This window comes from Ambystoma mexicanum, chromosome 6p (assembly GCF_040938575.1).
Source record: "Ambystoma mexicanum isolate Mex_15411 chromosome 6p, UKY_AmexF1_1, whole genome shotgun sequence".
Taxonomy (NCBI): domain Eukaryota; kingdom Metazoa; phylum Chordata; class Amphibia; order Caudata; family Ambystomatidae; genus Ambystoma; species Ambystoma mexicanum.
In genome coordinates this window covers 1,314,189,123-1,315,342,555 of record NC_090935.1, presented here as the reverse complement: position 1 = coordinate 1,315,342,555, position 1,153,433 = coordinate 1,314,189,123, and the positions used below count along the sequence as shown (strand labels likewise).

Sequence of the window (1,153,433 nt, the reverse complement as noted above, 5' to 3'; positions counted from 1 at the left end):
GGTGCTTAAAGATCTTGAGAAACTGGAACAGTCCAATAGGAAATCAAATTCCACAATACAAGCACCGCTGAAAATATAGCAATGAAAAATCTCCTTAACAATCGGGGAATAATTATCCGTTAAGTGGATAAAGGCGGGGCAGTGGTACTCCTGAATCGGGAAGACTACATATTGGAATGCAACAGGCAACTGCTGGATTTATCTTGCTACCAGCCTCTTGAAGAAGATCCAACACCAAGGCTAGCGAAGAACATCTCCAATGAAATCATCAAAGCTAAAGAGAGAGACTGGATAACAGACAAAGAAGCAGACTTTTTGGTCAAAGATAAACCCCTAATTCCACAATATTATGTGCTCCTTAAAATCCACAAATCCATGAATAAGCCACCAGGGAGACCGATTGTGTCTGGAGTTAACTCTGTTCTCGAACCGCTGTCTCGCTTTGCTGATAAGTTTCTCTAAGCACTATTCAAAACAATGGCTTCATTTTTTCAGGACACGACACAGATCATCATGGAAGTAGAAGGGATGCCCTTTGACTCACAAATCGAAGTACTGTTGAGCCTGGATGTGGTGGCACTCTACACCAACATACCGCAACAGGCCTCATTGGAAATGTCTGAGGAAAAACTTTTAAAAGATCATGCTGTCATCAAGACTCCCATCTCATTCATCCTCTGGTGTGCGGAGATGGCCGTGACTGAAAAGTATTTTCACTTCAACGGCACTTTTTATAAACAAATCCAGGGCACAGCCATGGGGGCCACGCTAGCACCAAGTGTAGCCAACCTTTATATGGAACTTTTGGAAACCAGCACATTCATGAATAATTCCAACCCCTTTTGGGAGAACATCAGGATGTGCCGTTGTTACATTGATGACATTTTTGTCATTTGGAAGGGCACCACAGGTCGACTGGATGAGTTTCTAAACTGGATTAATAAACAGAACACCTTTCTGAAATTCACCTCCTCCTATAACAAACATACAATTTATTTTCTGGACATTCCGATCATGGCAGACGACTATACTAAAGAACTGCTTGTTAAACCATATAACAAACTGACCGATAAGAACTCAGTGTTACACTACGGTAGCTTTCATCCGAAACATGTATGGGATAACTTACCTTTGGGTCAGTTCCTTAGGCTGAAGAGAAACAGCTCGAGATGAGTCGACTTTAAAAAGGAGGCCAATGATATGCAAACTCGTCTATGTAAGCGAGGTTACCCAAGCAAAATAGTGAACACTGCCCCGAAGAGAGACGAAAATAACAACAGAGAATCTCTTCTTCAGTATAAACAGCAGAGATCAGACAAAACAGAACAGGACCGGCTGGTATTTGTCAACACCTACAGTCATATGTCAAACACAATCAAAAAAATGATCGGGGGGCATTGGAATATCCTGGAGAAAGGTCCAAATTCGGTTGCAAGACCAATCATTGCGTTCAAAAGGAGTCGAAACCTTAAGGAACAAATAACCAGAAATGATGTGGTATTACGACCGACATTACGACCGACAGCCCCCTCCCCCCCACGTTAACACAACTCTGGGGCCTTCAGGCAGTTACCGGTCATTTCCCCTGTGGATCCTGTCAATGTTGTGCCTTCACGAAAAAGAGCTCAACCATAGACATCGGTTTGAAAACCACGCGGTCACAAAGAACACTGACCAACTGAAACACCAGTTGGGTAATCTATGTAATATGGTGCCTATGCAACAAACTATATATAGGCAAAACTGAAAGGAAGGTAAAGGTACGCATAGGCGAACATCGCAGCTGCTTGAAGAACCATACCAAAAGTGCTCTGTTGGTAGACCATTGGATAGAGAGTTTACATCAGACACAGGACCTATTGTGGTCCATCATCTATAAATTAAAACCTAGCAATGATATCAATCGTGATGGGATTGGCCTCTCCAAAAAAGAGCGAGAATTAATCTTTCTAACCAAAAGTATGACAACCGGCCTGAATGAAAGGCTTAATTGGGTGCTGTAGTTATCACCAGAGACGTGTTTAGACCTGCCTGATGGCACTTGATGATATCAATACAAGGGATCGCTACTTAAGAGAGCATGACAGTGCAACGGATGGGTTTGAAATATCAAGACTGATTTAATAATCATACATTGTGAACTTCATTACCTCAGTTTCTTTTTGGACTCTTGTACATGCTCCGCTTACAGCTCGTGGCACGTGATATTTACACCCCAGTTTCTGCTGGGAGTCGTGTTCGGAAATTGTATTGCGCTCTGTGGTTAGTCCCCGAGTTGATACACGAACATTAAGGGTTAACACCCCTGGCAACTGGGAGCTAGCTCTCGTCACATTATTTTGAACGTTCACGTGACCCGCACGGATACTGAGGAACGTACGGGATCGTGGCTGATTGGCGGTCAAGTAGTTACCCGACAGTACTTAAATATGAGACGTCTCCCTCTATTGGAACAAATGCGTTGTTGATCCGTGAACACAACCACCGAGTGAGACGGCACCAACAGTCGAACTACTGAAGGCTGTAAACCAGATACTACGAATCGAGGTGAGCTCTCAAATAAGGACCCAGGACTTAACATTAACACACGTCCGTAACTTTGTCGAACTGCATGGGGGACGGAGAACCACCATGCATAGAGGAGGTTTTCATACGTTGTCTGGCGGTCACTTCCTGCCCCGGTTTAGACGAGACACGGAACACTGTCCCCTATTTATGGATCAGTAAAAGCGGCACTGGGTTAAGTTACAAACTGGTGCCAGGGGTACCTCTTAGACACGTTATGTGCATGACACACTACCGTAATGGACACTCGTCCTTCCGTGACTGACCTTAAATCTGCACGACCTATTTGTATTTAAAGTCTGAAGCGGCAGCCCGGCACGTGTTACACACTGCATTGGTACAGGACACACGAGCCAGTGACCCTGATTGCTTATCAAGATAATACCATTGTTATAATCCGGGTAAGACTCTGGGAGTTGTGAAGCGGCAACACAACATGCTATAGTACCGCTATACCTGTGTTTATGACTCTTATTGATCAGCCATTCATTATAACTAACTGTCTCGACATTTCCCCCAGAGCTGGAACACTGCACACACCGGACGTTATTCAACTCGCATGAGGACGTTAAGCGACGTGGAATATTGACCAACTACCGCTGGACATGGAGAGTTGGCGATCTACCACTGGATGAGATACTAATCTTCCGACTAAGACGTAAATCTTGGACTCATTGATTTCCCCATGTAGCCCCTTCCATTGGCCTGCCACGATAGCTAGAACTGGATAATGAGGAAGGTGGGTCCTGGAGTGAAGCAGACTGCTATAGGCATAGTTGAGAGACGAGGCCTACAATGCAGCTTTTTCAGATATTATTGAATAAGGTGCCACTTATTACAAACAAATGCTTGATATGAACAGCCAGCAAGCAACCTATACATCTTGTCACCAATGACTAGTCACTATGAATGGGCTTGTTTTTGGTTCTCTGTGCTTTCTCTTACACCTACCCTATGGGATGTGTGACTGGTGTTTAGAACAGACAGAATTTGGGTCATTATTAACTATAGGATCATGTATCGTGAGAAGCATACCGGTTGCTGTCTAGTATCTGGATCTGTGTATGCCGTACATAGCGGGTTGGGTAGGGAGATTTATACACCTCAGCCATTAGCTTGGATCGGAAGGCTGGGAGCCAGAACTGCCTTTTGAAACCTATCACAATTAATAATTAGTTGGTTTGCAGGCTACTTATAAGCCTCTGCATTGTTTGGAACCGGATGTATTAAGCATCCGCTATAGTAGTAAACATATATTACCCATTACAAAAATTTAAATATTTTTTTGTACAACTGCATTCTTACAGGGGAAGCTGTCCTTTGAAGTCCTCTCGCTAGAATTCTGTGAAACCAGATAGTGGAATATCTGTGAAATTACAACTAAGACGTGTCTTCTGAAGAATTCCGTCTTTTGAAGCACCACATGAATCACTGTCATTTATGCACTGATTCCCACTTTTTCTCTGCCCCTGATGAATTTCCACAGAGTAAACCCGTTAGGAAAGAAACATGTTGGGCTTGTTTTAACCATTGTTAAAATCTATCTTGTGTGAATGAATGAATAACTCCTCTTGAATGTGTACGAGTGGTATGGATGTTAATGAGTGGGATATTAATCAACTACTGTTGTTGTATGTTTATATTGTACAGGCTACTGAACCATCTAGAGCCTTGTCATTTTGGGATCCATTTGTGAAATTTCACCACTATGGCCCAATACAGTGGTGTTCTAATTAACGTATGTGTTTAATTTTGTTTTATCAGATTCCCCTCTTCTCTGATCAATTCCTTGAAAGGGTAATTAATTTGTTTATGCATCTAATTCATTTAATGTTGTTGCGTTTGAATACTAATTAAAATGTGCAATACATTTTAGACCCTTTAATTAATTTTCTGTTACCGTCTATTTTTGATGGAATTCCTGTAATTTGAGGCCGAAGGCTGGCTTTCCCCTATTATGCTAAGACAGCGGTTAACATTAGAGTCACATGCCTTTTTTGTTGTTTGATAAGGGTTCTGCCCTTTATGTGAAGGTTTGCTTGTGACTCGTTCTCTTTCCCTCAACCTCCCTGTGTTTTTTAGTTGTAAAAGTAACAAAAACAGGAACATTCAGAGGGAAAAAACAAGCTCATCAAGCTAACATGGCAACAAAAAAAACATATATATATATCTGCCTAACAACAAGCAAGCTGCCAGAAAGTTTATTAACTCTCTAAACAAACAGGAAGGGGATAGCTCAGGGGCAACATGCTCGCCTTGGAAACAAGACGAGACGACGCAACACAGGTTCGATCCCTGGGTCTGTGCTTAGAAACCTCTGGGTATTCAGCGCGTTATAAATAACCTATCATATCAAATCATTATAAACCTATATTATCGCGGCCCTAGAGAGAGCATGGGAGAGGATTTTAGCTAAGGTACTTTCGGCTCCTGAATGCCCATTACCCATGGATGCTACTATTACATCTGCTCCACCAGTTGAGCCAATGTACCTAAGTGATAAAACCTACATTTCGAAATAGTGTGCAAACAGATTTTCCACTATGTTTACCCATCTCTGAACCTCCTTCCCTGAATCGAAATGAATACGCAGGAGGAGTCATCACAGATATTCATCGTACTCAGTCTGTGACATCTTCATCATTTGGGCTGATTAATGCAGATGTCGGTGTTAATTTACCTCTCTCACTTGGAAATATTGCTGTGAGTTCCCATCGGAATATGGGATCGATGATGGCTAGTGGTGCCTATGTGAATGCTGGGCAACGTGAGGACAGAGTGAGCTCCAGCAAACAAGTATAGAGTTTTTTAAGAGGTTAGAAAGGTTGTAAACTGAAGGATGGTCCCCCCAATTCTAGGCAACCTGGGGACAGAGTGAGTTCCAGCAAACAAGTATACAGTGCTTTAAGAGGTTTGAAAGGTTGTGAACTGAATGATGGACACCCCCCCATTCTAGATTTCCTGTGGGCCCAAACCATATGAAAAATATGGGTAGTCACCCGAATATTTGTGAGCAGGGAGTGGGTTAACTTTTTACAATATTATTGGAAAGTGTTGAAGAAGGAGTCAGGATCCTTCCACTGCGCCCCGCTCCCTCTAAATTCATGATAAGACGAAAAGCCAGGAAACACTGCAATCATCCATTCTATTTCGGACAAATTCCTAACGGACCAATGATCGATAAGTATGTTGAGAGGTGTATCCTCTTTGTCAGCCATACCGACCTGGCACAGTGCAAATCTATCAGTGTGTGAATGAAGAGCCACAAGGCATGATGGGAGACACCTATATGGACAGCTTAAACTGAGCACTAAGAAGCCATGTTGCTGACGTTGTTAGAGACACCACGACATAGCAGCATTAGACATGAAGCACATGTGCCATCCGCACTTCGGGACACAAACACACATTCGAGTACATGAAGAACACAAGCGTAACGTTCTATATTTAGAGGACAGATATATACACATGCTGTCATTGCTTTTATTAATTTTGCCACTAGCCAAATGTAGCATGGCAGAAAGCGCCAGGCACAAGAGATCCTGAGCAAAGCTTGCAGATGCTTAAACATGAATAACCCTATGGAACTGCAGGAGCACCTATGGGATCTGACCGAGCCAAGTATGACTAACTTGGAGAATATAGTATAGCGTGGGCAATGTAGAAACCGCATTATAAGGTTTAGGAAAATTAGAGCAGGCCTCAGGACTCTGAGCAAGGGACGAGCTGATCTGATTCCAGCTGGACTGTGAGCAAGATGTGTGAGACAGGACCCGCAGCCAAGGTCAAGAGATACAGAAGACATTCCAATCCCCACACGACAAAGGGACCAGCTGCAGAAAAGGGAATAAATCCTCATAATTCAAAGCTGCAGAGCTCAATGTCGTGGTCACCAAACACGTGATACAGCTGAAGCAGACAATGGACAGTGGTCGTTGGTTAGAAAGGAGAGCGGACACAGACTGCAACAAGTATGCAACAGTATGTAACAAGTGATGTGCCGAACAGGATAACATTCTCATAAGGCAAAGGTGGTGCACACGAGTTAAGGCTCAATAATAGTTTTCATCACCTTGAATAGGTACACAGTGAGCTGAGAACCACTTTGAGAACCACTTTGGGTACCAGGCCTGGGGACGACAGCTCTAGACAATCAAAGTTTAGTAACCTAGGGGTGGGTAGCAACGAGCAAGAACCAATGGTAAGTCCACAACACTGCAACAATATTATAGTTAGTGAATTGGGGGTGGAACAGGGCAGCCACTTGACATGGAAGAGCTAGTAGAATAACATATACATGTACCCATATAGGTTATTATGCTCCTGACGGCCAATCCCACACCTTTATAGGTTTTTGGAGAGAGGCCCAAGTAATGACGGAGTATTGATGTGTTTCTTAGACAAAAGTGGTCTGCGCACCATTTAATGTAAGACATGCTGGAATTTTTCCTGAGTTCTTGTATCGATCCCTGTTGGTTTTTGCTGTAATAAACCACAGTTTGAACTTGCTGTTGACTGAGTACTCCATGTATTCTGGGGGAGGGTGTTAGGCCCTCCAATCCCACGAACTTCCAGTATCCCTCTGGCATACCTGGGAGTTTTCCTCAACAGTGTTTTACCTGAGAACAAGAATTTGGTCCCGAATCGCTCCAATATCCTTTGACTCTTAGGGGATGTGCTGAATTTGCAGCCAATCTCTACCAGAGATATTGAATGGGTCGATTTTGTTGATCTTTACAGGAGTGATAGGGCACTACTATACGTCTACTCAAGAATAGTTTATGAAATCATTATGAGAGAGGTCCAATCCTTGCGGGCATTTGGATTTCATTTGTCCCTCTATTCCTTGGGAGTTTCGACTCCAGAAAGTGGTACCAGGAGGGCACCGTTGCCTTTAAAGATAATAATTGATCTAGTTCAAGGTACTGGCTATGCAAGAGAGATCCAAGTGGTACAAAATAGGCATAAGCTGTTGAACCCATGAGGGATTGGTCCTGGCTTTCAGGTGCATTATCCCCTGTGAATCAGGGCCAAACCTTGGTTCTTCCTGGCAGGATGCCGACAGAATAGAGCCTGCTATTTTTATCCTGGACCTCCCGAGGCAACGGTCATCTATTCACCAATATTAGTGTGGGATCGTTTCTTAAAAAGCACAGTTTTGTCTCACTTCAAGAGACTTGGTTATTGAAAGCACCTTCTTTTGATAGCTGTGTTTCAATCTTCCACTCTGCGAAAGGAGGCAGCCCTTACGGTGGACTATTAACTCTTGTGAAGTCCTGTCAAGAACTGGAAGTCATTGAAAGTATAAATGTTCTTACTGCTGCTCTGGCTACTCACGTAAAAGACATAAAGTAACCAGGGACTTGTCCATTGGTGTCACAGAAATGTTGATTTTAAACGTTTATTGGCACATAGGAATCTGCAAGATTGATTGTTTTATAGATCAGATTGTAATGTTCATGAATGATTGGAGTGATAAATGCATTGGAGGTCCAATTATCTTATCAGGCGATTTGAATGCTGCATGTACAAACTTAGATACATTGTTGGATAATATTCCTAAATTGAGAAATATGCCCCCTAAACAATATTATGGATGGCATTGGGTACAATGTTTGGGACGGGATGGCCTATGTGTGCTCAACTGAGCTGTTCCGGGTGACATTAAAACATTTTTTTGTAACATCTATTTGATTGTTTAAAGCGCAGACCTAGCTTGAGAGCAGCAGAGTGCTGTACAGAGTGTGGGTAACTGGCATTTGGGCAGGCATATTTTAACAGTAGCAGGTCCTGGCAGGTCTGTGCATTGGTATGTGCGTCCATTGGAATTAGTCCTTGGTCAGGTGTTGTTGAAAGAGCCATAACATACCAACCAATCCTACATGGTACAATTGTGCCTTTTCCTTGCCCATTGATTGTATTTTTGTGGTAGGTGGGTTATTTGATAAATGCAAATATCTCAGTATTGGTACGGCCGAGTGGAGTGACCACTGCATATTATCTGCAGTCTTTGAAGTTCGAGTTAGGAATGACCCTGAGCGCGGCCCCGGGACCTTGTTGTTAACCTAGCGGGTAATAGAATCCATTGCAATGGGGCAATGGTGAATACGGTCAACAAAACCTTTGCTGTTTGCCTCAGTGCTTCTTCCCTAGATTGGAAATATAATGTTTTCTGTGCATAACTTAGAGAATTTTTTGGAAGACACTTTACAGTCTTTTTTGAGTCGAGGTGCCAAGAGTCATTTACATGCTTTTGACGCTGTAGCAGCAGCCAAGAAGAAACAATTTAGAGCACAGATTAGAGGTACAAAAACTACTGGGGCTCTTGTTCAGTCAAAACACAAAGTAAAATCACGAATGTAAAATGAGCTTTTAAGAATTGGCTGAGCAGGAATAGGGCTAGTAGGAGCCAAAGGGATGCTGAATGCATTCTATAAAAACTCTCAGTATTTCTGGAGATGAATCAATGATATGAGTGTCTCCCAGCCTTTTCAGCAACTAACCTCTGTTTCCGAGCAAGACCGGGTCTCCCCCGTTACTGCATTGTATGCGCTGCTGGAACTGACAGTGTGTCCAATCTTGATCTAGTCGATGATAGTGGTGCCTGGAAACTGGAGGATAGTGATGACAACATCGTAGAAGCACTGAAGAAGATTAGTATTTCCCGTGCTTCTGGACCTAACAATCTATCAAATATATTATTTAAAGGTAATCCAGCAATATGGGCCTCTATGTTGACTATTTTCTTAATGCCAGTGGCGGACTCATATACCTATCCTAAATCGTGGACAGCTACATACATTGTGCCAATTTATAAGAGGGGCCTCAGCTCGGATCCTACAAATTACAGGCCAATTGCGATCCTGGATGCGGATAGCAAGGTGTTTGCCACCTTGCTGTTGGGGCATCTGGAGTCATGGGAGAAAGAATCTGGGAAAATAAAAAAAAATGGCAGACAGGATTTAGAAGACACTTGGGAACCTAACTCAATAGTTTTATTGTAAAGTGTGCTCAGATTTTGTCTTGGCCCCAAAGGTGTGAATCAATTTTTTTAGTGACAATTGACCTCTCGGCCACATTTGATGTGGTCGGTAAAGGTCCTTTATGGATTATATTGAAAAATTGGGGAATCACATGTGGGCTTCTGGATTTGCTTATTGGCTTACATGACCAGTCCAACGATCAGGTGAGGTTGAACTGAAAGTGGGTCCTTTCCAGGAAAATGTTGATACACAGGGGAGCTAGACAGCCTACATACTCGCGCGTTTTTTTTAATGCACACATGTCGAACATTGGTGACTTTCTGGAGCCGGGATCATTTGCATCGCCCAAAATAAGCCATTTAAAAAAAAAATAATTGGATGGCATATGCAGATTATTTTTTCATTTTTGATTGCACCCAGAAGGTTTACAGTAATTGATGGTTTTATTACTTATGCTAATGCCAATTCTGTTACAAATTAGTAAAAACGAAAATTATGCATTGCCCCAAAAGTTTACAAGACCACACGGAGCAACACAGGTTTGATCCACGGATCCGCGCTTAGGGACCTCTGGATATTTAGCACGTTATAAATAACCAACCATATCATATCAATCATTTCTAAACAATACAAATTACAAGTCAAGGAATGGATGAAAAGTTGTGCTATTTTCCTGTCTGCTAAGCATAGCTGACGCGAAATATGGCCAATTCACCTTAATAACCTTTTTAAAATTTTACAAAGGTAAGATTGTACCAGAGATTTTATATGGAATTAAAGTTCAGATGTTATGGTCTTCAGACATTTTAATTTATTTGGAGGGCCTTATATTGAGGACAGCCTTATTTATTTATTTATTGTTCACTTGAGAATTCCTAACTCGATTCCAGTTGCTGCTGTAAGGCAGGAGCTCGGTGTATATTCACTTTCTTGCAGAGCTCACTGGAAAATGTTATCTTTTTATAATAAGATTTTAAATCCCTTGAATGATACTTAATTGTATGATTTAAAAGTAATTCTGGATGGTAATGGTCCTGGATATTTGGGTGAGTTCGCTACATTCTGCCTAAATCTGCTCAGGAAACTGGGTCTAACATGTCAATATCTTAAAGACAATCCTGGGCAAGTGAAAGGCAGACAGTTTGAATTAGAAAGGACATCTACTCTTGAAACTATACCTGGATATGACTTGCTTCTAGGAGCTAAGAAAGATGGCGTCTAAGCCCCATATTTATCAATTTATCCAGATATCAAAACCAGGCGTCTTTTTTTAAAGATTCAAATTGAATTTATTCTACACAAAGGAAACATTAGTCAGATATGGTTTGTTACCTTTAGCTTTTGCTAACTGCAGATTCTGCAAGGAAAAGGATAAACTTGAGACCATAAAGCCCCTACTGACTGCGTGTAAAGAAAGTTCTAGAGGGTAAAAGAAAGGACTCCTTTCACAAGCTTCAGAATGTATTTACCTTAACTGCTGAGGATATCTTTCGGCACACTTGCTTAGCAGGGCGCACAACAACAATTGTGTTGGCGGTAGTAGGTTTTCTTAGTTCTTTAGATTTCGAATTTTGTAAGAATGTTAATGCCATTTGTTAACTCGCAAGACTGAGAGCCCAATTTTATTTATTTTATGTGGACAGTGGACCACACCTGAGTCTCCCAAAGAAATCCACTACTTAAACCCAGGAAGTGACGAAAGCCCGAACCTCACCACTTTCTCCTCCCACCTCATCTCTACTCATTCCTCACAGCTACAATCGTGCAACCTTACACTCCACTCACTCCCATCAGAAGACCCACCAGGTCTAGTTTACCTAACAGACTCCTTCCCCATCCATCCTCTGTTAGCAACTACTGCACTCTCTCAGCATAAGTGGCCGCCTTACATCTAGCCTGCTCCAATATATATCCACACCCCTTCACCAAAGACTACAGAGGGCTCCCATCAGCACACTGTTAATCGGGAGTTCTGACCTGTAAATATCAACAACACAGTTTTTCTGCATCTGCCTTTTCGTTATCTGACCAACACTCCAACCCCCTTTTTTGTTTACACATCTATGCGCCGCAAAGCCACCAAATTCTTGGCAGAAGACCACTATATAAGACCACTTAGCTTCCGTCTGAAAACTTCCAACATTTATAAGAGTGTGGCGTTCCCGTTCTTCTAATAGTCTGAGATTGCTTGAGGGCACAGACTAACCAGGCGCATTCTCGGCTTGACTGACCCACAGCAAAAAGAGGTTCGCGTACATACACTGATGACCCGCGTAGACTGGCATCCAGACCAGCACTTGCGCGTTGCCTAACAGGAGAACGTTGCCCACCTGATCATGCAGTCCTCTCTCCACCACAGCGTGGACGCATTCACCATCGGTGAGGTCCTACACCCCGGTGAGGTGTAAGGGCTCCTCCCAGCCTAATCGGCCACGTGTGAATGGCTAAGGCGTTGGACAAAAGCCAGCACTCTTCCCTTCCCAGCAACCAGGGAATCCCAAAGACTAGGCTCTAAAACAGGGAGTAAAACAGTGTGGAGCTCACTGCTTGAGTACACCTGTCCAACCCATAGCGCCCCCCCCACGCTCCCCCAAGTAGCATATCCCCACTCTCAAAGTGTGCATCGGGAATTTATATCACGCCGTCCAATCAGCTTCATTCTCACCTGAGCATGCCGATAACGCACACACTTTTCAAGATTCAGCCAATCCTTTGATGTCATTTTTCAAGCAGCCCCCCTCCAATCCTAAACCGCAAACTCGGGCCACCAGCCCTTAATTCTACAAAGGAATGCGATTTGAAATGACACAGGAAGCCCTGGAATCAGAGAACATGTGTACACATGCATAAATATCAGATCATATCATATCATACACTGGCACACCTCAAGCAATCCTTCCTTAGTAGACACCTGCTACGTTTCATCATGTGGGTTCACTTAATTCGTTTGCACAGACATCTCTCCTTTCACTACGCACACATCTAGTTGAGGACAAAGGCATATCACGCTATTTAACTTTCATTTAGCTCCACGTGTCTAGAGGTCCTGCACTCTTGGCCATAACCTTTACAGACTGAAGGTACTGCAAGACTCCGTGAATACAAGCACTCTCCCAGGGTCGGACTGGGCCATAACATTGTCTCGGGCACTAATGAAAAAGTGGCCCACAGTTGCAAATGGCTAGTCATTGCTTTTGTGACACTGTTTGGGTGGTGCCCAACGGGGAGGTTTTTTGGTAAAGTGTGATGCAAATTGTGCATTTTAAAGAAAAAGTGGTCAGCAACATAGGCTAAAATGACCAGCCGCATAGTGAAGTAACTTATCAAACTGTGGCCAACTTTGACCCAAATAACTGGCCCACACCAGCATTTAGTGTTTTTGGTGCAGCCCCATAGGCCAGTCTGAGCCTGAACTCTCCTCAGGAGGCTTTGGCTATATGCTGAGCAGCTTGGCTTTCGGTGGTATGGGCCCCAACCCAGCAAAGCTATGAAAAGCATCCAAGACGGGACCCTGCATGGTCCCCAGTGGTGGTCTGGCCGACAGGGAACTCTGGAGCTCTGCTCCAGGGGCCTCTTTTGTGTGGTTACCCATTTTCTCCCCAAACGTCGTGGGAGAACCCTCTCAAAACCATCCTGAGGAGGTTGGGCTTTCCCACAGGGTGTAATATGACGCCATCCTGAAAAACATTTCCAGGGCAACTATTGGTTTCCAGTCCACCCCTGCTGGCACCCGTAGTTGTAGTCCAAAGCTCCCCTTTAAATGTTGCTGCATTTCTCGGAGAGACTCTTGTGCTCTGAAGGCTGGTGCCTGGTCCTCTGTCTACTGAAAAGCAGCCATGCTCACAGGGAGGGCTCCACTCAGAACACCGTAAAGAAGCAAAAACTGAGCATGTACTCAAGCGAGTGTGTGACTGCTGACCAACACGCACTTGAAAACTCGCCTGCATATCCTGCTCACTCTCCATGTTGCGCATTCACAGTGTAACCATCTCTTAAATATAATATGCAGCAGCTCTGGATTGCTTGCAATGCAGAAAGACGCATTTCTATTCCTGGTAAGTGTGCAGGAAGATTCCCTCCTGCAGGGTTGCAGTGTGTCTGTCTTTTTTTCACAATGAAAAGCCACCCCCACCCACTTCATCCAACCCAATGCTAGATCCTCCAGTCAAGCTTCTCTCCCCGGCTGTCTCAGCCCCGCCCACTTCCTCCAGCCCATGATGGGCTCTCTTCTCAAGCTTCTCTCCCTGGCTGTCTCAGCCCCGCCCACTTCCTCCAGCCCATGATGGGCTCTCTTCTCAAGCTTCTCTCCCTGGCTGTCTCAGCCCCGCCCACTTTCTCCAGCCCATGATGGCCTCTCTTCTCAAGCTTCTCTCCCTGGCCGTCTCATCCGCGCCCACTTCCTCCAGCCCATGATGGGCTCTCTTCTCAAGCTTCTCTCCCTGGCCGTCTCATCCCCGCCCACTTCCTCCAGCCCATGATGGGCTCTCTTCTCAAGCTTCTCTGCCTGGCTGTCTCAGCCCCGCCCACTTCCTCCAGCCCATGATGGCCTCTCTTCTCAAGCTTCTCTCCCTGGCCGTCTCATCCCCGCCCACTTCCTCCAGCCCATGATGGGCTCTCTTCTCAAGCTTCTCTCCCCGGCTGTCTCAGCCCCGCCCACTTCCTCCAGCCCATGATGGGCTCTCTTCTCAAGCTTCTCTCCCTGGCCGTCTCATCCCCGCCCACTTCCTCCAGCCCATGATGGCCTCTCTTCTCAAGCTTCTCTCCCTAGCCGTCTCATCCCCGCCCACTTCCTCCAGCCCATGATGGGCTCTCTTCTCAAGCTTCTCTCCCCGGCTGCCTCAGCCCCGCCCACTTCCTCCAGCCCATGATGGGCTCACTTCTCAAGCTTCTCTGCCTGGCTGTCTCAGCCCCGCCCACTTCCTCCAGCCCATGATGGCCTCTCTTCTCAAGCTTCTCTCCCTGGCCGTCTCATCCCCGCCCACTTCCTCCAGCCCATGATGGGCTCTCTTCCCAAGCTTCTCTCCCTGGCCGTCTCATCCCGCCCACTTCCTCCAGCCCATGATGGGCTCTCTTCTCAAGCTTCTCTCCCTGGCTGTCTCACCCCCGCCCACTTCATCCAACCCAATGCTGGATCCTCCAGTCAAGCTTCTCTCGCTGGCTGTCTCACCCCACCCACTTCCTCCACCCCATGATGGGCTCTCTTCTCAAGCTTCTCTCCCTGGCTGTCTCACCCCCGCCCACTTCCTCCACCCCATGATGGGCTCTCTTCTCAAGCTTCTCTCCCCGGCTGTCTCAGCCCCGCCCACGTCCTCCAGCCCATGATGGGCTCTCTTCTCAAGCTTCTCTCCCCGGCCGTCTCATCCCCGCCCACTTCCTCCACCACATGATGGGCTCTCTTCTCAAGCTTCTCTCCCCGGCTGTCTCAGCCCCGCCCACGTCCTCCAGCCCATGATGGGCTCTCTTCTCAAGCTTCTCTCCCCGGCTGTCTCAGCCCCGCCCACGTCCTCCAGCCCATGATGGGCTCTCTTCTCAAGCTTCTCTCCCCGGCTGTCTCAGCCCCGCCCACGTCCTCCAGCCCATGATGGGCTCTCTTCTCAAGCTTCTCTCCCTGGCTGTCTCAGCCCCGCCCACGTCCTCCAGTCCATGATGGGCTCTCTTCTCAAGCTTCTCTCCCTGGCTGTCTCATCCCCGCCCACTTCCTCCAGCCCATGATGGCCTCTCTTCTCAAGCTTCTCTCCCTAGCCGTCTCATCCCCGCCCACTTCCTCCAGCCCATGATGGGCTCTCTTCTCAAGCTTCTCTCCCCGGCTGCCTCAGCCCCGCCCACTTCCTCCAGCCCATGATGGGCTCACTTCTCAAGCTTCTCTGCCTGGCTGTCTCAGCCCCGCCCACTTCCTCCAGCCCATGATGGCCTCTCTTCTCAAGCTTCTCTCCCTGGCCGTCTCATCCCCGCCCACTTCCTCCAGCCCATGATGGGCTCTCTTCCCAAGCTTCTCTCCCTGGCCGTCTCATCCCGCCCACTTCCTCCAGCCCATGATGGGCTCTCTTCTCAAGCTTCTCTCCCTGGCTGTCTCACCCCCGCCCACTTCATCCAACCCAATGCTGGATCCTCCAGTCAAGCTTCTCTCGCTGGCTGTCTCACCCCACCCACTTCCTCCACCCCATGATGGGCTCTCTTCTCAAGCTTCTCTCCCTGGCTGTCTCACCCCCGCCCACTTCCTCCACCCCATGATGGGCTCTCTTCTCAAGCTTCTCTCCCCGGCTGTCTCAGCCCCGCCCACGTCCTCCAGCCCATGATGGGCTCTCTTCTCAAGCTTCTCTCCCCGGCCGTCTCATCCCCGCCCACTTCCTCCACCACATGATGGGCTCTCTTCTCAAGCTTCTCTCCCCGGCTGTCTCAGCCCCGCCCACGTCCTCCAGCCCATGATGGGCTCTCTTCTCAAGCTTCTCTCCCCGGCTGTCTCAGCCCCGCCCACGTCCTCCAGCCCATGATGGGCTCTCTTCTCAAGCTTCTCTCCCCGGCTGTCTCAGCCCCGCCCACGTCCTCCAGCCCATGATGGGCTCTCTTCTCAAGCTTCTCTCCCTGGCTGTCTCAGCCCCGCCCACGTCCTCCAGTCCATGATGGGCTCTCTTCTCAAGCTTCTCTCCCTGGCTGTCTTATCCCCGCCCACTTCCTCCAGCCCATGATGGGCTCTCTTCTCAAGCTTCTCTCCCCGGCTGTCTCAGCCCCGCCCACGTCCTCCAGCCCATGATGGGCTCTCTTCTCAAGCTTCTCTCCCTGGCTGTCTCAGCCCCGCCCACGTCCTCCAGTCCATGATGGGCTCTCTTCTCAAGCTTCTCTCCCTGGCTGTCTTATCCCCGCCCACTTCCTCCAGCCCATGATGGGCTCTCTTCTCAAGCTTCTCTGCCTGGCTCTCTCATCCCACACACTTCCTCCTATCCATGCTGTGGACCATCCATTCAAGCTTCTCTGCAAGGTTCGTCCCCCCGCCCCCAACTTCATTCAACCCATGATGGGCTCTCCTCTCAAGCTTCGCTCTCTTCTCTCTCTTTTTTAGTCTGTTGTGCGAGCTGTGGAATTTAGAGCCAATTCTAAGCTTCCTGACAACAAAGAAATTGTGTGATGTTGTGCACATCATCTTATTGCTTTGCGACTCATGCCATTTATTTGGCAAAATTGTGAGTGCACTCTTTAACCACTAATAGAACTAAAGAGGTCATTATGTAAGTTCAGTGGTCATGGTTCCTTTAGCAAAATACCACTGGAACTAAGGCCCGTCGGATTCAGAGCACAGAGTAGTACATCTGGCAGCCTTCCAATGGAATGCTGCGGTAGGTCAAGTCATGACATTATGTTCATCATACCTCCTAGCTGCAGCCTAACCTCCACCTGAGAGTCTCGGGAGGATAGCCCAGCGGCAACGTGCTCGCCTTGGAAGCAAAACTACACGGAGCAACACAGGTTGCGCTTAGAAACCCCTGGGTATTAAGCGCGTTATAAATAACCTATCATATCAATGCCCTACTGTCAGGATTAATCAGGTGAGTACAAAGGCAGCGAATATGGCAAGGGAAATGTGCACAAAATCGCACAGTGAATAACCTTGAATCAAACAACGTGCACACAAGAACCACGACTCATATATACTAAAACCCAGGAGTGCAGATAGAGTGAAACAAAAATACCTATATATGAAAAGGGATGTGGGGTAAGCACTTAGAACCTCCTTATGACTGAAAGGAAAGTCGGCAAACTCCTTACCCACTATGCTATTACAGATACTGACAGCGCTAAGCCCACATAGAGGGCAAGCAAGGACAGGATCTGTGTGCTGACACTCTGGATTATACTGAAAAAGGAACTTAGAAACAGTACTCACAAGAACCGGAAAGACCACTTGAATGTCAGTAAACCCACGAACCCAGTTGATCAAACAGGGACCCAGAAGGCTATAACAGCAATGGGTGGAGGATAACTAAATACCTAAGACCTAAGTCAAGGAGCAAGTAGGAATTGTGATTAAAGAAATAGTGAGGAAAACAAAAGGCATTCACACAGGGACTAGTTACAACAGCACCCCACACCTAAATAATCAAATGGGAAATAAATGCAGAAGTGAAATGGAAAACATGGCATGGATCCCAATAGGAAGTAAGGATCAGGAGCAGGGAAAATGATATCACAAAAGGAAACCTTACCCACCCATCCAAGGAGAAAAGGCAGGAAACTAAATCTAAAAAAGGAAAGACTAATGCATCAAGTTTTTCAGTAGCAAAGGACAGCATCAAAGAAACAGAAAACACAGGCAAATTGGGCTGCATCAAAGGGTAAAGCACAGAGAAAGGCTGCCTGCAGACAGAGGAAGACAGAAAGGGAAATCCAGAAAGCAGAAATCAATTAAGCACATGAATCTGAAATCCAGGGCGGAGGAACAAGAAACAGGAACTAGGAACTATGCACAAAAGCTAGGAACAAAGGACTAGTCACAACAGGAACACTGCAACAATGACCAGCGCTGGACTGAAGCAGACTGAGGTTTTTAAAGCTGCTTAACAAGCACACCCATCAGGTGTGCCGCCTGCTGCACCTGCAGCCACAGGTGTTGCCTATCCTCCACCCTAACCTTGTCCTGCAAGGGAGGAGGTGAAGCAGTGAGCCAGGCATTCTGGGAAGCATAGTCATTTGATTAAAGTAGCATGCTGGCTGCCAAAAACCTGGAATGGATCCGGAAGGGAAGTAACTTGGAAAATAAGGTTTTAGCGCTCCCAATTCATCACAGCACTGTAGCATTAGGTTCGGAGGAAATGTCCAGTAGGGAATAAACCCCAAAACATGCCCCCAAGTGGCGGGAACGGGAGCGAAGGGAGCGAGTCGTGACACCTACTTCGGATGAGGCAGGTTTTGTGGCAGAAAATAGTGCGATGCTCGACGCAAGGCTCCTGGAAGAATTAGGTCCATCTGCTTTAGAGCAAGACCACGCTCTACTCCTGGGCACCCATCAAGTCTCCTTGATTCCTCTTCATCGATCTTATGAAACCATTCTCATGTTATGTTACTAGGCTTTTATAAGGTGCCACATCACCACCTTAGTGGTCTGGGAGTGTCTGGCCTGTCTGGAGGTTGGGGACAAGCGGATGGGAAAGCTGGTGAAATGTCGCAGACGTAGGGATGGGGTGATGCGGAAGGGGAAAATACATGTTTTGGAATCCCTTGGCTGTGTGTGTGTAGCCATTAAGGTCGACCGCAGATCGAGACTTCAGAAACGATGGTATGTTCTAAGCGTGTTTGGCATCACACTGAGTGCATGTGAAGCAGGTCAGAGGCACAATAGGCTGTGGCTAATACGTGGTGTTTGGCTGCGGGATGGGCTTGAAATGTGCTTCAGACACTGGGCTCATTACGAGTTTGGTGGTATCTCGGCGGTAATGCCACAGAGATACCGCCAGACGGTATTATCGTTACCATCACGTGGTGCAGCAGTTTTAACACTGACAGTGTTACCTCCGGCCGTAATACTGCCAGATTACAAGCAGCGGTTTGTCGGTGTAAATCCCCATTTTATGGAGGGGATTTTTGGCAGTATTGCCTCCAGCGAAATTACTGTGTGGTAATTCTGCCGATTTTTGGAGGTAAAGTGCCAGAGTTACCTCCAGCTTTAAACTTGTAGTTTGGTGGTGCAGAGAAAATGCAGGTAAATGGAATTACCGACTCTTTTTTTCCCACAACACCAAACTTGTAATGAAGCTCACTGCGTTAAATCAGGGTGACTTATTGAACCAGGATTACCTTTTACATTTTTCCATGGGGAAACATCCAGAGTAGTAATTCGATGGCTTGCACCCATCATGCAGCCAGACACTTGTTATGAGAAGTCAACAACATAAGAATATGTTGCTAAAAACAGATGTATTTGCTATTTTATGTTTTCCTTCCAGAGTATTACAAAACAAATAATCTATCTCCATATGTTTGAAATTGTGATTCTAAACTTGGTTGATAGTGACATCTGCTGGGGATGAGCAGTTTTGGCACTAATAATCTTTTTCGTTGACTTTTAGAGCAGATAAATTATGGTGGGGAGCCAGGCAGTGCCCTGCTCGAGATCCCCTGTGGGCCTCTGTGAGAAGCACCCTTTTTTGGTGGGGACGTCATTCCCTTTACCCAGGGTGCTCCTCACAACTGGATGCTCAGCAATCGAATACTTCCTCTGCATGAACTCACTGGGCCTGAATCACAAAGTGTTTTTCTATGATACTTTCCCATCGAATATCACTTTTGTAAATCAGGCCCCCACAGACGTCTGACAGTATGGAGGGTGCTTCAACCTATCTGAACCCCCTCTCTGACCCCAACCTTAGTTCACCTTCCTATTAAGGTACCATTTTGGCACCTCTTATACGTTTTTAAACCCTGTGCATTACATAATAGTCAGATTGGTCAACTCTCCTGACTCCTGTAACCTTTCTGCATCCTCTAGGGGTCTCATCACTAGTTGGGCGGTATCCAGGTGGTAAATATGCTGGGACACCGCTCAATGCAAATAGCGTTGCCGCAACTCGATTCGGTGCTATTTGTGCCAGAGTTGTGGCAAGCTCTTAATCCCCATTTTTAAAGAGTGCACAGGACTCTATGGGGCATTTTCAGCACATCTGCAATTTGCAATTTGCGCCACGGTAAATGCCCCGAAAGTGGGCGGAAAATCAGGAGATAATCTCCCAATTTACCACCCAAACTCGGTATCGGGCAGAGTAATAATGCAGAGGTAATATACGCTACCGACACATTTTTACCGCTCAGCCCAACCCGTGATGAGGCCCAAATGGTGCTTTTTGCCCATTTAGCCAGCCAACTCAGCAAGAGCACCAATAGGGTAGAATCGTACCGCATGTGAGTAGAACCAAGCATTTTAAAGCCCCAGGCCACGAGCACGCCATCTATCCTAATGCAAGCCTGACATCTAGTGCCCAGCTATGGTATTTACACTACAGGTTTGCACATAGCTTCCTGTGAAAAGCAGCAGCAGCATTTGCATTCGACCCCCATCACAATTACCATAACGGAGGGATGGATTTCCACTGAAAAGAGGTACGTTTATTTTCCTCTGAATACAGCTCGGATGATTAATTAGAGAAAGAAGTTTTGATTTGCAAAAAAAAAGGTGGATGTGAATGTATGCTGCTCCTCCACGGCTGGAATTGTCAAACTCGGAGGCTATTACTTTCAGGGAAGAAAGTTCCAGAAGCTCATAGTGATAAGTATCCTTCCACTATAATGGGCCGATTACTTACGGACAATCTTCATTAACTCAAGTCCTGCTCTTCCTCATCACAGTACTTGCTCGTGTCGTCCCAACCTCCATCCCAGCAACCCATTTCACCTTTTCTTTAATACTCATTTGTCCCACATCCCATCACTAAGAGCATAACCCCGCCAGCCACCATCATGCATTAGCTCGCTACCACCCAACACATCATGGCACATTGCACTAATTCCAGGGTGGGAGAGGCGAATCGTAAGTACTGTGACGAGAAAGAAAAGGACTAGTAGTGATTAATATTATCAGTTAGTAATCACCCCATTGCCTTCACGTCCCTCTTCTTTGTCCCAGTACTAATTCGTGAGGAATACCAAATACTTTGGTGAAAAAGCACAGGCCGTCAAGGATGCTGCTGAAACACACAGTCACCAATGTATTCCAGACTTCTGCCACAAAGGAGTTCGACCCCTGCTTGTGCCAATTCAGATGGTAGTGCCTAGTGACATTGTTTTAGTTGTCCCAGGTCGCTGCCCAGCATATGATATGATAGGTTATTTATAACACGCTTAAGCGCAAACCCGGGGATCGGACCTGTGTTGCTCCGTGTCGTCTTGCTTCCAAGGCGAGCACGGTGCCCCTGAGCTATCCTCCCGAGACTATTCATGTCTTGAATAGGCGCACCCTGTGCCTCTCCCAGGAGGCCTCTAGTAAAGCGACCATGGACAGAGTAGGCAAGGGAACATTTGCCACAGAAAACATCAGTACAATCGTTTGCCGGATCCACATGCTAGTAGTGGAGACTGACACCGGCTTTCCAGGTTTGTGACCAGTACCCTTCTAAGCAGGAGAGCTGAGCTCTTTCCGCAAGGGCACTGCCATGCCATCCACTCCCTATGCCCTCTGATGCGGGAATCTGGAGCAGAATCGAGGAAGCTGATCGTCTTGAGGAGGGGCAAAGAGGTCCATAACCGCGCAGCCGAACCTCAGCATAACACCTAAGAAGAAGAGGAGGGAAACACCCTGCTCAAACTGTCCGCCTGGACGCTGTCCACTCCCCTGATAGGAACTGACCTCAGAGACAGCAAGTTCTTATCTGCCCAGCAATCCTATTCAAAAGCTGGAGCCGGCCGCTGCTGGCACCGAGTCCACCGTTTTCAGTACCGATAGGCCATGACTATCATCTGATCTGTCATGAGTAGCACAGGCGAGCCGTGACTCAGTGAGAGAAGACTTGCAGGGCCCTACAAATTGTTAGTAGCCCCTCCCAGTTGGGAGGAATGGGTGGCCTGCTAGGGAGAGCACCACGCCTGTTATCTCAGTTACCCAAATGTTGCTCCCCAACCTGAGGCCACTGGCATCTGCAGTAATTATGATTGACAAGGGCCGCTGCTGTGAGAACCCCCCCTCAGGGAGAGTCCCTCGGTTCTGGATTAATTGGAATCCTGTCTCGTATGCTTGAGGGTCTGTTCTCCAACACCTGTGGAAGTGTGATACCAAAGGGCACCTGCGAAGCCTCACCCACAGAACCACAAACACACTGCTTGGCATATCACCCTGCACACACAAACCTGCGTGGCTGCCACAGAGTCCTTGGACAATATATTTTATATTTGCGCTTTAAAACACTTGTGTGTAAGCACACAATAAACAAACAACCAATCAATCGATATATTCCCCAAGAGATGCCACAGTTTTGTTTTGCCTGATACAAGGGCACCTCCGGTTCAGTTAAAAACTGGCCGACAATGTACTGAAGGTCTTGCAAGGGCTGCAGGTTAGACTTCTCCCGGTTCAGCAGAAATCCCACAACCCGAGCCCTCTGTATGTGATCTACATATGTTTCATCAAGAGGTTCCTGGAAGCCGCCTAGTTAGCCAATCATCCATGTATGGAAACACCTGCCCCCACTGGCGTAGATATGACACGACCAGGGCCATCATCCTGGTAAGTGCTCAGGGACCCTGTTTTGAAGCCAAACGTCAGCACCTGAAACTAAATATTCCACCCCTCTATCAGGAATCAAACATACTTCTGATTTGACGTCTTGATAGACACATGTCGCGCCTTGAAACACTTGTGTATAGGCGCGTTGCAAATGCCATATCATATCATGAAAGCATGCATCCTACTAGTCCAGAGATGCCAGAAAGTCGGATGCTCCCATCAGCCGAATAATGCGCTGAAAACTCTCCATCTTGAATCGCTGTGGCCACACAAACACATTCAACCTCTTCAAATCTAGCACCACCTGGAACTTGCCAATCATCTTCAGGTCCACCAAGATGATGGCGTTAAACCCCTGAGCGCTCTCCTTCTTGGCAACTTCCTGAATCGCCTCTTTCCGCCACAAGTCCATCGCCCCCCGGACCATTACCAAGGCGTTTATTGCTATCCAGGGGATGGACATGAGGCACACTCTTTCTCCTGCCCCCACCCGACAACCCGGTTTATACAAGTAGCTGAGACTATGGCCATCCATGCGTGCAAGAAACACTGTAGACTGACCCACACAAACACAGCTGGCGTCAGGATTTTGGTGACTTCGCCAGAGAAAACGTCTTTCCCCAGTTCTCGGGCAACTTCTGAGGTCTCTGTCTGGAGGGTTTTCTGTCGGCTACTTTTGTTGATGTTTTGCAATGAAATCGTCCCTGCCCCCCATATCCCAGCACCAGAGACCTAGCATTCAAGCGCCTGCAGACTTTGCCCGCTGTGAGGAATCTGGCAAAATCCTCACTACTTTCCCTGAGGCAGCTTTCCACCTATGTGGCCAGAGGATGGCAGTCGATGCCTGATCCTAACCCTGGGGGGTGGCTATATGAGGGAGGACCACATAGTGGGAGCTATACCTCAGGGAAATGGTGAGGTATGGGTAGAGGAAACAACATACCCCCTGTTCCTTTTAGTGATGTTCCCTTGATTCACCAAACTCTAATGCCATATTGCCATACCCCTCCCCAAACTTTTAGTTGATCTACTTGAATTGTTCCCCAGGATACCAGTACAAATCAAATGCTAGCCACTGACCTGAGGAAGGGAACAGGAGTATGGAAGGTTACCCCTAGTGACTTGGAATTTTAAAGACTAATCCCAATAAAGCTCAGCCGTTAATTCCTCAATACCATGTAAGAGGAAAATCCATGGCCACTGGCACGAGGCAGAATAGTTATGATTGCTTGGACGAAGTATTAAGAGCAATGGTCTAGTTGTTGGAGAAGAAATAGCTGAGCCATGAAGTTTAAATACAACCCAAACTGAGCTGAAGGAAGTCAAGGCAAACACAGGAAGGAGAAGAAGCAGAGAGAGCTGCAGACACAGGTCTGCCTGCCGGTTGGGAATGCTGCCGAATTCCATGCAGAGGAAAGACGCGCTGTGGCAAACAGCAGAGAATCTGCCACAATCTTGGGAAGGCAGGAAGGAGGTGCTGGCGGTTTACCGCAGAGAAGCATACCGCTGCGGGAACCGCACACTGAAGAAGCAAGTAGGGCAGCAAGAGTGTGCTTGTCTAGGCACACACCGAGCCAATTCAGCAGACCCAACGAAGAGGAAACAACACCAAAGGCAACCGGTAAGCCGAGGGACAGTGAAAGTGTTGCTGGATACCATTTCTTTAGAGGCAAACCAAAAGGAATGTAATGAGAACCAAGGGAAGCCTGTAGCTATTCAAGAATGTAATATAAATAAATGGGAAGGCGGATGGTGTAGAAAACTATAACGCTTCATGAAAACAAAGCAAGAAAGCAATTGGAAATCCATTAAACAGAGGAAAGTATTTGTCAAGCAAATAGTAAAGTGAGCAATAAACTCATATGTGAAGGAATAGGTAATTGTGTAATAAAGTCCTGGCAGGGGTGTATAGCAGGGGAAGCTAAGTTAAAGTGTTTCAGTTACAAAGTTCTGGTGTGAAGATACACCAGGTGAAGATAAGTTAAAGAGTTTCATGTATAAAGTCTTGGCAGGAGAGTATACCCTGTGAAGACAAGAGTGAATGAAATAGTGTACAAACTGTTAAAAGGAAAAACAATATATAAACTGTGAAGTGATAAGAGAAGAAGTTAAAGAAAATCAATCATGTTTTGAATTGTAAATCGTGGACTGTGAACAAAGGGCTGAAAGGAAAGGAAAGGCCCAGAGAAGAAAGGTGTCTTTGAAATTGGAAGTAAAGAGACAAGGTTGGGGAAGGGGAGCAAGTCCCGGATTGTATGTGAACGCTCCGAGGTGAGAGAAAAGTCCTCTTGGAAACTTGAAATTGAATGTTGAATGCAAAGAACACAGGAAAGGAGGTTCTTTCTAGAACTGTGAATTTTGCCCGTGAAGAAAATCTTTCGTTGGATTTTGAACTGTGTGGAATTGTTCGCACTTTTGAATACTTTAAGAAGACAAGCAATATTACCTATTTCACCTCATAGTTGTTTTAGAGTTTGAGGGCCAGACTAGGATTAAGGACACAGGACTTACTTTATTTGGACATCTTGACATTAACAGACTCATTAGCTCTTGGTTGAGGCAGGTAAATTTCCCCCTATATTGGGGATAGTGAGGCATTTTACAACCCTTTTCTCATTTAAACATGTCTCCTCTGTGTCCGTTCCTCATTTCTGGCTCCTCACACTGCCTCGAACACCAGCTGCAGCCTCTCCACCAAGGAATCACTAAACACCATCTTCCCCTCAAATGGAATCTTTCAGAGCAGTTGCCTTTTGATGCTCATCAGAATGCCAGTCCCTGAGGTGCAAGTGACAGCACTCTGAGACTGCTGCACTCATAGTCCCTGTAGCAGCACAAAAACGTTCAGAAGCCAAGTTTTAAAGCATTTCCACCTGCAATTGCATCGGCACACAACCAACTCCTTTCTTCATGAGCTTCGCCAACTGCCTAAAACCACCCCAAACATTTCTGCTGTCGGGGTGACATATGTGGCAGCCAGGAAGGCCATGTTGGCCCCGGCATAGGCCCATTTATTTCAATGCAGAGTCTGTCTTCTTGTTCCACTGGTTCCGCGCAGCATCCTCCTCAGCCACTATGGAAGAGCAGCCTACCAAACTTGACAGAATCTTGTTCACATGGAAGGACTGTGGAAGTAAAAGGCCCTCTGGCTGCAAGGGATATAGCCTAGACATTAAGCAGGGCACTGCAACCTTTTCTGGCTCATGGTCCAGATATTTCCCCTGAGCTTCTCAGTCTCACCACTGTCTGTTTCAGAGGAAGAGCCCACACTGAAAGGGTAGGAGAAAGCACTTTTTTAGAGTTTTTACGCTGGTGCACCACCACCCTCAACGCTTCTGGCAGATGTGGACCAACCACCTATCAGCAAACAGTAGTGCCATCCCCTTCTTTTTCTACTGAGCCTGCTTCTTTCTAGCATGAGATGAGGGGGAGGGCTCACATAGTACCTAAATGGGGATAGGTGCTTGCTCCTGTCCACATGCTTTCTAGAACCCCCAGTAACATTGTCCAGGACCAACAGAAACCACCACATGCATGAAACAGCCACTTACTGCCAAAGCCCCCAAGCTGTCCACACACCAGCCAAATCTCAAGCAGCCTGCTAGGAAACACATGTGCCCCAACACACCTGCGTTGAGGAGCAGCGTTCCACAACCAGGGACAGTGTTCACTTGAGTTAATTACCTTTTTTAAGCCCGCTCTGGCCCCTTGCAGTCAGCCCTAAAACCCAGAGCCACTCCATCACAGCCTGACAAAGCCCCGGTTGGTAAGCTGGCCAAGGGCTCCCACAAACTCATCCCCTTCACCCCTGAATGTCAAGCGCCCCAGGCATACATCTTCACTGTGCATCACACCAGCTGAACCACGACTTGTTGAGGGACCAATCACAACAGATGAGGCTCAAACCCACAGGGGCAGTGCTGCCAAGATGCAGCCTCAGACCGGCACCTGAAAATTGAATGCGGTGTAAAGTCACAGCAGGTCACTGAAGACCCAGATGCAAAACAATTCTCCAGAAGTAGTGCACCCCTGGCAAGTTGTGCCATGCAGGAATGCTGAGCTGCGCCCAAGGCACTCTCCTTTAGCAGAAGACCCACAAGAATCGCCCACCTTCCCCATACACCTATACATCAGCAGATGGTGCAGGTAGAAGGGAACACATACTGTTGCCCCTTCAAGCATAGCTGAGAGAGGATGTTAGCAGCAGCAGGCAGCTGTGGCGGGACAGAAGAAGGACAGAGACATGCATCTTCCATTTCGTGTCCTTAACTTCTTGCTTTCCTCTTCTGAGATTCTTCTTCTCTCTCTCTTTGTTTATCACACATCATTTTCTCTACACTATGTCCACTCTTTTCCCTGGCTGGCCCAGTTAGAAACATTCACAAAAGAATTCTCACTTTCTTCTTTCATTTGACAGTTACTGGGACGAGTATGAAGGTTCCAATAACAATTAACACTTAATTCCACTTCTTCAGTCTTACTGGTACGAGTTTGAATGTTCCAGTAATGATTCTTACTTTTCTCTACCTCTTTGCCTTTACTGGGACGAGTATGAAGGTATCAGTAATGATTCTCTTGGTTCTTTACTGTTCTTTCCTTATTTTATAAGTATCAGGATTCAAATAATAATTCTTAGTGACAAATATGAGTGTTCTAATATGGATTCCCGCCCTCCTTAGGGAACATGAACTTTAGGTCCTCACTGGGACAAGTATGATTCTTAGACTCGTTATTTTCTTTATCTCTCCCGGGTCTCACGCCATCCCACTTACCTCTTACTCTTGGGGTTAGCATCACCAGGCCTGCGTTAAGGATAAGATAGTTTCCTCTGTTCATTAGCTTCTGCCTTCTCTGTTTCTCTCTCTCTCGGTACCTGCTCCGTGCTGAGAACCGGACTGTGATCTCAAAGTTGCTCTTGGACTCAGCAGTCCGCTGACTCTCGGCCATGCCACCACCTAGGTTTTGGTAAAACATCTGAGGATTCCTTCCCTCAGCTTCTCCTGCTTCAGGCTTCACCCTGTCGCCTTTACATGCCAGCTTTCTTCCATGCTTGAAAGTTGCTTGCCCTGGTCTCTCTCAGCTCTCCTTGCACAGTTGATTCAAAACTTCCGGGCTTGCCTCTTCAAGAGGGCTCTTTCTCTTTCTTTTATGATGCGTTGCTGGGTCTTCCCTGGTGGAGCGTCATAGTCCCTTTTCTCTGTTGCCTGAGTACTCTGCATTATTCGCGCAATCTTCCTTTTCTCAGTATATATTGCTTCTCAGTTTGACTCAATATTCCAATGTTACAATAACAAACATTAGCTTGTTGTTCTTGTCTTCTTTGGGTAGGCGCTGTTAGTGGTGGGTTGTGGGCAAGTAACTTAGGGAGTTCCTCTTTCAAACTGGAGTCCTTGTCCCCAAAGGGGGAGTCTCCCCCCCGGTGAAGTCCCTTCTTGCTGCTACCCCGAGGGAGTGTATAGGGGTATCGCATAGCGGGCTCACCTCCCTAGCCTCACAGGGAAAGGCTGCCCCCTAGGGAGAAGTGACTGAATCCTGCAATTCATCACACAGCCCAAGCACTCACCGGATTTCCTATCAAGCAGGAGAATTAAAACTAATGCTCTATGATGGCTGGGTGTGTTATGTATGATTCCATTAGAGAGGGGCGGGACATATGAGAATTAAAGAAAAGGTGGAGTGAGTTCCTGGTATGGAGGATGGAAACTAATGATTAAGTACTGGCACCAGGAAAAAGGACATGGAGTTAAAGCAACTGGGTATTGTGCAGGATGACATTTGCCATTTTGGCGACCTGATGGCACTTGTTGAAATGTGTTGACTAAAGCATGTTGAGTAATAAGGAGACTAACAATACCATCATTATAGATTAGGCTAGAACTAGTAACTGATTCAGTGGCTAAGGATTCGTACATTTAACACAATTTAAAATAAATTCTTGTCTGCTCAAAATGCAATATAATTTAATTTCTAGCATTCACTTAAGCTGCATTATTTCTTATTTTATTTATTCATTGTCACTGAATATGGGTCTGGGGTAGTAGGCCTTCCAGGGTGGAAGTCATTGCCAGCCCTGTTCCAGAGGCGAGGCATAGGAAGTTGGGGGGCCTCATTCTGTAAAATCCACTCCCTTGCCTTGAATTGAAATACCGGTACCACCTTCTGTCACACGATACCTCCCTGTACTTTTTGGTGAGAGTTCTCTCTTTTCCATTCCAGGACCGCAAGTACCAGAAGTCGGTGGCAAAGCATGAACGAAAGGAGCAGAAAAAGAGAGCGACTGCATGCAACACAATCTGCTCAATTATACCACAGAACAATTTCATGTTCAGTGGAAAAGCAACTCACTGAGGCAAAGAGCCGAAACGCAAGACCTGTAGCACAGCACAGAAATGGAAGAGCGACCAATGCGTGGAAAAGGGGCCAGGCTAACAAGAGTTTTAAAACCTGCTACCTATGTAACTCGGCCCCTAGGAAAAGCAAAGCTCTAGATTGGCCCACCGAGTCAGGTGAATGTTGGAACCAATGGAAAAGGAGGAGGGTGGAAATAAGAGAAGAACAGTTTAAATGGAAGAGAAATAGATGCGAGAGTGCAGGTTGTCCAGGTTACAGGAAGTAGAAAACCTACTCTCAAACCTGGACTCTAACTCTCCCTCTGTTCTGATCCTTCTTGATCTTTCTTCAGCCTTTGACATGGTCAATCATGGCACCCTCATAAATCATCTCCATGATACCCTAGGCATCGCAAACCGGGCACTGGCGTGGATGACCTCCTTCCTTTCTAACCAACACTCCCAAGTGAAATTGGGCCCTTCCCTCTCCTCCACCTCACTCTCTACCTGTGGCATCCCTAGGGCTCTGTCCTATTGCCATGGCTCTTCAACATCTACCTTGCCCCCCTGGCCCTCCTGATCTCCACCTTCGCTCCCCACTTCCAGGGTTATGCTGACGTCACTCAGATTTCCTTTAAGCTTCCATCCTCTACCTCCTCCCCGTCCTCCCTTATACCTGACTGCCTGACTGCTATTCAGGCGTGGTGCTCTTCTAACAATCTCTGCCTTAATACCAGTAAGACAGAGATCCTTCTTATAGAGACACCTGCTCCCTGTTTCCCTCACCCCCTCCCCACCCACTCTCTGGCCACCCTCCTTGCCCCCTCACCTACTTGTGAGGGAAAAGACAGTGAGTCATCTTTGACTTCACTCCTTTCTCCACACACCACAGACCTTGCCAAGAAGTCCAACTTTCAGCTCCACCTGCTCAGAGGCATCCTCCCCTTCCTCACCTCCCCCCAGAAGCTCAATATCTCCAGAGTTCTGGTTCTCTCTATGCTGGACTACTGCAACAGCCTCTTCCTCAATCTGCCTCTTCCTTTCGTCCTCTCCATCTAATCCAGAACAGGGCTGCAAGACTTATCCTTGGCCTAAAACCCAGGGATCACATCTCCCTGGTCCTAAAATCTCTCCACTGGCTCCCAGTGACTAGAAGGATCACATTCTGGACCCTTTGCATCATCCACAAGGCTCTCTGGGGCATGGGAGCTCTCTACATCCAGCTGTCTCTCCCTAAATACCTTCCGGCTAGAGTTCTTCGGTCCTCTAGCTCCAACTCTCTGCAGGTCAAACGCTTCTTCAAGCAGAGAGTGGGAGGTAGATCCCTTTCCTCAGTGGGTTCCTCCTTCTGGAAAATCCTCCCTGCTCCCCTCAGACTTGAGCCGGATCTCCTTAAATTGTGGAAACTTCTGAAGACTTTCCTTTTTTCCTCCTCCTTCCTTCCCCCCTCCCCTGCTAATGTCCCTTTGCCGCTGCGACTGGTGCCTGGTCCCTTATGAGTCTTACAGGGTCCAGGCCTTCCTTGACCAGTCCCACCCAAGCATCCCTTCCAGCACTGCCTTCGGCACCCCTCCCTGACCAGCCTGGATCTGGTCCATCCCTCCATCGCACTTCTCCCTTTCCCACCTCTCCTGCACTTGCCCTGTATGGCTCCCCTCAGCACCCGCTCAGCCCCCTGGCCCACCACTCCTGCACTTCACCCTCTTCCCTCCTCCCCGGTCCCCTCCTCAGCCCTTCCCCCTATTCCCTCCAGCCCTTGCTCCTTTTGTCTCTGTACCTGCATGGCATGAATGTCACAAGGCCTAGTACAACCATTATTGTTGTCTTTTCTTCCTATGTCCCCCCTGCCACATTTTCTGTCTTGTGGCACCTGGAACCACTTGTGTATAGGTTCCATACAAATGTCCAATAAATAAATACATACAAATCGCAGAGGTGGACTGAGAGATCGGGTGGAGGAGAGTGCTGTGGAGTTGATGGCAGAGTTGGTGCAGAAGGCAGTTGAAGTGTTGATTGAGAGAGAAAGTGGTACTGTTTTGTGAGTTTGAAAGAGTGTGTGTGGGATTGTAGTGCGAAGGGTGAGAGAAAGTAGGTTTATGGATGAGAGATGTGAGGAGAGTGGTGTGAGGGGTCAGCAATGAGAGGTGGACACAAGGTGTTCATGTTTTGAAAAAGATGTTGGGAGAATGCCTTTCCAGTTCTATTGTAAAGAGGAACTTCCCTACCTAGAAAATAAAACTAAGGATCTGTCTGTGTCAGCAAGTCCATAACTAAAGATTTGCGCTTGTGTCCAAAACATTCTATCCTGGCCCTCACACTATAAACAAAATAACGAACAGTGCAAGGACAGGTCTTTGGCTTGATGATGGTAAAAGTGTTCAAAACCAAAGTACGAACTCCAATGAACATGTTCTCCAAGCTAAAAGACCCCTGGACCCAGAGGAAGTTTTCATTCCCCTAGATTCTTCAATTGGATTGCAAAGTGTTCCTTTAAGTAACAGTTCCTTTAGACCTGCTCTGGATTCACAAAGTTCTTGCTTAAGCAACAGCTCCTTTTAGATGTGCTCAGGATTCACAAAACTCTTGTTTAAGCAATACGTTTCTGTATAAGTCTTTCTGCGAAACTTCCTGTAGCTTTGTAGTTTGCCTGGTATACTCCCCTGCCAGGAATCTTGGTTCAACTTCAATTGCCTGCTATACTAGCCTACCAGAACTTCTTTTGTAGGTTTGCAGATTACTTGGTATACTCTCCTGCAAGGAATCTGTACACAACTTAGTTTGCCTGGTATAATCACCTGGCAGGATGTTTGGGGGTTTCTCAATTGTTTACTTATATCAAACTAGCATATACCGTGAGGTGCTTGGTAGATCTATCTTTGGCAGTGCTTGTTTAAACTTCTCCCCTACATTGGCATCTCATGTATTTTCATTGCATTGGAATTAGCCATTTGACTTTGTCTTGACAGCATTCAAACATTCTTCTTACTTTGTCTTGTGTCTATTCAAGCATCATTCTTACTTTGTCTTGTCTGCATTCCAAAAATGTTCTTACTTTCTATTGATTTTGTAAACTTTGGGCTTTCCCCACATTAGCAATGTTGTACCAGTCAAACAATCAGTGTCCTTGTCGGAATGCCCGGGTCCCCAGCTGCTTTGGGCAGACATACTGGACTTTTCCAAAATTTCCGATACTCTTCGTGCCTCTGCAGGAGGGCTCCTTCATCCGCTCTCCATTGGAAACTGTGCGGACGCTCGCTCAGTGTCTTACGCAACTCTGTGGTGTCTAGCCGGTCTCCCTTCTCGTTTGGGAGTGAAGAGTGCTGCCTAAGCAAGCAGTCTGACTTCAGGAGCTCCAGCATGGCTCCGCTCATCTCCATGACCCTCCAGGCTCACACGTGCATTCTCTTCTTCCATTCCGGCGGCCTTCTCTGTGTTCATGAGTCCTGACGTAGGGCTTTACATCCTCTCCTGCACTGCTCACCGTCATAGTGCATTTTCCATCCTTAAATGTCCTCTGCACTGAAGGTATGGCAAAACAACTAGTCTGCATGTGATACTTTAAGTTCCTGCTACTTTGCACAAAGTCTTTACTCCTCTTGCCCGTCTCAGTACATCAATGGTTATGGGAGTTGGAGTGCGTGGATGATATTAGATTCTCAACTCTATTCTGGTTTTCCATCGACATATCAGAAAAAGGTGTTGTGTATATGCTGTAGGCGTTTTAGTCAAAGGTGGGGACCTGAGCAGAATGACAATAGGCCATCAGAAACTCAGGTATTAGGGGGTCTTCCTCATGTGAAGGGGTATGCTGTGTCTTCTCCAATGGAGTCAAACCGTCTCTCCGGTGGCTACCTTCTGTCATGTGATCCTCCCTCATATTACCATCCCCAGGGTCAGGATCAGGTAGCAGCTGATTTCCCCCAGCCACATGGGAGGATGTCACCACCAGGGAATTTGTGTTGATTCCACTGGAGTGATCACAGTGGTGAGAAGAGAGAAGATGGGTGGGGGAGAGCAGAGGAGTGAGGGGAGAGGAGAGGATTAAAGGAAAGGAGATGGTGGGCAGAGGTGAGGATGAGGAGAGTGGAGACAAGAAGGGTGAATGGAGAGAGAGTGTGAAGATCGGAGGAGGGGAGTGTGGAAAATTGATTCTGTATTGAATACCCATTAGTTCTTACATTGCAAACTACTAAAGCCATTGTGAATGCTTTTCTAACTAAATGACTAGGCCTTGCCTCGCAAAGAATTTACCGGGCACAACACACAATGCATGCCCAGTCAGGAATTCGTTTGGCTGACTGAGTAGTTCAAAGACATGAACTTTGGAAGTGCTAGTCTGTACATTAGGCCATTACAGATGTGATTCTGTTTGCAGAACTTTGTCAAGATGTTTCCTCAAGTAATTGCAAATGCAAGAACTAAGCATATACATAAATAAAATGCCTGACATAGACTTCCCTTTTTGCAAAGGAAGCTTGCTCGTGGTTTTAGAAATCTGAACATTCGCGCAGAGCACATGCTATTTTGAATCCCCTGTAAAGAATGAATGAAGAACTTGTGATACATACTGCTGACGTGAAATGCACATTTCCACATAGAAAATCTTGACACAAAGAATATTTGTGCAGAGTTAGCATGATAAAGTGACCATGCGATGTTTCCAGCTTTGCACTTAACTTCTGGAAAATAAGGTGCATGTACCAAGGTTAAATGTTGTAGTTTAAAATGTTGCTGCAAAAAGCATTTGAATACCTTAGAGCAGCATGTCCCCACACCTCCAGAAGGTACACCAGGTTGGAAATTAATGATTAAGAAGGGACTACGCGCAGTCCTGTTTTTGTGTGAATGGCATAAGTATACAGCCAGTGACCCTAATGTTTGTTTTCCTCTTCATGGTTCTTTTGATTTGGACAAAATATCATATCTTAGGGAAACACTGTCAGCCAAAGTGGAAAAGAGGTAAGTCCACTGCAGTGGGAAACCTACAGACAGTGGGAAGAATATGCCAGACAGAAGTCAATGAGAAAAGCACAGCTAAAGAATAAAAAGCTGCAGTCAGAAAGGGATAAAGCTAGGGCATATGAGCTCCAGAAACTGAAAGAAGGATGGGAACAGGATGGCAGAGAGTATGTGATATGTGATACAGGTAGTAGGATCATATGTATCTAAGCCCTGTACCGATGCCACAGCACACATGACACACACTGATGAAGAAGCTGATCCCTTATTAGAATTTCTCCTCTCCACTAAAAGACCTCCCCACCACCTTGCCCTCACCCAGAATTACGTGAGAAGCCAAAGGAGCCTTCTGCTCCACCAGGTGCCCCTAAATGCCAGGCTTGTAGCATAACTACATCCCTGAGTGATGATGCTAAACGCTTTGCATGTGCTTGTATAGCTCAAGGAGAAGAAGGGATTCAGATAGCTACACGTAGTGTACCTCAGGTAGAACAGCCTGTGGCAAATTAAATTGTAAAACACTTGTGCTGCAAATTGTGGTTAGGCTATAAAGAGGTTAATGGTAAACAGGAAGGGAGAAAGGAAATATATGTTCTTCTAGACTGCTACAAGGAAATAGATTTGAATAGCCTACAAGGGTTTATCTCTATAGATGAAAGCTCAGATATCATAGTGTCACTACTAGAGTAGCTTGTTAAACATCCCTCACCCACTCTAGCATCACACCAGCACCCTATGAGAGGAGTGCCAGGGTTTGACAGTAATAACCCCACGTATCATGTGCTTGTACCTTGGAACTGTATGGAACTGTTATCCTTTACCAAGGAATTTCCAGATATTAGGCAGAGACCAGAGCAATGGTATAGCTAAATTAACCATGTGCTAATCACTGGGCCTCTAACACTGAGTGATATTGACCAGCTATTCCCGTATATATTACCTCCAGACATCTGGAGGCAGCGCAGAAAGCAGGACAGTGAAGAACCACCCATTAAATGGGCTGCCTTAGAATCTGAGCAAGTAACCAAATTCAGGAATGAGCAGGGGTTGTTTGCACAATACTATCCTTGCCTTACCCGAGTACATAATGAGAAGAATAGAACAGATAGTACCCAGAAAGCAAATGAACTGGGACAAGTTAACCTCCTGTAAGCAGGAGGTAAGGGAAACAGTTTAGAAATATTTCGCAAAGAAGGATCAGGCTTTTAGCTCTTTTAGCGGGATGGACCTAAGTACCACAGAAGGGCAAAAAGCTTTCTGTTCACATTTTGTAGAAGGACTTCTCTCTTACCTTAAACATGACATTCAAACATATGAATCCTCATGGCCAGCCAAAAACGCTGCTCAGATATTAACCATGGCCAGTTATTATGCGGATAGACACACTGAGGAAAAGACTGATAAGTAAAGAAAGCTGAATAGTTTGAAAACTAGGGCTTTGATGCAGCAAGCATTTCCAGACAGAAGACGAGGAGCAAGACTACAGAAGGCAAGAGGCATGCATAGAGGGAGAGGAGGAGGTATAAGTTCACCACCCTTCAATGGAAGAAGTGGTTCAGATGATGTTGCCATTATTGTAAGAGACCAGACCACTGGATCAGTGACACCCCGGTGAGGCCTAGAGGAAGAGGAAGGTCAGTGGGTGAGATTTTGCCAGAGGTCAGATGAGACAGAGTAACGGTGAAGAAGTTAAAACTACCCAAGAGCAGCAGAATTATTTTGATCTCAGACAAGGCCAACAGTATTCAGCAAGGGATTACTATGACGATGATACCTATTCAGATGATTTTGTAGAATAGGGATGCCCACGAGAGGGAAAAGGGAGAGCGCAGATACCAGTAGACCTCGAGGGACCATATATCGAGCTATCACTTAAAGATGCGACGCCAGGAAAAATTAAGTTCTTACTTGATACCGGGGCTACCCATACATCTATTTCCCATAAATTGATACCTACTGTGCCCCTCTCTTGAAAGGTAAACACATCAGTAGGTTTTTCTAATAACCCTGTTCATAGCCCCATCTCAGAGCCTGTCCAGTTCTCTATAGGGCCTATTTCATGTCTTGCTCCTTTTGTGCTTACTGACAAATGTGCTTTGAATTTATTGGGAATGAATCTGCTTAAGAAGTTGCATGCTACTATTTACTGTATGCCCCATGGTGTCCACCACGTTTGCATGTCTGATTACTTACAAAAAGGCTGTGCATACGCTGCTACTACTACAGGTGTCCTTCCAAAAGAATTGCAAGTTGTTGATGACAGAGTGTGGCCCAAAGGTAAAAATTATGTGGGATGTCTCCAGGTAGAACCTGTTCGCATTACATTAAGAGATGGTGCTATGTACCCCAGAATACCCCAATACAAAATGACACAACAGGCACTGGAAGGAATATGACCAGTGATGCAGGATTTCCTAGCTAAGGACATTATCAAACAGATAGCAAGCAGCCCCTGTAACAGCCCGATACTTCCGATTCGAAAGAAGGTTAGCGAGGATACACCACCAGAATGGAGCCTAATTATTGATTTGCATGCTATTAACTAAATAGTCCTGCCCCAACTTCGAGTAGTACCAGTTTCTCTCTTTACCATGCTCCCACCTACTGCCCAGAAATTCTACAGTAATTGACCTTAAGAATGCATTTATTAGTGTTCAACTCCATGAGGATAGCCAGTATGTGCTTGCTTTTAACATAGAAGGAAGGCTCTATGCATTCTGCTGAGCTTACACAGAGAGCCCCAGTATTTACAGACAAGCTTTAAAAGCACAGCTAGATTGTTTCCCCCTCCACAATGGTACAGTCTTTTTGCAATATGTAGACGATTTACTAATAGCTGCTGACACCAAGGAGCAATGCATAAACTGTACAGTCCAGCTATTGAATTTCCTAGCACCCTTAGGTCACAAGGCTTCACAGAATAAACTGCAGTTTTGTCAACAGCAAGTTACCTGTTTAGGCCATCTCCTGTCAAAGGGTGAAAATAGGTTACACCCACAGAGAATACAAGCAGTACTTAGTACAACAGCTCCAACCACTCAGCAAGAAGTGAGAGGTTTCTTGGGTATGACTTCTTTCTGCCGGCGATGGATTCCCAATTGTTCTCTCTTTGCAAAACCCTTACTCCAACCTACCATTAAAGAGCCTCCAACCCCAATGCAATGGTTGCCAGAGCACCAAGAAAGCTTTGATATGCTGAAATAAGCTTTGTGCAGTTCATCTGCCTTAGGCACCCCCAATTATGCTAAGTCCATTTCCTTGTTTGTGCATGAAAAATAGGGTGTGCTTTGTCTGTATTAACACTATTGCAAGGAAATACAAACAGGCCTTTTGCCTATTTTTCCTCCACCTTAGACACAGTGGCAACAGGGTTACCAAGATGTCTCATGGCAGTAGCAACAGCTGTCCTTTCTGTCAAACAATCTGAAAGTATAGTTCAGGGACATCCACTGTTTGTGATGGTCTCTCATGCCATCAATATTCTGATGCATAAGACCCAATCACAGCATATGACAAATGCCAGATTGACTAGATACTAATTAACTTTACTCGCACCACACAAAGATAAAAATATGTAATTCACTGAACCCTGCCATGGTGCTACCTCTCCCTTCTAATGACCTCACTGTAATACATGACTGTATCTTAACAACAGATGAAGAAACAAAGGGTTGGATTGACTTGACTGATGTACCTTTGATTGATCCTAATGTAACACTGTATGTGGATGGATCGTGTTTTAAATTGCCATGCGGTACGTCCACAGCTGCCTATGTTGAAAGTTGTAAAATACCATATACCCTCTGCCCAGGCGGCAGAGATCATTGCATTAACTCACGCATGTGAGCTCAGTCTTGGTCTAAGAGTTAATATTTATACTGATAGCCAGTACGCATTTGGTGTGGCGCATAATTTTGGAAGACTATGGGCTGAGAGAGGTTTCCTTACTTCTCACAGCACCAAAATACAGCATGTAATGCTGATCCCCAGGTTATGAATTTACTAGCAGCACCGAAACAGCAGACTTTTATAAAATGTAGTGCTCACAGGAAACTAACAACGGAAGTGGGAATAGGTAATGCTTTTGCTAATAGGACAGCTAAATTAACTGCCCAAACACCTGCTACTTTGACCTATATATCAGTGAGTCCTCTGGGAAACTACTGAATTTGATAACTCCCTCGAATGTGTCAGACAGATACTAGCAGATGTATCCAAAGAGTAAATTGAGAAATGGAATAGCAATCCCACCCTTGTTGATGGATGTTATGTACACGCGTCTGAGAAGAGGTTATGGATCTTACCCAACAAATATGTGCTTATGATGATCACTATGGCACATGAACCCTCCCACATAGGAGCAAATGCAATTGTAGCCTTGTTGGGAGAAAGACAGCCATATCCCCATGTAAAAATTGAATTACTTGCTTAACACACAATGTGGGAAAGGGTACACCTACCCCTAGAGGCCATTTCAGACCCTCAGAATTACCTTTCAAATGGACAACATAGAAATGCCACAATGTGAGAGATTCAGATATGTTTTAGTTGTAGTATGTATGTTCAGCAAATCGATGGATGCATTCCCTATGGTGGACAATACTGCTTTGAGTACTGCCAAGTCTTTGGTGAAAGAGTATTTTCCAAGATAAGGATTGCCCCATTCAATCTGGAGTGACAATGGTGTTCACTTTGTTAACAAAACCATGGAGCTAGAATGTCATGTGTTAGCAATACTCCACAAATACCATTCCATATACCACCCACAAGCGGCGGGGCTTGTAGAATGTTTCAATGCCATGCTCAAGGGCAAATTGGACAGATCTGGGCTAGTAGCACTCTCAAGTGGGTAGATTTGCCGCTAGCCCTAATGTCTATACATACTGTCCCACACTCAGGAGTAGGTTTATCACCCTATGAGAGCACGTAACGTCTGGAAAATAAGCTATAAATATGTAACCATTTTGTATTGTCATTCAGAGAGGCGTACGGTGGCTTGCCTATTGTGTCTTTCCCACTTAAGTGCAATTAAATTGTGGTTTGCAGAGATGCAAATCTTATCTCTGTGTTGGACTCTCAATCTGTTTCCTTCCTTTCCAGACAGGACTGAACCCAGAGTGTATTTTTAATTATTTACAAGAGGAGAGAAGAAGGTAGAGAGCATGGAAGGTGACCAGAAAGAGTGAGAAAGGGAGAGAGAGGGACTGGATATATTCAAAGCCCTCCAGATACCTAGGGAACAATATAGATGGTCTATTCACCTCACCCTGGATGCAGCATCTGCTAGTATCATCCGTGGTCTCAATGAACAGAAAAATGTGTTGTGGTGCTGACTTTGAGAAGGAGGTTAGACATCAATTCTCACCTTAACTGTCCATACAGGACGCTAACAAAGTAGTTTATACTATGTCGGCAAAGCCAGATACGGCACCTCGCCAATACTTTCAAAATTTCAAAAGAGCATTTTCACGCTTTGATGTGGCCTTTAACCCTAACTCTGTAGAATTTAAGAATGCATACTTTTATGGGCTCCAAAAAGAAATTGTCTCCCAGTTAATTTGTGAATTTGACAGGTAAAACCCCCTAGAATGGATAATAGAATAGGGTACCAAACTGTATGAAGTGATATTTGGTCAGAGAGAGGAGGGTCCTAAGAATAAAGAGACAAAATCAAAGTCTAAGAAATCCACACCAGCGATTTTGGAGGTAAAATCTGTAAAGATGCTGCAAGAAAAAGCCCAAACTCAGGCAAACGACATGACATCTAGTCAAGGGGGCGGGCCTCCACAGTGGACATCACCCCAAACTCCTATGTTCCAATCCATTGTACCAGCAATAGCAGTTCTTGCATTAGTCCTATATATCTTGGTAGTTCACCCAGAGTAGGATTTTGCATGATATGACAGGCCAAAATCAAATGTACAATGACCCATATCCGACACTATGGGCCCAGAGTAGATTTGACCCTAATACAATGGTATATGGTCCCCATGAAAGACCAAGATGTGTGGATAGATTCATTGAAAACGGAAACCAGCATAGGGAATAATTCCCACCAAATGAAAGACAAAATATGAATTATGTCCCTTGCCAATATAATCAATCACCACCACTAGTCAAAGGATGGTCACTCTGAGTTCTCCATCTCCTGTGTCATGTGATTTCAAAGATAACACAAATAGAACTCAATCTCCTGAGAGATATCAGAACAGGCCTAATCAGGGTGAGTTTAATCATTACCGGCCCAGACCACAAAGAGAGGAATTCAGAGACATGGACAGGTTTCAATGCTTAGAGGCCCAAGTAAAACTGGTCCCCTTTTGCAATGGCGCAGACGGGCTAAAAAACGGTGGTGTGGAAGGTTGCCCAGAGCAATTGCCAGTGGTTTAGATTCATTCGAAACCTTCCACCCATCACTTTTGTGGTCACCAAGTCAAACTGTTGTCTGAACAGATAGGAAAATGATGTGCAGTCCCAAAGCAACAGCCAAGTGAATGTGCAGAAGGCCATAGGAGTGATCTTGTGCGTAGTGACAACAAGTGACTAGCTAATGACCTCTGCAGTGATGAAAACACGGATGCCCATGAATTGCCCTTGAATAACGGTACTGAATCACTTGCTGATTGAAAAATGAGAAAAGAAACGAATGAAAGTGAGACAGGGAATTTCAACACACATAAAAAGGAGTGTGGTTCAATTTAGAGTTGAACCAGACTATTCAAGTGTATGAAAGTGAAGAACAAAAGGGGAAAATGAACCAAAAAAAACCAAAGAACAGAGAGGCAGATTTAAAAAGAGCACCCAGTGTGAAAATAAAACACAAAACAAAGAATTAGGATCAACAGATAGATTATCCTTATTCGATAGTCAAAATGCTGTTGATACCCACACAGAGGAAACAGTTGCTCAAAAGGCGGGTGCAGGTCATTCACCTGAGGAGTATTTTGAACCACGGATATTCCAAGGGACAGAAATGACAGGCTCCATGCAAAATGCAGATACGTGTCTCACTTCAGAAGTTGACATGTTGTCACGTGACACTTGTGAAAATATCCTGCCAATAGGTTTCAATGTGGAAAGGCACAATGATAAATTGAGGTGTGAACACTAGTGGTCCCAAGTCAGAGGGGCAGTCAGTGGCTACACTCCAAATGAGTTCAGAGCCCAGGAGAATAGACAAAGGAATTCAAAATGAAGTGGGCAAAAAGGAGGGTAAAATGTCATTTCATTTGCCCAGCAAAGAGTACAAAAAGGAGCTATGAAAAGTAAGCCCTGAAATTAGCATAAATGCACACTTTTTATGTGTACTAGGAGAGGTTGAAGATAGGTACTATACTCCTATCACTGTTGAAGAAAAAGGTAATGCATTTGCAATGATTGACACTGATGCCCAAGCAACCATTATATCAAAAGAACTGGTGAAATGTTTCAATGAAGGGAGACTTGGCGTGCCCCAGTGATCCCTAGCAGTATTTGCACAGAGTGGCAGCAGTCCCAAGGTAAGAGCTTTTCACATTGGTATTAGCTTTAACAACACTGAGAATCACTACTCGAGTAGTATTACACTATACTTATACAAACATTTGACTGGCCTCGGAGATCATAGCCCATAATAAATATGCCAGGAAAGACGTTTAGCCGCTCAAAAGTCTATAACCTGCGAAAAGACACGCCTTATAAAAAGGCAACAACCCAATCACGTTCGACTAGTACCGAGCAGGGTGACCTTGGTCTAACTAGCCTGCCCACAGCACCAACAGCGATGACACAGGGTAAGCACACCCATGGGAAAATCACTGCATGCTTTGCTCCAGGGTCAGAACAAAATGGCAGTTCAGACCAGGAAACACGTGAAGAGGACCTCTCAAATGTATTAATCAGAGATGATCATTGAAGGAGTGCTAACCAATCTATTATTGACATCGACAACATCTCTCTCCTTGCATTATCATCCTCAATAACTTTATTCGGTCAATGGCCATCAAAGTACATCCTAACACTACATTTCTAAAAGGCAGACATTCCAAAACATTTTTAAAGAGAGAAAAAGTGGTATGGAAAAAGGCAACGCCCTCCTTAAATATCAGTGTAAATCTCTAACTGCAATTCAAAGCTCCCCACAAAATGCTTATTGCCCAAGTTCTTTGGGGCAAGATGCTCCTTGGGTGAGTGCTCAGGCCCCAGGGTATGGGCCATTGGGGACTCTCTCAGTACTTTTGGGGCAGGAGTTTTAGCAACCTCTGATTGACTCTTTGAGCAATAAGCGTTCCGGGCACCAGCGGAAAGGGGGAGACGTTAACGCTGGGGAAATGATCCTGCACCATCCGTTGGGCCCAAGGCCCCAGGCCCATCCCCAGGTGAATCACCTCCAACCCCACAAGCCCCTCCTTCCCCCCTGGTCTCTGCCATACTCCCAAGAAGAGCTGCCAGTAATTTTTTTTATGTCAGCCAGTTCACCAAGAACGCGTTCACAACAGCAGCCCGGAACAATAGTTGAATCTTTGGGTGATGAGGCTGGCAGGGGCCTGTTTAGGTAGCTTAGGGGCCCTGAGTGGAGTTAGCCGTAGAAAGGAGCTGGCTCCTGAGGATGCAGCTGACGTGAACTCACTCCAAGTGGTGCAGGGGGGGGCTTATGTCTTTCCTTGCACAGGGTTACACAAATCCCCCAGGACACAGAAAGAGCTGTGAGGAATCTGATGGCGTCCTCACTTCTTTACCCAAAATATCCTCCCCCCAGGTGACCAGGGGAAGGCCATCACTTTTGGATCCTGACCCTGTGGGGGGATTTGCGAGGGAGCATCACCTGGGAGGAGGAGATGTGGGGAGTTGGGGTGAGGCACCCTTGGGTGAGACATAGTCTCCCCCATTTCCCTTTCATCAGGAATCAGATGTTCCCCAGGCTTTTTTGGGGTATTTCCAATCCCTTTCACTATTGTGTTAGAGAATCCCCTCCCAATAGACACCACGATGGTACTGAGACACGGAAGAGACCACATAGGAACGCATATCCATTCTTTATTAGTTCAAACACACACAAACACCACTCTGGTACTCGGACGAGAAAGAGGGATGCAGAGTACCAAGACCATTGTGTAATTAACATGAATAGTCTGTACCTGAAGCATAAGGGGCAGTTTAAATTGGCCCGCTCAGGTGAGGCTAATGGAGAGAGCGGGAACTCCGGTGGAATGCTTGCAGACAGAGAGGCCAGAGGAAGAAGCAGGGAGACCCGTGTCCGAAGTGCTGTGATTGTGCAGAGCCATTGCAGAGGAAGCAGACTGTGACATGCATTGTCTTAAGTTTGCCGGAGGCAGAGGCAGGCTACCAACCTCCAGGTGTCAAGGGGACTCCCTCTCCAACAGCCTGGGGTGTCGGAGACCCGAGAAGTGGGGCCTGCCGAGCTGGGAGCAGCAGCCACGAAGAACCTACCAGAGCGGACAAGGGCAACTGAAGACAGGGTCCCCGGTGAGTCAAGTGAGGCTGTGTGACTCTGGCCACTGTGTTGCGAGCCGCCTGCAGAAGGAAGCTCAGAGCACTCTCGAGTTAGTGAACAGAAGGAGGGGCAATGTGACTGCTGCTTTGGAAAGGTGAAATACAGTTGCTGGAAGTATACAATGTTATGAAGTTTGTTGAACTTGAGGAAAAGAGCGGTTTAAAAATACTGAACTGTAAAGCAATTGAAAAGGCAGCTGAGGGCCCAACAAACCAGTAGAGTTGACAGTGAATTGGAAGAGAGCTTATTTCCAACACAGAGAGTGAACTGGGAACTTGCCATTTCATTGTTTTGGAGATGAATGAAAAGCATTTTGAATACTGAACCTAAGAAAAGTGCTAAGGAGTGAATGCCACAAACATGAAAAGCAGAGGAAAATGTTCCCTGATAAAATGGAACTATGAAACAGATAAACTGAAGAAAGCAAGCATTTGCTATTAATATGATGAACTGTGAAGTGTTGAAGTTGAGAAAAAGCAAGCATTGGCTAAAGCCAGGAAGATAAGCGGAATTGACAAGTTGTGCCAAAACTATGTAACGGTTGTGAGACTTCAACAAGTGAATAGCGGCAAGACAAGTGTTCGAAAAGACTGCCAGAATGGAAGTCTGATACCACTGTTGAGCTGAAGCAGTAGTGGTGCAACTGTGAAAAGGAAGCCACTGAGGTTTGTCGGTTGTGTCACCTGTAATGGGTGGACCACGTGGTCAGACAACTGTACCTATACCGAGTACACCCCACTCAAGAGAAGCCACTTGAGTCATCTATAAGTCTATGGGTGAATATACAGAGAAGCCTGTGTATTGTGAACATAAAGAGTTGACATTTCTGATTTTGATCAAAGAGCCAAGATCCTGAAAGGTGGGAAGAATCCTGAGGAATTGCGTTGTTGTGAAAACATTGAGGGACTTGAAAGCTTGGGGAAGGGAACCGCTTGTTGATTGACAATGAACTATTTGGAATCCTGGGGAAGGGGGTCCCTTTTCAACCGAGAGCTGGAAGAAACTCTGAACTTTTGTGTGAACACTTTTTTAGTTGATGCTGACATCTCTACACAGTTTGAACAAATTGATGTGAAGGCAAGTATATGTTTTGGACACAGACAGACATTTACTTTGAATTTCCTGACACAGACTACTCTTAGTTGTATTTAGGTAGGGAATTCCCACCTTAGCATATGGCAAGGTAGGCCTTATCCACTCCTCATCGTGATTTTAATAAAGGTTTATAGCCCAAACCTTACTCTATTGCTGTGTCTACTGCTGATGCCTTCGCCGAGCTGATACATCAATTATAGGGGTTCCCCCAGTGGTACAATCCCCTATATTTCCACACTCGCCTTCAACAAACAACACATCACCATAGATGTCTACAACACCTAACTTATTTCCTGAGACTTCAGTAGATCAGTCAGACAATGAAATGGCTGACGGTCGTCACTCCAGCACGATAAACACAAGCACAGGGAGTAGAGCAGCCAATCTTAATTCAGGTGGTATTCAATTTGCTGTAAAAATACTCCTTAAGCTCTGTTTCTGTGGACATATATATGAGGACCTACAACAACAAGGCCAAACTATCTTACGTTTGGCACCACTACTGGAGCAGAACCAGGGCCCCAGTGAGCAGCTTTTACCCTTCGGTGCCACTGAGATAAACGGTGACCCATATGTGAATGGTGCTGACAGCATGCAGAGTGTGATTGACACATCCACAATGGGAAATAACGATGACGCATCACCACTTACCACTTACATACAAAATACATAAAGATAGGTGGCGAGCAAAGTGCTCAGTGCGCCTAATGGAAAATTGAGTCTCTATATTACACTCCACTGGTGCTGATGTTCTGGACACTCCTCTGAATTCTACCGTTGTTATTACTAACACACAAAAATTAAAAAAAACAGAGAAGAAGAGAGAGCAGAAGGAAAAAAAGACAGCAGAAAAGTGTGGGTACCTTAGTGAGATGCCTTGTTAAGGAGGTTCCTGTAGGTCGGGTAATTGGACCTAATGAAGTATCACTGACCAGTTTGCATCCAGTTCCTCCCTTAGAGGTTGAGATGAACAACTCAGAAGTGAACAACGGGCCCTTAAATGGAAAACTTGCAACCAACTTGGCCACCAACACTACATCAGGTCCTGTTTCATGTCCCATGCATGTGTCACCTGTTCCTGACCCTACAATACTTGCCATTGGACCAGTAAAACTCCTAAAGTATTTGGAGCACAATCATGCTGCAGTATTGAAATTACTAAACACTATGGATTGTGACTTTATTGAACAGCTAGATCTAAAAGGGGGAAGAGTGTCACAACTTCATTGTTGCTTGGCTGAAAGAGCTGCTCTGATTCGTACCCACCAATTGACTTTGAGTTTGCTTGGCTATGCATTCCCGATGAAACATTAGCCAGCTGTAGCCAAAGATGCACCAAGGCGCAGAATATCCGCCTAAAGGAAACCAAAACTGATATTGGCCCTTGCCCTACATCTTCTGTGAATTTTCAATGCTGGGAATGGCTAAAAAGCTTCCTGCCTCAACATAGTAAGGTCTCCAAATTAGGTCCAACGTTAATCTGCTGGAACACTAGAGTTCATCGACACTTGCTCTCAGAGCCAAGTTGCCTCTCTCTGCTTTTTGAGCAAGATCTTTTTATGTTCCAGGAGATCTGGTTGTCCGATATGGTGTAGCTTGAAGGGTTTATTATCTATCAAGTCTTGGCTAAAAAAGGCCCACTGGGAAGGCTATATGGTGGTCTCATGATCGGGGTCAGGCAAACCTTATGCTCAGATTTACTAACCACCTCACCCGATAATGATAACATAATGGCTGTAAAAGTCACTTTGAGGGTTGGAGTGGAAAGTAAACATTTGCTCCTAATAAATGTGTAAGACCCTCCTGGGGGAAATTGCACTGCAGATATGTTTACATATATAGATACAGTCCGTGCAGAATGGGGGGCAGGGGGTGCCCTTGATCATGAACTTATGTTGGTAGGGGGAGACTTGAATGCGTGTTGTTGGGATAATGATCAGTGCCCTTTTTAAAAAACTTTAGCCCTGAGGGCGCTGTTGAGCAGCCTGCAAAATGGCCGCTTACCAGAGGAGCTCCGTGCCCAGATATAGACCATAGGATCCCACCAGCGACTAAGAACGCCACCCTGCAGTGCAGACACACTCCGGGGGCAGCGACGGTCCCGGGATACATCTATGTCCAATCCTGGTTGAAATCGGACAGGAACAACCCTGCTATGGCGATCCACCGTCTGGGCTGGGCAGGCTGTGGATAGGCCTGCCCTGGCTCCGCTGTGTGAGGATGCTACGCACCTGCTGGAGTGCGTCTGCCTGGAGGCGCCGCCGTGACAAGGCTCATCATGGCGATCGCTGCTGACTCTACCCTTCTCCCCTTCCGGACTGCCTGCCTGGAGCTGCCGGGGCTGCGCCTCCTCTACTTGGGTGGGCTGCACTCAGCCCCTGGCTGATACGGCACGCCGTGGGCTGGCCCCCCTCACTGGCTCCCTGATCATCCCACGTGGCCCGTGCCGGACGCCGGGGGTGGCTGCTGTGGGCGGCCCACAACCACATTGGATCCCGCACCGCGGGAGGAACTGGAGTCGGCCTTCTGGAGCAGGCCCCTGCATCTTGCTAGGTGATCCCTTCCTGCACCTCATGGACCCACTGAAGCTACAGGTGAGGAGCTGGGGGGCCGCCGGACCTGATCTACATGTCATATGTTCCTTAGCCACACGGCCCCCTGCTACTACACCTAACTACCAGGCTGCCCTCCGGCACACCAACCCACTGGGCGATGCGCCCTGGAGTGGGCCACATACAATACGCAGCATATCATATGCCACATACACCAGGTGGGCATCGTCTGCTGACTTGAAGGGCGGATCCATCCTTGCCTGTGGCCCGGCGCTGCTCTACACTCGGGCGGACATCTTGTGACAGCCACACTGCGCCATCCACTGCCTGTGGTGGGCTCAACCCCAGGCCGCACATCCTAACCTCTGGTCAGTGGAGATCCCTCACTCTTGTTCTGCGTGGGTCAGTGGAGCGGGCTTATACCACACTGCCTCATGTGCCCCTCCCCCACTACCTTCTCTCGCTGGGTTCCCACTCTGCCGCCTCTCTGAGTTTGTTCCGCCCCTGCATCCCTCCTCTCCTGTGCTTAGGAGCGGGCAGCCTTTTTCACTGCCTCATACCGAGCTGGGGTGGCTGAGTGGTGCCCCCTACCCCTGGCGTGGTGGCGGACCCGGCTGGAGGGCCCCCTTGGCCCGCACTGTGATCCTTTCACCAACGGTCGCACTGGCATTCTTTGATAAACCAGCCTGTACCTGTTCCCACTGTCTCCTCATACCATCGATCTAGGGGCCCAGAAGACCTGTTCCCCTGACCGTATAGGTGGCACCCGCCTATACTCGCACCTACCATCACCACACTTCAGGATGTCAAATAGGTCTCGTGGAGCCACCAAGGCCGGGACCATGGATAAGTTCACCAAGCCGGCACCCAGAGCTGACCAGGGGGCCACCTCCTCGAACCACGATGACACAGAAATGCCACTAGACCCCCCCCAGCCAGATCTCACAGCTACGATGGAGACCATGGTACAGAACTTCGCCTCCTTCTCTGAAAAGTTTGATGATAGAAACGAGAACGTGGCCTCTCTCAGGACGAAACTGGACCAGCATGGCACTAGGATAACCGAGGCTGAAACCAGAATCGGAACTAATGAGGATGCCGTGCTCGCCCTCCAGGGTACGGTTACGGAGCTGGCGCGGGATATGAAGAGTGTCAAGGCCAAGTGTGATGATCTTGAATCAAGATGACGCAGAAATAACATCTGCATCGTGGGGGTTCCTGAGTCCACTCTCAACGGTCGGATGGAATTGGCGGTGGAGACTCTCCTCAAAGACCTCCTCGGCGACCCTCCGCTTTCCCCATTCTTCACAGTCGAGCGGGCGCACCGATCACTAGCTCCCCGCCCCAAACCAGGCAAGTTTCCCAGGCCGATAATAGCTAAGATTCTTAGCTACAGAGACAGAGACCACATACTACGCCTTGCACGTGAAAAGGGTGAACTGAGGTTGGAGCCGCAAATTATCCGAATTTTCCCAGACTTTTAACGGGGTGAAGAAAATGCTCAGGGAAAGGAAGATCAAATACGCAATTCTATTCCCGGCACGCCTGAAATTCACCCATCATAACAAACTATACTTCTTCACGGTTCCGGATGAAGCAGTGAAATTTATTGAATCACAGATCCCATTGAGAGAGCCTACAGACGACCTGATGGACAATGACTGGTGCAGCTTACATTCCCGATCAGGGGGGCGTCCTCCTGGGCACATCCACGGCCGCCGGTGTGAGTTACTCATTCCCTCAACTTTACAATATGCCACACCATCTTCATCGCAGTGAAGGCTGTTTCCACCTGCCCCTGCCTCCAGCGGGCCAATCCTTCTTCCTCCTCGACCCCACCTCATGGATAACCCGTGCCCATTGGCCCTCGGACCCCCCCCACTACAGACTCTCAGTAATTAGACATCCCATGCTAAATGCAACCTTATATTTTTTTGCCTGCTACCATCCATCATTCTGCCTCTTTTGTAACACCATGCACAGAAACGTCGCTGATGGATCAAAGGTGCTTGCTGCACCATAATATTTTTGCTAAATTGGGTACACGGCAGTGGCGTCCCCCGCTGCAATTGCAATACCTGTATTGATGGTTTGTTCTTGGTTTCGCCCCTGTTGAGCAAGTGGGCTGGTGCTGCCAAGTTGGATACGGCACTCTGGCACCTGTGTTCTGGGAGGGGGATTCTGCACTGCTGGTTTGGGGTGGACAGTGAGGGAGGGGGAGGTAAAGTTGTGGGTTGATTATATGAAAATGGATTGGGAAAGAGGGATATGGTTGCAACGCGGTACTGTGCGTATGGCACTGAATGGTAACAAATATCGCTGCAGGGATGTACCATAACACGGCAATATGTCGATTAATCTTATGACATGGAATGTCCGGGGGTTAAGTAACTTTACTAAAGCCCGCAGGATAACTGCTTATACACAGAGGAACGCAATTAAAATACTCCTTCAAGAAACACATGCCCTGGGGCGCCTAGCGACATGCCTGGCTCCGGCCTGGGGCGCCAACGGGTACTACACAAAATATTCAACCCAGTCTAGGGGAGTGCTCACCTTGGTCCACAAATCAGTCCAATTCTCGCTGCGCACTAGCCACATTGACCCCGAGGGCAGATATGTAATCCTTCATTGCCTACTAGCCAACATGGAATGCCTCCTCGTGAACACATACACCCCGAATTTCGACGCCCCAGATTTTTTCCACGAAGTGACCACCATACTCACAAAATACATTGGAGTACCAATCATATGGGGAGGGGACATGAACCTGATCTTAGGCAATAAGCTACATCACGTGTGGCTAATAGATTACATACACACGTAGCCACGCTGGGCCTCAAAGATGTGTGGAGAGCTCTCCACCCACACGCGAGAAAGTATACCTTTTACTCATCAGTACACAATAGCATGTCAAGAATAGACCTGTTTCTCATATCGAGCGGAATGGTGGGCAGGACCGTAGACACACAGATACTGCAACGCACACTCTCAGATCACTCCCCGGTAAAGCTGCGAATCAAACTGGGGCATGACCTGCCCCCCTGCTCTGCTTGGCGTTTCAAGTCGGAGGCACTGAGAGATATAGTCTTCAAAGCTGAAATCCTGGCCGACATTAACACCTTCTTCAACTGCAACAATAGACATGATACATCTGATGGGGTCCGGTGGGAGGCGTTCAAGGTCTTTATAAGAGGGATGTGCATCTCCAGGGAGGCCGGTGTCCTCAAAGATATTAAATATAGCTTACAGTGAGCTGAAGCAAAGCTTAAAGAATTTGATAGGGTGTACACCACTGCCCCCTCCCCGACCTTACTGGCACAGATAAGATCAGAGCTGGAAGCCTTTGAGGGTGTGCAATCATAATGTCCACGCCCAGACGGAGATGCAATATTACGCCCGCCCCCTGGCAGCGTGGAGGTACGACGAGGGTGAAAGACCGGGGAGAATACTATCCAGGCTGGTTCCTGCTGGGGGGTGTTAGAAACCGTATAGACTGCAAGCGGCGTCCAGCACTGGTCTGACCAAAACATCCTTGAGACGTTCACCGCATTTTACACAGCCCTATACGCTCCCCAGCAGGAGCACAACATACAGGATACAGACCTCCTTCTAGACCAAATCCCCATGACCCTTCTCTCCCGAGCCACCAGGGATCAGCTAGATACTCTGTTCACCCTTGATGAGATCACCGAGGCAATCTCGGGCCTACCGAAGGGCAAGGCACCCGGCCCAGACGGGCTCACCTCCGAGTTCTATCAAGAGCCCGTTGCCATCCTTGCACCCAGACTCCTGGAGGCCTGGAATGAATCGCTTAGACTGGCCATCTTGCCCCAGTGCATGTGCAAAGCCATCATAACCGTGCTCCCCAAGCCGGGCAAGCCGCTGGATGCATGCGGGTCTTACAGACCCCTATATCTAATTAACACTGATACGAAAATCTTTGCCAAGATAATTGCAAGTAGATTCCTCCCCATAATTACTTACTTAGTTCATCCACATCAGAGTGGCTTCGCCCCCGGTCGGTCAATGGCACTCAACATTCCGCCGGCTGTTCAATGTTATGTCCAGAATTGATCCTGATGCCAGTGCCATAGCGGTTATCCTCGATGCCCAGAAGGCATTTGACATGGTGTCTTGGCAGTATATGTGTGCCGTGCTGCACAAAATGGGAATTGGCCCTTGTATGAGATCATACATTAAACTACTGTACACAAACCCGGTGGCCAGAGTCCTAATTAATTCCCAAGTCTCGTCTCCCTTCACGCTCCATAGGGGCACTCGCCAGGGCTGCCCGTTCTCCCCAATACTGTTCACACTGGCTATTGAGCCCATGGCTGACAGTGGTAGAGACAGGCATACCCGAAAGGGTATACGTCTGCGAGACACTCCGGAGATAATCTCACTCTACGCTAATGACGTACTTGTTTATATCAGAGACCCACCCGTCTGCCCATCTAGACCCAATTATTCGGGACATAACCAAAATTGGCACATTCTCAGGCTTTGCTATAAATTACACTAAATCTGAGAAATTTCCGCTCACTGCGGCAAATTCCCAAACAACATGTGAATTCCCTCTCCGCTGGTATCCAGGCAGAATCAGATATCTTGGGGTTCAAATATCCCTCTCTAAATCTTCGCTATTGGCCGACAACTACACAGCCACGGCACAGCTAGTGGAGGCCCGGATGTTGAGATGGTGAAACCTCCCGCTTTCCTTATTGGGCAGGCTGTCACTAATTAAGATGATAATTGTCCCTAAGCTGCTTTACATTTTTGCAAATGTCCCGATCTGGCCTGGGAAACTATACTTCAGGAACCTACACACTGCATGCGCCCAATTTCTGTGGCACTCTGGCGCGGTTCGCAAGAAGTGGCAACATATGGCTCTCCCATATGAAAAAGGGGGCTTCACGGCCCCTGACCTCGCTAGATATTGGATTGCTGCACAGGCCCAACATGCCACACATTGGTATACACACACAGACCCTCCCCACATGTAAAACTAGAGAAACTAGCAAGTGAAGAGGTCCACACTATGGGCCTCATTACACGGTAGGCGGTAAGGGTTAACGGTACCGGTATTTTACCGGTACCGGTAAACCCTTACCGCCTTACTATGAGGTCCCTTTGCGGGTTGGGGAATTTAACGCCTGCTTTTTGCAGGGAGTAAAAACCAACCCGCAAAGGGACCAGAGAGCTAATTACGGTACCGCAATTTGCGGTACCGTAATTAGCGCCTTCCCCATTCCCATAGAGCCCTATGGGGCAAAAATGGGAATGGGGAAGGGCAATGGTGGAAGGGGGAATTACCGCCCCGCCAAACTTGGAATAGGGCGGTAATTCCCCTTTCCACCAAGGCGGTGCCGGTATTTTACCGGCATGAACCATGGCGCTAATAGCGCCATGGATCACCGCCATCAGTGTAATGAGGCCCTATGTCTCTTATTCTCCACCACACATACCAGGCCGACGCCCTGGCGGACCCTGTGGCAGCAACGACCATGGCGTGGAGACGTCTTCTGCAGTCCCACCCAGACCATCATCCATACTATAAGTGGCTGCCCATCTTGCAGTTCCTGGGCCTCAGCCCCACTCATGATAAACTCCTCATGCGACACTGGCACGATCTGGGCTACCGGGCACTGTCCGACCTATATCCCGAAGGGAAATTCATCACCCCACAGACATGGCGGCCCGGGCACTCTGGTTCAGTGATGGAACTACTGCAATACTTTAGGTTGAGGGCAGCGGTCCGCGCCATGTGGCCCACCTACCCTGGCAAACCCCCAGACTCACCTGAAATCCACTTCATAACCAATTCAGCCAGGGCCAGAGGCATAACAGCCTCTCTGTACAAAATGCTGCTGGAAAAACTGGCTGACGCACCTCAGACACCACGTGACATATGGAGTAGGGAACTGGGCCTGACTATCACAGACGCTATGTGGGATAGGATGTGCATACATACACGCAAGGTCTCCCTTAATGCCAGATTTAGGTGTATGCAATACAAGCTCCTGAGCCGCCTATACTACATGCTGCACAGGGTGGGGAAGTTTGCACATAGCCAGGCTCATACCTGCCCAAGATGTAGATCCATAGAGGCAGACCACATTCACATGTTTTGGTCTTGCGAAGCACTGGGCCCGAACTGGAAAGCTGTCATGGTAGCCCTCTCTGAAATAACCGCGATTCATATTTCTCCTGACCCACTGGCCGCCCTGTTCGGGCTGTAGGACGGGCCCGAGGTGAGGAAGTTGTCCAAGTTCTTGAACATCGCAACTATGGTGGCAAAGAAATGCATATTACAGTGCTGGAATCGCCGCTACCCCCCTCATTCGAGATGTGGCTGAAGGCCATCACCTCGACCCAAACATGCAAAGAGGACTACATCAACATCCTCCCAATGTCCTTTCCTCCCAAAAATGTATGGTCTGACTTTTGTACCGACCTGAACAATAAGGATGATATTGAACTGCTCTCCTCCCCCCCACCAGACGAATAGACTTTGATATCCCTGAAATGGGCTGAACTGTCAGAACTATTGCCTACCCTTTACCGAAAACCCTGTTATGCAATGTCATTCATGTGTCTGCACATCATCTGTTTTATGCACTGTGTTGTCAACCTGTTCTTGTCTCATGCCAATAAAGAAAAGTTATTTAAAAAAAAATAACTTTAGCCCTGAAAGTGTACGAGCATCCATGATGTGACCGAGTGGCAACATTTTGAAATTGCCGAATACGGAAATACCGAATTTGAAATCGGCTACTCGGTCAAATCTTTATCCCCCCACCCACCCACCCCCTACTTACCTGTTGACAGCACTTCTTATTTATTTTTTACTTTGTCCCCCGTATTCCCTGTTATGGAAGTGGGGGACACCCCAGCAACCCCACAAGTCTCATAATGATGTCTTGATCGTCATTATGGGACTTTGGTTATTTTTCCAATGCCAAATTCGCCATTTTTGTCATTTTGTTTTTTTTTTGTTCTTTTCTACGTAACCTAAGGTATACTCCTACAGAAAAAAGCAAATAGAAGGGGTCAGTTTTTAAGGAATGGGAGTTGGTACTATTAAATGGTCGCACCAGAGGTGATAAACCAGGAAAGGCAACATGGAGGAGTGGTCAAATTTGGGCAACACTTCATTACCTATTTGGAAGTAACTCAATTCTTGAATGTGTACAAGAACTCCAGGTACTGACAAATGCCCACAGTGATCACTCCCCATTTATGTTGACTTTGCAGCTCCCTCTGGGCATCCACAATGAATCAAAAATCAAAGGTATACTCCCAAGCCACCGCATACAGTGGTTGGTAGCCAACATTGACAAAGCCACGTCTGTTGTAAATAATCTTGCTTTGCGTTGCCGGCAATTATTTAAAATCTATACAGCTGAGGAGATCTGGTTAAGTGCTCTTACAACTGATGTGGCTTCTGTAAGAGGATGTTGGCTGTTTACTGTGGTAGTGGTTATTGTAACCCATTCGACATTGAAATTCAGAACGCAAAAAGAGTGATGCGCAGAGACATCAGGTGCTTGAGGAAGACTGAGCTCTTTAGACTCGAGAAGCATCACGAGTCGAATAAGATCAAGAAGCAATATTGAATTTGGGTAAAAAGCTGGAAACTTTCAGTGAGAAACATTCAGTGGCAGTAGATGATGGGGGGCCTCTGGGGGAAAAACACGCAGACAATATGGCAATTATTGTCCTTGGCCAAATGTCCTAACGAAACCCAGATTATAAATCACATTGGTGAGCAGGTCTGGCTAAGCTATGTTGGGGAAAAGATGAAAGTCCTCTTCTCAGACCTATTCTCTACAGACTGCAAATAACTTTAAGCGCTGGCCCATAGATACCTCTTGTAAGATTATAATAGCTGCTATCAATAAACTACAAAGCTCTAAATCTCCCGGCCCAAATGGATTAGCTAATGTAGTTCTTAAAAAAGATTCCATATGCTGTGGGACATTTTGACCCACTCAGATGTGCTATGTTACATCACTTTGCTACATTGGTGCACGAAACAGCACAAAATGGCCGCACTGACTCCTGTGCGCACCAAGATCTTTAAACTGAATTTTATAACAACCAGAAAATGGCTGTACCCCCTGCCACACACATTTCAGGTGGGGTGGAACAGAGTACTCACTGCAGGAATGTGCCAGTGTGCTCTGCAACATTTAAAATGAAGTGAAGTGAAAGAGGCAGCATTATTTTGCTGAAAACCCAAAATGCCTCTTTAAAATGACACTTTCCCAACCTTAAAAGTGCTGCTTGGTACTAAATTCATCAATTTCTCATGAACCACTGTGATTAAAAAGGCCCTGCAATGCCCAGGATCATCCATGGTGTCTCAGAGGAACCGGGCCTCATTTGAATGACAGCTCCTGTCAAATGTATCCTTGAAAAATCAACCAGGGGCTTTGTTTTCATTTTACACAGGAAACACTTCTATTTTCTTTGCAACAGTATCAAGAATCAGCTGTCCAGAAAAAGACTCAAAATAGATGCCTGTTAACAGTATCCATGCTGCAAAACAATTCCAGCACTCAAGACAAGAACTATAGCTGCACAAAGTGTATATTTGCTAGAGATTAAACCCGTATTTAAAGAAAAAGTAAAATTTCCTGACTGAAGGGGGAAAATCGCCTATTTAAAAGTACATTGTTGTGTGAAGGCTTGATTTCTTAGAAATGTAAAAGGATTTGTTACTGATAGAAATACACCAATAAACTGTTTCAATTCAATAGGTTTAAAATCAAGATTTAAAAGGAGAAAATCAAAGCTAAAACACAGGCTGAGTTGGCAAACTATATTAAACAAAACTTGCTCTGCCAGTTACTAGCCCTGAGAAAGGGTGACACCTCATATACTTCTGGAGCAGGAAAGGCTAATTGCTAGCTTGGAGGCTTTGAATACACAGGACAAAGAGACTTCCCATGTCGTCATCAGATATTCGTCTTTGCTCCAGGCTAAGACTCTCACCTGCCAAGTGTGAGGGGCAGGAAACTTCAATCAAGAGAGAGGCCCCTCATCCTGCTTCAAAGTAATTGACATTTGCTTGCAGTTGGGGAAAAGAAAAAAACGGATTAAGTGACAATGGACTTCCTTTTGTTTTTAAAAAGCCTATTTTGTAACTGAACTTCAAGACATTTAACTTTGCAGCAAGAATGAGAAAAAATATGAAAAGTTTGTAGTTCTAAATCTAATTTTATGCTCTTTCTTGAATACTTGGCAGAACTCTTTACTGCATAAGGAACAGAAGTTGTAAAGAATGACATATTGTGGGGAAAGCATTGATATTGTGAACATAACATTTTGGACACACATCCCAGGGATAAACGCCCATCTGTGTACAAAGTTGGGAAATTTTAGGCCAAATCTTTCATGGTTAAAATTGCCAAAATATAGCAGAAAGGCAAAACCAGGTCCCACAGACTTGGTGTTTGAATTGAAATGTGACCCACAAAATATGTAACCTGTGTATCTGATTTTCTCAGAAGTTATAACCGTATAAATATGTATTTGTGGTCAAGTTAGATTTTGGTTCCAGTAGCTAGGGGAGGTTTCTAGTCATTGTAAAAATCATCCCATAAGCATGACATCCTTTTCTGTGATCCAATCAGCTGTGGGCAAGGCGGAAACTATGCTCTTGCCCAATCCTACCATTATGGGTGTGGGTAGTAAGCCTGCCCCTGCCATATACTGTAGTGATGTCATTTGGGATGATAAATAAGGGAACCTGACAACAAACAGACACACACTGATTCCTGACTTTCTTCCTGATTTCCTGTGTGGCGTCCTGTTCCTGATTTCTTCATCCTACTTGATCCTGATTCCAGATTTCATTGCAAAGCCAAGGTCTATGCATTGCTGAACCCCTTTTCAGCTAGGCCTCAAATTCTAAAAATCCCAAAAACCCAAGGGAAGCATCCTGATCCAGTCTGGCTTGCTACTGCTAGATGCATGCCTGCAAACTCGCCATCTCACGGACCTCCAGTCTCCAGTGACCAGAAAGGCCAGTCCAGTGCAGTCCCGTGACCAGAACGGCCTAGATGATCCTGTCCCACCAGATTTGCCCTGCTGTCCTTGGTTAGACCCAATCCGTGTGATGATCAGAACCCTTGACGTTCCAAAGTGCTAAATTAAAGTGGACTGTAAGTATTAATAGGAATCATAGAAAACCAAAGCATACCTTGCCTTGCCTTGTCTCATCCCAATCTCCAAACCATCCTATCCTTACCTTAATAACTTGTAACATTGTCAGAATTCTTATTGCAATGCTGTCTTTGATTTATCTTGCTAGTCATTTTATCTTGTGTAAGTCTTAAATTATCAATCCCACTTCGAGTGATCCGACTGGTTCCGCCTGAGAGGATGGTGGGGATCTGGTGTTGAAGTTATGAATCAACTCTAGAGCTTACTGTGTCCCTCCTTGGTATTCTGGCCGGAATGCTCTAGCATAGAGTAAAACTATAGTAAATATTTTCTTGTCCAAACTGAGTTTCTTTTCTGTTTTCACGTCCCAATTTTTCTAAAAACACCTCTCATTCAACCTTGCATATCTTCCTCAGTTTAATAGCTAGAGACTTAATTTCAACTCTGTATTATACCTTTGTGTGCAGTGGACCACCGCCTGATGGTGTCCAGGACCCATTTGCTCATTAAGCACCTTAACACTGTTTAGAAACACCAATTCTGATCCTTAACCAGATAAATTCCAAATCCTCTGCAGAGCAGGGATCACAGTCCATCATATATGTGACCATTGGCGAAGCACCAACAGCAGCATTGTTAGTCCGGCCATCAAAGTAAACATCACACATTTTACATACATGAGAAGGTAAAAGTAAAAATGAGAAGGTAAAAGTCTGGCTGAGAATGCAGATGAGTAAAGCTTTTTGACTTTGAAGGATACATGCCTATTCACAAGGTTTCTTGGTGGGCTCATCATGGATGCTTGTCTCCAGGCAATTAAGAAGTACCCGCCTTTCATTGCCCACAGTGAGTAAGTATACACAAAACACAGGAATTGGCAAGACCACCAACAGGTAAAAAAATCACTGCAAGTCTGGCTAAAGTCATAGAGCTCACACTTTTCCACTCCCCTCATTCATGTATTAGGGGAGAGCCACACCTGCTCAGAAGCAACTCAAAGGGCTGTCATTTGAGATTGTTTGCATTTGTGGCCTTGAAGTGGTGTGTACATGCCTATGGAGCATCGCACATCAAAATAAATTTAAAAAAACATAAATAACTTCTGGGAGCTGGCCGAGACTTCCATAAATGCAGAGTCAGGAACTGCAAGGCGCAGTGATTTGGTGGTGATTTACAGAGTGGGCAGTGATCACAAGTCCTCGATCACCTGGTGATTTGTTTGGTAGCAATTCCTAAATGAGTTCGTGAGTAGTGCATTGGCTAAATGAAAAGTGTCTACTTTTCCAGAAAAGCCACTACAACCGCTTAACAAGCATTGGCATAGGTATTTACCAGGCACTGATGTAATGGTACTAAATGGCAATTGTTGGCAGCTGTTGTAAAATGATGCTAGTACCTGGGCATATAACAGTAGTGGCTGGTAAGTGATTATTTAATACTATAGGCAGTCCACACCTGTTGGCTTTGGCAATGCTTGCTTTTAACAGAACTTCAGTGAAGGACATGCACACTGCATATAAATCAAGTGGCTGAAGGCACACTTGGTTAAGACATTTTAATTACACGAGTAGTCCATGTAAAGTTCCAATTAAGCCATTAATTCACAGAAAACTCCATTGAAATTACTCTGACAGATATTTCAACCAAAGGGTAATGCTAGGTCTTGATAAAGCTAGCGCACAGAGATCCCAGGAGAATGTGCTTATAGTGGGTAGAGATAGAAAGTGGGTGAATGGCCATGGGGATAAGCATCGCCATGGGCAGTCAATGGGTGGACAAATAACCAAACACCACCTACACGTTTTGTGTCCCTCAACACATCCCACCACCCTCCTAGCGATACTACAAAGCAATAGTTTCAGCATATAGGTGGTGCTTAGGATCACCTACTAGGAAAAAAAGGAAAAACTAAAAGTGCCAATGCCTTCTCTATTGGCACACCAATAAGCAAACCCTGTGGCCTAAACAATCTCAATTTAAACTAACTTGACCGTTTTTGCACTTTGGTGCATCAGTGCAGAGGGTCATCTAGGGAGAATGTCACTCCATTTTCCAGTCCTCTCTATCTGCCACTGCTTGCAAGCACAAGATCCAGAACCACCGTCCACATCCGTTACATGCCTAGACTTGAAGTGTGTGCTACACAATAACAGTATTCACTGTGGTGTTTTATCAGCTCTTTCCATCAACTACATTATAAATGCAATCCTGATTTTTCCACTGTCAGTTTCCCAGTGTAATGGCAGGAGCAAGGATAACTGTTGATCACACATACCTTTAATACATTTATGCTGCCACTATGCAAAATAAGGTGGCCCATTAAAAACCAGCAGGCTGGTGCCTGAGAGTGGGCGCATCACGCATGGGAAAAGACTAGCAAGGGTTGGGTCCCTCCATAATTAACGTGGTGCCAGCTCCCACTCTGCCAGTGTTGTGATGAGGTGCTGGTTGCTAGAGTGTTTAAGTGTGTTATATTTTGATTGTGCCTGTCGCCTTTATCTTTCCGGGTATGTCAGAGGGATGCAATAGAGTGTATTGGCCCCTGCATGAGGTGGGAAGAGTGGTACTGTGGTGGCATTCTGGCGGGCTGTGATTTTTTGGTCTGATTTTGGCACCCATTGCCTTACCTGTTTACCAGGCCACTATGAACCTGTTGGCTGTCCCATAGCCAGGCACAAGGCTCTGGACCTCACCGTAGCACTTGGGAATCAGGGGTATTACGACAGGGCTTTTCAGTTTGGTCATGCCTCTCATGTGGGAATGTATCCCACAGAATTGCCTTGGGGGATTTTGGCTTGTCGGTGGCTGACCCCTCAGATGCTGTTGCAACAGTTGTAAGTCACAGTGTGGGTATTGTCAGTCTCTTGATCGCTCTGACTTATACCACAAGCACTGTATGCTATGCAAATGAGGAGGTGGGCCTCAGGTTCACTGTATCTGACATAAGAGTTTTATGGAGCTGACTTGGTTCTACTGAGCACAGACATTGAAACATTATTTCTCCTTTACATTTACCTTAACCTTGGAGGCCAGACTCCATGAAAACAGAGGAATGTGTGATCTTGTTCTTTGTGCTGGCGTCACCTTTACCGGCCACCTCTGGAAACTTTGCCTGCAAAGGATTCTGACAGTTCCCTGGTCACTTTGTTGGGGTAATTTTCTGGAGGTCGGTAGAGCCGTCCACAGACCCCCAGCTGAGGGAAGGCCCAACTCCGCGTCCCAAAGGAGTAGGAGGCACACACAAGAGCAAAGAGTTACTGCTGTTTATTGCATAGAAACAGACAGGGACAGGTTCATGGAGCGTAGGTACCCAGGAACTTCTCATCCAAAGTGGGCTTGGAGGCCCTTTTTCTAACTGGGTGACGCCACAATGTGCGTCACCTGTGAACACTCATCCCCAAACCTAACGCTACCCCGGGTTGATTCCCCGAGTGGTAGGGTCAGTATAGGACAGTATAGAAGAAAAGGTTATTGGTAGAGAAGGGGTCAGATGGTACGCTTGGGTCGTCCCTAAGAATTGTTACATGAAAATAGTTACATGAAGAGAGTTAGTGATTGGTTGTGTTGTGGTGCTGTCAGTGGTTAGCCCCTCGTGTCCTGATTGGTCCATCCGCGAGCCCCCAAGCCTGGGACCATCATTGTTCCCAGCTTGCGATGTACCTGGTGCTGGCAACAATGTGTGACTATGTGTCAGTGGAGGACAATGGACAAGTCTTGCTACTTGCTGTTAGAGTGATCCCTTCCCATTTCTGCCGGTGTCCAACTTGTTACTTCTTTGTTGCAGGCTGGGTCCTAGACGTGAGACCCCAGAGTTTCTTTAGTCCTTGGAGCTTGCCATCGTATCAGGTAGGCCTGGTCACATGTTGAGAGACCGTGGCTGAGGCCGAACTACAGGGATTTCATTTGTTTTTCTGCTCTGGGGAGTCTTTAGCAGGGGCAGGTGCAACCTTAGCGTTGAGAGCGCGACATGTTGATTGCAACTTTGCGACCTTCGCTTTGGGACTCCAGTCAGGGTTGTGCTGCATGATCATCACCTTGTAGCTTCATCTGAGCTGCTTCGGCTCTGGGCCTCTGATTTGCGGCTTACGTTTGGCCTGGTTATAAGTGTTGGTATAAAGTCCATACGTCATAGCACTGAGCGTGTTCTTTGTGTGGGTTGGTGTGTGTCTGATCCAGGTGCCTGGCAGCAAGTGTGTTTCTGTCTGTCGTGGCTAGGTCGTCATGGCATCTCTAATGATGGCAGTATTGGTTGGTGACGTTTAGTCGAGCTGGTCCATATGGTCGTCCTCAGCTCCACCTGGTTTCCCACCTTGTGCTCTGGATGGGGTGTGGCTGGCTTGCAGAGGTGGGGCGTGGCCACAGTGGATCTTGACATCTAGGGCGGCAGACAGAGGGTCGGACTCATCCCGCTGTGGGTGCTTGGATCATGACGTCATTGGCCATAGTTTGTATGGGGGTCAGGGGAAGGGACTGTCCCATTTTCCCTCTTCAGTCCCCCCTCTGGTCGACTTGTTGACCACAAAATTATCCACTCTTTTGTCTCCTCGTACTCGCCATACCTTTGTTATTCCTGCCAAATGTCCGTACCGGTCCACGTGATCTTCAAACAACCAGTACATATACACACATCCACCACCGGGCTTACAATAAACCCATTCTCCAACATAACTCTTCGGATTCCTTGGATTCTCGACTTTTATTCATGGTGGGTACAAGTCTGCTTCCACGATCTGTTGGCGCGTTCCTTGATGATGTCTGTGTGTAGGTCGCCTTTGGCGGGCATTAGGATGTGCATGCCGATCATTTCCTCAGCAGTACGCTTTGACCTTGCTATCCATAGTTTTATTCCCATCAGTGAAGCCATTCCCAAAATCATGCATTCTGGCAAAACCTTGAGGCCGTCCGCTTACCATGACGGCATCCAGGACCAGAGGTATGAAAACCAGCTACCATCCTTTTTCGACCCCTTAGCTTCTTCTTCCATCTTCATGTACATCTTGGCCAGTTGTGATACTGCTACAGATGGAGTGCCGTTATCCTCGTCGTTCGCAGGAATGAACGTACAGCAGGAACTTCCAATTTTCGCGCAAACACCTCCTTCTATTGCCGTTATAAGGTCCAGCACATACCTGTTCTGTAAGGCCACCATCCTTATTGCTCTTAGTTTTTCTTTTATTGCGTTAAAGCAGTTTACTGTGGAGTTGATCGTCATCATCAGCTCCCAACTGGTTATCTGTAGCCATTTTGCATTTGCATATGCCTGCACTCCTGGATGTATTACAGAGGAAAAGAACATTGCTGCTCTACTGAGCAATCTGTGCGCTGGAGGGATGTCACTCAATGCTGTTTCTGACTTTCCCCACAGGTAATTTCCTGTGATTGGTTCTCCTTGTCTTTTTATTCTCGTCAGTGTTTTTTCTGGGGTGGTGTCACTCTGTGATGTGCTGTCTACTTGCCCCAGGGACCTTTTTTTCCGTATATTTCCTTCGTCCATTTTAGGGGAGTTTTCCATGTTGATGTGTTTCTGCGGTACTACCAGGGAGGGTACGTTGATGTGTTCCATAGAACATACTCCATTCCACAACTGTGGTAGACTGTTGTAAGCTTTTGCCCAATAGTGGTGTATCAGTACTGCTGTTCCTGCACCCCCCTCAGGAAGCTTTATCGTTCTTTTGCACCCTTTGTTCACTCCAACGTCAACTTCCCCATTGTGCTGGTAACATAGCGTGGGGGCTGCAATAGGAATTATCATTATGGGTTCCTCATCTTTGTCCAACCATTTTAGTAGTGCCGCACTCTTTGCCCACTCCTTGTAGCATTTGTCGTTTTCTTCTTGTACAGTCATTACCAAGCATTTTGCCAACGTCGGTATCTTGCTTCCCAGAACTCCATCCGCCCATCCGTTCTTTGTATATACCTTGCCATGGATCAGTATTAGTGGTCTTTCTCAGCATCCCGGTTCTCCTCCAATCTCTCTTGCGCTCCATTTACATGGCAGGTAGTTCAGTGTTACTTCTTTTGTTTCCCCTTTGTTGGTCCGTCAGTTATGTATTGTAGCCCTTCCGTCAGTTGCCAATAGTTGTCAAACATTGGTAGTGTTTTGATGAAGTTGTCTTCGTATGGGTACGTTGACCTTGATTTACATCTTAGTGTTGCCGTTTTCCCTTGGAATCGCCCTTGTGTTTGAAACAGCTTTAAATATAGGAGACATTCTGCTGTGGTCGCCGGCACTTCAGTTGCCACGAATGTTCTGGAGGCGCTCATGGCATACGGGATCAATGAGCACACGTAGCAGTTGTCCTTTGTTGAGTCCTTACCAATTTTGAAGATGTGTTTATACCACATGCTGTTAGAGACGTGTGCGGATTCAGTAAGATGTGTGTCCACCCCATGTACGTCGATGGAAACGCTACGTTTATCTCTTTTTACGTTTGGTACCGTGCTACTCGTACCACCTGACACAGTGCTCTCGGCAGCTGGGGTAGGGGAAATGTTAGTATTGGATTGTGCAGTGACATGTAAAGCTTAGACAGCGGCAGTTATCAGACAAGTCGTGAAAAATATCCCCAACATTTTTATTGCAGTTGCTATAACCACTGGCATGTTTACCTTTACCTGTGCTGCCGTCCTGCAGCTATTTTACTTTAGATGGTATAGGTGCCCGCCTAAAAATGTCTAAAAGTCTGCGTTATTTTCATTAGTATTTGTTATTCAAGCCCTGCGTATCAAGTGATCATTCACTGCCCAGGCAAAAAGCACTTCCCACATCTTCCTTACCATCCTATCTCTCAGGGCAGGTAAGGCTGCGTGGAGGTGTGGATATGAGCGTAATATTAGTAAGAGAAACACGTTGTAGTAAACACAGCCATCTGGGCCTTAAGTACTTTGGCCTTTTAATTATATATACAAATTGGTGTGATAATGCTTCTGGGAGTTCGTCGGTGGGTAGCATTTGAGTCTGGGCAGTGGCTGATGTTTTTTATCTGATATTTGCATACAATAATTATAATGCACGATAGATACCTGCATGTGCGAGACAAAAAGGAGAAGAGCGCCTGTACATGTTTACACAGTGTTGTGTGTATTGCAAATATCCTTGTCTGTGTTTTTCTTATTAGTTGCTGTTAAGTGCCCTTAATTTAAACTTACTTTCCTCATTCCGATATCACCATTGTAGTGAAATATTTATTAACACTGCCGTGGGGACGTTCTGTGTCTGGGATCTCGTTATCATGGGGTGTGCTGTGGGCTGTGGTCCGTTTATGTCCTTGGGTGCAGCTGGCATTTGTGCTGTGTCCTTGACGTCATCGGTTGTTGCTGAAGTGTTGGCCCTGTCACTGCAATGGTGAGGCGCGGTCTGTGCTTTGTAGGGCTTGATGTCGTGGATATGTGTCCAAACGTGTTTTTCAGCTAACGTAATGGCCCTGGGGGCCACTTTTTCAAAAGTATGGTGTAACGCTCACCTGATATCCACGGGGATGTCACTCAGCCCTGGTTGGACCACTCACACTCTCTGACCCCTCCCTGGATATTGGTTTAGCCGAGGATTGGGCCTGCAATACAGGAATATCGGATTCAAGACTTAACTGCCTCTTACTGATTGGCTCCCACCTCCCTTGAAAACCAAACCTTCCCTTAGAACTTCTCCTCGCCTTGATTTTTTGTACGATGCGCTCTCCGTCCTGCTTCTCGTTGCAGGGGCGCGTAGCTGGTGCGGGCGCGTCACAACCTAGTTGCTTCACTGGTGCGGGCCTTGTTCGAGCCCAGACCTGCTGTGGCTCCAGCTCGTTAAGATTTTGCTGTTTTATAGTCTTGATATTCTGTCCCTTCTTTCTCTCTCTTTTCCCTTGTCTTTTTCTTTGTAATAATGTCTCTGCTTCTTCCTCTAGATGTGGGAAGAGATTATTGGCATTGTCGTGCTGTTTGGAGTTGAGCACGAGGCGGTGAGTGAATGCGCAATGCGCAGCGCTATCTCATCTCTTCTTGTGCTAACCTGTGTCTCCCCTCTTTCTTGTAGGTTGCAGTGATGTTCCGGAATGGATGCTAACTGAGAGAGCACGAAACAGTGAGTGAATACGCAGTGCGCGGCGCAACTTGTCCTTTCTTGTGCTAACCTGTGTCTCCCCTCTTTCTTGTAGGTCGCTGTGATGTTCCGGAATGGATGCGGAATGAGAGACACTCGAATCAGGTAAGAGTCTTATGGTTTTTTGCTGTTCTTGAATTGGTATAAGTAAACGCTTACTAATGCTGTTTTCGCTCTCTTCTGTCCAGGTTGCGGTGTTCCGGAGAAGGATGCGGAGCCAAGATGCTGGTGTTCTCTGTGCGGGTAAGCGATGGACCGAAGACAGGATACTACTCACAGGTAAGTGTCGTATTAACAATGTTCTTGTTCTTTCAGGTGCACAGCTCCAGTATAAGGCAGGCTAGGAACTCAGGAGACCGAACTGAACACAGTGAGGGTCCGCTGCTAACCGCAGAGTAACACGAAGCGTGTTCCTCTGCCTGGGCGTGGCTTATATAGCCCCAGGTATCCCAAGGCCTGACCACACCCAAAATACTAGACCGCATAGCACAGTTCTTGGATCTGAGCTATGTGGGAGCCTCCATGTTGTACAAAAGCCCATTAAGAAGTCCAGGCCCCATGTTATCTTCACATTGAGTATGAGCCTGGCACCAAAGGTGCCAGGACTGACTCCAGGAGAGTCTTTGATGAGATGGCAAGGCCTTTGAGGCCATAGTGGGAGATCGTAACTTGGCTCCAGTGACTTGTCTATGAGGGTTAAGGGTAGAGATCATGACATATGGGGCCTGTAAATCTAGGGGCGTTCGACTTTCTTCGATAGTTTCTAAGGAGAACTGTGTCTCCTTCTTTTACTGCCCACTGCCCAGTCTGCTCCACGTTATTGATTGCTTCATGTTGGTTGTTCTCTGACCTGCCCTGTGTCCGTTGAATCTGTTGAGAGATAAAGGAAGCACTAGTAATCAGGGAAGAGACATACTCATACATTTCTTCACCAAAACCAGTATTTGTGCCTTCACAGTCATACATTGCTCTCGTGGGCGGTGTGAGTGGGAGGTGCATTTGGCGTCCAGTCACCACCTCATGGGGTATGAGGTGCTGGTCCGAACCTGGCTTGTTTCTCAACTGAAACAGAGCCAGAGGAAGGCAATAGAGCCAACTCTTTTTGGTTGCTTGCTGTGTCTTGGCTATTGCTTATTTCAAGAGGCCGTTGAGGCCTTCACAGACGCCGTTGGCTTGTGGGTGGTACGCACAGGCAAACTTGTGCTTAATCCCGAGCAAGGCAGTTATGTGCTGAAATAATTCATTCACAAAATGGGGTCCGTTATCTGGCCTCAATACTTCGCAAACCCCCCACCTTGGGAAGACCTCCCTTACTAAGAATTTTGCTGCCCTAAATAAGTCTGCAGGGGAGCATGGGCCAGCCTCAATCCACCTCGAAAAGGGGCATACTACTACAATCTTGTATCAGTATCCTTGACATACGTCGATCATATCAACGTAGTCAATCTGCAGGTGCAGGAAGGGTCTTTCAGGCCGTGGTTTTGTACCTTTGATCACTTGCAGTATGTGACCGGCTGTAAATTGTTGGCAAGTGAGACAGTGCTGATGAAGTTTGCAACGTGTGAGTTTAGTTCGGGGTAGATCCATGATTCTTTTATTCGTGCTGCAATTACTTCCTTTCCTGTATGATTGGGATGGTGTAGTTGGGCCAGCACTGTTTTCAGCAGGGACAGGGGCATTACAACTTTCCCTGTGTTATTCTGTCTCCATAGCGCGTCTGTGGGGGACATAGTGCATCCTCTTTTTACCCACAGTTCCTTTTCTGCCATTTGAGTTGCTGCCTGCAGTTCCATAATCTGGGTCTCTGGGATGTGTGTGTACCCATCTTTCATTATCATCTGTTTTGCCCTCCCCTTATCTTTTTGTTTTTCTTCGAGGTCCCACATTTCACCAAAGTACGCAGCATGTTTTGCATGTGCTTCTGCTGTTTCATTACCCCTGGATATTGGGTCTTCCCCATTTGTGTGTGCTTGGCACTTCACCAGTGCCAACTCGTGTGGGTATGTGATTGCTTCTATTAGTTCACCCAGAAGGAGAGCATGTTGCACTGGGGTACCATCTGCTCTCCTAAATCCCCTTCTGAGCCATCTTATTAGTCCAGAGTGTACTGTAGAAGTGACATAGGCACTATCTGAATATATGGTTACTCTTTTACTGTTGCTTTCTTCTAAAGCTAAAATGAGAGCTACTAATTCTGCTGCTTGCGCTGAATATTGTTGGGGTAGTTTAACACATTTCACCGGTATATAGGTCCAATCCTCCCTTAATCGCACTACAGCTGCTTTTGTCCTCCTTATACCATCACTTTGATCAATTGTTGATGACCCATCAATGTACAGTACCTCACCCCCCTCTAGGGCATTTTCTTCTACCTTTCGGTGGATGAGAAGTATTCAATTTCATATGTACAATCATGTGCCTATTCACCTTCAGCCACTTCCTCTGCTATGAACTGTGCTGGATTAGCTTTGTTGTACCTTACTATTTTCAACTCAGTTCTCGACAAAATAATTTCATATCCTGTTGCTCTCTGTGTAGTCAGTGTGGTTTTTGGTTTGTGCAGGATCGCGAAGAGGGCGTGTTCCACATATAGTCTGGTGGAGCAGCCTATAGTAATTGAAGATGATTTCTCTACTGCGAAAGCTGCAGCAGCCAAGTGTTGTTCGCAAGTATCCCATCAGCACTGGGTCTAAGTGTCTGCTGTAGAATGCTATTGGTTTATATCCCATGCTTGTTTTTTGTGTTAGTACTGACTTCATTACTGCACCATCACAATGTGAAAAGATGTAGAACTCATTTTCATAGTTGGGGGTGCCCAGAACTGGTGCTGTTGAAATGGCCTCTTTAAGTTCATTGAATGTATAAGTCATTTCTCTCGTCCACCCCAACTTTCTCGCCCCCCTCTGTGCATCCCTGAGAGCCGCCAGTAAGGGCCCTATGTATGTGCTGTAGTCAAAAACCCATGCTCTGCAGTAGTTGCACAGGCCAAGAAATTGTTGCAATTCCCTGATCGTTTGTGGCTGTGGTGTGTTCCTTATTGCTTGTGCCCTTTTTGGTGCGATGTTCCTTCCTTTCTGTGAGATGATCTGCCCTATATAGAGGACCTGTTCCTGACAGTACTGCAGTTTTTCCTTGTCAACCTTGTACCCTTTCTCGGCCAGAACTGTGAGCATTTTCACAGAGTCCCTCCTGCACTTTTCCTAAGTGGTGCTGCAGATGAGAATATCATCTACATACTGCAACACCATGCTTTCAAGGTCGACATTCCCTAGGTCCATCTGTATAACTCTGTTAAAAGATGGATGGTGACTCGCAGAATCCTTGGGGTAACCTAGTGTGTTTCCATTTTGTGTTGCGGTATGTGAAACTTGATGGCTGACGGCAACAAGATCCTCTCCGCACCCAGGTCCAACCGCTCTGGTGGGGGTGTAGCCCTGATTTTCCCCGAGTGGATTCCTGCCTCTGTCATTCCTACGCAGGCCTACTCCTCTTTTGAATGCCTCGTCTGCAGGCTCTCTCTCTCCCCTAGCCATTCCCTTACTATGGCTACTATCTATCGGCCACCTGGTCAGATCTCCTCCTTCCTTTCTGAGTGGGCAGATCTCTCCTCCTCACTCCTGGCCTCAACCTCTCAACTCCTTCTTCTTGGGGACTTCAACATCCACCTGGATGCCTCCTGTCCTCCCTCTGTACTCTTTCGTGACCTCTGGGACTCTCTCTCACTCACCGTTCTCCCCTCTGGCCCGACTCACTCCGCAGGGCACATGCTGGATGTTGTGATTTCCTCAGACCTTCCCCTCTCTGTTCCCCTCTCCACTCCTCTCTCCTGGAGTGATCACTGTCTCCTCTCCTCCAACCTCACCCTCCCTACCCCCCAGGCCAAGCCACCGCCATCACTGCCACCTACCTTCTCGGTCATCCGACCCATGAAGCGCATGTCAGCTGAGGCTTTTGCCGCCACCTTCTCACCCCCTATTCCCCCTTTGGCTGACTCCCACCCTGACAGAGTCCTCTCCACGCTCCACTCCTATATATCTGATACTCTTGATATCCTTGCCCCTGTCATGAGAATGCACCTGAAGCCCAAAGCCAAGTGCAACTTCTGGTATGATTCTGACCTCGTCACCCTCAAACGCAAATGCAGGGTGGCCGAGAGGAAATGGCGTGCTTCAAGTACATCCTCTGACAAACTGGCCTGCCGCCTGCTACAGAGGCAATACCGGCTCTCTGTCCTAACCAAGAAGAGAGCTCATATCCAAGCCCGCGTCTCTTCAGCGTCAAACAACCCGGCTGAACACTTTAAAATCTGCAAGGAACTGGCCAATCCTGCTGCGGTCTCTATCTCTCCTGTCCCTTCCCAGGCCCTCTGCACGGCCCTGGCTTCTCACTTCATCTCTAAAACTCAGGCCATCCTGTCCTGACTCTCCTCCTTTCCCCTCCCTCCCCCTCTCCCCTGCTCTTCCTCCGACCTTTCCGCAGCCTCCTCTCCTCCCTCCTTCTCTGCCCTGTTCTCCGCTAATGAGGTTTCTAGACAAGTCTGATCCATGAAAGTCTCGTCAAAACAGGTTCACCCCTGTTCCTCCAAAACCATAAAGGACCACATTGACTCCCTGGCTCCTGTCCTTGCTGATTTCTGCAATCAATTGCCACTGGAGTCTTCACATCCGCCCTTAAGCACTCCCTTGTGCACCCCCCTTCTTAAGAAACCCTCTGCTGACCCCTCCTGCCTGGCTAATTATCGTCCCATCTCCATCACTCCGTTCCTGGAGAAACTGGCCATCTCCCAGCTAAATCTCCACACTGAATCTGTTGGCTGTCTTCATGACCATCAGTCTGGCTTCAGAGCTGCCAGAAGCACAGAAACCGCTCTTCTGAATATCGTGAAGACCTGCTCTCCAACCTTGACTGAAACACCCCTTGTGTCCTCATCTTGCTCGATCTCTCTTCTGCCTTCGACACTGTCAACCATGCCATCCTGCTCAACCGTCTCCGTGATAACCTTGGTATCACCGATCAGGCTCTGGCGTGGCTGACCTCTTTCCTCTCCGATCGACCCTCCCAGGTTCAACTTGGGTCTTTCCTCTATGCTATCTTTTTCTCTACTTGTGATGTCCCCCAGGTGTCTAACCTCTTTCCCTGGCTTTTCAACCAATACCTGGCACTCCTGGCCCACCGTATAGCTGCTCTCTGCCCCAACTTTCAGTGCTACGCGGATGACACTCAGCTCATTTTCAGGCTGCCCTCAGCCTCCTCCTCTACTTCCCTCATCTCTGACTGTCTGTCTGCTATCCAAGAGTGGTGTGCCGCCAATGACATCTGCCTTAATGCCAGTAAGACTGAGATTCTCCTCATCGGCACACCCACTCCCTCCTTTCCTGTATCTCTCTGGCCGGCCTCTCTTGGCCCCCTCCCTGCTGCCACCTGCAAGGCTAAAAATCTCAGGGTCATCTTCGACTCTATACTCTCCTTCTCTCCTCATATCTCTGAAGTCTCTAAGAAGTCACACTACAAGATACACCTCCTCAGAGGTATTCTGCCTTTCCTCTCCTTCCCCCAGAAGCTCACTGTCTCCAGAGCTCTGGTTCTCTCCATGCTGGACTATTGTAACAGTCTCTTTCTAAATCTGCCCGCTTCTACTCTCCGCCCTTTGCAACTTATCCAAAACAGAACTGCGAGACTTGTCCTTGGCCTCAAGCCCAGGGATCGTATCTCTCCGGGACTGAAATCTATGCACTGGCTCCCAGTGGCTGTGAGGATACAGTTCAAAAACCTCTGCATCGTCCACAAGGGCTTCTCGGGCCAGGGGCCTCAATACCTTCAACTATCTCTTCCTAAATACCTTCCTTCTCGAGCTCTTTGCTCATCTGCCTCCAATTCCTTCAGGGTCAGTTGCCGCTCCAAACAACGAGCTGGTGGTAGATCTCTCTCTTCGGCTGGGGCCTCCCTCTGGAACAGCCTCCCTGCCTCCCTGAAACTTGAGGAGAATCATCCTCAAAACGTTTCTCTTCTCGTCTGCTTTTTCTCCTCTTCTCCCCTGCTGATTCCCTGGCCATCACGGGAACTGCACTGGTTACTTGGCCACCTCCGTTTCTTGGGCCTGATACCTCCCCCGCTAGTCGGTTCCTGCCCATCCCTGCACTTGGTGACTGTTTCCTGTATCCCTAAGGTCCCACTACCTGCACTTGACACTGACGTTTGCACTTACCTCTTTCACTTGCCACCTGCTGGCAGCACTTCAATATTGTTTACTTATTGTTATTTATTTTTTTGTTCTCTATCCCATGTACTGCACTTTCCTCTTCCATCCTCCCCGCACTTCTCCTCCTTCCCTTGCACTTGCGCGGTCTGAATGACACCTGGCCTAGTAGGATCGTTTGTCTGTCTTCCCCTGTTTCCCACTCCCTTGCCTCAAAAAACATGTGTGTATAGGCGCGTTATAAATGCCATATCATATCATATCATATCATTGTCAAATCTTACGAGTCAGGGTGCAACGGTATTGAGAAGAACGCATTCTTGAGGTCGATCACAGTGAACCATGATACCTCTGCTGGGATTCCACACAATATTGTGGCAGGGTTATCTGGTACCGGGTACTCTGCCTCTACAATGTGGTTAAGTGGTCTAAAATCTTGTATGAAATTCCAAGACCCTCCCTCAGCCTTGCCCACGGGGTATACCGCAGTGTTGCATAGTGATTCTGATGGTACCAATATTCCTCTTTCCACTAGGGCACTTATTGTCTCATAAATCCCTTCATCAGCTTCTTTGGATAATGGGTACTGTTTCACTCTGGGCAGCATTGCTCCCTTCTTTAGTTTTATTTTTACCCCTCCAATACTCTTCATGCACCCCACATCATAGGGACTAGTAGTCCATAGTGAGGCAGGTACAGCGGCAAAGTCTTCCTCACGTAAGCTTGTTTGTGTGGGGATGGGCGCTTCTAGCTCCATTGTTATTTTCTGGTCAACCTTCTGGTATGTCACCTTTAACCACACGTAGACGTTCATCTGGAACACCATCTCTCCATCTCCTGCTTCGTCCAAGAACAGTTCCTTGTCTGACACCTGCGTCAACCTGCATCCTTCAGCCAGTGCTATCACTGCCCTCCATGCCTTTCCAGGATGGGGAACATCCTGGGCATGAACTGCAATCCAGTCTTTGTTTGATACAATACTTTTGATGTCTACTGATATTATTTCCCCTTTCTCCTCACTCGTGGGCGTTTCTGGCCTGAAGAGGTATGCTGCCGGCCTCCTCCATACTTTACCCTCAATCCCTGGTAGCCATGCTATTGCCATGTCTGTCCCATATTGGAAGATCTCCCTGTCCACGGGTTCTGCCTTTGCTACTGTCTTGCCACAGTAAGCCTGAAATATGTGTCGTGCTGTGAGCATGTGTATGCCTGGTGTCGAGCATACTATTCCTTTGTCAGTGAAAGAAATGGTCACGTTCAACCTGCTCATGATGTCTCGCCCTAGTATAGTTACTGGTGATTGTTTTGAGTATAACAAGGGCAGGGATAGGTCGTGATCTCCGGCAGATAAGGAGATGTTATCAGTGAAAGGAACCACCCCACGAGCCCCAGGAACTCCTTGAGTGTGCATGGCATTGCCTGAAAAGTTGAACTTCCCTTCCCTAATACAGGATCTAGTGGCCCCTGTGTCAACTGGGAAAGAAAATGTTTTTTTCACCTATAGCCACCTTTATGCATGGTTCCTCTGCAGGGTTAGGTGTTACCGACAGGATGGAAAACAACAAGGACGTCTGTGGGCTGTCCTATTGGGGGTATAATGATTGTCCATTTCCTGTGTAGGGGTTATGTCCCACTATTGTTACTCTCCCCATTTGTGTCTGTGGTATTGGCGTGTCCATGGGTTGTTGTGTGCTGTCTTGTACTTGTGTGAGCTGTTGTACCATGTGGATGTGGTGTTGTTGTGCTGCTGTCATTTGCTGCTTTGTTTGGTGTTGGACTGGTTGGTTCTGCGTCGGCTGTGTGGTGGTTGGCACGTAAGGTTGCTGTTGTGGCTATGGTTGTGTCAGACCTCCTTGCTGTTCCATGTGCACCTCATTCGTCTGTGGACGTTTTGGTTGGTGATAGTTATTTGGTCCCCCGTTGTAACCCTGTGGCCCTTGCTCTCCCCATCCTGCTTGTGTCGGCCTTGCCCTGCATGTGCGTGATACGTGTCCTACTAATCCACAAGTCTAGCACATGGGCGGCTCCCGAGCATGCCATGGGTACCCGCCTGTGCTGTCCAAATACCCCTGTTGTCCATATTGGGAATACCCTCGGAACCCTCCTCCTTGCTGATGTGCTGCTGAACCAAACCCCCTCCCTCTGGTTAATCCTCCCATAGCTCTGTAGTTGTTTGTGTAGCCGTTACCCATTTGTGTGTATCGTCCCCCTATGGGTGGTACATATATGTGTTGTGCCGTGTATGGGGACGGGGGTGGTAATTGCTGTGTCATAATGGGTACTTGCTGTGACGGTGTTGTTGGTGGTTGTTGTGGTTGTGCAAGAGCTGGTACTGGTGGGGCGGGGCCTGTTATTAACGCCCCTTCTAGGGCATATTTTGACAGCTTCTTTTGGACCAGTTTTGCCTCGTCTGCCATTCTATCTTTTTCTTTCTGTTTCATCTTTTATTGCCACAACCTATAATGGTGTACTATCATTAATTGTATCTCTGGCCATGCTTTTGCTTCCATCCCCATCAATATTTTTAACTGCCTCTGTACTGGTTCTGGGAGTCCCTGTATCAGTATGTGGTAAAATATAGCTAATGTTTTGTCCCATGGCTCCCGCGTTTCCATGCGCCATTTCTCCTGAATTTCCTGGATGTAATTAACAGGGTCCTCGTTCTCGCTCATTTTACGTGATGTTATTGCCCCTATGTCTGAAGTGTTGGGGTATTGTACCCTCAGCCCTTGCCATAGTGCGTGTCTGCAATTTGCAAAGGGCGCCCGTCGTGCGATGTGTCGCTGATGGTCACCCATGGCAATCCCGCCCTCTTCCAAATGTCATCTACAGCGTCACCCAAAATTGAAATTAATAGCCCTTTAACATCCCCAACCGCCAACCTGTGCCCTGCAGTTAGTTTTTCCATTTCGTATATCCATTTCCCCGCCCCTCCGCTTAAAGATGGTAGTCTACATTTAATGTTGTCTTTGTCTGCATGTTTCCATGGGACGTATTGGGGCCTCGTTCCGCCTCTCTTCAAGAGTGGCATCTGTGTGTATTCTGTTGTTTCCTCTACCGTGTGTCTGTGTGGTGTAATGTGTATGTTGTTACTCTCTTCCTCCATATCAGATAACTCATTGAAAAAGTCAGTAATGTGTGGCCGTTGTTGTGTGCTATTGTTGATCCTTCCATTCTGTGCCCCGGGAGGTCTCTAAGTCTGTTGACATATGGCGTGTGCTTGGTGGGTGGCATTACTGTTTGTAGTGTCCCTTCCCTCTGTGTGCTTTTGCCCTCCCGTCCAGTCGTTTCTTCTTCTTGTGGTCTACATTCCCATGATGACCCAGTGCCTGTGCGTGTGATATACAGTTTGCTAAATCCTTCTCTGCTCCCATCGCTCTGTCCTCTGCATGATTCTTCCTCCTCCTCCTCACTACAGAATCACTCCGAAAATGTCAATTTTGCGCGTGGGTGCCGGTATCGTACTGTTACTGTTTCTAAGTCTATGTCTGTGTACTTACCTGTATCCTCTGTGTCTGCCCCCACTTGGGGTGCTGCGGCTACTTCACCACTTTGTGCGTTCAGCTTACTTCTTGTTGCTTTGTTACTTCCTCTTAGCTCTTGGTTGCCTGGTTATTCATCCTCACTCTCTAACTCCGTTCTGGCTCTGCAAAGCTCTTTCATTATTGCGTTGCTTCCCTTTCCTAACACCCTTGCATCTCCCCGTATTGCATCACTTACCTGTCCTAACACCCTTGCATCTCTATCCTTGTTGCTCTTTCCCCCACCCTCTTTTGCTATTATGCTCTCTATTATTCTCCCTTCCTCGTACTTACGTGCGCTCTCTGACAGAATCTTTTTCTTCCAGAGCGTCATTTCCCTGTCGTTCTCTTCCCGTTCCTCTTCTTTTTTCCTAATCTCCCATTGCTCCATACGTGCTATTCTTTCTGCAATCCCCCGTATGCGTTCCTCCTCCCTCTTCCTTTTCTCTTCCTCTTGCTGTTTCAATTCCGTTCGCGCTTCCCTTTCTTCCCGCAGCTTTACCTTTCTCTCCAGTTCCTTTAGCTCGAGCTGTGTAGTGGGTAAGCTTCGTGCCTCCCTTAATTCGGCTAGTTTTGTCTCCAGCACTGGCACTGATTCCTCTGCTATGTTCCCTGCTTTCCTGGTACCCACCTCATTCTCCCTCTAAGTGTGTCCTACCTCCGCCTTGTCTATTTTCTGCATCACCTCCTCCTCTTTTCCTGTCACCGTCCCCCTTAGTTTCAATAACACCTGTGCTGCTATCCATTCGTCTGGTCCTATACCTGCTAGGTCTAGCTGTGTCTTCTTTATGCCATCAGAGTTCACCTGCGTCTCTTTGGTGTCTACTATACCCCCTGCACCCAACCCTTTCTGGTAGTGATATTCTTGTGCGTATGGGGGTGGGCTGTATGCAGGGTTTGAGTACCTCTCAGCAGCTGTTAACTGGGGTTGTGTGGCTTCTCTCAATTCTCTCATTGGGTACAGACCTTAGGTCTCTTTCTTTACTTCTTTGATTGGGTATGACCCCTCTGCCTCTTCCTCGCTCTCCTCAGCACTCCTTGCTACGTTGCTGGGAGGAGGAGGAGGAGCCTGGGGTGCACTACACCTCTCCCCTTCACACACCTCCTCTTTCTTTACCTCCTGCATGCTCATCATCCCTGGGCTATACCCCTGAAACATTCTCCAGTGGTCAAAAACTTCTAAGTGGCTTGCTAATTTCTTCCCCTTGTATGTGTTGTGTAGATCCGCTAGCAGTGAATGTTGGGCTTCCATTCTAAAACTACCATTGGGTGGCCACGGTATCCTGATCCTTTCATCTGTCCCTTTAGCCCATTCAAAACTGTACTTTACTATTTTGTCTCTGTGCGGTGGTAGTGTTGCGCAGATGTGCTGGAGTGGTGTTGTTAATGTGTGGAACCCATTGTCGGCTCCTAACCCGTAATATGAAGACATTTTTCAAATATATATACCACTGTTACCTGGCCCCTTAGTTGGGGACTTCCGCTGTAAAGTAAATAAGTTTTAGCGCTGCAATACTCTTGGACTGTTCACTACCACTCTCTTGTCCTTTTCCGTGCTATCACCCCTCACACACACACCTTCGGAGCTAGGGTCCCCTTCAACCTGTGGCACGTGAGGTCCCCTGCATCCTCGCGCCTGGTGCTGCATGCTTTTAAGCCACCCCGCCTTGTCAGTGCGGCCGCTACTCAGCGCGCCTGTATTATTCTCCTAACCCCTTCTCCTCTATGCTCTCTCGCTGCCTGCACAGCATATGTCTATATCTTCCCACTCCTACAGATCGCACTGCTTCTCAGAACAACCCCTTTGATCGAAGACGTGCCAGCGTTCTCCATGTGCGGCCGCCTGTCAACCTTCACCCCGCCTTAGCCGCGTGCTGCGGCTCCAATTTCGCTTGGGAGAACCGCAATGTCCTATGCAAGCTCTATGTTGATGTCACCATCTAGTACAACGTATTATCGATACACACAGTTGCAACATATAATGCGCGCCAATTTCAACAATAGCAACCCCCAAAATCCCCACAGCTGTCTTCCCACCGCACCTAGAGTGCAGTATTCATTAATCACTTTGTTATTATAATTGTGCTGCACACGCTGCGTCACATAGTGTGTGATACACCCCCTCACCAGGGGAGCTTAACCAGCCAACTATCTTCCGCACTGAGAATCAATCTAGATACCTCCCGCAGGAGTACGTCATCTATTCACCAAGCTAAAACACTCAAGTAATAGGATTCCTCATCTACTCATCGAACTACAACGCCGACTCATAGGAATGCCACACCCCCATACATTTGTTCACGATCTAGACCAATCGGCGCAACGCTCCAGCCAACACGTGGGAGCTCGGCGCCCCACCTAGCACGCTCAATAACACAAGAAGGGATGGTTTTTGTTCCATTCCCTACACTTTACTTATCTATCACTGCTGATTGACCAAATTTTTGCAACACTTTAAGACCACCCCCCAGCTTATTCACAGTTCCTGCCGCCACCCGCACAATGTTAAATTGCAGATTGTGTGTGCCATACTCACATCGGGCTCTCGCCTGCCAGTGCCGCTCGGCTGTGGGCACCCCTCCCAATTGGCTCGCGCTGCCTCCCCTCATCTGGACCGCGCCTGGACACTCGCCAACCACGGGTGGGACATTTCTGAAATCTGCTCCCGACGGTCAATCTCCGGATTGCGCAGTCCGGTCATCTCGCAGTTCCACGATTGTCCTGCAGTCCTCCAAAGGGGGTAAGGGCAGAGGGTGCCGTGTTGCCGGGCCACCTTGATGCAAACGGTCTTGCTGTGATCTATCTCAGCAGTGCCTCCGACATGTTGGGGTTTTTCTGGAGGTCGGCAGATCCGTGTGCGGACCCCCAGCTGTGGGAAGGCCCCAACTCCTTCTGCGTCCCAAAGGAGTAGGAGGCACACACAAAAGCAAAGAGTTACTGCTGTTTATTGCATAGAAACAGACAGGGACATGTTCATGGAGCGTAGGTACCCAGGAACTTCTCATCCAAAGTGGGCTCGCAGGCCCTTTTTCTAACTGAGTGACGCCACAATGTGCGTCACCTGTGAAAACTCATCCCCAAACCTAACACTACCCTTGGTTGGTTCCCCATAGTGGTAGGGTCAGTATAGGACAGTATAGAAGAAAAGGTTATTGGTAGAGAAGAGGTCAGGTGGTACGCTTGGGTCGTCCCTAAGAATTGTTACATAAAAATAGTTACATGAAGAGAGTTAGTGATTAGTTGTGTTGTGGTGCCATCAGTGGTTAGCCCCTCGTGTCCTGATTGGCCCATCCGTGAGCCCCCAAGCCTGGGACCATCATTGTTCCCAGCTCGCGATGTACCTCGTGCTGGCAACAATGTGTGACTATGTGTCAGTGGAGGACAATGGACAGGTCTTGCTACTTGCTGTTAGAGCACTCCTTTCCCATCGCTGCGGGTGTCCAACTTGTTACTTCTTTGTTGCAGGCTGGGTCCTAGACGTGAGACCCCAGAGTTTCTTTAGTCCTTGGAGCTTGGCATCGTATCACGTCGGCCTGGTCACGTGTTGAGAGACCGTGGCTGAGGCAGAGTTACGGGGATTTGATTTGTATTTCTGCTGCGGGAGTCTTTAGGAGGGGCAGGTGTAACCTTGGCATCCAGAGCGCGGCATGTTGATTGCAACTTCGCGACCTTGGCTGTGGGGCTCCAGTCAGGGTTGTGCTGCATGATCATCACCTTGTTTCTTCGTCTGAACTGCTTCAGCTCTGGGCCTCTGGTTTGCGGCCTACCTTTGGCCTGGTTATATGTGGTGTTATAAACTCCATAAGGCAAGGGTCATGACAGTGCGGATTGGTTCTGTATACATCAGTCCATCTACAGGGTCTTATCTTCAGTGTTTTAGTAGCATGAAGCGTCTGCATGCATGTACACAAGCTCTTCTGGCGTCTTGCATTTCTGCGATGCGGTAGTTGGCCTATGTGAAAAATAATAACGATACACGTCTGTGAGTGTGCGCGGTCCTCTACATCATAGCACTGAGCGTGTTCTTCATGTGGGTTGGTGTGTGTCTGATCCAGGTGCCTGGAAGCAAGTGTGTTTCTATCCGTCGTGGCTAGGTCGTCATGGAACTGGTCCATATGGTCGGCCTCAGCTCCACCTGGTTTCCCACCTCATGCTCTGGATGGGGTGCGGCTGGCTTGCGGAGGTTGGGCGTGGCCACGGTGGATCTTGACGTCCGGGGCGGCAGACAGAGGGTCAGACTCATCCCGCTGTGGGTGCTTGGGTCGTGACGTCATTGGGAAGGGCCCATCCCATTTTTCCTCTTCAACTTTTCTAGGTGTTTTAAAAATAAGAGACATATTGCAAATTGTTGCTGAATTTATACATATCATAGTAAGTATTGGGATACGTTTAGTATATTGTACCAGGTAGTGCTGCTTATGTGCATACAGGTGTCTAGTGTGCATTACCAAAATCCTTTTGCTACTGTCTGTATTGCCTATATATAATTTACAGAAAGGATTAGATCCACATGCTCAGCATTACATTTGTTGTTGCTATTTATGAAACACAGAGGCTTTAATTTGACTTCTGGAACCTAACACTCTGAGTAGATGTGAGGGTAAGGAAAGTGCAATGGAATCCATCCACAGCAGAAGATACAAGCAATGTGTTAGGTGTAGGTAATAGGTTTGCGGCAATCAGTAACAAAATGAGGACGGTTGATTGAGGACCGTTAGGACCTGGAGTGGAGTCGAGTAGGAGGAGAGGGGGCACCAATCTGACAGTTTGCCTAGAGTGGCAAAATTCCTTGCACCGACCTGCCCTTCCCTAGCTTGTGAGCTATATGCTGCAGGATAAACTGTCCCCCTCTTGATAATTGCTCATTTTGTATATTTTCTCTGGCTCCTGCATGTGCGCGCAATGTGCCTTGTCATCCCATATGTCCAATACACAGGAGGACCCCGTCTAACTAGTCCCCCTTGATTAAACCCGCCTTGTGTATTTTGGCTCTCATTCTGCATATTCTGAAAACCACTTTGATTATCCTGAACACCACCTATTCCTTTATAGCCCATACCTCTGCCTTGTGGCACAAATCAATTCCCTCCTTGGTCCATCTGGTGCTGATTATTCACCTGCGTTGTACCCACTGCTTGCTGTATTCCCAGTCCTTCTCTGCTTTGTCAATACTGCCCCTTCTATGGCATATTTTGACAATTGTTTTCTGAACTAACTTGACTTCCTCAATTTTCCTAGCATCATTTTCCTTATTATTCTTCTCCTGTTACAGCCGACAGTGATGCACTATAGTCAACTGTATCTTAAGCCACAATTTCACTTCCATTCCCACTTGCTTCTTAAGTTGCCTCTGTATTTGGCAATCCCTGACTTAAAATGCAGCATAATACTGCCACTGTTTTCCCCTCGGCTTACGCGTTTCAAGAGTTCAGTGCTCCTGAATGTAAGCAAGCAGATCCTCATCCTCTTTAATGTATAGCCTTAAAAAAATCTAAGTTGTTTTATATCATATTTTTGCAAAACATAATATCCCTAACTGGCATTCCTAATATAAAGTGAAAGCATCTTGTATGTATGTGTGTGTTCTTATTTGCAGTATTTAATTCCTTCTTCTGACTACCTGTGTGTGTTTTTGTGTGCATTGAGCCTGCAATCCATTAATTGCCTGTACTTCCACAAGATCATGTGTACCTGTGTGTGTGTGTGCCTGCGCATGTGCATCTGTGCATGCATGTGTGCCTGTGTTTGTGTGTGTCTTCATGTGCATGTGTGTGTGTAAGCGTGTGTGTGCATGTGCCTGTGTGTGTGCGTGTGTGTGTGCATGTGTGTGTACCTGTGTCACTCCCCCTCTCCTTATAGGCATATCATGACAGAGATTCTACCCTTAATCATCTCTATTTCTTTCCCCAATAAATCAATTAATCAGATTTAATAATAATCCACTTCGTGCTTCAATAATTGTGCCAAGCCTCCCTCATTCTTCTTTGTCAGTGTCCAGCCTGCTAGTACTTATTAATAAATAAATTTCATTTAATTTAAGCAAATATTTTACAAAAATCGAAATAATGCACTCCTTATTCAAAATCATATTAATCAAGGTGTGTGCTTCTATAAAAAGTACTCTTTTGACCTAATGTTTTCTCAATACAACTGTTTAAATATATCATGCCCCTTGTCCATATTGTGTGTGACCTTAGTCCTGGTGCGCTTTGCAAGCACTTCCCCTCATCACCCCCCTGCTTCCTCATTCTAAATACACATTTTGCATCAATACATGCTTTTCCAATATTTTTCCCAAAAAGGTGTTTTTGTTTAATTTATTCTTGCTTTTACCCATAAATATTGACTGTGCTTAGTTGAATGTCATTCATTATGGCATTAATGTACTTTTTACTGTAATTTGCACTCATAATTACATTTCTATTCTCGGCGACACCCTTTCACAATTGTGTGATTCTAGGCACATTCATCATTTTTCTTCTTCAAATGCCTCTATATTGTATGGTTATACTGTTGTAGTGGGGGAAACATTGCCCCCCTTGAAGCCTGTCCAATCTGCTCTGGCCTTGGTGCACATTCCTAAATCTGCATGTATAACATCTCCATTACTCTACATTGTATTGTGGTGCATATCCCGTGTCTTCTCTCTCTGTCCTTGATTAACAATGTTCTCACAGTTCTAACCATCCACAGAACTCCCCTGTGCCTTTAATTTACAATGTCTTTCTTTTTGTAGCGCACTTAATTCCTGAATGGGCCCAATGGGGAATGGGCAATAACCCTTCCGCCAAACCTATGATCTGGCGCTAATAGCGCCGGGGGGTTTGGCGGTAGGGCTATTAGTGCCGGCACTAATAGCGCCGGCGTTACCGCCCAACTCGTGATGAAGCCCATAGACAGAGAGACAGACCAGTCAACGCTTTTACATTTAAACCATGGTACTCCTTTTTCCTCATCTCACCCCTTAAATACTCTGATTAGAGTTTAACTCATCTCCTAACATAAACCTGTTTATGCACACCCTAATTTACCCCAATCGGGATGTGAGACGAGTTCATCTAAAACTCCTTGAGTTAGGAATTCAGGGCCTTTATCTCTTAAAATGCTTTTCATTTACACTTTAAAACACTCTTAATTTATACTTTAAAATGCTCTTTCTTACTTTTATAACTGCCCTGTTGCTTTCCTAAACTACCCTGTTACTTTTTTAACCATGAATTACTTACTGATTACTTTTTAAACTACTGATTACTTACTGATTACTTTTTTAAACTACTCTGTTACTTTTCCCTTTATACATAACATATTCTTTTCTTTGCGCTGTGCCCCACATTACATACCATAATCCACAGATGCCAAGTGCCATGCCAACATTTATGGGAGACCCCCATCAAGGTATGAGAAAGCATACTGCAGTTTTGCCGCTCACCCGTCTCTTCTAGGTATCTCCCCATTTCTGTCAGCATGTCAGCATAAGCCTGGGTCCTTGTCCCTGAAAGATTTTCAGGGTCCCTTTGTACGGTCGCCATGTGTAAAGAAGGTCCTTCTGCATCCCCTCAAGCTCCTCTGTCATCTCTGGACTCTGGCTCTGAGACACGAATAAAGGAATGGACACCCAGATGCAATTTCACAGTCATCTTTAATACAAGTTTAAAAGACACACTGGACGCACACAGAGCTGCTGAAATCAGCTTGCTTATATAGGCCTTTTCAATGATGCAATACGTTCATGAAAATTCAGGATACATCTCTGATTGATTCTCTTAGCCAGAATAAAGCCCTCCTTATCTTTGATTGGTTGGCTTATCTGTCACTCACAAAGCCCACATTAGTCACTCTTGGCAAGCCCTGCCTGACTGACACTGATAAGCTTATTTTAGACCCAGCCGGACACAATTACATATCCTTTAACTCCTGCCAAAAAACAGTCCTTATCTGCTTCTCGAGGTCCTGCCAAATTTAATTGGCAGCTCATATCGTCGAAAACCCCATGAGCTTGTTTTATTTGTTGCCAAGTAAGCAGTTGATCTGTACTAATTTGTCACTTTCCTTGCCTTTATCTGATTTACCATCAATCATATCTACTTTCCTTACGAAAAATTCTAAATATATCCTTCTAGACGTGCTTATCTTATATTAAAATGCTGCCAAAGTATATTCATTAGCTGCATGAGTCAGGGCTTTGCACACCTGGTCTCACGATGCCATTTTGTATCTGTCATCCATTTTAGAAAATATCTCAGTCTGTTGAGCCTCGCTACTAAACGGTGAGCCGTTATTTACTTTTGAGCATAACTCATTTTCTATCAGGTTTCCAGAATATATTTTTACATATTCATGATGTGCGTGTAATACCCGAGGCATCCTTCACTTCCTGGGTCATTCTGACCCCCCAAAAAATGTTGCCCCACAGGCACTCTTTACCTTCAAAAAGCACTATAATTCTGATTTTTGCAATACTGGAACCACTGATTAGCATATCATGTTATTTGTATTCAGTTTAAGGGTGGAGGTGGTCTGGTACCCTTTTACACCAGCAAATCCCCCCATTGAGTCCTATTGGACCCCATAGAATTGGGATTTACCTGCATTTCCACCACTTGGAATCTGCCAGTAATTCTGGCAGATCAAGTGGCAGAAACGGTATTACAGTTTGCCGGTATCCTGCCGGTATTACCTGTGGGATGCTGGTAAACATGTCATGAGGCCCTTTGTCTCTTTTTCTATGTGGGTGAGAGTCTTGTCAGGTGTGTGTATGTGTCAGGAAAGGAAGAAGGCGATGGATATGGCAGGGGAAATGTGCACAAAATACACAGTAAACAACCTTGAATCTAACAACGTGCATTCAATACCCAAGACTCGTGTATACCACTATATGAAAAGGAATGTAGGGTAAGCACTTAGAACCTCCTTATGACTGAAAGGAAAGTCGGCAAACTCCTTACCCACTATGCTATTACAGATACTGACAGCGCTAAGCCCACGTAGAGGGCAAGCAGGGACAGAATCTGTAAGATGACACTCTAGACGGTACTGAATAAAGAATTTGGAAACAGTACTCACGAGGACCGGAATGACCACATGAATGCCAGTACTCACGAAGACCGGAAAGACCACTTGGATGTTCGTACTCACGAGGACCGGAAAGACCACTCAAAAGTCTGTACTAAACCCACAACCCTGTAAATCAAACAAGAACCCAGAAGGCAGTAAAAGCAAAGAGTGAGGATAACTAAATACCTAAACCCAAGTCAAGAGGCAAGAAGGAATAGAACAGTGAGGAAAACAAAAGATAATCACACAGGAGCTAGTTACAACAGCTTCCCACACCTAATAATAAAATAGGAAATAAATGCAAAAGTGTAAAGGAAAACATGGCATGGATCCCAATAGAAGGTAAGGATCAGGAGCAGTGAAAACGATATCAAAAGGGAAACCTTCCCACCCATCCAAGGTGAAAAGGCAGGAAACTAAACCTGTAAAGGGAAGATTAATGCATCAAGTCTTTCAGTAGCAAAGGACAATTTCTAGGAAACAGTGAACAAAGGCAATTGGGCTGCAGCAAAAGGAAAGCTCAGAGAAAGGCTGCCTGCAGACAGAGAAAGAGAGAAAGGGAATTCCAGAAGGCAGAAATCAATTAAGCATACAAATACGAATTCCAGGACAAGGAACAAGAAACACTAACTAGAACTGGGCACAAAAAACTAGGAACCAGGAACAAGGGACCAGTCACGACAGGAACGCTGCAACAATGACCAGCGCTGGACTGAAGCAAACTGAGGCTTTTAAAGCTGCTTAACAAGCACACCTCTCAGGTGTGCCGCCTGCTGCACCTGCAGCCACAGGTGTTGCCTATCCTCCACCCAACCTTGTCCTGCAAGGGAGGAGGTGAAGCAGTGAGCCAGGCATTCTGGGAAGCATAGTCATTCTGGAAAGCATAGTCATTAGATTAAAGTAGCATGCTGGCTGCCAAAAACCTGGAATGGATCCGGAAGGGAAGTAACTTGGAAAATAGGGTTTTAGTGCTCCTAATTCATCACAGTACTGTAGAGTAAGGTTCGGAGGAAATGTCCAGTAGGGAATAAACCCCAAACTATGCCCCCAAGTGGCGGGAACGGGAGCGAAGGGAGCGAGCCGTGACAGTATACCCCCTCCCACGGCCGACTCCAGGTGACCGTTACCCGCACAAAACATCTTCCTTCCACGACAGGAGCGCTTTGTCTTTGGAGGTAGCACTGAGGAAAACGATGACCCGCGGGCAAAAGTAGAAGGATTGGAATGAATAGAATCAGGCCGCAGTCTATAAGAGTCATAGGCAGGAATTCGGTGAGGAAGAGACTCATGGGTCGAAGAAAGGCATGAAGGACTTGCAGGACCCGAAGCAGAGTTGGAAGGTCCAGGAAGCTTAGTCACTGGAAGAGGATATGCATACATCTTTGAGGAGAGAGGCAGGCTGGTGCAACATGCCTTAGACAACGGTAGAAGTTCTGTTAGCCTCACTGCCAAGAGTGGACACACAGGAGGTGAGGAAACAGCAGGTTTCAGGAAATGTTTATGTTCGGAAGAGGAAGGTGGCGGCTGAGGTAGAGGTTCGGATACTCTGTCATCCATCTGGGTAAAGGTTTGTGGTTGAAAGTGACAAGGATTTGCCTGCATATGTTCCATGCCTTGGAGGTCTGGAGATCCAATGGGTTGTACGAGGCTGGCACTCCCGTTGACAGTCATGTAGCCACCTTGTTGCACGTGGGATACAACCGCAGGAACGTTTGGCATACTGATAGGAGTGTTAGACGCAGTACTCGGAACATCAGGCATACTAGCAGCGGGAGCAAAAACAGGCACATCTTGAACTGCAGCAGACATTCCCCTCCTTTGGCTACTAGCACCCAACTGGCGCTGCAGCTGGAGGGCCGTGCCCGTCCCCTCCCTCAGGCTCATGTGGGATCCGGCAACAAAAGGGTTGTCAAGCGGTTGATCCAAACCGGACTCCAAACGCGGACCGTCCAGCCCGCTATCCTGGTCGGCTACTCGTTCGGTGACTGGGCCGTGGCGGATGACATCCGTTTCTCTCTCGTAATACTCCAGGCAAGTCCAGCGGCCTCGCATGTAAGGCCCTCCCGAGTCGTGATCCGGCTTGATGTTTCTGAAGAGAGAGCTGGCAGAAGTCTCAGGCTCAGATGTTGCATATTCGGGAGGCGCTGATGCTACAGTCAAGTAGTTGGGAGAATTGTTTTGTGTACAAGGCAGGCATTCTGGTGATCCCCCTGAAGCATAAGAAGGGCAAGATGGACGTTCATCAGTAAATGGTTGGGATTCAGGAGGTATCTCTGAAGCAGAAGAATATGCAGCATGATCAGACAAAGTAGACAGGTACGCCTTCGATATTGGCAGCGAGGCTGAGCAGGATACGGGTCTCTCACGAACCGAAGCCAACCTAGCAGTAGGCTCTGAGACCGAAGACATGCACTTAGGACATGCTACCGGAGGCTCCATGGCTGAAAGATAACCCGCTGGATGAGTCACTGTAGCCGAAGACAGACATGCCAGAGGAAATTCTGAGGCTGAGGGCATGCAGGCTGGAGCCATCTTGTTAGCTGAAGACAAACTTGTCAAGGTCTTTGGCTCTGACTGCGTACATGGTGAAGGCTCTTGGGTGACTGGCAGACATAGCAATTTTTTATTGATCGAAGATACGTGTGCCAACGATGACTGCAGAGCTGTGGACAGGATTATTGAAGAGTCAATGGTCGTAGGAGGACAGTCTGAAGTCCCAGAAGTCGACAGACACACTTGTGGTTCAGGAATGGAAAGCCCCTTTAAGGCAGTTGACCCCTTGGCACCAGTAACCAAAGTCTGAGCTGTACCCCTGCCGTCCCTCTCCTTAGTGGATGACACAGAGTCTCTTCCTTTGTAGAAGTCAAAATCAACCAGAGGAATCACCATAGTAAAGTCTCTGTTAATCAGGATTTCGTCAATTGACCATTCCTCTGTCTTAGCTTCTGAAAGTGGCTGATTAACAATCAACAGTTCAGGGATCGCCTGCCGGGTTTTTGGTTCAGTAATCTGTGGAATGAGTCCATCAAAACATGAATTCTGCACTGTCTTTGACTGCTCGTAGTGACCGAAATTGGCAGAAGGAAGAGCGAACACAGAGGTAGCATCGTTTTCCACATCAGCTTGAATGTCTACTTCAGTCTCAGCAGCTAGATCAAGGGCAGAACCTAAGCCTACAGTAGTGACTGATTCTGTGTATGCCACCATTGTGGATTGTGTTTGGAAATCAGAAGCATGTATGTGTTCAAGCTCAGAGTTATGACAAACTGCTACACAGGAAATCTCAGGTAAAGGAGTGGCTTGTGAAACTTCAGCTAACAGCAATTCCTGACAAACGGTAGGACAGTTGTCAGAACCTGTGCCCTGAATAAGCGCTGTGCTTGAAAAAAGACTTTCACTCCCAATAGATCTTACATATTGACAAGTATCATGATTTACAATAGTCTCCGCACTCAGGGACTGAACAGTATTCACTTCATCAACGGATAAAGTTGGAGGTGTATTCAGAAAAGACTGTAACATCTTATTCTCCTCTTTTAAGGAAATGTATTCTTGTTTTAACTCCTCAAATTCTGCTTTTAGCATGTCCCGCCTTAACTGTACATCCCTATCAGTAGGCACAGGGGAAGGCATGGTGGCATCAGGGCTGGATCCTGCCCTAGCCATCTGGAAGTGCACTGATTGTATATTGTCATCTACTGCTTGCAGGTCTTGTGATCTATACTCTCTCTTACCGACGTGGTCTGTGTTTCTTTTAAGCAGACTATTGGCATCAGACCCCTTGGCATTAGAGACCACAGTAAGAACCTGTGCAGAGGAGTAAGCTGTAGACTGAGGGCAGAAAACAGAAGATATGCAAGGAACCCCTCCATTCTTCATGCTTGAATCATGAAACTGTTCAATCTGAGGTAAAGCACAACCGGAGTCATGGGGTTCAATAACAGAGGTACTTGTGTGTATAAATTCTAGCAGTGTGTTGTTTTCCACTGCTAAGGATTGTGCGGACATAGACTCTGGATCAGAATTAAAGACAGAGCTAGGATCAGGCAATGTAGGATGGGCCACCCAGTGGGAAAAATACTTTGCACGTAAATACCCATTCGTGTCAAGGAGTTCATTTAAGTCAGGAGCAGAGATTCGATTTTCACGGGTAATTGTAAGGGAAGCTTTCTGTATAAACTTGTTAGAGGCCTTGCTGCCTTTCCTTCGTAATCTGGCCATGTTCAAACGGGAACAACGGCTGGTGATTCTGTCAGGAAAGGAAGAAGGCGATGGATATGGCAGGGGAAATGTGCACAAAATACACAGTAAACAACCTTGAATCTAACAACGTGCATTCAATACCCAAGACTCGTGTATACCACTATATGAAAAGGAATGTAGGGTAAGCACTTAGAACCTCCTTATGACTGAAAGGAAAGTCGGCAAACTCCTTACCCACTATGCTATTACAGATACTGACAGCGCTAAGCCCACGTAGAGGGCAAGCAGGGACAGAATCTGTAAGCTGACACTCTAGACGGTACTGAATAAAGAATTTGGAAACAGTACTCACGAGGACCGGAATGACCACATGAATGCCAGTACTCACGAAGACCGGAAAGACCACTTGGATGTTCGTACTCACGAGGACCGGAAAGACCACTCAAAAGTCTGTACTAAACCCACAACCCTGTAAATCAAACAAGAACCCAGAAGGCAGTAAAAGCAAAGAGTGAGGATAACTAAATACCTAAACCCAAGTCAAGAGGCAAGAAGGAATAGAACAGTGAGGAAAACAAAAGATAATCACACAGGAGCTAGTTACAACAGCTTCCCACACCTAATAATAAAATAGGAAATAAATGCAAAAGTGTAAAGGAAAACATGGCATGGATCCCAATAGAAGGTAAGGATCAGGAGCAGTGAAAACGATATCAAAAGGGAAACCTTCCCACCCATCCAAGGTGAAAAGGCAGGAAACTAAACCTGTAAAGGGAAGATTAATGCATCAAGTCTTTCAGTAGCAAAGGACAATTTCTAGGAAACAGTGAACACAGGCAATTGGGCTGCAGCAAAAGGAAAGCTCAGAGAAAGGCTGCCTGCAGACAGAGAAAGAGAGAAAGGGAATTCCAGAAGGCAGAAATCAATTAAGCATACAAATACGAATTCCAGGACAAGGAACAAGAAACACTAACTAGAACTGGGCACAAAAAACTAGGAACCAGGAACAAGGGACCAGTCACGACAGGAACGCTGCAACAATGACCAGCGCTGGACTGAAGCAAACTGAGGCTTTTAAAGCTGCTTAACAAGCACACCTCTCAGGTGTGCCGCCTGCTGCACCTGCAGCCACAGGTGTTGCCTATCCTCCACCCAACCTTGTCCTGCAAGGGAGGAGGTGAAGCAGTGAGCCAGGCATTCTGGGAAGCATAGTCATTCTGGAAAGCATAGTCATTAGATTAAAGTAGCATGCTGGCTGCCAAAAACCTGGAATGGATCCGGAAGGGAAGTAACTTGGAAAATGGGGTTTTAGTGCTCCTAATTCATCACAGTACTGTAGAGTAAGGTTCGGAGGAAATGTCCAGTAGGGAATAAACCCCAAACTATGCCCCCAAGTGGCGGGAACGGGAGCAAAGGGAGCGAGCCGTGACAGTATGTTTGCTAGAGCTACCCCATAGATTGCTGACAGCTCTGCGTCCAGAGGGGGAATAAAACCGATATCTTGAGTGAAATGCCTGTGTTTTCTAGCAAAATAAACAAAAAAGGAAATTACCTAATTGCACTAACATGATAAAATGTATCTTTTAAAATTATACACTGTATTTCCAATTATCACTTTCATCACCTTTTGTGGTCACGATAGAATGTAAGACTTTACTTAATAAACAAAGCACATTACCAATACTTAGACTAACTATACAATCTTTTCTGACATGCCAAAACGGACATACTGATGCAATCCTATTATACTCTTTCAAACCACTCACATGAGAAAGTGGAAGAGGGCAAACAGCACACATGAGGGTCCCAGTCTGCTTTGCATAAACTCAAAGTGCATTTTCAGAACGTGACCACAGGTTTTGATATTTGACAAATATGCCTGTGATAAAATGGTTGTATGCTTGAATCACTAAAACCAACATTCACACAAGGCTTGGTGCTTAAATAATTTTTCCCAACACTCACCCTAACATTAAAATGGTAAGAGTGGGTTTAGTCACTGCATGGAAACATACGACTAGTGCTTAGAAACACAGAGGCTGTATAAGACGACTGCAAAACCTGTAGGAGCAGAAGTAGCACTTAGAAAACAAGGACTGTGAAAAATATGTATACATATCTAATCTAACAATATAATAAAAGGCCAGGTGTATGTTTGTCCCTGTATGTTTGTTAGATGGAAATCTTTACCTGTTGTCACTGCTAGAGGGAGCTGTTGCCTTATCAGTGTAGTAAATAGGCTTCCAAAAGTAAATATGTGAGGTACAATAGAGGGACTAAGTAAAGGATTGGGTACACTTCATGCAACGCTCAAGGTAGGACATTTGTTTTAAAGTTTAAAGATAGTGTCCCGAATAAAAGAGCATTAATTAATTGAAATGATATTTTAGGAACCATTTTAAAATCTGTAATTGATCGAGGTCGGCATGAAAACTGGGCATGTACATCATTTCAGACTTCTGGTGCTGCCACCCCGATCACACTGTAGGAGCAGACCTGGAACAGCAGACAGGAATCCTTTTCAATGTGAAATTCGCGAAATATGGACTCAAGCCAAGTAAAAGCTGCCTAGAAAAACAAGTTCTCCTTTTCAGAGGAAAGGGAAGAAATAATGCCCAAAGTGGGAAGAAACCTGAGCACTCATCCTAATGGACTGTTACACTAGTTGACATATAATTGACAATGAGAACACATTACTTTGTGAACCACAAGGCCCATTAAGAGAAAACTGAATGCAGCTTTGCTCTTCCCAAGTGCGTTCACCTCTTAGCACAGAAGGCATGCAAGGCCACTTCCAAGTAAACAAAACCAACAGGAAGACATAACAAAATTCCAGACTTAGAATCCCATAAAAAAATGTAGGCCTCACATGAGAGAAAGCGTGCCACGCACCACAAGTCTTGCAGCCCAGACAAACAAGTAATTGCAGACAGTGCCTAAAAACGTTCAAAGGCGCATGGGAAATTACAGCATGAACAAGTTACATAGCTAATCTTGCTTCACGAGTCCGGCAGGTCTCAATGGCTGCGATTCTCATTTTGTGGACGCGAGTGCCTATGCTGTGAACAGCGTGACAATCGAAAGAGGTTTGGGGGAAGGGTAAAACGGAACAGTAGTGCCCCACATGTGCAGTGCATATGTTAGAAGCGACGGCTTGCTATGTTACAAGGGACCCTTACCATGCACATGAAGTCAGCCAGAGTCCAGCTGAGTGATGAGCCCCACACCTTGCCTGCCCTTAATGGTTGGCTGCAGTTGATTGCCCAGATCTCGAGTAAAGGCTGCTCTGATCTCTGCAAGGTTTTGGGTGGTATGTTTTGGACCGTTTTTTCATGTGATATTTCAATACAAGGAAATGCAACAACAGTAATGATCACCTAGCGCTAGCTACCCCATATCTCTAACCGACTGCATGCTGGGAACTGTTTTCCGCAAATCCCTAAAAACCTTCTTCTTTGAGTACCTCACCCTCCTCTACTTCTGCCCCCTTTCCTCTGTCCTGTAACTTGATGGTAGTTCTTTTTGTGTAAATGTTTTGGCGCCCCGATGCCTGCAGGCTTTCAGCACCTTACAAATAAATAAATAAATAAATAAATAAATAAAGGGGGCAGCAAGGCACGAATAAGATTGAATGGAAACGCATGAACAGACTCCACGAACACAAAACCATCTCGTTTTCTGTTTTCAGTGATTTCTCGGGTGAGAGTTATGTATCTTTTAGTGGATCATTATCAATTAAGTAGTAATTAGTAATAATAAGCATAATAATAAGCTTTATTAAGATAAACATACACATATCCATCAAAGCATAGCACATATAAATCATTACGCAATGAATAAGAAAATGACAATACAATCACCAAATGCTAAAACATTCATGGTATATTGACACTACAAGTGCAAACAAAAAACATTCTCACATATGGGATATAAATGATCACATCTCATATTTCATTAAGAACGCACGTCCATTTGTCCTTCTGTGCCATTTCAAACCTTTCCGAGATACCGTGGTAGAAAAGGGTGTTAAAATAGGGGCATTAACACCTTTTGTTCTCACAGCATTTTGCAAAAAGGCGAATTCCTCTCGTAATTAATGAGTGCATGTTGTATTTGCCAGGTATTCCTATGGAATCTGCCTGCTTTTAGCAACTGCTAAAACCTGGCGGATTCCATAGGAATACATTGGTTTTACACCATCGTGAAAATGTCATGCTGGCCTAAAACGAAACGTGGAGCAGGCATGCACCACAGCAAAGTACACCCATTGCCCGCCCTCATTCTATCTGCGAAAATGACGAAAATATATTGGATCAGAAAAAGGTGCCGCTAATGCCTGCTTTTAGCACTTTTTATTCCGATCAAGGGACTCGAAAATGAGCCATTTTAAGATTGCCACTATGTGTCTGAATTATTACTGACATGAGTTTCCCTTCCACAATGTTAAACATTTCTAACATACAATGCTATGCTATGTTATGTTATGTTAAAGGTTCTTGTACAATACCGCGTTGACACTTGCATGGTCTCTTGGTGCTCTGGCGGATCTGCAATGGAAGGAGGTGGCAGGGTTTGTTGGTTGGATTGAGCATGAGCAGGGAAAGAGAGCTTTGATGTGCTGTTGGAAGCTTCTGTTCAGAGAAACCGGTCACTGAGCATTGGTGCGTTTTCGGTTGGTAGCCATTATGTGGTGTTGAGGTATGATTGTGCATGGTTTGGTTTAATGTCGGGTGTTGAGAAGTGTGTGTTATTTGTGGTGCGGTAGAGGTATTGTTGTGTTTAGTTCAGAGTTTTGAGGGTGAGTATTCAGAATGGTGAGATTTTAGTACTGTTAGGAGCAACCCATTTCCTACTCCCAACAATCCATCCACGTGCGATACATTCTCTACCCCCAACAATCCACCCAAGCGCAGTACATTCCCTACCGCCAACAATCCATCCAAGCGCGATACATTCCCTACTCCCAACAATCTATCCAAGCGTGATACATTCCCTACTCCCAATAATCCATCCAAGTGTGATACATTCCCTACCCCCAACAATCCATCCAAGCGTGATACATTCCCTACCCCCAACAATCCATCCGAGCACAATACATTCCCTACCCCAACAATCCATCCAAGCGCAATACATTCCCTACCCCCAACAATCCATCCAAGTGCGACCCATTTCTTGCCCCCTACAATCCATCAAGGTACAAGGATGAAGCTTCTCACCCTAGTCCTCAGCAAAAGGGTCATCGAGAGACCCACCAGACATGGCAGAGGCTCTGGGTTGTCAGTGGATTGCTAGTCGACAAAGGAGCAGGTAACGTAGGAATTGGCAGTCAGCAGTCAGTTTCCCAGGCAGAGCAGGCACCAAGGGGATCTGATATTTTACAAACCGTGCAGGCATCAGAGCTTATGATTTTATGGCCTGTGACGACAGCTTCTGGAAACTAAAAAAAACACCACAAAAGACCTTCACATGCAACCTATGAATGTACCTGGGTAGATTGGAATCCAGAGCACAGCGAAGGCAGTGAGTTTAGTGCCAAGAAACTCAGATGCCAGCCTAGTTGTCTGGAAGGATTGATTGCACCAGGAATCACCATAATGCATAAATGAGGAGCTAAAGGTATTATGTGGACCAAACCTCGGTCGCAGCACATGGGAACTTGTTGACTCCTCCACAAAAGATACCAGATGAGATTGTCTGCGGTTATCACCAAAGGGGCCTACCTTTCCTTCAGTTGCCATTGCAAAGCAGATCTCAAACAGAATCCATTCGTTTTACACCTGCAAGTAAGTCTCATACAGGCATAAATTAAAGCGCTCAAACAAGATAGGATGAAAGCACAGAAGGGATGCTGGCTCCAGGCTTCATACACGGCAGTGGGGCACAGAACAGAGTATTACATGGAGCTGTAAAAACAAACATGCTTTGTTCTACCTCCATTTGATGGAATGCCAATTTGAAAATGAGCATCATGAAATGATTAACAAACATGTGGGACAGTTACTACTAGAATGAACTGCTATCAATGTGAAAGGTCGTAAACGGAGGCTCTGAAGCAGGGTGCTGAATTGCTGGGTATCTAGATAGGACGAGGGACTAATATTTTTCCATCATGCACACTTGATTATAAGTGTGCTCTGACTCCCAAACATCTTGCTCGAGGGTCGGAGATGCTAAAAAGGCAAGCGCATCCTCAGTTGTGCTACATGAACTAAGCAAATCCATTGAACAGGTGTCAGGAGGCTTCAGTCTAACAAGGGGAACTTCCCAAGAAGGAAACTGGTCTAAAGCTGTGCTCTACTGGCCTGGACTTGTAAGACTTTTAAGATTCCCATCTGGAGATCTGTGCCTGGAAGAAGCCTGAAAAATCGTGTCCCCCCCCTCCCCCTGTACATCTACAAAAGTGGACGAATAAGAGCCTGTAACGGGTCACAAGCCTGCTGACAGGCAAGCTCTGCTGGGTACCTGCAGCACCCAGAGTGCTAGCTACAATACGGGTGGGGAGAGGGTCGAGGTGAGCATCATGAGAGTTGAGCAACTCATTTCTTCTAGTCTCAGCTAATATGGCCGTTCATATCTTCTAGTGATTCACATGAGATTATTCAGTCATGCGGCTCAAGTCCTTGGTAACAGCATAACAAAAACCCTCACGTTGGGTGTCATTACGAGGTTACCGGCAACATCGGCTTACCGTTTCTGCCACCTGATATCCTGGTATTACTGGGATATTACCGGCGCAGAGGAACAGTAAATTCCCATTCCCATGGAGTCGCGTAGGACTTCATGGGAGGGGAACCACTGTGCTTCTTATCTGCCGGAAGGGGCCTGAACTACTGGTAAATCAGGCCTGACGGTAGTTTAAGGCCGTTACCGGCAGACTCAGAGTATGCTGGTCTGGAAAAGGTGCTGGTACACGTTACCGGCACCTTATTTCCAGACCAGCATACTCCTAATGACCCCCCATTGTCTAGAAGCCCATAGCCAATTAGGATGTAGGCCCTGGGCTCCAAACATTGAGGCCTCTTGAATAGGAATAACACGCCAGATTATCAATGCAGCTCAACATAGGGCTGTGGAGGTGTGAGGACCACGTGCGTGGATCTCTCTCATGTCTGTAGTTTCGCTTAGAGGTGGCATCAATTGAAGGTTAAGAGGTAACATCACCATCGAGCAGGTGGAAATGTTAAGGCACGTGAAAAATATCAGTCCCAACATTCAACGGGAAACGCCCAGACTGGCTCAGTGCCATGCACAGCATGCAGCCAACTGGCAGCGATCCAAAGGAGCCAAGGCACGCAATTCACTAAGGAATCAAGGCACATTTCGGTGGAAAAACACGCAAACTGTGCTTTTATAAACACCATACAGAGAAAAAAGCCAGAAAAGAAGAATACAAGCACTTGGCACATCCAGATAGGGCACATACACCAGTAACTGGGAGAGGAGGGTGGTGATGCAGGGCAAGGCATAGAACACGTGTGCATACAGGTCCAGTTTCATAAATGGCAGCATCCTTTTAAAGAGAAGCAGGTAAAATGGCCTGCGGTGTGGATCTTGGTGACAGTCACTGACAAAGCGACTATCCGCCTCGATTTAACTACTTTTCAAAATAACAGGATTCCAATCCACAGTAGTTCTCCACCCTGTAATTTCACAACACCAAAAGATGCACAGGTGACGGCTAGCTGCCGCTTCCACCGAAATGGAAGCATGTAGCACACAGGAGTCTGTCCCGATACATTCTGGTTTCACCATCACCATATTGTGGCCAATGCTGGATTTTACTTTTATGGACTTCATTGATTCACGGTGCATCACCCTTTCTCAAATCTCATGCTGGACTTCCTTTGCATCTTGTACTCATGGTGGCCCTGAATCATGCTGTTCCCATCATCATCTTGTATCCTGGCTTGCAACATTATGGGTTACTACTGACTTCGGCAATTGTATTCACTCGCCTCTCTTGCTTCTCCACTCTTTTTGACTGCTTACTCTCTGTTCTCTGCTCTCCCTTTTCCCATCTCCTCCCCTCCTCCCCTTACTTTCTTCTATGCACTTACTCTATCAGAATTGTCCCTGGACCTACTATGATAGCAACCTCGTCTGTCGCTCCCCTATCCCCTTACTGTTGCCCACCCCTCCCTCTGGCACTATCTGAAACGTTGTCAGGCCTAATACGATAGTCACTAGTTTTGTTCCTCCCCTCCCTTTCTGCACCCCTCTCCCTCACCTTTTGTTTTCTCTGGCTCTACCAGAAATGTCGTCAGGCCTAGTAAAGTAGTTGCCTATCTGTTTTCAATTCCTTTCCACTTTCCCCCGCCCTTCCTTATCTTAGCTCTTGCTCTACCAGAAATGTCGTCAGGCCTAGTACGGTAGTCACTTGTCTGTTTCCATTTCCTTCCCACTATCCCCCTCCCTTCCTTATCTATGTCTTAGCTCTTGCACTATCTGAAATGTCATCAGGCCGAGTATGATAGTTAATTTCCCATCCTTACTGTTCATGGCCTGTAAGAATGTCGTTGTATTTTCCCTAATTCCCTTCCTTGCCTTGAAGCGCTTTGAAACACATTGTGTATAGGCGCTATATAAATAAACTATCATATCATATAATATCCTATCTCATGTTTCTGGAACACGACAGCTGGCCATTCACAGGAAGACTGGCCCACCTCCCCTCAATGCCAGCCCTAGCATGCTGCCAGGTGCTTGCAACTGATCCTCAGAATAGGTACAATGAACTCTGGGTAATCAAACCAGAATCCCCAGCCTCCATACCTCAACTCGAAGCTCACAGTTAGGCAAACATCCAATTCAACCAAACAATCAAAGGAGCCCTCTGAAACGCAGCAACACTAAACCTTGAACCCCATTTTGCCTTCCCAAACTATGCAGCCACACTAAATCTAGCCACTTTACAATCATCCCCTAAGCGGACAACCCACAATCCCTCCACACAATGCACCCACGACCATCTTATTCAAAATGTGGGCACCCCCCAAAAGCTGACTCCCCCAGGATGGTTACACCACCCTACCAAAATGATCCATATTCAGCACACAGGTAACCGGTGCTCTGACCTCCATAAATGACATCCCTTTCACTACTTGCCTTCCCCACTATCAAGGAAAGCAATGCCTTTTTGGCACAAAAACACAACCAAAACGTTACATTGATGCAGAGTGGAGGTCGTGTCTTTGACAAATTGGGTGAGAGAATGTGACTTGAAGACCAGATGTTGCAGGGGCGGTAGAGGAGGTGGAAACATAAACCAGGGATGAGGACAGGGGGCACAGGTTGTGCCAAGGAGGTGAGCAGAGGATGATCGTAGCGAGCAAGGGTAAAAGTAGTCAGTGAGATGAGCAGATAGATGTGGTGGGTCAAGTCCATGGACAGTTTCGAAGAGAATAAGAAGAAGTTAATACTAGCCCTTTGCTTAATAGATAGCCAGCCAATCTGGCAACAAACAGGAGGAGATAGAAGTAAAGTAAGAAAGTGAAACCATGCAAGGGCCTTATCTTTGATACCAAGGAGAGGAGGTCACAAGGGTCAACAATATTGAAGGCGGTAGAGGGGTCAAGAAGAATAGATGAATGGTTTGTATGATGTGCAGAAGAGATTGGGTTGCTGACCATTGAGGAGTTGGCATGATAGAATCCAGAAGTCGGTAGCCAGATTGAAGAGAGTCCTGGAGGTTGCGACTATCAAGTAACTCCTTGAGCCTCATTACGACCTCGGCGGTAGCCATGACGCTATTGGCGGCATGGCTGCCACTGAAATCGCGTCCGGGTCCTCAGAATGAGGAATTACCGGGCCATTCCAAGTTCGGAAGGCCCGGTAATTCCTCCCTCCAAGGACCCGGTCCTTCCCCATTCCCATTTCAGCCCCCATAGGGCTGAATGGGAATGGGCGAGGGAGCAAACAACGGGCCATTACGAGTTGGCCCGTTGTTTGCTCCCTCTTCCCCTCACGGGACCCAGTAAGCATGCCTGGTTTGACCAGGCGTTGCTTCTTGGGTCCCGCGAGGGACCTCGTAATGAGGCGGTACGGGGTAAATGGCGCTGGCACCTTTTACGGCGCCGTTTACCCCGTACCGCCAGGGTCGTAATGAGGCCCCATGAGTCGATTGAAAATACTTGCTCTAGGATTTTGGAGTAGTGTGGTAGACGAGACAGGATGAACATTGACAGGACTGATTACATCAAGACCAGGTTTCTTAAGGAGAGAGATGACAGTAGCTGACTTCTAGGATGACGGAAAAGTAGCATTATCAAGGGGAGTTGAAGAGAGAAGTAAGATGTGGGGCAACACTGGGAGCTATGCGTGTCTCAATGTGCAGGGACAGTGGGGCACAGGAAGGGTTAGCCATGAGGAGTAAGGCATCATGGTTTGTGGGCACAAAGCCAAAGATAGTAGCGTGAGAGGAGGGTAGGGGTGGTAGAGAAAAGTGACCCGAAGGAGGTGATAGAAGGCAAGTAGCGAGGGTACTGCGAATGCGAATGGTAGATCATTTGCAGAAAGAGTGGATGAGGGTTTAGGAGGTGAGAGAATTGAGGCGAGTTTGATGAACCTGGGTTGGGCTGATTGATACAAAATGAGATCGAAGTTATGTTTCAGTAGTTAAGAGCAAAGAGGTAGAGTCTGAGATCTGAGGAGTGTCTTGACCTTGTTTTCAGGGTACAGATGAGGTGTGTAATCCAGGGTCATATAGAGGAGAATGTAGGAGTAAGAAAAAGGGTAGAAGGGAGCAAAGAAGAACAGATTACTTACCCCTGGTAATGTTCTTCTAATGAGCTGTGTCCTCCCACAGATTCCTCATCTTTGATAGACTCCCATAGCAGTTTTGTAAATGGTGGTGGGACCAGTGAATTTTGCTGTATAGATTTAAACTTTGTAAAACAGCTTTTCCAAACCTCGCATCCTGACCCGACAAAGAATATAGGCAAAAGTATTTTGAGACATTGTGCATCCAAGACCAGGTTGCAGCATTACAAATGTCCTGCACCGGTAGACCTCTTTGCAGAGATGTAGTGGTTGCCACACCTCTGGTAGAATGTGTCCTTAAATTATTGATGAGATCCACTCCGGACAAAGTATCATTCAGAAAAAAACAGAATGATCCATCGTGACATTGTCTGCATAGTCACAGCTTGACCCAATCTGTGTCCGATATAACCAACAAAGAGTTGGTCGTCCTCACCAACCTTTGCCAGCATGGTAATGTAAAAGCTTGAAGCCCCTTTTGGATTCAGCCTATGTAGACCCTCTTCTTCCTTGGAAGGAAGACATGATAAATAAAATGGCAAGGTAATTGTTTGTGTCAGTTGGAATTTGGACACCACCTTGGGAAGGAATGAGGGGCGAACCCTCAAAACAACATTTTCTCTGGAAAATGTGGTGAAACAAGGTTTACACGATAATGCCTGTAGCTCACTCACTCTGCAAGCAGAGGTTATAGCTACCAGAAAAACAATCTTTAAAAGTCAACAATCTGAGTGGACAGGAATGAAGAGGCTTACATGGAGCCCCCATTAGAAATGATAACACCAAATTTAGATCCCAAGTTGGCAGTATAAAAGGGACTGGTGGAAAGATATTAGTCAGACCTTTGAAGATAGATACCACCACCAGATAACGCTTGGCAGTGGACACCTGCAGCCCTTGATGGGCCAGGTGCAGCAGAAAAGAAATCACTGTAGGACTATCACAAGCAAAAGGATCAATTTCTTTCGCTCTACACCAGCTGCATAAACTATTCCGATGGCAGCAGTATAGTGCTTTTGTTGTTGACATTCTGGCTGAAACCAACATCTCCATAACATCTTCCGGAAGGTCCAAATCTTTGGACCTTAACCTCTCAAACCAAGCGTGAAGGTTCAGAGTTCTGATTTCTGAGTGAAGATGGCCTCCCTCTTGTGAGAGTAGATCTACTCTCTGGGGATGATGGAAAGAAGGGCAGATGGACATGTCCAGAAGGTCTGGGTATCAGGTTCTCCTGGCCCAATCCTGAGTAATTAAGATCATGGACTTCACAAACTTCCTCAACCTCCCGATGACATGAGGAATGAGTGAACACGCATAAGAGTGGCAAATCCCAGTCCACCACAAACGCATTCCCAGAGTTGCTCTGAGGAAATTCCATGCAGCAGAACATGTCACACTTCCTGTTGGGTGAAAATCTCTAGAGGGACTTTCTGAGCTAACTCCCACTCATGAGAGATTGTGCTCTGCCTGTTCAGTGCATCTGCCGCCGTGTTCTCTTCTACGGATAGATGAACAGCTGAAAGATTCTGTGTTGAAGAGCCCAAAACCAGAGCTGCATTGGATCCCTGCACAGTGTTAGTGACACTACACCACCTCTTTTGTTGAGGTAGTTCATGGCCACTGTTGTCCGTTATTATGAGGATGTTCTTCCACTGTATGGGAGGCAAAAAGGCCATAACTGCCATTTTGATAGCCTTTAGCTCTAACAGATGTTTGCGCAGTTTGGATTCCGATGGAGATCAAAGACCACAGATCATGAAATTGTTCATGTGGGCTCCCCATCCCGTGAGGGAATAATCTGTCACTACTGTCATCTCTGGTCAGGGTTGCCAAAAATGTTCCCCCATCACCACATTCTCTTTGCAGGTCCGCCACAGGAGATCCTGTGTGACTTTGCTTAGGACCTGAAGAAGGTCTGTCATCGTGCCTGAGAATTGTGACCATTGGTATCTCAGAGTCCACTGGAGAGACCTCATGCTTAGGCGGCCCACTGGCACCAGGAAAATGCAGGATGCCGTGAGACCGAGAACCTCAGAAAATCAAATCGAAAGCCGGATGATGTTGGGGCATTTTGAAATGTTTCCACAATCTGCAATATGTGTTGAGGCCTAAACTCAGGAGGCAAAACCTTCCCCGAGGAAGAATCCAGGGCGGCTCCAATGAATTGCAGCTTTTAGAAAAGTGTCACCTGGGACTTCTTGAATTTGAGGAAGTAGCCCAGTTTGTGAAGAGAGTGACAAGTGTAGTCGAGATGTTCCAGAGCCTTTTCGAGAGAACAGGCTCTGATCAGCCAATCATCCAGGTAGGTATAGATGTGGATCCCTCCCCTCCTTAGATGCCACCACTGCTGTCAACTTGGCAAAGTCCCTGGCTAGCCTGAAAGGCAGTGCTCGAAACTGATAGTGAGAACTGCCAACGACGAACCTCAGGTACTTCATGTGCTTGGGATGTATGGGCACATGAAAGTAAGCATCCTGAAGATCGAGTGACACCATCCAACCCAGGAGGATCTGTGAAAGATTGACTATCTTGAATATGTCCTTCCTGAGGAACTTTCTCAAGCATCTGAGGTCCAAGATGGGTCGCAGTCCTTTTTGGGGACCAGAAAGTAGGCCAAGTACCAACCTTGGTATTGCTCCACTTCATGTACCCTTTCTACAGCACCTTTCACCAGCAGGGAGAGACTCTCTTGCAGAAGAAGCAGGTCTGGTTCCTCAAGAGATTGCTTGCTCTGGGGACAATCTGGAGGTCTTTTCAGGAATGGGAGACAGTACCCTTGATACTGTCTGCAGCGCCCAAGCATCTGAAATAATGTTTCACCATTCTTTGAGATGCTGGGTTAACCTGCCTCACACTGGAGTTTTGTGAGTCAAATACACTAAGTGGTTTTGGAGTAGTGACAGTTGCAGAGGGTCATGAGGCAGTAGCCGTTTGGGCAGCTCTTCCTCCACAGCCTCATGCTGCACGTGGGAATCGTCATTGGCCTCTCTGGTAGTCTGTCCTCTGCCTCTCATTACAAATGGGGAATAGAAACAAAAGGAATGCCCTCTCCAACTGTGAGATGACTGTTATTGCTGAGGCTGGCGAATAGCTGCCCCCAAGGATTTTGCAGCCGCCTTGGAAGCTTGTGACTCTTCAAGCCTCTCATCACATTTAACCCCAAAAAGGTGTGACCCATCAATAGGCATGACCAACAATCTGAATCGTACATCGGGAGAGACGCCTGATTTACAGAGCCACACAAACCAGCTTGAGACTGTTAGAGCCAAGGAACGTTCCACTGAATCCGAAGCATCCAACCCTGACTGAAGGGACTGGCATGCTGCTTCCTTGCCATCTTAAATGATATTAAGGAAACACTCTCATTTCCCCTTCGGGGACATGTTCAGCCTCATGGGAAAGTGTAGGTGTATTTAGCCAAAGCGCAAGAAGTGTAAATGGTTTTCAGACCCATGCTACTAGCTGCAAACACCCTCTTCCCCAATACATCATCTTTCTTATAATCCCTGTAAGGAGGGATTGTAGGGGAGGCAGCTACTTGTAAAACAAAGCTTTCAGGGGTAGGGTGCCTAGAGAGTAATTAAGGATCAATAGGCAATGTTTTGTACTTTCTGACCAGCTCCTTGCTAACAGCAGGAGTGTTTTCTGGTTTCTGCCAATTGTCAAGGATGTTATTCTTCAAAGCAGAATGAAACAGCAGAAGAGGATCCTTAGGGGGGTCTTATTCCAGGATGTCAGTAAGATCATCCTGTTCTATATACTTGGAAGGAGGACCCCACCCCAAGAAATCAATTACCCTATTCATCACAAACTTAAATGCTCCACTAGGGTGGCCAGCCTGGTCTGTAGTGGCAAAGTCCACTTCTGGTTATGGTCGAGACCACTGGCATCCCTCAAGCATGCAGGTAGCTGGAGTCCTCAGAAATGAGTTCTTCCGGACATTGGGTGTGCCAAAGGGTTGAAAACAAAGGGTGGCTCATCCGCATCAGCTTCATAAATTAATCCTTTTTTTTTCGACAAGTGTTTAAACCCAGTCAATGTCGATGGATTGAATGTAGAGTCCTTTAATAGGGAAGAAGAGGAAGCCAGTGGCGTTGATGTTTCACATGACAACGATGCTGTCAAAACCACTCGAGAAACCTTCTCCGGCATTCGAACTGGGCTCTTAGGCACACAAGATGTAGCCTTCAAAGAATCTTTCTTGGCCTTACAAGGCGTGATAGGGTCAGTAGCCTTTTTTGACTCTTCCAAGGGACGGAAGGGGCGCATTTGAGAACACCACCATTGTAGATGGAATTTCTTCCCAATCTGCTTTAGAAGCAGACATGAGGAAAAATTACAATCTTTATGTCAGGTGAGGAATTTGAGGATGAGCGATGGCGTCGGTTCTTGTATTTACATCAAGACGATGAAGAATGCCATGAGTCACTTCTGGACATGAACATTGAGTGTTTGGAGCACTTTGATTTCTGATGAGATTTATCCTTCAGGCTTCTGTCTTCGGACAACCTCTTTGAAGAAGTGGATGTTGGAGATTTAGATGCAGACTGTCCTAAGGTGATCTTAGCCTTCCTCTCCTTCACGGCCTTGCTGGTCATAGACTGGCATGACCCACAACCATCGACCTTATGCTCCTCACAAGGCACCAGATGCATGTTCTGTGATCAACATCTTCGTTTCACAGTCCGCACACCTCTTGAACTTTAGTGAGGCAAGTTGAACCAGTCAAAGTGTGCAGTGCATGTAGAAAAAACAGAACGGAGGCAACGGGCTTGGTGCGCGCCATCCACACCAATGGCGATGCTACATCGGTGCGCAGGGACGGAGGCCACAAAGGGACTTTGATTTGATGACGCACTGAGCGCTACGCCGTCAAAAAAGTACTTTAAAGCTGCAAGCAAGCTACTGACACATCAAAGATGAGGAATCCGTGGGAGGACACAATCCATCAGAAATCAGTGTTAAAGTTAGTGAAGGCTTCTTCAGTGAAAAGTTGGAAAGTTGAGGGCAGCATAGGAGAGAGGTGTAGACCAGCGAGGTAGTTTCGAGTAGGGGAATCTTGCACTAGTAACCATATTAGATGGAGTGAGGACAAAGCAGGAGTGGAGATTGAGACTGAACCGCTAAGGGATCAGAGGGAGATGGAGTGGTGGAGATATTGAAGGCAGTGTTTTGAGAGGAGAAGAGAAAAGGGTATTGCGTTTCCATTTGAATGGATGGGCAGAAGAGTGAGTGGTTAAGGAGAAGTGATCGTCCGTGTGTACAGCAGCAGATAGGGGAGGTTAAAGTCACCAAACGACAATGAGGTGGTGATTGAGAGAGTAAATTAGTTGTGAGAGGTGGTTAAAGAATTGACAAAGCAACGAGGTGGCAGAGAGAGATATGTATGCCATGGAGGGTAGGGATTGTGAAGACAGTATGTATGAAAGAGGGAGAATTAGCAGTAAATGGGAGAGTAGAAAAGGTAGGAAGTTGGAAGATTAAGAGCTTCACCACCACTCCTGCCAGTGGGGTGTGGAGATTGGGCGATGGTGTAAGCCGGGTCATGAAGGGCAGCAAGGGTTGCAGAATCAGAGGGAGAAATCCAGGTTTCATTATGGGTAATGAGGTCCTGAGAAAGGACGAAGTCTGGGGTAAAGGAGGTTTTATTACAGACAAGAGAGTGAGATGTAGAAGCATTGAGACGGTGAGTCAGAAAAAGGCGCTGTGGGTATGTGCAAGAGAGGAAGTGTCATGAAAGCTGGGTTGGGGTAGGTTTGGTGAATGGAGAGAGTATAGAAGAGATGACAGGAATGGGAAGAGAGTTGAGATGGTTCTGAGCAGAGGAGGGTGCACGGAGAGTGCACAGAGAGAAGAGAAAGGAAGCAATAACATGATAATTTCATGGTGAGGGCAAGGCTGAGAACGAATAATGGGTACTTCCAGATAAGTAGCAGGACACAGCAAAGCAATGATTCATAGGCTGGGAGATTGTCCTTTAATTAAACACCCTTAACTAAAGACGCCCATATGGAGCTTCTAAACTATGGAACAAGGAAAGCTCACCTTAAGATGCCTGCAGCTTTTGTATCCAGGATCCTGGTCACGTGATCCAAGACCAGGCAGGTATGTGGGAAACTGGTTGCAGGAGTTGCTGGAGGTGAAAGACCTCAAAGATGAGTTTGGGGGTCAGGGGTCAGCTGAGCAGCCTCTAGATCCATCCTCCTTGTAGGCCCTCTGCAGGCAACCTCAGCCAGATACTAATCAGGTGGTTAGGCAGGCTACCCTGCAGCGGCCTGGTAGAAACAAGGCTATTCAAGGATGAAATCAGGCTGGCGCCAGTGGCCCTGTGAGTGTTCCAAGAAGGTGAAGGGCTCTTGAGGGTGCCTGGTTTTCTTGTTATGGAGTTTTTTAGTGGGCCAATTTATTAATGAATCCGCACAATAAATTCATATTGGTCAAGTCCTGTTTATTGCAATTCAACCCCATTTTTATTTAGATTTACTTATGAATAGATCTTGTTCAAATCTTCTCACTCATTTGCATTTTAATTTGTATCACAATCTTATAGATTGTGAATGTGGTCACTTGCCATATTTTGGTGTATACTTTATTTGTATTCTCATTAACATCCCCTGCAAGTGTTTAGCCGCTCAGCAGGAGGAATGCGTTGAAACACTCCTAGACAGGCACCTCTGAACCTAGTCTCTTGAAGATTTCTTTGGTCAGCATTTACAGGCACATTTCACTGCTTACTTAAGACGTACCCCAAAGTGCGGTGCACTATTGTGGTCTTATTGGCTTGGTTGGTGGCCCTACAAGGGAGCACACCCCATGCGAATATACCTGGGTCTGGTGGCAGGGCCTATTTTGAACTCTAAAGTTAATGGGACTTTAAATTGACCAGCCGTCAGGTTTAGGTTATTAAATTGAGACCCTGACAATTCATTCACAATATGCGGGGGTGCAATGAGCAGATGCAGTCCTCAGGAAAGGGCTTAAGTAAGTCAGTTTGCTGTAGGAATTGTCTTGGACAGATGAAGAGTAAGTTTCCTACAGGGCCTCTGAAAGGAGCCTCCCCAGATGCATCATCTGTCAAGGCAAATTGCACAAAGGGAAGTCAAAATCAGTTTCCTTCGATTTACAGCACGTTTAGAATAGGATTCCCCTCATGACGTAGATTAGTCATTGCATGAAATACTGGAGACATACAGGTCAGTTGCATTCCAATCAAGAGCCTGTGACTAATCAGCAGCAAATGTAACAGGCGCTCGGTTGTTCAGGCAAATCCCCCAATCACAAACTGATTGGGTCAAACATGAGTCTAACACCAAGTCCAACACCTGACCAGTTGAAACCATATTTCAGCAAACTTTGACACATCGTGGGGTTGGGTGGTGTCTAATTGCACTCTGTCGCTTTGCCTTCTAGCATGCATCACTCGGAACACACACCGCAGAGTTTGTCGTGTCCTTCCCTTACGAACACGGATCATGAACTACTGTATGTAATTGTAAGTTTGCATCTGGGGAGAAGCAGCAGCCAATCGGATTGCTCAGCAACAGCCTGTATCTAAAAGCCACCTACCACCCTTGCCACCTCAGCTTCTCCAGGAGTCTGTCGGTTTGCCTCTCCTGCCCCTCAATCAAATTCGCACCCCTAGCACCAGCCACACTTTGAGGCTGAGGGCTGTTTAGCTAAATCAGTTTGTTTGATATATATATATATATATATATATATATATATATATATATATATATATATATATATATATATATATATATTACACGGCCGTCGGTAGCGGCCGTGTAGTTATGGTAAGTTGCTCAACTCATAGGAAGAGCACTTTTTCAGCAGCTTATAACTTTGCTCCCCGGGGACGAATCCTCGCCAGACTTTGCAGAAGACGTATATGGGTCGCTCTGAATCTTCTTCGGAGGTTTGGTGAGGTTTCGTACAGGGGGGTCAAAGTTATAGGGGGGGTGCCAGAATGTTTTTTTTTCCATAGACTGAATGGACAAACACTTTGTGCACGCGTACAGGTCAAACCGTATGGATTTTCATGAAAATTGTGGCAGGAGCTATGGCTTGGTCCTGACAGCGTGCATTTGTAAATTTTGTGATGATCAGTCCTGTACTTTTTAAAAAATTAGGTGAAATGGACGTCTCAAAACATTAGTGATATCTGGCTCCGCTTTGTGGTCCCATTTCCCTGTTCGCTCCGTGGTCACAAGTCTGATTGGACTGGAGTGTGGCGTAATGTCGGTGGACATTGGACGCGCCCGGTGGTTGGCTGGAGGGAAGCGTGATGTGCGTCATAATTTTCGGAAACGCGGCCATGTTGTATCCTAGGACAGTGCAGCACCTAAAGGGGCTGCAATACATGCTTTGCAGCATCTGGTGATGGGAAGAGAGGATGGAAAGGGTGGGGGAGTGAGAAGTGAATCATCTGATATATTTCATTAGGTGGAAGAAGACGGTGGTGTGGCAGCGGTATCAGTGCGTACTGCGGCAATTTGCGGGTATGTCATTAGGTGAGTACCTGTCAAATCTCTGAGAGTACTCCAATACCACAATGAGGAACTTTGTCACAGAATCACTAACCTGGTCAGCAGAGGCGTACAAGAAGATTGTGAGAATCCCCTCGAGGTCCCTACCGTTCCCAGCCTACCAAAGGGGAGGAACTGGGCACTGCAGGAATCCCAGGGAAACCCTCTGGGGTAGAAAACCCTGTTGCTGCTCTTCAGGAGACTGGTGGGCGTCTTCCTCGAAACGTGGAGTCCTGAAGGTTTACTGGGTTGAGTCTGGTAATGCGGACGACAGGCGCGAAGGCTGGAGTCTAATGTATGTAAAAGAAACAGGTTAGAAATGGGAAAAGATGGAGTAAGCAGCAGGTTGGAGGTTTCTAGTGAGAACGTAGTGTACCTGAATAGGAACCCAGAGGAGATCACGATTTCGTTCCGTAGCTCTGAGGGTGGAACTGGAGGAATGAAACCATGGGAGGAAGGAGGCGAAGTCTAAGGGCAGAATGAAAGAGGGTTGAGTAGGAAGCAGGTTATAGCCACGAAGCCCCGGGAGTGTTTCCGACCGTTGCGGGGCAGAGTACTGTCTTGGATCGCGTTGATTCGCCGAGAGGAAGAAACAACGGCTGACCGCTGAATGCGGTAACGGATTCACATGAAGAGCGGGGATGGTAGAAGTGTTTGCAGGTAAGATTTCTGAAACGATACAAGGTATAGGTAGTAGGCAGAAAAGAAAGCACATAGAGCTAGGAGGCTGCACGAAGAGGTTCTTAGTAGCGAAACTTACAGAGCGTCTGTATAAGAAAGAAGTGACGCAATGCTGGGATTGCGTTCCTGCCTGAAATACGGTCACCTGACTGTTCGGGGGCGGAGGCTCCTCCACCCTAGACACTGTAGGAGGCCGGTTCGGTACAGGTCCGTAAGGTTCCGCCATCTTGGGAGGATCTTGTGCAACATAAGCCCCTGAATGGATGCAACGGACACTCACATATCGCCGCCGATTCCTCCGCCACCACGACCACCTGGATAGCAGAGTCATGACAGTATGCCCCCCCTTCAAAGGCGGACAACCCGGTTTGCCTGGGTGGAGCCGATAAAAGCAGCGGATCAATCGGGGGGCATGGACCACAGAGGCCGGTTCCCAAGACCTGTCAGCTGGGGAGTAACCTTTCCAGTCCACCAAGAATTGCAATTTCCCTCTGTAGTAACGTGAATCACAGATCCCAGAAACTTCGAATTCAGGTCCTGTAGACGTGTCCACCGGTGGAGGACGTGGAATAGCAGACCTTGAGAATTGGTCTGAGACATGTTGCTTAATCTGGGAAATATGAAAGACTGGATGGATACAGGACCACGAGGGAGGTAAGTGAAGGCGCACAGCAGCCTCACCCACCAGATGGGTGACCAGGAAAGGGCCAAAATACTTCGGGGATAGTTTAGAAGGCACCAGGTGCCGGGGTAGAAATTTAGATGATAACCATACACGATCACTGTAAAGAAGCCACAAACTTGGTAAGTGAAAGCTAGTTTATTTGAAACAGCTTCAGTAACTCACTTAAGACCCCCAACACAGGCAGCATCCAGGGTATAACTGACTTCACTCCAGAGTAAACATCTCCAAGCACACATCATTCCAGAATGGCACAGTAGGCATAAATCCATTCTGGAATTACAGATGATGTGCTTGGCATAAACACAGCTGAAAACCATAGCAACAAGAAAGCATACAAAGGTTTAGCTTTATACAACAAAGCATACAAAGGTTTAGCTTTATACAACACATCCCCCTCCCTTATGAAATAAATTTCTTTATTGTGGGATATGTACCCACTGAACAGATATATACTTACATCATTTTACTTTCGCGATTCTGGACAAAGACCAGACTTGACCACTTTCTAAACACACAGCGTTTTTGAAGACTTGTGTAACCCTAACAGGCTCTGTGTATAACGGTTCCCCTTTCTTGGTAACAACAGCCTTCCTTATCCGTACCCAATCTCCAGCTTTGACCACGGTTATTCTCCTTGGGTGCTTCTTATTGACTCTTTCCACCCAATTGTTTTTTCGGGCTTCCATCCCTTTCTTTACATCATCCACAACCGCATCTGACGCTCTCGCCCTGCCCAACCAAGCTGGCGCAACACAGGTATTTGCCTTTCGCCCTCTCATAAGTTCAAATGAGCTAATCCCTGTTTCTACTCGCAGAGCCATCCTCAAAGCATACAGCATGTCTCTTACTGCAACCTTTTTGTCAAGACCACATGCATTAGCTCCACGAATAGCATCCATAATACTTCGATTTACTCTCTCAACCATACCGTTTGCTTGGGGACAATACAAAGGAGTCTTTTTGTGTTTGATTCCACAGTTGTACAGATACTCCAAAAATAGTTTTCCCATGAATTGTGGACCATTATCCGTGAGAATGCTCCTGGGCAAACCCTCCCTTTCAAACACATCCTCCATGAATTCAATTATGCGTTGACACGTGACTTCCCTCAGGATCTTAAACTCTGTCCATCTCGAAAAGGTATCAACCATCACCAAAATGAACCTACCTCTACTTGCACCCATGTCTACGGGACCTAGAACATCCATGGACAAATCTTGCCACACACCATCAGGAATGGTAGTTTTACCCATTGGTTGGGACCCAGCTATCACGTTCTTTCCTGATTTGGTACAGTCACTGCACGCACCAACCACTTTCTCAATTTCGCGATCAATTCCTGGCCACCAGTAATCGGCTTTTATTACTTCTTTCGTTTTACAAATGCCAATATGTCCCTGATGGGCACAATCAATCAATTTCCTCCGCAGACTGCCTGGAGCCACCAACTTGTCCCATCTGTACAACAGCTCTCCTTTTACGGATAGTTCATTCCATACTTCCCACATAGCCCTCTCTTCACCTGATAGTAGCCTTTTCTCTGGCCACCCATCCGCCACAAATACCATAACCCGCTTCCACATTTCATTGGCCCTTAACACTTGAATCCACTCTTGTTTCTGAATTATACCCTCCACAGTTGCAAAAACCATTTCATGTTCACCATATACATTACTTCCTTTTTCACCAGCATCATTCTCCAACTTCACTCTCGAAGCCTGATCAGCTTGCACATTCTCTTTACCAGCAACTACTTCTATTTCAAATTTATGACATTGTAGCCTGGTTACCCAGCCTGCCACTCTCCTTGAAACCTTGTCGAGGACTTTATTTTCAAAAATTGCCTTAAGGGGTTTGTGATCTGTTCTCAAGGTAAACTCTTGACCCCAGACAAAATTTTTAATCTTTTCAATGCCCCGATGGCATGCCAGGGATTCCTTTTCCAACACGGAATAGTTAAATTCTGCACCTCTTAACATGCGGGATGCATGCATTACAATCATCTCCGTACCATCAACATCTGGCTGCAACATCACCACGCCTATACCTGTCTCACTGGCATCCACAGCCAGAATGGTTTTCTTCCTAGTATCAAACATCGACAGGGGTTTTGCCATATCAATTTTTCTTTTCATTGCTTCAAATTCTTTTTCACATTCCTTGCTCCATTCAAACTCAGCACCCTTCCTTAATAACGCCCTAAATTTAGTTATGGAATCGGCATAGTTCTCAACAAACCTATGATAGAACTCAATAGTACATAGAAATTATCTCAACTCAGCCTTATTCTTTGGTGGCTGTGTTTTCAAAATGGACTCAACTAAATTCCTTTTTGGTTTGAGTCCCTGCTCAGAAATTTCATGACCTAGATAATCAACCGCTTGAGTCAGAAACACACATTTTTCGCTACGCAAAGTTATTCCTCTTGCTTTAAAGATATTGAGAACTAAATCCAGTCTTGTTTTTAACTCACTCTCGTCCTTCCCACATATCAGGACATCGTCCTGAAAGCAGCATACACCGCCGACATCCTTCAACAATTTGTCCATAACCTTTTGGAATACGGAAGACGCTGACCCCAGCCCAAATGGCATGCGCTTGAATTGATATATTCCCTCATAAGTGATGAAAGCAGTCAATTTGCGTGACTCATCATCTAAACCTATCTGATGATACGCCCTAGCCATGTCAAGCTTTGCAAAATATTTTGCACTCCCTATCCTACTTAATAACTCCCCCATATTGGGAAGAGGATGGCGATCTGCTACCACACACCGATTAAGCTCCCTCAAATCAATGCATACCCTCAAATCCCCATTGCTTTTCTTTACCACCACCACAGGAGATATCCACTCCACAGCTCTAGCTGGCTCAATAATTCCTTCTCTTTCCAATGTCATTAATTTCTCACGCACAGCATTCCGCATAGACAGGGGCAGCGGTCTGAGCTTGGACGCAACAGGATTGCTTCCTTCTTTCACCTCAATCTTGTGCACCATCCCTTTGAGACACCCCACTCTGTTACAAAATACCTCAGGATATCTAGTCACCATTTCACATTTTGTTTTGTCACTATTAACCTCAGAAGAATTAACCACATTGAGGACTTGCTCTTCACTATTAGGTTCCAACTTGATTCCCAAACCATTTTGTTCCTTCCAACCTAACAAGGTTTCGCCTCATTTGGTAACATATATTTTCCCACGTGTGAACCTCCCTTTGAATTTGAATTCTGTCTCATAGCACCCCAGAATTTCTATTTTGTCTCCGTTATATCCGCCAGGCATTTTGTCTGAAGGAATCAAACATCTGACGTCACCTCCAATTACATTCTCAAAAACCGTTTTAGGCATTAATGTGATTTTGGAGCAGGAGTCAGCAAGCATTTTAACCATATGACCATTTACCTCTATCCATGCTGATTGATGCTCGCACTCATCAGAACCTGAACACTTTACCATAGGAACGGTAACTATTTCATTCTCAGAAACATCAGCTTCTTCAGAAGATACACCGTCATATTCTTCAATCAGGAGGGTTCCCCTTCCACCTCCAATTCGATAGTTTTTACAACAATTCTCGAAGTGCCCCCACTTCTTACATAAACCACAATTCACTCGCCTCCCAGGGCAAATAGGAGATGTAGACAAATGTCGTGAGCTCCCACCACGAAAACATAACCTATTTTCCTTTTTCAGATTAAATTGAGCGGCGTCCTTTTGAAACCGCCTATTACTCTGCTCACCACCCCCACCTTTGGCTTGGGTATTCTCATAATGTTTATTGGGCTTGGTTCTATGTTTTTTCTTTTCCTTTGTGCACCCTCCCTTCTTATCTCCAACTCTTAGTACCTCAACACTTGGTGCTGATTTATTTTCCTCGAGGGACAGCTTCGCTACACACTGTAATGGGTGCTCAATTCTCTTCGCTATACTAATGACCTCCTCTAAGTTTGGATCGTCCTTTAACCAAATTTCCTCCCGTATTTTATCATTAGAGCAGTGAATCATACATTGATCTCTAATGTGTTCCTCTAATCCACCACCAAACTTACAATTGAGGGATACATGTATCAAAGCAGTTATATAGTCTTTAACAGTTTCTCCTTCATGTTGACATCTCATGCCAAAATAATATCGCTCCAATACCGTGCTAGTTTTTGACTCAAAATGCCTATCAAGTTTGGTCAATGCCAGGTCAAAATCATTTGTTCCTTCTTCTGAATCTAATTCGGAAATATCAGGAAGTGTGTCATATATCCTCTGACCTTCATACCCCAGAAAATGCATTAACATCGCTACTTTACGTTCTACAGACATTCCATTCCCACACGTAGCTTTAACATAATGTAGGAGTCCCTTCTTCCACGGGGCCCACTTAATTTTTGGCGGACCTGGTGTGAGCATAAATACTTGCGGACCGGGGACTCCAGACAGGGCCATATTTATAACCTCTAAATGCTACGTAACACAATGCGTAAAATAACAGGTTAATATGCGTCCAAAGTATATGACACAACAAAAATAATTTTGCTTTCAAGATGTCAAATGGTGATTCTTAGAATATTGTCAAATGTTGCCATACATAGCCACTCTATTTTGGCTATGCTTGTCCAGTCACCACCACAAAAATATCTCCTCCTTTAGGGGGCCAGAGAAAGCACCTTCACTAAGCTGTGGTGCCCTTTGTCATACACCCCTAAATCCCCTTCCCACAGGGGGCCCTAGGCGAGGTTTCAGTATCCTTTCTCAATTCAGCGCCACATCCGCATTCAGCTGGGCTTGATTCAGCGCCACATCCACTTTCAGGCAGCTTCCAGCTTCCAGCTTCCTGCTGATAGCTCCTGCCAATTCCTCCTGGATGGTGGCTGCTCCTGCTGACAGCTCCTGGATGGTGGTTGCTCCTGCTGATAGCTCCTGCCAATTCCTCCTGGATGGTGGCTGCTCCTGCTGACAGCTCCTGCCAAACTCCACTTCCAGTCACTGTTGGGGGTCTTGGCTTCTGCAGGGATCACTACAGACATCCCATCCTCGTCGCCATTGTAAAGAAGCCACAAACTTGGTAAGTGAAAGCCAGTTTATTTGGAACAGCTTCAGTAACTCACTTAAGACCCCCAACACAGGCAGCATCCAGGGTATAACTGACTTCACTCCAGAGTAGACATCTCCAAGCACACATCATTCCAGAATGGCACAGTAGGCATACATTTTTTTATTTTTATTTTTATGTAACATCAGTTTGTACAAAAGAAAGACAACTTTAAGTTACAGGTTACAAATCTCCTAGTATCTAGGATCTAAAACAACCTCATTCACAGGATTCAAAAGGGTCCTCGTCTCTCAGACCAGGCCCTCCAAATTGGATAAGTCCAAAGCATCCAAAATGTTTATGGTTGCGCAAATTAACTGAGTGTTGATGCCACCAATCAAATAACACCACCAAGCATCCATATTTCCAGATAAGGGGGCAAAGTGGGCTAAATGCTGGTTGCGCTAAACAGCAATCGCCTCACATGCAGTGATTAAGTGGCGTAATGATTCTGTCGCTTGGTTACAGAACCGACATCGAGCGTCCTGTTCAGATATCTCATGCTTCAGTACAAGGATCTCCTTGGATTTATAGAGATTAAGGCGTAATCGTAGGAACATGTTCCTGTTATAGCTTGATGGAAATCTATCTAGGTACTTTGGCAAAATGTCCAATCTATTCAGGGCGCTTCCAAGGTCTAAGGAAGATGCCAATTTGTTTCTAGCCTCCTCATTTAATATCCGATTTTGTTGGCGCAATTTCTTTTTTGCCACATGCGGTCGTAGGATTACGGTCTCGAGAGAAACATCGGCATTATGTAATATGCAAACCAGCTTGGCTTTCCACTTGTTTATCAAACCAGCAGACGGATGCTCTGAAACTGTATGCAAAATTTCATATGGTGTTGAATTATGTTCCAGCATCATTTTTCTCAGAGTGGAGATGGATTTTTCCACAGCACAGTACCGTAGAGTGAATCAATGCGTAACTCGTAACGTATCGCTGTCATTGCAGAATTTTTTGTGGCAGCCTTAGAACTTTTCACCAGAAATTTCCCTCCAGTTTATTCCACAAAACCTGAGGGATGTTCCAGCCAGATTCACTCCCAAATGTTATAGCCGGCGTCACCTTTAGTAGGTAGAATGTTAGGATTGGCTTAAAGGAGAATTTGCCATATGCTGCATGCAGTTTGGCACCTTGCAATGCAAACATTTGCATAGGGGCCACCAAGTCTTGTGTCCAGTCCCACTCACGAATAGAATTATTAAATTGCACTCCTAGATATCTGATGCTATTCGATGTTTCTAGTCGTTTGTCCATTATTTGCCAGCAAAATTTACGAGAATGTGTTTGGGAGCCACGTCCAATCACTATTATCTTCGACTTTTTGGAGTTGATTTGTAAGTCGTTTTGCAGGCAATAGTTTTGAAATGCATTCAGCAGTCTCTGAAGCCCAACTGGAGTAGTGTCTATGAGAACGATGTCATCAGCATAGATGACCAAACTTATTTGTTGCCCATTTACTAACGGCGGAAAAATCCTTTGATCTTTAAATGCCAGAGATAAGTCTGAAATGAAAAGTTTGAAAAGTAGGGCAGCAAGCGGGCAACCTTGCTTCACGCCCCTTCTTGTGACTATTTCATCTGACAAATCACCTTGCTGATTTAACCTTACTCTAAAGGACGTATTGGAGTGGAGGGCAATCAAGGGCTCCAGCAAGTCATTTGGGCAATTCCAGTCATTTAGATTTTTCCATAGGAGATTACGATTTATGCTGTCAAATGCCTGGCTCAGGTCTATGAATGCAAGGTACAGTGTTTTCTTTCTCTTCAAGGCATCGAGTTTTAAACAGTTTAGGAGGACCAGATTTAATTTAACTCCAACTCCTTTGGTAAATCCTGTTTGCCTGGGGTCGCTCACAGCAATCTCAGTTGCCCAATTTGACAGCCGCTTTTGCAGAAAGGCTCCAATGACCTTGCCGATTGTGTCCAAAAGGGCAATCGGGCGATAGTTGTTAGGATCGTCTCGATTGCCCCTTTTAAATATTGGAACCACTACTGCCCTTAACCATGAAGCCGGCAGGATCTTTTCAAGCGAAATTCGTTCAAACAGAGATCTCATCATGTTGGCCCATAGAGACTTTTGGGATTTTAGCATCACATTTGAGATACCATCGGGGCCTGCAGCCCTAGAAGCCTTTAACTTCGTAATTGCCAATTCGATGTCTTCTGCAGAATCTTCTACATTCCATCTTGCAGTGGTTGTTAATGTCAAGGGTACCACAGTGCAATTTAAGTCATCAAAGACAGCGCAAAAGTAGGCGACCCAGCTGTCCCCATTCACACCATTCGCCATTGAATAGGTGTGATTCAAGCTACCAGTGTTGATTATCTCCCAAATGTGTCTGCTGTCCTTCAAAATAATCAATTTTAACATCTGTTCAGCTTGAGACTGCAGGATTTAATCCAGTTACAATATTTCTGGCATCTTGATTTTATTTTGGTGGGAGCACTTCCAGGATCGACTTTTTTCAGGAGCCTTATATCATCTCGTAGCTTTTTCTTTTCCTGATTTATGGTTGCATTGAAAGGATGTTTTACTTCAGATGCAGACCTTTTGTGGATTATATTCCTCCCTTTAAAGTAGTGTAATAACAAGGGATAATTGATCCTTGACATTATTGAGGGCGCTTTCTCAAGGTTGTTTGTCAGCATTAGCAACTGAGGTGCACTCATGCGCAATATGTGTGTTCCGTTATTTATTGTTACGCTCTCAAGATACTTAAGTGAGGCTGATTTTGTTGCTTTTTCCTAGCTTAACAACATTGCATCATGGTCGCTCTTGTCAGTCTGTTTTATTTCAAATGAAAAGACTGTTGCTAACAATTTTTTGACACCCAAATGTAATCAAGGGTCTTTTTACTCACACCTCGTTTCCAAGTAAAGCCTGGAGGGATATCACCACGGGTTAATCCGTTCAGCATTGAGCCAACTCATGCCATTTCTTTTAACCATCTGACACCTCGATCCTGCAGTTTACCGTTAATCATTATACCATCTTCATCACATTTAGATGTTGGCATATTTAACCAGGCATAGTTGAAATCACCACATATTATAATTTCCGGATCCTCATCTGCTAGGAGACACTTATCAACCTCTGACAGTACCGCTCCAATGAATTTTGATTGCGAGATCATTGCAGTATTCCAGTAAATGTTAACAATCAATAACACTGATTCCTGAGTGAAGCAAAACATTTTATCTGAATCTTTGTTACTTGTACGAACATGTTCAGATTTACAGAGGATATGATTGTTCAATCTTTATTATTCTTGATCATTGTAACCAGGCCAGCAAAGGGACGACCAAATAGGTTTTTTCCAGCAGGATTCAGAAGGACTGTGTACCCATCACAACCAGGACACTTGCGTAGCCATGTTTCCTGTAAACATATAATTGACAAGTCCAACGGGAATTGCCACTTTCCATCAAACAAATGTTTAAAGCCACGAGTGTTCCAGGATAGCAGCTGGTTATTTTCTTCTCTGCTATCCGCTCTTTGCTAATAGTCCTGTTGTTTTGCTGTTTTTGTACAGGGTGTGTATTTGATGCTCATATGGTCCCACAGAACTTTCCTTCTTTGTTCTTGTTCGGTTTGTTCCACTGGTGCTAAGTGTGGACTAACCTCATCACTAGCATCAACACTTATTACTTCGAAGCCGAAGAACAAGAGGTCATCCGCTGCATCTAATATGGCCATCTTGAGAGCACGAGAGTGTAGATGTAAATTTACCCAGTCCGAAAAATCCTCAGACATGTATTCAACAACTGCTATGTCTTCCGATTTTATTGCACGCAGCGTTGCAATGCACTGTCTCAGTTTCAGAATTTTCTTTCGATTTAAATGTACCTCTTTCTGTTCTGGCAAGGCATTTTTGATTTGGATTTTCCATATGCCTTTACGTGTATTTTCAGGTCGATTTTTGCTGGACATGTTTTCTTTGTTGTCAAGTTTTTCAATTTGTGCACTTGTTAGTTTTGTATTTAATTTACTCCACTGGGGAAATGGGAGAGCTTCCGCCCTTCCTCTAATCGCGTTTGCCCCTAAACTCTCTTTGGTGGCAATCGATGTGGAAGGAGCCCTTGCGACTTTCATGATTACTTGCACGCCAGGGCTGGTCGAATTCGTGTTTGACTCGGTCGGCCTCTTCATGGGTTCTTTGCCAGGTCCTTCGGTGATTGACTTTGGTACTGCTACAGTGCCAACACTGTCTTCAATGTCATTGTCGTCTATAGAGTATGTTGAATACTCACATAACTTCAATGATACATCAGAACTTGAATCATTGTCACTACTAGAAGCTATTCTAGCTCTTTTGGCATTTGGCTGGGATGGTAACTTTTTCACCACAGCCAATTTTGGTTTTAATTGTCCATCCAATTCTTTCTCCGGCCGCTTGAATGGGGCAATGGACGGCGGAGTTGATAAGTTTCGAATGAATTTTTTCTTGCAAGATGTTCGGGCACGTTTGGCTACTTGTTTCTGAGTTATAAGGTTTGGAGCACCTCTTGTGCCACTAGACTTTTGTTGCAGGGTTTGTTTTTCATTCTCTTTCGCCAGCCCTGTTGGTGTTTTGAAAATCCCAAAGGAAAGTTTTTCCGTTAAGTTTATTTGTTCTTGTACCTCTGCAACTTTTTCTGCTTGGATAACCACACCAAGCGTGGCAGACGGGGCAGCGCCTTCTACAGCAATCAATGGAGGTGCTTGTTGCAGAGTATGAGTGTTGGCCCCAATAGGCAGCAAACAGTTATTCATGGAGCTCGCCACTGCGTGCTGAACCTGCCCAGGAGGGGCTCCTTTTGTAACACTTGAGCATCCTGCCGAGGTACTGCGTACAGGGCCACCCAGGGTCATCGGGTGCTTCTGGAATACGTGGCCGGTCTCCAAGGGTTGATCCTTAGATAAGTCAGTATGACAGTTAGGAACATGAACATATTCACAAACTGGACTCGTGAAAGTTGGTGTGTTATGACGCATCCACTTTGTACACTCAATTACAGCGTCCATTAATGCGGAATTGTCACTATTTGACTGGCGGGCTAAGTCACTTAGTCTAGATTGCCATTTTGAGGAGTTTTCGGCTTCAATATTCAATCTAGCATCAATTGCTTTCGAGAAACTTTCTAGACTTCTCATTTTTGCATTTATGTCTGCCAGCATGGTCATTTGATTGGTTACTGCATCATGTATCGATTCATACAACTTCATAAATGGAAGTAATGCAATTGATTGTGCACCAAAATACGTTGTTATGTATTTGGATTCCTGCCGCGGTAGACATAGAGCTTTTAGCTGTTTGATCAGTTTTAGTCGCCTCCTGGGCAGTTTTAGCCATCTTGGGAACTGCGTTTTTCTTTCTAAGCAAGTCGTCTGCAGGTGGAATACACGTTACAGCTCTTTTTTCAACTTCGTCTGTACCAGATAGTTCAAAATTCTCATATGACGATTGATGGGCGGAATCGTTTGAACTGGACAGCAACGAAGTTTCGGGTCTTTCAGAAAAGATGTTTTTTTCGCTCACAGAGCGTTGTTTTTTCTGATTTTGAGACTTATTTTTCTCTGTGGATTGATTTTTCAGAAAACTTGCGTTCAGACGTTCATAGGTGGCTAAGAAGTCTGCTTTCAAACGAGCAGTCAGTCGAGCTTCACGAATAGAGAAATCAGTAGAGTTTTGCTCTGTTACTGGCACTGGTACTGGACGCGAATGAGGAAGCGCCCACTCGCCAGGGTCCATGTTCTGATTTGGTTCCTTTCGTTTGTCATTTAAGGAGGCAGGAATGTCTCGCGTAATCACGCCTCCAACTGCTGAAGAAGGAAGCGGAGAGGCATCAGCCTTTCCTGATTTTTCCGCGGAGTAAATATTACACAGCGGGGATTCGAACCGCTCCATTTCCTGCGTTAGGCCAATTGGTAGGATAGTTCCCATTAATTCAGAGTCCGTTAATTCGAATCGCGATGCTTGCACAATTTCACACGCGTCAACATATACTGAAGGAGAGAAATCCCGAGCCAATTCTCCAGTGCTAATGTCAGGGCTTGCCCTTTGATTACATGTATTCCTAGAACCATCTCTCAATATGGGTGGGCCCAACGTTGTTTGGGCTAGAGCGGCTAGTGACGGCACCGATCCTTTGCCCAAACAGCCACCTCCAAGCCGTTCTCAATGGCAAACTCAATTAGATCTTTTTGTGCTTTTAACTCCACCGGAGGAGTAGGGCTTACCTCCTTTGGAAAACTTAACAAAGCTTTTCTTCTGCAGAGCAATGATTTCTGGCGAGTCTGTGGGCCCTCCTTCGTTGTCGTCATCGTGTTGTTTGTCCTAGCGACAGCTCCCCAGCGCCAAACAGCCACACAACAGCCGATGGGCTTTACTCCCTTGGGCTTAACGCCACAAGGGCGGTATCGTCTGTCCTTTGAAGGATCCTGAAGTCACATGATCAAGTCACGTGCTGGAGATGCCGCGCCTCCTCCAGGAAGCGCGTTCGTGTCACTTTGCGGCAAGAGCCTACAGCAGCTTGCAGTGCCGAGTTGGTAAGTGGTAGTGGATAAGGGCAGCTTCCACACAATGACTCCTCTGATGAAGAGAGTTTGCACTGTCTGTTCGCACAGTGCGGGCGGCAGCGTCTGTCCTTTGAAGGATCCTGAAGTCACGTGATCAAGTCACATGCTGGAGATGCCGCGCCTCCTCCAGGAAGCGCGTTCGTGTCACGTTGCGGCAAGAGCCTACAGCAGCTTGCAGTGCCGAGTTGGTAAGTGGTAGTGGATAAGGGCAGCTTCCACACAATGACTCCTCTGATGAAGAGAGTTTGCACTGTCTGTTCGCACAGTGTGGGCGGCAGCGTCTGTCCTTTGAAGGATCCTGAAGTCACGTGATCAAGTCACGTGCTGGAGATGCCGCGCCTCCTCCAGGAAGCACGTTCGTGTCGCGTTGCGGCAAGAGCCTACAGCAGCTCGCAGTGCCGAGTTGGTAAGTGGTAGTGGATAAGGGCAGCTTCCACACAATGACTCCTCTGATGAAGAGAGTTTGCACTGTCTGTTCGCACAGTGCGGGCGGCAGCGTCTGTCCTTTGAAGGATCCTGAAGTCACGTGATCAAGTCACGTGCTGGAGATGCCGCGCCTCCTCCAGGAAGCGCGTTCGTGTCACGTTGCGGCAAGAGCCTACAGCAGCTCGCAGTGCCGAGTTGGTAAATGGTAGTGGATAAGGGCAGCTTCCACACAATGACTCCTCTGATGAAGAGAGTTTGCACTGTCTGTTCGCACAGTGCGGGCGGCAGCGTCTGTCCTTTGAAGGATCCTGAAGTCACGTGATCAAGTCACATGCTGGAGATGCCGCGCCTCCTCCAGGAAGCGCGTTCGTGTCGCGTTGCGGCAAGAGCCTACAGCAGCTCGCAGTGCCGAGTTGGTAAGTGGTAGTGGATAAGGGCAGCTTCCACACAATGACTCCTCTGATGAAGAGAGTTTGCACTGTCTGTTCGTTATGTAGGCATAAATCCATTCTGGAATTACAGATGATGTGCTTGGCATAAACACAGCTGAAAACCATAGCAACAAGAAAGCATACAAAGGTTTAGCTTTATACAACAAAGCATACAAAGGTTTAGCTTTATACAACAATCACCTATTGTCAGTAGAGGTGCAGCTCTTCGTCTACGGTCCGCATAGCGTTTGACTCTTTCCTGGTTCTCCAATAAGGCTGTCCTTGTCAGTCTCTGACTTCGATGTATGGCTTCATCAAAGCATCCACCCCTGGAAATCGTGATGATGAAGGGGAAGCAATAGGCAGAAATGACGGATGAAACCCTTAGGAACAGTAGAAAGGGCTTGAGTTCAGGGCCGTATGAATGGAATTATTATACGCAAATTCCGCTAAGGGTAATAACTCCACCCAGTCATCTTGCGCAGCAGTCACGAAACATCGCAAATAACCTTCCAGGGTTTAGTTTAGGCGCTCAGTCTGCCCATTTGTTTGGGGATGATATCCGGAGCTTAAGGATCTTTGGATCTGAAGAATGGAGCACATCTTCTTCCAAAATTGTGAAACATATTGTGTTCCACTGTCCGAAACATTTCTTTCCGGGAGTCTGTGATGAGAGAAGATTTCAGAAATGAAAATACGGGCCATCTGAGAAGCCGAAGGGATCCCAGGAAGAGCTGAAAAATGGGCTAGCTTAGTGAAGTAATCAATAGTTACCATGATAGCTGTATTATTTTCAGAAGCAGGTAGTTTCACTATGAAATCGGTTGATATGATTTGCCAAGGTTTGGTAGGTACAGTCATACGTGAAAGAAGGACCATAGGAACTTGATGAGATGGTTTAGATTGCAAACAAGTAGTGCAAGCGGTTACGTAATCCCGCACATCTATGGACACTGAAGGCCACCAGAATTGCCTTTGGACGAGGTCCAGTGTTTTTCTGATTCCTCGATGCCCAGCTGCCTTTGAATCATGACACATAAAAAGTACCTTCTTTTGAAGATCTACTGAAGGAACCAGGACTCTTTCCTCCTTGAAGTACAGACCCTGATCCAGAGTTAGATAATGTGCATGTTTCAAGCTTTGACAAAACTCTTGGTTTTCAATAGTAGATTGACGGATCTCTTGTAGGAAGTCAGTCACCACTTGCACAAAAACTGCCTTTGGAAATATCCGGTCTGCCTGGAATCGAACCTTAGGGGAATCTCTTCGAGATAAGGCATCTGCCCGGAGATTTTGGTTTCCGTGTAAAAATGTAAAAAGGATTCGGTAAGGAGAAAAGAAGTAAGCCCACCGTGCTTGGCGGCTATTAACTGTTTGGGCATATTGTAATACTTTCAAGTTTTGATGGTCTGTGCGCACCTCAATAGGATGGGAGGAACCCAGTAACAGATGTCTCCACTCTTCGAAGGAGTGCTTGAAGGCCAAAAGTTCCTTCTCTAGTACTGAGTAATTAAGTTCTGAGGGCCCAAAGGGCTTGGAGAGGAATGCTACAGGTCTTTCGGTGCCCTCCGAGTCCTCCTGAAGGAGAACGGATCCCATTGCATGATGTGAGGCATCGGTTACCAAAATGAATCTCTTTGATTGATCCGGAGTTAGCAGTATGGGTGCAGTGGTAAAAAGCTTTTTTAATAATTCGAAGGCTTCTTGGGCCTGTGAGTTCCAGATGAAGGGAACATTCTTTCGTAGAAGTCTGGTAAAGGGAAGAACGATCTCAGAAAAGCAGGGGATGAACTCGGAGTAGGCCAATTGATCACTGCGGTCACTTTCTGAGGATCCAGAGAGATTCCATTGGCGGAGAGAACAAACCCTAAATATGTCACTTGAGGCTGATGGAAAATACATTTGTCCACCTTACAAAACAACTGGTTAGCTTGTAATCTCTCCAAAACAAGATTGACATGACGTATATGGTGATCCTTATCGGATGAAAAAATCAAAATGTCGTCCAAATAGATAACTACGGAATGTAATAGTAGGTCAGCAAACAAATGGTCCATAAACCGCTGGAAGACTGCGGGGGCGTTTGAAAGGCCGAAGGGCATTACGTGATACTCGTAATGTCCGAAGGGTGTTCGGAATGCAGTCTTCCACTCGTCTCCCGGGGAAATTCGTATGAGTTGGTAGGCCCCTCGAAGATCCAACTTAGTGCATATTTTAGCTCCTCTAACTGCTTATAAAATATCTGGTATAAGTGGCATTGGATATTTATCCGGAATAGTGATCTTGTTCAATGCTCGGTAGTCAATACACGGGCGTAACTCGTCCAAGTCTTTTTTGGGGATGAAAAATAATGATGCCCCTGCCGGTGATTTGGATTCGGTTATAAGACCGTTCTCTAAATTGGTTTGTAGATATTCTTTCAGAACCTTCTTTTCTTTTTGGGAAAGCATATACATTCGACCAAATGGAATGGGATGGTCCGGTGTAAGTTCAATATGGCAATCATCTCTACGATGGGGTGGAAGAGATGAGAACTGTGGGTGGTCAAAAACGGGGAGAAACATCATGTGGCATTCTGGGATGTGGCATAGAATGCCAACTGTAGTGAGCGGCTCGGTTTCAGACTCCTGGGAAGTGACTGGAACTGAGTTGAACTCTGTGGAAAACAGTGAGAGACGCAATATTCTGAGCCCATGAAAAGGGTTCCAGCCGTCCAATTTATGTATGGGTTATGAGTCCGTAACCACAGCAATCCTAAGAAAATAGGGAAATGAGCCGCCTTGATTAAGTCAAAGCTCAGTCTTTCTTGATGAGTGGAGATCTGGCATAGTAGTGGATATGTTTGCTCCCTTATAGGTCCGGAGCTGAGAGGATTGCCATCAACCCCTTGGATGGGAACAGCTAAGGTCTTGGCGAATCGTCTAATCCCCATGTCTTTGGCCCATTGATCATCAAGGAAACATCCCGCTGCCCCACTATTCACCAAGGCGGGTGCCTCACAAACCCCTTGATCTTCCCGATAGAGTTTTACCAGAACGATGACCATAGAGGTATTAGAAGGACAGGTATTTTGAAGTAGAGGTAAGTTCTGGGAACCATCCCGTACCACCCGAGCCGAGGTTCCCCTTATGACTGGTTGCGGGAGTTTCCCGACTTCTTGTTCACCCATCTTCGGGGTGGAGTTTTTGGGCAGTCCTTGACTACATGACTGGACGATCCGCAGTACATGCACAGACCTCCAGAGTGTCTCCGTTCTCGTTCCTCAGGTGATAGAGGTCCTCTAGTGACCCCTTGTTGCATGGGTTCATCTTCGGAGGATTCCCCTTTAGAACAAACACTGGTTCCTTCCATTCTTGATTTAGGATTTCACCGTGATCATATCGGCTAAATTAGGTGGTCTAGGTACTTTTGACAACTCATCCTTCAATTTCTCTGTCTGACCAGTCGGCTTCTAAACATGGATTTAAGAGCGTTGAAAAATGCAGTATAAGAGTCCAGATTAGCATTTCCTGAGGTAACTAGTGGCGTAGCCCATGCTAAAGCGGCTCCGGTGAGGTGGGAAATCAGAAATCCCATCTTGTCTTTATCAGTTGGAAAGTATCTAGCTTTAAAGGTGAACTGAACAGTGCAACAGTCTAAGAACTCCTTTAATTTATGGGGAGAACCATCATACTTCCCCGTAGGGATTGAGCAGGGGGTAGTTCTGTATTAGCCTTCCCTACTTGTTGTCTAAGGTGAGCGTTCTCTTGTTTTAGACTCTGCATTTCATGCGATAAAGATTGCATGGCAGACATCATTTGTTGCATCTGCTGTTCCATTGTTTCCGTGACAAAGCTTTAAACCGGTAGTACCCCTTCTTAGCTATAATTTTGGGTGTCGCTAGCTGTCAAATCTCTGAGAGTACTCCAATACTACAATGAGGAACTTTGTCACAGAATCACTAACCTGGTCAGCAGAGGCGTACAAGAAGATTGTGAGAATCCCCTCGAGGCCCCTACCGTTCCCAGCCTACCAAAGGGGAGGAACTGGGCACTGCAGGAATCCCAGGGAAACCCTCTGGGGTAGAAAACTCTGTTGCTGCTCTTCAGGAGACTGGTGGGCGTCTTCCTTGAAACGTAGAGTCCTGAAGGTTTACTGGGTTGAGTCTGGTAATGCGGACGACAGGCGCGAAGGCTGGAGTCTAATGTATGTAAAAGAAACAGGTTAGAAATGGGAAAAGATGGAGTAAGCAGCAGGTTGGAGGTTTCTAGAGAGAACGTAGTGTACCTGAATAGGAACCCAGAGGAGATCACGATTTCGTTCCGTAGCTCCGAGGGTGGAACTGGAGGATGGAAACCACGGGAGGAAGGAGGCGAAGTCTAAGGGCAGAATGAAAGAAGGTTGAGTAGGAAGCAGGTTATAGCCACGAAGCCCCCGGAGTGTTTCCTACCGTTGCGGAGCAGAGTACTGTCTTGGATCGCGTTGATTCGCCGAGAAGAAGAAACAACGGCTGACCGCTGAACGCGGTAACGGATTCACACGAAGAGCGGGGATGGTAGAAGTGTTTGCAGGTAAGATTTCTGAAACGATACAAGGTATAGGTAGTAGGCAGAAAAGAAAGCACATAGAGCTAGGAGGCTGCACGAAGAGGTTCTTGGTAGCGAAACTTACGGAGCGTCTGTATACGAAGTAGCGACTCAATGCTGGGATTGCGTTCCTGCCTGAAATACGGTCACCTGACCGTTCGGGGGCGGAGGCTCCTCCGCAGTAGACACTGTAGGAGGCCGGTTCGGTACAGGTCCGTAAGGTTCCGCCATCTTGGGACGATCTTGTTCAACATAAACCCCTGAATGGATGCAACGGACACTCACATATCGCCGCCGATTCCTCCGCCACCACGACCACCTGGATAGCGGAGTCATGACAGTACCTTGTGTGGTGAATGCGGGTAGCCTTCGTTATGGCTGCATAGGTCCTGAGGCGACCTCTTTCTGTTGTCACTACTGGCAGGCTCAATTGCAGATGGTGAGTGCATAGCACATGACATGAGCATTTTTACATAGGGTGTAGTATACTTTGTTGTGTGTGGTAAGCTCCTAGTGACTTGGATGCATGTCGGCAGCCCTTGGATGCATGGCTGCAGGCCTTGCACCAAAAAGTATGTCCATTGGTAGCAAGTACGTTTCACATTGTTGCCTTGGGTGTGTGGTTAGTCAGCATTGCTTACATTGTTGGTTGCATGGGTGTGGTGATTGTTAGCACAATCTCCAGTTTTGGGTGCATGGCTGGAGATGGTGGCGTCAACAATCCTGCAGTGTGTCCACTGGGTGAAGTGTTGAAATACTGTGTGTATAGAAGTGTATAGTGTTCCAGTGGATGGTTTATGTGGTTGGGTTGTCGCCAATGTGCATATTACTCAGTAATGAACTGTATTATGCTGTAGTGGTTCTTTGTAGTCAATAGAGTGTTGGGGCCAGGGGCAGTGTTGTGAAGATTTTGTGATTTGGTTGGAAGTAGTAAAATGCTATGTGAATGGAAGTCGGTAGGGGTGCCAGAGGCTGTGTTATGTTTGTGGGTTCTAGTACCTGGTTGCATGTTTGCATGCATGGCTGCATCATGCTGTGCATGTTGGGTAGGACTGGCAGTGTCTTGTGATGTTTCTGGGTTGTGGTACCTGGCCACATGCTGGCATGCATAGTTGCATTACGCTGTGGTGGGTGTGGCCAAGGCCTGGGCTCTTGGGTGCATGGCCGAAGGCCGTAGGCTGTAGCCCATGTCTGCAAGAGGGTAGGCCTTGGCCACACCCACCGCAACCTAATGCAGCCATGCCTGGCAAAAGTGTTATACTGGTGTATGGATGCCACAAGTATGTTTATGGAGTCATTTTATTTTCACCTTCGCTCCTTTGGGTAAGTTGGTATAAGGATATGTTGCTGCTTCGTCCACAGTTACAACTGTGTATCTCTCCAAGAGTGGTCACCTTTACAGAATGGTTGTGAAGCAGATTTTAGACTATCTGGAGCTAGGGAGCAATATGCCACTACTTGCGTTTGCTGTGGTTAGCCCCTGAAGAGACCCTTAGTTTAGGCAGTGCAGTAAGCTATTGCGACATGAAAGGAGTTGCTCTGCATCACACATTTAAAATATGCAATATGTACACAGCCACCCACAAATAGTTGCAGTTATGTAGAACATATTTTTACCTACATGGAGAGAAGCTACTACATTCCACATGATGCAATGAACGTACAGCTGCTACAGTATATAAATGTACATTTACAGGCCCTATCTGCTATCTCTATGTGTAGAGTCTTACGACTGAACGGTGTTGGTTGGCTGACTGTGTGTGCACGGTGGCTGCGCATACGTGGGTGGTATGGCCATTTTACGCACTGTAGAACTTTCTGTGCATCCCCTTGTCTGTTTAACGTGGCCTTGCCATTCTAGCACAGTAGTCCAATTCCTGTCTTAATCCTGAGATTCTATAACTATATGTAGGATTGTTTGCAGCACTTCTGTGCAGGAGTACCATTGATAACACAAGTGGTGAGAGCCGTTTACAGAACAGTTTTAAAAAATTGCTGGCATGTGTAATACATCATTGATTGCTACATTTGCATAGTAATGTACACCACTTGTATTGCAAAATTTGAATGGACCAGGTAGTTTTGTGTTTGAGTACTGTTTCCTTAGTAGACTTATAAACAAGTTTTCTTACACTACAATGGTGTGTTGCTAACAATTTCATATGGTGGAAGGTACTTTTGCAAGCAGGTTCCGAAATGCAGCTTACCAAATGTCCTGGTACTCCTGTGCATTTCTGCATTGGACAGGAGTTAAGAGTTTGTAGTATATACATTTGTCCTTTCTCGTTGCCTTTTATATGGTGGTCGAGGAACTGCTTCAATGACTTGATAGAGGTGTGCCGCCCGCTACACATTGATGTTTACTCTGGGTTGCATTTTCAAGGTGAAACGCCACTGCCTTTTAGAACAGAGGTGCTTACGGCAACTGTGAAAGAATATAGTAAGAAATTATGTTTCTTAATGGCATACTGAGTGCATTTGGAGACTACAGTACTTAAAAGGGTACGGGATGTGTTGGCAGGAAGACTTAGTGTGTATGTGTAATGGGATGGCTTTGTATATGAATGGGAACTTGGCAGCATTAGTACTGTTGGTGAGGGGGCAAAAGCTTCACTTGTGAGTGTGTTGTATGATGTGCAGTTTAGCAGGTGTGTGCATTGCTGTACAAGTATTTACTTTGCAAATGGGTTACTTTTACTTGTAGAAGGGAGAAATAAATTTTGGAAAGGTGTTCAACTTGGAAAGGAAAATGTTTTTGTGTGTGAAATTTCATTACCTTTTCTGCGTATATATATGCTTTCTACATGAGTGGAGCAATTATTTCACTTGTTGGTTTAATTTATTTATGATTGCTAGTGTTGTGGATGCACAGATAATATTTTCTGCTTTTATAAGTAATGGGCCTCATTAGGAGTGTTGCGGTAAGCCAACAACGGCGTGGGTAGTGCTTCCGGCGCAGTTGTTACCTCGCCGCAATATTCCAAGTTTGCTCGTGGGTGCCGCTCTGGGTGCCTGGTCAGACCAGGTGTGCAGAGCGGCACCCGCGAGCAGTCTAGGATGGTAGCAGCGGTACCGTTATGAACGGTATAGCTGCTACCATCCTCCCTATTCCCATTGAGTCCTATGGGGGCTCAAATGGGAATGGGGACGTACCGGGTCTGGGTCCCGCGAATGGGAGTTACCGGGCCCTCCATGGTCGGAATGGCCCGGTAATTCACCTTTTGTGGGACCCGAACCCGAGTTTGGGGGAAGCCATGCCCTTATTAAGGGCATGGCTACCTCCAAACTCATAATGAGGCCCAATGTCATAATCTGTGCACCGTGCAAGGTAAGTGGCAGGCACCCTGTTCTTATGTATGCAATGTAAGTAGTTGGTTTGGATCGGTAGGGTGCATTAGGTGCTCCTTTGCTGCAACCATTTTACAAATGTTATACAGGATACGTTAGTGTGGACAACAGTTGTACAATTGTCAGAAGAAAAGAAGAGATTAATTATTTGGATATTGCAATGGTTGATATGGGTAAATGAAACATTTGAAAGCCATACCATTGCAAGTGGTATTTGATGGTAGGTGATGGGAGAAATGAGCGTATGTTTCCGGAGTAGCATAGAGGCACTTATACCAGATGTGCAAAAGTAGTGTATACAATATATTAATACTTGTCCTTTCTGGTGGTGGGTGGCGATGTGCATTAATGTGGCTGCATACATTTTGCATACCTTTACAGATGTTTCTACTGGAGGTGCTTTACGATCACACTAGACTTGTACTGTGAGTGGGTTACGGTACATATGTCATGTTGCATAGAAATTATATTGTTAGATGCTGAGGTCTTGGATGTGATTGGTGGATGCATGTGTAATTATTTAACAGTACCCTATGAGGGAGTGCTGGCAAAAGAGTAGTGGAAAGGGAGGAAGCACTAGCCCTGCTTCACTAGGGCACGGTCCTCGCAGTAGTTGGGGAAGCGCACATGCCACAGCTTGCACTTGTCACCATGCTGGGCATGAAAATGGGACTGTGGGGAGTATCCAATCAGGTGGTGAAGGTGTGCCTCACTGGAAGGGGCGGTAACTCATTTTTTCATTGCTCTGTGTAGTCAGGATGGCAGAGATCGAGAGACACACCCTGTTGCTCGTGGGTGATGTCTTTGTGCAAGATCTGCACAGGTATGCCCTGGAAAGAGGCATTGCTGAAAATTTCGATATGGAAGGAGTGGAGGCTGGTGGGGTGTGCAGCTTTGGTGCTGTGGTTGCACTTTGACGACATGTGGCCACTGTCACTACTGTTCACATTGTCGTTGTGCACTATGGGGCTTTGCATTTGGGTTACATGCCTTGTGCATCTTTGCTGTGTCAACTCAATAAGTTGAACTGGATATCCCAGCCCCTTTGATAAGTAGCAATTGCCCTTGAGATGATGGGGATGCAGATTGTATTCATACATAAATAATCAAAAATACTCTGGTAGTTTGGCAAAAGGAAATCTGTTTTAATGTCAAGTATCTAAAACAGGGAGTACAACGAACATCAGCACTCGCTCGATCCTCTTACTCAACGAATCTTACATAAACCAGAGGTTTTATTAAGCAAAATCGTCATTAGTGACGTGTTGACCTCCGTCATTACCAAGGTCATCCCATGTGGCAAACTACAAAAACCTATTGAGGGAAATGATAGGCTTTAGGTGAGTGTCTATGATATCAGTATAGAACAGTGAAGGAAAGTGATAGGGTACTTAACATTAGGTGGGGCAACTAAGCCTTCTCCTTAAAATGGCCACTATGAATGTCACTAAATGTACGACGTCCCATTGGCTGCACAAACTATAGGACCCTTGATTACACAGTCCTCTACAATTGGTTGGCTTCTAACCCCGTCAGTAGTGTTCCGCCTACGTCTAGCAGCTTGCAGACTGAACATCCAGGTGTGGGTGTCTTAACACTAGCTTCCCACCAATAAGCAAATCAATCCATCATCACCTCAATGGTCCAGTGTCAATTAGGGCTTTGAGGACTGGCCTTCAGTGCGGCACACGCTGCCCTCGTGCTTATGTGTGACCACCTTGTTCTTCCAACTTCATCTTTCGACGTGACTGGAGACCATGGAATCAAGCATTTTAGTGTATTAAAATACTATTTTCTAATAGTCCTCTGACGTCTTTTGTTTTGCTCAAGCCTCCTGGTCAGGAGTTTCGGTCCTTTCACATGAATTGTATCCAATGTCCGCTCATTCCAGTTTTATAAGACCTTGGCTTCTTTGACTCATCCAACTCCTTCTGCTGGGATTCATTTTGTAAGTCAATTTGCTTTTTAACTGTGACACACTGAAATGAGGCCTTCTTGCTAACGTCCAGCACTGCTCATAACGCGTAGTGGAAACATCCATCCTTTACTAGTCCATATGCATATATATAAATTGGAACTTGCCGCAATTTATTCACTATAAAGCCAGCCTCAAGATTACTTCATCTGCTTGCATTTCTTTTGCATCTGTACACATGTAAACTAGCTTAATATCTTCATCTGTTTCTGTGGCATAAGCTTTTTCACCTTGATCCCAAGATGTCACTTATCCTTGCTACTTTCTTGATGCCTTATAGAATATCTGCATTCTCTGGTCTATGCATCTCTTCTACAGACGTCAGCTCGATTCTGTGTGACGTCACCATTCATCTTGCCATTTATTTGCTTTGCTTCTTCAGGAATCTCATTCAAATGGCCATCACATTTTCTTGTATGCAGGTACCGTTTTCTCAATGGGTACCTTCTTAGGTATTGGTACTTTTACTGGTACTGCACATAGTCCATACTCTTCTCTTTGTCTGTTCAGCTGTTCCATGTATGTCTCGTACTCTGGTTTCCAACAGACAGGTAATATGGGCTGGGCGGTTGGAGTATGGGTACTTCGCTCCTCCTCTAAACTCCACCCTCTGGGCAATTCATCAACCACTTTCTCATCATCCTCTACATCCAGACACCCTCTTCTGAAAAAGAGATTTTTAGGGACCCATATCTTTGACTCCTTTCAGGCATCCTGCTGATTTCACATGCTCATCCTTACTCCATGTCATGAGCATGCACTGTCCACTTGGACTGCAATAGATCCATCTTCCCACATACTTTTTATGGTTCTTTGGATAGAGGAACTCTGTTCCCTCAGGTGCATAAATACTGGCTTTCACAAAGTGTCTTATTTCCTCATCTGTCAGGTCTCTGGCTTTCCATCCTGGCTCAAAATTGATCATGATCTTCATCCCTATGGCTTTCTTTGCTGTCTTCTTGGACTGTGAGATTATTATCTTGATCACACAGAATCCAAGCAACAACAGTACTATCAGGGCTCCAAGAAACTTGAACATGTCTGCCATCCATTGTGGAACCCAAGAAAATAGCGATCCAAACCAGCTATCATCAGCAATGTCTTCCACTTCGTCAATCATCTGGCCATGGAGTTTCGTCAGCATGTCCATGGCCTCTGTCAAGGTTCCATTCTCGTCATCATGAGAAGGTATAAATGGGCAACATGATTCTTCAATTTTTTCACAAACGCCTCCATCCATAGCTGTGATCATGTCCAAGACGTATCTATTCTGGAGAGTCATCAATCTTATGGCTCTGATCTGTTCTCTGATTGCATTGAATCCCTTTATTGTAGTATTAATTGTCTGCAGCAATTCCCACCTAGTTATCTGTAACCACTTGGTATTTGCTCCAACCTGGATTCTCTGCATGAAGATCAATGTGAACACTGAAGAAGTCTGGCTAAACAGTCTGTGCTTATACGGGATAGAGTCAAAAGCTTCTATAGATTTGGCTGAAAAATAGTTCTCTCTCTTCATCCTCTTTATCAGCTCCACAGAGCTCTTCTACCTCAGGTGAGAATCTGCTTTTGGAAAACTGTTGAGGCTCAGATCACTCTTTGGAATCACTAATGCTGGAACATGGACATTCACCAGTGAGCATATCCCTCCCCAGTCTTTGGGTAGCTTCATGTATGCCTTGGATCCACAAGCCCAATAGTGAGCCATAATTACTGCTGTCCCAATGTTCATTCCTGGTGCTTCAAATATTCAACCACATTTCTGGATCCCTGCCATTTTTCTTGTTCCATTATTTCTGAAACACATCTTTGCACTCTTTATAGGCACTATCTATCAGGGTCCTCTTCTGTCTTTGACCCATGTAAATAGCCTAGCAAGTTTCGACCATATAGGTTTATACAACATTTGTGCATTTTCAATCGTTGGCTGGTAGTGACCCATTATTACCCAGTCTCTGCAGATCACCACACCTTCTTCCCAGCCATCTGGTGATAGGACAGTTCCCCAAATCTGCATCTGGCCTCTGTTTTTCCATCTATAAATGTCTTCTGTAGAGATTTCCTAGAGCCTTCAGTCTTTTATTCACTTCTCGTCTGATTCCAGTTCCTCTTAATCGAGGCTTCACATATCTGATCACAAGATTCCTAGTCTGGGCTTTGTTCCTTGTCTTTATGTCTTGAATATAGTCATCTTCACCTGGATCTGTCCATTCAGTTGCCCATTTGAGCTAGGCTGTTCGACCCATGAACTGGCCTCTTGCACTACAGAGTGCTAAATGCACTATGCAGTGTGCAGTTACGACATATATTTCAATAGCTTGAAGATTTTTTGACTTCCCCGTGCTATATGGAAGGAGTGCACATACAAAGCATTCCTCCTTTGAAGTCCTTCTCCCAACTTCCTTCATATGTTGATACCATATGTTATTTCCCAAGTGTGCCGTGCTGTCCAGGTAATCATTTAATTCATAATTATCTTCCTTGGCGCTTCTTTTAGGCCTCATTCTTTTCATGTGAGCTTCCATAATCATATCATGAAGTGTACCAGCATAGCCTCTTTCAGCTGGCCTTATTACAGGAACATCCATCAGTGCTCCCTGTATAGGAGAGGTTTCAGCAAGTTTCATCCTCTCAGCATACCTTTAAGGCATAAAAATATCTCATAAAATCTCCATGTGTGACTGTCTTTTGAGGATTACCTTTGGGTCATTTAATACAGGACCAGGTGCATTTGCATGCATAATTGGTGTAGGCCCACCCTCTAACAACCCTTTGTCTTGCCGGTCTTGCGAAGCCTGTCTCTGGCTTCCAAAAAGAATTTCTATGACACCTTTTGCACATGAATGATTAGTAATGGCACTTATCTCTGGCTTAGGCAATTTGTCATTTTATCTTGGGACAGGAATGACTACATAGGGTCTGGGCTTCCCAGTAGTTACCACGTTTACCTTTTCCTTCTGCCTAGGAGCATGCATAGGAGTCTTAGCTTCATTTGCACCAATGTCGAATGCTGTGCGTACAGCCAGTGAAAGAAGTATGATTATGAACACAATGCAAGTGTAAATAACACACAAGTAAGTTACTTTACAACATCTACTTTTGGACACTGTGGACGTCTCTCTGTGTTAGGCATGATTATGCTACTATTTATGCTGCCCATCTTTATTGCCTAAGGAAGAAAGAACTCAAACTTTAATATCTCAGCATTGTGAATTGCCTCTGGAAGCTGCTGTCTTGACTCAGCAATTCGTCCTCAATCAGCTATCCGCTTACTGGATGATCAAAACATATCCTTTTACTGTATTTCTGGAACCAGTTTTTCACCAGCCAAAATGTAAATGCCTCTCCAGTCTGAAAAAACGACCTCAGTAAGTCTAAATGAGCTCAACGACATAGATCAGCTCCCAGTCGATGCCTCAAATCTCTTTCAACCCAGATGACATGTTGAATTTCTTTCAGCATGAACAAGAGTCTTTATCAGCAACCTCTCGATCTGTCCCTCGAAGGAATGTTTCACACTGATCTGTGATTTCGGTTGGAATATATGCTCACTTGGATTATAATGCCTTCCAAGATCACATTCAAGTATGCAGTGTTTCTAGGATCCCTTAGAAAGGTGAGCACATCAGTGTGCCTTCCAACAAGATGTGGGTATTCCTCAATCAGACGAAAGAACACCACACTGACTAGTCTATGAGCTGCATCAGTTGATAGGGGCATTTGTGCTCGCCTCACTGTACTCAGGCAATTGCAAAATGTGTTCAGTGATAACTATAAGCAATCTTCTTATAACCTAGCAATTTTTAGGATCTTGTAAGGAAGCAGGAATGCGATTAGTTCTCTCAACCAACGAAGTGAAAGAGCGCAACACCACCTCAAAATAAGTAAGACCCAGCCGAGACAGGTCATCACTGTGTAACACCATAGGTAAATCCAAACAGGAACTCAGTGTGGAAAGAGTCGGGATACTGCACTCTCTTCCAATTGCTGTAACCACGATCAGAATCTGGCATAATCCTCTTTTTATCAAGGCTTAAGCATGCCTCAGTCCACAGTTTCACAAGCTCCTGTGGCTTTAAGAACAAACAAGTTGTCTTTCACTGAAATGACAGCACAGAGTGTTCACATCAGCTTCCCTTAACCCTTTCAGAGATGGCTAAAAGAGTGTCCTGAACCAAGCCACAGTCCAATAAAGGTGTCCGCATTCTTCTCCCCATCACTATCTCGTCTCGTGGAGTGTGAGATGGTAGTCAGAACTTGGTTGGTTCCTTAAAGCATATAATGCCAGTGGTAGGCAATGCAACCACCCTTTCTACACGGTAAGCTTCAATTTGGCTATTCTTTCCTTGAGCAGGCCATTGAGCCTCTCACAGATCCCATTTCCTTGTGGATGATAAGCCAAATTAAACTTGTGCTTTATACCAAGCAACAAGCTGATCTGTTCAAATGTTTGAGTCACACAATGTGGGCCATTGTCTGACTTCATTACCTCACATACTCCCCATCTAGGAAATACTTCCTGCACTAAGAAATTTGCTGCACAGGTGGAATCTGGGTGTGTACAGGGACTGGCTTCAATCCACCTTGAAAAAGGACACACTACTACTATCAGGTATCTGTATCCATTACATACTTGTATATGTCGACATAGTCGATATGTAAGTGCTGAAATGGGTCATTAGGTCTTGGAATAACTCCCCTAACTGTGCGCAGTGTATGCCCAGCCGTGAATTTCTGATAAACTATACAATTTGTCATAAGAAATGTAACATGCTCTAATAGATTTGGTACAAACCAATCCCCAGCAATAGTTTCAGCAAGATTCTCTGTTGTTGAGTGCGCGGGGTGATGTAGCTGTTCCAGCACCACCCTTAATAAGGCTACAGGCATCACTGGTTTATCAGTGCTGTCTTGTCTGCACAATGCTTCAGAGGGGGTTAAAGAGCATCCTCTCCGTGTCCACACATTCTTTTCCTCTTGAGGTGCCTCCCCCTGGACCTCTACCAACTGCATTTTTGACAGGTTATTATAACTTTCAGATACAGTCATCATAACAACATTTTTTTCATTTACATTAGGAGTTTCAACATTCATAATTTGTTTATCTGTATTTGCTAAGTGCTTGGCCTCTATGTCTGCGGCTCGTTTTCCACGTGAGATCAAATCTGCCTTTTTAGTGTGAGCTACGCACTTGATGACTGCAATGCTTACTTGGAGATGTAGTGCTCTAATAAGCCTGTCCAATAAGGCGGCGTGCTGCACTGGCATGCCCTCCGCTCTGATGTAGCCCTCCTTTTCCAACGTGCTAACCCTGCGTGCACCGTCAACGTCACATAGGCAGAGTCACTGTATACTGTTACTTCCTGACCTGGGTGATCCTCGAGCGTGAGTATCTACGCCAATAATTCTGCAGCCTGTGCTGAATAATGAGACGGCAATCGAGTACTTTTAAGCACCCAAAATTCCCCATTAGCCGTGTGCTTTATTACAGCAGCACCTGTATATCTCTGTCCATCATTTTGATCGATCCTTGAAGAACCGTCAATGAAAACAGACTCTCCTCCTGCTAGTGTGTTCTCTTTTATTCTAGGGATTTCATCATAGAACTCTTCATAGTTTGCGCAATCGTGTTCAGGCTCTCCTTCTGTTATTGGCTCAGCTATGAATAATATTCTACCGGGGTGGCCCCACACTCAGGTGATATTCCCTCCTACTAAGTGAGGATATATAATATGTACTTGAACAAAAGGAAGGAACACAAACAATGATCTTTACTGCTTCAGGTATATGATTTACTGTATACCTTCCACCCTATTGGTGATTAGGGATTGGCTAGGTTGATTAATCAGACCCATAATGCCCGTGTAGTAATACGCTCTTGTTTTGTACTCTCAGACATAGGTTTCTGTTGTATGAATAGGAGAGATCTACCTGAAGCACAGGACTACTTCTGGCCCTGATGAATGTCCAGTTACCTGTAACACAGAGGACAGAAACTTATATAAGTTGGGCTTGTTTACACAATGGAGAATAAGAATAATTAAGTTGCCATTGTTGTTTTTGTTGATCGAATATTTGGCAACTTTCGATACTGTGAGGTGGAATGATTTTAACATGTATATGACTATGTGATGTGTATATGTTTTTTTAAATGTTTGTATTACTTGTGCTTGAAAGAGAATAATATATTAAAAATTATATTTTTTGGTAACACTGTTTGTTATTGAATACATAGAACACAGAATTCAGCCCATATTTGCTAAGTGGCTGTTTTGAGATTCCACTATCTGAGGGTACATCAACCGTTTGATACAGATCATTGTTTGTGTTCCTTCCTTTTGTTGAAGTACATATTGGCTCAGCTATAAACATGGCAGGATACACTATTTTACATCAGACTTTTTTAATCGCTGGATTCGATATGACTACCTCATATGCAGAAGCTCTTTGAGATGCCAATGTGCCCTTTGGTTTCCCTAAAGTAGCAAATAATGTGTGCTCAACAAATAACATCCCATCACTATGCTTGCAGCTTTTTCTATGGCGAATGCGGTGGCTGCTAAACTTTGTTCACACGGAAAATGACCTCTCATTACTGGGTCTAAGATTCCACTGTAATATGGAAGGGACTTGCACCCCAACGTGGTTCTCTGCGTGAGTACTTCTGTCATAACAGTGCCATCTGTATGTGAGAAAAAAAAAGAATTCCTCAGTATAGTTAGGAATCCCTAAAACTGGAGCTGTGCAAATAGCTTTTTTCAATTCATCAAACCCTTCTTACATTTCCTCAGTCCACATGATTTTTTCGTGCGTTGCCTCTGCTTTCTTTAAGGCCTGCAATAAAGGCCTTATATACGAGCTGTAGTCAAAGACTCATGCCCTGACGTAATTACTTAATCCCAAAAATCTCTGCATGTGTTTTATCGTGTGGGGCTTTGCAGTTTTCAAAATAGCCTCAGCTCTCTCAGGGGTAACCTTCTTTCCTTCGTGCAAAATCAATTGGCCTATGTACAGTACTTCTTGTTGACAATATTGTAACTTTTCTTTGTCAACTTTATATCCTTTGTCAACGAGTATAATCATCAGCTGAACAGAATCACGTCTACACTCTTCCTCTGAGGTGCTGCAAACTAAAATGTTGTCTACGTATTGCAACACAACACTTTCTAAAGCGATATTGCTTAAGTCCATCTGTAGGACTCTATTGAAAATCGATGCAGACTCACATACTCTTGTGATAAATGAGTACTTTTCAGACGTGTTTGTCTAAAGGTAAATGATGTCGGATCCTGCGAGTCTTTGTGCAATGTGATTGAGAAAAACACGTTTTTAAGTCAATCACTGTGAACCATCATGCTTCAACAGGTATATTACATAAGATTGTAGACGGGTTAGGAATTAGAGGGAACTCTGCCTCTACAATCTGGTTTATCAGCCTAAGATCTTGAATTAAACACCACAAACCCGCCTTAAATTTTTTGATAAGGGTACACTACAGTATTGCATGTGACTCTGATGTCACTAAAATGCCCTGATCCTTCATGGTGGAAATCGTCTTAAAAATACCTTCATCTGCCTCTCGAGACATGGGATACTGTCGTGCTCGAGGTAAAATTTCTGCTGGTCTCAATTTAATCTTCACTTCTCCAACCTCCTTCAGTAGGCCTACGTCATAGGTGCCAGTGGTCCATAATGAAACTGGTACTTTTGCCATGTCTTCATCAAAATACTCAGGACGCTTTTGTGCTATCATCATGTTCTGTGGAACTTCTCTTTTAATTGCTCTCACCCAACAAGTGATGTCTATGTTATATATTACTTCGTCATCAGATGGATTCTCTCCAAACAGATCTTCATCAGTGACGTCAGTCAATCTGTAACCCTCCCCAATGGTGATTACTGCACACCATTGTCTGCCTTCATCATCATTTCCATTAAGCAAAACCATTTCTCCTCGCACTATGGCTGCTTGTAGCTTTAAGGGAAAGACTCGTCCCTCCTCTTCAAGCATAGGTATTCTTGGTCTAAACAGAAATTCATTGGGTGTTCTCATTGCTCTGCCTACTAGGCCTGGTAGCCATGACAACAGAATGCATACTCCATAATGAAAAACCTCTGGTTCTAATGGTATGTCTCTTGCAGCTATTTGTCCTGAAAAAGCCATAATAATTCACATACGTTTAAATAATGCATTCCTGGCATTGAACATACTATGCCTTCATCCGTAAATGAAATGGTCATATTCAACTTTGTCATTAAATCTCGTCCCAATATATTAACAGGTGTTTGCCTCGAATATAGCAATTGCACCTTCATGTCACTTTCTCCTATAGAGACTGGTAATTCTTCAGTGAAAGGAGTGAAAGGAACTCTGCTTGTAGCTCCTTTGAATCCCTGAGTATTCATAGCATTGCCAGACTTTGAAAATGTTCCCTCTCGTACACATGAGCGTGTTGCACCTGTGTCTACTAAAAATTAAAAATATTTGCCCCCTATACTGACGTCTACCGTCGGTTCCTCGTGAGGATTCGGCATCACGGATAGTATTGAACACATCAAGTCTTCCAGTGAGCTGTCCTATTGCGGGTACAGACTCATTCTGTTACCTGTAAAAGGATTCACTCCATCAACAGCGAGACCTCCTACTCTAGTAGTTATTAACTGCCCTGTGCTTGTGTTTTGCTGAAGCTGCATAGGTGACTGCTGCGATTGTACTTGTGGTGGATTAACTGCTACCTGCTTTGGTTGCAAGCCTTGCTGCACTCTCGGCGCTTGCTGCTGCATCGTTTGATTCGGAGCAAATCCATCTCCATTCTGCTGTGAATATGCAGGTGGATTTGACATCTCCCTCTCAGAAACTGGCCATTTTGTACTAACCCTTGACTTCTACACATGCAAACAAAGTGCCCTCTCATTCCACACATCCAACATATAGGCGGTGGTCTCCCAACCTGCACATTTTGCATATTCTGATTACCATCCTGCATATTCTGAAACCCACCTTGGTTATTCTGAAAGCTTCCCTGATTATTCATCCAATTCCCTTGATTACCTTGCCAACCTCGTCCTTGGAATCCTTTTCCCTACTATTGTTTTGATTGCACTGCCTTTGATTATTCAGCTGCGGCATGTTCACTGTTTGCTGTGAATTCAATCGATCTACACTCGTCAACATTGCCCTTTCAATGGCGTACCTGGACAATTTTTTCTGCACTAGCTTCACCTCTTCGCCCTTTCTAATATCATCTTTTTTTGCGATTCTTTTCCTGCAGGAGTCTGCAGTAATGCGCAATGGTCAGCTCAATCTCCGTCCACAGTTTTGCTTCTATACCGACTAATTTCTTGAGCTGCTTTTGTACTGGCTCTGGCAGCCCTTGGCATAATATATGATAGAATACCAGTATAGATTTCCCCCCAAATATGCGCGTTTCCAAGCTCCATGCTTCCTGAATATGTTGAATGTAAACAAGCGGGTCATCCCCGTCCTGCATCTTTTTCTTTATTATAGCTCCCATATTGGGCGTGTCCCGATACAGTACTCTAAGCGCTTTCCAGACTGACGCCCTACAGTTATTGAATGGTGCTCCATCGTGAGCAGTGTTGACTGCAGGCACACCAGGGTACCCTGCCTTTGTCCATACGTCATCAGCTCCCTCACCAAGTATGGGGATTAGGAGACCCTTAATGTCCCCTATAGCCAACGGCTTTCCTCCCGTCATTTTCTCTAACTCATGTATCCATTTCCCAGCGCCAGAAGTTAAACTCAGGAGTTTACACCTTATATTATCTCTATCCATTTGAGGCCATGGTATATACTGTGATCTTGTTCCTCCTTTCTCTAGCAAGCGAAGCCCCAAACTCATTCTCATTTCTCATCATTTGTCTATCTACCGCAGGGACGATATTCCGGCATCGCCTTCTCCCTGGCAATGATCTGCTTTCATAAGGCAGTGACTCCCCCTCTCACCATGGAGTCACCCTTTAGGTTTGTCTGACTGTGTCAATGGTTCTGACGCCCTAGGTATAGGTGCGTTTAAATCCAACCATATTGCATCCTTATCCATAGGAAAGCATCCCTCAGGACCACATGCGTCATCTCTCTCTTCCCCATGGAAGGTGTCCCTGTCTTCGTCTGACATTTCTTGTGCCCAACTCGTGCAACTTTTCTCTTTGTCATCTCTATTTAGAGTTAGTCTATCTAGAGACAGCTCATTATGCTTCGTACTACATGAGGCTTCCTCTGTGTCATACAACTGAGTGATCTCAAGTCGATAATTTTTTCCCTTCCCGCTTAGCTTTTTCTGAGCTTTCATTTCAAGGTATACTTTATCTATTGCTTTCCCAATGCTCCTAGAGTCAAACTCATCTTCTAGATTTGCTCTAGATGGGCCTGGCAATGACTCGTATTCTGGAAAGAGTTTCTCTATATCCTCCCATGCTACTTGTGGATTAGGATCTCTTACTTCTTTTTCCAGGTGATCGAGATTGCATGCTCTCTTCCTTCTTTTGCGTTCCATATTATCGTAAAATTCTCTTCGCTTTCTTGCTTCCTCTCTCTCTGTCTTCCTCTTTTTTCTTCATATCCCTACTCTCATTTGCCCTTTGTATCTCCTCATCCCTTTGTCTCTGTATTGTTTTTTCTCAAACCTTTGCTCTTCTTCTTCTTCTATTCTTTTCCTTTCTAGTCTTTCCTGCTCATCAGTTGTTCCTGGTCTATTTTCACGTTTCCTGCTCCTCTGCTCTCTCTGCTCTTTCTTGTTTTTTTTGCTTGCTCATCTTGATATAACTGCTCTCGTCTCAGTCTATCTTTCCTTTTTGCCCCTTCATCTTTTATCCGTTCCTCCCTTTCTCTATCTTTTTTATCTTGCTCATCTTGATCTTCTCTTTGTCTTACGTCCTCAATGCTTTTACCATCGAGTTTAAGCAAAATCTGACCACCCATCCATTTGTTCTGTAAGAGCGCTATCTCATCAGCTTTATCTCTTTCTCCTTTCCATCTCATTATTTCTCCTCCTATATCTAGAGACGTATATCTCTCTTTATCGCGTCTCTCCTTGTCCCTCAGGACCTTAGAGATTACATCTTTCTCAGTATTTTTCTCTTGGCCCTCATCACTACTTTGCATAGGTGACTCATAAGCCGGGTTGCTATACCCTGCCGCTGTTTTAAGCCATCATCTTTCTTATTCTTGTCTTTTATTTCAGACGGGGCGGGTGGAGCAGAGGGATCTTCACCCCCCCCCTCTTCGCATACATTAAGTATCCAGTCTATAGGAGGCGGCTCATCTTCATCCTCTTGGTACATTTTCCAGAGCTCTAAGCTCACTAGGCGCTTGTCTAGCTTCTTTCCAGTATATGCTGCATGCAAATATGTCATCACATGCTGCAGGACTGCCTTCAATAGTGACCCTCCTTGAGGCCACGTCATAAACATTTTATCTGCGGTTCCTGTAAGCCATTCTGCTCTATACTGTCTAAGTTTGGGTGCATGTTCCGGCAACTGCTTGCAGAGATGCACAAGTGGAGTAATATCCTCCATTCTCGATTTGTCTACTCTTAACTTACTAACACTTGCTTGCTTTAATCACAGATTTAAAAGTACATTTCAGGAAAACAACACAATATGAGCGAGCACCAACCGTCGCAAGCTCCAATCCCTTTGGACACAGTTTTTACTTTAATCTTGCTAAAAACAACCACCATACTTTAATCTTGCTATAAACAACCACCAAGTGCAATAAAAACTATCAATATTTTCCGTTTATGATGTCATCATTCTTCAAAACCCACATAAAACAAACAAACAAACTTGACCGGTCACATAAATCTCCTATGATCTTTTCTCTAAGACTCGTCTTGCCCTCTAAAAATACTTCATACGAAGTGTAAATTGACCCCTTTGGATTCGCCTTTAATCAAATTTGTTTTCTATGTGTCCACTACGGGTCTCTGGGTTCAAATTTCTTCTAACATTCTTTCAAACTGAGGTATAGGGCCTATCTTCTTTATCGTGGCCTCGCTCACGATTCGTATTGCTCGGCCATACTCGAGTCAATATATATTCATTACTTTAACACTCTTATTCTCACATTATGTTTATCCCGCCTCCCTCCGTTACTCTCTTTTTCCCTTAACACTTCCCTTTATTTACTACCCGTGCATCAATTTGCCACTCTCCTCAGTTTCTACTCACCATTTGCATGTTTGTATTCTGATTCTAGGAATCACACACCTCTTTTACTGCCTCTTCTAACTGTAGTCCGATCAGCTTCTCGTAGACATCGGAGAGGATTCTATGGAAACTAGGGGACCCGTCACACCCGCCTTGCAAGGTCTTGATAATTACACTAACCACTATCTATGGGGAGCTTCACGTCTTGTCAGCCAAATGGCAAAAGTTGTGTGATGTTTCCGGGTCTAAAGTTTTACTTATGTCAATGGATTTTTTAATAAACTATTCTCTCTCTGCTACCAAGTGAACTGGATATCCCAGCCCCTTTGATGAGTAGCAATTACCCTTGAGATGTATGAGGATGCAGATTTTATTCAGCACAGCGAACATCAGCACTCACTCGATCCTCTTACTCAACAAATCTTACAAAAAAACAGAGGTTTTATTAACCAAAATCGTCATGAGTGACGTGTTGATCTGTGTCATTGCCAAAGTCATCCTATGTGGCAAACTACAAAAACCTATTGAGGGAAGTGATAGGCTCTAAGTGAGCATCTACGTATAAGTTCCATATCAGTATAGAACAGTGAAAGAAAGTGATAGGATACTTAGCATCAGGTGGGGCAACTAAGCCCTCCCCTTAAAATGGCCAATATGAACGTCACTAATTGCAAGACGTCCCATTGGCTACACAAACCTTAGGACACTTGATTACACAGTCCTCTACAATTGGTTGGCTTCTAACCCCCGCCAGTACTTTTCTACCTATGTCTAGCAGCTTGCAGACTGAACATCCAGCTGCGGGTGAGCTTGTCTTAAAACTAGATTCCCACCAATTAGCAAATCAATCCATCATCACCTCAATGGTCCAATGTCAATTAGGGCTTTGAAGCCTGGCCTTGAGTCTGTACTCTGCTCTGAGAAATGTTAAGGAGTGTGGGCACTGGCTGCCCTCGTGCGTAGGTGTGACCACCTCATTCTTCCAACTTCACCCTTTCACGTGACTGGAGACGATGGAATCAAGCCTTTTAGTGTATTAAAATACTATTTTCTAATAGTCCTCTGATGTCTTTTGTTTTGCTCAAGCCTCCTGGACAGGAGTTTCTGTTCTTTCACACAAATTGTATCCGATGTCAGCTCATTCCAATTTGATATGACCATGGCTTCTTTGGCTCATCCAACTCCTTCTGCTGGGATTCATTTTGTAATTCAATGTGCTTTTTAAATGTGACACACTGAAATGAGGCCTTCTTGCTAATGTCCAGCACTGCTCATAATCATAGTGAAAATATCCATCCTGTACTAATCCATATGCATATATGTATATTGGCGCTTGCCGCAATCTATTCACTATAAAGCCAGCCTCAAGATTTCTTTGTCTGCTTGTGTTTCTTTTGCATCCGTACACGTGTAGACTAGCTTAATATCTTCATCTCATTTTGTGGCATAAGCTTCTTCACCTTGATCCCAAGATGTCACTTATCCTTGCTACTTTCTTGATGCCTTATAGAATATCTGCATTCTCTGGTCTCTGTATCTCTTCTACAGACGGCAGCTCGATTCTGTGTGATGTCACCATTCATCTTTGCCATTTATTTGCTTTGCATCTTCCGGAATCTCATTCAAATGGCCATCATATTTTCTTTTATGCAGGTGCGCTTTTTGCAATGGGTACCTTGCCTCCCAGATCTTCTTAGGTATTGGTACTTGCGCTTGTACTGCACAGAGTCCATACTCTGCTCTTTGTCTGTTCAACTGCTCCATGTATGCCTCATACTCTGGTTTCGAACAGACAGATAATATGGGCGGGGCGGCTGGAGTAGGGGTACTTGGCTCCTCCTCTACAAAGTTGCTGAAAGCAGTGAAGTGGATTTTCCCCACTGCCACAGTCCTTTTTCCATGTATACCTCCAATTAAAATATGGGATTATCCGAATGTAATTCGTCTGCAGCCAGAGGTCGGAAGGTGTCTAATTAACACAAGCATGTTTGAACTATTTTGTGCAGATGGGATGTTCTACTGTGACAATTACATCCTTAATCCTAGAAATGTGTACTTTTTCCATGCAAATGGCATTACTTTGACCACCATTTTAAAATGGAATTTTGTTTTACAGTCTACAGGAATCTTTGAAGAGGTTCCTGTAAGAATGTGAATGTAAGGAGGAGAAGAAAAGGAAAATCTCCCCTCCCCCCCAAAAAAGGAGGGTTTTTGCTTGCAAGTACCTATATAAAAAATATAAAAAAGGCTCTTTTAAGAGCCACCACTACAGACAAAATCTGCTACCCTGGTTGGCATGTGTTCCCCCATGCTTGTATACAGCACAATATGTCTGCGGATAGCGCTGTATTTGCAAAAACGCACCTGCCTCATCTGGGATTTTTCAGGATGGTAGGCATGGCAATGTGACTGTGCTCAGTCGGGTATCTGGGTGTGGTGGGCAGTGATACAAACTTGGCGACGTTCTCCCTGCATTAGAAATCACAGCTCCCTAGTGACTTTGCACTGTAAAAGCGGCTACCGACAAATATAGATACTTTCTGCCATTGGTTTGGAAAATTACTGTTTTTTTTATTCGTTTGCAAACCAATACAAAAAGTAGCTAGATTTTTCAGTAGCCGTGTAGCTAGTAGTTGCCCATTGTTTCTGAGTAAATACTGTGCAAACTGCACAAGTTGCATCACATTTTATCAAAAACTGGAACTTGCGTAATATTGAAAAATTCTGGCACAAAAAAGATGGAAGAGCCATTGCAATTGTGGGCCACTTTTTCATTGGTGCTTGAGACAATTTTATGGCTCAGTTCAAATGTGACGCTCACCTAGCAGAGGGTTCTGCAGATCAGAAGCAGTGCATTGTGTCAGTACTGGAACTGTCAAATTTCAGGCGCTTTGAGGTTCCATTAGTGTTCAATAAATGCGCGTCACAACTTTGTGGACAGGCGGATGGGGGCTATGTGTTCTACGGACATATTCATTCTGGTTACGGTCAATGCGAACAGGGGGAATGTTCTTAGGACACTTTATTTTGCATAGCTACGAACATACGGACGTCTTTAGTGTTCTGGGGACACCCCCCATTTTGACTACAGCCCATTCGAACAGGTAAAGTGTCCTTAGGACACCCCCATTTTGGTTAATTATCGACAGGCGGACATCTTGTGTGTCCTAAGGACACTTCCATCTTGATTGAGGACAGTGCGAACAGGTATCGTGTCCTTAGGACACCCCCATTTTGGTTAATTACAGACAGGTGGACATCTTGTGTGTTCTAAGGACACTTCCATCTTGATTGAGGACAGTGCAAACAGGTATAATGTCCTTAGGACACCCCCATTTTGGTTAATTGAGGACATCCCGGAAAAGCCACGCTGTCCGCGGACACCCTAAGTGCCTTTTTAAAAACAATAAGACACAGAGGAATATACTAACAACACACTTAATATTTTATTATTGTACACAAGTATAAAAATTATGAAAGAGAGGGGGAACCAGAAACAAACAAATACATGGGAATTAGAGGTTTGGAGATCATGGATCGTAGGGGAGGAAGGGACTGAAGTCTCACCGTAACGTTTTTCTCTTGCTGGGGAGGTTTTGGGGATAGTTGGCTGGGACATGGAGAGGGGGGGGAACACGTACATGTGGGACAGTGATAATTAATGTTTTTTTTCATTAACAGATCCATGTTTAGCTCCATTCGCTGCAGAGGATTTTCTAACATCTCTATTGGTATATTATTTTTACTGTCTGTACGGTCTGTTAAAAAGAAATGTGTTATGTACACATAATGTAATGGTTATTAATTGGCTTATATAGAGAAGTGTAGTGTCTACCATTAGTAACACTGTCTTCACTCATTTCATCCCGAGGAAAATTTTCTTCCAGCCATTCCTAAGTACTAGACATTTCTGTATAAAAAAAAATATTAGTTTTAGTGTACCTAATAAAGAAAGTTTATAAATATATACAATAAATATAGTGTACTCACTAGTTTCTTACTAGGTTTTGCTGTTACTGCTGCGTAGGTGTCCTATTGATTTGTGCTGTGGAATTTCTGTGAGGTAATTCTGTTGGAAGTATATTTATTGTGTTTTGGTACATTCCACTATGTTGCATACTGTTGCTGTCTTATATACACAGTTTCAGTTCTTATTTATTATTGAATGTAATTTATTTATGTGCTGCTTTTTGAACATGGTTAGTAGTTTTTTTAGATGATATAACAATGTAAGATACCCCCTGAGTTTTTGTATAGTGTTGATGTTGTCCGAGTCTGTCCGCAAACAGGTGCATGGTCCCCAGACATCAGACCCACTTTCGCAGGTAGGGGCTTCAGTTATATGCATATAAACTAAGGGCATCCTAGTAAACATTTATCAAATTTACATTATCTATATATCTATTTACAGTGAAATAACTTTGTTACTGGAACGTTATGGTTAAGTTGTGCGACTAAAAACCTATGAAATTCAGTGAAAAAAATGTTGTTAAAGGGACTTTATGGTTCCAAGTAAAACCAAAAAAAACTGAAATTCGCCAGTTATGGTAAGTTATGCAACCATAACTCACGCCACCACCGTGCACTGCTAAGACTAGCACCCAGGACATCAAAGATGACATCACAAATATCATTGATGACATCACTGATGACATCACATGTGCATTTACTTTTCATGAAAAGTCTGTACAAGGGGTTCTTATTGTAATGTTGATAAAAAAGTGTCAAGGATCATTGGAATAAATATTATGAGGGCGGTAGTGCCTTAAGCAATGCAGTGATACAAATAGCATTCTATTGTGAAGTTCTTTCCAGTATACTAAGCTACTCATGTAGAAACATAGGCATTGTGTGGTGCATACATGATGGAGGTGCAATATAAATAATCATGCCATGTTGAATAGTAAAATGATAAATGCTTTCTTATTAGAGTTTTGCGTACTGTGAAACATTTAATAAGTACCTAATAAAACCCAGTTACTACATAATTGCATTATTGCAAACAAAACAGAAACAGACAACAACACATAGAAATATGAGCATATACAGGGAAAATGAAGTAAACAAAAAAACAGCAGTATTACCAGACAATCTTCATAACCTAACTAAATATCTTCATGCACAGAAATGATTGCTCTGCTTCAAAGCTACTACTTCCTATAGTGTGACTGGACCCTAAGGAACGTAGTGTGAATACAATGTATACAAATATGAGCAAATCCGGGTAAAGTACAGTAATAAAAAACAGCAGAACTATAAAAACAAGTGTTGTTAACCTTATTGATCATCTTCATAAATACAAAGCATTGCTGTTGTCCAAGTCTGTGTTTTCCCCTTTGTATATGTTTCATATGCTGTGAGTGAACCCCAAGTGAATTACTGTAAGAACATATTTGAAGTACAAGTGTACAAAATATAATACTTTTTGAATTTTTAGTTCCTGACTGTTACTGGCCTAGATATGTCAGTAAAGGAAAAAAGAGTGAGCCAGATATGTGATGTCATCAGTGATGTATTCAATGACATTTGTGATATCATCTTTGATTATCATGCTTGCTAGTCTTATCAGTTCACGGTGGTAGCGTGAGTTATGGTTGCTTAGTTTACCATAACTGGTAAATTTCAGGGGTTTTTCATGTAGGTCGTTCTCATTTGACAGGTAAATTGCACTTCCCTTTGCACTTAAAAGGAAAATGCCCCCTCCATGCAAGTGTTAGCTTTTCCACTAGCTAGTGAAAAAGTAAAGAGTACAACAAAGGGAAAATAGTCTCTACAGTTTATATTTCCACTACACTTGTTGAAAAGTATAAATGCCTCCCGCATTTAACTCTTGCACCTGGAATTTACAACCGATTCCAGGTGGTAAAGTCAGCCGCTTCCATAGGAGGCGATTGCATTACTGCCACCATGGAAATACATGTTGGTGGTAATGTTGCCACATTTGTCAGGCCGAGTGGGAAAAGTAGGATAAATGTTAAATCCGTCCTGCTCACCAAAACCGCTTGACAAAATTAGGAAAATCCCATGAACCAGTAAAAATGGCAGAGAAAGTTCACTGCCACTTTTACAGATTTGTCTACTGATCTCTGCGACCCAGAAAACGACTCCCATCGAGTGCTTGTTTTAAGGGGCTAATTTTCAAGTCCCCGGAAAGTGAAAAAGGGCACTAAACACAGTTGAAAAGTGTCTGTTTTAACAAGTGGTAGAAGTGCATGAAAAGAAGTAGTGGAACTATGTTACCCGCTGGCCTGCCCCCGCTCCTCACAAACCCCATTGCCACGCTCCCTTCCACGCATAATACAAACCCCCAAACAAATGCACCTGCTGTTTATGGGAATGTTCAGTGCATTGCACTGAAGTGCAAGTTTCAACTGCTTCCTACACACGATTCTGGAATGGTTTCTTTTTTAAATAATAGTATAGGAACAGTAAAACTTAATTTAAAACGTAGAGAAACACTGCTCCCAACCGCTCCCACTCTCTTCGACCACTGGTTTTAACACATGTTTTAATGCTGGCCTGCTTTAGCCTTGTGTTTGCAGGTGGAGTGTGGGCAGAGTCAAAAATGGAAGGACTTTGTCCATTTCATGAAAATGTATGTAGTACATGAAGACATCTGTGCAAAATGTCTTCTAATGTACCCACATTTTAGAAAAAGCAAGTCAAAATCACAAACACATAAATACGTAAATGAGCGGTTCAAATATTAATGTTTACTCTCTAACGCCAACTGCTTGCATACCTCACCCTCTTCTCAATCACACAATCACACGTCCCCCTAAAAATGCTTAACCCCAAAAAGTTCAAAACATCAAATTAACAATAACCACCAGTGATAAATCCTGGCTGCCATTTGCTTTCTTTCTACGGCTCAATGCTCAACACATGAATATCCCCTGACACACAATACATCTGCTGGGAACTAAAGGCCATGTGGCAAAACACCAATCAAAAATGCCAAAAGCTTGGCCGATTGTGGGCACGGAACAGGACGTACATTTCCGGCTTTGTAGTCCCGCTCCCACAGGAGTATCCAGCATTGCACGAGTGGGGGGGGGCCAACACGAAAGAAGTCCTGCTACTTTCGCCCCATATGCAGTGCACGCAATTCCAGATGGTCTCATTCTCGCCCACAAACCACCCACCCCTGGCCCAATCTACTTTTTGGTAACATAAGTGGTAGATGGCGGTCTCATTCACGCCCACAAACCACCCACCCCTGGCCCTATCTACTTTTTGGTAACATAAGTGGTAGATGGCGGTCTCATTCTCGCCCACAAACCACCCACCCCTGGCCCTATCTACTTTTTGGTAACATAAGTGGTAGATGGCATTTTAACACATAACAAAAAAAATAAAACTGCAGAATCATTACAGAATCAGGGAGCTCATCTATTAGAGCTCTGTCCAGGCACCGTGGGGCAAAATACATACAAACCTTCTAATTTGCATATGGGTTGCACCAACAGAAATGACTTCACAGAAAAGGAAGGACATTGCAAGGAGCATTATCAGTCTTTGATACTTGGAGACAACATTGGGTGTGACTTTAGAATACGTTGCCATAAGTAAGCCAAGTGGCAAATAACTGTGGTGCAAAATACCTAAATTGCACTATTGTTATATATGGAGCAACTCTACAGTCAGGCTTTATTTTTTAAAATAATTGTAAATAACAGAGTGATACATGTACATACGCTCTGAAGTCAATCACTTACAGAGCTGCAGATGAGACACACTGGATTAAATAATCTGCCCAGGATCACACATGTTGGTTAAATGGTGAACCCGGGATGTGGACAATTTAAACAACTGAGCACCTCTTCACAGGTTTAGTTGATATAATTATTTATTAAGGTTTCCCTATCATGTGCTAAAATAATGTTATTTATAGCACTGCCTTGGAAGCAAAGCACATTACATAATAAACTTCATCAGAGAAATATGTTGAGCAATAAGAAGATGGCTTTAGTTGTATTCTCTCCATCCTGCATGCAAAGTCACAATAGCATCATGCAGATTAATGTGAGCCTAACAAATCCCCCCTTTTTTTTTTTTTTACTTTTTTTATTTTGTTTTTGATGCAAACGCATCTTTACAAAATTTTACAAAATTAATTTACAACAATTACAACCAATTACAATTTTCATTAATACATAACATAACAAATCCCCTTTGGTTAAAGCCATAGTCATTCTTTCATAAAGCCTGCAGCATTATGCACCCTTCTCACTGCTGATCACCATGCACATTTTTAAAGGGATAAAATTCCCTGTTAATAGTCCCTCCACCTCCCTTTCATCAGTGCCTAATGGCTCACATTGTAATGCTCTGTTGACACAGAGCAACGTGAGAGACACTCTGCTCTCCAGAGCTCCTTGGGACATTGGGCCTCACTACGGTTTTGGCGGTAGCCGTGCCTATAAGAAAGACACGGCTGCCGCCAAACCTGTGATTTTACCGGCACCCACGAATGGGCAATTACGGGGTCATGCCGAGTTCAGCAGTCCCGGTAATTACCCATTTGCAGGTGCTGGCAATAAGGGACTCCCCATTCGGTCCCATAGGGCTGAATGGGGAGCTCGGATGCACCGCCACCTTCATAACGGTGCCGTTGCATCCATGAGTTGTGATCGTGGGTGCCGCACTGCCCGCCAGGTCCAACCTGGCGCACAAAAAGGCACATTCTGTAAACAAAAGTCTCACAGGTGTTTGAAAGGACAGAGCCAAGCATTGAAGGCCAGGCACGCGTTTATCACCGAGTCGCTGTCCTGCCCGATTGGCAAAGGCTGTGACATTCAAGTTGTTATCATTTCTCTGTCCTATACACGGCTCGGAAAGTGCCCAATTTCACATTAAGCTTCAGAACTTTTAGAGGTTTCGCTGTCTCTTTAAGATAGAGACAGTCCCACGTGGTTGCGACCACTTGGGCCATGGGACTGTGCCCAATACCCCGGCTAGATTGATGTACTCGAAAGTAACCCGCGCCCCTCCCCCACGCTAAGCATTTTACTCAAGGAAGATTCTAGGTTTAGCTTGAGAACAGGAGCGTTCAATCAACTAGCACACACACAGCAGCTGCTTGACAACCAGTAATTTACCTCCTTTTTGCCTAGCAAGGTGTGATTTACTGCATGTTAGCGTTTACACGGATGAAAGAAAAAGGGAAGATTCGCCAATTGCCTGGAGCTCGCGCTAAAGCCTCGGCTGCCGGGAAATACAATAAAGGTTGGAGTCAGCCTGCAAGTATCATTTGCAGGCCTATACTTACACACCAGGAGCTAAATAGACACTTGTTGAGTCTTTTGCTTGGTATCAATAGCCCAATATGCATTTTCATTTTTTGTCAAGCATTACTCCAGAAGCATCTTCCTGTGAGAGTAAGTGAAAGTGTGAGTGAGTTGCGTGAATAAAGTTGTGCAGGTTAAAGAGAGAGGAATTGCCTGAGCGAGTGGACTGACTTGTGTGAGTTGCAGGGTAAGTGAATGCGTGAGGTAGAATGTGAGTCAGTTGGTGAATGAGTGCGCCAGTGAATTGTTTGTTTGACTGAATGAATGGGTTATATACATGAATAAGTTGGAGTATTAAAGCATTAAATGATCGAGTAGATACATGAGTTTAGTGAGTGACGTTGTGCATATGTTGAGTGAATGAATGGAGAAGTGAAGTGAGGGAGAGAAAGAGAAAAGGATAGAGTAAGGGGTGGGTAGGTGCAGTGACGTATTTACAATAAGTATTTAGCATAAGGCCGGCTAGGTCCAGGCCTAGGGCGGCAGATTGCCACTGGAGCACCATTTCTATAGCTATTTATTAACAATTTAATGTCATTTAAAAAACAATTAAACAAAAATGTATTTCTCGGAGTCTGGCTAGTGACTACCTTTCATTTCTTCATTTCTGACGAGTGGCTTATAGCAGCCTTTTTACTCTTATGCAGAGAAGAACATTGTAGAAGACATCCCCAAGTTAAATTAGCAGTTAGTGTTCATGCATTCTGACAATATATCAAGCATGTATACAATTAGCTATCCAAACGTGTAAATGTGCCTGATATTTAAAAAAAGCAATATTGTTAGGGTGACTTTTGTGGGGGAACTGGGAGGGGGCGGGAGGGGGGGTGATGTGTACAAAACCCAGCATGCATAAGGTATTTTGTGATTCAGTCGTACAACTCTCACGGACATATATGACATAAAGATTTGTGGTCATGCTTATGTTCCTAAAATGCCCCTTGATCTGCAAAGCATCCAGAATCTTATTAGTGTGTCTTCCATCTTTCACTGTAGTACTTTCATACACACACACACACACAACACACACACACGCACCCTCCACCACCATTGCCCTAACGAGTGACCAGAACAGTGAGCTGTGGCTGCCCATGGTCTTTAAGGAAACTCCTTCCCATAGAGGCAATACTTTCAGAGAGCCATTCAAGCTTCTTTACCAGAACCAAAACTCCAGAGAAAATACATTTTTTTCTTTAGAATGGATGCTGGAAAAATCAGTTTCCATTGTGTCTTATACTTGCATAATCTGTGAAAGTCCCACCGTTACAAAGTCACATTTTAACAATGAGGGAGTGGTTCATGCAGAACGCGTGAACAGAGAAATAAACACACACCATTATCTTAATGCAAATCCTCATGATGATGGAGGATTAAATGTATGAAACTGCCTCTCCTGCTTACCAAGTGATTTCCTGACCCTGTATTCATACCCTAGGACAGCAGGGGATGCATTATAAAGGGTTCATGTGCACTATTTTGACAACTGGGGTGCAGCAAACTGAGCGCAATGTTGTAATTTCATATGTATCGAGTCTAATTAATTTTTCTTTTTATTTACGAGATTATAATCGCCGAAAGCAATTTTTACAAGATTTCTGAAAAAAGAAGAGGCATGTAATTAATTGTGGATGGAATATGTTACTTTTGGTGTCTCTTTTTCTTCATAACTGATACATATTAGCTTGCATACATGCAGAAAGATCCAGTATTAAATCCACCAAATGTAAAAACATACATGCCCATTAATATAAATACACGGGGAATTCATGAATCTGAATATAAGTGGCCTTTTCACAATGAATAAAAACACAGTGGTTAGGGCTCTCTTGCAAAATACACTTTGACTTCTAAAAGGTTTCCATTTGGCAGAAAGCAGGTGAATGAGTAACTTCAACCTTCGCGGTCAGCAGCTGCAGAAATAGCCTTGAGTTTTTATGATGTGATAAGTCTCGTCGATAGTAGATATAATCTCCTGCTGCTTGACACCATGACCAAAGGAGTTTCGTTATTTATTTTGGTCAATAGTAAAACGCGGGGTAAGCGAGTGCCCAAAGCTATGTAGGAGTTTCAATTGTGCAATAAAGTGGATTTTTTTGTAGATTGGAAAGTTTCAAGGAAACTGTGACCTGGGGAATGAGATAGCATCACAAACAAAGAGAAATCATTCACCCAGCCTCCTCATACCACAGGGAATGTCCATGCGAGCCATGTGCAAATCAAGAGTTGAGGTTTAAACGGCTTAGGCCAGTTTTTGCTAGCAATTAATTATATTTTCAATACCAATGTTTAACCATGTGTTGTCGCCTTGACCTACTACGGACAAATCATAAGAAAAGGTGTGTTATGAATATAATGTGAATATAATTATTGAGATAAACAGGGCTAGTGAAAACGTAGGTATTGGGAAGAGATGGGATTTCTTTGAGAGGGTTGTGTTCAATCACGTTTGAGGGTGGATTGCAATAAAGTATATTGACAGTGTTGTGACTGTTGCAAAATTGTATAAAAGATGTGAACTGATGTGTCTCGTTGAGACTTGGGTACATTTGGTCCTGCAACACCATCTAACTGCTCCCCAGAACATTGTACTATATAATCTTGCTTTATGTACAATCATATACTCACTTTTTAAGTGATTGGGCCTGTTTGGGTTAAGGTGATTGAAGGCCCATCCGCACAGTTCAATTGAGCCAAATTGTCGTGAGTTGGCTTTCAATCTCCCAGCCAGGGTTCATCTGCCTTCCAAGAAGCAGTCAAAGTGCCCCCAGCGGACACTAGAAAACCCTCTAACATGAATTTACGAGAAGAAGTTATCCAAAAAGCCAAGAGCATCAACAATCGCATCTGCACCTGTACTCAGAGATAACCTTCTCCTTTCACTACAATTATAAAATGCAGGCCTCAAGGCATACTCTCTGACAACAAGGGGGGGTGGACTAGTGGACCAAGCAAGGATGGGGGGATACACAAACAGTTTTTTAAGCTTGGTTTATATTTCCAAGATTTTCATTTTATTAAAAAAAACAAGTTTAAAACAATTATTAAATATTCAATAAAACATTGTGGCTCATTCATTTGCTGTAACGCTCACCTGGTATTCACGGGGACGTCACTCACTCAGCCTGTTCTGACCTCTTATGACCTCAAACCCTTCCCTGGAGTCTACTCGACTGGAGACTGGGCCTGAAACACATGATTGGTAGAGTTTAACTCCCTATTGTCTGTGTGCTTGAACCCCTTCTTCCCCGGGGTCCAACCCTTCCCTTTGATCCACAGCTCACCTTGTTTTTTTGGAAAGTGTGCTCTCCATCCTGCTTTCAGTGCAGGGGTGCGTTGATTGATGCAGGCTCATTGCTGCCTAGTTACTTCACTGGCAAGAGTCCGACAGGTAAGTATAATGAGTCTTTTGAACTGTTCTCTAACTTCGTTCCTTTCCTTCCTTAGATGATGGCGGTGTCCGGGGATGGCAACGTGCTGCTGAGATGAGTAGCGCTGAAGGTGAGTGAGAGTGCGATGCAACCCTTTCGTATTTGTATTGAACTGAGTACTTTTTCTGTGTCTTTTAGGTGCCGTGACATTTTCAGCGTGGATGCCGGTTATGAAGAAGAAATGCGGTGAGTAAGCGCGGTATGCGGCACCTCTAGATGTTTCCACGCTGACCTGGAGTGTCTTTTCCCTCTTGCAGATGGGTGAGAAGTTCGGAGACAGAGTTCCCTTAGAGCGGCTGGGATTCAGGTAAGCGTTTGAAGCTCGTACAGTCTTTAAAAATAAGCAAAGATTTGCTGAATGCTTACTAATGCCTTTTTTCTGCTCTTTTCCCTTTTTCCGTAGGAAGCAGCGTGCCGGGATGGGAATGACACCACCGAAGATGCCCGCAGAACCGAAGGAGCGATGAATGATGGGCAGAAGTGCCTCAAGGTAAGGCTGTTCCTAACAGTGTTCTCGTTCTTGCAGGCGCTGAGCGCAGAAGAAAGATGCAGGCCTACTGGAGACTGATCCGAATACGGTGAGTGTCACGCTGCAGGTGCAGAAAACACAAAGCATGTTTCTCAGCCTGGGCGTGGCTTAAATAGTCTCTGGGTATCCCAGGTGTCTCTGGGCTGAACCACACCCAAAAGACTAGACTGCACATGCAGTTCTGGGAACCGAAAAATGTGGGGGCATCCATCTTTTCCCCATCAATGCACTACAAGTCCAATTCCCAATGTTATCCTATGGGAGTGAGTGAGTCTGGTGCCACAAGCGCCAAGTCTGACTCCAAGTGGGTCTTTGGAGGGATGGAGAGGCCCTTGATGGCCATGTAGGTGATCGTGGCCTGGCTCCAGCATGACATCTTGGAGAGCTGTGGACGTGAGGGGCATGAATCATGACACTTGCATTCATTCACGTTCACACTCTCTTCAACACCCTATCACAATCATTTTTTCGAAAACTGGTCTATACATAAAGGAACAGTCATATATCTGTTGCATCTTTGTACATTCACAGTTCATAAAGAGAAATCCCCATCAATTTGGGGTAACAAAATATCTGTGTTGTGTTGTTCCCACAGATTCTCACGTCGACACATGTTTCAGTTGCTCTCAACGAGCATCATCAGTAGTGCTCTCTTTGTATGGCAACCTTCTTCAGGACAAACAACCAATTTTCTGGCACGTATATTAGCTTGAGCCACACCATCGCCTATCCAATGGGCAAAGGAGGTGAAAGATGTGGTATTTCCAGTTTCAGTACATCTCAAATCAAAATCCTGAGGATAATTGTCCTCTGATTCAGAACAGGAGTAACCACGTCTCACACTGTCAATCTGACTTGTTCAGTGTGCAAATTGAGTCGGGGTGGGGTGCTGTGTGCCGCATCTGCAGATGCCGCATACAACTCATGGAGGGAGACCACAGACGGAAGGCGACCGATCTATGCGAAAGAGAGATCTAATCTCAGCCTGTACTAAGGAAGAGTGACTAAGGAGGCGCTTATTACCAATACAGCACCCCACCCCAACTCAATTTGCATATTGAACAAGTCGGATTGACAGTGTGAGACGTGGTTACTCCTGTTCTGAATCAGAGGACAATTATCCTCAGGATTTTGATTTGAGATGTGCTGAAACTGGAAATACCACATCTTTCACCTCCTTTGCTCATTGGATAGGCAATGGTCTGGCTCAAGCTAATATATGTGCCAGAAAATTGGTTGTTTGTCCTGAAGAAGGTTGCCATACAAAGAGAGCACTATTGATGATGCCCGTTGAGAGCAACTGAAACACGTGTCGACGTGAGACTCTGTGGAAACAACACAACACAGATTTTGTGTTACCCCAAATTGATGGGGATTTCTCGTTATGAACTGTGAATGTACAAAGACGCAACAGATATATGACTGTTCCTTTATGTAAAGACCAGTTTTTGAAAAAATAATTGTGATAGGGTGTTGAAGAGAGTATAAACGTGAATGAATGCAAATGAATGAGCCACAATGTTTTATTGAATGTTTAATAAATGTTTTAGACTTGTTTTTTTGAATAAAATGAAAATCTTGGAAATATAAACCAAGCTTAAAACAACGTTTGTGTATCCCGCCATCCTTGCTTGGTCCACTAGTCCACCCCCCTTGTTGTTTCTGATTCTATGACCTGTAGGACTAGGGACATTAATACAGGTACCCCTCTTTTTTGCATACTCTCTGACAATACATTTCCTATTATTCTGAAAAACCATAGGTCCTTTTACCCTTATACTCATGGTGCAGGACAGAAGACCGAGATTGCATCGGAAGTATTCAACTTCAGATTAATACAACACAATCCAACGCATATGCCAAACAATTTCTCAGCCAGTTGGCAAGAAATAAATAAACAGCCTCAGCGCATCCAGAAATAAGACACTTAATTTACATAAGAGCACAACAAGAGCCCTCAGTCAATCTCGCCAAACAATGCATTCTCATGAATTCCAGATTGCACAGCTTCCCATTTGTCATTGTTTCCAAATACAACCAAGTCCTCGCTTGCGACATACACCACTTCCAAACCTAGAACACAACATGTTGATCACAATTTCTTTCACCAAAACCCAGCATGGAGTAATGACAACCTTACTGCTAAGATAGTTCAAAGCATCTGTGTATACACAAGCTCAAACAATAAGAATGTAGAACATTGCACTCTGAATAGAATCACAATTTAAAAAGCTGCATATAATAAGCAATATGTCTCGAGCAGGGGGGGCATTACCACTTAGAAGTGGGTGGAATGGATGGAATAGATGGAACAGGTAGAGTGGATGAAATGGGTCGAATGGAGTAAATGGATGGAATGGACAGAATGGAGTGGATGAAATGGATAGAGTGGGTGAAGTTGGTGGAATGGGTGGAGTGGATGAAATGAGTGGAATGGATGAAGTGGGTGGAAAAGATGAATTTGGCAGAATAGATGAAGGATGGAATGGATTCAGTGGATGGAATGGATGAAATGGATGGAACAGGTAGAGTGGATGAATTGGGTGGAATGTAGTAAATGGATGGAATAGAAGAAATGGACACAATGGAAGAAATATATAGAATTGTAGAAATAGGCATAATGGAAGAATTGGGTGAGGTGAATGAGATGGGATGGATAAGATTGATGGATGGAACAGATGGATGGATGGGGTGGATGGATGAAATGGACGGAAGTGATGGAATGGATAGACGCATGTGTTACGCTCACCTGGTATCCACGGGGGCGCCACACGATACTGGATGGAGGTCTAAGCACTATCCCGGACCCTTCTCTGCTTGGCTATGTGCCAGACGTTGGGTAGCACCTAAAACAGGAGAATGGAGGGTTACGATACTGGTTCTGTGATGGGTGGACTCCCACCTCGCTCTGGTCCAAATCCCGTCCCTTGGGATTATTGCTCACCTTAGGTTTTTGTGCGTTGAACTCTCCGTCCTGTGTCTGTGTGCAGGGGCGCGTGGTTGATGCAGGCGCCCCGTCGACCTAGTTGCTTCACTGGTACGTGTGCCCTTATGTCGGGTCCAGACGGCTGTGACTCCTACTCTGCTTGCTGTCTTCCAAGTGAGTTATTATGTCTTTTCCGTCTTTATTCTGTCTCTTTCTTTCCCTCCGTTTTCTCTGTCTTCTCTGTGTCTTGCTCCACTATGCTGTTTCCTAACAATGTCTCTTTTTGTTTTCACAGGGATGGTCGCGATCTCTGAGTTGCTGCACCGATGGCGAAGACCACGGTGAGTTATTGATGCGCGGAGCGCTGTGCTGTTTATTGGTGTTAATTGCTAACCTGTGTTCTCTTCTCTTCTTTGTACAGGTTGCGGTGATGTTCCGGAGTGATGAGCGATCAAAGCGCTGCTTGCCCAGGTAAGTGCTTTGTTAATGCTGACCTTGTTCCTTCTCCCTTGCACGTTGCGGTGAAACCCAGAGATGGGCGAGGCAAGAGAAGTCCAGGGTGCTGCCAGGACTCGCTGCTTGCCAGGTAAGAATTGTTATTAATGCTGTCCTTGTTTCTTTACTTTTGAAAGTTGCAGCGAACTCCGGAGATGGGCGAGGTAAGCGAAGCACAGGATGGATTCAAGGCCGGTTACTTCACAGGTAAGTGTTCTTGCTTGCTAATGTTGTTCTTGTTCTTCCAGGTTATTAATGGAAACCCGATCTAGGGCTTCAGGATCGGGCCGCTGGAGAAGCAGATGAGCAGGAGCTGGACACGGTGAGCGTTACGCTGCAGGAGTGCAGAATAACTCAAAGCGTGTTCTGCTGTTTGGGTGTGGTTTAAATAGCTCAGGTAAAGTAGTTCCAGGTCCAGCCACACCCAAAACATTAGACTGCATGGCTTGGTTCTAAAGAACTGAGCTGTGTAATAGGCCTCCATGTTGGAATAAGGTCCAAAACTGGTATTGCTTTTTTCCCGATAATGAGTCCTGGCGCCAAAGGCGCCAGGACTGACTGCATTTATGTTCCTGATGGAGTTTTAAGGCCCTTGGGGCCAGTGTGAAGGGCTTTAGACCTACTGCTGCCAGAGGGCTGTTATACCTGAGGGGGTCAGAGGCATGGATCGTGACAGCATTCCTCCCTAAGGCCCCTCTCAAGGTATTTCCTCCGTCTGGTCTGGTTTGATTGGATGGTTCCGATGAAATTGTCTTACCAGGCGTGGCGCATGGATGTGCTCGCTAGGCTCCCATGTCCTGTCCTGGGGGCTGTATCCCTTCCAGTCCACTAAGAAATATAACTTGGACCTGGTGAGTTTAGAATCTAGGATGTCCTTGAATTCAAATTCGGGTTCTCCGTTAACCAGTACCGGATTTGGAGGTGTTTTGACCCGAGTTCCAGGCTGAACAGGTTTTAAGAGTGACACGTGGAATACACGGTGGATCTGCATATTTGGTGGTAAAGCTAGTTTTACTGCCACAGGATTTATAATAGCCTTGATGGTATAGGGCCCTAGATATCTGGGACAACATGTTTGATTGGCATCTGGGAATGTGCCCATAAGAGGAACTCAGACTTCATCTCCGACTTGGTAGTCTGGGGCTTTTCTCCGGTGTTGATCAGAGAATCTTTTCTGTCTTTCTTTGGCTTGGATCAAGTGTTCTGCTGCCTTTTTGACGGCTTCAGTGATGGTTGTATGTAAAGTCTTCACCATGGGCATTTCCAAGGCCATGGGGGTATCTAATTCGGAAGTATGTGGTTGCCTTCCATATACGGTATAGAATGGACTCTGTCCGGTACTAGTGTGTAGCGAGTTGTTGTAGGCATATTCAGCTATCAACAGCACATCCTTCCAGCTTTCTTCCACTTGATGTAACATGCACCGTAGGTATTGCTCTAGTGTCTGATTTGTCCGCTCCATTTGGCCATCAGTTTGGGGATGGTGACTAGTGGACAGACAAATATCGATTTGGGCAATTGCACAACTCTTCCTCCAGAAGTTAGACACAAACTGACTCCCTCGGTCAGAAATCAGGACGGAGGGGAAACCATGTAATCGTACAATTTGCTCTAAAACACCTTTGCCAGATTGGATGCGTTTGGTAGACCCTTAAGCGGAATGAAATGGGCCATTTTAGAGGATAGGTCAACAACCACTAGGATAGTGTTGAATCCTTGACAGGGAGGCAGATCTGTGATGAAATCGAGGGAGAGTGTGTGCCAAGGTGCAGGAGGAATTTCCAGGGGTTGAAGAAGGCCTGCAGGTCTTTGTTTCTGGGATTTATTCTGTGCACAAATGCCACATGACAGAATAAACTGCTTAACATAATGTTCTTTTGGCAGGTTGGCCACCAATAATTTCTTTTCACCTTGGCTAGGGTTTTGGCAATTCCTGGATGTCCTTCTATCAGGGGGTCGTGATAACCAGAAATGACTTGTTCTTGTAGTGCCTTATTCGGTAGATATAAACGCCCTCTGAAATATGGGAGTTGATTCTTTGTTGACGAATTTCCTTTTGGAGTTCGTCCAGTGATAACGTTGTTGTAAGTCCTAGTATTTTGTCACCTGGAATAATGGCCTCTGGGTCTCGGGTTGAATATACGTTCTCATCAATACCCATGTGGGATAGGGCGTCGGCTTTTCCGTTCTTGACTCCAGGTCAGTACGTGATTATGTAATCATATTCTGCGAAGAATAAAGCCCATCGGAGTTGACGGGATGATTGAGCCTTTGCCATCTTGAGGTATTGTAGGTTGCAATGGTCGGTGATTACTGTGATGGTATGTCTGGCGCCTAGGAGGTAATGCCGCTAAGTCTTAAAGGCTGTGTTGAATGCTAGGTGTTCCTTGTCTGTTATTGCATAGTTAAGTTCAAGTGTAGTAAATGTTCACGACCAAAAGGCCACGGGAAGTAACTGCCCTGTTTCAGGATCCCTTTGGGAAAGAACAGCCCCCATTGCCATGCTGGAGGCATATGTTTCACTACATATGGGAGATCTGGGCGGGGGTGTCATAGCACCGGGGCTGAGGTGAATCTTTTCTTGAGTTCCTGGAAGGCCCTCTCTGCCTCTTCTGTCCATTAGAACAGTTTGTTGTTTTTTCGTAATAAAGAAGTGATCGGGTGCACAGTCTGGGAGAAACCCGGGATGAATCGGCGATAAAAGTTTGCAAATCCGAGCATACTTTGGACACCTTCGACTGAAGACGGTGATGGCCAGCTAAGAATTGCTTCTACTTTGTGCATATCCATCCGGACGCCTCTGGGAGTGAGGACAAAAACAAGGAACTCGACTTCGGTGACATGGAAGGAGCATTTTTCAAGTTTGGCGTATAGCTGATGCTGTCAGAGTTTTGCAAGGATGGAGGGAACGTGCCTGACATGGTCCTGTTTAGAAGAGGAGTACACCAAGATGTCGTCGATGTAAACTAGGGCACATACGTCGATCAATTCCCATAGTACATCGCTCATGAAGTACTGGAATGCGGCGGGAGCATTGCAAAGCCCATACTTAGTATGAAAGGTGGTCTTCCTTTTGTCTCCTTTCTTTACACGCAAGAGATGGTATGCCCACCTGAGGTCCAATTTGGTGTAAATCTGGGCATGCTTGACTTGGTCCAGCAGTTCTGGGATAAGGGGTAGGGGATAATGTTTTTGAACTGTTAGCTGGTTTAGTGCGCGGTAGTCGATGCACGTTCTCAAGTCCCCCTCCTTCTTGGGCACGAAGAATAGAGGCAAGGCTGCCGGGGATTTGGACGGGCGGATAAAACCGTTTGCCAGGTATTGGTCCAGATATGATTTCAAGTGGAGATTTTCATGTTCGGTGAGTGAATAAATTCGACTTCATGGGATTTGCGCTCCAGGTACGAGGTCGATCTGACAGTCATATGGCCTGTGAGGGGGTAAGATATTAGCCTGTTCTTTTTGGAAAACGTCTTGGAAATCGTGGTATTCGCTTGGTAGTGTACTTGTTACACCGAGTACCAACGCCTCTTTATCTTGGACAGGTGTCTCTGGGTCAGACGATTGCATTTCCACTTGGTAGCACGCATGACAACACTAATTGGAAAAGGCTAATTTCTTGGCTCACCAGTCGATGTTAGGATTGTGAGCCACCAACCACGGCATCCCTAGAATCACCCAGAACTGAGGGGCCTTGATAAGGTCGAAGGCAATGGCTTCCCGATGTCTGTCCTGGCACAGAAGGGTCAATTCTGCTGTGCGTTGAGTTACAGAACCAGAAGCTATCTCCGTGCTGTCGACAGTGGTGACCTTCTCAGTTGTCGTTTTCTGACAGAGGGGACGCCCCATTCTTGTTGCCAGGCCTTGGTCTATATAGTTACCAATGCTCCCCTGTCGATATATGCCTCCACAGCATGCATCCAAAATGGTTGTTGGTGACTGATCAAAATCACAGGCAGGGCAAGGTGTGAGGTCTGTGGCTCTTTTCCTTTGCTCGACAGACGCACCTCTACGCTTGCCGGGCCTGGAAGTTTTCAGACTCTTGTTCTCCTCCTTCTTTCTCTGTACCGCCGACTGTTCTCCTAGGGGGTTTTACGGGACATTCTCTGAGGAAGTGACCTGATTTCCTGCAGTGCAGGCATAATTGCTGTTGTCTCCCTTTGTCTCTTTCAGCCTTGGTTAATGGGCTCTGTACCCTCCCAATTTGCATGGGTTCCGAAGTGTTTTCTGATGAACACGGACTGTACTCCTTTGAGCGTACATACACGTCTGATTCTCCATCCTGGCTCAATCTGTCCTTCGATCTTGCAGCCTGTTGTCTAGCGCACCACTAGGTTGATGAACTCTGCACAGTCTTTTTTTTACGGGTTTACCACCTGAGCTAGGACGTCTTTCAATTCCCCCCGTAATCCTCGATGGAATAACGTTGTTCGTTTCTCCTCAGGCCACCCAGTTTCAATGAAAAGTCTGTTAAAAGTGGCAATATATGTTAACAATTCTTGGCTGCCTTGGCAGAGGGACAGACGTTTGTTATCCAGAGCTTGGCCCTGGGTATGTCGGGCGAACAGCTTCTCCATCTCCTGTTGAAACCCCCTGAAATCCCACAGGAGTGGGTCACCCTGGCTTACTAACGGTATGGACCAATCTGCGGCACTGCCACTCAGATATGACAGAATGAAGGCAACCGGCGACTGATCATTAGGAAAGGCTCCAGGTCTACAAAGAAAATGGAGGCGCCACTGGTTCATGAATACTGCAAGTTTTCTTGGGTCCCCGTAAAACATTCCGGCAGGGCCAAAGGAACTGCCCCGGGGAGGACAACCTGCACTGGATTAATGGATGTGGCTGGAACCGACAGAATACTTTCTGGCAACAGAGCCTGCCCATCCTGTGTTTGGAGCAATTGTCTGGCTAATTAATCGGTGCAGTCCTTGGTGACAATCACCTCCCTCCTAAGGGCATTGGTTCTTGCCGGATGGAGTGCACCTCTGCCCGTAATTCTCCCAGTAACTGGGCTAGTTGGTCAGTCTCTGATGTTTCCATGACGTCCAGGTGGATTTTTAAATTGAGGCTTCGAGTTCTGTTACGCTCACCTGGTATCCACGGGGGCGCCACACGATACTGGATGGAGGTCTAAGCACTTTCCCGGACCCCTCTCTGCTTGGTTATGTGCCAGACGTTGAGTAGCACCTATAACAGGAGAATGGAGGGTTAAGATACTGGTTCTGTGATGGGTGGACTCCCACCTCTCTCTGGTCCAAATCCCATCCCTTGGGGTTATTGCTCACCTTAGGTTTTTGTGCGTTGAACTCTCTGTCCTGCGTCTCTGTGCAGGGGCGTGTGGTTGGTGCAGGCGTTCCGTGGACCTAGTTGCTTCACTGGTCCGTGTACCCTTATGTCAGGTTCAGACTGGCTGTGACTCCAACTCTGCTTGCTGTCTTTCAGGTGAGTTATAATGTCTTTTCCGTCTTTATTCTGTCTATTTCTTTCCCTCCGCTTTCTCTGTCTTCTCGGCGTCTTACTCCACTACGCTGTTCCCTAACAATGTCTCTTTTTGTCTTCACAGGGATGGTTGCAATCTCGGAGTTGCCGTGCCGATGGCGAAGACCACAGTGAGTTATTGATGCCCGGAGCGTTGCGCTGTTTACTGGTGTTAATTGCTAACCTGTGTTCTCTTCTCTTCTTTGTACAGGTTGTGGTGATGTTCCGGAGTGATGAGCGATCGAAGCGCTGCTTGCCCAGGTAAGTGCTTTGTTAATGCTGACCTTGTTCCTTCTCCCTTGCAGGTTGCGGTGAAACCCATAGATGGGCGAGGTAAGAGAAGTGCAGGGTGCTGCCAGAACTCGCTGCTTGCCCAGGTAAGAATTGTTATTAATGCTGTCCTTGTTTCTTTACCTTTGCAGGTTGCAGTGAACTCTGGAGATGGGCGAGGTAAGCGAAGCACAGGATGGATTCAAGGCCGGTTACTTCACAGGTAAGTGTTCTTGCTTGCTAATGCTGTTCTTGTTCTTCCAGGTTATTAATGGAATCCGGATCTAGGGCTTCAGGATCGGGCCGCTGGAGAAGCAGATGAGCAGGAGCTGGACACGGTGAGCATTACGCTGCAGGATTGCAGAATAACTCTAAGTGTGTTCTGATGTTTGGGTGTGGTTTAAATAGCTCAGGTAAAGTAGTTCCAGGCCAAGTAGTTCCACGCCCAGCCTCACCCAAAACACTAGACCGCATGGCTTGGTTCTAAAGAACTGAGCTGTGTAATACGCCTCTATGTTGGATTAAGGTCCAAAACTGGTATTGCTTTATTCCTGATAATGAGCCTGGCGCCAAAGGCGCCAGGACTGACTCCATGTATGTTTCTGATGGAGTTTTAAGGCCCTTGGGGCCAGTGTGAAGGGCTTTAGCCCCACTGCTGCCAGGGGGCTGTTATACCAGAGGGGGTCAGGGGCATGGATCGTGACAGCATGTGGAATAAATGGGTGGACTAGAGGGCATGGATGCATGCAGAATTAATGGAATGAATGTGTAAGGAATTGATTGATGAAACAAATGCAATGATTGGAATGTACGAATATGGAGCTGACGGAGGGGACGAATAGAGTAGATGGAATGGATGGAATAGATGCACGAGATGGATGGAAGAGATAGAATTGATGGAAGTGATGGAAAGCATCAGATAGAGAGAACAAATGGATGGAATGAATGGACGAAGGAATTGTAGAAACGGATGGATACACTGACTGAATGGATAAATTGAACGAATAAGAAATGGATGAATGCATTGAGGGAATGGATAATTGCTGGAATGAATTGATGAAGAAATAAAAGAAATAGATGGCTGCAGTGATTGAATGGATGGATTGTTTGAATGTATGGAATGGTTTAAAACTACCCTATCCTCCAGCTCCCGTGTGCCCACGCACGTGTCTCTATGTGCCCTGCTTTCATACTCTCATGCGGTTGTTGTACATTCCTATGTCCTAAGCTATCGCTGAAATCCGTGCCCTCTGTCACTGTGTGTCCATTTGTCACTGTGCTCCCTGCTATCCTGTTCCCGTGATGCCGCTATGTATCCCAATGTATCACCCAACCCTCTCATCCCCAAAGGTGCCCACCGTGCCCGAGTGTCACTGTTGTACTCTGCTTTCTTGTCCCCACGCTGCTATACATCGATATGCCCCGCTTGTCACCGTAAGACCAACCACTCTTATCACATCACTATGCCTACTCTCTTCTATTCACCATCACACAACTTGAACACAACTATACCCCTGATTAATTCGGCCTAGCTGTTCACATACGAACACTACCTCATGAACACCCCATAACCCTAATAAAACGTAGCTATCCCATGACACTCCGGCCTAGATGCTCACATAAGCGTCCTTCAGGCCTAACGCAGCCCAACCCAGTCTGGATGTCCATCCACTTGCAAACACATACAACTATTATCTTCAACACCAAACATAATGCTAGGATGCAACTACCATGCAACAACTACACCAGCTGCACACTTAACTGGTGCACCCTAAGACACCATCTATCTCTACTTACCTGAACTGCGGTTCCTGAGGGTGTTCAACCTACCAGCGCTTTGAGGTCATACCAATGATATATAGACCGCTATATAAATGCCAAGTAACATAACATAACATAACTTCAGGTAATGCCCTGGGGCCCATAGTTACAGGCCGAAGCAAAATGAGGGCCTTAACGAAGGTCCTGGGGCATTACCACAGCCCATAAGACCGGGGTACTAAAAGCATTTTTGTTTCTGTTCCGAGACGCTCCAGTGTTTCAGAGCAGAAAAAATGTTTTTATAACATGGACGCCGGGAAAGGGAAAATGAAATCTGTTTTCCCTTTCGATGGCGTCCATCAAAAAAAGTAAACAAAAAAATGGTTGCCATGGAAAGGAGGAAGGAACTACTAAAAAGAAGGTAAGTGGTGGTGGCGGGCTGGGAGGGAATTCTCTGGATGGATGGAGGGAGGGGATAGGGGAGGACCATACTTACCTCATTCCCCGGCAGGGGAAGATGGCAGCCTCCAGTCGTGAGGCGGCTCATAGTGGGGGGATTACCGCTGGTAATGCCCCTGTTCCGAGTCTCCTCATTAGCTGAGAGGCTACCACAGCCCCGCCGGGTACTAATATGGAATATAGTATATCATTTTCGAATTGCATTTAGCTAAGAAAACCAGACAAGGGATCCATCCAGGGACCCATCGATTCCTCTCTGTTCCCAGCATCAGCCCCTTACCTTAGCGAGTAAGGTGTATTTATAAGGTATACTCACAAGTAGAGACTGACGAATCCCCCTCTTCTAATGGTTCTCTGCTGCATCTCAATGGACCCTCTACTCTCTACTAGCTCTTATGATTCAGGCGTATTCCCTAACAATCACTAGAAGATGTCAACAATAAGTTGTGGCCGATGTATAAACATTCTTTGAGCGGATGCCCAAACAAACTACGTATGGTAACTGGGCAGTTATTATATCGTACCGAGGCCAAAAGTAAAGGCTTTCTGCAAGCTATTAATTCAGCTTCTAAAAACACAGAGCTAGTGTGAAACACTGGCTCTCTACACATACTAATATAGAATAGTCTGTAATATATCTTGTTGCACACCAGTGGCGGCTGGTGAGTTTGAAAGTTGGTGGGGCGTAAATTTCCCAGGGGGAATTTGGGAGCGAGGGTGCACAGCATGCAAGCCCATACCACACAAGGAGGGTGCAGAGGGAGTCATCCTCTCGCAAAAATATTTGACAAATGGCCTCCAAAAGGTACAATTTACTGTCCAAACCCACCGAAATATGACATAAAAAGCATTAGGTTTTACATACTAATGGTGGTACATTATTCTTACGTGTGCAAGTGTGATGGTGCATTTTACATCAGCTTGTATTGCGAATAGTTGGTACTATGGTGTGTGCATAAAGAAATTCATTAAATAGATAGTAATGATGGAAAAATAGAATTTTTAATAAATATCATGCTGAATAAATATTCTTTTAAATGGGCTGACCAAGTCGCTTCACACTTTATTAAAAAATCTCTATAAAGTGTTGCAAAAGGAGCCGGAGTGGAGGCAGTGTCTGGGATGCTTGGAGGGAGTCAGGGCTACAAGTTAGCCCTGAGTCCTGACATTAGTATAGCCCCAGATATTTTACAGACATAGCAACACCCCTGAAGTAACTTATCAAACTGGTCCACATTTGCAAAGCATTTCCATTTGCTGATGTATGGCTTCATAGGCAGGGGTGCACATGATAGAGGTCTCTGCGTCACCTCCCACGGGAGAAGCATGGATTATGGAGTGATGAAGTGGGCGGCCACCTTTCCAACACAGTGTCCTGATGGCACATTATAATTTTTGCTTAGAAAGCACACAATTTTTGTCTCCGGATGAGAGCAGAAAAGACGAACTTCAGCCACGACGTCTGGTCTCACACAAGATGTTTGCACCAGGCAAGACATCAGCACGCATGATGTCACCATGGTAAAGAAGGCTTCATGTTTGCATTACGGACAGGATAAGATAAACACTGCATATGTGAAAGATACCAAACAGCAACCTGCAGGTGACCATGTAAGCACTTGTGATGAATGCAGTCAACACACTTGTCCTCAAGGTGGTCACAGTGACTATTGTATCATCTCTGCCCTCAGGTACTTACACACGATTCCACGGGAGCACCTTACCAGCTATTGCCATAAAACCAGACAAGGTTAAGCCTTGCGGTGATGCTCAAATCACAATTTCAGTCCCATACCTCAGTTATAAAACTAAACACGTGAAGCGCAGATCACGACAGAGCCAGACTGTCACGCACAGTCACTTTCAGGACCATATATACATTTAAAGAAGAAACAAATGGAAGCACACAATACGACAGAGCCAAACTGCCCCCCACACTCTCTTCTCACACTATTCCTATTAAAGAAAACTCAAATGACGTCAGTGGCATTCACTATATTCTACATGAAACTCCTGTTGCATACTCACTCCCTGCAAGTGGAAAAGTGTTAGTTCCTCTCCACACGTGTGGCATCATGCTCCATTACGTTCATGAAGGATGTTGTCCACTACCGTATTTTGAGGATGATTGCGTGGCATTTCAAATGCTTTTTGTATGTCAATGCAATAAATCTTAAGAATCACACATGGGCACTTTAGGCAGCAAAAGTGTGTGTCTAAGCAAGTTCTAAATGTGACACACGTAACGTTCAGGTAACATTACAAAGTATACGTGTAGCACGGATACTTTGTAATGTTACGTGAACCTTTATGCAAGATCACCATTCAACTGCCGTACGCGCGCTGTGCCGAATGAGTTCTTATATTTCCAATCAAATCGTGAGAACCAGTCTTGTGTCTGACTTTGCAGTCCAGAGTCAGACACAGGACTGGTTCTCACGATTTGGTCATTTGGACTGAGGAGGACCAAGGCAGCCAAGCTCAGACTCCAGTCCTGGGCTCGGATGGCCTTGTCGTCGTCCTCTGTAGGCCGCTGTGCACAGCACAGCTAGTGCTCCGAGTCCTGGCCGCCTGCGGCCCGGCCTTCACCAAGAATCCTGGGGAAGGCAAGGCGGCGAGCGGCAGGCAATAACACCATGGTCGGTGCTCAAGCCGTGACACTGGCACTGCATCTCGCAGTGAGATGTAGGCACAGTGCCGCGGCCGCCCGCCATAAATTAAGGAAACTCGTAGTCTTCCCCATGCAGCGTTAGGCTGAGTAGTGTGGGTTCCCCCCCTGCTCTTGACCCTGTTATACTGTGCCCTGCCCCATGAATGATAATGCGACAGCTCTGTTTGCGTGGAAAAATTAAAATGGCCGTAGGCCTTTATTATATACAAACAAATGGCACTGTACACTGGTTATGACAGCTGTACAGTAATTAACACTTTTTTGGGCACCTCGTGTCCAGGGGTTGGGATGCCCCCCTTCCTTTAGCCTCCCTTTCGATGTCCTGTGGCATCCTTTCCTGGACACGTGCCGCCGCCTACGACTTTTTCTTCTACCGTGTACCGTGACAGAGTACTCGGCGTCCCTGTTCCGGTTTTCCTCTTTCCTTTCTTGTAGGGCGGGTTGGGTGGAAAACGAATCCTTTACCGCCTTAACCAGGCCCTGGGAGCTTACCCGAGTGAGGTGAGCTCCTAACCTGGTTGTGTCTTGTTCCTGCTTCTCTGGGGTATTTGTACCCCTTCCACCTTTTGTTGTGCTGATTTTATGCCGCCGGTGCTCCTTCCTGTCCTCCCACCCCCCTGTTACTTTTCCCACCTTGCTTCTGTCTACTTGTGTTCCTTTGGGTCCTGCCGCGGATGGGGGCGCCGCTCTGGCTGCCCCTCCCTTTTTCTTTTCCCACCTGTTGGGATCCCCCCACCCTGCGCCTAACCCCCCAGGCCCTCCAACGTGCCGCACTTCGTGCAGCACGGGGCCCGGGGCATAGGCTGAGTAGTGTGGGTTCCCCCCCTGCTCTTGACCCTGTTATACTGTGCCCTGCCCCATGAATGATAATGCGACAGCTCTGTTTGCGTGGAAAAATTAAAATGGCCGTAGGCCTTTATTATATACAAACAAATGGCACTGTACACTGGTTATGACAGCTGTACAGTAATTAACACTTTTTTGGGCACCTCGTGTCCAGGGGTTGGGATGCCCCCCTTCCTTTAGCCTCCCTTTCGATGTCCTGTGGCATCCTTTCCTGGACACGTGCCGCCACACCTGAGGGGTTGCTTGTCTAAACCGCTCAGGTCCCCCCAAAACAGTGATCTTGCCCAGCCCCTCATTGCATTCCTTATCCGTGTGCTATTTGTTGGGTCCGTCACCCCGGCCACCTTTGTGGTATATGCGGCCGCAGACAAATGTGCTGCTGCCCATCTTTTCCTTTTACCCTGGGCCAACGCTTTTTTAACAGCAATCGCCCCTGTTGGCCATTGACATTTTACCTACGTCTTGTCCTGTTTCCGCTATCACCCCTTTACCTGCTTTTTGTACTGCTTACCCGTTTTGTACGTTCCTGTCCTGATTCTCCTTGCCTCGCCCTGGTTCCTTTGGTTTTACCTATTTCTCGGACCTCTTTGTTGCTATTTCCGCTTCTCCTCCCGTGGCACCCATGCCTTTTCGGGTGTGGGTGTTAATTTCTTGCCATACACCTGGCCATATTTACCTTTTCCAGCCAAACCTATGGCTAACCCTTTCCTTATTTCCTGTGCTCATTCGTGGAACCCATGCCTTTCCCGGTATGGGCGTTATTTTCCTGCCAACCCGTGGCCATATTTTCCTTTTCCAGTCGGCCTTGTGGCTGACCTTTTCATTATTTCCGATGTTTCTCCGGGGAACCCATGCCTTTCCCGGTATGGGCGTTATTTTCCTGCCAACCCGTGGCCATATTTTCCTTTTCCAGTCGGCCTTGTGGCTGACCTTTTCATTATTTCCGATGTTTCTCCGGGGAACCCATTCCTTTCCCGGTATGGGCGTTATTTTCCTGCCAACCCGTGGCCATATTTTCCTTTTCCAGTCAGCCTTGTGGCTAACCTTTTCATTATTTCCGATGTTTCTCCGGGGAACCCATTCCTTTCCCAGTATGGGCGTTATTTTCCTGCCATACATGTGGCCATCTTTTTCCTTTTTCCAGTCAGCCTTATTGGCTAACCTCTTAATTATTTCCGGAGCTTTATTCGTGGAATCCATGCCTTTTCCCGGTGTGGGTGTTATTTTCCTGCCCTCTACGCGGCCATATTCTCCTTTTCCCGATGCTTTATTCGTGTAAGCTTAATGGACACTTTGGCATTTCCCCTTTCCTGCCCTTCCTCTTGTGCTCCATTCTCCCAGCTATGCTTTTCACGCTATCTCCCCTGCCACCCCTTTTGCACCGTTGGTGGTCTGTTACTTTGCTACTCTGCCGTCCTCTTTGTTTCCCCTATTGACTGCCCCACAGGTTCTGTTCCCCTGACCTCAAATGATTCCTTGTCGTTATTATCATGTCCTGATGTTTGTACCTGTCTTTGCTTCTATCATTATTTTCCCATCATGCCCAAATGTTTTGTCGCCTTTAAGACTTTCTGTTGGTATGTTACAAGTGACACCCCGTCATCTGTGTATTACTGCAATATAACAATGTACCATCTTTGGAAATCCGCCCTCCCCTTATAACAGGGGTCCTTGCTACTGGTGCCCTTTTAATGATCCCTTCTCATCCTCCTACATGTCCTCTACCTTACAGTCAGGTAGACTGGTCAGGTAACACCCGTTCCCTGGTAACTCGACCCTGGCGTACTTCCTTGTGCCACCCTCTGTCGTATGGGAAACCCGTTGCCCACTGGTCCAGGTCCCCCTTTTCTGTTCGTTATTGCTCACTACTCCCTTCCTATTCACTCATGCCTTTAAATGGCCCCCCTCTTTACCTTTGCTACTTTTCATCTCTGAAGACGTTACCCCTTGCCTCTTGCTTCTTAACCTTCCCTCCACGGGTTCTGGGCGACTTACCCTGAGCCGTGCTGCATGCTTTTAACCTTTTTACCAATTTTCCCCCAACTCTGTTCTCTCTTTTCACCGTACCTTTCCTTTGCCTCCTCAACGGCGCCTCCGGCTGCTCCTGTGCCCCTCTTGGGTCTTCTCTCGGCCTCTTTTGGCTTTGTGGTATTCCTCCTTGCTGCTGCTGGACTCCCTTAGCAGCAAAGGCGACCTTGCCCTTGCCTTTTCATCCTTCTTTATTACATCCAGCACCCCTTGTGCTCCATGCTCCAAGGTTCTGGGCGACTTACCCTGAGCCGTGCTGCATGCCTTTCACCTTTTTAGCATTTTTTCCCCAACTCTGTTATCCCTTTTCACCGTATCTTTCCTTTGCCTCCTCTACGGTGCCTCCGGCTGCTCCTGTGCCCCTCTTGGGTCTTCTCTCGACCTCCTTTGGCCTTGTGGTATTCCTCTTCACTGCAGCTGGCCTCCTCTAGCAGCAAAGACGACCTTGCCCTTGCCTTTTCATCCTTATTCATTCCATCAAGCCCCCATTGTGCTCCATGTTCCCCGGTTCTGGGCGACTTACCCTGAGCCGTGCTGCATGCCTTTAACCTTTTCACCATTTTTTCCCCAACTCTGTTATCCCTTTTAACAATACCTTTCCTTTGACTCCTCAACGGCGCCTCCGGCTGCTCCTGTGCCCCTCTTGGGTCTAGCATGTTCTTCTCTGGCTTCTGCGACTCTTTCGCCACTTCTCTTGCCCTCTTCTGTCCTTGGGGTACCGCGGCTTCCTCGTCGCTGTTCGTGGAATCCTCTAGCAGCAGGGGCGACATTGCCCTAGCCCTTTCTTCCTTTTGCATCACATCCAGCACGCATTTGGCCCCCTGTTCTTTTTCTGCCTTTTTGGCCCATGCGCTGAATTCTTGCGTTCTTCTTGTTCTTTCTTCCGTCATTCCCGACTTTTGCCTCTTCTGGCTTTCCTGTAGACTTGCCTTTGCTCGCCTTGTTCCTCCTGTATTGTTACACCGGGCCCCTGTCTGGCTTCCCGTGTTGCCTGTTCCGACCGTTGTTCTAATTTGGCACGTACTGCCTCTTTAATGCTTACTGCTGACTGTATTTACTGCTTGTGCCACGGGTGCTTTTAGAATATGGAACGCTTCACGAATTTGTGTGTCATCCTTGCGCAGGGGCCATGCTAATCTTCTCGGCGTGCCTTTCCTTTCTTCAGGTGCTTAATTGTCTCCTGGGCGGACGCTGCCCTAACCAGCTTGATCTCCTAAATGCGGGCTTCCCCAGCAAACCCCATACTGCTTGTCGGATCCACCGTGCCTGATGCGGCCCGTGATATCACCCTCGGCACAGACAGGAGAAAAATACACAGGGAAAAACAGGGGCAGCCTCATCAACTCGGTCCCTAATATTTACCTCCCTTCGTTAACTTTCCTTATTTTACTACATGCGCATGGCTACCAAAAACACCCTTGACTCCCACTTACGGCCAGAGGGGGCTACCACTCCCATCCTCACTCCTAAGCACTCCAGGAGCCCCTTTCCCACGACAGTTTTAAACAATTGCTAGTCACTGGTGCGCCCATGGTGCCGTGGTCGCAAAAAGGGGGGCCTGCCATCCAAGCAACATTTCCCTCAAATTACCTGCATAGCGGCCATAAACCGCCGTGGCCGCAAGAGGGGCATGCCATCACAGCAACTGTGTCATAAAATGTATGCATATCGCTGCGCCACATGCGACACCATTCTTAAACCTCCCCTACCCCCCAGGCCCTCCATCGTGCCGTACTTTGTACTGCACGGGGCCTGGGGCATTGCTAGTTGGCTCCCTCTCGGAGCTGTGAACTGACCTGACGCTGGCCCCCCCCACCGCCCATGCTCCTGGTCTGCTCCGTGTCGTCCTGCTTCCAATGTGTGCACTGAACGCACACTGCGCTGTCAATTCAGTGACTGGCCTGTTTTAGGTTCTCGTGGCAGCATTCGATCCTTGCCAGCTGCTGCCTCCGTGCGAAGCTGAGGGTAAAACGGACTGGTGGATCTGCTTTGCCTGTCCTTGCCTCCGGTGGACGCTGTGGGTTGTCCGTGTGCCTTTTTCCTGCACACCGTCTTTACTGCAATGACGAACTGTGGCAAGGCTGGAGGGGTTGGGACGATGTCCGTCCCTTCTGTTTGTCCTCTACGTCAGGCGCGCTGTTCGAATTGTGGAGCCTGCGGTATTTCTCCTCCTGAGATTCCTCTGCTGACGGTGGCGGGCAATGTGCTGCGGCCGGGAGGGCTGCGCCGAACTCGGCCCTGGTTGGTTCTTGGGTAATTGGTGCTGGTGGCTCGCCACAAGCCCGGCCGTCGCTCGCGGCACTCTATTCTTTTTCTGGCCAATCGGCCGACGCGACAACTTGTGAAGCACCCGATCACTGCTGCCAGTATTTCGCTGCAGCCCGTTTTCCCTGCCCCGAAGCCCCAAAGCATTCCCAGTGCATGCTCCAACTGCTGGACCGGCTCCTTACCGACCGCCCTTTCATGGCTGCTGCGAAGTTCCCCCTCTCTGGAACCCGCGCCACAACTGGAAAACTTCTTCCTCTCGGTCGGAAACACTGCACGTCCTCCCTGTTCAGCCCAACTGGAAAAAGCCCTCTTCATGGTCATGGACTGCACCGTATTTCCGCCACTGAAAACCATCCTCGTCAGTCAGGAACTGCAGCAAACGAAACCTGGAAAAACGAAACAAAATCCACGATCCGGTGCCTGCTGCCCGCGTAGCTTCCTGGTTGCCGCTTCTCCCGCGTCATTCACTGCCTCCGCAGCCTGGTTCCCGACGATGTCTGTTGTGGCGGTCTTCTTTTTTCCGCACGCAGCTCCGGCCTTCGGGTCCGCCGCTGCTGAACTTTCGCCAGCCGTGGTCCCGCTCTTCTCCGTTGGGCTATGCTGCCACCGCGAGGTGGTTCTTCCTTCTTCTGCACGCCGCTCCAGGCTCACGGGTCCACTGCTGTTGTCCCCGCTTCTCTCCAGCTGGGGTCCCGCTGTTCTCCGTTGGGCTACGCTGACACCGCGATGTGGTTCTTCCTTTTTATGCACGCAGCTCCAGGCTCACGGGCCTCTGCTGCTGTCCCCGTTTCTCTCCAGCCGGGGTCCCGCTCTTCCTGGGGTCTTCCTTTTTCTTCGCCGCAACTGTTCTTTGCTCACCGCCGCCGCACCCTGTGTTTCCCGATGTCGGCTTCCTTCACTCCGCAGCCTGGTTTCCCCCGATGTCTGTTGTGCGGTCTTCTTTCTTCTCCCTGCAGCTCACGCTTCCCGGGTCCTCCGCTGCTCACACCGCTTCCCGCCAGCCGGCATACCTGCTCTTCTCCGCTGGGTCTGCTGACGCGATGTGGTAGGTTTTCCTCCTTCCCCACGCAGCTCCGGCTTCCCGGGTCTTCTGCTGCTGTCGCCGCTTCTCGCCAGCCGGGGTTCCGCTCTTCTCCGCTGGGTCCGCAGCCGCGATGTGTCGGGTCTTCCTCCTTCCCTTGCAGCTCCGGCTTCCCGGGTCCTCCGCTGCTGTTCCTCTGGATCCGCTGTCCCCACGAGGTTGGGCTTCCTTCTTCTTTGTTCCTCGACCGTTCTTCCCGCCGTTTAAACCCGCAGAGGTGAAAACGACCAGGGAAACCGACCTCGATCCGCTAAGCCCGCAGAGGCCAAACGAAAACGAATCCTTTACCGCCTTAACCAGGCCCTGGGAGCTTACCCGAGTGAGGTGAGCTCCTAACCTGGTTGTGTCTTGTTCCTGCTTCTCTGGGGTATTTGTACCCCTTCCACCTTTTGTTGTGCTGATTTTATGCCGCCGGTGCTCCTTCCTGTCCTCCCACCCCCCTGTTACTTTTCCCACCTTGCTTCTGTCTACTTGTGTTCCTTTGGGTCCTGCCGCGGGTGGGGGCGCCGCTCTGGCTGCCCCTCCCTTTTTCTTTTCCCGCCTGTTGGGATCCCCCCACCCTGCGCTTAACCCCCCAGGCCCTCCAACGTGCCGCACTTCGTGCAGCACGGGGCCCGGGGCAGATTCATTGCGCATGGTGAAGACTAAGAGTTTACTTAACTGTGGTGAATGAACACGTCTACAAGCCCAAGCCAACACTGTATGTGAGCATGGGTAGCGTTTCCCTATGCTATCATCTATGAGCTATATGATTAAATGGCTGGATAAATGGTTGGATAATTGCCAGCTGAAAAACACTTCATTCAGAAATGTGTCATTTCACATCTGCAAACATTCTTCATCTATGTATTCTATAGAGAGCTATATAGTGCCTATTATAGCTGCGCAAGTACAACAATGCACTTCTAAGCACTGCATGTCTAGTACCTCACTGGGCTACCGTGAAGCCTACTAGAGCTTTTCTAAGTGAAGCAATGCTCTTCAAAGCACTGCAGCCTAAATTACATCAGGCAAGAAAACACCTGCTTTTGCACTCCACGCTAGTAACATGATAAATCATGCCTTCACAAACTCTGCATAATATCAGACTTGATCTGCTGAGCCTGTCAGGTGGCCCAGGTCTAACCAGTCCTTTTAGACCTCTAAAGCCAACATGAAACTAATGGTCTATTAAGAAAGCAAAGGAGGCATGAGCCCGCGGCTTCCCAACTCCTCCTCTCCTCTGCAGGGTGGATTGGGCAAAAGTACTGGACTAAACCGGTCTAGCGCAGAGCATATCTAAGGGGCAGAGGTATGACAGGGTGCAATCTCACTGAGGGCCAGGGAGTTTATGCTAGAAAGGCTTAGCGAGGAAACATGCAATACTATCCCAGGTCCCCATGAAAACGTTCAGGGGGAGCCATCGGAAATGGGGTAGTCACTACTACCACGGGAGGACCTACTGGCCCCACCGTGTATGGTCCACCCCCTGATGGACCAGTGAATTCCTCATTGGGGCGAAGAGGGCCTATAGCACTCTGCAAAACATGTCAAGACGTTGATGAATGGCGGCATGAGCAGAAGTCATATCAGTTCGAAGCTGAGTGATAGCTTGAACCTGGCCAGAGGTATTGGACAAAAAGTCGGGAATTGCGAACCACAAACAGGTAACAGTCCCCACTGTAAGGCTATTTCACCTGCAGGGGCAAAAACAAGCAAAACCCCCAACTTATGGACTAATGGTACAACTCACTTAGTATCAAAATGTGATTATTAACAGATCAACATACCCGGGAAGCAAAACAAAGATAAAGTCCAAATACATGGGTTAGATCCATAGATCAGAAAACCACCTGAATGATCCCCAAGATGGCTGCAAACACTGTCACAAGAATCCAGGAAAACAGTTTGCAGGGTCCTAGCCCGACTACACAAGGATGCGCTAGAGATTCAGGAGGCTCCAAAAAACATGGGTAAACAGATCCCAAAATCCTGGAAGCAATCTTACAAGAAGGGTAGAGAAAATGGTTCCCAAAAAGATTCCCAAAAACCAACCAATACAGGAAACCTTGTACACAGTAGTTTGCCAAAACAGGACAGGAGAAGAAGGAATAGTCGATGAAACAGGCTATTGTCATCAAAGGAACAGGATCAAAATAGTAACCAAGAACAGGAAATCACCAACGGACAAAGGAAAATGGAATGAACAGAAAAAGCTACTCAGTACAGGACCGAGTGTACCGAGATCGAGAAGCAGCAATCGCGTGTGCCAGAAGGTACCTCTATCCGGGGGATCAGGATTATACCACGACATCGGCTCAACGTCAGTTTGGCATGCTGACGCTGCATGTTGTCATCTTAGCGTTGGGTTGCATGTCGCTGTATTCTGTGGGCGAGGTGAGGTGAAGTTGCCAGGGCAACTGACAACGGTGTTTCCAGGCGTACGCACAGGAGTGATGAAACGCGGGCTGTGCTTGAACCCACAAGGAGCCGTGCTGGTGGAACCTAACAGCATCCAACCTAAATGCTTACAAAAACACAGACAATCTGGCCTCTGTGCGTGACACCTACTTAGAAAGAGCAGGGCATGAATATTAGCCGCTGGTTCCCATGTACAGTCTTCTGGGCCATAACTCTTCCAATTGACAAAGTGCAGGACCTTGCCCTTATGCAGCATGGAATCCAATATTCTTGCGACTTTGTATTTCTCAGATCCTTGTATCATTACTCTAAGCAGCGATACATGAAAAACCGGATTGGTACACCAAGAACTGGGTAAAACCTGTCTAACTGGACCATGTTGTACCACCTATGGTCTAATAAAACGAGGCTGTATCTTCCTTACGCCGAGACGCTGCAGATGCTTCGTGGAAAACCAGACCCGATCTCAGCCTGCATACTCCGGACTAGGCTGGTGGTGTTTGTCAGCTTGTTCCTTCATTTTTTCTTGTGAATCCCGTAAATGTTGTAACAGAGACTCATGGACACAATGCATATACAGAAAACGGTATCCTAGTGGCGCGGGGAAGTTGCCAGGGCAATTGCCAATGCCGATGGCAGGCATCCGCAAAGGGAGCAATGAAGCACGGGTTTTGTTTGAACCCAGAAGGCACGCACCTGTGGACCATAACACAAGACCTTAGAGCGGAGAGGTGGTGAAATAGCAAAGAGCACCCTGGGCCCCTTCCCCAAAGACCGCAGGAGTGATACTCTCTTGGAAAGCCTCACCCGGTGCCTTGCTCTGCTGTAGGAGACATGCTCACTCACCCACGCTCGAAGTATCCCGGCCATGGAATAACCAGACGATTAGAATCAACTGACCACGGATGGAGAAGCCTGCAAAACAAACATAAAGACCAGGGTTGTCCCTTGGACTTACAAGCAGGGCTGGAAAACCTCCACACCTGCAACTGTTATATGAGGCTTTCTTTTTGCTTCCTGACAAAGACACTACCATATATTATTCTTCCTGAAATCAATATTTTTGTTCTGCAATTCAACCTTGCATCAGCCTTTTTGTGCAACCCACCAGGTTACCCTGTACCAGTAAGTTAAAAGTTAAATGAGCCACATTTTTCACAATTTACTTGCTCTCACTTACCTCTGCCTTCTGATGCAGGCCTGTGTTTTACAATCTCTAGTACCTCTACGCCCAAGCTCACAAACAGGTCTAGCTCCCAGCACAACACACCATCCCACCCATGGCCTGACCGGCTTCTTGGGGGCAGTGTTTCGTGGCAATTCTCACCTACATGTTGGTGCTACCTTCTCCCGCAATGATTTTCTTTCTTAGCGAGGGTATGTCCGCCCACCCCACTCTAGCATTTATGAAATGTAATGTGTCACATAGTATCATCAGATCTCCACTTGCAACGCACTGTGCTCCTATCAGGGGCCATTTACCAAACTACAAATACCAAACTTTCAGAGACAGTCGCAAAGAGAGAGCAGTAGCCAAGCGAATCTGAAATTCAAGTGTTTTTGTGCCTACATGGACTTCGGCTTCCATCTCTGTCATGCGCAGTGTGCATGAGCAAACTTCAGCCAATGTAGTTATGTGTCGTTTGGTTTTGGTAAAATGTACTTTGGCCAATAATAACGATTTCAAATGTGGCTATACTTGTTTTTCTCTCTGCAAAACATACTTTATAAAGTAAACTATGGACATTTGGTTATGCTTCTCAATCTTACAGCACACATATATTTGTGTGAACTACTTCATGCCAGTGCATGTGTGCAATGATCATTAGCCACAAAGAAAAATGGTGGGCAACGTCATCTGCTTAGTGATTGGTGCAGGCAAAAAAGCCAAACTTTTAAACTTTGAATAGCTGAGAAGTTGGGAACATTGCAAAAGGATGTATGCCTTTACTTCGCCTGCATTCCGTTCACCATACATTCACTTTGACACTTTTACTTCTTCATACCTTTACTTCTCATGTCTTTCACTTCTACAAGCATTCGCTTCATCATTACAGGGGAGACCTCCTGTGCCCCATTCGTTTCTACCCCACATTCTAACCTTGAGCTAACCTTAACCTGCCACCTCCACAATGTGAAGTTGACGACAAAGTAAATGTCTGGCAAAGGGAATGTACAGTAAGTAAGTGAAGACAATGGGCCTCATCACAAAGTTGGCGCTCCGGCAATACCGGCATCCATTACCGGGCCGGTGTATCATGACCCTAGATGCCGTTGCTACCGGCATTGCCAAGGACCCGCTGTGGCCGTGCACCACCGTACCGGCACGCGGGCACGCGCGCATATGGGGAGGCCTTAATACCGGCATGCCACAAAGAAGGGGAGACCACGAGTCACACGTACAAGTACATACCGGCATCGAGATGCCTGTAAGAAGGGCCACCATGATGCCGGCAATACCGGCATCGCGGACCACCCGTAAACAGCAAACGGCTGTGTAACCAAGTGCCACAGGTGCACTCAATCAGCACAGGTGGAGGCAATGGAGTCAGGGTAGCACACCCACACACCACACCCCCCTCCAAGGCAAAATGCTACCACTTGTACTTGCCATACTGGGCCTGGAGGACATGCCTGCACTGCTACTCCTTGAGCAGGCAGTACAACAGGAAACACAGAGGAGACGCCGGAGGAGAAGGAGGGTGAGACATGCCCAGCAAATACCACCAGTGCAGGCAGTCGCTCCCCGCAGACAGCCAACAATCCAACGTATAAGGTCCAATCCATTTGACTTAACCCCAGCACAGATCCACACCCTGTACCGCCTGGACAGAGACACCATCACCAACATAGTGGAATACATACAGGATGACTTGGTCAGCCTGATCAACATCCGCACAGCCATCCCCCCTTTGCTGAAGGTGGCATCTGTGCTCCACTTCCTGGCCACAGGCACTTATCAACACACAGTGGGCCAAATGCATGGCATGTCCCAATCATGCTTCTCTGTTGTGTTAAACCAAGGGCTGGATGCACTACTGAAGCACGCAAATGCCTACATATCCTTACCAAGGACACCACAGGAGGCAAATACCATCAAAATAGCATTCCATGCACTGGCAGGCATACCCAATGTAATTGGTGCCCTCGACTGTACCCATGTAGAGTTGGTAGTCCCACATGCCGTGGAGGCGGTCTACCGCAATCGGAAGCTATACCATTCCATCAATGTGCAGATGGTGTGTGATGCCAGCCAGATAATAACACACTGCTGTGCCAGATACCCAGGATCCATGCATGATGCCATGGTGCTTGCGAACTCCTCACTACCCCGCTACATGGAAGGAGACGTTGTACGAAGTGGCTGGCTGTTGGGTGAGTCTGCCCTCTGGGCCATGGGGGCAAATGGATTGCGGGGGAGGAACATGCATATGCTAGGGGAATGCCCTCTGGGCCATGGGGGCAGATGGATTGGGGGGGAGGTACATGCATATGCTAGGGGAATGCCCTCTGGGCCATGGGGCAGATGGATTGGGGGGGAAGTACATGCATATGCTAGGGGAATGCCCTCTGGGCCATGGGGGCAGATGGATTGGGGGGAATGGTAGTTTCTTAAGTCATCCGCAGACACACAGCCCTCACATATGCATGCAAAATGCCCCTAGCCAAGACATACATTCCCTGGTGCTTTAAAATCCTAGGACCCGAGGTTGTGTATGTCACACAAGGCTCCCTCTATGGATTGGCATGCACTGTACAGGGCTGACAGTCATGTGGATGCCAATGACGAGATAGTGCATATGACCTTGAATGAAGTACAGGCTGAGCACGCCTGTCAACTGAGCCTCACCCTCACACATACCTCCTTCTGCTCCCATGTAGGTGATGCTGGATATCCCCTGAAGCCGTGGCTACTCACCCCTGTCAGGAACCCGCAGAACGGGTACGAGGAGGACTTCAATCGTGCACATACCCGTACACGTGTGGTCATTGAGCAGACGTTTGGCCTTTTGAAGGCACGGTTTCGCTGCATCAGCAGGTCGGGAGGGGCACTCATATATGGGCCTGAGAAGGTGGGCAAGATCATCACGGCATGTGTAATGCTACATAACATGTGCATCCGGCGGAACATACCCCTGCCACCTGACTTGGAGCTGCCACCACCTGGTGAAGTAGAAGGAGAGGAAGGAGTAGAAGTAGGACATAGGCCAGGACTTGAAACTCGTGAGGGTCGCTCAGTGCGCCAAATGGTCATAGACCAATCATTCTGATGTACTTTGATGCAGAGGGTGCCATGTGTTGTGAACTGTGGGCACTGGGTGTGTGGGCACATGTGCGCGAATCACCATGAAGCAATAAATTGACATGCAATAAATCAGCAATGTCCACTCATGTGATGTTTGTTACACAACTGGTGTATTCGTGAGGAATTAAGTACATGATACAACAATCCACGCCCCACCACCCCTCCACCCACCCCCAACCTACTCCCATTCCCCCAAACACCCCAGTACTATACGCTACACCCACCACCACCCCTCCACCCACCCCAACCTACTCCCATTCCCCCAAACACCCCAGTACTACACACTACACCCACCACCACCCCTCCACTCACCCCCTAACACCCAAAGTCAACTATGGCACGACATGTGTCTGCATGTATGCCCAAAGGGATTATGCAGGGTGGCCCTGCTACTGTTGAGCCCCCTTGGGAGTTGGGGGTTGGATCTCTGTGCGGCACGAACTCCGCAGGGATATGCACACAGGGCTGGTCTGCCTCGAGCCCTATGGCGTGGATGATGCGGATGACCCGGATGGTTGTGATCCAAGGGGCCGGGTTTGCCGTTGGTCCATGCGGTCAGCAATCCTGGTGAGGATCTGAGCCAAGGCATTGAAGCCATCACGCACTTGCTGTGCATTTGAGTTAATGGCCTGGATAACGGACGCGGTGCTGTCCTGGATAATACGGTGTGTTGTCTCCCCTTCAGCAAGGTACTGCTGCACATAGCCTTGCATCACCTCCTGCCAGGCCTCCATCCTGGAGAGACGTCCCTCAAGGTCCCGTATGGCAGTGTGGGTTGTGGTTGGTGGGTGATGTGGTGGCACAGCATGGATCATGGGGCTGTGCATGGCCGGAGACCACTGTCCATGGCTGCCCTGGTCGGATGTGTCCCGCTGAGGTGTGTCCTGTGGGGTGGCCTGCGGGCTTGGTGTGCACTACAGGCTCTGAGTGGACAAGTCCTGCATCGCCCTCATTGTCCGGCCCAGCTACCTCATCAACACTATGATCAGCCGATGCAGCCATCTCCCCAATTGTGCTGGCAGCAGCAGAATGTGTGCCATCCTCCATGCCTGCTGTGTCCTCAGCCAGTGTGGATGGTGTGACCACGGATGCAGGTGCAGGTGTCAGCTCTTCCTGTGTACTTGTCTGTGGTGCTTTTTTTTGCACCGGTTCTTGGCCCGCTTCCCGCATGGCCCATCCTTGGTCCACTTGAGGTTGATGGACCTGTGCCATCAGATTGCCTCCTAGGCATTTTGGCTGGTGTTGTGCATTGTGCACTCCCTTGCGCTTCATCACTGTCAGCATCCGTACCTGTGGGGGACAGAGAGTGGCAGGATATCAGTGATTGTTCTGCTTGCATTGTGCATGCATTAGTCATTGGACATGTGGCGCCATCTGATCAGTTGCATTCGTGCATTTGTAGGGGACTGTCTACATGCAATGTTGAAGAGTGGATTCTGATAGTGTAGTCGTGTCCACATGTACACATTGTTGGGTGCAGTTGCACATTGTGATGTGTTTTGGGAGGGTCGTCCTGGGTGGCACATGCCCATGATATGTGTCTTGTGGGTGTATACGTGTATGACCGCAACATGCATTGGGATGGGATGGTGGTAGACCCAGAATGCTTACATGGATATGTGTAGGTGTGCATGATGGCCCATTTGTTGGCTGGTGTAGCAGCCACAATTGGGGGAGGGTGATTATGATTATTTTTACTGTTTCAGTAGGGACACTCACCTTCATCTGCCGATGTTGCCACGCCAAACTCTGCTTCACCGACTCCTTCGATGGAGTCCACGTCTATGATGGAGCTGCAGGTCTCCTCCCATCTGGCCAATTTCAGTGGGGAGTGTGGTCCTCCTCCTGTTGCCAGCCCCTGGCTCCGATTAGCTGACAATATGTTCTGGACTCTCAGCCTGAGGTCGTCCCAACGTTTTTTGCAATCACGCACTGTGCTTGCGGTGGTGCCGACTGTACTTACTTTCTGGGCAACTTCTTCCCAGATGGCCTTTTCCCTGAGCTGGGCTGGACGCCTGAGGTCGTTGCAGAACACCATTTCTGCATTTGCCACAAGGGTGTCGGCCAACATGTTCAGCTCATCGTCTGTAAAACGTGGTTTGCGCAGGCGGGCCGTGCCTCTCCGGGTGGTCTTCGACATGTTGTCAGTGGTGGCCTGGGAGTTGGGGTGTAGAGGGTCCTGTAGGTGGAGGATGGCAATGGATTGTGTTTTTAAAGATGGCCGCCATGGCATTTCCCGTTCCGGCGTGAGGACGTTACTTCCGGGTCTGGTATTGACACACTCGTTATTTGCACTATGTTAATAACGGTAACGGTATTTAGGGGTTGCCGAGGGCAGAGCCGTTCTGTGCGTATTGGTCGATGCCGCTGTGTGGGGACTTGGGGGTCTTTATCGGCATGCCGGTATGGCCGTAACCGGCATGCGGGGATGCGCGCTCCCACGCACTCTTGATCGTTCGCTATGTGCGGGTTGGTGCCAAGTCGGACATGTTATTACGGCCATGCCGGTTTGGCAAGATTTTTAGCGCCAACCTTCTGATGAGGCCCAATGTTTTCTGGGTGAAGTAAAGGGGGAGGATACCCTGCAAAATCATGCTGGTGGAAAATAAAATGTGCAGAGCGGCAACGACAACCAAATAGTCAAACAACTCCAGGTCAATAATCTTGAACAAAAGGTTCTCTCTTGCTAAAACATTCCCGTCAAACTCCCCCCACTGACCAACTCTCATTCATCAATATCTACCTTCTGATGCTAACACAATCAACCCACTCACAGGGCAGAGAGCTGCCTAGAAACATAGCCAATGAATGGTGCAATGCAATTTCTCACTTCTTCAGCCTTATCACACTCTTCCAACACCATAAGTAGATCAGGTTCTCACAGCGTAGCCTTGACATGATCGATCTTGGGTTCTCCCCTCTGGGTAAAACACACACAAAGTGTCTTCAGCACTACTCACCTAGAATCACTTCGACACTCAGCACTCAGGTCCTTCCTGCTTGCAAGCATCCGCATCACAGGATTTGCATCTGCTCTGCTCCTATATCGCTAAGAATCCCCCATCCCCTCCATCTTTGCTTGCAGGGCGACATGCAGCGGGGATAGCAAAATGGAAGTGGTGTGCTAAACAAGACCACTTTGTTACAGAGAGATCAACAGACAACTCGGGACGCACAAAGAATGGTTTAAGTAGATTTATTGTAGAACTCAAATGGACTCGGGTTGCAGTGAAATAGGTAGACCTGCTTTTTGGTTATTTTGTGAGCCCCTCATTCTTCTAATTGTTTGAGGACCATTGTTATTCAGATCATCCATCGTTTTCCTTGGGCTACACTTACTGGCAGTCCAATAGGTCACTCATGGTCAGTAGGGTTTGAAGTGTCCCATGTGTGTCTTTCATGGTTGGTATGGGCTTTTCTGCTACTGCCACTGTACTAAAGATGCTGCAGTCTCTTGAGGTGGTCCTCTTTGCCCTACATGTGCAGTCCAGGCTTCCTTCAAGTCTTACCAAACTTGATTGACATTCCTGCAGACATCACAGGGACCACAACGCTTTAAAGATGAACTCTGGAATACTGGCAAACCACTCTGTTGCAAAAGTTGCCAGCATAGACGGAACAGCTTCTCCCACGACATGACCGTTGTATTCCCATTCTCAATCTCCGGACAGGTTTCTCTTGCTGTTCAGTTTCCCATCTCTGCCTTCTTGATGCGCTGTAATGGTCAGGCTCACTTCAACTTTATGCCTGTTCTCTCTTCTCATCCCCTGGATGATTCCTTCATTTCATCCCTGAGGATTTTCTCCTTCTCTTTCTGACTCATCACTGGATTGCTCATTATGTCTTTTTTTACATTCTTTCTGCCTTCAATTCTGTCTCTTACTTTCTGTATCTTTCTTCAGATATCCCCGCCCTCTCCCACCTCCTTTAATCTCTGTGCTTCCTTTCCCAGATGTTCTACCACAGTTGTCTTCTCTCCTTTCCAAGATGTTTCTATCCTTCTTCCTTCACTACTACTCCAGAGTGTTGTCACCTTCTTGGCTTCCTGGTCCTGCCCACCTCTCTAAGTCTGTCCCACCTTCCCCCTATTCTTCTGCCCTCCAAACATATCTTACTTTATTTTTGTACTTGTATGCTGTAGTTATTTGAAGAACAAGGATGTCAATTTCGACCAGAAATCACTCACAATAACACACTTAAAGATGCAAGAGACAGTCCCAAGAAGAGTGCCTGTACAATAGCACAAAGATGAGAACAAGTGGTGCGCTAGTATATGAAGGTGTGCAAATGGGGACAAAACAAACAGAAAACAATGTTTATATTATGAATTTCCCAAATGTTGAGGATGTTAATACGGATCACAATATAAATCGGAGAGCTTCTCTTGCAATTATTTAAAATGTCACCAACAAGAGGCAAGAAAGTCAAGCCAATGAAACTAAGGTTCCTGGTGGTCTCATTCGGATCATAATTGAAAACTCTACTACTTGAATAACTTCTAATCATTTTATGTTTATTTAAAATCAAGACACGTATGAATAAAAATAATTCAAAACGTTTAATATAACCCTAACATAGATAAAGTGCATGGTGCAAATAAATGTACAATCCTATTTTATCAGAATTCATTCCATTCAACTCTGAGGCATGACAACATTTGCCTAATTAATAGTAATTATTCATCTGTTGTAATTGTTTTTTGTAACACTCTTGATACCCAGAGGTTTCTAATCGCGGACCCGGGGATCGAACCTGGGTTGTTCCGCATATCGTCTTGCTTCAAGGCGAACGCGTTGCCCCTGAGCTATCCTACCAAGTCTGTTGGTTGTTCCACTAAGAGATATGATGCACAGTATGTCTACTTAAGTTTCGGACAAAGCTTCCAATAAATATTCTAGCATGGGCTTCTTCAGGGTGAATCAAAACGAATTTACTGGGATGCATCTTTTAATCAATTCATTTAGAGGTTTCGTTTGAGGGTCGAGCTTAATCAATTTTCAAAATGTTGGTTCACTTACTACATCAATATGATTATCCCCACTAGGCTTCACCAAATAATGTGCAGTCACTGTATATATCTTCCCTGATGGCTCTCTCTGCAATCTTACAATTGCTCTAATCCTGTCTTGGGGAAGCTGTATCTATGAACTACGACTGACTGTGTATCATGTTCAAGCTGTTTAGTTTTTCTGGCTGGAATGCCGGAGCTCCCCCCCGGACTCACACTTTGGTATATCTCCTTCTGAACACTCGTTCTTTTGTCCAAAATAGAGCTGAGGTTGCAGACCACCTCGCCATATCCAAACTGGAAATGCTGACCATAACAGAGACCTGGCTCCACGTGGCAGCCCTGATGGCAGCTTTACAATCGTTTCTCCCTGGGTATAATGTCTTTAAATCTGAACTTCTGGAACAGAGAGGTGGGGGGGGTGGGTGTCCCTTATCGTAAAATAACACTTACAGTGTTATTCTATCAACCATGCAAATCTGATGAAAGTCAACCTGAATACTTCCATGAACATCCTGAATCTATATACACCACCTAAATTGCCAGTGATTGGTTTAGGAGATTTCAACCTTTGGGCTGAAGATGAACAGGACACACAATCCTCATCTTTACTCTCGGCTCTTGGGACAATCGGATATACCCAAATAGTTAAGGAATGGACCCATAAAGATGGCCAAACCCTTGATTGGGTTCTAACACACAATCTTCATGTTGCACACATTTATGTACTGTTGTGCCCATGGTTGGATCACGTAGCCATTATCCTCATGGTACTTAGTGATCTGGCTGAAGATCATCCACTAAAGAACTTATTGAATAATGGGAAACTGGGCGATAGTTGCTGGGGTGTCTAGGTCAGCAGAGGGTTTCTTAAATATGGGTAAGACAGTGCAGATTTGAAGGAGGCAGGCAAGAGTCCAATGGCGAGAGTGTGGTTAAAGAACTTAGAGAGGCATGGGCAAGCGATTGAGACTATGGGCCTCATTACACGGAAGGCGGTGATCCAGGGTGCAATTAGCACCCTGGACCATGCCGGTAAATTACCGGCACCGCCTTGGCGGTAAGGGGATTTACCGCCCCATCCCAAGGTTGGTGGGGTGGTAAATCCCCCTTCCGCCATTGCCCTTCCCCATTCCCATTTCTGCCCCATAGGGCTCTATGGGAATGGGCAAGGCGCTAATTACGGCACCGCAATTTTGCGGTGCCGTAATTAGCTCCGAGGTCCCTTAGCGGGTTGGTTTTTAACGCCTGCAAAAAGCAGGCGTTAGAGCACCAACCCGCTAAGGGACCTCGTAGTACGGCGGTAAGGGTTAACGGTCACCGTTGCCATTAACGGTGACCGTTAACCCTTACCGCCGTCCGGGTAATGAGGCCCTATGTCTTTGACCATTTAAGCAGCAAAAGGGTCGAAAGGAGTGCAGGAAAGGTTGGCACTGCAAAGGATGGGTGCTAATTCAGTAGGAGAATTGGGGGAGAAGTAGTTGAGAGTAAAAGAGGTAGGGGGAGTCGGGAGACAGAAGTAGGAATGGTGAGGAAGAGAGAAAGGAGACCTGTGAGAGTGTCATGAATGTTAGAGATTTTAGAGGAAAAGTAGTGAGAAACTAATTTGACAAAATGGAGGACGTGATGGATATTGGCTTGGAAGGTGTGAGCAAAGATGGGAGAGTAGAGGAAAGTTTGCAGGGGTGATTGCAGAGGGCGGAGATTAGGTGTGTGAAGTACAAGGATTTGGCAGAGACCAGTACAGAGGTGAGAGTAGCGAGAGAATTCTTATAGTCTAGGAGATGGGTAGGTGCCTCTAATTTGCACCAGCATCATTGGCCAAGGCACAGATTTCTTTTGAGGATCTGAATTTAAGATGTGATCCAAGGCTGAGGATGGGGATGTGATGGTATGAATGTGTGAGCAGGACAGTGTTGGTCAAATGGATTCATAAGTGCATTGTGAAAGACAGAGAAAGCATGGTCAATGGAAGAAGCATGAATAGGGGTAAAACACTGGAGACAGTTCTTCACATCTTTAAGGTAAGGGGTAAGAGACCTGCCTGAATTTTCTCATAATCATTGAAGAGCAGAGATGGTGAGTAAATGGTGTAGGAACCAAGATGTTAAAGTGAACAATGGAGAGATCTGAGTGAAAGGGGTAAATGGAGAGGTCAGTGGAGGAGAGCCAAGCAGATAGAAAGACAAGAGTGGGTAGGCTGGTCATGGAGGGAGTCGAGGGAGTGGTCAGATAGCAGAGAGTTAAGTTCAAAGCATGTGACTGCAAATGGCTTGGGCGGTTCCAGGTTGTGGAGTGTGGGAGGAGATAGCAGAGCCAGTATGGAGAGCTGCTAGTGTAGCAGAGTCATGAGGAAAGATCCATGTTTCTGTGACAGCAAAAATTGAAAGTTGAGGGTGTTAGGAGTTCGAAGATGTCAGTGATGTATTTATTTATTTAAAATGTCTAAAGTGCTAGAAAGGGCATTTAGGCACTGACAGGAGTGAGAGGGGCAGGTTCAGAAGAGTTACAGCAACACATTAGCAGGAAGAAAAGAACCATTTAAACAGATGTGTTTTCAAGTCTCTCCTAAAAACAAAATAGTCAGACTGAGTTCTCAGGTCAACAGGGAGGGTATTCCACAAGCCGGGAGCCAACACAGAGAACGATCAACCTCCCAGACGTTTCTGGCAAAATGTATGGACCTTAAGAAGCAGATGTGAGCATGAGCGCTAGTTTCTTGCTGGAGAATATTTTTCCAATTTATATTTCAAAAAGTGGGGACCAGCATCATAGAAGGCTCGGTGGACTACACAGAAAGTTTTAAATTCAATGCGGGCAGTCACAGGCAGCCAGTGCAAATGGAATAGCAGTGGTAAAGGTGAAGTTAAGCGGGGGGCCACCAGTGCTAGCCGAGCCGCAGAATTCTACAAAACTTGCATCCGTTGAATTTGATACTTGGGTTGGCCCAAGTATATACCATTACAGTAATCTAATGAACTAATTACTGTGGATGTCACCAAGGATATCCTATTTTCCGCGGGGAGCAGAGGGAGAATTTTTCTGAGAGCCTTCAGTCTCCCAAACCCTGCCTTACAGACTGCAGAGATCTGGGCTTCGCGAGACCCATTGGGGAGAAGTTTGACTCCAAGACTCTTGACAGAGGCAAAGGGGGGGGGGGCAGGGGCCAATGGACTCTGGCAAGTAAAGCGAGGTCCAAAGATGATCACTCTCCTGGGGACACACCACCAGCACCTCCGTTTTACTGCCGTTCAAATGCAGCCAATTGGCTGCCATCCAGATTCCCACTTTCTCAAGGCAGTCTCAAAGCCTTTCAGGGGGAGCAGACTGCAGGGAATCAAGGCGGAATATAAGCAGAGTATGATCTCCATAGGAGTGGAAAAGTACTCCACATGCAGTGATAAACTCAGCCAGAACCCACACATATAAGTTATAAAGAAGGGGGGAAGAGAGCCAACCACTGTGGAACACCACAGAGTAGCTCAACCCAAGTAGAAAGGCAGGCCTGAAAAGAGGCAGTATGAGAACGGCCAGTCAAAAAAGAAAAAAACCAGGTAGGGGTAGATTCCAAGATGCCTGCCTGCTCAAGCCTAGACAGAAGAATCTCATTCTCCGCTGTGTCAAAGGCTGCAGAGAGATCAAGGAGAATAAGGACTCCAGTCTCTCTGTGGTCCTGAAGCATCGCTAGATCATCAAGCAAGGAGATCATCACAGATTCCATCCCCTCGTTTGGGCAGAAGCCAGATTGAGATGGATGAAGACGTGGAAGATGTAGGATGATGTGTTGCAGAGGGATTGTGGATTCCATAGGCCAAGTGAAAGAGTAATAGCGGGTGGGAGCGAGGATTAGGTGATGTGCAGTAGGTCAGGGGAATAGATGAGGATCCTGGGAGAATGGGAACATCTCATTGAGGGGTATAGGTGCGTGAGAGGAGCAGGATAGGGAGGCCCAGTGAGTGATGCAAATCTTAGACTAAGTTGGGGATGACGTCTATGAGAGAGGGGAAGGAGAAGTGTGAGCAGAAGGAGAAGTGGAGCAAAATCAAGATTTGTGATGAAGGTAGAAGAAATAGACAAGTGAGAACAATGAAGAAAGGGTGAAGTCCAAGAGAGAGAATAGGTAAGTAGGTGGAAAGAAAGGGGTGGATGGTTGGCAGTGCGAAAGCAAGTGAAAGTGCAGAGGTGGGCTAGAATGGGGCTACAGGTAGCCAAAAGAGAGGCCACAGGCACAAACAGCATTGTTCCTTGTTCCGGTGAGCTAACAGACACTCCGCAGTGAAAGGATAGTCAATGGGTGGAAGGATCCCTATGCGACAAGCAGAGCTCAGGTAAAGGGTGAGCTCGGTGAAATCCTTGCTTCAGCGAGGGGTTCTGGCCCAAGGCCCTTTCTGTCCCCGCCCCTTCTCTCCCCGCCCCTTCTCTCCATCAGGTCCAAACAGGGAGTTACACTTTGCTTCATTTGGCCCTTGGCTGATTACGACTGGGCTGGAAGCCCAGGGGAGTGTGACTAAGGGAGGCAGTGTGTCATATGACTCTCTCGGAGCCAGAGTGCTCCAGATGGCTTCTAGACTTGCAGGCAGAGTCCTGGGTGTTGTAGGCCAAGGAAGGTTCCTTTTGCAAGGAGACCCCCATATGGTGCACAGGGTCATCTGGCAAAGCAGAATGTGGCCAAGAAACAAAAAGTTAAAACGAACCTCCAGACAGTCACTTGTGCCATTCCAGGTCCTTCTCCTGCCACTCAAGATCTGTCCTACCTTTTCTTTTCTCCCTTGTCTTTTCTTTTCACAACCCCTTCCAGGCTTGCCAGTCTCTGCTATTCCCTCCTCCCGACTGCAATGCTTGATAGCTATCGTGTCTCTGCCCCCTCCAGCAGGGGTGCTCTATGGCAGCCCTGCTCTCTTTGCCGCTCCCATTCTCTTTCGCTCACTCTCGTTCCTCACCTTTCTCCGTTTCCATGGTCCTTCTCTCAATACTCACCACCCTGAGTTGAAACTCCATCCAGCATTCATCCTCCTGCAGACCCTCCTCCTCCTGGGTCCACAAATGAGCTGTCAATCAGCTGTGGCATGCAGCCAAATTCATGTAGGCATTTCCTATTGGAATTCAAATCTGCATGCTCAGCTGTGTTACCTCTTTTTCTAATTGGTTTCCTGGTTCTATACGGAGAACCATTAAGAAGGGCTTGCTGCTGTAACTGCGGCAGCCCTCTGTGCTACCTATGCATGCCAGACGTCAGTGCAGCCCTTGCCCGGCATAGTAGATAGTTCTCCTGAGCTCTTGTGTGCCATAATAGGTGGGTTGCATGCAGTATGTCTCACATGACATCATTATAAGGTATTAGTTGGCTGCCAACAGCGGGACCCAGTAGTTAGGGTCTTTCCTATGGGTCATGATGTTTTGGGCCCCCCTACTTTGTTGTACCATCATACTGGCCACTACAGTTGAACAAGCATTGCAGCAATGTAGCCCTTCATACTTCAGGTATTCAGGTTCACAGCAGCCCCAATGATTTTTGGAAACTTTGTCAACAACCAGTGGTTTTCCAGATGCTATCATGCCTAGTCCGAGATACATGCAACGGTGAGGGGTGGGGGTTCAGAGTGGCATGGCAAACAGCACTTCTTTGGTTAGCCTGCCTCTTCAAAGGAACAGGAAGTCTCCCCCTTATCTTGAGTCCTGGGTCTTAGGAAACAAGGTGACATACGGGTTGCTTTAAAACTCATACTTCCCAAAGGTCATTTCTTTATTTTTGGACCGAAAAATGGTTTCCCTTAAACATGGTACTTTCTTCCCATGTCTCCCTTTTCTTATCTTTGCGGTTTTTAAGTCCCCCCAGGCTTTGATGTAAATGATTTCCTTGGCTGCTAATGAGCTGAGGAACCTGAGTACCCACCCTGTTCCTCCTCCCCTGGGTCGTGCCCCTGGTCCCATGCCTCCTTTAGCCCCATCGGTGAGCCCAAATCATGTGACTTTGTCACATGCCCCATTGGTAAAAAATGAATTGTGCACAGAAATGCCACCTCGAAACAGAAATCATTATTTTGCAAAAGGTATTGTCCGTATCCGTATAAAGGATCGAATTTAAAATAACTAATGGAGACTCAAGTCAGTGGCATTCATGTAATTAATGTCCGCACGGTAAAATGCTGAGTCACCACTTCTGTTTGTTTTACACTGAAAGGGGCTGACCCTGTTACCCTGACAGGAAATCTCAAAGGCTTTTTGTAAGTGGTGGTTTAAGATTGCCCCCCCCCCATGCAGAAGACAAGAACATTTCGCATTAAATTCTCGAGAGTACCCCTCTGCATCCTTCTAAGTATGTATATCACAACAGAATCAAGACTGCCGCATGCGCATATTCGCTAAGGAGTGTACACGTTTTGGCTTCACTGAGTTCAGTCAAAAGCTCAGAAAGATGTCACTTTGTGTCGTGTCGCTTGACAGTTTTGTTATGCAAAGACAGACCTCTACAAAAAGTGTTCCGCACTCCCAGACATGTCTCTTTCGCCCTGTGTTCACCTCTAAAGAGTGGGCTTGGGACAGTGAGCGAACTTGGAGAGTAATGAAGCCGATGGATAAAGGCACGGATCCCAAATTGGTTCAAAATCGCCTATGCATTCCGGACATAACCCGTCTTCAGGGCTGGACCCTTGGATTACCTTGCAAACCCTACTTGCACAAAGTGTGACCTCAGTAGGTCCTGCTTGGTAGATGTGACGACCCAGTTAGTTTGTGCGCGCATGCGCGAGCCTCGTTTTGGGCCCGCGCATGCGCAGGTTAAAATAAACTGCGTACCACGGCAGTTGCCGCCGGGACGTGTAACGAGCAACAGCGCGTCCCATATCTCCTTCCATGAATGTGTGTGCATGCCTGCTGTGAGTGCGTGTGGGTCACCCGAGGCACGGGTGGCCGCCCTCAACACAACTGGCGACGAGGCGGGATACCGCCGTAGCGCTCGCCCCATATACACGGCAGTGAAAAAAATCAGCGACGCTACGTCGGATGGAAGCACGGACCCGGCGCGAACATTCTGGTAATGTCGAGAGGCAAGCACACAGCAGTAGCGGCCTGAAACGGTGCTTGTGCGCTGCTGTTTAAGTGCAACCAAGCAATTTTTGGAACTTTTGGTCGCCCCAGAGCCCGGAGGACGTCTTTTTCAACACAGACACCCTGTGGAGGAGTGCTGTAAGACACGACAAGGTGGTGGGTCTGCAAGCAGCAATCTGTGGTACGTGTGAAATCCATCCCAGTCAGGTTTGCGGCCTCTGAGACATTAAGAGGTGCCTGTGCGACCTGTGAACATTTCAGAAAGTGATGACGAAGGAGGAACTGTGGCAGTAGTGACGGGAGCACAACAGGGGTCGTTGCTACCAATGCAAGAATTTGATGTATCAGGTCCCCCGTCGAAATTAGGTCCAAAGTGGTTGCTATGGATCAAGAAACTTGATATGTATTTCACAGCAACGGGGATAACTGACGATGATGCAAAAAGGGCAACCCTGTTATATTCCGCAGGTTTGGACGTCATTCGCATATATGAATCTCTTAACCTGCAAGTAGTCACATATGATGCCGTCAAGGCTGCATTGGAGAATCACTTCATACCACTTTCCAATGTTGATTACGAAAGATTCCTGTTCTGCGGGGAAAAACAGAAGGAAGAGGAATCCCTGGATTGATTTTGTGCTAGACTGCGGCTGATGGCCACCACGTGTCGATGGGACAATGAGGAGTTGATGATACGTAATCAGGTTATCCAAGGGTGTAGATCTGGGAAACTACGGAGACAAATACTGAGAGAGCCAGGGTGGACACTACAACAAATACTAGACAGTGGCAGAACGTATGAGCTGGCAGAAGCGAGAGGTGCCAAGATGGACGCCGCAGTGCGACCGGGCGCATCTGAGGATGCGTTTGCCATCGGCAAGCGAGCCGGATCGAAAGACAAGTGGGGCCAGAGAAGGGAAGGAACTCAAACACCACATGGGTCTAACTTGATTTGTCAAGACTGTGGCTATGATTTGCCTCATTCGGAGGAGTGTCTGGCAAAATCAAGATCGTGTGGCAGGTGCAATGGACCGGGACACTATGCGAGAATGTGTCGTGCCCCTGCTCCCGTCTCTGTACAGAGAGGCCCGGCTAGAGTTCGGGGGAGCGGGTCAAGAAGACAACGGAGCATTGCGGCCCTGGAGCAGGAAATGCAAAGACTACAGTTGGCCGAGGAGGAAGAAGAAGACGAGGACGAAGTGTTCTTCATTTCAAACATTGCCTCTGGAGTCAAGAGAAAGAGACAGCCCAAGTGTGTAGTGGACATACAAGGAGTACCGACACAAGTGCTAATTGACACCGGGGCCTCGGTCTGTGTACTGGCGGAAGAACACTATCAGAAAATTCCAGGCCCTCCCACACTGGACAGGTCAGCGGCGAAAATATTCACGTTTGGCGGGGAAACTCTGCTGCCAATCAAGGGCGTGTTCATAACTCCTGTATCCAAGGGAGGAAAAACGATTAAGGCAAGATTTTTTGTCCCGGATGTGAGTCCCCATTCGTTACTCAGCTGTGCAGCATCTGAAGCACTGAACCTGGTTCATTTCGCATATGAGGTTTATCTGACGGACATTGAATCACTGCTTGTCAAGTTTGGGAGCATTTTCGAAGGGGTCGGAAAATTGAAGGCGCCCCCTGTGCGTCTGCACATTGACGATTCAATTAGGCCAACAGCCCTGAAGCATAGGCGGATCCCATTCCATCTAAGGGAGAAGGTGGAGGAGGAGCTGCGGTCGCTTGTCAACATGGACATCATTGAGAGGGTGGAAGGGCCTACGACCTGGATATCACCAATAGTGGTCGAGCCCAGGCCGAAACAGCCTGGCGCGGTGAGAAACTGCGTAGATATGCGCCTCCCTAATGCCGCAATCAAAAGGGAAAGACACTTGACGCCAACCCTGGATGACATGGTAGGGGAGCTACAGGGGGCAAAAGTGTTCTCTAAATTGGATCTGCGGGTGGGCTATCACCAGCTTGAGCTCCACCGAGACTCGAGATTCATCACCACATTTACGACGCATGAGGGTCTCTACCAATTCAAACGCCTGAGTTTTGGCATTTCGTCAGCCGCCGAGGTGTTCCAAAACACCATCTGGGGGGCTTTGGCAGGCCTAAAAGGTGTGTTGAACATGAGTGACGATATTTTGGTGTTCTCCAACTCTGAAGCTGAACATATGAAAAGGCTCGAGGACACACTAAAGAGACTGCACAATCTGGGTCTCACTCTACACCGTCAAAAGTGCGAATTCTTTAAAGACCGATTTGGATTTTTCGGATTCATCTTTCACGCCGCCGGCGTGTCGCCTGACCCGGCAAAGATCAGAGACATTCGGGAAGCCGCCGCACCACAGTCTCCCACGGAGGTAAGGAGTTACCTGGGTATGGTGACGTATTGTGGGCGCTTCATTAAGAGTTTGGCCTCGCTGGCGGAACCAATTAGGGCACTGACGCGGAATGATGCTGTATGGAAGTGGGAAGCCAGAGAACAAGAGGCATTTCAAGCTCTCAAAAATGCCCTGTCCGATGAAGATACGATGGCGTACTTCAATCCATCGGTGGAGTCCGAGATTGTAGTGGATACTAGCCCTGTAGGGGTTGGGGCGGTGTTGCTACAGCCTGACGAAAGGGGGGACATGCGGCCAATTGCATACGTGAGTAAAGCCCTTTCCAGTACCGAAATGAGGTACTCGCAAATTGAGAGGGAGGCCCTGGCCATCCTGTGGGTCTGTCGCCACTTCCGCCTCTACATCTTGGGCAAGCCTGTCGTGGTGGTGACAGACCACAAACCGCTATTGCCTATATGGGCGGGAGTTTCGTCAAAACCGCCCCCAAGAATTGAGAGGTGGATGTTGGCCCTCATGGAATACGGTGTGCGGCTAATATACAGACCAGGAACCAACAACCCAGCGGACTATCTGTCGCGCCATCCCAACAAGGAGAATGCTGAATTGGAGAGCGGTGAAGAGGACTGCCAAGGTTTGCTCTGTCAAGTAGTGGAAGGAGCACTGCCAATGGCTCTCTCGAGACTGGCAATAGCGACGGAATCCTCCAACGATGAGGTCTTCGGCATTATCAAAGCCGCGGTGAAGAGCGGAGATTGGAGGGAAGTGCTGCGCAATAACTCACGGCACCACGAGGAGGCACGGAGGGACCTGCAAGCGCTCTGGCGAGTTAGAGACAAGCTATCCGTCTCTGATGATGGACTACTCCTCAGAGGGCGACAAATTGTCATACCACAGGCGCTAAAGAAACAGGTGTTGGAACTAGCGCACATTGGTCATCAAGGGGTCGTCAAGACCAAGGCGAGGTTAAGGCCCAAGGTCTGGTTTCCAGAGTTGGAGGGCGAGGTTGAAAATTTCGTGAGAAGATGCCTGTCCTGCCAAGCGGCAACCCCAGGAGACAAGGCCCCACCAATATGCTCGATGGAGCGCAGCACAAAGCCATGGGGGACTGTTCACGTGGACTTTGGCTCGACTGGTCGAGGAATGTACTTCCTGGTGGCCGTCGACCAGTGGTTGAGATACCCTGAGGTAGAGGTGGTGGAGTCGACTGCAACGGAGTTCACCACCAGAGCGTTGGACAAAATATTTGCAACGCATGGCTTCCCGGACATACTGTGTTCAGACAATGGACCCCCATTCACTGGCAGCCAGTTTGCCCAATTCCTCAGAGAAAGGGGGATACATCACCGCCGGGTGTCTCCACTATGGCCACGAGCTAATGGAGAGGCCGAAAGAATGATGCGGACGCTCAACAAGGTACTGAGGATTTCAGCCAGTGGGGGTGAAGACCTGCTGACGAAGCTAGTGGAATTCCTGCGAGAATATCGAGCAACGCCCCATCAGTCCACGGGGGTTGCTCCCGCAGAGGCGCTGTTTGGGCGGTGCCCGAGGGGAATGCTACCGGAAGTGGAGGGCCGAGGGCCCGGGGTCATTGATGACGGGAAGGTTCAAGAAGAACGGGTGTTGCGCAACAAGAAGGAAAGTGAGAGGAGGGGTTTGCGAGAAACGGAAATGCAAGTTGGAGATTCGGTGCTGGTTCGGAATCGGCACCCGGAAGGCAAGTTGTCTCTACCTTTTGAACCTCGCCCCTGGAAGGTAACGCATGTGAAAGGGACCATGGTGACGGCAGCGTGCGAGCGTGGCACCGTCACCCGCAACCGGTCCTTCTTCAAGAAAGTGGACACGACGGATGAAGCCCAGACCCCGGGTGAGACTTTAAGTCCAAAAAGGAGCCCCAGAGCGCAGGAGGACGTGCCATCGAGCGAGAGCACTCCCGCTGGAGACGGTGACCACCCCTTGCCTACGGTCACGCCCCGGTATCCTGTCCGCCGGGATCGCAAGCCACCGGTTCGTCTCAAGGACTACGTCCTGGACTCAGGGGACTGAGCCCATCGCAAGAGAGGTCGTTCCAGTTTGGTGAGACAACGTATTTATGTTTACAAGTTCACCCCGAGTGTTATACTGTTTGTCATTAAAGAAAAAAAGGGATGTGACGTCCCAGTTAGTTTGTGCGCGCATGCGCGAGCCTCGTTTTGGGCCCGCATATGCGCAGGTTAAAATAAACTGCGTACCACGGCAGTTGCCTCCGGGACGCGTAACGAGCAACAGCGCGTCCCGTGTCTCCTTCCATTAATGTGTGTGCATGCCTGCTGTGAGTTCGTGTGGGTCACCCAAGGCACTGGTGGCCGCCCTCAACACAACAGTAGAGAGGATAGGCTCTGTATCTTCAGCTTGTTAGATTCTTGCTTATGAACTCTGTTAGGGAGTCCCCCCACCTTAGAAACCCTCGGGTATTTTGCTGGAGTTAGGAGTTTTTAATTTTAACCCTGGAGTGAGTGCGACCTTTTTCTCATTCTCTCATGTGTTTTTACTTGATTTATATTTGGTGTCTTCACTGTTTTTGGAGTCTGACAAACGCCATAGGCATCTGCTTTTTGCATGGTGACACACAGCACCTTCAGTGCAGTGTCACTGAGAAATCCTTTAGTGTTGGGGGGTTACTTAGTAGCCCCTTATCCTACATTCTCATGTAACAGTTTTTATGTTAACCTCACTACTTTAAATGGCTGGTGGCAGTGGTTTACTTTTTCCCTACCATTGTGCTTTTCTACCGCAGGCTGAGCCCTCAGCTGCAGTAGAGCACCCATGGGTGACCATTTTGTAAAAATGGCCCCAGTCTTCCTTTTTCGCCATTTTCTGTTTGTGAGGTCTTTCTTACATTTTACTCTGTTCATTGAGACAGGTTTGAGCCCTTTCTTTTTCATGTCTTTGGCTGTGAGGGAGGGTTCCCAAACTCCCCTGTCCTTTTGTTAGGGAGAATTCTCTTCTAAGCTGATTTCCCTTACCTATAGAGTCCCCCAGCAGCTTTGCTGGATTTGAAGGGTTTCTTTTTTTCTCCTGCTAAGAGTGAGGCCCTTTTTTTCCACTCTTAGACCGATTGCTAGTGTGTGTTTTAGGCTATCTTGTGTGCTTATGGTCTATGGGCCTCATTACGAGGTTGGAGGTAATGGGAAAACTATGCCGGTAAAGGACTACCGGCATCGCTTACCGCTCCGGTTTATTCTGATGCGGCAAACCGCTAATAGCAGCACCGTAAATAACGGTGTCTCTAATAGCGGCATGGGCGTGTACACGCGCCCATTCGGGGAGCAAATACCGTAATGCCGGTAATTGGAGGACATCCCAACCCACGTGGACATGCAAATACCAGCATCCAGAAGCCGGTAATCACAGCCTGCACGATGCCGGCAATACAGACATCGCGGACCACCCGCAAACAGCAATCAGCAATCAAGCCAACTGCCACAAGTGTACACAATCACCACAGGTGGAGTCAATGAAGGCAGGTCCAGTATTAAATGAGCAAACCCACACATCACACCCCTTCCAACACCAAAATGCTACCACTAGCTGTTGCAATCATGGCACTGGAGCACATGCCTATACTGCTACAACTACAGCAATAACACCAACTACAACAACTACAGCAGCAACAACAGGCAGCACAGAGGAGACGCAGGAGGAGAAGGAGGGTGAGACAGGCCCATCAATTACCACCAGTGCAGCCAGCAGTGCCTCGTAGGCAGCCAACAATCCCACGCACCAGACCCAGGCCATTCAACCTAACCCCTGAGCAGATCCACACCCTGTACTGGTTGGACCGGGACACCATCACCTCAATAGTGGACATGATACACAATGACATTGCCAGCCTCATAGAAATACGCACTGCCATCCCCCCGCTACTAAGGGTGGTGTCTGTGCTCCACTTCCTGACCAAAGGCACCTATCAACACTCAGTGGGCCAGCTGCATGGCATTTCACAACCACTATTTTCACGCATGTTGAACCAAGTGCTGGATGCCCTCCTGAAGCACGCAAGCACCCACATATCCCTACCACGGACTGCCCAGGAGGTACCCGACACCAAAGTAGGCTTCCATGCACTGGTAGGCATGCCCAATTGTGTTGGTGCCCTGGACTGCACCCGTGTGGAATTGGTAGTCCCCCATGCCATAGAGGTACACCGCAATCACAAGCAATTCCACTCCATCAATGTGCAAATGGTATGTGACTCTAGCAAAATAATCACACATTGCTGCGCCCGATGTCCCCGAATCAACACATGAGGCCATGGAGCTGCACAACTCCACGCTACCCCGTCACATGGAGTGACATGCTGGACCACGTGCCTGGCTGCTTGGTGAGTTGCCCAACTGGCCCATGGCAGTGCTTTGGGGTACTGATGTGTAGGGATGCATACTCCACCTGGGTGGGAAAGGGGGGGATGCATACTCCACCTGGGTGGGAAAGGGAGTGGGGGAATGCATACTCCACCTGGGCGGCAATTGTTGGTGATTGGAGAATGCATGCAGAGCTAAACACTCCTGACCTGAATCTATGAAATGGAACATGACACATCACTGGCACACATTTGACCAAATATGCATATCGATGACAACAAGTAAGAGACACAACCAGGCCACCATGGTAATGGCAAGCAATGTATGACTGAACAGGATTGCAACTGTGCCAATGTGGCTAGTGTGACCATGCATAGTGTAGAATACACAGCATGAATGGGAGGCTAAACATTGTCATACTACCACAGTACATCCGCCTCAGCATGTATTATCACACCTTGCACCATCTATTGAATGCCATCTAGACTACCACACCACATAACAGTATAGTATGCATCTAGGTAACAATTTTGCATATGTACAGGGACATGTGCATGTCCACACAACATAGCTGCGGCCATGACTGTGCTTCCTGAAGGTGGCAGCTCAGAGTGACACACACCTATTTGTATTTGCTTGCAGGTGATGGAGGATATCCCTTGAGGCCATGGCTACTTACCCCTGTGCGGAAACCCACAGAACAGCCATGAAGAGGAGTACAATCGTGTGCCCACCCGTACCCGTGTTGTGATTGAGCAGACCTTTGGCCTGTTGAAGGCGCGTTTCCGCTGCCTAAGCAGGTCTGGTGGGGCACTCCTATATAGTCCTGAGAAGGTGGCAAAGATCACCATGGCCTGTGTCATGCTGCACAACATGTGCGTCCAGAGAATTGTACCACTGCCACCTGACATTGACATGCATGCCCCGGGTGAGGATGATGAGGATGGAGACGGAGGTGAAGTAGCCCCCCTGCCAGTGAGTGATGCACAGGATGACCATGCTGTACGCCAAGCACTGATTCACAAATACTTCTGAACCACAGGGACTATGATAGACATGTGTCAGTGACACACTGGCTCCATGTGGACAGTTGGCCACATGTTGGGAGTTGGCCACTGAACACCATCACACATTAAATGGATATGCACAAAATGAACAATGTCCAGCCATTGAATTTTTTGGCACACAACGGGTGTATTTTTTCAAACAGGGAAAAATGTGCACCCCCTTAACCCCCAGTGAACTCCCTTACCGACCCTACAAACCCCCAAAAAACCCAGTGAACTCCCTAACCCACCCTACAAACCCCAAAAACCCCCAGTGAACTCCCTAACCCACCCTACAAACCCCCCAAAAAACCCAGTGTACTCCCTAACCCACCCTACAAACCCCAAATGTACTCCATGAAATGGCTCCCTTCACCCACAACCATGTGTCCCACTCCCATTGTCTGGGCACTCTAGTTCCTGGACTTTTTGTTGTCCGGGGTGGCATCTCCGAGTGCCGTGAACTCCTCCGGGTCATCCGCACAGGGCTTGTGGGGACTGAGGATGCAGGTGTTGTGGCAGTGGATGTGTCCGAGGCAGGTTCTACGCCTGCTCCAAGGCGTGGCCGCTGCATATGGAGCAGGATGGAAGTTAGGACTTGGGTTACTGCCCCCAGGCAGTCCCTCATGAGCACAGCTGACACATTCATGGCAGCTGTGGTCCCCGCAATAGCTGCTGTGGTCCCCGCAATGGCTGTTGCAATGGCCCTCCTAGTGTCCTCCCCATCGGCAATATACTGCCGCATGAGATCCAGCATTACCTCCTGTCATGCCTCCACCCTCGACAGGCGTGACTCCAGGGTGTTGGTGGGAGCTGGAGTGGTGGGAGCTGGAGTGGTGGATGGTGCATGCATGGGGCCTACATCCTGGGTGCTTTCCTCCACGAAGGGGCACACGTCCAAATCCCTGAGGTTGGAGTCATGGAGGCAGGGATCCTCACTGCTGTAGGCCTCCATTTGGGGTGGAGGGGTGGGCAGGGGGCTTGGGGTGGGTGAAGAAGTCACAACTGTGACACCCTCAGGGTCCTCATTGGCATCCACAACGTCCTCGGTGGTTGGTGGCGCAGGAAGGGATTCCCCTCCGACTGTTGTGTGTGTGTGTGTGCTGCTGGTCCTGATGTGTGTCGGCCACACTGGCAGCAGGTGTTGTTGGCTGGCTTTCCACCCGGTCAGGCACACTGCCTGTGGGTCTGGCCTGTTTGTCTGGCTGGGGGGTGGTGGTGGCAGTGGCCCTTGTCATATGGCGTGATGTGGATGCCCTTGCGCTCCTCTCCTGACTGGCATCTTCCTCATCGGTGCCTGGGGGTTAGAAGAGATGCAGGTCATCAGTGATGGTGTCACATGCCAGCGACATACAATTGTGCTGTTCAATATTCATCCATTCATGCATCCATGACTTATAGGTGTGTGGCACTTTGTGTTCTGAGGGGGCAATTTAGCAATCAATGCATGGCAGGTGGCATGCCGTTGATATGGGGTTTGTGTGTTGGGTTACATGGGCACGGTCCTGGTATGTTGCCCGTGTGTTGGTTATGGGATTGGCACTCAGTATGCATTTCTGTGTGGCAGGGTTTGGGCCGCAATCATGACTTGGATATGTTGATGTGGGTGTAGGGACATGCATTTCCTTGCCTAGTCTCACTCACTCGTCACTTGTGCTACGTCATGGTTTCCCCTACAGGGATGTGCAGGGTCACTCACCTCCTTCTGGGGATGATGCGGCACCCATCTCCATCTCTCCAAATCCCTCAATTGACTCAGGATCGATAAATGTGCTGGCAGTCTCCTCCCAGGGCCTCAGCTTTGCAGGTGAGTGGGGATCCCCGCCTGTCGCCATGGCTGCACTCCTGTTGCTTGACAGGATGTTTCTCACCCTCAAGCGGAGGTCATCCCACCTCTTGCGGCAGTCACGCACAATACGTGGGGTGGTCCCCACGGCCGACACCTTCCGGGCAACCTCCTGCCAGATTTCCTTTTTCCTCATCTGGGCATCACGCTTCATGTCATTGGCTTTCATTATGTCTGCATGTGCAGCCAGAGTGTCCGCCAACATATGTAGCTCTGCATCTGAGAAACGCTGTTTCCGCTGCCGGGGGTGGTCTTCCGGGTGGCTTTGGAAATTCTCAGGGTTTTTCAACACAGCACAACACAAATAGACTGGTGGTTAGGGAGGATGGCAATGGATTGTGTTTTTAACGATGGCCGCCGGCCAATTTCCCATTCCTGCGCGATGACGTTCTTTCGGGTCCGGTTTCACAAACCCGGTATTAGCATGGTGGTATTACCGGGTCGGTATTTAGGGGTTCCTCCTAGGCAGTGCTGGTATCGGCGGGTCCCGTGATGCCACTATCGGGCGGTGGGAGGGCCTTTAACAGCATGCCGGTATGGCCATTGCCGGCATGGGGGTTCGCGCATGCTCGCGCACTCGTAATCACCCGCTATTAGCGGGTTCATACGAGCACGGACCCGCTCTTACCGGCATGCCGGTAATGACCCCGTTTTTACCAGGCTACTCGTAATGAGGCCCTATGGGGTTTTTTTTCTCACCCTCATAGGAATCATCTTGTTACATGTGTGGTACACAGCACCCTCTGTGCCGTACCACAGGGGCGTCGTAGCGACCCCCAAACCTATACTCCATACCCTGGGACTGACTACTGTCTCCCAGGGCATGTAAAGTCCCCATTGACTTTACTAGTCAATTCTTGTGAACAAAACCAGTACAACCCATCTTACTATGGAGGTACTGTGAAGGGTTAATAGTTTTCCCTGGTGTTCATTTTCGAGGGGGTACCGTACAGTCCCTCTCTCAAAAGTTTCTGTCTGGTGGCAGTGGTTACTACTGTAAAAATTCGACCGCAAATATTTTCCTATGGGATTTTCCCGTTGTTCGAGGCTACCACTTTTTCTGACAGTTTCTAACATACTGCTGGGTTATTTTAATACTAACTTTACTCCGGTATGTTTTTATTGCCAGAACTTTGATTAAAATTCTTTCTTGTGTCTTTCTTTATAATACTAACCCAGGTCGGGGATCCTTTGTTCGTCCTTTTGGCGGGCTTCTGCACAGAAGCCCTCCTCTCGGCGCCACTGAATCTGGGGTAGACAGGATGTGTGGGAGGAGGAATAGGCACTCTGGACAGGGTTGCCTACGCAACCGAAGTCGCACTCTGCCCTGATAGGCTGGGGGGGCTCTCCCACCAGGAGAGCCACCCCACTGTGTGAGTGACAGCTAGGCTGTATGAATGGGGGTCTTGCTGCATAAAAGCACGGTCCTGAGGACTGGAGGACAAGAAGTTGCCACTGGAACTAAGAAACTGAAGAGGAGAGAAGCTGAAGACATCTGCAACGACTGAACCACCGGTGAAGCCCTGCTGCAGATCCTCACCACTTTTCTCCAACGACTTGAGAAGATCTTCACCTGCAATAGTCTTCTTCCCTTGAGCTGGTGGCGCCGACCAGTTCATCATTCGCCTTCCAGGACCTGCCATGGTCGAATCGCCAGTGCCCTGCACTCGGAGACCAGATAGCCAGGCACCCGTCCACCACGACCGCGATTTAAAGGAGCGTACCTTTTAATCCGTTTTCGGCATCACCACGGCTGGCTTCTTCCCTGGGCAGTGCAGTAACTCGAACCTTCCTCCACGATGAGAGCCTCTCTTCCTCTGCTGGACAACATGAACTGCAGGAACTGCCAAGAACCACCGCCACCGCAGGAGCCGCTTCCACTTTTTCAGGTACATTGTTCCGCCAGGCCTCCCTTTTCGAGGGGTATTGCTAAATGTGTTTAAAATACTTTACCTACCTCCTGGGTTGGTCGCCCCTTTCGACTAACATTATCTTTTACCTTCTGCACCCTCCTTTTGAATCGTTAAACCAAATACTTGACTGCAGCTACTAGAACAGTTTGATCCTGGGCACATTGCCCTGTACCACTAACTCTGGCACGGGCCTATTGACTTTGGCTAAAACTGTTACAACTGCCTTCACTAGATTGCTTTTCACCCTCAAATGTGTTGGTGCACCCGAAACTCTTATAACCACTCTTCCTTCCCTCTTAAGTATTGCTTAAGTGCCATTTTGCTCGTTTTTCACCTATGTATGACTATTGCTAAAGTGCTACCTTGCCTAACTTGTTCCTAATCCACCTGGGAAGTATTGTTCGTGTGTTTAAGAGGTTCAATCTGTATAACTTGTCCTTTCCCTCCCTTTTCAGAAATTACTAGAGTGCCATTTTTGCTTGGTTGACCCTGTGCCATTTTGCTCAGTTTTCACACTGGCTCAAACTTGTCTAGAATTTAAATAGGGAGTTGTGTATACTTTTCTTGACTGTTTTAACTTGCTTTGATAAATGTGATTTATATGTTGAACTAGAAATGTGTAAAATAAATATATATTCTTTTTAATACAAAGCTTTGGACAGTGTTCCCTTGTACCATACTACTGTAGTCCTAATGTGTAAACCCTGAATACTGCTCATCTTCCTCTTGTGATAAGTCTGACTGCTCAGCCACAGCTACCAACTAAATCGTTGTGGTACAGACTGATACCAAAGGGAATTTATTGCATATACCTGTAGTCTTAATCTGCTGTAGTGCTCCCCAAGGGAAATGCAGTGGATTCTGCCTAACACCTTTGTATTTAGGAATGCCTAAATGCACCTAGTCCTGATTGGCTGGCTGGCTGTCCTTAAAAATGCAAATTAAAATGCAAATTAAAAATAATGTCAGGGCCTGCTGGGCTCCTTTGTTTGTTTGATATATATATATAAAGATGTCTTGAAGAGTCAATGATGTCTTCAAAGACTCCGTTGTACTCTATATATTTATGTTTGGTACATAGTCTTTTTCACAAAATATTTTCTACCCAACTGGGAAGAAGATGTCCAAAATACTAAAAAGAACAGAAGTTCTATATTGGCCGACTGGTTTCAGTGGTGTCTTTCCTTAAACCACTTTCTTTAGGGCCTCAGCATGGATTGCCATGCTGTCTAGATGGTAGGGTTAGCCTGGGTCACTCTTCTGTGTGTTGTACCCCACCTGTGTCAAGAAGAAAAAGTGGGGAGGGATAGGACAGGATGAAAAATGTGATTATAATTTTGTCCCTTAGTTAGGTCTCAAAGTTCACCATGCTCATATAAAATCCCAAATCTTACCCCTGTGGTACTTGTCCTAGTTTCATGGAGTACAGGTGATTGTTATTTGTTGTCAGGATGCGTGTGTTTGCTTGTGCATTCCTCAGCGACCTGTGAAAGCATAAATGTCGCTGTATAATTTTGTTTTAAGGAGGTATTTCATGTCAAGCACGTAAGTGCATGTAAACAAAGTGCTATTATTAATATAATCTGGTCTGTTTCTGTGGGCGTCATTTCTCTTCAGAGAGACGACCGCTCGATACTGGTGAAGAACCGAGGATCAAAGACTGATTCAGGAATGCAAGTTTGCTTACCTGCTCAATCCAATCGTTTTCCTCCGCTTGTCGGTTTTTATCGTTCCTCCTGGGTGGTAGACGCGATTGCAATTACGGAAATGCCGTGACTCATCGTAAGCGATAGAAGACGGTCTCCATCTTACGGTGAGTTTGGGCGCCATGTTGTAATGGATATTCTCTACAATCAATTGCACTCGAGGACCATGTTAGAAAAAAGTCTGCGCTAAGCTATGCACTGAAACTTGGTCCGATATATGGGCGCGCATTCGAAATAGTTGTAATTTTAATTTGATGCTGCTGTATATCACTGGAAAACACGTGCTAAAGTGCTTAGGGGGGTGTGTCTGCTCTTTCCTATGGTGTCACTTTGTTTGTGTTAGTTATACCTAGAAGTATAGGTTCAGATTCCAAAACACATTCATAACATAATAGCTTATAGGTCAAGAAGGCATACATAAGGGTCATAACATTGCTCGGGCACATTGTGTCCACATGATTTCTAACATGTTTGCACCCATTTTGCATACAGTTTTCTCCAAACCCCATAGCAAATCTATGGAGATGTGTACCCAGTGCTCTGTTGATGGATCGTGTGTGGGAATAACGCATACATGCGAACAGGCAATGTTATAAAGTTGCCAGCGTTTGCCAGTTTGTCTGTTCGTTTAGGCCTACTTTGTCAGTTTTTAGCCGAAACACCCACAATGGTTCTTGTTTGTATAACAAATTGTGTATATTCCCCCCTCTTTTAGGGATTTGTACTCTTTCAATAAAGGTCCAGGTGAATTAATTTGGACCATGTTTTTTCGTGACAAAGTGATTCACCAATGGAGCACTGGGTTTTTTAGTCTGGATGCAGGATCTGTGTTCTGCCATGAGTGTCTTGACAGGACGTGTGGTCATTCCAATGTACCATAGTTGACAGGGACATGTGATCAAGTAAAAAACATTACTACTGTTACAATTTGTTAACGTTTTTTGTGTCCACAGGAACTGCCATCCAATGTCTGTTGGTGTCATCGTAGTATGCCTCGGTAGTGTATGGATAGATTATTTCTTGGCTGAAAGAAGATAGGTCCCTTTTTAGTTTTTGAACTTTTTTATTAGAAAATAGCTAAAAATATCCCCTGAGAAACAACTTTGAAACAACATGGAAGAAGAATCCAATCAGAAGACAAGATCATGGCAGTCCTAAGTTTCTCCCCTTTGACAAATAAATTGGAAAAGGAAATCTTAAAATTGTCGTCAATCCTCCATGTAGGAGAAATGACTTTGGAAAAACTAAGATTTGCAACGAGAAGAAGGAGGAATCTGAGAGATACCCTCATAAACACGTACAAAGAGCAAAAAGAAACATCACAAGAAACCATATGGAATCAAGCAGCCCCAACTGGACATACACCATGTGGTTAATGTAGCTTGTGTTCCACAACGATCAGAACTACAACAATGTCCAATCAATTTCCAGCATCCTTCAGGGTTAGAAATAAAAGTGATGTCCCTGCAGCCAACACTCACAGCTTAGCTGGGAAAATCATCATGTACTTCAGATTTGTTTCCCTGTCAGGCGACGACAAACCTCATCGAAAGACCGCCTTTGCTTCTGCACTTCCTGTGTGAAGTTGGGAAAGATGGAGTGGAGATCTTTGCATTGCCTACTTCACACCGACCCGCCTTGCTTGCCTCTTTTTGGATTGCATCACAGTCTCAAAAATTTAGTAATTTTGCTACCATGGCTCTCGGATAGCCCCACGGGGTGGGGGTGCAGAGGAGCAGCTGCATGCCTTTGTAGGAATCCCTGCCCCCCTACCTCCTATATGTTGGGGACCTGAGATTATGCTGTGTTTAACATGAGGCACCAGTTGTGCCAATACTGCAGTGTGTTTTCGAGAGAGGATACCCATTGAGACAACCCTACCAAATGTATCCCCAAAGTGATGACAAACTAAGGGAGAAACTCCCTGAAAGAATATGAGAAGGAGCAGAGAAAAGAAGCCAGTGACATCACTAAAAGTATGCACAACATCTCGGGATACTGATTGAAGAGACTGTATGGATCCTAAAGAAACTAATGACGAAGTAAGGAATGGAAGTGAACTCTGAAATAAAAGGAATAAGATTACAAGTGCACGAAGTGCTGCAGAAAATCAACTGTTCAATAATTGTACAGACCCTGAAACGCAAAGTAGACCAAATCATCATAGAAGCTGACTATGTGTAGTGATTAGAACACAGGCGAAGCCGGCATTGTATATAAACTTGATATTGGTATCATGAATGTAGTAAGCCAGGACCCATGAAGCGGCAAGGGAAAGCTGTGTTGCAGCAAGAATAAGCAAAATCTTGGGGATGCAAGACAAGATTGTCTGGCCTGGAGTCAAGACTGAAGCAGCCCAAGGTCAGCTCTCTATTCTGGAAATGGGCGAATGTGCAAAGGATGAATCATCCCTTGTTAAGGTGCAAAGAAAGAACACCAAGAGTGCCAAGTTTAATTCATTTAGAGCATTTAAAAGCTGCAAAATGGACCAAAACGTGGTCTTCTGTCACGTGAGCCAAGGATGAAAATAGAATTCGAACTTGAAGTCCCAGAACACGATAGTGACTGCTCTCACTCCCATGTATTCTGAAAGACAAGGATACTTTGAAAGGCTAAGTTAAAAAGAAATCTTCATGGCAGAAGGCATGGGCGATTAGAGATGCTGGGCTAATTGCGTGGGGAGGTAGTGTTATGCCCCATCTCCTTGCAGCTGGGTCTGGGCTCCTGTGCTGCTAAGTGAACCAAATGTTCCAGACCTGGCACAAGCGTCCCAGCCAGTTGTAGTGGTCCATACAACAAAGGACCTTATAGTTTGAAAACCAATGATAAACTGTGCACCTAATGTTTCTGAAGATTACATGTTGTAGAGGTAGGCATATGTTGTCCACCCGATAGTGGGCAGCCAATTACAATACTAGTTCCTATAGAAAGTATACGTAGATGTTCCCCTTAAATCAATCCCAACCCTTAGTAGCTTTTTCATTATTGCCACATAGTATGATGTCACCTCTGACATATTTTAGTATGAAGTCTATGTTTTGTGTGAAGATCGCTGCGAGAAATCGAGCGTACATCCATTGATGTTTGTTGTAACCCCCTGTTTTAGATAGTTGTTAATAAAACAGTACTTTGTCATCTTCCTAAGTTGGTTCGGTTATTTGGACTCAGAATGTATCTGTGTGAGCCCATCCATTACATATGCACGTTACTAAAGGGCCCTAAGCTCAGGGGTCTACCTGCTACTCTGTGTGCTCACTCAACCATAAACAGCCTGGAGAGGCCTCTGATCTTTAATATGTCCAGCAACCATTTTTCTACATATAAGTCTGCACTCTGGCCTTCTTCCCCCCTCCAGAACACCAACTAGCCGGATGTTACATCTGCGTGAACGACCCTCCACATCCTCCGCTCTGGACTCCAATGTTCTTGTCGCCCTCACCCATCCTTTCGCCTGGTCCTGTAGCATCAGCATCTCGTCTTCCACTGTGTTCACTCTGTGCATGACATCCGCCACCCTCACGCAGACTTACTCAAAGTCTGCTCTCACATCTACCCCATCTAATTTATCTTGCCTTCCAAGGATCACAGAGACTTCTGTATCTCTGTCAATAAGCTCTGCATGGTAACATTCCCCCCCCTCCACCGTAGTGGTCCCCCCATACCCATTGACACTCCCGCCCACTGCTGGTTCTGGTTAGGCTTTGCTCCCACATAGGGGTCCATTAATATGCCCCTTTACAATGGTGGTATCCTCCAAACAATCGGGCTCTGGGATAGTGCAAAAAAAAGGTGGATGGAGCTTCATAGGGGGCTAATGTGCCACAGTGCTACTGTTAATGGTCCAACACTTATTCCTCCTGCTTCAAGTCCAGATGGTGGAGTTTCCAATGCAGAGCAATACTTGGGATAGCACCAATAATGAAGGTCTGGCAAAGACCCTTGCCTCTTGGCTCCCCCAGCAATAAACATATATGGCCATGGCCACAGCCACACTGCGACTCATACCATCAAGCACCGAACTGGCATCAAGCCTATGATCAGTGGCCATTGAGCCTATTACTAGCAACCAGTACCACACTATACTGACAGGCCCAAGACATTCTCAAGAAGGATCATCAAGCACTCTTCCACTGCCTTGACAAAGACTTTGTTCGAACCACCTGTTGGCTTTTCTCACCTGCACCTAGCACACTCGAGGTAGGCCTTCTTTGATTCCATTATAAACAACAATTAAGAATACATTCTGTTTGTTAAACACAATCAAACCATTGGGAACTTTGGATTTTTGTTTCACAAGCAAACCATGTATCAGGCCGCAGGATACAACTGACCAACCAATCAAATTATTTGATAGCGCAGGGACCCACCCATCCTCCAGACACTCATGCAACACTAATAATTAAGGTCTGACAAAGACCCTTGCCTCTCGGCTCCCCCAGCAATGAACATATATGGCCATGCCACACTGCGACTCTCTGTAGTGAAATGTCCCAGGGAGCACTCTGCACTTGCCCCAGATCCAGATGACAGCCATGCCTATAATGCTGTTACAATTGTCAACGTAGGTGGGAGAGCTTAAATGCAGCCTTCAGTCACCCAGAGGTGGGTGCCCCACAGCAATCTTCGCTCCTTTAGGGCCCCTGCCACTTCCTGCAGGGTCAGGGTGAGGTAAATACACAGCTCTCCAATGCAGACCGGCACAGGCCTCCTCTGCATACACAATGGTTCAGGGACACGCAAACTGTGCCAATGTCTCCAGAGCAAGACACTGGATCAGAAATAAAATCAGCAACCATCATGAAGAACCTCCAAGGCCATGCGATGGTGCCAGCAATACCCCACAAAATGAAAGTCATGGTGGAGCCTCACCGCTGGACTCCCTTCAAGTGTACACCTCATGTCTATACTGCGACCGGCAACTCCATGCCTCCTCACTCCTCGCTGCTCCTCCCGGACCACTGTGTGCCGGCTGCTCTGGTGTGACATATGCCTGCCGATCCACCACCTTATCCCTGCCTGCCATCGGCTTCCCCCTCTGTTGTCGTCGGAGTCACTCCCCCTCTTTCCTTCCCCAGTAACCTGACCCAAGAGGGGGTCCGCTCCTGCTGCCCCTCGCAGCCACTCTCAAGCTGCTCTGTGCCCAGCTTCCTGGAAGGAAAAAGGGGCGGCATCCATTGGATGGCTTTCCGAAGTGTCTCCTTCTACATGTCAGCAGCTTCCGGTGGGCTGACACGCTCTCGTCTTACGGTGCTGCACACCGCATCTCATGGTGCAGGCAGGATCCTTGCTGCTGCTACTGCCTTTGCCCGGCTGTATAATTGGGATTCAGCTGCGGCACCTTTCTACCATCTTCAAGCCACTTTGTCACCCTCAGGGATGGTCCACTCCTGTGCGCTCTTGTGGTTGCACTTATGATGTCCCTCAATCAGCACAGTCCACTGTTGCCATGCGGCCTGCTAGCGAAAGGATCGTTCGTGTTCTCTCTGCCACGGTCTGCAGCCGGAACACTTCTCCAAGTCTGGTATTATAAGAATCCACTGTATGGGTCTGCAAAACCGGATTTTGTACTGGTTATTTAATGGGTGGCCTGAGAGCTACAGAACAGCACGTTTGCATGCTGTGGCTGCTGGCCACTCCCCTAGCGTTATTCCCTTTTGAAGTGTTGTCAAGAGAAGGTTTGTTCCCCTGGGCTAAGGACGGAGCGCAGGAGTGTCTGAAGGGCAGGCAGTGAGACCCTGACATCAGAGGGAAATAAAGATGGAAAGCCAAGCAAACACAACTGGTGAGTCGAATGCAAGAAGCAACCCAGTATGTATTTTACGCGAGTGAATACAAAGTAACAGAGCAAGTGCATAAGGAAGAAAGATGTGTTTGTTGGAATTTCGGAATGCTGTTAATATAACAATGATAGCCCCTCATTACAACCCCGGCGCTAAACCATGGCGCTATTAGCACCATGTTTGGTGCCGGTGTTGTAACTAGTCCGCCATGGTGCAATGGGGAAATACCGCCCCATTCCAAGGTTGGCGGGACGGTATTTCCCCATTTCACCATGGCCCTTCCCCATTCCCATTTTCGCCCCATAGGGCTCAATGGGACTGGGGAAGGCGCTAAGTACGGTACCACAAATTGCGGTACCGTAATTAGCACCGAGGTCCCTTTGCGACACCCTACTTTAACGGCTGGTAAAACCAGCCGTTAAGGTCGGGTCCCGCAAAGGGACCTCGTAATCAGGCGTTAAGGGTTTAACGGCGCCGACACCTTTTATGGCACAGTTAAACCCTTAACGCCATGGTCGTAATGACCCCCATAGTTTCAGAGCTGTCACATGTATGAAAGCACGTTCTTGAAAGTCTCTATGTGAATCAAAGAACTCTCACAAGAGAAGGGGAGCTGTGTGCAGAAACGAAGTGGGAGCAAAATAGAGTTCCAAAAAGCTGGAGTTAAAATCCCCAAAAGACTGTTAAGAGGGGAAAAAAGGAAAAGAATGAAACAGACCCTGTTATTCCCTTAATTTGAATGAGACACACTACATTACTAATATTGAATACCAAACTGAACGTAGTAGATGAAAGCAATTTAATGCAATGAGTGAAACAGAACATGTTGCTCTTAATGAACACTGAAGTTAGTAAATCAAGTGAAAAGAACTTATTTTTATGCCAGATTGAATGAACTATGAAAGAGCTATCGTTATTGAATACTGCATTGAGTATAAGAAGCAAGAGGGCCTTGGCTGAATACAGAGTTGAAAAGCAAACGCCAAGAGGTAATGTGTGAAACAAACACCACGTCTATAGCAAATCACTGTGGGAAAAGTAGTGAAGCTGCACTCTAAGAACTGTCATTGCATTACCTTAAGAACTCTGAAGGATACCTGAAGGCTCCTGGCTTGTGTGGCCTGTAATGGGTGGACCTCTGGTCAAAAACTATTTCCTTTTGAGATTAGCACTCAATTGGGAAGGGAACCCTAAGCTTTGGCATCTTGGTACTGCGTTTTCCTGGAGTTGTGGTCAAGATATTTAATTTATTTTTTAACTCTTGATGGATGATAAATTGAACTTTATGGCGAACTTATGAACATTTGGGAAAGGAAGTGGAAGAGAACATGAGAGCTGGAAGCGGCTCATAACTTTATGTTGGAAACACTTTTTAAGTCATGCTTGATATCCTTATACATTGTTTGTATTAGTTGTGAGGCAAAGTATAGGATTTTGACACAGGCAGACTTTTAAGTTGAACATACTGACACAGACTTAGTGTCTTTAGGTAGAGAAATCCCAACTTAATATGGGGCAAATTAGGCCTTAATCCATCCTGACCTTTTCTTTAATAAAACGTTGTTCAACTTTGTATCCGTTGTCTATGTCTCCTTCCATGAAGCCAATCTCACATTAGGTACATCGCTATCTTCAGTTGGAGCTTAATGAACAGGCCATGTTTTCAAGTCTTCAATCACATGTGAGGAGACCACGATTTTGTCAATTTTTACCTTTTATTTAGTGCTGTTTAATTCAAGTATACTGGGTGATATTACTCCTCTTGGCCTCTGGAGACTTAGTTGCTCCGTCTTGTATATGATTTCTACATCTTTAATTGTTCAATACTTGCCACTTGCAAGCATTTTCTCCTTTACTTAATCCAAGAGAAATATTTCATGTGCATGTAGCTTATCCTCTTTGACTCCTGTTGTGCCTTGCAGTTATTTCTCATTATGGCATCATTGACCATGAACCAGACACATATTCCTTGTTCCTCCAACAAAGCTGTTTTTCTGGTTCCTTTCAGCTCTGCAGCCCTGGTCTATCTCTGAGGTAGTTTGGTTACTTTCAACATGTTTCTGACATCCATCTTTTCATCATGGCAGCTTTACTCACGTTATATATTCTCCTGCAACAAGATTCTGCATATCTCATCTACCTTGCGTTTCTGCATATATACACTTACTTATTCTCTTTTTACTTATCTTCTTAGTATGTATGAGTTCTTCATGTTTGCATGCATGATTCTCTTGTTAGATCAGTTATATCTTCATTCTTTAAGTATTCACATATCGTTTCAATGCGTCTTTGTGTCTTCTCTTCATGACATCACTTTGCTCTAGTGTCATTTCTCTAATAGCTCCGATATGTCCAGTGGTGCATTCAGGCATCCTCCCAACACGTCAGTGCGAGGGCACATTCGATTCGGTTTTCTGAGTGCATAACATCTCTCGCATCGTTGATGCGGTTTTGGGACAATACCTGGTGTCACACACAGTGCTCTCTTGCTGCTATTCCAGTATGACGGAGGTGAGGAGGCGGGCACTAGAGATGAAGTGCACATCTGCCTCTCTACACTCCCCCCTAAGGTCGAGTCCTCGACCACTTCCTCCTCAATCTTCTTTACCTTTTCTCCATACTTTGGTTTCTTTGGAATCCATATCTTTGTCATTCCCCACACCCCCATGTCAGCTCCATTCTTTATGCACTTATCCACACTTCAGGCCATGTGGCAACACTCCCCAGTCGGTTAAGAGAATACCCAATGTCCTATATAGTTCTTATTATCCTAAGGTTAATAAAACACCATTGCTGGTGGTGCCAGAAGACTTCCTTTCAGGTATTCACAAGGGGTGCTTTCAGTCTTTATCTGCTTGTCAATTTCAGCATTCACATTGATCATTATCTTCTTCACAATAGCTTTCTTTGCAGTCTTCTTGCATTGTCCTATAATTATTCTTACAAGACAGAATCCTAGCAATACCAGCACTAGTATTGTTCTAAGGAGCTTGAAGGCATTTGCCAACCAGGTTGGTACCCACGAAAACAGGGACGAGAACCAGTCATCCTCTTCAGTGTCATCTACGTCTTCCTCCATCTTCGTATGCAGGGCTGACAACATAGCTATTGCATCTGTCAGGGTTCCATTTTCTCGCACCTTGGGAAGACTTGTATGTTCAACAGGAAGGACCAATCTTGGTGCACACGGCACCTTCCAATGATGCAATTAAGTCCAGCACATATCTATTCTGGAGGGTCATGAGTCTGATAGCCCTAATTTCTTCTCAAATCACATTAAATCCTTTGTTGTGTTTATTGTTTGTAACAGCTCCCACTTGGTTATTTGTAATGACTTGACCTTCACTGCAGTCTGTATTCCTTGCATGACTATAGCTGTAAAGATCACTTCTGTTTTACTGAACAATTTATGCTCAGCTGGAATATCATCATGGGCTTTTATTGACTTTGCTGAGAAATAGTTCTTTCTCTTCAATCGAAGAAGGTTGAACGTCTTTTTATTTCTTTGATGTGCATACATCTTTGGAAAATCTTCAATATGGAGATTACTTTGGGGAATCACCAATGCAGGAACATGTATGATCACTATAGAGCATATTTCTCCTCAATTTTTAGGGAGCTGCGTTTAAACTCTGGATCCACATGCCAAATAGTGGCCCATTAGGACGGCAGCTCCTCCATTCATTCCTGGCACATCAATTTCTGCTTGAATTCCTTGTTTTCTCTCACTTTCGTCAAACCCCGGTTTCTGAAGCACAATGTGGCATTCTTCCTTGGCAGTATGGATACAGATCCTGCTTCATTATTGACCAATGTTAATAGTTTTGCATACTTGGCCCATACTTTTAATTCAACATATACTTTTTATTACTTTTATAAACCACAGTATTTATATCACAAATTGCAAAATTATCACAATGATAAAACTGAAAATAATACGACTGTTTTTAGGATTTCCAAAAAATTTAACATCCACGTGTCATATTATTAAAGCTGGGTAAGACTGCAGTATGTAAGTGAAAACAGCACACAAGAATGTGTGCAACTTTATTATAGGCAACATAAAGTGCAGTGCGCTCTTCTTGCTTGTATCTGATTCACCAACATATTGTTTATTTTTACCTGTCTTGAATAGTTCCGAAACTGCTGTAAAAGTTATTCATCCCTTGTCCTTAGACTTGCACATTTTTAAAGATTCAAAGTGTCCTTATTTTGATAAATCTTTGTTTTAGCTCTTGGTAGCTGATCTCGTCATCATCTGGAGCTTCTTCTCTTGCTTCACTGTCAACGGATGCAGGAGGGGTCAGTGTCTTTCCTTTATATGACTTTACGCCATTCAGGTGTAGCCAGGCTCTTCTCCCTCCAAGTTGTATTGCAGTGGGATTGACCCTCTCTACTAGGTAGGGTCCTTCAAAGCGGGGCTTGTTCCATGTGCGTACAAAACTCCTTACAAGCACTTGGTCCCCCTAGGTAGGCACTAGGCTGTTTTAACAAGTCACTAGGCTGTTTGGCTGTCTTCTTCAGTATTCTTTGACCCTTCCCTCTGATTTCTGATCTGTTGAAAAATAAAAAGAAACACTAGTGGTATTATTTGTTAAATAATCATGCATCCCATCCCCTAATGTTTTTACTACACTGTGGCCATCAGTTCCTATTTGAGTGGGAGGAGCAAGAGGTACTCTCATGCAGCACCTGGTCACCAACTCATGAGGAGTCAGGTGGTGATCTGAGCCAGGTTTATTCCTAAGTGCAAATAGGACAAGGAGTAGGCAAAGTAACCACCCCTTCTTTAAGGTAATCTTGATATTTGCTATCCTTTCTTTAAGGAGTCTATTTAACCTTCCACAAATACCATTAACCTGTGGGTGATAGTCAGATGAAAACGTGTGCGTCATGCCACAGTGGGGGATAAAGAACACCCCTGTATCTTCCATAAGTCTTGCTTTTTTGTGGGGCATGACCTTGTAACTCAATTAACTGCACAATGGATAACATATTAAAACCTTCCTTTATTATTATACATCACCCTGACATTTGCTTAACACTTTCTACTTCAAAATCAGAAATGTTTGGGAAATATACTGCCCTTTTGGCTTCAGTGTCTGCGGCTTTGTTACTGCAAGAAATCATGTCTGCCCTTTTAGAATGGGCTGCGCTTTTCACCACAGCAATAGCCAATGGGGGCTTTAGTGCCTTAATGAGTTTACACAATAGAAACACATGTTGCACTGGTGTGCCATCTTCGCAGAGGAAGCCCCTCCTTTTCCAGCATGACATCCTGCATGTACGGTTGACATCACATAGGCAGAGTCCGAGTACACTGTCACTTCCTCACCCTTATATCTCTGGAGTGCGGCGATAAGCACCACTAATTCTGCAGCCTCTGCTGAACAATGTGAAGGCAGTCTTGCACATGTTGCTACTTCAAATTAATAACTCCTATTTAACTTCACTACTGCGGTTCCTGTGTGCCTTTCTCCTGTTGTTTGGTCAATTTTCAAAGAACCGTCAATGAATAGAATGTCCCCCCCCTCCAAGAGCATTTTCTCTAACATAGGGAATATCATCATAGAATTCAGTACACATTATGCAGTCACGTACATAATCCTCCTTTCCTACTGGTTGTGCTATAAATGTTGCTGGATTCACTGCTGTATATGTAACAATTTTGATCGCCATGTTCAAAATACTTACCTCATATCCTGATGTTCTTTGTGTAGTCAATGTACTTTTGGGCTTCTCTAAAATGGCAAATAAGGAATGCTCGACAAATAAAGTAATTGAGCACCCCATAGTAATACTTTTAGCTTTTTCAATCATGAAAGCACCAGCAGCTAATGCTAAACTCTGTTTCTTTTGACTTTGCCATCCCTACACATTTGTTTGTTCTAGTTGTGAGGGCTAGACTAGGTTTTGGACACAGACGGACTATTAAGTTGAACTCTTTGACTCAAACTTTCCTTGGTTTCGTTCAGGTAGGGAAATCCCACCTTAGCATAGGGCAAGTTAGGCCTTCAACCATGTAGACATTTAAGTTAATAAATATCTTTTGTTTGAACTTGAAGTCTGTTGTCTGTCATACTTCATGATGCCTTTGTAGTGTTTGAATGTTCTGGGTGGGTACATGCCTTTGTGGGTAATGCAGTGTGAGTGGATGTGAGAGAAGGTGTATGCATGAACGACTGGTGGGTGAATGAGTATGAATGAAAGTGGTAGTGTGTTTGAATGTTCTGGATGGCTAAGTACCTGTGTGGAGAATACAGTGTGAGTGGATGTGAGAGAAGGTGTATGAGTGATTGACTAGTAGGTGAATGAGTAGGAATGTGATAGTGTGTCTTTGAATGTTCTGGATGGGGACATGCCTGCGTGGATAATGCAGTATTCGTGGATATGAGAGAAGGAGTATGAGTGAGTGACTGGTGGGTGAATAGTGGCGAGTATGAATAAATGTGATAGTGTGTTTGAATGTTCTGGATGGGTATGTGCCTGTGTGGAGAATGCAGTGTGAGTGGATGCCAGAGAAGGAGTATGGATCGGTGAGTGGTAGGTGAATGAGTAGGAATGTGATCGTGTGTGTTTGAGTGTTCTGGGTGGGTGGGTGCATTCCTGTGTGGATGTAAGTGGAAGTGAGAGGTTTATGAGTGAGTGAATGGTGGGTGAGTGAGTAGGAATGTGAGAGTGTGTTTGTGTCTGTGTGTGTGTGTGAATGTGAAAGTTCTGGGTGGGTGGGTTCCAGTGTCAGTGTATGTGAGAGAAGGTATTTCGGTGAGTGTCTGGTGGGTGAATGGGTATAAATGTGATTGTGTGTGTGAATGTTCTGGGTTGGTGGGTGCATGCCTGTGTGTTGAATGCAGTGTGAATGAATGGGAGAGGAGATGTATGGGTGAGTGACCGGTGGGTGAAAGGGGATGCACACATGTTTGTGTGTGTATAAGGCCCTGGGAGACGGGAGATCACTGCCCATTTTTGACACATCCTTTATTGACTTTTCATGTTTTACTGGTATTTTTCGGGCAAAGCCAAGTTCGTGCGTTTTATTACCTGGCTAGATTGGCATTTTGGTGCAGCCAGTCTAGCCATTGCTTACTGTGTTATGATATGCATTACTCGCCATCTTTGTTAAAGCAAGCATGATCAGTAGTATTTCCTCGCTAGACTGACATTTTGGTGTAGCAGCCTGTATATTTTTTACTGTTGCATTACTCTTTAATAACTGAGCATCTATGATTACTCAATCATGATAAGCGTTGTTATGGGTCTGTACTGGCTTACATTGGAACCAGTTTGGACATGTTTCTTATTGTGACATGTCATTTTTAATGGCCAAACTAACAGGAGTATGTTCTTACATAGGACCACTGGCATATATTGAGAGTCAGCTTTGTGCCTAGTGCCAGTAACGATACTACGAATAAATCTCAAAGCGAACATGAGTATGTTCTTATGTGGGAATTGTAGCATATGTTGGTGGTGCCAGCATGGAAACGTATGGTCACAGCCAGCATGAAAATGTTTTTTATACTGGCATATATTTCAGGGAATGGAATGGCAATGAATTGGGAAATGCACCTATGCACTTTTGGTGACTTGCATTTATTGTACTTTGTTCATGATTTACCTTACACCGTACAAAATTGATTACAAATTGTTTGGCCTTTTACACAAATTTTCACAGAAAGTGTGCTGTGTAATGCACCATTATAATACATTATTCAAAATATTTTTCCCATGGGGGGAGGAATCCCCTGATCCTCCCCACACCCATTTGCGTTAGTTCGGGCTCCCTCACTATGCTTGGTCACAATTGCATACCTGTGGCAAATATGCACACCCTCCAAAAAAACAACTCACAAGCTACTACTAGTGGCTGATATATTTGGGGACCAGTACTGCATTATGTATGTTTTACGTATAGGCCCCACGTCAAATATGGAAAAGGACATTCCCCAAATGTGTGATCGTGGACAAATCATGCCTCCCTCTGTGCCTCGGTTCTTATATCTGGCAGATATGAGAGCATCTGGAAACATGGGCGCTAGCTGCATCTGAAACATCTGAAGGTTGCGTGCCACCCCTTCCCGGGATGTCACTGTGGGGGGATCAAACAGAGGTCAATGTCGTGTGGGGTCACTTCCACTACCCCAGGCATTTTGGTGAAATGATGTTCCTGTCTAGGGTCCCCAATATGCGTATCCGTAAACCAAAATTCAGTGAGCAAGAGCTCATAGTACTGGCGGAGCAGGTAGTGGCACACTCAGATGAGTTCCGTGGGGCCCAACATCGTCAGACAACCCAGAAGTGCAAAAATGCCTAGGCAGACATCCAGGATAAGTTGGTGGCTGTAGGCCATATCTCATGTGATTAGACAATTGCTGGCCATTTGCACTACACCCTAATATTTGATAAAGCAACTATGTTCTGTTTTTATGTTTCGCTAGTACATGGACACATAATTATACACAGAGACAACTCTCAACACTTATTTTGGTACATATTCTTCTTTACTAGGTTGCTGCGAACAAGTGGTTCAACCTATACATTGTACCGTTAATCCAACCCAATTTATAACTTTAGTACCACAGACATTGATTTCAGCAACATGAAATATTCCATATTATACATTACCACTAATTTAGAAATTGAAATCCATATGAACAGGTGCATCTATAATTGTTTGCAAAAAGCGGACCGATAATAATTCCCAGCATAGGTTACAAGGAGCAAGGAGGAAGCATTCAAAAGGCTCATGTTACTTTTCTATATCAGCAGAAAATTATATAAAAAAGCAAGGCATTTGTTTTGCCCGTATTTACTACCGAGACACCCTATTTACTAGTGTCTGTCTTCACCACCATGGGCAATAATTGTCGTCTAAATATTTTATTTTCATGATGTAGGGCTAGTGTCATATGGTTTTGTCCAATGCATGCTGATCACCCATGTGTTTTCATCACTATTTATTGTTAACAAGGTATTGAGTTTGATGCAGTATTAGCCCAACTCCTTTGCACCTCCATATCTCACGTGATACAGAGGACATGAAAAAGAGGTGGAACAACCTCAAGTCCAGAGTCCACAGCCTCATCGCAAACCACTGCAGGGAGACGGCTACCACTGGTGGAGGAACCATTGTACCCCTGCAGCTGACCCCATGGAAGGAGATGGTCAGTGGCATCTTCCACATGGTGGGTCTGGAGGGTGTGGGCTCAGCTGAGGTCAGAGCCAGGAGCCAGGGAGAACCTGTTGAGTACCAGAGTGAATGGTGGCCCCATTGCAGAACAACCATAATGGCATGTACACATAAACATACTGCCATGCATCCATGCACCGTCAACCCCGACACAATGCATGACCCATCCATGTGACACTGTAGGCCATAACAACATGAATCATTGAAGCCAGTATCCCCTTACATACCAAACAAGCAGGATGACGAGGGCATGATGTAGGCAAATACCACCATTGAATTACAACTAGGAACGACTGACGCATATCTGCATAGCACATCACAACTACACTTTGCTACACCACAGCAAGTATGGTACCAAACACATAGTGCATGTCCAGCAACTAACACCACTGGACATGTGTCTGAGACTAACAACCACTGCAACCGACCGGTAGCTGAAAGGCCCACGTGTAGACAATGATATCCAACCTCATGTCAACATGACTCCACCACAACTAGATGAGCACACATCAGCCGATAGCACTACAGGGTACTCAAGCAACATCCGTCCTGCCCTACATGTGCACACGTGACCCTGTAGGTCAATGAGGCACATAACTGCATGGTCCAAGCAAATCAGGGCCCTCACACCGACCATCTGCAAACACATCAATCAATGCAGTAGACTGGCATACTGCCAGTCACATGAAGCATACTTGCCTGGAGGCCTATCACCCTTTGACCCCATAGTACATGTGACAGTACATGACGACTCACCATGCACATTTCCATCAAGGTAATGACGCACATTATCATGTCCCCCCAACCGGCACACATGACACCCAGGAATCCTCTGAAGGTGCCAGTATCTCGGCAGCACCAACAGGTACAACAAAGGCCATCGGCCATGCCTTGGCCAGGAGTCGGAGTGCAAACGATCACAGGCAACAGTGCTTTCCACCTCCATGGCTACTGTCACAATGGATATAATTGAAAGGCCTACTAAGGCCATTAGCGAGTCTGCAGCTCCACCCACAACAGGGGAACACCCCACCATTCCTAGGGGTACAGGAGAACCACACACTGGCCCAAGTAGTGACAAAAGCGAGCTATGTGCCCAGCCCACTGCACCTGCTGCCAATGTGCATCAGAGTCATCCTCTTCCACCTCCAGTCCACCTCATTCACCTGTGAGACAATTCTCATGAATCCTCCCCCCTGCACAGCCTCTTGCTCATGCAGTCCTCCCCCTTGCCATCTCACCATGCCCTCCAATTCCAGCAAGACAACAACTCAGATGACGGTGCAGAGCAGCATGGCCATGCATCCCACAATGGGAGTCAGGGCCCACGACAGTCTCCTCAGCCAGTGCCGAGCCACACATTGCAGGCCACTTGGGAGCATCTGGTGAGAATGGAGAAACGGCAGGCAGAAATGCGTGCCATTGCAAAAGAGCAATTGGCACATTCACACGCCATATATGATGTCATCCAGGGGGCCGCAAGGCGGGTGTCCAGATCCATTGAGCGGCTGTGCCAGAGTACTGTGCATAGCAATGCAAGCAACAGCCTCATCAGCCACAGGGTGAGGGAGCTAGCAGAACATATCTCAGCCTCACATGAGACCAGGTTTGGACTGGGACAAGAAATAGGCCCGACCACCCAAAAATAAAGTGACCCACCCCTCGCCTCAAAAAAAGTGGCCCTCAAACCATCATCAGTGAGTCATGTCAGTTCAAGGCTTTACAGAAAATACTAATTATGGAGGGTTCATGTGTCTGTTGCATGTCATGTTTTGTGTAAACGCTTGAGAAAGTGATAACATTCCTTTTGTTCTTTTTTTTTTAAACAAAACAACATCATCACATAGCTAAATACTTATTTTGAAGAACCAGACTCAAGGCATGTCTACTCATTGCCTCCAGTAATGAAAATAGAGTTGCATTTAATAATCAGTACAGCCAAATGATGACTCCGGAAAGTACCTTGCCAGTTGCATTTATGCTAAAATATTACATTACAGCACAAATCATAAAATAACATTCCCTGATTCCCCTGTCGTGTCGCACACTAGCTCAAATCAAAATACAAACAGTCGCCCCCAACAAAAGACTGGGCCATGCGGCACAGAGGCCATGCACAATCCTGTGTATCCCCTCTCCAGCATCCACAACAAAGTATATGAAGCCGTCTGTACATCAACTAATAACATCTCGCATCCCATAAATGCATGAAACTTTTGTGCAATAGAAAACCATAAAATTAAATCAGCACACGAGGTGCGGCATGGCTCTGCTTGTAAATGTTTAACCTAAATCGGGTTACACAAACGCTTGTAAAATGTTAGACTAAATGGCCTTTGCATCATCGCATTATGCGCCAAATTGTTAGGGGCTAGAGGGACAAAGGCCCAAACTGTGCGGTTTAAACCGATAGTCGGCGGCTGGGCGCCGCATTCAAAGCTAACATGTCGCCATCACTACCCCAGTCCATTGTCTAGGCTCGGGGGCCATCCACAATGGAGTACATTGGTAAAGACACAATGGCTCAACACATAATAATACAGCAAAAACGGATATCTGCACAAAGCCTTCTCCTAAGGCCAGAGACCCAGGCATGGCAGGGGTACATGCGGGTTTGCAATATTTTGCGATGTACGAATTGCATTTCGCATATGCAAAAGAGACAGCAACCTAAATCCAGCGGCCTAGACCGCTTGCTTGGCCATGCCACCCTGTTGGACATTCATTTACAATCCTCTGTAACATTTAGCTAGGCGGCCGCTTTCAAAGAAACAAATCTTCAACCCACATGAGCCCTTAATAACGAAAAATACGCGTGGAGGTCATGAACTCCAAGGTCAGGGAAATGCAAACAAACTGCGACTTGGCGACCGCACATCATCATAACAAAATAGCGGCTCGGAGGCCAGTTCACATCATCAAATACATATGGAAAATACACAATCAAAATGGGAAACCACAATTTTAAAAGGACCTCACCTACAACCTTAAATGAGACTTCACAAATTTGTATAGCAAAAGCAAGGCAGCGGGGCCCGGCCAGTGAATGCACCTCATGAACAAAAGGCATAACGCACAGTCAACCCACTACATGTGGGCAGCCAGGAGCAGATGATGATGGTGTGAAGCAATTTGCAACAACTTGCAAATGCGCACGGCCCGCCAACCCGGGACTTCTCTCATGTCAAGTTACTAGTTACCAATACAATTCACTGGGAGGGAGCAGGCCTAGCTGAGGCAGCCCCGGCCTGCTGCTCCCAGTGTTTTGTAACACACTGACCGCTGGCACCATGGTGTTACCCTTCTCTGCATCCGCGGCGGCCCGCAAATCTCAAGAACCTCATCATGATATCGGCTCGGCCATGGGCCGAATGTCCGACGGGACAATTCGACCCTGCATGAGACCACGGCCAGGGGAATCAATGTAAAAATGGAACACTTATGGGGCAGTGCGCCAGTGAGTTTGTTGTCCACTACCCCCACTAAGGGGTTGTTGACTACCATGCCGCCCATGCGCTCACAGCGCAGCATGCCCAGTGCTCCCCTGCTTGCGCAAAAAGGGGACAAAAGGAAATGTTAGTGTGCAGCAAATGGGACAGACTGATGGTGTGGGGTGGGTGATGGAGTTCGGGATCAGAGAGTGGAGTGGGTTATGGAGTTGCGGATCAAGGTGTGGGGTGGGTGATGGAGTTGGGGATCAGGGTGAGGAGTGGGTGATTGGAATCAGGGTTAGTTAATCTGTAAATAAATCACTGTTAAACCATGATTATTTGTACAGTGTTTATTCCATGGTGGCGACACATGTGCATTCAGTGAATCTACAGAGTCAAAAAATATTGTCCATGAGGTTCTGGCGGACCATTTGTCATTCCCTCACATCCTCATGTGCCCTGTATTCACCTACAACGTCTTTCTCATCAGAGCCAAGTGGAGAATGGTCGACATCTGGAGGCATTTCTATGTTCCTTCATATGCACATATTGTGCAACATAGTGCATATGGGTATGATTTTACCAACTTTCTTAGGGCTGGACACGAGGGCACCACCTGTGTGGTGGAGGCAGCTGAATCTGTCTTTCAGAAATGTGAAGGTGCGCTCAATACATGTCCTGGTCCTCCTCTGGGCCTCATTTTAGGATGCCTCCTGTGATGTCCCAGGGTTCCCCACAGGTGTCATCAGCCAGGGTAACTGCAGACAGCCAGAGTCACCTACAAAACAGTGTGAGATATGGCGGTTTGGGTCTCGGGGTACATGTATATGAGTCTGATGTGATGTTGGACCATGTGCACTCATCTGTGCATGATATGGTGTGATGTGGACTTTTTAATGCGCCTGTACACAAGTGTTTCTAGGTGCGACAAGACAAGGAGGGGGAAACAAAGGGAGGACAAAATAATGATTTTACCAGGCCTTGTATCATTCAGATCGTGCAAGTACAGGGGAGAGGAAAGGGGGAAAGTGCCAGGGCGCAGGGGGCAAAGTGGAAGTGCAGTTAACTGCATGGATGGATGGCGCATCACGGGTTATGTCTGAACGACGACAAGACAGAGTTGCTCATTATAGGCTCTCAACTCAGGTTGACCAAACTAAATGACACCTTCAAATCCTTGGACATTGATGGCAACACTATCAAAGTGTCTAACGAGGTAAAAACACTAGGCTTCTACTTGGACTCTTCGCTTACACTGGTTAAACAAATCAATGCTACTACATCAGCCACAACTTATACATGCAACCTCATCAATGCATGTAGAGAATTCCTTTCACCAGACAGCTGTATTACTTTGGCAAGAGCCTTAGTCCTGACCCGACTAGACTACTGTAACGCCCTACACGCTGACACCAAGACACAGAACACACAAAAACTTCAGGTCCTGCTAAATAACGCCCTTAGAGCAGCACTCAACATCCCTAAATCTGCCCACATTTCTCCAGCAAGACCGAAAATTCATTGGCTACCGGTAAAAGAACGAATAATGTTCAAAACACTTAACACACAAATGTCTTAACCGGGTGGCCCCCTCATACCTACCGGACAAGATCTCAAAACTTCATCCTAAAAGGCCAACCAGAGCAGCCTTACATGCACCTTCTAGCCATGCCACGATTCAAACTACAAAAAGCAGGTGGCAGTACCTTCCCTACCATAGCTAGTAAGCAGCGTAATGCCCTACTTGTCCATTTCGGAGGCCAAGAATCCTTTTGGACCTTCCATAGAGAACTAAAAACTCACCTCTTTACACAAAGCATAGGCGAATATTGTTTACTACTATAGTATGATGTATATATGGACAGTCGCCAGTAACTATGTAAAGAATGTAATGGAATGTAATGGAATGTAATGGAATGTAATGCATGCTGTACATCTGATTGACAGAATTGTTGGATATATGAAACCATGACAACAAATGTAACTTTTTTCTGTAAGACATTGCACAGATGCCTTTGGGCTTGGCGCGCTTTTACAAGCAAATCAATAAATAAATAAACTCACAAGTGCTGCCAGCGGGTGGCTCATACGTCCAGAGGAAAGCGACTCTAGAGTTGCAGAGACAGACCTTTAAGTGCTGGGGAGCCCGGAGGCAGTGCGAGGGCAACTAGACATGCAGGAGCCTGGGCCTGAGTTCAGAGGGTGACCAGGTGACCATTGTGCGGAGCAGTCAGGTGCATCAGCAAGGGAGAGGAAGAGAGAAAGCGGAAGCGAAAAGGAAGGTCTTAAGTTGCTTCTGGAACCAGAGGTGGTTCTGCTCAAGTTTGAGAGAGGCAGGGTGGCTGTTCCAGAGGGAGGCCCCAGCTGAGGAGGTAGATCTGCCCCCAACTCTCTGCTTGGAGAAGTGCCTGACCCTAAGAGAGTTGGAGGTGGATGAGCGGAGAGCTGGAGAAGGAAGATGTTTTGGAAGAGACAGTTGGAGGTAGAGCAGTTCCAGGCCCCGGGAAAGCATTGTGGATGATGCAGAGAGTCTTGAACTTGTTACTTGCAGCCACAGGGAGCCAATGAAGAGATTCCAGAGCTGGTGAGATACGATTCCTGCGCTTGAGGCCAAGGACAAGTCTTGCAGCCCTGTTCTGGATAATTTGTAAAGGTCAAAGAGTAGAGGCAGGAAGATTGCAATAGTCCAGCCTAGAGATGACCAGAGCTCTGGAGTTAGTGAGCTTCTGGGGGAAAATGAGAAAAGGAAGAATACCTCTGAAGAGGTGTAGCTGATAGTTTGACTTCTTAGAGATGTCAGAGATGTGAGGCGATAAGGAGAGGGTGGGATCAAAGATGACACCAAAATTCTTAGTCTCACAGGAAGGATCAGGAGGAGGGCCCGGAGTGGGCGGCCAGAGAGAGAGAGAGAGAAAGAGAGAGAAAGAGAGAGAGAGAGAGGGAGAGAGAGAGAGGGGAAAGGAGGAATGGGTGTCCGCAGAGATCATTGGTGGCACACCATTCCTGAATTGTGGCCAGACAGTCTGCTATGAGAGAAGAAGCAAAGGTGGCTGAGGGGAGCCTGAAAGAGAGCTTAGTGTCATCCGCATAACATTGAAAATTGGAGCAGAATGTAGCAATGCGGTGGGCAAGAGGTGCCAGGTAGTGGTTGAAAAGCCAGGGAGAGAGGTTGTTTAAATATATTAGAGATAGATTTGCTGAATTTAATAGAACACACCATCTTGTTTAGCAATTTGAATTGTATTACATTTTTGTTGCCCAACTTTGTAAAAGTCCCTAATAAAACCTTTCTGACTTCATTTCAGTTGTCATGCCTTTTAATGGCCCATTCTGTTTTGTGACAAATGGTGTTAGAGTGGGATCTACAAGAGCTGTCCTAGAAATCAACTGTGATGATGTTCCTATTCTGGTCTTTAAAGTGTTTGTTGGGGTGATTTGGGAAGCCATTTATGGGAAGGATCCCAAGATCAACCCGACAACACTGAGGTCTAAGAACAGGGGACCAATACATTAACCCTACAGTTGCAATATCCATTTAAGACCTGAATAGAGAGATTCTGTGAGCCAAGTTGCTTTGGACCTGCAGTGTTTTTACAAAACCCAATCATCCCAGATGTTATTGGTGACCTGCAGGGCACACGTGAGATACAGGAGGGAGTAGTAAGGGAGATGCCACTACTTGATTGGCCTGCACAGCCCCAGATCTTCACGTTAGTGTGCATTCCAAGGAAGCTGAATTCAAGATGGCAGACTTGCAGGATATCGGCTCATCTGACACAGGAACGCAGATCCCCAAAAACAGCTGGGAGGAATTAACTATGCAAAGTCAGAGCCAGCAACTTTAATAATCATATAGATGAAAGGAGTATTGCTCATAAATGCCTCTCATCAATTAAAAGCCAGCCAGAGAGAGCACTATAAAAACACCATGGACAGAGCAGGATTAGGGTGGTTGGTGTAGCAGAGAAGAGCAGATCATAGCAGTGAGTTGGGAGTTGAGAATAAGATGATGGTGCAGGAGGAGGTGGTGTTCAGAAGGGATGAAGTACAGGAAGCTCTGCTTATGATTGAGGAGGAGGATGAGAAGTTGGCATAGAATGAGGTGACGTCAGTTATGGAAAGTGAGGAGGAAGTTGATATCTAGGGGTAAGGAAAAGTAGAAAGAGGTACAGCGAGAAAGGTGAATCTGAGCCCCTCATCTGGGCTCAGATTAATTTCATATCCTTTTCCATCAATTATTGAAGACTCTCGAATCTGCACAGGGTTTTGCTTGACCCTTTGCAGGACCACTTTGATTTCACAACTCTGTGTCACTTTCACATTTGCCACCTTTCAGCTGGATACCCAACAGAGACTTTCGAATGAGAACCCACGTGGTTCCCGGACCACTGTCTACAGTATCGTATCTTGGCTTCAAAGTTCAAATCACTCATCTGCTATTTAGTTATGTTCGGGTCACTTGCCACATTCGCTTCATTAACTGTTATCTTTAGATTTCATTATACAATGTTGTCGCTTGCAACCTCGGATTCAACACAGACCGTTCTGGTATCAGTCTCCCCAACTCACTGGCTGTGCTGACTTCAGTGGTGCTGCTTTCATGTAGGAGCCAAGGACAGTACCACAGCGGCAAATGATTCTCCCCGCCTTGATGATCAATGTGGGAGAGCCTTGGGTACCTCTGACACACAATGCAGGATTCTTCAGCCTGGATTCCTGGTATTACGTTTCCTATTGTCAAAGGTTCATGAAAGTAACAGTCTTTCATTATAAAGATCAAGGGCACTCCACTCCTTACAATCCTCTTTGGTCTTGCTGTCTTTCGCCAGGTATTCAACTGCCATCTTGGAACTGCTGCTGCTTGTGTGCTTTGCCTTGCTCAGAGTGTGCTTTCGTGCTCCACCTTTTATTCATGTGGGGAAGTGTGATGGAAGTCAGGTGTGTGTCATGATCAGTAATTACCTGACCCTGCCTGACAAGTGTATTGGAACATGTCAGGTCTATGGCTCAGGTGGTAGTCCATTTTCTCTCACAGTGAGCTCTCTGTGAGAAAGTGTTGTTGGGAAAGGGGGTGGGGGTCGAGATCCTAAGTATCCTACATGGTAAGATGGGGAAAAGGTGTTACAAGGAAGGGGTTTCGGGTCTCGCCATCCGGTGTCCCACATCCACTCCCAATCCCCGAAGACCCCTCACCCAGGTGATCCTCCCACACTGGTCCACCCCCAGAAACTGGATCCAAAAGCGATGACCATGTCCTGGCCACCTGGATGACAGATCCCTGGGGACTAGCGGGTGAGACACTTTCAGGTTTCTCACAGTAACCATCGCTTCTGCATGCCTGCTAGAAGAACCAAAGAGATATTATAAGACTGGACAAGTCCTCTGAAAGAGACTTATCTTGATATTATCAACTTGCTTGTTATTTATAATGTGGCTGGGTGTGAGCAACCATAACACCATAACCTTTGCATAAACCATTCTAATCACGTCTGGTACATCAGGAGTGAAGCAACATTTGGTACTATGGCTGGTTGGAGCCCACTTATACGGCCAGAGTGGGGTTCATCAGATATCAAGCTGGGAAGGGTTGGATGGGGAGATCCTTAATGTATCCTTTCTCCAATTCCTTGTATGCTTTTCTTGGGGTTTCTCTTGTAATCAGTTGAATCCTCTAGATTCTATTCTATTAATTACTTTCCCAGTGTCTCTTACAGGGCCCTGCAGGGCTTTGTGAGGTATCCAGTAATCTGGTTGTCGAAAAATGACAGTTTTTAGAAATAATCGCAGCAAAAAGGCTGTGGTGTGGCCCAGTAAAAGTGTTTACATTATACCACATAAGGGGAGCGGGGATTGCAGGGGTGTCCCCTGTTCCCTTTTGTGCAGTGTAATGGGTCCGGAGGTTGCAGGGGTGTGCCCGCACCCCCCACACCACTGACTTTATTACATGGAACCATTTGTGATTTGTTCTACTTGACAACACTCGTGGGTCTGTAAGGATATTTGGCGTATTACAGCACAGAGTACAGCACTACTGCACAGGTAGCAAATGTTTTTTTTGATGCAGCACCAAATGCCTATGGTGCATTGCTATATGTGTTACCAGATTAACAAGGAAAGACAGGCTATTCAGTCAAAAACGATTTTAACATATAAGATGCAAATCTATTTTTACAGTTAAAAGCACACGTGCACATTCAAAAATGCACACTATTTTTTCACCTGAAATGCCTATGGTGCGAGAGACACATTTGAAAATTAATAACTAACATTACTCATAACTAACCTGACTAATAAAACTGAAGTTAACATAATCCACTAATAAAAATGTGTCTCCACTGCAGAATTAGGCCTATTCTGAAAGTGAACTTTTAAACGCACATTCATTTTTTTTCGTTTTCTCTGCTGCCCTGTCCACATAACTACAGGAAGCAAAAGGGCTCGAAAGAACAGGAAATCAGTTGGTTACAAAGTATTACTATAAAAATGAGCCATTGTGTAGAGAGGAGGAGATGGCATGATTGATTCTGATTGGAGCAGCGTCATAGCAAGTATCATGCTAGAGGCAGTGATTAGGGTTTTGCTGGGGGGAGTTTGGGCAGAGAAGGACAGTGGAGATTTGGAGAGCTGGGAGAAGGACCTATTTTTTCCTGGTTGGAGCATTTCTGCTGAAAAAGCTGAGAGTTCCAGGCAATGACCCTGGTTTGAGAAGGAAAGGCGCTCCTTTTCACTGGGGTTAATCTTCAAGGGAGCCACATTCAGAAAGAGAACAGCTGAAGAAAACTCGGCTGAACAGATAAGGTAATTACATAAGTGTGGGAGCTGAGTGTGTACGAGAATATTCAGTCAGAGTAGGAAAGGAGATTCCGGTGCCTTAATCACATGTTAATTTTGCAAATTGGGTTCTGTTCTCCGCCACTCTTTTTTCAGTGTATCACAGACAATGCTGTTACTGTGCTATTTTATTTATTTCTGTAAAGAGTGAGATCGTGTTTAAATGCAACTTTTATAATACAGAAAAATATTTGAAAGCAGACGGGTGGTGTATTTTATATTTACCAATACAGTGCTGATGATGAGGGGAGATTTCTAAACAATGCAATTGTCATTTTAAGACAGATGTGTGCATGATCATATTCAGTATGGACAGTTGAGAGTGATTGTTTGTAGCATAGCTCGTTGGAGGTACATGAGCCAACGGGAAGAGGGACTCTCTGAACATAGTTCCCTACCGTATATAAGGTAGTGGAAATTACCACAAAATTACCACATATAGCTCTCTGTCGTAAATAAGTCAGTGAGATCGCCCATGGTGGCACACTAACACTGAAAATGTGGTATTCCTGAAATGTAGGTCTGAGGTCTCTCTAGTGATTACACGAAAAATCTAAGCAAAGAGAAGGGATTCTGGACATTGGGGCCACAAATAAAACAAGGGAATTATGCTCACCAAAATACCACCAACCACGCATACCAACCACGCATACCAAATATGCATGTCTGGGTGCTGAAATAATGCATGTCCACTGTATTATTGTTGCACCTGGCCCAATCTGAATACAAGGAGTGATTATTGCTAAGTTATTTTTCGGCGGTAATAAAATACCGTCAGGCCCCAAATCTCCACAAAATACCCTACAGGCCTCGCCAATATTCATGCTTCATGTTTCTCAGGCTCCTATAACCCATATTCACAGTTACTTCACTTGTTTTCAGCTGCCCCACCCTTTCCTGGACCACCCTGCTAGGTTCTTCAGGGTTTGGCTGGTTCCCGGGTTTGGTGTTTTGCCGGGGCATCTTTCCCTGGTCTTGCTCTCTGTCTGCCTCAGCATTCTTGGCACACACAGAGCAGAGGACTCATGTCCCCTGATGCTCTCGTTATCAACATTAATTGGTGGGCTCTGAGCCCACCACCAGAACCCTGTGGTAACGCCAGGAAGCAAAACGTGCTTTTTGTAAGGAAACCATCCATACCCACGCACTTGTCACACCACACTGGTGCTCATAGATTGCCCTCGTTGCCCACAAATGTTTCCCCCATGGTCCACTGAGACGTAACAGCAAGATTCATCTAGGTTCCCGTACAGTACATCTTTTTGTGCACATTGGGGGTTACCTTGGAAACGCTGGTACCCTGTGCATGTGTTAGGAGGTATGCTGCAATGGAGGAGCTGCGGGCCACGCTGTCAGGTGACTTTGTCCATTTAAGCACCGCATTAGCACAGCTTTGGTGCTTCTGAATGTTTCTCCCATTATTGTATTCAATGCCTTGTTATTACGTCCCTTTGGTTACTGAACTATTGCCTGCATATCGGATGCTGTCTTGCCTTATCCCTGGTCTTGTTTTCGATTTTCTGGTTTATCGACTCGCCGCTTGCAACATGCCGACTCAGACTTGCTTTCTGGATTCCTTGCCTTCTGTCCTGTACCTCATCGCCCGCAAGATACCGACTCAGACTTCTCCCAGAATTGCCCGCCCACTACCAACCACGATTTGAACTATAAGCTTCATTGATAAGTGCACGGACTAGAGACTTTCTCCAAGAGCACTTTGCCGGACTACTTAGGCGTCCTTGTGCGGTTGGGTCAGGTGGATCATCATGCTTGGACTAGAGACTTTTTCTTGTACACTTTCATGGACATTCACAAAGACTTCTTGGTTTTTCCTCCTTCTACCTTTTGGACAGCGCCTGTTGGTAAGAACTCCTGCAACCCTTTTTTTCTCTCAAATTCTAATTAGCTTACCATATTAACCTAAACTGTCTGTTACATTGGCAGATTCCACCTGCGGGTTGACACGAGGGACACCCGTTTGTCCACCACCACAGTACACAGGTCGACCCTCAGAGTATTCCCGTTGTAATTTGCTTGTGGTTTTCTTACGACCTAGTTTTTGATTCTGTGGGCCTCATTACAGGTCGGGCGGTCCGGAATTAACAGTGGCGGTAAACCCGCCGCCACTGTTAATTCCGGACCGCCTGATCCCGAGTCCTGCAGGCGGGAGGTGATCTTCCCGCCAGGTCTGACCTGGCAGGTTGAACACCTCCCACCTGCAGGCGGACGTGGAAACACCAGCACCATCACGAGATGGTGCCAGTGTTTCCACTTCCCCATTCCCAATGGGAATGGGGATTTACACCATTCCGCCTCTGATATTCCCAGGACACCAGGGCGTAATGCCCTGGTATTTCCAGGAGTCACGGAGGCGGAATGGTAATACGAGTCCGGCAGTAACCAGGCGGTTTTACCGCCGCGGTTACCGCCAGACTCGTAATGAGGCCCTGTGTCTTTACTTTACAGGCAGCGGTGTCCCGTGTGCGTCCTACACCTCTTCCGGTTAATAGATCCCTCTGTTACTTTTCTTACTCACACCAGAAGGATACATTGGAAGGCAGAATTTGCCCCCTACACGACGCGTTCAATTACCTACTCTGACACCTATACCCCAATAGAGTGTGGGCTGGGTCTGACACTTCTCAACTCCATTCCTGCAGCGGTTGCTCCATTGCTTTCTTTGCCACGCCTTCCGGCGTTCATCTCTGCTATTTAGATTATCTCGTGCTGCTGCTGGTACTGCGGCCCAGTAGCACTCCAACCCTCCAGGATATTCCCTCGTCAGAAGCTCTCCTCTGTGTAAGGTTTACCCTACCTCTTGTTGGGTTCTTCCACTGACCGAAGTGAGCGGGAACGTTCGAGAGCGGTGTTCCACTACTTTTATTTTTTCCTGTTTACTCTTCCTCTATTTTCTACAACCATATTCGCTATTCTATATAGAGGATTTATCCATTCATGTCCTTGTGCAAGTGTAAAGTTATAATAGGAGCCTTAGTTACTAGTCACTTAGACCATTGCAATGCCCGGCCGCAACTTATTGTCACATGCTGCACTATGCTTCCGCCTATCCTCTCCCCTGCCTAGACCACAGTTCCCTATCTTTTTTTTCGGTATACTTCTACCACTGGGTTCTTTGGCTCTTTATGTTTGCAGCTGACTCTTAAAAGGGCATTTTGTTTCGCTTTGTTGGTTATCTGAAGTGCAGCATTGCCTAAAGCCCAGGAGATGGGAATTGTATTACTGGTTGTTGAAGGAGATACAGCAGTAAGTGCAGGCATATTAATTTCCATATAAGCAGATAGTGTTTCTCTCATGGGGAGTTCTTTGTGGGAATGGGAGTCCTTGGGGAGCCACTGCCAGCGAGTTCCCGTGTTGCCCCGACCCCTAGAGAGGGTCTTTCTTTGCGGACTCAACTCCCTAGCCTCAAAGCGGGTGGCTCCACCCTGGGGAGAAGGGACAAATACCATAGACTTGTCACACAACACATACAAATATTGCGACACCTGGACATTTTGTCAGAGGGCCTCCCAATCTGAAGTCAGAGGTCACCTAGTTCACCAGAGGGGGGTCCCTAAACAGATGGTCACTGATATCGGCTCAACATTTAAGTCAAAGTTGATGACTGGGCTAAAGAACCTCCAGAACATACTAATACATTGCACCTCCATTTATAGACTCTGAAGAATGGCTTAGTAGAGAGATAAATATAGACCCTGAAAACACTCTTGCAGAAGTTGGTTTACAAAGATGGCAGGAAGTGAGACAATATGCTGTCATGGGCTTTGATTGCTGTGAGGAAGATGACACAAGGCTCAAGTATCTTTTCTTAGTGTAATACGATCTAAGGCAAGAAGCCCAGCGATATCTTGAATATGCTCAGAGAAGGCAAGGCCTTATGTGGTCAGTTCCCATGCTCATAGCCAATGAGGATTTGCGATTGGATATAGAGAATATTCTGCTGGCTTAAGTAACTAGTTGTGTTAAGATTTAGCAGAATCTTCATTTGTTTGATGATTTTGGTCAGTGGAATCATTCCAAGTCAGAGATGTGCTTAGTTAGAAGGAATTATAGTGATATTTAAAGCATGATACAAGCATAACCGGGGAGAGAAAAAATTAAAAGAAGAAAAGAAACAAGGTACCTGAGGAAGACCAGGAATTGGGAGGGGAAGCCATACATGAAGAGCCATATGCCAATGTCGAGAAGCAGATGTACACGTCACTCATGGAGCCCACCCCTTCACCTCCATCACATTGGAGGAACAGCAAGACAGCACTGTGCATGGCACTTGGTATTATCACAATACCGCATCAGAGATATGGAAGATGTTATGCACTCAAACAACCATATTGAATGTACCCTAGAATTGATGTTGTAGAAGGTAGTCTGCAGACACCACTGGACATAGAAGAACTCTAAGTAAAGTATGACAGGTGTAAAGTGACACCATGAAGAGAAGAGTTTAGAGCGCAGTGAAAGGATATGCAAGTACTTAAAGAATGAAAATGTAACCGAACTTAGAAAGTAAATGAATATGCAGAGAAGATAAGTGAGACGAAATGAAGTAGATGTATATACGCAGAAACTCAAGGTAGATAACACATATAGAAGCTTGCTAAACGTAGGAACTATAATGCTGGCAAAACAGCCATGTTGAGAAGAGGGATGTTGGTTTCACATAATAGTAAGCTATAAGCTTCAAGGAGAAATACTAAGGCTACAGAATTGTGCAAGAACAAGGGTATTTGGTTGGCTCAGGATCAAGGACGCTGCAGCAAGAAGCAACTGCAAGGCACAAAAGGAGTCCAAGAGGATAAGCCATGTACGTAGGACATATTTTTCTCAAAATAAGTAAAGGAGTGAATAATTATGAGTGCCAATTATTGAAAAATTAAAAATGCAGAAAGTGCATGCAAGACGGAGCAAGCAAGACTCCAGAGGCCAAGAGGAGTAATAGCACACAACAGAATTGATTAAAATAGCATTAAATAGGACAGAATGGACAAAATCATGGCCTCCTCGCATGTGGTGCAAGGCCAGAAAATAAGGCCAATTCATAAAGCTCCAGACGACGATAGCAATTTACATTCACTCCTTTAAAAGTTCTGAAGAAGAGAACAGCCACCAAGGTCAACTACACAGAAGAAGCCTTGGCTCAGGGCCTAACTGATGAGAGATGTTAGACTAATTAGGCAGTTGTCTGATGTTGTTCCCTGCACCTGGATTTCGTTTTGCTTACATGCTGCTAACAAACCAAATGTCCAAGGTTGGAGGAGAGTGCCAACCAATCATGATGGCCAATGCACAATACATTGTTGCAGAAGCCAATACACTGTTATTATTCTATTATTCTGTATTATATGAAGTTAGAGGTAGTTGAAGGTGTGCCTACTCGATAAGCGGCAGTCAATGATGTTACTAACACCTAAATGAGCTATAGGTATATATGTTCCCTTAACCAATCCTTCCGCCCGATAGGTTTTTACTGTTTGCCATGTAGGAGGACGTCACAGCTGACATACATTGAGGTTTAAAGTCTTTTGTGTAACAGAAATGCTTTGAGAGTGAGTGAGCTGCGACTTGTCATGTTTCCAGATTTTCCTACTTTATTGAGCTGATAATAAAGTAGTATTTGCCATACTCTTTGAGTCTGTGCGGTTATTTCGGACTGAAATCAGTTATCGTGGTAATCCCGTCCAGCACTTGGTATTCTCCAGGTGCTACTGCACATTTTGGTAGCAGAGGATGGTTCAAGATCCACCAGACTTTCGGATTCTTGACATATTCCACCATCAGCCGTAAGACCGTAGAGTTTCCTGTGGAGAGCACAGAAAAGCATGTGTAAAATGAGATGGTCGGCATGTGCGTCTTTGAAAAAATTCCTGTCTGGTTCCCACGGACTCCCTGCCGACCGAAGGTGAAGTGGTCGATTGGGGAAGAGTCGATACTGAGGGGCTTGAACTGAACAACGGACGTAAGTAGAAGCATAGAAGCACAGAAGCATCGAAAGTGGCAAATAAAAGGGCAGGGATTGTATTGCATGTGTATATAGTGGGGATTTGATTAAGGAGAGATAACTCGTTTCCTATTGTCAAGGAGATGGAAGGGACCACATCACACTCTGGAACAGAGTATTTTTTAAGGGATTCCTGCGGCTATGCCAAAGAAGGATGCGCGACACACTCCAAAATTGAGTAAAGTAGTAATTATTTGACTTGCCATCAGACCCTAAAAACAAGCAATTAGCACCAATCATAGGAGGGTAGCAGTTGAGAAAAAATAGAGCAAAATAAAATTCATAGATTCTCAATAATAAAAGCAAGATAGTAAGAAGCAATACAACCATAAACGAAGAAACAAAAAGAATATTATTGTGTAGACCTGAACATTATTTGGAAAAATTGTTGTTGGGAAATGGGCAGCGATTAATGGTGCTTGCCAAATTGATTGTTGTGGTGTCATTAAGTAAAATAATAGAATAAAAGAACGGGTAAGTATTGACAGTAAAAAATGACTTGTCTTTATGGGGGATACTCCCCTTCTACAATTGTGCAAAACATTACAGATATATACACCTAAGATTAGGAAATACCATGCAGAGTGTGTAAAAGGCAAGGCTGACAAAATTATCATGCCTTGGCCTCAAGCGGGTTCACTATCAAGAACAGTATTGCAACACATGAGAACATACATGCTGCACCTTCGAAGAAGTTACAAAAAATTTAGCTATTTTAGAGCTATGGAAAATGTATCAGGGCGAGAAAGAAGACTCGCCCGAGAAGGTGTGGATGCTTAATCAGCATAAAGGGGAGGGTGCAGCGCCCACAGCTTCTCTTCCTCCTTGTAGGCAATAGTGTAACCACTGAGAAGCAGGGTTTTTATCCTCTAAAGCAGTTAACAGCAGCGGGGTATGCTCATCCGACATAGGTGCCCCCGCTTATAGTAGTGAATATAATACAGAAGAAAGCAAGAGCAAAGAACGCAAATATATGTGTACATGCGATGAACATAAAGAAGGAACAGACAGATAGAGATAGAAGAAGAAGCTAAGAGACAAAAAGGAGAGAAAGACAGATCTAGTTGAGTGACAATAGTAGAGAACGAGTGGATGGGATCATAGATATTACTAAGATTAGATGGAGAGGGTATTGACGATGTCAATGGAAGAAAAGAAAGAGAGGAGTGGGAAAAGAAGGAAAAGGAAGAAAGGGCATACAAAGAGGAGAAGGAAAAAGAGGAAGCGAAAGGAAGCACAAAGAAGGAATGAAGAACAGAAAAAAGAGAGACACAAGAAGAGAAGAAACATGAAGAAACATGAAGAAAAAGAAGCACAGAGATTGAAAGATGGTAGGTTGCAAAGAAGGCGAGAGGAAGAAGAAAAAAGGGAGATGAGAAGAAGGGAAGAAGAAATGAGAAGGAGTAGGGGACAAAGGCATGATTAAATAGATCACATTGTTAATAGATGTATAATACCAATTGAAGTACGAGAACAATGGGAAGAAGAGAGAGGGTCCCAACAGCCCCACAGGGAGCCAGGGAGCTGCAGGGAATGCCAAGACTACAGACAACGGCAGATGAGCATGAGGCAGAAGGCAGAGGGAAAAGGATTGGGGTCTATATAGACAAATGAGGGAGAATGATGATAACGTGACCATAGGGAGTATTGAATAATTTCCAGTGAAAGAAACAGGAGGCAGATCTGATGACGTAATGAAGGACAAGCATAGAACACTGTCCTTAAGTAGACTAGACCTTAATGATGAGGAAAGGGACAACAGCCATACTAGTTGGGATATAATGATGTCAGATGAAGAAAGGGAAGAAAATGAGAGCGCTTGAAGAGAGGGCGCATGTGTCTTTTCGGTTGATCCGAACATAGAGAGAGGGGTAGAGTGGTCAGATTTAGAGGACCCAAACTAAAAAACACCAGAACCTATACCATATTCCAAACAACCACAAGCACAGTTGCATAGTGCAGGTGATATATCCCTGCCTTAGGTAAGCAGGTTAAGGTCACTGCCAGGACGAAGGTGAATGGGTGATACTAGCCCCACCTGGAAAACAAGAAGTGCAGGTGGATATGATTGTAGACCAGGATTTACACAATTCCCGTTATTAGAGAGAGGGGGAGGATGACCACAATATATACTGTGGTCATAAATGGTTAAAGACAATTTGAAATGTAAATTACCTAGTTTGACTACAGGAAAATGGATGAGTTTGAAAGAATGACAGCGGGAATGACGTTAGCAGTGGGTGAGATAAAAGGTCTACTAGTAGCCCTTCTAGGGGAGAGAGCTGATGATATTTGGAGATGAGCAGTATATGCGAGTGTGACAGTGCAAAACACGACACATGATGGAGTGCCCTTGAATAATTGTAGAGCAAACATATGGAGGGCACCTAGAGTATAATATCCTGACAGATGAGAACTGGATGCAATTCTGACAAGGAACATGGGAGAGGATGAAGATCCTGTTGCTTGTATTCAGGCGATTCAAGCACATTGGTGTCTCAAGATGAAGGAACCGTGGGACAAAACCATATTTTATTTTACTTTATGTCAGGGACTGCCCGAGCCAGTGAAACAGCAGATGAAAAAACAGGTAGGGATGGAAGCGAAGCCATGGCCACAAATGCAGTTGAGTATTGTACACCATTGTCGATTGTTACAAGAGAAGAATAAGAAAAATGCAGAGAATCGAAAGCAGGAGGAAGCAAAGTTAGTTCAGAAAAAGTTGTCAAAACCTTCCATAGAAGGAGCAGTATTGACGAGTGTTGAAGATGTGGTCGCACTAGAGTTACAGTCTACACTATCAAGCCTTGTAGGCCACCCTATAGATCAAGGTGGATAGCATTTTTGGCCATGAGGTAGAGGGAATGGACCTAGAGGACGAGGAGGCGAATTTCAAAACCCTCAATGGGAGAAGGATTTAATGGAGGACAGCCACCCCAATGCTGGAAAGGATATATGGCCTGCATGTGTAGAAGTAGAGGGGGCATGCAGCAGAACTGGCAAACTCCAAGAGGGGGATGTTTTATTCTCCACAGTACAGTACAGAACCACCAGAGTATTATGGCTACGATCACATGCAGTATCAGACACGAACGGCGCAAATACAGCAAACGCAGCAGATTCTGCTGCAACCAAAATTGCCACAAGGGCAAACACAGCAAGTGCCCATGCAAACACAAGTACAGATGCAACAACAACAGTACATTTCCGACACAACAGACAGTATACCACAATGCAATGTGAATACAGAAGCCCTAAAAGCACCCACACCCAGGATAGGGAGTGCAACAGTAATGGGAGGGAATTCTTTTACAGGTACAGGGATGACAGTATACCCACAATAGGAAAGCCCACAGAGCGACGTGATGTGTTCAGTATTATCTGTGACACCAGTCCACAAGAAGAATCGAGGGACAGGGTAACGATAGGCGGCAAGACATTTTCGATCCTTGCAAACACAGTAGCAACCGCTCCTGTGACGAGTGGGAAAGTACCCAATATCTGGCATTTCCATGAATGCGCAGGGATTCTCTGGGGCTAAGAAATTGGTTCCTTGTACTGATGATTTACTAATTTCAATAGGAGAACATGAGGCATGTCATTATTGTATTCACATCGATACCAGTTACTATATGAGAATGTGATTTTATGACAAAACTTAATATGATGATATATTTTATTGACAAAGGGATAGTGTGTTACACTCCAGGATACACTACATAAATGTAAAACAATTCATATTAGCATTTACAGGCCAAAAAGCATTATGAGGGGTCCCTTTAGATCCAGAAGTATTTTTGTATGGAGTAACTATTTTGTTAACGTGGCTTCCTAGACTGGTAGGTAAATTATTGAGAATACCTGATGAATTTTTGTTTAGGCCAGAAATACTTATGGAGGATGAAGGACAGGATATGCTCAAAGAACTAGAGGCAGCAGTGGTAATAGAGGAAAGTGGTGGTTGTCCATGGGACAGATGATGAGGGAAGAGAATGGAGAGCAGCAATAGTTCTTGGTGAAGGATACAGAATAACAGACTTGACAGACGCGGAGTTGTTCAAAGATGATTTTTCAGACGATGAATTAGTATTTTTCATAAATCTCATTTATTGGATTAAAATTGAGAAAAGGGAAATACCAAAGAGAATGGCATTGGTGAAAAAGAAACCGTCATTTTTCCATGAAGATTTAGAAACGATGCCAAGCATTTTATGGACCAGTGGTCCATATGACGTGGGTCTATTCAGCGGAGCAGTAGCAGTTAAAATAAAACTCAAACCAGCAGAAATTTTGCCATGAGAAAAGCATTACCCCATGTCTAGAGAGGCAGATAAAGGCATATTTGAAACCATTTCTGCTTTAATATGGCAGGGAACACTGCTACCATCAGAATCCCCATGTAGCACGGCTTTGTACCCAGTGAGGAAATCAACAGGGGGGTTGTGGAGATTTATTCAGGATCTATGCCCTCTAAACAATATTTTGTCGAATCAGAGTTTCCACTGGTTCTGAATCCAACTACCATATTATGTAACATTCCAGCTAAAGCTAAATATTTTACAGTTATAGATTTAAAAAATGCCTTCTTTTCAATTCCCCTTGATGAGGACTCACAAGATTTGACTTTGTTTATGTATAGAAACCAGTGCTGGAAACATACAAGATGACCTCAGGGATACTGTGAGTCCCCATAAATCTTTAATAGGGTTCTTGAGATGGACCTAGGTAATGTACAACTGGAGAGCACAATAATTCAGTAGGTAGATGATATATTAACATACAAAAAGAGGTCTGGGAGCCCCTCTACCAAGAACAAACACGGCCAAATAACCAGTACTTTGAGAGGTGCCCACTCGGTAGGGTCTGCAATCACGTTTTAGCTCACTGTACCTTTCACAGAGGAGAAATATCCATTTGCATATCAGTCTTTGTCCCACTCACTTGGGCAGTCCATCTCTAAGCACAGTGAACAAGAGGATTATGTATGTATAACCCTGTGTAACCCCTCTAACAAGAACGAACACAGCCAAATAACCTGTTCTTTAGGAAGGTACCAACTCAGGAGGGTTTGCAACTGGTTTTAGCTCGCTGTACTTTTCACAGAGGAGAAATATCCATTTGCATATCAGTCTTTGTTCCACCCACTTGGGCTGTCCAGCACCGATATGCTAGGTATGATATATTAGGGTACAGTGAAACAGAAGAAAGATGCAGAGAAGATTTAGTTTGACTAATGACAATATTAGCAGAGAAATGATACAAAGTAGATGAGAAACTACAATATTGTCAGGAAGAGGTCCTGTACATAGGACAGTTGATCTCTCAGAGAGCAGAAGCGATCATGAAAACTCCAAAACCTGAGACAGTGAGGGAAATGCAACATTTGTAGGCCTGTTTAATTATTTTCGGGCCTGGGTTTTTGATTACAGTACAAATATTCAACCACTTTTAATAGGACTCAAGGAAGCAAAGGTAGGTAAAAGTAAAATAACATGGATAAAAAGATGACTGAAGGATTCAAAGAATGTGAAAGGGTAATTTGAACAGACTCTGTGTTAGGGATTCCGGACCATAATGAGGAGTTTTACTTATGCTCACATTCAAATGGAGAAGTGATGACAGCAGTCCTCACACAGTAGACAACATTAGGACAAAAACTATCAGCTTGATATAGTAGGATCTTAGACCCAGTAATTAAAGAGCATTACCCTTGTGAACAAGCGTTAGCTGCTGCTGCTTCTGCGAGTGAAAAAGCTGTAAGAATTACAATGGGGTGTTCAATGACGTTATTCGTCTAGCATTCCTTATATCCCATTTTGGAGAAACCCAAAAGCATATTGACCACATAAAGAGCATCAGGGTATGAAGTGATTATTTCAAACCCAGGAATCAAAATTATTAGATCTAGAGTAGTAAATCCAGCAACATTAACATTCATAACAGAACCAGTAGGGAAAGAGTACTGCACAACCTATACTAGTTTTATGGCGACATTCCGTGTGAAAGAGAAAATGCTCTCATAGGGGAGGAAATTCTATTTATTGATGGTTCTTCAAAAATTGATCAAACGACAGGAGTAAGACATACAGGATTGGCAGTAGTAAAGCTAAAACATGATGGTGAATTTGAAGTAGTGACAAGTGCAAGATTGCCTTCCCGTTGTTCAGCACAGGCTGCAGTATTAGTGGCGCTTATCGCCGCACTGCAAAGATATAAGGATGAGGAAGTGACAATGTACTCTGACTCCGCCTATGTGATGTCAACCGTACACGCAGGCTTGTGACGTCGGAAAATAAGGGGTTTCCTCTGAGCAGATGGCACACCAGTGCAACATGTGCCCCTATTGGACAACCTTATTAAGGTACTAAAGCTCCCATTGGTTATTTCTGTGGTGAAGTGCACAGCCCATACTAAAAGGGCAGACATGATTTCTCACGGTAAAAAAGCTATAGTTGTTGAAGCCAAAAGAGCAGCACATTTCCAAAATATTTCTGATTTTGAAGTAGAAGATGTTAAGCAAATGTCATGCTGATGAAAGAAAGTTTTAATGTGTTGTCCACTGTACAGTTAATCGAGCTGCAATGTCAAGCACCACAGGAACAGCAGGATTTATGGAAGAGATGGGGTGTTCTTTTCCCCCACAGAGGCGCTATTGTGAGAAACCTGAAGGTGTCCCACCCGCTAGTCTCTGGGGATCTGTCATACAGGTGGCCAGGACACTGCCATTGCTTTTGAATCTAGCTCCTGGTGGTGAACCAGTGCGGGAGGATCACCTGGAGGAAGGGTCTTTGGGGAGTGGAAGTGGGACACCGGATGGCGAGACGTGGTATCCCCTTCCCTGTAACACCTATACCCTATCCTACCAAGTAGGATACTTAGGAACTCAACCTCCCCCCTTTTCTAACACAAACACTTTCTCACGGATAGCTCACTGGGAGAGAAAACAGACCTGAGCTGTATATCTGATGTGTCCCAATACAATGGTCAGGCAGGTTTGGGCAATTACTGTCCATTACACACACCTAACTTCCATTACACTTCCCCACAAAGATAAAAGGCAGATCACAAAAGCACACTCTGAGCAAGTCAAAGCACATGAGGAAGCAGTAGTTCCAAAATGCCAGTTTAATACAAGGTGAAAGACTGCTAGACCGAAGAGGATTGCAAGGAGGGACGTGCCCTTGACCTTTTCACCGGAAGACTGTAACTTTAATGAGCCTATGAGAAATGAAAGCGTAAGACCAGGAATCAAAGCTGAGGAATCCTGCATTATGTGTCAGAGGTAACCAGGGCTCTCCCGCATTGATAGTCAAGGCGTGGAGAATAATTTGCTGCTGTGGTCCTGTCCTTGGCTTCTACAACAAAGCAGCTCCAGTGATGTCAGTGATGTCAGCACAGCCTGTGAGTTGGGGAGACTGATACCAGACCGGTTTGTGTGGAATCCAAGGAGTGCCTGAACTTTGAAGCTAAGATACGATACACTAGACAGGGGGGTCTGGCGCCACGTGGGTGCTCATTCAAAGGTCTCTGTTAGGTATCCAACTGAAAGGTGACAAATGTTAAAAGAAGAGTAATTGTGAAATCGAAGTGGCCCTGCAACTGGTCATGCCAAACCCTGTGGACATTTGAATGTCTTCGATACTTGATATAAAATTCTAATTGGTCTGAGCCCGGCTGAGGGGGATTCGGGGTGAACCGTGAGTCACCTGAAAAGGAATATCTTATGAACATTGTCTTAAAGAGATCTGAGCCTGGGTGAGGGGGATCTGGGGTGAATAGTAAATCACCTAAAGTGAATACATGTGAAAACCTAAAGAGGAAATGAATGTGTTGTTTATTTGGTCGCATCAGACTCTCTGAATGAAGAAACTTTGAGAAGCAGAGAGACTTGAGCACAGAAGGTCCTGATGCTAATGATTGAACTGTATCCTTGCGCTTAAGAAGCCAGAGACTGTGCCATGCTCGAGTGAACCTTCTTGTCCTGTGCTGAAAACGTAGGGAAGGGAGGCCCACGGTCTAAACATCCTGACATATCATTTTGTGAACACTTCTTTCTATTTCATAACATTATTTCCCACACTATTTGCATTTAGAAGTAAGGATTGGCAATAGGTTTATTAGTATAAGCCCTTTTATTTGACAATACACCTCTAGGACTGCATTATTATTATTTTATGGTCGTAGCTTGCTCCCATCTGTAGATTTAGGATTAGATAGGCATTTTTCAAACCCTTTTTGAAGTTCAATAAACACACTTGAACGGTGGTCACTTGTGTCTGTCTTACTGTTGATGTCATGGCTTCCTTGCACTAGGGAGACAAGATAGCAGTGGAAAGCCACTTACGTCTCTAGCATTATTGAGAGTTGCGTTGGATCAGCTTCACCATCCTGTGCATATAACCAGAGAGAATCTTGCTGCCATTTCACCAAATTTGTTAGAAAACGTTGCAGTTTATTGTGAACTACATCGTCTGCCATTCGCCACAGCAGGGCATACCTTGCGAACAGTGAGAGGAGCAATACCCAGACCCAATGGTCCCTTTCAGCATCTACATATATATTAAGTAGACATGTTGTAAACATGCAATGGCTACAGATACATGTTAGTGGTAGTATGTCCCTTTTCCAGATGGATTGTGGCAGGTCCATGCATGCACCCCGAAGCCACATCTGCTGCCAGTTTTCTCGTAGGTGAGGCGTTCCCTTGATGGGGTGTGTGCAAACTCCTGTGGTCTGAAGATGGGCCGCATTTTGTAAAGGAATTGTTCGAACAGATAGCTATTCTATTAGGCATAAAGCAGACATTTTCGTATGCTTGTCACCCACAGGCAAATGGTATCTGTGAGCGTTTTAACAAACTCCTTAAAGAAAGGAGAGCTAAAATTAAGATGACTTTGAAGAAGGGGAAGATACATTGCCTACTCTTTGCTTTATTTGCTTTGAGGAACCAGCCATGCTCATATCACCAATCAACTCCTCATGAGTTGGTGACTGGGTGCTGCATAAGAGTGTCCCTTGCTCCTCCCAATGGAATAAGATCTGATGCCCATAGTGTAGCAAGAGAAGTTCCACAAATGCAGACGAGATCAGCTACCAAGAGCCAACAAAGAACAGATGAAGCAAAAACAATTGAAACTATTGATTATTACAAAGTTTAAAGGGAAATGAATAATACTTTGCAGTGTTCAAGAAAACGACTCACGATAGGCTAAAGAGACAAGGTTTTGAAGCAAAAACACAAAGAACGCACACAACACTTTATGCTGCCTGTAATGTTACACACATTTTTTGTATGCTGTTTTTGTTTACACACTTTGATCTTATCCAGCACTAGTGAGATGGCACGTTGATATTGTCAAATTCTTTGGAAATCCTGAAAACAGTCCTATTATTTTTAGGATCATTATGCAATCATATTACAATTTCTATTATAAAACATGTGGTTTATAAAAGTGACAGAAGCTGAACAATTGAATTAAAGAAAATGGGAATGTTCCATTATGAAAGATACACATTACTAGCAAGAAGGGCGCTTACTGCACAGGATACAACTCTACAAATGAATTATTTTGCAATACTTCTTGTATCTACAATTTGTACAGTGTGTTCTTTTTACTTCCTTATGCTGATAGCATTTCATGAAATTATGTTTTATAATTTAAATGATGTATCCAACAATGAGACACCTATAGTATACCTTACAAAAGCACGAGTGATATTTTGCCTGATATTTCCAAACAAATTAACAGAGTAAAGAGAGATGTTGAAGAAGGTCATCAGGATATAAATACACACCTTGATAATTCTGGCCATTCAAAGAATAATATGTGGTATCAACTTATGAGTGAGGTGGGGAGAAGAACGTCAAATGATAGCTGCTATGTGTGTTCTCTCATCCCTTATGCCATGAGCACAGCTAGAACATTTATTGCAAGAGAAATACCAGAACATGAAGTGAAGTGCCTCAGCCATCTATCAGCATGCATGACAACAGGACAATCTGAAGATGACAAATTGAAAATGAGCAAACCTACGATGGATGTCAAAGAGAAAGTTTCCATATGAAGATGCTTGCCTAAGGACACAGAAGATGGAAAAGAACCTGAATTGGAAGAGCAGAATGCTCCTTTATCTGTTCGGTGGTTTGACTGGAGGAGAGATATGGGATGTTGACAAAAGAGACTCAATTGTGCAGACAATTAGGACATACCATGATTGCCAGGATGTTGGAAGAGACCTCAGCTATTGGCATATTGACACGTATCCACCAGTACAAGATGGGAAGCAGGAATGTTGGCATGCAGTGCACACTTATTTATGAAGGCACCAGTGAACATAGTGCAAGTAGTGAATGAAAACTGTCTTAGGGACGGGGCCAAGTATGCAAAGTTACTAACATGGGTTGAAGATGAAGCAGTTCCTGTATCTATACTGCCCATGAAGAATGCAACACTGTGTTTCAGAAACAGGGGTCTGATCAAAGTCAGAGAGATTCAAGGATGCCAGAAAATAACTGATTTACCAGGAATGACAGAAGGAACTGCCATGATAATGGACCACTATTGGGCTTATGGATCCAAAGCTTACATGAAGCTGCCTAAATGTTGGGAGGAATATGTTCTATAGTGCTAATACATGTTCCTGCATTGGTGATTCCCCAAAGTGATCTCCATATCGACAACTTTCCCAAAAATGTATACACATCAATGGTAGAAGAGGTTGCTCAACCTTATCTAACAGAAGAACTATCTTTTGGCAAAATCCATATAAGCTTATTATGACATTCCAGATGAGCACAAATAGTTCAGTAGAACAGCAGTTATATTTACAGCTATATTCATGCCAGGAATTCAAACTGCAGGGAATGCTAAATGGTTACAAATCACTAGGTGGGAGCTGCTACAAACAATTAACACAACAAAAAAAGGATTCAATGCGATTAGAGAAGAATTGAGGGCCATCAGACCCATGACCCTCAAGAACAGGAATGTCTTGGACTTAATTACAGCAATGGAAGGAGGCGTGCATGCGCAAATAGGACCTTGTTGTTGTACTTACATACCTGTCCATGATGGAGAAAATGGAACCCTGATAGAGGTAATAACTATGCTGTAAACTCTGCATATGAAAATGGTGGAAGAAGTAGATGAGACCAAAGATGATGATTGGTTTTCATCTCTATTCTCGTGGGTTCTGTTGAGGAACAGACATCGATGTCACCAATAGACTCCGCCCCCTCTCCTCCATCATATTGGATGAAGGACAGGAAGACATGGTGCATGACATCCGGTATTATCCCAATACTGCCACAAGTCTCTCCCCTTCTCACCTGTCTTTCCTGTTTGCTTGTGACCTTCTTTTGTGACTTCTTCCGCATGGTCCTGGATTTGTATAAGCCTACGCGCAGGTCTTCGGATTCCAGCATGCTTCATTCAGATTGTCCAGGAAGGAACAATGTCCACGCGTGGAGGCACGGAACCTGTGGCTCGAGCGCGGGCGAAAATCCAGGAATATTTTTGGGTAAGTTGAGGGATGAAAAGAAAAAGGAGGAAGAAAACAAGGAACCAGGAATAGAGATCAGGAAAATAGCCCCGAGCAAACTCCGGCAGCACACGTCCAGCTATGGCGAGCAGTAGTGTTGAGATGCGCAGAGCTGCGGGGGCGTGTCTGTTTTGTAGAACGTAGAGCGTGTAACGCAAAGACTGGTAAGCAGCATTCTGCATCAAGCGGCCATGTTGGAAGGATTACTGAGTTCAATCCCCTATGTGTCAGGGACCACGACGTCCAGAAGGGACGCAGATGGCGGTTCATGACAGTATGCCTCCTCTGAAGTCCAGCTCCTACGGGTTTGCCCGGATGTATAAGATGGTATCTTCGAATCAGCATGGGAGCATTCATGTTTGACACGGGTTCCCAGGTGAGTCCACTGGGAGGGTACCCTTTCCATTCGACCGAATATTGTAGTTGACCACGTCGGTATCTAGAGTCACAGATTCTGGAAACTTCATATTCAAGTTGGTCATTGATAATCACTGGGGTTGATCTTGGAGCAGTTCGAGAGGGTTAAACATATGGTTTCAATAGAGAGGTGTGGAAGACAGGATGGATCCTTTTCCATGATTCTGGTAGCCGAAGTCGAAAGGCCACTGGGTTGATGATTTATTTTATAGAAAAGGGGCCGTAATACCTGGGAGCCAGTTTATTTGGTCGCAGATGTCGAGGAAGGAGTTTCGAGGATAAACAGAGTTTATCGCCTACTGAGTAAGTAGGCCCAGGTCTTATTTTGGAGTCGGCATGATGTTTAACGTCTTTTCGGGCCTTTTCTAAGTGTTCCTTTGCTCCTTTGTGTACATTAATAAGGGTTTTAATCCAGGAATCAACCGTAGGGACTGGGGTAGGGTGTGGGAGAATGGAAGGTAGAACTGACGGATGAAATCCTTGACTACAGAAGAAGGGACTGGTGTTGATAGCTGAATGATCCAAATTGTTGTAGGTGAATTTGGCCACAGGTATTAAGAGTGACCAATCATCCTGGACCTTGGTGGCGAAGCAACGAAGATATTGTTCCAGTGTTTGGTTTACACATTCAGTGGCTCCATGGTCTGTGGGTGATAACCTGAGGACAAGGCACGTTGGATTCCCAGTATACGACATAATTGTTTCCAGAACTGGGATATGTATTGGGGTCCTCGGTCAGAAATGACCTTGGAGGGTAGCCCATGAAGCCGGAATATGTGTTCCAGGAAGATTCCGGCATGTTCAGATGAGGATGGCAGTTTGTATAAAGGTGTAAAATGAGCCAAATGAGTGAACAAATCAATGGTAACCATGATAGTTGTGTATCCCCTGGAAGATGGTAGTTCCACGATAAAATCTGTGGTGATGAATTCCCAGGGTCTTGTTGGTATTGCTGGTTGAAGCAGTAAACCTGCCGGTTTCTTATTATCATGTTTGTTCTGATTGCAGACTGCACATGGCTGGATATGGATCCGGACATCCTCTTTCATCCTCGGCCACCAAAATTGTCTTTGTATTGAACAGAGGGTGTTGGTGATGCCACGGTGTCCTGAATGAAAAGTATCATGACATAGGCTTGTGATCATTTGCCGCAGTCCAGGAGTGGGGATGACCAAGCGATTGTCCTTGAACAGATATCCGTCCCTTGTCTTGAGTTTCCATTGATTGTTTCTCTTAAACTCCTTCCAGGTTTCAAGAGGACTGAGTTTGAATTCAAATATCCTCTAGGAGTGTGATTGCTTGGGCAACAAATATTGGGCCTCATTACAACTCAGGCGTTAAGGGTTAACGCGACCGTTAACCCTTAACGCCTGATTCTGATTTTAACACCTGCTTTTAGCAGGCGTTAAAATCCATGGCGCTAACCTGCCATGGTGCTAATTACGCCGCCGTAATTTACGGCGTCGTAATTAGCGCCTTCCCCACTCCCATTATGCCCTATGGGGCAAAAATGGGAATGGGGAAGGGAAAATGGGAAATGGGGATTTACCGCCCCACTCACCTTGGAATGGGGCGGTAAATCCACCATCCACAATGGTGTAAACGGAGTTTACACCATGGTGGTAAAGTTGGTGCACTTAGCACCAAGGTTGTAATGAGGCCCATTGTGTGGGGAAACATTTTAGGAAAGGTCTGATCTACAAGGGTTTCATAATAAGGAGGTCTGGATAAGGCATCAGCTATTATGTTGTGTGTTCCAGGGACATGATGGATTTGAAACTGATATTGAGCAAAAAAGAAGACCCAATGGGCTTGATGACTGTTTCTACATTCTAGGGATTGCAGGACTTGAAGATTTCGATGGTCTGTGCCGACCTGTACCGGGTGTTTGGCTCCCAGGAGAAGATGATGCCAGTCAGTGAAAGCCTGGCGGATGGCTAGCAGTTCCTTTTCCAGGACAGAATCATGAGTTTCACTGGGAGTCAAAGTGCGAGAAAGATAGGCGATGGGGTGTTCTAATTTATCATCAAGTTCCTGTTTTTGGACTGCCCCAATGGCGTAGCTGATGGCATAAGTTTCCACAAGAAAAGGGCGATCAATGTCAGGTTGAGCTAAGATGGGAGATTGTGTAAACTCTGACTTCAAGTGTTGTAAAGCTGTATCTTGGGCTGAGGTCCACTGAAACGGGGTATCCTTCTTTAGCAATGTAACAATAGGATGTACAATCTCCGGAAATGTTGGTATAAATTTCCGATAGAAGTTAGCAAGCCCAAGGAAGGATTGAATTTGTTTTACAGTAGTTGGAACGGGCCAGGATAGAATGGAATCTACCTTTGAGGGTTCCATTCCAATCCCCTTAAGGCTAAGAACGAATCAGAGATAGTGAACAGTTGATACATGGAAAAGACACTTCTCGGGTTTGGCCAGGAGCTTATGTTCACGTAGACGTTGTAAAACTGCCTTTACGTGTTCTTCATGTTTCAGATGGTCCTTGGAGTAAATCACTATGTCGTCCAGGTATACAATGACGAAGAGGAACAGCATGTCAGAAAACACTTGGTCCATAAAACGTTGGAAGACCACTGGGGCATTAGCAAGTCCGAAGGGCATAACCAGGTATTCAAAATGGCCAAAAGGTGTTCTAAAGGCCGTTTTCCATTCGTCACCTTCCTTTATATTAATTAGAAGGTAGGCACCCCTGAGATCTACTTTTGTGAATACTACTGCACTTCTTACTGCTTCCAAGATATCCGAAATGAGAGGCAATGGGTAGCGGTCCTTGAGAGTACACTGGTAAAGGCCACGGTAATCTAGACATGGTCTAAGCTCCTTGGTATCTTTCTTGGGAATGAAAAATAAGGAAGTGCCCGCCGGGGACTTGGATGGTCGTATAGTGCCATTTTCCAAGTTAGTATCCAGGTATTACAGGAGGGCCCTTTTTTCAGGTTTTGATAAAATGAACATTCATCCGAAAGGGATCACTGCTGAAGGCTCAGTATCGATGGCACAATCCTCACATCTGTGAGGAGGAAGAGCTTGAACTATGGCAGTCGAAAATACATCTGTGTAAGCCTGATAGGCCCTGGGAATTTGGATGATGTTAGAGACAGTGACTGCACTCTGTTGGATTTCTTGCAAGTTTTCAGAGGACTTTGATACGGACTCTAGGAATAAACAGTGGGACATACAGTGTTCAGAACCAAGAAACAAGGAGCCTGCTGCCCAATTGATGTAAGGGTTATGCTTCTGTAACCATGGCATGCCTAGAACCATCAGATAGTTAGCAGATCTTATGATGTCAAATTTGATCCTCTCTCAATGGTGATTTATAGAGAGTAGGATTTCTTTGGTTTGAAGGGTTATGGGTCCTGAAGATAGGGGTCTTCCATCAATTGCCTCTACTGGTTGCATCATCTCTCGAGTTTCAAGTGGAATGTTGTGAGTAGTGACCCAATCATGATCTATGAATATACCCATGGCTCCGCAATCCACTAATGCCAGAATGGGGCCAGATTCTTTCTTGAAAGGCGATAGAAAGGCTTGGAGAATCACGAGCTTGTTTGGTCAAGGAGAGTTCAAGGAAGGAATTGATGTGGAGCAGACATCATTCTCCCGAAACTGTGCCCCATCTAGGATCAGGAGCTGGCATTTCCCGAACGCCATGGAGGAGCAATAGGGCACTCTCTGACAAGATGTTTATCGGATGCGCAATACATGCAGAGTCCAGTGTGAATACGGCGTATCCTTTCTTGTGGGATAATGGGTCCACGGAATGACCCGAGTTGCATAGGTTCTGGATCTGAGGTCGGAGAAACTGCGGGTTCTGGATTAGAAGGATGGTCTGTGATAGCTTTTTGGAATGATAATTTCGACTTCTTTTTCTCTGCCTTCCTTTCCTGGATTCGAAAATCTATTTATAAGGAAAGGTCCAAGAGGGCCTGGAAGGAATTAGGGCGAGCTACCCTGGCTAGCTCGTCCTTTATTTCTCAGTTCAAGCCTCCGTGAAAGAGAGTGAAGCTAGCTTCTTGGGACCAATCAGCTTCCTTCATAAGTTGTTTGAAACGGGTGACATAGGTAAGCATATCCTGGGATCCTTGTCGAAAATCAAGTAGACGTTCCTGAGCGCTGTAAACCTGCTCAGGACGATCAAACATGGCCTTTAGGGCTTCCACGAATCCATTGTAATCATCCAGGAGGGCGTCGCCCGAATTGACTCGGGGTGTTGCCTAGGTTAATGCGTTGCCAGTGAGGTGTGATATCATAAACCCCACTTTTGCTCTAGGGGTGGAAAAGTAATAGGGCTTGAATGTGAAATGCACCAAGCAAGAGTCAAGGAATGCATGTAGGGTCTTTGGAGGGTATACACGCATTTCGCAGAACTATTTTTGGTCATGGTACTTTTCATAGCCGGATTTTATATCGCCAGAAACCCTGTTTTTTTATTTTTTTATTTTGGGGGGTGTTTTGTTGGGGTTGGGGTATTATTATAATAGTAATGGGGGAGTCTGGGGGGGAAACCCCCCTTCTGAATTAAAAAAAAAAAACAAAAACAGGGTTTCTGGCGATGTAAAATCCGGCGATGAAAAGTGCCATGACCAAAAATAGGTCGGCGAAATCACGTAGAACCCTTTGGAGAGCCATCATATTTGTCCATCACTCCTCCCAATAAAACACTTTCCTTGGTAGCAGAATCACGAGACAATACCAGCTGCTTTAGGCAGCGTTCTCAGCCTTAAGGTTTTGAACTTCTGTGTTGAGTTCCTGCATGCCTCGCATGAGGTCTTGAACCGCGGCTTCCATCCCTGTATCCGTATCGATATTTAGGCGTCTCAATCTGTCACAAATCTCTCCCCTTCACACCTGTCTTTCCTGTTTGCTTGTGACCTTCTTTTGTGACTTCTTCCGCACGGTCCAGGATTTGTATAAGCCTGCGCGCGGGTCTTCAGATTCCAGCGTGCTTAGTTCAGATTGTCCAGGAAGGAACCAGGAAGGAACAATGTTTGCGCGCGGACGCACGGAACCTGTGGCTTGAGCGTGGGTGAAACTCCAGGAACGTTTTTGGGTAAGTTGAGGGATGAAAAGAAAAGGAGGAAGAAAACAAGGAACCGGGAATAGAGATCAGGAAAACAGCCCTGAGCGAACTCCGGCAGCACATGTCCAGCTACGGCGAGCAGCGTGCAGAGCGTGTAACGCAAAGACTGGTAAGCAGCGTTCTGCATCAAGGGGCCATGTTGGAAGGATTACTGAGTTCAATCCCCTATGTGTCAGCGACCACGAAGTCCAGAAGGGACGCAGACGGCGGTTCATGACAAAAACTGCACTGAGTCTATGAGAGATGTTATGCACTCAGACAACCGTATCGAATGTATCCTCGCACTGAGGTGGTAGCAGGAAATTGCAAGAACCACTGAACATTGAGAGTTGTAAAGAAGATCTGACAGGTATAAAGTGATGTCATAAGGAGAAGATATAATGACACACTGAAACGATATAAGAATGCTTAAGAATAAAGATGTAATTAAAGTAATAAAGAGAAACATGTAATCAAATATGAAAAAGTCATGTGCACCAAAGAAATAAGTGAGAAGAGGCAAAGTGAATGTATGTACGCAGAAACGCAAGGTAGATGAGCCATATAGAAGCTTGCTGCAGTACAAAATATAACACGGGTGAATCAGCCATGTTGAAAAGATGGACGCTGGCTCTCAATAATAATAAGTGAAGAGCACAAAGGAGAGACACCAGAGCTGCCGAGCTGACAGAGGCTGGAAATACAAATACATGAGCAAAGAAACGCTGCTGGCCAGAGATCAAGGATGCCGCAGTGAGAAGCTATTGAAGGGTACAAGTGGAGGTAACGAGGATAAGCAACGTATGCAGGACATATTTTTCTTAGAATAAGTAAATGAGCGAACATTTGCAAGTGCCAAGTATTGACAATAAAAGATGCAGAAAAGCCTATGTGAGATAGAGCAACCATGTTTCCAGGGGCCAAAAGGAGCAATGGCACCCAGCTTAATTGAATTAAATAGCACTAAATAAAAGGTTGAAGTTGACGGAATTGTGGTCTCCTCACACGCGATTTAGAACTTGAAAACAGGGCCTATTCATTAAGCTCCAGATAAAGATAGTGGTGTACTTACACTCCCTTAAAAGTCCCAGAGAAGAGAATCATCTGCAAGGTCAACTACAAAGAAGAAGCCTTGGCTGAAATGTTGGCTGATGAGAGATGATGGACTAATTGGGTGTCACACCCCTGATGTATACACAACTCCTTCCAGGCTACGGAAGCCAAATGTAGTGACCCCTCCCACCTTGTTTGAGACAGGCTTCTGATTGTAGAAACACAGGTACCCTGAGGAAACCTAAAGGGGGAAGAGGGTTAGGGAGAGGTTTTGGATAGAGGAGGTGTTAAGGGTAACCGGAAAAGGGGAAGTGGAGCACATACAAACAAGAACAAAACCATATTAGGCTTTCCTCAATATTCTCCTGTCAGTATCCTTCTTGATTGGAATACTAATTCAACACACTGTATTTGCAGTTTTCCCTAAAATAGCCACAAACATAAGCACGTTAAACATGAATGGAACATAACACTGAACACTTGTAGATTCTTGACTCAGAGAAGCCAATAATTCTTAATTAGTAATGCCCCTCAACGGTATGCTCCGGTGCTCCTCTCATGATACCTGAACTGACAGGTCACATAGAACCCAAGTATGCACATGACAACAGTAGAAATACAATGAGACAAAATGCAGCCACAAGCAACATAGCGTTACTTCACAATATGACTTGCCTCTTGCTTTCACCCTGCACGTGTCTCTCTCAGTACTGAAATACCCGTGGTGTATTAACCCTGGTATATGTACTCATAATCCAAATAATCATGTGGGTTTTCCAACGCATCGCGCTGTAATGAATAATGCATAAAAAAAGTTCACAACCCATTCCAAACTGACTCCGTCGGAAACGCAGGGTCGCCAACCCAAACACATTCAATGAAACACTTATCTGAGGCATGGGGGGCGGGGCTCGCCGGCACCAACCCAGGCAGAGGAAAATCCCGCGTTGAAACAGCATCCTGCCGTGCACAGCTCTGCGCATGAGAACAAGCTGTAAGTTTCACCACCGGGCCCGGGACTTGTAGAATTCACCACCGGCCCCGCTCTGAACATCAGCGTTTCCATGTGCTCCGACTAAGCACTTTGCTTCCTCCTCGTGCCATGCCATCAATCACCAGCAGGCAGCACGGGCCGGGGAAGACCTTAAATAGCAGTTGGTTGTACCTGCTTACCCAGCAACTGCAAAGCAAGGAATCATGGGATCAAAGGATCATGGGAATTGTAGTCTTCCAACCCTCTTACACACGGAATCTTTAGAAACATTGTTTCTTCACAGGCAACAGCCCTTTTCACCTTACATCGGGCAAGTGGCTAGTAGTCTGACGTTGTTCTCTGCACCTGATTTTTGTTTTGCTTATGTGCTGCTAGTGAGCCGAGTGTCCAAGATTGGGAGAGGATGCCAACCTATCATGATGGCCTATGTAATGATGAGCATACAATGTTGCATGAGCCAATCTGCTACTGTTATGCTGTTATAATCTGTATTATACATAGTTAGAAGGAAGTTTGAGACGTGCTTGCCAGAGAGGAGCAGCCAATAAAATAACTAATGCTTATAGAGGCTCTTTCTGAGCCTGTCGATCCGGAAACAACGGTGCTGGTAAGCTTACCAGCACCGTTGTTTCCGGACCGGCATACTACAGTTCTACCTGCCGGAGCCGCCGTTCCCGACAGGTCTAACCCTGCCGGGCACAGCGGCCACAGTAGGTAGACTGTCACGGAAGCACCTGCACCGTTAGCAACGGTGCCAGTACTTCCGTGGTCCCCACTCCCATAGAGTCCTATAGGACTCTATGGGAATGGGGACTTACAATTTACCTGACTTTCCCGGCCGCCCGAGTTGTGAGCCCCCGGTGGAACTGGGAAGTCAGGCACCAGTAAATATTTACGGGTCCGGCAGCAACCCGCCGGAATCACCAGCACAGTTACCACCGGACCCATAATGAGCCCCATAGACTGTATAAGTAGATATGTTCCACTAACGAATCCCTAAACACAATAGGTTTTATTATTTGCCACGTAGGATGACGGCATAGCTGATGCATATTGAGGTATAAAGCCTTTGTGTAACCAATCCGCATTGTGAGTGTGTGGACTACAAACTGTTGCTCGCCAGAATGGCCCACTTTATCGAACTGATAATAAAGTAGTACCTGCCATATTCTTCGAGTAGTCCGGTCATTTGGGTCCAAGACTGTTTATCATGGTAATCCCATTCTGCGCATTCATAGACCCAAAAAGTGCTACAGCAAATTTGGAAGCGGTGTGGATGGTTCTGATCCAGATCCTCCATTTTTTTACGTCTTCCATCATTAGCTAGAAGACCACAGTTTCCTGCAGAGAACGGTGCTATAAAACATGTGTGGGCTGAGGCAGTTGGCAGGTGCCCCTTAGAAGAAATATCAGTGTAAAAAATATATTGATGTGTTTCGTATTAAGGGTGATGAAATAAGTTTAAAGCTTAAAAATTATAAAGAACGATAGTAATATAAATCGACAAATGATCAGGCCCCAGAAAAGTACACGATTGGTGCCAATCAAAACCTAGGAGGGATAATATTTGGAAAAAATAAGATTAAAAAAATTCTTCTAAATTATCAAAATAATAACAGGATAATACAAATTGACAAACAACTATTAATGAAGGGAAACAAATGGATAGTGTTGCGTAGGTTTGGAGATTGTTTTAAAGAAATTGGTTTGTTGGATATGGGCACCTATTGATGGCCAAAGTAATTGCTGAAGTGTGATTAATTAATTAATTAAATAAATAAATAAATAAACAAAATACCCTGGTAAGTATTGACAGATAAAATCCACTTGTCATTATGGGGGACACTTGCCTTTTACATTTATGCAGAACATTACCAAGATAGACACCTAAAATCAGGAAGTACCACACTCAGTAGGCAAAGGGCAAGACTAATAACACACTTATGCCGTGGCTTCAAGAAGGTTCATTATCAAAGGCAGTGCTGCGACACATGACAACATACTTGCATGCTACATACACAGTTAAGAAGCTACAGAAAAGGTTAGCTGTTTTAGAACTCTGGAAAATGTACAAGAGTGAGATACAAGACCCACCAGAGAAGGAGTGGATGCTTAGTCAGCATAAAGAGGAGGATATCATGTCCTTAGCTCCTCTTTCCCCTCCTAAAAATGACAGCACAATAGAAGACAAACAGAGGATTTATCCCCTAAAGGAATTAAAAGCAGCAGCAGGGTATGTTAATCCAACATATGCACCTCAACTATCTCGTACCACTACTTCGAGCTGTTCAGCACCTTCAATGAGTGGGCAGTGAGGAACAGATATACAGGGGCAAAAGTGGCACATTACCTGCATGATTTTCTGTTTGTGGGAAAGGAAGATGAAGACAGATGTGAGGCAGCACTAAGCGTATTCGAGCAATTGGCAGATCGGCTAGGCGTCCCACTGGCAAAAGATCAAGTAGTTAGGCCAACAACAAACCTGGCATTTCTCTTTGTTGAAATCGACCCCATTTGGGGTCTCCCACAGAGAAGCTAGATCAGTTTAAGAAGGATGTGCAGCACATGATGAAGAAAGAAAAGGCAATCTTAGCACAACTGCAGAAAAAGATGGGGCAGCTTAACTTTGCAGGGAGGGTCATCTCGGATGGCAGGGTATTTGTGAGTAGGCTGGCCCGAAAAAACAGTGGGGTTGGCACAGGCCCATCACCACGTGATCCTGGGGATGAGAGTGAAAAGAGACCTACTGGGAATGTTTCCTTGGATCCTCCAATGGGGTGTCAGTAGGGAGAGATCCATGGCAGTCTAGCAAAGAGATAGTGTTGTTCACAGATGCGTCAGGAGGTGTGAGATTTGGAGCGTTTCTGGCAGGAAACTGGTGTGCTGGCGCATGGGCAAGGGGCATGGAAGGTGGAGAGGCTAGCAGGGAACATAACGTTCCTGGAGCTGTTTCCTATTGCAGTTAGCTTCTACATCTGGCAGGAGAGGTTGGCCAATAAGACGATCATGCTGTGGTGCGATAACCAAGCAGTAGCGCAGGTGGTCAATAGCGTTGCAGCAAATTGCCCAATGGTGCTTCCACTCGTGCGTTTTTTGACACTTACCTGGCTGGGACTGAACACAGAGGTAAGGAGGAGGCATAATGCAGGTGTGCAGAACAGCATAGATGACGCTTGGTCCTGTTTGCAGTGGTGGAGATTGAGGCAGCTCGCATTGGGGGCAGAAGAGTAGATGCCAGTAATGCTGGAGTGGCTCCGGATGATAGCAAGGATGTTTTAATGTCACTCATGGAGAATTTCTTGGCCCCAATTACGTTGCAGCCTTTCAAGGGACACTGTCATGACTCCCTGGCAATAACAGAGCCCAGTGGAATAATTGTAGAGCAGGGCATGGGCAGCAACTACCTTAGCAGCAGTGGGATTCTTTACCCGGACCAGAGGAGTCAAAACCCCACAAAAAGCAGGGTTATAAGAGCAGCCGTGAAAGGCTGAGGGAGTCAGGAAGGCAGGGAGCCAGATCAGAGGTGCCCCATTACTTTCCAGGATCTGGCGGGTATGATGGGCAAGACCACACTCCTATGCGAAGGTGAAAACAAGACCAAGCTCTTCAGGGCAGCGTTCAGCTTAGAATTGTTTGGGGTTTTTAGGGGTAGCAAGCTTGCTGTGGAAAAGAAGGCAGGTTTTGGCCAAGGGGACCTCAGGGAGGCTGACGTAGAATTGCAGAAGACGGAGGTGGCCCTATTACTGAGAAGGTCAAAGACAGATCAGGAAGGTAAATTGAAATGGGTCCGGCTGCACTGCATAAGAGATAGCAGTTGCTGCCCGGTATGTCTGCTGAGCAATTTTGTGGCCCTTATTAAATAATTAATTAATTTATAACATGCCGGTAGCCCGCAGGCATCGGGGCATAAATTAACACAGTGGATGAGACAGATAATGATAGGACAAGCCCTGACCTGAAAGAAGAGGAGAGGAGGAAGGAGACTCTACTTGAATAAGAATTTTTTTAGAGACCACCGGAAAGCAGTAATGTTTTGCTCTTGTCTACTACTGAGTGGAAAGAGGTTCCAAGAATTTGCCGCACAGATAAGAAAGGTACTACCCAGTCCATTCTTTTGTGTAAAACCTCCACATTTCACCAGGACTAGGTCAGAAGAGCGGAGGGATCTGGTTGGAACATAGCTAGATATAAGAGATTTAAGGTAGACAGGAACCTGGCTGTATAGGCACCTGTGAACTAGCACGGCCATCTTAAAATGGATTTGTGCAGGAACCGGGAGCCAATGCAAATTCCTCCTACGTTCAGAAATGTGATCTTTACTCGATATTCCTTTAATAATGATTACTGCATTGTTCTGGATAACGACATTTTTGAAGGCATGAATTATTGGTTCTGATCAGAAGTGCATTACAATAGTCAAAGAACAAGGTGGGACTGTGACGAATCAACTTCCGGGCCACCAGTGGTCCAGGGGTGAATATCGGTTTCTAAACCATCAATCAGCCCCACTCCTCTATTACACCAGGAGGGATCCAAACAGATTGGAATACAATGTACCTGGTGCTGAAGAATTTCTTGGTGCTCGACAGTATTGAGGAGGTTCCAAGGCCCTTCACAGCCCTTAAGACAGCTGCAGGTACCAGGCGGCAGGCAGTTCAGCAAGCGTGGCTGGACAGATGTCTGCAGGCCGTCCGGTGTGGTGGCTTGGGGCCAAGAATCAGAAACTCTCTGCTGGTTGGCAAATCTAGAATGCTGGTCGAGGCGTCTCGGATGACTCTAGTGACTGCAACGTGGCAACAGTCAGCGCTGCAGCCGGAGGTGTTCAAGGACTCAACTGTCTCGAAAATGTGCTTAAAAGATGGACGCTGGATGATATTTGTGTGGCACTCCTCCTAACTTCTTCTCGGGGCTTGTGTCCTTTCAAGGCGGATGGCACAAAGCTCAGAAGAGTGATTGCAGACAACAGCCTTGTCCTTTGTCCAGGAAGTTTGCTGGCAGAGCCTAGCAGGGCATGCTGTGTGCTGGCTGGGTGTCGGTTCTGGAGCTGCATGCATGGGTCCTCTGAGTCCAGTATCTCCTCTGTGTCTCATGATTAAAGCGCAAGTCTCCTTTAAAGTTTGTGATGGGAGCAGACTTCCTGTCCCTCCGAAATCAAATCTTTCATCCTTCTGAAAGGGGTCTGCTCTGCAGGGACACTTGTGGTAACTTCTGGACCCAGACAGGCCATTCACTGCCCTTCGTAGAGAGGTGGGATCTAGCTTCAAGTTGACACATTGCATAGCATAGGGGTGTTAGCCCCGCTTTCCTGTTGTCTATCTGGCACCCAAGCCCCCTAAGCATGCTGGCATCAATTATCTCGTTAGTATGTACTGCCACCAGCCGGAGTAGACAAAGGGAATGCAGATCCAGGGAACCTTTGATATTTAAATTAGGGTGCCAACGGCTGGAGGAAAGTGTGCTATTCCCCCTTCTTGAGATACTTTGATTTACCCGGGGCTGTCACATTCCAGCTGAATATAACAAGGGGAAGATGGTGCCTGTAGGCTGTGTCTTCCCAGAGTACACGTGACTATCATTTTGTGCGGAAAGCAGATCACCTCGCACTTTTCTCAGAGGCTGATCTCCCATCATTCATTTTCATTACTAAAAAATCAAAAGGCCCAGGCGAGAGCACTCTCCCCGTGTGGATGGTCGAATTCCTCACATTGCCCCCAGCCTCAACATGTGAACCACCACCCTACTGAGGGTCTGGTTCGTCATCAAGGCGAAAGTACCGGCTGAGGCCATCTGCATTTGCAAGCTGGGAGTCTGGCTTGTGCTGAATGTCCATATCTAATCCCTGTAGGGATATGGCCCAACACAGAAGCTTAGGGTTCTCCAGTGGCATGGCCATTAACCATCGCAGAGGTCTGTGATTCGTCTGGATCATAAAGATGTAGGGTTTCAGCTTCTTTACAGGCCACACAACCGCATATGGTTCTTTTTCTATGATAGCCCAGTTTCTTTACCTTTTTGTCAACCGCCTGCTAATGTAGGTGACAAGTTGTTCTACCCCTTGAGAGTTCAGCTGCACTAACATTGCTCCAATCCCAAAATCACAGGTGTCTTTCTGGATAATAAATTCCTGACCATAGTCTGGCCCTTTCAGAACTTGGACCCTGCACAATCCATCCTTTAAATCATGAAAGGAGGTTTGACAGGCAGGGGTCCAAGTTACCTTCTTTGGCATCTTTATGGACGTTACATCATTCAGGGGCGTGGCAATGGTCCCATACCCTCTGATGAATGACTGGTAGTACCCATGGAGGCCTAGAAAGGCTCTCACCTATGTCTGTGTGGTGGGGATGTCCCAATCCTTCACATCCTGTACCTTCACTTCGAGAGGTTGTTTCTTACCTCCACTGACCAGGTGGCCTTGGTAAGTCACAGAACTCTCCGCTATCTGGCACTTCGTGGTCTTGACAGTCAGGCCAGCATTCTGCAATGCCTGAAGCACTTGTTTCAGGTGGGATACATGATCCTCCTAGGTGTGGCTGAACACAGCAATGTCATCTAAATAGGAAACACTGAAGTTTTCCAGTCCTGACAAAACCTGGTTAACCAACTGCTGAAAAGTGGCAGGGGCATTCTTCAGTCCGAAGGGCATCACTGTGTACTGATAATGTCCTTCTGAGGTTGAGAATGCTGACTTCTCTCTCGCTCCATGTGTCAAGCCGACCTGCCAATACCCCACTGCGAGGTCAAAAGTACTCATGTACTTGGCACCACCAAACTTGTCAATGAGGTCATCTGCCCGAGGAATGAGTGAGCATTTGTCTTCATGACAGAAATGAGCCCCCTGTTGTCCACACAAAAGAGAACTTCAGTTTTCTCTCCACTGGTCTTTTTAGCGACCAGGGGCTGTGGGATGGCTCTATCACTCTTAGGGACAACATCTTGGAAACTTACTCATTGATGGTGTTCCTGACCTTATTGGACATCCTGTGAATTCTACACTTCACCGGCTTACTTTCATGAGTGTACACATCATGGGTGCACCAATCTGTGTGACCAGCAGAGAAAACAGACCGGCGAACTGTTCCAGTAAGTCTGTCAGTTGCTGTTCTGACAGGTCCATTGCAAGGTTGACACCTTCAACTGACCCATCTGTGGCTTCAGTGTGCAAGAGGTCTGGGAGGGGATCGGTCTCCGCCTCAGTCACTCCATCAGTCACCAACGCCATGACCAAGTCATCCTGGCTATAATGGGGTTTCAGCCAGTTGACTTGAAAGACCCTGCACATCTGTTTAGGTCCTTTCACGTCAATGAGATAATTCACCTCACTGACCTTCTCCAGCACACAGCACTGCCCAGTCCACTTGTCCTGAAGGGCACTGGGTTTGACAGGCTCCATTATCCACACCCACTGGCCGGGAGAATAGACTGTCACTGTGGCCTACTGGTCATGCTAGTGCTTCATCAGCTCCTGACTGGTCTTTAGATTATTTGTTGACTGTTCCATGTACTTTTCAATTCTAGACCGAAGGCAGAGTACATAGTACACCACATCTCGTGACGAGGATGAGGGTTTGCTTTCCCATCCCTCCTTCACTAGACCGAGGCGACCTCGTAAAGGGTGTCCAAACAGAACCTCAAAGGGGCTAAACTTTACTCTGTTCTGTGGCACCTCCCGGTAGGCGAACAGAAGGAATGACAGGAGAATATCCCATTTTCTCCTCAGGTTCTCTTCCAAGCCACCTATCATGCCTTATAGGTGACTCCACACTCGTCCCACATGGCCTTCATATACGCCAATATGAAGTTTGATCCCCTGTCAGAAATGACATCCTTGGGGAATACAACATGGGAGAATGTCCCAATCAGAGCCTTTGCAACCACAGGGGAAGCCACAGGGTATCTTGTGGCGTGGTCCACCACCACCAAGATATATCTGTTCCCTGAGCTGGTTTGATAATCCAAAGGACCCACAATATCCATGCCTATTCTTTCGAAAGGCCGCCCAGCCACGGGTAGTAGAATTAAGGTGGCCTTTGTGGCACCATCTGACTTGCCAGAACCTAGACAAGTCGGGCAGGACTGGACAAATTCCTTAACTTTTACTCCAAACTGCAGCCAGTAAAAGTGTGCAGACAACTGGTCCAGTGTCTTAGTCACTCCCAAGTGATCCGCTGAAGGAATTTGGTGACCCAAATCCAAAAGAAACATTCTGTGGCATTGGGGAACCACCAACCTTCTGGTGTTCTCGCCCTCAGAATCCTTTGGCTCACTGTACAGGAGTCCATCCTCCCAGTACACTTTGAACAGTCCAGGGGCCTCGCCCCTAGCCTGCTCTTCTGCCTGCTACCACAGACCCGCTAGAGTAGGACACTCTTTCTGGGCTGTGTAGAAGTCAGTCTGATCAGGGCCCCCAGCAGATGCAAACTCATCAAGCTTGGGCAGACCCTTCCGATCTGCGCCCACCTGGTCCTCAACCTCAGGTTCCTGCGCTGCGCCAGGCAACTCTGAAGTCACAGAGTACCCTGCTACAGAAGTAGGGTCCTCAGTGGCTACTAACCCCTCTCCCACAGGAGTAGGCAACTCAGTAGTCTGTGGAACTGGACTATGGGCCACCAGCCACATCGGTCCTTCCAACACGCCCTATGGAAGCACTCCAGGCCTTAAGTCTCTGATAGCATTCAATCTGGCAATCTCTTTGGCCCTCGATCGGGTAGCCGCTGTGACTATTTCTGGATCAGGAAGGTCATTACCCAACAGACATGGGACAGGGATGGAGTCTTACACTGCTACACAGCGCTGGGTCATTTCACCTCGCCAGCTGAACTCTATTATCGTCAAGGGGCACTTACTCTTACTATAAAATCCACTTACGCACAAATCAGGCCCAGTAATATACTGACCTGGTTGTACCCACTGCCAGGTGACAGCAGTGACGCTAGCCGCAGTGCCTAAGACTGCTGGAGTTTTGTGTTCATTGATGTACACTTGTTCTAGATAGAGTTGAGTATGATTGGGAACTGGGGTCTCTTCTGGAGATCCGGTACCGTTGCCACTCAGTGTAAACAATCCTCATTTGGCCACTCCCTGGCCTAGTGGGAAATCCCTGTCTGAGAGGCCCACACTAATGATGGCCTCTTCCACAAGTCCAACATTCATTATGACTTGCTTGGGTAAGCCATTGCCAGCACGATCCCTTTTCCTATGGTCAAGCTCCTTACACACGAAACAACCTTAGGGTGGTGAGAACGCAGATGTTCCAGTCTTAGAGGTACCTGCGCTCTTATTTTCGGTGTGCACAGGTGAACTACAGATTGTGGGGTTTCCTTAGTTCTTTTGGGGGCCTGACTTTTGATAGGATTGGGTTGGACCTGTTTCCTTCCCATCCTTGTTTACTTTTTTGTCCGTCGATTTCTCTGCCGGGTTGGGTGTACTCGTCTGAGCCTTTTTCTGGATTCAAGTACTCACAAACTTGTCGGCAGCCTTTGTAAACTCCCTGGGGTCTGTGATAGTCTTGTCCACTAGTTGCTGGTGAAGATCAACCTCACAATTCTTCAATATTGGACTTTGTGAGGGTCTAGATTTCCCTGACTGCGCAAGCAGCACACAGGGAGCTTTGTCAACTGCTGCTCCTAGTTTCTCCTATCTGACTCGCAGAAACAAAAACAAAAAAAAGATATTTTTCATTTCTTGCATTGTCAGTGCTGTGTGCTGGCACCCAGCCAAAGGCTGCAGTTGGCCTCCTTTCCAGCATGCCCACCTCGTTTCAGCCAGGGGTGGAGGGGCTGAGCTGCTCCTTTGGCCACCACTGATTGGGCCTCTGCCCCTTAAAATGCCCAATCAGATTCACCGGTAGGTGAATGCCAGCCCGCCTCCAAAGGCCCCACTCCTAAGACTCCTGTCTGTTCCTGTTAGTGCCTGGCCGTGCTCCAAGGCTAACTTCCTGGCATCATCATGCAATATGCTTCAAACTCATATTCACACTCAACGCTCCTCATGACTGTTTCTTCACGACCCGACCATCAAGTGAGTTCAGGGACTGCCTCACCTCCTTAGAACCTCTTCTCCTCTGTCTTTCCAAGTCTTCAGTCCTGAAACTGCCCTTGCTCTATGGGGACTCTGTTTTCTGCACTTACACTGTGACTCACTCCACCACCTACAAATTGCTGTGCTGCCCTCACTGTGTTCTTCAAAATCATGATGTTTGCCTGAAAATTTAGTTGTGCCCCATGCTGCTTAGAAAGTGCCTGTTTGCCTGAAACTCCTATTTAGCTGTGCCCCCTTGCTGCTTAGAAAGTGCCTGTTTGCCCGGAAATAGTGCTGTTTGTTTGAAATTCGTATTTAGCTATGCCCCCATGTTGCTTAGAAAGTGCCTGTTTGCCAGGAAATCATTTTTAGCTGTACCTGAAGAGCAATGTGCTTATTCGTCTCAACCCCGGGGGTTGGGAGATGGGCGTTGCCCCTGAGTGAAGAGGAGAGGCAATGAAAATGGAGTTTGGATATCGTGACTTCCCACAACCCTTTCGTCCCAAAATACAGTGTGCAAGCACTTTCCCATATAAGCTCACCTGTAGTTTTGTAATGTTGAGCTATCCGTCCTGCTTATCCTAGCAGGGGTGTGCAGAACGGACCAAGTTACTTCACTGGTCCGTGGGAGTGTTGATCCAGACCAGCTGCGACCAATCCACTTAGAAGGTAAGTCTTTTGTTATGACTATTGTTCGATTAGACTGTCTGTATTTCGTCTAATAATAATTCTTGCAATGTCTCATTCCCTTTCCATAGGTACGAAGAAGTAAATCGGGACTGAAGAGAGTCCAGAATACCTTAGAGGCGGATGGAGTTTCAACAGTGATAGGTAAGTTGGTCTTTATAAGAGAACTCTAGTATCTTTTATGATGCGGCCATGCGTTCGATATGCAGATGAGTTCTAACCTGTTGTGTTATTATTTCCTCATAGGTGCAGGCCGACTATGAAGAATGGTGTCCGGATTCTCAATGAAGATTCACGGTTGCAGGATGAAGACTCCGACTCTGACCGTGATGGCATGCCAGTGAGAAAGAAGACTTCAGCTCCGACCGTGATGGAAGGCAGGTAAGAAGAAGAGAATGAGTTGCAGGTAAGAAGTGCACTCAGTGATGTAGTGGCTGGCAGTAGGTAAGATGCGTGCTCAGCGATGTAGCGGCTGGCAGCAGGTAAGATGCGCGCCCAGCGATGTAGCGGCTGGCAACAGGTAAGGAGTGCCCTTAGCGATGGAGTAGTTGGAGTGAAAGGCGCGCACTGCGATGTAGTGGTAGACTGCAGGTAAGGAGTGCTCTCAGGAATATCTTCAGGATGGGGCTGCAGGAATCCAGTGATGCGCAGGTAAGTACAGCGGAGAGCGTTACACTGCCGAAAGCAGAATAACGCAAATCAAAGGCACGTGGATGGGCTGGCCTGATATAGGCTGGCTCGGGGCCCTCCTTTTAGCCCCGCCTACTGACTCCACCGTGCTCTTCTTTGGGACTGTAACACGTGCCTTGCAGTTCTGTTCTATGGCCCAGCTGCACACGCCCTTGGCATGGAGTGTGCAAAGCACACTTTTACTTAAGCCTGGCACCAGAGGCGCCAGGACTGGGTCCAATGGGATCCTGGGGATGAGGAAGGACTGGCCCCTTGACTAGTGGCCATGACACTTCCCCACCATTCTTGTGTCTCAGTGCATCAGCCTGGTAAGTGTCCTCCCCACCATTGCAGCTAGCTATGTCACTATATATCTCTCCTATCTTCTCCAACTGCTTCTCTATTTCCTATCCCTCTACTATCACTGAATCTGGCCAGAAGAAACTTAAGAAGGACATACTGAGCTCTAACCCAGGCCTTCCTATTGCAGACACCTATGTCACGGCTTCCGCCAGAGAGACTGTCACAGACATCCTCTTTGTCATTTGCTCATCTGACCTATGAACCCTCTTCATGGTCGCCTTTCTCTCTTCTATCGCCTCTTCCACCATTAATGGTGGCACCCGCTAGGAGGTCCTTTTTGCCATTTCCAGGGTCATCATCAATGTCTATATGAATGGAACCATCATGGTTCAGGGTCCTCAACCCAACCTTCTTCTCTTTGACAGGCTCCTACCTCGCCTCGCAAACCTTGTCCCTCCCTTGGAACAGGCTCCCTCACCCACTGCGCCTTTCCCCTCTTCTGAATAGGCCCCTTTGTCTACTGTGCCTTCCTCCTCCTCTACACAGGATCCCTTGTCCACTGTGCCTTCCTCCTCCTCTGCACAGGCTCCCTTGCCTACTGTGCCTTCTTCCTCCTATGCACAGGCTCCCTTCCCTACTGTGCCTTCCTCTGCCTCTGCACAGGCACCCTGGCCTTGCCTGACTGTCCCGGCTTCCCTGCCGGCCTTGGCTCATCCACCATCCTCCACTATTCCTCTGGCTCTCTTTCCACCATCGTACGGACAATCGTCCCCTGTGCACCCGCTTGAAAGACCTTAAAAGACGGTAAGCTGCGCCATATTGCCATGCTAAACTCTTGCACCGCTGTCAAACATTCGTCCGACATCTGCAACCTCCTTGAACGCATGGATATTGTTGTGCTTGCCATCACAGAGACATGGTTCTAGGACTGCTCTGTCACAAGCTTTGACACACTCCTCCCTGAAGGATACAAGATCCTCTCTGTATCCAGGCCCAAGGGATCAGGAGGGGGAGTGGCACTGATCTTCCCAGAATGGATACCTGTGTCCATCATCCCCACTCAGGTCTACTCCTCCTTTGAATGCCTACTCTGTAGGCTCTCACTATCGCCTAAAACTTCCCTCCTTATGGCCACCTTCTATCGCCCACCTGGGCAATCCACTCTCTTCCTCTCTGAATAGGCTGACCTGGCCTCCTCTCTACTCTTCTCCTCCTCTCAACTCCTGCTGTTGGGTGACCTTAACATCAATCTGGACTCTCCTGACTCCTCAGGACCTTTCCGCAACCTATGCGATTCCCTCTCCCTCTCTATCTTAATTTCTGGCTCCAAGCACATAGCGGGCCACACTTTGGATGCTCTCATCTCTACCAATATCCCCCTCTATATCCCTCTCATTACCTCTCTCTCTTGGATGGACCACCCTCTTCTCTATTCACACTTTAAGCTCTCCTCTCCTCTTGCATCAGCAAACCTGGCGCGGCCACCAGGATTCAAAGGCACCAGACCCTTGAAAAGAGTGACAGTGGCTACCTTTGCATCCATCTCCTCTCTGCCGCCTACTCCTGAGGCTGACTCTTATCCTGACACAGCCCTTGGCAACTTAAATCTCTCCATCTCCAACCCCCTGGACATTCTTGCCCCTGTCATGAGGTCTGACTGAAGCCTTCCATAAAGTGCAATTCTTGGGACGACTCTGATCTGGATGCCCTTAAACGCAAGTGTAGGGCAGCTGAATGGAAATGGAACGCATCAGGCAGACCCTTTGAGAAACTGGCCTACTGCCTCCTTCTAAGGCAATATCGGCTCTGCACCCCTACAAAGGAAAGTCTTTACTGAAGCCCGCATCTCTGTGGCATAAAATAACACGGCCAAACTTTTCAAAGTCTGTAAGGAACTGGCCAATCCTGCAGCAGCCTCCTCTTCTGTCACACACACTCAGGACCTTTGCTTGGCCCTGGCTTCTCACTTCAACGTTAAACCCATGTCATCCTTTCCTCTCTCACTTCCACACCACATCATACACCAACACCCTAGGAGCCTCTCTTGGCCTCTCCACCACTTCTCCTCTCTTTGCTCAATCCCATCACACCTGAAGAGGTCGCCAGACAAGTCCGGTCCATGAAGGCCTCATCCAAACAGGTGGACCCCTGCCCCTCCAAAACCATTTAGGACAACATTGATTCTCTCACCCTAGCCTTAGCTGATCTCTGCAATCTCTCTTTTGCCACTGGAGGTTTCCCCACCTTCGCTAAAGCACTTGTGCATCCTCTGCTTAAGAAACCCTCTGCCGACCCCTCCATTCTGACAAACTACCGCCCCATCTCTATCACCCCTTTCCTGGACAAACTCCTGGAGAAACTGGCTATCTCTCAGCTCACCCTCCACATTGAATCTGATGGTTGCCTACACAACTATCAGTCTGGCTTTAGAGCATCCAGAGGCACGGAAACTGCTCTTGTGAACACCTGTGAAGACCTGTTCTCTAATCCTGACATTAACACTCCCTCTTTCCTCATTCTTCTGGACCTCTCCTCTGCCTTTGACATGGTAAACCACAACATCCTCATTGCACTTCTCTGGGACATCCAGAGAATCAATGGTCAGGCTCTGGCATGGTTGAACTCCTTCATGTCCGAACGCCATCCCAGGTGGAACTTGGGTATTTTCTTTTCAATATCACTGTGTCAACCTGCGGCGTTCCCCAGGGCTCTAACCTTTCCCCCGGTTTGTCAATGTCTACATGGCTGTCCTGGCCCGTGAGATTGCCAGTTTCACCTCCAATTTCCAGTGTTATGCGGATGACACGCAACTCTCCTGCATGCTGCTCTCAGCTACCTCCTCTACATCGCTCATATCTGACTGATTGTCTGCATTTCAGTCATGGTGTGCTGCAAACAACCTCTGCCTCAATGCCAGAAAAACCAAGATCGTTCACATTGGGACTCCTGCTTCCGCGTTCCCCCTCTCGCCTCTAGCTGGCCTCCCTTGGCCCTGTGCCCGCACCCACATGCGAGACAAAAAACCTCAGGGTCATCTTCGATTCCACTCTCTCCTTCTCCACTCACATTTTCGGACATCTCCAAAATATCCAACTACCAGCTGCACCTCCTCAGAGGTGCTCTTCCTTTTCTCACCTTCTCCCAGAGGGTCACTGTCTCCAGAGCCCTGGTTCTCTCAAGGCTTAACTACTGCAACATCCTCTTTCTCAACCTCTCTGCCTCTGCTCTGCACCCTCAACAACTTATCCAGAACAGAACCGCAAGACTTATCCTTGGCCTCATGCCCACGGACCGCATCTCTCTGGTGCTGAAATCCCTCCACTGGCTCCCCATGGCTGGAAGAATCAAGTTCAAGTCCCTGTGCATTGTCCACAAGGTTTTCTGTGGCCTGGGGCCCACCTATCTTCACCAATGGCTTCCTAAATACGGTCCCTTCTGAGCCCTCCACTCCTCTACCTCCATCGTTTTGATAGTGAGCTGGTTCTGTAAACAGAGATGTGGAGGGAGATCTTTATCCTCAGCAGGAGCCTCCCTCTGGAACAGCCTCGCTGCTGCCCCTGTCTTGAGCCTGACCTCCTGAAATTCTGGAAACTCCTTAAGTCATTCCTCTTCTCCTCTTCCTTCTCTCTCCCTCTGCCCTACTAACCTCTCTCTCCGCTCTCTCCGCTCTCTCCCTCTCTCCCTCCTTTTCCATACAGCATGCAGACTGGCCACCGGGAGTACCTCAGAGTCTCACAGGTCCCCAGCACCCTCGCCAGTCTTCCACCACTTGCCTCTGGGCCTGCACTTGCCTCATTGCTACTGCACTTGGTCAATTACCCATTGAGAATGGTCTCTCTCAGCACTTACCCAGTTTCTGACCAACTGGGTCCATCTGTACTCCCCCCTGCACTTGTCCTCCCCCGTCCCCTCTCTGTACCGTCTGCATTTGCACTATCTGAAGGTACCATGCGTTGAAGATTGTCTATCTTTTTCCTCCCTATCTCCCCTCCTTCATGGTGATGCCTCTATGCTCTTGGAAAAACTACAGAATAGTCATCAAATCTATATGTTGTTATCTACACAGAAGGCCTCTGAATGATGGTTGTTTTTCTTCCCTGTTCCCTCCTTACTTGATCGCTTTGAAACACTTGCCTTGTGTATAGGCACTTTACAAATAAACATTACCATCCCATACCACATGGTCACACGCGATCAAATTGTACATCCCTTTAAATGTGTCAACTTTGTTACCAGTCACCCAGCTGCTCAGATATTTCAACGATAAGTGTGTGAACGCTTCAAATGTCTCACCACTTTTCTTTCAGAGCTCTCTGAAGCTCTTGAGATACTATTCTGGGGTTTACAGAACTTCCTGAGGAGGGCTGCCTTCAGGCTCTCATAAAAGGGCCTTTCCTCAGGAGTTAACTGAAGAATTGCATCAGTCCCTAGTGTCGGTAGGCGACTCATCAGGGCTGTACCCCACAGTACCTCATCCACCTCCGGCAGCTGGAATGCAAGCTCGAGTGCTTCAAAACAGTGGAAAATATCCTTCCCCACCTCATAACCCTGTACTAAATCTTTGGGAATGTACCGTCTAGGTTTATCCCCGGCCACTCTGGTTTGAGTCACTACTGGTGTTCTCGCCAGAGGCGGACCGGTTGGCCTCCTTCTGCTCTTCGCGTGCCAGCTTGTGCAGCACTATGGCGGTCCTGTCCTGCTCAATGGTGACCTTGTCCCGCTGTTTCTGTTCCTCTAGCACTAGCCTCCTCTCCTCGAGCAAGAGCTTTCTAGCCGCTACCTCACTAACAGCCGAAAAAAGTACTGTGCCACTCAGAGACTGTTCTGAGACCTGGGACCCGCAGTATGCTGCACTAGCCCCTGTCCTCACTGACACGCTTGAGTGTTGAGAAACCACACTTGCCCCCTGGCGGGATGATTGACGAGAAGCACTGCTCATGCGGCCGACCTCCGGAAGGTCTTGTCAATTTGGGTACACGGAGCATAGCCCATCCTCTGGGGTCTTCTCCCCAACACCCCTTGCTTCTACCCAAGCTTGGAGGCTGGTCAGCAACTCAGGTTTATTAACCTTAGTGTATTGAGGAATTCCCCTCTCTTGACATAAGACATGCAGGATATCCTTGGTCATGCCTTTTATAGTCTCCATGTCGAGCTCCAATGACTATTACTATTACCTAGCAATGACTAAACGTTGCCTGCAACAGTACCTTTATCGTTGGGTTACTAAGCTGTGTGCAAGGCTCAAACCGATCCGACCGCTTGCCACCAATGTGACAAATCAACTTACGGGGCACCAATGGTCCAGGGATGAATATTGGCTTCTAAACCATCAATCAACCCCACACCTTTAGTACACCAGAAGGGATCCGAACAGACTGGAATACAAGTGAATTATAAGACCTCCTTGTCCAATTTTGGTAACGTGGATGGAACAGCAGGCTTATGTCCACAAGGTCGTGGATCGTTGGTTAGTTGCAACACAGAGAAAATAAAATGATTACCCAATGATAAAAGGGACTTCCAGTCATGGTTGTATAAAAATATATACTTTATTATTACTACAACAGACAGTTCTAGCACACTACAAAATACAACCCACCCTGTAAAGGAACACAGAGGACAGACAGTTTCAGGAAGGAAAGGGATGCACTCTAGATACTGACAGGAGGGTCGTTGGTGATCACTCTTACAGTTCCAGGTTATTTTCCTTCAGTACCAAGGGGGCAAAGGGTTGTAACTGTCTCTAGGGGCCTTCGGAGAAGGACCAGGGGGGCAGAACCACAATGTACCTGGTGCTGAAGTAGTTCTAGGTGCTTGACAGCATTGAGGCGGTTGCATGGCACTTCGCAGCCCTTGAGACAGAGTTAGTGCCAGTAGACAGCTGCGGGTACCAGGCGGCAGGCAGTTTGGCAAGTGAGGCTGGACAGACGTCTGCAGACTGTTTGGCGCTGTGGTTTGGGGCCAAGAATCGATGTCTCTGTGCTGGTTGGCGCATCTGGAATGCTGGTTGAGGTGTCTCTGATTGCTCTAGTTACTGCAACGTGACAGCAGTCAGCGGTGCAGACGGATGCAGTTCGAAGACTCGACTGTCTCGAAAATGTCCTTAAAAGATGGATGCTGGATGATATTTGTGTGGCACTCCTCCTAGCTTCTTCGCAGGGCTTGTGTCCTTTCGAGGCAGATGGCACAAAGCCCAGGAGAGTGATTGCAGGCAACGGCCTTGTCCTTTGTCCAGAGACTCTCTGGCGCATCCCACCTAGTCCGGTATCCCCCTCTTGAGCTTTTAGAGCCCTTTTGGTAACACGCATGCAGTGGATGGGATGCAGAATAACTGACACCAAATAATCAAACCAACTCAGAAAGATGGCAAAGTTTGTCTGTTTTATTATCGATTGTCTAAAACAGGGAGTTACAACGTACATCAACGGATGTTCCCTCGAGCTCTCATATATTTCGTAAAAAAATCACAGTCTTATAGTAACAATTCGTCATACGTGACATTGTACTATGTGGCAAATAAGAGAAACCTACGGGGTTGTGATACACTCAAGGTGAACATCTAAGTATATTTTCTATAAGGGGTTGGGTTGTGATTGGGCCGCTAATGTCAGGTGAACATCATGTGCCCACCTCTAGTGCAAGTCATCTTCATGATTATTAAGTACATGGTATATCATTGGCTCTCAAACTATAAGGCCCTTCGTTATATGGCCCTCTAGAACTGGTTGGCATGCTTGTTCCAGTCTGGAACATTCGGCTTACTAGCAGCATGTAAGCTCATACCCAAGGTGTCAGGAGGTGGACTTGGCTGTACCTCCCCAACCAATTAGCCCAGCGTCTCTCATCACCCATGCCTTCTGCCATGAAGAGTGTCTTTGAACTTGGCCTTGAAGTGTATTCTTGTCTCTGGAATATAAGGGAGTGCGGGCACACACTATAGTTATTCTGGAACTCCTCGCCCGCTTCTATTTCCATCCTTGGCTCACATGACAAGAGACCACGATTTGATCCATTTTGCTGCAGTTAATTGTCTTAAATGAATAAAACTTGCCACTCATGGTGTTCTTTCTTTGCACCTTAACAAGGTTTTATTCAGCATCTCACGTTCACCACCTTGAAGAATAGATACCCAGTCTTGGCTGCTTCAGCCTTGACACCAGATCAGACAGTCCTTCCAGCCTCCTCCATGATCTCGGCTAATTCTTTGCTGCGACACAGCTCTCGACTCTTCTCTTCATGGGTTTAAGCTTACTAAAGTTATGACACCGATGTTCAGTTTCTATACAGTGGCGGCGTCGCCTGCAGTCTATTCACTACTCATAGCCAGCTTCTAAGATTACTTGATCCACTTGCATTACCATCTGTACAGTTATTGAACGACTTGCATTTTCTGCAGTGCTCTTCACATGTGCAATTTCCTTTTCGTATATGACCGTTTACTAGATTCTTTATTTCGTCGTCATTATCTATAAGGGTCATGCATCTTCTTCAGCCAGTCTTCTCTGTGCATCACACTTCACTTCTTGTGATGTCACCAGCTACTTTTTTTACTCTTTCTCATATTCCTTCGGGGATTTCCTCCATTAGATTGTCATCTCTTCGGGAGTACATCTGATAGGATTTTCTTAATGGATACCTTTTCTCAAAGATTCACCACAGAATAGTCACAATTGCTGGTGTCAAGCATGGCGCAATCTCAGGCCTCCAACATACAGGTGGGAGGGGGGTGGGACTTCCTGCAGAGGCATTCAGCTGCTCCTCTACACTCTGTTACTTGGGAGATGTTTAGAAGAGGGATCTTGCTTACCTCTTGGAACTCCTGGCCTTCTTTCACTGGTGGAAGATGTAAGATAGACTGTACCTTCGGCCCATATCCAAATGAGTCCTTCGCCTTACTCCTTTCAAAGTCATCGGCTGATCTCTCTAGTGAGGGGTTCAGCCCTCTCTTAAAGCCAAATGGGCCCCAGTAATAGCTGCAGGCTAAGCCTACGTTAATGAACTAATCCTGGGTCCCCACCAACAATCTTCTGTTATGCATGAGGTCAGGACCAGAGTGCTCTGCAACAGGACAGACAAGGGGTGACAACACATACCTAAGTCCCACCCATCTGCCTGTCTGTTGTAGATGAAAGTGTCTCGCTGGTTAACTGAGCCCTCTGTGACTCTTGATTAAAGTGCAAGCCAGCCATCGTAATATGGACTTGGTCTTTGCAGCATCCATACAAACGCCATCCTGGGACAAAATAAAGCCTAATCATGGCACAGTAGTAGAGTCAAAGACACCCTTTTCAGGCTTAGCGTAAAAGTGATTCTGCAACAGCCGTTCCAGTACTTCCAGGACGTGTTTTCAATGTTCAGGTAGAGAGGAAGAATACACCAGGATGTCGTCCAGGTAGACCAATAAAGTAGAAAACAAAAGGTCTGCAAACAGTTTATCCACAAAGCGCTAGAACACCGCATGAGTGTTTATTAAGCCAAAGGGTATCACCCTATATTCAAAATGACCCAGGGGGGTACGAAAGGCGGTTTTCCATTCGTCTCCTGATTTAATGCACAGTAAGTGGTAAGCGCCCCTTAGGTCCAGTTTAGTAAAGTACTTGGCTCCCTGAACTGCCTGGAGTACCTCCTTAATCAGCGGCATCGGATAGCGGTCTTTAACTGTGAGTTTGTTCAAACCCCGGTAAATCGATGCAAGGCCTCAATTCAGTGGACCCTTTCTTGGGGATGAAGAATAAAGAGGCCTCTGCTGGGGACTTGGATTCCTGGACAAGACTGTGTTGTAAATTTGTATCCAGATACTCTTTCAAGGTCCTACGTTCGGGCAAGGACTAGGGGTACATCCTGCCGAAAGGGATCAAGGCACCAGGGTCAGTTTTGATGGAGCAGTCTTCGTTCCGGTGAGGAAGAAGGGTACGTGGTTGTTGGTCCAAAAAGACTTCCATATAATCCTGGTAGTGAGGAGGTACTAGATGGATCGAGGCTGCAGACAGTGACCCCTCCTGGTTTGACAAGGGAAGAAACTTAGATGAGAAAAGGCAGTGCTCCAGGCAAAACAGACTGAAACTGGATGGTGTTAGTAGCCCAGTCTATGCGCAGCCAAGGAACCCCCAGAAAGACTGGGAAATGGGCTGCTCTGATTAAGTCAAACACGACCTCCTCGCTGTGCTGGAACAACTTCACTGTGAAAGGAACGGTCTCATGTCTGATGGGCCCCGATGACAAAGGAGTGCCGTCTATGCCTTCTACTGGCACCGCCTGGGTCTTGGTCCATAGAGGCATGTCGTTCTCTTCTGCCCAGTTGATATCAATGAAGTTGCCAGCAGCTCTGCTTTCCAACGTAGCGGTTGCGTTCCAGGTCTTTGTTCCAAACTGCAGTCTTACTTGAAATATCATGAGACGGGTGTCTTCCTTAGATGGAACAGGCAAGGTGTGAATGCAGGGATTCTGTACAGCTACCCTGGACCTTCCCCTGCTTAGGTTCGGGGTGATGCGTTTCCCTGGCATCGAGGTGGGACCCGCAGACAGTTCCGCAACAGGTGTTTTTGGGATCTGCAATACATACAGAGGCCGAGTTCACATCGCCTCTTTACCCCGAGCAGCACCTACTTGCATAGGTTCTTTTCTGGATGGCGCAGTGCCTTTTTCACTTGAAGAAGGAGGGTTGAACAATGGGAGCGGGAGAGGCCAGTTCCTTCTTTCTTGTCGCCTGTCACTGACTCTGAACTCAATCTGCAATGCAAGGGTAACAAGTTCCTAGAAAGACTGTGGTCTTGCAACCCGTGCTAGCTCGTCTTTTATGTCCTCATGGAGACCTTGACGAAAAAGAGTTTGCTGAGCCGAATTGGGCCATCCCGAATTTGTAGCCAACCTCAAGAATGCTGAGACATAGGACTGCACATCCTTAGTGCCTTGTCTGAGGTCCAACATTGCCTCGTTGGAGGTGTACTGCGCTTCAGGATGTTCAAAACGAGCCTTGAACATTTGTGTGAAGGCAGCGTAGCTGTTGGCAACTGGATCGGATTGTGTGATCAGTGGTGTAGCCCAGGCTAACGCATTTCCGACCAAATTTGATACAAAAAAGCCTATGCAGACTCGGTCAGTTTTGTATGCCCTAGGTCGAAAAGTAAAGTACATTAAACAGAAGTCCAGAAATTCTTTGAGAGCCTTTGGATTGCCGTCATATTTGCCAAAGGGAAGCGGTAAAGGGGGAAGATCTCCTCTGTTCTCCTCCCATGTGTTGACCTGTTGCCCCAGAGCAACGCGTCTGTCCTTCTGCAGTCAAACCCTGAATGGCTCCTACCAGTTCCTGATATTGTTCCAGTGATGCCATCTGGATTTGTGGGCGTTGCACCCTGTCAAACTCCAGCGACGCCTTCCGCCCTTCGTCTTCACCTGTGTCTTCTATTTGACTTTCCTCTGGGTCCGTCTTACTTCTTCTTCTTGTTTCTTTCTTATCTGTGGCCTTCTTCTTAGGTTTCCTTTAGTGCAAATAAGGGCGAGCTCCGTCGGAGGCCATGTTGTCTGGATGATGGAACACCCGACCACGGGGCTCTCCGGGAGCAAGCCCCAAAGTTAGGGAAAAAGCCTCCTGGCTGAAAAACCCTTAATCAGTCTCTGCTCCCTGGTGAGTTATATCCAAAATGTAGTGTGGTGACTGGAAACCAGAGGGAGGTGTAGACGTTTGAGGAAGATCTTGCAGAGAAGCCCCTCTGGTAGAAAAGAGGTCAGAATCCAGGTCAGATAGAATAGAGTCACAATCCTTTCTGGAATAGCAGTGAGAGCGCTCCTAGGCTCTTCAGAAAAGGTACGGAGCAGCCTTGGGGATGAGGACTGGAGCTCCAGGGCACTGTAGCACTCAACCAGAGAGCCGAGAGGATAGCCAGAGCTGAAAGCGGCTCGGGAGTGAAAGTAAGTGAGCCGCGAGAGCTACAGACGAAAGCAAGTAGGAGAAGGGAAAACACAGAGCGAACCATGAGGGGAGCGGAGACAGTGAAAGAAGGGTGAGACAAAGAAACTAAGAAATGTCAACTGGTGCAAGCACCAGAAGGGAAATAAGGAGAAGGCAAGAAGAGAGAGAGTCGCAAGGCTGCAAAACCAAAAGGAGAAAGGACGCCCACAGGGAATGAGCGAAAACAAGGAGCAAGGGAATACAACAGGTAAAGAGACACCCGAAACAGGGAGGAAAGCCACTGAAAGTGGCAGTTTGAGAAGCATTAGCTCAAAGGAGGGAAAATACATACTAGCGTAGCCTGCACAAACAAGAACGAAGGTGCAACGCACCAGACCACCGCAGACTGAGGTGGTTTAAAGGGAAGTCGCCATCTTGGAATGATCAACTAGACCGCATGTAGCAGTTTGTGGCCAGATGACATGACGGAACTGCTACAGAGCCCCCAGGAGTGCCACAGCTTCCACGGGCGGCGCATGACAGTTTCTTAAGGATTTTTCAGCCATTTTGATTCTAGTTTTCTTTTAGTCTTTTTTAAGGGTTCCAGTTTGAGAGACAACCAATTTCGGTAACCTACATGCTCTCTTAGCGCCTTAGTTTTGAAGAGGGGAATTTCTATTGAGTAGTCTTGTAAAGGAGCTGTTATAGGTGGATACTAAGTTCTGAGCTGTATCTACGTCAGATGTACTGGAGATAATGTGTGTTAGACACTCTTCGAAATCAGCAGGCTTTTTCTTTTTAAAGTTACGGCCGACAATTTTTTCTAGGCACATTACTAATTTTGGGAAGAGGTTCTTGAAAGCGAACTTGAAACTCAATCATATAATGGTCAGACCAGATACAAGGGGAGGTGGGGCCCATATGCATTGTCAAATTCTGTGCAACCACCCAGTCCAGAATGTTATTCTTGGTTGTGGTAGGTTCATTATTACAGACTTGGAAATCCATGGCTTTGAGAGAGCATTCCAGATGTATGGCCTCTTGCCCTGTCTGTAGTATGCAAATAGGTACTTCCCTATTTTTTGTTCTCAGGTGACCAGTTTCAATGTGGAATGGTTACACGCAAGATAAAAAGCAAAAATTGTAAACTGGTTACCCCTCCCTTGTGTACAAGGTATAGACTGACATTTCTATACTGTGTTTTAATTTCTTAACACTGTATTCAACCATGCACTTTATTTTAATACACATATTTTATTCAATGGTTAATAAAAATACACACATAAAAAAAGAACACAAAGTATTCTATACGCACCTTATCTATTTGCATAACCGTAGATATTTCTACTGTGGGGTTAGTATGGCATGTGACTTCGTTTTTATTCGACAAATACAGTACTTTTGAGCTATCAAAAGGTGTAGCATGTACCTCCTATTCTAATTTCCCAATGAGGCACTTTATATTGACATGTAATGATGCAAAGGGAATTTTTATAGAGCTTCAAAAAAGGTAAATATAGGCTCTTGATTGTGGCCTCGGGAATGGTCAACATATGTTTCGGCCCTTGTGTCTTTGGTGTTATCCCTAACGCTTTCTGACTGCTGTTATTGGGCCTTCTTCAGGACAGGGTATTCCTTTATGTAATGGCTTAATCTCGACACCCCTTAGATGTTCTTTATGCGTGAGCACTACAATACAAACAAAACAGATTTTTGTTTAAAAACATCAATTAATATACTAAAACATACACAAAAAATACAAAAAAGCTAGTGCTGGTTAATGGATGTTTACCTGACATGTCAGACACTGACCTTGATATAGTGCACATGGACCAGGGCTGTGACTTTAGACTTATTTCTTCTGTCTGAAGTTGGAAAATGTTGCTTCAGTATTCTCTGCTGGATGAGAGAGTCATTTACTGTTTAAAATTGTATTTTTCAATTAATAAGCAGTCTTCACTTATTTATGCCTATCCATAGTTTTTACTGACCTTATATTAGTAACTCTTCGATGAGGCTGGCGGGGATATTGAACTTCAGATGGATTCCCTTCATATAGGATTTTTTTCTGTAAAAAATGAACAAATTGAATTTAGCCCATTTTTCTGTTCCCTTTAGATTATGATGCAACATTTTTGTCACGTATTCATTGATTCAAGGATGGACTCTACAAACAGGCCCCCCCCAAGGATGCTTACCCGGCAGTGGTACATAGGACAACAGCAAGGCTGGTGATACCAATCTTTAACCTTACAGACTATGTATTATCAGATTATGAAACAAAGGTCCTTAGTAAGTACCAACCAAGAGGGAAAACCACTTTCAGACTGAGGTAGAACTCCAGAGGTTCTTCAGACTAGTATGTTTAAAATATTTCTTTTGTGACTCGACATCAGCCGGCCCGAAAGAACGAATCACCACTGGCCTTAGACAAACATCCACTTTTTTACCTACTGCTAGCATGGTAAGCCTAGATATTGTTTCCTTTGAGAATAAGTGACAAGTGAGACTAGATCCCTCGTAGGGTCTAAAAAACAACCATAGAGATAATCTAGATAAAAATGAAAGAGAAGCCTTAAAGAACCTACAGAGCAACTCCATCTTCACTGTCAAGCCGACAGACAAGGGAGGTAGTATTGTATTGTGGCCTAATCAAGCTTATAAAGAAGAAGTTTTGAAACATCTGCACAATCCTCTTTTTTATAAGAAATTAGCCATGGATCCCAACAAGGACTGAAAGATGAAATTACTAGTCTCACTGCACACGCCTTTCTCGCGGGCTGAATAGAAACGGATGAACAGACCTTCCTTACAAGAACTAACCCGATAATTCTGGCCTTTTATATCTTGCCTAAAATTCACAAAAACAACACATCACCTCTGGGGAGACGTACTGTGCCAAAGGCTCTATACAGAAACCACTATCCATCTATGCCAATTTCTTTCTGAGTCCATTTGCACGAAAGATGCAGTCATTTATTAAAGACACCACAAAAATTATTAACATCTAAACTCATATAAAAGTCGAACAGAATGACTTATTAGTATCCCTAGATGTGGAAGTACTGTATACTAGCATTCCACAAATGGAGAGCATCATGGTCATGAAGAAATATTTAGATAAGCATACCACTATCTTAGAGAAAATACCAACAACATTTGTGCTAGAATGTATTAGGATCACACTCATAGAAATGTCCTTCCTATATGAGGGAGAGTTTTACAACCAGAGGCATGGCACACGTATGGGTGCCACTTTTGCCCCAGACATTGCCAACCTGTATATGGACCACCTCAAGGAAAACTTGATATATCACGAGGACAATCCTTACAGTCAAAGGATAGATGGCTGGTACTGTTACATTGATGATGCGTTTATGGTATGGAAAGGCTTTGTTAAAGAATTAGAGCTTTTTTGATCTGGCTGAACAACTGAGACCAATACATAAACTTCACTATGGCACATGACCATGAGACAATGCCCTTCTTGGATCTACTGATTTATAAGACAGAAAATGGTACCCTAGAGACAACCCTTTTTAGGAAACCAACAGATAAGAACACTCTCCTCAAATATGACAGTTTTCACCCATTGAGTTTCAGAAACAGCCTTCCTATCAGTCAGTGTTTGAGAATGCGTAGACATCGTACACAAGTCACAGAATTTGAAAAACATAGTAAAGACTTAAAAACACTATTAAAAAAACGAGGATATCCCTCCAAAATAGTCTGAACTGCACATAAAAGGGCCCAACATGCTGATAGGGTCCTTTATTTGAATCCCCTTGAAAAGAAGAACTTGGAAAAAAATAACCTGCATAAGGACATTCAGTCTGATTAGCAATGATCTAAGAAGGATGATTCAAAAGAACTGGCATATAATACACATGCCAGATTTTACACCAGTAAAACCAAGGTTTGCCTTTATAAGACAGAGAAATCTGAAAGACACATTGATCCACACCTATCCAGCTCCACCGAATACACAACCTAGGAAGACCACACTATGGGGCTTGTCACCTGTTGTTGATCATTTCAGATGTGGGAAAGGTTCAGTCTGTCCCCTTACAAAGGATATGAAATCAGTAGAACTGAAAGGAAAAAACTGGGCAGTAAAAATGTTCATGAACTGCTTAACTCGGTGGGCTATTTATGGAATAAAATGCCCGTTCAACTTGATCTATATTGGTAAAACAAAGAGACAAGCGAGACAATGCATTTGTGAGCACTGATCATGTTTTAGAAATAAGGTAGACAACAAACCACTGGTGGCACAGTTTTTAAGCAACATAAACACAAACCGTCAGATATATTCTGGTTCTTAATACAGGTAATTGGGGCACCAGTTAGAGGGGGAGTGTCATGTGCAAAAGTGCCAATTCACAAATATTGTTAAATTGATTCTGTACAAGAGTACCACTAACCTGGTTCCAATGCAACAGGGAGAGGTAGTGAGAGTTCTCCCGATCACCCTACTCCCCTGACTCAATTAATGAGGCAGAGGGGGTAGGATTTCCAGGTAAACCCTCTGGCAAAGAATACTCAGGAGGGTGATCTTCAGTTACAGGAATGGAACTTCGTTGACTCCTGAGATTGGGATGGTCTTGAAGCTGACTGTGGCCCCGTAGCCCCGCACTGCAGTGAATCACAAAGATGGCTCAGTTAGAAAAAAAGACAGAATAGAGGCACTAGACAAAAAGGGTAGAGTGCATTTAACTATTCAACTAGGGCTAAGGGTTTCAAGGGTCGGCTGTTTGCAATTCTTGGGAAGGGGCACCAGGAATACGCTTCTTGAATACAGAGAAAACAGGTGAGGGTATGTTGGGAAAAGAACGAGCGGTTAGAATCAAGACGGCGTTCACGGTTACTAGGGAACTCAGTGTGACGCAGATATGCTTGTGTTCTAATTAATATATCAATGGTTTGTATATGTATCTACAGTAGCGGGCAGAAGTGTCATCAGTTTTCCAAGAGGTTGTAGACTGAGCACAACCCCGCTAAATATATGTGGAGAACAAAAGATCCGCTTCATAAACTCTTAATAGTATCGGGAGCACTTGGGTTGCTATGGGAGACCAAACGCGTCCATACCCCGGAAGGACGATGAACTCCAAGTCAGTCTTTGGCGTTCGTCTTCAGATTGTGGGCTTTCCCCAAGTATGATGAGTGACTGTAGATGAGAATCGGAACAGAAGTAGTCAGCAGCAAACCAGGAAACGAGGAATGAAAAGTAAACTCGGAATGAAGCCTACCCGGTAACACGCGGTAAGACGCGTACGGCGAAAGCAGAACAGTGAGGATACTCTGTGTCGGATGCTCAAATGAGTATCTATGCCTGAGACATAAAAGAGAGCGATTACACAATGAGGAGGGAATCAGGATCGATAGATCAAGGACAGTAATGAGACAAACTCACGAGTGTTGGCTATTGAGAGTAGCAACGCAGAGTGTGTCCTGCCAAGCAGACAGATGAGGCTTTCGTGCCGCAGGGGGTGGTGCCAAAGATCCGGGAAGACACAGAGAGTCTGAAACTACACAGTAGAGAACAGACGCCATCGTGTCAAAAAGATGACTGTGTGAATGCGCCTACATAAAAGCATCAGTATAAATAACTGAGATCCGAAGGGCCTCAAGAACACCCCTAAAATCTACATGTGACATATAATTCCTTTTGAGATTATAATTCATGTCACATCTATAAATCATACATTCTCAAAGCCACAACCGGTGTGCACTATGAAATGGTGCGACACTCAAAGAACAAGAAATCCACCTGTTTTTCCATCATGATGCATTAGCAATTTATTGGGATGTCTGGCATGTCTGTCACTCGATAGTAATATGGACAATGAGGACAGTCATAGTTGGTGTTTGTTTGACCTCACCAAGGATAAGACCCATGACGCACATTAAAACGCCCGCTCAAAGAAGGCACCTAGCAAACAATACGCCCAACAAGATGCGGGCTGAATACAAGTTTTTGATTGATTGATTGATATTTTATTTGTATCGCGCTCGTACACAAGTGTTTCAGAGCGCGATGAGGCAAGGGAGGGGAACAAGGGAGAACAGAAAACAACAATCTTACTAGGTCCAGTGACATTGAGAACGCACAAGTGCATGGAGATGGAGAGGGGCAAGTGCAAGGGAGGGGGGAGAGGTGGAAAGTGCAGAAGCAAAAAATAAGAATATGTAAATAAAACATTAATAAATAAATAAATAAATAAATAACAAAAAGCAACACACGATGATAGTGCAGCCAGCAAGTGGCAAGTGCTAGGAATAAGGCAACTGACAGGGTGTGTCTGAATAAGTGTAGAAAAAGAAAAAAGAGGGGGGACTGTAGGGTTACAGATACAGACCCCAGTGCAAGGGATTGCCCGTAGGTAGCGCGGGTGGGTGGCAGGGTGAGCAGGTGCCTGGGCCCTAAAGGGAGACCAGGTGCACAATGCCGAGGCAGAAAGGATCTACCGGGGAGAGGAGGAGAGAAGGCAGAAGCAAAGAGGAAGGTGTTGCCATGCTTCAGGAACCAGAGATGGTTCTCCTCAAATTTCAGAGTGGCAGGGAGGCTGTTTCAGAGGGAAGCCCCAGCCAAAGGCAAAGATCTACCCCCAGCTCATTTCTTAGAAAAACGACTGACCCTGAGGGATTTAGAGGTGGAGGAGCGAAGGGCTCTGGAGGGAATGTATTTACGGCGGGACAGCTGAAGGTATTTTGGACCCAGGCCCCAGAAAGTCTTAAGGGCTGGAGGGATACAATCACAGGCCTTGAGGCCAAGGACAAGTCTTGCAGTCCTGTTCTGGATAAGTTGCAAAGGGCGGAGAGTAGAAGCAGGTAGATTTAGAAAGAGGCTGTTGTAATAGTCCCACCTTGAGAAAACCAGGGATCGAGAGACAGTGAGCTTTTGAGGGAAGGAGAGAAAAGGTAGAGTAACTCTGAGGAGGTGCAATAGGAAGTTTGACTTTACTTTGAGACATCAGAGATGTGGGCAGAGAAGGAAAACGTGGAGTCAAAGACTACCCTGAGGTTCTTGGCCTCTCAGATAGGGGTGGGAGGAGGGGCAAGGGAGGCTGACCAGAGAGTGACAGGAAAGGAGGGTGAAGGTGTGCTGATGAAGAGGATCTCAGTCTTGCTGGCATTCAGGCAGAGATTGTTGGTGACACACCAATCCCGAATGGCAGATAGGCAATCAGAGATGAGAGAATGAGAAGAGGTGGCTGAGGGAAGCCTGAAAATGAGTCGAGTGTCATCAGCATAGCACTGGAAATTTGAGCAGAAAATGGCAATGCGGTGGGCGAGAGTTGCCAGGTATTGGTTAAATAGCCTGGGTTGGAGGTTAGACCCCTGGGAACACCGCAGGTAGAGAGGGAGAAAGAGGAAAGGAAAGACCCAAGTTGGACCTAGGAGGGTCGATCAGAGAAGAAAGAGATGAGCCAGGCCAGAGCCTGGTTGGTGATGCCCAGGTTGTCACAGAGACGGTTGAGCAGGATGGTATGGTTGACCGTGTCAAAAGCAGAAGCGAGATTGAGTAGGATGAAGACAGAAGGAATGTTAGAGTCAAGGGTGGAGCGCAAATCTTCACGGATATTCAAGAGAGCAGTTTCCGTGCTTCTGGCATCTCTAAAGCCAGACCGATGGTCATGGAGACAGCAACAGAAGCAGAGTGGAGGTTAAGCTGAGAGATGGGCAGCTTTTCCAGGAGTTTAACCAGAAAAGGAGTAATGGAAATTGGGCGATAGTTAGCCGGACAAGAAAGATCTGCGTGGGTTTCTTGAGAAGAGGCTGCACAAGAGAGTGCTTTAGAGGGGAGGGGAAGGCTCCTGAGGCAAAGGAGGGGTTAGGGCCGGAGCGAGGGTGTCAATGTGGTCCTTTATGGTTTTAGAAGAAAAGGGATGAACCTGTTTTGACGAGACTTTCATAGATCGGACTTGTCTATCAACCTTGTCACGGGAAGAAAGAGGAAAGGAGGAGAAAGAGGGTGGTGGGTGGCTGAAGGAGGGTCAGAGTTCACAGAAGGAGGGAGGAGAGGAGGGGGAGAGGGTGGACAGGATGTCCTGGGTTTTTGAGATGAAGTGAGAGGCAAGGGCTCTGTAAAAGGCCTGGGAGTCGAAAGGAGGGGTAGAGACTGCAGCAGGGTTGGCCAGCTCCTTGCAGATTTTAAAGAGTTTGGACGAGTTGTTAGATGCCGCAGAGACACAGGCTTGGATGTGGCTCTCTTCTTAGTGTGAACACAGAGTTGGTATTGCCTTTGGAGCAGGCGACAGGCCAGTTTGTCAGAAGATGAACAAGAAGCCCACGATTTCCTCTCAGCCCCCCCTGCACTTATGTTTAAGGGTAGCTAGGTCAGAGTCGTACCAAGAATTGCACTTGGCTTTGGGCTTCAAAGCGGATCCTCAGGACATGGGCAAGCGCATCAAGAGTATCAGAGATAGAAGAGTAGAGCATGGAAAGGGCTGTGTCAGGATGTGAGTCAGCCGGGGGAGGAGGGGGGAAGAGAAGGTGGCAGCGAAAGCCTCAACTAACACCCGCTTCATGGGACAGATGTCCGAGAAGGTAGGTGGCAGTGTTAGGGTTTGCTTGGCCTGGGGGGTGGAGAGGGTGAGTCGGGAGGAGAGGAGGGAGTGATCACTCCAGGAGTTAGGAGTGGTTAGAGGGATGGAGAGGGGGAGATCAGAGGAGATCAAGACATTATGTGTGCCCTGCAGAGTGAGTCGAGCCAGAGGGGAGGATACAAAGGGAGAGGGAGTCACAGAGGTCACGGAAGAGTACAGAGGAGGAACAAGGAGCGTCAAGATGGATATTAAGGTCACCAAGAAGGAGGAGGTGAGTGGTAGATGCCAGGAGGGAGGAGGAGAGATCTGCCCACATTCCGAAAGAAAAGATGTCATCTGACCAGGTGGTCGGTAGATAGTGGCCACGGTAAGAGAGTGCCTAAGAGAGAGAGCCTGCAGACAAGTCATTCAAAAGAGGAGTATGCCTGTGTGGGAATGATAGAGGCATGAATCTACTCAGGAAAGATCAGGGCTACATCCCCTCTAGACCGGGCGGATCTGGGTGTGGAGAGGATCTTGTAGACATCAGGAAGGAGAGTGTCAAAGCTTGTGACAGAGCTGGCCGTGAACCATGCCTCAGTGAGATCGAGGACATCAAGGTCAAGTTCCTCCCGGTGGTGGCAGATGTCAGAGGAGTGTTTGACAGAAGAGTGAGAGTTGAGAGTGGCTAGATGAAGGAGTTTGCCAGCCTTAAAGACCTTCCGGGGAGGGGTACAAATCAGAGGTATGCCCTGCGCAGGTGAAGAAGGAGCCCGAGGTGGGGTAGAGAAGGAGGGAAGAGAGGGCAAGGTAGCCGAGGGGGGAGAGGAGGGGACAGCCGGAGATGAAAGGAAATTGATGAGGCGAGGGAAACGCCTGTCATAGAGGAGGAGATTGGCCAGAGGGCCTTGGACCATGATGGTGCCATTAAGGTAGACATTAATGATGACTTTAGAGGAGTTAAAGGGAGCCAGGAGAGCTTCCCATCGGGTGCCACCATTAATGGGAGAGGAGAAGACAGGAAAGAGTTCAGAGATCATATGAAGAGTCCCTAGATCTGGCGAAGGAACAACCAAGAGGATGTCGGTGAGGGTCTGTCTGGTAGACGTGCTGGAATACGTGTTAGCAATAGGGAGACCATGGTTGGAGGCCAAGATATTCTTTTGAACTTCTTCCTACCAGACTTAGTGAGAAGGGAAGGATAGTCAATGGAGAAGCAGTTTGAAAAAATAGGAGAAACCGAAAGCGCCATAGGAGTGGTAGTCCGAGAAGGAGGGAGAAAGGAGAGGGCGGGAAGGCAGGTAGGAGTGGAACAAAGAGATTGGTGAAGTCATTGGGCCAGCAACAATCAGAGAAGCAACAATTACAAGCAGAGTGCAGAGCAAGTTAGCAAAAACAACAAGATTTGACTTTTAAACCCAAAAAGCAAAACACTGCAAGATCTCACTTTTAAACCCAAAAAGCAAAAACACCAATTTTAAACCCAGAAGCAAAAACAGCAAGATTTGACGTTTAAACCAAAAAAGCAGAAACAGCAAGATTTGACTACCTAAAAGCAAAAACAGCAAGATTTGACTTTTAAACCCAAAAAGCCTTATGACACATAACGTAAAAAACACACCCACACCGAAATGGCGCTTAAGTAAATGACGTCCCTGGAAAGAGACGCAGGCAGTATAAAGGACGTGTCCCTCACGGTACGACGAGAGAAAACAGCGTACAATGCAGAACCGGGGTGATAGAGGACACACACGGGTTCGTAAGGTAAGATCCTATTCCGAAACGATTGAGTATTCCACCATAGCGCTACTTGGGGAGTCATGACAAAATCTCGATTTGCATGGCATAATTCTGCTTCTGCAATGACCTGATTATGAAGGGTTTTGCTAAAATGAGTTTTGAAAATATGCCAGCACACATGTTCTGAAAATGCTTGGTTCCAAGTTAATAAAGAAACAGGGACCACGTGGGAATTACGAGTTAAAGACATCTTTGCAAAGGGGCTGTAAATCAATCCAGCACAGGATAATAAAGAACCCTGCCGATGAGCGCTGCCATGAAGAATGATATCTATTTAGATAGAGTCCATCCTTCAATCAATGAATAAGTGACACAAATGTTGTATCTAAGAAACATAATCTAAAGGGAATAGAAAAATTGGCTATATTGAACTCGCTCATTTTTTACAGAAAAAACCCTATGTGAAGGGAATCCATCTAAAGTTCAACATCCCAGCCCATTATCAAAGAGTTACTAATATAAGGTCAGTAAAAACTATGGCTAGGCATACATACGTGAAGACCACTTATTAATTGAAAAATAAAATTTGAACAGTAAATGACTATCATCCAGCAAAGAATACTGAAGCAAAATGTTTCAACTTCAGACAGGAGAAATAAGTCTAAAGTCATAGACCAGGTCCACGTGCACTATAATCAATGTCAGAGTCTGACATGTCAGGATAATCATCCAATAACCAGCACTATTTTTTTTGTATTTCTTTTAGTATGTTTATGTTTTGTATATTAATTGTTTTTTTAAACAAAAATCTGTTTTGTTTGTATTGTAGTGCTTACGCATAAAGAACATCTAAGGGGTGTTGAGATTAAGCCATTACATAAAGGATTATACCGTCCTGAAGAAGGCCCAATAACAGCAGTCAGAAAGTGTTAGGGATAACGCCAAAAGACACAAGGGCCGAAACATGTCGACCATTACCGAGGCCACAATCAAGAGTCTATGTTATACCTTTTTTGATGCTTTATAAAAATTCTTTGTGCATCATTATGTGTCAATATAAAGTGCCTCATTGTGTAATTAGAAAAGGAGGTACATGTTACACCTTTTGATAGCTCAGAAAAACTGTATAAGTTGATTAAAAACTAAGTCACATGCCATTGTAACCCACAGTAGAAATATCAATGGTTATACAAATAGATAAGGTGCGTATCGAATACGTTGTGTTCTATTTTTGAAGAAATTGTTTTTATGTGTGAATAAAAAATGTGTATTGAAATAAAGTACATGGTTGAATACAGTGTTGAGAAATGAAAACATAGTATAGAAATGTCAGTCTGTTCCAGCGTTGTGGACACAAGGGAGGGGTAACCAGTTTACACTTTTGCTTTTTATGTTTCTCTTTCTCCGTCTTATTGCCTCGCCAGCGATTTAAGTTGCCCAAAAAAAAGCATAGAGCAGTTTGGGCCGAGAAAGTTACTCAGAATCTGTGAGATCTCTTCATTGAAGCCCGGCATGTCCCCGGGGGGGGGGGGCGATAAATGAGAACGAAATTAGTGCAGCAGTGGTCCGATAGGGTCATTTTTAAGTGAGGAATTTCACAGTCTTGGCAGGTGCTATAGCCGGGAAAGAGGTTAAATTTTGTTTTCACAATGAAAGGCACTCCACCGCCATGACCTAGTACGCGGTTTTTACAATATATGGAATAGCCCTCCGGAACTGCCAGTGCAATCATGGGGCACTGGCCTCCATGATCCAGGTTTCTGAGAGGCATAGAATATTCAGGTCCCTTTCAAGAATCAGGTCATGCATGTCAGTCGCACGTCTGTTGAGTGACCTAGTATTTAGCAGATTTATTTGCCTGGCATTCGTTGGGTTGGTTAGTGTGTCATTTTTCGCCCATTCATTTGGAAGAGGAGGGGCCCTGGCCGCGTGGTGGTTAGTAGAAATGTTTGCCTCACAGAGGCTTGTCTGATGGGAACCACTAAGGAGCTCAGTTTTGGTAGCCACATCCCCCTGGATCTCTTGATGAGCCTGGAGTAGTTTCCAGTGCATCCGGAAACAGCCGAGTGATGGGGCTAGCTCTGAGTCCAAGTAAGGCTGTGAGGATTTCCAGTGCTGACATTGGGGTAAGAGATGGAACATTTCTGGCAGCTGTTTGGTAAGGGGCTTTAAAGGTTTTGATTTGCAAATATTTATTTACAATGGCAAAGCGCTATTTGAGGGGAGTTGGTTCCTGGTTACCAAAAAAAGACTACAGCTACCAGAATTCCTTGAGACCAATTGAGACTAATCTGTAACACCTGAAAAGACTGCCTCCCTGAAGATTGTTAGATACATGAAAGCACTTGGAGGAAAAAAGCAACTGAAATGCAGCAGGTATTCAAAGCTGGGAATTAGAGTGTGTGCCTCACCCTCTCTCTTTTTTCTACATATTGCTTCAAATGTCCCAGGCTTTAGAGGCAGCAGTCAGAGGCAGCGGCACCAGGGTCACCATGCCCTACTCAGGAGAGCCACATCATTGGTTTACCCCCTCCCCCCACTATGGAGAAAATGGTGCTATTGGAGGGGAGTTGGTTCCTGGTTACCAAAATAGACTACAGCTACCAGAATTCCTTGAGACCAATTGAGACTAATCAGTAATACCTGAAAAGAATTCCTCCCTGAGGATTGTTAGAGACATGTAAGCGCTTGGAGGAGAACAGCAACTGAACTGCAGCAGGCATACTAAGCTGGGAACTAGAGTGCGCACCTCACCTTCTCTCTTTTTAATACATAATGTTTTCAAATTATGATCGCAGCATGTAAGCCGCTCAAAGTTACAAGTGAAAATCTAAACACACTTCTCTCAGCAGTCACGATTTACAATCTATCCCCAGGGGTCGCAAGGAACCTATTGGTCCACACTCATGGGCTTCCTCTAGCAGTGTTTCAGTTCCGGGCAGTGATGGGAATGGTGTCCAGAAGAGTTGGTAAGGACCCTAAGCAGTACGGCACCCACCCTTTCAGAATAGGAGCAGCCACCATGACAGCTGGGGCAAGCGTCCAGGGTATTAAGGAGATCGAGCAATGGCCACTCATTTGCAGTAAGAGCAGCAGAATGGGCAAACGTCAGGAGGATTGGAAGAAAGAGGGACTTGAGTAAGACCGCCATTCTTTGGTTTGGTAAGGAAGGAATGAAATGGGATGAACTGTGGAGAACAATGGGGAGATTGATTGATCCAGGAGGAAGTCCCCCCCCCCCGGACATAGTAATAATTCATCTAGGTGGGAATGGCTTGGCCCAACTGGGCAGAGGGCAACTGCCGAAAAAAATGCACCGCACATTGTGGGCATTGAGCAAGGACCTGGGGGCTTGCGGGTTGATTTCTGAGATTACCCTAGGTTCGCTTGGAAAGGGGCTAATTCAAACTCAGCAGTGGAGAAGTCGAGGAAAAAGTTGAACATGGCAATGTCAACATTTTGCAGGGGGCTGGTTTCTCAACAATCAGGCACGGGCTGATAAATTTAGGAGTGCCTGGGTATTATGAGAAAGATGGGGTTCACCCGTCAGACATTGTTTGGGACCTCTTTTTGATGAACCTGGAGGACGCCCTAAAAGGACGAGGCTGTCAATAAAAAACAGTTTTTGCACTATTGGAGGCGGCAAAGGGGCGAAACCCCATATTTGCTGTGGCGGTAACTCAGGCAATCGAGTAGCGCCAAAACTAACCTCCTGATAAAGGGGAAGAGGATCATGGGTAAATGGCACCCTGCTAGCCTAGCACGGCGGGGGGGAGGGGCGTCAAGGTAAAAAAAAGAGGTACACCCCCCCACCCCTCTGGTTGTCATCTTCCAGTCTGGGTTGGTGGAAAAAGGAAAGCATAACAGCGCCATCTGCAGCCAATCAGCGGCGGCTGCTGCCAGTGTGTTCCGCCCAGAGTGTGAGGCTCAGGAAGTGCGACCTAAGTATGCTGGAAAAAGAAAGGATGAGGAGAAAAGAGAGCTGACTATAAAGAAAGAGACATAAAAGGAAAAGGAGGATGCCGAGGAGAAAGAAAAGAAACAGAAAAGGTGCTGTCGATTGTCTGGGGTTTTTAAAGCTTTTAAATATTGCTTTGAAGTGATCGTGTGAAATGTGTAAGAATAAACTGCGGCCTTGTTGGCCACAATAAGAATCGCTGGTCCGGCCTCAGTTATTTAGCCATGGTGGCTGCAGCGGGATGGTATACCTTTCCCGGGTGGGGGGCAAACAGTACCCGACTGCCCATGTGGATGTTCTCGCACTTGGGTGCATTTTTAAATGATTGCATTTCGTTAAACAGGCGCCATTATCTGCTGCTCTCCATCTTTGCAGGGGAGGTTTTCCCGGCAGTAACGGGCAGCGCCTGGCCTTTCCACTCGCAGAGGCCTTCGGGGCGCTGTAAAGGCGGGTGCCCTGTAGCACAGCGCAGGTGTAACGCTGCGGCGAGATAATGATCCGAAGGGGGTAGCCCAGCAGAATGACGGGAGGGGAAGAAGGAGGGAGGGGGACACGGCAGTCGCCGCGCAGGATTGCGTCCCCTTTAAAAGGCCGGTTTCCCCTCTATGACGTCAGGGTGTTCCTGTATTAAGATGAGTATTTGATAAGGAAGGATTAAGCAGCCCTCGGGAAGCGAGCGAGGGAGAGAGGACGAGAATCCCCCTCGCGCCCCTCCCCCGCAATCATCTTCCTGCCTGGGCACTCACAAGGCAGCAACAGCAGGCGGCGGGCGCTGCATACCACAGGACTGCAGGCAGGACCCGGGCACGGCAGCAGTCTCTCCTGGCAGGATGTCGGTGGCAGGGCTGAAGAAGCAATTCCACAAAGCCACTCAGGTGAGGCTCCCGCGGCCGGGCTCCCCCTGCACCCCGCCTGTTTCTCTGCAGCGGTTGCCTGCTCGGAAGGTCACCCCCCTCCCCCTCCTCCCACTGCAGCGCTGCGGCTGATGATGATGATGATGGGGGGGCGTCTGTCCGTCCCTTGTTGAACTTGAGCGGAAGGTGATCTGGGACCGGTGCATTGCCCCGGGCGCAGCGTGGGTGCCAGGGTGGAATGCGCGCGTGGTGTGATCATGACGCCCCTTGCTTTGAAAGGTGCGCCTAATATCGTGCAAGGCGCTTGCAGCACGTGCCACACCTGGGTACGATTTGTGCAGGAAAACATAACCACCAAGGTCGCTTGCTTTCCTCCCCGGGTGTGCTAGGAGTCCTAAGGTTGTTTGCTTTCCTCCCCGGGTGTGCTAGATGGCTAGGAGTCCTAAGGCTGTTTGCTTTCCTCCCCGGGTGTGCTAGATGGCTAGGAGTCCTAAGGTTCTTTGCTTTCCTCCCCGGGTGTGCTAGATGGCTAGGAGTCCTAAGGTTGTTTGTGCTAGATGGATAGGAGTCCTAAGGTTGTTTGTGCTAGATGGCTAGGAGTCCTAAGGTTGGTTGCGTTCCTCCCCGGGTGTGCTAGATGGCTAGGAGTCCTAAGGTTGTTTGTGCTAGATGGATAGGAGTCCTAAGGTTGTTTGTGCTAGATGGCTAGGAGTCCTAAGGTCGCTTGCTTTCCTCCCCGGGTGTGCTAGATGGCTAGGAGTCCTAAGGCTGTTTGCTTTCCTCCCCGGGTGTGCTAGATGGCTAGGAGTCCTAAGGTTGTTTGTGCTAGATGGCTAGGAGTCCTAAGGTCGCTTGCTTTCCTCCCCGGGTGTGCTAGATGGCTAGGAGTCCTAAGGTTGCTTGCTTTCCTCCCCGGGTGTGCTAGATGGCTAGGAGTCCTAAGGTCGCTTGCTTTCCTCCCCGGGTGTGCTAGATGGCTAGGAGTTCTAAGGTTGCTTGTTTTCCTCCCCGGGTGTGCTAGATGGCTAGGAGTCCTAAGGTTGGTTGCGTTCCTCCCCGGGTGTGCTAGATGGCTAGGAGTCCTAAGGTTGTTTGTGCTAGATGGCTAGGAGACCTAAGGTCGCTTGCTTTCCTCCCCGGGTGTGCTAGATGGCTAGGAGTCCTAAGGTTGTTTGTGCTAGATGGCTAGGAGTCCTAAGGTCGCTTGCTTTCCTCCCCGGGTGTGCTAGATGGCTAGGAGTCCTAAGGTTGTTTGTGCTAGATGGCTAGGAGTCCTAAGGTCGCTTGATTTCCTCCCCGGGTGTGCTAGATGGCTAGGAGTCCTTCTGCAGCCAGAGGGCGAGCTGCCTGTACGCCCCTTCCTCCCCGCCCAGTACCTGCCCCTCGCTCGCTGTTAGAAATGAATGCGTGCATCGGGATCCAGCCCGCGTCGTGCCCTTTCATCTCAAGCTTTCTTAATACACCGTGACTTGGGGGGAGGAGGGACTTGGTAAGCACTGTACACCCAGAGGCCACTGGCTCATTCTTGGCCTGTTCTTGTTATTTTATCATATGGGTAGCATGCGCGAGTGCACGCACACACGCCCCCTATTCTAATTAGCTATCTCTGGCTAGTTACCATATATTACAGGTAGGCACAACGATTGCGGCGTTGCAATCGGCGATCACGCGGGAAAGCATGTAGTGTGTGACCTTCCTGGGCAGATTTACTCGCGTGTTATGCATAGAGCATGGAGGCAGTGCGTACCAATGCATATGTGCCAGTCTGTAACCCTCTCCTGTGCAGTGGTTGTATTCTAGCGTGCGTGTGTCCCTTGGCTGTTGTGCAAGGCTGCTGCACAGATGACGACCCTGGCTGTGTTTGCGGAAGAGCTTCCGCCGTGACCTCCTCGCGGTCTCCAGCGCGTGCTCTGGAGCTCCTCTCGCGCGCTAGCCCTTGGCCATTGCATTATTGAGCGGGTGTCGAATGGCCGAGGGCTCGCTCTCTGCAGGGCCTCCTGCACGCCGCCAGTCGCTGAGCTGCTGCTGCTGCCGCAGTTTCTGAATCCGCAGCCGGCTCTGGCATGCAGGGCAGCTGGCGGCGTGGCTTCGTGTTTCTCTGGTGATGCCCCCTCGCTGGCCCGTCCCCTCTGTGGGTCGGCATGGCTCGCCAGCATCTGCAGCGTTGCAGGCTGATGGGAGACACACCTGCTGTTTTCCCTCGGTGGCATTAACGGTGTAGTTGTCAAGACTTTGCAGTCGCGTATGTGTTCGTTTGCGCACATGGGATAATGTGTTATTTATATAGCGCTTTACATAGCACATATTTACATGCAATCTCACCCAACCGAAATTGGTACTCATTTATCGACCTCGGAAGGATGAAAGGCTGAGTTGGCCTTGCCGATCACGCTCAGATCGCAGCAGCGAGCGCTCAACCCGCTGAGCTATTTTACCGGCAAATGTGGGTGTGTGTGATGTCATTGCAACGCATTGTTTCGAGAGGTTGAAAGGACACATGTGCCAGGTGAGAAACAAGCAAAAGGCCAGGCTCAGTTGTGATGACAGGCCCTTGAATGGCTTTTGGGCAAGGGCGGTGCCAACCCACACATTTCTGGGTGCTGGATGGCAGTTTTGAAAGCTGGTAGTGAGTGAGGCCATTAGACCTATTGTGCTGTTTATTCCCCCTCCTCCCCCGCCCAGCCCAGGAGGGTGATGAGATATTACGCCTTCCTTTGGCCAATTAGATGCACGCGTCACCCCCAACTCACCAGGGGCATAGCCAGGATTGTGTAACAACTGGGACCTGGAGCTAATGTAGCAGGGCTCACCCTCAGGGGAGCTCATAGAGGGAAGTGGGCTTGATCTGCCCCCCCCCCCCTGCTGAATCCGTAGGAGCAACCGAGCGTAGTGGCAGCGAGGGGGCAAACCAACCAAGGTGGCTTCGGAAGGTTTCTGCCCCCACGCCCCACGAGAAAAAATGGTGTCTTTTACAGTACACCTTCTGTGATGGGATTAGGGAAAAAGCACCCAGTTTGCAATCGGTTTTGCAGGGTAAGACATGAGAGAAGTCCATTAGGTGCCAAGTCAGCGTCCATGCACAGGAGCATTTTCAAACACATGTTCATAATGCCTTCTTTGCCCGCTGTATGCCAGTCCCCCGCAAGTGTATAAAGCATTTTCATACGGATTGTGCCCAAACATGTCCATTCTGGTGCACCTATTATTGCCAGTATTCCCCTATCAGAACATACTCATGTTTGCTTTGCCCATGATGCCAGTAATGATACTATAACAAATGCTGGCTCGGCTCATACATGCGGTATCCTCACGTAAGAACATGCACCTTTGCCTTAACGTCATGCCACAGTAAGAAAACATGTCCCTGCTGGCAAGCTTGTACAATAGCTCCGCGGGTTGCGCGCGTGCTGCAATAGGAGTGTGTTCTGCAATTCGTAGGTTCAAATCCTTTCACCCTTTCAGCCGTCTGCAGTTGATAAATGAGTACCAAATTTGGTTGGGTAATAATTTTATATAAATATGTTCTCTATACAGCGCTTTGGCAAAAGCACAATGCAGATAAATCCTTACATAAATCCCCCCCCCCCCATGTAACAACACCCATGTTGTATTTGCCCCCTCTCGCCAGTAAAACATGCCACTCCCACCACCAGACTATGTAAGAACACCTGTAACACCAGTAAAACTTCTGTGCCATAGTAAGGAAACATGCCCTCCCCATATAAGAACACACATTTGTCTCGGGAGGATAGCTCGGGGGCAATGTGCTCACCTTGGAAGCAAGACAGCATGGAGCACCACAGGTTCAATCCCCGGGTCCGTGCTTAGAAACCTCTATTGCAGTGCCCTACCCCCACTCAAACCTCTCCTTTGCATAATAACACTTAAGTTGGCTTTGCTTTGCCCAACAATGCCAGTAAAACATGCCCTGCTCCTGGCAAATGTGCAGGCTCCAATGCTCTCCCTGGACCCCAGCCTCACAGATACACTCTCACCCGAGATATATACAGCTTCTGTCATTCAAATGAGTACCCAGAACATTCACACGTGCACTCTCATTCACATGTGCACTCTCATTCACACATACACTCGAGCCCATGTACACCATTCACTCTGCATTCATTCATACACATGTGCTTAGACCCCCAGTCGCATACAGACATACACACACTTAAACACTCCCTCACATGTATACCTGCACACATACATTAATACATGTATACACGCAAATATATATTTTTTTTTCTTACCTGTTTCCCTCTGGACCTGCTTGGGCCCTACCCTGTCTATCATGCCTCTGCATCTCGCAGGCTATTTAGTTGTAGGCATGGGCCAACTTAAGGTTGAGCCCAGCAGTTAACAGTTAAGCCTTGAGCTTCCACATAGGGGTATATTGATATCATCCCAGGGCAGGATTTTGTCCTCTGCACGTTTGCTGAGGCCACAGTCACATTAACGACCTCAGAGAGTGGTTTATTAAGGCTAAGCTTTATGCAGGTCTATGCAAAAAGGACGTGCATACTCGCCCTTTGCACTTAAGGGGTTAAAGTTTAAAAGTAAGTAAATACACTGCTCTCTGAGGTGAGATATGTGACAGCTTCTTGCTGTTTGAGCCTAGGCTGGGCATAGCAGCAGAATGATTGCTGCTTCAACAAAGTGGTGGGGCTGCTGGTGTCGCCCATGCTAAAGGGGCCTGAACTTAGTAAGGAATCGATGTATTAAAAAGCATCATGTTTTTTCGGTACACTGTGGGAAATGCTGTCAATGGAGACCCAATTTGCTCTGAGGAGAATATAGCAAGTTGAGTTTCAGCATTCCACTGAACGCCTGAGAGAGCAGGTCAAAATACCTGCAGCGTAGATCTCCCACATCAGCTGCCCCAAAACTGGTTGCACCGGTTAAGATGCTATCCTTTGTGTTTAACCAGTACAAGGAACTGCCTTGGGCTGTGAGAAGCGGCACTGTGAGCTATCGTGCAACGCTGTACTCTTCTTTCGCCCCAAGTCGCGATGATCTTATCTTGCCAGTGGCAGTTCCCATGGTCATGAGACACAAACTCTCCTGCACCCCATATCTGTCATTTGGAAATCTAGGAGAATCATAATGCACTCTGCAGCATTACTTTTCCTATTCTGATATTGAGTTTTCCGTATACTTGAAGAGTTATTGGGGGAGAAGAAAAGCCAAAAGAAAGGGGCTCAAAGAAGGGTGAAGTCCACACCTCCGAAGGAAAGGAGGGGGGGGGAATAAAAAAAACAGGAAACCGAAGAATAGAGGCCCAGGAAGTTTCATTAATGTTATGTTATTTGGCATTTATATAGCTCTCTATATATCATTGGTATGATCTCAAAGCACTGGTCGGTTGAACGCCCTCGGGGACCGTAGTCCAGGTCAGTTGAGAGAGTAGGGTGCTTGGGTGCACCAGTTATGTGTGCAGCTGATGCAGTCGTGATGGTAGCTGCATCCTAGCATTAGGTGTGGTAATATTGTTATCAGTTGCATGTGTGCAGTCTGGCGGGTGGACTGAGTTCAGGCTGTGTCAGGCCTGTGTAGGACGCTTATGTGTGCAGCTAGGCCAGTTTGTAGTGGGGTGTAGCTGCGTTTTATTAGAATGATGAGGTGTTCATGGGGTAATGTTCGTATGTGAGCAGCTAGGCCAAAATTGAGCAGTGTAGCTGCTCTCTAATTGTGTGTTGGCGTAGAGTAGAGAGTTGGCATAGTGATGATGGAGGTGAGTGATTGTGTGGAGTTATGATCCAAGGATTTCGCTATTCCAGATTTCAAGCATGCGATTGCTTGATAGTGACTTAATAAGCGTAATCAGTGGCGTCATTGCTCGGGATCTAATTGATTATTTGTCATCGGGTTGCAAGGCTCAGTTGCCTCGGAAGTTCGTGGTCATTTTTATGGAAAGAGACACGTTTTTAGCGCTTTGTGAAAGGTCATATAGTCTTGGGTGTGTCAAATATGTGGGGGAGGGAGTTCTACAGAGTTGGGGCCAAGGTTGAAAAAGCGGATCCTTCAATCCTGACACTTAGTGGTTGTTATCCCTAAAAGGAAGGCAGTCCTTGATCTTAGGGTGCAAGATGGGAGGTAGGGTTTTATCTTTTCTTGTAGGTACATTAGGCCGGTCTTGTGCACTGCACGGTGGGTGATGCAAAGGGTCTTAAGGCCTTAACAGACCCGAGTCTAGTAGACACAAATAGACCAGACAGTTCGCAGATGATGATTGACCTGACCGAACTGAGAAACCTACCACAGGGACAGTGGACCAAAATCTGACCACGCGAGTTAAGCAATTAACAGAGACCAGGTCCAGAAAACTCCTGGGATAAAGGGGATCAGAGCCAGATAGGTACACAGACAGAGGCAAAGAATGATGACACAATGTATGCTTCTATTGATATGCCTCGGAATGATAAGGACATAGACCAAAGGAACAAAAAAACAGTCCATCAACTCTGGAATGTCTTACACTAACATAGCGATCAAACTAATAAAATGGGCTCCTATTTTCCTGCAGGGGAAAAAACGGTTGCCAAAGCAATTAGGTAACTAGAGTGGATCATCAATAACACTGAAATCCAATGGCTCCAGAAAGACAAAACATCAAGAGGCGGGGCAGGAGAGTGACACAACGTCGTCCCCTGTGGGCTTACCGCTGTAGATCCGAGAAAGTGGAGGGACTATTGTGTCAGACAGAATTCCTCACACCATAACAGATAGCCTGGTGAAACAGAGCGGAACCAGTGAATTGCCCAAGGGGAGACAGGAGGAGGAGGAGGAGACGGTTGTAAACCAGGAGACAACGAAAACTGAAGAAATTGCTCCCTTCGCCATTCCAAGATTTTGGTTCAAGAGTAAAACTAAAGCAGCAAAATATAAATCTCTGAACCGTGGGGTCATTTTGGCTCTCCTTAGGAAAATACCAGACTGATACCTATTTTCCACAGAGGACATTGAGTTTGTCAGATTTCCACTTTAGCATACTGTCCTTGTGGCAGAGGTGGGGTTGAAATCGAAGGTGGGTGCAGGGGCTGTCTAGGCAGCCACCAAGTACCTCCAAAAACATGGCTTAGGTGTCTACATGGTTTTGCCTGAAAGAGACTTGGAGACACATATGGGGGATCGAGTATAAGGTGGTGACCACAAATTGAGTAATAGTAATAACAACATAGGAATGCCTGACTTAGAAACAACTAATGGTCGTTCAGACAAGCAGGGGGATTCGCGAAAGAAAGTTGGGTCTGTGCTGCCCGAAATCCTAACTCGGGTATTCCAGAAGTTAGGTGTGGGATGGAATCTCTTTATTTCTAGGGAATGGCGATTTGTGAGTTGGAATACGCAGGGTTCCGATTCCTTTAAAACAGCAACTCTGAAGGAGAACATTTTTGGAAAAAATTATCTGATATTTTTCCAGGAAACATGGCTATTAAAGTTCTTCCAATTAGAGGGTTTCAGAATTGTACACCAGTCAGCATTACTCCAGGGGAGGGTGTCGGAATCTGAGTCCTCGGATTCGTGACTCATCTGTTTGCTTCTTGTAGATTTCTTCTTTGAGTGCGCGGGTTTGTTTTGCCTGGATGAGCGAGACTTGTAAAGGTAAGCTCTGGAGTCTTCTGAATCCAGTCTGCTGGGCTTCGGAGAGTGCGTAAATCCGCGGCTCCCGGACGAGATTACGCAGAACCAGGATAAGGGTACAAGGTAAAGGGGTTCCGAAATGAGCACTAGGAAAGAGGGGGAAACCAGGAAGGATGGAAGATGAAGCTTATGGACTGGGTTGCTAGCGATGTCGTTTTGAGAGATCTTGGAGAGGAGATTATTCCCCTTGTCCTGGAAGACTTCTATCATCATCCCTATTCATACGGAGGGTGGGGGGAAATCGAATGGATCCAACCAACCCTCCTTGATGTTACCAAGGATACCAAGGTGAGAGTCAGATTGGACAGTGCAGGGCTATTGTCAGAGCATGTGAGAGTTGATGCGGTAGTGAGACAGGGATGTATGGCGGTCCCCTCCTATTCAACCTCTGCTTAGCAGATATGGGAAGGGCGATAGAAGCGGCAGCGTTGGCTAGCCCGAAAATTGGCACATGTCCGATCAGATTGTTAGCCTACACTGATGATATTGTCCTTCTAGATAACACAGCGGTTGGGTTTCAGCACCTGTTGAACTCATTGGGGACTTACGTAAAAGCGAATGACCTACTAATTAATCTGGGGAAGTCGAAAATAGTAGTCTTCAAGAGACAAGGCAGACAGGTAACCAAATGTCAGTGGACTCTAGGAGATATAACCATTCCGGTGGTAGAGGAAGTGATATACTGGGGTTTACTTTGTATGAATCCCCGAAGGCGGGTCAAATGTATCTAGACTTCTGTGGGAAGATCTCCCAAGTGACTTCACACATGAAGAAACTATTGGTGAAATACTGCAAATTCTCCATAACTCCAGCTATCAAATTCTACATAGCTAAAGTGATCCCAATTCTTTTATATGGCTTAAAAACAAACCCCCCAGCCTGGGAAATTAACTTGCAGAGATTGGTGGGTCACATATGGAAGAAGGTCCTTGGCCTCCCTCAGTCTCCCAATGGCCATAAGCTATGAGCTAGGCCTAAGATCTCTCAGATCACAGGTAGAATGGAAGCGTGTTTCCCTATACCGGCAGATGGTGGCCCCATAAGTTAATTCAGTTTACGAGGACCTAGATGTACACTTGAAACACTCTTCATTGATGTTCTTATTTAACCTAAAGAAACTAGTATCCAGAAGACTGAGTGTGACATTGATACCCTCATACGTAATCCAATGAAGGTAAAATCGGCGCTGACTGGATCCGCACAATAGATGACATGCGCAAGTTAGCCGTAGCAGGCTCACTCTCGTCATTCGACAAAATAATTGGCTTTCTGCCATAAGGCATTTCCCTGATTGGAAAGGGAGACCGACCTTCCTAAGAGTCCGGTTAAATTTGAAACATACTTGTGAGGTGTTTTTTTTTTTTTGGTCGTAGTGGAGAAGTAAAAAAGCTCTGCACTACCTGCGAGGTCCCGAGTCGGCAGCCCATTAAACATATTCTGATGGAGTGCAGGGGCACCTGGGATGTGAGGATAAGATATCTCCTGCGATTTGTAGAGCGAGAAGACAGACTGACATGAGAAATGTTTTGGGACAGGCTTGTAGCAGGCCATGAAGCAGCACTGACTACAAATGTTATTTGGGTCCAGCAGACTTGTGGAATGATATAAAGTTCACATCATCAGCACAAAGGATATACCCATGTGAAATCACAGATGAAAACACGACATTTATTTAACATATATTATGGAATAATGTTTTCTGTAGTTCTATGTGATTTTATTAATGTTTTCTTTGGTTTGTAAGATGTGCACGTGGAATGTTATTTGGCCGGGCTAAGCTATGTTATGAAGCTTTAATACTGAACCAAAGCACCACGCGCCTGGCTTGCCCAGGAAGTATGCTGATCGTGTCCCTGCCAGGGATGAACAGACTTTAGCCGGTACATCAAACACCCAGAAGGCTGATGTAGCCAGGAAGAGGTTTGTTTCTGATAGTGCTGGTGGGTGCAGGTCCACTAGAAGGCCGCTTGCCAGCACTTACAGAAGATGGGGTGTCCATGTGTTTTGTGAAGAGTGGGTAGAATGACTGTCAGGTTGCTTGTGAAACCATTTAAGAGCAGAAGTGATTGAGTGTGTACTCAAGCCACCAAGTAAAAAGAGAGCCTTGATCTGGATTGGGTTAATCCTTGTACCAGATTTGATCACAGAGATGGGTCTGGGCTGCCTGGGCATGAGGGAGCCCCACGCAGGATGGGTTGTGTGACAGATAAATCAGATTGACTAATGATCAGGAAACAAGGGGTAAGTATGATATGTTGGTGCCCTATGGTAGGGCACTTAGAGGTACATGACACTACAAATACATACACCCATAACTGTGCAGCTGTTGTGTGTATGCTTGTGAACAGAACAGCAATGTACCTCTGTAAGACGGCTGAGAAAGATAGAACGGGCGATGTGCAATGCCAAGAAGCATGTAACTCCCTGAAAAGCGAGCAAAGCAGCCTAGGAGTGCACACGATCGGCCATTTTGCAAAAACCTCAGGTACTGTGTAAACTGGGGCTAGAGTTGCTGAATGGCACCTGTCAGACTTTTTTTTTTAGAACACAGGGCATGAGATGGATCCTTTTCTATCTGGCCCTTACAGGGAAGTTTGGCTCTCTTTAGACTTCCTGAGCATTGTGGCTGATTCTTTTGGACCTGTTTAAACCATTCACCATAGCTGGGATATACATTTTGGCCCAAAGCACAATGCTGGTTTGGGCCAAAATGTACCCAGTTTGCGGCTGGCACAGCTTCAGGCCCTTCTGGTCAGGGTGACGCTAGGGCATTTCCCTCTCACTGCCTTTCTGTGGAATTCCCAATGCTCATCATTGGCGTAATGTTTACTAAGCCTTTGCTTCCGTGCCCTCATTAGATCCTTTGGGTTCTTGTTGTATAGGTTTGTGCAAGACTCCCACATAGTTCAACGAAGGATGGAGTTCTGTCCATGTTGTGGCTCCCAGGCTTTAATTGAGTCTAATTACCATTAATAACTGGATCAAACGCCCCAAGTTGAAGTCCCCTTTGAAGGAAACTGTTGTAATGGTGTTTAGCAACTAGCGTGAGCTTTGGACCAAAGATGACTCCTCTGCATTTATGGCCACCTGCCCCTTCTTGCTTGCATTGTTGGGAATTTCCTTATATAGGCTGACATGTCCTCCCCAAAGCGCTACCTCGTGTTTTAATAGACTGGTTCATTTTAATCTCATCTTCATTGCTTGGTGGGCACTGCTCTGTTGCTCCCAAGCCTACCTGCCGAATTCGACACAGGCTTTCATACTCTGCAGTGGCTGTAGTCTTGCCACAAGCAACCAGCTTAAGAGGGCTCCCCATGTCCCTCTTGACATATAAAATTACAGGGTGAAATTCGTCAGCCTGCAGTTAACTTCCCTTAACTTTGTAAACATTCTATTTCCGGTAACCTTTGACTCCCTTGACGTAGCTGTATGAAATTTGTCTGACCAAGGCTCCCGAAAATTGGAAAAGTTGGTGCAAATTCACCCAATTGTTTTAAATATATATTGCGTTGAAGAGTATTCTCACCTTTTGCATTTGTTTTCAAAAGGATGCATTGTGTATTAAATGAATAGGCACACAGCTGACACCATTGGATGGATTTTCTCCACATTTTAAATAAGCCAGGTACAAAGTGTGCCTTTTAGTGGTTTGGTGCATATCCTAGCAGTAGTTTCTAAAGATATGGTGGCGAACAGGGTGCCCCTCCGCACCAAAATCGTTTATATACCTGTCCGTGGTGCATTGCTGCAAGTGAGGCTTTTCAGAAATGAAGAGATGCTATTTTTTTCATCAGTGCAAGCCCTTCTCATGAGCATTTCTGTGAGAATGAAAAAAAGAAACCTGCTTAAAAACATTGCAAGGGAGTATGGTTTCCTTCCGGGTGGACAAGGGGAGGGTGAAACCGGCCCATTTGGTGATTTGGAGAGTCTGTAGAGGGCTAAGGAATATTTCTTCTTTTCGCTTTCTCACAGGCACCTCTCGACAATGCTCTTGCCGGAATTTGTTATGCATCACAGGAATATATTTATTTCAAGTGTTATTAGGTTGGGGGCTTTGGGCAGTTTGGCTTCATGAGGGATGTGGGGAGAGACAAAAGTAGGATTTGCACACATTTAAAGTTTAGGGTGGCTGGGGAAGAGTTCTTTTCATTTTATGGCATTTTTGTCTTTTCACACGAATCTCGCGAGAACAAAAAAAATAGACAGAAAAACTTTTCTCAAACTGTCTTCTAAAACCTAGCAAGAAAAGTGTGCCTGTTCTTCTCTAATCCTTGCAAATTGGCCAGCGGCAATGGTCAAAGGCTTTGGATAGTGGCCAATGGTCTTTTATCAAAATTGTTGTAACTGGCCATGGCTGTGGTACACGTGCAGTGTGCACTGCGTTTTACACTAATTGGTGCTAAGTGGCCTCTGGCTGCACCCATCTCTCCGATAGACCGCATGGCAAAGGTGTATGAGAAGATATGATTGCACAATTAGCGAAGTGGCTGGTACACAATCGTTTCATCCCTGTGCTGGAGTTGGGGCGAAGGGGGGGTTTATGAAAAATGGGGGAACTGTGGAGTAAGACAGGCGTGTGTGCTAGCGTTGTTTTTTTTTTTTTAAACTTTTTGTATTCTTTCCCCCGCCCGCGACTAACTTTTTAGCAGATGCGATCCATACATTTAAACTGTGATGCTCCAATGATAGGCGAGAACAAGGTAGAAATTGTATTGTACGCCAATGATGTGGTGCTTGTTTCGAAAAGCCTGTTGGTATGTCACAAATACAAGAATAATCCAAGCACTCTTTGTTTTTAAATGAGGACGTAATTGTAATATCCATTGCCGGTGCTGCCTGCATGGAGTATGTTCTGGATCCGGGGAGTGCTGGACATTCTAGGCCGTGCAGTGTCCAGGGCAGCGCCGTTGAAAGACAAGTCACACCAGTTGCCTTTTCACTCCCGCACTGCTGGCTTCCAGCTGAGCGGGAATCTTTATTGCGCCTTACATTACCACGAATACGGGACCTGAGATAGATGTAACATTCCCCTTTTATCCTTAACTCAACATTTTACTGGTCCGGTGCTATCTAGTCCTGCATAGGTTTGTACATCAAACGTGATGTAAAACATAGTCACATGGGCCGTTACCGCACATAGTCGCTCAGCTTCCGCGGGGCTGCCCTCAGATTGTCCGCTGCCAAGGCACTGTCTGACTCTCCTCCCCCTTCCATCTCACCTTCACAATGGGAGGGTCACTTCCTCACCTCTCGACAGGTTGCCGAGCACCTTCTTCTTCGGGCCTTTGTTCCGGTGTGTGTCGTACGTGGTTACCTTCCACTTGTGGTTGTCTCTCCCCCTCAGTCCACATTTCTTCTGGCAACCTTTTGAACCACAAGGCATTTCTAGCAATGGGCTCTTGCTCTTGGCTCGCTGTAACCATCGTTCCTTCCATCCTGACAACCCTCCAGGGGGTGTGGCCATACCAGGTTTCTAGCTTTGACTTGGTGGGGTTCCTTAGCACAAGCGCCTGGTCGGCAATGCTGTGCATGGATTAGCTAGCATTTTTTCTGTTACTCATTTGTTTGTTCTCCGCTACTCGCTTAGCTTGGGTGCGTTCGCCATCAAGATCATCTATGCTCCTGCTGGGGCGATGTGGAATAGATGAATTAATTATGGTTCCATACATGAGGTCTGCTGGTGTATGCTCGTGGAGCTGTGAGGGGTCACTCTGTAATTTCGTAGCAATCAGTATAGGTCAACCCGCCACAGGCTGTTCTGTGCTCTGGATATGCAGAGAACTTTGAGCGTTCTCATAAATCATTCCACATCACCGTTGGTGTGTAGCCATCTGGGCGTGATGTGATGGTATCGATGTGTAGGTCGTCCATGTACAGTTTTAGTTCTTTGCTTTGGAACAGTGGTCCGTTGTCACTTTTGACATACTTTGGCAGCCCATGGGTGGTGAACATTTATTCCAATGCTGGGATCACTGTCAGCTGCAGTTGAGGACGGTATTTCTACTTCCGGGTTCCGCCAATAGTCATCGATGGCCACCAGTAAGTACACCCCTTCCTGTACCGTGCAGAAGTCAATGCTGATAGCTTCCCACTGTGAGGTCTCATTCTGCTGACTGGATTGGTTCAGGGTTGGGCGGCACCCCCATTATTTGACATGGGTGGCAGGATTCAATGGTCTCTTCCACTTTGCCATCTATTTAGGGGAACCAGACTCTGTCATATCTTGGCATTGGTTCTGACCATGCCTTGGTGCTCTTCGTGAGCCAGTGTAAACAATTCTGTCTTGTAGACTGACGGGCATTACTATGTGTGTCCCCTCAGAATTAGTCCTTCGCCAGTGACTGACAGCTCTTGCCGTACTTACAACATCCCTGTGAGGAAGTCCTTGGCTGCTGTTGTGCACAGGGCAGAGGAATGACTTCCATTCTCCCACTATGATCATGTTTTTTATGATGCCGCAGCATGGGTCTGCTTGTGTAACCTGTAGAATATCGGCGATACTGACCGCCCTGGGATTCATTGTGTTGATCATTTAGCAGATGTGATCTTCAGTCTCTTCTGACTCATCCACCTCACAACATGTCGTGGCTCTTCGGTGCCTGTATAGGAAGTTTGCAGGATTGTTGGTTCCTGCCTGGTATGCCAGTTCGAACTCGTACTGTTGGAGCTGTAGCAGCCACTTCCCAATCCTGGCTGGTGGATGTTCTGATGACCCGGTAAATATAGGGATTAGGTGCTTGTGGTCGGTGTAGGCTTTGAATTTTCACCCATATAGGTAGATGTGGAAATGTCTACACCCCCATCGGATCGCGATGACCTCCTTCTCTATGTGAGAATACCTATTTTCGGTGGGTGTGAGCTCGGGATGCATAGGTGATGGGTCTGGTCTCGCCAGTTTGATTGTTGGACCAGGATCGCTCCTAGCCCGACGGGACTTGCATCCAGGTATAGTTCACTTGGTAGGGTTGCATCGTAGTATGCCATGACTTTGTCCGATGACAATGGTGCTTTGATGTGTTGAAATGCTTCCTGACATTTGGGGCTCCAGTCCCACTTGATGTCTGCTTTGGTCAGCTTGCTCAGTGGTTCTGACATGGTAGCAAGTTTGGGAAAGTATCTGCCACCGTACATTGTCATGCCTAGGAAGCTGCGTACCTCCTGTGGGTGTGGTGAGTGGAGATGCTCCTTTTATATCTATCTTGTGTGGGTTGGCAGACATGCCATTGCTGTTAAAGATGTATCCGAAGAATGTTAAATCCTTCTTTAATAATTCACATTTGTCGCTGTGAATTGTGAGGCCTGCTGTCTCTAATTTGCTGAGCACCAGTTCTAGTCTGTGAATTTTGTTCCTCCCTGTCACTGGCGTCGATGAGGATGTCATTGCTGACATTCAGTACTCCCGGAATACCTTGTGTTACCTCTTGGATGGCTTGTTGCACCTCCGCGGCCGACGAAATTCCAACACTTAAGCTCTTGTAGTGTCTCAAACCCAGATGAGTCGAAAAGATTGTGATATATCTCGAATTACGATGTACACCCTGTGAGCTCTGTTATTATTTCGTCCAGCTTTGGCGTGAAGTGCCATTCCGTTCTCTTTTTATGGCCATGTTGGGTAGGTGCATATCTATGCAGATTCACACTTTTCTTGGGTTTCTTCATGACAACCATTGGGGACACCCATGGTTTTGTGCCTGACACTTGTCAATGATGCTGGCCTTCTCTAGTTCCTGCAGTTCTTTTGCCACTACGTCTTGCATGTGAAACAGAGTTCTCCTGTGTTGTACTGCTCGGGGTTTTACTGTGGGATCGATGTGTAATTTGATCAGTTTCCCTTTTAGGCATCCTATGCCTTGGAGAATGCTAGGGTTGTTTGCCGAGCAGGTTGGTGATGTTCACATTGTCAGTAATGTCGCAGATAAGTTTTATGAGTCCTAATTCCTCTGCCGACTCCCAACTAAGTAGGCATTCAAAGCCTGCATCCACTACATATATTTTTGAGTGGATCTCCTTGTCTCCTCTGCTCACTGTGGTTCGAAATCGACCAACTTCCGGTAGTGGTGTTTCGCTGCCATAGGCAAATAGCATGGTCTGTGTGTTTGATTTGTGGCTGGGCCTGTAACTGTTGGAATATGTTGGTTGGCATCACATTCACTGATGGTCCTGTATCGATTGTCACCATTATTAACTGGTTTTGTATGTTGACTATGCATTTGGGCCTTCTCTTTTTCTTTCTTGATGTTTTTCCCCCTTGTTCCAACGCTGAGATAAGTTGGATCTTGCCTCTTCATTTTGTGCATGCCGCTTCAAATTGCTATCGTTGCTTCTTTGCGCTCGTCCCCAGACTCGTCTGTCGAGGTGTTGTGCCCTGTTGCCACCAAACGTGTGTCTGCATGCTTCTTTTTCTTGGGGATAGGTTTTGGTGGTTGCGTGCATTGCTGAGGGCATGATGATCGACGCACGTAATGCGTAATTATCTCTTCTGCCGCATGCTTCTCATGTGATTCCTTGTGCCGGGCAATTGCTTATTCTGTGTCACGCTCCTCCACACCATCTGCACTTGGTTGGCCCGGGGTCTCTTGGTTGCCACCGTGATATGGTGTGTCTCACTGTTTTCACCCCACAGTGTTTGGCGGTTTGTGACCTGTGCAACCATTGTCGTTGTGGGGCCAGTTGTAGCTTTTGCAAAGTGGTGTCCATTTGTGCTTCTCTTGCATGGGACAGCTGCCTCTGGTGGCCGTATTCTCGCCAGGGTGATCCCTTTTTCACTTAACACTATCCCCTGCAAATTTTCTGATGCCATTCCGTTAATTATTTGGTGCGTTATTTCCTTTTCGATGTTATTGAAGTTGCAGGACAACGGTAGTTGCTGGAGTCTTGTGTGGTAGGCATGAAGTGTCTCCTCTTCTGTTTGCACCATGTTATAGAAGTTAAACATTTCATAATCCGAGTTTAGTTGTGGCATGAGGTGTGCCGTTGGTGCATCTTTTGTCAATTGATATGTCTGTGCCATCCCTCACAGCCAAAGAGTTGAAGATGTGCAGCACATCATCACTGATGTTCAGCAGAAGGTGTGATCTCAGTTTTCGTGGTGTCCTCAGGTCTTTACAATCCATTGCCATTTAGAATTTTTGGATCCAGATCATCCAGCGGGGCCCCTGATGACGGATCTGTTAATGGGCCCAATGCTGCTGTGGCACCCCGTGGTTTCGATATGGTGGGGCTGGTGGCATCAGTGATGCTGCCAGTCTGACTCGTGTGCCTGGTCTCGGTGTTGATAGCCCAGTGGTCATGTTGGCTTGGTGTGATTTATTTATTTTTCTTTTTTTCTTTTTTTCTTCTCAGTGTGTGTTTCTTCTTTTATCTTTTTTCCAAGGTTGGGGCCACCCCTCCTCACCTGGTGTTTGTGTCGAGGTGTTGAGCTCATGTTGGGGAGTTTTACCTCCTGATGTTCCACCAGGTTCTGGGTGGGGTGCAGGTAAAGTATCTGCTGTTTCCAGTTGCACGTGTCGTACGGAGCATGAGTGCAAGATCGTCCAAAAATTCACTGCAAAATTCTTTTACAGCGGAGAGATACTGCATTGCCTGCTCTGCGCGTGGTGTCTTCACGTTCCCTCATCGCTAGTGTAATATCACTTGCTGGTGCTGCCGGCAGGGAGTATGATCGCTATCCGGGGAGTGCTGGTCATACTAGGCCACGTGGTGTGCAGTGCGGTGCCAGTGAAAGACTGTTCACACTAGTTGCCTTTTCCCACCCGCACTACCGGCTTCCTGCCGAACTGGATCTTAATTGCGCCTCACGTCACCGCGCATGCGGGACGTGAGGCGGATCTAACAGTAATTACACAGGTGGACGAGTTCGATTACCTGGGCCTGCACAATGGGACCGGATCAGATCATGTGACAAGAAGCATCAATGCACTTAGACAACCTCAATGCACTTGGACAACCGTGGGCTCCACACTGATGTTTATGCTGTGGACGCGCTACAAGTTTACAAAGTTCGGGCCTCTCGGCAGTACTTTATGCTGCAGAACTTAGGGGAAACACAGATCTAAAATCTATTGGAGGACCAGCTTTTTGTGAGGCCAACATTGCCCACACAGTTCCTTTTTATATTTGGAGACGGGCCTGCAGCCAATTCAGTATATGGCATGGTTAAAACTGCTCCTATTTTGGCTACGTATTCACACAACTAAAGAGCTGTACTTACACAAAAGACTTTTCGGGGTAATGAGCAAGCAAACAGAGGGCCCAGAGTGGAAATAGATCGCTTTTAGTCTATTTATTCTAACTGGATCTTCGTCATTTGTGGAATGAGAATTCCCGTCTGTCCAGAAAAGATTGCAATAAGGTGAAGGAATAGTTTCAGGGTTGGCTTATGACGCACTTACTGAATGATCCTAAGCTGGGCACACACATTTTGTAAATGTATACATACAAAAAATGGTGGGTCGCAAGGCGTGTCCTGGAAAATGTGCACTTTACCTACGATTTGACATATTACCCGTAGCAAGCTTTGTGGCATAATGGCAGCAAACGAGTCTGATTATTTGCACTTCATCGTTCATTGTTTTACTGTCCTTTTTTATCTTCTGGAAAGTTTGTTTTGGCTCATGTTGTCTGACAAAAAATACTATGCTCTTCCGAGGCAATGTTCGGTGTCCAATTCTCTTGATTGTTCCTAGTAGTTGTGGGAAAGACGAATGAATCTGATCAGTTAATGTGATTATTTCTTGTATTTGTATACGCAGTTTTTAATTTTGTCTGTAGGTTTTTTTTTTTTTTTTAATGTCACTGTAAGATGTTTTGATGTGCTTTTATGGATTGGTATTTTTATCCGAATAAAGTGATTTGTGTTATTTGGACAGCAGCTCAGCCTAAACCACTGGGCAGATTTTCCTCAGGTTTGCTTTGAAGTGGCGGGACGCATGCGAGTGCATTCCTTTGTTGATGCAGTGAAAATCCATTTAGTAGTATTTTTTTTCATTTTTTTTTGTTTGGGGGTAAGGCGGTTGCCGCTCACATCCAAGAAATAGCTATTTTCCATGATGCCTTAAAGGAAGGAAGACTACGCAAATAACAAGGGGGGGGGGAGCGGTCCTGGGAGACTCTGCCAGGCATGAGTCCTGGTTACAAGAGCCTTACCCCGAGTCTTTAGCTCACTTTCTTTTACAGAGAAGAAATATCCCAAACATATCAGTCTTTGTCCTGCCCTGGGGCAGTCCAGCACCGAAATGCTAGGCAATTCTCCTCTGAACAAGAGTACCAACAGCAACCCCAGACACGTGTTTCGGTCTGGTTGAACCTCATCAGTAGGGTATAGCTGTGCCTCTCTTAGACTAGTTGTTCAGAGTAGAATTGCCTATCATCTCCTCTGTGAAAGATAGTGAGCTAAAAACTCTGGGTAAGGCTCTTGTAACCAGGACTCATGTCTAGCAGAGAGTCTCCCAGGGCCCCCATGCCCCCTTGTTATTTGCAGGAAGGAAGACTATTTAGTTTTTAAATCTGCCACAGAAAATTGCTTGTTTTTTCCGCAATGATGTTTTAAAAGGTATGTTTCAAGGGAGTGTGATTGTGGGGCTGCTAGTGAGCTGGATTAGTGAAGGTCTAAGGTTTGTGGATGACTGAAATGTTTTTGGTTTGCTTTTACAGAGTGATTTCCTGACATTGTGATGTGAGATATAGATGTTTTACGAGCCTGATGGAGAAAGTATTAAATCAATTTTAAAATAATTAGGAATTGCTTTCCAAATCTAACTTTAAAAACATTTGCCTGGTGTGTGGGCAAGGGAGTAGGGCGAACCAGGACTGGGAAATATGGCCAAGAGGAGGAAATTGAAGTGGTACATACACCAGAAACCCGGCCACATCAGGCATGCCCCTTTTGTTATGGGTGATTTGAAATATCCATCTTCATGTCCTCTGCGGTGAAAACATTGCGGTGCACATTGAAATGTTGGCATATATGCCATGTATGAAAAGACACATGGTAAGAGCTTGCCTAGACTTATTTGGGCAGACGGGAAGAGCTGCAAAGGGGCCTAGGATCCTAACTGCGAAGGTTTGGTGTACATTGATAGCGTCTTTGCAAAGATCATTTCAGACAAAGCGGGCACGCGTTAAGGTGTTTCCCCAAATATCGTGTTTTCCATGATGCATTGCGGGAGGAGACGCTTTCCAGTTTTTAAAATATGCCATTTAAAAAACACAATGTTTGTCCTCCTCTGTGATAAACAAGTATATGCGGGGGAAGATGGCCGTTCCTGAGCCCTGTTTGGAGGTAGCATCGATGTGTGGAGTATGAGAGAAGGGCCGGAGTTTGTGGAGGCCGGAGAAATCTTTTCTTTCCTCTTGCTTTTCTGACATGGCATCACGGCCTCTCTGTTCTACAAGTGCGATAGAAAAAGCATTAGAAAGAGAAACTGAACATTGAGAAATGGTAATAAATGGGGAGTGTAGTGGCTGGGTGATAAATATATATTTTTTTACATTTGGAAATTATTCCAGAATTTTGAACAAAAAAAATGAGGGACTGCTTTCTAAATATAAAAATGTTTCGTCAAAGGACAGAAGTGAAATGTGTTTGGGGAGGCAAAAGCCATATACGGCTTTATGGGCCATTTGAAATGGGTTCACATTTTGCGTTGGGTTTGTGCCCTTGCACCTTGAAGCATTCCATCTAGTCTCGTGTGCTAGATGGAATTACCAATAATGATCTCTGACCCAAATAACTGGACAGACTCAATGCAGTACTTTGCCAGATTCTTTTTCAGCCTAAAATAGAATTGGGCCAATCTGGCGAACAACAAGCTGTAGTCCACACACTCAAACTTGATTATACAAAGGTCTTATACCTCAATGTACGTCAGCTATGACGTCATCCTAAAGGGAGGGATTGGTTAAGGGAACATATGTGCCTATATATCATGTGTATTAGTTTTACTGGATGCCCCTTATCTAGTAGGCGCACCTTGATCCACCTCCAAATGCAGATAATGCTGATTATGGCAGAATAATGGAGCGGGTTGGCCTATGTAGACCCTTTGGTTGGCATGCTTTTCTAACCTTTGACATTCGGCTCGTTAGCAGCAGGTCTGGAAAACGAAACTCCAGTTCAGAGAGCAAAGTCAGACTGCTCCCCACTTGCCCAATAAGTCCATCTCTCATCGAGCAGGTGACAAACCAAGGCTTCTTTGTAGTTGACCTTGCAGCCCGTTCTCTGTTCTGGGCCTTTTAAGGGAGTGTAGGTACACGACTATCTTCATCTAGAGCTTAATGAATAGCCCTTGTTTTTAGCTTCTACATCACGTGTGAGGAGACCATGATTTTGTCCATTTTGACCTATTCACTGAGATTTGATTTCATTAAGCTTGGTGTCATTACTCCTCTCGGCCTCTCGAGACTTGCTCACTCCACCTTGTATAGGATTTTTGCATCTTTTATTGTCTAATACTTGGCTCTTGCAAATGTTTTCTTCTTTGCTTAATCTAGGAGAAATATGTCTTAAGCCATATACGTATTTGTTTTGATTCCCCCTTGTGCCTTGCAATTAATACTTGATGTGGCATCCTTGATTCTCGGCCAATCGAGTCCCCTTTATTCCTCACACAAAGCTGTTTTTCCAGCGTCTCCTGACTCTGCAGCCTTGGTCTGTGCCTGGGGTAGCTTGATTGTTTTTAATATGAGTCCGACATCCATCTTCCCATCCTGGCCGCCTTAGCCACGTTATGTTTTCTTCTGCAACAGGCTTCTAGATGTCTTGTCTACTTTGCGTTTTCTATATATATATATATATATATATATATATATATATATATATATATATATATTTATATATTAGTTTCTTCATCTCCACTGACTTATTTCTTCGGTGCATATCATTTCCTTGTATCTGATTACATGTTTCTCTTGTTACTTAAGTCCTTGTCCTTTAAATATTTTCATATCGTTTCATTGCATCTTTGTATGTCTCCTTCATGACGTTGCTCTGCCCGATTTTCACTTATAGCGCCTCGATATCCAATGGTGTGTGCACACATCCTTCTACCATCTCAGTGCGAGGGTACATTCAATGTGGTTGCTTAAGTGCATATCTTCTCTCATACACTCAATGTGGTATTGTGATGATACCTGGTGTCCCAAATAGGGCTCTCCTCCTGCTGTTCCAATATGACAGTGGTGAGGGGAGGGAGCTAGGGATGTCATGTCCACCTGCTCCTCAACAAGTTGAGACAACATCTCAATGTCCTCTGCACTGTAAACCTCTCAATGAGACATCATTACGAGGTTGGAGGTAACCATGCAGCATTTAGCGGCATGGTTGCCTCCTTACCGCCTACCGGGCCCGGGTTCCTCAAATGAGTACTTACCGGGCCATCCCAACCTTGGCGGACCCAGTAATTCCTCGTCCAAGGAACCTGGACCCGGTCCATCCCCATTCAAGCCCCCTATAGGGCTCAATGGGAATGGGGAAGGAGCTAACAGGCCTGTTTATAACGGGCCCGTTGTTAGCTCCATGGTCTCCTCGCAGGACCCGGTAAGGATGCCTGGTTTTACCAGGCGCCCATTGCGGGTCCCACAAGGAGGCCTCGTAATAGGGCGGAATGGGTTTACCGGCACCATTACCGGTGCCGGTAAACTTATTCCGCCAACCTCGTAATGAGGGCCATTGCATTTTGTTTTTTTACATTTTGTGCCATGTATTGACACAAACATGGTAAGCTGTCTTGGACCTTTAGGGAAGAACTGCAAAGGGACCAAGGATCTTAATAGTAAAAGTTTAGTGTACATTGGCACTGTCTGTGCAGAGATCCTTTTGGACTAATGGGCTGAGAGCAAGATGTTTTGGTGGAGAATCCCATTGTACGCATCTAATGTCTACAGAAGAAATTGTGCAGTTGTTTGGAATTGTGGAGCAGGTAGGGACCATGTGAGGAGTAGAAACTCAAGAAGTGTATTCATCCTGTTTGTAGGGAGAAAACCGACTCTTTTCCTAAACATTGCATTTGTTTTTTGCCCACGTTTTTTAGCAAAAGGGCAATATGTTGTAAATGGCAGAGATGGTTCATCTCAAAAGTGTCAATAATGAAGGAGAATGCACTGGTGGGCACTTTTTTTCAGAAAAGAGTCATCACTGTCTGAGACTTGGCTGAAAAGTGATTCGATTGAAATATAAACCTGTTTATACTGGCAAGTTGACATTTTAAAGTTGCACCTGTTGGTACAGAAGAGCAAAACGTATTGAGATGGGTAGGGGGAGGAGAGAAATGAGAGTAAAGTTTGTTATGAGTAATAATGTCCCTGCAAAAATGTCTCCTGACAAAAAAGTAGTTGTTTTTTGCTGAGACATTATTACATTAAACGTGCAGAGGACACCTGTGCAACCCCTGATTAGTGTTTTTTTTTTTTTTTTTTTTTTTTTTTTTTTTTTTTTTAACAAGGTGAGCAGGGGACATCTCTGCAACCCGTCCCCATACATAATCTCACCACATGTAATGTTGCCAATGGCTTTTCCCAGCGACATTATGCATGGGGACATTATTACCTGATACTGGGTAATAGTGGCTAGGTACCCCATATTGCGTAGCTCAGCAAAAAAATTACTATTTTTCAGCTCCTGGCATTGAACCCTTTTTGCACGAGAAAGGGTATGGCTATTGCTGCCTAGCAATACAACATCACAAAACCCTTGCAATTCAGAGGAATAACTTTCATTAAGACTGAGTTAGGGTGGAACAACTCAATGCAAAAAAAAATCCTTGAAAATCAGTGAAAAGAACCTCAGTAAAGGCGCTGGTAAAAAATTTGAAATCCAGCCGGTGCTATAAGCTACGCCACCTTAACACCCAGCCCTCCTGTTACAAAGCCCATAAGCACAATGACGACATTGCAGTTGACATTTATGACCGGCTTGATGTCCTCACTGGAAAGTAGAGGACACTAATGATATTAGAGACATTATGGATGTCATCACATGTGCTGTCACTTGTGACACAAATGTGCTAATGGCATCATCAACATTACAACATCAAGTGTGACATTCCTGGAGGCAACACATACTAGATCGCTGATGAACACACTGGATTTGTCTCACTGAAACACACTTTCAAGACCAAAGAGAACCCTCCTCTATGGGTGCAGATATGCTGCATGTGGACACAGATGTAAGAAACCCTGACAGGATATCTTTTATAGCAATAGTTACTTTGATGTGATCTGCAAAGAAATGAAATGTGTAGAACTGTACCCTCTAATGTTTGTAAGTTTGTAGGTGCTGCTGCAAAGTCATGAGTGTATGATTTAAAATGTGTGCTAAGTTCTATACAGTGCTTTTTTTGCTAACAGATAGTCCCTGATGAATTTCCAGAGACTAATCTGTAAAATGAATAGGAAAGAAACATGTTGGATGACAGAATGTTTTTATGAATTATAATGAGTCGAATGATGCGAGCATGAATGGTATGTTTGATGTGAGTTTTTAGATAAATTTACTGTATGCACAGCACAGAGAATAGTGGTAGATAATAGTTGTTGCACTTTAGCAATCAATATCTGTCTGTTCCTTTGCACTGTTGTATTCGTAACCATTGAATTGTATGAAGCTGAAGAAGACCTACGGTTCGCTTTTCCTTTTATAATATTTTGTGATTAAAAAAAAATAGTATTGTTTGATATATAAACCACACTGACACATGTACTTTGCCAGCTATGAAATATGATTCCTCGCCATAGAACTGAGCTTTTTCGCCCACAAATGTTTTGTTGTTGGGGCCTGTTTGTGGGTTAGTTCCCTTCTGCCTCTTGTGGTTGTTGTACTAAGTTCTTCACCATGCTGTTTTAGACTATAATGTAGATTTTTTTAACACATGCCTCCGACCCCTGCTCTAAATTATTTTCTGTTTCCCATGTAGAGGCCCTGGCAGCATTGTGCTCACACCCCAATGCAGGGATCGGCAACCTTTGGCTCTCCAGATGTTTTGGACTACAATTCCTATTAAATCTGTCTAGCACAGTCAATGGTACGGGATCATGGGAGTCTTAATCCAAAACATCTGGTGAGCCAAAGGTTGCAGAGCCTTGCCTTAAGCGAACCTTACCCACCACATCTCACTTCAGTGCTAATTGTTTTATGCACTTTCCTCTCATGCCTCACATGTGGTCGAGTATTCTTTTTCTTCCACATGATGTGGCTCTGGCTGGCTCCCCCTTCATTCTCCCTCCCCACATTTCCCTGCTCTTGCACCCTTGACCTCACATGACACTCCCATCGGCAACAGGAGCTGTCCTCTGTACTAGGGACATCTGTTAATCAAAATGCCAGGGGTAACGGAAGTGACATCACACATGATGACATCACAGGGAGTGATTTCCCATGACCTTTGAACCTGATGCCATCGGTTTCTATTTAACCCTGTGATAATACAGTATACAAAAATCCGATAGATGCAATTCACCAACAGTGCAAAGGGCTATTAATGCTTTAATGATTTATTATTTATATAGCACTTTTGCGAAAGTGCTATGTATCCTACCATAGGCATCTCTAGAGGGGGTTTAAGGGGGCAATTGCCCCCCATTGGCTGCTTTGCCCCCAGCTTCTATTGTAGGACATGTCTATGGATGCCTAATGTGTTCGGAATCGCTGCGCCGATCAACTTGCACCCTCGCCCATTATGGAGGAGCCAAGGAGCCAGCCCAGTGTAAACACTGAGCACTCCCTCAGCATTTTGCAGCTGAGTAAGCGCTCCTAGGTTGGCTTGAACTGTTAAAGGAGCACACTGTTTCCATTTGACAGTCCTGTTCCCCAGCCTTGCATATCCAATGAGCCATTGAAAGCCAGGGACGTTTTTCTTTCCCAACATTGCCTGACCCATTGGGGATGTTAGCAGAGAAACTGCATGTTTGTGTGTACGATGGGAATTGCTATTGTGCCTCCTTGCACATTCAAAGAGAGCGGGTCACTTCGTCATCAGCTTTCCAGCTCTTGGGCGCATGTGCACGAGCCAGGAAGCACTCTTTGCTTCCTGTTCATGCTACGCGGAAGGTGGAGCGCTGGGAGGGAACATCGGGACCGGGGCAGAAGGTATGTTAATTTAAATATGTGTCTGTTTGTGTAATGAGCATGTGTATGATGATGAGCGTGTGTGTGAATGAGTGACTGCATGCTGTGTGTGAAGGTTGTGTGAATATGTGTATGTGTTTGTACTGGGACGTGGAACTTATTTTGGCAGGAGGGGGGGGGGGCGGCGGTTTGTGCATCAGCCAAAATCAGCTCCCTGTGCCAGGCGCTGGGTAGGTCAAGAGTGTCAAGCATGTTTGTATTTTATTTTTTTACTGCCCATCTAAGATAGATACCTAGTAAAAATACCATGCCTACTCCTTTAGGCCCCCCCAGCACCTCGAAGGCACACATAATCACATTGTGTGTGCCAGGCGCTGTGGGAACCAGAGGGCAGGCATGGCATTTTTTACTAGGCATCTGATAAGCAAGCATGATGAGTGTTATTATGTTGCTAGACTGGTGTTTTAATGCAGCAAGTACAGCCATTTCCTATTGATAAGCATGCAGTTCATAATTTACGACGGAGACACAAAACCGTGTAATTTTTGTAAATATTTTGCATGAAGCTGGGGGACTGTGCGTACAATCTGTACCTGCCTCTCCCAGTTGCTCCTTTCGGAAATTGCACGTGCATCTCCAACCAGCCTGCATTTTCATGTGGGCAGAGAGGGTAGCATGTGCATGGAATCGGGATTCATTGGGATTCGTGTAAATGCCTTTTGCATTGAATGGAATCGGGAGAAGTTTGTGCACGTAGACACAGGACTGCTTGGATTTCCGTGCACAAACGACAGCCCACAATACAAACATTGCTGGCGTGGACTGCTTGCAGAAGTAGCAGGCACTCTTGTATCACGGTGCCTTTCGCTGCAGGTGCTCCTTTACAACACCTGGGAGCGTAACATAAAGCATGTCTTCATTTAGGTCATCGTGCTTTTAGCATGGCAAAAACCTGTATTTCCCATGCCAGCAATAGCACGCATTCTGTCATGGCAGCTGTAACCTTTGTTCTGCCATGCCAACTGTTGGAAGGTTTCCAGAGCCCCCTCTGGTGGTCCCCATAAGCCCCCAAGCAGATAACAGACATCTGTACTGCTCGGGCTTCAATCGAAATTCCGCTCCGGGAAAAATAAAATTATATTTCAATCCCCTGCGGGCCCAGGCATTATCCCACCTTCGTTGCCACTGTTGGGAGGTTTCCAGAGCCCCCTCTGGCGGTCCCTGTAAGCCTCCAAGCGGATAACAAAGACACTGAGACATCCGTACTGCTCGGGCTTCCCGGTCGCACTGTCGCGGCTGGGAACGCTCCCTTTATTTATACTACACGCGGCGGCATGCAACATCACGCCGCCGTGTGCGCGTCCCTTCTAGGGGCAGCGCCACACCAGCTGTGCTCCTTGGAGGCCTGCTAAGAAGCTAGAGCGTTGCAGCCTGATTGCAGAAGGGGGACAAGAGATGGTAGCCCCCCCTTCCTCTGCCCCGTCACACTGTGTGCCCTAAAATGAAATCATCAAGTTAACCTGATTCTGCATCGTTTCTAAACCCTGGCAGGTGAAATGGCAAAAGCACTCACACTTGCGATCTGGAGCCGAGATAACATCGATTCCATCGAATTGTTCAGGTGAATGTAACTCTGTCATTCGGGATGTCTTGCTCCAGTCCTGGGCTTTCATTGAGCCACTCATGCATTCTGGGAGCTGTTGTCTTAGTTCAGTTAAATTGAATACCAGGCGTTGCTAGGGAGTGGGGGGCTATAGCCCTGGGTCATTTGGCTGTAGCCCCCGATAGCCTTTTGGTTGTAGCCCCTGAGCTTCTAACTAGCTCCGCGTCCCGCCATCACCAACATTAGCATAGCCCCGGATCTTTTCCAGACATAGCAACACCACTGTGGCCAACACTAAAAGCACATTTTGGGACTGGATTAGGGTGTCCTGGAGAAATTGAGGCGTCTGACCAACTCCGTTAAAGGAGCATAATACATTTAGGAGGTTAACGAATGCCACCATGGTAAATTACCTAGAAAGAGATCAGGTACCCAGGGAATGGTTAAAACATTAGCGCACACGCATCTTTCTGCCAGAATACTGCTATCAATATTACTGATGAACAACTACTAAAACATATGATTATGGCATCATAGACCTGCTCTTGTTTTGATACTCCTATCAATTGAGCGCACTCAAGTGGGGAGATTTCTCTATTGCATTTACTTTTATTGTTTCGGGTGTTAGTTGCAGACAGTTGATAATTGTAGACAAAGATTCCATTTTTATAAAAAATTAGAAGTGATCAATATCCTGGTTGCCGCTGCATACCTGAACACTGCTTCACTGTGTTTCACTTCGTTAAAATGTGGTCATGTCCCACAGTCGGGTGTGGCCTGGGTGTTGTTGCATAACTGTGTATGAGTTTCCATGCCAAGCGGCCCCATTTGTGGCAGGTGTTTACTTTTGGAATACAGAGGGATAACTACAATGTGAACGATGGAATATAGGGTTTTCTGTAACAGGGCATAGGGTACTATTTGGACTTACCATTGTACTCCTCATGTTTCACTTTTTTATATTAAAAATACGTTTGTTGCATATCTACGCTTTTCTCCGAATTTTTTTTTACAGTTAAAAAAACGGGCCTAATTGTATAATTGAAGTATACCTTCTCTCAGTTTGAGAGCAACATTAGTACATTGTTTATTAACACTCACGCCTTTAAAAACGTACCTGGTAATAGTCTATACTTCCCTATGTATCCCATCTCTAGGATTGTTGGGGAGACAGACTCTTGAACGATACCTGGGGAATTTTTTTTCCCCCCTTGGAGTGCATATGGGGCTACCGGGTGCTAGCACACGGTTTCGTTTGTCTAATAACTACAATGTGATCATTCAATGCTCTCTACGTTTCCCCTATGGGTGCCTTCTATAATGTGATCAGGTAGAACACTAGTCCAGGCAGCTTGCCAACATTATGGCACTATCGTACCCTGGCAAATCCCTTCTTTTTTTTTTCCCTGGGGAACTGTTGTGATTGATGCCTTCCCGAAAGTTTTAGCGGTGTGATTAACAAAGCAGGTACCTTTCCTGCCTGCTGGTGAATATGGAACACATTAGCCAGGCGATAGTTTGAGCAGGATGCCCACAAAGGCCAGGTCTGGTTCCATCAAGCATGCGCCTCAGAGGTTTGATCAACCATGTGAGTTGAACCGCTTACTCACATGCGAGATAATGCCGCCATTGCAAAGAATGCAAGCGGAACTTCACTGAACATGCAACTGTTTTTTTTTTAATTGAATTTTTAAAAAAAAAATATTTATTTTTTGTCCTGTGCAACTGTGTTTTTTTCGACCGAAGAATCAAGCAGAGTTTGCCATTTGTTAGGAACTTTTTCTTTGTGTTCAGTGGTATTCTCTACAAGAGCTTGATTCTCTGCTGTTGGTGGGTAGTGACGTAGATAGGTTAGCACCATCACCCCCAAATCCGGAAGTAAGGGGTGGACACTTGGAGGTGCTTGGACACCAGCAGCAAAGGATAGCCAAGTTCACTAAAAGAGATGGGAGTGGGTATGATGTGGAAATAGTAGGTGCATTGTTATCGTCAATGGAAATGAACATGAAGTATTTATCAGTGAGGGAAAATACTGCATACACTACTCAGTGTATTTTCTTTATTAAGAGCTGCAGCCATGACCCTATGGTGCTTTCATATCTTAAAAAAATGCAAAAAACACAGGGTGTCCTGGAAGTCTCTCTGCCAGACATATCTTGGTCATACGGAAAATGTCAAAGAAATTAAAGATCCTGCATAGCAGTGGTAATAGTCTACCTGAAAAGGCGTGCTATGGTTCAGTCTTGGCCATACACTGCAGTGACCACTGCAAAACCATGCAGATAACAATAGTGTGGTGGGTTCCGTCCATGCAGAGAAGATACATCTGCCGTAGTGGTCACTCTTGAACTAATCACTGCTAGGGGAGGAGGTGGGGGGAATCGGAATACTTGTGTTACCGCATCTGCTGGCAGCCGCCTACACCACAAGTCTTTCCATCCTCCTCTTCTGAGTGGGACCCCAGCAGATGGCATGGAATATCTACTTTTCAGGCAGTTACACAGGAGCAGATCGCAGTCCCACCAATTTTCTCAGACCCCTTCCGCAGTGAGATTTGGAGTCGAACGGGATTGCCTCGTAAGCTGATCCTGCTAAAAATGGAGAACTATCCGCCCATCAGACGGAGTCACTCTTGGGTGCTGCAGATTTTCAATTGCGTGCACAACACCTACCTTTTTTTTTTTTTTTTTTTTTTTTTTTTTCCTGCTCCATATGATAGGTTATTTATAACGCACTTAATACCCAGAGCTTTCTAAGCGCGGACCCGAGGATCGAACCTGTGTCGCACCGTGTTGCCTTGCTTCAAGGCGAGCACGTTGCCACTGAGCTATCCTCCGGAGACCGTATGGTAATATCTTCAAATACGTAATGCTGGCCTTTGGTTTGGTGCCTGGCGACAAACAATTTAAAATGCACTTAAGAGAAACTGCAATTCTCATAGAGGACCCAGACCGCCCCAAACATTGACTACCACCGGCCACCAGAGCTGAGTTCCAAGACCAATTTCTTTGGTCGGGCATCTGGGGGTAGTGCTTGTAAAGGACTTGTCATTGACCCCAAGTATCTTTTGCGGTGAAACCTGAGTTTTATCAACTCAAACTTCCCGAGACATTCCCGAGACATTCTTTATCTGTTTAGCCCCGGTCAAGGGAACCAAGGCAATTAGGACCTTGGCATGGTTAGGTACGGTCCTTGTCAATGCGGTCCACCCGTGGGCCATAAAGTCCTGATTCCAAGGTGTGATTAGCTATAGCCCACCTGCTCACGGGCACTTTAATACAAGGGCACATTGCACCTGCACTGCACATGCTCCCCTGGCTCCCTGTGGGAAAATGTGTCCTTTTCGACTGCTCATGCCGGACTCATCGCTCATTGTATGAGTTGAGACCACCCTTTTCTCATGAATTGATTTGGAAGTACACCCTGGGAAAAATCTCCATGCTGCGATGTTTATGTTGCAATGGCCCAATGGCTGAACCCGTTGCACACTGGCAGGAGAGCTTTGTGCGACCAGGCTCGACCCACCCCCCCCCATTTTGGGATCCAACTAGCCTTCTTGATCAAAGTGATTGACAGTCACTTTAATGTCCGTAACTCTTGAAGACCTGGTCTGCCCCATAGGATCACACAATTGCGCTATTCACCAACCTCTGCTAAGCGTCACGGTCCCACCAACGCCAAGGGCTCACTTGTTGTCATGGATGCATCTATGATTAATACATGGCATGAATGTAGTCGGTGAATGAATTGGAGTATGGGGGTCATGTGTGAATCAGCTGTTCAGTACAGTCGTTGGTGGATTTGCTTGTCCGATCTCATTTGATGCCAGGGTGGGTGAAGGGACAGTTCCTCCTGGGAGGTAAGTGAGAAGAGGGGTAGGTAGTTACAAAAGAGGAATAGGTATTAATGAGCAGATGGCATCCATGCAGTTACATGTGGGGCCGCCTGCTAGGTTTTTGCTAGGAGCATACACCGGATATGAGACCCAAGGGTGTACCCGTGCTGTTCAAAACCCAAACTGTTGCAACAGTCTGGCTTTAGGATGTCATTTTGATTTAAACTGTTTATATGTTCAGTAGATTACTGCCATTTAGGGAACTGGTGTCGTCCTCTTGGTTTTAAGCTACTGGAGGATCTGATGCCCTGCATGGCAAGGGCTATATCTATATGATTTTTTTTCCCAAGTCAGTGCCAGTTGGTGGATGGTGTGTGCATTTGCTGACTAGAGGTTTGTGTCCTAAGGTGCATGTTTCAGTCGTCCTTGTATAGTACATAATACCTTTAGCATCTTCCTGCATGCCACAAGGATCCATTGCAGTAGTGCCAGACTTATGCGACCGACTCAATCTAGCTGCCAGGCTTTGCAATCTGCCTAGCCCATCATCAGCCTTCCGTGAGGGCCTGGCACAGATGGGGTTGCGGTCCTCTACCTGCGCCATGACAGACTCGCCACATTTTCTCACAGTGGTTGATTTGTAGCAAACAGTGGTTCATTTAGGGCATTGGTCTGCAAACATTGGCCCTCCAGATGTTTTGGACTGCAAGTCCCATCACGCCAATACCACATAGACAATGGCAGGGGATCATGGGTGTCCAAAACCTCTTCAGAGTCCCAGGTTGCAGCATGAGCAGCTGGAAGTTGCTGCACTTGACCACTCATTTAATATGGGCACCAAACATAGCCGTGCCGCCTACTGCTACTCCCAGATTCTTCACTGTTTTTTTAGACGGGCAGGGATTGTGCCCAAGCCTACCATTCAAACAAATTGGGGATATGATATTTTATTTATAGCGCGCCTATACACAAGTGCTCCTCTCTGATGGACCCAGTATGCGATTCCCCATTTCCAAAGCTGCTTACACACATGCAATGGGTGTCTGGATAGCATTTGCAGCACTTATAAATGAGAACAGGGTTGCTGGCCCCTAAATTATAATCTCTCCACCTTTTCACGAGTCACACAGGCAACCCTCACACATGGCTGCAACTCCCAACAAACGCAACACACTCAATGAGCGGCTGCACCACTCGCTCCTCTACCACTGCCTACACCACCGGCTGACCATGTCCTTACTGCCCTGATTCCCACTTAGCAACCCTGGGCTCGCCTGCTGGTCGAGCCGCCCACACGAGGCCAATAGCCAGCGAGAGCCAGACTGGCACTTCCGGCCTGCAAGCATCAACAGCACAGGATTCACACCTGCCTCTCCCTGGATCCCATTGACATTCCCCGCCCTTGTTTCCTGCAGGGCCACGTGCAGGGAGGCCATGGACACGGCGGCAGTGTGCTACACAAGATCGCTCTCTATTACATTACGTTACACTATCAAACATTTCCAAGTGCCACGTGGGTCTTGCGTGCATACATATGTGGCTTCTACAGGGGTAAACGCATCATTGTATGGCGCTCCATGATGGATGTGTTCTTATCTTAGAAATGTAGGCCTGCAGGCTCGGTAATAAGCAATACATTTCTCACATATGAGGGAATGTACATATTTACGATGACAAATAGGCGCTTTGATTCAGTGGAATTCCGGAGTAACTTTGCCACCCAGAGGCAGGACTGTACATGATGCATTCGCCACCTGGTAACTTTGCCACCCAGAGGCAGGACTGCACCCAGAGGCAGGACTGCACATGGTGCACTGGCCTCCCAGTAACTTTGCTACCCAGAGGCAGGACTGCACATGGTACATTGGCCTCCTGGTAACTTTGCCACCCAACACTCTTCTGTATGCGTGAGGTCATAACCAGAGTGCTTTGCAACAGGAAAGTTAACGGGATGAAAACCTGTGATACTAAGTCCCACCTATCTTCCTGTCTATTGTTGATCAAAGAGACTCTCTGGTTAATTGATCTGTCTGTGGTTACTGATTAAAGCGCCAGGTCTCCCTTGAAGCTGTGGCGAGAGTGGACTCTGGCTCCTGAAAACCACATTCTTGTACCTTATGACACCAGCCCCAGATATGGCCATTTACTGTCATTGATACTGAGGGAGGGAACTGGCTTGAGGTTGAGTTACATATCAAAGGTGGTTGAGTTCCCTGTCTCCTTTGTTAAACTCTGCAGTCCGACCCCATGCGGGACTGTTTGACGTATACTATATTAGTATGTTAATCGCTGCCACCAACTGCATGGTCTAACATAAGAACAGGGTGGATCCATGGAGCCTTTGTTAATCAGGCTGGCCATGGCAGGGGGAAGGTTGACCCTCCCCCTTCCTCGAGATGACATGGTGCACTGTCCAGCTAAATATGGCAGGGCGGACTGTGTCTGTAGGCTCTGTCCACCTACAGTACACAGGTATATGCGTTTGTCATGGTGGGGGCATATGAAAATGTGTGAAGATTAGCCCCACACAATTTCCTGATGTTGGTCTACCATCATTCCATTTAATTGAACATTTCAGAAAGCCCAGGTGAGCCAACGCCCACCATGCAGATGGTCGAATTCCTCACAATTGCCCCAGTGGCCAATGCCAGCCTGCTTCCATTCCTTATACATACGCCTCACTTCTGTTCCCATTTGTAGTTGCTTATCTGAAAGCTGGTCTGGCCGTAACTGCGCTGATTAAGGTGGTGGAAGTCCTTAATGAAACTGTTATTAATGCGCTTATTGAAGGTCTTTTCTTTCCCCAACTCTTGTTTCTGGTCCTCTTCAATTTTGAACTCTGGAAACCAGATTATCAAGAAGACACCACTAGAGATTGTGTGATGGCTTGGGCTAGACCTGGCTTGGGCTAGACCTGCCATTAGGGAAGCGCTTCACAAGGAACTTCACAGCCCCATTAAATATCTGAAATTGACCATGCTCCCATGTGACGTTGTCCTAACTTTTCATAGTGCTTTTATTTCTAAACAATGTGTCTAGCTAAGCAGGCAATATTAATGATGTGCCACATGTCATAAGGGATGTATTTTATTTATTGTGCATTTGTTAGGCGCTTATACAACAAGTAAATTGTGTTTCAAAGCTCCCACATGGCAACAGGGAGGGTACATGGGATTGAAAAGCAATATAAACACTGGAGGATAAAGACAAACCTACTGTGCCGTGTGCGTATTCAGAACGTGCAATTGCAGAGAGAGAAGGGGGGGGGGACGAGGGAGTGGGGTTAAGTGTTGGAGTGTCCGTGCTCGTGGGTGAGCCGCAGATGGAAGTGCCGAGTATAGTAAGTGCAAGGGAGCATTGGGCTGCAATAAGCAGGTAAGTGCAGTTCTACAATGGCTTGGGTGCTGAGGAAAGTGCTGTATGTAGGCAGAAGTTGAGGCGATTGGATGTGGGAGGCCAGGGCCCAGAGGACACAAGGGCCCTGGTCACCAATCACAGTGACAGGGGAAGAAGGGAAGGAGGAAGTGAAAAGGAAGGTCTTGAAGAGCTTCCAGAGTTTGAGGAATACTGGCTCAAGACGAAGAGGAAGGAGACTGGTGTTCCACAAGAGGGAGTCAGCAGAAGCAAGAGATCGGCCTCCGGCCCTCTGTTTAGCAAAACGCTTCACACACAGATTTGATCTCGGAGGAACGTAAAGGTCTATAGGGAGAATATTTATTAATAGCAAGTTGCCAATGGCATGGTCCCCGGCCCCAGACAGCCTTCTGGATGATGCAGATGGATTTGAACTTAATCTGTGCAGCAACTGGGAGACAGTGGAGAGTTTCTAGGGCAGGAGAGATTCGGTCCCTGGCCTTGAGGCCAAGGATACGTCTCGCTGCCCTATTCTGGATTAGTTGGAGGGGTTGTAGCGAGGAAGAGGGTAGATTCAAGAGAAGGCTGTAGCACTGAACTCTCAGAACATTTCCTTCACATCTGGGGGACCATTCGGTCATCCTCCAGAATATTGATGGCATTGTAGTCCAAGACACTGTCCTTCAGTTACCCTCATCTGCCCACTAGTTTATAAGATGAGATCAAGTGGCTCCAAACCTTCCAGACACAGGCAAGATGATGACTGCCATCCAACTCCAACACCGCCTAAAACAGTACTTGGGATGACAATCCCACAGATCCATCGAAATTCATTTACCAGGGAAACCAGGGAGGCAACATACAGGGTCCAATCAGACACACAGATCTAAGGAGGAAAAGAGTTAATTGTTCTCCAACCACATCTCTCAGGCAATTGGGTTGAGCAATGGATTCTTGGCTCCTACCCGTTCTAGCAGACTCGATGGGACAGGAACACTATGCAGGTGGAGGTCATAGTTTGCAGAAATTAATATTATGGACACCTACGTTTGCTGGCAAATTCTCTGTGGACATTTGCAAATGGTGATCAGCTTGGCCTCTTGATGACACTCGAAACCTTCATGGTAATCTGTCCTGGATCAGCCAGTGGTAGCATGTCCAAAAAAGAAATGGGGATCAGGGTGCCACTCCGAAATACTAGTGCACATGCCCAAACCACCATGTCTTAGGTAAGGTGTCGTCCTAACCATTTTCTTTGTAGTTTCTCGGCTGTGCCTTTGCAGCTATTGCAAACCCTCATGAATCAGAGGGGGTGTCACTTGACACATTCTTCCCCCATCATTCACTCTTGGGAGATGACCTGGTGGTGTTGGGAAGCGCTCTTTGAATTTGTATTTATACTAGTAGCTCTCCACAGAATTAGTACAACTGCTACATCTGACTCGCACTCCTGCCACAAAGGGCCAATCGGCAAGGTTCAGCAGATCCATTGCAACATGCGGTTTTGGATAGACGTGTGCCGCCTGCAGGAAGTTACAACTCTTCCCGCCAGAGCCTGTTTTGACCAGCAGGGGCTGAACTGGTACCAACCAGTAGACCCAAACCTCAACCACAGCACTAATTCACCCTCTCACAAAAGAGTGTATCCAGTACTTAATTCGAAAGTAAATAAGTGCCAGGGCCCAATGCCACGTAGGGGTTGACGGCTTGCAGCCCACCACTACCCCCACCCACTGTCCCCTGCTGCTACTCCTGACAGTGTCGATATATTTGAGATTGCAGCTGCAACTCCCAATAGCTCTACACGGCATATCTGCGACGATCACACACCAATCAAAATAACATAACATAGTTGTAAGTTCTTGAAATGTGACACCAAACGTAGAACTGGTTATTTAAAGGCCTCATTATGAGGTAGGCAGAATGAGTTTACCGGCACCGGAAATGGTGCCTGTGCCGGTAAACCCATTCCGCCCTATTACGAGGTTCCCTTGCGGGAACTGCACAGAACGTCTGGTCAGACCAGACGTCCTTTGTGGGTCCCACAAGGGGACCAAGGAGCTAATAACGGGCCCGTTATTAGCTCCATCCCCATTCCCATTGAGCCCTATGGGGGCTCGAATGGTAATGGGAGAATGGTTTTTTGAATGGGGGCTTACCGGGTCCTCCAAGGTTGAATGACCTGGTAAATCCCCATTCAGGGAACCCGGACAGGATTTTGGAGGCAGCCATGAAGCTAATAGCACCATGGCTACCTCCAAACTCGTAATGAGGCCCATCATCCTAATTATCCATGTCCTCTATATATGGCAAGTGTAACATTTTGACTCTCTAGCCACACAAAACGGGAAATGTGCTGTCTTTTTATGGTAAAGTGATGGACAAATCCAGACAAAGTCATTACTGAACTGAGTAACTTGCCTGTTAAACACCTAAGGAAGACCATCTTCTAAAAGTCAGTGCTCCACACAGGCACTCCTCCCTTCACAGCAGCCTTTCCCCAGGCCTTGCCACTCTGTGGCCTTTTTGACTGGTGACTGTACTGTTGTCCTCTCTGTGCTGGGTGCCCATTTGCCACTACTAAATATGCTAGTGATTGTGTGGCAGTAATGGGCCAGTGTGTGTTTAACACTCAGTTGGTGGCCTGTGACTCGCCTGTGTAATGGTGTTCACCATTACGGCTGCATACCAGAGGAAAAAGGGGAACATGCCCTGTTTAACTAGGCCCTGCATGTGCATGCTGCCTGCCTGCAAAAGTGCAGCAAAGCCAGCATCATACTGGCACATACACATACCCTTCTGCCTGCTCAACAAGGGCGAGGCACCTAGTAGAATGGCTGCCTGGCTTCTGCCTGAGTCTCCCACACTACTGTGACAGTGCTACCAGTTGATATAGTAGTGAAGTGGCAGCAACGGCGTGCACGCTGACTAGTGTAGTATGCTAGCTTAACCAGCACGAGCAACCAGCTCTGTCACCTTCCAGCTCATCATTATGCAAGAAACTGAATAACCAGCAGAGCCGCGCTGGTGCGTCTCACACATTTGTTGCCTATGTATGTCTTAGACTGTCTGTTTTTAAAAAAATAAATAAAAAAACTGCCAAAACACCACATAATTTAACTGAGGCTGATAAAGTAAGTGTTGGGGCCCAGAAATAAGTCCTGGGGCTCAGCCCTGTCAAACACCCCAAAAAAATTAAGCACTAGGTGTTTTCTCCCTCAAACCTAAATATTGGAAATGCTTTTAGTCATAAATATCTTCAAACATGAGGCCTTAAGGTAGAGGCAACAAAAGGTATGCAGGGCTGCCCTGGTGGCCTTGTGTGCATCTCTGAAAACAGTGAAGCTACCTTTGCCGCCCTGGTGTATTGGGCATGTGCCCCCATAGAAAAGGTAGCTGCTTTTTGTGTAATTACAGTGTGTTGTGGAATTATCCGACCCTCCTGTTGCAAACGGGAGGACCTGGCTTCTTTTGAAAGAATTTTCCAACATTTTGGGGAAACAGGCCTAGGGGGAGGGGTGTGGAGGGTGGGAGTGTGTGTGTGTGTGTGTGTGTGTCTCACATCCAGATTAATCGGCTCTTTTTTGGTACATGGCAATGTTATCCAAGACAAAGCTGTGAGTGACTTAGACAGAATGGCTAATTCTGCTTTCGCATTTCAGGTGGAAGGTTCTTTTTTGCCAAGCCGTCTAAACCCCCCTTACCTCTGCTGGTGTTTGCTCAACCTGTTCCAATGCTCCAAAGTCAAGGGTTCAGACTTTTCTGCACTGACCATCCTTAATATGGGTGAGACCTAGATGCAGTTGTCTAAACTGGAGATGAACTCCCAATGATGCCCACTGGGTGGCGCTATGCTGTGTCTGACTTGGCTGAAGTGGCTCATTCTACTGTCACAGTTAAGTGTCAGAACTCCTGGCTTGTGAAGTGGGTATACTTGCTGCTTGTATAGGACAGAGTAATCAAAAAAAGCAAAAGATAAAACGGAAGGATGGGCATAGAGTAACACACAGGTTCTGGAAAACTATGAATCGGTCTGAATCAATGGATTCTTGGTGTCCACTGATTCTAGGGGCTAGAATGTTGGGCCACCAAATGAAGTATTGCAAGTCACATGGTGGAGGTCTTGCATATTGTAGGAAGTCATGGGTTTGACTGTCTGCTTCATCTGCATAGCCCAGATTCCTATGTAAGTTGGCTGAAGAGCCAAGCCCTTTGGTGAACAGAAATGTACCTCTTATGAGCCCAGTATAAGCATGTGCCCTGTGCCTGCTATCGAGGATCCAGTGTGAGAAGACAGATGGTTGGGAATCTGAATGCTATTTTTAGAGAACAAGGCCTTCAGTTTGAAATATAGTAGGGCGAGGTGTACACTCCTGCAAAGCCTCAGTGAAACGTGGTTGACCAGGCCCAGACTCCTGCATAGGCTTGGCACTGGAGGACAGATCTTGTATATCAATGACAAGGGTGCAAGGGAGCTTTGCGATGGTGCATGCATCAGAACTGCTGAGAATAGCAGAAATGTACTGCAGAACTTTACATCCATTCCGGCATGGCAGCACATTCCTTGGAACTCTGGACTTGCCCATCTAGAATATATATTGCTGGCACTTGGAAATGCCTTGGGGTACATGAAGACAGTTTATAAACACAGGTCTTTGGAGATGACACCAGGAGAAGCATGCTGGTGAAGACCCACCACTTTCCTTCTGTCCTTTTGGGTCGCCTCCTAAGAGCCAGGCTTAGCGATGATGAAAGGAGACGACTCATTGTCCAAACTGTGCCTCTTTGACGGGAGAAGAGGTCTGCAGTCCAGGTTGAAAACAAAGCGACTGCATGAGTCTTTGAGCAGCCCGAGGGGGTCAGAGTAAGGTGTCTCTCTGATAACCAAGATGCATAAAGTCTTTTGGGGGATAACTGTGCTCCCTTATGAACCACCCACTGTATCCATGTCTAAAAGAGCAGCCCTATAAAGACGAGGTGAGTCTGACTGGACAGCTCCCAGTTGCCTAGATCCTCTTATTTTTGGGCCTGTTGGTAAGTTGGAGGAAGGTGAGAAGCATTTATGACCCTCCCTGACAGCACATACTCCAAGTAGACCTCTGCATGGGGGATTTGAGGAAACCAAGAAGTGTGATGCTTGGGGTGATTGCTTGCCTAGGTGATTCTGGGACATGTAGTTTCACTTTTCAAAAAATGAGATACTCCACTAGTTCTGTTGCTGCTCCTACTATGTCTAGGTGGATCACAGATTTTCCCAAGTGTCTTTTGCTGATGATACCACTAAGATTATTCAAGTGGAATTCCAATACATGGCAGTGACTGTAAAAGGAGAGCGCAAGGCATGGCAAGTGAACAGGAGTGCTTTGTAAAAATGCAAATTTGTGGGTGGAAAATGCAGAAGCCCACTCCGGTTACACACTGGTATGACCATATGTGGGTCCTCCTGAGCCTGCTAGGTCTAGGGGCTGTAGCGTCTTCTCACTAGATAAGGTTCAAAAAGTCTGTTTGGCTTGGGGTGGTGTCTAGACTAACTTGGCGCCAGTTGGTCTTGGTCTGTAAGGGCACAGATGATTGTGAAACCAATGGAATGTACCCAAGATGAATTCCCTGTGGTTAAGAAGCATTGGCTCAAGCATTTCCATCCTTCTAATTCACTAGGTTTTGTGGTTGGGCCTGTGTCGCCTATGCAAGATTCTTGGTGTACCTTTTGCCTTTCATCTTCTTTAGTAATACTTGTTGAAGGTTCATTGTAAAAGAGAGTGACCAGTGAAAGGTTAACACTCGAATGCTGTAGAGATGTCCAACTCCGGAGCACGAGGGCTGGAATCCTGATGGGTTTTACAATATCGCTCATTAATATTCATGCGGAAAAATGTGCATACATTTAGAATCATTGTTTGCAAAAGGCATAGATGAGAAAATTGCGTGCGAGACAGAATATGTGGTTTACATACTGCTATGTGCTTGCAAAAAGTGGTATGTTGGAAGCACTAAATGTACATTAAAAATGAGAGTGCAACAACATGTTAGAGCCATCCAACACAAAGATGCAAATGATCCAATGGCTAAACACTTTACAGACCATGAGAGCGACATGAAGAGTTTTGCCTTTTTTGGAATCCACACCATCAAGAGCAGCCCGAGAGGTGGAGACCGAGAAAGAGAGCTCAGGCAACAAGAGACTTGCTGTATCCTTGACTTTGAAACCAAACAGCCAAATGGACATAACTTAGATGAAGAACTTTACACTTTTTTAGGATATTAGAACAACACTATTGATATCAAGTCCTCAATTGTGACTGATTTCGTTTGTATTGTTATGTAATGTTTTTAACTGTGGTTTTTATAATTCCTTTTTTGTAGGGATTTTTGTGTCACAGGTGTGGCGATTTGTATGTCTCGGAAATTGACACCGCTAAGGGAATTTACTGGCCTAAGAATTTGTACATGGGAGATATGGTTTTAACTTTCTGGCATTCTCCAAATACACTAGAGTATGGTTTAACAAATTGAAGTGATAAAAAAGATGCAGGTGAAGTCAGCACTTTAGCACTATGCACTTTATTGAGGTTGCAAGCACTATGCACTTTATAGTAAGATGCTGCTAAGAAATAACCAAATTGTTGGTCCAGAAAACCTATGCTACTAGCACTATGCACTTTAAAGCTAAATATTTGATGAATCTGTTTGTATGCACTAAGCACTTCATGCATCATCAGTAGCATCCTTTTTACACTTCAGAAATGATGTAATTTTGAATGTCAAAAATAACAAGTAACAATGGTGATTTAATGAATTTGAATCGGTGATGGCAAAGTTATAACATCAGTTATAATGATGGCCCACTTGGATTACTATATGATGGGCAGTATGTTAATGGTGTGAATGCATTGTAGGTATCAAGCCTATTACAAGATGGCTGCCAAGTTTTACATGGGATATGAGTCCCTTTTTGATGTCCATTGTTACGACCGCTTTCCATGTCCACTGCCATGCTGCCAGTAATTTTAAAAACAAGGTGGTGTCAGAGACACAGTGTTGTGTTCAAGCGGCAAGAGGTGCAGCGAAACGCGTCAACTGTTTTGTCTGGGAGAGCCGGTATTGATGGCAGCTATATGCTATGGAGCTATGATGCGCAATCTATTATGATGAAATAAAGAAGATATTTTTCATGGAATTCGGATTACTGGATTGAGTTTTCATTTTACCGAAAGGAGAGTGCTCCTCACTGACTGGTGGTCCAGCAAAGTCCTGGAGAGAAACATTTAGAATCATTGTTTGCAAAAGTATCTCATGAATAATGAGGTGTATCCTGAAAACCTGGCATGGATCTGTCCCGCGAGGCCTGGAGTAGGACAAGCCTGCAGGTCTGATGACCAGCCTCCCTGAATTTGGGACATTTTAAAATATTTATTTAAACATTTGTAACATCATAATAAGCAAAAGATAAATTACAATGTAGATTCCACTAAATTAAATAAAACCACACCATTGAACAATATCAACCCAAAGTAAGATAATAGATAAATAATACAATGAGCTAAATAAATTATTCAAGTAAAATAACAAGAGAGAAAGAAGGGAAGAAAACGAACAGACAAGAAAAGAAAGTAAAAAATAACATGTATAGAGTAATTATGCACTATCACATATCCCACTTGGACCTTAGTAGCAGGTAAATTAAGAAATCACCCATAAAAATCATTAAAGGTCGGCCACGCTTCTTCATACATATCAGTGCAGTCGTTATCTTTAACACTTTCTCAAATGTAGACAACACCACTAAGTCATTTATCAATGCATCCACCTGAGGTTTTTTCCTTCAAAATGTATTTTTGCGCAACCAGCCAAATTCGCAAACATTAAGCAGCCCCCTTTCTGCAACCACTCAACCACAATATTGTACACTCCTGCGACAGTGCGGGTTGGCAGTTCCCCACCACTGCGGCCACCACCCATAGCTGCTCCCCACAGTGTCGACATATTTGGGGTTAGACTGTAGTGCGCACCTACTCATTGTGATTGATGGATGCACTGACTATTACCACTTCATAAATAAAGTGAGTCTGAGACAATAAGTGCCAGGGCTGAACACCCCCCCCCCCCACAAAGTAAGCATTGCCGGTACACCTTAAATTTGAGAAACGTCTCGAGACACACAGGGGATTTAGAATCAAAGGGGCCCAGGCAGGGGTGTTGCTAGGTCTGGAAAAGATCAGAGGCTAAGTTATTGTCGGGACTGGAGGGGCCTCTGGGCTAGCTATAGCCTTTTGGTTGTAGTCCCTGAGAATTTTGGTCGACCTAATTTTGGTATTTAGACCTAAAATGTACATATAGAGGGTGTGTGAAGGACTTGGGGGCAGGACGTAGGGAAGTTTGAATGAGGGAGGGAATCCCATTTAAAGAAAAAAGTCAAATTACCAAATCAGTATCAGCAAAATTGCAACTAAAAATGTGTGTAAACGAAAGCACATAGAAGCAGGCGGGCAGATCGAGCTGGACCGGGTGAATGTGGGAGGCAGGAGACTAAGTGCGAATGCAAAGGTGGAGAGCCAGAGCAGCGAGCGAGGCTTTTTGCGAGTGTGCGAATGTCTGCTTCTCCCGGGATGCTAATCAGTCATGCTGATATATTTTATTGGAACCACACAGACACGCTTAACTACTCAGCCATCTGTGACCAGCATTCGCATTGCATAGCCTAGTAAGAGCAGCAGCAGAAGTGTTCTTCATATCACTCCTTTAAATGATCTTTTGAAAGACATCATCCCCAAGACCAGTGTTTGTTTTTAGTTTGGGTTGTTAGGTGGTGCTTGCGTCACCTCTAAGCTGAAACCATTGCATTAGAGTACAGATGGGGGGGTGGGTGGAGGGGAAGTGGCATATAAGGAGGGACACGCAGCTTGTTGGTGTTTATTTGCCCAACCACCCATTGACCGCTCATGGCCATGCCAATCCCTATGTGCCATTCCTACCCAGTTCCTGCCCCTCCCTACCGAAAACACCTCCTCATGGGAACTCTTTAAACTTGCTTTGTCAATGGTTCCTCTGGAATGCTGTTTAGAAATCGATACCCAAGTGGTACGGAGGTGCATTGACCCAGCTACTCTTCCTCCCCTTTTACAACTTGCCTAGGGGTGATCCCGTGACGGTTGTGGTGGGCATTTCTCAAATGGTGGGGAAAACATAGTTGTAGCTTGTGTGGGCCTTAGCCCTGGCCTTGCAGAAAATTATCATGGTTTTAATGATTCCATTAAAAAAATATATATATCTTCTTTTCCCCTCTAAGTGCAGAGCAGTTTTTTTTTTGTATCTCTTCTGCAGTGCCGTGTGGAACCCATTTATCATTGATCTTACATTAGATAGCATCCCAAGCATCGACATGGATAGTGTGTTTAAAAATCACTTTTCAAACCTGATCAATGTTGGTGGACCTGGCCCAACAGGCCTACATAATACAGGTCAAAAGTCATCCATCCAGTCCAGTTGTGGGGTTTTTGGACACGTCCTCCTAACTTTAAGATTTGAAAGACACAACTTCTAATAAAAACAGAACTGGAGGAGCTTCTGACACAACGAATGGGGAAACTTAAGACCTCTGTACATAGTGTAACCGTTTCTGTTAAACCACACTGCTTGTAACTACGCTGCCTGGTTTCCTGACCGTCGCTTGATTTCTCAAACTTCAAGCCACCTTTTGCTCTTCCCCAGATCTTCCACAAGCTCTGCAGGACAGGCCATGATTGTGCGCCCTCCCATGTGTAAAACGCAACGAGCGCAGACCGATTAGAGGTTTTATTAATTTTTTTATTTTTTTATTTACAACAACGGAAAACTGGATTCCCATAGGGTACAATTTACAACAGGCCTACAATGAAAAAAACTCGAGACATTATGACTTTGTCGGTCCGGGAACAAATGCTGGTAATTCCGGCAGTGGATCTTCTGGCACTCCTGACCTGCCAGTATAGTATGTTATGGTAATGTTTATTTGTAAATGCCTATACACAAGGCAAGTGTTTCAAAGCGCTCAAGGAGGGAGGGAACAAGGGGGAAAAAACAAGTCATTCAGAGTCCTTGAATTTCTGAACGATAGTCTGCACAGGCAGAATAAGTGCATGTAGTAAGTTAACAGTTTAGATAAAAGAAAATAGGTCTGACGACGATTCTGCAGTTTTTCCAAGTGCATTGAGGCACCACCATGCAAGGAGGAGAGCCGGGGAAGATAGATTAGCGATCTTCAAGGCATGGTACATTCAGATCATGCAAGTGCACAGACGGTACAGGAGAGGGGAGGACAGGGGCGGGAGATCGGGGGGGGGGGGTTCAAGTGCACCCAGTGAGTCAGAAACTGGGGTAAGCGCTGAGAAATGCCACTCTCATGGGTCATTGACCAAGTGCTGTAATGATGAGGCAAGTGCAGGCCCAGAGGCAAGTGCGAGAGGACTGGCTTGGGTGGCAGGGACCTGAGAGACTGAGGTACCCCCGGCAGCCAGTCAGCAAGCTGTGTGGAAAAGGAGGGAGGGAGGGATAAAGCGGAGAGCGAGGTTAGCAGGGTAGAGAGAGACGAGGAGAAGAAGAGGAATGTCTTAAGGAGTTTCCTAAACTTAAGGAGATCAGGCTCAAGACAGAGGGCGGCTCTTCCAGAGGGAGGCCCCTGCTGAGGATGAAGATATCCCTCCAAATCTCTGCTTGGAGAACTGGCTCACTCGCAGAAGGTTGGAGATAGATGAGTGGAGGGTTCGGGAAGGACAGTATTTAGGTAGGCATGGTTCCAGATAGGTAGGTCCCAGGCCCCAGAAAGCCTTGTGGACAATGCACAGGGTCTTGAACTTCATCCTTGCAGCCACGGGGAGCCATTGGAGGAATTTCAGCACCGGAGAGATGTGGTCCCTGGGCTTGAGGCCAAAGATAAGTCTTGCGGTTCTGTTCTGGATGAGTTGCAGAGGGTGCAAGGCAGAGACGGGGAGGTTGAGGAAGAGGCTATTGCAGAGGTACATCCTCGAGAGAACCAGGGCCCTGGCGACAGTGAGTTGCTGGGGGGGGAGGTGCAAAAAGGAAGAGTACCTCCGAGGAGGTGCAGCTGGTAGTTGGACCTTTCTAATGTCGGAAATGTGAGTGCAGAAGAAGAGTGGAGTCGAAGATGACCCCAAGTTTCTTGCCTTGCAGGAGGGTGCGGGCGCATGGCCAAGGGAGGCTGGCCAGAGTGAGAGTGGGAAAGCGGGAGCAGGAGTCCTAATGTGAATGATCTCAGTCTTACTGGCATTGAGACGGAGGTCTTTTGCAGCACACCATGACTGAATTGCGGTTAGACAGTCCGATATGATTGATGTAGAGGAGGTGGTTGAGGGTAACCTGAAGAAGTTGCATGTCATCCGCATAACACTTGAAGTTAGAGATGAAAGTGGCAATCACATGTGCCAGGGCAGCCATGTAGACATTGAAAAACCAGGGGAATCGGTTAGAACCTTGGGGAACGCAACAGGTTGAAAGAGTGATAGTGGAGAGAAAGGACCCAAGTTCCACCTGGGATGGGCGGTCGGAATGGAAGGAGGTTAACGAGGCCAGAGCCTGATCTGTGATTCCCAGGGTGTCATGGAGACGTGCGATCAGAATGTTGTGGTTTACCGTGTCGAAGTCAGAAGAGGGGTCAAGAAGAATGAGGACAGAGAGAGTGTTAGTGTCAAGATTTGAGAGCAGGTCTTCACAGGTGTACAGTAGAGCAGTTTCCATGTCTCTGGATGCTCTAATGCCAGACTGATGATCGCGGCAGCAACTGGCAGATTCAGTGTGGAGGGTGAGCTGAGAGATCGCCAGCTTCTCCAGGATTTTGCCCAGGAAAGGGGCGATAGAGATGAGGCAGTAGTTTGGCGGAAAGGAGGCGTTGGCAGAGGGTTTCTTAAGCCGAGGGTGCACAAGGGAGTGCTTAAGAGAAGTTGGGGAAAACTCCAGTGGCAAAAGAGATTGCAGAGATCAGCCAAGGTTTGAGCGAGAGAGACCCCTACTGGCAAAGGAATGCCTGAATCGCTGGCACCAGTGCCAGTGATTCAGGGAATCCCATGGAGTCCTATAGGAATACTAATCTCCTGGTGATACTGAGATATCAGGCAGAGGAGATGGTAGGGCCAGTTTGCCAGAACCCCCATTCATCATGTGATGCAGAGATTTGAGTACCCTGTGCCAGGCGCTCAGGGTAATCACTGTTCACTTCAAGAAGTGGCATTGCTGGCAAATACCAGGCTAGGAACCCAGGAGATGCGGAACTTGCCTTCAATCAAAGTACAAATCAGGCCCTCAGTGGTTGATGTAGTCATTGGCCATGCATCGCACCTAGCTTGCCGACAGGGGCTTAATTAATTAATCCAGACCTGCATGGTCAGAAAAGCTGCACGTGGGCATGGTGTCTCACGTGCTGAACAAGTACGATCACAAGCACTTGTGTCCACGCGTAAACATGGCTGCAACTGTCGCTGCAGGAGTTGCATTCTGAACATTTCTTAATGCTTTTTTAATAGCTCACATCCTGAACACATTATAGTGATGAATGTGTTAGGCCCCGGTGCATGTGGGTGGCATGCTTCGTTTTGCCCACTCATTATAAGGCAGGGAAAGGCTCCCTCACTGCGGACTCGAACACTCCAACTGTCTGGATTTACATTTCCCAAGTGTCCCCTCCCTTTCACTTGACTGATCTGGAATATTCCAAGGCCAAGAATAATCAGACTTCCCGTTTCCCTCCACTCCCAACCCTCCTCCCCCATACCCCCCACACTCCCCACACTCCTTGCCCCTCTTTCCACTGAGTGTGCTGGGAAGCGACTTCGTTCACAGTTGGCGCCTTTTTATTCACCATTAAATAAATGCATGTGTATGGCCCACCTACACACATTCTCACATCGCTTGATAGAATTTGGTTAATGGGTGTGTTCATGGCCAGATTTGTAGGGTGGGGTAATTAGGTGGGCACCTCACCCTACGGTTTAAGTGTATGAATGCAAATTGAAGGACCTGGGGTTTTCAGTTACTCAATATCTCTATCAGTGTAAGTGTACTGCCGAGCCCCATGGCACGTGACATGTGCCTGCCACTAACTTGTGGACATGTCTGCTCACCCCCTAGAGGCCTGAGTCAGTATTGCGCCTAGTCTTTTGGTCGCGTGATGAGGCCCTGCTTCAATGGTCACACGAGACCTGAGCCGAGCCGCAGACACAAAACACTGGTCACGAGGCTGAGAAGGAACAGTGCTGTGATTGGAGGAATCTGTGGTCTCATGGTCATACTCCCTCCACTCACAGACTGGGGAATTGCCCACCCAACTACCCAAGACACAGTCAGTGTGCCACTAAGCCCCAGGCTACATGACCAGGCCCTGCTCCACCCCTCCCAAGATTCTCCCCCATCATAAAAGGAACACGAATCGGATAACTGAGAAGGAGCAGAGCTCTGATCAAAGGTGCTCCAGTCCATCTTCCTGGCATTAAGAAACAAAGGTTGTAGAGGTGCACTCTGAGAGTATGTGTCGTTCAAGAGAAGAGTGTAACGGGCTGTCAATGGGGTCGTTGCTTAAGGTTTAGGTGCTCCTGTGTGTGTCTTGGCTACAAGACCGGTAATCGATTGAGGGATAGAAGGTCCAGCCAGTAAATGGGAGACAGCAACAGGGCACCCTGTGGTCTGATGATAATCAGCAGAAATATGAAATAAACAGTAATGGAGTACTAGAAGCACAATCGGAGAACAATTTAATCAAAACAATTAGTAATTTAGAACAATAGTCAAAGCGTATTTCATTAGTCATGGATGTCAAAAACATTCGTCAAGTTCTGACATAACAGTGCAGAAGCTCGTGAATGAGTTTTACATAGTGAACAACACAACCACCATGAACATGGTAACATTGACAATTTTTTTTAAATAAAGAAATCAACATTTCCGAGGATGAGAATATATACGGTCTCATGTGAGGAGCATAAACACTGCAACGGGACTGCAAGGTGCAGTGTTCTTATTTATGAGTGTGACGCGTTAGAGAGAGACTGGATACGGAAGGGATGCCATTCCCATGGAAGGTGGTACTGACGGCTCAAACAATGTCAATCCTGTCAACCAGCTGTGCTGGTGGGAGAATGTTTCGCATGCTTTTGGTGCAATTGGCAGCTGGTTGATGCAGTGTTTTGTGAGTATTAAAATGGCCCTGCTCATGTTGGGTGCTTCTGTGTTGGCTGTGCTGTAATGGTGGGTTTTCGCTGCATTAATAATCTTTGTCTGGGTTTCTCAGCGGGTTTTGAGGCTGATGAGGTGTTGGTCTTGTAGGTTTTTCCTGCCAGTGCTTCTCTTGCCTGCTGATGGTGTATTTACTGACCTCCATTTTCAGAAAATGCACCAATAGTGTGGTGATGAGGGGCAGTGTCTAGATAATAGGTCCATTGTGAGTTTGCTGGTCAGTGAACTATGGTACCGGTAAGCTTGCGGTAACGTAGTTCCCAGACCATCAAACTACTGTGCTCGCGGGTGCCTTTCTGTCCGCCAGGTCGGACCTGGTGGGCAGAAGGGCACCTGCGAGCACAGCATGTGATTGCACAGGCACCGTTCTAAACGGGGCCTGTGCATCCGACCTCCCCCTCCCTGTCCCCCTCCCATTCCCATGGGGCCGAATGGGAATGGGGAGCATCTTTTTTCCGACGCAAGCAGAAGATATACAAACCAGCTCGCACCCTGTGATTTACCAGTTGAGCATCTGTGGCCCGTCCCAAAATTACATTCTAAAAACGGAGCCCCCATTTCCCCGTCTTTCTTGGCGACATCCATGTGGAATACCCTGGTCTCCCAGCCGTGCCAGAAGATCATTTCAGGTTTCCAAAGGCCTTGTAGACTTTTCTATTTGCCAATAAGCCATCATCGATCAATCTGCAATCCATTCAGATTCCTTGATAGTCCCCTGCCTTACTGCTTCAGAGCCCAGATCCCTCCGAGTAGAATGTCCACACTCAATACGAAGAGATAAGCTAACAGAGTTTAGATGCAATGATTAACACGTTTCTGATCCTGCGGGCATACGAGTTTATTTCTATGAGGGATCAGTCAGAGCCTAGTTGTTTACTTTTCAGCCTGATCACACTTTCTACACCGTGGCAGATTGTTGGGAAGGATTTTACTGCACACCGCTAGGTTATTGTGTGCAAAGTGTGCTGCTGGGGTTTTTAACCTGTGAAACCATCTTTCAAAAAACATGCTTTGAGTCACTGCACCCACAACATGCATTTCGGAAATAAAGAGACTTTTCATTGTTCAATGCATTACATACCATTGTGCACTATGTTTGGCAAAACCCATTGCACAAAGAGGGCTCTGCATTGCGAAATGGGCATGTGCACAGCCATGCTTGCCCTAGGGCCCTGATATTTCTGTCAGTCCCTTCTCTTCCAAAATTCTGTGAGGCGCCTGGTTTTCAGGAAATAAAACATTACCTCCAGAAACGAGAAGCATGATGGCGGACCCTGATGGAGTGACTGATGCAGCCAGTCTATGCTCGCGTCTAAATCTGGAAGCTGCCGAAATGAGAAAATACGGTTCATGGTTACAAAATCTTTAATATTAGGCACGGGAGGACGGGAACCAAAAGAGGCCCTGGAAATAATTTTCAAAGTGGCTCCTTATTAGACATTTTCAGCAAGCCCAACCCTTTTCCTAAGAGAACATTTGGAAATAAAATGGATTACCACACAAAAGGGGCCCAGGGTGCAGAGGCCTACTAGGAAATCTCCAGAGTTCCTCATAGGCCAGCCCACTCCTGATTGTGAAAAATGAAATGAGCACCAAGTCCGAAGTGCATTAGTGACTCGAGCATACAACCCCTTTACCACATGCAAATTTGCCAAATATAAAGATCTGTGGTCATTGTTTGGTTCCCAAAATGCATTTTGACTTAATGCAAAGTAGCCAGGAATCCTCATTGGTGCCGTTTGTCACAATTCCTATGCTTACAGAGGTATTTTAAAAGAGTACTATAGGATTTGTACCACACTGTCTTGCAATGCTAACCAATAAAAAAATCATGTTTATGGTTAATCTTCAGTAATGGTGATCTTCTTTGCTCAGCAAGACAAGTGTATGCCTACAATATAAACTGGAAGTGAACATTGCAAAATGATCAAAAGACCGTTTACAATGTTAAACACAAATATATTTATTTTTAAATGCTTTTGTTCAGACAACACACCATTTTGTCTTGCAAAATGTCCTTCCTTCTTGCTAGCCACTGATTAGTTAGTACTGTTGAACCCATACATTTGTTTCAGTATACGCAAATGATTAACAAAACGTAGAAATTAACAAAGGTGTAGACCCTGAAGCCTGGTCTTCTGGTCCCTTACAAACTGTGCAGCAGCCCAGCACACCCAGAAGAATCTATTTGTGTCCCCAGTACAGACAGTGAGCTCTTAGAGTGATGGCAACATTCCTAGGGGTCACGTGTGTGATGACAATGGATGCCTCCAAATACGAGGGCAGCCCCCACCTCCTGCGTGCCTATGTTTCTGCCCTGTCATTCTACTTTTAAACACACAGCACCCCTCTTGGCCCTCCTTCCACATACCTGTGTAGATTCCCTGGTCGTGTTACTGTCAGCAACGGCTCGGTTGGCTCCAGAAAATGCACACCTGGCAGCACAAATGTTGCCATCAGAGAAAGACACACAAACTGAGACAGTAAGAGATCGAGAGACCAACACAGAGACCGCAATAGTGCTAGATTTGCATATGAAACGTTGTATACAGCTACTGCATAAGTAACATTGGGGCAGATTGTAAAAAACAAAAGGTGCCACAATCGGAGGTGCGCCAGAAATGTGCAAGGAATGCACCAGGCAAGGATGCGCCTGGTCCACAGAAGTGTGCTTCTCTGAGCTGTGCCACCAATGGAGAACATGCACAAGGTGGGCCGGAAGCTTGCAAATCAAACAAATTAACATGCACGAGGGAAGCGCCGTCAAACTAGTGCAAAACGCTCCCAAATGCAAATCCACAAAATCTGACCCCATGATCTGCTCCAAAAATGGCATTGAGAGCAGAGAAAATGCCATGAACAAGAATGCAACGGATTTGCCCAACAGAACAGCTTGACCTTGGCCACTCAACCCCACAACAGTGTAAAAGGCCCCCAGATAGCTGCATGATCACTTCAGCAGCATGGCTGATCCGCAGGGCATTATGCTGCTCGAATGCCCGATGAGGCGGGTAAAAAGGAACATTTATAAAGGAGCAGCATAACCCTATGCCAGCTGGAAGATAAAGCGGTCACCAAGAGTTATCGGTTCCTACCACATGTTCTACTGGCGAGGTTGAGAGAGTGTGGCGGTGGGTCTAACATCACCTTCAATGCAAAGCCGTGCCTTACCTTTAATGGCCAAACTACTTTCTGCCCTGCGTTTTGTGGCCACATTCTCCTTTCAGAGGAGCCGTGTCAGGACATAGGAGGTTACTGTGGTGGACCAGAAAAAGGACTCCGATAATTAGGGGTCATAGTCAATAAGTTTTATTAAAATAAAAGAACCAAAATGCCTTACCTAGCTCCATCACTATGAGGGAAGTCCCCCATATAGTAAAACAAAAGAAGCTAAGGGTACACGTTAAAGTCCAAAATAAAGTTCTTCTGTTCGAATCCTATCCAACTAACTGGCCCTACCACTCTATAAATCACCAACTAAAAAGGAAAAGGGGAGGCTTTGTACAGGAGCCTCAGCCGGGCGTCTGCCTGGCCTAACCTGGACTTGACTTGTTCTCTGTATTCAGAGTTACCTTCTCACAGCAGGATATTCTTCCCAGTCTTTGTATCAAGTTATGGGTTTCACTCTCTCCAACAAAAAAAAGTCTTAGTGCAAACATTTCCATTCCTCCAGGATTGCTTGGAAACAAAAAACACTTCTACCTTCAAGGCTTTGGGACTCTCCCAAAGTCCTGTAATCCTCTGACAGGTTGTTTTTTCTTTCACTAAAGATATTTCACATAGGGCGGCTGTCCATCTTGGTTTGTCAGACTTTTGTAACTTCTGTGGCTTTCTCAGCCCTAATTCATAGTGTTCATGTCTTTCTTTTCCCCTTGCATAGGGTATTCATCCACTCTAGTTTCTCAGGCTCCCATAACCTTGATGGCTTTCACAGGTGTCATTCAAAATGTTTGTATCCCTCCCAATATCTCTTTCATATGGTGGTTTCACACTCTGGTTTCTCAGGCTCCTGTAACCTCAACAGCTTTCTCTGTTGATACTTGTCACGGTAGCTACGGTCTGACGTGTGCAGAGCTCAGGGACCCAGGCTCTCTCATTTGATCTGGTCTTGGCGTCCATTACCAGCCCAGTACGTTTCCTTTGTGGTTGTTCTACCAGATGAGTCGGATGTGATTTTTTTGCCTCTGCCTCGACTCCTCACTCAGGTAGAAAGCCAACCTTCAGGCGTTTAGCCAGCATTTCACTCCCCCTCCTCGCTGCCACTGGCTCTGCGTCCCAGTGTGGCTCCGCGACTCAAGGATGTCAATGCTGCAGAGGCTCGCCTCGGTGTAGCCATTCTCCTACCTCTGTAGGAATCTCTCCTCCCTTTTTTATAATCTGTTTCCTCTTGTACATGTCACAGGAATAAACTGAACAGTGTCCTTCTTCGTTGTCCGTGGCATTCAGGCTGTGGTATTACCTGCAGCCAATAGAGGTAAAGAAAGATCTTTGTGGAATATAGTAGTTACAGGAGATATGAAAGTATTTTCCACATCCATGTATGCAGACAAGGTGGCTTGGACTGGGAGTTCTGCTCTGGAATGGAAGTCCTTGTCCCCAAGAGGGGAGTCACTCCTAGTGATGTCCCACTTGTCCAGACCCGTAGAAAAGGTCTTGCATAGCGGGTTCACCGGCCTAGCCTCAAAGGGGGTGGCTCCCCTCTGGGGAGAAGGGACAAATTGTCCAGCCAGATTCAGCACATTACCCAGTCCTCACGGACATTACACTGGGTCTTCACTGTGCTCTTTACATCTTCCAGACAGTACACAGCCATGCCCCATGATGCCTGCATAAGGGTCGTCATGGCAAGGGCACCAAAGAAATTCCCAGCTTCCTTGTGGTGTGTGGTGCCATTGATTGCACCCATGTGGTACTTTCACCACAGGCACACCACGACACCTGTACAGGTAAGTCCTAACACACAACCTCCCACACAGATCCCAAGTCAAACATGCATGACACATCCCATGATTCTCCTCTCAGCCACAGGAGACCCTGGTTACCCTGAGATAATACATCTACAGGAACGCAGTGACCAGAAGGCAGCAAAGGTACAACTCAGCACACATACATAGCAGAAACCCAGCAGCATAATTGATGCATTCTCGAGTCATGCTTCAGGTGCCTGGACCACTCTGGGGGAGTGCTATTTTAAGGCCCCCCACTCTCACCTGACCATCTGCAACATGGTGGTAGCCTGTGCTACGCTACACTGCATAATCTCTCCGGCCTAGCTTACGAATTGAGGTGTGCCCAGATCTGCGGTCAGCACCACCTGATCTGCGTGATGCAATTGGTCTAAAGGGCACAGGGACAGCCTTGTGAGATGAGTTGGTTGCAAGATTTTTCACCTGAATCTGCTTGCCTGGTAGATGGGCCCTGTGTCTGACATCCCAATAAATGAATGATGAAAGATAGTCACTTGGCATGATTATCTGACATGCACAGGTCCATACATGCATCTTGGCTATTGTAATGGCACAGAGGTACGGCTCTGACACAGTGGTGCAATTGGTGGTTGGAGGAAACTTTTATTTGTATGAAAAAGAAAACCCTATCATGCCCTAAATCTAAGAGGGATGTTCCCTGCCTCAACAAAATCTAAGGAATCTGTCAGAATGTCCAAGAACTAAGAGTCCTGGAGGGGCTATTGGGGAGCAGCCTCGTCTCCCTGGCCCCATGAGAAGCCCCCCCATGGAAGCAGTGACAACATCCAGGGATTAATTGCACTATCTACAACCTTCTGCATGGTGGACGTGCGCTTGCCTGGGCTTTTTAAAATAAATGGAATGGTGGCTAATCCACACACGTTTCCCTATGCTCAAACCACAACAAACGCATAGACCTGTGTACTCCTGGCTGGACACTGCCTACGGGCACAGTCCGCCCCTGTCAAATTTAGCTGGAATGTGACAGCCGAGTAGGGCACATTGTCATACCAGGAAGTGGCAGACCAAACGTACCCCTGCCATGGTAGCCTGATTAATTGACAAAGACTTCATGGAACGGCCCTGCTCTTTTGTTGGACCCTGCAGCTGGTGGCAGTGATAATCATACCAACAGGGTTACTTCAAACAAGGCCTGGCTGCAGAGGATATCAAAGGAGATGGGTGGGGGGACCAACAACCTTCCATATGTAACTGTGCAACCTGAAGCAAGCTCACGCCTCTAATTATGAATGACCTGTCGGGGTAATTTGTTGCTGTAGGCCACCCATGCTAGGGGGATACTATTCATAAGGTACGAGAATGTGGTTTGCAGGAGCCAGAGAGTCTGGCCTCTCAGAATCTTCAATAGAGACCTGGCACTTTAACAGGAACCACACAGGGAGGACCATTACCCCGAGAGACTCTTTGAATACAACAGACAAGAAAATGGGTGGGCCTTAGTAGCACGTGTTATTGAGCCCAGAGCTCTTTCTGCTGAGAAAAGGGTTCTGCCATATTCTGGGGCACACCTTGTTTCTGTTTTCACCCCTTTACCTTTTCCTGTTGCAAAGCACACTGTTTATGACCTCATACATAGAGAAGATGGTTGTCAGAGACTCCAGGATTCATGCACTAAGGTAGGCTTAGCCCACACCAATCACTGTGGTCCACTTGGCTTTAAAAGAAGGCCAGAGACCCTCTTTAAGCAGATCATCTGAAGACTTCACAAAAAGTAAGAAACAAGAACTCCACCATGGACCCTGGTTGAAGGTACAGTCTGCCTTACAGCTTACGCCAGTGAACGAAGGCTAGGATATCCAAAGAGGGAAGCCAGAGCCCTCCCCTAAACAGCCCAGGGAAGAAAGCGAGGAAAGAACTCTGAGGACATCCAGTCGCTCCAGAACTGGTACCCAGCCAGCACACAGCGTGCCCTGCTAGACTCTGCAGCAAGCTTCCTGGACGGGGAGTGCCAGAAGGTCTCTGCACCCAAAAAGAAGGACAAGGCAGCTGCCTGTAGCACACTCTGTAGCATTGGGCCGTCTGCCTTTTAAAGGACATGCGCCCATTGAAGAAGCTGGGAGGAGTGCCTCTACTGCTGTCTGCCTTAAAGGACATTTTTGTGCCAGTCGAGTCCTTCGATCCGCAATCAGCTGCAATGCGACCGTTTTCAAGCCTCGGCCGCTGAAAGAAACCTGAGACGTCTCGACCAGTGCTTCAGAACTGCCGATCAGCACTAAGACAACAATTCTTGACCCTGAGTTGCTCTGAAGGCCAGCCTGCTGCCGTTCATCTAGCTTTGCTCGCAGAACTGTCTTGCCACCTAATCCAGTCTTGAGCTGTGTCTCAGAAGCCTGAAAAGTGCTGTGAAGCTGACTCGACCCTGTTGAGCACCAAGAACGCCTAAGGCAAAAGGTATATTGTGGTTCTGTCCCCCTGGTCCTTCCCAGAAGGCCCCTTAAGACATAAGACCCTTTTCTCCCTTTGTGCTGAAGCCAGGAAGCCTTAAACTGTTGTGGTTATTAACCATGCTGACTACCCTACTGTCCGTATCCAGAATGCATCCCTTTTCCTTCTTTGATATTCTCTCCTCTGCCTTCCTTTTACAGGGTGGGTTGTATTTCGTAGTGTTGCTAGAACTGTCTGTGATTATGATAAAGTAGATACTGTTATACAACCTTGCCTGGACACTCCTTTTATCATTGGGTAAATAATGGTATTTTTTCTGTGCTGCAACTAACCAACGATCCACGACCTTTAGAGGAGATGGGCCTGCCATTTCCGTTCCGTTCACGTTACCAAAATTGGACAAGGAGGTGTACAATTTTAATTGTATTCTTGTTTATTCCAATCTGACCGGATCCATTCTGGAGTATTAGAGGTGTGAGCAGGGGTGTTGCTAGGTCAGGAAAAGATCTGGTGCTGCGCTAATATTGGGACTGTCGGGACTGGGGGCTAACTAACCTTTTGGTTGTAGCCCATGAGCTTCTATCTGGGGCTACAACCAAAAGACCCAAGGCTATAGCCCCCTCAGCCCTCCCTCCCCCCCGCCCCAGCAATGCCTCTGGTGTGGGGCTGATTGATGCTTTATAAACAGGTATTCACCCCTGGACCACTGGCACCCCGGAATTTGATCAGTCACACACTGTAACAAAAATGTGTCAAACAAAAGTCATTCACTTGTGGGCATGGCACTTGCGCTGTATGCGGCATGGGGCGATGACGGCAGCTTGCTCTCGACCTTCAGGCTCAGCTACTGGAGTACGGAGAGCTCGAGAAGGGCCTGGGGGCTGCAGGTCCATCGAGGACATGGAGGAGCCTGTTGCCCAACTGGGCAAAGTTACCGTTGCAGCAACGTACCCTTCAAGATCAGTGGGGATGTGGTTGGCTGCACCCATGACCCCAGAATGCAGGCACATTTGCAGTAGGACCGGCCTGCATGGCGTTGCGCATTCCCTTTGTGCCCTGACCTCCTCTGGTAGGGCGTTGTGCTCCTCCCTGGTTGCACTGGCCTCCTGCACCACGGCCAGCCTACTGTCCGCTACCTCCTGCGATTGCCCTAGGAGACCGAGTCCCAGCGTGCTGCGGAAGGACGTCATCTGTGGGCGTGTCACCTGTTGATGAATTCACATTCTTTCCTCTCCTTATGCTTCTGCTTTGGCAGATTGTGCAGCTCCTCGTCCATCTAAGGTGGGAGTTTGCAGATATCTGTGGCAAGGACTGCGGTTCTGTTTGCCCATTATCACTGGTACCCACTTTCTGGGGCGGGGCGGGGGAGGGTGTTTCTGCTTTGCCTTTTTTAGTAGCTGCCGCCACACCCTGACTCTGTGTTAATGGTCACCTCACATCCTCCATCCTCACTGTTACGTAGATTTTTGTATGTTGATGCATTGTCAATTTCCCTTTTTCTTCTCATTCTTTTCATTTGATTTATATCTATTGACATACACAAAAAATATTAACGGTTGAAAAATAAATGTCACTGTATTCTCTTACTTTGTTTGTGTGTCGGTGTTGCTACCCCACAGGCACTGTTTTTGTCTGGCCCTGTTTGGTATTTATTGTTCATCCCTCATTAACGTATTGAATGCGTGTTTTGGGGTGCACGTTTTATTTGCTATGTATATCCAGACTCATGTGTGACTTAGGATTCAGCCTTTATGTGTAGGAGATGTTTTGTTCAGTTGTGATCCCTATGCTCCTATACGTTGACGGGGCACCCTGGTGTTGGCCGACACCTCCACATCCTCATCATCGGCCACTAGGGGCAGCCTCTAGGTTCTTGAGTTGCCGCTTGGTCTGCAATGGCATCTGCATCTTTGAGGGGTAGGCGACATGTCAGGGTGTGGGCACAGGTCTGTGGGAGCATGTGCTTCTGGGAAGGAGTCACTGTGCGATGCAGCCGTGGGACCATGCTGTCTGCACGGCTGTCGTTAACCACGTGTGAACATCAGGCCGCCCCCACATGTTCTGTTTGGTGAATGGAAAGTAGTTGGACATGAGCCATTACATGCATTTCCACAGATGCCATGTGTCTGCTTTGTACGTTTTGGGCACTGGCGTAACGGGGGCCCTGCACCCACTGCGGTGTGGGGGGGGGGGCCCATGCTGCCCATGCCCAGGTGAGGGGCCCACCATGGCAAGCTTGGTGGTGGGGGTGGGGGGCCCACTGGGGGGGGCCCACCGGGGCGGTTGTTCTCTGTAGGTGGACCCCCCACCCCCCTCTTCACTGGCATGGGCCTTGTGATTTGCAAGTTTCTCCCAGGTGTGCCTCTTGATGGCGTTGCGCCCCCTTTTTTAAATAATCTCTTTTCCCACTCCTTGGTGGTGCGATTGGTAACACCCAGGTCTCTGACATTTCCATTCATTTCATCCCACATGGCATTTTTCACTGCTGCACCTGCCCTCTGCGTCCATGATCAACCATGTCATTCATTATGGCCATGAATGTTTAGCTCTTCGGCTTGTGCTGCCCCCTGGCGATCCTGATGGCCCTCGGGTGCCACCCAGTCCGCTGGATGCTTGCGATTGTGTCCTGCGTCCTTCCGTTGCTGAGGATGTGGAGCTATTCTCCTTCCTGGTTTGTGTGTGTGTTTTGAGGGTGATTGTGAACGTTGTTTCTACATCTGACAACATGTGCACTTTATTCTTCTTGTGTCATTTCCGCATGGAAATGTGCTCATCGGCTTTTTGATGCATACTTATTTTCCCTTGTTTTTCTGTATTTTAATGCGCGTGGTTCATTCTCTGATGGGAATTTCTGTGGATTTGCATTGGCGCACGTGCATCATTGCACATCTTGCGTGTATGCATTTTAACCAGTACGGGTAAGTAGGGATAGTGCCTGCTGAACCCATGTGGAACTGGCTTGTGGGTGCGTGCTGTGAAGGCTGTCGGAGTATAGAATGCGTGTGTGCATTTTAGCCAGTACGAGGAAGGTAGGGATGGCTAACTCCCTGCTAGCGACCCATGTGGAACTGGCTTGTGGTTGGGTGCTGTGAAGGCTGTGTATGGAATGCGTGTGTGCATTTTAGCCAGTACGAGCTAGGTAGGGGTGGCTAAGTCCCTGCTAGCGACCCATGTGGAACTGGCTTGTGGTTGGGTGCTGTGAAGGCTGTCGGAGAATAGAATGCGTGTGTGCATTTTAGCCAGTACGAGGTAGGTAGGGATGGCTAACTCCCTGCTAGCGACCCATGTGGAACTGGCTTGTGGTTGGGTGCTGTGAAGGCTGTCGGAGTATAGAATACGTGTGTGCATTTTAACCAGTACGAGGTAGGTAGGGGTGGCTAACTCCCTGCTAGCGACCCATGTGGAACTGGCTTGTGGATGGGTGCTGTGAAGGCGGTTTGGAGAAGATACGAGTTAAGGAGACTGATTATGTGTCCAGCTAGACCGAATTGTGTCGTGGCTGCATTATAGTGGCGGCGATGATAGATCAAGTAGCAGATGGTTGCAGATGAGTGAGGGTGGGTTGCCGTGCCTTGGGCGGATACGGCTATCTTCCATTTAGATGGAGTGCCATAGGGACCCACGAGTCCTAGTTGATTACCTTTTCGGCCGAGTGCAGGCCCTGTCATGCAGGTCTATGGGAATCTTTCTGTGCATGCTCGCTATTCTCTTGGAGTCCGTAACCTTTTGAAAATGCTAAAATCACATTATATAAATGGGTTATTGCTTATACCTTTAATTCTAAACCGAGCTGTTTGAAATGGATGGCTTGTTTGTGGGACATGTTCAGCATGTAACCGGTTTTGCCTTTGGAGAATGTGGCCGTTTTAGTCCCACCTGGGCTTTCTGCTTTCGACATTCTTCGTGTTGGCGTGTGAGAGAAGGGCCCTCTGTTTGGAAATATGATACAATGTCACAATGCCTTCCGCGTCACGCCTCATTATGCAGGTGAAATGTTAACAAAGCGGATTGCCGGAGCATGCAGAAATGTGGAAAACGGGTTGCTCTGACTCTTGGAAACATAATTTCAGGATCACAAGTTACTCCGTGTGGCCATCAGTCCATGGAACCCTCTTGAAGGGAAAGGGGGCTTGAGGAAGATAAGACTTTTTGAGCCTGTTCGTACTATTTTTAGCAGGATATTGCTCTGCGTGTTAATGGGCATGCTACAGACTATGTACAATTTGCGAGGATCACATTGAAATCTAGACCGGGCTAGCGCGGCTTTTCACCAAACGCGAGTGCCAACGGGCCATCCAGTTTCTAGCGTGCGCAATATACAATGGTCAACGTTGCTCACCTTTCGAGCACACGAGACCTTCCAATGCTAATCCATTGACCCAAGTGTTCCTCCCTCCCTTGAACCATCTCTGTAGAACTGCCACCGCAGCCACAGTGCAGCGCTCTCAATGTGCGTCATCCATGGGGTGGAGCCTGCATATCGTTTCCGCGCTTTACATCAGGTGGGCCGCCGTGTGTGCTGCATGATCTCCACTCAGAGAGGGAGCCTTGCCATTTACAGAAGGGTTTGCTGCGTGCTTATGAATGCTTGTACTTTTACTGTTAGACTGCAGGAGTGCTGCACAGCTCTGGCCCTCGAGCCAAGTATGATCTCACATTTGCATCCATGTTTAGCTCCTGAATGTTTGCCTTATTTCAGTTGAAGCATTTAATGCGGCACGAGCCAAGCTCGCGGGCAGTGGCGTGTGGAACATAAGGGAATCGGGAGAATAAGAAGTAAAACACAACGATCTGCACACTCTTAGGACCTCATAATACCTGCTGCAGGGCCCTGCCCTCACCATGATCCAAAGACTGGTTCCCAAACACAGAACCGTGTGGGGAATCCGTTGGGCAAGTCGTTTGGAAATCCCAATTGTACCCCTTTTTGCTCCTTCTGAATCTATATGGTTTAGGGTGATGGAAGGTGGTGGGTGGTATGGCACTTCTCTTGACACTTCATAGATTTATAATCGCCACCTTCGACCTAATGCACATACGTATTCACCGATAAACCTCTAATATGTGTAGTATTATTCCATTCAGATTTGCTGTTACTTTTACAATTGTGTGTGTCGAGCTAACAGTATTTTTAGATTTATGTTTTATTTCTTTGATATGATGAACTTAAACTATGCATTTACACATTTTGTATTTGTCTTTTACTGTAGTTTTTGAGAATTTGTGAAAAGTTTAACATGCAAGCCAAATCACAATTAAACAATCAGACTTGTTTGCGGCACCCTCCCGCCATGAGGAGGGGAGTTATGATTTAATTAAGCAATCCTATATATTGAGAGTACATGTTTGTTTGCCTGTAGATGAAAGTTACAGCTAAGTAATAATGGACAGAGGGATCTCTTTTCCAGAAAGACCTACAGATGTATGCCATGATTAGTATGAGTGCAGTAGCTATGAGGGACATCTCCCAGAGTCTGAACTCAAATGTCCTTATATTGCGTTGCGTTTTCTTTGTAGTTGCTGGCAGCATGTGCACATTTGTGGTTGTCTATGTTCTGCATATCACTGAAACCAGACAATTTGATCTATGGGAACGGCTGCTGAATTTCCCGAGCGGCGCTGTTCTTAATGCACTGTGAGGAATATGAGAGTGTCCTCCCTTCTTTCCCCAGTATGTCCTCCTCCAAGGTGGCCAAGGAAAGGCCATCACTATCACTATTGGGTGCTGACCCTGAGGGTGGATATGCAAGTGAGGATCACCCTGGCAGAGGAGACTTGGGGAGTGGGGGTGAGGCACCCTTGGGTGAGACACGGTATCCCCCTTTTTCTTTTTATAAGGAGTCGGATATCCCCCAGGCCTTGGTAGGGTATTACCAATCCCTTCCCTATTTTTCCCAAAAATCTTCTCCCAGTACACACCAGTCAGGTACTGAGATGATGAAGAGGCAACCCGGAGCCATACATCCTCTATTGACTCATACACAACTCTGGTACTTGGACAAAAATGAGGGATGTCGAGTACCAAGACAGTTTTGCAGTAAAGTAACATTGCCTGCAGCTGAGACCAAGGGGGCGGTATAAATGGCTCGCTCAGGTTAGACTAAAGAGAGCATACAACAAAAGAAAGTGTCTTTAATTTTTACTTCAAAAATAGTGAATATTTAACAAACAAACACTTTACCGAAGTTGATTTCGGTCCAGAAACTTTTGGTTAACATTAGAAAATCAAATCATCAAAGATAATTTCAAAAGACCATCATGAGTCAAAGCAAATATATAGATAACATATTCTTGTGGTGAGCTGAAAAGCTCTAAACGTTTCGGGGAACATCCCCTTCTTCAGGATCACAATAATCTGAAAATATATATATTAGGAAACCATCATTTTCAGAAATTCAACATATTATTATTTACAAAAAACACAAAGAGAACTCGGAGCATGAAATTGCAAGTTTCAAATAATACATGGAATATGTAACGGACTAAATGCAGCCACCCACATGGATCTTAGTCGGGTATCTACAAACAAAGCAAAAACATACATGTTGTGCCCAACAAACATAAAATAGGTGCGACTCCAAATAAAGAATTTAGATAGACCTCGAGCAAACAGCTAAAATAAAGACTACATGGAAACAAAATGTACCTGATCAAAATGTAAAAGAAGACTAAAGAGAGCGCCTGTGGAACACTTGCAGGAGCTGCATCGCCGTTGAAGCGGATTGTGGCAAGAGCATTCGAAAGGTCTCCGGTCTGCATACCTCCTGGAGTCCGACTCCCTCTTCGTACAGCCGAGGTGGCAGAAATCCTGGATGTGAGGCACGCTGAGCCATGAGCAGCGATGGACCCAGCAAGCCTGCTGCCATGGAGAGCGGCGCCTGGAGACATCGCAAATACCTGATGAGTCAGAGAAGTCTGAGTGTCTCCGGGACGCTGTGGCGTGGACCATGCGGTTGCGGATGGTTGGGTCTCTATCGAGAGTGAGCGAAGGACCATTTGGGTAGTATGAATGCCGGTCAAGCTTCAAATAAATACTTTTGATAAGCACAACATCCCGAAGCAGTTGAGAAGACCGAATGAAAGGTTTTTATGAATACCAAACTTTAAAAGAGATGCAAATGACAAGACCAAGCGAGGGCCAGGTAACCTGTAAAATTTGAACTTCCAAATACACCCTTGAACAGGGTGCAAATTCCGAGCAGGAGAGTAAATTGGGAATTTGATGTCGGTTTATTCAATGTGACTGATTGTAATGAAATTAAACCTTTTTTGAATATTGATCCAAAAGAAAGCCAGTGTGGTTGAATACCAATTGGAATGAATGTGGTTTGGTGCAGTTTCTTGAGGAAAGGGAACTCTTTAAATTGAGAGAACAAGCATTGGCAAGTGCCATAAGAATATAAGGAAGTGTGTAACTTGAAAGAATAAGCAGGGGCAAAATCCCTGAGAATATTTGAAAGTACAACAAGTGAATGGTGGCAAAACAAGTATTGAGAAAGCTCCAAGAGGATATGAAATGATAATAAGTCACATACCACTGTGAAGTTGAAACCGTGGCAGTGTGCCTGTAAAGAAGAAGCAATTAAGGTGTGTCGGTTGCGTGGCCTGTAATGGGTGGACTGCGTGGACCACCAATTGCGCCTGGACTGAGTACACCCACCTAAGGAAACACCACTTTACTCACCCATAAGCTTGTGAATGAATATGAAGGAAAACTTGTGCGATCTGAAATTAAGGAACTGAACTCTGTGATATTGGTGAAGGGAAATCAAGCCAGAAGAGCTGGGAAGTATCCCATAGGAATTGTGGTGTTTTGGAACATTTTGAGAGTTGAAAACCTGGGGAAGGGAAGACCTCTTTTTTGGTAACCTGAACTGGGGAAGGGAAACCACTTTTCCAATTAAGAACTGGGAGAAGCTCTGAATTTTTATTTGAACACTTCTCATGTTGCTGCTGACATCTTACACATTATAATTAGATGTGAGGGAAAGTATAGGTTTTGGACAGACAGACATTTGCTTTGGACTTCCTGACGCAGGCTATCATTAGTTTCAGTTGGGTAAGGAAATCCCACTTTAGTATACGGCAAGTTAGGCCTTTTTCCAACCCTCTTTTTTATTTTTTTATTTTTTATATATAAAAGTTGATAACTCGAACTTTACTCAGTTGTCTGTGTCTACTTCATGATGCCTTATCAGCCCCCCAATGGTAAGCAGTGGCGATATCCAGCAATGCAGAGGGGCTCGTGTCCATACCTCCCACTAGATGTCCCTCTAATCAGCACAACATTGCCACCTGCGTAAATTACAGACAATCTTCCATGCATGTATTGTAAATCCACTGCACAAACCAACATAAGATAAGTTTTCACTTTGCTTCTTGCTCCTGCAAACCCATTGGCCGTATGAGATCGGGCATTCATACCATAGATCTGATATGTGAATTAAAGTCCATCTGGATATGAGAACACTCAGTATAAAACTAAGGCCTACTTGATGCTTTCTTCATCTGTTGCTAGTTTCAACACCCTTTATCTGCTGCATAAATGCAGCATCAACCCACTAAGAAGATAATGCAGACATCCAGCACTGTGAATATGACTGAACTCCACCTTTACCATCTGGAAGAAGTCGTTTTCTGTCTACTTCTAACCAGTGTCAAGACCAGATGCTGGGTGAACAGTCCTGACCTATTTTACACCAACGAAACAAAATACAGGTAATAGTTATTTAGAGTAGGGACTAAAAAGTAGTTTTCCTCCCTGACACCACAGACTTTGAACACTGATATCACACCATGGTGTCTTTGGGAAACAATGAGTTGGCTGATGACTAGATCATCTAAAGCTAAACTAGTGCCGTCCCTGAATCAAACAATAGATGTCCCGATAGACCAGGCGAATATCCCTTTTACACCAACACATAGCTTTTTGTTTGGGAGATCATGTAAGCCAACACCTTGTCCACCCACCCTCAATTCCCCATCCAACCTCCGAGTGGGTGATTCCTCCCACAACCCTGGTCCCCCCACCCCCGGTTATTTTTTTATTTGAGGGCGCTCACACCAAGAATTACAAACAAGACCTATAAGACTGAGCAATAATCAGGCGGACAGGCAGGCATCCTGGAACAATATTAGCTCAATCAAAAGCCAAAGGGATTAAGCAAACAGATGCGGTTTCTGTTAAAAGGTGTCCAAGCAGTGTGAAGGCATCATCAAGCAAGACACAGACAACAGACTCCAAGTTCAAAACAAACTGATTTATTAAAGTAAATGTCAGGATGGTAGAAAGCCTAACTTGCCCTATGCTAAGGTGGGATTTCCCTACCTGAACGAAACTTAGGCAAGTCTGAGTCAAAGAGTCCAACTTGGAAGCCTGCCTGTGTCCAAAACCTATACTTGCCCTCACAACTAAAGCTATCCAATGTGTAGGGATGTCAATATTCAAAGAATTAGTGATCAACAAAGTTCTGAGCTTCTTCCAGCTCTGAGCTTCTTAATCAGCTCCCCTTCCCCAAGTTCGAGAAGGTTCCACAAGTCTCAAAATGACCTCCTTCCCACTCAAGTTAATACAGTTCCACACAATCCTCAGGGTTCCCTTCCCCAAGACTTCAGCTTTGCCAATTGCACTTTTTTCAGTCTTTCAAACTAAAGATTGAACACAATTCATGGTCCGCTTGACCACGTTGCTGGATTACCTCATCCACTCTTGACAGTGCCCCTTCTTGGCTTACTGCACAATGCCTTTTGGTTCTCACAGTTCAGGACTCACTGGTCTAGGTCGCAGTTGTCAGACCACACGGTTCACCCATCACAGGACGCGCAACCACAATCCCACCCTCTTTGTTGGCCTCTTGGATTTGTGGACAATTTTCACACTTCTCTGGCTTCTCCTCAGTAGCCTCCTGGCTCTACCAGAGTATGTCACACACCTTATTCCAGTGTTTGGCCTCTGAATTTGTTTGTAAAGTTGACTTTCTGGTGGTTTTACTCCTGACCCACCTTTCTATTACATTCTTTCACACTTGCGCTTTGTCTTATAAGCAATTGTCATATGGGTACTTTCTTTTTGACTGTCTTTAATTAATTATTTGCTTTGTCCATAAAGCTTCATCTGATTTTTATATTCAACAAGTTTAATTGAAAGATTTTAAATTTCATTCGGTATTCACCAGAAATTCAAAGTGCTCAGTTTCAACTTTTATTCAGTTTGGTGCTTAACAAATGCTCAATTTCAAGTTCCCATTTGGTACGGCATTCAATATGTAAGTAGCACATTTATTTTCATGTTTTTACTTCACTTCCGTAAAGCAGTACCTCTCTGCCACCTGCTAGGAAATCTCCTGGCTGTTGAGTGACTCTCCCGACACTCACTGGACTTTGGCATGGTTCCGCCCTGCCTTCTGCTGCTTCTGCCAGCCTCGCTGGGTGGCGGACCCACTGCTACGAGCCCTGCTTTCACTTCGGGACTTGGCTTGGCCTTGCTGGTTGTTCCACTGCCTCCTTCTGGATACGGACAGCCTCCCGCTCCATCCTGCAGCCTGTGCTGCTGGTTTCTTCGCCACTGAGGCTCCTCCCCCTGCACAAGCCTAATAGCCCAACTTGCTTCGGGCTGAGCAGGATTTCTGGGCTTCATGCAGGCATCATGGCTCCTCCACAGGTCCCACCACGGCTGTCTCCTCGAAAAACGGATCCCCTGCTGGTCTCCTTCTCACAGGCCTCCCACTCTATTGCTGCACATTGTCTCCCTTTATACACCTGCAACCTTCTGACAGGTTGCAGGTGTGTACTTCCAATTGGATTTGCCTGATCATGATTAAGAGGACATTCCTGACCTTCACTACTCTTTGTAGGCATCTTCCTCGTTCCAGTAGTAAATTGGTGACATGGTTAGTGTGCATTACTCTTAGTTGCCTCTTCCTCATCTCAGTACTGTCAGTAAATGTCTCATATGGGGAGCTGGCTTAAAATGGTCCATAAAGGTCAGGGAAGGGTTATGTTGGTCGTCAATGGGAAAATGGGGATACCATATCTTGCACTTAATCGTTTTCACCCTCTTTCTGGCACATCTGGACTGGTGATGTCTCCAATCATTTTCTTGATCAATGGGACATGGATAACCATATCCCATAACTGCCTCTGGAACAGAGGTTTCTTCATGAAAGGGAAATGCGGAATACTGTATCTCGCCATACCATTCTCGATCCCTAAGGACCCTCCACCCAGGTGATCCCCCTCCGCGCATCTCCACCCCCCCTCCCCCCTCGGGTCAGGATCCAGAACTGATCGCCTTTCCCTGGCCACCTGTGCAGATGATCCAAGGGGACTAGATGTGCCAGATGCCCTCCGCTTTCTCACAGGAGCCACACTCCTCAAATCCGGGGTAGCGAATTCCACAACCTTGGTGCTACAACAAAAAACATCCCACTGATCACCAGGGACAATTTAGTCCTTGGGACAAGTAAGAGGTTACTTTTAGACCAAATTGCCCACCCTCCCTGCTCCCTTGTTTGTCTGTTTGCCTCTGTGTTCTTCCCCCTGTGACTGTAAAGAGCCGTATGGCTTCCCGGAGTTGGGTCCACACGCAATATGATACGATATGGTATGGCATTTATAACGTGCCTATACACAAGTGTTTATAAATAGGGTTTATAAATACCCTAATAATCCAAAAGCTATTTCCTATATCAACATGTCCAACCTGGAGATCACAGCCACATATTATTTGTTACAGTAGCAATCAGAGTGTCAACTTTTCAAATATAACATTTCACATGCCCAGGAAGGGAGCCCGATTTGATATATGATAAGTCATTTATAAAATGATAATGCGCCTGTACACAAGTGTTTCTAGGCATGATAAGACAAGGAAGGGAAGACAGATGGAGGACAAGATAACAACTATCTTACTAGGCCTTGTGGCATTCAGATTGTGCAAGTGCGACAACGCCAACTGCAGGGGGAAGGGAGAAGGGGAAGTGTCGGGGAAAGGGAAGGAAGAAGTGCAATCATATCAGCAATGCTCTGAGTAAGTGCAGCCAGGACAGCGTGGCTCTGGCTAAGTGCAAGGAGGCAAGGGACTGTAGAGGTTACAGTTTCAGCTCCTAAGTGCGCAGTAGGCCTGGAGGCAATGCAGGAGACTGAAGATTGAGGAGCATAGTCCCCATTAAAACTCTGAGGGTCGCCAAGCAACCAGTGAGTGCCACAGTCAGTTGGTCAGCAGGGGATGAAAAGAGAAAGTAGAGGAGAAAAAGAAAGTCTTGAGCTGCTTCCAGAGCTACAGGTGATCCGGCTCAAGTTTGAGAGGAGCAGGGAGGCCATTCTAGAGGGAGGCACCTGCAGAGGAGAGATCTACCCCCACTCTGTCTGGAGAACCTTTTGACCCTCAGAGAGTTGGAGGGAGCTGAGGGAAGGGATCGAGAAGGAAGGTTTTTTCGATGAGGGAGTTCAGTGTAGCACTGGCCCGAGCCCCAGAAAGCCTCGTGGATGATGCAGAGGGTATTAAACTTGATCCTTGAAGCCACCTGGAGCCAGTGGAGAGATTTCAGGGCTTGAGATATTTCACAGCAGAGAGGTACGGTCCCTGGGCTTGAGGCCAAGGATAAGTCTGAGTCCTGTTCTGGATTAGTTGCAGAGGGTGGAGAGTAGAGGAAGGAAGATAGAGAAAGGGGCTGTTGCAGTAGTCCAGCCTACAGAGAACCAGGGCTTGAGAAAGTGAGATTCGGGGGGAAAGTGAGAAAAGAATACCTCTGAGTAGGTGCAGCTGGTAGTGGGCTTTCTTGGCAAGCTCTGTGATGTGCGGAGAGAAGGAGAGGGTGGAGTCGAAGATGACGCCAAGATTTTTTTGCCTCATAGGAAGACGAAGGAGGAGGGCCCAAGGAGGGTGGCCAGAGGGAAAACGGGAGCAGGGGTCCCATGTAACATGTTGTTGCATGTACCCCTGGGTCAAGACACCAATAGAAGGAATTAACCAAATTAAACCAGTGGAAAAGATAGCGCTCAAATTTGACACGACTGTGGTGATGCTCATCAGAAATTAAAACCAAGATGGCGACCTGAGATTTTATAGCCGCCGCTTCTTCCACTTCAAAAATTCAAGAAACCAATATTAAGCTATCCCACCCATCCTCATGGATCCTCGACTGGTAGGGATGACCACTCCTAGTCACGACAGGCGCTGTGTGCTCTGGAGTGGCTGGAAAGCGGAATGAGTGCAACAAAACATCCACATCTATTTAGTCAGTGGCACAACAACCATTGGGCAGATCGGGCTTTAGCCCCCTCGCCAGAAAACATTATGCTATGTTGTCCTGGCCTGGCTGACCTACAGAGAGCCGTAGCTGGACAGCACAGGACACAGGAAATACACGGTACTGGCTGCTGCACAGTTAACAAGGGCCTGGCAATTGGTTATGTAAAATGTTTCATTGTTTGCACCTGAATTCTTATGCATACATTTTTAGACAGTTGATATCGTGATGAGGTATTAGCACTTACATGTCAGGGAAGTGATTGGAAGGGTAGGAAGGGACAGGGGACAGTTGATTCTCACAACAGTCCTTAAGTTTGTGATTTCAGACTTGAGGGAGAGAGTTAACTGCTTGTAACATTGAAGCTTCACTAGAATCGTCTTGTTAGAATGTGTAAAGAGGTTATATGCCCCCCACACAAGCAAGTTTACCCCTCCCCCAGTCTCTGAATTTAGCACCTCTCAACATTTGAAGGGTTAGCCCCCTGACTCTGAAATTTTATATTGGGATTTGGGAGAGTTTAAACTTCAGACCTCAGCTCATTTTAGCAAACTCTTTTCTTGAACCTATGAATTGGTAGGAAGCCGGGGCCCAAAGGAAAGCCCTATGCCTAATGCCACTCAGGCTAATCCTGCGACATTAACACTATTGAAAAGCACCTGAAAGACCTGCTAACACATTAGAAATAGGTAATTGTTAATATCTTTACCTCTATTAAAACCTGTGGATCATATATTTGTGGGAAATATTCGGCATGTACTGGTTTTGCCTGTTGAGGATTTGGCCGTTTTAGCTCAACCTGGACTTTGAGTCCTACCTGCGATTCCTCGTGTTGACATGTGAGAGAAGGTCCAATGTGTCACAATGTGGATGTGTGCATAGCTGAAAAGTGAGAGCTGTATGTGGGGTGTATATTTTAGGTATTTTTTGGGCTCTGTATAACCAAGGTCCATGTGCGCTCTAGGTTGTTAAGGTAATTGTTTATGTGGTTGTCTGTCAGAGCAGTGCTTAAGGAGTGTGGAGAGTTGTGTTGGCGTATCTTAGGTGGGATAGTGTCGCACTTGGGTAAATGTGGGTTACATTCCATTGTGTAACCTGTGTTGTCTTAGTGGAGGAGTTGTGTCGAGATCTGGTATCGGATAGGGTGGGAGGTAGAATGATTTGTACCTCGTTATAGTTACCATGTCTTTCTCAATTCAGTGCTGAGTATGATTGCATGGACACGCCATATAAGCGTGCACTTTTAGCAGCAACACCACACAGAAAAATGAAGTGTTTTCCTTCGAGTGTTTTGGCTGGGAATTCACCAGGGAGCCAAGGACCACAAGGGCAACTGACCGGAGGAGAGCGACTTACCAGGGAGCCCAGGACCAAAGGGAGTGACAGACTAGAGTTGCATTTTGTAAGGGACTAGGATTTCCACATGACTCCACGGTATGAGGGACACCCTACTCTATTTCTGGGCGTTGCTTTTAACTTGGCCCAATTTATTTAATTGAAGTCCTGCAGCCACGTGATTAATGGGAACTACACAGTTTGAGTCAAGGCACGGGTATGCCCAAAGTATAGAATTTCTGTTTTGCTCAATTAATGCTGTTTTAAATTAAAGATATCATTCGGGAAAATTATACAGTAATAATATAAAATGAATGAATATTAAAGCATCATCGGTCACAGCTGGATTGACATCCTGTACTATGCACACAAAAGCAAATTGATCAATTGGCTTGAATCACAACTCCTCTGCAAAAAGAGGATCCAACAGCAATCCTTCTCTTATCGTGCACCCATCCTCTGGAACTTGATCCTGGTGTCGGCTCGGAATGCCCCTGCAATTCTTACATTTTGCAAATCTCTCAAAACGTGGCTTTTGCAACAGCACCTGTCCAAGGACTAATTCCAACGGATGCTCATACCTCGCAGTACTGCGCTACTGCTAAAAGGTGCCAGCCCAAACGCTGGCTACCCGCACCCTATACAGATCTCTGCTGCTCTCAAGCTCGGACCTTGCTTTAAACAACAAAATATCCATGTTGCAAAATGTCATTTTTACCTACTGACACTGTTCAGAGCCCTATGCAGTTCTAATGTCATGATGCTCTATTTCAGCTATGTTTCTAATGATGTGTTTTAGTGTAATTGTGCTCTAAAGAAATCTGTGTGTCAACGAATATCTTATTTAATTTGCATACACAGTTGGATCAAAGATTTCTGTTTCATTAATATATTGTTTGGCCGTTTTTGGTAGGGGCGAAACGAGTGCCATCTTCTTTATCATTCAAGGCAATGAGCCTCATTCCGAGTATGGAGGTAATCGTGGCGCTATTTGCGCCATGACTACCTCCCATACCGGTACCAAGTCCGCCCTGGTTCAATGGGGACTTACCGGTCTATTCCGACCTTTGCGAGACCGGTAAGTCCCCATTGAAAAAGCCATTCCCCATTCCCACTTGAGACCCCATAGGGCTCAATGGGAAGGCGCTAATAACGGTACCGCAAATTGTGGTACAGTTATTGGCTCTGATTTCCCTTATCAGGCCCTGTCCTTAAGGAAGAGACCCGCTAAGGGACCTCGTAGAAGGGCGCAAAGGGATTACCGGCACCGATGTCCTTAACGGTGCCCGGTATCCCTTTGCGCCCAACTCGTAATGATGCCCAATGTCTTCTCAAGCCCTAATGCAACAAGAGACAAAAATAATTGCAATCCAAAAGGTCTAACCTCAACTACCCCCCCTCGCCCCTGCCTGCCTCTGCCCCCTCCCTTCTTCCAAACTTCCCCCCTCCTTTCTGGATGTAGCCATAGTATCACTAGTTCCTTTCACCCACTTCCACTACTGCATAAAGTGGAGTAACTTTGTTGAAAAATGTTGGGGGGGGGGACATGACATCTGATGAAAAGGTGCCCCAGCCCAATGAATGGGGACAAAATGATGTACCATCAAAGTTGGGGGGGGGGGCAAGCACCCCTGTCCCCCCTAAAATTACATCCATGACTGCATATATCCCAATATATCCATACATTATGAAATTAAAGAAGTCTAAAGAATGCTGAGACACAAAATATAAATGCTAAACCTTAACAAAATGCAAAAGAAGACATGGAGGGGACCGTGAGCAGATGGCCAATGAGGGATCAGTATGATGTGCGGGGGAGGCTGGCCTGTGTAAAGGGAGTGTGGGTCTCACCTCACCATCCCTGCTCTGAGCTATGGGAACCTCCCTCTTTATCATGATGTCCTCCCCTCCATGTCGAGCAGTTTGGCAGAACATACTGCGTGCAATCGGTGATGTTCTCTTGCCGTGAAATCAAGATTTCTTGAGGAGGGGACATCACTTCTTGCATGAAGGCGGTCCTGCCGAGCCGCTCAGATACAGAGGTGAGGAAATCGCATAACAAGAGCTTCCTGTACAGACATCTCTTGTGGACATGCCCCAATTCCTTTGAGGAACACCGGTCTAGTCCTGGATTTAACTGTGCATTCTGGTACTTGTAGTCCTGGGATTACCCATCATAAACCCAGGACTACAAGTCCCAGAATGCAAAGTTAAAACCAAGTGTGGACTACTATCTCACTGTTGTTGACATGTATGCTCTCATAGTATGATTCCCTCATCTCCGTGTTTGGAAGGCTAAGCAGAACACACTGAATGCAACCAGTGATTTTCTCTGGCAGAAAAATCTGTTTCGATTGCCTTACCTGATTGGCTGTTTTTGTTAAAGCAGTGGTGTTTCATGCCCCCAAATCCTATTCTGACAGAACATTTAGGCCCATTGAGAATTATGTGGTTGGGCTAGTTTCTAACTCCATTTGGGCTGCAGACTGGTTTCCTTTTCTGGCCACCCCTTCGCCCCACCTCCCCCCAACACCTATTAAAGCAATGCAAGAGGTGATGTGTGGCCCTCTTGACAAGCAGAGCAGCATTCAGTGTTATTGACACTGTGAATCTGTAAGTCCAATGCGTCGAGGCCCTAACGTGAAAAGCTTTCTCTTAGGACATTGAGTGTTGATCAATTGCATATTCTCCAATCGGAGTGGAGGAAGCAAGGGCTGTAACTGGTGGTCTATGCCATCATTCTCCTCCTTATTGTTCTGAGATCCACATCCCACCATGCACTCACCTTGACATAGATCTTCTGCCGCAGTTACCTTTGTATTTATAACCCGCTTAATACCGGTGACCCGTCTATAAGTGCAGGACCGGGATTTGAACCCATGTTGCTCTGCGTTTATCTTGCTTTCAAGACAAATGTGTTGGCTCTGAGCTATCTTCCTGGCCTAGTATTATGCTTTGTGATGGTAATCATGTCTTGAATATGTTTACATTCCTATCAACGTCTGAATTGTGATTGTCTAAAAGTTGATTTTATAACTGAATTGAAAAATTTGAAATTCAACTAAACCAAATAATAAAAAAGAAAAAGAAAAAAACTGTCATGTTAAACGGAATGCAGTGAGTTACAGTGCCCTTTGCTGCAGTTATAGCACGTACTGCCCAGTACCGGTAACGCTGCACTACGTCCACAGTAGTACCATTGTTGATTATTTTATACGGTTTGTTTTTAAATTCTGTTCTGCGCTTTGGATTAAGGCGCTATATAAAATACAACAAAAATACAAATAGAAAATAGGTATTAGGACTTAAGCAAGGAAGAGCACACCGATAATCAAATGGAAAGGGTGATGCACAACCGGAGAGGTACTGAGGGAGACCTTGCTCCTATCAGTACTACCAGGCGTGTTACCAAGTCTGGAAAAGATCAGGGGTTAAGCTAATGTTGGGGCTAGGTAGCATTTTGGTTGTAGCACCTCAGCTTCTATACGGGGCTATACCGCCTAACCCCCCCGCTTTAGGAACTCCTCTGAGTACTACCCATCAGCCTCTCGGGGGAGGAGGGAGAGGCATAGCTGCCTAACCTCTGATTTTACGCTCGTCTCCGGGTTTTCCTTCCGTTCATCCGAGCATCTCCATCACCCACACCTTCATGTGATTGGCTCGCCTGAATCCACATCTCAACAGGAAGTCTCTTGTAATGTCTGAACAGTGAATGCTGAAGTAATTCACAAGGGGGGACGGGGCTCCCTGTCGCACACTGTGTGAAACCAGTGCCTGGCACTCTAGTGCCAGCCCCTCACACTACCCTGTGCCCACGGTCAACTCTTGGCCTTTTCGTTACTGATTGCCAAGGTGGTGTTGTTGCTGATGGTTAAGATGAGGGTTTCAGAGAGGGCGTGCATAACAAGGGGGGGAAATAGAAAGTGACCCAAGGAAGGAGACCTGCATCACCACAGCCGGACACTGATTGTATCACTGGTTTAGCCATTGCAGACGTCTTGAGGGTTTTTGTTGTTTTTTTGTGTGCTCCAGTTTGCCTGCCAGGTGGGTGCAATGTCGGGAACTAAAGTGGGTAGAATGTGACCCCGCCGAAGCAAACATGTGGGTGTGGCCTTTCGACCATGTGGGCGAGTCATTCCGGTGACGTAGATCTGAGTTTTTCATTTTGAAATGTAGACAGGAATGATATGATATGATAGGTTATTTATAACGCGCTTAATACCCAGAGGATTCTAAGCGCGGACCCGGGGATCGAACCTGTGTTGCTCCGTGTCGTCATGCTTCCAAGGCGAGCACGTTATCACTGCGCTATCCTCTCGAGAGGAGGGGGGCTGTGATTGGCAACTCAACTGCCTCGTGCAGGGATGCCAAGTTTGTGGGTGCCCGGGGCCCGGGCTCCTTCCCCCGCCCAGCCTCAGGAAAGGTCAATTTCGTGAGAAATTGGACTTTCTTTTTGGTTTGCCGCTGCCCGCTCTCTGCCGGGAAAACCAAAAGTCAACGACCCTGGCCTTCTGCATCGTTTGCTGCCGATGGCACTGACCGGTATATTACACATGCTGTAGAAGAACCCGGCAAATGCGAGGTTGGAGGGAGCAGGTGGCATTCAGGTCCAGAACAAATAAAGTCTTCACTGCAAAGGACTTATTTTCTTGTCCATCCTCGCCTCCTAAATCTCTGCAGGCAGTGTGCTGTGTATGTCAGCAAGCAATGCGTAGCAGTGCGCAGGCAAGTCACCTTGGCATATCTTTATCGCAGCCCATTGCAGCAAATTCCTCCCCGCCAGAGGACAAGGCAAGGCAGCCACTGGGGACAGGAGGAGCTGCAACACCGCAAACGGGGAGCTGCAGCGTCACCCACCTCCTATTAATCAAACGAACCTCCCTCAGTGCTGGAAATGTTTACATTTGCCTCTCAGAAGATTAATCATGAACACCTGGGAAAGGGCCCAATGAGGAACGTTTCCTATGATGTTGATTATGTTGCAGCAAAGGATGAAAGGTACACACCATTTAAACCTAAAAAGCTGTACTTAAATATTTTGCCTTGTCCTCTGGCGGAGAGGAATTTTCTGCAATGGGCTGTGGTAAAGATCTGCCAAGGTGACTTGCCTGCGTACCGCTGCGCATTGCTTGCTGACACACAGCACACTGCCTGCAGAGATTTATGAGGCGAGGATGGGAAAAAAAGCCCTTTGCAGTGAAGACTTTATTTGTTCCGGACCTGAAGGCCACCTGCTCCCGCCAACCTCGCATTTGCCGGGTTCTTGTACATCATGGGTAATATGGCGGTCAGTGCCATAGGCAGCAAACCATACACAAGGCCAGGGTCGTTGACGTTTGGTTTTCCCGGTACGGGGTGGCCAGCGGCAAACCAAAAAGAGTCAAATTTCTCTCGAAATTGGCCTTTCCTGAGGCTAGGGGGTCAGGGGGATTGGGCACGAGGCAGTGGAGTTGCAAATTACAGCCTCCCTCTCCAAGCGATTCCCTGATCTTAAGGATCACGATTTGAATACCGGCTTTGTAATTGCTTAAACGCAAAATAAATGAACGGTACCAATGGATGGCCCAATCCGAGAACAATTGAGACCTGTTTTGCCGGATCCAAGAAAATCCGGGCCAATGTCAGCAGGCAGTAGTGACCCCGACCCATCGATACGGTTCCATGCGTTAATATCTCCGCAAACCTATTGCCATACAAGAGTGGTGCCATATTTTTACGGCAATATTAACCCATTAAACCCGCAGGTTATCCTCCGGCAAACCCCATATTATTTTAAAGGGTGTGGGGGATACCCTCGCGACATCCGCTCCTATTTACCCCCAAAAATATTCCCACTAATAATATCGCCTATGGCCGTTCCCGACGACCGGCGATATTATTGGTGGGGATAATATTACCTGATACCGCCGATACTCATGAAACGGCTAAAGGATCAAGCGCCGCCGAGGTCTTTGCGCTGTGCTTGTTCCCTTGACTTTGACACAGAGAACGCTTCTTTTGTGAGACACTGGATGCCCCCAACGTGCTTCAGAGACGCACTCCCATGTTCAACTCGGCGAGCCTTTGAAAGTCAAAGGCCGCTTGGCGCCTGGCCGCCCTTCGCACATCAGACGGCAGGATCTGCAGCTGAGCCTTGGAGCTTCCTGCCCATGATGCACTCGGCTTTTACTGGGAATTGGACAATACGCACCGTCTCCTCTAATCGGATTTCAGCAGCATTATTTACAGTGCTACGTACGCCCACCTGCCCTCGTCGCTTTAAAGTGCCGTGCTGACGTTTCAGTTTAATGAAAAAAAAATGCGTCATGTTGCTTTCTTTATCCGCATATAGAGCTAGCTATTGAATGCATCCCAGATTCTCCTAGGAAATGTTCAATGGCCCGGGAAGGCGCACCATTATGGAGGACAGGTGTGTGTCCGTATTGGGTCTGTCTGCTAAAACCTTGTGATTCTGGGCACGTCCTCCTCTACATTTAAAAGTACGCACACTACACATTCGTGTGACTTTGTCGCACCGCTACACAAAGTGAAATATTTTGTTGTAGCAACAGTTTACAGCACTGCCGGTTAGCATGGGGACTGGATTACAGTGGGTTATCAGAAAAGCTTAAGTTTGGACAAATGTGATGACGGCTCTAGATGTCATGGAACAACAAAGGTAGCAAGGCCTTGTGTCCCCAAGTAAGCCTAGTTGGTGTAAGTAGTGTGATGGATAGTATTATTGGATGTTATTAGTAAGGCATAGGTTTACCATGTGTTGTGCTTGGCAGTAATAACCTTTGCCTGTCGACCAATGAGATTTGACGGCAACACATTGATTTTGTATTGGAGTTCTGAATGTATGATAGGAGTCTAAGGCGCTCCTTGTCCAAAACACATGGGAAGCAATGGACTCTGTCCCAGTAGCCATGCGTGAATGGTTAATCCATGAAGTTATTGCCAGGGTTGGGCCAACGCATGTTTTGCCAAGGGTGGCTTCGTCAGGCCTCTTAGTTTGAGTGAATATTTGCTGCCGGTGGTGACAACAGGCCATCGAAGCAGAAGCGCTGCTGCAGGACATGCAGAACTTTATCCGGTTTAGTGTGTAACTGTGCTTGACCCTCTAATCCATGCCGTGCCACAGTCTCATTGTGGACCTGCCATTACACGTTCTGGATCTCAGAAGACGCCCGATAGACTGTATACGTTGAAACACCACTCTCATGTCAAACAATTACTCATAAGGACTAAAATATACCTGCATTTTTAGTATGATTTTATTTATTTATCGTGTTTTTAGTTCTGAATTGAACTTTACACATCATATACTTTCAAAATTCATTGCAATAGAACGAACCAAATATACATTAAACATTAATTTTGAAAAAAAATATTCTCTTAAACAGAATATCAATAGTTTAAAACTAAAAAAAAAATTAAAAATATCTCTTACCTAAAAAAATACTTCTTAGAATATAACCAGATACGGTGAAGTGCGATGTAATTTGATACAGAGTATCTATTATGCCAAGTTCTTATCACATCATCCGTCACCAAGTGGTCACCCAGCGGGGGTGCCTGAAGAAGCGGTCATCAGTGACACACTTGTTGTTCAACCGTAACACATCCACTCGAGCTATTTTGACCATGTCCTTTTCTTTTTCTTGCAATACTTTTTGGGAAAGGATCACCTGGACCTCCATTTAAAGGTTCCTAGCCATAGTTCATGCACATGGAGCACGTCAATTCATTAAGCCCCAAGTAAGCGGGGTGGACTAGAAAGGCGGGCCTAGAGTCTTGGTGCATCTGGAGGATGAGTGAGCAGTCCAGCATGATAGTAGACTATTGATCTCTGCTCAGCCGTGTGCCCATAAATGAGCGAGAAACTGGTCTGTAGGGGCCCGCGGAAGTAACTGGACTGGTACAATATTGATGGCATTGCTGTGACAATGTCTGGCCTGTTGATGTGTGAGACACGTACAGTTACTCCTGGATGCCATCGGGGGCTGTGGAGATAACCTCCCCAAAAAAACCAGGGTGGCACATGATCATTTAATGGAATGTACATAAGCAATCGGTACACAATTCATTTATTTGTGTACACATTTATATTCCTCACTATACAAAAACACCCACATCCCCAAATCAAAGGTATGTTTCCTATGGATCCACAAACAGTCCTAGTAATGGAACTATGCACTTTTCCAACCCAGGGTGCCAAGATTGGGAACATCGCAGAGCGAAATCTCTTGTACTACAAACCTATAGTAGACTCTCGCCAGAATCCATCCATCTACATAGAACCTGGTATGTCTTGGGCACACGCAATGTTTGCCATTTAATTATTGGACTGTATCACAATGTGATAAGTGTTTAATCTGCAAATGTAGACACTGATCATATTTAAAATCAATACAAAACAATCCATTATAATGTTTCTTTATGAAAGAGTAATAGCATATGATTGATGTTTAAATTTGAAGATTGAACACCAAAGGGATTGTGATGCCCCAGGATTGCATCACTAGAGTCATTTTGAATGTGTATACATTGTATTGTTCATGTTCAACACCCTTAATATCAGCCAGTGGTTCGTGAGCATGGGAACGAGATTCGAACCTGTGTTGCGCTGCCCTGTCTTGCTTCCAAGACAAACTCGTTGCCCCTGAGCTATCCTTCCTCCCCGCATAGGAAATGTCCTCATTGATAGATATGAGTGTGATGTATTCATACAAAATAGAATACACGTTTTTGTACAATTGAATGTATTCTGTACTGTGCCTGTCATCTTTAACATGTATGCACTATATGGTTTGTTTTGATTTAATTTATAATGCCATTGATACTGCTATAGAAATATTGGATGTCTTTTGTGTGTAAAGCTTGGACATATGATGAAGTACAGTTTGTGAATTCGCTCAATTGTACATGTTGCTTATTGTATTCCAGCAGCAATATAGGTACATTTCCCCTCCACAGTTTAAACTGGAATTAGGGACAATATCATGAGGTGACAGGATGAAAGATAAGTGTTAGTCTACAGGTCTCTGGGACCTCCCTTCCCAGAGATAATGACATATATTTAAATAGAACCGTTACATACCCCACACCTGGTGTACCAAAGTGTTTATTAGAAAATTGATTTATTAAATTGGATCTTCCTGTTATTTTTAGCATGGGAAGTAGAGAAACCAACATGCAAGATTTAAAAGATGAACCAAGGATATGTTGTTCTGGCCAACACTGCTAAAGTATTGCGACGCATGCTGGTGACATGCCGAGGAAGGTGCAATATTCGTGCGGACGATCAACAAATTACAATAAAAAGGATTGGGAAGAGCAATTGAAGGCTCTGTAATAGATGGCAGAACATCTGTCTTCCAAGTGAGTCATGCAAAAAATCCCATCCTTCAAAGCGCCACCTCTAGTCTACTGGCTGATTTACTGACTCGCATAGAGATCGTGGGACACACCAGCCAAACCTGCTGACGTCAATCTACTAAGAAAGAGAAGGCCTGATTTACAACACATTCTCAATGGGATTTTCCCATTGAAAATCGCTTTTGTAAATCAAGCCCAGAATCTTCACAGGCCAGGTGGAGACACTGAAGGACTAATAGTTCCCATTCAAATTTACGTCCTTCTAGAAAGGACCAAGCGATGGGGAACTTGATTGGGTCCTTGTTTATAACCCACAAAAAACAACTGTCTTTGAGGGTTAAGGGTCCTATCCTCCGAGGACATGAGGCCCTCCGAGAGAGTGAACCCAACAGTTACCCTTTCGACGTGCCTGGGGAAGGAATCCAACTTTGCCATTCTAGGAAATGGGATATCTTCGAGCTGCCTCTTTTTGAAATGGGAAATCTTTAGTAAGAACAAACTACCTCCCAATGCCACCCCCCACTTCTAGATCCTTTTCCCGCTGCCTCTCCCACTTCTCTATCTGCCTTTTTTCTCTGGGGTCTCCTGCTCATTCCCTCCGACAGCCTCTTCCCCTCCCTGCCCCTCTTGCCTCTCCTGCCCCCTCCCTTTTTTGATCTCTCGTTCTTTCATTCTCTCCTCTTTTGTTCTTGATAAACGCCATCATTCCCCTATTCGAGTACGTATGACTTTAGGATTTCCATATCTAGAGCGATGAAGCTCCAGTAGAGCGTCCCGGTCCAGATTCTGATAACGCCCGCAACCTAAAACAAAAACGTATAGAATCATTTTTTCAAAAGGTCCGGAAAGATTGGTCACATGTGTATCATTGATCAGAATTATAAACCTTGCCTTAAGTTTAGCTCTCCATTGCATTTACACAAAATATACACATGCATGTGTTGGACAGGGCTAATATACGAAGCCTCCGTATGTTTTATTTACAGTAATTTATTTAGTTGTACAGAACATTTGTTGAAAATGTTCATTTCATCTTGATGGGCTAAAGTCTTCTGGTCCTGAATCTGATTTTACTTTCCAAGTGGTGCATGATAGCTTAATTCACAATTGCATTTCTATGTAACCAATCGGGGCTCAAGTGGAGGGTACACGTGGGACGACGGATTCCCCCCCCCACTCTTTTCAGAGGGCACCATGGTATGCTAATTTCTTAGAACACCACACTCAATTGGTATGTTAATGATCCCCCCCCCACACTTTTTCTTTTAGGACTTGACCCCTGTAACCAATTGATTACTTTAAATATAAAAGTGCAGGATTTATTAGTGCATCAATTGCTTTCATTGATCGTGCAGCTTTTTGCCATTCTAGAGAAAGTGGGTGGAAATCCATTTGATTGTTACAACATTTTGATTTTTCAGCAAATCATTTTGATTTTGCCCACACATCCTGCAGCTTAAAAGGGGCTGTGTAAGTTGGGATTAGTGAGATTTGGGTGTATGCGTCTCCTTGACTGAAAAAAGAATGGCCGCTGACCCTCCTGGGGTCACTGGCAGCACTGAAAGAATCCTAGCAGCCAATCCGTGCTTTTCTATTCTCTACATAGACACCTATGTACGTGCACGTTGGAAGGTGAGCGTACAAGGCATCCCATTTCCTGGCAACACCCTCAGTCACTGTTTTGTCAGTGGATACCTACCTTTAGGATTTGGGGTGGGGGTGGTGATTCTTGGGGGGCTTTTTAGGCAAATATTGACCCAAGGAAAATCTTGAGACCTTTGATAAAGTTAAGATGTTTGGCAAGACTACATTTCTACAAAACAGCTACTGTCATAGCCCTCTGCGGACCATAACACTCTGCCAGCTAGCACCCTGTCTCTATCCTCTCTGACTACTCCAATCCTTGGGTTCAACCGTATTACTTTCTACCTGGAGACCAACAGTCTCTGCAGACTTTCTCCACCAAAACAGCGATTGCTCACATTACTATCTTCCTTACTGCTGCCCACCATTCCACACTTTCTTAAATGCACACGTTCGTTCCTCTCTCTGTTGTCTTTGACACTGTCAATCACCCTCTCTTCTACCTAACTCTCTAAAATTGGCACCTGTCATTCTATCCTAAGTTGCCTCTTACCTAGACTACTGTCTCTTTTCCATCTCATGGAACGCCTGTATGCCAGGTCTTTGCTCTGCCCACTTTTACACGCTTTACACTTCCTCTTTCAGACAATCCATCTCTTCCGTGGCATCTCCCATGACCTATTTGCTGACAGCATCCAAATTCTGCTCTCCTTCCCACCTTTGTCCTGCCCGTGTATCAAAATGCACCTCTGCCATCAACCACTGGTGGAACCTAGGTTTCAGATGAAATCCTCTACCTGCCCGGACACGTCCTAGGTCCCCAAAGCTTAGCTCTTGCAAGACTGAAGTCCTCTACCTCGCAGCAACCGCATTAGCTTCCCGATTCCCAGCTTGCCCATGGCTGAAGCCCGCTACCCCCTAGGACACAGATCGGGTTCCAAAGCTCAAATGATCCAAGACTGATGTCCTTATCCTTCCAGCATGCTGTCCAGGTTCCCAATGCAGAACTCTTTGAAGACTGAAGTGCTCTACCTCCTACCACCTACCCCTCTTCCCTCATCCCTGCTTTCCTTTCTCCATAATCTCCCCACCCCCTGCCTACAAGGCTCACAAGCTCTGGATTTTTTTTTCAGAGTAAACTTTAGCTCCAACAATGTATTACCTCCTCTGCCACCTTGGCCAGATTAAACTGTATGACTAGACACACGATTCAGCCTCACCTAGCACTTTACTAAAGCTTTAATTCCAATTCTTGTGCTCAGCCATCTTGATTACTGCTCTAGCCTCACCCTGGGACTTCCACTCTAAGGTTTCCTCCATAAAACGAACTCAGAACTTTGCATCCCTCACCCTTTACGGCCTCTTCCTCTGCATACCACCTTCCCATGGGCGGGCTGGCACGCTATGCCACACTGAGCGATCTTCAGATTGCTCCTTCTCCTCCATGTGGGTACATCTATTCAGTTTAAGGGGTCACCTTGCATGGCCAACTCTATTTCCCTTTACTCCCGAACCCTGAGATCCCCACCCCTGCTCTTTCTGACAGTTCTGGCCAACTCCACTGCCACCACTCCTTCCCCCATTAGCTCCCCATCAATGGAAAATCCCACCCCCATAAGTAGCCCATATAGCCTTTCTTCCAGAATTTACGTCTTCTCTGAAAATGTTACTTCGTTCCAGGGAAGGAACACCAGAAACCTGCAAGGGAGTATTTTCTCACCAGCAGTACACCCTACCCCGCATTGCACTCAAATTAATTCTAACTGTGCACAGTGTAAATGATAAAACGACATACAACCTATAACATGAACACGTTTTACTGTCGGTGTGTGCTGTCCCCACGTCTTGTTCTTAATGCTGTCTTGCCCATACACCACCCAGCTCACAGCCTACTCGGTTATCACTCTGAGCTTTTTGTAAAGCACCCAGCAGAGGACTTGCTCCACTCAGTGTTGTCCTTTTTGGCATGTGTAATCAAAACACTCGTTTTCTTGCTCAATAGAAAAGAGCTAAGAATTGCAGTTCTATGGTGGGTAATTTATTGAGGCATGGAAGCGCGTTCAAGAAAAAAGCAACCACGTCTCTAAAAATGTCTCCTGTTGAACCAAGCAATTATTTACTGAAGCTGTCGGCACCATTGATGGGGGAGTGAAGAAGATGGGCTTTCTAGTAAACATAGAGTGTACTTCATTGCTGGGAGTGTGAAGATAGCTTCATAGAAAACCTTGTACGTCAAAGTTGGGAGATTGAAAAACATATGTTTTATAGTAAACCTATAGTGTACCTCAATGCTGAGAGCGTGAAAGGATATGAAGATGTGCTTTATAGTAAACAGAGTGTACTTTATTGCTCAGAGTGCAACGAAGATATATGCTTTATAGTAAACATACAGTGTACTTCATTGCTGGGCGTGTGAAAAAGATGTGCTTTATAGTAAACATATCGTGTACTTCATTGCTGGGCATGTGAAAAAGATGTGCTTTATAGTAAACATATCGTGTACTTCATTGCTGGGCATGTGAAAAAGATGTGTTTTATAGTAAACATACAGTGTACTTCATTGCTGGGCGTGTGAAAAAGATGTGTTTTATAGTAAACATACAGTGTACTTCATTGCTGGGCGTGTGAAAAAGATGTGCTTTATAGTAAACATACAGTGTACTTCATTGCTGGGCGTGTGAAAAAGATGTGCTTTATAGTAAACATATCGTGTACTTCATTGCTGGGCATGTGAAAAAGATGTGCTTTATAGTAAACATATCGTGTACTTCATTGCTGGGCATGTGAAAAAGATGTGCTTTATAGTAAACATATCGTGTACTTCATTGCTGAGAGAGTGAACAGGATATGCTTTATAGTAAACATAGTGTACTTCATTGCTGGCCATGTGAAAAAGATGTGCTTTATAGTAAACATATCGTGTACTTCATTGCTGGGCATGTGAAAAAGATGTGCTTTATAGTAAACATATCGTGTACTTCATTGCTGGGCATGTGAAAAAGATGTGCTTTATAGTAAACATATCGTGTACTTCATTGCTGAGAGAGTGAACAGGATATGCTTTATAGTAAACATATCGTGTACTTCATTGCTGGCCATGTGAAAAAGATGTGCTTTATAGTAAACATATCGTGTACTTCATTGCTGGGCATGTGAAAAAGATGTGCTTTATAGTAAACATAGTGTACTTCATTGCTGGGCATGTGAAAAAGATGTGCTCTATAGTAAATATACAGTGTACTTCATTGCTGGGCGTGTGAAAAAGATGTGCGTTATAGTGAACATATAGTGTACTCTATTGCTGAGAGTGCAACGAAGATCTGATTTATAGTAAACATATATTGTGCTTCATTCCTGGGATCGTGGATGCGAGATTTGCTCTAGAGTACACATGTAGTGTACTTCCTTTCTGAGAGTGTGCAGAGAATATGCTTTGCAGTAAACCTATATTGTACTCCAATCCTGGCAGTTTGAAGACGATATGCTCAATGCTAAACACTTAGTGTACTTTGAGAGCTAGTAACTGAAGTGACCGGAAATATGGAGTCTGGATCTGCTACAAGTGAGGTCATTTGGTTGTTTCTTCACCATAAAGTTCATGATTGTTTTAAAAGGAGTGGGCTCCCCTTCTTAACTGCTCCTAGCGCCGCCTTCTTTTGGGGGACCCCAATACAGCCATGTGTGCTCCTGTTCTGGCAGTGTCTAGGAACAAGAAATGGCAAGTAAGGGACTCCAGAGTCACACTACTTCTTAACTTGATGAGTCCCTAGTTCTGTATTGTAACCACTCCCACCAACCCTGTACTGAGGCCCATTGGTCCCGCCTGAACGCTGGCGCCCTCTTCACACTTTCCCCAAGAGAGAAATCTGACCGCATCCTAGCCTTTGTTATGGGGTGACTCCCACACCTTTCCCCAGGTTCTTCTATGGATTCCTCCATGATGTCATCTATCACCCCCTATTTTTTGGACGTGGCTTCTTTGTCCCCATTCCAAGTAAAACTGTATGTTTAGGTGGGGCCCCCCCGTTTCGCTCTTTGTAATGTCTTTCCATCTCATGCAAGTTTGTTGTTGCCTCTGCTGGCCATGCAGTTTGATTTGACGATGTGTGTCTGCATTAAAGACCCAATGGGTACCTAAGCAGTAAAGGAGTACCAGTCTAAACCAGAAATAAAGAGGGATTGCGAGGGAAAAACTGCGGTAGAACGAGGATTTTGATTTGAAGATCTCAGTGAAGATCAGATTCTGTTCTGCCATGTTCGCCAAGTCTTTGGAGATCAGATTTTGTTATGCCATGTTCTCCAAGTCTTTGGAGATGAGATTCTGTTATGCCATGTTCGCCAAGTCTTTGGAGATCCGATTTTGTTATGCCATGTTCTCCAAGTCTTTGGGAGATGAGATTCTGTTATGCCGTGCTCTGCAAGACTTTCTTGCATGCATTGGCTGCCAGGGTCTGTTTCTCCCACTGTGAGACCAGACAGCGTTTGGAGTGGTGCTGTTCATGCTTCATGCCTGGCTCAGAAAATGGGGCTGTTGCTGTGTTTCCTCCCATCTCCCTGCTTCAGCTCCTGACATCTATACATCCTGCTGCTCACATATTTACTCATATACTTGGAGCATTCATATTCTGGCGCAAATGGAAGGACTGATGGTCTCTTTCAGAAAATGTCCAGGAAGATGAGCTCACAAGTTAAGTGCTAGCCTCGGATATGGCGCCAGATGGAACTAGACAAGTCAAAATCAAGGCATGGCCGCCCCTGTTCTTCCTTGTTCTTGGGTAGATAATTTTGTACTGTTAAATTTGTTCATAACACTTACTTTCACAGCACCCAGAAGAGTGAGGGGTGTGGCACGAAGCACTAAATAATGTTGTATTGGCGTCGGTGTACAATGAGTAGTGTGCTCAATGTCCAGCTGGTGGTGCACCCAGCTGTCCCGTGTTTTGGTATCATGCAATAGAAGATGGTGAATTCAGGTATTGAACCATCGCATTTGAATAGCCCAAAACTCGCTTTTCTTTGTTTGGCGTTGGTTAAGAAACAACTGTTGCCATGTACCTTGCTTTGGACCAATAGACATGATATTTCAAACGCATGTCATTTGTTCAAAATACATCCACAGCCAAAAATTGGTATATAAAAACGCCCACCGCAGTTTCTCATTGGTTTAGACTTGGCACTTAACTGTACCACACATGTGGCTATAACAAAGCACATGATTTTGTGAAGAATCTCCTTTTCATAATAGTATGAAAAGAATCTGTCGAAGTGTAGAAAACATGTCTTTCAATCTGTTTGGGCCTGGGAACATTTTGTGCTACTGCAACTTTATTTTCAATGAGATTGATCAACAATATGTTGCTGTCTACCTCCCTTACATTAGCAGTCACATTGTTTGAAACCTTTCACAACAGGATTCCCGTGAGGTTAATTTCATAAACGAGTCGGGTGCATACAGTCCGCAACCATACCACCATCCGGAATGTTTTTCGCGTCTCAAAAGTTCCTGTCGTCACCTATCAAACTCCATTCGTTTTCATTCTTAAATCCAGGCACGCCTACCTTCTAAATGTGTCAATTTGATCTGAATTGTTATTCTTTAAATCTGGAGTAGGTGAACGTTGGTGGTAAAATCCAAGGCATAAATTAGTTTTCAAAAATTGATTAGCAGATTTTGCTAATTTAAAATTTTTTGCTTAGCAAATGAACTCCTTTGATTAGCAATTTTGTACTAATATTGAAAGTCACCAGAATTAGTTGTACCCCAAGATATAGAATTAGCAAGAATGCAGAAATGATTTCTATGTACCTCTGAAGTATAGCATCAGTGCAATGTTTGTAAAATGTAAAGGTTTGCTGCAAGATATTTTTTGAATAAAACGTTGGGCTAGACTTACCTCTCAGGGCCGTTCTTATCAAGTGGGAAGGTCCTCTCTGCCTTATCTTCCTCTACACTGCAGACCAATTCCTACAAAATAGGCAAAAAGCAACTCCTTCACCAGCTACCCACAATGCACACTCACTCTGGAGGGAGGGGCTCGAGAATCGACAGCCGAACAAATGCCAGCGCAGCCACTTGCCAACACCCAGCCCAGCAATCGGGGACAGCGTTGGGGCCTTTCGCCTTTACAAACAAGTGAGGCCTCGAGCCTCTTGGGGGGAGGAGGTCCAGCAACTGCCCCCATGGTTCCAGTCCACAAACTGGCCAGTGTAAAGCTTCCTACTGGCTCTGGCTGCTTGCCTCGTGATAAGGCAGCTAACCTCCATGCACCACTGCAGGCTGCTCGGACTGGCCTATATAGGGCAATGGGCCCATGGCTTAACCAAGAACGCAAAATGCTTGTGTGGGCCCATATTTATTGGGTCAAAGTGAGCCACCTTTTTGGCCAATGTGGGTTTGATGAGTTACTGTAGTCCAGTAACTCATCAAACTGGCCCAATAGTTTTGACCAGTGTTGCTGAATTAAAATGTACAATTTGCCTCACCTCCCCCTTGGGTTATTCAAACAATGTCACAAAAGGAATTAATTCACTGTGGAGCCCTTTTTCGGTTGTGCCCGAGACATTTGTATTCCCCAGTCTGACCCTGCCCCACTGTTTCCACCATCAGCAGTGGGGAGGCCGGTGGGCACACATCGGAGTCCCCTCCACAGTTCTATATCTGGTCCTGCAGCCTGTCGTCTATTATGTGCCCTTATTTAATGACCTTCACTGTATGACCAGTGGCGTAGCTAGGAGTGGGGCAGTGTCCCTTGTGCCCCCTACCTAACCGGATGAAAAACAACTAAGGTGAAATGTCCAATTTCGGTACTGCAAAATTCAGGGAAAACTTTGTATTGGTTCTTGGAGTTTACATGCAAATGCCTTTTGTCCAATGCAATTTGGGTGGTTGTGAAAAGGCAATTTAATGAAATATGCATATTTCAATTTGAACGTAAATTTCTGACGTCGCATCACATTACAACAGAGTTTACCTTTTTGACATGTGGGCAGAGCGCGGTTTTGTGTGACTCACTGTGGGCAGGGCATAAATCTCAGGAATCTTTGATTTTCAAACGTAGGCAGGTATGGGTGCTGGATGTTAGAGAGCGCCTGCTCTGTGACACCCAGCACCCGCCGTAATAATGCAGCCTTGTGCTCGTAGAAGAGGCCTTCTACGAACACAAGGCTGCGTTATTAAGGCAGGTGTTGGGTGTTAGCGGTGCTCTCTAACATCCAGCACCCGCCGTAATAACGCACCCTGCTGCTCGTTGAAGGCCTCTTCAGGCTGCGTTATTATGGCGGCAAGTGTCTGATGATAATATTTCTCCTGCCCGTTCGGGCAGTAGAAATATTATTCTCAGCCACTTTCTAACACCAGCACCTTCAGTAATAACGCAGCCTGCTGCTTGTAGAAGGCCTCTTCTACGAGCAGCAGGCTGCGTTATTGTGGGTGCTGGTGTTAGAAAGTGGCTGAGAATAATATTTCTCCCACCCGAATGGGCGGGAGAAATATTATCAGACACTTACACCCAGCACTGACACCATTATAAAAAGGGCCCGGCTCCCCCACCCAAACCTCCCCTAGCACTGCCTCGGCCTCCTTACCTGAGAACGTTCAGCAGGACTGTGAGACGGGGGCAAACTCCTCTCACCACGTGATGATGCCACATCCGGGTTGGGCTGACAAAACATTGGTACAATGTTTTCATCCCAGCCCGGTGCTTCTGACTTGCCTGCAGTGCACGTTGTGCACAGAGGCACAACTTTTAAAGGCACACCATTTTTTTTTTTTCCTTCTTTTTTGCCATGGAAATCATATCGCAGTTGGTAGATAGTTAAAATAAACAGCAAAACATAATTATTATATTGCGATTTGCGATGCGATACCGCTTATGTTATGCCTTGAAACCAGAGGTCATTTCAAATGCAAGTTTAATTAGGTCAATTCACTTGGACATGGTAGAAGTCATTTGGAACGGATAGTGAGCTTGGTGGGAAATTTGAGAAATAACCGCATGGAATTTTGGATGTGGGTGATTTGCATTTAGTGTAAAGAGCGCGGCTGATGGAATGGATGTGTAACAGCAGGGCGTGATCGAAGTGGAAGGAGTCAAAGGAGAGCAAGCGTATTGCACGGGTGCTGCTGGCTTTAACTGTTTCTCTGCAGTTCCTGTATATATTGGGTGTCATTGCGAGCATCTATCACACCCTGGTAAACTTGTTTACCTGCGCAAAGACAGTGGTCGAAGTGAGCGGGAGCGGTCAGGAGCGGTGCTCCTCTACTTTTGTAAATTACGTTTTGCAACTCCTATACTTTTATTTTAAAAAGAAACCGTTCCGGAATGGTTTCGTTTTAAAATAAGTGTACGAAGACATTGCAGCTTGCAATTTCAGTGCACTGCACTGAACGTTCCCTTAAACAGCAGGTGCAAGTGTTTGGGGGATTGTATTGTGTGTGGTAGGGGCCTGCCGATGGGGTTTGTGGAGGGTGGGTGCAGGCCAGCAGGGAACATAGTTCCACTACTTCTTTTTGTACACTTCGACCACTGCACAAAGATTGATTGCAGGGTCGGGAATAGTGTTGCCGACTTGTGCGCTTAACCTCACAAAGAGGTCTGACCGTGCTCAACCCAGAACCACAGAGGACAGTGGAAGAGGAGGAGCAAAAGCCTCTGTTTAACTTAAAGAAATAGTGCGCTCAAAAATATTATTGTCCCAAAAGATGGGCAATAATCAAAAACATGCATTAAACATAATTTTAAAGAAAGTTCCTATGTAAACTTTTGAGCAAACGAGGCTAAAGGGAAATGCCAGAAATTGCATGAACACTCCTGAGATACAAGAGGAAGGAAAAAGGGGTAGGAATGTGTGATGTGAGTGAAAACATCATACATGCATGACAATTTGAGGATGTTATGATGTGCTATTGTTAAATTCTATGGTTTTTTTAAAAATAATAGTCAGACTGCGGCCTCAAAGAACCTACATTATGCTGCATCCAACATGAAACCCCTACAAACGGTAATGTTTCTCAAAAGATTCAGATAAGATTTTGAAGTTAATAATGAATCAGAAACGGGTCAGCTGTGTGTATAAAAACAGTTTATATGACAAAGAAGCCCAAAACACATATTTCTCCTTGATCTTAGTAACATTTGGATAGAGGGAATTCTCCAGTCGTCAATTGGCCCATCACTGAAAAATAATTAAAGAACATGCATGCATCCGAGTCTTGGGCAGTAAGTCAGGGGTGTAGGGCTGCACAGATGTCCCTAAAAAGGGCTGTGTGGTTCACCCTGAAGTTCTTCTCCACGTTTCTGTTTGTTCATATTTACATCACCTGGTGCAGTGATCCGCAAGTCCAACTGCACCAGCGAGACCTGTGTGGATCTAAGACTGCAATCATTTTGTTATGACGAGAAACCTGTTCATCCTGATCTTTGTTATGAATCCCCCACCAGGTGCGATTCTGTAAAGGTCATTCTGCAACATGCAATCTCAACAAATCGAGACTTGGAAGACGGCCCGGATTCGGCTGGCATTCATAGGCTTCCCATTCAATTCTTACTGCACTGATGGTGGCAGCGGACATTTGTGCTGAATATAAAGTGGCATCAGGATGGTCAGAATTTGTTGAATGGGGTGTGCAGTCTTGACACTAAGAATTCCCAATAAGAAGTGCTGATATTCCATAAATTGGTAAAACAAAAAGTCCCAACTTTGACAGGCCAATTTGCTTAGATATACAACATTTAAATGCTGAAAAAAAGGTTGGTTGTTGGGACCAGTATGCTATGTGTGCATGGGGACCAGCCCACTCCCATAATATTGTAGCACACAAGTCAAACCGTGCCACTAACACATTTTAGCACAAAGACTTACTTGATGTAATTGGTTGATAGACATATTTGCTGATCTAGGCTTTGAATATTTGATCAATACATTGGTACGCCACTTGCCTTGAAAAAGCCCAGGAAAGGGTGACACTGTGGGCCATACAGTTGGCAAAATGTGTAGCATAGCTACAAACAATGCACTATAAGTAACACATGCTCAATTGTAATAATTGGTACATAGGATGTCCCCTACTAACAACCACACAAGTGATTGAGTGGAAAGGTGTCTTGACGGTAGTTCATGAATGTAATAAACTGACTGACTCCAACATAATGTATCTATACTTTCTCTTTGGTTGGAGCGCCTGCACACAGGTGTACTGTCATTGCTCAACCAGTCCTAAAGGATGAGCCAACGCATGAAGCTATTACATTACTACTACGTTGTTGCAAATGTACAATTTGTTTCATGGACTAGAAAATCTTTCTAATTTTGCGTCAACTAGACCTAACTCAACTTCTTGAAACATAGGTAGGTGAAATAATCCGATATTGAAATCTGCAATAGCAAAGGTCCCGCAAATGTATTAATTATAGGACATTGTACATTTGCAGGCTTCTTCTGGCGGCCCATTTACATATACAGTCTGACCCCTGGAACACGTTCCTAACCACTCTAAATCAGTGGGCAAGGTATGGATGAGAGCAGAGGCAACACACGACCCCCATCCGAGGAACACACCAACTACCACCAGTAGTGATGGCATCAGCTGTGTTATAAAAGCACGTCTTCCATGACTGGGACTGATGAGTCCAAGCTAATAATTGGAGGTAAGACTGGGGGACACCCAAGGACAGAAACGTGAAGGCAAACCAAACTCGGCAAAAGATATGCAACTCACACCACAGGGCATTGGAGACATTACAATTGCACAGCACACTTTTGGTGCAGAGGGAAGTTTAATGGCTGCACCAGGAGGCAAGTGACAACCATTTAAATAAAAATCGCATGTAAGAAGGCCAATCCCATGCAGCGAGATGATCCCTGGACCATTGCCAGAACCCCATGCTTCTGGGATTAGAATGGGGAGGCAGGATTATCCATGCATTGATGTTTTGCAAGAATATTGCCCACATCCACTCTATCTGACATCGTAGTGTGGTGCGGGCTTCCTGCATGTGTGTTTTACAGTAACCCCTGGGGAATAATGCTCAGCCAAACGGGTGGCTGGAACACCGGGCGAGAGTACACAATCCCTGCCCGCTTTCCCAGCCACCCGCGGCCCATCCCTGGGTGTCGCAGTTTTCCTTTTTTCTTTTTTTTTTTCTAAATCCTCTTGCCTCCCGACGTTAGAAAAACACAATTCCCCTTCCCCGCACCTTAACTAACCTGCGGGAAAAGAGACTTGCGCTACGGTCCCAGATACTCCTCCTGCCTGGCCGCCACCATTAAAATAGAAAAGGGACCAGGTACCTTTTCGGATGACAGCAGCCATTTTGGAACATTTTCCATGGCCACCATCATCTGAAAAGGGACCTAGTGGCGGCTTTTTTTAAAAACGTTTTTTTCTCTGACTGCCGATGGGCTCACGCTGTCGGACAAAAAAAAAGAAAACAATCCACACCTTGGGAAATCCCAGGGTGCGAAAAGCTTTCACGCCCGGGCTGGAGGCCCTCACTTCGCTCGAGCTTACCAAAGCTCGGTCTGGCGGGTCGCAAAAGCTCATGTGCTCCCCCCAGCCAGGGCAGGAAAACAACATTATGCACATCTCTCCTTTTCTGCTCTTGTATAATACATGTGTCAGTGTTGCCATGGCCACAATTTGCCTATTGTTTGTCCATTGTTTCCTTGCACTAACAAGAAAAGATTTCAGTCTGACGGTGGCCGGTAGTTGGGTGGGAGGGGTGACGTAATTGCTTTGCTGCACCAATATTAGGACGTCCATGCACTTTAGAATGGCTAAATTGCCCCACTATTTTAGGACTTCCATATGACATCAATAGGGCTCTGAAAGGGTTACCAGAAGGAAAACCTACAGCTGCAGTCTATTTTCTATTTTTTCAAAAGCATTTTGACCCCAATTCACAAAGGTGTTTTCTGTAGTAAGCATGAACTGCTCCCAAAAAATGTAACACTGTCTGCATGTGTAAATTGAGAGTCATTTGCAAACGGATTAACAATTGATTCAGAAAAAATATTTACTGCTTGACAATTTGAATATGCTTTTGTGTATATTTCACACTCTGGGGCTCATTTTCGTATGAGCCGTAGTGCCAATGCAAGATGTAAAAATCTTGCGTAAGGCTTTTACGCCTTCCGTTGGTGCCACTGCCCATTTTCATCCCTTTGTATGGCGGAGAAGTGATGCGGAACCCAACTTGCGTTTCTGCCGCCTCCTTTCCTCCCCGCCATACAAATTCTCCGGCCGGCACAAATGCTGCGGATCCCTATGGAGTATGCCAGCTTTATGTGCCATCATAAAGCAGGCGGACCCCCTATAGATCCATTGTAAAAGCCTGCCTGGCATGCATACATGGCAGGAGGCATTCACTTCATTTGCACGGCACAGTGGAAAAGTGCAGGACAAAAGGCGGCGTGCACACTTGTACCGCTATTTTTCTTTTGTAACGCACTTTGGTTAAAATTGCTATATAAGCACTGCCAAAATATTTAAATTGTCCCGGATGGACGGGTACTTTCTCTGACCCTGCTTAACACATAATGGGAAGTTTGGGTAAAATGTGTTGTAAATAGGACCCTTTAACGAATGGTTGATCAAGAAATTGGCTAATACTAGAGTGGAGTAGCCCATCAAACTGGCCCACATTTACAAAAATTCAAGCACCGCGCTAGCATGTTGGACCCGCCCATCAGCAGCCCTATAGTTCAGTCGCAGCCTGACCATTATATGCTAGATACTTAGTTTATGCCCTTTTCTGCCCTTGCTGACTTCTGCAATCACTCCTTCGCCTCTGGAGTCTTCCCATCCCCTCTCAAGCACTCCCTTGTGCACCCCCTTCTAAAGAAACCCTCTTCCGACCCGTCCTGCCCAGCTAACTATCGCCCTATCTCTATCACTCCTTTCCTGGGCAAGCTCCTGGAGACACTTGCCATCTCCCAGCTTAATCTCCATGCTGAATCTGTTGGTAGCCTTCATGACCATCAGTCTGGCTTCAGAGCTGCCAGAAGCACGGAAACTGCTCTCCTGAACATCCGTGAGGACCTGCTCTCGAACCTTGACTCTAACATTCCATGTGTTCTCATTTTGCTTGATCTCTCTTCTGCCTTTGATACTGTCAACCATACCATCCTGCTCAACCGTCTCCGTGATAACCTGGGTATCACTGGTCAGGCTCTGGCTTGGCTGACCTCTTTCCTCTCAAATCGACCCTCCCAGGTCCAACTGGAGTCTTTTCTGTCTGACATCTTTTTCTCTACCTGTGGTGTCCCCCAGGGCTCTAACCTCTCTCCCTGGCTGTTCAACCAGTATCTGGCACTTCTCGCCCACCGCATCGCTGCTCTCTGCCCCAACTTTCAGTGCTATGCGGATGATACCCAGCTCATTTTCAGGCTACCCTCGGCCTCCTCTTCTCCTTCCCTCATCTCTGACTGTCTTTCTGCTATCCAGGAATGGTGTTCCACCAACGACCTCTGCCTTAATGCCAGTAAGACCGAGATTCTACTCATTGCCACACCCACTCCCTCCTTCCCTGCAGCTCTCTGGCCGGCCTCTCTTGGCCCTCTTCCTGCTCCTACCTGCAAGGCAAAAAACCTCGGGGTCATCTTCGACTCCACACTCTCCTTCTCTTCTCACATTTCTGATGTTTCTAAGAAGTCACACTACCAGCTGCTCCTCCACAGAGGTATCCTTCCTTTCCTCTCCTTCCCCCAGAAGCTCACTGTCTCCAGAGCTCTGGTTCTCTCGAAGCTGGACTACTGTAACAGCCTCTATCTAAATCTGCCTGCCTCTACTCTCCGCCCTCTGCAACTCATCCAGAACAGGACTGCGAGACTTGTCCTTGGCCTCAAGCCCAGGGACCGTATCTTTCCAGGACTGAAATCGCTACACTGGCTCCCTGTGGCTGCGAGGATTAAGTTCAAAACCCTCTGCATTGTCCACAAGGCCTTCTGGGGCCTGGGGTCAAATTACCTTCAACTCTCCCTTCCTAAATATCTTCCTTCTCAAGCACTTTGCTCTTCCGCCTCCAACTCCTTCCGGGTCAGCCGCTTCTCCGAGCAACGAGTTGGGGGGAGATCTCTCTCAGCAGCTGGGGCCTCCCTCTGGAACAGCCTTCCTGCCTCCCTGAAACTTGAGGAGAGCCATCTCCGGTTCCGGAAGCACCTCAAAACCTTCCTCTTTGCTTCTGCTTTCTCTCTCCCTCTCCCCTGCTAAATCACTGAAACTGTACTGAATCAGCAACTTGGGCCACTCACCAATCTCGGTCCTTGGCCCAGCCACTCTCCCCTGCACTGCCTTCCTGGCAACCCCTGCACTGCGGGACTGTCTCTGTATCCCTACAGTCCCCCTTCCCAGCACTTGTCTGCACTTATCTTGCACTTGCCACCAGCTGGCCCTTATTATTTATCTTGTTCATTACTAACCCTGTACTGCACTTTCCCCTCTCCCTTTCCCCCTTGCACTTTTCCCGTCCCCCCTACCCATGCACTTGCGCGATCTGAATGACACCTGACCTAGTAGGATCGTTGTCTGTCTCCCCTTGTTCCCCCCTCCCTGCCTCGTCGCGCCTTGCAACACTTGTGTATAGGCGCGTTACAAATGCCATATCATATCATATCGTTCCTATGTTGGATTTGATCCCATAAATGATTGGCTGCTAATATTTGACGTAGAAAGTTTTTACAGGAATTTTGCTCAGGATGAAGCAGTGGATGTTGACGGATACACACTGGAAAAACGGGTAAACCCACAGAAGGTGCACACTTTTTGTAGGGTTAACTGACTTAACCCATGACCCATAACTACTTCACTTATAAAACTGAAATTTACGCCCAAAATAAGAGCTGTATGGTTGTAACTTTTGCTCCGAGCATTGGGTTTTTATATATGGGTCAGTATGAATATTTCTTCATATGATTTAGATGTTACTCCCTTTCGAGCACATATTAAACCGTGGAAAAGTTTCATATGTTATTTTAATACTACAAGAACATCTTAAGACATTTTTGTGGTGGCTTTTATACCTCCCATATTAACCTCAGGATCAACAGAAGTCAAACAAGCATTGAACTGAAACCAATATGCCTCTGCATGTTACCAGTTACCATCTTCTAAGAATCAACTTGGGGGGGTTCCATGTGGCCACTGTGTAAAGCTCAAATGTAACTGTACAAAAAAGATTTCACAGTTGAAGTGAATAAGCAAAGTGATAAATTGCTATCAAGAGGCCAAGCCTAGAAAGTAATTTCCCACCTCCTTGCAAGAGCTAAATAAACTGATTGTGCCGGCCTTTCGGAAGTAAAGGACGGGACTGAAGCAAAGGACTGCATTGTTGGTGTGATCATGATTATAGATGGATAAACATTGAAAAAAAATGGCATCCAATATGTGAATCCAACTCCATTTAAAGCAAAGCATAATTAAAAGCATTAACTTACAGAAAAGGTAGTAAACCATGTGGGGTTGCCCTCGCCCCCATATGGGACACCATCCTTGTCCAATTGTAGGGTCTGAACACCACTGGAAAGCCAACTGATTTTTGCTGTAGCAGCTTTACAAGGTGGGAAGAAGTCTCCATCCAAATTGTGAAACTTCAAATCTAGTTTAGGCATCAACATGCCCGAGCAGCTGTGCTGAACTCACAACTAGAAAGATGCACACTACACTACACTACATAGCTACTGCTCAGTTATTGGGAAGGGATCACAGAGTTAGTAGACAGTTTTGGGACATGGCGTAACTCGTCTGAGACGGACGGGTATTGAAAAATGGAGTGTTCCAAGAAGAAAAGGCGACATTGTGCGTAAACCTAAACTGTGTGAACAGTAATGGATTAACTTACTAAGAACCCTCCTAGTGCACAGAAATGGTATTTACAGAAGTCGGAGGCTTTGTTCACTATTGGAGCTTTTTAAATGTATTTTACATACTTGGTGTGTTCACTTTGGAGCACGTGATTGCTTTGTTTATTTACACCTTCTTAATTAGGTATGGCAGAACATACATGCCACTTTGTGGCCAATTAAAAGTGCTTGTCTGCCGCGAGGATGGCAAAGATTATGCCTCTGTGATAATGAGCGGTTTTCATTATCTAATCTGCCAATGGCTTATTCTGTCTGGATATTAAAAAAAGATGTCAATAAAACGTAAGTGAGTGAAATGTGAAGGAAACACCATGGGTTTAGAAAAGTCACACTGTAAAAAGGCACCTGTTGTATAAGTGCGGGGAAATGCAGTATTTAGAAATCCTATCTTAAAGATATAAAGTTAGATGACAAAATGCTGCCCCCTAAAATGATGAGAGGTTTACATTTCCATGATTGCAACTAGATTTTGAGTCAAAAGTCACGAGGATTAAAGTTTGTAAGTCTCCCCCCTTCTGCCCTGCCTTTGACCAATACCGTGCCAGACAAAAGTGTAGGCTTGCAAACAAACCGCCCACACATCCTATTGTGCTTCCTTTTTAAAATGGCCCAAGACGTTTATTTTGGGTTTTAATTTGCTTCACTTTTTTTGTTATTTTCATTTCATCAAGATTACATGACTTAAGTAATAGGCCCCAAGCAGGGGGAGCATTACCCCTTTAGGTAATGGTCTGGGGCCCATAGTTACAGGCCCCAGGTCATTACCTGAAGTGGTAATGCCCCCCTGCATGGGGCCTATTGCTACTAGTACCCCAGCCGTAAGACTGGGGTACTAAAAGCATTTTTTTTTCTGTTCCGAAGTGTGAAAAAGTAAACAAACAAAATGTTCGCCATGGAAAGGAAAGAAGGGACTATTTGTAGTCCCTTCTTCCTTTTCATAACGGCATGTCGCGGATCGGGAGCAAACACGCTGGGGATAAAAGTGTTTCCAGCGTATCCACTCGTGGAATGGACAGAAAAGAAAATAAGTGGGGTTGGGAGGGCGGGGAGGGAATTCTGTTGATGGGGGACAGGGGGAGGTGGGAGGCGGACAACACTTACCTCGTTCCCTAGTGGGGGAAGATGCTAGCCTCCAGCCATGTGGTGGCTCGGAGCAGGGGATTCCTGCTGGTAATTCCCCCCCCCCATTCCGAGCCTCCTCATTGGCTGATTGGCTGCCACACCCCAGGCCGGGGACAGAGGGGGGAAGGAACGTTGCCGAATGGCACTGCAGGTGAGGGAATCCCGGTCGGGTAACGCCAGCGCTGGAGCCAATGGTGTGCGCTTTTACAAAACACGTGACACCTCGCTGGGTACTAATTCCCACTATGAAAGAATAAGTAATAGTTTGTTCAGAATCTTCAAACCTCCATCACAAAGATGGCATCCAACAAAGTTAAAGAATGAATCGATCTATGTGTATGCAAATAAACGAATTCGAAAAATATCACATTTCATTTTCCGGTCTCCATACATAAAGCAGAGGTTTGGATCAAACGCCCCAAAACGAGAAGTTTATGGGGCCAGCAGCTAAGATTACCTCCGGCATGCTTCATTAGGCTTTTAAATCCCAAGCAGTTCTCCAGTTTGTATAAACCCTGTCCTGTCTAATTCTCGATTTGAATGTTACTCTTTTCACAGTGGCATTCTGGATCAGAAGGTCAATAAAAACTTCTATTCTTTGCTTATCGCTGAGAAATATAACGAACTTGTTGGAACCGAACATCATGAGATTTGTGATTTTTGGGATATTGTCAGTCAGATACCATTTCTTAAATTCCTGGGACTCCTGATGCAATTATTTCTGCATCACTCTTGACTCCTATTGGACAAACCGAATCTTTGCTTATCTTCTAATCACAAGTAGATTTTTATCATTGTGGAAGTTATAAAACTTCTAGGCAAGTTATTTGCATTCTTCCTGGAAATACACATGTGAACACATTTTAGCTGGCTGAATATGGTACACACAGGATGAGCGCCATGGGGTTTTTTCGTCTCTGTTGAGGACTTCGAGCCCCGATCGTGAAGGATTCTATTCTTGGGATGGTGACTCTTCGGAGCGGAGCTCGGCAGGAAGGAATTTTCCATGCTTCTCTTTCAAAGACTATGCACTTACACTGTTTTCCAGACACCGCTTCAGGCACCAACTGCAAAGCACCTTCAAGCAAACAGCTGAAAATGCATATCTCTTGGCTTTGAATGGTGGCAAACACTGGGTCTCTGCCCACACCAGATTGCCGAGTGACTTTCGAGGGTTGTACAATGACTTCCAAAGCCCTGCACGCAGAACGGCTACATTGAAAGAAAGAGTGCAACATTGTGTTTTTGTACCAATCTCCTTTTCACAGAGTACGCCAATCCCTTCCATTTACAGTCTTTTGATGAAAGTGGTCTTTGCTTCCTTGTGGTCGTTGTATATCGGCATGGAAGTGTGCACATTTCATTGATTTGATTATACAGTTCTTTTGCCGCGGGATTGGGGGGGGGCGTTTAAAAATTAAATATTTGTGGGTGAAAGGGAATAATTAAAAAAATAAAGAGGGGTTTGGGGGGGTAACCCCCCCCCAAAAAAGGGGCGGTAACCCCCCCCCCCAAAAAAACCCAAAAAACGATGTTTTTTCAATAAAAAAAAAACGGCGATGAAAAGTCCCGCGACGAAAAATCCTGCGGCAAAATAACGTAGAACCCTCTGTGCACCCTGTTTATATTAATCTCCTCACCCAGGTTTGCATTAGTATCAGCAGCAGCAACCTTGCTCATAGCAATATTCTTTGAAACATTAATGTTCTGTATTGCTCGAAATAAGTCTGACCAAATATTTGTACCATGTGGTTGCAGGTGACACACTTTATGCTGCTTACTTGTTTGGGCATTTACTACTACTGGGTAACGTCAACAGTGCCTCTGCTGTTCAAATCCACGTCCCAATTTGAAGTCCAATTTCTGTTTAATGTTATTCAGAAAGTACCTGTTCTATTTCTAGTTTTGGCTCATTAGGGTAGTACTTTTTCGCCATCCACGCATGAGCAATCATGAATGCTTAAGATGTTAATGCATGGGCGTTCGCATATCCGTGGCCTATCTAGATCCTGGGCATTGTTTGGCTGCTTTGTTATTTGGATTGGCGTAGGTTTTTAAGGTTAGGTAGTGGGCATGTACTCTGCTCATGCTGACCATCACCAGCCGTAGCCGACCATCCTCGAATGTTGGCAACCGTGGTCGGTCATTGCCAACCAGAACCACCATGGTTGATCAGCATGAGTCCTGACCATTGCCAGTTCCTCTGCCTCAGTCCTGGGAGGAAGACTATGCAATCAACGTATTTCCAGTTGCCAAAAATGCCCGCTTTGACCATGTTTTTTACAATCTCGTGCTGCTTTTTATCATTATTTGTTCTGCAATCTGCTATAGGGGTTTAAAGTAGATGAATTCCATGTTATTTAAGATTTTTTGAAATGCTTAATGATATACTTAAAGTTATTTTGATATTATCAATGCTCTAAAACGCACACCTTGATGCAATGAAACCGAGACTATGGGCCTCATTACGAGTCAGGCGTTAAAGGGTTAACGGCGCCGACCCTTAACGCCTGATTACAAGGTCCCTTAGCGCCATGGTGATTTTAACGCCTGCTTTTTGCAGGCGTTAAAATCCATGGCGCTAAGGGACCATGGTGCTAATTACGCCACCGTAATTTACGGTGGCGTAATTAGCGCCTTCCCCACTCCCATTATGCCCTATGGGGCAAAAATGGGAATGGGGAATGAGGAAGGGTAAAATGGGAAATGGGGATTTACCGCCCCACTCACCTTGGAATGGGGCGGTAAATCCGCCATCCACCATGGTGTAAACGTAGTTTAGACCATGGTGGTAAGGGAACGACCCAGGCGGTAATTTACCGCCTGGGTCATAATGAGGCCCTATGTTGACTAATAACACTCGAGGCACAAGTCAACCCCCCCCCCCCCTCCCGTCTCCATCCTGAGCCTTACAGAACATCTGGGTAAAAATACTGTACCCCTGGGTTCATCTGTAGCTATAATGGATATGTTTAAGATGATTGTGGCAGCACGTACCCTTACTGCAGGTACCCCCGGGTTTCCCATGAGCCAAACCAATGCCCTGAATCTGCAATGAAGAAGCCGTCATTGCCATCTTGGATCTCCATGGTGATTTGAAATGTGAATGTTCACAAATCCATTTAACCCTTTCTCACAAGTGGGCCCGCTTCTGTTTGTGTTTGCATTTTAAATGCCATCATCATTTCCTTTGAGCATTATTTTATTTTCAAACTCTCTTCACCTTATGAACTCTAGCTTTCTGCTCTACTGACTTTAAGCTGCCGCAACCTGTATCCTCCTCCCCCAATGCTCCTCCCAAGATTTCTTTCCCTTTCTCTCCCGCTCCATCTATATCACTCTACTCTTCGTTTTCTATTTGCTGTAATCGCCTTTTCCATTGGCCCCAGCTCATTGATGGGCACCGGAGTCCAGTGCACACTGACCGTGATGCTGATGTCTTGGCATTAGCCATCCTAGCTATACCTCTTCATTCTGTCTTTCAATATTGCACCAAAACCTTTGCTTGTCAAAGCACGATTCAGGAAAATCCTGTCCGGTTATCAGAATGAATCACAAATATGCAAATAATCTACATGCATTTTCATCGTGGATATTTGAGCGGTTCGATGAGCCCCTGCTGAATTCTGTACATTTGACAACTGCTCCTCTTCTGCTCTTCCTATGTTTCTTGAGGATCACTTTAGAGTAGGTAAAAGCCAAGATGGTGGTGGCCATGGGAGGGCAATGGTCTTGTTTAAAAGTCCTAAGAAAAGAGTATCATCTTGATGGACCACCTGAATTGGGCGTAGTTCTCGTCATGGTGAAGGTAGGCGGGCAGAGTTCCTGAGAGAGGGAACTTCCATGGCAAAACACCTACCTCCTAGACGTTGCAACAAGGTTCTGTCGATGCTGGGGAGAGCTTAGTCTGAGGATTTGATGTTCTTTTTGGTTTATAGGAGTTTGATAAGTTCCTTGATGTAGATTGCTCATTCGACATGTAGGGGTCTGTAGGTTCGGTAGAATAGCTTGAATTTGGTTTGGAAGGAGATGGGTAGCCACTGCAATTGGGCGAGGGCAGATGCAATGTGCTTGTGAACCTAAAGCTTGAAGATAAAAATAGTCGATTTGTTCCGGATTCTTTTATTTATTCTCCCTACAGAGGTTTGGGGTAGCTATCTGATCCTCAGAAGGTTTATGGCACTGAGCAGTGAGGCTATGTGTGAAGGAGCGATTGAAGGGTGTTGAACCTAACATACACGCACAGTCAATTCACAGTCCAGCTCCATTTGAGAACCTTAGTAAGCCAAATATAACGCATCAAATATTTAGCTGCTTCCCAAATGTCTCATCAAGTGCAGCACTGACAATAAACTGCCCATAGGTCTACATGTACAACTTTAGTCCTATCAAAAACAATGTCCTCTTTGGATTGTTTTTTCATTGCTACACACATTCTCCCTATCAGAAATCAGCCGTCCCAACATTCTTGGGTAATCTGTAAAAGATGTCCGGCAACCCTGGGTTTCCTGAGTACATCAGACATGGTGTTTGGAGATCACTGTATATTACGACCAGGGAATCTCACATGCATGTGATGGTCAAGATGGCTTTGTCATTTCTCACTATAGCTTGTTTCTAGACCTGCAAAAAGGATGCAATTTGCACAAAGTATCTGGAGACTTTGTAGGCTGAGACTCCACGCCTAAGTGTGAATCTTGGCTCTGTACATTCTCCCAGGCATACACCAAAATATCCATTATGCAAGAGCAACACATGCATGCCTCTCACCTTCAGTAAAGTCGAAGATGAGTGCTCTTCTCCAGATGCACAGATAATAAACACTGCAGGCAGAACCGGACCCTGCTCCAAAAGAGGCGAAAGGTGACCCTTCAATAGGAATGTATGCATGTATGTAATGGCTTTTTACAAGTAAAAGTACACAGAGATTTTTGTCAGAATAGGGGTTTGCAATGGAGGGGGTGCTCCAGAGGGATAGAATGAGGGTCGAGTGGAGAGATCAGCAATTGCTGAGATGTTCTTTGAAACATAGTGGAAAGGGATAACACATGTGTGGTCTTTCTAGGCAGAAGCGTTAGGCTGGAGAATCATTTGACCTTTTACTAAAACATCCTTATTTGAGTCAGTTCTTTGATGTGGGGAAAACACCCCTTGCCCCCCCCCCCCCCAAAGCCAAAATGTGGTACTTTTTCCAAAGTCAAAACAACATATTGAATGAAAACTCTTTTGACATACCTACGCAAATTTGATTCAGAGACACCACGCTGCGACCAAAAATACAAAATAGGTTTTGGCTTGTGAAGTCCATTTGTGTTGGTGTTTGATGTGCTGTAGGATATGGTTCACACTGAAAAATGGGTTTCAGAGCTAATTATGGTTACAAGGAACAAATCTATTTAACCAAAAGAAGGGACACATACATAATCAATAACACAACATGTTGCCCTCAGATATCAAAACACTACCAGCAGCCACTTAGCAAATGTGGGCTGTGTGTAGTGTAATTAATAACATATACAATACATTTTCTAAAATCTCATATTTTAATTCATTTACTTATTCAGAGCACAAGTATCAAAAACATTAAACATATATAAACCAAGTATACAATGATAAAAGCAATTATTCCGCCTCACAGAATCAAATTCACAAATGCTTGAAACAAACAAAGTAGCAACTTAATTTCTCTTGCTTTCTACTGCGTCAAACTTTCGAAATCTTCAAAACTAAATTAGAAGCCCATATGAAAGAAATGCAAGCATTTAAGGTCGAATCGAGTACAGAAAGAGTCAAAAGACTCAAGAAAGATTTAGCTAATTTTGCACATGATAAAGCCTTCCAATATGTTACTAAGGATAACTTCAGAGCTCCAACAGGGCACAGAGACCCAACCGAAGAGTGAAATTTAGGAACACGTCTTACAGCTCGAGTGAAGGAGAGACACCCAATGGAAACGAGGGCACCAATGGGGGTGGCCAGAGAGGAAGAAAAAACTAATGCCCCAGTACAAAGAGGCCGTAATTCAAGAGGTAATCAAGGTTTAAGAAATGGGTCAAGACGCCCACCTTTTTTAGGAGGCAGAGGGAACAGTCTGCAAGAGTGGACAACAGATTGAATGCAGACACGCAGCTACCGGGGCTGGTATTTAACTTATCCAGTGAGACTCTTTCCGAGGAAGAAGAACGGTGCTTGAATAAAGGTCTAAACTTTGTAGTGTCTAAATATAATCCTTTTGAGTTTAGGTTGGAATTCAACGCCTTTATGCGTCAAGTGCATTTAAAAGAATTTTTTGAAGATCAACCCGCCAGTACCCATGCTAATTTTAGTGGCCTTAGAAATCCTTCTACTCTTTGCCCTCCTTACCATACACATTCTCCGGAATCATTGGCTTTTGAAAAAAAGGTCCTTTGAGATGTAGGAAAACTTGAAATGCAGGGGATGTCGAAAAATTCTAATCTGAGTCAGTCAGAAGTTGCAATGTTGCGCGGCCTGGGTAAAGATGACAAGATGGTTATCCGGCAGGCGGACAAGGGACGAGCCATCGTCATTTTGAATAAAAAAGATTGCATTGACGAATGCCACAGATTAATAGCAGATAACAGCTATCGGTTCACGTATCATTCTAAAGTAAGTAATCCAAGGAAATCAACTCTCACATGCTCTATTCAGTTTTGCTCTCTGTCTTTTGGTCTTCAGCTTTGTCCTGGCTCTAGAGGCTCTGGTCACTAGGCTTTTTGCCAGGAAGTTGGTCCAGGCATTCTCTAATCCTTTGGCGGCAATGGACTAACTCCGAGTCTCGGACTACACTTCCCTGTTATCACACTGATTTGACCAAATATTGGGCATGAGTCTGCTTTGAGAAATTGCCACAGGCATGAAACGTGTGTCGGCCACAATGGCAAAAAAATTGTCTTTTTAACAACAACAAAAGAATCATTGAATTTGTTCACATGGAATTCTTGAAATTGGTGTGAGGTGGAGAATGTGGGTATAATGATCCTTTACTCGCCCACTTTTTATGAAGTCCTGATCTCCTTTTTTCTTGTTTCCCTTCTCCCCCCGCCCCTCACTCCTACAAAGCTAGCTATCCCTGTTTGACACTCTTAGCCCTCCTCAAAGTGTCATCAATGGTGATGCATCGTTTATTTTTTATTTTGTCAAAATGCCTGGAAATGTAGTCTTAATATTGCTGCCCACCCTAGTATCAACTCAGAATTCCTCATTTTAGGCCTATCACTTGTAAACATGCAGGTTCCCCTTTCCTCCATCCAGTGTGTACATGTTTGGGTTGGAGCGCATGATCTTAAACCAGCCACCGTTGGGTATCCCATGTCCCCAAGTCCTCTTAGTTTGTCCTTATTCTCCTAGAAATGCCTGCTCCAGAATAAGGCGCTACATCCAGGTAACGTATCACTGTGCACACAGTTATAACACTACATTCCCAGCAGGTTCTCCATTTCAAAGAGCCCAGGATATGTCTAGTGCTTGCCACATGGTCTTGTAATGTTGACTAACCATACATCATAATGACACGAACACCCCTCTCCTACTTTAACCACTTCTTGATTTTTCTTCAGCAGGTTCCCTAGAGATGAATGGCTCTGCTGCATGGCATTTCACTAGGTGGTGGGAAATCCTAGCTAACATCCCCTAGACCAGAGTGTGGGGTTGGCCCAGGATGCCCAGGGGGGCACGGGGCTCTTCAAAAAGACAATGGTAACTGCTTTTAATAGAACATATAAGCAGATATGGCTTCTGCGGTGGGTGGAGGGGGGGGGGCTTTTAACAATATTGGTACTCGAGGGGGGGCCTCAGTAACAATATTGTTACTCCAGGGGGTTTTGACATAAAAATTTTTGGATACCACTGCCCTAGACCAACCTTCCATCCGCAGTATAAACCCAAAGCTAGGTGCGAATATCCACTTTACAAAGACCTACCTTGGCCTGCGGTTCTTCACCAATGCAGCTATCCTGCCATGGCACTCCTTGGCACAGCCACTTAATAAATAGATGGAAATTCTCAGACCATCTCAAAACACGCAACCTCTAGCGCCTTTTTTTCATCAGCATGGACTTCAGTCATGATACGAAAGATAAAGGCTAATGGGACACTTTCTCTAAACTGGCTGTGCCACCCACGACCTCTCTGGCACTGTCACACATGATGAATCGCACTCGTACCTCAAACTGGGACTTTAATTAAGCAATAATGCCATATTCCAAAGGCATTACCAGGTGGTGATGGCCCTCAGCCCAAAGAAAAGGCCTGAAGGAAGTGAGAGCTTTTAAAGAGGGTTCAGGACATTACTACCTGGTTATAGCACAGGCATGGGGCTATTGCTATTTAAGAGTGGCAAATGAGAAGCATTGGTATGTTGGGACGAAGGACTTGTGTCAGCCATTATTGCCCTCTGCCAGTGCATCGTCTGCAATGGGAATGGCAACATTCCAATGTCCTAATTATATGAAGGCATTGCGTGTACCATTGTTTTATAGACCGAAAATACTGAGTGGTAAATTACTTTGTGGTAGTTTCCTTGTGGCGGTAAAGAAGTTGGGTATATGTTGAGAAGCAGGAGATGTTGGTGTTGGGCAATGGTAAGGGGTGTGTGGGTAGAGGGTTGGTAAGAGTGGTATGGAAGGGGCATTAAAAGACAAAATGCCACAAAGTACTTGCTATGAAGTAACTTGATACTGAGTGATTTCTGTTGATGAAATCACAAAGCACCCCATTCCCATCTAATATCTTGTTAACTATTGATTAGTGCTTCTTGATGAAATGCTGTTTCCTGCAGGTTACGTGAAAAAACAATACAGAAACTGCAACTATTTCTTTTTTTGTGTAGGACTGCAAAATAATCCTTAGACTGTATATTAGAAATGACCCTTGGAAATGAAGTATAGAGACAGGAATTTTATCAAATTTTTAGTTGCTATAAAGATCACTAGCAAGTGTTCTTGTAATATAATGGATCTTGAGAAAGGCATCCGTTTTTAAAGGACTGAATGAGAATGTTGGAATGCTCGAATCTTCAGACTGTGTCAGTGGCCCTTGTTTTGCAAGTAATAGAACATACCTTTTTGATATCACTTTCCAGTAGTAAAATAACAGCCAGTTAAATGCCTGTGTCACAATATCAAATCTCTCCAGGACCACCTTATCCCATCATCCTTTGGAGGTTGATAAATTGAGTACCATTACATTGGCTAGCACTTGCACCTATTTTTACAGCCCTGAGGAACAGCAGGAATATGGTCTGAAGTTAGATATAAAAACCTATTATTACATCATGGAGTTTTTGCTTACTCAGAACTTAGAGCTATATCATTGATTTTTTGTTTTATTTTTTGCTTGCTAAATTAATGCTTATGGTACTAACTAGGCCACTTGTTCAAGCTTTCATTATGAAATAGCCAAAAAGATACCGGCAACATCTGGTTTCAGAGAGGGTCTATGGTGTCTGCAAATACTTAAAATTAATAAAAGGAAAGAGCTCCCAAGCCCGGGCAGTTAAGTTACGCTATCATTGGCCTTCTTCTCTCTCTATTATGCCTAATTATTTCAAATGTTATGTGATGATCAAATATTTACTTTGGAAAGGTAGCGCACTTAGTCCCGGGGAAGGGTGCAGATTTTCCTAACTTTGGACGTAGTTTCAAAAACTGTCTCATTCACTTTTGTAGTGAAGGTCTGGAAAGTGAGCGTAACCAATATTCTACTTTGAAAATTAGGAATGCCGTTTTATCCCAGGATTTATGATCAATGAGGCATATTTTTTTCTCATTTTTAAGGGAGCCTGGTGAAGCATTGACCTCTTTTAATAATGATACTGACATGACACCGGAAAAAGAATGGTCTCACATGCTCCGATCAATGCTTCCTCGACTGTGTCTCTCTGGTAATTGCCTAAGAGGTCTCATCTGTCAAGCTTAGCGTCTACTGCCTGGCTTCCACCAAGCATGGTTACAGGGCTACACCCTACCATGCAGAAGAGAAAAGGACGCCACAGCGCTCTATAGACATTCTAAAATCTGGTGGTTACATTTACCAAGCCTAATTTACTTTGTGTCGCCCAACAGTCGCTCATTTCTGAAAGCAACCTTTTCAGCACATAGTCATAACATCTGATTCATTCAATTTGTCATTTCCTTTTCTCGATTGCAAACACGTACAATATAAATTCATGAGTCAATTGTGCAATAACAGTGCCACGCTTTTCCAGGATCAATTTTTTTGTTTTGGGGATTGTCTAAAAATAAATCCTTTTGATTGGAAGGATGCAGGCACGCGGGGGCGTGCATGCTTGTGTTTGTTTTATATTCAGCTCGGATCTGTCATGCAAAGTAGGAACATGGTTTACCTTGGCTTGTTGACCGCATTACTCCTTGATGGACAGGTTGTACAAATTCAATGGGCCCAATCAGTGTGGGGCACAGTGCATCTGCCGTTCCCTCCTCACAAGCACCCTGATTCATAACAGGAATGTGCAGCCAGTCCCTAATCATCGGACATGCCCACAACACCTGGGTTTGTGTTTACAGTAGGGTTACCAGAGCGGGACTAGCCACAAAAAAATAAGTCATAGTAGGCTGCCCGCCCTGTGGTGGGATCCCACAGTAAATGATATCCATTTCCAGCACTGCTCCTTGTCAGAGCCCTTGCGCAGGCAGTGCAAGAGGCTCTCTGGAACGGAACATCATCTGGACCCCGACAGGGCCATAAAATACACAGACACAGTGGAGGTCAATTACGCGTCTTTATTCCTCTTCACAAGGTGTCCAACTGCCAAAACCCCGACCCACGTGACTCTCTCTATACCCGCCCCTTTCCCTAGCCCAACGTCCCTCTTCTTGTGATGTGGCGAGAGCCACCCAGATAATGATGTGGGAGGGCTACAAGAGTCACGTTACGACGTGACACTCCTGTATATAAACTGTACGGATTTGGCTGCGAGTGCCAGCATCTTAGGAACAAATGAGCTGTGCTCTGACTGCTATTGAAGGCCTTGCTATGTCTCCCTTTCCATGAATTCATGCGGTGGTTACCTGAGAGGCTGGGGGTTTGAGCCCATCCCACTATGGCAGAGATCTGTCTTCGGTAATAGTGTAACATTACGAAACCGCTCTAATGCTAGATTTGTTTTGTAAATGTTATGTTGAATTGTTGCTGATTGCAAAGATTTAATCTCTCCCTGCAGTCGAGCTGGGATTGTTCAAGTCATCACCTTCCTTTCCCACTAGACCGGGCCCAGTTCTGGGACATTACCAGCAAAACCGGGACGTCCGGTCACCTTTGCAGGCTATCTCCGTTTTTTAGCTAGGGGCTGAGGTCTGTGGGGTACAGTTATGGTTCTTCAAGGGAAATGTCTCTGCAAATAGCATTTAATTATCTGCGGTTCCATTTAGGAGGTGTTAAAAATGAATAGCAAGGCTTATCAAGAGCAGAGGAAAGAGTGCAGGGACTGCTGCCGTTTAAAGCGCACCCCTTTATAAACCTGCGTACCTCTCCTCGTCCAGTATATTCTGCCCCGGGCCCTTCCTCTTTCTTGGTGTATGGATGCCCGCGTACACTTATCTGACCCTCCTGTACGTCACTGGCAGCACATGCTCCTTTCTGCCGGCCAGGAGTGTTGCTAGTTCTGGAAAAGCTCCGGGTTAGGCTAATGTCGGGACTGGGGGCTAGCTATCCTTTTGGTTGTAGCCCCTGAGCTTCTATCCGGGGCTACAACCAAAAGACCCGGGGCTATAGCCTCCTCACACCCGCTCATAGCAACGTCTCTGCTGCCGGCTCCGCTCCGGGCTGCGCTACTGGGGCAACGCAGTAGGCCTTCGCCTCTTCTCCCTGATCCTACTCCACTTTAGCTGCACCCTGTTTCTTTCAGTGGAAGCTTAAATGCTTAGCACCTGTGACAGGGAGAAATGTCGCAAATTGGGTGCTCTAAACGCTCCTTAATGGACCTTGCTTCACTTGGAGCTGCTAAATTGGGTGCCGTCGGCACCTAATGCCTCTAATTCCCCACCACCCATCCGGCTGATAACGCTAATGCTTAATTACTGTGTTGCGAAATGGCAAATGGGATGGAAGCAAAATTCTTTATAAAACTAGGTATTAAGAGACATCTGTCCATTGCCTGAGCAAAAGCACATTCCCGGGTCTGCAACCTGTGGCTCTCCAGATGTTTTGGACCCATGATCCCTCACCATTAACTATACTGGCTACAGTGGATGGGAGTTGTAGTTCAAAACGTCTGGAGATACAACGGTTGCAAACCTAGCCCAATCCCAAGTGACATTGTATATAATACACTTGTATACAGTGGTAGAAGTATACTGAAAAAAACAGTGGAACTGTGGTCTGCGCATGGAAGAGGGCAGGAGGAAGAATAGTGCAACGTGTGACAAGACGTTGCAGCCGGGCATTGCAACACAAGTGAGTAGTAACTAAGGCTCCTATTACAACTTTACCCTTGCACAGGGACATGAATGGACACATCCTCTATATAGAATAGTGAATATGCTCATACAAAGTAGAGGAATGGAAAACAGAAAAAATAAAAAGTAGTCGAACACCTCTCCCGACTGTCCCCGCTCACTTTGATCACTGCTTTTATAGCATGCGCTAACTGATCAAATTTGATTTGGGATTGCCGTGGCAAGCAAATGAGGAAGCAGAGTGCAAGAGTAGATTACATGCTAGTCGCAGTGCAGTTTGGACTGCAGGCCTTCTGCTCCCCCTGTGGAGCTGAGTTTGAAGGCTGGGATTTGCAAGAGCGCTGGAAACAAAGAGGGTGCGGGGGGGCTATACCAGGCCCCAGTAGGGCATTGGTGCATATTATAGAGCCCTGAGAAGGATGGCAGCAGCCTGTCCCTCCTTTGCAGGGCACTATGACTGATCTGAAACTTCCCCGGATTAATCTCTAGGCGATTCTAAATATTTGTTGCATGCCGAAACACCCCAATTCACTGGATTTGGTGAATCCCCAAACATGTTAGCTCGGGCTCTAGTTGAAAATAGTCAGATGAGGTGCCTGCAGCACAGTAGAAGGCACTGGTCTAGCTGCAGAGGCATTTGAGTGGTGGTTGAGTGGGTGGGGGCTATAGCCTCGGGTATTTTGGATGTAGCCCCAGATAGAAGCTCAGTGGCAACAACCAAAAGGCTTGCTAGCCCAGAGTCACGACACCCCGACATTAGCGTAACCCCGGATCTTTTCCAAACATGGCAACACCCCTGTTCAGCTTTTATTTTTCAGAAAAGCCTCAAAATAGTCCTCCAGATCACATGTGCTGTCATTCACGTGGGGGTTTGAAGCCCAATTAGGTTTTTCAAATGATTCTTTCTTTTTTGGGGGGTGGGGAGGAGTGCCGCTCCAGAAGTCCCCTGTTTTTCACCCTTATAATGTCACTGCATCCTGACCCATTTACCCCACTACCCTTTATTGAATTAATGCTTGCAGTGTGTTTCGGCGTTATGGTCCACTCTGAAATTTACCACTCCGTATTTTTTTTAGATTTATTGACTGGATACCCATACACAGTATAATATCGCGTATATTGTTGCAATCTCCCCCTCCTGTGATGCGGGGCGTTCCCAGTCACTCAGATATTCACATTCATTCCTATATTGGACTGCTCTCTGGTGCCTCTATTTAAGAAACATAACTGATAGATGGTACAATGACAACAGTGGGATGATTTAAAACTAGAAACCACGAGACTGAAGTTGTGGTTTGTCAATGTCACTAGGCAGCCTTCGATGGCATGATAAATTGTTGTTCGCTGAGGAGTTTTTTTTTCTATCTTTTTTTTTTTTTTTTTTTTAGACGAAAAATCAATTTAACAACCCAGTATATTCATGTGGAAAAAAACATTGTGCAACATTTAGCAATGGGGCTCAGTCCTGCTGCATCTGCCATTTTAGCGACACACCGTTGAAGTTCTGCACATTCTTTTTTTGTTACGTAGTGCATATCTAGTCTGAGCTAGTGCTGGCACCGCCACCTACCATTGCCATTGATGCCCCCACTTGGTGCCCTTTTAGTCTCTTTGGTCATTTAAGATGCTAGACACGTATCCCCTTCGAATAATCTAGAAATAGAAAGGGTACTTCAACCTCCAGGAGATCTTCCCGCCAATTAAATCTTGACAAAAGCACAGTTTACTTTTCCGTCTAAACCTGGCCCAAGGAATATTTCCCATGAGGATCATACCAGCCCTTGTCCCTTAGGCTAAATCCTCAGACATCAAGATTCCAAGATCTTCTTTTAAGCAGATAGCCTCAAATTAAAATAGGAAACCATGTGCCCATCTCCTCCGAGACTGCTTTCATACCCCAAGAAGACTACTGACCGATAATTGAATCTCGGCTTCTCTCCTGTCGCGATGGAGGCCAGGATAGTTAAGTAGGCATCGCTAGCCCCTCCCATCTGTGCTGCACATGCAACCCTTTGTGCCACAGGAGCAGAGAAATCAGATCTCCGACAGTCTACATTGCCTTTCTCCAGACACCAAATAGACTTCAATGTTTGTGTGCATTAGATGCGAAGCTTTACCCTTTGCAACAACTGGGAGACCTTTACCAAGAACTCTTCATTGCAAGCTTATCCCATCGCATTTGCAATACATCGATGGCCTGCTTGTGCATTCCCCCACTCGAGATGACCCAAATGCCTAATCCTGCTTTCACGTGATTTGCAAAGCGACTTTGGCACTCTTTCCCTTGCGACAGCAGATTGTGGCTCACGGCTGTACTTCACCAAGAGGACTCGAGAATTTGTCATGCTGACGAACTAATCTGAGTAATGCACTAAAAACATCACTTCTCTCATTGAAACTGTTTCCCTCATGATCGTTTGGGGTGGAGCATATATGTTTCATAGATTAGTCAATCTGTATGCGGTTCAACTACAAACCATGTCTTGGTTTGTCATTTCTGATTCCTGGTTGTGTTCTTCTGTGCTCTGCTACCAAAGTAGCTAGGTCTTCTCATAGAGATGCTTGTACATTTGCATTAACTAGACATGGGTGCACTACAATTTCTTTTTTCCCTAAAATGATTCCATGGAGCAGGATGAAATGTACCGAGCAAGGCTTCATCTGACGGTTATCCTCAGATCACCCTGCCGTCTCAGAGATGGAGTATGCAACATCTTCCAATCACACGGTGATCTTGAACATCAGAAATACCTGAACATGATGTACAAACCTGGACAATGGCTCAGATCCAATCAGTTTGAAGAAGACCCAGGCACTTCTGCCTCCTTTGAAATTTGACATCCTTTTTGGAATAAGCCAATTTGAAAAACAGCAAGATCGTAACATCAGTTTACGTTGGCATAGCTGGCAAATGCATTAGGCTCTTCATGTAGCCCTGCATGGGCATCCTCAAACCTGGCGACATCAAAGATAACCTAGGACTCATTTGGTAGGGGTCATCTGGGGAATAGCCTTTTAGCTGGTTGATTAGGAACAGAAGATTAAAATTGACCCATTCTTTGTGGAAAATTAACACAGAATCTTAACCTTGACTGGTACCTTACAAAACAAGGTTGGTGCTAGGGACGTTATTTAACCGAAATGTCAGGGGTAGCAGAAGTGACATCACACGACCACTGACCTCTGATGACATTACAGGAAGTGATGTCATTTAACCTCCACCCCAAAGTGACCTCATGGGAAGCGATGGAACACAACCTTTCACCTCTTGACAAAACAGGAAGGGGCAGCACATGGCATTGTTCCTAAGTACACAACGAAAAATATAGTTGCGATATAACTGTAATGTGATATACATTTCATACAAGAATGGATCACCATATGTATCGTTATTATCAGTGTGTATATACCCATATTACCAAATTACTGTGAATGAAAGCAGACGTCCAAGGCCAAATGATAATGATGTGTTATTATATAGCACTTACGCTTACACGCTTTATATGTTATGTTACTTGGCATTTATATAGCGCCTTATGTATCATTGGTATGACCTCGAAGCGCTGGTAGGTTGAATGCCTTTGGAAACCGCATTCAAGTCAGTAGAGAGAGAGTGTAGTCTGGTGCGTAGGCGCACCGGGTATGTGTGCAGCTGGTGTGTTTGTTGCATGATAGCCGCTTCTTAGCAGTAGGTGTAGTACTGAGTAAATAAGTTGGATGTGTTCAGTCTGGAGGGTGGACACCCAGACTGAGTTCTGGCTGCGTTGGGCCTGAGGAGACACCTAAACTAGCCGGTATGTGCTCAGCTAGCTGTGTTTTATTCGGATGAGGTGTTCGTGGGGTCATGTTAGTATGAGAACAGCTAGGCCGAATGTGTCATAGCATAGCTGTGTTCTAGTTGAATGATGGTGTATAGGAGAGAGTATGCGTAGTAGTGTGATATGGTGGTTATCAGTAAAGCACCTGCGACCAAGCACGAAAGCAGGACTGGGGCGTACATTGCGGCATACGTATATAAAAGCGACAGGATGGATAGGGTAAACATGTGACAAAGTGAAATTACTCACTCGGCATCAACAAGCCCCTAAAGCTGCTCCCAAACTGGTTCCACTGCCACATCCTTCCTCATGGCAGTCCACAAAGCCTAAATATACATACAATGTCACCCAACCTGTGTTGGTACTCATTTATCAACCTCAGAAGGATGAAAGGCTGAGTTGGCCTTGCTGGGATTTGAACCTGCCAATCACACTCATTGATGCAGCGAGCGCTCGACCCACTGACCTATCTTACCGGCTGTAGCTATCTTACCGGCTATAGTAAAAAAAAACCATTACATGCCTGAATGTTTTCAAAGTCAGAAAGCAAGCTACACTCTGTAGTGGATACCATTAAACTGGTAACCAATTTAGCAGCAGGCCAGTTCATTTGCAGGCCTGGTGCAAAGTTGGCCACATGTCAAGCCTGCGTGGATCTACTTTTCAGACTTCACAGGTTAGACTCACCCGGCATCCCGTACTCTGGGCACTCGTTACCTCATACATGCAAAAAAACATCCTGAACAGCATGTCATGCAGATAGCAAAGATAGACACATTACAATAAGGCATTCATTGTGGCACAATGAAATCAAAGGCACCTTTATGTGCTTGGTCAAACATTTCTACACTGTACACATTTATACACTGTACACAAGCTTTTAGGCGCAAGGATTTTGTCAAGTGACCAGGACACTGAGATGGAATTTCTTGCGATGATCATAATAGACAACATATATACTAGTTTTTTTCCTATGTCTGCAACTGGCGAAAAGCAAAATACATAGTCTGAGATGGGTGCTTATTCTACTTTAAATGTTTTGTGGAGGTTTTGGCTGCATTGTGAATTTGAGGTGGATCAGTGACTCACCCCCTGAAGTGTGCCCAAAATAAAACTTTAATGAGCCTAGCATTTTTTGTATAGAATTCCAGAAAGGCACCTTTGTTGTTCCTATTCTTTCTTATTTGGGGTCATTGCTCGAAGTGGTACACTTGTGGAACCCCTTGTTTTTTTTAAGAGGCCTGAACAAGAAAGCCAACCACTCCAGAAAAAAAGAGCCACATGGTGCTGGCCACAGCCCAGGAGTTTCCATTTAAAACATTTTATTTTTAGGGGTAGCAAGCGAGACCAGAGTGGTTGCAGTTGCGACCCCTAAATGACATCTCTGGTTTGTGTGAACACTGATATTTATAGAGAAAATCCGTTGACCCAATCTCCCTCCCCTACCGCCACTTTCCACCAGCCCCGTTGCTTTATGATCCCGGAGGTCGTGGTCATATTAGGGTGGAGATTGGCTAATGGTAATCATTTAGAGCTGCTGAAAAATTGCAAAACCGACCGTGTACCCTAAGAGAAAACGGAGATAACAGGCCTTTTAATTTAGGGATAGGATGCTTGGCTGCACAGAAGTTAGTTAAGATTTATTCACAAGCTAAATCTAAACACTTTGGTTGTGTTTTTTCATTTTACAAGCTGTTGCTTGTTCTAGCTCCAATGTTTATGCATTTTCATTATGATGGTGGGACATCAATTTTCCGGAGTCGTTCCTGCTCATGTATTTGGACCATTCTTCTTGCCCGTTTCGCTGAGACGCGCACCTCTGGGCTTGGTGGAAGCAATCTTTCAAATGGCCCCCGTTGCTTTTGATAAATTTGTTTTCTTCCTACGGAAGGGGAACACGGCAGGAGCGTCGATGCCACTGCCGGAGAACACACCGATTCCAATTTCTGAAACGCACATCAAGCCAATGAACAAATCGCTGTTTCACAGTGATTGGGTTCGCGGCGCATCTTCCTGGCAAATGGGAAGCACCAGGCCTTCCAAATCAAATCACTCGCTGGACAAACTACTCCTTCAGCCACCTCTGTGGCGCAGATGGAGTTTAGTGATGGGGAAACCAGGATGGGGTTGACGAGGGGACATCTTTGTGTTGTCATGCCGTCTTAAAGATTGTTCTGGACCAAGGAACAGATGTATTCTGGGGCCTGCTGCGCACAATATTTAGGCTATAATAAGCGGTAGGAATTCCATTTATGAGTTAACCGTTTCGCAAAGGGATTCTGGAGTATGCAAATGGTCTATTCACTGAGAAATTCTGGAATAATAGTGTGTTTTAAACGTAACCACTAATTGTGCCTATGCGGCTAACGGTTTGGGTATGTTTGACTGAATTATTTTTGATCGCGGCAAACTGACCGCAATTTATTTGCTCATTTTTCTAAATAGTTTTTTTAGTTTTTTTCCCTCCACCTCCAATTTTAAGGAAGCGGGGGACACCCTTGCACCCTCAAAATATCAAACATGGGGCGCGAGGGACACCCCTGGAACCCCTGCTCTCCAGGGTTGGTATTTTGCAATATATGCAACCAAATTGCCCCAAGGCCAAATCGCCCATGCAATAATTCGATCAAATTGGTCATTAGGTCAATTGTTTTAGGCCAAATAGGCTAATACCCGGCTAACACTTAGTAACGTATGATGCCCTTTGTCAGCCATTACCTGAATATCGGTGGCTTTGTGATAAGGCCAGCCATGTTGGAACAATGGCCCCATTTCATGATAAGAGATGGGATTCACGTCCTAAAATCATTGCCTTCCTTCATATTGATTAGACTTTATTGCAGTAGTTCTAGTCTGCTTCACTCTTTGGAATGAGGAATGATATGAGTTTGAGGGTTGCTATACAAGTCCACAAAGTACATATGAGCCTGACGGCACCAACATGTCATTGAGAAGCAAAAGAATATGGTGTAACAGAGATAGGGGGAAGGCTACACTTGCATTCTGCACATATTGTAAAGAAAACCCCTCGGATGTAGCTCCTTTTATGGAGCGCTCGTCAGTTTTGGGATAGGAGCCAGGGTGCTATACTGGGTCATGGCCTGGCTGAGTGGTAGCAAGTACTGAGTTCTGCTAAATAGGGAAACAAATGAAATAAGTTATACAAGAGCCATGAATGGTTATAACAGACCTGTGTTCTAGAACTCGGGTGATGATACCCATATGGCGGCGTGGTGTAGCGCTTTGAAGCTACATAAGTCGACATGGCTTCACAACTTCACAGGCGGCGGAGATATGGTACAATTGTTGCAATCAATGGCAAAGGTTGCCTTTCAGGATTACAGTAGTAGTGTCCGGTCTAAGGTGCACTTGTTTTAGTATTGAATTGCCGGTGTCATGGGTGCGGTGTACTTGTTTCACTTCTGCAGGAGGGGCGCCGTTCGGTATTTCAGGCTTACTCCGGGAGGCTTCACAGTGAGTGTCACCTTTCAGTGTAACAATTGTGGTGGCACATATGAGGTGTTTTGCTCATTCTGCTATATGTGCAGGTCTTAAAGTCCCAGAATCAAGAGATTCCAACTGGATTGGATACTCCAGCCACACCTGTTCTATGACAATGTAGGCCTCTGGAGTGATGGACCCGAAACAAAGAGTTTATTTATTTGCATTTGTAAAGCGCTTACACAGCCTGCGGGCATCAAGGCGCTGTTACAGGAATTGTTCGTTTTTTAGTTATGTAATTGTTTTTTTTGTTTTGTCATAAATACCCAGAGGTTTCTAAGCGCAGACCCGGGGATCGAACCTGTGTTGCTTCGGGGAGTTCTTAGAGTTCTTCTCCTGACTGACCTACTTGGCCCGATTGGGTCCTCCAGTGCTTATCGATGTATCTCCCTGTTATGCTGAGCAGAGAACAGTCAAAGCAAAAACATACATCTTTTTGTCTACTCACCCCACCTCCCTTTCTGCCCCCGAACACCACTCGCACTTCTGGATACTTAACCCGTCCCAGTTTTCTTTCCGGTCCCTTTTACTTTTATCAGTCGCACCTAGCCAGGTCTCTTCCGGCTCTGCAGCCCTTAAGCTATTTCTTTCATCTGCACTTTTTTGTTTGGGCTATTAGTTGGCAGTGCCACCTATAATGCTAAGCTAGTGTATTAGAGTACAGATGGGGATAAATGGCTTCTGAGGAGGAACACAAAGCTTGCAGGTATTTGGTTATTTGCCCACTCATTGCCTGCCCATTGTTACGCTAATCCCTATGGCCATTCCCACCCAGTTCCTGCACCTCGCCACCCAAAACACCTCCACATGGGAACTTTTTAGAACTCACTTTAATCAAGACTTACTATCAAACCTTGCACACAAAGTGCCTGCCAGTGTTTTCTCAAAGCAGTCTTCAGAGATTGAATGAACTGATGGAGCTGTAAACACTCTAACGGTGTAATAAAAATGTCTTAACCAGGTCCGCATTTAGTCACTCGATTTTATAAGCATTACACGTGTCCTTCACTGAAGTTCTGTTATAAACAAGCCAAAACTGTCGGCCTTCCCAATGCTTGTTTTTAAGTATTAGGCATTTGCCAGGCACTGCTATTCGATGCGCAGGTACTTGCAACAATTTGCACCTGCAACCATCAATGGCCAGTTAATACCACTACAGCAATGCCTGGCAAGTGCCATTCCCATGCCTACACAAAAGCCCAAACAGTTGGCATTGCCAATGCTTCTTTATTGTATGCTGCTTTCTATCGCAAACCACTCGGAGGCCAAAATGTAAATAAATACATTGAATCTGAAGGACCTCTGTTACGCAAATGCCGCATTTGGGCACACTTAACATTACCATAGTGTTAAAATAAATAAATATATATTTAACAAGGTTCCATGGATCGCTCCTCATGATTATTTTCAGTAGGCTAGTTCCTCTTTGGGTTCAGGCCAGTGAACCTAAAAAAGAAAAGACCTTCAAGATAGGCCCCTAATGAGTCCACAGCAAACTCTCAATCAGTCCTCCTCCTGCACCGCTGCCTTTTGATTGACTGTTCCAGCAGAGTAGTAAAACACATGCAACTGGTTGGGTGTCATTTTGGGCTGTTAAAGAGTCTTCTGATAAATGCATTGTGTTACCAATTAATTTGAATAATTATGTATGGGATGAAGAATCTCCTATTGTACATCATAAGGCTATTGCAGCAATACCTGCTGATCATATAAAAATCCTTCACCAACAGCACTGCACTACTGTATAAAATGCCAAGCCCAATGCTGGCAACCTATTGCTGCAAAGCACTCTGCCGCTCTTGAGCTAGGTTCCCGCCATGAGCAATAAATTAATGTTCCCAAATCAGATTTCAGCCGTCACTTTTGAAGGGTGTGCGTCCATATTCCCAATGTCACATATCTTAGCGTATTTGTGAATTCAATGCATGCATAATTTTTAAAAAAAAGTTAATTTAAAATTCATCTCATTAGTGAGTATGTTCTCCTCTGAAAAATCTTTGTGTCCGCATTTACTAGCAAAGTAATCTTGGTGGTTGAAGTGGGCGGGAGCAGCTGGGAGCAGTGCTCCTATACTTTTTTGTAATACGTTTTACCATTCCTATATTTTTATGTTAACGGCAATCGCTCCAGAATGGTCCCGTTTTAAAATAAAAGTGTGGGAAGAAGTTGAAACGCGCACTTCAGTGCACTGCACTGAATGTTCCCTTAACAGCAGTCGTGTTTGTTTGGGGGTTTGGATTGGGCATGGCAGGGGTGTGTCGATGGGGTTTGTGGGGGCAGGCCAGCAGGGAACATAGTTCTGCTACTTCCTTTCCTTCACTTGAACTACTGAGTAATCTGCGTTTACGGCTTCATACATTGGGTATATTAATACAGCATTGAACAAGCGAGAGAACACGCTAAACACCCCATGTTAGATCTCATCTTCATTTTGGAAAATGTTTCAATATTTGTGTTCCAACAATAAAAATAACTAAATTAAACAAACATTGAGGAGATAATGGCAGCCACAGTGGCTGCCCTGGTCAGGAACGGCCAACCCAACTTGATAGGCCTAAGTAAAGCGATGACCTTCAATGAGGACTAATGGGAGTAGTCAATCAAAAAACAGCAGTGCAGGGGGAGGAATGATTGAAAGTTGTCTATAGAACCATCTTGAAGGCCGCTGTGAGGATGCCAAGCCACCCGCTTGGCAACTCCAACTCCCTACCAAGGACAGACTAGGCAGTGAGGGCAGTGGGGTGCGGGGATGGCAGTAATGACAGAACGTAGCTGAGCAGAGCACACAGGCCTTTACTGTTGGGTTCTGTCTGAATTCCCTTCATGCTGATTTGCTGTGAGGGGAGACCAATGTGCTAATGATGTATGAAATCTTTTTTCTAGAAAGAGAACACTCATTTTCACACTGAAGTACAATACGGTGAGGCAGACTATCACCTAGCGATGTTCCTCAGCAGCTGCCCGCAGCGGTCTAAATTAAGGGCATGTTCCGTTAAAGCTTCTATGGCATGTTTTCACAAGCACTGATATCATATACCAGTTGTGCCAGAGCAAGGCAAGAATTTGGCAGTTTTGTGTTTTTCAGAAATGCTGCTTATGGTGAATACAATCTCTGCCGTTGGCATTTTAGCAAAGTGTACCACTGGCTGCAGGGGGATTTCTGCAATTGGTGCCGTGAGTGGTAACCCCTGTAGTCCTTTTTGGTATTTTTTTTTAAATGTTGATTTCCATCCTTCAATGTGCTGCTGGAAATGAATAATGCATAGCAGTGGCTCATACTAGTACAGGACATTTATATTTAAGCACAAAATAATAATTATTCACCCTTTTTTGCATTGCATCAGTAAGGTGGTTATGATGACATGTTGTGTTTACTTATACTGCACACTGTGACCACTCGGGTGGTATCCCGGTGCTCATGTGGCTCTGCAAGAAAGAGGGCGGTGTGTGTTAGTGAGGGCAGAATGATAGGATAGGTGAAGAACTAGGAGAAACTTGTGTGTGTGTGTGTTTTTGTGTTGGCTTGCATGTGAGTTGGTTGTGTGGTACACTGGCTTGTTGTATGCGTAAGGGTAAGGCTCAATACCTCGGTTGTTTGTTATGTACTAATATTATGTTGGGTGTGTCATGTGCGGTTTGGCTGGTAGTTTATTAATGCGCATTGGCTTGTTCTATCCGTAAGGGAAGGTCCAGTGACATGGTGGTTTGTTGTGTGCAGGAGAAAGTTATGTTGGTGTGTGTTTTGGTGTATTTCATGTGTAGTTTGGCTGGTGTTTGTTGTATGCACTGGCTTGTTGTGTCCCTAAGGGTACGTTCCAGTGTCTGGGATTGTTTGTTGTGTGCTGATGTTCGTTAAGTTTGGTGTGCATTTGTGTAATTTGGCTAGTCCATAGGCATGTATAGTACTTGTGAGGTATGTTGGAGGGGGGCAGGAGAGTTAGTTTGTTGGGTACTCCCTCCCAAAACTCTTCCAAGTATGTCCTCTGAGTTCATCAGGCTGGCTGCCCCCATCGCCCCTCTAAGCTCAGAGCATTAGCTACTCCTGCAAGTTCCTCTAAGTGCAACCCATTGGGCCTCATTACGAGTCTGGAGGTAGCGGTGCCGGAAAAACCGACAGGCTGCCGCTGGACCGGTAATACCATTCCGCCTCCGTGATTTCTGGAATCACTGGGGTATTACAACCCCTGTGACCCGGTAATTCCGGAGGTGGAATTCTGTAAATCCCCATTCCCATGGAGTCCCATGGGGATGGGAACCATGGAAACATTGGTTTCATCTATGACAGAGCTGGTGTTTCCATGTCCGCCTGCAGGCGAGTGGTGTTACTTCCACCAGGTCAGACCTGGCAGGAGTGACACCTCCCGCCTGGAGGACTCGGAATCAGCTGGTACGGAAACAACGGTGGCGGCGGATTTACCGCCACCGTTGTTGCCGGACTGGTTGACTCATAATGAGGCCCAATTTGTGCAGCAAGAATTATTAGATACAATTGTGCTTCTGGGTGTTGAAGGGTTAATCGCAAAAGTGACGCAGGGCTAATCTAACCAAAATCTAGTTAGTCTTCATAATTCTACCTAATGTGGTGCATGGCTAACTCTTCCCTGATCAGACATGCACACCTTTCCCCCCCCATCACATTGGCCCTATGTACATAAATGTACATACGTTTTCCACTGTATTGAAAGAAAGCAGCCTACGCTTCTCTTCTGCTTAGTTAAAGTTGTAAATACCTCTAGAGCCATTTTTAAATGTTATACCACCATCTTTATAGTGGGGATAAAATGGGCGAACATGTGCCAGAGGTAATACATTCGAACCTTGAATCCAGCGGGCACCCTTACCCACCTGCCCCCTATCCTTGCACTCCGCTCTTCTCCCTATCCTCCTTGTTTTGCTGATGTATTGTTGGAGAGAATTGTCAGAAATGTGCTAATTCCCTTCTACCTTAGTGACCCCCAGCTGTTTTTGCTGGACTTTAGGACTTTTAATTTCTATCCTGGAGAGAATGACACCTTTTTGCCCACTCTCTCATGTATTTTTCATTGATTTGAACCCTGTGTTTCTTTTGACTTTGGAGTCTGACAAACTCCATAGGCATCATCTTTTCACATTGTCACACAGCACCCTCAGTGCAGTGATACAGGGAAGTCTTCCAGATTTCCCAAAGGTTTAAATACCTTCTCTTGGTTAAAATACTGTTTCCAAGAGCAGTGAAGCGAAATTGACTTTACTTACGTTTGTAACTTTCGAGATCCAACACACACTATCTTACAATAGGGTGCTGGAGGGGTTACTTGGTATCCCCTTTGTCTAGTTTCTCATGTAAAATGTTTATCCTTTCTATGATTAATGGCTGGTGGCGGTGGTTTACTTTTTCCTTCCATTGTGTGTTTCTACGCCGGGCTGCGATTGCAGCTGCAGGAAAGTACCCATTTTGTCAAGATGTCCCTGGTGTTTTTTTCACCATTTCTTGTTGGAAAGCTCCTTTTTGAGATTTACTCTGCCCCCCAAACTAGGTTTGGTCCCTTTGTTTGCTTTGTCTTTGGCGGGATTCACCAGTGAAGACCGCCTCTGGCTCCAGCATGTCTGGCAGGGCAGTAAGTGAGGGAGGTGCCCGAAACTCCCTGTGCTTAGTCTCCTTGGTTACAGGAATGCACCCAAAGGTGATTGTCCAGCGGGCTGTCCTTGGAGGACAGCCACCCTGCTGTGTGATTGACAGCTAGGCTGCAAATGAATGGGAGAAACCTGCATAAAAGGCGAGGTATTTTGCTTGAAAGGCAGAGTTGACCACTGGACGAAGGAATCCGAACAAGAACTTGGAAGAGACGCTTGCTGTATCTCCTGGACCGTTGGCTTGCCCGGTGAAGCCCAGCTGCATTGCTGAAGCTCTGAATTCGCCTTGACTAGAGAAGCCCTGCAAAGGACGACTTCTCACCTTGGGTTGGTGGGACCAATCGACCCCAAGACGAAATCATCTGGAAATCCTCTCGGAGCTGACTGTACTTCCATTGCTGCTGCAGGAACAGATTGCCAGGGAGAGGAACACAGAATCGAGTGTCTTGTCTTTAAGTCGGACCCGAGCTCCAGGAAGATCCTCCAGACTCCCAGGAAACAGGACTGACTGAACCTGAGCCACCTCAACAGAGTGCTGGACCCCAGATGCGAGGAAAGTCCACAAGGTATCTGAGAATCGTGGTGGTGGTATTCGCGAGAAGCTGAAACCACAAAGTGCTGCTGATCTGAAGTTTGCCCATTGCTCCTGCCGACCTTCAAACCGTAGTGCAGGAGTCCTGAGGCGTCTTCCCTCTTGTCACCACGGCTGATGCCCAGTAACAGGATTTGCCATACTACAACTGGAACAGGAGCCAGCTGGAACCAATTTCTTCAGACCTAAGGTACTGTAAACTAAGGGGTACTTGCCTCTTGTCATGTAGCCTTGTTAGCTCTCAGTTGAGACTTGTCTTGGTTGCTCTTGCAGTGTTGCTTACAGCTTTGCCCCTTACAAGCCTCCCAGCTTGTGGCCCAACAGTGATTTCATTTTCTACAATTACTTCTAAAACATTGTGCAAGACGTTTTACTTAACTTCAAGAAGTGTTTCAGCTCACCTAGACTTTTGCTTAATTAAAATTGTCTGTCCTGGCTCCCTGAAAGACTCTTCTAACCTCTGACTTTGTGCTTTAACTATCCCTCAACAAAAGTCACATATTCTATAACTTGTGTAGCTGAGAAAGGGTTAATTTACTTGGCATTGTGGAGGGGGGGGGCGGTTAAAAAGTACTTACCTGCTTAAGAATATGTGTTAACCATTGTTTTATTCCCTCATCTTCCCCTTTTGACACTAACCACAGTATTGCTCTAAATGTGCCAGTGATATGTCAATGTCCAGTGTCGTAGTTATCTAAGTAACTGCAGGGTGTAGGAAGTGTCTGTGTGCCATCCCAAATGGGTATCTACTGATTTATTGAAAATGAGAGTGCATATTTTTTGTTATATATATTGCTCCCTTCTAAGGAAGGCTTATTTAACTGACTGTTCAATTAATAAGTAATTATTTAATCAAGAAACCTTGAGTGTTAGTGTTTATTTGAATACTTGTCACTGTGAAAGTCTGTGTTATAACGCTACAGCTCACATTGACCCCTCCTGAGATAAGCCTGGCTGCTCAGTCACTCTACCAACTTGTGTAGTAAATGCTTATACCAAAAGTTGGGTTAACTATTGCCAAGAGGACAAGGCTGGTGTGCAGTCTCCCACAGGGTACTGCATGCAATCTTGCCTAACATGTATTATCCCATCCTCCTCTCTTCTCCAGCCTACTCCCGGTCCTTTTTACCTTAAAACTTCTCAACTCCTCTGTGAGTAGTAATGTTTAGTAGTATACCCTGCCTACACCCCCCCCTCCCTTCCACCCTCTCACCCACGCACTCCCCCACCACTGTCATCGGTAGCACCGTTATTCAATTGTATGATTAGCATGGTATAGCATATGCTGCCTGGGGTACCCGCCTGTAACACAAGTAGACTATGGTCCCACTGGTAGCTAAGGACAACCTTCCTTTGTCTAGCGTGAATGCCTAACAGCACAGAGCAGAGACAAGCAGCCCCACCTGCTGTTGGGAATCTTAATGCGTATAATGTTATTTGCAATTGTGTAATAAAGCCTACAGCCAGCTTTGTACTGCCCCAACCATCTTTCTCAGGGTATAGTTATACATGATATGATATGATATGATATGGCATTTGTAACGCGCCTATACACGGGTGTTTCAAGGCGCGAGATAATACAACTGTGCATAATACATGTGCATGATAATACAACTGCTTATGCTTAGCCTCCGCTTAATAACAAAAGGGCCCTTGAGCACTGCGGTCAGGGGCCCTTGATTGCCGGGCTAGCAGTCCTCCTGTCGTCTGCACCTTGAGTGAAGGCGGAGCGGAGTGCATGCACAGCAGAGGTCTACGGAGGAGGGAGTATCCAAAAACTGGGCAATTTAAGGCCATATTACAATAGCTTAGTAGAGGCAGAAACTAGCTACAAAGCAATTTAGAACACGTGATATTAAGCGTGTGTGTTATTAAATATGGTTGTGTGCGTGTCTATAAAAATGTTTGTGTGTCTCTGTGCATGTGTGCAGGTCTATGTTTTCACAACTCATACAGGCCTATGGGCTTGTGTTTATTGATGATTTGGGTAATGCAACTATCATGTTCAGCACCATGAATGCCAAATCTCGCTGTGGCAAGCACCTGTTTACACATTAGAAGGAGGTATGTGTACACGATGCATATTTGTGTTTACAAACTTGCCCCACATACACACAAGTCCACTGCCCCTCCTTTGGGTCACGCCCAGCAGAATTTGCCCACGCCCCCTCTCCAGAGCTCCCCCCCTCGATTTCGTATCCCACTTAAAGCACTGATCAGCCGGAAGATCTCCAGGAGTAGCCCACAATAGGAAAATGAAAGCCCTGCCAAGAAGCTGCACTGCAGGTGCTTTTGACACCATACACAGCGGCGTCCTACACTTCCGCATTAAAAATAGCAGCGCGCGGTTGCTGCAGCTTTTGCCCTTGCACGCTATAAATAAAGATCCGCAGTGACTAGACTTTCATCGTGAAGCATTATGCCAAGGTTTGGCGACCACAGAACCAGGGTTATTTATTTATTTTTTTCCCAGCGGACTAGAAAGAGTTTAAAAAAAAAAAACTCTTTTCGTGGGGGGAGTTTTTTTTTTTTAGATTACTAATGAGCCACTGCAAGGAGGGTGTGGAGCAGGTAATGTACATCGCTGCAAAGGTCTGTGAAGCCCAGGCAAATGGGCCAATTATCCGCAGCAGCATTATCTGAGGATGTGCGAGGGCCTTAGTCGGAATTATCCTTGCTGCTGCTCCTTGCGCAGGCGCACTATCCTGCAATGGCACAGGTGGGGCTGGAATGCTGACGCGGTCCCCTTCCTCATGGGCCTGTGAGAGTTTTGCAGAAAAGCACAAATCACATTTACATATGGGATAACGTACCCCCTACTGTACGTTATAAGGCTAGTGTAACCAAACGTGTCCCTTTGAAAGGTCACAGGACTCCACTGTGAATTGCAATATTCGTTTTAGGTATCGATGGGGTATTTTATTCCATATAATACATGGCTTCACCTATACTTTGAGCCGGATTACGAGTTTGACGGTACTGATAAAACATCCGATACTTAATTCTACTGGATGTCTTGGCGCACTACCAAGCTACGAGTTTCATTCCCAAAACTCTTGACGACTGCTGTTGTATGAAGGTAATTACCTCTACACCAAAGCATTACCACACGCACTAGTTACTATGTGTGGTAATTGATGGACCCCCCCGAAGTCCTATGGGACTCCAAAATGGCAAGTCTGCATGACTCTGAATCATGCAGACCTTTCTGGGTACCCATCATTTACGGCATGCCGTAACAGTAAATTAGTTTAATGGTTTTATCGTAGGTAATCCGGCCAAACTCCTAATCCGGCTCGTAGTCTTTTGCCTACTCTGTGATCTACAATGTGATAGGATGCAGCTATGTTCTTGCTGCCCTGTGCTACCTGAAAAGCTAGTCCCAGCTTTAATTCAAGGCTGCAGTGGCCGTTGGAATTCTGCTTGCTGCTGGCTCAACCAGTAGGGATTGTGGAGGCCAACCTGAGGCTAGCGGGCCATTACCGACCGGCAAAGCCCCCAGTAGCTAATCATGTTATTGCATTACATTGGTATCCAGTGATATTACGGAAATAAATCCAGGTTTTTCAAAGATGGTCGCTGCTAATTGCTCCCTGATCACTATCCAGAACCTTCCCCCAATTCTTCTAGGACTGGCGTTACACTAGTAAATTACCCCGCCTTGGAATATGTGTGAAGTGCTTTTTGGCATTACGAAATAAATATTATTTCAAAAAACGATTTGTTTCAGTGATGGATGTGGGAAATGCACATGCTTTGATACAGGTATTGCATGCTGACATGTAGTTTAGTGTTTCCCTTTTCTTTTTACTTCTTCTCTAGGGTACCTTTTTATCATTGCACAATTCATTTTACAATGCAGTGCACTGGGGTTTCTTTTGAATGACCCTAAACTACACTCCAATGGATTTTTTGGTAGCTTTAGATGTGTCCAGGGGCCAGCTGGTGGCAGCAGTTACTTTTTGATGCTTTTTACTGTACTTTTTGTTAGTCCTACAACGTTTACTGTTTTCAGCAACTGACAGTGGCTAGTGCCTCAACATGGTCATGCTATGAGATTTTCTGTTTGTTCCTTGGCCATCTTGTCCTGTCGCCTTCTTCCTGCCCTGCCAGGTCAGGAAATTCCTTTTACAGACATGCATTGCCTGGGAAAGCTGAGCTTTTCGTTGTTTTGTTGGCTAGTGCATGGCCACATGTGTGTATGTGTGTGTGTTCCCAGGAAGTGGGTTGGTATGCTCTGGTCTCAATCCACAAACTGGTTTCTCTGTCTAGAGAGTATGCATGAGTTTCACCATCAGCGGTCCTGATTGAACCACTGCTGGGTGTGAGTGAGGGGCAGATCTTCCATTGGGTGGGCTAAGTTTGTCTCACCTGAGTTTCTGGATAAGAAGAGAAGTCCTGCGGCCATGCCCCAGAGATCCTGGAGAAATCTTGCGAGGAGCCAAGTATCCTGCCCAGATGGACCCAACCTAAGAAGGCCTGGCAACCAACTTTTGCTGCAGTCCTGGTAGAGCCCTATCTGACTGGTGACCTTTAAAAGGCCTTCAGTGGTACTTCCACCCTTGGAAGGATGGGTACAACAATTTCCGATGTCTGCTCAATGCCCAGCCATCTACAGCCTTTGGAAGTGTTACTGGAGCCATCCTGTGGACTGACCAACTCCAGTTTGGTCTATGGCGGGAGAGGCATCGTGGTTAGGTGTTTCGGCTCAGAACTTTGGAGACCCCAACTTGTTTGACAAGAGTCCCACCTGCAAGATTTTGTCATTCCAGCTTCAACAGGACCTGAGATCAGAGGCTGAATCTGACCACGACAGCTGCGTTCCCTTGTGTCGCTGTCCATTGATGACTCATCAAAACCAGCTTTCCTGCATCTGGTCGAGTGCGTAGAGGAGTGCTGCATTGGTGTGAGCTGCATTCATCGACCAGAACAGGTTGCACCAGATTCTGAATCCAACCAGGACATCTCTTGCACCCGCAACTCCTGGGCTCTGGCGACCGGAACCAATGGCAGGAAAACCAATCTGTGATGACCTGCCAAGTCTGAAGTGAAATCTGAGTACGACGGGTGAGTTACAGCAATACTTACCTGCCACCTATAACTCCACCTATAAAAGTTTTGAACACTTTTGAAAGTTTTACAATTGTTTGGCTTTGGCAATACTTGTTGCGGAAAGCCCTCTGGAAGCTGGGGCAGTTTTATTTACTAGAATACATCCTTAGCTGACTTTTGGAACCTTTTTCCCCATCCACAAGACCCGCCTCCTAACTTTTTTCAGCTCCCAAAACTTCTTGGAACTTTAAACTTTTAGGGCCCAAGGCCTCAGTCAATTTAGGGTTGGACTTCCGAAATGATGGCTGTGGACTGCTATTGCAAATAATAATCATACCTTTCCTTTCACTATTGTGTGGTGGTGGGTATTGTGATTTTATTGCACTGGCTACAGGGGCTCTATATATGTTATGTTATTTTGCATTTATATAGCGCCTTATGTACCATTGGTATGGTGTGAAGGCGCTGGTATGTTGAACACCCTCGGGACCCGAAGTTCAAGTCAGTAGAGAGAGTAGAGGGAGTCAAAGGTGCTTGTGAGCACCGGATATGTGTGCAGCTGGTGTGGCATTCGTGTAATAGCTGCTTCATAGCAGTAGGTGTGGTGGTTGAGAGATCAAGAGTCTGTGTTCGTTCTGGCAGGTTGTTATCCAGACCAATTCTGGCTGTGTTAGGCCTGAGGAGAACGAATAGGCTGGAGGGTGTATAACCAGCAGTGTGTGTTTAGGGTGATGGGGAGTATGAGGCAGATGATGGTATGAGAACAGCTATACCGAATGCTGTCATAGTATCTCTGTGTTCTAGTTGAATGGTGGTGTAAAGAGGAGAGTAAGCATGGTGATGTGATAAGATGGTGTACATGCTCTTTCAAACATTACATGCATTCCAAACCATTTATGTATGTCGCACACTTCCATGCATTCCAGTCTGAACCATTCCACGCACTCCAAACCATTCCACGCTCAATGTTGCTGCTGAGCTATCCTCCCCAGACGAATCACTCATTTTTTGGCATTCACGAAGTGACTCGTATTATTTATTAGAGCGATTTAGTAGATTCAGATTAGCCTTGAGGGATAATGTGCTAACCACAGAGCTGGGGGAGACCCAAAGCCTCATTCACACCTGCAGTAGTGAAATCGTTCTGAAGTCCTTTCCCCTCGGTTCATACTTCTGAGGGGTCACCAGGCTCAGCAAGGGAAGAAACATCTGCAACATTTACACATGTTGGTGGTTTGACCACCATGGAGTTTGCCTTCAGTATACCTACTATGGGTTACACCCCTGTTGGCATGTTAATTTACATAGCAGGGGATCCTGAAGGGTGTACAAAGTGCTCCTGAAGCCTTAATCAGTCTAATGAAATCGTGCAATAGAGCTAATCGACTGCCAAAAAGAGTTTATGGAGTCTATAATGGGTTGGAATTTCCTGTCGAGAATGTCTTCTAAAAACATCACATCGTTCCTCAGTTGCACAACGCTATCTGCATATCAAACCTCACAACTTTTAGACTCGCGCCTTTCCTTTAAAAGGCATTCGCTTTGCTACATGATCACTGGCACCTTGTGGAAATGAGTTTTGTGATAGCATTACCTGTTTATAGTCATTTTTATAGTGTTTGCTTGGCCATAAATAAGTATAGTATGTTTATAACTATCTGTCGAAGTGTAATCCTTGATTACTTATCTTGTGGACTCATTGTGGACCCGTTACCAGGCTCACTGCTTCCTGAGACTTGGCCTTGACCACTCTCAATTCTACCTTGATTGTTTTGCTACAGCTCCCAAAGCTGTCCCTGTTCCCCAACTAGGTTGGCCTCCTACACAACTGTCCGCCAGGTCAGGGTGTAGAAATCCAGTCTAACAGTGTGCAGCTCAGCAAGGGAAGCAGTGACAGGTGAGATTATTTGACCGTGCTCCTGTCTACTGTATCGTTGATGCCAGGTACACCATAAGAATAGAAAGGAGTAGAAAACATTGGCTATGGAAATGTTCAATATACTTTTTACAGCATATCAGCACATTACGTCCTTTATTAGCATAACGTCGCATTGCATAGTGGCAGGAGACTCCACATACTGGTTGCTATGCTAGTTTGTGGCTTTGTGCTATGTCCAAAGTTAAGTGAACTTACTGCACATCTATATGTAGTATGGCACTTTTGTATACCAACAGAATAAGGTAATAAACAGAGCAATTTTTCCAGCTTAACCATGCCTCGCCAGCCAGGAGACGCAGGGACCTCTGTGCTTAGAAAGGGTTGGGCACATCTCGTTGTATCCAAACTTTTGCATAGCCGACTTTGCAAACTAAATCGTCTCTAGGTGCTGATAACGGGAGACCGCATCCTCAAACTCACGGGTACTCATTGTATTGAACTCGGACCATAAAAAAAGATGGCGTGCGCTTGAGCCAGTTTCCTTCCGGTTACACATAGATCCATACGCAATGGATGCAGCAACTCACTGTTTCTCTGTCCCTTAGTTCTTTTGTCAATTTACTGCACTTTAGGTGGCCCTGGTGGTGGCAGCACTTAACTATATATTGCGTCCAAGAAAACGCAGCAAAGTGCAAATCAATGAGGCCTGCCGCCATGATTCCCTAATTAAGTGTTGCTTTTTGTGTTTCCTCCAGGTGGGCACTCATGAAGGCGTTTGACAGAATGTGGAGGTCGTGTCCCAGCAGGGGTTCCCAGGCCTCCCCACACGCCTCTTTCTTTTAAGTTGCACGTTTTAGTACTAGGTGGGTGCAGACCCCAGTGGGAATAGCCAGTTTCTCTGTCAGGTCACAGCTCGCTGGGTAGGGTCCATTAGCATTGTAAAGCCCCCTCAATGTGTGCAACCTGCACCCCATAAACCTCTCCTTTACATTAATAATGCTGACTAGTCTGATAGGTCGATTTTGCAAACATGCCAACGATGTGTGTGATATGTATCTGTACTTGCAGTTTATTCGCATTATTTAACAGTACATTACAGTTTAATCCATTTTTTTGTACAATACGATCGAGTCAAATTCTCGTTTACAGAAAAGGGGGATAACACCCAATAAAAAGAAATGAATATATTAAATATTTCAATCATTCCGCAACGCATCGTGAGATGATAACTTACACCAACATCATTCCCACACAAATCTAAGGCCCCCAGTTCATCCATACCATCGTTGGGTTCCCCTGTGCCACATGCTGCCAGGAAAGGCCTTCTAATGCCGGGGAAGGCGTCGCACTCTAGAACCAGATGTTCAGTGGCTTCCAGCGTACAATTCCCACACACAGCGATTATGCAAATTCAAAGGGAATCCTGGTTGTCCCCGACCACTTTCTATGAGGGCATGACACTGAATGCAATCCTTAGATATTTATTAGTAATCCAATTTCTTGGTTAAGTCGATAGATCGCCCCCAACCCGAGTGGATCCGAAAATAGCAACAGATTCATTCTGTCACATTATGGATAATACCAAGATGCATGAAACAATGACGTCTGTAGTGTGAAGACAATAGGTCAGTACCACAGATGTTTAATCGGGTATACTGTGTACACAACGAATTAATTTTCCTCAAGAGCCTTTTATCTAAAACTTTTAATTGAATGAAAATTTTAAAAAATGCATTCGGCATACAGGCTTACTGGGGTGTCTCTGGCGCTGTCCAGTGCTAAACTTCATTGAGGACTGTATGCAGTCATCGGGCGCTGTCCAGGGCTGAAATTACTCGCTGACACTACACAAGTCAGAGGGAGCTGTGCAGTGCTGAACTAGATTGTTACTGTATGCATTCTAGTTCAGCACTGGACAGCTCCCTCTGACTTTATGCTTGTTATGCCAATTGTTTTTTTTACATAAAGTGCATTTACTGATTTCCCATTAAAAAAATGAAAAGTGGTTGTGTACCGAAACTCTTTACAGTAAAAGTGTTTCGGTATATAAACTCTTTTCACTTTATGTATGTAAATTCGGTGAAAATGTTTTTGGTAAAACATGCCCTTGATGTGTATTTTTCAAGATAAAGACATGTAACCGTTTAATCGCCTCACGCGAGGCATGAAACACCCATTCCTGGCTTCGAGGTTCGCGTCCTATTGCTTTACGGCACTTGTGTATCCACATTTAAAATGTACTTTTACAATTGCCAGTGGAAGGGATCACAGAGTGAAACTTGTACGACTTTTCCTGAGAGCAAACTCCTTGGTTTTGGGTACACGGGGGCTGTGGGGTTAAATTGAATGGAGAAACAACGAAAGGTAGTCTTTTAAAAACATGTGGACGAGCATGTTACTACTTTGGACTGAGCGTGCCACCACAAGAAAGTGGCCTATCAAGGTACGCCCCAGAAACAGTCAACTAAGCAATGCTGAACAGTATAGTTGAAATGATAAATATTGTCTTTAATTCTATTTTTCCAAAGTGAAACACAAAAAAACCAGCCGACACGTGTTTCAACCTCTGGGCTGTTCTCAAGGCCTCTATAAATGATCACTGAAGTCGGTATTTCAAATGGGATCACAAAAGATTAATGGATTGTATATACAAAGATTGCATTCTTAAAGTGAAAAGTCATAGGGCCAGAATCCAACAGATGCTGAAGACGTTGCACCCTAAAGCAACTCTGGAATTACGTGCTGAGAGCTGATCAAATGTGGGAACAAAAGCCTGCCTTGAATGGCCATCAAAGGGGGTCTACCCTCGGCTGCAATTCAGCCCTCAGGCACAACATAGAAATCTTGCATAGTACTTTTGTGGATATGCCATTCCCCATATGCCCTTTGAGTCAGACAAGATATTCTGGATCTTGTGCATTTGGGAACCCTGTCTCCTCATTACTGTGTTTAGCCGCTGTTTGTAGAAAGAAAATAAAGACATTCCTGTTTAGTTAGAATGTTAATTTCCATCTATGCATTGGTCTATATATGCTGATATCAGCTTTGTTTATCCTCTGGCCTGGCGGGGGGAGAGGGGGTGTGTGTGTGTGTCTCTCAGTGGTGCGCAATATAAATCAATAAAGTAAAGTATGGATTGGGGTTATCTTTGTCATGCTACAGCTGCCGGGTGATTGCTTCACCGCACCCATTAAATACATGGAGAGACAGAGAGCGTGCATGGGTTAAGGCCAGAAAGCTAGCAAGCAAACGATAAGCTATTTCCGAGTCTGTGGAAAAGATTATTCCAAGACATTGGTCTCCAGTTTGGTCCTGAGGGCAGTGGCGTCTTCTATCTCTATCCCTGGGAGGAAATGATGCAACCTTAGCCAAGTGACCGACATTGATCTTTGATTCCTGGCAGAAAGGTACCTCTCGAAGCGCGCTCTCAGATGCAGTGCGCCTTTCTGGGTTTTATGAAATAAACATTGTTGGGTAAACAATATTTTTTCAAATTCTAGGACTGGTGCAATTATATAAACAAACTCCAGTCCAAGACTATGAGAAATAGTTGGATAGTTTAAGGATAAAATATTGTTCAACAATGCTTTTTTAAATTTTTTTTCTTAACGATCCTATCACTTGATACCCCTTTCTGCCAAATCATCCACTTTATGAATTTGATGCAGATTAACCGTGGCAGCCACTGGGGGCTCCTCTGGGTTTGCTGGTTGTGATCATTCATTGATCAGTTAAGACATTAGCTGGCTGGCTTGATTAGGGCTTCTTCCTATCAACTCAATTCGGTTCAGTGTTCGTAGTAGAGAGCATTTAGTCCCGGGGAGCGTGAGAGCATGAGAACAATGGCCCCTACGGGGGAGGTACAGGTGGGGATTGGCAGAAGTGCTCTTTTGAACCAGACGAAGATGAAACTTGAAAAGAACTGGCAACATGTCGTCCTCTCTACGTTCTCGCGTTACAGGGTGGATCTAAATGGATCCTTGGCCTGAGCTCCATTTCTGCAAACGTTCTGCTCCCGATAAGCCCAACATTAACAACTTGGTGTACAGAAAATAAAATCTGATCACAAGTTTGTAATTTGGCAGGCAATGTTTTTCATTCATTGGTACATCTGTGGTCATCATGTGTATTCAGGCTCACATATTTCATGTAATCCCCAATGCAAGATCGTTGCCCCCCACCTGAACACTCTAACTTTAAATTATCTTGATTTACCTGTAACCTTTAATAGATTAGGTGCCATATTACTACTGAAGCTTATGCACTATGTACAAAACCTACATTTTAGAGAACGGGTGTTCGGTATGCCCATGCTGACATGTCATATATTATGCCAAACACCCCTGCGTGGAGGGGTTGGACATCGCCAGTAATGGCCTGCCAGCCGTAGCCTAGGCAGGCCAGATCAAACTCGGGGGGGTGTGAGCCATTCGAAACCTGGGGTGCGAATGTTTTTTTTTTTTATTAATTTTTTTAGAGGAGGTAGGCTGCATGCATATTGCACAAGCTCCATCTCCCAAAAAAAAGATGCCCATCACCATAATAAAAAAGGGACTTAGTCCCTTTCCAATTCCATTGCAGCTGTGGGTGGGAGGAGCTACAGATAGGTGGGCAGGAAGCAAGGGGTGGGGAACGGATATGGTATGTTTTGGGGGAGGGTGGGAGGCAACAGGGAGAGTCTCCTTGTTGCCTCCCCACTATCAAGATGGCGCCACCAGGGTAAGGCCTCGGATGGTTGGAAACAGCGTGTGGTACAGTGTGATCCCACCCGCTTATCCAGCCACCTGATTGGCTCAGAGCCCTTCTCTGGGTGCGAATATCTTATATATTCAGTTCATTATGCCAGTTTCCAGCTCATCCAAGCAAACCGCCATAGTGTGCAAGACAAAGGAACAAAACACTGAATGCTTTCAAACAACTAAAGTACAGAGTGAAGTATCTCAGAATTTACATGCACACATAAAATCAGTCCCATCTTCCCGAGAAGGTAATGTTCATAAAACTGTTGGATGACAGACATTTAACACATATATTGAACAGATCTATTACCTTACCACCTTACCAGGAGCGCTCGTGCAGTACAACTTACCTGACAGCCATCTTGGAGTTTGTCATGGTATGATATGGCATTTGTAACGCGCCTATACACAAGTGTTTCAAGGTATGACGAAGCTAGGAAGGAGGAACAGAGGGAGGACAGAGACAACGATCTTACTAGGCCAAGTGACATTGAGATCCCAAGTGTCAGGGAGGGGAAAAGTGCCAGGAGAAAGTGGAGGGGCCAGTGTTGTACATGGGATCAAAACAATAACAAGAAGTATGTCCAGCAGGTGGCAGGTGCAAGGGTAAGTGCAGACAGCAGGTGTCCCAAAGTGCAGGTAGGGGGACTGTAGGGTTACAGATACATACACAAGTGCAAGGGTTGCCGGGAGGCAGTGCGGTGTGCAATAGGGCGGGTAGGGACCTGGGCCCAAAATCGGAGGGTAGCCAGGTGACCAGTGCAGTATAAAACACGAAATCAGCAAGGGAGAGGAAGAGAGCAGGCAGAAGCAAAGAGGAAGGTCTTGAGTGGACAACGTCTTCATCGTGGGATGAAAGGATCCTGGGTTTTTCTCTGTTGTTATTTCAACGAGAAAACGCATTGAATTTTTTAGGATGTGTTAAAAAAATATATAGATAGTGTGTGAGTGTTAGGGAATAGTTAAATAATTAAAGGGGATGTCATGTCGGTTGCAGGGGTGACCCCCCCCCCAAAATGAATTAAAAAAAAACTGAATTTTCTCTTAGAAATATCCAGGGAGAAAAACCCATCATTGTTTCATCCTTCGATGAAATGACATGGAACCGTCTTGGGGTGCTTCCGGAACCGGAGATGGTTCTCCTCGTGTTTCAGAGAGGCAGGGAAGCTGTTCCAGAGGAAGGCTCCAGCCGAAGAAAGAGATCTACCACCAACTTGTTGCTTGGAGAAGCGACTGACCTTGAGGGAGTTGGAGTTGGAGGAGCAAAGAGCTTGAGTAGGAGGGTATTTATGAAGAGCGAGTTTGAGGTATTGAGGACACAGGTCCCAGAAGTCCTTGTGGACAGTGCAGAATGTCTTGAACTTAATCCTTGCAGCCACTGGGACCCAATGCAGATATTTCAGTGCTGGAGAGATACGACCCTTGGGCTTGAGGCCACGGACAAGTCTTGCAGTTCTGTTCTGGATGAGTTCCAGAAGGCAGAGAGTAGAAGCAGGCAGATTTAGAAAGATGCTGTTGCAGTAGTCATCCTAGAGGGAACCAGAGCTCTAGAGACAGTGAGCTTCTGGGGGAAGGAGAGGAAAGGAAGAATACCTCTGAGCAGGTGCAGTTGGTAGTTTGACTTCTTAGAGATCTCAGAGATGTGAGGAGAAAAGGAGTGTGGAGTCAAAGATGACCCCAAGGTTCTTAGCCTCACAGTTGGAAGCAGGAAGAGGTTCAAGGGAGACCGGCCAGAGTGGCAGGAAAGGAGGTTGTAGGTGTGCGATGAGGAGAATCTCTGTCTTACAGGCATTAAGGCAGAGATCATTGGCGGCACACAACTCCTGGATAGCAGACCGTCCGAGATGAGAGAAGGAGAAGAGGAGGCAGAGAGGAGCATGAAAACAAGCTGAGTGTCATCTGCATAGCACTGAAAGTTGGCGCACAGAGCAGCAATGCAGTGGGCGAGAGGTGCCGGATATTGATTGAACAGCCAGGGAGAGAGGTTAGACCTCTGGGGAACAGCACAGGTGGAGAGTGAGATAGACGAAAGGAAGGACCCAAGTTGGACCTGGGAGGGTTGATCAGAGAAGGTCAGCCAAGCCGGGGCCTGATCGGTGATACCCAGGTCATCACGGACATGATTGAGCAGGATGGCATAGTTGACTGTGTCAAAGGCAGAAGAGAAATTGGGTAAGATGAGGGCAGAGGGGAGATTAGAATCCATGTTAGAGAGAAGGTCTTCATGGATGTCCAGGAGAGCAGTTTCCATGCTTTTGGCTGCTCTGAAGCCAGACTGGTGGTCATGGAGACAACCAACAAATTCAGTGTGACGATTAGGCTGGGAGATGGGCAGCTTATTTAGGAATTTGCCCAGGAAAGGAGTGGTGGAGATAGGGCGATAGTTAGCCGGACAGGAGGGTTGGCTGAGGGTTTCTTAAGAAGAGCGTGCACAAGAGAGTGCTTGGGGGGGAGGGAAGGCTCCAATGGCGAAGGAGTGGTTGAAGAAGTCAGCCAGGGCAGGAGCGAGGGTGAACCTGTTTTGATGAGACATTCATAGATCAGACTTGCCTAGAAACCTTGTCAGGGGAGAACAGAGGAAAGGAAGAGAAAGAGGGAGGAGAGGTGGCCACAGGGTAGCCGGAGGTAGAAGAGAGAGTAGAGGGAGGAAGGGGAGAGGGCGAGAGGGTGGATAGGATGTCCTGGGTTTTAGAGATGAAATGAGAAGCCAGGGCAGTGCGGAGGGCCTGGGAGGGGACAAGAGAGTTAGGGAATGCAGCAGGATTGGCCAGCTCCTTGCAGGTTTTAAAGAGTTTGGCCAAGTTGTTAGAGGCCGCTGAGATGTGGGCTTGGATGTAGGCTCTCTTCTTACTGCAGTCAGAGAGCTGGAATTGCCTTTTGAGCAGGCAGCATAACAGTTGGTCAGAGGATGCGCAGGAAGCAAGTAAATTCCTCTCAGCCACTCTGCACTTCCGTTTAAGGGTGGCGAGGTCCGAGTCATACCAGGAATTGCACTTGGCTTTGTGCTTCAAGCGGATCCTCATGACGGGGGCAAGAACATCCAGAGTATCAGAGATAGAAGAGTGGAGCATGGAAAGGCCTGTGTCCGGATGTGAGTCAGCCAGAGGTGGAGGAGGGGGGGGGGAGTAAGTGGCAGCAAAAGCCTCAGCTGACACGCTTCATGGGTCGGATGACCGAGAAGGTCTGTGGCAGCGCTGGAGTTGGCTTGGCCTGAGGGGTAGAGGGAGAGATGGGAGGAAAGGAGAAAGTGATCACTACAGGAGAGAGGAGTGGTGAGGGGGATAGAGAGGGGAAGGTCTGAGGAGATCAGAACATCCAGAGTCTGCACCACAGAGTGAGTCGAGCCAGAGGGGAGAATAGAAAGAGAGCTGCAGAGGCCACAAAGGAGCCCAGAGGAGGGACAGGACCCATCTAGGTGGATGTTAAAGTCTCCAAGAAGGAGGAGTTGACTGGTCGATTCGAGTGGGGAGGAGTAGAGGTCTGCCCACTCGGAGAGGACGGAGGTGATCTGATCAGATGGCCGATAGTAGCCACGATAAGAGAGTGGCCAGGAGAGAGAGAGAGAGCCTAAAGACAAGGCATTCGAAAGAGGAGTAGGCTTGCATAGGAATGACAGAGACAGGAATCCACTTCCAGGAAGATCATGCCTACACCCTCTCTGGAACGGTTGGATCTGGGCACGGAGAGGATCTTGCAGCCATCAGGAAGGAGAGTGTTAAAGCTCATGACAGAGCTGGCCATGAACCATGTCTTGGTGAGACCGAGGACATCAAGATCAAGTTTTTCCAAGAGGCGGCAGATGTCAGAGGAGTGTTTGTCAGCTGAGTGAGAGTTGAGAGTGGCAACATGGAGAAGGTTGCCAACCTTGAAAGACTTCCGAGGAGGTATACAAATGTACAAATCAGAGGTACGCTTTTCAGAGGTGTAGAGGGTGCCCAAGGGGGGCCATCAGAGGAAGGAGGAAAGGGCAAGGTAACCAAGGAGGAGGCAGAAGGGGGAGGCAAGGAAGCCAAAGAAGGAAGAGAAGGGACAGCAGGAGAAGAAAGGAAATTGATGAGGTGTGGGAAGCGTCCATCAAAGAGGAGAAGGTTGGCCTGAGGGCCTTGGTCCAAGACGGTGCCATTAAGGTAAACATTAATGATGACCTTCGAGTAGTGGAAGGGGGCCAGGAGGGCCTCCCACCGGGTGCCACCATTAATGGGGGAAAAGAAGAGCAAGGAGAGAGCACAGAGACTGTATGTCCGGCGAGGGAACGACAAAGAGGATGTCAGTGAGGGTCTGTGTGGAGAAGAACTGGTATAAGTGTCGGTGATAGGGAGGCCTGGGTTGGAGACCAGGATATCCTTTTGGAATTCCTTCATACCAGACTTAGTGAGGAGAGCAGGATAGTCGATAGAGAAGCAGTTTGAAAAGATAGGAGAAACAGAGAGCACCATAGAGTAGGTGGAGGATGGGTGGAAGAGGGGTGGAGGGGATAGGTGGGTGGAGACACTAGGGGACACAAGGAGGGGTGCAAGCAGACGAGACAGAAAGGGACAAGACAATAGTGGACGATTGACTAAGTAGACAAGAACTCAGATGGAAGAGCAGGCAGAAAACAAGGCATTCTGGTAAGCAAATCAGGTTACCAGGGCATCGGGAACAGAGCAGTCATTAAAAATAGAACCTATAGGAGGATGGGGCACAGCAGAACACAGAACAATATACAAAAGAACAAAGCAGTCGACAAATGTAAACCTAGAAAAAGGAAGAATGCATCAGAACAAAAAGCAATACAATGCAAAACAGTGCGGTCAATGAGGAAGAGCAAAGTGGGTACGTGGGTGCAGAAGGCTGGAGAAGGGGTGGGAAGAGGCACACTCGATAGCGAGTTGCAAGGGACCACGCAGTCGGTGAGGCGCCACTGCGAGCGAACCGCACACGCACGCTGCGGCACAGGAATAAAACATTTTACAAATGCACAACTTACTGTGCCACGGAGCACATGTCCTCACCCCAGCACCGGAGAAGTTGATGTTGGCGTTGCCTGATGATGGTGGGGATGGCCTGTGGGGACAGAGGGAGTAAACACATATTGGTGCATGCTTACCCACTGTCTGGGCAGGGGGTTCCGGTCCTGGGTCCTCCTGGTCCGGACAGGTTCAAACAGGAATTGCCCTTTTTTTCGTCTGCCCTACACTTCAGACGCCTGGGCGAGAGACGCCCTTGATCTAAGAGTTAAGAGCAGAAAAGAAAAGGCAGGGCTACGAAGGTAGGTGGTACTAAGGCCAAGTGATCTAGAATCACTTGCATCTGCTCCCCATCTGCACAGGAAAAGAGGCTGGAGGGCTCCTTAAGTAGGGAAAAATAGCGGCAACCAGGAAGGCACCAGGTGGGTGGGGCTTAGGCCAGGAGCTCTTCTTAAGTAGGGAAAAAGAGCGGCAACCAGGAAGGCACCAGGTGGGTGGGGCTTAGGCCAGGAGCGCTCCTTAAGTAGGGAAAAAGAGCAGCAACCAGGAAGACACCAGGTGACCTAGATCCAATTGCACTTGCTCCCCATGCAGTTCCAATTTGCAGAGTTCAAGTAAAAGGAGAAGTTTCATACTGTCCTGTCAATGATATTCGATCACTGACATATTCTTTGCCAAGACGTGAGTTCTTTTTTTTTCCTATGTCTACATGTATGATTTTGCCATTGCCACCTAATCTATATTGTGCTCCGCCCTGTTCCATTATGACAGCCATTGAGTAGTGGGAGAAATCCACCTTCGGGGCACAGGTATTGTTCGTACTTTGTCTTTTTATTTTTTAGTACTGCCAGATAAACTTTCCATCACATGCCTTCTCACACATTCTCCATTCTCTTTTGGAATCCAGGATTCCAATCCCTTTTTTTTTTACTCCATGCATGGATTACTTTTTATGAATGCAGTTGCGTGTTTCCATTATGTCCTTATACATTAGTTCTTGGAATTTGCATCCACTTTCTGTATTTGTTTGTGCAGTCTTCTGCATCTTCTTGTAAGGTGCGTTGTGTGGGCTATACAGGGCAACTCCCATTTTGTTTTCCTTTAAGCATCTAGCATGTACCGCTCTAAACACCATATGCCAGCCAACGGAAGCCATTTGTTAACGGTCCAGTTCACGTTCCACCAGGGCTCCCGCTCTCTACCATTGGCAGCTGCCAAAGTCTGACGAGGATTGACAGCTGTGCCACTCACTGCATGATGGCACTATTGTACAGAAAGCAGCATTGCTTTCCTCCCCACTGGAAGATATGTGGCTGTTGTCGATTCTCCTCCTTTTATCATCTTCTCCCATCAAAGCAAGCATCCATTTGAGCAATGCAGGTGAGCTTTGGAACCTGGAGCTTTATATTGAATACTGAACCCTGGGGATTGAATGAGCAAATAAAATGAGGTACATGGTGCTGAGGATATTCCCGCGGTTTCGCGCTTATGGACCATTCAAATATTTTACTAATCATAAATGATGCCACAATCCTATGCACCGCCTCCATGGGAACCATAACTGCAATTCCCTCCAGCTGTGACAGATATCTAGTTGTCATGGAGGCGGGATTAGTCGGTGGTTTACAGGTTCATTGGGGCATTCTTTTATGAAAAAGTGAGTCCCCTGACCCACATTCAGCTGTGCAATCAAACGCGACAAAGTCGGATTGATTCAAAGATGCTGGCAACAGTTTCACATGTGAAGAAGGAGGCAGAAATTTGGAACACATTTGGAGGCGGTCTCGAAAGTGTTTGGTCCACTTGTGGGTGGCCTGTACATTTGCAGGTGGACTTATCTTTGTGAATCGGACCATCCACAAAATGAGGGCCGGGGCGTGCCGCAGTTACGCCAAAGCGCATCCCGATACACCGTGGCATGCGCTTTGATCTGCGGCTGCACTGCAGATCTTTCACCTGTGCATGGTCCTGCCCATCAAACACTGAGCATGGGCACATGCAAAATGCAAGCCCAGTCTGACTCCTGCAAGCATAACTGTGCCTACAGCGGTGATGGGAAGCCATTGCTTTCTCAGGGATGGGCCCTTTAAGGCCTTGCGCTGCAAATCCACTCATTGATCCACATTGTGGGGCGAGCCCAGAACTGTACACAATGGCTCAAAGAACCAGTGCGCAACTAGGTTTCAGGAATGACCGTGACTCAGTAGTTCAGGGGTGTAGTTTATGGAGGGGTGCTTGCATAGTCCCACTCCCAGCAGTGTAGAGCCATGGTTCGACGCTGGCTCTGTTGGGTTGCGGGCGATTGGTCGCCCACCTGGGGAGCTGCCAGCACCACAATGGACCTCTAGCCGTTCTCTTCTGTTAGTCAAGGACTGGGCAGCAGGCAGCAATTCAGAGGCAATGTCTGGGAGTGCTAGGTCCTCTTCGGTGGCCCTTTATCTCCCTTATCTTCATCGAAAGTGGTATGTTCACCCTGTAGCCATTTGCATTTGAAAACTGCCGGATTTAGAAGCACAAAAGTTGTCTTTTTTTTGGACCTGCACACTATTCACATAAAGTACAGCAATATACTCCAAGCCTGTTTCAAACCCTGAAAAAAGCAGTTGATCTTCACTTGATAATGCAACACAGGAGTTGTCATGCTTCTCAAGTTGCTTGTTGCATACATAAACCAGTTGCATTGCACAGCGAGTAGAGGGCTCGCTTTGTCATCCGTGCAGAGCCTGCCAACGCAGGTTCGAATCCCGGCAGGGCCAAACTCAGCCTTTCATCCTTCCGAGAAGCGCTCAGATACCTGATGGTTCGTAGCGCTATATAAATGCAAACATTTACATTAATTAAATAAAAAGCACTCCCAGCCTTGCATCCTTTACTTGATTTTTCCACAGGGTGGTGGTAGGAAAGTAGTTTGCAAGTGGGTACGTTTTAATACATATCTATTTGCATTTTGGGATGTGTGTTCCAAACACATGGGAAACGCAACACTACAAGTCCCAGAATGCAAACTTCCTTTGACTGAAAGGTCATGACTGGATGGAGTTGTCATTGGACCAATAAACGATGGTAATAGACTTGTTGGAAATGAGAACCCACTGTGTAGATCTTTCAGGGCGTGCCATCAGGTGTTTGATACGCCACCCGGTACTGGAATCCACACCCATCTACCTCTGTTTTGTGTAGCTCTGAATTTAAAAGAGGGAATTTAAGGTTAAACGTTATATCAAAAAGCAAAATGACATGAGGCAAAACGGCAAGACTTGCAGAACATCTCAAATCCTACATTGGACCACACAGAAGCTCTCTTGCTGTGTATTTTTGAGACATGGGTTTTAACGAAGGATTTCTGGTAGACTGCAAAAGTGGGCAAGTAGTTTGCCAACATTATTAGCTTTGTTGACCTTCAGAAATGTTCTTACTGAACAGTTACGCTGAATTCAGATTGGTAAATTAGGTCTGCATTTGTACCTGGCACCCCTGCCTTTTGCATGGTCTCTGGGTGCTCTGCTGGATTTTGAAGAGAATGAGGGGGTTTGGCCAGCTGGGAGGACAGGGAAAGAGAACATTCCAATGCCTTGTGTTGAGGTTGAAGATCGAAAGTACCTTGAGCTCTGCGTGCCTTCTAGGTGAGAAGTGTGGGTGGCGTAGAAGGTTTGGATCCCAACGGGGTGGTCTCGTGCTTAGTGTGGGCATGTTTTGGTCAGGAGCTGAGTATGTCGGTTACAGTTAGAGCTGCCTGCTTGTGATATTCGAGGTGATGTGATGATCCCTGGGGAACTCCACAATTAATGGGTCATAAATCCAAACAGAAAGGGAGAGCCATGTGGTTTATGTTCTCTTCATTAGGAAGAAGCACATCCATTGTGTTATGGAGTCTGTTTTCTTCAAGCCTTCTATTGTGAGGTCAAACAATCCAAAGTCTACCCCTGCCTCCGATTGCTAGTTGGGGAAACTGCAACATATGCACACCCAAGCTTTACCTATGCCCCTGGCAGTAGTTCATCAGCAGTAAACCAGAATGGGCCTTTGTCTGTTTCCCCATGAGCCTGAGGGATTGGCTCTATTGGGTGGCAGTTTATGGAAAGTGCACCTTGTGCAGGAGTACAGTGCAACATGTGTTCACTATACAAATAGGCCCAGAGTCTTTGACTCTGTATGCCATTAACGGGTTTGTTTTTACTAGACATAGGGGTGGCCATTGTATTAAATGATGTAACACCTTGTCGCCCCTGCCACTACTAAAATGAGTGCCGTAGAGATCACACATCTCTGTAGGGGGCCTTCGACCCACTGAGTTCTGTTGCCATAATTGTCCTGTGTCGTAGGGTGTAGGCCTTCCGTGTACGAGGATACATCGGAACAAGCCAGGCGAATACATCACTAAACCATATTTGAAAGTCGATTTCCTTCCAGTATGTCAGCTTCTCATGGTAAATTAGTGGATCTCACATATTTCAACACAAGCACACTCACACAGGGTTCCCATCCTTGTATTTGGTATTGTATTGTGGAGAATGACATACTTTCAGGTTTTGTGCACACAATTTGCTGTGTTTTGCTTTGTAACTGTCGTGCAAACTCACCCTTTGATGTCTTCTTTTACCCTTTTAAACTGAATGATCCTTCTTTTACGGAACACATTTGTATAAAGAATGTCCACATATTGCCAGGTTGGTTTGCCATGGGATGTACATCTTTTTCGGTAGCTTTATAGAAGGAAGAATACTACTTTACCATTTGGAAGACCACTGTGTAGGAAGCATTGTGTGTTGGTTTAACACTTAAGATGGGATTGGAGGAGATGTGGGCTACTGATTAAGTTGCAAAATGTGGAACCAAGAAATAATGCCTCAAACGTACACACTTGAACAATATATGTGATCCTGGGCAAATCACCTTACATTGCTGTGCCTTATTTACCTTAGCTGCCAACATTGGGATGCCACGTGAAATATCACCAAGCCCGCTCTCCTCACATTTATGCAAAAGAAATTATAAAATAAAATGGGGTGGGTGGGATGATTTTGCAGAATTCTAACAGGAGCCATGTAAGGATGTGATTAAGTTTGGGCCTGCTTGAACCAACCGCCCCGTTTTTTTCTGTTTTCAGTGCAAGCAGGCACTCGAGCTAAAACTAGAAAAACAAGGGTTGGCAAAGCCAACTGGTTTGGAAAATGGCTAGCTGATACCCATACACAAGCAAACACTGTTATGATATGATAGGATAGGTTATTTATAGCACCCAGAGGTTTCTAAGCGCGGACCCAGGAATCGAACCTGTGCTGCTCCGTGTTGCCTTGCTTTCAAGACGAGCACATTGCCGCTGAGCTACCCTCCCGAGACTTTGTCAATACTTGTTTGAACAGTATTCGGTGCAAGGAAAAGTTATAAATCAAGGGGCTGAAGGAATGCTTGGTTATGGTATTTTGATTACCCACCCCAGCACACTTTAAAGCCGCTTTTAAGAAATGACTCTGGTCGCACTGCTTAGAAGTAACACAGACAGGCCAAGGTGTGATTTTTTTTACTTCTTGATAGAGCTAGCTCACAGAGATCCCAGCAGGGTGTGTTTAGGGCAGGGAGGGGCAGATGGTGGATGGGAATCGTATCATGGTGGTTGTCAGTCATGGGTGGGTAGCCAAACCACACCCGTCCCTCCTCGCATGTCCTCTCTCTCCTAGCTGTACTCCAAAGCAATCGTTTTCACATATACGTGGCACTTTGCAGCACTTGGCCAAAACTAAAAAACTGGTGGTGACCACCTGCCCTCTTCCGGAGGACCGCTGACTTCTTTGGGCCCTCTGACTTTTTCCCCCAGAAATCATTGGGAAAGTTAGAAAGTTCCAGGAGCATTAAACTACCCACACTTCAGCTGTTTCGAGTTCCCCTCAAAGTGGTTGTGAGTCAGGGAAGTGTGAGGTGGGAACTCTAGGGCCCAAGGATTCTGCAGCACGGCTCACCTGCTACCCGCGGCCATCTTCTCTCTCATTCTGACCTAGAAAATCACCACGTTTGTTTACAGTGCAGGAGTTATTTTTATTCCAGGCATGCTCTCGAATTCCCCGTTTCCTGTATCCGATGTATCTTGGCCCCGGAGCGCAGTGTTCCAATCCGCATTGATTGATTGTTCTCTAGCTCTTCCCCCAGTGATGCCCGAGGCAGCCACAGGATTACAGGCGGCTGTCATTCGAGAAGCTTCTCTGTATTAATGATGCAGCAGCAAGAGGCCGGCTGCAAATATATAAAAATAGTTTCGGCCGTTGATCGGCCTCAGAGACCCTGCGAACCTGACAAAAGCCGCCAGCAGATTGAATGAGAGCCACCAAAACCTTAGCGTTTTCAAACGTGCTGAGATGTAGAAATGGAACATTCTGGAAGGCGTATGATCCTAACTAACCCCCATTGACTTCTTACCCAACTGCAAGGATTAATAAGGGTTAATAAATTGTCTGTGATGTCTGTTTCAATTGATGCATTCGTGTAGCTTCCAGTTCTTTAAGAAAACGTTCTAAACGTGAGTAATTTGCGAAAGTGGAATTGTGTGCATTAAATGAACTATAGAATGTCTATTGCAACACGGGAGGCCTAAGGGGGCTGTAGTCCCGGGTCTTTTGGTTATAGCCCCGGATAGTAGTTTGGGACTAAAACCAAAAGGATAGCTAGCCCTGAATCCCGCCAGTCCCGACATTCGCTTAGCCCCTGATTTTTATTTGTTTTATTTTTTGTTTTTTTGTTTTTTCCAGACCTAGCAACACCCCTGGTCAACTTTAAGGGCCTGATTCACAGAAACATTTTAGAATGGCACAATCCCATAGGAAAAATCTCTGTTAATCAGGCTCTACGTGTGTTTATTCTGCAGGTGATGTGAAATGGGTGTCAGACTCACTAAGGGAGCTTTGGTCCCTCAATCTCACAACCGGTCTCATGTTATTAATATTGAGTCCACACACATTTATGCTTTTTTTCAATCTATAGATGTGATTATATTTGAATCCAATAGAACTCTCCAGATGACCAGTTTCCGAAGGCAAGTGCACAGGAACCCCCTTTGCTTTATGACAACCAACATCCCAGACATGCGAGAGAGCCTTTCGACAAAAGCGCTATATAAATACTGTAATTAATATGAGAGACTGCCTCCCATTTGGACAAAGGTAAACATCAGTATATGAAGAGGAGACCAGGCCATGGATAGATGAATTCAGACAGAGAGGTTACCCGACAAAAATGACGGCTAAACTCTGCAAAAGTGCTTGGAACAATAAAAGAGAGGCCGTGTCAATGTGTTGCCCTCTGTTCTCAAGAATATGTTCCTGGAAATGCAAAGCACGTGTAAACTCTGAGCAGACGTCAGCATTTTACAATAACCGCACCCTGTACAGGGCTTTGAGAATAAAGGTTCCCGGCCGGGCAAGGAGAGGATGGGAAATACTGAATTCCAGAATTCCACCCACACCCTGTACAGGGCTTTGAGAATGTTTTCCGGCGTGGCAAGGAGAGGATGGGAAATACCGAATTCTGCCCGCACCCTGTACAGGGCTTTGAGAATGAAGGTTTCCAGTGGGGCAAAGAGAGGATGGGAAATACCGAATTCCCCCTGCACCCTACACAGGGCTTTGAGAATAAAGGTTTCGGGCCGGGCAAGGAGAGGATGGAAAATACTGAATTCTAGAATTCCACCCGCACCCTGTACAGGGCTTTGGGAATGAAGGTTTCCAGTGGGGCAAAGAGAGGATGGAAAATACTGAATTCCACCCGCACCCTGTACAACAGGGCTTCGAGAATGTTTTCCGGCATGGCAAGGAGAGGATGGGAAATACCGAATTCCGCCCACACCCTGTACAGGGCTTTGAGAATAAAAGTTTCCAGCAGGGCAAAGAGAGGATGGGAAATACCGAATTCCCCCTGCACCCTACACAGGGCTTTGAGAATAAAGGTTTCGGGCCGGGCAAGGAGAGGATGGAAAATACTAAATTCTAGAATTCCACCCGCACCCTGTACAGGGCTTTGAGAATGAAGGTTTCCAGTGGGGCAAAGAGAGGATGGAAAATACTGAATTCCACCCGCACCCTGTACAGGGCTTTGAGAATGAAGGTTTCCAGTGGGGCAAAGAGAGGATGGAAAATACTAAATTCTAGAATTCCACCCGCACCCTGTACAGGGCTTTGAGAATGAAGGTTTCCAGTGGGGCAAAGAGAGGATGGAAAATACTGAATTCCACCCGCACCCTGTACAGCAGGGCTTTGAGAATAAAGGTTTCGGGCCGGGCAAGGAGAGGATGGGAAATACTGAATTCCAGAATTCCACCCACACCCTGTACAGGGCTTTGAGAATGTTTTCCGGCGTGGCAAAGCGAGGATGGGAAATACCGAATTCTGCCCGCACCCTGTACAGGGCTTTGAGAATGAAGGTTTCCAGTGGGGCAAAGAGAGGATGGGAAATACCGAATTCCCCCTGCACCCTACACAGGGCTTTGAGAATAAAGGTTTCGGGCCGGGCAAGGAGAGGATGGAAAATACTAAATTCTAGAATTCCACCCGCACCCTGTACAGGGCTTTGAGAATGAAGGTTTCCAGTGGGGCAAAGAGAGGATGGAAAATACTGAATTCCACCCGCACCCTGTACAACAGGGCTTCGAGAATGTTTTCCGGCGTGGCAAGGAGAGGATGGGAAATACCGAATTCCGCCCGCACCCTGTACAGGGCTTTGAGAATAAAAGTTTCCAGCAGGGCAAAGAAAGGATGGGAAATACCGAATTCCTCCTGCACCCTGTACAGGGCTTTGAGAAAAGGTTTCGGGCCGGGCAAGGAGAGGATGGAAAATACTGAATTCCAGAATTCCACCCACACCCTGTACAGGGCTTTGAGAATATTTTCCGGCGTGGCAAGTAGAGGATGGGAAATACCGAATTCCCCCTGCACCCTACACAGGGCTTTGAGAATAAAGGTTTCGGGCCGGGCAAGGAGAGGATGGAAAATACTGAATTCTAGAATTCCACCCGCACCCTGTACAGGGCTTTGAGAATAAAGGTTTCCAGTGGGGCAAAGAGAGGATGGAAAATACTGAATTCCAGAATTCCACCCGCACCCTGTACAACAGGGCTTCGAGAATGTTTTCCGGCATGGCAAGGAGAGGATGGGAAATACTGAATTCTGCCCGCACCCTGTACAGGGCTTTGAGAATAAAAGTTTCCAGCAGGGCAAAGAAAGGATGGGAAATACCGAATTCCTCCTGTACCCTGTTCAGGGCTTTGAGAATAAAGGTTTCTGGCGGGGTAAGGAGAAGATGGGATTGGGGGGGTCTTCAATGATGTGAAAGGAGGAAGTACAGGAACAATCCAATTCAGAAAAAATGGGTTGGGCGGGGAAAAAGTGAGCCCTTGCTAATAGAACTATTAGTAAACGTTAAAAGGTTAAAGAACCAGAAAAAGGAATTTTATGCGTCTGTGTATTCACTATCCTGTCCTCTTATCTGTCAAAAAACGAAAAACCGATCCGTTCAAATAAGGCTGAGGATACATGGTCCAGGCCCTTAAAGCAATTTCCCCGACCTGGCGGCCCATTGCGGATTTAGTTTTATAGCCGCTGCGCCTAGATACGAGCGCAATATACATCTCTCAACATCAAATCAAGAATACAGTGCTGAGAAATTGGCGCATCTCAATAGTGGGCACCGCACATTAGTGACACCTGTGTTTGCACATAAAGACAGCACAAACTTTAGAGACTGCGTGATTAGAAATGACTTCAGAGACGAGAAAGAAGCAGCAAGGACATTTGGGGACAAATGGAGAACAGTTATGGTTGTGAAACCTAGCGGTCGTTGTCCATGTGGCTCCTGCGTGATATGTGCACAAACGCAGATAACCATGAAGATAGAATGAGGTGGACACAACCAGCTGCTGAACTATAATGATTTGACTAATTATAGTACCATAATAGCAATCTATGCAGTCAAAAAATGAATAGATCATCAAAACGAGGCTCTTTATGCATCAAAGCTGTACCAAAAAGGGAGTATTGAGTGAACCACTGGCCCTTCATTTCGCCGACCAATGTCGCATGCCTGAAAGATTTCAAATGGAGTATGGATCAGGAAGTACATGGTCCCACCATAGAAAGTACAAAGAAAAAGTAATTAGATCAGGGACAAAGCATGATTTTCTGGAAAAGTGACCAACAGGGGCTGAATGAATGTAAGGAATGACATAAAGTGGAATCCCAAAAAAGGCTGAGGTAAATTCTACCATAAGGATCATTGGGAGCAGGCATGCCACGGAATGCTAGGCCTGGGCCAATGCATGCTGGAGGCTACATCATAAACCTCAGGGAAGGTGTAATATACAGCTGGGAATATATAATACATCTCAGGGAATATATTATACACAGCAGGGAACATATGAAACATTTCAGGGAATATATGATACACCCCAGGGAATATATAATACATTTTAGGGAATATATTATACATCTCAGGGAATATATAATGCACCCCAGGGAATATATAATACACAGCAGGAAATATATAATACATTTTAGGGAATATATAATACACCCCAGGGAATATATAATACACAGCAGGAAATATATAATACATTTTAGGGAATATATAATACACCCCAGGGAATATATAATACACAGCAGGAAATATATAATACATTTTAGGGAATATATAATACACCCGAGGGAATATATAATACATCTCAGGGAATATATAATACACCACAGGGAATATTGCTTAGGTTGAGACATGTAGGTACTGTAGGAAATCTTAGATCCCAAAGTAATTTTGTTTATTTAATAGGGCAGTCCAGCCTTATAAAGGCTTTTTTTTTAAAATGCAAAACAAATACATATTTTCCAAAAATCCTGCACACAAAAATGACATAGCCTTAAAAACCACCTCCAATTATTACATAACGATACAATAAAATAGTTTAAATTACAAGTTCATATAAGCTGTCCAAAAATGCAATTCTCCACTATATGATGAAATCAAGCAATAACATTCCAATCACGTCCTGGATAAACACTTAATTTTATTTTGAGGGAAGGATTGAACATTGATAACCCTCCAGAGCCTCGCCTCGCCTTGCAAACCAGTATCTCGGCTCACTGTAGAATACCGCCACCGCCGACCCCACAGTTTAGCCCTGTAATAAATCAAGCTCACATCATCGCCATCTTAGAAAATGGCCTAAAGATCCTTAGGATGAATATGTCTGGAGTGAACCCCATAAGCCAAAAGGAAAGTGCCTCTGATATCACGTAGGGCGTCGCACTCAATAGAAAGATGCCTGGCGGTTTCCAGGTGGGTAGCACAGCACAGTCTGCACCCACACAGGGGCTTGGACCACCCAGGCCAACTCCCTAGAACCCCTAAGGTCTTAATCAAGGGAAATTGTATGCATGTATATTTGTAGGCAATCCAGTTATAGGGACAGGCAGACGGGTAACCTTGCCTACCCGTGGTACTCCAATGGTGGGTAACCTATTGCCTGCTTGGGCTCTTGGTAGCTGTGTTAACCAATGACTGTTCCAAATCGATATTGGATATACTTGTTGTTGTCATGCGCACTGACTTTAGCATGATGGTAGTTACCAGGGATGCTCACTAATATCTCTGCATCCATGCGTTGGCCGACCTGGATATCTTGGCAATAGTAATGTTGCCATAGCCCGGGGATTCAGTCGTAGTCGACAGATGGTTGAGATTTAATAACGGGCCTTCACCAGATTGCTCCACTTTGAAAAACAGAGTAATAGTACTAACAATTAGAGCGCTGCATACCAAATTCAACTTTGCGAGCAACAAAACATACTCAACATGAGATGAAAGTGGAAGCTTAAGCAACGCTTTCAAGCATCAGCATTTTATCAATCCTAGTTTACGTGAATGCTTTCTGGGCCAAATCTCTGCCGTACAGCATGTTAGAGCGTATTTTAACCCTGTAAAGTTCCAGCAGGCTCATGAAAGAGAAGCCTGCAAGTTCCTTTGTAAAGTGCAAAATACCTGCAGTAAATTGCCAAACTTGAACATCAAGCCGGTCCAGGTGAGCAACCCAAGTAAGGGACTGGTCAAGAATAAGGCTAAGATACTCGTATTTGGAAACTTGCTCAATGGGCCTCATTGCGAGGTTGCTGGTAACATTGCATTACTGTTTCCGCCACCTGACATCCCGGGGTGACCGGGATATCGCAGGCGGCGACGGTACGGTATGTTCCCATACCCATGGAGTCCCAGAGGACTCAATGGGAACAATGAAGCACCGGCACCGTTGTTAAAGGTGCCGGTGCTTGAGTGACTTTTCTGCCAGTAAGGGCCTGAACTACCGGCAGGTCAGGCCTGTCGGTTGTTCAGTGCCCCTACCGGAGACTCGGAGTGACAAACCGGCACCTTTCTTTCCAGAACGGGTCCCTCCTATTGAGGCCCAATGTCATGCATATCGATTTTCAATTTGCGTTTCTTCGTAGACTTAGATTCATGAGTGCTAGAGACCATAGCCTTTGTTTTAGGCAAATTAATATGCATTCCATTGGCGGCAAAATAATACAGCAATTTATCCAGGGCGTGCTGAAAGCCTCTGCGGGTGAGGTCTAAACTAACAAGACCCTCAGTGTATCCAAGCCAAGGGATCTTAGTAACGCTCAGCCTTGGAGGAAAAGGTCGCCTGGGTCCAATGAGACCAGATAAATCAGAAAGGTGTCAATTGAAACAATAATGGGGCTAATATGCAACCTTGTCTAAGTCCTATATGAGCGGAGATCGGGTCAGAAGGAAGGAACCCCCACAATTGGTGACCCTAACAGTTACTTTAGTATCTGTGTAAAAAGGAAATGGGAAGACTAATCCCCATTGCATCCCTGAATTGGCAAGTTTTGCCCATAGCCTTTCGCAGCAAACTGTGCCAAAAGCCGTGCTATATATAGTCTGCACAGCCTGTGCACAAACTCAAACCAGCAATATTCAATCACGTTTCCAGGTGTTAGTCGGGCGCCTTCCCCCTTAATGAACCCTATCTGATATGTAGGAATGGTTTTGGCTTCCTCAGGCCCTGTAGATAGCTCGATGAGTTAGACTCTTGCGAGCATCTTAGCTGGCACGTCTAACATCGCGAGAAGTCTGTCATTTCTTTGCCTCACGGCGTGACCCCTTTTTGTGGATGGAAAAAATTCTACTTTCTCGGCACGTTGTGGGCAAGACCTTGGCTAGAGAGATGCGTGTGGATACCTGAGGTAAAGGTTTTCCCCCCACACACCGGTTTGGGTTCAGCAAAGCCCTACTAAGGCCACCTGGCCCGGGAGCACGGGAGTTTATCAACAAGGCAATAATGTCCATGCTTCGGGCAGCATCAGCATCCCTCTTTCTTTTATCCAAAGTACGGACAGCATGATGTGCGGAAAATTCACCGACCAGGGGAAACGGGTCACTACGTTGACCTACTCTTGCCGCCTCTAGAAATAGGTTTTTCCGAATCGAAAAAAGTGCATGTCGCCATATTCCACTTTTAGGATGTTTGAACCCGAGTCACTTGTGCCTAATGACGACGGGGCGAAAAACGTGAAATGGCCGAGCAAATGAAGATACAAACATATTCCTATAGACAAGCACATATTCTGCGAATCCCCATAAAAAGGCGTTGGGTTTCAGTCTGACCGCGTGTGGTTGCACGGAAATTGAGACGCACACGGCACCCTGATTAATACGTGTCACTGGGCACACGAGTGACTCGGAGTGCAAATTAGCATTGTTTTTATTTTGTGTTTGTGTCACCTGGAACTGATGGGCAGGGAGACCGCGGGGTCCCGTCCAAGGGGTCTGTGCCAATTGCTAGGGGCTACACAGTGCAATTATGCAGCCCCGGAGAAAAGATAATGTTGGCCTGGCAACAGGGCTAATGAGCTGCGCAGCAGCGGGCCAGCCTTCGAGTTGGAAGAGTGCTGCTTCACACACTCTCTAGCCCCGCTGCCATGCCAACGGGATCTGGCGGCGGGTGCCTAGTCCCACACTAGGCTGTACGAAGCCGGCGCGCGGCGCGGTGCTGTGAAATCCGCGCTCTCCCTCCAATGCATTTTTACATTTTCTGATGGAAAGCTTTTCTGGGACCCCAGCTGTCATTCCTCTGTTAATCCCAGAGGAGCCCCCGTGGCCGGCTGCACCTAATCATACGTTTTAAAGGCCTCGGTCCGTATGGCCAAATACTACAGCTATAGGAACGTTCTGCACGTTCCTGTGGCCAGGCTAGTTCTGACAGGCTTGTATTCAGTAAAAGGTGTACTGTGCAGCCATCAATGAATACCCTGCGTTGTCCGGACTGCTGCCAACCCTTCCGAGCCTAAGTAGCACTTGGCGTTGCTCCATCCTGCTCATGCTTCTGGGGCATCGGGAGCACGTTTCACCAGGTCCTTGCTTTTGACCTAATACCGTATTGAACTGTGGTAATTTTAGGTCCTTGAATAAAATGGTAAATGTAAAGTGAAAATTCGCAGCATTTTTGGCTAAATTCTTTGCCTGAGTAAAGGTCCTTGTGATGTCACAAAGCACTTTCAGAGTGTGACCAGATAAAAAAAAAACGGGCCAGGCCACATACATAGAAGTAGGACTAACGTAATTACAAATACAATTGTAGTCCTACTTCTATGTCGCTGGTTTGTTGCCGGGGCGGGGAGGGTGTGTGCTCACAGGCACACTCCTCTCATTGAAGGAGAGCACCAGGAGGGGAAGTGGGAGGAAATGGATTGTGAAAAGCATTTCATACCCCCATTCACGCAGGAAGAGTCACGCCAGGACCCTATTTCAGGATTTCAAAAATCGGGTCCCGGCAAAATTCCGGACCGTAGCCACCCAAACATGCAAACCCGGGACGGGGTTGCTAAAATGAAAAAACTCCCAGGGGGCGGAGTGTGTCTTCCCCGGAATGTCCCGGGAAACCCGAGACGTCTGGTCACTCTACTGTGTTGCGAGGCTAGAACACAGCGCGGCAGAAGTTGGATGGTGAACTATGTAAACAAGCATTGGCAAAGCCAACAGTTTGTCTTGTGTGTAGTTATCGGATGGGCCTTTGCTAGGCACTGATATCATGTTGCTACTTGGCCATAAGATTGCAGCAGCTGAAAAATTGTGTGATTACCAGAACATATGACAGCAGTGCTTAGCAAAACCCTATTAATACCTATACATAAGCCCCAAAGGCTGGCTTTGTCAATGCTGTGCTTTAACAGGACCTAAGTGCAAGGAACGTTGATAAGGTAAGGTAAAGTTAAACTTTAATAGTATAAACGGTTGTTAAGAGGATAATATGTAATGGATTGACTTTTGATGATGTTATATTAGTGTGAAACGTTTAAATATTAACTGTATAACACAGTTTAAATAAATATATATCGAACATTGATTTCAAACCATGATGCAATTAGTCGACTGCAGGAAAAGCAGTCTTTTAGACGTAATTTAAAGTGATTAATTCTAGGGGATAGAGATGTAGTGCAGTTTTACATAATTAGGATGCTAATAATTGAAAAGAACAGAAATGGGACATCACACAAGGCGAGTATCGCACCTGAAGCAGGCCTGAATAAAAGGAGCCTAATTTGCTGGGTAGGCTGAAGAAATTTAAACTAGAAATAAAAGTAGGGTTTAGAACATGGAGACATTAGAATACAATGTAAAAAAGTGATATTTAATCCTACACCAAACTGGTAACAAAGATAGGTGAGCGAGACATGAAGAAATACCAAAAGGCAAATTTTAAATAAAACAAGATCGCAACAGAAGAAAGAAGGATGGACTGAAGAGGGCGAAGGTCATATGGGCTGATACATACAAACATTAGCACTCCTATGATTTATGCCTGGGAAAATTGCTGGATTACTATCAACCACACAACTAACGGTTATTGTTCCCTCAATCCTTGTTTGAATTTTATTATTTTTCTGGATGTTTTTACAGCACCTGTACAACTAATCGTCTTGCAATGCGCCACAAGACCGACAATTGGGGGACGGTATGGGACAAAGGGTAAAGATAACAATAGCAGCCCTAACTACTAGTTCATTGGAAATTTGGATCGTGTAAGTGTGTTAAGAAGTGCGAGGAAGCGGTGTGGATTTGAGGGCCGGTTGGCTAAATGCAGAGTGCTAGTGTGGTAAGGGAAGTGCAGGGTAAAGAGAGCGTGTTGGTGGAGGGGGTGGGAGGGTGTTGCGGGGGGGCAGTAACAGAGACTAGGCGACTGCTAAGCTGAGGCCATTAGCACAAGTGCCAGTAATTTCATGGATTGCAGGTGGTGAGGGTCAACCAGGGGGGCCCATTCTGATAGTCACCCATGAATAGTAGCACCAGATGGGAAGTACTCTTGTCTAAGAGAACGGGAGAGGACAGAGACTATGTGTGTACTCCATATATCCGGAGAGGGAGCGACAGAGGATGTCTGTGACAGTCTCCCTAGAAGCAGCATTGACTTTTGTGTCAGCGATGGGCAGGCCGGGCAGCGATTACTCTGTATTCACAATAAATTCAAACAATGTCAACATTATATCTTGCTTCTGTTGTATTGTAAATATTCAAAGACCTGATCTCCTTATTTACAGATGATTTTTGATTTGTCGTAATGAACATTTTACACAGAAGTTTAAAAAAGATTTAGAGAATCAAAAAGCATATGCCTCAATTTCAATCCCCAAAAACGTTTCCATGATTTTGAAATAAAGGCACATACTTCAAATAATCACAGGTTTTAATGTATATACAATGAAATTCTTGGTGCTCGACAGAGTTTGAGTCGGTTTCAGGGCGCTTTGCAGCTTCTGCGACAGAGTTCAAGATCGGAGACAGCTGCGGGTATCAGGCAGCAGGCAGTTCGGCGAGCAAGGCTGGATGGATGGCTGCATGCTGGCTTACACGGCAGCTCAGGGTCAGGAATCGTTGTCTCCGTGCTGGTCGGTGGGCCCGAAGCACTGGTTGAGGTGCCTCGGAACACATTAGCGACTGTGGCGTGACAAGTCAACGGTGCAGTTGGTTGCAGTTCGGAGGGGCTTGCCTGGCTCGAAAATGTCCTTTAAGCGGATGCTGGTTGATGTTTCCCGATGCTTCTTCACTGGGCTTGTGTCATCCTTTAAGGCAGACGGCCCAAAGCTGAGGAGAGAGTTGCAGGCAATGGCCTTGTCCGTGGTTTGGTTAAGAGACTCTCTGGAACTACCCACCTAGGAAGCTTGCTTTCAGAGCCTAGCAGATCATGCTGCGTGATGGCTGGGTACCGTTTCTTGAGCTGCTGGGGTCCTCTGGATTCATTATCTGCCTTTGTTCCCTGGGAGATGTTTAGGGGAGGGAATTTTGCTTCCCTCTTTGGAAATCCTGGCCTTCCTTCACTTGCAGAAGCTGTAAGGCAGACTGTACCCTCAGCCGGGGTCTAAATGAGTTCTTGTTGTTACTGTTTGCAAAGTCTTCAGATCTTCCAAAAGAAGGGCTTGACCAAAGCCAAATGGGCCACAGTGATTGGTGTAGGCTGAGCCTACCTTAATGAACCAATCCTGGGTCCCCACCAACAATCTCCTGTATGCACGAGGTCCTAACCAGAGTGCCTTGCAACAGGAAAGGTAAAGGGGTGAAAGCATGTATAGTAAGTCCATCCCATCTTCCTGTAAATTGTGGATCAAATGGTCTCTCTGGTTAATTGAGCTCTCTGTGGTTCTTGATTAAAGCAGCCGGTCTCCCTTAATGCTGCAGCGGGACCAGAATTTTGGTCTCCACCAAACAACATACTTGTACCTTCTGAATGGGTTCTTCCAGAAGGGATGACTACTGTAAATTCATCGTTTCAGACATAACGGGTCATTGCCCTTGGTACTGAGAGACTGGAGCTGGTGTCAGGTTGACACAGTGCATGTCAAAAGTTGTTGGGATTTTCCTGTCCTTTGTTAGTCCTGTGACCAGGTCTCCTGTGGGCCTGTTTGAATTAAGTTCGATTAGTATGCGAGGCTGCCACTAGCAGCTAACAAAGGAAAGGATGGATGCATGGAGTCTTTGTTAGTTAATTAGGCTGGCCATGGCAGGAGGATGGTTTTTGCCTTCCCCTTCTGAGATGCCTTGATGTACTCTTGGCTATCATATTGCAACTATAAATGACAGGGGGGATGGCACCTGTAGGTTGTGTCCACTCAGAGTTCACAGGTCTGTGTATGTCGTGGAGTGAGCATAGACAAATGTGCGCGGATTAGCCCCACACATTTTTGGGAGGTTGATCTACCATCATTCAATTTGATTTGAAATTTTAAAAAAGCCCAGGCTAGCGCACACTCACCATGCGGATGGTCATATTCTAGAGTGCTTCATTTTTCAAAGTGTCGGCCTATCAGTAGCAGGTGTTTGGTCACTGCCCCGTTGCCTATTATGAACCGGCTGACCCAGAATATAATATTAGCATGTACTCGTCTTACCTAGGACTCTTGGCCCTTGCCTTTTGGTTGTAGCCTCGGATAAAAGCTTGGTGCCTACAACCAAAAGGCTAGCTAGGACTGAATATGAATATATATATATATATATATATATATATATATATATATATATATATATATATATATATTTTTTTTTTTAAACTTTATTTTCGGACTTTTTCATATGCAAACAACCTGTACCTGTTGGATACAGTCAACAAAAGTACGTTCCTGACTTAGAAAATTCCCCGCTTGTCTCCCTCCCCTACTGTAATGTTCGGTGAAGGCATTTTTCTGATGACTGTTCATTAAGGTTCAGTTAGCCGCGTCGGAAGGGGTCGCTATGTCCCCATTAGTCCTTTCCGCATGGGAGGGTTGTGATTAGGGATCTGTGGTGTCGGAGTTGGAAAGTAAATAGATGATGTATGGACCCCAGATGTCTGGGGGACGCACGTGGAGGGGCAAGGTTCTTATGAATTCGGTGTCCATGTCTTGACAGTAAGTAATGTCCTTTTTCCATGCTTTTGGTGTGGGGAGGGGGCCCCATGTCAGGGCAAGCCTTTGCGCGCTAGCACCAGGAGGAGGGCAGCTAGTCTCCTCACCGGAGGTTGCAGGTATTTGGTCAAACTTAAAAGTGCGATGGACGGGCCGGGGGTCAACTCCTCTCCTATGTCGGACGTTATCTGTAGGACCGAATACCAGAACGGGGCTATCCCGGGACAGTACCAGGCTAAATGGTAAAGTCTGTGGCAGCTGCGCTGCATCTTTCACAATGAGCAGATGCTTCAGGGTGATGGCGTTGTTTTTTTTCAGGGGTGTAGTAGGTCTGATGCACGAAGTTGAAGTGAATTTGTTTGAAGCGGTTATTTATTGCGACTTTCCGGGTTTGTCGAAGAATGTAGGTCCAGTCGTCGTCCGGTATTGTGGACTGGATGGCAGCCTCCCATCGTTGTTTCGCTCGTATATTGGTGATTTTTGTATCTGTTAGTAGTGATTTTGTATATTGTGGACACTTGTTTTCCCTCCCCTTTCACCTGAATTATGTTGTGTAGCAAGTCCCATGTCGGTGGTTGCTTGGGGAATGATGGGAACTGGGCTTGTAGGGTGTGGTGTAATCTAAAATAGATTAATATATCGAGTGAAGTGTTCCCTCCTCTCTCCTTAGCCATCTGTGGAGTGATGAACATTCCTTCAGGGAAAAGGTTACCTATGGATTGGATATTTGATTTTGTTGAGCCAGATATGGAATACCTTTTCGTTCGTCAGGGGTATGCCTGGGATGAACTTGATCGGTAATAGGGGGTGGGGGGGAGTATCTTGTGTGTATCGCGTATTTCTTGGCAATTTTCTTCCAAATGGCATAGGTGGATAAGACAGTGTTAATTGTGTTGTGTGGTACAGGGAGGTTGCTGAGAATCACGGCTCTTACGAGGTTTGGAGATGCAAGGGCCCGTTTGACCTGCACATGTGGGCGTATAAAGTCAGTGGTGTACCAATGGCTCAGGAATTACGCTTGTGCGGCCCAATAATATTTCTCCATGTCGGGGAGTGGAAGGCCGCCTTGTGATATTGGTAACATCAGCGTTGTGTAAGCAACTCTTGCTGGCTTTCCAGCCCATATTAGTTCAAGAATTAGGCTTTTGATTTTTTGGAAAAATGAACGTGGTAGTATTAGGGGAATGTTTGTGAATAAATAAAGACGTTTGGGGAGAATTAGCATCTTGGTCAGTGACACCCGACCCCACAGTGTTAGTGGAAGAGACTTCCATCTTTGAATGCATTCCTGGAGGGAGCCCACTGCTTTCCCATAGTTGTCTCTAAATATTTTGTTGTAGTTCAGTGACATCAATATGCCGAGATAATGGACCTTGCAACATTCCCATTTAAATCCATGATCATATGGAAACTTAGGGGTGTGTGGCGTCAGCGGAAATATCACTGATTTTGAATGATTGGTTTTAAGGCCTAAGATGTTGCTAAATTTGATCACTTCGCGCATTATGGGGTTGAGGTTGGTTTGGGGATCATTGACAAATAACATAACGTCATCCGCATAGAGGGAGATTACCAGTCTATGTGGGCCCAGGGTGCGGCCCCTCTCGATTTGGTGGGATCTTAGTCTGGAAGCAAGGGGTTCCATAACTAGGGCAAATATGAGAGCTGACAAGGGGCAACCCTGCCTGGTGCAGCGTTCTAGCCTGATACTGGGAGATTTCATGTTACCTAAGGTGATATAGGACCAGGGATCACTATAAAGCAATGAGACCATTTTAATAAAGGATTCCCCCAAGCCCATTTGTGTGAGTGTCGCAAAGAGATAAGGCCATTCTACAGAATCAAAGGCCTTTTCGGTGTCCAGTAGGACGGCGATTGCATGTTGTGTTGGTTGCAGTGCCGCAATGACGCCAAACAGCCGTCGAATACCATAGGATGTGCTGCGTCTGGGGATAAAGCCGGCTTGGTCACCTAACACTAGAGCGGGCATGAGGGGAAGGAGTCGGGTTGATAGAATTTTTGCTAGGATTGTTGGGTGTCCTGACCCACGTTTGGACTATTATGCTGCAACAATTGGTGCTGTGGGCTTAGGATATCCAAGACAGCGGAAAAGCCCACATTTGCGCCAGAATCCTGGAGAACCGCTCAGCTTTGCGCACAGCAAAATGGTCCCCTGACCTGCCACCCACCAGTGCGAGCGTGAGGGGCCAGGAGTGCCATGGGTGAAATGTGTGCCAAAGGAAAAACAGCAGTGCCGGTTGGCTCAAAAAGCGCTTTGAAATCACTTTTGTTTCTCTGAAATGCAAGCTATAAATGCCTATTTTAAACATTGCAAGATATTCAAAAATCTCAATGAACACCAGCAGACATTTGGCAGAATGTAGTCTTGTGTGCATACAAAATCTGGAAAGCGAAAGAGCCCAAAACAATGTTTATAACAAAACTGGCTGAGCTGTGGATGTCAGCAGCTGAAGTGAAATTGGACTGAAAGACACTAAAATCTAAATGTTTAAAATAAATGAGTGATCTACTGTTGAGTGTCACATAATTTGCAACTGTGGAAATGTCATAGTTTTGAACTTAGAATCAGCGTTCTAGCTGCATGTGTAAAAATTGTCAGTTTGGTTTGAATGTAGAAAACTGGGAACTAAAGTGACATTTAGCTGAAGCCTGGCTTGAAGAGAGTGAATTCTGCCCTGCAACTACCCCCGACAGGAGTGAAATTTGCTCAGCCACTCTTCCCAGGCCTGGCTGCATTCTGCTGCCCCTGCCAAAAGGAGATGACACCTCTCTGATTGAATTAGGGGAGGAGCACCTGGGGACTACAGGAAACTAAACAAAGCACTGTCCTTGGCGCAGGCAAATGTTTAATTAGGGGGGTCGTAAATGGCTTCCTCTTGGAAGGAATCGGGGAGGGGCACTGCATGTGAGCAAGCTGAGCTTTGGGGGGGGGGGAGTGGATAAACCAGAAATTCCACCATGTGCTTTGGAAAACCAAACTCCTTTGGGGCCAGAGCAGAATTTTAAAAAGATGGATAATTAATAGTGCAGACTTGTAAAAAGTATATAAATAACATCATCAATCTTGTGATTTTTCTGTGCACCTGTGTTAGGACCCTGTGGTATGTTCTTGGGGATAGCAGCGGAAAAAAAGGTTGTCACTCCAAATGTATGCATGTTAAAAATCTGACACTTTATCATCTGAAACCCATGTCCCTGGTGCACATTTTTGTAAAATCCGGAAAGGTTTAGAGGTCGTTATCTGGATGAAAAGGGCAGAATTCTGTCATAATTGGACACAACATCTTACAAAGACAGGGATCAGATGGTTTGGTGCTACAGAAAATATGTTAACTAGACATATAATATTAGAAAAATGGTACATAGATAAATATGTATTTGGATCAGAAATAGATTTGTGTGCAATTTGACAAGGGGAGGATCCTTTGACAATAAACCTACCTCATCACTCTGACTCACAACCCAGTTCCCCCAATCAAGGGAGAGAGGAGGAACTGGCCAATGATAAGTTGAGAGGGTTGGGCATAGAAGATGAGCCGACCCTCCCACTTTCTAAACACATAAAAGGAGACTGTGCAGGACAGGTAGGGACATTCACTTCCCACTTCAAGCTGATTTCTTGTGGAGCGTTTTGCCAGAAGACACCAGATCCAGCACTTAGACTTCAAATCCAGACAGAGACCAGAACTTTGAATTCAGACTTCAGAATTTGTCAGCAGGCCTCAAAATCCTTTGCAAACTGATTCACCCCAGACTTCCAAGGGGCACATCAGAGTAAAACAGCCGGGCTGAGCTGTTTGATTCTGGCCTAAAACCCTGTGCCAGAAACACCCAGAAAGCAGAGCTGTACCCGGAACCAGAGACCAGACCGCCGTGCAGTGCCAAGAACTTTTGCCAGAACCAGAGATCCAGACCGCTGTGCAGTGCCACTAGCAGAGCTGACCCAGATCGCTGTGAGCAGAACCAGACAGAGACCGTCCGTGGCAAAGTCGCATTCCTGTCCAAAATATAGTGTGAGTACCGCCAGAACTGTGCAAAACTCAAACTCTTAGTTTAAAATAATCTAATTCAAACTATTTTAACCTATTGAGAACTGCATCCTAGAAATCTTGTGTTCCTTCTGTGATCCCAAACCTGAAAACTGTCATCTGTCATTCTGAGCTTGACTTTTCTTTTGAGAATCTACCTTCACGAAATCGTCCATATCTCTGGAACCGTTTGTCCTAGGAACGAAATTTCTGTGCTTTCCAACGAACCCAGAACCAATTTTCTACTCCTCATACTTCCATACTTGCGCTCGACGCACGTGAGTAAATTGTCGCAATTTGATTTTTGCTTCATTTCAGCCACGTGTAAAAATATTTGTCCTTGCTTTCCTTTGCTGAAATTCATTTGCAACCTGACAATCATTCATAGAGCATTGCTAAAGTGATCCTGAACTAATACAAAGTAGCTGTCACCCACCCTGAACCTCTAGAGGGAATTAAAATCATTTTAGCATATTTTTCACTTCTCTGCATACCGCCTTTAAAGTACTTTGCCTGTGTTTAAAATCATCCCTGTTGATCTAAGCTTGTTAGGGGGGGAACTGAATTGGGATTGTACTGTGATTGTATTCCTGAAGACTGTGTGTGTCACTGCCACCTCCTTACATTGCATAGAGGGGGGGTGAATTGCCAAAAGGGGAAAAGTGATTATATTATGTTTTGCTGAAATCATATCAAGTTTATTCTTGTGTTGCTTCTTTTCCACCGTGCATTTCCTTGTACCATAGAAAGCATTCTCAGCTAACTTATCCTATATACTACTTTAGCGCAAACAGCTTTCATTTGAGATTCTAGGGTGGAGATTCTGGAGATCAGGGCTGCAGTGCCATCGTCTAAATCTGATACACATTGTTCAACATTGTCTAGCCTATCTGCATGTTTATCGAGGCGGTGTTGTAGTTGATCCACTTTCGTTGAGTTTGTCTAATTTACTCCAGAGGTCTCCAATTCCAGCTTTTAGGTCCAGTAGGATTTCTCTGTCGAGGCTTGGGGTTTGTTCCTCTGCTGGGCTGGTGTCTTGTGTGGGCGACTCTGGTCTACTGTTGGTATTGGGTACCTTACTGGAGGAGCTGGCTTCGACATGTAGTTTTTTTTTGGATTTGTCAGTTTTCCCCATGATTTGTTCCGGTCTGGTCTCCGCGAGATTGTGGACAATAGTTATGACGCTGTTGGTGATTACTTGGCATAGATAGTTGCTTTGGGTGTTTTTGCTGTTGTTTTTTGGTGGTCTGTGGAGGGTTGATTGGTGTCTACTGTATGAGTCACTTGTTTGGTTCTGGCCCTGGGGTGGTGTTGGAATGCCCTTGATATTTTGCGCAGGTCTTCCGTTTCTTGCACTTACAGTTCGCGCGGCGGGTATTTTGGGCGAAAATACTTGAGTCTGGGGATCTTGTTTAGCTTTTTCAGTCAGTCAGCCCAGGGGGGCTCTTGTGCTTCGCAGGGCGTGTTGTCAGCAGTCTTTACAGGTTGTGGCTCAGTCCTGTTACAGGCGGGCCCCAAAGTTGTTGTTGTTTAATGTGGTTCTTGGTATTGTGCTGTGCCATGTCCTCGGCTGTCTCAGCCCACAGGGGTCGAGAGTGTTTGATTGCTTAAGGTCCCTGTGCTCTACGTGCTGCGTTGGGGTGCAGTTTTTGGTGCACAAGGGTGAGGCCTAGTGGTTCGAGCTAACCGTTTCACTGGGCGCCAGTCAGGCGAGTTCCGTGGGGGACCAGCACAGCAGGCGCTACCCAGCTACTCCGTTGGTCATGGGGTGCGATTGCACCGTCAGTGGATGATTTGGCTGCGGGTATCAATCTCCGGGGGATCGCAGGGGACGCTACTTGTTACTGTAGTCTCTGAAGTGCGATCAGCGAGTCGGCATCAGTGGCTTGCACAACTCGTCTTAATTGCCCAGTGATCGAGTCTCTTGGAAGCTAATGTCTATTTACTTTGAATTGACAATAATGGACGGCCCTACCTTCGGGATTTGGGTATATATGATATCAATATCGAAGTTGGTCGTGGCATGATTCCGCTGTTGGAGGTAAGTATCCTCGAGTCACAGTGGGGTCGCTCTATTTGAATTGGTAAGGCGGTCGCCTCTTCATTGCCAGTATTCTGAGTGACTGCGGGGGGAGCGTGTAAGTTGTGTGGGCTTGGCTCGCGGATGGCTGATTTCTTTCGGTGAACCCTGTCAGGAGCTGCTGGCAGAGGCTTTTGTATCTATGCCTTCCGCCGGCTGTACTGGGTGCGTGGGTGGCCCGGGGGGGGGGTTCCACAGGCCTGCCGGGGGCACAGATTGAGCATCGCGCACGCAGCGTTGGGCTCCTACCTGGTCGCCGATCAGGACTTGTTCTTCAGATACGGGCCACCTCCGCACCATGCACCAAGCTGCCCCGGGGACAGAGACAACTGCGTCTCTTTGAGCGCCAAGGGCGCGCACGTCAACCTGTTTCCTTGCAGCGATCCGGTTATTCGGCTGTGGCGGTGGAGCGTTGCTGGATGACCGCTGCTGGCGGTGGTTCAGTTTACTTTGGGGCTCCTCCCTCCTCATTTGCGGGCCTCGCTTGCAGCCCGGGGATACAGCCACGCGGGACGACGGGCTTGAAAGCTGGCCTGCAACTCAGCGAATATTAGGTCCCCAGAGATATTGGTCTTAAAATATTCAGCAAGGTCTCGGGGATCCGCACAGGATTAGTGGTGGAAGAATTGGACACCACAGAGGCATCGCTGACACAGGATTAATTCGAAGCTACACAGAGCTCTCTAGGAGGCCGCCATCTTGGTTGGCTCTCTAGCACCCCCTAGAACTGAACATATGATGGGGATTTTGCTTGGCACACCTCCTGAAGCATCGAGGGGAGGGTGCGTATGGATGTTAATCAGGGTTTCATATGAATATTTCATATACATTTATTTAAGATGTTTTCCCTTTTGTACAAGGAGCACCATTGCTGGGGGTGTGGGGTTCCAGATTTAAGAGTAATCATTGGCAGCTTTGAGGAATGGTGTGATCAGCCTCACAGTCCCTTCTCCTGCTCGATCTCCTTCAGTAGCCTAGAGCAGGACCTCACATCTGTGCAAAGTTTGAAAATTTAGGAGCCATTACCTCTGCTTTCTAACAACCTCATGTGCAAGCTATCAGAGCTGCACGTGAGGGACAATGGAAGGTGTTGTTGGGGTGCAGTAACCCTAGTTTCAAGTTTTGAGGCACAGCTCTGAGATATGCTGGAGGTGGTGGTCATGGTGCTCATATGGTGTGACAGCGATGGACTGGGGAAGGTAATGGTGGGAATGTTGTTATAACATGTAAACGGCAGCAACAGAGAGCCAAATAGCATTTGGGGGCAAAAGGGGAGGGATCAAATATTTCCCATAAACCCTGCCTGTGAAATCACGTTTTCAAATGTGCAGCATTTTAAAGTTAGAGGGCAGAAACAATTACCCGTTTTAAGTACACTTGGAGGACCGTTACCATCTGCTAGTCTTTAGATGTAATGCATTATAGATGGGTAGTTATCATCTTCAGGGATATATTTCACCAAGGGTTTCTGAGGGACATCTGATTGACAATGTGAGCAGAGCTTGAGTTGTGTGCAATGTCACTCCGAACCCTGAGGTGCATTACACCCGATACGTGAAAGTTACCCATCTAGACGTTGTGTTCTGTATGCCCCCCCATTGCGTTCCTTTACCGCCCCGTACACTGTTCCGAAGGACCACCATTGCAGGTGGTGAAGGGAGGTAGTGGCGCAGCATCTGTAGATGTGGACCACCCTCACATCGCTCTCTCCCGGGGGCAGCATCAGAGAGATACCTGGCCCCCTCCTGCATCCCTTCCCTTGGGAAGCCACAGAAGCCGCTGCAGTGGGTTGGGGTTTCCATATTCTGCTGCTGTGTGGCCCATCAGAGTATTGCTTAGTTGCTAATGGCTTCCACACACCACATTACATGCACTTTACTGTCTTAGTTTACTGTACTTTACTGTTTTAGTTTACTGTACTGCTTTTGTGTTTATAAATTATTATCCAAGATGCAAAATAACTTCCATTAATAAAGGTGATATAGCCCGTTGTAAATATGCTTTTTATAGCACCGTTCAGGATGCCATGTGGAAGGTGTTACATGAACACATCCATCCATCTATCTTCTATCAGTCTCTTAAAATAACACATTCTTTCGCCTTATCGGAAATGTGGCTATGTGGGTGTTTGGAAGCACACAAACAAACACCCCGCTCAGCCCTCCTATTTCATATCTAAGCTAGCTAGAGGTGGACTCAGAGATGGAAGTGTAATATAAATCATTGGTACGCCGTACCACTAGTTCTTTTCATTTTTACAGAGCGTACCTTTAATTCAAAGGCTCAATAAACAAGTCTTACGCTTTTGTCTTTCTCCTGAGCCAAGTATAGAATCGCCTCAGGCCGGACATTCAAGCACTGCCAGTTTCCCAGGTCTCAGCAAGGTAGACACACAGACACACACACACACACAGCGTCCGTGGCTCTGCAGGCTGTTAAGGTGGTCAGGTTTCAAACACATTTCTTTTATCAGTGGCAGAACCTTTCATATGCATGATGGAATACTTCCAACTCCAAAGAGCTCGCAAGGGGGCAAAGCACCAGTTACCTTTCAAATCTGCAAGTTTAAGTGAGCAACACAAAGCGTCCATGTAAATATTTGTTTATAGCCATGATGCCTGCCAGCTCGCTATGCAAAACAATAAAGTTGATTTAAGTCACTAATCAAATGTTTTCAACATCATGAAAAACAACGTGCTGGAAGTGTGTGACAAAGACTCTGCATATCCATCTTTGCTTCTTACACAACTTTTTATTGCGTGCCTTGCATCACTGAAAGTAGAGTGGGGTTAACTACATTTTTCAGGTTGCCACTATTTTGCACTCTGGGACTTATAGTTAACCATTCAGGATGTGAACATTAAAGCCGCAGTGATATTATTTAGGCTTAACATGTTGCTGTAAGGGTTTACATGCCGTGTAAGACTTTATTAGGCAATTTGTTTTCTCATAAGTGAACTCTATAAGCCATTATTACTATTCCAACTATTTGAGCCAAAGTGTGTGATCCTGGTCACGCCCCGAATCCACCGCCACCAATGCACCCCCTCCCATCTGTCCTCCCACCCCGCTCCCTCCTTTTTGGCTGCAGCCAGAATACCACTAGTTCCCTTTTTCTACCTCCACTCCTGGATGGACTGTCCCACCGGCCTGGGGAAATCATGGATTTCTCCCCGCGGTACCATAATGAAATCGTGACATCGACCTCACGCCCCGCAAACGGCCCTGCACATGGACTAAGTGTTCCCATCTGCATATTCGAATTCGGTGCACATCGATTTCAGATCAGTCTTGATTGACGGCTGCTGTCTTAGCAGAGCTTGGTGCATCCCGAACACCACATATGCGTGCAGGAGAAGATGCAACGCGTCACAGAGAGTGAAACCACAGCAGATATTGACCGTTGTTGCTGATCCCTTGAAGTCCGGCCCGTTGCCTCACCTTCGGCAGCAGATGTAGCCATTTACCCTAGATTGCACCACAGGACACCAAACTCCCGAATGCCAAAACCTGGCCATGATGTACTTCATTATCCCACATTGCTTCCATTGCAGCACTGAATACATTAATCCACGGTGCTTGCACAACGGTACTGAATGCACTATTCACTATCCAACAGCGATTCCATAGCTGCATCGAATGCACTATGTCACAGTGCTTCCGTTGCAGCACTGAATAAATACACTATTCCACAGTGCGTCCATTGCAGCACTGAATAAATACACTATTCCACAGTGCTTCTGTTGCAGCACTGAATACACGATTCCACAGTGCGTCCATTGCAGCACTGAATAAATACACTATTCCACAGTGCGTCCATTGCAGCACTGAATAAATACACTATTCCACAGTGCTTCTGTTGCAGCACTGAATACACTATTCCACAGTGCGTCCATTGCAGCACTGAATAAATACACTATTCCACAGTGCGTCCGTTGCAGCACTGAATACAATATTCCACAGTGCGTCCATTGCAGCACTGAATAAATACACTATTCCACAGTGCGTCCATTGCAGCACTGAATAAATACACTACCCATCAGTGCTTTACTTGCAGCACTGAATACACTATTCCACAGTGCTTCTGTTGCAGCACTGAATACAATATTCCACAGTGCGTCCATTGCAGCACTGAATAAATACACTATTCCACAGTGCGTCCATTGCAGCACTGAATAAATACACTACCCATCAGTGCTTTACTTGCAGCACTGAATACACTATTCCACAGTGCTTCCGTTGCAGCACTGAATACACTATTCCACAGTGCGTCCATTGCAGCACTGAATAAATACACTATTCCACAGTGCGTCCATTGCAGCACTGAATAAATACACTACCCATCAGTGCTTCACTTGCAGCACTGAATACACTATTCCACAGTGCGTCCATTGCAGCACTGAATAAATACACTATTCCACAGTGCGTCCATTGCAGCACTGAATAAATACACTACCCATCAGTGCTTCACTTGCAGCACTGAATACACTATTCCACAGTGCTTCCGTTGCAGCACTGAATACACTATTCCACAGTGCGTCCATTGCAGCACTGAATAAATACACTACCCATCAGTGCTTTACTTGCAGCACTGAATACACTATTCCACAGTGCTTCCGTTGCAGCACTGAATACACTATTCCACAGTGCGTCCATTGCAGCACTGAATAAATAGACTATTCCACAGTGCGTCCATTGCAGCACTGAATAAATACACTACCCATCAGTGCTTCACTTGCAGCACTGAATACACTATTCCACAGTGTGTGCATTGCAGCACTGAATAAATACACTACCCATCAGTGCTTCACTTGCAGCACTGAATACACTATTCCACAGTGCTTCCGTTGCAGCACTGAATATACTATTCCACAGTGTGTGCATTGCAGCACTGAATAAATACACTATTCCACAGTGCGTCCATTGCAGCACTGAATAGACTATCCATCAATGCTTCCGTTGCAGCACTGAATAAATACACTATTCCACAGTGCTTCCATTGCAGCACTGAATACAATATCCAGGAGTGCTTTCATTGCAGCACTGAATACGATATCCAACAGTGCAATGAATGCACTATTCCACAGTGCTTGCACAACTGTACAGAATGCACTATCCAACAGTGATTCAATTGCGGCCCTGAATACACTATTCCACCGTGCTTGCATAGTGGTACTAAATGCATTATCCAACCGTGATTCCATTGCTGCACTGAATGCACTATCCAACAGTACTACCTCAACAGCACTGAATGCAGTATTCCAGAGTGTTTCAGTTATAGCACTGAATACACTATCCCACAATGCTTCATAACAGCACTCAATTCATTTTTCCAACAGTTCTACCATTGCAGCATGGAATGCACTATTCCCTGGTGTTTCCGCAGGGGCGCTGAATAGACTATCCTGCAGGGCTTCTATAGCAGCATTGCATACATTACCCGACAGTGAAAACATAGCATCCCGCGAGGGCCTTTAAAGAGGGTCCACGGACCGATATCACCCTCTCCAGCATGCCGGATCGGGTGTTATTAGCACCTCTGGTTTCCAATCCCGGAACCCAGGGTTTGAGGAAAAATGTATCTTATTCAAGGAACGGAACACTGCGCGCGTCCTGTTCCTTGAAATAAAATACTGGCACAAGATAGCCACCATGTTTCTAGATGGTGGGGCTCCATAAGGAGCCCCTCTTCCATTTCCATGGCGGCCGGCAAAGGGAGACGGAGTGAAGCTGCGGTGGCGATGGGCATTGCTGCCACCACAATCGGTTAAGTAGGGCTGGGGAAGGGGGAAGGGCGATGGTGTTTCTAAAAAAAAAAAAAAAATGAAGGGAACGGGAGGGTGGGAAGATGGTGCTGCGAAGTCCATGAAGCGTGGGCTGAGATGAGCAGTTTCAGCCCGATATCCAAGGATCCCTATTGGCTGCTCCCCCTGCCCCGGGTGCAAATACCTGAGTGAATCCATTGCAATACGGATTATGCCCTCTACCCCTTCCCTCTCTCTGCCTCCTTTGCATCCCAGTTCTTTGCACCACCCTTAGATGGCAGCTGGCTGAAAATTGTGCTAGAATCTCGTCTTTCCGCGCTGGCCTCTCCCTCTCAACTCCGCTCTCCTCCTCCTCCTCCCCCTTTACTCCTCTTACTATTGGGCCATGCAAAGCTCAATCCCTCCGTGACAAAATCCAACACTGGTCGGTGTGACTGTCACACACCCCAGCATGTGTCCATGGGCAGTACCGGAATGTGAATTGCCTTATGAACGTGCACACCTACTGCCTCACACACAGGCTTTGCCACTTTCATTTGTTTTCCTCAGATGATGAAGAAAGAACATGTTTTTGTGAACAACGGGGATACCATCTCTCCCCCTTCCTGTATGACTTTCACTCTCCTTCTATGAACACACTCCCATCCAAATCCTTGTCCCCACCCTCTCACTATCCTCATCTGCAGGTGCCCGGGTCCCCGAACCACCACTTTATTCTTGTTGTACTTCCCACTGAAGCCCCTAGACTTCTCATTGGAGACTTGAACCTTGCAAACATCTCTCATCTCTACCAACCTGAGCTGGAGTCGCTTATCAGAGCACTCTCTGATCTCTGCCCACAACGTAAATCTGCATCCCCAGGGCATGCGGTCGACACACTTTACCACAGCTAGTCTAACTTTCGCACATTCCCTTTTAACTACACTCTTTTACACTTCTTTGTGTCTGTTCCTCCTCCTCTCTCCTCGCCCCAAACATACGTTAAAAAGGTGGACTATCTGGCCCCTGCTTGGCTGAGGTCCGATCTTCCTCCTAACTCTGCCTTCGCCTCAGGCCTCCTCCATTGAACCTGGCTCTTGGTATCCCATTTGAACACCACTATACTGCCCATTCCTTTACTTTCTGTATTCCTGGCCCCCAAACCTGTATCAACTCTGAAATGGGACTGATGTGTGACTCCACCCCCTTTTGGAGTTGAATCCCCTGCATACATGAAGGCCCTCCTTACACGTTTTGGGGCTTTAAATGCTGCCACGTTCAGCTTCTTCTCCAGCCACATGTCCTCTCTCTTTCTTCTATGAACTATCCTCCTAGCCATCCGGGACCTGCCCCCACTTGAGCTCTTATATCTGCCTTCGCTGCTCTTTTCCGCTCATCAAATATCCCCCAATGCCCCCAATCCTCCCTTTTCTCTTTCCCTTCCCTTCGTCCTCCCACCCGCTTCCCCTCGCTCCACACACCTGCCTATCACCCTGCCTTTTGCTTCTTCTTTTCTAACTCTTAGTCCTTCAGACCGCCGCCGACTGTTGTGTGCTCAAGTAACGCCTTTGCTCCTAAAATACCAAATATCTCTCTGCACTTACCAGCTCCTATCTTTCATTCCTCTTTCAGCTTTCCCATTCTGAAGGGATCCTCCCCGGCTGATTCAAAGTAGTCTACCTTATGCATAGCAATGGAAGCCCAAGGGATAAAACAAAATATTATTTAGATTTTTTTCTCCATCAAAAGACCTTGTTTTTCCCCCTCCCACCCCGAGTTGCTCGGCTTAAACATTGTGATATGTGTTCAGCCATAGTTTACTGTATTTTAAATCTCCATTCTCTGAGCCCAAGGAAGCTCATTGGCCACAGAGTGTATTGGCACACGCGGGAACACAGTTGTGGATTTCATTGTCTTGTGGCCTGTATGTTAAGAGTCCTTTTGTGTATTTGTTTGCGCCCTGATGCCTGCGGGCTCCGGCGCGTTACCAATAAATAATCATAATTAAAAAAAAAATTGCTACAGAGAGGCCTTTATCCAAGCTGAGTTTAGACATAAAAATGCTTTCTTGTTTTAATTTGAAGTTTACATTTGTCATGGAATGGAACACTACCACAGTTCCCATTTTTTTTTTTTTTTTTGTCAACTGCATACGTCATCCTTCTTTTTCAGGAAACTCGAAAGAACTTAATTCATTTCATAAAGCACACTCGGGTATTGACACCGCATTAGCCATGAGAGCTGAATAAACCGTATGTGATGTGTCTAAGAATGTCCAGGAGCAAAGCAATAGCGCCTGCAAATGGCTGACAAGCAGGCCTTCAGGTGATGAACTCTTCACTAGGGCTGAAATTGCACTCCGCCCCCTTGCATTTTATACCCTGCAGACAATGTCATTGCTCCCCCTTACTCCTCTAGTTTCTAGTAATTATGCAATAGAAAGAAGCTCATGTATCGCTATACTATCAGTACATTACAAGTTCAGCTCTCACTCACTATCCTTGGGCATATCAAGGTCAGCAGGTCCATCCCACCACTTGGAGTAGATCACTGGCAGCCACTGGCCCTCAGCTCCCTGGGATGGATTCACAGCCTTGGCCTGCCCTGGCTCTTAAGGTCTGATGCCCCAAGGCCTCCTGTAGCCTGGTGCTCAGCAGTGCCACCCCCTTCCTATAGGGAGCTGTGCTGGCACCCACGTGGGGCTGGGTGAGATGTGCTCCCTGCCACGCGTGGGGACAGGCATGTGCTGTGTTCCGGCACAGACTGGTGGTCGCTACACAGTGCTCCAGGAAGCCGGCATGGGTGCAAAGCAGCTCCAAAGCGGCCTCACATGAGTGCACATGACCATTCTGGAGAGGGCACCGCCGACCAGAACAGCAGCAACCCATGAAGCGCCCTTTGCTAACTCGCTGGTCTTACGGCTGCAAGATCCATGCTGTGGGCGCTAACATTGTATTCAACAATGGATCGTCTGCTCTGAGCAAGCAAGAGATGGGATAACCCTGGGAAGTCCCATCAGGCATTCTACCAGGTGGTGAAGGCCCAATACTGTGCACACCAGGGAACAGGAAAAGACTCCTTTCCGGCAGCAATTCAGAGTTCTCCACCTCCAGGCCTTGAGGGCCTGAAACCTGACGGGGTTTTCAGGATATCCCGCAATAATATTCATGAGCAAAGATTTGCATATGTTTAGAATCCTTGTATGCACATTTTTCATGAATATAGATGAGGGGTATCCTGAAAATCCGACATGCATCCGGCCCTCGAGGCCTGGAGTTGGACAACTATGGGAGACACTGAAGCAGGTGATTGGGGGGGGTGGGGTTGGGTGGGGAGAGGGAGGGGAGGTTTGAGCAGCACAGCTCCTGTGCATGGAGGCATCTTGATTAGGGGTGTGGTGGCTGTGGATATTAGCTGGGGTTTCGACTGAGTGGAAATAAATCTATGTATGAACTTGTCAGTCTGGTATAGTTTGGGCCATTGAAGAATGCCCCACAGCTCACTGGAGCCTTTTAGGGTTTGGCAAAGTGTTGTCAGCAGTCTCGCCCTCCCCTCCCCTGCTGAGTAACTTCAGTCATTCAAAGCAGGTCACCACATTTTTTAAAAAGCTTAAAAACTGAGGCACCACTATGCTCGCCTGTAAAACATGATGTTTAAGGAATCCATAACGGCTTCATGGACTGTCTGGGTTTTATGTGAGGAACAACTGGAACTGTTTTGGGAGCACAGGGTCCTTTTCTTCACGTTTCCTAAAAACGTCGCTTACCTTTGCAGGGTCGCTGCAGGTGGTGGTCAAAGTGCACGCAGGGTGCAGAGGTGGAAGACCGGGTTTGGTGTTGGGAGGGTGGGGGTGGGGGTTGGTGCACGGTGTAAACCTACGAACAGCGCCGGGGAGCCAACTTTTGACTGCGGCGGTGGCCACATTTTAACTTGAGGAATTCCTCTTGCAAGTTTACGGATATTTAGCATAGATTGCTTTTCCCGATGGGTGCCTGGGCCCCGGAGGCACCTGTGCACTCTGCACCCCTGCAACAGGGGGTCTCATGAGATCAGGCGGCAATCGGGAAGAATTGTTGAATACATACGTGTGCCGGCAGTGCAGAGTCACTTTTCAGCAGCGCAGAGTCACTTTGAATCGCGCAAAACATTCCATGAATCGGGCCCACTGTCTTCAAATTCACTTTTCAATTGTGCAACATTTAACATTAGACGACAGACAAAATGCTACATTGTAATAAAGCAAAATCCATAATGAAAGCCTGCGCTCTGCTAGATTTCCGAGGTTATCGGGATCGGACTAGGGCCTTAATGACACCCTGTCAGCAATGGAAAAAGTAGCCCAGAGATACAGGTGGCAATTCGTTCTTTTCATGCCAGGCTGCTTGAGTAGGACCCAACGGAGAGGTTTGTGGTGAAAGGTGTTGCAAATCCTGCATTTTGAAGAATCTTTCCTCCGTAACATTGGTCAACACTTCCAGCTGCGCAGTGAAGTAACCGATCAGACAGGCCCACTCTGGCAAAAATAATCTGGCTCACCCTTTATCGTTGGTGGTCCTGTACTTCTGGCCTTGCCCTATAGGCCAGTCCGAGCCTGTATGCCATGACAAGATTTCAATGTTCCTTCCAGCATTTGTGTGTTATTAACTATAATCTAAGATACACATTGCCCTACGTTAAGTTGATAGTGCCCATTGTAAATATATAAAACACATAAATATTAATCTTCTTTCATTGCACAGTGCCGTTCAAGACAAAATGACTGGAGGGTGTGCTGTGGATGCAGCCAGCCCCATTCCTTCTCACAATCAGTGGCGTCACTAGGGGGGAACTGGGGGGACCCAGGCCCCTCCTCTGAATTCCTGCCCCCCCTTGCACCCTCCTACCTCAGTTGGACTCATTTCCGTGCACTGTCTGCAGTGCTGTGGCCACCAGCACAGCACACACACAGGGCCGCAATCGATGCTGCCACACATCAATGAAGAACCGTTAAGTTCCCAAGAGCAACCCCTCCAGGCAGAATGTAGTGACTTAATGGTTTCGTGCCTACATTCTGATGAAAGTGGAGGTGCAGTGGGGGTGGTAGTTGGAGTGCACAAATGATTCTCTGCAGGAGTGTTTCAGACGTCACACCTTGGCCTTATATAGGCGGCCCCCCTACTTTTGTCTGTGGCCCCATCTGTGCCCCTCCTACATTTGATTCCTGGCGACACCACTGCTCGCAATCCTCTCTCCTGGAGCATCTGAGGTCATCTGGGAGTGGGGATGGGGACATATGAATAAACAGCCCCCACTTGTGCTCGCTCCTTCGTGCATGCATCATGCTGGAGGTGGATGTCGTCTGCCAGCCAGGTACCCCCCCACCATTGCACCGCCCCGCCCTGTCGAAGCATAGTGAAACTCCGCCGGCGCACATTGATTTCGGTTCCATGGCGATGGAGCGGCCGAGCCGTCGCAGAGCTTGGCGCAGCGCATCGCCAGCACATGCCCGTGTTCAGCTTCTGCAGCCATTGATGCAATATGAAAAGCACGTTTTCGCGCAGACGCTACACCAATGCAAATGTGGAGCATCTCTGTCAATGTTGCAGGTCCTTGAGAGAGCGGCGAAGCTCTGGTTGAAAAAAACGTCTAGCAGTTAGGGCCTCGTTCCGAGTTTAACGCACTGGCAAACAAATTACCACTACGCCAAATCTCGAGTTTGGCCATGAAATGAGGATTTACCTCCAGAATCATGCTGAAGGTAGATCCTCCACCTTACCGCTAAAAAATAAGCACCATCTGCAACATTACCGCCGGTGGAATTACTGCCGGTGGCAATTCTACCGAAAGCCTCATGGACTCCAAAAAATGAGGCCTTACATCGCCTACCACCACATTTAATCCTGTGGTAAATCTGCGGGACCAAGTGGCGGTAACGGTAAATCCGTTTGGCGGTAGTTTGGCAGAATTACTGCTGACGTACCGCCAAACTCCTAATGAGGGCCTTAAAGTCAGCGATTACAGTTGCATAACTATAGCTACAGCAGGGCCTGCTCTAGAATGTGATTGGAGGATTTCCCAGAGACATGGTTGGGAGCAGTACATTAGGAAGAGGCACGCCTAGGCGGCGGCTGTCGGGCAGAGCTGTCACTAATGCAGTACATTAGGAAGGGGCACGCCTAGGCAGTGGCTGTCGGGCAGAGCTGTCACTAATGCTGTCGGGCAGAGCTGTGACTAAGGCAGTACATTAGGAAGGGGCACGCCTAGGCGGCGGCTGTCGGGCAGAGCTGTGACTAATGCAGTACATTAGGAAGGGGCACGCCTAGGCGGCGGCTGTCTGGCAGAGCTGTCACTAATGCAGTACATTAGGAAGGGGCACGCCTAGGCAGCGGCTGTCGGGCAGAGCTGTCACTAATGCTGTCGGGCGGAGCTGTCACTAATGCAGTACATTAGGAAGGGGCACGCCTAGGCGGCGGCTGTCGGGCAGAGCTGTCACTAATGCAGTACATTAGGAAGGGGCACGCCTAGGCGGCGGCTGTAGGGCAGAGCTGTCACTAATGCAGTACATTATGAAGGGGCACGCCTAGGCAGCGGCTGTCAGGCAGAGCTGTCACTAATGCTGTCAGGCAGAGCTGTCACTAATGCAGTACATTAGGAAGGGGCACGCCTAGGCGGCGGCTGTCGGGCAGAGCTGTCACTAATGCAGTACATTAGGAAGGGGCACGCCTAGGCGGCGGCTGTCGGGCAGAGCTGTCACTAATGCCGTACTTTAGGAAGGGGCACGCCTAGGCGGCGGCTGTCGGGCAGAGCTGTCACTAATGCCGTACTTTAGGAAGGGGCACGCCTAGGCGGCGGCTGTCGGGCAGAGCTGTCACTAATGCAGTACATTAGGAAGGGGCACGCCTAGGCGGCGGCTGTCGGGCAGAGCTGTCACTAATGCAGTACATAAGGAAGGGGCACGCCTAGGCGGCCGCTGTCGGGCAGAGCTGTCACTAATGCAGCACATTAGGAAGGGGCACGCCTAGGCGGCGGCTGTCGGGCAGAGCTGTCACTAATGCAGTACATTAGGAAGGGGCACGCCTAGGCGGCGGCTGTCGGGCAGAGCTGTCACTAATGCAGTACATTAGGAAGGGGCACACCTAGGCGGCGGCTGTCGGGCAGAGCTGTCACTAATGCAGTACATTAGGAAGGGGCACGCCTAGGCAGTGGCTGTCGGGCAGAGCTGTCACTAATGCTGTCGGGCAGAGCTGTCACTAATGCAGTACATTAGGAAGAGGCACGCCTAGGCGGTGGCTGTCGGGCAGAGCTGTCACTAATGCAGTACATTAGGAAGGGGCATGCCTAGGCGGCGGCTGTCGGGCAGAGCTGTCACTAATGCAGTACATTAGGAAGAGCTGTCACTAATGCAGTACATTAGGAAGGGGCACGCCTAGGCGGTGGCTGTCGGGCAGAGCTGTCACTAATGCAGTACATTAGGAAGGGGCACGCCTAGGCGGCGGCTGTCGGGCAGAGCTGTCACTAATGCAGTACATTAGGAAGGGGCATGCCTAGGCGGCGGCTGTCGGGCAGAGCTGTCACTAATGCCGTACATTAGGAAGGGGCACGCCTAGGCGACGGCTGTCGGGCAGAGCTGTCACTAATGCAGTACATTAGGAAGGGGCACGCCTAGGCGGCGGCTGTCGGGCAGAGCTGTCACTAATGCAGTACATTAGGAAGGGGCACGCCTAGGCGGCGGCTGTCGGGCAGAGCTGTCACTAATGCAGTACATTAGGAAGGGGCACGCCTAGGCGGCGGCTGTCGGGCAGAGCTGTCACTAATGCAGTACATTAGGAAGGGGCACGCCTAGGCGGCGGCTGTCGGGCAGAGCTGTCACTAATGCAGTACATTAGGAAGGGGCACGCCTAGGCGGCGGCTGTCGGGCAGAGCTGTCACTAATGCAGTACATTAGGAAGGGGCACGCCTAGGCGGCGGCTGTCGGGCAGAGCTGTCACTAATACAGTACATTAGGAAGGGGCACGCCTAGGCGGCGGCTGTCGGGCAGAGCTGTCACTAATGCAGTACATTAGGAAGGGCAGAGCTGTCACTAATGCAGTACATTAGGAAGGGCAGAGCTGTCACGAATGCACTTATTGAAGCTCATCAAGATGCAAACTTTTTAGAGTGGGCTCTAGGGTCACTTATGCATTGGCCCCCATGCCCCGCGATAAAAAAAAAAATCATATTTGCATAACCGCACCCACCACCCTGAAAAAGATACAATGTGCTATGAACCCACCACTTTGAGACCAAATTGCACTAGAATCAGCAAACCTCGCAGTTTATTTTGATGGACCTTTTTGTAAAAGTTGTTAATAGTGTAGGTGTATTTGCCCCAATAGAAAACCACTTCTTAGTTGACTGTTTTTTTGCCATTAGTTTGACAGGCGAGCATTTCATTTAATTTGCATTACTCCATTTTTAAAAATGTATTTATAGCGCGCTGAAAGCCTGCAGCCATCAGCAGCACAAAAAGACTAGAGACAGAACATGAAGCACAGGACAAATAGTGTCAATGGAATTGTGTAGTGCATGTACTTTTGATTTAGCATTAGAAGTTGTAGAATTGCAGTGGAGTATCTTGTGATCTTGGGCCAAACTGTTCTCCGCTCTTGTGCTCAGTCAGTGACTTTCTTGACTTATTGAAACGTCAGTAATTAACATGTGTAGTAATGGAGCAAATGTCTGGACTTTTCATATAGAATTGTGTATCTGGCTCCCCAGTGCTTGCTCATTTCATCGTATTCTGAAAGTAACTTTATTTTGAACTGGGTCCTAACAATAACATGTGAAAATAATTATGCGACACTTGTATAGCTTCTTTTTATTCCTACAGAATAACAATTTTGGCACATAGGGTTCAGTAAGACAAAATTATGTGTCCAAGGCCACACACTTTAAGCGGAAACTCTGGCATTTTAAATCTGTTGCTGTTTGGGCTCCTGAACGACCACATACCTTTTCAGCTCTGGTTGTTCAAAATATTTAATAAACCAATCTAATAAAAGTATAGATCCTTGGCTGCATTAGCTGCGGCGCACAACAAAGCCTCCCGTCGCTTGGCGCCTCCCCTGGCAGGCACGGCAGAACTGCCAAGAGAGAATGGACTTCACTGGTGTCCTAGAAGGTCTGGGAGAGCGCACCCCACTCAAAGTCCATCCCTCCACTTTGCGCCAGTCACAAACTTTGTTTTCTAATATGAACATTGATCTTGTTAATCTTGCTCTTGCAAGACCCGTTTCGAAAATGTTCTTGCCCCTTGAACAATGCAACATTTAAACTGCGTGCTTACAGACCCTATAGTGTGGTCTCCGAGTGGAATGCGCTCACCATACCCAGTCAGGAGCAGGTGTCAGCTAGGGCAGAGCCCCGGAAGTCTCCAAAAAGTGTTTGCGATGGGGCGCTGCCAAGGTTCCCTAAAGACCCCCGAAGCCCCAGCCGATCAGGCCGTTAGAAGCCAAGCCATTTTTTCTAAAGCCTGAAGCTCTCGCGCATAAAGGAGAGTTTCAGGCTTTAGAAAAAAAGGCTTTGGTCTTGCCCTTTCTTCCTTATTTGAGGTGTTGACCCCCTACCAGGCATCCCTTTAACTAAAAGATGCAGGGATCATCACCCTTTTCACCCCGGGTGAGAGGGTGATGATCACTGCAAAGGGATTACCTTACCTAAGCTGCATGCTGACCGTTAGGCCAGGCCTCCTGCAAGAGTCCCCAGTTGATTTTGCATGCCACTTAGATCACTGCTTGTTCTAATTTCCGTCTTCTAGTTCATCTAATGGTAGTCTCCTTTATTGACACTCAGAGCTGTATCCTTGACAGGTGTGCACCCTCTCGCTCCTGAAGGCAGATTGGTTGTCAGGGGCAGGCAAAGCGATAAGATTACTCTCATCCACAGACCACTGTACTAGTTGGCTTAAACATCGACGGTCCAGTGTAAGGTTTCTTGTATGACCTGCAGAGTTTACACCTTGACACAATCATTTGATCTCAAAACTGGTTCTTTCTGGTGGTCTGAGTATCCTCGGTAGCCATGAGAACCTCTATTTGGAGGTTCAGACGTTCCGGCTTTCCTCCACTTAGAGGCATAGCCAGGATTGTCTAACAAATGGGGTCTGAAGCTAATGTAGTTGGTCCCACTGCAGAGACATTAACATCTGTACATTTCCACACAGTGCTACTGAGTGAACATCTACAAATTTTGGGTGGGCCTTGCCCCTCAGGCCCTACCCTGTCTCCGCCTCCACTTGAATGAGTAATTTACGGTTGCCGCAGTATCAGAATGAAACGTCCCACGTCCTGTCTCTCTGGAAAGGAAACTATCTGTTCGTAAAATGTCTTCTCACATGGCTTTGGTTGAAAGCAGTACTTTTAAGTGGCATGCAAAATCGAGTCGGGGCTTTTACGGGGGCGTGGCTGAAAAGGGGCATGGCCTAACAAGCGACATTCAGGTCAAGTACGTTTTACCTCTTAATTTCAGCGCTGAAGCCCAGCCAGGCACCCTTTGCATCGATCTTCACCCTCTCACCTGGGGTGTGAGGGTGATGATCCCTGCATCTATTGTTAAAGGGGTGCCTGGTGGGGGTCTGCACACAATTCAGGAAGAAAAGGCGAGGCTTTTTTCCCAAAGCCTGAAGCTCTCGCTTGTACATGAGAACTTCAGGCTTTTGAAAAAACACTTTGGCATCAACAGCCTGGTGGACTGCAGTTACCAGGGGACGTTAGGGAGCCCCAGCAGGCCCCCGTCTGAGACATTTTTGTAGAGTGCCGGGGATCCACTGAAAGCCCCGGTTGGAATCTCTAACATTTACTGCAAATTCTTGGATTTATCTTTTCAACACATTTGGCTTTTTTATTTTAGCTCAATTTGAACGTTGTACTAGGTTTCTTTGTTTTGCGCATTTGAGGTGTTTTATTGTCCAGCACTCCAAGGGAGTGTGGTGTCTGCATTTCGTACAAAAAAGTAATTAACAAATCACATACTGTTGAGTATTACTTATGGTGTAAGTAATGTTACAGCAGGAATACCCCCTCGTTGCTTGCACGTCTGTCTGGCTCTTCCTCTGGCGTCTGAAGCTGGACTTGCGATAATGCACTGTGACTGCTTTGGTCATTCTGGAGCACTCCCAGTTCTGTGCCAGGGCCGCGGGCGCAGAAGGCATGAGGCGATGATGCCCTAAGCCCCTTCAGCTGCAGTGCAACCATGTTCTCGGCTTAATGGAAGGCAACCGAGGTTTCGTGTAATTGTTTCGGCTGCCCTGGGACAGTCTTGGGGAGAACTTGTCCTCCGCTTTTCTCTCAGCGCATTAGCATGCCAGTCTCTGCCTCTGGGAAGGCGGCTGGAAGAAAGCGGGCTATTTCCAGCTAGTGCGTCTGCACGTTCACCTCCTAATAGCCACCGGAAGTGGATGGAACTTCAGGAGCAGGCACGTCACGCTAATGCAGGGTTCACACGTCAAGAGCAGCGGGTTGCTCATCTTGAAGTCCCTGATGCGGAGAGAGGCTCTGTTGTGCAGAATGGGGTGCTGGACTGGGGACCAAAAGTGACCCCGGAAAGAATTTTCAAAGTTGCCCTTACTGCACCCTGCGAGCAAATGTAGTGACCAAGCCGAACCCTGCTAGTTGGGATTTGCCGAGATTTCTTCCCAAGAGAATTTGGAAGTACGAGTCTAAATCAATGTGAAATATGCACATTTTATCCAGTCTTGTTTTTCGCATTTGCAAAAAAAAAAAAAAAAAAAGAAACGCACACAGGATAATTAAGCATTTGCCAGGTGAATAGATTTGGATATTACCTAATGCATGCACTTTTTAAATCTGAGTACCTGTAACAAAATATGTCCGTATAGAAATACATTTTGCAACTTTACTTCCAAATGTAGCTGTGGTCTTGCGGTTGAGTGTCTAGTTTCAGTGATGCTGAGGTTCGATTCCCGTCCACGGTTCAAATCCCGCCTGCAGCTTGTTGATATTTATTTTTTTATTCCTTAAACACACAGGGGGGGGGGTGCTGTCTTCCCTCTCAAAAGTGGGTGGACGCCGTCCACCCGCGTGGTCGCTCAAGTGTCTAAGCAGTGTATTTTAAAGCACATTTGTTCCTCTATTGAGATTCAAATGTTAAACAGTAAAATAAGCCGGCATAACACTTTTGTTGACAGTGAGGCAGAGGCTTTCTAACACATTCTTTGCTTGAAAGGGAGGTGGGAGGCTAGGGGAGATGGAAGGAAGGGGGTGGCATGACTAGGAGAGAGGGTATGAACAGTGCAGGATTAAACCCTGTAGAGGCACCCTGTAGAGGCAGTCACAATTTCATGCCCCCCCTTACAAATGATCTCCTGGTACCTCTTCTTTTCGGGTGCAAACATTATGGGTCTACAAAAGAGCGACAAACAATATTTACGCTTTATTCAAGTAAAATGAAAGAATTTTTAAGTCTCAGCCAAAAATAAGTGGAAGTGCCTGAACAAGATGGATTCCTTCTGTTGCGGTGGACGGTGAAGTAAAGCAAAATTCATTAAAACTCAGAAAAGCTAACTTGCTTGGCAACACAGTCGTCTGTTCTCGAAGCTTCTACTCGCAAATATTCTACTAGGGCAGTGGTCTTCAAACTTTTTAGGCCTGGCCCTCCCGAGCAAAATTTAGGCAGGCCGGGCCCCCCTAAAAATGCCAAATGGACCGTAAAACCAAATGGCTATGAATTATCGTGCCGTCACTGCATCCTACTCGCAGTATGATTCCTGGGCTCCCCCACCTGCTCCCATCTCAGTCTCTGGGGTCCTTCATTCCACTCCTACCCAGTCCCTGGGCTCTCCAAACCCTGTTCCCACCACTATCCCATGGCTCCCACCCATCCTGCTCCCACCACAGTCCCTGGGCTCTCCCACCCTGCTCCCATCACAATCCCAGGGCCAGTGGCAGCTGGTGAACTTTTTAAGTGGAGGGGCATAAATGTATCCCCCAGATATGCCGTAGTGACCAAGCGTTGCTAAGGGGGCACAAACCAATCAAGGGGAGGTTTGTACCCACCACTCCCGGGAATTTTTTAAGAGTTAAAATGTGCATTTTAGAGCATACTTGAAAAAAAAAATAGTAAAAAGCTAAACCGTTTGCAATTGGTGCTGGAGGTCCCATGGGGCAGGCATGATATTTTTACTGGATATGTATGACAGATGTCCAGTAAAAAGATGCCATCCTTGTCCCCTGGGCCCCACATTGCCTAACGCAATCAACATGATTATGTGTGACTGAAAGGTTCTGGGAGGCCCAGGGGGAAAGCATGGTATTTTTGACTGGATATTTATGATAAGGGTTTGTGCATACACTCACTCATAACACAAGCATACGCGTATCCAGACACATTTAAATAAAAAAATAAATGAACATAAACGTACCTTCTGCTCCGGTCCGGAAGTTTCCTCCCCAGCGCTCCAGCTCCTGCATCATGAACAAGAATCGGGAAGCAAGAGGTTCCTCGTCCCTGGTTCCTGGACATGCATGCAGGGGCCTGCATGTGGGTGCTGAAACGTCTGCTTCAGGTTGCTCTGTCCCTATGTGCAAGGAGGCGCAAGAGCTCCCCCTCAGACATGCAGTTCCTCAGCCAGCATTTCCAATGAGCTATGCAAGGCTGGCGAAGCAAAACACCCCTGGCCTTGCATGGCTCAGTGAGCATGTGTGGCTTGGGAACTGAACAGTAAAAGAGAAACCGTGTTTTCCTTTGACAGTTCAGTCAGACCAGGAGTACTCCCTCAGCTGGAAAAAAACAGATGAGGGAGTGCTCAGTGTTTCACTGGGCTGGCTCCTCGGCAATGGGGGAGGGGGCCACTGGGTCGATGCCCCCCTCACCCATTATGGATGAGCTGCCAGGCTCAAACTGACCTAAAGGACAATGGGGCAAACCAAACCAAAAATGCAAAATGCTAGTGTGGACCAGTTTTGTTGGTCAAAATGGGCCACTTTTTTGGCGAATATGGGCCAGTGTGATGAGTTACTTCACTATGCAGCTAGTAATTTGACCATTGTTACTGAATAAATATTCTTTAAATATCACAATTTGCTAACATGTGAATGAAAAACACACCCTTGGGTAGTATTCAAACAGTCTGTCACTAAAGGAATGAATTGCCATTTGCAACTGTTGACCACTTTTTCATAGGTGCCCAAGCCAATTTAATGATCCAGTCCGACCCTGTGAGCCACCCCTGACCATTTACTCCATAAAAAAAATAATTAAACAAAAGATATATATTTTTTTAAAATGTCAGGCTGGGGTTCTCGCACCCTTCCAGGAATGCGGCTGCGCCCCCCCTGCGGCGGTGAGTCCCACAGTTTGAAGACCTCTGTACTAGTGTCTGGAGTCAGCGGGAACTTGCGACACACTAACTCACAGAAAGCATAATTTCTGGAGGTTTCTTGTGCATGCGCTCTGGTGGATAACATTGAACTAAGTAGTGTGCACGTCGGCCGCTAGATGGAGCTACCCATCACTACTGTACATTACACGTACGTAGTTTGCACCAGATTTTTTTACAAGCTGACAGCTGCCCGAAGATGAGCTTTTAAGAGACAAACCATAGACATCAGATTCACTTAACAGATTATGTACCTTAAGTTCTTAATACATCTATAGTGTGTTAGTTTTGTTTCTTTGAGTTGATTCATTTTTTTCTATCTTTTGGAAACAATTTAAGAAAGCTTGATTGTAATTTTCTTTCAAGATCAAATCAATATTATTTTGATCCATTGTCGCGGGCCCCTTAAACGAGTGGGGCCCATAGGCCGGTGCCTATTTGGCAATCCTGGACTGGGTATGAGGAGCAGGAAATCTGGGTAGCCAGTTTAAAGAGATCCAGGGTGTAGTGGCTCACCGTAAGATCTCCAGAGTTCCCTTAGGCCCGTCCATACCTGGGCTCTGGCACTGCTAGTCCATATCTTCATGACTTCAGACATTGCCAATCCCACGGCTGTGCAATGACGAGCATGTCGTCCTCTCTCAGTGCAACATGCACGCAGTACCTACATGACCAACGGCAAAAGCAATTCATTAAATGTTTGTACCGCTGATGAATATATTGGACATTTTGCCTAAATACTGGGATATCCGTAAAACGGCAGCACCCTGGTGAGTTTAGTGCTCCAAACATAGAGAGGCTGACCATATCAGGCGAGCAGGCTCAGTACAAGGATCCATGAGGCCCTTATGTGTGGGCTCCTAATTTGCATTTGTATTGACATCACTATGAGCTCCCCCACTTCCCCACAAGTCCCAGCCCTTGACAAACCATTTATTTTAAATGTATTCCCCCCAGCGTTCTCCAGGCTAGGGACAGGCCGGAGGAGTGGGGTTACTCAGTAAGCTTATATCTGTGAGGGTCATTCCGCTCTGAATTCTATTCATCACCTTTGGGGCCAGGGGTGGGGAGGGAGTAAGGGAGTTATAGATTTAGTAGTCAAAGAGGGATAGAAAAATAAAAATAAAAAATTGTTTCTAACCAAGCATTCTCTATCACACTGGCACTCCTACCTGTTATACTGCGCTCCACCTTCCTGCAATTTTAATGGTTCAAAGCAGTGCCATAGGAGACACTCAAAATCAGAGGGGTATAGGGGACACATGGGGGGGGTGGGGGCTTTTCTACAGACACAAACCAAACTGCCATAGGGCTAAGTGCTGAAGTGTTAACACCCCTACGGGCATATGTATTAGATTTATTTTAAGAAAGTACACCAGAAAGTGGCAGTTTTTTAAAAAAAAAAAGATACACTTGAATTAAGTTGTAGATTTCTCATCTATGGCACATGGTGTAAAGATGATAGTAATTTGTATCAAAACAGTTAAAAATAAAGTGTGTGCGCACTTCTAAAACAAATGTTTAAGTATTTGAAATCTAACTTTTAAGGAAACAAAGATCTTAATCTCTTTGAAGATCTCAATGTAGTTGTAATGAGGGGATTTAATATTGTTAATCTAATGTGTTGGACTTGAAGAATGTTTTATAGAGAGTCACAATAATTGGTTGTCCTTTATTCAAAAAAAGGTAAACATTACTATTTGAATGTAGTTCCTCCAAATGAGGAAATAAGGTTCAGAATTCTGTTTCTGCACTGCTGGACTCCTGTAACACGGCAGGCAGGAGGGAGAAGCCTACAGTTGTCTCAAAAAATCAATTTTATATTCAACAATTAAATAATCCAGATGAGTTTTTAAAATGTACTTTAGGAGCCTTTGCTACAAAAAGTGCTTTGGAGCCTCATATCACTGGCAATACATTGGTGGAGAAATCCACACTGCCAGTGTCCTATAACACTAAGGTGGCATAGTTCGAAGGAACTCGCACAGTGTGATTTCTGGTGTATTGTTGTGTGTGTGCTCATCTGACAAACACCTGAACCACAGTGTTTCACAATATACATTTTGTTTTCATATATATGTACTACATAATGCACACTGGTTTATTAACAAGGGAATAAATAAAACATAAGTCAGGAATACAGTTATATAAAATACAATATGACGTATGGTAAACTGCCATCTAGACCGATCAGCCCCATCTCCTTGACTGCTGTTGCTTTCTCATTCACCATCTCTTTTTGGAAGAATAGCCACATAATAAAAAGGGGCTATTATTTATTATTTCATAGTCGGTGAGGATCATGGACATTTGTTACGTTTTTTGAGGCATTCAGTATTCAAAATAAATGCTTTTGCTATTAATACTATGGCTACCAGATCCATGTTACCTTTATGTATACCACAAACAGCACCACCATTCAGTCTTTTCTGAGACATAGTTGAATGTAGCATGGGTTTCAGTCATTACAAAGTACCAACGCTTCTATCAGCCTCACAGGACGGAACTGGAACAGTTAAGGGGGTCTCAGTTGCTTCACCTGTGCGAAGAAAGCTTTGAGACTGAAGCACTTGCGCGATCTGAATTACACCTGGCCTAGTAGGCTCGTTGCCCGTTCTCTCTTTGTTCCCCTCCCTGGCCTTGTCGCGCCTTGAAACACTTGTGTATAGGCGCGTTATAAATACCATATCAAGGCTACTTGTGGATACTGGATATGGTTGTTAACTGTCCAGAGAGAAGGAAATATTTGATTTGTGGGTATTTAGCAATCATTTCATGGCCACTCACTGGTTGATGGAAGAGTTGAATGGAAGCAAACGGAAGGTGGGAGTGGGGGAGAGTGAATGAAGGGAGTAGTGTTAACAAATAAGAGTGAGCGTGGTGGTAAAAGAAGATGATCTGGGTGGCGAAGCATTTTTGGGTGGCAGAGGAATCGCCCAGGAAGATAGCTCTGGAGTGAAGGGCATGTCCTAAGAAGGAAGCAACCATGCTGAGCAGCATGGTTGGAATCCCAGTCCCGTGCTTAGAGGCGGCCCTCCGACATGAAGCGTGATGTAAGAACCCAATTCTCTTTTATAATGAGCACTATAAAGGTTGTCAGATCAAATTATTCATTTGCCCATTACCATGTCTGCTGTAACACTTTAGACACAACTTGGAACACGTGTTTATGAAGCCAACAGTGTTATAGGCATTGTCATCTTAACTCTATGCACTAATGCCAATTACCAGCTATTTCCTTCATGAGCCCAGAGATTACCACAATTTGTCGGGTATTGTCATGACGTGCTCTGGTACTTGCACCATGTACCGTACCTTGCTACCCTATAGCACATTATGACATCAAAAGCCAAGGCACTCACCATTCCAGTTTGTTTTCTTATCAGCATTGAAGCTACTCCTATCATTACCAGCTACACCCTTCATTAAACCAGGTTCTTGCACCATTATCAAGACTATGCACAATTAGTCTAATGGTGCTAATCTCCATGATTACAATTAGGAGGCAGAGCCAGGTTCGCTGATGACAGCAGTGAAAGATTCCATTGCACCCAGCCTGGACATCAATGGCAGGTTCCATTGTGTCCAGCTGGCACAGAAAAGCCAGATACCAATATGCCAAGTTATCAGAAGCCATGGCGGATTCAAATGTACTAAGTTAGCACAGTGAGGCCAAATTTCATTAATTCGGTTTATTATAGTAAAGCAAGATATCATTATGACCACCAGAACAGTAAGCCCATCCTTCAGTATGTCCATTAGCCCACAAAGGCATATCTTGTAGGGGGGGGGGTGTGGTGCAGTGGGTTGTATGTGTGGTGCAGTGTGAGCAGCAGGGAGGTGTGTGGAGTGCACTTCTGAAGGTGTTGTCTGCACAGTGCCTTGGGCCGATTGTTCAGTAATGTGTATGTGCAGTATTTGGGCAGTGTGTTTGTGTGTGTGTGTGTGTATGTGTGTGTGCATGCATGCAGTGCTGGGGTGGTGGTGTGTGCATGAAGGTTGGTGTTGAGGCCCTGTTGAAGCAGTGCTGTAAGTGCATCAATGCTGAGGCAGTTTGTGTGTGCAGCGCTGGGGGCAGTATGTGTGTGGAGTGCTGGGGTAGTGTGTGCACAGTGCTGGGGTTAGTGTATCTTTGTACACTACAATGAAGTGCTGGAGACCATGTCTCTGGTGGTGAGGTTGATCTGTGTGTACAGTACAATACTGTGGGCAGAGTGTGAGCATGTGTGCAGTGAACAAGCCTGTATGTAAGGCTATGTAGTGCTTGAGACAGTGTGCAGAGTAGTTTTGGGTCTGAAAAACTGCTTGCTTGCAGTTTGAGGATGGTGCGAGTGCAGGGCAGAGGAAAGTGTGTGAAGAGCACGGTTGGGGCTGTGTACATAGATGCATTGTGTGGATGATTGAAGTTTAGAGCAGTTTTGGGGTTGTGTGCAGTGCAGTAGATTGTGTGAGTGTAGAGCAGTGTGGTGGAATGTATGAACTGTGCTTGGCAGTGGGATGTGCACTGCACTGGCGAGGTGTATATGCACAGATTTGGGTGGTGCAGATGTGCCATGGAGTAGGGTGCATGTGCATTTCCCTCACCTCATCGGTGGAACAGTGCGGCTGCACTACACTCCTGCTGCCCTGCTTCCTGGCTGCCTTCTGCTTCTGGAGCATGGGCTGACTGGGTAAGAGCCTTTTTTTCATGCTGGGCAATGCACACCTGTGAAGCATTTGACTTTACTTTCATTGCTACAATCGCCACATGATTCCTGCAACATTTTCATTCCCTACATTGATGTTCTTGTACTTTTGCCCTACCTTGGGGCCCTTTCAACATGGCCACTCCTTGTTCACCCTCTCTAGAGCCTTGTTGCCTTGGCCGGCTCCCCCTCCCCATTGGTTGCCTGTTTTCCTTTTAATCCAATATCTGCAACCAGGAGCCGGGAGCCGGCCTGTTGCAACTAAGGCCCGAAATGAAGGCCACTGTCTGCTCCCTGTCCTCTGCCGATCGCTATGAGTATTTCCTGTTCCTCTCATGAATGCGCTAAAGATGTTGATGCTGCTACACATTGCAGTGGAGCCTGAACTCGTGTGACATTTTAGCCTTCTCCACCATGGGTTAGTCCTTCCGACAGTACCTCTATCCATCCCTCCTGATCTCTCAACCCATAGTTTGTGGCTGCTCTGCGTCTTGCACCTTCTGCTGCCATTTCGAATTCAGCTTGTTTTAAATTGCTGTTGCCAATTCGAATTTGGCCTATTCTCAGTTGCTGCTGTCATTTCAAATGTAGCTTGTTTTAAATTGCTGTTGCCATTTCTAATTTAGCCTATTCCCAGTTGCTGCTGCCATTCCGAATGTAGCCTGTTCTCAGTTGTTGCCATTTCAAATCTGGCTTGTTTTAAATTGCTGTTGGCAATTCGAATTTCTGTTGCTCCCTTTGGTTGCACTGTCCGCCTTTCTTTCTCGCAAACTTGGTTGGCCTAGTGACTGCATGTTGCTACTCCACCTGGCTGTTCCCATCCTGATCCTCCTCCCGTGAGCCCCCCCTTCTCTACTTCACACATCACTTTCTGTTTCTAGAACCCTGCTTATTTATCACCACATGCTCAGATGTAGCCCCCCTTGTAACATGAGGTCAGGCTTTCCCACTTCATGCACCCAGACTTTACCATTTGTAACTGCCTGCTCTGGTGTAGCCTCCTTGCAACATGAGGTCAGGATTTTCAAATGTATGTACCTGTACTTTACTGCACTTTGTAAATGTTGTAACCACCTGCTTAAGCTTGTAGAATTTGGGTCAGTCTGTCAGGTGGCTCTGGGGCAGGACCAGCTGAAGATGTGTCAAGGCTGGTGGGGATTTTCAACATGTTAGGAGCTCCCTTTGCCTTACAAACAGTCAGAGTCACACGTGGGGTGTTTAAAACATTAAAATAATGCAGTGGGGTGGATAATAGCTGCATATTATCACAGAAAAGGCATCCAGCAGGGGCTGAAACACCAAATGTCCCCTGAAAAGCTATTACTTGCTCTTTCACAGCAGGGTGCTAATGAAGAGGATTTCTGAATAAAGACAAACGAGGTGCTTAGAACATTGCCAGAGACTGCCAGGAGGAGGTGACGGTCTGCAGTGTGTGCACTGCTCACAATTAATGTCCAAAATTAAAGGGGTCTTGTTTCTGTTCCATAAAACATCCTACCCATGAAATGTAAAGACTCTGACGCCATTCCTGCCCTGGGATGAGTGGCGAAGTCAGCAGGCAGCAGCTCTGCTTCATGGGCATGCAAGTAGGTCCAGTAGGAAATGGGACTAGAAAGTAGCGTTCCATGGTTGGTGACTGGGCAGGTCCAAGTAGGGAAACTGCACCACAGCTAAGACTCCTCTTGTTCAGGTGGGGAATAAAGATTTACTGAAGCATCTGTCTTTTGTCTGTTCTTTTATTCTGTACCTGGGCTGTAGCTGTGTTGTAATTTGCAGAGGAACGATTGCCCATTTAACCTGCCATCCCAACCCAAATGCTTAGGAAAAGCTTTGCTGGATCTGGCCCCTCGAGACCTCTGGACTTGTGCTCTGGGATGAGGAGCTGTACTCAGGAAAGCTTCTGCAGGTGCGACCACCATGGAGGAGTGTGATGTCATCTGGTACGCCATCAGAAACAATAACAGGACCTGACCCAAGTGTTGCTCCTTGTTGATGCAATGTGGAATGATTGTTCAGTTCTGCAGCAGAATGCTGACCAAGCCCTCCGCATGAACTGCTGATGAATCACACTCTTCGTTAAAGTGTGGAATCTTTCTATCCTGTTGGTACAAAAGCAGAGGGTCTCCTCTCCAACCCATCTCATAAACACATACCAGTATGTGTGGAATGAGCAATTCTCCCCTTGCTATATCTAAATAAAGCAATTTAAAGGTAAATGGGGCAGGCCACTCTGAATGATTTGGCACTCCACAGGTGCCCCTGCCTGTGCCTTTGTCACAGATCAGTGGATGTGGTGGGGGCGAGGAGGGATAAGCTCTTGCTTTCATGCCTTACAAAATTGCAGCCGTTCTATTTTCAGATGAATATCTTTTAACTCGGAAATATACAAAGAAAATATCACTTGGTGACTTTGTGGGCATTAACATTACAATCTTCTCACTGTGATTTCTCGGATTTGCCCTCCAGCCTATGACTGGAAGGTGGGAGAGGGGCAACAGCATCCAGCTATGCGCCCATTCACCCTCTGCTCTACAGGACAGTTCCTTAATGGGCAATTCAAAGGAAGGAAAGCATGGTCTGTTTACATTTCTAGCACTTGGGAAAAGAAAGGCAGGTTTCTAAAAAGGGCATGCTCCCCAATTGGAAAAATAAACAGCCTTTCTTTTCCTTTGCTCCAGATTCTGAGCGGGGGGGGGGGCGAGGAGGAGCAGGGGGGGAATAAATCATATTGTATGCCCCTGCTTAAAATTGTGTGGGGGATTTGTCACCCCTGCCCCCACCCCCCATTTCCTATAACCGTGGTGGAGAGTCAAGTTGCAGAGGGAGGGCAGAGCATCGCTTCAGTGTGCGTGGCCACGTCCCAGTGAACAGAGAAGGACGTGATGCATTCTGCGGGTTCGGCCTGCTCAGCATGTAGCGAAGAGACCACTGCTACCATAAATTGCTTCGACTCCCCCCTCACCCTTTCGCACCATTGCTCGTTATACTTGCTGCACTCTGCTACAGGAATAAATAAAGACAGCTGGCAAGCGTACCAACAACCATGCATTGAATAACGCAAACCGTACAACCGCGAAAAGCTCTTTAATTCACAGTGTGCTTAAGCTTCAGTTTTTCATTTTACCTCACCCACCAACCCGTTGCACCTTATTTTGTTTGTCATTCAATCACTGTTGAATTGGGTTACCAGATAAACAGCATATTTGCATGGAAACAATGCTACCGTAATGGGCAGAACTTTTGTGCATCATGTTGGGAGTCCTCCGCAATGATAGACATGGGCACAACCCTGCCTGAGCAGGGTCCCCATTTGTTGGCTCAGTAGGGCGTCTCCTGATGGGGGTGAGGTCCCATGTCACAACATCCCATACAATCATCATAAACAAATAACAGAACAATGACAACTTGTTACAACCATGACATCACCAGCACTCTAGCTAACACCCTTTTCCCCATCATTTGAGTACAAAGTCTCAGAACCTTCCAGGGGTTTCTGTTCCGGTCGTCACAGGTATCTGGATAGTGAACCTTCTTGCAGATTCAAATCTGACATCCTCTTCACCCCTTCTTTGTTGCACCACCTCCCCATGAGGCACCTGGGCAAGTACATCTTCCTCGGGTATCGAACAGTCCCAGCCGCTGTTCCCCACCACTCCCCTGGAGGCATCTAAACCAGCTGCAGTTCCTGGTAAGGGATTCCCGATCTCTCACAGGTGTGATCATGGACACCTTTTTGCTGGCCACCGTCCAGATACTGGTGTCGTGGGGCCGACTCAACTTGTGTCTTGGCTTTTACGTCCACACCAAGACTGTATCCCCCACATCCATGGTATTCTCCCCCATCCGACGCCTGCCATTTTCTCTGGCATTGGCACTCTCCTAGGCTTCCTTTATCTTTGCTGGATCTGGCCCTTCAAGGCCTCTGGACTTGTGCTGTGGGATGAGGAACCGTACTCGGGAAAGCTTCTGCAGGTGCGACCACCATGGAGGAGTGTGGTGTCATCTGGTACGCCATCAGAAACAATAACAGGACCTGACCCAAGTGTTACTCCTTGTTGATGCAATGTGGAACGATTTGTTCAGTGTCCGCATACACCTCTCCACTTCTCCATTTTCCTGCAGCCAGCAGGGCGTGATGTGCCGGTGTGAGATTCCATAGAATTGCATGGACCATGCAAACTCATTGCTCTGGAATGCCTTGATTGGAGTACCGTTCCAAAGTCCACACTGAGTGCACGCCAAGGCACTGTAGCCCTCTCCGGAGAAACAATGTAGGGTGCTTTAGCCTGCTTTCTGGCCACCTTGCACCACACAAAGCGGCAGAGTTCTTCTTCCACCTTGGCTTCGAGATTCGGGAACCATACCTTCTGGTGGAGGCGCGCCTTAGTTTTGCTGGCTCCCTGGTGACCTACATGGGCCAGGTCGAGAATCTGTTCCTGCAGTTCTAGAGGGATGACAAGCTGGGTGCCACGGAGGAGTACCCCTTCATGGCCCATGGAGAGCTCCCCTTTGACCCTCCAAAATGCTCTGGATAAATAACAGGACCTCAGGTGCCCTGTGATGCATGCAGACAAGAATGGGTTCCACTGGCCAAATGACAACTGGGCCACCAGTTCTTGGAGACCGACATCCCTGTGGATAGCATCTGCTATGTCTGATCGAGGCATGGACCTTGGGACTGCAGCTTGGGTGACCATGCAATGAACCCCTGTGTCCTCATCAGCCTCCTCTGCTCCCGTGTCCCGCCCTGTGGGGTCTCTCGATAAATAGTTGCATACGGTTGTCGGCTCCAGCCCTGAACTACAGCGTGGCGCAGTACTCCTGGATTTGCAGCAGCCAGCATTCTAGCCTGATGGGCGGGCGAAAAGTTGACCCCACCATGATGGGGATGAGCGGCCTGTGGTCAGTGAAGACTGTCACATGGTTACCATAGATATAAATAAGGAAATATCTTCAGCCTCACCGAATTACCAAGGCTTCGCTTTTGAGAACCAGTGCTCCTTGTGCGTGAGAGCCATGCTGGCATACACCACCAGTCTTCTGTACTCTTGGCTGTCTACCTGAAGGATGACGGCACTTAGTCCTACCGGACTGGCGTCAACTATGAATTCTGTTGCATCTGTTGGGTCTAAATATGCCATTGACGTGTCAGCCACAAGCGCTGCCTTAGTGGCCGTAAAAGCATCCTACTCTTGTTGACCCCATGTGAGTTGTGATCCTTTTTGGTTCGAACCCATAGTGGCTCAGAAAATGGCCACTGAAATTCATCATCCCCAGGAAACCTCTTACTACAGAGGGAGATCCTGGAAGAGCCACATCCATGATGTCTCAGATTTTCCCAGGGCTCAGGAGAGAGTCTGTGCTTGTGAAATACAAACCAGAATAAATCAACCCAGGATTGCAAGAAACAGCACTTTTACTGATTTGAGCATCTGGCCATGCTGGGCTATCCTTTCCAACACCACTGACAGCCTTGACATGTGGACCTTGGTGGAGGCTGAGAATATGAGCACATCGTCACTCTCGTTGAGAACCCAGGAGAGTCCCGCCAGCACTCCCCTTATGATGGGCTGAAAGTCCTTGGCTGTGGAGGACACCCCCGCTTCTCATTCTATTGTAGCGGAATAACTCGACATGCAATGAAAATGTTGTGATCGGTTGAAAGTCCACATGCCGAGGGGTACTGGTAGCCTGCCTTGAGGTCAAGTGTCGAGCACGTTGGCGTCCTGTAGATCTGCCAGGGTGTCTGTGAATTGCACAGTTCGAAAGCTTCATGTCCACACAAATCCTGACCTCCTCTGGACAATTGGGCTTGTTGGACGCCACTATCGGGGACATTCAGGGTGTGGGGCCATCCACATGCTTAATATCAGCTTGCTCTAGCTTGGCAAGCTCCTCTTTAACTTTCTGGTGTAGCATAGTGCCACTGGTTGCACAGACCTGTCCATGTTCAGGCATACTTCCTACTTCCTGGCCTTTGAGGAAACCTACCTCTTCAAATCGGTGTTTGAACTCCACGAGCAGCCCGTCGATGTCCATCTGGTAGACCTGTGTAGAGCAGCAGGTGGATGCGTTTTCCCTAGGTCCCCCCCCCTCACTGCCTTCATCCTGGAACAGAAGGAGAAGGGCTATATGTGGGACCCCATGTGTTGTGCCTATATCACATCGAGTGTGTGAGTGATGATACGCACTCAGACAGCCATACCAAATGTACCCTTGCACTGAAAGAGTGGAAGGATGTCAGCACGCACCTTTGGACATCATGTAACTCTGAGTGAAATCCGATGAGGCCAGAGTGATGTCATAACGAAGATATATAATCGGACATACTGAAATTATATGTAAATACTTAAGAATAATGATGTAACTAAGGCGACAAGAGAAACATGTACAAATTGATAAAGTAATCCATTATAAAGAAGATGAAGTAACCTGCTGACCAATAAGTGCAAATACGCAGTAATGCAAGGTAGAGGAGACATATAGAAGCTTGTTGTAGAGGAAAATGTAACATAGCAAGGATGGCCATGATAGGAAAATGGACTTCGGCTTGTGTAAAGATTCAATACAGCCACCACAGAAACAGACCAAGGTTGCAGAGTATGGAGACTTTGGAGAACTAGCTTTGTGTGCAAAATAAAGAGAAGTCTGTGTTGGCCTCGGATCAAGGATGTTATTTCAAGGAATAATTGCAAGGCACAAAGGTTGGCAGACAGATAAGCCATGTACGTAAGACATGTTTCTTTTAGTTTAAAGATGAAAAAGTTCTTGCGTGCGACATAGCTCCAAGATCCGCTGTAATGGAATGTCCGGTTCTTTAAGGATTTGACATTGTAACGCTGCGGATGCACAGCCCTGAATGATTTGCACCCTCATTTTGTCCATCCCATCAGTCAGCAGGACCTGACCAGGCAGCGGAGGTGGCTGTAATATGGGTCCAGGGGTCCTGATGTGTCTGGCACAGATGAAAACGCTTGTAGAGCACATTTTCGTTTCTTCATATGAATTGTCTCTGGGCAGCAGGGTCTTGAAGATTTTATGCACATCACTTGCTGTGTAGAATAGCAACATGGCTTTCATAGCCCTGTCTTCCGTCTCAAGGGCTTTGCCAAAGAACATTTAGTCTTTCAACTCACATGTCCTGCCTTGGGCCCAAGGTCCCTGGAGCCCCGGTGACGTCGAATTAAGGGACCGGATTTCCCGGCGAACCCACAATATTGGCCTCTTTGCTGGACATCTAACGGTGGTCTGTGTGTAGAGCCGACGGTGCCATCTTGTTATCAGCAGCTCCATTCATCTTGGAGTTCCTGCCTCAGGGCCACGGGTGCCTTAGGGGATGCACAGCAGCACGAGCACCCTTAGCAAGGCTGCAAGCTGACCTTCTCCGTATGCCCGGAGTATGTTTCTCCACCAACAGCAAACTGCACCTGTGCTTTCGGGGGCACTGGTGCGGCCCCTTTGGGAGCAGCAGGGTTTTCACTGCTAGGTGACAAACGCACCAGCACCCTAGGCGGGAGTTGCAAGTGGCTGCCACCTCCACCACTATTTCTGGGAGTGCAGCCACCTTATTTCGAGTCGGTGAGGATCTGGTGGGCCTCGGGCCGAAGGAAGCCTGGGCATAGCTACAGCGTACCCTCTCCGGCTCCACAATATCAAGGGCGTAACACGGATGACCTCATAGGCCCATCCGTGTTATCCCAGCGTTGGTCACTATGTGCCGCGTGTCACATACACAGCGTGAAAACTACTGATCTGACCGGGAGCAGGTAATCTACCCCCGCTGGCTAGTTGCAGCCTCGTGGTCTGGGATTAGGCAGTCTGCCCGCATCTGGCTATAACCGGTGAGGGCAATGAGCAAGGATCAGCTCCCGGCACATCTCGTTGCAAGTTATTGGGAGGGGCCTGGAGTACTGGAGCCCTCCACAATGATACCTGGACACCACTGTGTAGGTGTTGGGACTCGGGCCCGTACCTGTGATGGGTCCCCATTTATTAGTTCAGTAATATAGGGCGTTGCCTGAAGGGATAACATCCTAAGTGACAACACATGTCCCCCGTAAACTGGTTTTTAAGTTCAATCAGTTCAAATATAGCGGAAAAGACCTGCAGTTCCTAAAATGCATTAGGCTTTTGCAGTGCTGGAAAAGTAAAATAAATACTGGGGAACCCCTCCCGTCGGTGCAGGGGTGGGGCTGAGGGATGTGGCCCCAGCCAGGTTGCAACACAGCATCTCTTTATACAACCCAAGGTGGGTCATTTGCATAAAAGCAAAGAGCATTATGGGAACATAAGAATGCCCACAATTTCAAATTTGATAGTGATTCAGCGAGAAACCCTTTTGAGAGAGTAATGAAAGTTGGACTTGCCACAATTCTCACACTAACCAAAAAATATTCTGCAAATTGCAAGACGCATATACTAGTCTGGACCACTGCTAAAAAGGATGTGAGGCTTTAGCTATTTCTGCTTCCGGAGCACGGGCTGCGACGGCCTGGTTTGATGACATATCTGGGAGTTTCCTGGGTGAACCCCTGGCCCTCGGGACGCACCGCCCCCCGGCAAGACAAACGTTGCCGAGCATGGTTCCGGCCAATTTCCTACCCTGGACGTTTATTAGAAAACGGACCAGGCCTGAACCGGCCTATGGGGCAAGGCCTGAAGGAGATGGCGGCCTGACTTGACAGCGTGGGCCCGTTTTTTGGGCTAGTGTGAACATTTTCATTGCTTAATAAAAGATGTGTCTGTTAGTTTTGGCGGATTTTACTGGCCCAATGCGCCTTAAAGCCTGACACAAATGTCCCCATCATTTTGCCCCAGTAGAACTTGAACAGTTTTTTCAAGAACAAAAGTCATTAACGGAAATGACTTTTTCGGTTGTCTGGTGTTTGAGAAGGATTTTTAAGGCTAACATTTCCAATAGCCACCCATTGTTTTTGATCCTGCTAGTGTTATTGGCTTATCTTGACGCTTGTACAGAACTTTGAGATGAAATCATTCCTGCTATGCCTGGAGCCTTTGTATGAAGGTGCTGCTGCTTATCTCTCAGCTGTTGTTAGTTGGAACATACTGTGGCCCACTGCTGTCTCTTTCAAGTACGCGTTTGAGCGAGGCCGAGCTCTCAAACGGCGGTCCAAGGGAAGCATTCAGTGGCTTATGATTGGTCACGTGTGCCTGCAATAGTCCTGATGGGTTCCATGTCACAATATCGTGACCGGAAATATCGTGCAGCCAATCTTGCTTCACCTATTGTGATTGTTCCTCGTCTGCTCTAGGGGAGAGTGCCTACCCTCTACTACCCCGTGCTCGAGAGTCTCGCTACCTTGTATCTGACTGCTGGGTCCCCCACTGATAGCGTTCCAACTTGTGACGATCATGTTCACTGCAATATTAAGCCCCACGATGTTGTGTGCAGGAGAAGTTCCCGTATTCAGCATATAAATGCATCCGACCTCTGCTGCCCAGCTAGGCTGCCAGTCCAGTCCTTGCCGCTTTCCAGGGTCATCTCCAGACTGGACGTATGGGGACAGGGGGTCATCTGCTAATCTCTCTGTTATTACACGAAGGTCAAAGGATCCACGGAGATGGTTGCACTCCGGAGAAAGCAAGAGCAGATATCGGCAAAGGTGCAGATGTATCATGCAATATATAGAACTAATGTCAGTGCACTGGGTGCAAGAGAAGTAAAACGCTTAAGGAAATATCGATCTGCATGCATCATTTTGTAATTTATTACAGTAATAACATTTTTGAATTAAAGCGTTCTTCTTGTTTCTGTGTTTCTCATTCCCCAGAGTGCCATGTTCAATACCTAAGGTACTGGATGCAGGTTTTTTTTAGACATCAATTGCCAGTGTATTTTCTTATTGGTGATTTAAAAGGTGCTAGTCGCAGACCGCACTACTACACTGAGCCCAGAGCAGAAAGGGGCGGGGGTGGGGGTGAGGGATGGCGAGGGAAAGAAACAATGGGGGGAGGAGAGACACTAGAGAAGTGACGAGCGTTATGTTTCGGGCAGTTAAAGGCCCATGGGGCTCTAGACTGGAGGCAGGCCAGAGGTAGGAGGGAGAGAGAGATGGACACCCGGTGTCTATGGGCAGGCATCGGTTTACATTTCAAGGGCAAGGTGCAGAAGAACAACTTTACTGAGAGCCAAGTGCTAAAAGTACCTGGGATTGTAGTGGGACAAATTGGAACAGTGCTGGGAATTGAAAACATTTACATCCTGTGTGGTTGGTGTGGGAGTGCCCTAAGCGATGGGGGCACAGATAGAGGTTGCCCCCTGGCAGCAGGCAAATGATAGTTTTGCAAAAACTGTACAGAACACATGGATAAAATAACACTCAATTTTATAGAGGTACCTTGCAACCTGCACAAATAGCATAAGAACTCAAGTGGACAATATACAAATCATTCTAGTAATATGTTGAGCAAAAAGGGTGTGCTTGTAGCTTTATTTTCCCCATGCTGAATGGAAACCTACAGTTACCAGCATGCAAAGTAATGTGAGCCTAAACAAAGATCTTTAAGATTTTATAACTGTACTATCAAGACTGGAAAAAAATGAATTATACCATCACCTGGTTACAGCTATTGTTATCCACAGCATTGAACTTTATGAAACCCTCCCATTTCTAATCACCCAACATTTGCACATTGTATGTCACATGACACAGACCATATCACTTGTCAGGGTTAGCTCACCTTAATTAGCGCCCTTAAAATTCAAGCTTTGATGTCACTCAATCCTTACTTGTGAAGTATTTGTAAAAGTTCAAGGATGCTTTTCGGCACGCTCCCTTGGCACAAGGAAACCATAAACGTAGCTATCACATATGGTGAGGTGAACACCAACACATCCTCCATTGAACACAAGTGCGCAAAACATACAGTTGCCCCCCCTAAAAAAACAATTCTTTACCCTCCCTCCTTAATTAACTGCTGGACTGGAGCTTTGTGCTCCAGTCCCAGAGCTCCTCCCATCTAACGGATGCCATAGAAATGGAAAAGGGACTTAGTCCTATGGCGGCGGTCATATTTTTTTCATTTCTTTTCCCTTGGAAGGTTGACGTTGCTTGCGCAGCCACTCTTCGAAGGGAATAATATGTGCACCCGGGATAAACCTCAGGGTGCAAATGGCTTTCACCCCCGCTGTAGCGGGCGTGGGCGGACATGGCCTTTATCGGCCCACAACCCTCGAAGAAAACCTCGCCCTAACTGGGCATGGACTGGCGGACTGTTAAAGGCCATGTCCACCCCCCAAAGCGGGGCTGAAAGCCATATTCCTCTTTGCAGGCTGATATTCTGACGTGAATGGAGTTTGATGCTTTGGGTGGCATAACAATTATAAGAAATAGATGGAAAGAGTGAACTCTTTACAACCTGTAACTTTGAATCACTGTATGTTTTGAGAAGTTGTGCTGAAGAGGGAGTCGGGATCTTGCCACTACCCCTCCTCCCACAAAGTTCATGACATGACGAAAGGCCAGAAAATACTGCAACCACCCATTCGATTTCAGATGAATCCCAAATGCACCAATGATCAACAAATACACATAGAGGTACTACCTCAGCCAGCCATACAGACCAAGGGTGGTACAAATCTATCCATGCGTGGATGAAGAGCCAAAGACTATGGTCAGACACCTATATGGACAGCCTGGACTAAGCACCAAGAAGCCATGCTGTTGACCTTGTTGGAGACACTATGACATAGCAGCATTGGACATGAAACACACGTGCAATCTGAACTGCACAACACAAGCATGCACTCATACATGAAGAACATAAGCACCCAGTTCTATAGTTAAAGGACAGGAACATATGCATACTGTCATTGCGTTTATTATTTTTGGCATCAGCCAAATGCAGCAATGAAGAAACCGCAAGCCACATAAGATCCTGAGCAACAGTTTGCAGATGCTTAAACGCAAATAACTTTATGGAACTGCAGGAGCACCTGTAGGACCTGAGAGACCCAAGTGTGACTAACCTATGGAGTATATAGTCACGTGGGCATACCGGAGTATATTTGGAACTTGATCAAACCACGTATAGCTAACTCATTGAGAATGAAGTGTAACATGGACAATGTAGAAACCACATTATAAAGTTTAGGAAAATTACAGTAGGCCTCAAATTATTGAGCAGGAGACAAGCTGAGCTGATTCAGGCTACTCAAGGAGCCAGACGTGTGAGACAAGGCCCACAGCTAAGGACGAGATATGAAGACATTCCAATCCCCAGACGACAAAGGGACCAGCTGCAGAAAAAGGGAATGCATCCTCATAATTTGGAGCTGCAGAGCTCAATTTTGTGGTCTCTGGATATGTGATGCAGCTGAAGCAGACAATGGACAGTGATCGGTGGTGAGTAAGGGGAGCCGATACCAGGCCCTCAGATGCAGGCTGCAACAAATGGTCAACAAAGTGTTGCAACGCGCGGGACATGGTCTCATAGGCAAAGGTGGCACACACCAGTTACAATTCAGACACACAGTTGTTCGCATCACCTTGAAAAGGTGCACAGGGAGCTGAGAACCGTTTCAGTTCCCAGGCCTGGGGACGTCGACTCTAGCCAATCACAGTTTAGTACCCTAGGGTTGGGTAGCAATGGGCAAGTAGGTCCTCTACTCTGCAACAATGTAGTAAGTTAGATTTTGGGGAAGGGACAGGTCAGCCACCTGACATGCAAGAGCCAGTAGAATAACATGTATATGTGCTCATATAGGTTGTTATGCTCCCGACAGCCAATCCCACACAGTGATAGGTTTTTGGAGAATGGCCCAAGTAATGACAGAGTAGTGAGGTGTTTTCAAGACAAAAGTGACCTGCGCGGCATTTACTGCATGACATGCTGGAATTTTTCTGAGTTTTGTATCAATCCCTGTTGGTTTTGGCTGTAATAAATCGCGGTTTGAACCTGCTGTTGATGGAGTACTCTTTATTCTGGGGAGGGAGCTAGGCCCTCCGAGTCGGCGGACCCCCAGCATCACTCTGGCATACCTGGGAGGCTGTCCCTAACAGTGTGTCCTGGAGGGATGTGGAAGTGATCACCCTGTTAGGTGACAGCTTTGAGCTACATCATAGACCGCAGCCAGTTTATACAAGGTGCTGTATCTGCAGACATTAATCACACTTTAATGCACTGAAATGCAAAACAAAAGAAAAGTCAAACCCAAGCAGAGCTGTTCTGAGCTTGGAAGTTAGTCTCCCAATGCTCGTTTGCAGTGTTGTACGACGGCTCTACAGTGTTTTATTTTTTTATTATTTTTTTTTGGATCTGGGATCGTTAGAAAATTCTTTTGATGGATTTCTAATCTGTAGAAATCTGTCCAGATCCCTCCGCCGTTTTTAAATATAAACTTCAAGAAAAAGTGTCTTCTTGTGCTCAGGGATATTTATCGATGGTTCACAGAAAACTAATTTTGTAGCCCAGCTTCAATTGAGAGTGTGGGTAGCACACAACTTTTCTTCCTACAGAGCCTGAACTGTCGCAGCTGTTCGGTGCCTGCGGATTGAGTAGGAAGATATTGACTATAGTGTGTCCTAGGCATCGCCCGGGCCCAGCCCCATTGCGCGCCCCACCTGACCTTGCAGCAAGTTAATAGCACAGGATGGTGAGGTACCACAATTTCTCTTCCAGCTTCAACTTGGAATTGTCCTACCTATGAGTGCTCCAACGTCCAAGCAAAGAACACTGGACACCAGCACATTGAGGCTCAAGCAGAGGAATAGCAAGGCAGCGTGACTTTATGCCTCGCCCTGGTCATCCTCCCACCATCCGGGCTGCTGGTGGCCACTAGCAAGTAGCACAGAGCAGGGCGTCCAAGCCATGCATTAGGCTGAAATTTTACTTTCCACCTATAATTGTTTTAAAAAAAAATCAAGATTTGACACCATGGTAGTCCAGTTTTAAAAACATGCAAACCAGATTTTGATGCCTTTTTATTGGACTGACTAAAATGTCATGCCGAGGTGGTACAATGCATCAGTCTTTGAAGTCCTACATGTTTCTTAATTAGATGCTGGTCACACAGTGAAATGAGCAACACAAGTCAGGGCTGGACATTTCTTTTACAAAGAGGAACAAAGAGAACCTTTCATTTTCGTCTCCAGTGGTTACAGGAAGAGTATGCATAGAATTCAGTCCTCGGTACACCTCTCCTATCTGCAGAGCAGTACATCTGGGACCAGAACAGACATTGGGCCTCCTTCCATGTCGGGAGGCCTGGTTAAAAAAGTGCCTGTATTCGTGGATACCGGCACTTTACCGGACCGGCCAACTAGGGGTTTGCCGGTGGGGCACCTGGGTTACCTCCAGCTGGTAACCCAGGTGCCCCACTCTCTCATAGAGTCCTATAGGACTCTATGAATGGAGGTTTACACCGTCATTCCGGTACTCGGAATCCAATGGCAATGCTGCCAGACCGAGTGCCGGAAATGGTAACATTTGTTGGTATCCAAGCGTCTCTACCGTCAGGATACTGGGAAACTCCGACTGAGGTCCATATAACGGTACTCACTGCAACATAATTTACAATGCTGTGTGACATGGGTAATCTATTTTCGGACTTCACACATTATTCACACAACAATTTTGCACAAGGAGTCTTAAAAGCGTTACTAAGTGCAACAAATATGCTGATATAGAGCAGTCTTGGTTTTAGCTTTGAAACTGCAGCAGCCATGCACAGTGCAGAAAAACCCTGATTTCAACGTGAACATTCCCGCGGGAGGGAACGCATAAGGAAAGAGAATCTTGGATTGCAGGCATTGGTGGGTGAGCTCAGAAATCTGCCAGCTGGAGCTCGGGGTTCTCATGTGCAACTAGAAATCTGGGCGCCTCCGGTCTGAGGTTTGAATGACCTTTAGAAGAAATACAGCAGTGCCCCTTGCAGGGTGCAAGCAGAGGCGTAGCCAGGATTGTCTAACAAGTGGGGCCTGAAGCTAATGTACATGGGCCCACCGCAGTGACATAACATCTGTAAATGCCCACACAGCGCTACTGAGTGGGCCTTTACAGATTTTGGGTGGGCCTTGCCCGCTCAATCTCTACCCTGACTACGCGTCTGGGTGCAAGTTGGCATCGCTTGCCGTACAGCGCGGGCGGGACAGAAGTGTACTTAATTCGTTCATGCTTTCAATCATGGCATGTGCTCGTAGCACTGGTATTGCATTGGTCCTTGGGTGATGTCTTTTAGAAATGCTAACTGGAACACTGATCTCCTATGATACGACCTGGTTTTTAACGTTTTACATTGAACCCTCTTGGGTAGGGCCTGCTATGCTGTTAAACTGAACGACTTCGCAAATTGCAGTAAGATTACGCACTGGGGAGGGGGGAGGGTAAAGGAGGAAGAATGGGGTGCGGGGGCGTCCATTGATCAATCGAGTGTGTGTGGGTGGAACAGGAGGAGGAAGTAGGTCGTCAGTTTCCTCCACCTCCACTCCAGACAGGGATTTCCCTGTTCATTTCAAAGCATGAGTGAATTTACAGAAGGCCATTATCACCATGATGAATAAGCAACAAGGAACACCGCTTCATTTGCAGCACATACAAGCACACGGCTTATTTTGTTTGAACTATCATTTTTGTTTTCTGCGTTTCTCTTTATGAACTCGGACATTGGATTACAGTGAGTAAGAAAAGACCACCGCGGACACACATCAATGCGCCGCCACTGTTACCCTACATGGAGTTCTGATCTTTCATTTTACAAACCAATGCGTTCTGGGAGTAGCACTCTTCATTAACTTCAGCTGGTCCCAAGCACCTGGTACTAACGATTTGTCAGATCCAAACCCGGGAATGGGCTTAATGATGGGTGGTGACGGAAAACCACCCAGCCCACCTAGCTCATCCGTTCAGATGCTTTCCTGTTTTCCACTGACCTTCAAGAACGCCATATTCCTAGTTTTCCAGGCAACGGCAATCGCCAGTGAGCACCTAATGCCGGCCCGCCAGAAGCACTGGGAGCTGATCTTGCCAGTTGCGAGGATTCTTTTCTGCTTTTCCAAAGCCTTCCAAATAAAGTAGATTTTTCTTGTCCATTGCCTGCCAAAGGTCCAGAGCGTGTCCAGTGCACCCCAGTATGGAACATCGGTCTAGGCCCATTCCATAGCAGCAGAAAAGACCCCCTGTGCGGTACATGGAACAGCCTTATGTTTTCCTCTCAATGGCAAGTCAGTGAGGTGTCCAGATGAATACTCAGTAGGTCTCCAGCTTAGGGCAACCACTCAGAAAGGCCCGTTCACATCCGGAAGAGAACAGCTCCTCCGATCAAATCCTGCCCACGGAGTTTTACATTTTCACTTCAAATTAAATGAAACCAAAGTAAAACATTAAATCAAAATAAAACTGATGTAAGGCCTTAATTTATGTTAAAAAATCTAATGTTTTATTTTTTATTTTATTTGTATTCATTGATTACAACGTTTGCAAAAAAATCTATTTACCCTGATTCAAACCCCCATTTTTCACTATCCACAAATGAGGCGACTTGTGCTTTTTTAAAACACAATTAGAATTTCCTTTCGAGTCCATACGCATTCGACTACCTTTGACTAATACAACCCAGTAGTTTATTGATTTCACCCTGGCTCAAGCGGAACACCTTAAAATGAGCCCCTCCCCCTCTAGTGTTCATGTAAGGATCCCCAGAGCAGGGTCTCGGCGAGCTAGCATGGGACCCATCTCTTTAAGGTCCCCCCCATTTCCACCTTCCTACACGCTTGCTGTGGATTGGCACTTACTGCAGCCCTAGAGAGGGCATGGATGCCCAGGACAGCATGCCCTCCTGCTCCCCCATCGCTTGTGGGACTTGCCTTCGACAAGAAAATGAAACCAAGGCACCTTTTGAGGTTGGATTCAGTTTTTGCCTGCAACCATACTTGACATATTCGTTCCAGTGGTGGCTGGTGAACTTCTTTAATGGAGGGGCGTAAATGTATGTGACTAGTATGTGGGAGCAACCAAGTGCAGCGAGGAAGCATGAACCAAAGGGTGGTTTGGGGGGCTCTCCCCAAGAACATTTTTAAAATAATCAGTGAAGTGGTGTATTTTACAGCACTTCCTTTGAAAAGTTGGGTAAAAAGCAGCCACACAGTTTGCCATCAGTTTGGTATGGTAACACATCAAAAATCCAATAGATGCAAGTCACCAACAGTGCACAGGACCACAACATATACCAGTATATAAAGCATGTTCATGCTACTTGTGCCCACACATGTCACTGCATGCTGCACACATATATGTATATATAATCTACAAAGCCATTATATTAAAAAAAGACAGTCACAAGGGGGGCACGGATGGGGTGGTGTTCAAACACAGTTAATTTGAAAGTGTGTCATGCAAAGCACAATAATAATCAGGGTTGTAGATGGTTTCAGATGGCAGTATTTCCAGTAAGGCCTCCCAGCCATTAAGAAAGTATATGCAGACTGACACTAGTCTTACCAGTTTGCATATACTTAATGTGGCATGGCATTTTTTACTTGGCATCAAGAGTAAAGCAAACCTAAGTGTTTCTACCTGGCTAGACTTACCTACATTGACTGTGGGCCAGTGGCAACACTTGCATTTGCTTTACCCTTGATGCACAGTACTGTGTATCAAGGATAAAGCTGCTTGATAAGTGAAGCGTTATCACCTGGCTATACTAGCCTACATCTAGCCATGTCCAGTCTAGCCAGGTGACAATCAGGTTTAAGCTTTGGGGTATTGGGAATGCTACTCAGCACCTTAGACACTTAGAAATAGTGATTGTCAGTCGCAATTGTGAATACACGGAAGTATAGTCCCCTCCTTCTTGAAAAATTGAATACTTTTGTATTCAAGTTGCGCCAGGACAACAGACCTCAAATTACATTGACAGATAGTAGTTTCACACTTTTTCCGCTTATTGTATATATGCATGTAAAGCCTTGCATATATTTGTGAAAATTAGATGGGAAGTCCTTAGGTTAACGCGTGTTTAGGCCTTGAGCCTTTTTTCAAAAAACGGACTTATTGTGAATAAGGATATCAACATAGTTCCATTTCACTATACTTGTGTATTTAGACAAATGTCATGGATTTCAGAATATTCCTGGGTTAGTTCCCTGTTTCCGAGTATTGGAGATTAATCTCCTCGCAATCGCATCCTGTTCTTAAGACCGCTTCACTTAACACATGGCTTTACCTTTGATGCACGGTACTGTGCATCAAGGGTAAAGCTAAAACCCGAGCAGCCCCCACCCCTAAATTCAGGGATGGGGCAGGAACACCCACACACACACATGCATATCATTCATACAACTCCATTCATGCACGCATTCATAAAAAGAAACACACCCACACACATACATAAACATTACATTAAAACACTTACCTGCATGCACGCTCCCCAGGAACCCGCCCATCCACAGGGAAAACTCGAAGGCCCTCCCCTCTTATCCGCGATGTAGGCAGGCTGCCTCACAGGAAGGCAGGCCTCTCCTGTCAATGTGTACACGTTGTGGGTCTACGCAACGTGAACACATTGACTGACAGGAGAGGGCTCCACTCCTGTCAGGCTGTGTGTCTATGCCTCTAGTCCAATAATGAGCCGGTGGAGCCAGGCTTCTACCACCAGCCAGATCTCATTGTTCTGGACTACAATTGTTCCAGAGCCCAAAGGGATATGCATAAAAATGAGAAAAGAAATTGCACAACAGGGGATGTGCCCCTGCTAAGAGGCAGGAAACATAGTCCCCCATGCAAATAAAGCACACAGGTGGACTTTACTGCCTGCCACTCAGACGAGGTGACAGCCTGCCACTTAGGCGGGGATGCCTCACCTTTAGTGGTGGGCCGCCACTGTTCAGGTCTAGCTGCAACATATATTAACCCACGAAGCATGGGTAAAATGTGGGAGTCACCAGGGGTAGCAGATGCTAGCCCAGGTAAATCCCTTGGTAGCCATGGAACAGCCCATGCAATCCCTGGTTCGCAGAATGTCCTGACGTTGCAGGATGGTGAAGAGGATGGGGAAAGATGGAAAACCTGGAAAAAGTACCATGATTGACTGAGGCCAGTATCCAGAGGACAGTGGAGGGGGGAGCATTAGAAACATTTTCTCAGCACTTCAAGTGGCGCTTGGAACACGTTTTTAGAAACTGTAAATGTGAGGCTAGATCTTACATAGGTGACTCCCTGATGCATTTGATTAATTAACTTGCATTACAGTTGCAGCACTTGGCAGTTGATGGCAGCACCTTCACATGCGAGGCTGCATGGCCAATGTGGGGACTAAAGCGTGCCTAAGAGTTAATAACTGGCATTAAAAGACATAATGGAGGGTGAATTTGAGCTTATACTTGCCACCATGGATTTGCCATCTAAGCCTGCAAATGGCACCTGCACCTGTGAGGCTGCACCTGACATATGGTTACTATACCGAGTATACTATACAGAGTATAGTATACATGCGTGTACGAGATCCAAGAAACAGTCCACATGGTTTTGTGCAAAACCAAACTAAAGGCCTACCTCCTCGCCTCTGAGCTACCCTTTTAACCAACCTCTCATCTGCCTGCTAGCTAACATGTTTCCCTTCGCCTCTTACCTACCTCTGTCCCTCACTTCCTCTGCCTCCACTATAGCACTTCACCCATCATGGTCGCATCCCAAGCACAGTTGGCCGTGCCACCTACCTGCACTTAAAAATCCCCAATGTTGGTTTTCCTTAATCTATGTATGTCCACTAATTGTCCCCGGTGACTGTTCCATTTATTCCCCTCCACAACCTGCTTAGAATGTCCCTCAAACTCACCCCGAGAAGCTTACTGCTTCCCGTCAAATCTGATTTCTTATCGATTGAACGTTCCTTTGTGATCAAAAGAGCATCGTTTCTCCTGTATATAAATAAATATACCATCCATGTGAACCTTAACTGCATTCCTAGCATTACATGTCTTTTCCAAGGCACTTGCCATATGATGGTGTCACTTGCACTTGTGTGGCAGGGCCTTGTATATGGCGACTACAACAGCAAGGAAATGAGACATTACCTGGTATTGGATTGCATTTCTGAGTACATGGAGGCTGCCCTTGATCTGTATCTTACCTATTAAGACTGTACCTACCATGTGAAGGGCTAGCAGACATAAAGTAGCAATGTATGCATATAGGAATCTACATTTGGCATGTTATGGCAGCACCTGGAAATGTGGGGGCTTTACATGGCATATAATGAATATACCTAGCATGTCCTGATATCACTGTTATTAGATCACTGTAAGGTCATATGAAGCAGGACTGGTATATGAAATCAGTGTCCTTGGCCTGTGATGGTTTTGCTGGGAGTACCCTTGTTGTATCATAAAGCTCCATCGTACCATAGTAAGGCAGCACCTGGGTTAAAATATGGTAGGTAACAAAATTAGTCTTTGCCCTGCTTTAATAATTATTTATTGTAAATGTATTTCTTTGCTTTTTTTATTGTAAGAATTTATGAGAAATTATGTCTAAAATTATGTTTGTAACTAAATCACATCAATAATATATAGATATCATTAATAATTAGGTTAATTAGCTTTTGTTTAACATCTGCTATGATAATATCATGGTCAAAAGTCATGTGGCGCCACTTCCTGTGATGTCATTGCGTGTTCAATGTCACTTCCTCTATCTCTGGCATTTTGATGAATTGATGTTCCAGGCCCACAGGTGTGTCCCCGTGCCTGCTGCAGTGCATACATGCATTACGGTATGCCGTGTTCTGCTATCAGTGGATTTCAGTTTTTGTTTTGTTGATTGTGAGAGATAAACATGGCAAATAGGGTCATTGCTGCCCAGATTCCTCATCAGTTTCACTTTCAAATAAGTATAATGTTATGTTAAGTTCTATTTAGTGTGCTTCTTGCCGCCTCCGCAATGCTCCTCAGGTTACGTTGCCCGCTGCTTGTTGGGGGCAGGAAGCATGAGGGTTGGTCAGGGCACTGCATAGACCAGACAGAATGTATCTTTCTAAAAGCGAGGCTTTTATTTACAGCTGTGATATGTGCCCAAAGGAAGTTCTACTAGATGGGTCAACTGTCTTTAGAACAGCCAAACTCCTAATATGTGGAGAATTGTTAATGAATTGAGCTGTTGATCGTTCAAGAGTGAGAGTTTTACCCTTTACTCTCCCAGAGACGGTATCTTGGCCTTAGTCGCCATGTCCCTTGCTGTCTGTGTAGGCGTTTAAGTCTGCCTAGAGGGGCAGCTTATGATGATCCCTGAATGACCCAGGAAGCTTAAGGTTCACTCTGCTGCTTCCCCTTACCAGTCTTATGGTTATTCCCAATGTAGTCAGCGTTGCAGTAAAGCGGCACAGGCTAAGGGCCCGGGAAATATGTAGTTATGGTTTATTGTGCTTGTCGTCATCCAGAAAGGAAGTTATTTATCAAGGGCGATGCCAGTTCTGACCTTGAACCGTGGAGTCAAGGTGAGACCTTGGACATGTACTTCAAGAATGGGAGTTATAGCACATCCTTCATGCTAAGTTGAAGGAATTAAAAAATGGGAGCACTCAGGAGGAAGGATGATGAAAGTATTGAGTCGCAACTCCAGCATGGGTCCGTCATCCCGATAAAGAGCCCCTGGTGGGCCCTGCCTAAACCTGGGCAAACATTTGCAATTAGGCACACTGATGCCCACACCAGTTCTTCTCCCAATTATTAATTGTTTAAATTCAGCCTGACATTGGACTATTTAAAGTGAACACTCACAATCCCCCATATCTGTTATATTTATATGGGTTGTTTAGGCAAATCCTTGCAGCGCCCTCTTTGGGTAATATGTTCATTGGCTGTCTATTAGGCCTGCTCTCTTTATTTGCACAGCAATTGACCTGCTCTCTTTATTTGCACAGTATTAGACTTGCTCTCTTTATTGGCTCAGTATTAGACCTGCTCTCTTTATTGGCCCAGTATTAGACCTGCTCTCTTTATTGCCTCAGTATTAGACCTGCTCTCTTTATTGGCACAGTATTAGACCAGAACTTCTGCAAGCAAAAGAAAGCTGAACTTTTAAAAAGAGATACAGAAAACATGCTTCAGATACTGATCAGTTAAGATGTGGGCACATTTTGGTCACTGATTAATGGGCTTGATGTACCGTTACTCCGCTCCCAGTCTAACACAGTCCTGGAGAAGAACTGGGTTATGCGTTTTCTAAACTTTACTCTCTGAGGAAAGCGAAACAGAAATTTCCGCCTTTAAAATCTGATGAATCCTCGTTAGGATTTAAATTGATGGTGGACAGTGAAAGGGTCGGGGACATAATTGCATCTTTCAAGCTAGATGGGGCTGCCTAACAGTACCCTAAATACCCTAAGAGCTGACCCCTTTAACTGGGCAAATGCATTAGTAATTCTTTTTAATAGCATGATTGAGCTAAACAGTCCCCCACCCCCACCGTCATGGCACACAGCCATAGTTGTTCCTATCTTCAAGAGGGGAGCAAGATCGAGAGCAAGATCAGATCCAAGGAATTGTAGACCAATATTCCTTTTCGATTCTGATCAAAAGATCTTTGCTTCCCTCTTGATGCCCCACTTAGAGGCTTGGGCCAAAGCGACAAACGGATTTCCAATTTTTCAAACAGGGTTCCGTAGAGGACACTCTACCAAATTTAATGGATCAGTGGTAAGGGCCATTCAAGAAAATGCTTGGTCAGATAAAACTACTACTACCTGTGTGGCCTCGATACATCTATCTGGGCCCTTCGATCGAGTGGACCGCAGGTGCCTGTGGTGGAAATTGGTTTCTTGCGGTATGTCGAGGGGTATGCTAAAAAGGTATTATGAACCTTCATGAGAACTCGTAGTGAGGGTTCGTCTGAATAGGGAGGGCATTATGTCGGATTTTATTTGTACTCTTTCTGGCCTAAGGCAAGGTTGCAAACTTGCTCCCTTTTTAATTTCTATGCATCTGACGTGCCGACGTACCTAAGGACTGCGTCTCTGGTTACTCCAAAAATGTGTGAGGAAAAAATCTCCTGGTTGGCATATGCAGACCACTTCTTGTTGTTTGATAACACACACCTAGGCATAAGGAGGCTACTAGCTGCTTTTTCTCTATTTGTGGGTGAGAATGGTCTACTAATTAATTCTTTAAAAACTAAGATCCTCTGCTTCAGTAGAGGGAGTAAAATGGCCTCTTTAGCTTGGCCGGCAGAGAAGGCCATTCTCTTGCCTTCCCCTAGCATGATTTACCGTTTATTTTTTTTAATTTCTGCTGGCTCCTCTACACGTATTTTACATCAAATTGTGGTTCAAAAGACCTCTTTTGTTAAATCAGCTGGCAATTGTGAATCAAAAATGCGGTTGCTATTCGATCAAAGCGACATTGAAATGCAGGGAAATGTATCCCCAAAATTCTTTACTGCCTTGAATTATATTTCAGGTCACTTCTGAAATGGTTGGATGAAATGGATTCCAAAGTCTGGAGGAGATTACTGCGAGTACCAAATTGTGTTCCTATTGCAGCAATTCGGTTTGAGCTGGGGTTGACATCTTTAAGAGCTTGAGTACAGTGGAATTGCCTGCAACTTTACTTAAAACTTTTGGCACCAATGGATGTGTCCTTATATGAGGTATTGAGGAAAGCTATGCATGTTCCCGAGGGGGAATGGAGTACATTTCCTGTCTGAACTCCAGGTATATGACAACTCTATTTTGGAAGACCTAAATTTGGATACAGAGTTCCTTATTTTTAACCCTGATAGGGTTAAAAATCAGGTGTATGATCTAGATTGGGTCAAGACCGTTGATAAAGTCCATAGTTCCCCATCGATGAATCATCTGAGCCATGAATATAAAAAAAGAGGAACAGTCCTCCTTTTCTCAGCCTGTTTCCCTGTTCTACGCGTAGAGCAGTGTTCTTACGCTCTGACGGAACCTGCTCCCGACGCGCGAGATCTTACATAGGAGAGGGCAAAATGAAATGGAAGACTAGTTTTGCAGATTTGGTAAGATCATTGAGAATAAAGAAACGTCTAGACATTTACTTAGAGTGCCCCTCATTGAACATTTTGCGCATGAGCTACCTAGGAAAGTTGTTCCTCTCAGTAACTTGGATCAATACTGACTCTCTGTGTCAAAGATGTTTACATTCTCCTAATGTGTCTTTGTGATTTGTTAGCAGTTGCATGTTTTGTAAAATGGATTGCTTTTCATTTCCAAAATTAACTGGACAAAAGTTTTTTTATCTTTTATAATCATTTATATATTTTTTTTCTTTTAATATTGATAATGCTGTATTTTTTGTTTTATATTGCATGAACTTATTCTTAATAGTTGTAAAGGTTTATTTGATAAACCACAAAACATTAAAATAATAATTATACTGGCTCTCTTTATTGGCTCAGTATTAGACCTGCTCGCTTTATTAGCTCAGTATATCACTAATGCAAGGCATTCATTGCAGATTTATGCTACCTCCAAATCGATTTTAACCGACTAACCTTTTTTTAAATCTATGAAATGCAATTAAGGTTTACTTTTACCACTAGCCAAATGCAGAAGTGCAGAAGCTTTTTTTAATTTTTATGTTTTACTTATTGAGTAAATTCTTCGTACATTCCGGGCTTACATGCTGTTGCTGAGAACGCATTTCACTCTAAAAAGCTTCATGTAATCCTGGATGCAGCTGAATTGGATCTGTTTTCATTTGCTTCTATGACCTGTTCATTTGAAGGCTGTTCAGATTTCTGCTCCAGCCACAGTCACAGGGTAACATCTCAATCAATCGATTCCCAGCAGCGGATGGTGATTTATTTTATTTTTGGGTGGGGTGAAAATATTTCCCACAAATCTGAGCTACCGACCAAGTGCAGCGAGGTAGCCTGAATCAACCAATGACTGTGCAGGGGTTGGGGGATTCTCCACCCGAGAAAATATTGGTGCATTTTACAGAGCACAGTCTGAGAAAGTGGATGCAAAGCTGTACAATTTACAATCGGTTTTGTAGGGTAACCCATGGAAAAAAACAGAAGATGCAGCATGACCAACAGTTCACCCGAGCATCTTCCAACTCATTTCCATGATGCCACTGGCCCCAACATATGCCAGTATTCATTTAGCGCAAGAAGACACGTTGCACAGCAAGCATGAACATAATGCCAGCCATTGCAAGCGAACACATCCACGCAGGCTGTGCCAAAATGAGCCAGTGTCCACGCGGTAAGAACACATTCGTGTTTGCATGGCCCCCTATAGAAAGTACATTGCAGATAAAGAGATCCATGCTGGGTGTGCCAATATAGGCCAGTATGCTCTTGGTAACGGCACATTTGCTTTGCCCCTGTAAACTAGGGCTGGCCTTAGGGGCCCTTGGCGAATTGGCACCCCCCCTTACCCTGCGCGCCCCTGGTCAACAGGGGGCGGGGCCAGAAAGTGTCACTATTTATTTATTTATTTATTTTTTAAACCTCCTCGCTCCGGCGAGCAGGTAATGATTTGAATTGGGTGCATCCGAACCCTGTTAGATGAGCTCCGCCGCCGCTGGCTCATTTAATAATAATGAGGCACCTGACACGCCTTCTGCCACTATGCCAGCTCGGGGGAGCCCTTCAAGGACTCCCCCTGAGCTGGCGTGGTGGGGGCCTAATGGTGCCTTTTGTTGTTGAAGGTGCCCGCGGTGGAGGGGCGCATTTGGTTACAATAGGGTGCTGAGCACCCTATTGTCATTGAGGGCGCCTGCCGCCGCGGCCGGGCCTGCTGTAAACAGTAATGCTGCTGCAAGGCCGGATCACCCATTGTTAACCATGCCATTTCGCTCTGCATAACCAGGAAAGAAACCTATTGATTTTAAGTTTGCTCATGTGAAGCTTGCACACAACATAAAAAAGATGCCACTCCTTTCATCATCAGCATTTGAAAGATGGAAGGTTTGGATTTAAATCTGTGTCCTTCAGCGCTCGGCAGTGGGCTCACTACCTAGGGAACATACTTCGTACCTTTTCTGAAGGTTTTTTAATCCTTGGCGAATCCCCTTGTAAAAGCTCATCGAGGCAGTGCCGGTTCCCCATTTCTATCTACTGCATGCCCGGCTCCACTGTACAGCACAAGGCCTGGCTAAAACCGGAAGGTGAAAACCAGCAGCCACGAGGCTCATCTATGGCTTTCATTTCAATACCCGTCACCTGCCGCCCCTCGTCGCTTCTGGCTCCTGGGGTTGGGTTGTCATTGGCTTTCGTTTGTCTTCAGCTGTATGGGGATTTAGTGTACATCACAGGCTGGAACGTGTACAATAGGGCCAGGCAGCCGGAGTCCAGGATGGGTTCACAACACCCTCACGTGTGTAGTGCAGCTAAATTCCAAGTCAAAACGCAGTGACCAACTTTAACAGAACGTGGTGCACCCATGAGTGGGAAGGGCAGCGCCCTGTCAAAATTCAAGGGTGGCACTGGCGGGGAGCTGGCAGTAAAAAGCATCGTGACACCCTCTCAGTGCTTGACTTTGTGAAGCGCATGCATTTCAAATAACAGATTCATGCTTTTAAAACATTTAAGGCAAGTGATGCAGAGGTTTTAGTCCCTCTTCTCCCCAAGGGCTCCTGCCGCTAGTTGCTGATTATTACTCCACTTCCTGCTACGCTGTGGCAGACGGTGAACCCGGGGTCAAAGTGTCCTCCATTTCTCCTGGGCTAGCTCAGGCTGCGGCTCTGCAGCTTGGTGGGTTTGAGGTTGGTCCTGAAAGTGGTGAGGACGGAATCCCACCTTGGCCCTCACCACCTCAGCCTGCCTTGACCCTGCTTCCCCTTGATTCTCACACACAGGCCGACTGTCTCAGAGACCGGATTGGGACGGGTTCAAACGTGCCAAAACACATTAGCCACAGACCTAGTAAACAAGAGGTCTTTTAACTAGATCTATTATTAATGTTTAAATCCTGCAAACACTAATTTGCAGTTGCTTTCTTTAGTGTTCAAGTCATTGCTGGGTACATGGGACATATAGGCTCCACAGTAGCAAATATGGCAAACTTAGAGTGCGTTTTGCGATGGCCATTTGGCCATCTGAAAACCTGCGAATATATCCCCATAGTTAAAGAAATATTCCTTACATAAAGAGTGATTCTTTCAAAATCAACAAAAATGTTTGCGGGTTACGGTTTGAAGACCAATAACATTAGTAATAGACATAGTAAAAACCGAGTTCTTCCTACTATGTCCCTAATGGCTGTACAAAACACAGCAGGACTACTGGAAATGCAGATACAAAAGTCAAAACCATTTGCTTTGCCAATGCTAGACCATTTTCCTGTTAAGGTCTATAATAAAATCTTGTCTTGTAATACTTACTACCATTTGAAACAAGTAATTGTCTTTTACCCTATCATTTTATTTTTTTAATATTTCGTTGGGTTTGATTCCCAGCTAACATATAGGTATAGAAAGTCACTGATGAATAACCTCCACATTTTGCAATTGGCCCAATGTAGGTTTTATTCCTGTTACTTAATATGTGTAATTGTTTTCTGGCTTGGCTATGTATTGCACACAACCGTTGTCTTTTGTTTTATGACTATAATATTATTGACCTTGGGAGATGAAATGTTCACTGATAATTGTTAACCCTGAATTATGGACCCCAGCTGAAGACCCCGTGTGCGGGAGGGCAATTATGCCATGCCATGCTATTTTAGGATTTGTACCACACCCCCTGCCATTTGCATGGTCTCCTGGTACTGTGGTGGATATGAAAGAGAATCTGTTGGTGTGGTTAGTAAGGAGGAGAGGGGGAGAGTAAGGTTGTGGTGCTTTGTGTAAATGGTGCAGATTTTGAAGTACCTTGAGCATTGCGTGCGTGACAACCATCTAGGTGTGATCTCGTAGGAGCATCAAGGGCTTTGTGTCCAGAGGGGAAACCTTATGCATTCAGTGTGGATGTGGGTTGGGCCAGGGGTGCCAGTTTTATGCTCATAGTGTAGAGTTGTTGTGTTTGATGTCTGGGGATATATTGTTTTGACCCAGAGTGTAGGTTGGCTAGTTTGAGTTTGCATGTGGTGAGTAAGCTTAGGAAATCGAGAATTAATCGATAAAGAAGATGTTTCTTTAGCAGGATCTCTAGTATCGTTCTCCAAACGGCATGAGTTAGTTTGCAACTGTATGGTTGGGAGCCAATATGGCGTGCCCTTCGGCGACCTGAGTGACGTTAGTCAGGGAACCCTATCCCCACCCGAACCCATCAGGTTACTTAGCTGGACAGGGTGGAGAGAAAATGGAATGCATTGCCTGATAGAGGCATCTGGAATCTCCAAGTGGCCCTTCCCTTTTTTACGGGCACCTCTGGTGCCTGTGCCCAGCTTCTATTATTGAATTAGCGGTTATTAGCACTTGGAGATCATTATTGACCTTGTCTCAGCCAATCAGAATGCTTAAATTGCCATCAGTAACTACTGGTACTGACTGCATTCTGAACATCCTGTCTTAGAAAACACACTGAGTAACAATATTGCAGTTCCCAGGCAAGATTTCTTTCTCTCTGGGAGGACATTTTTTGTTTTGGTTTGTTTTGGAACATGCTGTTAAACACACGAAAGAGGGAGCTAAAACATGGGGTAAATGCTTCTACAACACTAATGTATGCTTACGTTAAACCTGTTTCCGTGTAACCAATTTTGCCCGTAAAATCTCCTTGTTATTTAAAAGCTATAAAATAAAATCACATTTAGTTTTCTAACTCAGTTTGTCTATTTACTTTACTCATTATTAAAGTACAATTCTTGTAATTCACCACCAACTCTCCAAACCATGTATTGCTACTATTGCTCTGCGCTAATAGCCTAGAGACCTCGGGAGGGGTCCTTATCTCTTGGGATAATGACCCTTTCCCAACTTATGGCCTACAGCCTTGCCTTGGGCCATAACTTGTGGTGGGTCATTATCCCACAATAATGACCCCGCCCTCAGTTATGAGGCTGTATTGCACATCAGCTGTATGTTCAATACGCCTGCGAGTTTTGTTGCGCTTTCGTAAAGAGGCAACATTATGGTTCCTCCCAGTATTGGCCAACCATTTTGCCTAAGAGATGTCCAGCCCTGCCCACATCTGTTGACCGACACATTTGCTGTAAAGCTGTCGGTGCGCTCTGTTCCTGCTTTTATATTTACATCTAGCTGCATTTGTTTTTGTTTTCCTTTTTTCCGCGAACTGTGGATCATCTCCTATCCGCCAACGATCACCATAATTAGTCCTCCACGCAAACAACTAGATTGTAATTGAAGCATAGTGCAAATGTGCCCCACGCATAATTGCTGCACAGCTGGTGGAGCGGAATGCTGCTGCCAGCTACTTGGGACGCTGCCGTTTGGAAAGGGAAAGGCTTTGTGGAATGGCTGCGGGCTGTGACCGGCACAATCAAATATATGAATGCTTCAGGAGGCGTTTGTTAAACTCCATGCTTCTTATCTCAGACTAAAATGTCTATACATTCCTTAGACACACCATTTTGAAACCATCTATGCATTGCAATCACCAACGCATCCTACAGTTGATTAAACGCTGGAATGCATACAACATTTGCAAAATGGCAACCCGTTCGGGTGCATGCACTTCACCCCATCAATCCCCTTTGCCATTCTACATTGGGAAAGATTGGGCATTCTGCAAAGTTCTGAGAAAACTGTTTGTACTAATCACATATATATATTTTTATTTTTTATTGTAAATTAGTTTATTACAAACTTTTTTACAGCTCAATCCAATATTCCATTTTTATCACACTCCCTGACATTCATTCAATCACTCTTCCACAGCTTAAACTCCCTATGAGTTTCATCCACAATTTGCCAATAGTAACACATTAAAATGAATTTTGCCATCACTCCCCATGCAACTTCAATCATCTCAATGTATCGATCAATTTTGTAGATCGTATACGTAAGAGATGATATCAAGATAATACACTACTCCGTATATCTGCATACAATTCTGACCAGATAAAAGCGCAGACCACAAGTCCTCCATAATTCCATTTAGCGGAGCACACTTTCCCAAAAATGTACTCCTATATGGTATCCCAGCTAAGCATTCAGTAACCAGATGTTTTAAGGACTCAAATGTGATGTCGCAGAATCGACAACAGTTATTTAAGGTGTTTTCATCATGTTTTAAGAATAGCATCTCCTTGGTTGGTAACAAATTTAGACTCAATCGCAAGAACTGGTCTCAGTGATACCTCGACGGAAACTTCTCCAGATATTTAGATGTTTGATTTACTCATCGAGCTTAGCCTCTTAAATCGAGGCTGGATACAAGATTAGATCTTTTGTTGATCCAGTATTGATCCAGTCACGGTTCATTAGCAATGAAACTTTCCCAAAAATATACAGTCCTCTCTCTAAAGAAAGAATTGTGACGTGTCACCAACGGGGGATTAGTGTTCTGCAACCTGAAGTTATCCAGATGTTTTGAACTGCAACTTCCATGAGCCCTCACCCCTCACTAGGCTGGCTAGGCATGATGGGAGATGTAGTACATAACATTTGGAGTGCCAAATATTGCAGGCCCCTGTGATAGAAAGATACAAATACATGACTCCGTCCAAACTCCTGTATGGAGGTGTTTGCTCTAACATAGACCATTAGTTGTGCACAGTCCGAATTGAAAGCATATTTTGGTTTGGTGAAAATCTATTGTGAGTTTTTCAGTCCATTATTCATATACTAACGCCATTTGCTCGAGGTCTGTGTAGTAACTCGCTCAGGCAGGTAAGTAAATATAAACGTTTATTTACTTTACAATTGACGGCGCCCTGCTCTGCTACACACGCTAGCTATGCTTCCTCCTTCTCCAACTCTCACACCTAGAATCCCCTTCAAACCATAACATTCCAATGCGAGCAGGCAGAGCTTCCAACTATGGAACTTAAGAATACAACAACACAGGAATACCACACACCCTCCCCCCTTTTATAATAATCAACTATGTACTAAAACCACTGAACAATATATATATAAACATTTGTAGACATAAATCTTAACAAAACTAATTAACTTGTCATCAACAGAAATTTAATATGATGACACTATTATGAAGAAATTTACTTTCCCATGACATAGTCTTTAGACCAGAACGGTAGTCTTTTGTCTCTTGGATTGCGCACTGTCTTGTCTCTTGACAAAATTATAGAATCATTGCTCTGATGACTTCTATCATAATTTTCGTTTCCATCCACAGTGCTAGAGTTTACGCTCTGATAATTCTCACATCCTGAAACTCCAATACTAAACATGTTATCACTATTTTCTCTCATCTCTGCATTTTCTTGAATATTCTGAAACCCCACACCCATTTCATTATGTAACTCAACATCCCTCTCCATGTTCACATTCTCTCTATTGCTCCTTTGAACATTTAACTCATGAAAACCAACATCATCTCTCATCCATCCACCCATTCCCCTTTTTCGTTTTAATTGATCAAAATTATCATAACTTCCTTTCCAATTCCACTTACTTATTCTGTCAAAATTCCATACTGAACCTCCAGTCACTCTCACTGCCTTGTTAAACACTTGCAAGACCTTGACTGGTTTACTGTATTTCGATTCACCCTTCCTAACATTACGTCCAAATTTTATCCTTACAAATTCACCTGGTGAGATGTCAATCCTGTGACTAATATCACTACACAACAACCTGGGCGTTTCCTCTTGGTGTCTCCAACTCTTTATTTTCTCTTTTCCTGGCGTTCTCTTGCTATTTACCCACTCCGGGCTAAGCTATGTGTTGGGAGCTCTCCCCCTCATTAATTCAAATGGAGAAAACTCTGACCCTCTCTTGACCGACATCCTTAAACTCCACAATTTTTCTAACAACGCTTCCTCAACAGACATATTGTTCCTTAAAGCCATTTCCACTGTCTCCACTACCACTCTGTTACATCTCTCAACTAACCCATTAGTTTGGGGATGATACAATGCCGAATACTTCCATTCAATCCCTGATGTCTTTGCAAATTCTCTGACCTCCCTGCTTTTAAACTGGACACCATTGTCACTTATGATTGATTTGGGAAATCCTTCTCTCTGGAAGATTTCTTTCAAAAATTTTAATATCTCTTCTGAATCAATCTTCCTAACTGCTTTAAGTTCTACCCAACTTGAATAATAGTCAATCATTACTATTAGAAATCTCTTCTCCCCCATCAGTTTCATGTATGGTCCAACAATATCAATACCTAATTTCACCCAAGGAGCTTCTCCTTTGTCTATAACAATGGGCTCGGACATGAAGCTTTTACAACTTTTATCACTGTTTTGGCATGGCCAACAGTTCCTCACAAATCTTTCAATTAATATATCCATGCCAGGCCACCAGTATATGGACCTCACATTATTTTTTGTCCTTGTGATACCTGGGTGTCCCTGATGAGCCTTTTCTATGAGCTCCTCATATAATGCTTTCGGGGGCACTAATTTATTCCCCCTCATCAAAAATCCATCTTCCATGGATAATTCATCTCTCACCTCCCAAAATTTCACACACTCCTGATCGACTGATCTTTTTGCAGGCCAACCTACCACTGTATATTCTTCAATTTTCTGCAAAATGACATCTCTGGACATTTCAAACAACCATTTTTCTTTGGAAGTCACTTCATGAACTACTGCCACCATTTCTTCGTTATCTTCTAAATTTAACTCAATATCTTTCAAAGGTAGTCTTGACAGATAATCCGCTAAAACATTTCTTTTCCCTGGTACATATTTTGTTACAAAATGATAATCTTGGAGTTTAATACTCAATCTAGCTAGTCTAGGTGACGCTCTGCACATACCCTTTACTGTAAGAACTTCTATAAGGGGTTTATGGTCAGTTTGAATGACAAATCTGCTCCCCCACAAATACTTTCTGAAATAGTTTACAGCCCATGAACAAGCTAATAACTCTTATTCAATTACAGAATATCTGCACTCTGTGGCTGTAATCGCTCTGGAGGCATAGCTAATTATCTTTTCCTTTCCACTTTCATCAATCTGAGATAAAACAGCTCCTAACCCATTACCACTAGCATCTACTGTAACTTTGGTCAGCCTCCCAAACACATATCCACCTAGTTCTGTAGAGTTGCATATTTCTCTCTTAATATAATTCACTGCGTTGTTACATTCTTCACTCCACTCAAACTTGACCTCCTTTTTTAAAAGTTTCCTCAAAGGTTCAGTCACATTCGCAAATTTTTCCACAAACCTGTTGTAAAATTCGCATAATCCTAAGAATGATCTTAGTTCATCCTTGTTACCTGGACTAGGCGATTCCCTGATCGCTTTCATGGCATCTTTCTTTGGTTTATAACCTTTACCATTCACTATGTGTCCTAAATACTCCACTTCACTCATGCTGAACTTGCATTTGCTCATTTCACTTTCTAAACCCATACTCTCCAATTTGGACATAACATCTTTTAATCTCCTATCATGTTCCTCTTTACCTTTCCCAAATACAATAATATCGTCTTGATACACAAATATTCCCTTCAATCCTTTCAACACATGTACCATGACTCTTTGAAATATAGCAGCTGCAGATGCTAACCCAAATGGCATTCGTTTGTATCTATATAAACCGTATGGTGTAACAAAAGCCGTGATGTCTCTGCAATCTTCTGTCAGAGAAATCTGATGGTATGCGCTCGAGAGATCCAGTGTGGAAAACACGTCTGCATTTTCTATGCAATTAAGCATCTCCGATATCACAGGAAGAGGAAAAATCTCTACTATGATGTTCTTATTAACATCCCTGAGATCTACACAGATCCTGGGTTTACCGTTTTTCTTCATTGCTACAACAATAGGGCTTGCCCATTCGGATGATTCTATTTTTTCTATCACATCTTCTGCCTCCAGTCTCATCAATTCTTTTCAACTTTGTCCACTATGGCAAACGGTATGGGTCTGGATTTTACATGTCTAATAGGTACAGCTCCTTTCTTCAGGCGAATTCTATGTGAGAAATCCTTTAATAACCCCAATTTCTTTTGGTGCTCCTCTTTTCCAGTCTTACTATCTTTTTCTTGCTCATAACTGGATTTAACAATTAATACTTGTTCTTTTTCACACGGATCTAATCTGATCCGCAACCCAGCTTGGTCTCTCCAAACTATAATATTGACTCCTTTCTCTGCCACATATACTTTGACTTCAGCACGCCTGTTTTTGAATTCTACAATGCTAGGAAACCAGTGGCTCGGAGCATCAGCTCTCAGTTCACCCGCAGCGTGAACCCAGCACAAACCAACGTTTGAACACGTCAGTTCGGAGCGACTGCTCTCTGAAGCAATGCTTTTCTTCTTACTTACAGGCAGCGGCAGCACAAGCCAACTTAGACGAAGTTGGCTCGGAGCATTACGATCGCTCTGGTCCAAGCTCCTTCTACGAGGCTTCCGTGGGTCTCCAGGACGCCGCCATCCTCGTCGCCAAAATGTAGTAACTCGCTCAGGCAGGTAAGTAAATATAAACGTTTATTTACTTTACAATTGACGGCGCCCTGCTCTGCTACACACGCTAGCTATGCTTCCTCCTTCTCCAACTCTCACACCTAGAATCCCCTTCAAACCATAACATTCCAATGCGAGCAGGCAGAGCTTTCAACTATGGAACTTAAGAATACAACAATACAGGAATACCACAGTCTGTATTCCTTAAGGTTTTTAAAGGAGGTCCGCAAAAACCCTCTGTAGCATCACAATACACTCTAATATCCCAGAGGCTTAACATTATCCTCTTGGTAACTCTGAGAGACTGCGTTATTAAAACATTTCATCATCCTTTTGTGACGTTCGGACAAAGCTCAGGTGTTAAGGATAATACTAGCTCCTTGGCTTTATTGACAGCTTGAATTATTTTCAGAGGTGCTCCTAGTATCTTGACTTTATCAGCGTCTTGAACACTTAGCAGAGGCATAGCCTTCTTGGCTTGGTCAGAAGTTTGAGCAGTGGTCATAGCCTTGCACCTGGCCCCCTGGCATTCTTGGCATATTGAGGTGTGTCGAGAGGCATAGAGCGAGGCTCCTGCCATAGTTACAGAGTTGCACTGTTGTTGGAGGCATGCACCTGGCACCAGGCTTTTTCAGTGTCTTGTACAGTTCTCAGAGGCATGTATATCATGTTTACTTTACGTCATGTTATGTCTCGGGAGGATAGCTCAGTGGCAACATGCTCGCCTTGGAAGCAAGACGACCCGGAGAAACACAGGTTCGATACCCGGGTCAGCGCTTAGAAACCTCTGGGTATTAAGTGCGTTATAAATAACCTATCATATCATACACACAGCCTTTCGGCTTCGTCCATGGCTTGAATAGATCTCGGAGGCACACACCTACCCTCCTAGCTTTGTCCGCAAGCAGCTGGAAAGGTGGCAGCAGAGATGGGTTCCATTAGCCTCAGTTCCTGGTGACATCTGCTACTCGCAGCAATTTCCCTGGCTCCCCTTGTCTAGAATGCGGGGGCTGGGCGGTGGGGGAGGGAAGTGTGCCGCTTCAGAGGGCTCGCGGTTCATTTGGCTTCACCTCTTTCAATAAGCCGCATCTTGTTTTGTTTGTGTTCCTTAACGTGTGCCCTGATAGGTCGGGAGTTTCCCTCTATTGATTCAGGGTCCTGATTGGTCTTGGGGCCTTTTATCCCATTCTTCTTTCCCGTCATTCTCTCACATCTGTATTCAGTCAAATAACACGTGTCACAAAGCTCTAGAGGCCTGGGTGATCATTTTGCGCTGTCCATCCTTGCGAAAGCACAAGTCTCCCTCCTGCTCAACCTTGCTCTCTTTCTCCATAACAGTTTTATCTGGCGTTTCAGCCAGAACTATCCTGGGTTTATGTGAACCCGGCACGCTCCTGTGTGAGAATATTGCCAAAATGATGGTACGACGTACATTCATCGCATGTTTTTTTTTTTTCTCTCGATTCGTCTCATGGCGGAAAAAACGAATCAAAAAATGTGGGTGGGGAGTGGTAAGAAAGAGCATATAAGGAGTGGGGGTGGAGGCTGAGATAGGGAATAATTCATAGATGAGGGGGATTGGGGGAAGCCCCACATTTTTCAGCCAAATATTTTCGGCAAAGAACTCATCGGAAAAAACACACCTGGAGATGAATGAACATGGAGCCAACATTACAGGCTGACACATATGTAGTGGTGTGAGCTTCATTGCCGAAGTCCATATGAGTAAGTGAAGTCAAGTAAGTGGTCTTGTATAGCACCCTTCTGTGGCCTCGCTCCACGTGGCTCTATAATAATAAGGGGGCCATTAGTGGGACAGGGAGAAAGGCAAAAGTGAAACCGGTGGTGTTTATGGGTGCAGGTCGGAAGTGTCCGGTTGCTGAGTGCCAATCTGCATTCTATTGGCTTGTCAGAGAAAAATGGAAGTATGTTATCCATAGGGAAGAGCCCAAGATCTCATAGACTACATTGATTTGGTTGTGCAGAGTGCGCTGGGGCTAAAGAGGGGATTAGTCATGGCCTGGCCAGTGTTGATGTACTAATGGCTAGGCCTGTGGCATCCGGCAGAGGTTTGTGTGGGTGGTGTAAAGTATTAGATCTTAGTGGGGAGTGAATTGCCACATTAACAAGAACGCTTCTTTTTAAAAAGGCAAAAAATGGTGCAGTACATGCTATGTACTTGTAATCCATTAGCTCTGCAGACATTGGGCCTGATTTACAATGGCACAATCCCACTGAAAAATGCTTTGTAAATCGGTCCCATTAAGCTGACCTACATTTCCTTCCAAATGAAGGATTGCGATTGGTAGGTGCCAGGCTCAACATTTTAAGTTGAGCAGCTATCTTCATATGAGGGACCCTGCGCTGCAAAAACATTCGGAGGGAGCATGTTGCTGCTCTCTTGGCCATGACCCTAAACTAGGGAGGGATAAGGGCATGCCCCCAGGGGTGGAATATACCTTTTGAATAAAATGGCAAGAAGTGGCTTTGGAGTTGATGTATTCCACTTGCCAGTCTGTTGAAATCATTGCACACTCATTACGAGTGTGCGGGTCTGGTAACAACAGTGGCGGTAAGCCTACCGGCACCGTTGTTACCGGACCGGCACACTAAGATCTGTGGCACGTGCAGTCCCGCCTGCTGGGGTCAGACCTGGCAGGTGCAACGGCACCTGCCCGCAGACTTTCACAGAAGCACCGGCACCTTTATTAAAGGTGGCGGTGCTTCCGTCATCCCCATTCCCATTGAGTCCGATGTCGTAATCCCCGGTGTTTCCGGCAAGCCAGGTGCTGGTAAATATTGCAAGTCCGACGGCAACCCACTGGTAGCACCGGCAGGGTTACCACCAGACTTGTAATGAGGCCCATTGTGTTGCCCTTCTAATGTAGGGTAACATTTGGTGATCTGGGGTTTGTAGACTAGGTAAAGATGCATGGAAGTCTGGGTGGCACCAATTACCGACCAATGGTACCTAAGGGACACAAGTTGCCAAACAATGTGCCGTACAGAGGGTCTTTATGGCAGAAAAATGGCCAAAGGTCATTCTATGTAGGGTGTATCCGTGTGCTGGGATATGACCAAAGGTTATAGCCATGGCTTCGTAAATTTACCATCGGGACATGACCACAGGCTATTGCTTGCATGCACTGTGTGTGGCATCACTGTTCTAGCCACATTTCCCCGCAGCACTGCCAGGCGGCCTTTGGCCATTCCCTGTGCAAGATGACCATAGGATATGGTGAAAAGCCATGCACCATTGGTACTTCTGGTGAGGTGATCCAAAATCGTCATGGACAAAGGCATGCCTCGTGCACAGTACTGTTAGGGCAGTGTCACGGGTCATACCCTCGGGGCACTGTAGGTAGGTACACTGACTCAAGGATGCATGGTACCGCGGGCAATAATACATTTAGTTAAACATTGAGGGGCCCCCTCGTTACCTCCATTAATTGTTCCCCTGTGTAACGGTTCGGGCATAGATCAACTATTGTCAAATATATCTTCAGGCGAAGAATTACTTAAAATGAAGAAACATTTTTCGACCAGATCTCCACAGACACTTTCTGAGAGCATATCTAAAGGCAAATATTATCCCAGCAAGGCTTATTGTCAGAAATGAACCCATGTTGTTTTTGGATGACATGGAGTACAGGACAAGATTCAGCCAGATCACAACATAGTGCAGTCGTGACTTAATGGTATTAACCATCATGACTGCACAAAAACATGTGACAGAATACAGTAGAATTAGATACCTAAGAAAGAAAGTGTTGTGAAAATATAGCTATAACAAATGCAAGGAACACACTAAAAGAAATACACAACTGGAGCAATTTAAAACAGTGACACTTACTAAGACGACTAAAAAGCTGTCCAGGGACTTAAGGGAGTATATGATTGAATCAGTGTTGCCCTATTCAGCAGAAAACTAGAGCAAAGGAGCTTAGAGGGAGAACAATCCACATTTGACAGGCAAAAACCTCCTACGAGATGCGTTACTTTCTCAGACTCCTCAGGGTCTGATTCAACCGGTGATGAATTCCAAGATTACAGTGATCATTACATGGGATTTAATAGAGGCCGATGCCACCCTTTTTTAGGGCAAGGAGACCCCAGAGGCCGTCCCTGAGGCTCCTTTCAAATAGAACCAGCATGGTTTCAGGGACCAAGGAGGTTCCGCCAACAGAGGAGACGCCCACAATGGTAGACTCTCAAGCTGTACCAGGGTTCAATCTGTCAGGGACAGACCTCTCGGCGGATGCATACTCCATCCTAGCTAAAGGTTTATCATTTGTACCCACCAATTCGACAAACTGGTACTTGGCCGAATCAGAGATGAAAATCTTTTTTTGAACTATCAGATTAAAAACATTCTTTAAGAACTGTGATATATTAGATGAAGTTGAAGATACTGGTTTAAGGGTAGAATCTAGCTTCACCTCTATGGAGTGCTAAATGCCCAAGGAAATGTTGACATTTGAAAATTGCATTTTCCAGGGAATTCAAGCCTACAAGGCAACCAACAACATATCTGACACAACCTGAGCAACAATTAACCCGCAGCTCTAAAATCACAGAGTGGCAATCAAGGCCCGACTATCAAACTGTCTGACAAAGGAGGGGGAATTGCAGTCTTTAGAATTATCAATACCATAGGATGGTGATGGACCTCCTCGAACAGGGATAACACTATTTAAAACTAGATAGGGACCCCTCCCTGATGATGATACAACAAATACTCGAGACCCCGATGTTTGGTCTGAATAGAGAATGACTCTCTGAAAAATAATTTGAATTCTTAAATAACTCTAGAGTAGAACAGCAGCATTCTACGCCCTTACCAAGATGCACAAAGATGAACGACACCCACAGAGAAGACCAATAGTGTCTGGATGCGGATTGATTCTCAAGCCCATGTGTAAATTCATAGATTTCTTTCTTAAACCGATGAGCATTATGACTGATTCTTGCCTCATGGATACAATGGCTACTATTGCATGCTCTAAAGTCAAAGTTTATGACCCACAAGTAGAACTTATGGCTATCAAGTCCCTAAACACTAGTATACCACAACAGCGGGCCATCAAGTGCATCACAAATCAACTCACTCAACAGGATATCCAATAGAGGGTTTAATTGCCCTTAAGTCAATTGCTCTCACTAAAAATGTCTTTACCTTCAACAATACGTTTTACCGATCTGTGGCACCGCCATGGGTACCGCGTTGGCCCCAAGCGTGGCAATATTATAGATGGCCAGCTTTGAAGAGAGACAAATGTACTCGCGGGAGAACCCCTTTCATCAGACTATACACAAATGGAAATTATATATTGAAGATATAGTTTTCATATGGAGAGGGACACCAAGTACATTGGAGACTTTCCTGGAATGGGTTAATGAGCGGGACCCAAATATTCAATACACATTGATGTATGATTCCCAGGAAATACATTTTTGGGATTTAAACATCTATAATGACAACGGAAGACTGAAGAGCAGCTTGTACAGAAGGAATACTGGCAGAATCACTGTTACATTTTAACAGTTTCCATCCACTCGCATTAAAACAGAACCTGCCATATGGCCAATACCTAAGAGTGAGCCGGAATTGCTCCTCATTAGCAAACTTTTACATACATGCCAGCAACTTGGATGCCAGATTGAAATCAAGGGGGTATCCGAAAAACGTATCAGTCACTAAGAAAATAGTGCATGATACACCCCACAGGAATCTCTATTAGCCCCAAGAGAAAGGACGGAGACAGAATTGAGAAAAACATGTGTGATTACCTACAGCAATAGCACACCTCCCTCTAGATCAATGGTGAAAAAGCTTTGATAACTAATCCAACTGGCACTGCCTAATGAACTGCCACCAAGAATGGCTTTAAAAAGTCTAAAAACCTTAAAGAACAACTTACCCATTCTATGTTTAAAAGACAGCCAGCGAAAACCACATTGTGGAACCTGAGGCAAGTGACAGGACATTACCCCTATGGGTCATGCACTGTGTCCAGATATACAAGAAAAGTTATATCTTTTCCATTAGAAATCAAACTCTGGGAGCAAAGTCATTTCTCTGACTGTAAAACACAGAACGCCATCTATGGCATCCACTGCCGTGCGGCAGGAAATATGTTGGACAAACCAGCCGACTGGTGCATAAGAGAATCATAGAGCACAGGTCACGCATCAGATGCCAAACGGCTCCTTTGGTCACCCAATATATGGAACTACAGAACACACAGGATAATATCCTGTGGTGGGAGTTTGATGTGGTTCCTGTGTCATTTAATAGCAGTAGCGTCCTCACACATTAAGAAGTGTGGTGGATATACAGAATGCAGACGCACATCACCGGTCTGAATGAGGAGTTCCCGAGGACTATCTGAGGGGGCAGCTCTAGAGGCATGCTGAAATACACCCCTTCTATGTATAATGCAGACCACTAGTATGCGCATACAAGCAGATGTTAACAAAATCCCTGTGTATGAGGTCCAGCTTATTAGTCGGTGCTGCCACAGACCCACACATGTGCATGTCCCTTCAACCCACAGTACAGACCGCCATCAGGCACGATAAATAGGTGGCAGTAACCATTCCAATGCAGGGGTGCACCTTTCACATACATTTTCTATGTTGCTGTTTTCTATTTTCTATGGGCTGTTATCTACTGTAGGTTCATGGAGCAACCCTGTCCTTCAGCACATATGTGAAGGTCAGGAAGCAAGCAAGCTATATTATACGTGCTCACTACTAGCAGATTTGTAATTGCTATTCAGTTTCACATATTAGCTCAACTGGCTTATTTTAATGGGCGCCTTATCCAGGCTGAGTACATTGAAGATTTCCATTTGCTATACATGCATTTCAAGTTTCTCAAAGTGGCGCTCTAGTGTCGTGTTCCTATCCACGTCACAGAACAGATGGCTGTCATCACGTGATGGAGGCTGCTTTACGGAGGACACTCCATGGCCCTCGACATAAACAGGTAGACGCTACATTTCTGATGTCCAGCCCTATACGGACAAGCAGGAATAAGACGGACCTGCCAGGTAAGCACATAAGATCAGTCACGCATCAGGGACCGGTGGAGATCTCAAGGCCTGATCCTTTGAGGATCGATGCAGAGGCTAACTGCGCTTTTTATATACATACATATTCCTACAGACCGAGGCCTGTGACGCATCTGATGTGGTGAAATACTTCACTTAGAAAGCCCTAGGAGCCAGGAGCAGGATTTCCCCTAACCGGACCCAAACTTCGAGGGGAGTTCAATTTCTTTTCCCCCCTTTTCTCCTTCTGCCTGTAAAGTTTACAGGTAGTCACATTAGATATATATGCTGGCATAGTCCATAAATATGTCTGAGGGATTGGTTCCCTTTTCCTATGTACAGGAAATCTCATCTAGGAAGCATGAACCCGGGCAAGGGATCACACTTGTGGGTATGAGTGGTGTACAGACCAAAGCAAGTTGTTATGCAGCGCCTAACGCAGGAGCAATTTAAGGTGGGTCTCATCTCAAAAGGAATACACAATAAAGTACCATTAGAGAGCGTGTTAGTGCTCATGTGGAAATGAATGCATAATCACAAGAAATGATATATGCTCTTTGTTCATACAGGATAAAACGGACTTCAATTCAGTGAGGTCTGCCTCAAAAACACACGATCTTGTGGCTGGGCGATCCAAAGGAGGGGCATATGAAGAAGGTTAGTGTTGTAGATTAAGACATTAGTAAGAACAGAACAGTCTCCAAGTAAATAGAAAACACAATAAATTAATGCCCATTTGGTTGTTTTATTACAGAGTCTACCCAAGGTCCTGATGAAGGTGGTGGAACAGGGATACCGCCGAAACGTCTAGCCAGTGGAGTATTAAATTAACACACTCGTCTCTCTAGGAGGCGACACTGGCCCTTTAGTATCGATTAGATGTTCAGCAGAAACACAAAGCCACCACCAAAATAAATGAGGGGGGGTGCAGTATGGTTGAATAGACAGGAATGTTTTATGTTAGCAATTTTCCATACGATATAAACAAAAAGAAATGACAACTTCATGAGGCGACACGTTTTACAAGCACACAAGCACTTAATTTGATGGTCATTTGTTCTGAAACATCTAAACAAAATCATTAGCACATAGGCACTATATTTCTAGATTATTTGTCTAATGTTATATGTGATGTTTTGTGCAGTGTATATGTTATCTTGAAGATAAAAATAACTTAGGAATGTTGCATTCGTAAATGATAATCATGAAGAAATGAAATGATTTAAAAAACTACAAATTTATGAAAAATATATAATATATATTCAGTCCACATGGACCGAGAAATCCTATTAGCGTGAAATTCAAAGTTCATGTTTTGTAGTAATTGTGAAAGTGGATTCATGCCAGGAACACATGTGTGCCTTGCATGTTACCGCGGTAGGGTCACTGAGCCTTTGACGTTCCTGAATGCTGTGCCGCATGCACAGTGCAGGCACTGCAGATCATGTCACAGTGCCCCACCCCCTTTTATTTCAACCCATTAGTGACCTCTCCCAATCTTGCAGCTTTCTCCGGAAGTACCAATCCCTCAGACCTAATGTCAGCATTTATTTTCAATTACTGGGAGCCAGGGTGTTTTCTATGCACTTCGCTGCCCAATAATGTTCTCTACGATTCGTGTGGATCATTATGGTTCGCTGAGTGCTGTTTTTTTATACACATCTCCCCCATCTTGGGTCTCTCTGATCTCTTATTCCTCCGTTATAGCCGCAGCCACAGTTCCCGATACACAATCCTCGCCAATGCCAACGACTTGTTGCCTGCCTCCTAAGGAATTCATGTTCTGCTTCTGGGAGTTTCAAGCTAAAGTCATACACACTCCGCTGCTGCTGCATAGCAGTCAAGCAAGAACAATTTAGCTTTGTGAGACAAGTGGTGTGAAGCTAGAAGGCCCATCCATGCAGGTTTTAAACTGCAACAATCAGGGGTGGAATGGGAATCAAGAGGCCTTGGAAATAATTTTGAAGGTGGCCCTATATTACACATTTTCAGCAAGCACAACCCTTTCTCTATGAGAACATATGGAAATACCTCCCAAAATAGGTCTAGGGTGCAGAGGCCTACAGAGAATTCTCCAGAGTTCCCTACAGGCCAGCCCACCCCTGACAACAAAACTCCACTTGCCAGTTCAAGGCACCCTTTCATTTTGGAATATACTAGCAAAAATGACCCGTACTCTGCACAGGTTCTGCAGACAGACATGATAACTCATCAATTGTTGAAAATCAATGATCCTGTAAGACGCTGTTTTGAGTGGCTTATCGCTTGATGTGCTTAGCACTCTGGAGTAAGCTGCACTGAGAAAGGGGAAGTCTGGCTGACTGACATACCCCGGAGCAGACGTGGATGGGAGGCGAGAGTTGGGGTGTTGCATCATATTGGGACCTTCCTTGCCCTTTCCCCACATGTTGCCTCACCCTCGCACGGTGCAGCTCGTTGCGATGCAAATATCTCAAACGGTACGTCGTAGGGTCTTGACGTGGGTTTAAGGTCATGGGACATTTGAGTTTTGTTCCTCGCGTCAAGACGCTTAAAGTAAGCTTTGTCTGGACGTTCTGCGACCACATTGATGTTTTGCCGATTTCAGGCAACCGTCCCATGTATGAAGGGGCTAAAATCCAGGGAAGGGGGTGGGATGTCCAAATGTCATGTAGCCAGTAATGTCCAGAGGGTCCTAACAGGTAACTGTGCACATTTGGTGTAGATTTGTGGAACAGTGTGGAATTATATAAAGAACAAACTAACAGAGTCTCTGCTTTATTTATTTATTTATATATATATATATATATATATATATATATGTGTGTAAAGAGACAGATATTTTCACAGAACTGCGCATTTGAAAAGGATTTTCTGATCTAATCCTATTGCTTCACCACGTCCAAATATCTATTACTTGAATTCATATTCTTCTGGATATCGTTTCTGATCTGCCATGCATAAATTTAGGTTCTTGTAATATTCACTGTGAACAGTAATCTTCTTACAGAGTAATTACTATTTTCTGTCTTTGTCGGTACAACAGCATTGGTGGAAAGCAGTGGGACAGAAATCCTTTTATCCCCAACCATGGAAAGTCCAGGCATCAGATTCGATCATCCTTTCATCTAACATAGGACAGTCTGGGCAATGATTTCATTTTTAAACATTCTGGCAGGACCGTGAAGATACAATGTGTGATGGGTGAACACCCTGAACTCTGACACATGTCAATAAAATCAAAGGCTGCCATGTTTTCCCATCTTCCTCGTTGGCTCCTTCACCTCAACCTGTTTTCTGATAGAGAATCAAATCTCATGTGAAGAAGATATGCCCTTGTGTGTGCATGCTGGACATATATATGTCATCATTTGTGGAATATTAGAATAAGGAGAATGCAGAGTAATACTCTCCATGGCTTCTGTTCCAGTGTCAAACTTCAATAATACTTTATCTGAGGCCTATTAGTGGCCCAGGAATATGAGATAGCCTTCCACTCTGCTCTTCACGGCATCCGTCTTTTGGCGTAGAGGCATGGAATCCTTCGGAGGCATGACTGGAAGAGTAAGGACTGGGACAAAGTTAGGTAGAGCCGGCCGTACCGCCGGCCAACTACACTTAAAAATGTCCAATGTTCGTTGTCCTTATTCTATGTATGTCTACTTAAGTATTGTTCCCGGTGACTGTTCCATTCACTCCCCTCCACAACCTGGTCAGAATGCTCCTCAAACTCACCCCATTGTAAGAAGCTCGCCGCTTCCCGACAAATGGTGGTGTTTGCACTGTAGGGCAGGATATCCGATGGGATAGAAGGTTGCCATGGAGATGTCTGCTTGGGGGAGGCAGGATGCCTGCATGAAAGACCCCTACATGCAATTATTACATCCTCTGAACCATCCATTGCAAATCTCGCTGATTTAATGGGAATAGCTCCCAAACATACGCCCATTGTTTCACAACATTATGGTTTTCTATAGTCTCACTAATTAAAATCTTGTTGCCATCCTGTCCGTCATTTGGGATTTGGTGAGGCGCACCACTGATGTGTCCCCCAAATATGTTGATGGGAAGCAACTTGCTCAGTAGGAGTGCACTGATCAAGCAGGGTGTCACTGCCCCTACAAAGGGGCCTGCTGAAAATCAGTCATCGTTGATTCTTAGGTCTTGATCAAGTCTCTTGATTTTTCTTATGCCACTGTTTTAATCCAGCGTGCATCTGTGTGATCTTGGTCAAGACACTCACTGGTTCTTATGTCACCTTCTTCACAATCCAGTTCTAAGAGGTGGTCATTGTTGTGACCATGTTGAATTGATGGTTTAAGGAGAGATGCTACTCGATGATTGTTCATTGGTTTGGACCGGTTATAGGTCAAAGGTTCGAATCAAAAGGATTGAAATACAATAGTGTCGAATCAAAAGGACCGAAAACAAAAGGGTCTTTTTTTTTTTTGTCCAAACCCCCTTTTTTGTGGTAAAAACTACTTTTTTTTCCTGTACGGAAACCCAAATATATATATATATACCATATAAATATAATTATATTTAAAAAAAAAAATTGACCCTTTTTGTTTCGAGTCCTATTGACTCGACCCTATGGCATTCGATCCTTTTGGATTCAAACCTTTGACCGGACACCGTTTGGACCCTTAATTCAAGAATAGGGGGGCCTTGGGTCGAGGAGCATGCACCGGGGAGAGGGTCTGGTGATGGATTCACAATCAACATTAGTGCCATTGGAACCACTGTACAATGCAGTACAGCATGATCACTGAATGAATGGTTATCAGCAGGTATCTGGAAGTGAATGGAATACATAGTCTCTCCAGATCCATGTTCGGTTCCCGTGATCCGAATTGGGCACTTTTTATGAGCACTACATTCCCTGAAATCACACACTTGCTTTCATATGCACAGACCGCTGTGTACAGACTCACTCATATATTCAAACCTTCGCGCACTTCCAAAACCGTGAGATATTTTGAAAAAGTACATACGCCCCTTGATATCCCTCGTTAGCCATTTTGAGCAAGTTTCACATGGAAGCTAACGATGATCCAGGTCTCCCTAGCACTGAGGGGCCACATTTGGGTGTCAGCCACCCCTGGCCACATCCTTACAGCTGAACTCTCAATGCCCCAACGATACTTTAATAAATATATAACCGTGTTGTAATTGGAGTCTCGTCAAAATTATGAATGCTGTCGTTTTTGTATAACAAGGAGCATTCGGAAGGCACATCTAACATGCAAGAATACTTAGACAATAGTTGCTCATAACTGTAAACCTATTACACGTGCGTTACATGTATATCTTGTTTTCCTTGAGGCCATATCTGCTTTTCCAGGTTTCATCATCGTTGTGGCCTACTGGTCATTTATGACGCTTTAATTATGCATTGAGCAGTGCATAATTCTGCATAATAAGTGGTATATTTTTTTTTAAATTATTTTTAGTTTTAGAAAAGTTTGTCCCTCTTTCCTTGGTCCATGTAAATAGTTTGCATGAATGCTAATCCCCCAGTTTTTGGTATGTGTGCTTGTGCCTACTCACCCCCTCCCCATCCCTGTGCCAGGATTTGGTAAACATACATTGGCCAGCACACTGCAGCAGTTCGCTATCACCTGCAGCCCTTCGCTAGTGGCCAAACGTCCCCTGCAGCAGGCCCCGATTGAGGGTAGCCCCTGCAATAGCATTACAGATGATCTAGCTGTTGACATAAAATGTGGGGCGACACCATCAAAAAGTGCACTATACAAAACCACTTTGCATTACATTAGATATCTGCAGGTTCTGCAACCTCAGCAGCTGGGGGGATTGTCCTGTTTGGTGGAGGGAACAAGAAACCTGCAAAGTTTGGGGAACCATTCATATACCCCATGTTCTGTCCGATGGCATCTTCATTAGGAACCTGCATTCAGATTTAAAAAATGATGGCGTCTGCCTCCATCGATAATACTTGTCGGCCATCCTGTCACATGAATTCAACAATCTGGCCACTTGTGCCAACCCTCACAAAAAATAATATTGATTCTCTAATAAATAGTGACTTAAGTCCCATTAATGGATGCAACAGTGTTCTAAAATGATAATACCTTTAATGGACAGCCAACACGTGTTTCGACCCTTGAAGAGGTCTTCCTCAGGGCACTTCCTCAATCCAAATTTGCCTCAATTTCACCACAATCTGGTGCTTGATATCCTAATCACAACAATCACAACAGTCTCTCATCACTACTGTACTTAAACTCTCCTCAACTCAGAAGACCTTTGAAAAGGCGACGGTTCATACCCACATATGGCTGTGGATCCAATAAACTAGGCTGTTTAGGCCCAGTGCCCCATTAAGTACGTTCCGCGTGACAGTTCTGTCACATTTTAGCGGCTCATAACTCTCAACATACCCAATAATAAGCTACAGTCATCCAATACCTGCCTCGGCTCGCCTACATTGAATCCCTGTGGTGGCCATAGCACAGTTTAGGAGACCGAGCACAGGTTGATGTGGTAAATTGTCCATATTCCAGGCTTGTCGCATCCAGGCACTCTGGCCGCATTTGTTAGCCTGCAGAGAGGACGTGGCCTAGTAGTTGTGACTGGGTTCATTCCATTATGGATGTTGCCAAGACGGATTTACACATTCTTGGGTCTGGCTGTATGTGAGGGCTGGTGGGAGGCTCATTTCAACATGTGTGGTGGCCCCTTTGCCTTAAAGCTGCCAAAAAATAGACCGTCAAAAGAAAGCAGCCCGGGGGCTAATAGTGGCAGATTATACAGGGTGCTGGCCCACCAAATGGCTGTTGAAAGGCTATTTATCGTTGTTTGACAGCATGATGCCCATGTCGGGGAGACGAGAGTAAAAAGGGAACAAGGTGATAATGTTGCTGGATTCTTTGAGAGGTAGGCGCCTACCTGAGGAGGTCGGCAAAGGCCGCTTCTAACGTGCCCACTGCTGCATGTTTAATGTCCTAAATTAAATAACTATGTTTCTCTGTCATGAGACTACCAACCTGGGGCTGCTCCTTGGGGCCCTCGAGAGCCGCGAGCCCATTTCAACAGAAAAGGTTGAAAGACCCTGGTGCTGTCCCTGCTTGGGCCCCTTCTGTTATTTCATGGATGAGCTCAATGGAATGATGCCCGGTGGGATTCCAATTGGTTGGGTAGCATTGGTTCTTGCATTTCTTTCCCCCACTTTTCTGTTGCGATTGTTTTGTAGAAGGAAACCTTCATTAATCCATGCTTTGATGCGCTTGTTGCAGTGAATGCTGTGTAAGACCTGTTTAACATAACGCGATAAGCAGGGAGCAGGAGGAGACTCTGGTGAAGCAATAATGCATAGGTGAACCAGTCAGGATATCTCCATTTCCTCCGAGGGGACATTATGAAGGAATAAACACACTGTTCTGAAGTTCCCAGAGGAGATAAATTGCAGCGGCGCTTAGACTGTGTACACTGTGAGAAATACAGCCGCCCCTGGAGAGAGGGAGGAATTATGGCGCTTGGTGCGGAATACATTTAGCTGCACGTAATGGCGCTCTTCCCGCAGTGCAGTCTGTCTTCATACCTGCAGTGCCTGAATGATGGGAATGGCAATGCCTGCTGGCAGAGAATCGTGCAGCGTCTACTTGGGAGAAGCCGTGAGCCCAGGAGATGCACTTGGCTGCAAGTGACCAGCAGGCACCGTGGGCTGGGTTAGACCACAGGGGGTGGGGCGTGCCTGATGGTAAAACACCCCAGTTCTGCTCTTGCTTTTAATGCAACAGGCTCCCTTTCTTCAGGGCTGGCATGAACAAATCAAATAGCCCCTGGTGGCTCGCTGTTTAATCTGGGCAGGGTGATAACTATGGGGGGCCCTTTGGGACATAATTCAAGATTCAAAAAAGCATATACTGCATCCTGAAATGTATACATTATATACTGAGATGTATACACAGTATATTGAGATGCATTCATTGTATATTGAAAAACGTACACTGAGATGTATTCATTGTACACTGACATGCATACACTGTATATTGAGATGCATACATTATGTATTGAAATATGTACACTGTATACCGAGATGCTTGCGTTATATACTGAGATGTGCATACATATATACTGTATATTGATATGCATATATTTATTGAAATATATGCATTTACGAATCTTGAATATGTCCCAAATGGCCCTCTCGTAGGTAACACTCCTCCTTTCAGAGGAAATTGTAGAGAGACAATGCTATGGACTACCTCTGCCTACCTACCTCCTGGATGTTGTCTCTGAATGATGGACGTGTGATGTGAATGGCTCTCTGAGCACATTCACAGTAAATGTTCTTTTCGGTTTGCTGAGCATTGGCTCCACGTGCTGGGGACATGTGGTAGCCTGTGCTTAAGCAGGAGTGGCGAAAGGAGACACCCTCTGCTGGGCCACTCCCATCCGAGGCAGGAGCCAGTATCACTATTCTGTTGGGGATCTTACATTTTGTTAATACATCATGCTCGAGCAAAGATGCTGCCTGCACCTAATCGGGTAATCTTCACCCTTTTGGCACTTGGGGTACTTGCAACAAAAAATCAGAACAACAAAGAAAAATAAAATTAAATGAATTTCCACAGCCCACTTGAGCCCCTGATGCCCACTGATGCCTCAGTTTGCTCTCTCGTTGCCATTTGGGACTTTCCTTGAAGAAAGGCCAGTTGGATTCTTGTGTTTTTTTCTGCTGCCTCGTGTCTCTTCCAAGATGGCCGCCGCCTTCTTTCAGCACATAACTTCCTCTGTGCTCAATGCCTGGAGCCTGCCTAATTTCTGATTGGGTGCTGAGGCCCTATTTCCACCAACTAAGGGAGCCGGCAGGAGAAGCCAGCCCCCTGCCTCAAGGACCACCACCAAGGCCCCTGTCTGTGCCTGTCCGGGCCTTGGGACGGCTCAGAGGTCCTCCCTCCTTCCCCGCATCATTTCATGCTTCACCACATCTCACCTTCTTGGAACAGTCACCCAGCATGCTGCCCACTACATGAACTTGTGCCTCACCGGGAGCTTTGTTCTCTCACTCTAGAGTACCTGTGAGCCATGGTCTGGACTTTATGATGCCTACTCACAAATGTTGATTTAGCTGTGCCTGACCCAATTTCTGCTGTTGTTTCCTGCCTCAATATGCCCCCCTTTGTATTCTGCGTTTGTATACTTTTTTGAAATTCTGAAATTAGGTTTGCCTACCAACTATGCATCCTCCATATTGTGCTACTTTCTACTGTTTTTGGCAATTTCGAAAATTGGATGTTTTTTTTATAGCTTGCATCCCTTTCCTACCCTGCCTGAACTTCTCTATCTCGTCATCTTGTCGATCTCTTCCACCTCTCTCTCACCCCTCCTCTCCTTCATCTATGGCACAGCTCTTGACTCTCTGAACTCCGTCAGGCCGAGTACGATCATTTTTTTCTTCTCTGTTTTGTAAAATGGTCCCATGTTCTTCTGTGTCATGGCCTTTTTAACGCTTATAGGACTTACTTATTCCGAATGACTCAAGGCCCATTAAGAATGTTTTATTGCATTTACCCCTCCCCTGCCATGAAGTACTTTGAAAAACAGTTTTCTGTGTATAGGCGAAATAACAATACATACAACAAATATGGAGCAGAAAAGGACTTTACAGTAGCAATAGTGGCATTTCTTTTGGAAACGGGCCTCTTAAATTTCTGTAGGCATATCAAAACAAAAGTGTTTTGTAAAATGTTCCTGTGTTCTGTTAGTGACCTGGAATCTATTTTAGTATTTTCTGTATTTCCTGACGAACCAATTGTAGATTTTATGACTTTTTTGCAGTAAAATACACCATTTCAACCCACTGTTTTAAAGAGCCCCCATTAACACTGCCTGATTGATCTGGGCTGTGGCTCTTGCTCTGACTAATTCAGAAAGAAACATTCACAGCCCACCACTTTAAAATGTCACCACCATCAAATCCACATGTATTTACTTATTAATTAACATATATAAAGCACGCATCAGCCCGGAGGCATTGTGGCACTGTTACAGACAAGAGAAATCGTTGCTGGTTACAGATCAAAAAACTTAGTTACAGATCGTGAGGCAGAACAGTCCTACCTGGTTACAAGGAAGTGCAGAAGTATGCAAATATTGTTGGGTATTCTTTTTTTGTATGCCAGCATTTCTGAGCTGGAGCTTTTCTACTGTATATGCTGTTGCCGCCCGCGCCATGAGGGAAATCACCTCGAGTCAGCAGCAGAGTGAGATAACAACAGCATTCTTTCATCTTTTCCCGCCACTTCCTGGAAGCGTTCTGTTCTGCTGAGGAGACACTTGCCCACAATTATCTGTCTCCAAAAAACACCTTCGCGCAAACACGTTTCTGTGAAAACATTCAGTATCTTAAAATAGGTCACTTGCTCAATTATAGATATGACTAAAAGAGGCGGCATTATGAAGCCATTCACATAGGAGCACAGGAAAAGTGCAAATAAATACAGTCTGACGAAATGACTACTGCTCTGTTAAACTGCCTGCTCAGCCCCACACTGTTCTTAAACCTGCGGCAGTGATCCCGTTCATAAAGGTGAGACCGGCACAGCCCGAAAGGTATGCCTCCTTCACCTCTTTTGGTAATGTAGCCGGGGGCGGGGGGCAGGCTATATCTTCCGCAGAGGTGTGATATGATATGTATGATATGATAGGTTATTTTTAACGTGCTTAATACGCAGAGGTTTCTAAGCGTGGACCCGGGGATCGAACCTGTGGTGCTCCGTGTTGTCTTGCTTCCAAGGCGAGCACGTTGCCCCTGAGCTATCCTTCTGAGGCTGGGCTGATAACTGGTTGCTACAATGGGTCCAATATACAAGAATGCCAAATGAAGGTTCTATAACAAATATAGGAACTTTTGTAAAACATTCAGTGAAACAAACTAAGAATACTTCAAATCCACTCTTGTCAAAGAAACACGAAGAATGCAGAACTTGGTGTGAAAGGGCACTCTGGGGTTATCAGCAGGGGCTTAGGCAAGAAACCTGGAAGCAATTTCAATAGTTCAACAATCTACTTTTGGTCGATAGAATGTAGAGAAGGGGGGCTTTAAAAGCCACACTCTGATCCCAAAAAAAAGTGTACCTGGGGACAGGGCCTCCTCACAATGCCTTTGGTTTCTTATCTTTGAGGCTCAAGAGCATTGAGCCAGGCTTCTAGGAGCTTCCAGAGGCAGTGATTCAGCATCAGGTTGGTGAGGTGGTCAACTGAGACCAGCACATAGTGTGGTCCAAGCAGCACTAGCACATAGAAGCTTTGGACAGGCAGGCAGGATCTGGGTCGGTGCACCTCACGGGCAGTTCAGTGTGGGAATCGGGGCCCAGAGATGTTCCTTGACGTCTGGGTTGCTGGGAGGCCCAAATCATGGCGTCAGGACATGGTCCTTAGTTCTGCACTTCCACTCCCGGAGGTTGCCTGGCACCATCCAGGGCCCCTACAACTCCAGCGAGTAGGATCCTGGTCCCATGCACAGCCAGCAGACAGAACTTAGTCGAACAGCAGTGTCACAACCACTGTTCCCTGTGGATGGTTGGGGGTTAGAGCGCTCCTCTGGCTTTTGAAGCTTCTATTTTCACCTGTATGGCAGATGCCTTTGGAACAGCCAGCATCCCCAACAGAGTTCCAGATTAATCCATCCTTCTTCTTTCAAAGTCTAAATATTAATTTAAGAAGGGAAGAGCTCCCTCTCATTATAAAGGAGCAATGTGATGGGAGATTGGTCCAAAGCAAGCATTGCTCTAGGTCTTCCAACCCAAACTGTTCTAACAAGTGCCCTTTGCCTTCTGACATCACACCCAGAGTTCCTTGCCTGTAGGAAATGGGTAGAAAGGACGTGGTAGACTGCCACGACAGAAACCAAGATGGAGGACTGGGAGAACAGTCCACCTTTGTCTCCTGACTACTCTAACTCTGCCCCTTTCCCCTGAATGCTGACTACAAATAAGCTCCAGTGGTGATTACCCTGGTGTGAGGGTTGCTTTGTTACGTCAGTGCTGCCTTTGAATCACTGGTTACCAAGAGACCACCTCAGGGAGGTTTGTGTGTTTTGGGGAAAATGTGTTGGCTATCTGTTGTAATGTGCACGGGCGCCTGTGGAATGTTGATGCCGGTTCAGGAGTCAACATTCCACAGCGGCCGGTTGATCAGGGACGCTGGAGGAGGAGGTGGTGCCTGTGGGGTCCATGCAATAAAGAGCTTGTATACTCTTACCAGTGTGAGGAGATCTTGTCATTGGCGACAAGGCTTTGCGTGGACCCCGGTTCCACGCGTGCGTTGGGCGGCTGTCCCTGCTGCTGCAGGCCTACCTCCAGCTTGATCAGCGCTGGGACGCCGGAGTCTTGGCGGCGACCACCACAGCCGAAGACTGTTCTTGGGCGCCAGAGGATTGCTGGGGTCCCGTGGGGTACCGGAGGATTGGTGCCGCTTCCACTGTCGCCACCGCCGAGTTGGGCAGTGCAGTGGTGGCTGCAGGCGGGCCCCGCCTGCATGTGAGCGGCTTTGCCTCGCCGTTTCACTGCTGCGTGAGCTGCAGGAGTCATGGGCTGGTGAGGCTAGCGGTGGTCTCTGGCAGCCGCCCATGTGTCCAGCCGGGACACTGGTGAAGGAGTGGCCTGCAACGCGACACGGATGCGCGTTTTCCCTGTGTCCTTCGTTTGTGTTGAAGAATGCTGCCGGCAGGGGGCGTGGCTATCTATCTTTGGAGTCTCTGCGTATGCACAGCAGGAGGAGACGGGTGCGCTGTGACTGCGAGGTCAGCTGTTCACAGCTCATCTTCGAGGGAGAAGGAGGAGGGGCTACGGCGGCGCTGTGTAGCGCGGCTGCCAGGTCAGCTGACCGCTGCTTGTCTCTTGTGGCAGAGGGAAGATGAGAATAGCGGCTGGTACCCTCCACCTTCCACAGGGGTTTCGGAGACGTGCGCTGTGGTAAGGGCCAACTTACCACAGCTGTGCCATCTGAATGGGCCATTGACAGCGAGGTTGGGGCATACAGCTGCTAAGGAGCACCGGTAGGTGTGGTGACTGGTGCATGCTGAGCTGTGATTCTTTGGAGGGTTCATTTCACTGATGTTTTTGGATTATTTCCAACAAGGATTGCCTCTAACGGCCCTGTGTTGACTCACCCGGTGCCAACTGCTGGTTGGGAGTACTGCATTTAACGTGTGGGTGATCTTAGTCAAGGTGACAGTGTGGAGACGCTGACCCATTGGTTGGGGACAAGAATCCTAGAGGCTCTGAGAGTGGTGGGCAGATTCCGGTTTGGGGCCTAGTGACCAAGGCATCCTAATTTTGACATGTTGCATACAGCTGCCAGGCCTCCACCTGCCTTTTTGCCAAACCCTGGTGAACCTGCTGCCCCTTGGGAGCTGTGGGTGGATGCCTTCAAAGTGTACCTGAGGGCCGCCGGTGCTGCAAATGATGAAAAGGAGGCTGCATTGCTCAATTGTATTGGTACTGAGGGGTTGAGGGTTTTTCGTCACCTGCCTGGAGAGAATGTAATGGTTGAAGGGGCGGTGAAGGAGAGATGGTTATAAGTGCTTACGAGACTGCTTTAAGGAAACTGCAAATGCGTTTTGGTAAAAGAGTTAATGTGGTTTTAGAGCGGTATAAATTATTTTCCAGGGCGCAAGGTTCCACGGAAAGCATAGATACTTATGTTACGGCATTACGTGCACTCATGGCCACGTGTGGGTTTCCTGGTAATGGGGATGAACATATCAGGGACCAAATTATGATGAAGACATCCAAACAGAAAATCAGAGAGGTTGTGGATTGAGAGTGATCCATCATTAGATAAGGTGTTGGAGATTGCTAGAGCAATTGAAGCTTCTAAGATGAGTGTACAAATTGTTACTGAAAGAGATGTGTCTAGGGAGATGGTTCATGCTGTAATGCCAAGGAACAAGAAGGGTTTGGATAAAGTGATTGGTCAAGGGAGTAAGGGGTCTAAGAGCAAGGATGGGTGCAAAAATTGTGGCTGGTCCAGTCATGCAGCTGATTCTAAGGCTTGTCCTGATTGCAATGTCGAATGTAGGAAATGTAAGCGTCTGGGCCACTTTGCACACATGTGTAAGGGGCAGGTGGTGGCTAATGTGGCTCCAGATGATTCCACCATGTTGCCAGAAGGTGCATCAGGAGGCAGATCTGGTCAGGGTGTGATACTGCACGTGGAAGGAAGTGGGCGGAAGGGTCCCTGGGTGTCTGTATTGGTGGATCAGCATCCTGTGGATATGCTGGTGGATTCAGGGTCACCTTACACACTGGTGGCTCCTGAAGTATATCAGGAAGTATTGGGTAACAGGTTTCAACTTTGTTGGCTCCGGACATCAAACCATGTGCATATGGCCAGAGTCCCATTGATCTACTGGGATCCAATTGGTCCAATTTTTCCTTCAAGGGGAGGCAAACTTTGGGTAAACTGTATGTGGCTTCAAAGGGCACTAGTGTGTTGGGTTGGGATGAGCAGACAGCTCTAAAAATACAGATTCATCTTGATGAGGAAGTGCCAGTTCTCAGTGTTGGGGAGGGAGCGGGGCAGAGCGACATAGTTACCCCAACAGTGCTCATGAGTGAGTTTCCTGAGGTATTTTCAGACACTCTTGGTAAGCTCAGAGGCTTTACCCATCACATTGTCTTGAAGAGGGGTGCAGTCCCCAAGGTACACAAAGTCAGGGGAGTGCCGGTAGCAGCGAGGGAGGCATTGAAAGCAGAATTGGCCAAACTGCAGACGGCGGGAATAATTGAGCCTATCGAGTCGTCAGAGTGGTTGTTTCCTGTGGTTTTAGTCAAGAAGGGTGACAGGAGCATCAGAATGTGTGTGGACCTACGGGAGCTAAATTCTAGCATATGGGTGGATCGGCATCCTTTGCCGAATATTAACGAATTGTTGTTGACATTGGGGGATGCCAGGTATTTTTCCACCTTTGATCTGTCAACGGCGTATCATCAAATTGACCTGCACATTGAATCTAGGCCCCTGACTTCATTTGTGACTCCTTTTGGGGCGTACCGGTTTTGTCACATGCCATTTGGCCTTGCTTCAGCTTCTGCCGTGTTCCAGCGGTTGATGCAGCAGATGTTTGGAGGGGTGTTGAGAGTCAGTTATTTTCAAGACGATATCTTGGTGTGGGGCAGTAGCAGGGAAGAACATGATGTTAGGGTTAGGAAGGTCATGCAGATTCTTAAAGAGAGAGCTTTGGTACCTGGCTGCATATCGGAGAACCCCTGCTGTGGTTACGGGGAGATCTCCATTTGAGCTCATGAGGGGCAGGAAAGCAGGAACAATGTTGAGAACTCTGGCTATGGGTGGTGGTGGGCCATGTAATGTGGATCTACAGGCTATACATCGCAGTATTCTGGCGCGCCAGGAAGCTATGGTATCTTCCCAGAAATTCAGGAAGGAATTGAGCGTAAAGCCTGGGGATGATGTGCACATAAAAAATCCCAGGATGGTTCACAAAGGCAACAGCACGTTTTTACCCTCGAGGAGAGTTGTTAAGGTTGGAAAGGGTCATGTACAATTGGAGGATGGCTCTGTGTGGAGTAAGAGACGGGTGGTGGTGGATGGCCGCAAGCGTGCTGATGGTTCAGATGCAGAGTTTAATCTGGAGTCTCAGGAAACAGTGCTGGACTATGACCCTGTGGGTTCACAAGCGGTCAGCTGTGAACAGGAAGAGGTTGTTCCAGGCCCTTCTAGCTCAGCTGTGAATGTGGAGTGCCAGCATGTTCCTGCTCAGCAATCTGATGTGGGGCAAGAAGGGGGCCACCTTGCCAGGCGGTGTGGGCCCCCCATAAGGTTTAGAGACTACATTTGTTAAGTGTGCAAAATTGTGCATTTCAGATGCAATGGTTTTTATTATGATACTGCATTATTGCAAAGCATTTTGTTATGTATGAAGGTCACATATAGGAGGAGGTGGTGCCTGTGGGGTCCATGCAATAAAGAGCTTGTATACTCTTACCCGTGTGAGGGGATCTTGTCACTATCCTTGTGGGTATCAAAGAGGCAGTATTCTGGATATTGTTCTGCATGGCAGTTTTGCAGACAGACCAATGAGACAGCAACAGACATCAATCCTATTATGTGCTCTTAGTTGTTACCACGCCACATCCAGGCATTACGTATATTTCAAGATTTATATGCCAGCAGAAACGATTAAGGCACAAAATGATTGTTTGGAACCCGAGGTACAGAAGATTAAAAATGCTACCTCTGCCTGAAGGAACTTTGATTCAGCAGCTGTCATGAATGCACATGTGAACCTTTGAACCTGTCCTGTGTAACTACAGGGCTGGAGCTGTGTGTAGAGTATTTAAAAACAATAATTGTTATGCATAACAATATTCAGACAAAGGGGGAAAAGAAGAACAGAACAAGAAAAGGATGAATAGAGAAGTAAAATGATAAACTAGAAACAAACCAATTTAGCACAAATAGACAAGTGTCATCTTTGTACATACCATCAATTGTCAACATTTCTCAGTTCAGTATTTGGTAATAAAAAGATGTAGATTTTCTCATCAAAGGCACATGTTTGCACTATCATTTGGGCATGAAGCACTTATGAAAGGAGTGTATGATACACACTTCCACTCCAGGACGTTGTCTGGCACCATCAGGGGGCCCCTAGAACTCCAATGGGCAGGATCCTGGTTCCATGCATAGCGAGCAGATAGGACTTGGTCCAACGGTAATGTCACCCCATTGTTCCCTGTGGATGGTTAGGGGGCAGAGCGCTTCTATTTTCACCTCTGTGGCAGATGACTTTGGAATAGACCGTAACCTCAACAGAGTTCCAGATGAAAGGGGGGTCAGATATGCAGACCTCTTTCAGAGCCAGAATTACCCACATCTTTTTAATTAATAAAAATAAAACAGCAAAGGTGTTCACATCCTTGTAGACTGCAACCCGTCACACCCAGGGAAGCAATTACACTAGGTGAGGGCAATTACATGCCCATAGCACCCCAGAGTTCATTGTTCAGCTGCTCATCTCAATAAGTGACGCTTGGAATTGAGGGCCCCTTCCAAGGCACTGGGTTCCCCTCTAATCGTCTATAAGGATTTGTATGCAAGTAGGGTCATTTGAATGTTCAGGATCTCGCCTTTAACAAGACCTTTCTTTTATTGTAACCATTCTTTTATTTAGGGCAGGGGGAATAGGAACAAGATTCAGAAATGCTGATTCGTCTAAATCTCTGCTACCCTCGAATAAAGCCAACATACTTTGATGTTTTTGATTTGGAGATCCCATTGGATCGGTGATCTTGTGGTCGACTAGGCTACAGGAAATCACTGTGGTGTATGGTCAATTCATTGCATATGGGCAGGTTATTGGCCCTACCCCTGCTTGATTTCCAGTGTAATGTCTGTTTAGCAGCTCTTTGTGGGGATGTCTCCTGGTGACACTTTGAAGCAGGAGTGATATCATTGAACAAGGAAGATTTTTTTTCTTCTTTTCTTCCCCCCAGTAATACTGTTTTTTTTGTTTTTGGTTGTGTATTGCCCATGGTTTACACACACCCTTGAGCAAAGGCACGCACAGCAGTTGATGCTTCCAGCGTCCTCTGATTGTGCGGTCAAAGATTCATCAAGGAGCAGGAGGATTGCAGCTGAAAGGGGTTGACATGGGACGGTGACTAGTAGAGAGGTCTGTTATCCCAGTCCTCGAGAGCCATAAGCACTCCAAGTTTTCAGAATAACCAATAACTGCCATTTAGGGTCACTGTATTCCAATGAGTGTTGTCTAGCTATCCGCAAAATGCAGAGTGGTTATGGATCTCGTAGATGACCCTTTGTTCATAAAGCAGGGGCTGCTGACTAGTGGATCCTCTATGCGAATGCCGCTGTGATGTGCTCCCCAAGAAGGATTTGGAGTATGAAGGATATAATCGTGAAGACAGAGTCCCTCTCTCTCTTTTGATTTGTCTGGTAAGAAAGACACGCATTACATGGCAATAAAATGACTTGTGGATATTGTGTGATTACAGGATCAGAGTTCCTTGTGTGGGTGAACATACTATTAGCCACTGGCTGGGGTGGTCATGTTGCAAGCTTGTGAGGAATTTGACCATCTGCACTGTGGGTGTGCGCTCGCCTGGGCTTTTTTGACATTTTGGCAGACCGACCTCACGAAAATGTGTGGGGCTAATCCACACACATTTCCCTATGCTCACACCACGGCCAAAGCTTAGGCCTGTGTACTCCTTGTTGGACACCGCCTACAGGCACAGTCCGCCCCTATCATATTCAGTTTGAATGTGACAGCCAAGAAGGGCACAATTTCATCCGAGGACGGGGATGACCAAACTTCCCTCGCCATGGTCAGACTGATTAACTGACAAAGGCTCCATGGAAATGCCCTGCTCTTTTGTTAGGCCCTGCAGATGGTGGCAGCAGTTATCATACGCACAGAGGGTATTTCAAACAGTCCCACCCAGGGCCTGGCTGCAGAGGATATGTTTATGTTATGTTAGTTTGCATTTATATAGTGCCTTATGCACCATTGGTATGATCTCAAGGTGCTGGTACTTTGAACGCCCTCGGGAAGTCAGTAGAGAGAGGGAGTCATAGGGTGCGTGTGAGCACCGGATATGTGTGCAGCTGGGATGGCACTCATATGATAGCTGTTTCTTAGTGGTAGGTGTGGTGGTTGGGAGATCATGAGTATGTGTTCATTCTGGCAGGGTGATAATCAGACTGATGAAGGCTGTGTTAGGCCTGAGGAGAACGCCTAGGCTGGCGGGTGTGCAGCCAGCTGTGTTTAGTTAACATGATGTGGAGTATGTGGCAGGCGTTGGTATGAGAACAGTTATACCGAATGTGTCATGGTCTCGCTGTGTTCTAGTTGAGTGGTGGTGTATTGTGATCCAAGTGTCGCAGCCTGCAGAACTTTTCTGACCACCCCCAATAGCATCACTTTAGCCAGAACTCTTATCCTGTCTAAGATAGACTACTGTAGCGCCCTTTATCTGGGGACTAGCCAGGCTAACCTCAACAAATTGCGAATCACTCAGAACAACGCTATTAGAGTGGCCTTAAATATTCCTAGAAACCAACATATCTCTGATGTCAGGACTAATCTACATTGGCTCCCTGTCAAGCAGAGAATTTCTTTGAAAACACTTGCCCTTACTCACAAATGCCTGGCTAACAAGGCCCCACTTTACCTCTGCAACCGCCTTTCTTTCCACACCTCCTCCCGACCCCAAAGAACTGCTCAGACACACAGCCTATCTCTGCCCAGATTTAAACTTCAAAAAGCTGGGGGTGTGAGCTTCCCTGTTTTGGCTACTAAGCTCTGGAACTCTCTTCCCACCACCATCAGATCTGAGCCTTCATTCAATTCCTTCAAACAAAAAACAAAATCTTGGCTCCACGCTCAAATCTGATTCAGCCTTCTGATTGCAGCAATCACTTAGTTATCTGCACCCACTACCCTATTGAATATTATGCCTTGTTTAACTTATGTTCCTCATGTTAAACCGCCTAAGTTCGACTGTAACATTGTGATCCAAGTCCATTTACTACTGTATGTATCTGTAACTTCTCTGTTGTGTATTACTGTATATTTCTGTAATTATGTCTAATTAAGTCTTCGTGCCCTGATGCCTGTGGGCCTGGCGCGCGTTACAAATAAATGAAATGCAAATACAAATACAAATATAGAGGAGAGTAGTCATCGTGGTGAGATATGGTGGTTTTCATCGAGTGCACATCTGAACCATTTATTCTATTTGTTTTATTCACTCAGTCTGTTCAGTTGGCTTCGTATGTTCAACTCCATTCGTTGAGTCTGTGCCATCCGTAGTGACTACTCCATGCATTCCACGCACTCCAACTGTTCCATGCACTCCAACCATTCTTGCACAATGTCCATTCCACGCCCTCTCTGTTCCATGCATTCCCTCAGTCGCATGTACTCCCTCAGTTGTATGCACTCCATCTGTTCAATCAGTTCCATGCATTCCTTCTGATCCATGCATTCCATCCGTTCCACCTACTTATCCGTTCCACCCACTCCATCCGCTCCACACACTCCATCCGCTCCACACACTCCATCCGCTCCACACACTCTTGATCCGTTCCACACACTCTTGATCCGCTCTACCCATGCACTCCATCTGTCGCACGCACCCCATCTGTCGCACGCACTCCTTCCGTCCCATGCACTTCATCCATGCACTTGATTCATCTGTTCCAATCGTTCCGTTCATTGCATGCACTCTGTCATGTCATGTGCATGCTCCAATCAGCGCAGGGGCCCGGTCTGGGAGGCAGGAGGGCACGAAATCAGGAAGAGGGAACAGGGTGGGGGACGCTGGCAAGATGGGGGTTCCAACGGCATGGGGGCACCGTGATTACATGCAAAATGGACAAATGGGGGCTGGGGGCCTGGGTACACGGGCCATTGCATACAAAATGGACAAATGAGGACTGAAGCACCAATGCTCTAAACAAACACTCACCTGTCTCCGGATTACAAATGGAGCGAGTGAGGAATAGGCTGGTCGGTAGACCAGGAAAACGCAGGTGCATGCTCCAATGAGCGCAGGGGAGATAGGAAACCCAGCAACCTTTCATATGTAACTGTGCCAACCTGAAGCCAGATCCCGCCTCTCTGTATTGATGTCAGTGAACTGTCATGTCTGGGTCTGTTGTTCCAGTAGGCCACCCTGCTAGGGGGACACCATTCATAAGGTATGCAAATGTGGTTTGCAGGAGCCAGTGTCTCAGCAGCTTCAAGGGAGACCTGCCACTTTAAGAGGAACCACAGAGAGATTCATTAACCAGAGAGACTCTTTGAACACAACAGACAGGAAGATGGGTGGGACTTGGTAGCACAGGGAGTGAGACCAGAGCTATTTCTGTTGAGAGAAGTGTCCCACCATATTAATTCTGGGGCACACCTTGTTCCTGTATTTACCTCTTTACCTTTCCTGTTGCAAAATACTCTTTTATGACCTCATACATAGAGAAGATTTTTGGCAGAGACCCCAGGATTCATGCACCAAGGTAGGCTTAGCCCACACCATTCACTGTGGTCCACTTGGCTTTAAAAGAGGGCCAGAGCCCCTCTTTAAGCAGATCATCTGAAGACTTCACAAAAAATAAGAAACAAGAACTAAACCTTGGACCCTGGCTGAAGGTACAGTCTGCCTCACATCTTCCGCCAGTGAGGGAAGGCTAGGATATCCAAAGAGGGAAGCAAGGTCCCTCCCCTAAACTTCTCCCAGGCAACAGAGGTAGCAGAACACACCCTCCAACCACTCGAGAACCAGTACCCCGCCAGCACACAGCGTACCATGCCAGGCTCTGCAGCAAGCTTCCTGGATAACGAGTGTCAGAAGGTCTCTGAACCTACAACCAAGGACAATGCAGCTGCCTGCAAAACACTCCACAGCTGTGGCCGTCCACTTTAATGGACGACACAAGCCCATTGAAGAAACTGGGATAAGTGCCATGACAAGCATCTACCGGCGTCCGCAGTAAAGAAAATTTTTGAGTCCGTCGAGTTCACGCGATCTGCAACGCTGACTGTTGTCAAGCCGCTGTCGCTTAAAGACATCTTAGACGTCTCGACCAGAGGTTCAGAATGGCTGATCAGCATTGAGACTATTCCTGACCCTGAGCCGCCGCATAGCCAGCCTGCAGCCGTTCGTCCAGTTTCATTCGCAAACCGTCTTGTGGCCTGATATCCGCAGCTGACTCACATCTCCAATTCTGTCACAGAAGCCTGCAAAACACCCTGAAGCTGATTCAACCGTGTCAAGCACCAAGGACATCTACAGCACAAGATACATTGTAGTTCTGTCAGCTTGGTCCTTCCTAGAAGGCCCCTAGAGACATTTTGTCATTTATGCTGAAGCAAAGAAGCCTTAGCAAACTGTAGTGGTTGTTAACCATACCAACCCCCCCCTCCTGTCAATATTCAGAGTGCATCCCTTTTCCCTGTTGTGATAATAGATGTTTCTATACAACATTGACTGAACACTCCTTTTATCATTGTATTTTCGCTGTGTTGCAATCAACCAACGATCAGATGAGCCTGCCGTTCCGTCGACGTTACCAAAATTGGACAAGGCGGTTTATCATTTTAATTGTGTGCTTGTTTATTCCAATCTGTTTGGACCCATTCTGAGGTATTCGAGGTGTGGGGCTGACTGATGGTTTAGAAACCGATATTCACCCCTGGACCACTGGTGCCCCGGAAGTTGATGTGTCACAAAGCTGCTGCATGGGATGAACCTGCTTTGAGCCTCCGTCCTGGGTGCTGGTGCTATGACCCACTATGCGGTTATCTCAGCATGCTCTTTTTTGCGCTGATGCACGATCACAAGGGGCGTCCTGGGGTGAAGATGCTGCATTATCAGTTCCCCGCCAGCCTTGCCACGTGCAGGCGAAGCATGGGACTCGGGCATTCCTTTATTTTTTAATTATCCGGCATCGTGGAATATATCGCTGCCAGCCACAGCAGCTAGATTTATTTTTAGGAGGAGTATTGCAGATGTATTTACATTTTAGGCGCACTTCAAGTCAGCAGGGCTTCAACTGCATTTTTAGAACTGGGAAGCAGGTGCCATCGGGGTCGGACTGGGCCATACAATTGTCTCGGGCACCTATGGAAAAAGTGTCTCGCAGTTGCAAATGGCTATTCATTGCTTTCGTGGCACTATTTGAATAGTAACCAAGGGCGAGTTTTTTGGTAAAGTGTGATGCCAATTGTGCATTTAAAAAATATTTATTCAGCAACAACAACTAGCCACAGAGTGAATTAACTCCTCAAACTGGTCCACATTGTCCCGAAAAGTGGCCCACTTTGACCAACACAACGGGCCCACGTCAGCATTTTGTGTATTTGGTTCGGCCGTGGGCCTGTTGACCTATAGGCCAGTCCGAGCCTATATGTAGGGCGACAGCATGTTAGCAACGCCAAACGAGTGCTATGCAGATACCCAGGCTATGCCACTGTCTTCCAAATGCCACTCTGGACATGTGGTCCAGTGTAGTTCTGCACAACTTCAACTTGCAACCTGTGCCAAAAACGTGATGGACGATTTGCAAATGTGGTTACCACTTCCAAAGTGTTACTAAACGAGAATTTGTCACCAGAGACAACACACGCAGATTTAAACGTCTTGTTAAAAGGAAAGCCCACAGTTCTAGAATGAAGTCTGGTTCGTCCATTTGAATTTTATGACAACTACAGTCCCCAGAATGCATTTGGTTCGTAAATGTTCGCCCAGCTTGCTTAGGTGCACACTGAAGCCCCTCAGTATGCAGTCAGGGTGTTTGTTTTTTATCGAGATGTTACTATGATAATGTTTAGCGCGGCGGGCTGTACTGTTTGTTAAGGGCACACTGCCAAAAGTAATGGCCAGGGGGAAGCCACATTGACGAGGGAGGTGCCCCAGACTATCCCTTCTCCAGCAGAAATAATGGCAATGGTTTTTGTGGGTGTTGATACTGTTTTTGTATCTGTATTCATTTGCTAATTTAATGCTTATATCAAAACGCTAAACAGAATAATATAGAAAGGTACACATTCATGAATGAGCGATGAGGGCACAAAAAAGAAAGTAAAAGTTCTTTTAGTGAAGAAAGAAAGAAACAAAAAGAGGACGAGGACTTGCATATTGGGATCAACTTCCGCTATCCATTAAGGGCGAAAAGAGATCCTATCTAATCGGGCTTTGCCTAGTGAGACAAGTGTAATGTTCTTATTATGTCTACAATATATACTGGAAGTAGGAATACGAAATGAAAACTAACAAATTTGAAAAATGTATTGTTTAAAATGCTACCAAATTGAATAGCTTCTTTTGCCGAGAATACAACCGATTTTGTCTCATAAAATTTCATTTGGTGAACATAAGTATGTACTCTCACACCTTTTGTTTGGGTCAGCCAGATTCGTAAAACGAAGGGGTAGATTTGTGTATTCCAACTGTATATGTCCTGATGAAGGACCAATTGAAAACCACCTTGTGTCGACCAAATATTGTATATGGCATCCTTCTAAAAAGCGGAATTGTAAATCAGTAAAACCTTAGTCCAGGCAAATGTATGCATACAGTGATCATTGTTAAAACTGCGATTTGTTTGTACCCGGATACCTTGCACTATTTGTGAATAGATTTAACATCTACACACTTGATTAATACAGTGAGGTTTATTATGTATGTAGTTGGACAGCCGATGCTTGTTTCGACCCCTCCAGGTCCTTATCAAGGCTAAAGTATGCTGGGAATTATTGCCACGTCCTTGGACTGTGGTGTGTAATTGTTGTAAAATTGCCTGGATGGGCTGATTTCTGTTAGTGCAGTCTGCGGCCTGTGATATGTTCTCTTCCAGATTTGGCGCCCATCGGATGAGAACACACCACACTCTGCACACCGCACCAACAGAAATCAGCCCCTCCAGGCCATCGTAAAACAATGATAGACAACAGTCCAAGGACGTGGCAATAAGCCCAACACGCCTTAGCCTTGATAAGGACCCTGAGGGGTCGAAACACCTGTCGACTGACCACCTAGATACATAATAAACCTCACTGGATTAATCAAGTGTGTAGGTGTTAAATCTATTATAGAAAGTGCAAGGTATCCTGGTACAACAATTTGCCATTCACATGAGGTGGGGCTGCACCTGCACAAAGCCGTGACTGTGCAGGACATAAACCTGGAAAAAGTAAACCAGTAAATCAAATAGAGTGAAGCGCATGCGGAGACTATAATCTAGTGCTCAAACACTCTCGCATTGTTAGACTGGTAGCGAAATTAATCTGTGTGGAGCATCTTGACTTTGCTTTATCAACAGAACAGTTCATAATCGTCTTTTGTCTGTATGCTCATTCCAACCTCTATGAATAGAAGGATTAGCAAAAAACTGCTGCTTTGAATATGCTGCAGTTTAATGCAATAGCACCACTTTTATTATCTGTATGAAATCTGTACACCAGTGTTGTGATTTTTTTAGAATGTTGTACTGCCCTTAATGTTTGTTGTTCTTATAGGTGTAACAAGAATATGTTTGAATAAATTAGATTTCAAGGAGAAGGGAAGAGTTGAGGTACTGGGCAGCATTTGCTACAGGTCTGCATATATTCCAGAAGTGAAGAGTTGAGGTACTGGGCAGCATTTGCTACAGGTCTGCATATAGTCCACAGGGGGCTAACTGGTCTGCACAGAAGAGGGAGGGGTAGCCTAATACTCACATGTTCTCTCTGATTATAGCTCCCCGTTTTTCGAGTTCAGCCCCCCCCCTATCAAAAAATTAAGGGGATGACCCATTTTGGTAAAACATGTCACACCAACCCACACTGGTGTATTAGACTCTGATCACGGTAATCTCCATGCTCCACAGAATGTAGACCCGCGTTTGCATCCCAGACTCGCCCTTGCTGGTCTTTCATGTCATATATTCTATGAACAACTTAAGGATACAAAGAAACGCAAGTCATTTTGGCATTATTCAAGACAGAACTTAAGGTCAAGGGCTCCGTGCACGTTACTCAATAAAAGATGGAAAACTCCGCTATTCAACAACCAAGACGGGGGAAGATGATTTGACCCTTTTTTAATGAGTTTTGCCTCTGCTTTGATATTAGGGATCTGTTCGGTGCACAACGGGTCGGCTTCTCGTTCCTACTGGCACAACCACCCTCCTACTGAAAACTACTAGAACAATGAAGTACAAACGTGGCCCTTTTATGTCCATTGACACACTTCTCTGAGAAGACGAATAGATGTTTATCCTCTTCCTTTCGCGGATCCACCAGCTTCTCGGTGAAGCCCTGCCAGGGCCTAGTCCAGGGATCTGCATACTGTATTTTGTATTTATTTATTTGTAACGCGCACCGTCCTGCCCGGAGGCATCAAGGCACAACTTAGGACATGGTTACATAACGAGCATACATATATTCACATATGAGATACAATGCAAAGTAATTCGGGCATACAGCAATATACATCATTTACAAAGTAGAGATTACAGCAGGCGTTTTACTGGGGCGGGGCTCCCAGGTACATAAGAAATCCGAGTTTCAAGGCTGATTGAAGAGACAAGATTTCGTTTTGGACTTGAAGGTATTAAAACATTCTTCTGATCTGATGGTGAGGGGGAGGGCATTCCAAAGCTTGGAAGCTAGGACGGGGAAGCTTGATCCACCCGCTTTTTGTAATTTGAACCTGGGGATGGTTAAACAATGGGTCTGGGCGGTTCTTTGAGGGTGGGTAGGCGGGTGGCGGGATAGCCGGCTGCAGAGATACGGGGGGCTTGGTTGGCTAGGCATTTGTGGGTAAGGCCTAAGGCTTTCAGTGCAATTCTCTGTTTGAACGGTAGCCAGTGTAGGTTGGATCTAGATTCCGAGATGTGATGGTTACGCGGGATGTTTAGGGCCACTCTAATGGCGTTGTTCTAGGAGATTTTGCAATTTGTTCAGATTCTCTTGGCTGGTTCCTAGGTAGAGGGCGCTACCATAGTCGATTTTGGCCATGATGAGGGTTCTTGCCAGTGTGACCGTGTTGGGGGTGGTCAGGAATGGCCTGCAGGCTGCAATGAGTTTGCAGGTGTATGCTGAGGCAGATCTGACTGCATTTGTTTGTCGGGATAGGGATAAGGTGGCGTCAAGGTAGACTCCTAAGGTTTTAGTGTCTTTCGAAACTTGGATGGTGTTGCTATCGATGATGAACGATTGGTAGGCCGGCTCAAGTTTACTAAGGTGTTGCGTAGTGCCCAAGATGAGGAGCTCAGTCTTGTCATCATTGAGGCATAACTGGTGTTGTGCCATCCAAGCTTGTATGACCAGGTAGACGTCATTCAGAGCCTTGGTGTCGGCCAAGTAGTCACCAGTGATGGGAATGAGTATCTGGGTGTCGTCAGCGTAATTCGTATAAGATAGTCAAGTACATCAAAAAGTGGTTTTGTAAAAACATTATAGAATGTTGGCGACTCACAAGAGCCCTGGGGGACGCCGCAGTGTAGAGGGGACGGATCTGCAGCTGCAGATTGAGAGAAGACCCGCATAGATCTATTACTCAAAAATGATTTGATCCAGGCCGTGGCTGACGGGGAGAAATGGGCAGTAGATTGAAGGTGCTTGCATAAGATCTGGTGGTTGACCAAATCGAATGCCGCAGGGAAGTCAAGTAGAAGTAACAGGGCAAGTTTGCCGTTGTCCTTTAAGACTTCGATTTGAGTTTTTAAATCTAGTAGAGCTGTCTCTGTTCCGTGTCTGAGGCGGAAGCCAGATTGTCTGAGACCTAGAAGATTATTGGCTTCCAAGTACTCTTGGATTTGTAGATATGTTGCGTGATCTAGGATTTTTAGTAGGAATGGGACAGTAGTAATAGGTCGGTAATTGGTGGGTATGCTGGGGTCAAGGGAGGGTTTTTTAAGCAGGGGGGATCACCCAAGCGTCCTTAAGGTTGTCAGGGACAGTTCCTGTTTTAAAGGAGGCATTAATGAAGGATGTGATAAATGGGGCAAGTCGTGGGTAGATTCCTTAATAATTGGGGCAGGGCAGGGATCACCCTGGCAGTTGGAGGGTTTGATCCTCAGGATAATGGGGGAGAGCCCCAACTGGTGTAGGAGGGCGATTGTCCAGTTTCAGACTGTCTTGTTTAGCTGTGATTTTAGACTGAAGTGTGGTGATTTTATTCAGTAACGCTGCCTGAATGTTAGCACACCATTTGCTATCCTTAATGCACATGTTGGGAGGGGTAACAGGAGTTTCAAGCTCTTTTAGGATCTTAAAGAGTTCCTTGGAATTGGAGTCAGCCTGCAGGATGCGATTATTAAGGGACTCTTTTTTTTGCCTGTAATATGGCTGCTTTGTAGGTGAGCGATGCCAAGAAAAAAAGTCTTTGTGCGCGTCAGAAGGATGACTTTTCCAGCGATTTTCGGCACAGCGTTTGGTTTTGCGGAGCACTCTTAACTGTGGTGTGAACCAAGAGTTAAGGTGTGCCCGTGGTTTAGAGTCTATAGCTGTGAGCATGCTGCAGGGTGGTGGGGTCATTGCAGGAGTCAGTGGCCGCTTTAAGTGAAGGGAGTAGCAGAGGGAGAAGTTTCTCCTTGGTTATGTCCTTTTTATTTCTGGTCGGGAGAGCAGGTGCGATCAAGGTCTGGGTACGGGGGGAAGCTTCAATATTAAAAATGATAATGTGGTGGTCTGACCATAAGCAAGGGGTGTTGGCCAGGATGTTGATATTGCAGTTAGAGCTGGCTAGCAAGTCAAGGGTCCTGCCTTTAGAATGCGTGGGCTCTTGGATGTGCAAGGTGAAGCCAGAATTAGAAAGGGCGTTTTCCAAGTCTAGTGCAATGGGATCTTTGGGGTCGCCAAGTCCCAGGTTGAGGTCTCCAAGGATGATGATTTGTGAGTTTGTTTTTGCATTATCGAGGATGAGGGTAGAGATTTCGCCGACAAAGGACGGTGCAGGGCCTGGGGGCCTGTACATTAGGTGAAGGGTAGCTGTTTGATTAGGTGAAAGTGCGAGTTTGACTGATAATAGTTCAGCGAACTCGAGTTTAGTGTTGGTCAATATTCTTAAATACAGAGTGGTTTTATGGATGATGGCTAGGCCACCACCTCTGGTCTGGGAGGCAGAGGTGCGGTCACATCTGAGGATGTCGAAGCCAGGTGGTAGGGCAAGGGACAAGGAAGGACCGGATGCGGCATGAAGCCAAGTTTCAGCTATGGCAATGAAGTCAAGATCTGAGGATGTTATAAGGTCTGCTATATCTAGTGCGTGCGCTGGGAGGGACCTAGCGTTGATGAGGGTGTCCTTGATAATCGGCAGTTTCGCCTCTATAGAGGGGGGTTTGCCATTGGTGGATGCAGAAGGTGAGCACGGTGATGTGTCGTGTTTGCTTAGGGAGATTGCTACGGGTGGGGCGTATGCAGAGTCTGGTGCCTAATCTTCTTGTTTCTGAGAGATAGGGAGCATGGTTGATTCAGAGTGGGTTTACTAGCGAAGTTTTCCAGCCAGAGAGCTGGGTCATTGAAGTATGGGTTGATGTCAGTGTTGAGGTGCTGGAGGCCTTAAGTAGGTGTCGTAGGGTCCATTGTGGCGGTTGCCTTGCGTGGGGACAGTGGGGCAAGGCTTGGGAGCGATAAGGTATCTGATGGCTGAAGGTGTGTCGGCCGTGTCGGACGTGTGCGTAGCTGGGTGATAATTGCTGCTTCAAAGGGCAAAATCTGGTACAGTATAAGGAGCACCCTGAAGAGCATGGTGGATGGTCACCTGGAGGGAGATGCGTCACAACAGTGGGCAAGTTTGATTATGCTGGGGCAGTGCAAAATCAGCAATAGGGAGGTTCGAATTTAGCTAAGGCAGTGCAAAATCATCAGAGGGCAAGTTCACTTTGGCTAGGCAGCGTATAATCAACAATAGGCAGGTTCGATTTTAGGGTTCGATTTTAGCTAGGGCACTACACAATCAACAGTAGGCAGGTTCGATTTTAGCTAAGGCAGTGCAAAATCAGCAGTAGGCAGGTTCGAATTTTGCTAAGGCAGTGCAAAATCAACAGAGGGCAGGTTCACTTTTAGCTAAGACGGTGCACAATCAACAATAAGCATGTTTGATTTGACTAGAGTAGTGCAAATTCATAGGAGGGGAAGTTCACTTTGGCTAGGCAGCGTAGAATCAACAGTAGGCAGGTTCGAATTTAGCTAAGGCAATACACAGACAATAATAAGCAAGATCACTTTTAGCTAAGGCAATGCACATGCGGGGAACGGACAGCAGAATGCTTCAGAGTAAAATGGGGACACGGATTAGGGGTTGGCCGGAACAGTGCGTGTAATGTAGGCATTGGGTGGTTGGTGTTATTAGGACATGCTCCAAGGCCAGGGGGTCCAATGGAGTATAGGTAGATGTGCAGTAAAGTTCTGGACTATAGGGTCAGACTTCAGTGCCAGGATGGAGAGCAAGAGGCGATGCCGTAGAGGGAGTAGGTTTGGAGAGATTTTAGGTTAGTCTTTCCTCCAAATACATTGCAGACTTCTCCATAGCGCAACCAGTGCGCGAACAGGCGCAAAACCGGGCCTTTTCGATCGTGGGCCTTCGCGTGAGAGGGACGACTTCCGCCTGGCCGGCGGAGGGTTGTGGGTAATGTGAGGTGTGGGCGTTGCTTATCAACGTGCCATCAACCTCGCTTTCATGCCGTACAGAGCGGCAGCCATTTTCAAATCAGGCATGGTAGGGACAAAAGACTTCTTTCTGATGATGCCGCATGCACCCGGCTGCAGTCTGGGTGCTCACCTCTTCAGGGTGGATGGCGAAGGTATAGGACTCAAGCAGCGCGGTCCTCCGCGGTTCTCTGCTTCGGGGCAGCATGCGTGGGCAGTGATGTGCGAGGTCTACTACTCGCTGCAGATGCTATACGCTGCTCCTGGTTCACCGCGTGGTGGACGGTTGATCAGCTGTAGCAGGGAGAGGCTGGTAGGGGCTCCTGCCTGCTCCAGGGATTCGGCATCAATGGAAGAAAGGGTGCAGAACAGGGCCTTTTCGATGGCGGGCCTTCACGTGAGGGCCGACTTCCGCCTGTGGTCGCCAGATGTTCTGGAATAAGTCTCATATGATCCCTCAGCATTGCCTTTGCTGGATCAGGATGCTGGGATTTGTAGTACAAAACATCGGTCAAGCCAAAGGTTGCGGACCCCTGGTCTATACTGTCCCCAGGTGCTAACCTTTGAGCACACCTGTGTACATAGACAAAATTGTAAAGCAGGTATGAAAAATTTCAAACTCTGATTAGGCCATTCGCCACGTTTCGCACATAATTCATGTCATGCTGTAAGATGAACAAAAATGGAATTGCAATCTAGAGAAAACAGTGGAGCAAAGTTTTCTTCCAGCCCATCAGCTGCACAACACTATTGCTCATTTCATCCTACTTTCATGACCTACTTTTTCATATTCCTTGCCCTAGCGATGGCTTTGAAGCACCATCAACTAGTACTCAGTTCAAACTCCTTGCACTACTTCTAACAGATCCCACCACAGTCCACTAGCCACTCTTTTGGATTCCCACAGTCGGTGAAGTGGGGTTGGGGATCTATCCAATATCCCCCATGGGCACCTCCAGCAAATGTAAAAATGGGAACCAAGGTCTTGCATGGATTCCTCATGTGTGTGGAGTGTCTTTCCCTTCTTCCCCAAATCAGCTGCAGTAGTTTATGAAATTGGGCAATGACAAAGGTGACCTGGTCATTAAGCATGTGCACGCCCGTGGCAAGACCACATCTGCCCCACGGCATTGTGGGAAATTCTGTGCTAAAACATCCCATCGGGGACGCACAGCTGATAGATTTGACTTATTTTTCTAAGTATGTCCTTCGAGGCCAATTTTGCTAATGCTGCTTTTTAATTAGTAGGTCAGGAAACCAGACGTTTAAGACGAGATCCGTCTCTCTCAGGAGATTGCTTTCTCAAATGCGTGTATGCACAGATTTAAGACATGTCCTTATTAATGCAATTCTAATGATGTTTGATATTGTTTCACAAAAAATGTTGGATGAGGGTACAGTTAATGTTCACCCCCTCCGTTTCCTCTTGGTTTATTTTTATTTTTTTTATTTGTGTTTAACAAAATTAATTGTTTTTACAAAGACGGCTGTTTTCTGTATTGTTCACTTTTTCTCGCATTGTTTACTTTTTCTTGTTCTGGTTCTATTTCTCTTCTCCTGCTATTCTTGTTTCTTTTTCATTCTGAGTTTCAGCTTCAATTTTTCCTAGGGCGATTTGTAAAATTTTGGTTGCGGTAATTGCCCATGCCCATTTATTTGGCCGCAGATCATGCGCGGCCACCAGGTCGATTGTTCGTGGTCCCCGTAAGGCTCCAGGACCGGTTTTAGATGGCTTTCTCTTGTTGTTAGTAGAGCAGGGCACGAGGTTACTAGGTGGCGAATGGATTCAGCTGCGTCCTTTTCTTTGCATAGTCTGCAAACATTCGAGTTTGACAGCCCTCTGATGAGGCGGATTTCATTTGTCGGGAGTAGATTCAGTCTTGCTCTGGGAAAGAGGTTGCGAAGCGGTTTGCTGGGAAATTTTTTGTATATTTCAGCTGGATCGTTTATTTTTCTAGCAAAAGGTGGCAGGTGTCTTAGAAGCTTGTTCTTGGCCGCCTTGTCTTGAGTATTGATCCAGTCTAATTCCGCAAGTTTTTTTTTTTATTCTTAGTGGATTCTGTAACAGATCCTCCTCTGAGCATACGATGGTCGCCAACTTGGCTTCTATTTTTATTTTTTACCTAAAATGTGCCCTCTTGCTCATACTGAGCATAGGTGCCAGCAATTTAGACCTCAACTATTTCAAGGTCTGAAAGTTAAGTGAATGTTTCGATACTAGTACTTTCACCGCGGTCACACCCTTGGCATAATCGGTTCAAGAAGTCGGCGTGAAAAGGGGTGCAGTGCCAGGTGTATTCAACCAAACATCTTCAAAGAGGGTTGCATTCTGTAGCTGGGTACAGATGTCCGCTGTGCCTCCAAGCAGCACGGTGGAGCAGCTGACGGTATTGCAACCCACCATGGTCAAGACCTAAGGCGGGGGTCTGCAACCTTTGGCTCCCCCATCCTCCATAGCCATCATAGTCAACGGTGAGGCATCATGGGAGACATAGCCCAAAACAACTGAGCTCTGACAAAAGGTGTCAATGAGGTAGGCTTTTCAGGCGGCAGTGTGAAGGCTTCTCTGTGAGAACACTGACTGAGACTACCTGTATATTGAGGGAGGAGTGATGGTTTCATAGCCTGGCTGCGCACCAAGACCTTTGATCAATTGCAGTTCATATTGCATGAGTAAAGGACTTTGTTGGCCCTTTAATGTGGTTCATCACCATGAACAAGAGGACATATCGGGCATGGGAGCAAGTGGCACTTCACCATAGCTGGTTTACCAATGTCTAGGATGACAAGTGGCCCCTCTTCTCCTCCCTGCGTCGAGTCAACCGACTGCTGGATGGTGAGGAGTTTTACAGGGATCTCTTCTAGAGGTACAACGCTGTTCACCAGTATATTTTTCGATGAGTTATTTGCCGAAAATGTTTCAATGAAAAAATGAATCAAAAAATAGAGTTGGGTGGAGGGGTAAGGGGATACAAGGGGTGGGGCTGGAGAATAGGGATTAAATAATAGGAGAGGGGGATTCGCGGGAGGAAACCCCAAAAATATATTTTTTGATGCGTTTTTCTGATGAAAGATTTTCAGTAAAAAACTCATCGATGAAATAACATAGAACCCTTCTAGAAGCCAGGCTTTGATAGAAAGCAAAGAGTTCCTTCCAGTGAGCAGAGTTTGTAAGCAAAGCATCGGCACAGTAAGCCCACATTTATCCGTATGGAAAGGAACCCATGCAAGCTCAGTTCATAATTAGGCGATCCAGTGCTCCGGTGACGATTTTGAAGTGGGATTAATTTACTGCCTATTTTTTAAAGTTGGGAGTAAAATGATTTTTTTAGAGTAAAAATGTAAGTCCAATTCCCAATGAGAGTATTTTAAAAGCGAGCCAAAATATGTTTTATCTGGAAAACGGTAATGTTTTTGTAATCATTATTTATCGGCACCTAGTGATTCATGCAGATTAAAAGGTGCATGTTCTCTTCTTCCAATCAGGCAGTAGAAATAGAAGTTTCTTCCTGTGCTACTGCGTTCACTCCTGGTCCAAGCACATCTATGGAGCTATGGGTGAAAGCAAGGGCACAAGGTTCTACGTTCCATTTTAGATTTATTTACTCCCTATTTTGATTCTACGTTCCATTTTATATTTATTTACTCCCTATTTTGATTTTTGGGGAGTATTTTCCTATTTTTATTGTTGGTTTGTTTATTTATTATAAAGCGCTCCAAACCCGGAGACATCTGGGCGCATTACAAGGAATGTTCACTTTCTTAGTTACATTACATACAAATCAGTAAAGCACAAGGTTGCATAGAAAGACAGAATAAATACATAACGTTATTTACAAAGATACAGGAAGGTCCAGTTTACAAGGTCCTAGGTTCAGGGTGCTAGGATTGCAGTAGGTCTTTGGAGGTGAGCCAATGTTTGGTACTTTTCCTAAAGTTGTAATAGGATTGGTCCGCTCTTAAGGTTGCAGGTAGGGAATTCCAGAGTTGGGCAGCCATAACCACAAAGCCACTGCCGCCTGCTTTTTTCAGTTTGCATCTGGGGACTCTTAGGCTGAAGGAATTCTAGGTTCTCGTAGGTCGTGTGGAGATATTTTGTGATATTTGGTGTGGAGTGAATAAACGTGGCAGTTACACCCCTTATCTGCAGGGCTAAGGTGGCGTTTGAAAAATAAGTGGCATTTGAAATGGCACCTATATTTTAAGCATCACCACAGCACTCCTAATAAAGCCCCAGGCATTGAATAGTTTGCCTCCGGTTCCTGTTGGCAATCTGTTTTATCTTTGATCCCACCTGAGATTGCATTGCTTTATTTTGCACCGAAGGCCTGCTCAATGCCTGCGCCCTCCTTTTGAGATGCGTGTATCGGTTTGGCCTGGTGGCACAGTGTGCAGTGCCTTTCATCAGCTGTTACCTCCTGGCGAGTTCAAACGTAGCACTAGTCCATGATACAGGGGGGTACCCCCTGAGGGAGACTAGCTGCAGCACCCGCTGTAGTCTAGCACACGAGCCCTGGCCTCTCTCTCCAGCCCACCACCTCTCCAGCGAAGTCCTCTCTGGGACAGCACACGGACACCCCCTCCCCTGTTTGGCTGATGGTGTGCCCTACGACTGGGCCTAGAGGGAAGAAAGCGTCGTCTGCAGGGTTTGCCATGCGCACACCGAGCCAAGCATTTACGCAGCTTAACGCGTTGTCATGTTTTTTACCTTATAAGGTATGTGACATGTTTTCACCACATTTCCACATAGCATGTTTTCGAATTAGACGATATCCAGCCTTTGACATGGGGTGGAAAGTGCATGGACTTGTGTCTTGGTGTGTCGGTTGCACATGGTCTTCGGTAAGGTGTCATGGGTCTAGTCAACGTTTGCGGGATTCTCAGAGTGGTAACGATTAATGGGATTTGGTGCCATGCGCCACCCTCTACCCCCTTAGCTGGGGCCGAGTGGTCTTCCAAGCAGTGGATTAACATTGCTGACAATGTTGGGGGGGTTGAGGGGGCCGTGAGATATAAATGAAAGGGGCCCCTACCAAATGAGTGGGACAAAATGGTGTGCCACAGCTTTGTGGGACAAACACCCCCACCCCTAAAATTATGCCCATGCTTCCAAGGACTCTTGTTCTTCTACACAGACATGGCTTGCACCCCGACTACCTCGGACGGGCATGCCGGGCCGGCGCATCAGACAAGGCGTCTTGCAAATGAATTCAGGCGGCATGGCGGGGGGCAAGGCCTATGAATACTGCATGAACCTTCCAGGGCTCCGCACTTAAGTACCGCCATTCATTTTTAATTCCCCCATTGATAAATGATGCACATCTTGCAGCGGTGATCCCAAGTGTCGCAAAGCACACATCGTAGCGCGGCCAGCCTTGTCCTTTGCTGGGCGGACACGTGAAGCTGGGCTCCGAGAGTCTGTGTGATGTGAACTAGTTTTGGTTTCATGGCATGTGATGGGGGGGGGGGGGGTGCTATGTCTTTTATGCTGGTCATTACTTTGGGCTATTAGGTGTGGCTTCCGACACCTGTAAGCCAAAACGATTGCAATAGAGTTCAGATCGGGAGAAATGGCATATGAGGAAGGACACAATGGGCCTCATTACGACTCAGGCGGTAAGGGTTTTACGGCGGCGTAAACAGCGCCGACCCTTACCGCCTGAGTACGAGGTCCCTTAGCGCCATGGCGGACTTAACACCTGCTTTTAGCAGGTGTTAAAATCCATGGCGCTAAGGGACCATGGAGTTAATTACGCCACCGTAATTTACGGTGGCGTAATTAATGCCTACCCCACTCCCATTATGCCCTATGGGGCAAAAATGGGAATGGGGAAGGGTAAATGGGGATTGGGGACTTACCGCCCCGCCAAGGTCGGAATGGGGCGGTAAGTCCGCCAACCACCATGGCGTAAACATAGTTTACGCCATGGTGGTAAAGTCACGGCCCAGGCGGTAACTTACCGCCTGGGTCGTAATGAGGCCCAATAACTGTAGGTGTTTGGTTATGTGTGCACCCATTGACTGCCCATGGCCATGCCAATTCCTATGACCATTCCTACCCAGTCCCTGTCCCTCCCCACCCAAAACACCTCCTAATTGGAACTCTTTGAACTTGCTTTAATCAAGCCTTACCATCAAACTTTGCACTCAGAGTGCCCGACAGTGTTTTTTAAAGCAGTCTTCTGAGAGTTAATGGCTTAATTGGAGTTGTAAGCCCACTACTCGTGTAATAAAAATGTCTTACCAGGTCTGCTTTCAGTCACTCGATTTATAAGCACTCTGGATGTCCTTCACTGAAGTCCTGTTAAAAACCAGCATTGACAAAGCCAACAGTTTTGGATTGGGTATAAGTATTAGGCATTTACCAGGCACTGCTATTTGATGCTCAGGTACTCTCACCATTTGCACCTGCTACCATCAATGGACAGTTAATACCAGTTTGGCTGTGCCTGTCAAGTGCTTTTCCCATGCCTAAACAAAATCCCAAACTGTTGGCATTGCCAATGCTAGTTTTGAGTAGCAGTGTGCTTCATAGAATGCACCTGAGTGCCAAGTGTTTGAACCTTCAACACAATGCAGCCAGTTAATTGCACCTCCTGGTGACTTTGGTTGCAGCGTAACTGAAGGTAAAACCTGGCAGGCTACTGCACACTGTGCCTGACCAAGTAACAAAAACCGAGAAGGGTGACTTTGCAACAGAGATCCAGAGTACAAATTACCCACAGTGAAAATAATTGTGTTTACCCAGTTGTGGAGCTAGGTGAAGGGACGGGGCATTTCCCCCTTCCTCCATGGACCTGCTTTGAACACGTGATTAGGTGCCAATGCCTCCCAGCACCAAAACCTGTCTGAACCACTGATTCAATCTTTTGTTTTTATATCTGACAAATGGCAGACAACCTTGACCTTTGATGCGGTTGATTTTCTTATGTGCCTGCAGGCTTATATATGTCAGTCTCTCAGCCTATCGTCTCTTCTTTGTGTTCTTATAGTCCCGCCCACCTATATTCTGTTGTTTGCAAACATCTCTCCATGTAGATTTGCTCCTTGAGTGTGACTAATCAACTTCTGGGGCACCAGTGGTCCTGCAATGAATATCTGATTCTAAACCATCAATCAGCCCCACACCTCTAGTAGACCAGAAGGGATCCAAACAGATTGGAAACACAAGCAAATTATAAACGTCATTTTCTGATTTTGGTAACGTGGACGGAACAGCAGGCTTATCTCTGCAAGGTTGTGGATTGTTAGTTGCAACACAGTGAAAATACAATTATTACCCAATGATAAAAGGGACTGTGCAGTCGAGGTAGTATCAAAAATATCTACTTTATGTATATCACAACAGATAGTTATAGCAACACTACAAAATACAACCCACCCTGTAAAGGAATGCAATGGACAGACAGTAGCAAAGAAGGAAAAAGGATGCCCTCTGGATACCGACAGGAGGGTAGTTGGTGCGGTTAATAACCACAACATTTTATGGTTTCTTGGCTTCAGCTCTAAGGGAGCAATGGGTCTTAAAATGGACCATGGGGACATAACCACAATGTACCTTTAGCTATAGATGTTCTTGATGCTCGAACGGGTCAAATCGGCTTCCCGGTGCTTTGCAGACTTCTAGGACAGAGTTTAAAACGGGAGATGTGGGTATCAGGCAGCAAGACGGTTCGGCGAGCGAAGTTGGATGAAGGCTGCATGCTTGCCACCACGGCGGCTCAGGTCAGGAATTATTGTCTCCATGCTGATGGGTGGTTCTGAAGCACTGGTTGAGACATCTCAATTGTCTTTAAGCGCCTGCGGCTTGACAACAGTCAGCGTTGCAATCAGTTGCAGCTTGAGGAACTCGACTGGCTCGAAAATGTCCTTTAAGGCGGCCGTTGGTATATGCTCATCGAGGCACTTCTCCCAGCTTCTTCAATGGGCTTGTGTCATCCTTTTAAGCCGGATGGCCCAAAGCTGAGGAATGTGTTGCAGGCATTCGCCTTGTCCTTTGTTGTGGGTTTAGAGGCCTTCTGGTGCTTCCTACATAGGAAGCTTGCTGAAGAGCCAAGCAGGACATACTGTGTGCTGGCTGGGTACCAGTTCTGGGATGATCAGAGGGTCCTCTGAGGTCTTTATCTCTCTCTGGTCCTTGGGAGATGTTTAGGGGAGGGATCTTGCTTCCCTCTTTGGAGGTCCTGGCCTTCCTTCACTGGCGAAAGATAAAAGGCAGACTGTACCTTCAGCCAGGGTACAATGAATAGTTCCTCTTGCTACTCCTTGGGAAGCCTTCAGTTGATCAGCCAAAAGAGGGGCTTAGCCCTCGTTTAAAGCCAACTGGGCCACATCAATTGGTGTAGGCTAAGCCTCCCTTAATGAACTAAACCTGGGGTCCCCACCAACAATCTCCTGTATGCAGGAGGTCATAACTAGAGTGCTTTGCAACAGGAAATGTAAAGGGGTGAAAACATGGTATCCTAAATCCCACCCATCTTCCTGTCTATTGTTCATCCAAGAGACTCTCAATGGTTCCTAATTAAAGTGGCAGGTCTCCCTTGAAGCTGCAGCGAGACCAACCTCTCTGGCTCCTGCAAACCACATTCTCGTACCTTATGAATGGGGTCCCCCTGCGGTGTGGCCTACTGTAAACATGGCTTGGCAGGTGAAGAACCATGGTCTGGAGGGTAGTCCAGAGCAATGCCAGAGGTTAAGTTTAATTCAAAACCTTCCAGCCATCACCACTTTTGTTTTGCTGTAGTCACCCTGAGGGGTACAGGTATGATCAGACATGGGTTCCATGCCTGCTGGGCCTAGAGACCTCAGCTACTCCTCACTGATTAGGCCCAACAAGGCCGAAAAATGTTGTTGGATGCTTGTGGTCTCGTGTAGAAGGGATGTGACGTAGCAGTTTTCCCCTTTTGGGGTGGGAACAAGCCTGATTTGCATATGGGCTTTCCCTTTCTGCAATGGCTTGGCAGGCAAAGAACGGTGGTCTGGAGGGTTGCCCAGAGCAATGCCAGAGGTTAAGATTAATTGAAAACTTTCCAGCCAACTACACTTTTGTTTTGCAACATGCAGTCCCAGGCATGACAGCTCGCTGTGATAGATACTGAGGACAGAGGATGGCTTCAGGTGGACAGTTACATATGAAAGGTGGTTGGGGTTTCCTGTCTCATTTGTTACCGTCTGCAGCCAGGTCCCATGTGGGCCTGTTTGAAGTACCCTCTAATTGGTATGCTAATCACTGCCACCAGCGGTTGAGCCCAACAAAAGAGCAGGACGGATCCATGAAGCCTTTATTAATCAGGCTGGCCATTGCAGGGGGAAGCTTGGACTTCCCCTTCCTTGAGAGGACATAGTGTACTCCTGGCTGTCATATCCCAACCAAATATGACAGGGCAGACTGTGCCTGTAGGTTGTGTCCGCCTAGAGTACCTAGGTCTATGTCTTTGTCATGGTGTGAGCATATGAAAACGTTTGTGGATTAGACCCACATATTTTCCTGAGGTTGGTCTACCATCATTCAGTTTACTTAAACATTTCAAAAAGCCCAGGCCAGCGCACACCAACCGTGTGGATGCTTGATTTCCTCACATTGTGCCTTCGCCGAGACACTTGGTCTCCCTTTCTCTTTTGCTTCCTAGCATAGCTCTTTTTGCCCTGCCTTTCACCCGCTTTCTCAATTTTTTTTTCTCTGAGTGAGCCATCCTTCTCTGCCCTTTTTCCTCTTCTGGTCCCCTCACACAAAGCTACACCCACCTTCCAACACACGATTAGTTGAGTTCCTTCCATCACCCGTCTCATCTCCCCTCTAGCTCCTTGGGGCTCTGCTTCTCACGCTCTCTCCCTTCATGATACTTCCCCCTATGTCCACTCTTGCCTCTTTCCTCTCCATTCTCCTCCGGCACCACGGACACTCAAGGCCAGGCTTGGACTGGCCTACAGGGCAATGCCCGAATTGCATGCCCATCCTTCTAGCGTGGGCCAGTTTTTTTGATCAAAACGAGCCAGTACTTTAGCCAGAGTGGGCCACTTTGATTAGTTGGTTCACTATGCGGCTAGTAGTTTTGAACAGTGTTACTGAGCACAAATCTTTTAAAAAGCAGAATTTGCAACACAGTTTACCAAAAAATGCCCCCTTAGGTATTCCTCGAACAGTCTGTCACAAAAGGAATGCATTGCTACTCGCAACTGTGGGCCACTTTTTCATTGGTGCCCGGGCCAGTTGTATGCCTCAGTCCGACTCTGCACAAGGCTCCCATCTGGACACAAATGCTGCTATGCCCTCGCCACCTAGAAAGAGACCTGCGCACAGTACCTGGGTACCTCTGAAATGCAAACAGCAGCAAAGCTATTGCGGATTTCCCCCTGCCTCTCCACTACCAAACCATCCCCCCTCGCCAGTGGAATAACTTTGCTGAAAATGTTGGGGGGGGACATGACATCTGAAGGAAAGGTGCCCCAGCCAAATGAATGGGGACAAAATGGTGTGCCATGAAAGTTGGGGGGGGGGGCCAACACCCTCCGTCTCCCGCTAAAATTACGTCCATGCCCATCGCTTCCAGATCTGCAGAGCACCTGGAGACCATGCCACGGGCAGAGCAGTAACATAATATTAAGCATCTGTCTATGCTTCTTTCTTTCTTTCTCATCTGAAACCATTTGCTTTCGCCCTTTCTTCCTATCTCTCCTGGCTTGACTTTCCTTTCCCAATCCTTCCCCTATGCCACCCTCCCTACAATGCTTGGTCCTAGGTGGGTTCGCCGGGAGAGCGCTACAATCCAGCCAGGTGTTCAGAATCACCAAAACATATGCAAATATTCTCCATTGCCACTGAATGGTTCCCCCATGTATTCATTCTGGAAATCCTGAAACCCTGATTGGATCTTTGAATCCTCGTCTTGGGAGGATAGCTCAGGGGTAACATGCTCGTCACGTAAGCAAGACGAAGCAGAGCAACACAGGTTCTATCCTCGGGTCAAATAACCAATTACAATCTTTCCGTTTTAGATGGGCATATGCCACTCTAATGCACTTTGTCGTATCCTTGTGTCACTCCCTCCGTGCCTTCCCTTGCTTTTCTCCCCTCCCTCTTCCTTTGCGGCGCATCTTGCACTCCTTTTTCTCTCCTCTCTGGCTTCAGCCAATCCTCTCGCTTTTTCTGCTACCCGACTCTCTCTACGTGCCTCTTCCTCTCTCCACCTCATTTAGTTTTCCTCATACGCGCTCTCATTTATCTTGGCACCTTATTTCCAAATCCTGCAGGCTGCCCCCTCCCCCCAGCCTGTCTCTTCTTCCCGTCCCCTCAATCTCCGCGCATTTCCTCAGCCTGTGCTGGCGGTCTGGTTTTAAATAAATCATGCGCTGCGAATGCTTCTGCTGCGCGGGCGGGGGAGAGGTGTGAGGGGGTGAGAGGTGCTGGTGGGGCTCCGGGAGGAAGCAGCAATTTGGCAAATATCACGAGCGCGCTGTGCAGCAGGGGAGCCTGTCAGGAGGGGGGCGGGGGGAGGGGAGGGGATTGAGTCACCGTGGCTCGCCACCGGCCTGCGTAACGCAACGGGCTGCCGCGAGCGTTCTCCCGCGTGGGACTGAACCCGCCTCTCTCCTCGGCATTGTTGCTCAAAAGGAACAGCAGCGGGTTTGAAGCCAAAAAAAAAAAAGGCATGCAGAAAATTAGATTTACGTTTCCTAAAGTGACTCTGCTGTTCAAAAGTCAAGCAGATTTTGCACTGTAATGATTGTATACTTTGCACCCCACATATTATATTTATAACGCGCTTATTACGCGACGGTTTCTAAGCGGGACCCGGGGATCGAACCTGTGTAGCTCAGTCTTGCTTCCAAGGCGAGCACGTTGTCCGTGGGCTATCCTCCCGAGACGTAACATGATAGGTAATGTCTCCAGTATTGTGGGGCCGCCGGTGGTCATGCGGCCGGCCTCACTGGTGCTGGGGGCCCAGCACCATGTTGGTGAGCCGGGGTCACCCTTACTTAAAGATGTTGCAGGGCCCTGTGAGGCCTTGGTGGCGGGCACCAGGCTTGTCTGGGGGGCCCAGACCAGCAGGGAACTGTAGGGCCGCGATCACACAGCCTGGGGCCTGCAGGCCCAGAATGAGAGATGGAGATAGAAGATGTTCCATGGTTGGAGTCTGCAGCCGTTCTGCTGCAGGGGCTCCTTTTATTAGCTTGGGCCATGACACCGTCATGGCCCATCTTAAAAGGGCAATACACGTGGGCGGGGCACATTACATTAAAAGGGCAATTCACATGGGAGGGTCACACATCACTCCCAGTTCTGATGTATTGGCAGTAATTCCGTAAGCGTGAGTTTACCGGTGTGGTGAGAGGAAGAAATAACGGCTTTCCAGTGAGCGGTTATACAGCTCATTTTCATCGAGCATGTAACATAAATGAATGACGTAAAAGCCTTGAATAAGGCTTTTATGACATTCTTTCACGTCATAGTTTATTTGGCTGGATTTGTATGGTGGTGGGGGATGGATCGCAACTGGCGTTTCCGCCGCTCCCTTCCTCTCCTCCATACAAATCCTCCAGCATCCGCCCCTCAAACTCCATAGACGTCCAGTGTAAACGCTGTCTGCCATGCATACATCAAAGGCCACGCTTCCTTCATTTGCACTGCGGAGTGCAAACGGGAAGGGAAGAGGTGGCGTACACTCTTGTATGCTGCCTTTTGCAAATGAGCAAACTTCAACTGTGGGGACCCGACTACGTGTAGGTCTACACATGACGGGTCCCCGCTGCCCAAACACGCGGAGCAACACAATGAGCTCCAATGTTATTGCAAAATATCGCTCGCTTTATAGCAATGCTCTATAAAAGCGGGTAAAGCTGCGGACCCGGGTTAGATGTTTCTATTCAATTGGACGCAGAGGGTGGGAGTGTAAGAGGGTGCCGGTCTGTCTCTTCCTCTGTATCCCAGCCATGTACTGAGCGCCACGCACGAATTACACAAATACATGATATTTCATCGTTTTCGGTGTAAGATCTATACATCTTTAAGCTTATGACGAGTTCAAATCCCCTGTGATCTGTTTGGCAGTCCGCAAATAACCCTCGTTGTAATTCTTACTGCCTGCGCTTCCTCGCCAATATTTACCAAGAGGCTTAAGCCAGCGCCTGTCCAAGACGAGGCGAGGTATTGATTGACATCCTGTCCAAGGAACCGCGTCTTTCAGGACATAAATTAGAGACACTGTTCTTTAGAAAAATGTGTGTTCTCGCAGCATTGACCCATGCTGCGCTCTGTAGAATTTGTCACTCGCTTAAGTGCCGTTGGCATGGCAGTGATGGGGTAAGGCAGTCTGGGGTGCAATATGTGACCTGTTTGCCGCATCGCATTACACAGTGACGCAGAAGATTGCATAATATGGGCAATCTTGGAGCAGATGTCACTATGCAGATATAGAATTAGGATTAAGCATGACTTGTTATCATAAATAGGGCAGACCTGCCCTCGGTCTGTGCTGGCTTAAAAAATGAATCGAACCCTCATCGGCTCCATTTTCAGCAAAAAGTAGACGGGTCTCCTTCCAATGCCATCCCTTTTTCACCTCCCCGCTCCACCCTCATGGTCCCGCCTGATTCTTCAGATACAAGCCAATGACGAGGGGTGGAGCTAGGGAGGCGATGGCATCCTCTTGCCACTCGCTTGCAAGTGATTGACCCCCATAGTGGACAGCCAGTCCATTTGGGTACTTGTAACGCGTCACGCGATTTGAGTCCGAGATCGTGATAAACTGGGGACTCTGGGGACATATCATATTGACAGAGGGATACATCTTGATAATGCTGTTAGTGTGCACTCAAAGTGCCTCGGTTCTTGTACCTCTAATTTCTCAAGGCACTAGAGCCGAAGTGCTGCGTATCGCACAGAAGTCGCAAGATCCTTTTTAGGGTTGTGGCATTATCATTGTCAACATGAGTAGACACTTTGCCAAAGATCACAGGTTGCCATTTTATTGGATTCCTAAAATGAAATTGAATTGCCCACCATATGGGCAGGTCATGCCACCTGGCCTGTACTAGCCACAAAAGATGTGCGAAACCTATGAAGGGCCCCGAGAATCCTCAGTATAGGGCGGGGGACAAGCAGAATGTTAAATGCACAATAATCTTGAAAGGTGCTGCACTGCAAAGCTAGCACATGCCAGCGTGGCTTCAGCTCTGAAGGCGCCCAAGGACAAAAGGACCTCTTAACAAACCAGACACATACCAGTGTTCTTTATTGTGAAACCGGAGTTTTAGTATTGCGTTACCACCAGATCTGGCCCTCCCGGATCGGGTGTTTATTGCTATTAGCACCCCGGAATTTAAATCTGGAAACCCAGGGTGCTAACAATGTGTTCTGTTTAAATGAACGAGATGGATGCTGCAAGGCTTCCTATTCATTCAAACAAAATACTTACTTAAGATGGCCGCCGTAGTGTTGCAGAGCCCCTCTCCCATTTCCATGGTGACCAGCAGGGACACAGAGCAGCAGTGAACGAATAAGGGAAGTGGGGCTGTGGGGTAGGAAGGGACCAGAGGCCCAAGGTGAAGGGAGCTGTGGAGGGAAGATGGCAGGGTGGGAGAAGCGGCCATTAAGCTGCATGGAGCACGTGCTGAGATCGTGGGATTCAGCCCCAGTTCCAAGCAACTTGAATTGGTGCCTCTCCTGCCCCAGATGCTAACAAGAGTGATTTTATAGCTCGAAAAAAGTCTGAGGATGGCAGCCTGAGAAGAGGGAATTGTGGCTCTGCGGGGCCGTTGTCACCAAAATGTGTGTAAGAATGAAGTGAGTTTAAAATGATTACATTGGGACAAATCAGTGGCCAAAAGGCTGCATATTTTTGCTTTTTTGTGAATGTAATGGTGGACCCCTGGAGTGCGGAAATAACAGCAGCCCTTATCCTCGGCCTCCTGTCACAAGGAACACCTTGAATACAGGCGCAGGAGCTTCTGCTGCAGTGCAACACTGCAATGCCTGGACACCATGCGCATGGCAGCAGCGCACCACAGCAACCCCAGCAACGGAGCTGCTCCTCCAAGGACCCAGCAGAAGCCGGCGTTCCGGAAATCTGACCGTGCCGTCCACCTGATCTCTTGGACGTGTGCATCCTCTTGAATGAATTGCATGGCCTGATTCCGTGAAGTGGCAGCTAGAGCGATGGCTTCCAAGACTAGAATCCGATCAGATGGGTGTTATTCAGTGGTGGAAATGGAAAAAATGTGGTGGGGGAATCCCACAGCACAAGGGCCGGGGTGGGGGAGGGTGGTGCCCGAGGCGGCGTGCTCTAAAGGGGGCGGGGCTCGTAGTGGACATCCAGCAATGCTGGTATACTAAAAGAAATATTAAAAAAAAGAAAACAAAGCGCCTGCGATGGCAGCATTGACTTTCCAAAGCCGTGGTAAAAGGCAATGCTGCCGTCGCGTGCGCTTTTCTTTTCTTTTTTTTTTTCTTAACTATTCCAGCGCCGTTCATGGGCTTGGGCGGCTGACTCTGGCCGGATCTCAGATCCGGCGAGAGCCGGCCCAATGACCAGCACTGGTGTTATTGATGCAGAGGGAACCATTTAACTCTCTCAGTGCCATGTGGACATGGGGATTTCTTTTCTGTAAGGACGCTGGGCAACGACTTCTACTTCTTCCTCGCAAGTCCTGGAGACACACAAGTAAAAGATTATTTTAGCACCGGGGCCCTGGGTCCCTTGGGGAGACTGAGGCACTGAAAGGGTTAATGAAGCATCAGCATATTAGGGAGTATGAAACGCCCCTAAAAGAACAGGGGTGTAGTCCTTCCCCTCTGCTAAGACCTATTGGGGCGCGGTCCTGTAAATTCAGTAATGAGAAATGTCACCATTTCTATGATTTTCCTGGTTTTTGATCTTTTATAAAAGCAAATCTAATGATACTCGCAAATATCACGAGCATATTCGAGGCAATGGAGGGTTCCCACACATGTTGCATCCATGTGTGGCTTATTCCAGGCAGGCGCCTTCCTGGCCGCATTGTCAGGAGTAGAAGTTGTGAATTATGGCCGATGCTCCTGTTTATGTGGCTTGATGATATGGTGTCAGCTTGCCCGTGGCCTGGGTTACTTTAAGTTCAGACTCGGCAGATGCAGAATTCCTGGTGGTGCTCTAGTTTGGATTATCGCCTTTCTTCTCAGCAATTTAGGTCTTCCTACCACAATGTGGTATAGCAATAGGGAAGATGGATCAGCGGCAACGTGCTCGCCTTGTGAAGCAATAAGGCAACACAAAGCAACATGGGTTCGATCTCAGGGTCAGCGCTTAGAAATATATTATAAATTCCATATCATATGTGCAAAAAAGGGGTATAAAACCATTAAGTACAGGCAGTCAGATATCCTATAGAACATTGCACCCTATGCTTCCTGGTCGGCCATCTTTCGATTAAAGATCAAGTGGTTTATGTATTTTACGTGAACACTAAGGCAGCATTTCAACCTTAACGTTCTCAATAAACGGTCTAATTACTTTTAATTGCGCGTGTTCTATTGTGAGTTGCAATGACATCGAAAGATACATACTGGAGTTGAAAATGTGTTTGAAAAAATATATATATTTTAGAATCTAATTGCTAGTGTCGGGGGGAAATTCTCCCGGGGTCGGCTGGGCCGTCCGCGGACCTCCGGGCAGGGAGGCCCCAACTCCTCCCGTATATCCCAAAGAGATAGAGTATGAGACACACGCAAGAAGCAAGGTGATTCTGCTGTTTATTAAACAAAACGGCAGGGATGGGTCAAGGATCGTACACGTCCGTCCTGACACTCTCTCTCCATCGTGGGGCTCGCAGGCCCTTTTTACCTTAGTATGACGCGCTACTTGGTCACCTGAGAAAAATTAGCAAAAAACCTATCGCCACTCTGGATTGGTTCCCCGAGTGGTAGGGTTAGTATAGCATACGTATAGAGAACGTTGTTATTGGTTAAGGGTTCGTCAAGTGGTATACTTGGGTTGTCCCTTCAGTTTGATACATAAAAATTGTTACATGAAGACCCCTGAGGATTGGTCAATGTTAATGGTGTCAGTGATAAGGGCCCCATGTTCTGATTGGTTCACCCACGAGCCCCCCAGTCTGGGACCATCGCTGTTCCCAGCTCGCGGTGCACCTGTCACTTGCAACAATGTTTCACTATGGGTATGTGCAGACAATGTGAGGATTTATTCATAAGCAGGAAGGCCGACTACTCCCACCGCCGCAGATGTCCATTGAGTCGCTTAATTGTATCTGCCTGTGTCTTGAGACGGGGGGATCCAGGCGCCTTCTTCCTCCATGGCTTGGCACCCTATCAAGTTCGGCTTGGTCACGTGAGGTGGGACCGTGGTTGAGGCAGAATTCTGCACAATTAATATTGCATTTCTCACTGTGTGCCTGGCTTATCTTGCAGGTGCGACCTTGGCGTCGGCTTGCGGAATGAGAGTTTGCAATGTTGTGCCATTGACTGTCTGCTTTCGCTGGGCTCATTCTGCAGGGTCAGCAACCAAACTCTTGCTCATTTAATGTTCATGGAAGCTTTTGCTTGTGGCCTACTTGGGCCTGGTGCATAAGTGGAACCATTTGGTACAGAGCGCTTTAGGTTATGGTATCATATTGCTCTATCCCCAGTATCGTGTCTTCGTTATATTTCTCATTATGGTACATGCTTTTAGAAGAAGCGTGAGCAAGCCTTTTTAGATGAGTTCATTATGCGTCTTGCGTTTCTGCATTTTGAAAAGCCTATGTGGAAAATAATAAAGATGCACGTCCGTGGGTGTGTCCGTCGCCTACGTCATAGCACTGAGTATGTTCTTCGTGTGGATTGGTGTGGGAGTGTCCGGTGTGTATGTTTGCACGAGTGTGCTGACCGTTGGCTAGGTCGTCATGGCATCTCTAACGATGTGTTGATTTGGTGCTGGATGGTTTAGTCGAGTCCATCCATGCCGCAGGTGTCGGCATGTGCAGGGCAGGCTGGTGGGCAGGCGGGTGGGCACGCGAGTGGGCACATCCGTATGTTCTTGGACCAGGGTATTTGGTCGTCTGGGAGATGGGCAAACTCCTCTCGTGGCGGGTGTCTGGGCCGTGATCCTCTAGGCCAGGGTTGAGAGGGGATTGGTGGGAGCCTTTTGTTCACTTTTCCCACTTCACTAGACTTGTACCATTGTTATTTCTTAAACATGGCTGTTGGCGTTCTAGAATCTGGCCAAGACTTGTGTTCATGTCTGTACGTTTCTGTACCCCATCATGTCTCGCTTGCTGGCACGGGCCTTTGCCCTGTTTGCAGCTCAAGGAATGGCAAGCTGTGCGTAGTACACACACAGCGTAATGATCGGAACAGGGGAACTAATCTATTGGGGCTAATTCAGAGCCAAGGAGCTGGGCTGTTAGGAACGCATACCTCTACATTACCAGGCTTTGTGGGCCTGACGTCACTTCCGTGAAGTACGGGAGTAGCCATTGCTTTTTGCATAGTAAAAATATGGAAGCACTTGCTATTCAAACGATCCATTATAGCTTTTTTGAAATACAGAATACACATACTTTTTATATATCTGTGTACCACTTCAGCGTTAGAGATGAAAAGCGTGCTGTTGCTAGGGTGATGGGGGACTCCGTTAGTGGGCAATGCAGGGTGATGGGGGACTCAGTTAGTGGCCAATGCAGGGTGATGGGGGACTCAGTTATTGGCCAATGCAGGGTGATGGGGGACTCAGTGGCCAATGCAGGGTGATGGGGGACTCAGTTAGTGGCCAATGCAGGGTGATGGGGGACTCAGTTATTGGCCAATGCATCTACATTAAGGAGCCCAGGTTATTCTTTATGAAGGCTGGGCTTGGAGGCTGGTGCTGTTTGTTGGATCCACACCCAGCGTCACAGAAGTGACGACTCCGCTTTACTTCGCTACTTGTGCACTTCAGACCTTTGCTGGAGTCCACCTCTTCACTGCTGACCTGAGGCCGGCTCAACATCCAGTCACGTGTTTCACATCGCCACTCACAGTGCGCCCCTCCAACCATGATGTGCTTACTTATTCCCTGAACCACAATCCCCCCGCACACCCACACTCCGACTCTACACACCTTGCACACAAAGCATTTTCAGCGAGTCCACATGCCCACACACGTGCGCATACACACACGCCTATCCAAACGGCGCACAATTCTAGCTACACCCTATTATAAAGAATCGCCCCCACCTCGACCAACTCTATGATCTCTGCCCTCGTGCTCCCCAAATTGGGCTACTCTCGATGCCTACTCCTTGCTCTTTGCCTCTAACATGAGAACTTTGAGAGATGAAATATAGTCACAAATACCCATTCGCACTCGGGTGATGGGAGCCAGCCAATCAGGTGGCTGGGAACGTGGGCTTGAACTTCCAGTGTAAGCCCACGCTCCAAGCCACCTGATGGCCGGCACCCTGCCGCCATCTTCCCCCCACACCCTGCCCCAATTTACCTTATTGCAGCTGCACTCGCCGCTACACCTTCCTCTCTCCTCAGAACAGCCATCATGGAAAGGGAATAGGGCCTCCGTAGGGAGCCCTGCTTTCCCTTTCCATGGCGGGCATGTTGGTAAAGGATTTTCCTTCGTACAACGGTATGCAGCGGGCGTCCCGTTGTAGGAAGTAAATTTCTTATTTAAAAAAAATAATAAATGTACCACCCTGGTTTGCCACTTTGGTAACCCGGGTGCTAATGGTCTTAACACCTGATCCAGCCTGCTGGATCAGGTGTTAACGCCACATTTAAAGCTACCCCACCCAACCCACTCCTCGACCTTCCGCCGCCATGCAGGATAGCGTTCCATGCAAAATCGCTCTTCCTTCGGATTCCTACTATTCGTCTTCAAATGTATCAATTGTCTTGCACCCTAATACCTTGCTCAAAGCATCTCTCCTTTCTCTCGCCGCCTTGATCTCTGCCGATTCCCTGTCTACGCAGCTTTTCCAGTGCTCGCTCTCCAAGTGCTTCCCCTCTGTCTCTGTTTGTCACCCCCACCACCCTGTCCCTGGAATACTCCCCGCCACCAATGAAAGCCAGGCAATCAGCGGAACTTGGTGGCCGAAACATGGGTCAACCTAGACGGGCACACAGGTGTAACGGAAAGTGGTCTGATGAGACCCTCACAAACTAATGAAAATCAAATAATTGAAAAGCATAACATTCCAAATAAGAATCATTAAATTATTTGGGGACGTTAGGCGCTATCTAAGAGTACACTACTATAGTGAATATCCTCAAACATAAGGTGTGGGTATAGCTTACGTACTCTACAGGTGCGATGAGCACTCTATTGACGCCTCCTTTTTTGGAGTTTGGTAATTTTTGTCGCAGGGAGGCATTCCATATGCCCAGCTTTCTAGCCTTTTTGTTCAACCTCTAAACAGGCCTTGCGGAAATGTTAGAGAGGGACGCCATCTAAAAGGCACCCCGAGCTTCTAACCCCATGTTGTTGATCTCGATGGCATAAATGCCGTGCTGTTTACATTACGATATTAGACTAATTCCTGCTATGGCTACGAGCACTGACGGTTTACTGCGCATGCGTTTTGGAGTGACCGGGATCCTGGTCACCTCTCACCAAGCCTTAGATCTGTCTGGTCTAAGCACATATTTCACAACAAAATATCCAATGGCGACTCGGATGCCTTTCTTCCATGGCAGTGAGATAACTACTGGGAGTAGTGTCTCTGCTGCTGCCTTTTCGGTTTTAAATTCCCTTTGCTTTTTGAATCCACATGTGTAGGAGTTGGGAATGCAGGGGATACCCTGCTATTGGGGTCCATAGAAAGTACTGCATTGGTTGTATGGGGGTTATTTGCCCCAGACAGTATTTCTCGTGAGGATAGCTCAGGGGCAACATGCTCGCCTTGGAAGCAAGACGACACGGAGAAACACATTCCCGGGTCTGCGCTTAGAAACCTCTGGCTATTAAGCACATTATAAATAACATATATCATATCATATCATGCATCCCATTCAGTAAATATCCCATGCACCCAGCAACTCTTAATTAGGAGCTACTTCGAAAAGAGGTGATCTATAGAGTACCTCACATTTTTACTATTCACACCATATACCATAAGAAATGAGGCCCATAGCCTTTTTGGGAAAAATATGGTGCCCCTTTGATTAGTGGGAATTTGGTGACACTCGTATCAACCATGTCCCAGTACCTTTTTGACGGTGTCTATCTAGGGTGGGAGATGGCAAAAACTGCACTAGACTGAGAGAATGAACAGAAGAAGTAGAGAGGCACATACTGTCCAAACCTTATTTTTACTAGTGGAAAAGCGTCGATGATCTGGAACACAGGTTTGCAACCAGCACCCGCCCCCCACCCCCTGATGTTTTATACTATGACTTCCATGATTCCTCACCATTGACTATAATGGCTTGGGCTGATGGGAATTGTAGGCCAATATACTTTGAGAGCCAAAGGTTGCAGACCCATTATAGATGGTGACCAGAACCTCTGGTAAAAGTGGAGGGCAACTCTCTTTCAAAGACGAGTACAGGCCAGCTTGCTTTCTAAGACCGGTACTGTAAGAGTAGTGTTATGCTTAGCTATGCTCCGGAAGCACTTTTGTATGGCTTGGTCCGCTCTCTAAAGTGGCATGGCTCTGATTCCCCCTTATTTATATGTAACATTTTTGTAACGCCCAAACCCAAAGGTATCACACGTGTGAACCATTACAATATATAACAAAGGGGAAACCATATACAACAAGTGAACTCACAGTAGCGGAGAGTCTGCTTGGGATGGTAGGGTACCAAACGCCGTCTGGTGTGGTTAGTCATATTTATCAAACAGCCAGGTCTTTAAAGGTTTCTTGAATGCTGCAAATGAGGGTTCATTCCTGATGCCAGGTGGTAGGGTGTTCCAGAGAGTAGGGGCAGAGACTGCAAAGTTCCCGCCTCCTGCTCTGGCACGTTTGAAACGGGGAGTCTCCAGAAAGATGCTACTGGAGGATCAAAGGAGTTGTTTCTGTTTCTTTGAGATGCTGCTGCTGTTCAAGTAAGAGGGGGTGGGGAGGCGGGCGTCATTATGGATGCAGAAGTGGGCAATGGAAAGGGTTTTAAAGTCGATACAGGCTTTGACGGGCAACCTGTGGGATTCTCGGTGTGATGCCGTGATGTGGTCCGTGCGGCGGCGTCCCAGGGCTGCGGGCAGCACTTTATTTTGGAGGCGTTGGAGCGTAACAAGATTGGAGGCTGGCGTGCCTTTAAGGAGTACGTTGCAGTAATCAAGTTTGCAAAGTATGATGGCTCTTGAGAGGGTGAGGCCCTTACTCCTTCGTGTTGATCCACTAGTAAATGGAATGTTTGGTGTCGTCAGTCAAAAATGTATTATGGTGGCATGCCTTTGCCACCCCTTGAAAGACGCGGGTCAGGATTTGGCAGGGGTCGGACAGGAAGGGAAAGCGCTCCCAAGAATCACACAGCAAATACCTACGGACAAAAGACCTGGAGCCGGTGATATAAAGGGCCTGCAATGTTATAAGGTATGTCTTGTGTGGTATCCAGAGTTTATAACGAAAAACGAATAACGACACACTTTTTAAACGACACCTAAATAACGTGAAAAAGTCGAATTTCAAAGTAAAAGTGTATATGATAGTGGGGTAGAGATGAAAAGGGGTGGAGTCAGGGGCGCCTCCAAAGGGTGGCCAAGGGGGGGCCACGGCCACCCTTATAAAAGCACGCCCCCCCCACCGGCCCATTCATTTATGTATGTTTGTTTTGGTGTGCCACCCCAAGACTTCAAGTGTGGCCACCCCTATGAAAAAGGGCTGGGGGCGCCACTGGGTGGGGGTAGTTGGGAGTAGGGTAACATGGCGGTAGAAAAGGAGGGTTGGGGGGGAAACCCCCAAATAAATGCAGGTGTCGTTTTGAAAGTATATTGATATTTAGGGTGTCGTTGTAAAGACATGGACCCGTCTTTTGTGATGTCTTGTTGCAATGTCTCAGAGGAGGGCGTTGGTGGGAACATCAGTGATGCTGTGGGCAATGCGTTTTGGGGATATCGGGTATTTTGTCACTGCTATGAGGACATACGGATGTAAATGCAGTGGGGGTGCTTCCGCTTTAGCTTGGTGTACACCGTGAACTTTAATACATATTTATAATTATGGTATGCCCTGGTTATAATTCAATGTATGTGCTAATCTGTTTCTCCATATCATACATGTATAGTAGAACTATGTAGTGTACTTGCATTGCAATGTTGAGTAGTGTCACTATAGGTAGTTGCATGATACTGTATTGAGAAAACATTTGCATCCATAACAAAGTTCACCAAATTCAGCAAGCAGTTGATCTCTTAAACACCTCTCCCTCCCCCCCACCCTGAACACTCGAGCCAAATAGTTGGCGAGGTAAATGAACGCATAGAATATTGAACATTTGGTTCAAAGGGGCATTCAGGGATCTCGAAATAGTTGACATTTGTTTTGCAAGATCCCCTCCCGCCCCCAACCCCTCCCTCACCCCACATCCCTTAAAAGGAACTGGTGCACGCTGCAGGAATTCCGAAAATGTGCGTTAGGCAAACCCAAGAGTTGCACATTTGCACTTTGGATCTGCACAGTAGGACCGGAGTAACAAGAAATGGGCATTTTTGTGGAAGGCGCAAGGTCACTGAAGGGGACCGCGTGACCAGCAGAAGCACTCTGGGAGTACATGTATGCACTGACAATACGGCTAGACCGCAATACTCGCAGGCCACCTGCAGAGACACGCGGAGCAAGGAGAGTGCATGGGCAATGCTCGGGGAATAACTATGCACGGGATGACTGTGCATCCACATCCCTGCACCGACAAAAACAAGCGTGCACACCCCCCACACGTATCCCGTTGAACACGTGGAAGAACCAGCAATACGCCAGGCAGTAAGCACATACATCACTGTACATTGAGATCTTGTGTAAGCACCAATCACACCGTCACGATCTACATCTGTGCATATATGCTAGGAACACAAACAAGAGAACAATATGCGGGTCATATGCATGCACACAGCAAACATGCAATATGCACATAGACTACATTTTTCTGGCATGCTCTCGATTGTTTCCGAATTGTGAATCTCTGTAGGCCTCTGAATGCTTGGTCCGCGGGTTGCCCGTTGCATTTGCTTCGGCTTCTCTTGGTGGGGCAGTAGTTGTGTTCTCCTCAAAGTGGCAGTCCCCTGTTCTGTGCTCCCAGTGATTTGGGGGAGACAGGGGGATGCTGTCCCCTCACCCCACATTCTCTAGCAGGTTTTTTTGCACGTTCCCATATGTCCTTATAGACCTTGCGGGCCAGACACAGGGGACATCAGCACCAACACACACCCCAAACATTGGCAATGCCAACAATCTTGGATTTTGTGTTGGCATGGGAAAGGCATTTGCCAGGCACTGCCGTGGTGATATTAATTGGCCATCAATGGTAGCAGCTGCAAAATGGTGCAAATACCTAGGCATATAATAGCAGTGCCTGGCAAATGCATACTACCCATACACAAGCTTAAACTGTTGGCTTGTTTTTAACAAGACTTCAGTGAAGGATTGTGCTCATAAATCGGGTGATTGAAGGCTAGCCTGGGTGAGACATTTGTAATTACACCAGTAGCACTTTTACAGCTCCAATTAAGTTATTAACTCACATAAACGGCTTTGAAAAAACACTTACATTGGCCACAAGGTTTGTTGGCAAGGCTAAAGCTAGCACAGAGATCCTAGTAGGATGGTGGGTGGGGAGGGGTAGAAAGTGGGTTGGAATTGCTATGGAGATTAGCATGGCCAAGATCAGTCAATGGTCGGATAAATAACCAAATAACACCTACATGCTTTGTGTCCCTCCTACATGCCATTTCTCCCGATCTGTACTTTAATGCAATATTTTTAGTTTATAGGAGGCACTCTAGTGCCACCTAATTAATAGCCAAAACTAAAAAGGAGCATCTTGTAAATCCCTTATTCAAAAATAATTAAGCTGAAGTTTATTTAAACAATTTACAAACCGTTTCTATACCCCAATGCTTGGGCTATACATAGCAGAATATACAAACATAATACTCCAGCTTAAAAAAAGAAATGATAGAATGAAAATAAAAAATGTTAAACAATATAAGTGAGAACAGATACTGATGTCTGTATAAAAAACATGAAATACTGGGTGGTGCAATGTACTGAAAATGAAAGAAAAGGCAACTTAAAAAAATAAGTGTTAAAGGCTTTTCTAAAACTCATTAAGTGTGGAATGCTACAAACATTAGGGAGAAAAGAGTTCCAGGCTTTTGTGGTGGGATCTGCGGCAAGGGCTTAGTTGTGTATGGTTGTTTATCTGAATAAGGTAATATCCAACTACTTTACATTTGCAATTATTGCTTTCTATTTGCCCCTGGCAACCTGAAGCTCTTTGGTCAACTGGAAGTCATGAAGCAGAGCCTGAACTGTGCATGGAAGATGAGAGGAGGCATGTGAAGATTTGCCATAGTAGGGGTCACAGTATCACACGTCATTTCTGTGGTCACACCACCAAGCGGACTGCAGTATGAAAAACAGCTGGAGAAATGTGCTTTAACCTCACAAAACAGAGTCCGGAATGGTGAACATGTTTGCAAAAAGTAGCGGCATAGTTAACCGTCAAAAAATAAAAGGAGTGGAACACCGCTCCGACCGTTCACGCTCACTTCGACCACTGATGTTGACCCACACTAGCTTTTCTGGTTGTATTTGTCTAGAGAAGCTGCCTTCATCCATGTGGATTCCATATACACGCAGAGCCTCGCATTTTAATATACCACAGCTTGATAACCTATTCTAATTCAAATTGTATCGTGAAAGGGCAGTCCTTCTTATTTTGTGTTGCTTGAACGAAGAGAGCGTCCTTTCCAGCGGCAGCGGCATCGAGGCGCTGTTACAGAATGTTTTTGTTTTGTGGTTGTCTTAGTTGCATATTTATAAAGCGCTTAAATGCCCAGAGGTTTCTAAGCACGGACCTAGGGATCGAATCTGTGTTGCTCGGTTACGTCTTGCTTCCAAGGCGAGCACATTGCCACTGAGCTATCCTCCCGGGACCTTCCTTGAGGATGTCCTTCCAAGGCCCTTCAGTATATGCACAGTGAAGATGCTCTAGAAAATGATGATCTGCATCCCAGGGGCAGCCTGAACATGTTTTTGTATCGAAGGTGCATTTTACATTTCATATTCATATCTGTAGGTTGCTGTAGTGACAATTGACCTTTCTTCAGTCTTTGAGCTGTGGGGTGCACATGATACAGCACAGAAAAAAACACGCGCACATAAAGCTTGTGGGCATTGAGTTTAATATGTGACTTTCAATGTAGATTTTACAAGAAGGGGGAGGTATTGTATGCATCAAACCACAGAGTGTAGCTGTCTAGGGTGGAGGAAAAAAAACCTACCAGGGAATGCTCTGCCCTTGAGTTATGACATGATTGGTAATTCATACCCAGAGATTTCTAAGCGCGGACCGGGTGATCGAACTTGTGTTGCTCAGTGTTGTCTTGCTTCCAAGGCAAGCACCTTGCCCCCGAGCTATCCTCCCGAGACCTTCCTTGAGGATGTCCTTCCAAGGCCCTTCAGTATATGCACAGTGAAGATGCTCTAGAAAAGGATGATCTGCATTCCAGGGGCAGCCAGAAAGAGAGTCTGGTCTTGTCCTCGATTGAATTATAAAAAATCAGCCTTTAGGCAGCTACTGGCGCCCAATGTTGTTAATATATATGGTTGTAATTGAAGACATTTGTAAGCATTCTTGCTGTTTATGATTAGACTGCTCTAAATCAAAGTTACAGTTACCCTTAGGCTGTCCAAGGGTTAAATAGTTGAAAAAATGGTTTTGTCCTCGCTTGACAGCAGCCATTTGAAAGCAATCTCTATGGCAGTCAATATTATATCACAGCGTAGCTGCTTTTAGCGCAGTTCTCCATGCCTGCCTGTGGCCTGACTTGCTCCCTTAGGTGTGACCAGCGATTACGCAAGCTGGGCTTTAATGGACTCTGAGCCCTTTGTTTGGTGCTGAACACTCCAGGAGGTTTGACAATACTCTTTGCCCATTGGAGAAATCCTTTGAACATAATTTTCAAGTATTGGGTTTTGTACTTTGCTTTTAGGGAAAAGTACACAGTATGACGCACATTGCTGCTTCTCTTGTATGATACACCCACCTGCTATGATAATATAAGTACAGGTCGCACCATTTTGGTACGTTCAGCAGAACGGATCTATGTGCGGTGGAAGACGTAGTTATCCACTACCCACCACCCATGGGGCCACCGAGGTGAAAAGTTGAACTTCTTGTGACTAATCAACTTCCGGCGCACCAGGGGTCCAGGGATGAATCCTATCAGTTTCTAAACCATCAATCAACCCCACACCTCTAGTACAACAGAAGGGATCCGAACAGATTGGAAACACAAGTCAATTATCAACCTTGTCCAATTTTGGTAACGTGGACGGAACGGCGGGCTTATCTCTGCAAGGTCGTGGATCGTTGGTTAATTAACACAGCAAAAATATAATTATTACCCAATGATAAAAGCGACTGTCCAGTCAAGGTTGTATATAAATATCTACTTTATTAGTATTACAACAGGCAGTTCTAGCAACTACAAAATACAACCCACACTGTAAAGGAACACAGAGAATAGTCAGTTTCACAAAGCAAAGGGATGCACTCTGGATACTGACAGGAGGGTAGTCAGTGAGGGTAGTCAGTAAAGCAATCAGTCTTAACTGTTCAAGGTTATTTGGTTTCAGCACCAAAGGAGCAAGCAGTCGTAAATGTCTCTAGAGGCCTTCGGAGAAGGACCCGAGGGACAGAACCACAATGTACCTCATGCCTGAGATGATCTTGATGCTCGACAGCGTCAAGTCAGTTCCAAGACACTTTGCAGCTCCTGCAACAGAGTTCAAGATGGGAGACCACTGCGGTTATCAGGCGGCAGGCAGTTCGGCAAATGAGGCTGGACGGACGGCTGCAGGCTGGCCTACACGGCAGATCTGGGTCAAGAATCGTTGTCTCTGTGCTGGTTGGTGGATCTGGAACGCTGGTTGAGGCGTCTCATACGGCTTTGGTGACTGCAGCGTGACAACAGTCAGTGGTGCAGCCGGTCATGGTTCGAGGGCTTGACTGCCTCGAAAATGTCCTCAAAAGATGGACACTGGTTGATGCTTGTTGTGGCACTCCTCCTAGCTTCTTCTCCAGGCTTATGTCATACTTTAAGGCGGATTGCCCAAAGATGAGGAGAGTGTTTGCAGGGAAAGGCCTTGTCCTTTGTTCAGAGACTCTGGCACTTCACACCTAGGAAGCTTGCTGGCAGAACCTAGCAGGGCATGCTGTGTGCTGGCTGGATATCGGTTCTGGAGCTGCTGGACAGGTCCTCTGAATCCAGTATCTCCCGCTGTTCCCTGGGAGATGTTTAGGGGAGGGATCTTGCTTCCCTCTTGGAAATCCTGGCCTTCCTTCACTGGCAGCAGCTGTAAGGCAGACTGTACCTCTAGCCAGGCTCCAAAGGAGTCCTTCTTCTTACTCCTTTCGAAGTTGTCGTATGATCTGCTAAGTGAGGGGCTTAGCCCTCTTTTAAAGCCAAATTGGCCCCAGTGATTGGTGCAGGCTAAACCTACCTTTTTAATGAACCAATCCTGCACCCCTACCAACAATCTCCTGTTATGTGTGATGTCAGGACCTGAGTCCTTTGCAACCAGAAAGGAAAACATGTACTCCTAAGTCCCACCTATCTTCCTGTCTGTTGTATATCAGTGTCTCTCTGGTTAACCGAGCCCTCTGTGGCTCTTGATCAAAGCGCAGGTCTCCCTTGAAGTTTGTGGTGAGAATAGGCTTCTGTCTCTCTCAAATCACATAATTCGTCCCTCTGAAAGGGGTCCGCTCTTCAGGGGTTGCCTACGGTAAATAAAGGACCCAGACATGCCATTCACTGCCCTTCATACAGAAGGGTGGGAACTAGCTTCAAGTTGACACATGGCATATCAAAGAGGTGTTAGTCCTGTCTTCCTCTGGTCCATTCTGCAGTGAAGACTGTCGCAGGCCTGTTCCAAATAACTCCTATTAGTATGCGCTGCCACCTGCAGTTTAGACAATAGGAAGGCAGATCCATGGAGCCTTTGATATTTTAATTAGGCTGCCCATGGCCAGAGGAAGCTGTCGCCTTCCCCCTTCTTGAAATGCTGTGATGTACCCATGGCTGTCACATTCCAGCTGAACATGACAGGGGAGGACGGCACCTCTAGGCTGTTTCCTCCCAGTGTACACTCAACTATGCATTTGGTGTGCAGTGAGCAGGGAAAATGTGTGCGGAATGGCTCCACACATTTTCAGAGGCTGATCTCCCATCATTCATTTTCATTTCAAAAGTCAAAAAAGCCCAGGCGAGCGCACACTTCCTGTGCGAATGGTCAAATTCTTCACACTTCTTTAGCCAGAATTACTTGGATGGCTCTGATGAGGGATGGGCAAGGTCTAAAGCACTTCACTTAAATCTTGCTTCAAATCAGTAAAATAATAGTGCAAATTAGTTAGAAGCAGTGTCACCACTATAAAGCTGACTTGTGTGAGGTGATTCAGCCCAAGCCTTAAACTGCTCGGTGGTCTCATTTGTGACTGAAGTTGGTTTGAATGCCTATAAATGCCAATCAAGTTAAATCTTTTTCAGTTTGAATAAATGCTGTCATAACAAATTGGTAGGACCAAACTGTCAATGCACATACGTGTAAAGCGTTGTTTGTGAGTAAATGAAGACCAAACTTACTGATGACCGGTTTCAGGGGAAGTCTCCTCTCTTTTTCCATCAAGACAACCAACATAACCCAGAATTACTAACTTCCGACCCCCTATCCAGAATTCCATGGTCCTGTTTTCAGGTTGGACATAGTTTTATTTGAGTCGTAAATGATCCACTTCAAATCTTCTGTATTAAATTAAGGTGCTTGAATGGCCATGATTAGCCTGTTATCCGGCCTATTTGGAAGTGTTTTCTCAATTTATTTTGCACCTTTTTTCTGTAGAGGGAATTTCAGCAGTAAGGGAGTCACAGATTTAGAATTCAGTAGAAAGCGATCATGCTCTTCTGTGTTTTTCTATTGACAAGATTGAAGATTGGTATTTTGGTCCTTGGTCAGGAAGATGATTAGGAGAGCAGCAAAAGGATCTAGCTCCATTTTGTTCAGCGACGTTGGTTTGCCAACTCCTAGCAATCCTCGAAAAGGTTAGATCCAGTGTCTGCCATTCCACACTGCTGTATCCGGGATTCGGAACCCGCAATTGATTAAGCTAAAGGTATAGATTTCAGGCAGTGGAGACACATAAGCACTGACATTTGATTGCATGGGGACCGTTGGTGCAACACAAAGTGCAAGCTTGCACAATGTAAAAACGGGTCTGCAGTGCATTAGACAGTATGACATTAAAAATAAAATGGCTAGAGCAGCAGATCAAAAAAGAAATGACATGATATAATGCAATACGTAAGCAACGTACAAGCTATTCTGATTTTCTGTCCGCTTTCTGTGTAGGTTATAAAGAAATGGCTATTTCTTGTATACAGGAATTTGAATATCAGACTAGTACGCCAGGTTAATTGAAAAGAAACAGCAAGAAGAAATGGGGTTCCTTAGAATGCTTGAGATTTAATCAAGGACACAAAATAATTAAACTAACTTGAGTAGATTTAAAAGCAATTTACTTTAATATGATATGCACTATGATCAGTTCACAAACATAAATAAACTCACTGACATCGCAATTTGGGCCTAAACTGATCAATAATCACCATATCGTGTTTGAAAACGGTGAACATGTTTAATATTATTAAACCTGGAAGACAGATGTTGGAGTGGAAAACCACTCCCAATGGGACAATTTAAATAAACCATGACAGCACACCATTCTGCTCTTGCCTACTCGTGATTCGGCTATTGTGGCCAACATGACATTCAGGCCCAGCCTTCTTCATGGCGAAAGGAACATTATTGCAAAGTGGTGCATGTTGTACACTCTGTGAAAAAAATATATAATATATTGGTTGAACACTTGCAGGTTTTGAATCTCGCCTTCAAGACATCCTACCGTGTTGGAACGTGAGGACAGCAGGGCATTTTGGCTTCTTGTTAATGCACGCCTGGGCTATTTCTGAAGATGTCTAGCTGCAACATCTGGCCTCTTTTTGCAAGAATGCTGGAGGTGCAGCTCACAAGCGCTAGCCAGCTTATGGAAATGTGTTTGGGCAAGGTCGAAATGGTAATGACACATTTGCTATGCAGTACAGCTCTATGCCCTTGTAGTGTTCAGAGCTGTTTAGGTAAAGTAAACCCTACGTGGTGGGGCAGGTTTTTGACACTATTTTTTTATGCACGCAGTGACCACCACGAAAATGCCAGAAACTTGGGTAGGTTCCATAGTGGTTAAAATGTGCAAGTGTGGTCTAAAGGGGGACCCAGCATCCTTTGCTGTGATGCTTTTGCATACCAAAGGGAGTATGTTGCCAGATTGGCACTCTAACATCTAGGGCAGAAGGTGTACGCTGCGGTCCACCAGGCAGGCTTCATAACGGGCGCGCTGGCTCTCCATCATTCGAACACTGCCTACCTGGGGCTCCATTTGAAGAAAATAGAGCGAGGCTCAAATTGCTATTTCGATAAAATAAAATGGAGCAAAGTAAAGGGGAGGACGGGAATAGAGAGCCCCCGGTGACAGAGGAGTTCTTTGTGAATCAAATGGGCTCTGTGCTGCTCCTGTTATCTTTTCAGTGCTTCATTGCACATGGGTTGGTCATGTTAAAAGCCAGTAGCACTTTTGTGCCATTATTTTATTCTAGGCGCTTTTAAAAGCAAACGCATCTATTATTTTTGATTAATGTCAACGAGTCCAATGTTTCATCAAACGTGTTGCTTTGTTAAGGACAAGGCCATTCTGGGTGTTACTCTTGGCTCGACTTTAATTGCAGTTAACAATGGAAAGAACAGTCCATTCATTTCATCAGCTAGCATGGCCTAACATGTTGTGCAGCTACACAGCTGGCCAGTAAAAAGGTGCACATTCTTAACCGAGCCTGTGGTTGGCGGGGGAGGACAATGGGGGGGTGGATGGCCGGCGAGTTCCCATTCCTCAGCTGTGGTGAACATACTGCATTTACAGGGCAAGGAGAAGCAGAGCAGTTATGCGAGAAGGCAGGGTGAGCACTCCGCAGCACACAGTCACATTAGACCAATTGGGTTACAAGCGTCGATGTTGTGCCCGGAGAAGCAGAGCCTTGGATGCCACCCATTTAGTCGTGTACACCTTCTCCGACGCCGCGTGACTCGGCATACGTGTTAACAAGTTGAACAGCCCCGGGGCATGTTCTGATGAACTGGGATATGAAGAAGCGGACTGCTGGGAGGATGGCATTGCTGGTAAACCGATTACTTTCTGAGTGCGCTGCCAGAGAGATCGGTTCCGGCAGATAGCTCAAGCGTGCCGTGCTCCCCTTGGGAGCAGGACCATGCGATGGGGCGTGGTTTCGATACCTCCTTCCGGCTCACTCCGCCTTTCTCAGCCCGAGGTCCACAAATTGAGTGCCACGAGTGGGTAATAATGGTGACCGTGATTATTACAGTGCTTAGACACTGGAGGAATCCATTGTGAAGCTCTACATAAATGACCACATTATTATTATGAATGTGATTGCAGAGAAGCATCCCACTCTGGAATGACTGTCTGCAGCATCTGCACACATGTGTCACATGGAGAGTAGCTAAACGCAACGTCCGGCAGGAACCCCGAGAAACAAGGCCAGACAGAGACGCAGGCTTTGAAGGTTGCATCCCGCCCCCATCTGCCATTTAGGGGTAACTTAGCAGAAGAACTTGGAGAGTCTATGCAGCATGGCCAGTGCACAATGACAGCAAGACCTGTGTGCACCTGATGCGCTACAATCCGCAGAAAAAAGTCCTGGAGGCCAGAGCCCAAACAAAAAAAACAGTTGAGAGGAAGACGAGGCACAGGCCGTGGGGCCTGCCAAGGATTTAACCCCGTGTCCCCCCGTGGCAGCGTTTTATACATGTTAAGGACATTTGCAATGCTCTTATGGCGTAAGTAAAATGTCACAAGATTCATTGTGCTTCCAGGAAGCTTGCATGGAAAGCTCTGGGGCCGAGGTGTCTGCACACTCTGGTACATAAGGAATTATGCCACATGTTTTAAGAATTTAGGCTTGAGGATTAACACGTAGCTTGTTTACACCGGAAGAGAGGGGGATATAACCGTGACACTCCAATTTCTAAAGCATAAGTAGACGGCAGAATTGGAAGGCATCCTTCTGCAGGTGTGCACCCCTTGAACTGGCAACCATGATTCACCCGAAGAGGGGTGCAGGTGTGAGGCAGACTTCAGGTGAAGGCGACTGGTATGATGATATCTATAACGCGATTAATACCCAGAGGTTTCTAAGCGCGGACTCGGGGATTGGACCTGTGGTGCTCCGTGTCGTCTTGCATCCAAGGCAAGCACGTTGCCCCTGAGCTATCCTCCCGAGACTGGGAGAGCAGCAGTAAATGCATTCAAAGAGGACCTACATGTACGCAGTGGAGCAGTAGCAATTCATTGGTAAGCAATGGTAACCAGGAGACCACTGAAGTATTTGTGGCAAAAGCAGACCGGGGAAAGTCATCCTGGGTGCTTATGGCGGTCCTCGGCTGATGGTGTACTGTCTGTTTATATATCTCATTAAGTTCCAACTAGAACCGTGGTGGCTTCTTTGATAGGGTGGGGGGCGTCCTCCCCCTTCACTCAGGGTGAGACATGCACACGTTTAGATTAACATTCCTATGTAGGTTTAGAATATTAATCAAAACATACTTCTCTTACCCCAAACTGGCACTGCCAGGCAGCACAGTGCCAGGCAGCACAGTGCATCCGGGTGCTTTGTTTGGGTAGGGGATTGCGCTGCCTGCCTGAGCAAGGGTGCAGCATCCTGTTATATTTTGCAAGGTGGAGCCCTTGGCCTCAACAAAAGATGTAGAGCACAACATTGAGAGGTTGACAGGGAACACCAACTCTGGCCATACCACCTCTCATGTTTGAACTAGCACTGCATGCGCCATGCTGACTGACAGGAGAGCAGTCCTCTCCTGTCAGTCAGCGTTCTCCACATAGAAGTGAGGCCGGCCATCCAGTCATGCATGGAGATTGTATAGATGATGTGAGTAGGTAAGTGAAGTTGTTGTTAATGTGTATTTTATTGTGTTTTATGAATGTGTCCAAGTATGAATTTGAGTATGTATGTGTGTATGCATGCAGGGCGGTGTCTGAATGCTATATGAATGTGCAGGGGAATAAGAGAGTGTATGTTATATATATGTTTGTGAGTTAGAAGGATTATGCTCTATGAATTGGTTTGGTTACGTGTGTGAAGGGCCAGGGAGTGGGCCTCTAATTTTAGCAGGGAAAGGTGCTTTCTGGTTGCATGACATGTTTGCTTTACCCTTGATGGCAAGTCAAAAATAACATTTATTATGTGGTTAGACGTACCTACATTGGTGTAGCCGATCTGGACATGTCTTCTTACTGTGGCATGACATTTTTTAATGGGCATAAGGAAAAAAGCAAACATAGGTGTTATGTTGCTAGTCTGGCCTACACCCATGCAGCCAGTCTGTCCATATATTCTTACTGTGGAATGGCATTTTATACTAAGCATCAAGGGTAAAGCAAACCGGATATGTGTTCGGACGTGGCTAGACTGCCCTACATTGATGCAGCCGACCTGAATATACTTTCTTATTTTGTCATGCAATTTTTTACAGGCATCAAGGGTCAAATAAACATGATAGATGTTATTGCGTGGTTAGACTGTCCTACATTGGTGTAGCCAGTCTGGACAGGTTTCCTTACTGTAGAATGGCCTTTTTTTACTGGGCATAACGGTTAAAGCAAACATAAGTGGATCTTGCTTGGCTAAAGTGGCTTACTGTCATGCCACGAGACAGGTGGCGGTTATGGAACCGCTGGCGCTATGGCCCGCAATAGCCTTTTCCATCACGTTTTCGTTTTTGCCGGTCTAGTCATTGCACGCAGACACAGCCGGGGGTACTTATTGCACCACTTCCGGGTTGCGGACGCGTCACAACGCTTCCGGTTTCCTATCCGTATTGTTGCTGTTCGCTACGCTGTGTTTTCCCCAGCCTTGTACTCTTGTTCCTCAGTCCGTGCTTTTTCTGCCCTTCCCTGTTCCATTCTGTCTCCGTTTGCCTTTGTTTCTTCTTGTCCATCCAGCCCTTCTTTTTCCTTAGCCTTCTGTGGCTAACTTCCTTGTCCTTCTTTCCTTATAGCTCTTCTTACGCCTCTCTTCCCCCCTCCTTATTCTCTCCTCGTCTCTTGTTCCCTTTCTCATCCTGTCCTTACCACTTACCTTCTTTTGGCTCCTTCCTGTTTTTCGCATTTGCCTCTTTTTCCCCTTGTCCTGCCCTCTCGAGTACCTGCTCTCAGCAAGACTTTGGATTGGTCTCCGCCTCGTCCTGTATTCTACTGCTCCAACGTGTACCAGTTATCGGCCTGATTTATGGATTGATTTCTCTTACGTTCTACCACCACTGTTTGCCTGTGCCACCCGTCTTCCGAATTGCTTCAGCCTCACGTAGTGTACCACTAATCTCCAGGGACCATTACTACCGTCTCTCCTTGGATTGCGTGCCGCCTTGACCCGCGCTTGCCTCCAGAGCTGTCCCACCTACTGAACCACTCCAGTTGGACACCGAGGTCTCTCAGGGGTTTTTTGTGCCTTCGGGCTTTTTCCCCTTCTCGACGCTCCCGAGGGTTTGCCCTTTGTCACCCCTGCAGGTGGCACAGTGGCATCCTTCCGTGGTCGTCCTTATCTCCTCAAAAAAAAGTAGAGACCCAGAAGAAAAGAAAAGAAGGGTTCCAGGAAGAAGGACGAAGGTGAGGAGCTAGGGGAGGGTGGTGATTCGGAGTCTACCCTTTCAGACGAGGATATCACTGATTCCAGTGACACTTACATTGGTGATCCCAGTCTGCATATACATTCTTACTGTGGCATGGCAAGGCCAATGGAGTAAGTTCATACATGGTATTACTGGCATATTTTGGTGCAGCCTGTATGCATATCTATGGACACAGGCAGAATGATGTTTTATATTGGCATATATTGTGGGCAAAGGTATCTTCAAACTACATTGGCAAATGCTCCTGAGCGTTGTTGGTGACTTACATCTGTTGGAATGTTCATGTCCTACCATACGAAGCCAATTGCAAACTGTGTGGCTTTTTACCCAATTTTCCAATGAAAGAGTGAAAGTGTGCTATAAAATGCACAATTGTAACCCAATATTTAAACAAAATTGCCAGGAGAGAATCCCTCCAAACTGACCTTGGTTCATTTGGGTGCCTCTGCTACGAATATGAATGCACGAGACTGAGTGTGGGAAAAATGTAGGCTCCTCCAATTTAAAAAATCACCAGCTGCCACCGGTCTGGGGTTATTCGTGGCGGCCAGTTAGCTTCAGGCTTTCTGAGACAGTAGATTGGCAGTGCACGACTCATATTCTCAAGATGATGTGCGATTACTCTTTCCGAAGTGGCTGCTGGGTCTGAGGAGAGGAACCACGACAATCATTTTAGTAAAAGTAACGCCCATTCTCTGGCTGCAGAGTGTGGTCAGTTTATGAAATAAGGGCACGGCTACCTTGTTAGCAGGTTTGGTCGAAAAACTGGCACCAAATGTTAAGTCATTTGCCGTAACTGCACCACTGCGTGAATGTGCGGAGAACGCCTTTTGCATCTTGTTGCCACGGTAACAACGCGTGAATCGGGCTCGAGAGGCCTTCGTCCGGCGTGGGTTCAGGAGGAGTCAAGCCGACCTTAAGAGCATGCCATGTTTTGCTTTGAGTCTTGACCGTGTAATCTCCCTTCAGATTAACGGTGAAATGTTGCAAAGCTTCGTTGCAGAAAGCACAGCGCCGTGTGCCAGATTAGGGGGGGGGCTGCAGACAGACTTCGCTCTCAAAGCAAAATAGTGTCCTTTCTCTCATGAAATCCCAGCACGTGGTCTTTGCACTTCCGTCTTTCAGGTGTAATCGCTTCAGCAAACTGACGTCACTTGAAGCGTGACGCAGTGTCCCACAGTGAATGAAGCATGTTTGAGTCGCAAAGGAACTGCCGAATTCTCGTTCTGACAGGTGGTCTATACACATGCAGCACAGTGTAAAAAATAGGGCATTTTAATAGGGACTCGGGGTGGAAAATTTCCTTTCCCATAGTTTAAATGACTCACGTTTCTGGATTTCAGTGACAATTTAAGAATATTATCGAGAAAACACATTTTTTTAAATTCTTTTTTAAAATGTTCTTTCATTCTGGCAAAAATTATTCTTGCATAAAAAAGGGCCAAGTAGAATTTTGATAGCAGAAAATTCCAGATTTCATCACATTCGACCTAGCTGCCATCAACCGTACTAAACAGTCCGAAGTAAACAAGTCCCACAGACACTCTTGCTGGCAAGAAAAACCTTTGTACAGTTTCAGTACTTAAAAGCATTTTGCACAAAAGAAAAAAAATCCCTCAAACTACTTTTGCAGTTATAAAGATTGGCCCGGGGGCTAGGTTTATTCTTTTGATACTATATAGAGGACATTGCTCCTCAACATCTGATGTTCTACCTACAATTCCCATAAGCCATAGCAAGCAAAGTCAGTGGTGGTGGATCATGGGATTCGTAGTCCAAAATATCTGGGGAGCCGCAAGCTACACAGCCCTGATCTATAGTGTCAGTGACGCCTCAAGAGGAGAGAATTCTGAGGGGCATACATATTTGAAGGTGAGCAGGGCTCCTGATTGAGGGCTCCGCCATGTTCCACAGATGTTTGTCTTGTGCTTGGTCTGCTTGAATCTGGCCTAATGCATGGGCCGAGTGTTTCTGGATTTGAAATTCCAGTTCTGGGTATAATGGAGAACGTGGGTGGTTGGGTGAAGGTTGGAATTTCGATGGGACTCTCGTAGTGTGCCCTCATGGGTTTCCTGTGTGGTTGGCAGGGTTTTGATTCCCTGTTACAAACGGAAGTCGTGGAGAGTTTCCGAGGCAGATAGACACATGCCACAGGCTGACGGAAAGCCAATGTGGTAAGAATAATGAGAATAATGCAAATATTGACATTTTTCTAGCATTCTAGTGAGTTCCATCTGAAGCTGGGACTGGAGGAGCGGGGTAGGTGCTCCGAATGGCATCGGCCTATAGTTTATGCTTTTGACCATTACATATTTTGTTGCAGGAATAGTGGCACTTGAAGCTTTTGACCTTCTTTCCTGGTGGTGGGGCTGCTTTAAGGTTGCGCGCTTTCTCTCAAATTAAATATTGTCCTGCCAAGGAAACCCATCACTAGAGTCTGTTTTGGCCGGGCTCAGGAACAGGCACCTGCACTTGAGTCTGATCTCCAGATGTAGGTACCTCTGAGTTTTGTTGGCTTACTATTGCAACTTCATTTTGAAGTTGGGAGATGTCATTTGCTGTAGGTCCAATATAAATGAGGATGTGAGATGTCCGAATGCAAGAGCACTTCGGCATGCCATACGTGAATCTGTTTATAAACTTGCTGAGGAAGTCAATTCTTCCTCGCAAAGGAAGGATGTGATCCACTGTAGGTCCTTTCAGATACCCTTGTCCATCGTTCTACGGAGCTGATAGAGGTCAGGCATTCTACTGTACCGTAGGGTGCACAAGGCCTGAGGTGCTTGCTTGCCTTTCTTGCATGAAGAACATAGATCCTCTTATGTGTCCCCAAAGTATGTCTCAGTCCCAGGGCACGATCAAAAGCTGGGGTGTCGGTTGTAAAAAGGTTGATGTCTTCCACAAAAGTATGCAGTTGTCTTGTCACTTAACCTTCAAGGTTTCAGTGAGGAGCATGAGATAGCAGGTGAGGCTTGCAGTGGAAAACTCTTATGGGCCTTACTCAGATTTCTTTAGAAAGAGGATTGCTATTGAATGTTTGATGGCACCCGGATAAGCTCTGGAACCTGTTGAAGGGAGGTGTTTAGCATTGTCTGGAGCATGAGTGCTGGTCTAGTCTTTGCGGCTAACCAGTGGGCTTGTGCCTTTCTGGTATGTTGCTCGCTTTGATTTTGCCATGGTGGCTATTGAATCACGCTCATCGGGGCAGAGGCCAGTGAAACCTGAATCATGGGGACACTCGCGCTGCGAGTGTAGGATTTTTCTTTGTTGCCTTAGGCGATTGCGATTTTGAGCTCAAGCTGTTGAGGCTTCCCTCTAACCTGGCAGAAGATTTTGAAAAATGTGGTCATCCATGCGTGACGCATACTGAGTTTCTTTGGGCCAGTGCATCCCCTTATGGGAATTCCTCCCACCTCCCTCTCTGCTGTGGTCTACCTCCATTGGCAGTCTAACTTTGTCTGCTTATTTTAGAGTTTGAAACACTTCCATTTTAGCCACCTATTGGCCGTCCTGGCTTAAGGTGTGGGTTTCTACAGATGTTGGGGTTTTGAACCCTACTCAAGGGTTCTAAAGCTGTAGTGATGCTGGGATGCATGTTTTTCCAACAACAGCTACATGTGCACATCTTTTAGCAGCAAGGTCTGAGTTGGTCTGCAGCATTCCTAGAAGATCACTTGAGGTTTTTTGTGGTTTTAATGACTGGGACAGTTAGACATGGTGTTTGTTGGTGGGTGGGGATCATCACATTGGCTAGCTTTACTTTCATCAGAAATGTATGCCATTGTCTGCAGGTTGAATTTCCACATGAGGTGTTCTTAGAGAGATGTATAAATATCTGGTCCAGCATGTTCTCATCTTGTGGGTGAGGGAAATTATTAGTTCTGCAAATCCCCCAAAGCACACAGATTGCCAACTACCTTCAGGGCCCATGTGTTGCCTATTTGTCAACTGTGAGAAACCTGAAGGTACTCTCACATCTACTCCCCGGGGATCATCTGTTCAGGTGGTCCGGGAAGGGCCATCTCTTTTGGATCCCAAACCTGGGGTTGGACAACCGAGGGAGGATCACCTGAGTGGAGGGACCATGGGGATTGGAGAAAGGGTGCCCGAAGGCGAGCCATGGTATGCCCCCTTTCCTGATATTGACCTACCGTCACCTCAATTAGCCTTTATAGACTATTGCCAATCTCACCCCATCCTCCCCTGTAGTTTTCCTTTAAGTACTGAGAAGAAGAAGAAACAACTAGGCCAAGTGCACGGTGCCTATTATAAACACCACTCTGGTTCTAGGACGAAGAAGAGTGGTCTGGAGGCATGTAGTAATAAAGATCAGGCATGTCGCACGAATAGGCAATTGAGTATACCTCATTTCACCTGCACCCTGTTAGTAGTAGAGAAAAGTATGAAAAATGGAGATCAGACGCACATGAGATGCAATCGCAGAAGGAACAACAAACCGAGGAGTTGCAGTGCAGAGATTCGAGAAGCCAAAAATGCTGGGATGCTGACGGAGATCTCGAGAGTCTTGCCGAGGTGATTGTGCAGGACTGGGCACCCTTGTGAGGGAAGGCGTACAGCAGACGCTGCCAGGGAGCAGAGGCAAAGCCAAGCACAAAGGCCGGAATGTACTGAGTGGAGCACCCGGCCCACTGGCGAGTTGGTTTTCCAGCTCGGGGAGAAGCCACCGAATGGAGCTGCAGAGACCCGGTAAGTGTCGGGAGACACTAGGAACGCTGGAGCGCTCCGAAGGACCATGGAAATGGTAACGGTCCACAGAGGAAATGCAAAATAGCATTTATTGAATACCTAGCTAAATGAAAGGTGCTATTCAAGTAGGCACAGCTTAAAACTACATTTACTGAAAATAGAATGAAAGCTGTTACACTGACAAATACAATGCAACATTACGTTTACTGAATATTGGGCAACAGGAAAGCCGTGGTTTGAGTGAAAGCAAGTGAATGCTGCAGTTATGAAGAATTGAATGAAGAGAAATGTGTTACTTGGTCAGTCAATGAAATGCTAAAGACTGCATAAACATTCTGGGAAAATCAAGAGTATCAAGTAACCCAGTGCCAGAAAAACACCTTAAGAATAATGTGCAAGACATATAAGGAAATCGAAGAGTTGGCTTGAATATTACTGAACAATGGTCTTTGGGAAGGCTCATGGTTGCGTGACCTGTGATGGCTGGACCATTTGGTCTGACAACTGCACCTAGACCAGAAACCACTAAATATTGGAAAATCAGCAAAGAAGTCTGTGTCCTTGGTGAAGCTAACGAAAGGACGGATCAAGTGGACAGTATATTCTCTTGTAAACTTGTAAACAGAGGAAAAAAGTCAACTGCTTAGTATAAGTGTTGGGGAAGGGAACCCTGAGAACCAAAGAACTGGAGAGTGTTTATCTTTGGGAAGGGAGTGTCAAGACCAGTGTTGTATGAAATTGGTTACATTTGAATTTGGGGAAGGGAAACCCAAGACCCTATTTTGATGCAAACTGTTATACCTTTGAATCTAGAGAAGGTAACTTCTGAACATGATCAAAACTCTTCGAAACAAAGTTAAATTGGAACTGTATTGAACTAAACACTTACATTTGGTTGAGAAGATTTCTCCCACTAGATTTTGTTTAGTTGCGAGGACAAGCATAGGTTTTGACACACATACTTTTGATTTCGACTTGTGGACACAGACTTTCCTTAGATTTCTTTAGGCAGGGAAAGTCCCACCACAGCATAGGGTTAGTTTGGCGTCACACCATCCTGATCATTAAAAAAGTTTTGTTTAGAAATATATATCTGTTGTCATTGTCATCTCCCTTGAAACCATACCTGTCTCACACAACCCAAAGGTTGAATTTGACCATCTAGAAGATGTTTCCTTGGGCTACAGTTTGGACAAGCAAAGCCGTGGAAATGATCTCTTCCAGGAAGGCAGTACTGTAGCCTGTGTTTTGAAAGGCAAGGCTAAGGAGGAGTTGTAGGATAGCTTCAAGTGATCACTTAATTAAATGATCATTTGATGGGGTCCATGTGTTCAGAACTATTTTTACTGCCAGCAAAGTTTAGTGCTACTCTACCAGTCTTACTTGTGGTAATGTATGATTTTTCTAGCCAATTGGTGAATCTCTTTAAACTCAGGAATCAAGTTCATGGAGAACCAACTCTCCATCAACCGGTGTGCCATTTTTCTTCTTGCCGTTGGTGGTGGAGGACCTTCCTGCCAATCTTGGACCTCCATGGTAGGTTTGCAGGCTGCCAGTGGGGCATTCTTTGATATTTTCAGTTTGGTGTAGATGAACAAGCCTGCACCATTGCTGGCATGAATGAGATGAGAATGGGATTGCAGCAGACAATAGAGTGCCTAAGAGTTGAGGTTTTGGCTGGGTGCTATTGAACGTGTGGTCCAGTTAATGTGCACACATGTTTTTTTGTTGGTAGCGAATTTAATGTGAAACAGTAGAAGTCTGTTTTAGTGAAGCGATAGCATGAGTTTGTTTATATTTATTGTGCACAAATAAATAAAGAGGGGTCAAATAAAATGAAGCTAGCTTTACATATTTACTGTACCTAACTATAAAGCGTGCTTTGCTTTGGAACCTATTGGGCTTAATCACTGCACAAATGGGATAATTATATGCTTTTTTAAATTGCTGTAATATTTTGCTACCTGCCTTTTTGCAAGTTCAGCTTTTCGCAGTAAAGGCAAATCGCATTACCCTGATGGCCTTGTTACACTAGATAGCTGGGTTTGGTACCGACAGCTGATCCGGCGGTTTATGAAAACACTTTTGCTTTGACTCCTGATCAGGTCCTTTTCCCACCTGTACTTCCAAGTTATGACACAGGCATGCCATTCTGTAGCAGGGAACTAAACGCCATTTGTGCAGTGCTCATAGAGTAGGCTATTTATAGCTAAACCAATGAGACTGCCCAGAATGTTCACTGTATCTGCTAGCGCACGCCTGCATTCCGCCCGCCTCCTATGGTGGTCATTTAAAAAAAAAAACAAAAAACAAATACGTACTTTTACTCTTGGGCTCTCTTATCCCCCTTTTCTACTACCTCACTTCTACAGCAGCGCACCAAAGTGGACATCAGTATAGAAAAGGGTTAGGAGTTTTGTTGTTGTTTTTGGCAAACAAGTTTCTGCTCCCAGGTCAGCCTGTTTTCCAAAAACACAGCTCGGTAACCGGGGACTAATGGAGACACTAGATGCCTCGATTGGCTGCTGTGGCCCGTAAGCCCAACTCGCGGCCTTTAAGGGCTCTCGCTGTACCGGGGCCTATTAAGGTGGGCTGGAGGTTGTTACCAGCCTGCAGATGTGTGAATTAGCAAATCAATGCTAGTTGTGGTTCGACACTAGCAGGATGACCATAAGCGGGCCGTGCTGGAGACACCTGACCAAAAACACCCCAGCAGGAAAGAGACCCAAAAGGGGTTCAGCTCCACAGATGAGAAGAAATGCAGCAGAGGGGGATCCCTGTCTGTAGCGCACTTTAAAATCTAGTAAGGTTAAGTGCAAAATTGGTAAACACTGTTGGAGAATGCCACCAAATGGGCTGATCACGTTGGACGGTGGAGCAGTGATTATAGAGGTGAGCAGACAAGATGACAGAAGCCTGTCCTGCAGACAACATTCAAAGAACGTATTTTTTTTAAAGCACTCACACAGCCCACGGGCATCGAGGCGCTGTTACAGGAATTGTTTGTTTGTTGCAACTGTTTTTGGTCTTAGTTGCATATTCATAATGCACTTGAATACACAGAGGTTTCTAAGCGCAGACTGGGGATCGAACCTGTGTTGCTTTGTGTCGTCTTGTTTCCAAGGTGAGCACGTTGCCTCTGAGCTATCCACTCAGGACAACATGGCCAGGAACCTAAAACAGGACAATACCATTGCCTGTCTGGCGATGCTCTGCGACTCTTTTAGTCTACCCACAATGTATTTCAATAAATTATGAGTCCATGTCACCAAATTTGTTACTGAGCAGCAACTACTATAATTCAGTTCATTACTACAAAATCAGGGGGATAGATCAGATGTGTAAAAAAATAGTGCGTGCTGGGCCTAAACAATGCAATCATAAGTGCCCCGAAATTCAAACACAACTTAACACACACTAAACAACAGTTAAAGCATATAGTCATGCTGGCTGATATCAGAGAACATCAAACATCTACACGAATGCTTCAACCCTGTTTTCCCTTTTTTGATTAATTATAGGATCGGCATCCAGAGGAAACATGCCTTCCGTTTTTTGTTTGAAACTGTTTCTTATCTGATTCAAGCATGTAACTGAAGTATTGCTCACCAATGCACCAGTTCACGCTATTTGCATCAAATATGTGTTTTAAATAAGAATGTAAAGTGCAAATGCCACTTGATTTCTATGCCCAATTTCCAAAGTGTAATCTCGAGTTCCTGTCAGTCAATTTATCACGACAGTTTTAACACGCAGCTGCCATAGTGATTCTATGTGTTCTCCACTAATCAGTCGCGGTCATAACAGTTGTTGCTCTCGCCTCATTCCTGAGAACAGACTCCATCGAACTTGTTGCGAGGTAGATACCCTCTTTCCGTTCTCTCCATGTTACGAGGTACACCGATTGTTTAGTTCTCTTTCCTCTCCACCTTGCTGGGGACCATGCAGGCAGCGCATCATTACCCCATAAGGCATACATGTGTCATACAATCCATTCTCTCAGCTTGCGTCACAAACAAGCCTCTGCGAAACCGCGGTTGTCACCCATCTAACTGAATCGGGCAGAATCAGGTGTTCTATCAAACTGACCCAGAGGGGATAGGGCAGGGGAGTTGCTAGGTCTGGAAAAGACCCGGGGCTACGCTAATGTTGGAACTGTTGGGACTGGGGGCTAGCTAGCCTTTTGGTTGTAGCTCCTGAGATTCTCTCCGGGGCTACAACCAAAAGATCAGGGGCTATAGCCCCCTTAGCCTCCTTAGCCCCGCCAGCAACGCCTCTGGGATAGGGCGTTCTAGATAAGTGAACCAGACTAAAAAAGGTCTGCCATCTAACTGAACCAGATGGAATACGGTGATTGTATCCTAGAACCGCAGTAGCAGGCTTGAAGACACAGCAGTGAAGACTAGGAGGAAAGATCTTGCATGGCAATCTTCTCCCCAAGAGTGAAACTTCACGTATGTAGAGCTTGGTTGAGGGTAAGCACCAAGGAGGCTGAATGGAGGCAGCTTTGAGGTAGGAAGGCTAATCTCGCCACTGATCCTGATTCATCACCAAATCATTGCCTGGGAGATATAGAGCTTGTGCAGAAAGGCGACGTAGGATGAGGAATCCTGTAACACATGGAAGAGACTCCGACTGCACCAAAGAACCGGCCTACTGGACCTTCCGCAAAAATGTAAAGACCTGGCGTTTCAACGAATGCAGCTCCTCCTAAGACTCGTCACTCAGCCTGATGCATTTCCCCTCCCCCACTTCCCTCAATGTAACTAGCGCCTAGATACCCGTGGGTTTTGTGCGCTGCTGTAAATGAAAAAAATAAATAAATAAAGGCATTGAGTATTCTGAATGAACCAACCCCGCAGGAATCTGCCTTGGGGGCACAATGCCTTCCTGGACCTTTGCTCAACAACTCCTGCATGAAGCACTACCTTCCCGTTGCCAGCCAAGACCACGGGTACCTATAGAAGCACACTGACTCACAAAAGAGGCCAATGAGTGGGGGCAGAAATAGGCCAAAGGACGTATTCAAGGCACGTGGTATGAGCATGCCACTGCATGCCATCTAGGTGGGGGTTCTACAGCTCCACAGCACTTGTCTGCAGTGTGCATTTTTAAAACTTTCTAGGTTTAAAAGTTAGCATAACATTCAAAATGCTGATTCTAGCTTTTATTTGTATGGTGTGGGTCAGGATCCCATTGAAATTCATGTGTTTTTTTTCTTTCTCGGCTCGGCTTGGCTCCTGTGCTGTTCTGATTTAATTTGATATTGTTAGCATTGACGTAGATTGTTCTATAACACATCTATACTAATGGCCAATCTAGGAGGGGCTCTGGCTCATCAAGATAAGTGGCTTTCTCGAGCTTGGCTTTAGGTTCTTGCCACACAAACTCCATCTGAGACTCCACCAACAAATCCCTGATTTAATGATAAAAATGTATTCTGCTTTTGTGGGGGTTGGTGGCAGACATCCTGTGCAATTCTCAACACACATGTACCTGCAAATCCTTTTTGGACATGCCGCATTGTAATCATCAGTGCATTTAAGTGGGAAGCACCTTGGAAGCAAATGCAGGGGTGAGTTGGGGCTAGTCATTCTTTGTGCGGAGCCTTCAGATTGTGAACTGTAGGGGATTATTCACGGGAGGGGCCCATTTGTACCTGAAAACGCTCCCAGAGCGACAGTTAAATACCACACACATGCAGAGGCACAGTCATGATTGTCTAACAAGTGGGGCCTGAAGCTAATGTAGTTGGGATCACTGGAGTGACATGAACATCTGCGTTGCTGAGTGGGCGTTTACATATTTTGGATGGGTCTTGCCCACTCAGACCCTGTCCTGTCTACCCCTCTGCATCCATGCCTACTCCCGAGACTGAGTCACAAACGTTTGAGTTTATTTCAATGTTGGTATGACAAGTAGAAAAAAAAGTGTGCTTTTGAAAATAAAATCACGTTTTATTTGCATCATATACAATAACGAGCTATATGCATGTAAACAATGACTGCAAGCAAGTGATTCTGTCACACAGTTTTGTTTTGTGCTACTGCGAGTCCACGCCTTATAAGTACAGTTGCAAAACCTAGCAGAGATATTTTAGGATGACATTAAATTTAATTAAGGACTTGAATTATTCCATTCAGGAGTGGCAAAACAAATCTTGAATCCTGCCCTTTTTGCTTAGCATAAATATTTATATATTTACCGGTTTGCTTTGTAGTACGGTTTGCGTACTGGAAAACAGAGTATTGATTACGCTCTTTATAGCCACACATTACCACACACTTGTATTGCCTGATTTGTGAAGATGTGCGGTTCAGTGTCGAAAGCATAGAATGGCCTGAAATGGCAAATTCGCTCTAAATTAGAGGATGCGTTCCCAGGCAGATCGCGCTATCTCACTGTGCCGTGTCTGCCAACATTGGGATGCCTGTGGGTTTTCTGCTGTGGAAGGTAGGGTGGCGGGATGTTTTGTTTGTCAGATTGGCTCGTGCTTGGCTCTTAGGGACAGTCCCGATCCCTGGCTTGGCTCTGCCCATGAAATCTCCTGTTCCTCCCCGCCTTCCTGCTTGGATGCCTCTAGAGCCCAGTCCCTCCAGGTGCACCAGTCACTTAACTGCTCCACAAGCAGGAGTTGCGTGTCACTGCACAGTCTAATGAACACGATTTTTCAATCTATAGAAGGCCGTCATTAGAACGTGCAGCTAACAGCACTTACAAATAATTGAATTGGATTTTTTGTGTGCGGCAGAGGGTAAGGGAGGGGGGTTTCATTTATAAATTGAGGTCATCGTGCTTAAATATGCTGGCGCTTACATTTTTCTACTGCTTTTGCTTCTTTTCTACATTTTGTGCGACCGTGAGTATAGGTATAAGCTTGCGATTTTGATATGTTATGCGCAGAACACACATTACACATCCACATGGTCGACACATGATGTGCAGTATCCAAAGACAAGGGACAACATGGGCACTGAAAAATATAGCTATGTCAGCGCTGTTATTCCCTTCTGTTCAAAACATATGACCCTATCTAAAAAATCCTTCAAAAAACCATGCACACGAAAAGATACAATTGTTTTAATGAGTTAAGATTCCTTTGAGTGTCTTGTAAACATATAAACAATTTAATTTGTTGCAATTACTTGGAATTTATTTCAAATTTTTTTTTTTTTTTTTTTAGCGGGTGTTTCTCCTACTCCCTTCACTACCACTACTACCCCAGTCACCCCCCTTTTACCACTTAAATACATGTATATGATTCAAAGTAATTAATTGTGGGGCCAGGCCTTTAATCACCTTAACCCAAAACAAGGCCACCATTTAAGAAGCAAGAACACGGTTGTACACAAAGCAAGTTTTTTTGTACTATCCTCCGGGGAGTGGTTAGATGGTGTTGCAGGACCAAACTAACCCAAGTCTCAACAATACAACATCAGTTGGCATCTTATATAATTTTTGCAACAATTTAAAACGTTCCCAGATACTTTTATTACATCCCACACCCCAAATATGATTGGGCAAAACCTCTTCAACAATGTCCCATCTTTTCCCAATTATTCAATTTTCAGTATCCAGAGTGCCAGTCTTATCTTGATTATCTTCAGATCATATTCAAAACACACCTTTTTTTGGGATTCGTCGGTAGAAGGTCATGTCAGTACATAGTTAAACATTGTTATTGAAAACATAATTCATTGCTAGCAATACCTGGCCTAAGACCTTTAACTTTAAGTGTGATTGCACAAGGTCCACTTACATATTTTAGCAAATAGAGGAAGGTCTGAATAAACAGGATCTTCTTTGAACTACGGTTGCAATATCAATTCTCCTGGTGCCTCAAAAAGACCTTCTAATTTATGCTGCCACATACAGCCTCTGAGGATTTGGAAAAACACCGAACCACTGAATACCCTCACCTCAGGCCTCATGTATATCGCCACCAAACAAATGACTAACCTCTCTAAAGATTTAAATACAAAGGGCAAGATAAGATCTGTTCCCTTGTGGAACTGTAAACTGCGTCCTGTTCGTGCGCTGTCCTTCTTACTAAGTAACTCCTTATGTTTTCCATCAAGAATGTTCCCGCTATTTAGAAATCCTGTGCAACAGCGAACCGTGGGAAAGCATCCCATTGTGTGGATTGTGTTCATGTTGCATTTGCAGATTTAATATTGTATCTTTATATGTCCATGAACATCTAATATGAATACATTCTAACTGATTGTAACACTAAAAATAACATAATTAACTCCATTTGACTCATATGGATTTGCAACACTGCCCCAGTTCGCTGCCATCCCCCGTCCTCAATATGGTGTGCGCAACATGAATCCTTCATAATGGGGACCCTTCTTGACCCCGTCGACATTGTAACAAAGTAAATTACAGCAAAGTAAAAAGATCATTTAAAACATAGCCCATTAACGTTGTTCAAATTTCATGGACTTGCAGAAAGGGCCATTGACAGTTTCTTAAACTTCCACATTGAGGGTTCTGCCTCCTGCACTCAGTATATGCTGTGAGTGGCAGCTTCCTTGGCGGCTCTGTGATCACTGTCTAAGTTGGACTACATCTCTCATTGTGATGAATCAACTTCCGGGGTACCAGTGGTCCAGGGGTGAATATTGGTTTGTAAACCATCAATCAGTCCCACACCTCCAAAACACCAGAAATGATCTAAACAGCTTGGAATAACACGTAAAGTGTAAACCTCCTTGTCCAATTTTGGTAACGTGGATGGAATGGCAGGCTTATCTCCGAAAGGTTGTGGATTGTTGGTTAGTTGCAACTCGGCAAAAATACAATCACCCAATGATAAAAGGGGCTGTCCAGTTAAGGTGTATCAAAAATAGCTACTTTATTAATCACAACAGTCTAACAACACTATGAAATAAAACCCACCCTGTAAAGGAATGTAGAGGACAGACCATTTCAAAGAAGGAAAGGGGATGCACTTTGGATACTGAGAGGAGGGTAGTCGGTATAGTTAATAACCACAATTGTTTTTTAAGGTTTCTTGGCTTTAGTACAAAGGGACTGTGATAAGCCAGAGGAAGATGGAGGAATTCCGAGCCAATTGAATAAATAAATCTCCTTTTGTTCATGAGTGAGCTAATGTCATAGAGTATCAAGAAGGGAGGGCCTTCTGCTAGATGGACCTATAACTGAGCCAATGGGAGATAAAGGATTGTCCTGATAGGTGCCTTACTTTAATACTGGACTTCTGTTGTTATTGTCCAGGGCTTTGAAAAGGTTAAAGAGGATAGGGCCTGTCCCGAAGAAGAAACCGCCTATGAATGGACGTATTAAATTGCTGGAACCAAGAATAGCCAAGTTACGCTCTGGTTGAGCATCGCACGAAGATTTGTAGAAATGGATCATAGAGAAGCAAGTTAAGAAGTTTCGGGAAGTGTAGAATTAAATGCTGACCTGGGAAGTCGTCCCAACGGCCGGGAGACCGCGGAGAAGCAGGCAAGGCCAGCTGTGAGGCTATACAAAGCAGCGAGCCCCTCCGTGCTGAAGGGAGAAAAGCCAGAGGGGCCGAAAGCGTCGCCACTCATTTCCTCCGGCCCCCACCATCGTGGAGGAGGAGCTAAGTGGCGAACTTCCAACAGCTGACTGAGAAGCGTGAGAGTGAACGAAGGATCATGCCAGCCTCCGCGTGTGGAAAAGAAGTGAAATAAAGCCGACGAGGAGTCAACCCAACGGCAGAACGAAGACCTGAAGGCTACAGTCTCGGGGACGCCTGACAACAGCTGACTTCAGGATCGCGGAAGAGACGGAGGGAGAAGACACTTAAACTGGTGAGAAAATTTGGCAAAGAAGAAGGTAGACAGCTGATTCACAAACCGCGGAGGATGCGGAGGGAGGCGAGACGCCTGCAGGTGAGAGAAGCTCCATAAAAGGAGGTGGGGACCTCTGTGACAGGCTGAGACATTAAAAGGGGTAACAAAGTGAAAAGAGCAAAGATAAAGGAGAGGGGATGAGACTGGCAAAGTGCCAATAAAACATTGAGGCTGTATATCAGAGGATCAAGGATGGCATGGTAGGAAATCTAATCGCCGCCTACCTTAACCCTTACCTACCACACAAGCTCAGCCAACTGAGGCGTTTAAAGGGAAAGATTCCACAATGAGACTAAACATTGAAGGAACAGCCTACCAGCTATCTGGTCACGACCTAAAGACTCTTTAAAGGCAGCAAGTTTAACTCAAATGCAATGTTCAAAGAACTGAAAGTTTCTCTATTGTAATAGGGAAACAGGACAATAAAAGTTTAGAGAAGTTATACTTATTGTTTTAACTAGGAAATTGAAGAATTAAATCGTTTAAGCCAATCCCTGTAATGAGTGGTCTATTCCTACCCGCTTCATTACAGGGACCAAAGGGTCTTCATATGTCTCTACAGGGTTTCTGCCAAGGACCACGGGGACAGAACCACAATGTACCTTTTGCTGCAGTTGTTCATGGTGCTCGACAGGGTCGAGTCGGCTTCAGGGCGCTTTACAGCATTCGAGACTGGAGCCAGCGGCAGGTATCAGATGGCAAGACCGAACTAGAGGTACGGCTCCAGGCTGGCTTTCACAGCCACTCGGGACATGAATTGTTGTCTCAGTGCTGATCAGCGGCTCCGAAGCACTGGTTGAGACATATCGGGTTTCTTGCAGCAACTGCGGCTTGACAGCAGTCAGTGTTGACGTTGGTTTCGGATCGAGGAACTCGGCTGGCTCGAGACTGTCTTTTAAGGCAGACGGCGCTCCATGCTTGTTCTTCAATGGGCTTGCGTTGTGCTTTAAGGCGGGCGGGCCAAAGCTAGAGAGTGCAAAACAAGGGGTGGTCTGGGAATCTCTCTATCAGCATGAACACAGCCCAATGACCTGTTCTTGGGTGAGTAACCCTGGGAGAGACTCTACCAAGTCTTTAGCTCACTGTCCCTTTCCCAGAGAAGAAATTTCCCTGCATATCAGTCTTTGTCCTGCCGAGGGGCAGTCCAGCACTAAAACACTATGCAATTCTCCTCTGGACAAGAGTACCAACAGCAACCCCATACACGTGTTTCAGCCTTGTTGGGCATCATCAGTGAGGTGAAGCTGCGAATGTCATGAATCGCCACTTGCGCCCCTTCTGGACCTCATGGTCCATGATGCATCGTACCACAGGGGCAGTGTTCCTTTCAACATGGCTGCCACAACGACCATGTTACGCTCCAGCGTTTACCCCGGAACAATGGATCTTAAAAAAAGGGCACGCCCCCGCGGCGCTGTGCGTCTCAATGCTCCGGTACGAGTCTGCAGCTAGTGTGCCCAGTGATTCTTCCTCGTATCGCTGATTCCTTGAGCCCTTTTCCCTTCATCCCTGGACCTTGTGCGGTTCTCTATTCCAGACTGCCCTCTCTTCATTCCTGGTTCCTTACCTTGCTCCACGCCCACGTGTAGCCTGTGAGCAGCTTATCCCTTCCTGGTTCCGCGCCTTACTCCTGGACGTTGTCCTTCCGTGTTTCCTGGTATTCTGAACTCTTCCTCCATCTCCTACTACGCTTCACGCTGGATATTGAGGATCACCAACCGTACCTGTTCAAGTCAAGGACATTCCAGAAATCGGAGAAACCCAGAAAAAAGAAACCACTGCAGGACGAACAGGTAGGATTGGGTCTTGAGTGTGACAGGGCCTCTCTAAGAACAGTGAGCAAGGGGTCCACATCTGGATTGCCCTTTTAACTTAGGGTGAGACCCAAAGTTAATTTATGCAAAACATGGGGGGTGTCTGGGAATCACTGTCCCTTTCACAGAGAAGAAATATCCCTGCATATCAGTCTTTGGCTCTTGGTACTCTTGTTCAGAGGAGAATTGCCTAGTATTTCGGCGCTGGACTGCCCCTGGGCAGGACAAAGACTGATATGCAGGAAAATTGCTTCTCTGTGAAAGGGACAGTGAGCTAAAGACTTTGTAGAGTCTCTCCCAGGGGTTATTCACCCAAGAACAGGTCATTGGGCTGTGTTTGTGCTGGTAGAGAGATTCCCAGACCCCCCTTGTTTTGCAAAGCTATATATTGTGTTGCAGACAGCTGCCTTATCCTCAGTTGTACGTTCAGAGGCTTTCTCGCACTCCCTGTCCAGGGAGCTTGCTGAAAGCATAGTAGGGCATACTGTGTGCTGGCTGGGTCTTGAGTGTGACAGTTTGAGATGCCAAAAACGTGATACAGTGTTCAAGATGGAAGCTGCTGTCCAGGATTTAATGAGAAGAATGCAAGAATTAACAACAGAGGTCCGGAAATTCACAGCTGAAAATTTGGTCTTAAGACAACTCGTGCTTTCCCGGGATTCTGCACTACAAGAAAGTGCTCTAGTCTGGGGCATAGTGGACAAGAATGATGGTTCTAGCAAGACACTGCGGTCTTTCGTTGATTCGTGTTTGGTGCATTTCACATTTAAACCCTACTATTTTTGTACACCCCGAGTTAAAGTGGGGTTTATAATAGCCCATCTCTCTGGCAATGCTCTAGCTTGGGCAACTCCTTTAGTCAACTCAGCGGATCCACTCCTGGACAATTATGACGGGTTTGTGTGAGCCTTCAAAACCATGTTTGTCGTCCTGAACAAGTGTACAGCGTGCAAGAGAGGCTCCTAGAATTCCAACAAGGGAGTCATGACATGCTTTCTTATGTAACCCGTTATAAGCAGTTGGCTAAAGAGGCGGATTGGTCCCAGGAAGCAAGCTTTACTTTGTTCCGCAGGGGATTAAACGACAAAATCAAGGACGAACTTGCTAGAGTGGCCCGTCCAAGCTCTTTCCAGGCCCTGATTGACTTGTCTCTCCAAATAGACTTTTGAATCCAGGAAAGAAGAGCCGAAAAGAGAAAATCCAAAACTGCTTCACCCAAGAGTTCTACGGAATATCCAAGTCCGAAGGAAACAACCGCATCTCACTCTCCAGATCCTGAGCCAATGCAACTGGGCTCCATTCGGGGTCCAATAACCATAGAAGAAAGAATGCGTAGGATCAATACAGGGCTCTGTATGTATTGTGCTTCGGATAAACATCTTGTACGGAATTGCCCTATTGCTCCACCCTGGCGTTCGGGAAACGCCAGCTCCCGATCTTGAGCAGAGCCCAGCTTCGGGAGAATGGTGATTGCTCCGCCTCTGCTTCTTCTTGCATTACCCTCGTATGAATACCTTAGTCTTGCAAACATCCTTGACTACCGGCAATAAGGAGACCCATTCCGTCTTGGCCCTAGTAGACTGTGGCGCGATGGGAATCTTCTTGGACCATGAACGGGCCCAGAAACACAGTATTCCCCGAAAAACTAAGAAGACAATTCAGGCAGTTGAAGGAATCAATGGGAAGCCACTATCCTCGGGTCCCATAACCCAGCAAACCACGGAACTGTTGCTCTCAATCAACAATCACCAGGAGATGCTTTGTTTTGACATCATCAAGGCAGCACATTACCCCTTGGTTCTGGGAATTCCCTGGCTATAAAAACACAACCCGTATATCAACTGGGCGGCAGGTTCCTTGTTTTTAGGTTCTGAATACTGCCTGTCCCATTGTTTACAATGTGGTACAGAGTGTGGTTATGGAACCCCAGGGGTCCCAACAACCGTCGATCTGTGTCTCCAGTATATCCCAGGTTGCGAAAAATGTACCATCATTACTCTGACGTGTTCTCCACAGCCATAGTTCAGCCACTACCACCACATCGGCCCGAGGATTGCGCTATTGACACTGAAGACTCTGCAGTGATTCCGTTTGGGAGAATGTTTATCCTTTTCAAGCCGGAAAAAAGGGCTTTGTAGGAATATCTGGACACCTATCTTGCCAATGGGACCATTCAACCTTCCAATATCTCCAGCTGGTGGCTCTTTATTTTTTGTGCCCAAGAAAGACACCAAGGAACTCTGACCCTGTCTGGACTATCAGGGACTCAATCAGTGCACCCTCAAAGATCGCTATCCACTACCACTCATTTCTGACATATTGGAAGCAGTCAGGGGAGCTGTAATCTTTACCACACTTGACCTAAGAGGTGCGTACCATCGCATCCGGATAAGGGAAGGCGACAAATGGAAAACCGCATTCCGGACTCCCTTTGGGTATTTTGAATACCTGGTAATGCCATTTGGTCTTGCTAACGCCTCTGCAGTCTTTCAACGATTCATTGATAGTCTTTTCAGATATGTTGTTTCTCTTTGTCATAGTGTACCTGGATGACATCTTAATCTATTCCAAAGATCTTCAACTACATCAGAAACATGTGACAATGGTATTACATCGTTTGCGTGAGAATAACCTTCTGATCAAACCTGAGAAATGCACATTCCACACCCAAACAGTCCATTATCTCAGATTCGTTCTGAGTGCAAAAGGAATCAAAATGGATCCCTTCAAGGTACAGTCTATCCTGTTATGGCCAGCTCCTACCACTGTAAAACAGATCCAATCCTTCCTGGGACTTGCCAATTTTTACCGGATATTCATTCCCACATTCTCAGATGTGGTACAACCAAGAGTCGCATTGTTGAAAAAGAACACTCCCTTCTTCTGGTCTGAAGCTCAAGAAACCTCAATCCAGGAGTTAAAACGAAAATTTACTCAGGGTCCCATCCTGGCCTAACCGGATATCGACAGACCCTTCCTGGTAGAAACTGATGCCTCGGATTATGCACTTGGGGCCGTCCTAAAACAGGAGTTAGAGGATAAATTGGAACACCCCATTGCCTATCTGTCTCGAACATTAACTCCCAGCGAAACCCACTATTCGGTTTTGGAGAAAGAGTTGCTCGCCATCCGGCAAGCCCTTACTGATTGGTGCCATTTACTTTTGGGTGCCAAATTTCCCATCCAGGTGAGAACCGATCATAGAAATCTACAGATTCTACAATCTCTGGAATGTAGGAACAGTCGCCAAGCTCGTTGGGCTTATTTCTTTGCACAGTATCAGTTTCGCATTCATCACGTTCCAGGAACCCACAATGTAATTGCTGATGCCTTGTCTAGATGCCCGGATTACGAGCCAGTGGACGCCTGTGACTTTCCCAAGGTGTTTCCTGACCGTGTTTGTGGCCCAAGCTGACTTGTTGCTGGAAAGATTCCGAGCTGCAACCCCATCTTCTGAATTGTGGAAGGATTACGTTGGGAAGAACCAATGGTCTCTAGTCACAAAGAATGGTTATCTCTTTAAATACAACAAGCTGGCTGTGCCCACGGACAACTTGAGAACCAAGATCATTCATCTTTGTCATGACACCTTCCATTCCGGGCATCGAGGCATTACCTCCAACCGTCACCATATTCAGAGACCGTTCTGGTGGCCAAACATGAAAATGGATGTGAAGGCATATGTTCAGACCTGCCCAACCTGTAGTCAGAACAAGTCAGACAATAGCAAACCTACTGGCCTTCTCCTTCAACCCACATTACCAGATCGTCCTTGGGAGATCATAGCCACTGATTATTATCGTTGAGCTGCCCCCTTCCAAAGGATATACCACCATAATGGTCACCATCGACCTGTTCACTCACATGGCTAATTTTACTCCTTTGTACAAGTTAGCTTCAGCCCAGGAAATGGCAGGGATATTCCTGAAATGCACCTTCAGATTACATGGTCTTCTCTCTAAGATTATTTCAGACCGTGGTCCGCAATATCTCAGTTTGGAAACACCTATGTCATATGCTGGGCATCCAACGTGCCTCGTCTTCAGTATACTACCCTCAGACCAATGGGATCACAGAACAAGTAAACCAGACCTTGGAACAATATTTGCGCTGTTTTTCAGCCAAAGTCCAGGATGACTGGTCAATCTTAATTCCAGTGGCAGAATTCGCCTACAACAATTCTGATCACACAGCCATTAAAACAAGCCCATTCTTCTGCAGTCAAGGTTTTCACCCATCAGTCTTACAACAACCCTTCCTCATACCACCCCGGTCCCATGGTCGATTCCTGGATTGAAAGATTGGTCACCACACACAGGGATGCCAAAGAGCATTTGAAAAAGGCCAGGGAGGATGTCAAAAGACATGTTGATGCAAGACGGAGGCCGGCTCCTGTCTATGGAATCGGGGACAAGGTCTGGTTGTCATCAAAACTACTACCTCGACATCTTTATCCAAACAAGCTGGCCCCCAAATTCTATGGGCTGTTTTCTATCGAAGAGGTCATCAATCAAGTGGCTTATCGACTCCAGTTACCAGACTCTTGGAAAACGATTCATCCTGTCTTTCACACTTCCCTGCTCAAACCTTATCTTTCTTCCACTAAGTCAACTCATCGACCCAATCCTGTGCTAGTCAATGATCAGATAGAATTTGAGGTTTTCAGGATCTGTGATCCCAGATATAGAAGGGGTCGCCTACAGTACCTAGTGGAATGGAAAGGTTATCCTCCCAGTGAACTAACATGGGAACCTGTCTCCAACATGAGTGCCCCTCGTCTTCTGCGGAAATTCCACCTGACTCATCCATGCAAGCCTGGTGGGTCGAGATTTAGAAGGGGGCATGCTGTCATGAATCGCCACTTGCGCCCCTTCTGGACCTCATGGTCCATGATGCATCGTACCACAGGGGCAGTGTTCCTTTCAACATGGCCGCCGCACTGATCATGTTACGCTCCAGCGTTTACGCCGGAAGAATGGATCTTACAAAAAGGGTACACCCCCATGGCGTTCTGCGTCTCAACGCTCCGGTACGAGTCCGCAGTTAGTGTACCTAGTGATTCTTCCTCGTATCGCTGCTTCCTTGAGCCCTTTTCCCCTTCATCTCTGGACCTTGTGCGGTTCTCGCATTCCAGACCGCCCTCTCTTCCTTCCTGGTTCCTTACCTTGCTCCATGCCCACGACCGCGTGCAGCCTGTCAGCAGCTTCTCCCTTCCTGGTTCCGCGCCTTACTCCTGGACGTTGTCATTCCGTGTTTCCTGGTATTCTGAACTCTTCCTCCATCTCCTACTACGCTTCACGCTGGATATTGAGGATCACCGACCGTACCTGTTCAAGTCGAGGACAGTCCGAGAAATCGGAACAACCCAGAAAGAAGAAACCACTGCTGGACGAACAAGTAGGATTGGGTCTGGAGTGTGACAGCGCCTCTCTAAGAACAGTGAGCAAGGGGTCCACATCTGGATTGCCCTTTTAACTTAGGGTGAGACCCAAAGTTAATTTATGCAAAACAAGGGGAGCGGGGGGTCTGGGAATCGCTGTCCCTATCACAGAGAAAGAGAGCAACAGGAGGAGGAGGTGACCCTGTGCCCTTGAAACCACAGTCAGGTGAATGGTGTGCCTATTATTGGGGGAAATCGGCTCCAGGACACTTGTTAGAAGATGAACGAAAAAGGAGCAAGAAACATCAATTTAACTTACAAAAACATTCGTAGAGAAATATTAAAAGTGAAAAACTGGATCATAACAAAAAATGGATTTTTATTTTAGTAAGTTAAAATCAATCTAAAAGAGTAAACAAAGACACATTGTATTGATTAATTATATCATGAATAGTTTTTAAAGTGGAGTTAGTGCATGAAGAGACAAAAGAGATAGTGTAAACACTTGATGTAAACCAACCAACTCTTACATGTAGAGCATTGTGTAATTGAACCCGCTCTATCAAATGAACAAGAAAACCTAATTGGTTTCTAAGGTTTTGTGAGAGTCAACATATGTTTCAGCTAATGGCATCAAAAACAAACAGGCAAAGCACAAACACATTGTCTGTTGATGCAAGTGTAGCCGTCTTCAGGACAAGAGGAGAAGCACAGTGTAGTTAATTTTGGTAGTGCTGAGTACTTCTTAGTCGCCGTGTTCTTTAACATGATGAACCCACTACAAAATGAAGAAGATGAGCATATTTTAAAAAACGCAACGAAGAATTAAAAACAAAGTTTATTACAGTGGAGAACTGTGATTGAGTAAAAATACCAACAGTATCAAGGAGGGAAACCCCCCACTCATAGTGCACATCATTATAAATCATCACTGACTGTGGCCAAGGCCGAAAACAGAGAGAAAGCCGGACACATGCGATATTGCATTTGTCATGGAATGAATAAGAGGGCATATTTATTGGCCGTCCAAAGCTAAAAGGGTTATTGGAACCTATTCGGATCAGCCCATGTCAATCAAGGACACGTTTAGATACTTGAGGTGATGGAACTCACCTATATACGACACACGAAGGTTGTGGTTCGCTGCACAGAGTTTTGACGCGGGCAGGTGTCTTAATCACTGAAGGTGTATCGATAGAGGGCGCCTAAGACGTAAAGATATGTTTAGCACATTTGATTATGTTCATGTGTGTTTGTAGAGGTTTTTTTGGAGACTCAACTCACCTATAATTAATATAATAACCGCTGGGGTAGCCTCAAACAGTGTCGTTTTTTATTAGACAGTCTGGAGGTATCATCCCAGGAAGATCGGGTGTTGTACAAATCTACAAGGTAATTTCAGCAGTTTGTTATGTAGACTTAAAAAATCATTAAAAATGGCTGTTTATTTTGTGATGCTCATCGAGTAATTACCTCTAAAAGGATCTGCTCGTAGATCCAATTGAGCGGTGTGTCAGCTGGCCGTTTTGCATTAGTCAGAGACGGTATCTAGTTGACAAATAGTAAGAGCACAGGTGTCAGTGCTAAATTTTATACGTTTTATGAGTTTAACCGAAGGATGTCAGCATGTAAAGATCCAAACAGAAAGGGACTCTATTGTACCTTATGGATGACGTGGGCGCCGCATGTGCCAAGCGCATACGGAGCAGCGCTTTTATCGCCTTCGGAAGAGCCATGAAACCTCGCAGGGCAAAGCGGTCCGGAACCTGGAGAAACGTAATAGTCAGCTGATCGAACGTGCGTACTGGCATCTGCTGCTAGATGCAGGCAGAGGATTGGATATTTATACAGGGGCGCAATGGCCCTGTACAGTATTTAAAGTGAAAGTACAATTGAATGTGTAAAAAAAACACAATATCCTTTAACACGAATAGATTAAAAAATCGTATTGAGAGTGAAATGGAAATTGAGTGAGCGTTTGTGAGAAAACATCACAGAAGCACACAAACATATTAGTGCAAGTGACTAGGGGACCTGACAAGAAGGCCCCACCCCATGGGGGCAAATCGGGCTAAGTATTGAGAAACATATGTCGACTCTCACAAAACCTTAGAAACCAATTAGGTTTTCTTGTTCATTTGATAGAGCGGGTTCAATTACACAATGCTCTACATGTAAGAGTTGGTTGGTTTACATCAAGTGTTTACACTATCTCTTTTGTCTCTTCATGCACTAACCCCACTTTAAAAACTATTCATGATATAATTAATCTATACAATGTGTCTTTGTTTACTCGTTTAGATTGATTTTAACTTACTAAAATAAAAATCAATTTTTTGTTATGATCCAGTGGTTTACTTTTAATATTTCTCTACAAATGTTTTTGTAAGTGGATTTTGATGTTTCTTGCTCCTTTTTAGTTGATCTTCTAACAAGTGTCCTGGAGCTGATTTCCCCCAATAATAGGCACACCATTCACCTGACTGTGGTTTCAAGGGCACATGGTCACCTCCTCCTCCTGTTGCTCTCTTTTTCTGATGTATGATCCCTGAGAGTGGTGTTCCCAGAAATTGTATCTATTCCTTTCTCAGAGAAGAAATATCCCTGCAGATCAGTCTTTGGCTGTTGGTACTCTTGTTCAGAGGAGAATTGCCTAGTATTTCGGTGCTGGAATGCCCCTGGGCAGGACAAAGACTGATATGCACGACAATTGCTTCTCTGTGAAAGGGACAGTGAGCTAAAGACTTGGTAGAGTTGCTCCCAGGGGTTATTCACCCAGGAACAGGTCATTGGGCTGTGTTTGTGCTGGTAGAGAGATTCCCAGCCCCCCCCTTGTTTTGCAAAGCTAGATAGTGTGTTGCAGACAGCTGCCTTGTCCTCAGTTGTATGTTCAGAGGCCGCCTCGCACTCCCTGTCCAGTGAGCTTGCTGCAAAGCATAGTAGGGCATGCTGTGTGCTGGCTGGGTACAAGTTCTGAAGTGGCTGTAGGGTCCTCTGAGTTCCTTTCTCCCTCTGTTCCCTGGGAGAAGTTAAGGGAATGGATCTTGCTTCCCTCTTTGGGTATCCTGCCCTTTCTTCACTGGCAGAGGATGTAAGGCAAGGCTGTACCTTCAGCCAGAGTCCAAGGATGAGTTGTTCTTGTTACTTCTTGTGAAGTGTTTAGATCTGCTTAAAGAGGTGGTCTTGCCCTCTTTTAAAGCCAAATGGGGCACAGTGATTGGTGTAGGCTCAGCCTACCTTATTGAACAAATTCTGGTGTCAAAAAGGACCGGGGAACGGGCCGGGAAGAAAAGACTGACCTCAGCATGGAATCTGCAAAGTCAAACTTTTGTTCCCGGCTTTCAGACATTGATCCAAGTCAGAAGATTTTACAGCATAATGTGCTCCCATTGCTTTTTTGGAAGCTTTCGGGGGCAGTGTAAAGTAAAGCATCCTGATTTATTAAAATAATATTGCTATGTAGGTGTAAGCCATGGTGTGTTGTAGAGTTTTCCCTTTCAGATAAAACCTGTTTTACTTCTGTTTCTTGCTCTCTTCTGGAACATCACTACTTCTTATTGTTTTTGTTTTTCCTAAATGAACTACCGTATTTGGATCCGATGCCCAGGCATTTTATTTTTGTACGCCATCTTGTGTGGCATTGTTGACATATATAATAACGAGCAGTGTACCATTGTCTCTCCCAGTGGCAGGCTTGGGTCTGATGACTTCTCGAGAGCTATGGGTACGTCACCCATGCAGGAGTTGAACGTTTTTTATTTTTTATTTTATTGTTTAAAGCACGGACCTAGCTCCAGAGCAGCGCAACGCTGTACAGGGTGTCGGAAGCGAGAGTTTTGCTTTCATTTTCACTCCCTTCACTTTGATACTGCATCTTGCTTGCAAGTACATTTTAGCAGCAGTCCCGCGTGCCAAACCGAATCAAAGACTTTCTGGAGGTCTTCAAAACGTGCAAAGAATGTTCTCTTTGTGGACCTTTGTAGATATTTATCCACCAATGTTGGAGGGCTTTTTTTTGTGGTCCTCTGCACTGTTACCGGCGAGAAACCTCTGTGGATCCGGTGTAGAGCGTCTTTCTCCAGTAGAAAAACCTGTATTATTTTGTTAGTGTACGACGGAAGAGTTCCTTAGACCTCATTGGTTATTTGGCTCGAGTCTGTCAGCGTTTTTGTGCATGGGCCTGATGGGGCCTTGAGACCAAGCTGTAAGAAAATGTCCGCTATGTAGGATACGATGGAATCATTTTGTGAGACCGTCTTGCATTTTAGTTTGACTTGCCTCAGCATCTCCCCTAGAACTGTCCTTCATACTGGGCGATGTCATTTTTAGTTACTGGAGATGGTTTATTGGTTCTCTTGGTTCTATTTCTTTGTCTTTGTGGTCCTTAATGACTCTTTCTATAGTCAGGTGTTCACCTGTTGATGCAACCAGAGAATTTAACAAAGAAGAAGCTGTGTCACGGAAGAAGCACCAAAGTGTTTTGGCATTTTTTAGCTTAATGTCAAGAATTTAAAAAAATGACTAATTAAATCTAATTCAATTCCTCCCAGAACGTAATTATTTGGAGGGATTATTCTCACTCTGTGTTGCTTTGCTTCATATTTTGATGCACTCCTCTTTGTGAGTGCTTTGACTGTGCAGTGTGCTCTGATTTTCGTCATTTAGAGCTTTGTTCTCAGGGTCCCTGTGTTTTCTATTCAATGGGTCTCTCAGGTTGTTATAGGTTTGCATTCTGAATCGAACCAGCTTATCGTCTTTTTTCTTTTTTTTGTGGATTGTAAATTATTCACTGTTTTGCATAAGTCTTTGAATGCTTAGCCTACTCTGCATTCATTTTTGCTATAATAAAAAGGTTTGCTGCAGTGTTAGTGCAGTTTTAAAAACAAGCAAAATCAATTTTGTATACCATTAATTGGACTAACTGACAAAATGATGCTGAGTTGGGAGATGCACAAGTGACCGAAAAACCCCAGAGACTTCTTCATCAGTTGGCGTCGCACAATAAAATGATCCATGAGAAAACCCCAAAAGCAAGACATGTAGAGGATCTTTAACTTTAAAGCCCATTGGTTGCAAAATAACCTCAGAAGCTTATTTCTGGAGTGCGTTTACAGATTAAGCTTTGCTGTGTCTATTTGTATCAAGGTGGTGGCCTGTACAATGTGTTTGGTGGTATTCTTTTTTTCCTGCCTTTTGTATTTGTAACAATAGTACCGTCTGCTTGTCACCGGACAGGTGACTTTGGGGCTTGGCTATGAATGTAATGTAAGTAAACTTAGACAACGCAGACAAATGGCCCAAACACATCAAGGCGCTATCACACCCTGATTTAGATGTGGAGGGAAAAAGCATGAAGTCCAGCTCGAAAGAGGAGTTTTCAGGTTCTTTCGGAACTGCAGATAATCAATAGTATCTCTAGGTAGAGAGTTCCACGTAGTGGAAGCAAGAGCAGAAAAAGATTGTCCTCCTGCTCATACCCTTCGATAGTCGGGAATTTTTAGCAGGATTTGAGAGGAGGACCAAAGTAGCCTACTACGCTTGTATCGAACAAGCTTAGAGCAGAGACATTGTGCGCCAGTGCCATGCATGGTGCGATGAACCAGGCACCGAATTTTAAATTTGATCCTGCTGCCAAAGGACAATTAGTGCAATTGGCGGAGCAAATCCGCAGAGTGGGAGAACCTCAAAGCTCCAAGGGCAAGCCGGGCTGCCGCATTCTGTAAGGTCTGCAACCGCTGAAGCAAAACCACAGCCTGTCCTAAATAAATACCTTTACAGTAATTTATGGAACCCATAATGGAGGAAGTAACAACCTTAATCCAAAATTCTGGTGGAAGAAAAGGAAGGTTCTTCCTCAACACCTTCAGCTTGACAAAGCCCATCCGACACAACAAAGAAATTTGAGCTTCTCTAGATCCCGAAGACAGAAGTTTCACCCCCGAGCTTTTTACAGATTGGGCTGTCTCTGGACAGGGTCCCAACGAGGCAGGCCAATAATCGGCCCTCCATGAGGCTTCCTTGGTAGCAGAGCCGACCACCAATACCTAGTTTCAGCCAGTGTAGTGCCATCCATTCTCAAAATGCTTGATGATTTGTGGTTGTATGTCTGCGGTGGCATAACTTTTACTATTGAATGTGAGCCTCTGTTTTTTGCCCTACCATTCATAATGAGTAAGCCCAGTGTTTCGAACATAGTTACGAGTTGTTTTGTTACCGTGGTTGTTTACCTTTTGGTCCTAACTCTGCCTTTGTTTTTTGTTACGGTTTGTGCAGCACATCTTTCTGCCCATTGTCTTCAGCCCCAAATGTGGAGATGAAGTCTCATTCTCTTGCTCTCCTGCATTCATGTCACCAATCAATCATGTCTTGCCTTTGCTCTGGTAGTGGAGGGTTTCTGATTCTATGGTGTGGAATGCTTCATGGTGAATACGCCAGTGGTATGTATAGTGCAACATAGGGAAATGTCTGTCTTCTGGTGGAATAGTTCTTCACATCATCAGACTCATAGCTGTGTTGCCTCTCTGGTGGTTTAAGGTATCTTGCAGTGTCTCCTTTGCACCAGATCTTTATCCCTTCATTTATTCTGTTCCTTTGATGTGAGGATACTTCGAGTTCCTGCTATCCATTCCAAAACTCGCATAACGAGGTAGTGATTTTTCTTTCTTTAATATCGGTAGTCGTCGTTCGGTGTCTGACGGTTACGGATTGTACTCTTTATATGTTCCAAGCACTCATTGTGAAAGATGCTAGCTCAGTTTAGGTGGCTGAGAAAGACAATTGTTCATTTATAGGAGATATGATATTATATGATACGATTGGTTATTTATAACGCGCTTAATACCCAGAGGTTTCTAAGCGCGGACCCGGGGATCGAACTTGTGTTGCTCCGTGTAGTCTTGCTTCCAAGGCGAGCGCGTTGCTCCTGAGCTATCCTCTCGAGGAGGAGGGGCATTCTTCAAGTCGGCCGACATGATGAGATCTGTTTTCTGGTTGCTTAGAGGGTGTTGTTGGTATTCTGCCCCTCTCGGCAGGTCTTATTTTGCTTACATTTGCTCTTATGTGAAAATAGGTCCCCTCCACACACTTTGTCATTTGCACTCCGAAGTACAAAAGGGGGGGTATAAAATGCTGGGGAAATCCCCTGAACACCTTTTTTTGCACTCTGCCTTGCAAATTGAGGACACACTGCCTGTCAATCACACGTGACATGCAGCGTCTACAATGGATTCCTGTGGAATCTGCCTGATGTCTGCTGGTGTAAAAAGCTGCTCATTCCATAAGACTCCATAGCATTTACGTCAGTTCGAAAATATCTTACAGACGTAAATGCTGTCACATGTGTATGTCAGAAAGGATAGAGGAGGTGAAAACTAATATTCTGTTCCATGCCCCCTCTCTGCCACACACATGCATTGAAATGAGGATTCATTTTCTGTTCCTCCTAATTGAATTGGAGCTCCAGTGTGTTTTTAATTTAATATTATCCTCGTTTTCTTACTCTTTTAATACTTCACGCCGATGGGAAACTCGTGAATTCAGTCCCGCCTATTCACCCTCCTTCACAAAGGAAGCCTCGTCGTTCGACGTTCGCGTGCGAGTTTAATGAGTACGTCGTTTCTGCATGGTTAAATCCTTTTCACACAGCTTTACACGTTTCCCGCGCCTCAGCTGTCCAGATTGCAATAATCTTTTAAAGCGACATGAATTCACACATCCGAAAAGTGGTGAAATCGTTCAGTTCAAACATTATGGAACGTATATCCTTTCGTGTGGCATGTATCCAGTATAATGACTCCAGGCCAGTAAGAGAACAGAAACATGAATATAGGCCTGACATCTGCCCAAAATCCGCACAGTCGAGGTTCGCGAGGCACCTCATCTCAAGGAAGCCTAGCATGGCACACCTGAGATTCAGAATACTGGAGCTGCTCCCAACAGGCCAAGAGGCAGGGACCCTGTGGCCTTGCTGGGAAAATGTGACGTCAGACTCCCATCCCTGACGGATTCAATGTGAGTTCCGTGCCATGCAGTGCTTGAAATCAATTCTGATTTTGTGTGTGAAAAAGTAGAACATCCAGACTGCTTTGCAATCCAGACTGTTGTCCATATTCACGCAGAGTTGTAAACAAAAAAAAATAGACAAACCCTGCGTAAGGCTTTTAAGCATTTTGTTTACGGTACTCCATATTTTCATTCATTTGTATGGCCGAGAGATAGAACGTTAGTAAACTTTCCGCTGCCTCCATCTCCGTTGCAAAACACAGGCAGACTCCATTGGAATACATTGTAAACGCCTCCGAACATGCGTATACGGCAGGCATTGCTTACTTCATTTGCACGGCGGAGTGCAAAAGGCAGGGCTGGACTGGGAACTAAAAGAGGCCCTGGAAATAATTACTTCGGTCCAAAAGAGGCGCTGGAAATAAAGTTCAAAGTGGCCCCATATGACACATTTTCAGCAAGCCCAATGCTTTTCCTATGAGAACATTTGGAAATACCACAGAAAAGAGGCCCAGGGTGCAGAGGCCCACCGGGAAATCTCCAGAGTTCCCTATAGGCCAGTCCACCCCTGGCAAAAGGTAATTGTACAAGCACGTACGTAACGTTTTGGTCATCGTACAAGCATGTACGTGACCTTTTTGACCACCCCTTTTGCTTTCCGCTGTGCAAAAGGCTACACGTAGCGGGGTCACTGCCTCCAAAATACAGGGAAACTCGACCACGAGCCCCAGCATGTTGGTGGAAGCAGACAGCGTAGACTGTACACCTGATGCTTTGTGCCACGTGAACGAGGAAGGGACGAGTTTACGACTGCTTCTCACCAGGCACGGACGGGCCTATCAGCAATTGTGCAATGCCGGAAGTGCAGGCCCAACATGCTAGTGTGGGCCAGTTTGCTTAGTTACTTCATACTGCATGTAATCGTTTTGACCAGTGTTATTGAACAATTATTGTTTAAAATGCACAATTTGCAACACATTTTACCAAACAACGCCCTCTTGGGTTCTGTCAATCAGTCTGTCACTAAAATAATGAATTTCCATTTGTGATTGTGGGGCTCTTTTTCCACTGGCGCCCAAACCAATTGTATGCACCAGTCCGACCCTGCTTTTCACGCACACACGCGACTGAACATCCTTTGAGCACGAGCGCTATTCTATAAATGGCGAATCGGTAAAAGAAAGGTTTTCAAATGCTCGTTTTTATAATTTCTTGGTTGTTTATGTTATGCCACTTTATAAAGGAATGTAGACATTGTTCAGAAACGGGTGGAAATGCGCGAGGTCTTGCGATGGGAGGCAACGGCGATGAAATTACTTACTTGTTAAACTGGCTCATGCACGAGAGTTTCCTTTAGGAACCGACCAGGGCAGAGGGGAACAATTCACGAGTTTACCAGTGGTTTGAGGGTTTAATGTGTGCCGTGCCACAGTCCAGCTGGGGCCTCTAACTGGTCTTGGGATCAATGACAAAGTGTCCCACAGTTGCAAGTAGCAATGCATTCCTTTTGTGACAGACTGTTCGAGTAATACCTAAGGGGGCATTTTTTGGCCAATTGCGTTGCAAATTTCACTTTAAAGACAGGTTTTCAGTAACCCTCTTAAAAACTACTAGCCGCATAGTAAACCTACTAATCAAAGTGGCCCACTCTGGCTAAAATACTGGCACATTTTGACCAAAGAAACTTCCCCACGCTAGTATGATGGGCATGCAATTCGGGCATTGCCCTGCTGCCCAGACGACAGTTGTCATTTATACATCAAGCAGCCATGTCAGTGCCAGAAAGTTGTGTAAATGGCATTGGTGCCCTATACAGATCCCAGGTAACGGGAAGTGCCAATAAACACAAGGGTTCCTGGGCTGGTGGCCCTCTGGATGTACATTGTGGATTGCATGCATTTAAGTGTAAAGGCGAGGGTACATATTTTGGCAATATCCCCCCTTGCCCTGTCTCGGCCCCTAAGTCGGAGAAAGAGCATTTACCCTGTGCTGTTATTAAGCCTACTGAAGCCTGCCCAGTGTTAGAACATTATTTGGTCATAGCATACAAAAATGTGAGAGCTGTGCTGCAATGGTAAAGTTGTCTGAAATCGGTCTCTGGTACTGACAGCAAAGAACTTTAGTAGGCATTCTGATTGGCCAAGAGACAGTCCATAATTAGCTCTGTGTGCTAATGTACATTTAAATTCCTAACTTCAAATCGACATGCATGTCTGTTAAGTGGGTCCTTTGTGATGACACATGTAAGCCAGTCTGTGGTCAGTATCTTTTTTACTTAGAAACAAGCTGGTAAGTACAGTAGGATCTTCAACTATACAAATACATAGGAGACATCCGCCGGTGCCCATTCAGTCCAGCAGCCCACTTCCAACTGCCTTTCAGAGAACACATACACATCAACACACTCGGAACATTCCACAGTCAGGCATTCTACAAGCAGAGGTCTTGCTATGGGGAGGGATTGAGGGGGCGATAGCCCCGGTCTTTTGGTTGCAGCCCTGGATAGAAGCTCAGGGTCTACAGCCAAAAGGCTGGCTAGCTCCGAGTCCTGAGATTCCCGACATTGGCGTAGTGCCGGATCTTTTGCAGAGCTAGCAACACCCCTGTCTACAAACATCCACAGCGCCCAGGCTTACAACACAGGATTAGGGGAGAAAGCAAGACATAACAATGTCCCTAATGATTTCTTATCGGAAATGCCCAGACCAAGACGCAAAACCTCCTCCGATTGGCTGTTCCTCTTCATTTGGCATAGCTGCATTGCCAGTGGTTGGCAAGGTTTCCGATATGATCGGACGCATTCAGTCACAAGGCAGCCAGGGGCGTTATGATCACCTTTTGATAAAGGCATGTGTTTTAGTAATAGTTCAAATCCTCCTAAATCATTGTGTGAATGTCGTCGTGTTGGCGGCTTTACCTCCAAATCACCAGCAGTGAGTGTTAAACCCCAAGGTCTGAGTTCAGCAGCACCCAGCACGATGCAAACAAGACTGCAAAAATACAGGCCCTTTACACTATTGTAATAGGCACAATTGTAATAGGACATGGTCCACCCATTACAGGTTAAGCAACCGACACATCATACTTCCATCTGTTTCATAAATATCTTCCCACAGTTTCAGCTGCGCCATGAGGCTTGTCTTAATCTTCTTTCAAGTGCTCTTGAAGCTTGATTCATGACTTCTTTGCTCATCATGCACTTGTTCACCATCTTTCACTTGTAAACCAACATAGGCTTCCCAGTACACTCTCCTGCTGGGAAGCTTATTCACTGTGTCCGTTCTTTAATATCACACCTGGGGTCCTTCTCCCATGTTCCTTTTGCATCTAGATTTCATTACAGGTATCTTTGCATTTGCCTATTTTTTGGGTATGGACAATGCTTGCCTATTCAACTCTTAATTATGCAGGCTTTCATGGTTTCTTAATGCACTCATTACGTTTTCACTTTGGGATTATCTTATCCTCAATTCAGATAAAAGTTCAAAGTCTTTTCTACTATACCGCCCATCCATTGTGACCGTGGCCCCCTTTTCACCCAGGCAGACTCACTGATCTTGTCACGGTCTGCTTTCTGTTTCCAGCGGCTTTCCGGAGACTCTTCTCAGTTCTTGGTCTGCCCGCGCTGGTTCCCTCAGGCATATGGCTTCTTCCATGGCTTTCTTGCTTCTCCACTGTTGACGTTGGCGCTCCGGTAGTCTGCAGTCAGCGGTCCTGCACCTGTGAGCATTTGGGAGTCCTTACGGCGGTCCCGGTACCTTTGCTCTGTGCCACACTGCTTCCCAAGCTCTGCCTCAGACTGCCAACGAGCCACTCTCGCTCTCTGTACTGGACCATGCTCTCCAAACCTTTCACCATCTCTGGAAGGTACCTTACTGCTGCCACAACTTCTGCCTTGGAAATCCTTCTCGTACTTCTCTGAGCACCTTTCTGTGCTTCTCTGTGGACTTCTCAGCAGAGCCATTTATAAAGTTCCCAGAATCATTACAGAAAGACCAATAACTAGACCGCTCATATTTCTTCTTCCAGACTGTCTTCTGTGTTAATGGTGGCCTCCTCGTCCCAGTACCTAAGTGATGTTCGTATGTGTTAGAATTTACAAGGAGAGACTGTATGTCTGTGGTGTCTCTTCCTCATCCCAGTACCTGCCTGATATTAACTGGGAGATTTATGGATAGAATAGGGAAAGGATTGATAGTGACCTAGAAAGGCCTCAAGAATGTTGGGTTCACTACAAAAGGGAAATGAGGAATACTGTGTCTCACCCAAGAGTGCCTCCTCCCCACTCCCCAAGTCTCCTCCACCCAGGTGATCCTCCCTTGCAAAACCACCCCCAGGGTCAGGATCTGATAGCGACGGCCTTTCCCTGGGCCCTTGGAGGAGGATCATTCGGGGAAAGAAGTGAGGATGCCCTCAGATTCCTCACAAAACTCACAAAGCAGGCCTCACTGTGGATCTGCTGTTCTCCCAAACATCGGAAACTACAACATCACATCTGTTCAGATCATTCCTGCATCAAGTTCCAGCTGGTTAACATACAGTATGGTCTGCTGCACCATAACATCCCAGAGGCAGACCTCCAAGTCAGATACTTAAGCAAGAAAGGCATAAACCACTGGTGGGAGACCAATGCCATCGTCAAACCAACCGATCCTGCTGGAAAATCTCTAATGCAGTATGAAATGGGCACTAGCGAAACTGTTTAGCTTGAGATAAAAAATAAAACATGAAAACCAAATGCAGCAACACATGATATAGCAAAGAGTGGCTGAACAAACAATAATCCTCAACCTCGTGCCGCTATAATTAAGATCCAGGTTAGAAACATAATATATAAAAACTGTCATTTTTCTGGCCCTGGAACACAAAACGAAAATTATAAAAGCAAGGCATTAGCCATTTACACATTACTTTTTCGCTGCCAGGCATTTTGCAAACATTTGAAGTCTGAGAAGGAGCGCGGAACGGAACATACCGTCTTACCATGCACTCACCCGCCAATTTCATGAGGCCCTGGCTTTTATGACCTCATGAGAGTTTCATGTGGATGGGAGAGGAGTGGATTCCAGTGAAATCTGCCTCTTAACACCTGATAAATGCAGGTGGATTCCAAAGGGCTCCATCGTAGGTGTTATTTGCAGGAAACATTTCCATTTTGTACATAACTGAGAAAATGAAAAATGAAAGGCAGTTTGCCTGTTTTTCCTCTTTCATTTTCTACTCAATTTTGTTAAAGTTGAACATTCCATGCAGGGGACACACGTTGGTGTTCCCAAGCATGCAATTTGAACTTTTTACAAAATGACCCCAAATTCACCTTACATATTCAGACCAGGGACTACCATAAAGCCGTGAAAAGGGCGACCGCCTCGTCCTGCACCAATCAAATCAGGGAAGCTTCTAATTCGTGCCATGAGACATTCAACATCTTCAAAGAACTGTACAGTCCAGACGCCGTTAGGAATGTGCACAGAGCGTCCAACTAACACTGGGGAAATCTGCTGCTCCGCTTTCATGTTAAGACCGAAAAATCAAAGGGCCCGTTCTCAGAAAACCAGGGGCATCCCTGCTCTCTAACCCACAACCACTTCATGTCTACTCCGAGTCCACCACCTCTAAACCCATGGCAAACCGAGGTCTTAAATCTGGCGCTAACAACAAAAGTCCGTTCAAAAATACACTTTGCACAGTTCCATGAATCAAGGTTTGTGTCGGCAGTGCAACGTCCCTTTTCAGCAGTGCAACGTCACTCTCAACCGTGCAAAACATTCCATGAATCGGGCCCTAAAACTTTAGCTCGGCCTTGGCCACCCGTCCTCCCCCTGCTCCATTCCGCCCTGTTCATCCCTACCCCTTGCAGGGTGACTAAAGGGTGCTGTCCTCGCCACAGCGTCGCAGTGCACAGGTAAGAGCAAACGCCATGTCCCACAGTGGTCAACCTATACAGCCATGCTCTTTACCGGGTTCCTTGGGGGTTTGCACAAACGTATTTTGAAAGGCGATGTAGATGTGTGCATCAGAGATGCACACTTTCACACCACATTTTGTGAATCGCTTGCATCCGTTTTATTTTGGGGACCAATTAAATGTTTCCTAGAAGAAGTCACTTGAGAGTGAGTTGAATGTCTCAATCTTTACAGGCGTCCTGTGTAGTAATATGCAAGGCCCAATTCCAATTGCTCCGCATTCTCTCTCGCCTCTTGAATCTTGACCCTTCCTGCTCTTTTGGATTTCTTGTTGGATTGCCCTGAACTGTGGTGGTGCTGTTGGAACTGGTGACTCTTAATGGATTTGACCCTGCCTGCCTCCTGGAATTTCTCAGCATTACCCTAATGGTTGTGCTATATTTCGATTCTGTGTGCTTTGGCTTGACACTTAGTTTTCCGCCTTTGTGCCATTTGCATCAGGCCCCTGCGTTCCCCTGGACTGATTTGGCATCTGCTGGCAACTACCGCCGGGCGGTCATTCTAGCCTATAGACTTCCTCTACTGGTAGAAGCGCTTTCTCTTGCTTACTGTGCCCTCTACATCTTTATCCAGGTAGGAAGAGCAACAAGGGCAGCCGGTGGTGCCTCTCACCTCAATAACCCAGTGGAGATTTGTAACTGTCTCTCTAGTTTCTTTCCTTCTGTAGCGCTGCTGGTGTTTTTCATGCTCCTGCCTTTTCACCAGAGCCTCTAGCCTAGCAGTTGAGCTTTTGTTTTCACAGGCTGCGCTCTCAGGAGGAAACTCGCCCTGTGTTTGGCGACCACTGCCGAATGTCAGGATGTATCTAGTGTCAGTTGGTACGTTGGTGACTCAAGGGGTCGTGACGGATTCAGGAGCCTAATACATTTCACACTACTAACTATGCAGGCAGATGCTGACCCCATGGCTGATTGGCTGCAGGCCTTCGTGGACCTCTGCACTGATATGGCTGCTGCTCATGCATGCCTGCACCAACGCATTGATGCAGTACAGGTCCTGGTACAGCCATTACCTCCTGCTGATGAGTTTGGGGGGGGGGCACTGTAACCCACCACCTCTTCCTGTTACTCCCCCAAACCCAGGTGGCCCACTGCTGGTACTGCCTGTCATATTTCCATTGGCCGCCCTCTGAATGATTTTTGGGGGTCCCAAGTTTTACCATACGTTTGTCAACTAATGGAGGTTGCATTTCTTATGTTGTCCTCAAGTGTTTCCGGATGGCATCACGGAAGCCGCTTTTGTTCTTTCACATTTCGGGGGAACAGTGGCAGCCTGGGTTAATCCCCTTTTGGAGTCCACAATCCGGCTTTATACGATTTCGACACTCTTCTGCGAGGCATGAACCTGGTCTTTGCTGGCAGATACAAGGATCTGAACTCCTGCTTACCCTCCTGAGCACTTGTGATCACCGGGGCTGAAGTCCAGGGTACACGCGGATGGATGGCATCCACCCACATTTTTCAGAGGGTGGATGCCGTCTCCTGGGTATTTTAGAGGGCATGTGTACGATAAAAAATGTTGGCTGTCATTAACTCATAACATCCTCGGGACTCGAACCGCAGTCACCAGGTTCACAGGCCGCGCTCTTTACCACTGCATCAGATATGCTAATTAATGAAACGTGGGCAAACAGTGTATCAATAGCAGACAGGCTGTGTCACAGCCTGGATCTGCATAGTAAAGAAGAGACATTCTTACATTTATTTCCTTGGCTGCGCGTCAGCCAATGAAATCTGTTAACACTGGGTAGGGTGGGCGCAGTGGCGCACGAGAGCCGCAGCGGAGCCGCCTTGATGCAGTCCGACCATGCAGATGTCGACCGTGCAGATTAGTATCAGTGTAAACCCTGTGAGCCAGGGTGTGGTGTTTGGCATTGGCCTAGCTGAGCCTCAGCCGAGAGTCCTGAGACAGAAGAAGCAGAGCAGACCTTTGCGTATGTCCTTCCCTGCTGTTACTTGGTAAGTGTAAGTGAGTCAGTCACTACGCGCTCAGTGCGAACAGCTGTTTCCTGTCTGTGGGACCCACTAATAAAACCGTTTTATTAAGCCTTTGTGATTCGGTAAACGCATGCTGGTCTCACATTAATTTTTTATAGAAATGTATACGTTTTACCATGACACTGCCTGTACTGACATCTAATCTAGTGGATATTTAGACTTATGTGTTATTTGAGTGTTCATTCTAAATGTGTCCAGTTTTGCATTGACCGTGTTGCAGCTGTGTCCCGCGTCCTTCGGCATCGCTTGTAGTGTATAAAGACTTGCGTTCCTTCCTCCAACCCAAAGTTGAGCAAAGTGCGTACCTTGGAAGCCTTGCCCACCCCTGTTTGTGGGCTGCTGGATGTTAGTGTTGTACATGCTAACGTTGGGCAGAGTTACCTGCCTTTGCTTTTCTGCTGTATCTGGCCAGTGATTTCCTTGCACCCCCTTTTACTCGTGGCTACACGACCATCCTTTTTTCTTCACTCATTTGTTTAAGTTCCAGGGCTAGTTCTTTGGACGAGTAATAAGGGCGGGGCAGGCTCAGCCCTTTATCCTTCTGAGGTCGAAACACTGGGAACCATGAAATTGGGAAATAACATCTATTATTAACACCGCGCTAGGAAGCGAAAGTGGTTCACCAATGTCCTATATGAAAATAGGATATTTGTTATATGGAGGAGTCTGAACAACTTCAGATTCGAGCAAAATTGGAGCGAGCACAGGCCAGCGTTTGAGCGATCAATAAACCTGTTTTCAAACTTGCATAACTTAATTTGGTATCTGGTCATTGCATCCAACGCCATTCCAATGAAATCTTTCCATCTAAAAAATGTCCATCAATTGCATATTTTGGGGGGTAAAGGGTTAATTTTTGTTTAGGTGCATTATAAAGGGTGAAGAACAGGAGTTGGGGGGGGGGGGGTGAGTTGTCGAGTGTGGACCCCCCCCAAAAAAAGAACAAATACATGTCGATGCAAGGAATTTGATGCAATGACCATAAACACTTACATTTTGGTAAAGTAGGGGCAGGGATCAGTAGGTGGAAGGTGTAACGACTCGTAGCCACGAGTCACTTTCCTGCACCACATAAGTAATGAATATAAGTGTGGAGATGTGCTGCCTCGGTGTAGTAAGCAGGTTCATTGCTGTTCTTCTGTTACACTGACTGCATGCTTAGTCCACAGGCAAGGTCATCAGCATTATGTTTCACCTTTCTTGTACCAACCGTAGAGTCGCAGCAGACTCTTTCCCAACCTCACTAACTTGTCAGAGTAGCTCTCCTTTCTGAAAGGCAGGTGGGTGTGTGAGGAACCTTCAGCTTTGATGCTACTATCCAAAAGGCTGTGTAAGACTCGTTAAGAGGTCAAGCTAGTGCCTGGCCAGGCCTGGCGCACGCTCCGTCTCAGGTCGATGCCACGTGCGGCGATATCACTTCCGATGATGTCACTTCCCGTTGGGTATGCTGAGTACCCTCACTACTTTTTTTAGGACTTGACCCATAGTGATCTCACCGGGGGCCAATTTGCCATCTGCCATATCTGTAATGGGACGTGGCAGCAGTTCTCAGCAGTGCTACTATGCTTGCCAGGAGGGATGCCATACGTTTACTGGCAATGCACCGGCACTATTTAGTAGGGCTGCCACACCATTAACGGAACAGTGGAAGAACCTCTCGGCAGCGCTTCCAGGCCTTGATTAGTATATTACAGACATATGTTGAAAGAGTCGGCAAAGAGGTAAAGAATTGAATGGGCAGTTACTATGAACCCTAGTGTGGTGGGACTATGCACCCTAGTGTGGTTGGACTATGCACACTGATGTGGTGGATTTATGCTGCCTTTTAACTTCTCTGCATTGCCTGACAAGGGACACTGACATAGGCCTACTTTTAAATGATTATTCACCCTCACTCTGAATTACATGAATAAATAAAATATGAATATATTCACTATGTTATGATGTGATATGTTGTATTAAGCGCCAGCATTTCAACCACAAAATAAGATTTCCTCTTTGTTGGATAAGCATTAAAACATTGTTGGTTCTCTTTTTTGATACAGTGACTCTAATATCGCAAACAAAGGTGATATTACAGGGCCTGCAGTAGTGGCCTTGTAGTTATGGTTAAGTTGCTCAACCCATAGGAAGAGCACTTTTTGAGCGTTTTATAACTTTACCCCCCTTCACTCCCTGGACGAATCCTCACGAAACTTTGCAAAGAAAAGTGTATGACCCCCTCAGGTTGATTCTGTGAAGTTTGGTGAGGTTTCAAGCAAGGGGGGACAAAGTTATAGGAGGGGTCCCAAAATGTGTGGTTTTTCCCATTGACGCGATGAAAAAAAAATGTGCTCACGCCTACAGCCCAAACCACTGGATGGATTTTCACCAAATCTGTGGCAGGAGTGGTGGCTTGGTCCCGAAAGCGTGCTTTTGTAAATACACTTTTAAAAATGAGTGATATCTGGGTTTGGTCCGCAGACTCACTTCCCTGTTCGGTCTGCGGACGGGCCGCCAGTTGGCCCAGGGGTCGACCTGATGTCTGCGGATGTTGGACATGCCCACTGATTGGATGGTGAAAAGCGTGAGGTGGTGCATCAGATTTTTGTAAATCCCTGCCATGTTGGATTCCTGGACAGCATCTGGAATCCGTGAACAACGCAGTAAAAACATATTAAAAAACACCACATTGTACTTGTCAAACTAATAAAATAATCTCTGGAGAGGTGAGGGGTGATGAGGGTGGGATATGGCCTTAAAAGCCCAAAACACAGGTGGCTTTTCAACTCCAATGTCCGCAAACAGTCCGAATGTGTTGGGCAGTCATGTCATCTTTGCGAACATCTGATGTTCTGGGACATGTATGCTTATTTCTGCATTACAGCGTTGGTGAAAAGCAGTTTTTGGATGACTTATAACTTTGGTGCCACTCAATGAAACTGCATGAAACTTTGGAATTTCATTCTAGACTTAACTCTGAATTGTTCTGCAAATGTTGTGGTGTTGTTTTGTCAAGAGGGAACAAAATTAGAGGGGAGGTCTCAAAATATTTTAAAGGCTTATAAATGTGGTGCCATTTGACGAATCTGCACAAAAGGTCGCAAAAATATTGTAGACCAAGATATGAGTATGTTTGCACAGTTTGGGATTTTGTCAGGGGGGGCAATCAACATTTCGAGATGGCTTATAACTTTGTTGCTGTTTGACAAATGTGGATACATGTTTTCAGAAAGATTATAGATCCAACCTTGAATATTTTGGCAAAATCTGAATGGATTTTGTCAAGTGCGGGTTAAGTTATATGACTATTGTATTTAAGTACATTTTGACAGTTTTAAAAAAATAATACATGGGCGGATTTGCAGCAAACACGTGCAAGGAACATTGCCAAGGACCTGAAAGCATGGTTTTGCAAATGTATCTGTTTTATTTAAGCAATAAGCCCCAAGCAGCGGGGGCATTACCGAGTCAGGTAATGCCCCGGGGCCTATAGTTTCAGGCCCGAGCGAAGCGAGGGACCTTAACGAAGGCTCTGGGGCATTACCTTACTCGGTAATGCCCCAGCGGCGAGTGGCTTATTGGTATTAGTACCCCGACCCGCAAGACCGGGGTACGAATAGCATTATTTTTCTGTTCCGAAACGCTGCAGCGTTTTGCAACAGACAAAAAAAAACATTTTAAAAAAATGGTGGCCGGGGAAGGGAAAAAGGAGACCATTTTCCCTTTCCATGTCGGCCATCGGGAGCGGACGCGCTAGGGACAGAAGTGTTCCCAGCGCGTTCGCCCTCAAACGGAGCAAAAAGAAGGTATGTGGGGTAGGGAGGGCGGGAGTGTATTGTTTGGAAGGGGGTGGGGTTTGGGGAGCTGAGAAAACACTTACCTGAAGCCCCGGCAGGGGAGGATGGCAGCCTCCAGCCGTGTGGCGGCTCGGAGCGGGCATCACCCCTTTCCGAGCCTCCTAATTGGCTGAGGGGCTCCCACATCTCCACGCCAAGGATACGAAGGCAAGGGATTCTGCGTTGCTTAATGCCTCGGAGAGGGCCAACCAGATTGTTTGTTACATTCTGATTGACCCTCGCTGGGTACTCCTTTTTTGGAAGGTGGCATAATGTAGGTACAAAAAATAGTGATATACCTTTGGTGACTGAGGTATGGCCAGTGGCTATGGGCAGTGGCCAGAGCCCAAGGCCATGACCCGGACAATCTGGCTACTGGCCATGGCCACAAGGGACCAGCAATGGGGTTAAAGTTGGCATGGCCACCAGGGGCCGGCTATGTGGTAAAGTTTTTCGAAATTGGGATTGCAGGATATATGCACGAGAGGGTCAGAAAGAACCTGAAAGCATGGTTATGCAAATATGTCCTGTGTTTTATTTTTTTCAAAAGTGTAAAATGTAAGCACACAACACAATATAACATTGGTGTCTGGGCAATGGGCTTTGCCGTCGGCCAGGAGAAATGTGTATTGTAAGTTGCTTATTGGGGCATGCAGCATGGCCAAAGCGGTAGGTTTGAATGTAAACAAATATTCTGCTTGTGCTTGTGGTTACAGTCTGAAGTGGTGGACTAGATTACAAACTTGTGCGACGAGCATTAGCAAGGACATGAAAGCATGTTTTGGAAATATGTCTTGTGTTTTATTTTTCAAAAGTGTAAGAATTTAAGTAGAAAGACTAGTGTTATACATTTGCTGTCTGGATAGTGGGCCTGGCCCTCGGCAAAGACAATTGTGTACTCCGATTTGCTTATTGGGAATGCAGAATGGCCTAAGCCCATGCCCCATGCATTTGGACACTGGCCATGGCTGCAAGCCATGAGCACCGGCCATTGGTTACATTATTAGGGTATAGTGGACACTGAGCTAGGATTCAGGGTACGTGCAGTGAATAATAGGGGTGGTTTGGCTGGGATCATGGTGGAGCCTTATGCCGTAGGCAATGAACAATGATTCCCATTCCCAGCATGCTCCGCTGATAACGACAGACATAATATGTGTTGCAAAAAATGCTTCGTAAAGGAGGTTTATAGTTCTTTCAAATATATGAAAAGAGGAATTATTAATAACTTATATACATACAGTAATGTAACACCATGAAACATTTTTACTTATGAAAACCTATTGAATTGACCGAAAAAACGTTGTTAAAGGGATGTTCAGGTTAAGATGCATCCTACCCTTGGACTCCTCTCCTCCAGTAGTTAGCCAGTGGTATCTTACCTTGGCATCCGAAATGCAGATGCAAAAGATTTGTAGAAGATTGTTAAGTGGCAGTTGGTGGGTGGAAGCTTAATATGGTCATAGGGTTATATGTACAGTTTCTGGAAGTGATAAGTGAATGAATGTGTGACTGTTTGAAAGCAGGCATTGAGGGAGTGTTAAAACTATAAAATTAAAAGGGTTGAAGGGCTGTCCTGTGCGATGGTGTACACGCTCCATCAGGGTCTTTTAATGATCCATGGCATGGAAAGAGGACTGTGGAGACCATGGCGACCATAGTTCTAAGGGTCCATCGATTATGGTCCTTCTTGTATGCGAGAGAAAGGTATTTGGGACAGAAAATTGTTTCTGTCCTTTTATATTTTTCTCTAGTATACAATTGTCCATTACCACCCTGGGCGGGGGAGCCAGCCAATCAGGTGGCTAGGAATGCAGGCTTGAACCACTGGTACAAGCATGTGTTCCAAGCCACCTGATGGACCGCTCTCTCCACCGCCATCTCCCCACCCCCCTGTCCTGAATCCCATTGCACCCCCCCCACCAGCCCTACTTACCTTATTTTGGCGGCGGCGGTGGCAGGTGCTGTCTCCACATTTGCTCCGTCTCTTGGGCTACCGCAGGCCACCATGGAAAGGGAAGAGGGGGATCCTTATGGAGCCCCCCTTACCTTTCATTGTGGCCTTCTTGGAAAAGTAGTTTCCTTCCTACAGATATGATATTCCTAGAATATAATAATTTGTTTACAAGAGAACATTCTTTAATACATTAAGTAGTTCATGATAGTTTCCCCATTCGCCCCTAACATCTTGTTTCCAACATTATAAACTCAACCCCTTGTAGGGACTGTTTATTAAAATTAATTTCACATGTGATGTCATCTTTCATGTCCTGGGTGTTAGTGTTAGCAGTGCACTTTGGTGGCGGGACTTATGGTTGCTTAGCTTACCATAACTGGCGAATTTCTGACGTTTTTTGGTTTTACTTGTAACCATAATGTCCCTTTAACAATATTTCTCTCCTGGCAGTCAGACACCCCTGAAGAATACATTCTGCAAACACACACAGCCCACCATTGGCTATTATTATTTAATGTCATATTTGATAAAATAGTTTTTGCCCAGGGTGCATAGGTGGTAAGGCAACGCGTGCTGTTTACGAAAAGCATCCACTGTGATCTTTGTAAACCGATTGACCCCATTATACTCTGATCTGTCTAATTAGATCTTGCACCAGGGAATGTCGGCTCCCAACAGGAGACCTTGATTAGCCCTGTTTCTCTCAGAAGATTTTGTTTATTGTAACAGGATTCGGTTTTATGGATATAAGGTTCCACCATTACTTGATGACTATTCAGTTATTGGCCAAGAGATTTAGACAACCCCTTACACACCAACACAAAGTGAAAGTGGCTGTGATACGTTGTGGACAGGGTGAACGGCTTCAGCCAGCTGCCTCCATAATAGTCGAATGAGCGACCATAGCAAGTAAAGAATGACAGCTGTCAGAGGCCCACTTTCTTCTCTCAGGGGCCTCAGTGGTGGCCATTTTTAGAATACATTTGTTTATTTGTCAATATTCAAAGCTTGTATAAGACACAAAAAGTAAGCACAAGCAACATGTTTACAGATAATATTCATTTAAGTTTAATTTCAGTAGAGATTTTGCAAATGGAGAAAAAAACGAAAAACAGGACCGTGACTAGAGCAATCCTTTCCGAGGTTGTGTGACGACAGAAGAGCCTTCCTACGTGCCGTGTATCAGTATTTATTGATCGCATGCCGTGTAGTACAATCTATTTATCACAGGAGACATGCACCTGTCCCCATGGTTCTAAAGCATGTGGATGGAGCAGAATCCCAGTGTTTCGTTTTGCATCCCTTTCGCCTCTGTCCTATTGGAATAATTTGTTCGCAAGAGTCTTAAGGTAGGTCTGCCTGACGGTTGCTGTCTTCTCTTACTTAACCAGGCCTTTTGCTGAGAGAATAGCCTTTAGGTTCTGGTGATGCACCGTGCAGGAAATGACGTATTTATCAGAAACCCCATATAACCTAATTTGTGGACACTACATAGCAGATGTTCTTGGTCACCCCAAGAGCAGAACTAGCTTAGAAAATAGGGGCACAGTTTCTGTTGTTGCTCTCTGCACATTAGTGTATTTATACTGTATGTTTGTGTATGTCACACTGACATAGCAAATTCTTTGTTTATTGGGATTGTTTGTTTAGCTGAGTACCTGTAGATTGGGGTTTACTAGAGCCATGCCATGTGTGCAGCCCCATGCGGCGCTCCTGCCCGTTGAAGAAAAATAGCTAATCAAATGTAATAACCACCGGCCACATAGAGCAGAGCTGTAAGGAGGGGAGGAGTCAGTTGTAAGGAGCACTTTTATTTATTTATTGGTTATTTGTATGGCACCTATAGACTAGTGTTTCCAGGCGCCACACGGCAAGAAGGTGGGTGGGCGGGGACACAGGGAGAAACAGTAACGGTCGTACTAGGCCTTGTGACATTCTTACCGTGCAAATGCAGGGGAAGGGGGGGGGAGTGCAATAACCAGTGGACCCGTGTGCAGCCAGGGGAGAACCCAAACTTGGATAAAACATCATACCTATCCCCCTCCCCTGCCACCCCACCGCCCCGCCGGCCTCATGTAACACATGAAAACATTGGGTGAGTGTTGGCAATAAAAAGGCTGCAGATTTTATTGCACAAATTATGGTAATAAACCAACATAATCATAATTACAGTAACCGTAATATGCTGTACTTTTGTGCACCGGGTCCTGGGGTTGCACCCTCTGGCCTGTGCCGCGTTCCTGTGGCCACTGTACGGTGGCCTGTCTTCTTTCTCTTTCTTCTCTCCCTTTTTCAGGGGTGGGAGGGTTCTGGGGAAAAAGTAGAGAGAGACTTTGCGTGCGCAAAGTACTCTTTTGTTTGGGGCCCTGTGCAAGGTCCCAAACTGGTTTGTGCTTTCTGCTGCAAAAGCAGCTCCTTATATTGGACCCAGGGGCTGGCCCTGGGTCTTTGTTGTGCCTGTGTGAGGGGCTGTGTTGCCAGCCCCCTGGCCGGCTGGCGCCGAAGGCATGCCGCACCCCGAGGTGCTTTCTTTGTTGGCCCATCCTGCTTATCCTGACTTATGTACTTAGCATCTCATTGCGAAGAGGGAGGCAAGGTGTTGCTTCCCCTTTCCCTTTCTTACTTCTTGTATATGGCGTCATGAAGACTGCCGCCCTGTGGGAACATGAAAGAGTGGGCTGGAGAGAGGGGAAGCAGCCCTGTACTGTGCTCGTTGCTGCCCCTGCCCTCTCTCTGACCTGTCAGCCATGGGGCACAGGTTACCTGCCCCCGCCTGCTAGCTGCGTGGCATTGGCTAGAATGGGGGACCAGGGCTGGTTAAGTGCTGCGGGGAGCCACAGAGGGCAAGTGCAGGGGAGGTGGGAATCGGGAGAAGTGCAAAGGAGAGGTGGACCTGGTTCAGGCTAGTCCGGAAAGGGTGCCCAAGGGCAAGTGCTGGTAGGAATGCTGGAGGAGACCCCTCAAAGGAGGGCCTGGCCCCAGTAAGACTCATAAAGGAGCAGACACCATTCACAGCAGTAGAGGGACATTAGCAAGGGAGGGTGAGAAGGAAGGAGGAGGAGGAAAGGAAAGTCTTCAGGAGTTTCTGGAACTTAAGGAGATCTGGTTCAAGTATGAATGGGGCAGGAAGGCTGTTCCAGAGGGCAGCTCGTGCCTAGGAAAGGGATCGACCTCTGCTCTCTGCTTGGAGAAGTGCCTGACCTGCAGAGAGTTGGAGCTAGAGGAACTCTAGGAGGGAGGTCCCAGGACCCAGACAACCTTGTGGATGATGCAAAGGGTCTTAAATCTGATCCTTGCGGTCACCGGGAGGCAGTGGAGAGATTTTAGGGATAGAGAGATGCAGCCCCTGGCTTGAGTCCAAGGATAAGTCTTGCAGCTCTATTCTGGATTAGTTGAGGTGCGCAAAGGTAGGAGAGAGGTCGATTGAGGAAGAGGCTGTTGCAGTATTCCAGCCTAGAGAGAACCAGTGCTCTGGAGACATTGAGCTTCTGGGGGAAGTTGAGGAAAGGGAGAATGCCTCTGAGGAGGTGAAGCTTAAAATTGGACTTCTTGGCAAGTTCCGTGATGTGGGGAGAGAAGGAGAGAGAGATGAGTCAAAGATAGCCCTTAGATTTTGAGCCTCACAAGATGGTGAGGGGGCCCAAGGAGCATGTCCAGAGATGGGGGTCGGGGGACTGGGAGCAGGAGTCCCAATGGGAAGGTTCTCTGTCTCTGTCTTACTGGCATTAAGGCAAAGATCATTGGCAGAGCACCACGCCTGAATAGCAGTCAGGTAGTTGAGAATGAGAGGAGAAGGAGCGGAGGTAGAGGGTGGAAACTTAAAGGAAAGCTGAGTGTCGTCCGCATAACACTGGAAGTGAGGAGAGAAGTGGGCCAGGGGGCAAGGTAGATGTTGAAGAGATGTCAAAGAGCCATGATGACAGGGTAGAGCCCTGCTGAACGCCACAGGTAGAGATTGAGATGTAGGAAAATAAAGGACCCAGTTGCACTTGGGAAGGTCGGTTTGAAAGGAAAGAGGTCAGCCACGCAAGTGCCCGGTCTGTGATGCCAAGGGTATCACAGAGACGATTTATGAGGATGGCATGATTGACCACCTTGTCAAAGGCAGAAGAAAGGTCAAGAAGGATCAGAATGGAGGGAGAGTTAGAGTCCAAGTTTGAGTGCAGGTCTTCACGGGTGTTCAGGAGAGCAGTGTCTGTGCCTCTGGGTGCTTTGAAGCCAGATTCAATGTCTACTTGGCCCCTTTGGCCCACCTCATCTCTACCTTCTCCTCTAACTTTCAGTGTTATGCGGATGACACTCAGCTCTCCTTCAGGCTCCCTCAGCCTCCTCTCCTCTCTCGCTCATTCCTGACTGTCTATCCACAATTCACGATTGGTACGCCTCCAAAGATCTCTGCCTTAATGCCACTAAGACTGAGATCCTTCTCATTGGGACCCCTGCTTTCCCCCCTTTTACTCTGGCTCCCCTACTTGGGCCCTCTTCCTGCACCTTTCTGTGAGGCAAAAAAACCTGAGTATCATCTTCGACTCCACTCTTTCCTTCTTTCCTCACATCACGGACCTCGTTAAGAAGTCCCACTACCAGCTGCACCTCCTCTGAGGTATTTTTCCTTTTCTAAATTTCCCCCTGAAGCTCACTGTCTCCAGAGCCCCGGTTCTCTCTAGGCTGGACTACTGCAACAGCCTCTTTCTCAGTCTGCCATCCTCTACTCTCTGCCCTCTGCAACTAATCCAGAACAGGACTGCGAGACTTGTCCTTGGCCTCAAGCCCAAGAATCATATCTCTCCATCCCTGAAACCTCTCCACTTGCTACCGGTGGCTGCAAATATCAAGTTCAAGATGCTCTGCATCGTCCACAAGGCTTTCTGGTGCCGGGGCCCGCACTGCATCCAACTCTGTCTCTTCCTGAATACCTTCCCTCTCGAGCCCTTCACTCAGTCACCTCCAACTCCTCTGCAGGTGCCTCCCTCTGGAATGGCCTTCCTGCTCCTCTCAAAATTGAACTGGACCACCTGAGGTTCTGGAAGCAGCTCAAGACCATCCTTTTTGCTACTGCTTTCTCTCTCTCTCTCCCCTGCTGACCTACCTGTCTGCTGTGCTGACTAGCTGCCTGGCTAACCAACAGAATCTCAATGGGCACCAGGCTCCTCCACGACCTGTAGCCCCCGCACTGCCTACCGTGCACTTGGGACTGTCTCGGCAACCCTACAGTCCCCTGCATCCTTGCACGTACCCAGAGCTGCGCTGCCTTTCCTGCACTTACTTAGAGCAATGCTGCCCTGTTTGCACGCCCCCTTCCCTCCCCCATGGCATGCTCTCCTCTCCCTCACGCTGCACTTGCATGATCTGAATGACACAAGGCCTACTAAGATCATTGTTTTTTCCTCCCTCTGTCTTCCCTCCCTTGTCTTGTCGTGCCTAGAAACACTTGTGTAAAGGTGCATTATAAATGACTAATCATATCGTATCATATCATTGGTGGTGATGGAGGCAGCCAGATGATCCGGTTTGTTGGATCAGTTGGGGGATGACCAACTTCTCCATGTGTTTGTCCAAGAAAGAGGTGATAGAGATAGGGCAATAGTTAGCCAGGCATGAAGGGTCTGCAGACAGCTTTTTTAGGCGAGGGTGCACAAGAGAGTGCTTGCCCGGTTGTGGGAACGAGCCAGTGGCAAAGGAGGGGTTACAGAGGTCAGCCAAGGTAAGGGCATGAGAGGAGATGTTGTCCTTAATAGTTATGGAAGAGCAGGGGAGAACCTGATTGGAGTAGACTTTCATAGAGCGGACTAATCTAGAGACCCCATCTGGTGCAATGGGAGAGAAGGACCAGAAAATGGGAGGGGGGAAAAGGTAGGTAAGAGAAGAGGTGGCTGCAGAGTGGAGTAGATGACAGGGAGGATAAGATGTCCTGAATCTTGGTGTGAGAAATGGGAGGCAATTGCAGTGCAGAAGGCCTGGGAGGCAAGAGGAGAGGTTTAGACTGCAGTAAGATTGGCAAGTTCCGTGCAGATTTGGAAAAGTGCAGCCGTGTTATTTGCCCAGAGATGCAGATTTGGATATGATCCCTCTTCTTGGAGCGGATGGCGAGACGATATTGCCTTCGGAGCATGCGGCAGGCCAGTTTGTCAGAATATGTACTTGAAGCCTGCCGCTTCGGCTCGGCAGCTTTGCACTTGCATTTCAAGGCTGCCAAGTCGGAGTCATACCAAGAGTTGCATTTGGAGGCAGGCTTCAGGTGTATCCTGATGACAGGGGCAAGGATGTCCAGAGTGTTAGAGATGGAGAAATGGAGGTTAGCTAGAGCAGATTCGGTAGGAGAGTCAAAGGTAGGGGAGTCACAATGGATGAGGGTGGCAGCAAATGCAGCGACTGACACACGCTTCATCGGTTGAATGACGGAGAAGGAGACTGGCAGTGTGGGTAGAGGCAACATCTGGGGCCCAAGGAGCTCAAGATGGCAGGAGAAGAGAGAGTGGTCGGACCAGGAGAGAGGAGTAGTTAGAGGGTTGGAGAGAGGGAGACTAGAAGAGATGAGAGCATGCAGGGTGTGAGCGGCTGAGTGGGTAGGACCAGAGGGAAGAATTTTAAGGGAAAGAGAGTCACAGACGTCACAAAAGAGTGCAGTGGACTTTGCAATGGCAAGTAAGAGACACCTGAACCAATTTCAATCAACTGTCTCAGTCCACATACATTTGTTACTTCAGCATTTAACTGGTGCTTTTGTTAAATGGTTGAATAAGAAACATCGCCTATGTGCTATGACAGGGTGTGCAGGCACTGTCACCCCTCAAGAATGACTCCTACCATAACTGGCAAATCCAAAGAGGACTTCTTGGCTTGCACTGAGGCTTCAGAGACTGCTGACCAACACTTGCTCCCCTCCACCCCTGAGCTGGAATTGCAGGGGACAGATGAGCGGTAGTAAGCTACATATTTAGGGGAGTGTGTATATCTGTGCGAAGTACAGAAGAGGAGGGAACATAAAATGACGTGACCATCTGCAGTGTGTGCCGAAAAACCCAAATCATGGTGCCTTTGCTAAATGGCTGAAATAAAGAAAATGTAATGGAGTTGGTGATAATTGGAACCTAGCCAGCCCCCATAAGCCATAATCCAGGTAGAATGCACACACGCATATTAAAGTCCACTTTTAGAATGTTTCCCATACCTGGATTTTGGTCCCTGAGGGCGTTCAACCACAAAGCGCATTGATCATTGAGGCCCAAAATAGATGTTGCGATGTGTCAATGAGATGGGGATTTCAAGCGATACAAAAGAGAGATGTACAAATATTGCTCTCAATGACGGTACGTTATGAGAATGGCCTGTGCGGGAAAGTTGAAGTAGCACTGCACTGTTCGTGGTGCCTTTTAGATGATTGACCGAACCCCAGCGAAGTGTCATGGCACATGTCTCTCATTACTGGACATCATTCATTGGGCAACAAAAATAAGAAACTCATCAAAGCAACATGTTTTGACCCCCTCCATAAGTCCGGAAATACTGCCAATGACCTGTGAAGATTTATAAGGCTGCATTAGAACAGTGTGGGGTGGGGTGTGCCGACTAACTGGGCAGACCCCAATTGTGTCACTCAAGTAAATTAAAAATAACTGCGCGGCCATGAGATCAACAATGACCAATGATTAAAAACTGGTGTTACCCAGGGCAACGCGTGTCTCATATTTATTCAGGACACCTTTCGCCAGGTGTACTGGTATTAAAATCAAATGTTTTAAACCTAGATGTGTGAGGGCCTCTACCAACAGCTATCAGGTGCACCTGTATAACTACAGGAGCAGCAGATGTTTGTTTAAACTAATATTTTCAAATGTGCACCCATATAAAAAGAAAGATAGCTTCATTTTATGTTATTCTCTAAAGTGCGGCCTTAGCTCGAGAGCAGCGGAGCACTGTACAGAGTGTGGGTAGCCAGCCTCTGGGCTGCCATCTTTTAACAGTAGCGCAGTACTGTGAGTTGTGGTCTGTGCGCCCATTGGAGTTAGTCCTTGGGCAGCTTTCCCTTCGTTCTGCTATGGCAATGCATGTCTCCGAAACCCGTACTCTCATGGTCCCCTAGAGCGCCGCCATCCTGCAGGCCTGTTCAGAGGTGGTTATTGCAGCTGCTCGCCATGATAGATGTTGATTGAGTCGCTGTATGACGAGACGTAATTCACCCTGTGAGATGAACCGCTGAAGTATACAAAAATAAATGGGAAACAATCCGAATCATCTAAAACCAACCTAATTGTTAGGGGACAGCTTGACAGCGCTGTTGCTGCAGAGTCAGGAACAGCAGATTGATCGCTCCTGCAGGTTTGCTTTGGCCGAGGGCCAGCTCGTTTCCTCCAGCCTCGGGAGTGGTAGGCAGGTTGTAAGGCCTTTAACAGGGTTGAATCCCATCTGCTGCAATTCAGTTGCTCTGTTCTTCTCCTCCAAGCGCTTTCTTGTCACAAACAATCATCAGGGAGGCTGTATTTCTTTACAGGTGTTACTAATTAGTTGCTCTTTCAGTCTCAAAGGATTCTGGTAGCTGTAGTGATAACATTTTTACAATTCAGGTGACCAGGAACCAACAGCCCCCCAAGAGCACACATCTTTCCCAAAATTAGGGGAGGTGCGCGCCTCACCTTCCTTTTTCTACATCATGGGAGTTCTAGTTTAAGACCTCTTGAGAGCCACAGATCGCACAGCCCCGCTGTAAGGGATGCAGGCGTTTTCCTTGGTAGGCTGCTGGAGGTGGGAGCTGGTTTACTGTTGCCATGAAGCTGGGGAGTAGACGGGGGTTGGACGGACCAACTGGGTGGCGTAGGAATATGCACAGGATTATCCACAACTGGCACGGAACTTTAAGTGACTCCAAAAAGGAAACTCCCTGCTTCTCCACCTCACGGCACCTGACATCTAATAGTCTATTGACCATTTATTAAAAAAAAGACATTTGGAACATGTCATTGGGTGCACCCACCCAGTGCAATATACCCCTGTTCAGTTTAGAGACCCAGAATAACACTGAAATGAAACTCATCAGCAGAACCTACACTTGCAACACCCAGCGCAGTTGGCGTAATTTGGCTCCTGGCCCTTCATCTCCGGGTGCTGGTTCCTCATTCCAAGTTTACTTCTTAGGTTTTGGAGTCTAAAAGCTGTGAATGTTTAAACGTTTCCCTGTAAAGTCCCTCTTAAGGGGATTCATTCATGACGTAACCTAATGTTCCCATAACTCCATGGAGTACCGTATCCATTTGCAGTTCCAGGATTAAACCCTGTGGAGGCCCCTAGGCAGTCGAAATGTCGCCCCCCCCCACCTTGCAAATTACATTAACTCTGGTGCCGACATTATGGGTTCACAAAAGAGTGATGATATTTACTTCAACGAAATTAAAGAATTATTAAGTCTCAGCTAAAAATGAGTGAAAGTGCCTGAACTAGATAGATTCTTTCCGTTAAATTAGATGGTGAAGTTAGTCAAACTTAATCATAACTCAGAAAATCTAACTTGCAGTAATGCAGATCTACTCCCGAATATTGTACTAGAGTCTGGCGTAGTTAGTTAAAGCTTTTGTTTCTGGAGGTTTCTCCTGCGCGCAGAGTGCGCTAGTGGGATAACATTGAACTAAGTAGTGTGCACGTCGGCCGCTAGATGGAGATGACCATCACTACTGTACATTACATTTACGTAGTTTGCACCAGATTTATTTACAAAATGACAGCTGCCAAAATATGAGCCTTTTAAGAGACAAACTGTTATGTGAATCTGATGTCTCTGGTTTATGTACTTTAAGTTGTTAATGGGTACATTACATTAATGGAGTATTTTCACTATAGAGTCTTTAATGTAAAGTTTTTGTGTCTTTGAGTTGATGCATTTTTTTTCTATCTTTTGGAAACAATTTTAAAAAGCTTGATTGTAATTTTCTTTCAAGATCAAATCAATATTAATTTGATCCGTTGTCACGAGGTTCCTAAAAGGAGTGGGGCACATGGGCAGGTGCTTACTTTGCTTATTTGATAATCCAGAACTGTGCATTCCAGTTGGGCTCTATATCCAAGCATTTAAATTTCTGAAAATGTTTTGGTGGTAGTTGCTTCTGCAACTCTCCCTCCCTCCTTCTGTCATTTGTAATAAGGTGATCCTTTCTTCGCCTCCATTTATTTTACCCCTGAACTTCCTCCGTCCTTTTGTTCTCCCTTTCTATTCCAGTGCGTCCCCTTCTCACCAATGCTCCCCATTCATGGCTCTCTATTCTCTCTCCATTTGTGGGCATCCTCTTTTTTTTCTCCACTGATATAGATCTTCATTCTCTCCCGCCTACATCCCTAGTTCTGGGCTTTTCACATCTTTTATCCCACAATTTCTATGCCTGATCTCCATCCTTGTCTTTCTCACTCTCAACTTCTGAGTTTCATTGTTGTTTCCCTCTTTTATTTCCTGAGTTCCCTCCTTTTCTTTCCTGACTTCCTCTCCATTCCTTAGTTCTCTGCTTCCTTTTCCTACTAAGAAAGCGGGCTGTTGGAGGGTCTTTAGTGTTGACCATAGGATGTTGCTACTTCCAGCGACTGTATATTTTGCAAATTCCATGCATATCTGAATCCCCAACTAGAAATTATAATGATCAAATGGAGGATGCAACTGGCTTTCCCAAATGCAAAGAGCTGAATGCCAACATTATATATGTTTCTAAGGTCTGGCCAAACCATGCCATTGGAACTAAAAAAGTGAGCCTCTAGAGGAGCAGGTGGACACGTCATCCCTACCTCCCGCACCCTCACCTCCATCATACTGGAACAGAAGGAGAAGAGCCCTATGTGGGACACCAGGTATCCTACCAATACCACATAGTGTATGAGAGACGATATTCACCCAGACAACAGTATCAAATGTACCCTTGCACTGAAAGAGTGGAAGATGTCGGCATATACAACTGAACATCATATAGCTATAAGTGAAATCTGACGAGAGCAGAGTGACGTCATGAAGAAAAGATAGTGAGATGCACTGAAGCGATATGCAAATACTTAAGAATAAAGATGTCGCTGAAGTAACAAGCGAAACTTGTAATCAAGTATGAAGAAATCATATATGCAAAGAAGATAAAGTAACCTGCTGACTAATAAGTAAATATACACAGAAACGCAAGGTAGAGACTTATAGAAGCTTGCTGCAGAAGAAAACATAATGTGGCTGGGGCGGCCATGATGGAAAGATGGCCGTCGGACTTGTATTAAAACCAATCAAGCTACTTTGGAGACAGACCAGGGCTGTAGAGACCGGAGATGCAGGAAGAACCGCTTTGTGTGAGGAATAAAGAGGAGTCTATTGACCTGAGATCAAGGATGCTACTGCAAGAAATAATTGCAGGGCACAAGGGGAGTCAAAAGGGTAAGCCATGGTCGTAAGACATATTTCTCTTAGATTAAGCAAAGAAGAAAACATCTACAGGAGCCAAGTATTGGACAATTAAAGATGCGAAAGCCCTATGCAAGGTGGAGTGAGTAAGTCTCCAGAGGCCGAGAGGAGTATGATACCAAGCACAATTGAATCAAATAGCAGTAAATGGAAGGTCGAAATGAAAATATCTGTGACCGCCTCACACGTGATTCAGAAGTCAAAAACAAGGGCTATTCATTAAGCTCCAGATGACAGTAATGGAGTGCCTACACTCCCTTAAAGGTCCCAGAATCAAGGACAGGCTGCAAGGTCAACTACAAAGGAGAAGCCATCACTTGGGGCCGGACCAATGAGAGATGATGGATTAATTGGTAAAGTGGGGAGTAGGCTGACATTACTCTGAGCACCTGGGTTCCATTTTACTTACGTGCTGCTAACGAGTCAAAAGTTGAAGGTTGGGGAAGCATGCCAACCAATCAGAGGGTCTATGTAGCAACATGCTATACAATGCTGCAAAGACCTATCCCCTGCCATTTTTCCACTGTAATCAGTATTTTATGTATTTAGAGGTGGTTCAAGACGTGCCTAACAGATAAGGGACAGCCAATAAGGTTATTAACACTTATACATAGTTATAGGTACATATGTTCCCATAACCAATCCCTCCCTTCAATAGGCTTTGCAGTTTTCGACGTAGGATGATGTCATAGATGACACGTGTTGAGGTATAACACCTTTGTATAATCACCTTTGGGCGTGAGGTGTGTGAACTACAGCTAGTTGTTGGCCAGATTGCCCTACTTTATTTTATGCTGATAATAAATTAGTACTTTGCCATATTCTTTGAGTCTGTCTGGTTATTTGGGTCTGAGATAATTATTGGTAATTCCATCTAGCACAAGAGATGTGTCAAGGTGCTAGCACAGAAGTCACTAGGCTTTTCTCTGCGTGGAGCCAGGGCAAGGGTTTATAATGCCCCAGATTATGTGCTTTTTTTGATGACCCTACCTCTGTACAAAAGATTCAATTGAATGATTTTAGGTCCACAATGACCGTCGAAAGTGCCCTTCTGTTGGTAGCGCCCTGCATTGTGTCCTAGAGGGGCCTTCTTGTAGGGCCGTCCCGGATTGTGGTACTCTGTTCCACCATCACTTGTGCTTTTAAACAATGGGCCTCATTATAAGTATGGCGGTCCGGTAACAACGGTGCCGGTAAGCTACCGGCACCGTTATTACCAGACCGGCATACTCCGAGTACTGTGAGCGGGTACCTTTCAGCCCACCTGGTCTGACATGGCGGGCGGAACGCCCTCTGCTCGCAGACCTTGACGGATGCACGTGCACTGTTGCACACAATGCCGCTGCATCCTTCCTTATTCACCGGCACTGTTGGATACAGTGCCGGTGCATCCGTCCTCCCCATTCCCATTAAGTCCAATGGAACTCGAATGGGGAGTCATCTTTACTGGCACTCGGCAATGGGGAATTACCGGGACCGCTGGGGATGTAATGTCCCGATAAGTCCCCTTTGCCGGGCGTTGGAAAAAAAATGACTGTTTTTAGTGACACGGCTACCACCGGGTTCATAATGAGCCCCAATGTGTTGTTTTTTTCCTGTTTTCCCTAAACCTTTTCTTGGAGGCAGAAGCCCCACCTTCCCCATTAGGGGGTGGGGCTCACCCGCTCTGCTCCCTCTTTGTATTATGGGGCTTTTAAAAGGGCTGCGTTTGGTTCCCAGTCCAGCGATGGACCCTCAGCCTTCAGGGCTGCATGACCACATCAGCCACCGTACTTTTCAGATCTGGGGATTACATAACCAGCGCCTCTCAAGCTGATTAGAAGGGCTTGGCCGTTCAGTGTGCTTACCACCGCAGATTAACGCTGGAGTCTCGGGAGTGAAATAAAACCCGTCAAGAAAGGACTCTCTTTATAATGACGGCGTGGGCAGGTCGTGAACACCGGACCAGGAGCTGAGGCTGCTCTTCTGTGACTTTGAAATCGCCCTTTGCAGTGTTTTGCAGCTCAAGGATTCCTAAAACATTTGCTTGTGAAAATATGTTTAATGTTCAGCGGGAAGGGCAAAGGGGGGCTGCGGGGTGTCTCACCCCGTATGAACAAATTAAAGTGAATTTCGATTTTCGGTAAAATAGTTTCGTCACTTCTCCATTAGCTAAAGGTTTTTCGATCACATCTACCCCATCCCCCTAGTGCACATAGGTGACCTGTTCGCGCTTACGAGAATAAAAAAATGCACAAAAAGAGCTATCAGTGTACAGTGCACAGGCCCATTTTGAGAGAAGTACCTGCTATATCTACAGTTGGAGGTTTTTTAATGTTTGGGCAAAATTGATGTTCATATTACTGAAAAAGGTCGTTTTCTGGGACAGAAATTAATTTCACATTTTCCCTGGCTGCACTTACTCAGAGCATTGCTGCCCTGTTTGCCCTCCCCTCTGCCTTGCACCCCCCCCCTCTCCCCTTGCACTTCTCGTTCTCGCACTCGCAAGATCTGAATGACACAAGGCCTAGTAAGATCATTTGTCTTGTCCTCCCTCCCTTGTCTTGTGGCGCCTGTAAATGGCTTTTCATATCATATCACTGACTGTTTCAGGGGGAAGGTGAACTTTCATATGCAGGTGCTTTCTGTTGTGGTAGCAAAATCATAGCGTAGCTGTGTCCATGACGAGGACACAGGCCGGGTCTGTTTCTTAATATAAACGCGTGCACCTTTTTGATAATACTTTGCCTTCAGAGAGATCCTTTCTTGTGCACTGGTGGAGCTATTTTTGGCGCCATTTGCTGTTTCATGACTGAGAAACAGCTGAAACCTTTGTGCCTCGACAGTAAGGCGGTGAAGCGGCTGATCGCTTTCCAAGAAACTAAGTTAAGACTTGAGCTGCTTGCGGGCCTTTCCCTGCGTTGTCGGCACAGTACTGCGGCTCTATCAGAAAATCTCACGCTGGCGTAAAACACAGTGGTTTTGAAAGCCGAGCAGGAACGAGGTTGAGAAAACGTCCATCCTCATTCAGTGTTTCATTTGTGTGCAAATAAGTGCCAGGGCCCAAACATTTTCTAGCACGCTTGTGACACTGCGGCCAGGCAGTTCCCCACCACTGCTGCCACCACCCACCGCTGCTCCCCGCAGTGTTGACGTATTTGTGGTTCACCTACAGCTGGCACCAGCTCATTGGTGGACTCCCTGGCTATCATCACTTTATAATCAATATCAGTCTGAGACAATAAGTGCTAGGGCTCGGAAATAAGTGCCAGGGCTGAGACCTGGCGAACACCGCCACAAATTAAGCACGGTCCCCATTCCTTCTGCCACTCTGCCTGCTGTAAGATGACATCCCCGGAAGACGAGAACAAGGAGTATGCCACGTCTGTCTTGGTTTAATGCTTTCCTTTTACATTCTAGGGAGATTGCACATTAGCCCCCCACATAACTCTGACATACCTTTAACTTATTCCTGGGGCGAGCTATCAGAGGCCCAAACAAGTTGTGTTTAGTAACGGGTGCCAAAAAGAGGAAGGCGGGGTGGTGTGCCTGCCAATGCATAGTCCCGCCACTCTGAGAATGCAGGTAAAAGCGAGCGGTGAGGGGGTATTATTGCGTGCCAGGTGGAGGTTCTGCTTCCCTGACCAACCCTCCCATAGCTTGCATTAATGGGCCGGAGCCTATAACCTAGGAAACTGGAGGTTAACTGTCTCCGGTGCCAACCATAATATTGGAAACTGCAAGGTCAACACTCACTTGCCAACCCTTGCACACCATATTTGAGCCCCACCAATGGCACATTGAACAACCCAGATATACTTGAGCAGCCCTGGCATATGCAAGAAGAATGCCAAAAAAGATGGGACACGACACGGAGCAGCACCTGGCATATTTTGAGCAGCACTGCAGTGTATTTAAGCAGCAGCAACGTCTCTTTGAGGTACACCATGGACTATTTGAACGACATCCCTGTCCGACTCATTTTAGACCACCTGTGCCACTACGCATGAGGCTCACCAATGTGCAGATCAGTCTTGGCCCTGCCCCAAGAAGAAGCACCCATACCTAAACCAGTGCACCAGGGCCTTTCAGCAGGGGAACACAAGGTGCATCAGGCATGTTTCAGCCTCAGTGGACTTCATCAGTGAGCTACCGGCACAGTACAACTCTGTGGGCGGGTTGCTAGACTGCCTGCCAGATGTGCCGGGCAGGACGGCACCCGCTCGCAGAGTTCACACGGAAGAACCGGCACCCTTGTTAATGGTGCCCCTGTCTCCCCATTTCCATGGAGTCCTAACAAAATTACCGGCGCCTGACTTTCCGGCCACCGGACTCGGATTAGCCCAGTGGCACCGGGAAGTCGGGCACCAGTAATTTGTTCCGGGTCCGGCGGCAACCCGCCGGTTTTACCGGCAAGGTTACCGCCAGGCCCATAATAAGGCCGAATGTGTGTCTACTGTAAATTCAATGTCTTTGGTAAGCAAACAGTTTTCTGATGGGCACTCACGATTTGATGCTACTGAGGATAAATGCTTGTGGGTATTGCACAAAAACCTGAACTATTTGTATTTATATTTGTTGGGTTTTAATACATGTGCGTGTTCTCCATGACGCAGAGAAAAGAAAATGAGGTAAAAGCGTATTTATTATTAATAAAAAGGCATCATAGCTGCCTAAGAAGCCATGGTCTCAGCTTATTGCGAAAACTAAAAGTCCTCTTTTTTTTTTTTTTTCCTCAAATCAATAGGCAGCAGGTTCCACCACCTCACTGCTCTAGAAGAGACCGGTCACCCACTGTCCTTGATTTCCTGATCTTTAGCCTTGTTTGTTCACTTACACATATGATACTAAATCCAATTGCTTTGACGCGTGTATATCTGATCAAATCTCTGCTGGAAAACAAACTGTTTGACCCTAAAATATTATTTCTTTTATATTCCATGGCGAAACCTAGGGAGGGGATTGTGCAGTGGTGGCTGGTGATTTTTTTTTATTTCGGGTTGGAAATGTAAACATTTGCCATGAATAAGCATGAGTGACCGAGCATAGCGAGGGAGCCCCAACCAACTCAGGGGGCTGGCGAAGGTTCAACCCTTGGATTTTTTTTTTATTATGGATTAGAATTGTGCATTTTACAGTGCATTTTCTGTGAAAGTTTGGGTTAAAAGCCACACAGTTTACAATCGGTTTTGTAGGGTAAGACATGAACAAATCAGTTAATTGCCCAATCACCAAATGTTTCATGATGCCTTTTCACACTATAGTCCAGTATTCTGCCAATGTGAACAAATATTTTTATGCTGACTGTGCCAATACATTTCCATGATAGCTGCACCAATATATGTCAGTATTCCCACATAAGAACATACTCATGTTTGCTCTGCCCATAATATCGATAACCATACTATAAGGAAACATGCCCACGCTGGCTCTGTCAATCTATGCCAGTATTTGCTGGTTTTGCCCTTAATGGCAGTAAAAATGACATGTCAGAGAAAGAAAATGTGTCCAGACTGCCTGCATCGACATTGCAGGGTTTAATCCAAGGCCCCAACGTACAGAACTCAAGGGCCCACTGGGAAAATGACTTAGCAGCATTAAAAGAACCTTCACACTGAAACTGGGCCTATTTACGCACACTATGTGGGTGTCTTTCTGCAGTTGAAATCCAGAGAAAGCTAAAACAAATATGTAATCCAAGTGCAGATTGGAAAAGCACATCACATTGCTGGCTGAGAAATAAATGCAGCATTTTTCACTGAAACTGTCACCCATCAAAAAGGTGGTGTACTGTGATGATTCAGACCCACATTTCAGCAGAAAAAGAAACAGATAATTAAAAGTACATTTTATTAATGACTGAAAGAAATAGTCCTGTACATTCAGCGCAAAAGCAAAGTGAACCCTGATTAGTGAAACACACTGTATGTCAAAGAATAAAGGCTGATGTTACAAAATTCTATCTTTGAGTTCCCTTCAGCCAAGGACAATCTGTGGGTCTCTAGGCAGAATTTGCAAATGGCTTCATCCACTACCAGCCTGTTTATGCATCCCAACTGTTGACATCTGCAATAAAATGCAGCCCACATGAAAGGTGTTGAAAACAAACGTTCCCCAGACTTGCTGTCTCTGAAGGCTCGGCTCTGTGCAGGACAAATGGCCCGAGCCAGTGTGTGACTGGATTGTGGGGAGGGGCTGCAAACAAAGGAAGCTGAAATACTTAAAAACAAATTAAAGAAAATAGAAGCTTTTCCGATTGAAATGATGGTACACTGCAGATAACAGGACAGGATGCCAGGTGGCAGCAGGGCCTCGTGACATCACAGAGCTGGTCTAGATTATCTGAAGTGGGGGATCTCTGTGTTGCCAAGGCCTCCCAAGTATTTACGATTGGAAGCCTGCCAACTTCAAACAACCAAGAGGCTAATAAAAACCCAGTCAAGGAAGCTCATGTCACATGCTGGCCAGGAGTGGCAAATGGGCTGGAGGAGAGGGAGCTCATATTTGCATAAAATGAAAATTTCCCATTAGTTTAAAATGGACTATCACAATTGATGCATTTTCTCAGCAACCCCAAGTCGCACTGCACACATGCATGTTTCCGTTTTTAGATAATTTCAAGGGGTTTTGTTGAAATAAAATGTGTCCACCTGTGACATAGAGAAATGTAATGGCAAGCTAAAATGCGTTTCTGGCTGCACCAAACATGTGCTGACTTTGAGAATTGGTGTGCTGGTGGAGGGTAAAATTAGGTACTATTATGCTTTTTGTAAAAATGGCAGAAAACTGCCTAACACCATTGCACTACAGTGTTGACCGGGCTGACATTTTAATTCCCCATGATTATCTGAATCAGAATATGTATACATTATGGCAGTTACTAGTAAATCACAATGTTTTGCCATCTAGCTACTTTTTGACTACAGTTGACAAAAGAAAGACTTTCATAGGGGAGTTGCAATATTTCTGCTCTAGACTCCTGAACCAATCCGCCAATAGGGGATGGCCTGAGGGTTGTAGAGGAATGTGAAGGACCAATCAAAGGTGTAGGAATTCTTACAGGGCACCGCCCAATATTGAAATCTTGATGGTGTCATCACTGGTATATAAAGTGGAGGCACCATGAGAGAAGGGGAGAGATGCAGAAAAATTACCATCTGACAGCCACAAGGTAAACACCAAAAGGAGATTTTGCTGAAATTGCATACGGGTGGAGCTGTCTATTGCTGGTGAGGCCTAAAAAACTGACTGGGCCCTATGGTGAAGAGCTGCGGACCATCCTTGAGAGTGGACTGACCAGACCCCTGCCCTGTCCTCCAAGAGGGTCCTGAAATGCAGCTGGCTTTCCTGAACTTTAAACATAGGTTTTCAATGTAAGTAGAACTGAGCACTTTGAAACCAAAATGATTAATCTGCTGGCCTTAAATCCTTTCCCGTTGTAGTGGGCAGAGGGGTTCAAAACTGTGTTGATCCTTGGCCTATAACTAAAAATATTAATTTATTCCCCTTGGCAGAACACCACGGGTGATTTTTGTTAAAATTCAAAATTAACAAAGCTCATTCCCAGTGTGTGCTGAAAACTATAGACTGTAATGTAATTGCGTTATCCTATTTTTCCTGTTAACCCTGACTTCCTTTAGGGAGAGAGGCATCTTTATGTCTAAACTGAAACTTTAAAAAAAATCCCTAAACTGACAGCTTCCCCCCACATGCCTTCAAGTGGAGGGGGGGTCTGAAAAACCCAAATTCTTGAATAATCCGAATTGTTTTCTGCCCAGCTTCCCCAAAACAGGCCTTTAATTGGAGGGGGGGGGGGTCAGAAATCCAAAATTCTCAAATCATCCCAGTTTTTTCTATCCAACTTCCTCAACACAGACCAAAGTTGCAGTGGGGCTGGGGGCAGAAAAAACAACTGCTTAATCACCCTGCTTGTTTTAAGCAAAAGTGTGGGTGATATAATATTTCCCAAATGCATTTATACAAATCTGTAAACCAAACTGCTAGCCTTTTAAGCACGCAGGAAAATCGAAATTGCACAGCTTTGACTATGTAAACTGATTTTGTCCATTGACCAGTGTAGATTAATTTATCCTGATTTCAATTCAAGAAATAAAGTATTGTGATTTGTGTTTTTCCCAACCAGCTTCTGTGATTTATTCATGTAACTAAAAGTTTAATTCTAGGCCACAAAGAAGGTGGCATGTGTAGTTTAGTGCGATCTCTATTTTCTATTATTCAAATGAATACAAATATATTTCCTGTACACCAGCCTGGTTCTTGGCTCATTGGTAGCTCAGGGGGAGAGATCCAAGGGGTATGAGATTAATCGGAAATAGGGATGAACAAAGAACTGACATTAAACAGTTTGTTGTGTAACACCTTTATTGGGAAGGAACCCCCTCGGTTGAGGGTGGCCTCTCAATGAACCGTTACAATAAAGGCCAGCAATTCCACCTAAGAACACTCATCAGTTTGTATTTGCCTTTAACCTCAGTTAAAAATGCCATGCCACAGTAAGAAATCTGGTCCGGATTGGTTGCACCAATGTAAGTCTGTATGGCCATGTAAGAACACTTATGTTGGCTTTGCCCTTAATGCCAAAATATAATGGCATGCTGCAGTAAGAAAACACGCCTTTGCTAGTTGCACAAATTCCCCCCATATGTAAGAGCACTCATCATGTTGACTTTGCCCTTAATGCCGGAATAAAACGCCATACCACAGTAAGAAAACCTGTCTTTACTGCAAAGGCATGTTTTCTTACTGCGGAATGCTTGCTGCCCAAATGCCCCCTGTCCCCACATGTAAGAACATTCATGTTGGCTTTGCCCTTATGCCAGTTAAAAATGCCATGGCACAGTAAGCAAACATGTCTTTGATGCCAAGGCAGGTTTTCTTACATTGCCATCCTGGGTTGTCCAACTCCGGGTCTCGAGGGCCAGAATCCTGATGTGTTTTCAGAATATCCTTCATTAATATTCATGAGGGAAAATGTGCATACATTTAGAATCATTGTATTCAAATGTATCTCATGAATATTAATGAGGGATATCCTGAAAACCCAGCATGGATCCAGCCCGTGAGGCCTGGCGTTGGACAACCACAAATGTCCCCTACCCCATATGTAACAACACTCATCGCGTTGGCTTTAGCCTGAAATCCTTTGTAAAGTGCTATGCCATAGTGAGAAAACATGTAATGGCATTATACAAAGGGGTTTGGCTGCATGCACCATTTCCCCCAGTCTTCTATATATACATACATATACACACACACACACACACACACACACACACACACACACACACACACACACACACACACACACACACACACACACACACACACACACACTCACACTCACACTCACACTCACACTCACACTCACACTCACACTCACACACTCATAGAAGCAGTCACCCATCCATACAACTTATCTCAGTCATTCACAAAAGCACCCAGGACATTCACAGCACATTCTCATTTGCACATTTTCTCATGCAGATAAACTCACTGCCACATGCATGCACCCTGTTTAAATAAACGCTCTCTCACAAACACATAAGCTTACATAAACACATGCATGCTCAAATCATGCATTCACAACCTTCCCTTTTTTCTTTTTGAAATCTTAGCAGTCTGCAGCTGTGATCCTCCTTTCAGGATCTTCTTCTCCTTTCCTCCAGAGGTCATCACGTTGGAGGGGGAGAGTCAGACGACACCCTTCTCTCCTCCTCCTGACTATCCCTGCATCAGGCATAGGGCAGGGACAGTATTCGGACCCCGCCGCTAGCCTGGAGGGTGTAGAGGCCTTCAGAATCCTCATGGATCATATTTCCCAGAGCACCTAAGGGATTCTGAAGCCCATGACGTCAGTGATGATCTCCTTAATGCCTTCACAGAGCTCTACAGGAGTGAAGGCATGGGTGTTTTATTTGACGGCTTTCACTCCTGTTTAGTGCTATGCAGGGCATTAGGGGCATCACCCGCTTTTTGGATTTGCAAAAAAATTGAATTCTTTTAGATTGCAAATCACTTGCTCCATAATGCAAATCCATTTTTGTTTTACTTTATGGTCCTAGAGCACTGGTTTTCAAACTTTCATACCGAACCCCCCTTGAGTAAAAATATTGTTTCTGGGTTCCCCATCCAGGGCTTTCAACCCATATAGGGCCCAAAGAATGTCCAAGGGAGACCCAGGCGATTTACAATATAAGCCCATTATCTACTGCTTATATTTTCTATTAAGAGCAGTCATCTTAGTCCATTTTTTAATATTAAAAACAGTCATCTTAATCCCTTTTCAAAGAGTCGGGGCCCCACTGGACATCCTTCGAGCCTCAGACCACTGACCTAGAGGGTCCTGATTATTAAGGGGCAGGGCCTCTGTCCTATCGCCCCCTATGTGCGACACACCCCTGGGATTATGGTTCCTTGCTGCTTTTGCTTGATGCAATAAAAGGGAGATTTCATGAAATTTGGGAACAACGCTGTTTGTTTTGGACCTAGGAACATGGATCCACCACGTTTGAAACAATTAGGCAAATTGAGCATAGATCGCCTCCATTGAGGCGGGCAGGAGCGGCATGCCCAAAGCCTGTCGAGAAATCGGAATAACCTGCTTGTTCCCAGGGGGAAATGACTGGCATCCTCGCCGGCCTGCTCTGTGCTCCCCTCCATGACTTGCTGTGGGAATGATAGGTTGGAAACACATTTTGACAGATGTTCACATTTGATAAATAAGCCTTGCAGGCGCACAGCCATTGCATGCTATTATAAATGCTCCCTCTGAAGGGATGCGCGGTGAAGTGAAGGTCTCTTGTTAGAGCCCTTCCGAGCATTTCTGCCACATCGTTCCATGTTGTTTGAAAGAGAAAGGCACCCGTTTCCTATTTATCTCGCGTGTAGAGCGAAGCGTGCACTCTGAAGCGGCCATCTTGGTGCGTGAGCTTGATGGTGGGGGTGGGCAGTGGAGGGGAAGTTCTAGAGTGAGCAATCCTGTCTGGGTCGGACTGGGAATGAATTTGTCTGGGGCACCAAAAACAGTGGCCCATGTGTGTAAATCAGTTTGCTGCGGTCCGCAACACTTTATTAGAATAGTAGGCAATGGGATGCAATTTTGTGGGGGAATTTGAGGTGGTTAATGATGCTTTTTCAAGCACGTCGATCCAGTGACATCAGTGAGAACGACCAACAGCACAATGTACTAATTGATCAAAGTGGCCAACAGTGGCCCACAAAACGAGCCCACAATGGCCTGCACGACCGTCCATTCAGGAATTGCCTACTTAATGATAGGCCAGTCTGAGCCTGGAGCAGGAAGGCTACGCACAAGAGAAGAAGGGGTCCCCTGAGAGAAAAGCATGCCACTTGGCTACAAATCACCTGGGGGTGTCTGAGTCAGAGCTAGCTCATTCCAAAGGAGAGCAATGAGGGTGGGACATAGAAGTCCTCCCTATTGCCTCCCCACATTCAAAAGAAGTAAAGGAAAAGATGGCGCCACCCGCTGGAACCAGCAGGCGGGGAATGTGTATTCTCGCCCAGTCTTCCAGCCACCTGATTGGCTGAGCGTTCTTTCCTGGGTGTGAATAATTAATTAATGCAGACTGCTGTATTCCTATGTGATTTTAAAAGGACTGTTGTAAAGTCGTAACAGGAAAAGGCCATTGTAAGAGCTGACGTTGACATTCATGTTCCTAATTTTGTTAGGTCTGGCAGAAGAATTGTTAGCTGAGTGAATTTGTAGGAAATAGAAAAAGAACTTGGAAGAGGGATGACCTGTCACTGGGTAGTACGTCTTGAGATGTAGCGCTCCTTTTCAGTTTTGGCTATTAGGTGGAGCTAAAGCGCCACCTCTACGCCCAATCTATTTCATTAGAGTAAAGCTTGGAGAAAAGGCATATGAGGAGGGAAACAGAGCTTGTAGGCGTTTGGTTATTTACCCACCCATTGACTGTCGATGGCCAAGTCAACCCCTATGGCCGTTCCCACCCACTTCCTCCCTCTACCTGCCAAAACACAATCTCCTGGGATTTCTTTGAGCTAGCTTGACGTCAAACCTGTGCTCAAAGTGTCTGCCAATGTTTTTCAAAGCAATCATCAGAGAGTTAATGACTTAATTGGAGCTGTAAATGGGCTACTGGTGTAATTGAAATGTCTTAACCTGGTCTGCCAAAAGTCGCTTGATTTATAAGCACTATGCTTGTCCTTTACTGGCCTGGTTTTTTTTAAGTATTGGAAAGCTGACATTTGCCAGGCACTGATACTATATGCCCAGGTACTCACCATTTTGTAGCTACTACCATCGATGGACAGTTAATACCAGTGTGGCTGTGTGGCTGTGCCTGGCAAGTGCCTTTCCCTTTCCTACACAAAGGCCAAAATTGTTGGCGTAGCCAATGCTTGTTACACGTGTCTGCCACTTACCACATAATACAAACAGTGCTGAGTTGCCATTATTTTGTGTGTCTGACTGCCTTAGTGTGAACTATACCAATAATACCACATGCAGACAAAGCCAGGCACAGTTGTTTTGTCAATACTTGTTTTTTTTAAGCAGTGACGCATTCTGGGCCCGGAAGCCCATCTCATTTGCTGAGCTGAAGAGTAGGGCGGATAAGCAGACCTGGGCCCCATAACTCCCAGTGCTTTAACACTAAAGGTAAATGGCCATGCAGCCTGGTCAGAACAGTTGAAAAGTGAAAAACGCAGTGAATAAAAGCATTCCAAGATGGCCACCAGAAAAATCAGACAGCAGCTGATGAGGACTGGCAACTGTACAAAGAACAGCAGGCAGAGACCAGCTTTGAGAGAACATTTGTCCTAGAAAAGATTACAGGTGGAGGCACAAAGTTGAGAAGAAATGGGGGCCAAACACTGATAAAGAACTAAGGGGGCTAAACCAGGAAGACGCAGGGAGCCGGCAGCATGAGATTGGTACAGATCATGCCAGCAGGAAGGTAAGTGTGGGCGACACAGAGAGGCTGGCATGCACCTGGAGTGGAGAAGGACGGCCATCATGATCCAAAGAAGTATGGGCTGCACTTGTAAGCATTGCCTTTAAGACTCAGTCCTGATTGGCTGCCAATATCCAAATGTTCCAGTGCTGGTGCTAATCAAGTGTTACACAACCATTCACTGCGGGCGATATGGACCGCTACAAGTTGGAAAATAAACATGCTTGTTTGTATATTTTCTGGAAAAGTCATCTACTTTTCAGCAGTAGACTCTAAACTTGTCTTTCAGTCCCCCCCGCTTTTTATTTTTTACAAGTGCTGTAAGAATTTAGAAAATGTACTTGTGGAAGTTGAAAGCCAATTAGTGGATGGGCCATGTCCATTAGGGATACTATACCCGTTGTTATAAAGTAATCTGACTAAAGGTGATTTATCGCACACGCATATTGCAGTGGCGCAATATTTACTAAGTGTTTTGCAGCACGCGACCCAGAAGTGTGGCATGTGGCATGGAGGTTCCTTATGAAGTGCGGGCACTAATTAGTTACCAGGACTGGTTATTTAAGATCACCTGCTACACATCTCTTTTTCGTTGCACAGCATGAAATCTACGATTTAAGATCTCGGGTCGTGGTGACAGGAAACCCTTTACCACACCGCGGCGTTGGGCCTGAAAGCTTGCTGCCAGCACAGGTCTGTTGGGTGTAGTATGGACACGGCTGGCCATTGTGCCCTCGCTGAAGGTCAAGACCTTGGATGCTTCTTGTACATCTTATGAATCTCGCCATGCTTTGTTGTGCCATGTTTTGAATTGTTCCTTCTCTCTCACAATTAGATCTATTATTATATTTTCGTTTATTCTTATAGAGTTTTTTTATATAACAGTTGACTTTTTTTTTACATTTTGCTTTTTCTTGTATTTTGATGACATTATGTAAGATAAACTGGTTAGGTCAAATGTCCCACTAAACATAAAAAGTGGCTGCCTCTAGGGAAGAAATATGTATTTTTTTTTACCGATTTCTATCAGAACCCTAATTTCTTTACATGGTCTTTTAACAATGATATTTTGAGTGGATATTGTTCTTGATTTCTACTCCTAAAGATGAAGGTCATGGTACGCGTATGTGTCAAACATGCATACTTCAGAAACATTACAGTGGCCAGTCTAGGCCATCAACCACAGAATCGAAACTCAAGATTCTTGCAAACTCCCACGATCTAACCAGCTCCCCATTCATCTCTCACCACCTTACACCAGCTCCCCATTCATCTCTCACCACCTTACACTAGCTCCCCATTCATCTCTCACCACCTTACACTAGCTCCCCATTCATCTCTCACCACCTTACACTAGCTCCCCAATCATCTCTCACCACCATACACTAGCTCTCCATTCATCTCTCACCACCTTACACTAGCTCCCCATTCATCTCTCACCACCTTACACCAGCTCCCCATTCATCTCTCACCACCTTACACTAGCTCCCCATTCATCTCTCACCACCTTACACTAGCTCCTCATTCATCTCTCACCACCATACACTAGCTCCCCCATTCATCTCTCACCACCTTACACCAGCTCCCCATTCATCTCTCACCACCTTACACCAGCTCCCCAATCATCTCTCACCACCATACACTAGCTCTCCATTCATCTCTCACCACCTTACACCAGCTCCCCCATTCATCTCTCACCACCTTACACCAGCTCCCCAATCATCTCTCACCACCATACACTAGCTCTCCATTCATCTCTCACCACCTTACACCAGCTCCCCCATTCATCTCTCACCACCATACACTAGCACCCCCATTCATCACCATACACTAGCTCCCCCATTCATCTCTCACCACCTTACACCAGCTCCCCATTCATCTCTCACCACCATACACTAGCTCCCCATTCATCTCTCACCACCATACACTAGCTCCCCCATTCATCTCTCACCACCTTACACCAGCTCCCCATTCATCTCTCACCACATTACACTAGCTCCCCATTCTTCTCTCATCAGTTTAAACTAGCTCCCACATTAATCTCTTACCACCTTACACTAGCTCCCCATTCTTCTCTTACCACCTTACACTAGCTCCCCCATTCCTCTCTTACTACCTCACACTAGCTCCCCGTTCATCTCTTACCACCTTACACTAGCTCCCCATTCGTCACTCACCACCTTACACTAGCTCCCCCATTCATCTCTCACCACCATACACTAGCTCCCCCATTCATCTCTCACCACCTTACACTAGCTCCCCCATTCATCTCTCACCACCTTACACTAGCTCCCCATTCTTCTCTTACCACATTACACTAGCTCCCCATTCTTCTCTTCCCACCTTACACTAGCTCCCCATTCTTCTCTCATCAGCTTACACTAGCTCCCCCATTAATCTCTTACCACCTTACACTAGCTCCCCCATTCTTCTCTTACCACCTTACACTAGCTCCCCCATTCCTCTCTTACTACCTCACACTAGCTCCCCATTCATCTCTTCCCACCTTACTAGCTCCCCCATTCATCTCTTACCACCTTACTAGCTCCCCCATTCATCTCTGGCCACCTTACACTAGCTCCCCCATTCATCTCTTACCACCTTACACTAGCTCCCCCATTCATCCCTGACCACCTTACACTAGCTCCCCCATTCATCTCTTGCCACCTTACACTAGCTCCCCGTTCATCTCTGGCCACCTTACTAGCTCCCCCGTTCATCTCTGACCACCTTACTAGCTCCCCCGTTCATCTCTGACCACCTTACACTAGCTCCCCGTTCATCTCTTACCACCTTACACTAGCTCCCCCATTCATCTCTTACCACCTTACACTAGCTCCCCCATTCATCTCTTACCACCTTACACTAGCTCCCCCATTCATCTCGTAACACCTTACACTACATCCATGAATACCTGTGCCCCCTGCAGTCTAATGTTTGCTTGCACCTCCGCCCACCATAATCACCACAGAGAGTGCTTTCTGCATGGCCCACAACTGCTGTACCCCATCTCAGACCAGTGGCTTGGCCAGAATTCCACCGCTGCCTTCTAGTCGATCCTGGGCGCACTCAAAGGTCGTTGTAAGAGTCTGAACTCTCAAGTGCTTATATGATTTGCATGTTTTCTTTCAGTGGTGTATTTTCTAAATCATTGTTTTCATACATAAGCTCCAACTATATTTTTGCCACCAGGTGTAGTGCCTAAACGAAAACACGGTAAAGGCAGAGGACACACAGACCATTGGTAGCTTAACAAATTACCATAAAATGATACAATTTTGGACGTTTCAGAATATGACCATTTTTGGTCCCTGCCGAAATAGAAGAAAGTCTCGAGCGGGTGCTTTTGGTATGTACCCAGTGCTAGGGAATCGTTTGCTGTTCGAAAGTAGTAGAATAGTCGCAGGGGTGAAGGCTTAAAAGAAAAGTGAGGGGAGTCATTATCATTCAGAATGGGATGTGACGTCACCAGAAATGAGCATATCCCGGTGAAATATGCACAGCTCATTCAATTGGCTTTGCATAACCATACAAATTGCACAGGACCAATTGTATTTGCCTCTTATAAAATGATACACAAAAGACCAAGATAAGATATTTTCCTCTAATAGTGTGTTTTAAACAATAAAAGGTGTGCATGTTTTAAACTCCCAAGAATCAGTGCCAATTTTTTCCTGGAACTTGCAGTCCTGAAATGTGACTTTTCAACTTTAGTTGTCTGCTATTTCTCCTTAGTTTATATGATGCAGTGGTGAAGTGTCCGACCTACGAACCTGGCAACGTGGTTTGAGCCCCGAAGGTGGCCTAAATTCCGAAAGAATAGCCAATGTTTTTCATTTTATACATGCCCTCTAAAATAAACGGACGCGCCCACCTGCGCGTATCCTTGACTTGAGGCCTGATAGTAGAAAGAGTTAAATACTCGAGATGTGTTCTTTCAGAAGCAAGCCCCCCCAGACTCCCAAAAAAGTCTTCATGTAACACATAGAATTTTGCTGCGCTCCGTCAATTTAAAAACGTAAGCATGCCGTCTTTGGCCTATTTTAAATACCCGGTTTGCCATTCTTTGCAGTTAAAACGCTTGTTTTGTCTTGCACCCCTCTGTCCATTCGAATAATACCGGGGATCTTCTTCACCTCCAATTTACATAATACCTGTTTTCTAAAGCACACGTTTATACATAAAAAAAAATGTTTTAACTGTTTTCTCCTTGAACCATAATGCAACAGTCATTTGTTGCCCCACCTCGACTCCCACACGTAATCGTGCTGCCATGACATCAGGCGAGCACCGTGTCAATCGCCCACAAACGAGCGGGAAGGCCAGTGCTGCACTGACGCAGCGTCCTCAGCCCCAGAGCCGCACTGACGCAGCGGCCTCAGCCCCAGAGCTGCACTGACGTAGCGCCCTCAGCCCCAGAGCCGCACTGACGCAGCGCCCTCAGCCTCATTCATTTTCGGCCTGTCACCTGCGATCTCTAGGGGCATGTTTCGCTGCCTCAAACAGGACTGGTCAAGAAGAAAGCAGTGGAGCCACCCGCAGGTGTGAGGCTCGCCCCATAACCCCCCCCTGCCCCCTCAACGCCAGGTAGTCACTAGCATCTGTGGTCAGAAAGGCTGGTCACATGATGCAGGCCTCGAGTCGAGGGTACACGCGGGTGGACGCCGACCCCCGGGGTATTTTAGAGGCTGTAAAAATAGACACTTTCACTGTCTTTTTCGAAATTATAATTTTAAGTGCGACCTGCGGAGGATGGGCACTTTACCACCACACCATATAAACTGGTGAAAAAGACTGAACAACTAAAGGTGAAATGTCACATTTTGGGACTGCACTCTGACATTGATTGTTGGGGTTTTAATACGTGCACACTTTTAAAAAAAAAACTGTTCAAACTCTGTTAGAAGAAAATATCCTTTCTTGTTTTTTTTGGTGTATGTTGATTTTATGAAAGGCAAATGCCCAATTGTCCTGTGCAATTTGTATGGTTCGGCAAGGCCAATTGAATGAAATTTGCATATTTCAACTTTATGTGCTAATTTCCGGTGATGTCACATCCCATCACTTATGTTAATGAGCACCCACCCCACTTTTTTTTGTTTGTTGAAGACTTGAGCCCTGGCCATATGTATCCCAACACCAGGGATTAAACTCCAGCAGTTTAAAAGTCTCCATTACTAACCCAAGAGGTAGAGCAGATAGTAACGATTTCCCTCAACATACGAGGGTCACAAGATAGTGAAACTATAGAGCATGCCTTTTAATCCATCCGAGGCCTTCACATTTATGTGGCGCTCTAGAGATTTGACTTGCAGGAGGGCAAACAGGCGTATAGTGAATCAATAGGCTTATTGCGGGCACAGCTGCGTCACTTACCAAGCACGTGCAGTCCATGGCATGTGGATGCCGAGGTACAGGTGCACACGTTTCAGGGATCCTGTGTGATGCCGTCATGCTCCTTCCATGCACACTGGACAGATTTATGCAGCAAGAACAGCCTAGTGTGTGAGCCCTGGAAGTGGCATGAGACCCACACTTCCACCCGCAGAAGCTGGATGTGGCTCACTCGTGCTTGGCTCCATTGCCTGAGCCTGATGGAAACGCACCAGCTTATTTTAATGTAGTGTTCTTGTATATTGCTTCATGCCAGAGTCCTCCTACTGCTTAGCACTGTTAGAAGTAGGAGGGATTTTTAGCAGATTTCATTATTGCCCAATGTAATGGTACTCATGTAATTGTCCTAGAAAGGATGAAGGGCAACATTGACCCTTGCACAGGATCCCAACTTGTCAAGTGCATGTTGCCCCGGTCAGAGGCAAACACTTTACTGGTGAGCTCTCCACCCATTTGAGACTCTTCATGCAAGCGTGGGTACAAAACCGCACCAAAAACCTCATATCCGTGGCCTACTATCCAAGGAGTGGATTTATGTGCCTAAATGGATAGCAAACAAAAGGGCTCTGCGGGTTCCACAAGGCAGTCAAGCTCTTTGCTTACTGCCACCAACACCCATATCTGCAGCTGGTGGGGTGTGCGGTCGATGCATTTCCTTCAGCCATAGTAGAGAAAACCAATATAAAGGCAGGAGGACGTCTTGACAGTTTCAGTCCTCTTCAGCAGTGCGACAGAAGCATCTAGTTGGCCTATGTGTTGGCTACATGAATATCGGTCATTGTGATGACGCGGTACACTCTGATTTGAGCACATTCAAAGCTAAAGGGGAAAATGTTTTTTGTTTCCAGGGAAGTGCCCCTCTATCCCCCAATGGAGTACACTGCATAGCCCTGTGCCACCAAGACAACCTCAGTGGTTGAAACTGATCCAGTGTGTGTACTGTCAGGCGGTGTGGCCGCTGCAAGTCATCGGCACCATTAAGTACTCGTGTCTGTTGCAGAACAGGTAGACTCAGCTGTACGGTGATAAGACAAGGCAACCTTCACCCACACCACATTGGCTGTTACCATTTCAAGAGCCGCGAAGGACAGAAAAGGAGCTGGTTGAGGTGGGCGTCACTGGGCAGATTCATGATCCTGTTCCCCTTGTCCATGTTCCCAGGGTCTCATTAATCCAGATGTGTGAATCAATCTGGAGAGGTTGCACGTTTTCACCATGCAGCCAATTTCCAAGGTCACTGGAAGAGCCCCATACTCATGATGTTGGATTGGTATACCTGATGCAATGTACCTCCAATCCAGGTACTTTCCAAACTTCTGTGTGCAGAAAAGGCTAAGATGCAGGTGCCTGAGCTTTGGGGAATCACAAACTGCCAAGGTCCTTCACATCTCCGTTGGTGAGATGCTCCTGGGAATTTTAACTGTGAAGCACAACATCCTCTTGAAGGAGAAGAATGAAAAAAGGCTGCATGATAGGCTGTCAGCAGTCACACAGTGACTCCATTTTAACCTGCTGACATTGACAAAAATTCATTGTGTATCTGTTCTGTTCTGTTATGACAATTTGTGCCAAGCACCACTGTTATTTGCATGGTCTCCAGGTGCTTTGGCTGCTCTGAAGGGACGTTGGTGGGTTTAGGTTAGTTGTATTGAGAGGGAAAGTCTTTTCTTGATGCATGCAGACTAGAAGTGTCCTGAACTCTGTCTGCGTGTGAGCTTCTTTGTGTTTTGTGTTAAGAGCATTGAGGCTTTTGTGTCCAGGAATGAGACTTTGTGTGCCCTTAGTGCTACACCACATAGGGGTGTAGTTGGGAAGCTGCTTGTAGAGATGTAGTGTTTGCCTGTTCACTGTCTGGTGAGTTTGTGTCGAGTTTGTGCACAGACATTTGCGTAGTGTGAGGAACCAGGAATGAGACTGACACAGAGGACTTCTGGTGATTGGCATACACCTTTTATTAAACAATAATGGGGTCTGGAAATGCCTCCCTATCCCTGATCTAAGAGGTATTTCCCTACTTCAACCAAAACCTAAGGGTTTGTCAAGTGTAAAGATGGCCAAAGCAAAATGTCCTCTGTCCGAAACCCTATCCTCGCCCTCTCATTCTAAAAACCAACTACAAGGTGAAAAAGGGTGTTGTCTTTAGCCGTGAAAGTGCGCAAATGTTCAAGTTCAACAAAAGGGTGCGACTCCAGCAAAAAGGTTCCACACAGATAACACCAGGTATCCTTGGCAGCTTCTCCGATACAATTCTTTACACAACTTGGGCGCGGGTACCAGACTCGCAAGGCACCTGGTGTATTCTCCTGCCAGGTTTGTTTGTACAGTTCCTTATGGGTGCAAATCCCAGATTCGCAGTTCACCTGGTATACTCTACTGACAGGACTTTTGGGGTTCACTGAGTCTTTTCAATCAGTGGGGTATGGATCTTCCCGACACTACGCAAAGTAACAAGGGGGGTCCTGGGAGTCCCTCTGCCAGACATTAGTCCTGGTTACGAGAGACTTACCCAGAGTCTTTAGCTCACTATCTTTCACAGAGAAGAAATATCCCAAACATATCAGTCTTTGTCCTGCCCTGGGGCAGTCCAGCACCGAAATGCTAGGCAATTCTCCTCTGAACAAGAGTACCAACAGAAACCCCAGACACTACTACATGGCAAAGTACTGTGACTATGGAAACGGCACTGATCCCAATGAGGATTACTCTCTGCTCCACTCTTTGCAGTCAGTCCACTATTTCAGGGTCTCTTTGCCTTAGTTTTGGCATCCCATTCTTCTCTTTGGGTCTACCGATAACCTACACGTCCCTTTGCTCCACTTTTCCGTGTTTGGGTGCTCACCTCAGGATTTGCTGCACTCGACTGGCTTTCCAGAAAGCGGCATGGAGTATTCTCACTCCTCATGTTGGAATGAAGCCTGTCCCGGTTTCCAGCTCCTGCCGTGACTTCCTTACTCTTTGTTTGACTTGCCTGCTGTCAACCGGCACCTCTTCTCTATGCAGCCGGTCTGGTGCTCGCCTCTTCTCTCGCTGGCAGTGCTCTGCAGCCAGGGCTCTCGGTTCCCTCTGCATCCTGGTATGCTCGACCGGCCAGGAGTGCTTGGGTTGCTCCCTCTCTCGCTGCCTCCACCCGCCTGCCTTTGGGGCTTGCTCCGGGAATGGGACACCATCTGCTCTGCACTGCAACCAGCTTTCTCCATCGGATTCAAAGACAACTCTTGGAAAAGTTTTCTGTACTGGTTGATTTAAACTCCCACCTCAAGGCTGGCAGATGTCGGACCAATCATATTTTACAGAACACTAGACCGTGCATCATGGTTCACACTTCTCTCGTGGCAGTCCGCCTCTCGCCCCCATACATGTTGTTTTGCTACGTGTAAAATGTTTACAAGTTCTGTCAGCAGTCCTTGCAGGATATTGTAGGGAGTAATATGCCTTAAAGGAAAAGGGGGATACCATGTCTCATCTGAAGATGCCTGTTCTTCTCCCTGAGAGTCACCACCCCTCATGTGATCCTCCCTCGCATAGCCACACCCAGGGTCAGGATCAGGTAGCGGCTTCTATTCACTGGCCACATGAGGAGAGGCTACCTCCGGGAAAGGAGTGATGACATCATCAGATTCATCACAGTAGTTATTAGAAAGGGTTAGCACAGGCTAGAGTCAGACATAAGAGCACAAGAGGTTTCTTTAGGAGTTTTCTGTGTGCCATCAGGCACCAGTTGTGACATGGAGGTGTTTATGGTGTGGCACTTGGGCAAGCATCAAATGTGCGTAAGTGCAGAGATCGGTAGACACCCATCGTGGTGTGGCTGAAGCTTGAAATGCATTAGGCAGCCATGAGGGATGATCCCATTGTCACGTGTGTTGCATGGTGGCAGTGGGGTTTGCAGGTTAGTTTGTTTTTCTCTTGAAGTGTGCGATGTGGTATGACCAACCCTTGAAAAATAGTTGAGGGTAGAAGGTGGTCAGCGTTCTTGTTCTTGGACCATGTTTGTTGCCTCTCTATGAAATACCCAATATGCTGTGCTTAATGGGTGCATTTTCCTTAAGCATTGGTTATTGGCTGACTGGCAGAGGCGTTTTATGGGAGGGCAAAAGGGGCACTTGCCCTGGGGCACCACCTTGGAAGGGGGCCCCCACAAGGCTGCCTGATCTAAAGAAGTAAGATTCCATTGCTCATCAGACTTGAATATCACACGTCAGGATATTTTATTTGATGGCATGCTGCTGAGGCTCTAAACCTGTTGCCTGTCTGCTTTGACAAGTACATTCTGCCATGATAAATTCCTCCTGTAAGGCTTTCTGTGTTCACTGTGGTATACAGAGTTTGTACTCCTGTAGCATTCCTTCCTTCCTGTGGGAATTATGTTGATCATGTGCAATAGCCAAAGTTGAAATGCATATTGATAAATTGAGTGCCACAATGGTTCAGAAGTGTGTGTGTTAAGCACTCCTTGCTGAGATGTGTTCATATACAAGATTAGAATAGCAAATTCCAGCAAGGCTGGCAGCTCTGTTCCAATGTCTGAAATGTATAAACCTGCCTGCATATGTACTTGGTTTTGCAGCAAAACAGGTGCTATTATCAGCAATGTACCTGGACCAGATAGGGTTACTATAAAAACTGACATGTGATCCGTATGGTGATGGTCTAGAAATTGGTTTGTACAGATGGGGCGTTGTAAAACCTAGGCACTCACCTCCAACGATGAGCATAAACTGGTAGTCCAAGAGGTGAATAAGTATCCAAATTCAAGACTGGAACAAAAGCATTTATGCTTGTATCCTGGCTTTGCCAGCAGACGATGCAGTGATGCTGGTCGAATCATCTAATAGCTCTTACATTAGTGGGCTGTCTTTTGTGAGGTTTGCCTCCTCGCATGCTGGTGGCATCGTTTAGCCCATTACTTGATCTTTCTTCTTATATAGGCCATTTGAGCAGAAGGGGTGGTAGACAGATAAGATAGGGGGCCAGAGGTGGCAGGCCTCAGTCAAGCGTATTTTAAGGTCTGCTCGTTTGACACACAAAACGGTTTGCTTTTTTGTAAAGTCAAAAGGTTTTTCTGTACATTTATAAATGACAATTTCACAAGCCAGTGTTTTGGAGGTATTTAAAGCTTTAAAATACAAATGAAAACCCAGATTAAATCTGTCAAATCACATCGATTGGTATGCTGGTACTTATGTACTTCCCTTGATGACGGAGAGAATTAAGCTAGAATGATTCCCATTTTGCGTAACACCCAGGGGTCAAGTCCTAAAAATTAAAGTGGGGAGACTCATCAACAAATGCAATGGAATGTGACGTCACCAGAAATGAGCATGTCAAGGTGAAGTATGTACATTTCATTAAACTGGCTTTGCATAACCACCCAAATTGCACTGGACGAATGGCATTTGCCTTTCATAAAAACAACACACACACAAAACCCAGAGACGATATTTTCTTCTAACAGTGTTTTTGAAAACGTTAAAAGATGTGCATGTTTTAAACTCCAAGAACCAATACAAATGTTTTCCCTGGGACTTGGAGTAACGAAATGGGACTTTTTACATTCAGTTGTTTGTTATTTTTCATCAGGTTATATAAGTGTCTGGCCTACAAACCTGATGACTGTGGTTCAATCATTGTGGTCGGCTTTAATGCATGAATTCAAAGAGGACATCCAATGTTTCTCATTTTAGCTTCGGGGGACTGAGTCCACCCTCTGAAAAAAGTGGGTGGACTCTGTCCCCCCACATGTACCCTCGACTTGAGCCCTGGTAAGACCCTTCTGTAATATTTTGCTTTTAAAAATTGCCATGTTTCGTAATGTGATTTGAGTACTTTTTAAGTCAGTTTTATAAAATTAGATTATTTTAGATAATGGTAAAAACTGGAAAAGAGTGTTAAAATGCAGAAATTGCAGAGTTGGCACAAATCCCAGCTTCACCCCTTGACCACTGTCTGATCATGGGCATCTCATGTTGTATTGCCTAACATCTCAAAATTGGCAATCCCTAAACCTTTCAAAAGTGTCAGCCCTTTAGAGCGATTTACTTTTCAGTGTACGATCTTCAAAAAATCCTCACTCATGGTTTAACTGACTGTAATATTGCTTTCACTATAATCATGAGCATTGATTTCTTGCACACCACAGGCACTTGTTCCTTTGATTTCTAATGGCAACACTATTTGAAAACCATGTCCCACATCTAATCTCAATCTGTATGGAAATAGACACCATTCCTGGTATTTTCTAATCTGCCTCCACTGTTCATGTGATGCTTTCTCCTTCCTTCCAATTGGTCTCCAATATCCACGCATGAGCACTTTGCATGCTGTGAGGCAGCTAATGTGAGTTCTCTGTCTATTCTGGGTTACATGTACCTTTTGCATACTCTCCTGCATTAATACCACAGGCTTCTGGATGCTATCGATAAAGTCTCCTGTATATATACTAGAGCAGAAGTAACCTCTTCGTAGACTGCTAATGTTGGCCTTCAAATGCTACCTGTTTATCATTCTTATTAGAGCAAGAACGAACAGGGTAAGGGGACTTAAAGGGAGTAAACCTGCTTATTTTGAATTCCGCAAGGCAGCATATCAACCTATGGGCTGTGATCGCGACATGTTTTGGCGACCAGATATTCTTCATCCCTTGATTCCTCTGGTTTGGTGGAGGGGGGGGGGGCTCAAAGATGTCTATGCGCAGGGCTCCAAAAATGTTTAAGATGGCCCTGCTGACTGGAAGCATGATTCAAGAATGCAGGATCACCTTAAATGACATCAGAGATAGGAAATAACTCTTGCAGATCAATTCTACACAATCTAGCCATCTTTACGGAGCCCCCAGGAAATCTCAGGAACACATACACTGGAGTGGACAGTGGATCCCCAACTATCTTACAAGGGCACGAAGGAAGCTGTGCTTGTTGATGCTGCCGTGCAGTTCCCCGATCAAAGGAAGATGACCAAACTGTTGCTAGATGCACCCTGTGTGGTCCTTTTGTGGTGGCCGCACATGAAGTGTTATAGGACAATGTGAAAGAGGAACACATCAAGGCAAACCACAAATGACTTTGAGGGGTACAGATTTTTTATTTTTTTATTAATTGATCAATTTTTGAAACACATATGTCGTACATAGTACAGCATTGTCAAAGTGTAAGATAACAGAAGTAATAGTGAGCAGGGGGAAAGAAAAAATCAATACAAAAGAAATAACACTATATATAATATATATTTCCAAATGTCACAAACCTATTATAAGGAAGAAACCTAGTGTTCCTTGTCGGGTGGGAGCCCCAAAGCCTGCACGCCGAAAATTGGCCACAGAATATATATTTATATATTTTTTAATATAACATTTTATTGTTTTTTAACACCACAAAGAAAATGATACAGCCCCAAACAACGGGGTAACCAATATTTCCCTTTCTCGCCCATTCGTGGTATCACATCTTGTTCCACTTACAGAGGAGCTTGATACAACCGGTCATTTAACCACATTAATATTATGCAAACTGATTCCCTTACGAATCCTTGGGATTTTAGCGCAGTCTGTCCATGCAGGTTACTGTTCAGTGTGCGTCTTCCCATTTTTGCCATATTTTCTGAGCTTTCTCAGGACACCCCCGGGCTGTATACACTCTTTTTTCCATCGCAATACAAATGTCCACATCTGTTAACCATTGCTCATAAGTCGGTGCTGTTGCAGACCCCCAGAGTTGCGCTATATTTCTTTTTAGTATTGCTGAGGTGGTAGATAGAAATGCTTTTTCATAACGTGTTAGCTCGATGTCCTCTTCTATTCCCAACAGTAGTTGTTTGGGGCTCAAATTCTTTTGCCCATTACTCTTGACAGTTCGCTGCAACATTGCTGCCAGTATCGTTGGATGACGGTACATTCCCATAGCATGTGATAGTATGAGCCTTCCTCCCTTTTACATCTCAGGCAGTGCGGGTCGGTGGCTTTCCCCCAGTTGAATAGTGCAACCTTCGGGTAATAAATTTTGTGCAGTACCTTCAGTTGTATTAACCTGAACCTGGAGGAGATAGCCACCTCTCTGGGGAACATTAATGGAGCCACCCAGTCCTCAGGAAGTATGGCGCCCACATCCCTCTCCCATTTGGAATTCAACCCTGATAGTTCTTTCGTGGCGAAGGAGGTTATGGCACTGTATAAGGTAGACGTGACTTTGTGTCTAATTATTTCTGGGAACAGGTTGCGTTCCAGTGGGGAGTAGTCTGGCATGTCTATCATATCGGGGAGCTGGACCTGTAGCGCATGTTTGAGTTGCATATAGTGGTATTGTTCATTGGGGGGAAGCGTAAAAGTGGTGGCTGAAGCTTCAAATGGTATTATTTCGCTTTCTCTCACTACGCCCCCTATATTTGTAATGCCTAGTTGGGACCAGGAGCACCATTTAGGGAGCTTGTTCACTTCTCGGAGGTGTTTATTATTCCATAGTGGTTTTGCTAGGGTTAGCTTCCCGTCCCAGCCTAAGTATTTATGAGTATCTGACCATATTAGAGTTATATGTATCTGCATGGAAGGGGCTGCAGCCCGGTCTTTTTGGCAATAGAGGTATTTCATGATGGGTCTTTCTTGTGGGTTGGAATCCGGCATTCTGTTGTGCGGTAGTGTGGTGTCCCCGTGTAGTTTATCATTTATTATTGCCATTTGACTGGCCCAGTAATATGTTTGCAGACGGGGGAGTCCGATTCCGCCTTCCCATATGGATCTTTGTAGGGTTGTGAGTGACAGGCGTGGGTTTCCCCTTTTCCATAGCAATTTCGTGAGTATTTGATCTATTCTACGAAACTCACTGGTCGCAACAGGCAGTGGGGCATTTTGCAATATATAAAGAAAGCGGGGGAGGGCCATCATTTTGAAAAGTGCAGCCCGTCCTAATAATGTAAGTGGTAAGGACATCCAGTGTTGGACATCATCTTTGAACTTCAACGTTATAGGGAGTAAGTTCTTGGGCACATAGTCTGACAATTTATGTGTAATTTGTATGCCTAGGTATCTAAATTGCTCCCTTTCTATGCGGTATGGGCATTCATCTGGTACTGCGTTGTCTAACTGCCTCACTGGGAATAGTATGGATTTCGACCAGTTGACACGGAGGCCGCTGAACCTGCCGTATCTTTTTAGCAGCTGCGTCACGATAGGGCAAGAGTCACATGGGTCCTGTAGGTATAATAGTAGGTCATCTGCGTATAAGGACACCTTGTCCTCCCAGTTTTCTGCCCATCTGAATCCACTCCATGTTTGTGTGGACCTTAGTAGGATCGCTAAAGGTTCGATCGCTAATGCGAATATCAAAGCTGACAGGGGGCAACCCTGTCGTGTGCCCTTACCTAGCCGGAAAGGATTTGAGACATGCCCGTTTACCTTGGTTACCGCTTCAGGAAGATGATCTAGCAGCTTGACCCAGCTCATAAAGTACGGCCCTATGCCCATTCGTTGCATAATCACCCAAATTGCCTCCCAGTGAACAGAGTCAAAAGCCTTTTCAAAATCTATGGCAAGCAAGGCCAGGGGGCTCTGCAGCTCAGGAATTTTTTCCAGTGCCATATGCAATCTGTATATATTCTGTCTAGTGGATCTCTCCGGAATGAACCCGCACTGGTCTGGGTGTACCAGTGTGTGTATAACTTGCTGTAGTCGATTGGCCAGTACCTTTGCAAGTATCTTGGCCTCGCAGTTTATTAGGGAGATGGGTCTGTAGGAGCTGCATTTGTCAGGTGGCTTATCCGCTTTTGGCAAAACTATTATCGTGGCTTTTCTAAGGTCTGGGGGGAGGCAACCTAGTGAATGTGAGTTTTGAAAAAGGCATAGCAGGTGCGGGGAGATTACATTTGCGCCAATTTTCTTCCATAATTCAACTGGGAAGCCGTTTGGACCTGGGGTTTTCCCTGATTGGAGTTCTGACATTGCCTGGGTTATTTCTTCCTCAGTGATTTCTTGTTCTAATATGTTGAGCTGTTGCGCAGTTAAAGTAGGGAGATTAATTTCATCCAGAATGTCAGTTGATGGCGATGAGGATGGTGCTCTGTACAGTTCTGTATAGTACTTTGCAAACCCCTCGGCTATGTCCTGGTCTGTTACCAGTGGATCTGGTCCTTCCGTCATCAGTTGCCTGACTCGGGTAAGGCCCAGCTCCCTACATTCTAGCCATGCTAGTATTTTCCCGGCCTTGTCCACTGTCTCGTATACCTTTGCTCGCATTGCTGCGTGTGCTTGTCTAGCGTTATCTAAGGTTATGTGTTGCAGCTGTTTTTGCGCTAACTGTAGCGTACGGTGCGTCGCGGGTAGGTCGTGGGTTATATGTTCAATTTCGGCATTCTGTACCTTTGTTTCAGCTTCGTGTATTGCTTCTAGATGTTTCTTTTTGTGGGCTGAGGTCCAGGCTATGATCTCTCCTCTTAATACCATCTTTAGAGCGTCCCATAGTGTTACCGGGCTATCTACAGAGCCAGTATTCAATTCAAAGTATGACTCGGTGATCATTTTGAATATGTTCTACCAGTTCTGGGAATCTTAGGTAGTAACCGTTTAATCTCCGACTGGGCGGGGGAGTTGATCTGTTGGTCTTAATCGTCATTGTGAGTGGAGAGTGATCCGATATGCCGCTGGGGAGTAGGTGTGCCTCACATGCTTCATGAATATTGCTTAATGGTAGGAAGAAATAATCTAACCGGGATAGTGAGTCATGTGCTCCAGAGTGATACGAGTATTCTCTTTCGTTGGGATGCAGTGATCTCCATACGTCTTGCAGCCCCAGAGCATTAGTGAATGTGGCGAGTTTAGTGCGCGATTCTGGGTTTATGGACCTTACATGCGTTCTATCAATGTCTATATTCATTACTTCATTGAAGTCTCCCCCAATTAGTGTGAGATCTGCAGAGTTGGTAGTAAGTAGGGGCGTAATGTCATTGGTCAGAGGGGTTAGCAGATTGGGTGGGGCATATACAGCGGTCATGGATATCGTGCATTCCCAGAGGGTTCCTGTTGTGTGTACGAATCTGCCTCCCGTGTCCTGTGTAACAGTGATAGGTATATATGGAAGTCTCTTGTGTACTAGGATTAATACCCCTCGTGATCCCATCGTAAAACCGGCGTGTAGTGCCAATCTATAGTTCGAGCGCTTAAATAGTGTACACTTTGTGCCAGCGAGATGTGTCTCCATTAGGAAAGCTATGTCTGGGGAATTTCGGTTCAGTGCCTGCAGGACCAGTCGCCTTTTGATGCTATTACCAAGCCCGTTTACATTCCATGTCATCAGCCGGATGGTTCTATTTCTGTTCATGTTGGGGGTCCCTGCCATTTGAGCTGTATGACTATGGTGACGCTGTGTTGAGTGTCTAGAGGTGCCGCGTGATATAGCGGCCCGTTCAGGGATTGGTCATGGTCGTGCGTAAGGTGGTTATCTGCCGGGACATATGTACCTCTGTGTTTTGCGTGGCCTGTTAATAAGGAAGCTGGTGCCATGCGTGTGTTGGAACTGGTGCAGTGTTTAACATTACAACTTTGAACCCCCCACCCCCACCCCATACTCCACCCAACTTGAAGCATCTGTCGCCTAATATAACAAATTCAACACACTGTCAAAGGGACAGTCAACTCATTAACTAATAACTATTACCTAGTGTTCTTTTCTCTACTCGTTCTGCCACACCACTCAAATTGTTCGCAATCCACACGGAGTTCGGGATTGTAGGTGGTGGCTCTTAGGGGCCCGCTGTTTACAACATGCCTCTCTGACGGTTTTACAGCCAAGTGTGGACAGGATTTCACAGTACCTTTATATGCATATCTGGCGCGTGCCCTGGTGTAGTCTCGCTGGGTGTATATCCTGTTTTAATGCATCAATTTTCTGTTCCTTGAGCCGGACCATTCGGTTCCAGTCGAGGGGGGAGTCGCCCTCTTCGTCCTCTGTCTCCCGGGAGTCTGGGCCTGCCCCCAGGGTCCGGGATCCCGAAGTCCCAATTCCCGGTGATGTGTGTCTCGGCCCATTACCAGGCCTCTGTTGCATCCGTAAAGTGCACCGTGGTGCCGTTATGCTGGATCTTGTGCCGGGAAAAGCAGTCCATATTTGACGTTCATAGCGTGCAGTTTCCTCTTCAGATGTTCAAAGGATTGCCTGGCTTTTTGCACTTCCCGGGTGTAATCCGGAAGAACGTGATTTTGGAGCCGTTGTATGTAGTCGGACCTCCGGATTGGGCCATCTGCAGTATCGCGTCTCTGTCTCGGTAGTTCAATAGCTTTGCGATGACGGTCCTCGGGGGGGCCCCAGGTATTGGACACCCTGATGGTACTCGGTGGGCTCTCTCTATTGAAAAGAAATTGGAGAAGGATTTTGGTGCCGCCAGGTCCGCTAGCAATTGTTCGAGAAAGAGCTCCATACTGGGGCCTTCTGCTCCTTCCGGCAGTCCCAAGATGCGAATATTGTTACAGCGTGATCTGCCCTCTCCCTCCTCCACACGTGCCTCCAGGGATTTTAGACGTGCGATTGCCTGTGATAGTTGCAGGTGGACCCCGCTAAGATCATCCTCCACATTCGAGACTCTCTGTTCCACTTCCCCTGTGTGAGAGGATAGCTTTTGGAGGTCGTGTCGGAGGAGCGAGACCTCTGCTGAAATGCTGTCCATTTTTTTCTCCATTGAGGAGCGAGAAGTAGCGATGGCGGCCATCACGTCCGTTAGCGTTAGGTCTCCAGCCTCGGGCGGTGAGGTCATCAGTGGTTCCACCTTTATTGCAGTGGTGGGGGTGCTAGTTGCGTATTGGTCCATGGTGCTTTGTGCGGTACCCCTTTTGGTTTTCTCCTTGCCCATGGTACCCTCTGCTTGTCTCACACGGTGGGGAAGCACCGTACAGAGTTGCGGTGCAACAGGATGTGTCCGGGGCACCAACGCTTGTCGTACCCCTCGGCACTGCGGAGGTCCAGTTGGCAGTCTAAGGTCCCGTCGGGTCAGTGCATGCTTGTGTTCCCCAGGCCCGCACAGAGGAGCTGGCTCTGGGTCCCTCCTCCCCTCTTTGTAGTGCTCCGGTGGCCCGTGTCCTCCTCAGTCATTGGTCGTGGCGGCCATTTTGGCAGGCATTTCCTCGCACCCAGGGGGCCTCCGGGTTTGTCAAAGTAGATGCCGAGCGGATTCTGTCCGGGGGTCAGGATTTTCCCCAGGGGTGCTATACTGCTTTAGGCCGGTTCGGGTGTCTTTCCAGGCCGGTTCGGTCCGTCGAAAGGATATTTAAACAGGATATCGCGGGCGGCCAGAGGGAGCTCACGGGACTCGCGTCCTTGCTGCTCGCATGCTGGCCGGCCACAGAATATGGACTCCAAGCTCTGCTGGTTGGAAACGCCCTGTTAAAAAAAAAACACGACAAGCTCCTCCTACAGTTCGCCCCGTGGTGGAGCCCTTGAGTCCAACTTCGATGGCCTTGTTGGACTTATCGACCTACTCACTTGACGCCTCCAGGAGTAGCCAGAGATCGGAGACGGTGGAGACACCTGCAGGGCCTGAAAATGACACAAAAATTAACAAGGACAGGATCCCAGGGCAAGGCCTTCGTTGTCCCATATTTTTGACCATGGATGAAAAACGACAGCGAGCTAACGCACTGGCACAATCCATCATCTCGAGGGAGCAGCAGTTTGGAACCGGCCCAGCCTCTAAGAACCAAATCGACCAACCAGTCAAACAAGGCCTGAGAGGGTCGATGCCATCAGGGCTCACCCAACCTAATAGGAAAACCAATGGTCTTCGCTCAGACAGGCCTGGGAACAAAATTGCTCACACGCGAATCTCAAATTGGAAAGAATTCTTGATCAAAACCGTTTGATCATTCTGAATCAGAGAACGATCTTGGACCTTTTTTACTCAATCCCAAATATGAGACAGTTGGGTTCCTCTGACCTGATGCTGATCGGGTTCTGCAAAGAAAGATGTCTCGATGCCGTGTTCCTTCACATTAAGTCACCAGTGGTGAAAAACATGTTGTTGGAGGCATCAGAAAGCCTGTTGATGTTGGGTTTCGATTTGACGGTGGTAAAACCTGGGAAATGCGAATTTCCCAACTGCGACGAATCGAACGGAAAGGGTCAATTATAGTGTGCTGACTGCCCCCTGCCAGCCTACTGGAGAGGCAGCAACAGCCCTCGAGCTACCTCTCTGCCCTTATGATGAAATGAACAGGGACAGAGGGACGACAAGGATTTCTTGGGCGGAGGTTAATCGAGAAAGATCCACTTTGGTGAAGGACAGAAACGAGTTTACCCACGTCCAAATTCCAGCAACAGATGCTATTTCAGCCTATCCACTGATGGATTTCAACTACAAGGACCCGCTGGGAGTGGTAAGAGCTCCGTCTGGCCTGCCTGTAAAAATATCTGGGTCCTTTGAAACATTATCCTCTACTCGACTTGTTAAATGTGTTGGCTCCCAAGCGAACTCTAAAAAACCCACCCTTTCTGGTGGGGAATGCACGTGGCTCTCCAGTGCCTTATCAGCCCAAAAACACCTGTAGCAACCCAACGACATCACCGCGGGTCACCTCAGTAGCCTCCCGACTACTACAACAACCATTCCGAAAGTCAAGCTGAATCTGATCTCATGGAATACTCAGGGTTTTGCCCATCTGACAACCCCCACGGATGTAAATTTGGGAGATCACAATCTGATTTGCTTACAGAAGACCTGACGGAGGGAGACCCCGGGCATGGACGGGTTTGAATAACCCAATCAAGAAAGGGAACATGGGTCGCCAATATGCAGGCCTCCTGACTGCGGTCAGATCTGGTAGTCCCTTTAATCTCCTAAATTCCTCAAACAAGAACCTGCTCATCCAAGTGTCTACGATTGGATGGGAGACAGAGGTGACACGGCGGGGTGATAAAATTCTGATGCACGTTAGAATAATCAACGTATACTGGAATCCTGCCTTGATGGGAGACGGAGAGTTCATAGACCAGATTACTGAGATTTTGGACGACATCTCTACTCACCCAGGGCCAGCCCACGTGATTTTATGTGGGGACCTCAACATCTCAGATTTAGCTAGAAACTGCATGACCAAGATTGGAATTTAGACGACCCATGCCATGTCGGACGAAACCTATGGAGTAATCCCATGGACTCCTGTGACATGCATGTACTTAATGGCAACTGCATAGGCGATATGCTGTCTCAGCCCACGTGGGAGAATCGGGACATGGTATCAACCATTGACTACATGTATGTATCAAGGTTTCTACCTCAGGTCGAGCAATTCCAAATCATCAAAACCAAGCGCAGTGATCACCACTTGCTCCAACTGGAATGGCCCTCAACAAACTTTCAGACCTGTGAGCATTTCCCAATAGCCCATGACACATGCAACGGGGGCTTGCATTTGAAACTTTAATCCGCAGAGATCCAATTACTGTCAATTGAACAGAATCGGGATGGAGCAATGGTCCATTACTCTCCCTTATTAGAGCAATTCCATGTGCGCACTCAGAAAGGTGGAAGGGCTCGAAAATGAACTGGTTATTCGAAGAAAAGTGGGAAGGAAAACTGCACAGAGAGAAAAAGTCAGACTCGCTAGAAGACCATTTAACAGCCAAATCTGAAAAGTCCAACTTTAAAAACTGGCTCTGTGCCTCAAGACATTTACGATACCAATGGGAAACAGAGACATCAGCTTTGGCTGTTAAAGACCCGAACAGATTCTGGTCTCCAATTAAGGCAGACGGTCTGGCATTGAAAGCAGACCAAATAAACCCCATAGGTGAAGACACTTGGATTACACACTTTTGCAATTTGTATGCACCAGTTGGCGGAATTTTCGATCCGTTCAAATTCACTGAAGGGACTGATCCCTGTGTTTCTTCGACCAGCCCAAATGATATCTCACAAAGAATTGAGAAGCTGAAAAACTCTAGAGCGATGGGGCCCGACGATCTGTCGAATCACATGCTGAAGGAGTTACCTGATGACTGGGCCGCATTCATCTCGATCCTGTTTGGGCAAATAGCCAAGTCTCACCACTTGCCAACCTCTTGGTTGAGAGCAATAGTCGTTCTCATCCGCAAGAAGGGGGACTGGAGCAAACCTAAGAACTTTCGCCCCATCTCTCTCCTGGATGTTATCGGCAAGCAATAAACATCCTTCTACTCCAGCTTTTGAAGGGAAACCAAACCAAAGATCTACATGGTGTTCGTGGACCTAGTACAGGCTTTTGACCAGATTCATCGCTGCAAGTTATGGTCAAAATTGGCAATGAAGAACTGCCCGATGCCTATACTCCATCCCATCATAGCAATGCATTCTGACACCATGCTACGAGTAAGGCTGAACAAAGCTGGTATGCTCTCGAATGAAATAAGAACCCTTTGAGTAGAAAAGCAGGGATGCCCCTTGGCCCCGGAGCACTTTAACTTCTTCCTGGAGGATCTTCCTGAAGCCATTGTGGAGACTAGGTCATTTCCCCCTAAAGTCGGTGGAGCCCAGCTACTACGCCTGCTCTACGCGGATGATGTTGTGCTGATCGACCAAATCCCTGTCGATCTGCAAAAACAACTCGGCACCTTACACCGCTACATCAGTAATAATGACCTGGAGATCAATAAGGGGAAAACTAAAATCTTGACCTTCGGCACTGGTAAGACGGGACAAAACCAACATTCATGGTACATTGATGGAGAAAAAAATCGACTAGGTGCAATTCTTCAAATACCTAGGGGTATGGCTGAGTAATTGTCTAACAGAGGCACCAATGTCTACTTACCTTCAAACAAAGATGAAATCACTTACAAGACAAGCATCTTCTCTCAATAGGAAGTTTGGTCGTTTCTCGATCGTCCCAGTACTGAAGTACTATAAAGCCAACGTGGTACCAGTCTTAACATACGGGCGGACGCCTTGTTCAACCTTCCAGACTCATTATGGAACCGCCTTGAAGATGAGTTTTGGAAAAAAGGACTGCCTTCCCCTCTCCACGCCGATGGCCATAATTCGGAGAGAGCTGGGCCTCAACTCTCTGAAATCCAGTCACTTGGAAAAGGCTGGCACTGTTCAAGAAGTGTCATGATTTTCCTTGGGCAGCAATCTTGGAAATGGTCTAAAAGAAATGCTGGCTGGTTCAAACCGGATGTTGGCGAAATGTTGTGTATCAACCCTGTCTCTTTTAGAAGACTTTGGCAGCTCCTTGGATCAGTTGCTGTCGGATCCTGAGCAAGTCAAGAGGAAAATTCAGGAGCATGACTGGATCCAAACTCAGGAACAAGCGAGATGTTATAAATCACTTGCAGATCTTCCCACAGAAGCCTGCATCCGTAACACTCCTTATGACTATTTGAAACAGTTTCCCGACAAAGTGCCAGGGATTTCTTCCTGCGGACACGCTTGACTTACACCCCACTAATGAGATAAGAGCAATCAGAGGCCAGTCTGATGGAAAATTGTGTCACCATTGCCAGGACCATTTGATGGTTCTATGCCCAGCCCTGAAGGAGCAGCGCGCAAAATATTTTTGCCCACTGTTTTCGTATTTTGCATTGGCAGATGAAAAAACATGGTGGCCAGCTCTGATGTCTGGCCAAAAAATTTCTCATGTACTTGCAGTGGTGAAATTCTTGATGGCGGTTCTCCCGGAGAGTGGAATTTGTAACAAATTTAAAATGTTTTTTCTTTTTCTTCCCTTTCTTCTTTTTCCTGCTTTTCGCACGCTGTTGCAAACCTTGTCAACGGTTTGATTGTTGTTCAATTGGATAAAAATTCTGTTTAGATAAAAAAAAATATGGACTCAATTTTAATGCAAATAAAATAAAAAATGAGGAAGAATTCCTCCTCCCCTCCCCCCCTTGACAGATTTAAAAGATAAAGCAGATAATTGGAGGGGTTAGACAACCGACAGGGGGGAACAAGACCAACACAATACAAACTGAAGCTGAGGATAAGTTCATTATGGGAAATGGGGCTGAGCCAATCATTAGTTCCTGAGCCATGCACAGATTATTAGGTGACCAACACATGTGAAGTTAGGCATACAAAGCATTGAAGGTGCCCCATATCAACTGGTATTCCTCAAGCCGCTCTTTTTTCGCATATGACACTTTTTTTCTCTGGCTGACAACAGTAACATGCATTAGATCCCATTTTCAAGCTGAGGTTTCCCACTACTTCCCACTTCCTCCGGATCTGCATTTTAGCCAAAAATAAGGCTTAATACATCCCGATTCTTGATCCAGTTGAAAACCTTAATCACTTTGGGGGGTGGGGGAAAGACACAGTATACAGAACAATGGGGTGCCTGGTAAGATTTATTGAACCACTAGTTCCCTTCGGGAGAGGAGCTTATCCCAATTTTGACAAGACTTTTTCACAATTCCAGAACATGTTTGAACCAACTTCTTTTTAACAAAACCAACAAGAGAGTTTACACGCTTTCATCCTGCACGGCGACCCGTATAGGCAGTGGATGATTCTCTGTTGAGTGTAGCGTAAATCTAGATCTGACTGAGACGTAGCTATGGCTCGGAGTTGAATGGATGGGCACCAACAGATAGCTGGCAAATGAGTGGCCCTGCTGTGGAATGTAGGCCACCAAGGCATTCTAAATGGCAAGGTTGTGTGGAGGGGAAGCACTGTGGTTTCTTGAGATGGACAAAATGGTGGGGAAGGTATAGCGGGAGTCTTTTTTGTGCCAAGACGCTGCACAACCAGGGTCCTCCCCTCAACCATTAAATGTCAAGTAAGAGGAAACCAGCTGTATTACAAACTAACACCCGATGTCCGACCTGCGGACGAAGTGGCCATCCTACGGATATAGATGATGTTGGCCACTCACATAGCAGGGTATCTTAGATCAATGCCAGTGGTTATGACTGATTCAAATAATTCCATTAATCATTCTTCAGTTTTACACAAGTCACCAACACCATGTCACAAGAAATCTAAACTTGCAATGCTCCCCATTAAAAAAAAAAAATGTTTTCCTATCAACATTCCTCATTTTTAAATTAAAAATGTTCCTCTATACTCTCCATTTAAATAATACTTGGTTTGTGTGGCACCTCTCTCCTTACCTGCTGCCTGAAGCACCTGTCCAAAATATTCCCCGCTGTTTTTTTAAAAATGTGTCTGACTGGGTGTCGAGTGCCAGAAAAGTGTGCTTTATGAACATCAGTTTTCTATTCAGTGCCCATGACTCCAAAGCCACTTTATTGGGAAGGAGTGGGAGAATCAAAAAGAGGGTAAAAGGGTTCAGATTGGTGCACAAGACGCATAACATCAGATACAAGTCCCAGAGAAGATTGAGGCCAGGAGAGGACCACCACCGGTGGTTTTTCAGGCCTCTGTGCTACTTCATATAGTCTGGGTCCAAGCAAAGGGGAAGAGAAAGAGTGTTCCTAAGATCGAGAAGCCTTCAGGAACCTACCCCCAAAATGTTTGTATTTCACAGGTTAATGTGGGGTAGTGGATATGTTTGAGGGTAGAGAATGGGACTTGAATGACTTTGGGCCCGGGTAGCATCACCCGCTCCATGATGTAGGGCCAACAGGAGGTATACGATGGATCCCACAGGCTCCTCATTTCATTTTGTTCCCCACAATTCTGTCTGCAGTCAGCCATGGAAAGGCGAGGTTATGTCACAATGCAGGCCATCTAACAGAAAGGTAAGCTAAGCTCCAACTGTTCAAGGAGCCGTTGCCATAGGCATCCAAGGGACACATAATGCTTATGACGAAAATGGATTCCTTGAAAGGCAGATATTCGCAGCGGTCTCTTACACAATGACCTGCGCGGCTCAACTTCCTGCCTGTGTGAGCCATCACATGCCTCAAACTGGAATTGTTACCTGGTTTCCAAATGAGACCGGTTGCCACTCGCCAACAGCGGCCACTGCAGTCTGTGCTGTGATAGCAAGGTGGCAGACAGAAGAATCAGGCGCTGCGGTTGTTGTCCCGTGCCCCCAATTAGGAATCACTAGCTCTGGATACACAAGGGATGACACGTTTACCAATTTCACACCCCAGAACCACCCAAAAGGGGACAAAAAGGGGGCAGGAAGCAGTGGTTTGGTGAGGAGGAAAGATGGGGAGCAAGGAGAGTGGAAGCGAAGGAGAGAGAAGGAAAAGTGAAAGTGTAGTAGGGAGAAGTGGGAGCAGAGTTGAAGGAGTGAGACTTGAAAGCAGAGATAGTGGAGGTCGAATTAAGAACAAAGGTCAAGGAGGGAGAGAGGAGATTGAGTGGGGAAGGTGAGCGAGGAGGAAAAGTTTAAGTATTCACGAGTAGTGAAGAGGAAAAGAGGAGTGTAAAGAAGGAAGGAAGGAAGAAAGGATTTGAAGTCTAGAAAGTAAGAAGGGCAAGAAACAAGGAGCTAGATCAGTGGCAGAAAAAGAGGGCTGATCAAAATAGAAGGGTCTCAAAGTCCTAAGCTGATGGAAGAGCAATGCTATGAATGTTCCAGACCGAAAAAAGGTCGCGTCTGAGAACCTCAGGGTTCTATACATGCTTAGGAATCTAAAGCTTGACCACTTTCCAATGAACCAGAGGTAGTGATGCCAGGTACTGCACAAGCACAAAACAAAAGAGGTGATGGCTGCAAGGTTTGAAATTAATCATAACCTCTGGCATTGCTCTGGGCAATCCTCCAGACATCGTTCTTTGCCTGCCAAGCCATTACACAAAGGGGAAAGACCATATGCAAATCAGGCTTGGTCCAGCCCAAAAGGCGCAGTCCAGCCCGAACAGCTGGGTGACATCTCTTCTGCACGAGACCACAAGCATCCCCAAGCATGTTTCGGCCTTGTTGGGACTCATCAGTGAGGAGTAGCTAAGGGTATCTAGGCCCAGCGGGCATGGGACCCACGTCTGGGCATTCTCCTCCCACTAGGGGTGACTTGCACAAAGCAAAAGAGGTGATCGCTGGAAGGTTTAGAAGGAATCCTAACCTCTGGCATTGCTCTGGGCAAGGCAAGGGGGAGCTTCACCACAACCTGACCAGTATGGGGACAGACCAAGACTCCACAACAGGTGTGAAAAGAAGTGGGGGCGAGGGGCACCCAAAATCGCAAAGACCATGAATGACTTTCTCTGCGGAAAAAGGCAAAGACTTTAAGGAAGTGACTGAAGGAGGAGGACCAGAGTTCTAAGAAGGTCTGACCTGATTGTTTTGTGTTGCGGGACCCCAACTGTGGCCCCCCGCTGATCAGTCCTTTTCTGCTAGGCCTAACAATCCATGTCAAGCATGCACCCTGGCTTCAAGTTGTCAATTGTTGTCTTGGACGTGACCGTGGGCGGAGGTAAAAGGCCAATACAAAGCCTTTTGTTGCCCTAGACAAAGCGACTTTTTACAACGCGCCCCCCCCCCCCCTCCCTCCTGCACCCAGGGAGCTCCATAGACCGCTGCCAAGTATTTCCTAGAACTGGCGGTGAAGCGGTAGATACGTGCCATGCTATTTGGCATACTACTTAAAATGTGCACCGTTTTATACTGTCGAGTGTAAGCCTGTAATGAACACAGACCATCACAACACGAAACACAGAAATCCAGTCCAGGAGTGTGGCTTCCCAATAGAGGCACATACCCAGAGACTTGAGTGCTTTTTGGAATCATTTGAGACCATCCACTAAAAGCTCGAGCAAGCTCACGATGCAGACATGTCTGCGGTGCGTGCACATGTGAGTTAAAGTTTGAGCAGAGCTCACAAGGCAATGCTTTGTATATCATAGCTTACAGGAATAATTACAGTCTTCAAGAACATTCTGCGTTTCGCACGAGGAAAGCACGTTCTGTTTCCTGATGCTGGTGGCGGGAGTCATTTATTTCGCGGATGCGCCGGCAGTATTTATGACCATCAAATCACAGCAGTAGGTTTAGAGATAAATTGCGCTTGCTCGGGGTGCCATTGAGCGCGCGGCAGCGGGATCAATCTTATGCTAATATGGTCATTACAATGCTATTTACAGGAAGCGCAGAGCAGTGGACCCTTTTGCCTGCCAAACCAGCCCAGAGTTTGCAGCATGTGAAGGGCTGAAGATGGGGAACAAACAGGGGCGGAGCCAGCCTCAAGATTTTGGGGGGACTGGATGGACGTTTTGAAAGCTGGTAGTAAGTGGGGCCATTAAACTGGAGCCGGGGGAGCCAAGGATTTATTGGCTAGGGCCGAACTCTAGCCGAGCAGGGGAATGGACACGCAAAACCAGGGAGGTCTGTCCAGGGCTGGGGGGAGGGGGCGCAGAAGAAATCTGGGGTGTCAAAGAGGGTATGAGGGGACTAGGGTCTGATAAAAGGCGTGCAAGGGGAGTATGGTCTGAGAAAAGGGGTGCACACAGGGGCTTGGGTCTGAGGAGAGGGGGCAAGAGTCAGAGAAGAGGGGTGCATGGGGGCAGGGAAAAGGGGTGCGATGGGCCTGAGGGCCATGAAAACGTGGTGAAAGGGAGCTGGGGCTGTAAAAAAGGGAGCAATGGGTCTGGGGCAATGAACATGAGTGCAAGGGGACCTGGGGCTGTTGAAAATGTCGCAAGAGGGCTAGGGGCCAAGAAAAGGCAGGTGTATGACCTCGGCCCTGTGAAAAAAGGGGGCAGAGGGCTGTGAAAAGAGGTGCGAGGGAGAAAAGGCTGTGAAAAGAGATGCGAGGGGCTTGGAGGCTGTGAAAAGGTGTGCAAAGGGGCTGGGTGCCATGAAAAGAGACTCAAGGGGGCTGAAAAGACTTGCGCTTAAATGTGCTGCTCCACCGCAGTATAACAGGAGCATGTTCGCTTGACTTCCTGTCCAGACTATCTGACTTTCTGTTGTCCCGTCCCAGCCAATCAATGAGTGGTTGGGGTGGATATATATATATATATATATATATATATATATATATATATATATATATATTTCTTCGGGTGTTGCAGGAGTCTGGAGGGGCTTGTGGCCGGCTCCTGCTTTGGACAGGAACTGGCTCGAGATGAGGGTCCGGCCAGAGCCCAAGTTTTGACCCGGGCCCCTCCAAGCTCAACCAGGTCTACATTAAACCCATTACGCTGTGCACTCATCCCCACTTCCTCTGGGCCCAGGAGGTTGAATAAGGCCAGGCAGTGGCTTTATTTTTTTTTTTTTAAAACTTCATTTATTATGCTTGACATTGCAACAGAGAGAACAAGCAGCATACAGATAGTTAATAAGTATACATTTCACATACATAGTCTGGCGGGAAGTAGTGCAGAGCAGTAAAGAGCCAGTTGGTGGCAAAGTAGTCAAAAATACATATTGCACATCAACAGTTAAAGTACATAGATTAGATGGTGATGGGGACCGGGGAGGCCAGGTCACTGGCGTCGTCTTCAGTGTCAGAGGAGATATGAGTGGAACGGGGTCCAAATGTTTCTGGTTCTGGACACCAATGGTTGCTGGCCCGCCCAACACTCCTCGGTATCGGAGGCCCAGGTGACAGCCCAAAGCCACTGAGAGTGCCTGGGGGCCCCAGGCCGCAGCCAAAGTAACAGGATACAATGGTTGCTAGTAGCATACATAGTCCGGCCAGCTTCCTGGAGTCGCGCCCGAGCCAGGGAAATTCTTGCAAAAGACAGGTCAATGGAGAGGGGGTAATAGTGCAATCTAGCATTTCTCATACGGTGGTGCATACCTCCTCCCAGAACAGGGAAAGGCGTGGACAGGACCACAACATGCGTAAGTAGTCCGCGTCTTCTGAACCACATCTTAGGCATAGAGGGAATGGTCTTTTGACATGTTGTGTAATCTGATCGGAGTGTAGCGAAATCGGTGGAGCACCTTATATTGGATCAGTTTAAATCGAGAGTGAAATGAGACTTCATGAATACGGCCACACATGCGGTCCCATTTCAGTACCCAGATCTCTCCCCCATGTGTCCCTGAGTTTAGTTAAAGGGGAAGCGGCTTTAGCCTGAAGGAGGGTGTACAATCTGGATGGAGACCTTCTTGAAGGTCATGGTATTCAAAATGACCACTCTGCCCAGCAGGGTCCCAAACAGCAAGACATAGCGTTACAGGAGATCTACGTGAGTCATCTTGTGTTGAAATGTAAGACTTTTATGTATTAGGATCATGACTCCGTGGTTCTGGGTGGACTAGTTCGTGAAATAGCACTGGAGGCCCAATGATCTAGCAAACCTCTCACATCCGTGGGAAAGAGCGTGCGTTTCTTGCTAAAAGAGTAATTTATCTTTGTGCCGTTCAATATATAACTGTAGTTTACGCATTTTGTTGCGATTACCCAGCCCCCTGACATTCCAGCTCATGCATACAATACTAACTTCAACCATTAGGATGGAAAGTCAGCAACAAAAGGCAACTGCTTGAACCAGAAAATAGACTGCCCAGCCCAGATGCACAGGGGTCCTGATCTGAAAGTGCCAATCTGGATGCATTTAAGTACTCGTATTCCCAGTCGCGTGTCAAGCCTTTTTTTAACTGAATACCCCTCCTAACGTGCCTCCTTCCCCACCCCTCCCCGAATCAGAGGTGAAAACCCACACAACCTCCAACTTAACCAAGAACAGCGGCAGCATTGCCTGGGGGGTCGTGCGTTGGCCATGAGCGGCAACGCTTCCGAAGTGGGGGATTGAGTAGGCATTATGTGGTGCATAATGTAAGAACAACAATGCAGAAACGAAGGTTGCACAAGCATCTAGAAACAGACCAGAATGTCCCCAGCATTAGGGCCATATTTTGATTAGCCCAGAAAGTGTTAATTGATAAATTTGGAAGCTCCTCAGGGATGATGAAGAAGGAGACTTGTTTTGAGTGTTCGATTCTGAGTTTGGCAGGGTAAAGCGTCGAATGTTTACCACCCAGATCTTGCTGCCTCTTCTTAGTGGCCTGAAAGGTTTTCGGCTCTTGTCGGACGGCCACAGAGAAGTCTGGGTAAAGGTGAATTCTGGTGGAGCCAAGGAAGAGGTCGCCCTTGGCTCTTGCTGCTCGAAGAAGGGAATCCCATCCCGGTAGTTCAGCACTCTTGCTATGATGGGATCGGGAGGAGCACCGGCCTGGGTTTCGCTGTTAGGGATCGGTGGACTCTCTCTATTGCAAACTGCAGGGAAAGTTTCAGGGAGTCCAGAAGTGAAAGCAGGATACGGTCGATGTAGTCTTTCATAGGGCCATCAATTTTATCCTTGGGGACCCCGATGATGTGTAGGTTGTTGCGCATGGGGCACAAATCCAGGTGTTCATTATTTTTGCGGACAAGGCAGTCACTTCTGACCAAAGGGCGACAATATCATCTTTAGCCACTCCAACCCCAGATTCCACTTCTGTTACCCTAGTGTCGGTTTTCACCATATGAGTTTTGATTGAACATATAGTTACGCTCATGTCGTCCAGTTTTGAATGAAGAGCAGTGAATCCCTCCCGCATGTATTCCATCAGTTTTTGCAATTCTGTAGTCTCGGAGGGCATTGACATGGATGCCTCTGGCTCCACCAGGGGTTCACTCGGTTTTGGTGCAGCTTTTGCAAACATGTTGATAGAGCTTTGCTTTTTATTAGCTCCTTTGGTCATGATCCCGTCTGACCCCCCATAAGCAGGGTTGTTAACAGCAGTCACAGATTTGTAAAAGCACAGCGAGTAGTGGTGGATGGAAAGGATGCTGGAATTACTTCACAGTGGAGTGGCAGGATGCAGAAGTATGTGGCTCAGAGCACCTTAAGGTGAGGCAGGTCTGATGTAAGGGTGCGGCAATGGTAGGCCACCGTAATCGGAGGATGATATAGAAGACACACAGCAACCCAGGGTGAAAGGGCACGGTCTCTTATGCAAGGCACCCAAAGAAAGTCTTAGTGGGAGTGAGACCTAGACACCAGAGCAGAGCCTGGTCACAAGTGCCAGCAATGCAGCTAGATATGACCAGTAGGGTTGACCCAGACCACTACCCAGTGAACTGTGACCTCCCACCTATTGTAGGGTAAGAGATGGTAAAGTTACTGGTCGTGATGCTCTCCAAGAGGTTTGGATGTGCGTTCAGCACACCGCCCCACCCCCCACTGGCAACTCTAATCCCACCACAGGTGAGCATTGGGCTCTGGAACTGTGTAGAGACCATGAACGGGTAAGGGGGGTAGTAAGGCGTGTGTTCACCAGGCTGCTGTGGTGTACAGGGTTCCCACGGTGTCAGCAGGCCAAGCGATATGATAACCTGCCTGTCGGGTACCAAAGCAGGAATGTCGAGAATTAGCTGGGAGACCAGACACAGTAGAGGGAATGTGGGCAGTGGGCTGGTTGGGGTTGCATGGTTTAGCTGGTTTCCACTTGCCACAATACCTGAGTTAGTTAAGTAATGCGTGGATCAGCTGGATCAGCCCAGCATTTCTTCTTGGTGTAGGAATCAAAGCGCTGCCTTGGTGCTTCCCCTGTATCAATAGTACAGCAGTGGAGTTTTCTCTGAAACAGTCCCTTTCCGGTACACTGCAGCCCGGCAGAACCCTCAGCAGACCGTCGGGCACCAATCTGTAGATGTTCAAGCAGAAAAACACCACCAGTACGGAAGGATCAGCAAAAAGGACCTTCCCCAGCACGGAGCTACACACTCAGGCGGCCATTCCGTTTGAGCGCAACAGTACCCCCCCCCCATAACCCCCCCCCCACCCCGGCAGTGGCTTTATTGATATCACCTGGGCAGGCTTTTGTCTTCTGCTACTCACTGTGATGATTGTTTAAAAATAAGTAAATACAGGGCTCGCCAAGGTGCAAAATTTGACAGGCTCTTGCCATCAGAGTAATGCCTTCTGCCTCCAGGTGGGAGGGCTTGAGCCCTCTCAAGCCCCAGACTGGTGCCCCATGGGAATAACGTGGGATCAAGAGATCAGGAAAGAAGTGCGTTTGGTCGGAAGCTTCTTGGTAGCCATGTTGGCGTATGCTGAGAAGCTGTTCATGCCGCTGCCAATGCCCGGCTCATCGGTGCAGCGCGCAATGCACCCAGTCGTTTTATTTGAATCTAAACAGATACAGAATGTGTGTGTAATGTGCATCTCCTGGGCTGGGTCTTAAAAAGAAATGCTGAATCCAATATTTGTACAAAATGTTAGACTGGGGGGTGGAGCATTCCATTTGTGCAGGAAATCTGGTCTGCCGATCGCGACAATGTACGGGCGTCATTTAAACCCAGGCAGATGTTGACAACATTCCATAAGCACTTGTGTGACTTTTATTTGTACCTGATGGACAGAATATGTGTCTTGTGAGAAGACTTCTTTTGCCAGAGTTCTTAAGCATGGTTGCGAAGCAGAGGCATAGTCAGGATTGTCTAACAAGTGGGGCTTGAAGCCAATGTAGTTGGGCCCACCGCAGTGGCATGGACATCTGTGAATGCGCACAGAGTGCTGCTGAGTGGGCATTTACACATTTTGGGTGGGCCTTGTCCTGTCTGCACCTCTAATTAGAAGGTGAAAGCTCCCAGGTTTGAGGCATTGTGTTCATGCAGTGAGATCTACCATCCCCCTGGACAGGTGCTTCCTATAGGGACTGAAATGGGAGTTACTGTATGTCTGTGCAGGTAGCTTCAGAGCAAAAAGGCAGGGTCTGACTTCTTAAAACCCCCAACCAGCCTGGATCTGAAAACCGTGCCCATAAGCGGGGCATATTTATCTCTTGTGCGATCTTCTCAATGTGGTCTCTAGAGCGCGCACCTACAGGCTGACCTACAGATGGTTGCATCCTGTTCGGCAGTCCCCTGAAGGAACGGCCTGGAGGGAAGCCAGAAGACTTCCGGAGCCGGTTGAGGTAAGTAGGGCGCCGAGGGACAGAGGCAGTGTGGCATCGGGGCCGCACAGTGGGAGGGGATCGGGGACCCCACCAAAATTGAAAGGGAGATGGAGGGGCAATACAAAAGACTGACCTTGCCGGGGGGATGGAGAGGTGGCGGGGGCCTTCGCGTCTGCCTTGCACAAAGTCTGTCTGTTGTTTGCTGAGTTTAATCTTCAAACCGTTCTTCTGGACACCATTTGCAGAGCCATCTGCCAACACAGTCAAGCAGGTCTGGTGGAAGGCTAGTAGGCGCCACTGTCTATTATACCAAGTGAATGCATACCTTTTGGAAGAGAAAATCAGTGCAGGCATGTGTGGTGCCCGCAGCATGGGCCGTATGAATGGCAGCCCAAAGCCCACAAAAGAGGGGCAGATCTCGTTCAGCTGGTTGTAAAGAAAGTGACATGCGAGCCACTCTTCCTAAGGCGGCTTTGTGCCAGTGTATTAAAAAACAAAAATTCCATCAACTCAAACAAAAGATTCGGTCAACCATTACGAATGTAGCACTAAACAGGAGTCAGGAAGAATGGCGTGCAGAAGGCATGTCAGCTCAGGGGGCATGATATGATATGATAGGTTATTTATAACGCGCTTAATACCCAGAGGTTTCGAAGCGCAGACCCGGGGATCGAACCTGTGTTGCTCTGTGTTGTCTTGCTTCTAAGGCGAGCACGTTGCCGCTGAGCTATCTTCCCAAGACTCGAGGGTCTCCCCAAAGCCACACACAGTCGGGGTCGGGTTATGCAACGCTGTGGTGATGTCCCACAGCAATGTTAAAACACCCAGTGGAAAAGTGTACTAGGAGGGCGACCTGTGTCCTCTACTCGACAAAACCATAGGGGTAGCTAACCTCAGGAGACCCAAAATACACTTTGACCTCTGACGATGACATCACATCAAGCAACATCATACATTGTTTGGATCCCACTGATGGCGAATCATACACTATTTGATTAAACAATTGTAATGGAAAACTCAAGACTTATACCAGACACAGACAATTAAGAGACGGGTACTAACCAAAGCTAGACCAAGATCTGGGGTCAGACTGAATAAAGCACAGAGGTTTCCAATCAGTGACTTTGGAGCACTAACTGCCACCGGTACCTGCCACTAAATGACGTCCCTGTATGTGCTGGATCACTGCTGGTTAGTCTATGATGGTCTGTGTGTGGCAGCATGCATCTACCATCCTCCATTGGGAGGAAGGATAGCTCAGGGCCAACGTGTTTGTCTTGAAAGCAAGACAACGCAGTGCAACACCAGTTTGAATCCCGATCCCGCGCTTAGAAACCACTCGCTGGTATTAAGCGCGTTATAAAAACCATTCTAATTACAATCATGGTCCTACTTAAAGCATTTAGTCGTGAATGTAGGCACGTGCAAGCTGGGCTGCTACCAAGGTCTCTGTTTTTATGGTAATTGGGGACTGCCACTGCTATGTGAAACCATGGCTTTGAAAGACGGTTTACCTGGGGCGGAGACTCTCTTGCGTTAATTGAAACCTTGTTGCCTTTCGGATCCGTGCGGTTGCCTGTTGAGGGACTCCATTTTGTTCCCATTTTAGAATCCAAAATATTGCACCTTTTAGAGCATTCCCTAGGACTTGCGCTTCTCGATAGTGATAATGGAGAACTGCTGTCGAGGCAACTCTGATTTTTCACGTGGCGGGAAAGTCGGTAGTTAAATAGGCAATAATTGTATTCATTTTAGTTACGATACTGATTTAGATGATTCACAATTAGGTTCCAAAGTCTTTGTTATTATGATGAAGTACGTCTTTTCTATTGATGGTTTTATGCATTTTAATGTATCTTATTTTGTAAGTCCGATGTGTTCGATTCCTTTTTTGTATAATTTATAATAGTGTTTGTAATATTGATGATTTTAACTGTAAAACCTTGTGCATTTTTTTACATTTTAATGAAATGATTCGTCGAATATGTTTGTTTTGATGGAATTTATTTTCCGAATAAATATTTGATAATGATGAGGATGATAAGGCAGGAGATGGATTCCTCAGCATGACTATATTCAATTTAGTGCTGTCTTTGTATTTCCCAGTGCCACCTGTGTGTGTTGCGTAGATCCCAGTAGTGACTCTACGAGCGAAGCACTTACATAGGATTTTCTGTAGCAACTCTGTATTGCACAGAGGCGCAGTGTGCTTAGTCAATGTACCCCGGGCAGACCACGCAGAATATAGAGCATTTTACCAAGCCTTTTCTCCATTGACTCGCTGAGCTTCAGTGCTGCGGCAAGAACCACAACTAGAGCATGAGGGACTCTGCGGCATTCCCCCGAGGTGTCGCCAAGGCTGCTCGAAAACCTCTGCCATTACTCATCATGGAGCAGGTCATCAGGTGGAATGAAGAAGCCGGCAGCGGCTCTGCGCGGCTCCCTCAAGAAATTGATGCATTTACCAACTCTTGGCTATCGAAGCTGCTACTCGAAGAAATTCATTAAGGCGGCTACACAGAGCTTCTGATGTATTGAGGGTGCGATGGGCAGGATGGGTGGACGTTTAGTTTACGCAAGGCTGCCTAAAATGGAGGACGCTTCACGGCAAGGAGAGGCCTAGTGAAGCAGAGCAAGCAAGTTTAAATCCTCGCTCTTCAGCAAGCACCCACCGGGCTTTGTTCAACGGGAAGGTATGTTGCCTTCTGCTGGTCCCTGCCTGGTTTTGATTCAGGCACTTCTGGAGAAGGTCTCAATTGGATCTCCACGTGGAGCAGCAGGAGCGCATGCAAATTACTATATGATCATTGCAGTATTTGAAGGGGGTGCACAAAGTCTTGCGACCTGCAAGGTTCGAAATGGCAGCTGATTTTCACACCTGCATTTATTTCTTGGCAACAATTCTCAAACAAAATGTCGCTCTTGAACTAGATCTGAGGGAACTGTATTCACCCAAATGTATATTGAGTAGAATTCCGCCCAAAAGAACCAATGCCCGGGTGTGTGAATCACTCCTCATTTTGTCCAGAAACATTGATCCATTTACATGGGGGAAAAAAACAAAGCTGTTTATGATCAAAACTAATCGATATGTGATGATAGAAGAAGTACATCTTGAAAAAGCAATCCAATTTTTACAGGAAAAATGTATTAGTGAGAAACGCTAAGACTTTTTTTTGCAAAAAAGAATACGTTCATTGCAAACATTAGCTATTTGTGAAAACCTGAAACAACTTGTGAAACAAATATACTCCTCAAATTCCAATCTAGTATCAAAATAATTCGTGGATTTAAATATTTTTCAATTCCTCTTTCAGGAAAAAATGTAATAATGCAATTAATCCAGTGCTTTCTTAGTATATGAACATTATTTTGTAAGAAAGTATACTTTGACTGAGCACGCCTCTTTCTCCATTTTCTGTCTTAAGCTAGCAATTGATACCAAGGACTAACCTACGGTCTGTGGTTTCTCTTTTTTGTCAGATGGGTGCATTTGAATAAATATTAGATCTGGCACATTCTCCCCCTAAGTGTTTTGTATTTGACGAGATTACCTTTTGCCCAGTCTAGTTATCATTTGTCACAGATGTCCTCTCCTCTTCCCTCGCATCTATTCTGTACCCTCCTCTCTCTGCTACTTTCTCCTCTCCATGCTCTCATCTACTCTGTACTCTCCTCTCCCTGCTACACTCGTGTCTGCTCTGTACTCTCCTCTCCCCACTACTCTCTCCTATCCACTCTCTGGTCTACTCTCTCCTCTGGTCTACTCTGTACTTTGCTCTCCGCTACTCACTCCTCTTGTCTACTCTGTTCTTTCCTCTCCACCATTCTCCAGTTTCATCTACTCTTACCCTCCTCCCCCATCTCCACTACTCTCTCCTCTACTCTGTAAAAACTTTGGGGGTCTACCTTGATTCTACCTTCAACATATCTCGGCAGGTGAACCACATTGCCTCTACATATGCCTGCACCACAACGCTGATCAATTCTAGGAAGCTGTTCCTTTCCTCAGAAAACCGAACCAACCTTGCCCGAGCACCCATTAGATCCAAACTGGATTATTGTAACTCTCTACTCTGTGGCACTTCAGAAACAAACCTGAACACACTGCAAGTGGTTCAGAATAATGCCCTCTGAGCAGCCACAGACCTTGGCAAATATGACCACATCTCTAAAATGAGGAGATCCCTTCACTGGCTCTCGGTCAGGGAAAGAATACATTGCAAAACACTTTCTATCACTCACAAGTGTTTAACCAGCCATGCACCAACATGACTCATCCAGTAGGTCAAAAGACAAGCCCCTCCAAAACTGCAGCGGTCAGCCTTCAAACACTGCCTGGAGACTGCCAGATAACACTGCAAAAGAGCTGGAGGAGCCAGTCTCTTAGTCTGAGCTGCCAACCTCTGGAACATTCTCCCTTCCCCCACCTGCAGGATGAACTTTCATACCCAACATTCAGAAAGAAATTGAAAAGCCACCTTTTCAATTAACAGCTATGGCTCTCATTCTTGCTCCTGTATTGCTGCTAGCACCTAGATGCCCCTGGGCTACGCGTGCTGCTAAAAATTGATAAATCAATGCCCTACCTGTCCCCTCTCCTCTCTCCTCTCATCTACTCTCCTCTCCGCTACTCTCTATTCCCCTCACCTCCTCTCCTCCCACTTTCATTCACCCTCACACACACCCTCAGATAATCTTCTTGTACTCGCTTATCCTTCTACTCTGTCTCTAATGCCCACTTACACCTTTTGGCAACCGTTCACACACACTCGTACACAGATACCAATGTCTCTCACAAGCAACCCCTCACCTGCCACAATATCCACCCCAGTCTTCTCAGCGCTCTGCTCGACCATCCTCCCTCTGCCTGGTCTGTTGGTCCACCTCCACTCCACCTGACCTCGCCCAAACAACCCACTCTCCTGCTGCCTTCTGCATGTTTTTTATTCCCCTGACATGCTGTGGCTGTCTTTCCCTCCTCTTCCTATTGGCTCGTTGGGTCACATGTTCCTTAGCGATAATACGATCTTGCTCTTTCCCCTCTGGCTAGTACCAGAGCAGGGAAATTTTACAAATCCCTGCTTAGCCTGTCCCCCATTTTGTTGTTAGTGTTTGTGCTAGTTTTTCTGATGTGTGTTCCATTGTCTTTATCACTGCAGCAGATATGTAGTGAGTTTTGTGTCACTGGGGAAATGTTCTCAAGACTATTGCTTATTTTCCTTCTTGTGCGATGCTGATGAGTTTTTCGCCAAGAGTGCTGTTACTTCCATGTGCTTTTTTACTTCCTAGTACAGAGTCCTGAAATGAGAAAAATGGAACTCTGGCGGGCATTGGATGATTGACACTGGTACCTTCCATCTGTAACGAGGCACATACAGGGGGCAGAGATAGGGCACCTCCCAACTCCCTCACCACTCCTCGGGAAACCTCCCAACTCCCCCACCCCACTTCTGGGGTAGGACTGTATCTGGCAACAATCCTGATAGGCCTAGTGCCCCAGGTTGGAGGGGTTCCTGGCCCCCTAACAGGATGAAGCCCTTGGCCCTGTCACACATTCCAGTACTTTTTTTCCCACACCTCTTTACTTGCCTCAGGACAATGCAATTAAGAAACAATTTTCATTAATTTCTGCCTCTTCCATTTGTTTTTCGCAACCACCAAATAAACATGAATACCCAAAAAGCCATCAGTTACTGGCATGGCATCAAGTGAGCAATGTTATGTTACCATGCTTTTCCTACTGCATCGAATCACCACTTTACTACGGTGCCCCTCCTCGGGTTGCGGGACCTTAGTCTCATGGGAAGAAATGCACGATGGACGGTAAAGTAAGAGGGAACATAAGCAGGTATGACGTGTGCAGGGAGAGAGCTAGGCGTGGCTACATTTTGGCTTAGTATGGGGGCGTGGTCGTTTATAATATATGGATTGTCTTCTAGAGAGATGCGAGCCAGAGCAGCATGTCTTGAGCTAATGCATTTTTGGAGTATTCTAAGAAACCATGCACGCCCCCTCAAAACACTTAAAAAAAAGTTGTCCCTCAAAAAGGAATAGACTGTCAAGAAGAGTAACCCTTGTAAAAGTCCACACAGCGCCCCACCATCAGACCACAAGAGCCACGCCCAGCTCCACCGCTCCTGGAAGAAAGTAAGTATGTGGATCTTCCAGAGCAGTGACCTCTGGCGCCTGCTATTTATTTCAAAATATTTTTATTAGCATTTCTTAGTTGGCATTACATCCTCTTTATGAGGTTGAAACATGTTCTATTATTTCTTATACATAATAAACAAAACTCTAACATACCACAAACATACATTGTCTTCCTTTTGTAGCGAATATGGCGTCTGGATTACTTAGGGTCGGATTGGTGGCCCGTCCCAATCTCTGCTTGTGGGTTGAGGGTAAGGTTAGCATTCATTCCCAATGTGCCACACCTCTCTCCTCTCTTCTTTACGAACCACGTGTCTCTTGGGGCTGTGTGCCAGTCCACCTACTCGTTAGTTCATGGGGGCATATCATCCGACGGCAGGAACATGTCTCTGATCATGGCCTTCCATGCCTCGAATTTAGCTTTAGCGTCCCCTAGCCCTCTGGTGGTCCCGGTGCCCCACGCTTCCGTCTCTGCGGTCGTCCACCGCTCCATCTCCCTTTTCCATCTTGTATATTGCGGGCCTTTCTTTGACTTCCACGACATTGCTATTTCCCTCTTTGCCAAGATGCATGCTATGTCCATCACCCTCACAATGTGTTTTAACTTGCTGATCCTGGGGTACGTGCCTAGCAGACACTCCTTCATTGTCCAGTCGTATCTGCTTACTCCGCCCTTCTCGCATGCCTGTTTGATGTTGGCCCAAAGAGTGCCCACCTTTGCACATCCCCAAAACATATGTATTAGATCTGCGTTTTCACTGGCGCACCATGGGCATTGCGCTTCCGGTTGCCGCTTAAAGCTAGCTACTCTTTTCGGGGTCATGTACGTTCTGTATAAGACATTTGTTTGGATGAGTCTGAATCTGGTGTTTCTGGACACTGCTTTCGGAAACTTCAGTGCTCTTTCCCATTCATTGTCTGAAATCTCTTCACCAAGGTCAGTTTCCCATTTAGCTTTTAGAGTAGCGCCCCTGGGGTTGGGCCTATCATTCATCTGCGCATAGATTCTTGACACTGGCCTCCACCCATCGCTTAGATTGTACATTTCTGTTACAAGAGGGGTCGCTGTTGGCTCCTCTGGCCAGTTGCTCCATCTCGCTTTAGCCTCGTGCTTAAGCTTCTGATACCATAAAAACTGTCCCATGGGTATTCCCTCTGTCTCGTGCAGTGATTCCAGCCCTCTGAACTCCCCATCCTCAAACATGTCTCCCCAGGCGTAGATACCCAGTCTTTCCCACTGCCTGATCGTGTTAGTGTCGGCTGGTGTTTTTCTTAAGCCTGCCATTATTGGGATTTCTGGGGAATAAGGATTCTTTAAGTGCGTGATGGCTTTAACTCTTTCCCATATCAGTCTGCCCAATCCAGCCAATGGGGGTGCTCTGTCGGGACGGTCTGGGGGCACCCATATTATCTCCTTAAGGTACAGAGGTTTGATTAGATCTCCCAGGAGGCCTGTTTCGTTGGTAACTTCGTCTGATAACCATTTGGTGACATGGCTAAGTTGGGCCGCCAGATAGTATCTTTCGAAGTCCGGGAGCTGTATGCCCCCTACATCATGCGGGAGGGTCAGAATATTCAGTGCCAGTCTGTGGCGTGCCTTACCCCATATGAAATCCCTAATCTGGGCATCTAACTTTCGAAAAAAGGGTGGTCTAATGTAGTGGCAAATAGTCTGGAAGAAGTATAAATATCGGGGGAGTATAATCATCTTTACTATTGATGCTCTTCCCATCATTGAGAGTGGTAGCTTAGACCAAAATTTCATAGATTTGTGAAGCCCCTGAGTTACCCTCAGCGTATTTTGCTCGTGTGTAAGCTCAGGTGTATGCCTGATCCAGACCCCCAGATATTTAAACGTGTCCGGTTGCCATCTTATCCCAACTTGGGGTAGGTTGTCTGTTCCTAGCTCCCTTAGGCCCGCCAGCGGAAACATGCAGGACTTCTGTTTACTAAAATGTATCCCCGAATAACGCGCAAAATTATCTAACACTTCCAAGATTGTTGGGGCGTTGTTTTTTGGGTCCCTTAGGTAGATCAGGACGTCATCCGCATATAGCGAGATAACATGATGTCTCCTGCCCACCCTTATCCCAGCGTCCCAGAATTGACTCCTAATGTAGATCGCAATTGGCTCCAGCCCCAAGATATAGAGCATGGGCGACAGGGGGCATCCCTGCCTTGTGCCTCTTTGTATGTTCCAGGCTCCCGAGACCCATTTGCCCGTCTTCACCCTGGCCGTGGGTCCATTATACAATATCTTGACCCAGCGTACAAATCGTTCCCCGAATCCGAACTCCTTTAGCACCTCTATCAGCCACTCCCAGTATATGGAGTCGAATGCCTTTATGGCGTCTAACGACATTACCGCCATATGATCCTGGTCTCCCTCTGTGTGTGCTATAATGTGCTGTAATCTACGCAGATTGGCCGTCGTATTGCGGTCGGGCACAAAGCCATTCTGGTCCTCGTGAACTAGGCTTCCTACCACTTTTGACAGTTTTTTGGCCAGTATGGTGGTCAGTATCTTACAGTCGTAGTTTAGCATTGCTATTGGTCTGTAAGAGTCGCATTCCTCGGCCGGTTTATGTGGTTTGGGTATCGGGACTATTAGTGTCTCTGTCATGGATTTGGGTAAGGTTCCTGTTTCATAAGCCTCCTGGTATACCTCATATAACAGTGGGGCCAGTGTTGTCTCATATGCCTTGTAAAACTCGGGGGGGAGCCCGTCCGTTCCTGGGGTCTTGCATGTGGCCAGGGATCTAATGGCGTCTGTAATGTCTTCGGGCGTTAGGGGCTCTTCTAACAAGTCTCGTTGTTGCTCACTTAATTTGGGGAGTCCTATCTCTTCCAGGGTGTTTTGTATGTCTATCAGCGGGACTTGGGTGTCGTGTGCGTATAGTGTGGTGTAGAAGTCAGCAAATGTGGTGTTTATGGAGTGCTGGGTTGTCTTAGTGTCACCGTTCATGTCTTTTATGGCGGTCACTGGGTGTCTGGGGTGCTCTCGTTTACATAACCAGGACAGCAACCTGCCTGGTTTGTCACCATGCATGTGTGCTCTGGTGGTGCGTGTTGCGTAGTCGAATTTCGCTAACCGTCCCCATGCCGGGTGACAGACTATCCGTGCCTCTTGCAAATGTTCCTCTTCCTCTCTAGTCCCTGAATTATTAACTTCCCCTTGCCTTATTTCTTCCTCCCTATCTTCCAGTTCCCTCATCAGCATTCTCCTGATTCCCGCTGTCCCGGCTATGACTTCTCCCCTCGCTACCACCTTCAGGGCCTCCCAGACCGTGCTCCAGTGCTCGACGCTGCCGCTGTTAGTGGTGACATAGTCTGCCAGCTTTTCTCCCAGTTCCTCCCTAAACATCAGATCCGTCAGTGTGTCCGTGGGCATACGCCACAGCGGGACAGGGGGTCTTGGGCCTTTCAATGCCCAGTTCATTAACAGGGGGGAATGATCTGAGATCGATCTACCCATGTATTGTATTGATTCAACCTGGGCTTGGTGTGTTTTATCTATAAACATATAATCGATTCTTGAGTGGAGGTTGTGTGGGGAGGAGTAGTATGAGTATTCTCTGTCTGCGGGGTGGTGTACCCTCCAGACATCCACCAGGTCCTGTTGTTCCAGCAGGCTGTTCAGTGCCCGGGAGGTCCTATCCACTCGTTTCTGTGGGGGTTCAGATCTGTCTAAGCTCGGGTCCCTCACACAGTTAAGATCCCCGCCCCATATGTAAAGGCCATCCCTGTGTCCCGCCAGTTTCAGCTGTAGTGTTTCAAGATAGGGCGGAATACTGTGATTCGGAAAGTAGGTGTTGACTAAGCAGATCTCCACTTGCTCTAGCACGCCCCACATTATCAGATACCTCCCATCCGTGTCTATTTCACATCCTATCAACCGAAAGGGTACCTCAGGGTTTATCCAAGTGTACACTCCCCTAGCGAATTTGGAATAAGGGGCCCCTTGCCCTTGTCCACCCCAATACTCCTGCAGTCTGGACTGGTTCTCCTTTGTGAGGTGTGTCTCTTGGAGCATTGCAATATCTACTTTCTTCCTGCGAAGGTAGGACCTGATCCTGTTCCGGCGTAGGTATGACCCCAACCCTCTCACGTTCCAGGTTAGTACTCTAAGTTGTGTTGCCATTCGTAGGGTGTCTACCCCCCAGGCTCTTATTCTTTCTCGCCCTCTCACCTTTTTTCTTGCATCCTCCGTCTGTCGGCCACCTTTCCCTACTCCTCGTTCTGTATGAAGACTGTGGTATCAAACTGGAACTGCTGCGGCAACATCCACAGCGTGAACAGGTGCGCCCAGCAACTACACAACCGGCGTTGTGCTCGGGCGCCTCCACGCTCTCTAGCCCCTTCAGGGGCATCCAGCGTGGGCTTGGGTATGCCAGCAACAGGCTGGCATCCATCTTTCCTAGTGTTGGGGTGATGTGTGCGGTGCAGTGGTTGAGCTCTGGTCGGCCGTCCGTTAAGAGCACCTGTGGTTCACCCCCAGTATTCCATGGGACTTTCACTGGTGGCTTAGTTGTCGTCGTCGCTTCCGTGCCTTTGTGTTCGTCCGTCAGCTTCCATCCTTTCGGGAATCTTTGTCTTGGCCATCCGCTAAGTTATTGTGCTCTAGCCACATGTTCGCCGCCTCAGGGGTTTCCAGGAATATGGCTCGCCCCTTATGGATTATCTTCAGGCGGGATGGGTAAAGCAGCATGTATTTTATGTTAAGCTGCCGCAGCCTCGCTTTGATCGGAACGAAGGAGTTTCTGGCCCTTTGCACCTTTTGTGTGTAATCAGGATATATGGCTATCTTAGAGTCTCCTCTCTCTATCAGCCCGCCTTCCCTCGAATGCCTGAGTATGATCTCTCTGTCCTGAAAGTTGAGGATTTTTGCTATCATTGGCCTGGGGTGTGAGCCGGGAGGCGGTTTCTTCTGTAGGGCCCGGTGTGCTCTTTCCACTGCGAATCCCTGTGACAGGTTGCCTGGGCCTATCTCCTGCTGCAGTAGGGACTCTACGTATCTCGTCGGATTCATTCCTTCGGTTCCTTCGGGGATGCCGAGCAGTCTAACGTTACTTCTCCTGGCCCTCCCTTCAGCTTCCTCAGCTCTAGTCTCCAGCATTGCCACCTTCTTCTCCAGTTCCCCTACCTTGGTCTTTAGTTCAGTCGTGGCCTCCGCGGCTTCTGCCACTCCGGTTTCTGTCACCGCCACCCTCTCCGCAAGGTTCCGTGCATCTTGCCTCATAAGCTGCATGTCCACTTTTATTTCGTCTATTTTCGTTTCTATGGAGGTTCTTAGAGCAGCTATGGCCTCAAGCACTTGTCCATCTCTATTGTCCATTCTTGGTTCTCCCTGCACCTCGATTTCCGGCGGGTTTCTTTGTGCTGTGGCTGCCATTTTCTGTGCCACAAACGCGTCCATGGTCGTCATTTTCACCTTTCCTTTGTCTTTAGTAGTTGGCATGTTTGTATGGCGCTTGTGGTTCCGATCCGTGTGTCCAACTTCGCCCTGCGTCCTCACTCGCCGGGCTTCTTCTCGGTTTTCTCTATGCGTTGGCTTCTTCCGCTTTACAGCTCTCGCTGGAGTCTCAGTGATTGATCTTGGGTCGTCCAGTGCCCCTTCATTCCGGACTTATCCCCCACCAGCTCCTCCTGCTCTGCTTATCTGCCGGTTATCGGCCACCTGATTCTACGGCCGGTGTTTCCCGCGCTGCTCTGGGCACTGGATCCGTCGGGCTTCCCGATAGCCCCGTGGTTCGGAGCTGCAGTGCCCCACGGTGTGTTTGCGACAGACTACTGCCGGCCCTGCCGCTAGCCCTGCTCCCCTGTGTTAGCTCTCCAGAGCCCCGGGTGGTGTAGTGGGTAGTTTCCTGCGCAGTCCGGTCAGTGGTCCCCGAGCCGTCTCTGCGCACTCTGGGTGCCGTTTTCTCCACCCCGTTCTCTCACCTGGGTGCCCGTTCCCCGCTGGGGCCACCGGTCTCACCTTGTCTTCTGCTGGCAGTGCTCACAGAGTCCCGGGGTTTCACTGTCCTCTTTCGTGGTTCCTGGGAGGGTCTCTGGCTGCGCTGTACTTCTCAGCGCCGGATTTCTGCTCCCTTGGTCTCGGGGTCCGCCGTCTGCGTGGCTCTACCCATGGGTGTCCGTCTGCGGCGTCCGGTCCGATCTCCTTTCCCTCGCCGCGTTATGTCCTTCCGCTGCGGGTCCGTGGGCGCAGTTCCGCTCCCAGAGGTTTCGCCGCGTCGGTCTCCTTCGCTGCGGCTGCCTCGGTGCCGGCTCACCTCTGCGGTCCCCGCTCGGATTTGTCAGCTGGGTTCTTCGCCGACTCCGCTGGGCTCCGTCGCCGTGGAGCTCGATCCGTGAGAGTCTTCTGTAAGCCGGGGGGCCCTTTTCCGTCGCTGGTGTAGTCAGTTCTGGGGCCGGTTTGGTTTCCGCGCCCTTCCCCCTTCTCTCTTCTAGCTCCGGTCCGTCGCCGCCATCTTGGGCTGCTCAGGGGGGGACTCGTCTCACACTCCTCACTGCTTCCCTCGACGTCCGATTTTTGTCGATTCCGCCACGGTTCTGGTGCGGATCGCTTTGTCGTCCTAGTGGATTACTTCTGCTTTCTATTGGTTGTATCTGTGCTTCGCTGGAGGATCAGTACGTAGGATCATGGCCGGAGCTCAGTGCCCTGCTTCCTCACTCCATGCGCGCCAGACCACGCCCCCCCTCTGGCGCCTGCTATGCCAGCGTCGGACACTTTAAGGAGTCTCTCTGTCCCTGGTATCGAACACTTTAACAATGGGGGTTGGCTCCACTCCAGAGCATTGCACTTCGTTATTTCTACAGGTTTTGATTCTGTAGCACTTAATCGGGTTTGCCTTTCATTTCCAAATCTAGCGACCAATCGAAGGCGAGGATTGTTGGAACTCCCTCTGCTGCTGAAGGGGAGAACCCAAGTACTCGTTTCATCCACACTATGCTCTCATGATATTTCTTTTAAAAACTTTATTTAGATGGGTTCATGTTTACTACAGTAGAAAACGAGTGTACTGTAATGTTGACACAGAGTTAAGTCCTTGCAATACATTCCGCCTTCTAGTTTAAGCCATGAGTAGAGGCTAACCCGTAACCCCCAACCTCCCAAACTTTAAACAAACGCCTTCCCCAGCAACCCCAGAGGCACCACAGCAATATGATCGACTCTCGTCAAACTACTTCCTCCCTTGAAGAAAGCATTGCCCGTACTGGGTCCCAGATGTCGGCAGGTCGAGAACTCGAAGGTATTGTCCTACAATACCCCTGCTCCAAATCGCAGCACCAAGCCAGGTCTCTTAACCATTTAGACAGTTATGGGGCTATGGAGCTCGACCAGAGCATTAATATACAACATTTTGCCAACAGCATGCAAATAGACAGCAATTTCTTCCTGCTCTTCGAATCACCCGGCATCCATCCAAACATACAACATGGATTATTTAACGGCACCCTGCTGTTAATTATACTTTCCGTTGCTTCCGCAACCTAGAACCAGAAGGTGACGAAATGCACACAATTCCACATAACATGTATGAAATCCGCATTATTGCTTTTACACCTAGGATGTTTTCCATCACAGTTACTATCAAACTTTGCCTGGATTGCAGGTGCTAGGTACACCCGATGGAGGATTTTGAGCTGGATTAGCTTGAAGCGAGAATTGATTTCCACTTTCTTAATAAGTACACACATAGATTTCAACCTTGTGTCCCCCAGTACTTCGCCTATATCAGTTTCCCATTTCGATCTGCTAGTAATTTCTTCCCTGGCGAATGTTATTCAAGGTCATGCCATAGATTGTAGCTACTATACGTTTGCAATTTGCAGAGTTTGCTAAAAATGTCAACAATGGGATCGTGTGGGGCTCTTCCGGGAATGAAGGCAACCACACTGTGAATGCTTCTTTGAGTCTATGAAGTTGAAACACCAATCCAAATGAGTTCCCAAGCTTAACCTTGACTTGCTCCCAAGAAACAAATGATCCCCCTCCTGGGTAAAAGTCAGCCAAAATGTGTACTCCATACCTCGACCATTTGTCCCTTATTTTACTATGACACATTGCGGCCAGGGTCTGAATATTCCAAACATTGAGCTGCGCAGTGTATGGAAAGGACACCTGCACCCTGTGACATAGTCTTCGTCACGCATGCACTGTGCTCGCCGCTGGAGCAAAGGGACAGCTATTTATCTTAAACGAGAGTAGGCAGCTTTGTAGGGAGTAGGGAAGCGCTGACTGGCCTTTCCAGCCCAAAATGCGGGAATTGTCCTGAGTTCGGCATCCAATAGGAGACAAAGGACACCTGCGCAACCAGATAATATAACTCAAAATCCAGCATATACCCTGTTCCCAAGGTCTGATAAAATACCCCCACCTTATTCTAGGCAATTTTGGACTCTACACCAATTTGACAATTAACGACTTTAATTCTGCAAAGAATTGGAAATTCGACCATATTGGGATATTAAGAAATAGATGCAGCAGATTTGGCAGGATAATCATCTTAATAATCGCTACCTTCCAAGAAGAAAAATCGGGAGTGATGCCCAGCGATCAACTCAGCTTCTAAGCTCCCCCATGTAGACCCCAAAGTCATCTTGGAAGAGCTGCATCTTGGACCTGCGGATATGTTTTCCCAAGTATTTTGCCGACACTTGCTCCCATCTGAACCCAACCGCCCAACGGGGCGACTCGTATCTTCATATAACGGAAAAAGGAATGATTTGGACCACTTCAAGCTTAGCCCCGATATATCCCCAAACACTTCAATTTCATGAGAAAGGGGGGTCAGATTACTACTGGGGTTTCTAATGTACAAAATAATGCCGCCTGCATAATGCGAGATTAGTTCATGGGTGCCCCCCCCAACACCAGCCCCCGGTGCACATGGAGTCGCCTGAGCCTCTCCGCCAGAGACTCCATTGCTATACCAAATAATAGTGGCGATAGCGAGCACCCCTGTCACATCCCTCGCCCCAGGTCGAAAGCCTCTGAATGTCTTCCAAATAACTCTATTCTCAACCAACCAGCTTTTTCCATGTCCAAGAGTGCCCCAATTGCCTGGACTGAAGGATACACCTTTGCCAGCACACCGAAGAGCCTTCTTAGGTTAAGGGCTTTGCTTCTCACTGGAATGAAACCAGCCTGGTCCACATTTATTATAGTAGGAAGGAATGGCAGCAGTCTGTCCGCTAAGATTTTGGAAAACATTTTAGCATCTACATTAATGAGAGAAATCGGTCTATACGATGCGTAGTCCAGGGGATCCTTGTCTGGTTTCAGTATCAGAGTGATTAATGCGTCCCTCATTGTAAGGGGCAAGAGTCCTATCTCTAAACCTTCACTCCACACCTCTAATAGATATTTTACAACCTCAGGTCCAAATTCCTTCAAGAATTCTGAGGTAAGCCCATCTGATCCCTGTACGTTAGCCGACGGATGATCTCTAATTGCCATTATAATATCCTCAACTGTAATTTCGGCGCTCAGAGCTTCCATCACTTGTGCACTAAGTGATTTTAGGGGAGCGTTTCCCACACATTTTCATAGGTTGTCCAGATGCCCACTAGTTCTTGCAGTATACAATTTCTTATAGAAACCCTGGAATTCCACCACTATACCTCCCGGGTCCGTCACCAGTTATCCATCTGAGTGACGTATAGCAGCTATGTCAGTCTGTCCTCTGGTGCTACTCAGCATTCTAACTAGGTACCTGCCAGGTCAGCCTTCTTCCACATACGTATGTGCCAGCTGCGGTGTGGCCAGAAACTACATCTCTGTCTGCCTTTGCATTGAATTTACTCAGAACATCCTGAGTATTCGCTAAGGATTCAAAGGGACTGGCCTCCCCACTACCGCTTTCCATGTTTGCAAGGGTGCTTTCTAATGCATCTAATCTGCCACATATTCTTTCAGTACACCACACTCAGCTGATAAGCCACCAACCCCTTAAAGTGACATTAAACGCCTCGCACAGGCTACGAGCAGACGCCGCAGATCCCACATTTGTTTCAAAGTGTGATGCGATAATGTCTTGAACCTCACTACGATACACCACATCTAGCAAAGCTTGACCCTTAAAATGCCAGTGTCGTCGAACTATCGTTAGGCCATCCAACCTGAACTGCCATACAAGGGGGGAGTGATCTGACAGCGTCCACAGGAGCATTATACAAGACGCACTGCCCCAAACCAGCTGTGGCTTGGCTAGGATATAGTCCATGCGCCAGCTTGTGTCATGCACAGTGGAATACAAACAGTAACCCCTCTCATCTGGATGTAAGACCCGCCATACATCAACCAAACCCATCTCGGACATCTCCCCAAAGAGCTTTAGTGACTGAAGAGCATAGTCATGCACTCGCAAGAGATCTATCCACAATCGCAGCACTGCATTCAGGTCCCCAGCCGCCACTAAGCGCGTATGCTCATACTTCATACATTTTGTCCACAAGGCTGTTTAAAAATGAAGATCCTCCACATTTGGTCCATACACATTCACCAGTGTGATCAGACTCCCAAATAGTGCCCCAGAAATGATAACATACCTTCCCTCAGGGTCACGGTCCTGCTCTAAAAGCTTAAACCCCAGGGAAAAAGATGTGAGATCATGGGGAGATACCAGGTATTGCACAAGTCCTGTATTCAAGCTACCCAGCAAGTGTGTTTCTTGGAGGAACAATATTTTAGCACTATGCTGTTCACTATATGACACAACCTTGCGCAACATTTCAGCTAAGGATGGTACAGCAATTGGAGCTTGCATACCTCGACATTAGTTTTACTGTCAAGCCTGCTCTCCTTCACAAATAGCCTGCATCGGTATAAACCTCTGGCATTGAGAGCGTTGAGCGCACCAAACACATGAACCTTTTTTCCATTAACCTTATTAACTCCCCTCCACCCGCAGTTCCCATAACTCCCATCCATTCCCTTGTCAACAACCCCCTTTCTGAGGACACCCACCCCCACTGCCAACCCTCAACAAGCGGTTACATGCTCCCTTCCTCCCCGAACTTTCTCATTGAACATTCTGTACTGGGGCGCCTACCTGGGGGTGCTGGACACAGCAACCTCTTCTAGTCCACCTTCATCAACCCCACTTTACGGAGGAGAAAGATCTTCACAAGAGGAGATTAAGCAAACGGCCCTATTTGTTACATTATAACACACCATGCTGCAGGGTCAAGTCTTCACAATTCACCTGAACAATATTCCAGCTCATCTCGTTAAACACATACAGGCATATCATATATTGATCAACCACATATTAATAGCAAAGCCCCTTAAGGCTTAGGCAAAGACTCCACAAAAGCTACAACCTAGGTTGGGTCAGTGAAGAAAAGGGTCTTATTGTCTTGCACGACTCTTAATTTAGAAGGGTATAACATTGCATACTGTATTTATCCCGTAACAGTGTCTTTACTGCCATGAAGGACAAACCAGCTCTTTGCACTGATGGGGTGAGGCCTTGATAAAAGGACACTCTCACCCCTTCATTCTGTATATCTCCCAGTTTGCATGCTCTTCGTAAAATGGTATCCCTGTTTTGGTAATTCAAAAGTCGCGCTATGGTGGTGCGTGGATTTTGCCCAGGTCTCTGCATCTGTCCCGAAAATCTGTGTGCTCTTTCTACTATGAACTGGGGAGACAGCTCAGGATCACGGTGCACCTCTTTAAAGAAGGATTCCATAAACCTTTCCATGTTTCGTGATGGTACTGACTCTGGGATCCCAGTGACCCAAGCATTATTTCATTTGGTTCACGCCTTCAAATCTTCATTTTTATCTCTTATGTGCAAACCCCGAATTGCAGCCGTGACCTCGCCACTTGTATCCTCCAGCACGCCGACCCTATGCCCTGCCTCTCTTAGGCGGCCGCTTTGCTTTTCTATTCGCTCCTGCATTCAATCCATTTTATACTCCATGCCGTTTAATTTAGTGTTAGCAGCAGCAAACCCAGTCTTCATTTCAGCCAGCACCAGACTCTGCTCCGAGGAGCTGTCTGCTGCATGCTCAGCCAAAGCTTTGTGACTCGGAGGCAGTCACAGCTTCACTCCCGGCCATTCTGGTCAAGGTCATCATGCCACCATGTAGAGCCAGCCCCTCCTTTTGAGTACATTGCAGGCGACCCTGCTTCTTGCTTCCCATTGCCGTTCGACAGCAACACCGTGCACAGGTTCTCCCTCAGGCCCCCCCCACAGGGACTAGTAGCCGCCTTTATGTTGTTCACAGTTCCATTCACCAGTCTACCAAGGCTTGCACCTCAGCTTGCTAACGGAAGTAGTGTACTGCCCCGGGGCTATCATGCGGTAGGGAGACTTGGCTTTACCAAATCCCAGCTACCACACATCCACCAGCTTTGCTCCTCTGGCCCCAAAGCATGTTGTACCCCCATATGGAGACTCCTGTGGTATAACAAGTTATGATCTGCAATCGCCGGTGCTTCTAACAGTACAAAACTGAAATGGGGAAGGCTGCACTGTATTCAGTCATCAGACTTGGCACGCAGTGTGGATTAGCTATGGACTAGCTGCACAGGGCCACAGTTTCAGTCTCTGCAGCAGCTGCAGCGCGCTACCCTGATGATCCTTCAATCACACAGGGGGCTGTTCGTGCAAACCCTGGCACATGGCCCATCAATTCTCCCCCAGCAGTACTCAAGTACTTATCCATACCAGCATGAGGTTAAACATTACCAGCAGCGCTCTTCCTTTCTCTGTCCCAACAGCTCTGCATCAGATCCCCGCTGGTCAAGGCCATCTTAAGCACTTTTCAGGCCCTCGGCATGGATATCTTTGGGGCCCCCTCCACCAAACCAAAGGAATTAAGGGATCAAGAATTTTGGTTGCGCCCGTCACGCTTACAACCTATAGGTTGATATGCTGTCTCGCAGCATAATTAGCATGTTTACTCCTTTTAAGTCCCCTTACCCTCTTCATTCTTGCTCTAATCAGAATGATAAACAAGTAGCATTTGAAGAGCAACATTAGCAGTCTACGAAGAGGTTACTGTTCTAGCACATACAGGATATTTTTTATCAATAGCATCCAGGAAAGTATGCAGCCTGTAGTATTAATGCAGGACCGTATGTAAAAGGTACATGTAACCCAGAATAGACAGAGAAATCACATTAGCTGCCTCACAGCATGCAAAAGTGATCATGCGTGGATATTGGAGACCAATTGGAAGGAAAAGAAAGCTACACATTCCATAGCATGGATTGTGGATGCAGATTAGAAGCTACCAGGAAGGTGTCTTAATCCAGACAGACTGAGGTTAGAAGTGGGACATGGGGCCTCATTACACGGAAGGCGGTGAGCCATGGCGCTATTAGCGCCATGGCTCATGCCGGTAAAATACCGGCACCGCCTTGGCGGAAAGGGGATTTACTGCCCCATTCAAAGGTTGGTGGGGCGGTACATCCCCCTTCCGCCATTGCCCTTCCCCATTCCCATTTCTGCCCCATAGGGCTCTATGGGAATGGGGAAGGCGCTAATTACGGCACCGCAATTTTGCGGTGCCGTAATTGGCTCCGAGGTTCCTTAGCGGGTTGGTTTTTAACGCCTGCAAAAAGCAGGCGTTAAAGCACCAACCCGCTAAGGGACCTCGTAGTAAGGCGGTAATGGTTAACGGTCACCGTTACCATTAACGGTGGCCGTTAACCATTACCGCCTTCCGTGTAATGAGGCCCATGGTTTTCAAATATCAAATAGTGTTGCCATTATATATCAAAGGAACAAATGCCTGTGGTATGCGATATAAATATGCTCACTATTAAACTGGAAACAACCGTATATCCAATGAAACCATGAATACGTCTTTTATGAAGATCATACCATGAGAAGGAAATCACTCTAAATGGGACAATTTTGAAAGGTTTAGGGAGTGGCAATATTGAAAGGTTAGGGAATACAAGATTAAATGAGATGCCCAGGATCACACATTGGTTAAAGGGGTGAAGCTGGGATTTGTGCCAACTCTGCAATTTCTGCATTTGAACACTTTGTTTTAGTTCATGATAAGAACTGGAAAAGAATCTCATTTTATAAAAACAGACTTGGAAAGTCCACAAATCACATTATCAAACATGACCCTTTTTAAACAAAATACCATAGAAGGGTGTTATGCAAAATGGGAACGGTTATAGCTTCATTCTCTCCATCATCAAGGGAAGTATATAAGTACCATAATACCAATCGGTGTGATTTAACACATTTAATCTGGGTTTGTCGTTTGTATTTTATAGCTTTAAATATTTCAAAAACAATGGCTTGTGACATTTTCTTTTATAAACGTGCATAAAACCTTTGACTTTCGCCAAAAAGCAAACATTTTTGTGTGTCTAACAAGCAGACCTTAAAATATGCCTGCCTGAGGCCTGCAACATCTGGTCCGTACTCTTCTGTCTACCACCCCTTCCACCTAAATGGCCTACATAAGAAGAAAGATCAAGTAATGAGCTAACGGATACCAGCAGCATGCAATAAGGCAAACCTCACAGAAGACAGCACAGTAATGTAAGATGTATTAGATGATTTGACCAGGATCACTGTATCGACTGCTGGCAAATCCAGGATAAAAGCGTGAACGCTTTCGTTTCAGAGTCTTTTTTTGAAACTTTATTTACACAACATCCATAACAAATCCCAATACAATCAGCGTATATCAAATAACAGATGAAAAAAAAACACAAGAAAAGCACAACATTTTACACAGTACTATGTACACAGCGAGATATACAATACCCTAAATCCCCAACATCTCAAATACATGTCTCAATTACCCCCCACCCAACAACTATGTCAATTTAAAACAACTGCAAAAATCTACCCCATATTTTCTCAAACAAAGCCAATTAAGTCTCCTATACATCACTCTCTCCATATTTGCCAATTCATGCATCTCAGACAACCACGTCTCCACATTCAATGTCAAAGCATTCTTCTAATTCCTCAATATAATTCTTTTACCAGTCATTGCCCCTCTGAACAACCACTTCTTCTCACTTTGAGTGAGATCATCCAAAGACTCATCACTCCCCAATATGATCACACTAAAATCCAAGACCGGGAGACCGACAATCACTTCATCACACACACGTCCAATCTCACCCCAAAACAGTCTCACCAGCCTACAATCCCATAGCAGATGTTCCATCGTACCAATCTCACATGAACATCTGCAACAACCCTCTGTTACAAATTCTCTCAAGCGTCCAATAAATTCGATTAAGAATTTTAATCTGTCTCGATCTTTCCGTGAGTCCCAGCGAGCACAACTTCACATTCATACACATGTTTTGCCATAAGCCCTCTGTGATATCCAATCGGATTCTCCTGCCCCACTCCTCTCTTAAAGAATCATTCTCCTGATAACACGACAGAAATGCTTTATACAGGCGACTGGCCAGTCCCCCACCCGAACCCACCAAATTCCATGCAAACAGATCCAATGCAATTTTCCTCTCCAAATCCACAACTCCAATCGTTTCATAGTCTTGAATATGGATATTTATTCACCTCTTGGACTAACAGTTCATGCCATCATTGGAGGCGTTGCCTAGGTTTTGCAACACCCCATCTGAACAAACCAATTTCTAGAACTTCACCATGCGGATGGTATGTTAGCTTTTATAGCAACCCCTATCTGGCGCAGGTACGTTGCTGATAAAAGCAAATGTTGTCTGCAAAGCCAAGTACATATGCAGGCAGGTTTATAAACTTCAGAAAATAGGGAAGGCTCGGTTAGCCTTGCTGGAATGTGATATTATAATTTTGCATATAAACAAATATCTCTGCAATGGGTGCTTCACAAACTGAGCTAAGTCCGGAACCATAGTGGTACTCAATTTATCAATATGCATTTCACTGTTGCCTATTGCATATGATCAACATAATTCCCACAGGAAGGAAAGAATGCTACAGAGTTGTGCTGTAAGGAACACACAAATTATTTATACCACAGTGAAGACAGAAAGCAATACATGATGAATTGATCAAGGCAGAATGTACTTGTCAAAACAGAAAGGCAATGGGTTTAGACCCTCAGCAGCACCCCATAAGATATCCTGACATGTGCTATTTAAGACTGGTGAACAATGGAATCTTACTTCTTCTTCAGCTTTGTGGGGCCCCCCTCCAAGGTGGGGGCCCTGGGCTAGTGCACCTTTTGCCTTCCCATAAAAACGCCTCTGCCGCTGGTGGCTCCAGAATCTCCAGCAGTTATTAAAGCCCCTCTCCAGCAGGCTTCATCTGTGTGCTTCAATCCATAGAGAAGATAGCACAGGGACTGCACCACCAGGAGAGGTCCTGTGCCTCTAGGCGACCAGATGGTGGGTCCTCCTCTCTGCTGGGAGCCCACGCTTAATCCTCGCACCTGGCAGTGTGGTACAGCGAATTTCACAAAGCGTCTCGAGGCAGCGTTGATGTGTACAGTGCTACACACACTCCCCACCTCATTGGGTCGTCTTTCACCAGCTCAGAGAGGTCACAGAGCTGCCCACCACCTCATCGAGCCTCCAGCGCCCCACACCCTGTACCTCAATCCGCAGCTTGCACGCTCATGGAGAGGGGGAGGGGGCTGAGTGTTCAAATGCTCGCCTCCTCACCATGCGGCGAGCATACGTTTCAGCAATACAGCTGCAGGGTCACCAGCGCCCTAGGTACTGCCGCAGCAAGTCTAGACTTGTTCAGCCTGGCCAAAGCGGGTATGGGCTTCCTCCTCCTCCTCTGGTTCGTTAGCAGAGCTAAGATGCCGGGGGCCATCTTGGGTGCTGGCTCTCGAGCACCCCCCCCCGCTCTCATGATATTTAAGCTTGTTTGCCATGTCTTATTCCCTTGAGCACTAATAAAATATTTTCCCACCTCTTCCACTGCTGGAAATGTTTCAGCAAAGAGCTTGTCAATTATAGTGGTTCCCTCCTCCACAGTAGGGGTGCTGGTATTAGAACATGGGAACACAGGGTATACATACAGATTCTGGTTCTTCAGGGAACACCAACAATAGGTTAGGAATATTTGCCCTTCTGGACCTGTGCTCTGATAGAAACTCTGCTGCATGCAAATATTAGACACACAAGCATAAATGGATTGTAGAATGACAATGAATGAGTGGTATAAGAGTTTGATAGGTGAGTCTAGGTTTTCTTTTAGAATTCATTTTATTTTTGAAAATTGTTTAAAAATTACTTTTCAAAAAATAATTTGTAAGAATTTATTTTTGATATTGTGTTTATTTTATAAAAATGTGTATGACACAATAAAATTGATTTTATTGATTGAATTAACTGAATTATTGCTTGATATTTGTAAAAAGACTGTGTATTCGTACAAGAGGCCCCCCCTCTCTACGATTGGTTCCATATATATTGTTCCACTGTTTACAGCCTGAGGGACCAGTTGTGAGATCAGGCATCCCCATTGTTTTTGACTGTTATGATAGTTGTGACAGATGTGATGAGTATGATTGGCTGTACATTCAACGGGGGTCCATGCGTGGTCATTCACAAAAGGCAAGCACTACTGGAGCGGCCTTCTCACGCTTCTGCGGTGGCTGTGATCTTGCAGTTAGGGGACCACCTGCGATCTACATACATGGCGTTATCTTGAGCCCCGTGCCTGCTGTGCACCCGTAAACAGATAGCACTGTGTTCAGTCTTTCTAATCCTATCTCTTAAGTGTCCTCATTTGTTGTGAGTACATGCCTTTGTTTCTGTTTGCCTGCATGATTTGTTGAATCATAAGCGGGGTTACCCTGCCACGATTCACCTATCCTAACAGCTAGCCAAAGAAGCGCATCATATATAGTTGTGCTATTCAAAATGTGCCTGGATAAGCCGGGTAATCTTAAAGTGTTTTTTCATGTAGGACCTACGTAGGATGGAAAGCCTCCCACTTCCCAGAAACTCAGCTTGGTTTACTATTAGCACGCCCGGGAGTCACTCCCCCTTGCATTGTTCATTAACAAAACCTTTTTACATTATCTGATCAATAAACTCAAAAGACATAGCGCCTTGAAGTACACTTGGCATCCAATGCTTAAAATACCCCAAGAATACATGTGCCTATCAGCCTAGACGCTGCCACGATATGTTGACACTGCTGTAAATCCCTTTTCTAGGAGGGTCTGCTGTTTCCTAGCTTGGTTCACTCGAAGTTTGCAACATAGGGACACATAAATACATGAATGTTATCAAAGTAAAGAAAGGAGACGACTAATTAGCTTGATAGGAAAGAATATGTCGCGTCTTGTATATTGTGATTGGGCAAGAATTGGCATACTGACGTTTTTGGCTTCAACCACCCAAGTCAATCCGACGTGGCCACCACCTCCCCTGCCCTTACACCATCCGACCCCATACTTATCACGACATATCTGGGTAACATTTCCTGCACCCTTCAGAACAAGGGGCTCTTAAATAATCAATCCATGTCTGTCCTTTATTTCCAGTCTCTCATGAGTGGTCCCGCGTTGTTCTCCTTCCGTATCAATCGGCTCCGTCCGACGACTTCCTGCCTTCACCTTCTCAGGCGCAGGCGTTGGTCCGCCGCCCTCTGGTAAAGATCTGCTAGGGAAGTATATCCCATTTTAGTAACTCACATTAGCCAGTCAGATCTAAAGATGGCAGCTGGGTGGCCTTCACCCCGTGCCCCCGAGAGTCTCTGAAAATGGCACCTGGAAACACTTTCTGCTGCATAGGCTCCTTACAAATGCTCAATAAATAAAAATGCTGATCTCAGCACTCCGTACAGTGCATGTCCCATCTTAGGACTCTCGGGAGCAAACAGAGTGAGGAGACACTGTAGATGAGGAGATACTGTAACAAATGTCCACCGCAGCCTAAAGGAAAATAACAAAATCTCAGGATGATAAAAGTACTAGACGTGGTGCAGGTATCCAATGCCTGGGACATCGATCCATGATAGATATCCCCACTCTCCCACCATCTTAATATACCTGCACTTACAAGCAGCTTGGCCAGGGTGACGTCGCATACATACCTACATTCTTGTCCTTGGACAGAGGCTGCCATTGCAGACAATGGGGGTCATTACGACCCTGACGTTAAGGGTTTAACGGCACCGTAAAAGGTGTTGGCGCCGTTAAACTCTTAACGCCTGATTACGAGGTCCCTTTGCGGCTCCCGACCTTAACGGCTGGTCTGGACCAGCTGTTAAATGTAGGGACCCGCAAAGGGACTTCCGAGGTAATTACGGTACAGCAATTTGAGGTACCGTAATTACCACTTTCCCCAGTCCCATTGAGCCCTATGGGGCAAAAATGGGAATGGGGAAGGGCCAATGGTAAATGGGGAATTACCGCCCCGCCAACCTTGGAATGAGGCGGTATTTCCCCATTCACCATTGGCGGACTCGTTACAATACTGGCAGCAACCATGATGCTAATAGCGCCATTGGTTATCGCCGGTGTTGTAATGAGGGCCAATGTATTGCTTAGAGGAAGGTCTAAACGCAAAAGGCGGTAAGTAGCATCCGAAAAAACATGATTAATTAGTTGCTTCTATCATCAAAGAGCTAATGCTCAGATTATTTTTAAAGTTTGGTCCCAGTGGTAGAAAATGACATGCTACTCTGCGCGTATCATAAGACCGTGCATTCTTCTGTGACCCACAAGGGTTCAGATATCACGCAGGAACCTTGACAGTTGTCGGAAGTACCTTCCGAGGCTTGTTGCAGCTGTGGGATTAATCGGGAAAGGAAATCAAGTGAGCCATCATAGTCGACGTCTCCTCCTCTGATCTCCCAGGCGATGGGAAGCGCTTGGCGGCTGATGCGCGCAAAGGTTCTTTTGGTGCTGTCGCAATTACTTGGAAGGGACAGGATGGACGCCAGCTTTATCAAACGCCATCTTGCGTGAGGCAGTGTGTCTTTTGTAAGCAGTGAGTGTAGTGATCTTATCACACTGTAGGCCTTGATAAAAAGTCTGAAAAAACGGATAAAAGCTAGCAGCAGCAGACAGCATATGACAATTGAACAGCGGGGTCAGCGTCTGGATTAGAATTTGCGAATATGGCGGAATGCAGAGGCGTTGCTAGGGGGGGGCTATGGGGGCTATAGCCCCTGATCTTTTGGTTGTAGCCCCGGATAGAATCTCAGGAGCTACAGCCAAAAGACTAGCTAGCCCCCAGTCCCAACAGTTCCAACATCAGCATAGCCCCGGGTCTTTTCCAGACCTAGCAACTCCCCTGGCGGAATGTGAGCATCCGCCAAAGCCAAGGCTGCAAGTGGGGGAAGAAATTGAGGTGGGGGGGTTCATTAGGGGCGTGGCTTGCATGATGGGCATGGCCTGAAAAGTACACGAACCATAGTAAGATATGCAAACAAATATATACATGTATGTAAGCATTTATATATTTGTATGCGTACCTTGCTATGGTGTGTGTACTTTGCAAGCCATCTTTTCTAAGTATAGAAATATGTTGCATGTCTCTGTTTATAAAAGATGGCTTATTTCTATAGCCAGAAGAAAATCACCAGGCCTAGATATGTCAGTGAACAAAAAGAGAGAGCCAGACATGTAATGTCATGTCATTTTTGATGGCATGGGTGTTCGTCTTGGCGGTGCGCGGTGGTGGCGCGGGTTGTGGTTGTTTGGCTTGCCGTGGCTGGTGGGTTTCTGGGGTTTTTCGGTTGCACTTGTGGCCATAGTGTGGATGGGTTGTTATTGGTGCAGGGTAACTATAATGTCCCTTTGCTAAATATTACAACTGATAATGTTGTGCTGAAGAGTTGTGCTTTGCCAAAGATGATTTGTTCCCCTGTATGGTGCAGTGGCTTGCAGGGTCAATTTGTTTGTGCTCTTGATTTGTTTTCCGGATGGCAGCCGACGTGTGTTTCGGCATTTGGTTGTTTTCAAGGCAATTATTCTTGGGTGTAGTGTCCCATACCAGTTGTATCACTGGGTCTCTATGGTCCAATAATATTGTGTACTCTTCTACATGATTCCCACCGATATGTTTCTTCTCAAGGTACTCCAAGTCTGCTTATTCTTTTCTGCACTGGTCAATAGTATCTCATGGGTACCCTCTTCTAGCAAAATTCCAATCCTTAATAGGCATGGTAAAAGTCCTTTTGGGATTTTTGGTAAGCCACACTCAGGATTCTGAACTTTAGCTTGCGTTGCATCTAGATAGAAATGTGATTCTTAGCATGCACCACACTTAGAATTCTGAACTTTAGCTTGCGTCGCATCTAGATAGAAATGTGATTCTTAGCATGCACCACACTTAGAATTCTGAACTTTAGCTTGCGTCGCATCTAGATAGAAATGTGATTCTTAGCATGCACCACACTTAGAATTCTGAACTTTAGCTTGCGTCGCATCTATATGGAAGTGTTACTGTTGGCATGTGCCTCACTCAGGATTCTTAACTTTAGCATGCGTCGCATCTAGATAGAAATGTGAATGTCAGCATGTACCGAACCTAGATGAAATCCCATGATTGCAATGGACAGCAATGCCAACTAACCAACCAACTAACAATTCCATCCCTCTGCATACACCTCTCAAACTCTAACCAAACACAACCACAAGCCTAAAACGCAGCAATCCGCACAAACTTCACAACAGTGCAACAACAAAACAAACCGCACATAGACTTGCACAAAAGAACACGACGACTACGGACCGTAAAACACCCCAAGCCCAGCCAACGGACCCACCGGGCTGAGGCTGCCAACAACACATCACTGCTCTCTTGCACTTTTCCAGTTTACTCCCATTAATCCACCCCCTCTCCTCCCCTTTTTCAGAGCCGCCAGAGCACCAGGGGACCACTTCGGTGGTGATAATGCGCGGTACAAATGTCCTTTAACATTAACATATTTATAAAAGATGGCTTCAAAAGTACACAAACCATAGTAAGGTGAGTACATAACATAGCATTTATTAATTTGTGTGGGTACCTTGCTATGGTTTTTATACTTTGCAAGCCATCTTTTATAAATATAGAAATATGTTGCATATTTCTATATTTATAAAAGATGGCTTGCATAGTACACAACCCATTGTAAGGTGTGCACATGAATATATAAATGCTTACATTTTATATATTTGTTCGCGTGCCTTACTATGGTGCACTTTTCAAGCTATCTTTTTTAAACAGAAATATGTAACATATTTCGAGGCTTATAAAAGATGGTTTGAAAAGTACACAATTCACTCCATCTTTTACAAAGCTTTGATTATGGACAAAGGCGTCTTTGTCCGTCGGCAAAGTTTTATAAAAGATGGCTAGAATTGTGTGCTTTTCAAGCCATCCTGTATAAACCTCGAAATATGTCACGCAGTCCCCAGTTTTGCCAAGGGTTAAAGACACCTCGGTGACCTGGGAAACAAAGGGACAGTAACTTCCTCTGGTGACCCCTTGCGCAAGGGGTCACCAGAATAAGTTACAGTGACCATGTGGCTGGCTGGCACTACAGCTTGCCAGACTCAATGACGGGCTTTTCTCCCATTGTGGTGGGGCTGTGGGGATAATGTGCCCCGTTGTGATGTGGTGGGGCCCACTTAAAGCACGTGCAAAAACGCACGAGCACTGGCTAACGTTTTATGTTACAAGATCTGATGCAATCCATCAACCCTTCATAGGAGATCGGTATAACACATCTGGCAGGGATCCAGCATCCGGGATAGGACAGGGGCAATCCGTGCAGAAAGACGTGCTGTACTTTAATCCCCAAACCTTCTGCACAGCGCAAGAACGTCAGTTATTAAGATTTACAGAGCTATTACGATCTGTGGGAATATGATGTCTTAGCCTCTGTGGGGCAGTGGGTGACTAAATTTGGTGCGAAAATGTAAATATGCAATTTGTATTTCATTTTACAATAATGAACGGAATAAAAAAAGTCAGTCGATCATTGTGGCTGCAAAGGAGAAGATAGATTTGTAATAATAACCAATACCACATCCCTGCCAGTATTGCTGTGATGACTTAGTAACTAATAGCAGTTCTGTCCACTCCCAACACAAAGTGACAATTACACAGCTGTTTACGCACTTGGAAGACACTTATAAAGTAACACTGCATTGCCATGTCCGTAGGAGTGTTTTTTTATTTGATTTTGTTTCATTTTTTTTATTGTTATAGCGGAGTTAATCAACTTTACAATGTTTTATCACATTTAATACATCCATAATCACAATATTAAGATAAACACAATCTTAAGAAAAAACGTCTACACCAGAACTCTAAAATATATGATCACTAAGAGTTCTATTGGAACCATACATGGCCCTTTACAGTGAAAATCGGAAGCACTTATAATGTAACACTGCATTGCCCCTGTAACGATAATGATTTGTTTATTTATTTCTTACTCCTAAAGAACATATTTACATACACCATCCCAACCGAGGTTGGCATTCATTTATCGACCTCAGAAGGATGAAAGGCTGAGTTGGCCTTGCCAGGATTGGAACCTGCAACCTGCAGATCACACATAGATCACAGCAGCGAGCGCTCAACCCACGGAGCTAACTTACCAGCTTACTGTAGGAGCATGCTGGAACCTCAAATGGCTCTTTACAGTAAACACGGGAAGCACTTATAATGTAACACTGCATTGCCCCTTTAGGAGCCTGCGGGGACCTTCAAACATTTATCAATAGTGAAATACAGTGAATAGGGACCTGCACGTGTGATGTGCGAATGCTTCGCTTGTGAATTCTATTCAATGAACCGTGGAAATTGAGCCTTCGCGGTCAAATAAAACCTAGCCAAGCCGTTCAGCAGGTGGGGGCTGGTGCAGGCCCATCGACTGCGTTCTTCTGCTGGGACAGCATCTGTACAGCTGAGCAGCAGAGAAGAGGAGGGGGCGGGGCTAAACCCTTCCCCAGGTTTTGGAAAGTAGATTGTGAGGATGTTCAGTACATGGGGAGCAAGGGCCTTCCACTTTAGTTGTAATGAGAGTCACTTCTGATCCACGAAATTCATCTGGTCCTAGTAACTTGGACACGTTTAGTTTCCTCCTGGCACATACCGTTCATATCTGACAGCCTGCAATGTTCGATTTAGTTTCACGTTAAAGAAAATGGTTGGCTTTGTTAGTTTGCTTGCGCCCTCCTATATAAAATTAGCTTCACAAATGAAATCTAAGTAGGTTGTTCACTAATTTGATTTGTATTGGTCATCTACCAATAGTTGTGATATAACAGAAAAAAAGAGTGCCAACGTGCTCCATTTGGAGGCACGTGCAATAGTTTTGTCCACACCTGGCCTTTCTCAAGGCACAGTAATGGTTTCATATAGAAGGTTGTGTGCTAGTTCATACGCATTCTCCTTACAATTCTATACCGAATTCACACATACATTTATCGTATCAGGTATAGCTCAATGATACTTCACAATGGTCACAACTATTGGTAGATAACCAATAAAAATCAAATTAGTGAACAGCCTACTTCGATTTCATTTGCAAAGCTAATTTTATATTGGCTGTGCGCAAGCAACCTAACAAAAACCATCCTTTTCTTTAACTACAGAATACCAGCCATTGCTAGGTACTGCTGCCAGGCCGCAAAACAAGCAAATAACGACCAAGGAATAAATCCACAAATAAAAAAGAGAGACATCACTTCGCTTTTTCTAAATTTGACTGGCAGGTGTACTGAGCGATATGCACCACCCCCATACATACTAGCTTCACATTAGCCTTTGGTGAAAACAAGCTTAGGATCTTCCTTCATTTCTAATTGACTCTAACAAACCATACTATCCATTTATTGAAAAGTGTGACTAGAAAAGGCACTCGAAGTCAGTAATTGTTTTTTGTTCATTTCTGAAGAATGAAAGCATGGATTTTTACCACTGTAAGATTAACAAGTGCTGTATTGGATTTTTAGCTGCCCAAGTTTAGATATAGGGGGTCGTTGCGAGTTCCTTGAATGGGGACTTACCGGGTCATTCCAACCTTGGAGGACCCGGTAAATCCCTATTCAAAATACCCATCCCCATTCCCATTCCAGCCCCCATAGGGCTCAATGGAAATGGGGAGGGAGCTAATAACGGGCCCATTATTAGCTCCCTGGTCCCTTAGCGGCTCCCGCTAAGGACGGCTGGTTTAGCCAGCCGGCCTTAGTGGGACCCTCTAAGGGACCTCGTAATGCAGCAATAAGGGGTTAACGGCACCGGCATCCTTACCGGTGCCGTTAAACCCTTACCGCCAGCCTCGTAATGAGGCCCATAGTCTTTGCTCATAGGCAAGTTCTCTTCCAGAAGCAAAACTATCTATACAAATGTGGTTCATAATAAGTGATACAGTAGATTGGGGATTTTTGGTGATACCAACCATCTGTGTCCTGTGCTCTTCGAAAAAATGGCCGCTGATCGGTAGAGGTGGGCGGGGCTCTACGTCACAGGAGGAAGATGGTGCTAAGGAGATGAAATTGATGATCCCCCAACAGGATGCTAATGAATGTTTAGAAACATCTTACGCTGATAATTCGCTGCCTGCATTCAGACGCCGACGCTTGTGACGAAGACCACCTCTTGCGAGGCAGGATTTATCCCATGACCACCTCCAAACAACCAATGATTTGACTTATAGCTTGCACCAAATCGGCCCTGATTGAAAAAGGCGATGTATCTGCCGAAACACGTGTCTCTTATAGGGCATTTTTTCTGAAATATAATTTTCAAATTCAAATACCTTTTGTATACACTCATTATTTACCCTGTGGAGCTGTATCTTAAAGTAGAGTGGGGTTCCCGCGAACCCCACTAACCTTTCTCGTGGTTCATAACAATTATTTTGTAGCCTCAAAGCATTCTAAGCAAAAGCTTTTCTCACTGATCTAAAAGTTGGGCCTTTTTTTTCAAACGTATATGTGCACCCACATCATTGCTGAGTTGGGGTTGCAGTGTTGTAGTGCTACTGCTGTAAGTGCGCCACTTTGCCTCCCATTGTTCGCTTCCCTGCCCTTAAAATTGCGCTTCCCAACTGTGAGCCCACTACAGTGTCTATGCCATCGTCTTACTCCTCTGACTGAGCCTGAGAATGGTGAACACAGAGAGAGGACCTGGTGCTTTGTCCTTCTTTTTTACATTTTAGGTTTTTAACTTGCTCTGGCACTGTTCGGCATGCATCAAGAGTGGCACTGCTCCTGGCTACCTGTTGTAGATGGCTGATTTAGACAAGCGTAGATTTGCAGACACCAGCATGTACTAGTACAGGACAGCTCACCCCTGTATTTAGCAGGTAAACTTTATTTTTCCAGAGTCGCTGTCAAACATGGGGTTTTCTCAGAAGAATGGCATACTGACATTTCTAACGCCTGGAACCAGTTAGACTAGCTTTATTTGACATACTTGTTGTTTGTTTAATGTACACATTATTTTTCGACAATGCTGTGAATGCTCACATTTAAGCCATTGGGGCCCAACTCTTTCCAAATGAACATTTGATCAAGATGGGTTTGCTTATCTTTGTACAAGCAAGATAATGGAATATTTTATGAAATATTCCCAGATAGAAACTCAGCTGGTTGAAAACCTTTGATTCAGGAATTTCCATCCATTACCCTTATTAAAATGGATCAATACAGTGTGAGTAATGAAGCGCCCATGTGTTGACGTACTGCTATTTTCCTGATTCACCTTTTTGCAAGGAGTGCGACTCTTTTCCTGATCTTAGGTCAGATGGATACAAACCTAGATGGATATCTATCAACTGTGGGGGGGATCAATTACATAGAGGGGGGCCGGAGGACATCTGTCGGGCATTGAGGGCGAAGTTAAATTGTCATTGATGTCATACAGAACCCCAAGGGGGAATCGGCCCCTTAGTTGAAAACTACCCGTGTATAATATTATATTCTGTTAGGCCATCCTTCTACTGACCACCCCTGCACTGTCCTCCTGGACTAGCATTGTAGGTGGTGAAGAGGTGAGACATGAGGGGGCAAGGTGGGTGGATAAGGGTGGGTTACTGTACTTACTCTCCTTCCTACGGGTCTTCGGACAGAGACCAGAGGTAAATGAGAAAATGCCACATGCCCCTGAAGTGACATCACAGCTATTGATCACGGAAGTCATCATTCTCTGCTGTGACGTCATGGGGGTGTTGTGGCATTTTGAGAAGGATCCGCTCATGGTTTTTCTGATGTGAGCCATACAAACCAACTGATCCCTTGTTGAGTACTCTGCCCAGAGTCATTGCTTGGTATTCTACATGCTGCGAATCTGGGGGCCATTGTGAGGCTGAATTCCATAACATTAGATAAGGTTGGGAGAAGATGAGGCTTTCAAACTTGGCCCCCAATGATGTGCAGGATGTTGAAAGCTCCCACAGATACAGCACAGTATATATAATGAATGGACATTGCCAAAAGATTTCGAATTTTCCCAAGAAGGATTTGATTCCTCAGACTATGAGACTTCAGTTTCCAGATCTTAAGGATTTTTGAGAAGCCCTTGGCTTCTCCTCCCAGTGCATGCCCTTTTTACTATTTGACAATGGATTTCTTTTACCATAAAGTAGGGGGAAAAGAAATGTCTGGGATATTATTTCTAATATTTTTTCGGTTTGTCTTTAGTAGATGGTTCCCAAGAAATGTCATACACCAAGTTACCCACTATTTTACCCCTGTTGATTTTGATAGGAACCGGAGAAAGATTTTAAAAAAAGACTTTAATTTGTCCCCACAAGAAAGAAGGGGTAACATTTTCAATGTCCCTTCTTTCTAAGGGATACCATAGAAGGCCACATTGGCAAGGAAAGCTGTGTTAAATATTAAAGTGTCTATCATTTTCTCTTTTCCAGGTATTACGCAGTCTTGAGGACAAAACAAATTGTAGATATTGCCCTTTAGAGTTTTCCTAATAGGTAAAATGGCTTGATTGGACAACAATTTGAAGACCACCCCGACATTGAAAAGCACATTTTTCCTTATGGTCTTCTCTTAAAGAACCTATTCCTCTAGTAGAGAAAAAAACTGAATTTGAATTTCCTCCAGATATAGATGTTAAGGAAAGGGAATCTGTTTCAATCTTTTGGGAATATGACCCATACATAAGAGGAGTGTTATTATTCCACTCTGCATCAGATGTCCTGCATGTGGGGCTAGAATCTATTATTCTCATGTGGGATCCCCAATTTGTATTACCCAAATCCGATTCCACTCCTGCCCCCATATGTGAGGGGTCAGAAATGTGAAGCGGACACAAAGTTGTAATGTTTGAACATTAGCCTTTTTTATTAAAATAAAAAGGGTTTGGATAAAGGTCTAACTGTCCCTATCCTAATCAGTGTTCCTACCTATGAAACTAAAGTAAGCTGACCTTTTGTCCAAAATATATCTGACCCCCACACTAGCATACACAATCAAAAGGTGCAAGGTAAACGTCTGTTTCCAACTCAACAAAAATGTGCACAAATCCAAAAGTGAAATTATAACAAAGCAATCCTTTTGTCCAGGGGTTGGTTACCTTCCCCTGAACTATTTCAGGAAAACTGTGGAAAGTGTTTTGTTCCAACAATGTTCTGTTAAAGTCGATGAAAATGTCCCATTTACAAAATAATTTCCTCAGGTTGACAAGGCAAATGTCTCTTCCATAGAACACTTCTCAAGATGGCAAAACAAATGTCTTTTCCATGCAATGCCTTTCTCAGGATGGCAAAATACATGTCTTTTCTATAAAACACTTTTCTCAGGATGGTAAAATCTGTTCATCAGTTGAAACAGTTCTTGAAGTTAAAGCATCTCTTTCACGCAACTAGCCAAAAAAATATGATTTGCTGTTATACTCTCCTGCCACGAACTCCTCAACTGAATCTCTAGATATCTTGATTCACTCTTGTGAGGAATCGGCCATTCGTATGTTGGACATGTGCTCGTCTGGGCTTTTTGAACATTTTTATTAAATGGAATGATGGTAGACCAACCTCAGGAAAATGCGTGGGGCTAATCCACAAATTGTCCTATGCTCACATCACGACAAACACATAGACCCATGTACTCTGGGTGTACACAGTCTAGAATCATAGTCCGCCCTTTCATATTTAGTTGGAATGTAACAGCCAGGAGTACACTATGCCATCTCCAGGAAGGGGCTGGGCCAACTTTCTCCCTGCCATGGCCAGCCCAATTAACTAACAAAAGCTCCATGGATCCCCCCTGCTCTTTTGTTAGGCTCTGCAGCTGATGGCAGCAATCCAAATAAGAACACAGGATACTTCAACCAGGCTCTAATTGGCCCTGGCTGCAGAGCTTAACAAGGAAGACAGGAAACCCAACAACCTTTCATGTATAACTGTGTCAACCGAAAGCCAGCTCCCGCCATTGGTATCAATGACAGCAAGCTGCCATATCTGGGACTGCTGTTCACAGTAGGCCATCCTGCTAGGGGGGGGACCCCCATTCATAAGGTACAAGAATGCCAGGATATCCAAAGAGGGAAGCAATATCCCTCCCCTAAACATCTCCCACGGAACATAGGCAGATCAAGAACTCGGAGGACTGTCCAGCCACTCCAGAACCAGTACATAGCCAGCACACAAGGTGCTCTGCTAGGGTCTGCAGCAAGCTTCATAGGTAGGAAGTGCAGAAGGTCTCTGCACCTACAACCAAGAACAAGGCAGCTGCCTTCAACACACTCCACAGCTGTTGGCTGTCTGCCTTAAAGGACGACATGAGCCCATTGAAGAAGCTGGGAGAAGTGCCTTGACAAGCATTTACCAAAGTCCGCCTTAAAGGAAATTTTCGAGCCAGATGAATTCCTCGAGCTGCAACCAAATGCAACATTGATTGCTGTCAAGCAGCAGTCACTTGAAGACATCCGAGACATCTCTACCAGGGCTTCAGAACCACTGACCAGCAGTGAGACAATGATTCCTGACCCTGAGCCGCCCTGTAGACCAGCCTGTAGCCATTCGTCCAGCTTTGCTCACCGAACCATTTTGCTGACTGATACTTGCAGTTGACTCCCATCTTGAACTCTGTATCAGAAGCTGCAAAGTGCCCTGAAGCCAACTGGACCCTGCAGCTGCGGTCAAGGGTTTTCGTTGGGCAGGCTTCCCCTGTCAACCAGCGTCTCTTTTGGTTCCCTCGTCAGCTCTGCAGTCTTTTGCCGATGGAACCACAACCTCTCCACAAGATCGCGTCTCCTCCGGTTCCACTGTGAATGTCTCACCTCAAGCGGTCCCTCCAGGGCACCCGCTACAAATCTACTGGAGTTCCTCTCCTGCAGTATGCTAGGCCTCAAGGCGGTTGCTGGTGAGCGTTTTCTTCTTCCTGCACGGATCGTCTCGGTGAGCCTGCCTCTGCCTCTGGGTTCACTTCCTGCTCTGCGCTCTCTGTAGCTTTCTTCGCATTTCCTTTGCCATTATAGGTGATTTTCAAGTTTAAATGTCCCATGCAGCTGATTGTGGACCTGATGACTAGACCGCACGTTGTAATTGGTATTACCTTCATTCCACATTGACTCTGTGCTTCTCTTCTTCATGACACTTTTGTTTAAATAACCATCATAAACATCAGTTATTAAATGTGTTTTAGAAGGGTTATGTACATATGAAGAGTAATTAGAGTTCTGTTTGAAGTGGGTTTCAGGGTTTTACAATTTTAAGGGTTCTGAATGCCAACATGCCACTAGAAACTCTGGAATCTGTGATTCTTCTACGCCGGAAAGGGAAGCGTATTGCGTCTCTCCAGTTGCAGCCACCACTCTCCCTCGACAGCCATTTCCTCCCATATGATCCACCCCCAGGATACCACCCCCAAGGTCAGGATCGGGTAGCGGCTGCCTTTCCTTGGCCACATTGGAGGAGACTTTAGGCTGAGGATCAGTGATGACTTCACAGGATTCATCACATCTGCTAAATGTATATTCTTTACAAGAACACATGTTTTTTAAAAACACAAGAAAGCATTTTTCCTTTGGGTTATACCCTAATGTATTGCTTTATTGTTTATTTGAACAGAAAGTGAGTGAGAAGGTTGGAGGCGCTGAAGGGACCAAGCTGGATGATGACTTTAAAGAAATGGAGAGGGTAAGTTTCCCTTTTCAATAATGTCAGTAGGTTTGTACAGTGAGTTTATCAATTGTTCTGACAAAATGTCTTGGTATTGTATGTGGCTTTCGTATGTCTGAAGCATTTTTTGCTCTTAACAAAAATGTGGCTGCTTGATATAAAGTTTTCAAGACACATGGGAGAAGACACACATAGACGTTACTTAGGGATTTCTGCTTTATTCAATTCTTATGTTAAATTTGCAAGTCATTTTCTGTGGGGGGAGACAGTGCCACCCATGGAGTATCATTTGTGTAGTGTCCATTTTAAAACGCTATTATTACTCCTCCTCACTCTCCCACCCCGCCCATCCTTCTCACTCCTAAATCTTCCTCCTCATCCAACTGTTCTCAATCTTCAGTCCTCCTTCTCACTGATCCTCCTCACCTTTCCTGTTACTGCACATTGTGCATTTAAATTGTTAAATGTTTCACTCCTTTCACCTCTTTCATCCCCTCACTCACGCGTGTACCGGATTTCCAGTTCTCCTGAAGTCTCCTTCTCACTTCTGACTTGTTCTCCTTTCTTTTCAGTTCTCCTGCTGATACCTCTGCCCTCACTCCTCAATTCTCTTTCTCACTCATTTCTATACACACTCTTCATTTCATACTCTTGCCTCCACCTGTTGTCCTCACTTTCCACTGATCTGTCTCATTCCTCATTCATCTGTGCTACTCATCTGCCTCAGGTTGCATTTGTTAGTAGGAGCGGTGCTCATAAGGATACAGCCACGCCGTATCATCATCCACACGGCTTCGGACAATAAGGAGGCCCACACGGAAAGGTCCGGTCTGAACTCCAACTTTATTGTAACTGCCCAACACCTTCTCACGTTCCCCGTCACTTCCTCTCCCTTGGCTCCCACTGCCGCCCTAATCCAACTTCCGCATAATGATGTGGATGGAACCAAATGTCTGAACATGACAGCCTTCCAACTTTTAAAATACTTAGTCTGATACTAGCCCATCTCCTTAATGAATCTTATGGGTTTAGTCTTTGCCTGCACGGGGCGGCTTGCTCTGGGCTGTATAGGGGGTCTATCTGGAAATCACTCCCCATCGTCTTCTGCGACCTCACTGCCTGAGAATTCCTCATCTCCCCAGTATAGGACATGGGAATCTTCCCAAGCCCTTGTGTCCTCAGTCTAACTGTTCCTCCTCGGAGCTTCCCAGGTTGTCACTGCACCACAGCATTCCTTGAAGTGTGACACATTCTTTGTGATTCTGTCCTTCCAAGTCAACAGCCGTGATCATGGTGTCTTTCACTCTTGTGACTGTGAGGGGGCAAGGTGCGAAACTGGAGTCTCCCTTCCTTCTCTGGGTCTGATGCACCAGCACTCTGTCACCTTCCTCGACGCTGTGTTCTCTGGCTCCCCTCCTCTCATCTGCTGCAAACTTCATTTTCTGTTTTTCTTCAGTGTCTTTCGTCCGGATCTCCTCATCCTCCAGTGTGGTGTTGCCCTCCAGGGGCTCTTGCCGCAGTTGTGTCTGTAAGCTACCGGAGGTCAGGTTGCAGGGTCGAACAGGGCCAAGAAATAGGCCCGGACACCCAAAAAAACTGGCCCACCCCTCGCCTCACGACCCTTGACCTCTGACAAGCGATGTCATTTTACCCCACCCCAAAGTGACATCCCGGGATGCGATGAAACACTACCTTTCACCCCTTGACAAAACAGGAAGTGGCATCAAAAAGCATTGTTCCTAAGTACACTACGAAAAATATGGTTGTAATTGCACTAATGTGATATACATTTCATACAAGATGGATCACCATATGTATTATCAATATCTGTGTGTATAGATCCATATTGTCAAATTACCGTGAATGCAAGCAGATGTCCAAGGCCCAATGATAATGTTATTGTATAGAACTTGTGCTTAAGCTCTTTTTTATAGAACAAATATGCATTCAATATCACCCAACTTGTGTTGGTACTCATTTATCGACCTAAGAAGGATGAAAGGCTGAGATGGCCTTGCTGGGATTCGAACCTGCAGATCACACACACATCACAGCAGCAAGTATTCAACCCACTGAGCTATCCTATCGGATATAGTAAAATTAGCAATTATTCTGTAGTGGATACCATTAAACTGGTAACTGAGCTTTAACAGCAGGCCAATTAAGTTCATCTGCAGGTCTGGTGCAAAGGTGGCCGCATGTCAAGCCTGCATGCATCTACTTTCAGGCTTCAGAGGTTGCCAAAAAAGGGAAAGCAGCGCATTCGCAGGACATCCCATACTCTGAGCACTCGTTACCTCATACATGCAAACAAACATCCTGAACATCATGGCAGGGAGATGGGGAAAGATAGACACATTAAAACAAAGCATTCATTGTGGCACAATAAAGTCAAGGGCCACTTGATGTGCTATGGTCAAACATTTCTACACTGTACGGAAGATTTTAGGCACAAGGATTTTATCAAGCGACTGAGGACACTGAGATGGAATGTCTTGTGCTGATTGTAACAGAGACAACGACAGAAATAATTTGCGAAAGGCAAAATACATAGTCCGAAATGGATGCTTATTCTACACTAAAATTGGTCGTTTATCACTAATATCACTAATACAACAGCACAGCCACTCAATGTGCCCCCTGGAGTGGCGGTGGTCCCGGCCCCTCAACTTTGCATGCTTGTGAATGATGCATTCATCATAATTTATGATGCACACATCATGCATGCAAATCAATCATCAAAGCAAGGTAACATCTGTTACATCTGTTACCTTGCTTTGATGAATGATGCCGTTGCAGGTGTTTTTTTTTCTTCAAAACCAGCCCAGGCGTGGACATAAACTGGCCCCCACACCTCGAATGATTTTGGCTCGGTCACGATCCGAGAGGCCGAGGGGCCAATCTGACCCTGTCAGCTGGGCATGTGTCCGTGGTGCTGTGGGGAGTGTGGCGGTAGTTGCGTAGGAGCTGGTACAGAGTTTGTTCAAATGGTTTGTGGGCCAGTTGTGCCACCTCCAGCGCTCTCTTCAGATTTCCCATGAAGCGCTCAGCCATGCCATTGGTTTGGGGCCAGAGAGATGTAATTTTCTGGTGTTTGAAACCCATGTACTGGGCACAATTTGCAAAATCCAAACTGTTGAACGGTGTACCATTGTCAAATTTGATTGTCTGAGGGATGCCATGGGCAGTGGGTATGCAACCCAGGACTGGAATGACCGCTGTGGCTGTTAAAGATACAACGATTTGTATTTCTGGGTACCTTGAGTACTCCTTGATCACTATCAGGGCATATGTGCCATCTTGGAGAGGTCCAAAAATGTCAACCTCTAGTTCCTCTTATACACCGCCGTGAAGTGTGGCCATCGGTAGTGGGTTTTGGCATGGAGAAGGCGCTATGGTGCTGCAAATTGCAAATTTTTTGGGTGTCCTCCACTTGTATGTCTAGCCCTGGAAACCAAATTTTCTGTTTCAGATGTTTCTTCGTCGAGACCAGACCTCGGTGTCCCTCGTGGGCTAGATTGATCACTTGTTGGTGCAGTGACTGGGCAGGACGATTCGACAGCCCTTCATGACTATTTGGTCTTCGGTGGTGGTGAGTTCCTCTTGGACCAGCACCATTGCTTTTATGTCAGTCTGCAATGACTCCTCTAGGTGTTTTGCTCTGTCCCTTGCATGTCTGTTTACCTTGGCTGATGCATTGGGTGAGGATGGCCAGCACCGGGTTGTTTGCTGATTCTTGCTGAAGCGTCTTCGCCACTATCAGGAAAGGTTTTAGTTGGTGGATGATGTATTGCAGATCTGCATCAGCAATTGAATGTTCCGGGAGTGATGGTCTCCTGGGGTGGTGTGTGAGGTAGTTGGCTGGATTCTTGTCCTTGCCCGGCCTGTGGCGAATAGAAAACATTCCTGGAGACAGAGTCCCCATCTTTCGATCTCCGGGATGGTGAGAAGAGCTTGGTGTTTGGTGACCACTGTGAATGATTTTCTGAATAGAAACAGATGGACGTGCTTGCAGGCCCAGATGACCGCCAGGCTTTCCTTCTCTGCCTGTGAGGATTTCTGTTTGGTGATGGAGAGGTTGCGGCTAGCGTATGACACCACTTTCTTGATGTGCAGGGTTCTGGGGTCATATTGCAACAGTATCATGCCTAATCCCACAGGACTGGGGTGAAAGTCACTCCTGTGTCTTTGGAAGACCTGAAGTAAGCAATATCAGAGGCCGAGGCAATGCGGGCATGGATGTCTGCTAAAGCAGCCTCGCATTCAGATGAATCCTTGGCCAATCTTGGTCAGTTTTCTGAGTAGGGCACTCACTGTCGCAAGGTTTTCCAGGTAGTGCTAACAGTAGCTGGCGAGCCCCAGGAATGACCTGAGGTCTGACACATCTGTTGGGCGAGGAGGACGAGGGGTTTCTTGTAGTGCCTTGACCTTCTCTGGGTCCGGCTGCATACATTAGTTGGAAAATATGTGGCAAAAGAATTTGAGAATTCCTTTTCCAAATTTGCACTTGTCCTTGTTGAGTGTGACATTGGCTCCTTCGAAGTCCCTGCAACCCTTTTGTATGTTGTTGTTGTGTTCCTGGATTTGAAAGAACAAAGAAATATCGAGGCTGAGTACCACAAAGGAAATACACCAATCGCGGGCTGAAAAGATTCACAGTCCTTTTATTCTGTACAGTTCACAAAGCAAAACAGATAGCTATCTGGCTCCCAACACCTCGCAGTGTGTACCAGCCGACAAGGAGAGGTGAGAGAGACATGAACATCTAAACATTTGTGCTTTTATCCAATTTGTGTAATATTGTCCAGCCTCTCTTCACGTTAATAATTTGTGGTCTAGAGTTCGTGCCTAGTTCACATACAGATAATACACTATTATGCGAAGTATTACATAGGTTTTGTATGGGAGCAAGGGGTCCTCAGGCCCCTTCGTGTCGTACGCTCCTCAGTACAAGGTTTGGACCACGTGCCGCCGGTAGTGGGATTGCCCCTTGCCCTTATGTAAAGTTAACCATGGTTGACTGCTACATAGATGGGACTACTGAGCAAGACACGGGGCATCCATCTTTTGTGTCCCCTTTCGACTCCATCTTGGGTAAACAGGCCTCACTGCGATAGTACAGCAATGCTCCGCTCCCCTTCCACCGCAGCAGCCAAGGACAGAGACACACACACAAGGCGCGCAGGCACTCCCCCTGCGAAGGAAAGCTCTGCGCTTCCATTCTCACGCTGAAGCTGGAGAAAGTTGCAACAATCAATATGCTACAGTTTTCTTCCTCTGAGATCACTGTTCGTCTGAGAACCGGCATGTGAACCAGGATGAGCTAAGCACTTTCTGCTCGATTCGTCCTCATAAACGTGCAAGCCACCCACCCCCATTAGAACAATTTATTGCCATCCTGACCCTGCACCCCCTGTAAGGTATTTCTTTCAAGTGCCAGACCCTCGCCTGTGCTGTGAAATCCACCCAATACACTCCTTACTAACCTTAAGCATTTTTACTACTATATATGCTTTTACTTGCACTAATGAGTTTGAAACTTAGGAAAAGATGCGAAACACAGCCTGATTCTTTTACATGCACAATAAGGTCAAAGCCTTCAATTAAAGCCACGAATGACCCAATTGTACTGACAATAATCATTGTGTATGACTTATGTAGAAATGTGCAAGTAGCATAAAATGTTTTAAACAGTTTGTTATTTAGTGTGTAACATATTAGCTTAGGTAGTGACCACAGTGACCGGACCCTGACCTGCATGGAGCACAAGATGTTTGACGTCCGTCAGCTACTCAGCCAACCAGGAGGAAGAGATGCTACCCACACCTACAGCACCACATCGTCTGGCCAATCGGGTCCATTTAGCATTTTTTGTTAGTTACTTTAACTAATATAAATACAAGTATGATGTAATGAGATTTGGGAGAGTTTTTTTGGGTTATTTCCTAGCTGGAGAAATAAACCATCCTTTGAACTCTTGCAGCCGGGTCTCAGTGCCTCTTTCATGACAAGGGGTTGTGTCTGCTATTTTATTTTTTCTCTCACACGTAGTAAGCCGGGGAAAGGCACCTACATTTTGCATTTCCATGAAGACACAATGATGATGTATGTTCTCGGATCCCGCGGTAAGACTTGTACTAAGTTCCTTTACAATGTAGTGCAGCGTAAATATACGTTCGAGGCTTATTCTTCATTGTCCCATTGTTTATACAAGGATGAGGCTTGTGAGCGCAGACAACACTTGAATGACAGTTCATATGAAGCACAAGGTCTCTTTGCTTAGTCTAAACAGTCGGCGTCTCGGACAACCTAAACATTAACAGAGCTCAAAGGTCGGAAGGCTTGGCTGCAAGTCGAAAACATAGTCCACCATTTTAGAACATAGAACACACAAGTAGAAATCAAAATGGCAGATGAATTTTAAAATGGTTGCAAAGTTAACCCAAAAATCAGAACTTTGCAACACGGTTTTCTTGTAGCGCGAATAGGCTTAGGCCAATATAAATACTAAAGAGGCACTATATAATTACTGTTTAACAGATTGATTTTCTGAATACCAGGATGTTGTTGCTGTAGTTGACACCCCAGAATATGTTTTATCACCTGGTGGATCTCCTCCTGGAAAATCTCTGCCGCTGAAGATATGCCAAAGTTCAGGCGCTTGTAGCGGTACAGCCCTGTTTGGGTCACAAACGTGGTGATGTACCTGGACTCCTGGGCTAGCTCCAGCTGATGGCATCCCTTGTTGAGGTCAAGCTGCGAAAATACAGTTTCACCATTGAGAAGGTGGATCATGTCCGGTTTTCTCGGGGCTTGGCGTTACTCTTGCTGGATTGACATTTTGGGGCGGCACATATCTACGGACAGGCAAATGGAACCCTCAGCCGAATTCTGGGCAACCGGTACAATCAGGGAGACCATGCAGTGGGCCCCACTGCTGGCTAGATGTGGAGGTCTACTAAGCGTCTCCGCTCCTCTTTTTTCTTTCTGAATGTTTATTGGGTGACCCCTATAGTGTTGGGCAATCGGTTTGAGTTCCAGATCGTTGTGAAGCCTCACTTTGCAGTTGCGTCGTTTACCAAGACTACGTTTTAGTGACTTCTCCTTCAGGGGCCATACATTGGTGGGCCATCATGTTGTATAGATGTGGACGAGTCCCATGTCGACAGACGTTTTGAAACAAAAAATGCATCCGCTGTTGGCCTCTGTGGAGAGGACATGTAGCAGTATGGCATGGGTGTGTTGGAGCCATAAGGGAAAATGTCGACCTGCGAAGGCCGCAGTTTTGACTGGTAAGGAAGGCAATTATAGGCCTCTTCACTCAGGACATTGACGGTTGCGCCCGTGTCGATGAGAAACTCTGTTGGTGTGTTGTGTACTTGGGAATGGGACAGCAAAGGAACACAGCCCCATTCTGACCCTCCAAGTGCCCACACATCATTTCCTCCTTTTGACCATTTGTATGAGAAGAAGGAATCGCTCCCTGATGGTGATCGTATCTCCACATAGCGGACTCTCCGTCAGGGGCCTGTGAGTGATTCTCCTGTCAGGAGACTGGAGCGATCTTCTGGGCAGTTGACGGCTGCTCTTGCTTTCTGCGGGGCAGTACCTTTGCACTCACGGCTCGCTCTCCTGTCATCTGGTCGGTGAGCAGGAACGCTGCTGCTCCGGAGGAGGCTGCCAGGGTGGGTGGCATTGGGGCATTTCTGCAGACCACTCTAAAGTGATCATCACCACTGCATGCTGTACACTTTTGGCTGAGTGGCGGGCACGTGCCTTCATAGAGAATCTCCTAGCTGCACCTCTAGCATGATTTTGTTGGCTGGGTGGGTTTGTCGGGCTGAGCTGAGATTAGTTTCTTGACAACCTCCTGATCTCTGGTGTCTGAGATCTTCACTCGTCACTGGCCGACCACCTGCTGCGTGACTGCCGAGTCTGCACGCGCCATTGCTAGGATTTTGTTGAGGGTCCTCTGCTTCTGGAGTAATTCCTTTTGAATTTTGTGGATTTGTATCGCACTGTGACTTGGGAGCATAGGGCTTTGTCATTTGAGTACCGATCGAAGGCACAGTGCTTCATGCGGAAGCGCAGCCGCATGACATAATTATCCAAGGTTTCCCCTATCTCCTGCACAGTTGTATGAAAGATATGTCTCTCGTAGTCCATGTCGCTGTGTGGGGCAAAGTAGGTGTCAAGTGTCTCTCGAATTTCCTGGTACATCACCTTTTTCTCGTCAACCAATTCGTAGAGGATGTCTCTCACAGTGGCCCCTACTGCCAAGGCAAGAATGTTTTTCCTTCTTTCATCATCCATGGGGCCCATCGCCCCCCGTACACCCTGAAGTCTGTCATCCATCGGACTCACCGGGGACCCAGGTTACTTGTGTCTCTTAGGTTGAACGCCTGGGGTAGTTGGCAGAGGGTAACATCCCCCTGGCCATGTGGAAAAGCCTCAGTCTTTCATGCACGGTGGCTGGGATGTCTTCCTCTGACATGCTGGTCAAACTGTGCTTCCCCCTGCTGTCAGGAGTGCTGATTTGTGCTAGTGGCACATGTGGGTGGGCTTCACCCAGATGTTTCAAACAGGGGTGTCCCTGGACCTGCTTGCTGTGTTCTGCAATGCGTGATCTCCAGGGGTAGGGCCAAGGCGCTTCTCCTCCCCATGCCTTCACGCTTATCACTGCGTGGCCACTGGAGGAGCTGCACAGGCTGCGTTATGCCGGGAATCACAGCCATGGCCCAGGCTGAGAGCCTGCTGTGTGAACCGCTTATTGCAGCGACCACACCACGGGCAGAATCACTGCCCCGGGTCCACGTGAGCGGTGGAGGTGGGCCGCGCCTCCCGCTTTTGCACTGAGCGGGGAATTGAGACTTGGGAGGACTGCGCCAGGTCCGTCACCTTCCTCGCCTGTGTCAGTATGAGCAATGCTCATAAGGATAGAGCCATGCTCAGGCTAAATATCCCCCCCCCCCCTCCCCGAGCCCTCAGAGCAGGGTAGAGGGCCTCCCCAAATAAAATTCCTATTTTCCTCCAAATCCACATCTAAGGTACTTTTCCAATACCTTCCCTTCACCCAGCCCCTGGACCGAGCCAACATCATGTGGGCTTTCTTCCAGGTACACTGCTTCCAGAACTACAAAATGTCTTCGGGTTAAGATCCTTGAACTGGCTGCCTGCCAGACAAAGCCTTTCCAGACGCCCTCCGCTTTACACAGAAGCCTTTTCACAAGGCAATGAGACTGGCACCTCGTACGGTCACAGCAAAGGCTGCCAATGCATCCCTAGCCATCACCACCCCCTTCCATGCACGTGGCCACCTTCTAGTCACCCCAACAGCAGCATGAGCAGGTGAAGGTGCCGAGATCACCAACAGCAGATGTCACTCGCAGTGTCCGTGCAAAGGACCAACTGGATCTCTTGTCCAAACGCGATTTACTTTGTGGACCCTGCATCGCAAATGCAGAATTCACTTCAAATTCACCAGTGCTGCCCTCCGCCGCAAATGAGATTCACTGTGAACTTGGGCATTCTCCAAACTAACAAGTACGAGTGCCATGCCCATAACCTCTTAGTAACACCCGGGAATCGTCCACAAAGCATTCTCTGCCCAACCACAACTCGACTAAAGCAGGTCCTTGTTACTGGGCATAAGATGCTGCCCTCCAGCTCTCGCTCAGAGCAGGGCGGCCATTTTCCTTTGACGTGGCATGCCCATTTTTGAACCGGAGACGAAGATCATAATGACGCAACAGCCGAACACAATGCCATAGCATACAGCCCTTAGCGAGGCCTTAAAACAGAGTGGCACATGGTATGTTATGTTATGTTATTGGGCATTTGTATAGTGCCTTTTACCATTGGTATGATTCCAAAGCGCTGTGGGTTGAATGCCCTCGGGGACCGTTGTCCAGGTCCCAGGTCAGTCGATAGGGTAGTGTAGTAAATAGTGTTTGTGTGCACTCGGTGTGTGTATGACAATCTGTTTGTACCACTTCCATCAAGCGGGAGAATTAAGATTTAAAGTCTCATAACAACTGGGGTGGATTTCATTGACGGGACGACTGCTGGTGGAAGTTACCACTAACGGCAATGGCATTCCGAAATACCTCACCAATTATCCCTTTGCCACTGTGCCCGTGGTCACGATAGTGGTACTCCATAGATCTAAATTGTTATCTTTTTTTAGAACTATTTTGCTGAGCCATTTGATCCCTCGTTGAATGGTGGAAGTGGAGTGTCTACAGCAGTAATGTAGAACAGTTACATCAATGGTTAATTCTTACCTTTTATGCACTAAATGGGAAGACGGCCGGTGGCAATATTTGCCCCTTTCAACCTCCCCATTCAAAACCTTTTCCCCTGTATTAAAGGGAAGTCCTTGCACTCCTCCCCTCTAAAGGAAAGAAAAACGCATCAACACTATGGCGAGTTTGTACTAGTTTTACAGCCAAATGGTTGCATTAAAAATGAGTGGACTTTTGAAGGGGAAATACCACTTTGGAATAGGGGAGTACTTACCAGAAGCTGTATACCCTTTGCATACTGCAGGAGATATATGCCTCCATACGTGCAATGGTGGAAGGCGGTGCGGTTGTGCAAGTAGCCCTATGTTTCTGTTATTGACAAGCCTGTAATGAGGCCCTGAGCCTGTGAGTGCCCTCCAACCTCGCAAGATGCCAGAAGGAAGGGTTTGCAGCAAGCCAATCTTAATATTGTATGGCTTGTCCAGCGAAACACAGTGGTCTTCAGACCAACTACATTGTAATGAGACTAATCAGTAGTATGTCTTCCCAGCTTTGGAGGCAGAAACATCTGTTAATCATTGAAACATTGCCCAATTCTGGATAATTGACATTTTAAATCCCATAATTATGATTTATTTTTCCTCCGTTTTTTTTTTAATTCACCGCTCAGCTCTAGAAAGTCATTCCTAGGCCCGTTTCAGTAGATTGCACTGTGTGGTTTATTATGAACTCCCAACACACTCTCGTTTCATTACAATGGGTCGGCGACTATTTTGTGAGACTCAGAGGTCGGTTACAAAATGAATTTGAAGGTATCCTGGAAGGGGCTGGATCTGTGCACACTTCTTGACTATATGGTCGAGCAGGCGAGCATCTTCATGCAAATCATTGACTTCATCCACTCCCATATCACAGCTGTTGGGGGTGGGGGGGGTCCTGAATTGGGTGGCCAAAATCCATCAGGTATGCTTCAGTGACAAAGGCAAATTGACTCGCTGTATCATCACTGCACAGGCCAGCTCTGACTCTGAAGCCAAAACATGGTAACTGCTTACGCAAAGAACACACGTGAAGGTGATGGTCTCCAGCAGATGATTCTAACCCCCTCCGTATAGCAGCCTTCCTCAGGAGGACCAATGAGTCCTTCAGTTGTAGAATGGGCAGTAAGTGGTAGTCGTGACCCTATTTAAAAAGCTGAAAACTGCATCGCCGATCTCCTGATTTTAGTATAGTGTTCGTGAGCGAGGCGGTATGTTATGGCATCATCTAGCCGACTGTCAACTAAGGTTTAGTCTCCATTGAGGTTTCTACACGATATTAGGTCATCTTCGGAAACGGCTGTTTTCCACATTGGTTGAAAGACAAATGTTGTTTATGCTTTAACGACATCTACTTGGTTCCACACCACAGTACTAAGTGCTTGTGTTCTTGTATGACGAAGTGCTGTGCAGGGAAGTTGAGTGACTGCACTGCCAACATGTCGCTGTGAAGGCTGAATGCAGGGGAACTCGCAGCTTTTTTCACAGATGCACACTGACAAATCTTTCTAAAAGTTGCCTTCAAGTAAAATCTCCCTATTGCAGCACACTCCCTTTCACACTCCCTTTCACACTCCCTTTCACACTCCCTTTCACTCTACGATCCACACGCCATGCGTGGCCGGATTATTATGCACCCTGACTATCATGGACATCCATGTCGCACCTATGCTTGAATTCTTGCTTGTTTTAGCGTTACCCTTTTACCCTCTTAACCAGTGCCTTAAGTGGCACTGCAAAATGAGCCGTGCTTATCAAGGGGTGTGGCCTAACGACAGGGGGGTCCCCTGCTGGCTTATTATGCCACGCCCCTTGACGAGCCCAGGCTCAATGGGCTACCGGTACCCCTGCCAGGCAGCCTTTTGTAGAGATCAGTACCCTCTCTCCAGTCTGGGAGAGGGTGCTGATCTCTGCATTTATTTTCTATAGGCTTGCCTAGCAGGGGACAGCCCTCGCCTTTTCAGCCTTAGTGGTGGCGCTGCCCCTCGCCAGCTGGGGGGGGGCAGCATCACCATTAAGGGTGAAAGGGTGAGGCCACTGGAAATGGAGGGTTTTTTCCTAAAGACTGAAACTCCTTCAAATGCGCGGGAGCTTCAGAATTTAGAAAACAAGGCCTCTGCTTCCAGCGGCCTCACATTTCTCTCCATAAGGATGGCGCCAGCCCACGCAGGATGCCTCGCAGGTGCAGCGCCACCATTATGGATGATGGGCATTTTTTTTCTGAAGCATGAAGCTCTCGTACACGAGCGAGAGATTCAGGCTTTAGACAAAATAATCCTTATCATTTAGTGGCTGAGGCTGCCCGGGGAGATTGCTGAGCCCCGGCAGGGCCCCACCTCAAAACGAGATTTTGGAGCCTGCCAGAGCTCGACCCCGGCTAGACCCGGTCCACTTGAAGCCCTGCTCTCATCTAAGATTAAAAGCTTCTATCTAGTGTTACGCCTTGAGCAACTTCCCACATTTGGCTGGATTGGAGCTTGGACAAATGTTCCATTTGCTAATAGGTGGTGTCGACTATTCAAAGAGGAAATAAAGACCATTAGGCACCTATTTACAGGATGTTGCAAATTGACAGACATTTATAATAAAGGATTTCAAAGGATTCTGGACGTAAGACTTTTAAAGAGTGACCAAACGGGGTCTTATCTTTACTCTGGAGCGACCCATGTTTTAAAGGCAAATGTCTTTGTTATTTGGTGGGTGTTAAATGGTAAGAGCAATGGACTTTAAAAGTGTGATATTGCCAAAGACATAGGTTGTTTACTAGGATACTGAAGCATTAATATATTAACTTCAGTATTTTTAAATGTGTATATGAGTTATAATGATTATGTAATTTTAATATGGTAAATGTAATATTTTTAGTAGTGTTTAAAAGGTTTTTTATAATTATGAACACTTTACTAAAATATGTTTGCCTCTTACCCTACCGCATCCCCTCGTCTCTTTTCCTCTTCCTCCCTAGACTTCGGTTTGGATATCCCTAGTGAGGTGACGCTATGCGACACTCTGAAACCACTACGGTAGTTCATAACCTGTCTTCTCATTCCTTAAACTGTGACAGTTTCTCACCTCATGTTTTCAATTCTGTTAAATAGCGTTAGTCTTTTATGTGTATTGCGTGTACTTCATCCACTTGAACAGGAACTGGGAGCCTTGCACATTTATTTTTTAGATCAATGGAGCTTGAACCAAATCACACCACCAGACCAATTTTCTGAGGGAAACGTGCATTGCAGTGTACAAATCTAGAACGCTTCTGTGAAGGCCAATTGAAAAATTGAAGGGGTTATGGTTTGTTGGATCCCAATTAACACAGTGTCGACAAACTCTTTTTATGATATTTGATGATTGTACTACATCGAGAAGAGACATTATTTCCTATCCAGGAGAATTTCCTCTCTGTGATCTATTTCTGCAATAAGCTAGAGAAAAGCGCCAACAATGGTTTTGAATGCTTCAGCTGTCACATGCTTAAAAAATATATTTTCAATTTCGCTGGAAAGACATTTTGAGATAAAATAAGAGATGTTGGTGAAAGGTGTTGTTAACATACGAACCCCTCACACAAGCTTGTAAAGCACTGTTGAATTTGTCATTTTATGATCTGGAAATGAAATAATATATTTGTAATGAGAAAAGAGCATATTTATTGTGTTGTTCATTTGTATGAATAAAAAATGATATATTTGTTCACTTTGACTGCTGAGGCCCTACCTACCACCCACCCACAGGAGTTTGATGAACTGACTATAGAGTGTGACGGAGCCTAAAACATTAAGATTAGCCCCATTTTGTAATTATTAATCCTTCAAGACAGGCAAGCCATTTCCCTGCCTCTTTCAGCCCACTATCATATGGCTACTCTATTCCATATGTTGAAGCTTCTTGGTCAGTTTCTTAGGGGGGGTCTCTTTTGTGTCTTGCATTGACTGGATCTAGGTGGAGTAGAATCTTGTCCTGACCAGATCCAATCAACACTTGAAATCCAAGAGCAGTAAATGTCTCAAACATGTGCAGGCATGATAAAGGAAAGGACCGTAAGAAGTTTCTTCCACCTTAAATGGACTAACCATTGATCAGATGCATAAAAGGGCCTACACCAATGGGTTTTATGGCGAGAAGTGGGAAAGAAAATCTTCATTGTTTGGCATTGAATGGTGTCTTTGATTTCGTTGGGCCGTGGAGACAATCCAAAGAGTTCCTTTCAGCTGCATTGAGTTACCTTTTGCGAAGCAAAGCAGACGAGACCTCATTTGGTGATATAGCATGATGAACGTGTTTATTAATCCTGTACCCCCATATTTTCACTTCTTCTGATCGCTGAATAGGACCACACGTGACGGCTTGGTCATGTATCTGCAGGGGCACTGCCTTTCTAGATCATTCCAAGCCCTAACTTTTCTCTGCACCCAAAGTGAAAGTTGAACCTTATGAAAACCTTATGAAAGCTGACCTCAACCTGGTGGCATAAGCTCATCGCACAGCAAAGTAGCTGCTATTGGGAATTTATTAAAACCAGTAAGGTGAGGCCCCTTTCTTTTTTTATTAGCAATCGTAAGGGTGGATGCAATCATTCGCCAAGTGCTCTAGCTGGGCATGTATTTTGTTATACAGCTAAATTGTATTGGGTATTCAGATGTGGACCCTTGGGCTTGCTTTGCATGGAGGCCCAAGCAACACCTTACCCATTAAGCCCACTGTGCCCTAACGACATGTCAAGGTGCTCTTTGTAGCTGAAAGAGAGCTTGCTGTCTTGCCTGCCCCCATTTATTGTTCCAAGGGCAGAGTTGAGCATGGCAAAGAGCCGGTGGAATGTGGCACAGCATATACCGCCTTCCTGTGACTTACAATGCCAACATACACTCGTCGCTATCACAACCAGTGGTCGAAGGGGGCAGGAGCGGTTGGGAGCGGTGCTCCTCTACTTTTTTAAATTAAGTTTTACTGGTTCTATACTTATATTTTTAAAAGAAACAGTTCCAGGATGGTTTTGTTTTAAAATAAAAGTTTAGGAAGCAGTTGAAACTTGCATTTCAGTGCACCGCACTGAACGGTGTCTTAAACAGCATGCATATTTGTTTGTGGGTTTGTATTGTTCATGGGAGGTGGGGGGTGGCGATGGGGTTTGTGAGGAGCGGGGCAGGCCAGCCAGGAACATAGTTCCACCACTACTTTTCATACACTACGACCGCTGATCACAACCATTCCTTTTTCTAACATACCCCCAAATGGTGCGTAGCATCTAGAGGGGAACATGTCCATGGTGCCTAGGAACTAAGGGACCACTTCATGAAGGGTCAAAGGCAGGCCTGCATCTGGGGTACTTCATTGTTGCCCACAGAGACAATGGGCATCATTATAACATTGGCGCTCCCGTAATGAAGGGTGCCGGTACGGGACCGGCACCCTTCATTAAGGGGCGCCCTATTATGAGGTTCCCTTTGCGGGACCCGGTAAGGACGCCTGGTAAAACCAGGCGTCCTTAGCGGGTCCCGCGAGGGGAACAGGGAGCTAATAATGGGCCGTTATTAACGGTCCCGTTATAAGCTCCCTCCCCATTCCCATTGAGCCCTTTGGGGGCTCAAATGGGAATGCGGATAGGTTCCTTCAAGGAGGAATTACTGGATCCTCCAAAGTCGGAATGACCCGGTTAATCCTCATTGAAGGAACCCAGTACTGGGACCCGGTATGGAGGCAGCCATTATTAAGGGCATGGCTACCTCCATACTCGTAATGAGGCCCAATGTGGGCTATCGATGGGAGCTGCATTGATATTCTGCATCTGAGGATTGGCTGATTTGCATATTCAGCCCTCTCTCACAGAGGTACGGTGGAGAACAAGCAAGAGATGCACTGCAGTACAGAGTATATCCACAGTACCCTACAAAGCAAAGTTATATACGTTCCCGTCACAATCGTTGGCAGAACTGCATCTTTCCCAGTGCGCCCTCAAGCTGCATGATTTTATTGACCGAGAAACAGGGTAAACTCCAACTGTGCCTGAAAACATGGAAAGAGAATCTGGTGTGTTACAGACCTGAACACACAACCCAGTGCCAGACTGTAGGGATGTGGAGCACTTTGTGATTAGGGGATCAGAGGAATCAAACGCCCTTAACTGGAGGAAATGCTGCCCAAAGTTGCTTGGAAATGCTACCCGGGTCTCTTGCTGAACCATAATGGCCGCTCCATTCACCTTCACTTGTTGGTCCTGAACACTGTAACTGACGGCTTTCATGTAGGGTGTCCAACTGTGCCTTCAAGGTTTTCCAGCAGTCTTGATGCATGATGCCTCTCACTGCTTCCATACCTTTTTCTGCCTCGCCATGCTTGCCAATGTTAGAATGTGCCACACTTAGATGGAATTATGAAGATTACCACAAAACTTAAAAGGAATTGAGAATGTTAGCATATCCCACACTTAGAAAGAATTGTGAACATTAGCCTGCGCCGCATCTAGATAGGATTGTGAATGTAAGCATCTGCCACACTTAGAATTGTGAACATTAGCCTGCGCCGCATCTAGATAGGATTGTGAATGTAAGCATCTGCCACACTTAGAATTGAGAACATTAGCCTGCGCCGTATCTAGATAATATTGTGAAGGTTAGCGAGTGCCACACTTCAACGAAATTATGGAGGTCAGCAAATGCTACGCTTAGACAGAACTGTCAATGTTAGCCCACTAACCAATATAAGCTCAACCTCTCTCTCAAAAAACTCACACAACCATCTCTCGCACAACAGGCTGCATGCACTCCACCACACCGCAACAACATATAAGCTGCACCAACAGCACACGTGGACTGACACTGATCCAATACTCACACCAAAGCTCAGCACCCGGTGTCTACTGAGTTGAAGCTGCCAACAGTAGACCACTCCTCTCACTGTGCTACTCCCTCTTCACCTTACTAACCAATCCCACCTTCTCGTTTACAGACCGCCAGAGCGCCTGGGGACCAATTTGGTTGGTGACGGTGCACAGTACAAATACCTTTAACATAACATAACATGGTTGCGCGTCCTCGGCATTGCTTCTTCATTCTAGCAATATTCATCAGCCTCCTTCTTCCGAGCTGGTTCGATTTTTCTCGCCTTCCAACCAGTTCTGCTTATCTGCACCCCCTTTCTGCTCTTACAAGAAATCGTGTCTACCAGTTTTGGTGGTATTTCTCATCCCTGCAAAGCTAAACTAAAGTAACACTGACTGTCGACAACAAACTGTGGCAGATTCTGTGTTGCAAATACTGTGGTGATCTGTCCCCGTTAAAATCGGTTTGTTCAGTTAACTCTGCAGGTCCTTCGTCACTTGATTTAATGTTTGGTGCACCTTTTATGAAAACCGTGAGGGTGTAACAAAACCGGAATTTATTGGACATTGAGTCTTACAAATGAGGAGGGAATGCAGAGTAAATGACAGATTTTTCTAAGAACGCTGTTATGGCTGTGCTGCATATGTTATTTTCCTTGGGGTGTTTTCTGCGGCAAGCGTACACTAAAAAGCAGGATCATTCATCAGATATCGCATATTGTTTAATCTTCTTGAGTTCAAAAGCAAAACATCGTGCAATTCAATTACTAATCTTGTGTTCCCATTACCCGGATAAGTGCAATTCTAATGTACATGGAAGAGAGGGATTTAAAAGCGGGTTGCTTTCCAGGTGCAACAGCTATTATAGTTTATCAGATCTATACTTTAATGTCGCAAATATAAGACTAACTTAGTGCAAAGCCGCCATTATTGCCGCCCACCACAGAGTCGGGCTTATGTCTGCTTCTCCCTTACTTGTGTCCTTTTCAGGGAGTCACCCCACTTGAGCAGCCCAGCTGCCAGACTCCCTGGCCAAACCTTTCATCTTTACAGGCTTGTCCGTTCGCTGCCTCCACACCGCGTCCCAGAAAACCAGATGCCGCGCCTATCCCGCTTCCTGGTACAGTCTTTTGTGCATCAGGTTTTTAGGGATGCGATCAGGAGACCGCGTCCGCGTTTATCACTCCTGGAATTATGTACAGCACATTTTTCAAAGCTTAAGAGGCCTCACACACACACATGCCATACATTTTGTGTGTAAGGTGTAGCATATTTGGCAAATGATTACGTCAAATTGAATGTGAACAAAATGAAGTTTTCAATACTTATGAAGGCGAAATATGTGCTCCATTTTTGGTTCTCTTCTTTCAGTTGTCTGGATGGTCTACCAATCTTTCTCTGTCTTTGTTCCCCTATTGGTCAGAGTCTTTCTGTCTCCTATTCTAGAGACTCGGTAGAGGGATATGACATATGCACTCCAGTTGTCAGATGACCAAATCACAACTCCAGATAGTCTGCCTACCTCTTGGCTCTGTTGAATTTGTCAGTGTCAGAAGCGCTGTTGTTATGACAGTGGGCCTCATCAGGAGGTTGGCGGTAACCATGCCGCTTTTAGCGGCATGGTTGCCTCCTTACCGCATTCCGGGCCCGGGTTCCTCGAATGAGGAGTTACCGGGCCATCGCAACCTTTGCGGGCCCGGTAATTCCCCGTCTGAGGAACCCGGACCCGGTCCATCCCCATTCCCATTCGAGCCCCCATAGGGCTCAATGGGAATGGGGATGGAGCTAACAACGGGCCCGTTAATAATGGGCCCCTTGTTAGCTCCCTGGTGTCCTCACGGGACCTGGTATGGATGCCTGGTTTTTCCAGGCACCCATTGCGGGTCCCGCGAGGAGACCTCGTGGTAGGGAGGAATGGGTTTACCGGCACCAGCACCTTTACTGGTGCCGGTAAACCCATTCCACCAACCTTGTGATGAGGGCCAGTATGTTTTCTATGGGATTCCATCGACTTTTGTTTTTTCTTTAATTGGGGGGGTTCCACCATAACCCATCCTTCCTACACCGGACCAACACCTCTTCCCATACTACCCCCCCACACACATAAAAAAACAACTCACAATTCGTATCACTCAGTGTTCATCTCTTTGAGGAGATTACTCAAAGCACCCTGTGCTACTTCAAAATAAACACTAGAAACACAAATCCCAGTGTTTTTTTCTCTCTTAATTCTCTTTAGTTCCACAGCACAGCACCAAATGTGCTACGGTGGGGTGTGTTAGAACCACAACCCCTTGTGTTCAACTCACTCCTATGTCTGCTCATTTGCTAAGCAGCACAGACACGACTTCATCCGATTGTTAGTATCACAACTTTCATTGTTACATTCTCTTGGTTCTCTTTCAGTTTATCTGCAACAAGGTGCCTCCGTTCACTCGTACCTTTCTTTTCTTCACAGCCATCCCTTATCATATTCTGCTTCATCCTCTTCCTTCCCACTTCCCCTTCTAAACCTCTTGGCTCATCATCCTTTTCTCATCACTTTGATCTAGAAACTCGCTCAATGTCCCCTTTGTTCGATACTTCATCTCTAACAGTTCTTTGGGTACAGATACTGTTCCGTGCCACTGGTGGAGAATGGTATCTGTTCTCACCTTCATGCTGTTTGCAAGCTTTCATTCGTTTGTGCGCCAGCCTTGCCCCCTGTTGCTTCCTATTACTTCTTCTCACAGGATGAGACGAAAGGACTACTGTTCTGCTGGAGTTCAGGAATGAGTAAATGCCTACTCAGTCCCACAGCCCTGCTGAACCAGCAGTGATCCTAATCATAAAGGTGACGCAAGAACAGCCCGACAGGTATACCTACTCCACCTCTTTTTGTAAAGTGGACTGAGGGCAGGCTCTACTCTTCAGGAGGGGTGTGAACTGGCATGGTTGAAACACAAGCAACAATAGTAATGTGGTACCAAAATAAAAGAATGTCCACGCAAAGTTTTATATAATAAATACAAACTTTACTAAAAACGAAGGATACAAACACTAATTAAAAACACAAAGGACCCGCTCCTGTAAAGAGAACACAGATAATGCAGACATGAGTGTAAAGGGGGCACTCTTGGTGAAGGCAGGGGACTAGGCAATTGATCCAAGCAGCACAAAAGTAATTGGAAATGCCTAGAAAAATCACAGTGATGTTTTAAAAGAAAATCAAAAGGGCCTTTGAGACAGACTATGGGGGACAGGACCACTGCAAATACCTTTAACTCTTGTGTTGGGTGCTCAACAATATCGAGCTGGGGTTCGTGGTGCTTTCCTGCAGTCGAGATGGTTGAGTCGCATTGTTCTAGTGTCGAGCCAAGACCGAGCCAGCTTTGAAATCTCAGTCTCTCTGTGTATCAAGTCGATGGGTCCTGACAGTTCAAGTTGGCAGTTAAGTCGGGTCGAAACGATGCATTCACTGCGTCAAGTCAGCATTCGAAATGGACGAGTCAATAGCTTTCAGCAGGTCCGGTCCACTTTCGAGTTAGGTCAAGATAATGCGTCTGTTAGGTCTACTCAGCGCTAAGGATGCAGCAAGTGTGGTGCTTCCACAGTGGCAGAACGGATGATCAATTTGCGGCATCAATTTGCTCTGCTAGGTTGATTCAGAATCAAAACAGCCCGAAGAAACAGGCAAGCGGTTCGAAGCTCGCAGAGTGCCAAAAGAAGCATTGCAGGTCTTGTCTGAAAGTGCGCCATGTGTGGTTGAGCCAGGTCAAAGATGTCTGGAGGTGGAAGCAGGGTTCTGAGCTTCTGCTGGACTTTTGAGTTGCAGTGAGACCCAAACCAGGGTTTTCAGGGACTAGGCAAGTCTTTTTATCTGCACTTGCACTTCAGGAAGATTTTCTAGACCCTACAGGGGGGTCCTTCAGCTCCAGCGAGCAGGATACTGGTTCCAGTGCACAGGCAGCAGTGACACATCAAATGTGCCCTTGTGATGGTTGGAGAGAATGGTCTGCAGCTGCCTTGGAGCCTTCTGTCTTCACCTCTATGGCAGAGGACTTTGGAATAGCCTGCATTCCATTGAACATGCAACTATTATTCCTATCTTAAAAAATCTAAACTCTTAGAGTGTCTTGTGTATTCTCAGATCTCATCTTTTGTCAACGATCTCTCTTCTTTCTCGATTTCAGTCTGGCTTTCGTCCCCTCCACTCTACTGATACTGCTTTGATCTCTGTGCTCAACGCTCTTCTCTCAGCTCGATACTCCAAACACTCCTCTTTTCTTATTCTTCTTGACTTATCTGCTGCATTTGACACTGTGGATCACTTTGCTCCTGGTGTCACTTTCTTCTTTTTGTCTTAAGGGTTCTGTTCTTTTCTGGTTTAGCTCCTATCTGTCCAATCAAACTTTCTCTGTCTCATGGGCGACCAAGACCTCTACGTCTTTCCCCCTTGATCATTGGGTACCATAAGAGTCAGTCCCAGGCTACTTCCTTTTTTCATTGTATACCTCACAACTTGCTGCCATTATATCCTGTTTTTGTCTTTCACATCACTTCTATACGGGGTTCCATGTGTTAATATCCCCGCAAAAATATTGCTATACAAAACCGCCCTATATCGCCATATTTTTGCGGCAATATTGAGGCTTGGACCCTGCGGGGGACACTGCCGCAGACCCCACATTATACACCCCCACAACCCCCGCTCCCACAAATTATCCCCCCCATAAATATCGCTTATGGTATTCCTGACGACCTTATATACGGCAATATTTTTGGTGGGATAATATTGATACCCTATGTGGACAATACTCAACTTTTTCTATCCTTTTCTTCCTTCACTCCCGATATTCACCACACCCTCACAGCTTGTTTTACCGCTATTAAATCCTGTACGTCATTTCACTTACCCTTAATGCAGGGAAGACGGAGGTCCTGTTCTTCCCTGCTAACACTCTTCTTCCTTATCCTCCACCCCGTTCATATCTTTTCCTCCCTCTAATCTCCCAATCTCTACTACAGCTCACAACCTTGATCTTCACTTTGACTCAAATCTTTCCTTCACTCATTATATTTCTCTCACCTCTCCTTCCTGTCATTTCCATCTTCACAATATCCATAAAACTCACTCCTTCCTTACCTTCCAAGCATCTAAACTTCTAATTTCCTCACTGATCTTCTCCCGACTCTTGAACTTTTCTACCACTCTGTTTGGTCTAACAAGCTCTTGTGTTGCCCCTCTAAGATCAGTCTTTTATTCCTCCAATCGTCTACTTTGTCTTCTTCCCTATCGATATTCTATTTCCTCCTCTCTCACTACACTTGGTTGTCTACCCTTTATTCCCAAATCAAATTTCACTTCCTTAGCCTTGCTTCAAATCCCTCTATGGACTTGCTCCTAGTTACCTTGCTGTGCTTTCATCCTTCTATACTCCATCTCATTCTCTCTGGTCTTCCTCTCTCTTTAGACTTGTGGTTCCCCGTCCTCCGTGTGCCCATTCTTGCTTCCGATCCTTTCACCTTCTTGCTCCCCTTCACTGGAATGCTCTTCCACTTTTTCTTCGTTCTATCACTGTTTACTTTCTCTTTGGTGATTCCTTGAAAACCTACCTTCTTCAACATCCCTCAATGATTGCTACCTAGATTTGATTGTTCAAAAGCTCAACCATTTTTATTCTACCGTATCTTGTTTTTAAAATGTTCAGCGCTTTGGCTTAAGGCACTGTATGAAACACAAAATAAAATACAAAAATACAGTGTTCCAGTGAATCATTTTTCTTCCTTTGAGAGTTCAAAGATGGTTCAATTAATAGGAGGCCCCCCCCCTTTCAAAGGTAGAATGCTACAGTGGCTTGGTCCAAATCAAGCCTGTGTCAGCAGTCCCATCAAGGCTGCTGTAACAAGTGTCCTTTGCCTTCTAATGTCGTACTTTGTTGGGAGGAAGTCGGGAGGGAATGAGGTTTACAGGGCCCTATCAGAACCCAAGATGGTGTAACCCCTCTCTTGGTGGGAACATCTCATCTGGGCTAGTCTAACTCCATCCCCTTTCCTTGTTTGCCTACTTTAAAATGACTCCAGTAATTGACACCCTGATGTGAGAGTTTCTGTTATGTTAGCCCCTTCATTGAAGCACCTGTCCCCCAGTGGACTTCCCAGGGAGGAGCTCTGTCTCCCGAAGAAAGATGTTGGCCTTCCCCAAGGGATCAAAAGGAACATATTCCTGAGCAAGGTCCCATGTTGATCTTGTGGAGACACCCAGGCCAGATAGATAATGCACAACAGCCCTGTCATGACTGGAGCTCTGATCAACGATATGACAGCAGTATGATATCCAAATTCTCTGGATGTATAATTGCATTATCCCATTGGCCACCAATTCACAACCAGGTGTGGCTAATATTTACAGCTTAACGTGCCACCAGAAAGACTATCATACACACTCATGTGTGAAACCAGAGGTACAAATGATTAAAACACCACCTCTTCCCTTTGGAACTTTGTGTTCTAGCAGCTGTCAGGAATGCACATGTGACCTTTCAAACTGCTTGCTTCCACTGCAGGGCAGTTGTTAAAGCTGTCAGTAGATGGTCACAGCAAAGGCACATGAGTCCACTAACAGTTTGTCATGGCCAATTATGAAAGGAGGGTTCTGATTAGGAGACCTTTCTTTCAGAAACCAAATTACTCACATAATGTTATTTCTAAAAATCAAAAATGTTCAGATTATTCTGTCCTCACAAGTACACACACATGATGTTTGTTTGTGTGGCAGTTGTGGATTGAGCAGTCCCTACATTGTTCTTTCCATCAGCGTCTCGGTCTCACGCTGCAGTCGTGCCGCTACTGTTCCAACCTTTTCTTTCAGGAATTTTATCCTCAGTGGTCTTCCTCTATTTCTGATCCCTGCACCAAGCCGCACATGGTTAAGTGGTCTCATGCATATGAGTCTCCAACTCATGCCAGTAAATGGAGATTCTCTGCCTTTCTTCTGAGGGACAAGTCCGAATATTATTAAGGAATTGGCATTGGGTATTATACCCTACCATATTTACATTTCTAGTCTAAACTGAAGATCGTCGAGAACTCTTCAGGAATGCAGCTGTCGCCTCTTCATAGAGTTATTTGTTTTTGACCTTATTCTTGGCATCACAAAAAGATGCACACGTTTGAAATAATGGGATTGCACACCCTGTATTTGGTTGTTTGGCTTTCGGCCTTAAAAAAGTGGTTGTTCGGTCTATTTTGTCTTTTGTTCTTCCATTTGTTAAAATAAGTAAGGATGTTTGGGGCTGCTACTGCCGTGCAGGAAATGTACATGCACTCAATATGATCTCCTGTGTCCTTCATTAAATTCCGTCATTAACGTCACGATTAGACTGTTTTGGTTGGCGCTGATGTTTGTCTAATTGCCTCAGCATGTCTCAAGATGGCGGAGCGTTAATAGGGCACCAAGCTGTCCTGTTTTGTAGTGGCATAATGAAATAAGAGCTCCCTCTTAATCAGGGTATTACTGCTCATGTGGTTTTATAGAATTAAGCGTTGTTTGTGATTATAAAACAATGACAGAAAGGAAAATATTTCAACATGATCTCGGTTTTCTAATGCAATTTTGTTGCCTGCATGCGGTACATGATATAATACCTGGCCACAAAATTGTGATTGTAACACGTGCAAGGATAACACCGAACAATTATGAAAATATGAGTTTAACTGTGATTATCAGTACTTCTATACGTTGTTGCCCTACACCAGTGTATTATCCATAGTGAGGAAGAATCACAAAGTAACTAATGCCTGGGTGATATGTAGCCTAGAGCAGGGGTCTGCAATCGACTGATATACAGTTCTTTAGGACTACAATTCCTATGATTCCTCACCATTGATTGGCCGGGCTAGGGCTAATGGACGTTGTAGTACAACACATTTGGAGAGCCAAAGGTTGTAGAGCAATGGCCTAGGGTGGTCCCCCATTTCTGTACATTTATCGGAAAGCAGAATAGTAACACCACTACATCTACAGAATTTGAAATGTTGAAAAACAGTATCCACCTTTTTGCACCCCAAAAGGGTTAAATGGTCAATTTCAACCAATCTGAGACTACAGAACATTCCAACCTCCCAATTGGTCGAAATGATTTTACACCTGCTTCTCTGATGGGCCTGATTACACCGCTTCAGTATAGATTGTGCCACATGCTAAAAACCATACGGTGGAGGTGGATGGTGGCGTTAATCTAATCCTTACATAAATAAACATAGGAGTTACCTGGCAAAATAGGGATGGTGTACAACATACATAATACACTCACCAAATAATCAGCCACTCTAACAAATACAACTGCACATTGTGAGAATATTTCAAACTGTTGAGGAGTTCCCTGTCTGCATAATAGGCCCTGAAAAGGTGATGGAGCTCAAGGTGGCAATATAGGTTTTGATGTACAGATTAGTGGTAGTTTATTGCTTGCAATTAATATGTGCCTTCCCCCACAGCTGAAATCAAGTGTAAGTTCACAATTGCTATAACAAACGTAGGAATTGGGTTTTGACTGAGCTTACTTGAAGAAGAAAGGGTCATCACAACAATATGTCTTTAGGACAGTGATCGTCAGTGCTTCCCCCTGTTCTGTTTGGTTCAGGGCTGCATCCTTGTCACAAACAATCGCTCACATTCTCTGGCATTTACAGGGGCCTGCACTTCTTGCTCTTCAATGTCTTTGGTCTTTCTTGGTTATTGCTGCAGTTGTCAGGATCAGGTGTTGGTGCACATGGAGTCTCAGAGCAGGCACTCCCAGTTGGTATCCTTAGCTCTTCTGACTGGGGTTAGGCGACAGACGATGGATACTATCGGTTTATCCCTGCGGCCAGTTACACAAGCATATCCCTTATGTAGGCTTCTTCTTAAAGTTTTTTCCCCTGCCACCACTTCAGGAATATTTTCACTACCTAGATTTAGGCTTGTGCTTCAATTCTGAGCTCACCTTCTCTCTACCCGGTGAGTGTTTTACTCCTTTGTGGCAGCATAACCTCTGCCTGCTCTCCCTTTTTTTTAATGGATTTCTTCTGCTTCTCCAAATGTGTCATTCCCTTCCTTTATTATTATTACAGGGTTATTTATTGAGCATGAACCTAGTTGTGTGAAACAGAGCAGTTTACAGTCGCAGGGAGAAGAACACAGTGATCGAAGCAGAGAAACAAGCTTGTGGGGAATAACGGGGAGGGAGAGGGCAGACAGTGTGGCAGCAAAGGATCTACACGCAACTAGGGGAGGAAACAGTGGGTAGCCTATCACCCAGCATCATGTAGGCTTGGGGGTGGTGGGTGAGTGGAGCTAGGTGTGAGGGAGACGCCGATCTTTGAAGAGGAGGGTCTTGAGCTCTTTCCTAAACCATAAAAGCAAGGGGTCAAGTCTGATGTTGATGTCCAGGCGATTCCAGAGTCTAGAGGCCTCTTTTCCCTCCAGGTACTGCTGATGCTCTTCCCCTCTACCTTCTTTATGATCTTCCTACTCATCTCGTCCCGCTTTCTTCTCTTCACCTCCTCCCTTCCGCTCTTGCTCCTTCTTCTCTCCATGACCTGCTCCCCCTTCTCTGCTTCACCTCCTCCCTCGCACCTCTGCCAATGTTTCACTTTCCTCCTCTTATCCTTTTTCCCCTCTGTGGCCTCGCCCACACGCGCTCCTCTTTCTGCCTCAGAAACTGCTCTGCACTTGGTCCTCTAACCCCCACATCACTCTGTGACTGATGTGCACTTAAATACTCGCACAGGAACAGCATCAGCCTAGTGAGTGCGAGATTGGTGTCGGCTGTTTGCGTAGTAAGAGCAGGCAAGGGGATTGGGTAAGCGCTGAATGAACTCCACTCTCCCGTGCGGATCAGCAATTTGCAGTGGAGTGCCCTGCCGCTCCGCCTGCCAAGCGATAAATTGGTAGTTACCATTTTGGAATCAGTCCGCTCATTTTCTGTTGGTGACTGTGGGTTTCCTACCTGCAGTTTCTCTCCACTCCTGACATTTGCGTGACACCCATAGGGCCTTGAGTTTTCAGGGAGGGGCGCACTGGTTAATACATGTGTGCAGCATGTGTAATGTCATGGCTCTGGAAACACCTTCCCTGCTTTTAATTAATGGCTTGGTGACTCTCTTGAATGTGGGCCCACACATGACTGGCTGCCCACTTGTTCCTTAACACCCTCTTACCTTTTTGGGGGACAACAAGGTCGTCAAGGGAGTATGGCGGGTCTGGCAACTGGAGGGGGCTGAAGCGTGGAGTGGTTAAATCATGGAGCGGGTGGCAGCCCCCAGGGTCACCCCACTTGGATGCTCTAGCCTGGCATATGTGACATTGTCACCCTGTCCTTTGGTGTCTCTCCTCCACGTTCCTCTTCCTTTCTAAATCTTATTTATTTCGTTGTCAACAGCATTATTATTTTGCCCTGCATAACCAGCTCCTTTCTTTCAAAATCCACTTTTTAGGCATTTGTCCTCTGCGTTCTTCCTTGTTTTTGTTCGTTTTTTAAAACGATTTTGGTTGTGTAGCCTGACTCTCAGCCCTTCAATCAATCTTTATTCCACCTTCACCCATATAATTTTTTACAAATCAGTTGACAGCCTTGTTGTGTTGTTGTTTACTGTAGTGCTGGCATAGTTTGTCTGAAGGTATGGTGAATGGAATCCCACCTTCCTTTGGAGATTGCAAGGCAAGATATGGGCAGATTACTGACTAGTTACTCTCATTACTCTGAGTGAGTTGTGCTCTCTCCTATCACATTTCTAAATCATTGGGGGTGCCCCCCCCCCTACAGATAAGCACCTTCTTGACTCGCAAATGGTATATTTAAAAAGGCTTCTCCTCTTCAAGTGAGTGGATAAGCAGTTTGTTTGCCACCTGCGCATGACCAGTAGTTCCAAAAACCAGGACACTCATCAGCCAGGATTGGGCCAGAAAACATTAAATTTCAAGGTGAAATACTGCACCTCGGAGTAAAGCGGATTACCAGCAGTTAGTCTGGACATCACTGCTTTCTTTCTCTTCCCTATTCCAGTCCCTAATCACGGCTGGCATGGCCAGTTATAAATACGATAGTATCCCAAAAGGAACTACAGAGGTGAAAATAATACTAAACCAGTCTATGGGTTAATTATCTCAAACGCTAGCAATCTGCTGGAGACCGGATCCAAGATTGCTTTCAGAAATAATGCCCCATGCACTTACATTTTATAAAGGGAAATGGAAAAAATGCAGTCCACCCGCTCAGTGCCTGAAATGGATGTCTTAGAAAGAAACTGCTCTACCAGCAGACCAAGACTTTATTCTGCTCCTTTTAGAGTGATTCAGCACCCACAAAGGTAGGAAATAGCCCTTAAATCTGGTTTCCTCCAGCATCTATGCACTATTCTAGTGGGTGTTCTATTCAATGTTATGGTACTCAATTTATCAACCTCAGAAGGATAAAATGCTGAGTCAGCCCTGCTGCAGGATTCAAACCTGCAAAGTGAAGACTTCCATCCATGCCTAAATATGTGAACGTATGCCCCTGCTCATTGTGGGAGTTGAAGGGTTCTTTCCAAATGGCCTGGTCTGAAGGGAACCAAAAGAGGATCCGAAGATTGTACACAAGCCATACATTCTAAGGAGACCTCCACTAACCAACCAACAGCTAGAGAGTAAATAGTAGGATCCATATCTGGTGTCACAAGGAGAAGAAGAGTTGGACGAGCAATATCCTGAATGAGGTGAAAATCAAAAATTCCTTTAGGCTGAAAGGATTGATATGGCCAAAGAAGCACCCCTCCCAGCAAAGATCTTCAGCAAGGCACTCTACACAGCAACATCCCCAGCCTGACATCCCCGCTGACTGATAGGATGGCAATAAGAAATATGATCTTAAAAGACAGCGGGTGTAATCGTCATTTAGGCGGTAGTCGTGAAGCGTCCCATATTTTTCAATGATGAAGTCGCCTGTTATGTTGCATGTCTGCTTTTGTGTGCATGTAATTACAGCCAAGCACAAGCACTGCCCTACGTGGCAATTAACAAAACTGACTATATTGCGGAATGATATTTCAAGTTACTTAACTTTAGACTTTGATCCCACCGAAGAGCTATCAACGATGTTGACAACTAATGTACAAGAAGAAGTGGATGTAGGCTGGCTCTCGAATCAGGAGGCTGCCTTCCTTACGCAATTGCCAAGTAGGTCAGCAATCTTACACCCCTCCACACACACCCTCGGTTCTATGTCATTTCATCGACACTCGTTTTTACGCCAGGTGTTTTGCCGTGGAGTTTTTGCCGAAAAAACCTTTTGAAATTTTTGAGAATTATTTTTGGAGGGGTTGAACCCCCCACACTCCCTGTCATTTGCCTATTTTTTGAATATCCCAACCCCCCCCCCCAAAAAGAAAATCTAAGTTTTTTGGGAGAAAACTGCTGTGGCAAAACACTGGTCATAAAAACGGGTATCGATGAAAGGATGTTATACCCACACCCTCAATCTACTATAACGTCACAAGACCCATGGGAGGGACATAGTCTCTGGAAAAAGTTCAATTTTAAAACCATTATCAACATTTGGGGACATTAATTTAAAACAACATATTCCACATATGAGATCGTATGTGAAGGGCACTGCACACATTATCAACATGACAGAAGAGATCTATTTTGATGAGTCCAGAAATATACTTATCACATCTAATATGAAACCCTTCTACACCCGTATTCCACTCAAAGAAGCAAAACAAATCATTACATATCATTTAGCCTCCTTTCTTAAGGAACTTGGCAGCGAAATGCAGGATTTCATCATATGGTGGACTGATATTACTCTCACTAGAAATTTCTTGTGGTTTGATAAACCCCATGTCCATCAAATAGGAGGGGCTGCTATGGAGTCCACAGTTGCCCTTAAGCTGGCAAACGTGCATGCTGAGGCACTTGAAGAAACCTTCCTCTCGAGTGTTGGCTACTCAATATTTCAGAACATATTCTTATGGAAAAGCTGCATTGATGACATTCTGATCATTTGGGATGGTTCTATCACTGGTGCACATGAACTCATCAATTGGCTCAACACTAAAAACAAAGCCCTTATATTCACCAGTCATATGGACAAAACATCAGAGAAATTCTAAACACAGTGGTTTGCGCACCCGATGCCTCCCTTAAAGTGTCACCTTATTGAAAAACTATGGCTAAAAATAACCTTCTGAGTTACCGCAGTTTCCACCCATTGTGTTTTACGGACAATTTACCTTATAGCCACTTTCTACTATTGTATTTTAATAGTGGTGAACGAAAAAATTTTGAATATGTTGCTATTCTTATGGATAAATTGTATGAGCAACAATACCGAAAAAAACCCTGGTTAAATTGCCTCAATACGTGCTACCAATAATAATCGCGAAGCACTGCTTGAATATTCCAAAAGAAACACAATCTTGACCATATAGTATGTGTCAATACGTATTCTAACCTTTCAGATAAAATAAAAAAGGGTGATTTTAAAATGCTGCAAGTTTTTGGAAAATAGTCCCTCTAGAACAATAACAAAACCAATGTTTGCTTTCAAGCACAATCCTAACCTCGGAGATCCTCCTCTGGAGATGGGACCCAGTCGTGTCCTCTAATGTAAGATCTTGATGTAACTAAGAATAAACCTTGAGTGTTTCACCTGCAAAAAAAAAAATAAAAAAAAAAAAAGAGTTCCTCTGATACTGACGTAAGAGCTGACAGGAGAAGAAACTCCCTACTCTCACAGAAATGTGGGGGGATGATACAGCCCCATGGACATTATCCATGTGGCAGCTGTGGTGTGTAATCAGATCAACATAAGTAAGGAATTGGATGTTGATCTCCCTTTTCTTCGGGAACAAGAACAGTTGGTGAAATTGTAACGGCAGCCCCGTCATCTACATCGCCATCTGCCACTGTGGATTACATGACATCGGGATGAGCATGAGAAAAATAACGCTGGGTATAAGGGAACATCGTAGTTGCATTCGAAACAAGACTTTGACTGCTCCTCTTGTGAAGCATCTTCTCCAGGTAGGTCACTCTGATATTGGCTTCACTTGGGCTGTCCTATTAACCATCGCTGGAGGAGATGTGGGAAGAAGATCGCTTAACAATGTACTCGCTTTAAAACAAGTTCACATGAAACCGAATTGAATGAAGGGTCACAATGGCTCTGAACCAATGGCTCCTTGGATCACAATGGTTTCTTAGTTGTGCATTTCGATATATCATTGTTAAGGTTATTTTTGCTTTGAAACTACTGCCTCTAAAATATGTTATTACATACCGAATTGTATTTCATTATTAATTCAGTTTCTTCTCTATAACAGCGTTTTGAAAAAGCAGACTGGTCATGATTCATTTCACTCTGATATTTTACTGTTTTAGCCAGTGATGATGATCGTGCACAGAATCTATATCCAGAATACTTTTTAGTGGTGATTATTGGTTTTACACATCAAAAGTGGCCATTGTTTGGGTCCCCCCTTTTCCAACATTGTAGCAAACCATCTGTTTGTACGTGTACATGTTGTTCAAATGAGGCTTTCGCATGGATCTTCATACTTCTCTGAAATCTATTGGCTTGCAATGTTCGACTATTGGTGTCAATTGCTTTTCCTTTCCTAATTTGCAAGCCGTCTATTTTTCCGCTCGCTGTTCTAGTTTCCCAACATGGCTCCTACCTGGCTCCCCATGACTGGCCATTCTGAGCTTTTGTTATTCTAGTTGTTAAATACCTTCCATATGCAACGTGTCTTTTTCATATCAGCAAAGCATGCAAACAAGCCACATGGGAGGTGTAGAAGGAAAGATCATGCAAGCTTTTATTGCTTTTTAAAAAATATTGCAAGGACTTCAAAAATAGTTTTTGCTATTATGTGTGCAGGATTTGATCAAATAATCGCTACTGAACGCCATCAAATCACTGCATCCAAAAAAAGCTAATTGTTAAAATGTATTGCACAGGTCAGACTATCTATATTCTTATGTCCCCAAGAACCCCTGATATAATGAGCAAAGTAGGCTTTTTTCAATTTTGAATTAGTTTTCCTTTGCTCCGGTCAGGTCCATGTCTACTTATGAGACAATTTGGGAGCAGGACCTTGATATATTATTTGATTACCTCCTCGTTGTGTTAGGTGAGTGAGTTAATTTTGACCCTTCTCATCGTTCGTATATATATATATACATGTTGTGTTTTTTGTGTTGGTTTTTTTCGTCTCTAGTTCAGGTAACATTGTATCATAACCACTACTGTGGTTTGCCCCTGAGGAAGATCCCACATCAACATTTGGGATTAAAACATGTTAGGCTTGGTCCTGTGTGTACTTTTAAATTGCATTTTGAATAATTATGTATGTTGCTGATCTCATTTGATGGTTGTATTTCAAATGTTGTAGTTTTCATTGTTTGTTTTTATGGTTTTGACACATTTGCCTTGTCCTCCTACATATTCACAATGTATTTCTTTGTTTAACAATTTAATTCATCTTATCAACGAGTTGTGGTTTTACAGGGGGTTTAAAATGTGTATTTAACGGGAGTTCACACCTTTAGTTTCCATGTTTTTTTTTAAACTAACCACAAATTCACTGTAGAGATTTCTTTCTTTATGTAAGACAATTGAAATTAGCTCAGCTTAACACCCCCTTATTGTAACTGGGGCACCCTCTTTTTTACGATTCCAGTATTACGAAACACACCAACTGCCTGGAGGGAGGAGGAATTTGCGTTGAAGTGGGTTAATTGAACACATGCTCCCTCATGACTTGGTTGAGCTCAACAGCTGACAACCACAAGCTCTTTAATTTCTTGTCAAATTAATTAGTACACTTTCAGCGAATGACATACGTCTTTGGGATGCATGGCTTTATTGAATATGTGCTCATGCACAATTTAGTTTTGCACAGTAGCTGACATGAGCGCTTGATATTCTTGTCAAATTTAATAGCACCATTGAGTGCAAAAAAAAGGGGGAATTAAAAAAAAAGGGTAGAACCCATAGCTATATAGTTTATGGCACATGTCTTGATTGCGCGATCATACATTACTTGGTTGAGCGTAATAACAGTCACAAGTGCCGATAGCAAAAAGTCTTTGTCAGGTGCGGCTTGGTTGAATGCACGCCCACACACAATTTGGTTGAGCGAAGTAGCTGACACTTGAATTGTTTGTCAAATTTATTAGCACATTTTGAGCAAAGAAAAACCTCTTAGGGACCTGAATATATGGCCAAGTACGAGACTGGCTACATTACATCCATACAGAATTCACAAAGAGACAACATCGTCACCTGGAAACGCTATATAGACGATGTGCTCCTGATATGGCAAGGCACACAACAGGAACTGTCACTATTCCATCAGTGGCTTTATTAATGCAATGAGCATATAAGATTCACTATACAATGGGACTACCACTGCATTGATTTTGTAGATCTGCACATCTACAGATCTGGCAACAATTTGAAAACAGAGTCATATCGCAAACCGACCGATCGGAATAGTCTTTTACATTTCGATAGTTATCATCCTGATGGTCTTAAATATAATATATCCTACGGGCAGTTTCTGCGATTTAGGAGAAACTGCTCCGAAAAGGAGAAATACAACAAGCGTGCTCTGGATCTACAGAAGAGATTATCCCATAGAGGATACCCCAAGAAAGCCATCAAGAACGCCAAAGAAAGAGCTGCAAATACTGACAGAGCTGTATGCCTCACCAAAAATCAAAAAAGGATTTGGATAGACTTGTATGTGTGACCACATACAATACCTTGAGCAACCTCATCAAGAAATATGGTTAAAAAGCATTGGCATTTGATAAAGAATACTGGAACCCTCAATAAGACACCTTATTTTGCATTTAAGAATAATCAAAATTTGAAAATCTCTTGTACACATTCATTGAACCGGCCATTCAACCTAATACACTATGCAATCTCCAACCAGTTCAAGGACACTTCAAATGTGGTCAATGTTTAGCCTGTAACTTTGCCAAGACAAAGAAGATCTTTCAATACAAGACTATCTCCTGGCCACTGAAAGACCACACCAATTGTAACAGTAAACAAGTAATTTACATCATTGAATGTACATGCAGACTTTTATACGTTGGTAAAACCATGCGAGCAATCAAGAAAAGAATATCAGAGCACCGATCCTGCATTAAGAACAATGTACCAGACAAACCTTTGGTAGATCACTACAACCGCAAAAAACATACCAACACTGACCTAAAATGGTCCGTACTCCAAAAACTGTCCACGAGAAGGAGGGGCGGCGGCATCGATAAAGCCTTGATCCATCTTGAACAGAAGTGGGCACATAAACTGAACACTGTGAGAGGACTCAATGTGACTGTAGAGTGGAAGCATTTAATCTAGCCCCACATAGTTCTATTTGATCCACACTCTATTACGGAGCTCCACAATAAAAAAAAAAGGGGATCCACATTCAGTACTTGGCAACACATTTGTAGATCGCTGTCCCATACCACCACACAGCAGAACTCAACGTTTGTACACAGCAGACTTTTTGTTTAGAATTGTTCACATTATTGGCAGACTAATGTTTAAAAACTGCTCCCTCTATATAAACTCCATTGGGCTTAAGTGGCACCCAAAAATATGTGAAGTTTGGGAATGTGCTACTTCTGTAATGTGCTGCACAATGCTCGATGCTGCTGTATAAATATCCATTTAATCACTTTCAAGGCACCTGTGAATACCACATAACGCCTCCAGGTGGTGCCACAGTTAGAAATGCGTTGGAACTATGCATATTGATGGTATGATATGTTTCAACCAGTGCTATGTGAGGTATAACTATACAACTGATTACTTTACAATCGGCCACACCTCAGACAGACCATTACAGTGATGACCATCATCCCTCCACATAACCGAGTTCTCCATTATGAATGTCTGTGCACCACTGATCTCTGGCGGTTTGTACTTTCACTTAGACCAGTCTGAAAAATCACGGCATGGTTGCCATGACAACCGGCAACAACATCCATAGATGAGGGCACCTACATTCCTGTGTCACCCCCACTTGCTCCAAAACTATTCATCTTGTGCATTTATGCTGCTTAAGATTGACTGTGCACCTGGCCCCTCTCGCATTGCCACGTTGGCAATCCAAAATGGCTCCCGCCATAAATGTCATGGTGACCATGACAACCACACGCCTTGCTTGCAGAATACAGACAGAGGCTCCAGTACGCTGCGCCGGGACTCGGACCTACACCACCCGACCCTCATTAGGTAACTTTCCTTTTCATCCCACACGAGGGGCCCACCATATGACTCATCAGTTTATAGCACTTGCCTGTACCCATGAGACCCTGCCCACTCGATCTGGGTTCGGGACCTGTTCCATCAAGGCGATCTCGAACCAGCTAACTCCGGGGATAGATTATTTGACACTCCGCTCCCACTGGTATCTGCCTCACCCATGTAGAGGGTGTTAGTCCCGATCAGTGGGGTGTTTGATGCCATGATCTGTGCCACCTTAGCGATTGGATTAGTCACATGGCTCCCACACTGTTGTTGCTTTCAATTGCATATTCATCTGTGTGACCCTCTTTAGGGGCACAATCCAAATACACCAACTGTTACTTTCTGTCCCCCACAGCAACGATCTCAAGTTGACGTTGCGCCGATCCATTCTTGGATTAATCAGCATGCCGATACTGTAACCTACTGATTTATCCAGCAGATTGGGAAGAGCGGGTAAGTGCCATTACCTAATACTTTCTTTTGCAATTACCCGAATCCAGCTTACACTTGGCTAGATTCTTATTGATACTTCTGGTCCTTATCGACAGATTGGACCAGCACTGGATCACTGAATCCTTCTGTCTGGACAACATGGACGTCCAGACCTTTTCACCTCCACACTGTTAAATCAACCCAATATGGTAAGATCGGTCGGATCCGTCTCCACACGGAGACCCACCTCTAGTACTAAGCATATATTTCAGTTATGAATTAGTAATTATTTTTATCTAGAACCCTACACACTCCTCATTCACTTCGCTGTCTATTTCCCGACAGTGTCCACAGGATTCTCATAATATAAAGTCACCCCGTCCTGATGAAGGCCGACCGAATAGCAGCTACAACAATCGAGCTCTATTAGGCCGAAAAACAGTCGTGTTGGCGATATTACTTTGTCTGTGTTCTACTTATGCACTGCTCAGATAGTGCCACGAGCACTCTGGACCATGAATACAGATTTGTTTCTCGTGTCAATCCCGATAGGATCATAGAGAATGTATTTATTTTAAATCACAATCCAAAGTACTTGCTTTGGGGAAGCACCAATTGTATGATGTATAGATATTGGAGGTCATTACAACCTTGGTGCTAAGTGCACCAACTTTACCACCATGGTGTAAACTACGTTTACACCATGGTGGATGGCGGATTTACCGTCCCATTCCAAGGCGAGTGGGGCGGTAAATCCCCATTTCCCATTTTCCCTTCCCCATTCCCATTTTTGCCCCATAGGGCATAATGGGATTGGGGAAGGCGCTAATTACGCCGCCGTAAATTACGGCGGCGTAATTAGCACCATGGCGGGTTAGCGCCATGGACTTTAACGCCTGCCAAAAGCAGGCGTTAAAGTGGGAATCCGGTGTTAAGGGTTAACGCCGTCGTTAACCCTTAACGCCGGGGTTGTAATGACCTCCATTGTATGTAATTTGTTGAGTTTTCTGTGACTACCTTCAATTGAATATTTATTAAATTTGTCGAACAGCAATTATTGTTACCATGTGGTAATCGATAGTAGGAGTGACTGTGGCCCTCATTACGACCCTGGCGGAGATCATGGTGCAATTTGCACCATGGAGCATGGCGGAAAGCTGCCAGCACCGCCATGGGGGTTGGCGGATTTACCGCCCCATTCCGACCTTGGCGGGGCGGTAAATCCCCAATCCCCATTTTGCCCTTCCCCATTCCCATTTTTGCCCCATAGGGTATAATGGGAGTGGGGAAGGCGTTAATTACGCCACCGTAAATTACGGTGGCGTAATTAACAACAAGGTCCCGTAGCGCCATGGATTTTTCCGCCCGGAAAAATCAGGCGTAAAAGGCTCCATGGCGCTACGGAATCTCGTAGTAAGGCGGAAGGGTACGCCATGATTTACGCTGGCGTAAACCCTCTCCGCCAGGGTCGTAATGAGGGCCTGTGTGTTCTATGTCCTTGCTCATTTGTGTTTTGAACTTTCAACCACCTGGGTAGAGCAGGGCCTTAACCAGGAGCCCCGTTTATTACAATTGAGCGGAGTAGCTGACAAGAGCACTTGCATTGCTTGTCAAATGTATTAGCACATTTTGAGCAAAGGAAAACCTCTTTGGGTCCTTCTGGGGGACATTGTTTACAGGGTTTTCCCCATCACTGAGTCAGTGACTTTAGTGGCAAGGTAATTGGGTTTGTGAAGAAGCAGGCCATCTGACTGGACAGGGGAGTGATTTGCTCTCAGGCGGGTTCATTGAATGCATTCTCATCTCATACATGACTTAGTTGAGCACAGTACTTGACATGAGTGCTTGAATTCTAGTCAAATTTATCTGTGCACGTTGAAAAAAGGCTAAAAGACTTGGCGATGTGGATTCATTGAACACACAATCATGCATGACTGGAGTGCCATAGCTGACGTGAGCGCTTGAATTTCTTGTGACATGTATTAGCACACTTTGATCAAAGGGGAAACGTTGCTGGGAGGACATTGTCTGCATGGTTCTGCAGTTAAGGTCAGGTGCAATATCGCACAGCACAGCAGTACCATGTTTTGAAAGATGCTGTCCGAGAGTGTGTGGCAATTGTCAACAACTAAGATGTTCACAAAGCCTGCAGCCAAACATGAGAGCAGGGGACGAAGGCATTTAAATGACACAGATGCTGCCGCAATTGTTGGGGATTATGGAAGTAGCACAGCACAGTACTTGCACGTGTCAACCAGAAGTAGCACATTGAGCATGCTTCAAGCACTCAGAGGAGCATTGAAAAACCCTTTGAGTTGGCTAAAGACCACGTCTTCAAACATCGGATGCTGGCATAATTGGGAATGTTTCCCATCAACACATGTTGCAAAAGACCAGATTACACATCGAAGTTTTACAGGGGTCTGTTGAGTTGTTAGCACAGCAGCGACACACTGTATTTTAGAAGTGTTTGTTCTTAATGAGCCATGTTTTAAGTTATAGCTCCTGACTGTAGGTCAGGGGCAGCAGGGTCATAGCCAGTCACCCCTGCTGGAGGTGAAAAATGTTTCTTACACCCAACACAACTCTCCCCACTCCTGCCACTCCCTTGGTCTATGAAACTGATGATAGCAATGGTGCCAGCGATGAATCTGGCTAGGGTGACGATGGCCAAGATGTTGACTATAGCAGACATTGTCACAAGAGAAGTTAGATGGATCTATCAACCCCAGCTCCAGCAATGAGCTGCGTCACTGATGGGGGAACAATATTCCAAAACACACTGTCACGCCCCCACATTCTAAGGCCAAGGTACATGTATAATGATGGCTTCACCCTCCGTATGCTAATTGCTAAATGAACTAAGATCTTAATCTAAAGGTACTTGGCCTTATTTCACTAAACTCCCTCAGGGACTTTCCAACTTTCCCTACTCTAGCCAGTTGGTAGTGGTTTTAAGGGATGTGGGATTTCTGCCTTACAGACGCACTGCTTAAGTCTTTTCCCCTCACACTCACTTCCTCCCCTCCTTCTCTTAACCTTTCTATTATACGCCTTCTCCCACCCAGCCCTATTCTTTTCCTCCCCTATCCCTCCGATGTGTCTCTTACCTTCTAGACCTGGCCTCCACCTTTTCATGTGACTCTTCCTTACTCCTACTCCCTCCTACACATACTACACCCACCTATTCACTACTCCTTCCTCCAAGCTACTCCTCCCACCATAGTACTACTCTCTATTCTACAGTGCCCCCCAACACTACTACTCCCTCTTTCACTCTACTACTAGTCCTCCATCCACACTAGTCCTCCTCCCTGTATACTAAACCTCGCCCACTCTCCACACTACTACTCCTTTCTCCAAACTACCACTCCTCTCTCCACACTATTACTACCACTCCCCTACAACTCCCTTCTTCTGTGATGAATCAGAGGTGATCATTCCAAGGAATATGGCCTGTTTCCCTTCTCATGTGTCCAGGGAAAGGCAGATGCTACCTGATCCTGACCCTGTGGGTGGTATTTAAAATATCCCTAATGATCCCAGAAAGCAGATTGAATGTAATTATCCAAATGGGAGAGGGTGAACAGAAGTATATTGTAACCCACATTGCCCAAACCAAAAGGTGAGCATTGTTAAACACAGTGAATGCTTCTTGCCCGAAAGGAGAGACCCAAAAAGAGAATGCTGTAACCCGCATTGCCCAAACCAAAGAGGGCAATTATAAAACCAAGGCGATAAAGTTTTCCCAAAGGACATTCAAATAAGGGACATTGTTACATGCATTGCCAAAGCAAAGAGACTTCAAGGCAAATTAAATGTCACAGTCAAAGGAGTTGTGAATCATATAGCCAACAGCCAATAGGCTGTGTGGAAAGGGAAGAGACAGCAGGGGAAAGGGCCCTCCTTGTGGAAAGGATCAAGGGAGAGAGAATTGTAACCTGCATTGCCAATGGCAAATAAAAGCATGTAAGAATCATTGTCCTTCTGTGCAGCAAGCATATAGAATGTTACACGCCAATGGTGTTGCAAGCCCCGAGATGTATCCCAGAAGCTGTTGTTGGTTTAACTTTCCCCATTGAGGAGTCAAGTGTGGACAAGTTGGGAACACACCTTACCACCAAGTACAAATAGTAGTAGTAGTAGTAGCTTTATTCTGGCAGATCAGTATACCAGGAAATGGGCAAATGGTGGTTAGTCCTGGAAGGCAAGTGGACCAGGAAGAAGAGAAGTTGAAGTACTTTATATGTGATAGAAGTTTGTAACTGATTGTGGTGGAAAAGAATTGGCAAATTCACTTCTGTGTTTCATGAACTGTTGTATAAGCATCCTGACTGAAGTAGAACTTCTAAATGATCTGCTTTGATCAAGGTGCCATTTCAGAAGAAAACATAAGGTGATGAAAAGTGATTGGTCTCTTAAGAAAAGAATCTCTTTGCCATTAACTTTTCAAATTGGTTATATGATGGAAAATACTTTTTTTTGAACGGCGATGCGTAAGCTTTAACTGTTCGAAAAAAGAGAAACCTTTTTGAACTGAGGAGTCACTTTGCCAAGTGAAGGATATATTGCAGATAAAGAACTGTCTATTCCATCTGGAGTGGAACTAGGCAAAAGAAAATAACCTTCCTGAAATTAACTTTGTTTTGAATTACCTGGAATTGATCTAGGGGAAGGGGATACATCCCTGATCATAAGAGTTTGTTTTCCTTACATTTCAATATATATGTTCAGTCACACATTTACAACTGCCAAATGGTTGCTGTATGATTTTGTTAAATGTAATAAAGTGAGGGACAGACATTTTTGGACACTTGGTAATTCTTCCTTTAATAATGGTTTTGTTAGGTAAGGGAAAGATAGGTGTTTGTCTTACCCTTTATTATTTCAATAAATGACGAATTGGGAGAAAACTCATCTGTATCCGTCTCCCCTGTCTGACTGCTCACGCTGTCCACTACTACTCCCACTCCTGCAACCTCTAGACCCAGACAGCATCTTGCACTCAAACCTTCGCTTCACGTTCATTCACCACTCTCCTCCTAATTACACTTGCCACACTTTCATACATGCTCACATTGCTGTATCACTTTTACTCCCTTCCTCCTCCTCTGTCCTTAGCCGAGTAACACACACTTCCTGTAGTCTCTTTTTACCCCTGCTCCCCTCTGGGACTCTCTGCCCATAGGAAATCTGGCCCTGTCTTCCCCAGTCAGACATTCTGATGATGGGCAAATTGACAAGTACTGGGCTAAGCCCCAGCCCCTTTCTCTGCTCAGGCCTGCAATGGCATGCCAATGGGGGCCCGGGAAGTTGAATGTAATTTTCCGCACTGGGGAGCCTGTACCTGATGCCCCTAAGGTAAGTGTTTTGGTTGTGAGGGTTCAGGCCCCTGGAGTAAGTCCCTGGTGGTCTGGGGCACTTGATGGTGGCCGGACATGCTCGGCTTTATCACTCAGCACTGCTTGACTGCTCAATCTGTTGCACATAGATAGTGTTGCTACGCTTCTCTCTCTTATGGCCTTGCTCTGCTTGCAGCCTTTCACATAAGTCTTAGGTGTTTTCTGCTGGTAGTCGAATCACAAGATTTAATCTCTTTTGTTTCCTTGCTCTGATGATTGGTCGCTAGAAAAAATACAAAAAGACAGCAAGCATCTTGTCAAAGAGGTATGTTATCAGGCAAAGGTGAACTCTTTAGAAACAGACTGGCACAGAGGAGGGGGGCAGGAATTGGGGCCCTCTCCACAGCCACAGTCCACCTATGGTGTAGGACTGCTTCTGGATTTCTCACTGGTAGGCCTCTCACTCCCGGCAGAGATGGATACTGTCGCCTGTTGGCAAGGCCGTGGTACTGGCCATGTCACACACCACAAACCTTTCCTCTAACTCCTCCTCCACCTGTCCACTACCTTGCTTACTCCCCATCCTAGAAATGGCCCTCTGGACCCCTGAACCTCCCTAATACATTGATCTAAGACAGGGAAGTCTGTGCCAATTAGTGCACACTCTGGTAATTCGGGCATGATTGTCATTGGTATCATGATCTCTTGGTTTAACATCTGGGGTATGATGGTTGCTTGGGGGTATAATCCTATGTGCCCATGGATGCATATCACAGTAGAGGATCTACATCTGGGAATCCGGACATAAATCATATCAACCTGGATGGCAGTCTTCTTGTTCCCAGACTCCAGGAGGGCTTTTCTCTGGGAGAACTTGAATTTTGAAGAGAAGATTACATGTTTGATCCGTTTCTCCCATAGTACCTACTGCCTGTGTTCCCGATTCTTGTCTATCCTCTTCCTCCGGGAACAGATCTGTGAGGAGCTCTGTTTCCAAATGTTCCGCAGACCATTCTGTTGGTTCTGACTCATTGGGAAGGCTGGAACGGGATGGAGGAGTCCAATTTCCATAGGTTCTTTTTTGGGGGGTTTCAGCATTATATTGGGGCTAAGGCATGCATTTTTCTGTACTCTGGGTGGGGTGGAGGTCTGTGTTCTGGCCAATGTGTGGGAGTAGATGTCCTGGTTTTGCTCTTTTTATTAGTCAGAATACTGAGAATAGGCCTCCTAATGGTTGGACTTTCTTCCCTCTCGCGCCTTGACAGTTTTGTGTCAGGCTTCTTAACTCCCCCACTGGTTTCCTAGCATACATGGCTCTTTGGTGTGAATGAGATGTTTGTATGACCTCCTCGAGAGTGGGTCCACAGGGCTGCCAGATGACTTTGAAAGGGAGTCTGTAAACTGCTCCAATACCAACATGTCCTTCACCTCCTCAAATAAGAACCACTTATTCAGCAGGCCCCTTACTCAATAGGACAGCTGTTGTGGAGTTTCATCTTGACATAGACTTGGTGCTGAAGTGCCGAAGGTGAAACTAATGATGCTCGAAGTCTTTCCTAATCATTTGTGGATGCCTCACTTCAAATCAAAGTAGGGAGTGCTCCCATCGGGATTTAAACCTTGGAAGGCTTGTTGGGCTTCCTCAGTCAGTAGTGGGCCGGTGTACTTGGTCCTGGGATCCCTAGTGTCTCTGCCACCCTCTCAAAATTGACAAAGAAATCGCAGGTAACTCCTTCGGTACCAAGCTTTTTTAGGATGGTCAGTGATACTGCTGGTTATTCACATCTTTTGACCATCACACATTGTGGAGCTGCTAAAGTTTTTTGGTGTTGACGGCTGATGGGAAGTTCCCCATCTAAAGAGGTACATAGGAGGTCCACCCTCAGTGTTGACTAGGGACCATTGTCACAGAGAATGGAGCTCCTTTCATCTACTGGGGATTCCCCCATGTTTTTTTCCTCTTCTGATGGAGTGTACCATCTCCATTGGTCGAATGTGGGGCTAGTCCTATTACTTTCCGATCTGCTTTCACTGGCTTGAGCTTGCCTTAGATGACAGGTGTTCTCCCAGGGCTCTCGTATTTGGTCCAAGAGGCTTTTCTTCCATAGCCAGGATTGTGTTTTCTTCAGGTAGAATGATCTGTGCTATGTGGTTGTTTGAATCCGCCAACTGCAAGGAGTCCTCTGATCCTTCTGGTTCTCTATCAAGGCTCAAGCTGCATTGGCCCACTGTCCTTGGCCAATCTGACCATGTCTTCCATAGCAGGCATGTTGTGATGATAAGCAAAGTTACAAGTAGTGAGACAAGCCCCATCTACTGCAGAACAGTAATGGCAGCATGGAAAGTCCTGTTTCATGTTAGGAGGCACAGTGCCTGGTGGCACTAAGGTATGTCCTCTAGTTGTTAGGTTTTGAGTCCCTCAAGTGCATCCCGGGTGGTCTAGGGCACTCAGTGGTGGTGTTGAATGCATGCATGCTCCCATTACTCTGCAGCACTGTACACCTTCTTGGTCTGTCACCCACAGATGGTATCTCTCTCTCCCCACTGGCCAGCAGTGTATCGTGGATGCTGGGGGCATTGTGTTCTGGTGGAACGGTTGCTGGTTTTCTGCTGATGGTGTATGGTGCTCGACTAAGGCTTCCATTTGGATATTTCTTGTGGTTCCCTTGCTCTGCTAGTCGGTCACTGGAAAAAACACAAGACTGGCAAGCTTCTTGTCAATGAGGCATTACTTCAGAAAATGTTGGACAGCTATAAAACAGACTGGCGCAAGTTGTCGGTGGCAGAAACTTGCCCTCTCACCTTCCACTGTCCACTTCAGGGGTAGGACTGGATCTGGATTTCTTCCTGGTAGGCCCCCCCACCCCAGACTGAAAGGGGTTCCCAGTTCCACTTGAAATGGCCAGGGTCACTTGTCACAACACATCCTGTCTGCACTCCTTGCAAAATCTATTCCAACACCCTGAAGGGTCAATGGGGTAGATCGTCCTCAAGCGATTCTGGCACCAAACAAGCCAATGCAGCAGCCAGAGACACCTTTTGGTACCTGTTTGCCAGGCTCAGTGACACATTTTCTCCCCTCTTGCCTCTGCCCAACAGCAAATGCCACCTATCGCCACTACTATGGGACCACTACAAATATCTCCTGTATGGTAGTACTGTGTTCAGGATCAAGAGCTGCATCTTTCCACCTGCACACTGTGCCAAGAAATTGTCGGGGGGAAATTCTGCCGGGGTCGGCCGGGCCGTCCGCAGACCTCCGGGCAGGGAGGCCCCAACTCCTCCCGTGTATATCTCGGATCGAGACAGAGTATGAGGCACACACAAGGAGCAAGGCAACTTCTGCTGTTTATTATGCAAACGGCAGGGATGGGTCAAGGAGCGCACGCGTTCGTCCTGACACACACAATCGTGGGGCTCGCAGGCCCTTTTTACTGTATTATGACGCGCTACTTGCGTCACGTCAAAAGTTAGCAAAAAACCTATCGCCACTCTTAATTGGTTGCTCGAGTGGTAGGGTTAGTATAGTACACATATAGAGAATGATATTAGTGGACAAGGTGTAGTCAGGTGGTATATCTGGGTTGTCCCTACAATTAGATACATAAGAATTGTTACATGAAGACTCCTGAGGATTGGCTAATGTTACTGACGTCTGAGATGAGAGCCCCATGTTCTGATTGGTGCACCCGTGAGCTTCCCAGCCTGGGACCACCGCTGTTCCCAGCTCTCGGTGTACCTGTGATTGCAACAATGTTTCAATATGGGTACGTGCAGACAATGTGAGGATTTATTCATAGGTGGAAGGCTGACCGCTCCCACTGCAGCAGATGTCCATTGAGCCTTTCAAGTATATTGGCCTGTGCCTCGTAGCGAGGGACCCAGACGCCTTTTTCCTCCTGGGCTTTGGCATCTCGTCAAGTTCGGCTTGGTCACGTGGGGAGGGACCGTGAAAGAGGCAGAATTCTGCACAATTAATATTGCTTTTCCTACTGCGCGTCTGGGTTAATTTGCCGGTGTGACTTTAACGTTGGTGCGCGGGGCGCGAGGTTGCAACATCGTGCCTTTGATGATGTGTCCTTGGACTGTGAGTTTGCAACATTACGACCTTGGCTGGTTGCTCCACTGGGTTCTTTCTGCAGGATCAGCAACCTGACTCGTGCTTTGCTAATGTCCACGGGAGCTCTTGGTTGAGGCCTACTTGGGCCTGGTGCATAATTAGTCCGTTTGGTGCATAGGTGCTTTTAGGTTATAATAGCATATATTTCCATGACCACTATCGTGTTTCCAGTATATCTCTATGGTGGTAATGGTTTCAAGAGAAGCGTGAGCAAGCGTTATAAATGAGTTCATGATGCGTCTTGCGTTTCTGCATTCTGAAAGCCTATATAAAAATAATAAAGATGCACGTCCGTGAATATGCCTGTCGCCTAAGTCAGAGCACTGAGTATGTTCTTCGTGTAGATTGGTGTGGAAATGTTCAGTGTGTATATTTGTACAGAAGTGCTTCCTGTTGTCTAGGTCGTCATGGCATCTCTAACGACGTGTGGATTTTAGTCTAGCTGATCCGAACCGCAGGTGTCGGCATGGCCAGTGCGGGCTGTTGGGCAGGCAGATGGACACATCCGTATGTTCCTGTACCAGGGTATTTGGTCGTCTGGTAAATGGACAAACTCTTCTCGTGGCGGGTGTCTGGGCCGCGATCCTCTAGGCCAAGCGCGAGAGGTGAAGGACGGGAGCCTGGTTTTCCATTCTCCCACTTCAGTCCCCCCTCTGGTCGACTTGTCGACCACAAACATATCCTTCTCGTTATCTCCTCTTACTCTCCATATCTTAGTTATCCCTCCGAGGTGTCCATAATGGTTTACATGATCTTCAAATGACCAATACATATATTCACATGTTCCTCCAGGAGTACAGTATACCCATCTTCCTATGTAGCTCCTGGGGTTCCTTGGGTTCTCGATCTTCACTGATGGTGGGTCTAGATGGTTGGTGATGATTTGGGTGCGCAGCTTCTCCCTCTCTTGTATTATAACCCCTGTATGCTGGCCATCATCTGCTGGCATCAAGGGGTGCATTCCCACCATTTCCAGCAACTCGTCAGTCGTGCGTGCCTTCCGGGCTTTCCAAAATCTAATTATGATCACAGTAGCTCCAGCCAAAATAGTACACCCCACTATTATTTTCAGTCCATCTGACAGCCAAGATGGCATCCATGACCATAATAGTGAAAACCAGCTCTTATCCTTGTTTACACCGTTATTCTCGTCCATCATTTTGGAGTGCATCTGGGCCAATTGTGATACTGCTTCTGTCAGTGTACCATTGTCAGCATCATTGGCAGGTATGAACGTGCAGCAAGATTGTCCTATCTTTGCACAAACTCCTCCTTCCATTGCTGTGAGAAGGTCCAGTACATATCTGTTCTGTAGTGCTACCATCCTTACAGCTCGCAGCTCTTCTTTAATTGCGTTGAACCCATTTACAGTTGAATTGATGGTCATCATTAGTTCCCATCTGGTTATTTGGAGCCATTTTGCGTTTGCGTATGCTTGCAGTCCCGGATGTATTATTGAGGAGAAAAACATTGCTGCTCTGCTGAATAGTCTGTGTTCTGGCGGTATTGACGTTAGTTCCGTTTCCGACCTTCCCCACAGGTAATTTCCTGTCAGTGGCTCTCCTTGTCGTTTTCTCCTATTTAGGACAGTATCTTCGCTGTTGGTCTTATTCTCTTGCTCCTTCTGGAGTGGTGCAGATCTCTTTCGTCTCTTATCCCCTTCGTCCATTTTAGGAAATTTCGCCACATTGACATGCTTCTTAGGTACCACTAGTGATGGTACATTGACGTGTACCATTGTGCACACACCATTCCACAGGGGAGGCAGCGTATGATATGCCTTTTCTCCACAGGCCCAATAATGGTCCATTATTACTGCTGTTCCCGCTCCCCCCTCAGGTAACTCCATCACGCTTGCACAATTGGTGTTATATCCTACGTCCACCTCTCCTTTATGCTGGTAGCATACTTTGGGCGCAGTTAATGGTAGTATTGTTATTGGGTCTTCATCTTCTTCTACCCACGTGAGCATTGGTACGTACGTGATCCACGTCGTCCAACATCGATGATTGTGTGTCTCGATGGTTGAGATAGTTTCTTTTGTTACCATGTTGCTGCCAATTACTCCTATCTCCCAGCTGTTGTCCAGATACACCTTTCCTGTTATCGTCAGTAGCGGCCTTTCCCAGCATCCTTGTTTACCCGGAACTTCAGTGGCGTACCAATCACATGGTAGATACTGCAGTGTAACCTTCTTTGTTTCTCCTTTCGCAGGGCCACTTGTTATGTATTTGAATGCTTCAGCATGTAAACTGGTCTTGTGGTAACTCAGATAGGTCTTAAGGAAGTTGTTTTCATATGGGTATGAGTCTCGTGTTTTCCATGTCATGTGCACTACTGTTCCTTGAAATCTTCCTTTCGTTTGGAACAGGGCCAAATATATTATGCACTGTGCTGTTTTTCCATCTATTTCAGTGGCAACAAATGTTCGTGAAGCGCTCATGGCGTATGGTATTAATGAGCAAACGTAACAGCTATCCTCAGTTGTCTGCTTACCAATGCGGGTCATGTGCTGGTACCATATGTTGTTTGTGACGTGTGCTGAATCTTGTACATAATTATCAATACCTTTATTGTCAGAGTATGTGCTGCGTTTAACTCTATTTAGCTTGGGTGCAATGTTACTATTACCACCTGACGTAACACCTGTTGCAGCAGGGAACGGGGGTATATTAGGTTTGGGTGCAGCAATAAAATGGATAGCATAGCTGTACTGCCAGACAGAGGCAGCCAAGAACCCGGTGATCATAAAAATCCCTATTATTTTTATTACATATGCTAATTTCACCGGCATTTTGCTCTTACCTTGCTGCAGTCCTGGCAGCGTATTCTTGTGACGTTAAAGTTGCCCGCCTAAAAATTCTCAAAAGTGCTCGTTATTTAATGTTAGTTTTGTTTCTTTAAGCTCTCCCTATCAAGTAGTCATTCAGTGCCCAGGTGAAGAGCTGCTCCCACGCTACCCTAAGTGATCGGTCTCTTAGGACCGGCAAGTATGGGCGGAGGTGGGGCATGTAATTTTCTACGGCCAGGAGGAAGGCTGTGTAGTAGACACGTACCCTTCTCCTTTTTAAATATGTTGGCCTTTTTATTTCGTATACAAATTGGTGTGACAATTCTTCTGGGTAGTTATCGTCTGGCAGCACCATCTACGCCTGCACACTGAATTCGTTAATTAGCTTTTCTTACAATACAATAGTACGCAGTTCCTGTATGTGCGAGAGAAAAAAAAGAGAACATTCACGTGTTTACATGTGTATTGGTGCAAGGAAAGTCCTTCAGTTTTAATTACAATTGTACTTAGCAGTCAATGGGGGGGGGTTTTCTCAACTGGCGGGATCGTTTTTACTCTTTGAGCGTGTGACCATAGGGTGGGCAGTATGGGGATCACCCTTTTCTTCGTCAATTATTGTCTCCAAGGGAACGATTGGGTCGTCGTCTGTGATGGAACTTTCTTCCGTTGTCGGAGATGTTGTTACTGTCCTTCCAATGGACCTGTCGTTGGCGCTGGGGCGGGTCTGCAGTTTGTAGATTTTTACGTCATGTAGGTGGTTCCAAGCACGCTTATCCTTTAGTTTTACTGCTCTTGTCGATACGTCCTCTACTAGATGGGGGCCAGTGAACCTCTTCTGGTTCCACTTCCTATTGAAGTTGCGAAGTAGTACGTGGTCACCTTTGGCAAGTTTGCACAAGTTCTCTTTTCCCAATTCTGTATTTTCGTCTTTTTCTTGGTCGCTGGTAGACCCGCCCCGTGTGCGCTCGAGCTGTTGAGACACAAACACAACACTAGTAATCAAAGAAGACACATATTGATACATTTCATCACCTAACACATTTGCTGAACTTTCGTGGTCGGTGAATGCCCTTGACGTTGGTGTTAGGGGAAGGCGCATTTGGCGTCCAGTAACCACTTCGTGTGGGGTGAGGTGGTGGTCGGACCCTGGCCTGTTTCTAAGTTCAAACAATGCTAACGGAAGGCAATACAACCAACTTTTCTTTGTTGTTTGTTGTATTTTAGCAATTGCCTCCTTCAATAAGCCATTCAGGCGTTCACATACACCATTAGCCTGCGGGTGGTATGCACATGCAAATTTGTGTTTAATGTTCAGCAGGGATGTGATATGCTGGAACATTTCGTTTGCGAAATGTGGGCCATTGTCTGATCTTAACACCTCGCACACTCCCCACCTGGGGAAGACCTCCCTTACTATGAATTTGGCTGCTCTAAACGCATCAGGGTGTGAACAGGGCCCTGCTTCAATCCACCTAGAAAATGGGCATACTACTACAATCATATACCTATTACCTTGACATATGTTGATCATATCAACATAGTCAATGTGAAGGTGTCGAAAAGGTCCTTCTGGCCGGGGTATAGTACCTCTTATCACTTTTAAAGTATGACCGGCCGTAAACTGTTGGCATGTGAGGCAATTACTGATAAAATTTGACACATGAGAGGTTAGCTCGGGACAAAACCAATCTTCTCTAATTCGTGCTGCAATTATTTCCTTGCCTGTGTGGGCAGGGTGATGTAATTGGCTTAGGGCGGTATTTAATAGTGCCAATGGTATTACAACTTTCCCAGTGCCACCCTGGCGCCATAGTGCGTCAGTTGGTGACATTGTGCATCCTCTTTTCACCCATACTTCTTTTTCGGCCATTGGAGCAGCCGCTTGTAGTTCCATAATCTGTGTGGCTGGGAGATGGGTGTACCCTTCTCTTATTAACATCTCCCTAGCTATTCCCCTCCCTCTCCCTCTCTGTGAGTCTGTAGGGTTCCATATCTCACCAAAATATGCAGCATATTTCGCATGTGCGTCTGCTGCTGCATTTCCCTTTGAAACGTAGTCTTCTCCATTTGTGTGTGCGGTGCATTTTACCAGGGCTAGTTCTTGGGGGTCGTTTATTACTTCAATTAGTTCAGCCAACAAGAGGGCATGTTGTACTGGAGTGCCATCAGCTCTCCTAAACCCTCTTCTTCTCCATTTTGATAGCCCTGAGTGGACAGTTGATGTAACATATGCACTGTCAGAATATATAGTTACTTTTTTATTAAAACTTTCCTTTAGTGCCAATATTAGTGCAACCAGTTCCGCGGCTTGAGCAGAGTAATGCTGTGGTAATTGTACACACTTCATAGCCACACACACCGGCGCCTCCATCATTTTTACTACTGCTGCCCCAGTCCTCCTTATCCCGTCTCCTTGATCAATAGTTGATGACCCATCAATAAACAAAAGCTCACCTCCCTCTAGTGCGTTTTCTTCAACTTTCCTAGTACATGAGTACATCTCAGTTACTTGGGTGCAGTCGTGGGCGTAATCTCCCTTTTCAATTACTTCTGCTAGGAACCTTGCAGGGTTAACCGTGCTACATCTAACAATTGTTAGTTCGGCGTTAGACAAAATAATCTCATAACCTGATGCCCTCTGTGTCGTTAGTGTGGACTTAGGTTTATTCAATATCGCAAATAGTGCATGTTCCACAAATAGTGTAGTTGGACACCCCATAGTTATTGCTGATGCTTTTTCTACTGCAAAAGCAGCTGCAGCAAGACCTTGTTCACAAGAGAAGTGGCCTAACATTATAGGGTCTAAGTGACCGCTGTAAAATGCTACTGGTTTATAGCCCATGCTAGTTTTTTGGGCCAACACTGCTTTCATCACTGCTGAGTCGCAATGTGAAAATATGAAAAAGCGCCGCTCATAGTCTGGGGATGCCAGTACTGGAGCAGTTGATATTGCGTCTTTTAACTCGTCAAATGCCTCCCTCATTTCCATAGTCCACCCCAACTTTTTCTCCCCTTTATTTGCTTCCTTCAAACCCTCAAGCAGGGGTCCTATGTATGAGCTGTAATCAAATACCCATGCTCTACAGTAGTTGCACAGCCCCAGAAATTGCTGTAGTTCTCTCACAGTCTGTGGCACGGGAGTGCTTGATATTGCCTGTGCTCTTTGTGGTGCAATCCTTCTTCCATGTTGAGATATCAGTTGTCCAATGTAAAGTACCTGTTCCTGACAGTATTGTATCTTTTCCATGTCTACCTTATACCCCTTTTCAGCCAATATTGTCAACATTTTTAAGGAGTCCTCTCTACATTTACTTTCGTTTGTACTACAAATTATTATGTCATCCACATACTGTAACACTGTGCTTTCCACCTCAACGTTACCTAAATCCATCTGTATTACTCTATTGAAAATTGAGGGTGATTCACAATACCCCTGTGGTAATCTGGTATGTTTCCACTTTGTATTTCGGTAAGTAAAGCTTGTCAAATCTTGTGAGTCTGGGTGTAATGGTATTGAGAAAAAAGCATTTTTAAGGTCAATCACTGTAAATCGTGATGCTTCTGCTGGAATGCCACACAATATTGTGGCCGGGTTTGCTGTTACTGGATACTCTGCTTCTACTATGTTGTTCAAGGGTCTGAGGTCCTGTATGAAACGCCAAGACCCCCCTTTAGCCTTGCGCACCGGGTACACAGCTGTGTTACATGGTGATTCTGAGGGGACCAATATGCCATTGTTTATAAGGGCCGTTATAGTTTCATATATGCCCTCATCTGCCTCTTTTGACAATGGGTACTGTTTCACTCTTGGTAGTATGGCACCCTTTTTCAATTTTATCCTTACACCCCCTATGCTTTTTATGCATCCCACGTCATAAGGGCTAATAGTCCATAATGATTTGGGCACCTTTGACATATCTTCCTTAAAAAATGGGACTGGGGTGCCTGCGGGTGCCTCAAGTGCCATTGCAATTTTCTGTGCTACTTGTTTGTGAGCCACTCTTAGCCATATTTCTACACTCATCATGAACACCATTTCACCCTCCTCCTTTTCTTCTGAAAACAGCTCTTCATCTGACACCTGGGTCAGCCTACATCCTTCTGCTAGTGCTATCACCGCCCTCCATGCTCTCCCTTCTTTATCTTGGGCGTGCACAGCAACATAATCAGCTGTTGCAATAATGCTCTCAATGTCCACTCCAAACACCTTCCCTTCCTGTTCATTAGTTGGTGTTTCTGGTCGGAATAGGTAGGCTGCTGGTCTCCTCCATATTTTCCCTCCTATCCCTGGCATCCATGCAAATGCCATGTCTGTTCCATACTGAAATAGCTCGCCATCTACTGGCTCTGCCCTAATCGCTATTTGTCCACAGTATGCTTGCAAAATCTGTCGTGCTGTGAGCATGTTAATCCCTGGAGTTGAGCAAATTATGCCATCCTCTGTAAAGGAGATCGTCATATTCAATCTGTTCATTATGTCTCTCCCCAGTATATTTACTGGTGAGGCACTATAATACAAAAGTGGGACTGACAGATCATGATCTCCAATAGATAAGGGAATTATCAGTAAATGGAACCAACCCTTTAGCCCCAGAAAATCCTTGGGTGTTCATGGCTTCGCCTGACATCTTAAATTTACCTTCCCTTATGCAAGACCGGGTTGCCCCGGTGTCAACAAGGAATGATAATTTTTTGTCACCTATCGTTACCTCTATGCGTGGCTCCTCCGCACTATTAGGTGTTATTGACAGGATGGGACACACCAAGGCCGTCTGTGGGCTGACCTATTGGGGGTATAATGATTGGCCATTCCCTGTGTAAGGGTTGTGTCCCAACACCGTCACCCCACCCAATTGTGTTCGTTCGGTTTGGGGTGGTGGTTGTATTAACGCCACTTGTTGTTGTGGCGGCGTCAGTTGCTGTGTTATTTGTTGTTGTGGCAGTGGATAGGTTTGTGGCTGTCGTGTTTGTTGTTGTTGGTCACTCCTCTGTTGTGACATCTGCTGTTGGTGTATGTCCTGCTGTTCTTGTGAGGTCCTAGGTTGTGCTTGTTCATTCCATGCTGGTGTTCCTGGCCTGACCCTACATGTACGTGACATGTGTCCTAATAGTCCGCAGCTCCAACACACGGGTGGTTCCCTGTTTTGCCATGGGAAGCTCCCTGTGTTGTCCTGGTATACGGGTTGCCCTGTGGGGTAGTAATTTCTGATTCCCCCAGCCTGTTGCTGGGTATTATATCCATATCCTCTCCCCCTCATAAACCCTCCTCTCCCTCTGTTATAGCTATAATACCCAGTTCCTTGCATTGGGTACCCTCCTCCCATGTTTGGTGCGTGTAATTGCAGAGGCGGCACTTGCTGTATTACACCTTGTGGAGGCGCTATTTGAGCTGGATCTTGTGCAGCCACTACTTGCGTTGGGCTTTGAGCCATTGGAGTGGGCGTAGTTATTAGTGCCCCTTCCATAGTATATTTAGTAAGTTTTTTCTGTACTAATTTGGCCTCTTCTGTTTTCCTGTCCTCCTCCTTTTGTTTCATTTTTCCTTGCCATGTCCTGCAGTGATGTACTATAGTCAGTTGTATTTCTGGCCATGGTTTTGCTTCCATTCCCACTACTTTCTTTAGTTGTTTCTGAACTCCTTCTGGGAGCCCTTGTACTAGTATATGATAAAATATGGCTGGTGTTTTGTCCCATTGTTCTCTAGTTTCCATGCGCCACTTCTCTTGAATATCCTGGATATAATCAACAGGATCCTCATTTTCACCCATCTTACGGGAAGTAATGGCTCCTATGTCTGATGTGTCTGGGTACTGTACTCTCAGTGCCTGCCATAGCGCATGTCTGCAGTTTGCAAATGGTGCGCCATCATGCGATGTGTTTGTTATTGTTACCCCATGGAATCCCGCTCTTTTCCAAATGTCATCCGCTCTGTCCCCTAATATTGATATTAACAGGCCCTTCACATCTCCTACTGCTAGCTTCTGTCCTGCGGTGTGTTTTTCCATTTCATATATCCACTTACCCGCACCTCCACTTAATGATGGGAGCCTACATTTTATATTTTCCTTATCCGTATGCTTCCAGGGTACATACTGTGGTCTAACCCCTCCTCTCTCCAGCAGTGGCATTACATTCTGTCTTGTGTCACCCTTTATGCTCCATGATATTGAGTCTTCACACCCCTCCTCTTCCCCCATTTCTTTTACTACTTCAAATTCTTCCTTACTACCTTTGCCCCTACCTCCCTCTTCTTCCTTTCCCCTTCTTTCATCATTTCCTGTGTTCAATATGGGTATGTTTATTTGTCTGTCTTGCCTGCGACTAGGGAGGTCCCTAAGCCGACATGCATAAGGTGTAAGTTCGTTCATGAAGGGAGCGAGCTTTATTCTGTGCTGAGAGCGTGCAGTGGTTGAACATGTAGGTAGCGACGTGGGAGGGCGGCGTGATGGGGATGTGGGTGGCGTGGTTTCATTGGTTAGTGTTTCCCCTATTCTTTTCGTTTCCTCCTTACTTCTCTCCAGCTCCCCCCATCTTCTACTTATCCAGGGTGAATCTATGTTCGTTCTAGTGAGGTACAGTTTATCTAAGCTTTCCCTTTCACTCTTTCTCCCATCCTTCTCCACTCCTTCTTCCTCCTCACTGCAAAAATCACTCATAAATGGCACCCCCCACTCTGCCTTTTTTCCTTTTATTGTTACTGTTTTCAAATCTATTAGGTCTCTTTCTCCTCTTTCGCTGTTACTAACTGTCCCCCCTAGTGCTGATGTCGTTGCTACCTCCCTGCTTTTATATACATCTCCCCATCTTTCACTCTCCCTACCCCTCCCTTCTCTTCCTTCTTCACTTCTCTCCTCCATTTCCCTACTATTTTCCTCCCTTTTCCTTTTTAATTCCTCCATTACTTCGTTGCTCATCTGTTCCAATATCCTTTCATCCTCTCTCTTCCTTTCCCATTTCACCCTTTCTCTTTCTACTATACTCTCTATTACCTTCCCCTCTTCATATTTTTTAGCTGTCTCAGATATTATCCTCTTTCTCCATATTTCCATTTCTTTTTCCTTTTCTTCTTCTTCCTTCTTCTTCTCTCTCAGCACTACTCTTGATACCCTATCTGCTGCTGCTTTTACCCTTTCAGTTTCTCTCTTTTGCTCCTCACTTCGTTCCCTTAATCTTTCCAATTCGTCCTTACCTTCTTTCCTTTTCCTCACTCTCTCTTTTTCCTCCCTCTCAAGTTGTTTGATCAGTTCATTCTGCTCATCCCTTAGTTTTGCTAATCTTTCCTCCAAAATCTCTTCCTTCTGCCGTAGTAGCTCCTCTCCCCTCATTTCACTCTCTCTGGCATCATCCTCGTTTGTTCTCCTTACCGCCTCCCTTTCTTCTCCAGTTAGTGAGCCTCGTAATTTCAACAATATCTGTGCAGCTACCCACTCATCGTTTCCTATCTCTACAGTCTGTTCTTCTCTAATCCTCCCTTCCCCCATTGGTATCTTCCCATGAGCCACATATGGTGGAGGGCTGTATGCCGGGTTTGAGTATCCTTCAGCCGCCCTTAACTGGCCTTCTATTTCTCCTAATTCTCTTAAGGGGTACAACCCTCCTCCCTCTGTTTTCACTCCCGATGTTACAGGTATCTCATTGCTCGGTTCCTTTTTTATGTCGTCTGATTTATCAACCTTTTCTCCTCCCTGTCTTTCATTCTCCGTAATCTTTGTGTTGTCGCACTCCTTTTCCCCACCCGTTCCTTCTTTCTTAATCTCCTTTTCTTCCGGTGTTTCCCCCATAGTGAACATTCCATTTGGTCCTGGTCGAGACCCCTGGAACATCCTCCATAAGTTAAACACCTCCACGTGGCTTGCCAACTTCTTCCCCTTGTATGTATTGTGCAGATGGTTCAGTAGTGAATGTTGGGCATATGGGTCGAAACTACCATTAGGCGGCCATGGTGTTAACATTTTGTTGTCTGTCCCCTGGGTCCACTCTATGCTGTACTTAATTAACTTCTCCCTGTGTGGTGGCAGTGTGGTGCATATGTGCTGTAGTGGGGTAGTGAGGGTGTTCCCCCACCCTCCCGACCCTCTCCCGTATGACATGGTTGCACTCCCCTTGTTACTCTTCCCCTTACTAGCAGTTTACAATATACAACCTTATATTGCTTACCTCGCCCCGCAAGTGTGGGGACTTACGACAATCCTTTGACAAATTATGCAATAATAAGAAATATGATGTTATATTATATTCCTTCCCCTACGGCCCCCTGCAGCCGAAGCGCACGCAGCCCCCTGCGGCTGCGTACCCCTTACGACGATCTTATACAGTCGTCCTGTTTCTTCGTTCTCCTCCCCCTTTTACACTTGCCGTGGCCGGCGTTCTCCGTGCGCAGCCACGCCCCTTTCCCCTTCTTCTTTCCACTCACTGGTTTATATTTTATCTCCGTATCAGCTCCTTTATCATGCTTCTCTTCCCCACCACTCTCAAACCCAGTGTTCCTTATGCTCGCGATATCCTATTAAATCCCTACTGGTGACGTCACCTATTTCTTCGAGCTACTGGTATATTCGTGTTATGTTCTTTAAATTCAAAATACACTTGCAATCTACCCCGCTAACCCTACAGCTGTCTTCCTGTCTCTCCTGGAACAAGGTAATCTCATCAATACTATAACCGGACTGCGCACGCTGCGTCGCCTCGCGTGTGATACGCCCCTCAACAGGAGGGCTTAACCAGCCAATTATCTTCCGTTTTGGGCAACTACGTAACTAGCCACCGTCCACAGGGAAACGTCATCTACCTATCGAGTTTCTTGCTCGAACAATAGGGAACCTCATCTACTCATTGAATAATAAATGTCAAATCGTAGGAAACCACACACCCACCCTCACACGTAGTCGCTATTTAGGCCAATCAGTGTCTTACGAGCGGCTGCACGTGATGTTTTCGTGCCCCGCCCCCCTTTTCGCGTAACGTTAGCTCACTGTTATGAGCGGCTGCACGTGATGTTTTCGTGCCCCGCCCCCCTCTTTCGCGTAACGTTAGCCGCCTGTTCTCGCACTTGTTTCGCTACCATTCATTCCATTATCAACACTCAGTTAAACCTTCGCCGCTTTACAATACCTCCCTCCTCCCTTATTTACTTCCTCCCCCTCCCTCACAATTTCGCATTGCTTTTTGTGCGTGTCATGCTCACCAAGTTCTCTCGATGCAGGGCCGCTCGACTGCGTGCACCCCTCCAAGCGGCTCGCCACCTCCCCTCGTCTGGACCACGTCTGGACACTCGCCGACCGCGGGCGGGATACTTCTCAACCGGCTCCCGAGGGCCAATATCCGGATTGCGCTGTCCGGTCCTCTCGCAGCTCCGCGATGGTCCTGTAGTCCTCAGAAGGGGGCAACGGCAGAGGGGGCCGCGCCGCCGGGCCTCCTCGCAGCGGGAGTGCCTGGAAAAATTAAAAATAAAAGTCGATCTTAAACAGATCTCAGCAGTGCCTCCAACTTGTCGGGGGGAAATTCTGCCGGGGTCGGCCGGGCCGTCCGCAGACCTCCGGGCAGGGAGGCCCCAACTCCTCCCGTGTATATCTCGGATCGAGACAGAGTATGAGGCACACACAAGGAGCAAGGCAACTTCTGCTGTTTATTATGCAAACGGCAGGGATGGGTCAAGGAGCGCACGCGTTCGTCCTGACACACACAATCGTGGGGCTCGCAGGCCCTTTTTACTGTATTATGACGCGCTACTTGCGTCACGTCAAAAGTTAGCAAAAAACCTATCGCCACTCTTAATTGGTTGCTCGAGTGGTAGGGTTAGTATAGTACACATATAGAGAATGATATTAGTGGACAAGGTGTAGTCAGGTGGTATATCTGGGTTGTCCCTACAATTAGATACATAAGAATTGTTACATGAAGACTCCTGAGGATTGGCTAATGTTACTGACGTCTGAGATGAGAGCCCCATGTTCTGATTGGTGCACCCGTGAGCTTCCCAGCCTGGGACCACCGCTGTTCCCAGCTCTCGGTGTACCTGTGATTGCAACAATGTTTCAATATGGGTACGTGCAGACAATGTGAGGATTTATTCATAGGTGGAAGGCTGACCGCTCCCACTGCAGCAGATGTCCATTGAGCCTTTCAAGTATATTGGCCTGTGCCTCGTAGCGAGGGACCCAGATGCCTTTTTCCTCCTGGGCTTTGGCATCTCGTCAAGTTCGGCTTGCTCACGTGGGGAGGGACCGTGAAAGAGGCAGAATTCTGCACAATTAATATTGCTTTTCCTACTGCGCGTCTGGGTTAATTTGCCGGTGTGACTTTAACGTTGGTGCGCGGGGCGCGAGGTTGCAACATCGTGCCTTTGATGATGTGTCCTTGGACTGTGAGTTTGCAACATTACGACCTTGGCTGGTTGCTCCACTGGGTTCTTTCTGCAGGATCAGCAACCTGACTCGTGCTTTGCTAATGTCCACGGGAGCTCTTGGTTGAGGCCTACTTGGGCCTGGTGCATAATTAGTCCGTTTGGTGCATAGGTGCTTTTAGGTTATAATAGCATATATTTCCATGACCACTATCGTGTTTCCAGTATATCTCTATGGTGGTAATGGTTTCAAGAGAAGCGTGAGCAAGCGTTATAAATGAGTTCATGATGCGTCTTGCGTTTCTGCATTCTGAAAGCCTATATAAAAATAATAAAGATGCACGTCCGTGAATATGCCTGTCGCCTACGTCAGAGCACTGAGTATGTTCTTCGTGTAGATTGGTGTGGAAATGTTCAGTGTGTATATTTGTACAGAAGTGCTTCCTGTTGTCTAGGTCGTCATGGCATCTCTAACGACGTGTGGATTTTAGTCTAGCTGATCCGAACCGCAGGTGTCGGCATGGCCAGTGCGGGCTGTTGGGCAGGCAGATGGACACATCTGTATGTTCCTGTACCAGGGTATTTGGTCGTCTGGTAAATGGACAAACTCTTCTCGTGGCGGGTGTCTGGGCCGCGATCCTCTAGGCCAAGCGCGAGAGGTGAAGGACGGGAGCCTGGTTTTCCATTCTCCCACTTCAAAATGGTGTCCGGTGGGAAGCCAGGGACCAATCTGGGTGCCAGATCAATGCTAGGCCATTTGAAGTGACCCCATGCACAGGAATGGGAAACGCATGCACAGCAACAGACTCCCAGGACTCTGTGCACGCTCAGCAATATGCTGGCACTGCTCCACACTAAAATCAGGAGATGTCTTATACCACATCAAAATATTGAAGGCAGCAAGCACAACAATAGCAGTGGCAGGCGAACAACCTGTATGCACTTGTCCAGAGTCAGTGAGTCGTCTGAGCTCAGCCAGAAATTTCATTGACACCGTCAATAAGTCTGCCGACTGAATGCCAAACTGGTGATAATGTTGGCTGTGGACCTTCTGCCATATGGCTTTGTTGAGAACAAAGGTTTCAGGGCAGTGATGTCAAGCCATGATGCACACTGGGGAATTCCAAGCTGGAATTAGTTTGGCCGCAAGGCTACTCCTGTGGTGTATGATGCAGAAGGTCTTGCGGTGAGAAAGCCACTGTTCAGGTCGAGGTTCTGAATGTCTATCTTACAAAGGATATGTGAACAAGCGGCCAAAGCATGGACTACATGGCTGTAACAGTGCATTGGGTCACCATCCCACTAGTAGCAAAACTGGCAAGCATAAGGGGGTCATCACAGCAGCAGTGGGCCATCCACCAACAAGCCACCTTGCTGGCAGGTGCCGCACAAGTGCAGACATGTGGATACAGTCAAGCAGGTGCTGGCAGTGCCGCTTAGTCCCCGACAGCTTTCATTGGGCTTTGAGGCAGTGGACAATGGCTACAATATAATTATTTCCCTAAGGGTGAGGAACTTAATGCATGCCCTATGCTGTGCTCATGTTACCCACCTTGTGGGCTCATGTTTTGCCAGTGATTGCTGCCCTGTCTGAAAAATGCGTGCCGTGGCACACAGGATCTGCTCTCATTTCAGGTGATCATAAAGGACTAGAAATGCTTTGCAAGTATTGCAGGTGAAACGCACATTCCAGCACAGACCAAATGGAATTCAACCTTGCATATGTCATGTGGCATTGCTATAGTGCCTGCTGCCACTGGTATGACCTCGAAGTGCTATGAGGATGCATGTCCTTTAGGAGACCATAATCAGTGGTTGAGAAGTGGTGAAAGGAGTGGTAAAATGCATGTGTGCATTTGCAGCCAGGGCAAAGGTAAGTAGTGGCTAGGTCCCTAACAGCCCTTATTATCAGGTCAGAGGGCGGGTGCTGTGTCAAATTGTCAAAAAGAGTCAGATGAGTCGAGAGTAATTTATGTGCATTTTGGTGGGACTCAGCTGTATGTGACTGTGTGGAGTGAAAGCAAATTTATTTTATTTTTTTACATTTGTAAAGTGCTCTAAGCCTGTGGTCATTAAGGTGCTGGTTGCAGGATCAGTTACAAGGCAAGCATTTATACAGTCATAGTTGGCAGGCGGTAAAATCCTGGATGGGGGTTTTCTAGGTAAAGTGCCACATTTTAAGGTGTTTGCAGAAAATCCAGTACGATTCTTCAGATCTAAGAGCCAGCGGTAGGGCGTTCCAAAGTTCTGCTGCAATGACTGTGAAGCTGCTTCTGCCCACTCTAGCTAGCCTGTATCTAGGAGAGATGAGACGGTGAGCATAGGCGGAGGGAGTAGGTCTCGCCGACCAGGCTTTTTTGAATTTCTGTGAAAGGTAGCAGGGCAGAATTGGCCAGACATCTGTGGGTAATTGAGAGGGCTTTCAAGGTGATGTGTTCACGATTGGGAGCCAGTTAGCATTTCTACTGGCAGCTGCGATGTGCTCACACCTGGGAATGTTTAAGGCGGCTCGAAGTGCATTATTTTGGATGACTTGAAGTTTGCTGATATTTCGCTTTGAGGCGCCCGCAAATAGCGCATTACAGAAGTCTTATCTGGATCCTATCACAGCTCATGCGATGGTGAGGCAGCTTTTGGTAGACAGGAATGTTCTGCATGCATTGATACGTTTAGTGGTTTGGGCAGCTGTGGAAGCAATCACAGGGACTTGACAAGTAAGGGAGGCATCCAGGTAAACCACCATCAACTTCACTGCAGGGGAGACAGGGATTGAGATGCCGTCAATGGTGAAGGATTGGTATAGTAGGTTTACGTTTTTGAGCAGTGCTGGTGATCCTACGTGGAGAATTTCAGTCTTTTCATCATTGAGGCAAAGTAGATGCAAGGCCATCCAGGACTGTATAGTCTGGTACACTGCGTGTAGTGTGGCAGTCATCTGGGTAGTCACCTGAGAAGGGTAGGAAGATTTGTTTGTCATCCACATAGTTGGTATAGGAGATACCCTGTGCGTCCACATGGTCGATTGGCAGTTTAGTAAAAATGTGGTAGAGACTGGGGTAGACACATGAGCCTTGGGGTATGCCGCAGGTTACAGGCACTGGGGAGGAGGGACAGATGAGCTTTCCGCAAAGACTCTCATGGATCTGTCGGACAGAAAGGAGATAATCCATATAGTGGATTCCGGTGAGAAGTTGGCCACAGACGTGAGGTACTCGCAAAAGATTTTGTGGTCTACCAGGTCGAATGCTGTAGAGAGGTCTAAGAGTAGTAGGAGCGCAGGGTTTCCTACATCTTTTAGCTCATCCAGCTAGTTTTTTGGATCAAGAAGGGCTGACTGGTTTGGATCCCCGATTGCTGGATTCCAAGAATACAGTTGGACTCTAGGTAGTGCTGGATCTGGATCTAGGATGCTTGCTCCAGGATCTTTAAAAGGAAAGGCACTGTAGAGTGGGACAGTAGTTGGTGGGGATGGATGGGTCCAGAGTGGGTTTCTTAAGCAGCAAAAGGACCCAGGCTTCCTTGAGACTTGCGGGTACTGACCAGGCATTAAGGGAGGCATTGATGAACGCCATCAGAGCCTCAGCCGTCCTTGATGACTAGGGCAGGGTATACATCTCCTTTGCATCGGGAGGGCTTCAGGCCTTTCAGGTTGAGGGCGACAACTGCTTCAGAGACCAGGTTATATCAAAACGGTGGCTGTTCTCGTATAATAGTTGGCGGCGGCATGTATAGAAGGAGTTATGCGCTCGTGCTGATAGCAACTAGTTGCAGTCTGATTTTCTTTTGTAGTGCAGTGACTTTGTCCAGGAATGCATTTTCAATATTGGTGCTCCAGGCTGTATCTTTGGTTAGGATGGTTGGGATGAGGGGAGGATTCCAGCTCTGTTCGGATAGTGAATATCTCACGTGTGTTGGACTCTGCATTGGTGATTCTGGTTTTGTAGGTTGCGGCTTTTGTCTGAAGTATTGCCTTTTTGTAGTCTTTTGCTCGGGAAGTGAAAGTGGGATTTGTTGGAGTCTGAGGGGGTTTTACTCCATTTTGGTTCGTCCTCATGTTTTTTGGAACGGAGGCCTTGGATGACCGGGCAGAACCACGAGTTGAGGCGAGTAGTGGGTTTAGGTTTGCCTGGCGCCGTGGGCATGGAGAGAGTATCACATAGGCGTGGGTAAGAAGTGCTATGTTTCATTTAATGGACTCCTATTGTGCACCTGATTTCTCAGAATGGGGGTGAGCTATAGTCTGCACACAGGTGGGTGTGAGATCTGGGTTAAGAGTCTGAGGGTGCTGCTGGGAAGAGACAGGTTTTGAGAGCCTTCCTGAAGGCGAGGTGATTCTCCATGCAGCAGATGTATAATGTGAGGGAGTTCCAGGTAGTGGGGGCTTGGACTGAGATGGTGGAGCACCCCATCTGGGTTGATTTTTATCACTGAAATGACAAAGTGCTGAACCTGATCTGAGGTTTCAGTCATGCCTATAGTGTGTACGTTTATGCTTCAGTTATGTATTCCAGTCCTATGCTGTGAATGGCTTGATTAGCGATGCACTTCGCCTTAAAGGTAGATCGTCGCCCGATTGCAAGCCAATGAAGGATACGGTAGGCAGGGAAAATGTGTTCTTTAGGATCTAGGGCTCGGAGGAGCCTTGCTTTAGTGTTTTGTACTCATGGAGTTTTCTTATCTGCAATGCGGGGGGCCCTTAGGTATAGGGTGTTAGCGCAGTCTAGGCGTGAAAGGATGATAGCAACGATCATGGAGATTATGTGAGGGAAGGTCAGGTGAGGAAAAAAACAGAAGTGGATGCACATTTGTAGGTAACATTTTATTAAGGAGTTGATGTGGTGTGATAGGGTCAAGTCTGTCATTCATGCCTTGCTCTCATCCAAAAAGAATGCTATGAACAAAGTCGGTAACTACTGGTATTGCCTGCGTTCCAGACAGTCTGACCTCTGAAGCAAAAAGGAAAACAAAGCATTTCTCTAAATTGAAGATGCAGCAACGCAATTTCCAAACAAGGGTTCTCGCAACCAGATACTCTTTCACTGCTTCTTCCATATGACAGTAACTTTCAATTTAGTAGACTAAATGAAAAGTTAACATACGAAACACTGCTTTTACTTTTCAATAAACACTTCACTTTTACTTTACACCCAATATAAAATGATGCTAAAACTGTACCAATTCAACCAAGTGCACATATAAAATGTTTATCTTATAAAGACTACATTGCCATTTAAATAGTAAATTAAATGTGCTTTTATTTTTTAACAATGCGATTTCTGTATTTATTTTACGCACTACTCAACGTGTTTACTTTACAACTAAAAAAAACCTATATTGCAATAACCTGTGTATGCTAAAAGCATTCTAGACCTTGGAAGGGGTCCTTATTGCTTGGGATAATGACCCTTCCCCAATTTAGGGCCCTGTGGCTTAGGGGACACTTACATTTCTAAACATGATGCAGCAATAATTCAACAGGTATTTCAAGTGGGTAAATAATCCACTGGAACACAATGCAAAATTGCAGCATTGTTTGCAAGGCCATTATTATGGTACCTTTTTAAAAGTTTTTATTTTAGAGAACAAATGTTAAAGCCAAGTTTTCAAATATTCTTAAATGAGTACCATATTTAAAGACTCCAACAACCGTTGTGACAAATCTGAGGATGTCGTCACTTCTCCCCTAGAGGGAGACCTTTCCCATGGGGCCATGGTGGTGCGTTCCCCTGGGGGTGGTGCACCGATGGAGGATCACATGGGGGGACGGAATCCCTCTATGGGATTCGGGACGACAATCACCAGAAAACCCGGCGTTACCACTCTTTATCATCCCTTCTCCGAGTCTAAATCCTCCTATAACCCCTCCCCTGATGGAGCCAACAGATTTTGTTGTCAGGTCAGGCCATCTAACCTACATGACAACAATGAAAACCCAGAAAGTACAAAATATCACACATGTAGCTTTAAGGCTGGTATTGTGACAAAGAAGATGGCCACGAGTTTAAGTATCACTCGTAAGAAGCAGAACGAGCTGTCTAGTTTTCAAAGGCCAGTGATTGGTCCAAAGCAATACATCAATCCCATGCGTGGGTTCGCAGGCAGATCAAGCTCAAGTGCAAGCCTAAGTGCAGGAGAGCCGCGAAAGGGAGAAGGCGGTCCCCAAAGAGGAATAGCGGGAGCTCTGCAGGACCTGGCGAGGTGCAGCAGAGACAGAATGTGCAGCTGGAGAAAGACATCAGACTGAAGTGGTGCTGCAGACTCTGCTGGACGTCCAAAGGCTAACAGAACCTCCAGAAGGGACACAGCTGCCTGGGAACAGCTGGTACCTCAGTGGGTTGCCTGTGAGATGTTAGAGGTCTGGGGGAGCAATTGGGTGAACTCAGGAACTCTAAAGAAGGGGGTAAGGGACCCTGAAGCAAATGAGACAGTTGTATACTTGGCAGGAGAGTGAACCAAGTGGATAGAAGGTACCAGTCCGAGACTGGGATCGGCACCCATTCAGCTTTAGAAACAATCCTGCAGAGAAGAGGTGTATGCAAAGCAACGTTTATGATCCAGTCCCCCAGGAAAGGGGGCACACACGCACACACAATCACACAAGTTTAGGATGTCTGTTTTTATTCTTTTACTTTTTTCTAAGTTTTGATCTTTTAAATTTTTTGGGGTTATTTTTATTAAGAAGGAAAGGAATGAGAAAACAAAAACATGAACAGTCCCCTCCCCTAACAAAATCAAACATACTTGCTTTTTGGCTTACTTCAAGAGCCACCACAACAATACTGTCAGTATTTTCAAGTGCTGCTGGTGTGGTGCTTCATACAACGCTGAACCCCACATTAAAACCATTAGCATTTTAAAATGTCGACTGTGTTCTGCTTGATAAAATGCTGATGCCAATTCACCAATCTTGCCTCCTCCAACAAATATCCCCAGCCAATCTCTCTTGGCCCTCTTCCTGCGCCCACCCACGAGGCTAAAAACCTCAGGGTTATCTTCGACTCCACACTCTCCATCTCTCTTCACATCTCTGATGTCTCTAAGAAGTCTCACTACCAGCTGCACATCCTCAGAGGTATTCTTCCTTTCCTCTCCTTCCCCCAGAAGCTCACTGTCTCCAGAGCTCTGGCTCTCTCTAGGCTGGACTACTAGCAACAGCCTATTTCTAAATCTGCCTGCCTCTACTCGCCGCCCCCTGCAACTCATCCAGAACAGGACTGCGAGACTTGTCCTTGGCCTCAAGCCCAGGGATCGTATCTCTCCAGGACTGAAATCTCTGCACTGGCTCCCAGTGGCTGTGAGGATTAAGTTCAAAACCCTCTGCATAGTCCACAAGGCCTTCTGGGGGCTCAATACCTTCAACTCTATCTTCCTATATATTTTCCTTCTCGAGTTATATGCTCATCCACCTACAACTCCCTCAGGGTTTGTCACTTCTCCAAGCAATGAGTTGGTGGTAGATCTCTTTCTTCGGCTGGTGCCTCCCTTTGGAACAGCCTCCCTGGATCCCTGAAACTTGAGAACCATCTCTGGTTCCGGAGGCACCTCAAAACCTTCCTCTTTGCTTCTGTTTTCTCTCCTCTCCCCTGCTGAATTCCTGGCTGAAATTGAAACTGCACTGGTCACCTGGCCATCCTCTGATCTCGGGCCCAGGCCCCCCCCCCCTGCCAGTTGCACATCTGCACTGCCTTCCTGGCAACCCCCGCACTTGGGGACTGTCTTCTGTTCTCTACAGTCCCCCTTTCCAGCACTTGACACCTGATGTCTGCACTTACCCTTGCACTTGCCACCAGCTGTCCATACTTCTTTATTTATTGTTTAATTTATTCTATTTATCCCATGTACTGCACTGTTCCCGCCTCCTTCCCCCCCGCACTTGTTCCCATGCCCCCTTCCCATGCACTTACGCGATCCGAATGACACCTGGCCTAGTACGATTGCTGTCTCTGTCTTCCCTCTGTTCCCTCTCCCTTGCCTTGTCGCGCCTTGAAACAAACATGTGTAGGCGCGTTATAAATGCCATATCATATCATATCATATCATATCATAATGTGCCCACACACAAGGAACCGTGATCTGTTCTACAGGATAATGTATTCTATGTCGCTGCTCTTAGAGACGGAGACTGGAATCCTTACACCTTTTGGATGATGCCTGCAATTATTTTTTTATTTATTTAGTGTGATATAGTTTACAAAAGAAAGTTTATACACACATGCGCACATAGATATGTTAATGAATTTAACAAAATAATAAAATACAGGTCCAATATTAAAACACACATAGAAACCATATGAACAATGTGTCACATAATACATATTGATCCATAAAAATAGTTTTTTAAACAGAAATGTCATAACCAGTCTCGACTATTTTTTTTTTAAATCACATTGATTAAAAATCTATCATTAGGAGTCACTAAAATTTGCCACCAAAGAGCCTCCCATTTTAACAAAGGGCGAGTGTGAAAATGGAGTTTAAAAGTTTGGATGATGCCTGCAATTGATCTAGGCCTGTTGCGTGCATGTACCACACCATTTCTGCGAGATCAGAACTGAACGAGATGCTTGCCCTTAAGACAGTGATGCCATTTGCCAGCGTCTTGCGAGCGTCAGCTCCTCAACTGTTTGTGGTGGGGGGTGACCGTGTAATACACTTCCCTGGGTCAGTGCTGCAGCTGGTTCAGGAGAGCTGCTGGACCCAGTGAATAGCTGGCCAAGATGCTTCTGCCTCAGTCACCTGGCACCTGGTGCATCTGATCTTTTAAGCCTCGTAAACCTGAAAATAACCACAAGCCTTAGAGATTGTTGGCACAACATGGCATTCTTCCTGCCCTCCATGTACGACTGGGTTTCATTGTCAATTGAAGCCTGCAATTCTTATTTATCTGGCATTCTTTAAGGTGATGATGTTGATTGGGGAAGTGCCCATGCCACAGACAGAGGATTAAGAACACCACTTGTCTTTACTGGATTGGATGGATTACAATCACACACCCTTTTGTGATTTGAGAATGGAATTCCGCTTGAAAGGTGGATTCCCATTGAGTCGTTGTTTATCATAAATATTGGAATGAGAAAGTTGAACTTGACAAAGTAAAAACCTTGAAAATCCTACGGTCTTTGCGCATCTACATTGGCTGCGTTGCAATTGGCAGAAACATGTTGAAGGAAACCTACAATGGCCAGGAGTGGGAGAGGACATGAACTCAAAGCTCCATTGACAGGAGTCAGGTGGGCTGGCTGGAGGTGGGACTCGCAGAACACTCTCTGCCCGGAGGGCATGCTCTGAGATTCCACGATATGTGAGCAGAATGGCCTCTAGTTTCTGGAGAGGCAAAGCGAGAACATTAAAACGTAGAGGTCTTCATCCAGGGATCAGAACCATAGGATTAAGGGAATGGACATTTTGAATTGCTCCACACACGGCCGCTCCCTAGCTCACCTAACTTGGATCTAAAACGGTTTGATCCAAAACAGGTAGTCTGAGGACCGTGACTTTCAGAGGCCGCCCTCCTTTCCAATGTCTGAGTCAGAAATACTGACCACCTGACATGGGTGAGATGCCGTCCAGGGCTCTGGCTCATAAAATGCCAAATGAAACATCTGTGGACCACATCAACCGGTCCTGAATAATGTTTGTAGGTGCACCACAATCATACCCTTACTCTAAGGTCACCATCAGACCATGAACTTCTCAGGGGAGACTGAGCGGTCTAGGCAGCATTTATACTATCCCACAAGGTGAATTTAAAGATCTTGTAAACGCGTGTTAGAGAATCCCCCAAACCTTTGCTGACGTGGTCTGTCAGAGAGGCCACCAAAATGTGACTGGCAAAACAAGGAAGGAAAGAGTCTACTTAAAGGATTCCAGTATCTCCTTATTAAAGCCCCTTAAAATGCACGTTTTGCGCACTGGCTAGTGAGGGATTTTCTTTTGATCTCACCATTAATGCAGCCAGATATTCCTGATACCTTTCAAAATTGAGATATCAGAAGCCATAGGGGGATGATATCCACTATGGACACCCACACTGATCACATACACAGAAGGCAGATCTATTTTACAGACCCTGGTTAACCTGCAGGTGTGTGTTATCTAAACCACAATCTACTTGAGATGATTTATTTGCAGAGAAATGATAATGTCAAACACCAATTCCCCAAGCAGCTGTGTGATCTTGATGCAGTGATAAGTCCTGGTGATATAATAGGTTGCAACCTGCTGACAGAAGTAACTACCTGTGCTATCCATTGTCTTAGTGGATCTGGTGAGATGGGAGCTATCATCATGGCACATGTGGGCCCAGTGGTTTGAGGACAAAAGGTGCTGATGAGGTTTGGAACTTCTAGACTGGTTCTCAGATCTTTCTTACTTATGACTGGACCTTCCCCTGCTATGGTCCTTGGGTGAGCATGGTCTGTAAGTGGTCACATGGAGATGTTTAGAGGACCAAGATTATGAGGTCAGCTTCAGATGTTGGACTCGTGGACTATGCCAATTACCCCTAAACCCATTCATGTCACCAGCTGCAACAATCGTCTGAATGGGGAAAATAAATGGGGTAGGACGAAAGAATAAGTTTCTGAGAAGGCAGAAGGGGAATTTCAGACAACTGCTGCAGCAGCAACAGGGCAATTCATGCAACATTCATCGGTTGCAAGGATCCATCATGGGTCTATCAAAGTTGCCATCCAATGCAGTCCCTACTTTCATCTAGGGGAGTTTCTAAGAAACCAAGGTACTCTGGGGCTGTAGAATTCTGATGTATGAAAATAAACAGTGTTTGTAATGTGACTTAACTGTAAAGAGGCACACAGGCGCCTAAAAGAGGAGTTCCAAAGATGTCTTCCATCTACGGGAGGAGTCAATTTTTAAAATGGTTCTATTATTCAGGAGCAACAAGGTGCCTCTGTTTGGGGGGGGGTGGTTATTAAAGGCTGCGGCGAGGAAGAGGTCTGGGGGTCTAATGTGCAGGTGCCCGAGCCCCACCTCGGTATCGCAAAATTAGAGGTGTGTGATGCGAAATGTGGCGAGGGACCTCTGAAATTCCATCTGTTCTCAGAAATGCATAGACCTTGGGGAAATCTGGTGACCCAAATTGCTGGGGTACCTCTGTGCCGGAGGAGCTGCAGGCATGTCCATTAGGCCCCATCTGTGCCCCTTCAGAAAAAACAATCGGTTTCACATTTCTGCTGTTACGGGGGAGACATTTGACAGCAACTCACCAGCTTCCACACTGTGCCTGAGGAAAGGCATGCATCTATTAATTGCAATATCACTAGCCACTTGTTATAAGTCATTACAGTTGACTAGTATCATTTTCTCATTACATGTGTCATCAGAACGTGCCTGTAATAACAATATGATCACATCAAGATTATGGCCTTTTAAATTTATTTATTTTTTACATTTATATAGCGCACACAAGCCTCAGGCATCAGGGCGTCAATCTTTACTAGAATTTACCGATGTTGGTTGCTGGCTGTCCGTTTCAGATATGCCACTACCTCAGATATTCCCTTGTGTGGGGACAGAAAGCATAAAGGAAATGTGTGTCCCATTTTCTTTAACCTGTTGCTATAAGGATCTGTTTTCTGCGACTTTTATGGGTTAGCAGACTTTTTGTAGCAGATTCTATGGTTACTTAATATTCTCTAAAACTGCCTGTTGCCCAAGCCTCTTCTGGGCAGGTTCCACTGGCCTCATGGAAATGCCGCTGCAATTCCAGTGGGGCTAAAACCTGCCTGGGATTTGGAGGTGGGTTTCGAGTCCCGCGGCCCATTCGGGAGGATTGACACTTTTAAAAGGAGTTCCACCAGTCATCTCAAGCAATCTAAGCAAGCTTTGAGTGATTTAAAAAACAAAAACAGCATATTTCCTGTTTCCATAAAGGGGTTGCCTTTGGAGTGGACCGGACAGGCTCACAAACTGTTGCTTTTAGAGGAATTTCTGTGTGATTTTTAAGGATTTTGGTGTGTTTGATGAGTCTGCTAATTGTATAAAGTGTTTGTTGATCCCTACTGTACCCCTTTTGTTTGTTTTTGGTGTTTTGGTTTTTGCTGATCCCTGTTTGAACCCCTTTAGTCTATTTGTGTGTTTTTTAGCCCCCCCCCTCTTCCCCTCACTTTTCTAACCTTTACTTTATAACAAATACTTGTTTTACCTGAGAATCCTTCCTGTGTATTAATGTTTGCGTGTAGCATACACTCTTTCCCATTGCTTTGTAAGTCTTGTGTGAATCCATTTGTGTGCCTTAGTGACTTGTCTTGGTTGTGTTAATCAACCTATATTTTGCCTAGAGATGTGAGGCGGGGGAAAAGATGAGGAGCTGCACTACTCCTGCATTTCTGAGGATATGGTCGTTGTCAGGATGGGAAGGGTGAGCCTGAGGTTGGTTGCGGGTTGGGAGAGGAGATGGTGGAAGAGTCCGTCCTGTCACAGGGGGCCACGTCAGGATCGGGAGTCCATCTAATTTAGATGAAACGATCTCACCTCAAAGTATTTAGAGGAGATATTCAGACTGGCCGGGTCTCATCCGTGATTGAGGTTCAGATTAGCCTATTGGTTTTTTTAGGCGACGAGCAGCGCAGCATTAGCAGGACTTTTCCGACTCTAGTAGCAGGACGCGGGTGGTCCTCTGCACATTTACTCGTGTGACTCGCCACACTTAACCAATAGACTAATTTGAACCTCAGTTACGGATGTGACCCGGCCAGTCAGAATATCTCCTCCTAATTACTTTGAGGTGAGATCGTTCCATCTAAATTACTAAGCTATGGAAACGCATGAGTAGTGGCCAAAATAAACTGTAGTCATATATATATATAAGTATTGTGGAAGCAGATTACTTTGTGAAATTTGGCAATATAAGGATGCACGCACTCCGACATGGTTTCGTATTTGTTACTGAAATGTAGCGGACATCTATAGACTGGATATTTGACCACCAGTTTGGTGAGTGATGTTCCTACACACTCTTTACTATGGTTGAAAATGCCTCACCATCCTCGTATGCACTTGGGGGGGTGTTCATCAATAACACGGCCGGCCTATGTGAATTTCAACTTCACTGCCCCAATCACACATACAGTGATGAATGCATTTCACTTCAACTCAGTGTTTAGAGTTTGCGTTTAGGAAGGAGATTCTTTTTGTAAAACCAACGTCATTTGGATAAGGAATCTTGGTACCCATGTACTGTGTGTGTGTGGTGGTCTTTTAACATGATGTACTGCTTACACATTGGTTCTTTATGAAAGCAAACTCTCAGATGTGTCATTGAGGCATCTCCTGTGGTCTGATACAATAGCCCCAGCAGCATTTGATCAGTGTACCCGCTGCAAGCTGCCTGGGGGCAGCATAGGGCGTCCACAGTAATGGAGCGAATCCAGAGGGCCACAACCGCTTGCCAAGCCAACATTGCAGAGACTCATCACTGTCCATTTGCCAAATTTTGAGAACATAGGCCCACTATCTGCTTTGGCGTTCTCCTCCCTGTGCATACCAATGCTTTGGGCCCAGCCGTCTGCAAAAGCATGATGTGCCTAACACTGTTTGGGTGTTATCCCCCCTAAAAAGCATGTATGCCTAAGACGGCCTTGATGAAGCCATCCCCACCTATACAATGCATGTGTGCCTAACACTGCTTTGACGTTCTGCTCCTCCAAAACACCTGTAAATCACTGCTTTGCCATTCTCCCTGCGAACAAAATGTATGCATGTGTGCCTAACACTGCTTTGGGGCTCTTTTCCTAAAAGAAAAGGCACGTATGCCCCTTACTGCTTTGCTTCTCTCCCCTACCTGCCAACACATCTGCACTTACAAAATGCACTTGTGCCTAACACTATTATGGTATTCTCCTCGGGCAGGCAACAAAATGCACATGCCAGCAGCACTGCTTTGACATTCTGCAAAATAGACATGTGCCGAACATAGATGGACTTACTCTGGTTTAGGTTATTCCCTATTCCCCCACAAATCATGAGCCCCTAACCACCCACAACATTCTACACTCATTCCCTAACTCTACCGAGGCACTATTATCGATTTAATTCTACTCTAAACTACACTATGACTAATGCTAAACTACCCCTTTCCTACACAAATCCGCGTCCTTCATTAGCCGAGCTCAGAGGATGTTGTTCTGCTGCTCCAAATGCTCACCGCCAAGTGTTCTTAGTTTCAACTTGTCCGCTGTTATATAGGTGTGAGTTGGAACTCAGTCGAAATGTATTTCTAGCCTCAGAAAAAAACTGAAAAATGTCAACTTGGTCAATTGGATCGAAATTCAAGAGGTGCTAGTTTTGCTCGAACTGTCCCACCGAGGCCTAGTAGATTTCCTTTGCTCCAATGTTTCCTGGCTCGCTCTGCTGCTGTGGAGAACACGCTCTCTTCCACACGAGCGGAAGCCCTTATGCTGGACTCCTGCTTTAGTTCCAGTAGCTTGGGCTTTAATGCGGTTTAACAAGGCTGTATTGGGACCCCTCACCGAGATCAGCTGAACGTCACTGCATCATCCAGACAAAGTAGGACTAGGCGTGTTTGCTGCTGTATCCACAGGGAACCGATCCATTCGCTTTGTGGAAAGCACATTGACGGCATAGAAAGTGTGCATTAGAGGAGCAGTAATCAATGTTTAAATTGCCGAGAATACACATTCTCTGCCTGCTGTTCCAGCCACCCGACAACCTTCACCGGGCAGAGTCGTTTTTTAAATTATTTTTTTGTATGTGGCAAGGCAAAGGGAGCCTGTCACTGTTGCCCCCTCAGCTCCCCAAACAATCCAAACTTGCTTTGCTCGTGCCTATCTGTGCTCAGATTGAGAGCTGTTAAAGTCCATGTCTGATGCCCACAGTGTCCGTGAAAGCCATTACCTCTCGGCAGCCTGCTTAGAAATAACACTGGCAAGTGTGAGGGGTCAGTAATGCGAGGCGGATAACTGCTTCTGGTTTTCTCAAAGTAAGACATTTTATTAAAGGACACGTTTGCAAATAACTCCTGGCTTGCCCTACTCTACCCAGGAATTCCCTACCTAGACTAAAGGCTAAGGGAACAATCTCTAGCATGTGTAAACTGGCCCTCACTCTAAGCAATACACATTCAAGAAAATTATAAGTTTAGTTTAGTTTATTTCTTATAAAGAGCTATGCGCTCTTAGGCCTCAATGCGCTACATAACACAGAAATTCACAAACAAATGAGAATAAACAAACAGTAGAAAAAAACATAGACAAAGGCAGTCAACAAATAATTCTAATAATAATTTTGGGCAAATCATAAGTAAAAACACCATAATCAGAAACAACCAATTTGAGATCCGAGGAAACCTGTGCAATGTCATTACATAAGGACAAAAAAAATGGAAGGTTACTTTTGCCACACCCGACCAAAATACAGTCTCGGTGCTTCTTGGTGCACCATTGATTAATCTTGATTCTACGAATGATTTTAAAGTCTGACATTCTTACTATCCCCGGGCTAGTCTTTTGCCGCAACCAGGCCAGAACTGTGTTCCTCAAGGCATCCCTATTTTGACCTTCGGGGGGGGAGGGGGGGCTTCACATTCATCATAATAAAGTTTCTGTGGTCTATGACGGAGTTCCTAAGGATTTATCAACTATTGGAGGCAGGAAGTTTTGCCAATATGCACATTTCTAGGTAGAGAATATTTAGTGTTAAGGATATTATGTTGGACTGATATTGGAGAGGATTGAATAACCACTCCATCATTTCCTTCTGTGGACAGAGATGATTGAGCATGCTCCTCATTCCGGCCAGACGTAGCTGAGATCCACGTCTGCTCACTAGGCGAGCCCTCGCTCTGTTTTATGCATTTAATCTCCCCCAACTGTTTTATTACCTCCAGCTCTACATTTGTCTGGCAGGAGTTGTCCATCATATTCATACTCGTCTGTCCATAATAACTTGGTTTATCTCCGAGGATCCAATAATAGTTTGCAGTATCTGGTCTCTTTTCCCTCCTATCTGATCCTGATGACATGTTTTATCTACTTTCCCTGCATGACATTCTGTGGCCAGATTATCCATCACATTTATCCAGGAGCGAAAGGCTGTAAAGTTTTTACAGGAGTTAAGCTCTTCAATTAGCTTGTCTCTAATATGCAACCATTGAGTTGGACTACACGGGTCAAATTGCCTAGGTTGTTCCGATTTAGCCTCTGATAACTCCGAGGATGCCTGCTCAGGAAACTCCAGACACATTTCCCAATATAGCAGAGTTATCAGATAATTCTTTAACAGTCATCAAAGAAGACCCAGTCGTATCAAACACTTGGGCACATCCTTCATTAAGTGTTTTCCCAGAGAAGTTCATCCTGTGTTCTATGTCAGTAGTCATCCCTAAATGGAGTGAACCGGCATCATGATCCTGCAAACAGCCAGTGTCCGCCATATTGGTAGACATGAATGATCCCGCTTCTCACAGTCTCTGCTTCCTACTTGCACTCAGTGCCAAAACCTCAGTCATGCGAGAATTCCTGGGCGGGGGAGGGGTCTTATGAACAGGCATTGAGGGGAGGATGCAGAGGGGGAGGAATATATGCACACGTTCCCAAAATTGGCTCCAGTGATGGTAGTATTAGACAAACCATCAGTACAGCTGGCTGCTCGTAAACTAAATATTTTAGCAACATAAACAATAAACAACATTGAACAATATGTGGATGACCTTCACCTGTCCTGGGTAAAATCCTGTTCCCAGGATTTAAGTCTGCTTCAGAATGTTCAAAAGAGAGGTCTTGAACCAGTTCCAAGTCAAAACAAAAGTTAATGGACACATATCCATTGGCAGCAATCCTCTGGCTGCGGTTGAAAAGATCCCCTTTCAAGTCAATCCAAGAAAATAGCACCAATGGTAATCCTGGTCATCTGCTTCTTCAAGATTATTAGTCACAGTTCAAACCTACGGTTGGGATCAGGAAACTTCTTACTTCCCCAGGCCATCTGGGAGTAGACTTTAGGCAGGGTTTCAGTGAGGGATCGGCAGGATTCTTCAAACAGCCAAATCTGGATGTTAATGGGTGAAATGCTAGCTCAAAGAGCTCCCAGGAGGATGCGTTTTGGGTGGTGATGCGTAGGTCATTGGTGGGCATGGCAATTGGGATTAGCATGGCCACTGGCAGTGAATGGGTGGACAAATAACCAAACACCCACAAGCTGTGTGATCCTCCTTACATGCCACCACCCTCCTAGCTGTACTCCAATGCAATTTTCAGATTTTTAGGTGATGCACAAACACCACCTTATAGTCCAAACTAAACCATAATTACAAGTCTCCATCAGTTTCTGCATGGTAGGCCAACATGTAACGTCCACTTACTGCTCACTGGCAGGGCTGTGAAAGCCACAACACCCTTTTCTGTAAAAGGAAATTGTGCATAAAGCCCCCAAAAAATCAAGCTCTAGTGTTGCTGTGCTCCCTGTGATATTTCTATGATGTGATCCAAGGTTAGCAAAGAGAATATTACCTGCAAATGTTAACTTGTAGACGGTGGTCTGCATAGTGCATGTGCCTTGTTGCAGGGCGTGGTTTGCAGCCCATCAACTCACTTGAAGCACAAACACACAAAGGGTGGAGGAGGTGGTGATACAACTGTACTTAGATAGGGAAGGAGGGCAGGTGCACTGAGGGAAGAGGGGCGTGCATATGTGCCCATGGAGTGGTGCAATTCAGCTATGTAGTGAGGAGGAGATTGGGCCAGATACATGTATAGGTGGAGGAAGGTGGCTATGACATGCATTAGTGATAGGGGATAGAAGAGGAACATTACCTGGAGTGCGAGGGACTTAGACATTATGTAGAGCAGTAGAATGGGAAATGTACTGGCGGAGCAGGACTGACAATGTGGCTGGCAGGGAATCATATATTTGCTTTGGGGAAGAGGGAAATAAGAGAGAAACCTTGGGGGATGGATCACTTAACTTCTAAGTGGACACCGAAAGCATGGGCATAGCTTTTCTCCATTGCCATTTGTGTCTCAAGGTTCTTTGTGCTGTGGCTGTCTGCACATGTTCGGCACTGGGTCTGCTGCCCACTGGGCACTATGCAGTGCTATTTTTGCAGTTGGCGACTTATAAATCATGAATAAATAAATAAATTGCAGATCCTGCTGCTTATTCCTTACAAATCAGAGATCTCTGTACGCAAGTCTACAGGTGAATTAGGATTCTTGGTGTCTTTTGTCAATAGTGAATTTTGGAGAGCTTGAGGTTGCTAATCTTGAACCTCAGGATTCATCACATACCTTATTCTCAACACTGGACATTATCTCCTAGAAAGAGCCTCACTTGCAGATTTTAGGATTGGTGGATAAAAACCATTCAGATGTGTTAAACGGGAATACTTATGCAAAGTGATATGTAAAGTAGAGATTCCAGAAAATGTATCAAATTAGTTGGGTCCTCTTACAGATTGCCAAATGCCTGAACCTGAAGGCACCGATTCCAGGTGAAACCAATCCACATTCTGCAAAGGACACAGCAAGTTTCCCCCAAACACCTGTTCCGCTATGGGTTATTTCTCAAGCCCCTTTTGTCATGATTGATTCATGTACAGAGAAGATCCAGAAAAGTAACGATGGCTAGTCCGTAAACAATTGAAGCCTCATATCATATGGTCACTATGCAAAGGTTATTCAGATGAAACTGGCAGGCTCTGCTGGAAATGCATACTGGACGGAAATGATCAAACACAATTTTGATTCTCGGGGATCCCAGTAACCCAGACAAATAGTTTCCATCAAAGCCAATTATAAGGCCCGGTTTAGTCAACTAGTAACAAAGTAACACATTCATGTTCTGTTTTATCTTTCCCTGATTAGTTGAATTTGCATAATAAAGGTTGTGGTACCTGTTTTGCATAAAGGTCGACCCTTAATCTATGTATGCATCTGGAGGAGAAATGTTGAGGCTATTTCAAGGAAAACTGTGCAGCCCAGAAGGGCACAACCATGCCTTAAATATTTGTATTTGACAGAGGCACTTGGGTACCCAAAATCTTCATATATCCCACATTGTAATCAACCCCTCTCGCACAATTATGTACAGACATATTTTCATTTTCGTTGCCAATAGTTCATTTTAAATATTTTAACCCTGTCATTTTACAATTTTAGATATTTTTTTTTGTTGCCACATATGGTTAGTAAATCTGTTAGATCTGTAGGTAGATACAAATCACCAAGTATCTACCAATACCTCCCTTAAAGGTTAATATAACTTACCAAAGTCACTCCAAGAAACAGGAATGGTTTAACAAGGTGTTTGACTGTATAGCAACTTCAAAACACTAACATATGAAGTACTTAAGCAATTGATTCAGTGACATCAAGACTGGGCAGAGGTGGGCAGAATTTATTTTCCAGAATCAAAGCAGAGGAAGCCGTGCTGGCATGAACCTGCATTCACACCCAGGGAAGGGTGCTCAGCCAATCAGGTGGGAATACACATTCTCCGCCCACTGTTCTAGCTGCCCAAAGACCTTCCCCGGGTGGCATCATCTTTTTTATTCTCTCGGATGTGGGGAGGGAACAGGGAGCATCTCCCTGTTGCTTTCCCATCTCCCCACTCCCTGAAAACAAACCTAACACCTTCCCTCTCTCTCCCCACTTACCTCCTGGACCAGAGCTTGGCGCTCTGGTCCCAGCGCCCCTCCCGTCTGCCGGCCGCCATCATAGAAATGGAAAAGGGACTTAGTCCCTTTTCCCTAGGGATGTGGCCATTTTTATTTCCTCCAGAGGACTAATCTCCGGCGGAAAAAAAATAAGCCATTTTCACCCCAGTTAAACCCCGGGTTGCAAATGGCTTTCACCCCTGCTGTGGGGGGAGACCATGGCCGGTAACGGTCCACAGCTTACCTTGCATCGGGCTGGTGCGCAGTTACCTGCCATGGCCGCCCCCCCATACGCTTACCCCCACCACAGCGGGTGTGAAAGCCATACTCTCAGGTGCGGGAGTTCCTTCGAGAAAGCCTTCCGGATGTGGGGTCTATACAAGCCCTAAATTCATCAATGTTTCTTATTGGTTGTGATTTCAAAGCTAAGATCGAGCGTGTAGTACTCATGACCTAACCATTGGATTCTGATCATGATGAGTGAAGATACAGTAGGGGGGGCATCCCAACGACAACTGGCTTCACACGAAAGTTAGTCAAAGAACGGAAGCTGTTACATGATTCGGAGCTGAGCCACGCACTAAGGATAATTAATAGACATATGTTAGGTGATGGTCCATCACTGATATTCAGCAATGGAGGGTCTCCATAGTAGATATTGGAGTGGCCATTTTGCATTGGCAAAATGTAAACGATTTGGACAGCGACCATAACCCCCTTCTCCTAAATCTAGAGCCACTGTGGCATGAGGGCACTATCATATCTCCACCACAGGCATGTGTCTATACAATCACTTTCAGGTCTAAAAGGCGGGCATGGCAATCCCTTCCAAAAGACAGGCTGACTTGCACCCTCAGAAGTCAGGAAAAGCACCTGCCTGTATTAAATCCCTCTCGACTTTACAAAAAACTATTTGGAAAGCTAGACCCCATTAATAGTCTACCTTTCCCAGGTTATCTTTCTTATCTCGCAAAGTTGTCGTGCGGTTTATGTTCTTGTTGAATAATTTTGGATTGTAATAATTTGTTTTCTTTCAATAGTGAACCCCTGTCTTGCCTGGACTTTGTAAAAAAATGTTTAAATGAAATTATGAATAGTTGAATGTCGCACTGCCTTGCAATTTAATTCCTTATATATTTTAAATGTGAGCTGTTGTAAGGTTTCAATTAAAATCAACTTATCCCACTGAAACATTTCTTCGGTTTCAATAATAAGACTTTCATTGGCTGAAATTATATCGTACCAGGGCGATATGCCTATAGAGGCACTATCGCCTTCAAAATTGTATTTTTATTTTACTAAAGGTCCTACCACAAACCTTTGCAAATGTTGCCACCAAAATATCCTTTTTTTCAGTTTTTTCATGATTGCTCCCTTGGCCCCTTCCCTTCTTGCCTTGTGGCGCTTTGAAACCCTATTTTAGCTGTATACACGCCTTATAAATGCCCAATAAATAAATAATATATGCCAGTCAACTACTCTAATGGAACATAAAATAAGAAGTCGATGTGTATAAAACCATTTGTGATAGTAACTACGAGACAATCCATAGACATAATCTCCCACAACACATAAAGGCAATAAACGTCCCCCAACTTTGTTTATACTGGACAAAAGAAAGACATTGGGCCTCATGACAAGTTTGCCAGTGCCAAAATAAGGGTGCCGGTACCCTTGTTTCCCGGGCTGGTAAACTACGGGTTTGCCTGCCAGAGCCGCTGCGCCCTACAAGTTTGTCGCTGCCGGGCGCAGCGGTCATGGTAGTCAAAGCCGTCACGGAAGCACCGGCACCATTAACAGTGCCGGTGCTTCCATATCCCCATTCCCATAGAGTCCTATGGGAATTTACAAATCTACTGGCGCCTGACTTCCCGGCTGCCGGACTCGTAATGAGCCGGTGGCACCGGGAAGTCAGGTGCCGGTAAAATATTATGGGTCTGGTGACAAGCCGCCGGTAGCACCGGCAGGGTTACCGCCGGACCCGTAATGAAGCCCATTGTCTACAAAAGTATCTATAACACATGTTGCAGATGTACATCAGAGGACATATTTCACAATGCCCACTAGTGAAAGGATAAAGATTCAATATTTTAGGATGAATTTCAGGCATTATGTATCATCCAGTCCACAATGAAGAGCCGGGCAAAATAAATACAATGTGGATGCCCCTCTTCAGAGAATAAACACTGCCAAATAACCTGCTTTGTGTCGTGGTGCCCACTTTGGAGGGCCATTAACCATGTTTTAGCTCACTGTACCTTAGTAGAGGAAATTGACCTTACAAGTTTTGCCCAATGAATACATGCTCAACCTTTCTGTCACTCTATGCCAACATGCAATGCTGTCCAATTCACAGATGACAAACAAAAGAAACCCCAATCACTGATCAATGGATGGCCTTCCTGCTAAGTAAGATGGTAATCTATTGTCATAGCATAACCATTAACAACAACAGGCTCATCTGTGGAGGGCATTCCTTGCCTATTGTGTGGATTTGTGGATCTGGTGGGTAGTGAGAATAAAAAACAAAACATAAGAATGTAATTCATATGAGAGTAAGAGCTTGGGTATATTTAATTCATGAAAGCCCAATACTCCCAAAAATCACATTGATATAAGTGCACCCAAAAGTGATAAGAACTTAGAGTAAAGCACATCAATTTTTCTCGTGCATCCTTATTTTTCGTATATTGTTTCTATGCCTACTTTTCTTTTAAAAGGTGGGCAAAATGTTAAAATTATTTGGAGATATAAGACATATTATTAACAACTTGTATTAAAAAAAAAGAAAACCTATTTCCATACCAAAACTCTTCACCTGAGACTAGACCCTGGTGATCCCCCACCTGGGCCTTGGCCCGCATAGCCAGCTTTGGCCTCTGGAGAAGCATGTTCCTGTCAGAACTTTTTTAACAGAGAAAAGTAGGCTCCACCTCACCCAATCTAACTCCATAATTCCGCACTGCGCATCCCTTGAGACAACTACCACTCTAGAATCATAAATACAATCTTTACTGCACTCAAAGTTGAAAAGAACCAATCTCGTGTATCCAGAGACCACATTCCCTGCTTGGATCTTGCTCATCTCTGCCAGCTATTGTGACTGGGGCTTCTGTAAAGCTGATTTAAGTCTATGGAACACACTTTGGCCCTTGCGTGTCACGAGCTCCTATTTGTCAGAGTTGGGCTTAAATAACCTTGCAGAAGTCTAAAGATAGCTTTGTTTTAACCAGGATCTGTCCTGCACTGACACCCAGCCCACCCAGTTTGGTACAGAGAAGAGAGTGCAAGAGGGCACCGTTAGCCCACGTTAATTACTAAATCGATGCACATGATGCCTGGCCCATCAAACAGTCATCCTTTCAGCATTGCACGGTTTCTGGAGATTCTCATGTAGGTATGGTCTTTATTTAGAGCAAAGCTAGCTGGGAAAGCGCAAGCACTGCACCAAGCTCTCGGAGTATGATGGGGAGGCGTGCACATGTCTATGCCAATTCCATGTGATATATATGTGGAGGGGACCCCCCCCGCAACGTCCTACACCCCCTACATTAATTATTATCCTAAACCCACCCCCACATACATTTTTGCCAAAATCCATTGGAAAAAAAACTCGATTAAATCTACTTTTACGAAAATTGCCTCGGCAACATCTCCCATTCCCGTCTAGGCCCTTTAGGGTCCCTGGCTCTCAGAAACAAATGCCCGAATAGAAGGGTCTTTTATTATTTAGGGGGATTTGATAGAACTCAAAGCTTTTCCAGCCTGTAGGTATACAGTTATGTACAGAAACCGGCCCACACTAACAGTAAGCACAAACGCAGAGTCCTTAAGGACTGCAATCTTAATTAAAACAAGGCGTAATTAAGCAAGATTGACAGAGAAGACAAGAAGAAGCAGTAATCCTGGTCCACTGATTTAGGTAATAAATACGTTTTTAAATGATGTTGAGAAGCAAGATGTAAGAGTTCTAGGAAGGGAATTCCAGAAACAGGTAGCACCAATAGAAAAAAAAAACATGCAGCTTCGTTTGGGTTTTAATAGCTTTTGGGATGAATAGAAACAATTGATGACAGCTGTGTAAATTTTAAGATCCACCTAGCGATTCAAATTTGGTAGTTGAATAGACTGATGTAATATCAGTGACTTATAAGTTAGGCCCCCTAGTCAATGGCAAAAGGTCCAGAGAGGTGATATGTGATCAAATCTCTGTGCACCATGGGGACAGCTGCATGGAAGGTGAACCTTACCAACAGTGCATTGCCCCATCACTGTGGCATGGCACGAGGGAGTTTACCAGAGAACAAACGCGTCTGGAAGCAAGAACAGTAGTCACTCTGCGTTAAAAATGATACAACTGGTATTGCACCCGCTGGTACTTCTTAGAAATGTGAGACTTCAAGGACAACATTGTGTCCAACAAAAAAAAACAGGAATCGAGCAGATCTAAACATAGACGGTGCAATGCCCTGTTGGGAGAGTTGTGATGACCAGGATTGGGGTAAACTGAACACATGCTAAGGTGTTTCACAAAGAGGCACTCAACGGCATCTAAGAGATGCTTCAGGAATATCCGGATTTGCTCCTGTTTCAGGGTATGTGATTGAGGTATAAGGTGGCAGATGCACAGCCGAGATGCCCACAAGTATCTCCAGATTTGCTCCTGTTTCAGGGTTTGTAATTCAGTCATAAGGTGGCAGATGCACACCCGAGATGCCCACAAGCATCTCCAGATTTGCTCTTGTTTTAAGGTATAGAGATGCCCAAAAGCATCTCCAGATTTGCTCCTGTTTCAGGGTTTGTGATTCAGTCATAAGGTGGCAGATGTACACCCGAGATGCCCACAAGCATCTCCAGATTTGCTCCTGTTTTAGGGCATAGATATGTCCACAAGCATCTCCAGATTTGCTCCTGTTTCAGGGTATGTGATTCAGGTATAAGGTGGCAGATGCACACCCGAGATGCCCACAAGCATCTCCAGATTTGCTCCTGTTTCAGGGTTTGTGATTCAGTCATAAGGTGGCAGATGCACACCCGAGATGCCCACAAGCATCTCCAGATTTGCTCCTGTTTTAGGGCATAGATATGCCCACAAGCATCTCCAGATGTGCTCCTGCTTTAGGATATGTGATTCAGGTATAAGGTAGCAGATGCACATCCAAGATTCCCACAAGCATCTCCAGATGTGCTCCTGTTTTAGGATATGTGATTCAGGTATAAGGTGGCAGATGCACACCCGAGATGCCCACAAGCATCTCCAGATTTGCTCCTGTTTCAGGGTTTGTGATTCAGTCATAAGGTGGCAGATGCACACCCGAGATGCCCACAAGCATCTCCAGATTTGCTTCTGTTTTAGGGCATAGAGATGCCCACAAGCATCTCCAAATTTGCTCCTGATTTAGGGTATGTGATTCAGGTATAAGGTAGCAGATGCACAGCCGCGTTGCCCACAAGCATCTCCAGATTTGCTCCTGTTTTAGGGTATAGAGAGGCCCACAAGCATCTCCAGATTTGCTCCTGTTTCAGGGTTTGTGATTCAGTCATAAGGTGGCAGATGCACACCCGAGATGCCCACAAGCATCTCCAGATTTGCTCCTGTTTTAGGGTATACAGATGCCCAAAAGCATCTCCAGATTGGCTCCTGTTTTAGGGTTTGTGATTCAGTCATAAGGTGGCAGATGTACACCCGAGATGCCCACAAGCATCTCCAGATTTGCTCCTGTATTAGGGCATAGATATGCCCACAAGCATCTCCAGATTTGCTCCTGTTTCAGGGTATGTGATTCAGGTATAAGGTGGCAGATGCACACCCGAGATGCCAACAAGCATCTCCAGATTTGCTCCTGTTTTAGGGCATAGATATGCCCACAAGCGGTGTCCAGTCAACTCGTCGAAAAAAAACTGGTCGACTGCAATTTGGTCGACGCAATTTGGTCGAAAACCAAATGGTCAAATTTTTTTTTTTATTTATATATTTATTTTTCGGGTTTTCGTTTAGTTAAAAAAGGGGTTTTTAGAGAAAAAAAGGGGGTTGGGGGTGGGACCCCCCCCCCAAAAAAAAGGGTTAAAATAAAAAAAAAAAAAAATTTCGACCATTTGGTTTTCGACCAAATTGGTTCGACCATTTGTCTGGTCGACCAATTTTTTTCGACGAAATGTCTGGCAACCCCCACAAGCATCTCCAGATGTGCTCCTGTTTTAGGATATGTGATTCAGGTATAAGGTAGCAGATGCACATCCAAGATGCCCACAAGTATCTCCAGATGTGCTCCTGTTTTAGGATATGTGATTCAGGTATAAGGTAGCAGATGTGCAGCCGAGATGTCCACAAGCATCTCCAGATTTGCTCCAATTTAAGGGTTTGTGATTCAGGTATAAGGTGGCAGATGCACAGCCGAGATGTCCACAAGTATCTCCAGATGTGCTCCTGTTTTAGGGTATGTGATTCAAGTATAAGGTAGCAGATGTGCAGCCGAGATGTCCACAAGCATCTCCAGATTTGCTCCAATTTAAGGGTTTCTGATTCAAGTATATGGTGGCAGATGCACAGTCGAGATGCCCACAAGCATCTCCAGATTTGCTCCTGTTTTAGGGTATAGAGAGGCCCACAAGCATCTCCAGATTTGCTCCTGTTTCAGGGTTTGTGATTCAGTCATAAGGTGGCAGATGCACACCCGAGATGCCCACAAGCATCTCCAGATTTGCTCCTGTTTTAGGGTATACAGATGCCCAAAAGCATCTCCAGATTGGCTCCTGTTTTAGGGTTTGTGATTCAGTCATAAGGTGGCAGATGTACACCCGAGATGCCCACAAGCATCTCCAGATTTGCTCCTGTATTAGGGCATAGATATGCCCACAAGCATCTCCAGATTTGCTCCTGTTTCAGGGTATGTGATTCAGGTATAAGGTGGCAGATGCACACCCGAGATGCCAACAAGCATCTCCAGATTTGCTCCTGTTTTAGGGCATAGATATGCCCACAAGCGGTGTCCAGTCAACTCGTCGAAAAAAAACTGGTCGACTGCAATTTGGTCGACGCAATTTGGTCGAAAACCAAATGGTCGAATTTTTTTTTTATTTATATATTTATTTTTCGGGTTTTCGTTTAGTTAAAAAAGGGGTTTTTAGAGAAAAAAAGGGGGTTGGGGGTGGGACCCCCCCCCCCAAAAAAAAAAAGGGTTAAAATAAAAAAAAAAAAAAATTTAGATCATTTGGTTTTCGACCAAATTGGTTCGACCATTTGTCTGGTCGACCAATTTTTTTCGACGAAATGTCTGGCAACCCCCACAAGCATCTCCAGATGTGCTCCGGTTTTAGGATATGTGATTCAGGTATAAGGTAGCAGATGCACATCCAAGATGCCCACAAGTATCTCCAGATGTGCTCCTGTTTTAGGATATGTGATTCAGGTATAAGGTAGCAGATGTGCAGCCGAGATGTCCACAAGCATCTCCAGATTTGCTCCAATTTAAGGGTTTCTGATTCAAGTATATGGTGGCAGATGCACAGCCGAGATGCCCACATGTATCTCCAGATGTGCTCCTGTTTTAGGGTATGTGATTCAGGTATAAGGTAGCAGATGTGCAGCCGAGATGTCCACAAGCATCTCCAGATTTGCTCCTGTTTTAGGGTATGTGATTCAAGTATAAGGTAGCAGATGTGCAGCCGAGATGTCCACAAGCATCTCCAGATTTGCTCCAATTTAAGGTTTTCTGATTCAAGTATATGGTGGCAGATGCACAGCCGAGATGCCCACACGTATCTCCAGATGTGCTCCTGTTTTAGGGTATGTGATTCAGGTAGCAGATGCACAGCCGAGATGTCCCCAATAATCTCCAGATTTGCTCTGGTGCATTTCTTTGTGAATCAGGCCTGCAGTGTGTGCTCTGTGACATTGTTGCATAACATTAACGTCAACTGAATACTTCATCTTCAACTTGGTTGCATCTTTTCCATTAACCCTTCATGCCACCCTTCACCCATTTCAAGTTGTAATAAAGATGCTGTGTAGGCACGTCAAGGTAAGTTACAGAAAAGTCCTTTATTCCTATTACTCATTAAGTCATTAAGTTACGTAGGAGGAACCCACTGGCCCCCACAACCCATGCTACATCTTTCAAGTGCAACAATCAAACAACTAATCACTCATCCCACGTATACATCAAGTGAAACACGAAACCCCACATATATATTCATACTTCACACTCTCAACACTTCACATTCATACTTTTAAAGAACAATAGTGCTCTGTAGATACTTGGCATATACCTACCTCCATGTGTAGTCATCTTATTTGACCGACTTCCAAGTGTAGTCATCTCATTTGACCCCTCTCCACGAGAAGTCTCCACATTGCAGTCAGCACTTCACTCTCTAACAGCACTTATTCTGGTCCATAACTATAAGCAACCTGCCACATTTTGGAAACCGTTGGCGTGCTCCAATCCATCACAATGTAAACAACTTCGTATTGGTTTTCCCGTTGGAAATGTATTCATATATCCACTCCATTTCCTAGCCAGCTCTATTAAAGGCATGGTCTAATAAAAATGTTTATTTAAAAAATAGATGGGCAACATAAAAAAAAAATACTAGCATTCTCTTTTTTAAAACTTCCTATGTAAAATTTTGAGCTATTCAAGCACATGGGCGCATCCATTTTGTGAAATGGATGCCCTCCTGTGCTGGCTTTTGCTTTTGCGGCACTAATGAAGGAAAAGCCAGCCAGCTGTAGTAAACAAAAGCTACCGCTGGGTGGCTTTCCCTTCATTAGTGCTGTACGCGGAGGACGGGGACCGGAGACCAGAGCAGGAAAGCTGCAGCTGAATCTTTAAAAAGAAATAAGCACTAGCTGGGGTTTTTTTTCTAAGTTTTCCGGGCTGGAGGAGCCCGGAAAACTTAGAAATAAAACTGCAGCTTTAAAAACGTTGTATTTATGTTTGAAGTCGCTTTTGAAGCGACTGCAAACATAAATACAACGTTATTGTGTTGGAAAACGCTGCGGTTTTTCTTTCCAAGTTTCTCAGGCTCCTCTGGCTCGGAGGAGCCTGAGAAACTCGGAAAGAAAAACCGCAGCGTTTTCCAACACAACCGTGTTGTGTTTCCCCACGGGGAGCCCGAGAGCCCCAAATGGGAAAGCAGATTCAGGCAGAAACAATGCGGCATTGCGGAAAACAACATGGCATTGCGGAAAACAACGCAGCATTTAGCATTTCCCATTTGGGGCTCTCCGAGAGAGCATAAATGGAATTACTGCTCACGATAAATCGAGCAAAAATCCCATGGAGTCCTATGAACTCCATCAATCGGGACTAACACCACTGTTACCCCAAATCCCAAGGTCAATGCACAGGACCGAGTGGCAGTAGCGGTAAATGAGTTTGACACTAATATTCAAAGGAAATTTCAGCCATGCTTGTAATGAGGCCCATTGGACTGGGTGCTTATGTACATTTTAAGCAGGGATACTTTGTAGACCTCTGGAAACAGCTCAATAGGAGTCTGCCACTATGAATATTTGTATTCTCTATTGGGAATAGAGGGTTGGGCATAGAGAATCAGTATCCCCACCCACTTTGGAAATACATAAATAGGGACTACTGAGGACAGACAAGGGACATGCACTTTCCACTTCTCAAGTGATTTCTTGGCGAAGCACCCTGCAAGAAGATCCAGACACCAGACTCCAGAACCAAGCTCTAGAACCAAACTCTAGAACCTTGAAGCAGAGAGGCCTAACCCACAAGCTGAACCTTTTTCAGCTGGCCTTCAGAACCTTTTGCAACCTGATCCTAACCCCTAAACTTCCAAGGGGCATCTCAAAATTCAACAGCCTGGCTGAGCTGTTTTGCTATTCTAGCTAAAAACCCTGTGCTAGAACCCAGATCCAGACCCAGAGAGCAGAGCTGTATCCAGAACCCGTCAGATCCAGTCCAAGAGGCCGCGCAGACGAGAACCTGTCCGGTGGCAAGCGAATCCCAGCCAAACCCTTGACCAGATCTTTGACGGCCCATTCCATCCCAAAGCCTAGGAGTGAGTATTTAGTCTAGAACTGCCCATATTCATGTCTTAGTATTAAGTAACCCATTCCATCCATTTCAACCTGTTCAGAACTGCATTATAGAATCTTGTGTCCATCCTGCATAAAGCCCCCAAAAAATCAAGCTCTCGTGTTCCTGTGCTCCCCGTGATATTTCTATGATGTGATCCAAGGTTAGCAAAGAGAATATTACCTGCAAATGTTAATTTGTAGACGGTGGTCTGCATAGTGCATGTGCCTTGTTGCAGGGCGTGGTTTGCAGCCCATCAACTCACTTGAAGCACAAACACACAAAGGGTGGAGGAGGTGGTGATACAACTGTACTTAGATAGGGAAGGAGGGCAGGTGCACTGAGGGAAGAGGGGCGTGCATATGTGCCCATGGAGTGGTGCAATTCAGCTATGTAGTGAGGAGGAGATTGGGCCAGATACATGTATAGGTGGAGGAAGGTGGCTATGACATGCATTAGTGATAGGGGACAGAAGAGGAACATTACCTGGAGTGCGAGGGACTTAGACATTATGTAGAGCAGTAGAATGGGAAATGTACTGGCGGAGCAGGACTGACAATGTGGCTGGCAGGGAATCATATATTTGCTTTGGGGAAGAGGGAAATAAGGGAGAAACCTTGGGGGACGGATCACTTAACTTCTAAGTGGACACCGAAAGCATGGGCATAGCTTTTCTCCATTGCCATTTGTGTCTCGAGGTTCTTTGTGCTGTGGCTGTCTGCACATGCTCGGCACTGGGCCTGCTGCCCACTGGGCACTATGCAGTGCTATTTTTGCAGTTGGCGACTTATAAATCATGAATGAATAAATAAATTGCAGATCCTGCTGCTTATTCCTTACAAATCAGTGATCTCTGTACGCAAGTCTACAGGTGAATTAGGATTCTTGGTGTCTTTTGTCAATAGTGAATTTTGGAGAGCTTGAGGTTGCTAATCTTGAACCTCAGGATTCATCACATAAGACTCTTGAGTGTGAGCACCAGAAAATCCAATCAGAAAAAGTGGCATGTTATGTGGCTTCTAATTGTTTTCTAGACATAGACATTTCCTCTTCATCACATACCTTATTCTCAATACTGGACATTATCTCCTAGAAAGAGCCTCACTTGCAGATTTTAGGATTGGTGGATAAAAAGCATTCAGATGTGTTAAACGGGAATACTTATGCAAAGTGATATGTAAAGTAGAGATTCCAGAAAATGTATCAAATTAGTTGGGTCCTCTTACAGATTGCCAAATGCCTGAACCTGAAGGCACTGATTCCAGGTGAAACCAATCCACATTCTGCAAAGGACACAGCAAGTTTCCCCCAAACACCTGTTCCACTATGGGTTATTTCTCAAGCCCCTTTTGCCATGAATGATTCATGTACAGAGAAGATCCAGAAAAGTAACGATGGCTAGTCCGTAAACAATTGAAGCCTCATATCATATGGTCACTATGCAAAGGTTATTCAGATGAAACTGGCAGGCTCTGCTGGAAATGCATACTGGACGGAAATGATCAAACACAATTTTGATTCTCGGGGATCCCAGTAACCCAGACAAATAGTTTCCATCAAAGCCAATTATAAGGCCCGGTTTAGTCAACTAGTAACAAAGTAACACATTCATGTTCTGTTTTATCTTTCCCTGATTAGTTGAATTTGCATAATAAAGGTTGTGGTACCTGTTTTGCATAAAGGTCGACCCTTAATCTATGTATGCATCTGGAGGAGAAATGTTGAGGCTATTTCAAGGAAAACTGTGCAGCCCAGAAGGGCACAACCATGCCTTAAATATTTCTATTTGACAGAGGCACTTGGGTACCCAAAATCTTCATATATCCCACATTGTAATCAACCCCTCTCGCACAATTATGTACAGACATATTTTCATTTTCGTTGCCAATAGTTAATTTTAAATATTTTAACCCTGTCATTTTACAATTTTAGATATTTTTTTTGTTGCCACATATGGTTAGTAAATCTGTTAGATTTGTAGGTAGATACAAATCACCAAGTATCTACCAATACCTCCCTTAAAGGTTAATATAACTTACCAAAGTCACTCCAAGAAACAGGAATGGTTTAACAAGGTGTTTGACTGTATAGCCACTTAAAAACAGTAACATATGAAGTACTTAAGCAATTGATTCAGTAACATCAAGACTGGGCAGAGGTGGGCAGAATTATTTTCCAGAATCAAAGCAGAGGAAGCCGTGCTGGCATGAACCTGCATTCGCACCCAGGGAAGGGTGCTCAGCCAATCAGGTGGGAATACACATTCTCTGCCCACTGTTCTAGCTACCCAAAGACCTTCCCCGGGTGGCATCATCTTTTCTATTCTCTCGGATGTGGGGAGGGAACAGGGAGCATCTCCCTGTTGCTTTCCCATCTCCCCACTCCCTGAAAACAAACCCAACACCTTCCCACTCCCTCCCCCACTTACCTCCTGGACCAGAGCTTGGCGCTCTGGTCCCAGCGCCCCTCCCGTCTGCCGGCCGCCATCATAGAAATGGAAAAGGGACTTAGTCCCTTTTCCCTAGGGATGTGGCCATTTTTATTTCCTCCAGAGGACTAATCTCCGGCGGAAAAAAAATAACCCATTTTCACCCCAGTTAAACCCCGGGTTGCAAATGGCTTTCACCCCTGCTGTGGGGGGAGACCATGGCCGGTAACGGTCCACATCTTACCTTGCATCGGGCTGGTGCGCAGTTACCTGCCATGGCCGCCCCCCCATACGCTTACCCCCACCACAGCGGGTGTGAAAGCCATACTCTCAGGTGCGGGAGTTCCTTCGAGAAAGCCTTCCGGATGTGGGGTCTATACAAGCCCTAAATTCATCAATGTTTCTTATTGGTGGTGATTTTAAAGCTAAGATCGAGGGTGTAGTACTCATGACCTAACCATTGGATTCTGATCATGATGAGTGAAGATACAGTAGGGGGGGCATTCCAACGACAACTGGCTTCACACGAAAGTTAGTCAAAGAACGGAAGCCGTTACATGATTCAGAGCTGAGCCACGCACTAAGGATAATTAATAGACATATGTTAGGTGATGGTCCATCACTGATATTCAGCAATGGAGGGTCTCCATAGTAGATATTGGAGTGGCCATTTTGCATTGGCAAAATGTAAACGATTTGGACAGCGACCATAACCCCCTTCTCCTAAATCTAGAGCCACTGTGGCATGAGGGCACTATCATATCTCCACCACAGGCATGTGTCTATACAATCACTTTCAGGTCTAAAAGGCGGGCATGGCAATCCCTTCCAAAAGACAGGCTGACTTGCACCCTCAGAAGTCAGGAAAAGCACCTGCCTGTATTAAATCCCTCTCGACTTTTACAAAAAACAATTTGGAAAGCTAGACCCCATTAATAGGCTACCTTTCCCAGGTTATCTTTCTTATCTCGCAAAGTTGTCGTGCGGTTTATGTTCTTGTTGAATAATTTTGTATTGTAATAATTTGTTTTCTTTCAATAGTGAACCCCTGTCTTGCCTGGACTTTGTAAAAAAATGTTTAAATGAAATTATGAATAGTTGAATGTCGCACTGCCTTGCAATTTAATTCCTTATATATTTTAAATGTGAGCTGTTGTAAGGTTTCAATTAAAATCAACTTATCCCACTGAAACATTTCTTCGGTTTCAATAATAAGACTTTCATTGGCTGAAATTATATCGTACCAGGGCGATATGCCTATAGAGGCACTATGGCCTTCAAAATTGTATTTTTATTTTACTAAAGGTCCTACCACAAACCTTTGCAAATGTTGCCACCAAAATATCCTTTTTTCAGTTTTTTCATGATTGCTCCCTTGTCCCCTTCCCTTCTTGCCTTATGGCGCTTTGAAACCCTATTTTAGCTGTGTACACGCCTTATAAATGCCCAATAAATAAATAATATATGCCAGTCAACTACTCTAATGGAACATAAAATAAGAAGTCGATGTGTATAAAACCATTTGTGATAGTAACTACGAGACAATCCATAGACATAATCTCCCTCAACACATAAAGGCAATAAACGTCCCCCAACTTTGTTTATACTGGACAAAAGAAAGACATTGGGCCTCATGACAAGTTTGCCAGTGCCGAAATAAGGGTGCCGGTACCCTTGTTTCCCGGGCTGGTAAACTACGGGTTTGCCTGCCAGAGCCGCTGCGCCCTACAAGTTTGTCGCTGCCGGGCGCAGCGGTCATGGTAGTCAAAGCCGTCACGGAAGCACCGGCACCATTAACAGTGCCGGTGCTTCCATATCCCCATTCCCATAGAGTCCTATGGGAATTTACAAATCTACTGGCGCCTGACTTCCCGGCTGCCGGACTCGTAATGAGCCGGTGGCACCGGGAAGTCAGGCGCCGGTAAAATATTATGGGTCTGGTGACAAGCCGCCGGTAGCACCGGCAGGGTTACCGCCGGACCCGTAATGAAGCCCATTGTCTACAAAAGTATCTATAACGCATGTTGCAGATGTACATCAGAGGACATATTTCACAATGCCCACTAGTGAAAGGATAAAGATTCAATATTTTAGGATGAATTTCAGGCATTATGTATCATCCAGTCCACAATGAAGAGCCGGGCAAAATAAATACAATGTGGATGCCCCTCTTCAGAGAATAAACACTGCCAAATAACCTGCTTTGTGTCATGGTGCCCACTTTGGAGGGCCATCAACCATGTTTTAGCTCCCTGTACTTTAGTAGAGGAAATTGACCTTACAAGTTTTGCCCAATGAATACATGCTCAACCTTTCTGTCACTCTATGCCAACATGCAATGCTGTCCAATTCACAGATGACAAACAAAAGAAACCCCACTCACTGATCAATGGATGGCCTTCCTGCTAAGTAAGATGGTAATCTATTGTCATAGCATAACCATTAACAACAACAGGCTCATCTGTGGAGGGGATTCCTTGCCTATTGTGTGGATTTGTGGATCTGGTGGGTAGTGAGAATAAAAAACAAAACATAAGAATGTAATTCATATGAGAGTAAGAGCTTGGGTATATTTAATTCATGAAAGCCCAATACTCCCAAAAATCACATTGATATAAGTGCATCCAAAAGTGATATGAATTTAGAGTAAAGCACATCAATTTTTCTCGTCCATCCTTATTTTTCGTATATTGTTTCTATGCCTACTTTTCTTTTAAAAGGTGGGCAAAATGTTAAAATTATTTGGAGATTATAAGACATATTATTAACAACTTGTATTAAAAAAAAAAGAAAACCTATTTCCATACCAAAACTCTTCACCTGAGACTAGACCCTGGTGATCCCCCACCTGAGCCTTGGCCCGCATAGCCAGCTTTGGCCTCTGGAGAAGCATGTTCCTGTCAGAACTTTTTTAACAGAGAAAAGTAGGCTCCATCTCACCCAATCTAACTCCATAATGCCGCACTGCGCATCCCTTGAGACAACTACCACTCTAGAATCATAAATACAATCTTTACTGCACTCAGAAAGTTGAAAAGAAGCAATCTCGTGTATCCAGAGACCACATTCCCTGCTTGGATCTTGCTCATCTCTGCCAGCTATTGTGACTGGGGCTTCTGTAAAGCTGATTTAAGTCTATGGAACACACTTTGGCCCTTGCGTGTCACGAGCTCCTATTTGTCAGAGTTGGGCTTAAATAACCTTGCAGAAGTCTAAAGATAGCTTTGTTTTAACCAGGATCTGTCCTGCACTGACACCCAGCCCACCCAGTTTGGTACAGAGAAGAGAGTGCAAGAGGGCACCGTTAGCCCACGTTAATTACTAAATCGATGCACATGATGCCTGGCCCATCAAACAGTCATCCTTTCAGCATTGCACGGTTTCTGGAGATTCTCATGTAGGTATGGTCTTTATTTAGAGCAAAGCTAGCTGGGAAAGCGCAAGCACTGCACCAAGCTCTCGGAGTATGATGGGGAGGCGTGCACATGTCTATGCCAATTCCATGTGATATATATGTGGAGGGGACCCCCCCCGCAACGTCCTACACCCCCCTACATTAATTATTATCCTAAACCCACCCGCACATATATTTTTGCCAAAATCCATTGGAAAAAAAACTCGATTAAATCTACTTTTACGAAAACTGCCTCGGCAACATCTCCCATTCCCGTCTAGGCCCTTTAAGGTCCCTGGTTCTCAGAAACAAATGCCCAGAATAGAAGGGTCTTTTATTATTTAGGGGGATTTGATAGAACTCAAAGCTTTTCCAGCCTGTAGGTATACAGTTATGTACAGAAACCGGCCCACACTAACAGTAAGCACAAACGCAGAGTCCTTAAGGACTGCAATCACAATTAAAACAAGGCGTAATTAAGCAAGATTGACAGAGAAGACAAGAAGAAGCAGTAATACTGTTACACTGATTTAGGTAATAAATACGTTTTTAAATGATGTTGAGAAGCCAGATGTAAGAGTTCTAGGAAGGGAATTCCAGAAACAGGTAGCACCAATAGAAAAAAAAAAACATGCAGCTTCGTTTGGGTTTTAATAGCTTTTGGGATGACTAGAAACAATTGATGACAGCTGTGTAAATTTTAAGATCCACCTAGCGATTCAAATTTGGTAGTTGAATAGACTGATGTAATATCAGTGACTTATAAGTTAGGCCCCCTAGTCAATGGCAAAAGGTCCAGAGAGGTGATATGTGATCAAATCTCTGTGCACCATGGGGACAGCTGCATGGAAGGTGAACCTTACCAACAGTGCATTGCCCCATCACTGTGGCATGGCACGAGGGAGTTTACCAGAGAACAAACGCGTCTGGAAGCAAGAACAGTAGTCACTCTGCGTTAAAAATGATACAGCTGGTATTGCACCCGCTGGTACTTCTTAGAAATGTGAGACTTCAAGGACAACATTGTGTCCAACAAAAAAAACCAGGAATCGAGCAGATCTAAACATAGACGGTGCAATGCCCTGTTGGGAGAGTTGTGATGACCAGGATTGGGGTAAACTGAACACATGCTAAGGTGTTTCACAAAGAGGCACTCAACGGCATCTAAGAGATGCTTCAGGAATATCCGGATTTGCTCCTGTTTCAGGGTTTGCGATTAAGGCGTAAGGTGGCAGATGCACACCCAAGATGCCCACAAGTATCTTCAGATTTGCTCCTGTTTTAGGGTATAGAGAGGCCCACAAGCATCTCCAGATTTGCTCCTGTTTTAGGGCACAGATATGTCCACAAGCATCTCCAGATTTGCTCCTGTTTCAGGGTATGTGATTCAGGTATAAGGTGGCAGATGCACAGCCGAGATGCCCACAAGTATCTCCAGATTTGCTCCTGTTTCAGGGTTTGTGATTCAGTCATAAGGTGGCAGATGCACACCCGAGATGCCCACAAGCATCTCCAGATTTGCTCCTGTTTTAGGGTATAGAGATGCCCAAAAGCATCTCCAGATTTGCTCCTGTTTCAGGGTATGTGATTCAAGTATAAGGTAACAGATGTGCAGCTGAGATGTCCACAAGCCTCTCCAGATTGGCTCCTGTTTTAGGGTTTGTGATTCAGTCATAAGGTGGCAGATGTGCAGCCGAGATGCCCACAAGTATCTCCAGATTTGCTCCTGTTTCAGGGTTTGTGATTCAGTCATAAGGTGGCAGATGCACACCCGAGATGCCCACAAGCATCTCCAGATTTGCTCCTGTTTTAGGGTATAGAGATGCCCAAAAGCATCTCCAGATTTGCTCCTGTTTCAGGGTATGTGATTCAAGTATAAGGTAACAGATGTACACCCGAGATGCCCACAAGCATCTCCAGATTTGCTCCTGTTTTAGGGCATAGATATGCCCACAAGCATCTCCAGATTTGCTCCTGTTTTAGGGCATAGATATGTCCACAAGCATCTCCAGATTTGCTCCTGTTTCAGGGTATGTGATTCAGGTATAAGGTGGCAGATGCACAGCCGAGATGCCCACAAGGATCTCCAGATTTGCTCCTGTTTCAGGGTTTGTGATTCAGTCATAAGGTGGCAGATGCACACCCGAGATGCCCACAAGCATCTCCAGATTTGCTCCTGTTTTAGGGCATAGATATGCCCACAAGCATCTCCAGATGTGCTCCTGTTTTAGGATATGTGATTCAGGTATAAGGTAGCAGATGTGCAGCCGTGATGTCCACAAGCATCTCCAGATTGGCTCCTGTTTTAGGATATGTGATTCAGTCATAAGGTAGCAGATGCAGAGTCGAGATGCCCACAAGTATCTCCAGATGTGCTCCTGTTTTAGGATATGTGATTCAGGTATAAGGTAGCAGATGTACAGCTGAGATGTCCACAAGCATCTCCAGATTTGCTCCAATTTAAGGGTTTGTGATTCAAGTATATGGTGGCAGATTGACAGCCGAGATGCCCACACGTATCTCCAGATGTGCTCCTGTTTTAGGGCATAGATATGTCCACAAGCATCTCCAGATTTGCTCCTGTTTTAGGGTATGTGATTCAGGTATAAGGTAGCAGATGCACAGCCGCGTTGCCCACAAGCATCTCCAGATTTGCTCCTGTTTTAGGGTATCGAGAGGCCCACAAGCATCTCAAGATTTGCTCCTGTTTTAGGGAACAGATATGTCCACAAGCCATCTCCAGATTTGCTCCTGTTTCAGGGTATGTGATTCAGGTATAAGGTGGCAGATGCACAGCCGAGATGCCCACAAGTATCTCCAGATTTGCTCCTGTTTCAGGGTTTGTGATTCAGTCATAAGGTGGCAGATGCACACCCGAGATGCCCACAAGCATCTCCAGATTTGCTCCTGTTTTAGGGCATAGATATGCCCACAAGCATCTCCAGATGTGCTCCTGTTTTAGGATATGTGATTCAGGTATAAGGTAGCAGATGTGCAGCCGAGATGTCCACAAGCATCTCCAGATTGGCTCCTGTTTTAGGATATGTGATTCAGTCATAAGGTAGCAGATGCAGAGTCGAGATGCCCACAAGTATCTCCAGATGTGCTCCTGTTTTAGGATATGTGATTCAGTCATAAGGTGGCAGATGTACACCCGAGATGCCCACAAGCATCTCCAGATTTGCTCCTGTTTTAGGGCATAGATATGCCCACAAGCATCTCCAGATTTGCTCCTGTTTTAGGGCATAGATATGTCCACAAGCATCTCCAGATTTGCTCCTGTTTCAGGGTATGTGATTCAGGTATAAGGTGGCAGATGCACAGCCGAGATGCCCACAAGCATCTCCAGATTTGCTCCTGTTTCAGGGTATGTGATTCAGGTATAAGGTGGCAGATGCACAGCCGAGATGCCCACAAGGATCTCCAGATTTGCTCCTGTTTTAGGGTTTGTGATTCAGTCATAAGGTGGCAGATGTACACCCGAGATGCCCACAAGCATCTCCAGATTTGCTCCTGTTTTAGGGCATAGATATGTCCACAAGCATCTCCAGATTTGCTCCTGTTTCAGGGTATGTGATTCGGGTATAAGGTGGCAGATGCACAGCCGAGATGCCCACAAGTATCTCCAGATTGGCTCCTGTTTTAGGGTTTGTGATTCAGTCATAAGGTGGCAGATGTACACCCGAGATGCCCACAAGCATCTCCAGATTTGATCCTGTTTTAGGGCATAGATATGCCCACAAGCATCTCCAGATTTGCTCCTGTTTTAGGGCATAGATATGTCCACAAGCATCTCCAGATTTGCTCCTGTTTCAGGGTATGTGATTCAGGTATAAGGTGGCAGATGCACAGCCGAGATGCCCACAAGCATCTCCAGATTTGCTCCTGTTTCAGGGTATGTGATTCAGGTATAAGGTGGCAGATGCACAGCCGAGATGCCCACAAGGATCTCCAGATTTGCTCCTGTTTTAGGGCATAGATATGCCCACAAGCATCTCCAGATGTGCTCCTGTTTTAGGATATGTGATTCAGGTATAAGGTAGCAGATGCACATCCAAGATGCCCACAAGTATCTCCAGATGTGCTCCTGTTTTAGGGTTTGTGATTCAGTCATAAGGTAGCAGATGCACAGCCGAGATGCCCACAAGCATCTCCAGATTTGCTCCAATTTAAGGGTTTGTGATTCAAGTATATGGTGGCAGATGCACAACCGAGATGCCCACACGTATCTCCAGATGTGCTCCTGTTTTAGGGTATGTGATTCAGGTAGCAGATGCACAGCCGAGATGTCCCCAATAGTCTCCAGATTTGCTCTGGTGCATATCTTTGTGAATCAGGCCTGCAGTGTGTGCTCTGTGAGATTGTTGCATAATTTTAACGTCAACTGAATACTTCATCTTCAACTTGGTTGCATCTTTTCCATTAACCCTTCATGCCACCCTTCACCCATTTCAAGTTGTAATAAAGATGCTGTGTAGGCACGTCAAGGTAAGTTACAGAAAAGTCCTTTATTCCTATTACTCATTAAGTCATTGAGTTACGTAGGAGGAACCCACTGGCTCCCACAACCCATGCTACATCTTTCAAGTGCAACAATCAAACAACTAATCACTCATCCCACGTATACATCAAGTGAAACACGAAACCCCACATATATATTCATACTTCACACTCTCAACACTTCACATTCATACTTTTAAAGAGCAATAGTGCTCTGTAGATACTTGGCCTATACCTACCTCCATGTGTAGTCATCTTATTTGACCGACTTCCAAGTGTAGTCATCTCATTTGACCCCTCTCCACGAGAAGTCTCCACATTGCAGTCAGCACTTCACTCTCTAACAGCACTTATTCTGGTCCATAACTATAAGCAACCTGCCACATTTTGGAATTTTCGTGCTCTCTAATCTATGTGCCCAAAAGTACATAAACCGTTGGCGTGCTCCAATCCATCACAATGTAAACAACTTCATATTGGTTTTCCCGTTGGAAATGTATTCATATATCCACTCCATTTCCTAGCCAGCTCTATTAAAGGCATGGTCTAATAAAAATGTTTATTTAAAAAATAGATAGGCAACATAAAAAAAAAAAATACTAGCATTCTGTTTTTTAAAACTTCCTATGTAAAATTTTGAGCTATTCAAGCTCAAAATTCGCAAAAGCAAGCACATGGGCGCATCCATTTTGTGAAATGGATGCCCTCCTGTGCTGGCTTTTGCTTTTGCGACACTAATGAAGGAAAAGCCAGCCAGCTGTAGTAAACAAAAGCTACCGCTGGGTGGCTTTCCCTTCATTAGTGCTGTACGCGGAGGACGGGGACCGGAGACCAGAGCAGGAAAGCTGCAGCTGAATCTTTTAAAAAAAATAAGCACTAGCTGGGTTTTTTTTCTACGTTTTCCGGCCTGGAGGAGCCCGGAAAACTTAGAAATAAAACTGCAGCTTTAAAAACGTTGTATTTATGTTTGCAGTCGCTTTTAAAGCGACTGCAAACATAAATACAACGTTATTGTGTTGGAAAAGGCTGCGGTTTTTCTTTCCAGGTTTCTCAGGCTCCTCCGGCTCGGAGGAGCCTGAGAAACTAGGAAAGAAAAACCGCAGCGTTTTCCAACACAACCGTGCTGTGTTTCCCCACGGGGAGCCTGAGAGCCCCAAATGGGAAAGCAGATTCAGGCAGAAACAATGCGGCATTGCGGAAAACAATGTGGCATTGCGGAAAACAACGCAGCATTTAGCATTTCCCATTTGGGGTTCTCCGAGAGCCCCAAATGGGAAATCAGCTGTAGGCAGAAATACTACGCGGCATGTAAACACAACCGCGTTGTGTTTCTGCCTGCTGTGGCTTTCACTTTGGGTCTCCGGTGAGCACCGGAGACCCAAAGTGATAGCCACAGCAGGCAGAAACACAACGCGGTTGTGTTGGAAAACACTGCGGTTTTTCTTTCCGAGTTTCTCAGGCTCCTCCGAGCTGGAGGAGCCTGAGAAACTCGGAAAGAAAAACCGCAGCGTTTTCCAACACAATAACGTTGTATTTATGTTTGCGGTCGCTTCAAAAGCAACCGCAAACATAAATACAATGTTTTTAAAGCTGCGGTTTTATTTCTAAGTTTTCCGGGCTCCTCCAGCCCGGAAACCTTAGAAAAAAAAACGCAGCTAGTGCTTATTATTTTTTTTAAATAAATAGCACTTACCGAGATTCACCTGCAGCTTTCCTGCTCTGGTCTCCGGTCCCCGTCCTCCGTGTACAGCACTAATGAAGGGAAAGCCACCCAGCGGTAGCTTTTGTTTACCACAGCTGGCTGGCTTTTCCTTCATTAGTGCCGCAAAAGCAAAAGCCAGCACAGGAGGGCATCCATTTCACAAAATGGATGCGCCCATGTGTTTGCTTTTGCGAATTTTGAGCTTGAATAGCTGAACATTTTACATAGGAAGTTTTAAAAAAAGAGAATGCTAGTATTTTTTTTTTAATGTTGCCTATCTATTTTTTAAATAAAATTTTTTACTAGACCATGCCTTTAACTCAACATTTATCCAAACCTTTTTTTAACATAATATTTCAAGTTAAAATCTATTTTAAAATTAAGAGGTTCATGGCTAACAGAGCCAGCAATTATTAACTAAAAGTTCTTGCTGTTCCCACAGCATTAAACCTGCAAATCCTGAAGCTGGTTAGTGGTATGATTAACTCGCATAATTGCAGCAATGTATGCATTTTCCTAAAAGTCAATTTGCTTGTGTGTGCAACTTTAATCCTGCACATCCTACAAATATTAGTTTCTGATATTCTAAATTCTGCACACCTTATACCTTTCATACAGCTACTGGACACACACACACACACACGCACCAAACTTGCCAATCATACAATGAGCGCGATATAAATAAAATATCACATATCATAACATGCATTGCCTCTGTGTAATTTCTAACATTCTTTTTGTGCTGCTAAGGCTGCATTTATCAGCAAATCCTCCAAAACAATAACAGTTAACATAGAGATATCTCCGAAGGGACTTCACTGATTAGCCAGAGCTAGCCCTGCACACTTCCTCACACTTAATGCAAGTTATTATCATAGTCTAACAAAAACGCATGTGCATAAACCGGCATGGCTAGATCTGTTATTGTAAACAAACGAATGACTCTGTGCTTCCAAAACTCTGAGCTGTGCATTCTTCTGCACTCCACTGTCCAACACCGACACTTTCTGTGACACTGAAACTTCTCTCCATCTAACGATGCGACGAATCTGATTCTCCAGATCATTGCTTGACGCCGATAACGTTGCCACCCACTGGCATGTCTCTAAGTCCCTTCGTCTAATCTTCTAATAATGATCCTTCCAACGTCATCATTTTCGCCTGGCTTGGGTACTTGACAGATCTCCAGGTTCCATTGGCTCTCTCTTCCTCGCTAGTGCTGCGACCATGGGTGTTGCTAGGTCTGTAAAAGATCCGGGGTACACTAATGTCGCGATTGCTGGGGCTCAGGGCTAGCTAGCCTTTTGGTTGTATGCCCTGAGCTTCTATCCGGGGCCAGAACCTAAAACCCGGGGCTATAGCCCCCTCGGTCCCCCCGCCAGCAATGGCTATGGTTGTCGTCCCACAGGTGAGGTCCACTGCATTTGTGATTCAGTGGCACCCGGACCACTGCTGGGCAATTAACTCTGTCCTCCCAATGGCCCTCTTTACGCCACTCCACCTCCTCATTTCCTCATAGCCAGATATGTAGGCAGTCACTGCGACCTCCCTCAATCAAATCAAACGGTCCCATGTACGTCTTCTTCCTGATACATAGGTCCTCCACCAAGTCCATCATCTCCCAGCCAGCCTCCTATTATTTTCCTCCACGTGGAGCCTCCGCTCCATGCACAGCATTGGCTCTGGACATAACTGGCGTCCTAGACGCTCCATCTGCATCTCAGTGGCCACACTAACACAGCTGCCATTGGCTCCATACTTGTTCAGCTTATTCGCCAAGGATGGCTTTCAGGGTTGTGCTCCGGTTACCGTGCCCTGGCTACTGGCAACCTATCCAACTGTTAAAATGCCAATATTTCCGTGCACCCCGGATGATGGGATTTAGTGGGTCTTCGCATTATGCACCCCCCGCAGCAGCGTACGTGCGTCTCTTCTTCCCAGATCAAGCTTGAACACATGTAAGTCCATATCCAGGACCACCTGAGACCAGCTCGTCGCCAATGTAATAAAGATGCTTCGTAGATACTTCAAGGTAAGTTACGTGAACGTTCTTTTATTTCTTATTACGCATTAATTCATAGAGTTACATAGAAGGAACCCACTGGCTCCCACCACCAAGGCTACATCTTCCTACTGCTGGGTTGGAACACTGGGGAACTGGCCTTCCCTCACTCATACATCAACACTCTCACCTTCCAACCTTCTCTCTGGCCGCATGCATCCATCCAGTAAAGGCCATCACTACACACCTCCTTTCCTCATCAGGCACACCCACCCACCCACCTACCCACCATTCACTGCCCAGTACGGCACATCACTTTTTTTGATGCGTCACATTCCCTAATGCCCACTTTTCTTTTTGTGGCATAGCAAAAAACTAGCAGTCAAGTTGTATGGTACATCATCTATCAAAATATACAATATCTTTTCACTTTACTTGAGAGGGCATTATTCATGTATATCGATGAACCAATGTATCCAAAACATTTCCAAATAAAGACTTTAAAGGAATATTACATTCCTACCAATCGGTGCACGGTTAGACTTATGTGAAAGAAACCACTTCTCGGAAAATATAAACAATTGCACACGTAGGGGCAACAACAAGCAATGTACTCCTTAGAAGCTGAGCTTAAGGAAGCACAAGATGAAAGATGTACAAGGCGCAATCTTACATGCCAATTGGCAATAGTCTGACAAAGGTAAAGGCGACAAGCAGTATGAGATGACTGTACAGGATTTAAACTAGAGCATTCATACCACCTCACAGAAGGCGCAGGTCATTTACATTTTATTAAAATGTGCCAGTCTGTTCCCAGAACATATTCGTTTCTTTAATGGCTTATAATAATCCTGGACAGCCTTGAGTGGAATTGCTCGGAGTGAAATGTAAATGCCGAGTGAACAATGTTGCATTCTATGAGCCCTGATGGGCCTGTATCTTCCGAGTATTGAATTCGATCTCTGGCTCTATCCCAAGCAATCACCAGTAAATAGGACTTATTAGCTGTACATTTCTCTTCACGCTTCTTTTCCAATAACTAGCATGCCATGATGAATGTTCTATTTCATGAAAACCTAGATTTTGTAACTGGTTCCAAAGATGAACATAATATTATGATTCGTACAAGAAGCGATATCTGAAATCCCTAAGAAAGACAGCTCATGCAAACGCATAGTAAAATCCTGTCGGAACCTTTTTTTACTTAAAATGCCACAAGTTAATGTCCATCCTTTCCATGCTAAATGGCCAACATTGTATGAGGTACATAAAATGTAAACGTGCAATGGTTTTAAATGTATTTATTTTAGAAGGCTGTAGTAACTAAGCGGCTATGTTGTCCACGAAAGCCTTTCATTTTAATTACTATCCTGCGATGATGACATGATTTGTACAATTGAAGGCTATTCCTTTCCTCATTGACCTCTTTGAGTCCTACCAACCCATCTCCCCATTACGGCAATCACAGTCCCCTGGACCGCCCCCATGATACCAGTGCACACTGGCTCTGCTACTTTCTCCCTCTCTCCTCAAGTGTCGATGAGAGGCTGAGGGTTGTCCTCACGATCAGCAAGGCATGCCCATCTACCTCTCTTGCTCCCTTTGACTTGTTGCCCTCTTCTTTGAACACATAGCTGTTGATCTGCTCGCACCTATCCCTCTTACTTTTCCCATCTATCACTTGGCACTCTCAAGCCTTTCCTCGCTGACCTTGACATCACCCTTGAGTCCCTCCCCATTCCGGCCCTGTGCGTCCTCGTGGGAGTTGAAGCTTCCGAACCTCTGCAGTGCCCCGCATGTTGAGCTTGACTCCCAGCTCTGTGAACGCTGCCTGGCCTTCCTTCACCACTAAACCACACACAATTATGATCTTGCTTTCTTCTTCTCATCTCTAAGATCCACTCCCCTTCATTGATCCATCCCTCTTTATCTGGCTACACCTATCTGCAGTTAGCCCTCTCTGACCCCCTCCTATTTCCCTCCCTGCCACCTACCTTACTCCTCTGAAACTGAAGCCTGACTCTATCTCGCTACCTAACCAAAGTCTGATCTTCATAGCATTCTCTCCAACCCACGCTACCTCTGTTGAGCACACCTTCTGGGACTTCATATCTGCACTTGCCTCTCACTTAGAGCATTTTGACCCATCTGGCTCTTTCACCCCCTCTGCCCAGGCACACAGATTTGGGTGACAATGTAATCAGCCAGCTGAGGACAAGAATGTGTCATGATGCCCGCTCCCGGGGAGCCGGTTCAAGCCCTGCGTCCCCGAAAGCAGACATCCAGTCCCCAAGGAAGGACCCAGCAACCCCATATAGGGGCCCTTTGGACAGTGTCCTGGCGCCTATGGCGCCAGGCTCATAAAAGACATCAGTCCTGGCGCCATAGGCGCCAGGCTCATTATGGATGTGCTTGGGTGCACTTACCTGATGCAGACCATGCTGCAGGATCCCGGCCTCCTTGAGGCCTGAAAGGAACTACTTTACCTGTGGGACTAATTTACCATCCGGAAGTGGTCGGGGAAGGATACATACCTGATTGGAGGAAGGATACATACCTGGAACTTCTTCAAAGGCTATTTAAACCCCACCCGAACAGCCACACGTGCTTCGCGTTGTTCTGCATCTAGCAGCTGGACGCTCACCGTGTCTGCTCCTGCATCCTGACTTCTGCCACGCCTGCCAGCATCCTGGATCACCTGCAAAGGAAGAGAAGAAGAGAACAGAAGAATGAAAAGTCCTTACCTGCTAAATCCGCATCCCGGAGACATCTCGCCGACAATCCTGAAAAGGAAGACTTTTATTTAAAAGCTCATCGCGTCGATCGCTGCAGCGCCGCATTCCACTCACCTTTACTGGGCGCCTGCATGTTCAGCAGCGATCATCCGGATTCGCAGTCACGCCCCAGCGCCTAGGGAGAAAAAGACCAGAACAAAAGGTGAGAGAGAGAAGGGAATAAGGAAAGCTAAATCTCCATGTTAAGACTTACCTGTTGATTCATTCCCTCTTCATTTCGGGTCCGCGCCGCATCCTGGCATTTCCGGACCCCGGCCCCTAAGGGGAAAAAGAGACATCAGCGTTAATGAGCGAATGAAAAGTCATTACCAAAAAACGCTCATTAAAGACTTACCTGATTTCTACGAGGATTTCACCTCTCATCTCGGGTCGGTGCCAGTTCCCCGGCATTCCGTACCCCGGCCCCTATGGGGAAAAAGACACTAGCATTAGTACATTCATGCATGGACACAAGGGGAACCTCTTATCAAAAAACTTACCTGGAAGCCAAGCAAGTTTGGCTCTCACCAATCCGAAAATCCAGTGAAGTAACTGGATACCAACGCGCCCCTGCATCAGAAGCAGGATGGAGAGCTCGTCCTTCCAGACCCTAAGGTGAGACGCTACGAGGAATCACAGAAGGGTTTCGAGGAGGGTGAGAGGGGAAAGTGGGAGGCTGATTGCATTACCCCGCAGACAGTTAATCCCCTATTTTCGCCTACAGAAGGATACTTCTGCGAGCCAGACAAGCCAGATTTGGGGGCCCGGTCCAGTCCGTCTTCCGAACCCTGCACATCACCTTAGAAGAGGTCACAGCAGCGCAAACCAGGCCAGCGCCTCCGTGGGAGTCAGGTGAGTGTTACAGAATGTGACTCCATCAGCAATGCTGGCAAAATTCATGCTCCCCTGCTCTTGCCCCTTACAAGGAGTCCCTTCTTGCCCTCTGTTTGCCCCTGGACTCAGTGTAATCACTTCACCAACCCCATCTCTTTCTTCTGCTCCCATCTGTAAGTGACTTCAATCCAGCATTCCAAATAAGTCAATGCCTAGTCTGGGATGCCCAATGGAAACCCTTATTTATATATTTTTATGTCAAAAGTTCTTTAAATCTGGATGATGAACTCTTATATAACGCCCCTCTCTTTGGATCTCCCCGACATCACTGAGCCAAGAAGTAGGTTTATTTTGCAAATTAAAAGGTTTATTTCAATAATTGAACACTATATATCACACTTTTATGAATATGAATAATATCTGAATAGCACATTTATGAATATGAACGGTGATCAGCAATGGGTGATATTACAATATCAACAATCTCTTTAATCAGTTAGGAGTAGGAATAGGAGAATAATGTAGCAGAGAATACTTGGTATGATTCAAGGAAATGGAAGATAGAAAAATGCAACACAGAAATAAACTTGATATGCTTTCCACAAAAGACAATATGATCACTCTTTCCCCTGTGACAACTCACTCCCCCCACTATGCAATGTGAAGAGATGGAAAATGAGGGCACACAGGTTTCAGGAATACAATCAATAATGCAGTTCAATCCCAGTTCCCCCCAGCAAGCTTAGAGAGAACAGGTATGATTTTAAAACAGGTCAATATGCTTATGAATGTGATTGCAATGAATGTAAAAAATGCTAAGAATGACTTTAATTCACTAAATGGGATTCCGCACTAGTGAGAGTTACTTTGGATTGGTTCAGGTCAACACTAGCAATGATTATAAATGATTATCAGATTGAAAACGAAATTCAGCAGTTGAAAACAAGAAACAGCTATTTTGACATGTGGTGAAATTAAGTCAAATTGCAATTCGCGGCAACTTTTCCGCATGTGTGAAACGCGATTACGGAAAAACTATAGGGAACTGGAATGTTTTAGGTTCGTTAGAAAGCTTAGGATCTTAGCTTTAAAATGACAGTTTGGTTCTAGGACATGCAGTTCAAAAGTTAGAGGTTTTTGTGAAGGTAGGTTTTTCAGAAATAAAGTCAAGATTTCAAAATGAAAGATGCGCTCTAAAGATTTACCAACAAGGATAGGCTTATACTAAGGAGCTATGAAGAAGCAAGGCACTCAACAGGCAGCCACCAGAAAAGCGCCGCCTCCGCCCTGACCTCTGTCCGTCAAAACACTTGTCCCTCTTCAGAAAAATATCAGCGCAAAGATGATTATTGCTACAATTATCACAGACAATATAATGAGAAGAATTCAGGATGGACACAAGATTCTATAATGCAGTTCTGAATAGGTTGAAATGGATGGAATGGGTTACTTAATACTAAGACATGAATATGGACAGTTCTAGACTAAATACTCACTCCTAGGCTTTGGGATGGAATGGGCCGTCAAAGATCTGGTCAAGGGTTTGGCTGGGATTCGCTTGCCACCGGACAGGTTCTCGTCTGCGCGGCCTCTTGGACTGGATCTGATGGGTTCTGGATACAGCTCTGCTCTCTGGGTCTGGATCTGGGTTCTAGCACAGGGTTTTTAGCTAGAATAGCAAAACAGCTCAGCCAGGCTGTTGAATTTTGAGATGCCCCTTGGAAGTTTAGGGGTTAGGATCAGGTTGCAAAAGGTTCTGAAGGCCAGCTGAAAAAGGTTCAGCTTGTGGGTTAGGCCTCTCTGCTTCAAGGTTCTAGAGTTTGGTTCTAGAGCTTGGTTCTGGAGTCTGGTTTCTGGATCTATGTCTGGATCTTCTTGCAGGGTGCTTCGCCAAGAAATCACTTGAGAAGTGGAAAGTGCGTGTCCCTTGTCTGTCCTCAGTAGTCCCTATTTATGTATTTCCAAAGTGGGTGGGGATACTGATTCTCTATGCCCAACCCTCTATTCCCAATAGAGAATACAAATGTTCATAGTGGCAGACTTCTATTGAGCTGTTTCCACAGGTCTACAAAGTATCCCTGCTTAAAATGTACATAAGCACACAGTCCAATGGGCCTCATTACAAGCATGGCTGAAATTTCCTTTGAATATTAGTGTCAAACTCATTTACCGCTACTGCCACTCGGTCCTGTGGATTAACCTTGGGATTTGGGGTAACAGTGGTGTTAGTCCCCATTGATGGAGTTCATAGGACTCCATGGGATTTTTGCTTGATTTATCGTGAGCAGTAATTCCATCACAGTAAATCCAATATTTTTTTTAGGCAAAATGGAGGATTTACATCCAGGTGTAAGCTTGCCGTATATCCTCCACTTCACCTATCAGGTCGAATTTCAGTGGTGCGTAAAACTAGTGGCCACAGAATTGCAGCCTCTTTAGCACAACTTTTTACATGCACCACCAAACACTTAATGAGGCCCAATGTCTTACTTTACATATGTACAGAGTCTGAGTACAATGCAGACAGATGTAAGATGCAGATGCTTAACAACAACTACAGTCAGGGCGATGCTCTGCTCGTTGTTGATTTTAGATCTCATCCCCTCCTGCTGGATGCATTGCAGCAGATTTAGATATTTTAAGAAGAAGTTATTTAGGCAAGAGACGCACCTCCATCAAATGGCCCCTGCACAATATTCCAGAAATAGGCGGCAAAGCCTATGGTCGAAACAATGTTGCCAAATCGCAGCATGAACATGGATGAATTCCAGATCAATCTGGTGTTTGAATGCAAAATCTATTTTTATTTTTTTTATTTTATACAGTTTGTTACAAACCTTTAAAATACACAGTTTCAAAATACAAAAACTTCACATTATTACCTTCATCAAAGAATACATTTTTCATATCCAATCCATAATCTCTCAACTGTATTACTCAGGAAAGAGTTTTTAAAATTCCTGGCACTGGGCCAGATGAAAACTGGCAAAGAGAATGATTGGCACGAGTATGGATAGAGCAGAAATGATTCCAACTCAAGGCACCAAGGATTGCACCGGGGTAGACAACAGGACGTGGAATAACACCAACATGGTGGGGTTACCTGCACACCTCTGGAATGAAATGTTGTGCCTTAACTTCTGTAACTAGGACAAGAGCCAACATAAGGTGATCTTTTTGATTGAAATATCGCTCTGCTGTATTTTTTTTTGCCTACTATGACCACTGCGCCATCCAGTCGTTTGTTTAAACGAAAGCACTGAAGGAACTTTACTGCCACAACATAGTACATGTGTGAAAGGAATGCTGCTATGTCCCAAGTAGGAATTGTGTGCTCCTAGAAATCTGTGTATAGTTGCATCAGATGCATGCAGTCCCCTACAAGGAGTTAATACTGAATATGCCAATGGTAGGAATCAAATTCATTGCGAAAATACATCCACAATATCATGATGACCCACTTCCCAATCCTGAGATAGTCGAAGGCACGAGCAATAGACAAGTGTATTTATTTACAAAGGAACTCTCTTCTCACACAACGTTGCTTTTGTATCACAAAGTGTTCCACTGCCATATGTCCCCCCCTAACCTGAGGCATTAAAACAGCAGGAACCGGTCTGGTGTTTCTGCACGTCACGGATGACCTTCTGGATCTAACAACAATTAATTTGATTATCAGATCTAAATCAATAAGAGCTATCCTGTAGAATCTGATTCTAACACACCTTAAAGTGTATCGATTTGAAATTAAAGTCCCTGGGCAAATCTCGCTTGATGATCCGAGGTGGACATTTGTATAGGTGAATCTACACTTCCCCCACCAAAGTGAAACCCTTCACAGAAGAACCATGGCATTATTTCAGAAATATACTACCCCCTAATTTACCTAGAAGAAAGAAAATTCATAGTGGCCCCACCCTCTGCTTTTAGTGAGGACTAGAGGTGCAGCGTGATAGGGATAGGACCAAAATGGTGGACAACTAGACCCGCAAACAGATTCAGGATTACAGAGAATGGCATCTACACATAAAGGATATTAAAAATGGAAAATACAGGGATTCTGATGCTCCCGGTGAAGACAGCAAAGTTCCTCTGAGGTAAGCTGACATCGGAATAACCCTGGAGAGTCAACACCACAAGATAAAACAAGAAGTCGGCAATGCCTCTGTGAATGCATTTTTTTACACTTGCTAAGCAAGGGACACATCGGCAGGGGATATTCTGTTACTCAGGCTCACAACATTTGCCAAATATTGGCAGCGATACACAAAACAGGCAAAGATAAATTGTAATGGGCTCTTAAAAATATGCACACATGTCTGCTTGAAAATAGTGCTCATTGTTTATAAGATGCAGAAAAAGGGGCAGTAGAACTCCTATAGGTATGACGGGGTTACTTGCAAATTGCATTTGATGAGGCACAATTTACAACAATCATATAAATGGTTTTCAGAACCTCTTCATAGTGCTTAAGGTGGAGGCGTAAATTACAACAAACTGCAAGGATTAGAATGTTCTGCAATTACTGATGTAAACTAAAAACAAAAAACAACTTTAATGTTCTTTCACAAAGAAAGCAAGAAAATAAAAGGAATTTGAAGAAAAGATATTCTTTGGTGCCGTCCTGATTTGTACCGGTAATAATTGAACATCATTTCTCCACCACTCTATCTCCAATTGGAGACGTGTCAAATTAATTTTAAGATTGAAATGAACACTGTCTCACTGTGCTGTCTTGAAATTGATGTATTCGTTTGCAAAAAATATATTGGGGGGGGGTACGGGTCCCCATACACAATGCTGTGAAACGCACAGCCATCTTGGTCTTTATCTCTCGGTCTTTAGCTATGCCATCTGTCCATTGAATTGTAATGATTAATTTGGGAAAGAGGTTCAATGAATGCAAAGTATAACTCTAACGGCCCTTATGACAAGACCATTGCCAAGTGAAGAATTGATACAATGAACCCAGCAGATGTCAGATGCGACTATGTGCTTGCATGCCTGCTGGTCCAGAAATAGCAATAGGGAGGGGGGGAATAGCTCAGGGGCAACGCATTTGTCTTGGAAGCAAGACAAAGCAGTGCAGCACAGGTCGAATCCCGACCCTGCTCGTACTGCTTTAAAGTCCAAAGATTAAATACCCATCAAGTGTGGCGTAACACAAATCAATGCCCCCAATTAAAATTGTGAGCGGGATCCAACTTCCCAGAAACATAAATACAGGTCTTGGGCTTGTATGGTTTTCCCTGTATGCTCCAGTATGCCCTTTTCTAGTTCCCTACAATCTGGTAAATGTTTGACCGTGTTCTATATTAAGATATTTTTTGATTCTATTGCCTCAATCTCCTGTATCCGTTTTAACAAGTCGTCAATATCATGGCACTGAAAAATGAGCCCTAAATTTGCTAACTTTTTTGACCAATCCCTTACACACTCTGAAACAACATTATGGTGCACACTCTCATTTGCACTGTTCACAACGAGCAAGCTGCCCCATGTTTTCACACATTCAGCCATTCCCAGTAAGCCCTCAGACACATTGGGGCTCATGAGTCCCCATCTATTCGGCGGTGGGGTTCTGTTATGTGTAGACATACATGTAGGTGGATAACGCCACCCAATGTTGGTCATTTTTACAGCAGAGAGCAAAAGGGAGGGCAGAAGGCAGCTTACAACATGTATGCAGTCTCTTGCCCTCCACCATGCAAAATAAGTCAACGCTGCCCGACATGTACCGTTGGCATGCAGCGTTTTCAATGGATCCCTATGTAGTCTGCCTACTTTATGCTGGTGCAAAAGGCTGGTGGGCTCCATAGGGATCGCCAGCATTTGCAACAGCATGACATTGCATGCCGGTGCAAATGCTGGAGAATTTGTATGGCAGAGAGGAAGGGAGTGACGAAAATACAATTTGTGTCCTGCCCCTCCCCTCTGCCATATAAATGCAGTAAAATGCAGCGTACCCTAAGCAAAATGGCTTTTAGCCATTTTTTTTATGCTACAGCAGGCTGAAAATTAGCCCCATAGTGCACACCCTCAGCTATGTTATGTTAATGGTACTTATATAGCGCACCGTCACCAACGGAATTGATCCCTAGGCGCTCTGGCGGATCTGTAAAGAAGGTGGGATTGGTTAGTAAAGTGAAGAGGGAGTAGGATAGTGAGAGGAGTGGTATACTGTTGGCAGCTTCAACTCGGTAGACACCGGGTGCTGAGCTTTGGTGCAAGTATTGTATCGGTGTCAGTCTTTGTGTGCTGTTGGTGCGGCTTATGTGTTGTTGTGGTGTGGTGAAGAGCGTGCAGCTTATTGTGCGAGAGATGGTTGTGGGAGATTTTTGAGCGAGATAAGTATGCAGAGAGTTTGAGCTTAGTGGGTTATATGACATTTAACATGCGAACATTCACAGTTCTGTCTAAGTGTAGCACTTGCTTACCTACATAGTTCAGTCTAAGTGTGGCTCTCGCTAACCTTCACAATATTATCTAGATACGGCGCGGAATAATGTTATCGATTCTAAGTGTGGCACTTGCTAACATTGAGAGTTCCATGTAAGTGTGTCATTGCTAGCCTTCATACTTCCATCTAATTGTAGTGCTTAATAACATTCAGAATCCTATCTAGATGTGGCGCAGGCTAATGTTCACAATTCCATCTAAGGGCCTCATTACTCGGTAGGCGGTGAGCCATGGCGCTATTAGCGCCATGGTTCATGCTGGTAAAATACCGGCACCGCCTTGGTGGAAAGGGGAATTACCGCCCCATTCCAAGGTTGGCGGGGCGGTAATTCCCCCTTCCACCATTGCCCTTCCCCATTCCCATTTTTGCCCCATAGAGCTCTATGGGAATGGGGAAGGCGCTAATTACGGTACCGCAAATTCCGGTACCGTAATTAGCTCCACTGGTCCCTTTGCGGGTTGGTTTTTAACGCCTCCAAAAAGCAGGCGTTAAATTCCCCAACCCGCAAAGGGACCTCGTAGTAAGGCGGTAAGGATTTACCGGTACTGGTAAAATACAGGTACCGGTAAACCCTTACCGCCTACCGTGTAATGAGGCCCTAAGTGTGGCACATGCTAACATTCACAATCCTATCCAGATACGGTGCAGGCTAACCTTCTCAATTCTAATTGTGGAACATGCTAACTTTGAGAATTCCATCTAAGTGTCATTGGCTAGCCTTTGTACTTCCATCTAATTGTAGCGACTGCTAACATTCACCATCCTATCTAGATGCTATGGCATGCGTAACCTCTCTCACACTGTGTGTCACATATTTAAGTCCAAGCAAGACAACTTGGTGCTTTCTCCGCCTGGCGCCATGAGGCGATTGCCTTTAACAGATGCAATGGTGCAACCAGGGCTAGGAAGCAACAGAAACCGTGTTAGCAAGTATTATTTAAAAACAGTATCTGTAATGCAGCCATTTCTCAGGGACATTCATTCTGAACGCAAAGGCATCCATAGTGGTCCAGCGGAAAGGAGTATATGGACAGATGTTTTTCAAAGGGGCTTCAGTCTCTTAACGCCTAGGCTTCTGGTAGCTGCCCAGACCGTCACTGTTATGGTGTTTTTGATTTAAAGACATCTACAAAATTAGAAGCCATTGGCCTGGTGCGTTTTGGTTACGTTTTGGTTAAGTTCAACTAATATTTCGCCTCACTCTTTACCTCATGTACTTGTACCACAACTGTACTTGCAACGGTGTAACCAGCGCCTAGACGCCTAAGGGCTCTTTGTGCGCTCCTGTAAATGATGAATTAATAATTAAAATAAATAAATAAATGAGGCTGCTCTCGGCCATGCGTACATTTTTAGTTGTATTAGAGCTGAGTTGTCTCGTGGGTGCAGTGTTCGATATGTGACTGTTCAAACGTCTTGCTTTCTGCTTCTTTAGAGCTTATGGTTGTTTATTTCTCTACTAAAATTGGAGGATGAAATGTTTGCCGCATTTTGATGCCGCAGTTAATTAACTTGGTGCTTTAAAGAGGTGCAAAATTATTTGCTTGTGGCGGCTGTAATTGCCGCAGTACGGGGCTTTCATTGCTGTAATGGTCCAAAGAGCGTGGACCTTTACCAAGGGCTCGGGTACATACCGGCTGTGAAAGCACCACCTGCGGAAACCAAGGCCATTAAGCGAAAAATAGCCATGGAAAAGGGTCTAGTGGGGTGACCCTCCCCTTTCATCCGCACATGCAGCCCCTGCTGTCTGATCTGGAAGGAAAGGGTCCAGATAGAGAAAGTGTACTCCTGCTGTCTGCCCCCTTCAGCAAGGGAAAGAGGTATGTACAGGGTAAGAGGGCAAATATTGCCCAAACTTCACAGACGGGAAATACAGAAGGAGGGGGAAAGAAGCAGAACTCATCGGGGCAGCATGACAGAGAGGTGGGTGCACACCAGTGGGAATGCAAGGGTATACCATGAGGATAGTAACTGGGGCGAGGGGGGTAAGTCTTTAGAGAGCCGGGACAGCTACATGGTGGAGTAGGAAGTAAACATGGCGGCCAAATCTCAATGGAGGAGTGCAAGGAACGGCACGATTCACCACGTGATTCAGGACGTCATCAGTCTGTCTTCTTCATTCGTCCTCATATTTCTTCTGGGATCTCTTCCTGTAGGCCATCATCACTTCATGGGTACATTGGATACGGTTGTCTCAATGGATATCTGCTTCCAAATACTCACTGCGGTATTGGTACAATAGCTGGTATCAGACAAGTCAGTCTCATGTCTCCAATACAAAGGCGCTAGGGGGGCGGGATCTCCTGTGGATGTATACATCTGCTCCTCTACAGCAGTTTGCCTTGTATCCCTGTAAGTCATGCTATCAGGACTTCCACTCCATACTGGGAAAGCTCAGGATTCTCTGGCACCTCCCTCTGTACAGTTTGTGCCCAGTATGCCTGAATATGTTCCCTCACATTCGTGTAGTGAATCCCTGGAGTTGAACATACTATGCCCTGATCTGTAAATGAGGCGGTCATGTTAAGTCGGATGTCCCTACCCATTATGTTTAATGGTAACTGTTGGGAATATAACAATGGAACAGTCAGGTCGTGTTCTCCTATGGAAATCGTAAGTTCGTCAGTGAAAGGAACCAAATCTGTAGCCCCAAAGAATCCTTGCGCATTCATGGTAATGCCTGACATCGGGTATCTCTCTTCCCTAATACAGGATCGAGTCTCACCCGTATCCAAGAGAAAAGAGAAAGTCTTGTCACCTATTGCCACTCCTTTATGTGGTTCCTCGTTTGGATTGGATGTAATGGATAGGATCAAACACGCCAGGTTTGTCTGTGGGCTGTCCTATTGTGGATATAATGTCATCCTTGTCCCAGTAAAAGGGTTGCCCCTCACGACAGTCACTTCCCCCAGCTTCTGTACTGGAGTCTGCATCATGCAGTCTGTGTGTGTTATGGCTACAATGTTCTGCTGCACCAGTGCTTGATGTGTTAGTTGAGGTGGCTGCACATGTTCCTGTGCTTGTGTCGCATGTGTCATGGGCTGGTATGGCTGCATTGGCATGCTCTGTTCTTGCACAGGTTGTGGTGTGTATTCCACTGGATGCTTGTGATCTTGGGCATAATAGTCAGTTTGTTCTGTCTGGTATGTTGGCTGGTGTGCCATACCCTCCTTCTGTTGTATTCCGACCCTGCTTCTGCACATTCGCGATATGTGACCTATCTTTCCACATATCCAGCATTCTTTTGAACCCCCCAAGTGGTCTTGGCCGTCCCCCAGTAAATCTTTCTCCACCATGGTGCATCGCGTATCTGAACCCTCTTCCCCTGAGCACTCCTCCTGTCCCCTTGGACAGTGGTTTGCATCACCCCTTCCTACAAAGCCTCCTCCTACGGTCTCTGGTCGGTTTTGCGCTTTCTTGGCCATTTCTCCCTCTCAACTCGTCAACATTGTCCCTTCCATTGTGTACTTGGATAGCTTCTTCTGCACTAATTTCGCCTCTTCCTGATTTCTCTCCTCATGCTTCTTTCTTGCATTTGTATGCATTAATTGACAATAGTGCAATATAGTTAGCTGGATCTCTGACCATGGTTTAGCCTTTATCCCCACTAATTTCTTCAGCTGCTTCTGTACCTGTTCAGGCAACCCTTGACATGATATGTGATAAAATAACCCCACGGTTCTCTCATCTCAAGACGCCAATGCTCTTGTATCTCCTGGATATATTGAAGTGGGTCTCCTTTCTGAAACATTTTTCATACCATAATTCAGCTTATGTCAGATGTGTCTGGTTGCTGTACTCCTAGACCTTGCCATACGGCAGCTCAGCAGTTATTGAACGGTGTGTCATCATGCGATGTGTCTTTGCTTTCACTCTGGGGTACGCTGCCCTTTTCCAAACATCGTCCGCTACCTCCCCAAGAACGGCTGAGAGTAGACTCTTCATGTCGGCCACTGCCAGTGTCGTCCCTGCCATCATTCTTTCTATCTCATAAATCAATTTTCCAGCCTCTGCAGTCCATGAGTCGCTTACACCTCAGATTATATTTGTCCATCTGTTGCCACGATATATACTGTGGTTGTCCACCACCCTTCTCTAGTAACGGAAAATGTGTCAGTCTCATTCCTCCATCATGTTTCCCCATGTCTTTAGTAGCTGTGAACGCCTTTGTCATCTCCACCCGTTTTCCTCCTGGCAGGGCTTTTAGCCTCTCCGCATATGGAGTAATTTAGTCTGCACTATGTGACCTGTTCCTAGAATGCACCATTTGTGCCTCAGGTTCTCCCTCGTCTCTTCGCATGTCTTCTCCTTCTCCCCGCAGTGAGTATCTGTCAAGGCTTACTTCCCTGAAGGGCAGGGGACGCCTCTCCTCCTCGTCGTCATCACTTTCCTGTCGATCTTCATCTGACCCCATGGCCCTAATGCTATCGTCGCTGTCACCTTCTCTTTCATCCTCAAAGCTGAGCCTCCTTATCAGTTTCTCCCATCGTTTCCCCTTTGCCTGATCTAAAAAAACCATGTTCCTCCCTCAACGAGAACCCTTCTGTACTCCTAAAAGCCTTTGGGTCAGCCAAACTGTCTCTTCTGTTTCTATAAAGTTCCCCTATTCTTCTTCGCATCTCTTCTCCCTCATCGTCATTCTTAGAATGTTTCCCTTTGTTTTCGTCTCTCTCCCGCTCTCGTCTCCTATTATCTTCTTCTTCTTTGCATTGGCACTCTAAGGAGTCACTCGATTTCCAGTTTTCTCTTTTCCCTCTTTATTTGCAACTGTCTCTCCTCTTCTTTGGCCTTTCTCATTGCTGTCTCCTCCAGGTCCCCTTGCCTTTACTTCTCTCTTCCCTTTTCCTCTCTTCTGTTCATTCTCATTCCCTTCTCAACCTGTCGTGTTCCTCCTTCTCTTCCCTTTTTCTTCTCTGTGCTTCTTCTATTATTTTGGCCCACTCTTTAGCTTCTCCCTCTGCATCTTTACGATTCGGAGCTTCCTCTCCCGTATACCCTAGCTCGCTTGAAGTCCTCATGTCCAATTTAACTAATAACTGTCCGCCTACCCATTTTTTTTGTCGGGACTGTCGCCTCATGATCTCAACTACAATTCGATGCAGTCCTTATGTTTGCCACTGGTAACTTCTGCTTTTTTGCCCACCTGCTTTGCGACACAATGTGCCTTCACTGCTATACACGAGTGGTGCAAAAATGAGGTTGCTGTCTCCCGCAGCTGCTTTTAATTCTCTTAAGGGGTAAGATCCCTGACTTTCTACTGTAGGACCTAGGTCTGCCCTTTGAGCAGGCGGAGGGGGCGCCATGGGTGATACGCCTCCCATATCGCATTGGCTCAACATTCACTGTTTTTGGGATGGGTCCCTTCCTCATCCTGAAACATTTTTCATAGCTCTAATATAGCCAATCGATTACTTAATTTCTTTCCCTTATAGGCAGCTTGTAAATACGTGGTCATATGTTGCTGGACACATTTGGAAAAGCTGCCATCCCTGGCCCATGGCTTTTCCATTTCACCCTCTGTATCGTAAGTCAATTCCACGCTATACTTAGGTCGACTGTATAATGTTCTAGTGCCTATGGGTCAGTGTCCTCCGATGTACTGTTTCTGCATAGTATATGACCTATTGTGTTCTTTAGTCACCGATGCTCCATACAGTCCTCTCCGTGCCTTTCAATGTCTCTGATCTCCCAGTCTACCCATCCTAGGCCCATTTCCTTCCTGTTGATGGACAGCTCATTGGATATGTTTTGTTGCCAGTGTCAAATCTGTATTGCATAGTCTTACACTGCCCCCACCTCCCAAATTTGCTTACCTATTTCTACACACATCACAGCTCTACTGTGATGCAATTGTCTAGAATATCCCAGTGTTGCATTCTCTTGCCTATTGCTACTGCATCTCTTGTTGACACATGTACTCCCGTATACCACACGTTGTGATGCATTTGTTTAGAATATATGGCTAGACCCTAAAATAATTCAACCGACCCTAGTACAACGACTACGGCGTCAAGTCATGCCTATGTCCCTCCTAACTATATTGCATCCTCCATTACTGCTCAGCTTTATGCTCCTGCTTACCATGGCCACCAAAGATATTAGTCATAACCCATTGCCACCAAACTCAAAACCTTAACATTATTCCTAAGACTACTAGCAGGCCACTATCCATGTCACTTAAACTTTCTACATCCGACAGCATACCACCCTCAACATTCCTACCCTCAAGTAGGACCCAAACCTATGCTCACCACACAATCTTCGCTAAGCAACACTTATTTCCTTACACCAGCCCAATGGATCAAACTATTTGCCACAAGACCTACTCCCAACCAACCTTGCTCTCTGAAAAAGAGGAACTCAAGACTTGGCTCCAGACTTGCATCAACTCATGCCTCACCGAACACCAATAACTCTTGCACCACCAAAGATCTTACCTTTAAAACAAAAGTAATTGACACCACAAATATCATAGTTAGCAACGTTTCCTCACCAAGAGAAAATACTTCTCACACAAAAAGTAATCTGAATAGTGCTACCACCTCCATCAAGGACGCACTCATTAATGCCAGATCCCTGCCAGCTCACGCTTTAGATATTGCTGACTTTATAACATCCCACGACCTGGACTTTCTAGCTATTACAGAGACCTGACTTCACGCTGCGGCAGGCCCAGCTCTATCTCTTGCCATCTCAGATGAATACTCATCACCTGTCTTAACAGAGACTCAAATCGAGCCAAAGGCAGGGGTTTCACCTTCATAGCTAAAACCTCTCTTGGGCTCAGGCCTTTACTAAGCCAATCTTTTCCATCAGCAGAACCTCTGTCCATTAAGTTACCTCTTTCAGCCTCTCGAACCATTACCATCCACCTCTTATACAGACCGCCGGGACCTCTTTCCACCTTCAAAGAAGACATTGCTCTCCTCCTCACTGCCAACACCAGGCCTGGCTCTCAAATTATACTAATGGGCGATCTGAATCTAGGTTTTCAGGACCTGAAAGATGTTAAGGGCACATGCCCTTGCAAACACAATATCAGAACTAGGCTTCACACATCACATCACCAAACCTACACACAACAGAGGAAGGACACTAGACTGGCTGGCCGACCTCAACTGTGACACAAATATACTTTCTATTACACCGTGCGCCTGGTCAGACCACCTTATCTCATGCTCCATCAAGGAAGGTAAACCCCTCAACCACCAGAACAGTACATCTCCACCTACCTACACGAGAAACAACTGTAACATAACAGTGGAGAAACATCTACCCCTGTTACAAACTATCATCAATTTCAGCACTACAAATACGGACCCTACTGTCCTAGTTGATCAATACAATTCAATACAATCACACCTTAATTAATGCCATCAATACAATAGCCCCTTTAAAACTGCGCAAAGCCAAAACTAGCGCCCACTAGGTTTACTCTGCACCTTAGATCATTACGTAAATCTAAAAGACAGGCAGAAGCTCTCTGGAAAAGCCTTCCTTCTTCCTTCAACATAGACAAATTCTTAATAGCATCTCTTAACTACAAAGAGGCCATTCGTCAGACCAAAAATTACACCTATAATGATTGCATCATACAAGCTAAATCTAGCTCCAAAGAACTTTTCAACATAATTGGAGAGTTGTAATCTCCTGCGGCACCTCCTGACACCTGCATTAAAGATTTCACCTGGTGCTCTAATATTCAGAAGCTTTATTGGATGAAATTACGATGCTAAAGTGTAAAATAGAACAGAAAAAATGTAGCCTCGCGTCTGTCACACCTTAACCGGTTCCATCAGTTCCACCCCATGACCACTCAAACTATTTAACTCCTCTCCACTCTCTATCAAAGAAATAGAGGGCATAATAATAAAACTAAAACTATCAAGATGCCAGGGGGGCATATGCCCTGCTCCCATCATCAAAGAGGCAGCCAAGGAACTGGCTCCTTTCATTACTTCCCTAATCAATGTTTCATTTGAAACAAGTACTGTCCCTAACAACCTAAAAGATGCATGGGGCCTACCCTTATTAAAAAAAGCCTAATCTAGACCTTAATAACCCTTCCAATTACAGACCTATCGCTACAGTACCATTTCTTCTGAAAATTCTGAACATAGCAGCCTATCTGCAGATTCAAGAACATTTAGAATTAAATAACCTCCTGGGTCTCAGGCAATCAGGCTTTAGACCCAGACACAGTACCGAAATGGCTCTGATCGACCTTAAGACACAAATTGAAGACTTAAAAGACAAAGGTAAACTTCCCCTCTTGTTACCATTAGACCTATCGGCTGCATTTGACTTAGTTAATCACAAAGTCCTTTGTAATCATCTCTCATCAGAAGCACATTTTTCTGATAAAATGAACATGTGGATCAAATCTTTCCTAGACAACAGAACAATGAGGTTCTTTGCTCCTTCGGCTTCCGCTGAGCCTGTACCAGTCACTTGCGGCATACCCCAAGGATCCTGCGTGTCTCCAACACTATATAATGTGTTCACAAAGTCTCTGTGTGATGACCTTGACTACTTGGGTGTCACCTACAAAATTATACGAATGACACCCAGATACTCATCCCTGTCAACGGAGACTACGCAACTGACGCCAAAGTACTTAACAACATCTACCTTATCATACAAGCATGGATGGTTAAGCATGGACTCTGTCTTGACGATGATAAGAAAGAGTTACTCCTTCTAGGATCTCAAACTAAACTCAGGATAGTTCAAATCCTTTGACATTGACGGTAACATCAAGGTCTCTAAGGATGCAAAAACACTAGGCATTTACATTGACTGTGCACTATCACTGACAAGACAAACCAATGCGATAGCGTCCTCTTAGCTTACACTTAGCTTACACTTGCAAGCTAATTAATGCCTGCAGACCGTTCCTTACTTCAGCCTACTGCATATCCATAGCTAGAGCTCTAGTTTTATCTAAACTAGACCACTGCAATGCGCTTTACCTGGGAACGAGTCAACAGAACTTAAATAAGCTGCAAGTGTTACAAAACAATGCTATTAGATCAGCATTGAACAGCCCTAGAGCCCAACACATCTCTGAAGTTAGACATAACCTACACTGGCTCTCCATCAATCAAAGGATTGCTCTCAAAACCCTGTCACTCGCACACAAGCGCCTTGCGGATCTAGCACCCAAATACCTGTCCACTAACTTCTCCTGCAACATCTCAGATCGAACCACCAGATCTGCACAATCGCACTGCCTGAAGATCCCTAGGTTTAAGCTTCAGAAGACTGGAGGCAGCAGCTTCCCTGTTCTAGCAGCAAAATTGTGGAACACTTTACCTGCAACCTTAAGAACAGAACAGTCCTACCATATGTTCAGGAAGAATGTAAAAACATGGCTCACCTCACAAGAGACCTAGCAATCTGTCTCAATTCTTGCATAAACTGTCTGTATTACCTTGCTGCTTTTTCAATGAACTTGTATTGTTTTCTTTCTTCTCGATTCTGTACTAATTTGCCTGCCCTACTTCACTGCACTTTCACCTAATCTATATTTAACCTGTATGTACCTGCGTACCATGTTTTATATGTAAGAAATGTGCCCAGATGCCTCTGGGCTTGGTGTGCTCTACAAATAAATAAATACTTGCGTATTTTGTCTTGATACACAGTTCACATAATTAACATAACTTTTTCGATCAAGTTCACAAAATCCACAGTAATCCAAAAAGTCATTCCAACAGCCTTCCGGGATCACCACCATCAATGAGAGCATGCTCTGTGCACCACCCACACTTCGTTTTCTACCCTTAAGCCAAAAACCTTAACTTCATTCATGTGCTCCTTGAGCTCCATCCAAATGGCATAACACTTTTCACCAATTCAAGCAACAGTTCAATAAAATGGAATCCACCACCTTCTAAGCCTCTCAAGTCCTATTCAACAACCTCACATGTAACGTTATAAACCCAAAGGAAAACCCCCTAATACCTCAAGATAACCCCCCATTTTTCACAACATAGACACAATAACAAACATAACATAATGCACGGCTATCTTCCTGCCTCGCCAAGACATCCAAAATGGTGGTCCTTCTACTATACCGCCATATATAGGAATACATCTCGAGATAAATTAAGAAACCATCTTGCGTGACCTAATTTACTGCCTTCTGCCAATACCTAGACACAGAAAACCATACATAATTAATCATCCATGAACCAAGCTAATCTGCCTAACTCACAGGTATCGTTTTTATGGGTTTTTATATTTTTCATCCATAAACCAAGCTAACGCCCAAATTGCAGGAAATATTTTTATAGTATTTTTCTATTTTTCATTCGCAAGCTAAGCTCACAGTCTAAACTGACCGCCTAAACTGATCACCTAAAGAACGGGTAACCTTCACAAAAAAACACAAGAACACAAAAACGTAACACTAGGCAATACTTTCCCCTCCCCTATATTTGCTGTATAGTTGAGTATATACTTCACTCTGTGATCCATTGATGCTCCTCGGACACTGACTCTCCCAGAATCTGCCACTTTGCCATTTGGTCTGCTTGGTGTCCCACAGGGAGTGATCAGTAATTTCTTCCACACATGATCTTGGGGGTCGGCCCTCGCGGGTCGCTGCCCAGCCCTTCAGGCATGCAACAGGACATGGTGGTTGTAATACCAAAAGTTCTTAGCGACCATCCCTCTGCTACCACTTGTAAAGCAGTGTCAGGGGCACTCTTAGTAGCTACCCCGATTACCAGAAAGAGAGTACTTGGGCCCCATCAAAATCACTGCCACAAGAACGGAAGACTCAACCATAGGGCAATGTTTACTGTCTTTAATATCAATCAAATTGACAGGGATTGCAACTGGAAAACACAATGTTCTCACATGCTTTCATCATCCAAACGTGTGTCACTTGGTTTAAACTGCTTGTGACGTCACAACCCAAGTTAAATCCCAAAAAACCTATCGGGGAAGGGGATTGGTTAGTCGAATGGAAACTATATGTATAATCTATAGGTGTTAGTCTGGTGATTGGATCGCCTTTATCTGGTCGCTCCTCCTAGTACCACCTTTAAGTATCAGGAATAGAAAGTTGCAGGTTACCCTAATGGTAATTGGCTCACACAAAATAGTATGCTTAACGTGAAAGGCAGTTGTGGATTGGGAAGAACCGGTCTTCTTAGCCTTGGGCCCTTGCACCCTTGGACAGCTTCCAGGCCAAGTGAAACTCTACAAGTTTGAGAATGATCCCCGAAGGTGTTGCGTGTTCCCAGCAAGTTGCCATCTCTGATCGCCTAAGCCCCGGGACAGAAAATTCAACTTTCAACCTGTATAGCAGTTCACTTTTCCACCTCTGGTTCGATGGTAACCGCTTTCGTCATCCACCTCGAAGGAATAGGCTATGTCCCGTGCCTTTAGGTCACATGTGTAGGGACCACGAAATGAAGCTCTCCTGCTTGTAATTCTGAGTATTTTCGGCGATATTCCTTGCATGTGTCTTTTGTTACTCTGTGAATTAGTGAGTGATTGATAAACATGTTGTGCATCTTAATTTTTTTTTGGCTCTCTGAAAAACATGCCATGACTCGATTTGCTTTATTTTAAAATCTAAATTCATCATAAAACCTGTGTAAACATTGATTTTTTGGAGGGCACTCGGTGTCCGAGTGATAACAGTATCATCGCCATATTCTAAAAGTGGAAACACTTTCTTACCGATCCTAGGATAGTCTGCATCCGAATCCAAAAAGGCTTTATAGAGACCATTAATCTACAGAGTAAATTAAACTGGGGCCAGGACACAGTCCTGGCGGACTCCTGTCACAACATAAAAGTAGCTGGTGCACTGTCCCTGTTCACCAAAGCGTACACATGCCTTGGGGGCCTCGTGAACCATTTGCAGAATTCCTAGCAACTCACTTGAGCAACCCATGAACCCAAGCACCCGCCATAGTTTAGCTCTATTAACCTTATCAATGGCAGTGCTTATATCCATGAAAGCCAAATAAATCGGCTCACCCTTAATAAAGACTGATTGAGCCCCCACCAAATACAGATTGAGTGCCTGGTCACGAGTTCCCAATAGTGGCCTAAACCATATAGAACATCTAAGATAACCGACTGGGTGGAAATCCATTCCTCAAGATGCTTAAATATTGTGCGTCCACAATTTTTAAAAGAGGTATCCAAGAGTGAAATAGCTCTATAGGCAGAGGGGCTCCCATAGTCCCCTTTTTTAAAAATTGGGTAAATCATTGCGTTGTTCCATGATTGTGGGTACATCCTTGTTTCAAGAAAAGAGTTCAAACAAATTGTCAACAGGGGAGCCCACACATTCACCTGACCCTTGTACAGGTCTGCCCGGGACCACATCTGGTCTAGGTGCACGGTTTTGTGCCTGTTGGTTAATGGCAACCTCCACCTCTTGCAGTGTCAACCGTAGCATAAAGCCCCCTTCTCCACCCACACTCTCCATTATGGGACCACCATACAGAGGGGAAATATGGTCAACCCATGATTTGGCTCCAACATGTCTTTCCCTATGTGTCCTTTCACTTCTAAATGGGGGACCTCGCGCAACAAATTCCCAAACGTCTGTGAGTCCCTAGGGGAAACAGCACCTAGAAGATCTTCCCATGCTTGATCCTCAGGAGCTTTTCTCAACCTCACGGCAGTTTGTATTCAGCTCTTGCCTTATTGACTTCCACCCTAGGACCACCTGGCTCCTTCAGGACTCTTAAATCGTTTTTTGTACTCATACAAGCTTCATCAAACCAGCTTGCACCCCCCCACCTTTGCCTATGTATGAAGTCCTGTTGAAATGCATCAATTAAGGACCCTATCAGATCCTGGTACCCTGTGATAACCTAACTTGAGTGTGTGTCACATCCAAGAATGAAAAAGATACATTCTAGGTTAGATACAGCAATTTCCTGTTGGTAAAGTTCAGAATCACGTTTGACCCATTTCAATCTGCGTTTGCAATGTGGGTTTACCTCCCACAAATTTAGCTGGGAAAAGAAGGTGTGGTCAGCTGAAGAGGTTCCCATTTAGGACTCAGCCTCCTAGGAAAATGGTTGATGCATATTTCATGTACCACTTTAAATCAGGTTCCAATGTTGGATGTGCATGAAAAAAAATCAATCGTGGTTGACCCACGGTTACTTCTAAAGGTCGCTTCACCTGGTACGTCAGGTTCGATTCATCCATTTGGAGTGTTCAGCCCGATTCCAATAAACACGTGTCTAATTGTAGACTCTTGGGGCATACCCGATTATCCAGCATCTAAATTTGTGCAATGCCAAAGGCATTATCCTCTTGAACATCAGAGATCTGCTTGAATTCCATTGCCCAACTTCACAATACTAATATGGTATGCCTGTCCTGACTTTCCAAAATTGTTCCTTCAACCAATGCTTTAAGAGCCCTGAGCCTCTTGGATTCCGAAGCATGAGGACTATTATAAAAATTAACAATCAGTAGAGTATCTCCCATAGTAACATATTGTACACAATCCGTATTGATTACCATCACCCCAATGCGATAATTCAAAGAGGATCTTATAAATATGTCAGACCCCCATAGCATCATCCTCTATTATTCTTGGTTGCTACCGCAGAGAATGATACAAACCCATCCAATGACATTCTCGAAAGCCCATGTTTCTTGTAACAGGAAAATGTTGTGTTGATTAATATTAGATACTGTATCTGGAGCTCTAAATTTAGATGCTGCCCAGCTATATTCCAGCTCGGAAAAGTTATCAAATTCTCTGCCTGTTGACTTATCTGACATACTGCCCAACAAGGATTTGCTGTCAACCCCTGTGAATTTGGAATTACTACGAGGGGAGGTTTTAGTCAGTCTAATTATTCGATTCTCGATAGGCATTCAAATCGATTAGCTGTTAACACTGCCCCACTCTTGTTCATAGCTTCCTGTCCCTTTATACCCATTCCAATCCTACATCTGTCATTATCCCCTCGTTGAACCCTTTCCCATCGTTCGTTCTGGGAACTTGTGTGCACAGTTGCCAGATTAGCGAGGGCCCCAAGTTCTTAATGTCACTGCGGTGGGTCCAACTACATTAGCTTGAGGCCCCACTTGTTCGACAATTGTGGCTATGCCTCTGTCTGCGATACATCAACACTGGCGAAGAAGGGTCTAGGTGTGATGTGAATCTCAAATTTCTCTGCCTTCGGCTGCAAGTTGGTTAGGGGTCATGAGGGCCACACTTGGGTCTCCCTGTTCAACTTATGTGATGAAATAATGAATACAGGAATTGGAAGAATTCATGAAAAGTGATCCATTTTGTTTCACATATGTCCCCTCGATCAGTGTATTCAAAATGTGGCTTCCTTAGTGAACATGTGTATGGTATGCCCACAACATTGGCTTTTGATTTGATTCTATAGTACAATATTAAATTAAGTAAAGGAGGGGTGTGTGTGTTGTATCTAGATTATTAAGGGGGCATGTTTTTTATCCTCTGCAAAACACATCACGGAAAGGTAGCCAGAAGGGGAGCTGTACCTATTAATCACCATTAAGAGAAGCCAGATCTCCTTGTACAAGTGACATCCATCCCTTCCTCCCCACCCCCTGACCAGTGTGCTGGCCCCTAAAGTTTAAAGGCCATGACACCAGCATCGCTAACATCCCTTCTGCTTCTGACGCAGACTCCTCTATCCCACTTCCTGGAGCTTTTCTTTATGGTAGTGGTGCCACAGGCTGGATCAGATGACTGTAATCATGGAAGACAAACCCCGGACATAATATTCCCCCATAGGTGGAGATGGGCACCTCCCTCTGGAACAGCCTTGCCTCCTCTCTCCGTCTTCAGCCGGAGCACCTTCAGTTCTGGAAACTCCTCAAGATCTTCCTCTTCTCTTCCTCCTCTCTCCCTCTCCCCTGCTAACCTCAGTTCTTTTTCTCTCCACCTTCCTTCCTCCTTCTCCTCCATAACGCTGTTCAGTTTTTGCTAACTGGTTGCCTGGTTCAACACCAGACCCTTACAGGTCCCAGGCCACCCCCACCAGTCTTTTGCACTTCCCTTCGGGCTGCTGTACTATGTTTCAGCACTACTGCACTTAACCCAGGGCCCTGCTGGACTGGATTTGTCCCCCCAAACCCAGGGCTCCCCCTTCCTCGCACCTCTATCTGTAGCATGCATGACTTAAATGTACTAGGACCAGTAAGTTTGTCTGTCCCGTCCCCCGATCTCCTTTTCTTCTCCCCCTCCCTATCCTGATCAAAACTGTAACACTTTGTTCACTTGCACTAGGAGAAATGATGTCGGGCCTAGTATGCTTGTTTTTCTGTGCTCCTTTGTTCCCTTCCTGCCTTGAAGCACTTTTAAGCACTCCACCTGTGTATAAGCGCAGTATAAATAAACCATTACAATTACAATGGGCACTCCTATCCTCTATCTCCCTCTCTAACGGTGGTGTTCACCAGGGGTCTAACCCCTCGCCTGGCTTTTCAACCAATACCTGGCAAACCTCAGCTACTACATTTCCATTTTCTGCTCAAAATTCCAGTGATATGCTGATAAAACCCAACTCATTTTCAGGCTTCCCTCAGACACCTCCTCTCCTTCCCTCATCTCTGATTGCCTAATCGCCATTCAAAATGGTGTACCACCAACAATCTTTGTCTAAATGCCAACAAGACTGCGATCCTCCTCATCGGTACACCTTCACCATACTTTCCCCTCACTCTCTGGCCGGCCTCCCTTGGCCCTCCTCCTACCCCTACCTGCGAGGCTAAGAATCTCTGGGTCATCTTTGACTCCACACATTCCTTCTCTGCACACATCTCTGACATCTCTAAAAAGTCCAACTTCTTACTGCACCTCCTTAGGGGTACTCTTCCTTTCCTCGCCTTCACTCAGAAGCTCATTGTCTCCCAAACTCTGGTTCTCTCTAGGTTGGGCTACTGTAACAGCCTGTTTTCTAAATCTACCTGCCTCCACTCTTCGCCCTTTACAACTAATCCAGAACAGGACTGCAAGACTTATCCTTGACCTCAAGCCCTGGGATCGCATCTCTCCAGCTCTGAAATTCCTCCCTTAGCTCCCAGTGGATGCAAGGATTACATTTAAAACCTTCTCCATTGTCCACAAGGCTTTCTGGGGTATGGGCCCAAAATACCTTCAACTATCCCTCTGTAAATACCTCCCCTTTTGAGCCCTTCGCTCCTCAACTTACTTCTAACCCCCTCAGTCGTTTTTTAAAGAAACTAGCTCGGGGAAGATCTGTCTTCGGCTGGGGCCTCCCTTTGGAACAGCCTCCCGGCCACCGTGAAACTTGACGAGAACCATCTCCAGTTCTGGAAGCACCTCAAGACCTTCCTCTTCGCTTCTGCCTTAATCCCTCTTCTCCCCTGCTGATCTGTTTTTTTTTCTCAGCAATGTGCGCCTGGCCACCCTCTGTCCTTTGGGCACAGATACCTGCCCACCCTGCCTCCCTCCTGCACTGCCTCCGGGCCACCTGAAGCACTGGGATCTGTATCTGTACCCATACAGCCCCCCATTCTTCTTCTGCACTTCTCAGATATACCCTATCTGACTAATCATGCACTTTCCACTTGCTGGCTGCACTACCTTTTCTCACTGCTTTTATTTATTGCACTTACTATTTATTCTGTTCTCTTATTTTCCACACTTTCCACTTCTCCCCCTTTCATGCACCTCCCCTTTCCCTTTTCCATGCACGTGCGCGTTCTAGATGTCACCGGGCCTAGTAAGAGTGTTGTTTTTGTTCACCCTTGTTCCCCTCCCTTTGCTTGGTCGTGCTCTGAAACGCTTGTGTATGAGCGCGATATAAATTAAATATCATATCATATCACTCCAAAACAGCAGCTATAATAACTGATGCTAGCAAGTGAAGAAAGAGCGATGCAGGTTGGAGAAAAAGAGGAAAGGAGAAAATGGGCCCTTGATTTGGAGGAAAGACCGAATCACCAAAGAATGTGAGAAGAGTGAGAAGGATGATCTCCCGTGCAAAGGCGCATGGCTCATAACTAACATAGTGGATGCTGAAGCAAAGCATGTATAGGGTGGCCACGCTATACCTTAAACAGGGGTTGCTGGAAGAATGTGAGGGTTATCGGCAACAAGGATGGGATCTCATTTTGGGTAAGATGAGTACGAATGAGTCCACAATTTATTATAACGGAAATTGAAAACTTAGGCCAGAGGCGTAGACAGGATAGGGCCTGAGCAGGCAAGGCCAACACAAAATCTGTAAATGCCCACTCGGCAGCACTGTGTGGGCATTTACAGATGTTAATGTCACTGCAGTGGGCATAAGTACATCAGCTTCAGGCCCCACTTGTTAGACAATCCTGGCTACACCACTGAATTAGGCACAGACAGGTTTATTCCTAGGATCCCTTTCCTGATGAGGTTTGGCTCATGATTACAGCGGCTCTTGTTCCTCTCTCGACACACCTCTATTGTCCTGTGTCTGAGGTCCATGCCACTGGAACCACCCTTTTGCTTCCCTTGTAATTTCTTTTACAATTCTTTTGTATCAAGTGCTTAATATCTCGAGAATCAGTTTGAAAAAATGAAGACCCCAGACTGTAAAATTGGTGTCCCAGTGATATGGAATCATCTGGTCAGCCAAAGTGTGCACCTGTGAAATAGGTAGCTCCTTAAATCTATGACTTTGACTCCCTTCCGCAGAGACTTCTGGAGGATCATAAATCAGTTCTATGTTCCTATGGCAGAGAATATCCCTTCTAGCAGTGGCAGGTCCAGTGCCTTGAAGCCACTCACTCAATGTGTCACTCAGAGTATCTCAGGCTCTGTTTTCCTGCTATAAGAAAATCCACAAAATGTATTAGGTTCTCTCAGCTGTTATTTCTCACCAGAGATACACTGCTGTTTTTGCACTGCGCGGCCGGTAATAGAGGCACAATTCCCCTATCGAGTCCTTTGGGACTCCATGGGTTGAGGTTTAACTGCTCTTATCGGGACTTGTAATCTGGCAGTTATTCTGGCAGACCAAGTGCCAGTAACGGCATTCTGTTTGCCGGTATTCCGGCAGATTTACCACCGTAATACCAGCAAACTTGGAATGAGGCCCACAGTAATTTCTACTATCTGCGGCACGGAAAACCGCATGGTTTCCACACTTCGAAGATGGCCGCCGACTAACTGAGATCATCTCGACTTTGATCCAGGAGCACTTCCTGATTTGCCCGCGAATCTGCCTCCTGATTGGGCAGACACCTTCCCTTAGCCTATTGTGGGGCACCGGCCGGTGTGAGCCGGCCCCATCGAAGGCTCCCACTAAGGCACCTGACCTGAGGCTGACCAGGGACTGCCAGAGCCCAGGCCCCAAAACTCTGCTTGATCGGACCGTAACCCCAGACAAACGCTGCCACCTCGACCACCCTGATGTCCCCTATGCTCAAGCAACCTGCGTCATAACGACTTGTGAGTACAACGGAATATATTGAATCTCAAAATACCTGTGACGCTACGTTATGTTTACTTGTTGGGACAACTTGTAACCCTCTGTAGTCTGTACCGGCACACTTGTGTCGCAATGCTATCTATGCATCATTAACATAGAAATTGTTCCTTGTTTGACCCTATCTTGTAAGTTGATACTTGCTAGCCTTAGACTCACCATCCATCTGATGTTCGTTCTGTTGTTTACAGCCCTCTAGGCACCATTAGCATCACGCGCACTTAGGTCATGCTTTGCCTTTACTACCATTGTTGAACGCTCTATTGACCTCGCATTGTCTTCCAGGCATGCTAGCATCTCTCGTATTTAGGTGATGTTCTGCCTTTACTACCCTTATGGAATGCATTATTGACTACTCATTGTTCTCTAGGCACGTTGGCGTCACTCGCACCTAGGTGCAACCCCTACCCTGCTGCTAATGACTAATTTTCGATTTTAGCAATATCACTGTACATGTACACCGTATACCTGCCTCAGCTGCTCTGCCTAAGTAGCCTGTACTGATATTCTTGACTCTAGTAGCCTGCAGATTGGGTCTATTGCATTTTGTTACTTATATTGCTATTCCTTAATTCAAGGTAATACACTGTTTGTTTACTGTCTACTGTACATTGATAGGCCCGGACCCTAAACATCGAAATAACGTAAGACACCCGCCTAGCCTAACCCACCCTATCTCACATAGACCCCTTATACCCTTACGACACCAGCATCAGCATGCCCTTATCCGCCGCTAACCAGACATTCTACCTGTCATTCCTCACCCTAACTACCACGCTCTACACCATGGCACTACCCACCACTAATATGACATTGCCAGCTATGACACCTACCACCTCACCTTACACGACCACCGGGCACCTCTTACCCAACAGACGCCAAAAACCACCTGCCATGCCTAACCGCAGACAGTAACATATGCCTCAGAGCTAGACTAGCTAAGATATATGAGCCCCCTGCTAGATCGCGCAACATATCTTATGCTTCCAGGACCCAGAGCGCGCCCTTGGCACCTCTGTGCAGCTTCAACACTTCTAATAAAAAGTCTACAAAGCCTAGTAAACCTAAAACCTCTCATACTCCTTTGCCCCCCACTCTCAAGTCCACGAGTCACCAGATAAAAGGTGCCCTAATCAACGCCAGATCAATGGCAGCACATACTACCGATGTAGCCGATCTGATCGTGAACGAGGACTTAGACTTCCTTGTCGTCACCGAAACATGGCTACACCCTGCGGCTGGCCCCATGTTCATGCTAGCAGTTCCCGAGGGATTTTCCATCCTAAGGACAGACAGAATGCAAGAGGTGGAGGCATCGTCTTTATTTACAGATGCAGCCTCAACATGCGACTGGCTGCCCAGCCCAACACCCAGTCCTGTGAATCACTCTGTCAAAGTTCCCCTCTCTAACGACCAAACATTAAACATCCACCTAATATACCATCCACCAGGCCCACCTGGATCTTCATGGATGATATCAACTCCATCTTAACCAATAACCTTAAAAGCTTGTCTCAAGTACTTCTTCTGGGAGACCTGAACATGGGTTTCAATGACCACTCAGACCAGCTTGCCACAACCGTAGCGAACACCCTGTCGGACCTTGAATTTACCCAGAGAAGTAATATTGCTACCCATGAGAAAGGTAGGATCCTTGACTGGGTTGCAGACTATAATTGCCAGGCCAATATCCTATCCATCTCACCCCTAGCCTGGACGGACCACTATCTAGTATCCTTCTCGCTCTCGACTAACAAACACTTACCCGCTGTGGCCATCAGGGTTCCTCCCACCTTAACCCGAAACAAAAAAAATATCACTGCAGACAGGCTCCTAAAGATACTACTCCCCACTCTCAACTCTCTCCATGACAACTCCGACCCTGAGATTTTAGTTGAAGAATTTAATAAAGCCATGATGACCTCGCTGAATCGGATTGCCCCAGCGAAATTAAGACCTAGCAAACAAAAAACCCACCTGAATAATTGGTTCACAGCACTCCTAAAAGGCCTTCGACAACAAAAAAGAAAATGTGAGGCTATATGGAGCAAACATCCATCTGAAGCCAATAAACTCAAACTTGCAAAATTGTCCTCCCTGTACAAAAAAGAAATGTATCTTGCAAAACGTACATCCTTTGATACGCGCATATCCAATGCCAAGTCAAATATAAAGGAACTGTTCACGATTCTTAAAGAAGTAGAGACCCCAATAGCACCACCTGATACCTGCTTAAAAGACAAGAAATGGTGCGAGGACATCCAATTCGCCCTTTCCAACAAAATAGCTACCCTTCAAGACAAAATCGCCCACAAACGAACTAGCCTACCTGATCCCCCTACATCCATTCCCACAGGCAAAGATAGTAGTGGTGATTCTACACAATTTAACATCACTAAGGTCTCCATCATTGAAGTGGAAAGAATAATTTTATCCCTTAAACCATCTAATTGTCAGGGGGATATATGTCTGGCACAACTCATCAAGGATGCGGCCCGCGACCTATCCCCGTTCATTACCAAACTCATCAACGCATCCTTCGTCACTGGTACTATTCCCGCTAATCTGAAACAGTCATGGGTACTCCCATTGCTAAAAAAAACCACACTCGACCCATCTATACCGACAAACTATAGGCCTATCACTACGGTACCTTTTCTCCGAAAAATCTTGGACAAAGTAGCCTACACCCAAATTCAGAAACACTTAGAACATCATCACCTGTTAGGGGCCAGACAATCTGGCTTCCGCCCCCAGCATGGCACGAAAACTGCCCTCATTGACTTAAAGACCCAAATCGATGAGCTTAAAGATGAGGGGACATCAGCACTTCTCCTCCTATTAGATCTCTCAGCGGCCTTCGATCTTGTCGACCACTCCATTTTATGCAACCACCTTAACACAGCAGCACACTTCTCCTATCAAGCCATCACCTGGATTAGATCCTTTTTAAATGGCAGAACAATGAGGGTCTTCTCGCCGCTAGCGGCTGCTGACCCCATACCCATCACCTGCGGTGTGCCTCAGGGATCTTGTGTCTCGCCAACACTCTACAACATTTTTACTAAGCCCCTTTTTGATGATCTGGATCATCTTGGTATCACCTACACTAACTTTGCAGATGATACCCAGATCCTCCTCCCGCTTTCTGGGGATTACGAAAAGGATTTGGCCTTGGTGAATAGTGTATATCATCATCCAGGCATGGATGGCCACTCACGGCCTGTGCCTGAATGATGATAAAACTGAACTCATCACCCTAGGCACACAACCCAACTTAAAAAAACTAGGACCCAAATACTCATCATTCATAATCGATGGTAACATCATAAAAGTAGAGCATGAGGTAAAAACACTTGGCTTCTACCTCGATTCTCATTTATCATTCACTAAACAGGTTAACTCCCTTGCATCGTCTACAGCCTAGTCATGCAAATTGATACGCTCTGGCAAACCATTCCTCTCAGAAAACAGCTGCATTACTTTAGCCAGAGCTCTCATCCTCTCACGTCTTGACTACTGTAATGCACTCTACTTAGGATCTTCCAAAGCCACTATCAAACGTATCCAAATCCTTCAAAACAATGCCCTGAGAGCTGCCCTAGGCATGTCACGAAAATAACACATCTCACAGACTAGTCGACAACACAACTGGCTCCCTACCTATGAGAAAGTACTCCTGAAAACTCTATCTCTGACCCATAAATCCCTCAACAAAGCCGCTCCCATCTATCTAGTGGAGAGATTCCACAAGCAGACATCTTCCAGACCCACCAGATCTGCCAATAAAGACCGTCTGATCGTTCCTACCTTCAAATGGGCCACAAGTGGAGGCAACAGTTTCCCGGTGAAAGCGTCCAAACTTTGGAACAATCTGCCTCCTAACCTAAGAATGAACCAAACCTACAACAAATTCAGAGCCAACATTATTATATGGCTAAAATCCAAACAACACACTCTCCTCACCTAATAGTAGGCTATCTATATAACCATGCAGTCCTCTGTATATTATGTATGTAAACGTGTCTCCTTGTAATTAACCTCCACATGTTTACACTATGTATATTGACATGTATATAAGTCCTGACAAATTCTGTATCATTTTGGTGCATTCCTGTTGGCATATTTTGTGTGTAACCAAGTCTCGCATATTCTTGTATCTGCTGCGCCCTGTTACCCTAGGGTATGTCGCGCATTATGAATAATAAACAAACAGTCCTTCCTGTTTTCTCTCAAGCAAACGACTGCGTGAGGTACCAATGAATGCTCCTTGTGCAAACTCATACACATTACAAGACTGAACATCACACTACTAAAAGTATTATCAATACCTCATAAGTCTTTTCCTAATTTTAATACATCATTTATGTGGTATTATCCAGTCACCAGGGGAGTCGCACAAGATGACTACGCTAAGAGATGAATAGGTCCACGTCGGCTGGTGGCGGCTTGCAAATGATTGCACTGGTAATTGCCAATATGACGGCAGTGGAATGGAACTCAAGGGTATCCCGGCTCATTTTGAGTTCCACAACACACATACAAAGGCTACTTCTCAATTAAAATAAAATGTCTGTGGTAATGCTTGTGCAGTTTGCATGGGGAATCATACAAGGTGAACCCTGTGTAATCGGCGGCGGCGCATTACACAGTTGTAAGTCACTGAGGGCATTGCATGCCTTTTTGATTATTTTTGGAGCAAGTGCTTCCATTTTGTCAGGATGGAAGTGAAAAGACAATAGAATCCTCCATTTTGTGCTTCGTCTCAGGCGGGACCGCGCCTCACCCTCTGCTGGGAGTTAGTGAAATGCTGTGTGCATGGTCTGTAGGACTCTGACATTGAGTTCCTTGGAAGACATCGACCAAGTCTAAATTCGATGGTTGTTTGCTTCTGGGATAGGGAACGTGAGAAGCAAGATTGATAAAGTGCACCTGGCAGTGCTTATATTGAACTGTTAAACTGCTCAGAGACTGCTGGTAAATCTTGTATTCATTTATTGGTTATTTGTAAGGGGCCAACTGTGAACACGGTCACTTTGAAAGTTCTTGGAAAGACTTTGAAATGTCCACAGTGCCACCAATGAATGCAAAATTACATACATGAACCCTGTGACCTGTGTCCACCTTGAATCTTACCCCATGAGAACATTCTAGAATGTTCTCTTCTCACGAGAGAAGGTAAGCTGTGTCCTGTACAGTGGAGTCACCCGGGTCCATGCTTTGCGGCTTCTGATGTGTGGTGCTTTTGAGCGATTAACAAAGGAAAGTGTAGCTGCATCCAAGTTTCATAGATGCTAGCGGCACGGTGTTGCCCCAAGGAGGATGAATACATGAGTGACAAACGGCCTGAAATCATAGTTTTTTGGAGTGGCACCATCGGTCTTAGTAGGTAAGCACTCTTTTTAGATGTGGCTGCCATGTAGGTGGAGAGGGCTGAGGCGATCGACGGGACTACGCCCCGCTTTCCAAACATCCCATGTCTACACATCCCTCACCATGCACACCCTTCTTTGCAAAGGGATGCTGAGGGGAGAGGATGGTGGGTATCCCCACCTTGTGCTCAAATCAGCACGGCCCACCTGGTCTACCCCAGGTCTAAGCTGGGAAAAGATGACCTGAAGACCGTTTCACGAAGCTCAAGAGCCCAATTCCCTGCGTTAAGTTGACCAGATGTCCCGGTTTTGCAGGAACGGTCCCGGAATTATGCCCCCTCTCCCCTGTCCCTTGTCCTGAGAGGTTTTTATTATTTAAAAACCCCGTCCCAGTTTTAGGAGAGTGAGGCGCATCACTGCGGAGATTCAACAATACAAGGCGAGATTCACACATGATTAACAGTTTCCTGGTTTCACCTTTGCCAGATCTCTGCCACCCCAGAGTAGGCTCGAACTGCCAACCTTTCTGTTTACTGGCACTTCCATTTACTGACGGTGCCTAAAAAACGTAAAAAGCAACGCTAGTAATAACAATCGCACCAAAACCCTCTGTATTTAACTTGCTTTCTGGCACAGCTGAATTTGCAGTTTATGTATCGGAAAAGTGCTTGAAATTGTATGTATTGTAATATGGGGGGAAGTAAGGGAGGGGGCAGACTTTCAATGGACTGGGGGCACTAGTCCTTCTTTTATGTTAGTGGCATGTCCCGTATCCTAGATAGATCGCACACGCATGCAGTCACATTGATTCATCAGAAAGGTTGAAGTACATATGACGCAGCTAAACGTTTTTTCGTGTGAGTAGCCCATTCTATGACCAGGGTCAGACTGGGGCATACAATTGTCTCGGGCACCAATGAAAAAGTGGCCCACAGTTGCAAATGGCGATTCATTCCTTTTGTGTCACTGTTTGAATAGTACCCAAGGGGGAGTTTTTTGATAAACTGTGATGCAAATTGTGAAATTGAAAGAATACCTATTCAGCAACTATGGTCAAAATTACTAGCCGCATAGTGAAGTAACTCATCAAGCTGGACCACATTGGCCCAAAAAGTGGCCTACTTGGACCAAAAAAACGGCCCCACTCTAGCTTTTTGCATTTTTGGTTCGGGCATTGCCCTATAGCCAGTCCGAGCATGTCTATGGCGCTGTACCTCTGCAGGTACATGTTTCTAGTTGGCGTGCAAGAGTGGGATTCCTAGGGCCACACCAAGAGGGCCCCCAAGGTCGGGCAATGCAAAAGATGTTGCACCACCGCTCCCCCACCCAGAAGATCACTAGTCGCGGCTGTGCTCCCTCTGTGGAAAGATTTTCTGGTACAACCTGGATTCATTCCGGATTTTTACCGGAGTACATGCGATGAAACCGTGTGTTATTATATTATTCTACATTACCACCACCCCCTGCCCCCCCGCGGCCCCCCCCACAGCCCCCCGCACTACGGAATAGTTAACTTTAGCATGTGTAGGGAAAAATACTTTCCCATTTTACACTTCCCATCTCTAAAGTTCTCTTTTTTGAGTTGGCAGTAGGTTCTGGGCCAAAATGCTGCTTTTTTAAAATCATACTCTTTTCTAACTGAAAATGTCGACAGGTATAATGCATGCATGTTATCTAATGTATGCATGTTATCTAAATACATGCACGTGTGTCTACAACAGTGTAACGCGTGCAAGGGCAAAGGTGTGAAAGGTCTCATGTTTTCTTTACCTTTCTGAATCGACTCTTAAATATGCCCTCATAAGTTAGGTTCTGCATTTGGTTTTGTACTGCGCTCCTCCTCCATTTGCATTGTCCCTTATCTCTTTCACCTGAAGAAGCCGCGGGCCGGTTTTATTTATTGGGGATGATCGGAAAATGCAAGGTAGTTTTGCTGCTGTGTTGATGTGCTCACAAGTACCAGCGTACTGTGTGGTGGAATCTTTTAAGCAGTGGTAGAAGTGCACCGAAAAAAGTAGAGGAGCTACAGTCTCGGCAGGCGAGAGTTTGTGGGCGGAAGCGCAGTACAACATGTCACAAGGTGTTGCAGCCGGGGCATTGCAATACTCTAAGTGACTAGTAACTAAGGCTCCTATTAAAACGTTCCACTTGCACAAGGACATGAATGGATACATCCTCTGTATAGAATGGTGAATATGGTCATGAAAAGTAAAGGAATGGTAAACAGAAATAAAAAAAAGGTAGTGGAACACCGCTCGCAATCCCTCCTGCTCACTTCGATCACTGGCTTTAAGGTGGTTTGTGTCGCAATCAGAAGGAGCATGCAGAGGAAGCCTTCTGTGCCAATATTGGAAGGTAGCACTGGTTGGCACCGCTGTATACAAGTTGGATGTTGAAAGGTAGAGTTCGGATCTTTTGATGTGTGTTGGGTGTGGGTGTTAGATTGCCCTGTGCAGGTGGCGTAGTTGATGTGGGTCTTATGTGGTGGAAAGAAAGCAGTGTTAGCATGCAGAGGCAGTCAGTGTGGTCCCTGTCAGTTAGTTGGAACATTTCATCTGGTGTAGCCATGCTGACACCCTGGTAGTTGTGCATCTCAAGGGGCAGCATCACTGTGGGGGGAGCGGGAATCCTAAAAACCAGTCCCCTTGCGGTTAATTCTCTTTGGAGAAACATTTCACAGACTATTAACTTGTGCTGTAAGAGTTCATGGGAAGATAAAACTGCGCGTGCTTTATTAACCTGACTTTTAAGTAAATTGAACAACTCAGAAAGAGAGTCTTTGGTGCATAATACATTGGGCCGTCACCGCAGTGAAGTTACACCCATTATGTTAACAGATCAAAACAAGAAAAGGCAACGTATACAGAAAGACCCACATCAAGTTCAGTGAAAGAAAAATAGAACTTTGGCTATGCAAAACCTATTATTTATGAAAGACTTCAAAAAGGGGGTACTCATATCATGTGGTATATGTTATGCTTAGGTGTGTTTCCAAAGTTCTCAGTATGGCACTAGAAGTGAGGGAGTGACCAATTGAGCTGGGGACCTCCATAGCCCCGGGGAAGGATCCCCATGTCACCATCCCTTGGCCCCTTTAAGCGGGCAGGGGACTGTCACACGAGATGCGTAAAGAGTGCTGGCACTTTAAGGGCTGTTCTTCACGTTGTACAATGTCTGAGAAGGTGAACTATTAGGTACTAAATTGCCCTCATCGGTGAAACTTAAAATCGTAATGCTGTGGTTTGGCGAGCCAGAGGAAAGGTGAGATTCTACAGACCAAGCCTGGAATAACCTATTGGATGGAAAGGGATGTCAAAAATCCATGGCTTCTGTCAGCAGTTAATGAAGAACAGGTGGAAGGCAATCTGCGGCCGTGGATGCAAAATGACAGGCAAAGGATTTGAAATCCCGCAGAAGGATTCCCCTTGCCAATCCCCTCTGCTTTCGTGGATGCACTTATTCTGGCCGAATAGTATGAGGGGTCAGCACAGGCTATCTCTGGGTCCTGGGCTGGGACTCGCACCACCCTAAACTCAGTGTTTCACCAGCACAGGGAAAGTTGAAAGGCGGACCTAACAAAAACACATTGTGGCGTCTCTTAATGGTGTAATCGTGGAAAAGAATAGCCTATTTTGCAAAGGTTTGTAAAAGGGCTTATTTTAGCAATCAAAATATTAAAACGGTCAAAGAAATGGAATTGCGAAAAACTGGCAAAGTGGCATGTTTTAGCCCCATGAGCAGTTTGCTGTCTAGGGGTGAAGGCATCTCAAAGCTGTTGGCTCTGTAATTCAGTTTTGCCTCCAAATTATTGGAGCAAGTATTACAAATCAGAATTTGCAAAACTGGCACGTAGACTAGAACTACACTCATTGCTAAGGATTAGAGTAAAACTGCAAACATTCACTCCCTTTCTAGGTGAGTTTTATTAGTGAAGTTTTTTGGGGGTTTCCTTTTGGCTTGTAACAAAGATATACTGTTGTGTTTGTCCAACAGTAATTGATTTACAGAAATGATTATTCTTTGTTGTTCATGCGCTAAGGATGACAAAGATATTCAGATTTCCATGTTTGTATATTTCTTTATTGTGATAAGCGTTTCTGTTGTGAAAAAAAACTCATTATGTAGACAAAAGTCTCTCATTGTGAAAAAAAAACCTCAACACATGTTTCACCACTTGACATGTGGATCTTCAGGAGGTAAATAAAAGAAAATGTTATGCAAGATATTTTATCTTCCGGTATTTTGACTTGATTTATCTTGTTGGTGCTTCAGCATAAGTCCTTATGATTTGGATTCTTATCTGAAGTTAATTAGACTTCCAATTTCTTGAAAATTGTTCAGGCAAGAGAATGATGAGGAAGAGAATACCGCCCGGGAGTGAAGGAAGCATTCTCTTCCTCATCGTTCTCTTGCCTGAATAACTTTCAAGAAATTTGAAGTTTAACATCAGATAAGAATCCAGATAAGTGGCAACTAGATAAATTAAGTCAAAGTATCAGAAGGAAAAATATCTTGCACACATTTAAAAAAAAAATGACTTACCTCCTGAAGATCCGCATGTCAAGTGGAGTGGTGAAACACGTGTTGTGGTTTTTTTTAGCAATAGAGACTCTTGTCACAATAAAGAAAGGTTTTTTTTTTCACAACAGAAACACATGATAAAGAAATATACAAAAATGGAAATCTGAATCTTTGTCATCCTTAGCGCATGAACAACAAACATCAGTCGTTTCTACACTCATTGCCATGTAATTAAGTTTGGTGCTTGCTCTTTTACCCAGACAGTCATATCTTGTGTGATCCGCTGTAGTTCTCCAGGTTATGCCCCCATCAGAGTGTGGAGTGATGTAGCATATGGCGTCTTTTGAGATGGAGATCCATGCTGTCTGATGGCGTTGTTTTATAAAGGGTTAAGGCCTTCCATTCAGGCCATGTGTTCCCCATTTTCCCTCGAGCCAATCCTAAAAGATGGGTGCCATTCATGTAATCAGTTGCACTGACTGTCCTGTTCGTTTCAATTGAAATGCAGTCAGCATTACTATTTTTTATTTTTATTTACACGAGTATGTAATCACCGAAGTGATTTTTACAAGAAGATGAGCATTAAGTTTCACAACGTATTTGTCCAATCGAAAAAAAAATGAAACGAAAAGACACGAAGAAAGAAGAAATTATGAAGTTTCAAGAGTAAAAACGAAATGAAGATAAAGATGAGGATGCAGGTAAAACTGAAAACAAGAATAGTGAGAGTGAAAGCAAAAACGAAAGCACAAGGTGAGATCACTCCCCACAGCCACCATCTATTTGTGTCCACTCCCTTTAGCACGGAGGTACGTGTGCAAAGATCTGGTCCAAAATTTTAGTGGCTGCAATAGTCCAAGATGGCCTCAAGCCTCCTATTAAACGCTCCCACCAGAGTTCTTCTTCCCTCAGGTAGGCATTCTTTAGGTGATGGAGAATATATGGTGATCTGAATTTGTCTGTACCTGGACACAACAATAAGAGGTGCCGTAATGTTTCGCTTTGTTCGATGTTGTTACAAAAGCGGCAAGTATTAGTTGGTGAGAGACCCTTTGTGTGCAGGATTTCATTTGTAGGTAGCAAGTTTAACCTCGCACGCAGTAGAGTGCTCCGTGTTTTTCTGTTTGGATGTTTTATCAGAAAGGGTTGAATTACATTCAATTGTCTGCGTGTTGGAGGGAAGTGACTAGTTAGCTTGTACTCAGATGCCTTATCCAATGTACTTATCCAATCCATTTCTTCGATTCGTAATTTGGTTTTTGTTGGGTTGCCCAAAAGTTCTTCCATGGAGCTGCCGCAGATTTCAAGTTGTTGTAGGCACATTTGCTCCCATTTGGACAGTAACATGGATTTGCTTGAGATCATCTCCGCCTGAACCATCAGAAAAATTGCAGAGGAAGAAGGATCTTTAATCTTCCGATATAACATGACTGACGCTCTTTTGACTATTGACTCTAAAGAGGAGAGGGAGAGTTCACGTCTTATCAAGGCGATCAGAGTACAAGATGGTAGATTCAGTATTGAGCGCCAGAAGAGACTCTCCAATCTAGCCCATAAAAAATTGGGTAAAGATGGCATAGCATCTGCTCCATAGCTAATAGCTGGGATGACTTTGCCCCTATAGAATTTGAGTAGGGGCAGCGAAGAGAAGCGTCCATATTTGTTTTTTGCAAGGCTAAAGTTTTCATTTTTTCCAAGAGATGATGCTGCATCGCTGAGTCTTTAGCCGTGGAGTCAATGAGGACTCTAAGATATTTAAATTCGATCACTTGTTCGATTTTGTTTGTAGACCGGAACCACGAGTTCTTCTTTTTCTTTTTGTGTTTTTTTTCAAACACCATGATCTTCGTTTTTTGTTTGTTTACCTCTAGGTCATTAGCAGCTGTATATGTAGTCAATGCAGACAACTGGCGTTGTAAGCCAATTGGGGTCTGGTCCAGTTGAATGAGATCGTCTGCATACAAGAGTCTTGGGGATCTTCTCTTTTCCCAATTCTGGGGGGAATGCTCATGTCCTGATTGAAATTTCTCTATAGTCCCCAAAGTATGACAGAAAGAGGGCTGGAGCTAATGGGCAACCTTGTTTGACTCCTCTGTCAGTTGTTATGGATGATGGGAGTAGGCCACTGGTATTCAGTCGTACCTGCATTAATGTAGAAGCATGTAGAGCCTTGATAGGATTCAAAATCTCCTGAGGGCAGTCCCAACTGTTGAGTTTTTCCCAGAGTTTCCTACGGTTGGCCAAGTCAAAGGCCTGGGACAGGTCTATAAATGCCAGGTATAGGTTCCGATTGGTTTCACAAGCTTTTGCTTTTTTTTTTTAAGAGGCTGAGGGTAAAGATGTTTATGCTAGTTCCTACTCCCTTTTTAAACCCTGATTGGAGAGGGTCATTACAGGGTGCTCTTTTTGCCCACTGATTGAAGTGATCCAGCAAAAGGGAACCATAGACTTTCCCTATAACGTCTAGGAGGGCCACCGGATGAAAGTTCCTGGGGTCATCCTCCCTTCCTTTTTTAAATATAGGGATGATGACTGCAGAGGTCCAAGTAGGCGGGATTGAGCGGAAGGTTGTGCATTCTTCTGGCGTGGATTTCAAATTTTCATTAGACAGACCATCAGGTTCTGGTGCCCTTGATTTGTTTAGTTTGAATATGTTGTCCAAAATTTCAGTTCTATCGGAGAGATCAACCCACCGTGCTGTCGTCTGAGGTGGTAAATGGCCCTCATCAAAATCTGGAGATCTGAAAAGTGTTGAGTAGAACCCAGTCCATGATGCTTCCGATATACTATTTAGCATCATTGTGGATGCCTCTTTAGCTTGTGGGTTGACCAGGCTCCAAAAGTCTCTAGAATTGGACTTTTCAATTTGTTCTAACATATTTTCAGAGTCCTGTTGGTGTAGTTTTAGACGATGGGCCCGTAGCCAGCTTTTATAGGCTCTTGTTGTCTCCTTTACATGCGCCTGTTGGCGAGCGTGTTGTTTCTCGAAGCCATCCTTTTCGCTCTACGGAGGATGTTTCGCTGTGCCACCAAAAGGGCATCAAAGTTGTGCGCATGATAGGTTTGGTTTGAGTTTGACACCTTTGAGCTTTTTATCATGGCTCTGTAAGGTTCCAAGAGTGGTCTGTAGTCAACGTTCGCAGCCTCCTTACTGCTTCCATATGAACAAGTGATTGCTTGAATATTGGCCCGTGTAATCCTTACTCGGTTGCCTTTTCCTTCCGGTTCGATTCTTCCAGAGTATTGGTCTGAAGCTGGTTTTGTAGAGGCCCATTTGATAGCCAGCAAGATATGGTCGCTTTGGTTGGTCTGGCAAATACTGAAGTCTGTCAGCCGAGCTACCAAGAGTTCAGAAACAAAGATGTAATCTATTGTTGAGTAGGTCGAGCCTCGTTTCCATGATGGTAAAATATTAGAATCAGGAAGTGCGGCTGCGGTGTTAAAAAGATGTCTAGCCGTCATCAGTTTATGCCAGGCTGAACCTTGTTTACAAGGATTACTCTGTGCGGAACCTGTGGCGGTCTTGCTAGCCGTTGGACATTTGATGTTTAGATCTCCACATACTATAACGTCACATACCCCGAACTCTAAATAAACTCAGTCTAGTGTGTAGGTCACTATGTCGAATAGTGAAGTCTGTTGAATCGCTTTGTGATTCCAATAAATGGACATCACGAGCAAGGGAGCAAGGGAGTGCACATGTGCTGTTCTTCCGCAGACTCCTTTTGCCGCCAAGAAATCAGTACCGCAATGACATAAGGGGACTTCAGAATGATTTTAATTATTTCTAGTCCCACGCCCATCCGGACTGCAACGATTAACCCTGAGGAGGGTCTTCCTTTAGGTCCTGCTAATGCTTCTGAAAAAGCAATCTCGAAGCCATCCAGTGTTGGTTTAGATTGTAACCAGACTTCTTGAAGACATAGGATATCGTAGTCTCCTAAGTTGATATCGCCAGGAGTTGTCAAGTGTAGAAACCCTCTTGTGTTCCAGCTCGCCAGAGACAGTGGATGTTGCTCATGGTCAGTTTTTGTAAATTCTGATGGCTATTTGTGGAGGCGTGTAGATAAAGCTTTTGGTAACCAGGCCCATGTAGAAGATTCAAGAGTTGGTCTGGCCTGAGTCACCTTTTGGTTCTCCTCTAATGTTGTAGTCGCCTTTATATTTGGAGGGTTGCAAGGGGGGATGACTTGCCCCTGAGGTGTAGAGTGGACCGTGTCGGACTTGAGGGTTGCAGGTGGTTTCCTTGCGGAATTATCCCTTGAGCTAGTATGCTTACGTTCTTCATTTGTAAGTCTGTCCTCCGTTGTGCGGTCCTTTGTCTTCTCATGGTCTACTGTAGGTGGTTTGATTAAGGTTAGCTTGAACCCTTCTTTGAATAATGCCTCCGCTGCTGTTTACAATGAGGTGGTCACGTTGACTGATGGTATATATAGCAGACAATATGCCATATGACCCTCGTGAAAAGGTTCCACTGTTTTAAGATCTTCTGATTTTAAGTTTCTTAAAGAGGAGATACTGTGTAGCAATCTCAACACCGTGCGTCTATTTAAGACCAGGTATTTTTGGTTGCCAGACCGTTGACGTATTTTGACCGTTGAATTCAACTTGTGGCTTTTAGAGTCCTGGTGCGACTTCTTCTTGTGGTGAAGACTATGATCCCCACTCTCTTGCTGTTTATATTCCTGAAATCCCTTTCTCTTATGGGAATACATAGAGTCCTTGGATTTATCCGATAGATCAGATTTTGTTTGAGTGTGGACTCTTGATCTATATTCCACTTGAGGCCGGCGAAAAGGTGAGACCAAGTCTGGATTTTGTTCAGTACATTTTTCAGTAGGTTTTCTAGTTTGATCCCCATAGTTGCTTCATAAAGATTTAAAGCGATCATCTAGTGAAGTAAAACCTGAGAGGTCCCTAGTAACTGTCTGATGGTTAGGTGGCGTCTTTGTCAGATGAAAATTCGCCCCTTTCTGTTGACTGTCAGTGCAATCATCAAGATGTTGACTTAAATCCATCAAGTCTTTGTGTGTTAGAAAATCTTCTGTTGTTTTTGGTGACTGAGATAGAACCTCTGGTTGTTTATCAGTGTCTATCGCATTTGTTGAAGTTAGTTTCTTCCCTCCCAGGTTTTGAGTCTTCTTTGGTAAGGGATCCTTCTGTCGAAGATCAGGTTGCTGAGTCACAGGGGTTGGCTTAAACAGAGGTGCCGTTTTGAGGCATATGTGGGAATTTAGAGTCTGTTGTTTACGTCTCGTGTCTAAGTTACCCTCGAGGGGCGGCCCTGGGTCCGATAGTGTGTTGCTTGGGCCTTGGGTGGATTTCGTTCTCGAGTGATCTTTATGTGGGAAAATGTCATCTAAACACATCACATCATTGTCACCCAACTTGTTGAATGTCAAATTTGGTCTAATTGGCGATGTGCTGAGGCGGCCTGACAAGGTGCTTGAACCCGATTTTGGCCTAGTCCCACAGTCCATGTTGGAAGCATCACGCCGCAGAGTGTCTGGTGCTGTTGTTTGGGTGCTTGCATCCATCCTTGGCCTGTCTTTGTTGGTTTTTCTTAAGCCTAGTAGGCCTTCCATAGGCTCGATTTGATATGAATAGGAAGTGCCGATTGGGTCATTTTTTCTTCTCTCCAAAGCATTAATATAACACTCTAAGTAGATGAGCTTTGAGTTCATCATCGCGAAGATAGATGTATGATCTTTGAGGGAGTCATTAATTGCCTCGTAAAGCTTGCAAAATGGCGCTAATGCGATTGTTACAGCAGACATGATGTACATAAAGTCTGCTTTTTTTGACGGAGTCTCCTTTGGGATAGTGTAAGAAGACCCACTTGCTCTTCTATTAGATGCAGAGCTCACAGGTGTTGAAGGTGGCCATAACCGCAGCAATTCCTTTGATTTATATTGGGGGGTCAACAACCTCGGAATAGAACCCTCCCGGGGATCTGGCAAGGCTTCTTTACTTCCATTTCCCTCGTGTGCTTCGCTATCTAAGGGAATCACCGGGGGAGTGGGCTTGCACGCCAAGTTCCTTTTCTCAAAGATTTGAAGCGTTGGACTTGCGTTGTTGTATAGACCCGAGCTATTTGTTTCCGATGACACTGGTAAAGCAGTTGCCGGGCCTATACAGTCTAACTGGGGTAAAGAATTCCTGCTTCCCAGTAAAGGTTGAGTTAGTGGATCAGACTCCAAACCTGTTGGGGCTTCGCTACAAGGCTCGTTATGAACTGGCGAAGCTGATGGAGTTGACATTTCCTCTGGCCGCATTTCTTGTAGTTCCAAGATAATTGGTAAAACCGGTGGCCCAGGATTAAGAGTGTCTTTGGGTTGCTCCTTTGGATGTACTGGCGGAACAATGGTCCCGCTAATAAGGTGATTCTTCTGGGAACCAGATGAAGCAATGAGTAAAGGTTCTAAAAGTGCTTCTAACAAGTCTGCGTCTGAGATTTCCCCAAGCCCTGATTGATGAAGTTTCTTTTTGGCTTGTCTTTGAAAAAGCGTTTTTAGTGAGTTTTCCAGACGCTGACTCGCCAGTGGAGTTGCTAAGGTAGAGGATCTCTGAGACTTTTTTGCTGCTGTTCGCTTGGTAGTTGTAGGGAGATCGAAATTTTTCCTTGATAGCAGCCTAAATGGGATTCCATGTAGTTGTCGAGAAGGAGCCCCCTGTTTGTTGCCCACTGTCAAATCCATGGATTTGGCGGCCTCAGGTTCAGTGGGCTGAGGAAGTAAGGGGGCCAAGGGAGAAGATGTTAGTGCGGCGAGATTGGAATTGTCTCCAAATGCTCAGCAATCTTGGACCCCCCCCTAGAGTCTTCGGGCCGTTTTTTTCATGATGAACTTTTTCAGCACATTCTGCTGATGGTAAAGTCAAAATATTGTAGACTTGAGCCTTTGTTGTTTTTGGCAAAGGAGACACTGTGATAATGTCTGTGGCCACCTGGTGGCGCTGTGGGGCAGTTGAGCCAGGAGAAGTCGAGTTCAAAGACTTCTCTACCCCAGAGACTCCGGTTTCATCTTCGGGACGCTGGGACACACGGTGAGCCCCCACGGGTGCAGCGAGACCTGCGCAGCCTGGCCTCGGCTCCCCCGGCCCTCGACCCGGGTGGCTCCCCCTCCTCTGAGGGACAGTTCCTCCGCGTCGTCCACCAGGCAGAGGTGCTGGGCCCCAAGCTGCCCAACTCCGCTGCATTTTCCCCCGCGTCCGGCCTCGACCTCCGAGAGCCGCTCAGATGAGGCTTCCCCGCAGCTCCTCTGTCCCGTGGAGCCGCAGCCAGCCCTGCTCGCCGACTCACCACACACGCAGCCCGACCCCAGCTCCTCCCGGCTTCCGACACAGGAGGCCTCTCCTCCTATGAGGGGGGGTCCCCCAGTGCTGTCCACCGTCTCAGACTGGGCCAAAGCGCCGCAGATACTCTGGTGCTGCAGCCCGGCTCTGGCTCGCAAGCACCGTACTCTTCCGTTTGCTTCATCTTGCCAGCAACGTCCCCAATCGTAGAGGAACCAGAAATATGCTCAATCCATTCTTCTGGTAAGAGTTGTTGTTTATGCTTCTGAGTAAGATGGTTATTTTTTGTAGTGTGCTGTTGAACAATTAATTTAGGCAGCTATCTTGATGGAATATTTTGTAGTTTGCCTCCTGGCCGCTTGAGAGAGCTTGCACATGGTAAGATGTTAGGTTGTAGAGTGGATTGTACGTCATTAGAGGATGAGGAAGCCAACAAGAGGGCAGAGGAGCTGTTTGCACTCTGCAGCCTTCGTGGTTCATCTTCGCCTTCAGAGATGTTATGTCTCAAGTCCAGGACATCTCCCCCATCCACCCTAGCCGCCATTAGACTGCCACAGACTGCCCACTCTCACACCACTCCGCTCCGCTTCGCTGCTGCCTTCTGGTTTTGAAGGGAAATGGTGCCAAAAGGAACACTGTAGCCACTGTAGAAAGACTGAGAGGGACTGCCACAGACTGCCCACTCGCATTACTATTCCAGCTGCACACACATAATTTGGTGTTTGCCAGAGAAAAGCATGCATGTTTGTCTTTCGACAAGGAAATGCAAGACCAGTGCTTCCCTTTTCAGCCTTTTAGCGACTGCCCTTGGCAAAGAGAACATAGCGGTGGGTTTCACCTAAATAAATTATAATTTCCTGCTGCATCAGATTATTTCAGTATGTGTTTGTGCACATTTCCATATTATTAACTAACGTAGAAGTCCACCATTTGTTTACATACGCAATTTCAGATAAGGGCATGCACAATCCCTTCTTCTAATTGCAACCTATTAGCACCTGATTTGTATAACTGACGGTGCATAAGCGAGCATGTTCTTTTTTGCATGCTGTCACATTTCAATACAGTGGATATCTCAGTTTTTGTGCTACATGGACTTGTTTGAAGTTACTCATTTAAGAATGATTAGTCTACAATTTACAAGGATGTTCTATGTGTGAGAATGCAAATGTATTTCTGTTTCAGTATAATGACGCCTTTCAAAATACACTTCTTATGTTTGACAAGTGGTCACACATTCTTTTGCACTTGTTAAGCTCTGTGTTCTGTATTTACATAATAAGCAAAATAATAAGATACATTGCCACACGCGCACGCACGCACGCACGCACACACACACACACACACACACACACACACACACACTTTGCCAGAGCATGAAACTTTGATAAAATGATTTGTATTTAAATAAGGATAGAAATTAATGCTATGGCAAACCATCCACATTGAAATGTTACATCACATTTTTCTATCTTGTTGCTTTTCACATAGAACATTTTTATCTTAAATGCACCTCGCTCATCTAGCTTTATCGCTCCTACTCATGCCACTTGCAGTGAGCACAGTTCAATCCTTTCATGCAGTCTGAAAGGTTCCATAATGGTCTGTATATTATTCACTTGTGCTCCATAAGAGAAGCGTTTAAAGTCAATAGTTAAACGTGTGTTAAAGTAAACCATGGCCAAATCAGCCGGGGAGTTCTAGAAATACACACCATGCCTTGGATTGAGATGCATCAGGGGTACAGTTATGCAGTTTAACACCCCCAATGAACAATGAAACACACTAAAGGTATTAATGACTTGGACCTGTGAAAATTGAGACTCGAGAAAGAACAGAGAAAGAAACCGCATTCTTAATGAATTCTTGGCGATTACCATTTCCCTACTCAGGAAAACATGCTGCAATGTCTTTCTTTGCCTCTCCTTGAATGAGTGTCTCTGTAAAAACTTTGCAGGAGTTTCTCTCGTCTTTGTTGTCCTTGCAAACGAAGTTTGACAAAAAATAACCTTGTTTTAAGATGATGACGAGTATAACTCATTATGTGGCGATAAATTCAGCTTCATGTTTAGATGATCCTGATGATGGTCCAGTCTCAGATTCCTGGGGCAGTCAGAATGGCCAAGAGATCTTGTTAACAATGGCGCTGGTCCAAGTACAAAGTCGTCAATAGTCTTAGGCACATTCGGCTCTGTAGTAAGGTGGCTAGTGGGAGAAATCCATACTTCCTGGAACCAACAGACGAGGATTCTTTAGAGGTTCATCACCCAGTATTCATGCATGTGTTCTTGATGACAGACTGATGCCGGTTCATAGACATAATTTCGAATACAAAATATTCGAAAGTCGAAAAAAAAAAATGTCGAATTTTTTTTTAATGACTTTTTTTTTCGAAATGGGGGGGTTCCCCCCCAACCCCCCTTTTTTTTATTTTTACCTATTTTTTTCACAGAAACTAGAGCCAAAAAAAAAATATCGAAAAAAAAAAAACAATTCGACATTTTTTTTTTCGACATTTTTGATTCGACTTTTTTTACTTTCGAAATTATGTTTTCGAAATTATGACTGGACACCACTGATGCCATTTCCACTGAGATATCATCTTCCCCAGTCTCTACAGCAACTTGTGCAGCAGTGTTTCTTTGCAGCAGTTCAGTCCCATGGACTCGCGCCTTGAAACACTTGTGTATAGGCACGTTATAAATGTCATATCATATATCATATCATATCATGGTCTGCAGTCAGTGACAAGCACGGCCAGGGTTGTGTGTTGTACGAGGTGCACAGGAGGAAATGGTGATGTCTTGGATGAGTTGCCTTGGTGCCACTACAGTCTTTTTACAATGATTATCAATTGCTGGAATGTACTTAACTTATTTGGCAATAAGGAAATAAGAGTTGTTTCTCACTGTAATTTTTAGTTGGCTCTTTTTACTCAGATAGATGATCAGTTCTATTTCTTGCTCAACCGAGTTGGAGATGGAGACTAGTCAGGCTGTTCTCATTGTAGCTGGCAGATGTAAGAATGGCACAGACATATTTTACCAGAGAGTCTATGCAGATATAGCCCACCTTATAGCAGAATTGCCATGTTGTTTTTCGGTTCTGTTCACCAATTAAGAGTGCAGCAGTCACACTTTCTGTTGCTTCCCACTCCTGAGGAGAAACATGAGGAGAACCACTTTTACTCTAGCTTAAATCAAGTAAAACAAAGTTGACCTGCTAGTACCTAGTCATGACAGGAAGTTGCCTGCTCCTGTATTAAAGATATCGTGTGGGCCTGAATCTGTGGCTGTTTCTAGAACTGAAGTTATTCCAGACAAGCTAGAGCTTTGCAGGATTGTGCTCACGCCATGAGACCAGGTTAGTGGACCTTCCGGGATGGATTTGGTGAGGTAACTTGATTTTCCAGCTGCCTCTTGGAATGTCTCAGTTGTGCTGTTACTTGTTGTCTTGTCCCTTTCGAGGTGCGCTCAGTGACAGCAGTGGAAACTGGAGATACCTGAGATTTTCTTCAGGCCACTGCCGTTACACAGATTCAGCAAGAACTGGTGGCTGCAGAAAGATCCCACAGCGGTGGAGCACATGGGTGGCAGTGATCCGGCGGATCATTCCCACAGGCACACCACGGCTTGTTGCTTTGAACTGGACAATGTAGGAAGTGGAAAATAATGTGCAAGGAAGTCAAAATGAACTGTTTCCATCTGATATCTAGTGTTGCCTGACAGCACAAAACATGGCCCTTGGTCGTCATTCTTTTTACTCCACTTGCTATACACGTGCTCTGTGGATGTCTGCGCCTTTCAATTTAAAGATCATGTCGTCGATAAAACAGACTGCTGCATGTCGTTTTCTAGCATTACACTTCAAGGAAGCCATGCTCTCTTGGTGATTGGCTGTGAACAATGTTGCTAGAGAAAAGCAAGTGAGCATATTGAATAGGAATGCACAATGAAACATGTCTTAGTATGTGACAGAGTGCCAACTGTGAGTGCAGAATGGGCTGAGAATCTTTGATTTTGTATTAATAAAAATGATGCGGGTAGTGAGCTGGCTCTGAAATGGAGCCCTGCTAATCAGAACCCCCTTTCACAATGCTCCATGCTGAAAAGCATAGTGAACACATGTAACTCTGCAAGGCCTGTCTACTGGACCTCTCCGAAGCTGCCTTGGAGTTTGGCAACATGGCAGTACAAAGTGACATGTGCATTCCTGCCAACACACAGGTGGAGCACAAACAAAGCTCCAACAGCAAGCACCTGCTTTTAACCATGGGCAGGAAGGGTCCAACATTGAAACATACAACTCCTGTGTGCTCTCAGAGTCAGTTGGCAGATGACTAATCTCAATAGAACACATGTATTTATTATACCAGAAAAACTATTTGGTGTCATTTTACTGTCAGATTAGTTTACACTGACTTTACTGTCACGTCCTCCTGTGTCTACTGGTTCGTAAGCCAGTTTGACTAAATGATGCCTCATTTGGGCTTTGCTGCGGCAAACGCCTTTGTCTTTCCTTGGAAATCTTTATCACCTTCCAGGAAGACAGGAACTGCCCCCAGAGGGCAGGGAGAGGTCAAATGCTTCAAAGGCTGGCCTCTGCCACACCAAAGGACATTTCCCTAGGGTGGTAATTAACAAAGACTTTTTGATGTAGGCAAAACGAGGATGGCAGAGTTAGAGTAGCCAGGAGAAAAGTATCAGTACACAGAAAGGTCCCAAAATCTTATATTCTCCCAAGGCACCCAAACCTCCTCACCCTTCCCCCTATTTGCTGCAAACAAAGTGCTTTGGTAAAACATCACCAAACAGAAGATTATGAAACAGCAACCATGATTGGAACAGTTTCACAAGACTAGAAGGGGAACAGTCCACTGTTGAAAATTGATCCACTGTTGAAGATTGCCTATTCAAGGGGTGAGACCACCTCTTCCTGCGTTGAATCATCTTTGGCTATGAGTACAGACTGCTCCAAAGCACTCTGCCATAGAGGTGAAGCAAGAAAATCCCAATAAAAGGACATGTCATTTCCCCTACTAATCAGTGGGAAACATTTGGGGTGACATGCTGGCTGGGCAAAGTGCGCGGCAGCGGTCCCACTGGTACCCAGGAATCAGCTCACTGGTGACAGAACCCTGCATTTGCTCTCTAAGACCTTCCTGGCTGGAAAGTGCAGAGCAACGGACTGACATTATATCTGGATGAGGCCCTGGAATGAGTATTCCACCAACCCAAGAACCGAGGAAGTGACCCCTGACACTCCCTACATTTTATACTATTTTCACGCTGGTTTGGGTTCCTTCGATGGCATCCAAGCGTCTACATGGGAACTGCTGAAGTCCTTTTCTTATCTCAAGGCTTGACTGCTTCATGGATCTGTGAGTCTCACTTGAAGCTTGGGGCTGACTCTGCATCCAGGAGCCTCTGAGTCTTCTGGTGTCCCCAACTCGACACCACTTGCTAGGATACCAACTTGTTTGGGCCAAACGCAGCTGCTGCAGCAGTAGTATGACTGTGTTTAGTCAGTTGAGCCTGCCTGCAACTGAGGGCAGGTCTTTGCTTCTCTGCATCCAAGACTGACAAGACTTTCAGTGTGGCCAACCCGACACCGCCTGCTGTTTCCCAGAGTCTTTAACCCATAAGCCTATGACTAACTGCATGGTGTTGTTGCATCCCTGCGATTCTGTTCCCTGACTCAACCCTGCCTTAGAGCTGAAGGGACCCAGCCACCCAGTTCGATGTTGAAAAGCAAAGATAAAGGTACTAATAGTGATTTGGTCCCTCAGCCTGCTTTAATGGACCATCGTGACCTTTAAGATTCTACTCCTTACCTTTTTAAGACCAGACCTTATAGTGGACCTTTTGCTGCAGAAACGGGTTCCTAGCTACCCCTGCCTCCAAACCAGGTGTGCCCGTTTATTCCAAACTCTGCAAGCTCTGAGTTGGTCCATTAGTGCTTTTATGCGTTATGAATAGTTTTAGTTTAATTAAAGTACTCTATTTCTTTTGTTCGGACATTCCTCTATTTTGGAACCACGGTACTATTGTTGTTTGGACTGCTTCTGTGCTAACTCACACCTTCCTTTTGGCCTGCAATACCCAAAGAGGCAAAGGAGCTATACCTGTCACTGTGAGCTATACCTGTTTCACCTTTAAGATTGTGAAGCCCTGTTGGTTTGCTGGAAGTGTGGGACTGAGTAGCAGTTTTATTCACAACTCTTCCCTGTACTCTTGCAGAGCAGTATTCATTTAGACACATATTGAATGTACACAGAGCAAAGTGCTGGTCAGGAAGCTGCATGTTGTTTTTTTTCCTGTGGGGTGTTTACATTTGCATTTTACAGCCTTGTTTTTGTACCCCTTTCCCATCCACCACTTCTCACAGTATAGCAGCTAGCCAAGAGAATCACACAGCAGCTTGCATTCAGCTGCGGCCTTCTCACCCTGCTCCTTCTTTCTTTTTGCAGAAAGTGGATGTGACCAGTAGGGCCGTGATGGAAATAATGACGAAATCCACAGAGTACCTTCAGCCCAACCCAGGTAAGAAGCACAGTGCATAGATATTTTAGTTGCGTTCAAGGTTTTCCCTGTGTTGATCTGAACCTTTAAATCAACAGTCTGCTTATTAGCCCATTGGCAGACTTTGCTTATGGGGAAAACCACTTTTTGTTTACCTCGTGCAATAATGTGCCTACCAAAGGGTCATTGTTAAAGACGACAACATGTAAGGCACAATCCATGGCTGTACAAATCAAATTATGTCACAATGTGTTTATACTCAAAATTGTGGCCAACTTGAAGCAACGAACTGAACAATTGAACTGCATATTCCTTGGGCATGGGTTTATTTATTTATAACATTTTTCTAGGGTATCACAGCGTTTGGTACAATACAATACAAACAGAGACAGGCAATAGTTATGAATTAAGCAAATTGAATAATCGGTCTTAGTCGTATTTTTCAAACAGCCAGGTTTTTAAGAGTGTTTTGAAAACGATATATGACTGTTCATTTCTGACAGCTGGCGGTAGTGTGTTCCAAAGGACGGGAGCAGTGACACAAAAGCTAACGCCCCCAGCTCTTTTGCTGTTGAAGTGCCGAGTAAACAGCAGGATGCTGGAACTCGATCTTAGTGTACGTACTGGGAGATCTTGTGAAATGCAGTCCTTGAGGTAAAGTGGAGATTCCTTGTAGATACATCATTGGGCAATATACAATGTTTTAAAGTCGAGACAGGCTCTGATGGGTAACCAGTGGGCTTCACGTCTGACTGCTGAGATGTGGTTAGATTGTTTGAGTCCCAAGGTGGCGCACAGTGCTTTATTTTGCAGTAATTGTAGTTCATTTAAGTTAGCAGCTGAGGTTCCTGTCAGGAGTATGTTACAATAGTCAGGTTGTGTAAGGCTGCATGCTCGTGTTAGTGTGAGGCAGTTGCTTGTTGAGAGGAATTGCCTGCTCAGGGAGTCTTGGGAGGATAGCTTGGGGGCAATGCGCTCACCTTGGAAGCAAGCCAATGCGGTGCAACAAAGGTTTGATCACCGTGTCCACGCTTCGAAACCTTTGGGTATTAAGCACCTTATAAATAACCAATTACAATGGCTGTGGCAGAGGGTTCAAATGCAAAAAGTGACAGTAACCCGTCGTCTGTTCCAACATTCTACTATTTCTCCTTTGTCACACATTATTTGAAATAGAACATTTCATTGTCATTGCGTGCAATGTTATAAAATCCACAATCCACCCTACTCTGGCCAATAGCTGGTGGTAACATCCCTTGGCCCTCGGTAGAGACCCCTGTTTTGCTTAGGCTGGTAACCTGGTCAGAGGGCAGCTACCGAATTATAACAGCCACCGGAAGGCAGCATTTTTGCTTAATTAGGGCACAAGAGGTGCACCTCAATCCGCTTGCTTGAAATACAGGCTTTATCAAACGATGCTGACCCACAGTTTCTTAGCACTATGACCGGCAAGGCACACTCTGTAGCTCTTTTTATAGAAATATGTAATTGGACTTCGGGGACCGGGTTTGTTTGCACTCACACATAGGTAAGTCCCTGCAGCCAAATTGCATAGGGGAGTGCAAATGTGCAGGACAAAATGCGGCGTACATGTGTGTATGCCACCTTTGGCTCTGCACTTTTGCACTCCACCGTGCAAAGTGAGTAAACGCAGCCTGTCCTTGCCAGCATGGCAGGCAGCGTTTACTTTTAACTGTACAATTGCAATTAAACAGTGGCCGACAAGCTGGCATGTCGGTCAGCGTTTAATTTTCCTTCTGAAACTGCTGGCCATGTGTGCATTGTTAGTAGCGTCAACGTGAACATGTCGGGTAGCACTGTCATTGCACACGCTGCCTGGTGCATAAAGCCGGTGTACCCCCATATGGCCGCCCGCATGAAGATCAATGCCGGCGCAAATATAGGAGCATTTGTATGGAGAGGAAGGAAGGCAGCGGAAAAACAAGTTGCATTCTGCCGCTCCACCATACAAATGGTTGAAAATGTGGCATGGCGTCAATAAAAGGCATAAAGTCTCTTTCATTCACATTACACCATTAATGAAAAGGAGCCCCCCTTGTCCTTACCTGAGCTCCTATTGGGAGTCTCAGTGTAAGCCGAAAAAACTGTTGTGGGAAGGATAGAAAGGGTCTTGGTGCGACAATGTCCAACTGAGTAATCAGAATTGTGAGGTGTATTTTATTTTAATTTGGCCTGTCACAGTGCGTGTAGACAATAGAGTTAACCCACATTACTCTCGTTTTGAAAAGGGGAAAAATAAGGCCACCACGCGCTCTGCGCCAGTTTAATTTGTATACGTTTATTCACTGGTTAGTTAATGCTTTACCAGTATATTAATGAAAGTTGAGTCACTGGTTTGGTAGAAGTTAGTCCTAATAAGTGTCCAGTATGCAACACGTGTTTCGCCGATGGCCTTCTTCAGAACTGGACAAACATGAAAGTCCAAACTCCTTCCAATATATAAATCAAATAATCAATTGACTTAAAATAACCAAAACAAATAGTGTGAAGATTGAGTGTACATAGAGACAGAGATTGAGGGGGTTGGGTCAGGGTAGGATGAATTAGGAATTTCAAGAAGTAGAGAACAATTGACAATGTAAGTCATCGTATTGTGAACATAAAGAGCTTATAAACGTATATATATTTCAAAGAGTCGCTAAATTGCTTCATAAACAATATCAAGGATATTCTGATAATTCCAGAGGAACGCCCATGTACAAAATTAATTTTCTAAAGAGCCCCCTTTCATTTACTGCATGTGATTTAAGACATTTAGGGACATCATTTGCACCATAAATGGAATAATTCCCCACATTGGGTAATTGGTTTGTACAAATCTTACATGTAACGTCGCTGGTTTTGATAGGTTGTTTTGGGGAAAAAGTAGAAAACACCCTTCTGAGTTTAGCAACTACCACTTTTCTTAATTGATAAGAGTATTTGTACTGGTGTTCGATCACCATACCTGTAAGTTTTAGGAAAAGTGGACGAAGTGCGTATAATTACGTGGCTGGAAGTTTGCTGATTCTGTCCTACTGAATTATGAGTAGTTGTTACTGCGCACGTTTATTACTCAATTCTTGCCTCCTAATAGAGGTTCTATTGCTCCATTACCTCCGTTTGTTCTCTTTTCATTGTAATCTAAATTCAATTGTTCTCCGTTAACAAGATATTCCATCAACAAGACAGTTGCGTCCTCGTATTTCTTTTTGGACTTGCGCGGGTTCATGGGAAGTACCGAGCATGTTGTTGCTTAAGCAGCAGTCTTCAATAACTTATTCAAACTATATAGCCAGTAATCATTACATTGGCGTGTGTGTGTGTTCCGACGTGCGATTTATACTTTCTCTGCAGACTTGGATAACATATTTATACTGTATATCCAGTGGACATTATGATGGCGAGTGCACGTGCCGACGTGATGCACACGAGTTACAATTGATTCCGTTATTCTTACCTAGTCCTTGGAGCTTTGTTCTCCCTGCTGCGTTCTGTAAAGTAAACTCGCAGCCGCTCGCTCAGCGAGTTAAGTTAATTCACACCCTCCTCCCGATAGGTCGGTCAGTTCTCCTATCAGTAATTACGATTGTTACACACCCTTGTTGGAAAGGAAGAAATTGTAGTTCTACTCAAGTGGAATTCTTGGATATGTAGTTTTTCGTTCCGATTGCGCTTTCTTTTTTTTTTTTCATTTAAGTAATGATATTTGATTTAATCCGAATTGGGTGTAACATTAAATGATGTGTCATATATTCCTGTCATTGGATATAACACATATATGATGGAACTCAATATGGTAATTATTAAAAAGTGGAGTATTCTATAACTGAACCATGACCGCTTGCAGTATCAAATGCATGTTGGTGCTGGCTTGCGCTGTGGTAGCATGAAGATTAAATGTATGCAATTTCTTGTCTTCTGATTATAATAATGTTAGACTGTGTATTCTAGTGTGTCACAATCTCTTTTTTGATACTTACAAATCGAGATGTTGGGAAATAAAATGTGCAGTACTTATCCCTTTGTGCTATTACAAATGAAGGCGCATATTATAGTTTAAAGCTTCCTACTCAGAAGTTATGTATGGTCTACCATGTCAATCCCATGAATAGGGATGCTGTATGGTTAGTCAGCACGGACACAGTTTGTAACATGTGAATTTCTTCCACTTAATATTTAATGTTTTAAGCTCTTAAGTTGCTAGTACTAACTAGATGCAAGTTTGAAAATGCTTGAGCCCCTGCTTGGGATTGACGTTTTAATAGTTAAATTGAGTAAGCGATTTGAAAATCACATATGACATTTTCTAATATTATTCAGCCATATGCTGCTGAGAGACTTATGTCGTATTTAAATGTTTACATGATGTAAGTAACTGAACGGAAAGTTTGTCAATCCCCCTATATCCAATCTTTAGTCCTTAGACAATAATTTACAGAAATGATCCCATCTCATGATCTATATTTAGACCGATTTCTTTTTGCTCTGAAATGGCAAATAAGTTTGGCTTCCATTTGCCTCAATGCCCGTTCCATATTGCCTCCTCTAATATGTCTCTTGATTTTGTGTAGTCCTATAAATCGTAGGCTGTCTTTGTTGTGCCATTGGTGTTCTTGTTGCCAGTGGACAGCTGGTGGGAGTCTTTGGTCTTGACTAGAAATGGTGTAAAAATGTTCTCGAATTCTGTTTTTCAGATTTCTTATGGTGTTCCCAATGTAAATTCTGTTGCATGTACAGATTACTGCGTACACTACAAACTGGGTTTTGCAATTGGTCAAGTCCTGGATTCGCCAAGTATGCCCCATTGTATCTTGAAATTCCGTGCTGTCTGGGAATGCGTAATGGTACATTGTACATGTGCCGCATTTGTAGAAACCTATTACCTCGTATTCAGCCAACTTGTTACAATCTTGGTGACTGGTGTACTTAGTAAGGATGGACTCAAAATGCTCTTTATTGATTGGGCCCTTTTGAAGATTATTCGAAGGTTGTGTATCAAGAAACTTGGTTAAGTCCTTGTCTAATAGCAGGATATGCCAGGGTTTGCTCAGAATCTTCTTGAATCTATACTGATTGTCACATTGCATGGTTATGAATTGGACAGTTTGGTATTTTGAGTCAATTGTTTTCTGTTTGGCTTGTAAAGTTGCTTCTCTGTTAATTTTTCTGGCGCGATTGAATCCTCTCTCAATGGCTGCGATGTGGTATGCTCTTTGGAGAAATCATTCAGTATGAAATGTGCATTCTGACTGGAAGGATTGGTTGTTGCTACAGTTTCTTTGAGCCCTTATGAAATCTCCAGTCGGGATGTTGTTGATAACTCATTTTTGGTGACCGCTTGTCGCGTATAGTGTGGCATTCACTTGAGTTGGTTTTTGATACGATGGGGTCATTAGGTATTTGTCTTTCCTTTCAATTTGGAGATCTAAGAAGTTTATTTTTTCTGTATTTGTTTCACACGTAAATGTGATGCCTAAGTCATTGCAATTGATAGTATTGGTAAATTGTTCCAGCTCTTCCAATGCACCATTCCAAATAGCAAAAACAGTGTCAATGTATCTTGGCCAAATGGACATTATTTCAATGAATTGCACGTTGGTGTAGATAATGAAATCTTCAAACATTGACATGAATAGATTTGCCAAGGCTGACTCCTTGTGACAGAAACAAGGAGTAGCCATGGGCGCCAAGTACGCCCCAGCCTAGGCAAATCTACTCATGTCTATGTTTGGAGATTTCATTATCTACACCAACATACAATTCATTGAAAAAATGTCCCTTTGGACAAGATACATTGACAATGTTTTTACTATTTGGAATGGTACATTTGAAGAGCTGGAACAATTTACCAATACTATCGATTCCAACAATTTCAACATTTTTAATAATTAGTATATTGAGTTTCATAATATGTGTTAGATCCAATGACAGGATAATATGATATGACATACACTCCATTTAATGTTACGCCTAATTCGGATTAAATCAAATATCATTACTTAAATGAAAAAAACAAGAAAGCGCAATCGGAACGAAAAACTACATATCCAAGAATTCCATTTGAGTCAAACTACAATTTCTTCCTTAGCAACAAGGGTGTGTAACAATCGTAATTACTGTTAGGATAACTGACCGACCTATCGGGAGGAGGGTGTGACTTAACTTAACTCGCTGAGCGAGCGGCTGCGAGTTTACTTTACAGAACGCAGCAGGGAGAACAAAGCTCCAAGAACTAGGTAAGAATAACGGAATCAATTGTAACTCCTGTGCATCACGTCGACACAAACACATGTCTATATATTGTTTACTGGCTACATAGTTTAAGTACGTTATTGAAGACTGCTGCTTAAGCAACAACATGCTCAGTATTTCCCATGAACCTGTGCACATCCAAAAAAAAATACGAGGAGGCAACGGTCTTGTTTATGGAATATCTTGTAAACAGAGAACAAGTGAACTTAGATTACAATGCAAAGAGAACACACTGAGGTAATGCAGCAATAGAACCTCTATTAGGAGGCAAGAATTGAGTAATATACGTGCGCTATATGCTAAGTGAACCGAATGCTCCAGTCATGGCACGAGCATGCCAACCAATTGTAGAGGGCAGTATGAGAGCCATTGATATAACTTGCGCACTTAATAGAGTATTGAAGATGACCTGTTTTAGAGGTGGGCATAAGATGTCCACCTGACAGTAGATATCCTATCACAATCCCACCCCATATAGAATGTATACTTAGATGTTCCACTTGAGCCTATCACAACTCTTCGTAGGTTTTTATCATTTGCCTCTTAGTATGAAGTCATGTATGACACATTATTAGTATATAAATGTGTTTTTATGTAAAATTTACAGAGTGCTCGAGCAAATGTCTGTTGATGTGTGTTGATGCCCGTTGTAACTCCCTGTTTTAGACAATTGAAAATAAAACAGCAAACTTTGCCATCTTCCTGAGGAGGTTCGAATATTTGGTGTTATTCTGCATCCCCATCCATTGCATGCACGTTAACACAAAGGGCTCTAAGCTCGGCCACATCAATGCAGAAGCACCACCACGAGTAATTGATCGTTCATAAAGATGCTTTAACAGGATTATACTCCATATTCATGACACATACTAAATTAATGTTCCTAATACCCAATAAACTCTGTGCATGACTCAGAACATATTGGCTAGGTGGTTACATTGCCCCAATGTCTTGAGCAAGGTTACAGGTCATATGAATTATTAGTACCTGGCGGTGGCATGGCTTAGACCTCCCAGCCAATGAGGAGGCTCAGAACGGGGGCTTTTTCTCATGGTAAAGCCCCCGCTCCGAGCCTCCTTGGAGCTGGAGGCAGTTTTCTTCCCCCACCAGATAATCGGGTAAGGCCTCCCATGTGCTCATGTGTCACCATCCACCTCCCACCTTTTCCACATATTTTGTTCCCCCTTCTACTCCTGCTCCACTTACCTTGCACTGCTGTCCCTTGCCGGCACCGGGAACAGTAGTGTTCCTGGCACGTCCCTGTTGCGCAAATACCCGACATGAAAAAGTAGAATAGACTACATGTAATTCCCTTCTACCCGATCCATGACGGCCATATTTTTTGGTAGTTTTTTCTCATGTATACACATTGTTTCTCAAAAAAGAAAAATACACTATTAGCACCCCGGTACAACGTTCGCTTGGGCTTCTAACTGCTGCCCTGGGGCATTTCCTCACCAGTCATGCCCCCCGCCCCACTCGGGTTAAATTCCTTAAATATTGCAAGGCAGACCAACATGATCACTTTCTGTAGCCTCACCATGGCTTACTGTGTTTTCCAGGATTACAACTTTGAAGTACACATCCTTTCATTGCTACAAGCTTATGTGCCAGTGCATCAAGGAAGATGTAGTTTTACGTATTTCAAAGTGAAAGATTTTTTCTGATATGTTAGCATCTGAAATCTGCAAGGGTACCTGGTACAGTCTTGATCACCCAGGTGATAAGTATCCTTTAGCAAAACATAGATCAAGACCTTAAGTGATGGACAGAACTGCTTAAATTGTAATCATGTTTGTACATTGGTTACATTGAGCAATGTATAACATTAAAAAGAAAACATCTTCACTTCAATAATACCTTTCAATTTACTTCCACGAATACACATATACCAAGCTATCTCAATAACTGAGCTGTGAATTTAGGATTCCCTCATTTTTCATGTTCAGGCAACCCATATATGGCAGGTGTGCATAAATCGCCACTGTCACCTATTTCCTTACTGTTTATTAGCTGATCGGGCTGTGGAAATCACTGCTCTTAGCTTTCTGGTGCACTGTTTTCTTGTGCTGGGGCCACTCAATCACCCTCTTTTCTGTATTCTCTCCATTCTGTCTCATAGGGAAGAACCTTTCTTCTCACCGTATCTGACACTGTGTGCTGCAGCCTGCAGGTTCACAGTTCCCCCTCGTCTCTCCAGAGAGAAGAATTACGCAATCCTCGGTTCACAGCTCAATTATTGAGATAGCTGAGAGTACAGAAGGGTGCAAGAGAGGGGCAAAGTGTTGCACTCACCAGTGTCCTGAAGACGGCTGGAGCATCAGAGAGCCGTAGTAAAAGGCTAGCTTAGTCCGGCTGAAACATGTGTCAGCGACTATTTGGTTGTTAAGCAATAGAAACATTATGAGAAAAATGGGGTGCATGGTAATATGTCAATGGTTCTGTTAATGTGAAGCCCTAATTTAGGGCCTTTATATGTTGTGTATTGCTTTTTAGTGTCAATGTGGTTACGAATGGGTATGCCTGATCAACTTGGTATGAGTGCATTCGTGGAAGTAAATTGAAAGGTATTATTGAAGTGAAGATGTTTTCTTTTTAAGCCGGAGCTCCTGTCCCACTGCAGGAGCAGCAACTGACATGCCTTCCATGGGCACTGGGCTGATGCCTGGACACTATGCTGATAATTGTGGCACCAGGATCCAGCCAGATTGAAAAGGGTAATTCACCATCCTAAATTACCTAGTTTTGCTTCCTACATGCATCTTTTCCTGTGGATGGCCCCTCCATCCTCCTGAATCTGCCCATACTTCTATTTTATTGAATACACTGCATTACCAGCAGTAAATACCATGAGGCTAAAGCTCCTCCAAAATGGCCGCCAGCACTTCTGCCCAGCTACCTTTGTTGTGAAAGCCACAACCTGCTGCAGGGACGATCCACATTGGTCAGGAGCCCATTCTTTATGACCAATTACGAGCCGGCAGGCTCGAGACGGCACACCCGCTAAGGCTACTGCCTGCCTGTCGGGAGCCTGTCAGGAGCTGGATGGGCTCTGGGCTCCCACACGCCTTCCACCACTTGGTAAGGACTTCCTCCAACCCCTATAGCGGTTCTATGTACCCTTTGCAACCCGCCCAACAGTACCATTCTATATACTCTGACTCAGGACAGCTCTGGAAATCCGAGGTACCACTGCTACCAACCTGTGCGTTGCCATGGTTTGTTAATGCACCCTAATGTTATTAAGCAAACCTGTATTACGGCGCCCATAGTAGCCACCATGTCTATGCCTCAGCAATTGCTGCCAACAACAGGTCTGCACTGATGCTGACCCTTTTAACTCATTGCCTGATCTCCCCAGCGCCAGTGCCCACCTGACCTCAGCCATATATGCACAACATTCCAACTATGATTAGACATGCTTATGTGGTATGTGTTACATTGCCAACCGCATGCTTGTTAACATACTGCCACTCCCACCATAGAGGCCGCTTCTAGCCCATATATGCCTTGACATTAACTGTTGAATTTTGCATATATGCGCCTTGCTTTGACTGCAAACGTTAACTTTTATCCACCTCACCTTTGAAGGATATTTTAGCCCATTTGTGCTTCGCCATTGATTGATGATTTTAGCCCATTTGGGCTCTGCCATTGACTGTTGATTTCAGCCCATTTGTGACTTGCCATTAATAGTTGATTTCAGCCCATTTGTGACTTGCCATTAATAGTTGATTTTAGCCCATTTGTGACTTGCCATTTATAGTTGATTTTAGCCCATTTGTGACTTGCCACTAATAGTTGATTTTAGCCCATTTGTGACTTGCCACTAATAGTTGATTTTAGCCCATTTGGACTTGCCACTAATAGTTGATTTTAGCCCATTTGTGACTTGCCACTAATAGTTGATTTTAGCCCATTTGTGACTTGCCATTAATAGTTGGTTTTAGCCCTCTTGTGCCTTGCCACCAATTGATGATTTTAGCCCATTTGTACCTTGCCATTGATTGTCGAACGTAGCCCACCTGTGCTTTGCCATTAGCCGGTAAACCTAGCCCTCCTGCGCCTTGACACCGATTGCTGAATCTAGCCCATAGGTGCCTTGCCATCCATTGATTGTTGAACTCAGACCATATCTGCTGTACCTAATTAACCATCTGGGGCCCTTATTCCCTATACCCACATATCTGTGCTGCCCTAATATTAGAATACAGTTCCCTATACTGATACACCATGAGCATTATAATACTTTTCCTCTGGTCTATCACCCATCTAGCACTCTCAACCAGCCTAACAGCTGACAATAGCTAACACTACACTTTTAAGAATCGGCAACGTAATCAATCTTGCATAGCTATCGCCTCTCATCACCATGGAGGAAGGTAACCCTACCATTAGACCAAGGACTGAAGCGATTAGTGAACGCCCAAGCAACCCTTGCAGCCCACCCACCATAAACTCCAGGCTCAGAGCAAGATTCACCAGATCATACAAGCCTTTGACTAGATCTCTCCCGGCCGCCAACAAAAGAACTATTACCCACCAAGTTAGCGCTACTAATAGCAAAACTAAGACAGCGCCTACCCCCCACACTAAAACCAAAACCACCACTGCAGCCCCTTCTCTTAAAGGTGGACTAATAAATGCCAGATCCCTAACCGCACATGCCACAGACATCTGCAAGATTATACTGTCCAACAAATTGGACTTCCTTGCTGTCACAGAGACCTGGCTTCATGAGGCGGCAGGACCCTTATTATCTCTAGCAATCCCAGACGGCTATACCATTCTGAGACAAGACAGAAATAATATGCGAGGCGGCGGTGTTGCTATCATTGCCAAAATCAGCCTAAATATGAGATCCACTGTCATTCCAGATTCCAACTCCTGCGAAGTGTGCGCTATCAAACTCCCACTTCATAACTCACAGACCTTGACCATCTACCTCATATATAGGCCCCCGGGCCCGCTGGGCACATTTGATGAAGATATCAACTGCCTATTATCTACCAACTTTAAAACCTCCACGCAATTACTTATTCTGGGAGACTTCAACCTAGGCTAAAATGGCCCCTTAGACAAACATGCCTCCAATGTGGCTAATACCCTCACAGAATTGGGACTAACCCAAAAAAATGTGGAACCCACCCACAACAGAGGGAGAACCCTCGATTGGCTAGCAGATTATAACTGCTCTGCAGTCATTACTTCTATCTCCCCACTATTATGGCCGGACCACTACCTGGTCACCTTTGATCTATCCACCATCAGGCCACTCCTACATGCAGCCAATATGGCCCCCTCATGCCCGACCAGGAACAAAAAGAGTATCACTAAAGACAAAGTGATCCCTGCTATTATACCCACCCTGAACCAACTAGATGAACACCTAAACCCAGAATTACTTGTGGAAGAGTATAACAAAATCTTACATTCCACACTTGACAACATAGCTCCCCTCAAACTCAGACCTAGTAAACCAAAAAAACACCTCAATAAATGGTTCACCCCTGAACTTAAAGACCTCCGTCAACTCAAAAGAAGCTGCGAATCGTCCTGTAGAATCTCACCCACAGAAGAGCATAAAAATAAACTTACCGAAATCTCCTCACACTATAAAAAAGAAATTGTCCTGGCCAAACGGAACTCTTATAATAAGCGCATAGCCACGGCCAACTCAAGTATGAGGGAGCTGTTTTCAATTCTAAAAGAACTAGAGTCACCCACTCCCATTCCTGATATATGTACAAAAGACAAAGCATGGTGCACGGAGATGCAACAAGCTTTGACCAACAAAGTTACCATGCTTCAAAAGAAAATTGCGGCTAAGAAAGCTACCCTCAATCAACCACCAATACTTAACACCAACCCACCCCCACTGGAACAAAATATAACTAGCCAATTCAGATTTACCAAAACATGTATCCTGGAGGTGGAGAAAACTATCCTCTCTCTTAAGCCCTCCAATTGTCAAGGTGACCTGTGCCCGGCACAACTCATTAAAGATGCTGCCAGAGAACTTTCGCCCTTCATATCTAAGCTTGTGAATGCCTCATTTACCTCAGGCATTGTGCCATCCAACCTGAAACAATCATGGGTATTGCCTCTACTAAAAAAACAATCCCTTGACCCCCTCATCCCCACCAATTACCGCCCCATAACAACAGCCCCCTTTCTGCTAAAAATCCTGGACAAGATAGCATACACCCAAATGCAAAATTTCTAGAACATAAGCTCCTAGGAACAAGGCAGTCCGGCTTCCGCCCACAACATGGAACCGAGACTGCGCTCATTGACTTGAAGGCCCGAATTGATGGGTTAAGAGACAAAAGGTCAAACAGCACTCCTCCTACTTTTGGATCTCTCGGCCGCCTTCGACCTTGTAGACCACAAAGTCCTCTGCAACCACCTTAACTCTGCAGCTCACATCTCCAAAGAAGCCATACTATGGGTCGAATCTTTCCTGAATCAAAGGACCATGAGGGTGTTCTCCCCTTCAGATGCAGCGGACCCTATCCCCATCTTGTGCGGTGTTCCCCAAGGCTCCTGTGTATCTCCGACACTGTACAACATATTTACTAAGCCCCTTTTTGATGATCTGGACCTTCTTGGTATCACCTACACTAATTATGCAAATGGTACCCAGATCCTCCTCCCACTTTGCGGGGATTACAACAAGGATTTGGCCTTGGTAAATAGGGTGTATCTCATCATTCAGGCATGGATGGCAGCCCATGGTCTATGCCTGAATGATGACAAGACAGAGCTAATCATTCTAGGCACACACTCCACCCTCAAAAAACTAGGCCAGAAATATCATGCCTTCGAGATCGATGGAAACACTATCAATGTTGCTAAGGAGGTGAAGACTCTTGGCTTCTACCTAGATGCCACCCTCTCCTTCAACAAACAGGTGAATTTGCTGGGCTCAGCCACAGCTTACTCATGTAAGCTTATCAGAGCTGGTAAACACTTCATCTTTGAGAACTGTTTGATCCTAGCAAGACCCCTCCTCTTATCCAGACTCGATTATTGTAATGCCCTATATATTGGGGCTAACAAATTCATTCCACATATAATACAAATTCTACAAAATAATGCCCTGAGAGCAGCCCTTGGCATCCCTAAACGAACCCCCATCTCTAAGACAAGGCGGAATAACAACTGGCTGTTGACCCAAGACAAAATATTACTGAAAGTTTCCTCCCTCACTCACAAAGCCCTGAACAACGCGGCGCCACCCTATCTCTGATAGATTCACAGAAAGAAGATCATCCAGACCATCCAGAAGCACCTATGCCAATACTCTTATCATTCCGAGATTTAAATTGACTAAGGCCGGAGGTGCTAGCTTCCCCGCCCGGGTGGCCCAAGTATGGAATTCCCTGCCCCAAACTATACGTGCTGAGAAATCCTACCTTAAATTCAGAGCCAACTACATTCATCACTTGAAGCAACCGATCAACTAACCAGCACCCCCTGCCATCCTCTTGCCTGTATTACAGATACAAATTGTATATTGTAAATAGCTCTGTACCGTTTTGCCCTCTATATAACTTACTGTAAAATGCTGTATAATACCTTTATATAATGTACTGTATTGCTGCCTATCCTGGCTATAGTTTTATCACCATGTAAAGTGCAACTTGTAACTATTGTAACCCTTGTAAGCTTTGCATACCCTGTACTGCTGCACCCTCTTACCCTCGGGTCTGGTGTGCATTATAAATGAATAAAACAAACAAACAATATTATATATTGCTAAATGTTACCAATGTACTTTGAGAAAAAATAAATATCAATTGATTTTTGTACAAACATGATTATAATTTGATGTTAGCATGACAATTGCTTGAACTGCAGCTACATAAATGATGTATGTTGTTGAGTTCACACATTTTCAAACATCAGCCTTTAGATGTTAACAGCTGTAGCCCAAAGTGGCATGTGCATGCATTATGATGTGGGGAGGACTGTAAAACACGTTTATCAATACAAACCCTACGCCTCATGAAGTCACATAGGAAATGCAGTAAAGTTGACATGGACATGGCATTGTGAATCCTATCCACGTTCATGTCGCATAAAGACTGCTGTAAAGGCTACATGGAATTATGAATCTTACCCACTGAGCCAGCTACATGAAACGTAATATATTTTCAAAAAAACTATTTATAAACATTTGCTTTTATTTAGTCCAATTCTTTTTTTAAATGCATAATTATACATGATATCCCATGGAAATGTATTATACATTACACATCAAAAAAGGGAAGAAGTGTCCAAACACATTGCATGGGGATATGCTAACACATCACTTGATGTAAAACTCCTAGACATCAATAGAACATGCATGTGCTTAAAGGCTATCTAGTCCACATGTACTTTGAAAAACAGTCTGTTATTTCATAGGAACATCAATCTAATTCAATGTCCTGACCTAAGATGTTTCTGTCCTGACACCTATCAATGTTGGAAATTCCTGATGGGTACCTATGTTTGAAATGCATAAGTCTCCATGCACAAACAATTAATAAGAATTGGAAGGTACACAAAACCTATGATCCTCCAGATTGCAGTCGTGATTAGTAATTTCCATTCAAGACCACCTTCATAACCACGAAAATCCAAACCCAAGGTAAAATGAATGAGCACAACTCCTAAAGAAACAAATACAAACAAATGAAAAAAAGAATCAAAATGCAACAAAATACTGCTACGAAATCCAATCAATAGTCATGGCATACATAGTTTAATAAACAACACCTCCATAAAGAAATACCTGAGGATGTCTATCCCATCGATATGGGTATCTCCTGATCTCCGTTCACAAGTAAATGAAATATACGAATTCACAAAAATGTCTATATTCACCGTCAACATTTTGTGGAATAAATAAAAAATATGCACATCTCATGTCTATATTACCTTAACCCAGAGTCTAACTTGCAATACTGCATAACTATACTACTGAGGGCATCAACCTACAGGCCAAAAGAATAGCCAGCATGCTCAATTAAGAAAAGAACAGTTCAAGTTTTCTACATCTTAAAGATCATAACATGTCATTAATACAACACCACCAATAAAGAGTAGAGTGTGCAGTTCAAGATATACAAACGAAAACATTTTTAGATTCCAGGACCAATTCTACATGCAAATTGAAGGAACCGCCGTAGATAAGGCTATGGCCCCCAATTTGGCTAATCTTTATTTTAATATGTTCAGGGACACTGTGATATATGATAATTTCAATCCTTTCAAATCTAAGATCACACAATGGTTATGCTACATAGATGACATTTTGGTTGTTTGGTCAGGCTCAATGTCCTCTGCCCAGGAAATTAAAGAAAGGATAAACCTCCAGAATAATTTAAAGTTGTAGATGTTACTATCTACAGTATTGACAACAATTTGCGGGCGAAGCCATTCCATAAGGCTACTGATAAAAATGCTTTATTTCATCAGCAGAGCTACCATACCAGAAATATATAGACCAACCTTCCTTTTGTACAATTTCTAAAGCCGAGAAGAAATAGTATCACCAGGCATTTTTATAAGAAGGAGGCCCTATAGCGATCTGATAAATTGGTACAATGTGGTTATCCCAAACATTTGGTAAAAATTTCTTCCAAAAGAGCCTTCTCAAAGGTAGCCAATGCAAACCTTTGGATGAAAATATGGTGGTATTTGTTAACACATTTACAGATCTATCTTATAAGATCAAGAATACCATCCAAAGGAATTGGAACAGATGTTTTGACAAATAGAAGAGAGCCCCCTTGGGTGCCTATAAAGAGTTCCAGTTTTCGAGATATCATTGTGCATAATGATGTACAATCAAACACTCCAGGCCCTCATACTCTCACTGAATTGTGGGCCATGAACACAGTGATTGACCATTACAGAGGTGGTTCATGTGCAGTGTGCAATTCCACCTCCAATACTCACTGTGTGGATTTGGGGCTACCTAATTTGTGGCACTTGACTAGTCTTACAAATTGTAACGCAGCCAATGTTGTGTACCTCATCACTTGTCTCTGTGGGTAGGTACATTGGTAAAACAAACTGCAAATGTTAGACCTGAATAATTGAGCTTTGTAGTTGCATCAGGAATGGCATTGAAAAAGCTCCCCTTGCTAAACATTTTCACAGTATATTCATTGGGTTGTTTTGATGAAGGTCTCTGGAATTAATCAAGACACAATCAATCTCAAATTGTTAAAAAGAGAACAAACATTGATTTTTCTGACGGTCATCTAGTGGTGCTGAACGATTGTGTGGATTGGCACACTGCATACTAGTAACATCTTTTTCTGTTTCCTATTTGTCTACTCGGCTTTCTAACCACATACAGTTTTGCATTAAAGGTGTGTACCCCAGGAAATTCTGTTTACTATGTTGCATAAAGCTTTTTTATTTTTGATTGTCTGGTGACCGCTATCAATTTGTGGTTGTGATTTTGTTTGGGCCTTTTCGGTCCTTTCTACATCGAGATGGTGTAAGTGAATTTTATTAGAGGAGCAGATTTGGACATGTGTTTTCCTGTATACAGTGGACACTGTGCTGGGATGGGAGTTAATGTAACCAGCTATGAGAACGGTGATCGTTTGAAGTAATTTCACAAAAGTGAGTGATGGTGCAGTAGACGCTCTTTACAAAAATGCATATTTTTGGGCCAGAATGATTGTGTGAAATGGAACATTATGTACCATTAACAATCTCGGAAATGGGAAAAGTGTACTTTATTACATGAGTGATCCACAGAACATGGTATGGCATTTATAATGTACCTATACACAAGTGTTTCAAGGTGCGACCAGGCAAGGGAGGGGAAACAGAGGGAAGACCGAGACAATGATCCTACTAGGCCAGGTGAAATTGAGATTACGACATGTGTTTTCTGTAGTTTGCTCTTTTGAAATGAATACTCGTTTATTTAGAATTGTTTGATGGATGGAGATGCCGTTTGTCCGGTTGATCTCATATGCCATCAGTATCAGATTTACTGTTTACAGGCCGTGACAACCATACAATCTATGCTGGGTTTTCTCTTCCCTCTGTTCGGGTAATGTCATCTGCCGGGATCCAGGTTAGGTAAACGTCACTTGGGGCACTTCTGGCACGCATGTTTCAATTATTGGTATTGCGGACGGGCAGTTGGAGCTGCGGCTGGCTTGGAATATATTTAGAATTCTCTGAGTCTGATCCACACATGGATAAGTGGTCAGCTCTGTAACTTTGATCAAACTGACTACCTGTGCATAGTTTGTGCATTTACAGTTGCTTCCCTTAGTCATCGGTTGAATGTGTTGTATCTCCTTTGTACAGAGAACAATAGTAAGATTTAAATGCACAGAAACCTTTTGAAGCAGCACAAATATAGAGATTGGAGACCTTTTTTTCTGAGGTTCTGCCGAGTATGCACAGATGATGCATGGAGGTGGATATTTGATGTAAGCCCTTTTTCGGTGACATTGGTGATAATTAGAATTGAGGGAGGCACATTTGGGTGTGAATTAAGTTTAATTTTTATGTCTTTCTTTGAATGAACATTATTTTAGATTGGTGGGGTTGGAAATATGTGGGTACCCATTCATCGTTTCTTTGGATGTTAATTATTTTTGCGAGATGCACATTAGGTTGTGGTGTGGGCACAGTCTATATCTTGCAGGCACGCGCTTTATTCTTTATTGGTGGCATTGTATTGATGGCATTTTATGTTCTTTAAGATGTAGAAAACATGAATTGTTCTTTCCTTAATTGAGTATTCTGGCTATTCTTTTGGGTTGTAGGTTGTTGCCCTCAGTATAGTGATGTAGTATTGTCGGTTAAGGTAATTTAGACATAATGAGATGTGCATATTTTGGATTTATTTCACAGCATGTTGATGGTGACTACGGACATTTTTGTGAATTGTTACATTTCATGAACTTGTGAACTGAGATCACGAGATACCTGTATCGATTGGACAGACATCCACAGGTATTTTCCTTATGGTGGTGTTGTCTATTATGTTATGGGTGGCAACGACTATTAATTGTATTTTGGTGCGGTATTTGGTTGTATTTAATTCTTTTTTTTATTTGCTTGTATATGTTTCTTTAGGAGTCAAGGATATTCATTTTAACTACAGTTTGGATTTTCGTGGTTTTAAAGCAGGTCTTGAATGGAAATTACTAATCATGACAGCAATCTGGAGGATAATGCATTTTGTGTACCTTCCAATTCTGATTGTTTGGTCATGGTGTAAAAGCAAAAGTAAATATCGAGGCTGAGTACCCCAAAAGGAAATACACCAAACACGGGCTTATATAGATTCACAGATCTTTATTCTAAAACTGTACAGTTTACAAAGAAACAAAGTATCAGATAGCTATCTGGCCCTCAGTACATCACAGCGAATACCAGCCCTTTCGGTGTGAGAGGTGAGTGGTACTGGACGTCTAAACAGTTGTACATTTTATACATTTCCAATCATAATGTCCAGCCCCTCTACAGGTTAATAATCCATGGTCTAGAGTTCGTGCCAAGTTCACTTCTGGCTTGTCCGACAATATGCTCATGGATCATTCTCAGTTTACATATAAACAAGTTACAATGGCAACAGTGTGTTCTCGGATTTAACAATAAGCCTTAACACATGTCCTATACAATGCAGTTCAGCTAGTGTCCACGTTCAGTATTTGTATAACATTGTAGTCGATGTATGTCCGCTGATCGGGGTTGTTGGCGCAGACAATCTTCTGTCTACAAGTCAGGCATGGGACAAGGTCTCTTTACTCGACCCAAACATTTGGCCAACGGACAGTTTATACATTAACTCACGTACAAGGTTCAGGACGGCTCAGTTACAGGCAGGAAACCCTGTCCACCATTTTAGAACTTTAGAATAGAAATCAAAATGGCGGACAGACCTAAAATGGCGGCGAAGTTGATCTAGAATCGGAACTCTGCAACGTGGTTTTCTTCGCAGAGCGACTGGGCTTAGGCCAATATATACAATAAAGGAGGCACAACATGATATTCTATTTTTTTTTTTAAACTTTTATTATTGCTGACAGAGGCAAAAGGCATACACACACATCCGAGCAATAGACATAAATTTGTTGCATATACAGGTGAATACAGAGCATATAGGCAAAATTATGGTAGCGGCGGTTGAGTAATAACATATCACAGAGCACCAAGATGCCGAACAGCAATAGGGACGTTAGGGGGATTCATCCACCGAGGAAATGTCATTTAAGCTAATCAAGTAGCTGTTGAATGCAGACCATATGTTTCGAGGACAAGAACGTACTGGGAGCCTACCCAGAAACTCCTCCTCACAGTTTCGGGACCAGGTGAGTAAATTTAACCATTTCTGGAATGTGGGGGCTGGGGTTCTTCCAGCTTTGTAGGACACACTTTTTGGCTATGATACAGCTTACATTTAAGAATTTAATAATGTCTCTCGCTCCCCCAGCCTGCCACACTCCAAACAGAACCCCCATTGGATCAGGGTCCACCTCAGTGTCAGTGATCTCAGACAGTGTCTCTATGACTTTACTCCAGAATGTGGCCAGTTCCGGGCAGTCCCAAAACATGTGCAAGTGGTCAGCGCCCTCCGCACCGCAGCGGGGGCACAGCCGAGGATCGGAGCCAGCAAACCTAGACACTTTACCTGGAGTGTAATACAGCCTGTTGAGCAGTTTATATTGTATGGTGCGGTAGCAGAAGTTTAGGGACACTCTGCTAGTATGGGAACACATCTTCTCCCACTGTTGATCAGTAAGTACCAGTTCCAGCTCGGAGTCCCAGTCATCACGGGCCCTGGATGGAAGTGGAGAGGGCGAGGTCAAGAGGAGCTTATATAATGAGGAAACCACCCCGCGGACGCCACCCGAGTTGGCGATGTAAGCAATCGCAGGAGAGTCCCGGGGTTCAATGGGGAAGACAGGCCATGCATTTCGGAAGGCAGCGCGGAGTCTGTAGAACTGCAGGAGCTCCAGAACGGAACCCGAGTGCCCCGGCCTCCACGTCTGCGGTGTTATAAACTGTCCCTCTGGATAGAAATCGGTAAGGGCGCGGTATCCCAGGGCCTCCCAATGGCGCGCCAGGGCGGTGTCATGCGTGGGCTCCAGCCCGGGAAACCTCCAGGCGGGGAGCCATTTGTAGTACGGACATTGCTCATCGCAAGTTTTGAATATCTGGCCCCAAGCCTGTACCGCGGTCCGGACCGGATCAATGGGAGAGTCTGGCACATACTGCCGGTTTAGAATCAAGGACATGACATCAGTGCCCGCCACTGCCAGAACCTAAAGTTTGACGTGGGGACGGGGTGGGGGCCCAGGGTACCAGTAAGATGCGAACTGCGCCTGTGAAGCAGTCCAATATCGCAGCAAGTCTGGGGCTGTGAAACCCCCTCTGTCGTAGGGTAGTGACATATCCGACCACTTTTTACGCACCGCGCCAGAGTGCCATAGGAATTGAGCAAACAATTTATGCAGGTTCGTAAAATATTTCCTACCCGGCCAGACAGGAACATTACCAAATATGTACAACAACTTGGGTAGCAGGATCATTTTTACCAGCGAGAGTCTGCCGGCTAGTGATAGTGGAAGGGTACGCCAGCGCGTGACTTTGGCCTCGGCTTGCTCAGCTACTGCCTGGTAGTTGTCTGCTAGTAGCGATTCTTTGGCGAGGGACACCTGGACTCCAAAGTACTTAATCCCATTCGGGGACCAACGGAGCGGGTACTCGGTGGTGGGCTGCATCGTGGAGCTAGTGAGGGGGAGGATCTCAGATTTCGTATAATTTATAGTGAACCCCGAGTATGTGCCTATGCGGGTGACGTCACGTAAGATCGGGTCCAGATGAACAGCCGAGTCTCTTATAAAGAGTAGCACCTCGTCCGCATACAGCGAGATGATCTCAGGGGAGTCCTTCAACCGCACCCCCCTCCGCGCATGCCGCTCCCTGACGTAATCGGCCATCGGCTCGATTGCCAAGGCGAAGAGGATCGGGGAAAACGGGCAGCCTTGTCGGGTACGTCTAAAGAGAGGGAACAGACCGGACGTCTGAGAGTTAACTCGCACCCTGGCTACCGAGGAAGTGTACAGTAACCTAATGTATGCTATCATATTGGGCCCTACCCCCATATTTTCCAAGACCAACCAGATGGATTTCCAAGACACCATGTCAAATGCCTTCTGGGCATCCAGTGTAACCGCAACCGCACTCGCCCCTTGGTCAATACGTGCCATGATGTTAAGCAGCCTCCTAATGTTGTGGGATGTTGATCTTCCGGGTACAAAGCCTGATTGATCATCGTGGACCATGTACGACATGACCGGGAGGAAGCAGTTGGCAATCACTTTGGCGAAGATTTTGGTGTCCAAATTCATCAGTGAGAGGGGCCTATATGATCCACACTCGTTAGTGGGTTTACCGGGTTTGAGCAGGACCGTGATGGTGGCTTCGCACAGCGAAGGGGGAAAGAGTGCCCAGCCGAAGTGACTCGTTCCAAACCTCAAGCAGCTTGGGAGCCAAGATGGCCACGTGCTCCTGGTAGAACTCAGCTGTCAGCCCGTCGGGGCCAGGTGCTTTTCCTTTAGGGAATTTAGATATAGCCTCAACTATTTCACCCAGCAGGATGGGGGAATCCAATTGGTCCCTGGTAGCGGGGGAGACGATAGTCATGGGGATCTGCTCGAGGAGGTTGCGCATTTGGGACTCACTGTGCTCGGGGGGTTGGGTGTACAACTCTGAGTAAAAGTCCGTGAAGACCTCCAGAATATGTTGGTCAGACCACCGTTCCGACCCCAGGCTGCCCTTGATGCAAGTTATCTGGGTTTGGCCCCACTCACCCCTGGCCAACGTAGCCAGTGTCCTGCCAGGTCTGTCCCCCTCTCCATACCTACGAGCCGCCTGTGGGCGACTGAAGTATTGGACTTCCCTGGTGGCTTGTTCATTGAAAAATTGGAGTTCCTTGCTGATCTGGGATAGAGTCGCGGGGTCGATGGATGTAGGATGAGCGCTCTCAAGTTCGCGTAATTTGGCTTCAGAGCGGGCAAGGGCAGCCCTAATGGCCTTGAGGGTTCCCGCCTCCCTAGATATGGACATTCCCCTGATGAAGACTTTGAAAGCTTCCCACCGGACCCCTGTAGAGGTTGATTGAGGTGTATTAAGTTCAAAGTAGGACTGGATGTCGGACAATATATCAGCCTTAAATACTATGTCCTGTAAGGCCAAGGACTTGAAGCACCAAGAGTTAATTGTAGGGGCGGGCACACCCAACTCTATAGATAGCTGGATCGGTGAGTGATCCGACAGGGTGCGCGCCAATATTTGAGTTTCCAACACCTTCCCCAGCAAAGAACTAGACAGGAAGAACATATCAATTCTGGAGGAGGTGTCATGCACCGAGGAATAATGAGTATATTCCCGCGTCTGCGGGTGCATTACCCGCCAGGGGTCTCGAATGTCAAGGGCAATGCGTCTGGAGTCTGGGGGCTGTGCCAGTTCTGTCAAGTGTGGTATCTAAGATAAAGTTCATGCCCCCCCCCAAATGATCTGCACCCCTATGTATCCCAGCAGTATGGAAGCAATCCGGTCAATAAAGTCGGGAGAGTCCACATTGGGGCCATACGTATTAACCAGTAAATAGTCCCTGTTCGCTATTGCGCAGTGTAGGATGATGTACCTTCCCTCTGGATTGATGTAGCTCTTATGGAGTACAAACTTAAGTGACCTGTGGATCATTGTCAATACCCCTCTGGCGCGGGTCGAATAAGCCGTGAAGTACCTGTGTGGACCCCATGCAGGCACGATGCACCTAGCTAGCGGGCCCCCACAGTGTGTTTCTTGCAATAGTAATATCTTGCAACCATGTCTGTTGGCGTGGGCTATGATTTTGCGCGCCTTGGTGTAGTTACTTAAACCCCGGATATTCCAGGACATCACTGTTGTGGACATTACAGGAGACTAAGGTACATCCCACAACCGCTGTAGAAACTTACACAGTGAATGAAGGGAGCCCCCACGAGGGTGCCCCGATGTCGTGCGCTTTGCCAAACCGCCCCTGTCATTTACAATATTGTTACCACAGACCCCAACCATACCACCCCCCCTCACTGCCCACCCACAACGTGCAGTGGAAATCACCCCCCCCCCCGGATGCACCTTCCAACAACTAACACGACCATCACCAGGAAGTAAGGGTCGGTGGGCGAAATACAACAGGGATATGCCCTTTCCAGGGCCCAACTGGGGCCAACTAGCAGTAGCATCCAATAAAACATAAACATTGCAATTGCAGTGAGGTGTGCTGTTGCCGTGTGGACGGCTACTTAAACATTGCGATGGCCGCATAAGCGGTCAACTAACCGGTTTCTGCGGAATATGGAGTCTTTGTAGGGTCCCAACGCTAGTCTCCAGCACCCAAGCCGGGCCACGGCCCGTAAGTAAATTAAGGGTACCCAGACCGCATGGTTGATGATAGAAAATTGCCATTGACCCATGCCCATTGAAGGATTACCAGTTAGGTGAAGCAGTGACAGACTAAGCTACATCTGGTCAGTCAGCGCCGGCGTGGTCAGGCACCGGATTGTGGAGTGGTATGTGAGCCTCGATGAATTTTGCCGCTTCATCCGGGACAGTGAAAAAATATAGTTTATTGTTATGAGTAATTTTGAGACGTGCCGGGAACAATATGGCATACGGGACATTGCGTTCTCTAAGCAGTTTCTTAACCCCAAGGAATTGGCGCCGCTCCTGCTGCACCGCAATTGAAAAGTCCGGGAAGATCCTGATGGTGTGGGACTCATGGCGCAAGTCTCCCCTCTCACGGGCCAGGCGGAGGATAAGATCTCTGTCCCGATAGTTGAGGATCCTGGCAATGATGGGCCTTGGGATATCCCCCGGCTTGGGCCGCGGAGACAGGGCCCTGTGCGCACGCTCGACAGTAAAGTACGGTGAGAGGTTTGGGTTGGCTAGTAGATCCTTGAGTAGAGCTTCGACGGCGTCTTCCATGCGGCCCTTAAGTGCATTCTCAGGGACCCCGATTATACGTAGGTTATTCCTACGGGAGCGTGATTCTAGGTCGTCACACTTGGCTCTCACACTTTTCATGTCGCGCGACAGGGAGGCGACGGTATTCTGCAGCACGTGAATCTCGTCCTCGTTCGTGGATATCCTACTTTCGGCCTCGGTAATTCTGGTGCCTGCCTGGTCCACTTGGGTTTTAAGAGAAGCAACATTGGCATTAATGTCGTCCAATTTTTCGTGGAACGATGCGAAGTTCTTGGCCATGGATTCCATAAGTGTGGTCAGATTGGGGGTTCTCGCCCCAGAGGGAGTGTCACTTTCCGGGTCCTCCTGCAAGGATGATGCGTGTCCAATCTCCTCCCTCGGGACTGAATTGGCAAATTTATCCATGGTTCCCCTCCCAGAGACCCCCTTGGTTTTATTTGGCATTGTGGATAGAAACACAGAGATGGCAGATGGCCGCTGGGGCAGACGACGGAGTGGAGGGGCCAGTCGAGGGATCCAAACAGTGAAAAGCCAAGGGTGCCGCACCAGTGGCCCCCCGAAGACCCGGCTCCGCATGGCAGAGCGTGCAGACACGGTAGGCAGAAAAGGCAGCCCAGCAGATTATAGAAGCAGTGGGGTCAGGGAGGCTGCAGGAGAGTAGGAGGCCAAGGCCGTGTAGGAGTCGACAGGAAAGGGCAACCAGCCCTAGCGAGCGAGCGGCTCCCTGATAATGAAGCCGGACAGTTGTTTTATAGAGGTCCCCCTCCAATCATGTCATAGAATACTGAGTAGAAGCCGCTTGCCAGGTGGCCCCGGTGGAATGAGAATGTGCAGGCTAGGTACCCCACCGGGCCCGAGACACGGCGGCCCCCAGTAGCCCGTATATGGTGCGGTCCAGGCCCCCAGTATGGGAAGCGGTGCAGCAGCTTGCGGCCCGAGATCCAGGTCCTCCGGGGGTGCAGGCCGCTCAGATGACACGCAGGGCAGAGTGAGAGGGCCAGGATTCACAGGAGCAGCCAGACAAGTAGATAGGGGTCCGCCCGGTGCACCCCCCCGCTCCTCACCTCCTTAGTCCAGTAATGTGAGCCACACAAGCTCAGGGTAGCCAGGCTCCAGCCAGCTGCCTAAACGAGATGAGCGCTCCGGCGCTGTATGCAAGGGGAGAAGTGGCAGGCGGGGTCCCAGTCCGGTCGCCACGCCGGGACGAGCGCTCCGGCGCTGATAGCAGGGGAGAGGTGGGGTCGCCCCCCAGCAGGCCGCGTGTTGTCAAGGCGGTCAGGCTCCAGCACAGCCGCCGCACAGAGACGAGCGCTCCGGCAGCCGACACCCGCTCGATGGTGTCCTCAGGGGAGCTGCCGCGCCCGGCGGCCAGAGGCCCCCCCAGGCGGGCATTCGAGGGCGCGCGCACCGGCCCTGCGCCCCGCGGCCGCCGCCCGCGGCTGATGAAGGAGGGCAGGGGACGGGAGCAAGGCGCCCGCCAAGGCCCGGCGCGCCAACCGCCAGCAGGCCCAGAAATCCCGTTTGCAGGCTTCCCGGGGCCGATTCGGGTCGGGATTGCAGCAAGATTGCCAGAAGGGATGGGGTAACAGCTCCACCAAAGATAAGGCAGTGCAGGCAAAAGGAACCACAGTTGATGATGGATTTCAGCGGGAGCCACACGGAGCTCAAGAGCTAGGCAGCCATCTTGGGCCGCTCCACAGCGCCACCCCCCGATATCCCATTTAACAAAGGAGACTTAAGATTTTCAAACATGGACACCCCTGAAGAATGTCCAACACGGAAAGGTGTCAGGACAGAAACATGTTGGGTCAGGGCATTGAATTGGATTGGTGTGCTTAGGTAATAACGGATTGTTTATCAAAGTACATGTAGACTAGATGTCCATTGAGCACATGCATATAGATGTCTAGGGGTTTTACATCAGGTGCTGTGTTAGCATATCTGCCTGCATTTTGTTTGAACTGTGATGGCATCATGAAGCAAGACACAGACAACAGACTCAAAGTTTTAAATACACTTGTTTTATTTAACTTAAATGTCAGGATGGATGAAGGCCTAACTTGCCCTAAGCCAAGGTGTGATTTCCCTACCTAAGGAAAATAAAGGAAAGTCTGAGTCAAAGAGTTCAAATTAAAAGTCTCTCTGTGTCCAAATACTATACTTGCCCTCAAAACTAAAGCTACACAATGTGTTGGGATGTCAGCAATAAAAGCAGTGTTCCAATCAAGGTTCTGAGCTTCTAGCTCCCGGCTTACATTTTAGCTCCCCTTCCAAGGTTAAAGCAGTTACACAAACGCTTGAGGCTCCCTTCCCAAAATTCAAGATAGTTCCAAAGTCTTGGGCTTCCGTTCCCCAAGTCCAAGACAGTGCTACAAAGTTCAAAACACAGCAGTTTTTGAAGTTCAAACTAAATAGTTCTCAAAGGATTGGGATCCTCTCCAACCCTCTTATCCTAGCTAATTTCTCTGGTTCACCTACACAAGTCTGTTACAACACAAGTCTCTCTGCGTAGTTTCATTAACTTGCTCCTCTTGACATTAACAATCTGGATTCCTTCTTTCACTTGCTTTTCATGCAGGGCACTTGGTCTAGGCGCAGTTGCCAGACCACGCAGCCCACCCATCGCAGATCACACAACCCCTTTTCCACCTACTTTCACAACAATTCTCCACTGCTTTCCCTTGACAGTGAAAAGTCTTTCTTAGATTAGAATTCTCTACTTCCAACACCTTAGCCTGGCTAGCTTGCCCAGCCTTCACCTGGTTATGCTTTGAAACTTCTCTGGTTCTTGCCAATATAGGTTTCTTCTTAATGTATATTTCTGTGACCACTTGGCTTGTGTCAATACTTGTATCTCTTCTCACGCCCTTCTTGGGATTTTACTTGCTTTGCCAACACTTGTATTTCACTCAAAACATTCTCATTCTTTTCTTTGTCTCTGTGCGACATTCAGAAATGTTAATTCAATCATACTTCCATGTTGCTTTAGTTCTGTATGGTATTCAGTAATGCTTTCAGTTTGTTAGTTATTCAAAACCTCTCCATTTCATCCTTGAAACTATCTTCAATTCAGTATAATCACTTTCTTCGGTATTCAAAAGTGCTTAAGACTGTGTGTCTTGTTTCAATTATATGGTGTCTATCTGTGCGCCCTGATGCCTGCGGGCTATGGCGTGTTAGAAATAAACAAATACAAAATAAACTGTTTTCACAACGTTTGACATTCAAGAAAGGCTTTATGCCTGTTTTCGGAGTGCACCAGTATGAGTTTTTCCCATCTGTACTCCCCGGCTTCAGGTGGCAAATCCTGTCAGCTTTGTTCCTCTCCTTGCGGTGCCCTCCCAGCTTCCACGGCCGCCGCGTTTCTCTTGCGGAGGTCAAGGAGAGTGCTGCTTGCTCTCCCTCAGGTCTGCGATGACCAGGGTGCTTTGGCGCTCTGCAGCTCCTGCTTGCACCTGACATGGAGGGTGCGTAGGATATCCCGACTTTCTCTGGCCCCAGTGTAAATGTATAACAAAGGACCGGGGTTCGTGCTACACAACCACCGTTCAGCAGAGTACCCAGGGGCCAACAAACCCTCCCCCAGTAAATGATGGAGGACTCAGCCAACGGCAAGTTAGAACTGTCCTTTATTCTCCATAACAGACAGGGATCACACAGGAAACAAGAAGTCTCCAGCAATCACCACTCCTGAGCCTGTGTCAAGCGGTTTTGTTGGCATGTGTCGTCACAAGTTGGGGCTCTTCCCCAAAAACCTAAGAGCTTACCCTATTGGGTGGCTGGGGTGGTTGTGTCTATAGACTGAACCGATAGAAGTTAGCTGACTGGCCCTTACATGCCAGGTGGCTTTGACTGAGCCTTCCCCAATAACTATAAATTACATTGCTGCAGGGTCGCAGGATTACCATTGGCCCTTGCCCTTTGCAATCCACCCCTGGATTTGTGTTCCCTGATTGGCTACAGCGGGTCGCCTCAGGCCTGGGACCCAGTTCTGTTCTCAGCGCTCCGTGTACCTTCTCAAGCTGATGAGAAAAACTATGCGTCCCCATTGTTTTCACTGGTATAACCACCTCACCTTAGAGAGTGTCTGCAGGTTACAACGTTGTAAAACACATGTATCCGTTCTTGTCTGCTTTGCTGGGAACTGTTCCTCTTCCCGCCAACGGTAAACAGCTATTGTTCGGTTCAGCCAGATTACGTGGGTGAAGACAGCCAAATTGAGCTTTTCTGTCTGCAATTAGTGAGGATTTATACTTCTATTTTACAGGTGGCTCTGTGTCCCTGGAGCCAGTAATGGTCTGCTCATCCCTGACCATGGCTGCGAGCACCAGCCCTGGAAAGTGTGCTGCAAAATCTGTTTTCCTCCGTCCTTTATTCCGAGGCCTGTGGCTTCATGAAAGTCTACTATAGGTATGCTTTGATTTCTATAAGTCTATATTGTATTATTTTCCTTATAGGTTAGAGGTACTTGGTACTTCCAGGTTCCTTTTACGTCCCTGTAGTTCCACATGGTTAGTTGCAATAAGCAGCTGCAAGCTTGCTCTGCATCTCTTACTTTCTTTCGTTTCTGCATTTTGCTAATAAAAAGGAAAGGCTTCTGACAGTATGTATCTGTCCTCTATCTACATAACTTTGTAAGCATGTTCTTCATGTGTGCACGTGTGTGTCCGTGCAACTTCGTGAAAGGGGTGCAAGTTTGTTTTAGTTAACATTACTATGTCGTGGTATCTCTAATGATGTCAGCACAGCGGGATATTCATCATTAGTCAACCAGATCTGCTGTTGAGGCACCTGTATCCATAAAGACGTCAGCTGGATAAGGTTTGAATGGTTGTCTGAGAGAATATCTGTTCGCATATGTAGAAGTCACTGGCCGTCTTGGGGGCTGGCCAAACTGTCACTGGCATCTTGCATTTCTGGCTCTTTGGGCTGTCATGCTATAGGGGTCAAGAGATGCCTTCCAGGGATCCTCTCATCACCAGTATCTCTAGTCCTTGCTTGACATGGTTCCCACACGCACATCTCTTGCTCCTGTCTCTCAGGTTTGCCAGCTCCCAGCTCAGGCTGTACCCACCCTCCAGCCTGTTGTGCAACCTCTTCTCTTGTGAACAGCTTGCATTTTTATATCTGTTGATGGTTATTTAGTCCAATTGCCTGACCATAGTTAAAGGACTTTGCCTGATCTTTACAATACTCTGCAGGCCTTTTACTCGTCTCAGTACTAGAGTGGTGAAATGCGTTACTAGTGTTCATCACGCTTAGTTGCCTCTTCCTAATCCCCGTACCATAGTGCGTTTTGAAAGACGGCAAATGTGGTGAGATGTGTTACAATAGCCTATAAAGGCCAGAAGAGGGTTCGGCTGGGCATCATAAGGGAAAAGGGGATACCATGGCTCGCCTGTGGATATCATCTCCCCAATCCCCAGGAACCCTCCACCCAGGTGATCCTCCCTCACTTCTCCACCCTCAGGGTCTGGGTCCCAAAGCGATGGCCTTTGCCGGCCCACCTGAGAAGAGGATGTAAGGGGAGTAGGTGTGAGGATACCCTTTGGTTTTCCACAGGACACTTCTTCCCTTTTTTTGATGTGTAATGTATGTAAAAATAATTTGACTAAATAAGAGAATGTTTGTAAATGGTTTTTACATCTATATTACATTACATTTGGCCTTTTCATTTTGAAAAAATTGTAGTACCCAAGTAGTAGGCTCTGATAAACACCTTGATATTGGACTTCCCGTTTTTGTGTGTTTTAAAGGCTACATAGACACTGCATTACAAATCCTACCCACTGAGATGTCACATAGGGATTGCTGTAAAGGCTACATGGACATGGCATTGCAAATCCTACTCACTGAGAGGTCACATAGGGTTTGCTGTAAAGGCTACATGGACATGGCATTGCGAATCCTACACTGAGTCGTCACGTAGGGATTGCTTACATCTCCTCCCCACTGAGACGTCGCGTAGGGTTTGCTGTAAAGGCTACATGGACATGGCATTGCGAATCCTACTCACTGAGTCGTCACTTAGGGATTGCTTACATCTCCTCCCCACTGAGACGTCACGTAGGGATTGCTGTAAAGGCTACATGCATTACAAATCCTACCCACTGAGACGTCACGTAGGGTTTGCTGTAAAGGCTACATGGACATGGCATTGCAACTCCTACCCACAGAGGCGTCACACTGAGAGGGAATCCTACCCACGAGACGTTGCATAGGGATTGCTGTAAAGGCCCCATGGCATTAATAATCCTACCCACGGAGACGCCACATAGGGATTGCTGTCAAGGATGCATGGACATGGCACTGTGAATCCTACCCACTGAGGCATCACATAGGGATTGCTGTAAAGTGCCAAAAATCATTAAAAGGAGGCACTGGGTGCAATCATTGAGCCTTGACGAAGCACAAGGCATTCCACATCAGTATTTGTATCCACGTTTCTACTGTGCCCTTTTTGTAGATTTGTTCCCCATGTCTTTTTCTCATACCAGAAAGAAAGAGTGTTGTTGGAGTGGTTCAATTTTTTTGTGACATTTGTTTTCAATGTCTACTCAACAGCGCTTAACAGTTTACACCAAGGATGGGGACTCGCTGAGTATGCGATTCTTGCACTGGCATGGTGGAATCCAGCCGCACAGACACCTGTCCTCATAGGGCACATCACAAATTATTGCAATTGGAAGAAGAATAAGAAGGCACCAGCATAGAATAGCTTTCGGAGTCTATATTGCTCTGTGTTTTAAGAGTATGCTGTACTTGGACTGAGAGGGAGTCTTTGGAAACCTGTTAGCTGGCATGGTTTCAGTCTGTCATTATATCTTTGCGCAAAATATCGAATGCAACTGACAAGTGTGATGGCTGAAGTATTCTGAATCAATCGAAAACAAATGCCATTGCTTTGGGCAACCCTCCAGCCTGTCATTTAATAGCCTGATATGCTGGTACGGAAGGGGAAAGACCATGTGCAAATCAAGCTTGGCCCCACCCCAAAGAGGAAGCTCAGCTCAAACTGTTAGGTCTCATCCCTAGTTGCGGAGGATCGCTGAGAACACCCCAATTTATAAATACGGGTGACTGAGATAAGCCATGAAATGATAATGCCAGCTCCCTCCTGGATACTGTAAAGAAAAGACTGTGGGGAGATAGTGTTGTACACATTCCACGGCAGGAAGATGGAGATGTCTTAGAGTTGCAGTACTTGGTGGGAAGGTGGAGGGGACTTCACAGGGAGTAAGCAGAGTGGAGCAGCCCATGAAATGAAGGTTAATAAGAAAGTCATCCGATTGAGAAAGTGCTCCTTATTCTTGCACTGTTTTGAAGCTCTTCAATTGGCTTTTGATTCAGTGAAGTGATAGCTGCTTTGGGATACTCATCAAAGAGACATGATTCCTGCTCTCGTTGATCTTCTCGAACACCTACATCAAAACAATGTTGGATGTGCTCAGTTTGGCCAAAATTGTAAAGTAACCAGCAACTTTCTAAAAGAAAGAAGCGAAACAAGGCTGTGTCTTGGCCCCTGCACAATATGGCTGCCAGGTGTCTTCACGGGCACCGCAAAATGGGTAATGTGAGCGTTCCAATGTTTGTCTCGGTAAAATGATGCTGTGATAATGTCTCTCCCCGAAAAGTACTAATTAAGCACAAGTCTTACTATAAATGGCCCTTTGAAAGGTCATGGTTTCATGCAAAGTGATTACGCAGAGGCTTATTCTGGGGGTCAGGCAGTGCACCCAAATTCGATCACATAACCTGTAAGTTAAACGCTAAACCTTAATTCTAGTACTGGGTCCTGTGGCCAACAACTTTCAAAATGTCCCCTCTAATCGGCAAGGTGCACTGAGATTTAATACGAGATTGAGAGACATGAAGTTTCAGGCTCAATTCTAATTTAGCGAGCCAAGGCTGTCACTGGTGCTCTTTACACTGCCAAGTTATGGGCCCATGTTGAAATCAACAGGTTACTGACGTTTAAAAAAAAAAAATCCTCTTAAGAATCCCCCATCCTCTTATCGCTGGAATAGACCGTGTCCATGGGAACGTCAACATGATAGTAGACCTTGGAGCCCAATGGATATCCAGCCTCCTGTGACAGCAGCTCCAAATAAACACTGATTGTTTTCCTTTTTTTGAGTCACCACTATAAAAGCCTAATCGAAGAATGGTTAAACCCTTATTAATAGAGAAGGGAATGGTATATGGCCAAGAAGCTTTACTTTGCGACTGCAGCCCAGCGTGTCCCGTAATTGTCTTAGGGAGCGTGGATGACCAAGCCAGTCATACTGAACTGAATAGACAAGCGGCCTTTTTTTGATAATGGCAAACTGCTAGGAACCTAATGGTTTTGACATGACTTTAATGTCTCTTCTGATATTTTCAGTGAACTATGTTAAGCGTTTTGTTAAGGGGGTTGTGTTTTTTTTTTTTAGCCACAAAGAGCATTCTCCATTTGTGGAATTATTTTAACTTGTTTGTGAGAGCAAATTATACATTCTTGTTAGATATTGTTTCAGCCGTTTCTCTATTTTGTGCAAACTTCGTGGTGTGACTATTTATTTTGATTGTGTATGTACTTTGAACTTTGGACCATCCTTATTTTTCACTACATATTTTTTTAGCCACTTCTTTGTCTAAGTTAGAGAATTGATATGCAAGTGCAAAGAAAAATTTGCCACCTTGTTAGAGTTTTAAAATCACAAAAATCCATGCATCAACACTTTTTTCCAGGACTAGTTGAAAACAATAAGATGGTAGATTAAAGTAGTGTTTAAAGCCGCATAGACTTCTTCACCAGAGAATGCAACAGATTTAGAAGGCGAAAGGTAAGGGTGCTTTTGTTCACACAACAAAGCTGATGAGTTTGAATGGAATGCAGTCTTGAGAGTATCGCCTTATCTTAAAAGCTATATATCAGACAAGAGTTTTTTCTTAATATGTGCCTTTTTAAGAAAATGTACATTCTCAAGGCTAAGTGGTAAATAGTCGGACTCTGTTTCCCTACCTCAATGAGGTGTTTCCCTACCTCAACTAAAGTGCTAATGGGTCTGTCAGAATATCCTTGTAAATTAAAGAGTCCACCATAATGTGTCAACATCTGTAACTCTGTCCCTTACACTTTTAACTAAACTCGAAGGGTACGTCAATGTTCTTGGTCCAGGAAAATGACTCTGTTCTCTTGGACTGGGTAGCACAGTTCTGGTTGCAAGTTCTTAACCAGGGGGAATGACTCCCTTCCCCGGTCCCAATATTTTCCAGACAAGGGCCTGTCAATCCTCTGACACTCTGTATCAGAAAGCTGTCTGTTCCCACTCCCCAGGGGGAATGACACCCTTCACACTTGTCTTTCTTTCCCAACAGTTCATACACAAGTATGCTCCTTGAACCAGGTTTCCCCAATATAGCCCACTTGGCCTTCTGGCTTGCCAGGTACTGCCAGGAGGAAGAGGGTTGTTCTCGCTTGCCTTCTTTGTTCGTGGGTCTCAGACATGTATTTCTCTATTCAGCTCATTGACAGGCCTGGTTCACTATCCTGTCAAGTACTGTCACAGAGATGATTTACACAGTTCTCTTCACTCACTCTTAGTTCATTAGACAGACTTGGTTCACTAACCTGCCAAGTACTGTCATGAAGAAGATCATTCACAAAGTCCTTTTGACACTCTCTCTGACGTTGTGGGGTTATGTATTGACCCATCCGCGGGAGTTCCTCAGGGATGTCATTTTGGGGTCACCAGAGGTCACAACTGCGACCTCTGAGGTCTCCCTGGCGTGGGCAGCAACATGTGGCTCTTTACTTCTGGAGTGGCTGGGTTTCATGTTCAGGCCCCTTTAAAAAAGAAAAGAAAAATAAGAAAAGGAGTGCTACAAGTCTAACACTTTCAGCACTGACCTTAAATAAGAAAGAATAGGAATACCAAATGTGTCTTTCTGGAATTCTATACAATAATAGTTAGACTCATTAAAGGTGCATTTCAGGCACACTTCAGTGGGTGAGTCACTGATTTAGTCTGTTCTTAAACACCTCAACTCAGCCTTTCATCCTTCGATGAGGTCGATAAATGAGTACCAACACAGGTTGGGTGATATTGGGTGTATATTTTTTCTATATACAACGCTTAAGCGTAAGTGCTATATAATAACACATAATTATCATTTGGTCTTGGACGTCTTCTTGCATTCACAGTAATTTGGTAATATAGGCCTATACACACTGATCTTAATGATACATATGGCGATCCATTCTTGTATGAAATGTACATCACATTATAGTGATATCGTAACCATATTTTTCGTAGTGTACAATGCTATGTGATGCCAGTTCCTGTTTTGTCAATGGGTGAAAGGTCATGTTCCATCGCTTCCTGCGATATCACTTTGGGGTGGTTTCAAATGAATCTGTCATGCCGCCGAGTTCCTGGCGTCTACGGAGCCGCTGGCGACGCAGAACTTAGTCCCGTCCGCCAGCAGCTTTCTGTCACGCCCCCTATTTCCTGGTTTTCACTTTCCTTCTGTTCTCATTGGATGAGCGCTCCGCGGCCCGATGTTTTAACCAGCCACTTCCGGGTCACGGACACGTTGCAACGCTTCCGGTTTTGTCCCGTTAGCCCTCAGTTGCTTGCTCGCTGTTACTCTCTACCTTGGTTACTCGTTTTCCGCCGGTTGGGTCCTCGTGCCCAGTCCGGCTCCCTTTCTACTCATCCTTCGTTCCTCCGCTGTATCTGCCTGCCTTTCTTCCGCTCCCTTTGCTTTGCTTCTCTCGCCCGCCTCCTCAGCCCTCCTTCCAACTTGCTTACCCTCCGTCCTTCCCATCTTCACTTAGCGCTCTTCTTCCTCTTGACTGTTCCGCTTGCTCCGTCCTTCTGTATCTTTCTTCCTCTCGCTCTGCTCCGTCTCTTCCGTGTACCAGTTCCCTGCTTTGTCCATTAGATTTGCTCTCGCCTACCACTCGGATAAGTTTGCTGTGACCTTCCCGTGTACCAGTCTCATGCCTGTTCCCCCCGGACTGCCTTTGCTTACTGTTTTGTTACCTCCACTTCTAGCCTCCCGTGTACCAGTTCCTCGGACCGCTTACTGAACTGCCTGTGTCCTTGGGGGGTTCACTAACACGTGTTGCCTCCAGACACTTCATACCAGCACTCACCCTACAAGGATTCCTGGTTCCACTCCTCCAAAGCATCCGGCGATAGCACAGGGGTTTTTTCTGCCTAAGGGCTTTTTCCCCTCCTGGTCGTTCCCGGGGGAGGGGCCCCTTGGTCTCCCTTCTTGGGGGGCACGGTGGCTTCCTCCCAGGGTCGTCCCTATCTACATAAAAAAAGGTGTGATCACGAAGAAAGGAAAACAAGGGTTCTTGGAAGGATTAAGTGAGGAGTCGGGGGAGGGTGAGATCTCGGAATCTACACTGTCGGACGAAGATATCACCGACCCCGGTGACACAATCACGTCTTGTGATGTCAGCAGGGGTCAAGGGTCATGTGATGTCATTTCCGCTACCCATGGCATTTTGGTGAAATTACGTCCCTGGAGTTCCTCCCCTTTTTCAATCACAATATTTCTCTCTTTCTATGGGGTCTTTTACTACCCCTATGCATATGTTGGGATTCTCTGACACTTCCCCTTAAGTGCCTACACACACGTTGGTCTTCAGCCAGCCTATTTTTTCCTCTACCTTTAGGGAACATCTTGGTGGGCTTGGGTCTGTCCTGGGACTTGTTTTTGGCCTTTGCACTGCAGCCGCGTTCTTCTTGCTTCAGTTGGCAGCTCCGAATCTGCTGGCTTCCTCCAGCGCCCTGGGCCATGCGGTCCCTCTGCTTTCTCCGGTCTGGCTGTTCTTCCAGCCACTGGATAGGTCCTTCCATGTCGAACCCGTAGAGACACCTGCTACCCGCTGACATCATCCTGGTGTGCAGCCCTTACTTCATCCGGCGCTGAACCGCCACTTGGTCTTTGGTTTCTCCAGGGATGGTTTGATAAACTCTGTTGTCCATCTTCTGTTTTTATGTTGGTATTTATAGTGGCCCTTGGTGGAGAACTAGAATGCTCACACCTCCTTTTGGTAGTGATCTTCATAGTTCTGCATGTCTTCCTCATCCGAGTCTTTGTGATGCAAGTCTTACTTGGGAAGTCTGGGCTCTTCTTCGTCTCAATGGATTGTGTGTCACTGGCCCTACAGAGCTACGTTTGGTGGTTGGGTATATTATTGGGGTGAGGTTGAGATGGGGTGATTGGGGGGGGTCATACTGCATTCTCCCTTGATTTCTGTCCCTATCCCCAGAGGGGGAGTCTCTCCCCATGAGATCCTCCCGCTGTGCACCACCCCCAGGGGCTTCACCTCCCTGGCCTCATGGGAAGGGACTCCCCCATGAAGAGAAGTGACAACATCTAGGGATTCGTCACATACCCTTCCACTAATGTTGCTGGCTTCCTCAACTTTGAAAAGAAAACTGGACAGGAAATCAAAGTTTCCTTGTTCCCTACCCTTTGTTTTCAACACTAAAACAGAAGGGTTGAAGATCAAGAAACCAGTGCATTATCCTCGGGTTGGCTTCTTTTCTAAGACTGAGCCACCTTAGAGGTGAATGCAGTTCTGGAAAAGGAAAACATTTATTGGGAGAACCGTAATTTCTAAGGAGGGGCGCGGCCAAGGAAAGGAGGGGTGGGGCCAAGGGACGCGGCCCCTGGCCAGGTTGCGCAACACAGTATCTTTTTATAGAACCCAATACTGGCATTTTGCATAAAAGCAAAGAGCATTATGGAACAACATATTATCCACCATTTTAAATGTTAAACATGTCTTATAGTGATTAATTAAGAAAACCTTTCAAGCAAATAATGGACTCTTCTGTTTTGATTGTTCACAATATTCACTGTAATAAAGAGATGTCAATAAAATGCATGACATACATACCAGTTTGAATAGCTGTAAAACAGTTTGTGTACGCAAGCTTCAGTACTGCGTGCTCTGAATGCTCATTGAAGAATGGGTTGTGCAGTCGGAGCAGCCTGCACTACAACAAGCGGGCTGCTTTCAGAAGACTCGGAACAGATGGCAAGTCTTCTGAAAGCGGTCTGCCCGATGAGGCACAGGATCTGTGAGAGTCGTGTGTGGGACCCCCTGCATCTGGAGGACGGTGCAGGGCTTCAGCAAGACATTTTTTGCCGGAGCGCTGCTCGGTATTGTTCTGGCCCATTTCCTGCACTGGTCTGTAACTAGTTTAATCTTCCTACCCGTGAGACAATATTTGAGGTATCCAATGGCTCATTTTATTGCTAAAGCTTCCAATTCAATGGTGCCATAATTTCTCCCATGGGAACCGTTTCCGGCTGATATAAAACACAGGATGTTCCACCCCATCATATTCTTAAGATAGTACTGCTCCTATTCCCACTTTGGAAACATCTGTTTGAAGCAAAAAATCCTTGTTACAGTTGGGGACTTTTAAGATAGGCTTGCTGCATAGAATTAACTTCAGGGTATTAAAACAGGCCTGATCATCTTTTTACCATCATAATTTCTGAGGTTCTGCATTCTATCAGTCAAATGGGAGGTGATGGCTGAATATTTAGTAATGAACATCCTGTAGTAACCAGTAAATCGTAGGAAAGCCCTCAAATCCTCTTTGGTCTTGTACTGTTTCTTGAACAACTCAGACTTTTTGTAATTGAAGTTAAACCAACCTGTTCCCAACAAAGACACCCAAGGATGTTGTTGCTGATTGGGCTAAGTGGCATTTCATGGGGTTGGCAGTTAGGCAGGCTCGTCTCAGGGTGCTAGTAACCCGGTTTTACTATGTATGACAATATCGTCTAGATAAGCGCTGAAAAAGCTGGAATTTATCTGCACAATCTGGTCCTTTAATCTTTAGAAAGTGGCAGGAGCACTGTCGAGCCCTAAAAAAAAGGACTTTAAAATGAAAAATTCCTTTTGGGTGGAGAATGCCTTCTTTTCCGTGTCCTCTGGGTTTAATAGCATCTGTCAATAGCCCTTGATATGATCAATTGTGGAGAGATGGATGGCTGAGACCAGTCAATCAATAAGGTCATCAATCTGTGGCATCGGGTAGTTGTTCAACTTGGACACAGCATTAGTGTTTCTAAAGTGTATGCAAAACCTCCTTCTAATAATCAATACCTGAATATTACATCTTTCTATGTGTGTTTTTCAACTGTGTCCAAAAGTATGTAGCACAAACAGTCCAAGAGCCATTTCTATAACCACTATACAAATAACATCCATGGGTGCTATTCAGGGTGCTATTAAACTATTTTTGTATGAATACACTGACGATCAAGAAATTCACCCGAACATAGGATAATTATTTGTACAGAGTCAAACCGAGGACAAACTCATAAAATATGGACCCTTACTTTTGTAGGAAGTCGTAGTCGTGATAAGCTGCTGTGGATTGTAACAGACCAGTTGTGTATGGGGCACAGTGGTACTGGCATCATCATCCAGTGTCACAGAATCTGTTCTTTAAATGCATACGTTGTGACTGGGCGGTGGGAACATGCCCACGCAGCCTCGTCTCCTCTCCCTCACTGTGAAGGCCTATGTTTGTCAGCCATCCAGGGACATCTACAACATTGCAACATTGATGAAATCAAGACGAATGCCTTGCCCCATTTACACAGAATCTGAGAGGGCTTTGCAGCACTCTGATCCTTTGTGGCGGGCTAGATTCTGACTGATTTTGTCTTTTTCGATTATTATTTTTACATCTTCGAGCTCTGGCCCATGGGGTAACAGCCCAGCCAGCCTGAGGGGCAACTGCCCCTTTGCCCCCCTTAGCAGTCTGCCCCTGTTTATCAGTGGGTGAAATGCAAAAAGAGAAATTCTTTGTCACTGCCTGGCAGCTCCCTTTCCTATCCCACTTTTTTAGGAACATATGGGCATGCCATCCTTCCCAAAACAGTTTTAATTTTTCTAGAGTAATCTTGACTAAAGAAGTTGTGCGAGTCCTTGTACATTAAGGCTTCAACACTTCCCCGGCATATTTTTACGGTATTCCAGACACATACAAGCCTGTGAAATAACAGACATTGGGCCTCATTACAAGTTTGGTGGTAGCCTTGCTGGTAAAACCGGCAGGCTGCCGCCAAACTTGCAAATTCTTTTGGCTCCTGGCAATGGGGAAAAACAGGTCCATTACAATCCTGGAGGGCCCTGTATTTCCCCATTGCCAGGGGCTGGAAACTTTTACTCCCCATTCCCATTGAGCCCCAATGGGAATGGGGAGGCCGGATGCACCGGCAACATTCAGAATGGTGCCGGTGCATCCGATATGCTCTACTCGCGTGTGCCGGTAAACTGTCAGGTCCGAACTGGTGGGTGAAAAGGCACCCGCGAGCAGAACTCAGTTTGCCGCTCCAGTAACTACGGTACCGGCAAGCTTACCGGTGCCATAGGTACAGGACCGGCAAACTTGTAATGCGGCCCATACCCTGATTACAATAATGTTATTCTAGTACACTTTCAGTGAATTAGTGATTACACATGTCTGTGGTCCTTCTCTCTGCTGCCCTCAGCTCAGAGGATAGTACTATGTGAAGCTTTGGTTAATTCATGCTTAACCACTGTCAGAATGGGATGCATTGTTTATATACGTATGAATCGCTCAATAGAATTCTGCACCCATAAACAGACCTGATTGGCTCTTTGTTATTTATAGTTAAGGTGAGAACTGAGTACTGTTGAAAAAAAAAAATGAATTGCTAATAACTTTTGACTCGTGCAATGAATTTAGCTAAAGGTTTGCAGACAGTCTTATACGAACGGGTCCCACAGATCAGAAATTCTGGTAAAAAATGAATAAGTTATTTAAAAAAGCACGTTCGGCATGGTCCCCATTCATTTTCTAATAGACGAAAAAGGTCAACTTTTGGTTGACTGCACAGCAAAAACCACTGGATGGTCTAGACTTATTCTATCCAGAAGTGTTTTTTAAATATTTGCTGTACAACGGGGTTACCCCCCGCTCCCAAATAGATTTATTTCCCATGGTGTTCTGCAGGATAGAGGGTTTTCAGAAATGAATTAGCTGGCATCTTTCTTTCTGATTCAAGAGACAACCGCGTTTATACCAATGGCTGCACGAAAACCAAAATCAGAAAAAAGGCCCATTGGAGAAGAAAAACAACCAAATGGCATCAGGCTAGAGGTGTTGGGTGGGAGTACACCATGTGAAATTTGGAAGCTGGAGGGGGTCGGGGAGCAAGTTAAGAGCACAAACGATTTCGCGTAGCCACTTTTACACGGAAGGATAACCGTGGTTACAGAAAGAAAGGTGGGTGGGACTGAAAGTGCATCACATGGAAACGGGTGCTGGGGGGGGAATGGGATAGGGTGGGGGAGGTGAGGAGGACTTGAGGAGAGTTGGGTGACCAGGCACAGATGAGGGGTCACTTGGTGAGTGCCTGGGAGGGTGTAAAAGCATATATATGTGTTGTTTTTCACTATAACCGCAGGTGTCTAACGTCTACAAATAATCACTGCTGTTATGGGAGAAAAGTACCACAAAACAAATATTTGATAGCTACTGTGAGGTAGGGGCTGGTGGGCCCGGGCGAAGTCTGGCATTGTTGCAAAATATACAGTGGGCACAGCAGAATGCCTTGGGCACTGGCCATGGCCAAAAGGTCATGTCTAGTGGTTTGGTAATGTCAAATGTCGGCCGTGCCCACTGGCCATAGCCAAAACCATGGCTAATGGCGTTATAATGTTGTAAAATATACAGAGGACACACATCTGAAGGCTGTGGCCACTGGTCATGGCCGGAAGGCATGGCTTGTGGCCTGGTAATGTTGTAAAATATACAGTGGACACGGCCGAAGGCCATGGCCACTGGACATGGACAAAAGCTATGGCTAGTGGCCTGGTAGTGTTCTAAAATGTACAGCGGGCACAGCCTTTGGCCGTGGCCACTGGCTATGACCAACGGCCATGGCTAGTGGCCGGGAAGTGTTGTAAACTATACAGTGGGTATGGCCAAAGGCCATGGCTCATGGCCTGGTAATGTAAAATATACAGTGGACACGGCTGAAGGCCATGCCTAGTGGCCTGGTAATGTTGTAAAATATGCATGCCCACTGGCCATGGCCAAAGGGTACGACGTTCTTTCATCGTCAGGAATTTCAAAGCCTGCAGTTTAAACTTATTCAACAGTCCATCAAATGTTTGTGGGGTGGAGGGGTGGGAAAGGACAGATAAGTGGTTGGAGGGGGGTTGAGTATAGGTAAAAATCAGTGCAGGAGGGGGAGATTGGGGGAGACCCCCTCAAAACAAAAATTCAATTAATTGTTAAACACGTTTAAATTGCAGGCTTTGAAATGCCCGACGATGAAATTACATAGATCCGGCCAAAGACCATGGCAGGTGGCCTGATAATGTACAGCCGTGGCCACAGGCCATGGCTACTGGCCTGGAAATGCTGTAAAATATACAGTGGACACGGCCGAAGGCCATGGCCAGTGGCACGGAAAAAAAAACTATGATATAACAAAACCCTTGCAATTCACTGAAAGAAATGAGTTACATTTAGTTAAGGTGCACAAATTTATCTTAACAAAACCCCTGAAATTCAGCACATTTGGGAAGTCATGACCGGTTTAACTCTGCACGTTCCTTTAGCAAAGCCAATGAGCACATCATCATTATAAGAGCAGGGATTCATAATGACGTACAAATTGCCATTATGCGGGGTCATAGCATTATGGGGGACATGAACTGGAGCGCGCTGAGTTAAGCCAGTCATGACTTCCCAAATGCGCTGAATTTCAGGGATTTTGCTGTGATAAATGTAGGTACTTTAACTAAACTTTAACTAACGTTTTCAGTTAGTTTCATCTGTGACTTAGCCAGGTCATCCCAACCAGGGTCTCCAAACGTTGCATCCCTGCGAGTTGGAGGTTAGGTTCGTAGTCACGTGTAGCTACAGGGTCTGAACAGAGTAGGTCGCTCCAAATATGCTGTGATTTCAGAATTTGAAAGTCCGTTGGTAGGTCAGGAGGGGCCACCCTTTGGGCAAACCTCTCCTTTTCAGGAGGGGTTTAGAAGCAATCATTTTGCCAGCTGTGAGTTTCACCATATTAACTCCGGATACCGCATTTGGTAGTGACTGACCAAGGAACGTCTTGTGGCTAGGTGACCTCATAGGTATGGCTCCGCTCAAAATACTGCACCTGCATTCAGCAGGTGACTTGTCCAAGTGGTTGTGCCAAAAGTCAAATGCCATACTTTTAACTCCAGGACCTACGTGCTGTCTATATTTCAAGGTACTTCCCTTCAGCTCAGACGGGCCTGATCCTGGAGCCTTAGAAGTAGGCACTTCAGACAGTAGACACAGCTTTAGAAGTAGACACTTCTAACGGTGATACTTGTTTACGTTTAAGCCATCGTTTTAAATCATAGGTTCCTTACAACTGCCTTAGTGTGTTTAAAGCCCCTCAACTGAATCTAAAACGACCATCTGAGTGTTGGGTTGTGTTTTCTTTGTAATCTCTTTTTCCTCTGCGTTATTGTTCGTTATTTGAGAATTCGCATCTACGGTGAGGTGATCTTTATCTCCTAAACCTCTGTTTAATCATTTTCAACGGAATCTTACACTCCTTCACCGTAGGTGCAGTAAAGCTATCAGAACTGTGAGGCAGGGGAGACCATAGAGCTCTGGTGCAGAGTGTATGCCCGCGCACGTTTTCCCTCCGATATAATGGCCAGTGATATCTGTACTTCCCCTTTCACTGAAGCTTGTCACACATGAGGATGTCTTCTAGTCGTGATGTGTGTGGGTTCTTGAGACATCGAAAGGCATCCCTGCCATGTTTCCGTGCCCAAGAGGTAGGCATTTTAAATGTGTGCATTCACCCGTAATCTGCATATAAGAACCTCAATCTCTCAAGTAAGATCAGTTCTGTATTTGTTTGCTTGGTGACTGCAAGTGGATAGCTCCAATCAAGATAACTATACACCTTTTAGAGTCAAGAAGCAGCAGTGCATGCAGCTGTGTTAATGGCATATTAGCACATGCAGATCGTTGTTCATCCCCTCTCAGCCTATCAGTGTGTAAAGAGTGAGGTCAATAACCACTGGCATTGATTGCATTCTGAACATTCTGTCTTCTAAAGCAAACCGGGAAACAACGATGCAATTTCCAGGCAAGATTTTGTTTTTCAACAAGACCCTTCTTCTCTGGGTGGAGCGTTTGTTTGCTGCAACATCCTGGTTAACAAAACAGAGACAAAAGCTATGACATTGGGAAATGCGTTCACTGTTATTTTTCTGTGTGTTATCTTCTTAGAAGAAAGTCCGCACATAGGGAGTCATTACAAGTTTGGTGGTATCCTAACGGTGTTACCGGCAGGATACCACCAAACTCACTTACCATTACTGGCCCTCGGTCTGCTGGAATTTCTGGCTAATTTGGAGTACCAGTAAGGTAAGTCGTACAGGACTCCATGGAGGCGGATTGCTGGAATTACCGGCACAGGAATTACCAGTGCTGGTAATTCCAAATTTCTTTTGCTGGTGTGGGCAAGATTTCCTCCAGCTCTTTGCTGAAGGTAAATCAGTGCCCCCCCAATGGCAAACTTGTGTTTTTCCAGTGCAGTAAAAGTGTCTGTTTTACCAGCAGTTTTTCCTGCACTTTTACCGCACCAGCAAAACTGTAACGAGGCCCAAAGTGGGCTAAAACGCATCCAGTCTAATGCATAGCATTGCCCTCTCCGACTCCCGTTCTGTTTCTGCAACCTCCTTCCTTGTGTCCCTTCCCCCTTCACTCGTGCTCTCCTTTTCAGCAGACTAAGGTCCAGCCTTTCCAGACAGAGCACAAGAAGCCACAGTCATGGATCGGTGCCTTGAAACTACTATAGTGGTGATTTGGTGCAGTACAAGACCATAGAAAAATAACACATCATTTTTAGCACTGGAACAATTATTTTTTTAGCACATTTTGTTCATTTTAGAACATTGATGGCACGCAGCCCTATCCCTCAGCCCATAGCCACTCTGCTTCTCCTGGTGTCAGCTAAGGAGGGTCGGTTGGAGGAGGTTCCTAGGTCCACAGCACTAATGTTTGGGGTGCCTGCTGTGCTCCCAATTACCTTTTCATTTTGTCCATGCTGTAATTTGCAACTTCCTTCAAGTCATAGGCTGCCCATCTTATGTCTTGGTACAGTACAGAACCTTCATGAAGACGCTGGGCCTCATTACGAGTACTGCAGTAGGGTGTTAACAGCACCGGTAAGGATGCCGGAGCCGTTAACGCCTTACCGCTGCATTCCGAGGTCCCTTAGCGGGTCCCACTAAGGCCGACTGGTTTTACCAGGTGCCCTTAGCTGGAGCCGTTAAGGAACCATGGAGCTAATAACAGGCCTGCTATTTGCGGTCCCGTTATTAGCTCCTTCCCCATTCCCATTGAGCTCTATGGGGGCTCAAATGGGAATGGGGAATGGTATTCAGAATTGGGACTTACCGGGTCCTCCAAGGTCGGAATGACCCGGTAAGTCCCCATTCCGACTACCCGGACACGACTTTGGAGGCGGCCATGGTGCTAACAGCACCATGGCCGCCTCCAAAGTCGTAATGACCCAAGCTGTGTTGTTTAAAATTTCATTTAAATCTTTTTGCTAACAAAAAATGAAACATACATTGAGTACAATAACACAGCAAAATGCTAATCGGGAGGACCAAAACAAAACCAAACAAAGGCCGGGAGGATCAAAAAACAGTAAACGGCTGGGGCGGACTGGGGCATAAAATTGTCTCGGGCACCAATGAAAAAGTGGTCCACAGATGCAAATGTCAATTCATTCCTTTTGTGACACTGTCTGAGTAGTACCCAAGGGGGAGGTTTTTGATAAAATGTGATGCAAGTTGTGCATTTCAAAGAATATTTCTTCAGTAGCACTGGTAGAAAGCACTAGCAGCATGGTCAAGTAACTTATCAAACTGGCCCACATGGGCCAAAAAAGTGCCCCACTTTGACCCAAAAAACCGCCCCACGCTAGCATTTTGCATTTTTTGGTTCAGGCATTGCCCTATTGCCCTCTAGTAAGAACAAAGAGGAACTCCATATACCTCGGGAACTAAATGGAGTGGTGGACTAGAGCAAAAACAGACGGGTGTTCCCGTGTAAAATAAATTAATGAGATTACTAATCAACTGCCAACATTTACTGGACTGAGTCTTGCAGTGAATGAATCGCTTCATTTTATGGAAGTGTGATTCCTCTGATGGTACAATATACAGTTATTAAAGCAAATGAAACAAGGGAAATGGGTATGAAAACATTCAGATCTGCATTTTATTATTACAATTGCATTAGATCAAAGAAAAAATTCTGGCCACGTGACTTGTTCATTGTTTGTGGTGATGCGTCATAACTGAAAGAACATTGTTATCCGGGAAGGATCATGAATATTGGAACCAAAGAAAAAGATGTTTGGGGGATGTGTACAATTACACACAGAGAAAGTGCACTAATGTAGAGGTGGGGCTGTGTCAAAGAAACACAGGTAAGGAGCCGATAATGAAAAGAGAAACACATACAATTTGTTATAAAAGAAAGAAGAACAGCTAGAAAAATAGAACTAGAATCAACAAATATTAATCCAGTTAACACATCTATTCATAGTGCTAGCACTGACCAGCAAACTAAATTTGAAAATAAGGCATCAAACAGTAACTTAACAAAATACACCTAACTGTCCCTAGCTAAATGGTTGCTGATGTCAACAGTCGATCACAGCGGACCGTCAATGAGAACAGTGTCTTGTGGTTTGGTGCCGCATGGATACTTTTCTCAAAGTAGTGGGAATGAGGCAGATACAGGACTAGGCCACCTGTTGTCGTGAATAGTTATAAGCGTGATGTGCCACGTTCTCTAGTCGAGGGTGTGATCACAGATCCCAGGCTCGCTCAGTGGCAAAACTGGCGTTTCGGTGTTAAAGAAGACAAGATATACCACCTTCGCCAGGAGGAGCAAATGACTATTCAACCCCTAGAGAACAAATAATAAGAACGTATATTGTACCTAGAGTAATGTAGAGTTGAGTACTCATATACTAGGTATCACTCAAAGAGCAAAAAATCATTTAGCAGGTGGAACCGGGCATTCACAGCCCCTGGGATGGTCACCCAAGGAATGTCCCTCATGACCAAACTGAGAGTCAGTCCATCACCAGTGGGATATAGAAAGAAGGAAACGGGGTGTTCATCGATTCAAGGGAACCAGAAAAGAAATGGGTACTTAAAACATGCTTGGAAGGTAAAGGAGAATAGACCCAACACTGTTTTGTAAGTAACCAGGTGCAGTGAAAAAGAGAAAAATTCAGGGAATCGCAAATCAAGTTTAGCGCTATTACCTACCTGGGGTGCTACATCATTTTCCAAAATATCGGCCATTACAGTTCAGTGTTGACATATTGAGACTTGTCTCGTCAGGATTCACTTGCTCAAAAACCCATTCAGGGCCCTTTTGAATGTATAAATAGTCTGTAAAAGTAAAAAAGAGATAGAATGAAGCTGAGTGCTGTGAAACTCGAGTAAGCAGTTGGGTATTTAACATGCTAAAACCCGTTTGAACACACTTAGCTTCATGAAGTGCTCCGGGCTGGAGGCAGTGAATGCCGTATAGAGGAGGTGTTTAGCGAAAGTAGAATCTCTCTTCAAGTCACCAGCAGCATTAGGGCAGCGTGCTGGCGGAGAGGAGATGGGAAAAACACTAGTGCGTTCTAGTGAGTGCACGGACCTTGACTAGTAGGCCAGACCAAGTCTGGTAAACGGAGGTCCCATGGCTGTAATCCACCCATCATACCCAAGCATTTCACAACAGCAAGATGCGACCCCTCACCTCCGCAGGAGCACGTGCCGTCCAAGGTAAGAGGAATAACCCCTATGCTGCCTGCACAGAAAGGGATGCAAACTACACTTGTGAATGTTTAAGCAAATCCCCACCACAACCTGCATAAAATAATCGCAACCCTGATCCCTGACAATCATGTGCGTCTTCTGGGTCTAGGTGATTATTGCGACAGCCGAAAATGCAGGCATTTTTTTAAACCCCTTTACACCACATATATATGCGGGGGAACCTCCCACATCCCAGCCTATATTAATATTATATTCTATACCCCCTATATATATATAGTGTAAGGGGGTCAACAACAACAAAAGTCGCCATTTTCGGCCGTTGTAATTGCCAGGGCGACATTTTGGTACGATACCGTGTCTTTCCTGCACTAGGGCTGCAAATGAGCCAATGTTTTCAATTGCAAAAGGTATTTGCCGATGGATGGCAACATTGCGCATAATATGGCCATCACGGTCAGCGCACGCAATAGTTGTACGTTACAGCGCCTCGTAAACATCCATACATGCTTTCAGTAATGCTGTGCGCTATACTGTGAAAAGAAAAATATCATTCCTCACCTGGTAACTGTGGATGTGAGAAGAGTGATGTGTATCACACAACATTTAAACAAGTAAAATGCATGATTCATTTAGGGGTACGACGTTCATTGATCGCCCGGTTTTTTTTTCGCTGCTTTTTTTGCCGAAAACGTTTTGCTGGAAATAAAATCGAAAAATATGGGGGGCGGGCGGCATATATAGGGTGGGGTGGTGTATAGGGAATACAAAATAAGGGAGAGGGGTTTGGGTGGGACCCCCACAAAAATCAGCAAAACATTTTCAGCAAAAAGAGCTGCAAAAACAAAATGGGCGATGAAATAACTTACAACCAATTTAGGTAACAACATAATTACTTTAATACATTTGTTATGCGCAGCCAAAGACCCTTGGGCTCAAGTGCACAACAGGACAAAACAGACAACATTTAGGGTCCGTATAAATATATGGATTGCCCATGTTTACATCTTGATAGGCGCTTTGATAAAAACAGCTGTCACCTGTCTAAAATTGTGTCTAGAAATTGGTGTGCATTACATGATCACTAAGTGACCGCTGATACAGTGCTGCCATTGAGAAAGATATGAGCGTCTTCAGCAAATGCACACACACACCGTGTGCTTGCACTGCACAGCAAAGTGATATTGAAACACGCCACGCAAATCTTCTGCGTAACATGAGTAAGGCACCTTTTGGTTTCCAAAAATCCGAGTCCGCGGCCTAGCTGGGCCCAGTATATTGCGAGAGCCCTCCTGTGACTGCACACAATTGTGAAAACAAGCCAGCCTGTAGGAAGAAGCCTTGGGCCGGGCGCTACTCATTCTGCAGGGACTGGTGGAATGCTATATATTTACTTGGGGTCTTTTTATGTGGGGTAGAAGGGTAAATGAAGGGGCAAAAGCCAGGTGTGGTGCTATTATGCTTCCTTTACCACTCTGCCTCATTTCCAATTGCTTTCGAGGCGGGGAAGGGGCACTAGGTGTAGCTCACCTCTCCAGCTGCCTTTTTATCCCCTCTGATCTTTAAAGTGCAATTCGTGTTATGGCTGCATGAGATTTTCATACAGGAGCAAAACAAATGGATTCCTATAGAATTGCCTCGATTTAGCACCTGCAAAAAGCAGGTGGATTCCATAGAAATGAATTGTAAATGCCAACTGCAGGGCATACTTTGCTATCGAAATGTACATATATTTATTTACAGCATGGTAAAGAGTAAAGGCAATTTCCTGTGGCTTTACTCTCCTTTCACACTACCGACTTCTTGCCAAAATTGAGAATTGCACATGGAGGACCTAACAGCGCATACGTGCTAACGGTGGTGGTCCCCTGCCTGCAATTACCACTTAGTATGAAATGACACAAATTGTGTTTGTAGAGTTCCACATGCATACATTACACTTCCGGGGAGCAACAGACTGCCAGATAATACAGTTAGCTAAAACTTAGATCAGCAATATTATAAAATAGCTGAAGAAGTGACAGTGGACTCCCAATTCAGTGTAGATAAAAAACAAGTCCATAACATGCTTTAGGACCATAAATATGCTCCTTAATTTGCTGGAGACAGACCTCCAACAGTGAACTTTGATTACAGAATACTGTGGTTCAGCTGCCTGATAAGACTTTTGGGGCCAATAGGAATTTCGTACGGGTGATTGGGCTGAAATTTGGCTCTAATTGTTTTCAGTCGGTTTTCAGTAGGTCACGGTGTGTGAAGCCTTTCTGTCAGACTTGCCTGACGGGTCCACAGGAGCGGGCAACTGTCTCGTTTATTTTACTCATTCTACAATGGAGATGTAGCTACCTGCCAGCCTGTAATTCATCTACCCTCGTCACTCCCACCCGCCTGCTGAGAGCTGTTTGAAATTTGCATTTCCAGTAGCCTGTAGCTGTGTTTGCGTCCATCCTTTGCTGCGGTGTAGTCAGCGTAGCCAGAACCTCACCATGGAGTAGGCCTGCCCCAGTAGCGTAGCCAGAACATCACCATGGAGTAGGCCTGCACCAGTAGGGTAGCCAGAAAATCGCCATGGAGTGGGCCTGCACCCGTCGTGTAGCGATAACTTCACCATGGAGTAGGCCTACACCAGTAGCGTAGCCAGAACATCACCATGGAGTAGGCCTGCACCAGTAGCATAGCCAGTACCTCACCATGTAGTAGGCCTGCACCAGTAGCGTAGACAGAACCCCACCATGGAGTAGGCCTGCACCAGTAGCGTAGCCAGAACTTCACCATGCAGAAGTCCTGCACCAGTAGCGTAGCCAGAACCTCACCATGGAGTAGGCCTGCACCAGTAGGGTAGCCAGAACATCACCATGGAGTAGGCCTGCACCAGTAGGGTAGCCAGAAAATCGCCATGGAGTGGGCCTGCACCCGTCGTGTAGCCATAACTTCACCATGGAGTAGGCTTAACCAGTAGCGTAGCCAGAACATCACCATCGAGTAGGCCTGCACCAGTAGCATAGCCAGTACCTCACCATGGAGTAGGCCTGCACCAGTAGCGTAGACAGAACCCCACCATGGAGTAGGCCTGCACCAGTAGCGTAGCCAGAACTTCACCATGCAGAAGTCCTGCACCAGTAGCGTAGCCAGAACCTCACCATGGAGTAGGCCTGCACCAGTCCCGTAGCCACAACTTCACCATGGAGTAGGCCTGCACCATTAGGGTAGCCAGAACTTCCCAATGGGGTAGGCATGCACCAATAGCGTAGCCAGAACCTCACCATGGAGTAGGCCTGCACCCTAGACACACAGGCATTCATCTAATCGCGTACACCTCAGGACCACACCAAAGTCTGACCTTTTATGGGCTAAGTTCATTGAATTGTAAATAATTTGTAATGCTTCCCACTTAAATGAGGGTGACTATTTTACTGTTACTCAACTTAATGGCATTGATTTCTAACAACTGTATGGCGCGAGCCCCTCTTCTCGCTGATGACACCCAACAAGGCAGAATCACGTGTCTGCAGCGGCTGTTGGTGCCCTTGTTCAGAGCCTAGCATGCCAGAGTTGGACTGTCCTTGTGGTGGGACAAGGCATATATATGCATTTTCCCATCTGGTAAGGTGCAGTGGGATGACTGATGTTCCTCAGTGGGAACCTTCCCACATAACAGGCTATTTAAGCCATGCTCATCCTCAGAGTGGCTCTCCCATTTCTGCCAACGTTTATAAATATAGCGCTACACGTGCCAGAATGCAATGTGATGTGCTCCGAAAGGCTAACAGTGGCTAATCCTGTGACACCTGATGCCTGAGCGACAGCTCAATTAGATGTAAAACTATAAAGACATCTGCACACTCCAGAAAAGCTCATTTGAGAAAGGTATCCTGCTTGTAGTCATTTTATGACGCAGATGCAGCTTGCGGTTATGCCTAATGGGAATGACATTTGCAGGTCCACAAAGTGTTTAACACGTTTTTTGCACCCCAAACAAGCAAATATGCACCCTCATCTACTGTCACTAACTGCTCAATAGCAAACAATAAATGCGCATCTGTTGTAGCAGCCAGAGGTGTTGCTGGGGGGGGGGGGGCAATAGTCCAGAGTCTTTTGGTAGTAGCCCGGATAGAAGCATATGATATATGATATGATATTTTATTTCTATCGTGCTCGTACACAAGTGTTTCAGAGCGCGACGAGGGAAGGGAGGGGAACAAAGGAGAACAAAAAACAGCGATCTTACTAGCCCCAGTGACATTAAGAATGCGCAAGTGCATGGGAGAGGGAAGGGGGAAAAGTGCACGGAAGGGGGGAGAAGTGGAAAGTGCGGAGCAAAGGATCAACAAATTATTAAATAAATTAATAACAAAGGCAACAAAAACAGTGGTAGTGCAGCCAGCTAGTGGCAAGTGATGGGTTGAGGCAGCACACAGATTATGTCTGATAAGTGCAGGGAAAAGGGGGGAGTTTGTATGGTTACAGACGCAGACCCCAGTGCAGGAATTGCCCAGAGGCAGTGTGAGTGGGTGGCAGGGTGAGCAGGTACCTGGGCACAAAAGACAGAGGGTAGGTCAGGTTCACAGTGCTGAGAGAGAAAAAAGATCAGCAAGGGAGAGGAGGGGCGAAGGCAGAAGCAAAACGGAAGGTCTTAAGGTGCTTCTGGAACCAGAGATGGTTCTCTTCAAGTTTCAGAGTGGCAGGGAGGCTGTTCCAGAGGGAGGCCCCAGCCGAAGATAGAGATCTACCCCTAGCATGTTTCTTTGAAAAACGACAGACCCTGAGGGAATTGGAGGTAGAGGAGTGAAGAGCTCGGGAGGGGAGGAATTTACGGAGGGATAGCTGAAGGTGTTTTGGATCCTGTCCCAGGAAGGCCGTGCGGACAATGCAGAGAGGTTTGAATTTAATCCTTGCGTCCACTGGGAACCAGTGGAGAGATTTGAGGGCTGGAGAGATACGATTCCAGGGCTTGAGGCCAAGGACAAGTCTTGCAGTCCTGTTCTGGATGAGTTGTAAAGGGTGGAGAGTAGAGACAGGTAGATTAAGAAAGAGGCTGTTACAATAGTCCTACCTAGAGAGAACCAGGGCTCTGGAGACAGTAAGCTTCTGGGGGAAGGAGAGGAAAGGCAGAGTACCTCTGAGGAGGTGAAGTAGGAGGTTTGACTTTTTAGAGACGTCACAGATGTGGGCAGAGAAGGAAAGTGTGGAATCAAAGATTTGCAGGTGGGGTTGGAGGAGGGCCAAGAGAGCATAGGGGCTACAACCAAAAGGCTAGCGAGCCCGAGCCTCAACATTCCTGGCAGTGTAGCCACAGATCTTTTCCAGACCTAGCAACACCCCTGGTGGCAGCCAATTGAAATGAGACAGTACATAGAAGGTGTAAGCCGGTTGATCACTGCCTTGCAAAGAAATAAAAAGCATAGTAACTTGGTTAAACCCTACATACGAGAGGCTAACTGGAATCCCCAGTTTTGGAGCACTCGTTAACAAGCACTGTTAAGACTTTCACAATGATGCTGCCATTTTCTTTTTTTGCCCTGATGAATCGGGCGTTTTCTTTTTTTTTACCTTTGTGAATGTTGAAAAATGTTGACAGTAGGTTAATGTTCGATAGGACGAGATCCAGTTTATGGCACCCCCAGATATTGGGGGTAATTTTGAGCCGGGAGGAGCAGAACATTGATGCGTAAAAGCAAAGGTTATTGCATTTACACCTACAATTTCCGCTCTGCCCATTTTCTTCAATACACAAGGGGGAGGAGGGGCACAGAGTGTAGTTAAAATCTCTGCTGTGCTTTCCCACTCCGTCTTGTGGGAGCACTTAATTTCATGCCTGCATGAGATTTTCATGCTGGTATAAACAAATGGATGCCTTTGGAATCCACCTGGAATTAGCACCTGCTAGTGAGCAGTCGAATTCTATAGCAATCAATTATTAAATGCAGCTCACAAAGCGTAGTTTGCAAGCAGTGTTTACTTTTTTTGAAAGGACACTGTTTTACCTTGGTTTACTCTTTATTTTTATTTTTTTTTAACTTTTCACTTTGACTTGCAAAAGTTGATAACTGCATGCAGGAAACTCAAAGCTCACAAGTGCGCACTTTGTACAAAATACCCGGATTGAATGATTCCTAGTGCAATATGTGGCTAAGGATATTATTCGCTCAATCAAATTATAGGAAAAAATGGTCTAATCATATTGTTCCATGATCATGGTTTGATTCTAATTGTTTACAACCATTGTTCTCCCATTGAGTAGTGACCACTGATTAAATGAATTTGCTAATGATCATTGTATAAATGAAAACATATTGGTTTGATTCATTATGTTCTAAAAGCTCATTCCAATTTCTAAAACTTATTAAATAGCATTTGTTAGATTTTGACTCCATTTTGAATACATTTTGCTGGCGCTCAGCGCACAAACATTAAAATGTAAAAGTACTTAGCCTATTGATTCCATTTCTTATTGGTAGGTTAATTGTTCTCCGTTCACAATAGTGAAAGCACTGCTACAATACATCTGAAGCTTGTGTAACCGAGTGAGTACCGCTAACGCAGGGCCCTGTGAGTCCCTCTTTAAAGACGAGTGCTCTGGAGTCCTCCTCAAACCTGCAGCTAACCTGTTCTATATAATGTGTCTCCTGACCAGGGCTTTAAGTGGGCTGGGGCCAGCCACCACAAAGACCAGGCAGCCTCCAGAATATGTACTTGACCTGGGGCTTCCATTGCCCCAACAAAGGAGCACCTGAAGCTGTTCTTGCCATTCGTGGGTTGCATTTCAGGGGGAACGCCAGTATTCAGCAATTTACTGAGAGAGTATGAAGACATGTAAATGATAAATTGTTCTATGTTCAGAGCAGGTCAAGCCTCACACGCGAAGACGTAGCTCTACAAAAGAGTCTTTATGTCTCATGGTTAGCAGATATTCTACTGTTGGGGTTGTGTTGTGACTGACAGATGAGCACCAAGCCCAGTGTGCTGTAATGCTCAAAAGGGTTTCTTTCTTAAATCGACATCAAAGAAATATTTGTCAACTATACAAATCTGTGGTCATTCTTATGCTCCCATAATTGTAGTGCATTTTAGTAGTCATTTATATAGCACCTTTTCCTATTTGTATGGCCTCAAAGCGCTTTGTGGTAGGAATGCCCTCGGGGACCGTAGTCCAGGTATGGGAAAGTTTCTAAGAGCAGACTTAAGAGGCGTGTGTGCATTTGGCCGCGATTAGGACTCAGGAGGGCTGGCAAGGCTCCAGTAAGCAGTCAGGCACGTGGGCAGGTGCTGATGGTGGTCACGACGGAGCACTAGAATGCTCTTTGATTTCATGCAATTTGGCCAGGGTCATCCTCCCCTTCACATTGGTCATTTATTTATAGAACAAGGGTAATTTACACGCTGAATGAATTTTTTATGTACTGAGAGCGGGCTTTATATTGATAGACCACAATTGCACTTACAAGCCGAGACAAAGAGGTGTATTTGCAATATGCAGACTGCATGCAACCAAGGCAGGCATAGACCACGCCGAGTGACCATAAATGCCAACATTATCCATTCCATTAGCGAACACAAGTACAGTCCTGGTTTTAACTTTGCATTCTGGGACTTGTAGTTCTAGTTTTTATAATTGCGAAATCTAGGACAACCAGTCCCAGAATGCAAATGTTAAAACCAGGACTGGATTAGTGTCTTCCGAATGAAATGGGTAATGTTGGCATATATGTGTTTGGGTCTGGTGCCCACCCTTTAGGCCACACCCTGAACACTTTAGGACACTCCCCATTGTTAGAGATCACCCCCTCATTTTGCCTCCCATTTTAAAGCACTGCTTCTGACTGTAGGGGGTAGTCATCCTAGTCTTGCACTAGTGCTTGCAGACATGGCATGATATTATCCCACAGCTGGAGCCAAAACCATTAGCTTTTCTACTAGTCTCAAAGATAGTGGCGAAATAAAACCCGCCACTTCATGGCGCTTCCAAGGAATCTTGGTTATCCTGCCACTTGGCTGACAGTTCAGAGTCTGTTTAGGTTCTCTGTGCCCTCCTGAGCGTGCCAGAGACGCACCAGAACGGATAACTCTCACATTTCTCTTCCAACCAGTGCTTCTGGTAAATTCTTTTTGGAAGATTAGAAGCCCAGGAAAAGGCCGCAAATGAGTACCAGGAAGTCACAAACGGCAGAGTGTGTGCTCCAGTAGTGACCTGGCAGGAGCCTTCTTAAACAGGCTGATGGTGTGACTCTAAGACTTTCCATCTATTCCCCTGGTCAGATGGGGATTTTTACAAATCCGCTTGCTACCTTGTCTCCCGTTTTATTCTCCGACTTGAAAAACAAAAGGCTGAAGTCAGGATAATCCTACCTCCATTTTTTGCCCATAATGTGGCAAATGATATTTTTGTCATGAAATTCTTTTACCACTAAGACATCAAGCATGAAAGTATTTTGACTTCCAAAAACATGGAATGACTTCCCAAAAAATGGACGTCAAGCACTGCTTGGAGCCCAGGGGAGGGGGAGAGGGATTACTTCCTTGCTGTACGGATTTCTCCCCAGTAGTAGAAGAATTTAGCATCTTCCATGTGTGTGAATCTGCCAGACCATGTTAATTTTCCTCCTACGCTTGCTGCTGCTGCCGAAGAGAGAATGAAGAGCACAGAAACCGAATGAAAGGAGCCACGGCGGCGGGGTCGGGGGTGGAGCTGTACTGGGGAGCTTGTAGTAAAGGTGACAGGAGGTCGTGGTCTCGGAGGGTGGATATCACAGGGTTTTGTAGAGCTGGTGGAGGACTATCCAAATAGTTGGGATGGTTGGCTGGCGGGGTGTCACAGGGTTTTGTAGAGCTGGTGGAGGACTATCCAAATAGTTGGGATGGTTGGCTGGCGGGGTTTGGCTAGCTTGGGAAGCAAGAGGGTGTGAAGGTTAGGGGGTGATGGTGAAAGGAGGAGTAAGAAAGTAGTGGTGTTGTCATTTACTGACAATCCTGTCAAATGTTGCAGATCCTGCCACTGTGCCATTGCCTTCCTGGCCAATTATAGGGTTCCATATAATAATGTCCCTGCAAAATGCTGCAACCACTGCTCCTCTTGAACCCATATATAAAAAGGTCACCATATGTAAGTCACCACAACCTTTTCCCGGAAACATTCCGTATGGCGACCATATATATGGGGATAATATTACCGGATAGCAATTGTAGGATTTCTCCCAACCCCGCCTGCCTAAATTCACATTCCCTTCCCTCTGGCTCCGATAAGTTGCACATTTGTGTGGTATTTCAACAACGTGAAAAGTACCAACCTCCCAGAGAGTGGCTGCAGAGAAGGGGAAGGGAATGAAGCGGCGGCGATCCTGCTTCGGCAGCAAGAAGTGCGCCCAGGCTTTTAATCTGATACCGGGAAGCCCTGGTGCAGCACTCCCACCATTGGTTCGGGAACAGAGAGAACATCGGAGTCATGTCTTTGCATCTGCAGACCCCTGAACTAACTGCTCGATGCCTGTAGCTCGCCTTCTACTTCGCAGTAGCTATCTGCCAACTACAGCTGCTCTAAGGGCCATTGGATGAGACATGTGTTTGTGAAAAATATTCCTCCTGTTCTGTTCCTATGGGAACGGCTCTTTAAAAAATGGGACATGGTTTCTCTTAGCAACTGAGATTAAGTGTTTGGTCAAATCTAATTTTGACTCTTCTTGAAGCAGATTTATTTTTAGCCATTTTAGAAAGAAGCAAACTCCTCCCTTGGACCAGTAAATTATTTTAATGATGGGTTGTGTGCCATCGCACATGGGCTATTCAGCCAAATACAAATTATCATAGGAACATACTGAAAGATGATGTCACACTACAAAATAAAGAACAAAGAGTATGAACTGCTCTTCCGGTGCATCTTTAAGTGTAGATGTTGTAGGCTTTAAGCCCCTGAAAGGTGCGAAAACAAAAGCCTGGTTTCTCTAAATTGTCTTTAGACCTGTGCCACCTGTGCCCTTTCAATGTCATATAGATCCTGTTACCTCCACTTGGTCTGGCAGATGTACTGCTCGATTACAAGTGGGGTGAAGTGCAGGAGATGCCTTCAGCTCCTGGATCTCCTACACTTTACCACTAAACGTCTTTTTGAACGAAAAAATTATGATAATATGGCGTTAGTGACCCGCAGATGCGTTGCTAGGGGGGCTGAGGGGGCTATAGCCCCGGGTCTTTTGGTTGTAGCCCCAGGGATGAATATCGGTTTCTAAACCATCAATCAGCCGCACACCTCTAGTACACCAGAAGGTATCTAAACAGATTGGAAACACAAGCAAATTATAAACCTCCTTATCCAATTTTGGTAACGTGGACAGACCTGCAGGCTTATATCTGCAAGGTTGTGGATCATTGGTTAGTTGCAGCATAACAAAAAATCCAATTACCCAATGATAAAAGGGACTGTCCAGTCAAGGTTGTATAAAAATACCTACTTTATTATCCAACAGAAAGTTCTAGCACACTACAAAATGCAACCTACCATGTAAAGGAATGCAGAGTACAGCCAGTTTCATAGAAGGAAAGGGGATGCACTTTGGATACTGACAGGAGGGTAGGCAGTAAAGTAATGAATTGCAATAGTTCAAGGATACTTGGTTTCAACACAAAGGGAGCAATGGGTGGTAAAATGTCAACAGGGACATTTGGAGACGGACCAGGGGTACAGAACCACAGTGTACCTTCTGCTTGTAGATGTTCTTGGTGCTCAACAGTGTAGAGTCGGTTTCAGGGCGCTTTGCTGCTTCTGCGACAGCAGACCGCTGCAGGTATGAGGCGCCAGGCATTTCGGAGAGCTAGACTGGATGGACAGCTGCAGGCTGGCCTACACAGTGGCTCGGGTCAGGTAAAATTGTCTCAGTGCTGGCTGATGGGGCTGAAGCACATGTCAAGGCGTCTCGAATGGCTTTAGCGACTGCAGTGTAACAGTCAGTGGTGCAGTCGGTTGCAGCTTGAGGGGCTTGACTGACTCAAACATTTCCTTTAAGGCAGACATGCGTGGATGCTTGTCGATACACTCCTCCTAGCTTCTTCACTGGGCTCATGTCGTCCTTTAAGGCGGGTGGCCCAAAGCTGAGAAGAGGGTTGCAGGCATCTGCCTTGTCCTGGGTTTCGTTCAGAGACTCTCTGACACTTCCCACCCAGGAAGCTTGCTGCAGAGCCTAGTAGGGCATGCTGTGTGCTGGCTGGTTACCAGTTCTGGAGCTGCTGTGAGGTCCTCTGGATTCAGTATCTCCCTCTCTTCCCTGGGAGATGTTTAGGGGAGGGATCTTGCTTCCCTCTTTGGAAATCCTAGCCTTCCATCACTGGCAGAAGCTGTAAGGCAGACTGTACCTTCAGCCAGGGTCCAATACAGAGTTATTCTTGTTACTCCTTGCAAAGTCTTCAGATCTGCCAAAAAAAGAGGTGCTCAGCCTTCTTTTAAAGCCAAGTGGGCCACAGTAATTGGTGTAGGCTGAGCTTACCTTAATGAACCAATCCTGGGTCCCCACCATCAATCTCCTGTATGCCTGGGGTCAAAGCCAGAGTGGTTTGCAACAGAAAAGGTAATAGGATGAACACATGTAATACTTAGTCCCACCCATCTTCCTGTCTGTTGTAGATCAAAGGGTCTCTCTGGTTGAGCTCTCTGTGGTTCCTGGTTAAAGCAGCAGGTCTCACTTTCTGCTGCAGCGAGAACAGACTTTCTGTTAGTTCCTGTCATCTCAAATCTCTGGGTATTCTATCAGTACCTGCCATATTTGAGTTCTAGTCCCCCCCGACACCCAAGAACAACCAGCAACCACTAAAAGCTAGTAATTACAACCAAAATCACTACACTAGTTAACCTGCACCCCATAGCCCCCCCATAACCAACTGCACCACACATCCAATGCCTAGTATTCCCTTACTCCATTGGACAGTCCTCCCATAGAATGAGGAATACCCAAACCCAACCGACTGAGCATACAGTCACCCTCGAAGAGCATCCAGGCATCGCAACATAAGAGGATAAACCTCAACATTATCCTAGCACGAGGCACGACAGTCAGGCATCTGCCCCTGTAAACTCAATACCCAGACCAACTCCTACCATGAGGACCCAAAATACCCCGATGCAGAATTGAACACTGACAAAGAGATCAGGAACATGGAACAACTATTACGGATATACAAACCCAACCGCCTCCAGTAGAAGCCGTCTTGAATAGAGAACAAACCCACCAAATTAACATAACAAACATCGTAAGAGAAAAATCCTTATACCTTACTCCGTACCTCGCAATAACCTCAGAACTCGATACTTCAATGATATTGGCATCTCCAGACAGGCAAATAATTCCCCTGAACAATGGAAAAAAAGAGGAGAGGACCCAAGAAGAGAATGGGATGATACCAATCCTCTTACTCCTTATATCACAAGAACAGAAGCGCACTACAGATATCCACATCAAACCACAGCAGATGATGAAGCAGTAGAAGTCAACAACCCAACGATCAACCTAACCGACCGATTCAACAACCCAACTATCAATCTAACAGACCAATTCAATCACAAAGCATCCTCCAGGGAACCTCAACCAACTGGCGTCCACACAGAAGCACCCAATTGAACACCCACAAATCAAAACCAGTAACAACAAATGAAATGAACCACACAAAAAAGATCCACTGTAACCTAATCAATGCAAGGTCAAGGTCCAAACATGCCACCGGAATCTATGACCTCCTATGTGACAGAGGTATCGACATCCTATTCGTAACTGAAACATGGCTAGATGACAACTACAAGATCACTCTCAACAACTGCATGCCTGATCACTTCAAGTGCGTCCAAGCAAACAGGAAAACCAAAAGAGATGGCGGACTGGCAATAATCCACAAGGAACACCTGGAAATGTAACTAGAAGACCCATTAAACATTGATAACTGTGAAATCTCTAATACTTCGCCTATCAACAAACCTGAAAATCATACTGGTATACAGACCACCAACTTACGATGCGACCTTCGTAGACTTTCTTCACGAAATGCAATCACCAACCTAGCCATCGAGCACAATCACCTGATTATCCTCAGTGACTTCAACATCTGGTTCAATGAAGAAACCACAACCACACAAAAACCTCTAGCCAGCCAATTAGCAACAATGAAATTACATCAACTAGTCAAAGGAGCAACCCACACGGCAGGACATACACTAGACACAATCTTTGACAAAGAAAATCTCATTACCACAGCGTCACCAATTCAGATCCTCTGGAGCGACCACCTCTTCATTCCCTTCCTAATCACAATGGCCACACCTATAATCAAGCAACAGGACAAGCCACCGATGATTATGAAAAAAAAATGGAGAAACATCAAAAACTGCAACTTATCTGAACTACTGGAAATCAGCAAATCACATGCAACAACTATGGACGAAGCTGACCTAGACATCAAAAAAGGGAACTATTTCACAACTGCATCCTGACAACCACAGACAAGATCACCAAAGAAAAACCTTTTACCTCATCATGCAAAAGAGCAACAGTAAAATGGTTTACCATACTACTCACTGCAATGAAAAAGAAAAACCGAAAACTTGAACTACAATGGAGGATCAAAAACAACTGCGAAAAGAAATTCTAATTCCAACAACATACCCGCTCACACAAAAAGGAAATACAAAAAGGAAAAAGGAAATACAACAACAGAATCTGCAAAGCACCAAACACCCAAAAAGAACTCTTTAAAAGCATAAACGAAATAAACAACCCACCTGGCTGCAACAACACTCAAATACCATCGAAGAAACTATGCAATGACCTCACAGACCATTTCAAAAATAAAATTATGACCATCCAACAGACCATACAAAGCAGAGCATCTAACCACAATATGCAACCCACCCACCCCAAGGAGGAATGCCCAAACAAACTCTGAAGCTTCCCCCAAATATCAGTGGAGACATTAGCCAAACTGGTAAACAAAAGCAACACAACAGGTTCCACCATGGATCCCTGCCCCCCCAGACACATACAAATCAATCCTCTCAAAAGGAACACCTATGAACTACTACAGAAACGTCTTCAACCAATCAATCTCAACAGGGAAAGTGCCACGTCCTTTAAATCAGCATAGATCAAGCCGCTCCTCAAAGATACAGCAGGAAACGTAGAGGACCTCTCCACTTACAGACCTATCTCCAACATCCCGTACCCAGCTAAACTGCTGGAAAGATACATATATAGAACAACCCAAGAATTCATAGAAGAGCACCGCCTATTGGACCAGGGACAAGTAGGCTTTAGACCAATGAAAGGAATGGAAACAGCACTCAAACAATAGTACCGCTTTGATACTTCTAGACCTCTCTGCGGCATTCGACACAGTTAACCACGATATCCTCATCATGAGATTTGAAGAAATTGGAATCACAGACCACGCCTTACTATGGATCAAATCCTTCCTAACAAACAGAACAGAAACCATATGGATCAAACCTTTCAATTTCAACCCAAGAGAATCCTCATGTGGAGTACCACAAGGATAATCCTTCTCCCTGCTATTACTCAACATCTACCTGTCTCAACTAATCAAGATCATTAAAAGACATGGCTTCACCTGTTACAACTACGCTGATGACACACAACTAGTCTACAAAATACAAGACACAAAAGAAGAAAGCACAACATTAGAGAGCTGCCTTTATGAAATCTACAACTGGATGAACTCAAACTACCTCAAACTCAACCCAGGCAAAACAGAAATAATGATCATCACAAAAAATGGAGGAGACAACCACTACAACCCCTGGCCAACAGAACTTGGTACATCCTTAGCCCCATTGTTGATTGTAAAAGAAAAACCTGGGACTCCTGATGGGCAACAAACTTACTCTAGAGCCACAAGTAAACGCTCTAATCAAGAAATGCTTCTTTCTCCTGCAAGCAGTAAAAAGGATCCTACCATTCCTGTCTTTCACCAACAAAACACTCACACCATCACGCTAGTCACGTCCAGAGTAGACTATGCCAATAGCCTATATCTGGGCTTGCTAGAACGACTTCTAAAAAAACTCCAACACATACCAAATGCGGCGGCCAGACTGCTCCTCAAATTACCTCGAAGAGAACACATCACACCGGCGCTGGAAACGCTACACTGGCTAACAATAAAACAGCGAATCAAGTTCAAATCAATGTGTATATCGCACAGAGCAATACACGGCCAAGGCGTGGAGTTCCTAAGAGAAAAGATAAATGTACATCGCCCAACAAGGCCACTGAGATCCAGCAGCAAAATCCGTTTGTATCCAAAACCATACAACAAAAGAACATTTGTAGAATCCTCTTTCTCTCACCTCGCCCCAAAAACCTGGAACAAGCTACCAAAGAACATGCGTAACACAAGAGATTACCTCCTATTCAGAAAACTCCTCAAATCTTGGCTCTTCACCCCTTGACTAGAAAGAGTGCCTATGGAGGCACATACACAGCCGAAACAATGCTGATAGAGGAAATCGATCGTCCCATCTCCCTAAGCTACCGCCCATCAACTGAAGTAAGGGAAGAACAATCTACGGCATATCAAGTTACTAATGTACAGATTCATAAGCTAGAATCATACCAAAGAACAAGCATGCAAAGATTGGGATGGAAGGGTAAGGGTGATATGTCAATAACAGCTTGGCCTACAAAGGAAACACAGGCAACAATGGATCACTGACAGGAAATAGATAGGAAGGGAGCAGGTGATTCTACAAATACAGCACCAATACCAGAGTGGGGGACAATACACGCCTCAACCTGGTACACAATGGTCGGAAATAACACATCTGGGAACTTGCCACACCATGGCTCCTAACAATTAGATGGACAGGAAAGAAAAAGAGAAAAAATATGCCTACTCCATAGGACAATCGGATACATAGAACAAGAATTTTAAGGACTAAGAGACATGCAACTCACTAACCCAAAAGCTCACATTTCTGCATACTTGACTCACACAGAAATCCACACAACCACCCTCTCGCATGGCAGACCCCACACATTTCACCACGCTGCAACAACAAACACATAACTCGCACCAACCGCACATGAGGACTCATATTGATCTGATATTCACACCCAAGCTCAGCGCATGGTGAAACCCGAACTGAAGCTGCCAACAGGACATCCCTTTTCTCACTTTCCTACTCCCTCTTCATCCGATTAAGCCCCCCACCTTCTTCTTTGCATATCCACCTGAGCGCCTGGGGACCAATTCTTTTGGTGACGGTGCACAGTACAAATACCTTTAACATTAACATTTAATATTAACATAACTCATGCAGCCACGGTGCACGTTTTCCCCAGCCCACTGTATAGACCACACTCATATGTCTTGCTTGGAGCCTTCAAGTGGATATTACCTGTGGATATTGTTGCCATATGTTGCCTAATAGAATAGGGGGACAATAAAACTTGAACCGTAGCCATTGTACAACTATTGAATTTCAAAGAAGAAAGTTTTACACCACTATGTCAGTAGCAGAAGAAAGTTCTCCCAATAAGGAAGAAAGACTAGCATATTAAGAGAGGCCCAAAAATAGAAGGACTTGAATAACAGAATAATGACTGAACTAAACTAAATGATAACTAGGTTTTGACATGGGGCTCACTGAAAAGCTGGCAGTGCAGTAGTAGTACTTTGGCTCTTACATTTTGTAGGCTGGCATTATATCTTATACAGACTAATAAAGCTTGAAAGAGCATTCAGGAGTTGGAGAAAGACCCACTAAACATATGCAGCATTTCGTGCGGACAAAAAAGCTGTGTAGGTTAATGTCACTACACAAAGTAGACGGAAGAACATTGCAAGAAGACAGACAAACAATATTACCCAAATTGGGGGAAGCCCAGTAGATGCAATGCCAATGTGTGTAAACCCCACTAAAATGTTAGAAAGGCTATCTTGAAACAAGAATATAGATTTTTAAATGAACATTACATCAAAATAGGACAGTCAATCAACTAAAGACATCTTATAAAATAACAATGTATTTGTTATTTTACATAGCCTCTCCTCTGATTGATAGCAACCCTTCTTACAAGTACTCTACATGAGTGCAGTCTGTAGCTCACCTACCAAGCCCAAGGGCCTCCTGCATCCCCAAATCCAATATCACTATTTTATTTTATTGTACATTTGTATGGCGCTTATACATCAAAGAAATGGTGGTTCAAAGCGCCCACAGGGCAAAGGGAAGGGAAACAGCAAGACCATGGAAAATGCAAAAATACAGAAAATCTGTCCTACTAGGCATTGTGAACATTTGGATTGTGCAAGTGCAGAGACAGAGAAGGGACAGGGGAAGGGGTTAAGTGCTAGAGGATCCACAGAGGGGTGACGTGCCAGGGAGATAGTTGCAAGGCAACTGGTAAGAGCAAGAGCCGGTTGCAAAGGCGACTGGTAAGTCCCAGGCAGTGACCACTGAATGGAAGAGGAGTCACCAACCCATCCAAAAAGTGCAGGCCTGTGAGGCCGCACAGGCTGAGTGGTGCTCGAAGGCAAGCGCAGGTGGAGGGCAGATGCTGCAGGCGGTGGGACAGAAGGCTAGGACCTAGAAGGACACATAAGGGCCCAGGCCAATGTGTTTGAAGGATTTGCGGCTGGGTCTGCTTATAGCTCTGGACAGGCAGCAGTAACTGTTAGAAGTCATCTCCCAATACTATGTTAGATTCCCTTCCTAAACCTATGCAAGCAGGCACTGCTTAAGCTTTCCTTCAGCCCCCTCAGGTAGCTTGCGGCTGAGCAATCAAAGACAACTAGGCCTGGCTTACAATAGAAAAGTCCATGGGCAGCACAGTATTACTTTGAGTAAAGGGCTGTTTTCACCCGGTATAAGGAACATATACTTTATATCTCATAAAAGGATCTGCGTGAAGTGACCGCGGCTGCTTTTCCTGCGACGGAAATGTTCGCATGGGGAAATGCACGAACACAAAATGTTCGTACATTTCCCATGCAAACATGCAGGGGTTTCCCCCGCAACCCCCGCTCACTATACTGTGTAGTATGGTGAGCGGGATGTTGCGGGGGACACCCCCGCAGCCCCTGTGTTTTTTTTTTCTGTACTGTTGGGAGAGCTTGGGGGTGTCCCCCGCTGCACCCCTTCAGCATTTTTTATTCTTTTTGTTTCATACTAAACCCACCAAAACACTAAACACATGGTAGTTAGAACTTTTCGTGGTGTGTGTTTTAGGTCTTTTGGTGGGGTCATTAATTTATTTTCGGACATTTCATCCTATTCCACATAAAATACAAGTAAAGATGTTGTTGGTGATTACAGGTAACTAATTTGGAAATCCCCCGAGCATTCCTAGTACTGGATCCTACTTAGTAGGGTCAACTTCAAAGTAAAACGCTAACCAGGTTTGACATTCCATAGACTGAGGGTACCTTCAGCTTGTGTGGGCACAATGAGGAATTGGTCTCTCAAAGGAAATAGTGGGAGCAATATATAGGCTTCTGATTGGCTGATTTGTATACTAGATCTGATGCTGCATGGTCCCCAGATAGGGTCAATGTTCTAGATTGGACTTTGTTTTGGGAGAACTGGGGTGTCTTTTCAAAGACTATCCAAGTATAGGAAATGTGTGTTTGGGCATTGTCTGCAATTTCCAACAACTGGCAGACAACCCTCAAATACACAAAGTGAGGAGTCAACAAAGATGATTCCTGTGCTCCAGCTTCCCAATGGAAAATTCAGCGGTTAACCAGAAGATATTCAAGCCAGAAGGACTAATAATGATGCTGTTCTATCCAAGAAAAGAACTACTGCTGGAACTGGGTTAGGAAGGAGCACCTATCCAGCACATTGAAGATGCAGCTCCCATCCAGATGGACTCATCTGAGTACCAACATTACTTTTGGGTTTCTATGCTTTTATTTCAGTTCTTATATCTTTGGTAGAAACTACATTCTGTTGTCTCCATTGGTTGATGATGTGATCAGTGGCCAGTGCTTCCTCCTCTTCATATCAAATTCATGTAGGGACAAGTCTGTTAGGCGTTGTGGTAGCTGATGGTTGACGAGGGCAGGCAACAATGGTGGGCTCATGGGATCATGGTATAGGATTGCTGGTAATCAGCCCCATCTCGATGGTAGGAGTCTGTTGTGTGCGGGTCCGAGCAGAGCTTCACCATCAGAATAGTAAATGACTAGCTGAGCTTACTCACATTTCCTCTTTGGGTGTGCCCTTCCTTTTGTAGTTCAGGATTTGTCACCGGGTCCAACAAGTTAAGGATGCAGATCCAGGGCATTAGCCCCAAGGGAATAACTAAGGGCCCAATCACATGGTTGAATACTTTCTGACTCCACATTCATCTTTTATGAACTCTCTGGTGTAAATTGAGGCTCGATTGCAGCATCATTCAGAAACAGTTAATATCTGACAACTTTAGCATTCCTAGTCCAAAGTAGGTCGCTCTATGACCATATATGATGATATTGGTATCCAGCTCACTCCCTCTCTGGCTGGAACACTGTCTAGCTTTTGGACAATGTACTGAATTTGCACAGGGGTACTGTGAGTAACCTGAGGGCCTCCTCACTTCTTTTCCCCTGGTATCCTCTTCTCAGGTGGCCAGGGAAATGCCATTGCTTTTGGATCCCGCCACTGGCGGTGGACATGTGAGGGTTGGATCATCTGGGTGGAGGAGACTCGGGGAGTGGGGAGAGGACGTCCTTGGGTGAGACATGGTATCCCCCATTTCCATTTCACCATGAACCCTCCATCCCTCAAATCTTCATAGGCTTTTGTCAGCCCTTTCCTTGTGATTCCCCAAATAGCATCAGTATGGTACTAGAACGAAGAAGAGGGCAACTAGACAAACCCATTCAGCCACAGCCAAGTACCTGGCCGAGGAGGAGGACAAGAAGAGTTAGGCAGGACTATCTCTTTGCTGCTGAGCGGTCTAGTCCTTTTTGTAATGGAAATGGAAACTGGAGCTTTAAAAGCTGGAAGCCAAAGCAAAATGGAGGCAGCTATAGGAGCACAGTCAGCTGTGGAAGCAGAATCAGCTGTGTAAGCAGACCTCTCCGGTGTGGCGGCACGGAAGGAGGGGCGCTCAGGACCTGTGAAGCAGTGCAGAGTCTATGCAACAGGAAGCAAAGGCATACAGAGTTGAAGGCTGGTGGCAAGCCATGAGACGTAGGCCAGCGGGACCGATAGAAGCGGTCATGAGTATCCTGCTTCACCAAGGAAGGTCTGTTGGTTGTGCGTGAGCCACAAGAAGAGCGCCAGGAAAAGACGCAAGTGACCACAGAGCAAAACAGGAACCATGGCAGCAGAAGACCTCACGAGGATCCTTAAGATCGACGGGTGAGTGCAACCAGGAAAGGGGGCTGGCGGTTGGTGATATAATTAAAGCAAAGCAAGGCATTTTGTATATTGAACGCAATGAAAGCTAGTTAAAGCAAATGGAAGGCACTTTGAATATCGAATTAAATGAAAGGAAGTTTTGAACACTCTGGCATATTGAGAGGAATGAAAGAAAGATTGTGAACAATAATGAAAGGAAAGTTTTGAACTGCATTGAAATAATGAAATGCATTAACTGAAACCAGTGCTCGCAAAGCACAGAGAGCACAGATATATGGATGCAGGTTATGATAAATCCAACATTGGCTACAACCTTTAAAGTGCAAAAACTGCGTAGCATAAGGAAACCAGCATTTGCAAGAGCCAAGAAAACATGAGAAGGTGTAACAACTGCAAGGTGGTTAAGCAAGCCACAATATAGTGTCAGGAGAGTGAAGCAAACCTCACTGATGTGGAGTAGCAGTGGACTGGTATTAAAGGAAAAGCAGACCACCAAGGGTACCGGTTGCATGACCTGTAATGGGTGGACCATGTGGTGACAACTGTGCCTAGACCAGGTGCCCTGAATGGAAAAGTCACTGAAAACACATATAAAGAAGCTTATGTTGTGCAAAGACCTTGTTGTGATATTGAAGTCAAGTGTTTTGAAAGCTGGAAGAATTGAACTCTTGGGGAGAGGAACCCCTGTATTTGATAAACTATTGTGAACCTGGGGAAGGGGAGCTGATAACAAGCCAAAGAGCTAGAAGAAGCTCTGAACTTTACTTTGAACACTATTCCTTTTTTGATGCTGACATCCCTACACATTGTATGCAGTTAGTTGTGAGGGCAAATATAGGTTTTGGACACAGACAGATGTTTTACTTTGGACTTCCTAACATAGACTATCCTTAGTTTTCTTTACAAACCCCACCCTGGCATAGGGCAAGTTATGAGCCCCCTTTTTTTTAACATATGAGCCTCGCTTGATTTCCCAACATCTTAGCTTATCCCTTAGTGTTTTTACTGTGTTGGCGTCTATATTGCTCATGGTAATCAAGACACACAAGTATGTAAACTCTGCCACTTGTTCGATTCCAGTTGAGTTCTAGGCATTACTCCACCCTGTCTTTTAAGTTAAATAAATTTGTGTTGAGAAAACCTGAACCTATTTGTGTCTGACTCATGAGGCCTTCACAGTGCTCTAAAGAGACACCACAGGGCACAGCAGTACATAGCCCACTGGATCAAACAAAGGCTTCCATCAATAGCCTATACAGCTATTTGTACATAGAGACTAACACAGAGAAACAGGCACCCATACCCTGAGAGGATTTGGGTCTCTCAGGGAGCACAACTGGTATTTGTGTCCTTCATGAGGACGCAGATGAGGATTCATCAAGGAACAGTTGAGTCAACCATGCAGGAATATAACAAAAAAGGTAGCAGGCGCTCCTCTCCAGAAAGAACATGGCATGATAACCTGTTCTGAGATGAGTTTGCAGCACATGCTTTTTGCTCACTGTACCTTTCACAGATGGGAAATATCCATTTACATATCAGTCTTTGTCCCGCCCACATGGATATTTCTCATCTGTGAAAGGTACAGTGAGCAAACAGCATGTGCTGCAAACTCTCATCCCAGAACAGGTTATCATGCCATGTTCTTTCTGGAGAGGAGCGCCTTCTACCTTTTTTGAAATATTTGCAAGGAACTTGGGGTTGGTCACCCTGAGTTACCAGGGGGCAACCAGACGTGGACTCCCTGCTCACTGTGCTCAGAGAGGCACAGCTTCACCTCACTGATGAGGCCCAACAAGGCTGAAACACGTGTATGGGTTTGCTGTTGGCACTCTTGTTCAGAGAGGAATTGCCATAGCATTTTGGTGCCGGACTGCCCATGTGGGCGGGACAAAGACTGATATGCAAATGGATATTTCCCATCTGTGAAAGGTACAGTGAGCAAAAAGCATGTGCTGCAAACTCTCACCTCAGAACAGGTTATCATGCCATGTTCTTTCTGGAGAGGAGCGCCTGCTACCTTTTTTGAAATACATGCAGGAATATAAGAAATACTCATTACCTCACACCACAAGTGTAGAATAGTATTTCTGGGTTCACAGTATCAGTGTAGTGTCTGTTTTTCGCAACGATGCTGTAGTTGCATGGGATAAAGTCAGACAGGCTAGGGTTGTATGCCTCTGGCAACCAGAGTGCCATCAGAGTGTATCAAGGAGGGTACTGAATAAGATTGGTGTGGATATTTACGACCATCTTGGCAATTGACTTGCATTGGGAAGGGCCCCATTAAGATGATAAGATGACATGGAGAGGAAGCGGGAATATCTACATGCCTCCCTAATGGGGATAGCTATTGCGCCTGGACTGACAACCTGTGTGCTCGAGAAGGGCTAGCTTGTTCCAGCTGTGATCGCGACGAAGTTTGGGACAAGGCTCCAGTCGATGGGGAGGAGTAGGAACTATTGCCCTGTGATCTTCGATATTGTCAATCCAGATGGGAGCCATGAGTTAATTCCAGCTGTTAAAGAGGCTTTTCCAGTAAGTTTTGTGGCCGACAAACATAATAGGCTTTCAATTGGCTCCTAATGGTGCTGTTGCCACAAGCGCTACTACTTTTATTATTAATGTTATTATTGTTTGGATTATTGATGTAATGAATACTAATAATCATGGTAATAATTATATTAACATTATTCATTGAAATGTTAACATTTCTGCCATCGCTGTCTATGGTAACACTCGAAAATAATGTGGCTTATATATAGATATATATAGATTTATAAAAGATGGTCTTGAAATTCAAATGAAATGCAAGCATTTATTTAAATGTTGCTTATCAGATTAAATCTCGGATGTCCAGAGTTACAAGGTTTCTCTGGGAGGTACTGTGGGAGGTTCTTGGCTTCTGGCCAGCCAGTTTTTCAGCTTTGTTTTGCATTGGCAAAGGCAGCACAGATGTTCTTGTTCTGATGGTGGAACACTGAAAAAACAAAAAAAAAATGCTGAACGAAGCGGGATCTTAATGGAATATAATTCATTCGTCATTCTTGCCTAAACTAATGATCACAGTCAACCACACTGCTTGTCCTGCTCCCATTTTATGAGCATTGTGCAAAGACTTATTGTCCAATTGTGTGTCCTTTGACATGATTCTTCTTGTCTGTTTCTAGCTTCAAGAGCCAAACTCAGCATGGTCAACACAATGTCAAAGATTCGTGGGCAGGAGAAAGGTCCGGGCTACCCGCAGGCAGAGGCGTTACTAGGAGAAGCAATGCAGAAGTTTGGGAGAGAACTTGGCGATGAATCCAACTTTGGTAATTCCTCTTCCTGAAGATCTACCCCATATCCTTTTTACGTCTATCCTACCCTTCATTAGAATGCAGGATCCTTGTAATTCTACTCCTTTAAGAAGTGTACAGCTGAAAACCAACAGACTCGGCAGGGGGACGCAACCCACTACTAACTACTTTCACCACTAGATCAATACGACACCAGAATTCTCTGTCTCTTCAATAACCTCTGTCACCATCACTAGAATCCTCTCAAAACATGGGAGGTCCTTCCCTAAGGGTCCCGCTCCCACCAACGTCGCGCAAGAGGGAGAAGACACCCACACCTACACTTTCCCTTCACAGGAATATATAGGGGTGTAGATAGGAACCCAAGAACAGAGTGATTCAAAGGGTCACTCCCGCACAAACATTGAAATTACAGGGGGAAAAACTGGCAGCAACACAATCTCCTTTCTGCAGGTCGGTCAATTATATTTTATTAGGAGGCTTTATAAGTCATTTTTATATTCTTGTTACTATGTACAGCGGACCCATGAATTAATATTGGATCATAACTGAATGTCAGTTTCACAAGAGCTCGCAAAACCTCCAGTCGGGCCGGTGGACACTAGCATGTCCGCCTTAGGGATATGCTAAAATTCAGCTATGGAAACTTGCACAGCATTGTGCACTCAGGGCCAGGCTGGTTATCAAAGGCAGGGCAGCGGTAGGCACAAATACAATTACTTTAGTAAAACAGCCCACCACTCAAGAACATAGCTTCTAAGCACTACGTGAGTGCTACAAGAAAGGCATTTGTGGAGCATCTACCTCTCTGAATCAGACTCTGATTTGTGAAGCCTGCGTCTCCTGGAAAAAACGCACCTTTTTAGGGGCACCGGTGGGACACCAATTTAGCTGGAGAGAGGCAGTCCTTGTATCTCTACATAAGTACCGCGCTAGGATATTTTGCTGTGACCTCAAACATTACAATCCGTTCAGAGGTCCCTGGCAAATCAGACAACTCACTCACTCTGCAGTGTCCACTTAAGTGGGAATTGGTTCTCACCATACAGACTAGTGCATTAGGCATCAGTGCCTTAAATACATTTGAGGGAGTGCTGGAGGGCAGTTGTACCCTGACCGTCTTATGGGTGCTTCCTTTTCAGACTTGGCCATTATGGGCAGACCACCTTCACCCTATTTAATCAATACATATTTTTCTACGTCAATCATCCGACCAGTCAGCGTATCAGATCACGCGCGCACAGCTCGCTGGTACGAAAGGCATGCCAAATGCTCTACCTTAGTTATCCCGGAGATAGGTTTCCGCCGTACAATACAAATAATCTTTCATTTTATGGTGCCAGGGGGGAGCCCCAAGTTCTCCATCAATGAGAGAGCGATACGGCTGGTAAACCACTTAGTAGCCTGTCAAGATAAAGTCACCCTTTATTTTTTTACTGATATTTTATGACAGTGTGACACATGTCTATCAGTTTACATTTCTACACTACAGGGATGCACAGGAACTAACCTTTCACTACACCTGTGGTGATTCCTTTCTATGGAGAGCACTGGTGTGACACCTATCAAAAAGAAGAGAGAAGTACAGAATACCATTGGACACTAAACAAACCATGTGTATGCAGTTCGAGCAATCAAATTTCCACCCTGTGATGTTGTGCTAGGAACACAATCCAAGCATTCTAAAATTCCCAAATCTTATATTGCATCATTAAGCCCTAAATGTCACAAAAACCTGTAACAATTTTGTTTGACTAAAACAAGGTTCTCTGACCGTCATTAAAAAACATTTGAAAACACCCTTTGTTGGGTCAGGTGTTTATATAAATAAGTGACATTCGGCCTCACTGTAGTCGACCGGTTTCTACTAATGAGTTACAGCATTCATCAGGACTATCAGTTTACACAGGAAGTCCTCTAGAACAGTCCTCGGGAAATTATCAGTGGATCCCCGGATCCTTCATTCTGCAGACTGGTGCCTTCTATATCGCCACTTTGTATTCTGATCATTATTTCTCAGTCATCTTTCTTTTGTAGAGGGTGGAATAGTAGGGCATAATGGGATATCAAATGAGTGAAACCTGCGGACACAGGGTTCCACTAGTGATAACAAGCATTCAGGAACCGAGGAAAATAAATAAAAAAACTGCATTCTAGGAACCCATTATGCTCTACTTGTCTGAGTTAAACCATGGAAAACCAGGATATTTTAAACATCGGGTAATTAAAATATCTGTTAACCCTGTTATAGTTAAGGGATCAATCTGACAGAACCAGCTGATAAAGAGAGAGGATGTATATAATTCCACTTCTACAAAAATGAGATGACCAGGAAATAATAATAATGTTCACGGTACATACTGTTGATTCTAGATGCGCCAGTGTGTAAGAGAAAGGATCCAGGGAAGCACTGATGCTTTCCCGCAGACACCTCCAGAGGAGTCAAAACAAAGAGGTGATGGCTGGAAAGTTTAAAATTAATCTTAAACCTCTGGCAATTGCTCTGGGCAACCCACTAGGCCATCATTTTTTCAGTCTGCCAAACCATTACAGAAAGGGTAAAGACCATATGCAAATCTGCCTTGGTCCAACCCCTAAAGGGGCAGTCCAGCTAGGTCACATCCCTCCTTCCCAATACGACAAGCAACCCCAGACATGTTTCGGCCTCATTGGGCGTCCTCAGTGAGGAGTAGATTTGGCCGCTGGGCCCAGCAGGCACAGGACCCACGTCTGGGCCTTATTATTTTAGCAATAGTCCTGGGACCTATATTTAAACTTCTCTTACACGAGCAGGTCTACTCTTTTCAATCTCCAGTCACCTTCTCCCCTCAGTCACCAAAAGTCAGATGCAACTGACAGTCTTTCATTCTTCCATTTGTCCTGCCAATTGGCACTCCCCTGTCTTCCGCCAATGCGGCCTCTTCTGTAACACAACACTAACACCAGACCGCCCTTTATACTGAAGCATTCCCAACTGGAGTCTAGTCAGGCTGACCAATGAAAGCTTAGGTGTGATGCCATTTACTCAGGATCAGAACATGGATAACCCCCTGTCACCAAATGAGCAGCAAGCCCCTTAAGGCATCTTACCATACAATAAAAGTAGACTGTGGATGTTCTCAAAAATGGCAAGTGGGTTACAATGCGTTTTCTCTTCCAGGTCCAGCTCTAATTGATGTTGGAGAAGCCATGAGAGAACTTTCGGATATCAAAGATTCTTTAGACATTGACGTTAAGCAAAACTTTATTGACCCTCTTCAGAACCTACACGACAAAGATTTAAAAGAAATACAGGTACATGTGCCCTTAAATCATGGAACTAGATTGATGAACTGGCATGCAATATTTGGCAATGTGTGATATCAGTAAAATGATTTACAGCAAAGCTAATGGGACAAGAATTGATATGATTTGGAGTGGATTGAAGGTCTGCTGTGAAATCATTCCGTGTTTAAAAATGTATAAAATATAGACTTCAAGAATTCCAAAATAAAATAAAATAACTAATGAAAAATATTGAAATGCATTTTAGTTTTGATAACTACATCAGACAACACGAATACTAATGAAACACTATATTGTTTTCTTCTGCGGAGGGATTCAGAGCTTTGGTTATGTTTATGCAAACACAATTTTGTGCATCACTCATCACATTTTTAAAAAATGTATTTTAATATTTGGTTTATTACAAACCTTTTTTGCAGTTAAAAAAATCTCTCAACACTTCAAAATCAACATTTTAAAATGGGATAAAATCATGACCCATACATAAATTTCAAATAGTAAGACATCAACAATACCCAAATTCATCCATTAATCATCTTAGATTTAAAAATAACATCTATGAACATTACCGTAGCTAACACTAAAGAGGTGTTCTCCCCAATTAATAAAAGCAACCACCACTCCTCTGGAGTTAAGGTGCTTTTTTTCGAAACCAAAAAAAAGATTTAACATAAATTGACCTCAGAGTAGACGAAGCTTTGAAAAAAGCAGTATATGTTTTAAAGTTTCGGCCGCTCCCTGGACTTTAAAATAATCAGATTCAACCCTTGTTGGTATCGGTTGCAGTCTGATAGACAGTATTTCATATGTTGGCATTAGGTTTAAACGTTTGCTTAAACTGGGATCTAAATTAACTATTAGCAAATGTACTTAGATATTTTGGCAATGATCCAAAGGCCCTAGATTCATTCCTCAGCTGATAGAATAGTTAACATTTATTTGCTTCCTTGGAAGTGAGAATCTAGTCCAATCTCCGTATGTTAACTTTTACCTTGTCCGGGCTTCTCCTGAGTTCTACTTCCGAGGAACAAATTCTATCAAGCAGTGCCCTGCATTTTTCTACCCATTGTTGCAAGATTCTGCTCTGGCTCCCATCTATTTCGTTTTTCAAGATACCAAAAATCAGGGATGCCTCCTCTAAAATATATTTCCTACATAGGCTCAATGAGGACCATTTAACCCTCGCCTTCAGGGATATCAAACGCAACTCTCTCTTAATAATTGGATGGGAGTCACTTTAGGAAGGGTCATGATCCTCTTCCAAAGTAGACCTATCACGGGCCACGATGAATCAGGAGTGTTGAATAAAGTCTCTGCACCATTAATCAATGTGACCGTAACCTTAAGTTTGTAGAATATGTATTTTACATATGAGCCTCGCTTGTTTTCCCAACATCTTCGCTTTATCCCTTAGTGTTTTTACTGTGTTGGATTCTGTATTGCTCATGTTAATGAAGACACCCAAGTATTTAAACTCTGGCCCTTGTTCAATTCGAGTTGAGACCAACCACCACACAAGGCCCAATCTGTTCGTCCGCTGCGGCTTTTCCAAGTTCAAAAACAACAAATATGACCACGTTGCAAAACAACTCAATGTGTTGTATGTATTCTAATAATTTAATAGTTTTTAGTATTGTGCTGGAGGAGTCACAAAGAATATCTCATGTGTTTCTCAATTGCAATCTTTTATTATAGTGGCATGAATATCCGACTGAAAACATGTGTTGCATAATATAAATTGTGTAACAAATATGGAATCAAAAACAGTAATAAATAATACTATAAATAATCACATAGTATTAATAACATAAATGACAAAGACAGGTAAAAGAACAAGTTTTAACTATAGACAAAGTTTAAGAAAATAAACATGCATACAGTAAATTGCTCACTCTAAGTTGTGAGTTGCTTACAGGGTATACTTTGCATTACCTTAGGCTCCTAAGCATGATTCAACAGTACTCACGCCTGAAGCCTACATACAGGGTACATTTATCATTAGCCTGGATGTTGAGACACGATCAATCAATGTTCATGTCTTGCAAACTGCGGCTTTTCCAAGATGAGAATTTTTGTCTTTCCATTGTTTATTTGCAGATCATTTGCCTCCATGTATTCCTCTAATTTCTTCAATGATCTTTGCAGACATTTTAGCGTCTGGTCTATCAGAACGAGTTCATCAGCATGAAGCAAATTGCTGATTTTGTTGTTTCCTATTCTAGTGGGAACATTTTTGGCCTCGGGAAGGCTGTCACCAATATCCAACACGAAGAGGTTGAACAGCACGGGGGCCAGAGGGCAATCCTGCTTCAACCCTCTAGCTGTTGGGATTTCCTCCGAAAGTTATCCGTCTGTTTAATCTGACCCTATTTGAGGTCCTAGTATGTAGAGCCTGCAAATGTTCCCGTAGATCACCTGGACAGTTTCAGTTTGCAAGTTTTCCCATAGCCTGGACCTATTTACACTGTCAAATGCTGCTACTAAGTCAACAAATGAAATGTAGGATTTAGCCTTGCCTTCCAATGCACATCTCTTTAAAATATAGAGCACTGCGAAGTTATATCTTGTACCAAACCCTTAGATGAAGCCTCTTTGAAATTTGTCACAATGATTCTCTGTGATTGACAACCTATTTAGTCGAGTCAACAACAGGGACCCAAAGACCTTGTCGATAACATGAAGAAGAGCAATGGGGATATTGTTTTTTGGATTGTCCCTATTGCCCTTCTGGAAGATCGGAATCACTGTGGCTTTTCTCCATGAATCTGGAATATTTCAATATTTAAAACAGGATTCAGGTCCTGTTTAAGGATGCATTAGTTAAACTAGCTGGACCGGGTGCCCTTGATGTACTAGCCCTGGCTATTTTAGACCTGATATCCTGAAGGTCATAGGGGACCAACCACTTTCTTGAAGGCACGGCATCCTTACTCACTCCCTGTACTCCTCTGGCAGAGTATACATTTTTAAAGTGAGTTACCCAGTCTGCCTCTGACACACTGTTGGTCTGTAAGGCTGATTGGAGGGAACCTTTGTTTTTAAGCAGGCTCCATAATTCTCATTTTTCTTTTTACACCCTACTCTCAACATTGTTTCTGCATTCTGCTGTATTAGTGTAGCTTTTTACCAGCGGATGCAGGCCTTTAATCCCTTTTTAGATTAATGACTTCTAGATCCGACTAGTCTGTTCCCCCCCCCCGTTCTTTCTAGCGCCTACATTTGTCGACCACTACACTATGGTGATCAAGCCTGAATTCGGTGGAAGGGGTTTTAATGATTGAGAAATTCCTCAAAAATACTGTATAATCAACGTAATCACGGGACTGCATTATATTATGAGTTCATCTTCTAGACAAATTGAGATACAAAAGACCTCATATTTTTCTGAAACATTTTAAGCCTACTCCCCTCGTTAGCGACTACCACCTCTACTCCATGCCTATCCATATTCTTTGCGTCTCTTCTCCACCAAAACATACTTAAGAGCCCATGGTCACTGAGGTCAGTCTTTGTCACCACTAGAGTCTTAATAGCCAGAAGAAAGTTCTGGGATACAAAAACATAGTCTAATGTGGCAAGTTAATGAACCCGTGACTATGGACGGGGTGTCCCCGATAATATGACCTTTCAGAAGATGGAAGTCTCTCGAGTCCTTTGCAAGGTTCCAATCCTTACTTTTCTGATCTTGTTAGGGTCGCAATCCTCTCCCTTACCACTTGCCTGGTCTATTAGGCCTGTGCAGTTCAGGACTCGACAAATTATGATAGATCTCACCACTTACTGCTTTGTTGACCAGGTCTAGGATTTTATCAATGAGATCCTCATTCTGCTCAGCCAATGGGTTCCAATACACTTTCAGGATCACCAAATATTAATATTCAGGTTCCCTTTTAAGGTTTTGTGAATTGGGCATGGATTATTGCAGCTCTACCATTGGAATATAGGGGGTAGGGTTGCTCGTGGAGCCAATTTCCCAACCTAAGCCGTTGCGGACAACCACAAGTAGGCCTGATTTTGGTCTTCCCCTGGGTCCTCTGTTAGCCATATTTAAGAGGACTGAGTAGCTGTCCATTCTTGGCTTAAGACATAACCATGTTTCTGGGAGGCAGATCAAGTTGTATGCCCACAGATTCACATCCCCTTTTGCAAATAGATGGGTATGGCCCTGAGTGTCGAGGAGGCCAGAGAAAAAATGTTGACCCCCTCACACCCTTGGCCGACCATGAATTTGTGATCTTACTCAACAAGGCGGCCGGGAGCCATGACCAGAAATCCCGCTCACCCAATACTTCATCACTGCCCTCTTTGAACTCCACATTCCTCATGGTGTTTTAAACATCTTTAGCCCCTATGGTTATGCTTAAAAAATAACTTGGAAGGTTTGTCCCTTTCTCGCACTTGCATAGGCTGAGCTCCTGCCCAATGTCCACTTCTGGAATCGATAGTAAGAGGGCCTTTGATAGACACCTTACGATTACTTTGATTTGTCTAATCATCAATTTTAGGCAAAGAAACCCTCCTATGACCCACATTATCACAATTATTTGTCTCTTCAATTTGGTGGTCTTCTACAGGAGTTAAGTCGAAAGAGACTTAAGCATGTGCTTGCATCCATAAGTGCGTATTTCACTATTGGTGAGTGAATGTGGAGATACAAAGTGTCCAATGGAACCTCATCGACAAATTTAATTATTGCCAAATCGTCCGAACAAATTTGTCCAAGGTTGGGGACACAGTGTAATAGGGCCAATACATTACACCTGTTTAATATTAGTGTCTTTTCTATCAACCAGTCTTTCAAGTTTCAGACTCCTAGTGATTGTTTTTTTAATAAGGTATATTGGACCCATCCCCTTTCTTTTTGATGGCCTCGAGTCCCACCAGGCACTTCTTGAATGGACGCGGTTTTTCACTACGAAAGTTTGCCATCTTTCTGAAGAGGGTGGGTGTCCTTTAAGAGATCTCAGGCCTTTTGTGTGCTGGTCCAATTCTGGTTTTAAGTAAATCTCTTGTCTGAACCTGCTCTTTTCTCTACCAGAGTCCGAAATAAACCTTCCAGACCAGCCACATTCTTATCCAGTTCAGCTACTTGAGTAGGTAAGCTAGCCGGGTTTGTATTGGAACCGGTTGGCGTGGAGACTGAGGCAAGATGATTCTCCTCAATTGGATATTCCGACAAGTCGAGTAATGTGGTTAAGGCCTGCAAGATCTCTTGGGACTCCACCAGCACACTCAGGTAGGTTGTTAGGTCAGCTGTGGGCTCGGTCTCTTTTACCTTGTGTGTCTTCTTAGTGGCCTTACCAATCTTATCATTGCTACAACTATTCCTTGCCCCTGGGTGGAGTAAGTTTCCGAGGAATATTCGTGAGTCATTAGATCTCACCAATAATTGCAATTTTTGGTTCTTAGGTTCTGGCAGTTGTGTGACTCTTCCCACTCTTTCCCTCCTTTTCTGAACAAAGATTGAATACGGTCTAGGGGAGTCTAGACACGAGATGCCTGGAGGAGACTTTGGCCCCAATTCATCTAGATGAGAGTGATTGATTGTATTGCAGTCTCTTTCTGGTAGTTCAGCTGCAGCAGAGGGTGAGGAAGTCAATAATTCGACAATAGTAGTTCTGGTCGTATTAGCCTCACCTCACTGTCCTCTCTATTTAGTGTAGGTCACCTCCCACGATATCTGTAGGCTCTGAGATGTTCCTGGTGGTTGTGAACTGGTGTTCAAAAAATGAGTCAACTCCTTTTGCCTGGGCTGTCTTTGGGGACTTAGGAGGCAGGGAGTTTCACAATTTGTTTCCTTACACTTCTTTGCCCACTGTTCAGGTTCTTTTGCAGCCGTTATAAAGCCCTCGATAGACAACAATTTCAAGTGCAACATGGCTATCAGGGTAGCTTGGTCCTTCATCGTATCATTGATGGATTTGTATATTTCTGGAAGGGGGCTAGGGCAATAGTTAACATGGACATCAAATTTTGTGATTCTACCATTATAAGCTGTTATCAGGTGTGAGTGCGTTTTCTTGTGACGTTTACCCCCCCTCCTTGCCTGTAAGTCATAAAAGGAGTCGGAACAGGCTTCTGAGGAATCCGGCTCCAGCAGGAAAGCTCTCCCCGCCACCCTGTCCGAGCCACCAGCCTTGGAGTCTCAATGTTCTTTTCCGAATTAATAATGGAATTTTCCGTCTGCCTGTGACCGACATGACTGCACATGGAGACATTCCCCATCCTGCCTTCAACAGACCCTACAACCTCAAGTGGGAAGCTCTTGGTCCACGTGGTTCCATCAGCTTCATTATCTTCTCGATTTTAGCAATGTCCATTCTTAACAATGTCTCGGGAGGATAGCACAGGGGCAAAGCGGTTGCCCTGGAAGCAATACTACAGCAACAATGGTTCGATCCCCGGGTCTGTGCTTAGAAACCTCTGGGTATTAAGCACGTTATAAATAACCTATCATATATCATATATCAGATATTTGTTTTCCGAATCCATGCCTTTGTTGCTTGGGGTACTAGTGCAGTGTGGGGTTGCCTTCCCCTAATCCCCACCACCCAGTTTCTTCCTGATGGGCCATCTTGAAGTGTCTGGGTGGCATCTGCTGTTGTCGCAGTGTTCTCACCTAGATCTGCAAGTGCCGGGGCGGGATTGGGTTGGGTGCAACTAAAGGATTTTCCCTTTGCAAAGTTATAGATAATGCTACTTGAGGCACATCCTCTGCCCCAAATAATCCTTCCACCCCCTCTATTACTTCTGCATCTCTGATGTCAACCATAGATATTTGCTGGTCAGAGGATCAACGCAGCACTAAATTAGTTTTGTTAAAAATTGTGTGATTTTTTTTTTCCCCCCCCCCCCCCTACTTTTGGGGGCACCGCCCTATCTGTTATTTTCCAGCATTAGATTTCTAAATCCCTTGAACTACCTGAGAGTTAGAAATATTCATACTCAGGGCATTGCTGGAGAGCTGATTAGATCTGGGTAGATGTTCTTCCCTCCAGTAAGGAAGGCATGGTATCAAGGTAAGACAGACACAAGTGACCACAGTTCAAGGGTGTTTAATGAACTCTCACAAGGGTGTGATAAATGCCATTCTAATCCTAAATCTAAAGATGGGAGTAAGCTACGACCATCAAATAATAAAGAAGGCAGCCCTAATGGAGTCTTGCCAACATAAAAGGGCCTATACTAAAAAAAACTATTGTAATTAGCAGTAAGGATTGCCAAATAGTGTGTGATGATGTTCATGAAATATGAGGGTTCACAAAATGTTAAGTCAAGATGTTCAGCCCATTGGCCCCCCTTACCCAAGTTTTCAGCACGGGACAAGGCAGTTCGCTCAAGCATAGCACACTCTCGGGCCTCTCTGACATGAGGACATAGTTCCATTACCAACATCAGGGACTTCTGTGCCCAAGCCTCTCACCATCAAAGTCTTTTGATTCAGAGGGCCTGATGTACGAGAAACAACAAAAGGTTCCTTTACAAATACTCACATCAGGTGAGTCACACTTCACCCCGGACACCATCAGCCGGGCTCAGATCCCTTTTTCACAATTAGTCTCCCTCAGCTGGGCTCAGACCAAGTGCAGTTCAGATTAGCCATCGAAGACTTTCGAATGTGCGCATGGTTTAGCTTGACCCCGTTGCAGGACCACTTTGATTTCACAGTTCAACAATGTTACACTCAGTTGGATACCTAACAGAGGCCTTTGAATGAGCACCCACGTGGTGCCAGACCACTCTGTATGTGGTATCTATCTTGGTTTCAAAGGTTCAGCCACTCCTTGGATATTCAATTATGTTTGCATCGTTCATCACATGCGTCTCATACTCTTCTTTGCAGATTTCTTTATACAATGTTGCCGCTCGCAACCTTGGTTTTAACACAGACCAGTCTGCTATCAGTCTCCCTGGCTGTGCTGACTTTACTGACGCTGCTTTGTTGTGGGAGCCAAGGGCAGTACCACGGTGGCAATCACTCCTTCCGCTTTGGCTATCGATACAGGAGGGCCCCGTGTACCTTCGACACACACTGCACCTTTCTTAAGCTGTAATTCCTGGTCTTATGTTTCTTTTCCTCGAGGGCTTTTGAAAGTCGCGTTTCTTCTCTGAAAGGGTCAAGAGTAGTTCCCTTCTTGCAACCCTCACTGGTCTTGCCGTCTTTCTCCTTGTATTAAACTGCCATCTTGGAACTGCTGCTTCCTTTTGTGTTTTGCCTTGCTCAGAGTGTGCTTTCATGCTCCGTCTTTTATCCATGTGGGAACTTTGATGGAAGTCAGGTGTGTGTAATTATCAGTAACTGCCTGACTCTGCCTGACCATTGTGTTGGGCTACGTCAGGTATACGGCTTGGGTGTTAGTCCGTTTTCTCTCACAGTGACCTGTCTGTGAAAAAGTGTTTGTGTCGGGAAAGGGGGAAGGGGTTGAGTTCCTAAGTATCCTACCTGGTAGGAAGGGGAAAAGGCATAGAGGAGATTGGGCTGAGAGCCCTGGTCCATAATGGTACCATTTAGATAGACATTGATGAAGGCTTTGGGGGAATTGAAGGAGGCCAAGAGGACCACCCACCGGGTGCCACTATTAATGGGCGAGGAAGAGAAAGGAGAGAGAACAGAGACCATTTGAGGGGTCCATAGGTTTGTCGAGGGAATGACAAAGAGAATGTCAGTGAGGGTTTGCCTGGAGGAAGCACTGGTATATATGTCAGTGATATATAGGAGCCCTGGGTTGGAGACCAGAAAATCCTTTTTGAACTTCTTCTTACCAGGCTTAGTGAGGAAAGCAGGATAGTTGATAGAGCAGCAGTTTGAAAAGATAAGAGAAACAGAGAGCACCATAGAGTAGGTGGGGGAAGAAGAGAGAGGAAGAGGGGTGGAGGGGAAGGAGGACACAAGGAGGGGTTCAAGCAGGCAAGACAAAGGGACAAGACGATAGTGGTCGATGAGGCCAGAGGAACAGGGGGAGAGTGATGTGGGCACCCAGGTGGTGTGTGTGCCACCTGCTGTGGACAGGAATGAGTAGGAGAGGGAGTCATCCAAGGATTCCGAGTTGGCATGGATTAAGGTCGGTCTGTGTGATGGCTGGGAGGCAGTCAATGCCAGGGAGGAATGTATGTCTTAAGTGAAATCACAGAGGGTCCGTGGGGTGTCATGAGAGGGGATAGGCTAGTGCCTCCTGTGAGTTTGAGGGGGAGGCTTGTCAAACTGGCACATGAGGGGCTTTTAGGGAGGTGCCTTACCAAGAGGAGGTTGCAGGAGTCATATCGGTGGCCGGGTATGGATGATGAGGTGGAGATGGTGGTAAAGGAGTGTGTGGCGTGTGCCATGAGCGATAAGAGCAGAATCGAGGGGGAACGCAGCTAGTGTAACTGGTTGATATTCCCAACAAAGTGTGGTCTAAGGAAGCGTTAGACATCATGGGTCCCATGGAGTGCCTTGAGGGTGGTTTGAAGTTTGTGGTGGTCTTGGTGGACTACACATTGTGGTGGGTTTAGGCTGCTGCTTTTGAGACGGTAACTACAGAGAAGGTGATTGAGAAAACCAAAAGGGTGTTTAACAGGGAAGGCATACCCACGAATATGGTCAGTGACAATGGTGTGCAGTTTGTGTCTCATCCCATGCAGGAGATTTTGAGGAGCAATAGCATTAGGAACCATAGGACTGGCTTGTATAATCCTTCTTCCAACGGTTTGGTTGAAAGGATGAATGGCTTTGTGAAGGGGGCCATTCATTTGGCAATCGCAAATGGTTTGTGTTGGCAAGAGGTAGTCTCAGAGGCATTGACGGCGTATAGACGAACACACTCAATGTTTACTGGCAGGTCACCATTTGAGCTCATGTGGGGAAGAAAGGCAGGGTCCAGTTTGAGAATGGCTGCTCTTAGAGGCGGGGTTCTTACTGAAGTGAACATGTCAGAGGTGTTGGAAAGGATGCGTATTTCCCAGGAATGGGTGAGGGCACAGCAGGGGGAGAGGAGACCCCTTGATGTCAAGGTGGGAGATCACATGTGTATAAAGAACCCCAGGTGCGTGCCAAAGGGGAGGAGTGCATTCATGTTGCCCCACATGGTGGTGAGGGTGGGAGCAGGTTATGTGGTCTTGGATGATGGGACAAGGTGGAGCAAAAAAAGGGTAGTTGTGTTGAGGTACCACCATGGCTCCATTGGTTGAGGGTGGTTCCTCTTTGGAACCTCATGTAAGTGGGTTTTTGGTGGAGCAGGGTGTGTGCAAACCTGCTGCCAGATCAGAGCTGGCATGTGGTGCAGCAGCCTCTTCTTGGGGTGGTGTGGACTGAGTGGGTGTGACTGAGAAAGTGGCTGGGGAGCAGGATGCCCGAGTATCGGTCAGTAGTGACGGGGGTCGCCCATTGAGGGTTTGGGTGCCTCCTGTTACGATGAGAGACTACGTCTGGCAGGATGGTTTGTGTAGTGTGTGGGGATGGTTCATGTATCTTTGATCTGCATGTGTTTAACATTTATGTGCAGTGTTCATAGGTTCTAATATTTGCATTGTGCGAATAGATGCGAGCCGAGTGGCGGTGCGGCCACGGGGGTCTGTACCACAATAAAGCCTGTGTTAAGACTTACCTCTGTCCCGCAGTTATTTCACCATGCGGTCATTAACGCATTGAACCCCCAATCATTCAGGAAATGGTTATTCCCTGTAGCCCCACCAGATCACCAAGATAGCTACCTGAACCTAGTAGCATGCCTTAATTAAAAAAAAAACATATTCAGTCAAAGATCTTTCCCAGCTCATGCATCCAATTTGTGGCATTTGCTTCCAGTTGGGCTTCGCTCAAAGTTGGATGACCATAAATTCCTGAAATCCTACCTTTTCCACAGTACATTATAATTGGGCCTTGCCCTTTCACTGTATCAAGCTAGACAATGCAGACATGTAAATAGAGACATGAGTCCTCTTCGAGGTGAGAGGCCACTTAATAAGATGTATGTGCATACATACATACACATACATACTTGGTTTGTGGAGCTGCGCGTAGGGACTAAGGGAGTGGGATACATGGAAACAATGTGGTTGCAAAAGAACCACTGGAATGAGTGCCCCTAGTAAAGTCTGTAGAAATCAGGGAGTGCTTTTGTGGAGCCAGACCTGGAACCCACATACGGTAGCATGGCGCTGCAAGAACACGAGAGAAAGGGTGCGATTTCTGTCTGACTTCAAAATATCAGCAGGATTTTTGAAACTTTGGGAGCATCATACACCAGCAGCTGAAGGGAATCCCAATTGGCAAACGTGTATAAAACCTGGATGGAGGATAGAGAGGACAAATGGAAGAAAGGTGGAGCAAGGAGGGATATGTATAGCAGGCTGGGTGCTATATCCCTGGGGGAAGACTGAGAATTGCTCAGTATCCCTGCAGGCAATGCAAGCTGCATAGGGAGCCTGGCTGCTATATCCATGAATGCACAATGCAAGCCCCACAGTGTGTATGGTCCTATATCCCTTAGGACACAGTGCAAAATGGGAGAGGGAGCTGGGGATTATATCCCTTGAGGCAGACTGCAAGATCTTTAGAGTGAGCTGGGTTCTATATCCCTGGACTGGAAGAGGAGTGAGGAGGGAGTTGGGCACTATAGCCTGTTGGAACCCCATTCCCTCTTCTATTCTCCAAATCCAGAATTTGCTTCCATTTCAAATGCCCCTGATTGCCTGATTTTGGGGCAGAGTTCTTGAAGTCTTTTCTGTGGTTTCATTTTCCTTCCTTTGTTTCTACTACATACCTTGTGTTGAACATATTGCTTCACATCGAAAGAATCTTCTTGTCGCTGTGTTAAAGCCAGGATCCAATTTAAAATAGCGGTCCTTGCTCATAAAGCCGTATATGGCACTTCCCCAGAATATGTAAAGAAAAGAATCCGTATCTGCTAACTAGCTAAACCACTAGGTTCAAGCAACATTATGCTGCTAAATTGTTCACATCCTGAACGGATGAAAGCAAATGGGAAATCATTCGCACACATTGCACCCTCCCTTTGGAATACCCTTCCGATGAACCTTTGCTTGGATTGCCATCTGGCTTCATTTCAAAGGGGACTGAAAACGCACCTGTTTTAATAGTGATCACTATACCCTCAAATTGATATACCACCCTAGGCTTTGTGCAACGGTATTGTTCTGCGTTTTTCTTGTGTGTACATGCTCTGATGCCTGTCGGGCTTTCGGTGTGCAATACAACTATATAAGTAAATAACTAAGTTCTACCCTACCTCTGCTATTGAATTAGCACCCATCCTTCCCAATGCCAACCCATTTTGTGCTCTTAATCGCACCCTTTTGCTCCCCAAATCGTCACTTAGTCTCAATCACTTGCCCTTATAGCTCTGAGCTCTTTAACCTCTCTCTCCGCGGGTCTGTTCCCTGCCTCCTTGAACTCTGCAACTGTCTTACCCTAATTGATGAAACCCTTCATTGACCAAACGTCCCAGCAAACTATCGTCCAGGTTCTCTCTTTCCCCATTTTTCAAAGTCCTTGAGTGGGGTGGTTTTCTACTGGATCACTAAGTACCTTGTGGAAAATGGCCTTGAAGATCCAGTTCAATCTGTCTTCCATAGTGAACACTCCACTGAGAATGCACTCATGCATATCTCCATCTTTTTCTCTAATGTTAAAATGGCAAACTCATTTCTATACTCACGCTTTTGGACATTTCTGTCGCCTTTGACACTTGCAACCACTCCGCTCTCTTCCTCACTCTCCAGGATCTTGGGTTTCATAAATCTGCTCTTGCCTGGATCACCTCCTACCTTGAAAGCTGAGCCCTTAAAATCCCTTGGAAGTCGCAAACCTCTGACACCACCCCTCTCCCTGTCGGCATCCCCCAAGGATCAGTCCTTGGACCTCTGCTCTCCACCCTCAATACTTCTGCGGTAGAAAGACATATCTCAACTTTTGACTTTCACTATCAACATTTTGCTTATGACACTCAAATATATTTTCTCCTTTCTGCCCTTTGTCCCAGACATCTCGGAATGGTGTACAAACTGGACCACTGCAATTCATCTCTGGATGGCTCTCCGCTGTCTCATGCTGAACTCTTTAAAATAAAATAAATTTAAAAAAAAATATTTGTAATCTTTCTACCGGCTTCCAATGCCATTCCTAGCACCCCCACCTCCTTTGTCCTTCCCATCTGACCTACTTGCTCCGTCATCAAAGGCCTGCAAACTTGGGGTCCACTTCGATAGCGACCTAAGACTGCAATAATTCATCGCTACCACTGGCTGTGCTGCTTGTATTCACCTCCTCAACATTCAGAAAATGTGTCCTTTTTTAAGTAACCGCTCTACAAAAACTCTAATCTGCACTCTCGTGCTCAGCAAACTTGACTACTGCTCAAGCCAACTTGTTGGCCTTCCTCTCTACTTCTTCCTTCCTCTAGACAAAGTCCTTAACTTTGCTACCTGCACGCTCTACAACCTACCCAGACCCTCCACCCCCTATTTCTACCTTCCGACAACAAGCTGGTTGGGTTTCTGTTGTAGGTTTGTTAGCCATGAAGACACAGTGACCCAGTCTACTTAAAGTAAGTTGATTTGTCTGCAGGTACTCACCGGGTAAGGGATATAAGTAGGTTCCTAGACAGTAAAGCACTGGCACATCCACACCTTCCAGCTCCTGGATGTAACTGCCACATTTAGAACCCCCAGCAATCACACACACACCACATTCTACCATGACCTCACCGCATTCCATTGCACTCCACTACATTTCCCATGCATTGTACTTGCACCTCCTGAGCAAGACTACTACAGTCTCCATCCACATGCATTCTCTTTTCAAGTTCCTTCTTTTCCTAGTCTACAAAGCTATCAACGGTCTTGCACCTCAGGCCCTGTCTGATTGTATCTCAGTTTACTCACAAGCTCGTTCCCTCTGACTCTTCTCTGCACTGAACCTCACTGCCCCATACCCTCCTTGTGCCACCTCTCGCCTCCACTCTTTTCACCACTTGCCCCGCTCCACTGGAACCCACTGCCAATAACAGTCAAAGCCACCCCAACTGTGGATCTCTTCAAAGCTGTGCTTAAACTTCACTTGCTAAAGAGGGAGGTCCCCCTGCCTGCTCCCTAATCTTCCTTACCGGAACTCACCACCGTCTTCAGTGACACCAAATAATGTTATTTTGTGTATTTAAATAGTACTCCTCTTTAGTTTGAAGCAATTGCCCCCTTAGGTTAAAGCTACCTGTTTAAGCCACCTGTTGTCTTATGTATACATTTTTTCTGTGTTTGTTTTGTCCCTGGTATATGTCCCTCTTTTTTACATCCTAATAAACTGGCTCGCCATTTGTTCTCATCTTTGTGTTATTGCACAGGCAGCTTTCCAGGGAATGCCTCTGCCATCTCAAATGTGTTATTGTACGTCATTTGTGATCAAAATTCACATAGCTGTTCTTCAAATGAATACAAATATAAAAATACAAATGTGTTGGGACTTTCTGCTGGGTATATAAATAAGGTTTTGTTCGTGTTGTTTGATGTTATTTCTTTGTATTTTATGTGATTTGTTTATATTTTATACTTTTTTGTATTTTTTTATTGCACGGTGTTCTGAGATACCGCTATACTATTAGGTCACAAAACACTCTTCCTCTTGCATCTATCCCCATACCTTGAGCAGGTATTTTAAGCTGAAATCCGCTTGGTGAGTATTAGTTTTACAATTTTAAAATAGATGGTATGTTTTTATATTATTTATTTATGTCCATGTGTTTTTAGCGCCATGGTACTGTCCTTTGTCGGTGAGATGTTATGCTTAATAAATAAATACAATAACGTACGACAAATTCTACTACTATTACTCCAACTACTACACAATACTACTATACTAAGACAAACTATACCGCTACAAACAACATGGCCACCAGCAAAAGCAACCGATCAGCAAACACAGAGACGGGAGATTACAACAAGCACACAGGTTGTGAAATAGTTTTGTTTTTTGGGGCTTTTTATGTTGATACTGGCAGTTTTAAATTTTTCTAGGGAAAGGGCACGAGAGGAAAGAGTATTTGTTTTCTTTTTTTATATGGAGAAACTAACAACACACTGAACAAACACTAAAACAAAGGGGTACAATAATTTGCAGCAAAAACACACTTGAGACCAACACATGAGACACACGAATACCATACATCTAGTACTCCATAAAACCCCTCGAATCTCTGCTCACATGATCAACCATCCCTCCAAACACTCTCCGCACAGCCTAGTAAAACTCACAAAAGAACAGAAGTGAGCTGGGCTGTATAGAGGTACAAACTTCCATTAAGAGATTCAATTAATCTGATTGGCTGAATCAACTCGACAAATCGTTCCAATAGGCTCTGAATGGCTGGATGCATCTGATGAATAAACCCAAGATTCGACCTGCACTCTGAGGTGCCTAGTTGGACAACAAAACATCATGCGAGACCCTGATGACTGCCAAGTTTTGACCCGGGATTCGTCACACAAAAACCCATCCTGTACATGGGTTAATTGTTGAATTTGGAGGGGCCTGCTGGTGCATTTTGCAGAATTTTATTCCTATCCTGTCACAATTAAATTCCCTATGTCCTTCTACTTTATGATCATGGCACTGGGTGAAATGAAACCCCTCTTTGTTTCTAGGAGATCCCAAGAATATGTAAATAGTTTATTGCAACTCATCTTAGCTATAACACAAACATTATTTAAAGGATGATCATTTTATTGTCATGTCTTGTTGATCGCCACACATCCCAATCGGCAACACCTTGCCATTACTCCCCAGTCAATATCCTTGCTTTTCTTTTACATTTCAGAACACAAGAAATGGCTCTTCTTTTATAAAAGCCAGTTGTAGTTCCTGAGATTCTGAGTACTATTGTCCACTATTACATTTTTAGACCGCGATATTCAGGAAATCACTCAATGACCAGCTCCCTCAGAGAGCATTAAGCTTGGAGGAAAATGCATCTGTTCTTGGTGGTTGGGTGATCTAGAATAATTGTATGAGTGGCTTCGCTCTATGCAGGAGCTGTGAACATTTGTATACGTAGCACTCTCCTGTGAGGAAGCTGGAAAATGTGGAGTTTGGGCCAATCTGCATTTAAAGAAGAGAATTAGTTCAATATATGCCTTGCTATGTGTGGTCAAGCCACTACATTAACATAACTCAGTTTTTCACCACGCACCTGCTATCTGCAGCATGACCCGAGGAGACCAATCTGCTACTCTTCAAACAAACATACCATGTGAACATTGCCCATCAGCTACCACTGAGTCTGTGGGAAGAAATACCACTCACTCTCTCTACTGTGACATTTGCGGTAGTTGCTTCAGTATTTCCTTGCTCACATTGGTTGTCCAGAATGTATAAAATGGAATTCCAGGAGTCAGCACTCACTACTTCTGCTTGAGGCCTGATCATTTCTGGCATGTACGCAACAGACGAAGGCTTTGCATGAACTCAAAGAAGAGCCAAATCTGGAGCATCGCAGTCCCCTCACACTACGGTCCACACTCGGGCACAAAATCTCTCCTCATATAGTGGAATGTGTGCAACACATGGATATTTTGCTCATCCTTATGACCCAAATTGCATTGAGGTTTTTCTCCGCTACCCGGAAAATCCACTTGTAATTGTCAGAGCTGTAGCCAAAGGGCATTTGTTCCATAGCCTAGTTCTCTTTTCAGTCTAGTCATTACAACCTTGTATAAAAGCATGGCTTGCTGGTGAAGCACCTGCCTACGTGTCCTTGCTTTTGGCACTTTGTCTAGAAATAAGACTCATTGACTGCCCAGAATAGTGGAACTTGATGCAGTGCATTGCTGTTGCCTTAAAGTCTGTTCATTGGATACCAGCCACATTTCCATGGTCAAGTGCATCATTATCACCTAGGAATGGTGAGCCAGGGCAGCTGGAATGGAAATGCTGCATCCACAGGTAATGCAGCACTACATTGGCTTTGCTGCTTGAGTTCAAATCAATTTCTCACTCATCACCACCTGTTGTTACACTTGTCCATCGTACACACAGTGATTCCAATGATGCTGTTGTCTAGTAGGAAAGGTAATGCGGTGAGGACTTGGCCATTGGAGCAACATACATCCGTGAGTGAAGTAACTATGTTGTATTGTGAATATGATATGTTCCAAGTGCCAAAAGTGTCTTTTAGGATGGCTTAAATAGAGGAGACCGCCCATAAACTTTACCACAACCAGCTTCCAGGTGGCCCCAAACTAGCCATATTGTTCCCTTTTTATCCCTGGCCAGACATTACTTCTGGAATACCCTGCTATTCCTGCATCGGTTACCCTCCTGTGCATCCTGCTCTCGCCTCTAGAGCATGTCCTTTTGCCTGCCCCTTCTCCAGCTCCCCCCTAGCCCCTCCATCCTAACCCTTCTCCACTTCCTCCTCTCAAGTAGCTGCACGTCTGCAGAAGACATGCACGATGGCTGCCATGGCCAGGAAGGGACTAGCCAGAGTTGGAAGAGAAGCTTCACACAGCACTTGGTCAGTAAAATGTTTGATGATGGTTTACTGCAACTGTCAGCAGATATGTTCTCGATTATGCTAGTAAATCTACCTGGCACGAGCTGTACTTTGGATCATGTGTCAACTCTTTAATAATTGGTTGTCATTTACAGAGAACCTGCAGTGTTTGTCATTTCTCACTCAACTATGCCAAATCGAGTAGCCTTCAAATCACACTGCCATGTTTGACTGTGTCTACATTTGCTTAGTGATATTAAATACAAAGGTATGGATTAATGCTCTGCCCTGGCTGGATCTTTTTCAGGTTGTTATGGTGTTAGTAGTTTATTTGATGATATGCCAATTCTAAAGGATTAATACATTCCTTACAGTGAAGTGTAATGTGGGGCCATGACAGTTCTGCTCATGTAAATATCGGATAGCTGTTTTACTTACTCTGTACTAGACAACATAGCAACTCAGCCACTCTCTACTGCTGTGCAGAGTGGAAAAGGCACATATATGAGGTACATGGAGCTCTTGGAAACTGCTGTGGAAGCAAGTCCACTCCGATATATGTATGACCTGGCCACCTGCAGTGGGGTCATTGTTTGTCATTCCAGTTTTGGGCGAGGACTTGATCAGCCGGCACTGTATGGTTTCCAAAAACAAGTCATGCACCTATTGATCGGCTTGTGTTCCCCTTCATGGAACATGTGCTTTCACCTCATGTGTACTGCCTTCTCATGCAGGTCCTTGTCCTATGGAAGGTGTACCGCATTTGATTTGCATACATTGTTAAAGGAAGGTGGAATAAAACCCCCCTATGATTATTGTGAGGAGGAGGCTGGCAACTCTGGTGAGGAGATGATGGAATACTTAAAACTCAGCATTGGGTTCTCTGTAGCAAAATCCAGAACAGGGCTGCTGAATCTTTGACAGAAGTTGAGAAACTGATTGCGTTCTCTGTCTCATTTTAGGGCTGGTTATCCGCCTTATATTAAGTATTGTATCCTGGCGAAGTAAAGTGGCACTCCCACATTGACCAATATCCAGGCCATTCATGCCAGTATGGCTCTGAATTCATATATGGCACAGAAATTGGTGACTAGGGGATGCCGCATCATTCGGCCATGGTGTGAGTGCACTGCCAGCAGGGCTCTCGGCGTGGAATGCGATTGTTGCGCAGAGAACCCAGCCTCCAGCGTCACTCTACTCAGGGCTCTGAGCACGGCGCTCCTTCTGTCCAAAGGAGCACCGTGCTGGTAACCCTTCTGCCAGCAATGCTCCCCTCCGGGCTCTCAGCGTGGCGCTCGAGTGTTCAGAGGGAGTGCTGTGCTGAGAGCCCTGAGGAGAGTGCTGCTCCTCCCCCATGCAGCACCTGACAGACGCAGCCCAGCACCAAAATCATTGCCGCTCTTTACCTTACTGAGGTGTCAGGGTGAGGGGGTTGGCTCCACCCCCTTGCTGCATTTTGCTGGGCCGCACCTGACAAACACAGCTGGGTCTCGTCCCCATTACCCCCACCAACACTCTAGTTCCTTGCCGGGACACACCCAGCAGATGCGGTCCAGCTCTTTTCTAAGTCCCGCCCCTCCCTCCTTATCGCGTTGTGTACATAGTTTCTGGGAACTAGCTAGTTCGCCTCAAACAATTCAGTCAGCTTGCCTATTTATTTATTCCCCCCATGCCCCTGTGGGACATAATGAATAACGTTATAGACCACACTCCTGGGCCTTAGCAGGAGTTATGAGCCTGTAGACCTCATTAAGCACCCTCACTGCCCTCAAGCCTTGCACTCGGTTTTCAGGGCCCCTACCTCCTCGTAAGGCCCTCGTGCTTGGCCTATAAAGCTTAATTAAATGCTGGAAAATAATGAATCCAATTGCTTTGGACATGTGGAACTAGCTTTGGGGGCTATCTGCCAAAGTGTTGTTTCTTCAGCATGCAGCGTAACCTATACATTAATAAGCAGCAGGTTTAAATTGGTAGGACTGTGGTGTGTTGCACAATTCTGTATGTATGCTTGTCTTGTCCCAAATATCTACCTCTCTAGAAATATGTAATATCTGACATGTAGAACCTGATAACACACCAATCTGTGGTATCAAATAGCATTTCTGAACCCTGGGCATTGTGAGAGGGACACATTTGATCAAACTCATTCACACCTATCTTGGAGAATTCATGAAGCCCACAACATTTCAAGAGACACTATGATGTCAGCTCATAAATATTTTTCCTCTCAAAGAAGCTGCAACAGTGACCGCGAACCACGTGAGGAATAGCCAACAAAATAACATTTGTGGGACATTAAACACAAAGGGCCAATTTTTGTGTGAGATGCTAAATGACCTGGAACATAAACTAAATGCAGGGACCAGCACAATGTCAGTTCATGACATTCCAGGTATTTTAAATGGAATTTCCTGGCTGGAGCGAGGAGCCAAAGCATACAATCTATTCTGGCTGTTACTCTGGCTCCATGCAGGAACACTGCCAGCATCTTCACCGTCCTCTAATCTTGATGCAGTCACACAGGTTCGAATCCCTAGGGTTTCCACGCGCTCTTTAGACCAATAAGAAGCAGTCGCAATCCATAGGGATTCATTCTATTGGTGGATGCCATGCACTTGCACCACGGCCGACATTACCACTTCTATTCTGATGGGTGTGCAAAAAGGTATGGGAAACTAGGATTCCCATGCCTTTGTACTCCCATCCCAGAAACCTAACAACATTCCTTGGAAAAGGCCAAGGAAGACAAACTGTTTGCTCCCGCCGTCCTTTGCATGGAATTTGGTGAGGAAGGATAGCTCGGGGGCAGCGCTTTCTCATGGATGCAAGACAACGCAGCGCAACACATTTTCAAATCCCGATCCCGCGCTTAGAAACCACTTGTTGGTATTACGAACATTATAAATGAACAATTAAAAATTATAATGATCATTTAGACCGTACTTGAAATGAGCCACCTAAATCATTCAAAGGTTTAGACTATTTGGTTTAATTTTAACAGAAGGAGGATTTTTTAAAATGGTGATAATCACGGATCACAATCCAAAATGCAGCAACTGTTTCATTTTGAGCTGGAGCAGCTAGGCAGAATATATGCCGCATTCATAACGGCTAGAATGTAGAGCGATAAGAGGCGACATTCTAGTCACGCATTTTGTCATTTTTTATTTGCAGTTCCATATAATCGCTGCCCCCTGGGATGACCTAGGCTCTACCCCATGCCACACGCAAATGAACAGCTATCTCATCCTTAGTCCAGCATTTCTTTCTTTTCTCTCAGCGGGTTAAACGCTCGATGCTGTGATCTGTGTTTCATCTGCAGGTCGCAGGTTCGAATTCCGGCAAGGCCAACTCGGCCTTTCATCCTTCCGAGGTCGATAAATGAGTACCAATTTTGATTGGTTAAAAATAGAAATGCATGCAAATATCTCCTATGCAAAAGCTATATAAAAAACTAATAATTATTCTTCTATGGCGCTTTTGCCAAAGTGTTTAACAAAATTGTATGAAATCATTAGGTATCTAGTCAATTCATCTAAACCCATTCCATCTAATGCCATTCCATGGAAATCTTTCCATCTAAAAAATGTCAATCTAATGCATGTTTTTGGGGCTGAAAGGTTAATTTTTGTCCAGGTGCATTTTAAAGGGAAAAAAACAGGTTTGGGGGGACCCCTCCCCCCCCAAAAAAAGAAAAAAAATGCATTTGATGGACATTTTTTAGATGGAAAAATTTCGATGGAATGGCATTAGATGCAATGGTTTTAGATGAAATGACCATAAACCAATCATTACAATAGTGGATGAAATGATGGGTGAAAATCAAACAGCAAAGAACACAAGAAAAGAAAACAAATGGAAAAGGAACATGAAGTAGTCAAATTTTCTGTTTGCTATGAACATTCTTCAAAAAAAATTGAAAGTGAAGAAGAGAATACCTCAATTAGACCACACTGGCAGTATGGAGCTAGTAGTAGGGGTGGCTCTAACCAGCAGATTGATTACCTTGGGTGACCACAAATAGATTTGGCGGCTATAGGAAACACAGCTGAAACCCTACCTATAAGCAGCTTCTGCTGACAAAGACCACTCATGGCAGCTGGATCGACCATATGCAAGATGGCAAACGAGTGCCGCAAACTGCACCTTATCTGAAATGCCCATTTACCTCGTGCCCATCTCTTTCCTCTGGGATTCTTTGCCCCCATGATGCAACACCCTGGAACTAGACCTTCAAGGGTCTGCGTCTTTCTGGGGAAACCTGCACACATCAAAGGTGGTTTTCTACATTCTGGTTCCTCTCTGGTATAACCCACCCTTAGAATATCATTTCAGGTAGTGGTGTCCTCTTACCCTTGCAGACAACAAAACAGACGAGATCAATGTCTCACCCAGGCAATCCACCTTTATTCCTGACCAGCTCCCTCTTTGTGATGCCAACACTCTGGACCTCATTGCATTTAGCTGTACAACCTCTGGTAAAACTGCTGCACAGCAAGCAGGCATTAACGAGAAGGGCCTACATGCGTCCGATTCATGTGGACCTTTCACTTATTACCCATTTTCGAGTCCCATAAAACTGCATTTGTGATATGATATGGCATTTATAATGCGCCTATTCACAAGTCTGACTTCTATGAGGATCTAAAATGGGGAATAAGTGAAAGGTTTGCATTTCTCGGAACAATGTAGGCCCTTCCCGTTAATGCATGTGTGTTCTAGCACCTTGAACTGTCTCGTGTGCTTTATGGAATTACCAATAATGATCTCAGACCCAAATAACCGGACACACTCAAAGAATATGGCAAAGTACTACTTTATTGTCAGCTTGAATAAAGTAGGGCAATTTGGCGGACAACAAACTGCAGTCCACGTACTCGCACTTCAATTTTGATTACATAAAGGTTTTATACTGCAATGTACGTCAGCTATGATGTCATCCTACGTGACAAACTCTAAAACCTATTGTAGGGAGGAATTGGTTAAGGGAACATATCTACCTATATATCATATATGTACTAGTAATATCACTGGATGCCCCTTATCTGGTAGGCACACCTTGAACCAACTCCAAATACGTATAACACAGACTATAGCAGAATAACAGCAACGGGTTGGCCTGTGCAACATTGTATAGCATGTTGCTACATAGAACCTCTGAGATTGGTTGGTATTCTCTCCCACCCTTGCACTTTCAGCTCATTACCAGCACGTGAGAAAAATGAAACCCAGGTTGCAGAAAGCAACGTCAGACTACTACTCACTTGTCCAATTAGTCCATTGTCTCTCATTGGTCAGGCCCTAAGCCAAGGCATCTTCTGTAGAGCCTCTTCTCTGTTGTTCTGGAATGTTCAAGGGAGTGTAGGTACACCATTATCTTCATCTGGAGCTTAATGAATAGCCCCTGTTTTTTACTTCTGAGTCAAGTGTGAGGAGACCACGTATTTGTCACTTTCGTCCTTTTGTTTATTGCTATTTGATTTAATGAAGCTGGATGTCATTACTCCTCTTGGCCTGTGGAGACTTGCTCACTCCACCTTGCATCGCCTATTCACATCTTTGATTGTCCAATACTTGGCGCTTGCAGGTGTTTTCTCCTTTGCTTCATCTATGAGAAATATGTCTTGCATACATGGCCTATCCTTTTGACTCCCTTTGTGCTTTACAATTATTCGTTGATCTGGCATCCTTGATCCTGGGCCAATAGACTCTGTGTTCCTCACACAAAACTGTCTGTTTTTCCAGTGTCTCCTGACTCTGCAGCCCTGGTCTGGCTCTGAGGTAGCTTTATTGGTTTCAACACGAGTCTGGCGTCCATCATTCTATCATGGCTGCCTTAGACACTTTGTTTTCTTCTGCATCACGCTCCTATATATCTGAGATACCTTGCGTTTCTGCATATGTACATTCACTTCATCTCTCGTCACTTATTTCTCTGGTGCATACAATTTCTTCGTCTTCAATTACACGTTTCTCTTATTATTTCAGTTACATCTTTATCCTTTAAGTATTTGCATATCGTTTCAGTGCGTCTGTGTCTTTCTCTCATGACATAACTCTGCTAATGCCAGATTTTACTTACAGTTCTTCAATGTCCATTGGTGTGTGCAGACATCCTTGCACCCTTTCAGTGCGAGGTCACATTCGATACAGTTGTCTGAGTGCATTTTGTCTATCATACATTTGATGCAGTATTGGGACAATACCTGGTGCCTAGGGGTGTCACAGTATTAGTTTTATGACGGTACGATAACCTTCTTGCCAACTGATGGTATATCATGGTTATCGCGGTATAGCAGGTGGAGTTAACCAATCTTAACAAATATTTTCTAAAAGGTCATACATTGTCAGATTTATCATCACAAACAAAACCAGGCACCCATGGCCAGAATTGGGCTTTTCAACATACTTTCCACTGAAATGCCACCCCTTGCTTCCACCAAACACAAACAGACGTGTGGAGAGGAGGAGGGGTGGGGGTGCCTGCTGCCACTGGCAAAGCAAACTGAATAGCTTTTCTTAAGCGGTCATTTAGGCTTTTAGCTCCCCCATGGCTACTGGTGAAGATGAACATGTTGCCATCTTTATGACCTGCATGCCACAGATCAATGGAGGCGGATGGTAGTATACGCTTGTGCGCATGCACACACACGCACACTCTCTTTACGTTACAGCCTTTAGTTTACTTGCGGGCCAAAAGGTGTTCAGTAATCACGGACATTTTACCCTTTGGTATGGCAGCAGGGAATTCCCACAGAGATGAGTGAATTTCGCAGTGTGACCTATTATATGTAAATTCAATGATGGAACCGGGAAATCCCCCATTGTCATATGTTTAGCAAACATTATACATTATAAATATATAAACCCCAAAGCCCCCAACCCAAAGTAAACCCTTTTCCTTCTTGGCACTGTATTTATTCTTCCTATTGCTAACATATTGATTTTGTGTCAGGCACGTGTGGTTAATGGAATGGCATTAAAAATTGCTCCAACTGAAACTACTTGGCAGATGGCACATCCAACAGTGCAAGACCAAGACTGTGCAGCACTTGCTTACTGCACCCTTTCCAAATCAGATTGAAAAGCACACTTAACGGTATAAACGGTATTCCGGTATAAACAATGTGACGGTTATTATTGTTCAATTGAGTGGTTCACAGTATCTTTAACGGTATACCGTTATACCGTTACATCCCTAATGGTGCCCCACATATGGCTCTTCTTCTGCTGTTCCAATATAATGGAGGTGAGAGGGTGGGAGCCAGGGATGCCGTGTCCTCCTGCTCCTCTACACATCCTTGGCAGGAATATTGCCCATTTTCAACATGACTCCCAGTAGCATCAGGAATTTATTTGGTAGTTTGGTAGGTACTTCTACTAGAAATGCTGTACAATGTAAGGGAGACAGTCCCTATGCAAGATGTCTTCAAAAGTGGCAATGATTGCATGGTTCAGAGAAAGTCAGTTGGTGAAGGGATATCACAAAGAAACATGGACAGGAGCCATTCATGATGGAACAAACATAAATAGGACAGGCATTTAGGCCATGGCCACTATTTACATAGGTGATCTTTACATATATACACACATTTAGATCACTCTGAATAGAACAAGCGGACGGGAATCATTGGCACTTAAGGATAGCAAATGGAGCTTGAACCTGGTCCTGAACATTTCTCCATGGATTGAATGACTGCATTGGCATGGAGGGAGCATTCCATTGGAGGAGGGGCTAGTAGTGAGAATGAGCTAAAGCAAGAGGAGGTTACAGGGGAACGGAACAAATGGGCTATTGAGATATAAGGCACTCACACTTGGGGAGTGGATGTAGAGAGATATATGCAGTCAGTGAGGCAGTGTGGGGCAAGGCCATGAATTGCTTTAAAGAGGGGGATTAGAAAGCTAAAGAGGAATCCATTTTGCATTTATAGTCATAATATGTTATGGCAGCACATGAGTACCTGGCGAGGTGGAGTGGCAGCGTCCCAACCAATGAGGAGGCTCAGAATGTGGTCTTTATCTGTACTACAGACTAAAGACCCCATTCCAAGTCTCTTCAGAGCCGTCTTCCCTCACCAGGAATCAAGTAAGAGCGCTCACCTGCGCACCTGCATCCCCACCCCCCCACCTCCACGCCCATTTTCCACATATGTATGCCCCCCATACCTCTTCCTCGCTTACCTTGTGCTTCTTTGTCCTTTGCTGGTGCATTTCTCACTCTCGAATGGCCACCATGGAAAGGAAGAAGGGACTACGCGTAGTTCCCTTCTCCCTGATCCATGGCAGACAGCTTTTTTTCTAGTTTTATTGCAAGCTGAGAAACAGCAAACAGGCTGTTTCTCAACTTGTGATAAAAACACTATTACTACCCTGGGACAACATGCCAGTGTACTAATTGCAATATAAACCTTGCAAGGGGGCATTACTGGCCAGGCTTGTAACAGATGTCCCCCTGCTCGGGTTATATTGCTTAAGTATAGTGGGGAAGTCATATGAGTAGACTAGAGCAGTAGTCAAGCTTCCTCAGCACCATGGTCGAGATTAGAGTGTTTGCGGCCTGATGAGTGAGGTGCAGATTGAATTCCATGATAGTTATAGAAGGTTAATCCTGGCTGCTGTGGAAGTCACTGTGTTGAAATTAATATATTTGAGATCGCTGTCGCAGAGGATCCTAAGGTTTTGGACCTTGGGTGATGGAGAGAGGCGGTCAGGAGGAAATAAGGTAGGGGAAGGGAGAGTGGGATTGACCTTGGAGACCTGGAAAAAGATCTTTTTTTAGAGGAGTTAAGCATCAAGCAGTGTAGACCCAACGAGTGGATGCACTCCGAGATATCTAGGATGAGAGATGGAAAGTAGATGAAGATGTGTGTCACCAACCAAGAGGTGCTAGTAGAAGCCAAAGAATGTAAGTAGTTTACCCGAGGAGGAAGTGTAACGCATGAAGAGGAGTGTCTTTGGTGGCTGACGGGCAGAAGAATGGAAGAGGAGGTGACACAGTTCCATAAGATTGAGAATGAGTGGACAGAGAGATAGGAGGCACCAAATCAAGCACAGTGCCCTTGAAGTTGAGCGAGGAAATGGTTTGGAAGATGGAGGACACTCCACAGTGTCAAAAGTGGCAAAGAGATTGCATGGAATGTGGATGGTGGAGCGGTGGGAGTGGTGGGCATTGGCTGGAGATGTGTGGAACACCAGTTTCAATTAAGTGTTTACTGTGAAATCCATATTGCAGAGCGTCAGATAATGAGTGGTCCTCAAAGTAGTAGATGATGCAGTTGAAAGCCACCCTCTCGCATTTTGTAGACGTGAGGCAGAAGAGAGATTTTTTAAGGTTAGTATTGCTTACCTTTAGAAGGTTGGGAAGATGCCAGTAGGTAAGGAGAGATTGACATAGAGGAGAGGCGATTGTTCTTATATTTTGAAAATCTATGAGGAGATGTAGGAGGCAAGGTTAATGGCAGAGAGGGGGGAGAGCATGGATTGCATTTAGGGGTGCAGGCATTTCCTGGAGGGTAATGGACAGCTTCCAAGAGTGAGAGCAAAAGACAATATGAATTCCATCCAGTGAGCAGATTTAGCTTATTCGATCGCAGTGGTGAAGACAAAGAAAGAGTCCTTGTATGCCATAAGCAGAGCAGGGATGTTTTAACTATCAGTATGAGTGAAATGCATGATTGTTTTAAGCTTTTTGATCACTGGGGAGAGAGGGGAATGGGGGTCGAGGTGAGGGGGGTATAGGAGCATGCAGAAGAATATTGGGGTAGCTGGTGGAGTATTGCACTCCATAAATGTAACTTCAGTGATGTGAGTAAATGTGGAAGGGGGACTTGGAGGAAGACCCTATCAGATCAGGCATGCATTTTGAGTTTAATGATTGTTTTGGGAGGGTGGAGTTAGAGGGGGGCACACAGATGGTGAAATGGATGAGTGAGTGGTCAGATGGTGAAGCGTCAATAGAGAGCACAGATGAATTGGTATAGTAGAAAAGAAAGAAGCGGTCAAGCAAATTTCCGTGAGTGTGAGTAGAGAGTGGTCAGAGAGCCTGGACTCTAGCTATATTTGAAGGGCCTTGGAGAAGTTAGTCAGATTGAGGTCGCCCATGCTAATGGTAGGGATATCATTAGGGTTGCTTTCAAGTAACAAGTGTTGTGTTGTATTGCAATTTTCATTTGCATACTGCCTTCCCCCATTGGTATGGTCTCAAAGCACTGAAGGCTCGGTATGGGAAATTCATCAGAGGAGTTCAGAGTACCTGTGTGCATTTTAGCCAATACGAAATTAGGTAGGGGTGGCCGAGTACCTGTTAGCCCCCCATTGCGAGTTGGCACGTGGATGGTTTCTGAGAAGTAGTCTGGAGAGTATGTGAGAGAAGGAGAATCATTGCGTGTGGAGCTAGACCAAATTTTTGTCATGGGGGATAGCTGCATTCTAACGGAAGTGGTTTTGTGCAATGTGCCTTAGAGTAGTGTATGAGAGCAGATGTGTGTGTGGGTGGCCGTGCCTTCGGCTAGTTTCCATAAGCATGGAGGGTGATACGTACCCGTATGGTGAATAGGGAGGTGGTGAATGCAGGTCAGAGATGGTGAAGTTGAAATGGAAGGTGGAAAGTAGACTAGAAAGGGCATACCATTAGACATTGATTTAACAGCTGATGAATTCATGGTAAATCTTAAATGTGTGTTTTTGATAGTTGCACTGGTATACCCATATGATTTGCAAATTAATCCTCTTCAAGCTGGTGACTGACAGCCCAGTACTTTTACCATGACCCCACTCATTTTATTTTCGACCTTTGTCGATTTGATACATTGCAAACCAATTGCAGTTACTGCAGTGAACGAGAGATTGCTGGCTTTTTGCCTACGCAGCAATGGTGAGCCAATCTTATTTCTCTTCCAGCATCACATAAAGAAAATGGAGGGTCGGCGCCTGGACTTTGATTACAAGAAGAAAAGGTCAGGCAAAGTCGCTGATGACGAGATCCGACAAGCCCTGGAGAAATTTGATGAGTCCAAAGAAATTGCTGAATCAAGCATGTTCAACCTCCTGCAGATGGATGTAAGGGGAATCTATGTGTATGACCAATCAAACATTCATGTTTGCAAACCCTATTTAGGGCTTCTTTATAGACGGACATTTCATGTTGCCGTGTAGTCTGAACACTCCCGCTAAGTAAAGGTCAAAGAGCATCCATCCACTTTAACCAACCCAAGTTACCCCAACTGAGCCGTCTCACTCGATGTAGGAAATCACTTGTGGAAATACCCTATCATGTATTCTCTAAACTTTACCATTTGGAACCTTGTAGGGACACAAGCAGACCAATCTCATTGAACACAATTGGGTGTGTTTGGATCTATGAATAGTTGCCAATTTTTTTTTTGCCGAATGTGTCAGTTTTGTTTGATGGCAAAATGCAGGGCCGGGAAACCCAGCATCACCTTTCAACCCTCACCCCCCTGCCCCTTTCTGTATATCTTACCCAAACTTACCATTTATAATGTTGTGGCAAAAAAGTGGTAAAAAATGCGGCAACAGAAATTTGGCAAAACTGTCCTTCGGCGAAAGTGGGTAATACTGTGTGTTTAGCTGCTTTCTCCTATCAATCATTACATTATACCCAATGTGAAAACTTGTTTTATATTTAAGAAACATGGTAGTGGTAGCCATCAACACTCGCTAAAGTATATCAGTTGTGTGTTTTTTAAGTTCTTCTGGTTAGGAAATCGAAAACCCTTTAACGGCTCAAGCTCCCAAGCTTTGGAATTCCTGCCCAGACATCCTGCATCTTACCCCAAGGTGTTAACATTTTTGTTACAAACTTAAAATGTATCAATTTAAAAAATAGCCTTTTACAGGGCGTTCTTTCTCTTCACTATTGTACACGTTACCCCCATGTTACAGTCGTCTGTAATGTCTACCTACTGGGTCAATTCCTCACTTTCCACATATGTGACACAACACAATTAAATAAAAGATGCCACAGGATTAAGCATGGGTGTACTGGGGTTAGAAAAACGCAAATATCCTAAATTTCGATGAGTTCGACAGTGTCGATGCTTTCACATTTTTCGATATTCTGGAAGACGAGGTTTGAGAGTTTTCCTCCTATCTTAAGAAAGTCAAACGTCTGCTTTGTGCTAGGCATTTGGCAGGGAGAAAGTGGGGTTAATATAGTGCAAACGTGTGTGAAGAGAGAGGAGTAGGGGTGTATCAGAACTAGCGCAGTTTAGATTAGGAATGTAATAGGGACATGTGGATATGAGAAGTTGAGTAGAATCTTAGCGCGCACATTGTTTGCACAATTACAGCAAGAAATCCACAAGGATACCAATTCAAACATTCTTTTAGGTTTAGGAGAATGCAAAATCACAAACAGTCTGCCATGATTTTTGGCATATAAGGGTACAAAATCACATCCATTGATACATGGTTTATTTCTGCCAAGGAATATGAAATAATACACAGACACGTGTGTTATTGACATAGGAGAATACGAAATCACACATGTTGACCCATGGTTTTCTGGGTGCAGAAAAATACGCAAGAACACAAAAAGACAATTGATCTTTTTTTTGGGTACAGGAGAATCCAAGTTCACACATCTGCGATTTTTTTTTGGGGTGGAGTGTAACACAAAATCAGTGAGTCGCACGTGATATATTGGTGTTGGTGTACATATAAAATAGAGTAGGTTAGAGTAGAATTAAATAAAGACCCCTCGGACCTGAGATTGTGTGCACATGGTTTACATCTGGAGGAGACAATATTAACATCTGGATACAGTGAGGTCCAGTTAATATTTTTGGTGCAGCAACTGTTTTTGGGTTGGCGCACATGATGTTGCAAAACACAGATACGATAGGTAAATAGTGATTTTTGGTGATGGACAAAATAATCACAGAGGGGAACAAATGATTTTTTGAAGGCAGAGATGAAAGTAATAGATATGAATATTTATTGTTTGGGGTGTTTTAGAACAATATCACTATTTTGGTTGGTAAGAAGAAAATCGCAGAGGGGTGCATCAATTTGTTTTGACTGGTGGGGAAGCAAATCACAGCTAGGCATACATGATTTGCTTTGGTGACGCAGAAAAAATAATGTGTATTATTTTTGAAGAAGGAAATAAAATCACGCTGTTTTTGGGAGGTGGATAAAATAATCACAAAGAAGCACTGGTGATGCATTTGCTGTCAGGAAGAAAATCAGAACAATGTACACATGAATATTTAGGCCGCAGTGCAGGCAAAAGCACAGGTATGACGGATTTTTCTATTCGATGCGAAAAAAATGCAAAGATAGGCAGGCATGATTTTTTTTGTGCAGTGAAGTACAAAGTTTGAGGGAAGTATACATGATTTTTTTGGGGCGGAGGAAATGTAGGCACAAGGTTTTTTTTGGAGCACAGCAGACAAAAAAACAATAGCATCTGTGATTTATAGTGTAGCGGAAAACAAATCAGAGTCGCACATGTCTTTTTTTTTTGTGGCAGAGAAAAAACAGAAATGCACATATGAATTTTATTTTTGAGTAGAGGGGATGGAAATCGCACATACGCAGCAGTAATGTTTTTGGTAGCCAGGAAGCAAATCACTGCTAGGCACACATGATTTGTTCTAAGCATATATTGATTATGGTACAGGCAGAACTGCTTCTTTATGTGCAATGCTTGAATGCAACTGCACTGTAAGACCAATTTTAAAGGCAATGCCAATGGCTGATGAAAGCATTTCAAATGACAGGTTGCAGTAACAGATGTCATTTCATGAGGCAAGCCTGTAAACATGTTTAATGCTCGCTGAAGCCAGTGGGCACACTGTGCTTAGCTTGTTGGCTGTGTTTTCTGCAGTAACGGTAATACCTATTAATGACCTTTGAATCTTAGATTGAACAAGTGAGCCAGCTGTCTGCTCTTGTACAATCCCAACTGGAGTACCACAGGCAGGCTGCAGAGATCCTAAAACATACCACTGTGAAGCTGGAACAGAGGTAAGGCGTTTTCCTCTTCCAATAAAATGATGCATGGATGGCTTACAGATGTACATGAGCACACTGCGTGTGCATATACTGTTGAGGGATGTCAGAGTAATACAATTCATGTGCAGCATAATTCAAAATAGACATGAGATCATAAAATAAAGTTAATGGATGTCAAAGTTTAAAATGTACAAGTAGAATATTGATATAATAATACCTAAGAAATATACATAAGTACATTGAAATAAAATGTAATTTACTTTGCTAGATAAATAGTGCTTAATCAATTGATTTCTGTTTATAATTTTTAAAGAAAAATGTAATTTCTTTTGTTTGAGAAATAGTTTTGAATCAAATGAATTTCTCTTTGTATGTTTTAAACAAAATGCATACATTTTTTTATTGTATGCAACTTGAAGTATGCTGTTAAAGTGGTATCCCTGTTGTGGGCCTTTTCTACAGCTAATTGTATGTTATCATTGTAGAAATACACATTTTGTTAACCTGGAAGATGAACTTGAAGTCTTACTGTTGTATGCGTAAGGCAACAGCTCCCTCTAGCAGTGATAACAAGTGAAGCGGGCCGGACGGCTTCGGACACACACACACATCTGGCCTTTTATTATATAGTATGATAGTATGATGGGGTTGCCGACTGCCTGCACTTTTCTTCAAAGCACCTGGGCATTCCGTACCCCTGCACTTTGTCCTTCAGTCTCTGAAATCACAAACCCAAACAATGCAAACCATAGTTGATTTCAAGCACAACAAATCCTGCTTGATGAAATGCAACTTGAAGTAAGTAGACATGTCACTGCATGTTATGCAAGACAGTGTTTCCTCCAGCTCTGACCCATCACAATTTACTGTGATTTTTAAACCTTGGGAAATTTGGGAAAAGTGGGGAAAAAATCTTACATCACGCTGAACAGTGTGGTTTGGTAGACTTTGGCTTCATTTCAACAAGTCTACTGGTGGAAAAACTGTAGGCATGGAGAGTAATGGAGGACAAATGTGTTTGAATGCAAATCTGCTTTTGTGAAGGATCTTTAGTTCCTCCTTTTATATACTTCTGGAATTGTGATTTTTAGAAAGGTTAATGTTCTGTTTATACCTTAGTTGCAATTGTTTGACTTTGGCCTCAATTTAATGTATAGAGTCCCAGCCTTCCCAGGCTTGTCCCAATAGTTGTTAATTCTACTTTTTTAAGTTCCTGTTTTGGGTTAAGTACTTTAATTGATTGTTGTCCCTTGTATTGATGTGAAATTTAATTCTATCTTTTATTCATGGCCAGAAGTTTATTGAGGAATTTGAGGCTATGCTGACATATGAGACAAACCTTCAGAGCTTTACCACAGCTTGTTTTTATTTATATGCTATTACTTAACCAGGTGTTCATATTAAAAAGCACTGATGGCTGTACATTCCCATGTTCATTGTCCTATTATAAAGTTCTCAATGATGGTTGCTGCGTCATTGGTTATGTGCTGCCGTAAAATTAGCTGCCCAGCACCCTCCTTATTCCTTACACCAACACTTTCTCTTTTTTCCACCTCGCAGAAAGCATCCAGGTGGGCATCTTCATTGTACCCACACTTTATCCATCCTTCACCCTGTGACGAAATGACTGCTGGTCTGCCGGAGTGCAAGGATGAGTAGTAGCTAAACTGCCTACTCAGCCCTGCACTACTACTAGACCAGCAGTGATCAGAGTCTGAAAGGCAAAACAGGCACAGCCCAAAAGGTAAGGTAAACCTCCTTCACCTTGAGTGGTAGCGCAGGCCGAGGAGTGACTATATCTTTTGGAGAGGTGTGGGCCAATAGCAGTAGCAACCCAAACTGCAGTGGTACAATGACTCAATAGTAAAAGAATGTCCAAACAAGCTTCAGTAAAATGGAAACTTTTAATTAAAATATCATGTATTTATTTTCTTTATTTGCTTATAGTTCAAATAACTTTAACAAAATCTACATCCAAACTAAACACATAATTCTTATAATCCTCATATGAAACAGGTGAACAATAAATACATGCATTTCATCACATATCATATATAACGGATGATTAAAATTGCACTAAAAACTTCATATAACTCTTAAGTCTCATATTGCTCTACAATATACCAGCTTTAAAATATCAACCTCTCAAATTTCAAAATCATAACAGGTTACAAATAACAAAAAGAAAAATCAAATATGAAGATTCGTAAAATCCAACTAAATTTGATTCCCAACTTTCACTTTAAAAACATGTTACACAGGGAACTTCCTTCACCCGTCAACTTTTTAGCCTTCGCTCCCTCGGCCTTCCCCAGGACAGTGATCTATCCGCAAAATTTCCTTTTTGGCAATTTCATTGATACCCAAGAGCTTTTCCACTAACTTCCAAACCTGATAAAGTGCCATGTGCATTTCATTGGATTCTTAGTTTAAACAATAAACCCACAAAGACTCTGATTTAATTGTTTCATAGTTATGAACTCTGTATCCCCATAAACATATATAGGTCCAGCCTAAAACCTGACACTCACTCAGTCATAACATGCTTCACGGTTTCCAGGCAGTCAGGTACTTTGCAGAGTCGACAAATCCTCTTGTCACTCGGGTTTCTCCATTGTAAACCTCTAATTGTTAACAACAATGGGAGTTGATTAGTCCCAAGTCTCAGTATGAAATGAAGAACTCCAGGACTTGGGTTTAGTAATAAATACATTTGCGGTTTCATAAACTTGTGTGACCTTGGATACTGCATTACAATTACGTAGACCGGACAGATGTTTGTAGTTCTTTGTTTAGTCCCATGAATTCACCTTATAAAAAAGGAGGCCTTTACTGACTCAAAATGATGCCAATGTTCGGGCCACTGTGTCAAACTAATAATCTGGAAGAAGTTTAAATTTAAAATATCAAAACTCTTCCCTTGGGTTCCAAAATATAAATGCAGTCAACTAACTAGAAAACACTACAAAAACCAAGCCCTGTAAAAGATTACCTAGGAATTCCGACCTTTGAGAAAGAGCACTCAGGGTTGATGATCAGAGGTGTTCAGGCAATCAGTTTGTGCAACAATGTCAGTGTTCAAGGGTTGTGCAAGAAAAAGTTAGGGAAGGGGGTCTTAAAATTCACTATGGTCCCAGAATTGGACCAGGGGGGTCATTGCCTCCTCACAGTACCTTATTCTTGTCTTTGCAGGCTCAACAGTGTCAAACTAGGATTTGTGGTGCTTCAGCTGTGTTTGAGTCAGGGCTCAGATAGATATTTTGTGTAGATGCGATCCCGCTTACGGTTGGCATCATGTTTGTTCGGTTGTATTTTCATTTGTCCCCAGGTTTTTTTTTCGATTAGTTTTTTGCCGAAATATTTGGCCCAAAAAAACGTTTAATTTTGTGTTATTTTATTTGGGTGTGTTAACACCCCTCACCACCCCTTTGCTTTTATGTATCCTCCCACCGCCCCACCCCTTCTATGCCCTTACCCACCCCCCCAAATCCTTCGTCAAAAAACACAGCAAAAATAAAAGCTGATGAATGACCCTCATACCGTTTGTTCAAAGATGCAAGGTTCATGATGGGTCCAGTTGTCTAAATGATTGCTTCCAGTTAGTTTGGGGCAGCAGTCGAGCCAGAAGCAAGATAGGATGGCTCTGCTGGTTCAAGTCGGCATTCAAGAAAGTGAGTTTGAGGACTTCCGGCAGTCACGTAAGTGCTTATTTCAGTTTCTCCCAGGATGTCGAGCCCATGATCAGGTTTCCCAGGAAGATCTGTGGCCCCAAGACAATCTGACATCTGAATTGATGAAAGTGCAGCCAGCAGGTCTATGTGCACTTAGAGTGCCAAAAACAGCACTGCAGGTCCTGTGGTGGCTTGAAGGTGGTGAGCGGAGTTGATCCAGTTTAAAGACATCTTGAGGGGCCAGGACAGGATTCTTCTACTTCTGGGCTTCTGAAATGCTAGTAGACCCAATCCCAGGGACTCTAGGACAAGGTAAATTGTTCTGTTCTGCACTCCAACTCATGGGAGCTTGACTGGTACCTACAGGGGATCGTACCCCTTCAGTGAGAAGCCTTTTTCCAGTGCAGCCAGCAGAGAGGCAGACATTGCTCCACACAGCAATTCACCCCGGTGTTCTCTGGGGATAGCTCTAGTACCGAGCTCTCTTCTCCCTTGAATGCCTACTGTCTTCACATCTAAGGCAGAGGAATTTGGAATTAACTGTACTCCCAACAGAGGTCCAAACGTGTATCCCTGTGCCCTGACAGGAGTTGTTAGCTTTCCTGCAGGAGAATCAAAGGGGCAACATCCTGGCTAATGTTTCACATGGCTGTAGTGGAGTCAGTCAGACCAGACACCAATTCATATCGGTTTATGGTCATAATACCGAATTTACAAATCTCGATTTTTTTTTTTAATGACGTTTTTTATTGGAAATGGGGGGGCGCCCCAACCCCCCCCTTTTTTTTTTTGTTTTTTACTATTTATTATTTATCCCGGACCCCAAAATAAATATATAATTAAAAAAAGAGAAATTCGAGATTATTTTTTCGATATTTTGACCGACCACCATTCATATCAATTCTATCATGGTTAGCTCTCCTTATAGAGCTGACAACAGTGTCAGCTTTGTGATTTGCTTACTTGTGTGCCCTCATCAGTCACCATTCCACATCTAGGCATGGCTTCTATTTAAAGATGTACCCACCAGCAGACTAGGGAATCAAATTCATATAATTTAGATTAGAGGTGCAGAACATTAAAAGGCTATCTTCTCTTGCAAGAACTTTGTGTCACTGCAGCTGTTTGGGATGCACATTTGACTGTTGAACCTACCCTGTGCCACTGCAGAGACAGGGCTTTAGATGTCAGGAGATGGGTTACAGCAATGGCACATGTGCGTGCTATCATTTTGGCATGGAGCATTTAATGAAAAAGTGTCCCGTTTAGAAGGCCTCCCTTTCAGAAACAGAATTACCTGCATCATTTTATTTAAATAAAAGTCAAAAAAGCTTTGGCCGTTCCACCATTGCTGATGGCAATCTGTCACTCACCCATAAATAGGGACACAATGTCTCCCCATTCATTCATGATTGATTCCAATTTAGCTCTTTTAATCCCTATAGACTTGCAATAAGGGAGCTGTTTTTGGTTTCTGTCTGAAATTGAAGTGGTCGTTGTAGCTATAGATGTTAGTACATATTCCTTCACTCCTATGGGCCCAGTTTTCCTACTATTCTGCCCGCCGCTCCCCCCCAAAACCATGTCTTTTTGGATGATGGTTTGAGTTGTTTTGCCGTCTGCTCTTGATTTACTGGTTAGGGGATTCTGTATCAATTTGGCTGAGTCATTTAGGCCCTCAGACTTCTAGAAGAGGCATAGCAACTAGATGAATTGGTGTCCGGTCAAATGGTCGAAAATAAAAGATCGAATGAACATTTGATCGAAAGTCAAATGGTCGGAAAAAAAATGGTCGAATTTTTTTATTTATTTATATATTTTTTTTAGTTTTGTTTGGTAAAAAAAAAATAATATAGAAAAAGAGGGGTGTGGGGGAAACCCCCCCATAAAAATAAAAAATAAAAATCGACCATTTTTTCGACCATTTGACTCTCGATCAAATGGCATTCGATCATTTGGTTTTCGACCAAATTACCTACAACCAGATGAATTATGTCTGTGGTGCCAGTAAGATCCAGTGTCGGAACTTCGAGGTGAGAAAATACATAAAGAAGTACAAACTTGTAACATCGTAAAGGCTTAACTTTAACATGACTTATAACCGTAAATGAAGAGCAAATAGATAATCAATTAATGAGTGTTACAATGCTAATATAACGTTTGGTGAAAATAGGTTTGTAAAAATATCTCTTTAACAATGATCTTCTTAATAAACTTTCGGTTTTAAAAATAGTTTTTGTAAAAAACAAAAGTACTTACTTATACAAAATTGTAAAAGATGAAGCATAAATGGGTACACGCATAGTGGAACCAGGGATGGGCCATGTGCAGAGATCAGTTTCACTATATCTATCAGACAGTATTTTCGAGCTATAATGGCCAAGCAATTAATTTGCATTTTTATATAGCGCTACGAACCCTCAGGCATCTGAGCGCTGCTTATTACCCACAGTGTGTGGTGCTCTTTTATCGAGCTCGAAAGGATGAAAGGCTGAGTTTGGCCCTGACGGGATTCGAACCTGCGTGGCAGGCTCTGCACGGATGTCTAAGCAAGCGCTCTACTCGCTGTGCTATCTGACCGGTAAGGATTGCTTTGAAGGTAGCAATAGGAAAAAACATACAAGAGCTCAGAAACTTGGCAGGGAGAGTGTGGTCAGAGTTTGTCGCTGGATACTTAAAATGTAAAAAATATGTTTTCAAATAATAACTTTGAAAAGTTATATATGTGTTTTACTATAACAACTCCCGCGTTCAGGGCTGGCACAGGGGGGCACGTGCTGCCAGTCTTCTTCTTCACTCGGGCATATGCGAGGGATAAGTGGGTGTTGCTAGATCTGGAAAAGATCCGGCGCTACGCTAATTTTGGGACTGTCGGGACTGGGGGCTAGCGAGCCTTTTTGTTGTACCCCCTCATCTTCTATCCTGGGCTACAACCAAAAGACCCGGGGCTATAGCCCCCTCAGCCCTCCCAGCAATGCCTCTGCCACTAGAGCCCATTCCAAACGCGGCCGTTATGGCTATTAGCGTCCCGAGCTTTCGTCTGCAATGCTGAAACCCGCCACACGCTCTCACGTGTGCCTGTTTCCCTTAACCAATAACTACAACGTAAAATGGATGCACGCGGAACTAGTAAAGGGAGCCTTTACTAGTTCAGAACGGGTGGGCAGTCCTGCTTGCTGCTGTGAGGACAACAAAGGCACTGGGTTGCTAATGGAAGGGGGACTTGTGGGAGGCAAAGGGGTGGATACTTGAGAGGGGGTGGGTGCAGTGCTTTAAATGGAACAAGTGGAGGTACTCGCCAAGCTATGAAGCCGGGCATTCCGGCGTTGCACTTTCGGAACGGCACCTTGGGCACAGGTCCCTTTTAGGCACACCGGCTGTTTGTAGGGAATGCCCAGTGAGTTTAAATAATGTGCCATGGAGCACACACCTTGGTAAAGCAGTGTATCTGAAATCCTTTCACACAAATATCCAGTTTGTTATTATGCATTGTGTGAAGAAAGTTTGAATATCTATATTAAATGAGACTTTCTTGCTTGCGTATCAAACTAGCAGATATCATAGCTGTAAGCTAAGCTTTAGAAGGGGAGTTTTATTATTCCATGCTTTCATTGCAAACTGAATTCGGTAGGTAACTGGAGCTGTGTGCGGGTTTTCAGTCGAAAACATCCCATCACGACTCCAATTACTTAAATATTTACATATTAGAATAGGCACTGCTAATAACAAAGAAACAACTTTAAAAAAGTAATTCCCCAGGCTTTCCAAATCCCAAAGGACACCAATGGAAACAGGTAAGGCCCATTTAGCGAAGCAGTGTTCAGCGCTTGGGGTGCTGCAGGCATAAGAGATGCATATTTGTCTCCTTTTGTTCTGCAGGGCGGGGCGCAGAAGGAGACATTGTGGGCAATGCGGGTGGTAGAGAGAGGAGGTGGGAGGGGCACTGCTTTCCGCAGCAAAGGCTGCAGAGGCTTAGTCCTTTAAAGTGAAATGAAAAGCTTTCATTTTCACTCTGAGCCATAGTTGAGTTTAGGTATCCTCTTTCAGGCATTGAGAAGTGCAGGTGCTCAAAAGGAAGTGCAGGTACGGAGGGCCGGGTAGGACCGGCCCAATTAAAGCACTTGGTAGGTGCAAGACTACGGGGAGCACTGGGCACAGCAAAGGCCAGAGTGAACAGCGCATCTGTGGGAGAGTCATAGAAGGCCATGGAATAACGCGGCCGCTTGTAGCAGATTCCGCCTGTGTTTCTGGCCACCAGGGGCCAGATTACAGAAATGTTGCACCAGTGCAAGTGCACAGTTGCACTGTATTAGCATTAGGGCAAAGTTTGTCCTAGTGCAAATAACATTGGGGGCCATATTAGAAAACATTTGCACTGTGACAAGTGCAATTTTTCAAGTGGTCGAAGTGTGAAAGAAAAGTAGTGGAACGTTGTTGCCCTACCCCCCCCACACACACCCCCACACACCCTCGCATTACCTGCAAACAACGCTGCACTGACATATGCAGATTCCGGAACTGGGCTTTTTGGCTTCTTGGGAATGGGTTTCATGGGTTTTTAAAAGACCATGTTAATTACATGGTATCAAAAATAGGGAGGATGAAAAGAGTCCCAATTCGGTAGAAGCCTGGCGCGAGGGATGCCAGCCATAAAAGGGGGCGGGTGTTGAATGAATTCACAAGGCGTGTGCAGTGGTGTCGCTAGAGCATTTCAGTGTGAGCCATTAGGCACTGATGGGAGGGGCTGAGGAGTGGTGGGGACTATTATCAAACCACATGGTCGAATGGCACCTACAGTAGGTGCATCGATTTTATTTTTGTAAACCAGATACTTGGGAATGATCATCCCCAACTTGAAATTACACCCATTACCAGAAGTGATCATGATATGCTTAACATTAGCTGCCGGCTGCATATAAATAAGCCAACCGTTATAGGTGGGGGTAACCCGTCAATACATGCACAAGGGAATAGGCTTTGCTGGACACACTACCGGATTGCTAGGTTTGGCTCGGGCCTTAAGGTGAGGGGTCTGGGAAGGCAGAAATCCTTAGTGGACATGATTGGGATCTGGAGAGGATGGTTGCCGGGTTTATGTCTTTTAGTCCTGGTTACCTTACCTTGGCAAATAGCCGTGGGATAGCAGGCAAGTGGTTTGATATTGGAATAGCCAAGAAAAAGAATTAAATACACTGATATGAAAAACCAAAAGAAATATCGTTATCCCGATGGAGGACAAGATAAAGATGTTGTCCAAGGCACAAGCCAACTATAAAACCTGGCTCCGGACCTATATACACGGGCTAAACTCTGCTGCTTGGAAATGTATTCACTTCCTGATTCGGTCAAATCATTCCCAGAAATGTTGGTATTTGATTCGATCTAATGAGGTAGGGGTTAAGCCAAAGAAATATGTAGGCTCTCTGAGGATCAATGGCGTACACATATTGAAGAGACCTATTGGTTAGATACTGTAAAAGGGGAGAGGGGAAAATCCTTTTGATGCGGTCCTCATTGGTCGCTGATACCATTAGGGATACAGATTTGGTCACCATGATACTTAAGATGAAGGCCTCGCTAGATGGCAGTGCAAAGCTCTTTGCATCCATCCTTCTTTCACTCCTGTCGGATTGGGTAAAAAGAGAAGGATTACTACCCTATCATCAGACAGGATTTAGAAAGGAGAGTGGAGCCACGGGTCCGTTGTGGGCTCTATGCACCCTTATTTCTGAAACATACATACTATTACCCAGGTATGGCTCTTTACCTCGCCTTCGTAGATTACTCTGCAGGCTTTGGTAGTGTTATCAGGTCAAGGCTGTGGGAGAACATTGAGAGGTGAGGTATAGACCCGATTCTGCTTTATTTAATCAAAGCACTTGACTCTGATACGGAGGTGAGGCTTTTTTATGTCTCAGGACAGAGCCCTTACAAAGCCTTTTGTCACAAATAGAGGCCTTAAGCAGGGGTGCCATCTGGCCCCATTGCTTTACAATCTGTATATGGCAGAACTACATTTGGCATTGAGGGCGGTGCATAATTTCCCCCTGCGGTACATAAATGAAAGGCTGCACTGTATTACCTATGCAGATGATAGTCTTCTAGGCCCGCACTGCTAGAGGTCTCCAAAGATACTTAGAAGCATTGCATACTTATGCAACAAAGCTGGGGTTGTCCCCCAACCCCTTGAAAACTAAGGTGATGATTGTGCGAAGTGGAGCCAATGGAGCGCCATCCTTCAAGTGGAACCTAGGAGGGGAATACCCTAGAATGGGTTGCCGAGTATAAATATCTAAGACTGGGAATTAGACCCAAAATGACCTCGGCTCACTTAGGTGAGACAGATGGCAATAAAGCCTGGAAGAAATGGACGACACTTAAAAAAATCATTGACACACATGGAGGTTGTTTATTGGAGGAAGAGATTAGAGTGTATACGACCGCAATAGTGCAATGCATTTTGTATGCGTTGGTGGTTTGTCATCTGAAGTCAATTCATTGACTGCCTAAAGTAGAGGGATACATCCCACGCTCTATGGTGGGTCTGCTGATAACGGTCCCGGTGGAGGCGATCCGTCTAGAACTTGGGGTTCCTTGCTTGATGTCTATTTGGAGGATGGCGGCATGTAAACTATGGACCGAGATTAAGTTTGGTGGAGCACAGAAAGTGACCATGTTGAACCTGACGATCTCGAATGCTAAGTGTCATTCAAAAAGCTGTTGGTATAATGAATTGGTCCAACTGGTCTTGCTTCATTTTATAGAACTTGGATTTGATATACCTCCAAGTTTATGGCAGGATTTTTACCTCTTAAAGTTGGAGCATAAAACAAAACAGCTGGATGAGATTCAAGCAATTGATCATCTAACAAAGCTCCGGTGCTATGCAGGGTATTCTCATCAGGGGTTCACAATTGGTTCCCCTACGACAAATCTCACAGAATTATCTCCCTCCCCCCCCACTGACTAGATTCATTCTAGCCATGCATTTAAATTTTCTTCCTGGTTTGGAAAATATAGGATCATGGTTGGGGATTCCCTGGGAAAAGCACATTTGTAGATTATGTTCTATGCAGATGAGACCCCAAGGCGTATTCTTACCAATTGTGTATATTTAAAAAGGAAATATGCAAAGGGGTACCAAACATTTGGTCTGGTGGGTTCTGATCAATTTTGGTCTATGGTTTTGGTAGCAGACTCACCTGTAATATCCGCGGCTGCTTATCATATCTGGATTAAGGCCTTGGAATACCTGAATAATCCTACCCAAATGTAAAAGTTGGGTTGGACTGTTTATGAATACAAATCGGGAAGCTGCACTCCACGTGTTAATTTATTTACGGAATATTACAAAGTTTTAACTTGGCGCAAAGGAGTATCTTATGGAATTAATGCATAGTAAGGTAAGAAATGTGTCTTTTTAGAATGTAATGGTTGGAATTAAGAATTGTTTTATGTTTACATGATTTTAAATGATGATGATTGTATAAACTGTAATATGTCTTTTATGTGTAAAATGAGGACAATGTTTCTTCCATGTGCACTTAATAAAAAAAAATAAAGTACATTTAGGTATTTTGCCACACAAAGTTGTTTTACACTTGCCTTGCTTATGGCAACTTATTCTAAAGTCACTTCCATGGTGCACCCCAAGTATCAAAGAGTGATAATGCTCCCTGCAATGTCTATTTCTGTGAAGTAATTTCTGTTGGTGCAATCCATATGCAAATTAGGAGGTTTGCATATATTTAGCCCCAGCGCGCCTAGACAGAGGTCTAATAAAATAGTTTCCTACATCTGTAATGTTTCTAGAGTTTTTATTTGTTGTGTTAAAATGCCATCTGCCACTAATGTTACCAAAAAAGTAGATTGGGGCTGGGGTGAGTGGTTTGGGGGCACGAATGAGACTGTAAGGAATTGCGCGCACTGCATTTGGGGTTAAAAGTATCAGAACTTTTTTCGTGGCTCGCCTCCCCCCACTCTTGCAATGCTGTATACTCCCTTGCCCCCATACCTGGGCTACTCCCTCTGCAGTGCTGCTTGTGATCTGCCCACACGGCACACAGGGCCGCAATACACACTGCTGCAATGCTGCCACCGGGGCTGGATACGGGCACAGCAAATGCAGTGAAGAACACACAATAAAGGTGCCCACAGAACAGCGGCACAGGGGTGATGGTCAGCAGTCAGGGTCCAGGGCTTGACATTTCTTCTGCATACATACCCTGCCTGAGGGAGTGAAGCGCAATGGAAAATAAATCTTAATTGAATTTCAACAATAGGGCCAGCCCATCCACCGACTGTTTAAATTCAAATTGGGGTCTTGGCGGGTAGCTCGCCCCTGAAAAGGGTTTCCCGGCAGAGCCCCTAGCTTGGCTGAGGGAAGCAGGGGGCTTGGTGATCTAATCTTCTGTCCTCCCTTTCCCAGCCGTCACTTGCACCTTTGCAGTTATTTTGCTCAGCCTTTTTTTTTCTTTCTTCTGACCTGAAAGGGACACACTGCCTCGAGTCATCAGAGTGGCTCCATCTCTGCAGAAGACACTGCTTTAAAGGATCATATCTTGTTGCTGGTTGACCGCTGTTCTAGAACGCACACTGACACACTTTGCTCCTTTAGTTCACATGCCCATCTGGATATTCTCAGTGCACTTGCTACATTTGCACTATAAAATGGCCACACAAAGACACTGCTGAGAAAGGAACTCACAGACCAATTGCGATCTGCACAGACTTTCCCGAAAAGCACCCAGATGCGAGATGCACAAAAACGCGAACATGAGTATTAATGGCACACTTGTGAAAGGCCACCTACAGCAGATGCGATCGGGACCCAATATGGACAATGTATCATTTCAAAGTGCATAAAATGGCAGGTGTCCATTACCAGCCAATGATCACAGGCAACATCTGAACACATTTCCCATGAAGGCCTAAAACCGGGAGCAAACTTAACTGGTGCTGTGTGCTGGGCGATATATTGAGTTTTGGAGATAAACCTATATATGGTCAATATCGATATAGGATGAGACAATATTGTTAACATCAAGATATATACATATATATAACAGAATTGCTTGCTGAATAAATGCATGAATTGTACCTCCCTCGGGCCACTTTGGACTACTTTGCCCACGTCAAATTAGGAAAAGCATACACATTGTCCTTTTATAGGCGGCCCCCTACTTTTGTGTGTGGCCCCCTCTTGGGACTCCACCGAGCGTGTGTCGTATATGGGTCTGGCAATCTGCGTTTCCTTTCATTGAGCATAATCTGGTAAACGGAAATTTGTTGACCAAGAGATGACCGGATCAGCAGCAGGCGATTATCCCTGGAGCAAGATGGCAATATTTGACCTGCCTCCTGTTTGGCTCATTTTAGGCCTGCTCGTCACCAGCTGCTTGTATCCCCTCTCCCTCCCCTTTTTCAAGCAGCCCGTGGCTCTTCCGGTTGGGAAATCAAACCGAGAGCGCATCAAGTTATCAGACGGTTTCTATGTCAAATTCAGGTGGGTTTAAAGAGTGCCATCCCTTTCAATGCGGCGCGGTAGGGAAACGTTGAAGCCAAGACTACGAAAGGCATCAATAATACAGAAAAGATGATATCATAACAGGCTTCTTCCAGAAACGTGTGCTTTACACTATGCGATGCAAGCTTGCGAGCGGAGACAGATTGGGTTTGTATTTAATTGGCATTTGGATGCCACTGATCCCTCTGCCTCCTACCAGTGCACCCACGCACACATGCGAGTCCCAATATACATCTCCGGGAGAGAGGAGGATGAGTCTGACGGCCCCGGCTGCAACAAGTGTGTGTTCTAGATGCTGTTATGGTTCTCTGTGATCTTTCCGCATATTGAAGACCAAACACAAAAAATACAGTTTTGTTTTTCGCCAGTCAATTTTGTGCAATCCTCAATATGCTGAAATATCACATTACATGACCCCTGACTCACTCCCTTCCCTACCCCCACTACTACCACATGGCGAGCCACCCCAACCCCTTCCCTCTTCACCTGTCCCACACTGGCAGGTTTTGTTGTCAATCGGGGGTTTCTCCCCACCAAGTCCCCCTTTTCTCCCTCTCCACGCCCTTCCACGCTTAATGCCTTTTTCCCGTTCCACCTCTCACCACAGACAAACTACATGCATTCTAAGAGACACACACTTAGTTACCCGCTTGCCTACCCAAACTTTACTCACTCGAATATACATACACATACACGCCCACACACACAGCTTCCCTCTTCCTGCTCTGCTGTGCCTGTCAGCCCCTGCACGTACACGTCTGCATTGCAGGGGCTGACAGTTCGATTTAGAAAGACCACTCGTAACAGACTCAGTGTTTGTAGAAATCAATTTTACAAAATCTATTTCTTCACTTAGTGCCGCTGGGGTCCTATGTGATATTTCCGCATATGGAAGACCGAACAGAAAAAATACCAATTTCTTTTGGTTCATTTTGTGCGGCCCTCAATAGGGGGGCTTTGAAAGCTTGGTCAGCCGAGCTCACTGTAAATGAATAAAGAGAAAAATACATTAGCCCTCATTACAGTTTCACCGGTATCCCGCTGGAATTACTAGTGGGTTACTGGCGAAACTGCCTTACTCTTTCCGCCGCCTGATATCCCAGTATTACTGGGATGTTACGGGCGCCGGAGACGTCAATAAGTTCCCATTCCATGGCGTCCTATAGGACTCCATAGGATCGGATTCAGGGGAGTTGCTAGGTCTGGAAAAGACCCGGGGCTAAGCTGTTGTCGGAACTGTTGGGACTGGGGGCTAGCTAGTCTATTGGCTGTAGATCCTGAGATTCTATCCGGGGCTACAACCAAAAGATCAGGGTCTATAGCCACCTTAGCCCCCCCCCCCCTTGCAACGCCCCTGATCGGATTGATGGCGATTCTGGCATTTCTTTGCCGATAGGTGGATGATCTTCCGGCAGGTCAGGCCTGCCAGTAGATCAGTGCCCCCACCGGCAAACTCAGGTTTCACCGGTCCATTAAAAATGCTGGTGCCGGTATGACTGCCACATTTTTCGGGATTTTTACTGGACCGGGGGCCTCGTAATGATATGTTCTGTTGCTGCATTAGTAGAATACAATTGTGTAACCTTCCCAGTCCTATTAATAAGATGGCACATGAGTAATCTCATAATGGACACGTCCACTCTGCCACCTTGCCAATGCCATCATAGAGCCATTTCCCCCTCCACCTCTTAGTGAAATCTGAGCACTCGAAAACGGAAGCGACAAGGGGAGGTCAGCTGATCACTTGCCGCAACACTTTCCTCGTGTATTTATGCCTTTCTTTGGCGCTTATCTCCACCTCCCACCATCCCAACCACCACCCAGCCTCCTGCTCTCCCATGCTGACTCTGGCTGCTTTACAAAATACCAGCAACACAAAAAAGCCAAACCCTTTCATTTTACACAAGCAAACCTGTTTTTGTGTTTCTTTTGTGAGGACATTAAAATGTTCCTGTATTTCACATATACAGCACAAAAAACAAAAGATACACTTGTAGTATTGTGATGGAAGCCGGGCCCGGACCGGTTACATTCCTTTCGAGGGGCAGTTCAAGGATTTCTGAGGCCATGTTTGGCAATAGACGCATGGGTCCACCTAATTTGCATATAGATTGACATTGTCGGAAGTGAAGTCACAATAAAAGGCTATTACAATGAGCATCATTCATTTATTCCATGTACTTGTGGGCTTCATGAGGCGCAACTAAATTACCTACTACAATTTGCAGAAAAACACTCGGTGCTCATCAATATATTTTAAAAAAAACACTAAGGTAATGGTTTTCAATGCTCCTAAGAGAAATCAGACAAACAGAGGGTGAATTGAATCAAACAGCAGTTCATGTTCTACCTTAATAGCGCTCTATATTTTGTCCAAAAATTGACATGGATTTAACATTTACAAAAGTGTGCACTGTTTTATTAAACTGTCACTGGCAGGTGATAAGGTCTTTTCTAATTAACACTGTGTGTACGCTCTGACACTACGGCTTGATATTTATAAAACAAATTTGTTCCAACAATACCAAAAAAGAGGCGTAGAAGGGTGCATGGATGTCTCCAATTCAACAGTTTATCCACAATGGCGGTGAATGGTGCTTATCCACGATGGCGGTAAATGAATTGTTCTTATCCGCGATGGCGGTGAATAGTGCTTATCCACTATGGCTGTGAATTGTGCTTATCCACGATGGAGGTGAATGGTGCTTATCCACGATGGAGGTGAATGGTGCTTATCCACGATGGCAGTGAATGCTGCTTATCCATAATGGCAGTGAATGCTGCTTGTCCACGATGGAGGTGAATGGTGCTTATCCACAATGGCAGTGAATGCTGCTTATCCAAGATGGCAGTGAATGCTGCTTATCCATGATGCCAGTGAATGCTGCTTATCCATGATAGCAGTGAATGCTGCTTATCCATGATGGCAGTGAATGCTGCTTGTCCACGATGGAGGTGAATGGTGCTTGGCCACAATAGCAGTGAATGGGGCTTATCCGCAATGGCAGTGAATGGTGCTTGTCCACGATGGAGATGAATGGTGCTTATCCACAATGGCAGTGAATGGTGCTTGTCCACGATGGAGATGAATGGTGCTTGTCCACGATAGCGGTGAATGGTGCTTATCCACGATGGCGGTGAATAGTGCTTATCCATGATGGTGTTGAATGCTGCTTATCCACTATGGCAGTGAATGCTGCTTATCCACGATGGAGGTGAATGCTGCTTGTCCACGATGACAGTGAATGGTGCTTGTCCACGATGGAAGTGAATGGTGCTTGTCCACAATAGCGGTGAATGGTGCTTATCCACAATGGCGGTGAATGGTGCTTATCCACGATGGAGGTGAATGGTGCTTATCTACGATGGAGGTGAATGATGCTTGTCCACGATGGCGGCGAATGGTGCTTGGCAACACATATTAAATTGCACAACATGCTTCTTATGTTGTTGCCCTAAGGAAATTGAGGCTGCTAAACATCTGATTCTCCACTGTAGACAGACTCACCCAATTCCTGTGAAATTCTTCAATTATTACAATATGCCATATTACCATAGCCAGAATAAAGACAATGCTTGGACTAAAATCATGGAAGGTAATGTCTACTATCTTATTTACTGTGCAACCTGTAAATGAAATGAAATTGCCATAAGATTAACTGAAATTAATAGATGTACATATTGATCATACGTTTTTTACTGATGATTGTGTTTTTTTGATCATACTAAAAAATTATGCTTTTCCATTTAAATCTTTAATCAATATTTATATGTATAAAGAGCTATTTTCACAGCTGTATGAAACTAATGAAAAAATAAAGTAACATTAAATGATGAGTAAGCCAAGAGACAAATTACTTTGTGTTGGGAAATATATATGTAAATGGTCGTTATTATTGTTTTCTATATGGAGCAGACACCATGGTCTAGTATACCACGAGTGATGCTTTTTTTCTAATAGCATGTTAGATGAATAACTTCTAAGAACTCTCATGTTTTGCAGAATAGGCAGAGAGATTCTAGTTTTCAAGCTCGACTGGAGGGCAGACATGGGCTTTAACGGCCCACCAGCCAAAGCAGCCCGTTAAATCCCATGTCTGCCCTCCCACCCCGGCCGGGGAGTGAAAGCTATTCGCACCTGGGATTACCAGGGGTGCGGATAGTTTTCTTTTTTATTCCTTCTGACAGGAGATCAGCTCAGCGCGAGCCCATCTCCTGTCAGAGAAAAAAGTCTGCCGCCATTGACATGGAAAAGGGACTAGCTCCCTTTTCTTAGACGGCAGCCATGGAAAACATGTTCCAAAATTGCTGCCGCCATCCGAAAAGGGACATAGTCCCTTTTCTATTTCAATGGCGGCACACAGGAAAGGGGAGCTTCGGACCGGCATGCAAGGCTGCGGTCCTGCACATAAGTGGGGGTGTGGGAAAGGGAATCGGGTGATTTTGGGGGGGGTGGGGAGGCAACAGGGAGAGGCTACCTGTTGCCTCCTAACATTAGAAAAGAAAAAAGGGAAAAAAAGCACCACCCGGGGAAGGGCATCGGGTGGCTGCAGCAGCGGACAGGGATTGTGTACCAAGCTGGGATTTTTAAAAAAGTATTTTCTATTGATTTTATTCATAGTACACCAAACAAACATGTTACACAGAAAAAATAAGCATAACAATTTACGGAGCACATCAGTACCAACTAGACGTTGTTAATGGCATACAGGAAAACCAGAGACCACTTAACTTAGTTTTCAACGTGTCTAAATGATAAGTATTGAAATAAACATGCCATAAAAATGTGGCGAGTCCTAATACATCAGAAAGGCACTCTGGTCTAAAATGGGGGACACCTTGCCTTGATGCCCGATTAGCTGGGTGGAGTTTATATATTGCCCATGGTAAAACCAGATACCCACTGGATCTGCAGGTTAGAAGAACTAACTCCACATATATTGTTTCACGTTCATTAAAATATGCTATATCTCTTAGCCAGTCCTGCACTTTGGGAACTGTGCTGCTCACCCATACCATCACAGCTCTTCTTTTGGCCAAGATCAGTAGCAGACCAACACGCCTTCTGTACGTCCGGTGAAAATTCTCATTACAGCCAAGCACGTAGATTTACCAATGGGCATTGATCCATGTTTCCACTAAAAAGTACAGTTGTTTTATCGGAATAAATGACTGAGTGGTAATTTACTAAGTCTTTTATGTCGATGTAACAACGCAGAACCCATTAAATCTTTGGGATGCTTGTATGCTGACACAAAGTTATTCTGAAATAGCAAGTTCAGGCCATGTGAAATAGAACTCCTCACATATTTTATGACATCCAGTGACAGCTGAAACCACTGATCCCGCCACTTGCTATAGCCATTATAGGGAACATTTAAGATGGACTCGTTCATCTGCTCATTTGGAGTGTCATGCAAACTCCATAAAATCAGCAACTATCAACTAAAATTCTGAGCTGGAGCTTTTAACAAAGCAGCAGCATATTGTTGGCATTCAACGACATCGCTATCTTATGAGAGTACAGCTGCAGCCCTTGCGCAACAATCTAATATGTCCCACATGAGGTCCGACTGTCATAGCAAACAACAAAGAGGCGCGTGGGCAACCCTGACAAGCTGCTTTTCCCAACAAAAAAGCTTGGCAGTTCAACTGTTGGTTTATTCCCTGGACAAGGCAGACATATAAGTAACCTAATAAGGAAAATCATATGGCCACCCAGGTGCATGCTCTGCAGAACAGTAAAAATAAATGGCCACTCAATGGAGTCGAATGCCTTTTTGGCATCCAACATTACCGCTGCAGTGGGAGTCGTGGGCTGTGGGTGATGCAGCAAGGTAAACAGCATTATGATATTACACAATGTCGACCAGCCAGGCCATTGCATGAATGGCAAAGGTTTGGTCACAATCGACTTGGCTAATATTTTGTTGTGCAAACTGAACCGAGCTAATGTCAGTAGGTAATACAGTGTACAGGATTCCAAATGCATAGCCTATTGCCATGCACTCAACCTAAAACACTCCAATTTACTTTGAATTTTAGCAAGGATAATCATTCTTCTCCACATATTGAGTCACCAATCCATTATGCTCCCTCCAGCTGATGGAACCTGCTGCAAAGATCCGTGCTTATAGCTTCTGTCCGGGGCTACAACCAAAAGGCTAGCTAGCCCCGAGTCCCGGCAGTACCGACATTAGCGTAGCCCTGGATCTTTTCCGGACCTAGCAACCCCCCTGGATATACATATCCCCCATATGTATGCCTTAAAGGTCTCCTATAAGATTCATTTGCAGTACAGCAAATGCTCTTTGCTGACAAGGAATTCCACAATCTCCTTTTCTAGCATTGTGTGGAAAACTAGATCTGTCAAACGTTCATTTGTGACATACCAGATAGTGTGCCATAAGTGTTGCAGCTGAAAAATTAGCAAGACCCGGTAATGATGAGAGAGTGCCGGGGAGAATTGTAGACTCTGAAACCCAATGGTTTAAATAATCAATCCAAAAGGCAATAATCAATCCTAGTCCCCACCCCATGCACCAAGGGGACAAACATAAAGTCTCAATCACAACAAGGACCGACATTGAATTGTGTTCCTTTACAAGAAGCCGAATTGTAGCTTTATGAAGTGTACCAGGTATCCAAATACCTCCTAACAAAACCAGACTCACAAAAATGCCGGATTGACGCATGTAAAAACCTTAAACTGGCAGGACACCACTTGTTATACCATAAAGCCTCAATCTGTTGCATGGCGAGTCCTCCATACATCTTTATGCTTGCATAGCTCAATCATTTAACGAAGATCCCTTGCTGATTCTGAGATATTCCGGGCTGTGCTCTTAGCCTTCTTTTTCTTTTGACAGTTTTCTTAAAGCCCGCCCTGCCCCAAATAATGGAGGTGTTAGCAGAGTTTATCAGCTTTTGCACTGCCCATTCATAAAATTCCGGTGTTGATGAACGTCACTGTCTTTCCTCACGACCCCAGCTACAATCAACGCCCCTTCCCAATGAATCTCTGTGTTCTTCATGTATTTTATAATGTAGCCCGTAACAGTTAAGGACTGCTCGGCTGACCCGGTCAAAATGTGAAGATAAGCCATGCCTTTATCTAACCAGGAACCGAGTGTAGAAAGAAATGCGCCCCGACCTAACCCCACTGAGCAACCCTATCGATCACCTACCCAACGATCATGTACAATTTATGGCCCTAAAAAAATAGGGTGTGGATCACACTTATGGTCAGGAAGGGTCATAAATGGCCACTTGCACGATACTCCCAGGGGAGGACCTGTCCCTTACAGAATAAACAAACGGATGGCAAGCATGCAAGGGCAACGTAGCCTGAAATATTGCAGAGCAGACAGAAACCCTAATCCTCATATGTAAACAGTAGGGCATGAAGCATCATTATAGGGCACGCGCTCCTCACTGTTTGCAGAGACAACCGTAGACCTCTGCGGCGACGAGTCCACAAAGCCACAGGCCTGCTCTGTCGGAAGTTAAAAAGTGAGCCTTGCCAAACTGCATCACTCACAACTTCCTGGGGAGCAACACTGATTGATTTTTGCTTCTCGCGAAGGCTCGTCTTGACTTCAGTGAAACACACGCAGGCTAATAGCGCCATGGTTATCGCCTACCGTGCAATGAGGCCCAATGTTAACAAATGCCGACGGAATGCGACCTTGCTCAGGTACTGGCTCCACAAACTCGCACTTAAATCAGACCCCATTCTAGAATCCCTTTTCTGGCTTGGGCGGGACTCCGTCCTTTCGATGAAAATGGTGAGGAGGCCTTCGGCCACCCACGGGTGCGCTAACATTTTGCCCAGGCTCTAACCCTATGCCCCATCTGAAGACTAGCTGCATATCCCGATATGCAGGGTCTTTCAAGTCAAATCTGTTTTTTGATCAAATACGCTTTCCGGTGCATGATTTAACATGTCATTTTTGTGGTAAAGGAACATTTAATGGGGGCGCAGAATTATTTGCAAAAGTAATTATGTTCCTGTTAACGTTTTATCTTCTGCCCTTTTTCCAGCGAAATAAACATTCTCATGTATCTTATTTCCAACATTTGCGCACGCATTTTCCTTGCCATGTTTTGCTTCCATTTTGTGAGTGCGTTCAAGCCCTTAAGGAGGAAGTGACATTACAGGAGAAGTGGAAGTGCAGTATGCAGGTCCATTATTGCAGTAAAAAGTTTACTTACCTACTATATCTGCCCCACCAACAGTAGTAATACCAGAAGCAGTACTGCTATTATTAGTAGGGTGTAACAAATCGACTTCTACGACGCAGAAGTACAAGGATGAGCAGAGTCTAAAGCACCTACTCAGCCCTCACACTTCTACAAACCAAGAGCCAACACAATCATAAAGGTAAAACGGGCACAGTTAAGAGATGGTCCTCCTTCCCCTTTTATGGTAATGTGACCCGAGGGAAGACTATACTATCAAGAGGTGTGTGAATGGGGTTCAGTAGCAACCCAGACGGTAGAGTAGAACAGTTCAAAATAAAGGAATGTACAATCAAGGTTCTATACAAATATGTATACTTTAATTAAACACACGATAATAACTAACTAGAAAAAACACTACACAAAACCCACCCCTGAGTAAAGGACACAGAAAGAGCAAAGATAACAAGATGCTGCACTCCATAAAATAAATCGGGGGTGTAAGGCGAGCAATAACCACAACATTCTTTAAAAGGATATGTTTGTGGGTGCGAAGGGGTTTAAGCATGATCTAACCAGTCTGTAGGGCCCAGAAATGGGCCTAGGGGGCAGCTGGCAGTCAATAGTACCTTTTACAGTTCTTGCTGGTCTGGCAGCACTGAATAATACTTCTTGGCACTGTTTGAGCGATTCAAAGATCAGCAAAAATCAGAAGACCCCATTGGAGAGTCCTGGTGGTTCAAATGTGTCAAACGTTTCTTGAACACAGCTCCAAGCAGTTCAATGGCAAAACCCTAGCATCCCAGCTGACTTGGCTTCACGGTGCTGTGAGGGCCAAACCAGGGGCTCATGGTCAGGACCAGTCCTTTTCTTGAGCTTCCAAACACTGGGGAGGCTGGCACACAACTGCAAGGGTTCTTTAACATGATGAGGTCCTAAGTACTGGTGTGGCTGGCAGAAGGGCAGGTCTTGTTCAAGCAGCAGGTCACTGTGGATGGTTGGGGGACAGAGCCTGCCACTGCCTTGGAACACCTGTCTTCACCTCACAACTGGAGGACTTTGGGCTGCTCTTCCAACAGGGTCCAACAAAATCTTCAAGGTTTGAGGCCCAAAGATGATCCAAAGAAGTGGTGTGAGACCCTTCTTTTAAAACTGAAAATCCACAGGTGATTGGACTAAAGCTAAACCTGCTTTAGGGATCTAATCCTTATTCGTGAAAGAAGTGAACTTTGCCCTTCCAGCATCACACCCAAAGTGATTTGTGCTACAGGAAGTGGAGGAGACAGGAAGGAGTGAGAGAGGCAGAGGGAAACAAGATGTGCAAACTTCCCTCAATGCACAGAGCTCTCCCAGTCTACACTATCATCAATGTTCCCTCTAAACTGTGCGCATGTGCACTTGCCCAGCTTCCTTCTGGGTGCCGCTCAGAAGATTTTTAGCAGCACACACAGACATTTCTCACCTGTGCAATAGGATTTAACATTTGCTTTCACTTAAAATAATTGAGTCATGATATTCTGGTCTAGTTCATTTACATTATCCTACTATACAAGTATAACCTTAAAAACTGAATCAGACAGTTGTTTCGGCAGTACAGTACAGTACAGTGAAGGAAATGTGGTGTTTGTTTGCTAAAGGAGAGGAAACTCTAGTAACAGTCTATATAATTGCACCTTCCGTGTCTTTCTATGCTCAGCTGGTGAGGACATTTCAATATAAACATGTTGACTCTAGCATCCCCCAGCATCTTGTTTAACTGATAAAAATGTATCACAGAAGGGTCTCTAGTTACAGAAGAACGCACTCGATCTGTTGTACCTCTGAGCATTGATGATATTAACCTAAAAGGCATATATATGTGATCTTCTTCAACCGAGCTCCATAAGAAACCTCAGTAAGGCTCTTTTTCAATTGTTATCTAGGCTCTGGTGAGGAAGGGTGGGCGAAACTATAGGCAGTAATATGTGCCCTGTCATTTTATTTCCTATGTCAGGGCAACAAGAAAGGCTCCGATAAGAACTTGCTTCATACTTGGAGTGAAATGATTTTTCAGGGAGTCAAACAGTAATTAGCTTTGCCAACCAGGATATGCTATGCTTATTAAAAATGTTCTTTCCAATTAAAATTCATCTTGAGCTTGAGCAGAAATACTATTAGAGTTCCTTCCTATGCCACTCCTATGCTGGTCAACGATTCGAGAAAAAAAATCAGTTGAGCTTTGTGAGCAGAAGCAGGGGGCTGGCTAATATGTTCATTGTTGGGCACATTTTTCTGTTTTTAGGGAGTAAAATATTATAGTATACATGTCTCTTGGCTGTAAGGCTGGTTTTGAGTAAGTGTTTTTACAACTCACATGACAATGTACTGTGGGTAGTAATCAGAAGCCAGGGAATTTTGATCATCATATTACGTGCTGCAGTTATTCTGATGCAATTATCTTCCCTACACACATTATGAGAGGCATGTTCTCCTGGCCCTTGAATTGCTTCATTAAAATGGCACTTGAACTCCTATTGGCATGTTTTACTGTCACATTCCTTTTGTTTGCCATTATTCCATCTACACATATTGTATCCTGTCTGATTTGTTGACAGCAACATCAGTTATGAAAAGCAATATTTGTTTTTTGTAATACACGAGTGTTTTTCCAGTGGCATAAAGCACACATTTTTCTCTACACAGGAGTTCTTTTACTAGCTACTGTGGCAGATCTTGAACTGGTTGTTAAGTTCTCTTTATAATCACATATACAATATTTGTTTTTTTAGCCTATGTGTTTTGAAACAGAGCTGTAAAATGCACCTTGTACACAGATTTGTAAAGAATTGCAGTGGTTGGGAAGGGGAAGTTCTTTTTCAAACTCTCTTCGGGAGATGGTAAATCACTTACTAAGCATGCTCACAAAGTGGCTTACCTCGTTAGCCAGTTGCACACATGGCAAATAAAGTTCCTATTAGAGCAACCAGTAGGGCAACCAGTTCCTCACTCTGAGAAAAATAATTAGAGGAAACAGTGCTTATCATGCCCTTTCCCTTTTCAATAGGATCAAAGGCCGCTCACTAGTGTGACGGGACTCCTTTTGAATGGGTGTGCTTCTTTGATTCCGTAGCCGGGCAGCTTCCTGTTGAGTGGCTGTCACCTACGCTCACACACAGATTAAAGAAGATGCATGGCCATTTAGGATCCTGCCCTGTCACTTGGCAGGGCCAGTCTGCCAGGCCAGAATACACGTCACCTTCCACAGTGGAGCTGCCTCAGAGGAGATCATGCTTGTGTGATATTAAATAGGATGTGGCTGCAATGATTATTAACAGTGCTATGCACCATGCCCTAACTCAGACATGATTTATATTTAGAGTTTACCCTGCCACTAGCGTGGGCTGTTGGTAATCATATGATTTTGGAACAGGGGTGCATATCTCAAATGCCTGTGCTGCAGTGACTTTGGCTGTCACTTCAGCTGTCATGAAGACCCCTGTGACCAAAACCTGCCCAGTGCCAGTATAGGGCAGGCACTGCAATCAGGCTACTGATGCAGCAGTACACAGTGTACACCATGCTTCTGGCATGGAACATATGAAAGGGGAATCTGATCAGCAGATGACCCTTTCAGAGATGGAATTACCCACATTTTATTACATAATAAAAAATAAAAAAGCTAGGCCTTCTACATCCTTGCCAGATGGCATTTCATCACATAGGGATAATACTACTATAAACACTCATCACCATCACTATCACTTATGATGCTGGTCAGATAGCACAGCGAGTAGAGCGCTCGATTTGACATCTGTGCAGAGCCTGCTGACGCAGGTTCAAATCCTGGCAGGGCCAAACTCAGCCTTTCATCCTTCCGAGGTCGATAAATGAGCACCACACACAGTGGGTAATAATAAGCAGCGCTCAGATGCCTGAGGGTTCGTAGCTCTATATAAATGCTAAATTATTATACTACTGCCATTGCAAGTAATAGCAGTTTAAGTAACATTGGTATTGCTGCCTATGTTACTGCTTCTAGTACTACTCCATGTAGTAGCCATTGTAATAGTACTACTATTAGTAGTAGCAGTATTAGTGCTAGTGAGGTTAGAGGTAGGTACTGCTACTACCATTAGTAGCAATACTCCTGGTTGGACCATTGCACAATTATTACTGAGAGTAGCAGTACTACTACTGTCAGTACTGCTTCTAGTAGTACTACGGTGGAAGTAGTAATTGGACTGTGTTCTTTGTCTGCTACTTGTACTAGCTAAACATATGTAGATAGTTTTAGTACTTGTATCAGTACTACTGGTATTATTGGAGGGGCTACTGCTGGTACTACAGCTGTTAATAGTCCTGCTGCTAACAGTAATACTGCTGTCACTAAAAGTTCTACTACAGGTAGTGCAAGCATTATTACTGCTACTGCTAGTAGGGCTGCTGCCACTGCTGACAATAGTGGTACTATTGTTGGAAGTAGTACTTTTACCAGTATTAATAGTAGCACTATTACTCGGATCACTGCTACTGTTGATGGGACAGCCTTAGAATGTCAGTAAACGTGTTGGTGCAAACGAAGGTTCAACCTTTTATTTTGCTCCTTTGCTGAAATATTGGATCTGCAGATGTCACTTCCTCTACTCCGCTGATGTCACTTCCTCTTATAGGGTTTGAAATTAGCTCGTAAAATGAAGGACGGTCATGTAGGAAAAAAAGCATACACAAATATTAACAATAAGATAGATGGGGGGCGGGGGGCGTTCTACTGCAAAAAGCTTAGCATAACATATTCCCAGATAGGAATGACACACTTTATTTCTGTAAAAACCGCATGTCCCCTTTCAGTCCAAATTGATTTTGTCTCTCAGTAAATGATTTATGAAGTATGGAACATTAAACAAAAAACAATGTACGCGTTAAAAAAGCACACTGCGCTACCACATTAGCAGCAAAGCGAAGGCCTCGTTCTCAATGTAGTTTTCCTACAACAATATCACGACCAGGACTCATACAAACAACCGCCTGAAACGCGCATCAGCACTTTGCTAAAATGTCATTCCATGTAAAAGAAAAGCTACGATCACATTTAACAATCCCAGTGGAAAAACTACTCCTTTCAGCAATGGCATTTACCGTATAGCGCACGAGTTTATAAATAGCAGAGACATGCTGTTCAAATGATATTTACTAACCTTCAGCAAAAGGCAAGTGACACTAATTGAAAAATACACGGTAACCGACGAAAACAATGTGAACAATTAGCCATCTAATAATGCCAAGGTAAGCACTCCTTCCAGTCAGGGAAGGTGTGACGCAGCAGGATCTATAGAAGCAGGCGCGTGAGAATCTATTAGCGACGCAAGAGGCACGTACGCACACTAGGAGCGCAGAACACATCCACAGCACCTGAATGGGTCAGGGGCAGTGCACTGTGGGTCAGCGGAATGCCCTGCCGCTTGTGAACTCGTACTTTATGCTGTGACACGAAGACGAGCCGTGAACCAGGAAGAGAGTGCAGAGCTCGTATCCTGAGGAGCCACCCGTCTGTGCTCCCATGGCTCTTTATGCAGTTGCTGCCTCCCTCATGCATGTGTGGGGCCTCTAGTGGGCGATTGGTACAAATACAATTCACTGGCTTCATTACTGTTGCTGAAAGGCTGATGTATTCAAGGCAGGTCCACTTTACAACTTATCCTCTGTTAAACCCCTTCAATTTTGTGACAATTAACTTTCTTCTGCTTCTTCTTTCCTTTTGAGCCATACAATTTTTTTCTACTTCTTCCCTGCTTGTCTCCCCCACAGCCTTGTCTCTCTTTATTCTTTTGCTTTGCATATGTGCTCCCATCTTTCTCTTTTCTTTTCTCGATCGTCCCTGCCCGTACTAGCACCAAGTACTGTTCTTTTCTCTTTGTTTCACTAAACCCATCTATTCACTTCTTCAAGCTTTTAAACTGCCACTTTATTCTTTCTTTTCAGTTATTTTGCTGTCTATTCTCTGCTCTGGCCCTTTGAGAGACCCTACTCAGACGGTGTCTTGCTGCCCTGCAGCAGTCTTCCTAGCCACTTCCTTCATAAAGCTATCCACCACACCCTTCAAGTTCATCATATATATTTCTGCTCCTACAATGGACAGGTGCACTCCATCCTGCCTAAAGTACACTGGATCCTGAAATCGTATGACCCCCATGTCCCAAAATCCTCAAATCCACAGCCTTGCAAAAACCTGACACTTCCCTGTTCACTTCCTTCCTAGCTTCATCAATAGCTGCTGGTGTTCTCACACCCCTCCCAACCCTTTTTGGGAGTCAGTGTCCAAACGGTCTTAGTTCCCATCTATAATTTTCTTATAATCCCCAATGTTGTCTTCATTTCTTCATCATCTTAACACTAGCCCAGTCCATTGCACAAAGTAATTTCCCCCAAGTGAATGTTAGACGAGTCTGCTGCCCGTCGCTTGGCCCCTAGTTTATATAGCATAAGCAGCAACTGCCCCCAGTGAATAGCTCCCAGCTGGATGATACCAGCTCTGCATCCCTGTAAGTGCTCTCTAGTTGTTTTACATACGTCCTTGTGTCTGGCTGACATCTGGCCCATTTAACAACAGAATGTCCACAAATCCACATTTCCTTCGGTACTTCTGCACTATGGGTGAAAAAAAGACACAGTAAGCCTAGTTCTCCTTTTCCGTTCCCTTGTCTAGTTTGCTAACATATCTTTAAAACCTGCATGAATTCCACCTACCCAGTGTCATGGGAAGACATATGGCAGTGGATATGTCCCTGGAAATGTGCCCAATACATATCCAACAACATGCACTCAGGAACCAAGAAACATGCACGCTATCCTCAGGATGCCCAAGTGGAACACGATACCAATATATGAAAAGGGATGTGGGGTAAGCATTTAGAAGCTCCTTGTGATAACAAAGAAAGCCTGCAAGCTCCTCACCCACAATTACAACTGTCAGCGTTAAGCCCACATACAGGACAAGCAATGACAGGATCTGCGAGCTAACACCCATGATGGTATTGCATAAGGTAACTTAAAGACAATACTCACAAGGATGAGAAATTCCTCCTCAAATGTCAGCGAAGCACACAAACCCTGCTGATCAAACAGGGACTAAGGAAGGCTCTAACAGCAAAATGAGGATAACTTAATACATAAGACTCCTGACAAGGGACAAGTAGGGTTAACGCTTGCAGAATACTGAGGAACACATCAGTATTCATACAGGAGCTGGATACAACAGCACACCACACCTAGCAATCAATAGGGAACAAACGGAGAAGTGCAAGGGAAAACCAGGAACAGACTCCAAGAGAAGGCAAATGAACAGGAGCAAGGACAACAAAATTAGAAGTGCAAAACCTACCCCCAAACTCCCACCCAGGAAGGAAAGGAAAAGGGTAGAAAATAGTAAATCTCTCAATGAGGGGGATCTAAAGGATCAAGGTTACACTGCAGAACAGGGCAAAGGTAAAGGATTAAAGAACACAGACAAAAAGGGCTGCCCAGGAAAAGGAAGGCACTGGAAAGTGCTGACTGCAAAACAAAGGAAGACGGAAAGGGAATCCAGGAAGCAGCAAATAGCAATTAGCACACTAAATTAGAAATCCAGGGATCCAGGAACAAGAAATAAGGAACTAGGAACTAGGCACTAAGCATAAGAACCAGGAACAAGGAGCCGGTCACAAACATGAATATGGCGTCAATGACTAGCAATGGACTAAAACAAACCGAGGCTTTTAAAGCTGGCTAACGAGCACACACCTTAGATGTGCTGTTTGCTAGCACCTGCCAGCCAGAGGTGCTCCTTATCCTCCACCCAACCGTGTCCTGCAAGGGTGGAGATGAAGGAGTGGGCCAGGCCTTCTGTGAAGCATGGTATTTTGATTAAATCGGCATACTGGTGGCCAAAAACCTGAAATGGATCTGGAAGGGAGGTGAAATGGAAAATATCTATTTCGAGCTCCCAAATTACCACAGTACTGTCTAGTAAGGTTCGGAAGGAAAGTCAATTAGGGAATAAACCCCAAATCAGTCCACCATGTCATGGTATACATGGGAGACAATCATGACACCCAGGGCTTTAATCCTTTTTTACCCTGTATCTATGCTTGCACTCTCTGAAGCAGCCCAAAATCGGAAAGAGGTGTGTACCAAACCTTGCCAGACAAAAACCTGCCCACCCCAACCCTTTCCTCAACATTGTTAACATTTGTCCCCCTTTTTCCAAGAAGCCAGTCTCATGCACAAATAACGTTTACCTTCCTTTTTCAGCTCTCTTCTTTTCAAAATCCTTTAGAGCCTTCACTGGGAAAATCATTGCATGTCTGACTTGCTCAGTTGGACTGCGACTCCACTGCAACTCTGGTCCATTTTACTCTACTTAATCCACAATCGCACCACAGATTCTCCCTTTCTACATATATCTGTCACCCCTAAACAAATGACTCTCCCAACTCGACTAGAATACTCCCTCTATTTTAGACATTTAACTTTGCAGCACAGCTGCTGAAACTCTGAAACTGGTCTACTGCATTCTCTGCTCGCACCCCATTTTCTGGCCCATCCTTCCAAAGTTCACCCGCTGTGGGCTCATATCCCCAAAACGATTTCCTATAGAATGCTATCCCAGCCAGCTTAGCTGAAATCGTTACTAGTGTCAACGCTCACTTCATTAGCTTCATTATAAATTGTACTTCATCCTCCCTCCTTTTCCATTATGTCGCCCATAAACCCACCCTTCTCATCCAGGCCCCACTTTCCTGAAATCTCCTGAAATTCTTCCTATGCCAACTTGTATGATGCTCTAGTGGATTCCGCCAATCAGCTTTCACCTAATTTCATCATATCCTTCTTCCTGTCAGCCAAACCTCCTCTGGTACTTTCGTTGGCCACGCATGTGCTGTTGGGGCCAAACCACAAAATCTCCACAGCTGCGAACGAGATAGGGCATCACCTACACAGTTGTCCACTGCTGGAATATGCTGTGCTCTAAAAACAATGTTCCATCTCAGACATAGCAACCTCTTCAGTATCCTTAACAAATTGAGGGTATATTAGATATGATTGTCTTAATGGATACCGTCTTCCATATTCTTGCTGTATTATTGGTACAGTAGCTGAGGTTAGACAGGGCATGGTCTCATGGCCCCAATACAGGGGAGGTAGGGGGGTAGGATCTCCTGCAGATATATATGTCTGCTCCTCTACAAAACCCTCAAGGGTTTCAAAGGTCTTCTTCATCCCAGTACATTTAGTTAGGCCAATCTCACATATCTTACTGAAGTACATGGGCCTACTCTCAATAAAAGAGTTTGTGATGGAAGTGGGGCTTAAGGAGTGAATGGGGTATGTTTTTTGTGAGGGGTGTTCCCTAGACGGTCGGCCTTATCCCCAGAGGGCGAGTTCCTCCCCATGAGATTCTCCCACATTAAACCACCCCCAGGGGGACTGTCGGGTAGCGGCCTCACCACCCTGGCCTCAATGGAAGGGACTCCCCCCTGGGGAGAAGTGAGGACATCTCGGGATTCGTCACACCAGCCACACCAAGAAACAATTTAAATTCTTCCTTTGTGGAAGGCACCAAAGCATCACTATGGATTTCAGTGTATTACGTTTTAATAATATACTTCTGATGAAATGATGTACCCCAAGAATTCTACTGAGTATGTCTGGAATATGGAGTTTTGTTTTCTTAGTTAAATATCTTCAGTTTGAGGCTTTTGTGGCACTGTTTCAGTGTTGTATTGTGGCATTTTCCAGACTTGTGTAGATGAATATATTGTCTTGGAAGTATGCAACGTTGCCAGCATCCTGCAATATTGAGTCCATCATCTGTCGAAATACAGAAGTGATGGAGGATAAAACGAAAGTCATGCAATTGTAGCAAAATGTAGTGATGAACGCCGTCAGTGATTTGGACTCCTCGTGCAGCTTTATTTAGTGAGCAGCGTTTCTCGTATCGAGTTTGGAAATGACCCTGATATCTTGTAGAAGGAGTATCAGTAATGAAATGTTGAGTAGGTGGTTAGATGTCTGTAACTTTTTCTGGTTGAGACTGTGTCAGTCCACACATTAGAAAACTTTTCAATATGTTTTGTTTGTTGAGTACTTTGCTGCACAGCCATTCAGATGACTCCACTGGCTCCTTGGTGCCAATATTTTGAAGAATTTGTAGAATTTCTTTCAACATTTGGCTGGCTGTTGCAGGCACCGGGCAAAACCTGCGTTTGACTGGTGCTACTCCTGGGCATAATTTGATTGTGTGCATGGATTCCTTAAAGTACCACAATATATTGTAGACACAACTTGTTTTTATCTTCCGGGATCCAAAACAACATTCAATTTCTTATGATCATGACATACCATGATTGCAGGTTTGTATTTCGTAAAATAGACTTTTTTTGTCGCTCTTCGAGCCCTTGAGTTAAATGTTGTATTTTTAATATCCATTGAGTTTGTTCACAATTTCCTTGCCTTGCACATCGATATGGCAATGACTGGGGCATCAGACCGAGAGTCTACCATGGGGTTTACGTTGTTACCATCCCTACCCAAGTCAAAAAGGAAGATCTTCCTGTAATCATGCTGAAGTCATCCGATGACTCTATCCTGGAGTCATCCACAGCTAATTCTGGGAGATCATCTGAAGTCATCCTGAAGTATGTGCATAGGCCAAATTATTTAAATGAGATGTCTCTAGAGTAATCACAATAACTACTCAAGGATGAGTTCCTGATGACTTTATTGGAAACTGTGAGGATCTTGTATTACTAGGATGACTCTATGGCAACTTCAGGATGGAGGGGGGTTACTCCATGATGACTACCTGACAACTTCTGGATGGGTTGTGATTATTCGAGGATGACTACATGACAACTTCAGGATGGGCTGATTACTCCAGAGGACTTATGACTACTTCAGGATGGGTGTGGATTGCGAAAGGATTGTAATCCTTTGGGTTGTAATCACTCCAGGATGCTTCTCGTGCAGTTTATGAATCCGGTTAATGAAAAATACACCCTAAATATATCCTGAGATACACTGTAATAATGGACACCTAAATGTGTGATTTATTTTAAAAAGCTGTATTTTATACACTGTAAATAAATGCATCTTTTAAATATTCATTGATTTCACAGAGAAAGAGCATATTGTGTGATCCTTCTGCACCCCCTACCTTTCTGCCAATCCCTTCTCCTGCAGCCTCTCACTAAACTGTGTTTTTCCTCCAACTAAGGACCTCCATATTCAGCCAAACAGGATCTATCCCAAGGTCTTAGGCAAATTCCCCCATCCCCCGACACTCGGGAAAGGACTCCCCCCAACAAACAGCATCAACACCCCAGAGAATGACTATTCGTTTAGCGACAAGCTCTGCCAAAAATAGCACCCACTCACCCATCACAAAGCACTAAGGCTAACCCTCCCCACACAACAAAATTACATCTACACACAGGCCCCCCACACACATGTTCACACCCACCCACCCTCAGCTGCCCCACACACATACACGCCCCCAACACAGTACCCCCACAACATACAAACGTGCACGGTCCCACACACACATACACACATGCAGGGTACCCCCCAAACACACACACACACACACACACACATACACACATGCAGGGTACCCCGCACACACACACACACACACACCACACACACACATGTGCAAGGCCAAACACACACACATGTGCAGGGCCAAACACACACGCACATGCATGCAGGGCCCCACACACAACTGTGCATGCAGGGTCCCACACACATGCGCAGGGTCCCACACGTGCACAGATTCTTCTACACACACGTGCATGCAGGGTCCCACACACACACACATGCACGCCATGTTCTAGGAGTCCACAATTATGTTCAACAGCTCCTTGATGCACCCCAATCCTACATTGGCATCGTGTTCTGTAGGACACATTGGCTTGTGGGTGGATGCATGCTTTGAACATTGTAGGCTGGGTCTACGTACATTTAAATGTCTGTATCAATCTCATCAATGGAACCGAGCTCATTTCTAAGGACTCCCGTGTGCGGCACATGTGGGACTATGAAGGATAAGTAATTCGTATAAATTAGAGATTACGGCCACAGGATTAATCGTGGATAAAGTGGCCACAGCATTCATTTGGCTCAACAAGAAGGGCAATTTACGATCCACTGCCTGATGTAGTGGGAAACTAGGGAACCTGTCTCTGAGGTAATCTTGTGGAGGTAAAATAACTCCCAGCAACCAGGATTTAATGGGAAGCACTACTTTATAACTGCCTTGCTCCTGCTCTGCTTTCTCACTCTTCCTGTCCCTTACTCAGGGTCAACAAGCTGGCATAAGGATGAGGAACCTCATAACACACTGCCCCCCCTTCTATCGTTCATCATGAAGTCTTTGTACCTGTTCCGATGTCCTCTGTGTCTGTGGAAACGGTTGGGCTGCAATTTTGGCTTTCCAGGGGTCGAACGGAAGTCCTCATGTTGATGTGTTGGACTCTTGCGTGATTCTAAATTTTTTTGCAAGATCTTGCCTCTAAAGCCTTGTTCAAAGCTCTTGTTGGTCACTTGTCAAAAAAAAAAAGAAATTATAGGTCTTATTGATTAGATTTCTCTGGAATGTTCTTTCTCCGTGCTCTGTTTCTTCTCCTTGGTTATTGTCTCCAGTTCGTCTTTTCTGGTGTAGGGTCACTATATTCATGTTCCCTTTCCTCCCATCAGTCCTTTGTGTGTGGTTTTTGCTCACACGTATTGCGCTGCGCTGTTATTTCACATGGTGCTCTGGTCTTTGTAGGGCAGTCTCCTCGTCACCCAGTCTCCTGCACTTAGTTTGTGTGGTGTAGTGGCCTTGCCACTTCTTTGGCAATATCTAGTTTAGTGGCAAGTGTTGCTTAAATTATATCTTTCATATTTAAAAGAGATACTGTGTTGCGCAACCTGGCTGCGGGCCACGCCTCTTGGGCCCTCCTTCCCACAGCCCGACCCTCCAAAGAGCTGACTGCTCCCCAAATACATGTTTTCCATTTCCAGCACTGCTTTCAACCCATTGCAGGGGTAATCTACCATCGCAATGTCATGCCTGGAGTCTGCGCCTGGCTGGTAGCGGTGCAAATCGACATACCATAACACGTGCTTCATCGGGCCTTGGACACGCATGCCCAGTCGTGTCAATGCTTCGAGTTGCCATTCGATGTTTAGGAGTGGTGCAGGTCTTGTCACTAAACCTTTCTATGTTTTGTTGTAGATATAACATACACACACTTGTTTACACACTTTTGTGGCCATTGTTCTCTGAACCTTCGCTCTGTGAAGGTTGGGCCGGTGAGATCTTCATGTTTCAGCATAATTAATGCCACTTTCAGTGCTGGTGGGGTGGACAGGGGAATGTTGCACTTCTCAGCAGCACTAACCCATGTTCATGCGGCTCAGGCGCTTGTCTCCTCTCGGTCTGCATCTCTTCGATCTGTTCTTTTCGCCAGGCCCTTCCTTTCTGGCGTGCTTACTCGCCACCTGGAGTGTTTCCTCTGTTGCCATGACAGCCGTCCGCCCTTTCCGCCAGGAGCACTTCCTATTGGAGATCAGAAATCTCCCACTGCAGCATCGATGCGCTGCTCTTCACCGGGGTCCGTTTCTTCTCCTGGATCTTCACCGGCAGGCTGGAAAGGCAGTCTGCTTCAGGGATCTGTGCTTCTGTCAGTCAGGTACTTGTTCAATAACACATATTCCTGCATCCTGGATGCAAGTCTTGCTTGCCTCGGTGTCTGGTTCCCCACTTTCCTGGGCATTATTCAAGAGTGCGTTGTGTGGTCTGCACTGTGCCCAACAAATAGGTTCTAAGGTGAGTTACTTCCCATGTGCACAAAAGCGTCTCTCCTTATGCTACTGAGCAATGTTCTGTTACTGAGCAATGTTGTTCTGTTACTGAGCAATGTTGTTCTGTTACTAAGTAATGTTGTTCTGTTACTGAGCAATGTTGTTCTGTTTCTGGGAGTGCTTTTGCGCTTCTTGCATCCATGTGGATGTGGCTCCCAGTTCAAGTGTGCTGACAGCAGTTGTTAATGGTGTACATTGTATGTTGACCCGCGATTGGGGTGGAGATGCTGCAGTCTCTTAAATGATATTGGGAGCCGGTAAGGTGAGACTATTTTACAATACGAGCCTGCATAGTGCTGCAACACGCCAATACTGCAGCTCTCCAACCGGAATAGAATGACAACACAGGCACTGAATGGCATCCAAACAACAAGAACATATTTACATCATTAAACACATCTACATCATCATAGCAGTCTCCTTCTGTAGGGTTTCACATGTGTATAGGCGGTTTCGGTCTCATTGACTCAAAACATTTGACCTAATCACTTTTGATCGCATTTATTTGACCTTTTTTCAGTCTAAAATGGGGGGGGAGACCCCTGAATCCCCCCCACACTTCCCCTAAACCCAATCTATACCCTTACCCACCCTCATTTATACATTTAATTACATTTGACTGAAAAAAAAAGGTCAACAAAAACTCGATCAAAAGTTTTAGGTAAAATGTTTTTAGGTCAATTATGCTAATACCATATAGGCGCCATACAAATGCCCAATAAAAAAAAAAGTGTCTGCCACTGGGATTTTTCCCCTGTTCTTAAGAATTCTTTGACTACACTTCGCTTCTGTGGTAATATTCTGCCTGGTTCATGAGGGATTTGAACTGGTCCTTATAATCAAGTGGGGCGCAAATAGAAATCTGTGTCCAGTGGACCCCTTTGTGGACAATGTGAAAACTGTTCAGTTTATGGATAATGCAAGTCTGTGGTGCAACAGCCACTGGGTGATCTGGCTTTAGGACCCCCCCCCCCTCTGCCTGGGAAATGTAGGGCTATGTTGACTTTACCTGGCTGACCTACAGAGTCGTGGCAGGACACGACACAGACAATAAATAGTGCCTGTGGCTGCACAGATGACAAAGGCCCGGCAATCACTGATGTTAAGTTATATGGCCTTTCTATAGCGCCTACTGCAATTAGTAGGGCCTAAAAATGCTGTGGGGTGAACGCCCTTGGCGGTCTGAGGTGTAAGATTTGAAGGAGGATTGTAGAATTTGTGTGTGCATTTTCAGCCAGCACTAAGATAGGAAGGGGTGACTAAGTCCATGATGGGCAGCGGGAGGGTGAGGAGTGGCGTATCTTGGGGCCGTATGGGTAGAGAGAGAGTGCGCCATGGCGCTCCAAGCAAGGTTACATTTAATCAAAAGCCCCAAAGCAGGGCTAATAGGGGCTGCTAGGCCATGAGGTGGATGCCGGGTCCTGTGTGGTGCGGAATGTCAAACCTTTTATTGTTATCACCTGCATCTTATGCATACATTTTTAGGCCATTGAAACCGTAATGGGGGAATTATGACTTTCATGTCAGGGGAATGATTGGAAGGGTAGGGGGTGGCGGGAGACAGCTCATTCTCACAGCAGTTCTTAAGGGTGTGCTTTCAGACGTGAGGGAGAGAGTTAACTGCTTGTAACGGTGAAGCTGAACTGGAGGCTCATTAGAATGCGCAAAGAAGTTAGATGCCCTCACAAAATATATTTGCCCCTCCCTCATAATCTCTGAAGTTAGCGCCTCTCCCAACATTTGAAGGGTTAGCACCCCCTCCTGCCCCCCCACCCCACATAAATGTTGGTCTAGATGCACACCTGATGCAAGTTATCTGCCTCTGAGGTAGCATTCAATAAAGCCGTATCTGGTCAGTTGTGCGCTCGCTAAGCAGTGTGCACAACATATGCTGTGTATATTGCATTGTGAGGGTGCACACTTAGGGTAGCCAAAAAAACAGGACATCCGGTGCAAGTGGGGCACAAGAAATTCAGCAAGGAGGGGACAACATTGGTTGGTAGGGTGTGGCTTTGATGAGGAGGAGGTCCTGTTTTTCGAGGGCTTGGTGGAAAGGGCAGAGTACAGGGGGTGTTCTTGGGTGACCCCTAATAAAGAAGGCAAGGGGCACAGGAAGTAAACACGGTGGACTTGGGGGTGGTGTGGGACTCCCCTCCTCTTCAAAAATCAGGGCGGCGGCAGGACAGATGGTGACATTTGAAATAAGCCCCAGCAGAGGATCGGAAAGAAAAAAACACAAGAAGACAAATTACAAACGTTACATTCTTGCGAATTCTCGGTGTTGCAACTTGGCATGATGATGAAAAAAAGATTAAGATCAAGAAAATGTAACCAACTAAACCGGATTGGCAAGATAGGATTCCAGCCTCTAGGACACAGCAAGACAGACCGTGTTTACCTTATCTCTCATGTGTTCCTATGATAGGATTTTAGCTGCAATGTCTGCTTTGGTGTTTTTTTTCTTTCTGTGCATGTGCGGTCAGGTTCTCATGTGACAGGAACCAAACATGCCAAGAAAAAGAACACCAATTGCACTCACCAATCTAAAAATAAAAAAACATCGAAACCCCTCCTCATCAGGAATCGCAGCTAATTCCTATCGTAGACTCAGTTACTGCCTGGATTATTTTCTGTTTGTAGTGAGCATGGCAAGTGTGTGGCCTGGGTTTTCCTCGCGTATCTCTGTTTGTCAACCAGCTGAAGTCAATGATCCGACTATGGGGCACCTGGAGGACGCTGTTGGCTCAGGCTGGGCAAAGTTGAAACAATTGTTGACAGGCAGTTGAATACGTCATTCATTGCTACGGCCCCTCCCTCACCTGAAGATCGCACTAGTGAAAAACGCTGCTCACGAAGGCAACCATACCATTCGTACCCCAAGCAGGTACAGCAGGAAGTGGACTTAATGTAACTAAAGATGGCGAAAAGAAGCAAATTCACCGCAAACTGACGCACATGAATGCACTAGACATGAAGCAGATATGCACTCACCATGAAGAACGAACACTAGGTTAAATATGTACTTATACACAAAGAATACTGACATTTGAAGACCATATAGACATGAAGAATAGAACCTGAAGCAATCTAAAAGCTGAATGCAACACAACAGTGTAGGAGTATAGCAAGATAACCGGATGTGTGACAGTACTGAGCTGTCGTCTTTTCCAAAATGGACGCCATAGCATGCATTGGAGTAAATGAAAAGCCTCGAGTCTCCATAAAATCTCAAGCTGCTGAATTCACTGAAACATAGACCGGTGCCGGGCACAGACAGTAGTTACACAAACAAAGCCAAGGTTACTGAGAAATTAGGGAGGGCCCGGACAGCTCGGAGAGAACCAGAGATAATATTTCCCAAGACACATGCCATGTATTTTAGATTAATAAAAAGAACAAACAGTCTTTGAAGACCAGGTGCATAATAATTATAAGTTAAGAATTTCAGAGAAAACGGATTGAGCAAGTATCTAGTGGTAATGAAAATCCGAACACTGGCATTAAAATTAGCTAAAATGCTCATTAATGCGGTCTCATCACACGTGTCCCAGTTAAGAGAACACTGTGTATTTATTAGCGCCAGACACAGATATAGCACCTGCCTTACTTCTAACACATATTTCCGGATGAAAGGTGCCATGCAAGGCCAACTACAGAGGAATCACCCTGGCTGGGAAAAAGGAATCATATCTTTATTAATTGAAAGAGAAGTTGTCCGCAGAGCTCTTCCCCTACTCCTGTCTGGCTCATGTGTTGATGACCTGTCAGTTGCTCAAGGTTGGTCTGTAGAATAACAACCAATCAGGACCTGCAACGTTAAACCGCCCAGAACATGTTTATATAACCAATTATATACTCTAGAGATGACATGTATTCACTATTATTAATTTAGAGGTGGTCTCAGGTGGAGCCATCAGATATGTAATATCCAATTAAAAGACTAACACGTATATGTTGTCAATTCCCCTAACCAATCCCACTATCCCATAGGTTTTTGTATCTCAATGATGTCTTAAGACATTTTTCTAGCTCATTATATGATGTTTTAGATCGGAGCGCAGAGAGCTGTGATCCTTTTTGCTTGTTTGCTTTCCCTGCTTTATGTTGGATTGTTACTAATGTGGGTTTTGCCTTTCAATTTTGACTCTTTCCATTATTGAGTTTGGGATTTCCCAGCCTCCCCTTCTCTGCACAAACTGGGGTTTTCCAGATAATTTTAACACAATGTTACAGCCAGCTTAGACCAACAGTGCTTTGTGTGCTTGGCCCTTTACAATCAGCTATTACAGTGTCTGTGGGCTGGCTGTTGCTACCAGCCAAGGAAGGCCTATAGAAAGAAAATACCAGCCAGCCCCTCAGAGAGGGGTGTACTGGCCACCAAAAGAGGGCCTCTAAGGGATAGGGAGTGGGGATCCAGCTGACCCTCCTGCCCCTAACCTAGCACTGCCACTGTGCATGATCAAGCCTTGCACAAAACTGTCATTTCGTGTCATTGTCCAAACAAAAATGAAGTCGGAGAATTAACAAATAATCACGACTGTGGCTAAGAGCAACTCATTAAGCCTATGCAAGGACATCTCACTTTCTTCAGATACCTGCTCAGAGGCACTCTTATTATCCACATGTAAGGTGTTTCTCCCCTTTTTATCTGTAGAAATGATTGAGCCGCACCTGTAGGAGACCTGAGCAGAGGAGTACAACACGTTACTGCAAACATGTGCAAAACAATGATTGCCCAGGGGGACTTTGCATGGACCCTCTTGAGAGTCCCATGTCGATCATCCCAGATGACTGACAGCTAAACTGGTGCCCTTGGTTTAATAAACAGACACCGCCTTATTTCTGATAATAAGCGTGAACCACTTTCGTTTATGTAATGGAAGTCAACTGTCAAATCAATCCTCGGTACACTTGTATAATATTACATACGTTGCACCTAACAGAGGAGCTCTCTGCTAGTACTTGAAAGAAAACAATAAGTTCTCCTTTCATCCCTTTCGGTGTCAACACTTTCACATTAGCTATAATAATATTGAAGTAGGTCCAGTGGGATCACCTGAGGATAAATGCATTCACATTTGGTAAATAAATACTTCAATAGACCAGTGGGTTCACATGAGAACCAGTGCGTTCACATTTGGTAAATAAATCCTTAAATACGTCAGACCAGTGTCTCCTCACTGCTGGTAGACAGAATGTCACAGGGACGTACAACACTTAACACAACAATCACCCAGTCTGGCTACGGGGCCGTAATCCACCTCTAATGTGAACTAGGCGAGCCCCCCAGTCCGGATTAAACCGTGAGAGTTGGAACTGTGCCAACCCTAACCCACGGACCAAGGCGGGCCTCTGGAAAATAAGTGGGACCTTTCAACTACAAGGGTGAACAAACCACCTACGGGCACCACAGTGCCTTACACCTAGAGTACTCTGAATCGGCCAAATCCCACCTCAATATAAGGCAAGTTAAATGATCCCCACGCCCCTGCAGAGCGACTGACAGAGATCAGCCTCTCAGCGCCCCCCGGACGGGCGCGGATAAGAGTAATTTTCCTGATGATCCTCCACCTTCCATGTGTTACCGCAAGCCAGCACACGCAGGAAACTGTGTCCCTTTTTCTCTCTCTTTCCCCTTTCCTACCTGACTGCAAAGACGCAACGCTAAACCCGTCCCCGATCTTTCTCACATGAGCACTGGCGGGCCGGGTGAAGCACCTGCCGAGTGCTCCTTCGGATATCGTACACCGGCACGCTCTCTCGCACCCCGGGGGGGAGAGGAATGCCGGCCTAGAATGGCAGAAGGCCTATGGGCGGTGGGGTGTCCCTGACAGAGCCGAGGGCCTGGGAGCCCTTTGTGTCGGTCTGGAGCCCCCTTTTCTCCTTGTATCTCCAGGCGCTCTTCCCCCCTCACGAGCCCCTCAGGGCTCTTAAGCTCCCTGGGTACTTTTCTCCACCAGCAGGGTGGCTTGCGCCGGTCATGCATTGAAATCACCTCAGAGACGACCCCGCTTCCCCTGCTGGTGGAGCCTACCATGTCTCTCTGCTGGCAACACTGCGCACCAAAACCCATGCAGCAAAGATGAAACGAACATAGAGAAAGGACAATAAACAAACAGGCCAGTCGAACAAAACGTGACACATAGCCTATGCACAATACTGAAACCCACAGGAAACGCGGGTTACACATAGAAGCACCAACTAGCGGATAACCATCAGTCTGATATATGCCTCTTTGTATCCTGCTTTGGTGTGCAATCCGAGAGACGCAAATTCTTCAGAGTCCTTATGAACATTTTACCAGCCGTCCCATTTCCACCTAAGAGCTCCGCCGTCAGCCGCTATGACCCTTTGTTCTAATCTTACTTATAAGACTAATCGAGACGTTCCGTAAAAGCAATTCCGAACCTTTGCTATGCTCTATAGGCCTTTATGCATCTATATAATAAACACTTGTCACTCACACTCGATTGATTCATCACATGAAGTGCTAAGTTTTATTTGTATTCCACTGCTCCATTTTTCACACACAACTCTTTAATGACATTCATTTATTAAACTTGGACTTTGCTTGTGTCACACGTTTACAGGACATTACTGATATTATCTGACTTTTTTGTATTGTGCTCTTGGTTTCTCGGTGCTTCAGTGAAAACTCTGCCCCCTGGGGATGTTGCACCTGGTAGGTCAGACTTGGCAGGCGGAACGGCCCCCGCGGGGTGTGGCGGACAGGAAAGGGTGCTGGTACGTTGGCTTGCACATATAGACCTGCAGTTCCCCATCCAGCATTTCCTATGAGCCATGCGAGGGTTTGGAAGCAACGCCGCCAACTTGCATGGCTCATTGAGCTTGCGGGGCCGGGGAAATTTAACTGTGTAAGGGAAACAAAGTTTCCCTTTCACAGTTAAGAGCACTCCCTCAGCTGAAAAAAGCAGCTGAGGGAGTGCTCGTATTTTACTTGGCTGGCTCCTCCATAGTGGGTGAGAGGGGGGCCAAGACCCGTTGGGTCGACGCCCCCTCGTCCATTATAGACGAGTCACCCCTGATTCCGGCAGAAACGTCTACCTGCAATTTCTCACATTATCCATCAAGTGGCTGACTACTGATCTTTGCTGCTCCTCCACAGTGAGAGTGGGACACCCTGCTACTAGAGTTACTGACTGGCACCAAGACAGCCTGCACATCCCATTTCACTCCACCAGAGGAGTGCCACTGCGAATTTGCTCCCTCTACACGGAAAAGAAAAAAACGAAAGGGGAAGATAAAAGAAAAACCACCCTGTGGCAGTGAGCTAAAGCCACATCTGACCAGGTGAGAATCCCTGACAAACCCAGACACCCACAACCGTCCCACTGAAGTTTAAGACAACAGTTGCAGGAAGAAGCGCTAAACCAAATTCAGTGAAGGGCCTTTGCTAAGAGGGCCTTATGTCCTTTGTTCAGTGTCTAGATCCTAGGCTACTTCAAAAATGTTGTGGCATCAGCAGCCAGGAAACAGTACTTCAGAAAACTCAAGTCTCATGGAAGTTTTAAGTGCCCCAGGACATTTCATGGCTTTTCCTTAGAAGATGATACCAATGTCGAATAGTTTCTGTGATTCTGTAGCCTTGATGCTCTCCCACCGGAACAAACCTATTCCGTTAACCCACTTGCCCTCAGGGGTCACTTGATGCTCCTTATCAAACCTTTCTGGGTCAAGCACTTGTAGCTTCCGCTCTTGGTCCCGGGGTCCCTTTTGTGCTTTTCTGGGAAAAACCTTTGTAGTTGTCCCCTCTTGTCCTCGGGGGATTCTGGGTAAGAATGTATTCCCCCTACCTATATATTTGACTTCAGTAATTAAAAACCAGCATAGTTCAAGCTTTCAAATGTCTTTAGTTGGCTCTGTTGGCTTCGCATTTACCTCAAACATCTTGGCCTTAGGCCCCATTAGGCTTCTCTTTTCTTCTCACAGTCTGGCTCCCGGCAGCTTTTGGGACAAGGCTCACAGCAGGCTCTCTACTCTAGCCTTTCATGTAAGCCTTGCCCTTTCTCCACTTTGGCTCACTTGGCTTGCCCACGACCTGTCCTTTAGTTCTCATATTTGGGGTCTATTTGGCTCCGACAGAGAAGAAGTGATTCTTCTCTGTTTCTCCTACTCTTCCTCGCACTGCTATCACACCAGCACCCCTCAACAACATCCGAACACCCTAACAGTCAGGAGGATTCTGCCTCTTTGTAAAGTAACACTTTAGTGCTGACATTTTTTCCAATTAGTGTTCTGGTGGGTGGATCAGTTTCCCAATTAGCTTACATGTCTCTAATTTGTGCGTAACTGATTCCCTCTCCTCACAAGATGGATGCCCCTTGGTTTCCTTTATTTTCAGTTGTTTGCACTTGCTCTACTTGGCTATTCAGCCCTTGTCCTGATCCCTCTGGCCTGAGTTCTTAAATAGCATGTCGGCCATCATGACCATCATGGGACCAGTCACTAGTGTCCTGGCATTTGAGAGATCTAGTGTTGCTGCTGTCAATGCTGCAAGTGTATTGCTCATGATTCACGACTGTGGGGTGTGTGCACAGAGCCTCTGTCGTTCTCCCTTCTGCATTGTATTTCTCATGGGTCTCCACTCAGTGGTCCACGCTGAGCTGTTATCACCAGAGGTGCGCTAGTCACAAAACCTACCCCCATGGGTGGTCCCTGCTAAGGGCCCTGAATTCTCTGTATATTTCCTCCCTGGGTTGGCACATAGGAAACATTTCCCGAAACTGTTGTCGTCTGTGTTCGTACCCTGCTGCTATCACCCCTCACCTGATAACAGTAATGGGTGCTCTCCCTTGCTCCACAAGAAAGATATTTTGTTGGGTGACTCTATGTATCTTAACCTGACAGGGTTGACAGCAGGGCACATAACAAGGCACCCAATACAAGTATGGTGATGCTCTTAGGGATGCCCCATGTGCCCCCCCGCCCCTATGTTTCATCATGTGACTGGCATCCGCTGGCCCTACAGTTCCCCAGTGCCCCTTAATGGGTATACACGCATTTCCTCGACCACTTTTTCATCGTGGGACTTCTCATCGCCGACCCTTTCATCGGCAACATTTTTTAGGGGCGGTGTTTGTGCAGGTTGGGGTATGATTATTTAAGTAAGGGGGGGGGGTTTGGGAGGGGCGCAGCCCCCCATAATTAAATTTTTTTTAAAAAAAAATGTTGGCGATGAAAGGGTTGGCGATGAAAAGTCCCACGATGAAATTTCGTTCGGCGAAATAACGTATAACCCCCTTAATGAGCATTCCAAAGGTGTCTTCGACACACACTATTTCCACAGAAAGCAGATCAATGCATTGGCGGCTCTGAGTAAAAAGTAGGACCTCTGGAAATAATGCTAGTCAATGCAGGATGCTCAGTGCCCTTAGTGTTTTTGTTTTACTGTGTATATCGGTATTCTACCATCATCGCAGAATATTTCAACAAAGCCCATTACATTGATTTCTTTTAACACATTTCGCCGCAATGTAGTTGGGGGATTGGGTTATGGTATTAATTACACATTCAGAGAAGCCGGGGGTTGGGATGGAGGCACTCTGGGTCCACCGTGGATGTGTAGGAACCAGGAAGCTCTCTCTGTTTCCTGTCCCGGAATGTACAGGAGTCATTAGGACCTTTATTGCAGGTGGCTTGAGGCAAAGTCATGTAGAGTCTTTACCAGGGCATCAGGAAAAATAAAGAATAATAATATGCATGAATTTATGCATACATACTTACATGCATGCAAGGGTTTGGGTCTGAAAGTGTGCGTGTCGATGAGTGTGTATTTTTGAGTGTGCAAGTGAATATGAGAGTGTATGTTGTGTGGGTGAGTGAGAGATTATGAATGCTCAACAGGTGTCCACCAGGTGAATGATAGATTGAATCAAATAAATGCTGTATGAATGAGCGTGTGCTGTGCTGGGGCGTGGGCCTCTGTTCTGGCGTGGAGTGGAATCTATTTGTCCATCAGTAGCCAGCTGGTGCACATTTTCTTACTGCGGTATGACATTTTTACCTGGGCATCAAGTCAACATGATGAGTAGTGTTACGTGCCCATACTGGCCTACATTGGTGCTGCTATTCTGGCAGAGTACAATATAGTAGAATGCGATATGCTTTTAAAGCTGGGACACCTAGATGCACAGCCCAGTGATGTATGCTTTTGTCTGGGATACTTAGATGCAGAACACAATATAGCAGAATGTAATAGGCTTTGGTCTAAGCGGCCTAGGAGGAAGGTCCCAGAGGGAGGATGGACTTAAACATGAAAATATAACTTCGCCTTGGGAGAGCTGGGGCATTGGATATAGATGGACACATTGACCCCTCTTTGCTTTATCCTACCTCATCTGTCTAAATAAGGGAACATCTTCACTATCTGTTAGTGGTCAAAGCAAACCTTAATAACTTGGTTAACCTGAGGGAAAACCATTTGAAATCCAGTTTTGATGGATCAGTAAATGGGTCTTCGGTTTTGGTAGAATTTAATTTTAGCTGTTGATTGCTAAGAGACCACTTTTAAAAGCTGGTGTTGAATTATACAGATCAGTTACAGTCGATAATTACCTTTGTGTCATCACCATAGTTCACCAAGTACAGACCATAAGATCTAAGTAGGTCTGTCAAAAGTGGAGGTATACATTAAAGACTAGTGGGGACAGGTCAGGGCCATATATGACAGCGCAAGACACGTCAACCAGTTAATGATCATTGCCGGATCAATCCAATCTAGGACTAGGCTCAGAAGCTGAATTCTCTCCACCTGAGGTTTAGTGTAGGGAGGTCTTTGGTGTGAAATGCCACAGGTAGATCGAGAAGTACCAATATTGCAACTCCATTGTTATCTCTTCATAGTGGGAGTTCATCATAAATCGTTATTTACATTGGTTTTGCCAGGGTGAAAGTCATCAAGTAAATGGATCTCCTTCACGAAAGGCTCTAATTTTGCATTACCGCTTTCTCCAACAATTTGGCCGGATGTGGCAGTTTGCACATAGTAGCAGTAGTTGTTAGCACTGGCATAACTGGGGGCCCACAAACCCAGATCAAGGGGGTGAGGGAGACGGTCCAGTCCGTTAAGACAGGCGGAGGGCTGGGCCGAGGCAGACTGCAGCTGGCACCGGAAAGAGGCTTCCTGTCTGAATGCCATGCGCGAGCCGGAGGCCTGGAGGAAAGAAGGCACGTCGCTCATAGGGAACAGATAGGGAAACTTTTAATTTTTTGTAAATGTCTGTGGGAGTGCGTGTCTGTTGGGATTGTGTATGTAATGTTATGTATGTATCTTTATGCGTGGGTGCATGTGAATGGTGCATCTATGTATGGGTGGCCCGGTGGTGGAACTCTAAGTCTAAAGATGTACTCAGGCTTGTCTCCATTTTTTTTTTTAAAGGCACACCCTTTCTTTTTTTTAAATTAATTTTAAACACCCCATATTTACAAAATTAAGGAGTCGGTAAAATAATTACGCCACTCTTATGCTTGATAACCTTCCAAGAGACAACCAGTCATGTCTGCATACTGTGCTATTGAATTCACAACACAGAAGCCAATGTTTCAAACAAGAATCTTGTAAATAAAATGTGCAATTACGTAATGCATTGCTAACACAGAGGTTACATATCATCAAATGAGATATATCACAGACTAGTCACCATTGGTAAGTTATAAAGACAGGTGTATGTGGTGGAGGTATTCACTGTGAAGTATACGCAGGATGAGGGGCTTTGGAATGCTAATGGCCCCTTCCCAGTGAGTTGTGACTTCACAGGGGGGGGGGCATTAGCACTCTCCTTTTCACAATTGTGTCTGCCCCATCCCAGTAATAAAAGAAAAGATCTGAAAGAAACAGACCTGAGGAATGGCCTGGGGCCTGTGAATCCCTCCTAGGACTTCATCGCATTATGTCAAAGCCCTTGATGGGTACTAGCCTGTCGTACACAACAAACCTTTTTTAGGGATTTCAGAGAGGTAGACCTCTGTTTTTTACACTTCAAAAAAGCGCCCTTTTTGAATTTTCATGGACGAGGATGCGTACCACACAACAGTTTAAGCAGTTTAAGTGCCACAACCCGGATGGATGAGTGTGCCTGGTGCATGATTGCGAATGCAGTGTGTGTGAGTGAATGTTCTCTGTGGTTGTGTGGATAATGCAGTGTGAATGAATGCGAGAGGTTTATGGGTGAGTAACAGGTGAGCGAATAGGTATGAATGTGACCGTGAATTTTGTGGGTGGGTTCATGTGTGGAGAATGCAGTGTGAGTGGATGTGAGAGCCGGTGTATGGGTGAGTGAAAAGGTATGAATGTGAATGTGTGTGTGTGAATGTTCTGGGTGGGTCCCTGTGTAGAATACACTGTGAGCGAATATGAAAGGTGTATGGGTGAGTGATAGGTGATTGAATGGGTATGAATGGGACTGTGAATGTTCTGGGTGGGTGGGAGATCTGTGAGTGACTTGGAGAGACGGTGTATTGGTGAGTGAATGGGTATGAAGCTGACTGTGAATGTTGTGGTTGGGTGCATGTGTGGAGAATGCAGTGTGAGAGATGGTGTATGGGTGAGTGAATAGGTGTGAATGTGAGTGTGTGCATATGTGTGTGTGAATGTTGTGTGTAGCAGGCAGTGCAAGTGAATATGAAAGGTGTTTGAATGAGTGATAGGTGAGTGAATGGGTATGAATGTGACTGTGAATGTTAAGGGAGGGTGGATGCTAGTGCGGCGAATGCAGTGCGAGTGATCAAGAGAGATGGTGTATGGACAAGTGAATGGGTCTGAATGTGACTGTGAATGTTCTGGGTGGGTGGGAGATCTGTGAGTGACTTGGAGAGACGGTGTATTGGTGAGTGAATGGGTATGAAGCTGACTGTGAATGTTGTGGTTGGGTGCATGTGTGGAGAATGCACTGTGAGAGATGGTGTATGGGTGAGTGAATAGGTATGAATGTGAGTGTGTGCATATGTGTGTGTGAATGTTGTGTGTAGCAGGCAGTGCAAGTGAATATGAAAGGTGTTTGAATGAGTGATAGGTGAGTGAATGGGTATGAATGTGACTGTGAATGTTAAGGGAGGGTGGATGCTAGTGCGGCGAATGCAGTGTGAGTGATCAAGAGAGATGGTGTATGGACAAGTGAATGGGTCTGAATGTGACTGTGAAGGTTCTTGGTGGGTGGGTGGCATGCAGACTGAGAAGGTGTATGGCTGAATGGCAGATGAGTGAATGGGTATGAATGCGACTGGGAATGTTTTGAGTGGGTGCATGTGTGGAGAATGCAGTGTGAGTGAATGTGAGAGGTGCCTGGGTGACTGACTGGTGGTTGACTGGATGTATTTGTATTTATATTGTGGGATGTTTTTACCCATGCATCCAAGCCCTACAATAAAACTGTGCAGTACTGGCATGGAAAACATCATGATGGCCAGAACTCCCCAGAGAGTGCACAGGGAAAACATGAAGAATAGGCTGCCACCCATTTTTGCCTATGTTGTGAGCACAGGAGGGCACTGCCTAAAACCACCAGTGGGCTACACACACAGTAGCCTCAAACCATTGATAATGGCAATGCTGATTGCCAAAAAAGCAACTCAGAACTGTGGGGAATTAATTTTCTTAATCCCAAAAATGGTTGCATTACCAGTACTCACCACTATCAGAAAGCCGGCGTTTTAAAACCACCAGACTTTTGTGTAAAACTGAACAAATGAAACAAAACCAGGAAAGACTTGCTAAGAGGTGGATAGAATGTAAAACTATATTCTGAAATGACTTGAAGGAAGTAATTATTTAATGTATATGTAAAAATTGTAAGTGATTTAAACTGGGAACAAAAAGTGACATTTAGCTGAAACCTGGCTTAATGAAACTGGATTCTGCCTGACAACTACCCCCGACAGGAGTTGAAACTGGATCAACAGCTGTGTTCCCTGCCAGGCCTGGCTGCATCCTGAGGTCACATGGCCCTGTTGATTGAAAGGGGAGTGGCAGCTGGGGACTACAGGGAGTTGAACAAAGGCCTGTCCTGGACTCAGGCAAATGTTATATTGGGGGTGTCGTAAAAGTGGCTTCCTCTTAGGGGAAACTGGGAGGGGCAGTGTCTCTGCTAGCAGCTGAGCTTGGGGGAAGTGGATAAACCAGTTATTCCACCCTGTGATGTGGGAAGCCACACCCCTTTTTTGACCAGGGCATAATTTTAAAAAGATATATAATTCTGACAAGTCCGCACTATGAGTTATCTAAGTAATATCATTATTTTTGTGATTTTTCTGTGAACATTTTGAGAGGCGTTAGGACCCTGTGGTGTATTCTGGGGGGTTGCTAGCGGAAAATAGGGTCTCACTCCAAATGTCTGCATGTTAAAAATCTGACACTTCATCAATTAAGGTCCATACTCCTTGCGCACATGTGTGTAATTTTGGGTAAATGTCCGATATTGCAAAACCAGTTAAAAAGCGCAAAATGTTGTCATTTTTTAATGCAAGCCCCCAGGAAGATCAGAGGGGGACAAGCACATGTAATTTCAACAAATTGTATATCTGGGAAGGATGTATTTGAATCAAATATAGATCTGTGGGCAAACTGACCAGGGAGGATCCTCTGACCCATAAACAGACTTCATCATTCTGACAATCCATTTCCTTCCCCCAATCATGGGAGAGGGGAGAATTGGGCCAATGACAAGTAGAGAGGGGCAGGCTTAGCTAGGCCCAGGCACACACCCATTTTCAAAACACATAAAAAGAGAATGCTGGGACAGGTAGAGACATTCAATTCCATTTGCTGCAGAGCATGCTGACCGACGACTTCACATCCAGAGATCCAGACTTCAAATCCATCAATCTCCAAAGACCAGAACTTTACTTCAGAACTTAAAGCAAGGGCCTAAACCCACAAACTGAGAACTCTTCTCAGCAGGCCTCAGCAACCTTAAAATCATTTGCAAACTCTACCACAGCCGGGCGAGCTGTTTGAATTCTTTTGCCAAGAACAATTGCCAGAGACCAGACCAGAGATCCAGAGTGACCCAGACCGCTGTGAGCAGAACCAGAGAGCTGACCCTGATCACTGTGAAGTGCCGAGACCAGAACCGGAGTCCAGTCCAAAACCTGACCAGATCCGTGGCGAGGCCTATTTCAAATTTATATTGTGAGTACCTAGCAGAACTGTGCAGAACCAATCTCTTAGTTAAAATAATCTAATCCAAACTATTTTAACCTAAGTAGAACTGCCTCCTAGAAATCTTATCATCTGTCATTTTTAAAGCTGCACAACTGTCACCTGTCAATTCTGCAGCTGCAAGCTGTCACCTGTCATTTTGAGTTTTACTTTAAATCCGAAAAACGACCTTTACAAAATCATTCATATCTCTGGAACCGTTTGGGCTAGGAACGACTTGCTATCCTTATACTTTTGCCATAATCACGATTCACGCACTCGCGAATTTTGCCGCGATTTGCGATTTGGCCTGATTTCTTTACCTGTAAAAAGATAGCAGCTTTTTGCTTTCCTCTGCTAAAAATTGGTTTGCCTCTTAATAACCATCCCTGAATCATTGCTAAAGTGAGCCTGAGCTCATCCCAAGTATCTCTCACTCACCCTGAACCTCCTAAAGGGAATTAAAAGCATTTTCAGCATATTTTTCCCATCCATTGCCATCACATTTAAAAAGCATTTTGGGCCTGTGTTTCAAACTCCTACCTGTTTCCTCTAAGCTTGCTGGGGGGGGGGGGGAACTGAATTTCGTATTGTATTTGATTGCATTCCTGAGAACTGTGTGCTCCTCTTTCCATCTACTTCCATTTCTTACATTGCATAGGGGAGGGGGGTGAATTGCCAGAGAAAAAGTGATTATCTTATCTTTTGCTAAAATCATCTCAAGTATTTCTGTACTGCATTTTATTCCTCATTGCTTTTCCCTTGAAATCATAAAAGTATTTTTGCTACTTGATCCATCCTATACTAACTCCTCATTGATTATAAAGAAGTGTGCTAGTGTCAGATTACCCATTGTTGATTAATATTATCTTTATAAGGGCGATATCGATTATTAATTTATTATAAAAGCGTGGTATCTATATTTTGTTTTATTTCTCAAATAAACCTTTTAAACTTGCAAAACACAACTACTTCTTGGCTCAGTGGGGTCAGGGGGATTCTAAGAGAGGGGTGTTATATAGGGGTAGTCATCCAGAACTCATGAACTGGACATAAAGATATATCAATAAGGGTTTCCATTCAGTATCCCAGACTAGGCATTGACTTAGCTGTAGTGTTGAATTGAATCCTCTTACAAATTGGGGGCTCGTAGCCGGGGATTCCGGATTAGATCTATCACTTGTGCAGATTAATACAGTGTGCTAACTGACAAGATACATACAACCGGTCGGATCACCACGCTGTGTTACGCTGTAAAGCACTCCTCAAAGGAACGCTCTAAGGAAACGGTCTGTTTTGCAAAAATAAAATACAAACTTCTGTAAATCAGGAAGGAACTCAAATTCCAGAATGACGACACTGGTAGACATCAAAATAGCCAGAGAGCACTTCTTACATAAGCTATTTGTGAGAGGTGAGTGGACTCATCAGGACCAAACGGTCTGGTTGCAGGCAATCGCGCAACAGGTCACTGAAACAGGATCAGATATATGGGGAGATCAGGGTCCCCTACATGTGGCCCTGAGTGAACTATATATGGCCCCTAAAGCCAAAGATGAACATAATAAGATTGCCAGGATAGCGGCATATTTGTATCTATATATGGGAGCCATACAGGACAAATGTGCTGAAGGCCAAGATCTGGCAAGTAGGCAACTGCTGGCACTACAAAAGGCCCAATCTGATCTGGACTCTTCTGAGCAGAGGCTGCTCAGGAGCCAGGAGTCAGAAAATGACAGCAGACGGTACATCACTAAAATAAAGGAGGATATGGATGTGCTGCAACAGGAAAAGGCGGACCAGGATACCAGATTTCTGGCCTTGCAGAAGGAGTACCAAGAAGGTTTGGACTCCCTACTGCAGAGCCAGAAAAAGCTGGAGCAACAATTAGATTTCAATAGGGCATGTGCCGAGCAGGTAGTCACCCTGCAAAGCCACCTAGATAGGGAGAAGGCAGAGAGCAATAAACTGATTTTGAAAGACCTGGATACCCAGGCAGAGTTTGACCAGGAGCGCCAGAAAGCTGGTGCCTTCCAAAGGCAAAGGGACGACCTGGCGGCACAGATGCTGGCTCTTAGTCAGGAAAGGGATACCTTAGGCCAGGAAGTCTGCCACTTAAAAAGGAAAATGGAAGAAAATCACCTGGCCCTCCAGGGACTGGGTGACCTCCAAAAAGAACACCAGAACTTGTTAGAGCACACCAGGAGGGTGGAGGATGCTCTGGCAAGAAAGGAGTAGGCCAATAGGGACACAGCTCAGGAGGTAACCCTCCTGCAGCAGAGACTGGCCCAGTACTCCAGGACCAATCAGGAGGCACAGAGAGAAAATGAGGCTCTCTGTCAGCACAATGATAGGCTCCAGCAACAGGTAGCGATGCAGGAGCGACTGATAGAGTCTAGTAAGGCCTTAACTGAGGAACTGAAAGCGCAGGCTCTTGCATTGCAACAGGGAGGAGGGGCTGATAGAGACGAGGTGCGCTGGGAAAGGGAAACGCCTGAGCATAACCTCAGGAGCCCTGGTACCAGAGGCCTTCATCTCTCCCAGACCCTGGACTCTGCCACCCCCATGTCCCCTCGTGCACATGAGCCCAAGGCCACGGAGACGGCAGATTACTATCCAGCTAGAAGTATGGGGCTCATAGGCCAGTACCTCCCAGGAATGGATGGGCGGGCATCCGGGTATGGGCACCCAAGCACAGTGCAATTTAGTGGGGAACCCCAGGAGAGTAGGCCCATTAAGGGCATCCTGAAAACCTCTGCCCAGTTAGGTCAGTGGGAGGGGGGTACCCATCAAATCCTGGCAGCAAGGAGGGATCTGAAGACTCCTCTGAGCATTACAGGACACAGGAGACCAGGTCCCCACATTCTGCCAGCCATTCCCAGGCTCACAGAATCCGGGAAACCCTGCAAGATCAGACAGGCACCTCTGGGAGCAGCGCTTCTGAGTCGGAGGATGAATGGACCAGGGTTACCCGAACTAAAAAGGCCAATAAGGCAAAAAGGGCCTTGCTTAACGACCCATTGAAACAAATAAAGGCAATAAGGAGTGTCATCACGCCTTATCATAAGAACGCCAAGTATTCTGTTTGGGAACACTTGGAGCTCTATGAGCAAATGATGGAGACTTTCCATTTGAAGGACAGCCAAAGCTGTATTCAATATGTAAAGTGTACCTTCTCACCAGAATACTCCAGTTTCTTTGCGGGGCTGGAAGATCAAAACCATTCAAGGTGGTCCACATACAGGGCGGCCATCTTGAAACATTTTTCTGTGCACAGAAATCCACAAGAGGCTTGCAAGGCAGCCTACAATTTGCAATGTGGGGAATATCAGGCCCCACAAGAGTTTGTGCAAGAATTAAAGCTTGCTTTTGCGCAGACCACCAGGAGGGTGAGCACGGATAGCAGAGAATTTATCAATATGTTTTTCCATGCCTTACCCAAATACATAATGACCCAGCTCGTGAGAGATTTTCATGAGAAAAGATCTTTAGACTGGGTCATTGAACAGGCTACCCGGATCTATGAGGTGCAGAAGCCCATCGGAAATAAAAATAATGCGCTGAAAAACCCCAAAACCAACAGCACCCCTGCTGCTGCCAAGGTGGCAGAGGTAAAGGTTGCCACCGTTTTAGACTTGGAGATGGGGGGGCCTGAAAACCTGCCTGCACCAAATAATTCACAGCCCAGAAGGCCCTCGGGCCAGTCACAGACAGGGAGTCGAGGAGGTAGTCCCACAAATGGGGTCCCCCGCTCCCCTGACTATGTAAGTCCCCGCTACAAGGGAAACCGACCAATCCTGGGTTATGTGTGGACTCCTCCAGCCCAAGGGGGGGGGAATCCAGCCAAGCACCTAACCCAGGGAACTTCCCTCCCAACTTCCCACAGGAGGGCAGAAATTCTCCAAATCCTGGGCAGAACTTTTTCCCCAGGTATCCACCCAATTTCCCGCCCCAAAATCATCCATCCTTCTTTCCCCAATTCCCTGAGCCCAGACAACCTAATCCGGGAGAGGGGAGGCCAAGGGTGGAGGGGTACCAAAATCTTCCCAACCAGGGGTACTACCAGAGAAGGGATAGCTACCCTTCCTGGGATCAGCCCAGGGGAGAAAATAGAGCCCCGTATCAGCCTGAGCGGGTTTCCCAGTTAGAGCGCCAGGTCCAAAATATGGCACGGGATCTGGGTCACATACTGAGGGCTCAACAGAACCCTCAGATGAGCATGCCAGCGCAGAATGCCCCAAACTCTGGACCTGGTGCTCCAGAACAATGACGGGGGCAGCACCCCGATAACACACCGGTTCCCAGGGAGGAGGCACAAGGGGAAGGGGGGTGTAAAGCCTTGGAGAAAGCTTCCTTCCCAACTTGTAAACAGCCCCTGGAAAACCAGGAACCGGAAACACAATCTCCTGCCCCTGAAAGCCTGCCTCCCAAGGAGCAGAGGGGGGGTAGGAGAAACAAAGGACCCAAACAGACCCACTTTGTGGAGGAGGTACAGGTCTTCCAATTTGAGGGAGAGGGATCCTCAGAAGATCCTGTGAAAAGGATCTTCTCCTTCAGAGATGGGGGAACTCCTCCCAAGGAAAAATGGGTCCCAAGGGATTCTCATCCATACTGGGGAGATGTGGAGACTGAGCTACCGCCGCCCATCATCTCATCCCAGAACCGACAATACCAAAATCCCAAGGGTCAAACCCATCCTGATGACTGCCTCCAAAAAGGGCAGGGCGACCCAGAAACGGAACCAGGGGAACCCACAATGGCTCTGATCTCCAGTTGCCAATTTTTTCTTTCAGATTCCCAAGGCTCTCCACAGAATTCTGCCCAAATCTCTTCGCTAGCAATGTCCAAAACCAGAAAGTTAGCCCACCAGTTGTCCAAAAATGTGCATTATCTGTGCCCCCTTGAGGAGAAGGAGGGAAGATACTATGCCCCGGTACAAGTACAGGGGCAGGGTACAATTTTGGCACTGGTGGACACTGGATCCAAAGCTACCCTTCTGTCCAAAAGGGCCTTTGAGGAACTAAATGCAGGAAGGGGGGAGAATTACCGAATTCCTCTCACCTCTCTTCCTGGACAACTGCAGAACTTTGACGGGAAGGAAATTCCCGTTGAGGGGACTGCAGACTTGGACATTAAAATTGGGCGACACAAGGTGAAACACCCGGTCATAGTAGTGACTCCAGAGGGCACCCCTTGTTTACTAGGGAATGACCTCCTGAGAAGGTTGTCACCCCTAATAGATTGCGTAAACAAGGTCCTCTGGACCCAGACTAGCCGACCAATAAAATTAAAAAAGAGTGTCAACCATGTTAGTTTAAATGGCACCTGCCACATGGTTGAACAAAAATCTGACCAAGTAGAATTTCACTTCCAGAACAACCAAATTCCAGACGTGACAGTAATAGCAGTAGGACAACAGACTGGTGATGGGGGGTCCTCTCTATTTCTGAAAATCAACCTTCCTTCCAGTTTAAGGTGGTATTCCACACTGGAAGGAAACACCCTGAAATTCTTTACTAATCCACAATCAGAAACTCCCACTCCTATAGTCCAGAAAGATGTGAAATCAGCTCAGAGCCTGGCTGATATTCAGCAAATTGGAGAGCAGTTGTTCATCCCTGTCCAGTTAAATGATGGGAAGGACTCTGTTCTCGCTCGAGTGTGTGTGAACAACGGTAAGAGCTTCATCAGCAAAGCCATGTTCCGCCAACTCCCAAAAGATGCAGCCATTCCCACATTCAAACTGATAGACAAATGGGAAATGGACCTGGAAGCACCTAATTCCAAACATCTCCTGCCAAGCAGGTGTATGCTCAAAATCTCCATTGGCAACAAGAGCATAGTCCATAATTGTTGGGTCGTGGGAGACGTCACTGCCGCCTTTTACTTAGGCAGTGACATTCTTAATCGCTTTGCCATTAGTTTGGACCTAATAAACTTCAAAGCTTGGTCCCGATTAGCGGATAATCTCATGGGCTTTGATGATCCAGAAAAAGCATTTAGGTCAGCTCAATAGCTACCTTATGCAGTTGAAATTCAGATCAAAGAGGAAGTCACCATCCCAGAAAGGACCTGACAATTCTCCCTGGAAGTGAAAGTTAAAAGAGGACAAAAATTGCAAAACCCTGATGCTTATATACATCTAAATGCTTCTCTCCAACAGCAAGGGTTGGGGGTAAACCCAACTCCATTAGTCAACATAGAACATGACACCATTCCAATAGAGGTGGATAACAGCGACTTAAAGAGTATTACTCTAGCCGCAGGCACCATTATTGGAATGGTGGTTGATGACCGACATTTCTCCATTGAGCTAGGAAATGAACTGTTACGACCAATCCCCAAGGACTGTTTTGACAGTGAAAGTGATGACAAAACAACACCAGACAGGATCTTCACCCGGCATGGGGGGAACTTTCTGGTGTACACTTCTTGCCCTTACGGTAAGGAAGATGTGACTTGTGACTTCAGGAAGGATGAGGTGATTTTCCAGGTCCATGAGGGCTGCCTTTGCCACCGGAAGCCTCCAGTCCAAATCAGCACTCTGATCAGGGACTTCTCCACCCAGCTGGAGGAGGCCGCTGAGATAGCCAAACCAGAAGTCTTTCCAGGCTTCAGGCAGATGGTGGAAGAGAGAGTCAACCTAGCTGATGCCTGTGTGACTCTGGAACAGAAGCAAACGTTGAAACAAGTTTTCTTGGATTTCCAAGATCTCTTTGCGGTAGACTCATATGACTGTGGTCGCACCGACATCCACACCACAACAATTCCCACGGACCCTGGAATGACTCCAGTGTTTGTGAAGCAATATCGGTTGCCTCTCGCATCCATGGAGTCCCTTACTGAAATAATTAAGAACCTAGAGTCCCGGGGAATAATCTGTCCAGTCCACAGCCCTTTCAATAATCTGGTGCTGGGAATATTGAAGCCAAACGGCCAGTGGAGACTCTGCGCTGACCTTAGGGAGCTCAACAAACGGGTCCATACTTCCCGATTACCTCTGCCCTACATTGACCAAGGGCTGGCCCAGATTCAGCGGTCACAGGTATTCACAGCAATAGATCTGACCAATGGATACTGGACCGTGCCTGTCAGTAGGGAGGACCAATACAAACTGGCTTTTACCTTTGGGGGCCAGCAGTACACATGGACCCGGACTCCCTTCGGATACCTCAACTCCGGCAATGAATTCAACATTTTCCTACATAAGGCCATGCCCGACCTGGGTGCGAGGGGTAACCTGGCTTATGTAGATGATGTCCTCATCAAAAGTTCATCTGTGGAAGAACACATAGCGGAGATCCGTTATGTTCTGACGCAGTTGAAGGCCGCCGGAGCAAAACTTTCCTTTCAGAAAGCACAGTGGTGTAGAACCCGTGTTAATTTCTTGGGGCATGAGATTACTCCTCAGGGTCTCTGTCCCCAAGAAAAGAAAGTGGAAGCACTCCAGAAACTGAAGGATCCCACAACTCTGCGGGAACTAAGGAGCCTCCTTGGACTGACTAATTACAGCAGAAAGTTCATTGAGGGCTACGCAGAGATCACTAGACCCCTGATTCATCTCCTGAAGGGGGGGGTCAAGTGGGAATGGGGTCCAGAACAATCCGAGGCAGTAAGACAACTCAAAAGAAGCCTCTCACAAGTGCCTTGCCTAGCTTACCCTGTCAGAAACAAGGAGTTCTTCCTGGAGACAGGGTTCTCTAATACGTGCTTGACGGCAGTATTATACCAAAAGCATGACAAGGTCAATAAAGTAATCTCCTATGCGAGCAAAACTTTATCCTCTGTGGAGGAAAAAATTCAACGATTGTGAGAAGGCACTCCTGGCAACGGTGTGGGCATTGAAGAATTACCGCCCATTTATCCAGGGGGAACACATAGTGGAGACTCCATACCAGCCTCTGCAATATCTCTAAAGTGACAGAATCCAGGCCGGAAATGTGAGTAATTCCCAAATTACTTCCTGGATTCTGTCAATGCAAGGCTTCCTGTGGAGGTCAGATATGGCCAAAACAAGAAGAGTCCCCTCACGCAAGGTCTGGCTGACTTGCATGATTGTGCCAGAGAAAACTGTCTCGAGGACGAAAGTCTAAAAATCAAGGACAACATGGAGGCATACCTTAATTCCCCACACAAAGTCTTTGAAGAAGACAAGTGTGAGGGAATGCCCACTGTCTATGTGGATGGATGCTCTTACCATGTTGACAACGACGGGGAGAAAGAACTGGTGGCTGGCGTAGGGAAGGCATGGGTGAAGGAGTTCCCAGAACCCTCCGCTGGATACAAAATTAGTCCCCGAAGTAGTCAGGTGGCAGAATTGATGGCTGTGCATCAGGCCATCCTCACTGCTGTCCAGCATCAACTCCACGAACTGGTCATAATCACAGATTCAGATTATGTACGGAACGGGTTCGTGGAGCACCTGGTCAACTGGAAAACCAGAGGCATTTATGCGCTAATAACAAACCCCTGAAACATGGGAAGTTAATCCAAAACATTGATGATCTGGTCACCTCGAATGGGATGACCATCTATTGGAAAAAGATCAAGGGTCATTCCAAAGTAGAGGGACCAGACAAAACTGGAAATGAATTAGCTGATCAGCTGGCCAAAACCGGGGCCATCTAAGGGGATCTAATCGAAATAGAGTCCCTGTTGGGAGAAATCCAGGTCACCGCTATCACTAGGTCCCAGACAAATGCTCACAATGATCTTTCAACTGCACAATGGAGTAAGGAGACCACTGATGCTGATTTAATTACAGCTCAGAAGGGGGATCCAATTATTGGTAAGTTTTGCCAACACCTTGAGGACCCTGAGAACTTTCCCCTGACGGATACCGATTACATTGGGAAAGAGGACCTAAGAGTGTTGATGAAATGTCCAAAAATGTTCCGAATCCAAGACGGTTTGCTGGTAAGGAAATCCAAAGCTGGCCACGATCAGTGGGTGGTTCCTACCTCATTCCGAAGCCTGATGTTAAGTCACGCCCATGATGCGGCCACCGCCGGTCATAGGGGGTTTCACACAACACTGGAAATCTTAAGAGAGGTTGCATACTGGCCACACATGGGGCAGGACCTTGACCAATACTTGAAGGGGTGTCTTGTGTGTGCACAATTTCAGCCATCATCCCTCATGCACCGTGCACCTCTCCAAAAGAGGGGGATGACACTGCCATGGTCAGATTTGCAAATCGACTTTGTAGGCCCTGTAATCCGCTCATCTAGAGGAAACAAGTACATGTTGACCGTTACATGCTTGTTTACCAAGTGGGTGGAATGTCTCCCAGCCCCAAACTGCAAGGCAGAAACAGCAGCTGCCCTGATGATTAACCACATCTTTTCCCGTTTTGGTCTACCTCAAAGGATTGAGTCAGACAGGGGTAGCCACTTCACCAGTGAAGTAATGACAAAGATGTGGGAGATACTGGGGGTCAAAAGAAAGCTACATATTGCTTACCGGCCAGCTTCTTCTGGAGCAGTGGAGAGATATAACCGAATCTTTCTGAGCACCTTAAAAAAGTTTGTGGCAGATTCTGGGCTAAGTTGGGATATCCGATTACCTCTGGTCCTAATGGCCATCAGATCTACCCCTTCATCTGCAACCAAAATGTCACCATTTGAGTTGATGACTGGACGCAATATGGTGCTTCCCCAGCATTTGCTCTACAGAACCCAAGAGCAAACGTTGATGAATGCCTCCACAACTCATGAGTATGTGGAGAATTTAAGGAAACACCTTCAGCATGCTTTTGCCTATGCTCAGCGGAATCTGGAAAGATCAGCCGAGAGCATGAAGATCCACTATGATTTAAAAACTACCCGAAAGGAATATAAGGTGGGTGATCGGGTCTATCTATACAATTTCCAAAGGAACAAGGCCAAACAGCGAAAAGGCTTGCCTACATGGAAGGGACCGTTTGAAATTATAGACAAGATCTCCCCTGTTGCCTATAAGATCTGCATCCCCAAAGGCAGTCTGGCGGAAGGGGAAGACAAGTGGGTCCATATTAACCAGCTAAAGTGTTGCCATCCCAGGCACACTTTGCAGCAACTGGAGTAGTCCTATGCAATACCAGAGGGGACCGCTCCAGATTAATTCAGTTCCAAACCTAAAATATCCCACATATAGTCTCTAAAATATTATACTCTTGTAAGCCACTGTCTTTGAATGATAACTTGTATCTCAAAAGTAAAATGTTAGGTATGTTAAAGTATAAAATGTATATGTCTGCCACACCATTAGTAGTGATGGAAAAATGTCTACGAATAGGTATTGCCGCTTTTCCTTTGTCGTCCTAGGAGAAAGAAAACCTGGAGACTGGCCAAGGAGGACGATCCGGAGACCGGGAGCAGAGACACAAGGGGCCCGGGGTACCGCCCAATCCTCCCATCAGGACCAGCAAGGAGAACTGATTGATCGACTGGAGGGAGGAAAAGATGCTGAACTGTGCCACCTATGGAATTGGAAGAAGAGGAGGCGAACATCCCAGATCTTGCGAGTTCCACCAGTGAAAGGACAGAAAGGCCATCGCAAGAGGGGGGGCTTGTGGGATGTTTTTACCCATGCATCCAAGCCCTACAATAAAACTGTGCAGTACTGGCATGGGAAACATCATGATGGCCAGAACTCCCCAGAGAGTGCACAGGGAAAACATGAAGAATAGGCTGCCACCCATTTTTGCCTATGTTGTGAGCACAGGAGGGCACTGCCTAAAACCACCAGTAGGCTACACACACAGTAGCCTCAAACCATTGGGAATGGCAATGCTGATTGCCAAAAAAGCAACTCAGAACTGTGGGGAATTCATTTTCTTAATCCCAAAAATGGTTGCATTACCAGTACTCACCACTATCAGAAAGCCGGCGTTTTAAAACCACCAGACTTTTGTGTAAAACTGAACAAATGAAACAAAACCAGACCAAGGAAAGACTTGCTAAGAGGTGGATACAATGTAAAACTATATTCTGAAATGACTTGAAGGAAGTAATTATTTAATGTATATGTAAAAATTATAAGTGATTTAAACTGGGAACAAAAAGTGACATTTAGCTGAAACCTGGCTTAATGAAACTGGATTCTGCCTGACAACTACCCCCGACAGGAGTTGGAACTGGATCAACAGCTGTGTTCCCTGCCAGGCCTGGCTGCATCCTGAGGTCACATGGCCCTGTTGATTGAAAGGGGAGTGGCAGCTGGGGACTACAGAGAGTTGAACAAAGGCCTGTCCTGGACTCAGGCAAATGTTATATTAGGGGCGTCGTAAAAGTGGCTTCCTCTTAGGGGAAACTGGGAGGGGCAGTGCCTCTGCTAGCAGCTGAGCTTGGAGGAAGTGGATAAACCAGTTATTCCACCCTGTGATGTGGGAAGCCACACCCCTTTTTTGACCAGGGCATAATTTTAAAAAGATATATAATTCTGACAAGTCCGCACTATGAGTTATCTAAGTAATATCATTATTTTTGTGATTTTTCTGTGAACATTTTGAGAGGCGTTAGGACCCTGTGGTGTATTCTGGGGGGTTGCTAGCGGAAAATAGGGTCTCACTCCAAATGTCTGCATGTTAAAAATCTGACACTTCATCAATTAAGGTCCATACTCCTTGCGCACATGTGTGTAATTTTGGGTAAATGTCCGATATTGCAAAACCAGTTAAAAGCGCAAAATGTTGTCATTTTTTAATGCAAGCCCCCAGGAAGCTCAGAGGCGGACAAGCACATGTAATTTCAACAAATTGTATATCTGGGAAGGATGCATTTGAATCAAATATAGATCTGTGGGCAAACTGACCAGGGGAGGATCCTCTGACCCATAAACAGACTTCATCATTCTGACAATCCATTTCCTTCCCCCAATCATGGGAGAGGGGAGAATTGGGCCAATGACAAGTAGAGAGGGGCAGGCTTAGCTAGGCCCAGGCACACACCCATTTTCAAAACACATAAAAAGAGACTGCTGGGACAGGTAGAGACATTCAATTCCATTTGCTGCGGAGCATGCTGACCGACGACTTCACATCCAGAGATCCAGACTTCAAATCCATCAATCTCCAAAGACCAGAACTTTACTTCAGAACTTAAAGCAAGGGCCTAAACCCACAAACTGAGAACTCTTCTCAGCAGGCCTCAGCAACCTTAAAATCATTTGCAAACTCTACCACAGCCGGGCGAGCTGTTTGAATTCTTTTGCCAAGAACAATTGCCAGAGACCAGACCAGAGATCCAGAGTGACCCAGACCGCTGTGAGCAGAACCAGAGAGCTGACCCAGATCACTGTGAAGTGCCGAGACCAGAACCGGAGTCCAGTCCAAAACCTGACCAGATCCGTGGCGAGACCTATTTCAAATTTATATTGTGTGAACCTAGCAGAACTGTGCAGAACCAATCTTAGTTAAAATAATCTAATCCAAACTATTTTAACCTAAGTAGAACTGCCTCCTAGAAATCGTATCATCTGTCATTTTTAAAGCTGCACAACTGTCACCTGTCAATTCTGCAGCTGCAAGCTGTCACCTGTCATTTTGAGTTTTACTTTAAATCCGAAAAACGACCTTTACATAATCGTTGATATCTCTGGAACCGTTTGGGCTAGGAACGAAATTTAACTTTCCTCTGAAAGCTTAGAATCTCAGCTTTACTCCTTATACTTTTGCCGTAATCACGATTCACGCACTCGCGAATTTTGCCGCAATTTCTTTACCTGTAAAAAGATAGCAGCTTTTTGCTTTCCTCTGCTAAAAATTGGTTTGCCTCTTAATAACCATCCCTGAATCATTGCTAAAGTGAGCCTGAGCTCATCCCAAGTATCTCTCACTCACCCCGAACCTCCTAAAGGGAATTAAAAGCATTTTCAGCATATTTTTCCCATCCATTGCCATCACATTTAAAAAGCATTTTGGGCCTGTGTTTCAAACTCCTACCTGTTTCCTCTAAGCTTGCTGGGGGGGAACTGAATTTCGTATTGTATTTGATTGCATTCCTGAGAACTGTGTGCTCCTCTTTCCATCTTCTTCCATTTCTTACATTGCATAGGGGAGGGGGTGAATTGCCAGAGAAAAAGTGATTATCTTATCTTTTGCTAAAATCATCTCAAGTATTTCTGTACTGCATTTTATTCCTCATTGCTTTTCCCTTGAAATCATAAAAGTATTTTTGCTACTTGATCCATCCTATACTAACTCCTCATTGATTATAAAGAAGTGTGCTAGTGTCAGATTACCCATTGTTGATTAACATTATCTTTATAAGGGCGATATCGATTATTAATTTATTATAAAAGCGTGGTATCTATATTTTGTTTTATTTCTCAAATAAACCTTTTAAACTTGCAAAACTGAACTACTTCTTGGCTCAGTGGGATCAGGGGGATTCTAAGAGAGGGGTGTTATATAGGGATAGTCATCCAGAACTCATGAACTGGACATAAAGATGTATCAATAAGGGTTTCCATTCAGTATCCCAGACTAGGCATTGACTTAGCTGTAGTGTTGAATTGAATCCTCTTACAATATTTATTCATTTGTAATGCGCACCAGACCCGAGGGTATGAGGGCACAGGAGCAACAGGGTTATTCACAGCTTAGTTACAGGTTACAATGCATTACAATAATTACAATGGGGTAAGAGAAAAAAACAACAGTCACGATAAAGGCGAGAGTTTGCAGATTTACAAGTATACATATTTACATAGAGGGTGGCGGAGGTGTGTTGGATGGTATTAGCGGTCATTGTTCTTTATCCAGTGTAGGTAGTTGCGTCTAAAGTGTGTGTAGGTTTGGGGTGTCCTTAGAGACGGTGGTAGGGAGTTCCAATGTTTAACCTGTTTGCTAGCTCCTACGTAGAGGGCGTTGCAATAGTCCAGTTTTGATAATACGAGGGCTCTGGCTAATGTAATGCAGCTCTGGGTGGATAAGAAGGGTTTAGCTGCTCTTATAAGCTTACATGTGTAGACCGTGGAGGATGTCATGGAGCTAACCTGTTTGTGGAAGGATAGAAAGGAGTCAATATAAATTCCTAAGGTTTTCACTTCCCTAGCTACTTTGATCTGGTTCCCGTCTATAATGAAACTGGTGTAGTTGTGGTCCAATTTGGTTAGGTTTGTGGTGGAACCAAGTATGATGAGTTCAGTCTTGTCATCATTCAGGCATAGACTGTGAGATGCCATCCATGCCTGGATGATGAGGTACACCTTGTTCACCAAGGCCAAATCATGGTTGTAATCTCCCGTCAACAGGATGGGGATCTAGGTATCATCGGCATAATTAGTGTAGGTGATACCCAGACCATCTAGATCATCAAACAAGGGCTTCGTGGACACGTTGTACAGTGTGGGGGAGATGCATGAGCCCTGGGGGACTCCGCATGTAATGGGGATGGAGTCGGCGGCGGCTGTGGTGGAGAAGACACGCATGGATCTTTTGCTGAGAAAAGACTCGATCCAGCCGATGGCTTCTTGGGAGAAATGGGCAGCTGAGTCTAGGTGATTGCATAAGATTTTGTGATCAACTAGATCCAATGCCGCGGAGAGGTCAAGGAGAAGCAATAGGGCAGATTTCCCATTGTCTCTAAGGGTGTCAATTTGAGCCTTCAGGTCGATAAGGGCTGTTTCTGTCTCGTGTTGGGGTCTGAAACCTGAGTGCCGAATACCGAGGGGATGGTTTATTTCAAGGAATTTTTGGATTTGGTGGTAGGCCGTCTTGTCTAATATCTTGAGCAGGAAGGGGACTGTGGTAATGGGTCTGTAGTTGGTGGGAATAGAGGGGTCAAGAGAGGGCTTTTTGAGAAGGGGGAGGACCCAGGACTCTTTGAGGTTGCTGGGGACGGTGCCTGAGGAGAAGGAGGCGTTGATGAGTCTTGTGATGAATGGCGAGAGGTCTCTTGCCGCATCTTTAATAATTTGTGGGGGGCAAAGGTCGCCCTGACAGTTGGATGGTTTTAGGCTGAGAATGATTTTTTCCACTTCAAACGTGGAGACTTTGGAGAAGCTAAAGCGAGAGGGGTTGGGCAGAGGGTGTTGGGGCGTGGGGTCGTGTTAGTGGGGTTGGTTGGTTTGGCTATGGAGTCTTTCTTATTATTAATTTTAGTTTGAAGGCCTCTGACTTTGCTGTTTAGGGCATTTTGGACACTGGTGCACCATTGTTTATTCTTCACACAGGTGTCTGGAGTTAGCACAGGTGTTTCCAATTCTTTAATGATCGTAAACAGCTCTTTGGTGCTGGAGTTGGATTGTGCAATTCTCGGTTGTAGGACTCTTGTTTGGCAGCTATGATTTCTATTGTAAATGTGACCGGTATGGGCCGGTGGTCAGGTGGAGATTGCAGCGTGAGTGAATGTGAGAGAAGATTTATGGATGTTAATGGGTATTGTTATGAAGACGCTCTTGGAGACAGGTAAGTCTTCATAATATGTATTTATTAGGTTATATGGATGAAGAGACCCCCAGCAACAGCAGATGCCCCTCACTGAATCAAGACAAACTTCAACTGACAAAGTTAGAACACTGGAAAGAAACAACAAACTTAGATTCTGTGACCTCACTAGAACTTGAGGTAGTAAAGATTCCACACTATAGGTTTCATGCCATCTAGAGCAACATCATAACACATCTCCCTCTTTTTCACAAAACTCTCCTCCACGATAAACCTTGCTCTTCACACATGACATCTCTTCACTGTGGCAACTCTATCTTTATTCCAAATCTGACCACCAGCCACACGCACTGCACCTTTCATAACGGCAACCACCCTAACAGGATCTGAATATAGAGAATCTCCCTTTTTCTTTACTACTCCTTTCTTTATCCTGACCCAGTCTCCACACTCCACACGCAATTCCTTTCCACCTCTTCTTCTATTCTCACGCATGATCCATTCACTCTTCCTCCTTTTCAGGACACTTCTCACTTCATCGATAACGACATCTGACTCCCGGCTCCTGCCGAGCCACGGAGGACATGCCATGGAAAAGAGCTTCCGGCCCCTCATGAGTTCAAATGGACACAATCCTGTATTGGCATGAGGCGCCATGCGCAACGCCCACATCCTATTCTGAATGGTCGCCAACTTATCGAAACCACACTCTTCCCCCATGCAAATGCTTTCCATCACGCATCTATTCAGTCTTTTAACTACTCCATTTGTCTCGGGATGGTAAAGAGCAGTTCTTGTTTGACTCACACCACACTTTTTTAAATAATTTGGAAAACATCCACCGGTGAACTGAGCACCATTGTCAGTGAGAACGCTTTCTGGAAGCCTCTCACTAGCGAAAACCTCTTGCACTACCTTGACCATGCTTTCTCCTGGAATTTCCCTCACAATCCTAAAATCTGCCCACCTGGAAAATAAATCCACAACCAGAACTATGAACTTTCCCCGACCATACCCTAAATCAATGGGTCCCAATATATCCATAGCTATGTCGCTCCAGATCTTAGATGGAACTCCAACATCAACCAATGGCTGCTTCCTAGCCACACTCCCCTTTCCACTCTTGATACACAAATGGCATTCTGCTAACCAGTTCTCAACCTCCTTATCGAAGTCCGGCCACCAATAATCTGATCTCAGTACTCCTTTGGTTTTGGTAACTCCAATGTGGCCAGTATGTGCCAAATCAAAAATTCTGTCGCGAATACCTACTGGAACCACCGCTCTCTCCCATCTGAATAATATGTCATCCACAATGGATAGTTCATCCCTCACCTCCCAGTAGGGTCTCACTCCTGCCAACTCTGATTTATTTGGCCAAGTTGTAGTCACCACATACGGGATCACCTTATTGATTATCTCATCCTTTCTCATTTCATCCAGCCACTCTTGCCTGGATACAATTCCGTTCGTTTTCACAAAAACCATTTCCATATCCTCATCGACATCCTCCAACACATCGTGAGACGCAACCCTTACCCTAGATAAATTGTCAGCAAGTGTGTTATCTTTTCCAGGTATTACTTCCATTCTAAAACTGTGAGCTTGCATCCTAGTAACCCAGCCCGCTACTATGTGCAAGACCTTATCTAAGCCTTAGTTTCAAAAATGACTTTTAAGGGTTTGTGATCCATCCGGATCACAAACTCCACACCCCAAACGAAATTTCTAAACCGCTCAACAGCCCAATAACACGCCACGGCTTCTTTTTCAAGAACCGAATACCTTAAATCAGCGCCCTTCAGGCCATATGACGCATGTGCTATCACCTCTTCCGATCCATCTTCTTGTTTCTGTGAAAGGACGGCACCCAGACTCCCCTCATTAGCATCAACGGTAATAATAGATAATTTTCCTGTGTCAAAACATCCCAATGGACGGGCCATGTCTATCTCTTCCTTGATCCTAGCAAACTCTGAATCACACTGTCGATTCCAAAAGAAATCTGCACCCTTCCTCAACATTTTCCTAATTTCCTGTACTTTGGAGGCATAGTTCACTACAAATTTTTGATAAAATTCAGTCATGCCCAAAAATGAACATAGCTCACTTTTGGTGGTTGGCTTCTCAATCTCCTTTATGGAATTTACCATCCCCTCTTTGGGTCTTACCCCATCACCTGACACCTCGTGACCCAGGTAGTCCACTTTAGATACAGCAAATTTACATTTCTCCTCCCTTAAAGTTATACCCCTCTCCTCAAAAATCTTCAACACTCTACCCAAACTCCTGTCATGCTCTTCTATCGTTTCACCACATATTAACACATCGTCTTGAAAGCAAAATACTCCCTTCACACCTCTGAGCAGACGATCCATAATCTTCTGAAACACCGATGAGGCTGACGCCAAACCAAACGGCATCCTTCTGAATTGAAACACTCCATCATGAGTGATGAAGGCCGTGACTTTCCTACACCCTTCCTCCAATTCAACTTGGTGATATGCGGACGCCATATCGAGTTTTGAAAAAACCTTGCCTTTACCAACCATGGTTAACATCTCACCCATGTTGGGCAGGGGATGCCTATCGACCATTACACATTTGTTGAGCTCACGCATGTCTACGCACAGCCTCAGATCACCTGAACTCTTTTTGACGACCACAACAGGGGACACCCACTCAACTCCTCCTGCTCTCTCAATGACGCCCATTTGTAACAATTTCTCCAGCTCTCTTAACACCTTCTCGTAAAGCGAAAGGCACAGGCCTATGTTTCGCCACAACGGGTATACTGCCCTTTCTTAACATTATCTGATGTTGAAAACCTTTCACTCTCCCCAATGTCTTATCAAATACTCTAGCATACTCTGTTACATACTTGCTGGAAACTGAGCATGACGATGACACTTGAAGTACTTGTTCTGCTTGATTGGGGTCAAGTCTGATGGCTAGATTGTTCTGTTCCCTCCATCCCAGTAGGGATTGACCCTTTTTAGTGATATACACCTTGCCATCACATTTTCGTCCTTTAAATTCAAACGTATTCCAAACATAACCCAACAACTCAATCGTATCCTGATTAAACCCACCAGGATTTACGTCAGGTTTCAATAATTCGGACACTACACCTCCCATCTCCTTCTCAAACACACTTCTAGATACCAAAGTAATCTTTGAACCAGAATCGGCCATCATGGATACCTTATGACCATTCACACTCAACACAGCATATGGACGTTCAGTCATCTGAGCTTTCACCCTCCATAACAAGATTTATAGTATTAACAATGACATTCTGCATCGGCAGTGTTATTTCCTCCTCTGACGATCTTCCATCTTCTTCTTCGTTCATATAAAGAACCTTCTTCTGAGCAGCCTGTTCAAACTGATAGTTCTTGCAACAGTTCTAAAAATGTCCTCTCCGTTTGCACTTCGCGCAAGTTGCTCTGCGATCAGGACACACGATGGATGAGGCAAAATGCGTACTACTCGCGCATCGAAAACATAGTCTTTCATCTTTTCTTTCAGTTCTTTGTGGCGGATCTTGGTTTCTTTTCTCCTCCAGAGCAGATCGACTCGTTTGCTTATTCTTTTCCCCTTCTTTTGCTCTGCGCATCCACCACATTCAGTATTTCAGTTTTGTTTTCCTTTGGCTCTCCCATTTCATTCTTTGATAATTTATCAATACCACGCTAGCGAGTGTTCCACACGCCTGGCAACACCTAATACTTCATCCAAATTTGGCTCATCCCTTAACCATAGTTCTTTGCGAATTTAATTGGATCTACAATGTGTCATGAACTGATCGCGGATGTGTTCATCAAACGCCTCCTGAAATGTACAAGATAATGCCAGGTGTCGCAATGCCGTTACATATTCTTCCACAGATTCTCCATGGCTCTGTACACGCATGCGGAAATTATAACGTTCCAATATTGTGCTGGACTTAGGGTTAAAATCTTTGTCCAGTTTCAACAGAGCCAAATCAAACTCATTCATATCATCATCGCTGCCATCCCCCGAAGGTTGACGAAGTGTTTCATATATTCTTTGTCCCTCATACCCTAGGAAATGCAACAACACTGCCAGTTTCCTCTCGCTAGAATATGATGTACCGCCGGCAGCTTTCATATAATGTAAAAATCCCTTATGCCATTGAGCCCACGCAATTTTTGCTGATCCAGGAATTGGCCTAAAAATTGGTGGACCGGCTATTCCTGGTAAAGCCGCCATGCTCCTGTGGCTGAAACTACTCCTCTTCTGTCTGTCCTCTTCTCTTTGCGTCAGTAGATTCCCTGGGGACACCTCTTATGTAGATTAAATATTGTGATTGTCACCCACTTAACACTGTTCTCTTTGGTGCCCAGTTTTATGCAGCACAGTTTCAGGTATCCTCAGTCTTTTACTGGGTTATTCGCTGAGATCCGGACTCTTGATTAAATGTCCTTTATGACGCTGCAGGTGGGCAAGCAGGGTCCCCTGACCTCTAACACTTCTGGTGCTCAACTCTCCTAATGCTCCTCCGTGCTTATCAGTGCGGAGACAGTCCCTGATGATCACACATGAAAGGCTATTTCATATCGATTTTTCTCAATGAGCAAGCAGGGTCCCTCCAATTCTTCAGAACCCGCATAGGAGAATTTCTGGTTGCCGCTTCTTACCAAATCTGTAATGCGCATTTGCTTCTGAAAATACGGTAAGCTTCTTGTTGCTTCGTCTTGAATTCACGAGGCCCCTTTTTCTACCGAACATCCGGTAATCTTCTTCCTCCCGCTTTCCCCTCCCCTTCCAGGAACACCGCATCAGATGGAAGTCGGTTGTTGTGTGGACGTGAAACAACGCCGCTCCACAACAGTAGGAACGGGGCTACAGTGGGACCTCTCTACAACACTGGACCGACTTTGTAAAGTACGGCTGGGAGAGGAAGCGAACCAATGGCCGCGAGCAACAGCGGGGCTCGGGTTTTCGAGGGGGCTGTGCAGGCACTTGGAGATCGAAGCAGCTGGACTTGGCTAGGTAACCGATCGACGGTGGGATGTGGCGGAGCGGCCAATCACACAAATCCGCGCACAACAGAGCTTTTCTCATGACCGCCGCTGCTACGCTTGGGGAAAGCGGAGTGGCTGGTATGGGATCGTTGCTGGGGGTCTTCTGTCAGCATCCCGTCCTCGTCGCCATTGTTATGAAGACGCTCGTGGAGACAGGTAAGTCTTCATAATATGTATTTATTAGGTTATATGGATGAAGAGACCCCCAGCAACAGCAGAGGCCCCTCACTGAATCAAGACAAACTTCAACTGACAAAGTTGGAACACTGGAAACAAACAACAAACTTAGATTCTGTGACCTCACTAGAACGTGAGGTAGTAAAGATTCCACACTATAGGTTTCATGCCATCTAGAGCAACATCATAACGGATATGATAGTGATTGTGTGTGTGTGTGTGAATGTTCTGGGTGGGTGCCTTTGTGCAGAATGCAGTGTGAGTTAATTAGAAAGGTGTGTGGATGAGTGATAGGTGAGTGAATGGGTATGAATGTGACTGTTCTGGGTGGGTGGGTGGGTGGGTGCATGTGTGGAGAAGGCAGTGTGAATGTGATGGGTAACTGGCTGGTGGTTGAATGGGTATGAATGTGATTATGTGTGAATGTTCTGCGTGGGTACTCAGGTGGAGATTGTAGTGTGAGTGAATGTGAGAGAAGTTGTATGAGTGAGTTAATGGCTTTGAATTTGATTATGTGTGTGTGAATGTGTGTGTGTGTGTGAATGTTCTGGGTGGGTGACTTTCTGCAGATTGCAGTTTGAGTTAATGTGAAAGGTGTGTGAAAAATGCAGTGTGAGTGACTGAGAGAAGGTGTACGGGTAAGTGGCTACTGGGTGAATGGGTTTGAATGGTGCATGTTTGGAAAATGTTGTGTGAATGTTCTGAATGCATGTGTGAGTGAATGTGAGAGAAATTGTATGGGTGATTGACTGGTGAGTGAATGTGTATGAATGTGATTAGGAGGGCGTGCAAGTGGATGGGGGGCCCAGGGATCACTGGAGCAATGTTGACAATTCCTTAAATTGCATGTCATGTTTTACTGGCATATTTGGGTAACGTAAACTTCATGTATGTCATTACATGGCTAGACTGGCATTATAGTGCAGCCAGTCTAGCCATTTCATACTATATTGTGACATTTTGCAAGCATGATATGTATTATTACATGAATAGACTAGCATTTTGTTGCTGCAAGCGTAGCTATTTCTTATTGTTGCCTTCCATTGTTTACTGAGCATCTATGATAAAGCAAGCATGATAAGTGCACTTGCATGTCTACACTGGCCTACATTGGACCCACAATATTATTTTGGTATGGTAATGCCAACAGGAGTATGTTCTTATTTGATGTACTGCCATATTTTGGCAGAGCCAGCTTGAACATGTGTTCTTATATTACAATTGGCATTACGCGCAAAGCAAACATGAATATGTTCCTTTATGGGAATACTGTCATATGTTGGTGCAGCCAGCATGGAAATGTATGGGAACAGTGAGCACAAAAAAGTTTTTATACTGGCATATATTGTGGGGAACGGCATGAAAATGCATTAGGAATTGCACTGTTGGTGACTTGTATCTATTGTATATTGTCACGAGTTACTGATCAAAACCAATTGCACATTGTCTGGCGTTTAACCAATGTTTCACAAAAAGTGTGCTGTATTATGCACCATTTTAATCCATTATTAAACAATATTTCTCTCATACCGTGATCCCCCCGAACCACCTTCTGCAGGTTTGGGCTCCCTCACTAAAATCGGTTGTTCTTGCATACTTGTGGCAAATATTTAACCACCTCAAATAAACAAATTCACCAGCCGCCAATGTAGCTAATACATTTGGATGTCATAGGCCAGGCACTGCCCCTTGTTTGTACACTAGTTTAAAGATTAAACCTTTGATTCAAAAACATTCATCTGTAACCTTGTGCAACGCACACGTGGCCCTGCAGTAGCAGATCATCATGGACACTGTGCACACATGGTGGTCCAGGCTAGCCCAGAGTGTGGCGCGTCCAGGGCTTTGTCGAGGAGCTTAGCGGCAGGGGGAGGGCCACTCAGCATGGCTGGCAGCGGGGCCCCTACATTTTGTTACGCCACTGGTTGTTAGGATTGTCTGGATCGAAAGATGTTATCTTCATAAGTGGCTGATTATTGTTCTTTGCTTTGGGAGGTACATGTCCATGGATCAGCGTGATAGTCGCAATGGGGATTTAAATCGCCAAACAGGAAACGGGTCAAGAGGAGAACACGAGTACTTACTAGATGTTAGAGGCATGCGTGGTCATTTTACATAGAATGCTTATGGTTTGCACAGGAACTCCACCGTTAGCACTTATGTGCTCTTGGGTACCCTTCATGGAATTGTCAACTGTTGCAAAGCTGAGTGCAAAAGAGTAAAAAGGTGGACACGCCTTTTTTCTTTTAGAATCAGTTTAGTAAAAGATGTACATGCTGCCTGGAAATAATGCTTTGCAGATGGCATTTACAATAAATTCCTGCGCAACTCACCTGCTTTTTGCAGGGGTTGAATGCAGGGGAATTACAAAGGAATCCACTCAAATATACCCTTGCATTAAAATGTCATGCAGGCATACGATGGAAAGGTTTTTCAGCCGCAGGGTGAAGGATGAAAAAGAAACTGGCTCCTAGTTCTGTCTCCCACTCGATCTGCAGAACTTTTTCAAAATGACCCAGAGCAGTAAGCCGCTTTACGCCTTGGTTTTACACCTTGGTTTACCACTCCTGGCCATTGAAAATGACCCCAGAGTGTCTTCATGAATTAGAGGGTTAAAGGTCAATAACGTGATACTCGTTCCCTCTAATTGTTGGCTGGTGGTTATAAAGGGACTGTCGAGGTAGCCAAGGCTTTATTCTTAGCAATATCGTCATAGAAAGTATTAATTTTGCCCTTTTCAGCTCAAAGTTTTTCGGAGATCTTCAAAATCAGTGTAGATCTTAGCACATGTGAACAGCTAATTGCAGTCATACATTTTCATAGTATGGTCTGCCTAAAATCCTCAGTTTTTCTAGTGTCACAGGGGTGTGTTATGTTATGTACACACTGAGCCCACGTCAGTGTGGAATGTTTGTAGTTGAACGCTCTCACACAGAGTGTTTGTGTCATTACGATCCTGGCAGCCCAACCTCCGGGGGCCTTCCAATAAAGCTTAGTTGTAGCTTACTTGGGTCCACTCCTCTTTTTCACAAATGGCGAAGAGGAGTACCCGATAAGGCCCCCGGGGTGAACCCCGTTCCCACCTCATGCGGGGAGAGGCCTTGCCAGCTGTTCCCGCAACCTTCAGCGCTCCGCCTGTGAAGGGCGCCACTCCTCCCTGCTGGGAGTTCAGAGCGGCGCACAGCTTACAACCGGCCAGCCCTAACAGTACACATAAATCCAGCCATTCCCATCGACGAGTGGAAGAGCATAACAAATGATGATCCTGAGCAAAAAGAGATCAGGAAAGCAATAACTGACGACTGGATGACACCATCCCAAAGTCTCACAGACTTCATGCCCATCAGGCAAGAAATATACATGGACAAAGGACATATCTACAGAGGTGACAGAATAATCCCACCAGTACAGCTCAGAAAAAAGTTGCTTGATCTGGCACACGAAGGACACCTCGGGAGAAGTCTAACAAAGAACCGTTTAAGGTGCAACTGTTGGTGGCCAAACATGTGGAAGGAAGCAGAAGAGTTGGTCAAAAATTGCTCCGCCTGTGCCACAAGTGACAAGTCCAAAACCACAAGGAAAACACCATTACAGCCAATTGCAAGTGCAAAGAATGTATGGTCCAAACTAGCCATAGACATCATGGGACCATTCGAGAACTTGGAAGTTGTCAAGATCTACATCATAGTCCTAGTAGACTATACGTCTAAATGGACGGAGTGGGGTATATCAGAGACGAATGTAACCACAAAGAAGATCACGGAATTCCTGATGGATATATTTAACAGGGAAGGTGATCCCTAGAATTCTAGGAGTTCCTCAAAGGCAGAGCCATCCATCACATCACCACCTCCTTATATCATCCAATCTCTAATGGCCTCGTAGAGAGAATGAACAGGCTGGTAAAAAGTGTGATTCAGTTAGCCATCGCCAACACACTTCCGTGGAGGGAGACACTCAAGGAGGCCTTATGCGCATACAGAACAACTCCACACCCCACCACCAGTGTCGAAACATTCACAATGATGAGAGGCAGAATTGCCTGCAATCGGCTCAGACCAGCATGGATCTTTATGGACAATGGGGAGGTGAGATTGGACATGGATCACATTCAGAAACTTGTAAGAGAGAAACAGAGCAAATACAAAACATACTACGACTCAAGAAACAGAGTAAAAGAGATGGTAATCCAAGAGGGAGATTGGGTATGTGTTAAAGAACCCAAGAAGACCCTCAAAGGGGAATCCCGCTTTAGACCCCCACAAAGGGTGGTGAGATGCTATGGCGAATCTGTGTTGTTGGATGATGGACAAAAATGGTCTGGCGATGACCTAGTGAAGATAGAGAGAGACCACAAAAAACCCAGCACAAGTAAGGACATACTGACAAAAGACGTTGTCCAGTCAGAAGACACACATCAACAAAGCTGTGATGAAAACGGTGATGTGATCTCTGGCCCCACAGTCCGTCTTTCCAAGAGGAACCGGAGAATCATCCGAAACTTCAACGATGACTATGTCTACTATTGATGCACGAAACACTGCAGCCTACTGTCAAGAGGAATCCCTCATTAGACTAAAATTGTTAGTTATTTCTCTTGTTCTTCTTTCCCTTTCCCTTTCCTTAGACCCCTTGTCTTCCTTTCCTTTTCTGCTCCCTCGTAAGGGAGATGTTATGTTATGTACACACTGACCCCACGTCAGTGTGGAATGTTTGTAGTTGAACGCTCTCACACGGAGTGTTCGTGTCATTATGATCCTGGCAGCCCAACCTCCGGGGGCCTTCCAATAAAGCTTAGTTAAAGCTTACTTGGGTCCGCTCCTCTTTTTCACAGGGTGTCTCTGGTGAAAAAACAGGGATCACATGGCGCTGACAAAAGGAAGGACGAAAACAGCACCACTTCTCTCTTATGCCGCTGTCGGCACAGTGGTTGGGGTGTAGAGGCAGTTCCAACAGAGCAGAGTAAAACAAAAGTATGGCAGAGTAGCGAACAAGGGGGTGCCGGCCAGGGCAGATGGCGACTTGGCTTGGAAACTGAAAGATGCAAGTGTGGCACAGTGGTCAGCCAGTGACAAAAAGACCCCCGAGGGAGTACACTGCGGTAAGAAGACGCCAATCCAGCACAACCACATCAATAACACATCATCTGAGAATAACCAATCTACAGTCATCCATAGTCCCCTGCATTCCACTTTTTTCTCAATTAGTAATAATGACATTTACAAATGGTACAAGTGCTATGACAAAAGTAAAAGGTGCCAAGATCCCTCTTCCCACACCCTCCCCCACCTCATCTCTTTCTGCAGCATATTCTGTTCTGACAATGCTTCATTAGTTACATTCCTACCCTTAGAATATGTGTTTAAGGCAGAACATATTTCACACTGTTATACCACTACCTGCTGTCAAACACCTTTGTGGTCTCGACAGCAGATTTGGGGTACCCTGATCTCCAGATTAAACCACCCATGTCCTAGTGAACATGTTAGAATCACAATTGATTGCACTGTTGAAGGATCCCATCATGTTTTCTGTTTGATCATAAGGTAAGAAACTTTAGAACATTTCGGAAGATCTATTTTTGATATTGTTATTAAACACTTTGCAAGTATGTGAGGGAGCGACTGCCTGAGTGCTTGATGAGATCGATGAGAATATCCGTCTGGGTCATCTGACTTCCCCAATTGTAGTAATGTTATAGCTTTGTTCATTTCACTGCCCAGGAATTTCACATTCAATTTTCCCTTTTTTCTGTTTATCACACCCATGACTGAAGGCTATCCTTTCTGAAATGCCCCCTCTTTCTCCAGGAGACATTGGACCTCATTGCAGGTTTGGCGGTATTCTGGTGGTAAATCCGCTGAAATACTGCCAAATGGATTTACAGTTGGCGCCACTTGGTCCAGCTGAATTACTGCCGTATCACAAGTGGTGGTATGGTGTGTCGGTCCCCATTTATGGAATCTGTGGGGATTTCGTCACAGTTAGCACTGGTGGTAATTTTGCCGATTTTGCCGATTTTCGGTGTTAAGGGGTGTAATTACCTCCAGCATTTTGCTGGAGGTTTTTTCTCCACAACACTGCCAGATCTATAGTACAGCATCATGGTAATGCAGTGGTAACACAGTTACCTCCGTTTTACTGCAATTATTTTACTGCACTTCCGTACTTGTAATGATGCCCATTGTATTTCTTTCATTTCTCTCTGCATAGTATTAAAGGCTCACTTAATGTCTACATGTGCTCCGATCTCTCTCTCTCTGTTCTTTTTTTTAAAATCAGAATTATGTAACAGCAGCTCTGATTGGCTTCAACATGCAAGTATCCCCTGGAGGAGTCAAGTCTGAATCCCAGTCTCTCACAACCAGGTTCAAAGTCACATGGTATTTCTCTCAGATGCAGAGCAATCTAAAGCTCAGCCTTATTTATTATTGTCACCAGTTCCGCCAAGCTTACCTGGCAGCTATTGGCTAATTGAGTGGGAGGAGTTGTTTATTCACTTATGGGTTTTAAGAGCGCAAATGTGTGATCTTTTTTGCTGTATGCCGCAAACTGTCATGTCAGACAAAATGGCCACATAAGCAGTCTGTCTTCCCTTTCCATAGACACATGGACCAACTCGTGGCAAAGGAGCTCCTGCAAACATGAAAGAGAGATGCTAAAATGCGACCTCCGTATTAAGATGGAGGCATATTAAGATGGAGGCAGTTTCCATGAACTGACAGGCCACACAGGCTGGTGTGCAGAGCTTGAGTAGTGCTACTTTTCCTAGGAGAGCGATATGTGCGGTCACTTAAGAGGCCCGACCCCCGTCGGACCAAGTGCTTTGCATCCTGGAAAATCACGGAAACGTGCCAAAGGCGGATCTAATATCATAGCGACTGATGGTGAGATGCAAAGTGTGCTGCAATTCGGGATTTGGCGGCACTTTCCCATGACCAGAACTGATTGCACAGAAAGCAAAGTAAGACCATGTGGGCTACATCCCATGACTTGGAGTACTGAGCCTGGGCAGAGCAGAGCATAAGCAAGTAAAAAAGAGAAAGCAAATCTAAATACTGCATTGTGGGAAACATAGCATATACCGAAACATCTCAAGGCATTGCGTGAAAGAGAACCCTAACACAGCACTGTGGGAGACGTGGTACATGAACACCTGCATCTCAAACATTACTGCTTGAACGATAAACATAACAGTGCATTGTGGGAAACATAATGCATTATTTCGAAAGACATGCATTGTGTGAAATGCAGCGCCAGCACCCAAACAGCTAAAAAGACATGTGTGAGAAAGAGAACACCGAATGTGTATTGTGGACAATAAAGCTCCCATATTCAAGTCTATCAAAAGAGAGACGCTGTCACAAAGTGGATATGATATGGCATATATTACGCGCTTATGCACAAGTGTTTCAAGGCGCGACGAGGCAAGGAAGGGGAAACAGAGGGAAGACAGACAGCGATCCTACTAGGCCAGGTGACATTGAGATCGCGCAAGGGCAGGGGAGGGGGGAAGGTGAAGGGGAGGGGGCAGTGCAGTACATAGGATGACAGTGAAATAAATATAGAAAATAAATAGAATGAATAGAAGTGCAGCCAGCTGGTGGCAAGTGCAAGGGTAAGTGCAGACATCGGGTATCAAGTGCTAATAGGGTAGGAAAGTAACGTTGCATTGTGGGAAATCTAGTTGAAGTACCACAGGGTCTGTACACGTTTGTATGGAATATACTAGGCTACGGACTGAACCTGGAGTTGCAGCTCCCAAACAATGCATGAATTATACGATTTGGTAAGAAACGTTATTCCTCAGAACGGTGCCCAAAGTACTGGTTGCAAAACTTCTTGAGAGCCACCATGCCCTTTGCAGGGAAATTAACGCAAGGAGCTTGGATTGAAGGCCTTCGGGCAACAGTGACACATAAAACCCATAACGACTTGGAACGATGCATGCCGTATCTGACGTAAAGACTCGTAAGAGACACCCAGAGAAAAGCTGAGGACTTGCGAGAAGGAAGGGGGCGACCATACCTGCTACACCGGCTAACATCCTGACAATCATAACATTCCAAGAGAATAACACATTAAAAACCTTACCACTTTAGATTTGATAGGCAATGGCATTGCGTTGGCCGCAACATATCACACCACCATAGCTGCTCACAGCCAGGGCAATTATTTGGTCTGATTTCTCACTGACTTCCCCTCCAACCTTTCCCTCTCTCCCTTCTTCTTTCCCTCCAACCCCCATCCCACCCAATCTATCTACCTCCTCTTGGCATATAGTGCTTTGGAGAATCTTGAGGTTGATATTTCATGATCTACAACCAACTTCACTTACTTCCGATATCTTGGCTCTGCCTACTTTTTTGTGCCCAGTAACCTCTCCCCATTCTCCCAGCATTTTGCCTCCTTCTCCATTCCCACCACAAATATTTGAAACAGTCTTTGGTGGCTCTTACCTGTATAAACAACCTCACGTGTAAGTCTTAATCTATAGAGGGGTGTGAGCCAGCAATGAAGAATAAAGATTTTCGAGAACAATTTTCTTAGAAAGTCTTAATTCTATTAAAGACACAGAGGCGAGCATTACGCTTCTCTTTCTTTATTCTTTTTCCATAGAAAGAGCTCAGCAGCAAGTTTTTAATGCACCCAAAACTAGATGCAGGCATCTAAACACACTTAGGGTGCAGAAAAACATAATATAACTTGAACATAAAAGGTAACATTACTTAATTTCCAGTCCATAGTGAACAGTGACTGAAAATAAGAAAAACTCAATTTCCCAGCAAGCTAGGTCCAAATTCATGGATGGTCACTAAACATGTGACACCAGTCCTCCAATAATAGCAGGTAGACCCCTCCAAATAGGTCCCAGAGGTGAAACTCCTCCTCTTTCGAGGCTGCAAACTTCGAACCAAGGCAAGAAGAAGAACAGAACAGTTGCAGTAATAGGCAGTGGGCGTCCATGGAGATCCAAGGCCCTTCAAGTTGGCTTATCCGAAGTGACTAGGAAAGGACAAGGGAGAATCAAGAGTTACGTGATGTATATATCAACCCTATTCAGTATACAAGGGTGGGAAGAGTACAGAATTCCATTAGGCAAACTATACATGTTATGTAAAGCAATTAATTCATGTCCTGCACAAGGCATAGCGCAATTGCATGCAAGCGCGATACGCGCCCTGAATTTCTCTAGTCAGGCGGGATAATGCTTGCCTCTGTGTCTTTAATAGAATGAAGACTTTCTAAGAAAGTTGTTCTGGAAAATCTTTATTCTATGTCAAGACTGGAGGGTCCCATTATGATGGTTTAAAGCTTACTTACCACCATGGATGAAGGTTGTTCTACCGACTTCAGGTAGAATTGTTTAACAATAGACTCGCCTGCCCAGTCGGCCATCCTCATGATGTCCTCCAAACGGACTCCAACTTGAAAAGCCTTTGAGGCCATGGCGCCTCTCACTGAGTGAGCGCCAAAGAGGTATCAATTCCTTCTTGTGAGGGCGTCGAGCGTACCCAGCACACCAGCGTTGGTGCAGAAAATGCCTTAGCGGCTTGCAAAGTGCTATCAATAGTTGTCCATTAGGAGAGAGCCTGAGAGGCGCAGTCACCTCCTCATAGACCTTCAAGCACTTAACGAGGCAGAGTTTAGGCTGTTCTGTAAAGGCAGGGTATGAGATAACTCTAGAGTTGCATTTGGTTCGCCTGGATATGTGAAACACTATGCCGTCATGCGTCAAGGATCTGCCTGCTAGGTCGAGCACTCTGACATCAGAGACTCTTCTGCAGGATACCAAACATAGCAGCGTAGTAAGCTTGCCTGAAAGGGCAGTGCAAGATAATTCCTCGCTATGAGGCCAGGAAAGAAAAAGATTCAGTATGGTTGACATCCCAGAGAGTGTCACAAGGGGACGGAGGCGGTACTGATAAGTGGATGCCTTTAAGCAGGCTGCACACTAGGTGGTGTTCGCCTGCTGGAAAGCCCTCAATGAGGTCGTGACCCGCTGAAATTGCGGAGCGGTAAGCGTTAACCATCCTATAGGCAAGGCCACGTTCTACCAGTGAAGCTAGGAAGTGCAAAATTTCCTCTATAGGTGCTGAAACCGGATGGAGCACTCGGTCCAAACACCAGCGTGCCCAGGCATTCCAGGAGTTGGAATATCTCTTGTAGGTAGCGGGGGACCAGCTCTCTTCGATAAGGCTGACTGGCTTGAGAGAGATGCCTGGGACCCTCCATCTTAACCTGAAATCCTCCAGGCCGCCAGAATGAATGACTTGTTGAGGAGAAGGGGGTGGCGTTGGCCCGCTGGACCCGCTGGGAGATCTGGAGATTGTGGTAGAAGGATTGGAAAATCCGAGGAAAGTTCCAGAAGAACTGGATACCAGGTCTCAGATGTCCAGACCGGGGCTATGAGGACAAGCTCTGCCTGTTCCTGACGGGCCTTCGCCAGGGTCCTCGCTGTCATGGTGAAGGGTGGAAAGGCGTAAAGAGTTCCACCGGTCCACCGCTGTAGGAATGCATCCGTTGCTGTGGCTGCCAGATCCGGTCTCCAACTGTAAAACTCTGGAAGTTGGGAGTTGAGGTGGGAGGCAAAGAGATACTTGGACATGGGGCACCATATATGTTGAAGCCGGCAGAAGACTTCTCTGTTGAGTCTCCAATCGCTGTAGTCGGTGGAGTGGCGGAAGTGCCAATCCCCGACTACGTTTTTGAGGCCTGGAAGATATTCCGCCGTGACTGAAATGTGATGTCCCAGGAAGAAGTGACAAAAATGCTTGGCTAGTTCCGCTAGCGGCCTTGACTTGGTGCCACCCCGATGATTGATGTATCTTACTGCAGAAATGTTGCCCATCTTGAGTAAAATACAGCAACTCACTGTCTCTGGTGAAAGATCGCACAACGAAGGAGCTGCTAGGAGCTCCAGGCAATTTATGTGTATGTCCAGTTCCTGAGAGGACCAAGTTCCTCCCATGACTACTGAACCGCATCTTGCCCCCCAGCCGTAGTGGCTGGGGTCCGACTCTCTTATAATTTCCAGGGCGGATACAAAGATCGCCCGGCCGTTCCAGGCCTTCATGTGCGTGAGCCACCAGATGAGCTCGGTCTTTGCCTGTGTCGATAGAGTCAGACGTTGAGAGTAGGAAAGGTTGTGTCTGAGATGTTGCCCTTTTAGCCTCTGTAGTTCCCGGTAATGAAGGGGTCTGGGAAATATCGCCTGGATGGATGAGGACAACAGGCCTATGATCCTCGCCAGTTCCGGGAGGGAGATAACCTTCCTCTGTAGAAGCCTGCAGATCTCCCGATGCATGGCTTGCATCTTGGCGGTAGGAAGACATAGTTGTGAGGCTTGTGTGTCCACAATGAATCCCAGGAATTCTAGGTTCCTGGAAGGGCAGAGCGCTGATTTCTCCCAATTTATGAGAAACTCCAGGTTGTGCAAGAGATCTATGGCGAGTCGGGCTTGCTGATTTACCAGAGCCTGGGATTGAGCCATGAGGATGATGTCGTCCAGATATATAATTAGTCTGACACTGTTTCCTTTGAGGTGAGCTGTGACTGGCCTTAGGAGTTTGGTAAATGCCCAGGGGTCAAAGAGAGCCCGAAGGGCAAGCTCATAAACTCCCAGTCTTGACCTTGCCAAATAAACCGGAGATAACTCACATGTGTCTGATGAATGGGTACTGCCAGATAGGCGTCCTTGAGGTCTAAGCGAATCAGCCAGTCGCCCGGCCTCAGGATGTCTCTGAGCATGTGAATGCCCCCCATCTTGAAATGGCAGTATATTATGAAGTCGTTCAGAGCCTTTAGATTTATTACTGGACATACTTTTAGTTTTCTGCGAACCAGAAATATGGGGCTGAAAAAAATGCCCGGGCTCAAGCAGGGGCGTATGGCCCGCTTCTGGTGGAGCTGCAGCACCTCGCTGTTTAGCGCTGCTGTGTCTTCGTCAGACATCACTATCTGCGCAGGGCGATAAGTTTGGAAGGGCTGAGTGAATAATTCTAGGCGCAAACCTTGCACTGCGTTTCGAATCCAGGAACTACTACAAGGTCACCCTTTAGCCTGGCTTTGGTAGACCTACTCAAAATGTCTCCCACCCAGATGAACAACAGCATACATGCTTCTCTGGGTAGATAAAAATTTGATACAATTGAAATGTATTTATAGGACACCAACATGTACTAGAACACTATGTATGCCTGTGCATTTCCTTCATGTGTTATTTGTTGTACTGCTTTGCATTAATTTGTTTTTGTTTTAACTAATGCACAGCGCAGACTTTTCCTTCTGAACTTTCAAATTTTGTTGTCCACCTGTTCTTTTTTATACCATTTTAGTCTATATACCCATGCATAGGGTAAGAGCTGCGCTACCGCCCTGCAAGAGAACAATGGTTGATATTGTGTATATATAAACTGCTTTTCATAGAATACTCAAAATAATAAAAGGTACAGCAATATAAAAAGCTGATGAACACCATTTAAGTTGAGTGTATGTTTGAATATTGTACGTTTATCCACAACATGGCTAAAAGTAATGTTTGTCATTGAGGTATCTCACACAGTTAAATCTACTTGCATTTAAATCATTGCAACTACTAACTACCACAGGCAGGACGCCGCCCTAGTGCCAATGCGTTTAGAATCCAGGCATCCCCTGATAGTCCCAAGCCTGCGCAAAAAGAGCTATTCTCCCCCCTATGGGTGACAGTGGCGCGGGCGCTGTTGCACTGACCTGTAGGCTGTTGGGCAGGATATATGGCTGCTCTCCTCCAGCTGCGTCCTCTTCCTCGTCCCCTGGGAGGGAAGAAGGTTTCTGAACGATCTTGCCAGGTATTGTGCTGGTCTCTTGCGTGTTGGGGTCTCCTATCAAGAGTATCGGCTGGAGGAGCGACCCCTGCCTCGTCCGGTTCGGTAGAACATTTTGGATGCAAATACTCTTAATAGAGGCTTGAGCCTAGTCCAAGGCAGTGAAGGTACCAACAAACTTCAACATTTCTTTGACGAAGGGGTCCCCAAATAAAAGTCCCTGAGCTGCTGGCCCAGAATCTGTCTCTGCCAGTTTGCCCAATTTAGGATCAATCTTGAGGAGAATTCTTTCTACGTTCTGTAGAAATGGCACAGTTGGCATTCCCTAACATGCATAGTGCTCTTTGGGACCAACCTGCGAAAATAGCAGGGTCAATAGGATTGCCCTTGTCAATGGCCTCTTTTGGCTAGATCCATGATTTTAGCCAGGGGTCCCATGATGTCAAGGACTTTGTCTTGACATGGACGCCAGGCCCGGTCGATACCTTTCTTTGGATCCTTAACGTACTTCCCTAGGAAGGTGATAATTTTGGTGTCCAACTCAGGGGTCAAGGCCACCTTGCCGGGAATCTCTGGCCGAGGGCAATCGGAACGGAGCTTGGCTCTGACTTTTGTCTAGTGGCTGTCGCAGTCTGGCCTTAATATATGCAGCTTTCCTAGATGGCGGTTCCCAGTCAGTTGATCTGGGATGGATTAAGTCTTCCGGAATGAACATACCCTCAAGAGTGGATTGTTTCCCAGATGTTTGCCTGGGAATTGTGACTGCCATATTCCCAGAGGTAGAGGGTCTAGGCTCTACAATATGCTTTTCCTCCTGAGAGGATATGGGGATCTGGTCTTCATAGTGGCACTCCCCTTCAGTATAGTCGTAATCAATACCCTGCATGTCTTCCTCTGAGCTCGAGGGTCGGCCAGCCGCATTGTCTTCCTCGGGGTGAGAGCGTAAGATGTTGGAAGGGGTTTCCGTCCTCGTAGGAAAGGCTTTTTTAAGCCTGGAGAAGGCGTCAGATATGGTATTTGTGACTTGTTCAGGCTGGCTGGGGGGTAGGGGTAAAAGAGTCTTTACTCTTGCGTGCCTGTGTACATCCTCAATCTGACAGGTGCTTTTTCTTCTGGGTTCTCTTCTTTCCCAGCTGAGGCGCTGTTTGTAAATGCTCCTCCATGCTGTCTAGATGGTGTTGGATTGGTAATAGCATCTTGCAGACAGCCTTTTTTATAGAAGTTTCTACAGAGGATCCTAAAGCCCTCTTGAAACTATCAGCCATGGCCACATCATTATATACATAAATGTCCTCCTCCTCCTCCTCTGACCAGGCTTGATCCTGTTGAGAGGAGTATTGAGCTGCCATTCTATGATTTTAATGCACCCTTGTTTTTGTTTATATATAGTGGGTAGTTCTAAACCTTCTCTCTAGCCCACTCTTAATTTTCTAGGTATGATCCTTTTTTTGTAAATTCCAGTAAAATAATCATGGATCCTCTCTGGCGCTCGCTCTCATAAAATCAGTTGAGAAAACAACAGAAATACTTGCACGAGCGCCAGAGTAGAGGCAAGCACCAAGAGGAAGCAAGGGCTCCCTCTTGTGCTGTCTCGCGTCACGGCACCTGACAAATTATGTTGTGTGCGGCCTCCGCCTGTCTCTCGGAACGTTCCTGAGAGCGGGGAGGCACGCGCGATGTCCCGAGGGACTGCCCACAATGAAAGGCAATGCCAGAGTGGGCTCCGATACACAAAGTAATTTCCCGACGTCGGCCTGTGAGGAGACGGTGTCGGGCGAAGAAAGAAAAAAGTAAACATGACATGCTGATAAAGAAACTCGCCAAATGTGCAGCGTTTATAAACGCTTTAACAGTGAAAGGCACAACACTCTCAAACTTGTCAAAATACTAAGACAGTATAATACGAGCTACGCGACAAGCGTAATGCTAAATAAATATTCATACATAAAAGAGTACAACGTTAAATCCGTTAGTTATGATGTAAATAAAGCAGTATACAGTTCTATGATGTAAATGTACTCATTTTAAGGAGAAATAATTAGTAAGATATAATGGAATTAAATGGACTTATCTCTTGCTGTGAGCAGCAAAGAAAGAGGAGTTTCACTACTGGGACCTATTTGGAGGGGTCTACCTGCTATTATTGGAGGACTGGTGTCACATGTTTAGTGACCTTCCATGAACTTGGACCTAGCTTGCTGGGAAATTGAGTTTTTTCTTATTTTCAGTGACTGTTCACTGTGGACTGGAATTTAAGTAATGTTACCTTTTATGTTCAAGTTATGTTATGTTTTTCTGCACCCTAAGTGTGTTTAGATGCCTGCATCTAGTTTTGGGTGCATTAAAAACTTGCTGCTGAGCTCTTTCTATGGGAAAAGAATAAAGAAAGAGAAGCATAATGGGAGCCTCCGGTCTTGACATAGAATCCAAGCAACAATGGTGCCGTGGTCCCACAAGCTAGGACATGTCTAATCAAGGTTCTATAAAAATACTTTACACTGAAAGGACAATCACTAATTGCAAACCATAGAAACCCACCCCGGCAAGGGAATACAAAAATAATAGACCTTTGGGTGAAAAGGGCACTCTATGTATAAAAAACATGGGTATGCAGGCTACTAGCCTTTGTTAAAAATCCAAATGCAAAAATGTCTTTCAAGATATAAAGTGGAGTCTGAATTGTCACTTGGGTCCATTGAAAAAAGCCAGGTGAATAGAACCATTGTTTTATACCCTTAATCTTCTTTCAGGGGCTTGACAGCATGGAGCTGGGATTCTGGATGCTTTCTAGCTTCCTTGTGCATGAAGTTGGATTTGAGTCGGTCGACCTGGTTCGATGGGGTATCCAGTGCGGCCAACTCAACATGCAGCAAAATCTTGAGGGTCAAAGGATTTTGGGACAAGCGCTGATGTGCAGATCCAGACGGTACGAAAGCTCAGCAGTGGCTTGAATGCGGACTCAAAGGATTTTGGGACAAGCGCTGATGTGCAGATCTACACGGTATGAAAGCTCAGCAGTGACTTGAATGCAGACATGCGACGGTTCAAGTTTAGCATCTCGTAAGCTAGACTGAATCCAATGACCCAATGTGGTTCTGCAACAGCAATCTGCTCAAAGAAGCTAGGGAGCAGGCAGGTAATGCTGCGTCAGCACTTGAAGATGCTTGAAGCTGTTCTAAGATTTAGAATTTTAAAAAACAGACTCCTTGGGTCTTTACAGCAGTTTGAATGGTCTCCAATGTGTTCAAACTGTCTTGCAGCAGTTTACAAATGCAGGGAAAGCCAGAGGCAACTTCCTTTGATCCTGTGGTGCTGCGCGGACCTGTCCAGGTTTTCTGAGGAAAGGGTAAGTCCTTTGCTTGCTCTTCCTAGCTGGCAAGTTGGTCAGGCACACTTGCAGGTTTTCCACTTCAGCACGTAGAATCCTGGGCACTAGTGTTGGAGCAGCAGGCAGGCTTGTCAAGGAGCGGGTCACTGCAAATGTCCCCTGAAGCAGGTAGGGGAAAGGTATGCACCCTCTTATCTTCACCTCTCTGGCTGGAAGCTTTGGGCAGTTTTTGCCCAATCTGGGTTCCCATGAACTCTTCTTTTGAGGCGATTCTTATGAATGTTTCTTCAAGATGAGTCCAAAGATGATTTAGTTATGGGGTACATTCACCCCTTTGTATAGCCAATTGCCACAGTGGATTGGTCCTTTTCAGCCCTTCTGTAAAGTGCCAATCCTTGCTGCTGTAAGGCTTTTGCTGTCTGTTGTCAGCTCTCAGACTGCCTTTTCTGCAGGAAGTTATCGGGGGTCACATAAAGGAAGTGTGGCCTAGCCATTCTCAAGATGGCAGCCCATTCTCCTCTGCTCAGATCCTCTTCTAAGCAATACTGTGACCCTCTCCTTTATACCTAATATTTTAAAGGCCTCAAGCTATTATCCCCAGGTGTGGCTTTGCCATTCTGTTGGCAGGGCTCCATTTGATGCAGTAGTTCCCACCCTAGCCCACGCCCTTAGGGGCATGTCCTGTTCCTCTGAGAAGGGTGCAAACCTTCCCAGAAGGGCAGAAAGGGGCCATCCTCCCAGGTTGGGCCCAACACTTGCTGTGCGTGAAATCCCCATCCGCTGCCAGCAATACACAAAAGCGGTGGCAGTTGCAGGCCCAAACCCAGTTGATAACTAAATTACATCAGATGGGGTTTGGCTTTTATTTAATTTATTTTTTAAATTGATTTTTGTATTGCTATTAAACATCAACATTACAAACATATAAGCCCCCAAACCCAACATCTAGATCGGGCTCGGTCTGTGTGCAGCCCCACAACTAGTCTAAAGCCTCGTCGTCTTTTAAAGAAAGTATACTCGCCTCACATCCTAGCAGCAGGTCTGCTTACTATGCTCTGACCCACCTCCCATCCCAGTTAGCTACAATGCTCTTCACTCTTCCTGCGCTCAATGGGATCCAAGTTCTTCTTACTTCATGGTGTCTTGTTGTCTGGGCAGGAAGTGAGGTCAGTCTGAAGTAATCCCCTGTCCGCTTCCAGGTCCCCTTCTTCCAAGTAAACCCCATTTTTTAGCGGTCACCCATCTTTGTTCGTTTTCTAGCCATCGCTCTATTCGCGCCCCTTCTGACATTTGCATGATATAGCCATCTTCCTAGTCATTAATAACACGAGGAATCCAGCCATCAGCTATCTTTTTCATGCTCTTCTATGTTTTCTTCCCCGGAACACTCCCAAGAGACATGTTTTTGTGTTGAACTTGAAATGCCCTCTCGCCAAATTATTCACCCTTTCCATTCCCCCCTGCCAGAACCTTGCGATCACGGGGGCATTCCCATACCCAATGCCGGAAGCGATTGTTCTCGCGGACCCCTAGGGCACCTATCGGGGGCTTCGGAATTAAATAAATGTAATGTCTTCATAATGTCTGGAGTGACGTTGCAAGTTGCACACTGAGTAAAGGCTGCAGCTTCATGTTCCTGCACAGATCTTCCCCGAGACCTGGCGGGAATGATTGAATGCATGTGTAATCCACATGTTGGCGCATTCATTCACTACGCCGCGGAAAATGAATGGTCCAGCCTTTAACATGGACATGCACATTTCCTATAGAATGTATTTAGAAAGACTACACAGACGGTATGACATCCTGGACATAAAGCTCATTTTACTTTCTCTGTCATGGTATCCAGGACTGATGGTCTGTTCTGATTGGATGTGTGGTCTACTCTGGGGATTTGGACTGTTGGTGGGTTGGGCAACAGAGTGTACAAGTTAAGAAGCCCCTGTTTGTGTTGCCCTTTTTAACATGCCACAGCCAAGCCTCTAATCCTATTTTCAAAGCGGGTATTGACAAAAAAGTACACAGTTGAGTAAGTTCTCTGACAAGAGCTGTCCCTGAGTCCTCTCAGGCGAGCCATGTTGGACTCTGCCTGTCAAGCTCGTTCAGGAGGCCTTTCCCCGGGGGCTTATTGTGGAGAGGTTCGGCAACGAACTTTGCAGCATGTGCTGTACAGAGGTTTGCCTCTCGGGAGGCTGTTCACAGTAGGCGTCCAACCGATAGATATCCCGGTTACGGATGCAGCTTAGTGCACATGGCCAGCACATTGGAGCTCCTTGGCGGCATGGCTGGCAGTCGATCGTGCGGGTCCACCAGGGTCGAAGGAACCACACACCAAGTGTGCTTGTTCAACATTTGTTCTGCTCCTGCTTCAGCTGCAGCGAGTGAACCCGTTTTTGTGTCTTCCTGTGTTTTCTCGCAACGGTTCTGCAGTTTTTGCACTGGCGAGGTGAGCTTGGTATTCAGAGGCATTCTGGGAGTTGGATTTCAAGGCACTAAACTGCATCTGGGAGCAGGGATGCAGAGTCTGGGGGAAATCAGAGGGAGTGTGTGGGATGGTGCAGGTCAGTCAGAGAATTTGCACATGTATGCTGACCGATTCTTTACAGGTATGCCTGACATTTATATAATGGCTGTCATAGTGGCTTAATTGCCTGATAGGATTGATCAGAGCACTGCTTTCTTTGTCCGATACATTAAGGGAACTTTACAACTTTGTCATAAATAATGTTGGGTGGAGGTACATTAATATTAACTGTTCAGATTTCCTGTCAAAATGGCTGAGGTGACATTTCCTACAGGGCTACGCCAGCCCCTGTTAAGAAGCACATGCCTACTACAAACCTCAGTTTCACTCAATACTCATCTAACAATGAAAGGCCATATGTTTGTTTGTCCAATGCCTCTGTGTCTTTAAAAAGCCCATAGTCTCTTTTTTGCTGTTGTTTGTCCAATGCCGTCATGCGCAGTAGAGGCTGCTCGAACGCACAGAATGCTCCGCTAGAGGGAGCTGTTGCCTTAGGATATACAGTGGTCCAATTTGCAAACCTTCACCTGTGGTCACCACTAGAGGGAGCTGTCACCACTAGAGGGAGCTGTAGGCTTAGGATATAAAGTAGGCCTACTGTGTGAATACACTAGTTGAGAAATCAAGGGGTTGCACATGATTCAATGCCATCTTTACATTTGGGAGCTGGACAGTGTGGTAGAATTCTCCTTTCATCCATGGCTTGTTGTTGGGTTCTGATTTAGCTACTGGTGTCATTGACTATTGCTTTTAGGAATTACTGGGCCGCGCTTCGCAGCTCCCGAGGGAGCAGTAATCACATGGACACTCTCGTATGGATGTCCTGCTCCGGAACTGCCTCAGTGGAGCGGGGGTGGGGCTTTTATTTGAGCACCTTGCGTCACTGCGTAGCGGGATGCAAGGCGGATATAACAATGTCTTGCCCACTAAGCTTGATTGCTAGAGAAGGCCTTCGTTTTCACGTTTTACAGGTCTTAACTAAGGCTCTGTAAAGTGGACACAAACGTAATGTTTTACATCCACATTCAAACGGAATTACGCTTCTGTTATTTCCTCATCTGTTTTATAGAAACATGATATTCTTTGACGGAAAACTCTGCAGTCTTTTTTTCTTTCTCTTTTCACCAATTGCTGATGTCCTCCACTGGTATCACACGTTTGCTGCACCTACAAAAATACCGAATGTAGAAAAATGCCAAACCTTTAGGCTGAGTAGCGTGGGTTCACTTTGCTTCTCTTACCAGATCCCTACCTAAGTAATACATTACAGACAACTTATGTGTATGGAAAAGTTGTAGGCCGTAGGCATTTTATTTTCTTACAGAAAATACAACACAACAAAATAATTACACTGCCATATGCTTTTGGGCACATTGTGTCCAGTTCCGAAGTTGCCCAAGGCTCCTCCTGAGTCCTTGTTATCCCTGGGCCTTGGTTCCTGGGCACATGCCGCCTACAACATGTCTTGGACCATGTACCGAAAGAGTACTAGGCGTTTCTTCTTCTGCCTGCTCCTTCTTTTCTTGGACCGTGTACCGAAAGAGTACTCAGCGTTCTTACTTCTGCCCGCTCCTTCTGTTTTGGAACGTGTACCGAGAGAGTACTCGGCGTACTGGCTCCTGTCTGCACCCTTTGTTCTTCCGTTCTTCTTGTAGGGTGGGTTGGGTGGCAAACGTTTTTCCTTCCCCTTCTCCAGGTACTAAGAGCCTACCCGAGAGAGGTGAGCTCTTACCTGGTTTGTGCCGCCTCTCCTTTTCCAGGCTTACTTATACTCCCCTGGCCTTTTGTTCCTTCCTGGGGGCGGCCGGGTTACCCCCCTGACCTCTTGCTGTTACAATTCGCACCTTCCCAGGTGCTGTTTCCTGCCTTTCCTGGGCTTTTGTTTCTTGTGGCGCCATTCGGACGCTCCTCCCTACGCTTTCGTGCCGTTTTCCCCCACCCGGCGCCTAAACTCCCAGACCCTCTATCGTCCCGCATTTCATGCGGCCCGGGGCCTGGGTCATTTTTCCAGATTTTGCCACAGTTATTTGCGGTGTGTGGGTTAGGGTTAATTGGGGAAGGGGTGTATGGGGGAAGCTGCGGGGGTCTCCCCTGCATTCGCAATGATCACCAAGATCGTCCTCCACCTACTCATTGCTGGGGTCAGAGCAGCCATTTTGTACATACTTTTAACTACTGTCATGGCATTTTTTGGGCGTGTTTAGTTACTTTACACCTTTTCCGGGCACAGAGCAAAGTTTTGCACTAACATCCTCCAAAATAAGTGCAATTTCGGCATATCTCTTTTCAAATCGTTGTATTATATTTTGTGAGTGAACTCGTTGGCTATATCCGAAGGCCAGAATTGCTAGTGCCTTGCCTTTTCAGCAATCGTTATGAGGGACTTGTTGATTTTTTAAATTGGCACACGCACAATCCTGTTTCTTTTGGAAATTAGTGCTACTGTTTTGGCATCAGTTACTTTAAGGGACTTTTTTTCTCTGCAATGTTAAAGCACAAACAAAAGGTTGTTAAAATGCACTTTGTACTCGATGTTCGTAAAAGCTAAAATAGACCTTTCTTTAAATAAAATAAAAAAAACATTTGCTACTAAATTTGGGGGGGAAGAATGCTTATGTTGCTTTTTGGTTCTGTGTGAATTATACAAAGGGAGATTCCTTGAGTGGTTCACCGCAGAATAACTTTCCCTTTTCATATCACAATCTTCTGAGAGATTATCAAACATGTCTAGTGCGGAGACCACTGCCCTATTGAAATTGCGCAGTTGGTTCCCTCTAGTTTTTGCCCCCAGGGATGCCCCTGTGGCGTGGCATGCCTGCGATCTCTGTTCTATGACTGTTGATCTTCAATGTCTACATGGAGCAGCTGGACGTTCCCAGATTTCTGTTCACCATTATGCAGGTGACCCCGCATTACATATTCGACTGTCATTTGTGGTGGAAATGGTCTACCTGGGGAAATTTCTAGGTGTTGTTGAGCCCTGCATGTCTTTATTGTTACTAAAATGTCACCCCTTAAAGAGAGAATTGCTTTCGGTCTCTTGCTCTTCACTTGGACCTCATGTTCAAGAATGCTTACGGTCTCTTGCTCTTCACTTGGACCTCATGTTCAAGAATGCTTACGGTCTCTTGCTCTTCACTTGGACCTCATGTTCAAGAATGCTTACGGTCTCTTGCTCTTCACTTGGACCTCATGTTCAAGAATGCTTACGGTCTCTTGCTCTTCACTTGGACCTCATGTTCAAGAATGCTTACGGTCTCTTGCTCTTCACTTGGACCTCATGTTCAAGAATGCTTACGGTCTCTTGCTCTTCACTTGGACCTCATGTTCAAGAATGCTTACGGTCTCTTGCTCTTCACTTGGACCTCATGTTCAAGAATGCTTACGGTCTCTTCTTTGCGTATCACTCCGACACTGGGGTCCTCTGCTAAATCCCTGGTTCTTCTCTTCATTATAATTTTAAGGGACAAACTGCACAAATCAATCAACCCTGGATTATTTTGTTATGGCTATTAAAAAATAATAGTGTATTCCTCCTAGAGTACCACATGACTGTTTAAGCCCTAGGTTTATCACAGCTTGATAAAGGCAATAATCTTCATGCGACCCTGCCCTCTTCCCTAGCTCCCTTATACAATGTTTTACAATCTGTGGCTTGGTTGATCAAAGGCCTGGTGAAATTTGATGACGCTTCGTCGATTTTGATTTCTCTACATTGGTTGCCCCTTAAGAGGCAAACTTTTTCAAGATCAGCAGCATCACCTAAAAGCCTGTGGTGCTGAGCAGACCTGCATACTTAGCTAATACATGACTAGTTAGGATGTTCTTAGATTAAATAGCACCCCAACCCACCCATGGTGCTTGAGCATGTGTGAACAGGCCCTCTCCCTCCTCACGCTTACCTGATGGCATCAAGTCCCCAGTGGACCACGTTGCAGAGAAAGGAGTCGTTGGCTGGGTTTCAGCCGGTCCTGCTGCAATCCGGAAGATGTTGGGTCGCAGAGAGGCCAGCAGCCGAATGCCACGGGCAGGCACCTAGCATGCAACAATGGCAGGGGTTTTGCAGAAGAGGACTGCCGGTATCCCTGGGGATGCAACCAACAGCACAACACCAGCCATAAATGAGAAGGATGCCGCAGAGGTTCTACGAGTATACGCAACATCTACAAATGGACCTGCACACCGCCACCACTAGCGCACCGGGGATAATTGTTTAAAGACAAAGGTCTTACTGGTAAAGTTCCCACTAAACCACCATGGAATGGTAAATTAGGCCTATTCTCAGGCATAGGGAAGAGGGAACTGAAGTTCCCTTCTGACCAGTACTAGGTAATTGTGAGAAATGTGGCAAGATAGGGAAGGGTTTACCAGCCCTCTCTGACCTTGCCCGTGCCACACCTTCTTGAGACAGGTAAGCTATTGGATAAGGTAAGTGGAACAATCGTGGGAGGTGTGAGCTATATAAGTAAGTGTGTGTGAATGTTTGGGGTGGGTTAGTTGGGCGAGGACAGGAGGAGGTGGAGGAGGATGTCTCAGAGACCAGAGAGCGAAAGAAGTGTGACAGCTATTATAAGGAGGGGTCTGTGGAGTGTTTGTGTATGAGAGCGGAGAATGTGAAGAGTAGGCGTAGTGGTGGTAATAGTATTTGGGAGTAGAACCAGTAGGTAGCAGGAGTAGTGAGTGTGAGAAACGGGCATTAAAATGGTAATTGTAGTAGAGGGCGATAGTGGCACTAGTGAGTAGAAAGATAAATAGATTGGCATTTGTTGTAATTTATCTTTAATAACAATAATACTGGAGACCAGTCTCTAAGCACAGGACTTGGACTCAAACCAGCGTTGCTCTGCATTGTTGTGCTTCCAAGATGAACGTGTTGCCCCTGAGCTATCCTCCCGGTAGTAGTAAGAAGTAAAGAAATGGGGCCTCATTACAAGTTTGGAGGCAGCCATGCACTTAATAAGGGCGTGGCTACCTCCAAACTCGGGTCTGGGTCCGGGTTACTTGAATGAGGAATTACTGGGCCATTCCAACCTTGGAGGACCCGGTAATTCCTCATTCAAAAAACCCATCCCCATTCGAGCCCTCATAGGGCTCAATGGGGAGGGAGCTAATAACGGGCCCGTTAATAATGGGCCCGTTATTAGCTCCCTGGTCCCCTTGCAGGACCCGCAAAGGACGTCTGGTCTGACCAGACGTAATAGGGAGGAATGGGTTTACTGGCACCGGCACCATTACCAGCGCCGTTAAACCCATTCCGCCCACCTCGTAATGAGGCCCATAGTGTTCGTAGCAGTGTAAGAACAGTAGTGGAGGAAGAGTAGTAGGAGCAACAGGTTGTGGGAGAATAGGAGCAGGTAGTGGTAAGACTAGAGAGAGAGAGCCTATAACAAGAAGAATAGCCAAAGGCAAGGAGGTAGAGTGGGAGAAAAGGAACAATGGAGGTAATAGGAGATAGCATCAGTAAGAAGTGATGGAGCTGAGAAGTGAGAGGAGAAGTCAGATCAAAGGGTGGAGGTGGAAAGGCAGAGCGAGAGATTGGAGGGACAGTAGTACGGTGGGAGGAGAACATCTGTAGAAACCAAAATAAGTGAAGGGTCAGGAAGTAAGTGTGACACCGGGTGAAAGAAGGCACCTTGCCTAACTCCATAAGACTGCCATGCAGGATAGGTGACGAAAAGCTAGAAGATGCCAATGGAGATAGTTAGCTCACATTTGAGTGAAGTCATACTTAGGCCCAGAAAGAGCAAAGACCACAGGTCGTACTGATCGATAGTACTAACACCTGTTAAGTACGCCTGGGTTAGGGAGAAGGGTAATGGCCGGGGAAGGTGAGAAAGAGAGGGACGCCCAAGGGCCAATTCCCCAAGAAACCGCTCATCCTTGAGAACTACCCGAGAACCCTTGGCCACAACTATTTGCAAAGTCCCAATTAACACCCTTGGACTTGCTACCAGAGTCCGGGTGGGTGTTTGTGGCGGGCTGCCCCATCCAATGAGCCGTTCCCCGCGACTGCACCTGTACATGAAATTCCACACAATTTTCATCGGCCTCCTCCCATCTTTTATTTTTGTTCTGTAAAGCTTTGAAAATTCATTTGTTTAATTTCCTTATGTACATTTAGGGCGGTCATACTCACCCTTCGCACTTACGGGGTAAAGTTACTCTTGAGTTCTGTTTTATGATTTTTCTATTCTGCCGAATGTATTTGCTTCTTTTAGATTATGTTAAATTACTATTTGAATGTACTTATAAAAAAAATATTTCATTAATGAATATATAGTTTTTGGAAGAAATCAATGTACAGCACTCTGATAGCCTAAAGTTGGGAGGATTGTGGTTGGAAGCCTGTGACGGAAATATTCAAGGGAGAAAAGACTGAGCTATTTTCCAGAAAACCTTTGGTCTTTCTCCCCTGAACATTGCAGCCACAGACTTCCAACCCCAACCACACCCCCAACCCCTCTATTTACCTTGCGGCGGCACACTTCGCTGTGTGCTACCGACTCGCCTTGTCCCTGCAACGCCTGTTCCCTTTCACTTCTGTGATCGGGAACCAGCGACGCAGGGTCCTTTCTTTTTTTTTTTTTTTACTTCATACAAGTTCGGCTGCGGGGGACACCCCTGCAACCCCCATTCACTGTATAGTGAACAAGGTTGCGGGGGACACCCCCACAGCCCGTACAACCAAATGGGGGATCTGGTCGAACTTTCCGGCCGTTTGGAATTTTTGAACGGCCGAAATTCGCCCAAATCTCCCATTCGGCTTTTTTATTCGGGCTTATTGGACGTTTCCGAGTTAAGATACTGCTTTATTAGTTTTAAACATAAAACATGTTTTAAATATATAGGGTCTGATTCATGGAATTATTTGCGCCGAAAAAAGGGGATTTGTGCGCCATTCTGCCCGCAAATCCCTGTTTAACAAATCGGATTTGTGGGCAGAATGGCGCACAAATCCCCGTTTTTCGGCTCAAATAATTCCATGAATCAGCCCCATAATCTGTTAACTTATTTTATGCTTCTAGAATCTTAACACTAGGTCAGTAATACATAAAGACAAGTTGCTTGATCAGTGGATGGATACAGGTGATAGAATGGATCTGCGTGATCCGACCGCGGCTGATTTTCCCGCGGCCGAAAAGTTTGCATGTGAAATGTACGAACCACAAAAGGTTTGTACATTTCCCATGCGAACACACGTTCAAAACCTCTACATACCCACACCCACTCCCATGACACCGCCCCACGCACAGCCTCAACACACCCCCACCCCCAGCCCCACCCCCAACATAAACCAACCCTACTTACCTTTTCTTCAGGCTATGTCTCTGCGACGCCAGTTCCCTTTCACTTCCGTAATCGGGAACCGGCACCGCAGGGTCCTTTTTTAAAAATGTCTTTCTGGTGTGCTGCAGGCAGTGCTCGAAGTGAGCAGGAGCGGTCGGGAGTGGTGCTCCTCTACTTTTTTAAATTATGTTTTACAGCTCCTATGCTTTTATTTTAAAAAGCAACCGTTCCGGAATGGTTTCGTTTTAAAATAAAAGTGTAGGAAGACGTTGCAGCTTGCATTTTCAGTGCACTGCACTGAACGTTCGCTTTAACAGCAGGAGCAAGTGTTTGGGAGTTTGTATTGTGTGTGGGAGGGGGCGTGGTGATGAGGTTCGTGGGGAGTGGGTGCAGGCCAGCAGGGAACATAGTTCCACTACTTCTTTTCGTACACTTCGACCCCTGGCTGCAGGGGTGTCCTACGCAACACCCCGCTCACTATACCACACAGTATAGTGAGCGGGGTGTTGCGGGGGACACCCCGGATGCCCCTGCAGTATTATTTTTTTTTTATACTTACCTACAAAGCTACCACCAAAGGTTCAAACTTTTGGTGACCGGAACTTTGGTGGTAGCATTTTTCAGACTTTTTGTACTGTCGGACCTTTTTTTCAGTTCGATCGTACAATTCAGATAGAATCAGAGTCTGTTCCATCAAACTGTGCTTAACACATTTAAAAGGGATGCTGTTTTGGGTTTCCGCATACTTCCCTGTAAGAAGTGTCACTGTCATCATTCATTTATGAGACCCATGCAATACATTTTCTCCATCTGAAATGTGATGAATGGGGAAAAGGGGGTGAGAATAGCCTTCTACTGAAGCGCAGCACACCGAGCTGCAGGCTGTTCAGAATCTATACAGAATCGGCAGACATTGACAGGAGATGAGTAATTAAGACTTGGATGAATCGGCCTCTAAAACCATCTTCGAATCTCCATGGGCTTAACCACTGAATTCAGTGAATCCTCAGCCCGTGGTCGAGTTCTAGCAGCCAAACTTCTCGAGCGAGATCAGGGAGCCCATGCCCCGATTCAGAGCCTGTGCACGGATCCGTCTGAGATCAGGGATTTGGAATTCCGGTCTCTCTCAGTGGGATCTGAGCAAGCTCTTGGGTGGAATGCTAATTTGGATGCTGTATAGAGAGCCACCAACTTCCTGCTTGCTTTCTGGGTTGAGTTGTGCTACAGGAAGTTGAGGCAGGGCTGAGCCATACTAATAGGAGTTGGGAATATATTGTTGGTAGCTTAGGCAGAAATGTGATCACCTGCTAAGGTGTAGGGATTTACACGGAACGTTTTCCTATGGGATTGCGCCATTATAAAACACGACCATGAATAGGGCCCTGTGTGTTTATTCATATACGTTTTTTCACTGCCGGCTTTTTACAAGTTACAAGCATTTTCAACGTGAAGTTTTCACTGATTTGTTTTCCTTCTAATTATATATGAGTTGTGTGTTTGGGGTAGGGAATTTGGGGTGTCGCATGTCACAGTGACGTGGTGGTGCTGAGATGGAGGGGAAGCCGCCATTTTTTTTTTAAAAAGCTGAAAAGACAGCTGCAAAAAAAATACACGTTTAAAATGCAAACGTGTAAAAAGCCGGTCATGAACACGTCGATCTGTTCTGTTTCGTTGGGATCTGTGTGATCACTGCGCGCCCCCTAATTTCGTGTCAGAAAATACAGAATCCGAGAAAAGGAGGCCCGCAGTGATCGCTTAGAGCACTATTTCCTGCCCCCCCCCCTTACCTGGCCGCTACCCAGTTTCCTCTAAATACTTGTGGGTGCCGCACTTGCCTTTTTTCCTTTCCCTCGTCTCGGACCTCTCCCTGCGACGTCAGTTCCTAATCCCAAATGTGGGTTGGAACTTCAGCCGTAGGGTTCTGGTTTTTTTCTTGCTTTAAAACGTTATTATCCCCCACTCTCCATGTAATGGAAGCTGGGGACACCCCCCAACCCCTGAACCCATTACATCCTTCTAGGGGAGCAGGAGACACGCCCTAAACCGCCGGTCCCCTTGTTTGGTATTGTGGGGGTTCGACATTTTTGTAAATGCCGAATGCGCAGTAAAAGCACATTCCGCATTTTATTTTCGCGATTTTCGAGCAATACCGTTTCGCTGGGAACCCTTACTTTATTTTCCGGTTGTGAAGGATTCGGTAACGTCTCCTTTTTGTGTTTTGGTTTATTAAGGGAAAACCTACTTTGATGTCAGTTTTTTTTAGGTTTTGAGGGTTTGATTTATTTTGGCAATCCTTTCATGTGCTCCCCTTGTTGGTGAAATATGGGGACATTCTTTTTGCACCTGTTTTTTTTACATTTTTTGGTCTGTTATTTTCTGCTGTGTTTTTATGTTGAAGACAATAGCATGGTGTGAGGAGAAAGCTGCACCCTCATCCATCAGGAAGTGCAGTGATCCTGAGGCAGCGGCTCAGGTGGACGAGGATCTGTTTCCGTCCATGAAGAAGCAGGGGAGGGGGGGGGGCACTTAGTGAACATGTTCAGACTTGCCTCCAGCCCTGTAGGTGCGGCTACTACTGGGGTTGTTGCTGGGGCTGATGGTGATACTGGTGATGATGATGGACCTGGGAGCCATGATGGGGCTGGGGTGAGGAGGATGACTTAGCAGGAGGAGGTGTAGGAGGAACCTGAAAGACAGGTAGGAATGTGCGACACTGGGGGTCTGAGTTTCGTGGAGGAGCCTGAGTAGGTGGCGAAGGAGACTATGAGTTGTGTTGGAGACAGTGCGGCCCTGCAAGTGCTGCAAGGGTCAGGAGGAGTCCCTCAACCCAATTAGGGTGCCAGGCAAGCTCAGGAGTTCCCCTGGAAGTGCATTTAGGGCAAAAGTAATGCCCCTCTTTCCCATCATCCTCTTGGGCCTGGGATTAATTCAAGGTGCAGCGCTGAAGCTAAAATGATGGGCTCCTTGTGCAAGGCGATTATCAGGAGGGTGCAAATATCTGCCACCCATTCACTATGCACCCCAACCCTCCTAAACCACCTGAAACACTGGGAAAGGCACGAACCTTTGCACCCCAAATCCAGTGAAGATGTGGAGGCTGTTCTTACGGAAGGGACCTTGCGGACAGCGCGTGACTTAAGCATCATTAGCACAAGCGTGTCCTTGCCTTGAGACTGCCATGCACACACAGTGATGGGGCATGCCCACAGCTGGCACAGATCAATTCCTGGTAGCATTCGAGTGTGTGTGTGTGTGTGTGTCCCAGTACCCCAAACATCAGGGACATGAAGAACACCGTGCAGCAGCTGGGAACATCCGGACTAGCGTGTGGGTACATCATTGGCCAGGGAGAAATGTTGGAGGAGTAGAGATTGGCCAGTTGGCTACAGCATTATTTGACGCTCCACCTCAAGTTAATTTCAATTGTTGGCAATGTTGCTGTTTTGACACAGGCAATAAGAGGAACTGTCAATGCACATACAGTGTGTGGCGGTCGGCTGTTCATGTTGTTTTGGCTTCAACTTTCACTTGTTTAAAAAAACCTGAACAGATCTAAATATTAAAACTAAAATGTAAAAAAAAATAAAAAAGACATGTTTTGGGAATCAGAGTAGAACTTCAAAGAACCAGGGTTTTTATTCCGGAATTGGGCAAGACATGTGGATAGGAATGGATCATAGGACATTCAATGGAATCTTTCACTATTGTCTCTTTCCCCTTCTTGATACGTGGTGCACCTATCACTTCTCTGGGAGAGACCCTATAAACAGGGACAGTTCTATTTCCAGACACAACAAACACTACTAAGAAATAGTTCAGATTTTGATCAGGGAATAGTTATCCCCAGATCGGCTGCACCTCCACCCTTTTCTGTTTTGGACACCCATCGACTGAGTAGCATCACCCGGGCCCCTCTCATAACTCTGCCTCACTGGTGCAAACAAGTGGTGACACTGAAAGCACCAGCCATAGAAACCACTGTTGGAATGTTTGGGCTACTTGTAGCTTGTATAGCTGAGCTTCTTGTCACTCTGTACTGTTCTGCTAGCCACAAGGTGCACACCCACAGCAATTGCAGTGGCAGCTGTTTCTGCGGTAAACTCTGCAGCGTTTCCATGACTTCCTCTAGCTCGTTCTCCCACATTTGGCCGCTGGCTCAAAGGCCACCTTAATTGGTTTTGCTTTTTGTATCACACACCCCAGGCCATGCCAGCACTGGCAGTGTGTGTTTGCAAAGCTAGGTAGTGCTGCATATTCTTGGATCTGGCTTCATCTTCTGAAGCAAGCTGCAATGTGACTGCTTGTGCAGTCTAGTTGCCTGGCATAAATTCCCTCCCTGCCCTCAAGCAGATGGTGGTTTGTGTCAGGCACACTGTCAACCTGCCACTAATGCCACAGCCCTTTCACTACCCTCCCATGCAAACAATGTTTCCAGAGAGTGCACAAAAAACGTTCCATTCCCCAAAGTATCAGCAAAATGAAATGTGTGTATGCAAGCGGCCGTTCAGTCAGGCCACCACAGCATAAATTGCTCCTCGGTCCCCTTCCTGATGCGGTTGAGGAAGGATAGCTCAGGGGCAACGCATTTGTCTTGGAAGAGAGGCAACATAGGTTCGAATCCTGATCCTGCACTTATTATAATAATTAATTTTCTTTTTTAAAGGTGGTGTGCTGCATTCCACACCAAGTCCACCTGCCACCAATGCCACTGCCTGATGACCACCAGCCTGAAAAATAACCATCAAAAACCTTTCCCTTCCCCCGCAGCAGCAGCAGCAGCAGCAAACATCAAGAGCTGCTATTTGAGCTAGTGTGCTATGATATCTTCAGCCAAGTGTTGGGGCTTATTCAGTCAAGCCTCTCTAGCGTAAATACCTCCTCCGTCTTTCTCAGGCAGGTGGTGTATTGTGCCACACACCCAATCTACCTGCCACTAATGCCAGAGCCGAATCATCACCATCATCACCCTTCAAAATCTCCATGTTGTGGTCACGAAATTCAAGTTGTTGGGTGTGATCTGGTGTGCTATTATGTATTCTGTCATTTGTGAGTGCATGCTGTTCAATGACACCCCTCCAGTACAAAATATGATGAAGGGCCTGGCCTGGCTAGCCTGCCTTTCTGTCAAGTACAGGTATTTTTTTTAAAATGTTTGCCAAACATACAAAAATAAAATGATATTCTGTTGAGCACTGCCTGACATCACTCTACCCGAGAATCCTGCTCTCAAATAAAGCTTCACTTTCCTTTACATTCCCTCATCCTTTCTCTCTCCCTCTGTCTCCCTCTCCCTCTCACTCTCTCCCTCTCTCTCGCTCTGCCTCTCTCTTTAAATACATTCGATGCAAATTAGGCATTTATGTTTTGTCAACAGCCCCAACGGCCCTTTCTAAATTAAAACGCGGAAGCTCTCAAACAGCAAAAGACGCCAACCTCACCCATTTCTTAAAGATTCCCAGTAACTGCTGAAACTCAATTGCACAAATGTCTTAAAGGTTTGTGTAGTTTGGAGATTATCGAATATTGTGAGAATCAGATAATTGTGGGTTAAGACAAATATATTCACCTAGACCAGAAAATAAAGGGAAGGGCTATTCATGATGCCGGCAGAGTAAAGGGAGTTGTGGTCGTCTGGGTTGTGATGAAGCCCCTCGCCTGGTTCTGAAGACCAAGAGTAGGGTTCGGGGGCTGGCGCATCCCCGAGCCAGCAGATCTTGGGCCGGAGTGCAGTATGTGAAGGATGCCCGATTCACCCTCCCTTCGTCTCGATCGCAGGGCTGGAGGCAGTAACAGAAACTCAGGGCAGTACAGTCCTGTTGGTCTTGACCCTCCCCAGTCCCACAACGGGTAAGTGCAGGATGGTCCTGGTGAACGTGACCCCTTCCTGCCCCCCAGTAGTTGAGCGCATGACACTCAGAGGAACCATGATCCTGTCTAACAGAAAGGGCTAGAAGATCTCTTTAGGCACACCCAAAGTCCTAGAGAGTGCAAACCAACACTTCCGATTGGCCATAGTCCATTTCAATCACCAGACAATAGTAACATTTACTGAGGTACTGTTAGAAACCGAACAAGTTGCTCTGCAAGCTCTGGTGAACTGATTACGATACAGTGTTGTGAGGTCACGTCTCTCTGCATGTTTCTCTGCAATATCAGAAGAGCCACTCTTGCAAGCCCCAGAGGCCCATGCTTGATGCAATGTTGGTACTTTACAGCTTTCTGAATGCAGGGTTTCCAGTGTGGGAAAAAAAATACTGATTCGTTGTCTTCCAGCAGAGTTATCCCTCTCTGGAGAGGGTTTAAACAGCTTGCCAAAACCTTTTGTAGCTTGACTTTTACCATTAAGAAAGAAGAGGCCTGGGTGCTGCACACATAGCACAAGATAGTGATAGGAAAAGGAAACTTACATCCAAGATGTGGAAAGGCCTGATGAAAGCAGGGTCCCGGCCCTTAAGCCAAAGTGAGCTAGGTGCAGCAACGAATCCGACCCCTCCCCAAATTACAGGACTTGAGTGCAGCCCCTCACCAAAGGCTCACCCCAGGGGGAGACTGGAGAGCACTTTAAATGCCAGAGACCCAGTCAGTCCAATGTGGTTTGCATGGGCGGCTGGAGAATGCAGGGAGTTGGAGAAAGAGGAGGCTTGAGTGATGGAAGAGGTTGGAGAGGTGGCAGCAGCAGAGAGCAGTAGGAAGTGGTAAGAGCTAAGAGAGAAATGGAGGTCATGGTAAGATTAAGGCTGCAAGAGGTGAGGGTGATAACATCAATAGGTGAAGGTGTTATTGAGGATGGGATAACAGCAGCCAGCGGAGGAGATGCAGACGAGTTGGTGAGGATAACATCAGGATGCAAATGTGGCATAGAGGACGAGGAGGAGGGTATAACATCTGCAAATGGATGTGCTATGTAAGAAGTGGTGGTAGTATCATTTGAAGGTAAAGTGGGGGTAGAGGAGGAGGAGGAACTGGTACCATCAAGCGAAGAGGAGGTGGGAAGATCGGATATGGAGGTGGTTCTAGGGAGGAGGAGGTGTACAGTTCTACCGTCAGTCATAGCAGGAAGGTTCCGGGGGTGCCAGATCAACCATAAACAGGAACAGGAGGTGGGAGGAGGAACGAGAGTCAGCCATGGAAGATAAACACTGATCAGAGAAGCAAAAGGGAAAGAAACATGAGGATCATCGGGCAGGGCAGACCAAAAGGACTACCTCTTCTGCTCTCTAACCCAGCTTCTCCTGTTGAACTACCCTCTCCCTTGCTAACCAGTCTATGTACTAGAGTCAGTCTTTGGGTACAGGGCCTCGAAAAGCATGCAACTAGTCCATCACTTGAAGGGTTCGAAAACCCTTGGGCCCGCAACACCAAGGGAACTGAATAGGGGCAAAGGAACCTCTTTGTACTACAAGGACTGAGAAGGACAACAAAGGGACATGTGAACAATTGGTGTGGTTGGTTGACAGACCTTTTAGCGGCGCTGATTCTAATTAGTAGATTGATTTCCCAGTGATTAGGTTTGTGAAGGTTCTTGATGCTGCAGAGATGGGTAACAGTCAACCATGAGTTTTGGGTGGGTACAAACCTATGCAAGAGATCCAGGAAAACGGTATATAACGAGCGCGTATAGACAGCTGTGCAGTATATTGAGACAGCATGAACTGAACTGTTTTTATGCTACTTACACAGCCACATATATCATATCTGATAAGTACAAACTTCTGTTTCAACATGATGACATTGACTCCGGTTCATGGCAATACAGCGAAAAAAGCCACTGCCTTCTAGCTGAAGGGGCCTGGTTGGCCTGGTATGACCTGGAAGGAAATTGTGGATCTTCGCAAAGGTGGAAAGGAGCAGTTAAAATTGAGGAGAAGAACCATTGTGACCTTTTTGATTTTGGGAAGAACCAGTTTGTACTTTAAGTTGGGCCCTTTTTGTAATTCAATAAATAAATGTCTGAACGTGAATCTATGGTCTTAGCATACTGCTTGATTCCGGGCAGTTCTGAGGCAGGGTGGGGAAAGGGAGGGGGAGTATCATTGATTCACCACCATGCCAGGCACAAAATGATACATAAAAAAAATCAAGAAAAAAAGCTATAATCAAAATACAAGCATTGCAATTCGGTTAAATGTAGGGCAAAGTACGACATTTCCAGAGACAAACATAGGATTAAAACAGGGGTGTGTACTTGGACCAATACTTTATAACTTATTTACTGCAGATATGGAAAAAGTATTTATTGAAATGAAAAATGTCCCACCTAGTGTTAACGGGGCGAAGATACCTATGTTGGCTTACGCTGATGACATAGTTATATTCGATCGTACCCAGATCGGGTTGCAGAGGTCATTAAATTATTTTGCAAAATACGCAGTAAAGAATGAAATGGTGATAAATATAAACATAACAAAAACACTGCGGCTAAGTCAAAAGAATATCGGAAAGAAGAAAAAATGTACTTGGCAGATCCATGATTCTTCCCTGGCAAACGTCGCCGAGTATATTTACCTGGCTTTCTTCATAACAGCAAGCACTACTGGGACATGCCACTATGAGAAAGTTTGGGACAAAGTTTGGAAGAAGTGGTTAGCGATAAAGCACTGCATAAGCCATAAAGGGGATAACCACATAGAGGACCTAGTAGAAATATACAGAATAAGCATAATACCTACTATAATGTACAGATTGGCTGCATTGAACGCTGACCGGATTGATTGGCTAGAGTCCCTGGAAGGTAAAATCCTTCGTTCTATTATAAATATTACGAGATCAGTACCAGTGGAAGTGCTTTATTTGGAGTATGGGGTGACTTCTTTGCAAACTACATGGCAAATACAAAGAACATTGTTATATGCAAAATTTAAAGGTTGCAATGGCGATTCAAACTACCTGTATAGGCTGATGCGAAAATCACTAGATAAACAGTCTAAAACAGTTTTGTGACATCACTTAGAGAATCAGCAGTAAGATTTATTGCACTACTGAATCTAGATTCGGAAATATTAGAACAATACCCCAATGTGGAGAATAAAATAAAAACGAAAGGAAAGGATTGGGACATGGTAAACAACGTTGAAACTCTTAATACGAAGATGCAATATCAGGATCTAGTCTGACTGGGTTGGCAAAGACATACACCGTCTCTCTATCTGACAGTGCTATCCAGCATTGAGCTCAAGCGCTTTATATTACAGCTGTGTATGAATGTTCTGCAAACAAGGGAATTTACAGGAGCATGGTTAGATATCCTGTACGCAGAAAGATTATGCAGATGTTGTAATGGAGGGATGGAGATTAGTCACCATATCTTGACAAGATGTAAATCTCTAATGCCTAGGTACATACAAGGTTATGGAAATATTTTGAATAACGTGGAAGATAGCTTAGGAGATCAATTTTGGTCATACTTCTGTGATAGCAAGCACAGCAGCATATCACATATGGAAGGAGATACAATGATGAAAAATTAACTGAAACAGCTTGATTTCTATATGGTGATTGTGTCAAAAGGATGTACGCTGTTGTAAATAAGAGTTATTTTACATGCGATGGAACACGTTTGAATTTTATTATTTGATGAAATACGTTAGAACCAAGTATATTTTATAATTCTTTTGATATGAAATGTGCTTAAACCTTTCATGAATTAAACTAAATGCACAATAAAAAATAAAAATAAAAAATAAAATTGCAAAATTGAATGCAATAAATGTTTAAAATGTTTCGAATATTTCCACAAAAATAATTTAGAAGGCTCTGGTCAGAGCAGACTCTTGCATTCCATGGCTTTCTAACATGGCCTATAACTATGAACCCTCATTGCAGACAGGACACTGTCAACTGACAGCTGTGTGCTGTGCAAAGCACATGACACTGACGTGTGCAGTCAGTCATTCTTTAAGATGCATTGACTGTTGGTGTTCCTCTCTCTTGTGTTTTGCAGAATCAAAGAAGCTGCGAATCAACCAAGAAGGGAGTACCAGCCAAAGCCGCGCATGAGCCTGGAGCTTGCTACAGCCGACAGCCCGCACAATGGGGGCCTCTCCAATGCCAGCACTCCTAAACCATCAGGTACGCATTCCCCCACGGGTGCCTCTGATACGGCACCCTGCTTACTCTGTGCTTCTGAATTCTGTGGCCAAATCCTTGCAATTGGGAGTGTTCCAAATTCTTTCTTCATTTCCAATGTTTGAGCTGATTCGGATTTGCCGAGACACATATTAGAAGAGCAATGTTGCGCATCCGCTTAACATGAGCCATGCCTCCTACGACACATTCCTTTCATATCCGTTGTCATTGCGTGGTCAGATTACACCCATTATTAACTGTTGTTGGTTACTTCTAGTGATTTAAGTGGTGCTTTGCGTATTTGGGGCAGAAGAAATCACTGATTTTCAGACCCTGGACAGAATGGCAGATATGGAGTAAAATCAGGCACTGACTTTCCGCTCGCAGTGTGAAAATCACATTTGATGCGAAAATTGCTACTTTTGAGATTTTTTTAAATGTTCATGAACATTTTTTACCCATTTTGGAGGCACACAATGTTTTGCCTCAATTGCCTCCGAATTGGCCGAAACGTTTGCACACCCAATGTAAAAAGTAGCTAGGAGGCTCCCAAGACATTTGTACCACCTGAGGAAGTGGTATTGGGGTGGGGGGGATTTCAATAATCCGACAATTCCTCTGAAATGTGTCCCCACCTAATTGGCCATCATGGGGCATGCGTATGGAAACGCAGACCCCTGAAACTGGGACAGCTGGCCTGCTCTTCTTACATTCCCTGTTAAGCTTCCACAGCCACTCCTGCCAAAACTCCAATAATTAAATAAATAGCACGCGCATTAACTCATCTGCAGCAATGCCAGCATCGCCGAAATGCAATAAAGCCTCCGTCTCCTGGGCTGTTCAGGAGGATTATCCATTTTCATATTCGGTAGTCAAAAAAACAAGATAATCGCTGCCAAGCTTTCTTAGTATTCCTCCGCGTGGCACTCATTAGAATGAAACAAGTGCCTAAACTGCTAATGAGATTATATTGCGCTCAATACTGCAGGGTCGGTTTCTCTGAAATCATGGGTAAGAGGTTCCTTTGTATGCCTTCTCTTCCTCCTGTGCAACGGTAAGGCACAGTCCTCTTGTTCAATGGCTGTTCTCTGGCAATCAATCACTTGGGGTTCAGAAGTGCATGACAAGTGCATTAATACACGGATGGCGTGTGACAGCAATTCATATAATGTTCCCGCTAATGAACGTTGTCCCTTTCATTTCATGTGCGTGCAGCTGATTTAAGCCTTAACACCAATAAACCCAGAAACTCCTGGTCATTAGGTGCCCGGAACCCGACTTAATGGCCTAAGTTAAGCAAGGGCATTCAGGAGGACTTTGGCAGCTAATGCCCAGGAATTCCTGCTCCACTGAGTACTTGGGCATTCAGTACCTGTGGGTGCATGGAGCCATTCAAAAAGAAAAGGAGAGAAGGAGGCCAAGGGTCCCGCTGTGTCGCTGCTGTAGTGCAGAGCCAAGTATGGGGAATTTGATGGCATGTGTTGAGCTAGTAACTCTATATTAAGAGACCACACGCCACATGGGGGGGTTCGTCCAGTTGAAGCACACCACAAGAGAACATTTATTTTGTTCAAGCTAGCCCTCCAAATGGCTCATTTAGAGCCCCTTGTAAGCCAAGAACCAGGACGGGGTACCGAAAGAATATTTGTATTAATAAATTCAATGAGTATTTGCTCCAAATGACACACCATCTTCTCTGTGGCACAAAACAAAGCGTAGTGTGGCGAGAGAGTGTGCTGTCTACTGCAGTGTGCGCAGCCTGTGAAGGTAACGGGCGCATTCTAAATGACGGTGAATTGCCTTGGGCGGCTTCGTTGATTCATGAACTAGAGCGACCTCCTTTCAGCGTTCTGTGTGAGCTGGTACAGTGTGTCCCCAGTTTAGCCATAAAGATTAAGGCGGAGAGTGGCAGTCCTGCAGTCATGGCTGTCGTGACTGGACTGACTGCCTCCCCTCTGAATCCTCTAGAGGAAGACAATGGGCGTCTAAAAATCTGCGTCCTCGCCCACACCTCGATAAACCCCCTCAAGAAGATATTCAAAACTCACTAAGCGCATCAGCATCCACCATCAAACCTGCTAAAATTGCTGGAAACAAAGTGGGAAAGAAAGTCTTCAAACTACCAACACGGACTTCAAATAAAAGCCTGTGGCCTGTTTTAAATGGCTCTCAACTGATCCCCCCCTTTGAAACCAACTGAGGAGCTTGAGAGGCCGACATATGTTCTCATCAAATAAACATGGACATTACTCTTAGACCAACAAACACGGCCCCACCCGCTATGTGTCTCCCTGCTCGCTTACCGGCTGGCCCCGAAGGGGGTGCTGTGTCTGCAGTTGAGGAGCAGACCTCTTGTGGGTCCAGGTCCGTGTCCTGGTCCTTTCCAATGGAAATGGAGAACCGAAGTCGGCCGGAGATCCCTCCAGACTCGTTGGGCTTTCTCGCCTGCACTGGCATGGATGCACCCCGAGGCTCGGCAGAGGCGGCAGCCAGAGATTTGAAAACATGCCTGGCCGCCGCGGAGCCAGTAGGCTGCGACGCACCCACAGCCCCCCGCACTATCCTCGCCCTCGTCCACGCGGAAGGTGGGGGCGCAGAGCCGCGGGAGTCGTGTGTGGAGCTGAGGGAAGAGCCCCGGCTCTCGCCTGCTGCGGACACCGAGTGTCTGCTGCACACCCTCCCTGCAACGTCATCGGAGCTGGAGCTCTCTGGCACCTTTGAAGATCCGTGCCACGCCTCCCAGAGGCGCAACCTCCACAAAACAAAAAAACGAGCACAACGAACCCTAAAAAACATCCGCACCAAGTGCAAACGACGTCTCAAAGAAAAAGAAAGACACACCAAAAACAAAACAGATTTTGAAAAAACCCTAAAAGCACCAAAAAATACTACAAGCCTGAATTTGGTCATAGCCAAAGGCAGAACCTTAAATGAAAAAATGACGTGAACAAAACTTTCTCCATTATCGACGTTGACAAAGTTCTTTAAAAAGAAAAAGCAAAACGGGGTAAGCTGCACAGGCGTATTGCATGAGCTCACGGACTCTGAATTACTGGACTCAGTAAACACAGAAAAACTGATGAAAATGAGAAGACCACACCGATACCTTCAAAAACCACTTTACCCCCCACAGAAAAGAAAGCCCCTCTTCCTATCAATCAGGAAAGTGGTTCTATACCAGTTCAAACAATCAGCACAGTGATTCCCGATGACTTTATCTTTGGCCAAACTTCATTCTTACCTCAAATCCCAGCCCCTTCAGCGCCTCCACTGATCATCCCCTCAACTCCGCCAGCAAGTGAGCTACAACATGCTACGGAGCCTGAGACCGCATCGACCGCTGCGCAAAACAAGAAACAAATAGCTGTCCCATCCTCCCCCTCAATGTCATCACTACTCTTTCCAGCTTCACAGGACATAACAGCTCCATCACTTACTTCACCAATCGAACAACGAAGCTTACAACAATAGGAGACAGAGGAGCAAAGAGAATCTAACAAAACTGGTCACACAGATCGACCACCCCAGGACCATAGAGATAAAAGGAAATCGCATCACGACCAGGATCCACGCTACGACAGATCGAGTTTCTACATTCCCTCCACTCCTACACGTGGATCAAATCGAAAACTTTCTGCAGCTACTAATGAAATACCTCCAAAGAAGCCAGACCTATTTTCATATATGTCGGCACTAACAATTGCCTTGGTTCCCTTCACCAAACTCTACGAATCATTACACGACACACTAAAAGATCATACAGTTCTCCAAGCTATGATTCATACGAAACTCCTCTTTCTTGAAGGCCATGTTACGGCTCAAAAAGACGGGAAAAAAATATCGTGCACAAATATGGCTGACATAAAAGCACGCCTTCAGACAATAGAATCTACCTTGAATCTTCTAGAAAAACGATCAACAGAAAATGGATCAGCTATTCCAACTAGCGACCCTGCATTAATCATTGATTTGGCAGCCGGAAACCCACATAAAAACATCTCAGCTCAAAAAACGAATCTGATCTCCAAAAAAACTCAGCTCCAATCCCAACCTACAAATGGATCAATCACCAATATCGTCCTAATAATCGACAACGAAGAAAACAGAAGCAAAGCGGCACAAGATGCAACAGAGCAACCCTACTCAATCTTTGACTCAACAAGATCCAAAAATCCAAATAACCTCCCTGCTTCAGAAGCTGCTAACAAAATCCCTCTTCCAAAATAAAAAAACCTACCAACTTGGCTCCTATACCTGCAGCAATACCTGTGAGACAACAGACCTCTCAAAGTAAACTACCTCAACAGATCCGTGACCCAATGAGTCCTCAACCTTCACTCACAAACCAAGTCACCAGGAGCTCACCGATAACAACTGAGGACTTCCTGTTAAATTTGGACTTGGTGAATCTCAGAGCATTCGGACGCAACCTCTGGCACGGGCACTTCGTCTCAGCCGCAGAAAGAAAATACCAGCCCTCCTATACTGGATTCACATATTAAGGATCCAGCGGTCAACACCAATCCTAAAAAAATAGAAAACTCACCGACTTTCCTAACCCTTGAAGAACGCCGACAGAAGATTGAACGTTCGGCAGCTAACAAACAAAAAACAGAACCAAGTAAGACCTATATATACGGCCCAGACTCGTCAGTATAAAAGATGATCAAAAAAGAAGAAAACTGAGAACAGAAAGATATAACAGTATTCAACCAGAGCGCTCAAATGAACCAAACACACTGATCGCTGCAAAATACTCTCCTAAATCATCACAGAGAAGTTGTAAACGAAGAAACAGCTCAAGACAAACCGCTGCCTATCCTATTCGACATCAACCCCCACAACAAATACACAATACAACACTACTAAATCCGAAAACCTGACGGTGAAATGGACCCTCAAGCTGGACCAAACGAAAGACAACAGAGACAAAGTCATACTAAATAGAAGAGGAGTCTTGACCTTGATGCATCTTATTCCAAAGTTGAATCAAATCAGACGATTTGAGGATTGTCGAACCAAGTCACTACCACAGAAGAGCAATGTGCCATCTTCATATCACCTCAAGATGAATCAAAAACAAATTAATAGATCGAGAGAGAGACTTCTGAAAGCCTGGGGTACCACCGGTCACAACAGAGAAACACCCCTGAACACTCAAGTTCCAAAAACACGGAACCCACACCGAAAAAGACACAAAATAATAGCAGAATTGCTCTTTATTCAAGACCTAAATACAATACAAATGTCAGTCCACACGAACATAGACCTTCATATCGACACACCTCAGGAACTGCACACCAAGATTCAAAAATGTTACCATCAAGACAGAGTCCAGCTTCACCTCAATCTACTCAAACTTCAACCAGACCAGATGACGCTATCAAAGAAGACCCGGAAGCAAAAATAATTTTTCGGAAAGAACGACAAGACCAGCACAGGAACCTTACCAAAACCATTCATCCAGCAAAAGACCTACTTCCAACACCCAGCATCAAAAATTCGACTTCATCTAGCTTTTGGGTATGGCTCCCAAAGGCACTGGCAACGCGCCGCTCAAAATAGCAACTCATGGACAGGTCCAATCTTCGAGACTCGACGAATACACAAAAGAGCGCCCCTCATGACCTTAAACTTGGATCATGGAACACTGGAGGATTTAGGCACCTAACCTCACCCAGCGATGTAAATCTGGGATCAGTTCATCTGTGGTGCTTCCAGGAAACATGGCTGACCACTCGACGGCTTGACCTCCGTCTGGCTCCGGCATCAAAACGCCCAGTTGGTCGACCATCTTCGGGCCTGCTGAATGCATGCGGTATGAACAGTGGCCTGGCAATAACAGACATTATTGTCTCAAATTACTCATTACTCGTATTACTGCTAACATGGAAACTTTCCTCTCCTGACGAGGCATCTCATCAGACGATTCCTGTCGCAGTACTAAACGTCTACTGGAACCCCGCTCCAATTGACCAACAAAGTTTTTTGGCCCTAATTGAAACCACTGTTGATGAAGTACGAACCACCCATAATACCTACCACATCATAATATGTGGCGACCTAAACGCCCTCTGCAACCCGAAACCTGCTAAAGATGAAACATCGAGTGAACGACTAGGCGAATCGTGGACCAAATTGATGAACTCAAGACATCTTCACAACCTGGACACAGTATACAAAAGCAATACCCGTCTTCCAATATGGGCGAATAACAAATCAGCGTCAACTATTGACTACACCTTCGTGTCCAAACCTATTCTATCCTTAACGACCTCGTTTGACATACATCAAACCACCTCTAGCGATCACAATATCCTGGTAACTACTTGGAAATCATCATATATCAACCAAGATAGGATGGAGGTCGGATTGGAACGAAATACCCAAAGAAACAGACTGCGCCTTACAGCGCACAGTATAAGAGAACTTACAAACCGGTATACAAATTCAACTGACATACCCAAACTCGATGCTATGGATTATGCTCCACTGCTTTTTTCATACAGGACGCAGAAAGGCAATCTTAACAAAAACCTTCAAATGCCAACTCATTCATATGACAAACTCCTGGTCCTAAGACGCAGTGCCTTCAGAAAAGCAAAAAGGACTGCAGAAGCACTTCTATAGCCGAAAGAGAATTAGTTATTAAAGAAATGACCAGAGAATATAAATCTTGCGTGAGAAGACACAGATGGACATTACACCAACAAGATGCCGAAATTATGCTGAAATCCATCTGCTCCAATAACTCGAAAGAATTTTGGTCATTGCTGAACAAAACATCTTCACCTACTGGCCTAGAAATTATGAACTCCATCGATGAAGCCACCTGGGCAGCTCACTTTAGATCACTCTTCAAGCTCCCAAACCATATTCCATCAGACTACGTGCTTCTGCATACAACGACGGTCGACCCGAAATCCCTGAACCAAGCCAACGCCTGGATAAAGCTGGATGATCTAAACGACATCTGTGACATCATCAGAAAACTGAACAAATCTCGAGCACCTGGCCCGACGGTATCACCAATTTCGACCTAAAGTCACATCCTGCTGAATGCGCCAAATTCATAAGAACTGTGTTCACGAGATGTATGGCTGCACAATCGGTTCCCCCAACATGGCTGTCTGCAATAGTGGTCCCGATTTATAAGAAAGGTGATAAACAAGACCCCACAAACTACCGACCGATTGCTTTACTGGACCCTACAGGGAAAGTCTTTGGCTCTCTCCTCCTGAAAAAATTCCAATCTTGGGCCTCACGCGCCCCATTTAATGATGACTTCCAAGCTGGTTTCAAGAAAACATTAGGAACTACGATCAACATCTTTCTGCTAACCATCCTAAAAAACAAAGTAAAAGATGGTCATCCAAAAGTTTATACAGCTTTTATAGACTTCTCCAAAGCCTTTGATAGTCGACCATACCAGATTCTGGCAGAAACTGTCTGCCTGGGGCTGCCCAAACAACATCCTAAATCCGATCAAAGCACTTTACACGGATACCAACATTAAAGTGAGACTAAACCAGCAAGGCAGCCTATCTACTCGAATCAACACAAAAAGAGGAGTCAAACAGGGCAGTCCGCTGGCACCGGCCCTCTTCATCGCTTACATGGGACACTATCAACACTCAGAAGCTCTGATCAGATTCTTTCCAACCAAAATTGCACAAACAAGCATCAGCAGATTGCTATACGGGGACAATCTTATTTTACTGGATTTGACGCCCATAGGCCTTCAACGCCAACTCACCAATTTACAAGGATTTTGCACTGAAAACAATCTAGAAATGAACACCGACAAGACCAAAATCATGGTGATGGAGCGCACAGCCAAAACCCAAGACAAATTCAACTGGTCTTTGGAAAAAAACAAAATTGAAAAAGTAAAAAACTTCAAATACCTGGCGTAATCTTGGATAACTCAGCCAAAGACATGGCCATGCAAGAATCTCGGTTTGACAAAATTTGAAGCCTAGCAACAAAAGGCAAAGCAATAGATAGAAAATTTGGCAAATTTTCCACCATTCCACTACTGAATTTCTACAAACAAAAAGCGGTTCCCATTGTAACATATGGATCAGAAGCTATGCCATGCCTACCCAAGACTCTATGGACTAAACTAGAAGCTTACGTCTGGAGGACGACTCTTGGCCTACCTGAGTCGACTCCAATCGCACTGATATGCTGAGAACTCAGTCTGCTTTCCCTTCAAGGCACTGTTGATTGCAACACACTGATGCTCTACAGCAAATGTATTCTGCCAAATTGTTCCTTCCTCCGTGAGCTGGTGCTCAAAGAAATCCAAGGGGAAGCTGCAAAATGCTAAACTGATGGAAAGAAGAAAACCAAGCTCTACTAAAAGCCATCAAATGCACAGAAGATGATCTGATCAATAACCCTACAAGAATAATCAAAAACAAAAAAGAGATGGATTGGATCAGCACTCTAGATGTAACGTTCGAATACAAGCTCGTCTCTCACTTGCCCTCGGTATGGAAGAAACGAGATGACCTCCAGAACTATGTCAAAACATTTCCAAGCCGGTCAGCACATAACCTCATAATGAGAGCAAGACTAAACCTTCTAGACACCAATGCAATTTGTCATATAAGAAACCACTCTCTGACTAACATCTGCAGATTTTGTGGCAAAGAGAAAGAGACTATTCGTCATCTACTACTGTCCTGCCCAAGTCTGATGGATATTCGACACCCCTACATGAAATACATCCGTTAACACTCAACAGTAACTGATGAAGAAACATGGTGGAAAAGGATGATTAGCGCTGATTGCACATCATGGCAACTAGCAACATTCAAGATCCTTCACACCCTAATCGAAAAATTTGCCTTGAAACTAAATGAAAATTAAGACTTCCTTGTCTACTTGGACGACCTTTTCCTCAACCTTCCATCTATCTATGATATTGCAACAACAACACCCAGAACAGCCAGAAGTGTAAGATTTAAACTAAAGAGACCAAATACGATTAAGGAAACAAAAGTCAAGATGTTGTAAAAAAATCAAATTTTTGATTAAAAATTCAACAATAAAAAAACAAAAAAAACAGAGCTTCAATATAAAAACTCACGTTGGGAGATTTCACTTTTGGGTCTCATGTACATGGAACACAGGCTAAATAAACCCCTCCTGTCTCACGAAAACCCCTTGAAAATTAAACCATACCTTGGAACGTTACAAGATCATGAGCATTAACATTCCCTGATAAGGTTTAGATTGAAATCAAATGGAACATTTTTCTGTTTTCAAAAACACTTTCACACATGCAGCGCTTTGTATGTATAATTTCCGTGCACACTTGAAAATGCTAGCAGTTTCGAATTGCAATAGACTTTTGATAACACTTTGGATTGATAGAACCCTTCTTCCTTCTTCACCTTGAAGTAGTACAGAATTTCTATTCTATTAGGGCCCTTTCCCACTCTCATGAGAGAGTGTGCATCTTTCAATTAGGAACTACACTTTGTTTCATTTAGCAAAGCACTTCTCTCCCCAGCATAAAAAACCCAGACATTCAGTTACATTCAGCACCCCTCTGCTTAAAGGCCAGTTCTGGGAATGGTGACAGTTAGGAATCTTGGGTTTAGACAAGTACACCCTTAGGGAAGTCTGGAATTAACAAGAAAAATAGGTGTACTCAAATACATTAAAACTATAGTTTTTAAAGTAAACTGGGAATTAGATGTGTTAATTTTGAATGTTAACAAAATCACCCTGTGGTATTTGGCTATAGGGGAATTAAATTATTATGTACCAAATATACTAAGGATCTACTTCTAGACCCCAACCGTTAACTAAGGGGATTGTATTAAGTCAAACAAACCCCCACACTTGGTTCTGTTGGACAAGCCTGTTGCAATGGAAATCTCTGGGTTTGGCGATTAGGAAAAGACATCAGCGTTTCAGGACCCTCTTGGGGAATCACAGGGATCTGGACAGTCACTTCAGTCAAGGATATCCACCAGAAGTCATCCCTCTGTTCTACTCACCTTTGCAAACATCCCAGCCTCTTTAGTCTTTCCCAATTGCTGTCACCCAGCCAAGGTTAAATCTCCATCCCTCCATTTAATAGTTGCACCCAGATGATGTCTAGGCAGCTGTCCTTGCAAAGTTACATTCTGCCACCTTCTTTCAGTATCCACACAGATGATTTGTAGGTAGTTCTCCCCTTTCCCACTCTGCGAGGCCTTTTTACCCTCTAAGCCACACCCCTGAAATATAAACATCAGGAGGTGTTAACTTATTAACCCTGAATTTTCATTGGCCACCAGAGTGATGAAGGATAATTGATGAGAAAGATGAACCCACACACCAGTCTTCATTGTACAATTTAATAGTTTTCACTTAAAAAGTCACTATATGACAAAAACGTGTGTTTTACAATTAAACATATCAACATACAGATTTTTGGGTTGCTCTAATCATGAGAGACTGATTAGAATAGCCCCTGTTTTGGCAGGAAGGTGCAGGTTTGTCTAGCTGTTTTTCGAATTTTACTCACAAATAATATACGTTATTATCACCAAGCTTTACAGAAAGTTTCATGATCCACTACACGACCACCTCCCCAACATTCAGTCTTGTTAAACTTCTGGAGAGCTAGAAACACATTTTAGGTTGTAGCAGGGTTTCCTAAAATCAAATTTGGATAAGGATTGCATCAACATAACATGGTTGTAATCAGCATTACAATTAGGCACAGCCCATTTCTATAAGTATCACAATTCCAAAGTTACTGGGCCAAACATTCCTAATTAAAACCTATGGGCATACATTTACATACATATGATTCTTACCATCAAACAGCCCCTTAGGTTTCAATTGTTGTACAATGTTTCATTTAGCTTAAAACATAGGCTCTGGGCATCTGCTCCAGTCTCTGCTTTTCAATTGTTGATTTAGCCTGGTGATAAATACTGAATCCTTCCTGTGAAGTCAAAGGCCGGGCTAATGGATGCTGAAGAGATCTTATCCCTCTGGCCAGATGGATCTCTGGCCTCATGTGTGAGGGCAATCCCAAGTCAGCCCATGGATGGACCACAACCTTTCTTAAATTTTGGGAATTTTACAAAGTTCAGCCCATGAAGAGTTGCCTTTCTCATCATCAAACAACTTTATTCGGTCGTCAGGCTATCAAAGGACATCCTGTCACAATACTATGCATAGTAAATGTAATACAACATGTTATAAGAAAAAGGAAAAGGGAATAACAATGAGAGTATAAGAAAAACAATGTCGGGGGGCTCACTAATTGGGCAATCCCTTAAATTGCAGTTATAGGCCAGATCGAGATATCAGACTCCCTTGGCAGCTACATTTGGACCCCACAAGACCTCATCCTAAGAAGAGTAAGATGTGTGCCAGTGAGAGGAGCAGTTAGTAGAATAGTTCTGGGTTGGCCAACAAATCCTGGGTGAGGGTGCGGGCTGATTGATATCCCACTCTTAGCCGTTCAACCACCCCACCCACTTCTTCCAAGGACACCGTTGGCCACTCCCCAGTCCCAAAATTCCAGTTTTACAGTGTCATAAGGGTTCTTGCCCTCACTGGGCACTCTGCAACAGTCCACAATGGCTTGCTTGGACATAAACGCGCAACCTCTGATGAAGGTGTGTAACCACTGCAGACAATTGTTTGAAAGGGCATCCCTTGGTTCTTGCTTCTTTGCCACCAATTTGGGTACCCAAGGGAGATTAACTGTGGCTCTTCTGGGCTCTTCTGGGCCCCCCCTTGATCACAGCACTTAAACATACCGCCTCTATGCAGTGGACTGCATGCTCTAATTTCATCCATGCATCCGATACCCAAAGTACTTGAGTCAGAGGCTGACAATAATGCAGATGTTGTCTTAAGTTGAGGGGCCTTGCTAAGCTCCATGGTCTTAACCATATGTCCACTGTGAGCATTAACCGTATAAGAACTCACAGGGTCCATGGTGTTGTGGGAAGTGTTCTCTTCAGGAGTTAGTGGACTCAAACCATCTTGCTCAGTAGAGCATTCTATGGGTGGAATATTTGGCTCCATGGCAGCAATTGAAGCAATGGGGAAACTCCCCCAGCATACCCCCCTCCTCCCCTGCCCTGGGCATCTATCATGACTAGTTTTTCTGATAACTGCCAATTCGGCAGGCACTTGGTTACTGTTACACCCCGGGCTCTTCGAACATCCTCGGCAGTTAAGTGTCGTTAATGGTGTCTGTGCCATGATTAGTTGTGTGGCTTGGAGACTTGTGGCCCTAAATGGGGTCAAGTGGAGACAAGAATTAGCCCCTGAGTGCATGATCGAAATGTTCTCACTTCAGGTGCTACAGGGCGAGATAGAGGGGGGGTTGTCTTTAGATGGATCGTAAGCCACTGTGTCCACAGAGGCCAAAGAGCATAACACTGAGGTGTGCACGGGATGGGCTAAATAGGAGCCAAGAGCTGGGAGAGAGTCAGGGCCCAGTCCAGTTGGCTCAGGGGTAAACTTTATTGGTGGGGTACAATTAGTGAGGACAGCCAGGGTAACATCACCCATCACTGGTATTAGCAGCTTCTCTATCCCAAGATTTTTCAGATCAGGTGACAGATGCTAGATGGACACGGTAGATGCAAAATTGGAGTCGCAGTGCCAGGAGGTGCCAGCTGGGATGGGGGCAGAGGAATCATCCACACCATCATTCACACCGGCAGGGCAAATGGCTTTGTCGTTCGCAATATCCATGCGCACAGATTTCCCTCCAGTGGGGGGGACATACTTCCATTAGTAAGTCTTCCCGGTTTGTAACTGTGCAGCCTGCTCCACAAGACATGGCAGGAGAGCCACCCAGGCTGCTGGGTGTCACGTCTCAATGGCCGTTGTCTGGTGCACTTCGTACTCCTCCCAGGGCCTCATGCCTATACCCCAGAAATTGGTGCATCTCTTCTATCGGATAGTGAGCCTCCCACACAGAGTTGCTGGGATTGTCGTCAGATGCTGTGATTTCCCGACTAGGAACAAAGTCAGTGATAGCAACACACTTCCTGCCATGGCTCGTTTAGAGAGCCCCCCGTTGCCGCCTCCTCCTCATAATTAGCATCTTACACTTGGACTTGTCTTGTATGACAGGCTGACAGGTAAGCTGCGAGCAAAAGCAGAGCAGGAGAAAAAGGGAGGTGGGCGGGGACTCCGAGTCTGTCAAGACCCCAGAGCGGCACCAAACACTGCGCCCTTGCCCCACCGCGGGCTTCACCACATCGGGGAACTCTGCAGCAGGATTATCCAGGGGGGCATGGCCAAAAGAATGGGACCCAGAGAGTGTGTCAGGCCCCCAGTGCAGCCCCAAACTCTGTGCCTTTGGCCCGCCGCAGGCTTCACTGCAGCGGGGAACTCTGCAGCTCGATGTATCCAGGGGCGTGGCCAAAAGAGCAGGAACCAGAGAGTCTGTCAGGCCCCCAGAGCGGCAGCAAACACTGTGCCCTCGCCCCAACGCAGGCCTTTCTGCTGACCAAGCACACCAATAAGTGGCTCTGTCCTGCATCGATGCAGCTCTTTTCCATGACCCTGAAACTTCAAAGAAATGGTCTTCCGATAGATAGCAAAGCAGAGCATGAAATGGGGAATGTCTTTTTGCCCCCGCCTTTGAATCTCATGCGAAATGTCATTCTGAGCTACACACAGAGCTGTTCTCCATGCACAAAAACTCACACTTTGAATGTTACACTGCACATGACGCCTTCTATTTATTTTTAATAAATTGCATCTCACCATAACTGTTCATTTTTCTCCTCATGATATGTTCATTTTGGAAAGGGCCATGTATTCATTTGAAGCTGCAACATGCACACACTTTTAGACATTGCAGTTTCTGTGTTTGCAAATGCCATGCTTCCATGTAGAATAAGCCTTTCATTTTCCTGGCTTTAGCAATCACATGCAAAGTCCAATTAGTATCTGGATTTCTCTTTATTTGAAACAGCCTTTTTAATGTGGCAGCTGAAAATGAAATGCTGCCTTTCATTTTCCTTCATAAGATAATGAAGGGCAGACCTTTTTGTCTGTCAGCTCACAATGTGCCTTTATTATTTCCTTCTGCAGCCCGGTTTCATTTTTACACATTCCTTACTTCAACTACAGCAGTTCATATGTTTTAGTTCTCTAGGCACCTTAACAGTGTTGAAGCTTTGAGGCTGACTTTTCTGTCCACCAGTGTGCCTTCTAATGACAAGAATGTTTCTCTGCACACTTGGGCCTAATACGACATTTCAGTTCATTTTATCCTGGCGCTGCCGTTAAACCCCACAAGCTATCACATGCTGGAAACCCGATACAGTAGGAGCAGCCATTCTCTGCCGCAGAGAAATGAGGAGAGTGGGAGAACGGGTGCATGGAGCAGGGAAGATGAACAAAGTTGAGGAGGTGGTGTGGGGAGCAGGAGAACCGGCACCATGGACCTCCTGATTGGCCCAACAGGGCTCTGAGGAGGATTGTTCAGATAATACTGGCTATTGTTGGCTAACAGTGCCTGGGAGTTCTCAGCAATCCTTTTTTCTGATTGGCTGAGCTGATCAGAATGTTCTATGCAGGGTTGTTACTATTTCATTACTGGTCCTCAGTTCTGTGTTTGGTTCTGGCTGTGGCATCTGATGAGGCATATCATGGCCATGGATGCCAGCGAGAATATGCACAGGCATACTTGAAATTCTTTCCTGCCCTCTGCATATGCATAGCCATTGTACTGCGATGAGGTGAGGTGACCCACACCAAGGCCACTCCACCCATCCTTCCTTTAAATTACTGACACATATAGCAAGCACACACTCAATAACTGAACACATCCAAAATAACTCAGAGGCAATACAATTGCTACACATAGCTTGGGTTTGGTGAGTCTGCAACCTAATGTATTGATAAGGGAGCAAAATTAGGGCAAACACCACTTGACTTGATTGGTTACCTATTTGCTTCCATCAGCCCATTTGTGGCTAATTGCTGCAGTGGCCACAAGACTGTGTCCTGTGTTAAACAGTCTCCCCCTCAACCTGACTAGACCAACACTGAGCCCTTGCCTGAACGCCAGTTCTGGAAATACAAGCTGACCAGAACTTCTTGTGAGCCCCTGTTTAGTAAAACACATGCCGGCGTGTCCTGCCTCGATCCACCCTGTGGACTCCACACTAGGTATAGGCGAGTTGGTGCAACCACGTGATGCATCTGGTACCATAACAGCAATGTCCAAATGCTGTTTTGAAGGGATTGTGTCCTCCGACGTATTCCACATCTATGACAGTAATCACCACAGCTGTGCTTCTTTGGAAAATGTGTCTGCGTCGATACGCCCCTTCGAGGACCACCATTCCCTTGACTTGACCTATAACAAGGGAACTGCCCCTGCTCACTTTCCTATCACACAACCCACCACACAGCCCTGTGGGGACTTGCATCTCTACTGAGTTGTGGACCTGAGATGACTTGCTCCCCGATTTGGATGGGTTTGCCTGTGTCACTTTTTTCTCCTCTTCTGCATACAAAAAAACTAGTGAGAAAGTAAATGGAGCTTGCACACTTTATATGACTTTGTCTCATTATCATTCATTCCTGCTATTCACATCCAGACATATATTCCAAAACCTTATCTGGGGTGAAAGCCCCTACCCAATAAAAAAAAAGCCTCCACTTTGGGGAGAGGAACAAGTAGAGGGAACATTTCCCTGGCATCTTGTGGTGACCAGAAATTGAAGGTGATGTTGTTAAGCTGTATCCGAGTGGCCAATTTCCCTTTGGTATTCCCGTCACAGGGGCACATGAGGCTCAGAAGAGATCTGATGTCCATCTTCCTACCGTTATGGTTCTGGATTCAGACAGGAATTCCACTCCTGCCACCTTTGACGCTGTGCCAGGCCTGAAGGAATTGGTGCCATATTCTTTGGTATGAAGCCCAACCTCCGTCCAACAACTCCTCATGATGCTGATGAACTGGGATTCTGGGATTTTGTGAAAAGTGATCCACTCTTGTGAATGAGTAGATGCCCTGGCCCACCTCCTCCCGCCTGTATGTAGTTGCCAACTGCCTGCACTGGGCTGCATATCCTGACTTAACTGTCTTGGACCTCAAGAACTTCAAGCCCATTGAGTCTTGCTCTACCCACAGTCCTCCTGTTGCACCAACTTACTGGTCCCCTTTCCTTCCCTTGATGGTGCCATGAAAGGGCATTAAAAATGTGCACTGAAAGAGACATTTCTCATCACCATCTACATGTAATCTTGCAAGGCAGTGTCTGATATCCTGCAATGTTTCCCTAGAAATATACTTTCATTTGTCCTCTTGCTTGACTGGCCTGCTGCACCCTGTGAGTGTTCATTTAACCAAACAGAACTACTGGACTTTATTCCGCCCCTTCGCCGGGCAAGAAGTGAAATGGCAAAGACTCTCAGTGCAGCCCACAATTTGCATTTTCCTAATGTTGAGGGTCACAAAACAAATGCCTGCACTGTCTTTTCTGACAAAGAGTGAAGCCAACCTTGAATGAGGCCTTGTATCACTGTATGTAGTAGTGAACACTTCCTGCACGCTTCCTCTTAGTCTCCTTCGTCAGACAGCCAGAGGTGGACTCGCAACCAAAAGAGGCCTGGAAATAATGTTCACAGTAGCCCCATATTAGACATTTGCAGCAAGCCCAATCTTTTCCTATGGGAACATTTGGAAATACCACACAAGAGAGTCCCTCAGGTGCAGAGGCCTACCAGGAAATCTCCAGATTTCCCTTTAGGCCAGTCCACCCCTGGAGACAGCATTATCAGGTCGTTCAGTACGGGATACCAATGTGTACTAGGCTTTCCATGAATTCTGGCTTGCCTCTTCCGGTTTCGAGGGCCAGCTTTCAGAGATTTCCTCGTTGAAACTAGACAAAGCCTTCTTGGACACCTTCACAAACTTAGCCCAAAAGAGATATTCAGTTCCAGACAGTGTAAAACCAATGATTTAAATAGAAAAAAAAAACCAAAAACACACGAGAATGTAGGTCCCCTTGCAACTGTTCAGCTGCCATACCAGAAAACAATCTGTCTGTTGGGCAGCTTTTCTGCTCAGATGTTGCCTGCAACCAAGATGGGGAATAGCTCGGGGAAGGGGATTTTCTTACTCAACTCCCCAATAAGCCATACCACTAGCTACCATGACCCACAACCTACTTCCTAAGATTACCCCAAGACCAAAGTTGTTGGCTGCATCTGTGTAAAATTCCATAGCTGTGCTAAATCTTACTCACCCTTCCATATAGATACTCCCATTCAACTGTAGCAGAAATGTGCCTCACTCTGAGGTCCTGCACCACTGCCCATGATATGCAGGGTAAAGTGTTTATTGTGCCTCAGGCCAGCTGGTGAAAGGATGACCCATTGGAATCCCTCTAGTTACAAAGTTCTGGTGGCAAAACCAAGGAGTGCAGCTGACCTACGTAATATCGGCTTGTTGCTAATCAGGAATTTTCCCACTGCCGCTGGAAACACCCTTTTTTTAACTCCCTAATAGGTGGGCCATTTATTTTGCCATGTTCATCTCTGTCCTCAAACATGGCAGGCATGTTGTGGAACCTCCAGCCTTTCTGTCAACGGCTTTAAACATTGAATCTCTGCCTGACCTTCAGCAGAACCCTTAATACCCTCAAATAAAATAATCATGTAGTGCATTACCCAACATTGCCATTAACAACACCATTCCAGGAAGAACTGAATTCCTCAACTACAGCCCATGAAGTGGCACAGTCCCGGGGAAACCAATTTTCATAGTACCATTGACCTTCCAGAAAAAGCCCTAGCAACCTGAAGATGTCTGGGTCTACATACTGGAACCCAAACACCAATTCATGTCCCCCAGCATTATCCCCGTTCCCAATGCTTTGAGCATCTGCACTGGCTGGCCAAAGGAGGTACAAACCCCCTGTCAATCGTCTTTAGACAAATGATCATTGATAGAATTTCCCTCTTGGTGAACCAACCTGATCCGCTCCTCCTCCCTTGTTTTGGACCAACTCAGGCAGGGATACCTTATAATGGTCAAATAATAGGGGTCAGCAAAAGTACTAACCAGCTGCTTTCCCTTATCCACCTTGTTTTGCACTATGTTTTGGCATGCCGTTGTTGGCTTGCGATTGTTGGCATCCAATCCTTTGCACCGGGTCCGTGTAGTGAATCCTAAAACCCTTTGCAAATCCCTTCAACTGAAACGCTACTCCTCTCTTTTTCTGTAACTTTTCATACCCCCAGGTAACATGAGAAATTTCTGGGATAGGCAGTTGACCCGCAGTTGCTTCTAGGGTCCTCATAAACCTACTTGCTATCTACGCATTGCCTGACCTTATCCCTATAAGGAGAGTTGAAGGCTCTTTCTTAGGCCCTCTCTGTCTCTCTGCCTTGCCGCTGGGCCGCCTGCTTCTCTGTTATATCCCTGTTTGGAAATCTGCAACTCAGTTGGGGGTGGGGACCACCACATCTGCTGCGCATGTGTGCTAATATCCTACAAAGTGTCCCCTCAAAGCAAACCCAAGAATCAAACTTCCCGCAGATGCCTTGCTATCTGAAACTATACCTCTTGTCCCTGCCTCTCACCCAGACGTCCATGGGACTAGTGGCCATTACCCTCAGAGGCATCCTCCAGTTGTCTATAGGGCATTACAAGGCCTTAATCTGATCATTTACTTTTTCCTCCCCTTAACCTGGTTGACCTTGTAGTGTATTTCAATCAATCTAGTTTTGATGTTGACTACGTTCTGTATTTTTGCAATGCTTCGTTTGTGGTTTTAACCAAAAAAGGTTTCAACTAGACAACACTGCCATATGTTCGGTTAGTGCAGTATTTGGGGGGCTTCCTGAAGAGTGAATGACTTACTTCTCCAGCATTGGTTCTTTTATGGATTCACATGCTGTGAATATTTCCCGTCGTCAGGCTGGGAAACCTCGTTAACTTTAATATAGTGGTTTTCCTATGGAAAACTTTGATACCTTGAGTGTCCTATCAACATCTTTATGGGTTCTTTAGGCAGCACCAATGGGACATCCAGTATATAGCCCCACCCTCCGGCTTCCGTTCAGATTTCAACCGTCTTCCAAAATGTTGGGATCACCTCGTGTTCTCTCCAGAGAATTTGTTCTTTTTCTACACAGCTTTGCTGTTTTCAGTGGACCCTTCGGTACTTCTAGGTCCTGTCATGTCGTCGGTGGGTCCAAAGAAGTCATTATTTTGGCTGTGTGAGACCTGCGGCCTCAAGAATGTGTACGAGGGGGATGGCCATGCAGACTGCTTGTACTGCTTATACCCCAATCACTCAGCCGAGAACTGTAACATCTGTTGGGGGTTCTCTCAGAAGACCCTCAGGGACCATAACAGGTGATTGATTTGCTGGCTGAATGAGGGGGCCTATCTGGCTAAGGAGGTAGGCTCTTCCCATGGGGGCAGGTCCTCTACTCCTTCGTGCAAGGGGTCGCCATCACTCCAGAGGGCGCGGTTGGCGGAGCCCACGCCTAAGAAGCAACGCACTGGTGAGACCAGGCCGGTGATGGATTTGGGAAAAGGCAGAGTCTTCGGTGGCACGACCAGTGCCGAGTACTGCAGGCTCGGGGCCCCCTCTCAAGGCAAGTCTGCACCATGGGTGGATAAACCAAAGGACTTAGGTTCACGACCACAGAAATCGGCGGAACCAACTCACAAAGCCTCGGCATCAGACAAGGCGAAGTCCAGGTCTCACTCGTCTTCCTCGTCAACGAAGAAGTCGTCTTCCAAGGACAGGCGTCACTCCTTTTTGGGCCATGAGTCATTGAAGCACCGGTCCAAGTCCTCTTCTAGGCGGCCTTCTTCTCCGACTAGGAATGTGTTGGTACCAAAGACCGCGCCAATGGCCGGTCTGTTATCCTCTGATCCACTGATGACAGCCTCCTCGACGAGGGACCTTCAGTCATTGACAGCTTTATCATCTACGGCCCCGTCGACGAGCCCGCTGGTGACGGCCCCGTCGACGAGCCCGCTGGTGACGGCCCTGTTGATGAGCCCGCTGGTGACGGCCCCGTTGACGACCCCGCTGGTGACAGCCCCATCGATGACCCCGTTGGTGCCGGCCATGTTGACAACCCCGTGACAGATGGCTGCTGGAAGCAGCCAATACAGCCAATCTTTGGAGTTCAGGCATCTGCAACTCCCTATTCCTCTGGTAAAAAGAGCTGAGCCGCACCTTGAGGTCTTGCGTCAGGAGGTTCGTCTGATGCTGCAAAAGGGAGCAATGGAGAGGGTGCCAATGTCAGGAAGAGGAACCTACTCCCGGTTCATTGTCATCAAAAAGCAGAACGGAAAATGGCACCCCTTACTGGACCTCCGGCCACTCAACACAAATATAAAGAGACAATAATTCAGGATGCTAGCATTGCAAGACGTCATACGAACGGTTCAGTCGGGGGAATTTCTGATGTTGTTGGAACTAGAGGATGCATACTTTCACATCCCCATGCACCCCTGGCATTGCAAAATTCTATGGTTCGTGGTAGGCGACATGCATTACCAGTTTCAGCTTCTTCCCTTTGGCCTAAAGTCAGCTCCTGGACTTTCACCAAGTGCCTGGCTCCCGTGGCGGCTTACCTCCACAGAAACAGACACCATGTTTATCTGTACCTGGGTGACTGGTTGTTCAGGGGGGCAACTTGTCAGTGGACGTCAGAGTCTCTCAGCGAAGCTATTCTCCATTTTAAAGCATCTGGGCTTCGCAGTCAACTTCGGCAAATCCTGTCTGTCACCCTCAAGGGATTTGGTTTTTCTGGGGGCTCATATTCAGACAGCGCTCTATCAAGTCAAGCCGTTGAAGGAAAGGATAGAGAATCTGTTGTCCCTGGTGGGCTAATTTTTACCAGGGACTTCAGTAACGGTCCGCTTGTACATGTCTCTTCTCGGCACCATGGCGTCCTGCATCCCACTCATTCTGAATTAGCTTCTTTTCATGCCACTGATACAGGAGTTTCTCGCTTCAAGGTGGTCACAGTTTCACGGCTCCTGGTCCGACAGGGTGCTCATCTCCCGGTCTCTGCAGTGGTGGACTCACTCCGGCAACATCGTACAGGGCATGCCCCTGGTGCAACCAGATTTTCGGTACACAATCGTGACCGAGGCCTCCCAGGTCGGATGGGGTGCTCACCTAAACCAGTTCCAGGTCAAAGGCCTGTGGTCCCTCACAGAGGTGTCTTTGCATACCAACATTCTGGAATTGAGGGCAATTCACTGGGCACTCAAATCTTGTCTTCCCCTCATTCAGGACTCGGGGTACGGGTTCTCACTGACAACACCATATCTATGTTCTATCTACGCAAACAGGGGGGCACGCATTCACAGCTCTTGTCCCAGGAGGCTCAGGCCATCTGCACTGATGGTGTGGCATCACAACCTAGGCTTCCTCAACCTTGCTGCATGGCTCCTAACCACTCCGAATTTGGAAACTTAAGGATTCCTCAGGAATGTCGCCGTATCTTGGCTGCAGCGAGGGCGCCATCTACCAACGAGTCATACGCCCTTAAGTGGAAAAGGTTCTGTATCTGGTGTTCTGAGCAGCCAGATGTGCAGCCATTGTGGATTTCACCTCCAGAACTCCTTCCTTACTTTCTGCTGTTGGCAAAGGATGTCCTGACATTGTCGTCTACCAAGGTCCACTTGGCGGTCATCTCAAGGTTCACGCGGCAGCCAACGCCACACCTCTGTTCAGTGATAGATTGATTAAACATTTCCTCAAGGGCCTTTTCAGGACTTTTTCCCCCGAAGAAGACAGTTACTCCAGTCTGGAGTCTCAGTTTGGAGCACGCGGCCCTAATGAAACCGCCGTTTGAGCCCATATCAAGGGCTGCCATAAAATTTCTCACGTGGCCATTACATCTTCCAGGCGAGTTTTGGAACTGCAGGCTCTGGTCATTGACCCTCCATACCTGCGTTTTATGAAGGACAAGGTTCTCCTCTCTACAAATCCCCAATTTATTCCTAAGATTCCATCAGATTTACAGTCGACTCCCAGGGCTCACTCTACAAGGGCCACAGCGTCTACGGCGGCTCTATGGGTGTGCATACCGACTGTGACATTTGCCAGGCAGCGACATGGGCAGTACTGCACACGTTTGCCAGACACTATTGTCTGCATAAACAACATGCTGAGGACGTGCAAGTGGGGTGTGCTGTGCTTCAACGCCTGTCCTAGTAAGGTAAGCCCTTCATCTTCCGTGGTGTTGGCTCTGCTCATGTTTTCGTTTTCAAATAACAAAGTGATGTCTTTCTGTTGTTGTTTATATTACCTGTAGTATACATCCTTTTGCCTGTTATGCACCTCCAGGTCCTCTTACTGCTACATAGTCTATTCACAGCATGTGAATCATGAAAGATCCAATGCTGGAGAAGGGAGTAGTTTCTTACCTGTAACTCCATTTCTCCAGCGTTGATATCTTTCATGGATTCACATGCGCACTCCGACCTTCCCCCTTCAGGCAAATATCCTCTTAAGGTATCCTCATGGTTTGGAGAGGTTAAAATCTGAAGGGAAGCCGCGGGTCGGGGCTATATACTGGGCGTCCCATTGGTGCTGCCTAAAGCCCCCATAAAGACGTCGATAGGACACTCAAGGTGTCAGAAGTTTTCCATAAAAAAACCACAATATTAAAGTTACTGAGGTTTCCCAGCTTGACAATGGGAAATATTCACAGCATGTGAATCCATGAAAGATACCAACGCTGGAGAGAACAACTACAGGTAAGAAACTACTCCCTTCTGCTTGGATCTGGCTTTCAGGATCTGTGATATGTCTTCGAGTCCTTTCTACTTTTATCTTGGCCATTGTTGGATCTGAAGCAGCACTTTTGGATACCTTTGTGTAGTGCTGACGGGGCACACCCAGTCTCCAGGCCTGAGGTTTTCTCCCAGGCACATGTCTGCTGCTGGGGTGAAAGCCTGTTAGCAGCGGGCAGGGAGGGACCAGATATGGTTTAGTCAGCCTTGTTTTTCATGCTTCCGAAACACCTGTGTTACAGGATTAATTATTCACGCTGTACTTCATCCTAAACCCCCGACACTCCACTAATGCCCTTTGTACTGTCCTCTTGGCCTGGTATCAAGCAGGTTTCTGGACAGCTGGACACAGTCCAACCCATTGAATGTCCTGTCCCTTACCCCGCTTGAAGTCACGTTTCTGAAGGACAAGGTGCTACTAGTGACTGGCTGGTGCGCCTACCAAACTAGAAACTACCATATTGTTAACTTCTTGAGACACAGGAAAGTTTGATGTTTAAAGGTAGAAGAGCCTTTGTCCCTCATGGAGGCGCAGGATCGAAGCCTTCCAATGCCACGTGCTCTTACAGGGTTCCATGTGTTAATTCTGCTGCAAAAATACTGCAATGCAAAAATATTGCCATATTTTTGCTGTGAAATTCACACATGGACCCTGCGGGGGACACCCCTGCAAACCCTGCAGCATTTTTTAATGTGCGAGCAACACCCCTGCAACCCCTGCTCCCACAAATTATCACCCCCAAAAATATCGCCTATGGCGAGATAAACGGCCATATGTACGGGGATATTTTGTAGGGATACCCTCTGACAGCTGCTTGTGATCCGCTGTGGGCGAGTATTCCACAGCCATACCAGGAAGATTGCTCTGCATCACGTCATCTTTCGCCTGTTCCTGACGACGCCACAGTCCATCTGGAGAAATCCTGTGCCCCTCTTCCCCCGACCGCCCACGTCCCGAAAGTACTCGATTTCCCTGCAAGGTCTAGCAATACTTTCTTTGGTTCAGGTACTCTCTTTTTTCTGTGATGACAACCACTGTAGTGCTTCCCCCTCGGCAAAGCCTCTGTATCGATCGTCCTCCTCCCCGAGGTATGACTTCCGGCTGCAGTTCGAATGTGCATTCCCCATTTCAGGCATGCTCACCACAAGAGGGCTGAACCCTCTTATTTTTACTGCATTCGTGGATGTGTATTGCAGAAGGGTCATGGAGCACCAAGGGAAAGCAGACATCTTGGGGTGCACTCGCTATTGTATCCAAAGACGCTGACTTTGCAAGGGTTTAATCTGTTTTCTATAATTGCACTTTGTTTGATATTGCACAGCACAGGGTCGGCCTGTTCAGGGCCAGGTTTGAACTGAATGAAATGCTTAACATTAAATTCAAATGTTATACATGCTTTTTCTGCTCTTATCTGTCAGTCATGGTGTGTCCTGTCCGCCTTGCTTGAGGACAGGACCCAATATATTTGTCTATTGACTTCCTGAAATCAGAATTCTGTTTACCTGAGCCTAGCCTTGTAGTTTTTACAATATTTGACTGCCATTTGTATTCTCTCCAGAATCCTTGTGTATCAATAGCATTGTTGAGCTTAACACTTCACCAGGGAATGATTCCTTGCATATCTGCGGAACTGATGGATGCTGTTACTGTGATGAGATGGGAATTTCGGATTTGCTGCGATGACTTGTGGTATTTACCGTATACACCTGATCAATATTCCCTTTCTTTGTGCTTTTTCTTTAGGGGCGCCACTGGATCAGCCCTGCTGCCGGTCTCTGTACGACTTCGATCCGGAAAACGAAGGCGAACTGGGATTCAAGGAGGGCGATATCATCACCCTGACCAACCAGATTGATGAAAACTGGTATGAAGGAATGCTTCATGGCCAGTCGGGCTTCTTTCCGATCAACTATGTGGAGATCCTCGTCCCCTTGCCTCATTAAGATGGATGGCTCTTGCTCTACTACTCGCTCTCCACTCCAGCTCTCACTTCCCCGACCCTGGAAATTTGATAACGCTGCTGTCCCAAGTAGCAGATTTGGCCGCGTCACAAGTGCAAAGTGCAGTGGCCCAAGATCCAGCTTCATCAGATGTCTTTGGTTTACATGTGTTACAGGTGTTTTACTTTCAAGTCTTAGAGCTATCCGCTATACGACAGAGAAGAACACGCAAGCCACTGAGTCTTTCCTATTCCATGGATAGGGTCCATGCAGGTCTACTATTGCCTAACCAGCACTGTGTCTTCTGATCTAACTAGTGTTTGTTACTGTTCCTTGGTTGTTCATTTTATTCTGTAAAGGATATGTTAGCGTTCTCACCGAAACCTTTTCAAGTGAGCCCTGAGGTTTCTCTGACAGCAGCCCTAACACGCGTCCTCCATTTCATCTGCTAGAATGTGAAAGGCCCTCTCAATTCCAATGCATTGGTGGTCATGAAAATAGACGATTCACTCAAGGGAGAGTTTGTAACGGCCCTCCCCTGCTCTCTGGACAACCCTTGCAACCAGGAAGTAATCCAGCACAACCGGAAGACGTTACAAGCACCCCGCGTTGATACTCGGATGAGCCTTGCTCGCTGGACTTAATCACACTCTATGTCTCAATGTCCGCGCAGTCCCAGAGAGCCCTGCGCGCACACCACATTTATGGACCAGAAGGCAATAGATGCCCCCTTTACTTTGTACTTTCTGTTCTACGGACATTATTGGTGCAAAATCTGCCCTCAGTGAGGACTAAAAGGCTAAAGAAAAGTTATCCTTGTGCAGAGCAGTGAAAGACTTGTGGCTGTGTTTGCAAAACCTCGCCCGTCAGTTTGTTGGTTGTTTTACAGTTTCACCGTGCTCCCCTGTGTCCCCTCTTAACTTGGTGTGTACAGTGCAGTGCTTAGCTTACCAACATTCGTTTTTATTTGTAACTGGTGTTCAAGTCTTTTTTTGTTTTGGTTTAGCTATCAGAGTTATATTTATCTAAATTGTACAGACTCCGATGGAAATCACTGTTGCTGCTTTGGATGTGCCACGTCAGTACCGAACGGGCAAAATAAGGGCACTCTTTACTGCTGTATGTATGAAGTATACCGTGGAAAGCATTGCTGTTAAGAATAAACAGTGCCGTCTAACCAAGTCCAAGCTTTTGATGCTTTCGCTTCTCTTTTTTATTTATTTTTATTTATTGTGGCATAGTTGAAGCTAGTCAACCTTACACAATCAACAATAAAGTGTAACAATTATCAAACGGTATTAAAAATTACATATACTGCATACGTCGTAAATTAAAATTCGTACCTCCAATAAAACGTCATTCAGAGATCAATAAAACAATACTAATCGTGAAAACAGTACTAGTTCTAAAAAAAAAAGAAAAAACTACAAACACCTTCAGGCAATACACATATGTTAAACGTGATGCCTCCTCTTTTTCGCTCGCTCTATAACACTTCTGCGCCCGCCTCCTTCTTTCTCCATCTCTCAAAGACATAAACAACAATTTAAGACATGCGATTGAGTTAAAAAAGGAGCAAGAAAAAGAAGTATAATGCCAATATGCCAGTGAGCCGGTGGTGTAGCCATCATTTTATGATATGGCGGGCAGTGCTCTAAGTGGGCCGGGCCAGCCAGAGCCGGTCCCAGCAGTCTCCAAAATGTGGGGCTGAGCCTGGGCCCTGGTCCCACCACGCCATGGCAGGACACTTTATCCCACCACGGCCGTAGCCATGACGGGAGATGCGCCAGCCATTTTAACGTCAGGCAGCTGGCAGAAGTGCGTTGCTGTGGCTGGCTGGCACTTCTGTCAGTCACTGTAACTTCCACTTGTGACCACTCGCGCGAGGGGTCACAAGAGGAAGTTTTGGTCCCTTTGTTTCCCCTCCCCAGGTCACTTACCCTCAGCAAACCTGCAGGCTCAGTGATCTAATCTGCAGATTAGATCACAGAACCCCCGGGTTCGCAGAGGGTCAAAGACGCCTCAGGCACAGTGATCTAATCTGCTCTGCAGAGCACAGATCACTGAGCCCAAGGCGTCTTTGTCCATTGGCAAAGCTTTATAAAAGATGGCTTGAAATGTGTACTTTTCAAGCCATCTTTTATACACATAGAAATATGTTAAATATTTCTATGTGTATAAAAGATGGCTTGAAAAGTACACAATTCAAGCCATCTATTATAAAGCTTTGTCGACAGACGAAGACACCTCAGGTTTTGTCCGTCCTCAACGCTTTATAAAGGATGGCTTGAATTGTGTACGTTTCAAGCCATCTTTTATAAACATAGAAATATGTAACATTTCTATGTTTATAAAAGATGGCTTGAAAAGTACACAAACCATAGTAAGGTATGCATACAAATATATAAATGCTTACATATATTTATATATTTGTTTGCACACCTTACTATGGTTTGTGTACTTTTTAAATCAGGCCCACGATGGAAGCCACTCCCCCAAACGAGGCCCCTCCCTCAATTTCTTACCCCACTTAAAGCACTGATGGTGGGTCTGCGCCGTACAGACGTAAGCCGCCCTCACGTTCAGCATACCGCTCTGCTTCTACCTGCTCCTGCTACTAGGCAAATGTGTGGGCTTTTAAAGGCTACCATCATTACATTGTAAATAACAGATGTTCATGTTGCTTAAGTAAGGATCTCATTTGGTATGAGGAGCAACATGTCATGGATGGTTAAAAAAACTGTGAGGACAAGCTGCCAGTCTGATTCTTGCTTAGTTTTTTTGCTTTGTTTTGACAATCTGTGGCATTGTGCAACCTAGTTCCTAGATGGAATAGGGGCATGGGCAGGTAAATCCACTTTGTGTGTTCCCCACCCGCTGCGTGCAGGTAAATTGCCGGTGTCCCTGCCTTCCGTTTTGATACAGGCTGAGATTCTTTAATCTCATGGATTCACACCTCTTTTTTCCACGGTTAAAAGCAGACTGAACCCATATGGATTCATTTGAATTCCGACACATAAATGGAGGATAACATTTTTTATTTATTTATATTTTTATTTGTTTTTCATTTGTTACACGGCCAGACTCTTGGGTATCACGGCGAGGTTACAGACAGCTTATAAATTGTTTAAACATTGTTACAATGATACAGATAGAAATAACATTTGGCCAAATGGCTCAAAACACAAAATAGATACAGAGAGACAGATAATTCAAAGGAAACTGTACATTGTAAGTGTGGTGTGAGTCTGAATTGGTTGGTTGCAGGTAGGATGTCCTAATTCCTCAATATTGGTTGAACAACCAAGTTTTCAATGATTTTTTGAAGCTCGCCATGTTTAGCTCTTTTTTAACGCTGAGTGGTAAAGAGTTCCATAGAGTAGGGGCGAGGACTCCGAAGCTACTCCCTCCTGCTTTGGTACTTTTATGATGTAGAATTTCTAATAGTGCCTTGTTGTTTGATCTGAGCACTCTAGGTGCTTTTTTCTTAATGGCATTCGTGAGGTAGCTGGGGGCTTTATTTGTGAGGCATTTATATACTACACATAGAGTTTTGAAAATGATTCTGGCTTTCATGAGAAGCCAGTGGTTTTCTCGCCTGATGTTAGAGATGTGATCTGATTTCTTTATGCCTAGAGCCCCGCTCTCAGTGCTTTCTTTTGTAGCAGTTGTAATTTGCTTGTATTGGTATGAAAGGTTCCTAGTAGGAGCATGTTACAATAGTTGAGCTTGGTAAATATCAGGGCTCTGGCTAGCGTTATGCAATTTGCAGGTGTCAGGAATTGGCGGCTTAAGGCAATAAGTTTAACTGTGTATGCTGTGGATGAGGAGAGGGCTGAGATATGTTTGCTCATAGTGAGATTGGCATCTAGATAGAAACCAAGGGTTTTAACTTGCTTAAGTACTGGTATTAATGTGCCATCGATATTGATATTAGTGTAATCTGGATGAAGTGCACCTATTCTAGTCTGGGATCCTACAATGAGATGCTCCGTCTTCTCATCATTAAGACAGAGGCTGTTCATTGCCATCCAATTTTGATTGATGGCGTACATTTTATTTATGGTCTGAATATCGTAGGCGTAGACGCCAGTGATGGGAATAAGGATCTGGGTGTCATCTGCGAAATTTGTGTAGATGACACCCATGCCATCAAGAGCTGAAAATAGGAGTTTGGTGTAGGCGTTATAGAGGGTGGGGGAGAGACTTGATCCTTGGGGTACTCCGATGGGGACTGCTATAGGGTTAGCTGCATCTTTACCAATGGCGACTCTGGATTACCACTTGGTTATTGATTAGGATGGAGCAAAGGCATCTCTGTCTCTATTTCTGTGCCTTTTGCCCACCTTAAACTGGAAACAAAATCCCAGTTAGAGGGCCATGGACTCTTGTCACAAACATGGTCCTTTCCATGGGGTTAACACGCCACGTAGCATGAGCTTGTAAATAGAACTCCTTTTTATCAACTGTGACAGGCGGCTATCATAGTGGGCGCTGCCAGAATTCAACCTTTTGCCTTCTGGTTCCACAACTATCTCTGTAGCTCTACATATACTTGACCCTTTGCCAAGGGGGTGAACTCTCTAGGTTGGTGTCCCCTACCCTGACTCTCCCAGTTGTGCTTTCTCTGTATTTTTCGTTTGAGCTATTGGGTGTCACCTATGAGGCCTATGCGCCGAAACTACTGCATTAGAGTACAGGTAGGGTGAAATGGTATATGAGGGGGATACACAGCCTGTAGGTGTTTAGTTTGTTTTCCCAACCATTGACTGCCCATGGACGTGCTAATCTGTATGGTCATTCCCCCCAGTTCCTGCCCCTCCCCACCCAAAGCACCTCCTCATGGGAATTCTTTCAGCTCAAGCCTTACCTTCAAACTTTGCACTTCAAGTGCCTGCCAGTGTTTTTTACAAAACTGTCTTCGGAGAGTTAATGACTTAATTCGAGTGAAAAGCCCACCCCATTTGTGATGTCATCTTTGATGTCATGGGTGTTAGTCTTATCAGTGCACAGTGGTGGCATGATTTATGGTTTCTTAGGTTACCATAACTTGTGAATTTCTAGGGTTTTCGGTTTTACTTGTAAGCATAGTATGGATAGGTTGTTGTTAGTGCAAAGTAGCTGTAACGTTCCTGTAACAAATGCTTTTGCACTGAAGTTGCTAGGTTGTTCTTAGGGCAACTGAAGCATGACATCCTTTCACCAACGTGTTTGCACAGAAGTTGATAGGTTTTTAGTAGGTCTCTGTAACCATACCCTTACTTTAGCATAGTTTTTTCAGTAAAGGGGATAGGTTTGTAGTAGTGCAACCTAACCAGAACGTCCCTTTAACAATGTTTTTTGTTAGTGAATTTCATAGGTTTTTAGTAGGGCACTGTAACCGGAACATTGCTTTAGCATAGTGTTTTCTGTAAAGATGATAGCTGTTTGGTACTGCTACGGAACCATAAAGTCCCGTTAACAACTGTTTGTCACTGATTCCTTGACTGCCCTCGTGATGAACGTGTGGAAAGGCCAAATTCTCTGGTGTATGTAACTGTTTGTGCTACCCCTTCCTTTTCCTAATAGTGTTAGTGTATCTTATCAATTACTGGTGTACATGTTAAGTGTTGGTGAGTGTTTGAGTGCTTTCTCTTTTTGTGTTAACATTGCATGGTGAATCTGTGCTGCACCTGCACAGTACTGGCCAAGATGACTGCAGGTGAGCAATATGTATGTTTACTAGGGAGACTGCATCTGGCCGGCGTGTGTGCAATCACACTGCAAGTATCCATAGGACCAGTGGCCACATGTTTGCATCTTCTAATGCACTTTTGAATAGTTTTGGGAGCGCACATGTATCAGTTGCACAGCTATACACATGCGTAGGGCATCCTCTGTGTGCTGGTAAAACCGTCGCTGTCGCAGCCCTATGGATTCATACTGTAGGCTACCGCATTACAAGTACTCCTGCCGACTATGTGGGTGGCTCTGCAAACCTACCAATGTATGGCAGCAGCACGCCTGGCTGTATGTGGCCCACTGGTAACAAGCAACAGCAACCTGCGGTGTAACGTGGGCGAGTTAAATGTCGCATTAATTGGATTGATGTGCTGCTTGCCTTTCCATGACCCGTGAAACAGATACACCCCTGCACTGAGCACTGTGACGGAAAGTGTCAAGAGGTCACCTGCCAGTCGTACAGTTGAAGAAAACATGTAACTGCAGGTGGGACATTTTGTAGTGAGTCTGCAAAATGGCAAAGCTGGTGCAATGTGGTCCCGCACACACTAGTGCATGTAAAGGCCAGTAAGGAAACAGCAGAATTTTCAGAGTGCAAACAATATTAGTGGTGGTTAGAAAAGTATTGTAGCTGCATGGGTCGCACTGAATAATTGTCTTCCTGCTCCATGTAATGAAGCAGTGTTTCGTGTTCTTGTAAACATTCTTGTATTTCAGAATTTATGCATCTCTCTGAATGCTACTCCTAAGGCTAATGGCGTAGCATTAAGTGTTTGTACTGCATGTGACGAGAACTAAAATGGAAGCACAAGGGACCAGTGGGCAGTCTACCGCCCTTACACCAATGAAGTAGGGTCCTTTCATGTACAGCATTTTCCACATCTGCTGCTGCCAACAACAGTGGCACTTGTGTAGGGCAGCGGGGCTCTAAAACATCCCTGCAGACCATAAGCCACGCTACATACCCTTATCTGGCAAAGGGCATTGTATTGTGCATGTATTGCAATGCGCTACTCTACAGAGGGAAGGTACTTGAAAGTGCGTGGGCAGGGTCTGTCCGGGAGCCTGACAATGACTGGCACCTATGTAGGTGAGGGCCACCCAATAATTCAGTGTCTCTCAGCACATGCCCTATGGTATCCATGCAGGAGCTGCCCCTTCCGTACCGTGCTTTTCCTGCCGTTCCTTCTGTGGCGTGTATTAGAAGACCCAAATAAATGGAAATGAACTGGGAAAGGAAAAAAGGGAAATAAAGAAAGCACCTTTCAGAGATGAAAATTGGAATTGCCAATGAACGGATGGCGGGCGGGAGGCATGGCACTGTGCAAAACACTGTAGTTGAATCGGTTGCAAAGGGGTTCGCTACAGAAAGAGGTTTCTTTGCGTGTTGCAGAGCATTTTGAAGAGTTTCAGTGCACAACACTTACTACAAAAATTCTTCCACTATTTTCAAGAAGGGCACCAAGGCAATTTGGATGGGGTGTGCAGAAATCGTGATGGTAGGCATAAGGTGAACATTATTGCTGTGGAAAACTGTGCTGTGAAACATCCTATTCCTATGTGTGAAGTACGCCATTGGCACACATCATACAAAGGCACAAATACACTTCTTTGCAATGTACAACGCTTTCTCCATTTGCAGACCAAATGAAAAATGACACAGCCACTTCAGTGTCTGCATAATGCGATAGAAAGTTATGCAGGAGATCGGAAACTGACGCATGACCTTGGCAAGTGCCTCCTTCATTGCAAATGGCACTGAAACTCGTGTAACATGCTGTGCAATTTTTCCTCCACAATGAACAACAATAATGTCTGCATGATTGCGCATCACCAAAGTGTCGCACAGACAAACCAAAATCAGTCACTTCATTGTAGGTACTCCATAGCACTACACATCCACATGATAGATTCCAAAATGAGCAGCCACTGCACAGTGTTTTCCATTCACTTTCAATCCATGTATTTCGAACTCCCCCAAAATCTGCACTCTGTGGCTTGGGAAACACACAGCCATAACCACCCCCTTTGCATTTCTTTCGACAAATACACTGTGTACCAGTCTGTGCGTTCATACCACACCCAGAAACCTTATTGACCAATCCTGCAGCTTCTACAGTCCCATTTCTATGGCCGTCATCTGAAAAGGGGGCATATCTAACACATGCCACGCCAGCCTGCAACTATCGTGATATTCGCTGTCTTTTGATGCTGTGCGCACATGGGAGTGGGGGTGTCGGGGAAATTTCCCGGGGGTCGGCAGGGCCGTCCGTGGACCTCCGGGGTTGGAGAGGCACCAACTACTCCTGCGTCCCAAAGGAGTAGGAGACACACACAAGAGCGAATGAGTTACTGCTGTTTATTGCACAAAACCGATGGGGATAGGTTCTGGGATCACAGGTACCCAGGGAACATCTCAACTGTGGTGGGCTCGCAGGCCCTTTTTCTAGCTGTATGACGCGTCTATGTGCGTCACCTGGGAAACCTAGCCCCTAAACCTAACGCTATCTCGGGTTGGCTCCCCGAGTGGTAGGGTCAGTATAGGCCCATATAGAAGAGAATGTTATTGGTAGAGAAAGCTAGCATTAGCAGGTGTAACCTTGGCGTGGGGAGCACGGCATGCAGATTGTAACTTTGTGGCCTTGGCTGTGGGCTCTCGTCAGGGTTTGTTCTGCATGATCTGTGTCTTGCAGCCTCATCTGGCTGCTCCGGCCTGGGGACTTTGGTTTGTGGCCTACCTTGACCTAGTTCATGGGTGGCGGTATACAGTCTATAATATGGAGGTCACGGGGGCGACATGGGTTCTTATGCGTTAGTCCATATATAGGGCTACATTTTCATGGCTTTAGTAGCGAGGAAGCGTCTGCAAGCATGTACATGAGCTCTTCTGGCGTCTTGCGTTTCTGCGGTGCTGTAGTTGGCCTATGTGAAAAATAACAACGATGCATATGTGAGTGTGAGTGGTCCTCTACGTCATAGTACTGAGTATGTTCTTCTTGTGGGTTGGTGTGTGTCTGATCCAGGTGCTTGGTGACACATGTGTTCTCGTCTGCTGGCTATGTCGTCATGGCATCTCTTATGATGGCGATGTTGGTGGATGATGTCTAATCGAGTTGGTCCATATGGTCAGTGTCAGCTCCACCTGAGGTCCCAGCCCGAGGTTGGTATGACGCGCAGCCTGCCTGGGTGTGCAGGACGTGGCCATGGTGGATCTTGACGTCCAGGGCGGCAGTAGGCTGGTCAAACTCCTCACGCGGCGGGTGCTTGGGTCGTGACGATGATTGATGAATGATTGCCACCCTTTCCTGTGACGCACACCCTGAGCACCTGATTGGACATTCCCCACAGTCCCATTTCCATTGGCCACGATGGTGAGAAGCGCAGAATGTGGCACGTGCCCTTCCCCAAGTACTGCGAGGGCCACACCCCAGTGAAGCAGGAGGAGTCCTTCTGCCTATTGGTGCCCATGCCTGTGATGCACACCCTCAGTACCTGATTGGACAAAGGCCATAGTCTCATTTCCATTGGCCAGCATGGTGAGAAGCGCAGAATGTGGCACGTACGCTTCCCCAAGTACCAGGAGGGCCGCACTCCAGTAAAGCAGGAGGACTCCTTTTTTTCCCTGTGCACTATTTCTTGTCCATCACTACCTCATTGGGGACTTTTAAATAGTCACACACGCATCCACCAATGGCATTCAATACGTTGGCATCGTACACTGTCACTTCTGTACAACACTTCATATGTACCGTTGCACATGAAGCCTCCAAGTGGCATGTCATTGTAAAGCACGTCCAGTAGAAAGTTCAGTAAAATAATGCAAAATGTGTGCATCAACATTCATCCACATGAGCACCCATCACCACAAACTGGAGGAATGAATATTATTTCTGCAAAATTTGTGCAACTCTGTGATAAGTACATGTGTGCATGATATGTGCCACTGAGCGTTCATTACGTCCGTAAAAAGGTTACTGTTTTTTTCTCCCATCCACTGCCATGAAGTGACACATCAATTGCATATGCTTGGAACATTTCCATTTACCCATACCACCCATTGTTAGATCGCCACAGGAACTCTGTTCTTTCCTTCTGATAATAGTAGAATTTCTTTTCACCACTAACTCATTTCTTCCAGAAATTGTAAAAATGTGGCTTCAAAGCCAGCACTGAATGTATAGTAGCAACATAAAGCAAGGTCCAAAAACCTCACTGTCTCCACAGCTATGGTTCTCTATAGGCTGCAGTATTGCAACAGCCTCGGTCAAAATTTGCCTCCTTCCACTCTACACCCTTTGGAACTCATCCAGGAGAGGACTGTGCAGCTTGTCCTTGGCATCAAGCCCAGGAATGGTATCTCGCCGGGACTGAAATGTCTGTACTGGCTCCCAGTACTTGCAAGCAATAAGCTTAAAACCCTCTTCATAATGCACAAGGCCTTCTGATCCCTGGGGCTTCAAAACCTGCAACTGTCACTTCGTAAATATGTGTGTGCTCCAGCTCTTCCTTCATCAACCTCCAACTCCCTTAGGGTCACTCACTTCTGTTCTGCAAGCAACCACTTGGTGGTAGATCTCTTTCTTTGGCTGGAGCGTTCCTCTGCAATAGCCTCCCTGCCTCCCTGATACTTGAGGAGAACCATGCCGGTTCCGGAAGCATCTGAAAATCTTTCTCTTTGCCTCTGCTTTTGCTCGACCTCTCCCCTGCTGACTTACTGCCTGAAACTGAATATGCACTGGTCACCTAGCCACACTCTGATGTCGAGCCAGATCCACCTCCCCCTGCCATTGGCACCCCTGCACTGCCTTTCAGGCAAAACCCTCGCTTGGGGACTGTTTGCTGTATCCCTAACAGTTCCACCACCTCCAGATGTCTGCACTTATCCTTGCCCTTGCCACCATCGGGACGTATTTTCACTTTGCATTTTTTCTTCTTCCCATGTACTGCACTTTTGCCTCCCTCCCCCATGTACTTGGGCAATCTTAACTAGCCTAGTAGGTTTGTTGTCTGTCTCCCCTATGTTCCCCCTCCCTTGCCTTGTTGGACCTTGCATAGCTAGTGTATAGGTGCACTGTAAATGGCATATCATACAATTTGACATCATATCATATCTTACCCACATTGCATTCATAACAGGATTCCTGCCCCTTACCTTGCACACTTCCACCATAGGCTTCTTCACTTCTTGTACAAAGGGACCTTCTGCCATACATTTTGCTTACACACCACAACTACAAACCTTATTGAGCAATGCCTTAGTCTACACAATCCCATTTCCATGACACCCATCCTGCAAATAGCTGGATGTGGCATGTGGAATTCTGAAACTAATGCAGAATCCGCTAAGTTTTTGTGCCGGGAGGCAGGGGAGTGGGGGGCTGGGGTTTGGGTGTTTAGTACTGTGTCTGAAAAGCTGTGTTTTTTTTTTTGTTTTCTTTTTTTTTGTCCTGTTTTTGGTATGCACGTGCTTGCATACAATTATTTTTTAATCTCTTTTAATGTGTTTCTGTTTGCTTCTCCTCCTGACATTTTTACCGACTGAAGGTGAATGCTTCTCTTATTTCTACTGGATTCTTGGCAACGCTTTGTCCTTAGTGGCAACCAAAACAGCATTGCCAATCGAGGTAAAAAAAAATCCCATTTCCTTGAAACCACTGCAAATCTCACTCGTTAATGCTGTCATAGTCGGTACAGGACATCCCAGCACTGCACAGGAAGTCACACATGCTTCCGTTCATGAAACGCCTCCCGACCTCTGGCTGTGGACAAATTACAACGGCATGGTCCCATGCTCCTCTTGGTGGTATGGCTGAGAAAATCAAGTTGCAGTGGGAAAAATCTGCTGTCATCAACTTCTTGAGGTGACGGAGCAAACGTGAGCACCACATGTACCTGAAATGTAGGCCTCCATAATGCATGACGATAGCATCAACAGTTCCGACAGAGGCCACACCTGTACAAAGAAGAACCAGGGCACCAAAACCCCTCTCATAGACTGTGCCCCAAAAAGCCTCCACTCCTTCCAACTGAAAGTTATCAGCAAAGCCTCTTTCCACAGCATACCTGAGCAGATCTTGCACAAAGGTATCACCCAAGATGAGCGCTCTGCGTCTCTCCATCTCTACAAACCTCACTGCGTCGACTTTTGGGGAATTATATCACTGCCCCTTCCTGTCAACCACACCCTCGACACCTGATTGGGTACATCGCACAGTTCCATTTCCATGCCCACCGTCGTTAAAAGGGCAGGATGTGCCATGTGCACGTTTCCACCTACAGTGAGTGCCGTTCCCCAGTAAAGCAGGGACACTCCTTTTTCCCTTTCCACTCCAGCCATGCATGCAAGGCACTAGGCCCTCACCAAAGAAGACACACCATAGTACACCCTATGGTTAAATGCTCATGTCATGTGCACTGCACTCCACATCTACAATTGAGCCTGCCAGCTTTCACCCTGGGCACATATTTGCATGCATGGCTGCATAACGTTGCATTGGGTGTGCTGAACGGTACATAGGAGGCTGTGTACGTTAGCCATAGTTTAGATGTGTGCTGCTGAGCATGTCCTTTCAGGCTGCAATATCTTAAAGCACTCCCAAGCAAGGGGCTTATAAGGGCCATATGAAATGGGCATGATGGCATGTGGCACCCTATTGTGCAACAGGGACAATGATGTACACCATATGCTAAGTTACACATAGGAGCTCTCTTCTGCTTGTCTACCAAGTGTACAATGTCCTCCACAACCATTGTGTAAAAGTCACCAACTTCAATTGCATGCTGAGTGACAACTGCATGGCTACATCATATTCTGGTGGCTGTGATGACGGCCTAAGATGTTGGGTGCATGTGTGGTGAATGGTATGTAGGAGACTGTGTACATTGGTCATATTTTAGATGTGTGCTGCTGAGCACGTCCTTTCATGCTGCCATATCTTACAGCACTTCCTAAAGCAAGGGTCTTCTAAGTGCCTAACCATAGCAAACGCAAATGGTGACATTTGGCTCGCTATTGTGCAACAAGGGCAATGATGTGCACCGTATGCTAATGTACGCATAGCAGCTCACTTCTGCTGCTCTACCAAGTCTACAATGTCCTGCACAACCATTGTGTAAAAGTCACCAACCTCACATGGATGCAGACTGACAAGTGCATGACTGCATTACATTGTGGTGGCTGTGATGAAGGCCTAGCCTGTTGGCCATGCACCCAACAGTCTAGGCCTTGCCCACACCCACCACAACATAACAAAGACATGCAGGCGAACATCTAGGCATGTGCCACAATTCAGAAAGGCAACATAGGCACCAGCACTTCTACCCAACCTCTGCGCCCTAAAGCAGGAACGCACACACACATGTTCCACTTACCATAATGCACAAACATACCACAGGGTTTGGCACCACTACCCACTTCCATTCAGAAACCATTGTAATAATGCCAACCAATCAACACAATCTTCACAACATTGGGCCTGCTCTCCACACTCTACTACATGCATACAAGCAGTACTGCATAGTGCACTGCAACACTTACTAATCTGCGCAATGCACACTACGGAAGCACATGTAAGAACCAGTTGCAACGTAACCTCTTCCATATTTACACTATTCCATTAGTGCACCCAATGGACACAGTACACGACTGGTCACTGCTGCATCTCCACCCATACACCGACAACTATACAATGTCCTACCAATCACCACACTCATGCAACCAACAATGTGTGCAATGCAGCCAAACCACAAACACAAAGCGACAATGTGGCACCAACTTTCAACCAGTGGCCATACCTTTTCAACCAATGGACATACTTTTCTGTGCAAGGGCTGCACCCATGCATTAAAGGGGCTACTGACTTACCACACATAGCACACCATAGTACACCCAATCTGTAAATGTTCATGTCTTTTGGAATGCACTCCCTTTCTGCTAATGTGCCTGCCACCACTCGTCACATAAAGACATCACTGCTGCAGCTGGCATGCCATAACGAAGGCTGCCTGCAATTACCACACATGATTGTTGCCTGTTGAGGTAACCGCGAATTGGCGTAGTATGCATGGATACCGCTGTACCGCTGGCACACCACCGTCTTCTTCTAATGAGATGTATCACTTGCAGTACTTCTCACTCCACCACCGTTTCCATACCTTCTTCCCACCACCAGATGCCGTAAACTATGTTTTCCAGGACCTTCGCCACTGCACTGCCCACGGAAACAACATGCCGACATTATTGAAAACAATTCACGCGCAACACGTCACTGTACACTGTAGTGCAATCATGTGTTTTACCGCGTGGTGAACAGGGAAATGCTCCGCTGGAGCAGAGGCAGATATGACTACTTTTAGTGACCACACAGTTACATACAAGAGGCCCAGCCATGAATAAAATGCATTAGGGGTTTGGCACACACACCACAACGCTGTCCTCCAATACACCATGGCAGCGTTTCCAAAAAAAGTTGACGCACAGCACGCTTCCCTCCAGCCAACCACCGGCCGCCAATGTTCGTTGACATCACGGCGTACTCCAGGCCAATGAAAGCGCACCCAGATATCACAAATTCTTTGAGACGTACATTTCAGTTCTTTGCAACAAAAGTACTGGTCGGATTTCCACCAAACACACAAAACCATGCTTTCTGACCCCCACTGCTGCTGCAGATTTGGTGAAAATCTGTCCAGCTGTTCGGTCTGTAGCCATGCACAAAGTTTTTCCCCATTCAGTCGATGGGGAAAAAATAAATAATTGGGACCCCCTGCATAAAACCTCACTAAACCTGACGAAAAAATTCAGAGCGGGCCATGTGCTTTTTTTGGCAAAGTTTGGTGAGGATTCCTCCAGGGAGAGCAAAGTTATAAGCCGCCGAAAAAGTGATCTTCTTATGAGTTTAGCAACTTAACCATAACTACACGGCCGATACGTCCGTGATATTTAAAAACACTGGCTCGGATCTCAGTCTCCGTCCCCTGCATCCCGTGTGCAACAGGATAACATGACCTCATAAGAGTATGGGCAATACAGTAGAATAATCCCACCATCTTGAAAACATCAAAATATAACAATCGTGGATGTAAAATAACCGATACACACTTATTAGTCAGAGGAATCTACATACAAGGGATAGTAGCAGCCGGATATGCCAGTCCCCCCAGTCTGTCTCATATTTACCAAGTATTGGGGATAATCTGCGCAAGTGCGCTATTATTGTAATGTTGACACTTTGCTGAACTTAAATGTCAGCGCAATACCAATTCATCCCGGATGGTGTGTTAAAATGCAAAGAGACAAAGAGCAACAGCTTCCATTCGCCTCAAAACATACACACTCTGTGAGTTTCAAATACAATGCTACGATAAAGTGTAGTGATAACTAGTACCACTAGAGGGCCACTCAATGTGCCATAACTTGATCTAATATTAGAGCCGTATTGTTATACCGTTGCTATAGTTGCACAATAATATTAGTGCCTGCACTCTTCCATATACCAAATAGCATAAGACCAAAAAATTCACATTACTCTTTCACAGACAAACAGTCTTGTCGGCTTGTCCATATAACCACATATAAATGCCGATCTGTGTGAGCCGTGTGGATTGCATATATTCCAATCCATATGAGCAAAATACCTATCAAACACTGGCAAGTGCCCAAAGTGACATAAAATGAAGTTCAATGAATTAATCACAATATAACAGGTCCCTTTATAGTAGAACAGTCTTTAAAGTTAGAGTTTCATAAAGTGCAAGTCCTGTCCAAAGTACTATATAACCACATATCTGCTACACTTTAGATGGTGATGTATATGAGCCGTGTGGGTTGGATAGATTTCATCCATATCAGTGACATACCTATATAACACTAGCAAGTGCCCAATGTGACATAACATGAAATCCAATTAATCACAATACAACAGCCACTTTACATTAGAACAGTCTTCAGAATGAGAATTTCATAAAGTGCAAGTGCAAGCTCTCTTCTAAATAACCTGAAAACGCCACTGATGACATTGATTCTAGTACACTGAAGTGCACTTCAGTTTCCCGTATATAATGGGTTGACTGATGTCCTTCTGCCACATTGGGCATCAGATATGTACTCTATTATTGCCAGCACGTATTTCCTTGGTCAAGATAACATTAAGAAGCTCATAAAGTGCAAGTGCAAGATAGCGCAATCATGTATTTCAGAGGAAATGTCCATTGCTCCAAAACCAGTAAATGCTATGCAAATGTAATGCATTCTAATCCATCTAACATAGATGGATTCTAAGCATAAGGAATATATTGTGCAAACCTGCAAGAGCAGAATATTGTGACTAAATGTTGTGACTGTTAAGACTGAATATATTAACAAATAGCCACAACAATGGTGACTAAGTCACTGTGTTAAGCAATAGACCATTCATAATGAATTTCCAGAAAGGGAGAAGTCCCCCCACACTGAGGGGACTGGCATAACTGGCATGACTCCCTACTATCCCTTCTATCTAGACTGCCCGCACTATTTTGACGTTTTCAAGATGGTGGGATAATTCTACCGTATTGCCCATACTCCTTTGAGGTCATATGATCTTGTTTCGTTGCACACGGGATGCAGGGGGCAGAGATTGTCGTCCGAGCCAGTGTTTTTAAATATCACAGACGTATCCGCACACATGGATTATAGTAGCCTAAAGAAGCTCATGATAACGAGCGGAACGCGTGGCGATTTCCACCCAAACGGGTGAGAGTTTTTAATGACTTGGTCTGCCTTTTTTGCAAAGGTTTATTTACTGTTAACCTTTTATATGTGATGCACTTTAAATCTAAATAAAGGAACTTTTGTATCAAACACAACAGGGTCTTGAGTGCTTGGGTCACCAGAAATGTGTACCTTAGGAGGTCTTTTTTTCACATGATGGAGTTTAGCCAAACCCATACCCTGAAGCTCCAGCTACCAGTATTAGGCAGAGCGCTACTTGGCTAATCATGTGTTCAAATTAGTCATTTGCAGGGGCTCTCATGACTGAAAACAGAAGTTCTGGACATTAAGAGACTTTGCTCTGCTTATCTTTAGTCATGGTGTAGCGCACCCTATATTCAATCAGTACCTAACTTGATAGTGGGTCTTTGAAACTCTTCTTTTTTGAATAAGGGGAGACCGACTGGGCTCACCTCAGCCACGTCTCAGTGGAATGAGAGTGTTAGAAAGGAGAGCTAGACTGTTTGTACAGCTGCCCCTTGCCCAGAATACTGTTGTGTTTGGAGTGCATCACATTTGTCTATTTTTTACAGGCAGCATTGTTGATCCGGCCGAGAAAATGGCAGACCAGGTTGTAGCAAAAAGACGAGCATCAACTTTAATTCTCTTTAATTAAGACAAGACAGCAGCCGAGACCAGAGTGGACAGTAGCTTTCCAGCTACTGGAAACTCATCCAGAACAGGACTGCGAGACTTGTCCTTGGCCTCAAGCCCAGGGATCGTATCTCTCCAGGACTGAAATTACTGCACTGGCTCTCAGTGACTGCGAGGATCAAGTTCAAAACACTCTGCATTGTCCACAAGGCCGTCTGGGGCCTTGGGCCAAAATAGCTTCAACTCTCTCTTCCTAAATATTTTCCTTCTCGAGCTCTTCGCTCATCCGCCTCCAACTCCCTCAGGGTCAGCCGCTTCTCCAAACAACGAGTTGGGGGCAGATCTCTCTCCGCTGCAGGGGCCTCCCTCTGGAACAGCCTTCCTGCCTCCCTGAAACTTTAGGAGAACCATCTCCGGTTCCGGAAGCACCTCAAAACCTTCCTCTTTGCCTCCGCTTTCTCTCCCATTCTCCCCTGCTAATACTACTGAAACTGCACTGAATCTGCAACTGGGCCTCTCACCGTTCTCGGTCCTTGGCCCAGCCACTCTCCCCTGCACTGCCTCCCTGGCAACCCCTGCACTAAGGGACTGTGTCTGTATCCCTACAGCCCCCCTTCCCAGCACTTGTCTGCACTTACTTCGCACTTGCCACCAGCTGGCCCTCGTTATGTATCCTGTATGCTGTATTCTAATAACCCTGTACTGCACTTTCCCCTCTCCCTTTCCCCCTTGCACTTTTCCCTTCCCCTCTACCCTTTGTACTTGCGCAATCTGAATGACACCTGGCCTAGTAGGATCGTTGTCTGTCTCCCCTTGTTCCCCCCCCCCTGCCTCGTCGTGCCTTGAAACACTTGTGTATAGGCGCGTTACAAATGCCATATCATTTCATTTCAGCCTGTCTCACTGTACAACAAAAGCTAGACAAGCTGGAGAGGATTAAGAAGGAGATTTCAAAGTGGTGGGAAGCAATGACACTTCAAATTTACCTGGAAGTTCAGCTAATTCTGAGAGGATTCAGGATCTTAACTATTCCTACGTTTGATGACATAGATCCTAGACTAATAGAAGGATGGACTAATCACACCAACATTTGTTCTTTCAAAATGATTGAAAGTCTCATAAAATATACCGAACTGGACAGAACTAAACTTCTGAAAGAGATTGAGAGTATGGAGGAACAACTGTTTGCCTCGGAAGATGGTGACGAGTGCTGGAAGAAAATTTGGAACGACATGAGGGAGAAATCAGAATTGGAAAACAACAAAAGTTCAAAAGAGATTGATTGGATTATGAACAAGGTAGGATCTATACCTTTGCTAAGCGATTTGATGGTCATATTAAAGCCAGACTGGAACAAATGACTACTAATAACCAACAATAAGCAATGACAATGGAAGATCCTAGTAGTTCAGAAGTAGAGACTTAAGAAACAGAAATCTCAACTTAAAAAAAAAACTCAATTTTTAGAGGAATTCAAGCTGCTCTATTTGGACGGCAGAATGGACAAGAAAGGATGAGGACAATTTGCTGGCCAAGGAAGAGGAACAGCAGGAAAGGCAGGAAAATCAAAACGAGGCGGGATGCAGGAACAAGTAATCAATCAAGTGTAACAACTCTGTCTGGCAGCAACCAGAGGGGGAAACCGAGAGGAAGGAAGACCTTCAGTTAAAAATCTCTAACATATCTACAAGAGTATTGACTGAAATAGAAACGCTGGTGCTCTCATTAGACTTGTCATTTAGTCCTACTTACACCTATGACTCCACATCTACCACAGTAGATTCATTTAAGTTTACTAGAAAATGAAGTTAACAACATTTTATTCTACTAATGTTAATGAAAAGACATCAAATAAGGGTTTAACTATCAGTAGTATAAATCCTCTAACAGAGAATGATCTGACAACCCTGACTTGTCTAACACATTTGGAAGAGAAAGATACATTGGAAAAAGAACATGAAACGAAGTTGGATAACATCACATTAAAAGAACGTTATGGAATTTATACAGAAAATGGCTGTCTTAGCCGCTTCAAACCAAAATCAATGGTTTGCCTGAACCTCATCTGCAGACCAATTGAAGCGTTTGAAGATTTGGTTATCAAAGATTTAAAGAAATTAAGGACAGCTATACATCCCACACAAAGACATGTAAACGTCCTGCAATCAAAGACATTGGAAGAACTTAAAACAGATCATTCCATAGTCATCCATCCATCGGATAAAGCTGGGAGTATACTAGTTATGGACAGTGAGAAATGTAAAATTGAGGCGGCAAGACAGCTTAACAATATTGAGTGTTGTGAAAAAGTGGAGAAATTGGTCTTGAATGATACAAATCTGATCTACTCCACTATGCTCCATCAATAGTGTGACTTAGAGCAAATAGATGAAGATGAATATTTCTTCTTAAAGACAAGTCATACAGTCACACCTCTCCTATATTTCAACCCTAAGATACAAAAAAGCCTGATAGACCCTCCTGGGCGTGCCATTGTATCTTCTATTGGTAGCCTACTCGAAAATACATCAACATTTTTTGACTATTTCCTTCAACCCTTTGTGTTGAGCCTTAGTTCATGTATTCATGACACTTCCGACTTACTAAATAAACTTAGTGAAGTCAATTGGGAATCACATTATTACTTGGTTTCTCTAGATGTGGTTTCCCTATATACTTCGATCAAACACCAACATGGAATCAATGCCTGCCGATCTTACTCTGATAGATAGTAGATCGATCAGTTATGGACAGCATAATGGCATGCTCTTGGAGATGCTACAGTTTTGTATTGATCATAATAATTTCCTTCATGAGGAACACATTTATAGATCAAACCCAAGGGACGGCCATGGGGTCTTGTACAGCACCTACCTATGCCAACCTTCATATGGACTGATGGGAAACCAAAATAGCCTGGAGAGAGGAACTATAGACCTTTACGCAACAGATAGTCCTGTGGCACCGATTTATAGAATTGTTGATAATTTGGGATGGAACAGAAGTTGAGTTGCATGAATATATCAATATTCTAAATCCTAATACTTTGAATTTGGAGCGCACCACCACATTCAGTAAAATTGAATGAGTCTTTTTGGATGTAAAATTTCTAGTTGTTGACAGTCTACTTGCATCGAGTCTGTTCAGAAAAAAGATGAGCTTGAATTCTACTCTCCATGCTAAGAGTCACCACCTCTGAAGAAGTCCGTACAATATGGCGAATTTCTGAGAGCCAAACGAGTTTGTAGTAGAGATGCTGATCATCAAATAGAAGCCAAGCACATTGCTCAAAGGTTTATTAACAGAGGCTATGCCAAATGCACAGTGACAGAGTACTTTGGAAAAGCTGAACAGCTGACTAGAACAGACTTTTTAAACCAAAGGTCAGAAATATATATGATAACATGTCATTTATCACAGGCTTTAATCATCCAGCAAAAGAAATAAAATCAATCATGCACAAAAATTGCAAAGTGCTTTTGAGAGATTCAGATCTCAGCAAAGTATTAGACTCTACACCTAGTGTCTCTTACCGAAAAAGCCCCTACCTTAAACATCATGTCACCTAATATGGTAGTGACTGACATTGAAACACCATGCAATTTTATGGCTAAAAATCAGAATGTTGGTTTCAAAAGTGTGCGAATTGCAAAATGTGTGATTTTTGTCTTCAAGTAACCATTTGTTAGTTCGAATCGATTGAAATGAACCTACAAATACAGAATCACATGTATCACTAAATACGTAGTGTACGTTATTACCTTCAATTGTGGCTTACATAATATTGGTTCACTGTAGGGCCATTAAAGCTGTGTGTATTGCAGCAATATTGAGTCATAAAAAATTGAGATTTAACATACCATTTGATGGCAAATTTTTTGAAAAATCATAAAGGTGTCATTGAAGAAATGTCGTTCTTAAATTTGGCACATATACCACAACATAGACATTGGGTAACAGAGAATTAAAATTGTGCCTGCTGGAAACTACCTTAATATGCATATGTGATACTTTAAGGCCTCAAGGCCTCAACATAGATTCGGAAATGTATGTATTTTTGAACCAACAACATAGTTTCCAGTTTTAGATAATTTCTAAGTATAATGCATATAATTCGCATCAGTTGAGGATTAAAGCATGGAGCTCAATCATTGAGCATATCAACATTACTCTTCCATCTAAATGACACTAGTTCCTGCCATTTTCTTTGCTCTTCTCTTCTACAATTTAGCCTTTTCTCTTCTCCATGTCTGGCAATTCATTATGAATGGTCTATTGCTTAACATAATGACTTAGTCACCATTGTTGTGGCTATTTTTTTTAATATATTCAGTCTTAACTGTCACAACATTTCGTCACAATATTCTGCTCTTGCAGGTTTGCCCAATATATTTCATATGCTAAGAATCTATCTATCTTAGATGGATTAGAATGCACTACATTTGCATAGCATTTACTGGGTTTGGAGCAATGGACTTTTCCTCTGAAATACATGTTTGCACTATCTTGCACTTCTCGCACTTTATCAGCATCTTATTGTTAGCTTCACCTAGGAAATACATGCTGGGAACAATAGAGTACTTATCTGTTGCCCAATGTGGCAGAAGGACATCAGTCAACCCATTATATACGGGAAACTGAAGTGCACTTCAGTGTACTAGAATCAATGCCATCAGTGGCGTTTTCAGGTTATTTAGAAGAGAGCTTGCACTTTATGAAGATCTAATTTGGAAGACTGTTCTAATGTAAAGTGACTGTTGAGTTGTGATGAATTAATTGGATTTCATTTTATGTCACATTGGGCACTTGCTAGTGTTATATAGGTATGTCACCTCATTTGGACTGAAATGTTTCCAACCCACTCGGCTCATATAGATCGGCATCTATTGTGTAGCAGCTATGTGGTTATATAGTACTTTGAAACAGGACTTGCACTTGCACCTTATGAAACCCTAACTTCGAAGACTGTTCTACTGTAAAGTGACCTGTTATATTGTGATTAATTCACTGAACTTCATTTTATGTAACTTTGGGCACTTGCCAGTGTTTGATCTGTATTTTGCTCATATGGATTGGAATATATGCAATCCACACGGCTCACACAGATCGGCATTTATATGTGGTTATATAGAAAAGCTGACAAGACTATTCGTCTGTGAATGAGTAATGTGAATTTTTTGGTCTTATGCTATTTGGTATACGGAAGAGTGCAGGCACTACTATTATTGTGCAACTATATCAACGGTATAACAATACGGCTCTAATATTAGATCAAGTTATGGCACATTGAGTGGCCCTCTAGTGGTACTAGTTACCACTACACTCGATCGGAGAATTGTATTTGAAACTCAGAGTGTGTGTGTTTTAAGGTGAGTGGAAGCTGTTGTTCTTTGTCTCTTTGCATTTTAACACACCTTCCGGGGTGAATTGGCGCGGCGCTGACATTTAAGTTCAGCGAAGTGTCAACATTACAATGATAGCACACTTGCGCAGTTTATCCCAGATACTTGGTAAATATGAGAAACACTGGGGGGACTGGCATATCTGGCCGCTACTATCCCTTGTTTGTAGATTTCTCACATTATTAAGTGTGTATAGGGTATTTTACATCCACAATTGATATATTTTGACGTTTGCAAGATGGTGGGATTATTCTACCGTGTTGCCCATGCTCTTTTGAGGTCGTGTGATCTTGTTGCACAGGGGATGCAAGGGGCGGTGATTGTCGTCCGAGCTAGTGTTTTTAAATGTCACGCAAGTATCAGCACATAGGGATTACACTTGCTTGAGGAAGCTTGTGACAACGAGCAGAACGCGTGGCGATTTCCACCCTGCTGGGTTAGTGTTTTTAATGACTTGGTCTGCCTTTTTTGTGAATGTATATTTGATGTTCACTTTGTATGTGATGCACTTTAAATCTAAATAAAGGAACTTTTGTATCAAACGCAACAGGGTCTTGAGGGCTTGGGTCACCAGAGATCTTTCCCTTAGGAGGTTTTTTGAACATCTAAAACTCCAGGGTCACATGTTTTTTCATATGATCGAGTTTAGCCAAACCCATACCCTGAAGCACCAGCTACCAGTATTAGGCAGAGCGCTACTTGGCTAATCATGTGTCATGTGTTCATATATATAATATATATATTACACGGCCCCCGGTTGCGGGCGTGTCGTGTGGTTATTGTTAAGTTGCTAAACTCATAGGAAGACCACTTTTTCAGCGGCTTATAACTTTGCTCCAACTAGAGGAATCCTCACCAAACTTTGCAAAAAACGTATATGGGCGGCTCTGAATTTTTTCAGCAAGTTGGGTGAGGTTTTGTGCAGGGAGGCAAAGTTATAGGGGGGGTCTCACATGTTTTTTTTCCATAGACTGAATGGCCAAAAACTTTTCACACGGCTACAGCCCGAACAGGTGGACTTATTTTCACCAAATTTGCAACAGGAGTGGGGGCTTGGGCCAGAAAGCGTGCTTTTGTGTGTTTGGTGGGAATCGGACCAGTACTTTTGTTGCAAAGAACTGAAATGTACGTCCCAAAAAATGTGTGATAACTGGGTCCGCTCTGCAGACCCATTTCCCTGTTTACTCCGTGGACTGAAGTCTCATTGGCCTGCGGTACGCCGTGCTGTTGGCGAACATTGGACGCGGCCAGTAGTTGGCTGGAGGGAACCGTGCCGTGCGTCAACGTTTTTGGGAAACACCGCTATTGTGTATCAAAGGATAGTGTCGCGCCCGAAGGGGTTGCAAAACATGGTTTGCAGGCTCAGGTGGATGAAAGAGGGCTAAGCAAAGAAATTGGCCATGTGTTGTGCTATAGCCTAGCACTGCTGGTGATTATGTTGGCTTTGTTGCGTTTGAATTGTTTTATGGCGGTGGGTTTGTGGCGAAATGTTCCCATGCTTGGCTGCTTTGCCTTGTATTGGTTGTGGGTAAGGTTTAGGCTTTTCAGTGCATGGGCAGAGGCCCCAGGCCTCCCCTTGTACCCAAGAGCCTAGGGCTTGGGCACCACCCCCGCAATGCAATGCTTCCATGCATGCAGCTTCTTGCATATACTTTATTTGCGGGTAGCTGCACAAGCGACTATCATATTTTGGTCACTGCAGGCAGTGGGGATGGGGAGTGCATTGGACATACTATGAGGATATTTCCAGTCGGTGTACTATGTTGCGTTGTGCCTGCAAAGTCCCTACTGGCTTGTGGGCATGGTTAGGGGCCTTGCACCTAACAGTGAGGGCAGTGGTTGGAAGTAGGTGTGAGGAAGTTGTCATGCGTGGGTCTGTTAGTGTACTCATAATGAAGTAGGTGTGAGGAAGTTGTCATGTGTGGGTCTGTTAGTGTACTCACTATTTCCTTCTAGTGGATGTGCAAGGACTAGGGTTTTGGGTACATTGGTGGAGGCTATAGGCCTCCGCATGTACCCAAGAGGCTTGGGCTTGCTCACACCCTTGCTTCAAGGAAGGCCATTACGACATTGAGACATGGATGGATTTCTTACCAGCACACTTTTCCGATATGGACCATTCACGCAGCTACTGACATATACTGCATTGGTGGTTAGGTGCACAGGGGACTATCATATTTTGGTCAGTGCAGGCAGACTGCAATGGGGATGGGGAGTGCATTGGAGATAATATGAGAATATTTGCCGTTGGTGTACTATGTTGTGTTCTGACTGCAAGCCCGTACTGCCTTGTGTGCATGGCTACGGCCCTTGGCCCTAACAGTGTGGGAACTGGTTGGAAGTTGGTGTGAGAATGTTGCCTTGTTTGGGTCCGTTAGTGTACCCATACATACCTGTAGTCTGGAAAGCTCTTTGGCCACATGTTCCCATGCATGCCTCTATTGCCTTGCAGTGGCTGTGTAATAGGACTAGGCTCCTGGGGCCAGGGGCGGAGGCGCAGAGGTCTTCGGCACAACAGCCGCAATGCAATCTAGGCATGTATGGGACCACTGTGGTGATGGTGTGTGAATTGCACACATACGTACAAAGAGTGCATTCCCTTTGCCTTTGCTCATTTGCAGAAGTTATTATATCCATACTTTCTGACATGCCGCTGTTGGCTAAGGGTACCGGTGGTTATGTTGCTGTTGTGGGTTACCATTGTGTTGTGGCAGTGGGTACGGGTGTTGGTGGCTGTGGTACATTTGTGAAGTATGGTGTGGGGTGCCATGATCCCATGCATGCCTCCATTGACTTGGAGTGGTTGTGGGCAAGGCCTAGGCTTTTGGGTGCATGGGCAGAAGCCGTAGGCCACTGCATGTACCCAGGAGCCTAGGGCTTGGCCACAGGCTTGCTTCAGGGAGGGCAGGCAAACATTGGCACATGGAAGGAATTTTTTACCATCATAGTTTTACGATATGGACTTTTTACGCAGGTACTCACATATACTTCATTGGCGGGCAGCTGTAGAGGTGACTATCCTTTTTTGGTGAGTGCAGGCAGACTCCATTGGGGATGGGGAGTGCATTGCAGACAATATGAGGATATTTCGAGTTGTTGCACTATTTTGTGTTGTGCCTGCAAAACCCCTACTAGCTTGTGTGTATGGCTGGGGACCTTGTACCTAACAGGCTGACCACTGGTTGGAAGTAGGTTTCAGAATGTTGCCTTTTTTGGGTCAGTTCTTTTACTAATATGTAACTTCAGCATACACACTTGGAAATATGCATGTCTCCTGTGGGTGCTCACTATTACAGAATGGTTGTGGAGGACATTTTGCAGTTGGTACACCAGTAGAGGTGGCGTGAAGTGCCTGTACTTGCATATGGTGTGCGCCATTGGCCTTGTCGCCATTCAGGGACTGAGATGCCACCATTTATGTTTCGTATGGTGTGCCTCTCATAATACCCTGTGTTTTGAGAGCGAAGGAAGATATTGCAACATGACAAGAGTTAATAAGCATAGCTATGTGGCCACCTGGTAGCATGCACACCTCTATTGCCTTCTAGTGGGTGCGTTGAAGGAGTAGGCTCTTGGGTGCATTGGTGGAGGCCTTAGGCCTCCGCATGTATCCAGGAGCCTAGGGCTTGGCCACAGCCCTGCTTCAGGGAGGGCAGGCAGACAATGGCACATGAAATGAATTTTTTACCATCACAGTTTTGCGATATGGACTTTTTACGCAGGTACTCACATACACCTCATTGGCGGGCAGCTGTAGAGACTAGTATCCTTTTATGGTGAGTGCAGGCAGACTCCATTGGGGATAGGAAGTGCATTGCAGACAAAATGAGGTTATTTCCAGTCGGTGTGCTATGCTGTTGTGCCTGAAAAACACCTACTGGCTTGTGTTCATGGCTGGGTGTCAGAACACCAATTCCTACTACACGTTCCCGCTTACCTGACAGGCTTACGGTAGTCAATATAGCTAGGGACAGCAATAAGCGCTTCTATTCCTCTAAAGGCTTGTTTCGAAGGCATTGGGGGTTGCCATGGCGACGATGGCCACTACTACGTCTGCAGTCACGTGTTGCTCCGGTTTCCCGGTCACGTGACTCCCGCGTTGTGGTCACGCAATCTTAAGTCCGCCCAGTCCGCTGTTTCGGTGCTTCTGATTGTTTTCTTTGGAATACTACAGTGGCGCTTGCTATTTGGATCTTGTCTCTTCTTGACCTCTGGCCTGTCTTTTGGATTTTGCTCTTGTCTTGCCCTCGGTACTTCTGCTTCGAACTTCAGCTACGAACCCCTGCTACGACCCGGATTTCCTTTTGGCTTCGATTCTTGTCTCATGCTTTGTTTTGTCTGATTACCTGATTCTGACCCGGAACTCTTGGATCCTTCATCCTAGGCGTACGCGTGCCGGCGGGAATAGGTTACGCGTGCTGGACTAGAGACTGCCTGTAGCACGTCTGGGACTCTTCACTCTAGGCGTACGCGTGCCGGCGGGAATAGGAGACGAGTGCTGGACTAGAGACTGCCTGTAGCACTTCTGGGATTCTTCTCTAAGCGTACGCGTGCCGGCGGGAATAGGTCTTGCACCGGACTGAGGATTCCTTCAACTCCGTGAGACTGGGCTCACTCTTCTTGGATCCTGGGAGATCATAATCATCCTACCTTCTTCGTTGCTTCCCGTCTCACGGATATACAAGTAAGAGTCCTTATTTCCTGCTCATTTTCCGTTATTGGTTCTTTGCCTTTCCTTGTCTTATATAGTTCCTTTCTCTATTAAGTACCGTACCTTACCCTACTGACAATCAGTGAGTGTTCAGTCTATCTTGTGAAATTCCCAGTCATCGGGAAGGAACCTGCAGTCATCAGGAGTTCCAGAGGGTCCTGTTCATTCTTCAAACATCTTTCAACCAATTGACCGCTCAGACTGTTTTTATATACAACTGAGTGTTACATTGGTGGGAAGAATATACCACTGCACTACGGGTTCAACAGCTTCTCTTCGATCACCAGGCGCTTCACCCTGTTTAGGCTCAGATCTCTGACAGAATCAGAAGCCTTAAAATGGACACAGCCAATGATCCTTTGGCTACCTTGGTTCAATTAGTGGCTGATTTACGTGCTGACATGCAAACTGCCCATGATGTTACTCATCGCCGTATTGATGATATTCAAGCGGGATTAAGGGTTAGCGCCATTGAACCTCCATCAGTCGCAGTGGCTTCCGGGTCTGGTACGGCCAGTGCTCAGGCCAGGGCAGACCCGGTTCCGGTAGTTATGACACAATTCCCGTTGGCTCCTCCTGAACGTTTCTTGGGCGATCCAAAAACCTTCAGAACGTTCATCAATCAATGCAGACTGCATTTTCTTTGTAGACCAACATCATTTCCCGATGCAACTACTAAGGCCGCTTTTATATTATCTAACCTAGGGGGTACTGCTGCCGTCTGGGCGAATCCTCTCTTGGAGCAAGGTAGTCATTTGTTATTTGACTGTGACGCTCTCATAGAGGCGCTTACCAGAGTTTTTGACACCCGATACAAATCTCAGGCAACTGATTTGGAGTTATTGAATCTACAGCAGGGCGATTCTACTCTATTGACTTATCTGGCTAAGTTTAAC

The 1,153,433-nt window shown here is 45.7% G+C and overlaps 1 protein-coding gene, 1 long non-coding RNA gene and 1 pseudogene across 5 annotated transcripts; 1 reads left to right on the top strand and 2 right to left on the bottom strand.

Moving 5' to 3' along the window:
- Window positions 1–174,890: 174,890 nt before the first annotated feature.
- LOC138512386 (U6 spliceosomal RNA) lies at window positions 174,891–174,956 on the bottom strand (annotated as a pseudogene).
- A 108,286-nt stretch (window positions 174,957–283,242) lies between these two features.
- LOC138510372 (uncharacterized) lies at window positions 283,243–297,123 on the bottom strand. Of its 2 annotated transcripts, XR_011280370.1 has the most exons (5): window positions 296,984–297,123; window positions 286,433–286,643; window positions 284,000–284,076; window positions 283,821–283,907; window positions 283,243–283,697 (listed from the first exon to the last, which is right to left on the bottom strand). It is a non-coding gene; the product is annotated as an uncharacterized lncRNA (long non-coding RNA). The 2 variants fall into 2 exon arrangements; XR_011280371.1 differs by lacking the exon at window positions 286,433–286,643 and having other exon boundaries at window positions 296,984–297,118.
- On the top strand, window positions 296,254–1,126,541 carry SH3GL2 (SH3 domain containing GRB2 like 2, endophilin A1). Of its 3 annotated transcripts, none has more exons than XM_069625975.1 (9): window positions 296,254–296,329; window positions 733,706–733,774; window positions 888,059–888,131; window positions 958,753–958,896; window positions 962,042–962,175; window positions 990,549–990,707; window positions 993,538–993,641; window positions 1,100,511–1,100,638; window positions 1,125,163–1,126,541. In XM_069625975.1, the coding sequence occupies exons 2-9, from the start codon at window positions 733,766–733,768 to the stop codon at window positions 1,125,360–1,125,362; spliced, it is 951 nt and encodes a 316-aa protein (XP_069482076.1). In that variant the 5' UTR covers window positions 296,254–296,329; window positions 733,706–733,765; the 3' UTR covers window positions 1,125,363–1,126,541. The 3 variants fall into 3 exon arrangements, with proteins under 3 accessions (XP_069482076.1, XP_069482075.1, XP_069482077.1); XM_069625974.1 differs by lacking the exon at window positions 296,254–296,329 and adding an exon at window positions 296,980–297,112; XM_069625976.1 differs by lacking the exons at window positions 296,254–296,329; window positions 733,706–733,774; window positions 888,059–888,131 and adding an exon at window positions 935,103–935,253.
- Window positions 1,126,542–1,153,433: the final 26,892 nt, after the last annotated feature.

Bases quoted from the DNA above. Each gene is read 5' to 3' on its own strand.
- SH3GL2 (XM_069625974.1), top strand. From the start codon at position 297,068: ATGTCGGTGGCAGGGCTGAAGAAGCAATTCCACAAAGCCACTCAG. The intron at 733,775-888,058 runs GTAAGTTTCCCT...TTCTTTTTGCAG, and splicing joins ACTTTAAAGAAATGGAGAGG to AAAGTGGATGTGACCAGTAG. The intron at 990,708-993,537 runs GTAAGGGGAATC...TTTGAATCTTAG, and splicing joins TCAACCTCCTGCAGATGGAT to ATTGAACAAGTGAGCCAGCT.